Source organism: Bos grunniens, chromosome 14 (assembly GCF_055505025.1).
Source record: "Bos grunniens cultivar Pamir isolate PY7600 chromosome 14, Bosgru_T2T1.0, whole genome shotgun sequence".
In the NCBI taxonomy this organism is placed as follows: domain Eukaryota; kingdom Metazoa; phylum Chordata; class Mammalia; order Artiodactyla; family Bovidae; genus Bos; species Bos grunniens.
In genome coordinates, this window is record NC_141178.1 from 45,595,634 (window position 1) to 46,738,667 (window position 1,143,034).

Here is a 1,143,034-nt window from a genome sequence, read left to right on the forward strand (position 1 = left end):
TTCAACCAATCTCCTGCACCATAAAATAAAAATAGATTAATGAAAAACTTACCTTATTATACATAGGTTTTTAGGACTCCTAGTGACCTTGGAAATGTGATCCAGACCAACTGATTGGTCTTTAAATCCTACTGCTGTTGAATTATCTGTGCAACTGGCCAGACTCTGTTCTGTAACTTTTAATTTCCAAAGGCCACTTGTTATCATCATGGCCAAGAATGGTAGGAAAAGCCAACAGTTTTTCATTAGCTGTCATTAATGGCAAAATCATGTGTCTTTGGGTCTTTCCCAACCTTCCCCATCACAGTATAAGTCCTTGATAAATGGATAAATGATACACTGAATAAATGAACAAATGGACAAATGAATGATCTATCAAAATGATAGATAAACCTGTTGAAGAAATAAAATTTAAATCTCACTACTTAACCTGACACTTATGATAATATACCTCATTAGTGTTAACAAGATGATTGTACCTTCAATCCCAGGGGGCACTGGGGCATTTCTTAAAAAACACAGCAAGTCAAAAGCCCCCCTTTACTTCAGAGCACTTTGGACCCACGAAGACCCACCATCTTGCCCCCAGCATCCCAGTTTTGCATGAACATCTCTTCCTTGGACCAGCAGATTCAATTCCAGTCCTCACCCCCAGACAGCTTCCTTTATTTTCCCAATCACAGAAAAATGTCCCATGGGGAGGGGCTTGTAATATCTGGCTCAAAGCAAAGACTTCCTTAGACCTGATTTCTGGTGGACACCACCCAAGTTCCAGCTCATCTCGCTGAGACTCATTGATCGATTGTCTTGCTGGGGAGGCTTCCCTCTTATAGTCTAACTTCTTAACGTGACTAAAAGCTCCCTTGACTGGATCCCCAGCACACTCTGATGTATGCTGGGAATGCAGAAAGTAAATAAACAAATGAAATTACTTCACCCTCAAGAACCCACATTCTAGCTGGAGGGAAAGTCAGACCAGGAAGTGAGCATGAGAGGTGAGCGTGTTTTCCTCAGAAAGCTGCATTGTAGACTGTTGTTTGTCTCTCTCAGTCCCTAGTCAGTCCCTCACTTATCCCACTCAGCTTTGGGCAGCATTCTGTATTCTGGTGACACTGTCAGAAAACCCCACACCTTTGGTAGTATACCTAATGTCACCTTCACACACTCTCCATGTTCACTGAGTGGTCCCCCCCGCAGCCCCAAATATACATATACCAGGTAAAGCTCTTGAAGCTCACTTACCTCAAGAGGCTGACCAACTGAATCTACCTCTTGTTGTATCTCTCGATCTGGAACGGTGCCCACCTTAATATGGTACGGGTGTGCATACTCACTCAGTGGTGTCCGACTCTTTGTGACCCCGTGGACTGTTGTCCGCCAGGCTCCTCTGTCCATGGGATTCTCCAGGCAAGTATACTGGAGTGGGGTGCCATTTCCTCCTCCAGGGGATCTTCCTGACCCAGGGATGGAACCCAAGTCTCCTACATCTCCTACATTGGCAGGCGGATTCTTTACCACTGAGCTACCTGGGAAGTCCCTTAATATGGTAAGTACTTGATAAATGTTTGTTGAGTAGATGAATAACCCAAAAAACCCTGCCATGATGGATTTGCCACCTAACAGGATCAATGCTGGCCTGAACGCATGGACAGGGAAGTCTGGTCTATTGAACGGAACCTTCTGCCTGTAAATAAACTAGTTCTACTTCTGTTCATGTGCAGTCTTTTTGAAGTCATTTAACATCTTCAATTTTCAACGTCTCATCCAAAAGAGTAGGACTAAGGATATATGGAAGTTGAGAGTCTATTTTTTTTTAAGTGTTTAAGTTGTGAAAGTAAATAAAATATTTCAATCAAAGTTAGTGGGAATGAGGGAAAAAGCCAAGATCTAGGAGTCAAGAGTCTAGAGACATGGTTCAGACACAGATATGACCTTGGAGAGGGATTTAGCCTTCCTAGGCCTCAGTTTTCACGTCTGTAAAATGATGAGCTCTAAGAGCATTGCAGGTCTAAATTTATGTTACCATTAATACCTCTATTACTAGTGGTATGCTTGAATTCAAATCTTGTCTCTAATATGTGAATTTTTAAAATCAAATACCTGCAAGGAAAATACTACTCATATCAATTAGGATTCTTTGGCTGTGAATTATAAAAACTTAAAAATCATCTGTTTTCAACTTTCAGTTCAGTTCAGTTCAGTCACTTGGTCGTGTTCGACTCTTTGTGACCCCATGAATTGCAGCACGCCAGGCCTCCCTGTCCATCACCAACTCCCGGAGTTTGCTTAAACTCATGTCTGTCGAGTCAGTGATGCCATCCAGCCATCTCATCTTCTGTCATCCCCTTCTTCTGCCCCCAATCCCTCCCAGCATCAGAGTCTTTTCCAACGAGTCAACTCTTCGCATGAGGTGGCTTTAATAATTACCATTTTTATTATTCTTATTTTATCTTCTCTGTACCTGAAAACTTGTTTCCTGGGGTATTTTTTTTTAAGTTGGAGGATAATTGCTTTACAATGATGTGTTAGTTTCTGCTATACAACAAAGTGAATCAGCTGTAAGTATACATATATCCCTTCCCTCTTGAGCCTCCCTCCCACTTCCTCCTATCCCATCCCTCTAGGTCATCACAGAGCACCAAGCTGAACTCCCTGTGCTATACAGCAGCTTCCCACTATCTGTTTGACACATGGCAGTGTATACACATATATATATGTGTGTGTGTGTGTGTTAGTTTAATTGTGTCTGACTCTTTGCAACCCCATGGACTGTAGCCCACTAAGCTCTTCTGTCCATGGGATTCTCCAGGCAAGAACACTGGAGTGGGTTGCCATTTCCTTCTCCATATATGTATATATACATATATATGTACATTATAAAGCATGTATATATATATATATATATATATATATATGTCAGTGCTACTCTAAAAAAAACTATTCAAACCAGCAATGGGAAATATGTTCAAAAACTACAAGGAGTTCCAGAGAACCTAAGAGCAAAAATGCAGAAGTAGACTGGAGTCATGAAGTACAAGGCTATGCGGAAACCAGGAAGCTCTCCTTCTCTCTCTCTCTCTCAATTCTCCTCCCCTCTCTGAATGTGTGAATCATTTCTCTCTCCATACCAGCTCCTGCTTCTCAATTGCACAAACCAGAGAACCTGGCTACCAAGTTCACAATCACCCGAGGGAACCCTGAGTCTCTCCGTTGATTTCATTCCCTGAGTTGTGGGAAGGAGCTCCTGCTTGGCTCACCTTGGATGGATGTTCACCCCTGACCCCTGTTGTACAGATATGACTGCCTCAACTCAGCCCCTTTGGAACAGGACAGAGTAGTCTTCAGAGAAGCAAGAATCGCTGTTTAGGGAGAAAACCCAATAGTTACCTGCCTTCTGGGAGGGAGTTGTGGGGGACAAGCTTCATTACAGTCATGTGCTAGTTCTTCCTTTCAGTGTAAACAGTGAAGCTTAAATCAGTGAGGAAATCTCTCCAAAGTCATAGACTGGTCAGAGATTTATGAAGGCTGTACTGTTTTGTTTGGTTTTCTTTAATCCTTTCAGTCTTTAGTTTCAAGGGTCTGATGAAACACAAAGTTATCTTGAGTGAGTCACAAAACTACCTAGGTTAAAAAAAAAGAAAGAAAGCTTCCCAGTGATCCCAAATTGGTGGTGGTGGTTTACTCATTAAGTCGTGTCTGATCCTTTGCACCCCATGGACTGTAGCCCACCAGACTCTTCTGTCCATGGAATTTCCCAGATAAGAATATTGGAGTGGGTTGCCATTTTCTTCTCCCGGGGAGTCTTCTTGACCCAGGAATCGAACCCAAGTCTTCTGCATTATAAGCAGATTCTTTACCACTAAGCCACAAGGGAAGCTGATCCCAAATTAGTCTATTTTTTAAAGCCCCCTTTCCTTCAGCATGAATAATGAGAAAATTAGGCAGTAGAGGGGTCATCCTTTGTTGGTGATAACAGAACCAGAAGCCTGACTGCCACATCCCTACTTTTGTCATCCTGAGTGGATTTTAAATGTCAGGGCATTGCTGATTCTTACAACTGAAGTGGCTACAGATGGAGGCCATCTTGGTTTAGTTTCCCTTCAAACTTTACTTCTAAGTATAAGGGAGCTCCAAGAAGAGAGGAGACTGCGTTATTTAAGTGGGTGGGAGAAAGCGGACAATAGAGATGATCAGAAATTTGGATTCAAAGTATAAAGTAAAGGAAACAGAGGTGACAGCCTTGAGGGAAAAAAAGAACAGAGAAAAGCTGTGAACAAAACTCATTTCAACTAAACATGTTTTTAAAAGTAGATTGACGTCTGACATTAAATTTCATTCTGACCGATCACTGAGCAGCTGAAGATATTGTTTCAACCTGTGTGGTTGTTGTTTAGTCGCTGAGTCCTGTCCAGCTCTTTTGCAACCACATGGACTGTAGCCCACCAGGCTCCTGTATTCATGGGATTTCCCAGGCAAGAATATTAGAGTGGGTTGCCATTTCCTTCTCCAGGGGGTCTTCCTGACCCAGGGATTGAACCTGAGTTTCCTGCATTGGCAGGTGGATTCTTTACCACTGAGCCACATGTGTAGGTCATAATTATTGGATGCAAAGATAATTAGAGTTTCTGGATTAGATTTTTTAGATTGTATGCAAATTATAAACAGAGTTTCAATAAAATATGTTTTCTGTGATGAGGGGGAAGTAAAGTGGGTGAGGAAGTCAAGATATGTTGGAGAAAAATGGAGGAAGTGGAATGTTCTGGAGAAAGTATCCATGATGGGAACAGATTCAGTGATCCCAGCAGGTAAGTTTCTAGATGCTTTCACCTCAACATCAGGAATGAGTGGTTAACATCTGTTTCCTTCTGAGCCTGCCACTAAATCTATATGTGTAGTCATTTTTCAGAAAGGTGTTTGGCCATTCAGCCTTCCTCATCCCCAGAGTGCAGGGGGAAAGAACTAGGTCCTTCTTCACCAACTTTAGAGCAATATCAAGCCCTCAGCTTTGGCAAAGATCAGGCTTGGATGTGAATTCCAAGGAGAATTTAGCTGTTGGGGTTATCTCTGATATCAGAGAAGGTCAGGACTCTTTTTCGCCTGGAACCAGAGTAGCTTCCACAGTCATCACAACATAACACACAGCAGCTGTTCAAGGGTTCATCCCCACTATAGCCACTGCGTCTGTCTTAGGAGAAGAAGACACTACTAGCCTGGAAATGTCTGGCTAAACATATCTTTCTAACCATAATCAAATCTTAACGTATCCATCAATCAGCAAATATAGATTGAATCTCTATCCCTGAGTTACTCATTATGGGGAACCCCTGAAGCTTCAAGTAATGTCCCTATCATAAAAGAGCTTCCGATCCAACTGGGAAGATAAAATGCCAACCAGATACACAGAGGGGGAAATGCAAGAAGACAGAAACAGATACACTTCATTAGAAATCAATTTCAGTTTCTTCTGCTTTCACAGTGAGTATGAGAAGCATCATGGGGAAACAGACCAGTGATCCAGGTTTTGATTTGAAAAGAATGTCTACTCTGAATTCCCGCTTTCCTTAATCTGGTGATCTGGTTCAACCAACCTGCAACCAAAGTGCTGTAGGAACCCAGTTTGCATGGTTCCTTTTCCTGGGGTAAGTCCCTGTGATAGCTGAGGCTTTATGAGCCACCACCCTCTCCATGGTCACAGCTTCTACCATCACCACCAGCCTTCCCAGCTACTGGTATATAATCCTGATCTATCCTTTACCAAGAAAACTGTTGGATATGGTTAAGAGTTGGGATTCCTAGACTGCCTAGGTTCAGCTCAGCTTTTCCACTAACTCCCCCTGTATTTTCAGGTTAAGTTCCTATAACTTTTCCAAGCCTCACTTTCTTCAGCTATAAAGTGAAGATGGCAGTGTTGTTACATGGGTTAAATAAATGAGTTTTATGAATGAAGACATGTAGAGCATTTTGGATTTCCCTGGTGGTCCAGTGGTTAAGAATTCACCTGCCAGTGCAGGGGACACAGGTTCAATTCCTGGTCCTGGAAGATTCCACAGGCCACAGGGCAATGAAATCCATTCGCCACAACTTCTGAGCCTGCGTGCCCTAGAGTCCATGCTCCACATGGAACAGAAGCCACAACAATAAGAAGCTCCCTACACTGCAACTAGAGGAAGCCCAACCACAACAACGAAGACCCAGCACAGCCAAAAATTTTTTAAAAACGTAGTGTTTTGAACTGTATTCAGCACAGAGCAAGTACCTTATAAACATGAGTTATTACAATAATTATGGATCAACCACTGTGTGCCAGATAAAAGTGCAGAGAAGAAAAATAGGCTGCGATGAATAAGGCACAGCCCTGTTTGGCATCGGGGAATTTTTGTTTCTTAAAGGCAGTCGTAAAATATGCACACAAGTAAGTACTACTCCAAACTGAATGTTCTCAGAGATGTGGGCCAGGAAGCCCCTGTGGGCCACTCAGATAACAAGATCATCATTTTTGATATGCCTTCTCCACAAAGCCAAGTGTCTGCGGCTCCTAATGCCTCTTGGGATTCATTTGGTGAGAAGGACCCACAAGTGGGAGAATTACTTCTCATGAAGGGATTACACATTTCCCACACACCTCATGCTACACCTTCCACTCTAGATTCCTCAGACGACCAGGGGATGATGGCGGGCGAGGACTACCAGTGACCCAAAGAGGCACACACAATGTCAGTAGTCAGGAACCAAGGCTGGTGAACTGATACTGAGATACCAGGCTGGCCTTGGCTTTTGTCGTTAAGTTTCTTGGTGGTAAACAGAAAGAACTGGAGGGACTTCTCTGGTGGTTCAGTGGTTAAGACTTTGTGCTCCCAATGCAGGGGGTCCGGGTTCTATCCCTGGTCAGGGAACTAGACCCCACATGTCACAACTAAAAGATCCTGCTTGCTGCAACTAAGATCTGATAATAATATTCAAAAAGAGAGAGAGAGAGAACTGTAAATAGCCCTGTCCTCATGGCCCATATGGAAGAGTCAGTTTATCTCTCTGTTCTTTCTGGTTACAAGTATGCCCTCACCATTGTGTCCTTTTCCCTTGTTTCTTTAGTATACCATCCTGAGAAGGAGAAGTAGAGGCCCAAGAAGTGGGTAAGCTTCCCAGGTGGCTCAGTCGGTAAAGAATCTGCCTGAAATGCAGGAGACGTGGGTTCCATCCCTGGGTTGGGAAGATCTCCTGGAGAAGGGAAAGGCTACCCACTCCAGTATTCTTGCCTGGAGAATCCCCATGGACAGAGCACCCTGGCAGGCTGCAGTCAATGGGGTCCCAAAGAGTTGGACACAACTGAGCAACTAAACACACAGAAATGGGTAATAAAGGATATTTACAATGGAGTAGAGATAAAGAGGGTCCCAGTGAGGGTGGCAATGGGAGGAGGGAGAACAGGGAACATAAAGAAGGTAGACTGGACAGGCCCTGATTGCCAAATGGATATAGGGGTGGAGTGAGGGGGATCATCTAGGCTGGCTCCTGGGCTCTGGCTTGGGAAGCCAGATAAGTGGCAGTATTATTCATTAAGATAGTAAATACAGAGGAAGAGCAAACTGGTAATGAGTTCAGTTCTGGACTTGTCAAGGCTGACATGCCTGCAGGGCATCCAGAGAAAAACCTTTAGTTGGTAACTGAGGATGTATCATGAAAGGTCAGGAAAGACATCACAGTTTAAGAGAAGATAAGCAATAGCATGTAGGTGGTAACTGGTGACATGTGTCTTAAGAAGATCCTCCAGACAGATCCCATAGAGTAAGAGAAGAGCAGAAGGTCAAGGGTCAAGACTTGAGAGGCACCATCATTGAAGACACAGAGAATAGGAGCTTATACAGGTATCTGAGAAGGAATGGCCCTGGTAAGAAAATGATGGCCAGGGGAGATCAGGATGGTTAACAGTGTCAGCTGCCACAGAGGGAAGTGACTAAGCAAGAAAAGACAGAAAAAGAGCCCCTACAATCTGGCATGAGGAGGTCATGGATGACCTTTATCAGACTGTTCAGAAAAGAGGAGGAGAAGGATATAAGGAAGGGTTGCCTGACTCTCTTTTTGAGCGACAAGCCAGCTCCTCAAGCCAAATCTATGCCCGCTGTCTTCTAGCTACTTGATATACTAGTACATTGGATACAAGGACCATACATTGGTAGTCTTGAGTCAGACGTGGCTGAAGCAACTTAGCACATGCTCACATAAGTTGGCACAATTTTCTGAAGGACAATTTGGCAATGTGTATTCACATATTGAGACTTCCCAGGCAGTGCTAATGATAAAGAATCCACCTCCCAGTGCAGGAGACAACAGAGACATGGGTTTGATCTGTGGGTCAGGAAGATTCCCTGGAGGAGGAATTGGCAACCCACTCCAGTATTCTTGTCTGGAGAATCCCATGGACAGAGGTGCCTGGCAGGCCACAGTTCATGGGGTCGCAAAGAGTCAGACACAGCTGAAGCGACTTAGCACACACATCCACATACTGGGCTTCCTTGGTGGCTCAGATGGTAAAGAATTTGCCTGCAATGCAAGAGACTTGGATTCAATCCCTGAGTTGGGAAGATCCCCTGGAGAAGGAAATGGCAACCCACTCTAGTATTCTTGCTTGGAGAATCCCATAGACAGAGCAGCCTAGTGGGCTACGGTCTATGGAGTTGCAAAAGAGTCGGACACAACTGAGTGACTTAAAAACAACAATTACTGTGCTTGCAGGGAGGCATGTAGTCCAGGCAGGATCCAGGCAAGGTCAGCAGTCAGTCAGAAGCTTGCTTTCCTACTTCTGAAGCCTGAACAAGACTACCCCCATTTTAACTTCCCTAACAATGGTTTAAACTCAATTGGGAGTCAGCCTGGTTTGGGGGTCTCCTCAGCAAGAGTGCTGAAGGTGACTGAGGTTGAGAGGATGTGGCCTGTTCGGGCAAAGATCAGGACACATTGATTTCTACAGAAAGGCAATCATTAGGATTGAATGGGGACTACAATGACTGTAAATGGTCACTCCCTCCACTGCATTTCTTTCCCCTCCCCTTGAGACTGGGCTGGCCCTGTTCTTGCTAAATCAATAGAATCTGGTAGAAGTGACATTGTGGCAGTTCCAGACCTAGCTTTCTGGGTCCAGCCTCCTGTTTCTTCTCTATTGGGTCACTTCTTCTTCCAGCTCTCACTAGAACCCAGCCACCATGCTGTGAGAAGCCCAAGCCACGTGGAGAGGCCACAGCCATAGTCACAACACATCAGTCAATAGTCCTAGCTGAGTTCCTAGCTTGTCTCCACAAGACAGCCGGCATCAACCAGCAGCCATGTGAATCAGCCATCTTGAACACTCCAGCCCAATAAAGTCTTGGATGACCACAGCCCCAACTACCATCTTGTGGAGAAGAGATACCACCCAGCTAAGTCTAGTCAACCCACAGAATTGTGAGAAATTATATTCTTCCATCTCTGGGGATGATCTGTTATGCAGTTTTCGGTAACTGAATAGTTTGATCTGTATTTTCTATGGATTTGAACCCAATGCTAGGGTAAACTGGCGAAAGCAACCCTGAAATCACGCCTTGGCGTCCATCTCTCTGCACAGAAGCCTCCCACAGTTCTCTGTAAGGAGCAAAACAGGACTGGTGTTCTCTTTCACTCTGTCTCCTTGTGAGTGAGCGTCTCAGACACAGGGGTGGGGGCACCGAAGGCCTGGGAAGTTCCAACTGGAGTAGAGGGGGAGGGGTCTTCTTTAAATGAGTGAGCAGAGCCATTCGGGGCTGGGGCTGTTTTTACTCAGGCGGTTGAACGCAGCACTTTTTTTTTTTTTTTTTCCCAGTCAGTCTCCGTAGGAGAGGGCCAGATGCCAAGACTAGGTGAGCCCAGATGGCTAAGTTCCCATTCTTTCTTGCATTGAAGGCCAGTTTCAGTTATGTGATATGACACTTGATCACAACCACCGGGTGTTTGTGGCCTTAGTCAGCACCACTGATTGGAATCGCCCAGCCCCGGGTGGGCTGCGAGGCCCACTCAGCCCTGCAATCACTTCCAGCCTTTTGGCCACCATTAAGCTCGAGTGCCAGGCCACCATGATGGGCTGTCTCATGCTCTTAACTGCTGCTCTGTCTGTGTTAACGTTTCCTCAATATCTCATCTGTAAATTCCTCAAGGACAGGGTGGAGAAGGAAGTGGCAACCCGGTCCAGTGTTCTTGCCTGGAGAATCCCAGGAACAGAGGAGCCTGGCCGGCGACAGTCCATGGGGTCGCAGAGAGTTGGACATGATTGAAGCGACTAAGCATGCACACAAGGACAGGGATTCTGAACAGATTCATTTTGGATTCTCAACTCTGGGTTGGGTAGATCAGCAAGGATGACAAAAACTTGAAGCACCTCCTTCTTGTCTCATGGGAAAGGAAAGGGTTAGTCGCTCAATTGTGTCCGACTCTCTGTGACCCCATGGATTGTAGCCCATCAGTCTCCTCTGTCCATGGGATTCTCCAGGCAAGAATACTGGAGTGGGTTGCCATTCTCCAAGGGATCTTCCTGACCCAGGGATTGAACCCAGGTCTCTTGCGTTGCAGACAGATTCTTTACCATCTGAGCCACCAGGGAAGCCCTCATGGGAACCCAGAGTCAATACCAGTTCACTGGGAGAGGACAGTCCTATGGACCCGGGCTTGAGCTTGAAACAAGAGTGCCTCAGAAAGTTCTGGTTCAGTCACACTGACCAAAATTCCATTTTTCCTACTGGGTTGTGATACTGTTAAAAAGCATGCTTTGACTCATCAACTCAAACAAATTGGTTTATAACAGGCACAATTTGCCTAAAGCCCACACTACTGTTGTAACTCTTTGTATTTCAAATTTAATGTAATTTCCAGCCTGTTGGTTGTATTGTTTTCCTATTGTCTGGAACACAAATGATACCAGGAAGATCCTATTAGGAGGAAAAAACAAATTTAAACAAGGTGGTCTGTGGTGAGTTACCATGTATGGAATTAATTTCACATCCAGGTTTGGATGATCTCATGAATTGTTCTTTTGGCTGGCAATTTCACCCTAACCTGCTAGATCGAATTATTTCCTTGTAATTCAGACCCCCTGTGTAGCCCTTAACGAAGAACACATTGTATGTCTTGGCCAGCGTGGCTGGTGGAGGACACATGCCCACAGTTGTCTGAGAGCCGCCAGCACTGAGCTCAGCCTCAAATCCTCAAGGGACAATCAATGATACTGTCGCCAGAGCATTGTTACAATGTCAGGGCTGGGGAGTGGGGGTGGTGGTGGTATGCGGGGCCAAACAGAGACAGGAAGAGACCCCTAGAATGCTGAGACTGACACATTGTGTTTATACCAATGAGAGCTGTCTCAGACAGTGTGACCCAACACCCATAGAACAATGGGGCCCTAGACTTCTATGGCATCTCAGAAAGACAGTGGTTCAAGACATCGATCATGCCAACCCCCACCACAGGGCAACGGGCTTCTGTGATTGCCTTTGGAGGCGTGGTCCTTGAGAATTTGGAGGACAAAAATGGGCTTTTTCAGGCCAAGAATCTCAGATCCTTCTACTCTAGCAGAGAGGAACTCACAGGAGAATGAACCTCTAGAAATAAAACCTGCCTAGCTGAGAGTCCTTTTGACTCTGTGCAGGCTTCTCAGCTGGTGCAGTGGTGAACAAACCACCCGTTAATGCAAGAGGCTCGGGAGATGCCAGTTCAAGCCCTGGGTCAGGAAGATCCCCTGAAGGAGGCCATGGCAACCCACTCCAGTATTCTTGCCTGGAGAATCCCATGGACAGAGGAGCCTGGTGGACTATAGCTCGTAGGGTCTCAAAGAATCAGACACATCTGAGGGGGACAAATTCTAACCCAACCCAGAACCAAACCTCTGAAAGCTGACCATGACCCGATCTCAAGCCCCGAGGTGAGAGAGCCCATCTCAGTGGATATCTTTTTCTTCCTCTGAAATTTGCAAATAAAACAGCCTTTTAAGATCTGTTGCCTCATTAAAGATGGTGGAAACTCATCCAGAAACCACCTCTGCAGCTGAACCCATGGCCCTGACTCCTCCTCTGTGTCCAGGTCCACATGTCCTGTGCTCACCATCAGCCCAGTTGGAAGAGGATCGTTTTCTCCCTTCACTTGGCCACCCTTGTTGGGCAGGCAGGGCCTGATTTGGCCTGGGAGCTGTCAGCACATGCCTCTGAGATGGTAGAGAAACACAAACTCTTCAGAGAAAAGTGCTCCGTAGGAGCGTCGCCATTTATGGAGTGACTAATCTTTTCAGTTTGCCCAGGACAGGAGTCTCCCGGGATGTGGGACTTTTAGTACTAAAACTAGAAACACCAAGCAAACCTGGACAGCTGGTCCCCTGCACTGCCAGTGTCCATCCTCCAGGAGCAGAGAGAGGAAATCACAAAGGTGATATGTCTCCTAATGCCAGAGAAGAAGAATCATACGAGAAGGGTCTAGGTTATTCTCACCGTGGTTCTCTGCCGCCTCTTGGAGGGTGCACCTCCCCAGGATTGCCTGCTTCGTAATCTCACACAGAGGCAGTTTGGAGGCTTGGCAGCCCAAGGGTGTTGTAAGATCCACAAGAGCTGGTCAACAGATTTCTTGCTGCCTGAGGCCATCTGAGCATCTTTATAGGATTCTGAGTCAGAAACCTAGGTTTCGTCAAGGTAGGGCCTTTGCTAATTCTGGAAAAGACACACAGATTCTCTGGAGGGGAGACATTTGTTTTTGTCAGGAGATGGTGTGTCCTACCAGGAAAGAATGCACAATACAGGAAGCACAGGCTGTGTCACGTGGGAGCCCCGAGCCATGTCTGCACATTCGAAGCATCTTATTCATGGCCCAGGCCACTGAGGATGGAACGCCAGCATCCCAGGTGTTCTCTTTTAACTACCTGCCCCAGTCCTGCTTCACCCACCTCCAAAACCATGGACTACACAGAGTGCTCAAAGTCACAAACAGGGGCATTTAAGTAGTAATGACAGTACTTCCCTGGTTAAGAACCTGCCTGCCAATGCAAGGGATAAAGTTTCAATCCTTGGTCTGGGAAGATTCCACATGCTGTAGGGCAATGAAGCCTGTGTGCCACAACTACTGAATCCGGAACACCTAGAGCCTGCGCTCTGCAACAAGAGAAGCCACTGCAATGAGAAGCCTGCACACCACACCTCAGCATAGCCCCCGTTCACCACAACTAGAGAAAGCCCATGTAGCAACGAAGACCCAGCACAGCCAAAAATCAATAAACAAAGAAGCAATGACAGTGAGATTTCCTGCTATGTCCAGTTCTTGGGGGAGAAGGCAATGGCAACCCACTCCAGTACTCTTGCCTGGAGAATCCCATGGATGGAGGAGCCTGGTAGGCTGTGGTCCACGGGGTCAGGAAGAATCTGACACGACTGAGCGACTTCACTTTCACTTTTCACTTTCATGCATTGGAGAAGGAAATGGCAACTCACTCCAGTGTTCTTGCCTGGAGAATCCCAGGGACAGGGGAGCCTGGTGGGCTGCCAACTATGGGGTCGCACAGAGTCAGACACAACTGAAGCGACTTAGCAGCAGCAGCAGCAGCAGTTCTTGGGAAGCTTATCCACCTACCTGGCAAACTCAAAAGTTGGAACATCACTAGGGCAGTGCTGAAATGACATACTCGACTTTCTGCAACCAGAAATTCTAAGGAACATGAAAAATCTGCAGTCCTCTCTGGATTTTGAGAGTTTTGTTTGGGGACTAAAATTACTGGTCACCCAACTCACTGAGCCCCAGGAGAGGAAGGAGGAGAATCTTTCAAAACCTGAAGTTCTGGGACCTGATGGTCAATGATCTGATCCCCAAACATTCTGCAGCCTGATTTTATGCTAGTCTTCTCTCCAGGTGTTCTAGGCCAGGTCAACATATCTTCTCTTTGTCTTCTGAACAGGCCTGGCCCTGTCCTGCCCCCAAATTTTCCTCACCACCTCCTGTCCAACTCGTCCGCCCCTCCCCCTTCCCTCCTCACCCTCCTCTCTGGGGGCAGCTCAAGCCCGCCTCCTGCATGAAGCTCTCCAAGATTCTCCAACCTCTGTCTGCCCAAACTCATGACAGAGGCTGCCTTACCTTTTCTCCTTAGCAGATGGTGAGCCCCAGGTCCCACACTTTGGATTTTGTTCTTGTTTGTTTTGTTTTGTTACATTTCTTTATTTTGGCTGCACTGGATCTTCATTGCGGTGCACAGGCTCAGAAGTGAGCTGGCTCAGTACTTGCAGCTTGCCACGGTCCTTATTTGCAGTATGTGTGTTAGTTGCTCAGTCATGCAACCCCATGGACTGTAACCAGCCAGGATCTTCCATCAATAGGATTTTCCAAGTAAGAATACTGGAGTGGGTTGCCATTTCTTTCTCCAGAAGATCTTCCTAAAGCAGGGATTGAACTCGGGTCTCCTGCATCAGAGGTAGACTCTTTATTGTCTGAGCCACCAGGGAAGCCCCCATAGTTGCAGTATGTGGGATCTTAGTTCCCTGACCAAGGATTGAACTGGACCCCCTGTGTTGAGAGCTTAACCACTGGATCACCAGGAAGTCCCCCACACGTTGTCATTTAAGTGGCCACGTGTGCATGCCTGTCCCCCTCAAGAAACTGTAAGCTCTCTGAAGGCAAGGTGTGTGTGTCACTTTTCTGGACACATCCAGCCATATCCGACCCAGAGGAAGAACTCAGATGTGATTGCTGATATCATTGGATCAAGTGGAAACCCCAGTTAAAACCCAGTAACATAAGCATCTGCTTTTTGACCCAGACATTCCACCCAAGAGAAATGAACATCCAAATGCCTGTCCAAGAATGTTCACAACAAATCTATTCTTAACTGCCCCAAACTGTAAACAACTTATCAATAGCAAATTAGATAAACATACAAAGGATCATAGAAATTCATCATTTGAATGAATCTCCAATGCATTATACTGAGTGAAGCCTTGCACAAAATAGTCCATACTAAATGACTTCATTTTGGCTTCCCTGGTGGTTCAGTGGTTAAAAAAAAATCTACCTGCCAATGCAGGAGACACAGGTTCGATCCCTGGGTTGGGAAGATCCCCTAGAGAAGGAAATGGCAACCCATTCCAGTATTCTTGCCTGGAGAATCCCAAGGACAGAGGAGCCTGGTGGGCTACAGCCAATGGGGTCACAAAAGAGCTGGACACAACTTAGTGACTAAACAACAGCAACCACAAATGACTTTATTTATGTAAAGCTTCGAAACAAGCAAACTTGTCTCATCTATGATGAAAACATTCAGAGCAGTGCTTGCTCCTGGGGGACAGGATGGGAGATCAACAGGGAAAGGGGCACGAGGGAAGTCTCTGAGGTGATAATAATGTTCTGGGTACATGTATTTGTTAGACCTCAAAACTAAATACTTAAGATTTGTTCATTGCATGGAAGGTAAATGCTTATCTCAAAAAACTTTAACAAATATTGAATATTATTAATGTGCATGTTGAAGAGGGGAAATATACTGATGGGCACAATTTACTTGCAAATACATCAGAACAGAAAGTGTATTGATGGATGGAGAGAGGGCTGGATGGATAGATAAATGGTGAAACAAGCATAGTAAAAAAAAGCGTCACATAACAGCCGGTGCTGGTCACCACCCAAACCATCGCTTTTAGTGCTGCCTCTGCCAAAGAAGAGGAGTTGCAAGAAGAAACACCTCCTCTGACTGGGCTTTAGGGAGGAGGTGGGGTTGGGGGCCAGCAGGTTCCTAGGGAGCCAGGAGAGAGGCAGAAGGGAGGAGTGAAGCTGGAGTTTCAAGGGTGCAGGGAAGGCAGAGGGAGGAAGGAATTTGCTGGAGCATCATGGCTCAAGGATCTGATCTTCAGCTGCTGTCCAAGGGCTGCACCCTCCTTGGCACATGCCAAGTACAGAGAAATGTTAAGCAGATGGCATGCTTCTGGGCTCGCCCCATCACTGGGCCTACCGCCCTTGAAATCCAGGGTCGAATTCATGGTTCCGAGGACTTTTCTTAGGAAACATTGATAATCCAAACCACGTGTAACCTCACTCCTCCCTTTGATAGGGTGGCTGGGCTGGTAGATCAGAGTGGAGCCATGGATTCGGTCCATCTAGATTTCAGCAGAGGTTGCACACTGGCAGCCCTCCGGCTGGACCCAGCCCACAGATGTGCTGTGTGTTTTGTTTGGCCTCCCCTAGGTTTTTTTTTTTGTTTTTTTTTTTAGTTTAGTTGCCAAGATTTTTTAAATCACAGAGGATCTGGATTGTCTGCATCTCTTGAAATGTTGGAAGATTCAGCAGCCAGGAGCCTGCATGATGACAATTGGCAGGAAGGAGTGGCAGCAGCTTTCTCAGAGGCCTGGCCCTCTTTCACTCCTGTCCCACCAAGTCCACCCTATGGGCTGGGGCATACCAACCTGTGGGTCTTACGTCACTTGTGTGGACAAGTGAGAAGTCAGTGTTGGCTGATAGTAACACTAAAGTAACCTTAATGTGATAAATATTGACTGAGCAATTAACTACCCAGAGTGTTTGGTCCTGGGAACACAGTGGAGAACAACTTGGTCCCTTTTCTAAAGGAAGTTACATCCTAGAGGAATAGATAGAGGGAGAGAGAGAAGAAAGGAAGGAAGAGAGTAGATAGAGCTAGGGAAAGGAAGGAAGGAAGAAAGAGAAGGAGGAAGGAAACAGTCATTACAAGCTGTGGTAACTATTCTAAAGGGCCTAGAGGAAAGAGAAGATACTATACAGCAGAGTTTGGGGCCAGGAAGCTGGCCCTCGACAAGCCGATGGGGAAGATCTGTCTGGGGTGACATTTCTTTTTTTTTGGGGGGTGACATTTTTAAGTGAAGCTCTGAAGGACAAGGAGATCTGGGAAAGATTGCTGAGGTGCACGAAAGGCCATAAATGAGGAAGTGTTTGGGTTCTTTCAAGAGCTGAGAGAAGTCTACTGGCAAGAGTGTTTGAGAGATAAGGGAGCAGGATAAAGGTGGGGAGATGAGCAGTGGATGGGACTTGTAAACCAAGTGAAGTGTTTAAATTTTATTCTGAGTGCAGTAGTAGCCATCGAAGGTTTCGGGTCAGAGAGAGACACAATCAGATTTAGGTTTCATAAAACCAATCTTGTTATTAGTAGGGAATATAGCCAAAGGTCTCATTGCCAGTGGCAAGTAAGACATGATGGTGTGTTGGTTAATGGAGGAAAAAAAATAAATCCCAGGGCATTCTGGAGGAAGTAATTTCATAGCTGGTTGCAGAAGGAGGTAAACCTGGAAATTCTATCCACTGGCTGCATCAACATGCAAATGGAGGGATTTAGACAAAGATTGACTAAGATGATACTGTTCAATCTTGGCTTCTTCCAAGATACAAGACATTTTCACATAAATTATTACTTCCTTTGGTAGCAGAATGTAATCTAAACCAGTAAGCAGTTCATGGCAAATAGAAACTGTCTGAAAATTCACATACATTGTGCATTCTAGTCTATAATTTTTTAAAGCTATAAATGACATAGTATCAACAACAAAACAAACAAGAAAAACACCCAAATATTCCTCCCACTGACCCTGGTTAATGCCCTTAACATTGGCTGCACATTGGAATCACCTGGGAAGCTTTAAAGAAATGCTGTTTCCTGGGTTCCCCTCCCAGACATTCTGACTTAGTTGTTCTGGGATATATTCTGGACATCTGGATTTTTAAAGCTTCCTGGTGACTCTAATGTGCATGTGTGGTACAGAACTGCTTGTTAATCCAAGGCAGAGGTTCCCAAAGCAGCAAGGGCATGACTCAGAAATGTGTAAGAAATGCAATTTTCTCAGGCTCTACACCAGACTTACTGAACCCAAAATTCTGGGGGGTGGGTCTCAGCAAGCTGCGTTGTAATCAGTCCTCTGGGTGTTTTACGAGCACCCTGAAGTTTTAGAATATCCCTTTTGATTATGCTTTCTAGATCTGATAGACAGGGTGCCTGATGAACTATGGATGGAGGTTCATGACATTGTACAGGAGACAGGAATCAAGACCATCCCCAAGAAGAAGAAATGCAAAAAAGCAAAATGGCTGTCTGAGGAGGCCTTACAAATAGCTGAGAAAAGAAGGGAAGTTAAAGCAAAGGAGAAAAGTAAAGATATACCCATTTGAATGCAGTGTTCCAAAGAGTAGCAAGGAGAGATAAGAAAGCCTTCCTCAGTGATCAATGCAAAGAAATAGAGGAAAACAATAGAATGGGAAAGACTAGAGATCTCTTCAAGAAAATTAGAAATACCAAGGGAACATTTCATGCAAAGATGGGCTCGATAAAGGACGGAAATGGTATGGACCTAACAGAAGCAGAAGGTGTTAAGAAGAGATGGCAAGAATACACAGAAGAACTGTACAAAAAAGATCTTCACAACCCAGATAATCACGATGGTGTGATCACTCATCTAGAGCCAGACATCCTGGAATGTGAAATCAAGTGGGCCTTAGGAAGCATCATTACGAACAAAGCTAGTGGAGGTGATAGAATTCCAGTTGAGCTATTTCAAATCCTGAAAGATAATGCTGTGAAAGTGCTGCACTCAATATGCCAGCAAATTTGGAAAACTCAGCAGTGGCCACAGGACTGGAAAAAGTCAGTTTTCACTCTAACCCCAAAGAAAGACAATGCCAAAGAATGCTCAAACTACCGCACAATTGCACTCATTTCACACGCTAGTAAAGTAATGCTCAAAATTCTCCAAGCCAGGCTTCAGCAATATGTGAACCGTGAACTTCCTGATGTTCAAGCTGGTTTTAGAAAAGGCAGAGGAACCAGAGATCAAATTGCCAACATCCGCTGGATCATGGAAAAAGCAAGAGAGTTCCAGAAAAACATCTATTTCGGCTTTATTGACTATGCCAAAGCCTTTGACTGTGTGGATCACAATAAACTGTGGAAAATTCTGAAAGAGATGGGAATACTAGACCACCTGATCTGCCTCTTGAGAAATCTGTATGCAGGTCAGGAAGCAACAGTTAGAACTGGACATGGAACAACAGACTGGTTCCAAACAGGAAAAGGAGTACATCAAGACTGTATATTGTCACCCCACTTATTTAACTTCTATGCAGAGTACATCATGAGAAATGCTGGGCTGGAAGAAGCACAAGCTGGAATCAAGATTGCCTGGAGAAATATCAATAACCTCAGATATGCAGATGACCCCACCCTTATAAAGAGCCTCTTGATGAAAGTGAAAGAGGAGAGTGAAAAAGTTGGCTTAAAGCTCAACATTCAGAAAACGAAGATCATGGCATCCGGCCCATCACTTCATGGGAAATAGATGGGGAAACAGTGGAAACAGTGTCAGACTTTATTTTTCTGGGCTCCAAAATCACTGCAGATGGTGATTGCAGCCATGAAATTAAAAGACGCTTACTCCTTGGAAGGAAAGTTATGACCAACCTAGACAGCATATTCAAAAGCAGAGACATTACTTTGCCAACAAAGGTCTGTCTAATCAAGGCTAGGGTTGGTTTTTCTAGTGGTCATGTATGGATGTGAGAGTTGGACTATGAAGAAAGCTGAGCTGATGCTTTTGAACTATGGTGTTGGAGAAGACTCTTGAGAGTCCCTTGGACTGCAAGGAGATCCAACCAGTCCATCCTAAAGGAGATCAGTCCTGAATTGGAAGGACTGATGCTGAAGCTGAAGCTCCAATACTTTGGCCACCTGATGCAATGAACTGACTTTTGGAAAAGACCCTGATGCTGGAAATGATCGAGGGCAGGAGGAGAAGGGGACGACAGAGGATGAGATGGTTGGATGGCATCACTGACTCAATGGACATGGGTTTGGGTGGACTCCGGGAGTTGGTGTTGGACAGGGAGGCCTAGCATGCTGGGGTTCATGGAGTCGCAAAGAGTCGGACACAACTGAGCAATTGAACTGAACTGAACTTTAGCCTTATAAGCTCAGACATGCAGTATTTCAACTGATCCTCACTTGGGAAGGTAGATTGGGCAAATATTGTCATTTCCCCCTGATCTACAAGATGGGCAGATAGAGGCAGAAAGAGATTCTGTGATTTGCCATCAATAGCAGACCAGAGACCCAAACCCAGGTCTTTTGAAGGCAGAACAGAGGTGGGTGTTGACAACGACCTCTGCCTATGTGCTATTCTCATCAGCTAACAGGTCTGCAACTGCCCTCCACCCCTGCCCCTGCTCAGGAGGTGGATACAGAAACCTGGGCCTTGGGGAATAGGGTAGAGAGTCAGCAGACTTGTTCTGTAAAGGACCAGGCAGTAAATGGCCCTGTGGGCCACACTGTCTCTGTCAAAACTACTCAACTGGGCCACTGAAGCAATAATGTGGCCATAGACAGTATGTAAATGAATGAGTGGCTGTGTGCCACAGAACTTTATTTAAAATGTAGGCGGGAGCCTAGATTTGGGCATGGAACTAGGTTCTTCTTGCTCTGCAGTTAAGGCCTGGGCCAGGCTTCCACTCAGTAGTCACCCCCTGTCCACTTGTAAGCATTGTTCATGGAGCCCAAGACAGCCTTCTGTGTGTTGCTCCAAGCTGGGGAGTGGTGAGAGCTGAGACCCAGTGAGAGGAGTTGGAGACGTGGATGGAGACAGAGATGTGAATGGAGATGGGGCAGGAGATGGAGATGGTATTGGGGATGAGTTTTCTGGCATCTCTGCTTTAAAATATATATTTATTTTATATATTTATTTTTGGCTGTGTCAGGTCTTAGTTGCAGCATTTGGGCTCTTCGTTGCCGTGTACAGGAACCTGTCTAGTTGCAGTTGCCCCTTCAGATCACATCAGATCAGTCGCTCAGTTGTGTCCAACTCTTTGCAACCCAATGAATCACAGCACGCCAGGCCTCCATGTCCATCACCAACTCCCAGAGTTCACTCGGACTCACGTCCATCGAGTCAGTGATGCCATCCAGCCATTTCATCCTCTGGTGTCCCCTTCTCCTCCTGCCCCCAATCCCTCCCAGCATCAGAGTCTTTTCCAATGAGTCAACTCTTCGCATGAGGTGGCCAAAGTACTGGAGTTTCAGCTTTAGCATCATTCCTTCCAAAGAAATCCCAGGGCTGATCTCCTTCAGAATGGACTGGTTGGATCTCCTTGCAGTCCAAGGGACTCTCAAGAGTCTTCTCCAACACCACAGTTCAAAAGCATCAATTCTTCGGTGCTCAGCCTTCTTCACAGTCCAACTCTCACATCCATACATGATCACAGGAATAACCATAGCCTTGACTAGATGAACCTTTATTGGCAAAGTAATGTCTCTGCTTTTGAATATGCTATCTAGGTTGGTCATAACTTTCCTTCCAAGGAGTAAGCGTCTTTTAATTTCATGGCTGCAGTCACCATCTGCAGTGATTTTGGAGCCCAGAAAAATAAAATCTGACACTGTTTCCACTGTTTCCCCATCTATTTCCCATGAAGTGATGGGACCGGATGCCATGATCTTCGTTTTCTGAATGTTGAGCTTTAAGCCAACTTTTTCACTCTCCACTTTCACTTGCATCAAGAGGCTTTTTCATTCCTCTTCACTTTCTGCCATAAGGGTATGTGTCATCTGCATATCTGAGGTTATTGATATTTCTCCAGGCAATCTTGATTCCAGCTTGTGTTTCTTCCAGTCCAGCGTTTCTCATGATGTATTCTGCATAGAAGTTAAATAAACAGGGTGACAATATACAGCCTTGACGTACTCCTTTTCCTATTGGAACCAGTCTGTTGTTCCATGTCCAGTTCTAACTGTTGCTTCCTGACCTGCATACAGATTTCTCAAGAGGCAGATCAGGTGGTCTGGTATTCCCATCTCTTTCAGAATTTTCCACAGTTTATTGTGATCCACACAGTCAAAGGCTTTGGCATAGTCAATAAAGCCGAAATAGATGTTTTTCTGGAACTCTCTTGCTTTTTCCATGATCCAGTGGATGTTGGCAATTTGATCTCTGGTTCCTCTGCCTTTTCTAAAACCAGATTGAACATCAGGAAGTTCACAGTTCACATATTGCTGAAGCCTGGCTTGGAGAATTTTGAGCATTACTTTACTAGCGTGTGAAATGAGTGCAATTGTGTGGTAGTTTGAGCATTCTTTGGCATTGCCTTTCTTTGGGATTGGAATGAAAACTGACCTTTTCCAGTCCTGTGGCCACTGCTGAGTTTTCCAAATTTGCTGGCATATTGAGTGCAGCACTTTCATAGCATCCTCTTTCAGGATTTGGAAGAGCTCAACTGGAATTCTATCACCTCCACTAGCTTTGTTCGTAGTGATGCTTTCTAAGGCCCACTTGACTTCGCATTCCAGGATGTCTGGCTCTAGGTCAGTGATCACACCATCGTGATTATCTGGGTTGTGAAGATCTTTTTTGTACAGTTCTTCTGTGTATTCTTGCCATCTCTTCTTAATATCTTCTGCTTCTGTTAGGTCCATACCATTTCCGTCCTTTATCGAGCCCATCTTTGCATGAAATGTTCCTTTGGTATCTCTGATTTTCTTGAAGAGATCTCTAGTCTTTCGCATTTTGTTGTTTTCCTCTATTTCTTCACATTGATCGCTGAAGAAGGCTTTCTTATCTCTTCTTGCTATTCTTTGGAACTCTGCATTCAGATGTTTATATCTTTCCTTTCTCCTTTGCTTTTCGCTTCTCTTCTTTTCACAGCTATTTGTAAGGCCTCCTCAGACAGCCATTTTGCTTTTTTGCATTTCTTTTCCATGGGGATGGTCTTGATCCCTGTCTCCTATACAATGTCACGAACCTCATTCCATAGCTCATCAGGCACTCTATCTATCAGATCTAGACCCTTAAATCTACTTCTCACTTCCACTATATAATCATAAGGGATTTGATTTAGGTCATACCTGAATGGTCTAGTGGTTTTCCCTACTTTCTTCAATTTAAGTCTGAATTTGGCAATAAGGAGTTCATGGTCTGAGCCACAGTCAGCTCCTGGTCTTGTTTTTGCTGACTATATAGGGAGAAGCTCTATACAGTCAGCAAAACAGAGATCATTCTGTCGTTTTTGAGACTGCATCCAAGTACTGCATTTCGGACTCTTTTGTTGACCATGATGGCTACTCCTTTTCTTCTGAGGGATTCCTGCCCGCAGTAGTAGACGTAATGGTCATCTGAGTTAAATTCACCCATTCCAGTCCATTTCAGTTCGCTGATTCCTAGAATGTTGACATTCACTCTTGCCATCTCTTGTTTGACCACTTCCAATTTGCCTTGATTCACGGACCTGACATTCCAGGTTCCTATGCAATATTGCTCTTTACAGCATCGGACCTTGCTTCTATCACCAGTCACATCCACAGCGGGGTATTCTTTTTGCTTTGGCTCCATTTCTTCATTCTTTCTGGAGTTATTTCTCCACTGATCTCCAGTAGCATATTGGGCACCTACTGACCTGGGGAGTTTCTCTTTCAGTATCCTATCATTTTGCCTTTTCATACTGTTCATGGGGTTCTCAAGGCAAGAATACTGAAGTGGTTTGCCATTCCCTTCTCCAGTGGACCACATTGTGTCAGGTCTTTCCACCATGACCTGCCCATCTTCGGTTGCCCCATGGGCATGGCTTAGTTTCATTGAGTTAGACAAGGCTGTGGTCCTAGTGTGATTAGATTGACTAGTTTTCTGTGAGTATGGTTTCAGTATGTTTGCCCTCTGATGCCCTCTTGCAACACCTACGGTCTTACTTGGGTTTCTCTTACCTTGGGTGTGGGGTATCTCTTCAGGGCTGCTCCAGCAAACTGCAGCCATTGCTCCTTACCTTGGACGAGGGGTATCTCCTCACCGCCGCCCCTCGTGACCTTCAACGTGGGATAGCTCCTCCAGGCCCTCCTGCGCCCGCGCAGCCACGGCTCCTTGGACGTGGGGTTGCTCCCTCGGCGGCCGCCCCTGGCCTCGGGCATGGGGGCGTGGGGTAGCTCCTCCCGCCCACCGCCCCTGACCTCGGACGCTGGGTATCTCCTCTCGGCGGCCCCCCCTGACCGCGGACGCGGGGTAGCTCCTCTCCGCAGTTCCTGCGCCGTTGCAGTCTGGTACTCTGGGCCGCTGCCCCTGACCTCGGACGTGGGGTAACTGCTCTTGGCCGCCGCCCTTCGGGCATGGGGCCTCCCGGCTTCTGACCCTGACGTCGGACGTGGGGTGGCTCCTCTCGCCTGCGCTTAGCGCGCCAGTCGCAGCCGCCTGCCTGCAAAAATGACGAATTCCGTTTTGTTATCTAATACATAGGCCATATTCAAGTTTCCACAGTGTTTTATAAATAATCTGAATTTTTGCCTTCATACCTACTTAACACAAGGTGTTGTGGGAATGAATTAAGTGACCAATACAGAGTATGTGACTGAAACTGATTCTGTCTTGAGGTCCAGTTTCTAGAGCTAGAGATCACTGTGAGAGGCAGCCCAGCTGAGTGGCTATGATCATGAACTCAAGCCAGGTCAGTGCTTTCGAATCCCATCTTTGTGACCTTGAGTGAGTTATTTCACCCTTTATGGCCCAGTTTCTTTACTCTATTGTAAAGTTGTGGTGAGGAGTAAATGAGTGATATATATTAAGTGATATTAAGACACATTTTGTGTCTGGCATGTAGTAAGTTTTATTATGTTAGTTCATTAATAACGAAGCCTAAGGAATCTCTCCCTTTTTACTATTAAGAGAAGCCAGTGGAATTGGATGGAGAAAATCTACAGGCATAGTCAAAAGTAGTTTCTGTGTTTTAGGACTTCTTAGAGAAGGAAGTGTCAGAGCTGAAACCAACACAACTATTTATTTGAAAGGCATAATTGTCTGTGAAGTGTGAATCCACATGGGAATTCTTTTAATCTCAGATAAAAGAAACAAAAGAATAATACTCCCAACACATATACACACATACATACATAAAACCATCTTGCTTATGTTTTACAGCATAATTAGTATCATTAGAATCTCAAGTATCTGAAATAGTTGCAATTTGCCTTTACAATGTCACTCAAGTCTTTAGGTATTCTTTCTTTCTGACTCTTACCACTAATAATTTGTTAAGGTATCTGTTTCAACACCAAGGTATAAATTCTCTAAGAGCAGAGACTACAACTCTTCATTAGTGCCTAGAAAATAGTAGATGCTCAATAAATATGTGTTGAATTAATATATGTATGTGAATGAATGACTATATTCTTAAACAAACTCTAGAGACACTCACTCCCCTCTAGGCCTGTGTGGGTATTTTCTTTCAGACTCTTTATTAGAGCAGTCAGTGAAGGAGATATTTCCTTGGTTAAAGTGAAAGTGGCCAATGTTGATTTAGGAGGACAAGCAAATATATGTGAGCCTTTGATGTCTATGAAGCATCCTGTGGTATCTGGAATAAAAACCATTTCCCAAAATAGTCCCCCATTAAAAGTAAAGAACACTGCGATGGTTCATTTTATGTGTCAACTTGAAAGAAGGGCTGAGGGAGGCCCAGAGAGCTGGCACAACATTATTTCTGGATGTGTCTGTGAGGGTGTTCCTGGAAGAGATTGTGCATGTGAGGCAGTGGGCTTCGTAGAGAAGAGAACATGTCCTCACCAACGTGAGTGGGCCTCACCTAGTCCACACAAGGTGAAGGAAGGGCGGATCCCTGCCCTGGGACATCGAGCTCCTGGTTTTCAGGCCTTTGGCCAACAGCAGATTGTAGAATTTCTTGGCCTCTTAACTATGTGAGACAATTCCTTTAATAAATCTATCTATCTATCTGTCTGTCTGTCTGTCTATCTAGTTACCTATGGATTCTGTTTCTCGGAGAACCCTGATACAAACACATCATGGTTGATTATCCAAAGTCTGTTTGACCTCAGATAATTAGCCTAAGCCTTTTAGTCTAAACCAACTAGGTAATTCTGTTCTTTCAGTGATGGCTCAGGGACCCTCACACAAGTCAGTTCTGTCTTGTGGGACACAAAAGGAAGTCTCTAGAAGGCTGCTGGATAAGTTTCATCTCTCCCTTGAGAAATACCATGGTACTAGATGCTATTTCTTCTTCTAATGCACGTTGTCTTATCTGGATACACCACCTGGAAGAGCTGTATCAACAGTATGAAAATGAAGCCAGTCCAGCAGGGGCAGAGCAGAGAGATGGAAAGAGCCTGAAATGCTGATCAGTGATGCCATTAAGGAATTAAATCAAATAACCTGAATCCAGGTCTACCCAGCTTTCTTCTTTCATAAGATAATAAAATTTCTAATTATTTAAGTCAGTTTGAGTTAGAGTGGTGTCCACATCAGACAAAAGCACTCTTAAATGCTAGGAAGTATTATATAATCATAGATTGTTATTGCTGGAAGAGAACTTGAGATAATCCAGTTTAAATGTCTCATTTTTAAAATGAGGAAATGAAGGTCCAGAAAGATTTACAGATTTGTGTAAAGTCACAAATAGAATGAAAAACAGAACCGGAGCTGAATCCAGTCTTCAGACTCTTACTTACTACTTGCTGAAACTTGCTGCTACTGCTAAGTCGCGTCAGTCGTGTCCAACTCTCTGTGACCCCATAGATGGCAGCCCACCAGGCTCCCCCATCCCTGGGATTCTCCAGGCAAGAACACTGGAGTGGGTTGCCATTGCTTTCTGAAACTTGCTAAGTAGCTTCAGTCGTGTCCGACTCTGTGCAACCCCAGAGACGGCAGCCCAGCAGGCTCCCCCGTCCCTGGGATTCTCCAGGCAAGAACACTGGAGTGGGTTGCCATTTCCTTCTTGTAATACATAATTTCAAGGTCAAGAAAAGGGGTAACCAGAGGATAGACATGTTTTGATTATATTTACCTGTAACTGCTCTCTGGAAGCTTTTGGGGAAACTTTTGCTTTTCTAAACAGATACAGCTTCATTTTTCTTCTTCCACTTTCTTTTCTTCTGGAAAGAAGACATGATGCCTGGAAGACATGATGTCAGCCATCTTGGATCCATGAGACATAAAGCCAATCCACTTAAAAGCAGAGTGAAATGATAGGAGCCTTGGAATCTCCTCACCAGTTCCAGAATGACTGATGTGAGAAACATGTTCACATTTGCACAAGTTAGGTTTATGAAACAAAGTCAAAAGCATTCTTAACTGATACTATTAACCATTTCTTTCATACCACACACATTCCAATAGATTGTCACTGACTCCACCAACCAGAACTCAGCGAGAAAAAATTTTAAGGATTATATGAATTTCCCCTGCATTTACTATTCTTAAAATGTATTTGATTCGTTATTTTATTTTCTTTTGAAAAAATTTTAAACCTCCACAAAAATTGTGAGAATATAATAAACTCCTAGGTACTTTTTGTCTAGGTTCACCAATTGCTAGTTAATGTTTTGCTACATTTCTCTCTTTCTCTCTCTGTTTCAGTGTCTGTTTATTTATTTCTCTCTCTTTAATATGACATATATAATTTTTCTGAACTCTTTGAAAATAAGTTGCAGACATCTTGAAGTTTAACCTCAAAATATTTCTATATGTATCCCTCAGAATCTGCCTGCAATGCAGGAGACCCAGGTTCTATTCCTGGGTCAGAAAGATCCTCTGGTGAAGGAAATAGCAACCCACTCCAGTATTCTTGCCTAGAAAATCTCATGGACAGAAGAGCCTGGCAGGCTACAGTCCCTGGGGTCACGAGAGCCGGACATGACTTAGCATCTGAACCAAAACCATCCTTCAGAAACTAGGATCATTTCATGTAACTGCTATTTAATTCTGAAATTTGGGAAATTTAATTTTGGTTCAGTACTGTTACTAAAACATGGGTCATGTGCACGTTTCACAAACATCCCAATGCTGTTTATGGTGACTTTTGTCTTGAGGAAAATCCAGTCCAGGATGACACATTGCATTTAATTGTCATGTCTCTTTAGTCTCCTTTATGCTAGAATGGTTACTCAGAATGTCCTTGTATTTTACAAAAAAAATTTTAAAGAGAGAGAACTGGCTGGTTGTTTAGTAGAATTTCCCTCAACCTAGGTTGATCCTATAGTTTCATCGTGATTAAACTCAGGTTACACATGTTTGGCAGGAACACACACTGGTGATGCAGCATCCTTCTCAATGCATTGAGTCAGGAGGGACAGGCCAGTTTTACCTCTTACTAGTGGAGTAAACTTTAATCAATTGATTGCAGTGGAGTCCAACTTATTCTTATAAATCTAGTTCCTAAGCTCTCACTGAGACAGTCATCTTTCTTGAGTAACTAGTAGCCTACATGGAGTCATTCCCATGGTTTCTGGGATAGACTTTGAAAAACAGGGCCCTTAGGCAAGGGAGGGGTTCAGGATGTTCTTCAAAAGTGGGATTTGGAATAAGCAGAGATCACTCCCTCAAAATTCAATAAGCCCATTGCCAGATTGTTTTGCAAGTAGGTGGGAAAGGGTTAATAAGGACACAGGCCATCTGTTTTCCCTTAAGGAGAGTGGAGCTTCCCCAAATATCACTGCTTTACACCTGAAGAAGTTAAATGGTCTTGTTCCCATGGAATCCCCAACCAATGTAGCCCTGACCTGTGATTTATATAAAAAGTAGCTGTTCCTTAATTTTCCCCACAATGGCTTCATTCTTACCTTATGAACCTGCTTTGTCAGTGTTCACTTTGATTTATAGAAGATTTCAAACTCCCCAAATAACTATTCCTTTTCTTTTCATTAAAGTTAATCCCCACAAAGACACTTTCATCCGCTGATTAGTCATGCCCCAGTGAACCTTGCTAACCAGAGGCTAAGTTATTGATGTGTTAAAGATGTAATCTCTAAGTCTTGGGACCACTGAAGAAACCCCAACATGTTATTTGACAGTCAGAATCTCACAATGTATGGCCTCCTTTGAGTAGCCTTGGTTGCACGCGTTCCTTGGGGTCCATAAATCTCTCTGGCCCAACGGCCTGTGAGGGCTGAGTTATTGTGGGGCTGAGTTTAAGCTGCCAGCACACACTGCCCTGCACCCCAGGAAGTCCTGGTGCCTTCTCCAGACTCCAGTTTCCATTTCCAATAACATGTATCCAGCAGCAAATCTATTATTACACGAGAAGCAGCAGCTCATTGTTTTGTGCCCTGCCTGTGGCCTTCCTCATAAATTTGCACAGACCTACAAGTCAACTTCCCAGATGGCAACTTCCCTCATAGCTCAGTTGGTAAAGAACCTGCCTGCAATGCAAGGGACCCAGGTTCAATTCCTGGGTCAGGAAGATCCCCTGGAGAAGGAAATGGCAACCCACCCCAGTATTCTTGCCTGGAGAATCCCATGGGCAAAGGAGCCTGGCAGGCTATAGTCTGTGGGGTCACAAGAGTCGGACATGACTTAGTGACTAAACTACCACAAGTCAACTTCCCAGGTGGCACTAGGGGTAAAGGACCCACCTGCCAATTCAGGAGATATAAGAGACTCCGGTTCAATCCCTGTGTCAGGAAGATCACCTGGAGGAAGGAAATAGCAACCCACCCCAGTATTCTTGCCTCTAGTTGTGGCAAGCGGGGGCTACCCTCCTGTTGCGATACACTAGCTTCTCATTGTGGTGTCTGCCTCTGTTGCTGAGCATGCGCTCTAGGGCATGTGGGCTCCGTATTTGCAGCTCCCAGGCTTTAGAGCGCAGGCTCAATAGTTGCGGCTTAGTTGGATCTTCCTGGATCAGGAATCAAATCCATGTCTCTTGCATTGGCAAGTGGATTCTTGACCACTGAGTCACCAGAGAAGCCCTGACCCTGGCATTTGATCCAAGTTCTTGTTGTTTTTCAAATAACACTCATGCTATTAGGCAGTTCTGTAGTCAGAGGGCAGGTGGGTTCCAGCAGGGTCTGTGCTCAAGGTATCACCAGGGTGAACTCCAAACGTTGGCTGGACTTAGCTCAAGGCTCAGGGGTAAAGTTGCTTCCGGGCTCATTCAGGTTATTGGCAAAATTCAGGTCCTGTGGTTATAGGACTGAAGTTTCCATTTTCTTGTTGGAAGTCAGGACCTGCCCTCAGAGTCTAGAGGCCACTCACATTTATTATCAGGTGGTCCCCTCCATCTCACATCAGGAAATCTTAAATCTTTCTCACGTTGAATCCTTCTGCCTTCATCCTCCGCCAACAGTTGGAGCAAACTTCCACTGAGTTCAACAACTGGCCCACATTCTCTTTATTGAGATGAATCTATTGATCATGAGCTTGGATGCTGGAGTAATGTCAAACGGCTATAAAATTTTCTAGTGGCTTACTGATAATTTCTGTACCTAACTCTTTGAGAACAAAATATATTTGTTCTTCATCTTTGGTTCCGGCACAGAGCTCCTAAAACCCTTGAAGTATACTAAGTGATGAGAGAGATAAAGGTTTCTGTTACCTTAATAAGATGACTTTTGGAAAGCCGTTAGGTAACCCAAGAATGCAGACTGCTTTCCAGGAGAATAAAGCACGTGATTAGAGGAGTAGACTTTAAGTCCCACCCTTGACCTCTGGGGAAGGGAGAAGTCTAAAGATTGATTTCAATCACCAATAGCCAATAATTTAATCAATTGTGCATCTGTGATGAAGCCTCCATAAAAATCCAGAAGGACAAGGTTCAGAGAGCTTCCAGGCGGTGAGCATGTGGAGATTTGGGGGAAATGGGAAGCTCTGTGTCTCTTCCTGCATACCCCTCCCTGTGCATCTCTTCCATCTGGCTGCTCCTGAGTTATATCCTTTAATGATAAACTGGTGATCTAGCAGGTAAATGTTTTCCTGAGTTCTGTGAGCTGCTGTAGCAAATTAATTGAACCCAGGGAGGGGAATTGTTGGAACTGCTGATCCTGAAGCACAGGTGATGGACTTACCTGCTTGTCCAGGGGTTAAGAATCCACCTGCCAATGCAGGGGACATGGGTTCGATCCCTGGTCTGGGAAGATCCCACATGCCAAGTAGCAATTAAGTCCTCAAGCTGCAGCTACTGAAGCCCATGAGTCCCAGAGCCTGTGCTCTGCAACAAGAGAAGCCACCAAAATGAGAAGTCCTCACACCGCAACTCGAGAGTAGACCCTGATCTCTGCAACTAGGGAAAGCCCTCAAGCAGCAACAAAGACCCAGCACAGCCAAAAATAAATAACTAAGTAAAAATTTAAATACATACATATATGCCGCTGCTGCTGCCAAGTTGCTTCAGTCGTGTCTGACTCTGTGCGACCCCATAGACGGCAGCCCATCAGGCTCCCCCGTCCCTGGGATTCTCCAGGCAAGAACACTGGAGTGGGTTGCCATTGCCTTCTCCAATGCATGAAAGTGAAAAGTGAAAGTGAAGTCGCTCAGTCGTGTCTGACTCTTAGCAACCCCATGGACTTTATATATATATATATATATATATATATATAAGCAGCATAGATGACAGCCTGGAAGTTGTCCTCTGAAATTGGGGATGGGTAGTTTTGTAGGGCTATGCCCTTAACCTATGGAATCTGACACTACCTCCATGTATGTAGTGTCAGGATTGAATTAATTGCTTGATGATGGAGAACATTCCCACACATCAGCCTTGGGTGCGGAATGGGAGCTACAGATAACCAAAGTCCTCCTCGACCACCTTCCTCCAAATACCACCTTTTCTTTCCAGGACAAACCTGGTTGTAAATTGGAGGGTATACATCCAGCCCACTTTTAACACCTTTTGTGTGCTGTGTGCTAAGTCACTTCAGTCAGGTCTGACTCTTTGAGACCTCATGGATTGCAGCTTGCCAGGCTCCTCTGTCCAGGGGATTCTCCAGACAAGAATACTGGAGTGGGTTGCTGTGCCCTTCTCCAGGGTTTAACACCTTACATATGTTTATATGCACCCCCAGAAAATTCATAGAATTGTTTCATATAAGTGTCTTTATACAATTTATTTCCATACTGTACATATAACGGGATATACAGTGGAGCTTAGAGGACTACACTCTGTGAGGTTGCAAAGAGTTGGTCATGACTAAGTGACTGAGCATGCATGCACATATAATATGAACATGGCTTTTATCACCTAGCAGTGTGTTTTGGGCTTCCCTCATAGCTCAGTTGGTAAAGAATCCACCTGCAATGCAGGAGACCCCGGTTCGATTCCTGGGTCAGGAAGATCCCCTGGAGAAGGGATAGGCTACCCACTCCAGTATTCTTGGGCTTCCCTTGTGGCTCAGCTGGTAAAGAATCCGCCTGCAAATCGGGTAGACCGAGGTTCAATCCCTGGGTTGGGAAGATCTCCTGAAGAAGGGAAAGGTTACCCACTCCAGTATTCTTGCCTGAAGAATTCCATGGACTGTATAATCTGGGGTCGTATAGTCCATGAAGTCGCAAAGAGTCGGACACAACTGAGTGACTTTCACTTTCACTTTTTGTTGATCCATATAGATGTGATTTGTCTTCCTGAATATACTGTGTGTTGTTCTATTTAGGCATTTCCCCCCGTAATATACATTTATAACTTTCACATTTACAAGCAATGCTGCATTGGTCTTGCACATGCCCCCTTGAATGTCTCCAGAGAAGCTACCTAGACTTCTAACTGATGATCATGGAGTAGCAAATCTAAGTGTAATGTATACATTAAACAGCTGCCCCAAAGGGCCAAGTGACACTAATCTATGGATCTAATTGAAACTCTCTGAAGTTTCCCTGCCCCACATCTTCACCAGCACTGATATGATCCCACTTAAGTATTGCCAGTCCCATAGGTGTGAACTGAGGCTTCATTGTTTAATGTTTCCCTGCATACTAAAGAGACTAACTCCTTATGTTGTTCATTGGCCATTTATCTGTTTATATTCTTTAACCATTTTTTAAAAATAACATAATGGCTATCAACGTATCTACCTTGTTTGCTATGTATCTTTTAAAAACATCTTTTATTTATTTAGCTGCACTAGCCTTCAGTTGTGGCATAAGAACTTTTAGTTGAAGTCTGTGGGATCTAGTTCCCTGATCAGGGATCAAATACAAGCCCCCTGCATTGGGAGCCCAGCATCTTAGCCACTGAAACACCAGGGAAGTCCCTTAACCATTTTTAAACTGATTTATTTGTCTTTTTCCAATTGATTCATAAGCATTCTTTATATTCTTTTTACAAATCCTTTGTTTGCTACATAGGTTGCAAATTCTTTTCTCACTCTGTTGCTAATATTTTAACATTATTAAGGGTGTCTGTTGTTGTAGAGAATCCTTCATTTTGAGGTAGTGAAATTTTTCATGCTTTCCTCTACAGTTTGTATTTGAGGGGACTGGAATACAAACAAAGAGAAATTGTTTTTGTCACCAAGTAAGGTGATAGACAAGGAGAAACGCAGACACTGGTACCCGAGAATCTTTGAGTTCTCTTTCTCATCATTTCTGAGGAGTTGCAAGTTGACATCCTCTTGGTTCTGAACTCCACTTTCTTCATGTCAAGCTCCCGATCTAATTGGCTTCCCAGTCCAGGGCTGGTGAGCTTGAGCTGGCAAACAGTTCTACCCAGAACCCAAGTCCTCAGCCTTGGTTTGGTCTGCAGCTCCATTTTTTAAGGTCTGCTGGTTCAGTCCCCAGATCCATGTTGGCAACTGCTGGTGATGCACTCCATAATTTCCCATTTTATTGGAAACCCCAGCCCTAACTTCTGTCCCCAGATTCCACATTGGGAACAGCTGGTGGCAGCTGCAATTCCCCATTTGTTTGGAAGCAGTCTGCTGTCCCCATTCTTTGGGGTCTGTTGGTTTAATCTTTCCCCCAGTCTCCAGTCCATGTTGAAAATTACTGGTGGTATGCACAAGGCCTTGTACTGGCCACTCCATAGTGACATCTGTTTGGTTAATGCTGGTGTCCACAGCCCTGTTTATTCACTTGCTGTTGGTTTCTTTTAATGTGCATGTGGGGTAAAGCCTAATGTAAATCTCAGAAGCCAAAAAATTGCAAAATTTGTGGGCACAGGTGGGGCATTTGAAAGCTGTTAGAGTTAACCAAGTGCAAATGTAAGACTCCCATGTTGGAATAAGTTGGTCATGAAACAGGTTAGATTGATGCGAGATCACCTGTCAATCTGAAGAAAATGTTCCTGCCACAAGTACACTGTAAAACACCACACAGTGCGGTGATACAGTGATACATCTCGTTCGGAATTAGTTTGGCTCAAAGGATAAGCTGATTAATTGATTGATTGATTAAAAATAGTATTCTTAAATTCCAAAAAGTTGAGCATGCCACCTTCTGCTTATTTTGCATCTAAGAACTATAGTCCTGGAAGCTGTAAATATCTTGAAAATGTTAAAATATTACTAAGACAACCTAGAATTACACTGGTCATTATGGGAATGTTCCAATTACATGGAATCTCTCATTTAAGAAGTGCACGAAAAAGCGAGGGTTCTCAAATTAAAAAAAACTGAGTAGGATACTTATTTTAACTGACATGCAGAAGACTCCAAAAAGGCTTCAAAAATCCAAAATAGCTACTTTAAAGGATTTGTTGCAAAAGGCCAATGAAACACTAAAATTTAAGAGGTGCCTAAAACCAACTGTAAGAAGGGCATAACTCCTGTTGCTCTCCTCAGCGTCTGTGATTTGAGCACGCATGCTAGTAATCCTCTAGCTGAATTGCCCTTTCCACCCTGAGGAGACTATTAAACAGTTATCTTTTTAAAATAAGACCGTCACCAGGGATCCTTCTCAGGTACATTTTACTCTTTGGCAAAAGGCTGAACTAAGGGCCATAGTTGAAGAATTTTTTAAAGTCAGGAAGGATCCTCAAAATGTTTTGTAAATGGATCATTTCCTGAGATAAGTGGATTCATAAAAAGGCAGAAATTAGGATGGGAGGGCGCTGATCTGATGAATGCATGACCGTAGCTGAGCACTTGGAGAGGATTTTGGAACAAGAGTGTAAACAAAGTCCACCAGCTTAGTGGCCTCTCAGGCACTCCTGTAACAATACCCCCAGGGGGCCTCCCATATGGCCCCCTCTCAGGGTTAATGAGTCTCTGAGGGATTTTCTGGTAAACTGCTACAGTGTTCCCTTCAACAGCCAAGGGAAACTACAATGAAAATCAATGGAAAACCCTGCCAAACTCTAGTAGACGCCAAAGCCTGCAGAGGGGTTCCTGGGAAAATTGGCAAAAGACAGCTAAAGGTAAGAATCCTTACCACAGTTTGCTCTCCCAAGTCTCTGCCTATAATACCAGATAAAGAGAGAGGAAAAAAAAAAAAAGCCTTTTGCACCCTCTCTGGGGATGCCTCTTGAGTCCATGGGTTGTCACAAGATAATTGAAGATATTGCCTGACAGGAATTTCTGTACACTTTCTCCCCTAAATTAAATGTACCCAGAGGGAAAGAAAAATATTCCAAAGAGAAAGCTGTAATTCTTTTGGTTTCCTTCTTAGTTGGAAATCTTCTCCCTGATGTAAAAAAGCAAATTAAGAACCATGCAGTTGCATGAGCATTCAGCCCCTTGGTATCACTTAGGCTACAACCCAGTTCTTCCTGTTTCTGTACAGGTGAGCGTGATTGTTTAAGAGGATAGTTGGACTTTGTTTTTAGAGCTGCATTTCTGGTCTTGCAAAGAATTGTAGGATAAAGAGCACGTGTGCGTGCTAAGTCTTCAGTCATGTCCGACTCTTTGCAACCCCATGGACTGTAGCCCACCAGGCTCCTCTGTCCATGGGATTCTCCAGGCAAGAATACTGGAGTGGGTTGCCATGTATGCCTCCAGGGGATCTTCCTGATCCAGGGATGGAACCCGTGTCTCTTTCGTCTCCTACTCTGGTAGTCAGATTCTTTACCACTAGCGCCACCTGGGAAGCCCGTAGGATAAAGAGAATTGCTTCTAATTCTTCGGAGAAACTTACTTAGAAACAGGAAGCAAAGGGTAGGACAAGCTCTGAGCAGAAAGGCACAAAAAACGGAATCCTTTATTACCTATCATTGGGAGTGATCTTTTAAAAACCACTTTTGTAAACCGTATAATATACAAGTTAGATCTTAATTAGATCTTCAGTTTTGTAAAGAGGAACATTAAGAACTCTGGAGTCTGACAGATCTGTCCTTGTGCACATTATTTTACCTGTAAGCCTCATTTTTCTGATCTGTAAAATGGAAATAATCGCACCTTTTCGTTGGGTGATGATGATAAATGAGGCAATGCATTTTAAATTAGTTCTCTGACAAAACTGTGAGCCTTGTTTCTGAGAGGCAAATACCAACCTGATAGGGATGAACTACAGAAAATCTCAACGAAACTGTATGTTAAGCCTGGAAAACATATATTCCAAAACATATGGTTATCATCTTCATGAAAATCCTGGGTTTCTTCCAGCAACATAAATTTCATCTGGGGGTACCACTCTCACCCAGTGATATGAGCTTGAAACCTGGGACTCATGCTTGGAGGCTCAGCTCCTTCCTCCCCCTCTCCACCTCATGTCATCTACTCATCTATGTAGTCTTATCTCCAATATTAGTCCAAATACTAGTCACTTTTTCTCTCCACCTTCCAACCCTTACTTTAGACCAGGGATTGGCAAACTTTTTCTGAAAAGGCTCAGATACACAATATTTTTTGCTTTGCCAGCCTTATAGTCTCTGTCACAGCTACTCAACCCTGCAGTTATAACACAAACTTATAACACAAACAACCATGGACAATTATGTAAAAGGATGGGTATGGTTGTGTTCCAAAAAAACTTTATTTACACAAACAGGTGGAGGGCCAGATTTCCCCTGCAGAATGTGATTAGCTGACTCTTGATGTGATCTCTTAGGGATTAGGACAGTGACCCCCAGGCCTTCCTGTAGGCCTGATCTAATCTTCTGTCTCCCAGTTGGAAACCTTTCAATGGCTTCCCATTTATTTTTGCAAAAGGTGGTCTTGGACCACCACATTAAAACACTGAGCTACTTTTTAAAATACACAGGTCCAGGCTCTTCTCTGGAGCCACTAAAAACAGCATCTCTGGGGATGAGCTGGGGAGCTGGATATCAGTAAGCCTCCCGTGGAATTTGAATGCAGCAGTTCTCAAAGTGGGGTCCGTGGATCCATGAGGGCTCACCATTGGCTTTGGAGAGGAAAGAATAATGGAGTGTGTTGTGGGGTGGGAGGAAAGCCTCTCAGAGAAAGTGATAGCTGAGCAGAGGCCTGAAGCCACCCTGGGCGTACCTCTGGGGTAAGCGTTTCAGGCAGACAAGTTGAAAGCCCCTAGGTTGGTGTGCCTGGTGAGGCAGGCAGAGTGGCTAGTGTGGAGGGAAGGGGCAGTGAGAGAGGAGGAGATGAGGCCAGAGAAGGGACCTGGGCAGACAGAGTAGAAACTTAGCTTTGTTGGTGTTGCTCTTTGGGCTTCCCTGGTAGCTCCACTGGTAAAGAATCAATGCAGGTGACTCCCATTCGATTCCTGGATCGAGATGGGATTGGCTACCCATTTCAGTATTCTTGTTGCTGTTCAGTCGCTAAGTTCTGTCTGACTCTTTGCCCTAACTTAGCTTTAACTCAGAACAAAATGGAAGCCATTGGAGACTTTGAGAGGTCAAATTATGCGAGCTATTCCAGGAATTTAGCCATCTTTCCCTCCGACCTCACACGCTTCTTTCTTTTCTTCCTTGATATCTGAGCACTTCTCTCTCTCCCCTCTGTGGGCTGCAAGTGCCTTGAGAACCCAGGCTCTGTCTTACCTGCCTTCATCCTCAGCACGTGGCAATGCCCGAGGAGACTCAACCAACACCGACGCAGGTAAAAATGCCTTGTCTTCCTCCGTGGCTAGGTTCTGATTTTGGTTTGGTAAGAAGTTCTTGAGAAAAAACTTGCACTCGTTTTCAAAAGAAGTATCAAAAAAAAAAAAAGAATTTCTTTTCCTATGACTTGCTTAACAGATGACATATTATCTTTCTCCAAAAAATCCCGTCATCAGAAATACTTCACCAGAAAACCAGCAATCAACATGCCTTTCCTTTGTGATCACAGATACATGTGAATTAAAAATGAGTATTTTCCGGAAGCAATTCCGTGACATTCAAGAAGTAAACCCCGCGCTTCTGGATCGGGTCATCTGGGAGTTTCACAATTCTTATTTCCGCTCTTCTCAGAACGTAGCTGACCTCCCGTGTCGGCGTGACTCCTCCAGCTCCCTGTGAGGATCTTTCCAGGCAGCGTTTTCCTCAGCACCTATCCGAGGATGGAACGAGACACTGTTTTCCCTCCTCACAGGAGCAGCTTCCAGGCCTGACACCCCAGCCTTGCAGGCTCAGAGCCCACTTTCCATTCTGGCTCCAGCTCCTCTTCCTTCCTGACTTGAAAGCCAGTTGCCACAGGATTGGAAGCCTAGGAGCCCAAACACACCTGCCTGTGCAAGCCACCGGGAGCCCGGTTCTCCACCCCTGTACTTCCAAAAATGAGCCGGGGGAAGAAAAAGTGCCCACATTCCTTTCCAAAGCTTGAAGCATCATGAACTCGAACGGAGGAAATTTTAGAAAGAGGAATGTCACTACTCAAAGAAATCATAGTACTTATTTTATTTCTTTTAAGAATTAAAAAAATTTAATTGGGGAAAGGATAATTGCTTTACAATGTGTTAGTTTCTGCTGTGGGACAAGGTGAATTAGCTCTAAGTATACGTAGGTCCCCCCCTCTTGAACCTTCCTCCCACTGCCCCCATAGTATTTTATTTAGCATATATTTGTGTGTATGCACGCACATGTGAGGTTCACACAGTGCTTTTGTTCCCACCAGGAGCTGTCTGTTCTTTTTATCTGTATTTATAAGAAAAAGTCTAATAGCTCCTCTTGTTCTAAGAAGTCATTTCCCTTTGGGACGGCAGCTTTCAGAAGAGCTGACTAAGAGCTTCCTTAGTGCAGGAGGATCTGTGATGCCTTCGCTCTACACTGGAAGCTGCAGTGTGTTAGGAGCCCCAGGGGCAGGGGCTGTCGCCCTTTTCTGTTTATCTGTTTGGCCCAGGGCCTGTTATGTGGAAGGGATGCTCCATTAATATCTGTAAATGGAGGCGTGTGAGATATTACATAATTTTAAAAGGTTAACCTATTTAATCCCTAATATTTCCCTCTACCCCATAACCTGTGTTCCACCCGCCCCCAGACAGGTAGCCATGGAGAGTCCTTCATTGTCTCCGGGAAGGTACATTGGGAAGGTAGGATTTTTGAGGGAGCTTTGGGCAGAAACCATTGATTTGGACAAGTTCCTTATGAATTAGATTTCCTGAATTACAGGAGAAAAAGTAGGGAAGTAAGGAGGGGCAGGGAAGTAGAAGCTCCCTGCCTTCTCTCTGCCGGCATTTCTGTAAGTCATATCCCAGGTTGATAGCTGATAGCACAAACTCCAGGTATGTTTGAAGAACCTGAGAGACAGGAGACTGGAGATCTGGCCTAAGGCTGAGCCCAGACGGAGTTGGATATCAAGGTCCCAGAGCAGATCTGGCTATGATGGCCTCACCTGGGAACTGAAGGATGTTCTCTGTGAGCAGAAGGCAGTGTTGAATGGGGACACTTGCCTGTGTGGGCCCAGCCACAGAACACTCCTGGGACTGTAGGGGACAGCCAAATAGCTGGCAGCCAGCTGACCTCTCTAATGGCTGAGATCGGAACAGAATCTGGCAGAAAGCAGGCATTTAATAAATATCCATTGAACTCATGTGTAGAAGTGCTCAATGAATATTTCCAGTTTTCTCCACTTTGTATACAGTTTAACCCACTATGGGGGCTTCCCTGGTGGCTCAGATGGCAAAGAATCTGCCTGCAGTGCAGGAGACCTGTGTGCGATCCCTAGGTCTGGATGATCCCCTGGAGGAGGAAATAACAACCCACTCCAGTATTCTTGCCTGGAGAATCCCATGGACAGAGGAGCCTGAAAAGTTACAGTCCGTGGGGTCACAAAGAGTGGGACACAACTGAAGCGACTAGTTCAGTTCGGTTCAGTTGCTCAGTTGTGTCTGACTCTTTTCGACCCCACGGACTGCAGCACACCAGACTTTCCTGGCCATCACCAACTCTCGGAGCTTGCTCAAACTCATGCCATCAAGTCGGTGATGCCATCCAACCATCTCATCTTCTGTCATCCCCTTCTCCTCCTGTCTTCAATCTTTCCAGCATCAGAGTCTTTTCCAATGAGTCAGTTCTTCACATCCGGTGGCCAAAGTATTGGAGCTTCAGCTTCAGCATCAGCCCTTCCAATTCAGGACTGATCTCCTTTAGGATGGACTGGTTGGATCTCCTTGCAGTCCAAGGGACTCTCCAGAGTCTTCTCCAACACCACAGTTCAAAAGCATCATTTCTTTGGCACTCAGCTTTCTTTACAGTCCAACTCCTATATCCAGTCATGACTCCTGGAAAAACCATAGCTTTGACTAACGCTTTTACTTTTCACTAACCCACTTTGTGTGTTACTCATCTATAAAGTGGAGACATTCTAACACCCTTTCTAGAGATGGAAGAAATAACTCATCCATTGGTTATCACCCAAGCACCCTCCAAGGCAAAGTAGGAACTGGTGTAAGACATGCTCCCAGAACTCAGTATTTACTGTTTGGGAGGACAAGGCTCGGGGAGTAAAAGGAGAAAGTAAGAAAAATGAAAGTATAAGAGCCAAATGAGGCTGATCATTATTGTCAGAGGACTAGAGTGGAGGGACAGATTATGGAGGAGGGGAATACTGAAACATAAGTAGTATTGAAGTGAGAGAGGAAATTTCCTGGCGGTCCAGTGGTTAGGATGCTGAGCTTTGGCTGCCGAGGGTCTGGGCTCCATTGCTGGTCAGGGAACTAAGAGCCTGCAAGCCCTGTGGTGTGACCAAAAAAGAATAGAAGTGAGAGAAAGAGGGAGAGATTATGGAGAGGACGAGGGAAGGTGTGATTCAGGAGACTGGGTTTAACACGGAAGCAAGAATGGTTACCTAATTGGCAGGCCCCAGTGCAAAATGAAAATTCAGGTTCCTCTGTTCAAAAATGTAGGTTTCAAGACAGAGCAGTGGAGCACTGAACCAAATGTACTGCCCTCCTGCGTCCTTGGGGCCCTGTGCCACTGCCCAGCTGGCACCCCCATGAAGACCCTTACACCTCCCCCACCCCCGCCTCACCTTGTGTAAGCCTTGAGAACGAATCGAGAGATTGTTCTCTCGATGGAAGACTAGCTGTCTGCTGCCTCCTGGATAAACAGGGACAGGAAGTGGCCAAGAAGGGGCATTCAGTTCAGTTCAGTTGCTCAGTTGTGTTCGACTCTTTACAACCTCATGGACCGCAGCACGCCAGGCCTCCCTGTCCATAACGGACTCCTAGAGTTTACACAAACTCATCTCCATTGAGTTGGTGATGTCATCCAACCATCTCATACTCTGTCGTCCCCTTCTCCTCTCGCCTTCAATCTTTCCCAGCATCACGGTCTTTTCAAATGAGTCAGCTCTTCGTGGCCAAAGTATTGGAGTCTCAGCTTCAGCATCAGTCCTTCCAATGAATATTCAGGATTGATTTCCTTTAGGATGGACTGGTTGGATCTCCTTGCAGTCCAAGGGACTCTCAAGAGTCTTCTCCAACACCACAGTTACCTATTAGGAAATCAATGGACTTGGCAAGCATGGAGCAGGTTGGTGGTTATAGAAATGGGAAGAGAGGGGAGCTGTGTGACGTGATGGGATGTAACAGCCTCCATGGGCTGAGTTGGGGAAGGGCCCAGGCCCTCTTTGGTGACATCACAGCTTGAGCCTGGGTCTCAGAAAAAGTTGGAATCATCGAGAGAAAGAGGAAGTGTGGCAAAGGGAGCTGGCTTTGGGAAACCAGTGAGCAGGGAGCAGTTTTAGTCATGCTGATTATGAGATAAGGGAGGGCCTCCAGGGAGAAATGGCCCTGTGTCCCACTGGCAGCTGAAGATGAGACAATAAAGTCCAGGTTTGGGAACGCAGATTTGAAAGAAATGTGTTGTGTAACTGTTGAGATTGTGAGGCCGGATGCCATTTCTCAGAAATTGAGTGGATAGATAAGCAGGGTGCTAAAAAACAGATGAGTGCTTTAAAATAATATTATCTGCCACCACTTAAAGGAATTGGGCAATTAGCCACAATGGGGGTTCCAGCAGCCTGGTGGAAGGTTTTACCAATTGCTATTTCCACAGGGTGGTTGTGCAGAATAACAAAATCTGTTTTGATCTTTCAGGGCTCTGACGTGGTAAAAAGAAAAAAAAAGAAAGAAAGAAAGAAAAGCAGAAATATTGCTAAGAGCTTATGAGCATTAATTGTCAAAGGGCCCTTGTGCAGGTCCCCTCCACCCCCACCCCCCACCTTTTCCTCATTTTTTAATGATCCATTTATTTTTCAGGCAATTCTTTCAGGAATTTGAAAGTTTAAGCAGGGGTTACAAGAAGAACTAACAGGAAATGTCTCATCTTTCCAAGTTTATTGTTGAGAGTGGCCAGATGTCATTTGTTTGTGAGTGGGAAATGGGAAGTTAGATCACAGAACCTGAAATTTAAAACTTCGTGTTAAAAAAAAAAGAGAGAAAAGAAAAGGGAGTGGAGAGGAGAAACACACACAGGGAAGCCACTTTGCCTCCTGTGTCTTCTGTTAACAGTGTAAGGGAGCAGGGCTCCTAGCAAGACGCTAATATGAGAACATGCTTTACTGTCTGCAGGCATCGCTGTCTTCAAGGTCTATGTGCGAACAGCTGGTGTCCGCCTGGCTGGCCGGGGTGTTTGGGAGCTCTCTGTGGATCTGCTGTAATTATAAACCCCATGAAGGGCCAGGAATGGAGGCCAGCCTTCTTACTGGTCATCATGCCCCAGAATAAAGACTGAGAAAGCAACTTACAAAGAGTCCTTCAGTATTCAGCGCTTACAGAAGCAATTATATTAAATTTTAAAAAGATTTATATTTTCAACCTCTGTGGTTTAAACTCTGGGTCAAACACTTCCAGACTGTTCGGGCTAGCTGGCTCAGATCTGGCCCCCTTGTCTCAACTGCTCACTGACTGTCCCGGAAATACCCTCTTCCTCGTCCCTCCTCGCTGTTGCTCCAGTGGGTTTTGGCAGGCTCCCTCTCGGCCAGGTGTTTTCCCAGCAGTTGCTATGGCAGCAAGCTACAACAGAGGTTCTGAGGGGCTTGGAATTGACAGGCTGGAGGTGGGGCCCGAGTTCCTGTCTCCAGCCCACGATTTGCTGATCCATCTGTCTTCCTCAGAGAGAGAGCACAGAGTCCAGGATTGCACTTCCTTAGAAGATGACAGGCTCCAGACCAGACACACAGACGTGAACTTGGACTTGGTTACTGGATCGCTGGGCCAAACATGGGACACTTAGCTGGATGAGAAGATACAGAGCACAGGGATCCAATAGCAGAGCAGAGCTCAGACCTCCTTGGCCAATTTTGCAAAAGAAAAGGAAAAGCCCCCACCTAACCTGCCAGGCTTTCTAGGGCAACAGAAAAGATTTTCTTCAACCCCACCCCTCTCTTCCACTCAAAGGTATTGAGAGGGCTTTTCTTCCTTGGGCTCTGCCTAAGATCCTCAAATTCCCATTTCAGTCTCTTTTTGAGATTAAACCATTACAGTGTCATTTGTGCAAATACTGAACAGAAGTCAGCCCACTGGCCATGCTCATCTACCCCACCTTGGTTACCTTAGCACTGACTGCCATAGTGCCCAAGGGAAACAAGAGACAAGTTCACATAATACAATCACACACACATGTAATATATATGTGAAAATGAAAGTGTTAGTCACTCAGTCGTGTCCGACTCTTTGTGACCACATGGACTGTAGCCCGCCAGGCTTCTCTATCCATGGAATTCTCCAGGAAACAATACTGGAGTGGATAGCCATTCCCTTCTCCAGAGGATCTTCCCAATCCAGGGATCAAGCCTGGGTCTCTTGAATTGCAGGCAGATTCTTTACCATCTGAGCCACCAGGGAAGCCCATAATATACAAATATGTATTCTATATGTGGTGGTATGTGTGTGTGTGTGTGTGTGATTGTATAATAAAATCTACTAGTTCAACCTTTTTTCAGTGTGCAATTCAGTGGTGTTAAGCCCGTTCACAATGTGCAACCATCACCACTACCCATCTCCAGAGCTTTTCATCATCCCAAACAGAGAAACTCTGTACCCGTTAAATAATAATTAACTATTTCTCACTCCCCCAAATCCCTAGAAACTCTCATCTGCTTTCTGTCTCCATGAACTTGGCTACTCTGTGCTGCTATGCTGTGCTCAGTTGCTCAGTCATGTCTGACTCTTTTCGACCCCGTGGACTGTAGCCTGCCAGGCTCCTCTGTCCATGGGATTCTCTAGACAAGAATAGTGGAGTGGGATGCCATGCCCTCCTCCAGGGGATCTTCCCAACCCAGGGATCAAACCCAGGTCTCCCACATTGCAGCTGGATTCTTTACCACCTGAGCCACAAAGGAAGCCCAAGCACACTGGTGTAGGTAGCCTATCCCTTCTCCAGGGGAACTTCCCATCCCAGGAATCAAACTGGCATCTCCTGCATTGCAGGCAGATTCTTTACCAGCTGAGCTACCAGAGAAGCACTTGCCTATTGTATGTACCAACACACAAGCTTTTAGAAATAACTTTGTTGTTTCTGTGAAAATAAATGCATTTTTTATACAGGGCTCAGGAACCTAGAAGCATGCAAAGGAAAATCATTTCATAACGTACCATTGTCAACATTTGATGAACACCTTCCCCAATGTCTTTGTGTGTGTATAGACTTATAGAACCATAGGAAGAAAAAGGCGGAGTCAGATAGATAAGCTCTTATGATTTTTTAAAAAAAGATTTATTTTGCGGCTCCTCTGGTGGCTCTTTGGTAAAGAATATGCCTGCCAATGCAGGCGGCATAGGTTCAATCCCTGGTCCCAGAAGATCCCAGAAGCCGAGGAGCACCTAAGCCTGTGCACTACAGCTCCTGAGCTTGGGCTCTTGAGTCCAAGCACCACACCTAGAGAGCAGCGCTTACTCGCTGCAACTAAAGAAAAGCCCACGCAGCCATGAAAACCCAGTTTAGTCAATAAATAAATACATTTTAAAAATTAATTTTTTTAAAAGATTTATTTTTTTTATTTATTTTTGGCCATGCCATGTGGCTTGTGGGATCTTATTTCCCGGACCAGGAATCGAACCCAGGCCCCCTGCAGTGGAATCGTGGATTTCTAACTACTGGACTGCCTGGGAATTCTCTCCTCTTTTATAAAGACACTTGTTATTAGTTTTAGGGCCTACCCTAATCCAGGATGAACTCATCTCAAGATCCTTAAATTAATTAGATCTGAAAAGATTTTTCCCAAATAAGGTCACATTCACAGGTTCCATGTCTTTTTCATTTTTGGAAGAGGGGGGGTGGACATTCAGCCCACGGTAAGCAACAACATGGTAAACAACGACAGTATCCATTAATGAGATAGTGGACAGAAAGGCTGTTGAGTTAAACTTCTTGGGCTTTTGAAGGTACCACCCTGTTGGAGATGGGCTCCACCTCCCAGAGTCATGACCACACCAGAAACTGCAAATGTCTCTACCTTTCACTCTTACATGTCATTTCTCTCTATGGGGCTAGAAATGCACATCCTCAGATGCTGACTAGGGGGAAAAATAAAAACAACAAAGCTCAAGCCCCCGGAATCTATGTCACAAGTCTATATATAATGCTCTCCTGATCACACAAATAGGAACAAAGGAGTTTTGTTTACTGTTTTGAACTGTCCCCAAGTTGACTGGATATCTATGGAGTTGGAATATCTGAAAAAATATTTTTGGAAAGTCAACTGAAGTCTGGTCTAGAAGGTACATGGAAACCTGTATCCCTTTGTCTGAGTTTGTGCCTCTTGCTAGGGATGTGGTGGCCTGAGGCCTGAGGCCCGAGGTCTCCAGGAAGGTGATGCCAGTGGGTAGATTCTGGTTTTACTTTGTCCAAGAAACCCTTGCCCACTGACCCTCTGCCATATTAATCCCTAAAATTCTCCTCTTCTTTTCTTTCTAGTCCATCTCCTACCAAATTTAAAGAGGCTTAAAATGGATCCTTTTTTGGTACCAAAGAGTTTCTCTTGGACAAAGTCTTTTTCCTCATCTTGTCTGATTCAGAGACCATCCCCTCCTTGAATCCTTGCCTACTCACCCCAGGCCTCAAAACTCAAGCCTTCCTCCAAAATCCCAGAGGCTTTACTGCTATACTGCCCACCAGAACTTAGCACACAACTCATCACTGATGCTGAAAGAAGGATGGCGCAACATCTTGTCTCCCTGTCTTCCATCTGGGTGTGAAAACAACTGGGTGTGAGGAGTGTTGTTTGAATGACACCTGAAGTTCCCAGGTATTCCTGGAACCCCACCCCCACACCCCGGCAAGATCAGCAGGAAAATACTCAGAATTCAACTGCTTCATAAATTTAATTCATTTTAGAGTAGTTTTTTCCCACTGATTTTTATTTATCCTCAAAACTGGTTGTCAAAGTCCCTAGCTTTGCTTTTTTCAATTTTATTTTTTTTTTAAGGATTATGGTAACCAACTTTGTGTTAACACTCTACAGTTTGCTGAGTATATATAGTATCAGATCAGATCAGATAAGGTCAGTCGCTCAGACGTGTCCAACTCTTTGGGACCCCACGAATCGCAGCACGCCAGGCCTCCCTATCCATCACCAACTCCCGGAGTTCACTCAGACTCATGTCCATCGAGTCAGTGATGCCATCCAGCCATTTCATCCTCTGTCGTCCCCTTCTCCTCTTGCCCCCAATCTCTCCCAGCATCAGAGTCTTTTCCAATGAGTCAACTCTTCGCATGAGGTGGCCAAAGTACTGGAGTTTCAGCTTTAGCATCATTCCTTCCAAAGAAATCCCAGGGCTGATCTCCTTCAGAATGGACTGGTTGGATCTCCTTGCAGTCCAAGGGACTCTCAAGAGTCTTCTCCAACATCACGGTTCAAAAGCATCAATTCTTTGGCGCTCAGCCTTCTTCACAGTCCAACTCTCACATCCGTACATGACCACAGGAAAAACTATAGCCTTGACTAGACGAACCTTTGTTGGCAAAGTAATGTCTCTGCTTTTGAATATGCTATCTAGGTTGGTCATAACTTTCTTTCCAAGGAGTAAGCGTCTTTTAATTTCATGGCTGCAGTCACCATCTGCAGTGATTTTGGAGCCCAGAAATATAAAGTCTGACACTGTTTCCAGTGTTTCCCTATCTATTTCCCATGAAGTGATGGGACCGGATGCCATGATCTTCATTTTCTGAATGTTGAGCTTTAAGCCAACTTTTTCACTCTCCACTTTCACTTGCACCAAGAGGCTTTTTAGTTCCTTTTCACTTTCTGCCATAAGGGTGGTGTCATCTGCATATCTGAGGTGATTGATATTTCTCCTGGCAATCTTGATTCCAGCTTGTGTTTCTTCCAGTCCAGCGTTTCTCATGATGTACTCTGCATAGAAGTTAAATAAGCAGGGTGACAATATACAGCCTTGATGAACTCCTTTTCCTATTTGGAACCAGTCTGTTGTTCCGTGTCCAGTTCTAACTGTTGCTTCCTGACCTGCATACAGATTTCTCGAGAGGCAGATCAGGTGGTCTGGTATTCCCATCTCTTTCAGAATTTTCCACAGTTTATTGTGATCCACACAGTCAAAGGCTTTGGCATAGTCAATAAAGCCAATACATTTGAATCAGTTCTAATGAGGTGGATGAAACTGGAGCCTATTATACAGAGTGAAGTAAGCCAGAAGGAAAAACATAAATACAGTATACTAAGGCATATATATGGAATTTAGAAAGATGGTAACAATAACCCGGTGTACGAGACAGCAAAAGAGACACTGATGTATAGAACAGTCTTATGGACTCTGTGGGAGAGGGAGAGGGTGGGAAGATTTGGGAGAATGGCAATGAAACATGTAAAATATCATGTAGGAAACGAGTTGCCAGTCCAGGTTCGATGCATGATGCTGGATGCTTGGGGCTGGTGCACTGGGACGGCCCAGAGGGATGGTATGGGGAGGGAGGAGGGAGGAGGGTTCGGGATGGGGAACACATGTATAAAAAAAAAAATAATAATAAAGCCGAAATAGATGTTTTTCTGGAACTCTCTTGCTTTTTTGATGATCCAACAGATGTTGGCAATTTGATCTCTGGTTCCTCTGCCTTTTCTAAAACCAGCTTGAACATCAGGAAGTTCACAGTTCACATATTGCTGAAGCCTGGCTTGGAGGATTTTAAGCATGACTTTACTAGCGTGTGAGATGAGTGCAATTGTGCGGTAGTTTGAGCATTCTTTGGCATTGCCTTTCTTTGGGATTGGAATGAAAACTGACCTTTTCCAGTCCTGTGGCCACTGCTGAGTTTTCCAAATTTGCTGGCATATTGAGTGCAGCACTTTCACAGCATCATCTTTCAGGATTTGGAAGAGCTCAACTGGAATTCTATCACCTCCACTAGCTTTGTTCGTAGTGATGCTTTCTAAGGCCCACTTGACTTCACATTCCAGGATGTCTGGCTCTAGGTCAGTGATCACACTATTGTGATTATCTGGGTCGTGAAGATCTTTTTTGTACAGTTCTTCTGTGTATTCTTGCCATCTCTTCTTATATGTATAGTATATAGTATAGTTGTGTATAATTTGATTTTTTTTTTCAAAAATATCTATTTATTTATTCATTTGGCTGCCGTCTTAGCTCTGGCATGCGGGATCTTTAGTTACAGACTGAAAATTCCTAGTGGCAGCATGTGGGATCCAGTTCCCTGAAAAGGGATCAAACCCAGGCCCCTTGTGTTTGGAGCTCGGAGTCTTAGCCACTGGACCACGAGGGGAGTTCCAGCTTTGCTCTTTCTAAATACCCCACAGTGAGTTTTATTAGTATATTTGTATTTGTGTTGTTTCAGAATGTGAAGCTTCACATTCTGGGGTTTGATACCTCTTTATCTGGTCACTGACACTTTAGTCAGAGAATCAGTGTGATAGGGACTACTAGTCATGTATTGCTTCTTCTCAGCTCCTTTCTGCTGGGAAATGAAATAGAATTCTCTAACGTCCCACATGCTTGGTGTACCCACCACCCAGCCTTAGTCATCACATCACCTTCCTCAGTGGTCTCTACTGACAGCGCACACTGAACCCACTCGAGTCAGGCACTGTTCACCTGCTTTTACATGGAATTTTAAGAAATTGAGGTATAATTGACATATAACTGCATTGGTTTCAGTTGTACCACATGATTCAACATATGTATGTGTTGTGAAAATGATAACCACCATAAGTCTAGTTAACATCCATCACTGTACATTTTTTCTCCTTATGATGAGAGCTTTTAAGATTTATTCTCCTCAGTTCAGTTCAGTTCAGTTCAGTCGCTCAGTCGTGTCCGACTCTTTGCGACCCCATGAATCGCAGCACGCCAGGCCTCTCTGTCCATCACCAATTCCCAGAGTTCACTCAGACTCACATCCATCAAGTCAGTGATGCCATCCAGCCATCTCATCCTCTGTCATCCCCTTCTCCTCCTGTCCCCAATCCCTCCCAGCATCAGAGTCTTTTCCAATGAGTCAACTCTTTGCATGAGGTGGCCAAAGTACTGGAGTTTCAGCTTCAGCATCATTCCCTCCAAAGAAATCCCAGGGCTGATCTCCTTCAGAATGGACTGGTTGGATCTCCTTGCAGTCCAAGGGACTCTCAAGAGTCTTCTCCAACACCACAGTTCAAAAGCATCAATTCTCCTAGTAACTTACAAATATAATAATGTTAACTATAGTCATCACGTTGTATATATAGCCTCATGACTTACTTGTCTTATAATTGGAAGTTTGCACTTTATGACTACCCTCATCCATTTCTCCCATGCCCCCTACCCACTGCCTCTGCCAACCACAGATCTGCTCCTATATCTATGATTTCTACATCTGTGAAGTTTTCTGGTGTTTGGTTTGGGGATTTTTTTAGCTTTAACATGTAAGCGACTATATGGATTTTGTCTTTTTCTGTCTGACTTATTTCACTTAGCGTAATGCCCTCAAGATCTATTCATTTTGTCACAAATGGCAAGATTTTCTTCTTTTTGTGGCTGAATTATGTGTGTATATATATATATATATGTATGTATGTATGTATGTATGTATAGTGCTAGTCACTTAGTTGTGTCCAATTCTTTGGGACCCCATGGACTATGGACTACCAGGGTCTTCTGTCCATGGGATTGTCCAGGCAAGAATACTGGAGTGGGTTTCTATTTCTTTCTTCAGGGAATCTTCCCCACCCAGGGATCAAACCCAGGTCTCCTGCACTGTAGGCAGATTGTTTACTGGCTGAGCCCTCAGGGAAGCCCGTGTGTGCGTGTGTGCATCCATGCTCTTGCTTCAGGCGTGTCCAACTCTGTGTGACTTTATGGACTCGTAGCTGCCAGGATTCTCTGTCCATGGGATTTCCCAGGCAAGAGTATGGAGTAGATTGCCATGCCCTCCTCCAGGGGATCTTCCTGACCCAGGGATCCAACCCGAGTCTCTTGTCTCCTACATTGACAGGTAAAGTCTTTACTGCTAGCTCCACCTGGGAAGCCTGTGTGTGTGTGTGTGTGTATGTGTGTGTATATATATATATATATATATAATTTTTTTGTCATTCATTTATCAATGGATACTTAGGTTGTTTCAACATCTTGGCTATTGAAAACAAAGCTGCAATAAAATGGTGATGCAGGTATATTTTTGAGTTAGTGTTTTGGGATTTTTTTTTTTATAAATACCCAGGAATTTATTGGATCATATAAAATGAAGAATTGTTGGATCATGTTTTTATGATCCATAAAATATGGATTTCTAAATTTAAAATATTTTTATTTTTTAAATGGCTTTATTAATTTAATCTATTCTATTTTTAAAAATTAATCTATTAATTTCTTTAAATGGCTCTATTTTTAATTTTTTGAAGAAACTCCATACTGTTTCCATGGTGGGAGCAACAATTTACATTTCCACCAACAGAGCACAGTGTTCCCTTTTCTCCACATTCTCACCAGCATTTCTTTCTTATGGTTTTTATAATGGCCATTCTAACAGGTATGAAGTGATATCATCATTGTTTTGATTTCCATTTCTCTGATGACTAGTGATGTTGAACAACTTTTTATACACTTGTTGGTCATCTGTATATCTTTTTTAGAAAAATACCTATTCAGATCCTCTGCCCATTTTGAAAACTGGATGGTTTGTTCTTTTTGCTACTAAGTGGTATGTGTTCATCATATATTTTAGATATTAACCACTTCTCAGATACGATTTGTAAATAGTTTCTCCCATCAATAGGTTGCCTTTTCATTTTGTTGATGGTTTCCTTTGCTGTGCAGAAGCTTTTCAGTTTGATATAGTCCCAATTGTTTATATTTGCCTTTGCTTTTGGTGTCAAAAAATCATCTAAGATTGATGTCAAGAAGCTTATCATGTATGTCGCTTTTGCATGAATTTAATTCTCTCAACACAGCAAGGTGGTGAGTTTCATTTTGACTCCATTTAAAAATGAGAACACTGGAGTCCTGCAAGGTTTAATCTCCCGCCCAAGGTCACAGAGTTGGACCCAGACACCTCGCCTAGGAGGCTGAGCATCTGGCCACATTTCACACTCTTGGTTGGCCCTGACTACAGTGTCAATCTGCTGTGTCATGAGCCCAACCCACTAAGGCAAGGGAGCACCAGCTATAAGGTCACATTTTGCCTCCAGAAGAGCTAGCAGACACCTCAGCAACATTCAACTGGGGTGTTGTGAAGTGGAATGTAAAATACAAGACACCTCAGTTAGTACAACTAGAATCCCATGGGTTAGGACGCAGGCACTGTTTTTATCCTTACTTCACTCATGAGAAAATTGTAGATTTGAATGACATGATTTGCCTAAGGTCAGCCAGGGAATAGGTGGTAGACACAAGATTTGAACCTAGTTCTTCTAACCCTGGTGGGCTTCCCTGGTGGCTCAGCAGTAAAGAATCTGCCTGCAATGAAGGAGTCGTAGGAGACATGGGTTCAATCCCTGGGTCAGGAAGTTCCCCTGGAAGAGGGCATGGCAACCCACTCCAGTATTCTTGCCTGGAGAATCCCATGGACAGGTGAGCCTGGTGGGCTCTAGCCCATAGAGTCACAAAGAGTCAGGCACCACTGAAGTGATTTAGCACACATGCATGCTCCTATCCCTGGTGGGCTTCCTTGATGGCTTAGCAGTGAAGAATCCAACTGCCAATGCAAGAGACACAGGTTTGATACCTGGTTTGGGAAGATCCCCTGGAGAAGGACATGGCACCTAGCTCCAGTATTCTTGCCTGGGAAATTCCATGGACAGACGAGCCTAGTGGGCTACATACAGTCCATGGGGTCACAGAGAATTGGACATGACTGAGCAAGCTGGTTTTAGAAAAGGCAGAGGAACCAGAGATCAAATTGCCAACATCCGCTGGATCCTGGAAAAAGCAAGAGAGTTCCAGAAAAACATCTATTTCGGCTTTATTGACTATGCCAAAGCCTTTGACTGTGTGGATCACAATAAACTGTGGAAAGTTCTGAAAGAGATGGGAATACCAGACCACCTGATCTGCCTCTTGAGAAATCTGTATGCAGATCAGGAAGCAACAGTTAGAACTGGACATGGAACAACAGACTGGTTCCAAATAGGAAAAGGAGTTCGTCAAGGCTGTATATTGTCACCCTGTTTATTTAACTTCTATGCAGAGTATATCATGAGAAATGCTGGACTGGAAGAAACACAAGCCGGAATCAAGCTTGCCGGGAGAAATATCAATCACCTCAGATATGCAGATGACACCACCCTTATGGCAGAAAGTGAAGAGGAACTAAAAGCCTCTTGATGCAAGTGAAAGTGGAGAGTGAAAAAGTTGGCTTAAAGCTCAACGTTCAGAAAACGAAGATCATGGCATCCGGTCCCATCACTTCATGGGAAATAGATAGGGAAACATTGGAAACAGTGTCAGACTTTATTTTTTGGGGCTCCAAAATCACTGCAGATGGTGACCGCAGCCATGAAATTAAAAGATGCTTACTCCTTGGAAAGAAAGTTATGACCAACCTAGATAGCATATTGAAAAGCAGAGGCATTACTTTGCCAACAAAGGTTCGTCTAGTCAAGGCTATGGTTTTTCCTGTGGTCATGTATGGGTGTGAGAGTTGGACTGTGAAGAAGGCTGAGCGCCAAAGAATTGATGCTTTTGAACTGTGGTGTTGAAGAAGACTCTTGAGAGTCCCTTGCAAGGAGATCCAACCAGTCCATTCTGAAGGAGATCAACCCTAGGATTTCTTTGGAAGGAATGATGCTAAAGCTGAAACTCCAGTACTTTGGCCACCTCATTCGAAGAGTTGACTCATTGGAAAAGACTCTGATGCTGGGAGAGATTGGGGGCAAGAGGAGAAGGGGATGCCAGAGGATGAGATGGCTGGATGGCACACTGACTCGATGGACGTGAGTCTGGATGAACTCTGGGAGTTGGTGATGGACAGGGAGGCCTGGCATGCTGCAATTCATGGGGTCGAAAAGAGTTGGACACGACTGAGCGACTGATCTGATCTAATCTGATCTGAGCGACTAAACAACAGAAACACACTTTCCCACAAATGCTGGGGCAGAGCCTACTTGGTCTGCTTTGATCATGTGGATGAAACTCACTTCTCCCAGAACATCTTTTGCTGCCCTCTTGTCTGAAATCCCAACCTGCACCATACTCCAACCCTGCAGGAGGTCTTCCACCAGACAAGGCTTGCTTTTTATTCCCAGCACCAGGCTGAAAGAATGTGTGGGTTTGCTTTGGGTAAGGAGTTTTTTCCCAGAAAAATCCCAGTTAACATGCAAATGTGTGGCCTGGCAGAGACACCTGAAATATAATGGTTTCCTCCCAGAGAACAAGGATTTGAAGGATGACTTGATAGGACTGAAGTATAGAGGTAAGGGAAGCCCTCAAGTTTAGGGAAATGCCCAGGGAAGAGAGATGTGCCCTGGGGAATTCAGGTGCAGGTTGGGAGTCACGGACATTGTGAAAGAAGGAAGAGGAAGTAGTCCAGTCTCAGGGGTGGAATAGGCTCCACCCTCTTCAATGTCAAACCTAGACAGCATATTAAAAACAAAGATGTCACTTTGCTGACAAAGGTCCGTATAGTCAAAGCTATGGTTTTTCCACTAGTCACATATGGATGTTAACAGTTGTCCCATAAAAAAAGCGGAGCACCAAAGAATTGATACTTTCAAACTGTGGTGCTGGGGAAGACTCTTGAGAGTTGCTTGGACAGCAAGGAGATCAAACCTGTCAATCCTAATGGAGATCAACCCTGAATATTCATTGGAAGAACTGATGCTGAAGCTGAAGCTCCAATACTTTAGCCACCTGATGCAAAGAGCCGACTTATTGGAAAAGACTGATGCTGGGAGAGATTGAAGGCAAAAAGAGAAGGGGGCAACAGAGGATGAGATGGTTGGATGGCATCACTAACTCAATGGACATGAGTTTGAGGAAACTCCAGGAGATAGTGAAGGACAGGGAAGCCTGGCATGCTGCAGTCCATGGGGTCACAAAGAGTCAGACAACTAAACCCTTCAATATCACTTGGGCAATGTCATTCTGGCTGGTCCTCAGGACACAGAGTCTGATCACCTCCTTAGATAAGGGGTGAGGCTCACTGGCAGTTCTTCCCAGTTCCAGAAAAAGATAAAAGGTTCAGGTTCCCCCAAGAGGGTCGTAGGAACAAATTCAGTTACAAGCCCACTATTCAGTCAGAATCTCTTTTGCGTTCATAGAATGGCTGATCATGAAAAGAGGGGCAACATCACACAATCCATTTCTTACCCCCTCCTCAAGCTCATGAAGCAGCTCTGCCCACATCATCTGCAGGCAAATTTTCTCCCGCACACACCTCTACTCATGGTTCTGAGGCTTATTCTTTCTGTTGAAACATACTGGACATCTTTCACTGTCAATTCACATAGATTTACTGTCATCTTTCAAAAATAGTTTCACTGTATTTCATCACACGCCATACCAGACATACCACAGTACCCTAAATCAGTCTCCCACTCATAGACACAGCTGCGTCCAACTTTTTTGCTGTTGCCAGCAGTGCTACGATGAACATTTCTGCGCATGGAGCAGCCTTGTTTGTAAAAGAAATTCCACGAACCACTGTGCTTGTTCTTACCATGGCTTTTACTTACTCTTGGAAACCCGGCTTGGAGCTGTCCTCCAAGCCATGCCAGGCAACAGATGAATCATTTTGATAGGATTCCTGAGCCAACGTCAGTGAAAATCCAGACCCCACAGAGTAGGCCGCCTGGCTGGCCTCTTGCCGGTCCTTCTGGGGAATGGAGGCACCCCTGAATCATTTTCTGTAATGCCAAAGGAAATCCCCAGATAAGACCGACACCCTCATGCCTCACAGAAGGCGCTCCCCGACTCCCACGGAGATAAACAGATGAGTGCTTTCTTAATCAGAATTCACGGTTTTCCACGGCCCTCGAGCGCTGCCAAAAAATCTCTCTGGGCTCATTGCTGCTGCTACTGCAGCCAGATTCTGTGCTTCCTAGAAAATCGTCATCCCATTTACTGTTTATTCTTGGGGTGGATTATTAGTTCCCAAAAACTGGTGTAGTGATAAAGGTAGTTTTTCAGTAAATCTCATGGGACTCCTACGTGATGGGGAAAAGATGTTCTTCATTTTATGTTTTCTATTTTGTTTTTAAGGTGCCAGAGACTAGGAAACCATAGCTCCATTTTTAGATAGTGATAAAAGCCAGTGATAGACAATTCTAGAGAACCCCATGCTGCTTTACAATCATTGGCATTAATTTGCTAAAAAGTCAGGATAGCGGCTGGATAGACAGAGAGGAGGAGAGCCATTTGTTCATTATACATTGGAGTGTCCACATTTCTCATAGTTGTCATTTGCAGTCTTGATTTTTGCCACTTCTGTGAATCTGTGGTACCATTTCTGCTGCTAAGTCGCTTCAGTCGTATCCGACTCTGTGCGACCCCACCAGGCTCCCCGTCCCTGGGATTCTCCAGGCAAGACCCATTAGTTTCCTACTATTTTTAATAACTATTTAAAACATAGTTTCATCCTAATTAGTATCTTAAATAATAGGTTTGGCATGCTGGTTGTATTTTTCCTAAAGAATATTAAAATTAAAAATATTAAATATCAACTAAAACGTTATCAAGTCCTGAAGAGCGGCATACTTCGATCAACACCAGACTGGAGTGGATTCCAGATGTCAGCATCTTCTTTTCTTTGTTTTGACTGCGTTGGGTCTTCATTGCTGTGCTCAGGTTTTCTCTGGTTGCTGTGAGGAGGGGCTACTCTTCCTTGCAATGTGTGGGCTTCTCAGTGAGGTGGCTCCTCTTGTTGTGGAGCACAGGCTCTGTCTCAGGCTTCAGTAGTTGCAGCACGCGGGCTCAGTAGTTGTGGTCCACGGGTTTGGTTGCTCCATGGCACAGTGGGCTTTTCCCAGACCAAGGATTGAACCTTCATCCTCTGCATTGTCAGGTGGACTCCTAACCACTGGACTACCAGGGAAGTCTGCCAGTGTCTTCGAAGGTTAACAAAGGCTTGGGAACTCTTTGGCGGTCCAGTGATTAGGACTCGGTGCATTCTTTGCTGGGCTCTGGGTTTGATCCCTGGTTGGTGAACTAAGATTCCACAAGCCTTGTGGCGTGGCCGAAATACATACATACATAAAAATAAGGTTTTAAATAAGGTTTGTGGATGCTAAGTTGCTTTAGTCGTGTCCAAGTCTTTATGATCCTACGGACTGTAGCTCAACAGGCTCCTCAGTCCATGGGATTCTCCAGGCAAGAATACTGAAGTGGGTTGCCATGCCCTCCTCCAGGGGATTTTCCTGACCCAGGGATCGAACCCAAGTCTCCTTCACTGCAGGCGGACTCTCCATCCACTGAGCCAGCTGGGAAGCCCAAGTAAATTTTAATAAGGTTAAAATAAGGTTAAGTGAAGTAAGGCTGAATACTGTTTAGACCTCAAAGCATTGCAGTGTCTATTTGCATTTAGACAACCTACTTTTGAAAGGCAGGGTAGCTAGTTGGAAAAGGCATGAGCTTTGGAGTCATGCCTACTTATAAATCTTTGTGGCATTAGACAAGGTTATTCATTTGTAAAGTTGGCATATTAAGAACCACTTTACAAAGTGTGTAAAGTTGAAATGAGATAATAAACATAGATGCCCACTGCAGGGAAGGTGGCCATACCCACTGGTGGGCAGCATGACCTGCCAGGCAAGTGCAGATGTGGTAATCACCCAAGTACAGACACATTCAGCTGATGGAAAGGTGGACATACCTGTCCCAGCAGGGCCTTCTCAAGATTAAATTTAAAACCAGCAGCCTCTGAAAGAGATTTGAAGTCATTGGAGGAGTCCTGCTCCCAAGGCTTAAGATAAGAAAACGGGACACAATCATAAACCCATCAGGAGGTGCTTGGGAGGCATCCTGCCTTCCAAAGCTTCCTTTGGATTACTGGAGTCGTTCTCGCTAATGCCCAGGGTTCTGAGCTCATGTGAGAACCCACAGATGAACTAGAAAGTGAGGTGCTATTGTTTGATATTACTGGGCATTTCTCCTGCAAAAGGGAAAGACGGAGTCCAGTGTGAAAATATTTAAATGGGAAAAAGCAGTAGAGCTTCACAGTAAAGAGTGTGGGCTCTAGACCTGATGCCTGGATTTGAATCTTGCTTCCGCCAGCTACTAGCACTAGAACAGCAAGTGCAAATGTCCCAGGGCAGAAATGTGGCTGGGTGTCGGGGGACAGCAAAGAGGCTGACATGGCTGGAGTGGAGTGGACCGAGCAGGAGAGTTGCAGGATCTGGAGTGGAGTGGACTGAGCAGGAGAGTTGCAGGATCTTGAGCCCTATGCATCCCCAAGAAGAGGCACTTACAGAGACCACGATGGGAAATGTGTCCCCCACCTGTGACTGGAGCTGGGTGACACACATGAGGTCGGTTGGACCTTGAAATCCATTATGAGGGCCTTGACTAGTAGCCTGAGATGAGAAGATATTCAAGATCTATGAGCAGAGGAAGGTGTGATCTGACCTACTCTATTCTGCCGAGTTTATATTAGCCATATCGCAGAACTGGTCCCACCTGTTCATGGCAAATAGATGGGGAAAAAGTTGAAGCAGTGACAGATTTTATTTTCTTGGGCTCCAAAGTCACTGTGGACGGTGACCACAGCCATGAAATTAAAAGATGCTTGGTCCTTGGAAGCAAAGCCATAGCAAACCTAGACAGTGTATTAAAAAGCAAAGACATCACTTTGCTGACAAAGTTCTGTATAGTCAAAGCTATGATTTTTCCAGTAGTCAGGTCAGGATGTTAGAGTTAGACCATAAAGAAGGCTGAGTGCTGAAGAATTAATGCTTTCGAACTGTGGTGCTGGAGAAGACTCCTGAGAGTCCCTTGGACAGCAAGGAGATCAAACCTGTCAATCCTAAAGGAAATCAACCCTCAATCTTCATTGGAAGGACTGATGCTGAAGCTCCAGTACTTTGGCCACCTGATAGGAAGAGCCAACTCATTGGAAAAGATCCAGATGCTGGGAAAGATTGTGGGCAGGAGACAAGGGTGACAGAGGATGAGATGGTTGGATGGCATCACCAACTCAATGAACATGAGTTTGAGCAAACTCCAGGAGGTAGTTAAGGATGGGGAATCCTTCATGCTACAGTCCATGGGGTTGCAAAGAGTCAGACAGGACTTAGCAACTGAACAACAGCAACAACAACAGTATCACAGAGCCAGGGTCTATTTCTCTAGGTCTACAACAGAAGTCAAGGCATGGTGGTTCTAATACTATAACAGCAATAATTATGCAACTTTTTGTTCCTAAAAGGAAAAATATCATGGATTTTCTGGTCCCAATTAAGAGGGTTCACTGCAGAGTCTGGAAAGTAGAAACAGAGGGGAGCAGATGGCCTCAGAACACTGAGACCTGACCTGAGTCCACCGTGGGATATTGGGAGGAGAAAACAGAACCCATGGGCAAGCACACTGGACACACAGTAGGTCCTCGGAGCTCTTTGCCAGGACTAGCTGGTTTCTGAGTGTTATTAGATGGGGACTTCTTTCCTTGGTTTCAGGAAGTTGTCATGATAAACATTCCGGCTGGCAACACCAGCAGACTGTGATAACCATATGAAATGTGATTGTAGATTCATGAACACACTGATGGAGTATGGCAGAATTCCAGACTCTCTTCACCCCATGTCAGTTTAAGTGCAGTGATATCTATTGTCTTTTTGAGCAAGGGGGTGGAAGAAACAAACAAAACTCAAGAAATTCGGGGTGGGGGGCGGGTCTCAGGCACCCCCCCTTGTCAGCCTCCGTTAGATTTTGCTGCTCTGTGCTGGTCCTCTGTCGTCCTCCAACAGCCTCCACTTGGTGTGGGGTCTGCCCTCCCTGACCCCTGTGGGTGGGGTGGGACCGGGTGAGGGGCTGCGAAGGTTCCACACCAGCTGAGCAACCACAGCCCTCACGGAAGATGCGCTCAGAGGGGGTGCTGAGAAAACAACTCTGCTTCCTGCAGAGACTTCAGAAGCCCACACCCCGTCTACCGCTGCACATTTTTGCAGCTGAAGGAGAAACTGTTGGAAATGGGAGTTTCCCTGATGTCACTGGGATGAGGCCGGTTGTGTTATTGGAAGACATCAGGGAGCTGGCTCAGGAAGGGCTGGGTGGGAAGTGACGTAATGCTGCACAAAGGCTACAGGCTCTTTGCGGAGGCAGGTCAGGTGGGGCCCCAGGGTTCCGAGTTGACCGAACTTTCACCTGTATTTCCTGCAATGGAAAGTTCTAGTCCTAAGACTAGAGCGTACGGGGAGTGGAGATTCAGAGACACGGATGAGCAGGGCAGGGAGAGTTGTGTGAGGGTCTCTTCCTTTCTCCCCTCATCCCACCCTTCTCCATCCCCAAAGAAGAAAACCTTTGTCTTATTTACTCATCTTGGTGCTTCTAATTCCCAGTTTTATTCGATTCTGCTAGGGTAGGTATCTTACCATCCCAATGGGAGTCCTTTAAAGATGCCTGGAACACTGAAAGGAAACAGAGCTCCTTGGAAAAAGAGTTGCTTTCTGATCGGAGGAAGAAATGTCCAAGATGAGTCTACATGATTGTGCCAGAAAGCAGGGAAGCCATCAAGAGCTGGCCCGGGGACTTCCCCGGTGGTCCAGTGGCTAAGACTCCATGCTACTAATGCAGGGGACCTGGGTTCAATCCCTGGTCAGGGAACTAGATCCCACATGCTACAACTGAAGACCCCACTGTAGCACAACTAAGACTTGGCACAGCCAAATAAATTAAATGCAATTAAAAAAAAAACCTGGCCCAGGAGCCAACTGGAGAGTTCTACTGGCCAAAGATGGGAAACTTTTAGCATCAAAAAGAATAATGACTGCAATGTATTGAAAGGTGGCAAAAATAGAAAACTCAAAATTTATAATGATTTAAAAAACAAGCTCCTCATTGGTCACTATTAGACGTTGTTTGGGTACCAATGAAAATTGATAAAAATGAGAATATCCCACCTTTCCTTCATGAACAGTATGTCATAGTAGCCAAAGATCTGGTAAGATAAAGTTCATCTTTACATCAAAATTCTCCCTAATAACAAGGAATAACAGAACTAAAAAATCATGACTTTTGCAACCCCTGATTAGATAATGGATTTAGAAATGATCATCAATGGATGCTAAAACTATCTAGTGAAAGGTTAACAGGGAATTTTAAAATAGGAAAGCTAAAACAACATGGTTCATAATCTGTATGAACTCTTGTATTTGTCTTCAGAGAACTAGGAATAGATAGTTACAATAAGACATTTTGGAAATGATCTGGGAAATTTGAACTTTGGAACTGAGTATTAGAGTATATTAAGGGTTTCTTGTTTATTTTGTTAAAGGTGGTAGTGGCATTATGGTTATGTCCTTTATTTTTATTTTATTTTATTTTATATCTTTTGGCCACACTGTACTGCATGTGGGCTCTTATATTCCAACCAGAGACTGAACCCATGCCCACTGCATTGGAAGCACAGAGTCTTAACCACCGGACCAGCAGGGAAGTTCAGGTTATGTCTTTTAAAACGTGTTTATCTGTTAAGGGCACATATGTAAGTTTTTGTGGGTAAAGTCATATGTCTTCTGGTTATTTTAAAAGTGCTCAGAGCAAAAAAGTGTAGGGGATGGATGAAACCAGATTGATTAAAATGTTGATTATTATTGAAATTAGATGGTGAGGATGTAGGAGTTCACTATATTCTTCTCTCTGTTTCTTATAAGTTGAAAAGTTCTAGAATTTAATTTTAACTAAATGACCTTTTGCTATATTTATAAATAATATACAATAGCTATTTCAAATCCTGAAAGATGATACTGTGAAAGTGCTGCACTCAATATGCCAGCAAATTTGGAAAACTCAACAGTGGCCACAGGCCTGGAAAAGGTCGGTTTTCATTCCAATCCCAAAGAAAGGCAATGCCAAAGAATGCTCAAACTACCGCACAATTGCACTTATCTCACCTGCTAGTAAAGTAATGCTCAAAATTCTCCAAGCCAGGGTTCAGCAATACGTGAACCGTGAACTTCCTGATGTTCAAGCTGGTTTTAGAAAAGACAGAGGAACCAGAGATCAAATTGCCAACATCGGCTGGATCATCAAAAAAGCAAGAGAGTTCCAGAAAAACATCTATTTTGGCTTTATTGACTATGCCAAAGCCTTTGACTGTGTGTACCACAATAAACTGTGGAAAATTCTGAAAGAGATGGGAATACCAGACCACCTGATCTGCCTCTTGAGAAATCTGTATGCAGGTCAGGAAGCAACAGTTAGAACTGGACATGGAACAACAGACTGGTTCCAAATAGGAAAAGGAGTACGTCGAGGCTATATATTGTCACCCTGCTTATTTAACTTCTATGCAGAGTACATCATGAGAAACACTGGACTGGAAGAAACACTGGACTGGAAGAAACACAAGCTGGAATCAAAATTGCCGGGAGAAATATCAATAACCTCAGATATGCAGATGACACCACCCTTATGGCAGAAAGTGAAGAGGAACGAAAAAGCCTCTTGATGCAAGTGAAAGTGGAGAGTGAAAAAGTTGGCTTAAAGCTCAACATTCAGAAAACGAAGATCATGGCATCCAGTCCCACCACTTCATGGAAAATAGATGGGGAAACAGTGGCGACAGTGTCAGACTTTATTTTTCTGGGCTCCAAAATCACTGCAGATGGTGATTGCAGCCATGAAATTAAAAGACGCTTACTCCTTGGAAGGAAAGTTATGACCAACCTAGATAGCATATTCAAAAGCAGAGACATTACTTTGCCAACAAAGGTCTGTCTAGTCAAGGCTATGGTTTTTCCAGTGGTCATGTATGGATGTGAGAGTTGGACTGTGAAGAAGGCTGAGCACCAAAGAATTGATGCTTTTAAACTGTGGTGCTGGAGAAGACTCTTGAGAGTCCCTTGGACTGCAAGGAGATCCAACCAGTCCATTCTGAAGGAGATCAGCCCTGGGATTTCTTTGGAGGGAATGATGCTGAAGCTGAAACTCCAGTACTTTGGCCACCTCATGTGAAGAGCTGACTCATTGGAAAAGACTCTGATGCTGGGAGGGATTGGGGGCAGGAGGAGAAGGGGACGCCAGAGGATGAGATGGCTGGATGGCATCACTGACTTGATGGACTTGAGTCTGAGTGAACTCCAGGAGTTTGTGATGGACAGGGAGGCCTGATGTGCTGCGATTCATGGGGTCACAAAGAGTCAGACACGACTGAGTGACTGAACTGATACTTAATTATACAGTTGAAATACATATTTTCTATAAGAAAAATTACAATGATTTTTAACACTTCAAAAGCTATTTTTATTTTTAATGCCTGGGAAAGGTAACATGAGAATTGGTTTATCGGGTGAAGGTGCATGAAATCATAGAAGGCAGAATACAAAGAAAATGGGAAAGAAGCTAGCAAGACGCACACCCACCCCTGTGGGTACCAGGTTGTCCCTGAGTCTCCGGTGAGGAGTGCAGCTGGATCAAGGCCAGTGCAAAGGCACCAAATTCCTAAGGAGGGAGGGAGAGTTGGCAGGGCCGTACCACCTAAAGAAAGCCTGAGACTGGCTAGAGGGTCACCTGGGGCCTGCCAGTTTAGCATCCAGACAGACCTCAGTGGTGGGTCTCAGGGCTATTATTGGTATATCTGGATGTACTAGGCCCTAAGAAGAAAGCTGAGCATCATAGAATTGATGCTTTTGAACTCTGGTGTTAGAGAAGACTCTTGAGAGTCCCTTGGAGTGCAAGGAGATCAAACCAGTCAATCCTAAAGGAAATCAATCCTGTATATTTATTGGAAGGACTGATGCTGAAGCTGAAGTTCCAATACTTTGGCCACCTGATGTGAAGAACTGACTCCTTAGAAAAGACCCTGATGATGGGAAAAATTGAAGGCAGGAGGAAAAGGGGACAACAGAGGATGAAATGGTTGAATGGCATCACTGACTTGATGGACATGAGTTTGAACAAGCTCTGGGAGTTGTGATGGCCAGGGAAGCCTGGCGTGCTGCTGTCCATGGGGTCTCAAAGAGTTGGACATGACTGAGTGACTGAGCTGAGCTAAGGCCCTAAGATGATGAAGTGTTAGTCACTCGGTCATATTTGACTCTTTTCGACCCCATGGACTGTAGCCTGCCAGGATTCTCTGTCCATGGGATTTCCCAGGCAATAATATTGGAACAGGTTGCCATTTCCTCCTCCAGGGGATCTTCCCAACCCAGGGATCAAACCCAGTCTCCTGCACTACAGGCAGATTCTTTATCGTCTGAGCCACCAGGGAAGCCCATAAGATGATGAAAGAAGATGAATAATCACAATTTCAGTTTGGTCATTTAAAGGAGCTGAATCATTAAGAATCAGATAACTCTGTCCACTGAATTGCATGTTACAGGGAACCAATACCCAGTGGGAGAAGGTGGTGGTGACTGGTTTCATCAGGCTGGGACACTTCCTGATACATCTGTCTCCACCAGAGCAGATACTGCTCATCAGTGGCACATCACTTCCTTAAGACAACAGGGCCAAAAATATAGACATGTGCACTCCTGATTTCATCTGTCGTAGGAGTCCTCTCCTGGCCACCTAACCCTCTTCCTTTTTCCATATCTTTAATGAGGTCGTGGTTGAGCCAACCCCTCTGCTTAGAGGAACTTTTCTTTGTTATTTTATTTATTTATCTGGCTGCTTCAGGTCTTAATTGCAGCACATGGGATCTTTTGTTGCAGCACACAGACTGTCTAGTTGTGGCTCAAGGGCTCCGAAGCACCTGGGCTCAGTAGTCAAAGCACACGGGCTTAGTTGCTCTGAGGCATGTGGGATCTTAGTTCCCCCACGAGGGATTAAGCTTTCCACATCCCCAGCATTGCAAGGAGGATTCTTAACCACTGGACCACCAGGGAAGTCCCTTGTAACTTTACTTTTATAACAGGTCTCAGGGGGCAAACCCTTTCCCCTCTCCAAGATCTGATCAGATCATTCATGTTGCCCTTCCGGGTCTAGACAAGGATGGTACTAAAAATTAACTGTACCCATGATTTATGTAGCCTAACATTAAAGAAAATGGGCTCTGGAGCCACATAGGGACTGTGTTGCAACCCTGCCTCAGCGGTTGAAGTGTGACCTTAAGCAAATAGCCCTTCTGAGACTTGGTTTCTTGGAACTTCCCTGATGGTGAAATGGTTGAAACTGTGCTTCCACTCCAGGGGGCACAGGTTCCATCCCTGATCAGGGAACTAATATCCCACAAGCCATGCCGTCAGAAACAAAACAAAAATATGTGGTTTCTTCAAAATGCATACCTCGACATTATTCTGAAAAATGGATTAAATAGAGCATCTGCTAAAATGCCTGCTGCCTTGTAGGTTCTTAATAAATGATAGCTTTCATACAATGACAGCTGTCAACAACAATGATAGTTGTTGTGTTATAACTGCCACCACATAAAGAGTTGACCCTGGCCTTAGTTTTGTACACGGAGGCTAAACTAAATGCCCAAACTAGGAATCCTGGATCTGCTTGCACACACTCTCCAAATGCAAATCTGGGGCATTTCCCGATGGAATTAAAAGTGTGACCAAGCTGTGGAATACAGGCTAATCCTATAAACAAAGTATATTTGACAGGTCAACTCTGCTTGCTTCTCTCATCTAGCAACTCCAGGTGGCTGCAGCGGGCAGGAAGGGGTATGAGAAAGAAATGGAAATGGTTAACCTCAACCACAGTGTCCAATCAGCACACTTGGAGTTAGTTTGGAAGACCACACCCCTTCTTGTTCCCCAGCAACTTGCACCCCTGTGTATCCTAAAACCCCACCATACAGCTGTCTCCTGCCCCAGTAGTCTCCTTGGCAAGATGGTATTAATGACTGATAACGCTTAGTGGATCATGCTCAAAGGGACAATTGCTTTTGAGTTCAGCATAAAGCTCTAACTTAGTTCAAAATAATAAATGTGTAATGATTTGTGTCAGAATCCCCGAGTGCCTGGCACCTAGTAGGTGCTCAATAAATATTTGCTAAGTGATTAATGGGGGGAATTTCAGGCAGTGGAGTGCATGGCTGAGGGACATCCTTTAGGCCTGGGGACTTTCCTAGGACCATTCCTATCACTCTACGGAGGGTGGTTTCCTGTTCCAGTTACTCAGAAGGCCAGCCCTTAGGAAGGGCACCAGACGAGCATTTCTTTAAGGGTTGAGGCTGTAGGAGCTGTAGGTTTCCTGCTTCACGGCCCTTTAGAGCCATTAAAGTTTCGCTTCGGTGGATGGCTTCCCAGTGGGAGTGATAGAAAGCTCACCACTTAAGTCACTTAGGCTTTGGCTGCCCATGCCTGAAAAAAGTGCCCTTGGGACTGATCCTGAAGTGCCTGAGGATAAGTTAAATGGCTTAATAGATCCTGGCAGCTTGAGAAGGGACTAATGGTCCCACGTTAATTGGGTACACAGAGTGAAGATGAATCTCTGAAAAGGTATTTCAGATTTGCCTGTTCAGCTCTCACTGGCTTCAGAGCAGCTCATTGCTCGACCCCAAACTGATGCTGATTATTAATGAAGTATAAATGCTTGGAGATTAATATTTGCATCGACTCCACATTCCTTATCCTCTTGTTCGCCCCTTCTGCAAACACGGAGTGAGTGCCTACTGTGTGCCACGCGTTGGGCCAGGGCGTAGAGGTAGATGATGTCTCTGGCCCCCTGAACCTTGATTCTAGAAGGCAGAGGAGGAGACTAAGAAACAAAGAGATGGGTGCCTTGTTAGGTGCAGATCCAAGAGAGGTGCAAAGGAAGGAGGAGGGGTGGTCCTGCCTGGGGTGGTGGATGGCAGCGAGGCTACCTGGTTGTGTGGGGACTGGAGGAACGAGGTGGAGGCAAGAGAGAGCTCCTGGCAGGGGCAGCAGTGCACCCACAGAGCCTGAGCACCTGACTCTAGGGATGAGGAGTCGCAGGGGGCACACATGAGCCGAGGGAGGGAGTGCAACCTGGAAAGATGGGCCGGAGGAGTCTCAGGTGGGACTGTCACCAGAGGACTGGACCCGGACGTGCCATGCACTCAGCTTTGCATTCTGAAAAAGACACGGACCAGAGTGTGCAGATCGTACTTGAGTGGAGGTGAGACTAAAACCAGGGAAACACCTTACAAGGGTCAAGGATGTGAAACAGGTTCTGAAGCAGTGTTGCAATTCTTCCTGGTCTTTCTGAGCTTGCTTAACCTCTTTGAGTGCCTTCTTCAAGGTGAGGAACACATGATAAGTAGAGGCATATCTCAGATGCTTTGGTTTCAATCTTGAACTGGCTCAGGCAAAAGAACTGATGGGAAATCACATGTTTCAGGGAATCCTCTGGGCGGTGGGAATGCTTGCTGCAGGGAGGCTCCTCCGTATCTCACTCATTTCTGCTCCCAGCTGAACATTAATGCTTTCCTGCATGTTCCCTTACTCTGCATGGCGTGCAAGCATGGCCCCTGCCATGACCACACCAGATCTCAGTGCTTCCCCACCAGAAGTGCCTGCAACTCTGCGTTTAGTTCCACTTGAAATCCACTGAGGAGCAAGGGATGAGATACTGGAAAACAGTGATAGCTTCCATTCCAAACTCAGAGTTGTATCCTGAAAAGGAGCATTTTCTAAAAGTATGGGTGCAACGGAGTGCAATTCCCAGAAAAAGAATAGAGATGCTGGGCAGATAACCATTAGGTCAACTTTATAAAAATACTTTATAGATACAAAGCACCCTGCAAATAGAAGATTTCATTCACTCTTTGAGAGTGGGACTTCTTTGGACTCATTTCTAGCTGCAGTGTGTAGAGTAGATACTGACACATTATAATACTGATTATAATAGGGACTTCATAAAAAATTTGTTGTTGTTCAGTCTCTGAGTCGTGTCCTTCTCTTGTGACTCCATGGATTGTAGCCCGCCAGGCTCCTCTGTCCGGGGAATTCTCCAGGAAGAATACTGGAGTGGGTTGCCATTTCCTTCTCCAAGGGATCTTCCTGATTCAGGGATCAAACCTGTGTCTCCTACATTGGCAGTTTGGTTCAGTTTAGTTGCTCAGTCGTGTCCGACTCTTTGCAACCCCATAGACTGCAGCATGCCAGGCTTCCCTGGCCATCACCAACTCCAAGAGCTTGCTCAAACTCATGTCCATCAAATTGGTGATGCCATCCGACCATCTCATCCTCTGTCATCCCCTTCTCCTCCCACCTTCCATCTTTCCCAGTATCAGGGTCTTTTCCAATGAGTCAGTTCTTCTCATCAGGTGGCCAAAATATTGGAGTTTCAGCTTCAGCATCAGTCTTTCCAATGAATATTCAGGACTGATTTCCTTAAGGATGGACTGGCTGGATCTCCTTGCAGTCCAAGGAACTCGCAAGAGTCTTCTCCAGCACCACAGTTCAAAAGCATCAATTCTTCAGCGCTCAGCTTTCTTTAGAGTCCAACTCTCACATCCATACATGATTACTGGGAAAACCATAGCTTTGACTAGACGGACCTTTGTCAGCAAAGTAATGTCTCTGCTTTTGAATATGCTATCTAGGTTGGTCATAGCTTTTCTTCCAAGGAGCAAGCCTCTTAATTTTCTGGCTGCAGTCACCACATGCAGTAATTTTGGAGCCCAAGAAAATAGAGTCTGTCACTATTTCCATTGTTTCCCCATCTATTTGCCATGAAGTGATGAGACTGGATGCCATGATCTTAGTTTTTTGAATGTTAAGTTTTAAGTCAACTTTTTCACTCTCCTCTTTCACTTTCATCAAGAGGTTTTTTAGTTCCTCTTCACTTTCTCCCATAAGGGTAGTGTCATCTGCATATCTGAGGTTATTGATATTTCTCCCGGCAATCTTGATTCCAGCTTGTGCTTCAGCTAGTCTGGCATTTCGTATGATGTATTCTGCGTATAAGTTAAATAAGCAGGGTGACAATATACAGCCTTGACATACTCCTTTCCCAATTTGAAACCAGTCTGTTCCATGTATGGTTCTAACTGTTGCTTCTTGACCTGCATACAGATTTATCAGGAGGCAGGTCAGGTGGTCTGGTATTCCCATCTCTTGAAGAATTTTCCATAGTTTGTTGTGATCTACACAGTCAAAGGCTTTGGCATAGTCAATAAAGCAGAAGTAGATGTTTTTCTGGAATTCTCTTGCACTGGCAAGCAGGTTCATTGCCATCTGAGCCACCATGGAGCCCTCATAAAAGAAATGGTATGGGGTTATCAGATACCATAGATGGAGTTAGGAAAATTATCAGACAGCATACACACAGGGGAGTCAAACTTCATCAGGGATTAAACCTCAAGTTCACATGCACTGTGGAAATGACATGTAATCGAAATAATCCTTAAAACCCTCCTCCCTCCCCACAACCCAGGGAGACACCATATTGAAATACCACTGATCATCTCTCAGTAAGTTTGACAGAACTGTTTGCCCTCCAAGTTGGAACAGATCACTGTTTCCTTTGATTGAGCACCAGATAGCTTTTATTTAAGAGTGATGCTTTCTGAAAAAACATGAGTCCCACTCAGCAAGGTGAGATGCCTAGGACAGGACAGCAGATGCCGTTTGTCCATCTCATGCTTTCTCTGAGTGTGCTCACTGTTGTTGCAGAGCACAGGCTCCAGGGCAATGGTTTTGGACGTTGTGACACGTGAGCTCAGTAGCTGTGGCTCCCAGGCTCTAGAGCACAAGCTCGGTAGTTGTGGTGCATGGGCTTCGTTGCCCTGCAGCACGTGGGATCTTCCTGGGTGAGGGATCCAACCTGTGTCTCTTGCATAGGCAGACAGATCCTTTACCACTAAGCCACCGGGGAAGCCCTTAAATGTGCTCACGGAATGCAATGGCAGATGGAATTGCTTGCCTGATGTCACTGTTATTTTTATTATTCTCAGTGTTACTGAGAGTTGCTGAACATACGTAGCTAAAATCATGTAAGTCTACTAAGTTCTCTCATTTGTTTGCTTGTTCATATACTGTCTGGTGCCCATCTACTAGAATGAATATTTAATGAGTTTGAAAGTGCGTCTGCCCTGTTCACTATAGACTCTCCTAGCATCATTTAGTAAGACTTCAGTAAGTACATGTTGAAGGAGTGATCTTATTGCTCCAGACACCTTGCTTGGTACTGAAGGGGTGGATGTGGAGTGGGTGGAGGGATAAAAAGACCAGTGAAACTGGCCTTTCCCTTGGGGGCATGGTCAATCTAATAAAGTTCATCTGAACTACGAAGTGCCTGAAAAGACATAAAAAAGACAATAGTAGCGAGCAGGAAGTGTTCACTGTCAATGAATAATAGAAGGAAAAGTTCTGGTGGACTCTTAGAGGAAGTAGGACCTATCTCTAAGGACCATCTTCCTGCTTTTCTACTCAACTCCATCCTGTTTGCTTCTCCATTCATCCAGAGAGGTGTCAGCTTTGCATCCTGGAGCAAGTTCAAGCCCAAGGATTTACTTCAAACATATGCTGGTGCTTGGAGCCTGCTCAGGCAGGGAGGAGTTCTCACACTGGCTGGTGATCAGTTAATATCAAATATCAGATTTCTCTTATCTGAGCTTGACAAAACCTGTCATTGCAAGGACTAGTTGTGATAATGAGGTCTTAACTTGGTGACCTCCTGGGGTAAGGGGGTCTTGCCTTCTTCCCCAACCATTGCACATCCCTACTTTGTGAGGAAAAACCCTGGGCTGTCCGACTGCCCGTGTGAGTTTACAATCCCTAATTCCGGAGGAGAGCTTCTGGGGACAGCCCCACCTCTGTCCTCACAAACCTGCCCATCTGCTCACAGATCCTCTTCTGCTTTCAGAGGCAAGACTGCGTGACCCACTCTGGTCTGGGAAGAGTTTTTGTGCTGGTGGCTTTGGACTCGTGTCCTGATGGGGACCAAGTAACTGGGATCCTGGGTGAGTACAAGGGTGGCCAGGTGTTCACCGTCTAGAAGGAGTTACTTGCTTTACCCGAGGGCCAGGTCACTTACAGCCCATGTGGAACACAAAATTTATTTTATTTAATTGCAGAAAAATTAGAAAGTATGCGTATGTAATCACTGTACACGGGTGTACAGTGTACATTTTGAGAGCATTTTTGAATTCTCTTTCTCTGTATATAAATATACAAATACAAAAAATAAGATATTGTCATTTTGTAACCTGCTCTGTTTTTACTTTTCCCATATCACAGAATCTTTCGATGTTGAGAAATACAGATTTGCCATGTTCTTTTTAACGGTTACATAATATTGTGCCATCATTTAATAGCCTCCTATCATTGGGTATTTCACTGTTTGGCATTTGGGGGCTATTATTAATAGGCAGTGCTGTAATAAATCATTTTGTCCAGCTATGTCATTCTTATTTGATAATTTCCTTAAAAGAAGTTCCTAGAAATAAGATTGTAGAAATAAAGGGTAGGCACATTTTAATGTTGGATCAATTTATATCCTGCCGGGATAGATTACAGGGCCACCAGTGAGGCACAAACATTGTTTCTGTCTTTACTGCTCTGAGCTCTTTTGTCCTTTATATATGTGTATATATAAAATATATATGTATATAATATTAGTATATATTATTATATATATTATTAATACATATATTGTATGTATGTATTATATAGTATAAAATATATATAATATATATAATACTATATATTATATAGTATAAATATATATAATATATAATATAATGATTATATATTATATATATTTTTGACTGTGCTAGGTCTTAGTTGCTGCCAAGGGCTTTCTCTAGTTGCTGCAAGCAGGGGCTGATCTCTAGTTGTGCATGGGCTGCTCGCCGTGGTGGCTTCTCTCGTGTGGAGCGCAGGTTGCAGGGCGCTCAGTAGTTGCCGCTCACAGGCTCTCAAGCACAGGCTCCGTAGTCGTGGTACATGGGCTTTGCTGCTCCATGGCATCTGGGATCTTCCCGTATCAGGGATCGGCCCCGTGTTTCCTGCACCGGGAGATGGATTCTTTAACACTGGGCCATCAGGGAAGTGCAGCTCTTGTGTCTTGTATCAGTTTTCACTTTTTACTTCTCGTGAGTTTGGCCATTTTTTCATACGATGAGTGTTTCTTTAACTCTTCTTTTGAGGATTGCCTATTTGCAGAGGAATTTTTAAATTAATTTGATTTATTTATATATTTAGGTCTTTATTGCTGTGCACCAGCTTTCTCCAGTTGCGGTGAGTGGGGGCTACTCTCCAGTTGCAGTGCAGGGGTTTCTCATTGCGACGGCTTCTATTGTTGTGGAGCATGGGTTCAAGGGCATGCGAGCTCAGTAGCTGTGGTGCAAGGGCTTAGTTGCCTCATGATATGTGGAATTTTCCAGGAATAGGGATCTAACCCATGTCCCCCGCATTGGCAAGGTGGATTCTTAACCACTGGACCACCAGGGAAGTCCCTGTGAAAGATTTTTAAAGGAGAAGCAAAGTGACTCCAATTTATATGGTCAGACAATTTGAAGTATGTTGTTTTACTAATGTCCACCTTTTCTTTCCTGTATTTTCCACCTCTTCTGTCTGATCCATGCTGTTCCCATCCCCATCCCCCATCACTGCACATTCAACATTGGGTTCCCATACCCTGGCCTATGCCTGCTGTGGCCCATGGCCAGAATGACACACCACCCCCCATCTCCATCCCCAAATTGCTTCAGGCATCCCCCAGGACAAGATTTGGTCCATATTTCAATCTGATTAATGCTGATAAGCCTGGACTGAGCTGAGCATGAAGGGGCTAAAAATGAATGAAACAAGGACTTCTCTGGCAGTGCAGTGGTTAAGACTCTGTACTTCCAATTCTAGAGCTGTGGATTCGATCCCTGGTCAGAAAGCTAAGATCCCACATGCCTCCAGGCCAAGAAACCAAAATATAAAACAGAAACAATATTGTAACAAATTTGATAAAGACTTTACAAAAAAAAATGAATGAAACACAATTATTATTCTCAGGAGCTGAGCATCTATTAGGAGAGTCAGACAAACCATACATCACTAATGCAAGGCAGACTCTGAGAGGTCCACTGATAGCAATGAAACAGATCTGAAAGAGGAGATTCTAATTTCCACTCTTGGATCTCAGATGATTTCTTACAGAAATTGAGATTTGAGGGTAAAGGTATTTTAGCAGTAGAGTCTAATAACAAGAGCAACCGCTTACTAAATAACTGCCATGTGTCAGGTTGGGACATATGTTATCATTAATTCTTTTAACAGCTACACACAGTAGGCATTATTCTATTTTACAGCTGAGGAAAGAAGGCCTCAGTGAGATTCAACAACCCACCCAAGGCTTCTGGGTTGTGTTAGAGTGGGGATTTGAACCCAGGTCTGTCAACATTGTTTTGTCCTCTTCCAGTTACTCTTTGAACAAAAGTTGTAGGATCGAGACTATGTAGAGCACAGGATTCTTGGGGGATCTTGAGCTGGGCCTTGTCTCTTGTCCCTACTGCCATCAAGGCTCAATTCAGATATCACCTCCTCCAGGAAGCCTTCCCTGACTTCCTCAAGTTACCTAGATGTCACCCATATGCCTCCCTTCAACACACACATTTGTAGGTGTGACCATGTGTCTTCTTTTCTCATGGATTTACTCACCAAATATGAATTGCCTACTCATTGCTTTCTGCACATTGGATGGTAAGCTCCTTGAGGGTGCGGCTGCATCTGGTTGTCTTTGTATTCCGTTTGTGAGAGAATGACAGAGTCACAGGGGCACTGCGTGTGGAGAAGAGGGAATGAGTAGGCTTGAAGTGTCTTGGCAGGATTTGGCAACAGGTCATGGGTGGTAGATGAGAACTTCCCTGGTGGCTCAGCGGTAAAGAATCTGCCTGCAATATAGGAGCCACAGGAAATGCGGGTTCAATGCCTGGATTGGGAAGATCCTTTGGAGGAGGGCATGGCAACCCACTCCAGTATTCTTGCCTGGAGAACCCCATGGACAGGGGAGCCTGGTGGGCTACAGTCCATAGTGTTGCAAAGAGTCAGACATGACTGAAGCGACTTAGCATGCATGCATGCAGACATGTGTGCACACAGAGATGGAAGAAATCTCTGAGTTGCAGGGTAATGGGGAAGAGGGATGTGGAAGGAGGAGCAGGATGACTGGATGGTCCCCACCCCTCCCACAGGGGTAAGGAGTCCAGGATCAGGGAGGTGAAGCCATTGGTTTTATTTGTGTGTGTGTTGCTGCTTGGGCTTTTCTCTAGTTGCAGCGCGTGTGGGCTACTCTCTAGTTGCCATGGCTTCTCTTATTGCAGAGCTCGGGCTCTAGAGTGCGCGGGCTTCAGTAGTTGCAGCTCCTGGACTCTAGAGTGTGGGCTCTAGAGTTGTGGCGCGCCAGCTTAGTTGCTCCAAGGCATGTGGGATCTTCCCAGCCCAGAAATCGAACTGCATTTGGCAAGCGGATTCTTTATCACTGAACCACCAGGGAAGATCCTGTTTTGGTTTTATAATTATTTTTTAAATTAAAAAAAATCTTTTGGTAGTTCCTTGAGGCTTGTGGGATCTTAGTTTCCCCACCAGGAACTGAACCTGTGTTCCATGCAGTGGAAGTGCAGAGTCCTAACCACCAGACTGCCAGGGAATTCCAAGGTGAGGCCATCTGAAGTTCACGAGTCTAATGCCATCAGGGACCCATGATAAAAGTAATGTGGGTCTGTGGGTGAACTCCTTGCCTCTGGTCTGAAACTGTCTGGGTCCGAGTTCCAGTTCCATCACCTGACCCTCTTTGTACCCCTGGCAATGTGGAGACCTGTCTGTGTCTCAGTTTTCCTCATTTCTAAACAAGGCTTTAATCCTACTCTGACGCTGGGGGAGGATGGAGCAGAGACTGTGTGGGACCAGGGCTCACACCATCGTTCTCCCAGCACCTCAAGTTCTGCCTCAGGTGCAGAGTATAAGCAGAGTATGCACTTCTACTGGGGGCTTGAACCGGCTCAGTCTGAGGCTGAGCTTGTGTTGCTAAAAGGCCTGTAGCTGAGGTGTGTGTGTGTTTGTTTAAGGTTTTGGGCTCTGGAATCACAAGTCCTGGGTCAAATCTCTGCTCCAAACTTACTCCTGTGGAATCTTGAATTTGTTAACTAACCACTCTGAGCTTCAGATTTGTTTTTTCCATATGAAACAGGGATGATAATAACAATAGTATGTGCCTCATAAAGCAGCCTATCCCTGGTGACTCAGATGGTAAAGAATCTGCCTGCAATGCGGGAGATTCAGGTTCGATCCCTGGGTTGGGAAGATCCACTGGAGGAGGGCATAGCTACCCACTCCAGTATTCTTGCCTGGAGAATCCCATGGACAGAGGAGCCTGGTGAGCTACAGTCCATGGGATCGCAAAGAGTCGGACACGACTGAGTGACTTGGACATTCACATAGTGTTGCCTGTAAGAGTTCACGGAGATGTTAATAGTATATGACTTCTCATTAAACTTGCACATTTCTCTGTGAGTCCCCTTGTGCTCTGACTTCTGTGCAGGAAACTGATGACTGCTCCCCTCCCTGCTGCCCACCCCTCATCCCTTGCACACAGATCTCCCCCCTGCTCCTCAAGTTGACTTTCATCTTGGGGCCTGTGCATTTACTGGTCCCTTGCCTGAGTTTTTCTCCCCTGAGGCCTTTGCCAATTTTTTAAAAAAAATTATCTATTTAGCTGTACTGGGTCTTAGTCGTGGCTCACACTCTTAGTTGTGGCATGTGGGATCTAGTTTCCAAACCAGGGATCAAACCCAGGCCCCTTGCATTTGGGAGCTAGGAGTCTTAGCCACTGGACCACCAGGGAAGTCCCAGTGTTTGCCAATCTTTCTCCCTCACTTCATCAAGTCTGCTCAGTGTCATCCCCTTCTCGGAGCAGTTTCCCTGGATCTCCCCACCACACTTGTTTCCCTCCAGCCTACCCTGTCACTCCCTCTCCTTTGCTATTCTTTCTTGACTAGCCCTTACTTCATGCAGTATTCACATTTATTATTGTGTTGTCTCTCTCTCTCCTGGAATGTAAGCTTCGTGAGCATAGGGACCTGGTCTGTCTCCTAGAAAAGCAATCGGCACAGAGTAGGTGCTTAATAAATGCTTGTGGAATGGACCTGTTGTTTTTTCACAGCACCCGCTAAGAGCATAACCGATTAAATGGTGGCTGTTGTGCCTCTCAACGTTGTCGCTACTCCTACAGAAAAGCAGAGTTAATTGGGTTAGGGCGAGAACTCTAGCGTATAGTGCGTGGTTTCAGATCCCAGCTCTGCCTTTTTCTACCCGTACAGATGACTGTATGTTCCCCGGCCGTCACCTTCGTGGTGTTGTGAGGAGCAGATAGGTCAATGGTGTGAGGCCCTAGGGCAGCTTGTGGGCAGAGGAGGCATGTTAGTCATTGTTATCATGGTGTCCATGGTTCACACTCGGTCACACTCACCCGAACACTCAGGTTTCAGAAAAGCAGATGCCAAACTACGTTTCTCCTCTTTTCTATACTGTACATTTTGGTGTTACTTCTTTTTTCAATGAAGGTAAATTCAAATAACATTTGGACGTGAATACTTCAGTGGCATTTGGTATATTCATAACATTGTGCAACCATCGACTCTACAGAGTTTCAAAAGGTTTGAGTCATTCTAAAAGGAAACCGTATATCTATTAAGAAAGCACTCCCCAGGCCTCTCTCCCTCCAGATCCTGGCGACCATGGATCTATTTTCTGTTTCTGTGTGCTTACCTCTTCCGCATAAGATATCATATAAATGGAATCATAGACTAGATGACATTTTGTATCTGGCTTCTTTCACTAAGCATAATGTTTCCAAGGTTCATCCACATTGTAGCAGGTACTGATACTTTGTTCCTTTTGATGGCTGAACAATATTCCATTGAAAGGATATAAGACATTTTGTTTTTGCCTTTCTTCCATTGATGGATACTTGGGTTCTTTCTGCTTTTTGGCTATCTATGGACATGTGTGTACAATAATCTGTTTGAATCCCTGTTTTCAGTTCTTTGGGGGACTGTATCTAGGAGTGGAATTGCTGGATCATATAGTAACTCTGTATTTAACTTTTTGAGAGACTGTCAGACCATTTTCCAATGCAGCTGCACCATTTCACATTCCCACCATCAACGGACGAGGGCTCCAATTTCTCTACCAACACACATCTCACCAACACGCCCCTTCTGACTTATTGATGATAGCCATCCTAGGGGGTATGGAGTTGTATCTCACTGTGGCTTTGATTTGCATCTTCCTGTTGATGAATGACACTGAGCATCTTTTCCTTCACTATGTGTTGTTGAACCAGAGGCAGGACTTGACTCAATTGTCTGGTCTGAGGTTGTGCTTCATTGGAAAATGCACCGGAGACTGATTCTTCCCCTTGGTTTTCCTTCATCATCAGACGTGAGACTGGCTTTCTGGGTCCTGTTTCACTTTCATGTGTGGCAGAGGAATTGGAGCCCAACCTCCTCTGTTAAACTGGGCCATCAGCCCCTGACTCAAAGTGTGGGCAAGTGAGAAGGAGGAGCAGCTGGGTGCAGACTCCGAAAACAGATTATGGGTGTTCTAAGCCTGGCTCTACATCACCTCTATGACTTTGGGCTGAATGAGTCATTGCCTGTCTCTGTGCTTTTGTGTTTGCCTGTAACTGGGCTTAATAATAGTAACTGCCTCATGGGGTTGTTGTGAAGATTAGATGAGTTACTATATGAAAGCCAGCACTCGGTCAGGGTGTGCAATTATTGTCCCCAGCATTCTGAATGTCAGCTTCAGCTAGCCACGGCCCATCTAGCTCAGGTTTATCCTGCTCAGCTCCCCAGCCTTCTTCAAGTTCTTTAAGGACCATCTTCCATTGAACTACATAGGGACTCTCTTATCTGTTGTTTGGCTGTCTTCAAAGCAAAAAAAAAGAGTGTGGTCTCAGTTCATAGCTCCTATTGTGTCAAAGCAAAACTTTGATGAAACTCTTTGAACAATGTGCGGCTCTGATCATCAGACATGGGGCCAGGAACATGGAATGGGAGAGGTAGAATGTGAAAGGCCAGTGTAGTCCCCTGGACCACAGCTGCCTGGGCACGATAGGCAGAAAGGAAAATCCACTCCCCCGCCTCTATCTCAGCACCCACCACACCATCTCTGAATCCTGCCCCGCCTCTCACTGGACCTCAGTCCCCTTGGCATGAGGGTTGGCCAACCTCACCTCTACCCTCAAGAAATGCTTCTGGGACTCCGCCTGGAACCTGTCCTAACAATGGCTCCCTATGCCACACCTGCGCTTCCTTCAGCTCCCCTGATTCTCTCACACCCTCCCCTCAAGCCTTAGAAATCCTAGGCAGGAAATCTCTTTCTTTGGGGAAGAGAAGAAAGTCCCTTTGAAGGTCTGCATTTATCATTCGTTTCACAGCCTGCTTTGCAGCCCCAATGAGCAAAAATTGTTTTAGCTGCCAGAGAACATTCTAGCCAGGAGAGGAAGCTGGGCAATGGACGGAGAGTGAAAATGAGGGTGGGATGCAACCCACAGCAGCATAACCAGTTCTGGTCTCAAAGGCACATCTGGGGTGCTTGGCTAGAGCCATCCATGCTCCGGGCGGGACAGGTCAACTGCTTCTGGATAATCCTTTCATCCAGCAGCAGGAGCTCTAAGGCTCTGGTCCAAATGCTTGCACACTTGTAGCCACGTCCTCATCTGAGGAGCAGGTGAATGAATGCATTCTGTGATCAGCACAGTGTCCCTCTGGCTCTGATTAGCTTCGTGAGCTCTTCAAGCTCAGACTTCTCCAATGACCCACCCACGAGAGCACAGCCCAGGCTCTTAATTCAATGGATACCCGTGGAGATCCAGCCTGGAGAACCCCAACCCAAGGCAGGCAGGAAGATCCATGGCCTTCCCAGGGTAGGCCTGAGACTCATACATGGTTCCTTACTCTACTCTCTGGGCTTCCAGAACTTCCCAGATGCTCAGCTGTGTCCACCCATCTCCGCGTTGGTAAATCAGGGATGTGGGTTGCAAAGACTGGAAACCTCATTTTCCCACAGCTTCCAATTCAAGTTCCTCTACTAGACCTCACCTTGAACTATGTGTAGATTTATTTATTTTGAAAATATTTTATTTATTTATTTGGCTGCATCAGGTCTTAGGTATGGGACATGGATGTGCAAACTCTTAGTTGTGACAATGTGGAATCTAGTTCCCTGACCAGGGGTCAAACTCCGGCCCCCTACATTGAGAGCACAAATTCTTAGTCCCTGGACCACCAGGAAGGTCCCCTGGCTGTTTCCTTTGCTTAGAACACTCTCCCCCCAAATTTCTATATGGCTCATCCTCTCCCCTCTTATAAGTCTTTGCTCAAAAATCACCTTCTCAGTGAGACCCACCCCATTCCCCTTTATTTTCCTCCAGATCATGTAACATCTTCTGTGAAAGTGTTAGTCACTCAGTGGTGTCTGACTCTTTGTGACCCCCTGGACTGTGCCTCTGTCCATGGGATTTTCCAGACAAGAATACTGAAGGGGTAGCCATTTTCTTCTCTAGGGGATCTTCCCAACCCAAGGATTGAACCCGGGTCTCCTGTATTACAGGCAGATTCTTAACTGTCTGAGCCACCAGGGAAGCCAACATATTCTGTAATTTTACTTTCGGTTTGTGTTTACTGTCCATCTCACACCATGACAGTGTGAGTTTCCTGTGGACTTGTTTTATCACTGAAGCATCCTATGGACCTGAGACCAGGCCCAAACAGCTCACAGTAAGCTTGCATTAATTATTTGTGAAATGAACTAGTAAATTACTGAATAATTTGTAAGGTACCTTTTAGTTCTGTGGGCTTCCCTGATAGCTCAGTTGGTAAAGAATCCGCCTACAATGCAGGAGACCCTGGTTTGATTCCTGGGTCGGGAAGATACACTGGAGAAGGGATAGGCTACCTCCTCCGGTATTCTTGGGCTTCCCTGGTGGCTCAGCTGGTAAAGAATCCGCCTGCAGTGCAGGAGACCTCGGTTTGATCCCTGGGTTGGGAAGATCCTCTAGAGAAGGGAAAGGCTACCCACTCCGAGTTGGACACAATTGAGCAATTTTCACTTTTAGTTCTGTGAAGATGGGAATTTGGCTAGTGAAGGGAAAGAAGTCTGTATTTGGAACCAGAGGGCCTAGGATTGAGTCCCAGCTTTGCCACTCACAAGGTAAGTTATCTGAAGAACTTTAGCTGAAAATGTAGGAGTCTCAGTTTCCTCATCTGTAAAATGGGGTTGATAATAGACAATGTTTGTTTTGTGTTTGCTGTGTTCCAACACTTAAAAAGCACATTGCCATTCTTTTAAAAAATTATTTATTTATTTATGATTTTTTCAACTACACTGGGTCTTTGTTGTGGCATCCGGGCTTGTCTAGTTTTGGTGAACACGGGCCTCTCTTGTGGCCCACGGGCTTACTTGCCCCACAGCCTGTGGGAGATCAGTTACCCAACCAGGGATCAAACCCAAGTCCCCTGTGTTGGAAGTCAGATTCTTAACCACTGGACCACCAGGGAAGTCCTGCACATTGCCATCTTAAACAAGTTCTACCGGGATGATCCCATATTACGAAATCTCCTGATATGATACAATATTTAGTACATTATCACCTATGATGCATTCTTGCCAAAAATATTTAACCTGAACCTAAATGACCCTTTTGGCCTAACTTCTAGTTTACAGGAAAAACAGAGATAGGGGGACATTAAAATAGTGTCAGGAAAAAAAGACAAATTCATAATTCGGGACATTCTTCAAGACAACTGAACCTGGAAGAACATCAGCTACATGAAATTAATGATAAAGATGAAGAGTTGTTCCAGATTAAATAATATAAAGAGACATGCAATGCATGACTCTTGCTTGGAAAGTAGTTTAAGAAAGCACTGGACTTCTCTGATGGTACAGTGGATGAGAGTCTGCCTGCCAATGCAGGGAACAGGGGTTCCATCACCAGTCCAGGAGAATTCCACGTGCTGCCGAGCAATAAGCCCGTGCACCACAACTACCGAGCCGGCATGCTGTAACTACTGAAGCCTGTGGGCCTAGAGGCTATGGTCTGCAACAAGGCAAGCCACTGCAATGAGAAGCGTGTGCGCCTCAACGAAGAGTAGCTCCCGCTCATCGCTATTAAAGAGAGCCTGAGTGCAGCCACAAAGACCCAGCGCAGCCAAAAATACTAAAAAATTAATTAATTAATTTAAAAAAGAAAACACCATTTACTTAGGCAAAAACTAGAAAAATAATACAACTGGTTGAATGGATATATAAACATATATATTTTATAATAGAATATGATGTAGCAGTACAATACATTATACAGCATGATATTCTGGTGTGCAGCCTCAGTTGCTTCATTTGTGTCTGACTCTTTGTGACCCTATGGACTGTAGCCCACCAGGCTCCTCTGTCCATGAAATTCTCCAGGCAAGAATGTTGAAGTGGGTTGCCATGCCTTCCTCCAGGGGATCTTCCTGACCCAGAGATCAAACTCGCATCCCCTGAGTCTCCTGCATCACAGGCAGATTCTTTACACACTGAGTCACCTGGGAAACCCACAATTTTCTATTTAGGTATATAATCGGTTAGATATCTGGGCCTAATCATATCAGATTTGGGGTATGTATGGCTCAGAAGTTAAAGCGTCTGCCTGGAATGCAGGAGACCCAGGTTCAATCTCTAGGTTGGGAAGATTCCCTGGAGAAGGAAATGGCAACCCACTCCAGTACTCTTGCCTGGAGAATCCCATGGAGGGAGGAGCCTGGTGGGCTACAGTCCATGGGGTCGCAAAGAGTTGAACACGACTGAGCGACTTCACGACACAATGACAACGAAACAATGTACTGATGCATCACACTACGGATATGTATCTCAAAAGCATGTGAATTAAATAAATCAGACCCAAATGAAAAAAAATCGGTGGGACATACATTTGAGAACATTTGAACATAGACTAAGAATTTAAATGATTTTAGGAAATCCTTAGGTTTTCTGTTTGTTTGCTTTTGATTTGGCTCTGCCTCACAGCTTGATCCCCTTCCAGGTATTGAACCTGCCTCTCGGCAGTGAAAGCACAGAGTCCTAACCACTGGGCCATCAGGGAATTCCAGGAAATCCTTGTTCACGTTGTCAGGTGCAACATGGTGGTATGGTTCTATTAGAGAAAAACCTTACTTTTAGGAGATTTCTAGTGAAGCATTTTGAGATGAAGTGTCGTGATATCAGCAAATTGCTTTATGGTGTTTCTGTTAGATGATAGATAAACAGATGATAGATAGATGACAGACGGAAAGTGTTAGTTGCTTAGCCATGTCTGACTCTTTGTGACCCCATGGACTGTCGCCCGCCTGGTTCCTCTGTCCATGGGATTTCCCAGACAAGAATACTGGAGTGGGTTGCCATTTTCTTCTCCAGGGGATCTTCTCAACCCAGGAATCAAACCCAAGTCTCCTGCCTTGCAGGCAGATTCTTTCCTGTCTAGCCACCAGGGAATCCCAGATAAATAGATGTAAATAAAATCAGTATGGCATGACGTTTGCAACTTTTGAATCTAGGGATAGGTGTATGGGTGTTTATTGTACTGTATGTTTTTTGATTTTTTGTGTGTTTGAAAATTTTCAAAATTGAACACTGGAAAAAGATTCCATGGAGCCTCTGTGTTTACACAGCAGCAGGAATCAGGGAGAGGAACACTTGGCCCCAGACGGCAGCCCATAGTGGTGCCCGGCTTGCCCTCCCTTGCCACCTGCAAAGCCCTGGGCAGCCCCTCTGCCACTTCTATAAAGTGCAATGATCAGTGACTTGTGTGATGTCCTAGAGGGGAGATCGGTGTGTAAAAGAGACATTACTTGTGTGTGTATTAGTCACTCAGTCGTGTCCAACTCTTTGTGACCCCATGGACTAGAGCCCACCAGGCTTCTCTGTCCATGGAATTCTCCAGGCAGGAATACTGGAGTGGGTTGCCATTCCCTTCCCCAGAGGATCTTCCTGACCCAGGCATCAAACCTGGGTCTCCTGCATTGTAGGCCGATTCTTTACCATCTGAGCCACCAGGGAAGCCCAACAATACTTGTGGTTACTTTTAAAAAAATTCTGCTCAATTTAAATAATACTTTGAGGAAAACCCCCTAATTTTCCTTAAGCTTTTAAGTTCAACTGACAACTCATTATTTTATTTATAAATCTAGTAAATTTTAACAATCACTCTTAAAGGGGCTTTTTACATTGTATTAATCAAATCCCCTTATATATTTTACATTGGATTTATAAATGTAACATATTTGGCTTTATTTATAAACACTTCAAATAGCTAACAATCAGAACATTCCCCAAGACTAAAACAATCCTAATAAGTATAATAAATTAAACTTAAAAATCCAATGCATCTCAAGTTCTCATAAACATTCCAATATTGTTTACAAACCTAGTAAAATCACAAATCTAAACAATTACTCAATTACACATTTTAAATTGGAATCATGAGGCTAATATACTAGATTCTTTAATGCCAATGCCTCTTAAACATTACAAACACTCAAAATGCCCAATATACACAAATCACTGCAAATCCTAATAGAGGAGTATTAATACTTAGGTTGAATCCCTTCCAAGGACAAAGACACTTACACATGGAGGAAACAGCAAAACTGAAACTAGCAAGTTGTAGTACCCATCTCAGTGGACTGAGGTGATTTTACTGTGGACTTAGGGTCCAGTTTTCCTTGTGACTCACAGATGCGTTGACTAGAATTCTTGCGTTGTGGAGGGGGTTGGAATCTCCAGGATTCTAGGTATATGTCACCCAGGTCTCTATGTGGTCTGAGTCTGTAACTTCCTGCACCAGAGTTGCTTCATCTTTTTTATTTGTTGCTTGATTCTGTTTAGAGGGGTTTCCCGGGTGGCACGAGTGGTAAAGACCCCATCTCCCAATGCAGGAGACATAAGAGACTCGGGTTTGATCCCTGGGTTGGGAAGATCCCCTGGAGAAGGGCATGGCAATCCACTAGAGTATTCTTGCCTAGAGAATCCCATGGACAGAGGAGTCTGGTGGGCTATGGTCCATAGGGTTGCCAAGAGTCAGACACGACTGTTTGACTTAGTACACACATACACTCTGTTCAGAATCCCCCCGCTCCCATATATTCTTCTTGTCTAGGAGGACCACAACTCTCAGAGCTACTTAATGACACACATTTGCATTGTTTGCCATGTAGTTTTGTCTAACTCCAGACTTGAGATCATAAAAGTCATGCTAGGGCTCTGAACCCACTTACTGCCTCTGTCTTATGCTAAGGCAGCAGCTTGCCCAGCAAAGTCTCTGGGGCAGGGCATGGGTCTCTTCCAACTCAGATCCTCCCAGACTATCTTGGCTGTTGCCACCTCCCCATAGTTCTGCATGGGTAGGAGCAGGAGGCTCTTTACCCTCAGACCCCAGAATCAATGTTCTTTCTCGACTTCTTCTCCATCTTCCCCCTGTGAGATCCCCAGCCCTGGGAGTATTTCTGTGCAATAAGGGTGAGTGGGATCATTTTACTCTTCTTAAACCCTCTGATCCCAAATGCTTTGTGTACGTTCTTCTTTCCTCTAAGGAATATTTCAAATTCATACATTTTTAGAAGGCAAATGCAAGAAGGGATTCATGGATTTCTTTGCTTTTATATCTTCTGACTTTTAGAAAACCAGGAAGTACTCAAACATGCAAAACAAGAATAAAAGTCAATATAAAAATGTCAGCATACTCTGTTATTCTACCACCCAGTATATTAGAGTTTAATGATTTTCCATTATTTCCTTCAGGTGTATGTGTAAATAGGATTTCCCTGGTGGCTCAGACAGTAAAGAATCTGCCTGCAATGCGGGAGACCTGGGTTCGATCCCTGAGTTGAGCAGACCCTCTGGAGGAGGAAATGGCAACCCACTCCAGTATTCTTGCCTGGAGAAGCCCATGGACAGGGGATCCTGGTGGACTACAGTTCGTGGGGTTGCAAAGAATAGGAAAACTACTGAAGTGACTTAGCACGAACGCACATATACATATATACTTAGAAAAAGACCAAAAACATTATACAGTTGAAACCCCTGCACATTCAACCCTCATCTGATCCTATTCCTTTCTCTCTCCTGGGGCTAGTACTATCTCGTTTTGGTGCTTAGCATTTTGTGGATGCTTTCATAGTGATTCTTATATTTAATATATGCATCCAAGAATAAGCATAAAATAATTTTGCATATTTTTGAACTGTAAATAAATGACATACTGCATCTCTCTACAATGTCCTTATTGTATTCAATAATACATTTTGAGACTTACACAGGTTGACACATATAGCCATAGTTTGTTCCTTTTTTCACTGCTTTATAATAATCCATTGAACGAGTATATCACAGTGTGTTTGTTCTCCTCTTGAGGGACATTTTGATCATTTCCAGTCTGTTTATACAAGTATATTACATTGGTTGTTCTTGTTCGCATCCTCTTGTGCACGTATGTGAGGATTTCTCTAGGCTTTTTATCTAGGGTGGGGTTGTAGGGTAACGCTGTGTGTGCCGCTTGAATTTTTCTGGAGATGTCAAAGGTGGTACACTCTCTCCAGCAATGATGAGAGTTCCTGTTGCTTCACACTCTGGACAAGGTATTGTTAGAGTTGTTTCACTTTTGCCAGTAGTGATAGGCATGAAATGGTATCTCTTTGAGGTTTTATTCTGGTTTTTAATAAAAACAGTTTTTTTTTGTTTAGTTGCAGCGTGTGAACTCTTGGACTTCCCTGGTGGCTCAGATGGTAAAGAATCTGCCTACAATGCAGGAGACCCATGTCAGGAAGATCCCCTGGAGAAGGGGATGACTATCCACTCCAGTATTCTTGCCTGGAGAATCCCATGGACAGAGGAGCCTGGTGGGCTACAGTCCATGGGTTCGCAAAGAGTTGGACGTGACTGAGCGACTAACTTTCACTTTCACACGTGAACTCTTGGTTGCGGCATGTGGGATCCAGTTTCCCGACCAACGATTGAATCCAGGCCGCCTGCACTGGGAGCTCAGAGTCTCAGCCACTGGACCACCAAGGAAGTCCCTCCTTGTGGTTTAAAATCCCATTTCCCTGATTATCAGTGAGATCTGCTTACAGCTCCTTTGCTGTGAGGTTTTCTTCTCCTGTGGCCAAGAGCAGGGCATAGCCCAGCTGTTTGAAGGTGGGGGGCAGACACAAGAGTTGGAAGGAACTGATAGCTTCAACAACATACAAAGGATGAATTTTGTTTTGTTATCCTGTGAGTATACAGTGGCTGCCTTGGCAGCAGGAGGGTCCACTGCCACTCTGTTGCTTGTCTATCTTTTCCTTATCACCCCTGCACTTCCCTCTCCAGCAAAGCTTCACTTTCCTAGTCGTCTATAACTAACCCGGAGTATTAGATGAGGCTTACTTGCCAAGGGCTGGGAAATCCTCGGCTCCACAGGTATGGTACCTGCATAGAAAGATCTTTATCTCCAATCAGTGAGCTTTGTTTGGGTATCAGTTCCAGGTTGGAGCCAATTTTGTGGGATAAGCCCTGCAAATCTTGACATTCCGCCTCTAGATTTTTTTAACAGCATGTAGGATCTCAGTTTCCCTGAAGAAGGATTGAATCTGCATCCTCTGCATTTGAAGCACAGAGTCTCAACCACTGGATAACCAAAAGAGTCTCTAAAAGCTAGGATTCTAAATACACTAGACTCATTGGAAAAGACCCTGATGCTTGGAAAGATAGAAGGCAGAAGGAAAAGGGGATGACAGAGGATGAGATGGTTGGATGGCATCACTGACTCAATGGACATGAGTCTGAGTAAACTCTGGGAGACGGTGAAGGATAGAGAAGCCTGGCATGCTGTAGTACATGGGGTCGCAAAGAGGCGGACACAACTGAGTGTAAACAACAACAACAGATACTCAATATTTCCTGGGAAGATGTGAAGACTTTCATGGAATTCTAACTCTTGGACAGTGTCACTTTTTTATACCTATAGATTTTTTAAAATTGTTATTTATTTAACCGGAGGATAATTGCTTGACAATATTGTGATCATTTTTGCCATACATCAACATGAATCGACTATAGGCATACATATGTGTCCCCTCCCTCCTGAACCACCCCTCCACTTTCCTCCTCACCCCATCCCTCTAGGTTGTCACAGAGCGCTGGCTTTGGGCTCCCTGCTTCATACATCAAACTCTCACTGGCTATTTTACGTATGGTAATGTATATGTTTCAATGCTGTGCTCTCAAATCGTCCCACTCTCTCCTTCTCCCACTCTGTCCAAAAGTCAGTTCTTTACGTCTGTGTCTCCTTTGCTGCCCTGCACGTGGGCTATACCTGTTGATTATATGACTCCCTTCCCCACTGACTGGGGCCATTTCTTTTTCACAGAGAAACAAAATGGTATTAAAATTTCTATCACTTCTTCTCTATCTTAATGTACAAACGCCATTAATGCCTTGTGAGTATAAAGGAATCTAGCTGGCATCTGGTCTTCTCATTTGGTCCAAGAACTCCCTTAAGTATGCCAGTTTCTTGACTTGTGGAATTCAAATTGGGCCCCAGCAAATTTTAAATAATGGCATGTCTTCTTCAGTACGCTGCATGAATATTCAAAACCACGAATGTGAAAACTTGAATGGTAAAGGTTTATTAAGCATGTTCACGTATTCTTTTTTAAAAAGAACTTCACTGAAATAAAATTTATGTACCATACAAATCACTCATTTAAAGTATGTAATTCAGGAAATTTCCTGGTAGTCTAGTGGTTAGAACTCGGCGTTTTCACTGCCAAGGGCTGGGTTCAATCCCTGGTTTGGGGACCTAAGATCCCACAAGCTGCACGGTGTGACCAAAATTAATAAATAAATAACGAGTACAATTCAGTGATTTTTAGTCTATACACAGAGTTGTGCAACCAACGTCAAAGTCCATTTTAGAGCATTTTTATCACATCAAAGAAAAACTTCATGCACTTTGGCCATCACTGCCCAGCCTCCATCTCTGTTCCCAGTTGTAAGCAACTGTTGATCTAATTTCTGTACCTACAGTTTTGCCTGTTCTGGACATTTCATACAAACAAATGACATGGCAATGTGTCATCTTTTGCACCTGGCTCCTTAGAGTAATGTTTTCAAGGCTCATTCAAGTTGAAGCCTGTAGAGCACATTCATCTGTTGATGGAAACGCATATTGTTTCCGCCTTTTGACTATTGTGAATAGTGAGTGCTACAATGAACATTCCTGTACAAGTTTTCACTTAAATACCTATTTCTAAGTCTTTGGGGTATATGCCTAGATGTGGAATTGCTAGGTCATGTGGCAGTTCTTGGGCTTCCCAGCTGGCACTAGTGGCAAAGAACCCACCTGCCAATGCAGGAGACATAGGAGACTTGAGTTCGATCTCTGGGTTGGGAAGATCCCTGGAGGAGGGAATGGCAATCCACTTCAGTATTCTTGCCTGGAGAATCCAATGGACAGAGAAGCCTGGCAAGCTACAGGACATAGGGTCACAAAGAGTCAGATATGACTGAAGTGACTTAGCACACACACACCCACGGTAATTCTTGGTTTAAATTTTTTAGGAACTACCAAATTGTTTTCCACAGCAGCTGAACCATTTTACATCCCCACCAGCAATGTGCAAGTGTACCATTCTCCCACATCCTTGCCAAAATTTGTTTTCTGTTTTTATTGTTATTTTTATTATGATAGCCACTCTAGTGGATGTGAAGTGGTATCTGATTACGATCTTGATTGGCGTTTCTCTAATGACTCATGACATTGAACATCTCATGTGCTTGTTGGCTGTTTGCAGATCTTTGGAGAAATGTCTATTCAAGTTCTTTGCTCGTGTTTTAATTGGGCTGTTTGGTTTTATACAGTTGAGTTGCATGTGTTCTTTCTGTAAACATTTTCTGAGCATAAATTTTGTGTGAGGCATGGGGGAGTTACATGGGAGGAGAAATACAAAGATGGATAAAGTAAGATCCCTACCTTCTAATTGCTTGCAGCAGAGATGTGAACAGTGAGTACCCCCAGCACAGACCTGGCACTCGGAGAGTTCAGTGGAGAGAAGGAGACTGCACTTCTGGTGGAGCAATTTGGGGGCCCCATGGAAGGTGTGAGCCTGGGACCCCACATTGAAAGTGGGAAAATGGTAGAAATGACCTGGCCAAAGCTCAAAGATCCCCATGTGGCCCGCATGCTCAGTCATGTCCGACTCTGCCACGCTATGGACTGTAGCCTGCCATGCTCCTCTGTCCTTGGGATTCTCCAGGCAAGAATACTGGAGCAAGTTGCCATTTCCTCCTCCAGGGGATCTTCCAGGCCCAGGGATTGAACCTGCATCTCCTGCACTGGAAGGTGGATTCTTTACCACTGAGCCACCTGGGAAGCCCAAAGACCCCCAGGGAGATAGTAAATCCAGGAGAATGTTGGGGACAGAGGTGGGGGGAAGTATGTAGGGGAGGAGGGATACATGAATGAGATGATACACATTTAAAAATCGACAAGATGAGGAGAAGGAAATGACAACTCACTCCAGTATTCTTTCCTGGAAAATTCCATGGACAAAGGAGCCTGGCAGGCCAGTCCATGGGGTCACATGACTGAGCATCCACGCATAAGGGGGGGTGGAGGGAGATGGATTGGTAGCAATAAACAGGTAGAACTAAAACAAGAAAAAAATGGACAAGATGAAGCTACAGAACACAGAGTAACAACAACATGAATGGAAGTTTCGTCTGAGGATTTTAAGTGTTCGGAAACTGAGTACCAACCTATCAGGAAGTGTCCTCTGGATGCGGCAACAGAGCGGTTGTACCAGTTTGTGGTGGGGCTGCTATGACTCAGGTATGTGAGTGTGGCTGAGAAAAGGCTGCCTGAAGACCTTGGAGCCCAGAGAAGTCCTGTTTCCTACTAGGGGACTTCTGTCTTAGCACCTGGACCACTCTGCAGAGCCAGGATAACTGGTGGTCTGCCCCTGCCTCTGGGTCCCCTCTCTGTTTGTCTGAGCCCACTCTGTGAGCTGTCAGTCCTGGCCGGGCCTCAGCTTAGTGGTTTCTGGTCATGCCTCAGGTCACTTCCAACCCAGATGAAGGGCCAGGACTCCTGAGAAAAACCACAGTGGCCTCATTACCTTCCACCCCAGACCAGTGAGAGAGCTAGCTCCCAACTTGGAAAACTCTTTCCTCAGTTTGGGAAGGAAAATAGTGGTGCAAAGCAATAGCTCATGTGCCCTGAAGGCCTTCTCGGTGCCAAGCCTTGGGAGGAAACCAAGACTCAACCCTGATTTGCAGAAAGCCCTGGTCAAGCTGGGATCAACCACATAGAGGTGTAAACAGCAGCTGAATTCCCAAGGTTGCTCAGAACCGGCTGTCCCTCAGGACTGAGGGGTGTTCCTGATGACCTGGGAACAGTCTCTGGCCGTGAGCACTTTCCTAGGAGCATCTCTAGAGACTCGTGGGGAAAAGGTGCTGTATTTCATGTGAACATGTTTGATGTTGTGAGTGGGGTGCAGTCTGGGAGCTGGAGAAGTCACTGGAAACTGGAGCCGGCAGTGTTAGAGGCTTAGAAAGTACACCTGGCAACAGCCTTTGCAGTGTTCATACAGCAGTCATTTCCTCTGAGTGTCTGGCCTTCCGTCCCCTAAGGATGTGTGTCCTGGTCACCTTTGCATCCTCACTGCTCAGCATGGGGCATCAGCTTGTAGTGCTTGCCCTGTGATTTCTTCCTCTCTTGTCACAGGCAAAGATAGCATCCCATAAGGAGAAAATCTGCTATGGTCACTTACGGGTGAAATGTCACCTTCTTCATAGTGGCCCCAAAGGCCGGGCCATCCAAGTGCTTTTTGTTTAAATTGTAGTAAGATACACAAGTGGGGTTCCCCAGTGGTTCAGTGGTAAAGAATCTGCCTGCAATGCAGGAGACTTGGGTTCAATCCCTGGTTCGGGAAGATCGCCTGGAGGAAAGCATGGCAGCCCACTCCAGTAGTCTTGTCTGGAGACTTCCCATGGACAGGGGAGCCTGGAGGGATACAGTCCTCAGGATCATAAAAACTCAGACATGACTGAGGTGACTGAGCACACACACACACAGATACACGGTTCAGATCAGTTAAGTCACTCACTCAGTTGTGTCTGACTCTTTGTGACCCCATGGACTGCAGAACACTAACTCCTGGAGCCACGCAAACTCATGTCCATTGAGTTGGTGACGCCATCCAACCATCTCATCCTCTGTCGTCCCCTTCTCCTCCCACCTTCAATCTTTCTCAGCATCAGGTCCTTTCAAATGAGTCAGCTCTTCAAATCCAGTAGCCAAAGAATTCGAGTCTCAGCTTTAGCATCAATCCTTCCAATGAATATTCAGGACGGATTTCTTTTAAAATGGACTGGTTGGATCTCCTTACAGTCCAAGGGATTCCCAAGAGTCTTCTTTAACACCACAGTTCAAAAGCATCTATTCTTCAGCACTCAGTTTTCTTTACAGTCCAACTCTCGCATCCATAAAGGACCACTGGCAAAAACCATAGCCTTGACTACACGGACCTTCGTTGGCCAAGTAATGTCTCTGCTTTTTAATATGCTGTCTAGGTTGGTCATAGCTTTTCTTCCAAGGAGCAAGCCTCTTTTAATTTCCTGGCTGCACTCACCATCTTCAGTGATTTTGGAGCCCCCAAAAATAAAGTCTGTCACTGTTTCCCCATCTATTTGCCATGAAGTGATGGGACTGGATGCCATGATCTTAGTTTTTTGAATGTTGAGTTCTAAGCCAACTTTTTCACTGCCCTCTTTCACTTTCATCAAGAGATTCTTTCGTTCCTCTTCACTTTCTGCCATAAGGGTGGTGACATCTGCATATCTGAGGTTATTGATATTTCTCCTGACAATCTTGATTCCAGCTTGTGCTTCATCCAGCCCTGCATTTCTCATGATGTACTCTGCATATAAGTTAAATAAGCAGGGTGACAATATACAGCCTTGACATACTCCTTTCCCAATTTGGAACCAGGCTGTTGTTCCATGTCTGGTTCTAACTGTTGCTTCCTGACTTGCATACAGATCTCCCAGGAGGCATGTCAGGTGGTCTGGTATTCCCATCTCTTTCAGAATTTTCCACAGTTTGTTGTGATTCACACAGTTAAAGGCTTTGGCATAGTCAATAAAGCAGAAGTAGATATTTTTCCGGAACTCTCTTGCTTTTTTGATGATCCAGCGGATGTTGGCAATTTGATCTCTGGTTCCTCTGCCTTTTCTAAAACCAGCTTAAACATCTGGAAGTTTGCAGTTCATGTTCTGTTGAAGCCTGGCTTGGAGAATTTTGAGCATTACTTTACTAGCGTGTGAGATGAGTGCAATTGGGCGGTAGTTTGAGGATTCTTTGGCATTGCCTTTCTTTGGGATTGGAATGAAAACTGACCTTTTCCAGTCCTGTGGCCACTGCTGAGTTTTCCAAATTTGCTGGCATATTGAGTGCAGCACTTTTAGGATACACGAGTATGGTACAATTTACCATCTTGACCATTTATAAGTTTCCAGTTCAAAAAAATTTTTTTCTGACCGCCCTACATGGATTTGTGGTATTTTAGTTTCCTTACTTCCATCTCGGATTGAAACTGGGCCCTGGCAATGGGAGCATGGAGTCCTAACCACTGGACCACCAGGGAATTCCCAAGTTTACAGTTTAATAGCATTACACATATTCACATCGTTGTGCAATCAGTCTCTAGACTTTTTTGTCTTGCAGAACTGAAACTTTGTACCCATTAAATAAATTCCCATTTCCTTTCCCCGCATCCTGGCCTCCTAACCATTCTCTAACAACCAACATTCTACTTTCTGTCACCGTGAATATGATTACTCTAGGTACCTCGTATGAGTGGACTCATACAGTATTTGTCCTTTTGTGACTTGTCTATTTCACTGAGCATCATGTTCTCAAGGTTCATCCCTGTCGTAGTATGTCTCAGAATTTCTTGTCTTTGTAGGGTGGAATAATATTCCATTGTATGTCTATACCAAATTTTGTTTATCCACTCATCTGTCAATGGACATGTGGGTTTCTTTCACTTTATCAGTCAATCAGTCAGTCAGCTCAGTCGCTCAGTCTCTTTGCCACTCCATGGACTGCAGCACACCAGGTCTCCCTGTCCATCACCAACTCCTGGAGTTTACTCAAACTCATGTCCACTGAGTTGGTGATACCATCCAACTATCTCATCTTCTGTCATCCCCTTCTCCTCCTGCTTTCAATCTTTCCCAGCATTAGGGTCTTTTCCAATGAGTCAGTTCTTCACATTAGGTGGCCAAAGTACTGGAGTTTCAGCTTTAGCATCAGTCCTTCCAATGAATATTCAGGACTGATTTCCTTTAGGAAGGACTAGTTGGATCTCCTTGCTGTCAAAGGGACACTCAAGAGTCTTCTCCAACACCATAGTTCACCATCAATTCTTCGGCGCTCAGCTTTCTTTGTAGTCCAACTCTCACATCCATACATGACTACTGGGAAAACCATAGCTTTGACTAGACGGACCTTAGTTGGCAAAGTAATGTCTCTGCTTTTCAATATGCTGTCTAGGTTGGTTGTAACTTTTCTTGTGAATAGTGCTATGAACATAGGTTACAAATACCTCTTTGAGGCACTGCTTTATTTTTAAATTTTTATTTATTTTTTTGTATTTGGCTGTGTTGGGTCTTCATTGCGATGCTCGAACTTCTCATTGTGGTGACTTCTCTTGCTGCTGGTGGGCTTTAAAGCATGGGTTCAGTAATTGTGGCACAGGGGCTTAGTTGTCCCAAGGCATGTGGGATCTTCCCAGACCAGGGATTGAACCTGTGTCCCTTGCATTGGCAGGTGGATTCTTTACCACTGGACCACCAGAGAAGTCCTTGAGACCTGCTTTTAATTTTTTTGGATATATATAGAGAAGTAGAATTGCTGGATCATATGAAAATTCTATTTTTAATTTTTTGAGGGACCATACTTTTTCCATAATGGCTGCAGCGTTTTACATTCCAGCATGCAGCTGTTTACAATAGCACGCAGGTGTTCCAGTCTTTGAAATACCTGTTCTTCTAAGACTGAGGTGTGCTCTTTAAATAACTTATTTGAACTTAGAAATACAGAAACATTTTCTTTCTTTTCCTTTTTCATCTTCCCACCTCCCAGATTGTAGCTGGTGTGGTTGCAAATGAATCTGGTTTTTGGAGATCTTATACAATGAGAAAATACTAGAAATCCCAAGGCTGATTAAGGAATCTGCTTCAGGCTACAACACTCCACTGCCTGGGAGGGCCAAGTAGACTGGCCTGGGGAATCCTACAACTGTGTGCATGTTTCTGTAGTCCACCATCTCCTCCTCCCTTCCTCTTAAGCTGACAATGAACTGATCTGTGAAGTTTTTTTCTCCCATCCGTAAAGCACTACTTCTTCCCTTCTAAGAGAAGTAATTTCAAATGGACAGTTCTTCATTGAGAACCCAGATTGTGCACCCTTTTTATCCTGTGGCTCTCGGAGCTAAAACCTAGAATTGCGATTGAAACTTGTTCCTGAAACCTCCATCCCAGAGAGGGGATCCTGCTGGCCCCTCTCTCCAGAATGCGCTGCGTTGCATCTGGAGCAGGTAAGAAGGGATGGTTTCTGGCTTTCAGCTGGCCTCGGGAAGGTCCTCGGGGACAGACTCCAGGCGGTGGTGGAGCAGGAAGTCAGAGCAGCTGGAGGAACTCTGGTTAGGGAATCTCCCCCGGGGCAACAGCTTTTGCTCTGTCTAGTTCCTTCCGTGACAGCCGGATTCATTTCTTCACTCCCTGGCCAGGTTCTCTGTTTCCCCGGCTCACAGTCCAAGGTGGGCGGGGGTAGGGGGGTGGGGAGATGGCTTGAGGGGGCAGGGCAGGGGTGGGGGGAATCTCCCTCCGCTGCTTCAGGAATGCTGAGGGCAGCAAGTTGGACTCCAAAGGCTGTCATGAGAAAAGCATCTTCGGTCCCCTCCTGGGAATGTGGCAAAGATCCTCTAGCATCCATCTTGCTGTAGCGCCCAGAAAAGTCTGACAATGCTGTTGCCAAAGTCAGACCAAAGCCATAGAAAATGAAAAGTCAGATTCTGGACAATAGAAGCATCTATTTCTTCTTTCTCTTTTTCTTCTTCTTCTGAAAAAGATAAGCTTTCCATTGTCACTTCAAGACAGAAGAAAATGATGTGTTAGGGGTCCGATTCAACTTCTCTGTGTCTGCCTTAATGTTCATCTTTTACAAAATGTGGCTAACTTTTGTTTTTCTTTCTTGACTTTCCAAGCCTGGTGAGATACTCAGAGGGGTTGGGAGGCCAGCATCGGTGGAACAGCATCTATAGGTGCTTCACAAACTTTTCTCGTCTTTAGAACCTTATGTACTGGTGAGGTTGATTGGAGTAAAGTCTACCAAGGGCACGTGAATACAAAATTCCTTTGTCCTCATAATTCCTTTAGAAGCAATAGAGCAGGAAAACAACTGCTTTAATGCGCACAAGATTTGGGAAAGTTCCTTTTTATTGCATGGATGAGATGGCCACCAGGTAAGATGTGAAAAACACAAAGGTCATTCAGTCAACATTAACTGAGCGTCTAACTCTGTGCTTGGCTCTATTTGATCTGCTAGGACTAGGACGGTTGAGATGAATAAATAGGACGGTTGACCTCAGATGTACAAATAATTGCAACATAGCAGATTCCATGGGGTTACAAAGAGTCAGACAGGACTTTAGTGACTAAAACAAACAAAACAACAACAGATTTTTGTGTTATAATAAAAAGACATATATATTTGTTCTTTGCCCCCAGTTCCTGGCATAGAACTCTTAAAACCTTTGGAATTTCAGGAGTGAAGTGTCTTTTGTTATTCATAACAAGCCCCTTTCAACTAAGCCAGAGTTTATGCTAATGAGTTGACTCGAAGTTGGCAGTTAGATGGTTTCAAGGAGGGGGTTGGCCTTGCCTAGAGAGTTGGAAGTTTCAACTGCCATTCATCCCCTCCTACCAGCAACCTCTTGGGTAGGAAGAGGTGATGGAAATTGAATTCATCAGTGCCAATGATTTAGTCAATCTTGCCTACATAATAAAACCACCATAAAAGTTCTTTTTCTTTTTGGCCATACCATGTAGCTTGGGGGAATCTGAGTTCCCTGACCAGGGATCGAACCCCTCTGTAGTAGAAATACCGAGTCCTAACCATTGGACTGCCAAGGAATAAAAATTCTTTTTTTTTTTTTTTTTAACTTTTTATTTTGTATGACTTCCCAGGTGGCACTAGTGGTGAAAAACCTGACTGCCAATGCAGGAGACATGGCTTCAGTCCCTGGATTGGGAAGATCCTCTGGAGAAGGAAATGGCAACCCACTCTGGTGTTCTTGCCTGGGAAACCCCATGGACAGAGGAGTCTGGCGGGCTACAATCCATGGGGTCGCAAAGAGCTGGACAGGACTGAGCTTCTGAGCAGGTTAGCCGATTAACAATGTTGTGGTAGTTTCAGGAGAATAGCCAAGGGTGAAAATTCTGGAACTATGAGATTTGGAGAGCCTTCAGGTGAGCGTACACCTTGAATGCTGGAAGGGCGGTGTGTCTGGAGAGGGTACCACCTTTCCCCTCTGCATCCTTCATCTGTGCAACCTTTTCATCTGGCTGTTGATTTGTATCCTTTATAATAAACTGTTATCTTAAGTACAGTGTTTACCTGAGTTATGAGTTCCAGCGAAGTAGCAACCCCAAGGGGGTGTTGCAGGAACCCCTGACTGTGGAGTCAGCTGGACAGATGTGTGGGTAACCCAGGGCTCCCATTTGCAGCTGGCATCTGAAGTGGGGGCAGTCTTGTGGGACTTAGCCTTTAACCTGCGGGTCTGTGGTCACCTTGAGAGGTGTCAGAATTGAAACTGAACTGTAGGATCCCCAGTTGGGGTCAGAGAGCTGAGAATTGCTTTGGAAAAACCAAACGGCATTACAAACAAGGCCTCTGTTCTTACCACCATGACTATCATTACTGCTAGGCTGAACCCTATGAAATTGCCTTTTTTGTAAGTAAAAATAATTGTCACAGCATTTTGATATAATTCAACCTAATGCCTTTTCTTCAGCATTTATAATTGGTAGCAGGCACAATACTGAGTGCTTTACGTGAGTCCGCTTGAATATTCCTCACAATATTCTTGAGATCAGTACTATTGTTATTCCCAGTTTATACTTGAGGAGACTGAGACTTCCAGAAGTTAAGGAAAAGGCCGAGGATAAATGGCCAGTGAGAGGCAGACCTGGTTTTGATCACAGGCTGTATGTCAGCAGACTCTGATATGCTCCTTTCCTTGGGCTGCCTTAGCAGAGTGTCACAGACTGGATGCTTTTTTTTTTTTTTTAATATTAGGAATGAGAGTAAACTTTAATAATAGTTCACTCGTTAAAAAGAGTAAATCTACGATGAGTACATTTCTTTGTGTACCTAATGAAGAAACACACAGGGACTTCCCTGTAGTCCAGTGGTTAAGAATCCGATCTGAAATGCAGGGGATCGAATGTTTGATCCCTGGTCTGGGAACTAAGATCCCACTTGCCACAGGGCAGTTAAGCTTGGGAGCATCCAGGAAAGATCCCACATGATGTAACAAAGATCCTGCATGCTGCAACTAAGATCTGACACAGCCAAATAAATAAATACAAATAAATATTAAAAAGAAAATATATACAATGAAGTGAAATTTAAATACATATACAAGGCGATTTTTTGTGCGCTAAATAAAACACATCATTTATAAATAAATGTACAGCATGTGGGATCTTAGTTCCCCAACCAGGGATCGAACCCATGCCCTCTGGAGGGGAAGCATGGAATCTTAACCATTGCACCATCAGGGAAATTCTTTTTATGCCTCTTTAAAAAATATATTTATTTATTTGGCTGCTCCAGGTCTTAGCTGTGGCATGTGAACTCTTAGTTTTGGCATGTGGGATCAAGTTCCCTGACCAGGAATCGCCCTCAGACCCCTTGCATCGGGAGTGTGGAGTCTTAGCCACCAGGGAAGTCCCCCTTTTATGTATTTTTGACCGAGAGGTTTATATTCTATATTAAATCATAAGATAAAAGAAGTTATAGATGGTTTTGGTTAAATGTATTCTCTCACAATTTCAGAGGCTAGAAATCTGAAATCAGGGTGTTGACAGGCTTGATTCCTTTTTGTTAGGCTCTGGGGGGAAATCTGCTCCTCCTTTCTTTCTCACTGTCCTTGCTGGCAATCCTTGGCATTCCCTGGCTTGTAGCCGTGTCCCTCCCATTTTCGCCTTTGTCATCACACAATCTTCTCCCCATAGGTTTCCATCTTTCTCAGAAGAACTCCAAGTGATTGGACTGAGGGTGTCCCTTCTTATAATACAAACTCATCATGATTACATTTGCAAAGCCCCTATTTCCAAATATGGTCACATTTACAGGAACCAGGGGGTTAGGGGAGAAGGAAATGACAACCCACTCCCATATTCTTGCCTAGAGAGTCCCGTGGACAGAGGAGCCTGGTGGGCTGCTGTCCATGGGGTCGTACAGAGTCGGACATGACTGAATCGACTTAGCATGAGTGCATGCATTGAAGAAGGAAATGGCAACCCACTCCAGTATTCTTGCCTGGAGAATCCCAGGGACAGGGGAGCCTGGTGGGCTGCTGTCTATGGGATTGCACAGAGTTGGAGATGACTGAAGCGACTTAGCAGCAGCAGCAGGGGGTTAGGAGTTCAGCACGTTATTTTTTGGGGGGGTTGGGGGACACATTTTGATCCACACAACGTTGAGCTTCCATGGGGAATCTATGGCTTCAGGATGCTACATGCCTGTGTTGCTGCCAGGATTCCAACCTGCCCATTGGCCTCCTGGATCACACATGCCCTTTACAGAACCAGGCTAGCTGGGGTGCCAGCGTGGGTACAGGCAGAGGGCTGGAAAGGAGGAGCCAGGCTCCTTCTCTGTGGGGGAGGGGAGGTTGCAGAGGAATCCAGGTGGACCACCCAGGACGTGTGGGCAAGGCAAGGGGGCATTTTTCATGGCTGTTGTGAACACACATCTCTCCCTGCAGTATGGTTTAAATCACCTTGACAGGAAAACCTCAAACGTAGAATCTGAGCTGAAGATGCTTTGTTTTTCTTGCTAATCAGTTCTCTTGCTTTCGGTGAGTGGTTAGAAAGATTTCAACATTTGACAGCTGAAAAGCTTGTTGGAAGCTCTTGGAAGACATCTTGGGAATGCTCTACAGAAATGCAGCAAGTTAAATGAGAACTAGAGACCCAGTGAGTAGAATTCATGACTACATATCCTCAATACTTGTCCAAAGAGACAGGGAAATGTGTTAAGCACTGTTGTATGATAGAAACTGCAAGGCCCAGGAAGAGTCACGAGAGAGTACCTAGGACTGTGGTCACAGACAGCTCTGGCCTTGAATCCTGGGAGAACTGGGGAGTCCCCGGATGTTCATCTTGATCTTGGGGACCTGCCTGGAGTAGATCTTGTGTAAGAGTTCAGTACTTGAGGGAACCAGAGAGGAGACTCTCTCGTTGAGCAGACTGATAGAAGTTGGTTCTGTCCCATCTTTTTTGGCAAGTCACAAGGAGTTCACTTGAACTAACAAGTATCCATTTGGTGATACTTGGAAAGCACTTTGGTTTTCCCCCGGGTTCTCATGAAACATGGCCTCACGCATTTAAGCAAGTCATGCTTCTGAGGCCAAGCCAACAAAATGGTCAGACCACAGTCTCCAGCCTTCACATAGAAAGAAATTCTCCTCTGGTCATTTCAACAATGACTCAGTTACTAGGAGCCCAAATACTCCGGTAGATAGCCGCCATGTGCTATCTGTTAACACTGCCCTTCACCTTCTGGGCTTCTGCCCCAGGGCTGGCCACACAGACTCTTTTTCTTGGGCCAGACGGAGGTTTCTTAAGTGTGACTCAGACTGGAGATTAGGTCCAGGCAGAGGAGATAATTGTTTCTAGTCTGGTTTCTCCTTGGGAGGAGGAAGTTCCCGTTGGAACTTTGCTCAGACGTCAGCCTTTACGACTCTCCCCTCAGTTGCTCTCTCACGTTCCCCAGGTTTTGAGCCCTGGACCTTCTCATTCTGTGCTTCCCCACTCCCAGTTTCCGTCCAGAGTCCCAGCACCCACTTCTCTCCTGGGGGCCAGGGCTAATGTCCCACTTTCTGTTGGGAATGGAGTGTCAGCTCAAATGCAGTTTTTCTTAGATTCCCTGCTGGCTCGGCTGTTCCCACTTAGAAACGACCTGGCTCTGTCTGACTTACTTCACTTAGTATGATAATCTCTAGGTCTGATATTCAATGTCTTCTGAGCTTCCCAGGTGGTACAGTGGTAAAGAATCCACCTGCCAATGCAGAGATGCTAAAGATGCGGGTTTGGTCCCTGGGTTGGGGAGATCTCCTGGAGTAGAAAATGGTGACCCACTCCAGTACTCTTGTCTGGAAAATCCCATAAACAGAGGAGCCTGGTGGGCTACAGTCCATGCGTCTCAAGGAGTCGGACATGACTGAGCACAGCAGTGTATAATGGAAAATCATATGAATAACTACATCTAGGCCAGCTAGAAGTCCAATGTGCTCTCCATTGTGCCACACAGCCAGTTAAGGAAAAGCATATGAAAAAGAAGATATATAGGTGTGTATAACTGAATCACTGCTGTACACCTGCAACTTATGCAACATTGTAAATCAACTAGACTTCAATTTAAAAAATTTTGTAAGTTAAAAATAAAAACAGGGACTTCCCTCGAGATCCAGTGGTTAAGACTCTGTACTCCCAATGCACAGGGCACGGATTTGATCTCTGGTCAAGGAATTATTAATAGATCCCACATGCCACACAGTATGGCCCAAAGATAAAAAAAAAATAAAAGTAAATTAAAAAGTAAAAACAAAACTAAAAACAACCTGGCTTTTGACTCCAGAGGCTCCAGTCACTCGAGCCTAAGCCAGATCTTGTGGGCAATCAGCTGTTCGGTCTTACAGAGTTCTCCTACCTCCTAAACTCTCACTGTGTTATTTTCCAGTCTCACTGCCAGGCTGGCTCGCAGGCCCGTCACCGCTCAGCACCACAGCTTCCCTCCTGACCGCTCTCCTGGCTCCCAGCAGCTCAGAATTCTTACAACAACTTGATTGATGCTCTTAACTCCCCAACTCTGCTCCTGTCACTTCCCTGCAAAAAAAACCTCCCTGGGCTTCCCTCTTCTCTCCATCAAATGAAGCACCCCTTCCTCCTCCCAGAATGAAGGCTTCTTTTCAAAATGGGCCTTTTGTCATGGGGTTGCATGGCACTCCCTTCATATGTTGTTTCAGGCATGATGAGTATTATATTTGTTTTTCAACCCCTGGGCCTTTCCTGATCATTTAATTTATCCCTTGCAGCATCACGCTCTCACCCTCATCTCCATCTGTTGCATCACCAACCTGCAGGGCTTATCTCAGGTGCCTCCCCACCTCACTAAGACCTTATCACACCTGAGGTTAATCTGTGGTATATGCCCAGAAAGGTACATGTATTTGAACTTGCGTGCAAACTGTATGCTACTTGAGTCCCTGGGCCTAGTAGATGCCTGGTTTATCTGTTAACTGAGTGTGGACAAATGCTGGCTTTATGCTCCCCGCCCCGTCCCAGCCACTTCTGGCCCATTACAGCCTTGCTTTCTCTACTCTTTTTAATCAGACACAGGCAATAAATTTGGCATGGAAAGGACTACACCCGCAACCCCCCAACCAGCCCCCACTGATTTTATATTTTGTTGGAGGCAAAAGCAAATTTCCAAGATTCAGGTCAATACCAATTTCAAATTCTTTCTGCCAGTTGGAAAAGAAAACTTTGAAAAAGACATTTGACTTTTTTTCTTCAACTTGGGGAAAAATTTGAAAGCTGTTAGCCTTTCAAGGAAACAGGATACTTAAAAACAACAACAACAACAAAAACCCACCCACCAGCCTGGCTTTATGTAATTCAATCCTGTCAAGCTCATTTAATCTTTTGTGACAGAACAACAGACCTGGTAGATCGAGGGGGAAACAGTAGTTGGAATTTATCTTTGCTGCCTTCGAAACTTTTGATTCCTGGGTTCCACTCAATATGATTATTATTAAACTGCTTGAGAGGTTAGAGAGAACCAGTTCTAGCTAGGGGACAGAAGTGGCCTCCCTAGGGGGTCAGCCTTGAGCCCAGTTGCCCTAAACAGTGCCTGAAAGGGCCAGACAATGGAAAAAGGTAACGTATTCCAAGTCAGCATTAATCTCAAAGTGGAATTGGGGGTGTCAATGAATAATCAGCCAGAAAAGCAGCCTTGGCAGTTACTTAAATGATCAACAGAAGTGGGCAGGGTTGACTAGAATAGAGTTCACTTTTGGGGAGAAGAGCATCATTAATGTACCTATAGCTTAAGAACAGGAGACTGAAGTCAAGCAGTGCAATAGGTAGGAATCCTGCAGCCCTGAGCTTGCTCTGACTCAGTCCCCTTCCCAACTTCACAGCTAAAGATGGGAAAGAGAATTTGGATGACATTCAAGGAAGAGTCACAGAGGTAACTGAACTAAGGCCGGGACATGGGAATTGAAGACTTATACCAAAAAGTTAACTAAATTTTGTTTATTGAATTTAGAGACGGACAACCTTGTCAGGGCAACAACAAACAAGAATAGAAAAAGGTTTAAATTACAACATATGAGAATGAAATTAAATGTAGGGCAGACTTGCTTTATTGGAACAGATATCTCATAGGATGGTTGGAGGGTGCTAGGAGTTAACTGACAGGCACACCTGGAGAACCCCTGAAAATACGTCTCCACCTCATGTTGTTATATGAGGTTTACTTCAAAGCACAGTTGACTCTTGAATAACGTATGTTTTGAACTGTGCCAATCTACTTACACACAAATTTTTTTTCAGTAGTAAATTCCATAGTACTACACAATCCATGGTTGGTGGAATCAGTAGATGGGGGTTGGGGGAACAGAGGAACCATGGATACAGGGGGCTGATTATCAATTATACATGGATTTTTCACTACATGGAGGGTTGATCCTCTAACCCCCATGATGTTTGAGGGTCAACTGTACTTAAAATCCAAAATGGAAAATAAGAGATAGTCAGTGCCTCAGTGGCTTCAAGTTTAGTTATCATTTATACAAAGAAATTTAAACACTGAATAAAGCTATTTCTTAAGACGAGTGCTGGGGACACTAGCGGTGAGGCAGTACTTTCCTATGTGTGGATACATGGCAGAACTCATCTGTGGTGCAGCCAGACAACACACAGGTAATGGGGTTCTTTCTATTTCCCCACCTTTAGTACCAACAAGCCCATGATAAAGTATCTAATCTGGGAAGATGGTAACATGGGAAATGTGAGTGCAGGGCTCCCTAACCTACCAGTGTCCCTGAACACAAGCCCGTTCAAACATGTTTCATTACTGAGTGATATGGCAAAGAAAATAAGGACACAGTGTCTGTCCCAATAACACTGCTGATAACTAATGATCACACAGTCATTTGTATGTAAGTTGTCTTTAAATTTAATCACTCCTTTATAAAATCTCCCAATTAATTAGTAAAAGATGGCTTATTTGAATAGCCTAAAACATTGGCCGCTATTTAAACAAGACATTCTAAAAAAGAGAGCAATCACATAATAGTTTATAGTAATTTACAAGTGGATGGTATACATTTAGATACAGAGGTAGAAGTTCACTTTTACAACGTTTCACTAATACACATTTACCAAATTCAAGGCACAAAATAGTTTGCTTTACAAAAAAATACTGTAAAAATGTCATTTGCTGTTCTACAATGTGAATAAAACTTTCAAAAGAATCTTTACACCTTTCCGTATGTATTCCATAGTGTAAGATTTTTTCCCCCTTGCTAATCATAGTTGGCACAAAAACAGGGACGTTTTTAAGTGCACAAGTTCTCACTTTTAGAAACTGTTTCTTTGCAGAGCTGCTATGTATTCTAGATCAAAGTCCAACCAAAGAAATGAAACACAGCAACTTTCTTGGGAAAGGGCACTTTCTGTATGCAGCAAAATTCACAGGTAGAAAATCTATGATTTTTTTTTTTTTTGGATAAATAGGTCTCCGTAAGGAAAGACCTCAGATATACATTTTAAAATTCGACCAACAATTCGGTCGTTGTGACTTTAACAAAGAGACCTGATCACATGACTTTACTGTAACAATCAGACATCCTCTACTTCCAATTGATGGAGATTTCAAAATGCCTTTTTAAAAGGGCTGTATATATACACACACCATGAAAGAGCCACACAGGCTTTGCAAAGCTGAAACTTAGAAAACATGAGAAAATACAGCACTGTCAGTCCTTGAAGTTGCAAGGGTGTCAACTTGCTAGAGATTAATTACAAGAATTAATAAACTCTATGGGAATGAAGGAAAACAAACACATGAAACACAGTCATTATCATCTTGAGACTTCCTGTTCATTCCAAAAATAATAATAATAATGGTGGCCTGGCGACGTCACACAGCCGTTGTCTAAAAGACTGGACTGGTCTTAGGGTTCTGCCTGCAAAGGACCCCGTTGGCAACGACCTAAGCTCACTTCTGCTGATCACGATTTCCAAGTACTCTAGTCAGTTAATTTACACTTTATTTATTCTTGTAAAAAGCTGATTTGAAAAAAAAAACAAAAAAAACATGGATGTAGAATCCAGAGAGTATCAGTCAAGCTGATGTGGGTCGGACTAAGATATCCTGATCGTCTTCTGGTAGAAATGATATTCCATACAAAAAAGACCCTCAGATTCCGTTTTTCGCTTCGTTGTTGTTTGTGGCTTGTTTCCTTTGAGCGATAAAGGGGTACATACACTTGTCTGCTCCTAGGAACCGATACATGCACACAACTGCTTCAAAAGGGAGGATGCTGGAAAAGGAAGAGTCACAGTTAGCAAACGTGAGATATGGTGTGTTTGTTAAATTACAGGGTGGGTGTGGGAAGGCCCGCCGAGGGGGGAGGCCCTCACACTCACCTCTTCATGAAGGTCACGATGTACATGAGGCGGGGCGTGCAGATCATGGGCTGGTCGGTGAGGATGGCCTTCATGGCCTGCTTCACGCAGTAGTCGGGCTTCAGAGGGGGCAGGAAAGGCTCGATTTCTTTCCTGGGAGTTACACATTCAAGATTAAATTAAGAATTCACATAAAATATGGAAGGCTGGAAATACGTATCAAAACACCAAGGGTGATGTTACCTGAGCAATAGGATTTACAATCGGTTTTGTTCACTTCGTTGTGCTTTCACTGTATTTTCCAAATTTTCCTACTGTGAACATATTTTATTTGCATTGTCTGGAAAACAAGTTTTGTTTTGTTTTGTTTTTTTAATAAAAGAAAAGCAGAATTGGTCTGCTTTTCTGTAAAGTGAGAAAGTTGTGTTTTCAAAATGCCTTGGAATGTATTTCAAATTATTATTATTTTTTTCTTTCAATTGAAAAAAGAGAGGGTGTCTGACATAATAAACAGTAAACCCAAACAGGATGCCAAATTAGCATTAAGTGTAGTTCAAATGATGGTGTGTAAACACCGACATAAACCTTCCTGAGAGAAAGAAAATTCAGCTGTGTGCCTCCCTGGATGCCTGGAGAGGAAAAGCCCGGGGCTTTTTTGGGGGGTGGGGGGAGGAGTGAGAGGGGTGGTGTCTCTGAAATGAAGTGCACGGGAGACAGCCTACCTTCAGCTGAATTCATCCAGTTTCCTGTAGAAGTAACTTAACAGAATTTACCCCCCCCACTTTTCATTGTCCAGCCCCCAGAGCTTTGGACACCCGCTGTGATGCTAAATAGGAGACAGAGCTCCTCAGACTCTCTGCAACTGGTTCTTAAGTTTGTAAGAGGCAAAAGCCAAACCAACACACACACACACACACACACACAGAAAAAGAGGTGGGGTCCAGTCCACTCCCAGTCTGGACCTGGACTCAGCCTGAGATTGAAATGATTCAAGCCACCTCCACTTACTTCACAGCAGGGCCAGGTTCAGGATGTGTCAAGATTGGCCCTGACCCACGGGGAACTGGCTCACTTATCTCACTTTGTCTTTCAAATTCATCTAAGCAAAGATCTCGCAGTGAGCATGTCTCCGCAAGTGTCCTCTTCGTGAGTCACGGCTTTGTTTATTCTGTGTAGCTCGAGTCAGATGTGACTTGACATGGCTATTCCCACGTGCCTCCTTTCAAAGTGTGGGGGTGTTTTATTTCATTTGTAGAAAATCTCAATGTTTCTTCTCATTCTGTCAGAGTGACTCTAGCTACAGACACTCTCTGCAAAAAGGAAGTTCCCAAATGTGGGAAGGGTCTTTTTGGAAGAAAGGCCACCCTCCTCAGTGGCAGTGACACTGTTCTGTATCCAAACCAAAGTCACATTTATGTGCAAACATGGATGTTAAGGGGCTTCCCAGGTGGTGCAGTGGTAAAGAACCCTCCTGCCAATGCAGAAGATGCAAGAGACGCGGGTTCAATCCCTGGGTTGGGCAGATCCCCTGGAGGGCATAGTAACCTGCTCCAGGATTCTTACCTGGAGGATCCCACGGACAGAGGAGCCTGGTGGGCTACAGTCCATAGGGTTGCAAAGAGTCGGACATGACTGAGGGACTGTGCACTAACTACATTGATGTTAAAGAAAGAAAATCACTTCCAAAGTAGTAGCTTCTAAGTAAAATCCTAGGTATTTGCTCCCTGAAGGACAGAGAGGTCGTTTCCTACTGATGCTCCTTGCCTTCTGCAAATTAATACCAGCCCTTGCTTGTCAATCACACATGCATCAACTTGACAAACCTTGACCAATGAAAACTACACGTGAGCTAAAATGTCAGCTGTGGAAGTGCTAGGCTGCTTACGGTTGGAGATCTGACTGATTTCACATAGTCTCCCAAGATGAAAAGATGGTTTGTTAGAACTGCTAATCGTCAGCATTGAGGCGGGTCCTTTACTGACCTGATTCGGCAGCCCCTGAACATGCCAGTGTCCACCAGGTAAGGGCAGACCAACGTTGTTTTAATTCCATCCTTCTCTGCGGCCTTTAACTCATGGCTCAGGGATTCATGAAAACCCACGACTCCAAATTTACTGGCGCAGTAGTCCTGGGGGCAAAGCACAGAGGGCAGAGGTACTCAGCATAGTGCACATTCCGGACCAAGCCCCAGGCTGCCCCGTTACTCAGGTTACAAGTCTGATACAAAAGGTTACAGGTGACTAAGCAAAAAAAAGGAGAGCATTCTAAAAGACGGGTATCTGATGTGGTTTGGTGCAGAAATAATATTTTCAAAGCAACAGCAGAAACAGATGAACACTTTTTGCCACATCAACGAAGTATCAGATTACTTTGGGGGAAGTTACCACAAAGGAGTCTATGAAAGCTAACAAGCTGGGGCTAAAAATGGAGAGAGGCTCACTTTGAAGTGTCTGGAAAATTTACAAATGGCCTCTTGTTCAGTAAAGGAGACTGAAAAACCAGTTTGTTTAAATTAATGCTAGGAGAACAAAGGAGACTAGAGCTGGAGTTATGAGCTGTTATGATCCAATTTTCTTTTTAAGGGCCAAGTGAAAATGGAAATGATAACTCCACCTTGTAAAACTTCAACTAGAACTCAACCTAAGGACTCACGGTATAGAAAAGAAGTTCTCCATTATCCAACTTTAAATGTAGGAATGGAAATGTACAATACAGAAGCCGTCCTTGCGCATCCTTTTGCATATTCGCATGGGCTGATGTTTCCTATTTTCTGCTACAGGCACCCGTGGGACAAACACGGAACAACACACACATGCATGCTTTGTAACTTGAAGTTGGTGAAGAACAGGGTCTGATTAAGCCCAGTTCCACAGACTTAACATGCGGACACCTCATACCCACCCTAACCATCTCATCTGATGAGATAACACAAGATAGCTCACTTTTGACAAGCTGACCAAAACAGAGTGTCAACCTTTAGCCTCATTTATCTGTTCTCTGGGGCACTGCCAGTGCCCTCCAGTCTCATCTTGACCCTGTGTCTTCCCACTGTCGTCAAGTAAAACTGCTAATGAGAATGGGGCCACACTGAGGACCGGCCCACCTACTCCTGCTGCTGCCGCTGGTCTGTCAAACTAGTGTAAGTTTATGGCAGAATATGTGCAGGTGGTGGGTGCTGGGGTGCACTCCACAAACAGCACACAGGTAGCTTCCAGGGGCTCGTAGGAAAATGAGGGCAGCAGGCATGCTTCTAGGACTGTAGTGTATTTGTGACGAGATGAACTGATTGAAAGAAGGAGATGCTTTATAATGACAAACCTCAACTCCAGCAGTGCTGAACAATCCCAAGGAACTCGCAACTGTCACAATATGACCATGATTAATCTCCAGCATGGTAGGAAGAAAAGCCTTAGTGGTCTGCAAGAAAAGGAAGACGTAAGCTTCAGAAATGACCTATGGATTTCACCTAAAAAACAAAAAAACAACGAAACCAAACCAAACCCCACCAACTCAAGATCATGAAACAAAGTTTTATCCATATAATGCTACATTCCCTAATTTGTTTTAAAATATTTCCCATTTATCAAAAACAGACGATCCCTGAAGCGTCCTGGTTCACTTAGCACCGTGTCATTGGCATGGCAAGCCTATCACAAGCCGTGACCCACAAGACTGTAACACAAGCGCTTTCGGGGACCATGTCCAGAGATGAAAAGAAAGCCATTAGGAGAGGCTCTTTATCACCTTTCAAGTGAGTTATCTGCTAATCTAAACTACTCCTGGGTCAGAGATCTTTTCATGCTTGTGACAGCTGAGTGCAGCATCTCATGGTCTGGGAGGGACCTCCCGCTGCCCACAAATAGGAGGCTCCTGTAATGTTTGCCTCATGACTACGTCTACTCAGCAACAGACCCATGAAGGCTGAGATATTCCAGCAGCATCTTCAAACATCCAAGCTGTATTATCAGAGTCTACTCACAGGAGGTAAAGTATTTTAGGTGTAAAGAAAGAGGGTAAAAGTACAGAATAGTTTTAATGAAAACTGTGTCCTAACGCTAACTTTACATGACAACAGCTCATGGCATCTGACTGACCCAGCTCTGCTGTGGGGTTTCCTGGGGAGTGTCTTTCCCGTGGAGGCAGGTGACCAGCCCTAGGGGGACAGAGCATGTGGCAGAAGCTCCAGGGCAGTGGACCCAGAGGTGGCATCCATTTCTCATTTCACTAAACTTCTCTTTTCCCTCTAGCTTTCATGCCTTCAAGACACAAAGCTGTAATTTTTCTTTTTTTAAATTACTTCAAATTGCTTAAGATAATCTATTAACTACTCCACTAGGCTCCCAACAGTTTTATAACCTGCTTCCTAAAAGAAAGCAGCAAAGAGCAATCCATCTACTGCTGAGTTATATCCCACTGCCAACACAGCTTCCCATGATTTATGAAGTTAAAAAAAAAGCCCAAACACTACCCAGTGGACTTAAAGAAGAGTTGCATTCCCTCCTCAGAGGATTTTCTGGTTAAGACATCACTGAATTTTTGCACACGTATATGATTTGCTCTGATAACTTTTGTGTGGACAAGATCAAACAGTCATTCCATTAATTTTGAAGTTTTTTCCATGTTCCAACCCGTGATGCATTGTCAGATGAAATTTTGTGAAGCAGCCCAAGGTCTTCCCCAGTCTGACTCCTGATCATCATATAACCCCTCGGTCCCCACTTATATCCATGGTGGGCTCTGCACTGTTGTTCCCTGAAAGTCGCTCAGTCATGTCCGACTCTGCAACCCCATGGAATTCTCCAGGCCACAATACTGGAGTGGGTAGCCCTTTCCTTCTCCAGGGGATCTTCCCAACCCAGGGATCGAACCCAGGTCTCCCTCATTGCAGGCGGATTCTTTACCAGCTGAGCCACAAGGGAAGACCAAGAATACTGGAGTGGGTAGCCTATTCCTTCTCCAGCGGACCTTCCCAACCCAGGAATCGAAGAGGTGTCTCCTGCATTGCAGGCAGATTCTTTATCAACTGAGCTACTAGGGAAGCCTGGGTCATGCTTATTCTCATCTGTACAGTTTTACCCGTGAACTCAACTCTTTTCTGACAATCTGCCCCCAAAGTCTTCTTATAAAACTCAAACTGTAATATCAATCACGTATTTACATAGCCTCTCATGCTTTTCAAAGTGCTTTATGTTAATTATGTCATCGGAGCCCCTTAAAAATTCTCTAACACAGGTAGTTAAGAGTGTTAAGTCTTCAATGTTATTCCACTCACCTTGACTTTGTCCATATAACCAGTATCATTCACTGTGACAAATAATTATATGTTCTGTGGTAATTTGGGTTTTTTTAATTGTTTTCAGTTTACAGCACCTGCAAACTCTAGGCTTTATAACTTGTACATGAGCACTATATCACAGAATTACAATAAAGTAACATCACAGGGAAACTTATCTACATCAATCTAAACTAAAAACACATCCTTCAGTACTCATGCCTATGAGCCTTCTTTTAAATATCTGATTATAATCAATTGTTTCTAGATTAGCTCAAAAGTATAAAATTTAGTCTTGACGTTATTCAGAGATCACTTCTAAGTATTAATAGTTTCCCTCGTCTTGGAAGAGAAGGATAGATTTAGCATGAAGGTCCTATTTTTAAGTTAAGAAATTAGAAGGACTTGAGAGTAAATCCTAAGCGATTACACACAGTACAGAATACTAGCAGGAATCTGCTATGTGGTTATAACAAATCCGAGTCGCTGACCGTGGTCATCCCCAGCCTGTGTCCATGCTAACTCTACCAGGTGGCCAGCCCTCCCCAGAAACCCAGATGCCCAGTGGGCTGGCTCTAATAACTTCTCCATGTTGGTGCTTGCAGGTGTTAAAGGACTAATCCATATCCCAGCACATATGAAGGCAGGTAACTGTTTTAAGTTCCTCACTGTTTTTAACTTCTTGCAAGGTTCTAAAACGGATTCATGTCCCCTCTAGCCCTGCTGGAATTAACTTATTCCTTCAACCGGTATTTCTTGAACACCTATTACATGCAGGACCTGATTACGATCTGGCCAAGCAATGATGGGGAACACGTGAGCAGGTCTCATTCCTGTCTCTAAGCAGACTTTTATACTCAGATGGCACCAGTGGTAAAGAACCTGCCTGCCAATGCAGGAGACAGAGGAGATGTGGGTTCGATCCTTGGGTTGGAAAGATCTCCTAGAGAAGAGCATGGCAACTCACTCCACTATTCTTGCCTGGAGAATCCTGTGGACAGAGGAGCCTGACGGGTTTCAGTCCATGGGGTTGCAAATAGTTGGACATGACTGAAGCAACTTGGCATACTCACCAGCACCAAACTGTGTTACGTCAGTACAACAAATAGAAAACAGTTCTGGTTCATCCTTCACAAAAGTAGCGTGCTGCAGCTGCATATGCTAAAAAGTCTGATTTGAACCTGCTTCCCCTCCCACCCCACAAAGCAGTTTGGAGGGACATTTAAGCTGCTGGGTTTGTGCTTAAAGGAAATAAGAAAAAAGAACAAGAGAAACAAAAGGATCCAAATATAGCTATGTGACTAAAGTCTTTTCCAACTGTGTGTTGTAAACATATTTTTTAGGGAAACTGGCTTCATTTTAAGTAGCTAGTAAAGTGTGACACAGGTTTGTTTGTTTTAGTATGAAACTTTCTTTAGAGGGAGGGGTTGATTTTTTTTTTTAAAGGGGTGTGGCAAGTCAAAGATTCTTGTAAAATATGTGACTTCTTTTCCCCATCCAGGGACAAATTTGGCCTTCTATAGAAACAAAACCCAGTGTGTCATTATGCTTTTTTACCTTCCAAGGCAAAGGCCTATGTTCATCTAGAAAGGCTCACTACTTACAGGTCTAACACTACAGTTACTACAACTCCTAGCAGACCAGGGACAACACACCAGGCGCTGAGGAAACTGGGAGGGGAAGTGAGCCATTCAAGGGCTGGGTGGCCTTGGGACCCCTACTGATTGCCTTCCAAAGCTGGTGGCCACCACTCAGCTCCTCCTGGGTGCTGGGCGGAGGCAAGCCTGGGGGAAAAGCTTTCATACCAGGGCCGTTCAGGTTTCTTTTTAAACCCAAGTTTGCAAGGCTCAGGCTGGAGCCTGATCCACGTGACTGAGCACTGAGGCTGTTAATCATTTCCTTTGCTGCCTGAATGGAGGCGAGCAATTACTGCCCAGGCGTTCTTTCCACAACCAAACCCCTGCCTTGTGTCTGGGGCGCATTACCACATACGCTTTGATCAACACGAAGCCTGGTCCTCATGTTAGGAATAAAAAAAAAAAAAGGCTGTAAATGGGTGGCGAGAAAGCATCGTGTTCTCAGGAACTTTCCAGAGTAACCCGACAAGTTTTCCTTTCTAATTACTCTTGCCCTCGACAGTCTGGTGGGTGACATCTGAGATAGCACATCATATTCTGTCCTTGACACGGTTTGACAGCACAAAGAAACCTGGCACTTTGTAATGAATTACTAATGTGCACAAATATCGTAGCACGCGTGAGGGGGGACCAGCAAGAGGCAAGGCGCTGGTTGCCATGACACCAGTCAGTTCAAGCTCAGGTTCGTGATCTTCAACTTTGTCTCAGACTCGTTAGAAGAACATAAAGAGCAAATCTGCGGCTCACACCCAAAAGGTTTGAGTGTAAATTCACGCACGGGCTGCTCACAGTGAATCTGAGAGGGGCAACTCAGAGAGCCTGCTGAACACCGCTGAAGGATGAATTATCAGGAGTTACCAGCTAGTCAAGGGATCTCTAAAGGAAGTACATTTCATCAGTCACCAGAGTTAGCAGGTCCCAACGGTAGCTGGCAAGGTTAGCCTGATGCTTAGCCTAAGCCTGACTGTGCTGATGGGGACTTCAGGTCCTATTTGGTGGTGATGGTATAATCGCTGAGTCTCTTTGTGATCCTATGGACTGTAGCCGGCCAGGCTCTTCTGTCCAGGCAAGAATACTGGAGTGGGTTGCCGTTTCTCTTCCCCATCCAGGGATCGAACCTGGGTCTCCTGCACTGTAGACAGATTCTTTACTGACTGAGCCACCAGGGAAGCCCGCACTCCAAGATCTGTCCTCTTATTCAAATGTCTGAGACACGGGGGAGGACATCTAGTTTGTTATCAGGAAAACGTGGTTGACTCTTGAGCAGGGCAGGGGTGGGGGGGCTGAGTCAGCAACCAGTATATACCAATTTGTATGTTCAGTGAGACAACTTAGAGTTGGAAGGGACCCAGTGGGATTAGTTTATCTGCAAAAGAGAAAACTTTTAGTAATGGACTCTGGCTAAAAAGTGTGATAAGAGACTTTTGATTACCTGTGTTGAATTTTATCACAAGACTCCAATATCATAACCTGCAACTGGCTGACAGGGTTGCTATGTGACTAAAAAGAAAAGAAAAGAAAGAAGAAGGATATTCAAATGGACACTGACATTACTATGAAAACATGCTTCGCAAGTTTAATATCTCCATAGCTCCTCAGGGTTCCTCTTCAAAGCATTGGGACCTTTGAAAGATAACTGTAAAGGTCATATTTATAATATAAACAAGAACTTCTTAAACAGAAGTGTGACTGGACATAGACATGACATGTCATATCTTGAGAAATCTTTGAGTGTTAGGTTTACGCCAAATTAACTCCCAACAGTTCCAACCCTCCAGACCATTCTTGGTGCTCTTAATGACAGACTGCAATGCAGAGCCTGCAGCTGCACTGTCAGGACAAATTAACCTAAAGTTAAACAAAAGAGAATGTGAAGAAATGCGGTATCCGGCAAAGTCTGACTCGAGAAATTTCGAGATTGATGACATTTTAAAGGTATAGGTAAAACACTCAGAATATGTTTTCCATATTTGCGAGTTTTTCGAGGTTAATGGACACTGAGCGAGGAGCAAAGCTCATTTCTCACAGTAGGAAAAGGCTACATCCTCTATTTTTGTGCATTTACCTGACTGTCCTGCGGTTAATTCAAGAAAAGGCATCTTAAAAAAAAAATCATTTTGAAGTATTTCTCTCTCACCTGAATGTCCAAAAATAACACAGAAAACTTTCATTTCTAAGTGAAGTCGCTCAGTCGTGTTCGACTCTTTTAGACTTTATGGACTGTGGCTCGCCAGGCTCCTCAGTCCATGGGATTTTCCAGGCAAGAGTACTGGAGTGGGTTGCCATTTCCTTCTCCAGGGAGTCTTTCTGATCCAGGGATCAAACCGGTGTCTCTAGTGTCTCCTGCACTGGCAGGCGGGTTCTATACCACTGCGCCATCTAGGAATCCAACACAAATTCAGAAATTCATGTAATGCGATGACAGCCCTTTTTCCCCTTTCCTGTTTGGGTATGTTTGTAGAGACAAGAAAGATCTCCTGACAAACTGTGCAATAGAGTCTCAAAGATACTGAAGGCTGGAATGAGTCTCAGACTTAACAAGATCAAAGTCTCTATGTGCTTGATATAAAATATTCTCTCTTTAGCTATAGAGAATATGTCATAATCATCAAATTCCTATCAATGTTACATCTACTGTCCTTTTTCTGATTATTCTGAGCCCACAGGGATTGGTTTAACATTTAGAGGCATCAGCAGTTAATACCTAACACACATGCATGAGTCTACTCCTGCAGTTGCCCTGCAACCAAGAAGCTAATAAAAGAGCTGGGCTTTTCAAAGGAACACCTAGATGATGACACCATTAGTTATTCAGCAAAAATAAATGCTTCATTAACTTGCCTTCCCACTGTTAAAACATAGGATGGATCTAGCTTGAGGCAGGGATTCAGATATCAACATTCCCTGACACTTCAGAGTTCACTGTGCAGAAATGCCAGAAAGGAAAGGACTTAAAAACTCAATGTGTCTGGAAAGTACACTGGCCTTTACTGTCCAGAGACCACATAGTTCTGTCAATCACTTAACCTTCCTTGTTAATTGACCTCTCTTGGCTTAACTCATTTGGGAGACAAAAAGGAGATAGCCAAGATTTCTTAGCTCAAAAGTGTGATGATGGCTTATATCCAATCATTCATCCTTCGATTCCCACCACATGTTCAATACACAAGTCTTAACACTGAGGTATTACTTGCCTAAGACTCTCATAAATGACTCAGTAAGGTATCAACTCCATTAGCGCAGTTGCCAGCATCTGGTGAGCAGCAAAAATATCTGTTCATTAAACATTTATATGTTGTCACGACTGTGCCTTTTATAGTAAGATAATTTGAATCCATGCCTCTCATCTAGTAAAAAAAAATTACAATCATTTTTCTGTCTTTTACTTGAGTCCACAGATGCCCAGTGTGTTAAAAGAAACGATGAAAAAAAAAAAGAGCGAGACAATGAATGCTGCCCACTGGTTCCGAAATGCTACATTCCCTGACCCTCCCCCAGCTGAGTCCTAGATGATCAAAGGAGTATGCCATGAGCTCCAGTTCGCGCCCCTTCCCCGATTTAATAACTCTTTATAGAACAGTGAAAATCGCCCGAAAAATTGCAAATAGTCTGCTAACAACAGGTTGTCATTAATCCCTTTGCTTTGCTTTCACATCACCGAAAGTGTAATAAAGACAGATCTTCCCAAGGGCAGGGGCTTCAATTCTGCTCCAGAGACTGGTAACCACTTCCGGGAGGCTCATCCACAGGCACAAGGGCTCAGCCACTGCCTAGGTGGCAGGACGCCCCCCACCCCCACCCCACCCCCGCCGCCAAACCACAGCCCAGCAAGGCCCCCATGATCACTTTCTGTCATCTCTTGTACTTCATATGTGCAAAGAGTTCAAATTCTTCTCTACCTTCTAGGGTGCTTATTGTAGGAGTCTTTGTAAAAAATCAAATCTTTACCTAAACTCAAGGTACATCTCATCAAGAGCTTACTCCTAAAAACTTTCCTTATTCTTAGGCATGCACTGTAACAATTCAGAACTCACTCACTGTGTATGAGGGTCTATGAGGCACCTGTATTGTGCTAGGTATTGTTTAAAAACATCTTTGCAATCGCATGGACTGTAGCCTGCCAGACTCCTCTGCCGATGGGATTTACTAGGCAAGAATCCTGGAGTGGGTTGCCATCTCCTCCTCCAGGGGATCTTGCTAACCCAGGGATCAAACCCACACATCTTCTGCACTGGCAGGCAGATTCTTTACCACTGAGCAACCTGGGAAGCCCTTCTGAAACAAACTTAAGGATTGTAAAAGCCATGTTTTCTAGAAATCGGTTCTCAAACTACGCTATACATTGGAATCATCTGGGGAAGTTCCTTCTGATGCTGGGGCACACCCTGGACCAGTTATATCCTGGAGGGAGTCCAGCACCGGAGCCAGCGTTCCCCAGGTGACTCTGTTGTGCAGCTGCATTTGAGAGCCTAAGAAGAGAGTCATCTTGCCCTTAGCGCCACTGACATTTTGTGTTGGATGATGTTATGCTGTGGGAGGGCTGTCTTGTGCATTGTAGGATGTTAGGCAGTATCTCCGGCCTCTACCCACTAGATGCCAGAAATAACCGCACCAGTTCTGACCCAGGAAAATGTCTTTAGATGTGGCCAAATGCCCCTGGTGAGGAAGAGTCCCCATGAGAACCACTCTTTAGAAGGAATTCGCACATTAGTAAACTAGGTTCCATGTGGTCCAGTGATGATTTTTTCTGAGCTCTAATTCTCATACTGTCATCACATTTTCTAGCTTTGAAAGACATTCTAGACTTTAAAAAAAAAATCACAACTTAAATTCACAACTTATATTCAATCACTTGTTGATTGGGTTAGGCTCAAAAGCCCATTCTTTCTGGTTTACATGTCAAAACCTTCACCACTCTAGCACTCACTTCAGAAATACTGTTGAAGGTAAATAATGCTGACAATTTGCAGGGACCAGGAGTGGAGGAGGGGGATGCACAAGAGGCAAGGCCTCTGCCCTCCTGCAACTTGTTTTCAGTTGTTTTGGTCCTAGGCAGGAAGAACATAGCTCTTCAGCACACTGTGAAACTCCACCCTGGGCACAGCAACCAAGGGGAGGAGTGGGCAAGAGAGCATCTTTTAACAATGGCCTGGAACCACAAAAACAAAACAAACAAAATCCTAGACAAGGATGGACCCCAGCATCCATGGTCTGGCATTTTTCTAGTCTACAAAATTCCTAAAGGACTAACTAGCTCTGGGGAAAAAACATGCAGAGACTACTGAGAAGGTGGGAACGGAAATACACGCTCAAGAGCAGCTCCTCCACTAACTGTGGTGTGACAAGAACCACTTGGCATCTAAATCAAGGGCAGACCCTGACCCAGGAGGTCCGGGAGAGGCCTAAGCCTCCTAATGTGCAGCCTGGCAGGTAACACTACTGCTCTGGACCGCAGGCTGAGCAGAAGGTTGCAGTGTGAGCCAGCTAATGTCTACTCCAAATGTCAAGTGGCTTCAAATAGATTTCTCCTAGAAATTCAACAAAAAAGGCAGACTAATTTCTCTGCCCTCTCTCCTATCTGTGTTCTCTGAACCAGGGTATCTGGGGTTGAGAGGTCCTGTTCTTCACTCCACACATCCTTTCCCCAATAATGTTTTGTCAGACAAACACCAGTTCATATTGATGTCAAGAGCCCTGGGAGATTTGTATGGACAACGATGGGAGCTTATAGGTTGACTGTTTGGTTTGAATGTGTGTGTCCCTCCAAAATTCATGCTGAAACCTAATGCCCAATGTGATGTTGCTGGGTCATGAGGGTAGAGCCCTCATGAATGGGATATGTGCCCTTGTAAAAGAGACCCTTCCCCCTTCCACCATGTGATACAGCAAAGACAGCTGTCTAGAAACCAGGGAATGGGTCCTCACCAGACAACCCATCTCCCAGAGCCTTGACTTTGACCTCGTCCAGCCTCCAGAACTGTAAGCAAAAAGTTCCTGTTCTTTATATGCCCCTTAGTCCATGGTACTCTGCTCAAGGTGCCCAAATGGACTAAGACACCCCCATCCGCATTAGAACAAGCTCTCAAAAAGAGATCCAGAAGACTTCAAAATCCTTTCCCCTTATCTACAGAGCTTTGATGGCTTAGTTTTCAAGGCAAGGAATTTAGACCTTTTTAGCCTCAGTATTCACCTTTAAAAATTTTCCACATTTAGTTTTTGAGGTTTTCATGCTTTGATTAGCCTACGAGAAAACCCTAATAGGAAAAGAACTATTCCTTTAAAAATCAGATGCTTAGTCCACAAGTTGGGACACTATCAGCTGGCCAAAGCTGCACAATTTTGAGAATCCATGATTACATTTTCTAAGCAAAGCTCGTGGAGTTATCTGGAATTCTGATCTCATAAGATTATTATATAACAGAATAAAGGTTTTACATTTTCCAGGAGATAAGCCTAGAACAAACCAACAAAAACCAAAACTCAAATCACACTGTTAATTGACATTTCAGTACCAAGTATTTACAGAACTTTCTTCAGCCGGTCCATCTAGAAGAGCCCTTTTTATTCATTACTTTCTGTGTCTGTCAGTGCTGACCTGCAAATTAGGAAGAGAAGGAAGCTGGGTGGCTAAGGATATACCACACTCTCCTTAATGAAGTAACCACCTCAGCTAGAGACGACAGAAAATTATGGAAAAACACATGAACTGGGCTTTAGTAATAAAATTGTAGTGTGGTACTGGTTCTTTATAATTTTACATGCTTATCTAATTTATGGAGCAGACTTTTGGGGATATTAGGGTTAATTAGTCATTGCTAAACTAACCATGCTAATTAAAAAAAAAAAAAAAGAACATTTAAAGGTGTATTCATACATTATACCACAGGGCACAAGCCTAAGTGACTCACAGGAGAATTTACCTTAGAACATGTGGCCTGGAGAAGTATCTGCAGAGCTACTACACTGAGGTCCTGGGCTTCCCTAGTGGCTTAGATGGTAAAGAATCTGCTTGCAATGTGGGAAGACCTTGGTTCGATCCCTGGGTCAGGAAGGATCCCCTGGAGAAGGGAATGGCTATACTCCAGTATTCTTGCCTGGAGAATTCCATGGACAGAGAAGTCTGATGAGCTACAGTCCGGGGTCGCAAAGAGCCTGACATGACTGAGTGCTCACACACAAACTAAGGTCCTGGGCTGAGGGTCTAGGTCCTAGATTCTTCCTTCCCCAGTGGAGCCCTTACGCAAGTCCCATAGCCTCTCTCGGTTTGTCTCCTCATCCATAAAAATGTGGATAATGGCTCTACTTAATTGAGAGTTGCTGTGAGGAGCAAATGAGAGAAGAGCGTTCATGAAAGGGTTTTGTAAAATTTAAGCGCTATATAAAAGTACAGTAAATGCACCCAAGGCTAATCAAGCATATATTTATAGGGTACTTGGGTTAGAAGTGCTATCTATTTTTGGTTATGTTGTTTCTTCAAGTTCCTGCCAGTTCCAGGTTCTTACCATGTATGGTTCCCAGGCCCCCTGCCCTCCGGGCAGTGTCAGACCACACTTCCGGCAAAAACCCCGCACTGGACCACCAGAAGCGGTCTCACACACCCGGGGCTGAAAGCTGCCCGCCCTCTTCCTCCAGGATCCTGGGAGATGCTCAGAAACAACAGACACTTTCCAGTAACACTTCTCTTCCTCCAGAATCCTGGGAGATGCTCGGGAACCACACACACTTTCCGGTAACACCTCTTCCCTTCCTCCAGGATCCTGGGAGATGCTCAGAAACAACAGACACTTTCCAGTAACACCTCTTCTCTAATCCTTTTCTTCAGTTCTGTTCTAAGGGTCAGAGAACCACCGTTTCAAAATACAAATGACACTGCTTGATGAAGGGGAGTCCAGCAAATATAAAAATACTAAAAGTCAGTCTGAACTATTTAACAATAATTTATCAGACCTGAGGTTTCTCTTTCCAGAGAGATTACAGAACTATCCTCATTAAAGAGAACCTTGAGAAATCAGTAGGGGGCAGTATGTTAATTACAATTTGCAGGTGGGAAAAAATTCAGGCTTTGAATTTGAAGTTTTCACTTGTCCTCAAGCTACCCATGTGCTTACATAAGTTACACCACAAATATTTTCCCAGTTACACTGATTTGGGAAGTGTTATTTTGAGCCTCATTGTTTAGAGTAACACTGAGAAGCTGAACCGTGTTAATATTCAGCAATTCCAGTACTAAGCCATTTGAAGGCAAGGCAAGAAATTCACATTTTTATGCAAGCGGCAAATGAGAAACACTTTGGTTTCCACAAGCCCCCCAAAATGCCAGTGCTTCCAATTTTAACACTGCTGCCACCTTTCACACATCTTTGTGGGATCTTTGGAAGTTTCACCCACCAAGTCATGTTGTGTTTCCAAATGTGAATTCACTGTAAGTGGCTTGTCAGTTGGGCTCATTTGACAGCACTCAAGTTTGCGGCAGTAATTGCCCTTCCTTGTTCAATATTCTAGCAGCATTTGCTGCCGTGTTGGAAGTCTTATCATCATTATGAGAGGATATTCATTTTTTTTTTTTTTTTCTCCCCGTGGTTCACTTAATTTTAGCTTCAGAGCATTTAGGAAAATGGTCCCTGACAGGTGTGAACTTGAGTTTTGAGGGACTTGACAAATAAAGTGAAAAAGAAAAAGAAACACCCCGGGAGCAGGCCATGCTGGATAAGAGCAAGTAAAAGACAGTGGCATCCTTTTGTCAGAAGGCATGTCAGAAGGCATGCCCGCCGGTGCTGTGATGGCGTAAGCCTGTGCAAACCCAGAGGTCCAGGTGATGGGAACTGGCTGGCCAGGTATGGCAGGGTGAACGAGATTAGGTCCTAAGGCCATGCTCTGACAACAATTACTCTAAACAGTGGTGTCTGATCAGGGTTAGACCACAATCTGGGAGGTTCTCTGAGACAGCCCTATCATGGGGCCCAGCTGTATGCTTTACCTGTCTACTGTATATTTTCAAAGAAAGAATTAAAAGATTCCATCCTCTGAGTAACTTTCTGGTTATGCTTACAAGGGGTCTCTGCCTAGGTCAGTTGATAGAACTTTAAGAAGGGGTTAGTTCTTTGAATAGCCAACTACACCAGTAACTTCTGAGATAAGAAATCACTAATTAAACCAAGGGAGATTAACACATTTTAATCCGATCCCTGGAGTTACAGGCTCAAAACACTGGATTTAACCCCTGCAGCTGAGGCAGGGAACAGGTCCCTATTTCTTAAGGACTCTCAAGAGTTTGTCACACTCCAGAGATGAACAACAAAAGGCCCTTTATCTTGGAACAACTAGTGGCTCTGTGTGGGGAAGGAAGACATAAATTCACCCTGCCAGGACACCCCCTAGTGGAATTTCAGCATAGTACAATTTGGGGGTCCAAAACCATCCCCGGTGTTTTGGACTTAACACAGCCTCTGGAGCACTTTTCCAAGTCCAGAGGCTGTAGCTGCACCATCCACGGTCAGGAGCCTTCTTCCTCACTGAGCACTCCCACACAAGCGCACGAACCACACACATCATCTCTCCATCCAGTCACATAGGCAGATTGCCGGATTAGGCAGAGACAAGTTGCCTACTTATCATTTCAGTTTCTGAAAGAACTAGAACAAGAATTTTAGATGAATCTGCTATTAATATTCCTTAACTCAAGGGGGAAAAAAAAACATTAAAAAAGAGTTTCCTACTGAAAAAAAATTATTCCCCCTCCCTATTGAGGGTATTAAACTGCTTGGAAGGAGTTTTCCGATTGTCACATCTTACGTATGTTCAAATTACTCAAGTCAATTCACTAGAATTTGCCAAAGATCCTGAAAATCTGAAAAATGGTTAAGGTAAAGATAAATGTTGTTTTCAAACTGTGGTGCTGGAGAGGACTCTTGAAAGTTCCTCGGACTGCAAGGAGATCAAACCAGTCAATCCTAAAGGAAATCAACCCTGAATATTCACTGGAAGGACTGATGCTGAAGCTCCAATACTTTGGCCACCTGATACGAAGAGCTAACTCACTGGAAAAGACCCTGATGCTGGGAAAGACTGAAGGCAGGAGAACGGGGTGATAGAGGATGAGATGGTTGGATGGCATCACCGGCTCAATGGACATGAGTCTGAGCAAGCTCCAGGAAATAGTGAAGGATAGGGAAGCCTGGCCTGCTGCAGTCCATGGGGTCCCAAAGAGTCGAAGACAACTCAGTGACTGAGCAACAACAAAAGACAAATGTAGAAGAGAATACACTGAGAATGTGAGCAGTTAAGCATTTAAGCACAGGGTCTGCAGCCACGCTCTGGGCCACGGTGACCTGATCCTGCAGCCAATCGAATGGCTGAGGACTCTGCCAGGTGCTCCCCACTCAGTCTTTCTGAAAAAGCTAGTCCGGCAGTGTCAGCATTAGCGCAGGTTAACGAATGCTGCCACTCTGACGTGCCCTGTAGGTTAATGTCTACTTGGGCAGATACTGGATAAAGCCCTGGATGTAGAAATAATGAAGGAGAAAAGAACATCAATTTTGCTTCCAAAAACCAAGATTAAACAGCACATAATCAAACAAGAGAGTGCCATTCCCTGAACAAGGAACATGCAACTATTCTATTTCACAAAGACTGCCCCCTTTGGTATATCAAGACCCTATGAAGTTAATGTGAAAAGATTTCAAATGTGTTCATTTTTCTTTCTCAGGAGTAGTGATACATTTTGTCTGAACTATTCAACTTTTGTCCCCGAGGAAGACGGGACCCAAATGGTAGGAGAGGTGAGTGTGCCGGCCCCTTCAGGCCCAGTGAGGCGATGGGCTTGGCAGGCAGGTGGAAATCGGCTTTGGAAGGCTGGAGCTGCCATGCTAACGAACCTGGACTTCACTCTGTGAACAATATGGTCACGCAAGGGCTTGGGGTAAGGTTCTAGTCAGCATAATCTTTAAGTAGGCATACGAGCAATTCAAGTCTGCTTAGGTACCCTCAGGTTGGCGAACAAAGGCTGGAAACAGGAAGAGAAGTTCACAGATTCTTTGCAGAGACCAGGCAAGAGGTGACGGAAGCACAGAGGAGGATGTGGCAATGGAAAGGAGAGGATCAAAGTACACAGTTTGGTGACCCACGAGTGTATGCAGGATGGAGGATTAAAGACATTGCTGATGTTTCCAGGCCTGGCATCTGCCACACACCAGGGGATTCAAGACGGGGCAAAGAGGAATCGCTTTCCATTTTGAGATTTGCTGGTTTTAGGGAATGCGTGGAAGAGGCAAGACAGTTGTATGAACTGGGAACTCTCAGAAATCACAGTCAAAGCCACTGAAATAAAGAGACTACCCAGCTTGAGGAGCACAGTGAGAAGCGGTCTGAGCATGCCATACTAGACAGCCCTCAGATCTTGGAAGCAGGGAGAAGAGAGAACTGGGAAGATGAGAGGAGAAGCAGGAGAAAGTGGGCTTATCATGGCAGCAAGAGCGCCAGCATCTCAAAGAGATGCTTGACGGGCTCACTTTCGGTAGAAAGGTCATGCCACACACTGGATGTGGCCATTAAATAAGTCCCTGCCATTTTCTCATATGACATCGGTTACTTGGCAGTTGTTTTCCAAACAACTGAGATAACCAGATTACAACATATATCAAAGGTGCTAGGAAGATTTTTGTAGGATGGTTCCCTGCTCACACCGGTTACTTATCATGTCATAGATGTTTATTTCTAGTAGCACTAGATTTGGGTCCAGCATGTAATGTATCAAATATAGACACTTGAGCTCAATGAGCACGTGATCTTATTTTATGTTAGGAAAGAAGGCTATGAAATGACCCTGATAGGAATGTACAGAGTTCCAGGTACCCAAGCAGTTGCTATCTAAGAGACATTTTACTCGGTTTTTAACTGTGACCATGAGAATAACATGAAGTATGCTGACCCTATGTCAGTTTACAATTCGGTCCAAGACACAAAAAGTTTATTGCAGAAGCTCAAAACATTTGATGTTTATGCATATGAATTTATTTAATAACAAAAGCCAGCTTTAGTACAGACTTGAAAATGCATTACGACTTTCACATTTTTAGTCGCTGTCCTAAGACAGGAAAACAATACTCTATAAAATATTTACCCTAAGAATTCTTAATATTACATTTTGGAGGAGGAAGTATCAGCTACATAGTTTTATAAGAATACTTTAGAAGTGATTTTTTTTTTAAATTCCAAATCCAAGAAGCCACAAACAAAACTAGATTTCTCTAACCAGAGGACAGAGGAATACAGTATTTGAGATTAAAAACCAATAAATCACGTAAGAACTTCAACATTAATGATTAGGGACCATTCATGAGATATTAGGTACAACCATAGCACTAATGTCTTTAAGTGCTACATTACTCAGATCTAACTGGTAGGCTTTTACTTTTCCTGGATGGATTTTAACTAAATAGACTTTAGACACTTGGATATAGATAAATGCCCAATTCAGTAATTAGTATTTTAAAACTGTGAAACCTTTTAAGTTAAGTGGTCTATTAATTAACTACCAATTATCTTGTCTGACTATCATATCAATAGAAGTAAATTACCGACTAGCAATTTGACAGATTTAGCCCTTTACCATGCAAAATTTCTTTAGAACATAAAAAGGCCTGGAGTTAAATGCTTTTGCTTCCCCCTTTTGGTTAATCGGGGATCAATTTGCTGCTCATGTATAAATGCCAAATGCAGCTCTTTGGTCAAAAAGGACCTACAGATAAATTCTGTCTTTTAGAAATGACAAGTTATGATTTTTTTTTTCCTTTTAAAGATTCCCTTTAAAAATAACAAGTGAAGCAAAATATTAATGTTTTTTGGAGAAACATGGGTTTGTAGCTCCTATGTGGAGGCCAGTTCTCCATATTTCAAAGGATACTAGAGAAGTATTTTCAAGTTTCTGCCTCTTACCCAGATACAGAGTGAGTCTGAATAGATATGGTTTCTCTGATTTATGCCAAAAGTCAAGAGCATTGTATTGCACACATTCCCATGTTCTTGTCCTAACTGAATCTTGCACAACAGATGATGCTGATTAAAACCTACCCACTAAATCTATTACTTCTTGACTGGTAACCAAGACAAGGTTCCGAGGAGAGCTGCTGGGCTAGAAGAACCCTGAGTATCATAGCTTTGTGAGCCCATGGACTGTAGCCTGCCAGGCTCCTTTGTCCATGGGATTCTTCAGGCAAGAATAGTAGAGTGGATTGCTGTTCCCTTCTCCAGGGGATCTTCCTGACCCAGAGATCAAATCTGGGTCTCCTGCATTGAGGGCAGATCTTTCACTGTCTAAGCCACCAAGTAAGCCCAGAGCAGACCGGAGGGCTGTGCAAAATAATGCTAAGTACTGCAAACACTTCTAATGGGTATGGAAATAGGTCCAAGGCTGAGAAGCAAGAAAGGAATTGCATCACAGACTTAGAGAATGAACTTATGGTTTCCAGGGAATGGGGGAAGGATGGGGGGAAAGGATAGTTAAGGAGTATGGGATGGACATGTACACACTGCTGTATTTAAAATGCAAAACCAACAAGGACCTACTGTATAGCACATAGAACTCTGCTCAATGTAATGTGGCAGCCTGGATGGGAGGGGAGTTTGGGGGAGAATGGATACATGTACATGTATGGCTGAGTCTCTTTGCAGTCCATGTGAAACTATTACAACCTTGTTAATTGGCTACACTCCAGTATAAAAGTTTAAAAAAAAATCAAAAAAGAAATGAACCATGGCCAGAATCCTCTCCTTGAGGCTCAGCTAGAAACAGGAATGACTGCCATATATTCGAACTGAGCTGATTTAAACTTATCTATCAACCACCAGCCTTGCACCAACAAGCAGAGTCAATATACTATAGGAAAAAGCAAGCTTACAGGTGGGCCGGAGAATGGAAAAGTTGTGGATGAAAACAAAAGGAGAGACACGCGGTAACAAACATAAGATCCCTCACTTTGAGATCCTGTCAATCTTCCGCAGCTTGAATTAGTCCAACATAATGCTTACCTTTTGAAACTTCAGAAGCCAGACTCATGGGAGCATTCTCTGAGTAGGTGATCTTCTAAATATTTAAGCAGAAGCCTAGCCTCTACTATCAAACATTTACTAAGTGACTAAGAGTAGAGTTCTGTTCCTGGCAGAGGAAAACAAACAGAGGTCCGTAACAAGTTGCCTTCAGACAGCGTGCCATCTACCTGGGGCTCCGGGGGAGCAATGGATCAGGAGGTACCCCAGAGAGCACACAGCAGGCACAAAGGACGAGGACGACAACAAACAGCGCGAGAGATCAACAGAAAGAAGAGCTCAGTTATTCAGCTGCAGCTTCATCAGAAAACAAAGGGCTGGACAAGATGGTCTCTCAGGATCCTTGTGGCTCCAACACATCAAAACACGAGAAAAGGGCCAGAGTGAGGATGCAGGTCATAGGAAGAACCTGAGCTAGCTCTGAAAAGATGTCTAGAGCGGAGCAGACGGCCTTCCAGGCCGGGGGAGTGGTACAAGGGGTGGTTTGAAATCGGAGCACCCACAGTGAACATCCACTCGGTTTCTAGTTCATTGCCTATGACTGTAGAGCTGGGTCAGGATCAACACACTGCTGATTATGTTATGAACACAGACATCAACTGCTACTTAAAAAGTCTGGCTCAAGGTGACCTGTTCCAATCACTGAACGAGTCTTGGCTCAGATGATCCACTCTTTAAAATGTATGGGGCAACTACTTTTCCCCACCCGGATGCAGTAAAAAGACACTGTGCTAGTTACCTTTTTCTGGAAGGAAAGCAGCACATGACAGTACATCTTGGAACAGTTACCACGAACATTTTCACCTAAGGGGACTACTGGAAGGGAAGCTGAATTCAGGTGGTTCTTAGACTACTCGATGCCCTCCCCCAAAGAAATCACTATAAAATTATAGTAAGTTGTCTTCTAAATGTTGGCTTGCTAGATTTCTTCCTAAATGATTTGTAAGTCTTGGCAAGAAGTCAGAAACTCCAACTCTTAAAATGAATTTTCTGACTCAATTTTGAAAATAAATTCTGAGGTTTAGATGCTTAAGGGAAAAACAGCTGGAGAATTCAGGAGCCTCCCATAGTTTAATATGAAGTGACGTCATTCCTGTCAAAGCATCCAAGAACTCCCTAAATTGTGCAGTTAAACAACATTTCCAAGCAAAGGAAGGACTCTGGGAAGGTGGCACATTCCTCATTGGTAGAGAGAGAGATTTGGTGCCACAAAAATTTTTCTGTTCAAAATTTAATTTCCTCCTTAGGTTAGAAAGTCTATCAACTGATGTGCATTTTTAAAGCTGAGGCTATGGATTTTTTATGCCTAAGATACTTGACTTGGCTCTCTTTTTATAGGATGTCTGACAAAAAGAAGCTTTCCTCTTACTAGTACCTAACTTCAGATTGTACAGGGTTTTTCTAAAAATCTGGTTATGTGTGACATTGTACAATTCAGCAAAATAATCAAGCAGGGCAATTGGGCACGGTGGTTAAACTTCAGAGTACTTTGTGGAGGTAAAGGTTCACAGTTTGGAAATGCATCATCTCAGAAGTGACTGGGAAAAAAAGAACAATCCTGGTGCCCATGGTTCATAACTAGTCAACTGATGGCTAGAGCTCTGTTTAAGAATGACAAATGGACTGAAATCAGATGCAGTTGCTAAGGCAGCCTCATCCTCACCAGGTTTTAAATATGAAAACTACAGTCTACCTGCAATTTATGTACATCTTTTATTTCAAGTGGTGGCTATTTGATTTACTCCAAATTATAAACACACAAGATTCCTGATGAACTGTGTTGCCAAGTTTATTCTCTTGCGCTGGCTTTTACCCACCTGATCAGCTGCCCCATTTCTGCGGCCCCCACGGGAACAGAATTTTTATTCAGTGTCCCATTCCCACTGCGCACCACACATACGCATCTACATGTGTGCACGCGCACACACAAAACACACTTGAAGCCCTCCAAACTGTATTTGGCAACCTTACGCGCTTAAAACATAGGTATGAGTTAGCGTCTGTCATTTATACATTCATTTTTAGAGCTTTGGAAATGATTTAAAGCTCACGCTTGAATATACAACACTGAAATGAGCTTCTGCGGGGATCAGAGAAATGGCTTACTGTTCAAGGAGCAATGTTTCAACGAGTACTTCTAAAGCCAGATTAAGTTTTTAAGCAGTTGCTAAAAAATTAATGAGGTTTAATGTGACCTATTTAGGAGAAACAGTTCTTTATTGTGTTCTGTTAGAAGACTAATCCGCCTATGAGACAACAAATAAACAAAAATCCTATTTCCTTATCCCTTCTTTATTGGATCCCACCTGCCTACAAAAGTAAAAGGGGGTTAGAAGACCATAAAGTGGGTCAAGAGCGTACAGTTAAAGGGGAGAGCGTCACGCCTACTGTTAGAAAAGGTCAGCTGGCACACCGGGATAAGTTATGCCCCCGAGCAGAAGGCCCTCTCTCTCATCTATTTAGATGAGGTAATAGTTCTATGATGACTGGAGGCTGAAATGGTTCAAGTCCCTGTTTTGCCAGGTCTCAACCCCTCTGCCCCCTACAGAGGGACTCTGTGGTCCTTTCAGAGTGACTTCTTAGAGATATATCTTCTAAGCTGAGAAAGTTCTGAGATATGCCCCAATATGCCACAGACCCTGGGGATAGTCAGTGGATGGTAAGTGGCTGCCAGGGTGGCCTGACCACTCCCACCGGACCACAGATGCTGATCTCAGAATCTTTGGCGCTTTCTGAAATGTGGCTCAGCAGTAATTTGGAAGCCTAAACTCTGACTTTAGGAATTCATAAGAACAACTGATGTTTTACAAACTCAACAGAAAGTAAAATAAACAAACCCAGGGTTTTATACTCCCTCTTGTTATTTTTATGGCAATCTTTCAAACTAGTTCAAAATGTTCAGTCCTCTACCCTCTCCAGAAGTTCTGAATTGGGAGTGGGGGGCGGGGGGAGGAAAACAACCACTTAATAGTAACCAGCATACACTGTAATTCACCAGGGGGTGAAGAGAGAGTTGGAAGGAAGCTTTGTGGGTGAAAGAGTGCAGGTGGCTTTCAGGCTGGTACTGAAATCTCGCTCTTTCCCAACCTTCTTGCTGAGTATGGCCCAATAATAAAAACAAGGATGTTTATATTTACCCAGAAGTGTGCGTGGCAATTGACCATCATGGTTCTCTCAATGAGCTCATCGGGACATTCCAGGAGGTGATGCCCAGACACCACACCGGCGTTATTGACCAGGACAGAGACCTCACCGACTTCCTTCCGGACCCTTTCCGCTGTCAGGTACACGTTCTCCCTCTTTCCCACATCACAGGTGTAGGTAAAAACCTGCAAGTTACAGTGGGGCAGAATTTCTTCCTCACCATTCCCAGCTGTCCTCAGAAGTCCAGATGAAGGGAAAAAAAATGGAACAGAGAAGGGACAGGAGGGGGGGTGCAAAACATGAGTCACGTGGCCATAGTAGGACAAAGATCACACAAAACAAAAATACTACAGTGAGCTTCAAGTTTCTAACACCATAAGGCTTGCCAATGACTGCACTTACAGCTGCCTTCCTCCCTCTAGTCTTTGGGAATTATAGCAATTTACTGGATAACTTTGCTTAGGGGAAAATCATGTAATTGTGACCAGCCCAATACAAGTCAGACCTCATGGGACTGGCTTTCTGGAGCTAAAGACACCTGGAATGAACAGATCTCAGCCCAGAGAGTAACACCTCCTCCTCCCAAACACACACACACAGACTCCTCTTTGGGGGGAACAGTGGTCAGAAGCAGCTCTTACTCTATTTAGTCTGTCTGCGAGCCCCGAGGCTCACAAATCAAAACTGTAATTAATAATCTGAACTCAGCCAAAGTCCAGAAATGAACCGAATTTGTTACAACAAAGTGAGGATCACACTGATTGGTCCTATCTGGAGTAGCTAAAACCCCCAAGCAGCAGCCTTACATAAACTGAGTTGACAGGTAAATGTGTGATTTTCCTGTATAAGAACTCAATCTAAAAACCTGATCTCTTCTCTGGAAAACAACCACCTTTCTCTTTTAGGTTTGGGCAGGGAGCACAGAAATCTGTTTGCTACCCTCATACCAATGGAGATGTACCAGTTTTAACCTTTGATTTTCTGACATAAAAGACAGGTGCCAAAAATTTTGGTGACAAATGATCGATATCGGGGAGGGGTGGTGTACAAGTTAATTCTCCCAATATAATTCGGTGTTTTCTCTGGAAATGAAAAAACTGTCAAAAAGCAAGAGCCATTATCAAATCCAGACCGATACTTATGGTCGGTTATGTTTTCCACTTTGGCTTTTTTTTTTTAAGTCTCAGACTCAGGTTAGTTAATAAATACCCAGAAATGCAGATTTCCTAAGGTTATCAAAAACATGGAATTAATTTTACAATAAGGCTTAAATCCTTCAAGCGTTTTCCCTTAAGAGGCCGGGTGTCTTTCAATCGGGCTGAGTATGTAACTCAAGCACTGACTTAACATCTCCGGTGCAACAATGTTAATTATTTTCCCGTGGCTAAACCTATAGTGAAATCATCAATGCTGCCCTCGTCTCAGCCCTTCAGACAGCAGTAACTTACGCGTATGTATCAATGAGAGAGTCTGAGAACAACTTCCCAAAGACACTAGTTTCTCCTTCCCAAACGAGACTGAGACATCTCTTTAGGATTCAAACCGGGGGTCCCAAGTTCCCTTGCCCTGCTTAGACTCTGAGGGCTTAGGAAAGCCCACAGTCTTCCCCAAAGGGACTGGACCTCCGTTAAGACCGGGCTTTGGCACACTTTCTCCCTTCTGATACAGAAGGGCTCATGCCCCTGATCAGGGGGCAAATTCCACTCGCGGAAGCCTGGGCTGCAGGGGGTAGGGTGCTCTTCCTCGAGAGCAGGACCGGCTGTGACAGTGGGGTTCCGGCGCCCTCAGGGGGAGGGCGCGGGGGTGGGAAGAGGCTTGACCCAACAATGCCGCGGGCGCCGGTCCGAGTTACCTTGCAGCGCCGCGGCGTCGGCCGCCTCCAGGTCGCGGTAGATGTGGCGCACCATGCCCGCCGTCTCCTCGTTGCTCTGGGTGTTGATGTCCCAGAGCACCAGCAGCGCCCGGCGTCGGGCGAACTCGAGCGCGAAGAGGCGGCCCAGGCCGCTGCCGGCGCCCGTAATGAGGCACACCTGGCCGGCCACGCTCTTCTCCTTGGGCCGCACCAACCAGCGCGCAGCGGCCAGCACGAACGCCCAAAGCACTTTGAAAGTGACCACGAAGAACTCCACCACGATGTTCATCGCGACGTCCCGGGGGAGCCCCAGTACGAGCCCAGCGCCTGCGTCCGCCCCCCTCCCCGAGCTGCCCCGGGGGCGCTGGTCAGAGCTGCTGGGACCCGAAGGCTGCGCCCCGCGCCCGCCCTCGGGGTGCCCGCCGGGCTGGAGTGCGCGGCGCCGCTCCCCGCTCGCGCGGGGCCACTCCCGCCCGGGCTCGGCGCGGTGGCCCCAGGCTGTGCCCGGCTCGGCGCCTCCTGCCGGCTGCCGCCCGCCGCTCCCGGAGCGCCCGCCCCGCCGGCCGGTCCCGCTGCAGCGGCGGTGACAGCCGCGAGTTAGGCGGCGCGCGCGGCTCTCATGGCCAAGGCGCCGCCGCGGGTCCCTCTCACTCCGGGCGAGGGGCGCGCGGCGAAGACGGCACGGGTCGGCCGGCCGCCGCGGGAGTTGTCAACTTGACCCAAGTTGCGAGAGGATGGGAGAGTGGGGTGCGGGGCAGCGGGAGCGCCGGGAAGAGGGGACTCGATCGGCGCCGGCGAGCGCTCCCCCCGGCTTGCGGCTGCCTTCGCGGTCTCGTGGACCCTGGCCCTGCGCCCCCCCGCGGCTGTCACTCGGGCACCGGGTTCCGCAGCGCAGCGCCGCTGGCGAGTCGCTGAGCCGCCAGCCGCCGCTGAGCGGGCTCCACGCTCCGCGATATATAACCCGCGACCGGGAAGAGCCGGCGGCGGCATCGGCCCTCCCCCAGCTCGGCCCTCCCCGCCCCCCGGGCGCACCCCGCCCCCGGCCCAGCCCCCCGCCCGCCCGCCCGCCCGCCGTCCGCCGAGCTGCGGCGGGGCAGCCCCTCTCACATGGCCGTGGCCGCAGCCTCCAGCCCTCCTTGCACCTCCCATCGCGGTTCACGCCCCCACCCCCACCCCGCCGTGGGTTGTCCCGACCTCCGCCCGCCAGGCCGGATAGTCGGCAGTGCCCGGGCTGTCCTCCTCCGGCCGTCCGGTCCTCGCTTTTCCCCCGTCTAAGTCACTTTCGTTAACCCAGGGGTTCTGGACGGCTCCGCCGGCGATCAGGCGCTGCGGAAGACAGCCCTGCTGTCTGGAGGAACGAAGACAAGGACCTCGGCAGCGCGGCAACTAGCGTGCCGGTCGGCTGCTGGTGTTAGCGAAGGGCCGGGAAGGCGGCCAAAAGCCGGGAGCAGCCTAGAATCGTAGCTGGCCCTTTGGATCGAAGGCCTAGAGGCTCCCCATTTACCCGGCTCGGACCACCACCGCCGCGCTTCCCTTCAGACGCTGACCGGCGTTGCCCTTTCGGCGGGCGGGCCTTGAACGTGATGCATGCCGGGATTTGTAGTTCGCGCCCCGCCGGCGTGTCGTTCGCATATATCACTGGGTAGAAGTCGAGCCATATCCTGTCGACGCAGCCTAAAGATTAGGACCCCGAATAGTCAAGGAATCGGCACTCTTTGCTCTCATCGTATCGATTAGTCTAGCCAATGCATTCATTTTTCCCATACACATTTAACCCGAAACTTGATCGTAAAGAGGCTGAGTCAGGCAGTTCTTGGTTCTGCGTCTGCGAGTCGAGCTCTTAGTTCCGAGTTCTTTTCTGGCTTATCTCGAGACACCTATGAGTCGTGGGGCTTCACGCTCGCTGTCTTTAAGTGGACAGCGCGCATGCGCCAACTTCCTCTTTCCCAGCTGGAACCATGGAGGGTGCAGAGTAAGTTTCTCCTCGTCGTCTCGAGTATCCTCCTCCATCCCCGAAACCAGAGCCCTCCAGTGTCTGTCTCCCTCGATCCGTCTGTAGCCTGTATCTTTGACAACATATCTGTGTGTTTGTGACGCGCTGTGACACTACTGGTGGTCTCAAGCTAAAATGGGATTCAGGAGGCCTTGGGGAGGAGGTCTTGGAGGTACCGGGAACAAGGTGTGAGAGCTGAATATATATGGGGTTGGCGGATTATCCAGTTCCTCGTTCTAGGAGGGAGGATCAGAACCTCTGAATTGGGTTCTTCCTTAGCTGGCTTTTGCCCTAACCGTCCCTGGTATCAGGCCTTTGCTTAAACATGTGGAACTTGAGGTTTGAACCGGGGTGGTGGTTGGTGGTTTGCGAGTCGCACTAATAGTCTAGGGATCAGTGTCTTGGGGCAGTCTTTTACTCTGTGTTTCGCTGTCGCTATTTTTGTTGTCTTGGGACCCCGGCACTGATTGTAGGTTAAATGGGAGTTTATTGTCTTTATGACTCGTTTTAAAGACAGTGGCCCTTGTTAGACGTAAAGATTACAGGCTAGCATACTAGAACAGTTGAAGGTACGTTGAGAGCGTGCTCAGTACTGAACGGGGAGTGATGTAGTGGTGTGGGCCTTTTAACTCTTTCTCTGTCTGCTGTTGTCAGAGAGAAGAAAAAGAAGGTTCCTGCTGTGCCAGAAACCCTTAAGAAAAAGCGGAAGAATTTCGCAGAGCTTAAGATCAAGCGACTGAGAAAGAAGTTTGCCCAAAAGATGGTAAGTAAACTTTTTGACGCACCAGTGAGGAAGAGGTCCTGTGATTGAAAATCAGTTGGATATTTTTAACAAGGCTTATTTCAGCTACTGTACCAGTGTGGTTAACTTTTAGAATGATGTTTTCTAATGAAGTTGGTGTCTTTCTCTTGGAATGTTAATATATATGGTGGTGAGAAAGTTTCAAGAGAAGAGTATTCTCTTAACTGGTATTGCTAATTGTGTTTGGGAGCCAAAAAGCAAATGAATAAGAATAATGTTGGTTTTTCAGCTTCGAAAGGCAAGGAGGAAGCTTATCTATGAAAAAGCTAAGCATTACCACAAGGAATACAGGCAGATGTACAGAACTGAAATTCGAATGGCTAGGATGGCACGAAAAGCCGGTAACTTCTATGTACCCGCGGAACCCAAATTGGCGTTTGTCATCAGGATCAGAGGGTAAGTTCAGTTTTTATTGCATTCTATTCTTAAAGGGAAAGCTGTCCACTCAGCAAAATTTCACATTTGTGGGGACCTTGGTTCTCATACACTGGAAAAGAAACTTGAATGGTAAGTGGAATGGGGTAGGGGAGTATTTTAGTGATGATAAGCCCTGTGCCCAAAGCATCTGTCCATTCTCTGAGCATTTGATTTCAGTGTCCTGGAGAATGACTTAAAAGAGATCTATACAAAAGGAAGTAATAAGAGCATTGGGGAAGTTTTTGAATATGAAAAATACATATCAAAAGACTGTTTCCTTGCAGGGGAGGCAAGTTGACAGGTGATAGAATACAGCTATAACTAAAGGAAAAAGTGGTCTTGTAACAGGAGATTATTCCTATTTGGGTGTGACGTGTTGCCCCAAAATGTTAGTTCCCTGTCTTTTTATTGTAAAAGTTTTGATAAAAGCTAAAGGAATTTTCTGTGTTTTTCCTTGCAGTATCAATGGTGTGAGCCCAAAGGTTCGAAAGGTGCTGCAGCTCCTTCGCCTCCGGCAGATCTTCAACGGCACCTTTGTGAAGCTCAACAAGGCGTCAATTAACATGCTGAGAATTGTGGAGCCATACATTGCATGGGGGTAGGTGTCTTTGACTTCTTTTTTGGTAAACGAATTATAGAGGTTTTGACAGTGATAGTCTTATTTAGTCACTATGTCTATTTTTCTTTTCATATTTAGGTACCCAAATCTGAAGTCTGTAAATGAATTGATTTACAAGCGTGGTTACGGCAAAATCAACAAAAAGCGAATTGCCCTGACAGACAACGCATTGATTGCTCGATCTCTTGGTAGGTTCTGCCTTTTTGGGGAAAGGTAATTATTATAAAATTTATTGTATCAGACAAGCTGTTTTTTGGTGTCTTGAGAATAGCCTGGCTATTCTTACTGTTTAAGAACCTTCCCTTATTCCGTATACTGTTTATGGGAAAAGGGAAGGTGTGATTTTACTGGCTTGAGCTGTATCTTTGTATGTAAAGCCTCATATTTCCTTCTTTGTTAATTTCACTCTTGATTTACCTTTAACTCTGTTACAGCCTATATATACTCTTTAATGCTTAAAATGTAATAGTCTCAAAATAAACAATTTTAATAATCTTAAATAATTTTAAACACGTTCAGGGAAATATGGAATCATCTGCATGGAGGATCTGATTCATGAGATCTATACCGTTGGAAAACGTTTCAAAGAAGCAAACAACTTCCTGTGGCCCTTTAAATTGTCTTCTCCACGAGGTGGAATGAAGAAAAAGACCACCCATTTTGTAGAAGGTGGAGATGCTGGCAACAGGGAAGACCAGATCAACAGGCTTATTAGAAGGATGAACTAAGGTGAGCAACTACATCCAGAAAGAAGTTTACTTAATGCTAGAGTAAATTGAGGAGAAGGCAGTGGCACCCCACTCAAGTACTCTTGCCTGGAAAATTCCATGGACGGAGGAGCCTGGTGGGCTGCAGTCCATGGGGTCGCTAAGAGTCGGACACGACTGAGCAACTTCGCTTTCACTTTTCACTTTCATGCATTGGAGAAGGAAATGGCAACCCACTCCAGCATTCTTGCTTGGAGAATCCCAGGGACGGGGGAGCCTGGTGGGCTGCTGTCTATGGGGTCGCACAGAGTCGGACAGACTGAAGCCACTTAGCAGCAGCAGCAGAGTATTGATCTAAATGCTGATAAGGATTTCATTGAGTTGGCATATAGTGGGGGAAAATCAACCATGTAATATGATCACAGTTGATTTGGTTTTCCCTTTTGAGGACATTATGGAGAGAAGAAAAGGCCTGTTTCTTTTTTCTGTTTCCACTTTTAAGTAGGAAACAATTGGTATTGATAACTCCTGGTATATGTTAATTTTTAATTATTATGTTTAATGGGGTTTTTTTCTTTCCTTTCAGGTATCTACCAGGATTATTATTGTAATCTGGTTAATAAACAATCAAAACAAATTGAAATGTACTGTCTTGGTTGACTTTTATCTTTCCTTTGCAAATCTTGGTGCGAGAAGATTAAGTCAAATCAACAGCCTAGCCTCTTGGATGCAAAACTTAGGGTCCAGCCTTTGTCTTGTGAAAAACATTCCTTGGGTTTATTGAAAATTTTCCTGTACAAAAAACAATCCTGATTTTCCATTTTCAGTTGGCCAAACTGGGTCTAATCTAAGAAAGCCTATGTCACAGACTTTTGTGCAAGATAAAAAGTTCAGTTTACAGATTAAAAATGTTGCAGAAATTCCATTTTCTCAGGTTTTGACTTGCTTATAAAATGGTAATCTTAATGTCAGTTTTCTTCTTGCATTTCACTCTTATTTTTGCTTTGCATCTTCTACCCATACTTCAGTGAGTGTTTAATATTTCTACTATGTATTGTGTGTAACAAGAAGAAAGGAAATTTGTGCCTGTGAATGTAATTTATAAATAACACTCCCTACATAACATGGAATACATATAAGTAAAAAGTTTTACTATCCTCACTGATTGAGCCAAGGGTATGATGCAGTATGAATTTTTATAATATTGTACCAGAATCATTACTTTTTAGTATGTGAAAGTTAAGTATATTTAAATACAGTCTTGGGTCTTGAAAGCTGTTTATCTGTGAGTTTAGGGTCGATGAATCCTTGAAGGAAATTAAGAAGGTTGTTTATAACCAATGTTACATAATGAGTATCAGATATTTTGCAAGAAATTTAATGTTTTGGTAAACAGTTGGATCTATGTTTAAAAATCATTAATTTCTTGGTGGAGCATGAAAGTCTTAAGCTCTGAAATTACCTATTTCATTTTACTGCCTTGATAAGTAAATACACCTGATAGTCCCCAGTCTTTGCACATCCCAGTATCCTGAAAGGTTGAAATGGCTCAGAAGAAAACGCCTGGTTACTGTGACAGTGGTTCAGGTGGCGTTTGGCTAACTACCTTAGGCATGGGAGGGTGGGAGGGTGGAGGGAAACAATGTAGGATTTGCAATAGTAATAGGAATGGTGTTCTATGTGGGATGGTATTTTAACAATGCCTCTTATACAAAAAAAAAGCAGTTTGGGGTTCACAGCAAATTTCCCATGTATCTTCCTATGCCCAATACCCAGTCTCCCCCACTATCAACACTGAGGGGCATGTGTTACAGTCCTTGGATGTTGACACATCTCCCAAAGTAGCCAGGTTTTTGAAGCTGGTGAGGATAGGAAGATCCTAGATATATGGAGAGGAAAGAAACTGTTTGGGCTGTACAGGTCTTCTGCAGACAATCAATCCTAGAAATTCAACTCTCCACATAGTTTCCAAATGGGTTCAGAGGATAGGGAAGTGTGTGAGAGTTTGTAAGTGAGGAGGATACCATCTGCCTTCACAGGAGTGTAAGGACTAAAAACACATGAGAATATTTTGTGAACTGTTAGAACCTGCTGAAATGCAGCTTAATGCCTTATTTTACTTAAACTCACCCAAAATCTTTCACTTGCTATGAGATCACCAGAAAGCTAACCAGCCTCTTTGAAGAAACTCTGGGCACCCAGGTTCCACTTACGCAAAGATTGATCTCACGTAAGGACATTGCAGTTGTAGCCTTCAAAGCTCCAGCTTTATTATTATTAGGTCATCTCCTGGCTACCCTAGCCATTAAGTTTAACTGTCTGTTGCACTCACTGGCTTTTAGCAGTGTTACCCTGGTCTTGGCTTATCTTTGAGGGTTTCTTTGTGGTAAATGATTAAGAGTGCTGGCTCTGGAGCCAAACTGCTTGAATTCATATCCAGCTTCCACTTAATTGGGCTTCCCTTGTGGCTCAGCTGGTAAAGAATCTGCTAGCAATTGCCGGAGACCTGGGTTCGATCCCTGGGTTGGGAAGATCCCTGGAGAAGGGAAAGGCTACCTACTCCAGTATTCTGGCCTGGAGAATTCCATGGACTGTAAAGTCCATAGTGTCGCAAAGAGTCAGACACCACTGAATGACTTTCACTTTTCCACTTAATAATTTGAGTCATTAAATTACTTCATCTCTTGTTCCTTTGCAAAATAAGGGAAATAGTGGTAACTAATATAGAATTTTGGTGAAGATTAAAGTATGTCAGGTCATTAGTGCCTGGTCCAAAGTGCTAAGTAAATGCTATTTGCTCTGTAACTTCAGCATTGAGAGGGATGTACAAAGGAAAATAGCTCTGCTTTCATGTGTTAGTCTAATGGGCAAAATAGACTTAAAGATGGTGAGATAAGTGCTACACAAGGATGTCCCAAGATGTGACAGATTCTTATGTCCTTGGAAACCACCTCCTGGGGAAGATTGACAACTTTCTGCCCCTGCTGTTTTCGTTGACAAATTTGTTACCAGCCAGCCAAAATCTTACTCTAAGTCAGTCAACTTTTTAAGGTGGGCAGTTTTTTTTTTTTCCAATCCTACACAGTGCCTGACATAGTTTACACTAAGTACTTGTTTTCTATTACTATAAAAAATTACCACAAACTTAAGTGACTTAAAGCACAAATTGTCAGAAGTTCAAAATCAGTTTCACTGGGCTAAATCAAGTCAACACCCCTTCCTACCACCTTAAAGCTCTAGGGGAGAATCTGTTCCAATTTCCTCTTCCTCCGTCTTCAAAATATAGTCTCTGCTTCTGTCATTTCTGGCCCTTAACCTCCTGCCTCCCTCTTCTGTGGTCTCTTGTGATGAATGCTGGGCCACCTGGATATCCAGGATAATTCCGAAGCTCAAATCCCTTAATAAAAGGTAACATCTATAAAGTCTACATAAAGCAGCTTACTCAAAAGTTCTAGAAATTAGGGCAGGGAGATGTTTGAGAGGGCTTCTCCTTGATCCTTAGGCTTCTGTGATAGCTGAGTCTGCCTGCAATGTAGGAGACCCAGCTTCAATTCCTGGGTTCGGGAGATCCTCCAGAGAAGGGAATGGCAATCCACTCCAGTATTCTTGCCTGGAGAATCCCATGGACAGGAGCCTGGTGGAATCGCAAAGAGTCACAGACTGAGTGACTTACACACTCCTTGATCCTTAATTTATGACTCAGCTATATTTTCTTTTGTTCCTCAAATGATAAGCTTCTAATGTAGAGTCTTGGCACTTGGAATCTTATGTCTAGAACATTCAGCCACGAGATCTGTATACTTTTTTCATTTTGGAAAAAGATATCAGACACATCTCTTCATATATAAACTTTTTTGTATTTCATAGCATCTGTTACTATCAGAAATAAAAATTTCCATTTGTTAACTTGTTGCTTAACCCAGCCACTTCCATGTTTGAGTATAATCAGGTTTGAGTCTTAACCTCTGTTCTAGCAGTTAAAACAGTGCCTGGTGCCTTGCAAGGGCTTTGGTTTTTTAGATTGGCTCAAGCTTTTTAAGTAGCCATTTGATGATAGCCAAGGGGGAGGGGGGGCAATAGCAGACTCAAAACATACCTTTTAATAGTAAGCATTTGACACATTAAGTATTAGTGTATATTTAATACACTGATATTGATATTAACCATCTGAGTGGGTGGTTCTCCACTGTCTGAGTGCAACCCCAGAACTGAATTCTTAATTGATTCAGAGGTAGGCCTAGGGTTTTTCCCTTCAAAGTCGCCATATGATTTTTAATGTGCAGCCTACTAAGTATACCACTTTTTTGTTCAGTAGCTCAGTTGTGTCCAACTCTGCAACTCTGTGGACTGCAGCATGCCAGGCTTCCCTGTCCTTCACCATCTCCCAGAGTTTGCTCAAACTCACATTGAGTCAATGATGCCTTCCAACCATCTCATCCTCTATCGTCCCCTTCTGCCTTCGTTCTTTCCCAGCATCAGGTGGCCAAAGTATTGGAACTTCAGCATCAGTTTTTCCAATGAATATTCAGGGTTGATTTCCTTTAGGATTGCCTGGTTTGATCTTGCTGTCCAAGGGACTCTGAAGAGTCTTCTCCAGCACTACAGTTAGAAGGCATCAATTTTTCAGCGCCCAGCCTTTTTTTATTGTCCAGCTCTCCCTTCGGTACATGACTACTGGAAAAACCATAGCTTTGCCTATACAGACCTTTGTAGGCCAAGTAACGTCTCTGCTTTTTAGTATGCTGTCTAGGCTTGTCATTACCTCATATTTAGTCAACGGACTAATAACCTTCCTGACCCCTGGGATCACACAACGAAGGGTTTAGGTTCCAGGTGTAATGTGAGTTGTAATGTGTAATGTGAGTCCTTAATCAGAGGAGCTAGGAAAGATTAGTATCGAGCTTAATGAAAACGGAAAAGTGGTATGCTGAGAGCAGTTTCAGCACTTCGGATTTTGTGGAATCTGAAGGGCTAAACTTGCAACCCCAGTGGAGAGGTCAAGAAATAGGATTTACAACAACTTGGTAAGAGCATATATAGGCTAAGTCAGGCTGCTAGGCTTCCCCGCCGAACCTTCTACCGAAGAACCTCGACAAAGGAGGCGTAGAACGCAGAATTCTTGAGGGCACGGTGAGGGAAACGAGAACTCGGGACGACTGAGTCACAGAGATTGGCTAGTCAGGTACTGCTGGTCTAGACTCATCAGTACTCTGGAGAGCCTGGTTAGTTTGAATCTTAAAATGCAACCCAGAGAGCCTCACCTCACCAACCTTGTCCAAGTGCCCACTACCCACTCCATCTATAGTACGTGGCACCACTTTAATGCCGCACTGACCTGCTGTCGGGACTGAGTCTCGTTTCCGCAGACTCCTCCCACCCCACCCCCTGCAGCCGTGATCTCGCAGGCGGCGGCACCCTAGAGTAGTTGTCCAGTAAGTCCTGGCTGCCTCCCGCCGCCCAAGCACCATCCTGGCGCGGCACCCTGACCCCGGCGGCACGCCCTCAGGTGACCGCCCTCCGGGAAGCTCCCGGCGCCTAGCAACGGGCGCGCGTAGCGGGCGGGCGGGGCGGCAGCCGTATCACCCGCATCCGGGCCCAGCAGGGCGGGGCTGAGCGGCGGGCGCGCCGCCCTCCAGAGCGTCGCCGGGCTGCCGGCCGCCGAGCATGTTCGCCCCAAGAGCGGCGCCCGAGCGAGCGTGCGGCCGCCCGCCCCGCCCCGCTGCCGCAGCTCGGCCCGTCCCGGCCGGGGGTTCGGCTCGGCGCCGGGCCGCCGCTGGCTCCCGCGCGGTTCGCTGCCCCCGCTGAAGCCGCTGCGGGAACCGCAGACCTGGGCGCCGCCGCCGCGGGCCGGGCCGGCAAAGAAGCTTCTCTCGTCTACGGCCGAGCTGCGGGGACAGTGAGTGCCACCGGTTCCGGTGCCGGGGGGGGGGCCCCTCCAGGGACCTCCCGGGGGTAGGAGTGGCCTAGAGTTAGGCCTGCAAGGGAGGTGGGTCGCTGAGGTCAGCTGGTCCGGCCCCCTCCCATCCAGGGGAACCAGCTTCCTGACGCACGTGGTCTCCTGATTCTCTTGGCGAGGGACTGGCGGGGGACCGGGCTTGAGGACCTGACGGAGGCTGCGGGCGGGGCCGGTGCAGAGACGTGCGAGTAAGATCGGGCGAAGAGACCTGCCTTTAGCATCGAGGCCTTCCCGCACTCCCAGCACACTCAGTGGGCCCTCGAGTGGACACACCCTTACGGGTTCGCCCTCCGACCCTCCTAGGGCTTAAACTGAAGAGGGGATTGAATGTGTTTCTATTTTCTTCGACTACTTTGGCATCTCCCTTCCTTCCCCAGCAGCACTTTGGATGCCGACCGTGTTAGTCACATAGCTCTGGCCCGCTTTTCATTGCCATTTTTCCTTGTCCCACTTATGATTTACCTATATAATTTGTGTAATTATTACTTTTTTTCCTCGAGGGATTAAAAATGCTAGAAAAAATTTGTGCGATGCAGGTAGTCTGTTCTGTCGTACTGGTCATCTCATTCTACAGCCTTCCTAGGGTCATAGACATGAAAACTGGAGCTTTTCCATATATAAATGAAAGTTTACAACCATTTTCAGGGCTTCCCTTGTGGTTCAGCTGGTAAAGAATCCGCCTGCAGTATGGGAGACCTGGGTTCAATCCCTGGGTTGGGAACATCCTCTGGAGGAGGGAGAGGCTACCCACTCCAGTGTTCTGGCCTAGAGAATTCCATGGACTGTATAGTTCATGGGGTTGCAAAGAGCTGGACACGACTGAGCAACTTTCACTCACTCACTCAGGGTATTATACTTTCTGAAGTGTAAGAATCCCTGTTTGTTATCTTTATTGACTTTTTATCTACATTGTTTTTTAAATTAATTTTTGTTGGATCATTTGGGCTTCCGTGGTGGATCAGACAGTAATGCATCTGCCTGCAATGCAGGAGACCTAGGTTTGATCCCTGGGTCAGGAAAATACCCTGGAGAGGGGAATGGCTACCCACTCCAGTATTCTTGCCTGGCGAATCGCATGGACAGAGGAGCCTATAGTTGCTTTACAATGTTTGTTGAGTTAGTTTCAGCTGAACAGCAAAGTGAATCAGCTATAAGTATACATATAAAAAGAGGGAATATAAAAAAAATAAGTATACATATATTCCCTCTTTTTTTGGATTTCCTTCCCATTTAGGTCGCTACAGAGCACTGAGTAGAGTTCCCTGTAGGTTCTTATTAGTTATCTATTCCATATACAGTATTAGTAGTGTATGTATGTCAATCCTAACCCCACAATTCACCCCATCTACATTTTTAATGGTGAGTTTAAATCTTACATTACATGGCATTTCTTCTAAAATACTTCTGACATTTTTTTTTCAAATTCTTATATTTTTGAAATTGCGTTATAATACAGTTGTATTTCTTATTCAAATAGCACTGAAGTATACAGACTTAAAGATGAAACCCCTTAGTTTCTACTCCTTTACTTTCCAACACTTCATAGAGTTAATTTAGTATTTATTCTTTCATTCTTTTTACACTTATGTTTTTGATCATTAATGAAATCATATGGATTCTTTTGAGAAATTACCTTTTTAAGAAGATATGGAGAATACCTTTCATATCAGTTTGCTTGCATTCTAAGTTGCTTGCATCATGTCCAACTCTTTATAACCCCATGGACTGTAGTCCACCAGGCTCCTCTATCCATGGGGAATCTCCAGGCAAGAATACTGGAGTGGGTTGCCATGCCCTCCTCCAGGGGATCTTCCCAACCCAGGCATCAAACCCACATTACATGTCTTACATCTTCTGTATTGGCAGGTGAATTCTTTACCACTGGCACCACCTGGGAAGCCCCTCATATCAGTTTACTTAGAGCTTCATTGAATATTTCATAGATGTGTCATATAGATGTATAATCATATGGTATAGATATATCATAATTTATGTAAACATCCTTAAGTTTGGTTCCAGTTTTTCTTTATCACAAACAATGCAATAGTGAACACTCTTACACATGGGAACAGTTTTATAAAGTGAATTCCTTGAAGCAGAATTGCTGGGTCAAATGTAATTAAAAAGACGTTGGTGGAATCTTGCTTTCCAAAATGTCTTTACTGATTTACATTTCCATAAACAGGCTGTGGTGAAAAAAAAAAAAAACAAACCTGTGTTTATTAGTATTTAAAAACAATAGCTCCCACTTATTGAGTGTTTATTACATGTCCAGCACGGTGCTGAGCACTTGGCATGCATTTAAAAATTTAATCCTCACTAACTCTGTGAGAGTCAGAGGCACTATTAATTTTTCCATGACCCTATGATTATGCAGCTTTTAAAGAGCAGAGCCAAGATTAGAATCCAGGTTCATTTAACTGCAAAGCTTGTGTTCTTTGTTGGGTCTGAATGCCTGGTCAGTAGTTGACAGGGAACTGTTTCATTGGGTGGTTTGAGGATTCAGTGAGATTATGTGTTTGGTGTTACAGTATTATTAATATGTAGTTTCTTGCTCTACTAATTCCTGTAGAATTGGACATGATTCCGTTTTTTGCATGATTCTGGTTTCCTCTGGATTATTTCCCTCTCTAGTCACTTTTCTGCATCCTCTTTATCTTCCTACCCATCATATATTTTAAGGGAGTCTGGCTTTCTTCTCCCTCGAAAATCTCCGTTGCAAATCTAGTCCAATCTTGTTCTCAATTCTCACCAGTAAATAGATAACTCTTAAAAACTTATCTCTAGGACTTCCCTGGTAGTCCAGTGGCTACAGTCCGCCCTCTCAATGCAGAGGGCCTGGGTTTGGTCAGGGAACTAAATCCCTCATGCTGCAAGTAAAAGATCTCAAATAGTGAGATGACAATGGGAGATCCCTCATGCTGCAACCAAGATCGAAGACCCCACATGCTGCAACCAAGACCCAGTGTGACCAGACAAGTAGATATTAAAAAACAAAGCAGAACTTCATCTCCGAACCAAACCTATAGCCCTCAATTTTCTGTAGCTTAGATCCACGTTATATATCTCCACCCACATGTCCTATACTCATTTTGTCTAAAACAGAGCTGCTTGGCGTCTTTGACTCTCCAGGGCTTTATTCACATCTTTTTCTTTTTTTTTAATGTGGACCATTTTTAAAGCATATATTGAATTTGTTACAATATTACTTTTTTTTTTTAATGTTTTGATGTTTATGTCCATGAGGCATATCAGATCTTAACTCCCAATTGAACCCTCACCCCTTGCATTAGAAGGTGAAGTCTTAACTACCAAACTGCCAAGAAGTCCCCCTCCTTTCACATCTTCCCCATCAGGGCCTCTACCTGCATTTCAGCTGATCTAAATTCTATCTAAGTGTCATTTTCCAGTTTATTTCAAGTATTTTGTGAGCCCCCTCATGAAAATTATATCTCCCTGCTTTGAACTCTTCTAATGTGAGATAATGTATATATCTATCTGTCTAGCTCTCCTAAGACCTTAATGTGGCACTTTGCCTTATAGCTGTGTGAGTGGCTACTGTCTTTCCTTCCGGGCTGGAAATTCTGTGAAGGCAGAATCTCTAGTTCACCTTTGTATTTGTCATGCACGTAGCACTTTTATCGTGCATAGACTTGTAGATAGTATATGCTTAATGAACATGTTTAAGGAAGAGAGCTAATATATTCACCCTCGGGAATAAAAGATTGCATGTATTTGTGTGAGTGCTAAGACACTTCAGTCATGTCTGACTCTTTTCGACCACATGGACTATATAGCCCACTAGGTTCCTCTGTCTGTGAGATTCTCCAGGCAAGAATACTGGATTGGGTTGCCATGCCTTCCTCCAGGGGATCTTCCCAACCTAGGGATCTAACCCAAGTCTCTTATGTCTCCTGTATAGCAGGCAGATACTTTACCATCTGAGCCACCAGAGAAGCCCTATGTATTAGGGTATTGCTAGCTATAATGACAAATAGTCCCAAACATTTTTTATATAATGTAGAAATTCATTTCTTACAGGTCACTTCCAAGGCAGATGTTCCTGATCAGCAGGCAGCTTTTTTCCCATTGGTACTAGGATCAAGGCTTTTCCATTCATTAACTTCACTGTCGGTTTAAGTGCAGCCTGTGGGAGGGAAAGGAGGAAGTATGGAGGAAGCAGACCCAGGGGAATTCCCTGGTGGTCTAGTGGTTAGGGCGCTGCACTCTTACTACAGAGGGCTCGGGTTCAGTCCCTGGTCAGGGAACTAAAATCCCACAAGCTGAATGGCTTCAAAAAAAAAAAAAAAGGCAGGCCTGCTTCCTGTAAGCTTCTTGCAGAAAGTGTTACACATTGCATTCACCTGCATTCTAATCAAGGGTAGGTGGCCACTTTCTAGGAACAACTCTATTCTCCAGAGGAAAAAAGAACTTGGGGCATCCAGCCTTCTCTGCCACAGTTCATTTCTATTTATCAAAATCTGTGGGGCTTTGCTTGCAGATACCTTGCTCAAAAACAGAACAAAACTTGGGCTACCCTGGTGGTTCAGTGGTAAAGAATCTGCTTGCCAGATTAGGAGACACGGGTTCAATCCCTGCTCTGAGAAGATCCCACATGCAGCGGAACAACTGAGCCCCTGCGCTGAAACTGCTGAGCCCACGTGCCACAGCTACGGAAGCCCATGCGCCCCAGCGCCCGTGCTCTGCAACAAGAAGCCACTACAGAGAAGCCTGTGAACTGTAACTAGAGAGTAGCCCCCACTCCCCACAACTAGAGAAAGCCCGCACAACAAGGAAGACCCAGCACAGCCAACAATCAATAAATGATTAAAAAAAAAACCAAAGCAAAACTCTCCTACTGCCCTAATTTGGTTAGGTCAGCAAAAGCTCTGTTGTCCCACAAAATCTAAGCATAGATTTATCATCAGTATGTATCATAATGAACTGTAATCGTTCATTTACTGTTCCCCTGAGTAGAGTGTACACTTTGCATCTTATTCATTTTTGTATTTCAACTCCTAACACAGTGACTGGCATTGTGGATACATAAGCAACTAGCTTTCTCAATAAATCCACAGCTTGCCTTTTTTTAAGTTCATTTGATTATTTTGGTTTAATCAAAGCTAAAAATAAAGGTAATATTACCATCTACTCTTTGATGTTGGGCTGTTTTCAGTCTTTTTGCTTTTCTGTTATAAAAAATTGTTGGATTTGACGTCCTTGAAGGTAAATATTTGCATGTATCATTGATCATTCCTTTAGGATAAACTGGAAGTGGGATTTCTGGGTCCAGCGTATATTAAAAAAAAAAAAATCGACCCCATGGACTGTAGCCTGCCAGGCTCCTCTGTCCATGGGATTCTCCAGGCAAGAATACTGGAGTGGGTTGCATTTCCTACTCCAGGGGAATCTTCCAGCCTAGGGATCGAACCTGGTCTCCTGCATTGCAGGCAGATTCTTTACCATCTGAGGCTCTTGGGAAGCCCAAAATATATAAAATTATAAAGACATAAGTATGGCTAGGTTGCTCTCTGGAAATATCACACTAACACTTACAGTGAAATCTTCTGAGAGTACCTGCTTCCTTGAACCCCATCTTACACTGTCTAGTAGTAGAGAAAAAAGTCTGTACTATTTTCAGGACAGAAGTCATAGCTCATTATGTTATTTTGCTTTTATTTGAATATTAGTGAGGTCAAACCTTTATTGGCCATGTATGGGTTTTTCTTTTTTTTTCCTGTAACGAGTTATCTGGTTTTTTAATTAACACACTGTCTTGGGCTTCACTTGCTTATTGACTTTTAAGTATCTTTACATACAAAAGAAATTAAATTCTTCAGTTCTTCATGTCATTGTTTGAAACATTTTTCTGGGAACTTCTGGCCAATGTGGCAGAGGAAGCGGACATGGAAGAGACTCCACTTGGCTTCCCTGTATTTCAAATGAGGGGTAAAGTGTATTAAGATCATTTATGGGCATGTGGCTGAGCTAGGAACCAAAAGGAGGAAATCCCCAGGTGGCAGAAATGAAGGAAAGCTCACACAGGAAGGCAGTGCTGAGCATCTGCTGGGAGCTGAGAGTCACAAAGGAGTCCTGTTCCAGTTACCATGACTGCATCACAAACTTCTCCAAAACGTAATGGTACAAAACAGCCCTTTATTGTGCTCACAGATGCTGTGGGACCGTGCCGGAATTTGGATATGGCGGCAACAGCTTGCCTCTGCTTCGCCATGTCTGGGGCCTCGCATGGAAGATTTGAAGGCTTAGGTCTGGGAACACCTGCAGGCAGGCTCACTCCTCCATCTGGTGGCTGATCCTGGCTGTGGACCGAGACCTTAGCTGTGGATATCACATGGAACCTTTCTATGGTGGCCTCTCCCTGTCACTTAGCTTCCTCACAAAATGGTTTTTGTTGTGAAGTCACATTATCACGTGGTTCAGGGACCACAGTAGAAGAAATTGGTGTATTGACTGACCTGATACCTCTGAAACCCAGGGCCAGGCACAGACCATTTGAGAGCATACGGAGAGATGTATAGCAGTTTCCACAGTTCAGGGAGCACTGTTGTCCTGGAGATAGCAATCTCTCTAAAGATGAGCTTGTAGGGGCTTCCCTGGTGACCCAGTGGTAGAGTCGCCTGCCAATGCAGAAGACGGGTATTGAATCTTTGGTCCGGAAAGATCCCACATGCCCCGGAGCAACTAAGCTGGTGTACCACATTAAACCTGTGCTCTCAAGTCCAGGGGCTACAACTACTGAAGCCTGGCAGCTCTGAAGCCCATGCTCCGCAACAAGAGAAGCCACCACGATGAAAAGCCCGTGCACCACAACTAGAGAGTAACCGCTGCTCGCTGCAGCTAGAGGAAAACCACGCAGCAAGGGAGACCCAGCACAGCCGAAAAAGCAAACAAACCAGAATCCCACCTTCCAATGCAGGGAACTCGGGTTCAATCCCTGGTAGCGGAACAAGGATCCCACATGCAGCTAAGCCTGCAAGCCACAACTAGAGAAGCCTACACACCACATTGGAGGCCCGGTAGAGCCCAAAACTTTTAAAAAATAAAAATGAGCTTGCAGTCAAAGGTTATAAATCATACAAGGAATCCACAAGACCCAGTGGATGCAGCAAATGGGAGATCTGTGCTGAAAAACTGAAAATAATACACATCTTGGAAAAAAATGTTACAGTATTTAAGGAGATGAAGGGATGAAAACCATAAGACAAGAATGGGACAGTGTGACTAAGAACAGGAAAAGATCTAAGACCGCACACTTAGCCAGAAGGGTAAAGCGGAAGAGTCACTGAGTCAAGCAGTGCCTCCTGGACTCCAGGTATTAATTGGTTCTTGACCTATAATAATAAGAATCATGATGATTATGATAATAGCAGTTATCATTTGTTTCTATATGTAAAAATACCTTCTGTCATCTGTACTGAGATTCTTGTTTGAGAATTAAAGCAGTGTACTGCTCATATTCTGCTGGACCATTGCCGAATAGTTCCTGTGTTACATCATCAGACTTGTGTGTATGTTCGTTCCCCCATCGTGTCCAGCTCTTTGCAACCCTGAGGACTATAGCCCATGAGGCTCCTCTGTCCATGGGATTCTCCAGGGAAGAATACTTGAGTGGGTAGCCATTTCCTTCTTCAGGGGATCTTTCCGACCCAGGGATCGAACCCTGGTCTCCCACAGTGCAAGCAGATTCTTTACCATCTGAGCTACCAGGGAAGCCCATTATATTATCAGACTTGGAGGGAAGTAATGACACGTTCTCATTTTTAAATTGTTACTTTGCCTTAGCCAGTGTGGCAGGCCTGCTAAGGTTTACTCACAGCGCCTATTCCTTCATCTTTCTAGTAAAAGGGCCCCTGATTTTTAAGCTGGGTACATCATGCCCAGAGCGGATGACATTTTTCATGACCCTTTACAGCTCAGCGTGTCCACGTGGCTAAGTTCTGACCAATGGGATATAAGTAGAATTGTGTGTATGACTTCCCAGAAGTAGCTTTAAAGAAAGGGAGAACGCCTCTCCCTTTTCCCTTCCTTCTCTCTGTAAGCTGGAGCTCAGTTTGGTATTTTTTCAGTTGTGGAGAATGCCTATCATATCCAAAGGTAGAAGAAGTCAGATAGTCAAGTCCTCATCTGCTTTTTCTTTGTTTTGAACGCTCACTACCATTCACCTGAACAATTGCAGTAATTTCCTCATTGACCTTCTCGTTCCCATCTGCCTTCTAATATTGCTCAAGTTAAAGCAACATTTAAAAATCTTTAGGCCTAATCCTTCAACAGCTCCCACTGTTAAAGCTGTGGCCTCCAAAATAGATGCATGAACCCCAAGATATAATCCATTTGAAAAGAGAATAGAATTCCTGTTGCATATATAATTTACGTTTCAGAAATTTCACCTAGTAAGTACTCAGTAAAGGCTTATTGAATGAATTAGAGGAGGGGCTGACCAACTCTAGTAAAATATATATAGTATATATTTTAGACTTTATGGGCCACTGTTGCAGCTACTCAGCCGGGCTTATTGTAGGCCAAAGGAAGCTGTAGAAAATAGGTAAATGAACGGACACTTGTTTCTTTGTTCCAATGCATATACTAAAACACGTAGCGGGCTATTGTATTTCATTCAACATATCCACAATTGTCATTTTAACATAAAACCAACATGAAAATTCTTAATGAGATATTTTTGCATTCGTGTAGTCTTTGAAATCGGGTGTGTATCTCTCACAGCACATCTCAGTTCCAACTGGCCACATTTCAAGTGCTCAGTAGCCACATGTGGGTGATGTCTGATAGACAGCAGAGGTGCTGAACACACATCTTCTGCCTTTGAACGTGCCAACCTCATTCTGGTCTGTGGGCCCTTTGTACTCACTTTACGTGACGAGTGCTCTCACTCACTCATCATCTTCACACATCTCTGGCTACTTCCTGCCTGTTCAGATCTCAGCTCGAGATCACCTCATCTAGGAAGCCGCCTCTACCACCCCATCTGAAATATTCCTGCCCCTTGGCATACTACCGCAATGAATTCCAGTCAATCCTCATTATTCATGGATCCCATCATTGGCTAGTTCTCCCACTCATTAAAGCTTAATTTGTAATTCCAAAATCGATATTTGTGCATTCCTGCTCATTTGCAAATGTGCAGAGTGGCAAAAATTGGGGTTGGTTGACATGTAATTCCTAGTGGAGGCCAAACAAGGCAATGCTCTGTCTTGTTTCACCTCACACTACAAACAAGTGTCCTTTTCACTGTCTGCTGCTGCTGCTGCTAAGTCGCTTCAGTCGTGTCCAACTCTGGTGTGACCACATAGACAGCAGCCCACCAGGCTCCCCCGTCCCTGGGATTCTCCAGGCAAGAACACTGGAGTGGGTTGCCATTTCCTTCTCCAATGCATGAAAGTGAAAAGTGAAAGTGAAGTCGCCCAGTCATGTCCGACTCTTCGATACCCCACGGACTGAAGCCCACCAGGCTCCTCCGTCCATGGGATTTTCCAGGCAAGAGTACTGGAGTGGGGTGCCATCGCCTTCTCTGTTTCACTGTCTATTCAGGGTCATATTTTTCACACTATTGTGCTTTTTGTTGATTTCACTATATGTGTCGTACTCCAGTGCTGTATATTGTTCCTAAGTGCAGGAAGACCATGCTGCATCTTACAGAGAAAATATGTGTGTGTTAGAGAATCTTCTTCAGGCCTCAGTTTTGGTGCTATTGGTTGTGATTTCAGTGTTGATGCATCAACAATATATATATTAAACAAGGTGTCTTTAACAGAAGCATACTCAAAAGAATGTTGTGTATTGATGGGTTGATTTTTCTGTATGGTATAAGGTAAGGGTTCAACTTCATTCTTTTGCACTTGGAGATCCAGTTTTCCCAATGCCATTTGTTAAAGAGACTATCCTTCCCCTGTTGTGTATTCTTGGCACTCTTGTCAAAAATCAGTTTACTATATATGTATGGGTTTATTTCTGAAGTCTCTTCTGTTCCATTACCCTATATGTCTGTCTGTATGCTGGCGTTATATTGTTTTACTCACTTCAGCTTTGTGACATCTTTTGAAATCAGGAAGTTTGATGTCTTCAACTTTCATCTTCTTTTTCTGGATTATTTTGGATCTTCTTTTTCTAGATTATTTTGGTTATCTGGGGTCCTTTGTGGTTCCATATTAATTTTTATTTATTTAAATTGAACTATAGTTGATTTATAATATTACTTTCAAGTGTTCAGCAAAGTAACTCGGTTATACATATATATATATATATCTTTTTTCAGTTATTTTCCATTTTAATTTATTATAAGATATTGAATATAGTTCCCTGCACTATACAGTAAATCCTTATTGTATATATATGGTAATGTGCATGTGTTAATCCCATATTCCTAATTTTTCCCTCCCTCTTTTCCCCTTTGGTAACCATGAATTTTTTTTTTTTCTATGTCTGTGAGTCTGTTTCTTTTTTGTAACTACGTCCATCTGTACTTTTCTTTTAGATTCCACATAGAGTGATATTGCATAATATTTGTCTTTGACTTACTGTAACACTTGGTGTGATAATCTCTAGGTCTATTCGTGTTGCTGCAAATGGCATTCTTTCATTCTTTTTATGACTTAATAGTATTCCACTCTATGTAAGTTCCACAACTTCTTTATCCATTCCTCTTGTTAATGGGCATTTAGTTTGCTTCTGTGTCTTTGCTATTATACACACTGAGATCTTTTCTTTTCGAATTAGAGTTTTCTTTTCTTTTCGATTTAGTTTTCTCCAGATATATGCCCGGGAGTGAGATTGCTAGATCACATGGTAATTCTGTTTTTAGTTTTTTAAGGAGCCTGCATAACTGTCTTCCATAGTGGCTGTACCAATTTACATTCCCACTGACAGTATAGGAGGGTACCCTTATCTCCACACCCTCTCCAACATTTACTATTTGTAGACTTTTTGATGATGGCCACTCTGACCGGTGTGAGGTGATACCTCATTGTGGTTTTTATTTGCATTTCCCTAATAATTAGAGATGCTGAGCATCTTTTCATATGCATTTTGGCCACTTGTATGTCATCTTTGGAAAAATGCATACTTAGGTCTTCTTCCCATTTTATAATTGGATTGTTTGTCTTGTTGATATTGACTTGTCTGAGCTGTTTGTATATTTTGGAAATTAAGCCTTGTCAGTTGCATCATTTGCAAATATTTTCTCCCCGTCCATGGATTACCTTTTCATTTTGTTTATGGCTTCCTTGCTGTGTAAAAGCTTATAAGTTTGATTAGGTCCCATTTGTTTACTTTTGCTTTTGTTTCTATTGCCGTGGGAGACCGACTTAAACATTGCTACAAGTTATGTCAGAGAATGATTTGTCTACATTCTCTTTTCGGAGTTTTACAGGGTCATGTCTTATATTTAAGTCTTTAAGCCATATTTGGTTTATTTTTGTGAATGATCTGAGTGTTCAAACTTCATTGATTTACAATCCATATGAATTTTTGAATTGTTTTTACTATTTTGAATTGCTTTACATTGGAACTTTGATAAGGATTGCATTGAATCTGCAGATAGTTTGTTTTTAGTGTATAGAAATGCAAATGATTTTTGTTTCTTGATTTTGTATCCTGCAACGTTCCTGAATTCCTTTGTTAGTTCTAAGTTTTTTTTTTTCCTGGTAGAGTCTTCAGAGTTGTATATGATCATGCCATCTGAAAACAGGGACAGTTTTACTTTTTTCTTTCAAATCTGGTTGCCTTTTCTTTCTAATTGCTAAGGCTAGGACTGCCAGTGCCACGTTGAATGGAAGTTGTGAGACTGGGCATCACTACCTTATTCCTGATCTTAGAGGAAAGCATTCAATTTTTACCTTTGATTATGATGTTAACTGTGGGCTTTTCATGTATAGCCTTTTTTAATGTTGAGATAATTTCTCTCAGTTTCTTGTTTGTTCAAAGTTTTTATCATGAAAAGATGTTGAATTTTATCAAAAGTTTCATGCATCTATTGAGATGATCGTGTAATCTTTAAAAAATCTCTCATTTTGTAATGTGATATATCATTAGTCAATTTTGATATATCAAACCATCCTTGCATCTCAGAGACAAACTGCATTTGGTCATGGTGCATAATGGTAATATTTTTGAGAGAATCCTAAGCATTACATTGTCTTGTAGATTATTACTTGCTGTTGATGGAGAAAGAAATGGCAACCCACTTCAGTATTCTTGCTGGGAGATTTCTATGGACAAAGGAGCCTGGTGGCCTACAGTCCATGGGGTCGCAAAGAGTTGGACATGACTGAGTGACAACACACACTTGCTGTTGGATTTTAAACGTTTTATGTTGCCAAATACCTGTAACCTTGAATTTGAAAGGATTCATTAAAATATTTAGAAGAAAAAAGTCTTACAACTTATTTTAGCTACATTCTTGAAGGCCTCTTGCTTTAAATTCCCAAGGGTCTGTATTTACATGTTATAAGTAAACTTTTCATTTAAATCTATATTAATATTTACTTTACATGATGGAAAACAAATTATAAAAATGTAATTTCTGAAATACCTTTTTTTTTCCTTTTGTATTTTGTGTTGTGGATCTGATGCAGTATCTCACTTTCATCAGCACTGTTGAAAGAAGAAGAAAAAATGCCAGTGCTGTCTCCTGAAATCAAATGTGAGCCTTCTAATGTCACCAGAAATACCCTTGGTGGTGGTTTTCTTTTTGAGAGTAGTTGGAGGAAAGCAGTGTTAGAAACACAAAAGATGAGGAAAGGTAACTTCCATATTTACTTATTTTACTTAATAAAATATAGAAGTTGTGCCTCATTTACGTATTTACATATACCTTTTTAAGCAGTCAAGAGATGTTAAATAATTTCTGTAACATTTATGTAAGAAGGATAATACCTTAGGCTTATGGAAAAGAGAAATGGAAGCAGATTAGAAATAACTTACTGAAGGCATTTCTGTAAATCACGATAGAAACAAATTCTGAAGACCTAAGCTTGTTATCAGTGTAGTAGTATCTCTGTTGGATCATACTTCTTTTTGTACCTAGTGTTTATTTTTAAATACCTCGTGTTGTTTTTTATATTTTAAAAAACCCAAAACTTTAGCAGAACCTTTTTGTATTAATAATTCTAACCAAAATTTTACTTTTTGAGTTATGTGGAAAGTATCTTATATCTTATAGTTGCTCACTAAAGACTAACCTGAGAACTGTCAAGCTGTATATGAATGTAAAGCTTCCCCCTTAATTTCAAACACAATTGTATTTCCTATTTACCCTGAATTCTGCCTTCCCCTTTATTGATGGAGATATAATTCTTGAAAACAGCAAAATTCAGACATTTTTTGTGTGTTGCTGTGTTTGTCAGTGTTGCCTCTAGTGTCCCAGGAAAGGTGCTCAGAAGACACCAGTGTGTCTGTTCTCCTACCTCCACATTTAATTGCTGAAAACAGACTCTATGATTTTTGATGAAGAGAAACTAATTTTTTTCCAAAAGAAAAAAATCAAAAATTGCAAAATAGCATTTTGAGCATATAACTCCAGTCCCATTAAATACTCTTTCTATTTCTGTGCTAGATTTACTTAGTAGAGAAAGCTTAAAAAATAATTCTCCAAGTTTAAAAATCATCCAAACCTTTAATCTCTTAATCTGTTTTTTCCACTCACTGTCATCATTTTGAATTTTGTTGTTGTTAACATTTTGACAACCTGTTTTACCAGTGATGTGCAAGGTCAGTCGAAGAAGCCATCTTGATACTTCAGATGTTGCTCTTTATACGTTTGGTGTGGAATTTTGCAGAGAGAAAATTGAAATCAGTGCCTGAAATGGAATTCTTTTCTCTCTCATTGCTAGCTCAGATAATCCTATATTTGTGCCTCTTGATTATCACACAAAAGTAGGAAGAAGGAAAGATTTAAAGTACCAGATACTATAAGACTCTTGAAAGTGTTTTTAAACTCTTTAAAAACTAATTTTTATTAAATAAATTTAATAATTTCATAAATTTAAATAAATTAATTTGCTTTATAATTTTGTGTTATTTTCTACTGTACAGCAGAATGAATCAGCTATACATATCCATACATCTCCTCCCTTTTAGACATCCTTCCCATTCCAGTCGCCGCAGTGCACTAAGTAGAGTTCCCTGTGCTCTACACTATGTTTTCATTAGCTGTTTATTCTATGCTATGCTAAGTCACTTCAGTCGTGTCCGACTCTGTGCGACCCCATAGACGGCAGCCCACCAGGCTCCCCCTAGGGTATATGTGTCAATCCCAATCTCCCAACTGCTCCCACCCGCATGTTCTCCCTTGGTATCCATATATTTGTTCTCTGTGTCTGTGTCTCTGTTTTGCAAATAAGATCATCTATACCACTTTTCTAGATTCCACATATATATGTTAATATATGATGTTTTTCTTTTTCTGACTTCACTCTGTATAGAGTCTCTAGGTCCATCCACATCTCTACAAATGACTGTTTTGTTCCTTTTTATGGCTGAGTTCCTTTTTATGCCATATAAAGGAATGTATAGCTGATTCCTTTTATGGCTGATGGACATTTAGGTTGCTTTAATGTCCTGACTATATACTGCTATGAGTATTGGGGTTCATTGTATCTTTTTGAATTATGGTTTTCTCTGGTTATGTGCCCAGTAGGGCGATTGCTGGTTCTTTTTTTAAGTTTTTTAAGGAAGCTCCATACTGTTTTCCATAGAGGCTGTATCAGTTTATACTCTCACCAACAGTGTAAGAGAGTTCCCTTTTCTCGATGACTTCTCCAGCATTTTTTGTTTGTAGATTTTTTTGATGGCCTTCTGACTACTGTGAGCTGATTCCTCATTGTAGTTTTGATTTGCATTTCTCTAATAATTAATGGTGTTGAGCATCTACTCATGTGTTTGTTGGCCATCTGTAGGTCTTCTTTGGAGAATAAGCTATTTTTCCATGTGAAGGTATCTAATGTTCTGGGAATTCTGGTTGACCAAAGTAATGAAGGCAGAGGACAGTGATGACTCTGGGAGATCTGTGAAGCTCTCCTTCCTTCTTCTAGTATTTAGCCCCATAATGAGCTCTTCTCTACTGTCCTTATTCTAGGAATTGAAAGATATTCTCTTGGGAAAGATGTTAGCTCAATTACAGTAGCTTATTTTATTTTCTTAATGACTGATTTAGTGTAAAAGAAGTTATATACATTTAATCAAGAAATAATACAGATGGTTATAATACTATTTTAAATTAGAATACACCACAGCATTTGGTCTAGAAGAATTCAAAGAATGTGTCAAAATGCCATATTTACCAGGATTGCAAAATTGCCAAAAGAGTGTAAGTTCCACTCCACTAGAGTTTCGTAGAAGACTTCTGCATGCTGATACCGAGATGCCTCCTGTCAGGTAGGTTATTTCTACTTGATTTTCTTTTGTTGAATATTTATTTGAAGTAACACTAGTGAATACAGAGATTTTTCTGGCTAGTGAATCTTAACTCTTTCTTGACAACTTTTTTTTTTTTTTTGCATAAGGGATTTAATTTTTTAAAATCTCAATTAGCAATTTTTATTCAGTTTGACCAGTAGGTACTTTTTTCTGTTTTCAAGTAACATTGCCAGAAAGAATTTAAGAACTAACTTTAAAAAAAAAAACAAAAAAAAACTTTTATTGCTCTAGCATAGATTGCTCATGAGAATATTGAAAGTTTTAGAAATAAAAATAAACAAGGTCTCTACAATAGGAACCGGCTTCTGTACCCTAAATAGAGAACCTTGTTTCATTTCTAGTTTGATTGAAGTGGTGTAAGGGGAAATTCTGAATGAGAATTCAGCCTAATGAAGACCTTGTATTGCTATCAGATGAAATGAGTTTGTCAACCAGAAAAGTCCCACTGACTTTGAATTCTGGCATTTAGAAATATTATTATGAATACCTTTCTTTCTACAAATCAGATAGCATTAAAAAAAAACTTCTTTCTCCAAAGGGACCTAAAAATTAGTAAGATAGTCTCATACCCCATTTGGTTCCTGCTTTTATTTATTTTTTCATGAAGTATGTGTTGAATGTGTAGTACTCATTCACTTTGCCAGCCTAAAAAAGATGAAGCATTTTCTTTTGTTGGATATTTATTTGTAGTAACACTGCTGAATGTAGAGGTTTTTCTGCCTAATGAATATAATTCTTTCTTGCCAGTTACTCTCTTTAGTGGAAAATGCAGATTTTCATATTTTCTCCTGCTGTAGTGAGCTTTAAAGACATCTAGTTATACATGGCACACACATAATTGGAATTTTAGAATATATATCTAGAATATATATGAGTTTTCAACTAGTGTTATTGGTCTTGTTAATTACTCTTGAAGTAAATTTTTATAATATAAAGAACTAGAATATACTAAAAATGAAAAGTTATAGTTTATATCTGAATTATGAAAATAAATAATTTGAATTTTGTAGAAAATCTGGAGAAAAAAATAAAAACAATTATTTGATAGCTTACCCATTTTAACATACCCATTTTTATTCTTAGAGCTTCTCTTCTATCATCCTCTATTTTCATGGATTTTTATTTGAGTTGTGATTTTAGTATAATTCCAATTTTTTATTCTGGCCCTTTTTACTTAATATTACATGTGTACAGTTTTTCCATATTACTACATAATCTTCAAACAGTCCTTACTGGCCACATTATAAAATATTTCTTTGTTAGATTCATAGTTTATTTAATTTTATTTAATTTTCCTGTCATTGCTTTGACTTTTTTCACTTTGTAAATGACACCATAAATGAACAATAACACACGTAAAGCTTTTGCCATTGTTTTTAATATCATCTGAGGACAGACTGTCAAGCTATAAAATATAAAAACCAAAATCATTCTTTCTGAAGTGAGGTTATAATGAAATAAGGCAGATAGTGAAGGACAGGGAAGCCTGGCATGCTGTAGTCCATGGGGTCACCAAGAGTTGAATGCAACTTAGCCTGAACAAATGCAGAATCAGAGAGGGTAGAAGAGAGACAGTGAGTTGCTAGTGGAGCAGATGGTAGCAGTTAAAGAGGATGGATGGCGGGGATGTAGAAAGAAGAGAGACCATTGAAAACATGCATGTGAAAGCTACTGAAGGACAGTGAGTTTCTTTTATTATCAAGATACCTGTTTCCCTGACACTCAGCTCACCCTTTGAGTAAAAGTGTGTAGGGCTGCACACTTGGCCTTGTCTCAGTACAGACCAGTCTTCTTTCAATCACATGACCATCTTAAAGAAACTGCAAACCCAGAAAGCATCCCCTGAATTAACCCATTTGATTTTTAGATTTTAAGTCTTCATTTGGCTTCCTACCTTTTTCATCGGATTTCAGTTCATTATTTTTTTCATTTACAATTTGGCTGTATGTGAAATGATTTCTTAATATTTTACATTAACTTGAGTGTGAATTTACTTACTTTAATGAAGAATAATTTGAATATATACATTCATGTTATGACAAGTGTTCTTCAGACACAGAATGGAAGAGTGGTGGCTAAGAACCATGCTGTTTACGAAGTGCTTCAGATCAGATCAGATCAGATCAGTCACTCAGACGTGTCCGACTCTTTGCGACCCCATGAATCGCAGCACACCAGGCCTCCCTGTCCATCACCAACTCCCGGAGTTCACCCAGACTCACATCCATCGAGTCAGTGATGCCATCCAGCCATATCATCCTCTGTCGTCCCCTTCTCCTCTTGCCCCCAATCCCTCCCAGCATCAGAGTCTTTTCCAATGAGTCAATTCTTCGCATGAGGTGGCCAAAGTACTGGAGTTTCAGCTTTAGCATCATTCCTTCCAAAGAAATCCCAGGGCTGATCTTCAGAATGGACTGGTTGGATCTCCTTGCAGTCCAAGGGACTCTCAAGAGTCTTCTCCAACACCACAGTTAAAAGAGCATCAATTCTTCGGCACTCAGCCTTCTTCACAGTCCAACTCTCACATCCATACATGACCACTGGAAAAACCATAGCCTTGACTAGACGAACCTTTGTTGGCAAAGTAATGTCTCTGGTTTTGAATATGCTATCTAGGTTGGTCATAACTTTGCTTCCAAGGAGTAAGCGTCTTTTAATTTCATGGCTGCAATCACCATCTGCAGTGATTTTGGAGCCCAGAAAAATAAAGTCTGACACTGTTTCCACTGTTTCCCCATCTATTTCCCATGAAGTGATGGGACTGGATGCCATGATCTTCGTTTACTGAATGTTGAACTTTAAGCCAACTTTTTCACTCTCCACTTTCACTTTCATCAAGAGGCTTTTAGTTCCTCTTCACTTTCTGCCATAAGGGTGGTGTCATCTGCATATCTGAGGTTATTGATATTTCTCCCGGCGATCTTGATTCCAGCTTGTGTTTCTTCCAGCCCAGCGTTTGTGCTTGGTGGACGTAAATATTATTTCTTTTTCCTGTGTCTTTATTTTAGCCATTCTACTGAGAACATAGCAAGTTGCCTACAAGTATTTTATTCTCCTCTACATATTGCACAACGCCCTGTGAAAGGACAGTCTTGGCAAAGCAGGAAAGTACTCATTTTTGTCTGTCTTGTATACAATCCCTTACCCTTTAAAAAAAAAAAATCTCTGTATATATGGATATTTGATTTTATACTCTGATAAAAGTTTAATGTGTTTTTAAGTTTCTTTAGTGATAAAATTTTTCAGTGAACTGCAAGATGATGTATTGTGGTAATGTAATTGAAAATAGTCCTAGAGGTGAAGTGCATTTAAAAGTTACAGTTGACTATTCTGCATATGATATGATAAACTGCCATCAGCTGTCATACTAGCAGACCTGAAGCAATGATTTGTAAGTTTAATTCCATTAAATTAATATTATGAAACTGACACAATATGACCTCTCAACTCACCAGTGTTATCTTTAAAAGTTCTATGCAGCCAAGCACAAGATATTTGTTCTGATATTTGATACTGTTTTTTTAAAAATGTATGTTCTGTGTTTTTTGAGGACGTGACGCTAGTGGTAAAGAGCCCATCTGCCAAGGCAGGAGATGTAGGAGACGCAGGTTCGATCCCTAAGTCAGGAAGATCCCCTGGAGAAGGGCATGGCAACCCACTCCAGTGTTCTTGCCTGGAGAATCTCCATGGATAGAAAAGCCTGGTGGGCTGTAGTCCATAGGGTCGCAAAGAATCAGACACAACTGAAGCGACTTAGCACAGGCATGCACAAAGCCCTTCACACTAAGAAGATTAATCATAGAATTTCAATTGTCTCTCAGAAGGTGCAAGAGAATCTGAGGAGTATCCTTTTTTTTTTTTTTTTTTTTTCTGAGGAGTATCCTTAGGGACCACTAAAAGCTTATTACATAGCAATCAGTAAGGCTGGTCTTGAGTTCCAACCTCAGTGTAAATACTAGGTATACTTACCTCAACTGTACCCATATTTGATGTCTAGGAGAGGTGATGTTGCCATGGTAATAAGTTGCTCCGATACCTCCAAGCAGCCATGTAGGCTGACTTTGTTTAGTGTATTACATGGATTAAGAATGAATATATGTTTTGATTGGATAGAGGGGAAAAAAGTTATAGCTGGTTTGTAAGTTTAGTGTACTTACAAGAAATTTGGAATGCTTATGAGTTATCTTACCTACGGCCAATTTGATCATGATGTATTTCCTCTAATAACTTACTCGTTATCTAGGTTTATTTGTAGGAATAGAAGTTGATTATGACAAAATTCCAATTGTGGTAATTAATAGGTAAAAAGAGCACAAATAACTGATAGTTGGTATCTGGCTTAAAAAGAGTGAAAAGGCTGGCTTAAAACTCAACATTCAAAAAACATTGCATCCAGTCCCATCACTTCATGGCAAATAGATGGGGAAACAATGGAAACAGTGAGAGACTATTTTCTCGGGCTCCAAAATCACTGCAAATGGTGACTGCAGCCATGTAATTAAAAGATGCTTGCTCCTTGAAAAAAAAGCTATGACCAACCTAGACAGCATATTAAAAAGCAGAGACATTACTTTGCTGACCAAGTTCTGTCTAGTCAAAGTTATGGTTTTTCCAGTAGTCATGTATGGATGTGAGAGTTGGACCATGAAGTAAGCTGAGTGCTGAAGAATTGATGCTTTTGAACTGTGGTGATGGAGAAGACTTCTGAGAGTCCCTTGGACTGCAAGGAGATCCTAAAGGAAATCAGTCCTGAATATTCATTGGAAGAACTGATGCTGAAGCTGAAGCTCCGATCCTTTGACCACCTGATATGAAGAACTGACTCATGGGAAAAGACCCTGATGCTGGGAAAGATTGAAGGCAGGAGGAGGAGGGAATGACAGAGGATGAGATGGTTGGATGGTATCACCACCCGATGGACATGAGTTTGAGCAAGCTCCAGGAGTTGGTGATGGACAGGGAAGCCTGACGTGCTGCAGTCCATGGGGTCGCAAAGAGTTGACTGAGCGACTGAACTGAACTGAACTGGTATCTGGCATATCTAAATATTATGCTAATTAATCTTAAGTCCCTTCCTCTAGCATTCCCTGAATCATGATTAGTTATAAGTTCAGATAAAGGTGGGAAAAGGATGACATAGCACTCACCCGTTGGTAAAATTTGTTAGCAAAAACCAAGATACTAAGTTGGTTCATGTCTGCCTCTGATGTGGTTATTTGTGATGGGAGGAGTTTCCTTCCTTTAATGTTTATTTAATTTTTATATGATGTCCTTCAACAAGTGAATTTCACTGAAAGCAAGCTTCTTGTCTCAAAGTATTTTAAAAAATTAATGTACCCTGGATTTATATAAAGTGAATTTATGAAAATATATAATTTTAGGTTAAAGAAGACTAAGCCCACATGTACTGTGACACCACTTCAGGAGAAATCAAAAGGTAAGCTGGATCATCTTTTTCTCCTACGACTTGTCTTATGAAGGGTGTGAAAATACTTATCTTTTTTAAAACTTCCTTTCTTTCCACTGACTTAATTGTCTTTGTTTTGTCAATTTTTCTTTTAAGCTGTGCTTGTTTTATCAACTTAAGTGCATGTTGTGTTCACTGTATACATGCCTTTATCATGTCATGTTGGAAGATGGAGCGAATAAACAGTACCTCTCAAAATGAGGAGGCACCTTGAGACCGAAAACCAAGGCAGACAGTGCCATTGAATCAATGGATCAGCTTATTATATGGTGACTTATTCACAGGGTGGGAGTTCCAGGGTGAACGATGACTGGAAACATCTGTAGCTGCACTCTGCATTACCGAGTGGCTGTTGGACAAATTTATAGTTAACCTAGCGTATGGGGGTATATGCTTAGAAACAGGAAGAACATTCCTAAGTCAAGATTTATGAATGGGTAACTATTCTCATGGGTGTCAGGAATATGTCAGGGAAGGTCTTCATCATTGTTTGGAGACCACCTGGTCCTTATGATTTGTTGTTGTTTAGTCACTAAGTCGTGTCTGATTCTTGCAGCCCCATGGACTGTACCCCGCCAGGCAATATGGAAAACAGTATGGAGGTTCCTCAAAAAAATTAAAAATAAAGCTACCATGTAATCCGTCAATCTCAGTACTGGATATATTTCCAAAAGAAATGAAATCCATATCTCAAAGAGATCTGAACTCACATATTCACTGCAGCATTATTCACAACAGCCAGGATATGGAAACAACCTAGGTGTCCATTGACAGATAAATGGATAAAGAAGATGCAGTGTATATATATATATACCCAATGGAATATTACTTTGACATAAAAAAATAAGGAAATCCTACCTTTGTAACAGTGTGGATGAACCCAGAACACTTTATACAAGTGAAATAAGTCAGATAGAGAAAGACAAATACCGCATGGTATCACTTATATGTAGAATTTTTTAAAATGTCAAACAGAGACAGGGTAGAATAGTGGTTATCAGTGAGTGGGGACTGAGGAAAATGGGGAGCTGTTTTGGAGATATAATGTACAGCATGGTGACTGAAGTTAGTAATACTATATGGTGTATTGAAGTTTGCTGAGCAAGTAGAATTTTAAGTGTTCTCATCTCCTCTGCTCCTCAAAAAGGTAAACAAGTAAGATGATTGATGTGTTAACTAACTTAATTATGATAATCATTTTACAATGTATATGTATATCAAGTCATCAGTGAGTGAGTGAGTGAGTGAGTGAGAGAGTTGCTCAGTGTTTGACTCATTGCGACCCTATGGACCATAGTCTGCCAGGCTCCTCAGTTTGTGGAATTCTCCAGGCAAGAGTGCTAGAGTGGGTTGCCATTTCCTTCTTCAGGGGATCTTCCCAACCCAGGGATCGAACCCAGGTCTCCTGCATTGTAGGCGGTTTCTTTACTGTCTTACCAGGGAAGCAAGTCATCAGTGGTATATTTTAAACATACACAATTTGTATCATATATGCCTCAATAAAATTGGTAAAATATGGAAAACTATATTATAGGATTAGTAAAATGAAAGATAGAGCATTATGAAAGTACCCAATTAAAGTGAAGAGAGAAAGATAATACAGAACAGAATATGCAAAGACAATATGTGATAAGATAAAACTACTTTACACATGTATAATTCTAATTCCAGATTAAGAGGAGCAAGAGAAAGTGAGACAAGCAGTATTTACTTACTGGCTGAGAATTTCCCAAATTGACTGAAAAATACCAAACAATGGATACAAAAATTCTATGAACCTCCAGCAGAATAGCAACAAAGAAAATCATAGTTAGTCACATTATAGTAAAAAGGCTAAATATTAAAAAAAAAAAAGAAAAAAGATAAGTTCTCTTCCGCAGAGCAATGGTAAGACATACAACTGACTTTCCAATGGAGACAATGGAAGCAAGAAGACAAAGCAGTGGTATTTTCAAGTGCTGAATGACAGTAACTGCCAAACTCAATTTGAATATACAATGAAAATATCCTTAAAAGTAAAAACAAAATAAAGACATTATTATTCAAATGGAAGTTGAAAGATTTAATTGTCAGTAGAGCTACACTAAAAGAAATATTAAAGAAATAATGATACAAGATGAAAGCATGACAACTTGTAAAGGAAAGAGAAGCAGTAGCAGTAGTATTTTCTTAAGAAGTTTAAAATATATGTAGAAATGAAATACAGTAATACCACAGAAGTGGGATGGGGCATACATGGAGTTAAAATGTTGTAAGCTCCTTGCATTATTTGAAATATAGTAATTAAGTTAAAGTAGATTGTAGGGACTTCCCCTTGGTGGTCCAATGGTTAAGACTCTATGCTTCCTGATGGGGGAGAAGATCCCACACACCACATAGCACAACCAAGAAATAAAATTTCTTTTAAAAAGTCAATTGTAATATGTCAAAGAGGTATGATAAAATCTGTATGATAACCACTAAAAGAAAAGGATACAAGTAACAAGATTATAGGGAAATAGAAAAGTAAAAAATATTTAATCATCTCAAAGCAAGAAAAGAGGAAAAAAAGAAATATGAAATAGGACAAATAGAAAACAACTAGTAATATTAAAATTAAACATACAATAAATACATTGGATATAAGTGGACTAAATATTTCAGCTAAAAACAAAACCCATCAGACTAATAAAAATAATTATATGCTGGTTATAAGAAGTGAAGTGAAGTGAAGTGAAAGTCACTCAGTCACGTCCGACTCTTTGCGATCCCATGGACTATAGAGTCCATAGAATTCTCCAGGCCAGAATACTGGAGTGGGTAGCCTTTCCTTTTTCTCCAGGGGATTTTCTCAACCCAGGTTATAAGAAGCACACCTTAAAAGGGCAGGAAAGATCGAAAATAGAAGGATAGAAAAATATAAACCATGTAAATGGTAATTAAAAGAAAGCTTGTTATAGCTACACTAACATCAAACAAAATAAACTTCAAAGCAGGAAGTATTATGCACAGTAGAGTGATATTTCATAGTAATAGAAGGATTAATACAACAGAAAGATTTAACCATCCTAAATTTGTATGCTCTGTTAACATAAAATACACAAAGATCAAAGGAATATAATGAAAAGGAAAGTAGACATTATAGGAGATTTTTAAACAAATATCAAATAAGACTGCAGTGGAATTAAACTAGAAATCAGTAATTAAAAATAATTGTAAAATCCCACAGAGGTTTGGGTATTAAGAAATGTACTTTTAAGTAACTTGTGAGTCAAAGGAGAAATACAGTGGAATTTACATATTAGTTTGAACTGAAGGATGATGAAAATATGATACGTCAAAACTCCTTGGGTATAGTAAAAACATAGCTTTTAGGGAAACTTAAAGCATGAAGTACCTGTATTAGAAAAGATGAAAGGCTTAATAAGCAATGATTTTAATATTAATCTCAAGAATTTAACAAAAGAACAGCATATTAAATTCAAAGAAAATGAAAAAGTAATCAAGAGCAAAAATCAACAAAGTAGAAAACAAATATTCAATCAGGAAAAATCAACAAGAGCCAAATGTTAGTTTTTTAAAAACATGAATAAAATTGATAAATGTCTAGCAAGACTGACAGGAGAGAGAGAGATTATCAGTATCATATAAAAAAAAGAAACCACAACCTAGCAGAATTGGCACTGGTAAATTCTTCCAGCATTTATATATTTATTTTTAATTGGAGGATAATTGCTTTACAACTGTTGTGTTGATTTCTGCCATACAGCAACACGAATCAGTCATAAGTCTACGCATATCCCCTCCCTCTGGAGCCTCTTTCCCACCCACCCCTCATCCCACCCTTCTGGGTTGAGCTCCCTGTGCTATATCGCAGCTTCCCACTGGTCACCTGCTTTACACAAGGTAATGCATGTATGTTGATGCTGCTTTCTGTCTGTCCCACCCTCTCCTTTCCCCCCTGTGTCCTCTAGTCCTTCCCCTGCACCTGCATCTCTATTCCTGCCTGCAAATAGGTTCATCAGTACCATTCTTCTAGATTCCACATATGTTATGTGTTAATATCCGATATTCGTTTTTCTCTTTCTGACTTACTTCACTCTGTATAACAGGCTCTAGGTTCATCCACCTCAGTTCAGCTGACTCACATTCATTCCTTCTTATGGCTGAGAAATATTCCATTGTATATATGTATCATAACTTCTTTATCCAACATTCAATTTTAAAAAGCTGTGTGATATAAATAATTCCAGAAAATAGGAAAAGAAGGAACACTTGAAGACCCATTTTATCAGGTCACTAACCTTGATTCTAAAACCTAGCTTTGACCTTATAAGAAACTTAAAATTATAGACCAATTTTTCTTAAGAAAATAGAAATAAAAATTCTAAACAAGACTTATCAATTCAAATTCAGTGATATATAAGAAGGATAATGCAACATACCATGTCAGATTTATCTAAGAAATGTGAGATTGATTTAACATTAGAAAAGCAATTGATGTCTATCATCTTGTTAATAGAATAAAGGAGAAACTGCATATGTTCTCTTTAATAATTGTAAAAGATATTTTAATAGGATTCAATATTCATGATTAAAAATAAATTTAGCAAACTATGAGTAGAAGGGAACTTTCTTAATTTGATAAAGATGGTCTTTAAAAAACCTACAGTAAACAGTACACTCAAACAACTAATGGGTCAAAGAAGAAGTCACAAGGGAATTTTGAAATATCTGGGAACAAATAAAAATTTAAAAATGCAACATACCTATAGATTGCAGCAAAAGCAATGTGCTGAGTGAAATTTATAGTGGCAAACACATTAAAAAAAAAAGGATCTTGAGTGAACCACATAAACTTACACCTCAAGGAATTAGAAAAAGAAGAATAAATTAAGCCCAAACTTAGCAGAAGGAAGAAAATAATAAACATTAGAGAAAAGACAAATGAGCTTCCTTGGTGACTCAGTGACAAGAATCTGCCTGCATTGCAGGAGATGCAGGATCGATCCCTGGGTTGGGAAGATCCCCTGGAGAAGGAAGTGGCAACTTATTCCGGTGTTCTTGCCTGGGAAATCCCATGAACAGAGGAGCCTGGTGGGCTACAGTCCATGGGGTTGCAACAGAGTGGGACATGACTCAGTGACTAAACAGCAAAAACAACAAAGTGAAACAGAACAGAAAACAAATCAACAGGACCAAGACTCAATTTTTAGAAAAGATAAAGTTGACAAATCCTCGGTTACACTAGAAAAAAACAGAGAAGACACAAATAGTTAAAATTTGGAATGAAAGAGGAGACATCATAACTGATTACAGAAATAAAAAGGATTATAAGAAGCTACTGTGAACAGTTATGTCAACAAATTGGGGAACCTAGAAAAAAATGGGTAAGTTCATAGAAACGTACAGCCTACCCAGACTGAATCATGAACAAGGGACAGGCTGTGCAGAGCTGTAGTAGAACTATTGAGGAGATTGAAGCAGTTATCAAATACATCCCACAAAAACAGTAAGTCCAGAAGTCTAGGATAAGAGGACTATAGTTTTAAAATTTGCACATTTGCTCATATCGTATTGGTTCACACTCACTAACAAAGCTATACTTAGCTCTAAAGCAAGCTGAGAAAGGTAATTTCTCCCTTTTAGCTGGCCTTGTCCTCAGCTAAAATTCTGTTTTGGAAAGAGTAAAAAGTTTTGAAAAGATCATTAGTAGTCTGCCATAATTCTTTTACGATTAAAATTTACAGCTTTCTCTTGCAGATATTTGGAAATGTAGTTAATTTTTACAATTTAATCTTCCAGTCATCCACCTTGATAAAGTCTCTTGTTATTTCTTGATTTATGTTTTATATTGTGTATATATATTAATATATGAAATATATAATTTTTTAGTTCTTTATGTAGATTACCATATGTGAATGATGTCAGTTTTATTCTTTCTTTCCAAAGGTTTTTCCTACCCCCCACCCAAGCTTTCATTTCTCTAATTTTACTAAGCTGACTAGGACCACCAATACAGTGGTGGATAGAAATGAAAAATAGGCATCTTTGACTTGTTTCTGATTTTAAAGGAAACTCCCTTAATGTTTTCTCATAAAGAATGATGTGTAGTGTATGTTTTGCGTAGATATCCTTTATCAAGATAAAGAAATTCTCTTTAATTTGCTCAGAGTTTTTTATTTTAAAAACAAATGAAAGTTTAATTTTATCAAACATTTTCTTCTGAATTGATTGAAATGATCTTGTGATTTTCTGTTTAATTTTCTAATGTGAAAAATGACATTTGTAGATTTTTTTTTAATGTTCAGCCAGTTTTACATCCCTGGGATACTCACATTTAAGGCATAATTCATTATCATTTTGTGTACTACCATATTTAACATTTTGCTAGGTTTTTAAAATCTATCTTAATGAGTGAGACTACCACTAATTTTCTCTTTGCCTGAATTCAGTGTCAAGATTATAATGCCTTCAAGAAATAAACTGGGGAGTATTCTACTTTTTCTTTTCTCTGAAGGATATGACCTAAAATTGGAATGATTTCTACCTTGAAAGTCTGATGGAGTTCATTTGTAAAATTATTTGGATCACTTGTTTTCTTTAGAGGAATTTTTTAATATTAATTCAATCATTTTAATTTTAGGACTCTTAAGGCATTGTAATTCTCCTTCCATCAATTTTGGTAAGTTATATTTTCTAGAATTTTGCAGTTTTGTCTACATTTTCAAATTTATTGGCATGAAGTTTAGTTTTTGTTCCATCTGTACTTCTCCTAATATTAGTTATTTAGGTCTTCTGTTTTTTTTCTTAATTAATTGAACCAGAGAATTTCCCTTTTTTATTAGTTTTTTCAAGGAAGAATTTTTATCTTTAAAAAAATTTTTCTTTTTGTAAGTTTGTTTTCTACTTCATTGAATTTTCTTTCCTGTATTACATCCTTCTTCCATATTCTTTTGGAGAAGGAAATGGCAACCCACTCCAGTATTCTTGCCTGGAAAACTTCATGGCCAGAAGAGCCTGGTGGGCTATATAATCCACAGGCTCGAAAAGAGTCACCCGCCACCGAGCGACTAAGCACATCCATATTCTTTGGGTTGTTCTTTTCCTAATGTATGTCTTATATTGAGCTTATTAATTTCAATCTTTTCTAAAACAGGAATTTTAAGGTATAAACCTTTCTATGTACAACTTTTGCTACATCACACAAGTTTTGTAATTTTTCTTTATCAGTTAGTTATAAGTATTTTTAATGTTTATTACAGTTTATTTTTGATGAGTGAATAGTTTAGAATGTGTATATATTTCTAAATATTTGAGAATCTTAGAATTTATTGTTAGTTTCCAATTTAATTGCATTGGTCTGTATGATACCAGTTCTTTGAATTGTTTTGAGGTTTGCTTAATGCTTGCTCAGTGCTCAGTCTCTCAGTTGTGTCCGGCTCTTTTTGACCCCATGGACTGTAGCCCTGTTTTCTCCTCTGTCCATGGGATTTTCCAGGAAAGAATACTGCAGTGGATTGTCATTTCCTTCTCCAATAATTCTTAGAATCTACTTTTTGCAGCCAGAGACTCTAAGTGTCCAGTTCATTGTACTGCTAAGAACTGGAATCCTGCTCAGCTCTTCCCCTCTACTCTTTCTCTGAAATTTCCACTCTAATTACACACTGAAATAAAACAAACAAAAATACCAACTGCATTGGAGAACTGAAGACAGTTTTTATTTTTGGCACTTGAAACTGCAGTTAAATAATAGTATTTTAAAGAAATATGGATCAGTCTATTACTATTAAAGCCTTGTATGTTTCTAAATAGAAGAATTTATACGTATTACATAGGAACTTTGAATGATGGATCTTGATTTAAATCCTGCCTCTAACAATTTCTAAACTCTTTTTTAAATCTGTAATCCAAGACAGTACTAGTTACTGACTTCATAGTATTGATGTGTAGATGATATAGATGAAAAATACTTGACATACAAGAGATCATTCAATTAATGTTATCTATTGTTATTGTTATTATTCTCCTTCTATAATAGAAACTTCATTATTGCTGTTTCAGTGAGTGACTTATTTTATAACTTTACTGTTTTACTTCACTTAACATTTATGAGAAATGGTTTTATTTGGAGATGATAACAAACTCTGATTTAGTTTTATATCATTAAATACCGGCATTGAGCATTTTTGAGTTCAATATTTTTTGGATGACTTGTCATCCCTGTGGCTCAGGCGGTGAAGAATCAGCCTGCAGTGCAGGAGACCCAGGTTCGATTCCTGGGTCAGGAAGATCCTGTGGAGAAGGGAATGACAACCCACTCCAGTATTCTTGCCTGGAGAATCCTCATGGACAGAAGATCCTGGCGGGCTACAGTCCATGGGGTCACAAAGAGCTGGACAGGACTGAACGACTGAATGCTTTCACTTTGCCATCCCACTCACTTAGAAACTTAAGTGGCTTTCATCTCTACTTCAAAGAATGTGTTATATGAAGAACTGATGTTGCTGCTGCTAAGTCGCTTCAGTCGTGTCCGACTGTGTGACCCCATAGACGGCAGCCTAGCGGTGTTTAATGGTCATTTGAGGAAAAGATATTTCATTTGTACTCTAAAGAGAGTATCGTTCATGTGTGCTTAATTCAATTGTAATAAGTGTTTTTTGTTTGTTGTTTGTTTACAGGTTCTGGCTTCAGCGATCCTCTCGCTGGAGCATCATCTCAGTACTTACAGAGACTTTCCAACATGGCCGTTTTGGAGTATGACACCATTCGTCAAGAAACAAGCAAAAAATCTAAAAAGAGCAAGAAACGAGAGCTTCGAGACTGCTGATTATCATACACTATGATGCTTTCTTCACTGACTTTTAAAGTTTATATTTTTCCTTTCTTTTCTTTTTTGATATGTGATATGATGTGCAATGATTTACATAAAAATGGAAATGTAAATAGGAAATAAATGTTTTCTGTTATATATGAAATATATTGTATTTTGTTAGTCTCACAGAGACACTAAGATAATTATTTTTATAGTTGATACACATAAGCATAAGAAAAATTTTAGTCTGTCAATTTTATGCACATCAGTTACACCTTTGGATTCTATTTGATAAATGCTTTTTGAGTGTCTGTCTGTACGATGAGCTTTGCTAGAAGCTGCAACAGATACAAGAGTGAGTCTTTGTTTTGGGGGTTAGAAAGCACCCAGTGAGAGCCTCAACTTGTCCCTGCTTGAGTTTGGAAGCAGTTTTGAGATAAGTATTCAAGCAGATGAAAATGAGAATATTCGCTTTGTTTGCTGATAAAACTTGGAAAGGAAATGCTGCCTGAGATGTACGGCGGCAGTGGATTTCCTAACACTGAACATGAGAATTGAGCAAATGCACATCAGGTATCGCTGATGTGCGACAACCTCAGGCTCACCTGCTCAGTCAGGCCTTTACTGCCAGGCAGAACAAGGCATCGCTCCTGCATACATAAGGCATCCCTGAAGGGAAAGGGGATGGAAGAGAGACCCGCTGTACCTCTGTCGGGAGGAGGAAGGTCTAGGTCGAGAGGAGAAAACCTTCCTCGAGATAGCCTGAGGAAGGACTTGCCTGGCAGTCCAGTGGTTAAGACTTGACTTTTCAATGCAGGGGTGCTGGTTCAGTCCCCTGGAAATTTTTTCTTTCATTGCATCTTTGAGTATTCACTCTTTCTGTCCCATATTTTTGAATTCTCTACTTCAGGAACACCAAATATGCTTGAGATCATCTTTATCTGTTTTAAATATCTGGAGTACTAGAAACTTAAGATTTGTCAATATTTTTCTCTTTATTTTCCGATTAATCTGTGGGACTTTTTTCTCACCCAGCTGTGCTGGCCATTGATGATTTTAGCGTTTCTTTCAGGTCAAGAATTCGCCACTGTGTCCGGCAAGATGAGGGTATTATTTTCCCTTTCACAGACAGAGAAATTGTGATTTAATAACTTACCCAAGTTCCCAGAGCTCTCAGGTTCCACAGCCTGTATTTGAACCTGCGCTGTCCTGAATCCCATGTCCCTGCTTTCTCCATCACAGTACAGCTTCTTTGAAAATGTCATCTTGAATGTCCTTCCAGCTCAAAAAATGCTCATGGGCAGGTCCATACCTGCCCTACTCAGACTCAGCCATCAACAGCATCTAACTGATGGGCCATTTGTGTTGGGCACTTGAGAAGAGCTGTGTGAACAAAGTTCCTAATTCCTCCTTCTTCACTGCATTTAGGATGTGAAGCATCAGGGGAGAAAGAGTTTAACTTTCCCACCTCAGGAAATCAGGAGGAATATTATAAACCCTAAGGTATAGTTTAAAATTTAAATAATCACTGGCATCTTTGTAGTAATTTGTGGTTTATAAAGCACTTACAGTCACATGATCTCATTAGCGCCTTGAAAGATGAGGTTACATGGGGCTGTTATGTATGGACACTTTCACTGATGATGATAGTAGGGGGTTCCCATCGTGCCACATGGCTGCTGACAAGCAGCTCCACAACACCTGGTCATCAGGAACACTTTATAAAGCTCCTTTAGGTCCATTGTAGACCCACATAATCAGTCATAATTTCAAGTGCTTAACATGTATTTGTTTTTTCTATCCGGATTTTTCTCCTTTGAAAATAAGCGTGGACTGCCCATTGGAATTATGAACTAGCTCCTATTGGGATAGGTTTGGGGTGTTGAATAGATGACCACTGTCAGCAAATAGCCCTAACTGAACTAAGGTCTGCTTTAGAATAAATATTTGTGATTCCTCAAGCAGTTTTTACCTCTTAATGTACAGCTTTTTCAGAATGCTTATTATGGTCTGTATCCTGATTGATGCCTGTGTTTAAAGAAGTATAGAAATTGCCACCAGAACCTGATGATTCCACCAAACTGTTGAGCTAAACACAGGAAATGTGTGAGTTCACATTTACGGACACAACTTACTTTCCTCGGAATATAAGTGGACACCTATATAAAATGGACAGATGAGGGGAAGAATGCTTTTGATGCATGGAGTGTTTTTCTTGGGTCATTTGTTAATCTCATACTAAAGAGATATCAGCCTGTCATTTTTCTACAACTCCACAAACGAGAATAATCCAAGATAACATGCAAATGAAGAGAAACCAAAAACCTATCTCCCAAAAATGACCTGGTGAAACAATGCCATCAAGGAGCTCATCCTAAAGTTGATAACTCTGGGGGCTGTGACAGATTTGAAGTCTATGCTTATAGAGCATTGTTTTGGCAACAATAAAAAGATGGATGAAAAGAAAGGGCATTCTGACCCATGACAAGTCAATGTAATTTAATACAAATGTATTTTAGAAGATTAAGTGCATTCAAAAATTGATTTACATTTTTGAAGATTTGGCACATAAACTTGAAACAATTTCAGATGACTATCCACCCCCCAACTACCAATCCTATTTGGACTATCCCTCCTGAGATCCAGCCCAGGGTCAGGGAGGTGGCCTCAGGGGGCCAGACTGAAGCCCCACATGGCCAGTTGGTTGCTGGCTGTCACGTGTGTTGCTATCAGAGTGGACTTTAGATCTTCTAGTCACATAGTGAGTATCTTTGCCCAGCCAGATGGAGTTCTGAGAGTCAGGTTAGAATAGAGGCTAACACTTGGGGTCTGATGTCAGGCTGCACGCGTACCAAGTTGCTTCAGGTGTGTCTGACTCTTTGCAGCCCTATTGACTATAGCCCGCCAGGCTCCTCTATCTGTGGGATTCTCCAAGCGAATACTGGAGTGGGTTGCATGCCCTCCTCCAAGGGATACTCCTGACCCAGGAACTGAATTCACATCTCCCGGAAGCCCTGATATCAGGCTGCCTGGGGTCAAATCTCCACCCTGAAACTTGGTAGCTGTTTAACTGTGGTCAGGTTTCTTTGCTTCCCCAAGTGTCATCTGGAAAATTGAGATGTTAAAAAAAAAACACACATACAATAATACTAACACCTCCTTCTCGGGGGGTGTTGGGAGTGTTAAGGAAATAACGTGTATAAAGCTCTGAACCCCATGTCTGCCACTTGGAGTTTAATCTTTATTTTAATCCTTGAGGATGGTTCCCATCTTGGCGTGTGGGGAGGGCGGGTGTGGGAAACAGACGCCCTACAGAATAGCTCTGTAAGCCGAGAAGAGCTGATCAAACACTCTCCCCAATTTGGAAGGGGTTGAGTGAGATACAGTTACAAATTCCTGATTTTCTTTTCAATCTTGGCAGAAAGGGTATAATTTTAATAAGATGAAAGGGGGCTTGCAGGCTCCTGACAACAAAGAAAATCACCACTGTGTTTGAGCCTTCTCCGAATAGTCTTGAGGAACCCGATTAAGGAATCTGGAGTGAAGGGAGACCCTGGTGCTCCCCACTGAGACACGGTTTGCCCTTTGGGGTGCAGGGAGCAGAGAGGAACCCAACTGGAGTCCTCTTTTGATAACTGCTGAGGTTAAGATAGGGATGGTGGTGCAAGTGCGTTAAGACTTTTTCCAGTATTCCTGAGCTCTCCTGCCAGGCTGGCGGCTCTGATGTCTTAAATGAAAGTGAAAGTGAAGTTGCTCAGTCGTGTCCGACTCTTAGCGACCCCATGGACTGCAGCCCACCAGGCTCCTCCGTCCATGGGATTTTCCAGGCAAGAGTATGACCTGTTCACAACTGTGAACTTAGGGAAAAGTGAGTATGTCCCTACTCCGTTTTGGAAAGATAAGTAAATACTCATATCAGAGTTCAAATGTTGATACATATTCTCTTCAGTGAACTTTTACATTGGACGTTTTCTTTCCCCTTCACTTTCCAAGTAAAGAACAGCAATATCCAACTCATGTTATTTTGGTTCAAGAAAACAGCAGAGGGACTTCCCTGATGGTCCAGTGGTTAAGACTTCACCTTCCAATGCTGGGGGTTCGGGTTCTATCCCTGACTGGAGATCTAAGATCCCACATGGATTGAGCCCAAAAAAACAAAATACAAAACAGAGGCAATATTGTAAACAAATTCAATAAAGACTATAAATACGGTCCACATCAAAAAAAAAAAAAAAGAAAACAGCAGAGAATCTGATTCCTTTACACACACTCCTGCCAGGCTGTCTCTTCCTTTCAGTGTTTTTCTTTTTTCTTTATTCACAGCTCTGTTGCCCGGTGTTTAACATGAATGCAAGAAAGACACATATGAACAATGCACTTGAAATTGTCTGTCATGAGTGACTTAACTATAGTATTCTGTTTCTGTCTTGAAAGCAGTTGTCTCCGCTCCCCACCCCCACTCCCTTAGTTGCCAAGGAAGTATTAATATTACTAGAAGTCTGAGAACAGTAAACTGTAAAAGTTGTTACCTGCTAAGAGGGAGTATGACATCTCCATGGAGACCTGTGAACTGAGGATGGATACAAAGCAGGTGACATTTACAGGATGCACAGATTAGTAATTACCATTGTTGTCTGCCCTTTTGATATCAGATACTAAACATTTAACCAACATTGTTTCATTTATTCCTCATAGCAGCCCAGTGAGCCAGGTATGATTGTTATCATTATTATTCTCATTTAATGACCTGGTTAACCACAACATCTAAATCAGACATCCTAGAGTGTGAAGTCAAGTTGCCTTAGGAAGCATTATTGCAAACAAAGTTAGTGGAGGTGATGGAATTCCAGCTGAGCTATTTTAAATCCTAAAAGATACATATTAGGGAAATAAGGAAGGACAGGGAAGCCTGGCATGCTGCAGTTCATGGGGTCACAAAGTGTCAGACACAATTTAGTGACTAAACAACAACAACCTAATATGTAGGATCTTACTTCTCCAACCAGGGATTGAACTTCTGCCCCCTGCATTCGCAGCACAGAGTCTTAACCACTGGACCACCAGAGAAGTCTCTTTTCCTGTTATGGTTTAAACCCAGCTTCATATCAATAAAAGTGGGGAAGAAAGCAAGAAGTATGATTTTCATGATCACTCTTTTTAGAAAAAAGTTTATCTTTCCAAATATTCAAGAGCATAATTACTCTGAGTCATGGCGAATTTCTGGCCATTGAATTCCCCACTAATGAAGGAGAGGAATCCTCTTTGTAATTATAGAGGCAACCCTTATAAGAAGTGTCTCTGGCAAGTGGAGGTGGGACTTTTGAATATTTCCTTTATCTTAAGGAAAGAAATTTTAAAAACACTTCAAGATAAAATAGATAAGAGAAAGAGTAAATTCATCGAGGTTTTTTTTTCTTTACTCTTTATCATTCAAATAACTTCCATGAGTTAGTGTGTGCCATGCAAAGAATTCACTGGAAAACTATTTGTGGCTATTTACAAGGTCATTCTATTTCATAATTGTAAGCTTTCAAATGGATGTTAATAATGAACTCCAGACGCCAAATAAAAAACTTACTGCATGTCATAACTCATAGGGCTTCCAGTGCATTCCAGTCTTTACATCCACTACTCAATTAATGATGCCATTAAGCAAGTTAGAAACTACGGCCAAAAAAAAAAAAACTTACTTTGAGGATGCTCTTTGAGATAATGCTAGGTCTGCTGAAAATTCCCTGGATGGAAAAAATAGTGGAAGTTCTGAAACCCCCAGGATATCTCCTCACAAAGTTTGAGTGATTTGGTGCTTTAATTTTATGTTTGGTTCCCTGAGCCTCTCCCAAAGGATGAGTTCTGTCCAGTCCTGGCTCCTGACCCACTCAGAAAGGTCCTCAGAGAAAGAATAAGTTTCTGGAATGAAAGAAAGACAGTTGCAATTCAACCTTTCTTCTCTGGTGATCAGCATGAGAGGTAGACCACAATGCATGTGTGCTAAATTGCTTCAATCATGTGCAGCTCTTTGCGACCCCATGGACCGTAGCCCACCAGGCTCCTCTGTCCATGGGATTCTCCAGGCAAGAATACTGGAGTGGGTTGCCATGCCCTTCTTCAGGGTATCTTCCAGACCCAGGGATCAAACCTGTGCCCCGTCCATCTCCTGCATTGGCAGTGCGTTCTTTGCCACCACTAGCGCCACCTAGGAAATTCAGTCCACAATACTCCTAACAGAACGATTTCATTTAAGGGACAAGAGGAGATGATGAAACAGAACTACAAAACCATAATTCCAATGCCAAGGAGAGAAAAAAATTAGCATCAATTTCCCACTTCGACCTCTTCTGTTTAAGAGTCTGAACTGCCTGAGGAATCACAGGGCTGGCCATTATCTTGAAAAAAGAATTTGTTAGGCGCATAATGATGTGCGTTCTCAACCATTTTGTGGATTTTGGTTTTCAATGCCCCTCTTTCACGTTCTCTCGAGTTTTTCCAGGCCAACATCTCTCCATCCTGCAGCCCTACACACGGCCAAATTCATTTGACATTGGATGACAAACTGCATTTGAATTTGCAAGGTTGAAAGGTCAAGGCTGTTCTCTGTGAGTCAACCAGGCTCCCTCCCAGTGTATCAGTCATGGGGCTCTGTTGGAATGTTCTCTGAGCTGCTGCCTTCTTCAGTTATCATGAATACCTAATTCAGAACTGACTTAGATTTCTAATTACTGGCTCCATCTGAAGGAAGGGATAAAATAATGCCAGGGGATTGACAAACCTCAGCGCCTGGTGCATGCTAAGTCACTTTAGCCGTGTCCGACTCTTTGCGACCCCATGGACTGTAGCCTGCCAGGCTCCTCTGTCCATGGGATTTCTCTATGCAAGAGTACTGGACAGGGTTGCCATTTCCTTCTTCAGGGGATCTTCCCAACCCAGGGATTGAACCCAGGTCTCCTGCATTGCAGACAGATTCTTTACCATCTGAACCACCAGGGAAGCAAAAAAATGAGGCTTTTTGGGAGGGGCAGGGGAAATGGGAGGGAGGTTCAAGAAGAAGGGGACATATGTGTACATACATCTGATTAACTTTGTTGTACAGCAGAAAGTGTAAAGCAATTATACTCCGATAAAAGTTTTTAAAATAAATTTCAAAAATGAGTTTTCATAGACCCTTAGTAGTATATCACAGATTATAAGTAAAATACTCAGGAAATTTTTTTCCAAATACTTATGAGCTCTAGCAGACAAACAACTGAAATGCTAATTCAAGTGATTTTTACATAGTCATTTATGGAGAACCTTTCAAGACATTTACTAGGTTGTACTAAGATCTCTTTCTTCAACTAAGTAGTTATTCACGCCTTCTTTTCTTTTTAGCCTATGGCACTGATTGCCCTAAATTAAATAGTTTTTCAGAAATGTCTGTTGATAATTTTGTCAAACATTATGATAGTCACCATGTGTAGTTTAGTTATTACATGTATATTAGAGTAATAATTCTATAATAAAAATTCCATAATTCAAACTTTCCCCTTCATTAAGTATTTAATAATTGCTACCATTTATTAAGCCCATATTTTATTAGGATGCTAAATGCTTTATATCCATCATTTAAAAAAATTTTTCACCAGCCCTGTGATGTCAGTATAAATATGATATTGCAGAAGGGATTCAGAGAAGTTAAGTAACTTGCCTCAGCTCACTCAGCAAGTAAGTGGCAGAGGTGAGATTCAAACACAAGTCCTCCTGATCCCAAAGCCAGGACTTTTAACCACTGTGATGTACCACATTCATGACATGGTTAAACTTGTGTCTGAATGGGTAGAATTTTTACTGACCATATCTATGCCCTCCAAGGTCTGGTCTCCATTCAGTCCTTCAGCAAATACTAACCCTGCCCTCATGGACATGTTACAATGAAAGGAGAACCAAGGTTAAAGTCAAAACAAAAGGTAATATAGCTGTGAAAAGAAAGGAAGCGAAAAGCAAAGGAGAAAAGGAAAGGTATACCCATTTGAATGCAGAGTTCCAAAGAATAGCAAGAAGAGATAAGAAAGCCTTCCTCAACGATCAATGCAAAGAAACAGAGGAAAAGAGTAAAATGGAAGACTAGAGATCTCTTCAAGAAAATTAGAGATACCAAGGGAACATTTCATGCAAAGATGGGCTCAATAAAGGACAGAAATGGTATGGACCTAACAGAAGCAGAAGATATTAAGAAGACGTGGCAAGAAGAACTGTAGAAAAACTCAGAAAATCACGATGGTGTGATCACTCACCTAGAGCCAGACATCCTGGAATGTGAAGCCAAGTGGGCCTTAGGAAGCATCACTATGAACAAAGCTAGTGGAGGTGATGATGGAATTCCAGTTGAGCTATTTCAAATCCTAAAAGATGATGCTGTGAAAGTGCTGCACTCAATATGTCAGCAAATTGGGAAAACTCAGCAGTGGCCACAGGACTGGAAAAGGTCAGTTTTCATTCCAATCCCAAAGAAAAGCAATGCCAAAGAATGCTCAAACTACCACACAATTGCAGTCATCTCACACGCTAGTAAAGTAATATCAAAATTCTCCAAGCCAGGCTTCAGCAATATGTGAACCATGAACTTCCTGATGTTCAAGCTGGTTTTAGAAAAGGCAGAGGAACCAGAGATCAAATTGCCAACATCTGCTGGATCATGGAAAAAGCAAGAGAGTTCCAGAAAAACATCTACTTCTGCTTTATTGACTATGCCAAAGTCTTTGACTGTGTGTACCACAATAAACTGTGGAAAATTCTGAAGGAGATGGGAATACCAGACCACCTGACCTGCCTCTTGAGAAATCTGTATGCAGGAAGCAACAATTAGAACTGGACATGGAACAACAGACTGGTTCCAAATAGGAAAAGGAGTACGTCAAGGCTGTATATTGTCACCCTGCTTATTTAACTTGTATGTCGAGTACATCATGAGAAACGCTCGGCTGGAAGAAGCACAAGCTGGAATCAAGATTGCAGGGAGAAATATCAATAACCTCAGATACACAGATGACACCACCCTTATGGCAGAAAGCGAAGAACTAAAGAATCTCTTGATGAAAGTGAAAGAGGAGAGTGAAAAAGTTGGCTTAAAGCTCAACATTCAGAAAACGAAGATCATGGAATCCACTCCCATCACTTCATGGGAAATAGATGGGGAAACAGAGGAAACAGTGTCAGACTTTATTTTTCTGGGCTCCAAAATCACTGCAGATGGTGATTGCAGCCATGAAATTAAAAGACGCTTACTCCTTGGAAGGAAAGTTATGACCAACCTAGATAGCATATTAAATAGCAGAGACATTACTTTGCTAACAATGGTCCGTCTAGTCAAGGCTATGATTTTTCCAGTGGTCATGTATGGATGTGAGAGTTGGACTATGAAGAAAGCTGAGCACCGAAGAATTGATGCTTTTGAACTGAGATGTTGGAGAAGACTCTTGAGAGTCCCTTGGATAGCAAGAAGATCCAACCAGTCCATCCTAAAGGAGCTCAGTCCTGGGTGTTCATTGGAGGGACTGATGTTGAAGATGAAACTCCATACTTGACAGAGGATGAGATGGTTGGATGGCATCACTGACTCAATGGACATGGGTTTGGTAGACTCCAGTAGTTGATGATGGACAGGGAGGCCTGGTGTCCTGGGGTCGCAAAGAGTCGGACACGACTGAGTGACTGAACTGAACTGAACCTTAGGAAAGACTTGTTAGCAAGTTTATGAATCAGATTTTGATAGTCAAGTATACAACAAACCCCCAGATCCTGCTTGCTTTTCTTGGAATGTGAAAGTACTGACTAAAAGACTTCAGTTCAGTTCAGTCTTTCAGTCGTGTCCAACTCTTTGTGACCCCATGAACCGCAGCATGCCAGGCCTCCCTGTCCATCACCAACTCCCGGAGTTTACCCAAACTTATGTCCTTCGAGTTGGTGATGCCATCCAGCCATCTCATCCTGTGTCGTCCCCTTCTCCTCCTGCCCCCGATCCCTCCCAGAATCAGGGTCTTTTCCAATGAGTCAACTCTTCACATGAGGTGGCTAAAGTATTGGAGTTTCAGCTTTAGCATCAGTCTTTCCAATGAACACCCAGGACTGAGCTCCTTTAGAATGGACTGGTTGGATCTCCTTGCAGTCCAAGGGACTCTCAAGAGTCTTCTCCAACACCACAGTTAAAAAGCATCAATTCTTCGGTGCTCAGCTTTCTTCACAGTCCAACTCTCACATCCATACATGACCACTGGAAAAACCATAGCCTTGACTAGACAGACCTTTGTTGGCAAAGTAATGTCTCTGCTTTTTAACATGCTGTCTAGGTTGTTCATAACTGTCCTTCCAAGGAGTGAGCGTCTTTTAATTTCATGGCTGCAATCACCATCTGCAGTGATTTTGGAGCCCCAAAAAATAAAGTCTGACACTGTTTCCACTGTTTCCCCATGTATTTCCCACGAAGTGATGGGACCGGATACCATGATCTTCGTTTTCTGAATGTTGAGCTTTACGCCAACTTTTTCACTCTCCACTTTCACTTTCATTAGCAGTTGTTGTTCATACTTTTGTAGAAGGCAGAAGACTTTCATTAAAGTGATAATTATGGTGAATGTGCAAACATCTTATTTGTTCGTTTTTCCATTACATTTTTTTTTTTTTTTTTGGCCATGGCTCAGGACATGTTGGATCTTCATTCCCTGACCAGGGTTGGAACCCACACCCTCTGCAATGGAAGCTCAGAGTCCCAACCACTAGATGCCCAGGCAAGTCCCTTATTCATTTTTTTGAATGCACACTTTAGTTCACACTTTAGTTAAAGTGAAAGAACCTAAACCTGTCCTTAAAAGGTTCAAATTATAGATCCTAATAAATTCATTTTAATTTATCTGAATCTGTTCCTTGGATTTCCCTGGTGGCTCAGATGGTAAGGAATACATCTACAATGCGGGAACCCTGTGTTGGGAAGATCCCCTGAAGGAGGGCATGGCAACCCACTCCAGTATTTTTTCCAGGAAAATCTCCATGGACAGGGGAGCCTGGTGGGCTGTTTAGATACATTTCATATATGAAGATGTGGGAAATTCAATTCTTCACATAATTCTTGACAGTCTACCTGTACCATTTCGTGAGATGGATGCTGGAGATGTCTTTCTTTAGGGACTCATAGGTAGCAAATCAGGTATATGCAACGAGTCTGGAATGGAATTTTTTAAAGGATGGTTATGAACATTATGAGTCATATAAAAATGTTGGCTTGAGCACCATCATGCCAATATTTGGCACCAACAATGAGAGAATAATAATAAAAACATGAAATACTTTCCTTCCTTCTGCTTGCTTGAGTTTGATTTATTCTTCTTTCTTTAGTTTGTTATGTAGTTGAAAGTTACCTTATTGATTTGAAATCATGGTTTTTTTTCCCATTTTTAATTTTCTCATATAAGCATTTTGTGCTATCAGTTTCCCTCTAACAACCACTTTAACTATGTCCCTCTAGTTTGGGGATGTTGCAGTTTCTTTTTCATCTTAATAAAAATATTTTCTGATATGTCTTACTAATTCCTTTTTTAACCAAGGATTATTTACAGGGAGGTTGTTTAAGAAGTATTTATTGATGTTTCTGGATGTGATTCTGTTGATTTCTAGTTTTAAACTATTGTGGTCAGAGAACAGAATTTTTGAATAATTTTAATTTTTAAAAAATCATGGAAGCTCTTTTCAGGATATGGAAGCAACCTACATGTCTATCAACAGATGAATGGATAAAGAAGATATGGTAATATATACAATAGAATATTACTCAGCCATAAAAAGGAGAGAAGTTGGGTCATCTGTAGTGAGGTGGATGGACCTAGATTCTGTCCTATAGAGAGAAGTAAGTCATAAAGGGAAAAACAAATATCGTACATGAATGCATATATACAGAATCTAGAAAAATGGTACAGATGAACCTATTAGCAGGGCAGGAATGGAGAAGCAGCCATAGAGACAGACGTGTAGACACGGGGGGGACGAGGAAGTTAGGACGATTTGAGAGAGTAGGACGGACATGTATACTTCGTGTGGGAAGTAGATAGCTAGCAGGAAGCTGTCAGAAAGCACAGGATGCTCAACTCAGCGCTCTGTGATGACCTAGAGGAGTGGAATGAGGGGGTGGGAGGAAGGCTCAAGAGGGAGGGGATACATGTATACTTATAACTGATTCACTTTGTTGTACAGCAGAACCTAACACAGCACTGTAAAGGAATTATACTCCAATAATAAAATAAAATGAAAATCATGGAGGCTTTTCTATGACTCAGAATATGGTCTATCTTGGCATATGTTTCATAAGCATGACAGGTGACCATGTATTCATTCAGATGCTGTTGTTTAGCATGTTCTCTAAATGTCAGTTAGATCAACTTGCTTAGTAGTGTTGGTTAATACAGTCTTATTGATTTCCTGTCTATTGTCTATCAATTATTTAGAGAGAAGTTTCAAATTTTTCAATTATAATTGTGTGTGTATATATATATATATTTTCCTTTTTGTTCAGTTTATGCTTCAGGTATTTTGAAGCTCTGTTAGGTGCTTGCACACGGGGGATCATAATGTCTTTTTGATGAATTGACCATGTTGTCATGACGCAAGGTCTCCCTTTAACGTTGGCAATATTCCTTTTTTTTTTTGTCTGAAATCCACATCATCTGATATTAATGCACCCACTTCTGCTTCATTTCGAGTAGCAATTTCATGGCATATCTCTTTTTCCACTCTTTGACTTTGAACTAGTTTGTGTTTTCCTATCTTTCAAGTGGGTTTCTGGGACTTGCCTGGTGGTCCATTGGTTAAGACTTTGCCTTCCAATGTAGGGGTGCAGGTTTGATCCCTGGTTGGGGAGCTGAAATCCCACATGCCTTTTGGCCAAACACACACACACACACACAAAACAGGAGCAATACTGTAACAAATTCAATAAAGACTTAAAAAAATGGCCCACATTAAAAAAGAAAGCTCTAAAAAAGTACCAAAAAATGAGTTCTGATGGAAAGTATTAATATATAGTTGGGTCTTGCTTTGTATCCAATCTGACAATCGTAGCCTTTGACTTTGGCCTTAGTGCTACACCTGTATCACTAAGAGGGCCTCTCTCTGGTCTCTTGCTTTTCTTCAATCTTTCTCATCAGCACCAGCTACAGGTCAGTGGTAAAGAGCTTGCAAGTGCAGAATTCTCCTGTGTCTTGTGGTCCTACCTACTCCAAACTGATCGGCTAGCCCACACTGGCTTTTAAGAATATGTCAAACTATTAAATAACGTCTTTCTACCCACTTGAATGGCAGCCACCTCTTCCTTCCTTACTTGGAACAATATTTGTGTCTCTACTGTGCCTTGTGACCTCAATTCCTTGATGTGTTCAAGAAAAGTTACGATTGTATAGATTATCTGCCATTTTCTCATTGTTGGAGAAGCTATGTTCTCTTGCATCCTAAGTGCAAGCTGAATCTTCCTGGAGAGTTTTAAGCAGCAAAGTGATGCTATCTGATTTATGAAACTGGAACCTATTATACAGAGTGAAGTAAGCCAGAAAGAAAAACACCAATACAGTATACTAATGCATATATATGGAATTTAGAAAGATGGAAACAGTAACCCTGTGTACGAGACAGCAAAAGAGACACCGATGTATAGATCAGTCTTATGGACTCTGTGGGAGAGGGAGATGGTGGGGAGATTTGGGAAAATAGCATTGAAACATGTATAATATCATGTATGAAACGAGTCGCCAGTCCAGGTTCGATGCACAGTACTGGATGCTTGGGGCTGGTACACTGGGACGACCCAGAGGGAGGGGAGGGGAGGGAGGAGGGTGGAGGGTTCAGGATGGGGAATACGGGTATACCTGTGGCGGATTCATTTCGATATTTGGCAAAACTAATACAATATTGTAAAGTTTAAAAAAAAAATGTTTAGCTGAAAAAGCTCTCTCTGGCTGCTTTGTGCAGAACCCACTGAGGGCAGGTATGAGTGGAAGTGGGGAAACCATTGAGGAAGCAAGCAAAACAGTTTAGTTATGAGAGTGGTGGCCCGCACAAGGGTGATGCCAGAGGAGAAAGAGGGATTTGAAACATAGTTTAGAAGTAAGTTGAGAGGATTTGATGATGGGTGAAGGGCAGAACTCAAGGATGGCTCCTAGGCTTTGTTTGACCAAAGGAGTAAATGTTGGGGCCATTTATTAATAGGAAAACAGATCTTGGGGTGGCAAGTCAAATTCTATGTTGGAGATGTGAAGCCCTCAATTAAGGAGAGGGGTCAAGTCAGAAGCTGGATACTCAAGTTCAGAGTTCAGAGGAGAGTTCTAGGTTGACCATGTTCCTGTAAGAGTTAACAGTGTAGAAATAATATTTATAAAGTCCTGGGACTGGCTGAGGTTGCTCAGGGAAAGGAGATGACAGAAGATGTAGCCCATTTGGCATAGGATGGAGGAGGGAGCATAAAGGAGACAGAGAAACAGTGGCCAGGGGCACAGAGGGAAAATTTTAATACAACCCCTGGAAGGAAGATTTTAATCTAGACTTGGTAGGAATCCATAAGTCACAAAAACATTTTTTCATTCAAGAGAAACTTCAGACAATGAAGCTCTATTCATTCATTTGCTTGTTAGGTAAATAAGACTGCTGATTGTTTTCGGAATCTTGGGCCCAGGCTCTTCCGGTGATCCCAGGCAGGAGTCGGCCACAGCTAGGAGGCATACGGGTGCTCTATAATAGGGTTTCTTATAGTTCCATGTGTCCCAGGTGGTTCAGTGGTTAAAAACCCGCTTGCCAAAGCAGGAGACACAGGAAATGCAAGTTTGATCCCTGGGCTGGGAAGATCCCCTGGAGAAGGAAATGGCAACCCACTCCAGTATTCTTGCCTGGAGAATGCTACAGACAGAGGAGCTTGGTGGGCTATAGTCCATGGCGGGTTGCAGAGAGTTGGACACGACTGAGCTACTGAGCACACAGCTGCATGCTGGGGTATCTGACCGAAACTCTATTAAACTTTGCAGGTAAGCTGCACGTGTCAGAGGCTTGATCCTCCTCTTTAAATTTTAGTCTCTCCCTCTGAGGCAGATGCTTCCTGGCTGCATCACAGATTCCTTCCTTGGTCTTTGCATGTGTTATTGTGAAATCTAATGCTTCTTCAGAGGAGACATGCTCTATTAAGTAAGAGAAATGTGGCTAAAGGAACATAATAATGAGGCTGGTTAGATGTTTTTGTTGATGGTGACCTTTCTACTTAACCCTGAGAATGTGTTGTTTTGAGTTTTAAAAATAAATCATAACTCTCACATTTCTTTCCTTTGACCTCTGAATCACATGCAGACTTGCACTATGTAACACAGGTTAGAGAGAAAAAAACGATTGGTATGAATCTGGATTATTTTTTTCCAGGCAGTTGAGAACAATATTATGCCCCTCTCAAACCTTCTGATTGAGACAATGAGACAGACTGGATGGAGCAGGGTGGGGTTTTTGTCTGAGAACACTAGTAGGATCCAGGTGCGCTCAGTCGTGTCCAGCTCTTTTGCAATCCTATGGACTGTAGCCCTCCAGGCTCCTCTGTCCATGGGATTCTCTGGGCGAGAATACTGGAGTGGGTTGCCATGTCTTTCTTCAGGGGATCTTCCCAACCCAGGGATCAAATCCATGTCTTCTATGTCTCCTGCATTGGTAGGCGAGCACGAAACACCATGAATTCTGCTTCTGTTTCCCAACGACTATAAAAGGCCACCGTTTCAACACACACCTAGTATACAACAGTCTATTCCAAGTACCTGTCAATAAACACATTAGAAATGAATTCTGTTTGGACTACCAGGCACTGCTCTACAGTCCAAGTTATCAGCTTTTCCCCCCTGAAGATAGGCATTTGAAACTCAATTTGATCTTTATCCCGTCCCTCGGCACCTAGAAAGTCATTTATTTTCAGACATTATTTTTGGTTAGTTTGAGTATCTCTGTCATCTTGTGCCATCATAAGGAGCTTGGTTCTCTCTGCTAACTCCAGTGAATGGACCACCATACCAGGCTGGTTACAGGTGGCATCCAGCAATTAATTTCCCAAGATGCTCTTCTTCACCCACTCTGTCTCTCCATTTCTGCCCAGGAGAGTGAGCCAGTGATGCGCCCCGTGGGACTGTAACGTAGACAGTAGGACCACAATGAGGGGCATTTTTCTCTTCTACAGAATCAAGATGCTTCACTCATTGTTTTGTGTATTGCTTCTCTTGGTGTTTTGTTTTGGTTTATTTGGCTTTTTTCTTAATCTCTGAGAAAAATATGAATAATTAAAAGCAAACTGTGATCACTAGCAAAAGTTTCATCACTTGGCTCTTTTTCTAGGAACCAAGAAAAGTTCTTTTTCAACTTCTTGGCTGAAGTTGGAATTTGAAAGAAAAAGCATTTCAGATTTTATGGAACTCAGATGTCCAGCTTGGTGGGGGGTGGGGAAAGGTGGGAAGAGCAATTTCCTGTCCCATCTCTTAAAAGCTCCTTGAGTTTGGCTTGAATGTTATGGAACCCTGTTGCTCTCTCCAACAGTGTGCAAATTCCCAGGGAGACAGAAGAAAGGGGGTCTTCTGGCTCCCCATTCTTGTTTCTGAACCGGTTCAAGTTGAAGGTCTTCTTGCCATCTGCGGGTGTTATTTTTGTTTTGTGTTGTGACAACACAGACTTGGAACTTTGCCCCTTTCTTTTGCTCACACATATGAGCATGTACACACACACACACACAACCACTTGAACAAGACAGGTGGGTGAGTTGCAGACTGAACATGTTTGATTGGAGTGGAGATAGACTTCAAGGCAGTACAACTTCACATTTAATATTAAACATCCTGGTTGTATTAGTCAGGATTCTCCTAAGAAACAGAACCAATAGGATGTGTGTGTGTGTGTGTGTGTGTGTGTGAGTATGTGTAGAGAGAGGAAGAGAGATTGATCTATATCTATAATCTATATCTATATCTTAATCTACCTATCTAGAGATTGATTTTAAGGAATTGGCTCATGTTGACCAGGTTGGCTGCAGGTTGACAAGTCCTAAGTCTGCAGTTTAAGTCTGAAGGCCAACAGAATGAAATGGAAGAAAGATCTCGTGGGGCAGTTCAACTGCAAAGGCCACCCACTGGCAGAATTTCCTCTTGTTGGGGTGTGTGTGAAGGTGTGTGTATGTCAGTTTTTTCTTCTAGTCAGATCTTCAACTGATTGAATGAGGCCCACCCACACTATGGTGGGCAATCTGCTTTCCTTGAAGTCCACCGACTTAAATGTTAGTCTATCCAAAACACCATCACAGGAACATCACAGAACAATGTTTAACCACATATCTGGGAACCTCATGGCCCAGACAAATTGACATAAAATTAATAGCCACCCCAGTTTTCAAGTCTTTTCCTAAAGCACTGAGTTGGTTAATATCCCAGTCTCTGCTCATGTCCCACCCCAAATGCCTGCTTTTTAACCCTCTGAAGTCTGGCCACCTCTCTTGCTTACTTGAATCTTCAGGGTCTCATCTTCCATGCCCAAAAGGCTTATCCATGTATTTCCTTGAACAAAAATTGTTTCCTCCCTTAGCTTACCGGGGCCAGATGGCAAGATGACCATTTTCCCCACTTAGTTACATGTATAAAATTGCAGTCCATGTAATGGCTATTTAAAAACCTTTTAGGATGTCCTCTTTTAAAGAAACTGAACAGTCATTTGCATTTAATAAAACTGTAATAATTTTTAAGGAGTCTATTAAAAGGAGAATTCCCTTGTACATTTAAAACATAATAGTGTATAAAGTTTGGTTCCCCTGCATTCTCTCAGAACACACTGATAATTTAAAAACACTGACAACTAAAGTTTGCCTTTTATCAAGCAAGAGTTCAAGGTGTGCAGCCTGAAAGCTCAAGTGCCCTCGTGTGCTTTGCTTCTGCACTGGGTCAGCTCTGCCTCATGCTCCCAGCTAAAAATACCTCACTCCTGGCCAACCCTAGAATGGCTGGGGATGTTAACTACTTAGAGGCAAAGATTTTTTTTTCCTATGATTTTGCATTTTTCATTATTACTCACATATATATGTATATGTGTGTATATATACATATATATATATATATATATATATATATATATATATAAAGATGATAACAGCCAACACTTTTGAGCGCCTGCTCTGGGCCAGGGCCCTGCATTAAGTACAGTATATGCTTTACCTCACTCGATATTTACAAGTCACTCTTTTCAAAAAAATACATTTTATTAAAGTATGGTTGACTGACAGTGTTGTGCTAATTTCTATTTTTCAGCAAAGTGACTCAGTTATACATATATATGTTAGTTGCTCAGTCATGTCAAACTCTATGTGACCACATGGACTGTAGCCTGCCAGGCTCCTCTGTCCATGGGATTCTCCAGGCAAGAATACTGAAGTGGGTAGTCATTCCCTTTTCCAGGGGATCTTCCCGACCCAGGGATTGAACCTGGGTCTCCTGTTCTGCAGGTAGATACTTTACCAGCTAAGCCACCAGGGAAGCCCCATGCATATATACATATATAGATTCTTTTTCATATTATTTTCTATCATGGTTTATTATAGGATATTGAATATATTTCCCTGTGCTAAACAGTAAACCTTTTTTTTAATCCATTCTGTATATAATGGTCTGCATCTACTAATCCCAATCTCCCAGTACTTCCCTTCCCTTTGACAACCGCAGGTCTGTTCTCTATGCCTGTGAATCTGTTTCTCTTTCACACATAAGTTCATTTGTGTCAGGTTTTAGATCCTACATAAAAGTGATATGTAATACTTGTCTTTATCTGACGCACTTCAGTTACTAGGACAATCTCTAGGTCCATCCATGTTGCTGTAAATGGCATTATTTCCTTTTTTTGTATGACCGGTATTCCATTGCATATATGTACATGTGTGTGCATATATAAAGAAAGGCAATGCCAAAGAATGCTCAAACTACTGCACAATTGCACTCATCTCACACGCTAGTAAATTAATGCTCAAAATTCCAAGCCAGGTTTCAATAGTATGTGAACCGTGAAATTCCAGATGTTCAAGCTGGGTTTAGAAAAGGCTGAGGAAGCAGAGATCAAATTGCCAACATCTGCTGGATCATTGAAAAAGCAAGAGCATTCCAGAAAAACATCTATTTCTGCTTTATATGCCAAAGCCTTTGACTGTGTGGACCACAACAAACTCTGGAAAATTCTGAAAGAGATGGGAATACCAGACCACCTGATCTGCCTCCTGAGAAATCTGTATGCAGGTCAGGAAGCAACAGTTAGAACTGGACATGGAACAACAGACTGGTTCCCAATAGGAAAAGGAGTACGTCAAGGCTGTATATTGTCACCCTGCTTATTTAACTTATATGTAGAGTACATCATGAGAAATGCTGGGCTGGAAGAAGCACAGCTGGAATCAAGATTGCTGGGAGAAATATCAATAACCTCAGATATGCTGCTGACACAAACCTTATGGCAGAAAGCGAAGAACTAAAGAATCTCTTGATGAAAGTGAAAGAGGAGAATGAAAAAGTTGGCTTAAAGCTCAACATTCAGAAAACGAAGATCATGGCATCCAGTCCCATCACTTCATGGCAAATAGATGGGGAAACAGTGGAAACAGTGGCTGACTATTTTTCTGGGTTCCAAAATCACTGCAGATGGTGACTGTAGCTGTGAAATTAAAAGACACTTACTCCTCAGAAGAAAAGTTATGACCAACCTAGACAGCGTATTAAAAAGCAGAGACATTACTTTGCCAACAAAGGTCCATCTGTTAAAGCTACGATTTTTCCAGTAGTCACGTATGGATGTGAAAGCTGGACCATAAAGAAAGCTGAGTGCCGAAGAATTGATGCTTTTGAACTGTGGTGTCGGAGAAGACTTTTGAGAGTCCCTTGAACAGCAAGGAGATCCAACCAGTCCATCCTAAAGGAAATCAGTCCTGAAGACTCATTGGAAGGACTGATGTTGAAGCTGAAACTCCAATACTTTGGCCACCTGATGCGAAGAACTGACTCATTGGGAACGACTGATGCTGGGAAAGATTGAAGGCTGGGGGAGAAGGGGATGGCAGAGGATGAGATGGTTGGATGGCATCACCAACTCAGTGGACATGAGTTTGAGTAAACTCTGGGAGTTGGCGATGGACAGGGAGGCGTGGTGTGCTACAGTCCATAGCGTCGCAAAGAGTCAGACATGACTGAGCGACTGAACTGAACTGAAGTGAACTGATTTATATATACATATACACCACATCCTCTTTATCCATTCATCTGTCAATGGGCATTTAGATTACTTCCATTATCTGTCGTGAATAATGCTGCTCTGAACATTGAAGTGCATGTATCTTTTTGAATTAGTTTTGTCTAGATACATATGCCCAGAAGTGGGATAGCTGGATTGTATGGCAACTCTATTTTTAGTTTTTTGAGGCACCTCCATACTGTTCTCCACCGTGGCTACACCAATTTACATTCTCACCAACAGTGTTGTCTCCAACAGGTGAGTTGACTCTCCAACAGGTGAGTCTCCACACTCTTTCCAGTATTTGTTATTTAGATTTTTAAAATCACTCTTGTTAGGTACTTTTATCAGCTTCATTTTAAGGATGAGGAAATGGATATTTGACTACTGTTTACAAGGTCACACTGCTGTTAGATCTTGAAGCTGGGATTTGCATCCAAAAGGATCTGCCTCTAAACTAAGCCAATATACCAGGCTCTCTCTTAGCCAATGTGGCTACACTCCAGGATCTCTCTGATCATGCGCTGAGTATTCTGCTGGATTCTGCCTATAGCAAATCTGTTTTTGCAAAACTTTAGCAATTCAATCAGATCACATACTTAGCCACTTTGTAGCAATTTACAATAAAATTAAGAATTTTTTTTTCCTCCTGAATCCCTTTTTGCAAATCAACTTTAGTGTGTGGGAGGGATCCCCTCTGGAGGACACAGCTCTTAAGACTCCAGCCTGCGGAGTCTTGTGGAACAAAATTCTGCCTCTTTCAGCAGCTTGGGGCCAGTGTTGGCATTAGCATGGTGTTTTTAATGGCAAAGGTTGAGGCATCATTCTCCAAGGCTGCCACCTGCTCGCATGTCTCAGTGGGTGTTATCTGTCTTGTTCTGAGGGACTTTTAGAGAAGAAGATTCTTGGACAGCTTCCTCAGAAGTTATTCCAGAACTTTAGACTCTTAAGAGTCCTTTGGACTGCAAAGATATCAAACTGATCAATCCTAAAGGAAATCGACCTTGAATATTCACTACAAGGACTGATGCTGAAACTGGAGCTCCAGTAGTTTGGCCACCTGATGTGAAGAGTTGACTTATTGGAAAAATTCCTGATGTTGGGAAAGATTGAGGGCAAGAGGAGAAAGGGGAAACAGAAGATGAGATGGTTAGATAGCCTTACCGACTCAATGAACATGAATTTGAGCAAACTCCAGGAGATAGTGGAGAACAGAGGAGCGTAGCGTGTTGCAGTCTATGGGGTGGCAAAAAGTCAGGCTAGACTTAGCTACTAAACAAAGCAAAGTGAACAAGAATTATCAAAGTCAAGACAAATAGAAAAACATAAGATAGAACGACAAGAAGAACATCCAGACTATCACACCAGAGAGGACTTGTGATGATATCCCTGATATCTACAGAGAAGAGAAAAATGAGAATTGTCACTTGGTATTTCTCTTGTTGCCCCCGCAGTAGGGGGCACCCCGTGGTTTAGTTGCAATACTGTTGAGCTCCTTTGAGCTCTTGGGAGATTGAGAGGAGGCGAATGCATTGCACAGAAAGTATCTAGGCCGGAAGTGAATGATCCCAGTGTCGGGGATAAGAGCAGCCCTCTACTGCCCTGGAGAGAGAATACTGCCCACGATGGAGGTGGGGACCTGGGCCCACTGGACTGAGAAATTCAGCAGCCGCTCCAGCAGCATCACAATTCTCCTTCCCACCAAGAAGCATGGGAAGCTAGAGATCTGCAGGACACACTGAAGAGCAAGACGGCCTTCTGCTCAGCACATAGGAGACTAATCAAGAGCAATCAGAGCCCAAGAAAGCTGTAGTGACCACCGCAGCCTAAGGGTGGAGGGAGGCCCAGCTGGACCATGCTCCTCCCTTCTCCATGCAGATGTTGGTGAGGGAGGCTACCAGATGGGCAGGAGCAAATTAAATTTTAAAATTTCTCTAAATAGTTTCTTTTCCTTGTTATCCAAGTAAAACACAATGATTGCAAAGGAAAGAGTGAAGGAGGGAAGAAAAGGCAGGAAGAAAGAAGGAAGGAACGTAAGGAGTGGGGGGAAGGAAGGAAGACAGGAAGGCAGAAAAAAAAAGAAGGAAAGAAAAAAGGGGGTTGCCCCTGGGGGAAGCTGGATTGAAGGACATATGAGCCATATTGGCACCATTTTTTACAACTCCTGAATCTATAATCATTTCCAAATAAAAATGAAGAAGGAAATCCCATAATTCTACCCCACAGAAATCACCACCATTACTACTGCAGCATACCTCTTTGGTTACCTGTGCCTGTAAAATTTGTTATAATGAAACAAAGCATGATAAACTGAATGAGAGCTACTTACAGAGTAGGAGTTAAGTCACTTAGCAAATGTTTTGACTCTTTATAAAGTTTCCACTTTTCCTCCATGTAAAATGACATCTAGCTCTGAATTGAGAGGACCCCACCTGACATTAAAGACTGTTGCTTCAAATGGACAAAACCTCCATAAGCAGCCCGCTTAGGCAATTCTGCCTTAAAATGTGAATTTCTCTCTGGGTATCCTATCCTTCTCAGTTTCCCCCAGAAAATATTGCTTTGAGGCTGGGAAAACTTCCCATTTAGGGAGGAAACAGTACTTATACAAAAGCACCTAGTATAGCCAGTGAAGAATGACATAGCAAGAATAACAGGATTATAGAAAGAGATTTAAAAGAAACCCATCTCCTTAAAACAGAAGATAAAAAAGAAGATGTGGTGAGGGGTGTGTGGAATAGGCCTAAAAGAAGCCGAGATTATGTGCCACCTTAACATCTGAAACCAGAGGGCCTTGACTGGCCTCACCACAAGTTCCTCCCCATTCTGCTCCAGGAATAAAGTGCCTTAGCCAAGCCACCCTCCAGGGAACCAGCCACAGTGCCTGCTTATCCCAGGGTACTGGGCTTCCATTCCCTGGGCGCCCATAGAATTATTCAAACAAGTCAATCACATCCTCCCTTGGGAACCAGGCAGGCACCCCATCCTCTTGATTCTACAAAACCTGCCTCCACAGCCCCTGCTAATTCATTCTATTCCCAAGTGTGACTCACGGAGGGGTTCTGTGTGACGGAGTCCTCTTCCCCTGGGCTGTGAGTATAGGTGACTAATTAGGCCCTGCCCATCTCCTCTGTCCAGTGTTGCTATAGAGTGTTTGGCTCTCCCCCAAACCCTACGGCAGACCGGATCCTTCACCAACGGGTCAAAGAACCAGGGATCAAATCAGGGTGGGGTCTCCATCAGCTGTGGGAGTCTGACCCATCCAAAGAGTTTCATGGCCTTGGGCAACATGCTCCGTTTATCTGTGTGTGTCCCAATCATAAACCAGAAGCTGTTGGAGATTGTTGCATCACTTCTGTTTGCTTGATTTACTAACATTTCCTCCCTTTGTAGAGGAAATATCAACAAATCCAGGGTTTGCCTTTCAGGGGCGGCTCAGCCAGGGTGGGGAGAGCCTCTGCGGCAGCCTGCTGGCTGTGTGGGAGGCGGGGGCGGGAACCTCTAAGGGACAGCAGAGTAGCTAGCTGGGCTGCAGAGCTGGAAGTGACACATGAATACATCAGGGCCACAGGAGGAAGGCCGCTCATTATCCCTGAGTGTTCCTACTTCCTCATTAGTGAGGTTTTTCCACATTAAATGTGTAAAAGGGCATGATCACAGGCGTGCTTTGGAGTTCTAGGCATAGCTGAGTAATTCAGAACAGGCGTTTTCTATCCGAAGGGGCAAATAAAAGGAAAGGCTAGGAAAACAAGCTGCTGGGATTATCTTTCCTTCAAGAACCAAAGGAATGAGAGTAAATAACTTCACTAAAGAAGAAAATGTCCTCAGCTATGTTTGGGGATCATTAGTCTCATCCATCCTTTCAAAGACCTTCGTGTGTTTTTTTTGTGGGGGCGGAGTGTCTCCCTTTGATCGTTTACAATAACCCTACAAAGTATTCGTGCCCAGTCGCTCAGTCATGTCCGACTCTTTGTGACCCCATGGACTGTATCGTCTGCCAGGCTCCTCTGTCCATGGAGTTTTCTAGGCAAGAATACTGGAGTGGGTTGCCATTTCCTTCTCCAGGGGATCTTCCCGACCCAGGGATCAAGCTTGTATCTCCTGCGTCTCCTGTACTGGCAGGCAGATTCTTCACCGCAGTGCCACCTGGGAAGACAAAAACATTTTCCTGACTGGGAACTGAACCCAGGCCATGGCGGTGAGAGCACCGAATTCTAACCATTGGACTACAAGGTGGAGCAGCAACTTAATATTTGTTGAGGACAGTAGGAAGCAGCACAGACATTGTTCCTCTCAGATACCAGATAAGTTAACAGTATAAGCATAAGTAGAACTCCAGTTCCCTGCCACCATCCTACTACAAGGAATGCATGTGGTGCAGATTCCTTTGTAGACAGTGCCAATCACCACTGCGTCAGCGCCAGCAGGAAGAGATGTCATTGGGAAACAAGGAAGGCTGGTCCTCAGGCAGGGTCTCACGGACTGGTAGTGCCTTGGGGTCCCATGGACCAAGAGATTCAGACGTGCAGTTTCAAAAACTGTTCAGGCCAAGGAGCGTACCTCCTGCTCACCAAACTTACAAAGACTGACACATCAACCAGATTTCCAACTGGTTAGTTCACGAGCTGATCCACGGCTGCCAAGTGATGTGGAAGTGTTTGTCATTTGTCCAGTTTTAAGATGCATTTCCCTCCTCGTGGTTTAACATTTCGGACACAGGTTTCATTCTACAAGCGCTGTCAGCCGACAGCAGCTCCAACATAGTTGCTGTTGCCTGCAAGGAGATGAATTTGGTTATTATTTCTTGTAATGTGCCTGGAAAACTGCAGCCATTCATACTTCAGCCAGCAAACCAGTGAGGACCTCTTAGGAGAAGGAATATGAGTCACGATTCTTTTGTTATTATTGTCATTTTGGGTTTTTCCCCTTTCTTTTTAAAATTTATTTTTTATTTTATTTTTTTTGAGTCATTCTACTGACATCTACCTGGTAAGATCTAGAAAGCACTGGAACCAAAACCCTCCAAATTGGTGTTGACAGCTTGAGAAAATTGGAAGAAAATCTGAGTGGATTTCTTAGTAGAACACATTTTTTTTCTTTCTCATAACATTTTATTTTGAAAATTTTTAAACTTATGAAAAAGTTTTAAAAATTATTTGGTGAATACACGGATACTTTTCCCCCAGATTTTCTCATTGATATAATTTAGAGACATTTGCCTTGCCTCTCTATCTGTTTTGAGGGGTGTTTAATTGCTTGCTGGATCATTTTGAAAGCATGTATCTTTTAGGAACAAGGACATTCCTCTAGATAACCATATACTATTATCATATTCAAGAAATTTAACACTGATATCTTAATATTATCCGATATACAGCCCATGTTCACATTTCCAGTGGAACAAATAGGTTTATCAGTTTTATTCTCTTTTAAGAAATGCTATGTCACCTACATTGTTGAAAGGTAGAGGATGACTGTGTAGGAAATACCAGAGACATCAAAGACTTTGAATCTAAAAAGGATTCAGAGAATTAGACAGCAAATACAAAGAAGTCTTAGGAGGACATTTTGGCCATGTTATTTCCCTTCCATTTTTCTTCTCATGGATGCACAAGACTTGATGTATAGTAAAATCTGTGTCTTAGTAAGTCAGAAATCTTCTAAGTGATTACACACTGAAGTAATATGAAAGCGTCACATTCTAGTGTAATTGGCAGAATTGTTTTTTCTTTGTGGTAAAGCCCTGATGCTGAGAAAGATTGAAGGCAGGAGGAGAAGGGGATGACAGAGAATGAGATGGTGGGATGTCATCACTGACTCAATGGACATGAGTTTGAGCAAGCTCGGGGAGATAGTGAAGGACAGGGAAGCCTGGCGTGCTGCAGTCCATGGGGTCGCAGAGTCGGACTTGACTGAGAGACTAAGCAACAACAACAAAAAGAGGATGTAGCAGACAGCCTCTCAACTGTCTCCCCCCAACTCCACCACCCCTGGCCATAAAGACATGAGTACCTAGCCTGGGCTGAGCCAATGGGAGAATTCTAGGTTCTTGGATCCTGACCCAACTGGGGTTATTCAAAATCCTCCTCCAAAAATCAGTCATGTTCTCAAGGTGATGGAAGAGAGAAGCTCTGCAAATAGAAGCTCTTTCAAAGGGGTTTGTTATTTTTGAATTATGTATCTGGAGAGGCCAGTATGATTTGACTTTGCCGAGAGAGAGAGGGTGCTATTTCTTCAAAATAAAGGCAAGGATGGAGAGACAGAAGGAAATGGGTAGAGATGAGAAACAGGAAAAGAGAAGTCTGGTGGTGCTGGATCCTCTGTTCCTGAAGGGCCTCTGTCCCTGGTTTCTATAGAAACTCTTCCTTTGATATTATGAGGTAGATCCCACCCCTCTTTAAAAATCTGGCTTTAGTTGGTTTCTGCCACTTGCATCCAAAAGCCTCTTGACTAATGCAGCCATGGTATCCACTCTCCGAGCTAAACAACGGTCTCCGTGCACTGTCAGGGACACTCAGCAGTGCCTTTTGTTTGCTTACAACTCTGTAGTTTCCCTCTAACAGTTTTTGCCCACAAAGTATATTTATTTTTAAACAACTGAAAAGACAAACAGAAACTTTGCTCCTAGCCGGTATTCTTTTTATTTCACCACTGCTGAAATTTACACTGGTGCCTTCATTTACACACACAGAGGCCACATACACGTACTCACAGAGCACACAGATACAACATGTTACTAGGTCTAGATCACAGGTTTCAAGCTCAAATAATTAACAGGGGTGAAGCGTGTAATGTCAAATGAATGAGGAGAGGCAGATGGACAGTCTGGTAATACAAGGGGCGGTGGAAAGGCAGCAGCAAACTGAAAGGAGGGTGCCCTGTCTAAAGGCAGCTAAATTCAAAAGAGAACAGCAGCAGCAGCAGCACGCAGGTCAGAGTAACCAAGCCTGTGATTCGGGCTGCAGGCCGCCTTCTTGCAACTCCCATCCTACACTGTGATTACTTACCTCCCTCTCTTAGAGGACATTTGGTCATAAAGAACAGAGTTTCACTCAAGATAGCTCGTATAAGTGGCCATTGCTTAGAAGAGTAGAGCAGATAACTGATTGGACACAAGATACAAATTATTACCCAGCCTTGTGGGAAGAGGAGTGGGCACTGTCTCGTGCCAGGGTTTTTCTCTGTTTCTGATTACTGTCTGCATAGGGTCTTCAAAGCCTCGAGGGAGAGTTGACTGGCTGCTGGTCAACGGACCAGACATCCATCCCTTGTCTGATAGGCGTATGTTGGAAAGGAGGTCATGTACAATCTTGGGCACCTAAGCTCTGTCTTCAGCAGAGGCTCTGGATGGGGGTTAAGCTGGGGCTGGGCTGGGGCAGGCGGTTAAACCTCATACAGTGGCTTTGTCGCTTCAAGCATCAACTCCAAAATAAGTTCAGATTCAGGGCATTTGCTAACTTTGCATATTTTCTTAAAACTTTTTTCCAATCTGATAGAACATGTGGGACTCTTTAAAAAATTTTTTTGGGGCCATGCCTTGTAGCATGTGGAATCTTATTTCCCCAACCAAGGATCGAATCTATGCCTCCTGGATTGGAAGTACAGAATCTTAACCCCTGGACCACCAGGGAAGTCCCCATGTGGAACTTTTAATAGGGAGTATGTATGTATACGTACCGTCTGTTAGTCATCAGTGAACATTCTTCTGGACTTACACTGGGTCAGCTCTTACAGCCTCTTTTCTCTGTCCCCTTGGTGATCATACATCTCTCTTCTGCTTATCCCCACAATAGTCCTGCCTCATATTCTGCACAGATTAGTATAAAATGTCTAGTTTCTTCTACCTTAGGACAAACCTGAATATCATCTCTTAATTAATCTTTTCAAAGAGCCACTGCAATTATATCAGTCTTCTCCTGGGCATGTACTATGGTTCCCTACTGGTTTTTGGTCCTAGAAAAGTGAATTAACATCTCTGGATCTTGTACTTTATTATAAAATGGTACAATAATAGCAGTCTAGTAGAGCTATGGTCAGGACTACAGACAACGCCCATATGCCCGGGGCAGTGCCTGGCAGAGTACAGGTGTTCAATCAACGTTCGTTCATACTTCACATTTTGGTTCCCTTTCCTGAGTCCACATCATTTCCACAAAGACCTCAAGCTCCTTTAGAACATTCTCTTGCTTTCTTCCCCTTTATTACCTACAGCCTCGGAGCCTCTAGATGGAACAATCTGGCCCCCGGTACACACTCAATGAGGCTCAGGCAATGAAGCTAAAAAGTGAAAAATGAAAGTGTTAGTCACTCAGTTGTGTCCAACTTTTTGCAACCCCAAGGACTGTGGCCCACCAGGCTCTTCCAAAATGTGGCGAGACCAGTTATTAGAAGTGGAAGGGAGTGGGGCCCTGTGGCCAGGAAGCAGGTCACTGTCGTGTTTCGTCCAACCCAATGCCAGGGGCGGGGTGGGGGGCGAGGGAGAAGCCTATCGTTTCTGAGCCTGCAGGTTGACTCCTAGGCTCTAGTAACGTGCCCCCTGGTTTCCTGACCCTGCTCAAGGTCACACACACGTGTGACACCTTCCGTAGACTCATCACCCCAGGATGAGGACTTTGGACCCTTGTACCTCAACCGGGGTTTGATCCTTGAGTTGAGAAGATCCCCTGGAGAAGGAATGGCCACCCACTCCAGTATTCTTGCCTGGATAATTCCATGGACAGAAAGAGTGGGACATGACTGAGCTACTGACATACGCACTTCTCCTCCCAAGACAGGACGAGGAAACTGCATGGTGGAAGATGAAAGAGCAGTCAGTGTAAACTGCCGACAAGTCTGAGTTTGCATTGACAAATCGCCACTGTGGTTTGGCCCCCTGGATACCTGGTGTATTCAATGTCCTTCCTGGGTTACTCACTTGACTTCAAGGGCACTGTTGTAGGGACACCATGGAAATAAGGACAAAGGAACCTCTGCCACAGGGCCCAGGCTTCTGGACACCACGAAGAGCTGGGGCTCACCCAGGATGGATGTGGTTTGGGAATGGAAAGGTCTGGGTTATTCTGGTGCCCTGCTAGTGGTATGAGTACCCCTTACCATGCCCAGATGGTTCTGTCTTCGTCTTTTCAAATAGTTTTTTCAACTTCTGCTCCTTCCTTCACTGTTCAAGCCTTTTTTATGTCTCCTGTTTCAACTCCTCAGATAAGAGGATTTGAGTAATTTACAAGGTCATTTTCATTCCTGAAGGCAGTTTTGCCCCAAACCACATCACAGGTGGCCCCTAGGTCCTGAAAGGGTTACCCCAGATCTAGTGCCCACCTGATCCAATAAGCTGTGGCCAGGGTGGAGGGGTCCCAGGCAGCACGAAGGCACCCACGGGGACCACAGAGAGGGAGTGGGTTTGTGACTCAGGACTCCTTATTTCTACCCTCAGCCCACAAAAGACGTCAAGAAATAGTCAATACTTACGGAAACTTGACTTCCCTGGTGGCTCAGATGGTAAAAGCGTCTGCCTACAAAGAGGGAGACCCAGGTTCGATCCCTGGGTCGGGAAGATCCCCTGGAGAAGGAAATGGCAACACGCTCCAGTAGTCTTACCTGGAAAATCCCATGGACGGAGGATTTTACTGCTTCCCCCTTTCAATTCAAGCTCCACAGTACTGCTAAAATGCTCTTTGTATATGCAGATTAAACCCCATCAAGAAAAAAAAACCTTGCATTGGTTTTCTATTACCTTCAAGCTGAAATCTTAACTCCTTGACATGGCATTCAAGAGCCTTATGATCTGCTTACAACCTTTCTCACTGGTCTCATCTTGAGACCACTTGCATTCTCCACTCCCCACAGTACACACCTACACACACACACGCCATGCATATAAACATCTTCTACGCTGCTGCTGCTGCTGCTAAGTCGCTTCAGTCATGTCCGACTCTGTGCGACCCCATAAACAGAAGCCCACCAGGCTCCCCCGTCCCTGGGATTCTCCAGGCAAGAACACTGGAGTGGGTTGCCATTTCCTTCTCCAATGCGTGAAAGTGAAAAGTGAAAGTGAAGTTGCTCAGTCGTGTCCGACTCCTAGCGACCCCATGGACTGCAGCCTACCAGGCTCCTCCATCCATGAGATTTGCCAGGCAAGAGTACTGGAGTGGGTTGCCATTGCCTTCTCTATGTCCAAATTTTGCAGGCCCCTGAATGTATGGTATCCTTCCATGTCTGGAGGCCTTTCTAGAATCCTTTGCCTTCTGTCTCTCTGGTTTAACTCCTATTCACACTTTGGGATTCAAGTTTCTCTCTCTTTTATAAAATAATTTTCTTTATTTATCTATTTATTTATTTGGCTGCCTTGGGTCTTAGCTGCAGCACAAGGAATCTTGGTTTTATTATTGGGGGCCTTTTGTTGCAGTGCAGGGACTCCCTAGATGTGGCCTGTGGGCTCTGGAGCATGCAGGCTCAGTAGCTGGAGCACATGGGGTTAGCTGCCTTGTGACATGTGGGAGCTTAATTCCCCGATGAGGAATCAAACCCGCGTCCCCTGCATTGCAAGGTGGATTCTTAACCATTGGAGCATCAGGCAAGTCCCAGGGTTTAAGTCTCTTAACAAAATCTTCCCCTATGGTTCAGAGTTGACTGGGACGCCTTCTGTCGTGGACCCATAACCTATGACCCCACCTGGAAAAACTCACCATACTTCTTTGTAACCATTGATGTACTTGTTATATTCTCTACTGAATTACAGATTCACGGGGGTCAGGAGCTATATTTTATTCACCATGATATCTTCCCATTTTGTGGGAGATCAAAGTTTTTTTGAATGAATGAATTGCCTCCAAAATAGGTTCCTGTCGCAAAAGCAATGACATGAAATTGAGAACAAAATCTTTGGAGTCTTGAGTCCCATCTCTTCCAGTCTCTAGCTGAGGGGCCTTGACCTCTGCGGGTCCTGCATTGCTTGTTGGGTAGAGTGAAGGGTTAGGGGTTGGGGGTGTGGCCTGAAGTCCTAGTCTCTGGGCTCTAGATTTCCAAGGACCTGTGTCCATGTAGGGCCAACCACAGAGCCTAAACAGACCTTCCTGGCTCAGGGCAGCTAGTCACCAGAGATAGGACAAGACGTTACTCCTTCCTCTCAGTATGAACGACATCGCCCAGTACTGCTTCTCTTTGGCATTTTTATGAAATAGTGCCTTGACTCAGTTTGTTTTCTGTAGTTGGCCTTTAAAAAGGACAAGCTTTGAACTTGGCAACTAGCAAAAAGGGAAAGAAATGGGACTCTGTCTACCCATCTATACTTTATCATTGTACCATGACTCTCACTACTGATTCCCTTTTCTTTTAAACTTTTCTTTTGAAATATTTTTAGATTTTTTCCACTTGATTTGGAATTTTTCTGGGCCCAGTAGTGTCCCAAGGGCTTTCTTCTTTTTCATGATCGTATAAAATTTCTGAAGGACCATGAAATAAATGGATCGCCCAAAGCGCATGTGTTCTAGACAAGGAGCAGTTAAAGCCACCCGTTGCCACGTCTGTTACCCAGAAAATGTTGAACTGAAGCCCAAGCAAGTGATTTCAGTTAGTTGTTGACTTCAAACCCATTGTCTTTCAAGTTTAATATTGGTCCGCCCGGTCACGGTGGCCAACAGCACTGAAGAGAAAATGAAGACGAGGTGGATTACTGGCCTCCAAGTGCCCCTTAAAGGCAAACGTTGCCTTTGATTTGTGTTTTTATGTGGCTATTCTCTGCCATTACGGTGTTCAATACCCCTTGCCCTGCTTGCCAGAGCTGAGTTATTGGTGGGGGAGTGTTCACTCCCCTTCTGAGGATAAGCTTTTAATCACCTACAAAGAGCAGTTGGCTGCCTCTAAAAACACTTCAATAAAGTGGGATTCAGCCGTCGGCCGGCTCAGCCCTTGTCGGCCCCAGGCTGCCTTGTGCCAAGATGCATCGAAGCCAGAAACGAAGGTCAAAAAGTTACTAAGGGTTGGCACGTTTTGCTGGCTGGCTTGTTTGGTAGATCCTTATTAAAACATAGGTGAAGGTTGGCCGGCTTCTTTATCGCTTTTATAAATACTGTCCTGTCCATTTTCATTCCTTTCTTCTCTGCCCACTTCTGCCGAGATGGTTGTGACGGGGGATGGACGAGCTGAATGCATCGGTACAGCTGTCAGCTTAGAACAGGGATTCCGGGCGTCCCACACGATTAGTGCTGATGGTGCACATCAAGGGGGTGGTGTTATGAGATCACCTGATGGTGCACATCAAGGGGGTGGTGTTATGAGATCACCTGGAAGCTGGCCAGATGGACCAGAACAGTTCTGCCTAAACCCTTCCCTGGAATCCCGCGCTTCTGGAGGGTTCCGAACAGCGGCTAAACTCTGCGTCCACTAGATGGCGCAGTGATACTGGGCTCGCGCATCCGGGCGAGTCTCTGGGTCTCCTACACGTAGTGTTCCGGGCTTGATCTCAAAGTTGGAGATCAGTTACGGCAGGGAGCTGGGGACAAACTTCCTGAAGTTCTATATCTTGGATCTATTTTTTCATATACCCATTGTGAAAACTGTGTGGATTTCGTAAAACTCTGGACAATAATTGATGATGAAAGTGTAAGTCACTCAGTCCTGTCCAACTCTTTGCACTCCCATGGACTATACAGTCCATGGAATTCTCTAGACCAGAATACTGGAGTGGGTAGCCGTTCCCTTCTCCAGGGGATCTTCCCAACCCAGGGATCAAACCCTGATCTCCCACATTGCAGGCGGATTCTTTACCAGCTGACCCACTGGGGTAGCCTCTTCCTTCTCCAGCAGATCTTCCCTACCAGGAATCCAGCTGGGGTCTCCTGCATTGTAGGCAGATTCTCTACCATCTGAGCTACCAGGGAAGCTCTAATTAATGATGAGGAATCATAATACCTAAAACACTTGATTGTGTAGGAGAAATGCCATATAAACGGGATCTAGCCATCTCTGATACTTAGAAAATGCATTCTAATAGTTTTGGGGGAAATATGTGGCTTAACTAACTCTTGTGTTATCCCAGGTAGTAAGTGCTTTATTGGCATTCATTCTGTTAATCTTTATAATAATTTATGTGTGCGCGCGCGTGTGTGTGTGTGCTCCGTCATTTTGGACTCTTTGTGACCCCATGGACTGTAGCCTGCCAGGTTCTTCTGTCCAAGGAATTTTCCAGACAAGAATACTGGAGCTGGTCGCCATCTCCTACTCCAAGAAATCTTCCTGACCTGGGGATCAAATGCAAATCCCTTTGTGTCTCCTGCCTTGGTAGGTGGATTCTTTACCACTGCACCACCGGGAAGCCTATAATAACTTTATGAGGGAAGTGCTATTAACATACTCATTTTACAGACAGGAACATTGAGGCACAGAGAGGTTATGTTACTTGTGTAAAGTCACAGAGCTAATAAGTGATGAAGCTGAGACCCAAACCTTGAGAGTTTCAGCTCCAAAGTTCATGCTCTTAGAGACTAGACTTCACAAAAGAGAATTCTAGGGAGCTCCGCCAAATAAGCTTTTATGCTCTCTCATGACAAAGGAAAAAGCTTAGGTTCTAAGCACCTTCCTCCCTATATCTTCTCTTTAACATTACTGCCCTTAGACATCAATGCTATGTGTCAGTGTATCTGTATTTTCATGTTCTGATTCTACAGCCAATGTTATTTATTGTCCTTACACAAATTGTGCTGCAATAGCATAATTTTTTGGCTTTCTATTTGGAACGTTGCTTTAAAAAATTTTTACTGATTTTCATTCTTTTTTTTTTTTTTTTTTTCCCCCACCCCCTGATTTTCATTCTGACTTTCAGTTTCAGACAGGAAAATTAACATGCAAAGTCATTTCTCCACAAAAGGATGCTTAGGGAATTTACTCCTTTATTCATGCCTCCATTTATTCTGTGATGTTGACATAACGTGTGCAGTGTGCTTGGCCTGAGTTTAGAGCAATAACTCAGGCAAGTTTGCCGCCTCCACAGCACTCAGAGTTTGACATGGGGAACATTAACAGAGCTTCGAACAGTTAAGGGTGGGGGGCTGCCTAAGTCTTTGGGGCAGTGGGTCAGCCTTCACAGAGGACAGGATACTTGTGTGGAGGCATAAAGGAATAGCAGGAATCCTCTAGGTAAAAACACAGCATCCCTAGGGAGAAAGAACATGTCCCCAGTGCTTAGACACTGGAAGAGATAAGCCTGATAAATTCCCAGAGTCTGGTCACCAAAGATCCCCATGAATCAGTCAAAGATGGAACTTTATTCTCTAGCCTATGGAAAGCCACAGTGAGCTCTCCAGGAAGGAAATGATACCATTAGATTTGTGTTTTGGGCAGAAGACTCTGGTCTGAAGGATGGACTACAGGTTAGAGAGACAGCAGCCACAGGACTTGATAATGAAATGAATGCAGGGGCTGAGGGAGACGAAAGCATTCAACAAGAGGATAAGTGGGTGGGACTCCCATGGTGGTCCAGTGGTTAAGAATCCACCTGCCAATGCGGGGGACACATGTTTGATCCTTGGTCTGGGAAGATTCCATATGCCACGGGGTAACTAAGCCTGTGAGCCACAACTATTGAAGCCCGTGTGCTTCCCTCACCCTGCAATGAAGACCCAGCACAGCCTAAAGAAATAAATGAAAAAAAAAATTAAAAAAAAAAAAGGACAGTGGGTGAATGGGGTGCCATTAATCAATATGGAAACTGAAGGGCAATAAGCACATGCTCAAGAGGATACCTAAGTTTCATTTCAAATGTATTGCAGTTGAAGTGGACAGTGAAGTGTCTCTAAGGATCTGCACCCTGTGGGGAAAGTCAGGGATGGAATGGTAGAATTTGGAATTATCTGCACTTTGGTGGGGGTTTCGCAGGTGGCACTCGTGGTAAAGAACCCGCCTGCCAATGCAGGTTAGACCTAAGAGACACGGGTTTGATCCTTGGGTTGGGAAGATCCCCCGGAGGAGGGTATGGCAACCCACTGCAGTGCTCTTGCCTAGAGAATCCCATGGACAGAGGAGCCTGGTGGGCTGCAGTCCATAGGGTCACAAAGAGTCGGACACGACTGAAGCAACTTAGCACGTAGCACGCACAGTGGTGGAGGCTGAAACCGGGGGTGGGGGGTAGGGACTGTGGGGGGATGGATGTCCATTACAGCATCTGATAAAAAGTATGAACCATTTCATTCAGTTTCCCAGTGTTTAAGTATTTAATATCTCATAGATCTCTCTGTATTTTTTTTTTTCACCTCTCATCACAACGGCTCCAGGAGGTAAAGGGATTGGGGGCAAGAAGAGAAGGGGATGCCAGAGGATGAGATGGCTGGATGGCATCACTGACTCGATGGACGTGAGTCTCAGTGAACTCCGGGAGTTGGTGATGGACAGGGAGGCCTGGCATGCTGCGATTCATGGGGTCGCAAAGAGTCAGACACGACTGAGTGACTGATCTGATCTGATCTGATCTGTGCTAGCTCGTGGGAGAAATTAAACAGGAGATACTTTATTCCCCCAGTCTCAGGGGTTTTGTCATGGTTGTTGTTGTTTAGTAGCTAAGTTGTGCCTGACTCTTTGCAACCCCATGGACTGCAGCCTGCCAAGGCTCCTCTGTCTATGGAATTTCCTAGACAAGAATACTGGAGTGGGTTGCCATTTCCTTCTCCAGGGGATCTTCCCATCCCAGGGACTGAACCCATGTCCCATGCATTGGCAGTCAGACTCTTCTCCACTGAGCCACCAGGGAATCCCAAATCCAGTGACTTACAAACATTGACTTCTCCATCATATACTATGGAATGGACACAGCTCTGTGCTAAGCTGTGGACTCACTATGGGTTGACTTCTAGAATCTTCCTGTTTTGGGACCCGGGTTGCAGGAGCAACTCCCAACTGCAACATGCTGTCTTGTGGCAGAGATAAGAAACACGAGAGCCAAGCCATGCACTCTCCCTTCAGTCCACTCCTCGGAAATGGTGTGCATCGGGCCCCACTTGAATTTTATTGGACAAAGCAAGTCACATGGCCAAACCCAAAGGGTTGGGTCATAAGAAAAGAAGAGGTGAATGCTTGTGCAAAGTAATGATAGCTGCCAGAGGTAATCATTCTTTCACCAAATATTTACTGAGTGCCACCATTGTGCTGGAAATTGATCTGTGGAAATAGATCTGCTCCCTGCCCTCATGGAGATTACAATCTCACTTGGGACATAAATGATGAGACCAGAAATTGCAATAAAGGTAGAGCCCAGTCCCAGATTTCAGACCCCTCACAAGGGAGTGGAGGCTGCAGAGAACACAGGATGACAGCCAGAGGATGAATTACTCCAGAGTGTCATCTCTAATAAGGCCTAAACCATATTTCTCCCTGGATGGGGTAGGGAGAGGTTGAGAGATTCTGTTCTTGAAAATTCAATTCAGGTCTGAGACCTCATAAGGCCTTCTTTGCTGAGATAGTGTCAGGTAACCTGTCAGGTTACCTGCCTTGACATCCTTTGTCCCACCTGCCACCTGTAAACCCAGCCCCACCTCCCTTCCCAATCTGGCCAGGTCCTGAGTCAGAAAGCACTTAAACAGATCCAGCTTTGTATTTGGGTGCTGAGGATCAAGTTGTTGTTCAGTCGCTCAGTTGTGTCTGACTCTTTGCGACCCCATGGACTGCAGCATGCCAGGCGTCCCTGTCCTTCACAATCTCCGGGAGTTTGTTCATACTCATTTCCTTTGAGTCGGTGATGCCATCCAGTCATCTCATCCTCTGTCGCCCCCTTCTCCTGCCCTCAGTCTTTCCCAGTATCAGGCTCTTTGCATCAGGTTGCCAAAGGATTGGAGCTTCAGCTCCAGCATCAGTCCTTCCAATGAATATTCAGGGTTGATTTCCTTTGGGATTGACTGGTTTGATTGCCATGTTCCTAAGCTTTTTCTATAACCTTCCAGATTCATCCATACCATCATGCCCATACTTCTCTGACCCAACAACCCAAGACTCCAGCCCAGTGATTCCCTTCATACCTGTTGGGTCCTGAGTCCCAGGGTTCATAAACACCATCATTCCCTCAACACCTTCACAGAGGCTGTCTCTCTGAAGACTCTTTCCTGTGGGTGCCACTTCTGCAGGACTGGGAGACTGGGAAATGTTCTCCTTACTCCCCAGTGTGGCTTCCTGTACTCTGGTGTGGCACCTTATGCTCCTTTGAAACGAGAGATTCTTGATTGTACACATGTATATGGCCCCACCAGGGTCTAGGGAAGACCCTGGCAGAGACTGACTGCTACTTTTCTTCATATTCACTACTTAGTGTGACCAAAATGTTGTGCAAGGGACTTCATTGGTGGTCCAGTTTAAGAATCCACCTGTCAATGCAGGGGACACGGGTTTGATCCCTGGTCCAGGAAGATTCCACATGCCACGGAACAACTAAGTCTATGCACCACAGCCACTGAGCCCCTGTGCTCCAGAGCCTGGAACCACATCAAGAGACGCCACCAAGATGTGAAGTCCGTGCACTGTGACTAGAGAGTAGCTCCTGCTCACCGTGGCTAGAGAAAGCCCATGCGCAGCAATGAAAACCCAGCACAGCCAAAAATAAAAATAAATTAATACATTTAAAAAATACTATGCAAGTATCAAGAAGTGGGTTCGTGCACACAGGTGAAGACCCAGCGAGGGGATAGTTTTGAAATCTGGTAGTTCATGTGTTTCCATCAATGACTGGTTCAAATTTACCTTTCATATGAGTTCTTGGCATCAAGAACAATAAGCCTGAGTGTTGGGAATCCAAGGTCACAGGTGAATATAAATATATTCTAGAGAAATTACACAGGTCTAGTTAAGCTGAAATTAAGCCCGCCAAGTGGGGAAGTAGCTCAAGCACCCTTCTGCAAAGCTTTACTAAGATTTATTTGGAAAGTTATGGTCTCTCCTGAAATGAATCCACAGATTGCCTTGCTCTGATTACAAGAAGAACATTGAGGTCTTTATGAACAGTCATCGTTGGATTCCTGCCCTCCTTAAGGAGATTAATTAGGTAAATTTCATTACGGTAACACCAACTTTCTTGGAAAGAAACCATCCAACTTTAGAATGACTCTGAGTTTATATCTGGAAACTAAGCAATGTTAATGTTTACAGTTGAGAATGTGAAACATTAGGTTTTAATAGATGTTGATGTCATTCTTGGCATCCTGCGATGATATAAACTACTCTGCGAAGAGGTAACACATTGTTAAATGTAACCAAAATGCAAAGAAAGAAGTTGAAATGTACACACACAAGGTTCAATTCTGCCTCCCACTTTCCCACCCTGCAGCTGCCATCTGAGCTGAACCAGAAAGTGGCAGTTGGCACGCTCCATCTATCACAGATGTGTAGATAGAGAGATGAAGGAATCTCTCCCATTCTGTTTAGTGATTTGCTACTCTGGTATTTTTAAACAGGGCCAAAATGGCCAAAGAAAGAGAAATCAGTTTTAGTCCTGGTTCTGCCACTTACTTGTTGCATGACCTAGGACTGTGGTCCCTGTCCCTTGGCAGTTTCCCCATGCCCAAAGTGAGAAGTCTAGAATCCCTGGCCTCCAATGACCAGCATAGTACTCTGTTTCAAAGATCAACCTTCTGCCACTTGTGTAGGTTGCTGTATACCAATTTTTGACCACCCCCCTTAAACCCTAAGGGAATCTGTGAACTTAGGGGCTGACCTTAAACCCTGAAGTGGGCCCTTGTGTCCTTGAACTTGCCTCATGACAGCCAGGGGTTGGGACATTTCTGAGATGGCCTCAGACACAGACTGTATACAAACTTACTCGACCTCCCACCTCCCTCTGCCCTAAGTACAGTTTCCAAGGGGTACGTGCCAAGTCACTTCAGTCATGTCCAACTCTGTGACCCTATGGGCTGCAGCCTGCCAGGCTCCTCTGTCTGTGGGATTCTCCAGGAAAGAATACTGGAGTGAGTTGCCACTTCCTCCTCTGGGGGATCTTCCTGACCCAGGGATCGAACCTGCATCTCTTACATCTCCTACATTGGCAGGCAGGTTCTTTACCACTAGCACTGGCAAGGCAAGCAGGGTGAGCTTCTTACACGTAATTGCTAAAGGAAGTTCAAATGTGCTCAGAAAATGAAATTTTGGGACACAGCACAGAATTTCTTCCTTAGAACTGGAGAGAGGGTCGTCTCTATGATTTTTGTTAGTGTCCTTAAAATCATTCCACATAACAGCCTCCCATAAGTAGGCTACTTTGGTAGGAGTTTGCAGGAGTGGCGGCTGCACGGCACAGGAGCGGCCAGAGGATATACCCCACGTCCAAGGTCAGGAGCAGCGGCTACACTTTCCTGGAGCAGTCGTGAAGAGATACCCCACGTCCAAGGTAAGAGAAACCCAAGTAAGATGGTAGGCGCTGAGAGAGGGCATCAGAGGGCAGACAGACTGAAATCACAATCACAGAAAACTAGCCAATCTGATCACATGGACCACGGCTTTGTCTAACTTAATGAAACTAAGCCATGCCGTGTGGGGCCACCCAAGACGGAGGGGTCATGGTGGAGAGTTCGGACAGAATGTGGTCCACTGGAGAAGGGAATGGCAAACCACTTCAATACTCTTGCCTTGAGAACCCCATGAATAGTGTGAAAATGCAAAAAGATAGGACACTGAAGGATGAACTCCCCAAGTCCAAGGTGCCCAATATGCTACTGGAGGTCAGTGGAGAAATAACCCCAGAAAGAATGAAGGGATGGAGCCAAAGCAAATAGAATACCCAGTTGTGGATGTGACTGGTGATAGAAGCAAGGTCCAATGCTGTAAAGAGGAATATTGCATAGGATGCTGGAATGTTAGGTCCCTGAATTAAGGCAAATTGGAAGTGGTCAAACAGGAGATGGCAAGAGTGAATGTCAACATTCTAGGAATCAGAGAACTAAAATGGACTGGAATGGGTGAATTTAACTCAGATGACCATTATATCTACTACTATGAGCAGGAATCCCTTAGAAGAAATAGAGTAGCCATCATGGTCAACAAGAGAGTCCAAAATGCAGTACTTGGATGCAGTTTCAAAAATGACAAAATGATCTCTGTTCATTTCCAAGGCAAACCATTCAATATCACAGTAATCCAAGTCTATGCCCCGACCAGTAATGCTGAAGAAGCTGAAGTTGAATGGTTCTATGTAGACCTACAAGACCTTTTAGAACTAACACCCAAAAAAAGATGTCCTTTTCATTATAGGGGACTGGAATGCAAAAGTAGGAAGTCAAGAAACACCTGGAGTAACAGGCAGGTTTGGCCTTAGAGTACAGAATGAAGCAAGGCAAAGGCTAACAGAGTTTTGCCAAGAGAACGCACTTGTCGTGGAAAACACCCTCTTCTAACAACATAAGAGAAGACTCTACACATGGACATCACCAGATGGCCAAGACCAAAATCAGATTGATTATATTCTTTGCAGCCAAAGATGGAGAAGCTCTATGCAGTCAGCAAAATAAGACCGGGAGCTGACTGTGGCTCAGATCATGAACTCCTTATTGCCAAATCTAGACTTAAATTGAAGAAAGTGGGGAAAACCACTAGACCATTCAGGTATGACCTAAATCAAATTCCTTATGAGTATACAGTGGAAGTGAGAAATAGATTTAAGGGACTAGATCTGATAGACAGAGTGCCTGATGAACTATGGAATGAGGTTTGTGACATTGTACAGAAGACAGGAATCAAGACCATCCTCAAGAAAAAGAAATGCAAAAAAGTGAAATGGCTGTCTGAGGAGGCCTTACAAATAGCTGTGAAAAGAAGAGAAGCAAAAAGCAAAGGAGAAAAGGAAAGATATACCCATTTGAATGCAGAGTTCCAAAGAATAGCAAGGAGAGATAAGACAGCCTTCCTCAGTGATCAATGCAAAGAAATAGAGGAAAACAATAGAATGGGAAAGACTAGAGATCTCTTCAAGAAAATTAGAGATCCAAGGGAACATTTCATGCAAAGATGGGCTCAATAAAGGACAGAAATGGTATGGACCTAACAGAAGCAGAAGATATTAAGAGGTGGCAAGAATACACAGAAGAACTGTACAAAAAAGAGCTTCACAACCCAGATAATCACAATGGTGTGATCACTCACCCAGAGCCAGACATCCTGGAATGTGAAGTCAAGTGGGCCTTAGGAAGCATCACTACGAACAAAACTAGTAAAGGGGATAGAACTCCAGTTGAGCTCAAGTTCAAATCCTAAAAGATGATGCTGTGAAAGTGCTGCACTCAATATGTCAGCAAATTGGGAAAACTCAGCAGTGGCCACAGGACTGGAAAAGGTTAGTTTTCATTCCAATCCCAAAGAAAGGCAATGCCAAAGAATGCTCAAACTACTGCACAATTGCACTTATCTCACACGCTAGTAAAGAAAAGCTCAAAATTCTCCAAGCCAGGCTTCAGCAATACATGAACCATGAACTTCCAGATGTTCAAGCTGGTTTTAGAAAAGGCAGAGGAACCAGAGATCAAATTGCCAACATCCGCTGGATCATCAAAAAAGCAAGAAAGTTCTAGAAAAACATCTGCTTTATTGACTATGCCAAAGCCTTTGACTGTGTGGATCACAATAAACTGTGGAAAATTCTAAAAGAGATGGGAATACCAGACCACCTGACCTGCCTCTTGAGAAATCTGTATGTAGGTCAGGAAACACAGTTAGAACTGGACATGGAACAATAGATTGGTTCCCAATAGGAAAAGGAGTACGTCAAGGCTGTATATTGTCACCCTGCTTATTTAACTTGTATGCAGAGTACATCATGAGAAACACTGGGCTGGAAGAAGAACAAGCTGGAATCAAGATTGCCGGGAGAAATATCAATAACCTTAGATATGCAGATGACACCACCCTTATGGCAGAATGTGAAGAAGAACTAAAAAGCCTCTTGATGAAAGTGAAAGTGGAGACTGAAAAAGTTGCCTAAAGCTCAACATTCAGAAAACAGAAGATCATGGCATCTGGTCCCATCACTTCATGGGAAATAGATGGGGAAACAGTGGAAACAGTGTCAGACTTTATTCTTGGGGGCTCCAAAATCACTGCAGATGGTGATTGCAGCCATGAAATTAAAAAACGCTTACTCCTTGGAAGAAAAGTTATGACCAACCTAGACAGCATATTCAAAAGCAGAGACATTACTTTGCCAACAAAGGTGCGTCTCGTCAAGGTTATGGTTTTTCCAGTGGTCATGTATGGATGTGAGAGTTGGACTATAAAAAAAGCTGAGTGCCGAAGAATTGATGCTTTTGAACTGTGGTGTTGGAGAAGACTCTTGAGAGTCCCTTGGACTGCAAGGAGATCCAACCAGTCCATCTTAAAGGAGATCAGTCCTGGGTGTTCATTGGAAGATCTGTTATTGAAGCTGAAACTCCAATACTTAGGGCCACCTGATGTGAAGAGCTAACTCATTTGAAAAGACCCTGATGTTGGGAAAGATTGAGGGCAGGAGGAGAAGGGGACGACAGAGGATGAGATGGTTGGATGGCATCACCGACTCAATGGACATGGGTTTGGGTGGACTCTGGAAGTTGGTGATGGACGGGGAGGCCTGGCGTGCTTGGTTTATGGGCTTGCAAAGAGTCAGACACGACTGAGTGACTGAACTGAACTGAACTGTCAGTTTCTAGCATGACTTGATTTTCCCTCAATTTGATTGTCTAGGGGAGCACTAGGGCCTGGTCAACCTTTTTGTAATGACCTGGTACTAAACTTGACTCCCTCATTCCCCAAGTTATAGGATGTATTTCTGAGGTCCTTCCTACATTATCTCTTATCTGTAATGCTGTGTACAACCAAAGCCCCCAAAACAGATTTGCTGAGGCCTGGAGAGTCCAAAGGGACCCACATACCAGGAGAGGGTCAGTCCTCCCAAGAAAGAAGGAATGTTGAGAATTTTTGCACTGACTGCACACACCCTCAAGATACCGTATTCTGTTCTGGATTCCACGAATTTAGAGCGATAGGAAAAAACAACACAAAAGTTCAGAGGTGAGCCGTGTGGTGATGAATAGATTGGAAAGTGTTACTTTATGTGTGAAGATGGCAAAAGTGGGTGCGTTCACTTTGGGGAGAGATAGCGGAGGAGGAGGATTGGGGGTCACTTTCAAGCACATAAGGATTATTTTATAAAGACCAGAGGACATTTGCTGTTCACAGAGGAAGAAACAGGAGAGGCAGACACGCGTTCAGGCCTGGGTGGATTCAGCTGAGGGGAGGAAGGCTAGTCTTAGTGGTCAAGACTGAGATGAGACCAAGAAGGCTGTCACATGCCCTCGTCTGGGAGCCTCTTGCTCATTAAGCTGAATTCTCTGACAGCAGCAGAGGGACTAGATGAGACATACACTCACCCCAGTAACTCTGCTTTTTCACCAAAGGACAACTAAAACCCGCCTACAGGCTTTCCAGGTGGCGCAGCGGTAAAGAATCCGCCTGCCAATGCAGGAGACACAAGAGATGAGGGTTCGAGCTCCGGGTCTGGAAGATCCCCCGGAGAAGGAAATGGCAACCCACACCAGGATTCTTGCCTGGAAAATCCCACAAACAGAGGAGCCTGGAGGGCTACCGTCCATGGGGTTGCAGAGAGTCGAATACCACTGAGCAAAGAGGCACGAGTGAGCACAGACTTACAGAAAACAGTACTGTGTGAAAGCAAGAGCATGAGAAGAAAAAGAAATGTTTTAACTGTCAGCTCCAGGAATTTTGAGTATGAGAGCTGGGGATAGGGCGGGGGTCTCAGAACCTGTGAACACCCAGTTTTGCTTCCCTCAGGTAGTTCTGAAACCACTGATAAGAATGAGCTGATTGTTATCTCAAGCTTCCAGGATTTTAGGATCCTATCACTGCTTTGGAAAGAGAATGTTTGTCTATAAACTCTAAAGGAACGACTTCTTCTGTTCCATAGGATGCTTGGAAAATGAGAACAGACAAGACTTTTCAAGGTCAAAGGTCTGAGCCAACAGTGAGAGTTGATTTGGCTGTGAGTTGCCTGATTTGTGGGCTTCCCAGGTGACTCAGATGGTAAAGATTTTGCCTGCAATGCAGGAGACCTGAGTTCGAGCCCTGGGTCAGGAAGATCCCCTGGAGAAGGGAATGGCAACCCATTCCAGCATGGAGAGAGAAGCCTGGTAGGCTACAGACAGAGGAGCCTGGTGGGCTACAGTCTGTGGGGTCACAAAGAATTGGGCGCAACTGAGCGACTAACACTTTCACTTGCCTGACTTGCAGTATGGCTAACTAGTTTCTGTGTCTGCATGTAATAATAGCTGATGCCACTCTGAGTTGTGTTTCTTGGCACTCTTGTGTCCTTAGTCACACAGCGATGGGTGGTGGGGTGGGCAATGGCTGGAGGACTCCTTCATCTGTGTTCCTGACCCCCATCATCGTCGCTAAGGACTGTGTCACTGCAGACCAGCCACCCAACTTTGAGACTTCCGTTTTCCCTGCCTGTAAGATGAAGCCATTACAATAGACCTAGAGTAGACCAAAACTAGAAACATGCGTGGGCCCTAAATGTCAGGCAATTTGTGATTAAATGTCCTATCGTTACCCTCCAAATGCTACTTGAACTCGTATTCATATTTATTGACATTACATTAAAATGAATACAAATATTTCTTTATATTAACTCACTTCTACTTATATAAATCTATTTAAAAGGTAACTGTGTATCTTACCATACAAGGACAGCTACCCCACTTGCCATAAATAGAAAGTAAATACAATGAAAACAAAACTAAGGTATTAAATTCTAGCTGGTAATGGCTGCTTGTCAAAGACTGAGCCCGAGGCTTGCCCTTATTAAAAAGGGAGATTAGAAAGTGTTAGAAAAATCTTAAAGATATATGAGTCCCAAACTAATACTTTCTCTTTAACAGAATCATGAGGGTTGAAAGAAACTTGACTTGGGTAAGAAAACTTTCTATTTTGATATAATTTCAAACTTTCCCCCAAAGGTGTAAGAATAGTGTAAAAAACTCCAGTACAGTTTTTATCCGCATTTACCAATTTTGAACATTGACCACATTTGCTTTATCATTTACACTTCTCTATATACATTTATAATGTTTTTTTTTTTTTCTGAATCACTGAATAGGTGCATGTACATGCCCTTTGTACTTCAGTATGTATTTCCTAAGAATAAGGATATTCTCTGTTATAACCATAGGGAAATAATCATATGCAGAAAATCTAATACGGCTGCAACATTTCTCGATAATTCGATTTTGTCGATTGATCCAATAATAACATTTATAGCATTTTTTCCCCCAGTATAATAGGCACTAGTTCAGATCACATTGTGCATTTAGTGGTCATTTCTCTTCAACCTTCTTTAATCTGAAACAGTTCCTCAGCCTTTTCTTTGCATTTCATTCTTGAAGAATGCAAGCTAGTCACTTAATAGATTGATCCTCAGTTGTCTGATGGTTCCTCTCATTAGATATGGAAAAGATGGGCATACTTTTTTTTGTTGGAGTGTAGTTGATTTGCAATGTTGTATTAGTTCCTACATACAGCAAAGTGAATCAGCCACACATATACATATATCCTCTCCTTTTTGGATTTTCTCTCCATTTAGGTCATCACAGAGCACTGAGTAGAGTTCCCTGTGCTCTAGTCAGTTCTCATAGTGATCTGTTTTATACATAGAAGGGAATGGCAATCCACTCCAGTATTCTTGCCTGGAGAATCCCATGGACAGAGGAGCCTGGCGGGCTACAGTCCATGGAATCGCAGAGTCGGACATGACTGAGTGACTTACACACACACAGTGTATATATGCCAATCCCAATCGCCCAATCCATCCCTCCCCCCAAGATGGGTATAATTCTGATTCTGAGCTATTTAATGCCATGTCCATGTTCTTATGATATAGTGTCTTTTATCCCAGCAAGAACCACCCACACCGACAGTGAGACTGAAAGAGATCATGTCCACTGTTCCTTTTCGGACCTTTTCGTTTATATTTCTGAAGAAAGCCAGATGCTGGTTTTAAGCAAGTCACATTATCTATAATGAATCACATCATCTGCAGTATTTCATGTTGTTTCTGGTGCTACCAGATGTTGAATAGACAGCCAAGAATCGAAAGAGAAGTTCTTCATCCCTTTCTCTGTCTCTGACAAGGGTTGGTAATGCCTTTTATTTGAGAGCCAGGCATGACTGGGGGAGAGAGAGTAAAGAGAGGGCAGGATGCATGAATTATATGCAGAGTGGATGATGGCAGCAGTAATTCCTGCTCAGTGTGAGCTCCATTGTGAACCAAAATGGGAAATAAATAATGGGAGAGAAATGGCCCCTGGTGAGGAGCTATTTGGATCAGAATATAAGTCTTCACAAGCACTTATGGAAGCAGGCAACAGGTGGTAGCCAAGGAGTATGATTCAAGTCTGCTGCCTCCTCTGCTATATGAATTATCTAATATGTAGAATCAGAAAACCAACTCAAACTAGCATCAGTTCAGTTCAGTTCAGTTCAGTCGCTCAGTCGTGTCCGACTCTTTGCGACCCCATGAATCGCAGCACGCCAGGCCTCCCTGTCCATCACCAACTCCTGGAGTTCACTCAGACTCACGTCCATTGAGTCAGTGATACCATCCAGCCATCTCATCCTCTGTCATCCCCTTCTCCTCCTGCCCCCAATCCCTCCCAGCATCAGAGTCTTTTCTAATGAGTCAACTCTTCCCATGAGGTGGCCAAAGTACTGGAGTTTATAAAAATAATTTATCAGCTCACTGATTAGGCTTCAGGAATGGCTAGATCCAGGAGCTCAAATGATATCATAGGGAGTGTCTGTCAGTTCTGCTTTTTTCTATATTAGTTTCCTCCTCCATATGGATAGAAAACTGCCCCCAACTAACTTGCATATGAGTCCTCCAAAGTGGACTCTACCCTTTGCTGTCCACCTGAAACTATCACAACATTGTTAATCAGCCATACTTCAATACAAAGTAAAAAGCTAATAAAACAAAACAAAGTGGACTCTTAATGACCTGGATTGAGTCAAAAGCCCATTGTTGAGCCCATTATTGTATTTAAGAAAATGGGATATTCTAACTGGCCCAGGTTGTCCCATATACCTTACATTCACCAAGGAATCAAGGCATGTGATTGAGAATGCTACTAAGCGTCAAAGAGGCAGTTCACCCAAGGAAAGGATGTTATTCAAGGAAAAAAAAAATGAATGGATGTTCACTACAAAGTTGGGATGTACTACAGAGGATGAGTTAGTGAGCTCTCCCATGTTGTATGATGAAGAGTTGGTACAGTGTATTAGCTAAGAACCAGGCTTTGGGTCTGAATCCTTACTAAGTTCTATGGTCATAGGCAAGTTCTCTCTGAAGCCTGGTTTCTTCATCTGTAAAATGGAGAAAATACTTTACCAGATGATCAGAGTTCTTAGTTGCAAACAAGTATTCCTTGACTTAGTTCAAGCAGATAGAGATTTATTAAGAGACAATAGATGAGCACATATATACAATGGAATATTAGCCGAAAAAGGAACAAAATTGTGCCATTAACACATGTCTAGAGTCTGTCATACAGAGTGAAGTAAATCAGAAAGAGAAAAACAAATACCGTATGTTAATGCATGTATGTGGAGTCTAGAAAAATGGTACAGACAAACTTATTCACAAAGCAGAAACAGAGACACAAGCACAGAGAACAAATATATGGACACCACGGTGAGAAAGAAGGGATAGGATGAATTGGGAGATTGGGATTATCAATTTTAAAATAAAGCTTTGTGAGTAATAATATAAAAAGATAGTAGATGGCTCATAGGATGTCAGAGGATCTAGAGAAATGGGCTCTGGGAGTACATTTCTGGGAATGTCTCCCAGAATGATTCTCTCTCGTGGACTTGATCGAGGCATTTCTGCTTCCATCCCACCATTCGAGGTGCAGTGGTGTGGAGGTTCTGTCTACCCCAGAAACATCATGCCTCCACTGGCAACTTTGCTGGCCAAGCAGAAGCCTCTTTGCCACACCGGTTTCTCTGCTCAGTTCACTCCTGAACCCAACTCTCTCAGGGGTGTGTCTGATCCCTGAAACTGTGTTGACATACAGGGTGGCTCTATGGTACGTGACTGGGGTGGGTCCATGCACAGGGCTTCTTTCTCAGCAGGGGCTCAATGCTTGATTTAATGGTCTGCTGCTGCTGCTGTCTTGAGATTCTGAGTGATCTTATATTTGAACTTGGCTTTGTGTGCGAAGTCTGATGGAGCGGTACAACAGTTGGGTGTGCAGAGAAGTGCTGGGCAGCAGTATATCAACATGTGGGCTCAGGTGTGAGGGACATGTGTGCCCTGAGTGGTTGGCTTGGATGCCCAGTGCCCTGGCCCAGTCTAGGGCACCGTGAAGTTCTCAGGTGGCAGGCGGGCAGGGCTTGGGTCCGAATCGGAGGTGGTGAATGCACCAGTGACAGCGAAACAAGGAGCAACTGTGGTGGCGGTGGCCACTGCCCGGGAGAAGGAAAGGGTTCCACGCGGGGCCAGGCAGGGGCTGGGTGCAAAGCAAGGTGGTGTGTGTCTTCTTGCAGCATCTGTACAGATAATAACACAGTGAATTGAATTGAATCTAGATTCTCCAGCCTTAAAACCAGGATGGGAACTGCTAGCACTTGGTAAGTTGTTACGAAATAAAAGCCACTGGACTTCCCTGGTGGGCCAGTGGTTGAGAATGCACCTGCCAACGCAAGAGACATGGGTTCAATCCCTGGTCCGAGAAGATCTCATATGCCACTGGGCAACTAGGTGCATGTGCCCCAACTACCGAGCCCCCGTGCCCCCGAGCCTGTGCTCCCCAATAGGAGAAGCCACTGCAATGAGAAGCCCTGTGCACCACAACTAAAGTCCCTGCGCAGCAACAAGGACCCAGCACAACCAAGAATAACTAATGAAACAAATAAAAATTAAAAAAATATAAAAGCCATGCACGTGTCAACATATACATGTAGACATTGCAATAAAGCATACTAGGAAGCAATCGGAATTCTTCAAAGAATTTAGAATCTCTGATTTTTAAAAATGCTGCAGCATCACAAAGCCAATGGCGACAGGGTTAGAGAGGAAAATAAAAATTTTTAAGATTGTCATGTTTGATGGAAAAGAACATTCATTTCATGTAAAAGAACATTCTTTTCAGGCTCCTCCTCACAGAGGAGCCTGGCGGGCTATAGTCCATAGGGTTGCAAAGAGTTGGACATGACTGAGTGAGCATGCATGCATGCATTGAGGATGAACCAGTTATTAACAAGGAAGATAATTTTTATGATTCACTTTTCTTTGTATATGAAGACACTGTGAGGGAATGTATAAACAGGTGTGTTTTGAATTATGCACAAATCCTGGGACCGCTTTTGGCTTCCTGTATGATCTCAACAAGCGATAGGAATTGTCAAAGGAAACATCAATATGTCATTGTATAAATTTGCATTTAAAATTAAATTCAGACTTACACAAAACTGGTTTGTAAGAGGAGTTAAATCTTTTTTAGAAAATTTATTTTGTAAGAACCAGGTCTAGATGTACTAAAATTGGGATTCCAAATAATTTATCAAAAAATATATCCCAGTGTTGTCAGAAACTATAAACTACTCTTGCTCTGTGCTCAGTCATGTCTGACTCAGTGACATTTTGGACTGTAGCCTACCAGGCTCCTCTCTCCATGGGATTTTTCAGGCAAGAATACTGGAGTGGGTTGCCATTTTCTACTCCAGGGGCTCATCCCAACCCAGGGATTGAACCTGTGTCTTCTGTCTTGGCAGGCAAATTCTTTACCACTGAGTAAACAAAATTATTCTTAGCAACTCTAATAACAGTGGCATCAGAAAAGTCCTCAAAATTAAAAATTATGAAAAGCTACTTGTAATCTTAGCATTTGCTAAGAGCAGCTGACTTCATTTTGATTATATTGATTGAAAGCATGTTAAAAACATAAAATTTGAGAAGCTAATAAGTGAATTTTTAGAAAAACAAGTTAGAAAAGTCTTAAGATCAGTCAAGATACTACATTAATAAAGTATTTTCCTTGTAATATTTAAAATTAAGGCACATTTTTGCAATTTATAAATTTATATTCTTATTAATATATCACTATTTACCCCACGGTATGTTTTATGAGTAATAAAATATTTTTAAAGAAAACAGATTATATTTTGGTGCTTTTAACTTTACCTTTTACTCCTACTTTTTAATAAAGGACCTCACATTTTCAAATCTTACCAGGCCCCACAGGCTATGTAGTTGGCTCTGGTTATATGCCTATAACTTAGCTGTGAGTGAAGTTGGCAAGTAGAGTTTGGGGAGGTGGTTCCTATAAATATGTTGAGAAGGGCTTCCCAGGTGGCACAGTGGTAAGGAATCTGCCTGCCAATGCAGAAGACCTGGGTTCGATCCCTGGGTCAGGAAGATCCCCTGGAGGAGGAAGTGGCAACCTGCTCCAGTGTTCTAGAGAACTACTGAAGTATTTCTGGGAAATCCCATGGACAGAGGAGCCTGGTGGGCTATAGTCCATAGTGTTGCAAAGAGCTGGACATGACTGAGTGAGCATGCATGCGATGCATTGAGGAAGACTTCATAAAACAAGAAACCATCTAGTCAGAAATGACACATTATCAGCAATCCCATCTTATTTATTTTCTCTCTTGGTTTGGGTGGCCCCAGAAAAGCCTAAAAGAGGATTAGATCACAGCATTAATCCTGCCATTCAAAGCAGGCTCAGCAAATCCCAAAGGCCAGGGTGGCGCATTAAACTGAAACTGGCTGTCTTCTAGCTGTGTAAGGAGTGGTTTCCCTAACTACGCATGGCCCCCTGGCTCCAACTCAGTTTTCTCCATGCCTCTGGGCACCTGCATGCCTCCCAGAAGCTATTTTTGTTCATTGATGCTTTCCTAATGCTGCTTAATGCACAGAGTGGATGAACAGAAAATATTTACCTTTCTCAAAGGTAACTTCTTGATCTAAAAGGGTTAGTCATTTAGTCTGGCGCCATTTGTATGTTCATCGAATGACTAAGTAATCCTAGAATTCTCCACAAATACCCTGAGGAAGAGGAACAAGTTCTTCTAGATTGAGGACTGAACTTGAACCTGTAAATCAGAAAGCTCCTCTCTGAGACTTGGCCAAGATACACTCGCTGTCAGTGTGTGGGTCTTGCTTTTCTACGCCCCAAAGGACACCATGAATACATACATGTGTGGAAGGCCAGTTTCCTAAGATTAACCTCCTTGTGTCTCATTCCTGCCCACAGATGGAGCACCAAGCTCCCTGGGAAAGCCTGGTGGCTACAAAAGGAAGACTGACTGGTCTTGCCCCCATGGAAGGAGGCCACTGCGGCCCCATTTGTTAGTGTTTTAGAGGTGGCTGAGACCAGTTGCTCCAGTTTAGAGAGGAGAATCCTCGTTGGTTGGAGGTAAGAGTTGGGGGTCGCCTGAGTCCGGGGCTCATCTACGCCTTCCCCCACACTGCTTTCCCCCTGTCAACACCAAGAAAATAGCAGTCCAAGGGTAAGTATCAGTGGGCTTAGAGCATCCGTTCATCCTGCTCTGTGGTGACTTCTTAGCCTGAAGCTTTCACAGCAGGGAATGTAAAGAAGGAAAGCTCAAGACCTGAATATAGCTACTTAGATTTACAACAGGATTGTTTTGGGGAGGTGGAACTGGGGTAGCTGTCAGAAACTTGCTTCAGGCTAAGATTGGGAAAGGAAGAAAGTGAATATGTATGCTATCTTTACATACGAAGGGGGAAAGCCATCTGACTTTGGCATCCCAAGAAATCTGTGTAGGTGTATGTGTTAATGTGTGAGTGTGTGCATATGTGTAGTGTACATACAGTGTGAGTGGCAGTTGTGGGATCACACTACTGAAAGAAGCCCCAGCGCCACCACTTACTAGTTGAGCCCTCTGAGCAAATCAAGTCCTGCCGTCTTTCTAGGCTTCAGATTCCTTAGTTGTAAAGTGGGAGAATTCTAGAAGCTCTGTCATGGGGACATTGTGAAGATTAAATGAGATTATCTGTGCAAAGCACTTGGAGCCATGCCTGGCTGTTGGTAAGTGCCCCATGGAGGTGTGCTGTTATTTCATCAGACAGAAGCTGTGACCCATCCTTCTCCAGCTGTTGGTTTTCCGGGATGCCTGCCCACCAGCTATGATGCCTCGCTGTGCACAGAGCTAACACCCTCCCCTCTGGATTGCATGCCAGCACTTTTGCACTTGAAAAGGACCAGCCCACCTAATAGGTTTCTTCCTTCATGGGGCGATACCTGGTTCCCCCACCCCCACCTCAAATGTGCCCCTGAAAAGGGTTGACAGGGTCAGATGTCCACCAACCACAGCTTCTCCTCTCACCCCTAAATGAAAAATATAGTCTCCTTCCCTCAATAAAGACTCTTAAAATTTTTTTTTTATTTTATTGCAGTATAGTTGATAAATGCCTTCCCAGGTGGCTCAGGGGTAAAGAATTCGCCAAATGCAGAAGAGACTCATGTTCGATCCTTTAGTCAGGAAGATCTCCTGGAAGAGGAAATGGCAACTCACTCCAGTATTTTTGCCTGGAAAATTCCATGGACAAAGGAGCCTGGCAGGCTGTAGTCCATGGGGGTGCAGAGAGTTGGACGCAACTGAATGCGCATGCACGCACGTAGTTGGTAAATAAGGACTTGTGTCTGAATTTTCCTATGAAATAAATGAGTTCTTAGGGCTTATTCCTTATAGTAGATTTTTTAAAATAAAAAGTGCCTTTTGTACAACTAGAACAAGATCACTTCATTGAATAGAAGGTTTTTAATCTATCCATAGTGTACAGCAAGCAATCTTGTCCCTTGATTCTTCTTTTTAATCACTTTATCAGCCTCCTGAATTTCCTGGCCTTTGTGCTCTGGAATTGTAGCTACTGAAATGTGTTGACGAATCCAGGCTGCAATGAACTGACTGGGCACCCAGAGTCCAACCCTTCTGAGGCTCCAGGTGGAGGGGGAACAGCAGAGGGCCAGAAGACCTGGGGGTCTATGGCTTCAGGGAAGATTCTAGCCTAAGGCAAGAGTTGACCTAATCACTAAAACAGGAAACCCTGAAGGGGCAAAAGCCCACATTGAAAGATAGGAGAGAACTATACATTTATAAGGGCTTCCCTGGTGGTGCTAGTGGTAAAGAACTGGCCTGCCAATGCAGGAGATGTATGAGACACAAGTTCAGGCCCTTCCCTGGGTCAGGAAGAGCCCTTGGAGGAGGGCATAGCAACCCATTCCAGTATTCTTGCCTGGAGCATCCCATAGACAGAGGAGCCTGGCGGGCTATATGGTCCGTAGGGCTGCAGAGTAAAGCGACTTAGCATGTTTATATATATGTATGCTGCTGCTGCTGCTGCTGAGTCGCTGCTTCAGTCGTGTCAGACTGTGTGACCCCATAGACGGCAGCCCACCAGGCTCCCTGTCCCTGGGATTCTCCAGGCAAGAACACTGGAGTGGGTTGCCATTTCCTTCTCCAATGCATGAAAGTGAAAATGAAAAGTGAAGTGAAGTCGCTCAATCGTGTCCGACCCTTAGCGATCCCATGGACTGCAGCCTCTAGGCTCCTCTGTCCATGGGATTTTCTAGGCAAGAGTACTGGAGTGGGGTGCCATTGCCTTCTGTGAAATAATTGTTATTGAGGTTTTTTTTTTTTTAATGATAAAACACATGCCATATTGAAAATACAAATAGTACCAAGGTAGTCATGGTAAACATCTTGCTGAGAGCCCTCCTCTATTCGCTATGTCTGTGTTGGCCTGTTTACCCTACAAAATTTGAATCACGAGTCTATATCCTGTCTTTTTTTTTTTAAAAAAATAGCATTTATTGTAAGCACTTAAAAATGTCATTATAAAATATATGGAAAGCTGTTTAGGGGCTGTCCACTAGTCTGTTTTTGTTGGAAATTTAGGTTGTTTCCTATTTTCTGTCATTATAAATAGCTCTGCAAGGAAAGTTTTTGTACATAAATCTATGTCTGCCTCTCTGATTATTTCCTTAGGGAAGATGCCTGGAAGGGGAATTACTCAGAACTCTGGCCTCATAAATAAGAGAATTATGAAAAAGGGAAGGGGAAAATTCAATAAATTAAATGAATTGGGTTGCTTGACTCATTCTAACTGAGAAAATAAGAAACACCTGACCTCCTCTGGGGCTGAACTCATGGTTGCAGACATTACTCAGGGAAGTCGTGAGGCGTGGCAGAAAGAGGACCAATTAGGAGCCAACTCCGGGCCCACTTTGCTTCTCTTCACAGCCAGGAGCTCTGCAGCAGCCTCTGACGTGTTCTGCTTCCAGTTTTTCGTGTCAAGTGGGGACAGAATAACTGCCCTGCCTACTCTCCAAGAGGTCGTGAAGGGTCGCTGATGGAATCTATGTGAAGGGTTCCGCTAGGTGGGGGCGTGCTGCTTCTTCTGTGAAGTTGGTTTCAACTTTCCAAGGCTAGGCAGTAAAGAATCTCCCTCCAACCCAGGAGATGTGGGTTTGATCCCTGGGTCAGGAAGACCCCTCGGAGAAGGAAATGGCTACCCACTCCAGTATTCTTGCCTGGAGAATTCTGTGGACAGAAGAGCCTGGCGGGCTATAGTCTACGGGGTTGCAGAGTTGGAAACACCTGGGTAACCAACACTTTCTATTTCACTTTTACTTTCCAAGGATAAGTCAGTAACCTTTAACACTTTCTCCAGGCTCTTTACTATTAATAGCATATGTAATGTTGAATTACAGTGATATGTTTGTACTTCTGTTCCTCCAGCTGAGTCTGAGTCTTACTCAGATTTTCCCCCACTGGTGCTCAGCAGTGTGAGGCATGCAGGAGGTGCCCAATTTATGTTGACTAAAAGAAATTGTAAAGTGCTAAATGAATGTTATATCATCCATCAGCATTTATTAAACACCAATAATCTGTCTGAACTCAAGGTTCTCATGTGACAGTGTGGGTGTGCATGCGTGTTCGCTCCATCATGTCCAACTCTTTGCAACCCTATAGACTGTGGCCCACAAGGCTCCTCTGTCCATGGAATTTTCCAGGCAAGAATACTGAAGTGGGTAGCCATTTCCTTCTCCAGGGGATCTTCCTGACCCAGGAATCGAACAAGTGTCTCTTGTGTCTCCTGCATTGACAGGTGGGTTCTTTACCAGCTGAGCCACCAGGGAAGTCCCCACATGATGGTAAAACAAACATTTTAAAATTTCACGTACATTCACTAAGTGCCCAATTGTTGATGCAGCTGTGAAGTGCTGCAGGAGCCATAGCTGAGGTGGTGCTGCTCAGGAAGGCGTTCTTGGACCAGACCTGGGTTTCTGAGACATATTGGTCTTAGGTGAGGGGAGAATAAAAAGATGTTATCCCAGAAAGTGGGACTGTGTGAGCGAAGGTGGTCCAGTGCAGTGTCCTAAAATGGAGTCTGGTGTACAGTAGGGGACCTTCCCAGGTGTTGCTAGTGGTAAAGAACCCGCCTGCCAATGCAGGAGACGTAAGAAATGTGGATTCCATCCCTGTGTTGGGAAGATCCCCTGGAAGAGGGCATGGCAACCCAGTGTTCTTGCCTGAAGGATCCCATGGACAGAGTAGGCTGTGGGCTACAGTTCATGGAGTTGCAGAGTCAGACACAACTGAGCATGCACACACTCATGGAGCAGGGACCCCAGGAACACTTACTGAGTAAGTGAGTAAAGAAGACAGCTCAGCATTTTGAGAACAAGATGGCCAAATGTGCTTTTCAAAGGGACCATCTATATCATCAGTGCAAAATTAAGATGTCACCAGCAAATATTCCTGGAATGTCTAATCATCTCACCTGTTTCCCAATACAGGTACGAGTGCTGTTTAGTTAGTTTTCCTCCATGCTGTGTGTAAAGTCACCTTGGATCTTCAGCAGATCAGTGAGAAGGGATAGCTGCTCTGTCAGATCAGCTTCCGTGAGGAAGTGACCTGCAACCCTGAAGGGTCCTTCTGCTTAGCCCACTGTTCCCTCAGAGAGATTTTAAAAAGTCACTTTGTCCATTCTGTTCTGACTGATATGGTCCAAACCCTCGATGTAGAAGTCATATTGCTGGCCAAAGACTAAGAATCAGGGGTTGTAAGGCATTATCACAAAATCATCAGTAAATAGCCCAGTAATCACATCAGATCATATATTTTGCCTTTCAGCCTCTTACTTTAGGTAAGATATTCAAACTATCTGGAAAAACTGGGTCAAAGAGTGACATTTTTGAGTTAAAATTAGATTCAGCTGGAAAGCAGACAACCCCTCCCCACCCCCAAAAGAAGTTAAACAAGATAGTAGTCTGGCTTTCTCATATATAAGGTCGTCCAGGGTTTGTGGGTTGATCACATTGTCACCAGACAATACAAATTCTTTTCTACCATATCTTCTTCCTTCCCTTGGCTATGGCCTACTTCTTTATGTCCAGGATGCCTGTGCAATTTCAGCCATCTCAGCCACTTTCCAAACAGTGAAATGGAAGAAGGGAAGGGAGCAGGTGCAGTTTCTTCGTATTACAGAACCTCAGAGAAATTCCACAGCACACTCCTGCTTATGTCTCAGTCAGTTCAGTTCAGTTCAGTCACTCAGTTGTGTCTGACTCTTTGCGACCCCAAGGACTGCAGCATGCTAGGCCTCCCTGTCCATCACCAACTCCCAGAGTTCACTCAAACTCATGTCCATTGAATTGATGACGCCATCCAACCATCTCATCCTCTGTTGTCCCCTTCTCCTCTTGCCTTCAATCTTTCCCAGCATTAGGGTCTTTTCCAGTGAGTCAACTCTTCGCATGAGGTGGCCAAAGTATTGGAGTTTCAGCTTCGGCATCAGTCCTTCCAATGAATATTCAGGACTGATTTCCTGTAAGATGGACTGGTTGGATCTCCTTGCTATCCAAGGGACTCTCAAGAGTCTTCTCCAACACCACAGTTCAAAAGCATCAATTCTTTGGCCCTCAGCTTTCTTTATAGTCCAACTCTCACATCCATACATGACTAATGGAAAAACCATAGCTTTGACTAGACGGACCTTTGTTAGTAATGACTCTGCTTTTTAATATGTTGTCTAGGTTGGTCATAACTTTTCTTCCGAGGAGTAAGCATCTTTTAATTTTACGGCTGCAGTCACCATCTGCAGTGATTTTGGAGCCCCCAAAAATAAAGTCTGACACTGTTTCCACTGTTTCCCCATCTATTTGCCATGAAGTGATGGGACCAGATGCCACGATCTTAGTTTTCTGAATGTTAAGTTTTAAGCCAACTTTTTCACTCTCCACTTTCACTTTCATCAAGAAGCTTTTTAGTTTCTCTTCACTTTCTGCCATAAGGGTGGTGTCATCTGCATATCTGAGGTTATTGATATTTCTCCTGGCAATCTTGATTCCAGCTTGTGTTTCTTCCAATCCAGCGTTTCTCATGATGTACTCTGCATATAAGTTAAATAAGCAGGGTGACAATATACAGCCTTGACGTACTCCTTTTCGTATTTGGAACCAGTCTGTTGTTCCATGTCCAGTTCTAACTGTTGCTTCCTGACCTGCATACAGATTTCTCAAGGTCAGGTGGTCTGGTATTCCCATCTCTTTCAGAATTTTCCACAGTTTATTGTGATCCACACAGTCAAAGGCTTTGGCATAGTCAATAAAGCAGAAATAGATGTTTTTTTGGAACTCTCTTGCTTTTTCCATGATCCAACGGATGTTGGCAATTTGATCTCTGGTTCCTCTGCCTTTTCTAAAACCAGCTTGAACATCTGGAAGTTCACGATTCATGTATTGCTGAAGCCTTGCCTGGAGAAATATCAATGACCTCAGATATGCAGATGACACCACCCTTATGGCAGAAAGTGAAGAGGAACTAAAAAGCCGCTTGATGAAAGTAAAAGAGGAGAGTGAAAAATGTTGGCTTAGACCTCAACATTCAGAAAACTAAGATCATGGCATCTGGTCCCATCACTTCATAGGAAATAGATGGGGAAACAGTGGAAACAGTGTCAGACTTTATTTTGGGGGCTCCAAAATCACTGCAGATGGTGACTGCAGCCATGAAATTAAAAGACGCTTACTCCTTGGAAGGAAAGTTATGACCAACCTAGATAGCATATTCAAAAGCAGAGACATTGCTTTACCAGCAAAGGTCTGTCTAGTCAAGGCTATGGTTTTTCCAGTGGTCATGTATGGATGTGAGAGTTGGACTATGAAGAAAGCTGAGCGCCGAAGAATTGACGCTTTTGAACTGTGATGTTGGAGAAGACTCTTGAGAGTCCCTTGGACTGCAAGGAGATCCAAACATTCCATCCTAAAGGAGATCAATCCTGGGTGTTCATTGGAAGGACTGATGCTGCAGCTGGAACTCCAATACTTTGGCCACCTCATGCTAAGAGTTGACTCATTGGAAAAGACCCTGATGCTGGCAGGGATTGTGGGCAGGAGGAGAAGGGGACGACAGGATGAGATGGCTGGATGGCATCACCGACTCAATGGACATGAGTTTGGGTAAACTCCGGGAGTTGGTGATGGACAGGGAGGCCTGGCATGCTGCAGTTCATGGGGTCACAAAGAGTAGGACACGACTGAGCGACTGAACTGAAATGAGAAGTTTATGGCCCTAGTGTCTTGTGCATTAGCCTGCATATGTAAAAAATATATAAAATACATTTATGTTTATTTAGTTAGGGTGCTAATATTTGAATAAGTACCTTTTGTTTAGAAAATTTAACAATTATTTATAATTGTCATAGTTATATTTTTCAGATTCAATGATTTTAGCCTTATTTGTTGTGAAATATAGCACACACATAGGAAAAATGTATAAAGTATAATGTAATTTATTTTTTGAGTTTTTTTTTAATGTGGATCATTTTTAAAGTCTTCATTGAATTTATTTCAATATTGCTTCTGTTTTATGTTTTGGTTTTTTGGCCACGAGGCACGTGGGATCTTAATTCCCCAACGAGGGATGGAACCCACATCTCCTGCATTGGAAAGTAAAGTTTTAACCACTGGACCACCAGGGAAGTCCAACTTATTTTTTAAATAAAGTTTTTGAGTGCTTCTACATCATTATTTTGGAGAAGGCAATGGCAACCCACTCCAGTACTCTTGCCTGGAAAATCCCATGGGCAGAGGAGCCTGGTAGGCTGCAGTCCATGGGGTTGCTAAGAGTCGGACACGGCTGAGCGACTTCACTTTCACTTTTCACTTTCATGCATTGGAGAAGGAAATGGCAACCCACTCCACTTGACTTTCTCAATATTTCTGTGAGGACAGAAGGGGAGCCATCTGTATTGTTACCCACGTTTGTTAAGAGAGAAGCTAGGACAGATCATTTTCCCAAGTTCAAAGCCAGTGGTGGGTGGAGGACTTGAGCCCATGTTCTGTCCCCAGAGCCCATGATGGTCTGATTCACATTTTGCATTTATCTGATTTAGCATTTATCCAATGCTGCCTCTGTCAGAGGCTGTAGAGATCCTGTGAAATTTGGCAGAGACAGAAAGAGGTTGAGTATAAAGTTCTGAAAAATGATTGGTAAGTAAAAATGAACTGAAAGGAGTGGTAGCTGCTGTAGGTGTTTAAACATAAGCGATCCGGAGAGCTTGGAGTAAATGCGGCATGAATTACCCTTCGGGATAAACAGTGTCTAGTGGAAGGGACGTGAGAAACCACTCTCATAGATTTAAGATTTTACTATAAATGAAATAAAGAGGGGGGAAAAAAGGACACATCCTTGGCAACCGTTCCTCCTTGCCACTATTTTTGGTTCCCCGTCCGAAGAAAGTTCTCAAGATTTCCTTGTAAGGACAAAAGAAAAAAAATCACGGTGTGACCCCCCTGACCTGAGCAGAAACAACCATGAGTGAATATTCTCTTCTCCAGCAGTTGGAAAGAATTGGTTGCAGACTGGAAAATCTTCCCACCCACCCACAAAGGGCATAAACTGACAAAATCGCTTCAACAATCTCGAAACGTGGTCTCTTGGAATCATCATGCTCTCCATTTCAGATATGGAAAGCCCCCCAGGGTTTGCAGAAAGGGAGCACCCTAAGACGGAGGCTGCCTTTTCTTCCTTAAGTAGACATCGGATCTGAGCCCTTAGGAGAGATGTTTGATTATATGTATTTCTCATAAATGCTTTCATTTGTGCAACGTCTTCTAGTTGGTGGAAAGAAACGATAAGGAGAATGTCTTGCTCCCATGTACTTGGAGCTGGGTTCTATTGTGTGAACAAGTTGCTGAGCAATAGAAATAAAGAGTAATTCTTCTCCCACAAAGGAATGTTCAGTGAACCCAGCTTATTTATTTATTAAACACACACTTAAATAATGTTTATCAGAGTGCCAGCTGAGCACTGGACAAATACTAACTCATTTCATGCTCCTAACAACCCTTCGAGGGAGCTTTTGTTTTACTGGTGAGGAAACTGAGGCACACAAAGCTTAATCAACTGGCCCAAGGTCATAGAACTTGTCAGTGGGCACAGGGCTATGCCCTGGAACCCACGAATGCTCCCATCTTTCTGTTTATTGAAGTCCAAGAAAAACATCTATTTGAAGATAGAAGAACTTGGGAGCAAAGTTTATTGTAAGATGTTTATCAAATCCAGTGCCCTGTATTGTGGTTGTTTGGTTGCTTGGTCATGTCCGACAGCAGCTCCATGGATTGCAGCAAGCCAGGCTTCCCTGTCCTTCACATCTCCTGGAACTTGTTCAAACTCATGTCCATTGAGTCGGTGATGCCATCCAACCATCTCGTCCTCTATTGTCCCCTTCTCCTCTTGCCTTCAATCTTTTCCAGCATCAGGATCTTTTCCAATGAGTTGGCTCTTCATATCAGGTGGCCAAAGTATTGGAGCTTCAGCTTTAGCATCAGTCCTTCCAGTGAATATTCGGGATTGATTTCATTTAGGATGGACTGGTTTGATCTCCTTGCTGTCCAAGAGACTCTCAAGAGTCTTTTCCAACATCACAGTTCAAAAGCATCAATTCTTTGGCGCTCATCTTTCTTTGTAATCCAACTCTCACATCCATATATGAGTACTGGAAAAACCATAGCTTTAATTATACGGATCTTTGTTGGCAAAGTAATGTCCCTGGTTTTTCATATGCTGTCTAGGTTTGTCTAGGTTTGTCATAGCTTTTCTGCCAAGGAGCAAGCATCTTTTAATTTTATGGCTGCAGTCACCATCTGAAGTGATTTCGGAGCCCAGGAAAATAAAGACTGTCACTGTTTCCATTGTTTCCCTATTTGCATGAGGAAACAATTTTTTTTTTTTTTTTTTACCATTGAGCCATGAAGGGAAGCCCCAGAAGTTCTCTGAACCCCTTCAATTAAAGTTTTTATGGAGGCTTCATCACTAAAAAGGTTTTCACCAATAACAGGAGGTTTTCACTGAAAAGAAAACTCCATTTCTCTCTCTCTTGCTACTGCTTCCATTGCCCAACATGGGTTTTTTCCCCACATTGATCATAAGGCAAGTGTGGGGGAAGCATAGATCTTCTGTGACCTCTCTAGGTGCCCCATTCTCCAAGTCATCATCAACTCAAAAGTTCTCTTTGTTTTGTCCTTTAGTCATTAAATCCTATTCGACTCTTTGTGACCCATGGACTGTAGCCTGCCAGGCTCCTCTGTCCATGGGATTTCCCAGGCAAGAATCATGGAGTGGGTTGCCATTTCCTTCTCCAGGGGTTCTTCCCTACCCAAGGACTGAATCCTCATCTCATGTATTGGCAGGCAGATTTTTTTTTTTTTTACCACTGAGCCATCAGGGAAGCCCCAGAAGTACTCTGAACCCCTTCAGTTAAGGTTTTTATGGAGGCTTCATTACATAGGTGTGATTGATTAAATCATTGGCCATTGGTGATTAACTCAGGTTCCAGCAGCTTCCACCCCCGCCCCCCCACTCTTTCTGGAGATGGGGTCAGGAGAGGAGGGGCATGCTGAAAATTCCAGCCCTCTAAGGAAACCAGCCTTCTACCTATCTCCTCTATCCTTAGGGGCTGTCCAAAAGTCAGGTCATTAACATAAACACTGGTGTGGTGGTAAGGGACTTATGAATATCAAAAGGTGCTCCTTCCACCGTATTGCTCTGGATCTGTTTTGGGAGCCAGGGATGAAGAACAAAATATAGTCTTCTTATTTGATCACAATATTACCATGGCAGAGTATTCAATTCGGAGAAGGCAATGGCACCCCACTCCAGTACTCTTGCCTGGAAAATCCCATGGATGGAGGAGCCTGGTGGGCTGCAGTCCATGGGGTCGCTAAGAGTCGGACACGACTGAACGACTTCACTTCACTTTTCACTTTCATGCATTGGAGAAGGAAATGGCAACCCACTCCAGTGTTCTTGCCTGGAGAATCCCAGGGATGGGGGAGCCTGGTGGGCTGCCATCTATGGGGTCACACAGAGTCAGACACGACTGAAGTGACTTAGCAGTAGAGTATTCAATTAGTGGTTTTGGGAAGGAAGGAAGAGAGGGAAAGAAAGTAGAGAGGAGGGAGGGCAGGCAGGTGGCAGCATCTTTAGACACCAGGAAGAGAGCACTGGTTTGAGCATTATCTCAAAAAAAGAAAAGATGATGCTACTGAAGGGAAGTCGCTCAGTCGTGTCCAACTCTTAGCGACCCCATAGACTACAGCCTACCAGGCTTCTCTATCCATGGGATTTTCCAGGCAAGAGTACTGGAGTGGGGTGCCATTGCCTTCTCCACTGAAGATGAAGCTATATCTAATCCTCTTTCCTCATCTCTTTCATGAGGATTATCACAGCTAACTTGCATTTGTTTGTCTGATATAAAGAAAGAAAGTGAAGTCACTCAGTCATGTCCGACTCTTTGCGACCCCATGGGGTGTAGCCTACCAGGTTTCTGCGTCCATGGGATTTTCCAGGCAAGAGTACTGGAGTGGGTTGCCATTTCCTTCTCCAGGAGATCTTCCTGACCCAGAGATTGAACCTGGGTCTCCTGCATTGTAGGCAGATGCTTAACCATTTGAGCCACCAGGGAAGTCCTTGTTTGATGTAAATATATATCAAATCAGATAATACCTGTGGTGTAAGTACTTTATAAAAAAGCAGACTGATATGTACATGAAGCTTTGTTGAAATTATTATGACCAGACCAGCTCACTTGTTTTTGTTTTCAATTTTTCCTTATGCCACCCTTCATTTGACTTTGGGTTAAAAAAGAAGACTCAAGAAAAAAAAAATCCTCATATTCTCCAGAAGTCATTAAAACTAGCTACTAATCTTTTTCCCTTTGGCTGAACATTCCAAATATGACACCACTTCCCCAAATGCAAAACATTCATTATTTTAATGATACTTTTATACAGGAAACACTTTCTGAATGGCATTCATCCAAAATCTTAAAGTACACTAATCTTCAAGGCTTGAAAGTGTTTTACTGGCTTGCAAACTCTTAAACTTTCTGTTTATCATGAAAATAAGGATGACACATGTATGATTATCTGCTGTCTCCAGCGGAAGAGTGTTATCTACATGAAGCTTTAGTTCTCACTTAATCACAGACACACCCCCTTTGAGGTGTCACCTGTCTCTACCTGGGAGGGTTTCAACTACAGACTTTAGGGGCACATCTGAGGAAGTCTAGGACCAGAGGAGGGACTGTCTGGATCTCTGAAAGAATATAAGCTTTCTATGGAGTCTAGGCTCAAAGTCAAATGTAACTTTTGAGCTTATCTCTTTTCGTGTGTTTCACCCACATTTCTCTCTGTCCTCTCAGTGTGGATAATTGAGATTTAGCCACATTTTAAATTCCTCCTTCCCTGTTCATTCCAACCAGAATTCCACCCCTACAATTTCAGTGAAACGGCTCTTAGTTGTCCAAGTCACTAGACATATTTTAGAACCTGGGCAAACAATCAGGCCTTGACTTTGAAGATGTTGTTGACCCTGGATTAGAGACATGGGTAAACAAGCAGTGGAAGACACAGTAAGGGCCTTGGCAGGTGTTTGGGAACAGAGTGGACATCAACTGACCCGTCTGCGGTGGTTGAGATGGGTGGGCAAGTTCTCTCGACATTTTCCATTCTTTTGGTTTCTAGAATAATGCCCCTTGGTTTCTGTCTCTCTGATTACTGTGTCAGTCTCTTCACAGTTCTGCTTCCTCTATTCCTCCCCTACATGTTGGTATTACTCAGGTGTCCAGACCAAGTCTCCTGTTCTTGTTTCTTGGGCTTTCTGAGGACAATCTTATCCATAGTTCTGACTTCTGCCCCAATAAGTTGCTGACATCCACATTTCTGTTTTCCATTGTGTATCTCTCTTTTTGGCTCCAGATTTACTTGACTGTGTGTTCACCTGGGTCTCCCACAGGCATCTCAAACCCAACACATCCCAATCTGAACCCATCATCACAAACCTTCTTCTCTCCTCTGTTGCCTATTTCAGTGAATGGCACCACCATCCACCGCTCCCAGTTACAAACCCAGGAGTCATCCTTGACTCACACAATCACCAGGTCCCATTGGTCCTGCCTCCTTACTGCCAGGTGAGCTGTGCTACATGCCTATCACACTGTCCACAGAATCAGAGTCCTGCTCCATACAGCCGTCTGGGACTGGCACTCAGGTGTCTCCTTCACCTGTTTCCCCGATAACTGGGCCTCACCTGGTGACACTTCTTGGTGAGAAGCATTTCCATTTTGGATGGTAATGTGATTAGATAGGCAATGGCGGCCTGCTCTTGTGGGAGGGGAGTGGCTCCTACTCTCTGGCGCTGTAATCTTTCTCTGATATCTGTTCTTAAATGCCCCGTTATTAGCAGCCAAGTCATAAAATGGAAAAATAAATCTTAATCTCTTCCTTAAGAGGAACGAGGAAAGTATTATTGAAATGGAAAACATGATAGAGGAATAGCTTCAGATTGTTTCCGATGTTTGGGAAATTCTGACCAGGGCAGAGTAGAGGATATTTGTATCATTTTTTTACATTTAAAAAAGTTTAAAAATAAACAACGACTGTAAGATTTTGAAAGAAATTTCTTTGCAGAGACCAGAAAGACTGGGCCTCCTGTAGTGTTATTTAGAAACTTGAATCCATGAAGCCAGTGTGTGGTTGAAAACAGGGAAACTATGTTTGCAAAGATATGACTTCTCATCGTGTTTGGATCTGAGTTAGTTATAGGACTTTTTCATTGTTATGCATTGCAAAACTGGCATAGAGAAAAACTAGACCCGGGGGTTGAATAATTTTCTGTAGTGAACAAATAATTCCACACAATTTATATAATGATGAATCAGATGAACAGTTAATTTACCATTTACGTGAGCAAATTCTGGGCCCTAAAACAAATGTATTCTATAGATTAAATAAACAATTCCCTGTTTTACATGCTTTGAAATTTAAGTTTACATTCCAGAAATATTGTATTTAATGTTTAGGACCATCCTAGGTGGAAAAACCCTTGAAGAACTTATGAATATTTTAGGAAACTTCTTGTTTCTTCTTAGGAAACATAGTAGTGGTCCTAGCTCATACCATTCAAATGTAAAATAAACATAAATAAGAAACTCCTTGTTTCTTCTGAGGAAACATAGCAATGTGTCATGGTGCATGTCATTTTTCCTCCGTCTGATTTCTTTGTTCTTTAAACTGCTGAGATTACAGGAATGAACAGTTGTTCAGACCACCTGTCTATTAATGACTAGTACTTGACACAATAGGATTTTGCCCCCAAGACATCCAGTTGATGCTAACCTATAATTTCTTCCCATTTTAGACAAGACAGAATCAAAGTGTTTATGTCTCTATTTTATCATCACTGTATTTAATCAGTTGTTGTATTTGAAAGTTATATCTTTTCCCACTACAAAAATGATCCTTCCTCCCTTTGTTTCTTCCTTTTTTCTTCCATTTCTCCCTCCTGCCCTCCCTTCATTCCTTCTTTCTGTCTTCAACAACTATTATCTGAGCCCCTAATCTGTCATACAGTGGATGTTGGAGATGAAAGAATAGTTCAGACATAGATTCTCACAGAGGAGGCTAGTGTAGTGGAGAAAGCAGATGTGCAGAAAAAGTCATAAAAGAAGTAAGTGCAGTGATCAAGACACATACAAGGAACACAGACAAAAGCCAAAATAAAGGGTAGTTGTGACTGCTCTGGTGGTCTGGTGGTAAAGAATCTGCCTTCCAGTGTAGGGGCTGAGGGTTCAGTCTCTGATCAGGGAACTAAGATCCCACATGTCGTGGGGGCAACTAACCCCCCGCACCACAACAAAGAGCCCACATGTCACAACAAAGACCAGACACAGTCAAATAAAGTAATTGATTAATTGATTGATTAATTAAAAAATAAAAGAAAGTTGAGGATCCATCAGGAACTGCCTCCCAGCAATGAGAACCTGAGCAGGTAAAGGAGGTTTGTGTGTAGGAGAGAAAAGTGCTCCAGGCTTTCTGGTTAGCGAGCCTGGGACAAGCAAAGAACAGAAATCTGAAGTCATAGAGTAAGGTCAGAGAAGAAAACCAGGTCATCATATCTAGAGTGTGAATTGTGAGGCAGGAAAGAAACAAACAAAGTTAGAAAATTGTTCAGGTGCCACATTGTGGAGACATATTAAAGAGCTTGGATTTGATTCAATCAGAGTAGGATAGACTTGTGGGATCTAAGACTGAAGACAGAAAACAATGAAGAGATGATCACATTGGTTCAGGAAAGGTAAAAAAATGTGAGGTCCCAAACTAGGGTGGTGAGGAGGGAAAAGAGCCCAGAAATATTTAGAAAGTAAAATTGGCAAATGTAAATGATTGTTGGACGCTTGGGAGAGGAAGTCCACGGGTGGAATCTAACTGCTAGGTTTCTAGTTTGTGTGCTACCAGCTAAGGCAGGGGGCGGGCGGAGGCAGATACGCTGGTTTAGAAGAAAGCATAGTGAGCTGTATTTTGGACATGTTGAGCTCGAAATGTCAGTGGGGTATGAGGTAGATGTGTCCAAAGGTGGTTGGGTATATAAGCCTGGAGCTTGAGAGAAAGATCTGAAGATTTAGACTTTTGAGTGATTGGCGTGTATGTAGTATTTAACATCCAAAAATATAATAAAATCATCAGTGACTGCTCTGGGAAAGTATGGAGTATAAGAGAAGCAGTTGGATAAGGGAGAGACCTTAGAAACAGCAACATCTGAAGAATTGCTAGAGCAAAAGAATGGCCACAAAGAGGACAGGAAGTAATGGTCAGAGGAGCATGAAAACAACTGAAGGAGACATCATCATAGACAGTACCGGAGGGAAATGTCTCAAGGAGAATGAGAACAAGACTCTACAATAGAGGGATTTCCCTGGTGGTCCAGTGGTTAAGAATCCACCTTGCAAGTCAGGGGACTCCGGTTTGATCCCTGGCTAGGGAACTAAAATCCCACATACCTCAGAGCAACAAAGCCAGTGCCTAAACTAGAGAGCCCATGGGACACAAAAAAAGATCCGGCAACTAAGACCTGAGGCAGCCAAAGAAATAAATATTTTTTAAAAATGTAAATGGACTAAATTAAAAAAAAAAACTGTACAATAGAGGAGAGGCCCATAAGGTTTTGACAGTTAGAACTTCATTGGAGAAAGAGGGAGAGAGTTCAAGAATGAGGATGAGGAGGGATGAGGGATGAGGAGGGAGGTGGGAGAGAGGTTTAAGAGGGAAGAGACATATGTACACCTATGGCTGATTCACGTTGATGTATGGCAGAAACCATCACAACATTGTAAAGTAACTATCCTCCAATTAAAAATAAAATAAAAAACTGTAAAGAAATTAAAAAAGAAGAGTAGGGGAAGCAGAAGTCACACTAATATGCCTTGGGGGGGGAAACAGGAGCTGACACTTAGAATCATATTCACTGATTGTAGAAAGTTTGGATGAGAAAGAGAAGAGAGAGAGATGTGATAGTAATCAGAGGGGAGTTGAGAGAGATATTTGAAGAACTGGAGCTGACACTTAGAATCATATTCACTGATTGTAGAAAGTTTGGATGAGAAAGAGAAGAGAGAGAGATGTGATAGTAATCAGAGGGGAGTTGAGAGAGATATTTGAAGAACTGGAGCTGACACTTAGAATCATATTCACTGATTGTAGAAAGTTTGGATGAGAAAGAGAAGAGAGAGAGATGTGATAGTAATCAGAGGGGAGTTGAGAGAGATGTTTGAAGAACTGGTGTGGTGGAAATGAAATTTTGAGAGAGCTGCTTTGTAGAGAGAGTAGAATGTTGCAACTTAAGATTTCTGCTATGAAAACAGTTCTAGGTGATAGTAAGATTCATGGTGTGGCCCTAGGAATATATCGATCATTAAAGTTAAAGACATCATTAAAGTGAAAAAGTATAGGACTGTCTAAGCAAGGACATTGTATCTGTAATGTACATACAAGTGTCCCAGGTTCGTGAGAGAATCTGAATGTAATAGGAATCTGTGAACCAGACTCCGAAGACTTTAATGATGGTAATTGCATATCTTAATCAGGTGATGTGTTTCTAGGGACTGCTGCGAGTTCTTTGTATATATTTAAACCCTGTGGGACTGGTGTTGGGGAGAGGAAAGGCTTCTCTGAGCAATTCGCACTTGAGCTGTGTCCTCAATAAAGACCAGAAATCAGTCACAGGACGATCCCAGGGAATAGTAGAGGGAGCAGCAAGTTTAAGAACTTTAAGGTGAAAATCATCTTGATATGTGTAAGAGACACAAATGAAACCAGTGGATGAATGAGATAAGACTGGAAAGGTAGGAAGGGGCCAAGTCAAGTCGCCCTCCTGGGTTATGACAAGGCAGGGTTGGATATTATTCTGGTGACAGAGGAAATCCATGGAGCATTGTGAGCAAGGGAATGACTGCTGCTGCTGCTACTGCTGCTAAGTTGCTTCAGTCGTGTCCGACTCTGTGCGACCCCATAGACAGAAGCCCACCGGGCTCCCCCGTCCCTGGGATTCTCCAGGCAAGAACACTGGAGTGGGTTGCCATTTCCTTCTCCAATGTATGAAAGTGAAAAGTGAAAGTGAAGTTGCTCAGTCGTGTCCGACTCCTAGCGACCCCATGGACTGCAGCCTACCAGGCTCCTTGGTCCATGGGATTTTCCAGGCAAGAGTACTGGAGTGGGGTGCCATCGCCTTCTCCGGAATGACTGCTAGGAGTCATTTATCAATGGATTCCTCGAGCTCCTGTCTGTTCGAGGTCTTCTGAGCCAAGGCATTTACAGCCATTGTTTGTATAAGGAGATCTTCCAGGATAGCAAAGCTTAGAGATTTTCCTTCTTTTCTCTGGAGACATCCCAGAGTAATAAAGATAATGCTCTTTCCTTTTGCTTCCTGGAGGAGTTTGGCTTACATTCCAAGATAATGAGTAATCTCTCTCTTTAAGAGGAGGATGGGCAGGTTACTAACAGCCCCATATAAAATCAGATTTTCCTGACTTCAGAGTTCCTCTCTTCTGATACACCCCGCTGCATGTGCAGGTATTGTCTGCCTTGTCATGTTGAAGAACCAAAGCAAGATATAGCTCTGGCTACTGCTCCTGCTGTGAGTAAGAAATGATCTTTTTCTCTGAATCAGAGACACAGTGATCTCATGTCTTCTGTTGGTATAAGTTGATAAACCTGTGATGTGGTAGGCTAACTTGTTAGCTCTCAAGTGGGGCAAAATCTCAGACCCTCCACAGTGTCTGATTTATCAAGGACCTAATCCAATTTGCATTGGGAAAGGATTTTATAATATCAAAAGGAGACGGAGAGTTAGAGAGCTGAGATGCTTTGCCTGAGATAAGGTAGACCAAGGTTTTCAATGGGACTTCGAACAAGAGAAAGTTTTGTAGGTGCTTTTTTAGTGCTTTTCAGAAGAAACCATCTTGGCTACTCTGAGTTTCTCTTCTGAACCCCCAGGTATGTCATCATATAGTTCCTGTTCACAGATTATTCATACCAATCTTCTGAAAGAGGGCTATGTTCTCAAAAGGTGATTCAAGTAGACTCAAAGAGATAGAAAGAAAACGTAGGGTTACCAAAGGGAAAAAGGAGGAGAGGATAAATTAGGTATTTGGGACTAATATATGTTCTGTGCTCAGTCGCTCAGTTCTGTCCAGCTCTTTGTGACCCCATGGATTGTAGGCTTCCAGGCTTCTTTCCAAGGGATTTTGCAGGCAAGGATACTAGAGTGGGTTGCCATTTCCTTTCCCAGGGGGTCTTCCCAACCTAGTCTCTTGCGTCTCCTGTATGGGCAGGCAAATTCTTTACCACGTAGCACCACCTGGAAAGCAACATACACACACTACTATGTATAAAATAGATTAAGAGCAACCACTGCATGGGAAATAGATGGGGAAACAGTGGCAACAGTGTCAGACTTTATTTTGGGGGGCTCCAAAATCACTGCAGATGGTGACTGCAGCCATGAAATTAAAAGACGCTTACTCCTTGGAAGGAAAGTTATGACCAACCTAGATAGTGTATTCAAAAGCAGAGACATTACTTTGCCAACAAAGGTCTGTCTAGTCAAGGCTATGGTTTTTCCAGTGGTCATGTATGGATGTGAGAGTTGGACTGTGAAGAAGGCTGAGCGCCAAAGAATTGATGCTTTTAAACTGTGGTGTTGGAGAAGACTCTTGAGAGTCCCTTGGACTGCAAGGAGATCCAACCAGTCCATTCTGAAGGAGATCAGCCCTGGGATTTCTTTGGAAGGAATGATGCTAAAGCTGAAACTCCAGTACTTTGGCCACCTCATGTGAAGAGTTGACTCACTGGAAAAGACTCTGATGCTGGGAGGGATTGGGGGCAGGAGGAGAAAGGGACGACAGAGGATGAGATGGCTGGTTGACATCACTGACTCGATGGACGTGAGTCTGGATGAACTCCGGGAGCTGGTGATGGACAGGAAGGCCTGGCGTGCTGCGATTCATGGGGTCGCAAAGAGTCGAACACGACTGATCGACTGAACTGAACTGACAGGGAACTATATTCAATATCTTTAATAACCCATAATGGGAAAAATCTGACAAAGAACATATATATATATATATATATGCACATATATATGTGTATATTTAACTGCATCACTTTTCTGTACATGTGAAATGAACACAGAATTATAAATTCTATTTTAAAAATTCATATTAAAAAAGAAAAAAAAAACTTTACTGGGTTTCCCTGGTGGCTCAGTGGTAAAGAATCTACCTGTCAATGCAGGAGACATGGGTTTGATCCTTGATCCGGGAAGATCCCACATGTTGGGGAGCAACTGAGCCTCTGTGTCACAACTATTGAGACTGTGCTCTGGAGCCTAGGAGTCGCAACTACTGAAGCTCATGAGCCTAGAGCCTGTGATCTGCAACAGGAGAAACCACAGCAATGAGAAGCCCTCGCACTGCAACTAAAATGAATGTGCTTACTCGTTGAGTCATGTCTGACTCTTTGCGACCCCATGGACTGTAGCCCTCCAGGCTCCTCTGTCCCTGGAGATTCTCCAGGCAAGAATACTGGAGCGGGTTGCCATGCCTTCCTCCAGGGGATCTTCCAACCCAGGGATCAAACCAAGGTCTCCTGTATTGCAGACAGATTCTTTACCAGCTGAGCCACAAGGGAAGCCCAAGAATACTGGAGTGGGTAGCCTATCCCTTCTCCAGTGGATCTTCCCAACCCAGGAATCAAACTGGGGTCTCCTGCATTGTAGGTGGATTTTTTTTTTTACCAGCTGAGCTACCCAGGAAGTCCCGGCACTTCATCGTTGGACTGAACAATGAAGACCCAGCACAGCCAAAAATAAATAAATAAATTTATTTAAAAAAAACAACAACAAACAAAACTTTGCTGATTAAAGGTTTAAAAAAAACAAAAAGGAATTTGAAGAACAGCCCAATGGAAGGCACACACAGAAAGTCAGGAAGTTCCGCCATGGACTTTATGGAAAACAAGGTGAATAGACTAGTTCTAGGATTCTTTTTGAAAACAAGAGGATGCCTGATGGATTTCTGTTTGAACTGAGTTTACTGAGAAAAGGAGTTCCTGTAAAACCGTCCTCACATTGTGTGAAACCAGCATCTGAAGATGCAGCGAAACCTTGCCGCTCTTCTCTCTGTCCGGGACCGGATGCCTCCAGCCCACGCATGGCAGAACTGCCTCCCTCCGGATGCAAGGCTCAGCTGGTGTGGGAGACTGTGTTCGTTTCATGTCACCTGGAAAGAGAGCAGTCAGACAAGAGAGACTCTCTGGAGACCTCTTTTTCTGTCTTTGTTTTGACTATGCATGTTGAACACAAAGCAAGTGACACCTTTGACAAAACTTAATATTTCCAGGTCCTACTGAACATCTGCTCTTGAGTAAAGAGCACTATTTGGATCCAAAACCAAACCAAAACCAAACAACAATCCGAATTAAGGAAGGGAATCTTGTACCTTCTTTTGCAGGGTCCTTTCCCCTCTTATTGATCTCTAAATTCTCCTGTAGTCTCGGGGTTTACAGTTGGTATTTCTGTCATGGATTCACATCTTCAAAGGAATTTATTACTTTCAAATTTGTTCTGCATTATGCTGCCCCTCACTGCATTGGTGTGCCCTGTTTCAGAAATGGGGAAACTCCTAAGAACTGATCTTTTGGATAAATTACAGTATTCTCTGGGTGGCCATCAAGGCAACGGATCTCAACCTTTTTTATTGAACATCTTACCAGTTATTGGGTGAAACAACCTTGTTTTTTTTTTTATTTTAAATTAATTTATTTATTTTAATTGGAGGCTAATTACTTTACAATATTGTAGTGGTTTTTGCCATACATTGACATGAATCAGCCATAGATGTACATGTGTTCCCCATCCTGAACCCCTCCTCCCACCACCCTCCCCATCCCATCCCTCAGGGTCATCCCAAGGCATCAGCCCTGAGCACCCTGTCTCACCTGGACTGGTGATCTGTTTCACATATGGTAAAATACATGTTTCAAGGCTATTCTCTCAAATCATTCCACCCTTGCCTTCTCCCACAGAGTCCACAAGACTGTTCTTTACATCTGTGTCTCTTTTGCTGTCTCACATATAGGGTCATAATTGCCATCTTTCTAAATTCTACATACATGCGTTAGTATACTGTATTGGTGTTTTTTTTTTTTTTCTGACTTACCTCACTTTGTATAATAGGTTCCAGTTTCATCCACCTCATTAGAACTGATTCAAATGCATTCTTTTTAATAGCTGAGTAATATTCCATTGTGTATATATACCACAGCTTTCTTATCTATTCATCTGCCGATGGACATCTAGGTTGCTTCCATGTCCTGGCTGTTGTAATCTGGGCTTTCCTGGTGGCTCAGTGGTAAAGAATCTGCCTGCCATTACAGGAGACACTGGTTCGATCCCTAGGTCATGTAGATCCCCTGGAAAAGGAAATGGCAACCCACTCTAGTGTTCTTACCTGGAGAATCCCATGGGCAGAGGAGGCTGGTGGGCTACAGTCCAGAGGTTGAAAAGAGTCGGACATGACTTAGCAACTAAATAACAAAACAAATATCTATAAGCCACTGCATCTGTGGGAATTTGTTGTAGCAGTGTTAGAAAACAAATATGCTTTATATGCATCAGAACACCTGACAGGCTGATTAAACTCCAGATTGTTGGAGCTCGTTGCCCAAAGCTTCTGACTTAGTAGGTCCTGATTGATTGAGGCCTGAGAATTTCAATTTCTAATAAGTTTCTAATAAGCAGATGCTGATACTGGTGGACACTTTGACAATGTCTGCTTTATCTCACTGAAGCCCTAAACTGCAGCAGGTTATTCAGCTTTGAAAATGTTCCATTTTATTTATTCATACCCTTTAGTTTGAGGAATTCAAGAGTGAAAAGAGGACTTGAATGACTGGGGATCATGAAGCAGTGTTCACACTAAGCATGCACACAAGTTTGTAAAAGTCAGTTTCACTCCCTGTGGCATGAGTCTCGGGATAAGTCTGTATCAGAGAGATCAGTAGTGGCCTGTGCAAGAATGAAACTAGATAACTCAACTAGAAAAAAACCCAACAACCCAACTGAACAATGGGCAGAAGACCTAAATGTCTTCTTTAAAGAAAATATACCAAAAAAAAAAAAGAAAATATACAGATGATCAGTAGGCACAAGAAAAGATGCTGCTGCTGCTGCTAAGTTGCTTCAGTCGTGTCCAACTCTGTGCGACCCCATAGACGGCAGCCCACCAGGCTTCCCCGTCCCTGGGATTCTCCAGGCAAGAACACTGGAGTGGGTTGCCATTTCCTTCTCCAATGCATGAAAGTGAAAAGTGAAAGGGAAGTCGCTCAGTTGTGTCTGACTCCTAGCGACCCCATGGACTGCAGCCTACCAGGCTCCTCCGTCCATGGAATTTTCTAGGCAAAAGTACTGGAGTGGGGTGCAGAAAAGATGCTAAGCATCTCTAATTATCAGAGAAAGGCAAATCAAAACTACAATGAGGTACTGCCTCACACTGATCAGAATGGCCATCATGAAAATGTCTACAAATAACAAATCCTGGAGAAGGTGTGGAGAAAGGGGAACCTTCCTACACTGTTGGTGGGAATGTAAGTTGGTGCAGTAACTATGAAGAACAGTATGGAGGTTCTTCAGGAAACTAAAAATAGAATTACCATATGACCCAGCAATCCCACTCCTGGGCATATATCTAGACAAAACTACAATTTAAAAAGACACATGCACCCTTATGTTCATAGCAGCACAATTCACAATAGCCAAGACACGAAAACAACCTATGTGTCCACTGACAGGTGAATAGATACAGATGTGGCACATATATGCAATAGAATACTACTCAGCGGCAAGAAACAAAATAATGCCATTTGAAGCAACGTGGAAGCAACTAGAGATTATCATACTAACTGAAGTAAGTTAGAAAGAGAAAGACAAATACCGTATGATATCACTTAAATGTGGAATCTAAAATACGGCACAAATGCATCTACCTATGAAACAGAAACAGACTCACAGATACATAGACAACAGACTCGTGGTCTCCAAGTGGGAGGGAGGGTGGGGCAGGGATGGACTGAGAGTCTGAGGTCAGTGGATGCAACTGTTATGTATAGAATGGATAAAAACAAAGTCCTATTGTGTAGCAATATCCTGGGATAAATTATAATAGAAAAGAATTTTTAAAAGAATGTATGTATGTATATAATGGAGTCACTTTGCTATACTGCAGAAATTAGCACCTGTAAAGATGGGCTCGATAAAGAACAGAAATGGTATGGACCTAACAGAAGCAGAAGATATTGAGAAGAGGTGGCAAGAATACACAGAAGAACTATACAAAAAAGAACTTCACAACCCAGATAATCACAATGGTGTGATCACTCACCCAGAGCCAGACATCCTGGAATGTGAAGTCAAGTGGGCCTTAGAAAGCATCACTAGGAACAAAGCTAGTGGAGGTGATGGAATTCCACTTGAGCTATTTCAAATCCTGAAAGATGATGCTGTGAACGTGCTGCACTCAATATGCCAGCAAATTTGGAAAACTCAGCAGTGGCCACAGGACTGGAAAAGGTCAGTTTTCATTCCAATCCCAAAGAAAGGCAATGCCAAAGAATGCTCAACCTACTGCACAATTGCACTCATCTCACACGCTAGTAAAGTAATGCTCAAAATTCTCCAAACCAGGCTTCAGCAATATGTGAACCGTGAACTTCCAGATGTTCAAGCTGGTTTTAGAAAAGGCAGAGGAACCAGAGATCAAATTGCCAACATCCGCTGGATCATAGAAAAAGCAAGAAAGTTCTAGAAAAACATCTATTTCTGCTTTATTGACTATGCCAAAGCCTTTGACTGTGTGGATCACAATAAACTGTGGAAAATTGTGAAAGAGATGGGAATACCAGACCACCTAACCTGCCTCTTGAGAAATCTGTATGCAGGTCAGAAAGCAACAGTTAGAACTGGACATGGAACAACAGACTGGTTCCAAATACGAAAAGGAGTACGTCAAGGCTGCATATTGTCACCCTGCTCATTTAACTTGTATGCAGAGTACACCATGAGAAACACTGGGCTGAAAGAAGCACAAGCTGGAATCAAGCTTGCTGGGAGAAATATCAATAACCTCAGATATGCAGATGACACCACCCTTATGGCAGAAAGTGAAGAGGAACTAAAGAGCCTCTTGATGAAAGTGAAAGTGGAGAGTGAAAAAGTGGGATTAAAGCTCAACATTCAGAAAACGAAGATCATGGCATCTGGCCCCATCACTTCACGGCAAATAGATGGGGAAAGAGTGGAAACAGTGTCAGACTTTATATTTTTGGGCTCCAAAATCACTGCAGATGGTGACTGCAGCCATGAAATTAAAAGACGCTTACTCCTTGGAAGGAAAGTTATGACCAACCTAAATAGCATATTCAAAAGCAGAGACATTACTTTGCCAACAAAGGTCCACCTAATCAAAGCTATGGTCTTTCTAGTGGTCATGTATGGATGTGAGAGTTGGGCTGTGAAGAAGGCTGAGCACCGAAGAATTGATGCTTTTGAACTGTGGTGTTGGAGAAAACTCTTGTGAGTCCTTTGGACTGCAAGGAGGTCCGATCAGTCCATTCTGAAGGAGATCAGTCCTAGATGTTCTTTGGAAGGACTGATGCTAAAGCTGAAACTCCAGTACTTTGGCCACCTCATGTGAAGAGTTGACTCATTGGAAAAGACTCTGATGCTGGGAGGGATTGGGGGCAGGAGGAGAAAGGGACGACAGAGGATGAGATGGCTGGATGGCATCACTGACTCGATGGACATGAGTTTGAGTAGACTCCGGGAGTTGATGATGGACAGGGAGGCCTGGTGTGCTGTGATTCATAGGGTCACAAAGAGTTGGACACGACTGAGCAGCTGAACTGAACTGAACTGAAATCAACTATACTTCAATAAAAATTAAATTTAAAAAAGAACATAATTAAGGGTAACCACATTGGGCTGCGTCATATTGTTTGTGGTACGGAGCTGGATTCCACAACCCAGTCACTCAGCATGGCCTTAATCCCCAGCATGGATGGAGTCCAGAGAGTCCAGAATGACAACATTGATCTTGATTTTCACCTGAGCTCAGGTCTCACTGTTTTCTCAGGTTTCACTACATGTCTGCTATTGCACAAATTCTTCAGCTTTTCTCATTCTCAGTGGACCTTTTAAAGCTCAAAAATATTAATAGTTCTATATGGTGAATGGAGTCTCCAAACCAAAGCCAGGTTGGTTGACAAGGGTGACTGAAGAGGCTTCTTATGGTCACTGGGCATCCTCACCTCACATTGAGAGCAGGAGCTTGGCAAGAATGGACAACTGTACTCTGAGTTATTTTTCAAAAGCATATTCACATCTTTTATCTCATCCTGTCACAAACATTTGGAGAAGGAAATGGCAACCCACTCCAGTGTTCTTGCCTGGAGAATCCCAGGGACGGGCGAGCCTGGTGGGCTGCCGTCTCTGGGGTTGCACAGAGTCGGACACGACTGAAGCGACTTAGCAGCAGCAGCAGCAGTCACAAACATTAATGACAAAAGTCAGGAAGGGAATACAGGCTTCCTGATCTTTAGCCCCATGTTCTGTACTGCTTATGCTGCTGTGACATTTTATCTCTGCCTCTAGATCAATGTCCAAAATACTGTTGTATCTATAGTAAAGACAGAGCTAGAGAGAAAGAGAGAGAGAGGCAAAGAAAGAGAGAGAGAAAAGGATACACACTACACACACAGAAAGAAAGAGGGAGACAGAGACAGAGAGAAGGAAAGAAAGAGAAATAGAGACCGAGAGAGGGAGAGACAAATAGAAAAAGAAGGGGGAAGAGGAAGGGAGAGAACAAAAGGAGTAAAAGAGGAGAAGGAAACAGAAAATAGAAACGAGAAAGAAAGTAGAAAAGAAATAGATAGTGAAACTCCTCAACAATTTAGAAACATAACTCTGTGTCTGTGAATGGGATTACAGGCATCCTTCAGCATCCATGGGGGACTGGATTCAGGACATTGCTCACTTCCACCCACACCTCATACCCCCTAACCTCCCACCCCTGCTGTCTGTCCCTGCAAATACCCAAATCTATGGATGCTCCAGCCTCTGATAAACATACACACAAAAGCCTGGTACAGCTGGCCCTGCACGCTCACCTCCTCCTCTCCCTGGTTGGCAGGATCTGAGACAGCATGTTGGCAGCTTACCTGTGGTGTCTGCAGGCTGTACTGAGTCAGGCTGGAGGAAGGATGAGGCTAGGAAATGACCCGGACACACTGACCATCCCTGGGTTCTCAGAAGTCCCATAAAGTCCCCAAGATCACTCTCAGATAAGGTCAGAGGGAAGCAGGAGAGAACAAAAGTTGGGAAAACAACCCTTCCCAATCTTTTTCAATGTTGTCTTAACTATTATAAGATTAAGGTCAAGAAATCTTTCCACAGGGAGTGTGGATCAATGTAACACTACTTGAATGGTGGAACGACATTTTTCAGAGCATAAAATAAGACCAATTCTGAAGGCTTGCTGTAACAACAGTCAGTTTGGCCAGGCTTGGGGTCTGGGAGGGGCGAAGGTGGGGAGGATGGCGAAGTGGGAATTACTATCTCATGTTACAGGTTGCCCTGATTTGTTTTGACTCAGCATTTAGAACCATCTCACTTTTTGTTTGACCCTTGTCTATACCACTCCTGTTCTCTGTGCCCACAAACTTGCCTCTTGAGGTCCCTAGGCCCCTGGCACAGCAGCTGGTGCATTGCAGGTTCTCAGTAGGTGAGGGGTTGTGTAGAAGGCAAAGAGATTCTGCTCCTAGGAAGGGCTAATGCCAAGGGTGCTTGCCCCTCATTTGGTGGAATGTGGGAGTCATGGGTAAAACGGATAGATAGACAACATGACTTTGGGTGCCTCAAAACTCTGGACTTCTGTATTTCTTGTGTACTTAGAAAACTTCAACAATACCAGTATCTGCACTGGAGAAACGTTTATTAAATATATATAGTGGGGCTTTACTGGTGGCCCAGTGGCTGGAATTCCACCTTCCAATGTGGGGGCCGAAGCTTTGATTCCTGGTCAGGGAACTGGGGTCCCTTATGCCATGGGGCACCTAAGCCTGTGCTCCACAACTATCTAGCCTCTGTGCTCTAGAGTCCCTGCTCTCAGCAAGAGAAGCCTGAGTGCCACACAAAGACTCAGGGCAACCAAAATTTTAAAAATAAATAAAAAAAACAAATAGAAATAATAAAACCTTTTAAAAAAGATTTATAGTAAATTTCTTTGTTAGAAGCTTATAAATAGCATTATTATTTGTCTTGAACATAAGGTTCCAATTTTCTATTTTCCTCTTTACTTAGTTAGATATCATAAATCCTAATGACTCTTACTACTGTCATATCTCACTTTGCAAAATTGAAAGGGCACATTTTTAGAGTTCCAAAAGAAAGTTAGATTCCTCAAATGGAATGTATACAGCAAAACATCAATTGCCTCTACCCAAGGCTTCCCTGGTGGCTCAGATGGTAAAGAAAGTGAAAGTGAAAACCACTCAGTCGTCTGTCCGACTCTGAGGACTGTAGTCCATGGAATTCTCTAGGCCAGAATACTGGAGTGGGTAACCTTTCCCTTCTCCAGGGGATCTTCCCAACCCAGGGATCGAACTCAGATCTCCCACATTGCAGGTGGATTCTTTACCAGCTGAGCCACAAGGGAAAACCAAGAATACTGGAGTGGGTAGCCTATCCCTTCTCCAGCGGATCTTTCCGACCAAGGAATGGAACCAGGGTCTCCTGCATTGCAGGTGGATTCTCTCAGTTGGTAAAGAATTCGCCTGCAATGCAGGAGACCTGGTTCCATCCCTGGGCTGGGAAGATCCCCTGGAGAAGGGAATGGCAACCCACTTTAGTCTTCTTGCTTGGAGAATCCCCATGGACAGAGGAGCCTGGCGAGCTACAGTGTGTAGGGTCACAAAGAGTCAGACATGACTGAGCCACTAACACTTTCACTTTCAAGATGTATATTATAAAGTATCAAAAGTTGTTTTTTCCAAACTTTCCACAATATCATCTATCAATTCATAAGCTCTGGGAGAGCATATAAAGCTTAAATGCTTCCTGCGGTGATAGTGTTTGGTTGTAAGCAAAGGAAGGAAAAATAGCTGGAAGTTCTACAGAGAAAAGAGAGATGAAAAGGGGAAAATAATATCACTGTGAAATAAAAAGAAAATGAAAATATTTGACTTTGATCAACTATCAATGCTTTGTGGAAAACAAAAATCCAAAAATCCAGTGTTACCAACTTTGCAAGATTTGCCAGCTTCTGTGTTCTTCTTTTTTTTTTTTTGACTGTGCTAGGTCTTCATAGTTTCGAGAGCTTTTCATAGCTTGGAGAGCTTTTCTCTGGTTGCGGGGGGTGGGGCTACTCTCTAGTCGCGGTGCACGGGCTTCTCCTTGCCACGGCTTGTCTTGTTGTGGAGCACAGGCTCTAGGGTATGAGGGCGTCAGTAGTTGCGGCTCCTGGGCTCTAGGGCACAGGCTTAATAGTATGCCACATGGGCTTAGTTGCTCCCCAGTGTGTGGGATCTTCCTGGATCAGGGTTTGAACGTGTGTCTCCTGCATTAGCAGGCAGATTCTTTACCACTGAGCCACCAGGGAAGCCCCAGCTTCTCTGTTCTTGAGGAAGAGAGTGAGGGACTTGCTAAGAAGAATGTAGCATACTTGCAGAAACTGATTTCACACTAAAGCAAAAACCACCCAGACTTGTGCAGGAATTTCTATATCTATCACATTTCCTGGAGGCTGGGACCTGTTCAGAAATATTTACATGTGTTTCAGAAAAGAGCTTTAAAGAAATAACATTTCAAGTAAGAAGTTACATAAACTCAAGCTTCAGCTAATTTTTCAAAACCTACTTTCAGCCATACTATTTAGCCATACTAAGGATGATGGCAAAATAACAACACTTACCTTCTTGGGCTTCAAAACCACTGCAGACAGTGATTGCAGCCATGAAATTAAGACACTCCTTGGAAGAAAAGCTGTGACAAACCTAGACAGTGCATTAAAAAGCAGAGACATCACTTTGCTGACAAAGGTCCATATAGTGGACCATAGGTCCAGTAGGTCCAATAGTCAAAGCTATTGCTTTCCCAATAGTCACGTACGGATCTGAGAGTTGGACCATAAAGAGGGATGAATGCCAAAGAACTGATGTTTTAGAACCGTGGTGCTGGAGAAGAGTCTTGAGAGTCCCTTAGATAGCAAAGAGATCAAACCAGTCAATCCTAAAGGAGATCAATCCTGAATATTCATTGGAAGGACTGATGCTGAAGATGAAGCTCCAAAACTTTAGCCACCTGATGAGAAGAGCCAACTTATTGGAAAAGACCCTGATGCTGGGAAAGATTGAAGGCAGGAGAAGGAGGCGACAGAGGATGAGATGGTTGGATAGCATTATTGACTAAATGGACATGAATTTGAGCAAAGTCTGGGAGATAGTGAAGGACAGGAAAGCCTGGTGTGCTGCAGTCCATGGGGTCGCAGAGTCGGACATGACTGAGCAACTGAGCAGGCATTCACGCTAAATAATTTAGGGATAAAATAGCCTTTAAAATACTTCAACTGGTTTTTCTGTGGGCATAATATTGATAACTTCCCTTCACAGTTGCTTCAGTTCAAACTCAGTTTTCCTAACAGTACGTTTGAATGCTGATGGCAGTTTTCTAGTGGAGAGGAGAAAACTGATGATTTGGGGTTGGGGGAGGGATAATTTCTGGAGAAATGTCCCTGAGGGACAAGAAGGTGTATGACTAATCCAGGGCTATCAACTCAGGGGGAACCTTGGACCCAGGTCAGTCTACAAAGTGTTTGTTGACAAGATAAGTGCAGAAGTTGAAAGTATACATTCTGAAATAGCAATTTGACAGAGTAATTTGATGCCCACTGACTCTAGTAATTTTTAAATGAGGCTTATAAAAAAGATGGGTTTTCTGTTGCTTATAACTGATGTAATATTTCTTACTTTGCCATCACCGTTTCTGGGCTTCTTAACCCAAGTCTTAGATGAGTTATATCTAAGACAACCATTGTTGAATGAGGGAATTGCCCACAAATATACACATAAATATATTCATGCATGTATCATACACGTGTCACACACATCTGAAGATAGCTCTCATCAGATGCCTGTAGTGGTCTACGACCCACGAAAGGCTGAAGCAGCCTTGCCCCGGATTGCCTTGGACGAATCCTCTATACTCTCCTTTGACTTGCCTGTGTGGATACTTTCTTTCCCAGATTTCCAACTTAAATGCCAATTCCCAGTCCTACATATTTGTGTGGCCCCATCACTGATAGTCATTTAAGCACAATGTCTTGGTTGTCCCCTCCTCACTCTGCCAAAAGGGAGCTTTGAGGCTGAATATTACAAGGAAGCCAAGTTTCCCCCATGATGGCCAAGCTCCCTCCCGCCCACGGTGGGGGAGGGGGCACTGGGAGAGCCCTTCTAAATCCTCAGGCTCTCACCCATCTTGGTCCTTGGGACACAATTCTTTTTGGCTTGGCTGCTCACCACACGATTCACTGTTTAAACAAATTCCAGAAAGCACATCAATTATTACTAATGAATTCCAAATCAAATCATCCAGAACTACAAAGGGCCGCCAGATGTTTAGGGCAAGGAGTAAAGAGCCGGTGGGAGGCGTGGGGAGAAAGAGAATTCTTTCCCACCGCTCTATTAACTTGGATCTGAAAGCTATAATTTATCAGGCACCTGACATACAGAAGGATCACACACATTTTAAAATATTTCTTGGAGATTGTCCAAACATTAATTTTATTGTGGAATATTGCTTTGTATTGATGCCATGTCTAGCAAAAACTTTTCAGACCTCTTTTTGCATTTAGGTCTGATTTTATTCTTATAGTATCTGAGTGAAGAAACAAGGGTATGACAAGTTCTTGTTTTTCCAGATGAGCAAATTACAGCAAAGGTTTTGGGGGGTTTGTTTTATAGTAGGATTTTGTTTAGAGACCAGATGTTCTGAGAATAGGACACTGCCATTTCCAAACAACCAGTGAGCTAATTGACATGAAAACTTTGCAAAGTATAAAGTTGCTAGGGCTCACATGAAAGGCTCCCAACAGGTTTCAAGGTGTGTATCTGAATGAGATATAACCAGAAATAGGAGTCAGCTCTGCAGTGGTGAGTCTCAGGTTCAAAGTCGGAAAGTGGGATGGCCATGGGCAGTTGAATATCCCTGAGGTTGGGGCCCCTGACAGGGGAAGAGGGACCAGAGGCTCTTTAAAACTAGGATGCCATCAGCAAAGACATGGGAAGGCTTTTCCCTGGTGTACCTAGGGTCAGCTGGCCAGCAGTAAAGCGCTCCTGAGCTGATTCCTCTCTGAGCAGTTTAATTTCCTCCAGAAGCTTCTTCCATCATCAGGCTGATGTCAAGATTTTCAGTGGCATCTTTGGGTCTAAAACAAAACCCTTCAAATGGCCGTAATCAGTCTCCTGCAAAATATGGATGACTTTTGAGGTGGTTAATGGACTTCAGAGTGAGAAAGAGGGAATCATGGTGTGTGAGACCAAGAAGGGAGGTTTTTCCAGGTGAAGGACCTGGTACGCAGAGAGGATCAGAGATTCACCAAGGACCTACACTTTCTTTCTGGATGTTGAGGTGATTGTCGGTTTATGAATTGCTTTCTTCTGCTTTAGTTTCATTTTTATGCTCATTCAAAATACTTTTACCTCCAGTGGGTTTTGTGGGCTTCCCTGGCAGCTCAGATGGTAAAGAAAATACCTGCAGTGCAGCAGACCTGGGTTTGATCCCTGGGTCGGGAAGATCCCCTGGAGAAGGGAATGGCTACCCACTCCAGTATACTTGCCTGGAGGATCCCATGGACAGAGAAGCCTGGCAGGGCTATAGTCCATAGGGTTGCAAAGAGTCGGACAGAACTGAACAACTGACAATTTCACTTTTAGTGGGTATTACGTATTTAAAACTTGTGGTCTCAAATCTTGGAATGAATAAGAATTAAGTTTTGGTTTTTGCCTTTTCTGCTACGTATTAGTTCAAATAACCAAATTTTCTTTAAAGGTAGATTTCTTTCTTCCTCATCTTCCCCTTCCTCCTCTCCTCCTCCTCCTCTTCTCTTTACAATAACACATGTTAACTCTCTCAAGAAGTGTTCATAGTTATAGCCTCGTGGAGAGAAAAGTCATAGTGGCTGCGCTTTGGTTTCTGCTGAAAGAACTGCTGAATAAGGCTGGGTTTTTGTTTGCAAGTGCATTTCATGCCGCATTCCATCTCGACAATACATTTGATTTATCAACTCTAAAAATAAGACACGCTTTAGAGAAAAGATGTGGGCTTGGTCAGGGTGAAAGTAACAAGATAAACAATCTCTTGCAATTACTAACATTCCAAAATCATTTTCCATGGTGACCATCAAGCCAAGAGCTACCAAAACCATTTTCTTTCATTTGCACTGTACATATCAATGCAAAACAAAAAAGAAAAGAAAAACCCTACTTATTGAGTCAAGGATGTATTTGTTTGTTTTTTAATTCCAAGATCAACTTTCTAATCATCCATTTCTTTTAGAAACAATGGAATGATCATATAGTTAGAACAACACCTTGCTTCTTTCTCTTCCTTCTCTCCTCTTCTTGACTAGGTTTTATTTTTATTTGTTAATTTTTAAAAGTTTTTGGCTACACTGTGTGACTTGCAGAATCTTAGTTCCCCAGCCAAGGATCGAACATAGGCCCTCCATACTGAAAGTGCAAAGTCCTAACCACTGGACAACCAGGGAATTCCCTTGACTGGATTTTAAATTGATTTTTACTTTAAAATAATACATAAACATGTTCATTAAAAATTTTAAGTTTTTAAGACAAGGATCATATGATATTTCTTATTTGCGGAATCTAAAAAAACACACAAATGAACTTATTTACAAAACTGAAATAGACCCACAGACATAGAAAATAAACTCATGGTTGCTAAAGGGGAAAAGGCAATTAAAATAAATTAGGAGGTTGATATTAACATATACACACTACTGTCTATAAAATAGATAACCAACAAGGGCCTACCATATAGCACAGGGAATAATACTCAGTACCTTATAATAATCTATAATGGAAGAGAGTATAAAATATATATATATTTATATGTATATGTATAACTGAATCACTTTGCTGTGTACCTGAAACTAATTCTACATTGTAAATTAACTATATTTCAATAAAAATTTTAAAATAAATGTTTACTTAAAGCTGAAAAAATGTAAAAAAATTTTTACAGTGCTTAACATGTAGATTATTATTTTGAATTTTAAAAATAGAAGCATATCAAAGGGCAGAGAAAATTGTCTCTCCATAAAGTTCTTTTCTGACAAATATCACGACTCTCTTCATCTGTTGGTGCAAGTCACCAAGTACCATGCCTGAAGTAACCGAAACCTGATGTTTTGGCAGAGTGATGGCTTTGAAGAACTGTGCCAACCCTTTTGAGAAACAGAAGTGCTGAGTGGAAGCCACCACCAGACCTTCTGAATCATCAAAACCTTGTGTTGAGGCTGACTTTCCAACAGAGTAGTCATTCAACAAACACTTACTGGGTGTCAACCCATGTGCCAGGAGTTGAATTTCAAAGGCGAGGGAGAGGTGGTCCCTGCCTTACAGGATTCTGCAGTCTCGGTGTCTTCCTCTGTGAAAGTGAACTGCGAGTTCCTAACCAGCTAGGCTGCTGCTGGAATTAAATGAGAGATGTGTCAAGGTTGGCAACCAGCACATGATACTCAAAACGGGTAGCTATTTTTTGTTGTCATTATTCAGTCACTCTCTGGCCTCCAGATGACAGCCCAACACCCTGACATCTGGGGCTCAGAGTGGATTCCTGAGTTCAGCGTGTATATACATGTGTGTGAGTGTGTGTGCGTGCATGCATGTGGAGCATTGGGAAGAAAAAGACACGTCAGTCTCTTCCAGAGATTCTCTGTCTTGGCCCTGTTGGCATTTTAGACTGGATGAACCTTTGCTGGGGCGTCCTAAGCATTGGAGGGTGTTTAGCAGCATCCCCATCCTCTACCGACTAGACTCCAATAGCATTGCCCCCGCCCCCATCAATAGTTCCCATCAGAACTATTCCCAGACATTGCCAAGTGTCCTCTGGGAGGGGCAGAACCCACCCTGAAGTTGAGAACCACTGCTCTACCCAGTGGTCTTTAACCCCTCTTGTTGCCAATCAAATACATCACAGAGAAGGGGATGATAATTAACCTGTGTCGATTACTGTTGCATTGAAGCTTTCCAACATGTGCTGACTCAAACAGGCACCTACTTCAAAGGACAGACCTTGTCAAGGTTCTGCAGGCTTTCACTCACACTCTTAGCAGCACAATGCTCTTGACTTTTTGAGTCCAAAATGCTGCTCCGGAATATCTCACTCTCCAGGCTTCCTGACCCGGCACACCTCTCTTTTCCTGCTCACAAGTCCGCTTTTTTCTCTGCATTTGTGCACGTGACATTGTGACTCTCTCGTCAAGCTCCCTTTCTCATTTTTCCTAAGCAGACACAACTCTTGACCTCTCCCTGGTTCCTCAGGATGTCTCTGTTCTCACCCCCACCATGGCTGGAAGAGCCTCCCACATCCTTCCTGCCTGATCACCCCTGTCTCTTCCTTACAGATCCTTTTCCAGACCATACTCCGCAGGGACGGCTTTCCTAACTCTCTGTCTAGCAATATCTCTTCCCTCCAGCAACTTTCCCATGGATCGTATCTATCCACCTGTTGATGAAACAGGCTCTGAAAAGAGCATCATTTGACATGCCTAATGGAATAACAGGTGATTAAAAGACGAGGAAACTTTCACTTCTCTCTGCCCTTTTTCCTGAGTTGTATTTGCTTGGGTAGTTGTGAATTTCACAGTTGTCTCTAACACGTATCTTGGTCAAACATCCACTTGTTCTAGGCCCACTGATACTTCAAAAATGAAAGTCTATTTGCTAGGTGGCTGGCTGTTTACAAAGTCCAGTTAATATCAGGCGTGAACCACAGACTCAAACTCCAGAGCAATTTGCTCTCAATCTGTTCCTTGCCAGTTTTACTCTCTGCTTTGCTCCAAAGTTGAGAGTTGTTTTCCCAACCCCTTTCTATTTCCTGGCATTTAGTTCTCCAGTTTGTGACAGTTTCTTATAGACTTCAATTCTTGCTAAAAAGTTACAAGCAATTTTTAATGAAAAGAAAAAACTTAAAAGAAAGGGATAGGGAGGAAGTAAAGGCATGGAAGTGGGTGGGGGAAAGACAGCTTTGGGATGAATAAGGTGTATCTCATGCTGATGACTCACTCATATTAAAACGTATTAAAGTTTTTAGGTTTATTAATACATTTCATTGAGCCAATAATATCCTCAAAGGCTACTTAGCATACTTTTGGGAAGAAGTTTGTGCACATCCTGTGCTTAATGAATCTAGTTACAAAAAACTTTTCTCTGTGTAATTGGATTGACTTTTTGACATTTTCTTCTGTGTTAAGTATAGAACAGATTGATGAGCTTTCTTTTTTTTTTTTAAATCCCTGGTGAGCAAATTTGGTGCCCTGGTTTTCTTTAGGTTACACCTGATGACTTTTTATTTTTTTCTCAATTTATTTATTGTTACTTGAAGGATAATTATTGTGTTGATTTCTGCCATACGTCAACATGGATCAGTCATAGGTATACATGTCCCCTCTTCCTTGGGCCTCCCTCCCACCCCATCCCACCCCTCTATGTTATCACAGAGTCCCGGTTTGAGCTCCCCAAGTCAAACAGCAAATTCGCACTGACTGTCTGTTTTACAAATGGTGGTGTGTATGTTTCCATGCTGCTTTGTCTGTCCACCCCGCCCTCTCCGTCCTGGCCCATGCCCTGGGCCCACAAGTCTGTTGCTATGTGTTTGTCTCTACTGCTGCCCTGTAAACAGATTCATTAGTACCATCTTTCTACTGATGACCTTTGAAATATTTGTTCATCTATTTGGCTGTGCTGGGTCTTAGTGTGGCATGTGGGATCTATTAATAGTTCACTGACTAGGGATGGTACCTGGGCCACCAGCATTGGGAGCACAGAGACTTAGCTCCTGACCACCAGGGAAGTCCCTACACCCAGTGACTTTTTTACGAGGCATTCAGTAGGTTCACCTATTTTCCCGATGACAGTGGCATGAACAGTCATAGTTCTTTTCATGGAGTAGCTGGTTTTAGTCCTCCTAAAGCTGCACCCCTATTCTTCTTCTCTATCGCTAATCCCATTCATTACTGAAAATTCTCCGTTTTTCACTAAAATTTGTCCATTTTACCTGCAGGGGTGCTTATTTTTGCCCACACCTATTTTTGTAGATAAAATTTAAAGGCTCTCACATGCTGGCTACTGTCTTGAGAAAGTTTAGCTCTGTACAAAGTAGTTCATCTTCCTGTCCTCATAACCTTCAAAAATTCTGGAGTAAAAACCAACCTAGAAACCACCTTTTAGAAACAGGGCAAAAATTTGAGCTGAGGATTGACTCAGTCTAACATTGTCCCTCTCCTGATGCCTGTCATCTGAATTGGGTTTAAATCCCAGCTTCACCACTTTCTAGCTAGAGGATCTGAAGCAAAGTCACTTAATGCCTTTTAAACCTTGGTTTTCTCCTCTATGAAATGTATTGCATTGAATTTTTATGATGATTAGATGAGTTAATAAAGGTTGTTGTTGTTTAGTTGCTATGTTGTGTCTGACTCTGCAACCCCATGGACTATAGCCTGCCAGGCTCCTCTGTCCATGGAATTTCCCAGGCAAGAATACTAGAGTGGGTTGCCATTTCGTCCTGCAGGGGATCTTCCTGATGCAGGGACTGAAAACTCGTGTCTCTTGCATTGGCAGATGGATTCTTTACCACTCAGCCACCAAGGAAGCCTGTTAATAAAGGTAAAAGCACTTAAAACAGTGTCTAGCACATAGGAAACACACAGGGGGCTTCCCTGGTGGCTCAGATGGTTAAGAATATGCCTGAAATGCAGGAGACCTGGGTTCAGTCCCTGGGTTGGGAAGATCCCCTGGAGAAGGAAATGGCAACCCATTCCAGTATTCTTGCCTGGGAAATCCCATGGACAGAGGAGCTTCAGATCAGATCAGATCAGTCGTTCAGGTCGTGTCCAACTCTTTGCGACCCCATGAATCACAGCACTTGGTGGGCTATAATTCATGGGGTCGCAAAGAGTCAGACCATTTGAGCAATTAACACACACACACACATAGCACATAGTCAGTACTCAATAAATGTGAGCTTGGTTCTTCTATGGGATTGGGATCAGAGGATGGCATCTCTTAGGATAGGGTCAAGGTGAGAGATAGAGTCAACATGCTGACCCTCACTGCTCTCCCCAAATTAGAAAATACCAACCGGGAATAGTTTTGTGAAGCAATAAACATCACTATTTTCTCTTTTTTTTGGCCACACCATGTGGCATGTGGGATCTTAGTTCCCTGACCAGGAATTGAACTTGCACCCTCTGCACTGGAAACCCAGAATCTTAACCACTGGATTGCCAGGGAAATCCCCAACACCACTTTTAAAAAGTGAATTACAAACAGTACCATTAAAATATGGGCAAACAACTTGAAGGCATTTTCTCAAAGAAGGTATACAATCAACCCTTGAAAAACATGGGTTTGAAAACATGCATCTACTTATAGATGGATTTTTTCAAAAAAATATATGCCTATTATAGTACTACATGACCTGAGGTTGGTTGAATCTGCATATGCAAAATCTCAGGGTCAATTGTACAAATGGCCAATCTACACACACAAAGACATTCAGAATTATTAGTCATCAGGGAAAGGCAAGTCACAACCACAGTGAGACATCACTTCACATTCACAAGGATGGCTAGGACCAAACCCAAACAAAGAAGCAAACGAAAACCAACACTGACAAAAAGGGAAATAGCAAGTATCAGTGAGGCTGTGAAGGAATTGAGACATGATGGGACTGTAAAATGGTGCAGCTCCTGTGAAAGACGTTTTGGCAATTCCTCAACAAATTAGTGAAGGCAATGGCACCCCACTCCAGTACTCTTGCCTGGAGAATCCCATGGATGGAGGAGCCTGGTAGGCTGCAGTCCATGGGGTCGCTAAGAGTCAGACACGGCTGAAACAACTTAGCAGCAACAAGTTAGTGTAAAATTACCATGTGATTCTATAATTCCACTCCCAAGGTATAAACCCTATTGAAAATAGGCATTCAAACAAATACATATGTACGTGTGTATTCACAGCAGTGTTACTCACAATGGCCCAAACAGCCTAAATGTCCATCAACAGATGAATAGGCAAACAAAATACAGTATCCCCATACAATGGAATATTATTCAATCATTAAAAAAGAATGAACTATGCATACATACTTTTATACAACCTGGATGAACCATGAAAATACTATGATACAGAAAAGAAACTAGACCCCTAAAAGTCTCACATAGTATGATTCCATTTATATGAAATACTCAGAATAGGTAAATCCACTGAGACAGAACGCAGGTTGGTAGTGGCCAGGAGCTAGAGGTAGGAAGATTTAGGAGTAACTGCTTAATAGGTACAGGGTTTCCTTTTGGGATTATGAAAATGTTTTGGAACTAGATAGAAGTGATGGTCTCACAATATCATGACTGTACTAAATACCACTACAGTCTAGCTTTTATTATCCCCATTACAGCCTCAAATATTCTGGTGGTAACTAAGTGTTGTTCTTTTTCTTCATCATCTGTCCAGCTGTATAAAACCGAATTGCACTGAGTCTTGTGTTGAGTTAGCCAACAATTCAGTTGGCTGAATTGTTTGTGTTAAAGTGGTTGATTTTATGTTATGTGATTTTCACCTAAATTTAAAAAAACTGGAGTGAGTTACTCACTTGCCAGTGAGGGTGATTTTTATAGGGGACTTAATACTTCATTGAGATGGAAGACGTATTTTCTAATGTATTTTAGTCAACATTAGAAAAGTTTGCAGAAATATTTTCTTTAAAAAGCGAAAATCCAAAACAAAACCGGTAGTAAACTGTGGACTCTAAGTGGCTTCACTATTCTCTCTGCCATGGCACAGCAGTGTACGTGGCCTCCCTTGCTGTGAGAGCGGTCCTAGCATTGAAATCTTCCAACGTGTTCTTATGGTACGCATTGTAATACACACATTGAGTGCTCTAATCCAGAAGGGAAACTAACTAGTGGGGAGAATTTGGTTGTGCATTTGTGAGGATAGGGCTTTCCACTCATTTCCCACTCATTTCATGATGCCCTATTGGAATAGAACTGATTTCAGAACAACCATTAGCATCAGTAGATGAAAGGATGAAGAAGACATGGCACCTGTATACAATGGACCATTAATTAGCCATGAAAAGAAACCAAGTTGTGTCACCTGAAGAGATGTGGATGGACCGAAAGTCTGTCAAACAGAATGCAGTAAGTCAGAAAGAGAAAAACAAATATTGTATGTTAACGTGTATATATGGAATCTAGAAAAATGGTACAGGTGAACCTATTTGCAGGTCAGGAGTAGAGATGCAGATGCAGAGAACGGATATGTGGGTGTGAGGAGGGAAGGGGGTGGGTTGGGAGACTGGGATTAACATATATACGCACTATCATGTAGAAAATAGCTAGTGAGAACCTGCCATATAGCACAGGGAGCTCAGCTTGGGGCTTCGTGATGACCTAAGTGGGTGGGATGGGGATGGAGTGGGAGGGAGGTCCAAGAGGGAGGGGATATATGTTTATATATAGCTGATTTACTTTGTTATACAGGAGAAACTAACACAACATTGTAAGCCAACTATACCCCAATTTAAAAAAAAAAAACACAAAACAATTGTTAGCTAATCCAAATGCCCCCTTTGACTGCCAACATAGAACCTATGAAAGTTCAGTAAGATCTGTGGTTTTAACCACCTAAAGCCTCCCAGTGTCCACAGGCCACACCGTATTTTCCACTATGTCCCACCTCCAATTCATGTGTTGCTTCAGCTTAGCTGTCCTTGTTCACATTGAGACTTGCACTTTCCTATCTCCTATCCTGATGTTCAAGCTGGTTTTAGAAAAGGCAGAGGAACCAGAGATCAAATTGCCAACATCCGCTGGATCATGGAAAAAGCAAGAGAATTCCAGAAAAACATCTATTTCTGCTTTATTGACTATGCCAAAGCCTTTGACTGTGTGGATCACAATAAACTGTGGAAAATTCTGAAAGAGATGGGAATACCAGACCACCTGATCTGCCTCTTGAGAAATTTGTATGCAGGTCAGGAAGCGACAGTTAGAACTGGACATGGAACAACAGACTGATTCCAAATAGGGAAAGGAGTACTCAAGGCTGTATATTGTCACCCTGTTTATTTAAATTATATGCAGAGTACATCATGAGAAACGCTGGGCTGGAAGAAGCACAAGCTGGAATCAAGCTTGCCGGGAGAAATATCAATAACCTCAGATATGCAGATGACACCACCCTTATGGCAGAAAGTGAAGAGGAACTCAAAAGCCTCTTGATGAAAGTGAAAGTGGAGAGTGAAAAAGTTGGCTTAAAGCTCAACATTCAGAAAACGAAGATCATGGCATCTGGTCCCATCACTTCTTGGGAAATAGATGGGGAAACAGTGGAAACAGTGTCAGACTTTATTTTTCTGGGCTCCAAAATCACTGCAGATGGTGACTGCAGCCATGAAATTAAAAGACGCTTACTCCTTGGAAGGAAAGTTATCACCAACCTAGATAGCATATTCAAAAGCAGAGACGTTACTTTGCCAACAAAGGTTTGTCTAGTCAAGGCTATGGTTTTTCCTGTGGTCATGTATGGATGTGAGAGTTGGACTGTGAAGAAGGCTGAACGCCAAAGAATTGATGCTTTTGAACTGTGGTGTTGGAGAAGACTCTCGAGAGTCCCTTGGACTGCAAGGAGATCCAACCAGTCCATTGTGAAGGAGATCAGCCCTGGGATTTCTTTGGAAGGAATGATGCTAAAGCTGAAACTCCAGTACTTTGGCCACCTCCTGCAAAGAGCTGACTCATTGGAAAAGACTCTGATGCTGGGAGGGATTGGGGGCAGGAGGAGAAGGGGACGACAGAGGATGAGATGGTTGGATGGCATCACTGACTCGATGAACATGAGTCTGAGTGAACCCTGGGAGTTGGTGATGGACAGGGAGGCCTGGCGTGCTGCAATCCATGGGGTCGCAAAGAGTCAGACACAACTGAGCGACTGATCTGATCTGATCTTTGGTTATTGTCCAGATTTTATGACTGCACTAAAGCCCAAATACTCCAGTGGTGACTAAATGTTCTTTTCTTTATTATTTGTCCAGCTCAATGGAACCAAATTACACTGAGTCTGGCTTTGATGCTAGTTGACTGGCTCCTTTCCAGGTGATAATTATTGAAGAATTTGTCTTACTATTCGATATTAATTACTCTGTGTGGGCTTCAGTGGAAAAAATAGTCCAGAGATGGAATGTGACATTGGAAACAGGCCCAAATCCTGAATATTATTCCCACCAGACCAGGGTGTGCTGAGCTTTTTAACCCTGGGAGGAATGATGGAACGCTCACGGGTGCCTTTAGAAGACTTAAGAACCTAAAGTAAAAAATGGGAAGAGCAAACGAAGAAGGACCAAAGTCAGTGGATGGGTGTGGAGGGCACAGGAAGGCAGTGACTCTTGGAACATCACATGAGCAATAAATGGTCACTTTACACGTATTTGCTGTTAGGAGGCATAATGGTTAACTGAACTTGGGGATCAGAACATTATGGGTTATAACTGAAGCCCTACTAGATACTTGCCTAAAGGCAGGTTATCTAACCCCTTAGATCCCTAGTTTTCTCATATGTAGGATGAGGATAAAATTGACAATAGTGTATTTAAAAAACTTTTTTGGCTGCACCCCATAGTATGTGGGCTCTTAGTTCCCCAACCACGGATTGAAGTCATACCCCTCGAATTGAAAGGTGGAGCCTTAACCACTGAACTGCTGGGGAAGTCCCTAACATATCTTTATTATGACGAATCTTTCAGCGAATGTATGGAGGATCTCACCACACGGTAGGTAATCAATAACTGATGCTGTTTGTGCAGCCATTTACCTTTTTTCTCCCGCTGACCTTGCTGAGGTACTTAAGATGACCTCTTTAATTTTGAGCTATTAATACTGAGCTAAGCAAGTATTCTTTTTCGCATATTATTTATTTTTGGTTGCTCTGTGTCTTTGTTGTTACCCACTGGCTTTCTCTAGTTGCGGTGGGTGGGGGCTGCTCTTCATTACAGGCCATGGGCTTATTGCAGTGGCTTCTCTTGTGAAGCGTGGGCTCCAGGCCCCCTAACTTCAGAAGCTGCAGTACCAAGGCTCAGTAGCTGAGGTTCCTGGGCTCTAGAACGCAGGCTCAGTATTTGCGGCACATGGGCTTCGTTGTTCTGCAGCATGTGAAATCTTCCTGGAAGAGGGATCGAACCCGTGTCCCCTGCATTGGCAGCTGGATTCTTATCCACTGGACCACCAGGGGAATCCCATGCAAGTATTCTTAAAACAAATGTTTGTTTTTGTTGTGCTGATTCTTTTTTGGTTTTGGACTAAACTCAGTCTGAGTTCTAAGATGCTTGTCTGGAAAAGAGGGAAGGGATGAAACTGAACCTTGGAGAGTCACTGTGGAGCCAAGAGGCCACACAGGAGACTGGACAGCAGACATGTGTCCCAGAAGGTGCCATGGAGGAGAAGCAAGAGGTAACAGGATGGAGAAGTGGGAGGAATGTTGGAGCCTGAAAGATCCCCTGGCAGTGGTCTTCGGGCTGGAACCTGGTAATAGAAAAAGTCATTTTTTCCTCCGTGTGTTTCTTCCCTGTGTGTCTTCTTTCTTGCTCACACAGGGCATTTCATTTCTGACACTTTGGTCACCAAATGTGTGGAGGGTTTTCTCCACAACAAGAAGGACACCAGGTGAGTGTCTCACAATTTAATCAATTCTGACACTGTCTGCCCAGAGATGGCATCAGATTCCACAGGGTGAGGGTTCAGTCCTACAAGATTATCTGTCCCATCCCCCAACACACACACACACACACACACACACACACACTCCAGATGCCAGTTGAAAGCAAAAGTTGTCATCTGGGCTTCTGACACCCAGCTGTAGATTGGAGGTTCTAACAATCCCCTCCTTGGGTTTGATTACTTTGCTAGAGCAGCTCACAGAATCCAGAAAAAGAGTTTACTTGACTCTTACCAGTTTATTATCAAAGAATATGATAAAGGATATAGGTGAACACACAGATGGAGGAGGTACATGTGGCAAGCTAGGAGGGAAGTGTGTGTGCAGCATCTGTGTTCTGTCTGGGTACCACTCTCCCAGCTCTAAAACCTGTTCACCAACCCAGAAACTTCCTTGAACCTGTGCTTTGGGGATTTTATGGAGGCGTCATCACAGAGGCATGATCAATCGTCAGCTTTATCTGCAGCCCTTCTCCTTTCTCAAGAGAAGGGGGAGCGGAGCGGCACTCCTCCCACCCAGGAAACGACAAGAGTTTCAGGGGCTCTGTGCCAGGAACTGGGGGCAGAGACAAATGTACATTTTTCCATTATTTCATAAACACATTACCCTGGAATATACAAAGTCTTTCCAAGAGGCTCACAGATATCTCTTTAAAAAATATTTATTTTGGCTGTGTGGGGTCTTAGTTGTGGCATGTGAGTTCTTTTAGTTGGCACTCAAACCCTTAGTTGCAGCATGTGTGACCCAGTTCCCTGACCAGGGATAAAACCCGGGACCCTTGCATTGGGAGTACGGAGTCTTAGCCCCTAGACCATTAGGGAAGTCCCGCAAATAGCTAAAGCTATCAAATTCAGTCGTCAACTTCTTCATATGTCTTTGCCTAGCAAGGGACCTGTAGGCCAGAAGATGCTCAGGCTACCTCCACATTTATAACTGTCCTTCATCCATCCAAAGTAAAGATATCATCCATCTCTAACCTAGCAACACTGCGCTGTCCTGAGTCTGACAACCTCTAGAATACCTAACAAAGGACCTTTTGATGTATCGTATTGGCAATCATGGACTTCCCAGGTGGATCAGTGGTCAAGAATTCATTTGACAATGCAGGAGACACAGGTTCGATCCCTGGGTCAGGAATTTCCGCTGGAGAAAGAAATGGCAACCCACTCCAGTGTTCTTGCCTGGGAAATCCCATGGACAGAGGAACCTGGCAGGCTACAGTCCATGGGGTTGCAAAAGAGTCAAACATGACCTAGCGACTAAAGAACAATGATTGGCAATGATGTGCAGAAAGTGAGTGATTCTAACAATCAAGGGACACACATTTTTCCAACTCAGATGGTTTCCAAATACTTACTTTCAATAAAATTGAAAGATGACCTTTTTCAGTTGTAAGCTGATTACAGAAGACTCTAAAGGAGTTCAAAGAGTTGAGGGACTTTGCTATAACAAAGTATCTTTCATTTTCATAGACGTCTTTATATGAACGTTTTCCCAGTTCTCACATAAAAACAAGAATAAAATGTATACCAAGCCCATCTCATTATAGCAATATGGCTACATGAATGAATTTTTAAAACCCCCAGCTAAGTCACTATTAAGTGATATATTTAGGCTGCCTTAATTTATAGGCAACCCACTCTGGTTCTCCTTAGCTCTTTCACACAGCTCAGTTGAGTTAATTAAAGGAAGAGTTCTGCTTTTTCAGTGGAAAGATGTTATGTAAGTGGTCTCTTGAACAGTCAGAACTCAGTTAATTACAAACACAAAATAGTTCAACTTTCTTACCTAATTGTTGCCTTTAAAAATACTCTGTCAAATCCCCTACCCTCACAGATTTTGGGTCATCTTGAGCTTTTAAAAAGTTGGATCAAGTTCAGTCCAAAATGAAGCCTCATATCCAAATTGGCTTTGTTCTGTGCTACTCCACGAAAGTTTCTCTTTCCCATTGAATAATTCACTAAGAAACATACACTTCACAGCTTCTTCCAACCTCAGATGAGGCCATGGGTACACTGATGCACTGGTTTTCAAAATGTTTGTTTATGCACCACCCTCCACCAAAGGATGTTTTAAACTTGAGGTAAACCCTCATGAGGGTTTATCTGTAAACCCTCGTGTGTGTGTGTGTGTTAGTCACTCAGTCTTGTTCGACTCTTTGTGACCCTATGGACTGTAGCCCACCAGGCTCCTCTGTCCATGAAATTCTCCAGGCAGAGATACTGGAGTGGGTTGCATTTCTTTCTCCATTAAGCCCTCATGGTTCAAGACAATTTGACTTCTAAAATTTTTTCTCAGTGATATAATTTGTTGTAACTGATACAATTTCTATTGTAGTATAAATATTGGTACTCAAACATACACTATTGTATTATTCTCTTATATATATTCATTGAACTATGAATACCATAGTTATTTTATAACCACTGTCATTCATTAGTAAAACATGGAAAAACCCTTCTCTCATCGTGGGAAAGTTTGCAATGTTCCTTTGCTTCCGTGAACTTGTATTTCCATTCCACTTCTCCCATAGAATTTTATCTTATTATCTTGTTATGCTTGAAAGTTTAGGAACCACCCTATCACAATGTTTTATAATAAAAATATGTGTATAAACTTAAATGTCTAGGTCTCTTATGTCTCTAAGACTGTGTTTAACTTTTATTCGACAGTGAGTTTTCAAATATTATAAGGATTGATCAAAATGACATACACATGTTAAAATATTTAAATAAATAATGTTGTTAAACATAAAACATACAATTTTATTGGAAATATATTTTGTTTTTTCTCCTACTCCCCTAGCCCTATATTGCCCCACCCCCATCACCGATGACCACTGGTGTTTTCTTCACATCTGGAGTCTGCTTTTTTTTGTTATATTCACTAATTTGCTGTATTTTTTTAGATTTCACATATAAGTGATATCATACAGTATTTGTCTTTGTCTGACTGGTTTTACTCAGCATAATGCCCTCCAAATCCCTCCATGGTGTTGTAAATGGCAAAATTCCATTCTTTTATATATTCCCAGGGGGCACTAGTGGTAAAGAACCCGCCTGCCAATGCAGGAGACATGAGACTCAGGTTTGATCCATGGGTCAGGAGGAGGGCATGGCAACCCACTCCTGCATCCTCCACTCATGGCATCAAACTCAGGTTTGATCCTCCCCTGGAGGAGGGCATGGCAACCCACTCCAGTATTCTTGCCTGGAGAATCCCATGGACAGAGGAGCCTGGCAGGCTACATTCCATGGGGTCACAAAAAGTTGGACATGACTGAAGCAAATCCATTCGTCTGATGAACACTTAGGTTGGTTTCCTATCTTGGCTATTATAAATAATACTGCTATGAACATTAGGGTTCATGTATCTTTTTGAATTAGTGTTTTTTTTTTTTTCTTTTAGATTCCTGGGAGTGGAACAGCTGGGTCTTATAGAGGTTCTAATTTAGTTTTTTGAGAGCCCTCTGTAAGATTTTCCACGGTGGCTGCATCAATTTACATTCCTACCAATAGTGTACAGGGGTTCCCTTTTCTCCACGTCTTCACCAATATTTATTAGCTGTATTCTTTTTGATAAGTCATTCTGACAGGTGTGAGGTGATTTCTCATTGTGGTTTTTGATTTACATTTCCTTGATGTGACGTTGAACATCTTTTCATGTGCCTGTTGGCCATCTGCATTTCCTCTTTCGAAAAAAACATGAAACACACGATTTTATTGGAAATATGTTTTAGAGAGCTTCCAGCTTCTTTCCCAGCACCATCCTGACCATGATGATCTGCAGACAGTGAAGCAAATTTCAGGAAAAGAGCTTCTTTCTCTCTAAGAACAGAGCTGAGTAGTGGTGGGCATGAAAAACTGTGCCCAGTCATGTTCCAGGAGCTACCTTCTTCCGTGGGTCACTGAACTTCTTTTAATTTCTGTTTCCCATCTTTGTAAACTGAAGGTAATACAATACATGCCCTGTTTCCTGCTCAGGATTGTAGAAAGTTTCACCCAAGATAATGTAGAAATGCCTTGTATGCAAACAAAACACAATTGCTAATGACTGTTATTAGTAAAGGAAAGAAATGCCCTTCTCTGAAATGTTGGCCTCTGAGGCCTGGAATTTAAATTGCAGTTTTGATCACTACAATGCTCACTTAAGCTTGACCTGTTTGAAGCTTATCAGTATACAAGATATTAAAATAAATTAATTTTTCTAAAGAAAATGACAAGAGACCTTTAGAGATCTTTGAAATAATCTTTAAAATTAAAAGGATTCCTGTAAGCAGAAGAAAAAAAAAAAAAAGGATCAGGAAGCCTGGTGAGCTGCAGTCCACGGAGTCACAAAGAGCTGGTCACAATGTAGCAACTGAACAACAACAAAAAGCCAAAATGACTCAGGGTTCATGCTAGCGAGAAGCTGGCTCTGGGTTAGCCCCCAGCTAGGCCCTGGGATCCAGAAAAGCCAGCCACCCACTCCTCAATCAGGAATGAACTGTGAGTCACAGACTCAACACCCTGTGTGCACACAGCCCCGCAGCTTCTGGTTTTAAGGACCTTTCATCCGAGGCTCTTGGATGTGAGAGAAAGAGAGGGACCTCTAAAGAGTAAACAGACAAGGAAATAAGCAAGTGAGGGGGAAAAAAGGAAAAGAAAAATACAGACAAGCAGCATGTTTGAAGTCTCCCATCTTGATTCCATCAGTGAAATCCCCCAGAGAACCTACAAAGTGAGCGGGCGGGCTGGGAGAGGAGGTGGAGGTGAGGTGGGGCCGGCACTCTGCTGACAGATCCCCCATCTCAGCTCCGCTTTGAAGTTGACCTGAACGATCCTTTCATCGGGTTCTCAATATCGCCATGGCTATAATTTAAACTTGAAACAGGAACAAAGTGTTTGTACTATTGAGTAAATCCTCTGCTCCAAGAGCAGCTTCTCCAGTGCACATGGCTTCTCTCTGCTCTTCTCGGGGGTGCATTTTGCCTCCACGCTTCCCACACACATCTCGAGGAAGCTTCACTCTGTAGAGCAAGTGGACACATACGTCACGATTGAGCGTGGCTTACAAACAGCGAATGATTAATAATAAATTTCTGAAGTTTTTCTTCCTCCTCCCTCCTTTCTTTCTTCCTTCCTTTTTTTTCTTGCCTCTCTTCCTTTTTTTCTTAGAAGAACATTGTTTTCAGTCTTTTGTTTTCTTTCCATACTAGCACAATTCTATTACAAATGTAATGCTCATTACAAAATATTAGGAAAAATACAAACAAGCAAACATAAAAAGATCAAAACAAAACCATAGACTACCTCATGCTAAAGTAATCTCAATTAACATTCTGGTGAAAATTCTTCCAGGCCATCCATCTCCCTGTGTCTCTGTGTGTGTGTCTGTCTGTATGTGTGTGTGCTAAGTTGCTTCAGTCGTGTCTGACTCTTTTTGACCCCGTGGACTGTAGCCCGCCAGGCTCCTCTGTCTGTGGGATTTTCCAGGCAAGAATATTGGAGTGGGTTGCCATGCCCTCCTCCAGGGGATCTTCCTGACTCAGGGATTGAACCCATGTCTCTTACATCTCCTACATTGACAGGGGGATTCACTACTAACGCCAGCTGGGAAGCCCTTGTATGTGTGTATTCACCTACTGATGATTACTTGACTAGAAATGAAGTTTCTTGGGGCTGATAACTTTTCTTCCCCTCATTTTGAGCCTTTAAAATATTTTTTTTTATTTATTTGGCTGCCCTGGGTGTTAGTTGTTGCAGGATTTTTATTTGTGGTGTTCAGGATTGTAGTTGTGGCCTGTGGGACCTTTAGCTAACTCTTGGACCCCATAATACAACATGATTTTCAGATTAAAGGATCTGAATAGATGTGGAAGTCAGAGCTTCCTGAACAGGTTTTGTCTGATCTCATCTATGTGGTATGATTTAAAAGTGTGAAGTAAGGGAGCCCCCAGTGAGGACATCATGAATAGCCTCCTCCCTAGCCCTCTCTGGTCCCTACACTTTCCAAGAGCCTGTCATTTTTGTGCTACAGGAATCCTGGGAAGATTCTCAAAGAGAAATATGCCTGCTTACAGATAGTACACCAAACTCTTATCAGGCTTTTAGTAACCATCAGTTTCTGGGAGGAGAGGAAGGCTTTGATCAAGGTCTGGGTTGGGGTGGAAGAAGTGAGGAAGAAAAGAGAGTTAAGGGAGGGGAAGATTAGGGAAGAGGCTGAGTCTAGAGACCTCCTCCAGTGTGATGGATGTTCCAACAGGAAGGAAACACACAAACGTGTGCATGCATGCACACACATGCACACACACGGGACATTGGAAGGAAGGATTAGTATAAAGATCCAATATTATTAGAACTATGGGGAAATAGCTCAGTTGGTAAAGAATCCGCGTGCAATGCAGGAGACCCTGGTTCAATTTCTGGGTCAGGAAGATCTTCTGGAGAAGAGATAGGTTACCCACTCCAGTATTCTTGGGCTTCCCTTATTGCTCATCTGGTAAAGAATCTGCCTGCAATGTAGGAGACCTGGGTTCGATCCCTGGGTTGGGGAGATCCCCTGGAGAAGGGAAAGGCTACCCACTTCAATATTCTGGCCTGGAGACTTCCATGGACTGTATAGTCCAGGGGGTGACAAAGAGTCAGACACGACTGAGTGACTTTCACTTTCACTTTCACGGGGAAATGAAATGAAATATAGTAGGTCTTGAGCAGATGGAAATTCAAGAACAGAGGTCCCTGTGTTTCTTCTGCCTCTCTTGTTCCTCTACCCCTCAAGCAATGTCTTCTAATCACTCACTTGGCATTTGGCCCCAGATGGCCTCAGGTCCTAACATCATGACCACCCTAGTCTGGTACCCACTACCACTGACAGCTATTTCTGTGTCTCTCGATTCACATTCCACGGGATGGTGGCTCTGAAATCTGACCGCTGAAATCATTTGAGGCTTTGTAAACATAGATTCCTGGAGGTCTGTGCCAGGCACTCACTCAGCCTCTCTGAGGAAAGAATAGGAGACTCACTGCTCTGACTGTCAGAACTGCTGATGGTTGCCCTGGGGTCAAGTGTCCATCCAAGGACACTGAACTGCGGCCAGGGTGGGTGGGCTTCAGGACGAATGTGGGGCCATTTCAGGGTTGAGATCAAGGAAAACAATAACACTTCTTTGTGACTCTGCGCCTTCCGATCCATCCTCTACTTGCCACTGGGAGTTTTTTTTTTTTTTAAATTTATCCATCAGGTCATGCTCACAATCCTTCAGTGGATTTTCTATCTTTTTAAGATAAGGATCAAAATCTTTAATATGGCTCACATAGACAGAGAGGTGAGGGTGGAACAGAAACAAAAACACACAGGAAACGCTAACTGCAAAACTGCATATCTTGTGACCTGGATTCTGGCTTGGATTCTGCATAATCTTGTCAGTCCTATAACTTCTCTGGCCTTAGTTTTCTCACTGTAAGAGGGTGTGGTTGGATAAGATACTCTAACTTTCAACTTCAACATTTTGATAGTTTTTGAGTCTGCACCACTGTTTGGGGGATAAGAAACCATTCTAGGGTTGGAGATAGGATTTGGTTGAGAGAGTAACATGGGTTGTGAATACTTTCACATCATATTAACTGGGGAAAAGTAACAGTGAGAAGTCAGTGGTAATGGAATACTCTGTTTACTAGATACTGACCAAGTCAAAGACACAAACAAAACAAGCATATTCTTTCTGGCTTTGAGGACACTGTCAAATGACAAAGGTGAGAAATTGGGATTCTGAGACTGTTTTTGCAAAAGACTCACTCTAAAGCCTGCTTACAAGTGTGTCCAGGTTTTAGCTCCGACAGTACATGGTAAATGCTGAAACAATTTAGTTCCAAACAAACTGAAGAATTGCTACAGGAGGAAATGATGTGAAACTAACTACCAAGAGAAAATTAAAAGTCTCTAAGGATGACTGGTCACATTGCCACTCGTAATAGTCATCTGTAGAGTAGATGAAATAGTATGTCAACAATTCATTGGTTGAATGATTATAATGACTCTTGTAAGCTGATGAAGAGTCTTGAGTTGCAATTTTTTAAGCAACTTCAGAAGTACTTCATTCATTTCCACTGGTCAATATCCATATCCCTGAGGTCAAAGATGGCATCCATCACTTTAACGTACTTGGGCCTTCAATAAATTCCAACAAATCCATAGCAGTAGATGGAGGCAAGTGGTTGGATGGAAGATGCTCAAAGACTCTTTCATCTGATATCCCACTTCCCAATCTTACATCTACTTTTGAGATTGCCCCCAGTGGTTCCCCAGTTTTGAGGAATGCCCTTTTCTTCTGGAGGCCAGCCTTTCTCTCTCATCATTCGACCTGCTGTGAAGTTTTACCTTCATCATGAATGCTGTCCTTGAGACTTCCCTGGTAGTCCAGCGGCTAAGACACTGCACTCCCAGTGTAGGGGGCCTGGGTTCAATTTCTGGTCAGAGAACTGGATCTCGCATACTACAGCGACTAAGAGTTCCCATGCTGCAACTAAAATCCCGTGTGCTGCAACCAAGACCTGGAACATCCAAATAAATAAATATTCTTTTAAAAAAAAGAATGAGGTCCTTTACTAGATAGGTTGGAGATGATGCCTTCTGATTCTTAACGTTTAATTGGTGGCGCTAGTGGTGAAGACCTTTCCTGCCAGTGCAGGGGATGTAAGAGATGCAGGTTCAATCCCTAGATTGGGAAGATTCCCCTGGAAGAGAGCATGGCAACCCACTCCAATGTTCTTGCCTGGAGAACCCCATGGACAGAGGAGCCGGGTGGGCTACAGTCCATGGGGTTGCAAAAAGTTGAACAGGACTGAAGGGACTGAGCACGCGTGCACATGCCATCTTCTGTGCTGCCACAGCATCTTATAAACACTATGACTACAAGGCTTAGAGTATGTTATGCCCATCTGCTCCTCTCGATCTCATGTTTCTTTAGAGCAGACATCATGACCACCTGTGTTTGTATTTCCCACACCTGCCACAGTGCACGCTTCGTGCTAAGTCACTTCAGTCGTCTCCGACTCTCGGCAACCCTGTCAGGCTGCTCTGTCCACAGGGTTTTCCAAGCAAACATACTGGAGTGGGTTGCCATTTCCTCCTCCAGGGTATCTTCCCAACCCAGGGATCAAACCCACATCTCTTACATCTCCTGCACTGGCAGACAGGTTCTTTTCCACTCCTGTGGTAGGAAACCCTACCACAGTGGCCAGCGCACAAATACTTAGAGAAGGAGAACTGTATCAACAATGGAGCCAGTAGGGGGCGGTGGAGAGGAGGAGTTACCATCTCAAACGGACTTTTATACCAACTTATTTTATAACAGTTAAAATGCTACACGCTGACGATGAAAATAGAGCAGAATACAATATCGTCCAAACACAAGCGATTCAAACAGAAATACTCTGTGTTGCAAGTATTTATTTTGAATGTTGGTGCTCGGAAAAGAGAACAAACTGGTTTAAATAAATGAGAGTGAGGAAGTTAGGAGGTTCTGGACAGAGATCCTGAGTGTTCTAGGGAGTCGCTCAGACCTCCCCCCAGGTCAGGCTTCTTTTCCCTAGACATGCCCATTCTTTTTAATATAAACATATCTTACATTTTAATGCTTAATGCATTTTATTTTATTTATTTGTTTTTGTTTATTTATTTTAGGCCTCACCCCGAGCCATGTTCTCCAACCTGGGATCTAGCCCGTACCCCCTGCACTAGGAATGCAGGGTCTTAACCTCTGGACTTGCCCAATCTTATGTGTTTCCATTGTATAAGGTAATTTTCAGATTGACAAGGCAGGTAGAAGGAAGAACAGGAGAAAATGAGAGTTTAAAAAAATGCCTGAAAGAATCTGAGCAAGTTGGAAGGAAAGAGGAGCGAAGCTGCTATGGGTTGAATTATGTCCCTACCTCTACCCCCAAGTTCATGCACTGAAGTCCTAGTCCCCAGAACCTCAGCACGTGCCCTTATTTGGAAATAAGGTCATTGCAGATATAATTAGTTAAGTCGAAGTCATGAGGGGGGGCCCCGAGCCAATATGACTGGTGTCCTTATAAAAAGCAGAAATTTGGACACAGAGACCCACCAACAAGAAAAACATCACGTGACTATGGAGACGACCATCCACAAGCCAAGGACAGAGGCCTGGCACAGATCTTTCCCTCACAGACTCAGAAGGAACCAACCCACTGACACCTTGATTTCTGGCTTCTGGCCCCCAGAACTGTGAGAGATGATAGATGATAAATTTCTGTTGTTCAAGCCACCCAGTTTGTGGTATTTTGTTACGGGAAACCCTAGAAAATTAATCTAGAGATGAAAGAGAATGTATGTATACACATAAAAGAATGATTTCTTGGGAGGGAATGAACAGAATGGTGAACTGTGAAATACAGAGGCAGAGAAGGACCACTGCGGAAAGTCAGGTCTGATGAAGAAAAGGAAACATTTCCTGGGGCTAGCCAGTAGATGGCGCTGTTGATCGGAACAGCTCGCAGGGGTGGGAAGAGAAATCCTGTCTTTACTATCTGTTGGACTTTTGCAAGTGGAGTAGCCCAGACCCGTAATTGCTGGACATGCAGACTGCTGCCAAGCTGTGTCCAGCATCTTCTGTGATTCTTGGAAGGCTGTGAGCAAAGAATTGTGGGAAATATTTCTGACGGCTGTAATTTAGACGGGCTGCACAGAGTGGTATGTGTGCATGGAATTTAAACTTTTGCTGCATCTGACAAAAATGCAAACTCCTAGAGGCTTTGAGACAGTGGCTGTGCTATTCTCTTTGCACAGAATCTAACACAAAATTAGAAGATGGTTGTTCGTGGTGGTAATACTTTTATCCTTTTGAGTTTACTAAAAAGATCATTTTTCCTTAAAAAATTACATTTTTAAGTCAATAGTATTTACATCTACTTAAATCTCTGAGGCATGCTCTCCAGTTTACTTCTTAGAATATTAACAGCTAACACTTTAATATAAAATTTATATATATGAGGACTTCCCTGGTGGCTCAGTGGTTAAGATTCTGGGCTTCCAGTGCAAAGGGTATGGGTTCCATCCCTAGTCAGGGAGCTAAGATCCCACATGCTGTGTGGCATAACCAAAAATGATAATAAATAGATAAAAGTTATTTATATGAAGAATCCCACAGTGACCAAGTAATAACAATAAGTGCTTACCAAGCTCTTTCACCCAAGAGCTCTGTTATCAAGGTAGATCTTATGGTTCCTGAGACTCATGGAGTTTAAGTACATGTAGGGAGTAGCAAAACAAAAGACTCAGTTCTTCCAACTCCGAATTCAATATTCTGTTGATCTTTAATTAAATATTTAAGAATTTTAGGAACTGCTGGAAATACAAATCAGAACCACAATGGGATATGACACTTGTCAGAATGGTTGTTATCAAGAGGAAAGAAGTGTGGGTGAGCATGAGGAGGAATGATGCCCTTGTCCACTGTTGGTGGGGATGTAAATTGGTGTAGCCACTATGGAAAGCAGTATGGAGGTTTCTTAAAACTAGAACAGCCATATAGTCCAGCAATTCCACTTCTGGGTATTTATCCAGAGGAAATGGAAAGATTAGGAAACATATCTGTAGCTCCATGTTGAATGCAGCGTTATTTACAATACCCAAGACAGGGAGTCTTCCTAGGTGTCCGTCGATGGATGAATGAATAAAGAATCGTGCAGTCATGCTAAGTCACTTGAGTTGTGTCTGACTTTTTGTGATCCTATGGACCAGGGCCTGCCAGGCTCCTCTGTCAGTGGGTTTCTCCAGGCAAGAATACTGGAGTGGATTGCCATACCCTCCTCCAGGGGATCTTCCCGACCCAGAAATCGAACCTGTGTCTCTTATGTCTCCTGCATTGGCAGGTGGGTTCTTTACCACTAGGGCCACCTGGGAAGCCCGGATAAAGAATATGTAGTATATATTATATACACAGTGGAATACTACTCAGACATGAAAAAGAGGAAATGCCTGCCATTTGCAACAGCTTGGGTGGACCCTGAGGGCATTATGCTAAGTGAAATAAATCAGACAGAGAAAGGCAAATACTATATAATCTCACTTATACGTAGCTTCCATGATGGATCAGACGGTAAAGGATTCGCCTGCCATGCAGGAGACCTGGGCTCAATCCCTGGGTCTTAAAGATCCCCTGGAGAAGGAACTGGCTACCCACTCCAGTATTCTTTCATGGCAAATTCCATGGGCTGAAGAGCCTGGTGGGCAGTTCATGGTGTCACAAAGAGTCGGACAGGACTGAATGACGAAGCACTCACAGACTTCCCTATAGTCCAGCGGTTAAGAATCCGTCTTCCAATGTGGGAGACACAGGTTCTATCCCTGGATGGGAACTAAGATCCCACAAGCCTCAGGGCAACTAAGCCCATGCGCTCTGGATCCTTTATGCTACAACTAAGACCTGATGCAGCCAAATAGATAATTCTTTTTTTTTTTTTAAAGAAACTGAGCTCATCACTACAGATGATGGTTGCCAAAGGGTGGGAGGTGGGCAAAATGAGTAAAGGTAGGCAAAAGGTATAAATTTCCAGATATAAAATAAATAAGCCATGTAAATAAGGCATAGAATGTACTGAATTGTGACTATAATTAGTAATACCATATGTACATTTGAAACTTGCTAAGGGAGTAAATCTTAAAAGATCTCATCACAGGAAAAAAATTATAACTAAAAAAAAAAAGAGAGAGAATTTAAAGAACTGATAATTGAAAATAATGCCATAGGGTTCAATGTCTTCAGTTACCTCATAGTCTAAGTATGCACCCTCCGTCAAGATATTTATCATAAAGAACCTATGAAATTGTAACAGAAACCCTGTGTTGATTATATAATTAGTTCTCTGAGTAGAAAAAAATGTAGACTCTTGAAATTGCACAAAACATGTTTGAACGTCTCAAGTTTGGGCAAGTTCTTTAACACCAACAATCTTCAGTTTCTTTAACTGTCAAAAATAAGTAGTAATACTTCCTTCATAAGAGTCAATAAACTAAAATACAATTAAGTATGAAATATGGTGTGGAGACAGGGATCAAGACCAGCCCCATGGAAAAGAAATGCAAAAAAGCAAAATGGCTGTCTGAGGAGGCCTTACAAATAGCTGTGAAAAGAAGAGAAGGGAAAAGCAAAGGAGAAAAGGAAAGATATAAACATCTGAATGCGGAGTTCCAAAGAATAGCAAGAAGAGATAAGAAAGCCTTCCTCAGCGATCAATGCAAAGAAATAGGGGAAAACAACAGAATGGGAAAGACTAGAGATCTCTTCAAGAAAATTAGAGATACCAAGGGAACATTTCATGCAAAGATGGGCTCGATAAAGGACAGAAATGGTATGGACCTAACAGAAGCAGAAGATATTAAGAAGACGTGGCAAGAATACACAGAAGAACTGTACAAAAAAGATCTTCATGACCCAGATAATCATGATGGTGTGATCACTGACCTAGAGCCAAACATCCTGGAATGGGAAGTTAAGCGGGCCTTAGAAAGCATCACTATGAACAAAGCTAGTGGAGGTGATGGAATTCCAGTTGAGCTATTTCAAATCCTGAAAGATGATGCTGTGAACGTGCTGCACTCAATATGCCAGCAAATTTGGAAAACTCAGCAGTGGCCACAGGACTAGAAAAGGTTGGTTTTCATTCCAATCCCAAAGAAAGGCAATGCCAAAGAATTCTCAAACTACCACACAATTGCACTCATCTCACACGCTAGTAAAGTAATATCAAAATTCTCCAAGCCAGGCTTCAGCAATACGTGAACCGTGAACTTCCTGGTGTTCAAACTGGTTTTAGATAAGGCAGAGGAACCAGAGATCAAACTGCCAACATCCGCTGGATCATGGAAAGAGCAAGAGAGTTCCAGAAAAACATCTATTTCTGCTTTATTGACTATGCCAAAGCCTTTGACTGTGTGGATCACAATAAACTGTGGAAAATTCTTTAAGAGATGGGAATACCAGACCACCTGACCTGCCTCTTGAGAAATCTGTATGCAGGTCAGGAAGCAACAGTTAGAACTGGACATGGAACAACAGACTGGTTCCAAGGGAAAAGGAGTATGTCAAGGCTGTATATTGTCACCCTGTTTATTTAACTTGTATGCAGAGTACATCATGAGAAATGCTGGGCTGGAAGAAGCACAAGCTGGAATCAAGCTTGCCGGGAGAAATATCAATAACCTCAGATATGCAGATGACACCACCCTTATGGCAGAAAGTGAAGAGGAACTAAAAAGCCGCTTGATGAAAGTGAAAGTGGAGAGTGAAAAAGTTGGCTTAAAGCTCAACATTCAGAAAACGAAGATCATGGCATCCGGTCCCATCACTTCATGGCAAATAGATGGGGAAAGAGTGGAAACAGTGTCAGACTTTATTTTTCTGGGCTCCAAAATCACTGCAGATGGTGACTGCAGCCATGAAATTAAAAGACGCTTACTCCTTGGAAGGAAAACTATGACCAACCTAGATAGCATATTCAAAAGCAGAGACATTACTTTGCCAACAAAGGTGCGTCTAGTCAAGGCTATGGTTTTCCCAGTGGTCATGTATGCATGTGAGAGTTGGACTGTGAAGAAGGCTGAGCACCGAAGAATTGATGCTTTTGAACTGTGGTGTTGGAGAAGACTCTCGAGAGTCCCTTGGACTGCAAGGAGATCCAACCAGTCCATTCTGAAAGAGATCAGCCCTGGAATTTCTTTGGAAGGAATGATGCTAAAGCTGAAACTCCAGTACTTGGGCCACCTCATGCAAAGAGTTGACTCATTGGAAAAGACTCTGATGCTGGGAGGGATTGGGGGCAGGAGGAGAAGGGGAGGACAGAGGATGAGATGGCTGGATGGCATCACTTTCTCGATGGACATGAGATTGAGTGAACTCCGGGAGCTGGTGATGGACAGGGAGGCCTGGCGTGCTGTGATTCATGGGGTCGCAAAGAGTCAGACACGACTGAGCGACTGAACTGATGGTGTGGTGGGCTTCCCAGGTGGCGCTAGTGGTAAAGAACCTGCCTGCCAATGCAGGAGCCATATGAGAAGTGGGTTTGATCCCTGGGTCTGGAAGACTCCCTGGAGGAGGAAATGGCAACCCACTTCAGTATTCTGGCCCGAAGAATCCCATGGACAGAGGAGCCTAGCGGGCTACAGTCCATAGGGTCTCAAAGAGTGGGAAATGACTGAAGTGACTTAGCACACATGCACACGTAGTTGGTAGAACCAAGTAGGCCTTAGTAAATGGTAGTTCCTTTATTCTCTGTAAAGAAGTGAGTATCTGGAGGACTAGCGTACAAAGAACATGTTTTCTCTGTAGCAAATTTCTAGGATCAAGGTCAAAGTCATAATACGCAGCATGGACTGCCTCACACCCACACAGGCCTCCAGACATGCCAGTGAGCACACTGGTTTCCCACTTGTCTCAGAACAAGTGAAGTAGGAACATTCCTCTCCCTTGAATGGAGCACATTTCTCTCTGGCTTATCGGACAGGAACTTCTGGGGACTTTGTGCTTTTGCTGACTTAGTGGGAGTTGCACACATAGAAAGAAAAAACAATCCACTATAAAAATCCCCACTGTGGCTCAGAGAAGGTAATTTTACCGTAAAAGGAGTAAATTACTTGACTTCTTTAATGTTATCCAGATGATTTTCTCCTTTTCATTTTTTTAAGCTTTGCTTATAATTCCACACTATTTCCTCGCAGCTCGGGCCCAACTTGGGCACAAGCCAGAGCTTCAACCCTTGCCCTAAACAAGTAGTGCCGAGCAGAAGTGTTCTGGCTGTGCCTTTTAGATTTCAGAATCCCATTTTACATGAACCTGTTTCATGTGGAGGAATGCTATGTAGTTCCCAAAGTGTTTAAGGTATATTAATTCATAAACTGTAGAGCTGGAGGTACTGAGGGAGTCAGACAGACATTTTCTGTAAATACTCAGCTAGTACATATTTCCGGGCTTCCCAGGTGGTGCTAGCGGTAAAGAACCCGCCTGCCAATGCCAGAGACAGGAAGGATCTGGGTTCAATCCCTGGGTGGGGAAGATCCCCTAGAGAAGGAAACAGCCATCCACTCCAATATTCTTGTCTGGAGAATCCCACGTACAGAGAAGCCTGGAGGGCTACGGTCCGTAGGGCCTCAAAGAGTCTGACACAACTGAAGCGACTTAGTGGACACGCCATAAATATTTCAGGCTTTGCAAGTAGTACAGTTTCTATCGTCTGCAACTGCTCTGCCCTTGAAAGTGAAAAAAGCTATAAACAATGGGTGTGGTCATGTTCCAGTAAAATTTTTAGGGACACTGAAGAGTGAGATTCATTTGCTTTTCACATGATACCAAAAAATCTCTACAAACATTTTTCCTTCAGTTCACAAGCTGTACAAAAATTGACATAATTTGTCTAGCCCTGAACTAGACGATTATAGTTCACAGAATCAGTGTTGGATCCATGGAAGATTTTAGAGTTTCTAAAAACCCTTCATTTGATAGCTGAGATTCTGGAACACAGAGAAATAGTCTCCTCAAAGTCATATGTTAGAGATTTATGGGCCAAAATTCCTATTATGGGCCATAATTCCCATCTCCTGATTCCTAAATCAGATTTTTTTTTTTTTTTTGACTGTACCTTGTGGCATGTGGGATCTTAGTTGCCCAGCCAGGGATCAAACCCGTGTTGCTTGCGTTGGAAAGCAGAGTCTTAACCTTTGGACCTCTGGAGAAGACCCTAAATCAGATTTTTTAAAGTATTTTAAAAATCTTATTTCATTTTTTAATATTTGACTGCACTGTGAGGCATGCAGGATCTTAGTTCCTTGACCAAGGATCGAACCCATGCCCCCTGCAGCGGAAGCTTGGAGTCTTAACCACTGGACCACCAGGGAAGTCCCTAGATTAGATTTTTCAAAACCATGTCATTCTACAATAATCTTCATGACTCATACACACTCATGCAAGCATCTGCAATGAATCCGTAATTAGTCTGTGGACATAAATGTCTGTCTCCAAATAAGCCCTTCTGATTTCAACTTGGAGAGTCCTGGACTCTGCAAAAGGACTTCTTTAACTGTGTTACTTGCAGCCTAGTATTAGCGGTAAGGAAAGCATACGAGACCTCTCTGTCATGACTTATATCTCTACTTAAGTTGAATATTAGTATTTTTGAGCTAAAAGGGTCAGTGGAGATTTTCTTGGCTCACACCTTCAAATTATTTAATAGAAATCAAGGACCAGATAGCCTAAATGAACTACCCAAGGTCATTCAGTGACAAGATTTAGAAGCCAGGTCTTTGGATTCCCAGTAAGGAGCTGTTGCAATTGTACCTTATAGTCTGACAGCTTGTGAATATGAAATTGTTTATGAAAAGCAATTTTATTGCTTATAATTAAAGCATGTCTTGTGTTCATGTTCAGAGAACATGTATAATAATCATTGATCACCAAACTATTTTTATATATCAGGAACTAAACTAGACATTATATAATCCTTTCCTTCTTTATCTCTTTATTTCATTTGGCAGATCAGGAAGCTGAGACTTAAAGTGTTTACAACTGTCTATTCCATATTATGTAGCCAGTAAGTGACAGAACGACAGTTCAAATTCACTTTTCTTTTTAAAACCTGAACTCTTCACTTTCCAGGTCACCTCTTGTGTGCTCTTGTTTTAAGCCACAATTTCTTGTTTTAAGAAATTGCAACAAACTGATATAAATTATAAGGGGGATTTATTGGGGCATGGAATTACAAGATGAAAATGTGACTTCAAATGTCATTAAGTCAGAGCCCTATAAGCCCTGGCTTTGTCTTCCCTGGCTTGTTGACTAAGATCTCAGGTGGCTTCACATAGGTCATATCTGTCCTCAGGCATATCCAGTGAGCGTAAAGGTGAAACTAAATCATCTATGGGCCAAACAAGCATCCCGATCCTGAGGCTCTGATTGCACAATCCCACACCTGGATCATAGGTTGAGGATGGAATTAACCTTAGAACTCATCACTAGCACTCCAGGTGAGGTTAAGCCACCCAAAATGAATTGCTGTCACATAAGAGAAGGAAGAGGTACTCCCTCTGGAAGGGGAAATCTGGGGGCTGTTAAAAAAGAAGTGAAGAATGAATATTTTATAGGCAACCAGTGAATTTACCACCTTCATAGCCACTGTACATTTATTTAGTTGATGAATACACAAAAGATCAAAGATACAAAATTGGCAAAAGATAAAAAATTGGTCAAAGATACAAAATTGGCATCATAAACCTTGATAATGGTAACATTCACTGATTTCTATAAGGTGGTAGGGGAGGAACTGCTCAACGTCCATGAAGCACACCAATCTTTAGCAAGCATCTTTGGATTCTTGCCTGCACTTTAGGCATTATTGAACAAATAGGTATCAGCCGATTAAGTCATACCTCCCAGGTATGTGAGGTTTTCCTGGGGACTAAGTCTGCACTTTGCAGAGAGACAGAAAGGAAATAGTAGTGACCCAATTCAATCTCCCCTTTCTTGCCCAGCTCCCCTGTCAGTCATCTCAGACACTCCCATCACCTCTTTTTAGAATAGCCCTCATCACAACATGCTGTGATGAACTGTTATAAGTCTACTCTTTCCATGAGACCTCAGTCTCTTTAGGGAAGGACCAGTTTTACCTATCTTTGTCCATCAGCCCGGAGTAACATCTCACCCACAGGAAGGGAATGACTGCACAGATAGAATGACTGCAGTGCTAGCCACGAAGGAAGGCTCGACTCGAGCCCTGGAGTGCTGGGGAGGTCACTTAGCTCCTCTGAGCCTGCTGCGCTGCATGTGCGCTCAGTGGTGTCTAACTCTTTGGAACCCCATGGACTGTAGGCCTCTGGTCCATGGAATTTCCAGGCAAGAACACTGTAGTGGGCTGCCATTTCCTACTCCCAGGTATCTTCCCAACCCAGGGGTCAATCCCGTGTCTCCTGTGTCTCCTGCCTTGGCAGGCAGATTCTTTTCTACTGCTCCACCTGGGAAGCCTCCCCTCTGAGTCTCCTCTCCAACACAATGAGAAAATTGCCAATACCTGCCCCATGGGGTTTCCTGCAAAGTACATTATAAAACGTAAAGTGTGATGAAAGTGCTGTTTCTTAAGATTTTTCATTAATTCTCAGATGCATGTTTTCACGTTTACCAACTCAGAAACTGAGATCCATTCTTGCTGTGTACTGAATGCATATGTTTCCCCTGTATTCATACGTTGAAATCTATGGATTTCCCTGGTGGTCCAGTGGCTAAGACTCTGTGCTCCCAGGGCATGAGGCCTGGGTTCCATCCTTGGTCAGGGAACATAACCGAAAGTTCACATGCTGCAACTAAAAATCCTGCATGCCACAGAAAAAATTGAAGACCCAAGTGCCACAGCTAAGACTTGGGGGTAGTCAAATAAATAAACAAGTAAAAATTAAAGTATTTTTTAAAAAAGAAAAGAAATCTAATGCCCAAAGCAATGGTATTAGGAAGCAGGGCCTTTGGGAAGTTATAGGTCCTTGGGAGGGAGATAAGTGCCCTCATGAAAGAGACCCCAGAGATCCTAGTCCTTTGCCATGTGAGGTTACAGCTAGAAGGCACTAGCTATGAACTAAAAAGCAGGCTCTCACCATACACTGATCTTGGGCCCACAGACAGGTGAGGGATAAATTTTTGTGGTTTATAAGCCACCTGAAAAGAAAGTGAATGTGAAAATCACTCAGTCGTGTCTGACTCTTTGCAACCCCATGGACTATAGAGTTCATGGAATTCTCCAGGCCAGAATACTGGAGTGTGTAGCCTTTCCCTTCTTCAGGGGATCTTCCCAACCCAGGGATTGAACCCAGGTCTCCCAGATTGCAGGTGGATTTTTTTTACCAGCTGAGCCACAAGGGAAGCCCAAGAATACTGGAGTGGGTAGCCTATCCTTTCTCCAGGGGATCTTGCCGACTCAGGAATCAAACCAGGGTCTCCTGCATTGCAGGTGATTCTTTACGAAGTAAACTATCAAGGGCCACAACAGTTGATGGTAAGCCACCTAGCTGATGGTATTTTGTATGGCAGCTTGAATATACTGAGACAATACTGCAATCCACAAATAAGTATGCACAATATTTTAATCAACAGTGTTTTGTCTTATATATTATATCTTAGTAGTATAACATAAAATAATGGTGAATCTTACAATTAACTATGTCTGACTGTCAATAAATTATGGGTTTTCCTGGTGACCCAGATGGTAAGGAATCTGCCTGCAGTGCAGGAGACCAGGTTTGATCCCTGGGTCAGGAAGTTCCAGTATTCTTACCTGGGAAGTCCCATGCGCAGAGGAGCCTGGTGAGCTATGGTCCATGGGGTCACAAAAGTCAGAGACAACTGAGCAGCTAACACTTTTACTTTCAGATATCCATGCACTATGTTGCCTCTGACAAATGCCCCCAAACCTGCCTAAGAACCAACTATTCTATTTCATGTGGAATCTAAAAAAACAAACAAACAAACAAAGGACTTCCCTGGTGACAGTGAGTAGGAATCCTCCCACCAATACAGGGGATGTGGGTTTGATCCCTGGTCCAGGAAGATTCCACGTGCTGCAGAGCAGCTAAGCCCCTGAGTCATGATTACTGAGCCTGTGCTCTAGAGCCCAAGAGCCGCAATGACTGAAGCCCTTGGGCCTAGAGCCTGTGCTCCCCAGCAAGAGAAGCTTCTGCAATGAGCCCACACATCATAAGGAAGAGTAGCTCCCACTCACTACAACTAGAGAAAGCCCACACACAGCAACGAAGACCATTATGACCAAACATAAATAGTTTTAAAGAGAAAATAAATAAACATAACTAAATAGAAACAGACATAGATTACAGAGAACAAACAGATGATTGCTAGAGGCAAGAGGGCTTTGGGGAGGATAATGAAATGGTGAGGGAAATTAAGAAGTGCAAGCTTTCAGTTATAAAATAAATGAGTCATGGATGTGAAATGTACCATGTGGAGAATACAGTCAATAATTGTGTGATAGCATTGTAGGGTGACAGATGACAACTAGACTTATGATGGTGATGATTTGGAGATGTATAGAAATGCTGAACCATTGTGTTGAATACCAGGAGCTAACATAGTGTTTCAGTCAATTATAAGTCAAAAAAATATATAAAAAACAGATGAAACTATTTGCAAAGCAGAAATAGAGACACAGATTCAGAGAACAAACATATGGACACCAAGAGGGGAAAGTGGGGTTGGGATAAACTGGGAGATTGGGATTGACATCTATACACTGCTTTGTATAAAATGGGCTTCCCTGGTGGCTCAGACGATGAAGAATCACTTGGAGTGCGGGAGACCTGGAATAGGTAACTAACGAGAGCCTACTGTACAGTCCAGGGGAAAACAAATTCATAAAAAAAGAGATCAGACTTGTGGCTACTGGAGGCAGGGGATGAGGTGGGGTGGGAAATTGACAGGCAAAAGCTACAAACTTCCAGTTATAAGACAAATAAGTACTCAGGATGTAATGTAGAGTATGATAAAGGTAATTAACACTGCTCTCCATTACATATTAAAGAGAGTAAACACCTTGAGTCCTCATCACAAGGAAAATTTTTTGTTCTATTTTGTACATGTTGCATCTATATGAGATGATGGATGTTCATGAAACCTGTTATGATACATGTGATGATGTGTGTGGTCAAATCGTTATATTGTACACCTTAAACTTATCCACTGCTCTATCTCAATTGTTGTTTAGTCGTTAAGTTGTATTTGACTCCTTTTTGACCCCACGGACTGTAGCCCACCAGACTCATCTGTCCATGGGATTTCTCAAGCAAGAATACTGGAGTGGGTTGCCATTTCTTCCTCCAGAGGATCTTCCTGACTCAGGGATTAAACCCCTATCTCCTGCATTGGCAGGCAGATTCTTTACCACTGCACTACCAGGAAAGCCCTGTATGTCAACTATATCTCAGTAAAACTGGAAGGAAGAAAAAAAGAATCAATTTTTCTATTTATCAACCTCAAGAGATTGCCTCCACAGCCCTCAGAGCATCCTGGACGCCTTTTATGACTCCCTGCCCATCCATCTGACATATATCCAAACCTTTCTGGAAATTATTCGTATGTTCATTTCCACACATTTAGTGCAGCACTCAGTCTTACTTGTCCCTCTGTTCCGTTACCCTCTCACCATCACCACTACCAAGCTTTAAGTAATGGGAAGAACTCTGCAATATTTTGGAAATATTTAGTTTTGTCACTAATTAGCTAGATGTCTAATCTCTGTCATCTGTGGTACAGGGGTACCAACATTTCCCCCACAGTTGTGCAAGGTTGGATGAGATCGTATATGTGGACGTCCTTTAAAATGACTGCCTTCTGAAATCCAGTGAACAGAAAGGCCTCCCTCCCCCTCTGTAATTTTACCAGTCTTGGGCAACGTCCAAAAACAACACTTTAGAAGAAAGTGTCTTTTAAGGTGAGTTTCGTGAATTCCTATACTCGCCGCACATTCACTGGGGTGATTTCTGTTCTCCTAAGATCTACAGGACATGGAAAACAAAGTGGTTGATTGTTGCAATCGACTGTACCCGTTTCCAGTAAGAATGTGAACTCCACAGCTTTAAATGTCAGTGTCCCCTCGACTCTGCCTTCCGGCAAGAACTGCTTCCCTTGCAGGGGCCGGCTGGAGAATCTTATCTTGATGGTTTCAAGGGAGTACAAGATATAACTTGAAACTGTGAGTTTTCTTTCAAAGTCACCTACCACAGACAAGCTCCTTTTTATGTTTGGTAATAGGAAGTAATCATTTCCATCCAGCTCTATGGACAGAGGAGCCTGGTGGGCTGTTGTCCTTGGGGCCACAAAGAGTTGGCTGAATGCACACACACACAGTACTCAACTGACCAGTGGTTGGTTGCATCTGTAGATGCAGAATCCGTGGATACTGGGGTGGGGCGACTGTACTGTGCCATTGTACTGAAGACACTCGAACACCTGTGGATTTTGATATCTGCAGGAGAGAAGAGGGGGCGGTGTCAGTCATGGAACCAATTCCCTCACCACCGGCAGAAAGAGGGATGGTTATATTTGCAGTATCTTCTTTTTAACTTTGTGCTTCCCCCTACTTTGTGTGTTAGTTTCTCAGTCGTGTCCGACTCTTTGCGATCCCACTAACTGTAGCCCCCCAGGCTTCTCTGTCTATGGAATTCTCCAGACAAGAATACTAGAGTCGATTGCCATTCTCCTTCTCCAGAGGATCTTCCTGACCCAGGTATGGAACCCTGGTCTCCTGCATCACAGGCAGATTCTTTACTGTGTGAAGAAGTCCTTCCCCCTACTTTGCACACAATTAAAACAGGAGTTTGTCTCTTACTTGGTTTTAGGCTTTAAATGACGAAGTGGGAGCGGGGTGGGCATTAGGACACGATCTAATTGATATCTAATGACCACTTTGTTCTCAATTTACTCACATCACCTCATTTCTATAGACAACACACAGCAATCTTAAAAGTTAGTATTCTTTATTTGAGATGAGAACACTGGAGGCGAACTGTCCAAGAACATAGAGTCAGAACTGGACCCAATCTTTCTGAACACAGACTCCCAACTTCCTGTTTTTGATTTTAGATTTTGGGTTTTGTCTGGTTATAAGGAAAAAGGGATGATAAAAAGTATTTGAGGAAGCATTGGGCATTGTATTTTTAATTCTCTTAAACTGGAGGTCATCTTCTTTTACTTTCTGTATCTGAAAATGAACTTGTCAGTGGAGCATTTATGTTTTCCTGGAACAAGTCCAGATTCTTAAGACATTACAGAACAAGTCTCTAGCTAAAGGCATTCCATAAAGCAGACAGCCTTAGGGAAGACGTGGGAGATAAATTACATGAATGAGTTAGTATGAAGATGCTAATAAAACGTACACACACAGGTAAAAGCAAAGGGTATAATTTGCTGACAAAGTTATTTAATATCAACTACCAAGAACTAAAAATATTAAAAAGTAAATCTTTTTAAATTAAATTGCAAAAAGAGAGGCTTACCTAAAGAGGAAAATAAGATTATTTCCAAGCCTGAGATTTATTAGTGTAAATAATCACAAAGAAATGATTTCTTTTTTATTTTAGAGTGTGTTTTCTTTGGACAGTGGGGGAAAATTGCTTTGTACCCTTGTCAAACTTCATCTGTGATTTCAGTTTATAAGATACAATTCTTATAAAAGATTCAATCTTTTTCATGTCACAGCTTTTTTGCTTAATTTTTTATGTGTGATTATTGTATTGTTTATTTTCATAGCCAAGTTTTTTTTTTCCTTTTGCTACTTTTCTAGTCTCTGAAGAGTAACAGGAATTCTTTGAGAAGTCTTCATATGAGAAAGGAAAAAAAAAATTCTGAAGTTAATTAGATTTCTCAGATACAACTTTATGGTCTCAGTTTCTTACAAAAAACCATGAATAGTTTATGTTTAAAAACATAAAAGAAAATGAAACTTCCAGAACTATTTGGTTAACAAAAGGAATACAGAAAATATATTTGGAGAAAAAGGTGGAAGAAAATGTCTATACGAAGTTAGGATGGCGCTTGATTAAAGCGGAAATTAATTCTACAGTACCATCAAGCAGAATTTCTTTGGGGAAATCTGCTTTAACAGAAAGCCAGGCACCGTTGGTAGTCTATGTATCATTAATTGATTCTTCGGTGAAACAAAGTGGCATTTTCCTGGGGCAGGAAAAACCCATTAGAAAATGCTGCAGAAAGAAAGGACGTTAAGTCTTATCTCTCCATTCAGTGGCCTGGGGAGGTTGCGGAGGGGAACTGGGTGTCCTGGGAAAAGTACATCGTGGCTTTCTGGGCTAAGTCTGGGCGAGCCGTGCGACTGAGCCCGGTTCGTGCCCATCGAGTGCGATACGGCTCCTGGCTTCGGAGTCAAGCTGCCGACTGGCTAACCTGTCCCCAGAAGTCAGGAAGCAGAGTTTGGAGCCAGGAGATGTGGCCGCCCTGGCGGGGCGGCTGGCGGGCCCGGTCGCTCCCTGAGATCCCAGAGCACCTGCTTTTCCGCTGCCTCCCGGCCGTCCCCGCGGGCCGGGCCATGGGCGCCGTGGGCAGGGGCCCGGGGTCCCGAGCGTCGATCGCGGGCGCCGGGGGCGGAGGCGCCCTCCCCGCCGGTCCCCGCCCGGCTCCCGACGGGCGCGCCGCCAGGGCCGGGGTGGGGCGAGGGCCGGCGCGGGGCAGGGCCTGGCCGGGCTGCTCCGGGGCCGGCGCTCTCCGAGGAACCCCGGCACTTGCCCCGAAGGTGTGCAGAGCGCGCGCCATGAGGACGCTGTGGATGGCGCTGTGCGTGCTGGCGCGGCTGTGGCCCGGGGCCCTGGCCGGCTGCGCGGACGCCGGGCGCTGCTGCCCCGGCCGGGACCCCGCCTGCTTCGCCAGCGGCTGGAGGCAGGACCGGGTCTACGGGACGTGCTTCTGCGACCAAGCCTGCCGCCTCACCGGGGACTGCTGCTTCGACTATGCCAGGGCGTGCCCAGGTGGGTGGCAGGCTCGAGGGTGGGCAGCTGGCAGTTCGCCCGCAGCAGAGGGACGCAGGTCCCACACTGGGGACCGCAATGCCGGAGCCAGGCTTTCCTGGGCTCATCTATTCCACCCTAGACGCCTCCTCACCCCTACCCGACCCCCCCGCCCCCCCCCGCCCCCCACCCCCCCCCCCCCCCGCCCGCCACCTGCCCCATTCAGGTCCACCCAACTCTATGCTAGGGTCCTCCAGCCCCTTGCATCCAGGTCCACCCAGCTCTTTTTGTCCTAGGGTTCTCAGCCCGCTCTCTCTAGGTGCTCCCCAGACTCTCCATCCTAGGGTCCCCCTGCCCCCTCCATCCAGGGATCTCCAGTCTTCTGGACATACAGTTCCAAAGCACCCCTTCCCACCACGGCCTGGCCATAGGGACTAGAGCCCGTGTTCTGGAAGGGCACAGGCCATCTCTGTCTAGTGAAGCCCTCCACTTGGGAGCTCCAGGCCTGGTCCGGCCACCTTCTGCCTGGAGACATGGCGCTGACAGGTGCCAGGGGAACGCCCCAGGCCAGTTTCCACAGGGGTGCTTTCTTTTAACCCTTAGCTTTCAATCAAGAGGGGGTGAAAGGAGGAACGTGGCGCCAAGGCCTGGCTCTGGGAGAGTGCTTTCTTCTGGAGAAGGAGTTCCTGGAGTACCACAGTTGTCCTCACCTGCACTCTGGCCCGTTGCACAGCCTCTTCCTCCTATGAGGTGTTCCATATATTCTTTAAATTCAGTTGTATCCATATAACATGACTAAGGGTTTTATCTCAGGGTTCCTAGTATGTTTCATTCTTGCTGGTTTTCCTTTAGGTTCAGTCTTTTTAATCTTTAAACCTCACACAGTATAGGCTCCTGGTATAGATGTGATAAATGCCAACTTAATTAAAAGGTAAAGGAAGATGTGGTGAGAGTAGTCCTGAAGAACAAGACATACTTGAGAAGAAGCCAGGTCTGGAAAGAAAAGTAGCCCTGCTCCCTGATAATCACAACACCCCCAAAGCCACACATGCATTAGGGCTTGACCTCAAGGATCCTGGTGTTGTGGGAGCCTCAGCATGTTCCCGGAAAAGGAACCTGCAGGGCTATTATTCCCCAGGTACCTGGATGCCTGGTAGAGAGTAGCACCCTTTCTGCCTCTTTTTAGGCAGGGAGAGGCCACGGGCCCATGGCAGGATGGTCAACCAGGCCCGCTGCTGAAAGAACACAGTTGAAAAAACATGAAGTGTTTTTTTTTTTAAATCTTGATTGAAAGCTAATGATACATCTGAGAATATTGATTTTTTTTTTTTTTTTTTTGATAAGCTGCTTTCCTGCTTCTGCACCAAAGCCAGGGCACTTTACTACCCAAGTAAGGTGAAGAGTCAATTACTTAGGAAATGCAGTAGCCTCTGGCCAGGTGCCCCTGCTCCTCACAGCATCCCTCCCAAACTCCTGTTTGTCTCGGTTCCCTGGATCACTTGAGCGAAGCCTGCCCACTATGGCAGTCTCTCTCCCCAAATCTTTTTTCTCTCTTGAGCATTCTACCTACATTGTAAAGGGAAATACAGAATTCCTGCAGTTCAGTCTGTGGTAAACACAGTGATACAAAAACCATGAAGACACAGTTTCTGCCCTCCTGAGTCCAGCAGGGAAACACACATACAAAACCGTCTGCCACATGCTCAGTGGCAAAACAGTGGATCTGGGAGGCCAGAGAGGAAAAGCTCAGGAGACCGGAGGAATTCAAGGACGGCTCCTCAGAGGAAGTAATGGGCAAGCCTAGTCACAGAGAATGAGCGAGAAGCCTCTAGAAGGAGGATGGGGGTTCTAGGAGGAAAGCATCCATGGCTGTTCAGTGTTACCTGTGGGCAGCAGCCTTTTGTGCCAGTGCTAGGCCAGGCCCTGACAGTCACCTGATGAACAGGACAGACAGTGAACACAGCTAGATAGGTGAGTGTCAGGAGGAGAACTGGCCTTTTCATGAGCCCTAACAATGCTGTGAGGAATTCCAGAATCCTCCAAGTCTCTATTTGGTCAAAAATAAATCCCTCCTTTTTAGTCCAGGAAGCAGAAATACTAAAACAAAGGCCTGTCATTTCAAAGTGAGGATTTTTGGGGAAGGTGATAGCAGAAGAGAGAAGACTTTACCATCTCCCAGAGAACTCAGAAAAAAATCCTGGGCTCTTTGTGCTTAGGGAGGGCTGGGGCGGCGGACGAAGAAACCCAAACCAGAAAAGGGAATGGGGCCTGATAGGATTTTTAAAGGAGTATTTTCAGGAACCTTAAATGCCCTTCCCAAGGGAGTTAGCAGAGGCTCTCCCAGGCCTAGGCAGAAACAGGCTTGGGATGGAAAATGCTCCTCCGTGATAGACTCTCTGCATCTGGAGTTTTGGGGACAAGGCAGCAAGAAAATAGAGACAACCAGGGACTTCCCTGGTGGTCCAGTGGCTAAGACTCCTCCTTCCCAGTGCTGGGGACCTGGGTTCCATTCCTAGTCTGGGAACTAGATCTCGGAGAATCCTGCAAATACAACCTGGCACGGCCAAATAAATAAATTAATTAAACTGTTTTTTAAAAGAAGAAAGAAAATAGAGACAGTTGGAAGGCAGCCACTCTGTGAGCCTGAGCCTTCTCAGGCCTCCACGCTGAGGGAGAGTGAGGGGCAAGACGGAGCTGAGCTGCTTGGCTTCCTTGGCCCTGGACCAGCATCACAACCATGCTGTGTGTTTGGGGAGAAGGTGAGGTGGGCTGGTATTGGTGTTTCCCAGCTGTAGGAGCTGGGGCTTTCAGAGGGCTTTCCCATCACAAAGTTAACACTAGTGGGGAACAGAATGAGTCAGAACCCATGACTACCTGCTTTCAAGCTGCCATCAGCCCCATCTGTCTGTGCCAACTCATAGCTGTGATTTACTCCTGGATAAATCAAGGTGCAGCAGCTCAAAGCTCCCAGTGACTCGGTGTACACAGAACCGCTCTGCCTCTGAGAATCTTGTTTGCTTCTTACCTAAGGATGCATTACCTGCCAATGCTGCTGGAAGCAGTTTGTCTGAAATGACATTACATGTGAATGAAAAAGGTAACTGTGTCAATGGAACTTACCTCTAGCCCTTCTGATTTTTTCATCTTGATAAATGCATTATTGTTATTATTTTTTGATGTGGCTAAGAGATGAAGTACTGGAAATTTTTTATTTTTTTGCTCAGTAAAATTAAGTTGACTGTAAAGACTGACTAAACTTTCAGGATTTCCCTGGCAGCACAGAGGTTAAACCTCTATGCTACCAATCCAGGAGGTGCAGGTTTGATCCCTGGGCAGGGGACTAAGATCCCACATGCCCCACAGCACAGCCAAGAAAACACACACACAGACACACAGACACACACACAAACCCAGAATGACTAAGCTTTCCAACAAAAAATAAGTTCTGAAACTAATCATCTCAGAAAATCTCATTAGGGTGATGGCATGGGTTTCAACACCCATAATGTATGTTCATAACTACTCCACATCCCCAAATGATAGAAAATTCACCATTGGCTGAGCCTGAGCAGATATGGGAAAAGGCCAAGAAGCCAGATCCAAGTTACCCTGCCCTGAAAGAACTTCCTGGAAGATTTGCTTATCAGTCTCCTAACGCCCAGGCTCCAGCTCATCAGCTGTGTTCACAGAATCTGCCTTCTAAGACCATAGAAGCAGTAAGTTGCACTAGATCTTGGATGAGCAACTTAGGAAAGAGTAATCATAAACTCAAGTGAAGCAGGACAAAGAAACGAGTAGCCTATATGGGCCAGTCTCTTCTGCCAGATTGATGGGGAATCTCGGAAACCAACTAGGGCTTCCCGGGTGGTGCTAGTGGTAAAGAACCTGCCTGCCAGTGTAAGGAGATGTAAGAGACCAGGTTCTATCCCTGGGTCTGAAAGATCCCCTGGAGGAGGAAATGGCAACCCACTCCAGTATTCTTGCCTGGAGAATCCCATGGACAGAGGAACCTAGCGGGCTACAGTCTGTGGGGTCACAGAGAGTCAGATACAACTAAAATGGCTTAGCACACAGCACTAGGAAATCAAGTGGCCAAAATCTGCTGACATCTTAACTGGAGGGAGCAGGGGCACCATGCTGGAAAATACAGGCTCCCAAACTCACCCCCCAAAAAGGACGGCACAGTCCACGATGATTTAAAAAATCAAGACTTCACTGGAGCCGTCATGGCCTGAGAGACAGTGTGTGGCTTCCCCTGCCTTTGTCCCTGCGGAAATAACGAGCAGGGACTGGCGCCAGAATTTGACATGATTTGGCTGCAGCCCTGGGTGTGCAGTCCAGGAGGGGAAAGTCATCCATGCTTACCCAGCACTTACTCTGTGCCAGGCCCTCCTCTCTAAGCAGCCTCACAGCTCTCAGTTTCCTTAGGTCTCACAACCCACCAAGGCATTCTCCATTTTGACCTCTTTCTACGAATGAGCTAAACAAGCGCAGAAAGGTCAAGCAGTTTGTCCAAAGTCACACAGCTAAAAAGTGATGAAGTGACATTTGAACTCAGGGGCTCTGGATCCAGAGCCCACAGGTTTAAACATTAGGTTTTCACTGCCTCAGGGAAATGAGGCTTTATGGGAAGCTGTGGACTTTGCAGAGCAGGCACCATATAAATACTGGTAGAGTGAGTCTTTTTTTTCTCCATCAATTGTGTGCCTCTCGAGGGCAAGAAAATGTGCCCTGCACCTCTTTGAAATCCCCTAAGAGTTATTGCGGAGCTTCCCAGGTGGCACTAGAGGTAAAGAACTTGCCTGCCAACGCAGGAGACATAAGAGACAGCGGGTTCAATCCCTGTTTCGGGAAGATCCCCTAGAGTAGAGCATGGCAACCCACTCCAGTATTCTTGCCTGGAGAATCCCATAGACAGAGGGGTTTGACGGGTTATACTCCTAAGGTCACAGAGTCAGACATGACTGATGCAACTGAGCATGCACACACTCAAGAGCTTTTGCAATGTTGCTAACAAACGATTGTCCAAAAAAAATGGGACCGACCACTCAGTGCCTCTGAGGCATATCCACATGTCCTTTTTAAAAATGATAGTTTCCTTCCTTATCACAAAATATATGTTTGTTGCAGAAAGTGTGGGAATGCACAAAAGGAGAACAGAACTCACCTTAGAAACTTATTACCTAGAAAAGTATCATTATCTTTTTTATTTTTATCCCTTTTCCCCCCAACCCCAGGTTTGCAGGGTGTCTACAACCCTGTTTTTCAAAGGTGACAGTTCATTTCACTGTCCTGCTAGCATTTCATAAACTTGTCCAGTTAATATCTCAAAAGAAAAAACAAAACAAAACCAACCTATCAGGGACCAATAACGTGGTTTCTGCAAGAGGAAACAAATACTTGATCATTTTATTTATGCTTTTGAGGGGCTCCATAGACACTTGGGCAATTTTTATGGTCTTGTTTGACTTTCAGAGAAGTTGTGACAAGTTTCCTGGGAAAGGGGCACATATGCAGAAGGAGAGAGAAAAAGGCAGATGACGTAAATTTAAAATTGTGTCACCCAGGGGCTTCCCTGGCAGTCAGTGGTTAAGACTTCATCTTCCAATGCAGGGGGTGTGGGTTCGGTCCCTGGTCAGGGAGCCAAGATTCCCACATGCTTTGCAGCCAAAAAACTGAAACATAAAACGGAAGTACTATTGTAACAAATTCAATAAAGACTTTAAAAGTGGTCCACATAAAAGAAAAAGATCTTTAAAAAAATAAATAAAATTGTGTCACCCTGAGGAATGTGTGTGTGTGTGAGGGACTGTTTTATTTTTCCTTCATAGACTTTTTTTTTTTTCTTTCAGTTTTTGGCTGTGCTGTACAGCTTGTGGGATTTTAGTTCTCCATCCAGGGATCAAACCCAGATCCTCGGCAGTGAGGGTATGGAGTCCTAACCACAACCACCAGGGAATTCCCTTCCATAGACTGTCGAGAAACAGAAGCCAAGTATCAATGCTGCTGCTGTGCATAAAGTGCAAAAAGAATATTTCCTTAGAAATGGTTAGGGCTAAGAACTGATTGGAACTTTAAAAAGTGAGGGAGAAAGTGCTTGATCGTGGGTGGCCTTCACCTTTTAGGTGGCAAAGAGCCAGGCAGGCAGGGCCAGATTACAGAGAGGAAAGTTTGAGTGTCTGATTAACCAAGGAGAGACTATAGGAAGATAACCAGGCCTTACATTAAGAAGAAATAATCCAGACTGTATTCATGAAATGAAGGAGCTTGCCCTTCAGCTCAGTTTGCTGCTGCAGCTGCTGGTGTGTGTGTGTGTGTGTGTGTGCGCGTGCATGTGTGTATTTGGCATCATCAAGGAAAAGCATTAGAAAAAAAAATTTTTAGATTACCCTTTGATACCTACAGGACTTCCCTGGTGGCTCAGATGGTAAAGAATCTGTCTGCAGAGCAGCAGACCTGGGTTCAATCCTTGGGTGGGGAAGATCCCTGCAGAAGGGAATGGCAACCCAATCCAGTATTCTTGCCTGGAGAATCCTATGGACAGAGGAGCCTGGCAGGCTACAGTCCACGGGGTCGCAAAGAGTCGGACACAGCTGAGCGACTAACACTTGATACCTACAGTTGAAAATAGTGTGTGTAATTCTGGTTTCCACCTCTATCTGGACTGGGAATGGGCCTGGGGAAAGTTGAGTGGGAAATCTGAGAGGGAAAGTGTCTATAGAAAGATGGGTCCAAAAGCTGCGGGGCAGGGGTCTACTGGAACAGTAAGTCCACGAGTGGCTCAGACGGGATACACACAGGGGTTTTCCCACCGTATTCTGAAATTCTTGAGTGAGGGAAATCAGGCTCAAATAAAAGGAAATACCACCTCACCCCACAGATATTAATGCTGAAAAAGCTTGTCACTTTCAAGATGTGGTAATGCCAGGAGATATAAATGGATTAAGAAGGACTTGATGGACTGTGGTTGCTGGGAGAAACTGGACTCTACGTAACCTTAAGGAGCAGAGAAGCAGTGCTCCTTCCAGGGGCACTCTTTGGGGCCACCATTGCCAGGAGATCCCAGGCAACTCTGGCCCAGGTTAGGAATTTCTTCTGTGTTTGGCTCTGCGAGTTTCTGACTTTGTTCTTCCTCCGGCTTTCCTTCACACCCTGGAGCCTCTGTCAGTCCTTTGGCTTCTTATTGGGTTGGGCAAAAAGTTCATTACAGAAAAACCCAAATGAACTTTTAACCCAACCCAATACTTATGATGTGAGCAGGCCAGAGTCTGTTTCAATGTAGAATTTAATTTAGAAAGGAGGAGGACCTGGTCTAATGCCATTTCATTCATCCATCTGACAATTTATGGAGCACCTGCCATCTGCCAAGTGCTAGGGATGAAATACAAAATGAACAATAAACAAAATAAATACATATGTATTCTGAATTATGGGCTTCCCTGGTGGCTCAGAAGGTAGAGTCTACCTATAATGCGGGAGACCCAGGTTCAATCCCTGGGTCAGGAAGATCCCCTGGAGAAGAGAATGGCAACCCACTCCAGTATTCTTGCCTGGAAAAGTCCCATGGACTGAGGAGCCTGGCAAGCTACAGTCTATGGGGTTGCAAAGAGTCAGACACAACTGAGCGACTTCATTTGGTTGGTATTCTGAATTATGGAGATGCTAGAAGGCAGGAAACACTGAGGTCTGAGAGGAAATAATTTTGTGGGGTGTGTGTATGTGTGTGTGTGATAAGCCGGTCAGGGAAGGTCTCCCTGGAAAGGAAATAGTTCAGCTGGGACCTCAAAGATGAGCCGAACCCAGCCATGCCCAGTGTGGGAGGAACATTCCAGCAGAGGGAACACACAGCCAAAGGTCCTGAAAAAGCATGAGTGGGTGTGGCAGGGGCAAAGGGGCCACTGTGGGCAGAGCTTGGAAAGAGGTGTTGGGGAGTGGGGGCTGGCTCCCAGTGGGAGTGGCAGGCAGGCACAGGCAGGTCACCCAGGACTTGGTGGGCCACTCAGGGAGTTTGAATTCTATTCCAAATTCAATGGCAAAACCTTGGAAGGAGTTTTAAAAGCCATTAAGAGAGAGAGAGAGAGTAGTGGTACATCTTTTGAAGTAATTTTACTTGGATCCCACTTGTGTTCAGTCACTCAGTGACTGAACTCTTTGTGATCCCATGGACTGTAGCCCGCCTGGTTCTTTTGTCCATGGGATTTTCCAGGCAAGAATACTGGAGTCGGTTCCCATTTCCTTCTCCAGGGAATCTTTCTGATCCAGGGATCAAACCCTCATCTCTTGAGTTTCCTGCATTGACAGGCAGATTCTTTACCGCTGAGCCACCCAGGAAGCCCAATTTTACTTCGATATGACTGGGTATTCCCCTTAGAACATGGGGAAATATCCCCTACTCTTGTTTGAAGATTCATTACTGAACTGTTTAACTTACTTTTTTGCTCTTGGCTGTTCTCCCTGTGGCTATGGTGGGGACGTGTGATAACCAGAAGGCTCCAGAGGGAGGGACATGAGCTGGCACGTATGGCGAAAGGCTTGACGGTTCCTTCCATTCCGGATCTGTCCACTTGCCACTCCCCAGTGACCCCAGAGCCAGAGGCGTTCACTGCACCCAAAGTAGAAGCTTAGACATCCCCTTCCTACCTCTGTTCTCTTCCATGTCTGATTCTGTGTCCGTTTCCCATTCCCTTATACGTCCTGGGATCACCTCCCAAGTAAATTGCTCTCAGTCAGATCCATGTCTGAGGGTCCACTTCTGGGGAAACCCACCTGAATGTCATGTGGAGTTGAAACAAAGGAGAAGAAAAAGGCTTGCAGTGCTTCTAGGCACCCATTAAATCTAGGCTTCTTTCCTCTAAAAAGGGTAGGATGGTTCCATTAAATTCAAACAAAGACCCGGGGAAGCTGCAGTGAGCTTGGAATCAGGAGCTCTTTCTGCTGGCTAGGTGAGAGTCTGCCGGCCCCCAGTGACAGCCAGTGAAATGTGAAGGATAAGAAAGTCGTGTGAAGAAAGACTGCTTTGTTAAGCTGTACACAGATGTGAGTTAGGTGAGCTTTAGTGGGAGGCGGCAAGAATACCAGCCGAAGAGTTCAAAAGGAAGTCTGTGTCAAGCAGCTGAGACATACGACTTGTGGTAACAAACCTGTCAGAAGTTTCCGTTCTCCCAGCCTCCATGACCGAAGATTGCTTGTGATCTGTGACAAATTGCAATCCAAAGAATCAGAAGTTCACAAGTTACTCAAGATGAGAATCTTTTGTGCAGAACAGGAAGAAATACTTCAGACTCATCTTCCAACTCAAAATATTTTGTGGAACACCTGTCTACTGGTGAAACTCTACATGAACTTTTTTCACTTTGTTTGACAATGAAGACCCCAAGATGTTCTTGTTCGGGGCCCAGAACTTTCTGATTCTCCTTATGAGGCTGTTAAAATCATAGATTGGGCTTCTCAGGTAGCGCTAGTGGTAAAGAACGCTGCCTGCAGTGCAAGAGACTTGAGAAACGTGGGTCCAATGCCTGGGTTGGGAACATGCCCTGGAAGAGGGCATGGCAACCCACTCCAGTATTCCTGCCTGGAGAATCCCATGGACAGAGGAGCCTGGCGGTAGGGTCACAAAGAGTTGGACATGACGGAAGCCACTTAGCACATACATACAAAGTCATAGATTAGGAAGAAAGGGCATAGCATTTTGCCAAGGACAAATATTAACCAATAGGAACAACAATTGATTCAATCATTCTGTGATTTGAGGACTTTACCTATGATTCCCAAATAAATAAAGATTTATGAGACAAGACATAAATGTTGAAGAAATACTGGGAGACTAAATTCATCCTCCCATGTCAACTGTTACCCTATGGATAATGTATTGTTGTCGTTGTTCAGTTGCACAATAGTGTCCTACTCTGCAACCCCATGGACTGCACCACCCCAGGCTTCCCTGTCTTTCGTCGTCTCCCAGACCTTTGCTCAAACTCATGTCCATTGAGTCGGTGATGGATAGGGTATAACCAAGGCCATATAACTAAGTTTTGGGTCAAAGCCATGGCAAAATTGTATTTTATACTGCCTCCAAATGTTTAATTTTTGAAACAAGTGTATATTTTTAAAGTGTATTATTAAGTGTAGTTCAAGCATAGGACTAACTAAACTCAGGGATGAAGAGATTTGGGGGAAGAAAAAGAGTTATTAAAGGAATTAAGGACAGGAGGTGTCCTTCTCAACTAGCTCCTAACCTGAAATCCCCTTAAATGCCTTCTGGTTCTATGGGCCAATTGAATCACAGGGCTGTGAAAATAAAAAGGGAAGGTTAACAAAAGATAATGAGCAGGAAGTGACCTGTTATTGATTTTCCAAAGGATGTGTGCATGGCAGATATTGGAAATGAACTCTGGTGTGGCTCATTCTTGCTTCCTTAGATTGTTGACATGTGATACCTATAAGGCTTTTTGTCTGTTTTGTTTTTAGGTTCACAGGATTTTATTTTATTTTATTTATTTGCCACATTGCAAGGCATGTATGATCTTAGTTCCCTGACCAAGGATCAAATCCGGAGCCCCTGCAGTGGAAGCACAGAGTCTTAACCACTGGACCACCAGGGAAGTCCTACCTATAAGTTTTTAGATGATTAATAAAAGCAGTTTTACAGCAGTTTGACGCTCTTTAGTTACTGACTGAACTTTATGATGTATGTTACCCTTTTCATGTCATGGGTAGTGCTACCGAATGATGTAGCTTCCAGACACCACGAACCCTAAACTAGAGTGTGCTGAAAGGCAAAATGCGTTTTCAAGTACAAATTGTCAGAAGTCCCATCAGATTTCAAAGAAGTTTGGGTGTTTTCTTGGTGAAGACTTTGAAAACTTGAATGTATGAGGGTGATTGGAAAAAGTGGGTCATGTTTTTGTGGGAAAGGAATTTTGGCATCCAGTTCAGGGTACATCTTCTGTTTCTTTGTTTTTCTCTTTTCTTATATCCAATTTCAGGTCTTCAAGTAATTCAACTTGAAAACTCAGTACAGTCCTTTTAAAAGACTTATTAGGATTTTAAATGAAAAAGTTAAATATGCAACCACATTGATTTTTACAGTCATGGGCAGAGAACCAAATTCATCCCCTGACTCTGCCCCCATGCCTGACCATGGGTATTCTTACCCTCTGTGGGCCCTGGTTGCTGATCTCTAAATGTCACCTCGTATAGTGTATGAGTCCCTGAGCCATGGAAGGTGAGAACAGAGCACCAGGAGAACCCTACTGGATAGGGGTCATTGGTGTGGCCCTATGCCATGTCTTAAGGAGGCACATTTCCTGATAAGAATTGACCTGGGTAAGTGATGGGATGGTGGGAGAAGTGATTGGTGGGAGAAACACCTGTTTTGTTTATTTTTTTCCTGGCTTCACTGGGTCTTTGTTGCTGCACATTGGCTTTTTCTAGTCTCAGGGAGCAGGGGCTATCTCTGGTGCGGGGTCTTCTCGTTCTGATGGCTTCTGTTGTTACTGAGCAGGGTTCTAGGGCCACTAGGCTTCAGTAGTTGCCAGCTAGGGCTTAGCTGCTCTGCAGTATGTGGGATTTTCCCAGACCAGGGATGGAACCTGTGACCCCTCCATTGACAGATTCTTAACCACCAGCCCACCAGGGAAGTCCCACCTTTTCTTTTTTAGAGTTTATTTCCTTTATGTTTTCTACAATGAATGTGTATTACTGCTATTGTTTAGTCGCTACGTTGTGTCCAACTCTTTGCGACCCCGTGGGCTGCAGCGCACCAGACTTCCCTGTCCTCCAACAATGAGTGTGTATTACTGTTGCCCTAAAAATATTCTGGACAGAGGAGGATAAAGTTACAATCAAAGGAAAACAAGGGCAAAGAGCTGATCTAACACTGGACTGTAAGAGGAAGTACCCTGAAGGCATCAGTCTCTTACTCGGGTGGGTCCTGGCTCAGACCCACCTTCATGATCCGGGAACATCCGCCCGTCTCTAAGGGATACCCATTTATCAGTTCACCATCAGGGTGGGTAGCGTCAGTGTCAACCTTGTGCGTTCCTCCTGATCCACCGCCGGTCCCGGCACGATGTATGCACAGCCTGAACTTGACTGTGTGTCTTGGCGGGAACCGCCTGGCAGGCGCTGGCTGTGCTCAGGTGTGCGTCCCTATCGTGCTGTTTTTCAGCTCGCCCGTGCATCGTTGGGGAGTGGAGCCCCTGGAGCGGTTGTGCCAGCCAGTGTCGGCCCACGGCGCGCGTGCGGAGGCGCGCGGTGCAGCAGGAGCCTCAGAACGGCGGCGAGCCCTGCCCGGCCCTGGAGGAGAGAGCCGGCTGCCTGGAGTACGCGACGCCGCAGGGCGAGGACTGCGGGCATGCCTTCGGTACCGCGCTTTCCTTAATTGCTGTCCCTGGGTGGTGAGCATCCAATGCAGGCACTGCAGGGAGCGGGGTGGGCCAGGCTGCGCAGAGGAGATAGGAAGCTCAGGAAGTGTTAGATAATGCCTTTATCCATCAGTTGCACTAAAGCCCTCCCCAACACCCGAGCCAGCCCTTCCCATTTATAGCTTGTAGGTGGGCCCCTCCCGCGCTGCAGGCGCCAGCTGTAAGGGACCGTACACTGTGGTGTTTAGCAAACTCTATCAAGCTGACCACAAAGGACTTAAGGTAGGATGAGGCTATTTCACACAGGATAAGATGCGTCCAGTAAGGATAACTGGATTTCACCTTTCACCGCCATCCCTGTTTAATCAGGGACACTCGCATACCTGTGAAAATAATAGAAAAATTAGAAATTCCTGTTGTTGGTGTTTAGTTGCTCAGTCGCGTCTGACTCTTTGTGACCACATGGACTGTAGCCCCTCAGACTCCCCTGTCCATGGGATCCTCCAGGCAAGAATACTGGAATAGGTTGTCATGCTCTCCTCCAGGGGATCTTCCCGAGCCAGGGATGGAACCTGTATCTCCTGCATTGCCCTCGAATTCTTTACCACTGAGCCACCTGGGAAGCTCAACAAATTCCTAAAGCATGATAAAATGATTCTCTTAAAAAACCTGTTTCTCCTCCCAGACCAACTGGGTTGGGGCTGATGTGATGAGATTTTTGATTTGGGAAGATTGTTTTGCTTGTGGGCTGGCCCAGGAGACCCAGAGTCAGCTCCTTCATGAGTTGGGAGCCATGGGAAACTCACAAAGAAATTAACAAAAAGGCCAAAACCGGTGTGTTGATAGGGGTTGAATCTGATAGAGCAAAACACTGACTTCTCAGGGTAGCAGAGATCATGTTTTTTTCATAGGAACCTGGAAAATTCCACGTCAGCGTGATCCTCTGAGTTGTTTTGCTCCTTTGTTCTTTCCACACACAAGTGTTTCTTCAGAGTCTCCTGGATGCCAGGCACTGGGCTGGGTGCCAATCACAGTGGGGAGAAAAGTTGCTGTGAAACCTGCTGTCAGGTAGATCACAGTCTAGCGGGAGGGGAAGATGATAAGCAGATCATCCTAGGAAACTAGTCCCAGAGAATTACCACTGCAATGGTAATTCAGTGGTAAATCCAATGGGGTATGGAACAAGGGCTTGCCTCTTGGCTCAGTGGGTAAAGAATCTGCCTGTAATGCAGGAGACACAGGACATGCGGGTTCGATCCCTGGATGGGTAAGATATCCTGGAGGAGGAAAATGGCAACCCACTCCAGTATTCTTGCCTGGAGAATCCCGTGGACAGAGGAGCCTGGCAGGCTATAGTCCATGGCATCACAAAGATTTGGATGCGACTGAGTGACTAAGCACTGCAAGCATAGGATATCATGTATGGAACAAGGGAGAGGTATAGTGACTTGTGAGTGTGTATTGCAAATACAGTCTGAGCCAACAAGGAGGTCCCATGTGTGTTATAAATAGATTCCTTGGTGGAGGAGGGGATCCACAGAGGCTAGGAGGGGAGGGACTTCCCTGAGGATATGATGAGGCTAAAAAATGCAGAACCATCCAGGTAGAGGGAACAGCATGGTGAGCCAGACACTCAGGTTGGGGGGTGGGGGTTGAGGATCTGGGGACCAGTTTAGGAAAAACTCATGACCCCAAGAGGCAGTAGTAACACACAATGACCTTACAGGCTGTGTGAGAGAGGATGTTCAAAGGTTGCACTATGGCGATCACCATCCAGAGGGGGAACAGAAGAGTCTGCCAGGAGCTCGTGCATCCAGTTGATATCAACTAAGTAGCATGGTTTGGAGTCCCTGGGTGAAAGGGCTTCATAGGGCAGGTGTCATGGTGGCTTGGGGTCTTGCAACCATAAAGATTTACCTAATCAATGGCCAGCAGACGTTGGGTATATTTCACAGGATATGTAAAATTAGGATCTAAATGGCTAAAAGTCTGCTTGTTTGGCTATTTTAAAAACAATCGAATGCACAAAAATTTTAGTTTAGTGCCAGTAGGGTTTTGTCTCATTTTGTTTATTTTTGGCTGTTCTCAGGCTTCTCTAGTTGCAGAGAGTGGGGGCTACGCTTGTTGTGGAGCGCGGGCCCTAGGGTGCAGGCTCAGTGCTTGTGGCACATAGGCTTAGTTGCTCTGTGGCATGTGGGATCTTCCCGGACTGGGGATCAAACCCATGTTCCCTGCACTGGCAGCTGGATCCATTAGAAAAAACAATGGCACCACTTAGTTACAGGGATAGGCTGCTAGAATGTATTCCTGCAGCACAGGCTGACCCTTCAGTGTGGCACCAGGGTGCTCAGCCCCCTTCCCAGGCCTGGGTCTCTTCATAGCAGGATGATAATGCATAACCTTCCATCCTTTTGTATTGTCCTCAGTTTCCTTCATCAGGGTCTTACAGTTCTCAGAGTACAAGTCTTTCACTTCCTTGATTCAATTTATTCTTAGGCATTATGTTCTTTTTGAGGCAATTGTAAATTACATTGTTATGTTAATTCCTCTTTCTCATAGTTTGTTACTAGCCACAATGTATTTTTGAGTATTGAATTTTTGGGTTGTACTGGGTCTCCGTTGCTCTGTGGGCTTTTTTCCTAGTTATCTCAAGCAGGGGCTGCTCTAGTTGTGATTTGTGAGCTTCTCATTGTGGTAGCTTCTCTTGTTGCCAAGCATGGGCTCTAGGGCTCGTGGGCTTCAGGAGTTGCATCATGTGGGCTCAGTAGTTCTGGCTCCCAGGCTCTGGAGCACAGGCTCAACAGTTGTGGCACACAGGCTTAGTTGCCCCATACCATGTAGGATGTTCTCAGATCAGGGGAACCTGTGTCTTCTGCATTGGCAGGCAGGTTCTCTACCACTGAGCTACCAGGGAAGTTCCTGTGTATTGATTTTATATCTTAAAACTTTATTGAATTCATTAGTTCAAACAGTTTTGTTTTTTTTTTTTGGTGGAGTCTTCAAGGTTCTCTATGTATTAATAGTATCATGTCATTTGCAAATAGTATCAGTGTTATTACTTCCTTTTCGACTTGAATTTATTTTAAAAATTTTTTTCTTGACTCATTGCTGGGACTATGACTTCTAATACTTTGTTGAATAAAAGTGGCAAGAGTGGGCATCCTTGTCTTACTCTTCTCTTAGAAGAAAAGTTTTCAGCTTTTCACTGTTGAGTGTGTTAGCTGTGGGCTTGTCATAAAGAAAGAAAAGAAAAGTGGCTTAGTCGTGTCTGACTCTTTGCGACCCCGTGGACTGTAACCTACAAGGCTCCTCCGTCCATGGGATTCTCCAGGCAGGAATACTGGAGTGGGTTGCCATTTCCTTCTCCAGGGGATCTTCCCGACCCAAGGATTGAACCCTGGTCTCCCGCATTGCAGGCAGACGCTTTAACCTCTGAACCACCAGGGAAGCCCTTATGGCCTTTATATGTTGAGGTACATTCCTACTGTATCCAATTTGTTGATATCAACATCATAAATGGATTTTGAATTTTGTCAAGTGTTTTTGCACATCTATTGAGATGATCATATGATTTTTATCCTTCATTTTGTGAATGTCTCACATTGGTTGATTTGCAGAATCAATGAAACTATCCTTGCACCCCTGGAATAAATCCCGCTTGATCATGGTATATGATTTTTTACTGTATAATTACATTCAGTTTGTTAGTGTTTTGCTGATGCTTTTTGTGTCTATACTCATCAAGGATATCGGCCTGTAATTTTCTTTTTTTGTAGTGTACTTGTCAGGTTTTGGTATCAGGGTAATGCAGGCTTCATAAAATTTGTTCGTAAAATTTTCCTCCTCTTTGATTTTTAGGAAACGTTTGAAAAGGATATTAAATATTTTTTTTTATGTTTTGTGGAATTTTCCAGTAAAGCCATCTAGGCCTGGGCTTTTGTTTTTTGGGAGTTTTGTGTTTTCATTATTGTTTCAATTTCCCTATTAGTAGTCAGCCTATTCAGATTTTCTGTTTCTTCATAATTCAGTCTTGTATGAATTTATTTGTCTAATTTGTTGATGTATAGTTATCTGTAATAGTGTCTTATGATCCTTTATATTTCTGTGGTATTAGTTGTAACTTCTCCTTTTTCATTTCTAATTTAACCTGTTGGAATCGCCTCTTTCTTTCTTGGTGAGTCTAGCTAAAGTTTGTCTATTTGGTCTGTCTTTTCAGAAAACCAGCCCTTCATCTCATGGGTATATTCTACTAATTTTTAAGTCTGTGTTTATTTTCACTCTGATCTTTATTATTTCAGGAAGCAGTGAAATAATATTTTAATCCTCTTGGAACAAGGACTTGATAAACTGTGAAACAGCCTACCAAAATGCAGAAAACACTAAAATTTAAAAAAAAAACCCACTAAAATTAAGCGAGTCACTCACAGGAAAACACCTTTTAGAGAAAAACACGCTTGGTGTTGTATTATTGTTGTTCAGTCGCTGAGTTGTGTCTGACTCTTTTCGATCCCATGAACTGCAGCACGCTAAGGCTTCCCTGTCCTTCACAGCATCCCAGAGCTTGCTTAAACTCAAGTCCATCGGGTTGGAGATGTCATCCACCATCTCATCCTCTGTCACCTCCTTCTCCTGCCCTCAGTCTTTCCTAGCATCAGGGTCTCTTTCAGTGAGTTGGTTCTTTGCATCAGGTGGTCAAAATACTGAAGCTTCAGATTGGTCCTTCCAATGAACATTCTGGGTTGATTTCCTTTAGGATTGTGTTAGCTTTTGTCAATACCTCAGAAAGCTGGAGGCAGTACATTACCACAAATTTAGTGACTTAAACAACACAAATGTATCATCGTACAGTTCTGTAGTCAGAAGTCAGACACAGGTCTTACTGAACTTAAACCAAGGTTGTCAACAGGGCTGAATTCCTCTCTGATTGCTCTGATGGAGAATCAGTTTCTTTGCATTTTCCATCGTATCAGAGGCTTCCTTTTCTCATGGTCCCCTTCCTCCACCTTCCCAGCCAGATCATAGCATCTTTCTGTGCCTGTCTTCAGTCATAACATCCTCCTTTAACTCTTCGAAGGACCATTGTGCTTACATTCAAGCCATCTGGATAATCCAGAATAATCACCCTATTTTAAGTTCAATCAAGTAACATCTTTAATTTCTCTTTGCCATGTAACATAACATATTCACAGCTCCTGGGGATTTGGACATGGACATCTTGAGGGAGGCATTATTTTGCCTGTGATGGACAGGGAGGCCTGGGGTGCTACGGTTCATGGGGTCGCAAAGAGTCAGACACGACTGAGCGACTGAACTGAACTGAACTGAACTGATGGATATAGAACAATGTCATCTCTCTGGGTTTACACATGAGGACATTGGAGCTCAGTGAGGTAACGGCATGACAGGTGATCTCATTGCCCTAAATCTTGTGAGTTCTGTCCCTTAATAGTGTTTTGCTTTTAAGCATTATCATTAGTTGTTATGATTATAATTATATTGAAAATTAATATTGATAATGTAAATCAATGAATTTACAATATCAATATGAATGTTCAATTGATATTAATATATTATTATAATATGAATGTTAATAATATAGAAATGTTAATACTATATAAATGTTAATAATATTGATATATTATTATTATATTGGGTTGGCCAAAAAGTTCATTCAGGTTTTCCCATGATATCCAACAGAAAAACCTAAACAAACTTTTTGGCCAATCCAATATTTTAAAATCACAATTACAGAGTCTGATAACTAAGTAGAAATATAAAGGCCATGCAAGGCCAGTGAATAAAATACAATTATGAAGACACTCTAATTAATGATCAAGTAGCCATTGGTGGCTCAGCAACAAAGAATCTGCCTGCCAAGGCAGGAGACAGAAGTTCTATCCCTGGGTTGGGAGGATTCCCTGGAGAAGGAAATGGCAACCCACTCCAGTATTCTTGCTTGGGAAATCCCATGGGCAGAAGAGTCTGGTGGGCTGCAGTCCATGGGGTTGCAAAAGCAGTGAAGACAACTTAGTGACTAAACTCACACACAGCCTTTGCCCTCTTCCAGTTTCATTTAATGTGTATCGTGAGTATATTTTTTATCATAAAAGCAAATCCAGAAGCATATATTATGTGTTTGTTGCCCATACTGACTATTGTTCATATGGGTTTTCCTTCTGCAAGATCACTGTGCATTATTATGAACCGTATGATTCTAGGCTGGCGTTATTTGTCAAATTTTCATTCCATTCTCTTCAACACCATATCTACAGACTAGTGGTTCTAAGTCTGCTTTTGTGACACCCCGTTGTGTCAGAGGGCTTTATGAAATTCTCAAAGCAAATGTAATTTACTTTCACATTCAAAGTAAGTACGTGTGGGGCCACTCTTTTAGAAGTGGAAGTTGCCCTAAAAGCGAACAATGGTAGGTTGATGGGATGCCAGAAAAGTTGGCAAATAGTCTGTTAACAAAGAATCTATTACATTGAATATTGTTGCCAGGAAGGGGAGAGGCAGGAGAATGGGCATTTATTGAAAGCTTTTGTCCTGAGGCACCAGCTATGTGCTGCCACACAGAAGCAGAAGGGAGACTGGAGGCAAAAATAATTTCTAAATTACCTACTGCTCTTAGTGAAAAATTAAATTTGTGGGGAATGTTAAAAAATGGAGCTAGCTCAGAGTCCTCTGGTTCTTGGCTTGTTTACTTTAGATTCGTGCCAAAGGGAAGGACACCTCCTTAGTAGAATGTGCCATCCAACCAAGCTTGGGCTGGAGGGGCCAGGACACAGAGGAGACAAGGTCCAGGGTTCCTGCTCAATTCTATGATTGGTCTTAACCACAGAGACTCAACACTGAGTTTGAATTGTTCAATTGTTCAGTTGCTAAGTCATGTCCCACTCTTTGCAACCCCATGGACTGCTATACACCAGACTCCTCTGTCCTCCACTATCTCCTGGAGTTTGCTGAAATTTGTGTCCAGTAAGTCAGTGATGCTATCTGACTGTCTTATGCTCTTCTGCCTCCTTCTCCTCCTGCCCTCAATCTTTCCCAGCATCAGAGTCTTTTCTAATGAGTCAGTTCTTCGCATCAGGTGGCCAAAGTATTAGAGCTTCAGCTTCAGCATCAGTCCTTGCAATGAATATTCAGGACTGATTTCCTTTAGGATGGACTGGTTTGATCTCTCTGCAGTCCAAGGGACTCTCAAGAGCCTTCTCCAGCACCGCAGTTCAAAAACATCAATTCTTTGGCGCTCGGCCTTCTTTATGGTCCAACTCTCACATCCGTACATGACTACTGGAAAAATCATAGCTTTGACTATATGGACCTTTGTCTACAAAGTGATGTCTCTGCTTTTGGATAGTAGGTCTTAAAAAATAGACTTGATTGTCTGTACTGGGGTGCCTGCTTGGTCATTTACTATTTATTTTCCCTTAACTTCCATGAGCCTGTTTTCTGATGAGAAAACCTCTGTCTAGACAGAGCTTTGGTGAAGATCGGTGATGTAGACTAGGAAAGCACTTTGCAAATATACAAGGTGCCCTTGTGCCCCAGGCCGTCCCCCACCCCTGAGCCACACCTCCTGCCCATCCCCCAGCCTGAGGGGGCTCCGAGTGTCAGGGCTAACCTTTCCCCCCTTTCCTTTCTCCGCTCTCACTTCACAAAGGGACAAAAAGGGAAAATGGAACCAAATTTAAGCAATTTATCAGTAATACGCTGCCGTATTGAAACATTAATATTAATAAACTAGTGAAACTTTGTCAGCTGTGTTGTAATAGAGTCAGACTGCCACACTTTTGAGCCTGGAACATGTTTCTTATGCTCTCTGGACCACAGTTTCCTCATCTGTGAAAGGGAAATAATTGGTCCTATCTCAAAGAATGGTTGTGAAAATGAAATGATTAAAGAGATGGCAATACCAGACCACCTGACCTGCCTCTTGAGAAATCTGTATGCAGGTCAGGAAGCAACAGAACTGGACATGGAACAACAAGACTGGTTCCAAATCGGGAAAGGAGTACGTCAAGGCTGTATATTATTACCCTGCTTATTTAACTTATATGCAGAGTACATCATGAGAAACACTGGGCTGGATGAAACACAAGCTGGAATCAAGATTGCCAGGACAAATATCAATAGCCTCAGATATGCGGATGACACCACCCTTATGGTAGAAAGCGAAGAAGAACTAAAGAGCTCCTTGATAAAAGTGAAAGAGGATAGAGAAAAAGTTGGCTTAAAACTTAACATTCAGAAAACGAAGATGATGGCATCTGGTCCCATCACTTCATGGCAAATAGATGGGGAAACAATGGAAACAGTGAGAGACTTTATTTTGGGGGGCTCCAAAATCACTGCAGATGGTGACTGCAGCCATGAAATTAAGACTCTTGCTCCTTGGAAGAAAAGTTATGACCAACCTAGACAGCATGTTAAAAAGCAGAGACATTACTTTGCCAAAAAAAGTCCATCTAGTCAAAGCTATGGTTTTTCCAGTAGTCATGTACGGATGTGAGAGTTTGACTATAAAGAAAGCTGATCACCAAAGAATTGATGCTTTTGAACTGTGGTGTTGGAGAAGAGAGTCTTGAGAGTCCCTTGGACTGCAAGGAGATCCAACGAATCCGTCCTAAAGGAAATCAGTCCTGAATATTCATTGGAAGGACTGATGCTGAAGCTGAAGCTCCAATACTTTGGCCACCTGATGTGAAGAACTGACTTATTGGAAAAGACCCTGATGCTGGGAAAGATTGAAGGTGAGAGGAGAAGGGAACAACAGAGGATGAGATGGTTGGATGGCATCACTGACTCAGTGGACATGAGTTTGAGTTGACTCTAGGAGTTGGTGATGGACGGGTGATGGACAGCCTGGCGAGCTGCAGTCCGTGGGTTTGCAAAGAGTTGGACATGACTGAGCAACTGAACTGAACTGAACTGAATGCATGAAAAACACTTACTCAGAAGTGCATCACTGGTAGCTGTTAGTTTTATTATCTCAGAACTTTTTCTTCGGATTTCATATGAGAAACTGTAGTCCTACACTTACCCTCTACTTCCTAACCAAGCGTTTTTTCCCTTGAGCTATATATTAAGTGCATTGCCTTTGAACTTTTGTAATAACATGCGCAATACAAATTAGGAGCTCAGGTAAATGTTTTGAACTAAAGAAACATATTCTGAAAATGTTATAGTTTGACTGGTAGGATGCTATAAGGATTTAGCAGTAAGTGTATTCTTTACTTAGTGAATAAGTCCATATGTGTGTCAAAAGAACAGAAATGAAAACAGTCCATAAGAAAATGAAAACCCTTTCGATGTTTGCTTCTGATAATTAGGTCTAAGAGAAACAGAAGGATCCTGACGTACATGCATTCACTTCTCCTTTTTGATTCTGTCCGTGAATTTTGGAAGTTCCAAAGCTACGGTCACATTTAGAAAGAATGACATGTTCTCTTCGGAAAACAAACATGCTATCACAGCAAGAAAGAGCCACTCAGCTGGGTGTCTAGAGCTTACACAAGATGTGGGTAGTGTTCAGACAAGAGATTAGATGCCCAGACACATGGGACACGAATGTGCCTACAACTCTTAGGACCAAGTGGCTATGCCTGTCTTATGTTTCCATGTAATAGAAAAATGAAGTCTCATTCAGAAAATCTAAAGAATTCAGGCTGCCACCTCGTGGCTGGAAGGAACTTAGCAAGATGAACATATAGGCTTGAAGCATCTGTTTTGCTGCTGGTTCCCCCATGCCCTTGTGCTCTTGTTGATGACTTGGGCATCTCACAAGCCAATCTCAGTTGGTATCTCTTCTTCCCAGAATGGTCCAATTTCTGAAATAAGAGGTCAGAAGGATAGTAGAGCTTTCTCAGCTGCAAGATTCAGTATAGGAACAGAAGACCTCAGGGAAATAGGACCTGTGAAACTCATGGCAGTTTCATGACTTCATTTATTCATTCATTCATCGACCCATTCATTCCTTGAACACATATTTGTTGAGCATGTGAATATGTGAGGGCTACCATGATGTTCAAGGCAAAACCCTGTCTTCCTTGAATTGACAGCAGGATGGAATCAAGAGATCGCCCCCAGGGGCTACACAGAGCAACAGATGCCCCCACCCCAGACTTAGAGATGAAATAGGAGGAAGGCAAAATAAGAGGGAAGAGGTGGAAGGAAAGGGTTTCTGGCTGTTTTTTTTTTCCCCTCTGACCCAGAGTATCAGAAGTGAGGGTGTTGGGGCGGGCGGTGAGGAGGAGAGACCCTTCGAGACCTTCCTTCCCTGAAGTTGGAGTGGGGACAGCACCGTGCTGGCCAGCACCTGATGGTCACACCCTGGGCTGTGTTGTTGGTGGCGAAGCTTCCAGGCTGTGGTTATCAGAAAACCTGGGAGCATTCACTCTTCCTTCCTTTGCTGTTCCTGTTTTTCCCGTTCTCATTTAGAAAGGTTGCCTTTTTCTTTTTTTCTCCTTCTACTCCACTTTCTCTCTTGTCTTCTTCCTCTCGCCTTTGTTCCTTTTCTCTCTCTTGCCTTATTCTTTCTACTTTTCACTTTTCTTCTCTGTTTCTCTTCTTTTCATAAAAAAACAAATCTCCCTTTCTCTATTACCTTACTTTTTCCCTTGGTTCCCCCTACCCCACCCATCTTTTTATTATTCCCTCTGCTTGCTGCCCCCACGCCTCCCCTCACCCCCTGGCCCCCACCCCCCGCTTTCCTTTGCACATGGTGAGATCACTGAAGACAAGCGTGCCCCTCCCTGCCCAACTGTGCTGCATGAGGCTTTATGGAATTTGGTTCTGGGGTCTCTGGCTTCACCTCCTTCACTCCTTGGTGGTGTCCCTTAGATTTAGGGGTAGAGGGATTTATTTATTTTTTTAACACCCCAAACATTTTGTATTGGGGTATAGCCTGTAAACAATGTTATAGTTTCAGGTGGACAATAAAGGGACTCAGCCATACATATACACGAATCCATTCTCCCCCAAACTCCCCGTCCCATCCAGGTTGGCACACAACATTTAGCAGAGTTTCCTGTGCTCTATGGTAGGTCCGTGTTGGTTATCCATTTTCTATATAGCCGTGTGTCCATGACCTTCCCTAAGTCCTTAACTGTCTAGGACTGAAGGGCTTTGGATGGGTTTGAAACCAAGTTTGGGAACAGTTGCTCTGGAGACTTCAAGCTGCACGTGTTCAAGGTCATTCTCCTTTTCCAGTCCCTGCCTTTATAACTACCTCTGCGTTCAACAAGGAGCGAACAAGACAGGCGGCCTCCCCACACTGGACCACAAGCACAGAGGATGCTGGGTAATTTGGTATTATTTGTTTTTCTCATGTTTTTTCCAGTCGGATGGTCAAGTCAGCTCACGAAGGTAACTCGTTGGGATGGAATTTCTTCTGGTATTGTTCATGTACTTCGAACAAATAAAATGTGACTCTTTATCCCAGAGCTGGGAAATACTTGCCCCTTCCCTGTTTTATTTTGGTGGAAGGGGCTAGAAATATTTTGTCTCTGATCCCTAAGAAGAAACATGCTGTATAGAAATGAGATGGTATATTTTGCCATTCACACTAAGGATGCTCAGCTTATAGTCTTTATGGAACCGTGCACTCCTGCACCACCTCTGTTTGTGAATTTGAACATGGTCCCCATCTGAGGTCTGAGCCTTTCTGTCAAGACCTAATGGCTCAGAAGGAACCTCCGTGCTCATTAGAAGCCCACTCTTCTGCTGTTAGAATAGGGACACCAGACAGCTGCATGTTCAAATCCCCACACCACCTCTTACTGCGCCTCAATTTTTCCTTCTTGTAAAATGAGAATATTGATTCCTACCACGTGGGGTTGCTGTGAGAATTTAATGAGCAAATATCCTTGAAAAAATGTCAGGGTTAAGCTGTCTGAAGCTGACTGAAGCTGCATCATAGATTTCCTACGTTAGTACCTTAAGGTACCAAATAAACTTTACCTACCATCGTTAAAGATCTTCTTTGAAACAGTCTCTCTAAACACTTCCCATCTAACTTATTACAATTCGTAATTATATGGATTAAAACACAAGAGCCCATTTTAATGTAGTTAGAACCTAAAATGCCATGCTGTTTTGTTTCCCTGAAGAACTGTAAAATTGTGTTGCTTTTAAGTACAAAACTCTGAAATATTCATCCATGTCTGAATGCACCCCTGGGGCCTTCAGGGTCTAGTCACACAATATAATGCTAGATTTTCCACAGCTCAGTGTAAGGTGACTCTAGTCTGTTACAGAAAACTGTGTCTCAGCTTCCCGTGTCCTTTCATCTGTGATGTCCAGTATAACTCTGATGCTTGACTCTGAGTCAAAACTCACCTCATTGCCCCAGATTATGTAGGGGAGCCGGGAGAGCGGGTATAGGGAAGGTCCCGGGAATGGTGGTGAGGTGCTGGCCTGGACATCCGGGACCAGCCTTCCTGGGGCTCACATGTTCTCAGACTCAAGCAAGTTCTTGTTCGATTTCTGTAATTCATTAAAATCTCCGCAAAGTTATCAAGGGCAGTTTTCCTACTGAAATGTGTTTTGAGACATAATTTCACGGTCAAACTAGATAGGACACGAGATAAAATTTGTGCAGTATGGTGTTGACCAAATAATTCAACCATGGATTGAGAAACAGCAAAAAGGTTCAGTTGTCAGATGTCAAGAGTTCAGCGAGTGAGAAGCTTGACCAGGCCTTCTGTGACCTGTGACAAGGCAACATCCTACCTTCCCTGGGCTGTCAGGCATCCTCAGGGGGTTCCAGCCTTCCTAAGACTTTCTACAACATCAGGGCACTTCTTGTTGTTGTTCTTGTTGACCAAAAAGTTCATTTGGATATTTTCATAAAGTGGTATGGGAACATGCGAATGAACTTTTTGGCCCATCCAATCATTACAATTACAGCAAGTGAAATTGCTCTTTTTTTTTTTTGTTCTAGATACTGTATGGAGTTCAAGACAGAGTCACTGACTCACCACTGTGCCCTGGAAAATCGCCCCCTGACCCGATGGATGCAATATCTCCGAGAGGGCTACACAGTGTGTGTGGACTGTCAGCCTCCAGCTATGAACTCTGTGAGCCTTCGTTGTTCTGGTGATGGCTTGGACTCTGACGGGTAAGGCAGAGAAACTGGTTGGAGGATTTCTCTTGGCCCTCATTTGGGGAGACATGTCCTTTTCATGTCATGCACAGCAGACCAGTATTCGATTTGGGGAGTCACAACAGTGGGGAGAAACTTCCATTTGGCCGTTCCAGAGTCCAGGACCCAGTTCACATTCTAGGACTTAGAGGTTCTGTACCAGAGAGGTGTGGGTGAATTTGGATATTGGGGCTCAGACCAAGGTCTCAAGGGACCGTCAGAGACCTGCCTCCAAAGCAGCCATAGACGCTATGCAAACAGATGAGCTTACCTTTGTTCTAGTAATACTGTATTAATGGACACTAAAACTTCAATTTTATAGAATTTGTATGTATCATGAAATAATCTATGAATTGCTTTCAGTTCTTTAAAAACATAAAAATCATTATTTTTATTACTATTTTTTAAAAGTCGAGGTAGAGTTGATTTACAATATTATATTAGGTTCAGGTGTGAAAGTGAAGTGAGGTAAAAGTCGGTCAGTCGTGTCCAACTCTTTGCGACCCCATGGATTTATACAGTCCGTGGAATTCTCCAGGCCAGAATAGTAGGGTAGCCTTTTCCTTCTCCAGGGGATCTTCCCAACCCAGGGATTGAACCCAGGTCTCCCTAATTGCAGGCAGATTCTTTACCAGCTGAGCCACAGGTTCAGGTGTACAACATAGCAATTGAAAAATTTTATAGCTTATACTCCATTTATGGTTATTATAAAATATTGGCTGTGTTCTCTGTGCTGTATTCTTGTGGCTTGTTTATTGTATACAGAGTAGTTTGTGCCTCTTAACCCCCAACCCTAGCTGTCCCTTGCCCTTCTGTCTCCCCACTGGTAACCACTAGTTTGTTCTCTGTATCTGTGAGTCTGTTTCTTTGTCATTTTCACTAGTGTGTTTTGATTTGCAGAATCCACATACAAATGATAATACACAGTATTTGCCTTTCACTCTCTGACTTATTTCACCAAGCATAATCCCCTGCCGATCCACCCATGTTGCTGCAACTGGCAGGATTTCATTTCCTTTATGTCTGAGTATACCACATATTCTTTATTCATTCAACCATTGGTAAACACTTCTATGCTTTCATGTCTTGGCTATTGTAAGTAATGCCGCTATGAACACTGGGGTGCCTGTATGTTTTTGAATCACTCTTTTCATTTTCTTTGGATATATGTATATATACAGGAGTAGAATTTCTGGATCACGTGTAGTAATCATTCTTAACCTGTAGACTACACAAGGGGTGGGTGGGCTGGATTCGGCCCATGGGTCGCAGTTTGCTGAACCCTGTCCAGATGATTCATACCCACAGCAAAATTTCAGAACCACTGCTCAGTGAGGCAGTCACAGTCATGACTAAGATAGTATTGGTGGGCCTAGTTTTGCAGGATCATAAACTCTTTTGATGTTCTAAGCACTCCATTTTAATATGGGGTGGGGTGGGATTTCCTCACACAGCATGAAGCAATTCATGGGACACCAGGTTGGCATCCAACAATTTAACTTAATTCTGACACTTAATTCTAACTTAATATCAGTCCTACCAGACTGCTCCCTCCTGCCACCCCCTTCAAATACCAGTTTCCAGCTCAGGCTGTGTTACCTGTTAACCTGTGCTTCTGACTGACTGGCTATACATCAGAGATTCCGTGATCTCTTCCTCAGGTCTGATTAATTTGCTAGAGTGGCTCACAGAACTCAGAGACACATTGACTGACTAGATGACCGTGCATGTGTGTGTGCTACATCACTTCAGTTGTGTCTGACTCTTTGAAACCCTGTGGACTGTAACTGACCGGGCTCTTCTGTCCATGGGATGCTCCAGGCAAGAATATTGCTGAAGTGGGTTGCCATGCCCTCCTCCAGGGGGTCTTCCCGACCCAGGGTTCAAACTCGTGTCTCTTATGTCCCCTGCATTGGCACGCCAGTTCTCTATCACTAGTGCCGCCTGATTAGATGACCCGTTTATTGTAAAAGGATATAATTCGGTAACAGCCCAATGCAAGACAGGGAAGAAGTATGGGGAGGGGTGTCATTCTCCCCACCTCTCCATGTGTTCACTTACTTAGACACCCTCTAAACCCTGTCCTTTTGGCTTTCCTGAATGGCTCACTATGGAGGGTCATTGATTGAGTCATTGGCTACTATGGAGGTGTCATTGATTGAGTCATTGGCTACTGACTGATTCAACTTCCAGCCCTTCTCCCATCCCTGGACCTTGGGGTTGGGGGTGTGGAGCCATGAATTCCAACCTGCTAACCACCTGGTTAATTCTCTTGGCAACCAACTCCCAACTTCAGGTGCTTCCAAAAATCTGCCTACTCACATAAAAAGATGCCTTTATCACTCTCAACATGTAAGAAATTCCAGTGGCTTTGGGGACTGTCAGTTAGAAACTGGACAAAAACCAAATACACATGAGAAATATAGTTTAGTTGCCTGGATGGCCAAATATGTTTCTTGTAAATTATAATATTGCATAAATCTACAGAAATCTAGATTGTCCAAAAGAATTGACCCTTGAAAACATCTTACCTTTCTAAAAACCCATTCCAGTCCTGTACTTATCTACCAGTTAAATCCAGTAACATTGTTCATAACTAAGAGACAGGTAGAATTGGTGATGTATGGTTTATGGCTTTTAAAAATGTCAGATGGAATTGGTAAAAATATAGATTAGAAAGAAAAATGTGGACCTTTCCAGTTAATCATTATTCCCAGGGCATATTTTAATATTTAATAACTTGAACTTATGTTTATTAGTCTCTTGTGTCCAACAGCCTCTATATCGAGTATGCACACTAAGAGTGAAGTGGGTAAAGAATTCACATGAAACAGAAACTTAATATGTAGACTTAATATTTTCCTGACTACCTCATCCATATTTTGACTTTAAAATGAATATTATAATTTAATATGTACCCATAAAGCACCTTCAACCCTGGCTGAAGTTCCAGTGACTTAAAAAATAATAATTTCAATAATAAGGGCTTTTTTCTTTTCTCTGCTCACATTTTTCATTATGGTATCAAAGAGTTGGAAAGGATTACAAGGAATCATTTGGTTCAGTCCCCTCTAATTTAAATGTACACAAAACAGTACCCAGCAATCCCACTACTGGGCATATACCCAGAGAAAACCATAGTTCAGAAAAACACATCACTCCAACATTCATCGCAGCACTATGTAAATAGGCAGGACATGGAGACAACCCAAATGACCATCAACAGAGGAAAGGACAGAGATGCGTTACATGCATACAGTGGAATATTACTCAGCCACAAAAAGGAAGGAAATTTGGTCATTTGTAGAGATGTGGGTGGACCTAGGGACTGACTGTCATACAGAGTGAAGTCAGAAAGAGAAAAACAAATATCATGTATTAATGCATATATGTCAGATTTAGAAAAATGGCATAGATGATCTTATTTGTAAAACAGAAATAGAGACACAGACATAGGGAACAAACATCTGGATGCCAGTGTGGGAAACCGTGGGAGATGGGATGAATTGGGGAGATATACACTATTGATACTATGTATAAAATAGGTAACTAATGAGAACCTATTGCATAGTTCAGGGAAACCTACCCAGTGCTCAATGGTGACCTAAATGGGAAGGAAATCCAAAAAAGAGCCAATATATGCATACGTGGAGAAGGCAATGGCACCCCACTCCAGTACTCTTGCCTGGAAAATCCCATGGACGGAGGAGCCTGGTGGGCTGCAGTCCATGGGGTCGCTAAGAGTCAGACACGACTGAGCGACTTCACTTGCACTTTTCACTTTCATGCATTGGAGAAGGAAATGGCAACCCAGTCCAGTGTTCTTGCCTGGAGAATCCCAGGGACGGGGGAGCCTGGTGGGCTGTCATCTCTGGGGTCGCACAGAGTCCGACATGACTGAAGCGACTTAGCAGCAGCAGCAGCAGCTGATTCACTTTGCTGCACAGTAGAAACTAACACAACTCTGTAAAGCAACTATACTCCAGTAAAAATATACTAAAAAACCGTACACAAAACAGAAAGTCATTTTCCTTTATGCAACACTTCATATACTCAGAGCAACTGAGAGTCACGAATGCAGTGACCTCAAACTACAGTTCTCAATGTGCAGGGTAGGGAGAGGTCCTCAAATAAGGATTAATTGGTAACTTGTTTTGACAGAACCCCAAGAAAAGAAACAGTTGTGTTGTGATGATGTTTGTTTTTTAATTTCAATTTGTAATGCACTTAAAAACTTCAAGTGTTAACCTTTTTTTTAAAAAAAAACTTAATTTATAATTCTGTAAATTAGAATCATCTTTGGTTTGCTTTAGTGTAACTCACATTTTCAAAATATCATTTCAGAAATCAGACCCTCCATTGGCAAGCAATTGGCAATCCTCGATGTCAAGGAACTTGGAAAAAAGTTCGGCGGGTAGAACAGTGTTCTTGTCCAGCTGTTCACAGTTTCATTTTTATATAGATCTTGATATAAATATTTTAAAATGTGTTTGTAAACATGCTAAATACTACCAAGTCATATTCGATGCTGCATAATCCTTTGAAAACTCTTTGGCCTAAAGTTCCTAAATGTATGTCTTTTCCACATTCTGAAGCAGAGAAAGGAAATTCAGGGGGCCAGTTCTTAAGAAACACAGTGCCTTTATTTTTATTTTTTACTATGTTGAGGACCCAGTCTAAAGTCTCCTGTAGTTTTCTGACCTTGGCCTGTCACTTGGAGTCTCCTCATTGAATAGGTAGTCCTCTGGACACAGAGTAAGTCTGTTTGCACTAAAATGACTACATTTTATTGGTCCAGTTACTGGTAAGTTGTCATTTAAGGGTACTCATGCTTTGAATCTTGGGTTCTTTCTTTCTGTTCTGTAATCTCTTAAAAACTTCTTGCCTTAAAAAATGTCTACAGATATATGTACACTCATGCGTGCATTTCCCATATATTATTCCACAAATTCTGCAATAATAATTTCAAGCAAATTTGTCACAAGTAATTTCCCACAGGACAAATTGTTTGAGATTTAGTAAGCAAAACCAACAGCTCTACTAAATATACCTTTTTTTTTTTTAATAGAAGACATTTTCTTCTGTTAACTGAAAAGCGTCAATCAAATGTTCATTCTAGGTCAGTACAATTCCTTTAAATGTTTTAATTTCCATGAAGTGAAATTTTGGCAACGATAAGTGAAACAATTGCTTTAATTATGAACATTCTACCATCATTAGCATTGAAAATTATTTCCAAGGCATAAAGCCTGAAATTGACTACAATAATTTTGGAGTCCAACTTCAAGTTTAATTGAGGTAAACTTATTACTTTTTTTTCCCCCTATAGCACAGGTTTTCTTTTGTCTGGAGTAGAAGGTAGAGGCATAGATTATGGAAGGCATAGATTTATTACAGATGATATGATCCCCATCCCCACCCCAACTCTACAAACACAGAAGTATTAGTTTCCTTATTGTATGATTGGAAAATCAATGAACCAGAGACAAAAGGCCTTGTTGAAGAATCTGGACTGACAGAGCCAAATCTTAGCTTCTCATTCAGAATTTAGCTTCGATGAAGAGTCTAATGTTGCCAAAGACTGTTCCGTAAAAGCAAAGCCCTTTTTATTTCTGAAGCAAATTTTAAACTCAGAATATTTTCTTCAGAGAACTGAATCTGGAGATTTAAACTACAGGTAAACCTCAGAGATAGTTGAGTTTGGTTCTAGACCATCACAATGAAGTGAGCCACAAAATAGTTTTGGTTTCCCGGTGCATAAAAAAGTTACATTTACACCATATGTTTGCAGTCTATTGTGTGCAATAGCATTATGTCTAAAAAAAAGTACATAGCTTAATTAAAAAATACTTTATTGCCCAAAACTACTAACCATCATGTGAGTCTTTAGTGAGTAGTAACAGCAAAGATCACTGATCACAGGTCACCTGGACAAATATAATAATAATGGTGAAAAAGTTTGAAATATGCTAATAATCACCAAAATGTAACACAGACACACAAAGTGAGCAAATGATATTGGAAAAATGGCACCAAGAGATTTACTCAATCTAGGGTTGCCACAAACCTTCAATTTGAAAAAAAAAAAAAAAGGTAATATCTACAAAGCACTATAAAATGAGGTGTGCCTGTATATGAAATTCCTTTGATTTCACATGTATAAAATATGATTTACTAAAATACCTATTTCTTGGCACTTATTATGTAATGATATAACGACAATAGCAAGTTTAATAGGGATGGAAAAGTCCCCAATATTTAATGCTGAGAGTAGCAATATTTCTGAGAATGTATTTGTTTAAATGTCAAGACAGTTTTGGGGTAAACTAAATTCTTCATAAATTAACAATAAAAATTTGAGTCTCATCAGAGTTAGAAACTTCGACTATCAGCTCAGTAGTAACATTTCAAGACCATTTCTAACATTTGTAAAACAAAACTTTTTAAGGCATACCTGGGCAATTTTCAATGTTACTTAAAATTTTATACCAGTAAATAAACTTTCTGTTCACATTTTGAAAAACTCTTTACTTGTTTGGCTAGAAAATACCCAAGTTTTCTGGACAAGTCAGAGAATAAACAAAAAATTTCACAAAAGCCAAAAGAAAACATTTTAGAATTGATAGGCATATGTATGATGACTAACAGCAATAAAGCTATGATGTATTTATGGTTCCAATATGCTATAACATTCAGGATATTTGAGTTGTATAAAATCAATTTTTCAAATTACATATTTAGCTGTCACTACATGACCATTAATTACTTTCTTATTGAAGCATATTTTTGTTATTTCTATTCTTATGAAGAATTTCAAGGGCTGGAAGACATAACTACTAAATAGTGATCTTGAAAAGCTTGTTATTACTTCTAGCGAAGCCCACGGAAACAGTACAAAACTGAAACAAACTGCAACATGTGGTCTAAATGATGAATGAAGAACCCCTAATTTTTTATTTTCAGAGATAAAGATCAAGGAATTTAAGACTTCTTTGGTATTCCTTTTTAATGAGTACGTTAGAGTTGGAGTCCTTTCCAATGACACTGTACAATGATTTACAGGCTCTAGCACTACTTAATTGGAGAAGGCAATGGCACCCCACTCCAGTACTCTTGCCTGGAAAATCCCATGGATGGAGGAGCCTGGTGGGCTGCAGTCCATGGGGTCGTTAGAAGTCGAAAGCGACTTCACTTTCACTTTCACTTTTCACTTTCCTGCATTGGAGAAGGAAATGGCAACCCAGTCCAGTGTTCTTGCCTGGAGAATCCCAGGGACGGGGGAGCCTGGTGGGCTGCCGTCTATGGGGTCGCACAGAGTCAGACACAACTGAAGCAACTTAGCAGCAGTAGTAGCAGCAGCAGCACTACTTAATAGGCTGCTTTTCAAAAGTGCATGAGAAATGTAATTTGAACAAAAGTAGATATACCCACTCAGGAAAGCAGGGGAAAGGAATTAAAGATGGTGATCATTTAGTAGAGAAAAGCTGGGGGAGGGGAAATAAGAAGAGAAAAGAAAAGAGTAGAAAAAGGAGCAAGGTGAACTATAATCTCATTGTTCTTTTTTTAGGGTCTTTCTCAGAATTTAAAAAAGTTCTTTCTTTATTTTTGTGTGGCTGGCTTTGTTTCTGTGCCAGCTTTCTCTGGTTGCAGGGCGCGGGTTTCTCACTGCAGTGGCTTCTCTTGTGGAGCACAGGCTCTGGCGTGGGCGGGCTCAGTAGTTGTGGCGCACGGACTTAGTTGCCCTGCAGCCTGTGGGATCTTAGTTCCCAGACCAGGGATCAAACTCATGTCCCCTGAATTGCCAGGCCTATTCTTAACCACTGGACCACCAGGGAGTTCCCTTTCATGGGATGTTTTTATCTGAGAATGTTGAAATTATGCATACATAGCAATAGCAATAACTTAAATTGTTTAGTTCTACTCTGGCATAAAAATTGTAATTACCATTTCTTCTAGGAATGCACCAAAATGATGTAATACAAAACTAGTTCTGCCCTCTAAGACTATTTTGGTGAAGGTTTGTACAAATAAGTGTAAGATGGTTTAGAAAACCTGAATATTCTGATGAATATGTGGAAAGGGAAGTGAAACTTCTAGGTCAAGGTGACAGATGGATAAACATGTTTATCTTCTTCCTCAACTCCCATTGAGATTATAGGATTCATGGAAAAGTCTGTAACAGAGAGTCTATAACACAGATGAGAAGGCAGGGATGGAATCAGCTCATAGATTTTGAAGAAACTTTTTGAAGATCCAAAGGACATAGGATTCTATGGATGGATAAACCAGAATAGAGGGACCATACCTCAGATGGTAAAGCGTCTGTCTACAATGTGAGACCTGGGTTCGATCCCTGGGTTGGGAAGATTCCCTGGAGAAGGAAATGGCAACCCACTCCAGTACTCTTGCCTTGAAAATCCCATGGATGGAGGAGCTTAGGGCAGGCTACTATCCATGGGGTCGAAAAGAATTGGGCACGACTGAGCAACTTCACTTTCACTTTCACCTTCACCCTTTAAAACATGTAGAAAAGAAGACGGAGGTAGAGCCATTCTTCTTGGGGTGTGGCAGTCCTACCAAGTACAAACAAAATGGATTTTAAAACTCCCCACCCCTAGAGACAAACTTGTGGAATTTAAAATCAAGGATAAAGAAAAGACTATAAAATCTTTCAAAGAAAGAAAAGCAAATTACCTACAAAGGAACAAGTATTCCCATGAGAAACAGCAGTCTTCTCATCAGCATCAGTGGATACTTGAAGTCTAATAGAATAAAGCCCCCAAGTTCTGAAGGACAATAATTTTGAAACTAGAATTTCCGTATCATTCAAGGCACTGATTAAAGTGTGATGGCAAAGATTCAGCCTTTCAAAGGTGTAGAGATTCAGAAGCCTTATGAAATGGTCCTCAACAGGGTGTTTTTTTCTTTCTGACTTTTTATTTTGTATTGGAGTACAGCTGATTAGCAAACAATGCTGTGGTAGTTTCAGGTGAACAGTGAAGGGACTCAGCCATGCATGTAATGTATCCATTCTCCCCCAAACTCCCCTCCCGTTCAGGCTGCCACATATCATTAAGCAGACTTACCTGTGCGCTACAGTAGGTCCTTGTTAGTTATCCATTTTAAATATAGCAGGTGTGTACCTGTCGATCCCAAACACTAGGATACTCTTCTCAATTAAACATGGCAGGTTGACAATATATTTACCTCCTTTACCTCCAGATTCCCAATAAAATTACAGTTAGAGGATTTTTTTTAAAAAAAGACAAAGAGTATACTGATAAGGAGATTGAGAGGGAAGAACCTGAAAAGAGGTGGCTGTAAAGTTTCAGGACCAGTGAAGCAGAAGAAAGGAGAGTCAGATGCCTAGAAGAGGGAATTTCAGAAAGCAAGGTCCTCTCCAGTGTCCCTGGAATGTAGTCTTAGCCTCTAGACCACCAGGGAAGTCCTGGGGGACCCATTTTACAGTGCCATTTCCCTTGCCACCCTTGCCCAGACTGAAATGGAGTATAGTTAAACAGGGACGCCGAAAGACTGTCTTCTTAGAGGAAGACTGATCTGGAAACAAATCTCAAACTCTCCCCTTCTCCCCAAGGAATTGTGGGAACACTGCTTTAGGTCTAAGAGGTTGTCACCAGTCAGCTGTCCTGTGGATCTGCAGCCCAAATTCTCATCACCAGGCTGGGCTTTAGAAATCTCACACTGCTAATTCAGTTTCAAAGTGGTTCTAACCGACCAAAAAAAAAAAAAAAGAGAGAGAATTAAGAGAAGTTCCCAGATTTGGAATTAACTGCCTATCAGAACAAAGTCCAGCATAATTCAGAGGAAGAAAACAAAATCTAGACCTCAAAGTCATCGGTCAGCAAACTACAACCTGCAGGCAAAATCTCCTATAGTTTCTGTAAATGTAATTTACTTGGAACACAGTCAGGCCCATTTATTTGCATGTTTATGTCTATGGACCATTTCAAGCAGAGTTGACAGAAACCCAGTGGCCCACAGGCCTAAAATATTTCATCTGGCCCTTTACAGAAAGCTTGCTTACCCTGGCTTAGATCATTGACATTTAATGTAATTACTCGTGTGGCTGCATTCAGGAGCACCATTTGTTTTTTTGTTAGTCCTTGTGGTTTTGTTGGTTTCTGCTTCTTGTTCCCCCTTCTCCCTGCTTTTGCTTTCTTAGGGATTATTTAAATAATTTTTACTATTTCAATTTATATATTAGTTATATATGTGTATTTTTTAAAATGGTTGCTCTAGGGGTTACAATATCATACCTAATATTTTATAATAAAGGTAGCAGTTAATATTATTCCTCTTTAAACATTTATTCAGCTACATTGGGTCTTAGTTGTGGCATGTGAACTCTTAGCTTTAGCATTTGGGACCTGACAAGGGATTAAACCTGGGCCTTCTGCATTGGAAGGGCAGTCTTAGCCACTGCACAACCAGGAAGTCCCTAGTATTATTCATAATATTACATTTCATGTAAATTGGAAAAGCCTTGCGGGCATAAACTGGAAACTCAGAGAATGAATCTAAAAATTGACAATGGGGAGACCTTACATGACAACACTGAGCCATAACCTCTGTGGCAATCAGTTTAGAAAGGGAAAGGAAAAGGGAAGTCGCTCAGTTGTGTCCAACTCTTAGCGACCCCATGGACTGCAGCCTACCAGGCACCTCCGTCCATGGAATTTTCCAGGCAAGAGTACTGGAGTGGGGTGCCATTGCCTTCTCCAATCAGTTTAGAAAGAGGAACTGAATTCCCAAAACTATCTACCCAGAATGGGCAGGACTCAGTTGATGACTATCAACATCCCATTTTTTTGTCCCTACTTTCAACTTAAGAGCAGAGAAGGCCAAGTATGATCCCCAAAACAATCATATAAGATGCCTGTTGCTAGCTGGCCAGTCTCCAGCTTCCTCATGCCAACAAGCTCCAATCAGAGCATGCCTGAAGCCTTAGTTTTTTACTACAAAGCTTTCCCACTATAAACATCTGCCTGCATCTCTGCCAAACACAAGTCATGGTGGCTGGCTTCCTTAATATAGCAAGCTCTGAATAAACAGCCTATTTGTTTTCATTTTTGAGTGGCTTTATTTATTTCCACAACTCAAATATTTGTGATATAAGGAGGAAGCACAAGCTGGAATCAAGATTGCCGGGAGAAATATCAATAACCTCAGATATGCAGATGACACCACCCTTATGGCAGAAGGTGAAGAGGAACTAAAAAGCCTCTTGATGAAAGTGAAAGAAGAGGGTGAAAAAGTTGGCTTAAAACTCAACATTCAGAAAATGAAGATCATGGCATCTGGTCCCATCACTTCATGGCAAACTGATGAGGAAACAGTGGAAACAGTGGCTGACTTTATTTTTTGGGGCTCCAAAATCACTGCAGATGGTGATTGCAGCCATGAAAAGACGCTTACTTCTTGGAAGGAAAGTTATGACCAACCTAGACAGCATATTAAAAAGCAGAGACATTACTTTGTCAACAAAGGTCTGTCTAGTCAAGGCTATGGTTTTCCCAGTGGTCATGTATGGATGTGAGAGTTGGACTGTGAAGAAAGCTGAGCGCCAAAGAATTGATGCTTTTGAACCGTGGTGTTGGAGAAGACTCTTGAGAGTCCCTTGGACTGCAGGGAGATCCAACCAGTCCATCCTAAAGGAGATCAGTCCTGGTTGTTCATTGGTAGGACTGATGGTGAAGCTGAAACTCCAGTATTTTGGCCACCTGATGCGAAGAGCTGACTCATTTGAAAAGACCCCGATGCTGAGAAAGATTGAGGGCAGGAGGAGAAGGGGACGACAGAGGATGAGGTGGTTGGATGGCATCACCGACTCAATGGACATGGGTTTGGGTGGACTCCGGGAGATGGTGATGGACAGGGAGGCCTGGCATGCTGCAGTTCATGGGGTCACAAAGTCAGACACAACTGAGTGACTGAACTGAACTTAATTATATAACCTTACTTTGTAGGAATGCAAATGAACAAGTATGGCTATATACAACGTGAATATGTTGAGTAGGGGTTAAAAAAGACAAAGAATACAGAGTAGTTCATTTCCTTAAATCAAAAAGAAAATCAGGACTTCCCTGGTGATCCAGCAGTTAAGAATCTACCTGGCTATGCAGGGGACATGGGGTCAATCCCTGGTCTGGGAAGATCCCACATGCATGGGGGAACTAAGCCCATGTATAAGCCCATGTGCCTAAGCCCATGCTCCACAACAAAAGAAGCCACCACAATGAGAAGCTTGTGCTCTGCAACTAGAGGGTAGCCCTGCTCACACTCACAGCAACTAGAGAAAGCCCGCATGCAGCAAGGGAAGACCCAGAGAAATAAAAAATAAACAAAATTAATTAATCAATTAAAGAAAAAAACCAGATACTCTGCCAGCCTTTGCAGCTTGGCTCTGAGTTGGGTAACTCATTCAACACTGAACCAGGCCACCTATAACTAAGTCTGCCTTAGCCTCCATCTCTGGCACTTATGAAGCCTAAAGATCACACAGCATAGAGGCCTAGGGTACTCGCAGGTCTTTCCTGAGACTGTGTCTAGTCCTGGGCACAGGGGCTTGGTCTTCTGGATTCCCTGGTTTTCTCAAGACTTTCAAAGCCTTTACCTACCACATACCTTAAATTTCATGCAGCCATATTAAAAGATGCTTGTTCCTTGGAAGAAAAGCTATGACCAACCTAGACAGCATATTAAAAAGCAGAGACATTACTTTCCCAACAAAGGTCGGTCTAGTCAAAGCTATGGTTTTTCCAGTAGTCATGTATGGATGTGAGAGTTGGACTCTATAAAGAAAGCTGAGCGCCGAAGAATTGATGGCTTTTGAACTGTGGTGTTGGAGAGACTCTTGAGTCCCTTGGACTGCAAGGAGATCCAACCAGTCCATCCTAAAGGAAATCAGTCCTGAATATTCATTGGAAGGACTGATGCTGAAATTGAAGCTCCAATACTTTGGTCACCTGATGGAAAGAGCTGATTCATTGGAAAAGACCCTGATGCTGGGAAAGATTGAAGGCAGAAGAAGGGTATGGCAGAGGATGAGATGATTGGATGACATCACCAACTCGATGGACGAGTTTGAGCAAGCTCCAGGAGTTGGTGATGGACAGGTGCCAGGGTCCAGCCCCGGTGGGGTCAGGGGTTTCAAAGGGGAGATGGCTTCGGCGATCAGGAAACAACAGCTTATTTAAATGTTAATTAAAGATATAAAGAGTGGTTAAATAAGGATAGCTCAGTGAGGAAATTCAGTGGAGACAAGAGGCTGAAATAAGGATAGCTCAGTGAGGAAATTCAGTGGAAAAAAGAGGCTGAATAATTCAGCCAGAAGGTGAGAGAAAGAACGACATGGGGAGACCAAGCTTCGGTGAACAAGGCCTGCACTTTATTTTCCAAAGTAGTTTTTATACCTTAAGTTATGCATAGAGGATAATGGGGGAAGGGGTAGAGTCATGCAGTAAGCCAGGCTTTCTTCCTGCCAACTTATCATATGCAAAAGTTTAGGTGATTTGCATCATCTTCTGGCCCTGAGGCCTGTTAACATTTTAAGACCCTTTCTTCAGAAAACTTATTTTTCTCTAAAGGTGATTAGTCAGGCGCCACCCTCCAAAAGCATTAGATAAAGTTGCATTCCTACAGGGCAAAGGTGGGCTCTAACAAGAAAAAGAATTAACTCAAGGGTCCAAGGTTACAAACATTAAAGCTACCACTTACACCAATTATATTAATCAATACACTGCCAGGGACACAGCAGGTAAGGGATATGGAGACGTAGCAGCAAACCTTGGCCCAACAAGTGAAAAACCCTTCACCAATACAATTTCTAATCAATCTTTTAACTGCTCAAAGGAATCTGTATTTAGACAGTTTAGAACATCTCATGCCTCTCACAGTTGGGAGGCTCTGAGCAATCACATGTGGCCGGAAAAACCTATTCAGGCAGGCTAGAGGAATCCCAAAGGAGTTTGTAGGTTGAAACACTGTCACACCCAGGAATTATTAACTGGAGCTGTAAGTTAACTTTTTTTTTTTTTTCAGAGAGAGGTACTGGGGGACAGCCCCCCGTAAAGTCAGAGGTGTAGGTGAGAGCACAAAGCAGAAAGTAGGCAGACTCTGGTTTTGGGGGTGGATGCTCGAGAATTTCCAGGGGGACTCCTGAGGCTTGATCCCGCCTTTGCGTATGCCGAGCCTCCTTCCTCATGACCTTTGCCACGGGCGGAGCTCCTGCCCCCCGCAGACAGGGAAGCCTGGCACGTTGCAGTTCACAGGGTCGCAGTTGGACACTACTGAGCAACTGAACTGACTTTCCTCTCCAGGCTCTTCAATCTGTCTGCTCTCTCTGACCCCAGGCAGATGTAGGCACCACTTTTAAAGCCCATGAGTTCATAAGGGGCAAAACAAAGGCAAATCTCTGAACCCTCAGGGAACTGCCAGACATGGAAACACCCCACCACAATTCTGAGCACAAGGTCTGTGTTGGCCTCTCCCCCATCATCAAACTACACCCCAACAACACATATCACTGGTCCCCTCAAGCAGGCTAAGGAAAACCACCAGAATGCTCTACAATTTAGCAGCCTCTTTTTTCCATTAAGCACCCCCCATTTATTAGATTCGTTTCAAAAAGTTGATTCTAATATTTTTTTTTGCCAGCTTAATATTTGCTTCAGAAAAAGGAAGGCTCTCTGGAACTCCCCACTTTGTCACTCTCTATGTAACCTTTTTAATGATTGTTTTAGAAATGAAGGGCAGATTAGTGGTTGCCAAGGGTTGGAGGAATGATGTAGGAGAGATGACTGCCAACAGAAGGGATCCTCATGGTGTTGGAGTATCTTGCCTGTTGTAGATACATGCACCCACACAAGTGATAAGTTGTTTGGAATTACATACACCGTACACATGTGGTACAAGACTGGGAAAATCCGGGTAAAACTGAAGATTTATATCAATAATCTGATGGTGACTTACTGTGGTTTAACTGACACTGGGGGAAGCTGGAGCAGGTGTACAAGGACCTATTATTTCTTACAACTGTATGTGAGTCTAGATGTCTGAATAAATTTCAGTTTAAAAATTCAAAATATTCAGATAAAAATGAGGAAGCATTTAGGAATACAATAACCCAATTTATTTCACTTTTCTATGGGTCCACAAGTTATATAATAAAAATCTATGCTTACATAAATCTATAACAGTTCTTTAATTAAAAATAAAATTCTAAGTAAGAAAGCACCACATTATAGCATAATTCATAGTGATTTTTTTTAGTGGCACATGAAATAACCGAGCATCTTACAGCTCCTGGCAGTTTACATTTGATGATTTAGGGTGTCTGGAAAGAGGCTGACAAACTGGTCTATTTTGGCTCATAAATAAAAGCCATCAGCTTTGGCACTGATCATCAAAATGTCTGCAGTAAACACGATGACGGTAACCAGTACTGTAGCAGGACAGATAGAACCAGGAAACATTATCCACGTTTTAATTTATTATACATATAAGACAACAAACTCAGGAACAATGAGAAAGTAATGTATAAAACTTTAATAAGAAAAACAAATGACAAAATAATTACTTAATTTTTGTACAAATACTTAAGCATTTTCACATACTTGTTAATAAAACATACATAACTCAAAATGCTAAATAATTCTAGTTTTTGACAAATTCTCTAAAGACCATGTTGGTAAAAACTCAAAAGTTGTCCAATAAGGTGTGCAGGATCTTGTTTATCTACTATTTATCATAGACATTAAAATTATTATGTTTAAAGCCAATTTAAACATTTACAGAATGCCATTTAGGCCCGATATTTATCTAATTAAATGAAAATATCGGAGAAACTTATATTTATGGCACCAGGTTATAAAGAAGCTTTATTTAAACTATCTCTGTCAAAGTTTTAACACCAGAACCAAAGTCAAATGTACCTAAATGAAACATAAGCTATTCTTGGTAGTAGCATAAACTTTGTCCTATGGGTATTACATTTTCAAGTTTTTTCCTTTATATGAAACTACTTAAAAGGAAAATTTAAGTATATCTCATAGATTACTTTGTACATTTATCATTCTATAAGCTAATGTGTTAGCAATTAACGGATTAAGGTCATAAATCATTACGCCTTATGTCAAAGGCCTCTTATTCACTGATTTAGAAACTTCACTCTTATATGTGTCACAGAGTTGAAGTCAGCCCACACATATACAGCAGGTTAACAGCAATATATTTTTCCTCTAATCAGGCTTTCACTTTTTTATTGGAATAGGGTTTGGAGGTAGGAGGATTGAAAGCACTAGGGTTCAAAAAAATTTACTTTTTTTATCAAAGGAAAAAGATTCTTAAAGAATACAATCATGGTAATGCTCTTACAGCACAAATTCTCATATTGAGTAACTGTGCCACAGAAAAAATGTTGTAATGCTTTAAACAGAATTTTGACCAACTTTCAAACAACATGCAGTGATTAGAGTGTTAAACTGTCATCTCATCAAGCTCTGCAAACACTCTCAGTCTTCACTGTCCGAACAGATCAGTTTTAGCTTCTTCATAGTCCTCCATCTGTCTTTCAACATGACGCTTGTCCGGTTGTTGAATTCATAATGTGATAGTATTTTAGACCAATTTCCCTCTCCATATTTCCTCACACCAGATCTCAGATTCTTGTCTTCTTCCCAAAGCCATGCCTTTTGATGAAAAGTAGGACAGTTAATCACAGAACCAGTTCTTGACAAACAGCATTAGTTTCAGGTGGACAACATAATGATGCAGTATCATACATATTGTGAAATGATCATCACATAAGTCTAGCTAACCTCTGTCAAAAGTGGATAAAAAGTAGAACAGTTATTCACAGAAACAATTCTTTAACATATCTAAATACAAATTTTTAAAAAACCAATATGTTACAATTTCTTAATGGTGGAAGAGATTTCGTGAACATATCTTAAGATTTCTGTAAGAACTTGTGGTGATATTATCAAGGGTCCTGACTACATTATGCATGACACACTATGGCTCTTCACAATAAACTGTGGAAAATTCTGAAAGAGATGGGAATACCAGACCACCTGATCTGCCTCTTGAGAAATTTGTATGCAGGTCAGGAAGCGACAGTTAGAACTGGACATGGAACAACAGACTGATTCCAAATAGGAAAAGGAGTACGTCAAGGCTGTATATTGTCACCCTGCTTATTTAATTTATGTGCAGAGTACATGATGAAAAATGCTGGGCTGGAAGAAGCACAAGCTGGAATTAAGATTGCCAGGAGAAATATCAATAACCTCAGATATGCAGATGACACCACCCTTATGGCAGAAAGTGAAGAGGAACTCAAAAGCCTCTTGATGAAAGTGAAAGTGGAGAGTGAAAAAGTTGGCTTAAAGCTCAACATTCAGAAAACGAAGATCATGGCATCCGGTCCCATCACTTCATGGGAAATAGATGGGGAAACAGTAGAAACAGTGTCAGACTTTATTTTTTGGGGCTCCAAAATCACTGCAGATGGTGACTGCAGCCATGAAATTAAAAGATATTTACTCCTTGGAAGGAAAGTTATGACCAACCTAGACAGCATATTCAAAAGCAGAGACATTACTTTGCCAACAAAGGTTCGTCTAGTCAAGGCTATGGTTTTTCCTGTGGTCATGTATGGATGTGAGAGTTGGAGTGTGAAGAAGGCTGAGCGCCGAAGAATTGATGCTTTTGAACTGTGGTGTTGGAGAAGACTCTTGAGAGTCTCTTGGACTGAAAGGAGATTCAACCAGTCCATTCTAAAGGAGATCAGCCCTGGGATTTCTTTGGAAGGAATGATGCTGAAGCTGAAACTCCAGTACTTTGGCCACCTCATGTGAAGAGTTGACTCATTGGAAAAGACTCTGATGCTGGGAGGGATTGGGGGCAAGAGGAGAAGGGGACGACAGAGGATGAGATGGCTGGATGGCATCACTGACTCGATGGACATGAGTCTGAGTGAACTCCGGGAGTTGGTGATGGACAGGGAGGCCTGGCGTGCTGTGATGCATGGGGTCGCAAAGAGTCGGACATGACTGAGCGACTGATCTGATCTGATCTGATCTGACTATGGCTCTGCTGCCCCAAATCAGACAGATATAAGGTTTGAGAACTAAATACAAACCCAATTTGTCTGACTTAAGCCCATAATGTCTCTTAAAATTCTATAGCTGTTAATAAAATTAAGTAATTTTATTAAATAAAATTAAATAATTTTATTAAAATAAAAATTTATTAAAGTTAATTAAAATAAAATTTAATAAAATAAAATAATTTAATAAAATAAAATAAAATTCTACAGCTGTTAACAGGTTAGAGATGTGTCCCTCACCCTCTTCCTCTCTCTCGTGTGTGCTCAGTCATGTCCAACTTTTTGCGACCCCATGGACTGCAGCCGGCCAGGCTCCTCTGCCCATGGAATTCTCCAGGCAAGAGTACTGGAGTACTTCTTCTTCCAGTATTCTTTCTTCCTCCAGGGGATCTTTCCAACCCAGGGACTGAACCCGAGTCTCCTGTGTCTACAGTACCGGCAGGTGAGTTCTTTACCGCTAGTGCCCACCTGGGAAGCCTTAGAGATGTGTAGAATTCATATAATACCAAATAGAACTTATGAATATTTAATTCTTCCCTAATGAACTCAGTGAAAACCCTGTTCTATGTTGGGCAAGGTAGACACACACATAAAACTAAAATCTTCTCACTTTCTCCAATAGACTTCTGAGAACTCAACTAACACAAACTAATTAAAGATACATTATTTTGTTTTTGGAGAAAATGATTAAAAAATTTTAAAAATCAAATTCTGTATTATACATAGAAAAAATTACTGATACCTGGCATTTGCTAGAGGTGATCAACTAACTATTCCTTCTGCTGACATGCTGAGAAGCAATACGTAGGGTCATCTGAATGATTATTTACTGTTTCTGAACTACGAATGCTTTCCCCAGCTGACTCACATTTGGTTTAAAAATTCATCCATCATCAGTCACGAAAGGGCAAATACTGAATGATTTCACTTACGTGAGATATCTACAGTAGTCAGATTCCCAGAAACAGAAAGTAGAATGACGGTTGCTGGGAACAGGGGGAAGGGAAATAGGGGGCTGTCTAATAAGCACCGTGTTTCAATTTCGCAAGATGAAAAAGCTCTGGAGGCTGCTGTACGACAGTGTGAACGCATTTAATGCCAGTGAATCATACACTTAAAAAACAATTAAGGTGACATATTTTATGCTATGTTTTACTACAAATACATTTTTAAAATCAATAACGGTCTTGAGTAGACAATTCTCCAAAAAATATATATAAATAGCCAATAAGCACTTGAAAACATGCTCAATGTCACTTAATCATTAAGGAAAAGCAAATCCAAAACCCTAGAAGATATAGCCTCAAACCCATTAGGAGGTACACCATGAAACAAACAACCGAACACAGAAAATAACACGTGCTGGTGAGGATGTGGAGAAACTGGGACTCTTATGTGCTGTTGGTGGGAATGAAAACTTGTGTGACTGCAAGGGAAAACAGTGTGGTGGTTCCTCAAAAATTAAAAGCATCATGTGACCCAACAACTCTACCTGTGAGTAGAATTCTATATTCTTTTGTATACAGCCAAAAGAACTGAATGCAGAGACTTGAAATTTGCACACTCCTGTTGACAGCCGTATTACACATAACAGACAAAAAGTGGTATATAAATACAATATCATCAGCCTTAAAAAAGGAAGATTCTGACACATACTACAAGGGAAATGATCTTGTCCTCAAAGTAAATGACATTATGCTAAGTGCAAGAAGTCAAATACAAAAGAAAAAATACTGTAGATTTCCACTTATATGAGGTACCTACAAGAGTCAAATTGAGAGAAAGTAGAAAGTTGGTTGCCAGATGCTTGTGGGGGCGGGGTGAATGAGACATTACTGTTTAATGGTTACAGAGTTTCAGTTTTGTAAGATAAAAAGAGCTCTGTGGATGAATGGTGGTAATGGTAGCACAGGAGGTGTTTAATGACACTGAACTATACACTTTAAAATGGCTAAGATGGCAACTGAATATTCATTGGAATATTGGACTGATGCCAAAGCTTCAAAACTTTGGCCACTTGATGCGAGGAGCTGACTCATTTGGAAAAGACCTTGATGCTGGGAAAGACTGAAGGCAAGAGGAGAAGGGGACGACAGAGGATGAGATGGTTGGATGGCATCACTGACTCAATGGACATGGTTTGCGCAAACTCCGGGAGATAGTGAAGGCCAGGAAGACTGGTGTGCTGCAGTGCACGGGGTCACAAAGAGCTGGACATGACTTAATGACTGAACAATAACAAGATGACAATTAAAAAAAAGAGGAAAAAAAAAAAAAAAGAATCCAGCTCAACTGTCTGACACACCAAAAAGAAACTCAAGGTGCTTGTAGACAAACATGAGGTCAAAATTATCTTGTGTACAACTCAGTGCCATAAAACTGGCAGTGATTATCATGCCAGACTTCCTACAGAAGTCTGAGCTGTCGCCTATCAGCAATGGTGCTGCCTACAAGTGTAAGACTACTAACCCTCTAGACAAAGACCAACATCTGTCCTATGACCTGTCCTGTCAAGCCAGCCCACTTCCCTCACCAGTCACCACTCCTAAAAGCCTCACCACACTGCTCATTACTAACTGACACAAAACCAAAGGAGATATAAATTCTGCATGTGTGCAGTAAGGAGTTTAAAGGGGAGAGGAATGTACTTATTGATTAATCTCTGGGTTCACGTAAATCTTCTGAGAATGTGATGAAGGCTATGGATCCATTTTGCAGACAAGTGAAGATACATAAAATTTTACATGAAATTTCAGGAGCCATTTAGAATCCCCTTAAGAAAACCTATCAATTCTATGGTCCTTCAAGTTAAAAATTTTTGTTGTATAAGAAGCTGCCACACATTTATTCTGTTTTAAAAAGTAGCTTTTGATTTATGCAAATCTCATATAGATAGCTGGAGAAGGCAATGGCAACCCACTCCAGTACTCTTGCCTGGAGAATCCCAGGGACAGAGGAGCCTAGTGGGCTGCCGTCTATGGGGTAGCACAGAATCGGACACGACTGAAACGACTTAGCAGCAGCAGCAGCAGCATATACATAGCACTGTTTCCTTGTTTTAATCTCAGTAATATTTAATACAGAGCACAGATGATATCTGATAAAATACAAAAGCCTGTTTTTCTGAAGAAATAACGTTCTCTGCTTGAATACTAGGTTCCTGAGTGCAACCAAAGTTTAAATGGTATTTCCAGTAGATCATATACAGCAAGGGTTAGGCAGGCTACTGACCCCTGTACAGCACCGGAGCTAAACAGTAGTTTTTACATTTTAAAAAGTTGTTTTCAATAAAAAGAAGAATACGTGACAAAAACTGTATATGGCTCACTGCTTTATACAAAGTTTGTCAACCTCTGATCTAGAAGTTATAATTTTGTCAGTAAAAGTTAATTGAAAACCACAATGTTTAACATTAAACATTTAATTTTTTTTTCTTCTATTGAAAACGAGCAACTATAACTTGATATATTATTGTTACTTCATGATTATGGCTTATATTGTTTGATCTGAATGCTTTTTTATACAGTCCTTGCTTAATTTCATCTATGATTTAAAGAGGAAAAAGTCTTAAAAAACACCATATGGAATATATCAGTAATCATATAGCAAACAGAAACTATACTCTTCCATCCCTGGTTGGGGAACTAGGATCATGCAAGCCACACAGCGTAGCCAAAAACAGAAGTTTAGAAAACTTAAAGAGGTCAACCTCTATTGTTCATAGATGGAACTGAATAAGTGACACAATGGACTTATCAGTGTTAAGATGAGAAAGAAAATATAAGGATAGCACAATTTTATAAGTCTACTTTTTTGCTTAAAACTCTTTCATTTCTTTATTTTGTACAGGTGACCTATTATACTAGATTCTCTTCATAATGACACCTGGTTAACTTAGAGTTTAAGATAATGTATTTCAGGACAAAAGCAACAACTGTGCCCTTGGTACTATTCTCTTTTTGTCTTTTGCTTTTCTTGAGAAAAATAAAATTAAATCCAGCCATGCCCATAACTCAAGATATAGACAACATGGGACAAATTAAAATGCACCAATCTTTTCTTTCCTTAAGGCTAAAAAGTTATACAAAAGTTATATTTTTAAATTGCATATCATTTTTAATGCCTTTTAGAAAAAAAACCCAATGCTTTAAAAATGGTATCATTTATTTACACCAACAGAGTCCTTGGATCTAGTGCTATGTCAGCAAATGGCACCGGCATTTTGCACTTTCTTATCTGTTGCAATGTATACATTCTAGCCTAGTTTGGTCTATTTTTAAAGCCTGATTTGGTGTAAATAATCAAGTCAAAAATGGAAACTTTGAAATATGTAATGAACAACTATCTTCCACTGGTCCACGTAAATAATTTCAAAAGCATCTATTTTATCTGATAAATAACAAGTCTATACTTTGGAGAAGGGATTGTTTCTTACAAGGCCACTAGGCAAGCTATAGGCTTGCTCTACCATATTCTCCAGTGATGACCTGATGACTCAAAGGTCTGCTCCTACCTACCCCCTTTATTTCTCTCAGATGAGAGAAAGCCAGAGCTAAAGTGGTGACCTCTCTCCCCCATGACACAAAACCTTCAGATTGGCTTTGTTCAGGAATATGGAGATCTCAGACCATAATGCTGAGGAAGCTGCCAGAGGCTCAACTTTTCTAGAAACTGAGAACCAGAGTAGTCCCCAAACAGAAAGAAAGCTTGTGTGTGTCTCTGAGAATAGAACCTACCAGTTTTCTGCCCGTTTCCTTTCTGCCTCAGAGGAAAGATATGGGAGGCAAACATAATCATATAAAATACTAATTTTAAAAAAGCAGCTGGATTTAGAGACTTGATTTCTAGTCTTCATTATAAAGCACATATTCTTGTGGGTTCACAACTGAGTATTATGTATTGGCACCATCCAACGCAGGACATTTTTTCCTAAGGGCCAACTGGATTTTTCCCCCTAAACAAAGCTTTTATACTGAGCAGATGCTGTGTCACGATTGTGGTGGTGCAGTTTTGATATCCTCTAAAGTTTATGGGTTCATAAAACAGGAAAGAGTAAACCATCAGTCTGAAAGCACAGTCCATTCCTCCCACCGTCTGCAGTAACGTGTGGATGTTACTTTAAACAGTGTGCCCTTGTGCTGCTCAAGTCCAGCTGGTCTACCACCCCAGGGTCCATATTTAAACATCAACTGATTGAGAGAAGGGGCTTTGGAAGAGCTTTATGAACTGAAATATCCTTCCAGTTCATCATTCAGATTCCTCAACAGGAGTTGGGAATAACATTCTTTTCATCTTTCCTATCTTTTTTCTCTTACTGTGAAAAATAATAGTCGACCTCAAGACACAGACTGAACGCACTGCCTGCTGAGACAGGACTGTGGGTTTGTTTCCTGGTCATACCTGCATGTTGGTGCTCAATGTAGCGTAGACATGTTTTAAAATAAAACAGATGATGTATATTAAACAGTGATATCATTTATAATTTAAAAATACTGTATAATAATTCCCATTACATACCATCCATGGGGAAAAAGTCTTTATTGTTGAAAGCCATTTACTTTTCTTCTGAATAAATTTACAAAGGAAGGCCTCTTTTTAAATTGTGATAAGGCAGGCAAATATGTCTTTGTTTGTTTAACATACAAATACAGGAGAAAGAAACTGTCCAAGACTACTGCAGTCAAAATTTTTAAAGAATCCAAATCTCAATACAAAATAAAATAAAATCGGTCACTCATCTAACAAGTTATCCCACCAAAATGCCAACAGTAGAAAGCTAAAAATAAAACCAGACACAGAATTTTTGGCATAATAGTGATAGACAATATCACCTGTATTTAATTGTGCAGTTGATATCCCACATGTTGTTTCAAATATAAAAAAAAGAGAAACTGTTTTCTTGATGTATATCTCTAAGTAACACCTATAATTCCATTTAGAACTGTCACCAGAAGAACCAAAGGGAAAGATAAATATATAAGGTAGAGACTTTTGGATTTTAGACCAACCTGGAGAGTCCAGGACTTGATCCTACCCCAGCATATCAACAATGAACCATTTGCAAATAGCTTATCAAAAAAGAAAATCATCTTAAATAATTTACTCATCTTACTGTAAACAACTAGAAAACCAGATAAAATACAGTAAACAATGATTTCAGCAACTAGAGATAGCACAGGACTATAATCACTGTGAGAAAAAACAAATGAGTGAACCCTAAAACTGGCTCAGCTTTCTGAATAGAAAAATTCTATATCAAATGGTATCTCCTTTTTTAAAGCACACAAAAATCTTAAACTGAACCTATGTTAGAAAGATATGAAAATAAGTTTATCATGTGGATTTAAGTTTTACCCTACATCTGATGAACGGACTGTAGGATGGATAATTCTAAATAAATGTCATTAATACCCAAGATTATCTTTAAAATGTGAGTGAACTCTGAACAGGCATTTTGATCAACTTATCTAAGGTGGCAAAGAGGAAACATTTTATTCTCAAGATTTTTTTAGAGTTGAACAGAAATAATGTGAAATAATCACAATTACTCCTTATGACTTTAATATACATTAAGCATTATTAAATTAAAATAAACAAGTACCTGTTTTTTCCTAGACCGATGCTTTTCAGGAGTTACAGGCTGACTTTTTAAAATACGTGTTCTCTTACTTTCAGTGGCTCGTCTACTGTTCTTTTTCTTTCTTCCACCTAAAAGCAGAAACACTGTCATCAAAAACTGTTCCACATTAAAAGAATTATATTTTTAAAGGTTATCATGAAATTCCTATTTATTTTATAGCTATTTAAAAAAACCTGTTTAATCTTTTTCCTTTGAATCTGGAAGCAGTATGGTATAAATGCAAAAATCAGCCTTTGAAAATCAGGGGGCATGTGTTTCCTTTCCAACAAGGGCTTGGCAGAATCGCTCCTGCAGAGGGTGGCAAGAAGGGGCACTCTGCCATCAATGAGATGGTGATCAGAGATGACACCATCAACATCCACAAATATATCAATGGAGTAGGTTTCAAGAAGCACCTGTGGGGGCTTCCCTGGTAGTCCAGTGGTTGAGAATTTATGTGCCAATGCAGGAGACACAGTGTTCAATTCTTGCTCCGGGAGGACCCCATATGCTGTGGGCAGCTAAGCCCAGGTGCCCAGAGCCCAGGCTCTGCAATCAGAGAAGCCACAGCAGTGAGAAGCCCACACACCATAACGAGAGTTGCCCTGAAGCCTGCACACAGTAGCAAAGATGCAGTGCAGCCAAAAAGAAAGAAAGAAGTCCCTCTGGCACTCAAAGAGATCTGGAAATACGCCACGAAGGAGATGAGAACTCCGTATGCATGCACTGACCGTGGGCTCAACAAAGCTGCCTGGGCCAAAAAAATAAGGAATGTCTCATACTGCATCTAGCTGTGTGCGGTTGTCTCAGAAAATGTAATGAGGATTCATCAAAGAAGACTTATATATTCTTTATCTATTTAACTACCACCACTTTAAAAAAATCTAGATAATGTGAATGAGGACTAACTGCTGATTGTCAAAGTTACAGAGCTTCAAAAAAAAAAAAAAAAGAATGAAAAAAAAATCAGAGGGGATGTGCTTTGCATCTTGACTCTTTCATGCCTTTGAACAAGCCATTTCACCTCCCAATGCCTGTCTTTTCATCATCTGCAAAAAAAAGGAATATTTACCTTATAGGATCATTGTAGTTTCTTAAAATAATGTTTAAGGAATATCTGACACAGTATAAGAAATAAATCTTTCTCTCTTATTTACAGTTTAGTAAGATAAGTGTATATGCAACTGAAAAGAAATAGAATGGTCATTATTGAAAGAAAATTGTATATATATAGTTGATCCTTGAATGATGCGGTTTTCAACTACATAGGTTCACTTATACAGATTTTAAAAAATAAATATAGTATCTGTTTTCATTTTACAAATCTTTTTAAATGTGCAGAAAAGTTTATGTTCGATTATATATGACAATATGTGGAATCAAAAGAACTAGGGTTTGAGTTCTGATTTTATGCCACCTGTTTCAGCTGCCTACCCTCAGATAAGTCACTTATCAATCCCTTTGTTTCTGAGGCAGAGAGAGCAGTATGTGTTGACTGCAAAGAGTTGGAGCCCCTCATCCCTACTGTACTGTACAGAAACCTAAAAGAATCTACACATAGAATTTAAAAAGGGTTTAGCAAGATGGTTCCATACAAGATCAATAAACAAAACTCAACAGTATTTCTGTACATTAGCCAACAGTTAAAATATTTAAATAATCAAAAGATAATATTTACAATAGTAATGAAATATAAAACATGCTTAGGGATAAATCTAGCAAAAGTAGTCAACATCTACATGCAGTAAATTATAAAGTTTTACTATATTTGTAAGTGTGTATACACACAAATACATGCTGTAAGAAAAATATACATAAGACAATCTAAATAGAGAAATGCTTTTGTGCATAGGAAGACAATATAAATGTGTCAGCTCTCTCCAAAATTATCTATCACAATGTAATTTCAAATAAAATTTCAATAGGGTTCTTTGTAGAACTTAACAAGATTATTCTAAAATTATGTCTTAGGAGAGGTAATTAATCATAAGCTCTGAGCATTCCTGTAGTTCTTGCTAAGACTTTACTAAACAGTTTCTGCAGTTAGTCAGGTACCTAAATAGGTCACCAGAACCACAGGCTGACCACCATGTAACTACTCTCTCCTGGAGAAGGGAACTGGATTATTTGCTACAATGTTTTGCTTGTTGCTTACTCAAAAAGTACCCTTGGGCCCAAGTTCCTCTTTGCAGTACAACCTACAGCCTGTGCAGCATCTACCTGGGTGCATTACGCTGTCTTTGGGACCTGGCGAGGGAAACCAGCACAACTGTGCTGTTGCCACACACAATCTGCTGTACTGTAGCAAACTGTCCTGTTCCGACCCATTAAGTCTCGTTGTACACTTTCTGGCACCTATGGAGTGGTAGCAGCTTCACTGCTTGCAATCTTTTATGAAGTTTCCTCCCGCCCCCGACAATATGGAAGACCAAAACACCAGCAATACTTAAGATGTTCCTAAAGAATAAGAGGATGATGAAGGAAATTACTCTGTCACATACTGAGTTATTTCTAAACTACAGTAATACAGATGATATGGTATCACTGCAGCAGGAGACCATATGTGTTGTAAGGCTAATGGAAACCACACCAGTTATGAACAGAGATTTTCATATTGTGAATTGTTCAAACAGGTGCTAGAGGACTAAAAAGGCAAAAATAAATTAACAGATTAACAATGAAGAGAAATTCATAATCATAGCTGGAGACTTCAATACTTCTTTCTCTCAGTAATTAGTAGAACAAGAAGACAAAAAATAAGCATGCATATAGAACATCTGAAAAGCACTATGAATCAATTTGACCTAATCGACATTTATAACACTGTATACTCAACGACAGCAGAATTCACATTCTTAAGTGTATATATATCAACAGTCACCAAGGTAAGACCATATTCTAGGCCATAAAGCTAGTTTTAAAAAAGAAAAAGAAATCCTACAAAGTATACCCTCAGGCTGGAACAGAATTAACTGTAAATCATTAATAGAAAAATACCTAGAATATCTTTAAATATTTGAAAATTTAACAAACAGCTTCTTAATAGTCCAGATGATCAAAGAGAAAAGTCTCAAGGGAAATAAAAAATACATTTTGATGAAAATAAAAATATAACATATAGGGATGAAACTAAGGCAGTAAGTAATAAAAGGAGAATTTATAGCATTAAATGCACAGTTTAGAAAAACTGGGCACCTATGAAGAAAAAGCCGCTCATATACAAAGGGAGGCGAGTCAGGTTGATATCAAGACTGTCCACAGCAACACTCATCAAGTTAGAAAATAGAGAAACAAAATCTGTAAAGTTGTGAGGAAAAGTATTTCCAAAGAATACTATAGTCAAATCTTTTTTTTTTTTTTTTGCTAATATCACCAATTACAGCTAAAATCAATCAGTAGTCTAAAGTTTATATTTACTGTTATAGAGGCAATCTGACCCAAGCTATCAAAGCATTTTTTATTATTTATTCTTTATTTTGAAGGAATCATAGTTTACTGATATATTTCTTATGAGATAGCATTTATGTGAACTTCATTGAATCCTTCAGTTTCACCTCTTAAAAATTAAATGTAAATATACTTTTAAGTACATATATAACCTCATCACTTTTAACTAAATTTTTATTTGCTTCGATTCTATCTGACCCTTGAGGCAGTTTATCTATCTCAGCATTTAAGGACATGGGCTCTAAAAAGTCAGAAATGTTATTGTGGCTCTGGTTCTGTTCATGATCTATAATATATGACCAAGGGCTTTCTACACTTAACCTCTTTTTGTCTTGGCTTTCTCACCTGTAAAACGGGGGTGATTAAAAAACAAATGCACTGATTCAGATTGTTTTGAGGATTAAGTGAGTTTATGAGTAAAAAGCTTCTAATTCAAATATTAATCATTTCACCGAATACTGGTGAAAATTTTTTGCATAGAACTTAAGTGATGCAAGAGATGCAGCAGATGTGGGTTTGATCCATGGGTCAGGAAGATCCCCCAGAGGAGGAAATGGCAATCCACTCCAGTATTCTTCCCTGAAAACCTTCATGGATAGTGGGGTCATAAAGGGTTGGACATGACTGGGACTAAGCATGTGCATGCACGCACACACACACATGTATATATTATATATTACTAACAGCTAACAAAAAGTTAAGAAATGTACTAAAACTCACAGGAGCGCCTGTTTAATATCCACAGTCACTGCCAAACCACTCTACAAAGAGATTACAGTCTTCATCAGTCTAATTACTGATCAACTACAGTGTAGAAAGGTGTATGCTTCCATTTCTCTGAACTTTGTATTATGAAATTAAAAGTCCAGGAAAAGCCCTCCAATTATTTTAGTTTAGAATTAGGACTCCAGTGCTCACTTTGGCACCACATACACTAAAATTAAAGTTTTGATTCCTAGTCATTTGGCAGCACATACAGTAAAATTAAAATTTTGATTCCTAGTCATTCCTAGGAACTTCACCAACATGAAGCAAGTATTTCTTTGCCCTATCATTGGCCATCTGCTATGAATAAATTTATTCAATTAATATTTACTGCTTATATTATAGCACAGGGAGCTCTACTCAGTACTCTGCAATGGCCTATATAGGAAAACAATCTAATACAGAGTGTATACATGTATCTGTAAAACAGATTCAACTTGCTGTACACCTGAAACTAACACAACATTGTAAATCAATTATGCATCAATAAAAATTTTTTTAAAGTTTTACCACAGGTCTACCATATACCTGGCATCAAGGTGGTACATCTATTATTTTTATATTGATCATTAAGTATTCAGATTTGAGGCAAAAAGATTTTAAAATCTTTGCATTAGAACACAATAGGTTCAATAAACATTTTTTGAATGAATGCATATCAAGGAGGAATTTACAATCAAATTGTAATTGAAAATAATTATGGACTGCTTTTAAGATTTTTTTGGTTACAGTTGTTTTTTTAATCTAGCAATGTTTTTTATAAGGATAATAAACTCTAAATGCAATGAGGAGAGTAGTTAGATTCTATATATAGCCATCCTCATAATAGTCATGGATTCTGGTATTTGAAAATTCACCTACCTGTTGAAAGCTGTAAATCAAAAATCAAAACTTGCAGTGCTTTTGTGGACATGCACAGAGTGGCAAAATACTGAGTCATGTTCCCAGCTGAGGTTAAATGAGGTGAAGCTCTGTCTTCCTATTTCAGTTCCCACACTAGAAATAATTCTTTTTACAGTCTATTTAGTGCTGTATTTTTGGGCTTTCAGGAGGTAATTTTGCTGTTTAAAATGGTTCCCAAGTGTATTGTGGAAATGCTATCTAGGGTTCCTAAGTGCAAGAAGGCTATGTATGATGTTCCTTATAGAAAAAAGTATGTGTGTTAGATAAACATCATTTAGGCATGAGTGACAGGGCTATTGGCCGTGGATTCAATGTTAATGCATCAATGGTGGTGGTGGTTTAGTTGTTAAGTCGTGTCTGACTCTTGCGACCCTGACTCTTGCAGGCTAATGGACTGTAGCCTGCCAGGCTCCTCTGCCCATGGGATTCTCCAGGCAAGAATACTGGAGTGGGTTGTCATTTCCTTCCCCAGTAATGAGTCAGTAATATATAATAAACAAGGTGTCTTTCAACAAAAACACATAGAACAAAGTTATATTTTGAACAGTTGACCAAAACGTTGTCACCAGAGACTCAAAAGAACCTAACGCTGTACTTCTCTGTAAGTGTTTAGTATTCACTAAGTGTTCAGGATGACTTTACAGAATATTACCATAAATAACAAGCACCAACTCTAACTTTCTAAATTAAGCACCACCTCTAATTAACTCTATGAACCCAATGGATTTAATCCCTTTGTGTTTTCCTTTTCTGAAGTATGTCTGCGTGTTGAGGTGTTAGGTCAAGGGTTGGACTGCTCTCAAGGAAGTATCAATTATCCACTCCTAAACCTGTAATAAGTGTACTTACTTTGAGGAGTTTCCACTCTTTCCTCTTTCTTATTAAAATCTTGTTGTTGGTTTCCACGTTTCAACTTAGATAAGAAGAGATTTCTGTGAGACCTAAATCAAACACAAAAGCTCGTGATTTGTTCTGCAAAGACTAGAAAGGCTATGGGAAAAGGTAGAGGATTTGTCTCCATCTCTATCTAGGACCTGCTTCTACTTTGGCCTGTTTCCTTTGGTGTTCCCCTTGCTCAGTACCCCATCTTAACCTTTGGTCTCTTTAAGCTTTTTGTTGTCAAGACTTTCTGCTCTCCCATCATTTATTTTCTCCACTTCATTTACTCAGAAATCAAGATCCTTCTGGCCTTTCAATTGGAGAAATTTCAAAATTCTTTTACACATGATGGTAGATATCATGATTATAGATTCTGAAAAAGGGCTTTTTGGAAAGGTAAGATGGTTTGGAAATATAGGAAGGGGCAGAAATTTTGGACAATTCTGCAAAGTTTGTATTATTATAATTTATAAAGGGGCAAACTAAAATAAGAGGGGGAAAAAGTTCACTTAAGCTTAGGCAGCTCTTTTATTATCACCTAAAATCTACATCTTTACCCCTGTAAATGCTAATGCAACCACAAATGTGTTCCCTCCCTTCTCAAATTTTCTGTGTGCTCTGGAATGCCAGTCTCAACTTCTATGCCTTGTCTAAAGTTTAGCTCTCCCCTGGGTACACCATTTCTCTGTTTGTGGCCTTGAGTAGAGATTAGCTTCATCTTCCACATTCCATGAATCAGAGGGTTTCGCAGGTGGGTCTCTATACTTCCTGTTTCCTAATGTCACTTTCAGGATCCTGTTTCCATAGAAACCTCAGCCTTTGAGGATTCATGCCATTGAGGCATATTGCCATTTACTGTTTTCCATAATCATTTGTTATCCTTCCAAAGCACTTCCCATCATTCACAGATCTTTTTCTAACTGCTGCCATTACCATGAATTATTTCCATGTTTACATGAATAAACCAAATAACATCCTTGTCCCTTAATTCCTCATCTCCAGTGACCTCCTCCACACCAAATCAGCCACCCCCTTCCAAGGTTCCACTTAGCATCCCAACTGCTCTATACTTGGCAATCACTCATGTAGACTTTCTGCTCTGAGTATGCTACACTGTCTGTTAACAAAATTTCTAGCAGATTAAAGAGTTTTTAAAATAATTTCTTAAAATCAGGATTTGGGACATTATCAGAAATGTAACCTCCATCCCTTTCCTGCCCTAGCATCATGCCCTTGTTTCTGACAGATTCAAGTTTACTAGTTATCTGCTTTAAATTCAAGGACTCCCTGCTTGTGTGCTCCTTGCAGAAACAATGTGAAACAACCCAGGATCTGAAGAGGCAGGTCTCCACAGTTTGCCATTTCAAGGGTCTTAATATCTGTTGAGGTCTTAATATCTTTGTGACATTCTTCAAATCATAGCGTTTGCATGCAGCTATTATAATCTACATAAGTTTGCATGAATTGCTTCAAAGATTTGAAAAGCAGAGAAGAAAAACGTCAAATTTACTTCACCTCAATAAGGATACTGTACCCCATGAGGATTCAGTTACCGCAGACTGTCTGTCACTAACACTTTAAAAGAAGAAAACATTTGTAAGAATGCAAACATAAGAAATTGTTCATAAGGATAGTACTTTCCACATAGTCAAGTCAAATTTCAATTTATAAAAAGCATCTCTGGAAAGAAACTCTGGTAAAATTAGGACCTTTACGTAGTCCACTACAACATGGCTTGTTTTTGCCCAGATGTGCTTTTCAGAGACACCAAATCAATGTCTTTCCCAAACGTAAGTTCAGCAGAGGTGATGCTATAACTGAACATTCACAATGTCACTCTTTCAGAAACCCTCTCAAGGGTCTTTATTGCTATGAATTTCTTATCCTACCTAACAGTCTCCAACTGAACTTTTTATAAAATTCTTCTCCTTTGCTATAGTTAAAATTAGCTCCAACAAACACAGCAGGATCATTTACAGCTTCATGCCTTCATCTGGAACTGTTCCTCTCTACTGAAAGGAAATCATTTCCTCTCCCACCCACCAGTAAACCATCCTCTGAGCCCAGCTCCATGCTCACACTTTCTAGAAGCAGATCATCAACTCCTTCAGCATTTAAGTCTATCAGTGAACTTTAACAACAAATTATGTAATGTCTACTACTGTTTTTGTTTCAAGTTTATAATTCTTATTGCCTCAAACAGTTTATAAGCTTTGCCAGAAGAAAATATTTTTTTCATCTAGTACCGACAGCATAAGCATTTCATCTTTCCTAGCATCTGTCTGACTTCAAAATCACACTTTTGATCCTACCCTTGTTTTACTTGCATCTTATTGATTCTTGCTTTGAAACTGGTGAATTTGATTCCCAGGATGGTTTTAATATTTGCTTGATTCCTAATCTTTACTCTGTATCTAGTTTTTGGTTTTTCTCCTGGTGTCCAGTACCCTACAAGATTTAACGTATGTCTGGTAATGAACTAGGCATCAAGGATTCAAAGCTATTTAAGAACTTTCAAAGAATTCTCCATCTAGAGAGAAATCTACAGGTAAACAGGTATGTTACTATCCAAGATAAGCCCTCCTAAAGAGGTATAACTTGGTGCTATGGAATACAGGAAGTAACAACTGCTCAGAGCTCAGCTAGATTTCTTATAGGTGATCTTTCAGCTAGACTTTGAAGGGCAAACAAAAGCAAACAAAAGAGGATAGAAAAGATGGAAATTTAAAACTGAAGCAAGAGTCAAGGCATGAAAGAGCTTGTAATATTTGAAAACCAGGGAGAAGTTGTGTTGTTACAAAGTGTCATGTATGTGGGCAGGGAGGGGTTAATGCTTAGGGATAAGGTGTATATGGAAACAAACAAACAAACAAAACCCAGAAAGGGTCTATGTAAGGCTTTGTAACCCATGCCATAAAATCTAACCCATTTATAAGGAAACAGAAAGCTAAGAGAGGTTATTAAGCTGGGAAGTGAGTTAAATGGATTTATTTTAATGGAAAGCTAACTCTGGAAGTCATGTCAAGGATGGATTTTTGTGGCACAAAGCTAAGTAATAATCTAGGCTATGAACAATAAGAATGGATTAGAGAAGCATTTCTAAGATGGAATTTATAACACTTGGAGAGATAACTGGATGTGTGAGGGGAAGGAGGAGAGTCAGGGTACAGACAGACAAGAACTGTTTTACAGTGACTGAACTGCGTACCAGAAGGGCATCTGAAATAAGTGGTAGCACTATATTAAGACAGTATATAGGAAACATTCATTATCTGCAAGAATCATGGTAAGTTCTAATTTTATTTTACTTTAAAGCAGTACTATAGAGGGCAAGAAGTCCGGGCCACAGAATTTACTGGGTCTTAGTATTACTAAACTTTGATTTCCTAAACAAAATGAAATAACCAAGCCAATAAAAGTGAAATCCCTACTTCTCAAAATGGGTCTTAGAAAAAAGTCAATGAGAAACAAGACTTCAATGGAGCAGTGAGGAGTAGATCACATTTTGACAGGCAGGGACAAGAAGAACTGTAAGACTGACGTCAGTCCTGAGGTGTGACCAATGTCACATCCAGCCAGTTCAGACTCCAACTCCCACCTCTAAATCAGTAGTTAAGATGGGGCTTACAGCACTTAAGCCATGGTCCTGAGAAGAGAGTGATACTACATCCACTGCCAAATACATCCATACAGAAACCACAACGATTTGACTATTTGGCCTTGGTTTAAGGGTGGATGAAGAGAAGGAATGGACCACAGGTTCAATATAAAAGATCTTTATAATGGTAGATTTTATTGTCTTCAATAGAGTTAGTTTCTAAAGCCAAAGCAAAAGATAAAAGTCAATTCTGCAAAAATTACCCTTGAAAATCCCTAAAGAAGAAATAATTTTAGAAACTGAATTCTTTGCTCTCAATATGTAGGAATGACACAGCCTGCTTCCTTCCAACACTGGAGCAAATCAGTGTCTGCACTTGTTCACCAGATGAAGAGTTAGCCTGCCCTTAGACAAAATGAAGGGCTTCCCTGGCAGCTCAGTGGTAAAGAATCTGCTTGCCAATGCAGAAGACACAGGAGAGGCGGGTTCGACCCCTGAGATGGGAAGATCCCCTGGAGGAGGGCATGGCAACCCACTCCAGTATTCTTGCCTGGGAATCCCATGGACAGAGGAGCCTGGTGGGCTACAGTATACAGGGTGGCAAAGAGTTGGACACCACTGAAGCGACTGAGCACGCATCATGCACAGAGAAGATGAACAATATTTTAACGTATCAGAATAACCCTCAGTGCCACAGTCACATGAGGGCATGCAGGATTTGAGAACTAAGGGACACAGATGATTCAGGCTTCCAGCCTCAATATTGTTCTGGAGCTCATGTTCATCATTCCCAGTAAATGATATCACACTATCTACACAGTACTGTTTTCTCTCTACTCTTGCTTAGCATTTGCAACAGAATTTGCATAAGCCATGATGTAACTCTACAGTACTTCCAAATATACAAATGTTAGTCATCAGTAAGGCAATACACCTACTGCTCAAAAATTATTTTTGTTAACAACAGCTCACTACCATCACTTTTACATAGATATTACATTCATAAGACAAAAATGTACTAATGAATTTACAAACCTTTTTCCTGTATCCAAATTAGTTTCAGTTGCCAATTCAACATCTTTACCATTAGGTTTATCTTCAGAATATGTTGTTCTTGCTCTTTTAGTTTCCACTACTTTTGCTGCTGCCTTAAAAAAATGGGGATGTGGGAGAGGAAGGAATGCAATAAGCCATTAAAAACAAGTAGCATTAAATCAAGCCTTCTAGTTATTTGATAGTCATAACAAAAGTTATCTCTTCACAGACCAATAAAGGGCACTGTATTGTTTCCCCAAGTACCTGTGACATGACAGTCAGCCACCTGCTTGGTTTATAAGCATTATGGAGAAGGGCTTTCCTTGTAAATGTACTTGATACACACAACGTGCTGAAGAATATTTTTTTCCCCCTTTGAGTGTGCTGGGTCTTAGTTGAGGCATGTGGGATCTTTAGTTGTGGCCTGTGGGATCTAGTTCCCTGACCAGGGATTGAACCCTGGTCCCCCTACTTTGGGAGCGCAGAGCCTTGGCCACTGGATCACCAGGGAAGTCCCTATAGACAATTTTAAGATAAAACGTTACTTAAACATATATATATATATAAAACATATTAAAACTGTCTGGGGCTAGGACAGGATAAAACGTGATTAAAAAGAAAATTTCTGTAGTAGCCCTTCTTCAGTCCAACTTGACTTTTCCCAAAAATATGCTAAAATTTTCTTTTAAATTTAATTAAATTAAAACTATTTCTTTTTTACTTATTTCTCATTTCATTTTGCTAAGTTTCCCCTCAACTTTTTATTGTGAAAAATTTCCTCAAGCCTTACTTTGAAAAGTTGAAAATACTACATAGATCAGAAATAAACTTTCTTTTAGATGCACTAACTGTAACATTTCACCACACTATTCTATAAAATCACTAAGTAAAATTCTGATTAGTTTTTAAGGATTTCTATTTCAAGTATTCTCCTTTATTTTAACAATGTAAGTCTATGTTTAGAGCTTCTCTGAAATACGCATACCTTCATTAGAAACGTTGATGATTTTTCATTTAGGACACAATTCACATAACTCTTAATTTTCTCCATCATGTGGTTGTAGCTGAAGTGTTGAAAAAAGGAATGAAATGTATCTTTCTGAGAGATTATCGTAAGCAATTTCCTTTTAAAAGGCTAAAGAAAACAGAAGAAACATAAATCACAAATAAGATACTAGAAATTCTGTTATATTGTTTAACTGAAAAAAGTCACTAAGCCAAAACCCAAGATTTTACAAAATCTCCCATTTTAAATGCCCACCTATATATTTTTGACAAAAAAATTCTTATTTTACACATATATAAATATAAACCTAAATATCTATGATCAAGTTTAAGAAATAAAACATTATCTATTTAACTGAAGTCTTATTATCATAATCTGATGGCACTCCTTGTCCTTCCTGGCCTTCTTCTCAAGGTAAGCAGTATCCTGAATTTAGAACTTAGCATATCCATGCATTCCTTTACACTTGTACTACATATCTAAGCACCCATAAACAATGTATAGTATTGTTTAGCACGGTTTTAACTTTATACAAATGGTGTTATACTATGTGTATTCTTCTGAAACTTTCTTTATTCTGCTCAACTCTGTTTATGATATTTATCCACACTGACTTGACACTTACAGAATTACTAGTTACTTTCACTATTAAACCCTGGAGAAGGAAATGGCAACCCACTCCAGTACTCTTGCCTGGAGAATCCCATGGATGGAGGAGCCTGGTAGGCTGCAGTCCATGGGGTTGCACAGAGTTGGACATGACTGGGCGACTTCACTTTCACTTTTTTCACTGTTAAATAGTAGTCCATTGATCAAAAATATCATCTATTCATCTTTCCTTCCAGCCTGTGTAAGTATTTAGGCTATTTTCTATAATCCACAATTCGATTAAACATTTTTATACATGTCTTCTTGTGAACAGTACAAATTTTTCTTAGTTCTTTCAATGCTGATTGCATAATTAAACTATAAAGCTTAAAAAAAAATTACTTCTCAAGCTCTATCTCAGAGCAATTTTCACAGTTGGGCCTGAATTTTTTTTTGGTTTTTATTTTTTAAGTAAAGCTTCATGACTTTAAAAGCATATAGTGAAAGTAAGAACAGTTACTCTAGGGTATTTATCTAGAAGTGGAATTGCTAGAATGCATGCTTATTGATTTTGCTAAAATACTCACTGAAGCTGAAGTACCAATTTATAGTCCTGAGAGGAAGGTATAGCAGTACTATAATTTCTCCACATTTTGAGCCAACTGTTGGTGTTCTAAGACATTTTAATCATTGCCACTCTGAGGTGTAGAAAATATTATTTCAAAATATTACTTGGTGCGTGCGTGGTGCGTGTTTTAAGTTGCTACAGCTGTATCTGACTGTTTGCAACTCTGTGGACTGTGGCCCACCAGGCTCCTCTGTCCATGGGATTCTCCAGGCAAGAACATTGTAGTGGGTTGCCATGCCCTGCTCCAGCGGATTTTCCCGACCCAGGGACAGAACTGTGTCTCCTGCGGCTCCTGCATTTCAGGTGTATTCTTTACTGCTAAGCCACTAGGCAGCCCATATTACTTGGTACTGCTCTGATAACAAGTATTAGTGAGGTCAGCATTTTCTCTTTATGTTTACTGGCCATAAAATTTCCTCTTCTGTGAAGTACAAGCAGAGTGGATAGTCATCTCACAGTGCTAAGTTTTTAGTCACCTAAACCTAGGTTTTTAGTCACCTAAACTGACTTAGGTGAGTTTTTAGTCACCTCACAGTGCTAAGGCAAAAAAACTAGGGCAAGGAACCCAATTAACATCAGGTTTTCAGCTGAAATCTCTGGAGGAGTACATCCTAGGAACAAGGGCAAATTAGAGATAGAATGAGCCTTACTAAAAGCTCTGTTTCTCGATGAATTAAAGTGATTCCCCTCTCCCCCATACCAGTATGTGAAAAGGTACTCAGCTTCATTAATCATCAAAGAAACAGAAATTAAAACCCAATAAGGTAGCACTATCTCACTGCCAGAATGACTAAATACTTGCCAGAGTGACTACAAGGAAAACCACAGACATTGTCTGTGAAGCAACTGGAACTCTTTCACACTGCTGAAAGAACTGATATTGCTACTTTGGAAGACTGTTTCACCGTATCTACTAAAACTGAATATGTGCATATATTTATAACCTAACAAATCTATTCCTAGGTATTATCCAATAGAAACACATATAGTTGTTGTACAAAAGACATGTAAAGGAATCTAACAGCCAAAACCTGGAAATAACTCAAATGTCCATCAACAATACAATGGATAAACTGTAGTATATTTCTACAATGGAGCAATGAGAATAAACAAACAATTGTTATAAGCAATGCTGTGGATCTTTCTGACAAACAGAAACCTGCTATATGATTATATTATATAAAGTTGAGAAATAAGTAAAGCTAATCTTGGATGTTACATGTTAGGAGAGTGGTTACCCTTGAGAAGGTGGGAAGGACAGTGACTAGAGTGTGCTGGTGATGTTCTATTTCTTGATCTAAGAGGTCATCACACAAAGTGTGCTCCTTTTGTGAAAATACATCTACTTATGCTATAAGTATTCTACTAAAGGTATGCCACTGTTCAATTAAAAGTTTACTAAAAACTGTATAAAACTATGCTTACTTCTTTGATAAACTTAATTGACTCCCACACCACTTTGTTTTTAATACTTAAAAATTAACTTCTATTGACCTTGATATTACACATACACAGAAAGACTAGTGATCACCTAAGAAACCATTAGAAAAACAGGCAAGTTATAATGCATTCTTCCATACCTGTGCTGCTCAGTATGGCAGCCACTAGTCATGCAGTCCTTGAAATGTGTGAGCCCTGAATTTAGACTTAAGTGTAAAAGTCTAATTACACCTCTAAAAAGTCTAAAAACACCTCAGATTTCAAAGACTTCGTATAGCTGTTGCTCAGTATTGGTAGGGAATTGGCCCCAGAACTCCCCTCTGATACCAAAATCTAAGGATGCTCAAGTCTTCTATATAAAATGGTGCAGTATTTGCATATATCCTACACACATCCTTCGGTAAACTTTAAAAATATCTAGATAACCTATAACACCTAACCCAATGTAAATGCTAGGTAAATAGTTACCAGAGTGTGGCAAACTCAAGTTTTTCTTTTTGAAACATTTTGGAATTTTCCCCCCAAATATTTTCCATCTGCAGTTGGTTGAATCCCTAGATATGGAAACCAGGATACAGAGGGCTGACTGTCCAAAAAAGGGAGTGCAAAATATCTCACCAATGCGTTTTCACATGGATTGCTAAAAAAAATTAGCTTTACTTGTTTCTTCTTACTTTTTTAATGTGGCCACTAGAAAATTTAAAAATCACATCCATCACTGGCATTACTTTTCTATTGAACTAGACTTTTCTTTTAAACTATACTGTTTAAAAGAGAAAGCATTTCTTTTCCCTCCCAATGTTTTTTCAATTTTTCTTATTCCAAATAAACAGCTCTAAAATCCTAATGTAAATAATTACCGTGTAAGAATTTGGGTCACCAAATACTCTTTCAAAGACTTCTTCTGCTTCCTTAAAATTGCCATTTTCCATGCAAACGGCTATAGCCTAAAAATCGGAATACAGACAAATCAGACAAATACATATCTTGGATTGCTTTTTAAAATATCTAATTGCTGTTTAATATTAAAATAACTCAGGTAAGGTTTAAACTACTTCATCTAAAATATTCTTACACAGATTAACAATTCTGATTTGATAAATGATATATAATAGCTTTTCAAAGATGAAATAACTGTGGTCCAAAAAGACATGAAAAATTTTGACTAGCCTCTTCTATTTAATTAATAAATTCAGAGCTACATTATATATATTGAGGACTCGCCAAAATAATAATTTTAAACAAAAGGGAAATAAGACAGGAGGCAGATGGATGGTATTTGAGATGATTAGGAGAGAGATATATATATAGGTATATAAAATTTGCCATTTAGGAGCCTAGGAAAATCACTAATAGAAATGCAGGAAGCCAGATGCTTTTGAGTAAGCATTTTATAAACAGGCCTTTTTTATTTCCCCCAATTGATTAAAAAAAAGAAAACAAAACTATTTCGTATTCAGGTAAAGTCAGCAAAAACAAGACCAAGAGCTGACTGTGGCTCAGATCATGAACTCATTATTGCAAAATTCAGACTTAAATTGAAGAAGGTAGGGAAAACCACTAGACCATTCAGGTATGACCTAAATCAAATCCCTTATGATTATACAGTGAAAGTGACAAATAGATTTAAGTGGATTATATCTGATAAATGGAGTGCCTGAAGAACTATGAACAGAGGTTCATGCAACTGTAGAGGAGGCAGTGATCAAAACCATCCCCAAGAAAAAGAAATGCAAAAAGGCAAAATGGTTGTCTGAGGAGGCCTTACAAATAGCTGAGAAAAGAGAAGCAAAGGCAAAGAAGAAAAGGAAAGATATACCCATTTGAACACAGGGTTCCAAAGAACAGCAAAGAGAGATAAGAAAGCCTTCCTACGTGATCAATGCAAAGAAATAGAGGAAAACAACAAAATGGGAAAGACTAGAGATCTCTTCAAGAAAATCAGAGATACCAAGGGAACATTTCATGCAAAGATGGGCTCAATAAAGGACAGAAACAGTACGGACCTAACAGAAGCAGAAGATATTAAGAAGATGTAGAAAGGAAACTCAGAAGGACTATACGAAAAAGATCTTCATGGCCCAGATAACCATGATGGTGTGACCACTTACCTAGAGCCAGACATCCTGGAATGTGAAGTCAAGTGGGCCTTAGGAAGCATCACTACAAACAAAGGCAGTGGAGGTGATGGAATTCCAGCTGAGCTATTTCAAATCCTAAAAGATGATGCTGTGAAAGTGCTGCACTCCATATGGCAGTCAATTTGGAAAACTCAGCAGTGGCCAAAAGACTGGAAAAGGTCAGTTTTCATTCCAATCTCAAAGAAAGGCAATGCCAAAGAATGCTCAAACTATCACACAATTTGCATTCATCTCACACACTAGCAAAATAACGCTCAAAATTTTCCAACTTAGGCTTCAACAGTACATGAACCGTGAACTTCCAGATATTCAAGCTGGATTCAGAAAAGGCAGAGGAACCAGAGATCAAATTGCCAATATTGGCTAGATCATAGAAAAAGCAATAGAATTCCAGAAAAATGTCTACTCCTGTTATATTGACTACTTCTGAGAAAGCCTTTGACTGTGTGGATCACAACAAACTGGAAAATTATTCAAGAGATGGGAATACCAGACCACCTGACCTGCCTCCTGAGAAATCTGTATGCAGGTCAAGAAGCAACAGTTAGATCTGGACATGGAACAAGGGACTGGTTCCAAATTGGGAAAGGGGTATGACAAGGGTATATATTGTCACCCTGCTTATTTAACTTATATGCAGAGTACATCATGAGAAATGTTGGGTTGGATGAAGCACAAGCTGGAATCAAGGTTGCTGGGAAAAATATCAATACCTCAGATGCAGACAACACCACCCTTATGGCAGAAAGCAAAGAGGAACTAAAGAGCCTCTTTAGTTGAAAGTGATGAAAGTGAAAGAGGAAAGTGAAAAAGCTGGCTTAAAACTCAACATTCAAAAAACTAAAACCATGGCATCTGGTCCCATCACTTCAAGGCAAACAGATGGGGAAACAACGGAAACAGCAACAGACTTTATTTTCTTGGGCTCCAAAATCACTGTAGATGGTGATTGCAGCCATGAAATTAAAAGATGCTTGCTCCTTGGAAGAAAAGCTATGACCAACCTAGACAGAATATTAAAAAGCAGAGATGTTACTTTGCCAACAAAGATCTGTCTAGTCAAAGCTATTGTTTTTCCAGTCATTATGTATAGATGTGAGAGGTGGACCATCAAGAAAGCTGAGGCCGAAGAATTGATGCTTTTGAACTGTGGTGTTGACTCACACCACAAGGGACTCTTGAGAGTCCCTTGGACACAAGATCAAACCAGTACATCCTAAAGGAAATCAATCCTGAATATTCATTGGAAGGACTGATGCTCAAGCTGAAGCTCCAGTACTTTGGCCATCTGATGTGAAGAACTGACTCATCTGAAAACACCCTGATGCTTGGAACGATTGAAGGAAGGAGGAGAAGGGGACAAAAGAGGATGAGATGGTTGGATGGCATCACCGACTCGATGGACATGAGTTTAAGCAAGCTCCGGGAGTTGGTGATGGACAGGGAAGTCTGGCATGCTGCAGTTCATGGGGTCGCAGTCGGACACGACTGGAGCAACAGAACTGAACTGATAGCCGATTAACAAACAATGTTGTGATAGTTTCAGGTGAACAGAAAAGGGACTCAGCTAGACTTACATGTATTCATTCTTCCCCAACACCCCTCCCATCCAGGCTGCCACATAACATTGAGCAGAGTTCCATCTGTTATACAGCAGCACCTTGGTGGTTATCTATTTTAAATATAGCAGTGTATAAACCGGCCTTTTTGATACCATATGTGGTTATAGGACCACCACTACCATCTGGATAGGCTTGTAAATTTGGGCAAACCTCTTGGGTCTTGGTTTCTTAAAATGGGGAAAATTATAGTATCTATTTCATAGGGTAGTTGTGAAAATTAAAGAGTTACATATGAAAGTACTTATAAAGACAGCTGAGTGCCTAAGAATTGATGCTTTTTAATTGTGGTGTTGGAGACTCTTGAGAGTCTCTTAGACTGCAAGGAGATCAAACCAGTCTATCCAAAAGGAAATCAGCCTTGAATATTCATTGGAAGGACTGACGCTAAAGCTGAAACTCCAATACTTTGGCCACCTGATGCAAAGAACTAACTCATGTGAAAAGACCCTGACACTGGGAAAGACTGATGGCAGGAGGAGAAGGTGACTGCAGGAGGGGAAAGGGACGACATAGGATGAGATGGTTGGATGGCATCACCGACTCGGACATGAGTTTGAGCACGCTCCGGGAGCTGGTGACGGACAGGGAAGCCTGTGGGCTGCAGTCCATGGGGTCAAAAAAAGCGACTGAAGTGACTGACTGATCAAAGTACTTAGAACAATATCTTCAAATAGTAAGCAATATATTATTACATTTTTGCTATGTATTTCATGGTAACCTGCTCAACTTTATACTAGTATATTTAACAAAGGCTGCTTCCCCTAGACCTCCAAAAGTTTGGGATAATGATAGATCCCTTTGGCCTGAGTTGAAATTCTTAAAAGCAGCAGTCATGTTTTTGCCCATTTTCTTCAGGCTTAATTCTACTTGACAGTCACCACACGATCAATGATTAATTCTTGAGAACGTGGGACACCACCTGGATTTTAGTTTAACTGTGAAAATCTTGAGAACGTGCTTTGCCTGTAAGCAAAACATATTTTCCCTTCTGTCTTTGGATGACTTTCTTTAGTTTCTCACTCTTCAAAAGGCCACTTGTAAAATTCTCTGTATCTATATAGTTAACATTTTACATTCTCTCTTTTTAATTTTACATTCTCTTAATCACAAAAATCCATTTCATTTTCTATCATTTGATAACCTTGAGTGGGAGAGCACAAACCACTGGTTTTTTAGGTTTAGTGATCTTTAAATAGATCTGATGGACTGTAGCCCGCCAGCCTCCTCTGACCATGGAATTTCCCAGGTAAGAACACTGGAATGGGATACCATTTCCTACTCCAGAGGATCTTTCCAACACAGGGATCAAACCCATGTCTCTTGCATCTCCTGCACTGGCAGGTGGATTCTTTACCACTCACGCCACCTGGAAAGCCCCTGTTTTCCAAAGTGGGGGCAATATGCACTTAGGTAACAAATATTAACTCCAGTTCTTAGAGCTCATGTCAAATTTCTAAAGAGAATAATTATATTGAATTTTACTAAAGGTTCATTGTCCAACAGTAGCTCTTAGTTTCTTTAAATGTCATGCTTTTATTTTCTAGGAAAATAATAATTATAAACATAAAGAATACTCATACCTGAATTTTAATTAAATTCTCTATTTCTTCATGAAGCTTGTCATGCTCCTTTTCAATTGAAGCCCAAATCATCAGGGCTGATTCCAAGGGTGTAATTCGTTCATCACTTTCAAACTGTGCATCTTTTAAACCAAAATAAAAACAAGTACCTTAGAAAACTGTGAAGAACTTAACTTTGTTATTTTTTTATAAATTACTTTCTTTAAATATTGACTGATTGTATTCTATTTGCCAGGCACTGCTCTTATATATGCTTGTTTAGGAAAGATTTTTCAAATTAATTTCCTCATTACAATCAACTTAAAATAGAAAATGCCAGACAAGTTCATAAAACATTTGAAGCTTTTCTCTGCTAAAATATTTAAGGACTAGTTCTTGGTGGTTCAGTAGTTGGGAATCTGCCTTCCAATGCAGGGGACTCAGGTTTGATCCCTGGTTTAGCACCTGGGATGCCGTGTGTTGTGGGGCAGCTAAGCCCACACACCACAAGTATCGGGCCCGCACTGAAACTAGAGAAAGCCCACACACCGCAACAAGAGAAGCCTGTGCACCACAACAAAGACCCAGAGCAGCCAGTATGTATACATATGCATCGATTTTAAGAGCTGAAAAAAACATAAGGTACCTTTACATAAGGTATCACAGTAACAGAATTCTTAAATGGTTTGTAAGTCTAACTGCAGTGTAACAAACCTCAAATAGAAATGTGATCTTAGCATATACTAATTGAAATCCTTATTATATATTTTGTGGATATTTGAAACAGGCATTCAGGTTATCTCTCTACCAACATTCTTCCAATTATCAAGGCTTAAAAATCTAAGGAGTCATTGTTTTACTCCTGTTTCTCATCACCGTATCTGTTGCAATATATTATACAGTGGTTTTAAAAACTTCAGAGTTTATTCCAGACTCTATCATTTATCATCTTTGGGGTGCTGAAAAGCTATTTCACCTCTCTAAGTCTCAGTTTTCTCACCTATAAAATGCCACAATTGTAAATACTATGTGAATATTTAATGAGATAATATTTGTACTGCTGTTAAACTTTCTTAAAACAGAATTTTGATCAGGTTATCCTCATGCAACACTCACTGTGGCTGATAACTTAACAAATTACACACAAACTTCTCATTTCGAAATTCTGAACCTTCACCACGTGTGCACTAATCTATTCACTCACTATATATTACGGCTCATTTCAATACTCATCTTTCCTAAGAAGTCTTTCTTGATTGACATTATCCAACCCTTCTTGCTAATCTACCTTCCTTCTTATAAATGTGACATACAGAAAAACTGTATGTATGTTAGATCTTAACTTAAAAGACTTTACAGTGTAGAAAAACAAGTATTGTATATTAACACATATATATACAATCTACAACAATGGTACTGAAGGGCAGGAATAGAGACTCAGATATAGAGATATGGACACAGCAGGGGAAGGAGAGGGTGGGACAAACTGAGAGCAGCACTGAAATATACACAGTGCCATGTATAAAACAGATAAGATAATGGGAAGTTGCTATATAGTGCAGAGAGCTCAGTCTCGTGCTATGTGACAACCTAGAGGGGTGGAATAGGGTGGGAGGTGGGAGGGGAGGTCCAAGAGGGAGGAGACTTGTATCCCCATGGCTGATTCACGTTGTTGCATGGCAAAAACCAACACAACATTGTAAAGCAATTAGGCCTCAATTAGAAATCAATAAATCAAAAAGAAAAATGATAAAAAAACTTTACAGTGTAGACTTTCACTTTCAGGTAGGATGCATGAAAGTGAATGCACCAGGGCAACACTCTCACCATCACCAGAAAAAAAAAATGGGGACAAACTGCAAAATCATGTTGTTGAAGACAGGAGACAGCTGTGCAAGCTCTGAGAACTAGGTGGAATACATCCTAGAAAGAGATTCCTTCTCAGGTGAGCAGATGATTCACAGCTCTTTTCCTCCCTGGGCTACTTTGCTGAAAAGGCTGAAGATCCAGTGTGCTCCAGGCAGGGAGGCTTTACTGGGGTAAGAGAAAGAAGAGCTTCTGGTGGTTTCCTTGGGGCTAGCACGGTGGACTGGAAAACTAGAAGAACTGAAAACACATGGCTAGCATTTCCCCACAAAGCTTTAGCTGAGTTCTGGGGCAGTGCAGGAAGCTGGGGTGGAAAAGTACGGAAAACTTTCAGTTGTACAGATCTTAAGATAAAGTCCCATGAGAGGGTGGAGCCTGCCATAAACAAAAGTTTCCCCTTTAAGACATTTGCCATATTTTAAAACCAGGTGGAGCAGGTGACTATAAAGTTAATAAGGCAGCCACTGCTGCTGCTGCTGCAGCTAAGTCACTTCAGTCATGCCCGACTCTGTGAGATCCCATAGACGGCAGCCCACCAGGCTCCCCCGTCCCTGGGATTCTCCAGGCAAGAACACTGGAGTGGGTTGCCATTTCCTTCTCCAATGCTTGAAAGTGAAGAGTGAAAGTGAAGTCACTCAATTGTGTCCGACTCTTAGCGACCCCATGGACTGCAGCCTACCAGACTCCTCCATCCGTGGGATTTTCCAGGCAAGAGTACTGGAGTAGGGTGCCATCGCCTTCTCCGAAGGCAGCCATTAGCTATATGTAATTACTGGACAGTTAAAGCATTGTTAATCCAAATTGAGATGTACTTTGACTATGAAATACAAACCAGATTTCAAAGACGTACTGCAAAAAAATTAAATAAAATAAAGGTGGTAAAATATCTCGTTTTATATCAATCATACGTTGACGTATATTTTAGAAATACTGGGTTAAATAAGACATTGTTAAAATTCTACCTATTTCTACTTTACTTAATATAGTTATTAGAAAAGTTTTGATTATATATGAGGCATACTTTGGGCTTCCCAGGTGGCACTAGTGGTAAAAGAACCAACCTGCCAATGCAGGAGATGTAAGAGACTCCGGTTTGACCCCAAGGTGGGAAAGAACCCTTGGAGAAGGGCATGGCAACCCACTCTAGTATTCTTGCCTGGATAATCCCATGGACAGAGGAACCTGGCGGGCTACAGTTCATAGGGTTGCAAAGAGTCAGACATGACTGAGTCGACTTAACTTGCATGCACATGGCCTACTTTATATTTCTATTAGGCAGTGCTGCTATACAACAACCACTAAAAAAATAAGCAAAAGGGTTATATATAGCTGAAAATCCAATATAAATTAAAATGAAATTTTAAATGCTGCCTGACTTATTTGAAATATACTGATTCTTGTTCACTAACCCCGGCCTATTGTATCTAAGACGTGCTCTGGGGAACTTCAAGATTAAACCATGGAGTCACACACAAAATAGGAAATTTTTTGACCCTTTTTTGATATCTTAAAGACATTAGTCATTTAGACTATGGTAACTGTGTGGTGACTCTTACTACTGCCACACATTACTAGCAACTATCATATTTGTAACCTCTTGTTGAGCTTGAGTTCAGCACTTATTCAATAAGGGAATATGATTTAAACTATAATATCTCTTTCTCTTGTCCTCATAGTTTATTTTAGATTATAATGGCCAAGCCTGGCTCAGTTTATCAGTAATGGCTAATATTTACAGCACAGTCATTCTGACGCTACACAAGCCAGAACTGGATTAGTGAGAGTCCTGAAAGTGGTACTAACAGGCTGGGATCTCCTGTAACACAACATGTTCATAAGTAAACAGCTTCATGTAATACTGTCTACCACTAGAGACTGTTGGGAAAGCCTTTTGTAAATTGCAAACCCCAATATAAATATGCAGTTATCTGCATCAGAAGGTCCTTTAAATGACCATGCTGTAAATATTAGCCATTAGTGATAAATCGAACCAGGCTTGGTCATTACAGTCCAAAATAATCTATGAAGACAAAGGAAAGAGATATTATAGCTTAAATCATATTACCTTATTAAAGTGCTGAAGTCAAAATCAAATGCTCAGTCGTGTCCAACTCTTTGCAACTCCATGGGCTGTAGCCTACCAGGCTCCTCTGTCCATGGGATTTTCCAGGCAATAGTCCTAGACTGGATTGCCGTTTCCTTCTCCAGGGGATCTTCCCAACCCAGGGATCGAACCTAGGTTTCCGGCATTGTAGACAGACGATTTACCATCTGAGCCACCAGGGAAGTCCAAAATCAAATAAGAGGCTTCAAATATGCTTGTTGCCAATAACGACAGTGGTAAGAGACACTAAAAAGTTACCATAGTCTAACTGAGTGATTATGCACTCAACTCCTTATTACAAAATTCAGACTTAAATTGAAGGTAGGGAAAACCACTAGACCATTCAGGTATGACCTAAATCAAATCCCTGACGATTATACAGTGGAAGTGACAAATAGATTCAAGTGAATTCTATCTGATAAATGGAGTGCCTGAAGAACAGAGGTTCATGCAACTGTAGAGGAGGCAGTGATCAAAACCATCCCCAAGAAAAAGAAATGCAAAAAGGCAAAATGGTTGTTTGAGGAGGCCTTACAAATAGTTGAGAAAAGAAGAGAAGCGAAAGGCAAAGAAGAAAAGGAAAGATATACCCATTTGAACGCAGGATTCCAAAGAATAGCAAAGAGAGATAAGAAAGCCTTCCTACATGATCAATGCAAAGAAATGGAGGAAAACAACAGAATGGGAAAGACTAGAGATCTCTTCAAGAAAAATTAGAGATACCAAGGGAACATTTCATGCAAAGATGGGCACAATTAAAGATAGAAACAGTACAGACCTAACAGAAGCAGAAGATATTAAGAAGAGGTGACAAGAATACACAGAAGAACTATACAAAGAAGATCTTCATGACTCAGATAACTACAATGGTGTGATCACTCACCTAGAGCCAGACATCCTGGAATGTGAAGTCAAGTGGGCCTTAGGAAGCATCACTACAAACAAAGGCAGTGGAGGTGATGGAATTCCAGCTGAGCTATTTCAAATCCTAAAAGATGATGCTGTGAAAGTGCTGCACTCCATATGGCAGTGAATTTGGAAAACTCAGCAGTGGCCAAAGGACTGGAAAAGGTCAGTTTTCATTCCAATCCCAAAGAAAGGCAATGCCAAAGAATGCTCAAACTATCGCACAACTGTACTCATCTCACTCGCTAGCAAAGTGATGCTCAAAATTCTCCAAGCTAGGCTTCAACAGTACATGAACCATGAACTTCCAGATGTTCAAGCTGGATTTAGAATAGGCAAAGGAACCAGAGATCAAATTGCCAACACCAGCTGGATCATCAAAAAAGCAAGAGAGCTCAGAAAAACATCTACTTCTGCTTTATGGACTACACCAAAGCCTTTGACTGTGTGATACAACTATGGAAAATTTTGCAAGAGATGGGAATACCAGACAGCCTGACCTGCCTCCTGAAAAACTGTATGCAGGTCAAGAAGCAACAGTTAGAACTGGACATGGAACAACAGATTGGTTCCAAATAGGAAAAGGAGTACGTCAAGGCTGTATATTGTCACTCTGCTTATTTAACTTATATGCAGAGTACATCATGAGAAAGGCTGGGCTGGATGAAGCACGAGCTGGAATCAAGATTTCTGGGAGAAATATCAATAACCTCAGATATGCAGATGACAACACTCTTATGGCAGAGAGCAAAGAACTAAAGAGCCTCTTGTCCGTCTAGTCAAAGCTATGGTTTTTCCAGTAGTCATGTATGGACGTGAGTTGGACTACAAAGAAAGCTGAGCACCAAAGAATTGATGCTTTTGAACTGTGGTGTTGGAGAAGACTCTTGAGAGTCCCTCGGACACAAGGAGATTAAACCAGTCCATCCTAAAGGAAATCAACCCTGAATATTCATTAGAAGGACTGATGCTGAAGCTGAAAAACTCCAATACTTTGGCTACCTGATTGGGAAGAACTGACTCACTGGAAAAGGCCCTGATGTTGAAAGACTGAAGGAAAAGGAGGAGAAGGGGAAGACAAAGGATGAGATGGTTGGATGGCATCACCAACTCAATGGACATGAGTTTGAGCAAGCTCCGGGAGTTGGCAATGGACAGGGAAGCCTGGTCTGCTGCTGTCCATGGGGTTGCAAAGAGTCAGACATGACTGAGTGATTGAACTGAAATGAACTGAATGTTATCTTTAAAACAGAGTATATGGAGCATGGTTTCCTACCAGCAGCATCAGAATCATCTGGGAACTTATTGGAAATGTAATTCATCCTACCAAATCAGAAATTCATAATGGGGAAGGAGCTACATCATTCTGTTTCTTAACAAGTTCGCTAATTATTCTGAAGTAAGCAAAAATTTGAGAATTGTTGCTCCAAAAAGATAGGGATATTTCCTTTACTAGCTTTAAATATGCTTGTGTATAGATGTACAGGCCAAATACAAGTGGGAAAACTCTCAAAAAAAACCCGATAGCTCCCATCTCTTTCTGGAGAAGGCAATGGAAACCCACTGCCAGTACTCTTGCCTGGAAAATCCCATGGATGGAGGAGGCTGGTAGGCCTGCAGTCTATGGGGTCGCTAAGAGTGGACTAGGCGACTTCACTTTCACGCATTGGAGAAGGCAATGGCAACCCACTCCAGTGTTCCTGCCTGGAGAATCCCAGGGACAGAGAAGCCTGGTGGGCTGCCGTCTATGGGGTTGCACAGAGTCGGACACAACGGAAGCAACTTAGCAGCAGCAGCAGCATCTCTTTCTTCTCATCATCACACCTTCAGACATAGACTGAAATATCTTCCATATAAGATAAAAACATACTTACCAAGGGTTTTTCCAGCTTCAATTCTTGTCAAAAATTGACATACGTATATAGTTCTCAGTTGATAAGCTGTTAGACTGGACAGTCCATGAATAATAGCTGAAAGTGAATAAAGTAAATTTTATTAAAACATTAAAACAAAACTCCAAACTTGGCCCTGCAGTACCTCTGTGTGGTTTGCTGAGCAATAAATTAACAAACGTCACCCAAAGATTATCATAAATTTAGAACTGTATGCTTTATTCCCAATTTTTAAGAAATCAGAACAAAAGTGAGTAACAATGAACACTTTACCTTCAAAATAAAACTGATGTTTCATACACAGAATAATAAATCTTTAAAACTACGTACTTTCACAGGTACCACTCTGTACTAATGAAAAGGGAGATTTAGATCCAAACTGTAAAATATGCAAATCATTAGATGGAAACTTATTTTCTACCTTAAGATGCCTAACGTAATAGGAAATATATTACTCTTAAGGTTTCAGTTGAATGAGAGTCTCTTTAGTTTACAAAACTTTATTCTAAAACATGTATTTATATTAACCTCCCCAATATGTGAACACCCACCCAGTGTTATGCTAGGTAATGAGTACCTACAATGATGAGTAAACCATAATCCTGGTTTTCAGTGAGTTTACTATGTACAATGAAAGACAAAGATTAAATTAACTAGTCCTGCAGCTGCTAAGCAGATGAAACATATTTATTTTCATTGATTTCCTCAATTTTAATATGCCATAGCCTTACGCTATACTGGAGATTATCTGTACCAAATATAGTCATAAAACAACAGGATTCAAAAAGAGAACAAAACTTATATAAAATTTAAACACAACTTATTCAATATTTACAGAATATCTACTGTTGGCCAATGGTAGGGACTCATGACTGAACGATAGACAGCCCCCTAGGAAGGTTTTAGTCTGAAAAGACACAAATTAAACAAAAATGTAGGCAGGTGACTAATTAAAATTTTAATGTCATAAAGGGTAAGTATGGTATAGGAGCAAAACAGAAGAAAAGCCCAATCTATTCTAGAGAAGAATTGCTCTTTGTATCTATTAGGCATAAAACAAAACAATGAAAATCTACTCAAGTTGAAGCCAGCTATCTGTTTTTTCCATACCTGTAATCAAATACTACTGACAGAAAGACACCAGAGGATCTAATGGCCAACAACAATAACAACTATATTTAAGCAATTACTAAAATACCAGGCACCTACTTTAAGCCCTGAGCAGTGGTTTTCAACTGGGGGTGTTGTGACTCTGTCCCCTAAGGGACACTTTGCAATGTCCAGAGACATTTCTGATTGTCACACTGAGACATTCTGATTGAGTGGGAGGGGGCTGCTACTGCACCTACCGGTTGAGGTCGGGGATCCTACAACGCACCAGTGACCTCCACCCTGTCCCCTCTTCACCCTCAAGCACACACAGAATAAAGAATTATGTGGTACAAAATGTCAACATGCTGAGCTGGAGAAACCTTGCTTTACAAATACCAGTTCATCTGCTTCTCTGAACAGCTCTATGAGGTAGACGCCATTATCACTACCATTTTACAGATGTGGAAACTGGTGGTATCAAGTCCCTGCTTCAAGGCTTGTGATGATAAATAAGCAGAGCCAGGAATCAAACTCAGACAATTTACAAGGACTCCCTGGTGGTCCAGTGGTTAGGACTCTGTGCTTCCACTGCAAGGGGCACAAATTCCACCCCTGGTCAGGGAATCAGGGAACTAAGATCCCACAAGCTGTGCAGCCAAAAACACAGACATACACACTCACAAAAACAAACAAAAAACCACAGACAACTAACGATGGAGCCCAAGCTCTTAATCACAATCCTACACTGCCTCCCCCGATGGAGACAAGTTAGGAGTATCAGTCTGGAAAAGGCATTATCTGACACAAGTGAGGTGGGAGAACAATTCTGAATTTGAATGAAAAAGCTAAGAATTTCTAGTAAGCATCTAGAGTTGCATATGTTTACATTCTTGAAAAGTGTAGTAAATGTAATTCTATAAGAGATAAAATGGAGCCTGTCAGTCAAAAATGGCATACAGAGACAATGTTAACTTCACAGTTTGTGTATCTGTCATTGATTCAGCGATGCAACTTGGAAAAGAGTTTACTCTTTCTGGATTTTGGTGCCTTTGAGAGTTGGACTGTGAAGAAAGCTGAGCACCGAAGAATTGATGCTTTTGAACTGTGGTGTTGGAGAAGACTCTTGAAGAGTCCCTTGGACTGCAAGGAGATCCAGCCAGTCCATTCTGAAGGAGATCAGCCCTGGGATTTCTTTGGAAGCAATGATGCTAAAGCTGAAACTCCAGTACTTTGGCCACCTCAGGCGAAGAGTTGACTCATTGGAAAAGACTCTGATGCTGGGCGGGATTGGGGGCAGGAGGAGAAGGGGACGACAGAGGATGAGATGGCTGGATGGCATCACTGACTGGATGGACGTGAGTCTGAGTGAACTCCAGGAGTTGGTGATGGACAAGGAGGCCTGGCGTGCTGCGATTCATGGGGTTGCAAAGAGTCGGACACGACTTAACGACTGAACTGAACTGAACCTTAAAATAATGGAGGTGACCTAGATTATTCCTTGGGTCTTGGGCGAGAACCTTAAAAGGTCTTTGTTTTTTGTTTAAATGACTTTTTTTTTTTAGAATGGTTTTAAATTTACAGAATGTTGGGAAGATAATAGAGTGGTGCATGCAAGGTTGCTTCAGTCGTGTGCAACTCTTTGTGCCCCATGGATTGTAGCCCACCAGGCTCCTCTGTCCATGAGCTTCTCCAGACAAGTATACTGGAGTGGGTTGCCATGTCCTCCTCCAGGGGATCTTCCCGCCCAGGGATCAAACCCGTGTCTCTTACATCTCCTGCACTGGCAGATGGGTTCTTTACCACTAGTGCCACCTGGGAAGCCCCAAGATAGTAGAGAGGTCCCATATAATACTCTCCATCCAGTTTACCCTGTTATTAGCATCTTACATTAGCATTGTTACATTAATTAACCAATATCGATACATTATTATCTAAAGTCCACCTTTACTCAGATTTCTTTAGTTTTTACTTAATATCCGTTTTCTGCTGCAGGTTCCCATCCAGGGTTCAGTTCAGTTCAGTCACTGAGTTGTGTCCAGCTCTTTGCGACCACATGGACTACAGCACGCCAGGCCTCCCTGTCTGTTACCAACTCCCGGAGTTTACTCAAACTCATGCCCACTGAGTCGGTGATGCCATCCAACCATCTTATCATCTGTCGTTCCCTTCTCCTCCCACCTTCAATCTTTCCCAGAATCAGGGTTTTTTCAAATGAGTCAATTCTTCACATCAGGTGGTCAAAGTATTGGAGTTTCAGCTTCAGCATCAGTCATTCCAATGAATATTCAGGACTGATTTCCTTTAGGATGGACTGGTTGGATCTCCTTGTGTCCAAGAGACTCTCAAGAGTCTTCTCCAACATCACAGTTCAAAAGCATCAATTCTTCGGTACTCAGCTTTTGTCACAGTCCAACTCTCACATCCATACAAAACTACTCATACCATAGCTTTGACTAGACGGACCTTTGTTGGCAAAGTAATGTCTCTGCTTTTTAATATGTTGTCTAGGCTGGTCATAGCTTTTCTTCCAAGGAGCAAGCATCGTTTAACTTCATGGCTGCAGTCACCATCTGCAACGATTTTGAAGCCCCCCAAAATAAAGTCTCTCACTGTTTTCATTGTTTCCCCATCTATTTGCCATGAAGTGATGGGACCAGATGCCATGATCTTAGTTTTCTGAATGTTGAGTTTTGAGCCAACTTTTTTACTCTCCTCTTTCACTTTCATTAAGAGGCTCTTTAGTTCTTCTTTGCTTTGTGCCATAAGGGTGGTGTCATCTGCATATCTTTATTGATATTTCTCCTGGCAATCTTGACTCCAGCTTGTGCTTCATCCAGTCCAGCATTTCTCATGGTGTACTCTGCATATAAGTTAAATAAGCAGGGTGACAATATACCTCCTTGATGTATTCCTTTCCTGATTTGGAACCAGTCTGTTGTTCCATGTCTGGTTCTAACTGTTGCTTCTTGACCTGCATACAGATTTCTTAGGAGGCAGGTCAGGTGGTCTGGTATTCCCATCTCTTTTAGAATTTTCCACAGTTTGTTGAGATCCACACAAAGAGTACCACGTTACATTTAGTCATCATGTCACTTTGGGTATCTCCTGGTTATAACAGTTTCTCAGTCTTTCCTTGGTTTTGACGACCTTGGGGGTTTTGAGGTATTTTGTAAACTACATCTCTCTATTAGGATTTGTCTGATATTTTTCTCATGACTAGACTAGGGTTATGGGGTTTGGAGAGGAAGATCACAGTGGCAGAGTACCACTTTCATCATATTATATCAAGTGTACATGCTACCAACTATCACTGTTGATGCTGACCTTGAGTACCTGGGTGAGGCAGTATTTGTCAGTTTTCTCTACTTTCTTCCCCTTTCTATACTGTGCTCTATATAGCCCACATTTCAGGAGTGCGGACTTACACTCCACCTCCTTGAGAACAGAGTAGAAACATGAATTACCTGGAATTCTTCTGCATTGGACATCTGTCTCTTCTCCCACTTTATTTATCCCAGCATTTATTTACATCAGTGTGGACTTTATGGATGTTTTAAAATAATTTGGGTTATAATCCAAAACTCCAGTTGACCCTTTAACAATGAGGGGGTTAGAGACACTGACCCTCCAAGCAGTTGAAAATTCCAGTGTCGATCCTCTGAATGCATGGTTTAACCAACCAGATTGTGTAGTAGTGCAGTATTTACTACTGAGAAAAAAAACTGGCTTGTAAGCAGACAGGTGCAGTTCAAATCTGTGTTGTTTAAGGGTCAACCGTATTTTCATTTTCTTGCTTATGTCTGCCAGGGCTATTGGGAACTCTTGCAGTTGGCTCCTATGCCCCTTTGTGCTGCCATAACTGTGGAGCTTTGTTTCTTTGGGGGTTTTGTTTTGCTTTTAGTACTGCCCTACTTTTGTCACAAGATGCTCCAGGTTCAAGTTGTATATTTCCTGTCCCTGTCCTGGAATCAGGCCATTTCTATGGAAAATAGTATTGGAAACCAATACCTGAATGCACTGGAAGGACTGATGTTGAAGCTGAAGCTCCAAAACTTTGGCCAACTGATGAGAAGAACTGACTCACTGGAAAAGACTGATGCTGGGAAAGATTGAAGGCAGGAGAAGGGGATGAAAGAGGATGAGATGGTTGGATAGCATCCTGACTCAATGGACATGAGTGAACAAACTCCAGAAGACAGTGAAGGACAGAGGAGCCTGGTGTGCTGCAAAGAGTCGGACACTGAGCAACTGAACTGAACTGAACCCTGTCTCTAGTGTTATCTGTGACATAGGGGAAAGGTTGTTGGACTGGAAGATAAGGCAGGTGTCTGGACCAACCCTCTTAACCTATCAATGCTTTAGGTTGTTTAGATCACTCCTCCATAAACTGAGATTTTACTCACCTCACTCATGGGTAACTGTGAAGCTAAAATGTGTCAACATGGTTTTCTGAAATATTTAATTTTCTATTAAATTCTATCTTGGGGTTGTGGTCCGCTGCAATAAGCTGAGAGCCAACTCCAATAAATATTAATACCAGAGTATCTTTCAGTTATCATTCAAAAAGCCAGCTAGCCTTCTGTAGGCATCAATATCTTTGCCCATCGATTCACAGGCTTTCTTGCATAGGTGGTAGACTTCATTGTCAGTTACTTTCATTGTGAAGCCTATACTGAGCAGCAGGCTCAATGAGGGCTTCCCTTGTGGCTCAGCTGGTAAAGTATCCGCCGGCAATGCGGGAGACCTAGGTTCGATCCCTGGGTTGGGAAGATCCCCTGGAAAAGGGAAAGGCTACCCAATCCAGTATTCTGGCCTGGAGAATTTCATGAACTGTATAGACAATGGGGTCGCAAAGAGTCAGACACGACTGAGCGACTTTCACACACACAGGGTCAATGAGGTTTAAACAGCTCATAGAGTAATACAAAACAAGGTCTCAGTGACTTGCTAAAAGAAAAAAAAACCTTTTACAGGAGTACCTCAGAAAAAAGCAAGAAATGCAAGCACCCGGGAGAAATATCAATAACCTCAGATATGCAGATGACACCACCCTTATGGCAGAAAGTGAAGAGGAACTCAAAAGCCTCTTGATGAAAGTGAAAGAGGAGAGTGAAAAGTTGGCATAAAGCTCAACATTCAGAAAATGAAGATCATGGCATCTGGTCCCATCACTTCATGGGAAATAGATGGGGAAACAGTGGAAACAGTGTCCGACTTTATTTTTTGGGGCTCCAAAATCACTGCAGATGGTGACTGCAGCCATGAAATTAAAAGACGCTTACTCCTTGAAGGAAAGTTATGACCAACCTAGACAGCATATTGAAAAGCAGAGATATTACTTTGTCAACAAAGATCCCTTTAGTCAAGGTTATGGTTTTTCCAGTGGTCGTGTATGGATGTGAGAGTTGGACTGTGAAGAAAGCTGAGCGCCGAAGAATTGATGCTTTTGAACTGTGGTGTTGGAGAAGACTCTTGAGAGTCCCTTGGACTGCAAGGAGATCCAATCAGTCCATTCTGAAGGAGATCAGCCCTGGGATTTCTTTGGAAGCAATGATGCTAAAGCTGAAACTCCAGTACTTTGGCCACCTCATGCGAAGAGTTGACTCATTGGAAAAGACTCTGATGCTGGGAGGGATTGGGGGCAGGAGAAAGGGAGGACAGAGGATGAGATGGCTGGATGGCATCACTGACTCGATGGACATGAGTTTGAGTGAACTCCGGAGTTGCTGATGGACAGGGAGGCCTGGCATGCTGCCATTCATGGGGTCGCAAAGAGTCGGACACGACTGAGGGACTGAACTGAACTGAATCCTTTTATCAACTCAACGGGTTATTCTCATTTTACCAACTAGTAAAATTATGACTCTGAGAAAAACTGAGGAGCCCATGAGAGGCGGAGGCGGGATTCGAACCAACGATTGACTTCGAGCCTGGGGCCCTCAGCAAGCAGCCAGATCCCCGACCCCTGAGGTACAGTGCTGCAAACCAGGCCTCAGTCGCCCACCGCGGTTCCCGCTCCCGGCCCGGGCGCGCCCAGCACTCACCCTCGGCGCTGTCGCGAGTGCGATGGAAGTCGTCGGAGCGGCCGTCACGGAAAGCCCGGCAAAGCGAAACGCAGAGGAAATCGAGCATCCAGCCGGCAGCTACCGCCTCTGCCTCAGCCATCAGGCCCCCTTCCTCCTCCTCCTCCTCAGGGACCCCCGGCTGTACCTGGCAGTCGAGCAGTTCTTGGCATTCAAACTGCTCCTGATCATCTGTCACCGTGTCCGCCACCCGCTCCCCCGGGGAACCTGCATCCTCCCCGTCCGCACGCCCTCGCGGGCTCTGAGCCGCAGAGGCGGTATCCTCCGCCATGTTAAACAGCTCGCGCAGCTTCTGGCCTTTCCGGCGCAGAGCGACTACTGGCTCGCGCCGCACGGGGCGAGCCCACGGCGGGAGGCCTCTTCCGCCTGAGAGAAAACACCAATCACACACCGCCGGGATGGGCGAGCGGCTCGAGCCTGGCTTCGGATTGGCCGAGACCTGCTCCAGCGTCTGCATGTTGAATTCACCCGCCACCCTGCAGCGCCGCTTTGTTGGTAAAGTAGACGAGTTCAGGCTAGACCCGGAGAGGACTGGAGGTGGTTTTGTTCAGTGGCTCAGTCGTGTCCGACTCTTTGCGACCCCATGGATTGCAGCACCCCAGGCTTCCCTGTCCTTTACCATCTCTCGGAGCTTGCTCAAACTCATGTCTGTTGAGTCAGCGATGCCATCCAACTATCTCGTCCTCTGTTGTCAGTCTGCCTTTAGTCTTTCCCAGCATCGGGGTCTTTTCCATTTTAACTAACCGTATTGTTCTAGAGGATGTTGCATTTTAGCACAAGAATAGAATAGTTCCCCCACCTCCAGGTGGGGGAGGTGTTTTAACTAGAAAAAACATTTTTAACTTTTCCAGTTAAAATGGAAAAGCATTTTATCCGTTTGTGCTTCAAAAGAGATAGATAATTAAAATGTCACTACTTTTCGAGCATAAGACTTTAAATCCTAGTGTACTCTTAACAGTTACTATGCAATCAGGAAGCAAAACTCCTTCAACAGACAGATTCGTGCTTTTCCAATCTTAAGGAGCGCCAGAATCAGTCCCGAGGCTTGTTGGGCATCACACCTATAGTTTTTGTCCTGTAGGTTTGGATTGGGATCCTTGAATCTGCAAGTCCTTTGTTCGCAGGTGAGTGATACTAAGGCTGCCAGTTTGGGGACCAAATTTTGAAATTATTGCTCTAGAAAGAGTAGGTTATTATGGAAAAGAATTTCAGTCAGGACCTGAAATAGATGATAAAAATTCAGCTTGTACAACAGAAAAGTGAAAGTGTTAGTAGCCTCTGACTCTTTGCAACCCTGTGGACTGTAGCCTCCCAGACTCTTCTGACTATGGGATTCTCCAGGAAAGAATACTGGAGTGGGTTGCCATTCCCTTCTCTAGGGTATCTTCCCAACCCCAGGATCCAACCCAGGTCTCCCACATTGCAGGCAGATTCTTTACTGTCTGAGCCACCAGGGAAGCCCCGTGGCTTCCTGTATTCACAACAATAAGTGAATACTTATTTTGAATTTTCAAACTTACCTTGGAGCACAAGAGGGGACTGAGGGGAGAGGAGCCTGGTTATGTTCTATTTTTCTATGTAGATGACAGTTGCATCAGTGGTCACTTTATGAACATTCATGGAACATGATATATGCACTTTTCAGTATGTGAGTTATAATCGAATAAAAAGCTTCCTTTAAAACCCTGTTTATAACATATCCAGTGTTGTCAAACCCTTTATATTTTAATTTTTCACATTTATTATTGCCTTAAGGCTGAAATGTTGAGTCATCAAAGGACTATATTGCAGCCCTTAAGAATGCCTAAGTTGGGGACTTTCCTGGTGATGCAGTGGCTAAGACTCTGTGCTGCTAATGCAGGGGACCTGGTTGGAACCCTGGCACAATGATCATTGAAGATCCTGCACACTGCAGCTAAGACCTGGCACGTTTGTGTGTGTTAAGTCACTTCAATTGTGTCCAGCTTTTTGTGACCCTATGGACCATAGCCTGCTAAGTTCTTCTGTCCATGGGATTCTCCAGGCAAGAATACTGGAGTGGGTTGTCATTTCCTTCTCTGGGGGATCTTCCTGATCCAGGAATTGAACCCATGTCTCTTATGTCTCCTGCATTGGCAGGCTGGTTCTTTATCACTGGCACACCTAGACCTGGCACAGCTAAATAAATAAATATGTTTAAAAACAAAAAAGAATACCTAGGTTGGGATTCCCTTACCATATATACCCATTAGCTGTGTGACCTTGGATTAACTATGCCTCGGTTTTCTCTCTGTTTACTGGTATACTAGTAATACCATCATTACAGCCTTCTTGGAAAGATTAAAGGAATTGATAAATGTAAAGACGTTAAAAGGAAACCAGGTACTAGGTAAGTGCTCAGTAACATTAGCTGGAAAAGCAGGACATTTGTGCTACTCAGAAAAAGAGTAGTGAGTCAGAAGGAATTGTTCCTTCAGACTCCAGTAGTCCCATGAAAAGTAAGTCCTATTTATAAACAATATAGAGGACTAGGCCTAAGGAAATAAAAGATGAGGTATAAAGAAAATGACCCTACATGAGGGTCAGATTTCCACTCCACTTTGAGGCAGTGGACATAATGTAACATTACTGGTAAAGAAGCTTCTTACTCATAAACAGTTCTTCCCTTTGCAGAATTTGTAAATTAGTAAGGACTGAAGGAATGTGCAGCCATGAAATTAAAAGACGCTTACTTCTTGGAAGGAAAGTCATGACCAACCTAGATAGCATATTCAAAAGCAGAGACATTACTTTGCCAACAAAGGTTAGTCTAGTCAAGGCTATGGTTTTTCCTGTGGTCATGTATGGATGTGAGAGTTGGACTGTGAAGAAGGCTGAGTGCCGAAGAATTGATTCTTTTGAACTGTGGTGTTCACGAAGACTCTTTAGAGTCCCTTGGACTGCAAGGAGATCCAACTAGTCCATTCTGAAGGAGATCAGCCCTGGGATTTCTTTGGAAGCAATGATGCTAAAGCTGAAACTCCAGTACTTTGGCCACCTCATGTGAAGAGTTGACTCATTGGAAAAGACTCTGATGCTGGGAGGGATTGGGGGCAGGAGGAGAAGGGGACGACAGAGGATGAGATGGCTGGATGGCATCACTGACTCGATGGACATGAGTTTGGGTGAACTCTGGGAGTTGGTGATGGACAGGGAGGCCTGGCTTGCTGCGATTCATGGGGTCGCAAAGAGTCGGACACGACTGAGTGACTGATCTGATCTAAACTGCAAGTGGCAGATGTTTTTCCCCTACTCTACACAAAATTAAAAGAGCCTTCTTTTGATTCTATGTTGATGACACCTGGTTCTGCCTTGAGCTAACCAATGCATTTTTCTTACGTTAATGAAACTGTGTATTTGCTTTGGAATTTGCCTTTCTTCAAAATGGTTCTGCCTAAGATTAATTTTTTCTTTTCTTAAACCTTGGGCTGATAATGGCTCAACAAACCAGTATTCCTCTCAATTGTTTTATGGCCAGGGGGATGACACACCTCATGCCATCCTGTCTCAAAAGTGTATATTGTGGGAGAGGGGCCCTGTGAGATGGCTAAACTCCCTCTAGCCTTGAGCTGTCTCTCTTACCTGATTAATAGCTTTCTAACAGACATAATGGGTTTCCCTGTGGCCCCAGTGGTAAAGAATCTGCCTGCAATGCAGGAGAACAGGGTTTGATCCCTGGGTTGGGAAGATCCCCTGGAAAAGGAAGTTGCAACCCATTCCAGTATTCTTGCCTAGAGAATTCGATGGGCAGGGGAGCTTGGTGGGCTACAGTCTGTGGGGTTGCAGAGAGTCGGACAGGACTGAGTGACTAACCCAAGCAACAGACATAAAACACCTTGCTAAAAACTAGCAAAGGGGCACTCTTTCTGTTCCCTTCTGATGTCTATGTCAGAAGCTTTCCCTATCTCTATTACACTTTAAAACAACTTTGCTACACAAAAAGCTCCAAGTACCCCGGATCAAAATTCTTTCCGCTGAAGGTCACGAATCCTGGCTTAACACATGACTGGAAGCAGCAACCTTTCAAAAGGCTGCACAGCAGTGAAGACTGCTGCTCTTCCTCGTGGTGCACAGGCCCTAGGATGCCAGGGCTTTGGTAGTCACAACCCTCGGGCTCAACAGTGTGGACTCAGTAGTTGTGCTTTGGGGCACTTAAGTGGCAGGCGGATTCTTAACCACTGGACCACCAGGGAAGTCCCATAAAATCTTTTTAAAAAGAAAAAATTCAGAGTATAACGGACCTTCTGTGTGTGCTAAGTTGCTTCAGCCATGTCTGACTCTTTGCGACCTCATGGGCTATAGCCGCCAGGGTCCTCTGTCCATGGGATTCTCCAGGCAAGAATACTGGAGTGGGCAGCCATGCCTTCCTCCAGGGGACCTTCCTGATCCCTAAGGGATCCCCTAAGGCTCCTGCATTGCAGGCAGATTCTTTACCGCTTAGCCACCGGGTGAGCCCACAACTGGACCTTAGTACTAAATAAAGATTTGACCAGCATTGCCTTTCCAAATTAACCAATTATTTGACTAAGCAGACTGAATTGACTACTTTTTGTCAGCCCTGGTGATACCTATACTCTTTCCATAGAGGTCACTATGTAACAAATTCTTTGATTAAAAAAATATATATATATAGTATAATTCCTCCCTTGCAAAGATTTTCAATTAAAAAAAAAAACAACTGAAATTCTTACTAGCTCCCTTGTAATCCAAGTAGGCAGAGGAGCCAAGCATGAGATGGGATGAGGGCCAGAGATCCAAGAAGCTGGTGTGAAAGCTACTGCACAAATATAAGTAACATTCATGCATGTGGCTTAGTGTGTTTGCTCTTTTGGTTTCAGGAATTTCTTCCGATTTCAAAAATCTAAGATTCCACTCCTTGCTCCCCACAGAGCGCTGATGTGATACCTGCTCGGACTAAACCCATATGAATCAGGAAGCTTACAGCAGGGCACCACTCAGTTGGAGGATGGTGTCTTCTTCTGAGTCTGTCTTTCATGGCCTTTCCTTTGAGTAGGAGAGCCTGGACTTCTTTCTGTGACAGCTTTTTTAATTTTTTTTTTTAATATGGAACACTTCACAAATTTGCATGTCATCCTTGTGCAGGGGCCATGCTAATCTCTGTATTGTTCCAATTTTAGGATATGTGCTGCCAAATGAATTGAGCATGACAGCTATATTTTTTAAAAAAGCAATAGTATGGGAATTTCCTGGTAACCCAGGGCTTAGGGCTCTGTGCTTTCACTGCCAAGGCCCGGGTTCAATCTTTTGTCAGGGAACTGCTGCTAAGTCGCTTCAGTCGTGTCTGACTCTGTGCGACCCCATAGATGGCAGCCCACCAGTCTCCCCCGTCCCTGGGATTCTCCAGGCAAGAACACTGGAGTGGGTTGCCATTTCCTTCTCCAATGCATGAAAGTGAAAAGTGAAAGTGAAGTCGCTCAGTCGTGTCTGACTCCTAGCGACCCCATGGACTGCAGCCCACCAGGCCCCTCTGTCCGTGGGATTTTCCAGGCAAGAGTACTGGAGTGGGTTGCCATTGCCTTCTGCGAGTCAGGGAACTAAAATCCTGCAAACCACACAGCAAAAAAGTAAATAAGTAAAATAAGCAAAAGCAAACACTTTCAGGCCTCTGGAAGCCCAAACCCAGAACAGCACAGCATCCGTTCTTCCATGCTTAGTTGGTCAAATGGAGCCATAAAGCCATTGCAGATTCAGTGATGGACAAGTAGGCTTCACTTCTTGATTGGAGGAGGAATATGCCTGCATCAGGATGAGATGAACTGTTGAAGGCTAGCCTTGTGAACAGGGCTTCCCAGGTGATGCTAGTGGTAAAGAACCTGGCTGCTGATGTAGGAAACGTAAGAGATGAGGGTTCGATCCCTGGGTTGGGAAGATCCCCTGGAGGCAGGCATGTCAATCCACTCTGGTATTCTTGCCTGGAGAATTCCATGGACAGAGGAGCCTGGTGGGCTAAGGTCCTAGGGTAGAAAAGGGTCAGACATGACTGGAGCAACTTAGCACACACCCACACATTCTTGTGAACCACATACCAGAGTGTCTGACTGAATGTGGAAAAATCAGACACTGGAGTCAAAGGGTTAGTCTAGGGTGGTTACCCAAGCAGAGCTGTATCTAACAGCCAAAATGACTCAACATGAGAGAGGGCACCTAATACGTGTTGTTGTTCAGTCATTCAGTCATCACCATGGACTGCAACACACCAGGCTTCCCTGTTCTTCACCATCTTCCTGAGTTTGCTCAAACTCATGTCCATTGAGTTGCTGATGCCATCCAACCATCTCATCCTCTGTCATCCCCTTCTTCTCCCGCCTTCAATCTTTCCCAGCATCAGGATCTTTTCTAATGAGCCAACTCTTCAAATCAGGTGGCCAAAGTATTGGAGCTCAGCTTCAACGTCGGTCCTTCCAATGAATATTCAGGGTTGATTTCCTTAAGGATTGTCCTGTTTGATCTCCTTGCAGTCCAAAGGACTTAAGAGTCTTCTCCAGCACCACAATTCAAAAGCATCAATTCCTCGGCTCTTAGCCTTCTTTATAGTCCAGTTCTCACATCCATACATGACTATTGAAAAACCCATAACTTTGACTATTCATTTGTTCTAGCTACATTTCAAATCCTTAGCAGCCACCTGTGGCTGTGCTGTGCCGTGCTCAATTGCTTCAGTCATGTCTGGCTGTTTGCAACCCCATGGACTGTAGCCCACCAGGCTCCTCTGTCCACAGGATTCTCCAGGCAAGAATACTGGAGTGGGTTGCTGTGCCAGAATACAAATGTTTCTGTCAAGTAGAAAATCAAGTAGAAGGAGACAACATAAGAACAACAGTTGAGAGTAGGTAGACTGTTCTGCATATGGCATTTTCCTGTTAGCTGGCTGTGAGATAGTCAAATAGGAACTTCTACAACCTCTGTAGCTGGGGGGAATGTTTAGCTTTTACACAACAAGCACCGTGGAGGCCCATGTGTCTTCCCCAAAGGTCTTTCATCCTGACCAGACTAATGTAGAATCAATCCTCCCACTAAAAGGATGAGATCATAAAATACCCCTTTCATTACCACAACCTGGGCAGAACCCAGAAGCAGATGGCCAGACAATATGGAAGCTCTAATTAGGGAGAGAAAACTGCAGGACCTCCAAAATAGAAGGAGACATCTTCCCTTGGTAGTAACTAAGCAGTTGTAGGCATTTTGCAGAGCATTTTGGAAGAAAATAAAGGCTTATTTTTGTCTGAGTGTGCTATACAAGGTCCTGGTGAAATTCTACTGCTCCAAGTGCTTTTTTTTTAAAACCATACATTCTACAGGGAAGTATTTTTGGTTTTGATTTTTAAAGGCTTTGAAGAACTCCTGCTATTCCTAACCCTGGAAGGACTGAAAGTGAAAAACATTTCGATTTTATGCACTTAATGTTCTGTGGTCCATGCAGACTCTCTTGACAACCTCTAGTAGTATTATGACAGTAGCAAAGGTAATAATAATAAGCAGCTGGTATTTAAGAGAGACATTTAGCTTTTGTAAATGGATGTTCACATTTATTATTTATTTTTATCTTAGTTTGTCTCCTTGGTGGAGCTGGGTTTCCCATAGCTCATGCAACTCTAGATATGCTATAAGTATCAGAAACTGAAACAGGAAATTCCCTAATGGTCCAGTGGTTAAGTCTTGTGCTTTCACTGACAAGGGCCAGGGTTCAATCCCTGATTGGGGAGCTAAGATCCTGCAAGCCATGGTTAGCCAAAAACAACAACAAAAGAGAAACTGTGCAAAAGGAAACGATGGCATCTTTGTGTGTATTTCCTTTTAATTATTTGGGCATTTTATTATTCTCTTCTCCAGTTTGAAAGTTCACTATTTTTAGTGAAAAGCAAAAAACATCACATTTGGAAGGCAAAATTTAATTAGAACCTAAAAATGCTAGTTTTGTTCTTCTATTGAGAGTCATTATTTCAGTAGTTCCTGTATGTGTTCCCATTAACACACAAAATGAAAAGTTGTGTGTTATGGGTTTAATTAGGCTTACTATTTAAACTGTGTGTTCAGAGATTATTAAGGTTTATTTAAAGCTAATAAGTACAGTGGTCTTTAATAGTTGACTCAGGGAAGGAGAGAAAGGGTTGAGGGAGCGCATTCCTAACTCCCCCACTTTGGAGAGCTGCTGTGGAGCGCAGCTATAAAGACCCCCTACCCCTGAACTGGGACTGCCCTAGTGGTCTGGTGGTTAGGACGCCTTACTCCCAAGGCAGGGGGCATGGGTTCAGTCCCTGGCTGGGGAAGATCCCGTATGCCCAGTGGCCTGGCCAAAAAAAAAAAAAAAAAAAAATCCCCACCGGTTCCCAGATTGCAGATCAGGACTGTGTGGGGCCTAAAGCTGTTACTCCTTCAGGGACTCAGAAGGGGTCTTGTAATGAGATGCTCTGAAGCTAATGCTGTACAGTTTTTTTAAAAAAACTATGTTAAGTAGTTTTTATGTTAAGTTTTTATGTTTTTATGTTAAGTAGTTTTTAAGTATGTTAAGTAGTTTTTAAGTATGGAGAAGACAATGGCAACCCACTCCAGTACTCTTGCCTTGAAAATCCCATGGACGTAGGAGTCTGGTAGGCTGCAGTCCATGGGGTCGCTCGGGCATGACTGAGCGACTTCACTTTCACTTTTCACTTTCATGCATTGGAGAAGGAAATGGCAACCCACTCCAGTATTCTTGCCTGGAGAATCCCAGGGACAGAGGAGCCTAGTGGTGTGCTGTCTATGGGGTCTCGCAGAGTCGGACATGACTGAAGCATCTTAGCAGTAGCAGCAGTAAGTATGTTTAGTCTATTCCCGAACATGGTACAAATATGGATTTCTTTATTTTCTATTGGAAAAACACCAGTTGACCAGTTAATCTGCAGCCTTAACTAATCTCCTAGGTGATAGTACTAAAGATTTTTCTTCAAAAAAATAAGGAAACATTTGAGAAGTATCAACCCACAAAAATGTTACAAAAGAAAATAATACTGTTAAGGTTGTGATAAAAGTGATATCAAGTGACTCAGTTTTGTTTTTGTATCCGACAACAACCGTTGTATCCAACTCTTTTGCGACTCCCTGGACTTTAGATCTCCAGGCTCCTCTGTCCATGGGATTTCCAGGCAAGAATACTGGAGTGGGTGCCATTTCCTTCTCCACTCTGTACAGTTTCATAGGTAGTGGGTCCTGCTGGGGCTGGAAGAGTGCTGAGGGCTGGGCTCCACTGAGCAAGACAGATGAGTGGGAAGAAAGACTGCTGATGATAGATGGGAGCCAGTCTTCCAAAAAGATTGCTTTCCAAAACAAAAATGAATACTCTGCTTTTATTTTTCCAATTTTTAGTCACAGCAATTTGAAAATAGCAACAATTATAGGGCACATTTCATGCCTGGACAGAAAACTTGAACAAAGTGAAAAATGGTCTCTGGGTCTTTCTGATACTTGAATATTTTCTGCCTATTATTTTGCTCTTTTTGAAAAATAAACCTAAATTGTAGTGAAATAGTATCAACTGAAATTTGACTCTGTTTTGGGCATTTTTTTGGTCACAAGTTTAAAAGGAAAGAAATTACAAATTTGAGATTTGTACTCAATCTGGTTGTCTTTTCCCTGCCTGAACCCAGCAGGGAAATTTCAGAAGCCTCAACACAGCTAAAGATGTGGGAGAAGAGAGTAGGTTGCTGTTCACAAAAGCAGTGACTCCTCATGCCGCTGTGTTGAGAGGGTTACAACACAGTAGCTGAAGACAATGGTGTAAATGGCAATAAGAAAACACTTGTTAGCTCTCATTTATTCTCTGAGCCTTAGCCTGAATGTCTAATCCTCTAGAGACCTTCCCAGGAACTGCTGAGTGCTTATCCTCTGATCTCCCTTGCTCAAATTTTTCTTAGGCTACTCAATGACTTGCTCATTTAACCTTTAAGTCCAGAAGGATAAGGAGTATGCTTTAAGGCTTCCCACCAACCCCGCTTTGCTTTTTAACACCCTCCCCCCTACCCTCAGTTGCTAACTGGTTTATGATAGACTTTTAAAAATTATATGGAGGCATTATCATTTACATAAAATAAGATGCACTCATTTTAAGGCACTTCTATGGATTTTTGATAAAGGTGTATGCCTATGCAACCAATAATTGCCTTTTTCTTTCAACACTTTAAATGTTTCACTTCATTTTCTTCTTGCACATGTGGTTTGTGATGTAATTTTTATCTGTGATTTTTATCCTTGTTCCTCTAGAGGTAAGGTGCTTTTTATTCTGAGAGATGTTGCTTGCTTAGTAATGGCCAACACTTTTACTAATATAACAGTATCAGACACTTCATGTATGAATTCTGTAATGCTCACACAGCCCTATGAGGCAGGGTCTTTTATTACATTTACAGAAAAGGCAACAGAGAGGTTAAGCAATTTGCCCAAAGTCACACAGGTGTAATGGTCAGAGGCAGGTCTTGGACTAGACACTCTGAATCCAGTGTCTACCCTCTAAATCAATACACTCCAGTATCTGTGGCTTAGAGATAGGCTCCGAGGAACAAAGCCAGATAAAAGAAAGACTTTTCTAGCGTTTATAGAGCGATAATAACAAGCAAATTTTCTGTGGAGTCATTGCTATTGTTCTCAGAAATCACAGATGTGTAAAAGAGAATTTAGAGATCACCCAGGCCAATGCTTTCATTTTTACAAAGGAACTGAGACCCAGAAAAACCAAACGCTAGAGTCAAATGTGGCAAGAACAAGTTGTTGTTGTTTTTTTTAAATACTCTGAAGTCGCAGATAAAATGAGTTTTAATTTAAAGATACAAAGTTGAATAAAAGAAGAAATTTCTTAATAGAGCAGTTAAGCACTGGAGCAAAGAAAATTATGGATGCTCTTCAACTTCCCTAATGATTGAAGAGGTGTTTGCCTAAAACAGAGGCGATAAACCTGGGACAGGTAGCCATCTGTTGTTTTCTCTGTCCAGTTTCCATTCACTCTTCCCTTAGCAATGACATCCTGGTTTTCCTCAGGGAAACACTGCCCTCCCACCCTCTCTGTCCACGTCCATACTTGGGTGGGGATGATCTTTCCCAACCCGGCCAACCAAGGCTGGGCCAGTCAGCTTTGCATTCCCTTGGGTGCAGTGATTGTTCAGCATTGGACAGAGCATACAGGCAAGGAGATTCATGTCTGGGAATATTAGGAGGCATACGTTCTCATTCAAGTTTCTGAGAGAACACTTTTGTTGGGAAGAAACTGCTTGAGAATGGAGCCAACATAGAGAAAGCAGAGGTGACAAAGGGTATCATTTGAGCCGCTGGATCCAGCCCTGCCTAAGACAGAAATCCCTGCATTTTTGGATTCTTGAGTCCATATGATTGTAGTCATCGGGAACGTTCATCTGGTGCTTCTTAAGTGTCAGGCAATGCTATAGGCGCTGTAGGTGAATTATCTCATTTAGTTCTCACAACAGCCCTATTAAACTGTTATTATTTCCATTCTATAGAGGTGACAGCTGTGGTATGGAAGGGTTAAATCAGTTGCGTAAGGTACAAAGATAATAAATGGTGAACAGGAATTTGAATTCAGGCCATCCAACTCTTAGACTCAAATTTTTATTTTTATTTTTTTTATTATTTTTTTTTTTGAGAGGGGTCAGCAAGCTTCCAAAACGCCTCAGCAAAGCCCAAGGACTGATAGGAAAGAAGCAGCGAACAGCTGACCTGGGCTGCGTGGACTTGGGGACTCTCAAATTTTTAATCATCTACATTTTCATCAGAGTCTAAAAAACAGCTCTGGAGACTCCCATGGTGTCTAGTGGTTACGAGTCTGTGCTTCCACTGCAGGGCCTGTCGGTTTGATCCCTGGTCAGGGAACTAAGATCCTGCATGTAGCTCAATGTGGCCAAAAATAAATAAAATTAAGTAAAATAAAATAAAAACCCAGCTCTGATTCAAAAAAAGACTAAAACCCACTACCATACACTTTTAACGTACAGGAAATAAATTGTTCCAGATCTCTTCTATGATGATAGCTGCAGTTCTGTATTGCATTGCTTTCATAGTTTCCAAAGAAAAACAAAACAAAAAAACAACATGAGAGCTGACTTCATTTTTAAGTCTTTGCATCCTGGTTCATCAGAACAAAGAGAGTGGTTCAAACTTGCTAAAGCAATCTTTTCCTTTACAAATTTAAATCAGCCTGATTTTTCTATTGATGATTAAGCCACTAATAATACTTTGGGTTTTAGAATTGCTTGGCCCATTTAAAAATTCTTGTATCCTCTGAGTCCCCTCACTGTTCACTTGAAACTATCACAACATTGTTAACTGGCTGTGCTGTGCTTAGTCGCTCAGTCGTGTCCCATAGACATGACTCCATGTTTGGCTCACCAGGCTCCTCTGTCAGTGGGGATTCTGCAGGCAAGAATACTGGAGTGGGTTGCCATGACCTCCTCCAGGGAATCTTCCCAACCCAGGGATCAAACCCAGGTCTCCCGCATCGCAGGTGGATTCCTTACCATCTAAGCCACCGAGGAAGCCTACGAATACTAGAGTGGGTAACCTATCCCTTCTCCAGGGGATCTTCCTGACCCAGGAAACCGGGGTCTCCTGCATTGCAGGCAAATTCTTTACCAGCTGAGCTACCAGGAAAACCCTGTTAATGGGGTATACCCCAGTACAAAATAAAAAATTTAAAGTTTGGAAAAAATAAAAAAATATTGCAGCCTCATTGTTAATCAACTATACTCCAAAGTAAAAGAAAAGTTTTTTTTTTTTTTTAAATTGCAGCCTGAAAGGCAGTGTAGACCATTTCTCAGAACTAAAGGAATTCCCTCTAGTGCAAATCCCTTATTTCCTGGGTCGCTGCTTCCATCTTTATTGGTCTTTCTGAGGGTGGCTCATTCATAAAACAGTTACATTTATGAAGTCTCCGAAATGGGCTTCTGTTCTCACAAAGAGGAAATGGTTCTTTGGAGAATAATGGCTGATTACCTGTTCAGCGAGAGCAAAGTTTTCCATTTGCACAAAGAAGAATTTTTAGCCTGTTTTAATGAAATTTCTTTCAGTGCTTCAATGTCTAGGAATTTCCCAGGGTAATTTCAAGTAAACATAAGAGAAAATTCAAGGGCCTGGAAAATGTTTGAGAGGTGGTTTTGGAGGCACATTTGGAAGCAGAATGTTCTCAGTTCAGAGTCAGCACTGCAGGGCATAGAATCCATTGCCTTACCTTCCCCTGCTCCTCAGTCCTTTTTACCTTATAAATATTTCCCGTTAAACTCTGACCCTAACACAGAGATAAGAGCAAGGTGGGCTGTGATCAGGGTTAAAGAAAAGGAAGGAAGATGAGCCCAGATGCAGCACCCCTATCTCCATGTCGTGCATATCTCTGTTTAGATTATCTGTTACTCTCTTGTATCCAGCTGCAGCCTTTGTCATGTTGACTTAAAAAAAAAATTTGCACCGTGTGAGAATTGAGAGTTAAGTTTTATTTGGGGGCAAAATGAGAACCGCAACCTGGGAAACAGCCCTTCGGGTAGCTCTGAGAGCTACCTATTCCAGAAAGGCAGAGGGGAAGGTCAGCATATATGTGATTTTGGTGCAGGGGAAATACATGCAACCAGGCACCTATTTTTCCAGATGATTTTTCTGGTCTCATGAAGTTTTCTGCTAGTCACAAGAAACAGTTGTCACCATGAAGGATTTTCATGCTTTTCTAGATATGCAGAGATACAAGAATTGGACTCATAAAATCAGCCCCTGAAAATATCTATCAGAAAACCTGTCCTGTCAGTTCCCCCGCCCCTGCCCCCTGGGACAGAGTACCTCATTTCTGCTCTCTACCCTGAACTCCTTCAGGGGGTGTTGAAAGTCAGCATCTGTAGCAGCACATGATTTAATCCTTATAGAGATAGATGGCAAGGGCCCATGGCAAGTGCCAATTTGTAGACACCCACTTTACTGAAACTTTTTCAACTTTTTTTTTTAAAGTTTCAAGTGAAAAAAATTCAAATTGCGCAAAAAATTTACAGCAAAAAGTACTACATCTCCTCCCTCATCCAGCTCTCAATGCTCCAGACTCTTTCCCAGAGGCAACTCTGGTTACCATTTCCCTTTTTAGTCAGGAACTTGTTTTTGAAGTGGTGATCTAGGGACTTCCCTGGTGGTCCAGTGGTTAAGAATCCACCTTCCTGTGCAGGGGATGCAGGTTCAATTGCTGGTCAGGGGACTAAGATGCCACATGCCTCAGGGCAGCTAAGCCCACGTGCATCTCTACTAGAGAGCCCACAGGCTGCGAGTAAGATCTGACACAGTAAAAAATAAAATAAATACTTTTTTTTTTTTTTTAAAGAAGTACTGCTGCTACTGCTAAGTCGCTTCAGTCGTGTCCGACTCTGTGCGACCCCATAGACGGCAGCCCACCAGGCTCCTCTGTCCCTGGGATTCTCCAGGCAAGAACACTGGAGTGGGTTGCCATTTCCTTCTCCAATGCATGAAAGTGAAAAGTGAAAGTGAAGTCGTTCAGTCGTGCCTGACTCTTAGCGACCCCATGGACTGGAGCCTACCAGGCTCCTCGGTCCATGGGATTTTCCAGGCAAGAGTACTGGAGTGGGGTGCCATTGCCTTCTCTGAAATAAGTACTAACTACCTTAAATTTACTTGCTTTCTTTTTTTTTTAAACAGCTTTATGCAATTTATTCTCTGTACTGGGATTAGTGTAACCACCTAGATATTCATGGTGCAGGGGAGGAAAGACTTTCTCTCTACCCTTCTAGATTTGATAGCTGGATCTATGAAACAAACTGACAATGGGCAAATTGATGGGAGAAAATGTCTACAAATTTATTTTTATTTTTTTAGGCTGAGCCCTGTGGCATGTGAGGTCTTCGTTCCCCAACCAGAGACTGGATCCATGCCTCCTGCATTGGGAACACGGAGTCTTAACCACCGGACTACCAGGGAAGTCCCTACAAATTTATTAATTTTTAGTATTACATGCACAGGGACATCACATGAAAAATGAAAAAGTGAATATTCAAAAAAAAAAAAATCCAGGAGATTTGAGAGCTTATATAACATTTTAACTGGGGAAGATGAGAGATATTGGCCTTTTAGGGGAGAATAAGTGAGTTTTAGTGATGATGAATGAATGGGTGCCAAGAAAGATAGATGGGAGGTATAACAGTTTATGACAAAGTTTGTCTGGGTGTGGTATCAATTTCTAGTCTCCTCCCCATGAGAAGAGTCCAGTCTCCCCCGGTTGGTGAAAGAGGGGATGGGAGGATGGGGAAAATTGTTGGTAGGGGTCATATGACAATTGAGTTCCTTTTGGAGGATCTGTCTTTAGGCAGATAGGAGAGTTCAGAGAAAGCCTTTCCCTACATTTGCTATTCTTTAACTACTTTCAGCTCAAAATAAGTCAATACATCAGTGTATTTGGGGTGGCAAGTCCTAAATTCCTTCAAAGGACGTTTAGGTCTCTTCAGTGTTGCTCTTCTAAACTAGGCTACAGTGGGATTTCCCTAGTGAGCCAGTGGTTAAGACTCTGTGCTTCCACTGCAGGGGGTGCTGGTTCAATCACTGGTTGGGGAATTAAGATCTCACGTGCTGTGCTGTGTTGCCAAAATTAAAAAAATTAAAAAAAAACCCTAAAATAAACTAGGCTGCAGTGAACTTCATACACATGTAGTTTTGCTCATATGGGAACATTTCTTTAAGATCAATTCCTAAAGTATGCATTCCTAGGGCAAATCAAATTTTCATCTTTTAATAGATATTGCTAAGTTTTCCTCCAAATAATTAAAAAAATTTGTTTATTTTTGGCTGCACTAGGTCTTCCTTGCTGTGCTCGAGCTTTCTCTAGTTGCAGTAAGTGGGGGCTACTCTTCTTTACTGTGCGTGGGCCTCTCATAGCGGTGGCTTCTCTTGTGGTGGAGCATAGGCTCTGGGTTCATCAGCTTTAGTAGCCATGACTCATGGGCTTAGTTGCCTTGCAGCATGTGGGATCTTAATTCCTGGACCAGGGATTGAACCCAGGTCCCCTGCATTGGCAGGCAGATTCCTAACTACTAGACCATCAGGGATGTCCCTCCTCCATATAATTTATATGAATTGATACTCCTACAGTGTATAAGAATGTCATTTTTTTTTATGTTCTAAATATGAGGAGATACAAGAATTAGGCTTATAAGATTTGCTCCTGAAATTATCTATTTGAAGACTTGTTTTGCCAGTTTTTCCCAGAGCACAGAGTGCCTTATTTTTGCTCTCCATCCTGAACACCTTTTTGGAGAGGTGCTGAAGGTCAGCAGCTGCAACAGCACATGATTTAATCCTGGTAGAGGTAGATGGCATGTGTGAAGCTTACTGAAATGAATTAGAAATACCCCAGAATAATAGGATAGTTAATTCTTAATTAACCAGCAACTAACCCTAACCCTAAGTTCAGTTCAGTTGCTCAGTCGTGTCTGATTTTTTTCGATCCCATGGACTGCAGCACACCAGACTTCCCTGTCCATTACTAGCTCCCAGAGCTTGCTCAGACTCCTGACCATTGAGTCGGTGATGCCATCCAACCATCTTATCATCTGTTGTCCCCTTCTCCTTCTGCCTTTAATCTTTCCCAGCATCAGGATTAGTTTCTAAGGAGTCAGTTCTAAGGAGTCATGTAATCTTTTTGAGTAGTTATTTGGTATGTCAATCATAAAGGAGATCAATGCTGAATATTCTTTGGAAAGACTGATGCTGAAGCTGAGACTCCAATACTTTGGCCACCTTATGTGAAGAGCAGACTCATTGGAAAAAACCTTGATGCTGGGAAAGATTGAAGACAGGAGGAGAAGGGGATGGCAGAGGATGAGATGGTTGGATGGCATCACCGACTCGATGGACATAAGTTTGAGCAAGTTCCAGGAGATGGTATAGGACAGAGAAGCCTGGCTTGCTGCAGTCCATGGGGTCCCTAAGAGTCAGACACGACTGAGTGACTGGACGACAACAACAACAACAGTTTGTGTGTGTGTGTGTGTGCTCAGTCATGTCTGACTATGAGATCCCATGAACTGTAGCCCACCAGGCTCCTCTGTCCATGGAATTCTCCAGGCAAGAATACTGGATTGGGTCACCATTCCCTTCTCCAGGGGATCTTCCAAATAAGACAACAGGCCCAAAACAGAGCTGCTTATACTACACCCCACATCACCAAGCTGAAATTTGATTACAGTTTCGACTCCTCCAGAAATGGAATCTTAAACCATGTCCATTAGAAATCACCTGATCAGCACTAGTTAGGTCATCTGCCTTATAGATGTCCCCTGTTGTCCCCAAAATGAAAATAACTTGCAATCACCAACCCATTTTTTGAACTTAATGTAACTGCCTTGTTCCCATTCCCTTCTGCATATGAAAGTTTTTAATTTTGGATAGCTCCTCTGAGCTCCTTGCTATCTGCTAGACTGGATGCTGTCTGATTCAAAGGGATCTTTGCTCAAATAAACTCTTAGAGTTTTCAAGATGCTTTTTAAACTTTTAACAAGAGGAACATTATTTAAACTTTACCAAAGAAAGCAATTCTAACAGACTCATTCTGTGTCATCATTCTGAAAGGGACGAGTAAAGGTCACTCTAAAACATGCCACTTTGTTGTGTGAATTATTTTTAGCTGAAGGCAGCAAACTCAGGAAACACTTTTACTTCTCCCTTAACTACGTAAAAGAATATAGATGGGGACCTGGCCCAGACATTATTAATATTATTATTGTGGCCTCGCAGCTGGTGGGATCTTAGTTCCTGGACCTGGGATCAAACCCAGGCCCCTGGCACTGAGAGCACCAGGTCCTAACCACTGGACCATCGGGGAATTTCTTATTACTGGAAAATGACTCTTTATTAGAAATTCTTATCTGCATGGCAAGGGAGACATCTAATTACCAAACATCTATTTTTCTTATTGGCCTGTGAATTACCTTCCTTACACTTGAAACCCTGGCTCCCACCCCACTCCTTAGTTCAGGATAATATGCAAGCTTCAACTCCCTGACTGTCTTTGAGGTCTCCTATTTTTTATGGGGCTCCCAAGTGTACAAAGTTCCATTTTTTTCTTATATTAATCTATCTTATGTCAGTTAAATTACTAGACCAGCCAAAGAAGGGTGGAAGGAAAATTTTTTTCCACCCTAGTAGTTCTGACTCTTACTTCTTATTGGTTGTTAGTCTAGGTAAGTTGTTCCCCGCCACTTCCCTGGTGGCTCAGTGGTAAAGAATCTGCCTGCAATGCAGAAGATATGAATTTGATCCCTGGGTCAGGAAGATCCAGGGATGAGATGGAACTGGCAACCCACCCCAGTATTCTTGCCTGGGAAATCCCATGGACAGAGGAGCCTGGTGGGCTACGGTCCATGGGGTCGCAAAGAGTTGGACACAACTTAGTGGCTAAACAACAAGAAGTTGTTCTCAACTGTCTGGCAACATTTTTTTTCCATTAAAAAAAAGCAAATTGGCTTTATTCATTGACTCAAGAAGGAGGCAGCATCCCATTTAGCAAGCAGAATGGCATTCAGAGGCATTGCACAAGATGATGGCAGGTATTTATAGGTAGAAAACTGCATGGGTCACAAAGGTTGTTAGCAAAAGAAAAGAAAGGATTGCTTCAGGATAGGTCATCTTCTTTTGTGGGGTGGGGCAGGGGGCAGAGAATGGCAGGAGTTTTATTATTTCCTGACTAGAATCAGGAAATGCCAGTGGTTTAAAATTCCACTCCTGGGAGAGGTGGAAACTGCAGTTAGATTGGGTATTAAGTCTAGGTGGGGCTTACCACAAATGACTCCATTGTGAATTTGTGTATTTCTTTTTAACAATTCACCCCCCCCTTTTTTTTTTTTTCTTTTGCAATTCTTTTTTTATTTGGAAACAAAATATTTATGTTTTCCTTGTGTCCTCAAATCTACTTAGTCAAAAATCTGCCTCCACTATATCCTTCCAAGTGTCTACTCACTGACCACATGTCTACTTTGGGTAGGGACAATGACAATAATAGCTAACATTTACATAGCATTTGCCAGGTGCTATTCTTTTTTTTTTTTTTTTTACATACACATGGAAATTTATTTTAATTATGTAAAACATTATATAGTAGCAGACTCATTCACTTAAATATAAACTTTTTTGATTTCACAGTCATAAGTCAAGTCAACAATTCACCCCTTTTGATCAAACTCTCAACCTGAGAGATGTGATAAAAATGTAGGCCTTGGTGTCACCCTCAGCCACCACTTGGTAGGCTCCGTAGTCCTCTCAGCTTTTTTGGTCTTTGATGTGGTGTCCATTGGTTGTGGCTTTTTGCTTAACCCTTGTGATGGTCACAGGTTATGGTTCCAGTTCACAGTCTCTAAGTCTCTAAGTCATTCTCTTTGTTCCCTTTTTGAGCTTCCTGTAGTAGGGTGATCGTTTGTCTGGTGGTTAGGGGCTTTGAAGAAGCATTTAAAGCTTTTGAGAGAATAACACATCAGGGGGATTTATTATCATAACTATAAGCAGGATAATTCCCAAGGTTTAAAGTATACTTCAGAGTCACACTCTCGAAGTCTCAAACCAATCAAACAAGTCAAAGAAAGACCTTGTTGAGAGAGCCACTTTCTTCTTCTTTTTTGCCTCACAGCTTGCAGGATCTTAATCCCCCCACAAGAGACTGAACCTGTGCCCTCTGCGTTGGAAGCATGAAGTCTTAACCACTGGACCACCAGGGTAGTCCTCCTGGCAACATTGTAAATTATTTCCATTGGGGAGTGCTACTGGTATCTAGTATTTGAGGGTGAGGATGCTATTAAACATCCTGTAATCACAGGATACCCCGCGACAACAAAGAATAGCTCCACTAAGATGAGAGTTGAGAATGCAAACGGATGATAAACACCTGTTTAGATAGAGAAAAATAGGCTTGAATGGCTCCCAAACCAGAACTGAAGTGAAAGATGCTTTTTTTTTCTTTTTTAAATATATTTCTTTTTTATTTATTTTATTTATTTATTTGTCTGCACTGGGTCTTAGCTGTGGCATGTGGGATCTAGTTTCCTGACCAGGGATCAAACCTGGGCCCCCTGCATTGGAGTGCGGAGTCTCAGCCACTGGACCACCAGGGAGTCCTAAAGATGTTTATTTCTGAGTTCAATACATTCTTCGTTGCTTCTTTTCCTCTCTAAATTTTGGGCAGAAATGCTCCCTTCATTTTAAGACTCTAATTTGTTCAAAATTAACCTAGGGTATTAGCCAACTGTGGGATCCAGGTCTGCTGACATGCATACCTTTACTTCTCTCTTTTAAAAACAACCAGAAAATAATTATTATATTTTGGCTGCACAGTGTGGCTTGTGGAATCTTAGTGCCCCGACCAGGAATTGAACCCTGCACCCTGAGCAGTGAAAGTGCAGAGTCCTCTTCCCTGGATGGCCAAGGAATTCCCAAGAACCAGATTATTATTGCTCCTTCATTTAAATCTTACTCTTCTTCCCTGCCTTATGATCCAGAGCAGTTAATAACTTTAAAGGATGTCTGCATCCACTCTATTTAATCTAGTGGGTGGAATAATTTTGAGGGGGAAACAATAGCTAATTTCCATTTTCATATTGCATCACAAAATGACGCACCTCCCGGTGTCTGTTACAATGATCCTGACCAAGTCATATCTACCTTGTCTGTTAAAATGATCCTGACCAAGTCATATCTACCTTCAACACTAACGCCTCAAAAGTAAAATTGCTGTTTTGTACATAACCTCATGCCTCATAAAAAAGATACTGTTATATCTATTTCAAGATTTTCTTCAATTTTCAGTTCTTACATAAGGAAAGAGTTGTTTGGTGACACCTGCCTAAGTTTTATTCTAGCTGTCCATTCTATATAATTTTCAATATTATGTTTTGACTTTTATTAATCATTTTTCCCATGTGTGTATGTGTATGTGTGGCATCATTAGACATGCTTAAACTATGCTAATTGGGCACTTTGGGCTTAGTCGCTCAGTCGTGTCTGACTCTTTGTGACCCTGTGGACCGTAGCCCACCAGGCTCCTCTGTCCATGGGGATTCTCCAGGCAAGAATACTGGAGTGGGTTGCCATGCCCTCCTTCAGGGGATCTTCCCAACCCAGGGATCAAACCCAGGTCTACCGCAGTGTAGGTGGATTCTTCACCGTCTGAAGCACCAGGGAAGCCCGTTTTAGCTTAGTAACACTAAAACGTTTTGCTTATGAGCTTGTTGATGGCAGGGGCTGTGAATCTCAGAGGCTGTTTTATCACGAAGTTCCTGAAGCTAAAACCTTAGGGTGCCTCATAGTTATAGTTATTTCTTCTGAGCCTCATGTTCACCTCCAGGGACTTGGGGAGGAAGAAGCCCTAGCCACACACAGAAGTCATGACCTGCTGCTTTTGACTGGAAACTTTGGAAGCAAGAATACTATTTGAATAATTTAGATAAGAAATGAGGGTCTGAATAGGACCCAACAAGACTCAAAGGAATGAAAACAATACATGGTAATTTAGAATTGCTTTTCATATGCACTGTGTGCTATTGTTTCCACTTGGCTTTGTATTACATGAAAGGAAAAAAGTTCACACTAGCTTAAATTGTAAAAGGAACTTACTGGGTCAAAAGTATTGATGCTTTGGAACTTTGGTGTTAGAGAAGACTCTTGAGAGTCCCTTGGACTGCAAGGAGATCAAACCAGTCGCTCCTAAAGGAAACCAGTCCCCAATATTCATTGGAATAACTGATGCTGAAGCCGAAGCGCCAGTATGTTGGTCACCTGATTCGAAGGGCCAACTCATTAGAAAAGACCCTGATGCTGGGAAAGACTGAAGGCAGGAGGAGAAGGGGATGACAAAGGACAAGATGGTTGGATGGCATCACTAACTCAATGGACATGAGTTTGAACAAGCTCCAGGAGGTGGTGAAGGACAGGGAAACCTGGTGTGCTGCCACCCATAGGATCACAGAGTCGGGCACGACTAAGCGACTGAACACCAAAGTTGGTTCAGAATGTGAAAACTCCAGGGCCAGTAATAACATCAAGTGTGGCCTATTTCATAACTCAGGCCATGTGATGACCACAGCCCACAATCTCTTCATCCCTCTACTCTGCCATCAGTGGGGCCTTCATCCCTCATCACTTCCCTGAACGCTAACCACTCTAGACTCCTCTGCATCACTAAATTAGAGCTGCCTCAGTTTCAGGCTTCTCACATAACTTTGTGTTTCTCTTTAGGAAAAATCATAGGAAAAAAAATTACATACAAAGAAGCCTACGTTTTAGGTTGCAAAAGGAAATCACAACAAACTACAAATGTTAAAAGCTGACAAATATCAGATTATTATGGAATCAGCATCATACTTTATTATTAGTTGACTGGCTGATATATATGTCTAGAATATCTTCTTTCTACATGTTAGGCTACATAATCTTTGAACAGGACTCCCCAGGTGGTGCAGTGGTAAAGAATCTGCCTGCCATTGCAGGAGACCCAAGAGACCTGGGTTCAATCCCTGGGGTGGGAAGATCCTCTGGAGTAGGAAATGGCAACCCACTCTAGTATTCTTGTCTGGAAAATTCCATGGACAGAGGAGCCTGGCGGGCTACAGTCCATGGGGTTGCAAAGAGTCGGACATGACTGAGCACACAATCTTTGAACATCTCTTCAAATGATGATTTTGTAATATTTTCTGTAGAAAATATAGAAGTTAATTCAATCTTTCACCTATTAGAGTTGATTTTTAAATTTTATTATTACTTCCAGCTTATAAAAAATTTTTCCCCTACTGTTTTACAACTTGTTTTTGGAACTATCCCTTTTGCAAATTCCTCCATAGTTTCTTGCTTAGGTGAAGTATGAATATTTGCTGTTTCCAGAACACACCAAACACTTTTGTATCATTAATCACAGTGTTCCTCAAACTGAGTGTATTATTCTCCTTTCTTGGCTTTTTCAGAAGCTTGTTAGCATGTAAGTTGCTTCCTTTTTGAAGCCTTCTGAGATTTCCTTACCTAATTTCTATGTCTCCTGCCGTGTCACTGCACTCTGCCTCCACTTCTCTCTTAGTATTTACTTTACTTTGTCTTTTTTTCTGTTGTTGTTGTTGTTTTAAATTTTTTGGCTGTGTAGTGAGGCATTTGGGATCTTAGTTCCCTGACAAGGGATTGAATCTGCACCCCCGCAGTGAAAGTGCAGAGTCTTAACCATGGTAATGCCAAGGAAGTTGCTCCTTCTTTTACAGATGACAATTTACAGGCTATCTCATAAAAGGGTATAGGCTCTTCTGGGGCAGATGCTGTGTCAGTTTCTTCTATGCTTTCCCCACAAAACCTGGCATAGTCCAAGGATCCCAGCTTGGCATGACTCATTTAGTGAGTCCTTATAGGTATTTTCTAAAAAGAGGTGCCTAGCTACCACCCACTTTGACAGTCTTAGGTTCTGAACCATTAATCTTGACTTCCTTAAGATTACTGGTGCTCTCATCTTTATAGGATATCAACTTTTCCTTCCCCCCTTTTCCATTCTTATCTTGCTCTTTGGATGAAGGCACTTTTCATTCAATAAATGTTTATTGAGCCCCTTCCAGGTATTGGAACTGATGCCGAATACATACCTGGCCTCTGTGTACAGGTATCTAACCAAATCTCAGAGACAGATTTTTGGGTGTAGTAGAAAAAAAATGGCTTTATTGGTTTGCCAGGCAAAGGGGGACAGCGGCCTCCTACCCCTCAAAACTGTATGTCCCAACCTGGGAGGATTTGTTTTATGGCAGTTGTTCCAGGGCAGGGTTGCTGATAAAAATTAGAGTGTGTGCAGGGCCTGCACGCTTTTAATCTGGTCCCAGGTGGTCTCCTCTGGAATGAAGATTGCTGTGATTAAGGCTCAGTCATGTCCAACTCTTTGTGACCCCCATGGACTATAGCCTGTGGGCTCCTCTGTCTGTGGGATTCTCCAGGCAAGACTATTGCAGTGGGCTGCCATGCTCTCCTTCAGTGGATCTTCCCAACCCAGGGATTGGTTGGTTCCCAACCCATCTCTGTGGTGTCTCCTGCAGTGGAGACAGATTCTTTACCACTAGCACCACCTGGGAAGCCCAAAGAATGCTAATATCTTCCATTTGTTGGGGTTTTAGCTCTGTTAAGAGCTCAAAGATATTGTTATGTATATCCCTTGAGGGAGAACCAGGGCTTACCTGGTGGCTCAGATGGTAAAGAATCTGCCTGCAAGGAAAAAGACTCTGGTTTGATCCCTGGGTCAGGAAGATCCCCTGGGGAAGGGCATGGCAACCCACTCCAGTATTCTCACCTGGATAATTCCATGGACAGAAGAGCCTTGTGGGCTACAGTCCACAGAGTCGCAAAGAGTTGGACATGACTGAGTGACTAACCCTTTCCTTTCCTGTATCCCTGATTAGTAACTGTTCAAATCTGCCCTTTGGATGTTAGGGAAGGTTATGGGGACTGGAGTCTATTCTCTACAAGAAATGGGAGGCACTGAGAAGCTTCTGTGCCCAGGAACCGCATAATGTCCTGCTTGGTTTCACAACTAGAGATGAGCAAGCAGTTTAATCTTTGCCTGCATGAAGTGCTTATTCTGGTTGGGGTCGGGTGGTAGGAGTGGGAAAAACAAACAACAAACAAGTGAACAAATAAATACATGAGAACATTTCAGAGTGTGATAAGTTCTAAGGAAAATAAGCCAGGAAGATGTGATACAGAACAATGTGGTTAGTGGTCAAGAGCTAAGTAGTGGGGAAGGCTTGACATCAATAGGTACTTATCTTCTCTACTAAGGTCACTAGAGTTGTCTGGGGTGATGCCCTTCCTGACTCCCCAGATCCCATGTCCCATTCTTGGCACTGCCCCTGATGATGTGAACAACAGACATGGGGCCAAGAAAGGCTTGTACTCTTGAAGTGGAAGCATCCATTTAATGTAGTCAGTGCTCTGCTGGGAGCTGGGCAAGGTCTCTGAGGAGCTGCAGTGCTTAGGACTCATGATATGCTAGACTTTCTCTTCTGGGTGATTTTTTCCAAATGCCATGCAAAAGGAAAAGGAAAGAAACAAAGACTGAAAATTCTGTCAGTGAAAAGATGGGAGACTCCATATCTTTTTTTCCTTCTATAGCTCTTGATTTGATAATGATCTTAATAATTTGTAAATTGCTATTCCAGCTTCTTAGTTCTCCTGTGCCCATTTTTTTTTCTTCTGTTTCAGCTGGCATGTGCTTTCTCTTTCTCTAAGTTAATCAATGGAATATGGAATTCTAATTTATTTGGGAAGAGGTACGTCAGTCTTACTCTGAGTGATGGTGGAGATGGGGACAAAGAGCCTAATAGGTGGGACTTTGCCTTATAGTCAAGGATTTAAGAACAGATAAGTCCAGGTGGTTCTATGTAACAGCACATAAACACTGGGAATGACATTATCTAAAGATGAGAAATAAGAATGGGATTTTCCTACTTAAAGCTCTAGCTTCTTTGGGAAATGGCTTTATAGTAAGCATTACAAGGACATTTCTTGCTGAAATCAGGTGCAACATAAATGGTATTTTCCTGAATTATAATTAGGAATAATTTTGAATTCCTATAATGGAAAAATGTTGTCTAATATTATTCATAGTTTTTCTTTTTTTAAAAAGAACACTGGAATTTCAAAATCAACTGGTTTCTGCAAGTAATAAATGTTCATGAAATTACACTCATCCTAAAATAAGGCATTTTGCCACAAACTAATTGATCCGTACACATTACAGTGAGTCATCTGTGTGAGTTTCCAGGACTTTACCTTTGCAACCATGTCTAGCTCTTGCATTGAGGTATTTTTGACAGTCATTCTCCAAACAAGATTTGTGCTTCAGCACAAGTAGATGTGTGATTAATAGAAGTTTAAAAATATGTTTTTGCAAATTGCTTGCCGCCCCTCCCCCCTTTGCCAATTTGTCACCTGTGCTAAGTGGATACGGAGACAATTTAATGAATACAATTTACCACAGACTTGAGCAAAAAAATAAATTTGATTCTGGAGCACCACAAATTACAGAATCTCGGAAATGAAAAGAACACTGAAAGGTCATCTGGTTTGTCCTTCTTCATTCAGACAGGTTTGCACTTCTCATTATAGCCTCGCAAGAATCTATCCTAATTCCAAAGACATCCTGGGAAGCCGATTTCACCAGCTCTCTCGTTATCGCTAATGCGAAGCATCCATCACTTGTAGAAAATTCGTCTGAAGGACATCTAATTTCCTCACATTGGAGTTTATTCACATTTCCTTTAAATGAGTCTTCAGTGATGACCACATAAAATTTCTGTTAACCAACTGCTCTAGGGAAACGAAATTGCGGAGGTAGTGCTTATAAAGCTCTCAGAACAGGGTGTGGCATGTAATAAGCTCTCTTGACACGTTGCTACCTGCTAGGTCATTTCAGTCGTTGTCAGATTCTTTGCAACCCTGTGGACTGTAGCCCACCAGACTCCTCGGTCCATGGGATTCTCCAGGCAAGAATTCTTGAGTGGGTTGCCATGCCCTCCTCCAGGGTATTTACCCAACCCAGGGATAGAACCCATGTCTCTTACGTCTCCTGCATTGGGAAGCAGGTTCTTTACCACCAGCAGCACCTGGGAAGCCCTCCGGACACATTAGTTGCCAGGATAACAATTATCATGATCATCACTAGAGAAGGAGAGGTCAGAGTCCCTGTCTGGTATAAAGGAACATGAAGTCGTTTTGGGATTATCTGTTTTGCCTGCCTGGTAGTAGTTGACTTAGCTATTGTATCCTGGCTCACTAGAAAGGAGTGTGTAATTAATTGTTGACATAGGAGCGGGCAGGGGGCTGGAAGGAATGGCTACACTTGTGCCAGCTGTTTGCCACTCCCTGATGATGTCTACAAGTTCTTTGGGGGCAGGGAGCCCATCTTATTAGTCTTGAGTTCTTGGTACTTAGCATAATGCCTAGCACAGAAAGACACAGTATGTAATAAACACTTACACATTAACTATGATAAAGATCACTCAACAGAATTTTTATGCTATCATGTGAGTATGATTGGGCTTTCCAGGTAGCCCTAGTGGTAAAGAATCCACCTGCCAATGCAGGAGACATAAGAGACTAGGGTTCAATCCTTGGATCAGGAAGATTCCCTGGAGAAGGAAATGGCACCCCACGCCAGGATTCTTGCCTATAGATTCCCATGGACAGAGGAGTCAGGCAGGCTGTATATAGTCCATTGAGTCGCAAACAGCCGGACACAACTGAAGCAACTGAGCACAAGTGAGTATTATTCCTGTATTCCAGTATGGTGTTATAACTAAAAAAATTGTTTTTCTTGTATGTACTGCTGTTTCTCAGGTCAGACCTATTTCTGTTTTTGTTGTTTTGTTTGTGTTACTTTGGCAGCACTGCCAGGTATCTTAGTTCCCCAGCCAGGGATCAAACCTGTGTCCCTTGCAATGCAAGCCCAGGGTCTTAACAACTGGACTGCCAGGGAAGTCCGGAGGCCTCTTTCTTTCTTTTTATTTTAATTTTTTACTAAAGCATAGTTGATTTACAATGTGCTAGTTTCAGATAGGTGTATAGCAAAGTGCTTCAGTTATACATATATGTAGATCTATTCTTTTTGTGTGTGTCCATTCTTTTCCAGATTCTTTCCTCATATTTTTTAGCCCTCTTTTATCCTCCACCCCCCCACCTTTTTTTTTTTTTTTTACTTTGGCCAGAGTGGGCATGGTGACTGTGCTCTGAAGGTTATCTGTGAGTTACAGAGACCAGAATTAAACCTTGTGTCTTGATACATCCTTGAGCCTTGTGATGAATTCTGTGTCAAGCTCTGTGCCCATGCTTCCTGGTGGCAGGCTGGTTTCATTTGTATGTGAAGCATGATGAAGTTCAAAGTCAGGGAAGGTTTTACAGGGTTTCAGCCAATGGAATCAGAGGCTTTCACACAAAATTTTGCCCTGATTATGGTTGTTGCCCACTTTGCAAATAGAGCTCTAAAGTTCTTGCCATGGAGCTTCATCATCTTATAAAACCATCAGAGGAGCCATACAGGTTGAGAAATGAAAATACTGGCGCTCAGTTTTGGCTCTGGCACCCTCTCTGATATTCGGCATCAGCCTGATTCACATTGTTAACCCATCTGTTTTCATGAGGTTCAATATGGGAAGGATGGAGAAGGAAGGAAAATCTTTTTTCATTTGCTCAGAGGAGATGCCAGACTACTATGTCTCTTCCCATCTCCATCATTTTTGTGGCCCAGATTGTGCACTGTAGGGTTCATTTTTCTAAGGCTGAGGGTGGAGGCTAAATGGGATCCACTGGAGCAGAGAGAAGGGACCAGACCAAAATGGTGAGAGTTTAGGCTTCAACCAGGTCAACAAGGGGGAGGAAATGAAGGTTGCATCTGTACCATTTCTTGTGAGAGAGATGGAATTCTAGGGATGGGTGACTCTACCCTTGCTTCTCTCTTAGTCTGTGTTTCCTGAACTTTCTGAGAAGTGCGTGTGTGCTAAGTCATTTCCATTGTGTGTGACTCTATGCAAACCTAGTCCTCCAGGCTCCTCTGTCCATGGGATTCTCCAGGCAAGGATGCCAGAATGGGTTGTCATGTCCTCCAGTAGAATTTGGAAATGGAGTGTGGTGGACAAGATTGAGAAGCTCACATGGGAGAGGATTTGTATTTCCTTCCTTGGCTATATGGCCCTTACCCAGTGCCCACCCTCTGGGTGACCAGAGAAGCCAAAGGACATTTTAACTGGAAGGGCCACTCCTGCATGATACAGTTAAGCCTGGAAAGAGTGTGGGTACAGTAGACTTTGGTGGTCGTTCCTTCCTGATCCACAGTTTGGACCTTGAACTTCAACCCAGAGGGAAGGGCTCTTGCAGATTGATTGGTGAACACCTTGCTCATGGTTGAATTCTCAGAATCCAGCACTGAGTTTCTCTACATCGCCTGCCCCAACCTCTTATGCCCAGAAAAATGCACCTTTTATGTACTTCCTCTGTTAACCCTGGAGGAGGGCATGGCAACCCACTCCAGTATTCTTGCCTGGAGAATCTCCATGGACAGAGGAGCCTGGTGGGCTACAGTCCATGGGTTGCAAAAAGTTAGACATGACTGAAGCTACTTAGCTCAAACACCTCTTTTAAATGAAATGACGACCAGGAGGGGGCCCTCTTGCTTTAGGAAGATGGTGGTGATATTTGAGCTACGAGGACACAGGGAGGAAAGTTTCATGGAGTCCAAGGCCAGTCGGTTCTCCTTGTCACTCTTCACCCCTCTATCTTCAGGACAGGGGTTGGGTGTAGAGACCAGGCACTCGGCAGCTATAGCTGTATTGGGTCACAAATACGATGGCAACATTTTATTTAATATTAATAGCCATCTCTTACTAATTTAACTCAAGAAAGTGTCCTTGACTTTAAGAGAAGGGAAATGCTGTTGTAGAGAGTTCAATCTCTCACGAAGTATCATCCTCAAAACTTTTAGACTATTAAGGAAAGGTCTTTCAGGTAAAGACTGTAATGCATGTCCCCAGGGGTCTATTAACAAAATGAGGAAATTTTCTTTGATGGAAAGGCAGCATAGCAAAGCAAGAGGTTTTTTTTGTTGTCATGGTTTGTTTAGCCGCTAAGTCCTGTCTGACTCTTTTGTGACCCCATGGACTATGGTCCTCCAGACTCCTCTGTTTATGCGATTTCCCCAGGGAAGAATATTGGAGTGGGTTGCCATTTACTTCTCCAGGAGATCTTCCTGACCCAGGGATCGAACTCTTGTCTCCTGCATTGGCAGGCAGATACTTTTCTGTTGGGCCACCAGATTAATGCATGTCCCCAGTGCTCTATTAGCAAACAAAATGAGGAAATTTTCTTTGATGGAAAGGCAGCATAGCAAAACAAGAGCTGACATTGACCTTGTTAGGTAGTTAGAATAGGAAAAAGGAGTCCAAAATGGTGGTGGCTAAAAGACAAAGGGAAAAGCCCACAAAAATAGAACAAAGGAAGGTCTGAGGACCGGAGTGAGGACCTCAGGCAAAATAAACAGCACTCCTGGCTAGTCCAATTTACATAGGGCAGGCCCAGGGGGAGGAGAAAAAAACATAAAACGAGGAGCCAAAATTGGGCTGGGGACCTCTCTTCTCGTGTCTTTTGGGTTTGCATGCCCTCATGCCTTAAGGATATATTTTCCTTTACTTTCTAAATAAAACTGAGCTGTAACACGGAGCTGTAAACCCTGGTCCATCAGAGGGCTGTAACGCTGGTCTGTCTGTTGCTTCACATTTTTGTTGCAACAAGACAGAACTGAGGAAATTACACACTCCCCTGAAAACCTCAATGGTCAGACATCCAAATTCTGTAGCCGAGCTGCCTGGGTTCATGTCCTGGCTTTACTAGCTGTGTGACCTTCGGCAAGCTACTTAACTTCTCTGTGCCTCAGTTTCCTCTTATGTAAAATGAGGATGTTAATAGAACTAGTATTGTGAGATTTAAATAAATATATATACAGGACTGGACACATGGTAAGTGCTGTAAGTGAGGGACAGGGAGGCCTGCCATGCTTCAGTCCATGGGACCACAGAGTTAGACACGACTTAGCAACTGAAAAACAACAAGTGCTATATGAGAGTTTATCAAATAAATAAACCTCTCTCCTTACTATCTGTTCACCTCTTACGTTGGAGAGTCTGACTCTACTGGTAGTCTAATAATTTCTCTCCCTGGCCAGGAAAGATGGGCTTCCTTGGTAGCTCAGCTGGTAAAGAATCCACCTGCAATGTGGGAGACCTGGGTTCAATCCCTGGGTTGGGAAGATCCCCTGAAGGAGGGCATAGGCAACCCACTCCAGTATTCTTGCCTGGAGAATCCTTATGGACAGAAGAGCCTGGTGGGCTATAGTCCATGGGGTTGCAAAGAGTCAGACATGACTGAAGTGACTAAGCACAGCACAGCAGCCAGAAGGACTGGCTGTACAATCTGTGGGGCCTAAAACAAAATGAATATACTGGGTTCCTTACTGAAAAATTATTCAGAACTTCAAGATGGTGGCAGCAGGGCATTAAATTGAGTGCCAGGCTCTTCTGAATATCCATACTTCCGTGTGACTGCTTGAGTCACACACCCACAGAGCTGATTCTGGGGTCAGAAATCAAGGCTTGACTTACCCAACAAGGACTGACCAGAATGGCTTTAGGAATGGCAGTGGGAGACTGTCTCAAAATTCTGTGATGGTCTTACCCTAGTATTTTGCAAGGTCGTGTGCATTGAATTTTTTTTTTTTAATATAAAGCAAGTGATGCATTTGTAGGCTGTCTAAAAGGATTCATTTGAGAAGAATACTTTAAATGGTAATGGATCCAACTTTTACTTTTTGCCAGGCTTTGCAGTTTTATCCCTCACTTCCTCCAAAGAGCTCCCTGCCTCAACAGTCAGTAATGAGGTGTTGAGAAACCATGGATTGTTGGGTGGCAGGCGTGGATGCCATGCTCAATGTGAAGTGGCTTCATGCAGAGAACTGAAATGACACAGATGATTCATTTACACATTTATTTTCTATCTTGCTTATTCTACCAGACTGGAATGGAGAACAATGCCAGCAATTTTATAGACATTTTGACATAAGGTAAACAAGTATTTTGATGTTGAACAATTGTACAGACTACTACATGCATATAAGGATGCCGATTGGTGCAGAAATATTGAGTTGATTAGCAAAACTACTGATACAAAAATCACATTTTCTTTTTATGGAGTTAAAGTGCAGAAGATATGGGAACATTGATACAAACACCATTAAATGGGAGAGAAAGGCATTGTATTAATGGTGCAGGATGGACAGCTGCACAAACACAAGTATGCGAAACCGTTTCCTCTTTACAAAACTGAAATAAAAACATCTTGTTTGCAAATAGGATGAAATAAAGCATGTTGAGGCAGATGAATGAGACTAGACAAAACTTACCACTTATGCATACATAAGCTCTGGCTTCTATTGAGAGTTTGTATTAAAAACATTTCAACATAGTATGAGATGAAATGCTAACCCTATTATGTGTGTAAACCAGACAGGATAACCCAACTGAGAAATCTTCAAAAATAAAATACTTGATTGTGCTTCTTTTCCCCTGCAGCGTTCAGAGCATTCATAGATAGTATGAAAACCCTCTAAAACATTAAAGTTAATCAAAGATAGTGATGCTTCATGTGACAGTCCCTATAAATCTAATACCATATGTAGCTTGGAAATATGAAATTGTATTACTTAATGTATATGGTAATTTTAAGAACTATTATTTAACTTTGAATTTCTGACACTATATTCCTTAGGTTTTAAAAATTGTTATGAGTGTTTTTTAATCTGGGAGATGTTAGGAACTCAATAGACATTATTAAAATCTCTACAGCTTGAGACAAATAGAATCAGGTTGTTTATCAACCTATTTTACAGGGAAATCACCCACAATCATTCCCAGGAAGGCTTTTTATGTGCATTAATTACTGATACTTTTATAGCTTCACTGTAAGTTTTCATAAAATTACTTTGTGAATATTCACAGAATTGTCCTGAGTTTAACCAGAAGATAATTCTAACATTAAACATTGAATTAATGAGTTTGGGGAGTTAGACACATTGTTTTTAATAGTTTATAACTCTAGTTAACCAAAAATGCATAATATATGACTCTGGTTAACCCAAAACCCAGTAAATTCAGGCTCTACCTCCTGATCCTAAAAGCACTCATGTCCACATGCACACAGACCAACATGACTGCCTTCGCAAAAGCCAATCAACTTTTCAAAAAATGTACACTATAAACTTCAGTTTCCTCCATTTAACTCACTTGGAGATTTGCCTTTCTCTTTTAGTTTTTCTTTTTTTCTTTCCTCCTCTCTCTCCCTCCCTTTCCTTACCTCCCCTTCCTCCTTCCTACCCCCCACATCCCTCCCAAAATGTTAGCCTTTGAAAGTCTATATATGTTTATTTTATATATATCTGACTTTAGCTTTTGAAGACTAAAAAGAAAATAACATATACTTGACACTGGACATCACCAGATGGTGTCATTTCTGAGGGATGTCTACTTTGACTAGTGAGAAGAGCTAATGTCAAACAGGTAAGCCTTCACCACACTATTCTTTCATTTTACACATAATAGTGGTGAAAGAAACCATTTAAGGCAGGTCTACATTGGCAATGGGAAATAAATTAAGCAGTTAACTGGAAATATCAGCAGCTAATGCTCTTTAGTTCATTAACAGACAACACTTTTAAAACTGAATTACTCGACATATTTAGACTATGTAGATATGATGTAGAGATTTGTATTACAAGCCTGAAAAGACACTTAAAAAATACAACTTCAGTGTTTTGTAGTAGAGAATGCACAGATCAAATTGATTCAAACAGTGAGCTGTTCCACTAAAGGTGTTATTGCACTGCCTCAGACCTTTTTTTGGCTAGATATTGAGTAAGCTGTTTATAGTTACTTTTGTACCGTGGTCTATGTATGTGATGCCGTAACGTAGTGTATTGACATGGTAAGATGAGACAGTCATACTGGCAGCTTTAAAAAGCAGTAGACATAAACAGTCAACACTGAGTTTTTACATAAGCTACATAGAGGCAGGTAATAAATACATTTAGTGAGCTGGTTGGGCAGCATAATGCTTTATCTGAATATTATTCAATAAGCTAGGAACTTGATTTTTTTAGAAAACAGGTAGGAATACAGTATTTGTTAAGCTATAACTAAATAGTAATAAAAGCTAAGCTGTCATGCAGTTATGCTTTAGAACATGGGTTTTTTTTTTTAAAGCATCATAATATGTTGATTGAAACCCCGAACTAAGTAATGTGTTACACTAAAGCTTTTGTAAAATTACTAGGCGAAGAAACAAAAACAAAACAAAAAAACCCAAATAAACAAAATTTGCTAAAATCAAAGTATTATTTTCCATTTACCAATGACACATACTGGATACTCGGAAAGCGAAATTTTACATATCTTGGAAATTCTTTTGCAGAGTCAATAGAAGATTGATCCAAAGTAAGTCTGTCTTTAATGCAATGTTCAAGTTAGTTGCACTCCCCTGGTTGCACAGTGACTGCCCTGATTTGGCTAGAGCAGTTACATTTAGTCAGTGTAAGGACTAGGTGTGCAGCATTATTTGTAGTCCTTGGTCATCATCACTTACAGGAAATAGGGGCTCAAGTTAAATTTTTGTAACTTGAAATTATAAATAAATTGAAAGAGAAAACAAGCCTCCTTCTCTGTTACCTTTCTTGGTCAATAAGGTTTCAATATAAAAGAATAAATAAATGATGACAGTCTATACTTCTTTTATTTTAAAACCAAAATTTAATTAAGAATATTTGAATTCTGAAGGCTTTTGCTTTCATTTTGGTTTAATCTGGTAAATAGCCAATTATGGTAAAGCTGGAATAAAATTCAGTTATGAATTACTTTATGAAATACATCCTTAGGTTTGCAAGTGTTTAAAGCATAAAAATGGAGTGATACATTGATATTCATATAATGACTAATCATGTTTAATTCTGTGGTAATAAGGATGATGTAAAAGGCTTCAAATATATAGTATCTCTAAAGTCTTAGTAATTGTAGGAAGCTGATATATCTCTAGAAAAAATTGACATTTGTCTACTGAATATTAAAAATCTAAGGCTGCTAGGTAAAAAAATTTGCATTACGTAAGTTTTCATAGCATGTTATTTGTCCAAAAAATGTCAATCTCTCTTTAAAGCCACATGAAATGGTTTCATATATAATATATGTATACATATATATATATAATATATAGCAAATAAAATGCTGTCTATTTTATGGTAACAGTGAGTAAAAACTTACATTTACACTCATACACACATGTAAAATTTTGACTGTTTAGGAAGACACCGAAGAATTTTAGAAGACTAATTAACACACAAATGTGAGTTGAATGCTTTCTTTTGAAACACTCAAATAAAATTCCTCCTATTTGTCTTCAGGTATTGTGCTTGGTGCTTTACTATATACTACCTCATTTAATTTATAATAGTCTTTAAAAAAACATTTATAGTAAGATGAGAAATACTAATTTCAAATGACCACCTAAAGATATTTTTATATAAAAAACTTAAATTCTAATCCAAATATGACTTATTTTTCATTGGATGTAGAGTAAAGCACTATTTTTCAGTATGGCCTTCTGTCCATATCTAATATCCCCTGTTAAATTTTTTTTTTTAAGTTGCCATTATGATTTTGGCTCAAGAACCATATTGAAACTACCATACCAATATCAATTTTCCCTGATGAAAATGTTTGTTAGCACTGAAAATAATGAAAAGGATAATACTGGTATTTCCTTTTTGTATACTTCCCTGAAAACACACACTAATTGGTTACACACAAAATTTTAGTGGAAGTTTGCATTTAGGATGGTATCTTGTGATAAGTTAGTGAATGGGGCACCATTTCTCTCATCAACCTAGAGGTTCAAGAAATTAATAGAGGCTTTAACAATTATTGTTCTTTGTTAATAGTAGGAGAAAACATTGTGTCATTGCTTTGTTGATCAAATCATATTATGACATGGTGTAGAGAGTTCTTTCGTCCTCAGGCTTCTCTAAGATTAGTGACCTTGACTTTGGGCTCCAAGTTGCTATTGCCCCTGGTTCATTTGGTCCTGCCCTTGACTTGACCCTGAAGACCTGTGTAACCAGGCAGATCCGAGGGAAGGATTGCTAGTGATAACTGCAGAGAAGAGAGGAATGAAGAATCTGGATGATCTGATATGAGATTTGATCAAAAACATGTGTTTCAGAATCAGGAAGATGAAACTTGAAAGGAAGGTGGAAGGGAGTGAGAAGATCAAGTCACTGCCACAGATGGTTTCCACTCTACATCCAGGGCACAGAACTAATATTAGTAAATTGCCCAATAACCTTCCCCTTTCAGCTCTTCCTCCCACTTCCCTCACTCCTTCAAACAAAACAAAGCAAGCAAGCGGAACCATAAGCAACAATATGAAACAGAAAAGCTTTTGGATTGAAAGCAAGGTGTTAAGAGCAGACATAGTCATTATGCAGTTAAATGAAAGGTTTTATTAAAAATGCTTCAGTGTGCTAATGGTACCTTATATTTACTTAATATACCTTTTTATACATTCAGTGTTGAATTTTTAATGTTTAATATGCTGCTTTAAAACTGTATAAGTTTAAATTTGGCTATTGGACAAACCCAGTGTTTTATAAATTGCAGGGTTTTTTTTTCTTTCTTTGGCTTTGAAACAAATAGGAAGATTTTGTAAATTTTTTAGTGAGATTTTCATAATATATACACATTTGTTACTTCTGGTGATAATATTTTTGTTGGATAAGTAATTTGGGTACTATTAGAACATATTACCTTCTGTGTATCTGTTTGCTTTCCAAAACTCCTCCCCATTTCAAGGAAACATTATGTGACTATAATCTGGAGATTAAAACCACAGCCTAATCCATATGCTGCAAATAAGAATATTAGGAGCATCTTGGTTTAAAGAAAATGGCAGAAATCTGGCTGTAATTCAATTTCTGGCCAGTACCCACAGATACGGCTTGGAAGTTTAGAAGCACTTGTGTTTTTGCCAGGGTAATTCAGGGGTACTTCAGGTTCTACCTTTAAGTAGAATGGAGACTGTGGATTTGTCCTTACAGATTTGTGATTCTTAAAAAAGGCTCCACTTTGAGTGCTCTTCTGTCTTTTCACTAATGGCAGAAAGGTCAATGTAGCATTTACTAATGTGTATTCAGAGTGCAGACTAGGACACTTCTAAACATTTAGTTAAACTTGTGACTCATTTTAAATTTGGAGACAGCAGGTAGAACCACTTTGAAAGTGCTGTGCAGAGGGTGGCAACTATTTTCTCAGATATTTTAGAATAAGAAAAAGAAAACAGAGAAATGATCGCTGGAAAAAAAAAATAACTTGGTTGTGATTTTGACTCTATGCACGGGTAATGGAAGGTGGAAAATGGTCCAGAACTTTCTTTCAAGTCCTCCTTACCCCATCCTTTCTTGGCAAATGGAATTCCACTTTCTTTCAAACTGACCACTAGAGGGCACTCAACACAGACTGAAAAAGCAGGACAAGCTGGCTCCTGACATCCTTTGGGAAATCTGTGTATTTACTGTCTGTTACCAGTATTCTGTGTCTATTTCCCTGAGTCTTAATTTTGAAAGTCTATATTGCTTGGTATTCAATCTAAAGTCTTTTTAGGTTGAAATGGAGCAAAAATAACACAAAGAAAACCTATTCAGCTATATCACTTGCCAGCTTGCCCACGATGGAAGGGAGATAAGCTACATTGCTAGATTGGCATTAAGCTTTCCTTACCAGCAGGTGGTGATGGGTTCTCCCACAGCATACAGGCTAGGATTTAAACAAAATCAAACAGAACAGTTAAGGGGTATAAAAACAATGATTTTTCAACGTTGTTTTTTTGCCAGAATCTTATATCTTTTGGCTGAAGTGGGTAATATCTACACTAAAATAAATTATCACTAACTTTCAGACAGCTACTATAGTTTTAAGCATGGATGTTTAGAAAGCTTATGTGGTGGTCATTCAGATTCTAGACTAAGGAATGAAAATAAATAACAAATCTGAGAAAAAATAAAAGTGGATTACAGAAATTCTCAGACAACAAACTCAAACATATTGCCATACTATTTCCAGCTCAAGCTATGGAATTAGATTTCACTTGGGAACATAGTCTCTTTAAATATGAAATCTCTGCTAGAGTGTGAAACTGAGGGAATGAGCTGTGCATAAATTAACTTCTGGTATAAGGTAGACAGTAAATGTTTGTTTAATGAAGTATTTTACCCCAGAAATATGGAAATATCTGTTAGATAATAAGAACTAATTTCTTCAGGAGAGAGATTAAAGCTGGAATTATCTCAATCGCAAATTTCATGTTAATAAGCAGTTTCAATTACATACAAGAATTACATACACACACACACATACATGTACCAAATATAAATTTCTTGGCTTAAAAACACATTTAGTTTACCTACCTATTTCTCAGTCCTTCTTCTTTTTGGAGGGTATTTGTATCTTTTGCTGGCCTTGGATTATCTCACTACTAAAGACAATTCCCCACCTTCCTTTCTTTGTATGTATATTTATAGTTTAAAACTCTTTTAGACTTAATAAGGAAGAGATTATGCATTAATGGCAATGGTAAACAGGTTTATGAAATTAAGTCAGGCTATTTTAAAAAGTCAAGTAGAAGCAATGGTAATTGACATCACTAAAGAATAGCATTATATTACAATAAGTGCTAACTTTGATAATATAGAATGTTCACCAAGATTTTGGAATTGAGACCTTTCCCCTTTCTTATTAGGGATGGGCCTTCGAGTGTTTCCAATTTTTACTTAGATTTTGTAGTCTCTTCTTTCTTTTTTAGTTCTGTTTTGGTGAGGGCAGTTGAAGTGGGAAAACACCCAATAGATTTTCAAATTCACATGGACCTAAGTGAATAAATCCCTTGAGTCAAGCTACACCATTTTTGATGACTGAATTTTAAACACTTTCCATTTAGAAATTCAGAGGACTAAATACAGAATATTGATAGACTGCTAAAATGTTGCCTATAGTCAAGGGGAAGTAAGAAAAAAACATTAAGATGCTTAGTTTTTAACCAAATAACCATCAACAAACTGTTAAAATATAAAATTTGCTACAGACTTTTTCACTGGTATTAAATTTTGCTCTACTTATTAGTGATAGACTATTATTAGCTACTTTGACAAGTAATATATCTAAGAATTATTTTTCAGTTTACAGGTAATAGGGAAAGACAACTCATAGCTTTACTCGATCAGATTAACAATTTGTTACCTCAAATGTAAATTTAAACTGTCATTCAGAAATAATTATGCATCAGACTTCCATTCATACGATCCATTTATTTCTTAGGAAAACAGTTCTTTGGAAAAAAACATTTCACTTGGTCTTGTCACATACTTCCCTGGTTTGATAACTGAATGATTTTTCCATATTTAGAAGAGATACTTTCCAGTAACCCAAAGGATCCTCAGCCTGGTTTTATTATTAATGTTATGTACTTTTTGACCACGCCACATGGTATGAAGGATCTTAGTTCCCTGACATGGCATTGAACCCATGCCTGTTGCAGTGGAAGTGCAAGAAGCTTGGAATCCTAAGCACTGGGTGCCAGGGAAGTCCCCTCAGTCTGGTTTTAAATGAGTAGTAAGTCCATGAGGCTGGGGGCTGTACCCAGCACCAAGCACCAAGCACAATGCCTTCTATAGAATATAGGAGTGCTCACCTCATGTTTACTGAATGAATGGTGAAATGCCAATCAAATTCTATTAGACAATACTTTTGAACTTAGATTCAGTCATTCTAAAGTTCTTTATTTTTTTCTAGAAAATCAGTGACTTCCTTCAGTCTTTGCCTAATGTGTATATCATGAGTAATAAATCCTTCTCTTTAATACAGAGATGTGTCTCTTATGACCAGAATTCCAAAAGGGCAAATGTATGTGCTAAAGACAATCAATGTCATTTATCTCAAGTCATTGGCATTTGGCATGATCCTCTGCTGCTTTAAATAAGCTGTGTGACAATAAATACACCTCTGTTTTTATTTTCATTATTTTGAATATTAATAGAGAAAAAACACTCCTTAACTCAACAGACTTTCCTGTAGTTCACTGGAACACTGGACGTGAAACCACAGGATGTGAATGAGGTCTCGTTCTACTCTTCATCAAGTTCAAGTGTGAATCTGAAGAAGATTCATAACTTCCCTGGTCTTCTATTGATAAATAACACCTGATTCAGAAGGCTGTTCTGAGGATTGCTGCTAAGTCACTTCAGTTGTGTCCGACTCTGTGCGACCCCAGAGATGGCAGCCCACCAGGCTCCCCTGTCCCTGGGACTCTCCAGGCAAGAACACTGGAGTGGGTTGCCATTTCCTTCTCCAATGCATGAAAGTGAAAAGTGAAAGTGAAGTCACTCAGTCGTGTCCGTCTCTTAGCGACCCCAGGGACTGCAGCCTACCAGGCTCCTCTGCCCGTGGGATTTTCCAGGCAAGAGTACTGGAGTGGAGGATTAAACATGACCAAAAACTCTAAAATATTCTACATACTTTTTTCTTTACAAATTTCAAGAGAAAATAGTTGAGTTGTTGACTTTCCTCATGTCTACACGACTAAGACGCTTTTGACAAGAAATTAATGGGAACAGACACTTGGCACATCCTCATCTTGTTACCAAATCCAGCTCATATCAGGATAGTGCTAGATCTAAATGCCTGCTTCAGAGCTGTTGGCTGTGCCCCAGTGAAGAAATTTCTAGTGGAAATGTTTAGAAACTAATTAAATGAACTCTAGGGAGTCTGGGTGTCACTCTTGCATTTGTGATCCAGCCCAAGATGTATATCCATGTACCCATTTCTATCCTCTTATGATCGATCTCAAGCTTTGAGTTAAAACAATCTTGTGGCAATTTACACCCATTAGGATAGTCAGCAGAACTGAATTAACCATACCTGGGACTGTGTTATTTTGAGTTCTTTCAAATAGCCTTTCCTCATTGATGTTTGTCCCTGGTCACTGAGCTAGGTGATAATGAATGGGCTCTCCCAGCAGCGGAAACCTCCAGGGTCCCTCAGGGAGTCAGTCTGTGTCCCTGCCACTTAAACAGTGCTTCTCAAACTGGGGGTGTATTTTCCAGGGAATACAAAAAGAGGTATATAAAGTTAAATGAGTATCCATTTCAGTAGTTGGTGAGTACTGTAAGAAAAAATATCAATTCTTTTATATTGAAACATATGCTATGAAGTAAAATGCAGCATTTCCATGACTTTTTAACATAAAACATAAGACTTTGCAAGATCTCTGTGCTTGGCAAATACGTTCATCCTCTACATTAGAGGCAGTTAGTTCACTGAAAAGGTTTAGGACGCAGTGCACAAGAGCATTCTAGGAACCCCTGGTGCTTTCTTTCGAAACAACAAAGTAAAAAAAAAAATTTTTTTTTTTTTGAGGAATGTTTTATTTTATTTTTGTCCTAGCTGAAGACGTTTGGCTCAGAGGGACTAAGAAGAATCGAAGGTTAAATTTACCACAGGAGGTTCTTCAAAATTCTTTAAAACTTAAAAAAATATATTAACAGAAAAAAGTTTTTAGGGAGAAATCTTTTGGGGGAAATGTCTAGAATTCCTTATCTAGGAAAGATTTTTAATATTAAGCATTCTGGAGCAGGATTCTCAGGTAGAAGGCCTAATGGACACAAGACAGGTTGGCATTAGTAAACTATCAGATAAATTTTAAAAAACGAAATTCATCAATACAGAAACATCAGAAAATAACTGCTTCATGAGACTATGTAAAGAAAATAATTTTCATGACTTATTTGCTATTCATCTAACAGCAGATATATCTGTTTACTTGAAAAACTATATATAGAAAATTCAGACACTCTAGTTTTACAAAAACTGAGCAATATGTAGTTTTAGACACTGAAATAAGTATGACTAATGTAAATATCAATGATTAATGACCATACACTCTTAAAAGTTGTGTTTTGAAACAAACATAAAAACCATTAGGAAATTCTAGTAAGAACAATGAAAAAAATGCTTAAAATTATTTTTAGCAGTACATGGATTTCAACTAAGATCCAACCTGGTTTTCTTATCTAAAGATATAATGACCAGATTTTGTTAATAAAGACATGTTATTCCTTAAAGCCTTAAGTTCGATTCTAAATTTTTGGGTTGTCTTTTTCTGATGTTTTTTTTTTTTTTCTTTAAAATATAGAGTAAAATTTGGAATGTTTTTCCTTAAACAAAAAATTGTGCTTTAAATTTGGCCCAGAATTTTCCTGTTTCCCTGAACTATACACCCACACCCACCCAAACATCCATACACACATACAAAATATATAATTCGGAGGCAAAACTTGGACATTCCTGAGAGCTCAAGGGATCACATTAATTTGAACTCTTAAGGTAACTTAGAAATAATTTGTCTTAGTTTTTATTGGAGTAAAACTGAGGCTAAGAGAGGTTTTCAAGATTCACCCAGGATTACCCCGCAGGTAGTTACATTTCTGGAGCTAGAGCTTTGATTTCCTGTAAGGCAAAGTGGATCCAAATGAGCTGGCTTCTAGCACAGTCTGAACCAACAAGACAGCCACCAGCAAATATCCTGTATTTGTGTTGATACGACACTCAGGCATGTCCAGCTCTTTGCGAGCCCATGGATGGTAGCCGGCTAGGCTACTCTGTCCACGGAATTTTCCAGGCAAAAAAACTGGAGTGCATTGCCATTTCCACATCCAGGGGATCTTCCTGACCCAGGGATCGACCCGCGTCTCTTGCGTCTCCTGCACTGGCAGGCGAATTCTTTACCACTAGCGCCATCTGAACTGAACTGAGCGCCGACTACCGTAACACCTGTGCATTTCGCGGCTCTCAGTAAAAATGGTGGAAATATTGCTTTCAATCCTCCACCACTTGGGGGCGCTGGAAACGTGAGGGTGTGTTTATAGGTGCTGCAATTACAAGATGGTGCCGCTGGAGTTTGCAGCTCTCCTCACCTGGCAGTGTTCCCTCCTCACACTGGGAAATACTGAAAGACCCATTATCAGGGCAGCGTCCTTTCCATGTACCTCATTTCCAGACCCACCTCTATGTGGTCGGGGTGGGTGGGGTGGCAGTCTGACTTAAATAGCTCTGCTTTTAGTGTGCTAAAAGTCACTTTTTAGAATTCCCATTTTGGCATATGTACATTCTATCTTTAGGTTTTTAGATAGAAAAGGTTATGTTGGATACAAGTGGAAAGTAGTCATCTTTAGGTGGCCAATATATAGTTTTTTGTTTTTGTTTTTTTAAAGAACTGATTTACAGAAGTGAAGTGCAATTAAAAAAAAAGTTTAGTTGTGTAATATCACCTTTTAAGTATGTTCAGATTTTTTAAAAAATGCATTTCTGTACAGGCTGTGACATGATACATACTTTTCCCCACAATATTAGGGATATGTAATTGACCGGCAAAATTTCAAGCCTCAATTTCAAGTTTTTGGATATCTGGTCATTATATCTTGCCTATTTTCATGATTTATAAATAAAACCACAAATGCCACAACTAAGCAGAAGCAAAAAAGAAAAATGCACCCTGTGAGTCATATCATCAGTCAATAAAAATACTGTATTCCTTTAAACAAATGTACTTATAAGAGCTTTATAACCCAAAGCAAGATATGTGAGATGGTTTAAGAAGAGGTTGCAGTTTTGCAACAAGAAGTCTGTACAGCTCCTCCAGGCAGTAGCAGTGAAGGAAGTGCCTGTGTCTCAGAAACTTGTTTCCGTCTGTTCTTGACACTTCTGCATCCCAAGCCCCATTATTTACAAAGTTATGCATTTTGCAAGCTCAAAGCACCTTTGCGCCTCGCAATTATGAACGCATGCAATGACATTTCATCCTTTCATGTGCAAATTCTAAAATTCATCATAACAGAAAAGCTCACAGTCGAAACTCTGCGATTTGAAATGAAAGGATCAAAAATGTCAGACATGGCAGAATACGGTTCCTAATAGAGCTCTCTTTATTTGTTCACTGTTCTTCATTTTTGTTTGTTACAAAAATGGAGTCTTGATTCTTTATTTAAACAGTACTGAAACTAAACTGTTCATGCCATGCAAAAATAACATTTTATGCACTTTTTTGGGGAGGGAGGGGCTTCCCACGTTTTAGTTCACAGGCCTTATTAACCGCATTTTTAAGAAACAAGTTTTTTTGTTTTTTTTTTGTTTGTTTGTTTTAGTGTTATTATTGCTTTTGTAACTAGTCACATGCTGGTTTCACGTGTGGGGCAGTAACCTGTGTCTCCCGGGTTGGAATGAATTTCTGGGGCAAACAAATGGTTTTCCATCTTGCACCCTTCTTGACTGTTGTCCTTTTTCACTTCTGCTACACCATGGTAAATGTCTTGTCTACAGTTGTGACTTGTGTCCTGGGCAGAGGAAGAGCCCACACAGGCCTCTTCTCTTAAAGGGTCTCTTCCATCACTAGGCTTATCTGTCAAGCAGTTTGGGCTGGAGTCTGCCTGCTTGTCCGGCCTCCTGGTCCCCTGGAGCTCTAAGAAGTCATCATCTTCCCCCGTGTCGATTTCCGTGAAGCTCCTCCTCTCTCTGGCGGAGAAAGTAAAGAGTTTCTGCTTGGGAAACCGAGGCGTCAGCCCTTTGGAGGGTCCTTGACAATGAACCTCAGCACCCAGCAAGGGTCTATCTCCCTGGGAGGGGGTTTCTTCTAAGAGAATGGTGCTGATGAGCTGGGGTGCGGTGAGTGGAAAGTCCGCCGCGGTGACCGGCAGCGGCCTGGCTGTGCTGGGCGGGGTTGGCGGGGCCCCGCCTCTGCTGTCCTTGAAGTTGACCTTGAGCGATCTGGACTTGAGCGGGTTGCTGCCTTTCAGCGAGCTCTTGGGGCTCTCGGAGGCACAGTCCGTCGGCAGAGGGCCGTGGGGCCCACCTTGGGGCCCGCCAGCAGCGTCGAGGTTCACAGTTCTGTCGATCGGAGCATATTCTGGGGTGGCCTCCCTGACCGTGGGCCCCTTCTCCCTGATTAGGGCTAAGAAGGGGGGAGCCCTGGCTCTTTGGTGCTCTTCTAACCCGGCCAGGTCGGGTGGGAACTTCATCTGCAGGTGGGACGCAGAGGGCGGCGGCAGGGGCGACCTCTCAGTCTCCGTGAAGTCGGTGGCGCAGCTGGTGAAGCTGTCGATACTGGATGTGCTCTTCATGTCCACGACGCCCTCGGTCTGTGCCACCGCCAGCTGCTCCTGCGGGCAGACCACCTCCTCCATCTCTATCTCTTCCTCGTAGGTGGACGGCCTCTCGGCCTGCTCCTGGCCATCGGGGTTCGGGTGAGAGTGAGGCTGCGTCTTGGTGATTTCATTGTACAGCATCTCCAGCTTCTGGGCGCTCAGATGCTGCGGGCTGGAGGAAGAAGTGTTGTTAAGCTGTTCATGGGAGTCTTTCTGGCTGACCTCCTGGTACTTATTCTCGTAAGACTTGTTGGAGCTGGTTTCCGACAGAGCCTTCCTGGCCCACTTCCACCGGCTTGGAGAGAGGTGATTGTCATCCGTGGAGCCCTTGGTGTTGGCCGACTCTCCCGTCTTCTCCACGGCCACGTCTATCAGCTCCATACTTCGAGCAAAGGCGTCCTTTAAGTTCATAGACACGATGCTTCCGTTCCTCTTGGCACGCTCCAGAGCCTCTCTCCTCTTAATGGCTTTCTCCTGGCGTTTCTGCTCTTTGTAAAACTCAGAAAAATTGTTCACAATGATTGGGATGGGAAGGGCGATCACCAGAACCCCTGCGATACAGCAGAGACCTCCCACAATCTTCCCTAATAACGTTTTTGGGTAGATATCTCCATAACCGACAGTCGTCATGGTGATGGTGGCCCACCAAAAGGAAGCCGGGATACTGGTGAACTTGGTGGCATCCTCGTCCTTCTCGGCAAAAAATACCAGGCTGGAGAATATCATTATCCCCATGGCCAGAAACAAGATCAGCAAGCCCAGTTCATTGTAACTCCGCCTGAGGGTGAAGCCCAGGGACTGCAGGCCCGTGGAGTGCCGGGCGAGTTTCAGGATCCGGAGGATCCGCATGATTCGGAAGATCTGGACCACGCGGCGAACATTCTGGAACTGCAGCACACTCTTGTTGGACTCCGTGAGGAAGATGGTGACGTAATAGGGCAAGATGGCCAGCAAGTCGATAACGTTCAGCGGGCCTTTGAAGAACTTCCATTTGTTGGGTGAGGACAGGAACCGTAAAAGGTACTCCATGGTAAACCAGGCGATACACACGGCCTCCACGTGAGCCAACTGGGGGTTGTCATTGGGCTGTCCGAATTCATCCATCTCCTGCAGCTCCGGCAGCGTGTTGAGAGACAGTGCGATGGTGGAGAGGACGATGAACAAGATGGACACGATAGCCAAGATCTGGAAAAGAAAAGAAAGGCAAGTCAGTAGGGCCTCTTAGTTGCTTAGGCACAGCCAGGAGACTTAGGGGTTCACTGTTTTTTAAATGATATGCCTTGTTCAAAGGTATTCCAAGAAGGTAACTTTACAAACACATTCACTTCTTATGAGTTCATTTCACTTAAAAGCCTAATATGGATAAAATAGGCAACTAATGGGAACCTACTGTGTAGCACAGGGAGCTCTATTCAGTGCTCTGTGGTGACCTAAATGGGAAAAAAATCCAAAAAAGAGGTGATATATATATATATATATATATACACACACACACACACATAAATAGCTGATTCACTTTGCTGTACAGCAGAAACCTAACACTGTAAAACAACAATACTCTAATTAAAATGATATATATATATCATTTTATTATATATATATATGATATATATATATATATCATTTTATTATATATATATATATATATATAATAAACCTAATGTAACATACCTTTAAATTCTATGGTCTAATCCATTTGAAAAAAATCCACCCCCCTACCTTGCCCATTGTTCCTAGACCCCTCTGAAAGAGTTTTCGGGGAACAGTCATCTCCCCTCTCTTGTGTGTGTGCATATGTGCTCAGATGTGTCCTACTCTTTGCAACCCCATGGACTGTAGCCTACCAGGCTCCTCTGGAGCAGTTTGCCATACCCTCCCCCAGGGGATCTTCCCAACCCAGGGATGGAACTTATGTCTTTTGCATCTCCTGCACTGGCAGGTGGATTCTTTACCACCTGAGCCACCAGGGAAGTCCTCCCCTCTCTGTATTTGTAATTTTTCTCTCTGAACCACCCAGTGTATGTTTCTTTATGTAAATTGCCATACCTGCTATAGAAGCGAGAAAAAAGTCATGACTGCCAGAAGTTTTATTCTAAAGAGCCAGACACAACTGAGCGAATAACACTTTCACACTTTCCAGTGGTTAAGACTCTACCTCCACCTGCAGTGGGTGCAGGTCAATCCCTGGTTGGGGAGTTAAGATCCTACATGCCTCGAGGTGTGACCAAAAAAAAAAAAAAGGAAAAAAGGATAAGTGACTGGTCACTGATCAGTCAGTGATCACAGACCTATATGTAGAGAGATAACAAGGCCTTGGTACAGCGATGCTTCCATGGAACAAATGTGATCTGTCTGGCAAGCACTGAAGACAGAATCAAGTCAAGGAGCCTCCATCCTGGTCCATATGGCCTTCTGGCCAGACTCATGAGGGAGAAGAAGATTATGAGCTAACTTCATTCAGTTGAGAAAGGTTTCATAAAGAAGAAACTGATGATTGTCCAAGGTGATCTTGGTTCAGGGCAGAGGAATAGCAGAGTGATGTCAGCCATGGAAGGAAAGAGGAAGCACTCAATAAGAAGTAAGAAGAGGGACTTCCCCAGCAATCCAGTGGTGACTCAGACAATAAAGAATCTGCCTGCAATACAGGATACCCAGGTTCAGTCCCTGGGTTGGGAAGATACTCTGGGAAAAGGAATGGCTACCCACTCCAGTATTCTTGCCTGGAGATCCCATGGACAGAGAAGTCTGGCCAGCTACAGTCCACAGGGTCGAAGAGTTAGATGTGACTGAGCATACATGCATACAATATTAATGTATTAAGAAAATATACAAAACTATTATTTAACGTTTGAAGGATTAGTAAATTTTATGCTTAAAAATAAAGATGAGAGAGAGGGCTTCCCTGGTGGTCCAGTCTAAGACTCTGAGCTCTCAATGCAGGGGACCTGGGTTCAATCTCTAGTCAGGGAACTAGACATCACATCCTGCAACTAAGAGTTCACATGCTGCAAGTCAAGATCGCACCACAACTAACAGATAAGGCATGCCTGGAAAATGATGGAAGATCCCGCCTACTAAGACCCAGCACAAGAAAACAAAGCAAAAGGCTACAGTCTATGAGGTCACAAAGAGTCAGATACAGCTGAGTGAATAACACTTTCACATTCTGCAGTGGTTAAGACTCCACCTTCCATTGGGTGCAGGTTCAACCCCTGGTTAGGGAGTTAAGATCCTACATGCCTTTCGGTGTGGGGAGAAAAAAAAAAAAAAGGAAAAAGAGGATCAGTGACTGAATTTTGGTCAGTCATTCTGACCTCTGAGCTTGATTTTATTGTTTACTATGTGACTTTGGGCAAATGACTTAGCCTCTTTGTGTCTCAGTTTACAAATCTGTCTAATGAAGACGGCAGTTACAGTTATTTCATGGCTTTGTGAAGATCGTGGTACACATACGTCGCTAAGTAAATAAATGTAGCTCTGAGAAAAATACCCTGACACTGTTTAATTTAGACATTCAATGTTCAGTAAACAATGATTAAGTATCTTGAGGTGACACAGCTCAGTAAACATGAGTGTAGAAAAAATGAACTATAACTGACATTAGAATTTGTGAACTTCTCTCCTCTTTATCTTTCCAAGTTTCTCTACTTTTGGCTCCTTATTCTGGCTCTTTTCTTTGCTTGTGCCTCATTTATACCTTTCATTGTTTTTTCTTCCTGTTTTTTTCCAACTCCCACCTTTCCTCTTAGATCATTATAAAGGAAAACCATAGTGTTTCCAGAATGCACTATAGATATTAAGTTAAGATTTACGGTTTCTTAACTTAGAGAACAGCACTTAATTACTAGTGTTTTATATGTTTTTTCTTAAACAAAACTACTTTTTACCTGAATATACTTCAGGAGTTCCTTTAAACATGAGAATCAATGAATGGCATTGGTATAAAGGCTTGCTTCATCTACGCCGAGAAACTTTGAAGGCTAAAGTTAGAAACACCCTCAAGAAGGTTTAAATAAACCCATGGATAATGGATTCAGGCTTCCCAGGTGGCTCAGTGACAAAGAATTTGCTTGCCAATGCAGGAGAAGTAAGAGCTGTGGGTTCGATCTCTGGGTTAGGAGGATCCCCTGGAGGAGGAAATGGCAACCTTCTTGCCTGGGAAATCCCATGGACAGAGGACCCTGGTGGACTACAGTCCATGGGGTTGTGAAGAGTTGGAAAAGATGGAGCCACTGACCACACATGGGCACAGTGGATACTGAGGGTTTATTAAGGACAAGTCAGGAATGCTCACCCTGAAGCTCTACCCTCAGAGGCTAGTGGAAAGGGGATATTTACAATATTCCATTACATAAATATTCTTAGGAAGCATTGGTCAGATTGCATCTACTTTTATGTTCTTACCATAAGGAACTAGGTCCTTTTCTATTTCTAGAAGGTCATACTGTTGCTAATATACCTTTGAGCATTTTTAAATACTGAGATTGCTACCATCATTCTTGCACTGTAACCCACAGTCCAGATTTTTGATTTCTTCTTATCTGCTTACCTGCCCATTTCGATGCATTTTATTTAGGTTTATCACCTCCAAGAGCAAGAAAAAATAGAAATACAAATGAAACCATTTTCCTGTCTTTCAACCTTTTAGACAAAGAACAAAGCAGGTCAACATGAACCTTCAATTTTTCTTGACTCCACAATCCAAGCTAGATCATAGGTCAGTGTACTTTGCTATCTAACTTGGGAAATAATGGACATTGTATAATTCTAATACAGTCCAATGGTCTAGTTGATGGCAACTGAATGAATATAGCTACTTTTCTGCTGCTGCTAAGTTGCTTCAGTCGTGTCCGACTCTGTGCGACCCCACAGACAGCAGCCCACCAGGCTCCCCCATCCCTGGGATTCTCCAGACAAGAACACTGGAGTGGGTTGCCATTTCCTTCTCCAATGCATGAAAGTGAAAAGTGAAAGTGAAGTTGCTCACTCATGTCTGGCTTTTCGCAACCCCATGGACTACAGCCTACCAGGCTCCTCCGTCCATGGGATTTTCAAGGCAAGAGTACTGGAGTGGGGTGCCATCGCCTTCTCCGGTAGCTACTTTTAGCACCTGAGAATTTAGCATGTACACAACATAATTTGGAGTACATTCTTTTTTACTATTTATTTATTTGGCTGCACTGGGTTTTGACTGCACTGGGTTTTGACTGCCTGTGGGCTCTTTAGCTGTGGCATATAGGATATAGTTTCCTGACCAGGGACTGAACCCAGGCCCCCTGCTTTGGTAGCATTGAGTCTTAGTTGCTGGACCACCAGGAAAGTGCCATGGAGTACATTCTTGAAGAAAAGGGATTACTAAAGGAAAAAAAATTCTGATACTCAAGCCCTTAACAATTCCACATTCATGTTAAAGAAACCGTAAGGTATTGAAGTGCATGATTTTTCTGTCTCTTGTTCAAATTTAATCTGTCAAAGCCCATTTGCTTTCAATGTAAAAGAATGGCTTATTTTAAATATCTCGTGAAACTTGGAGTTCTCCCAGAAAGACAGCATCTTAGACAAATTATTCAGTATGTACCAAAGATGATGTGTGATGCAACAAGCCAAATGCAAGGTTATTGTCTTAGGATAGAGGTGTTTTATTTAATTTTTTTGAACACAATAAATAGAACAAACATGCAATTTTGCTCTAAGCTACAGGATACATGTCTAAACATGGATATTTACTTTAGTACAGCAAACCCTAATGACATTTAGGTATTGCTTCATTTATCATAACCGTGCACAAGTTAGGTTTTTAACCATGTTACCTCTAATAACCAGTCTCTAGAGCTGGCTATTTTGGCCCCAGCAAGTAGACTTATGTTTGTACATGGTAAAGGAAGCGGAAATTCCAAACAATTACCTATGTGATATCAGTCAACTCCCTTGGAATTTGGAGTACGTAATTTCCAAGTTTCCTTTCACCTCTAACATTTGGCAATTTTTTCTAAACTAAAATATTTTACTAATTCCATTCACATCTGCAAACCAAAGCAAAGGATAGTTACAGTTGATTCCATCATTTTGGTTGAACTGCCAAAATATAATTTTGTTGCTTATAAAATAAAAAAAATTCAAATGAGAAGGCTTTTTAAACCATCCCACTGTGTAGGTTCCAAGCATTTAGTTCCCGGGAATAGACATGCTTTCCAGAAAACACTTTTCTTCCCTTTTGCATTGCCTGAATAATGATTTAATTCTTCCTTAGACACAGATATTCAGAGGATCACATGGAGTTAAGAACAGGGCTCCCAGCACTGGTGTTACTGAGTCCCCAAAGTTGGTTGCATTGATTTCTGTTTGTGTAAGGTAGTGCGAGATTTGCCTCTATTTATCAACTATTTTTTTTTTTTAATAACTTTTATTGGAGTGTACTCAGATGGTAAAAAAATCTGCCTACAATGCAGGAAACCTGGTTGGATCCCTGGGTCAGGAAGATCCCCTGGAGAAGAGAATGACTACCTACTCCAGTATCTATCACAATATTGTTAACTGGCTATGTGCTGTACTGTGCTCAGTCACTCAGTTGTGTCTCTTTTGTGACCCCATGGACTGTAGCCCACCAGGCTCCTCTGCCCATGGAGTTTTCCAAGTAAGAATACTGGAGTGGATTGCCATTTCCTCCTCCAGGGGAACTTCCCAACCCAGGGATTGAGCCCGTGTCTCCTGAGTCTCTTGCATTGCAGGCAGATTCTTTACCACTGAGTCACCTAGGAAGCCTAATTAACTTTGATAGTTAATTTACAATGTTGTGTTAGCTTCAGGCATGCAGTAAAGTGAATCAGTTTTATATATATGTATTCACTCGTTTTTAGATTCTTTTCCAGTATAGGTCATTACAGAGTATTGGGCATAGTTCCTTGTACTATACAGTAGGTTCTTATTAGTTATATATTTTATATATAATAGTGTGTATATATCAATCTCAATTTATCCCCCTCCCCCACTTTTCCCCTTGTTAACTGTAAGGTGTTTTTTTTTTTTTTTTACCAACTTGTTGATTTCATATCCTTTGAAGTTAGCAGATGTTTCCTGGTGGAAAGGATATAGGACAAGGAATTAAATCACACACATGGCTCTACTTCTACTGGCCATGCAGACAAGCCAGTTTCTTCTCCAGACTCAGCACCCTCAATCTGCAAAATGAGGTCCTTCCTATTTGCCCCTCGCCTGCCTCAGAGGGTGGTTAAGGACCAGACTAGATCACGCACAGGAAGCAGCTATAAAATGTAAAGTACTATACTAAAGAAATGCTGGAGATGTGTCTAGAAGAAGCTGTTGGTCAGCATTGGGAGGGAATGATGAACATAGCTGTTTCCCCCCTACTTAAATAGAATTTCAGACGTAGTTCGTATTTGAAACACTTACAAGCACATTCTTTTACCTAACCAGTGGTTTGCATGTCAAATCCAGATGCCTGGGTTTTCCTGAGAACTGAATGATCTAGTCTGCCAATACTTAAGTGCTGGAATGAGGTTGGGTGGGTGGGTGCATGAAACGGGTAAAGTTGGTCAAAGGGTATGAACTTCTAATCATAAATTAATAGATAATCAACAAGGATCTGCTGTAAAGCACAAGGAACTCTACTGAACATTCTGTAATAACCTATATGGGAAAAGAATCTGAAAAAGAATGGATATACACAAGTGTATTACTGAATCTGTTGCACACCTTAAACTAACACAACATTGCAAATCAACTACGACTCCAATATAAAATAAAAATTAACTAAAAAAATAAAATAAATTAAGTCCTGGGGATATACAGCATGGTGACTATAGTTAGTAATACTGTGCCGAATATTTGAAAGTTTTGAAGACAGTAAATCTTAAAAGTCGCATCACAGGAAAAATGAGATGATGATGTTATATGAGATGATGGATGTTAGCTCAGCTCTTTGTAGTCATCATTTCACAATACAGGCATATATCAATTCATTATGTTGTACAACTAAAACTAATATACTATTGTATGTCAATTATATCTCAGTTAAAAAAAAGAGATGGACTGAGGTTGCTTGGGGTGAAAACTTGACTTGTTTTGAGTCTTAAAATACACAGACTATTTTCAAGCTCCAGCAAGTGATAATCTGCTTTGTATTCACCAACTCGCAATACTTCCTTCAAATGCATGGGAACTGGGGTACTTTGCCCTGAGGTCAGTGCAGGTACTTTCTCTCTTTCATCTCTCCCAAACTCTCCTTCCTTCTTTGACAAATGTGTGAGGAGAGGTGAAAGTGAATGAGTTGTAGCTCTTCTGCTTTATCTTCTTAGTGGAAACAGACGAAGAAACACAACAACAACAGAAACCTTATCAGCAGTAGAAAACAGCATGGGAAAATGTGATGATAAGAATTTTCAGGAGAGGACTTCTCTGGTGGTCCCAGTGGTTAGGACTCCATGCTTTTAATGCAGGACAGGGGCAGGTTCGAACCCTGGCTGGGGAAGCAGGATTTCACATGCTACAGAGCATGGCCAAAAAATTAAAAAAAAAAAAAAAGAATTTTCAGGAGAACATCAACTTAAGTTGTCAGGAAGAAGGTCTGTGATGAGCATTATTAGAAACATGAAACATTTTCTATTTTCAGAAAAAGGGCAAAGCACAGTGACATTTCTGAGCCTATAAGCCAAAGACCAAACCATTTGTTGAGGGAAGAAGTGAGAAGTAGGTAAAAATATCATGACTTTCATCTACCTATCTTCTATTTTGAGCTGTTCTCAGAAGCAAACCAGAAAAAAAAAAAAAATCCTGTGATTTGCACCGAAGGAAGAGCCATCCAGGACTGTTGCTGTTCTAACATTTCATATTCTTTGAAACTGTGGTGCTCTCCTCGAAGGCTGGGGGCCCTTGGTTGATGTTCAGCTTTTTCTTCTCCCAAATATCCCCTGTCCTTCCTGGGACAACAGAGATTCTGTGCTTAGGTGCTCTCTGGTAATGAATCCTCTGTGGGCTAGCACCACATGACTCATGCAAAGGATGAACATCCCCGAAAGGCTCAGTTGATTTTGAATTATTTTGGACTCATGGATAACGTGAAGCCAGGAATTCAATCCTTTCCCATTTATGGACTGTTGAATGAGGGGTTTGAAGAGAGTCATCCACATAGAAGTTGATGTCAGCCAGAAGCCTGTGTGATGCTTTTCATCTGGGGTGGGTGGTCAGTGAGAAGCAATTTAGTTCTGCATAGTATCAAAATTTTTTTAAATTCTCTAATATAAAACCAATTTTTTTTTGAGGAAGAGTTTTTGGGCATCTTATGATGAAAGACACTGTTTTAACATTTTCTTGGTATCTCCTGAAATATGCCACATTTCCCTACCCATGATATATTTCCTATTTTAAAAGATTAGGTTTTAGGAAGCAATTCATTAGGTAGAAGGCTGGTGGAGGGAACTTTAATCTTATTCACAGTAACCCTGAAAGAAAGGAGCAACAGTGAGATGGAGACACCTTTAATCTTACACCCACTCCAGTGAGTAGACAACCTCTTTGTAGGTAATTTGTTCTTACAAAGCCTTCAGGGGCCAGGAAGTAAACATGAAGATGAGCCAGGCTGAGCTCCCTGTGTTATACAGCAACTTCCTGTTAGCTATCTATTTTACATGTGGTAATGTGTATATTTCAGGGCTACTCTCTCAGTTCGTTCCACCCTCACCTGCCTTCGCTGTGTCTACAAGTCTGTTCTCTATGTTGGACAGAGTTTTGATCTGTTAACACCCATAAAGCCTTACAACCTTCTTAAACAATCATTTGACAGTTTCACAGAAGATAGTTTTGCTTCTCAAATGGGGTTTTTGGATTACAGAATGGAATAACTACCTATTTTCTTTCTATAGAATTGCTTGCAGTGCCTAACACAGAGCAAATACTTTGAAAATCTATTTTAAATTAATGAATAACCAAAAAAAGAAGAGAGAAGTCCATAGAACTGGAGGAAAGGAGACTAGATCTTGAAGAAGCCAAATGTTTTCTAATCACCAAAGAGGAATAAGATAGGTTCTTAGTCATTTTCTCTTGCTTCCACATGGTCCAAAGTCAGCCTAAAAGCTTTAACCAACAATAGAATTTTTTAACACCAGAAATCCATATTACCAATAGCTCATTTTGTGATAACAGACCAACTGTACAACTTCAGCAACATAATCTTTTCCTAGGTAAGCTCTGTAATTTTATTAATCCTTTCTTTTTCATTATACTGAGCAGATTACTTTTTTTTTACCTTATTCTTTGAGAAGCCTGATTTTGACTATATATTAGCTTTGGGCTTCACCTTCACAGAAGAGTACGTTTTCTTAAAGAAAAGTGTTGTGTTCATTCTATGTCACATTTTTTTTTTCCTGAGAATTTCTTGGAACCTCAGTTAATCCAAACAGTGAATAAAGTGATAGTTCCATGTATAGATATGGGTGGATTCAGGTTTATGGGATAAATGTGATGCCACTGAGAAGAATTAATAATGTAGGTTATATATTAAAAAGTACATACATACAACTATACTTCAATAAAAGAATATCAAAGAATAAGAAAAAAATATACATATATATCACTGTCCCAGGTAACTCAAAATCAGAGAAAAGTCGCAAAAACTTCATAAAAGTATAAACTTAACAAATATTGCAGATTCCATTTAATACTTATTTACAAGTATATTTTGTTAAAATACTGCATCTATATAAATATCTTACGTGTGTGAAGACCTAAAACAAGACAATGAAAAGAAGTTTCCTTCCCTTTTCTCCTTCTTACCAGTTTTCTAGTTCTTTGGAAAGACAATTCATGAAAACTGAGGGAAGGAAAAAACAGATTTTAAACACCTAGGATGTTTTGAACACTAGAGTATTTACAGTTCCATCCAGATATAATAACATTCTTCCCTTTCCTGTTGGAAAAGTGTTTTCCTTGGTTTTCAGAACAAGTCTAATCAAAACTCTTCTTTTTGTGAAAGATGGGTAGAAGTTTCCATACAGAAAGGGGGTTATAGGGCACAACGGGCTGAGAGGACAGGGTAGGTGAAGCCTTAAAGCCCAGAATTAATTAATTTTGTATGAGTGGGGCATCCATAGGGGTCCATGGTGATTTCAGGGCTGCTGCATATAAGAGTGAAGGCTATGCACAGAGGGCACCAGTAGAGAGAGAAGAATGTGAAAGACAGGGGGCTTCCCTGGTGGTCCAGGGGCTCAGACTCCGTGCTCCCCATGCAGGGGGCCAGCTTCCATCCCTGGTCAGGGAACTAGATGCCACATGCCACAAATGAGGCCTGGCACAGCCAAATGAATAAATTAATATTTAAAAAAGTAAAAACGAATGTGAACGATGTCTCTGTCATTTGTTCAGGAAACAACCTTCACAAGCTGGCAGCCCTGGTCCCAGGGCCCCAGGGAGGCTGGTGAGATTGGATGCAGGTGGGACACTTCCGGGAAGTCAGGCAGTGGGCAAATTCTGAAGGGTGCTAGATGTGCCAATGGAGAGTTTGGTGGGTTTCCTTTTGAAGACCAGTTTTCCTCAAAATGTGGTCCCTGAACCAGCACATCAACATTATGTGGTAACTTGTGAGAAACACCGATCCTCAGGCCTCACTCCACACTTGTGCTGTGCTGTGCTTAGTCACTCAGTCGTGTCCAAATTTGTGCGACCCCGTGGACTGTAGCCCACCAGCCTCTTCTTGTCCATGGGGATTATCCAGACAAGAATACTGGAGTGGGTTGCCACGCCCTCCTCCAGGGGATCTTCCCAACTCATGGATCCGAACCTAGGTCTCCCAAATTGCAGGCGGATTCTTTACTGTCTGAGGCACTAGGGAAGCCCCTGCTGAATCAGAAGCTCTGGAGAGAGGCCCGGCATCTGTTTTCACAAGCCCTCTGGGTGACTTTGATGCTCCTAAAGCACGAGGCCACTGCTGTAAGGAGGAAAAGCCATAGACACTAAGCAAGGGAAGGAATGCTCAGCCTGCGTTTAGGAAGAGCATAAACTAGGATGTGTGGGACAGATTGGTGTAGTGTTGCAAATGAAGATAACTGAAGTTTCTGTTGCAAGGGTGGCAGTATTTACAGTTGACCCTCCACATCCATGGGTCCTGCATCCCCGCATAGGGAAGGCCGGTAGTACTACATCATTTTATGTAAGGGACTGGAGTATCCATGGTTTCTGGAATCCAGGGGTGTCCTGGAACCAATGCCCTGCAGATGGTGAGGGACCACTGTATAAATAAAATCACAGCCTCACTTGCTGTGGAGTTGGAGACTCTAGGACTCTGCCATGTTTATGACTAAGTTTATCAAGAAGACTGAGTAGCCTTGACAGATCTCCATTATTTTGTCTTATAAGGTAAAAACTCTGAGTGATCCATGACTTCATCATCCTAAGTCTTTGAAAATGATATATCCTCATCTCAAAAAATTATAGGGACTTTCCTCGTGGTCCAGTGGCTAAGACTTTGAGTTCCCAATGCAGGGGTTCTAGGTTTGATCCCTGGTCAGGGAACTAGATCCTGAGTGCTGCAACAAAGACCTGGCACAGACAAATAAATAAATAAATAAAAATAAATATTAAACAAATTCTAGTAGTTGCAGTGGTAAAGAATCCATCTGCTAACGCAGGTGACACAAGAGACGTGGGTTGGGAAGATGATCTGGAGCAGGAAATGGCTACGCACTCCAATATTCTTGCCTGGAAAATTCCATGGTCAGAGGACCCTGGTGGGCTACCATCCATGATCCTGCAAAGAGTCAGACATGACTGAGCATGCACATAACGAATAAGAACTTCAAGTTTCAAAATAGAAACAGGTAAATTTCTCCCTGAGAGTGAGACCACAGTTTCTTGCTACCTGAAAATATTATGAAACACACACTCTGTTGTTTGCCAGAACTATTTTCTTTTGTAAAATTTTACCCTAAGTATACATTCTGAAATCACACAGGGCAAAGACTAGTTTAAGAATCCATTTATGCTAGCTGGTCCATGAAAGCATGCTCATTTGTTGAATTACTTCTCACCCACTCCAACTTCCAATTTCTGCAAGGAAGTCTCCTACACTTCCAGAATTAAAGTGCCATTAAAAACTGGCTGTGTTCCTCTGACACCTAGTCGGCCTCATCAGCTCATCAATCACCATTAACAGGGAATGACAAGGATTTATTTCCACCATTATCCGTATATATAAAGACTGTGTCCCAGCAGCTTCAAAGAAAGAAAACAACGAAAGAAGTAATGCAATCATTATTTTTCCTTTTAATGAAGCTCCGCAGTACACCTCTTCTAAAAAGTACTTTTGGGGTCAACATCATTAAGACCACATTATAGATTGCCAGAAAATAGACTAGGGAAATGCTGAAATGAAGCTGCCTGCCAAGGTAAAGTTGAGATGGGAGATAAACCCAGCTGTGCCTGCAGAAACATGCATGGTTCACCTTCTACCTGCTGCTGCGGGCAGGCTTTGCTGTCCCAGGGCCACTGGGCTTCAGCAGTTCATGGAGGCTTCTGTTACATGGATGACAGGTGTTCATGTCAAGAAGCCAAGCATCACAAACAAGGGCCTTTAATGGACCTTGTTTGACTTCTTTTGACAGCAACCATGATTTGATTGGGCTCGAGCTCTTCTGGACTTCTTAGGGAATAAGGAGATGTTTATTGGGCAAAGAGGTCCTGCTGTTTATAGCTGTCTGAGGTGAACACTTTCTACAATCACAAAGACTTACTCTGATCTGTACTGAGTTGTTCCTGGGTTCTATCAGGAAGGCTACTTAAGACTTTGTCAATCAAAATGTGGTCCTGGAACTAGCGGCATCACCTGGAGATTATTGGAAATGCAGAATCTCAGGCTCCATCCCGATGGCTCACTGAATCCGAATCTATTTTCACAAGATTTCCAAGTGATTCAATGCACATTGAAATTTGAGAAGCTCTGGTCTCAGACACAAATACATACAATACTTATTTTAATTAAAATACATATATATGTTTAGTTTATTAAAAAAATCGGCTTAGGAGGCTCTTCTGTAGATTTTTAACCAGTGGATCTCAGTTTTGGAAACAGGGGTGAGTTGTTTGACCTTGCAAAGATTTTCAACCCTGTTCAGAGGTTCTAGGGTGGGTGGATGTAGTTAGCTAGAAAAAGCCTTAAGGATGATGCAGAAGTGGCCTCTAATCCTGCCTAGACATCCTCTTTCAGTCTTCAGTTGGCAGTCATTACTTTATCTCTTTATTTTAAAATCATTTCTTTATTATGCTCTTGACTGCTCTGGATCTTCAGTGCTAAGTGCGGGCTTTTTCTACTTCCAGCAAGTTGGGGCTACTCTTTGTTGCAGAGGATAGGCTTCTCATTGCTGTGGCTTCTCTTGTTGCAGAGCATGGGCTCTTAAGTGTGCAGGCTTTGTAGTTGTGGCTCACTGGCTTAGTTGCTTTGAGGCATATGGGACCATGGATTGAACGAGTGTTCCCTGAATTGACAGGCGGATTCTTAACTATGGGACCACCAGAGAAGTTCCAGTCGTTATTTTAAATACTTTCATGTGCTTGGCAGTAGAAAGAACACTGGATGAGAAGTCAGATGACCTGACCTTTCTCCTAGGCCTGCATTATTAAATTAACTGCATGACCTGAGTCAAGACATGGAAGCTCAGTTTCATTAGGTATCAATTCAGTTCAGTCGCTCAGTCCTGTCCAACTCTTTGCGACCCCATGGACTGCAGCACGCCAGGCCTCCCAGTTCCTCACCAACTCCCGGAGTTTACTCAAACTCATGTCCATCACTCATGTCAGTGATGCCATCTAACCATCTCATCCTCTGTCGTCCCACCTTCAATCTTTCCCAGCGTCAGGGTCTTTTTAAATGAGTCAGCTCTTTGCATCAGGTGGCCAAAGTATTGGAGTTTCAGCTTCCAATGAACACTCAGGACTGATCTCCTTTAGGATGGACTGGTTGGATCTCCTTGCAGTTCTTTATGTATAGACTGGGATTAATCATGACAAGTTCATTAACATGACTAGGGTATAGTGATGATGAAATGACATAATTCATGGCAGTATTTTGGCAGTTCTATAGAAATGCCAATATTTGTATGATCCAAGTACCTTTAAAAACATGGATTCTAGGGTTTGGGGCAGAATTATAAATGAGTACATAGTGTTAGTGGAGAAGGCAATGGCACCCTACTCCAGTACTCTTGCCTGGAAAATCCCATGGATGGAGGAGCCTGGAAGGCTGCAGTCCAGGGGGTCGTGAAGAGTCAGACATGACTGAGAAACTTCACTTTCATGCATTGGAGAAGGAAATGGCAACTCACTCCAGTGTTCTTGCCTGGAGAATCCCAGGGATGGGGAGCCTGGTGGGCTGCCGTCTGTGGGGTCGCACAGAGTCGGATACGACTGAAGCGACTTAGCAGCAGTACATAGTGTTAGAGGCGGAAGAACTGTATTCTTACCATTTCTTGTTTGAAGTTAGCACTTTATTCTTTCCTATGAAATTGCCATTTAGTTTGAGTATGTGGATGTTGCTGACTGGTAGGTATGGTTTAGTCCTTTGAGAAAGTCAGCCTACCGAATTGAATAGTATGCCCCCAAATTCATGTGGGCTTCCCTGGTGGCTCAGTGGTAAAGAATCCACCTGCCAACACAGGAGATAAACGTTCAATCCCTGGGTTGGGAAGATCCCCTGGAGAAGGAAGTGGCAACCCACTTTAGTATTCTTGCTTGGGAAATCCCATGGACAGAGGAGCCTGGCAGGATGCAGTCCACGGGGTCGCAAAAGAGTCGGACACGACTGAGCGACTAAACAGCAACAACAAATTCATGTACACCCAGAACCTCAGAAAATATTTGGGAATAGTCTTTGCAAATGTGATTAGTTAAGATGAGGTCGTATTTGACTAGTGCTAAGTGCTAAGTCACTTCAATCGTGTCCAACTCTGTGCAACCCCATAGACGGCAGCCCACCAGGCTCCCCTGTCCCTGGGATTCTCCAGGCAAGAACACTGGAGTGGGCTGCCATTTCCTTCTCCAATGCAGGAAAGTGAGAAGTGAAAGTGAAGTTGCTCAGTCGTGTCTGACTCAGCGACCCCATGGACTGCAGCCTACCAGGCTCCTCCATCCATGGGATTTTCCAGGCAAGAGTACTGGAGTGGGTTGCCATTGCCTTCTCCGCATATTTGACTAGGGTGGATCCTAAATCCAACAACTGTCCTTATAAGAAATTCAGAGAGACACATGCATGGAGGGAAGATGGCCAGGTAACAGTGGAGGCAGAGATTGGAGTTTTGCAGCTGTGAGGCAACGCATTTCAAGGACTGAGTGCAAACATCAAAAGCTAGGGAGAAGCGAGGGAGGATTTCTCTTTAAGAGTTTTTAGACACTTTGATTTCAGCCTTCTAGCCTCCAGAACTGTGAGAGAATAAATGTCTATGTTTTAGGTCACCCAGTTTGTGGGGTTTTGTTACAGAAGCCTTGGGAAATTAATACAATTCAGTTGTATTGTTCAATTAAAGGGTCCAGTATTTAATGAGAGGCAGTGCTCAGAACACTCAAGGAGCCATTACATGTATTCCCTTAAATAGTGAATTTCATGTTATTTGCAAAGGAGAGGGAAGTCATAGGGGTTTGGAACCCTAGTCAACAGGAAGAACAGTTCCTAATTGAGAAAAACTAAGTTGTATTTACTGTTGGAAATAAATAGCTATGATTTGTTAAGTAGGTAATTAACACCTGCATTCTAAATAGCAGCCCAGTACAAGTTAGAACATGTGGGTCTGGAAGCTGCAAAATTCACTCAAACCGGCGAGATGTAGGAAAAAGATAAATAAGGATATTCTACAGAATACCATATTAGAATGGTCAAGTTAGCAACAAATTAAAAAACCCAGTTGATGTTAGGAAATTGAAAAACCCAGTTTTAGGTGGATGGTAACTAGCACTGTGCTGGTGATCACTTTTTGGCATATAAAAACACCAAATTATAATGCCGTACAGCTGAAACATTAAAATAAAGAATGATGAGGATTATTTAATCACTAGTCACATTGCCCTTAGCACTAATTTATACTTTTCTTTTATGTGATATAGTATGTACATTATATGTATGTACATTATATATTATATACATATTACATCTGTACATACATTAGGAGAAGGGGTGACAGAGGATGAGATGGTTGGATGGCATCACCGACTCAGTGGACATGAATTTGAGCAAATCACTTCACTACCTGGGGAGACAGTGAAGGACAGGGAAGCCTGGCGTGCTGTAGTCGGTGAGGTCACAGAGAGTCAAATACGACTTAGGGACTGAACACCAAAATGTATTACATATGCCCCTGATCCAATGCTTTATGTCTCAAATTCTAGTAAAATATAAAAGTTTTTTTGGGGTGTTTTTGTACAAGTTATGTATACTAATACACTTTCCTTCTGTGATCATTAGCACCAACACTCCCCAAATTATGATAATATAGAGAAAAAGTAGCCTTAAAAAAAAAAAAAACAAACTCTTCAGTTCTGTAGTTAAAATTCAGTGCATAAAAAAGACAGTATTGGTTGTTAGTTTTTGGAGAAATTTGCTATAAAGGAAATAAGAGAAATGGATCTGTAGCTATAAATGAAGGTGGAGCAACAACAAAAAGCCTGATAAATACTTTTAAAAAATGTATTGGAGTATAGTTGATTTATAGTGTTGTGTTAGTTTCTGATATACAGCGCAGTGTATCAGTTAGACATATATATACCCACTCTTTTGTAGATTCTTTTCCCATATAGGGCATTACAGAGTACCAAGTAAGTTCCCTAGGTAAAAAGTCCAATTTTAAATACTTCCTCTAGTGGTGGTTTGGAGAAGGCAATGGCACCCCACTCCAGTACTCTTGCCTGGAGAATCCCTTGGGCAGAGGAGCCTGGTAGGCTGCAGTCCATGGGGTCACTAAGAGTCGGACACAACTGAGTGACTTCACTTTCACTTTTCACTTTCTTGCATTGGAGAAGGAAATGGCAACCCACTCCAGTGTTCTTGCCTGGAGAATCCCAGGGACGGGGGAGCCTGGTGGGCTGCCGTCTCTGGGGTCGCACAGAGTCGGACACGACTGAAGCGACTTAGCAGCAGCAGAAGCAGCTAGTGGTGGTTTATAAGTTAAGTGTGGTGGGAAGTTTTCATGCTATACCATGTATAGCATGTACCCCTGTCTCTGTTATTCAAGCCTCTAGTAAGCATGTCCTACCAGACCAGGGTGGCAGCTAACTCTGAACAGCTCCCTAGAATGGCGTTTTTCAAACTGTGAGTCCCAGCCCTTTTATGGGTCAGAAGTTCTGAGAGTCAGAATCTGCATTAAGAAAAGTATAATAGTTGGGAATTCTCAGGTTGTCTAATGGTTAAGACTCCACACTTCCACTGCTGGGGGAATGGGTTCAATCCCTGGTCAGAGAACTAAGAACCCAAAGGGCCACCAAAAATAAAGAAAATATCAGGAAGGGTAAATAATGTTTTGTAAAGTGTTGATTTGTATGTGTGCATGTGTATGTGTGTGCACTGGGTCAGAATTCCTACCCTCGAGCGACCATAACAATTGCATGCACCTGCATGCATGCTCAGTCGTGTCTGACTCTTTGCGACCCCATGGACTGTAACTCACAGGCTCCTCTGTCCATGAGGTTTTTCAGGCAAGAATACTGGAGTGGGTTGCCATTTCCTCCTCCAGGGGACCTTCCCAACCCAGCGACCGAATCGTTGTCTCTTGTGTCTCCTGGGTTGGCAGGTGGATTCTTTACCACTGGCGCCACCTGGGAAGTTAATAACAATAGTAATAGTTATTATTAAATCATATTTGTTATTTTATTCTGATGATCCATATAAAGGTAACATTATCCTCATGTTTCCTAAGCTGAGCTTTGGATAATTTCTGTCAATGAGAGAGAAGGCAGGTCACCTTCCATGTTCCCCCCACCCCAAATACAGATCTTTTAGTTCTTCTACATGACTTTGACAACTTAGATATTTGTGTATAGCTTCTGTGTTATTTTTGTATTGATCCTTTCTTAGTCCTGACATTTAGATTTCTGACCTTTTATTTACTACTGTTACTCTTTGGGGTTTGAATGGATTCAAGTGATTTATTTCATAATATTTCCTAGAATGTAAGTTGGGGTGATCAATTTTTATTGATCACTAGCAAATCTATTTAGCAAATCTTTGTTATAAGGTTTATATGGTTATAAATCTTTGTTATAAGGAATTGCCATAGATTGAATTATGCCTGGGCATTACTGCCAGTTTAGGACATTTTTATTAATCTCTTAATTAAACAATTCAAGATTTAACAGAAGTTAATATTATTGATAGACCATTGATTCATATTGGTTTCTACATACCATGTGGGTTTTTCAATTATGTGATCTGACTCAAAACAAAAGACCCAATTTTTGATTAGGTAAGTGTTTATTTGACACATTTACACATTTAAATAAACTAAATGTTTATTTAGTTATATATGACTTAAATAGTTAATTTTAAACAATTGATTCCATCAATTTAAACTACAACCTTAGCTTATAGGTCACATTTTGGACTCAAATCAGCTATGAGGCATCTACTCTCCAGGTAATAGACCTGAAAAGGTCATGATTAGAGCTTAAATATATATAGCACCTAGTAGGTAATTATTTAATGGTGGCTAAATTGCATGTGTTCCAAAGATAGTTTTTAACAGATGAAGATTTAAGTTTATAGTGATTCCTGGTTAGCAAGGCAAAATTCAATCAATAAAGTATTTATGTATAAAAATATACTGATTTTATCATGAAAAATGCCCAGATAAGTTTCATATATAGCCTAAACATTCTCATGATTGAATTTCTTCCTTTTTAGGTAGAAGTTTATCAGTTTTTTACCTACACATGGACACTGTCACAGCCTCTGGCCATGCCTTTTTTCTTGTAGCCTGTAAAATATGCACCAGATGCAAAGTGGGGTGGAAAGACAAGTGTGAAAACTAACACATCCCATTCTTTCTTTTTTAAAAAACTTTTTGGTTTGTATTGGGGTAAAGCTGATTAGGTGGCTCAGTGATAGAGAACCCACCTGCCAATGAAAGAGATATAGGAGATGTAGGTTCAATCCCTGGGTCAGGAAGATCTCCTGGAGGACGAAATGGCAACCTACTCCAGTATGATTGCCTGGGAAATTCCATGGACAGAGGAGCCTGGTGGGCTACAGTCCATGGGGTCGCAAAAAGACACAACTGAGTGACTGAGCACAGCACAGCACATAGCCAGTTCACAATATTGTGATAGCTTCAGGTGAACAGTGAAGGGACTCAGTCATACATATACAGGTATCCATTCTCCCCCAAAACTCCTCCCCCAATCCAGGCTGCCACATAGCACTGAGCAGAGTTTCATGTGCTCTCTAGTAGGTCCTTGTTGGTTATCTGTTTTAAATGTAGCCGTGTGTACGTGACAACCCCAAACTCCCTAAATTATCCCTCCCCTCATTCTTCCCCGTGACAACCATAAGCTTCTTCTCTAAGTCTGTGAGTCTGTTTCTGTGCTGTAAGTTCATTTGTATCATTTCTTTGTAGATTGCACATATAAGGGATGTCATACAATATTTTTCCTCTGTTCTTACTAATGATAGGAAGGAATATCTCTTCAGAAATCTATGTGTGTTGAATTAGGTCCCAATTTAAAGGCTACATCTTTTTAATAAAAGTCTTTCTTGATCTCCATTGTGATAATCACTTCCTGCTTTGGTTTTCAAAATGGGATTCCTGAAAGAAGATGACTTAGTGGACAGGGCTATGGGAACCCCATCCCCAGGACAACTGGGTGGAGCTGTCCTCCCCTGTAGTGCTGAAGATGCATAAGTATGTGAAGACGTGAGCATTTTTGATAGAAGTACTTGAATTCTATGGTGGAACATATACACACATACAGATGCATGCATTTATATACACAAGCAGGTGTATTTCTCCTTTGGAGATGATGATAAATATTGTTAGCTGTGTTTGAGGATATGTGTGACCAAAAGCCCTTCCCACACTATTTCAGTTCAGTTCAGTCACTCCGTCGTGTCCGACTCTTCGAGACCCCATGAATCGCAGCAAGCCAGGCCTCCCTGTCCATCACCAACTCCCAGAGTTCACCCAAACTCATGTCCATCGAGTCAGTGATGCCATCCAGCCATCTCATCCTCTGTCGTCCCCTTCTCCTCCTGCCCCCAATCCCTCCCAGCATCAGAGTCTTTTCCAATGAGTCAACTCTTCGCATGAGGTGGCCAAAGTACTGGAGTTTCAGCCTCAGCATCAGTCCTTCCAATGAACACTTAGGACTGGTCTCCTTTAGGATGGACTGGTTGGATCTCTTTGCAGTCCAAGGGACTTGCAAGAGTCTTCTCCAGCACCACAGTTCAAAAGCATCAGTTCTTCGGTGCTCAGCTTTCTTCACAGTCCAACTCTCACATGCATACATAACCACTGGAAAAACCATAGCCTTGGCTAGATGGACCTTTGTTGGCAAAGTAATATCTCTGCTTTTCAATATGCTATCTAGGTTGGTCATAACTTTCCTTCCAAGGAGTAAGCGTCTTTTAATTTCATGGCTGCAATCACCATTTGCAATGACTTTGGAGCCCCCCAAAATAAAGTTTGACACTGTTTCCACTGTTTCCCCATCCATTTCCCATGAAGTGATGGGACCAGATGCCATGATCCACACTATTAACTTACAAATAAAAGGCTATGTCATTTGTGGCCACAGTTGTCGTTTGTAGAGTTGGTTATGGAGGACAGCTTTGTCTTTTAGGCTTCTAGGCCTCCTAATTGTTAGGCCAATTTTGTATATGCCAAGAAAGCAATACTGGACCTCTCAAAACAGGCAGAGAGCATGACTAAACATATTATACTAAAGTAGCACATCAAGCTGCAAACTAATGTTAGTTGCTCAGTTGTGTCTGACTCTTTGCAACCCCATGGACTGTAGCCCACCAGGTTCCTCTGTCCATGGGCTTTTTCAGGCAAGAATACTGGAATGGGTAGCCATTCCCTTCTCCAGGGGATCTTCCCAATCCAGGGTTCGAACATGGGTCTACCTGAATTGTAGGTAGATTCTTTACCATCTGAGCCACCATAGGTTCTAATGAGCCCAGGTTATCATCAACCATCTATTACATTAAATGGCCTCTAGGAGGCTGAATGGAGAAGGAAATGGCAACCCACTCCAGTATTCTTGCCTAGAGAATCCCCTGGACAGGGGAGCCTGGTGGGCTGTTGTCCATGGGGTTGCACAGAGTCGGACACGTCTGAAGCGACTTAGCATGCATGCATGCATTGGAGAAGGAAATGGCAATCCACTCCGGTGTTCTTGCCTGGAGAATCTCAGGGACAGAGGAGCCTGGTGGGCTGCCGTCTATGGGGTCACACAGAGTCGGACCCGACTGAATCGACTTAGCAGCAGCAGCAGCAGCAGCAGGAGGCTGAAAGGTTTGGGCAGCAGGAGACATGGAATCATCAGTTTTCTCACCATATCAGAGTACTTTTTATGGCTTTGGATCATTTAGATAAACATGATAAAATATACAAAATTCATTTTGCCATATTATTTACACATTGGTTTAGAATTCCCTAAAAAGCATTTTCTAGGATTTTGTCCAGGTCTGAGTAGTCAACCCAAACAAGGCCCACTGAATATGTGTGTAATTCTCATCAAATTTTTATTTGTGTGTATGCTTAGTTGCTCAGTCATGCCCAACTCTTTGTGGCCCCATGAATTATAGCCTGCCAGTCTCCTCTGCCCATGGAATTTTCCAGGCAAGAATACTAGAATGGGTTGCCATTTCCTCCTCCAGGGTATCTTCCCAAGCCAGGAGTCAAGCCCATATCTCTTGCGTCTCCTGTATTGGCAGGCTGATTCTTTACCACTAGCACCATCTGAATATTTCTGCAAATTTAAATCCTACAAATGCCACCTGTGGCCCTTAGAGTTTCTAAGTCTTATTCCCTAAGACATTAAACTGAAGGAAACAAATTCTAAGCTTTCTATATAAATGAGTCAACATAGTGATAATAATAAGAAAAACCCTATGGTGTCATTCCCACAGCCCCATCCTCTCATGGCATAAATAGTAGGTGTTTGCTTCTGCAAGTCTCAGCAGACAAGAGAACAAAGCACAGGCAGATGATGACCTAGCACTGCTGCAACCGACACAACTTTTAATGCTGCTTGGTCTATTTGCTTTAAAGTTTTCATCCTAATGATATGGTTGGGAGATTGTCAGGTACCACACATTTGGCAGACACACAAAGAGCACCAAAATTCACAATCAGAATAGGCTGAAAAGAACTAATTTGCTCTCTACAAAATCACAACTGCTGCCAAGTCGCTTCAGTCGTGTCTGACTCTGTGCAACCCCATAGACGGCAGCCCACCAGGCTCCCCCATCCCTGGGATTCTCCAGGCAAGAACACTGGAGTGGGTTGCCATTTCCTTCTCCAATGCAGGAAAGTGAAAAGTGAAAGTGAAGTTGCTCAGTCGTGTCTGACTCTTCGAGACCCCATGGACTGCAGCCTACCAGGCTCCTCCATCCATGGGATTTTCCAGGCAAGAGTGCTGGAGTGGGTTGCCATTGCCTTCTCCGCTAACACTATGTACTCATTTACAATTCTGCCCCAAACTCTAGAATCCATGTTTTTAAAGATATTTGGATCATACAAATATTGGCATTTCTATAGAACTTTATAACTGCCAAAATACTGTGATGCATTATGTCATTCATCATCACTATACCCTAGTCATGTTAATGAACTTGTCATGATTAATCCCAGTCTATACATAATGAACTGCAAGGAGATCCAACCAGTCCATTCTGAAGGAGATCAGCCCTGGGATTTCTTTGGAAGGAATGATGCTAAAGCTGAAACTCTAGTACTTTGGCCACCTCATGTGAAGAGTTGACTCATTGGAAAAGACTCTGATGCTGGGAGGGATTGAGGGCAGGAGGAGAAGGGGACGACAGAGGATGAGATGGCTGGATGGCATCACCGACTCGATGCACGTTGAGTTTGAGTGAACTCGGGGAGTTGGTGATGGACAGGGAGGCCTGGTGTGCTGCAATTCACAGGGTCGCAAAGAGTTGGATACGACTGAGTGACTGAACTGAACTGATAAGCCTGATATAACTGGAGGAAAACGTTTCGGTACAATGAACCATCATTCTTTTAAAAATTTGCTGCTTATGCAATACAGTATGTTCATGCTGGCTATTTATGCTATTTATTGTAGTGTGTATGTTAATCCCATGCCTCTGCCCCATTTCCTCTTTGGTAACCATAGGTTTGTTTTTGATATCTGTAAGTCTGTTTCATTTTTAAAAAATTAGATTCCAGATATGAATGATATCATATGATATTTGTCTTTCTCTGACTTACTTCACTTAGTATGATAATCTCTAGGTTCACCCATGTTTTTGTAAATGACATTATTTGTTCATTTTTATGACTAAGTAATATTCCATTGTATATATGTACCACATCTTCTTTATCCATTCTTCTGATGGACATTTAAGTTGCTTCCATGTCTTGGCTATTGTAAATAGTGCTGCAATGAACATTAGGGTGCAATATGTGTTTTCTGATTATGGTTTTCTACAGATATATGCCCAGGAGTGGGATTGCCGGCTCATATGGCAGTTCTATTTTTAGTTTTTAAGGAACCTCCATACTGTTCTCCACAGTGGTTGTACCAATTTACATTCCCACCAACAGTGTCGGAGGGTTCCCTTTTCTCCACACCCTCTCTAGCATTTACTGTTTGTAGATATTTTTGATGATGGCCATTCTGACCAGTATGAGGTGATACCTACTTCAGTATTCTGTGATAACCTATGTGAGAAGAGAATCTGAAAAAGAACGAATATATGTATATGTATAACTGAATCACTTGCTGTACACCTGAAACTAATACAAGATTGTAAAGCAACTATAATCCAATAAAATTTTAAAACATAAAAATTAAAAAATGACTGCTTAAATAAATGGTATATAATATCATTTTTCTTTCCTCATCTCAACCCCATTGGCAGAATAAAAATTCTGCTTGAACTAAAATGAAAACATTTGGCTTTATTCATTTGGCACAACATTGCCAATTCAGGACATTTTAAATAGAGTTGATTTATGGACTAGGGCTCAGGCTTTTAACTTTGGAATTTAGTCTTTATTTTCAATAAAATGACCATATGCTCATTTAAGGACAGTATGAATAAATTCCCTCTCATTTATATTATCTGTTTTTTGGCTTTCTTTTTTATGTGAACATTATAATAAAAGTGATATCTCATATATTAATGACTGCTGTTAGCCAACTGATTATAGTATTCTCTTTCATTTCACTGAAAGTATATTTGGTGCTAAATTCAACTTCTTTTTTTTTTTAATGGAAGAGGAAGAATGGCTTTATTTCTTTGCCAGGCAATGAGGGAAAAGTTGGCTAGCACTTCAAGAGTTGTGCCCCCTAAATTCAATCTTTTGATTCTTGGTTTCTCTTAGCCATAGATGGGTGTATCTTATTTTGATTTATTCACTGTCTAAACAGTTATATCATTTTTCAAGTTTAGTACTCACTGAAAAGTCTCACAAGGAAATGTTTTTTCTCTTAATAATTTACTGCTCTTCATGTCTAGAAACTTCCTTTATAACTAACAATTTTTATATTAAACTAACTTACAAAAGCACTTGAGAGTAAAGATGATTACAAATCAACCCTTAATATTAAACAAATTAATATAATTTCTTATACTATTATTAAACAAATTAGTATTAACTTAATATTAAACAAATTAGTATAGGGTTTCAGGGGCTTCACATAAATCTTGTGGATTTTCTCCATGGATTTCCTGATTCTAAAATAGTCGAATGAGACATGAGACCAGTTTCCAACCTCCTAGGTGATATTTCTACCTACATACCCATTGGTCCCTCTAGCCTTGGAGACAGTTGGAAAAGGAAATTCAAGATGTCACCCTCTGCCCCAAATTAAAGTTTTCCCCCAGGATGTCTATGTCTAGATCTATGTTTACGTATAACCCTTCTCCCTAAAGCGCCACATCCAAGTGCCTAAATTCTCTTTTTTTCAGATTTATTGAATTTAATGAAAACTATTTCTCAGAACAAACATCATTTCTTAAATCTAATTTTATGTTTGTTTCTATATCCCTTGTCTCTTGAATTGGGAATGTATGCATACTTACTGTGCATGAACTATTCACATTTGAAAACAATAGTTACATGATCTGCTATTACTGATAACTGCACAAATCAAATATTAATCAGGTAAATCATGTTAGGAAGGCATCTTTTTATTTTTAAATTATTATTATTATTTACAACAATTTCAGAATTGGAGCATAACTGCTTTACAATGTTGTGTTAGTTTCTGCCACACAGCAACATGAATCAGTCATAACTATATGTATATATAGCCCCTCCTCTGGAGCCTCCCTCTCACTGCCTCCCCATTCCTCTAGGTCATCACAGAGTACCAGGTTGGGCTCCCTGTGTTATACAGAAACTTCCCATAAGCTGTCTATTGTACAGATGGTAGTATATATATATCAATGCTACATTCTCAATTCATCCCACCCTGTCTTTCTCCTGCTGTGTGCACAAGTCCATTCTCTACACCTATGTCTCCATTCCTTCCCTGCAAATAGGCTCATCAGTACCATTTTTCTAGATTCTCTATATATGCATTAATATATTTGTTTTCCAAGTCCCTAAAATCTCTTTGTGTGTCGGTGCTAAGCCACTTCAGACGTGTCCGATTCTTTGTAACCCTATGGACTATAGCCCACCAGGCTCCTCTGTCCATGGGATTCTCCAGGCAAGAATACTACAGTGGGTTGCCATTTCCTTCTCCAGGGTATCTTTCTGACCTAGGAAATGAACCCATGTCTCTTATGTTTCCTGCACTGGCAGGCAGGTTCTTTACCACTGGCACCACCTGGGAAGCTAAAATCTGCTCATTAATCATTTAAGATATTTTTTCCCCAATCCGTCTCCTCCCCCACATCCTCTGTTAATTCAACTCCCCAACTTTTCATTTCTAAACAACTGCATGAACCTTCTAATTGTTCCAGTTACCTCCTGTCTTGCCCATTTACTTTCCAGGGATGAGACGGATGTGGGAGAAGAGGGAATTCAAGGGGTGGAGGATGTCTTTGTTGCCCTTGTCTGTCTCACTCTTCCAGTGGCTTCCAGCTACTACCGCAGAGATTCACAATTTGTCTCGTCTCTTCCTCGGGATTAAAACTCTTCAAGGGTCAGGACAGATCTGATAAGAGACTTGTTTTCTTCAGAACTCCAAACACAATGCTCACACTTGGTACTTAAATAAAACTTAACTGGTAGTATTCATGAATTTATTTTAATATTCAGTGAATTGGGAGATGGGAAGGACGTACATGCACTATTGACACTCTGCATAGAATAGATAACTAGTGAGAACCTACTGTGCTACTGTATAGCACAGAGATTCTACTTAGTGCTCTGTGGTAACCTAAAGGGGAAGGGAATCCAAAAAAGAGGTGATATATATGTATATATATACATCAGCTATATATAGCTGATTCACTTTGCTGTACAGTAGAAACTAACACGACATTGTAAAGCAACTATACTCCAATAAAAATTTTAAAAATTCAGTGGTATATCTCAGTATTCAGTTATAGTCTCAATGCCAATCTACAGATCTCTCATGAAACTGTTTTAAATTCTTTCATCCCACCCCATAGATGAAGCTATCTTGTTTGGATCACTGGATGCCTTAATGACTTTTGTATTATTCGACTGCACTCTTTGGAAGACACATTCTCTTACTTTGACTGCACATCGAAACTAAAACCAAAGAAACTATTGCATCCCAACAACCCAATTGAGGACAATTTCTTCTAGAGTCATCAAGACTTTTCAATTATACATGGTATGGCTAGGAAGTTTAGAAAGTCTAATCGGAATCCAAAGTGTTTTAACGAAGGAAACCAAAGCCAAGAGGTGAATTTGCCATCTCCCTACAAAGTTTTCTCCTCTCCTAAGTGTCATTTTCCATCATCGATTTCCTCATCTCTCCTTTCCTAACTCTTTCTCCCAGAAGAAACTTAGAAGAGTACAATTTTCAATGTATAATTCCAGCCTCAGCCAGCCGACATGGTATAGGAGAGAATTTAAACTATTACATATTCATGACGTTTTTGATGGGAAGAGTGTCATCTCTGGGGACTCAAAGTAACGTCTGAGTATCCCAGAAGAGACAAGAATGTCTGAACTGATTACACCAGGTCTGACTCCTGGGAGCTGCAAGCTGGAAGGGAAGCACCTGTCTAGCGCCAGGCTGAGGCATCTAGAGTGCTGAGCGTCTTTTTTTTTTTTTTTAATTTATCTTTTTATTGAAGAATAATTGCTTTACAGAATTTTGTTGTTTTCTGTCAAACCTCAACATGAATCAGCCATAGGTATACATATAACGCCTCCCTTTTGAACCTCCGACCCCATCCCACCCTTCTATTGTACATGATACAAACTGTTGGAGTTTCCTGAGCTATACAGCAAATTCCCATTGGCTATCTATTTTACATATGGTAATGTAAGTTTCCATGTTACTCTTTCCATACATCTCACCCTCTCCTCCCCTCTCCCCATGTCCATGAGTTTATTCTCTATGTCTGTTTCTCCATTGCTACCCTGTAAATAAATTCTTCAGTACCATTTTTCTAGATCCCATATATATGCATTAGAATATGATGTTAATCTTTCTCTTTATGACTCACTTCACTCTATATAATAGAGCATCTTGGTTCCTGAATGCTTTGTGGGAGAATCCTCTCTCTTACCTCTCTTTGGGATGCCAGTGTTCATTCAAGGTCTTAAAAAAATTATTTATTAAATGTATGTGTTCAGTTGTTCTGTTGTGTCTGACTCTTTGTGAGCCTGTAGACTGTACCTTGCCAGTCTTCTCTGCCCATGTGATTTTTTCAGGCAAGAATTCTGGAGTGGGTTGCCATTTTCTTCTCCAGGGGATCTTCCTGACTCAGGAATCGAACCTGGGTCTCCTGCATTGCAGGTAGATTATCAACTGAGCTACTCTGCATATGTATCTAGGCTTCCCCGATGGCTCAAGTGGTAAAGAATTTGCCTACAATACAATGGCGACCCACTCCAGTACTCTTGCCTGGAGAATCCCATGGACGGAGGAGCCTGGTAGGCTGAAGTCCGTGGGGTCACTGAGTCGGACATGACTGAGCGACTTCACTTTCACTTTTCACTTTCATGCACTGGAGAAGGAAATGGCAACCCACTCCAGTGTTCTTGCCTGGAGAATCCCAGGGATGGGGGAGCCTGGTGGGCTGCCGTCTATGGGATTGTGCAGAGTCGGACACGACTGAAGCGACTTAGCAGCAGCAGCAGGAGACGCTGGAAACTCAGGTTTGATCCCTGGGTGGGGATGATCCTTAGGAAAAGGAAATGGCAACTGACTCCAGTATTCTTGCCTGGACAATCCCATGGACAGAGGAGCCTGGTGGGCTACAGTCCATGGGGTTCCAAAGAGTCAGACACAACTGAGCACACATGCACAGACATACATGTATATCTATTCTGTTTCAAATTCTTTTCCTATTTAAGTTATCACAGAATGCTGAGCAGAGTTCCCCTTCCTAGTAGGCTAATTGGTGATCTATTTTAATATAGCAGTGTGTGCATGTCAATCCCAAATTCCTCAGTTGAGATCTTCTGACTTGAAATGTTAGTGTGAAAGCCCATAGGGACCACGCACCCAGGCTGGCGTTTGTACCCAAACAGAACTAATTGATGCAAGATCTTAAGATGTAGCTTGGTATTCCTGGAAGACAGAATGGATATCCTGTGTTTGAGTTGTTATATAAATAGATGGAGACTTCTGGTTTTTTTTTTTACCTTAAAAATGTAGTATCTGAAGGGGAGATTCTGTATCTTACTATTACACTGTCCATATCCAATGTATTTCAAATAATGGTGAGAATCTCTGTCATTCTTTAAATAACGGATAAAAATCTATGCAGTGAGGCTCATTCTCACCAGTAGGTGTCTCTATTCCATCATGTTCTCCCCCACACTTGCCCAGGTTTCTCCTGGAAATGCAGACGTTACATAAAAGGCACCTATCTATGCTTTAGATATCGTACACTTTAAAGAGAAGATAAAAAGTGACTTCTCTTTTTACTTATACTCACTTTAACTCTGAATTTGGCCTTGTTTGGCAGCTCTGGTTGCCGATAAAGTTGGAGGGAGTTTTAGAGATGAACCTTTCTTCACTCCTTGGTACTTAAATTAGCTTTGTAGCTAGGCTTTATCTCACTTGAATCAGTGATGCATTTCTGAGAAAAATAGCAATAACTAAGTTTTTAGGTATGTGAGACTGCTCAAAAGGTCAGATTCTTTCTCTTAAACATTTATTCCCTTGCTTATAAAATAAAACCCTGGTTTAGTGTCCTTATCTCAGAAGTTAATTATTTTTTTCTGGGGAGATTGAGGGCAGGAGAAGGGGGAGACAGATGATGAGATGGTTGGATGGCATCACTGACTCAATGGACATGAGTCTGAGCAAATTCCAGGAGACAGTGAAGGAGAGGGAAGCCTGGAGTGCTGCAGTCCATAGGGTTGCTAAGAGTTGGAAACAACTTAGTGACTGAATAACAACAATTTAAAAAAAATATTTATTTATTGGCTGTGATAGGTCTTTGTTGCTGTACATGGGCTTTTTCTAGTTGCAGTGAGCAGGGGTTACTCTCTTGCAGTGTGTAGGCTTCTCATTTCGGTGGCTTCTTTGTTGCAGAGCACAGGCTCTAGGGCATGTAGGCTTTAGTAGTTGGGGCATGTGGGCTTAATTGCTTCGTGGCATGTGGGATCTTCCCAGACCAGGGATCAAACTGGCGTCCCCTGCATTGCAAGGTGGATTCTTAACCACTGAGCCACCAGGGAAATCCTCAGGTGTTTATTACTGAGAGATGGGCAACAAGACACTTAAATATGTAACCTCTGGCTCCAGGCTATCTGGGTCCAATTCCTACCTGTGCTTATTACTGGGCTGATCTTCCTTGAGCTATTCATTCATTTTGTACCTCAGTTTCCTCACACATAAAAAGGGGACAATGATAACACTAGCACTACATGATTAAGTTGCTATAGAGGATAAGCATCATGTCTAAAGTTGTTAGAACACTACGTGGCACGTGATAGGTTGTATCGGATATATACATGTTTTTAAAACACAGGATATGAAAAGTAAAAAATAAAAATACATTTATATGAAAAATAAAAGCTAGTTCTCACTTTCAAGTGAGTCAATAAGTAAGGTTACTGTAGGGCATATGCCTGCGTTCTTTGTGACTTCTCAAAGCCTATGGATGTTGGAGTAATTAAACTGTAAATATTGTGGAGGTTTTCCCTGAACTTAGTTGTTTTGACTACCTCACGTATTTTCATACAAGTGAAGAGCCACAAGCCATCGTCCATGCACTACAACCCACGATGATCTTGTCCCCGAGAAGCTGGGTTTAATGCCTTGAGTTGTTATAAACACAGCTTGAAAAGTAGGGAAAGGGAACTAAACTAAGGGACTAAATCAATGGGAAAATGACCCACCCTGAAGATGCACGACAATTTTCATGAACTAGCACAGCAGCCATCCTGATGCTTCAGGCAAACATTGATGGGGACATAAATTAGATGGAGTTGTTGTTTTTCAATGGCTCAGTCAAGTCTGAATCTTTGCAGCCCCATGGACTACAGCACGCCAGGCTTCCCTGTCCTTCACCGTCTCCCGGAGTTTGCTCAAACTCATGTCCATTGAGTTGGTGATGCCATCCAACCATCTCATCCTCTGTTGCCCTCTTCTCCTCCTGCTCTCAATCTTTCCCAGCATCAGGGTCTTTCCCAGTGAGTGGACTCTTCACATCAGGTGGCCAAATTATTGTAGCTTAGCTTCAATGTCAGTCCTCCCAATGGATATTCAGGGTTAATTTCCTTTAGGATTGACTGGTTTGGTCTCCTTGCTGTCCAAGGGACTCTCAAGAGTCTTCTTCAGCACCATGTTTAAAAGTGAAAACTCAGCATTTATATGCATCAGCTCATACCAGTGTCTCAAACGTATTTGAAAGGGGGCACAATGATCATCCTTAGTTTACAGAAGGGAAGAAGGAAAGGCCAAATGCTGAAGAGCCAAGCACAGAGCTAAAAACCTGACATATGTTAATTCACATCATCCTCCTTCCTACACTGCCAGCTGATTCCGTGGTCCTCGTTATACAGAGTGGGAAATGGAGGCACAGGGCGATTAAGTGAATTGCCCATAGCTAGTATGTGGCAGAGGCAGGACTTGAATCTAGGCAGCCTGGCTCTACAGACTGTCCTGGTAGAGAAGGCATTAGTGCACTGGTGTTCAAACTTGACATTGTACAGTGGGCATCACTTGTTGCAAGTCAGCCCTATTGGGATGATGCTGAAAACTAGGGATGGTGGGGACTAACTGGAAAACCCTGGCGAAGAAGCAGTGCTGGCTAATGAGAAGGGATCTGACTCTGGTTTGATCACTGATGCTTGTCTAAAAACAAATCATTTGGTGCCTCCATCCCCTTGATTGTTAAGTGCTATTTCTTGGTGAAAGACTTTGAATGGTGTTTGCCTGTGTGAGTGTGTGTGTGCGTGTGTGTGTGCTTGTGTGTGCCTCTCTGTGTGTGTGCATGTGTTTGGAGGGATTAAAGCTTGTTTGGTTTGAGGCTAAAGGCCCCATACAGTGTTCACACAAGGATAAGTACATTCTGAGTGCCACTCAGAAATCTGTACGTTCTCTCTGTCAGCGTTGTTAGGAAAACAAGGCTGGTCTCGAATCCACAAAGGTCATGGAGAAGACCCTGAAATGAAGTGTAGAGACGTAGGCTCTTGTCAGAGCTCCTGCTCAACAAAGACCTTATCTTGGGAAAGGTCTCAATGGGAAGATGAATTCTCCACGTGACTATGCGGGCAATGCAGAGAATTGCTACAGAGGCTATAGAGAGTTTAATTCCTTTTCAAAAAAGCCTTGAGAACAGAATAAACACATTATGCTTGGCTGGTGTATTCAAGAAGCCTGCTCTATAGGAAAAGACTTTTAGAATGATTCTTTCCCCTTTCCCTTGCCAGTGCCTGTCAATGCACAATAAAAAACTAGAATGAGGGGGTCCACATACCAGCCCTGAAGGTCTTTTTTGTTACACTGAAGCAGATCATTGACGCAAAATCAAGTTTCTATAGTCAGAAAACATTTTTAACTTTCTCCTGTGCCCTTCCCTTGGACTGTTTTTTTTTTTTTTTTGCCGGGGGGAGGGAGTCCAAAAAAGTGTTTTCATATGGTAATCCCTATCTACCAACTCCTCTCAGTCTGCTATAATCTTGCTTTGTCCCTGCCCCGATCCCTGGGTCAGGAGGAGGACATAGAAACCCTCTCCAGTATTCTTGCCTGGAGAATCCCATGGACAGAGGAACCTGGGGGGCCACAGTCCACCAGGTCACAAAGAGTTGGACATGACTGAAGCCACTGAGCGTGCACACACACATTCTTTCTGGAGCTCTTGTCTCAGGGGTCACGGATCCTACTTGTCCCAGAATTCAACATCACTTTACAGCCCTTACATTTATCGACCCATTGGTAGGACTTTACTGACACTCTTCTGGAAACTTCTTTCCTTGGCTTCCATGATGTTTTGGCACTCCCTTCATTTTCTTTTTATGCCTCCCTTCCTACCCCTGGCTACTTCCCAGTCTCCACTGTGTATGCCCTTTATGTATTCCTTCCATATTGATGTTCTGTTAGACATTCCTCTTTTTCTTCATCATTTTTTCCCAGTGGTTCCCGATCCCACCTACACACTGGTGGTGCTCAAGTCTACATTTCCAGGTGGATGTCCTACTCCACTACCACTGCCAGGAGGGATTCATTGTGGCTAAGTGCTACCACCCACCACTAAAGATTGATCGAGGCTAAGCATTATCTCATTTATTTCTCCCAACATCCTCTGAGGTAGGTAATCATTATCCTAGTTAATGATGAAGAAATAGGTTTAGTAGTGTCATGTCCAGGCTCACACAGCTCATAAGGGACTTGAACTGAGGTCTCCTCTGACTCAAAAGCCCAGGTTGCTATGAACTGTGCCAACACAGGAACGATGATCAACCACAGCAATCAAAAAGACCACGGAAAATTTCTGCTGAGTCCCAGATCTGTTGACCCAACTGACAACTGAGCACTGCCCCTGGCTTTTTACCCAACACACCTCAAACCAAATTCACCATTTCTCCTCTGTCAACTAAATATTCTTCTTGTGCTTGCTCTGTACAGTGAAAGGCCCCACTGTCCCACAGTGATGCCAGCATCCAGGACACCGCCTCTATTCTCCCCTTGTCACCCGAAGCTTGACAAATTGACCTCTTAAATATCTCTCATACCTGTTCATCACTCCCCATCCATCCCTTCTGCTGCTCCCAGAGCACGGGCCCCCATCATCTGGCCCAGATGAATGCCTCCGCTTTGGGACTGTCTTTTCTCCCTATGCCCTGTTCCTACTGAGTGTGTGGGCCTCCCTGGAATCAATCAACTTTCCAAAATGCGAAGCCCATCTCCCATCACCCTCCCCATAGAGCTCAATTCCTGATGTGGATTACGAGGCCCTGTGTGATCTTGCCCTCTCTCAGTTCTACAGACCGTCCATCACCTCCCACTCCTTTGTCTCCTCAATCACGTGCTTCCCCCTCCCATGCTCTAGAGTCCCTCTTGCTTCCTCTCCCATGTTCGTTCTTGCTTCTGAGTCTGGGCACCTGCCAGTCCCTTCACCTGGTATGTTCTCCTCCTCCACCGATGAACTCTTGACTTCAGCTGGCTCCCAGATTAGACCACACACCCTCTGGGACCCCATGTTCCTTAAGACCAGGATGGCTGCTGCTCCATGTGCCCACAACCCTCTGTGCCTTTCCTATCAGGATACTCACTGCCCTGAGCTGCACACACTCATTGGCTGTTTTGTGCATCAGTCCCGAAGCTGTGCACTTTCAGTGGCCACATCCACACCCATCTTCCTAATCCTTCTACCCCCATTTCTGATACATGGCCTGTGCTTTATAAGTCTCAGTTGACTGACTGCATGACACAACCCAGAGTTTCAACCTTCTTGAGACTGCCTGGGAAATGGCCAGGAAGAAGCATAGCAAACTGGCATCCTGCTGATACAGTCATGTGTGTTAGCCCAAGTTTGGATCAGTCCGTGGCTCAAGGCTATTTCTGCTGCACGGGTCCCCTGAGTCAGATGATTTTTACCAGCCAGGCCCTCCTCTCCCTATAGAAGGGGCCCATCCTCTGGTGGGTATTCCTACAAAGGTTATTAATCTCCTAAGAAAGCAGAGGGCTGTCTGGATTCTGTGACTCAGTCCCTCCACTCTGTTGTTCTGCAGCTGTTGCCTTTGTATAAACTTCATCCTGGAATGTGAAGTCAAGTGGGCCTTAGAAAGCATCACTATGAACAAAGCTAGTGGAGGTGATGGAATTACAGTGGAGCTATTTCAAATCCTGAAAGATGATGCTGTGAAAGTGTTGTACTCAATATGCCAGCAAATTTGGAATACTCAGCAGTGGCCACAGGACTGGAAAAGGTCAGTTTTCATTCCAATCCCAAAGAAAGGCAATGCCAAAGAATGCTCAAACTACCACACAATTGCACTCACCTCACACGCTAGTAAAGTAATGCTCAAAATTCTCCAAGCCAGGCTTCAGCAATACTTGAACCGTGAACTTCCAGATGTTCAAGCTAGTTTTAGAAAAGGCAGAGGAACCAGAGATCAAATTGCCAACATCTGCTGGATCATCGAAAAAGCAAGAGAGTTCCAGAAAAACATCTATTTCTGCTTTATTGACTATGCCAAAGCCTTTGACTGTGTGGATCACAATAAGCTATGGAAAATTCTGAAAGAGATGGGAGTACCAGACCACCTGACCTGCCTCTTGAGAAACCTGTATGCAGGTCAGGAGACAACAGTTAGAACTGGACATGGAACAACAGACTGGTTCCAAATAGGAAAAGGAGTACGTCAAGGCTGTATATTGTCACCCTGTTTATTTAAATTCTATGCAGAGTACATCATGAGAAACGCTGGGCTGGAAGAAGCACAAGCTGGAATCAAGATTGCCGGGAGAAATATCAATAACCTCAGATATGCAGATGACACCACCCTTATGGCAGAAAGTGAAGAGGAACTCAAAAGCCTCTTGATGCAAGTGAAAGTGGAGAGTGAAAAAGTTGGCTTAAAGCTCAACATTCAGAAAACTAAGATCATGGCATCTGGTCCCATCACTTCTTGGGAAATAGATGGGGAAACAGTGGAAACAGTGTCAGACTTCATTTTGGGGGGCTCCAAAATCACTGCAGATGGTGACTGCAGCCATGAAATTAAAAGATGCTTGCTCCTTGGAAGAAAAGTTATGACCAACCTAGATAGCATATTGAAAAGCAGAGACATTACTTTGCCAAAAAAGGTCCGTCTAGTCAAGGCTATGGTCTTTCCTGTGGTTATGTATGGATGTGAGACTTGGACTGTGAAGAAAGCTGAGCACCGAAGAATTGATGCTTTTGAACTTGGACTACAAAGAGATCCAACCAGTCCATTCTGAAGGAGATCAGCCCTGGGTGTTCTTTGGAGGGAATGATGCTAAAGCTGAAACTCCAGTACTTTGGCCACCTCATGCGAAGAGTTGACTCGTTGGAAAAGACTGATGCTGGGAGGGATGGGGGCAGGAGGAAAAGGGGACGACAGAGGATGAGATGGCTGGATGGCATCACTGACTTGATGGACGTGAGATTGAGTGAACTCCGGGAGTTGGTGATGGACAGGGAGGCCTGACGTGCTGCGATTCATGGGGTTGTAAATAGTCGGACACAACTGAGCGACTGAACTGAACTGAACTGAAACCTCATCATCCATGACCTGGACACCTCCCTGCTCTTCCTGCTCTGAACCACCCCCCTTTCCCAGGCTGCCTTCTGTCCTGCCACCTTGGGGAGACTCCTGAAACACTAACCTGGTCGTTGTTGTTTTGATATTTTGTTGGCTTCTCACTGCCTACAAGATAATGTTGAAACACCTTAGCAAAGCTGTTTATAATTAAAAACATTTTTTTTGACTGTGCTGCACAGCGTGTGGGATCTTAGTTCCCCAGCCAGGCTTAAACCCTCCCCCCGCCCCTCTCCCCGCCGACCCACATTGGAAGCATGGAGTCTTAACCACTGGACCGCCAGGGTAGTACCAAAAGCTGTTTATAATTTTGCCCCAAACCCTACTTTTCCACATTGAGCAATGCTTAATTCTCCATAGTACGCTATGAGCTCTTGGAGGAAAGAAAGTATGCTTCATTCATTAATCCATCTATGCATCATCTACCAAGCAGTTCACTAATTGATGGAATGTTGCCATGTGCTAGGCTCTGGATAAACTAATGAGCAAAATCAGACATGGTTCCTGTTCTCCATTTGGGGAGACAAACATTATTAAAATAACCAATGGATCAGCTTCGGTTCAGTTCAGTCGCTCAGTAGTGTCTAACTCTTTGTGACCCCATGAATCGCAGCATGCTGGGCCTCCCTGTCTATCACCAACCCCAAGAGTCCACCCAAACCCATGTCCATTGAGTTGGTGATGCCATCCAACCATCTCACCCTCTGTCGTCCCCTTCTCCTGTTGCCCTCAATCTTTCCCAGCATCAGGGTCTTTTCAACTGAGTCAGCTCTTCCCATCAGGTGGCCAAAGTATTGGAGTTTCAGCTTCAACATCAGTCCTTCCAATGAACACCCAGGACTGATCTCCTTTAGGATGGACTGGTTGGATCTGCTTGCAGTCCAAGGGACTCTCAAGAGTCTTCTCCAACACCACAGTTCAAAAGCATCAATTCTTCGGCACTCAGCTTTCTTTATAGTCCAACTCTCACATCCATACATGACCACTGGAAAAACCATAGCCTTGACTAGACGGACCTTTGTTGGCAAAGTAATGTCTCTGCTTTTTAATATGCTGTCTAGGTTGGTCATAACTTTCCTTCCAAGGAGTAAGCATCTTTTAATTTCAGGGCTGCAGTCACCATCTGCAGTGATTTTGGAGCCCCAAAAGATAAAGTCTGACACTGTTTCCCCATCTATTTCCCATGAAGTGATGGGACCAGATGCCATGAACTTCATTTTCTGAATGTTGAGCTTTAAGCCAAGTTTTTCACTCTTCTCTTTCACTTTCATCAAGAGGCTCTTTAGTTCCTCTGCACTTTCTGCCATAAGGGTGGTGTCATCTGCATATCTGAAGTTATTAATATTTCTTCTGGCAATCTTGATTCCAGCTTGTGTTTCCTCCAGCCCAGCGTTTGTCATGATGTACTCGAGGCTGAGGTTCTCTACAACAAAGACTGACCTAGACTGTGAGTGAAGGCTACTACGCTGAAGAAGTGGTGGAACACATAAAGGATAAGAAGGAGTTAGGTAGGGGTAGAATGAAAAGTTTATATTCTTTCACTGTTCAAAGCTCTCCTTCAGTGCATGGCAGAGGAGAGATGCTCAAGAAATATTTGTTACATAAATTAGGAATGGTGGGAAAAAACATTCACAGAAAAGTCAGTTTAGACCAGGAAGTGTCAGCAGAAGAGATGAAAACAGTCTCATTTCAAGGGGAGAATGACAGTTTCTGTAGACAGCTGTACAAGTACTAGCGTCTCAGGAGGCTGGGGAAAAAATGATTCTCTACCTCTATTCAAATAGCAAGGAAAAAATGAATTGGAAGTTAAATGTTAGAAGTGATTAATTTCAGAGGTAAACCTTTATCACATCACATTCAGTGGATACTTAGGCTAAATTTTTAAAAAAGTCTTTATTGAATTTGCTATAACATTGCCTTTGTTGTTTATATTCCTTTTTTTTTTTTTATTGCTGTGAGGCATGTGAGATCTTAGCTCCCCAATCAGGGATCAAACTCGCATCCTCTGCGTTGGAAGGTGAGGTCTTAACCACTGGACCACCAGGGAAGTCCCCCAAAGCTAATTTTTAAATTTGTCCATTGGGTTCACGGTCAGTAGGGAGTTCTACGCTGGGCTACTCCTGAATCTAAATGACTAAATATACTGACATCTAGACAGAGGGGGCTCCTTGGTGGCTCAGATGGTAAAAATCAAACCTGGGTTTGATCCCTGGGTCGGGAAGATCCCTGGAGAAGGGAATGGCTACCCACTCCAGTATTCTTTTATTTTCCCCAAACTTATTTATTTTTATTTTAAGGAAAATTGCTTAAAATATTGTGTTGGCCTCTGCCAAACATCAACATGAGTCAGCCATAGCTATACTTGCCTGGAGAATTCTGTTTACAGAGGCTACAGTCCTTGGGGTTGCAAAAGTTGGACACGACTGAGTGACTAACACACAGGCAGAGGGGCACAGATGCTTTCAGGACCTACCTCTGGCATAGTCTGACTCTGAAACTTTTAAATACAGCTTTGATTTCTTATTTGCAAATATTTTTTTTTTTGCCTGTGTTCAGAGATATCAAAATGAGTCCCTGTATTCCTCTAGGTCAAATTCTGCTTTTAAGTTTGCATGAAGCCTCTAGGCAGAGACTTCAAGCAGGGTCTGCTCTGTTGAGCGTACTTGGATTGACTTTATCTGCTGAATCCATCTTCCACTTTGCATAAAGCACAATTTTCTCTTAAAAAACAGAATTTTCACTGGTTTATGAGTACTCTAGCTTGGATGTATTTATTGAAGATACTTCATGGTTGGTTAATTCTTTGTAAATAAAAGTAGCAAGGAACACATACTTATCAGTGTGTGCCTATTTTTACTTGCAAGCAAACAAACATTGATTTGCCTCTCTGCTATTAATGGAAGCGTTCTTATGCTGGTACTGATTGTACCACATCTCAGGTTATAATATCAGGAGACACATCTTTGTAATCACAGACACCCACAGTCATAATTGCCCGATGTTTCCTTCAAGGACAGGTGATCTGAGGTCACAACTGGTAGTTCTGATGGCAAAAGTGTGATATTTATAATGGAAAACTTAACATTAATTAGAAAGCAATCAAATGACAAGGCAGTCTTTGCTGTCGGGAAAGATATATTTTAAAAAGTCAAAACGTTGTGAGTCACTCTCTTACAATGCAATTCTCTATTTTGGCTCCACCTCGTTAATTTGCAAACCAACTTCTACTCTAAGAGAGGAAATGATTTTCTGTAAAAATCCCCAAAGCGGCTTTCTTTCACTATGTCGTTTGAATTCTACCGGGTATCTTTTAAAACTCTTTCGAAACTCCTGAATATTTTAGTTGTAAAGAAACTGAGACAAATACTTCTTCTAAATTATCAATTATCATGTTTAATTTTATCTAATCTTAGGATTAGTGGAGATGATCCAAATCTTTTCCTGGAAATGTTTTAGATACTAGCTAGAGCCGTAAGAGCTATAGGGGAATAAAAAGCAAAGAATTCATTGGCTTTTTAAAATAGGAATCTTAGGTTAAAAACTATAAAAGCCTTAAGAAATGAAGGCATCAGAAAATGAATATTCTCTAGTGGAGAAGAAAGAGCAAAAGGCATAATGCCAGGTTCTCACTTTGCTTTGTATTTTTTCCTCCCCTAAAGCTTCTTTAAATAGAGTGAACAGTTTTACTTATATGCAGAAACGAAGCTGAAGATATTCATATGAAGGTACAAACGGCAGCACCAGGGCTGCTTGACAACTTCACAAAAGCATCAAGGGAAAGAAGAGAGAAAATTGAATAGTGGCTTGCTTCTGCTGATGGAGAAAAAGGTCTCGTTAAGGATGAATTCTGGGGATTTGATCCTGAACTGTCCCTACTCTGGGCAGTGGTCCTGAGGGATTCTACACCCTGGATTTGCATCTCAAATAACTTCTGTGAATTCCTGGTGGCCTGGTGGGTGAGCACAGCTTTCTTCATGAGTTCTGGACTGAGTTGAATAATCAATCTTTCCAAAGTTCTTGGTGGCTTCTGGGTTCAAGTGAGATTGCTGCAACAGACTTCAGGCATCTGACTAAAGACCCCTCTGTGAGAAGCAAGCCTGCCTCATACACAAAGCAGTTGAAATGCTCTATTTTCTGATGACCAATCAGTGGCATTACAACACCTGTGCTTTCAGGAAATCAGAAGCAAAGACTCACAGCAGAGGTCTGTGGTCACCTGCCGTGAGCGGTCCCACTGCTCTGCAGAGGTGTCATCTGTCTTCTTTTGCTAAGAGGATTCTTTCTTATAAAAATTTCCCACATCATTAAAATTCACTTAACTTTCTAATCTGCTTATAGTTTTGTGTTGTGTTTTCAGTTCTGTCTGACTCTTTGCGACCCCATGGACTGTAGCCCACCAGACTCCTCTGTCCATGGAATTCTCCAGACAAGAATACTGGAGTGGGTTGCCATTCCCTTCTCCAGATCTTCCTGACCCAGGGATTGAATTCAGGGCTTCAGCATTGCAAGCTGATTCTTTACTGTCTGAGTCAGCAAGGAAGCTTATTATTTTAGCATATAAATGTTTCCTTAATGTCCTGAGTTTTGTCTCTATATTTTGAAATTTTACATCCAATATATATTTTTCAGTCACATCTGAATGGCTAAAGTGAAGTGGAGTACTGCAAGATTCTGTTCATTGGGAACCTTCTAGGTGGTCAGCCTGGACGGAGAGAAAGGAGAAGAGAGATCCCTCCATAAGGCTTGAAGAGTGCATTTCATCAGTCTGCAATGAGTTTAAAAAATATTCCACTATCTCCCTTTCAGAAGCCAAGCTTAACTTGGAAAAGTTTTTGAGAAACTTCTAAAGACATGGGTTCTTAGACCATTTAAATAAAGCATTTGATGGAGCAGGAGTCAGGAACTCATTGAAAGTGAGGTTGATACTTGGCAGGTGGTTTTATGGTTAAAAAACAATCCTGTGTGATTCTCCAGATCTTGTGGAAGAGTTCAGTTATAGTTGCCGCCTACCCATCTATCCACCCATCCATCCGTCCAAGGTTTATCTCTATACACGGTACAGGGAATACAAAAGTGAATAGTACAGGTTCCTGTCCTCTAGATGTTCTATTCTGGTGAGAGGAGAAGGAAGAAAAGGAGGAGAGAAGAAAGTATAGGGTAAGAGATGAAGGAGGCATTTGCACAAAGGATTATCATACAGTGCAATACATTTTCAAGTATAAGTTCATATAAAGTACTATGGGAGCACCAATAAAGGCTTTTTTTCCTAAACACCAAAGCTACTTACAGGCACCCAGCTAAGCTAATTTAATTTGTATTACATATACACTATTGATAGAATGTATAAAATAGATAACTAATGAGAACATAGCACAGGGAACCCTACTTAATGCACTGTGGCAACCTAAATGGGAAAGAAGACCAAAAGGGAGGGGAAATATGCACACATACAGCTGATTCACTTTGTTGTACAGGAGAAACTAATGTAACATTGTAAAGCAACTATACTCCAATAAAAATTAACTTAAAAGAAGACCATCAAAAAAATTGTATCTTAGTTCCTTTCTCTTGTCTAATTGTTAAAGAACTTTGAAATGTCCAAGATCAAAAAATGCGGAGAGATTAATATTATACAGAATGTGGACAAGTCACTTTAGTTAACTGAATTGCAGAGACTAAAATTCTCTGTGTATTCTTAAAAATAAGCATTGTAGTTGTTCATCTTAGTAATGCTATACTTACCTGTAAGCACATCAATATTGAATAAAAATAATTGGCAATAAAGCTAACTTCTGTATACAAAAGCAAATAATTTAGATAAAAACACAAAGAGCTGAAAATGGAAAAAATATTGTATAAAGATAAGAAATGAAAAATGGGGATATTTCAATTATTCTCTACTTCTCAACACCTTTAAAAAATAACCCAGGGATCTATTTTTTATTTATACTACTCATATAGGATTTAGCCTGCTTTGGACTATGGTTATTTGCTTATATTTACCCATGGTTTTATCTCCATTATTAGGTAATTATCTCAAGGGCAAAGATCTGTGTCTTCTTCATCCAAGTGCTGCATAAAGTAAGTTTTTGTTGTATTTTATGTGTATATATAAATATAAAGAAATATATATTTCATTCTTCAACCCAAAATAGGTAGAAATGGAAACATATGTTATTTAATATGTTAGGATCTTGATCCTGATCGAGATTGCAGGATCTGGCTTCTTAGATGTCAAGCTTCCATGGGGAAAATCATCTTTTCAGAGATAACCTTTGATTTAGGGTCATGGAATACTTGAGCGGTGTTTCTAGCATTTTGAAGCTCATTCTGTGGCAAGAAACTGGCATCATTTCCCTTAAATAGTTTCAAAATGTCAATTCAAGCATTTCAATATTTGCCTTCAAAACAATTTGAAACCAAAATAATTTCAGACTAGATATATGAATAAAACTAGAATTTTTACTTCCTGGCTTCCTTCAACTTCCAAAATCACAGATATCTGAATTTTAGAGTGAGAAATGAATGAAGAGATTACCCAATGAAGAAAACAGAGCCTTGCCAAAGGTCACGGATCACTAGCAATGACACTGGACCTTGCAAAACTCTGATTTCCCGATGTCTCCTTTGTACATCTTTCTACTATATATTTCTTCACATATGGAGAAAAATAGAACGCAGGAAAGAAATATCCCATTTCCCTTACTAGTCAGTTATCAGTGAAAAAAAACACAAAACAAATCAGTAATAGTATTCCAAATACTGATGGTATCAATAGATATCACGAATAGCCCTAAATTGTATTATTTCCTAAAAGCAGATATGTCTTTTCTACAACAGCTGGGTTTTTCATTCATTTAACAATTAGCTTATGACCTCTTAGGAAATAGGCTCTATCAGAGTGAAATAATAGTAGACATCTCTTTCAGTAAGCAAATAATTTGGTCAGCTCCAAATCTATCCCAGGGGACTCCAATGTCCCTTCTGATAACTTTGCCTCTAAGCTTCTCAATCTTTTTAACTTCATTTCCCTTCCAATTCAGTTGTCAACTCCCATGGCCCAAAAAGGACCTTGCTCTCGTCTAGCACTGCTCTGTATCTGAAATCTCACACTCTAAAATTATACATTCTGATAGCTTCGTGTCCAGCTAGAGTTTTCTTTTTTCTTCTTTGTATGTTTTCATTTTTTAAGCATTGCTTTTATGTATGTGTGTGTTTTTATTTAGCTTATTTATTTGGCCACACCACACAGCATGCGGGATCTTAGTTCCCCAGCCAGGGACAGAAACTGTGTCACCTACAGAGGAGTCCTAACCCCTGCATCACCAGGGAAGTCCCTAGCTTCTTCTCTTCCCACAACACCTGTCTTTGACTCTTCATCCATGGACTTATGTCCCTTAACTCCTTCATTAGACCCTTCTTAGCTTCATTTCCTTCTTCATCCAGCTTAGAATCCATTCTTTTGACAATACCTTCAATGCCCTGTCTGTTCCACTCCAACCCCGACACAGAGTAAGTCAACCACTTGCACTTCTAAAGTCCTGTACTTGGTCCATGAAACATTGCTGAGGAAATCTGCTCTACTATTTGCTGACTGATGCTAGGAGAAACTCAAAGACCAGAGTTTAGGCTGAGCCTTCAAAACTGTTGATTAGTTCTGCCCTACCTTGTTGCTCAGCTTCAGTATTCAGACACTTCCCTTCTCTTCTCCAGACACCAATTCCACACTGAACCTCTGTCTCGATTTGCTGATGACTCTGTTTTCAGTTACAATTTCAATAGAAAACAGAAATACTAGACTGGAAGTATCTCAAATTACTACCCTGCTTCTCCAACATAACATCATCTGCACTCGATTTTCACTGCTGATGGGAATGCAAAATGGGAGAACCTCTATAAAATGGAATACAGCAGCATCCAGCTTTGAATCAGCAAATCTACTTCAAGGAATCTATTTGAAAGATAAAATGGCAAAAACACAAAGTGACTTATGCACAAAGCTATTAATTTTAACACTGTTTGTAATAACAAAAGACTGGAAAGAGCCCAAATGTTCTTTAGTAGTTTAAACCAAGGAATATATACAATGGAGCACTGTGCAGCTGTAAAAAAGAAATGGGAACTATGATGGAGTGATCTACAGTGTCCATTCAGTAAAAAAAAAGTGTAGATGAAAGTTACAATATGCTATTTTTTGTTTAAAAAGGTGGTGAGGAATTGATACATGAATGGATAAAGAAGATATGGTATTATACATACACACAAATGGAATATTAGCCATAAAAGAATGAAATAATGCCGTTTACAACAGCGTGGATGCAACTAGAGAGGATCATACTGAAGTAAGTCAGAAAAAGAAATACAAACACCACATGATTCTGTATGTGGAATCTAAAATATGACGCAAATGAACCGATCTGTGAAACAAAAACACAATCATGGACATAGAGAACAGATTGGTAGTTGCCAAAGGGAAGGGGGGTTGAAGAAGAGATGAAGTGGGAGTTTGGGGTTAGCAGATGTAAGCTTTTACATATAGAATGAATAAACAACAAGGTGCTACTGACAGAGAACTATATTTGATATCTTACGATAAATCATAATGAAAAAGAATGTATAAAAGTGGTGAGGATGGGACTCTATGAACATATTTGCTTATATTTTCAGAAAGGACAATGTGTGGCTGTCTGACTCTTATGTATTGACTACTGCCCAGATGTCCCCAGGGCAGAGATCAGTCTCTGTTTTTGAAACGCTGCTACTGTTTCTTGCCAACCACTGCTACAATGCACTGAGATGGTCATTCGCCTTGGATAGTCTGCTGCATCCTCCTCTCTGCATCACCAGAGTCATCCTCCGTAGCAGGCATCTGTGCCTCTCCCACCAGATTCCAGGTCTCTATTCTCACTTGGCAGGCTCTCTGGATTCCCACAACCCTCTCTGACCTACTGCTTCCAGACTTGTTTTTTAGTCGCTAAATCGTGTCTGAATCTTTGAGACTCCCATGGACTGCAGCCTGCCAGTCTCCTCTGTCCATGGGATTTTCCAGGCAAGAATTCTGGAGTGGGTTGCCATTTCCTTCTCCAGGGGACCTTTCCAGCCCAGGGCTTGAACCTGCATCTCCTGCAATGACAGGTAGATTCTTAATTGCTGAGCCACCAGGGAAGCCCGCTTCCAGACTAGAGTGATGCAAAGGGGCAAAACAATGAAATAAATAAATGATGGTTTCAAAACCAATGTAGAGGCATTCAGGACTATGTTAAAGTTACCACTTAAAAATGAAATCTGGGACTTCTTTGGTGGTCCAGTGGTTAGGACTATGCTTCCACTGCAGTGGGCATAGGTTTGATGTCTGGTCAGGGAACTAAGATTTTGCCCACCTGCTGTATGGCCATAAAATTAAAAACCAAAAAAAAAAAAACAACAACAACAAAAGAATCTATGCTTTGTTGTTTCTGTATTTAAGCACAAAAGTCCTTAGCTAAAGCAATTGCCCTTTAGTTAGGCAAATCACTTTCCTCGAGCAAAAAAGATAAAGTAAGCTGACAGGCTCTTGCTTGGAGAAGTCTGTAAATTAAAGAGAGTCTAGAATAAACGTATCAGAAGTCAAGCTCATTGCTATATAAGAGGAAAAAAACCCTTAGAATTCTATTGCCTTTGCATAGTTTTGGGTCTATAGTTAATATTCAGGAGATAATCATTAAATATTGGTAGAATTTAAATAGTTCTTGTAAAGTTGCTTGAAATGTAATGTTTATGAGCCCATAAAGCAAAAACCTTTGATAATAAATGTCTAGGAAGCTTGGCAAAATTGGAAAGGAATGTGAAAGAGCGAGGGAAACTTCTGGCTTGGTTTGATAAGAGTCCTGGCTTCATTTCAACACATTTGGTGAGTAGAGTTTAAGCTAATGTTGCTTTGGCCTCTGTAATGCAGTCCAGAAAATAACTATTTATTCTAGACAAAACAAGTGGTCAGCTTTTCAATGTCAATGGTATTTTTTGCCTATAGTTGTAATCAGTCAGACACCTCAGTAATTACAAAGAATCTTCCTCAATTCCTTCCAGAGATGTTCGTCAGTCCTTGTTAGACATGCAAATCCTCTTGAATTCCTTAGAGAAATAAATCCCCATTTAAGAAGACAGAATTTGAAGTATGAAACGGGAGACAGATAAGACAGTTCCCAGAGTCCAAAGGCTGCTTTTAAAAAAGCCAAGTGATCCTTAAAAATCTAGAGCTATCAGAGGTGACTGCTTTTGAAGTGCACTGGCTTTCTAATTGCCCAAGGCACCTCAATCTTTCATTTGGAGTCTGGTACAGTCTCCTCCAAGACACATGGAGTCCTTCCATATATGAGAATAGGGTGCACCCAAGAAGTCAAAATGATAAATAAAGAACGCAGTCTCAGGCTGAGAATTTCTTTTACTAATGGGATTTTATATAGAGTTCCCATATTTTGGCTTCATTTGAAACAGCCATTTTTCCTCCCCAAATGATAATGCTTTCAGCGGGTGGAGATCAGGACAACCCAAATGAGAGGGAGTACTAGAGACAGGAGCTTCTGAATTAATGAATTTGGGACAAGTAGACAATCAATGTGAGTAATTAGGATCAAGCCCCCAGCTTTGGTTGTGCATGCATGGCTTGCAGTGCCAGTCAAGGAGCTAATTTTAAATGATTAGCCACCACTGTCTTTTAAATAGGTTCTTGAATAAAGCACTTAATCTTGATCTATGATTACACATGCAAAACAAGGCAAGGGGATTCGAATATTCTGTGAATGATTCAAGCAGAAGATGATTTGTACTTCAAAGATCTTGATGGGGTGAATGATGTTTTTTTTTAATATTGGATGTTCAGATAATTTCTGAGATTGTCTACTAACTTGTTAAACTAGATAAATTAGCATATGGAGTTCTTAATTATCCAGTTTTATTATTATTACATCAAACAGTCACATGAACTAGGTAATTTTCTCTCTTCACTTGATTTTGCATTGTTTTATTAGCTTTCAATTATCTATGGAATGAAGTTTAACAAAAGTTTTGAAGGCGAATTGTATTCTAGGTATAAGAAATGGTATAAAATTAATAAGGTATGGTCTCTGTCACAGCAGAGAGCCACAGATAGGAAAAATCAAGGCAATTTCCTATATTGTAACGACTTAATGAAAACGTTCAGCCTGGAATTGTCTGGAATTTAGATAATGCACTGCTGCTGCTGCTGCTAAGTCGCTTCAGTCGTGTCCGACTCTGTGCGACCCCAGAGACGGCAGCCCACCAGGCTCCCCCGTCCCTGGGATTCTCCAGGCAAGAACACTGGAGGGGGTTGCCATTTCCTTCTCCAATGCAAGAAAGTGAAAAGTGAAAGTGAAGTCGCTCAGTCGTGTCGACTCTTATCAACCTCACGGACTGCAGCCTACCAGGCTCCTCGGTCCATGGGATTCTCCAGGCAAGAGTACTGGAGTGGGGTGCCATCGCCTTCTCCAAGATAATGCACTAACCCTACTTAAATTTGTGCATTCACAGGCACAACCATAGTCTGTATTTCCCATAAGATGGTCCAGAATAGCAATAAAAAATGATTTAAAATGCCAATTAGGGATAAATAGATATTAACAATTAAAGGGAAAAGAAATTTTTGGTCTTGAGTTCTTTATCAGGCTGACAATCTGAGTTTCTCTAAGTGACTCATGTATTGACTTTTTCTTTTTAGAGAGAGATTAGGTCTAGAAGAACCCTCAATTAAGATACTGTGTCAAAAATCAGTCATTTTGAAAATGTATTGCAAGAAAGAGAATTTCTGACTCTTTAATACAGTGCTTGCTTTTGAAATATTCTCTAGATCATTGACATTAGCATATTTGATCTCATAATTTAGTGCTCAGCAGTCTGATACTTTGTGGCTGACAACATCAGATATATCAGGATGATTTTTGTATATTTACAGACACACATATCTGCACAAATGTAGAAATGCAGAAGTTTCATACACAAGGATGGAGAGTCATACATAATTATGAATCTGAAAAGGCTACTTAGCTCACTGTCTGGGCTATAATTACAGTGCTTCATTGACTTAATTTATGGAATATCATTTAGTGTCAGCTTTGTGAAAGATAATGTACTTGAAGGTGGGGTGGACACAGAAGTGAAAGATATTCATTGTATCTGTCCTGAGGGAGGAGAAAATTTAGTGACAACTGCTGAACCTGCAGCAATTCCCATAGGAAGAACTTGGGTGATGGCATTGTTCACAAACAGGCTTATGTAATAGACAATCAGAGATGGTGTCGACTTTCTGGAAGATGGACTGGCTGAAACTTGTCATCAGAGTCAAGCTTATTAAATATCAATATCCACTTAAGAGGGTTTCCTGAGCTAACAGTCTCTTAGTCTGGAACATTCAGCAAAACAAGCTCTGCCAGAGTCTAGATGATGCTTCATCATAACTCCTCTCAGAGACCCAAGGAAGTTTACAGAAACTTAACTTGGAAACTTGAAAAAAAAAGTTGAAGGATATTATGACCTGCTCATTTGATGAGCTGTAAATGACAACTTAAATGGTTATGAAATAGAAACTTAAGATTAGGAACAAAATCTATCCCCTAATCAGCAACTGTATGAATTAGCCCAAATATTTTAAAATGTATCCAGAAATCATTCAAAAACACTCTGTACCCTGTTCTAATACGGGCAGGCTGCTGGTCATGGGTGTTGGCCCAAACAACATTAAAAGCTTTGTTTTGTCTTACCTTCTGTGAAAGGTTTTCTGTCATAGGTTTTCAAGACAAAGATTCACTTCCTCTATGCAACACTGAGTCTGTGACTCTTATTTGTCTCTTTCATCTTCACCCCTTGTGCTTCTTAACTTACTCTACAACATGAAGCTTTATTCCACTGTGTTCATTCTCTACTGCAGCTTTAACAATTCATTATGTGCTATGCTCAGTCACTCAGTTGCAAGGACTGTAGCCTGCCAGGCTCCTCTGTCCATGGAATCTCCTAGGCAAGCATACTGGAGCAGTTGCCATTTCCTACTCCATGGGATCTTCCTGACCCAGGGAATGAACACATGTCTTTGTGTCTCCTGCACTGGCAGGTGAGTTCTTTAAGACTGTATCACCTGGGAAGCCCCACAATTTACTACCAACTTAAAAGACACACATTGATATCTGACAGTTCTGTCATTCAAAAGTTAGACACAGGTGTGACTGGACTGAAATCAAAGTGATGGGTATTGACAGGGGGTGGTCCTTTTTAGGAGGGACACTAAGGGGAAATCTATTTCCTTGTTCTATGCAGCTTCTCAAGGCCACTGGTCCTCCTTGGGGACCAATGGCTCCCTTTTCCATCCTCAAAACCAGCAACATTGCGTTTCCCTACATCTTTCTTCTATTATCACATCTTTCTATGACTTTCTTTTGACTTCTTCTACTTTTAAGGGCCCTGTGATTACATGGGCCTACTTGGATAATCCAGGATAATCTCCCTATTTTAAGATCAGCTGATTAGCAACCTTAATTCCATTTGCAACACAACAACACAAGAGAAGACTCTACACATGGACATCACCAGATGGCAAACACTGAAATCAGATTGATCATATTTGCAGCCAAAGATGAAGAAGCTCTATACAGTCAGCAAAAACAAGATCGGGAACTGACTGTGGCTCAGATCATGAACTCCTTATTGCCAAATTCAGACTTAAATTGAAGAAAGTAGGGAAAACCACTAGACATTCAAGTATGACCTATATCAAATCTCTTATGATTATACAGTGGAAGTGAGAAATAGATTTAAGGGACTAGATCTGATAGACAGAGTGCCTGACAAACTATGGATGGAGGTTCGTGACATTGTACAGGAGACAGGGATCAAGACCATCCCCAAGAAAAAGAAATGCAAAAAAGCAAAATGGCTGTCTGGGAAGGACTTACAAATAGCTGTGAGAAGAAGAGAATTGAAAAGCAAAGGAGAAAAGGAAAGATATACCCATTTGAATGCAGGGTTCCAAAGAATAGCAAGGAGAGATAAGAAAGCCTTCCTCAGTGATCAGTGCAAAGAAATAGGGGAAAACAATAGAATGGGAAAGACTAGAGATCTCTTCAAGAAAATTAGAGATACAAAGGGAACACTTCATGCAAAGATGGGCTCACTAAAGGAAACAGAAATGGTATGGAACTAACAGAAACAGACGATATTAAGAAGTGGCAAGAATACACAGAACTGTACAAAAAAGATCTTCATGACACAGATAATCACAATGGTATGATCACTCATCTAGAGCCAGACATCCTGGAAAGTGAAGTCAAGTGAGCCTTAGGAAGCATCACTATGAACAAAGCTAGTGGAAGTGATGAAATTCCAGCTGAGCTATTTCAAATCCTAAAAGATGATGCTATGAATGTGCTGCACTCAATATGCCAGCAAATTTGGAAAACTCAGCAGTGGCCACAGGACTGGAAAAACATCAGTTTTCATTCCAATCCCAAAGAAAGGCAATGTGAAAGAATGCTCAAACTACTGCACAATTGTGCTCATCTCACATGCTAGTAAAGTAATGTTCAAAATTCTCCAAGCCAGGCTTCAGCAATATGTGAACCGTGAACTTCCAGATGTTTGAGCTGGATTTAGAAAAGGTAGAGGAACCAGAGATCAAACTTCCAACATCCGCTGGATCATTGAAAAAGCAGGAGAGTTCCAGAAAAACATCTACTTCTGCTTTATTGACTATGCCAAAGCCTTTGACTGTGTGGATCACAACAATCTGTGGAAAATTCTTCAAGAGATGGGAATACCAGACCACCTGACCTGCCTCTTGAGAAATCTGTATGCAGGTCAGGAAGCAACAGTTAGAACTGGACATGGAACACCAGACTGGTTCCAAATTGGGAAAGGAGTACGTCAAGGCTGTATATTGTCACCCTGCTTATTTAACTTATATGCAGAGTACATCATGAGAAATGCTAGATTGGATGAAGCACAAGCTGGAATCAATATTACCAGGACAAATATCAATAACCTCAAATATGCAGATGACACCACCCTTATGGGAGAAAGTGAAGAACTAAAGAGCCTCTTGATGAAAATGAAAGAGAAGAGTGAAAAAGTTGGCTTAAAGCTCACCATTCAGAAAACTAAGATCATGGTATCCGGTCCCATCATTTCATGGCAAATAGATGGGGAAACAGTGGAAACAGTGTCAGACTTTATTTTTTGGGGCTCCAAAATCACTGCAGATGGTGACTGCAGCCATGAAATTAAAAGATGCTTGCTCCTTGGAAGAAAAGCTATGACCAACCTAGACAGCATGTTAAAAAGCAGAGACATTCCTTTGCTAACAAAGGTCCGTCTAGTCAAGGCTATGGTTTTTCCTGTGGTCATGTATGGATGTGAGAGTTGGACTGTAAAAAAAGCTGAACGCCGAAGAACAGATGCTTTTGAACTGTGGTGTTGGAAAAGACTCTTGAGAGTCCTTCAGACTGCAAGGAGATCCAGCCAGTCCATCCTAAAGGAGATCAGTCCTGAGTATTCATTGGAAGGACTGATGTTGAAGCTGAAACTCCAATACTTCGGCCACCTGATGGGAAGAGCTGACTCATTTGAAAAGACCCTGATGCTGGGAAAGATTGAAGGTGGGAGGAGAAGAGGACGACAGAGGATGAGATAGTTGTATGGTATCACTGACTCAACGGACATGAGTTTGAGTAAACTCCAGGAGTTGATGATGGAAAGGGAGGCCTGGTGTGCTGTGGCGTATGGGGTCACAAAGAGTTGGACACGACTGAGTGACTGAACTGAACTGAACTGATAACATGTTGACATATTTGGGGGATTAGGATACAGATGTCTTTGGCGGGCCTTTAGTATGCCTATCACATTATAGAAGGCTAGCCTAGAGGGCCACAGCCATAGGGTTGCAATGAGTTGGACATAACTTAGTCACTAAACAGCAACAACAATGGCTGTAATTCCTTGTGCTATAAAATATACCATTGTTACTTATCTATTTTGTACATAGGAGTTTGTATCTCTTAACCCCATAAACGTCTCTTGCCCCTCCCCATTCCCTCTTCCCTCTGGTAACCACTACAAACTATTTGTAAGTTTCTATAACAATAGACACCTGGATCCAAAAAAAAAAAAAAAAAAGAAAGCGGCTAGACTTTTTGGTATTGGGTAGCGACTGAGCGACTTCGCTTTCACTTTTCACTTTCATGCATTGGAGAAGGAAATGACAACCCACTCCAGTGTTCTTGCCTGGAGAATCCCAGGGATGGGGGAGCCTGGTGGGCTGCCGTCTATGGGTTCGCACAGAGTCAGACACGACTGAAGCGACTTAGCAGCAGCAGCAGTCATAACCTAGGGCTTCCCAGGTGGCTCAGTGAGTAAAGAATCCTCCTGCAATGCAGGAAACACAGGAGACATGGATTCGATTCCTGGGTCAGGAAGATCCCCTGGAGGAGGGCATGGCAACCCACTCCAGTATTCTTGCCTGGAGAATCCTATAGACAGAGGGACCTGGTGGGCTATAGTCCATAGTGTCGTAAAGAGTCGGATGTGACTGACGTGATTGAGCACACATGCATGCACGCAGACATAACCTAAACCTTTTTTCCTATGTTATCTGCTAGGTGACCAGAAAAAAAGGTGAGATGATAATATGACACTTGCTTTAATATTACTTGTTTCAATTAATTTTGGTAAGCAGTATACATAAGGATTGAATAAGGTGGTACATATATAAAAAACACTTCGCACAGCTCAATTAGTCTTATTATTATTTTGTGAAAGGTATTATGATTAAATTTTAGTTCTGAATTGTGTTTACTAATATTGTGGGCTTTATATGTTAAAATAGGTAGAAGTCCTAGAAGTGCAGGTTGTTTTTCAGTCCTTAAATCATGTTCTCATGGACCATAGCACATCAGGCTCTTCTGTCCTCAACTATCTCCCAGGTCAGTTCAGTTCAGTTCAGTTGCTCAGTCGTGTCCGACTCTTTGTGACCCCATGCACTGCAGCACACCAGGCCTCCCATTCCATCACCAACTCCTGGAGTTTACTCAAACTCACGTTCATAGAGTCGGTGATGCCATCCAACCATCTCATCCTCTGTCTTCCCCTTCTTCTTCCTCCCTCAATCTTTCCCAGCATCAGGGTCTTTTCAAATGAGTCAGTTCTTTGCATCAGGTGGCCAAAGTATTAGAGTTTCAGCTTCAGCATCAGTCCTTCCAACAAATATTCAGAAGTGATCTCCTTTAGGATGGACTGGTTGGATCTCCTTGCAGTCCAAGGGACTCTCAAGAGTCTTCTCTAACACCACAGTTCAAAAGCATCAGTTCTTTGGCGCTCAGCTTTCTTTATAGTCCAACTCTCATATCCACACATTACTACTGGAAAAACCAAAGCTTTGACTAGATGTATCTTTGTTGGCAAAGTAATGTCTCTGCTTTTTAATATGTTCTAGGTTGGTCATAGCTTTTCTTCCAAGGAGCAAGCATCTTTTAATTTCATGGCGGAAGTCTCCATTTGCAGTGATTTTGGAGCCCCCAAAAATAAAGTCTGACACTGTTTCTATCGTTTCCCCATCTATTTGCCACAAAGTGATGGGATCAGATACCACGGTCTTAGTTAGCTGAATGGTGAGCTTTAAGCCAACTTTTTCACTCTCCTCTTTCATTTTCATCAAGAGGCTCTTTAGTTCTTCACTTTCTGCCATAAGGGTGGTGTCCTCTGCATATCTGAGGTTACTGATATTTCTCCCAGCAATCTTGATTCCAGCTTGTGCTTCTTCCAGCCCAGCATTTCTCATGATGTACTCTGCATATAAGTTAAATAAGCAGGGTCACAATATGCAGCTTTGATGTACTCCTTTTCCTATTTGGAACCAGTCTGATGTTCCATGTCCAGTTCTAACTGTTGCTTCTTGACCTGCATACAGATTTCTCAAGAGGCAGGTCAGGTGGTCTGGTATTCCCATCTCTTGAAGAATTTTCCACAGTTTATCATGATCCACACAGTCAAAGGCTTTGGCATAGTCAATAAAGCAGAAATAGATGATTTTCTGGAACAATCTTGCTTTTTTGATGATCCAATGGATATTGGCAATTTGATCTCTGGTTCTTCTCCCTTTTCTAAATCCAGCTTGAACATCTGGAAGTTCACGGTTCACGTATTGCTGAAGCCTGTCTTGGAGAATTATGAGCATTACTTTGCTAGTGTGTGAGATGAGTGCAATTGTGCAGTAGTTTGAGCATTCTGTCTCCCAGAGTTCACTCAAAACCATGTCCATTGAACTGGTGACCCTATCTAACTATCTCATCCTCTGCTAACTCCTCCTTTTGCCTTCAATCTTTTCCAGAATCAGGATCTTTTCCAGTGAATTGGCTTTTCACATCAAGTGGCCAAGAATTGGATTTTAGTTTCAGTGCCAGTCCTTGCAATGAATATTCAGGGTTGATTTCCTTTAGAATTGACTAGTTGGATCTCCATACTGTCCAAGGGACTCTCAAGAGTCTTCTCCAGCACCACAGTTATTAATTCACAGGATTAATTCTTTGATGCTTAGCCTTCTTTATGGTCCAACTCTCATATCCATACATGACTAATGGAAAAACCATAGCTTTGATTATACAGACCTTTGTTGGCAAAGTGATATCTCTGCTTTTTGACTTGCTGTCTAGGTTGGTTATAGCTTTCCTTCCAAGGAGCCAGTGTCATTTAATTTCATGGCTTCAGTCACTGTCTGCAGTGATTTTGGAGCCCAGGAAAATAAAATTTGTCACTACTTCCACTTTTTTCCCCTTGTATTTGCCGTGAAGTGATGGGACCAGTTGCTATGATCTTAGTTTTTTTAACGTTGAGTTTCAAGTCAGCTTTCTTTCTCTCTCTCTCTTTTTTTTTTCAGAAAAAGTGAAAAAGAAGTGCAGGTAAAGTGTCTAAAATTAGGAAATGCACAAAAATCACACAATAATGCACTCAAAAGGGTTGAAAAGAACAAATCAAAGATACATTTTCTGCCCCATGCTGGAATGGAAAATAAATTTAGCATAATAGGATTTGGGACATGAAATGTGTTTATCATGCCCAGATACAGAACTGATGAGTGTGAATTTTTTTTAATAAGCAGAATAAATGTCAGGACAGATAAATCTGTCACAAAAGCAAACAGAATCTCTTCATAAATAGAAAATCACACAGAGACACGGCCATCCTGTTTTTTGTCAACTTGCATAAACCTCCTTTCTTTCGTCTGTCCTCGGATCGAAATCGCCAACATCCATCATCCTGAGGTCAAACCAGATTTTCTGGTTGTGCAGGAGTCCAAGACAAAACTTATTAACGATTCCCGGGGGTTGATCAGCTGGCAGTGCAAAGCTCATAGTTCCAGAAGTGAAACGTTATCATGGCCGTTTCCTTAAGCATATTGCTGCCTTTAAAGATTATTTTGCATACTTGTTTGAACAGAAGTTTAATTTAATTTACAACCTAATGGCTTTGTGTCCAGAACTATCAGACGGTAGACAAATCTTCACAGGCAACAACTTTCACAGAGGATTTGGAAAAAAATTAAATAAGATGAGAATGAGATATAGAATTAGAATACAAGGGGGCACAGGAGAGGGAAAAGGGGAGAGGCTGTGGAGTCTTGTGGTGGTGGTTTAGTCGCTCAGTCATATCCAACAAAATGCAATCCCATGGGCTGCAGCCCACCAGGCTCCTCCATCCATGGGATTGCCCAGGCAAGAATACTGGAGTTGGTTGCCCTTTCCTTCTCCAGGGGCTTTTCCCGACACAGGGATTGAACCCGAGTCTCCTGCATTGACAGACGAGTCTTTACTTACTGAGCCACCAGGGAAGCCTGAGGAGTCTTGTACTCTTGTTCAAATTCTGTCTCAGTCACTTTTCAGTGACATAAACCTTAGACAAGCTATGCGACCTTTTGGAACCTCAGTTTCCTCATGTAATAAACCAGGAACGATCTGCCAACTTTTCAGGCTATTGGGTGTTCAGTGAGGTTATTTACGTGAATCACATGATGTGTTCTGGGTACCTAGTATGTGGTCCCAGATTACCTGAGAAGATTCAATTTCCTGTGGGGAATGGGGGAAGAAAGAAAGGAAAGGATCAAGTAGGCTTAGATATTTGTGGCAAGGCCTTTTAATTTGCTGAAGAGGTGATTTTAACTTTTTATGTTATATTATGGCATAGCCAATTAACAGTGTTGTGATAGTTTCAGGTGGACAGCAAAGGGACTCGGCTATACACATACATGTATCCATTCTTCCCTAAACTCTGCTTCCATCCAGGCTACCATGTAACATTGAACCCAGTTCCATGTGCTATAAGTAAGTCCTTGTTGGTTATCCATTTTAAACATAGCAGTGTGTACATGTCCATCCCAAACTCCGTAACTATCCTGTCCCAAGCAGCTGTAAGTTTTTTCTCTGTCTGTGAGTGTGTTTCTACTTTATAAGTAAATTCATTTGTATCATTTAAGATTCCATATATAAGGGATGTCATACAATATTTCTCCTTCTCTGTGATGAGGTTCTTTTTGACTTTCCATGGGTGGTGGTGACCCTGCTGGAAGCTTCTTGCTCCTGCTGTCACTCTTGTTGATATGGGCCCCTGTCCCATGGTCATCGCTCCAAGAAGCCCCTTCCATACACACGTGGACATTGTTCTCTCTTCTTTCCAACTAGGGAAGAGCAGAGACTGTCCAGCATCCCAGGAATCAGGTGGTGAGAGCCCCATAGTGGGAAAATATTGACTCTGAATACTCTCCAGTGGGAGAGTTTAGGATGCACAGTCTAAACAGAACTTAGGGGACAACTGCAGATTTCCTCTCTTACAGGTATTTTCAAGGGGAACTCACAGTGGAGTGGAACAAAGCTGAGGGTGGGGAAATGATGGCTTTGGCTTTATCCCCATTTCCAGCCCACCTCTTCTTTCAAGCTTTCTGGCCTCTTAGACCAGACACCACACCTTCACATCCAGGTCCCAGGCTCCCTAGTTCTTCCCTTTCCACTTGGAGCCAATTAAAACTCCCACAGGATCAGCCACCCATTATAAGGATGGCATTTGACTAAATTATTCACACTAAGGAATAATGGTTGATAGTGAATGTGATGTTAATTCCTGAGTGGATCTGATTTTTTAAAAGGAAAACATCCCTAGGTACTTTTGGCTTGCACATCCCTTCAGATGAGGCTGAAATGTCACCTCCTCTGTCTGGACCATGACCAGCTTTAGTTAAATCTCAGAAAATGTTCCACAATGCAAAGATTTATGAACCATGAATGAATGGTTAGTGAAATCATGCATTCAACTAGTCATTTATTCATCAAAGTGCTTGTCTGCACTTTAGGCATTGTATGGAAGTGCTAAAGTGGATCTGTAAAACCCCAGTTTACCTGAAATTTTAGCCTTGTTTTCTTTTTATAAACTATTTTTATTATTTATTTAGCTGCACTGGGTCTTAGTTGCTGCACACAGGATCTTTCATTGTGGCATGAGGGCTTAGCTGCCCTTCAATGTGTGGGATCTTAGTTCCCTGACCAGGGATTGAACCTGTGTCCCCTGCATTGGAAGACAGACTCTTAACCACTGGACTACCAGGGAGGTCCCAGCTTTGTTTTTCTTGATGCACATCTTAAAAATTTTTTTTTTCTTTTTTTGGTTGTGCCACATGGTAAAAAAATTTTTGGTTGTGCCACATGGCATGTGGGATCTTAGTTCTCTGACCAGGAGTTGAACCTGCAACCCCTGCATTGGAAGCACAGAGTCTTAACTACTAGACTGCCAGGGAAGTCCCTCTTGATCCACATCTTGCAAAGGAGATGGGTCATCTACAATCTAAGCTGGGTACCTGACATTTCTGAGAATTTTCCCCTATGAACTCTGTCCATGAATAATTCTATTAGCATATCCTTTTGCTATTAATTTTCCTCATTTTCAACTCTTACTACATGAGCATGTATGACAATTTTAAAGACAGCAATGGAACTTTATTTAGGATCTTGACAGTGCCCCTGTTCCCGTCCTGCACATGTACAACTACCCTGCAGTTGCAAACAGTAAACAGTATCACCTCCGGCTCTGTTCCTTAAATCTGCTTCTGACATTGCTGCATCATGACGAATCTGCCCACAATCTTCACGGCCCAAGAAAACAAAACTTATTTTACATTAAAAATACACAAGCAGCATGATTTTATAACCAGTAAGATATTTGCCTCAGTGCTGGAAACTGGAGTTCCATTTCATCTATGTAAGATACTCTAGCCTGACATGATCAGAATTAAGGTAGGTGATAATACTGGCCATTCCTCCTGTGCAGCCATGTATCATATGGCTTCAGTCTTCCTTACACAACTGTTTTGGCCCTGAGGACAATGGGGTTTCAGCCAAGAGTCTCATGGTGGGAAAGCTATGCTTGGGATTCCTGAGAATTCTTCAGTGTAATCCAATCTTAAAATGCATGTAATGAGTCGCTGCTGTTGAAAGTTAATTTTCTGCCAACAGACTGCAATCTACACTAAAGAGACTAAACTTAAATACACAGAAACAGGGCTACCTCCAGCATTGGTGTCGATAATTATTTATGAGCAAAGCAGTGGAAGCAGTGAAATGTAATGGAAAGAACATGGACTTTGAAGCCAGAGACTGTTCCTTCCATTCTTACTATCTGATATTGGCCCCGTGTAACTTCTCTAGGCCTCAGTGATATCATCTGGAAAATGGGGGTAGTGGTGAGGATTAAATAAAATAATGTGTATCAAATTATTCAAATTTCATACACATCCATATTTCCTGCCCATGTCTGGGGCTGTGATTCCTGTGATGTCTAGTGGGAACAGGTGTGGTAGGTGCTTATCAGGGTGTGATAGAACAGGGGAGGATTCCCAAGGTTCATAGGTATGAGGAGCATTAGATTGGTGGCCTGAGACTTACTGGTTCTGAGTTCTGTCTCTTTGCTGCCACACTCTATACATTCCTCTATTAAAGCACAATCATGTTTGTTATGATTGCCAGTGTTTTTGCTTCCTCAATAGACTTGAAGCTCCTTCATTGTCTTGCTTTTTCATCTCTGTAGTCCCAGTGTCTGGCACTGTTGGGGAGAATGAATGAAATAACTTAGGTTTTTGTATTTGGGTAGATTAGCCATCTGTGGTTATTTGCTGAGGATGTTCTAGAACAGTAGAAGCTGAATCTGACCCTTTGAGAGATGCTTAGAGAACTTGTTCTCCAACCCTGTCCTTTCCTCCCCTTTCCAAGCCTAATGAACAATGAAGATGAAAAATAATAGGATTTGTTTGGGTGTTGAGTTTTGCATTTATCACTTCATTTTATTTATTGTTCATATGTTTTTATTTATTTCTTTTTGATTATGGAGATGTCTGTTTTCCTCTCTTTTCCTTGAGAGAGGCTATGGTGAGAATGCACATTTAAATTGCTTTTTTATTTTTCGGTGTCCTGTGATACTATATAGCCTGGCGGGCTACAGTCCATGGGGTCACAAGAGTCGGGCACGACTTAGTGACTAAACTACCACATGATACTATGTTTTTAGACATGGCGAGTGTGTCTTTTTACTTGGATAATGAGAATCTCTCCATTTAGGATGCTGGGAGTCGTCACATAGAAGAGCTGTGAAGGATTTTCAAACGTGAAATATGATACAGTACTGGTGCTATGGCACTAATCTTCTCCCTCCCCCCTGATGAGCACGTGGTGCTTCCTGTCAGATGCTGGGGAAGCCCTACAGAGCGAATACTCCTTATTGTGCTGTGCAGCTCTCAGAAGTAATCCAGAGCATTTCCCTCAGGTTACAGATCCTGAGTAGATTTTCCAAGTCCCAGAGTTAGTGTTATACAAACTGCAATTTGTGAATCCCAAATTTCATAAGAGCAGTAGCAGCAGCAGATGGAGAAAATACATTTCTAATTCATTTAAAACCTGCTCCAAGAAATGAGTTCTCCCTGTACTCTTCACACTGTTATTTTTCTATATGTCTCTTCTATGCCTTCTAAATAAAATAATTATGAAGGAGACTAGCTTATGCTTCCCTCTGCTGAGAGGCAGCAGCAGTTTATGTTCTGTGGTCTTACTGGGGAAACATAATAGGAGTCTCTATTACTGAGGAACAAGGAGTTTAATTTTGTTGTTTTGCAAATCTGAGGCACAAGGGATAGCAAGTAGCTAGGTATAATTTACCACCACATTTCTTACTTTAAAATGTATAGCTGTGTCAAAAGTAATAGTCAGTTTGGGTCAAAGGCTTAAGGAATGACTTCAGCCTTGGTCCTCCATTAATTTTACATATAAAGCAAAGTTTTAGAAGCTTCTTAAAAAACCCCACCTTGTATAATCATGACTGTGATTATAGGTAAGTTAAAAAATTGACTGACTGGAAATCATTCAAGAAATCTTTATTAGGACAAGAAGTAAAAGTGTTAGTTACTCAATCACGTCAAAATCTTTGTGACCCATGGACTGTAGCCCACAAGGCTCCTCTGTGGCTGGAATTCTCCAGGTAAAAATACTGGAGTGGGTTGCTGTGGCCTCCTCCAGGGGATCTTCCTGACCCAGGGATGGAACCCAGGTCTCCTGCACTGCAGGCAGATTCTTTACCATCTGAGCCACCATTGTTAGGAGATGGTCATGTACAAAACACCTGATTAAAGTGTAAAGGCTCTTTTCCAAAATAGCTTAAAACCTGGGAAATGAGATAGACTTTATTTGTTGGGTGAATCTTCCAAAGAGAGCCCTTCAGGGTGAGGAAGACTTGTGATGAGCTGGTTCTCTCCCTCCAGTCTATATCTGCTTCCTTCTGTGGAGAGAAGAAGTCCAAGGCCCTGGCCGAGGTCTGGGTTTCAGAGTTGGACTTCATTGAGTGAGAGGAGTTGGGGCCAGGATTGGGTTGGGTACTGTCTGTGGGCAGAAGTAAAATAAGATCCAAGAGGCACGACTGGTTAAGTTAGAGAATAAAGCATTTAGGAAAGTAAAGCTTGAGATATCTCTGGAGTGACACTTTACTCTGGAAAGACACCTTGAGCTCTGCCTATGTGCAGGGGGCGTGGTACATCCACTCATCCAGTTCAGACAGAGTTTCTTGATCGGAAGCCCTCCTCCTGTTCTTGGCTAGACATTGGGTCCATCTTTTGATATGCTCAACAAGGGTAACTGTTTGAAACTGGACTATCCAAGAAAGTCAGGAATTAGGTCAGACCTGCGCAAAAAGACTAAATTTATTGTCATTTGGTAACATTTTCTCTACTAAACTTATAATGTCATTTGATAAGTTTTTCTCTACTAAACTTAGATGTCATTTGGTAAAATTCTATGTGTTTTTAACAATATTTTCCACCTCTTAGTTCTTAGAGGACTGTTCACTAAGTAGTCAAGATCTATCATGAGCCTGACCAACTTTCAGATATACAAAACTGTGTAAGATGTAATAGTAGGTTGTATTGTTTCAGGCAAGCAGGTCATTCTGGGGTGGAACGGGGTATTTGCTAATGCTGTGGCGTCCTTCTAAGGTCCACAGTCAGGTTCTCAGCTCCCTCACTTGGTGGCTCAGAAAACAGTTATAGATAGGAGATTCTCATGAGGCTGGCTTAGGGCATCCTTCATAATCCCCTTTCACTAATACAGATCAACCAGAAGGTGTCCTTTGTCCTGGAGAGCTTGCCTATGGAAGCAAAACGCTTTTGGCATGGGATAGATTCTCCTGCCTAAGCAGATCTAGCTGGTGGAACATGTGCCATTCCTGGAAAATGAGTGCCCAGCGTCTGTTTCGTGTGACCTTGGTTAAGCCATGAGATTATTCTTTTGTCTCTCTTCAGTGCCACTGGATAGCTATTGATTAATATTTACTGAATGTTCACAATGTGCCGGCTGCCACTGTGATGAAAGCTGATTATCTGTTGAAATTGCTGCTATTTTGTTTGGCTGACAGAGTTTGGGCTATTCGAAACTTTCTGAGGCAGTTGGGAAGGTCATTGCCAGGGGAAGTGCTAAGGGCAATTACCTCACAGCAGTGGGGCAGCTCTGGGCTTTGTGGGGATAAGCCAAATGAGCTCAGAGTGCAGGAAGCCCTGCTCCGTTCCAGAAGGAACCTGCTTTGGGAAAAGGATCGCTTTCTGAGCAAAGAAAAATAGCTAATGAGGATTTATGCTTCCCAGAGAGATGCATGCTTTATGTCCAACTCCTCGGGGGAGACACACGGTCTAGGAAAGAAAGAGGAGATTTTTTGAGGTAGAACTTTTGGCTGAGAGCCAGAAGGTTGTCACAGGAATGCTGTGCCTGGTTCCCACCCACTTTCTGTTTTATTTACTCTTCTTTGTGGTATCTGAGAAAGAGACAGATAGACTAAAAACAGCCTTTAGGATAATAGAAAAGTGATGAGATTTCTGAGGTGCAACAAGTCCCCAGATTCTACAAAGTGATAATGCACACTGGGGAGAGGGGTGGGGTTTAGGAGGGCAGGGCACAAAGATTAGGAGCAAGGGAAGACGCTCGCAGGGCTTCCTAGGTGGTGCAATGGTAGAGAATCTAACTGCCAATGCAGGAAATACGGGTTTGATCCCTTGATTGGGAAGAGCCCCTTCCTGATCAAGAAAATAGCATGGCAACCCACTCCAGTATTCTTGCCTGGAAAATCCCATGAACAGAGGAGCCTGATGGGATACAGTCCAAAAAGTCACAAAGAGTCAGACACAACTGAAGAGACTGAGGATGTGCACACGAAAAAGCTCACAGGCTGCCTTTGTAGATAAGCACAAAAACATACAAATAAATACCTTAAAAGGAATATGTTTTTCTTTTAAAAAGCTTAAACAATATTTTAAGATACATGAAATTTAGCAATTAAAATTATATCTGATATAGGGAAAGAGAATTTATGAGATATGAAGGTAGGGAAGCATAAAAAGTTTTTTTTTTAATTCTTCTAAAACAGCCCTAGGTTTGGGAGATGGGTTTTGATGGTACTCCAAGTTGCAACATTGATGTCTTTAGTCAGAATTAGAAAAATACCACGGAAAATAGATTAAAATGCCAGGAGACAATCTTTCTGGCAGCACAGTCTACCTAAAATCATGCATATTTAGAAATAACCCTACTTACCATCTCAGAATTCAATTAAAATTTCAAAATTATAGCAGAAGAAATTACTATTCAGAATTGAGCTTTGTGATAATATGTGTAAATGAAAAAGTAAAGAAAAAAAAACAGGAGAAAGAGAATATGGAAGAGATGGGAATGGAGGAACAGAAATTGTAATAGAAAAGTATTTAAATTATAATGAGGATGTAACTACTGACACAGTATAAATAAAAAAATAAAGTAGTATGATGTACATTTTAATGCCAATAATATTGAATACTAAGATAAAATGGATAATTTCCTATAAAACAATGAAATGCCAAAATGACTCAAGGAGAAGTTGAGAGTCTGAATACACCAACCACCATTTAAAAACTTAAATCAGTAAACAGAAGCCTAACTTTGCCCAAAACACACAAAGCCAGAATGGTTTTACATGTGATGCTTAACAAATCTTTAAGGAACAAATAATCTGTTTATTACAGAAACCATTTTAAAGAATCAGAAAAGACAAAGCTACCCAACTCATTTGGCTAACAAATAAAAGTGAAAAGAAAATACAGGGAAATTATAGACTAATCCCACTAATGAATATGAATGTAAAATTCTTAAAATATTAGCAAATTAGTTCAGTGGTATGACTAAGGAGAATTTAGTCAAGGAATGCAAGCATATAAAGACTTAAACATAAGACACAACATCATAAAACTCCTAGGAGAGACTATAGGCAAAACATTCTCTGACATAAATCATAAAAATGTTTCCCCAGTCAGTCTCCCAAGGCAATAGAAATAAAAACAAAAATAAACTAATGAGACATAAACAGACTTACAAGCTTTTGCACGGTAAAGAAAACCATAAACAAAAGGAAAAGACAACTTATGGACTGGGGGAAAGTATTTGCAAATGATGCAACCAACAAGAACTTAACTTCCAAAACAACAAAAAAGCAGATTTCCCAGTTGGAAAATAGGCAGAAGACATAAATAGACATTTCTCCAAAGAAGACATTATGTGTGTCAGTTGCTCAGTTGTGTCACTGGTGTGGGTTGCCATTCCCTTCTCCGGGGGATCTTCATGACCCAAGGATCATGCCTGGGTTTCCTGCATTGCAGGTAGACTCTTTACTGTCTGAGCCACCAGGGAAGTGAGGTCAAAGAAGAGATATAGATGGCCAATAAAGACATACAGATGGCACAGGAGAAGATGATCAACATCATTAATTTTATTAGAAAAGTGAAAATCAAAACTACAATGAGGTACCACTTCACACTGGTCAGAATGGCCATCATTAAAAAGTCTACAAATAACAATGCTAGAAAAGGTGTGGAGAAAAGGGAACCTTCCTACCCTATTAGTGCAAACATAAGTTGGCACAGCCGCTACGGAGAACAGTATGGAGGTGCCTCAGAAAACTAAAACTAAAGTTGCCATATGATCCAAGAATCCCACTCCTCGGTATATATCTGGACAAAACTATAATTCAGAAAGATACATGCACCCCAGTGTTCATAGCTACACTATTCACTATAGCCAAGACATGAAAGAATCTAAAAGTCCTTTGACAGATGAATGGATAAAGAAGAGGTGTCATATACATATAGATACACACACACACACACACACACTGGAATACTACTCAGCCATAAAAAGAACAAAATAATGCTATTTGCAAGAACGTGTATGCAACTAGAGATGATCACACCAAGTGAAGTAAGTCAGAAGGAGAAAGACAAATACCATATGATATCACTTATATGTGGAATCTAAAATAAGACACAAAGGACCTCCCTGGCAGTTCAATAGTTAAGACTTCATGATCCCTGGTTGGGGAGCTAAGATCCCACATGCCTCATGGCCAAAAAACTAAAACATAAAACAGAAGCAATACTGTAACTAATTCAATATAGAACAAAATATGACACAAATCAACCTGTCTGTTAAACAGAAATAAACTCACAGACAGAGCAGACTTGTGGTTGCTAAGGAGGAGGGTGAGAAGGATGGGTAGACTGGGAGTTTGGAGTTAGTAGATTCAAACTATTACACATAGAATGGATAAAGAATAAAGTCCTACTGTATAGCACAGGGAACTATTCAGTCTCTTGGGATAAATCATAATGGAAAATAATATAAAAAGAATGTACAAATATGTGTGGCTGAGTCATTTTGTTGTGCAGTGGAAATTATCATAGCATTGTAAACCAACTATATCTCAATAAAATTAAAAAAGGGACCATGGAACTGAGGGCCTCAAAGCTTTAAAAAAGGAATGCAAACATAGTTAATATCTAATTAGTTAATATTTAATATCTATTCATGAAATATTAATGAAATATAATAAACATTATATGTCATGAAACATGATCATATGAGTAGACACTGCAAAAAATTTGATAGCATTTGATATTCATTTAGGATTAAGGATTATTACTAAACTACAAATAAAGAGAAACTTAAAAAAAATCTCTTTAAAACAACATTCTAAGTTAATCTATAGCAATGCAATGCCAGTCAAAATCCTAGTAGAGATTCTCATGATATACTGCAAGTTGACCTTAAAATTCTCACAGAAGAGCAAAAGATTAAGAAGAGTTATGGGATGAAATATACAGCATAAGGGATATGGCCAATGATATTGTAACAACTTTTATGAGAACAGATGGCTATTAGACTTATTATGGTGATCATTTTACAATGTATTTAAATGCTGAATCACTCCACTGTACACCTGAAACTAACATAATGTTGTATGTCCACGATTATTGCCATAAAAGAAAAAGAAGAACTAAGGTAAGTTTGAAGTACAAAAAATAGTTGGAGTTGCCATTGTTATGAAGCCTTCCTTGGTAACTAAGGCATGTGATGGTAATATGGGATAGATTGAAAAGTACCAGTGAAACAGCATAGAGAGCTCAGAAACAGCTCCAAATATACATAAAAATACTAATGAGAACATACCGTATAGCACAAGAAACTCTACTTAATACACTGTGGCGACCTGAGTGGGGAGAAGTCCAAAAGGGAGGGGATGGCTGATTCATTTTGTTGTACAGTAGAAACTAATACAACATTGTAAAGCAACTATGCTCCAATAAAAATTAATTAAAATACATATATGATAGAGATGATATTGCAATCTGTGGAAAAAATAAAATCTTTACTAAAAGTGGAAAATTAATAGATTCCTGTTTCCTAATAAACACAAATTCCAGAGGGATCAAGGATTTAAATGTAAGGAGAAAAAACTTTAAAACTTTTAGAAAGGAACACAAGAAAATGCTACTCTCAGTGTAGGGAAATATTTCCTAAATAAGACAACAGAAGCATAAGCCACAAAGAAAAATATTAATAAACTGAACTACCTTAAAATCCAAAACCTCTGACAACTTTAAGATTCTTAATCATGGGAGACAACTCTAGACTCTTATCAACCCAGAGAAGAAGTTGAGAGGAATCTACATAACAAATTTTACTAAAATAATACTTCTCTTCCAGTATTTTCCTTCACACTCTTACTTTTCCACAGTTTCTTCTCCCTAAAAACCTAAACCACTTTTCCTTTGTCTGGTCACTTCTCTACAAATTCACTGTTCTTTATTAAGACATTACAAAGACTCAAATTTCTAACCACCCCTCTCTCAATTTTTGCTTCATGCATGTGGGCTGCATGTGTTAATAGTTTTTTTTCTTATTAATTCCAAACAAAGGACTTCCTATTATGAAAAAAAAAAAAAAACACCACCACCAAGAGAATAGAGGCATAGAACCTTCAAAAATTTGTTACTGGAATTAGAAAGCAGGTCTACTAGCCAATACAAAGAAGGCAACCTGATAGGGAAAAAGTATAGAATCAGTGAAAAGGCAATTCACAGTATGGAAAATTCCCATGGTTCCTAAATACATTAGAAGATGCTCGACTGCTGTAGTAATCTGAAAAAAAAAAAATGTACACACTCACAAGATGTCATTTCATCCTCAGATTGGCCCAAAGTAAGTCTTGATGATGCCACGTAGGGGAAAGAAAGAGGAAAGGAAGTCCTCTTACATGACTGCTTAAGAGCTAGACAACACAGGCATTTAGGAGAAGGATTTGGCGAGACTATAAAGGTGAGGAAGTGCTGCCTTGTGACTCACAATTGTATGTGCGGGAAGACAGCTACAGGAACACTCACTGCAGCACTGTTGGTAATGACAGTGAGTTGGGAACAATTCATAAGTCCATCAAGAAGAGATTAAAATTAATCCTGCCATATCTTCCAGTGGAACCCTACACAGCACTTAAAAAGGAACCTGTATGCAATGGTTAAATCTAAACAGGGTTACTTTAAATAACAGAGAGAAAGATAATCTAGGCATCTGGTAACCTCTGGGAGGTAGGAGAGGAGAGTGACCACAGTGGGATGCCTGTACTACTTTATTCCTTAGGAAAAAACAATCTGGAGGTGGCTAGCTTTGTGTAGGTTTCAAATGTTTTAAGTCAGAAAGAGAAAAACAATAATAGTATACTAAAGCGTATATATGCAACCTGAAAAATGTCACTGATGAGCCTATTTGCAGGGAAGGAATGGAGACACAGACTTGTGTCTTAGAGAATGGACAGAGAAGGGGGATGAATTGAGAAGCACTGACATGCATACACTGTGCTGTCCTCAGTCACTAGACTCTGTCTGACGCTTTGCGACCCCATGGGCCGCTAGGTCCCTCTGTCCACTGGGATTTTCCTGGCAAGAATACAGGAGTGGGTTGCCAGTTGCTCCTCCAGGGGATCTTCCCAGTCTAGCCATCAAACCCGAGTCTCTGGTGTCTCCTGCATTGGCAAGCAGATTCTTGACCACTGAGCCACCTGGGAAGCCCTGACATATATACACTACCATGTGTAAAACAGATAGCTACTGGGAAGCTGGATATATGACACAGGGAACTCAGCTTGGTGGTCTCCGATGATGACCTAGAGGGGTGGGATTGGAGGGGGAAGAAGGATCAAGAAGGAGCGGATATACATATAGTTATAAGTGATTCTTGATATTGTACAGCAGAGATCAACACAACATTGTAAAGCAATTACCCTCCAATTAAAAAAAAAATCTGGGAAGTGGGTAGGTTATGCTGTTCTTTGTTCTTTTTTATAGATCTGAAATAATAATAAAAACAAAAGCAAAGGAACAATAACCAACAAGTTGCTTTTATACAATTAAAGGGCAAGGGCAGAATTTCTTGGGAGGTCCAGTGATTAAGACTCTGCGCTTCCACTGTCAGGGTCTTGGCTGGATCCCCGGTCAGGGAACTAAGATTCCACATGCCATATGACCTAAATAAATGAATGAATAACTAAATAAGTGGAAGGGAGAGCAAGGGGCAGTGAGTAAACTGAGAGGCTTATAGCATCCTTTTCGTACTGTTCATAGGGTTCTCATTTGAATGCAGAGTTCCAAAGAATAGCAAGGAGAGATAAGAAAGCCTTACTCAGTGATCAATGCAAAGAAATAGAGGAAAACAATGGAATGGCAAAGACGAGAGATCTCTTCAAGAAAATTAGTGATACCAAGGGAACATTTCATGCAAAGATGAGCACAATAAAGGACAGAAGTGGTATGGAACTAACAGAAGCAGAAGATATTAAGAAGAGATGCAAGAATACACAGAATTATACAAAAAAGATCTTCATGACCCAGATACCCATGATGGTGTGATCACTCACCTAGAGCCAGACATCCTGGAATATGAAGTCAAGTGGCCTTAGGAAGCATCACTATGAACAAAGCTAGTGGAGGTGATGGAATTCTAGTTGAACTATTTAAAATCCTAAAAGATGGTGCTGTTAGCGTGTTGCACTCTATATGCCAGCAAATTTGGAAAACTCAGCAATGGCCACAGGACTGGAAAAGGTCAGTTTTCATTCCAATCCCAAAGAAAGGCAATGCCAAAGAATGTTCATACTACCACACAATTGCACTCATTTCACACGCTAGCAAAGTAATGCTCAAAATTCTCCAAGCCAGGCTTCAACAGTACGTGAATCGTGAACTTCCAGATGTTCAAGCTGGATTTAGAAGCTAGAGATCAAATTGCCAACATCTGTTGGATCTTTGAAAAAGCAAGAGAGTTCCAGAAAAACAACTACTTCTGCTTTATTGACTATGCCAAAGCCTTTGAATTACAACAAACTGTGGAAAATTCTTCAAGAGATGGGAATACCAGACCACCTGACCTGCCTCCTGAGAAATCTTTCTGCAGGTCAAGAAGCAACAGTTAGAACTGGACACGGGACAACAGACTGGTTCCAAATAGGAAAAGGAGTACATCAAGTTTGTATATTGTCGCTCTGCTTATTTAACTTATATTTCACATCATGTGAAATGGTGGGCTGGATGACCACAAGCTGGAATCAAGATTGCTGGGAGAAATATCAATAACCTCAGACATGCAGATGACACCACCCTTATGGCAGAAAGTGAAGAACTAAAGAGCCTCTTGATTAAAGTGAAAGAGGAGAGTGAAAAAGTTGGCTTATAACTCAACATTCAGAAAACTAAGATCATGGTATCTGGTCCCATCACTTCATGGCAAATAGATGGGGAAATAATGGAAACAGTGACAGACTTTTTATTTTTGGGACTCCAGAATCACTGCAGATGGTGACTACAGCCTTGAAACTAAAAAGCTCTTGCTCCTTGGAAGAAAAGCTATAACCAAACTAGACAGCATATTAAAAAGCAGAGACATTACTTTGCCAACAAAGGTCCGTCTAGTCAAAGCTATGGTTTTCCCAATAGTCATGTATGGATGTGAGAGTTGGACTATAAAGAAAGCTGAGCGCCAAAGAATTGATGCTTTTGAACTGTGGTGTTGGAGAAGACTCTTGAGAGTCCCTTGGACTGCAAAGAGATCAAACCAGTCAATCCCAAAGGAAATCAGTCCTGAGTATTCACTGGAAGGACTGATGCTGAAGCTGAAACTCCAGAACTTTGGCCACCTGATGCGAAAAACTGACTCATTTGAAAACACCCTGATGCTGGGAAAGATTGAAGGCAGGAGGAGAAGGGGATGACAGAGGATGAGATGCTTGGATGGCATCACCGACTTGAGGGACATTAGTTTGAGCAACCTTCAGGAGTTGATGATGGACAGGGAATCCTGGCATGCTGCAGTCCACGGGGGTCGCAAAGTCAGACACAACAGAGTGACTAAACTGAAGAGCATCCTTGCAGCCAGATCAGTGAGGATATAAAGTGTCTGCATCCAGATGGTACTCAGCAGGATATTCCCAAGGGAGGCTGGAGCCCGGGAGATGCCCAAAGGAAGACTGACAGCAAGAGGAATCTGCCTGTTAAACTGCCATTAGATCCTTGCTGGTGGCTGGCACCCCATTTAATTGCTATGTATTGTCACCATGCGGTGGTTTAATTTTCTTCTCAGTGCATTCCTTTTTTTTTTTTTCAAAACCTGATGTTCTGAGATAAGGAAACACTGGTGATTTGATCATGTATTGATGTGAGAGTTGGACTATAAAGAAAGCCGAGAGCTGAAGAATTGATGCTTTTGAACTGTGGTGCTGGAGAAGACTCTTGAGAGTCTCTTGGAGTGCAGGGAGATCAAACCAGTCAATCCTAAAGGAAATCAGTCTTGAATATTCATTGGAAGGACTGATACAGAAGCTGAAACTCCAATACTTTGGTTCCAAATCAAACATGTTCTCAGCCATGTTCTCAGGCTCTCACATACCAGCCCTGATAGGGAACCCAGTTTCACATCAGGCTGTAAAAAGCAGTTGGAGATGGGAATGCCTTCCAGGCCCAGGTGAGTCATAACCAGGAGTGAATCAGGAGAGAGGCCCGGGGAAGAGGAAGACTGTGGGGAGTAGGGGGGATGGTGGGGAGCAGAGACAGTGTCTAAAGGCTGTGGTTACAAATTTAGCTGACTGCTGCCACAGGAAATGAGGGTGTCTTCAGATTCGCCAATTCAAAGGAAGCCAGAAATACGGATTTTAAAAAAGTGACATTTCCTGATTTTTAAATATTCCAAGATCAAACCAGTCAATCCTAAAGGAAATCTAGGACAGGGAAGCCTGGCGTGCTGCAGTCGATGGGGTTGCAAAGAGTCAGACATAACTGAACAACAATGAAATGTTCCAAGTAATTCACACATTTCTTAAAATACTGTGTAGGACAAGACAACAACAACAAAACATAAACAAGCTGCTCCCTGGGGCTCTCTGCCAGCAGACCATCTTGTTTGGAATCCAGAGAATGCACTGGGTCCTGCTCATTACTGCCCCCTGTGGCAGAGGACCCCTGAGTGCAGGGCAGTGATGAACACATGCACACAAGCATCCAGGCACACTTGGTCCTTGAGAACTGATACAGTTAAGATGGGCCGAGTCAGCTTTGGGTAATCCAAACAGGACCATGAAATGAGTTGGGATGGTTACCTAGAGATGACCCAAGTTCTCCCTTGGCAATAAGTCCCTCCTCATCCCCTCACTCACTTTCATTCCATGGGGGACCCCTGAAGGCATGTGAACTTTAATAACAGCTTATTGAAAACGGAGAACCCGAAGGCCAGAGAGATAAAGGTGACAGGTACATGGGCGAAATCATCGCCTGCTGTGGAGGAAACTGACGAGGGCGCTGTTGGGCACATGTGTGGCTCAGGTTCTAAAGGACACCGGAGTGCCTTACTACATTTTTTTTGTTTTCTTTTAAGAAGAGAATACTGCTGCAGCATTAGAAGAAGAAATTCAGAATTGTTATGGAACTGCTCTCATTTGCAGCTATAAAAAGGAATGTACATTTCCCCAGCCTACTGAAATGATAACTCTGGGTTTTATTTTTGGAAAAAGTACTTTTCATCTTGTAAAAAATTAATGGCCTTTGAGTGACAGGGAAGCTCCAAGTGGTTTTCATTGGCTCTTCTTCGGATGCAGCAGAAGGTGGAGGTAAAGACCAGTGCCTCCCCTCGCTCGGAGGGTGGACTGGGGTCAGAGAAAATGTTCCACTCCATCTTCTGGGTGCTTGTGCTTAACAAACACGGGTTTTTTTTCTCAGAACCTCTCTGAGCTGGGGGCAGAGCAGAAGTAACCGGAGTTCTGCATAATACTGCTAATGTTAACAATTAATTTCAATTTTTTGTTTTTGGCTGAGGCACATGGCATGTGGGATCTTAGTTCCCATAGCAGGGATCAAACCCAGCCCCCTGCATTGGAAACTCGGAATCTTAACCACTGGACCACCAGGGAAATCCCGACAATCAACTTCAGTGCAGTTGTGATTGTCAGTCTACAGATGTTTGAGTGTCTTCATTATTTTTCCTTCTGAGATTTGAAAGAAGCAGAGATTTCTTTCCATTTGAAGCTAATATAAAATAATCACACATCTGATCATGAACAGAAGACTCAGAATGGGGCTTCTTGGATTTGACTGTGCATGGAAATCATTTGGGGATCTTGTTAAAAGTACAGATTCTGATTCTGTGTGCATGGGTGGGTGGGTCTGAGATGCTGCAGAACTATGAAGCCTCCAGGTGATGCTGATGTTCCTGGTGCATTGGGTGAACTTTGAGGAGCAAGAGTCAGAGCTAAGAGGGGGTGGATGGGAGGCGGAAGACGCAGCATCCTTTTTGTTTTTTGTTTTCTTTCCCCCTCGGAGGATGGGCCTCTCTTATCCTTGCCTGGGAAGATAATCTGTCATCTGAGCCTTGTGGCAGGAGGTCCCTAGCTGGGTTGTGGTTGATGATGCAGCAAGGGCCCAGGAGGAGCCGCGTGTTCCTCTGCGGAAAACTGCAGTGCCATCTACATTGTTTTCTGAAGGGGCAGCTAGGGAGGAGGTGAGCCTAAGATCAGAGGTTCTCCCTAGAAAGAAGCTCCATGGGCTCACGAAAGCACCAGCTGTGTGTTTGCTGGGAGGTTGTGATGGGTTGGGTAAGTGAGAGACAGGAGGAAAATTCTGCTCATCTGTTCCAAAATTTTGCCTCATTGCAGACTGAGTGGAGTGGAATGAGGCCCACGGTGCCAGGCCTTTTGGCCCAAGGCCCTGGCACACAGATGGTGTCCCTGTCAGGCCTGCCCCCTCCTATATCTGATTCGGAGGTGATGAGGGTCTTTGGGCCCCAAACAACCGCGACAGATGCTGTTTGGTTCTAGAAGCTGAATAAGAGCCTCATCCACGATGTAAACATTTCACCTGCTCGGCTGGTCTTGTTGTGGCTCTGTTGTTTAGTTGGTTAGTTGTGACCAACTCTTTTCAACCCTATGTGCTATAGTCCACCAGGCTCTTCTGTCCGTGGGATTTCCCAGGTAAGAGTACTGGAGTGGGCTGTTGTTGCTGTTCAGTCGCTCAGTCATGTCCGATTCTTTGCAACCCCATGGACTGCAGCATGCCAGGCTTCCCCATCCTTCACCATCTCCTAGAGTGGGTAGCCATTCCCTTCTCCAGGGGATCTCCCTGACCCAGGGATCAAACCTGGGTCTCCTGCATTGCAGGTGGATTCTTTACCATCTGAGCCACGAGGGAAGCCCTGTCATGGCTCTACCTCTGAACAACTTTCTTCCTCCAGGTCTAGGCATCCACCTTGCCATGTTTGAGCTGACAGTCTATGTACTTATTTACTTTTGGCTCTGCTGGATCGTCACTGCCGCACTCGGCCTTACCCTAGTTGCAGTGTGCGGGCTTCTCACTGGTGGCCTCTCCTGTGAAACACAGACTCTAGGATGCTCGGGCTTCAGTAGTTGTGGCACATGGGCTTAGTTGCTCTGAGGCTAGAGGCATCTTCCTGGACCAGGAATTGAACCCATGTCCCCTGCATTGGCAGGTGGGTTCTTATCCACTGCAGCACCAGGGAAATCCTGAGATGATAAACTTTTGATGGGTCGGGGCTGGGGTGCACTCCCAAGGCTGGCCTTGCCTGCAATTCAGGCATGGTGGGAGGGGAGAAGCTTTAGATACAGACTTGGGTGGAACCTGTACTTGCCAATAGTCTATCAGGATGTCCCAGTGGGGGAGTTTCACTCAGGGCCACCTCAGACAGGCTGAACTTCTGTTCATCAGTGGTTGGAAAGGAATGGAGCCTTGTGCTTCATTTGAAGATATCTTCAACAACTGTGCAATGTCTCCAACTAGTCTTGCTCACTCTGGGCCAAGTCACATTACCTAAATAATTTGGGGCCGTGCTGAAGATTTTTTTTTAAAAAATGAGAATTATGCAAATTACACAAACTAAGGGGGAAAAAATTAAAGACAATGTTTAACAGACAAAGAGCAAATAACCTGAATTCATTTGTAAATTGAAGATATGACTGAACACGTGCAGGCCAGTCCACACTTGCCCACTGATGCTTCTTCTGGAAATAAGGAAAAGGCTATATGCACTAGTTCTAGCTCATGGAATACCAAATTGGTCAAAACTGCAGGCAACGTATTATCTATCAGAAAACAGGAGTTTCAGGAGACTTTCTTGGTGGTACAGGCTTCCCTGGTGGCTCAGATGGTAAAGAATCTGCCTGCAATGAAGGAGACCCAGGTTCAATTCCTGGGTTGGGAAGATCCCCTGGAGAAGGAAATGGCAACCTGCTCCAGGGTGGTAGTCCCTTGTATTTGTGTCTCTTGGTCACAAATAAATGAAGCAGCCCCAATCTGCATGGCGTATGGCTCGCCCACCTATGGAGGGAGAGGAAATGTCTACACTGGAGTGCTGGCCATTCTGGATCATTTTCAAGTGAGGATTTTAATGAATGAGGGTTTCGAAGATAAAGGTTGTTACTGAGACCCCTCGAGTGGCATGGTAGGATGTGGAAGTAACTGGAGGGCTCTAGGAAGAGGATAAAACTTGATCTGTGTTAAGCCAAGTATGGGTATTAGCCTGTTCAGGACACAGAGCTGAGCTTATGTGATCCACTCAGCCAAAGAGCTCTTACTGAGCTCCTACCATGTATCTGGGGAGGTGCTGGGAATTCGAAAAGGACATGCAGACACAGTCTATATGTGGAGACATGACCCTTTAAAAAGATGCAGAAGAGAGCTGGCCCACGTGTAGAAAAGTAAAAGCTGTGGTCAGTGCTAAGCTAACCCTTTTGCATATTTTTGAAGATTCTATGCCAAGACATCCTTTGCTCCTTGATAGTTGAATTGCTTTATGTGAATAAGATAAGGTTAGATCCAAGTTGAAGACCACATTTTGACTCTACATTATATTTTTCATGGCAAGATAAAAGTTTCTGCTTTGAAAAGCTGTTCTGTTCCATGTAGAATGTCTTGCTATGATTAACTATTATATACCACTCAGGACAATTTACAAGTGACAGTCATTTTCAGGGCAGAAATAAGAGTCAGAAACCTCCACAAATTATAAGTGAAATCGAAAGACTTGCATTCAGTTTTTTTTTCCCCCCAAATGAAAGCTGATTAACATCCAAATACCAATCAAGGGACTCTCCCGCCACACACTCGATAACCACACCACATTAGCACTGATGGAGGAAAGGATAAAACTGTAAATGATGTACATCAAAGAAAGCCAGTGAAAGAGATCTACCTTTGAAAGGCTGATGGGGGGGGGCAGTGTTTGAAATGGGGGCTTTCTGACAGAGCTATTTGCTGGAGAAAGATGGTCAGTGTCCTTTCTGCTGAGAACGTCAGTCAATTATCATCACAGCTGCACGGCAGAGATGCCAATTTATTCTCAGATGCTGTCAAAGGAGCAATTTTCACAAAATGCACCAACTACTAATTCTCCAAAGACTCTCTCCTGTAACAGGCAAGTGGTCACAGTTTCAAAGATTCAACAGGCTGTGTGATACTGACAAGCCGACGTGAGCATTCTTTACACTTGAGCACGTTGTTTTTGAACACTGAAGGGCCATTCTCCAAAGCTGGGAGAAGAGCATGCAGGACTGGTTCCATCACTGAGAAACTCCAATATTTGGTCCTGATTCTTCTCCAAGGTCCAGTGGACCTGTATGATGATTCAGTCAATCCAAGAATCATGAGAGGAATTCTCAAGTCTGATTTGATTAAGATACCATATAAATTTCAACTATTCTATTGTATCTCCCTGGTTGGGCTTCTTGGTGGCTAAGTGGTAGAGAATCTGCCTGCCAATGTAGGAGACAGGGTTTGATCCCTGGGTTGCGAAGATCCTCTAAGGAAGAAAATGGCAACCCACTCCAGTATGCTTGCCTGGGAAGTCCCATGGACAGAGGAGACTGGTGGGCTACAGTCCAGGGGGTGGTAAAGAGTCAGACAAGGTTTAGTGATTGAACAACAACATTGTATCTCTCATGATACAAAAGTATCATTTTCTCAACATCTGCTAGCTGTATGGTTAACAATAGATATTTAAAATAAAATAATTGGGAAACATTCATTAATTTACTCATTCAAGTAATATTTATTGAAAGCCCTTAATTTGAGAGTCTTACACAAAGAGGAAAGGAAGAACTTTGTGGGGGAAGAATGGAATTAAGAGTATTTCAGCATGAATAGAGATTAAGATTGGCTATAAGAGCAAGTGATTGGCTAAGTTCAATTCAATTTTTAAGCATTTGCTGACTGTCTATCGTATACAAACACTGGGATAGAAAATGTGGAAGATATAAAAATACAAGGAATGTGTACATACCAGAAGCCTTCAATCTAAGATACTTACATATTGGTGAAGGTTATATTTCAGGACTATTAGTTACAATCTCCTCATATAAAGTATTTGTTATTTTGTCTTGAGCTGCCTTTGCAATGCTTTTCACCATTAAGTACACCGGTGGAGAAGTCAGTGGAATGTTGAAAGCGTTGTGAGGCATTCATTCAAGAAACAGCTACCAAATAGTTTTTGCGTGCCAGGCACTGGCCACTTCCCTCTACATAATTTTCAGCTTCTTTGGTAATAACAATAATTACTGTATGTAATGCTGTTAACTATGATAAACATGCTTCTACATCCATTATCTTATTTGTTCTTTCAGCAATCTGGTGAGGTTGGCTGGGAGGATATGATCACAGATGATGAAACTAAGACTCAGAAAGGTTAAGTGTTTGGCTCAAGGTCGCACAGCCAATGCATTAAAAAACAAAACAAAACCAGAACTAGAAGCTACCTCTTTAGACTCCATGGACGTGTTTTCCTATATCACACTTGCTGTCACTATTAATAGCTACATTTACTTAGCGGTTTAAAACAGGTGGTAGGCAAAGTATGTTGTATATGTCTCCTTTAAATCCTCATAATTGCAGTTTATGAGGAAGCTGAGACTCAGGAAAATTAATTTTCAGGAAATCATGCAGCTTAGGGGTGGAAGAAATGACACAAGCTATCACCTTACACTTTCCCATTCTGTCTTACCTTGTTTTCTTTAGAGAAAAGATAGTATGAATAAAGGCCAAATTCAAGATCCTGATGCTGGGAAAGATGGAGGGCAGGAGGAGAAGGGGACGACAGAGGATGAGATGGTTGGATGGTATCATCAATGCAATGGATATGAGTTTGAGCAAACTCTGGGAGATACTGATGGACAGGGAAGCCTGGCGTGCTGCAGTCCATGGGGTAGCAAAGAGTTGGACATGACTTCCTGACTGAACAACACGTTCTCCTGGACTCGGTTGCCTTGTCCTCCAGGCACAGTGCCCACTGTGCCCAGGACTATGACATTTCTCAGTTCAGTTCAGCCACTCAGTCGTGTCCAACTCTTTGCGACCCCATGGACTGCAGCTAGAGACCCACTAAATGTTTTTTTTTGGCCATACCACGTGGCTGCAGGATCTTAGTTCCCTGACTAGGGACTGAACCCAGTTACACAGCAGTGACAGCTCCAAGTCCTAACCACTGGACCACCAGGGAACGTCCAATGTTTTCATTTTAAATTCACTGAAAGTCATGGACTTCCCTGGTGGTCCAGTGGTAAAGAATATTCCAACCAATGCAGGGGACACAGGTTTGATCCCTTGTCCGGGAAGATTTCACATGCCTTGGAGCAACTAAGCCTGTGTGCCACAACTACTGAGCCCATGTGCCTAGAGCCCTGTGCTCTGCAACAAGAGAAGCCACTGCAGTGAGAAGCCTGCGCACCTTAAGACAGTAGCCACCAATCGATGAAACTGGAGAAAGCCTGTGCACAGCAATAAAGACCCAGTCAAAAATAAATAAATTTATTAAAAAATACATAAATCCAGTTAAAATCAGAAGAATAAATGAATATCACAACTAATTTATAATCCTTACCTGAATTATATTCTAATGCAGCCATAAAATATAATTTAAAACATGTTTTTAACAGAGGAAGTGGTCCAGAAAAGCAAATGTGCCCAGGGCCCATGAAAGTCAAAATATAGCCCTGGCACATCCCTGGTGGTCCAGTGGTTAAGGCTCCATACTCCCAGTGCTGGGGGCCTGGGTTTGATCCGTGGTCAGGGAACTAGATAGATCCCACATGCTGTAACTAAAGATCCTGAGTGCCATAACTAAGACTTGGTGAGGCGTGAAAGTGTTAGTTGTTCAGTCGTGTCTGACTCTTTGCAACCGCATGGACTAGCCCACCAGGCTCCTCTGTCGGTGGAATTCTCCAGGCAAGAATACTGGAGTGGGTTACTATTCTCTCTTTCAGAGGACCTTCCTGACCCAGGGATGGAATCTGGGTCTCCTGTATTGCATGCAGATTCTTTACCAACTGAGCCACCAGGGAAGACCAATAAGTCTCTTAATAACAGGGTCCTTATTAGAACTGGGAAACCTGAATATGTAATAATTAAACTGAAAAAATGAGAATAAAACCAAAACCAACCTCCATTGGCTTGTAGATTACTATTTCATTGATTAATGATGTGGACATCTGCCATGTTCATTTAAAAGGACTGGACAGAATCTTGCCTGTGAATACTGATGTCACCCTTATGATGTAAAAGATGGAAAGAAGGTACCAGCCAAGTAATGTTGGACTATACCTAGAGCTAGGGCCCACTGCTCCTCTGCTCCAATCTAGAAATTAACAGTGGTGATATCACCTTCACCTGACAAAACACAAAAAGAGGCTCTGAAAAGGGAATGCTGTCACCCGATGGATGGTGTGTTCAAGGCACACTGTACCTATTGAGGGCTGATATCTTACTTTTAATGTCAGTGGATTTATTGAATTCACCTTACTGAAACCCCAACAAGAAAAACAAAAAAAAGTGTCCCACCTCAGTAGTTAGATTCATGAGAAATGTGGCCTTTTTGGCAGCATGTGGGATCTTAGTTTGCCAGTCACATAGCAAACCCATGTTCCTGGCACTGGAAGCATGGAGTCCTAACCACTGGACCACCAGGGAAGTCCCTAAATATCTCTTTTTAGATAACAGACTCACTTGACTAATTTAAGTTTAAATAAGAGCCATTATTTATTATCAGGAAGAAATTCTGTGGCCTTATGGCAGAAAGTGAAGAACTAAAGAGCCTCTTGATGAAAATGAAAGAGGAGAGTGAAAAAGTTGGCTTAAAGCTCAATATTCAGAAAACGAAGATCATGGCATCTGGTCCCATCACTTCATGGCAAATAGATGGGGAAACTGTCAGACTTTATTTTTCTGGGCTCCAAAATCACTGCAGATGGTGATTGCAGCCATGAAATTAAAAGACGCTTGCTCCTTGGAAGGAAAGTTATGATCAACCTAGACAGCACATTAAAAAGCAGAGATATTACTTTGCCAACAAAGGTCCGTCTAGTCAAGGCTACGGTTTTTCCAGTACTCATGTATGGATGTGAGAGTTGGACTATAAAGAAAGCTGAGCACAGAAGAATTGATGCTTTAGAACTGGGTGTTGGTGAAGACTCTTGAGAGTCCCTTGGACTGCAAGGAGATCCAACCAGTCCATCCTAAAGGAGATCAGTCCTGGGTGTTCACTGGAAGGACTGATGTTTAAGCTGAAACTCCAATATTTTGGCCATCTGATGCGAAGACCTAACTCATTTGAAAAGACCCTGATGTTGGGAAAGGAGGATAAGGGCACGACAGAGGATGAGATGGTTAGATGGCATCACCGACTCAATGGACATGAGTTTGGGTAAACTCTGGGAGTTGGTGATGGACAGGGAGGCCTGGCATGCTGCGGTTCATGGGGTCGCAAAGAGTCAGACACGATTGAGTGACTGAACTGAACTGAACAGCTTTAAGACCTGCTCACCAAGTACTTACCACCCAGAACAAAGCTAAGAACAGTTTTCTATAAACTGAGTAAACATTCATATCTGGAGCTACCTGGCATCTCATATGAAGCCATATGCTGCACAACATGGTATTCAGTGGTAGATTCATCAGGTGTTATTGTGTAGATAGAATGACATCTAAAAAATAGAGGATAATGAAGAAGCTTATAAACTGGTGAACAATTGATTGAAAGATCTCCAAGTCATGGACTAACGCATTCATTCTTCTACTCATTCATTCATTCATCACTATTTAGTAAGCTCTTACTCTATGCTAGTCAGGGTGCCAGACATAGTCTGGGATGTATAAATTCCTTGGAATTCAGAGCTGAAAAACAGGGTATTCATCCACAAGGAATACATCTTTTGTGAGAGTGTGCAATGCAGGTATAGGGAGGAGGTGATGAGAGCACAGAAAAATGCACCAAGCATACAGTGTGGGGTTAAGAAGAGGACACCTGACCTGGATCAATTTCAAAGCCTGCAATTGATTTAATTGGGAACCCCACCCTTAAAAAATAATACTTTCCCACCTGCTTTAAACCATTAAAAAATAATAGAGATGAGAATTTTGCTTCTCTTTTAAATAATAATTCATAGAGTGGAAGGTGTCAGTAGAGGCAGTCATGGTTGCTGGTAGGAAACATACTTTCCTCTCTGAATGTCCCTGCAAATGGATCCTGAGAGGTTCAAGAATGTTATCTGGATAAAAGTATATTCCAAATAACTTATTCTGTGTGAAATGTGCTCAAACAGAGCAACTGTAATGATCAGAATATTCTGAGTCTTCCTTTCAAGCTTTTAACTCTCCAAGGCAAGTAACTCTGATCTGGAAAATGTGATAACTTCAGGATCCTGTGTATGGCTATACAGCACTTGATATGCCATAGTGTTCAGTAGAAACTGAAACTGGGTAATTGAAATTGAAGTAGAAATAAGTCTGTGCAAATACACTTAAAGGTGAACTTCCCATCTTTGAAGCTTGGCTCTTTTGAGTTTTTTTTACAGGAGAGTCTACTGAACGTGGAGCTCTTCAGTGCTTGGATTGGATGATAATTTTGTTTGCCAGTAGAATGCTCTTGGTCATTAATGGATGTGGTAATGATGGCTTGTCAAGTCACGCATGAGAAGAGAGATGTGAATGTATTCTAGGAGCCACGTGGTACAAGTTTCACAATGAGAATTTTTTTTTTTTTTTTAAGTCATAATGCTCAACACACTCAGATTTAATTTGTTGGCCTTTTCCATTACTGACCACTCTTGGCAGTCCTCATTTTCACCATCTGAATGTAAATGTCAATTCTGTAAATCTGGTTCTGGTCGAAACTGATCATTAATTGAACCAATGTTTATTGAGTGACACAATGGGACAGGTCTTGTGCCAGGAGCTAAAGATCTGATGATAAACAAAACATCATGACCCCTGCCTTCATGGATATGACAGTATAGGGTGAGGGAAGATGATAACATACAAACTTACAAACAAACAAGTTGAGCACTATTAGGAAATGGGGACAAAGTAAAGTTAGAGAAGACGGGAGGGGGAAGAAGGCTACAAAGGGTGATTAGGGGGACTTCCCTGGTGGTCGAGTGGTTAAGGATCTGCCTTCCAATGCAGGGGACACTGGTTCCTTCCCTGGTGGGAGAACTAAGATTGCACGTGCCCTGGGGCAACTAGGCCCACAGGCGGCAACTACTAAGCCATTGTGCTGCAGCAAGAGAAGCCCCTGTGCCACAACTAGAGAAAAGCTGCACGCCCCGTGAAGAGCCCTCACACCACAGTGAAGGCCCTGTGCAGCCATCAGGTACTGCTCGATAAGGAGGTCACTTCAGAGGAGACCCGAGGATAAGTCAGAGCTGAAGAGCAAGAAGACAAGTATTCCACACAGAAGCGTAAAAGGAGTCTAGTGTGTTGTTAACTATGATGTCAACAGCTTTTAAGAAGGAAAGCCTTTTATAACTTGGGGAATTTTTTATAAATAATTTAAATAACATAAGCAACTTAAAGAGGGGAGAAGACTAACATTTTCTAAGCAATTTTTACACATCAAGGACTATTCTAAGGGATTTAATAATGATAATTATCACAATCATCAAGATCATTATGATTACTTATTATTATATGAAATAATAGTTATTAATTTAGTGAGTGAAAAGCAGGAGACAGGGGTTCAATCCCTGTGTTGGGAAGATTCCCTGGTGAAGGGCATGGCAACCCATTCCAGTATTCTTGCCTGGAAAATCCCATGGACAGAGGAGCCTGGTGGGCTACAGTCCATGGGGTTGCAAAGAGCCACGCGTGACTAAGCGACTACACACAGCACAGTACACAGCACATGCCCTGCGCTATCGGTACTTGATGCTTTCCAATTGTGCTACTGAAGAAGACTCTTGAGAGTTCCTTGGACTGCAAGGAAATTAAATCAGTCAATCCTAAAAGAAATCAACCCTGACTATTCATTGGAAGGACTGATGCTGAAGCTGAAACTCCAATACTTTGGCCACCTGATGTGAAGAGCTGACTAATTGGAAAAGACCCTGATGCTGGGAAAGATTGAAGGTAAAAGGAGAAGGGGGCAGCCGAGGATGAGATGGTTAGATAGTATCATCAACTTAATGGACATGAATTTGAGCAAACTCTGGGAGATAGTGAAGGACAGGGAAACCTGGCATACTGCAGTCTATGGGGCTGCAAAGAGTCGGACATGACTTAGTGACTGAACAACAACAGGTACTCGGTATATATTTTCTCACAAAATCTATGCAATAAAACATGCCCTTGACATTCAAAGGAGAATTCCAGTCTTTCTGAAAGAGGCTTGAGAAGAATCACACACACACTCACACACACACACAAAACGTTAGTTTCTCAGTTGTGTCTGACTCTTTGTGACACCCCATGGACTGTAGCTCACCAGGTTCCTCTGTCCATGGAATTCTCCAGGTAAGACTACTGGAATGAGTTGCCATTTCCTACTCCAGGGGATGTTCCTGACCCAGGAATCGAACCCAGGTCTCTTGTGTCTCCTGCTTTGGCAGGCAGAATCTTTACCACTGTGCCACCTGGGAAGCTATATGTATACATATATGCCCTCCCTCTTGAGCCTCCCCCCTGCCACATCCCACCTCTCTAGGTCATCACATGGCACTGGGCTGCGCTCCCTGTGCTATTCAGTAGCTTCCCACTAACTATCTATTTTACACATAGCAGTGTGTATATGTCAATCGTACTCTCCCAGTTCATCCTACTCCCTCCCCCGCCATGCCTACATGTACCTTCTCCATGACTGCACCCCTATTCCTGCCCTGCAAATAGGTTCATGTGAACCGTATTTCTAAATTCCACATATACGTATTAATATATACTATTTTTCTCTTTCTGACTTCACTCTGTATAAAAGACTCTAGGTCCATCTGCATCACTACAAATGACCCAATTTCATTTGTTATTATGATTGAGTAATATTGCATTGTATATATGTACCATCTCTTCTTTATACATTCTTCTGGTAATGGACAAATATTTAGGTTGCTTCCATGTCATGGCTATTGTAAATAGTGCTGCAATGAACATTGGGATGCATGTAACTTTTCAAATTAGAGTTTTCATCCCTTCCAGATATATGCCCAGGAATGGGATTACTGGGTCATATGGTAGTTCTATTTTTAGTTTTTTAGGGAAACTCCATACTGTTCTCTATAGCGGCTGTATCAATTTACATTCCCACCAACAGTGTGAGAAGGTTCCCTTTTCTTCCCACCCTTTCCAGAATTTATTGTTTGTAGATTTTTTGATGATGACCATTCTGCCCAGTGCCTCCCACATTTCTGAGTGGAGGTGACATAAGCTGAGATGGTTTTATGGCTCTAACTCTGCCAAAAGCAAGATGAAATGAGTGGTCCTCAGAGGTGAGCCAAGGGCGGGCTCTAATAATTCTGGGAAGAGACTCTGAAGGCCTTTGCCAGGAAAGTGGCCAGGGTAGAGCAGTGAAGGCAAGAGTGGCCACGTAGGAGAGCTCAGCCAGGCTGGAGGTTTGGGGAGAGGATGAGTTCAGTATTAGAGATTTTGATTTGAAGTGTCAGCAGGACACACACGTTTCTTAAGTATTCAATGCTGGTTCTGATTCCTTCTCACACCTATTTCATTAAACCGAACAGAATCCCTTCAGAGAGACTTAATTAAAGAAGGCTGCTCTAAGAGAACCTGGCCAGCGGCAATTCCTATTCCTTCACAAATGCTCTTAAAGAAACATCAGATGGTTAATCAAGCTGGGCAATGAGAGAAGTGCTGGGAAAGGCTCCACATCACATGCTATATCAAGAATCCTATCACAGTTATATTCTGCGGTTGGGTTAATTTCCATATCTGTATTGGTAAATTACATGTCAGGACACATCTGCATTCACTGAAAGCAACAGAAACCTTCTCTACCTCTACCCTGGGATCATTAGCTCAGAGCTCACGCTCCTCTGACAAGTGCACACTGTAGGTAATAAACACTCTGGTTGACCATAATGGAAGTGGCATAAATTATTTATACCTCTTCAACTCGAGAAGGTGTCCACTGAAAGAACTCACATAGAGCTTTTGCTTTTTTTTTTTTCCCTGTATTTTTTTTAATGAACCAGGAGAGAGAAAGAGAAATTTTTTCAGAATACATAGCCCACTTTAAAGACATAAAAGATGGACTTTATAACAAAATACCAGCTTCATATTTTCAAAGGTCTACTTAGCACATGTTTCTCTTGATAAGCAGCATGAGAGGGCTGACACTGGTCCTCTGGGAGGACAGCAGTAGACACTGGCCTCCTCAACTTGATGAAGAGAACCAATCCATTTAGTGACTTCTGTATTATTTAGACTCTGATTCTACAATCTTAACCAACACCCCACATTTCTGCACAGGAGCTACACTTGATTGGAATCGGGATCAGGGATCAGTTGGGGCAACTGGGAGGCATGCTGTAATTGGGTTTTAGAAAACGGTGATTTTTCCTCACTCGGCCATCTGGTTGAGTGTGCAAAAAGTGGATATGTGCTTTTGAAGTATAGTTCATAAAATGCCAACACTTAGAGTATATATTTTTAAATTTTATTGAAGTATATTTGATTTACAATATTGTGTTTAATTTCTGCCGTACTGCAAAGGGACTCAGTTATACACATATATACTCTTTTACATTATAGTTTATTATAAGACATTGAATATAGTTCCCTGTGTTATACAGTAGGATCTTGTTTATCCACCCTGTCTGCTAATCCCAGAGGCTTAGCATCCCAACTCTCAGAACATGGACTGCTGTTGATGATATGATGGTGAGTACCCAGGTGGGATGACAGCTTAAAGGATGCTATGCTAATAGGGAAGCTGATACAAAAGCCTAATTTTTTTTGGCAGTATTAACTGATTTGAGTTTTTGCATAATACTCTGATATGAATTATGAAATCCATTAAAATATACAAAAACCTAATAAAAATTCTACTACTTCAGAATTTATTATCATTTTGACAGGACCAAGCTGGGTTGGCTTATTTTTGCTTGGTAAAACACTTTCTTAATAGTGTAAAATGAATAGTGCAAACCAGATTGCAGAGGGAATGTTTAAAATACTTAAAGGACAAATTGTTTTCAGCACTGACAAGCCCTGTAGGAGTGCTGTTTACACAGAAACAAATGACATGCTGCTCATAAACCATTAGAATTTGTTAATTAAATCAGATCTTCCCTACCAGGCAACACTGAATTGGCCTAATTTGAGTTATTATATGTTTTTTTTTCCCCAAGTTAATTTTTATTCGCACTTCCTAACATTCTACTGTAATTAAAAAGAAAACTATTTGGAAGAATTCAAAAAAACACTATCTTTGTGACTCTGGGTGGGTGTCTTAATTGCTCTGAAACTTTGTTCTCTCTTAGGTCAAGTGAGGCTTACATACTAACCTTCATAGGTTATTGGGAAGGGAAGATACTACAGTTATAAGTAAAGCTACTAAAACTACCAGGCCTCTCTGGTGGCTCAGTGGTAAAGAATTCACCTGCCAGTGCAGGAAATACAGGTTCGATCCTTGGGTTGGGAAGATTCCCTGGAGAAGAAAACAACAACCCACTCCAGTATTCTTGCCTGGGAAATCCCATTGACAGAGGAGCCTGGTGGGCTACAGTCCATGGAGTCACAAAAGAATTGTACAGGACTTAGCGATTCAACAGCAACAACAATTAGAACCGCCATGGCCACTACAAGCACATAATCAGAGACCATTTGTGTTTCCATCTAGATAGTCTTTGTGTTTCAGAGGTGAAATTCCACTCAACTGAATATAACACAGTCTCATTAACTGGAGAGAAAGTAAGCAGGGATCGTGATCTGCCACAAAAAAGAGTGAAATTCTGCCATTTGCATGAGCATGGATGGACTTGGACGGTATTATGCATAGTGGAATAAGTCAGACCAAGTAAGACAAACACTGTCTGATATCACCTAAGTGTGGAGTCTAAAAAATGAAACAAACTAGTGAATATAAAAAGAAAGAAACTCACAGAACAAACTAGTGGTTACCAGTGGGGAGTGAGGGGAGAAGATTTAGAGGTACAAATTATTATGCATAAAACAAATAAACTACATGGATATGTCTGAGGAGTGTAATCTTCTCGGTTCTGTCTCCTCTCAACAAAAATTTGAAGTGACGGACATTAAAGCCCTCGGCATGTCACAGCTCTCAGACAGACCGTGTTACACCTCTAGGCTCTCGGACAGACCATGTTATAGCTCTCGGGTCTCGGACAGATCAGTGTTACAGCTCAGTTTTATTTTCTCAGTTTTATTTAGAAAATAAAAGGAAAATACATCCTTGAGGCATGCCAGGAGTGCTGTTTGTTCTACCTGAGGTCCTCACTCCAGTCCTCGGACCTTCCTTTGTTCCATTTTCGTGGGCTTTTCCCTTCCTTGTCTTTTGCTAAGTCACTTCAGTCGTGTCTGACTCTTCGTGACCCCATGGACTGCAGCCCACCAGGCTCCTCTGTCCATGGGATTTTCCAGGCAAGAGTACTGGAGTTGGGTGCCATTGCCTTCTCCGTCCTTGTCTTTTAGCCACTGCCATTCTGGACTCCTTTTTCCTATTCTAACTACCTAACAGATATATTATACATGGGGAATATAGCCAACATTTTATAATAACCTTGGAGTTGTTATAAGTGGAGTATAACCCTTAGAATTGTGAATCAATATTCTGTACACCTGAAACTTATATAATGTTGTAAATCAACTAAACCGCAATAAACAGAATGGTGATTTAATTATAACAATATTAAAAATAACAACTTTCATTTACCGAGTACTAGCTTTTTGGGAATCCTCATTTTATTGATGAGAAAACTGTGGAAACTCCTGTCTTTACAACTAACTGCTAAATCTAGTGGCCTAGACTTAGAAAAGGAAAAGATTCTCAGTAAAAACAGCATCTTAAAAATCACCAACTCTCTTGATGAAAGTATTCTGGAATATTTCATGCTTTAAACATTTAACAGAAATTAAAATCTTTAGAGGTATTAAGTTTTGTGTAAATATATTAATAAAGAAATGGACTATACACTTAAAGGCCACTTTTAACTAATGGCCACAGCTGGCAAAAATACAGGCAAGTTTATGACTTTCATATTAACATCTCTGTTTACACTTGAAAACTAATGATTTGTTTAATTAAATAAATTCAATTTGGCTTGTCTCTGAACTTGAAGAAGCTGAAAATGGTGGCCATTTCACAAAGTTTTTCAAATTTCTAGTGTTTCTCAATGAAATAAAAACCAAACCAAACATTTTAACTTGGTAACAACTCTGAGAAGGACAGTCTCTGGCCACAGAAGATATAAACAATATTCTTTACAGAGCATTCATGGCACATTGGGACTTTCTCAATGGTTCAGTGGGTAAAGAATCTACCTGCTTATGCAGGAGACACAGGAGACATGGGTTTGATTCCTGGATCAGGAAGATCACCTGGAGGAGGAAAAATGGCAACCTGCTCCAATGTCCTTGCCTGAGAAACCCCATGGACAGTGGGGTCGCAAAGAGTTGGACATGACTGAGCGACTAACACACACCACACACATACACATACACGTGTATATGTGTAGCAGATTCATTTTGCTGTACAGCAGAAACTAACACAAGACTGTAAATCAACTATACTCCAGTAAAAATTAATTAAAAAATGAACTAACATGCATTTAATTGGAAAAAACTTAAAACCCAAGTTTTAAAGTATATAACAGACACTAATTACTGGATTAAAGCAGGGAAGGCATTTCTGGAAAGAAGGATAGCATAAGCAAAAGGCTTAGAGAAAACAGCCATCATTAAATCAGGAAAACAAAACCAGTCTGGAGCCCTCTTGAGCTTTTTGGCACATCTATTTCATAAAGCTGATAGTACAGACAGTAAGCCATTTTCCTGATTTGGTAGAGAAGGGAACTGCTAAGCAACCTTATCCTTCCTGTCCTTCCAGAAGGAGAGTATAGGCATGGACACCAGATGACCCCAGAATCTACAAAGAATTCTATTTGCAGATTTTTGTCTGGACTCTGCTTACACAATTCTAGCCTGGGTGCCATGGATCACATGGCTCCAGGGACCATGCTATCTGGCAGTAGAATTATGCTTGATGTTTGTGCAAGAAAGCAGAGCTTGCATCTGCTCAGGGGACACAACCCAGGCTCAGATATTTGCACAAACAGGCAATTTAGTCCCTACATTTTGGCATTGGAGTAGGGTTTTTTTTTTCCTTCCAAAGTTGAACATGGATCCCAGACTCTGTATTTCTCTTTCTATGTAATTAATTATTTCTCTAACCAGAGAATAACTAATTACTTAGTCTAACCAGACTAATCTAGAACAGGCTATAACCGGCTGGCTTTGCATGCCCAGTGGGCTTTGTCTCTAGGTTTGTTTCTTTGTTTCTGTGGGGGGATCTTAGTTCCCCAACCATGGATTGGCCCCTGGCCCTCAGCAGTAGAACCTTGGAGTCCTAACTATTGGCCCAGCAGGGAAGTCCCTAGGTTTGGTTTTGAAGGAGGTGACATTTGTTTCTGGTCCTCATTCTTCCTTTTGTGTCTCTCTTATACTTACTGGTTGACCTGGGCTGCCAGGCACTTTTCCTGCTGTGTCCTCCATTTCCTAACCCTCCTCCTCCTCATCTTGCTCTGCAAGGACACCCTGTTTTCTAGACCCTGGGCACCAACAATAGTGCGACCCTCATTTCCATCAGCCTACCTGCAAAGTCTCCCTAAATGAACATAAAACTAGATTCAAAACAGTGTTCTTTCTGTATAAGCTTCAAGAAGCATTACTGAGGGTCCCATCCCCCAACCAAACTTCCACTCTTTTTTTTTTTTTTTCCCCAAATTTCCACTCTTAAAACCATTATAGGGAGAAGTTCTGCAGCTTCCAATGACCAATAAAGTATCATCAAAAAGGAGATGCCTCAGTAGATTTCTGGGCTTCCCTGGTGGCTCAGATGGTAAAGAATCTGCCTGTAATGTGGGACATCTGGTTTGGATCCCTTGGTTGGGAAGATCCCCTGAAGAAGGGAGTGGCAACCTGCTCCAGCATTCTTGCCTGGAGAATCCCATGGATAGAGGAGCCTGGTGGGTGACAGTCCATGGTATCACAGAGTCGGACACGACTGAGTGATTAACACTTTTACTTTCACTAGATCCTTAGAATAAGGAACTGAATCAGTTAATTCATGTCAATAATCACATAGTAAACACTCCCTGAGCAGCTCTGGAGGAAGTGTGGTCCAGGAATTAAGAAGGCAGGCTTTGAAACCAGTCTGTTTGGGTTTAAACGTCATCTCTGAGACTAACCAGTGGTGTGATCTTGAGCAAGCTAATAGCCACCTGTGTACCCACAGGCTGAATGTAGGATAAAGGAGTTAATAGGTGTAACATACTCACACATAGTAAATGCTCAATAAGTGCTTGTTAAAATAATATCTTAATTCAAATTACAGATGGAGCAAATAAGGTAAATTTCCCATATTTTGACAGGAGATCTCTGTGATATGTGGCCTTTTGGTACCCTGAAGATTACTGCATTCAGTGGCTGCATCCTTCCCAGCGTCTGCTTAAGAGAACTTAAATTTTTTTTTAAATTTTACTTTTCACTGAATTATAATTGACTTAAAATGTTATGTTAGTTTCTGGTGCAGCAAACTGAATCAGTTGTATGTGTGTATATATATATGTGTGTATATATATATATACACACATACACACACACATATATATTCTTTATACATGTTCTTCTTCAAATTCTTTCCCATTATTGTTTATTACAGGATACTGAATGTAGTTCCCTGTGCTATACAGTAAGACCTTGCTTATCCATTCTGTATATAATAGTTTGCATCTACTAATCCCAAACTTCCAATCCTCTGTCCCGCACCTCCCCTCCCCTTGGCAACCACAGGTCTGTTTTCTATGTCTGTGAGTCTGTTTCTGTTTCATAGATAAGTTCATCTGTGTCATATTCTAGATTCTACCTATAAATGATATCACGTAATACTTGTCTTTGCCTGGCTTACTTCACTTAGTAGGATAATCTCTAGGTCCATCCATGTTGCCACAAATGGCATTACTTCCTTCTTTTTTAATGGTTGAGTACTATTCCATTGTATATATGTACCACATCCTCTTTAGCATTCTTCTGTTGATGGACATTGCTTCCATGTCTTGGCTATTGTGAATAGTGCTTCAGTGAACACTAGGGTGCACGTATCTTTTCAAAGTAGAGTTTTTCCAAATATATGCCCAGAACTGGGATTGCTGGATCATATGGTAGCTCTATTTTTAGTTTTTTCAGGAAACTCCATACTGTTTTCCATAGCGGCTGCACCAATTTACATTCCCACCAACAGTGTAGGAGGAAGTGAACTTATTTTTTTTAACCGTTTAACCCAGTACACACACACCCACACGTTGATTTCATGACCCCTTTTTCAGTTGTGTGCCTGAGTGCTAAGTCGCCTCTGTCGTGTCTGACTCTTTGCAACCCTGCAGACTGTAGCCTGCCAGGCTCCTCTGTCCATGGGGATTTTCCAGGCAAGAATAATGGAATGGGTCACCATGCCCTCCTCCAGGGGATCTTCCCGACCCAGGGACTGAACCTGCATCTCTTGTCTTGTGCATTGGCAGGTGGATTCTTTACCACTAGTGCCACCTGGGAAGCCCAGCTGGGACCTGCAATTTGAAAACAGCAGCTGAGAGGGCAGCTCTGTACAGGTGAATGCATTCAGTCCAGTCAATTTCCTCAAGCCTGAGTCATACAGATAATGGCTTCTCCCAGGACAATTGATAAGCCAGTTCCGTAACAATCTTTTCCTAATATACATTTAAAGTCATTCACAGAAAGAGAAGGGACCTTAGAGAGTCTGGTGTTACAGAAAATGTATGTTATGGGGTAGGGGGAAGACCTGACATGTGTGCTCTGTTCTACTTTCTTCAGTATCATGCTGCTGTGGCTAAGTCGCGTCAGTCATGTCCGACTCTGTGCAACCCCATAGACGGCAGCCCACCAGGCTTCCCCGTCTCTGGGATTCTCCAGGCAAGAACACTGGAGTGGGGTGCCATTTCCTTCTCCAATGCATGAAAGTGAAAAGTGAAAGCGAAGTCGCTCAGTCGTGTCGGACTCTTCGAGACCCCATGGACTGTAGCCTACCAGGCTCCTCTGTCCATGGGATTTTCCAGGCAAGAGTACTGGAGTGGGGTGCCATTGCCTTCTCCCCAGTATCATGAATGGATATGAATTAGTCCCTTAATGTCAAAGTCTGCATTTTCCCATTTGTGAAATGAGGTGCTTAGGTTCTTTCCAGTTTCTAACACTTAACTTCACAAACTTTAGGGATCAAAATTCAAATTTAATGAAACTATATAAGTAAAGTGTTTTGGTTTTCTTTTTTTAAAATTTCCAAGCTCTGACTTGGAACACTTTCTCATCAATTATTTAAGCTTTTTGGATTTGGGCACAAGTGAATTAATTATTTTGCTGGTGTGAACTTGGTCATTTGCCAGGTAAATGGGAAACCTTTCCTTCCAGGGTCATATTATTTCATCCTTCAAGAAGACACATCATGCTTTTGAAAAAGATACTTATCTCTTCTTGTGAATTAAGAAGAGGGCAAGGGACTTTGCCTTTTAATTTCCTTAATACCTTAGGGGTAGGTATTTTAAGCAACATCTTTTAAAATATATTTCTTCAGACACCAGCAAAGGTGCTTGCTCCAGGTAAATGGAATGACAATGTTATGGAGGCAAGTATGAGCATTACAGTCCAAAGAGTCAATTCTTTATTTAAAGGACTCTGGCCATTATTTGTCATTTAGGTGGTATTACTTTTAAAACCCAGCAGAGATATATGTAGAATCTTAAAAAAAAAAAAGGGGTACAGATGAACTTATTTACAAAACAGAAAAATGTTCAGAGATGTAGAAAACAAACTTATGGTTACTGGGACTAAAAAGGGTATGGATAAATTGGGAGATTGGGATTGATATATACACATTACTATATGTAAAACAGATAACTAATAAAGACCTACTATATAGCACAGGGAACTCTACTCGATACTCTATAATGGCTTATATGGAAAAAAATCTAAAATAGAGTGGATATATGTATATGTAGAACTGGACATGGAACAACAGACTGGTTCCAAATAGGAAAAGGAGTACGTCAAAGCTGTATATTGTCACCCTGCTTATTTAACTTATATGCAGAGTACATCATGAGAAACGCTGGGCTGGAAGAAGCACAAGCTGGAATCAAGATTGCCGGGAGAAATATCAATAACCTCAGATATGCAGATGACACCACCCTTATGGCAGAAAGTGAAGAGGAACTAAAAAGCCTCTTGATGAGAGTGAAATAGGAGAGTAAAAAAGTTGGCTTAAAGCTCAACATTCAGAAAATGAAGATCATGGCATCTGGTCCCATCACTTCATGGCAAATAGATGGGGAAACAGTGGAAACAGTGTCAGACTTTATTTTTTGGGAGGCTCCAAAATCACTGCAGATGGTGATTGCAGCCATGAAATTAAAAGATGCTTACTCCTTGGAAGGAAAGTTATGACCAACCTAGACAACATATTGAAAGGCTGAGACATTACTTTGCCAACAAAGGTCTGTCTAGTCAAGGCTATGGTTTTTCCAGTGGTCATGTATGGATGTGAGAGCTGGACTGTGAAGAAAGCTGAGCAATGAAGAATTGATGCTTTTGAACTGTGGTGTTGGAGAAGACTCTTGAGAGTCCCTTGGACTGCAAGGAGATCCAACCAGTCCATTCTAAAGGAGATCAGCCCTGGGTGTTCTTTGGAAGGAATGATGCTAAAGCTGAAACTCCAGTACTTTGGCCACCTAATGCGAAGAGTTGACTCATTGGAAAAGACTCTGATGCTGGGAGGGACTGGGGGCAGGAGGAGAAGGGGACGACAGAGGATGAGATGGCTGGATGGCATCATCGACTCGATGGACATGGGTTTGAGTGAATTCCAGGAGGTGGTGATGAACAGGGAGGCCTGGCATGCTGCGATTCATGGGGTCCAAAGAGTGGGACACGACTGAGTGACTGAACTGAACTGAACTGAACTAGTAACTGATTTGCTTTGTTGCACACCTGAAACTAACACAACAGTGTAAATCAAATATACTCCAATAAAAATGAAAACACCCTAAAAACAAATCAACCCCCTAAAAAAGCTCAGAAGAGAAATAGATTAAAAAAGAGAATCAATATAAATGGCTGATAAGCCCATGATAAGATGTTCAACCTCATTAGCCATCAGGGAAATGCAAATCAAAACCATGAGAAACCACTTCACCTAACCAAGATGGCTAGTATCAAGAAGACAGACAATAAGAAGTATTGGTGAGGACATGGAGACATTGGATTCTTCAAACACTGAGAATGGAAATGTAAAATGGTGCAGCCTTACTGGAAGAGAGCCTGACAGTTCCTGGAAAGGGTAAACATGGAGTTATCATATGACCCAGCAATTCCTCTTCTAGGTATTTACTTAATAAAAATTAAAATATATGTACACAAAAGGTCGTTACAGCATTATTCTCAATAAACAAAAGGTAAAGAAAATGAAAGTCACTCATTCGTGTCCAACTCTTTGCAACCCATGGAATTCTCCAGGCCAGAATACTAGAGTGGGTAGCCTATCCCTTCTCCAGCGGATCTTCCAGACCAAGGAATTGAAATGGGGTGTCCTGCATAGCAGGCAGATTCTTTACCAACTGAGCTATCAGGGAAACTCAAAGCCAAAATGTAGAAATAACCCAAATGTCCATTAGTTGATGAATACATAAATAAAATGTGATAGATCTATACAATGGAATATTATTTGTTAATAATAAGAACTAAAGTACTGATACATGCTACATTATGACTGAATTCTGAAACCATTATGCTATGTGAAAGAAGCCAGGTACAAAAGGCTGTATACTGTATGATTCCATTTGTATGAAATGTCCAGAATTGGCAAATCTATAGAGACAGAAAGTAGATTAGCGGTTGTGTAGGGCTGTCAAGGGAGATGGAGAAATTGGAGGGTGATGGCTAAGCGATACAGAGTTTCTCTTACAGGTAATGAAAATGCTCTAAAATTGATTGTGATGATGAATGCACAACTCTTTGACTATACTGACAAACACCGAATTGTACCTTTTAAATGGGTGAACCGTATGGAATGTGAATTATATCTCAATAAAGGTATTATTTGAAAAAGTCATCAAGGACTTCGTTGATGGCCAAATGGTAAGGTCTCTGTGTTCTCAATTCAGGGGGCAACGGTTTGATCTTCGGAAGGGGAACTAGAATCCCACATCTCATGTGGCGCGGTGAAAAAAAAAAGTCACCAAAACATTGAACACTTACAAGAAAAGAGTGCTTCCTGGTGTCCCCCACTAGCACTTTCCATTTTGCTTGCTATCCCTTGATGAGTCTTGAATCTTAACTTCTTTTGATGCTTCTTCCTCTACAAGATGGCAATAACCATAACAAACCACTCTACCCCCTTTCTTCCTTATAGGGAACTAGGGAGACCAAACTCTTTTGTGTCCTGGATTCACACTGAGATTCTTTTTTTTTTCTTAGGAGACTCATGCTTTAAAAATTGGAGGTATTATCATGAAAACCAAAGATTTTCGGGTCCATCTAAGAGGACATTTTGCAGGAATAATCATTCAGCATTTGTGTTATCCTATATCTGTGATGGGGAAAAACAAGATTAAAGGCTCCATTCTTGAAGCCAAGAGTAATTTACACGAGATAAAGGGTGCAGAAAACAGAGAACATTATTGCCCTTGGAGAACTTGCCTTTATTCAGGGAAAGTTACCAGGGAGAGGAGGAGCTTACAGAAGTGTAAGACAATATGCGCTCACAGGAGGAGCAGAAACCACAATAAAAGCCAGATTCCCAGGAGGTGCCCTAGAAGTCACTTTGCAAGGCCACTGGTAATCTTAGTAGGTCCCAGTGAGGACGCCTTAGAGAAATACTGTGACAACTATCTTGAAACCTCATATACTGCCCACCTTGTTTCCAGATCTTTTCCAGATAAGCTTCATTGTACAAAAGGGCTGTGAGGACAGTGTTAAGCTCTGGAGAAAAGCAAGTTTCTGCGGCCAGTTTAGCTCTGCAAAGTGAGAATATTCCCACTCATGTCTGTACCCTCACACTTTAAAAATGCAGGTATGGAAAATTATTTAATGACCTCAGTAAAAAAAAAAAAAAAAAAAAACGCTCATTGCATATCATAAAGTTACTCTCTGATCCAAGCATTCTTTTTTTTTTTTTCCTGGAAAAAGAACTCTTCTTGTTATAAAATTAGTGTAGTGCTTTTCTTAATGGACTTGATTATGGTCTTCTTTTAAGATGTATCTTAAAATTATAATATACATCTCATAAAATATTGGGATGGTGCAATTTAATTTGCTGACTCTTTTAAACATATTTTAAGACATATTCTTATTTTTAAAAATGGGAAATAGGTGATTTAGAAATGTAACAATCAACATGTGGATTTGTGTCACCATTCCTTCTGCCAGTTCAAAGCATTATTTGTATGTTATCTTATGATTTGTTATGCACGTAGAAAGGTAATGGAACTAGTAAAACCTTCAATTTTAACACTGAGGCCAAGCAAAAGGTTTAACAACTTTTCCAATACAACTTTAAATGTCAGAGACTGAACTCCATTTTAACTCTAAAGGTTACTCTTTAAAGATAGGCTAAGATTACCTTTTCTGATGGGCCTGGTGGAAAGACAGATCTGAGTTTGTAGCTTGACAGATCTGAGTTTACATCCTTTGTATACCGCTTATTAACATATAACCTTGGGCAAGTTACAAAACTACTCTGAGTTTCAGTTTCTTTATTGCAAAATACCCTGTTGGGAGAATTAAATAAGATAATATACTCACAGGGCCTGAAAAATCCTGTTTTTCAGTGAATGTATCTGCCTTCCAAAGTTACTGCACTTTAATAATTGGGTTAAACCCAGTCTTGTTTTTTCACTGTGATTAATGAAATCCCATAATTTAAAAAAAAATTCTTCATTCTTCTTTTCTCTTTCATCTATTTACTGCCTGTCCTCTTGCTCTGTGTTTTCTGTTTCACCCACCCACCTCCATCTCCAGGCAGACATCTGACCACGCCTTCCCCAGTTTCAATCATGTTAACTGATTGCCACCAACCATCTCTGCTGCTGCTGCTGCTGCTGCTCCTAAGTCGCTTCAGTCATGTCCGACTCTGTGCGACCCCATGGATGGCAGCCCACCAGGCTCCCCCGTCCCAGGGACTCTCCAGGCAAGAACACTGGAGTGGGCTGCCATTTCCTTCTCCAATGCATGAAAGTGAAAAGTGAAAGTGAAGTCGCTCAGTCGTGTCCGACTCTTAGCGACCCCATTGACTGCAGCCTACCAGACTCCTCCATCCATGGGATTTTCCAGGCAAGAGTACTGGAGTGGGGTGCCATTGCCTTCTCCGAAACCATCTCTAGCATCTGTCATTTTAACATTTTTGTCTCTTTGTGAGCTGAGCTCTGACCTCCTCTTCCAGTTGCACTAACCACCAACCTACCCTTTATATTCTACCCTCCACTTGTAACAAACTTCTTCCAGTTCCTAGAAAGACTGGAAGCTTCCAGAAGCCAAGACCACCACGTGTGAGTCACTCGGTCGTGTCTGACTCTTTGGGATCCCATGGACGGTAGCCTGCCAGGCTACTCTGTCCATGGTATTCTTCAGGCAAGAATACTGGAGTGGGTAGCCATTCCCTTTTCCAGGGAATCTTCCCAACCTATGGAGCACCATATGATCTCTTAAATTTGAGTCTTCTGCAAACTCTTGCCTTTCCCTGGACTATTCTGCCCCTTTCTACTCAACTGCCCAGCTCCCACTCATCCTACAGTTCTCATCTTAATAACCTCTCTTCTGTATGCGTTCTCTGATTCCCTGGATCAGGTTCCATCCTGTAACTAAAAGCTTTCTAACATTTCACTGTGTATATCACAGACTGGTTAAGTGTCTGACTTCCCCCAAAGGCTGTATGCTCCTCCAGGGCAGGTATTGTAGAGTCCCAGGGCCCAGCACAAGATCTGCACATAATAAGTGCTCAATAAATATTTACTGAACAAATGAGTAAAAGAATGAATGAAAAAAGGTTCTATTTCTCAATAAACACATGTCAGTCCTTGAACTAGAAGCAAAGGATAAGTAGGCATGTTAAAGAAAATCAATGTCTTTCTATTCATGTTGTTTACTTCTGTGTTTCCGTGTATATCTCTGGTTGGGGAAGGGAAGCAGGCTCCTCGGTTGAATCTCAGTCACTCTGTGATAGTAACAAATTGATCAAGCGAGATAAGCTGTAAAGCTGATTCTGGGAACAAGGGAAGAAATGGTATTACTAGCAAAATGTTCCAGTTGTTGGCTTCTCCCCGAAATAGGAATATTCCCTTTCAGAATTTAAAAAAATCATTGCATTGTACATTGCTCTGTAACCGCATCCAGCTGTCTCATGTCACCTGCAGTTTCAGAACCAAGAAAAGTGATTTATGAAGCATAGAGGAAATCCTGATTTTTTTCCCAGAGATAATAATCCTTAAGCTATCACCAGATATTATGTAGAAACTGATGGAAAATTTTGTCCCATCAGCACAGAAAGTCAAATCAGATAATTCAAACCTCTGAATTCTCAGACAGTTAACTCCTTCAAGCTTTTTTCAGTGAGATCTATGTCAGCTCTGTTAACTTGTTCTCAGGGGTTTTTGGTTGTTGTTACTGGCCTTACCTGGATGTTTTCTAGACCTACACTGCCCAATGTAATGGCCACTAGCATCGTGTGGCTACTGAGGACTTCAAATGTGATGAGTCCAAATTGAGATATGCTGTGAATTTTAAGTACACACTAGATTTCAGACACTTAGCAAAAAGAATAGAAAATATTAATAATTTTTATATTGTTTACACATTGAAAGTGAGAATATATTGAATATATTGGGCTAAAGAAAATATACTGTTAATGTTAATTTCATTGGTTTATTTTTTTACTTTTTTCATGACGTGGCTTCTAGAAACTTGAAAATGTGGCTTGTTATTATGTTTCCATTTGACAGTGTGAGTCTAGATTCCTGGACAGTTGATGCAATGGTCTGGAGAGCGAACTGACTCACTGTCTGCTTAGTGTTAGTTGCTCAGTCACTTAGTTGTGTCCAGTGACTAGTTATGCTTGTCCCTAGAGATACAAAGACAGAATGGATCATGGATTTGCTTTCGTGGAACTTCACATCTAACCTAGGAGGGAGTTATGGATATCTAACTGTATAATTTTAAACATCATGGAAAATTCAACAAAGAATATGGAAGGATGATATTGGGACACAGAATAGTGGCAGATAACTGGTGTGGGATGGGCAATGAAAGGCTAAGAAAGGCTTCCTTGGGGAGGGGTTGTCTGACCTGAGTGTTGATGAAGAGGAAGGGCCAGAAGATGGAAACATCATGGCCTGTGCCAACTCCGAAGACAACTTTGGTGAAACCAAAAGCAGTCTGGAGTTGTAGCAACGTAATGATGCAGGCAGAAATGAATCATGGAGGTGGAGAGACAGTCCAGTCCTGAAGAGCTCTGTATGCAAAACCAAACTACAATGTCGGGCATTATTATCTAGGTCTTTCTACTCTGCCATCTTCTCTCTTGTCTGCCATATTATGAAGGAGAATATATTTTAGTCTTGACAAATGTAGCTGTATGATGAAGTTCTAACTGCTTTTAGTTGCCTTGGTGTTGCGTTAGAGCAATTCAAGATGGACTAAGGGTGACCTCTGAAAGGCACTAGAGGCACCTGTGAAAGGCATTGCTCTAGAGGGATGAGTTCAATGGAGCTGAGAGGTATTGGTGAGTCCCTACTGGGAAGGCCTCCTGCACCTAAAGGGCACAGCCCCTTGCATGCAGAGGACACAAAATACATTTTCATTGGTTTAAGATGACTCCTAGTTGAATGACTTTCTTCCCTTTGTAAATTCTGCTCTGGGTTTTGAAGGGTTATTGCTCTTAGACTTAATGCTTGCCATCATCTCAGGCCCTCGAGCCTTACCTGAGGACCTTGTTCCCTCCTGCCACAGTGGCTTTGCACATGCTCATCTTGTGAAGCACTTCTTTTCTCTACTTTCCTATGTTTCCTCCAGTATCAGCTTAATGATTCCCTCTTTGGGAAGCTTCCTCCGGTCTTTTCACAGTGCCAGTCACAATTACATAGACTCATTCTCTGGTTCAGTTGGTCTCACTGTCTACACTGCAGACGTGAAGAAGGTGGGTTTTTTTTTCTTTTTTGGCTGCACCACACGGCTTGTGGATGTTAGTTCCCTGACCAGGGATTGAACCCATCCTTCTTGCAGTAGAAGCTCAGTCTTAACCACTGGACCACCAGGTAAGTCCCAGGTGGGCATTCCTTATGTTTCTGAACACCAGGTTTTTAAAACACTGCTTGGCATCTGGACAAACATGAAGCTAAGGAATGAATTCTAAATCTTTAAGGCACTGCAAAAATCTGAAAAAGTGCTGGTCTGAGGTGAGCCTTCATAAAGCAGCACAGTCCTTAGGCTACACATGAACATCAAAAGTTAAATTTTAAATAGCTTTTTTGTAACATTTAAAAAATATAATGGATGTCTGAATATTATCTGAGTTGCATTTGCTTACTGTGCATGGAGGAATTTTATTTTTCCTTTTTAGGAAAAATGCATAATATTCCAAAGGTGGTTTGATTCAGCTGTAGTAATGACATATTATCTTTCCTGATTAAGGCTGACAGTTCAGGAAGCAATTAGATGCTGTGACTAGCTAAATAAATAATAAATATCCCATAAGTAAGTAAAAATCTTTTAAGAATTGAAGCAAAATAGCCCTAAATGTTTCTAAGTTAACTGGGAGGAAATATTTTAGACTTATGGATGAGTTGTCAATTTGTTTTTTGCTTACACTAATCAGAGAATGATATCCCATAGTAGGGAGGGTGAGATAACAAAGCAGAATATAGCAGAAGTACCCATCTAGTTGCATGGAAAAACACCACTTAAAATTTTAAAATAAATAGAACTTGAAAGCAACTGGGAAATTTTCCATTCAAGGCAGGCTTATGAAAAGGTGCAGAAAAGGGTTTTTCACCTTTGATGCACTCAAAAGGGGTGTATATAGCACAACTTGGGAGAGTGCGAAGTGTCAATCCCAGAGAATTAAAAAAATCAGCTTATTATCAGTAGTTTTAATAATAACATTGCATAGAGCAATAGCTAACATTTTTTTATTTGTTTAACAAATTAATTATTTGTTTAATTCTTTCAAAGATACAAAGCACTTTCATAAAATGTGATCTTATCATTGAATTTGAAGAGCTGCTTCACTGGAAAAGACCATGATGCTGGGAAAGATTGAAGGCAAAAGGAGGAGGGGCAGCAGAGGATAAAATGGTTAAGTATCACTGACTCAAAGAACATGAATCTGAGCAAACACTGGGAAAGAGTATAGGACAGGAAAGCCTGGCATGCTGCAGTCCATGGAGTTACAGAGTCAGGCACAGCTTAGCCACTGAAAAACAACATGACTAAATTCTCACATTCCTATTAGTCAGCTATTACTTCCATTTTACAGATAAGGAAAATGAGGCTCAGAGGTTAGGTGGAATCTTAGGGCAGGTTCCCTAGAGGTGAGCCTGAGAGAGGGGTTCTTGTTCAGTAATGTTCTGGAAGTGCACTTGCAGGAGAAGGGTTTTGAGGAAAGCAGGACAGAGCAAGGGAAAAAAGTTATGTGAGCACATGGTCCTAGCAGGTGACAGCTTCAGCCTGACCCACAGGGAGCTCTGGAGTCTGTTGCATCCTAGAATTGGTCCCACCTTTAGGAAGGGAGGTGACCTTTTCTACCCCCATGCAAGCTGCCCTGAGTGAAGAAAGGGCAGGATTGTAACTCCCTGGGCAAGTCAGCTCCTCTTGGACTTTTGTGAACAGGGAGCAGCTCTGCTCTGCTAGCAGCCAGCACTCAGAGCAGTTGAGCATGGATGTACCGACTCAGTAAAGGGGATCTGGTTGAGGAATAAACAGTGTCTATTATAAGCAGGTTGCCGAAGATAACTCAGATAATAAGTATCAACTCTGCTTTGTTGGATCCAAACCTGCTGATTCCAAATTTAGTGTTCGTTTCAGTAGAATTGAATAGAAAACAATGATTTCACATTACTGGAAAAAAAAATAGAGGCTTATTGCTATATGCAGAAGTGGATTTATTAACCATATATTAGTGAAAACACTCTCCAAACAGTCAAATAGCCAGTGTTTTTGATGTTATTGGCTACATGTGTTAATGAGAAAGCATTAAAATCATAGATTCATTTTCTGAATTTTATGTATGTGAAATCCTGAAGTAAATAATCCATATTCATCTAAAAACTGACCTGATACAAGTCTTGACTGTATAAATCACAAATGGCCAAACTTCTAAAACCACAAGTGACTAAATAGTTTGTTAATACTTTCTCCCTGTTGTTGGGCATTCATTTATAGAATACTTTTGCATAGAGAAATAAGATTGAAAAATTAACCATCAAATTCTGTTGGCGCTTCTCCACTATCCGTGCAGGGAATGATTATACTGAACCTATTCAGTTGTAGACTTTCCACTGTAGAATATGGCTATTGATTGCTTTTGCATCCCACATAAATATTTAATAATATGCTCTGCTATAAATCTAAGATTAATGTAATAGAGCTATAGGGTCTGCAATATTTCAACTGTGGTTTGTATCATAGCAGCATGAGAGTAAGCAAAGCAATAAATACAATGGAACATGTAATACTGCTGACAAATAATATAAATCTCTTTTTTGATCAGTAGGAAAGTCGTAGAAATGGTCACGAAAAGCATGATGTGACAATGAAAAGAAGATATATCATCTTTCTTTGTTCTAAAAGTCATGTCTGGGAAGAAAATCTCCTTCAAAGGTATTTTAAAAACTGTTTAAGTTATATCTGTAAGAACTGGCAGCCTTTTTAATGAGTGCACATTAGTTAATAGTATTTTTAAGCATCATTAAGGGAATCTCAACCAAAACTTAAGATATGGCTCTTTCATTTAATTTTTAAGGAGCAGAAAGTTTTTTTGAGAGTAAGATTTTAAGATCCATGGTAAGCATTAAGCTTTGGTGACAGAATTAATACCTTTTCTCATGATTTTCCTGACAAGATTTCAACAATGAAGAAATTCTCTGAGAGTAAAAATCATTGGAATAAATTTCATATTAACTTACATTATCTAAAGCAACACTGTCCAAATGAAATATACTGTGAGCCACTGGCATAATCTTAAATTTTCTAGTAGGCACATTAAAAAGATGAAAAAGAAACAGGTGAAGTCAATTTCAATAATATATTTTATTTAACCCAATACTTCTAAAATGGGCTTCCCAGGTGGCGCTAGTGGTAAAGAACTCGCCTGACAATGCAGGAGACACAAGAGACACAGGTTCAATCCCTGGGTTGGGAAGATCTCCTGGAGGAGGAAATGCCAACCCATTCCAGGATTGTTGCCTGGAGAATCCCCATGGACAGAGGAGCCTGGTGGGCTACAGTCCATAGGGTCACAAAGAGTGAGGCATGACTGAAGTGACTTAGCATACTTCTAAAACAGGAGTCTCTATAGTTGACTTTTGGAGACATTCTACCTTCTTCCATAGAAAGGATCAGTATGTTTGTGTGTTTTATAAGCTTTTCTGCATTACCTTTAGGGTCTAGTAAGAAAATCAAGTTTGGTGATCATCAGCTCTTTTTATGGGATGTACTTTAAAGTCTGTGTCTGAGAGCCATGAGTTTGGTATTGCCATGACCGTGGGAGTTATTCATTGTAGACATATATTGCAGGATAATGAGAGGAGTTGTATGGCATACAGAATAGAATTAGACATTGCCACAAAAACTGGATTGCCAATCAAAGGACAATCACAAAGATGGTACAAGATCAAATGACTGTAAAAGAAGGAATCTTTAAGATTGATACTCATACAGAAGTCCTATGTTATAATTACACAAATACATACACACATACACACACATGTATACACAAAATGGGAAGTGATTTGAATAATTAGCCTTTCTCAATTTATGCCATGTATTAATTTTCTGCATCTCATTCATACAGGGTTATCAAACTATTCCATTAAAATGTCTTCTCTGGCACTCATACTTTAACTGGAGTTTGAAATTTACAGGAATTGTGTGAAGAGTACTGTACATCATAAAAGTCCCCATCAAATAATTTCTTTTTATAAAGCAGAATCTGAGTTTTGTATCAGAAATTACTCAACTGGCTCCTCTGGGTACAGAGGATTTTGTGATTTATTAAATCAAAATGTCCAAAACAGTCTTAATATGTACAGTCTTTAGATTATGCAAAATTAGATCGATATACAACCATATCTGATAATTTGCTAGCATCATATTTAACATTCGCTTAATGAACATTTGTCTGGTGTCACAAGGGCTTCCCTGGTGGCTCAGGTGGTAAAGAATCTGTCTGCAATACAGGAGACCTGGGTTCGATCCCTGGGTTGGGAAGATCCCCTGGAGAAGGGAATGGCTACCCACTGCAGTATTCTTGCTTGGAGAACTCCATGGACAGAGAAGCCTGACGGGCTACAGTCCATGGGGTCACAAAGAGTTGGACGTAACTGAGCGACTGACACTTCACTAGGTGTCACAACAGTACCGCTGGGGTATGGAGTCAGACTAGGATGGTCCTTGTCCTCAGATCATAGGATTCTGTTTGATGAAGTGCTAGATGCTGTAGACTACTAGACGTCACTGAACCTCGGACAGCAGGGCTTTACTTCTGCACACAGCATCGTTGGACACCAACCTGCAGATTCCAAGCCTCAGTCTTTTCCTTTAAAAGCACATATATTTTAAAAATTGAAGTACAGTTGGTTTACACTGTTTCAGGTATAAATCAAAGTGATTCAGCTATATATACATATATATAAAATCTATTGTTTTTCAGATACTTTTCCATTATAGGTTATTACAAGATATTGACTATAGTTCCTCATGCTATACAGTAAGTGCTTCTGTTTATGTATTATATACATAGCAGTGTGTATCTTTTAATTCCAAACTTCTAATTTATCTCTGCCCATCTTTTCTCCTTTGGTAACCATAAGTGTGTTTTCTATGTCTGTGTTTTGTAAATAAGTACATTTGTATCTTTTATTTTTAAGATTTCACATATAAATGATATATTTTTGTTTTTCTCTGTTTGAATTACTTCATTTAGTATAATCCCTAGGTCCATCCATGTTGGTGCAAATGGCATTATTTCATTCTTTTTTAGGGCTGAGTAATATTTCATTGTAGATATGTACCACATCTTCTTTATCTATTCATCTATTGATGGAAATTTAGGTTGCTTCCATGTCTTGGCTATTGTAAATAGTGCTGTTCTGAACATTGGGTGCATGTAACTTTTCAAATTAGAGTTTTTGTTTCTTGCAGATATATTCCCGGGAGTGGGATTGCTGGATTGTATGATAACTCAATTTTTAGTGTTTGAGGAAACTCCACACTGTTTTCCATAGCAGCTGCACCAATTTACATTCCCACCAATAGTGTAGGAGGGTTCCCTTTCCTCCACATTCTCTCCAGCATTTATTTTTTGTAGTGAAGTCTCAATTTTTTTTTTTTTAAGATTGCCTCCCAGGCCTCATGTTGCATGATGGTGGTAATAGAAAAACAAAGATGTCTTGTGCTATTGAAGAACTATTGACAAATGGATACCAGGAGAGCTTCTGTTTTTAAAAAGCGATTTTGGCTAGCTCTTCTCCAAAGCAATAAAGAGATTTAAGTTTCTCACTCTAAATGTCTATACATTTTCAATAACAAGAGGATTTTAAAAAGTAAGCACAGCGCTGGTTTATATGATCTATTTTAAATGATGATTGACAGGCGGAGAGCTCATATTCGAGAAAAATGGATTTTATAGTCATATAATATTTGTGCTTAGAATTATAAAGAAGGTTAAGAGAAATATCCCAATGAAACTGAAAAGAATTGTGATTTACATAGTATAAAATAAAGAATTACAAGGCTGGTGAGGGAAAACCCTCTTTTTTTGAGGCTAAGAAAAAGAATAGTTAACAATTAGCTGGGTCTTAAGATAAATAATGTGTGTGCATATGTGTGTTTTATGGGTGTATATTAAATAAAGTCAAAGATGATGAAAACACTGAAAGATAAAAAAGAATATTAGACATAAAAGTAAAAAAAAGTACAATGCCTTTAAAGTATTAGGCTTTTAATTTCAAATTTTTTAGATATTTTTAATGAAAACATTTTCAACTCCTTGAGGTTAGAAATGGGGTTCTTTTTCAATACTTTAGCTCCAGGATTTATTTTTAACTTAAAAAATTTTTTAATTGTTTTTTGCCTCACCACGCAGCTTGTGGGATCTTAGTTCCCAGATCAGGGACTGAACCTGGGCCCATGGCATTAAGCGTGTGGAGTACTAGCCACTGAAGCCCAGGGGAATTCCCCAGTGTCCCCAGTGTTTAATACAGTGGCCAACTCAGTAAGTTTTCAATAAATAATTGTTAAATGAATAAGTAGATGGATCAAATAACAAATTATTTGAATAATAAACTTTAAGAGAAAGTAAATGAAAATGGCATTATTTAGAGTGATTTTGTGTCTTGCTTTGTTTTAGGTACTTTACATAGTAAGTCACAGATCGGTCCTTTAAGGCAGTGCTACTTACAGTGTGGTTCATGGACCATGCCCAGATGCAAATTGCTTTAATCTGTGACAAGATAATTTCAATATTGAAGTTGAAGGTAGGCACTGAGAATTTTTAAACAGCAATTTCCCACTGTCCAAACAGCTAAGAGCATGATATTTATCCTAATTTATCATTTATTTATTTTTAACAAAAGTATTGGTCCATAACAAACTAGAAACTACAAAGAAAGGAAAGAAGAAAATAAATCAGAAACTGGTCCTTCAGCAGGGAGTTTGAAAAGCCCTGCTTTAAAGTATGTGCTATAGTCTCCGCTTGACCGATAAGGAAACTGAGGTTGGTAAGTCAGGTAGCCAGTAAGAGCTGAGATTGTTGGGATCAAGGGCTCCAATCTCCTTCCTATCTGGAAAACAGACAAATCTCCTATGTAGGGCTTGATTTTATGACCTATTTTTATTGATAAAATGAAGATAGAAAGCGTCTGGTTATTTTTCTATATTTCAAATGTAAATTGAGCCTTGCTTGTGTAAATAACAGTCTCCCCAGCAGCAGCAATGTTTAGGATTCATGCCAGAAACAATGTAACACAGCGAGAAACACACACATGAAATCAATGGAAAGGGAGACAGGGTAAGCAACATGGCAGGGCTGGCTTGTGATATATAATGAGTATTGGGTCTTTCCTGGCAGTTAAGACTCCACCTTCCAAAGTGCACGATGCGGGTTTGATCCCTGCTTGGGGAACTAAGTTCCCACATACCATGGGGTGTGGCCAAAAATTAAAAAAAAAAAAGTGAATCAGTGTTAAGGGAGAGGGAATCTAATTTACTTCCCACAGGGACCTCTGTTCTGCCCTAGCTCTTCTGCTTCAGCAAATATCAAGGAGGGTCAGTCTATTTATAGTGAGTTGGGGAACTGAGCCCACTAGCTAGGCTTCTTGGGGAAAACATTCATCTACTGAGTCCCTCAATCAGCCATTTGCCTAGACTATCCAAGGTTCTTGTGGCAAACATGTTGTTTGCTGTTTGTCCCTTATTTGGATGATCACTTTTATTTTGCGTTTCCTTCAGTTTGAGCATAGTGAAATTCTAGGGACTTCTGAGGAAACCAGAGACTCCTAGGTTGGTAGCATCAGGTAAGTCTTTCAATTGAAATTAAAATTTCATAGTTTACATATTTAAAATATCTCCTACCCTTGACTGGTTGTATAAATGCAAAAGGAAATACAAAATCTTGGTGGGAGAATACTGAATTTATGAACATGTTAATATATATCTAGGAAACAAAACCGCTAAAAAGGCAATTAAAGACTGGAAACTGTAAAGCAACTTGTTTGCAGAAGCACCGCACAGGCTTAGCGATGAGACTGAAAGATGCCTGCAAGGTTGGCATCCTGGGAGGTCCCATGTTCAAGCACAGGCCGAAAGGCCGCTTGGGGGCGATGTTGTAAAGGGTGAGTTGCTGCTCTGAGAAAGACACAAACAGGTCAGGAGTCTCTTGATGGTGAGAATAGGGCAGGTATAGGGTGGTCTTGCGATTGATCACCGAGAGGCCATTTAGCAGTAAAGATGTCTCTGGTTTCAAAAGTACCACGTATGAACAATTCTAAATACATCAATTGGATAAATCTGGGTTAACACTCCTTTCCATAGAATTAGAAGCCACCATGTTCCTACTTTGAACTGTAGTGCCCAGGCTGGATATTTTACTGAGGTCCACCATGAATATGAAGCATGGGAGAGAATGGTTGATAATGTTTTGGGCAGTGAAAGTAGAATAAAGTGATTAACAGTAACAGAGTAGCTTTCAGATTCCTCGGCATAAGGGTAGCCATTTGTGAAATGGACACCCTAATTTGTAAAATTTCTAAAAAACAATGAAAATTCCCAGAAGAAAGAGTTAACTTAGGTTGACATTACTACTTGCAACAAGCATTTATCTGCTGCTGGGCCACAATAACAGGTGTGCCATCCCTTTTGCAAAATATCGCCATTTTTGAATTTTTTCCCCAAAGAAAGCAGCTTTTCCACAATCTTTGTTATTTCATTTATGATAAGGGAAAATGGGCTTGTTTTTTAAAAAGTTAATTTTTGTCTGAGTATAGTTGTTTCACAGTGTTGTGTTATGGGCTTGTTTTATTTTTTTTTAAGATTTTTTTTTGATAGAAAACAACAAAATTCTATAAAGCAATTATCCTTCCATAAAAAATAAATTAAAACAAACAGTTATTTTAAATTGGAAGATAATTGCTTTACAATATTGTGCTGCTTTCTGTCATACATCAACATGAATCAGTCATAGGTATACATATAGCCCCTCGCTCTGAAACCTCCCTCCCACCTCCTACCCCATTCCAACCCTCTGGGTTGTCACAGAGCACTGGGTTTGAGCTCCCTGTGTTATACAGCAAATTCCCACAGCTGTTTTACATGTGGCAATGTATATGTTTCCGGCTACTCTCTCCATTCATCCACCCTCTTCTTCTTCCACTGTGTTACGTATATACAATGGAATATTACTCAGCCGTAAAAACAATGCATGTGAATCAGTTCTAATGAGGTGGGTGAACCTAGAACCTATTATACAGAGTGAAGTAAGTCAGAAAGAGAAAAACAAATATTGTATATAATGCATGTATATGGAATCTAGAAAGATGGTACTTTTGAACTTATTTGCAGGGCAGCAAGGGAGATGCAGACATATTAAAAAATTTTTTTTGATGTGGACTATTTTTAATATCTTTATTGAATTTATTATGATATTGTTCCTGTGTTTTGGTTTTTTAGCTCTGAGGCATGTTCTTAGCTCCCTGACCAGGTATTGAACTCACACCCCCTGCATTGGAAGGTGAAGTCTTAATCACCGGACCACTAGGAAAGTCCCTGGGTTTGTTTTAAAATAGATTTATTTGCAAACTGTAGCCAGTTTATTTTTATTTATTTATTTATTTTTTTATAGGAGAAACGTGTTGGCAAGACCTCAGCTTCCCTCCTGAAGGAATCAAGCATCAGGATTACATACTGTAGCCAGTTTAATAAAAGCAAAAATTATAGCTGCGATGTGACAATTCTCAGTAGTTTCTCCATGTGAATTTTTTTGAATACGAGTTTCTGTTACTTCTTTTACAGGTACTTGGCAAATTCAAGAGAAGACAAACAATGGCATGAGAATGGAAGTGAAATCGATCTGGTGTTGACATTTTAACTCAAAATCTAGAGAATTCTTTGAGCAAAATATCATCATTGAAAATTTTGCTGCCATACTCCAAAATGAATGAAGGATAGGATGTTACATATGAATTGTTATGAAGACCCAAAGAAGAAGCCAGCCAGCTTGAGACTGACATATACTAGAAAAGCCTAGCAGGGATCCTTGTATACTTGCAGCTGTTTATATTTGCGGTTTATACAGTGCCTTTGGGGGTATAGTGACTATTGGTAGGGTTGTTGAAGGGATAACTGAGTGTGGGAATGAAGAAGTACTTTCTAAAAATGAATTTGCAAAGGTCAGGCAGGGGGTAGTGCTTGATCTGATTTATCAAGTTTGACTGTCTACACTAACTTCATTATCAGCTACTTTTGAAATTTCAGCTTGAGTTGATGCATGACATGTATTAATACTTCCTAGTTGTGATCTGTACTTTCTAGGTTGCATATACCTCCAAGGTCTTCGGAAGTCACACATCTGGGAACTCTTCGCATGGAAAACATTAGAATAAGTACAGGTGCTTATTTTGAAGAGCTCTGAGTACATGCGAAGAACTGACTCATTGGTAAAGATCCTGATGCTGGGAAAGATTGAGGGCAGGAGGAAAAGGGGGAAACAGAGGATGAGATGGTTAGACAGCAACACTGACTCAACGGACATGAGTTTGAGCAAACTCCGGGAGATAGTGGAGGACAGAGGAGCTGGTGTGCTGCAGTCCATGGGGTCGCAAAGAGCTGGACATGACTTAGCAACTGAACAAACATAAGAAAAAAGCACAGTCAAGTCTAGTTCCCATAAACTCTCAGTGCCAACTGTCAGAGAAAGAGGCTATTAGTTTATAGGTTATCCTGCCAGAGTTGTAATAAAGAAAACATGATTCTCAGAACTCTTTGTCATGGGCACCATCCATCTTTCTTTCAGCATCTTAGTTTATGCCTAGAATTTTACCATTTTTTTCCTATTGTTTTCTCCTTCCCGACAAGGCAAAGTGACCATAACCTATGAAACCATACCTGGTTTTAGTTTAACCAGATGGTGAGGTATACTACTTCTTCCTATAATAAAATACCTTTTTTCTAAATTAAAACATCTGAAAACCCCATTGTACTTGGCATTAATGTCATGTCTCAGCAGTGCCCTTGTTATCTGAAATATTTTGAACAAAGTGTGTTTGATTAGTGTTTGCCTGATTAGCTTCTGCCCCGCATGCGTGCTTCACTCACTTAATCTTTCCCCCTAGTAAGGCAGGACCTCGGAGCTACTCTTGAAAGGTACAATTGTTCTTGGAACATGAGGAATGAGCCTCACTAGAGGAACAGTCACTTGAGAACTCAAGGACTAGCACGGTCCCCTTTGTCCTGCCAATTTTCCATTCAGCACTAGCACAATTTGGAAAGATCAATCGCCCTATTTTCAGGGCTCGATGCAGAGTGACAGAAACAAGAAGGTGATGCTATATATATTTCTAGCATGACTCCCTAAATTATATGCAAAGATGATGATTAATTTTTTCCACAATAGTCATAGTAATTATTTCCCTGGAAGGTCCCTGGGGGTACCTCACCTCATTTCCTTTATAGAAAGGCCCGACTAGTTGGCTGCATCCTTCATATCCACCAGTATTCTGGGTACACAGCTCACTCCACACTTCCTGGCCAAACAGTGGACTGAAGAAGCCTCAGGAAAGTCACAGCTCATTGGAAGGCTGCACCAGGACTGGCTTGGAGTGTGTGTTTGAGGACTCCCAGCAAGGAATTTTGGTTTGGTTCTGTTCAACATCAAAGATCTATTAAGTTGTGAGTGCCTCTTATGCGTGCATACGTGATAAGTCGCTTCAGTCATGATCTGACTCTTTGTGACCCTATGGACAGTAGCTCTTCAGGCTCCTCTGTCCTTGGGATTTTTCAGGCAAGAATACTCGAGTGGGTTGTTGTGCCCTTCTCCAGGGATCTTCCCAACCTAGGGATCGAACCCATGTCTCTTCTGTCTCCTGCATTGCAGATGGGTTCTTTACCACTAGCGCCACCTGGGAAGTTCCCCTCAGTTAGGCCCAATAATGAGCCCTTTAGAACAGGGTCTCCCAGGAGGTCAAATCAAGGTAGGCCTGATCCAAATACATGTCCTACCTACTTCATCACAAGTTGTTTTCCCTTACGAATTGCTTTTCTCTTCCACTAGTAATGTTTCTCCAAACATTTCTCTAATCAAAATTCGACAGTCATCTCACAGTACGTAATCTATAGGGTCAGATGTCTCTTCTTCCCATATTTCTTTTTTTATAATTCAATTTATTTTCCATATTTCCTTATCATTCTCATGAGTTATTTTTACCACTTAGAGACCTGATAGAAGGTGGAACTCAAGGATGTTAAGAGATCAATGCAAACTTTAACATTTAACACATGTGGTTCCTGTACAGGTTAAAAGATTCTAACATAGCCTGATAAATAAATAGATAATTAGAGACAATTAGTTTATATGGAAAATTGAATGACTCACAAAGCCACAAATGTGTCTTTCTCAGTTAAACATCACTTAAAAAACTCGTATGCACCCCAATGTTCATAGCAGCATTGTTTACAATTGCCAAAATATGGAAATAATCAAAGTGTCCATCAGGAGATGAATGGATAAAGAAAGAAAATGTGACATATATATGTATACTTTTGTATCTTCTCTGTTTCACGTCCCCTTTTTCCAAATCCAAACTACCCTGGTTAGATCTTCATATTTGACTTCATCTCTTCCCCCAAAAGAAAAGTGCATTCTGATCTAATTTTCTTCAGCTTTCCACTTCTATTCTTCAATCTTTTATATCATATCATACTTACTCTTTTTTTGATCTCTCCTATTCTAGTTAGAAACAGTCTCTTCTCCTTTCCTAAACCAACAATTCCTTCCATGCTCTTGATTCTTGTTTTCCCAGATCCTTCTAAAACTTTACCATTATTTATTTATCTTTGGGCTTCCCTGATGGCTCAGCTGGTAAGAATCCACCTGCAACGTGGGAGACCTGGGTTTGATCCCTGGGTGGGACGATACTCTGGAGAAGGGAATGGTTACCTACTCCAGTATTCTGGCCTGGAGAATTCCATGAACTGCATAGTCCATGGGTTCGGAAAGAGTCGGACACTACTGAGTGATGTTCACTTTCATTTATCTTTAGGATAATCGATATTTCTCCTTCCACTAACTTCTCCTTTACCTACTTCTGGGAAACAATTCTCCAAGGGTCTCTGGAGTTTCTCCACGTCTGTGAGCAGACACATGACTCCCTTTGCTCTGGACCATTTCCCCCAAAGATTTCTGGATAGCAAATAGCCTTGGGAGATAGAGACAATATGTCCCTTCAAAGCAAAGGGTAAGTTTGCTTACCATTCATTATGAAAGATTTTGGATCCTTAGAACTAGGGTTCATCTCCTGTAATACAATCCAGGTGTTACCTAGACTTCTCATGCCACCCGGAAAGAAATGGGCCTAGGGGAACAAGTACAAGAAAATGTTGATGCTCTGGCCACTGCTATTGCTGTGAGTGATAAAGTTCTTTGACTCCTGGCGAGTATGCTGCTCATGTTGTAAGAGTGTAAGGGCAACATCATACAACAGTGACTCAGAACCTGAGGATCTGGTTTGTCATGTGCCTCAGTCAGCACGGCTACTAAGAGGCTATGGAACATCCCCCATATGATGTATTATTAAAGCAGAAGAAGACTAACATCTATTTAAAATTGATGCTTATTTTATGGCATTGATATATAAGGAGAGCAAAACAGAAACTGCTTGAATTCAAACCCAAATGGTTCAAGATTTGAGCTAAAACTTGAGCAAGCTTGGGGATTTTAACTGAAGTTGCAGAATATCTCGATCTCCACTCCTTTCCAAATGAATATTAAATTCTCAGGCCCTGAGTTTCATTATTCAAATTTTTGTTGCTTTCTTTCATCCAGTGTCACAAAGATGTTACAGATGTTGCCTGGGTGAGGTTAGTATGGCATCTGAAGCGTGAGCTCGGAGACCAGGTGCTGATTCTTAGCTGTGGTGTGACCCATGGGAGGACACAGGCATGTATGCCTACCTGCCAATGGGGTGATGTCTGCTCGAGTCATAGGACTCACAAGTATTCTCAAGGCAGGAATACTGGAGTGAGTTGCTATTTCCTTCTCCAGGGGATCTTCCTGACCCAGGGATTGAACCCATACCTCTTGCATCTCCTGCATGGGCAGGTGGATTCTTTACTACTAGCTCCCAAGCAGATATTAAACTGTAAGTCACTATGTACCCAGATTTAGGAGAATAAATGAAACATGGAAGAAATTACTTCTGGAATGAGAGGAATGGATAGTAATGACAATTTAAATAGTTCTTACACGGGCATGAGGTTGGTTGGCCCGTTCTATTTAGTAGATAATGTCCCGTGCTCAGTTGTTCAGTCGTGTCTGACTCTTTGCAACCCTTATGGATTACAGCCCACCAGAGTCCTCTGTCCATGGGATTTCCCAGGAAAGAATACTGGAGTGGGGTGCCATTGCCTTCTCCAGGGGTCTTCCCAACTCAGGGCTCGAACCTTCATCTCCTGCATTGGCAGGCAGATTCTTTACCACTAAGCCACCTGGGAAGCCCTAGATAATGTCCCCAGGACCCTTTTTTTCCATTGTGAATTTTCAGTAGGATGGGTTTTGAATAGCCCTGTGTAATTCCCTTTGGATACATGCATCTTGATGAGCAGCTGTGGGAGAGCATCTTTCCACACATGGGGACAAATTATGTTTTTGGTTACCTTCTGAGAAGGAAAACAAGGATTTCTGTCTTTTTATCCCTCCCTTTCTTTTTGGAAAATATCTATGAAGACAATTTTCAGCTGTAAGAATTTCTACTGTTATAGCAGCATGAGGAGGAGTACGTCACAGGAAGCCAAGAAGACTCTGCTGAAGTGGGTTGTGTTCCACTAAAAGCATAAGACATAGTGAAGTGAAGAGGTATGATCCTGAAAAACACTGGATAGTTTCAGTTGAAAAATAGTAACAATTTTTGATGACCAATTATGGAATAACTAGTTTTTGTTGCTGCTGCTTTTGGCAACACTTTTCCCACTCCCCATCTCTCCTCATCTTCCTACTACCATTTACCCCTATAAAGAATAAGAATTCCTGACACAATTTCTCACTTTCTGTCACTCAGAATTCACATAAGAATGTACACCTACATCAAAGATTACAAAAGGCCAGGCACATATAAAGAATCATGTGGATGTTTTAATTTCAAACAGATACATTATTATTATTATTATCATTTAAATCATTTAGCTGCACTGTGGGGCATGTGGGATCTTAGTTTCCTGATCATGGATAGAACCTGCATCTTCTGTACTGGAAGTGTGGAATCTTAACCACTGGACCACCAGAAAAATCACCAAAGCCTGGAAAAAAGTTACAGAGCTAAAGAGAACAATATATGTACAGCTAATATTGGACCTGTGCACGGTGGAGAAAATGTGCAATTAACAAGCACTGAACCTGTGTTGTAGTTCTGACCCATCCTTGAGTACTCATGTGACCTGAGGCAAGTTGCCTTACTTCTGTAATGCTTACATTCCCCATCTGTGAAGTGGTAAAAATGGTATCTTCCTTATAGAGTTGTGGTGAGAATTTAGGAGAAGACATTTTTTAAAAAAATAAATTTCTTCAAAGAATTGTTCCAGTGTTAATCCCCTCATTATTATTCACTTTGTTTCTCCTTTCCACAGGGGCTGTCTTAGCACTGCAGCAAAGAACACAACCCTGGCAATATGAGTAGGTTTTTATTCATTATGAAGATTTCAATGGGATCCAGTCTATGCACCAATTAATAATAAAGTCATTTCTGTAGTCTAGGCTGATTTTCCAAAATAATGTGGAGAACTGAGTAGTTTATTGAATTTGGTTAAATATTAACATATCTGGTGAGCATCTCTCTGTGCATAAATAATGTAAGACTGTCTTCAGTAACAATAATTCAGGCCTCCAACATCTTTAAAAGTTGGTGGAATACTTCTGGGAAGTATTATCCAACATAAATGTCTGACTCAACTGTTCACTTTTCAACAGATATAAGTTAGTCTTTGGGGGTAGATATTCAGAATTTTCCTGGGTAGAGCCATGATCAAGCAAATGAAATTACAATGAATCATGAGAGACCTGGAGGGGCCTTGGAGTTAGTGTCAAAAAGAGAAGAGTAACTCTTGAGAGTCCCTTGGACTGCAAGGAGATCCAACCAGTCCATTCTAAAGGAAATCAGCCCTGGGATTTCTTTGGAAGGACTGATGCTAAAGCTGAAACTCCAATACTTTAGCCGCCTCATGAGAAGAGTTGACTCATTGGAAAAGACTCTGATGCTGGGAGGGATTGGGGGCAGGAGGAGAAGGGTATGACAGAGAACGAGATGGCTGGATGGCATCACCAACTTGATGGACGTGAGTTTGAGTGAACTCTGGGAGTTGGTGATGGACAGGGAGGCCTAGCATGCTGCAATTCATGGGGTCGCAAAGAGTCGGACACGACTGAGCGACTGAACTGAACTGAACATTAACCTGGAGATAATGACCGTGTGCAGGTATAGCCCTCATGCATTTATGTTTAATAATATTATGGTGATCTGAATAAGGCAAAAATAACAGCAGCCATGAAATCAAAAGATGCTTGCTCCTTGGAAGGAAAGCTATGACAGAGCTAGACAGCATATCAAAAAGCAGAGACATCACTTTGCCAACAAAGGTCCGTATAGTGAAACTATGGTTTTTTCAATAGTCATGTACGGATGTGAGAGTTGGATCATAAAGAAGGCTGAGAGCCAAAGAATTCATGCTTTCTAATTATGGTGCTGGAAAAGACTCTTGAAAGTCCCTTGGACAGCAAGAAGATCAAACCAGTCAATCCCAAAGGAAATCAACCCTGAATATTCACTGGAAGGACTGTTGCTGAAGTGAAAGCTCTAATACTTTGACCACCTGATGCAAAGAGTCTACTCCTTGGAAAAGACCCTGATACTGAGAAAGACTGAGGGCAAGAGGAGAAAGGGGTGATAGAAGATGTGATGGTTGGATGGCATCATCAACTCAACGGACATGTTTTTGAGCAAGCTCCAGGAGATGTTGAAGGACAGGGAAGCCTGGCGTGCTGCAATTCATGGGGGTCAAAAATTGGTGGACATGACTTAGCAGCTGAACAACAACAACAAATACAAGGAGTTATTTTCAAACTATCTAAAATGTTAAGCTTTCTCTCAGTGCTACAAAAGCAGAGCCACCGACACTATTGCTAGTTCATGTTTTACTTTGGGACTTTTGCTTAACTACTACTAGGGCTTTCTAGGTTTAAAGTATTAAAGAACGGGTGAATATAGCATCCTCATCCTTAGAGGATTTGGAAAATGAATTATCTCAGCTTGGCTTGGAAACTATAGAATAGAATATATTTTTAGCATAATAAACCTTTTCAATCCTTCCAAAAAAAAAAAAATAGATCCATAGAAAGAGCAAACAGATGGAAGCCCATGTGCTGTTCTGTAACATGTCCAGGGTTTTAAGATTGGATAAACACTGAAACCCTGCAGGCGCAAATCTGTCCTTTCTCAAATGAAATCCTATGAGATGAGGAGAGCTGCTCTAATCAACTACACACATTAGAAAAAAATCCAGGAACTCCTTCCAACTTCTCTGCTCGGGCCGTAAGATAAATAGCCTTGGAGCGTGGACCTTAATCCATTTCTCACTGTTGAAAAATATGCATATGTACTTCTAGGATACTTATTATTGCAACAATCCAAGCACTCAGGTTATTAGATCAAATAGAAAACTGCACTGAAATATTGTAAAAACTAGGTTATTTCCCATATGTTCACATCGTGTAATTTAACAAGACACTATAATAGTTTAAGGCCAGGAATACAATTTGATTACATTTTTTCAACCATCAGTATTTGAGTTGAGTCCACATGAGAAAATTGCTTAGAAATGAACTTGTGTATTTTGACCTTGTTCTCCCCTCACATATTTCATATTACTCCTTGTGTCAACCTTTTTCTTTTTCTATGTGGCTGTAATTAAGAAGATACTGTGTTGAAGAAAGAATAATATTTGAATGCCACAGACATAATGGGAACTTTCCTAGGGAAGAAATGAGGCTTTTCTGAGACTTGTACCTACAACTTTTGGTACCAAAACCTATTTATAAATATCAAGGAGGCATTCACAAAGGTTTGCTGAATGACTAAGTGAATGAATAAAAAGTTGGCAGTTAGGATCTCTTTACAACTCTCGGGAGCTGGTGTAGCAATTAAGAGAGGCATTTTTCTCATTTGGTAGCATTGAAACATACACATAACCATATGTAAAATAGATAACCAGCGGGAATTTGCTGTATGACTCAGGGATCTCAAACTGGGGCTCATGACAACCTAGAGGCGGGGATGGGATGAGAGGCGGGAGAGAGGTTCAAAAGGGAGGGGACCTATGTCTACCTATGGCTGATTTCGTGCTAATGTAGGGCAGAAACCAACACAACATTGTGAAGCAATTATCCTCCAATTAAAAATAAATTAAAAAGAGAGGGGTTTTTCTCATTTGTCCTTAATTTACTCACTTCTTTTAAAGTCATGCTTAAGGAAATGTCTGACTGGAATTTTTCATCAAGGCAGGTTTAAACAAGCTTTATGATGTATTTTTTAAAAATATATTTATTTATTTGGCTGCACCAGGTCTTAGCTGTGGCACATGAAATCTTTTAGTTGTGGCATGTAGTGTCATTTTTTTTTCAGTTGTGGAATGTGGGTCTAGTTCCCTGATGAGGGATCTAACTTGAGCCCCTTACATTGGGAGCATAGAGTCTTAGCCACTGGAGCACCACGGAAGTCCCCCATCATGTATTTTAAAGGATAAATTTGGTTTCCTGGATTAAAAAAATCCAACAATGATCAATACTTGTTTAAATGCTTTAGAATTGTTAGTTACTATTGGGATAATAATTTATTCACTTAATCACCACATACATTCATTTGCCAGATGCAGGGGTTTCAAGGATGAACGTGTCACATCCTTTCCATTGAGCAGCTCAGAGACAGTGGGAGAATGGAGGGAGGGACACATATGTGGACAACTGCACAGGGTAGAGTTCCGAGGTGGGAGAAACCCAGGGTGCTGTGAAACAATGCCACTCAGCCTGGGTTAGGTATGAGAAGCAGGCAGGCTTCCACAGACTTGAAGGGTACAATTACTACACATGCAGGCCAGGAATGGGCAGTTGAGAGGGCACAGAGGAGTTACGTAGTACATCATGACTGGCCTGGAGGACTTAGGTCTGGAAAACAGGACCAGGGCTGAGACAGAGGGTGGGAAGAGGGAGGAGATGAGGCCAGACAGGTAAGCAGAGGTTAGAGCCAGAGATGATCTTCAGGGTGAGCTTCAAATCAACTGTAACTCTGCCACATCTGAGAGGTTCACTTTCATTAGTAAGGAAGAAATAATAACTGAGTGATGATTGCACATAGCCTGAGAAGGTAGACATTCCAAGTATAACCTAGTTGAAAGTGCCTTGAATTCACTAGGAAAAAGAAGAAAGACCTGGGATTATGAATGTTATTAGGTCAGCTCACACACTGATTATTTAATGGATTCCTGCTGCTGCTGCAGCTGCTAAGTCACTTCAGTCGTGTCTGACTCTGTGTGACCCCATAGACGGCAGCCCACCAGGCTCCCCCATCCCTGGGATTCTCCAGGCAAGAATACTGGAGTGAGTTGCCACTTCCTTCTCCAATGCATGAAAATGAAAAGTGAGAATGAAATCACTCAGTCATGTCCAACTCTTAGCGACCCCATGGACTGCAGCCCACCAGGCTCCTCCGTCCATGGGATTTTCCAGGCAAGAGTACTGGAGTGAGGTGCCTAAGTCACTTCAATTGTGTCTGACTCTGTGTGACCCGATGGACTGTAGCCTGCCAGGCTCCTTTGTCCATAACATTCTCCAGGCAAGAAAACTGGAGTGGGTTGCCATTTCCTCCTTCAGGGGATATTCCTGACCCAGGGATCGAACCTGTGTCTCTTAAGTCTACTGCATTGGCAAGTGGATTGTTTACCCCTAGCGCCACCTGGGAAGCCATTTAGTGGATTAACTGTGGAAGGAAGTCTCAGTGTGAAGCTGACTTCCCAAGATACATCCAAGTTACTTCTCCCCTCCTCCTTTTCCTCCTGAGCAAAAGATGCAAGCTAAATTTACTAATTTCGCCTTCACCTGCCATAATAAGGTCAATCTTCCCCTGCTAAGTCAGATGCTATACTTAAAAATCAAACTTATTCTTGAATTTTCTAATGTTACAGATATGCCAGCCAGTTTTTTTTTCATAACAGTGGCAACTCGTCAGTGATGATAATAGCAAAGACATGTTCAATGCTGTTTGATTCTTTCTCTGCAACATTCAGATATAAAACAAACACAGCAGAGAAGGAAAAAGCAAAAGTAACAGAAAGATTCTATGTAGCTATTACTGTTGCGTAGATTTAGCTACCGTAAATGGCATAGAAATGGTGTAAAGGGAATAGGCAGCGACATATGTGGAAATTTTAGCTGAGAGCACTTTGGGTTTTAATTTAGTGTTCAAAACTATTGAGTAGTTAGATTAAAAAATTGATTCCTTTCAAAACATGGGCTTTTTATCCTGCAATGTCATTTCTCAGTAGGGAAAAGACTTGAGTCATTTACTTCACTCCCCCAGCCCCCTTCAGTCTTCTATTTCCTTTAAAAAGAAAAATCTCTAAAGATAGAGAGATTTACCATACTTGGTAACCTAGATACACATTCTCAGGATATATATAAATTCATCTCTCATGCTACAATTTAAACTTATTTTCTTTTATTCTTTCCTCAGTGAAGTAAGGGAACATCTGTCTGCAACCCTTGTCATATGTTTGAAAACTATTCTTATCACCCCTCAGTCTTCTCTTCTCCAAGTGAAATACTCCTCAAGCCTTATCTTATTGTTCATAGATGTCAAAATTTTTTACTCTGTTTTTGCTTTTGTTAGAGTGGGAAACTCCAACATGTAGACCTTCTGCTGTAGTTGGATTTAAGCTCCATGGAATCCAACTGGGAAAGAGTCAATAATTTGCAGTTGAAACTTCTGCTATTCCTAGTGTGCATTTGTTAGAATTAGACTCTTACTGACTCAGTGTTGATTGGAGTACCAGTGTGATAAATACTCGATACAAAGTAAATATAAGAAAAATCTGCATATGATATTTGGATTAGAATATTAGAATCTGGATTCTAAAGAAAATACACAAAGCTAGAACTCACAGCAAATCAGAACCTTGAAAAGAGAGTTAGATACCTCACAGCCACATATACAAAAATTAACTTGAAGTGGATCAAGACATAAAAGTAAGAGCTAAAACTATAAAACCAATAGAAGAAAACAGAGGAGGAGCTTTGTGACACTGAATTCAGCAACGGATTCTTGGCTTGGATATGACACCAAAAACTTTGGCAGCAGAAAAAAAAATGAGCTGGACTACTTCAAAATTAAAAACTTCTGTGAAACAAAGGGCATTGTTAACAGAATGAAAAGACAGTATATGGGGGAGAAAATATTTTCAAAAATAATACATCTGATAAGGCATTGATATCCTGAATGTATAAAGAACTCCTATAATTCAACAACAAGAAAAATCCAATTAAAATGGGCAGAGGATTTGAATGAACACTTCTACAAACAATATGTAAAAATGGTCAATGCACATGAAAACATCACTAGTCATTAAGGAAATGCGAATCAAAACCACATATGAGATACCACTTTACACTCATGATGGTGGCTACCACAAAAAAAAAAAAAAAAAGCAGAAAATAGGTATTGGGAAGGATCTGAAGAAATTGAAATGCTATCCATTACTGACAGGAATGTGAAATGATATAACCACTGTGGAAAATGGCATGGTGATTTATGAAAAAATTAAAAACAGAATTACCATATAATCCAGCAATTATCCTTCTGAGTATAGACCCCAAGAAAGTGAAGGCAGGGACTTATACAGATATTTGTATGCTCATGTTCATAGAAGCACTATTCGCAATAACCAAGAAGTAGGAGCAACCCAAATGTCCACTGATGGATGAATGGATAAAGAAAAAGTGGCACACAGATACAATGGAATATTATTCAGCCATAAAAGAGGAAGTTTTGACACTTGCTACAATATGCAGAGTACATTATGAGAAACGCTGGGTTGGAAGAAACACAAGCTGGAATCAAGATTGCCGGGAGAAATATCAATAACCTCAGATATGCAGATGACACCACCCTTACGGCAGAAAGTGAAGAGGAACTAAAAAGCCTCTTGATGAGAGTGAAAGAGGAGAGTGAAAAAGTTGGCTTAAAGCTCAACATTCAGAAAACTAAGATCATGGCATCTGGTCCCATCACTTCATGGGAAATAGATGGGGAAACAGTGGAAACAGTGTCAGACTTTATTTTTCTGGGCTCCAAAATCACTGCAGATGGTGATTGCAGCCATGAAATTAAAAGACGCTTACTCCTTGGAAGGAAAGTTATCACCAACCTAGACAGCATATTGAAAAGCAGAGACATTACTTTGCCAACAAAAGTCCATCTAGTCAAGGCTATGGTTTTTCCTGTGGTCATGTATGGATGTGAGAGTTGGACTGTGAAGAAGGCTGAGCGCTGAAGAATTGATGCTTTTGAACTGTGGTGTTGGAGAAGACTCTTAAGAGTCCCTTGGACTGCAAGGAGATCCAACCAGTCCATTCTAAAGGAGATCAGTCCTGGCTGTTCTTTGGAAGGAATCATGCTAAAGCTGAAACTCCAGTACTTTGGCCACCTCATGAGAAGAGCTGACTCATTGGAAAAGTCTCTGATGCTGGGAGGGATTGGAGGCAGGAGGAGAAGGGGACGACGGAGGATGAGATGGCTGGATGGCATCACTGACTCGATGGACATGAGTCTGAGTGAACTCCGGGAGTTGGTGATGGACAGGGAGGCCTGGCGTGCTGCGATTCATGGGGTCGCAAAGAGTCAGACACAACTGAGCAACTGAACTGAATTGAACTGAACAATATGGATAAAAGTTGAAGGCATTTTGCCAAGTGAAATAAGTCAGTCACAAAAGGCCAACAATTGTATGGTTCCACTTATATGAGGTTCCTAGAGTAACCAAATTCAGAGATACAGGAAGCAGATGGTGGCTGCCAGGAGTTGTGGGGAGGCAGGAATGAGGAGTTAGGGTCTAGTGCCTAAAGAGTTTGAGTTGGAGAAGATGAAAAGTTCTGGAGACACATGGTGGCGATGTGTCTGCACAGCATTGTGAATATACACAGCACCACAGACCTGCACATCTAACGACAGTTAAAATGGTAAATTGCATGTTATGTATATCTCACTGAGGGAGCTTCCCGGGTGGTTCAGTGGTAAAGAATCCGCCTGCAATGCAGGAGATGCAGGAGACACATGTTCAACCCCTGGATTAGGAAGATCCCCTGGAGGAGGGCATGGCAACCCACTCCAGTATTCTTGCCTGGGAAATTCCACGGACAGAGGAGCCTGGCAGGTTACAGAACATGGGTCATAAATAGTCTGATACAACTGAAGCAACCAAGCATGCATCACACATATCTTATCAGGACAACAACAACAAAAAATCAGAGTGTAGAAGGGAGAGAGAGAGAGAACTTTGAGGAGGCTCTCTAGATCCCAGTCTTTCCTGGTACCCACCCACCTTCCCCCAGCCAGGGGGCTGCCAGCTTTTGCACTGAAGGTCTAGTGGGGGGCAGACACTGTGGGACATAGCTACAACTAAGACACCATGAACCAGCACATCTGGAGACAGACTCACTGCTTTGGTCTCAGGACTGTAGAACTGCTGCTTTGAGATGACTGCGTGCGTGCCAAGTTGCTTCAGTCGTTTGAGATAAGTACTTGCAGAGTTTGGGGGACAAGGGACATAAGTGTCTATGGTCCAAGCAGGAGAGAGGGTTGCTGGATTTTCTTAGATTCCACCCACCAGGACTGTCTTGGGGGTAACAGGACCCCAGCAGTGATGGTCTGCATGTACAACACAGGGTGACGGTCGGGGGTCTAGGAAGTGACTATTGGGCCACTTTGGGAGGTCAGGGAGTAGGGCAGGAGAATCCAGTGGGGTGCTCCAGAGCGTCATGGACACACAATGTGAGAGAGTCACAGAATTCAAAGGGACAGCAGGAGATTAGAAAGAGCATTGCCTTTTCCCCTGACAATTCAGTTTTATTTTATTTACATTTGAGAGTATAACAGCTTTACAGTATTGTCTTAGTTTCTGCTGTACAACACAGTGAATCAGCTATATGTGTACATATATCCCCTCCCCCCCGCCAGTGGTGCTAGTGGTAAAGAATCCACCTGCCAATGCAAGAGACGGAAGAGATGTGAGCTCGATCCCTGGGTCAGCAAGATCCCCTAGAATAGGAAATGGCAACCTGCTCCAGCATTCTTGCTGGAAAATTCCATGGACAGAGGAGTCTGGTGGGCTACCGTCCATGGGGTCACAGAGAGTTGGACACGACTGAGGGACTGAGCACAGACATCTCCTCCCTCTTGGATGTCCCACTTTCCCCCTCCACCCCTCTGGGTCGTCACAGAGAATTGAGCTGAGCTCCCTATGCTATACAGCCGCTTCCCACCAACTATCTGTTTTACACATGGTAGTGTATGTATGTATGTGAACCGTGAACTTTCAGGTGTTCAAGCTGGATTTGGAAAAGGCAGAGGAACCAGAGATCAAACTGCCAACATCCGTTGGATCATTGAAAAAAGTAAGAGAATTTCAGAACCACATCTACTTCTGCTTTATTGACTATGCCAAAGCCTTTGACTGTGTGGATCACAACAAACTGTGGAAAATTCTGAAAGAGATGGGAACACCAGACCACCTGACCTGCCTCCTGAGAAATCTGTATGCAGGTCAAGAAGCAACAGTTGGAACTGGACATGGAACAACAGACTGGTTCCAAATCGGGAAAGGAGTACATCAAGGCTGTAAATTGTCACCCTGCTTATTTAACTTATATGCAGAGTACATCATGAGAAATGCTGGACTGGATGAAGTATAAGCTGGAATCAAGATTACCAGGACAAACATCAATAACCTCAGATATGCAGATGACGCCATCTGCAGGGAGCAAAGAACTAAAGAGCCTCTTGATGAAAATGAAAGAGGAGAGTGAAAAAGTTGGCTTAAAGCTCAACATTCAGAAAACTAAGATCATGGCATCTGGTCCCATCGCTTCATGGCAAATAGATGGGGAAACAATGGAAACAGTGACAGACTATTTTTTTGGGCTCCAAAATCACTGCAGATGGTGATTGCAGCCATGAAATTAAAAGACACTTACTCCTTGGAAGAAAAATTATGACCAAACTAGACAGCGTATTAAAAAGCAGAGACATTACTTTGCCAACAAAGGTCTGTCTAGTCAAGGCTTTGTTTTTTCCAGTAATCATGTATGGATGTGAGAGTTGGACTATAAAGAAAGCTGAACGCTGAAGAACAGATGCTTTTGAACTGTGGTGTTGGAGAAGACCCTGAGAGTCCCTTGGACAGCAAGGAGATCTAACCAGCATATCCTAAAGGAAATCAGTCCTGAATATTCATTGGAAGGACTGATGCTGAAGCTGAAACTCTAATACTTTGGGCACCTGATGTGAAGAACTGATTCATTTGAAAAGACCCTGATGCTGGGAAAGATTGAAGGCAGAAGGAGATGGGGAAGACAGAGGATGAGATGCTTGGATGGCATCACCAACTTGATGGACATGAATTTGAGTAAGCTCCTGGAGTTGGTGATGGACAGGAAAGCCCGGTGTACTGTAGTCCATGGGGTCACAAAGAGTCGGACATGACTGAGCGACTGAACTGAACTGAGCATATATATGTTAATCCTAATCTGCCAATTCATCCCATCCTCCCCTTCCCCCACTGAGTCTACAAGTCCATTATTCATGTCTATGTCTCTGTTTATAGCTGTCTTTTGATCGTCTACCACCACCAGCTACAAGAGGGGGCTCCATCGAGTCTTTGAAGGACTGGTGCAGGCTTCTTGGAAAACCCCTAGAAGTGAAGAGTGAGGCCACTGGTCCCCAGGGCGACGTCTGGTCTTATGTGTGTGTTCCCTGTGTCACCTGTGATCATGGACTTAGTTTCTTTGAACCTCAATTTCTTCATTTCTAAAATGGAACTAATTATATTATTTACCACCTTGACGGTTTTTAGAATTAAGTGAGACAATGAAAGTAAGTGCTGAATTTGCTGTTTAGTCGCTAAATCGTATCCGACTCCCCAACCCCATGGACTGTAGCATGCCAGGTTTCCCTGTCCTTCATCGTCTCCTGGAAGTTGCTCAAACTCACGTCCATTGAATTAGGGTGCCATCTAAATAGCTTATCCCTCTGTTACCCTCTTCTCCTCCTGCCTTCAATCTTTCTCAGCATCAGGATATTTTCCAATGAGTTGACTCTTCATACCAGGTAGCAAAGTACTGGAGCTTCAGCTTTAGCATCAGTCCTTCCAATGAATATTCAGGGTTGATATCCTTTGGGATTGACTGGTTTTATCTCCTTGCTGTCCAAGAGACTCTCAAGAGTTGTCTGAATAAATGTGAGCTATAAGGACTATCATGAGCATAAAAAATTACAGGTGTGGGCCTCTAGAGACTTTAGTTTCCAACAAAGAGTATTAAGACTCTTTTATCTGAAATCCTGGAAAGTGGCATTCGACAAGGAGCTTGGAAGCAAAGTATGATAAGCATCTAAGCCCCAAGTCCACTGAACTCAGATCAGCCTTGACTAGGGCAGGGGAAGTCCTTTGTTGGGCCCGTGTGGGGGATGGGGGCTGCGCAGAGATTTCAGGAGCCATGGAGAACCTGCTTCTCTTTGGCTGGATTTGCTTCATAAAGCCTTTTCCATGGCAACAGGGAAACACTTGCAAAGAACTGCAGCTGACACTGTGAAAAATATCTCCTCTCTCAAGGTACTCGAAATTGCACAGCATGACTCACGATGGCTTTCTCTTTTGGGCTATCTGCTGGATCATAAATGTTGAGCAAACAGAGGGTATAAAAGCGGTTCCTAAGTTACAGAGATGCCTTATGAGGGAGACAACATGTTCACAAAAGTGGAGAAGGATTTGCAAAATGACTGGTTTAGGATATGAGGGAGTGCTTAAGTGAACAAACATCCCCCACCTGCTTTTTAAAACTTTTATCTTACATTTGGGGTAGAGTTGACTTAGTTTAGGTGTGCACTCCAGAATTCTTACCTGGAGAATCCTATGGAGGAGGAGCCTGGCAGGCTACGGTGCCCAGAGCGGCAAAGAGTTGGGCACAACTGAAACAACTTAGCACCACACTGAAGTATACAGCCTGTAGCACAGAATTCGAAAACACTGCCTCGAACTTGTTCTCTGTTCTTTCACATCTGTGTCTTGTCTTTGCAACTAGACTGTCACATCGTTCAATACATAGACACCAAGCAGCACTTGGCACATATGTGGTACTGGCCTTCTCCACCAAAGAACTTACCAGAAGAGAAGAAACATAAGACAAGTTAAGGACAATGCACAATGAACCAGCAAACAATACAGACTATGACAAGCGTCATAAAGGAAAAGGTATCCGTTTGTTAATGAGAAAGGGCAGCAGCTACAGGAGCACACGGCTATTCCCTGAAGAAAGGCCCTTTACAATGACCTGGAAGTCACCAGAGAGTTTCAAGAAGGATGGTGACAAGATCAGATTGGCAAGTGGATTGGCATGGAGCAAAAATGATATCAAGATACTGGTGGGCAGGCAGGTGCAGTAGCTGAGGATGAGATGTCAGTAGGGGAACAGGGGATGAAGACGCGGGAAAGATGGTGTGTGTGAGATACATTCAGGTGCTGAAAACTACCTTAGGCACTGAACTCGGTAATTGATTTAGGTTGGGGGAGGGGCTAAGGAAGAAGCAAGAGGAAAGGATGGCCTGTGCTTTCCTTTCTCTTTATTGATTTTTCTTCCTTTCTCTTTTGTTGTAAAGAAACATCAGTGACTGCTTACAGAGGCAAGTTTAATGGGACTACATTTTATTAATCATAGTCTAGTTTTTCCAATTCCATACATGCTCAGGATGCGTGTCTGTGTGTGTTTTAACCAACTAATCAGTTAGTGGAGTGTAGAAACTTCCTTGGGATGAGATTGCCAACTTCAAATTCTTCAATAAATTTTGATATTTCACTTTTGTGTAAAATGTTAACAGTTGTATTGCATAGTTATTGATATCTCTATAGTACAAACAGGTTCAGAGCAGTTAAGTGTCATCCAAGGTCATCTAGCTACAAGGCGTCAGAGCCAGGACTTGAACTTAGGTCTTTATACCTGAATTTGTTGTCTCTTCATCCCCCTTCCAGTGGGTACAGGTCTTTTTCAGTCATGTGCTAGAATACAGAGTAGTAACCAGACTAATCATTAGTCATATTGATAATAACTGAAGAAGTGAAGTGAAGTCGCTCAATCGTGTCCGACTCTTTGCGACCCCGTGGATTGTAGCCTACCAGGCTCCTCCCTCCATGGGATTCTCCAGGCAAGAGTACTGGAGTGGATTGCCATTCCCTTCTCCAGGGGATCTTCCCGACCCAGGGATCGAACCCGTGTCTCCTGCATTCCAGGCAGACGCTTTAACCTCTGAGCCACCAGGGAAGCCCCTTGATAATAACTACTGCACCTTTATTTAAGACTTTTAAAGAATAGATCAGGGGATTTTACAAGTAAACTCAACAATCCTTACAACATCCCTCATGAGTACATGGGGCCACGATGATAGTTCTTGGTACTGGATGAGAATGTGAGTGGGAGGGTTCAATGTATATTCATAGTTAAAGGCAAGTCATAACAGGACAAAGTCACTAACTTCTTTGTTTTGTCTATTTGAGAATATTGTTTTTTGAGAAATGAAATTTGAGGAAGAAAATATAATCCAAATTCAATAGAATTTCAATTTAAATCTCTAAGAAAAGGATGCTTGAACATCCTAAAAAATACTATAATAAAATCTTAGTAGATGACAGTTCTTTTCAAGGAGATTAGAAAAAAAAATATATTTGACTTGTATGAAAAGGATGAATAAGAATGGAAACATGCCCTGGACTTTGTAGCAGGAGCGTCTCAAAGGAAGCAGATAATGTTGAGAAGAAACTAGCAAAACCAATGAACTTTAGGAAAATGGGATGGTTCTGTCTGAATAAGTCAGAATGAGTAAAATGGAAAGTTATTATAAACCGATCTGATAGAGGGACTCAAAAACGGGGGTAATAAATTTAGAGAGGACAAGCTGAACAGTTTAGAAAACTTCAAGAGGTAAAGAAAATAATTAATTTGAGGGGAAAGAATTAGAAGTAGAAATAATCAGAAATTCACTATGATGCTATCTTACAAAGGAAGAGAACTGAAAAGTTCAGACTACCACAGAGCAAAATAAGTCACAGCTTAGATAACAGGCAAGCATTTCTAGATGCAGTTCTGCAAAAGAGAGACAGACAAAGGCAACGTAACTACTTGCAAATCATGCCTTATTTTGAGTCTGAAATTGAAAATCCTGCCTTGAATATGTTTGAGGAGCCCACCTTGGAAATCCCACATATTTAGAGAAGTTCACTGTGCGAATTAATTGGAATGGAGTTCATGGAATAAATATACTATTTAGGGAAATGGAAAAGTTGACTTGTGAAGCTGTTTATTCAAAAGATATTTATTTATCACAAAATTACTTGTAATAAAACAGAAAGGAGAGGAGCTGTGAATAAAAGGATTATAAAGATTTAATTAATGAAATGTGAGGAATGAGAGAACATTACAGAACAAATACAGTGTCTCTTGGTACATGATAGGTGTACCAAGGAGTGTACAAGGAGGGAAAGAAGAGGAAGAATTTATGTTAGGCTACTAAAGGGAAATGTATAGCCTGAAGCCCAGCACCAGATTAAGAAAGCAAAGCGTTTCTAAAATATCATCATAAGGTATATTCACTCAGTATCAATTAACTGAAAAACTTACATCGTAATTACCTAAACGATTTCCCCGCCCACCTGGCCCAGCACTATGTTAGCTCATATTACTGTGTCCTAAAAATAGCGATGTGTGAAGGAGGTATGAGTCTGCACTTCCCAGGTGAGCCCAGGAAGTTAAAGTGAGGTTTTCAAAGTCAAAGAGCAAGTCAGGAGTGGAACTAGTATTGCATTCGTTTTATTTGCTGCCCAACCGTATAATTATTCCAAATCAAATTCACTCCTAAGGAACAAAGAATATTGGACTTGATATGAGTCCTAATGCATTTTAGTAGGAGCAAGAGTTTGACTGTCAGAAAAAAAATCTTGACATTACTGAAGAAGTTATATAATATTTTTGTTCCATTCTGTGGTGGTAGGCCATGATATTAAATTTCTTTTTATTTTTGTTAGAGAATAATACATTCACATTGCTTACAAAGAGAATGGCTGAAAGAATTTTTCCCATTTTGAGTTAGAATGATGGCACATTTTAAAAAAACTTTCTATTTTATATGGGAGTATAGCCAATTAACAATGTTGTGATGGTTTCAGGTGGACAGCAAAGAGACTTGGCCATACATGTACATGTATCCATTCTCCCCCAACACCCTTCCCATCCAGGCTGCCACATAACATTGAGCAGAGTTCCCTGTGCTATACAGTAGGACCTTGCCAGTTATACATTTTAAATATAGCAATGTGTAAATGTTGGTGTCAAACTCCCTAACTACTCCTTCCCTCCATTCTTCACCCCGGCAACCATATTCATTCTCTAAATCTGCAAGTGTGTTTCTATTTTATAGATAATTCATTTGTATTATTTTTTTTCTAGATTCCAAAGATGTCATATTATATTTCTCCTTCTCTGTCTGACCTATTTCACTTAGTATGATAATCTCTAGATCCACCCATGTTTCTCCAAATGGCATTATTTCATTCCTTTTAACGGCTAAGTAATATTCCATTGTATATATGTACCTTATCTTGTTTATCAGAGTGGCAGCACATTTTAAGAATGAAACTCAAAGGCTATGAATCTGGCGTTAAATTATGGGCCATTAACTCTATTGGGTAAAGCTGTATATCATATCCATCCTTCTATACATTTCTTCATTTGTAAAATGACAATACTGTTAATCAATCCCTCCTCTTCAACTCGAATTTAGCCTGTTTGATGACAGAGGAGGCATTATGAAGATGTTTATGAAACATTTCACTGGCATAAAATTTAATATATGAATTATTTTTTACTTAATTAGATTTAAAAACAGAGAATGTGCATAAAAACATGTGCAGAAGTACTGCAATGAGAAAATGGACAGATTTCTATAAGGAGAGAACTGCAAGTCATTATAATCATCTTCATGTTTTTAATTTGTCACTGAGGAATCCCCAATTAAACTGATTGGTGCTGTTTCTAACAATAAATACAGCAGGAAGGTCGACAAGTTGGGGAGAAGGTTTGGTAAGTCACCCATTAGGCCTAAGAGAAATAGTTCTTTGGACTTTTGTTGGGAAAGTCACTGAAAGAAATGTTCATACCATATATGTTGACTGACTATTGGAGTCCAATCAGAAAAGGTGAAAAGCAAAGGACATAGAAATATGACCATCAGAGAAGTTAAGAAATGATGACATTTCACTTTTTGTAAGAGCAGAAACTCTTCACACCAAAATCTAAGATATTATTGAGTCAACAGTTGGGTTATTCTGTTTCCTCCAAAAGCATTATAGAAAAATCAATGACTATTTGGGATGTTCTGGAAGGCAATGGCACCCCACTCTATACTCTTGCCTGGAAAATCCCATGGACAGAGGAGCCTGGTGGGCTGCAGTCCATGGGGTCACTAAGAGTCAGACATGACTGAAAGACTTCACTTTCATTTTTCACTTTCATGCATTGGAGAAGGAAATGGCAACCCACTCCAGTGTTCTTGCTTGGAGAATCCCAGGGACGGGGGAGCCTGGTGGGCTGCCATCTATGGGGTCACACAGAGTCGGACACGACTGAAGTGACTTAGCAGCAGCAGCAGCAGCCATGTCATTTAAAGATGTCAGTTACTGTAGACATTGCTTGTTCTTCAGTTTCTCCAGACTAAGCCTTGAATGAATGCACCTGCTGAGTGAGGTGGAGCACTGGGGAAAAAGAGGACAAGGCTATTTTAAGTACCACTTGTCAGAGCCCTAACCAAAGTTTTGCCCAATGAATCACAAGTTGCTCCTTCAGAAATATAAAACCACTGAGAACTTGTCATAAGCAGAAATTCTTTTGTTCATTCAAAACCCTTTTCAAGGCTTCTCCATGGACAGTGCTTCTCCTTCCCTTTGGACGATTATTTTTCTATAGGTTGCATCCTCTTTTAGGATCCAACACACTAGAACGTATGACAGTTGGGTTTAAGAATTCTCCAACTCTGTACACCAGTCAGAATGGCCATCATAGAAAACTCTACAAACAAATGCTGGAGAGGGTGTGCAGAAAAGGGAACCTTCTTACCCATTTGGTGGGAATGTAAATTGGGACAGCCACTATGGAGAACAACATGGAGGTTCCTTAAAAAACCAAAAATAGAGATACCATATGACTCAGCAATCCCACTCCTGGGCATATACTCAGAGAAAACCATAATTCAAAAAGACATGCTCCCCAGTGTTCATAGCAGCACTATTTACAATAGCCAGGACATGGAAGCAACCTAAATGTCCATTGACATAGAAATGGATGAAGAAGATATGGTACATATATACCAGTGGTCCCTGACCATTTTGGCAGCAGGGGATGATTTCATGGAAGACAATTTTTCCATAGATTAAGGGTAAAGGGGGTGGCTTGGGGATGATTCATGAACATTGTATCTATTGTGCACTTTATTTCTAATCTAATGCCATGATTGATCTGACAGGAGGTACCAGTCCATGACCCAGAGGCTGGGGACTCCTGATATATAAAAGAAGTTTATTTATTTTTTTTACTCAGCCATAAAAAGAATGGAATAATGCCACATGAAGCAACAAGGATGGAACTACAGACTGCTAAACTGAGTGAAGTAAGTCAGACAGAAAGACAAATATCATATGATATCACTTATGTGTGGAATCTAAAAAAATGGTATAAATGAGTTTATTTACAAAACAGAGTCACAGATGTAGAAAGCAAACTTACAGTTGCCAGGGGGGAAGAGAGGGATAGATTGGGACTGAGATATAAACACTACTATATATAAAATAGATAACTAATAAGGACCCACTGTATAGAACACGGAGCTCTACTCAATACTCCGTAATGATCTATATGGGAAAAGAATCTAAAAGAGAATGGATATATGTATATGTGTAATTGATTCATTCTGCTGTATGGTAGAAACTAACACAACATTGGAAATCAACTGTACTCCAACAAAATATTTTTAAAAAGAATTCTCCAACTCTAGATATTTGCAGAATTCATTGACCTCTTTGCTGCAGCCATGAAAGGAGGTAGGGGGGTGGGGGGTGGGCAGGTGGTAGAAAAGCCCTTCTCAGACATACAAAGACCTGGACTTTCTCTATGTGAAATCAATAGTCACAGAGGGCCACTATTGATCTGGTTTGTTTTCCATAGGGAAAGGAGCCAGCAATGTATTTAATTTCACTTCTCCTTTAGCAGAGGTTTCAAAATTAAAGATGCTTCTAGAATCTGTAATGGAAGAATTCCATTAATAAGGAGCAAGAGTTGTGGGTTTAGGGTGAACTTGGTAGGGTATTCCTTAAGGAAAAGACATTATTCACAAGTTCGGATCATGAAACTATCAAAATGTTCAACACATCTATACAATCTGATTAAACCATTTCAGAGGCATATTTCCATTTAATTCGTCTGCTGCCAGGCTACTTGAGAAAAATGCTGTATTTTGTGCATATTTTGGACGAACTGCTTCAAAACCTTGACAATATGTTTAGTTTGCATAAATCAGGCAAAACATATTTTGTTTTGTTCAGCATGCTCTGAACTTTCACAGTTATTTCATTATCTGTTCAGATGGTCCCCCAGCCTTGCTTCAACTGAAAGGGAAATTGTAAATGTTGTTAAAATAAAACCCGGCTGATGCATTGGCAGCTGTGCAATTTGCAAAGACCCGGGTTCAGGGATCTAGCTTAAATCCAAGAAGCTTATCTTCACTAACTTCTCACGGTGATGAGCATTACTATTCATCACATTTTGCAGAAGTCTGTCCAATCTTTCCTCTTTAAGGAATCTATTTTCATTTTAGAAGAATCCATCTTATCCCATCTTCCCTTCTGGGTCTCAAGCATTGCTGATCCTAAGTTTTTTCCTCTGTATAAAATATCCTACAATTTGTCTTTATGGTGATATACCTTTGAGTCACTTAATTGTGACAACTTTTTCTTTTCTGTTTTCTCTTATTATTATCTTTTACCATTAATTAAAGAAAACTGTATTCAAGGGTTTTTTTTTCTTTTATGTCAATTTCTCTGTATCTTTGTTTAGTTCTTTTTTTAAAAATTTTATTTTATTTTTAAACTTTACATAATTGTATTAGTTTTGCCAAATATCAAAATGAATCCGCCACAGGTATACACGTGCTCCCCATTCTGAACCCTCCTCCCTCCTCCCTCCCCACACCATCCCTCTGGGTCGTCCCAGTGCACCAGCCCCAAGCATCCAGTATCGTGCATCGAACCTGGACTGGCATCTCGTTTCATACATGATATTTTACATGTTTCAATGCTATTCTCCCAAATCTTCCCACCCTCTCCCTCTCCGACAGAGTCCATAAGACAGTTCTATACATCAGCGTCTCTTTTGCTGTCTCGTACACAGGGTTATTGTTACCATCTTTCTAAATTCCATATATATGTGTTAGTATACTGTATTGGTGTTTTTCCTTCTGGCTTACTTCACTCTGTATGATAGGCTCCAGTTTCATCTACCTCATTAGAACTGATTCAAATGTATTCTTTTTAATGGCTGAGTAATACTCCATTGTGTATATGTACCACAGCTTTCTTATCCATTCATCTGCTGATGGACATCTGGGTTGCTTCCATGTCCTGGCTATTATAAACAGTGCTGCGATGAACATGGGGGTACACGTGTCTCTTTCAATTCTGGTTTCCTCGGTGTGTATGCCCAGCAGTGGGATTGCTGGATCATAAGGCAGTTCTATTTCCAGTTTTTTAAGGAATCTCCACACTGTTCTCCATAGTGGCTGTACTAGTTTGCATTCCCACCAACAGTGTAAGAGGGTTCCCTTTTCTCCACACCCTCTCCAGCATGTATTGCTTGTAGACTTTTGGATTGCAGCCATTCTGACTGGTGTGAAATGGTACCTCATAGTGGTTTTGATTTGCATTTCTCTGATAATGAGTGATGTTGAGCATCTTTTCATGTGTTTGTTAGCCATCTGTATGTCTTCTTTGGAGAAATGTCTATTTAGTTCTTTGGCCCACTTTTTGATTGGGTCATTTATTTTTCTGGAATTGAGCTGAAGGAGTTGCTTGTATATTTTTGAGATTAGTTGTTTGTCGGTTGCTTCATTTGCTATTATTTTCTCCCATTCTGAAGGCTGTCTTTTCACCTTGCTAATAGTTTCCTTTGATGTGCAGAAGCATTTAAGGTTAATTAGGTCCCATTTGTTTATTTTTGCTTTTATTTCCAATATTCTGGGAGGTGGGTCATAGAGGATCCTGCTGTGATGTATGTCAGAGAGTGTTTTGCCTATGTTCTCCTCTAGGAGTTTTATAGTTTCTGGTCTTACATTGAGATCTTTAATCCATTTGGAGTTTATTTTTGTGTATGGTGTTAGAAAGTGTTCTAGTTTCATTCTTTTACAAGTGGTTGACCAGATTTCCCAGCACCACTTGTTAAAGAGATTGTCTTTAATCCATTGTATATTCTTGCCTCCTTTGTCAAAGATAAGGTGTCCATATGTGCGTGGATTTATCTCTGGGCTTTCTATTTTGTTCCATTGATCTATATTTCTGTCTTTGTGCCAGTACCATACCGTCTTGATAACTGTGGCTTTGTAGTAGAGCCTGAAGTCAGGTAGGTTGATTCCTCCAGTTCCATTCTTCTTTCTCAAGATCACTTTGGCTATTCAAGGTTTTTTGTATTTCCATACAAATTGTGAAATTATTTGTTCTAGCTCTGTGAAGAATACTGTTGGTAGCTTGATAGGGATTGCATTGAATCTATAAATTGCTTTGGGTAGTAGTTCTGACAAACTTTTAATATTAAGCTTTCAAATCCAGGGTCTGCTCTTGGGGTTTGCTCTCAGAGTTTTAGGAAATCCTTCATGCCTTTTCCTGACCTTGCCCAAGGACAGAGTTGGCTTCATTCTCTCTCCTGTTCTGTGGAATCCTTCAGGCAAAATTTTCCATTTGGACAAGAAATCTGGAATACTGGAACTAGACCTTAACATGTTCCCTTTTATTTTAAAACATAAGATATGAAAGATAAGATTTGGGGATTAGTCAGTAAAAACCAAAGTGTTAACTTAGAGTGGGTCCCTGTTCGTTTGCTTGTTCATTCATGTGTTCAACCAATATTTATTGAGTAGCTCAGGTGCTGTGATAAGTGATGGGGAACAGCGGTCAAAGGTCCCTGCTTTCTCCGAGTAAATGGTCTATGAGGCATAAAGACAAACAAAAGACTGGTAAGTGCTACTAAAGGAGAAAGTGCCTGTTATATTATGGTTAACACTTTATCTTTAAGAATGAATAGGATGGAATAAAACCTAATTTTCCTATCCTTTTAGCTCTTATGTCTGAATACATTCTGGGACTAGTTTGCACTAAAAAATTAAAATATTCATTAGAAACCTTTTCAGATCATTCCAACTCCTCTGCTTCTCTCTCTCATTTCCATTTTCTTCCCTCCCCATATAAAAAGGAGGATGTGCACAGTATTTGCTTTAATGGCTAGCGTTGCTTGTCACTCTTACCTGGGAAATTTTGTGAAAGGGCAGGGATCATGCTGGAACAGACTTGCTACAGTTTAAACTGTACATTTTTTGCAAATCCCCCTGTCATGATCTTTAACTTACCAGGAATTCTCCAGTCTCTATAAATACAGTGTTTCCTTTTTCTGCTCTGCTTAAGTCCTCTTTATCTATTATTGACTTTTTGATTGACTTCTTTAATTTTTCAGTAATTACTCCAGTTCAACCCACTGTTTTCTCTGTAATTCACAAACTATTCTTTGGCTCATTACCTTGCATTATGTATGTGGAACAATTATTATTCCACACCCTTAGAGATGTCATTTATTAGAACTATGATTATATTATGTCGATTTCTCTGTATCTTTCTTTAGTTCTGAAAAACTTTTAATATTAAGCTTTCAAGTCTGGGGTCTGCTCTCAGGGTTTTCGGAAATCCTTCATGCCCTTTTTGTTGAATAAAGCTGCAACATTACAACTGGAAAACATTTTTAAGTTTAAAAAGTGCATTATGACTTTGTTAGAACTTTGCCCAGTATTGATTGGAATCAAAATTGACCTCACTAGGTTGATTTTATCCTCTGAATGAATGAAATCTTTGACCACTTAAAAACTTTCTCTTCCTTTTATTTATTTTTTAAAAAGAGAGTCTTATCATCCAAATTAGCCAAAGCTTTACTAAGCACTGTAACTTTCCTGTGTGGTTTGCACAGAATGTCTACAATGATAATATTAGGAATTAGCAAGTATTGATGAAGATATTGGGCCTCCCTGGTGGCTCAGACTAGAGCAAATGGAACTCTGTCTGCTGCTGGGGGGGAGTGTAAATGAGCATATCCACTTTGGAAAACCTGTTGGCAGTACCTGTAAAGGTGAACATCTGCCTATTCTATGGCTTAGTAATCCCACTCCTAGGTATATATCCAATAGGAGGATAATGAAAAATCATGGACAAGAATGCTTACAGCAGAATGAGAATTTATAATAGCTCCAAACTGAAAACTACCCATGTAAGAACAGATAAATAAATTGTATTGTATTCATACAATGTAATACTATACTACCATGAGAACTGAATGAACATATGTCAACATGACTGAAATTCACAAACATAATATTGAACAAAATAAACCAAATACAAAAAAGAGCATATACTATACGATTTTATTTACATGACCGTAAAAACTGGTCAGTCAGGAGAGTATTCATTGGAGGATGGTTGAAGGGCCGATGGTTACATGAGTGTGTTTAATTCATGAAAATTAACCAAGTGTTCATTCTCTCTGTGTGTGTTTTTCTGTATAATTCTATTACATTTACAAGGAGAGTGAAAGAATGGGAAATAGGGAGCATAAGGTGAGAGAAAATGAAAGAATGGAAGAGAGAAAGGCAGACAAACACTGGTGAAGAAACAAGATAATTTTTTTTTTAAAAAGAGACCTTCCCTGGTTGTCCAGTGGTTAAGAAGCTGCCTGCCAAAGCAGGGTACATGGGTTCGATCACTGGTCTGGGAAGGTTCCACATGCCATGAGGCAGCTAAGCCTGTGTGCCACAGCTTCTGAAGCCCCATCGCCTAGAGCCTGTGCTCTGCAACAAGAGAAGCCACTGTATTGAGAAGCCCAAGCACTCCAATGAAGAGTAGCCCTGGCTTGCCGCAACTAGACAAAGTCCATGTAGAGCAAGAAGATCCAGTGTAGTAAAAACCAAACAAATAAAAAAAATAAATAAATGAAAAATAAAAACAAAAAGCCAAATACCTTATAAAAAAAAATAAACAAGATGCTTCAAATGTGTTTGGGACACTGGGATGAGCTGATGCATATAAATGCTCAATGTGCTAGAGAAGACTCTTGACAGTCCCTTAGATTGCAAGGAGATCAAAACAGTCAATCCCAAAGGAAATCAACCCTGAATATTCATTAGAAGGACTGACACTGAAGCTGAAGCTCCAGTACTTTGGCCACCTAAGGCGAAGAGCTGACTCAGTGGGAAAGACCCTGATGCTAGGAAAGAGTGAAGGCAGGAGGAGAAGGGGGCAAGAGAGATGTGATGGTTGGATGGCATCACCAACTCAATGGACATAAGTTTGAGCAAACTCCAGGAGATGGTGAAGGACAGGGAAGCCTGGTGTGCTGCCAGCCCATGGGGTTGCAAAGAGTCAGACATGACTGAGTGAATGAACGACAACAATCTATTCACTGCCTTATGGGTAGAAACCCAGGCAAATAAGTAAATTTGACAGTGTTTACTGTTGACAGCCCTTTCTTTCCCTTTTGGGATCACCTCATTATTCTCACTCTCATGGAGATAGGGATCTTATAATCTTCACTGTTTCTTTCTCTGTAATAAATTACCATCTGGAACAGATGTGCATCAATTGTTTCTTTCCAAGTGTAAACAAAAAAGATGTTTCATCTCTCCCAAGAGCAGGCACGTTTTAAGACTTCATGTGAATCATTTATACGTACACATGTATCCACTCATTTTTATATTCTTTTTCCAAATAGGCCATTACAGAGTACTGAGTAGAGTTCCCTGTGCGATACAGGAGGTTCTTATTACTTATCTATTATATATATAGTAGTGTGTACATGTCAGTCTCAATCTTCCAAATTATCCCTCCCCCCTTACACCCTGGTAACCATGTTTATTTCTACATTTGTAACTCTATAACTGACTCACTTTGCTGTATATCTGAATACAACACTGTAAATCAACTGTATTCCAATAAAAATAAAATCATAAGCATTGGCTGAGCATAGTTCATTGTTTCCTTTAAGAAAACGTTCTTTTACGATTCCATATATATGTATTAATATATGATATTTGTTTTTCTCTGACTTACTTCACTCTATAATAGGCTCTAGGTTCTAGAAAGATAATACTGATGAAGCTATTTGCAGGGCAGCAAAAGAGACACAGACATAAAGAGCAGACTTGTGGACACAGTGGGGGAAGGAGAGGATGGGATGAATTGAGAGAGGAGCATTGAAACATATATATTATCATATGTAAAACAGATAGTCAGTGAGAATTTGCTGTATTATGCACTGAGATCAAATCTGATCTCTGTGACAACCTAGAGGGGTGGGATGGGGTAGGAGATGGGAGGGAGGTTCAAGAGGGAAAAGACATGTATACCTATGACTGATTCATGTTGATGTATGGCAGAAACCAACAAAATATTGTAAAGCAATTATCCTTCAATTAAAAATAAGTAAAAAAGAAACCATTCTTTATGCTTTTACGATAGAAACCTATAACTCCATTTTGTACTGATTATTTTCATGCTTATCATGTCCATTAAACCATGAATTCCTTGAAGGCCAGGATGATCACTCATTCACCTCTTTATCATTCACTACCAGTAGCGAAGCAATCCATCAAGCCCGCTGGGAATTTTACCATATCATTAAAGATCGTCTAGTTCCCATGCAATATATACTTCTCCAAAACATAGAAAAATAAAGAATGCTTCCAAATTCTTTACATGATGTCTGTAAAACCAGCAGACTCAAATATGGCAAGCACTGCACAAAAAAGAAAAGTAGAGCTTAATAGAACTTATGCCTAGAAATATAAAAATCCTCTACCAAATTGGAGCAATTAGAATATGGTAGTGGTTACAGGGTCGGACACGACTGAAGTGACTTAGCAGCAGCAGCAGTGGTTTAGTCGCTAAGTTGTGTCTGACTATTGTGGCTCCATGGACTGTAGCCTGCCAGGCTCCTCTATCCCTGGGATTCTCTAGGCAAGAATACTGGAGTGGGTTGCCATTTCTTTCTACATGGGATCTTCCCAACCCAGGAATTGAACCCGGGTCTCCTGCTTTGCAGGCAGATTCTGGCAATACATTAATATAGTAAAATGTCATGACTCAGTAGAGGTTAGTCAGGAAATACAGAAAGATTGGTATTAGGAAATGTATTAATACCATTTATCATATTTACAGACTTAAGGAAAACATGATTATTTCCATAAGTCCAGAAAAGGTAATTCTCTAAATTCAGAAACTATTTTTTCATTAAAAAATTAAAGTAAGAATTGATAGCTACTTTTTTGACATAAAAATGTATCTCTATATCTTTATCCAGCCATCCATTTATCCATCATCCATATCAGCCAAAAACTGGTATCAAAATTAATGGAAAAACATAAACAGCATCCCTGCTAACATTACAGATTAGACAAATACCCACTATTACTACTGTTATTTAACAAAATTAGACAAGGAAAAGAAATTAGAAATAAAAACTTGAAAGAAGGAGATAAATCTAATACTACATTTATGTAAGAGTCTTTATCTAGAAAACCCAAGAGACTCAACAGAAAAAACATTACACACAATGAGAGAATTCAGTAAGCAGTAACATCAATGAATAGAAATCAACAGTCTTTGTATTTAAATACAAGTTAGAAGATACAATGAAAGAAAAGATCCCATTTAGAATAATACTCCCAAAGACAATACTTAATGAGAAATGTGGGAAGTTATATGAAATTTAAGACATTTCTGAAGGACACAAAATAAAAGTTAATAGATGTAAAAACATCTCATACACTTGGGATCAGCATACATGGCAACAGAAAGCTGTCATTCCTCCTAATTGAATTTATGAAATTAACATAATCCTAATAAAAAATGTCAATCAGTTTAAAGAAATGAAACTAGCTGATTCTAAAACGTATATGGAAAAGAAAATAACCAAGGAGATCCATGAACATTTTAAGAAAGAAGAGAGAGAAAATGGGACTAACCCTACCAGATGTTAAAACAACCTATGATGCCTTCATAATTGAATCAGTGTGATATAAGCACCTGAATAGATAGACCAAGGGAAGATTAAAAAAATCAATCCCATCACTTACAGGTCTTTATATATGACAAATGTCTCATTATTAGGATAAAGGGTCATCCATATGGAAACAAAGATCTGGATCCACTTGTCACAGGATGAATTCTAGATGGACCAAGAATTTAAAAGACAAAATATCTTTATAAACTTGGAGGGGAAAGTCAATTTAAATTCGGACTCAAAATCGGGAAGGTTAAAAAAAAACACAAAAAAGAAAACAGATGGATGTTTCTTCCTTACCTGGCATTGTATGTACTTGTTTCAGATAAGTGAAGGTTATTTCCTTAAGTAAGATGTTAGTTGAAAAAGAAATGGTTGAAAAGATAGGATAATAGAGGACATAAATATAATTTGGACAGATCTCTTTTCATGAGATGATGATTGTTCATCATTTCTCTTTGCTTTTGACAATTACAACAGCTATACAACAAACTGGACCATAATTTACATACCACAGGTTATGTAGCTGATTCTCTGCCTTTATGACTGATTCCATCACATTTTAAATACTTAAGAATATCTACCCAGAGACATGTCAGCTTTAGATTGGGATGTTTAAAGAGGGCACCCATGCTTTCTCTCTTCCAAGCAGGAAAACTGCTTGATATGAGGTTCCAAAACTCTGAAAGATAATACCTCTTTTTTTATAGATGTCTTTCTAATAAATGCAAAAACATGTGAATTACTGCATTAGAGGATACTCTTCAAAAACTTGGGAATAGATGATGTATTAATCAGTTTGTTCCCCTCTAATAGCTACATTATAAAATGAACACACAACTGATCCTATTCAGGGATATTCAGGCATGTCACCTTAAAGACTGCGTGTGCTTAGTCGCTCAGTCATGTCTGACTCTTGCGACCCCATAGACTGTAGCCTGCCAAGCTCCTCTGTCCATGGGATTCTCCAGGCAAGAATACTGGAGTAGGTTGCCATTTCCTTCTCCAGGGGATCTTCCTGACTCGGGAATCAAATCTGGGTCTCCTGCATTGCAGACAGACTCTACCAACTGAGCTTTGAGGGAAGGCCTTTGCACCACTATCTTAAAGACAAGTGGTGCAAAGTGCAAAGATGAGACTAGACCACAGCTGGTGGAAGGTACTTATTTAACTAAACACAGAAGGAACTGACATGTCCATCAGAGAGAAGTTGGTCAACAGTGGACATATAGACAAAGAAGGGCAGAAAGATAAGGTCTTCACCATAGAGGAGTCTGCAGGATTCCTTTCCCTCTGATGGTGACCATGCATCCTGGCCAGAGACAGTTCAGGTTTATGGCTCTTGCTGTTCTTGCTCAGTCATTTCCAACTTTTGACAACCCCATTGACTGTAACATGCCAGGTTTCCCTATTCTTCACTATCTCCTGGGGTTTGTTCAAACCTGTGGCTCTTGTTTTGGTGAATTATTCACAGCACCTCCTTTCATTCTCAGAATAAAATGGATGATAAGTTACAAGGGCATCCTATCCCTAAGCCTTCATCCTTCTCAGTCTCACCTGTTTCCTCACCTCTGTTTCCTTGGTACTGAACCTTCTCTGATAAGTCTCTTCAGACTGTGACGATCTGCTCTCATCTCTGATTGGCATCTTCACAAGATATTCCTTCTCCCCACAAAGCATCTCAGGTGTAAATAAGGTGCCCATATTCACCTCAATTTCAGTTCAGTCGCTCAGTCATGTCCGACTCTTTGCAACCCCATGGACTATAGCACGCCAGGCTTCCCTGTCCATCTCCAACTACTGGAGCTCACTCAAACTCATGTCCATCGAGTCAATGATGCCATCCAACCATCTCATCTTCTGTTGTTCCCTTCTCCTCCTGCCTTCAATCTTTCCCAGTATCAGGGTCTTTCCCAATGAATCAGTTCTTCACATCAGGTGGCAAAGTATTGGAATTTCAGCTTCAGCATCAGCCCTTCCAATGAATATTCAGGACTGATTTCCTTTACGATGGACTGGTTGGATCTCCTTGCAGTCCAAGGGACTCTCAAGAGTCTTCTCCAACACCACAGTTCAAAAGCATCAATCAGTTCTTCGGTACTCAGCATTCTTTATAGTCTGAATCTCACATCCATACATGACCACAGGAAAAACCAAAGCTTTGACTAGATGGACCTTTGTTGGCAAAGTAATGTCTCTGCTTTTTAATATGCTGTCTAGGTTGGTCATAGCTTTTCTTCCAAGGAGCAAGTGTCTTTTAATTTCATGGCTGCAGTCACCATCTGCAGTAATTTTGGAGCCCAAGAAAATAAAGTCTCTCATTGTTTCCATTGTTTCCTCATCTATTTGCCATGAAGTGATGGGACCAGATGTCATGATCTTAGTTTTCTGAATGTTGAGTTATAAGCCAACTTTTCCCACTCTCCTCTTTCATTTTCATCAAGAGGCTCTTTAGTTCTTCTTCACTTTCTGCCATAAGAGTGGTGACATCTGCATATCTGAGGTTACTGATATTTCTTCCTGTAATCTTGATTCCAGCTTGTGCTTCATCCAGCCCAGCATTTCACATGATATACTCTGCATATAAGTTAAATAAGCAGGGTGACAATATACAGCCTTGATGTACTCCTTTCCAGGTTTGGAACCAGTTCGTTGTTGCATGTCCAGTTCTAACTGTTGCTTCTTGACCTGCATACAGATTCTCAGGAGGCAGGTCAGGTGGTCTGGTATTCCCATCTCGTGAAGAATTGTCCACAGTGTGTGGTGATCCACACAGTCAAAGGCTTTTGCATAGTCAAAAATCAGAAGTAGGTTTTTTTCTGGAACTCTCTTCCTTTTTCCATGATTCGACAGATGTTGGCAATTTGATCTCTAGTTCATCTGCCTTTTCTAAATCCAGCTTGAACATCTGGAAGTTCATGGTTCACATATTGTTGAAGCCTGGCTTGGAGAATTTTGAGCATTACTTTGCTATCATGTGAGATGAGTGCACATGTGTGGTAGTTTGAACATTCTTTGGCATTGCCTTACCTAGAAGCTAGGCTCTCCGGGAGCTTGACTCTATAGGTAAAAACCATCCAAGTAGGAGTCAGGGTGAGAACGATATTAAGCCAAGGGAATTTTAGTGTTTTTGTCCCATTGACAACAATTAAAATAGTGATATAACTGTAGTCATAGTAATGGATGCCAAGATATGCTTGACAGCAAAAGATATAATGGGCTTCCCTGATGGCTCAGATGGTAAAGAATCCGTCTACAATGCAGGAGACCAGGGTTCAATCCCTGAGTTGGGAAGATCCCGTGAAGAAGGGCATGGCTACCAACTCCAGTATTCTTGCCTGGAGGATTCCGTGGACAGAAGAGCCTGGCAGGCTGACCCCAGCCTGGTAGCATGGGGTCACAAAGAGTTGGACACGACTGAGAGACTAACAAAAAGTAAAAAGAAAAATAATAAAAAACAGAGGCCAATATCTTTGGAAAAGTAATTAGCCAATTATTTCTTTCCTGTTTGCTCCTTTTTGTGAGCAAAAAAACAGACCAGAGCTACCATATGATCCTGCAACCCCACTCCTAGGCATATATGTGGAGAAAATCACAACTCCAAAATACACATGCACCTGAATGTTCATTGCAGTATTATTTACAATAGCCAAGACATGGAAGCAGCCTAAATACCCACCAACAGATGAATGTACAAAGATGATGTGGAGCATATATGGAGTATAACCCAGCCATAAAAAATGGAGTGTAACACACAGTGGAGTATAGCTCAGTCATAGAGAAGGAAAAACAGTGCCATTTGAAGCAACAAGGATAGACGTAGAGAATATCATCCTAAGTGGACTAAGCCAGACAGATACATGACATCGTTTATATGTTGAATCTAAACAAATAAAAATGATATAAATGAACTCACATCCAGAACAGAAATAGACCCACAGATGTATGGTTACCAAAGGGACATAGCAGGGAGGGATAAATTAAAACTTTGGGATTAACATATACCCACTGCTCTTATAGGGCTTCCCGGGTGGCTCAGATGGTAAAGAATCTGCCTGCAGTGCAGAAGACCCGGTTTTCATCCTTGGGTCAGGAAGATCTCCTGGAGAAGGGAATGGCTACCCACTTCAGTATTCTTGCTTGGAGAATCCCACGGACAGAACAGCCTGGCGGGGTATAGTCCATGGAGTCACAAAGAGTTGAACATGATGGAATGACTAACACTTTCACACTTTCACTACTATAGATAACCAATAAGGACCTACTATATAGCACAAAGAACTGTATTCAATATTTTGTTATAATCTATAAGGAAAAATAATCTGAAAAAGGATATACATGTGTGTGTGTATGTGTGTGTGTGTGTGTGTATATATATATATAAAGAATCTAAAAAAGAATATATGTATGTGTGTGTATATATATATATATAAAGAATCTAAAAAAGAATATATGTATGTGTGTGTATATATATATATTTAAAGAATCTGAAAAAGAATATACATGTGTATATATATACATAAAAAATCTGAAAAAGAATATATGTATATATATATTCTTTTTCAGATTTTTTATGTATATATATACACATGTATATATATATATAACAATCATTTGCTGTCCACCTGAAACTAACACAACATTGTAAATCACTTCAAATTTAAAAATGTTTATTATTGTAGGCCACAAATGCATTATGATTATTTATTATGAAGCATTACTGTGGCAATAGATAACTGAAAAAAAGTCATTCCTATATAGTGGTATTTCTTTTAAAAGAAAGATTACACTGTAAGAATGGCATCTGTTTCTAAATTTTTTTTTGTTGCTCTTATTTTTTTAAATTTTTATTTATTTATTTACTTTACAATATTGTATTGGTTTGCTATACATTGACATGAATCCGCCATGGGTGTACATGTGTTCCCCACCCTGAACCCCGCCCCTACCTCCCTCCCCTAAGGTGGAAGGTGTGATGTCAGCCATCAGTTGGCCCCAAATATACTGGAGAATCTGGAGTATTTGCAGTCTTTTGGAAGAGGTGTCCTTGTATACTGATTATCCTTGTCAGAGAAGTGACAGAGGACATAGTTGGGGGCAATATTCATACTATGAAATCATTTTGAAAAAAGTATTTCTCTAATAAAATTGAAAGGAGAAGTCTTTCTCTGTCTCAGAGACCAATGTCCCAGAGCTCATCAACCTTCCTTGCTTTGAATTCTCCAGAGTCATGGTAGCTTGCTGCATGGAGCTGCCAGGGAGAGGAGCTCCAAGTTCAATGCTCTCTTTTTGTTCATTTCAATTTTAACTTCATTATAATCTGTAAAGGTCACATATACCTTTGGGTGAAAATAAGATTTATAGGGGGAAGGACAATTAAATTTTATATATTAGAGGAGAAACTGGTTTAGGGATATTGCTTAACATGTTTGCCCTAGACTTATGGTTGCCGGAGGGTGGGGGGAGGGATGAATTAGGAGCTTGGGGTTAGCAGATGCAAACTACTATATACAGAGATGGGTATAGTGTATAGCATGGGCTTCCCAGGTGGCGCAGGGGTAAAGAATTCGCCTACCAGTGCAGGAGATGCAAGAGACCTGGATTCAATCCCTGGGTTAGGAAGATCCCCTGGAGGAAGAAATGGCAACCCAGTCCAGTATTCTTGCCTGGAAAATCCCATGGGCAGAGAAGCCTGGTGGGCTACAGTCCACTGGGGTCACAAAGAGTCAGACACAACTGAGTGTGTGCACACACACACTCACTGTATGGCCCAGGGAACTATATTCAGCATCCTTTAATAAGCCTTAATGAAACAGAAAAAAAAAGTTTGTCTTGGGAAACAGAAAGAGTATTTGATGTTTGGACTTTATCTCCACATGGACCAGAGTGGACCATCCCCAACCATCATGCAGAGAGGAGCATTTCAATGAAAATACTAGCTCATAATTTACGAGATGTAAAGGCTGCTTTTTTGATTGCTTGAAATGACTAATGTGTCACAGAAGTCTTGAACACAAAAACTACTTCATGCAGTATTTGTTCAAGAAATATCCACTGAGCGCTCTGCTTTAGCCAGATGCTGTGCTAGAATAGCAATCTTTCATGATCCTGTCCTCAAGCATTGTATAGTCTAATGTGGAAGATAGGCATTAATAGAGTAATGAACCAAATAGATATAAAATTATAATTGTGTGAACAGTGAAAGAGTCCCCAACTTTGAGACGTTCTGAGTAGCACCCTCTGCAAGGTTAGTATTTCAAGGCCACCGGACTTGGTGCTATGAGTGTATAAAATGAGATGTGATGCAAATTTAGGTTGCAGAAAATTCCCTCAGGTCAAAACTCTGGGCCTGGAGGATAAGTAGGCATAATGGAGGTGAAGTGCTGTCTTGAGGGTGGGGTGGGGCAATACATCAAGTACATGGTATCTCTGTTTATTCTCCCATTAAATGATCTAATCCTCAATGGTATTAAACCATTTCTCCCAAACACACTAAAAGTGTGTTGTGATTAACATTTTCTAACTGCAAGCATCCTCCAGAACATTTTTCCAGTTCACAAACAAAGCATATGAATTCTGGATCATGTTCAATGCTAGTGTGCGGACTAGATTACAATGACTCTTCTTAGAAATGAAGACTCTACTTAACAGTTTTCATTCAAACACTGAACTGCTTATTACACACCAGGTATGATACCAGGTGTCTCCCTCCAGACATTCTCCCATATATTTTATTTATTTTTAATTGAAATACAGTTGATTTACAAAGTTTCAGGTGTACAGAAAAATGATTCAGTTACATGTATATATATATAAAATTGGGTTGGCCAAAAAGTTAGTTCAAGTTTTCTATAAGACCTTATAGAATTCTTTTTTCAGATTCTTTTCCATTACAGGTTATTACACGACATTGAATACAGTTTCTTGTGCTATACAGTAAATTCTTGTTGTCTATTTATTTCATACATAATAAATAGTGTGTATCTGTTAAACCCAAATTCCCAGTTTATTCCTCCACCACCCCTTTCCCTTTTGGGAACCATAAGTCTGTTTTCTATGTCTATGAGTCTATTTCTATTTTCTAAAATAGTTCATTGGTATCATTTTTTTAGATTCCACATATAAATGATATTATATGATATTTGTCTTAGTCCATTTACTTTGTGTGATAATCTCTAGCTCTATCCATGTTGCTGCTGCTGCTGCTGCTGCTAAGTCACTTCAGTCGTGTCCTCCTCCACTGCATGAAAGTGAAAAGTGAAAGTGAAGTTTCACAGTCGTGTCTGACTCTTAGCGACCCCACGGACTGCAGCCCACCAGGCTCCTCCGTCCATGGGATTTTCCAGGCAAGAGTACTGGAGTGGGGTGCCATTGCCTTCTCCGCCATGTTGCTGCAGATGGCATTATTTCATTCTTTTTATGGCTAAGTAATATTCCATTATATATATAGGTGGTGCTAGTGGTAAAGAACCCACCTGCCAATTCAGGAGACATAAGACATGTGGGTTCAACCCTTGGATTGGGAAGATCCCCTGGAGTAGGAAATGACAACCCACTCCAGTATTCTTGCCTGGAGAATCCCATGGACAGAAGAGCCTGGAAGGCTACAGTCCATGGAGTTCCAAAGAGTCAGACAAGGCTGAAGTGATTTAGCATACATATCTATCTATCTATATATCCCCTAAATGGATCACAGCCTTGTTGTGGTGAAGGAGCTTGCATAACTCAATGAAACTATGAGCCATATTGTGCAGGGCCACCCAAGATATACCACATCCTCTTTACACATTCATCTGTTGATGGACATTTAGGTTGCTTCCCTGTCTTGCCTAATGTGAATAGTGCTGCTATGAACACTGGGGTGCATGTATGGTTTTGAATTAGAATTTTCATCTTTTCTGGAACAATGCTCAGGAGTGGGATTGCTGGATCAGGTGATAGTTCTATTTTTGGTTTTTTGAGTTCTATACTGTATGGAAAACACTTTCATACTGTTTTCCATAGTGGCTGCATCAATTTACATTCCCACCAACAGTGTAGGAGCATACCAGTTGTTGTTTAAATTTATGATACTGCTGCTGCTGCTAAGTCGCTTCAGTCGTGTCCGACTCTGTGCGACCCCATAGACGGCAGCCCACCAGACTCCTCCGTCCCTGGGATTCTCCAGGCAAGAACACTGGAGTGGGGTGCCATTTCCTTCTCCATATGATACTACTGTATATGAAGTAGATAACTAATAAGGACCTACTGTATAGTACAGGGAACTTTATTCAATATTCTGTAATGATCTGTATGGGAAAAGAATCTAAAAAAGAGTGCATAACTGATTCACTTGCCTATACAGCAAAGCCTAACACAACATTGTAAGTCAATCATACTCCAATAAAAATTAATTAAAAAGAACACCTAAAAGAAAGATTCAAATATAAACAGAGAAAATAAATTAATAAAACTATGACATGAAACATCATTTGGCAGTTCAAACATCTGTTGTCATCTGAAGATTTTTATTTAGGAGCATTCATTCAGTTCAGTTCATTTCAGTTGCTCAGTCATGTCCGACTCTTTGCGACCCCATGAACCATAGCACGCCAGGCCTCCCTGTCCATCACCAACTCCTGGAGTTCACTCAAACTCATGTCCATCAAGTCGGTGATGCCATCCAGCCATCTCATCCTCTGTCGTCCTCTTAGGAACATTATGAAATGTCAAAAATATTATGAAATAATTACTACATAGATTTAGATGCTTCTGATCAATGTACGTATTCTGACATATGTCAGTGACATGCAGGGAACTGCAGACAGAATTCATTCAATTTCATGGTTTTGGAGCTCATATTAGAAGACTATGTTTGAGAGCAGAAGTGATCCCCGGTGTGTAAGAGGTAGTGAGGTCAAATTGAAGGCTGTATGTAACCAGATTCAGAAACACTGCCACCCGAAGTCTCTTGGCTTGTGTGTAACTGGCACTGAAACTCTTGAAAAGGTTACTGCTGTTTAGTCACTAAGTTTTGTCTGACTCTTTGGGACCCCATGGACTGTAGCCTGCCAAGCTGCTCTGTCCATTGGGTTTCCCAGGCACGTGGGTGGCCATTTCCTTCTCCAGGGGGTATTCCTGCCCCAGGGATCGAACCCGTGTCTATTGCTTGGCAGGTTGATTCTTTACCACTGAGCCACCCGGGAGGCCCACTGACAAGGTGAGCACCAGGAAAATTGCCCAGGTTGGATGTTTTAGTGATTTTTCAGTTCTTTTAATAGCATTTCTGCTTTACTAACTGGGTTTGCCTTTCTGTTTCCTTCGCTCTGGTTTCATATTTCTCCCGAAGTCCCTTACTAACTCAATAGAGGATTTAGAAAAAAACTCACTTTCTTTGGGTTTATTTTTTCCTTGGTTTTTTCTTTCATTTACTTTTTTCCTGAAGAATTATGTGACCCAAACTGAGACATACATTCATTCTCATCTCACATTAATATGGTACAGAAGTGGCTGCCTTTCCCCTGCCTGGATGCAGTCGAGATGTGGTGTTTTCTGATTTGTGCTGCTAAGCAGTTTCCTGGGACCCAGTGGGCAAGTCAAACACCAATATCTGTGTGAGCCACAAAAGGCAGACCTCACCTTCGTGATGCTGTGAGTAGAATCCCAAGGAAGGTTAGTCTGATGTGTGCAAAGGAAGATGGAAGGAGGAAGAACAGAGCTGCTCTCAGAACCAAGCAGAACGTCTAGAAGTGGAAAGGTGCCTGGAGACGCTGTGCATAATGTCTCGATTAGTAAGAGGCATAATAGTAACTCACATCTGCCAGGTATGTCAAGTTTACAAGGGCCTACTCACTGAGGAGTATATTCTGTGATTCTCAAAACAACCTTGGATTCCAGAAAACAGCTCACTTGCATTGGCTGGCACATTGTATATGGATCATATACTTCATCTCAAAAGCTCTTTGGGGACCAGGCATGTTTTGAGATATAGGACAGAACAACACTGTCTTTGTGCTGTAAAACCATAGCTTCCCAAAACAGCTATAAATCTTCTACTGATTGTTGCTACTGCTGCTAAGTCACTTCAGTTGTGTTCGACTCTGTGCAACCCCATAGACGGCAGCCCACCAGGCTCTCCCATCCCTGGGATTCTCCAGGAAAGAACACTGGAGTGGGTTGCCATTTCCTTCTACTGATTGTTAGTGGGTGCATATTTAGGCCTGGTGGTTGTGTTAAAAATCTCAATTATTCTTCTTCTTAGGGAGATCTTTGATGGTGGACTGCACTCTCAGAAACGTCTCTTCCTTTTTCCTTTGTGTCAGACTCTTCATTCTGGTTGTGATGAAAATGTATGGGGTGGTGGGGGAGGGGAGAAGACAGGAAACCACGTGATCACTCTCTCTAGACCTTTGAGTCTACTTCTGCTCTTTGTTCTGTGCTTCCTCAGTTATTTCCTTCAGGGTACTTCTAACAATCCGGGATTACTTTGCTAATTTCTTTGTTGTCTGTCTCCCTCATTACAATATGCACTTCATAAGTGTAGAGACCTATGCACACCACGTCTGAGGCGTGTGCCTGATACAGGTCTGTACTCGGCTTTCAAGAAATGCCAGCTGAATGAATGATTGAAATCATCCTACATTCCTCTATTAAGGGTTTCCTTCTGCTATATCTTCGATTAAAACACTGGTCACTTTTCATTAGTTGGGGGCCTGAAATGGAGTAAAACCACAGAGTTCACATAGTCGAACTCCACCATTTAACAAATGAAGAAATTGAACCGCACAAGTTGTGGTTCTTTCCCAAGGTCAGAGCCAGGACTAGAGCCAGGTCATGTTTCCTCATCCATCTCAGTGCCCTTCCCACCTCACCCTGGCTGCTCATAGAGAAACAGGGCTTCCACAGAGAAGGACCATGTTTATAAAAGGTTCCAACGATCAGTCCTCTTTGCACAAAGTTTACCCCTGCAGGGCTCCTCACAAGCACTGAAGAGAAAAGTGAAAGTGAAAGTCGCTCAGTCGTGTCCAACTTTTTGCAACCCCATGGACTATATAGTTCATGGAATTCTCTAGGCCAGAATACTGGAGTGGGAAGCCTTTCCCTTCTCCAGGGGATCTTCCCAACACAGGGATGGAACCCAGGTCTCCCGCATTGCAGGTGGATTCTTTACCAGCTGAAAGCCACAAGGGAAGCCCAAGAATGCTGGAGTGGGTAGTCTATCCTTTCTCCAGCAGATCTTCCTGTGAACAGGGGTCTCCTGTATTGCAGACAGATTCTTCACCAACTGAGCTGACTGAAAAAGAAGCATGCTATAAGCTGGTTTGTAAATTCCAAGACATGATGATGTGGGTAGGGTCCCATGCCTTGAAAGCAAGTACCAACATTTTGATTGGTTACATTATCTAAAGAACCAGACTGAAAATGGATTTGAGGTTGAGAGAAGCATGAATCATCCTGGTAAAACTATGGATTAAAAGGCTAATTTAGAACATCACTGAGTCAACAGATTGGGCTAACCATACACACACACACACACACACACACACACACATGTGCTCAGTTGTATCTGACTCTTTGGAACCCTTTGGACTGTAGCCTGCTAGGCTCCTCTGTCCATGAGCTTCTCTAGGCAAGAATACTAGAGTAGGCTGCTATTTCCTTCTCCAGGGGAATCTTCCCAACCTAGAGATCAAATTGGCATCTCCTATGTCTCCTGCATTGCAGGCCAATTCTTTACCTGCTGAGCCACTGGGGAAGCTATATATGTGTGTATATATATATATATATATATATGTATGGAGAAGGCAATGGCACATATATATGCATGCGTGTATATATATATATATATATGTATGGAGAAGGCAATGGCATCCCACTCCAGTACTCTTGCCTGGAAAATCCCATGGATGGAGGAGCCTGGTGGGCTGCAGTCCATGGGGTCGCTAAGTCGGACATGACTGAGCAACTTCACTTTCACCTTTTGCTTTCATGCATTGGAGAAGGAAATGGCAACCCACTCCAGTGTTCTTGCCTGGAGAATCCCAGGGACAGGGGAGCCTGGTGGGCTGCCGTCTATGGGGTCGCACAGAGTCGGACACGACTGAAGTCACTTAGCATATAGCATATATATATATGTATATGTCTGACTCTTTCCCAAGATCTTTATTTGCAGCAGGAATAGCTCAACAACACAGCTGTATGCAGGAACACAGATTCGCACTTTAAGATAATGTTCTTAAATTCCATCTTGTCATTTCCTTAGGGGCCCCACACCCCAACATGTCACCTTTGGAAAGCAAGGACAACAATAATCTCTTTCTCATGGTTGTCTGATTTCACAGATGCTAGCTCTGTGACTAGAAACATGGCCAAAGGGGGAACGTTTACCTCTGCAGAGGGAGGACAGAGATCTGGAGAAGACATCTCCTTCTTAATATATGTGATCTGCTGAACTTTATTTTTTCACTTTGCTATTGTAAATTGTCTGGCTTGTGATCCTAACAATTACAATAAGTAACAATGACTGAGCAGCTACAGTGTGGGAAGCACTGATATGAGTACTGATATCAGGAGTACACTGATAAGAGTGATATGATATCACTACCCCACGTGAACCCCACAATTATCTTTGTGGTGTGAGGGTCCACCTTTGCCTGTGAAGAAGCTGAACTTGCAAGTGGTAGAACTGGGATATGAACTTGGGCAGTTTGGCACCAGTGCCCACCAACCAAGTCACTGTCATGTCTCCTCTTTAATGATTTGAAGTGATATTCTCATTGTAACATTTACGCTAAGGACTAAAGACCACTACTCTGTGAAACCTTGGGATCCAGTACTTTCTTTTTTCTTTCTGTTTTTTTGGGGAGGAGGAAGCCAGTACTTTCTTTTCAATACTTCCACTTGATCAGATCCTTAGTTGTCCCTCCCAAGCCGCAGCTCCAGCTCTGAGAAGCAAGGACACTGTTTTGCATCTTGGTATCGCCAGTTGTCAGCACAGAAGCTGACAAGTACAGATAACAGATGTTCACATAGTCTTTGTTCACTGGGTGAATGAATTTTCCTAATCGATTGCCTTTCATTTTGTTAATAATACAGAAAAACCTTACAAGTCATCTTCAAATGTTATGGCTTAATTAGTAGTTAATATAGCTAAACCTCTGGAGAGGGGGGTGGTGTGGACAGCAAGGAAGTAGAAAGGAGCCATAATATTGATTAAAACCTTTGATGTGAGTACAATAAGATACTAATACCAATCTTCATCTGCAGAAGAATCAATTTTATTTTATTTTTGCTGTCCCCAGGCACTTACATCTTCCCCACTGTGATCCTATTTTTCAAGTGACCATTGACAATTTCTATATTGTGGTGATACTTTTTAACTCAAAACTTTCTCAATTTCCTCTTTGTTTACTATGGAGAACAGTATGGAGGTTCCTTAAAAAACTAAAAATAAAACCCCATTTGACACAGAAATCCCACTATCGGGCATATACCCTGAGAAAACCATAATTCAAAAAACACATGTACCCCAATGTTCAGAGCAGCACTATTTACAATAGCCAGGACATGAAGCAACCCAGCTGTCCATCAACAGATGAATGGATAAAGAAGATGTGGTATACAATACATATACAATGGAATATTACTCAGCCATAAAAGGGAATGAAACTGTCATTTGTAGTGATGAGGATGAACCTAGAGTCTGTAATACAGAGTGAAGTAAGTCAGAACGAGACAAACAGCCATCATATATTAATACATATATATGGAATCTACAAAAATGGTATGGATGAGCCTATTTTGTAGGGCAGGAATAGAGATGCAGACATAGTGAATGGACTTGTGGACACGGGGAAGGGGAGGGTGGAACAGATTGAAAGAGCAGCTTTGACATATATATATACTTGTATGTGTAAAACAGACAGCTAATGGGACATTACTCTACCGCACAGGGAGCTCTGCTTGGTGCTCTATGATGACCTACAGGGATGCAATGGGGAGGTGGGAGGGAGGTTCTAGAGGGAGGGGATATATGTACACAAAGGGCTGATTTACCTTGTTGTACAGCAGAAATTAACACAACATGGTAAAGCAACTACACTCCAATTAGAAAAAAAAAGCTTAGACTTTTTAAAAAGTATCAATTTTCCAGGTTCTGTATTCCATCACAGTAGTGAGTAAAGAGGATAATATGCAGTTGCATGCAGGCTTTACAAAGAAAAACAATAAAGGAAAGGAAGAAAGCAGGTATATTGGTTCTTGTTGGCTGTTGTGCTGAACCACTGAGCAAGGCCCCTAAAACATTTCTCTTGCCTCCCTACAATCTCTCTCCACTTCAATATACAGCATGCCTGCATGCTAAGTCATTTCAGTTGTGTCCAACTCTTTGTGGCCCTATGGACTGTAGTCCGCCAGGCTCCTCTGTCCATGGGATCTCCACTCCCATACTGGAGTGGGTTGCCATGCCCTCCTCTAGGGGATCTTCCAGACTCAGGCTGTGTCTCTTACATCTCCTGCATTGGAAGGTGGGTTCTTTACCACCTGAAAATGAAAGTGAAAGTCACTCAGTCGTGTCTGACTCTGTGACCACGTGAACTATACAGTCCATAGAAATTCTCCAGGCCAGAATACTGGAGTGGGTAGCCTTTCCCTTCTTCAGGGGATCTTCCCAACCCAGGGATCAAAGCCAGGTCTCTGCATTGCAGGCAGATTCTTTACCAACCGAGCTGTTTACCACGTGGGAAGCCCCAAGTATTTGCGCTGCTGTTCTGCTATCAGAAACATGATCACAACAGTCTTTCTCTATCTTAAGTCCTTTGATAGCTCCTCAAGGCTTGGGAATGAGTGTAACTTCATATATGGCCCCACTCCCTAGTCATCACAACTAGACTCAACTTCCTTTCCAGACCCTACCCACCCTACTATGTCCTCTCATATCCCCTCACCCTTGTCATACTGAATCACTGTTTTGTTGTTGTTGTTGTTGTTTTGAGAGGGGGAACAAGCCACTCTCACATGCCTTTGCACAGAGTTGTCTCTTGAAAATGTCTTTCTGTTGACACACACATCCTTCTCCTCCCTGAATGGAAAGATAAAGCTACTGCTCAAGGTCAGGCCCACTCATCACCTCCTCCATGCTTTTTCTGCTCCGCCAACCCCATCATCACAGCAGCCTGGTTGGAGAGCAGCTTGTAACTCCTCATTTATGCTTCCTGCTTCTCTCTGCCTTTGCCAGACATGCTCACTATGTCCCAGTACTGGGCTGTCATTCACATTTCTCTCAGTGTTGTGTCCACCTGACCTTACATCAAAACTATCTCGGAAACACTCAATACCGGTGTCACTGTCCACAGGCACCAACATTTTCTCCTTGTCCTCCAGACCTGTGAAGTCACAGGATTACAGAGAGGAGGCAGTATTATTATGTCCCATCTGTAGAGCATGATGGGCTTCCTAGGTGGTGCTAGTGGTAAAGAATCTGCCTGCCAATGCAGGAGATGCAAGAATGTAGGTTCGATCCTTGGGTTGTGAAGATCCCCTGGAGGAGGGCATGGCAACTCATTCCAGTATTCTTGCCTGGAGAACCCCATGGACAGAGGAGCCTGGTAGGCTACACTCCGTGGGGTCCTAAAGAGTCAGACACGACTGAGCAACAATAACAACAACAGCTGTCAGCAGGCCATGACCACATTTTCCCAGTGGAAATCAATTTTCAGTGGAAGATATTTCAGATGTTCTACTGCATTCATCAAAATAGCAAAGGAAACCATTTTTCTGATGTGAAAAAGAGAAGGAAGCTGCTTACATGTCTACTAATTAGGTCATTGTTACTTACCCTGAGCCTGAACGCTAACCAGAAGTGAAAACCATAATGGATGGCAGAGATTGTTAGTCTCCATTAGGGGTGTCAAACATGGCATTTGACAACAGCACTGGCAATAATGTGCGTCCCTAAGAGGATGACCGAATTCATTAACACATTGATGTCAGACTTCAGAGTAGCTTTTAGCTGCAGAGTTTCAATCTTTGTCATCCCCAGTCAGATATAAACAAACAAGTGATCGAAGGGAGAAGGGCTACAGAGACCGTTGTTATACACATAAATGACCCAACCAACTTTCTCTAAGTTGATTACAAAAGAAAATGAACATCTGTTCTTAGTACATTGCAGTATGTATTTAATTAAAACCAACATGATCTCAGCAGAGCAGAAGGAAGATCACTGATACTTTGGAGTGTATGTCAACCCAGACACAACACTTACAGAGACAAGGATTTTTCTCTGCACATGTGACTTTGCAGACCAGAGGCGATGCTCTGTGTTATTCTAAGAGCAGGGACTCTATGAATGTAACCATTGCTATCAATAATTAATGCCACACATCTATGCATTTAGGGATTATTTGTCATCTCAAAGTCTTTGCAAATTGCCTTATTTGCCCCTCTAGGATGGAAAACACTGCATCAATTACTGAAAAATATTCAGCTCTGTGGTAGAGCATCACAGCTGTCTGATACCAAATAACAGCACAACACAACGATTGAAGAGAAATGTAGTCAAATTCTGGAACCAATTAAAACTATGGGGATAAATGAGGTAGGAGGAATGTAATTAGCCAAATTGAGATCCAGGCAGGCTAACAGGACTAATAATAGCCTCATCTTTTACAGAGATTTAATAAGGAAATAAGTTGCTTAATTTTTCCTTCAAATGTTAAGTTTTTCCCTCCGTAGAGTCTGGAGGAAGTGGCTTAAATGACTCTGCATTTGTTTTAGCAAATGTGTTAGATGGGAAATGAGGCCATTTTGCTGCTTTTTTGTTCAGTCTCATAGCCGTCAATGGCTCCATCTGGAAAACTTCCACTCCTGCTCCAAGGCTGATTACAAGCCACTTTTTCTTAGATACATTCTCTGATGTGCCTAGATACATAATCTCCTTCTTGGAGGCTTTACTGCCTTTATCCTACACCTACAGGTGCCCTCATTATATTATGTAATGAGCCCTGGTGGCTCAGGCAGTAAAGAATCCGCCTGCAATGTGGAAGACCCAGGTTCGATCCCTGGGTCAGGAAGATCCCTTGAATAAGGGAGTGGCAACCAATTCCAGTATTCTTGCCTGGAAAATTCCATGGACAGAGGAGCCTGGCAGGCTATAGTCCAGGTGTTTGCAAAGAATCGGACACAACTGAGCAACTTTCACTACTGAGGTGGTGGGAAATCTGTCTTCCTCACTTAGACCTAAGAGCAGGTGCCATGTTATTTATTTTTAGATATCCAGTGCCTCAATCCATGCTTAATAAATATATTTTGAAATCATGAAATGCTCCAGAAAAAAATTAGGGGTGCTGAAAAATATTTAGAAACAAAATGATCTACACAAATAATGTTATCCCTTTGCTTCCATGCAAACATGAAGAACAGACTTAGGTTCACTGTGAGGAAGGGAGAGGGTGGGATGACTTGAGAGAGTAGTATTGAAACATATACATTACCATATATAAAATACATAGCTGGTGGGAATTTGCTGTATGATGCTGAGAACCCAAAGCAGGTGTTCTGTAACAACCTAGAGGTGTGGGATAGGGAGGAAGTTTAAGAAGGACGGGGGCATATGTACACCTATGGCTGATTCATGTTGATGTATGGCAGAAACCATCACAATATTGTAAAGTAATTATCTGCCAATTAAAAATAAAATAAAAATTTTAAAAAGATTGTAGACATTACATTATATGTATTTTACCACAATACATATAAAATTTATATTAAAAAAAACATATCCGAGGGGGAAATGGGGAGAGGGATAAATTGGGAGATTGGGATTGACATATACACACAGTGTTGTTGTATTAGTAGCTCAGTCGTGTCCGACTCTTCGTGACCCCATGGACTGTAGCCCACCAGGCTCCCCTGTCCATGGAATTCTCCAGGCAAGAATACTGGAGTGGGTTGCCACGCCTTCCTCCAGGGGAATCTTCCCAACTCACAGATGGAACCTAGGTCTCCTGCATTGCAGGCAGATTCCTTACCATCTGAGCCACCAGGGAAACCCCATATACACACTGCTATATATAAAATAGATGACTAACAAGGACCTCCTATATAGCACAGGGACTCTACTCAATGCCCTGTAATGACCTGTCTGGGAAAAGAAACTAAAAAAGAGTGGATATATGTATATCCATTCACTTTGTTATACAGCAGAAAGTAACACAGCATTGTAAAGCAATTACATACTCCAAAAATTTTTTTTAAAAGTAAGGTGTTGTATTATTCAACCTTTAAAATTTAGGTCTAAAACCTAAACTATAGTTGGTACAACATCCATCTTCCCAAGGGAGCTCACCAAAATCGGGTTCAGGGGAGATCAGTGAATATATTCTATTCTTTTTACAGACAGATAAAAGGGACACTGCTGTCAATAAAGATACCTTAGGTTTTTAGGATAACCATCTAAAAAGGGGGGTCTGTGATGACCCAGTGTGCTACATAACACATCTATTTCAGTCCAGTAACGGCATCGTTGAAACACAGGGCTCTAGAAGGACTTGGTAATGGTCCCATCCTCTCTAGGTCTAAGAGGGATTTATCAATAGTTTGCATTGTTTCCCCTAAGAGGAAATGTAAGATTTAAGTCAGGATTTTCCCCTTTCATCTTTTGAGCCACTGGTGAATCGTCTCACACAGGAAACAGAATGAATGTAATGTGAGGAAAACAATATGAAGAACTTCTTGTACCAACCTCAGATGGAATAAAAGTTTCCTTCTTTCAGGAAGACTCTGAACCTGCAGGGAAGTTTGAACTCTTGGATGGCATCCTTATTATTGGAAGCCAAACACCAGAATATTAGGGGCCATTTTTATCATCAGCAAAAGCAACATCACTCTGTGAAGTGTCACTTCAGAAGGAGAGTCTAAAATTCTGTTATGATAATAAACACAACGGCAGCCAATGGCATCCTTGCCCTTGGAGGGCGGGTCAGGGGACAAAAATATCTATGAAAAGGGAGTAGAGATTGTGTCACTGGCAAAACTTACTCACTGACTCCCAACACACAAATTTGGCTTCCTGGGTGGCGCCAGTGGTAAAGAATGCGCCTGCCAATGCAGGAGACGTAGAGACATGGGATTGATCCTGGGGTTGGGACCATCCCCTGGAGAAGGAAATGGCAACTCAGTTCAGCATCCTTGCCTGGGAAATCCCATAGACAGAGGAGCCTGGTGAGCTACAGTCCATGGGGTTGCAGGAGTCGGACATGACATAGAGACTAAACCACCAACAGAAGGTAATGGACCGTCTATGGAGTTCTAAGATAAAATCATATTTTCTTAAATATGGAGACTTAGGGAGCTAGAGACACTGACTCAAGTGGGCTACTGGCCTCACCGGGGATTCTTTACAAACATTCATAGGAATAAACAAGCTATCTCAGGAATATTTAATTCAAATTTATTTAATAATCAAAAATTATGGACATGTAGTGTCCCATAATTAAAGACAACGCCATAAACACTCATGAATTATAGCTGAGTAAAATGAAGAAGTGTAGCAAGTTGTATTTTCCACTGAATACATTTTTTTTGAAGGAGGAATACTGTTATATTCTAATGACATGATGCTTCTTCCAACCTGGGTTTCTAAGGGCTTTTTTCCCTACTGTCTTCTTCAACCTATGAAGATATTATGAAAAGCAAAACAATGAACATTTATGCACATACACACATACACCTCAAAGTATTTCATGGACACTTGGGTAAAAGCCCGATTCTCCATCTAAACATAGATAGTTCTGATCATTTCAGTCCCATGCTCAAAAACTCTCCAAATCTAAGGCTTACAGATGAAACTCAAACTTACTAACTTGATTTTCACACTGGGCCAGCCCCAACCAGCCAGCCAGATGGCTCTTATTCTCCCTTTGTACCAATGCACGAGGCAAACCCTTAGCCCTTTTTGTATGCCACAGTGAGGTCTTCTGGTTTCTGGAAGTGCTAAAGAAATTTATTTTATCAATATTTTGAAAGTAAACATATGAAAGGCTAAGGAAATTTATTTCATCAGTGTTTTGAAAGTAAATAATTTTTATTTAAATATTACTATGTTTTGTGAAGTTCTGAAGACCAAACATGTATTGGAGAATACTAATAATGTGGTTAGGGGCAGTGTGTTTTGGTTGAAAAGAGTCAAGTCCTTTCCAAATATTTATCTATTGTTTAGTTTTTTAGACTGGAGGTCAGAAGGAAAGTATTATTATTTTGCTGTATAGTTAAGACATTTAGCTATATCAAATACCTTGATTTGCTCAAGGTATCAGCACTAGACTTATATTGAGGAAAAAGTTATTCTCCAGTACATTTCATCTGACTTTCTGAATTATGCAAAACAAGTGTGGTGATATGACCAAAGGTCATCCACAAGAGTTGAGAAGATGGTAATGGGCCATTCTCTCACTGTCTTCACACAAGGTATGTGTAGCTGGAGTGTCTGCAGTTTTGAACTAAGGCCTTTAATTAAGAAAGCTGTGCCATGAGATTCCCATTTTGACACAATAATTGAACCCAGCTGAGGTGGTGCATGTTGAAGAGATGGTCTTAGAGAAGAACCACTCAGGAGACTTCAAGAAGAGAGATAGTAAGAGATTCTCTTTACTTATATGTCACTTCCTTGACTCACCAGATAGTCATGTGGGAATATGCTCATCCTGAGCCTCATCCCCTAAAAGTCCATTCCTTATAGGAATCTGGCCAACCATCTGTATCAATCCACTAGAAATCTACCACGCTGAACTGCATGGCGTAGCATCCTTGCTACTCAGCTCAGTTCAGTTCAGTTGCTCAGTCATGTCCAACTCTTTGTGACCCCATGAATCGCAGCAAGCCAGGCCTCCCTGTCCATCACCATCTCCCGGAGTTCACTCAAACTCACATCCATCAACTCAGTGATGCCATCCAGCCATCTCATCCTCTGTAGGGCAGGTCATATTGTACCAGTGGGGCTGGATGAAGTTGGGAACTAGAAATGGAAAAGAAACCAGTAGGTTTGTGTGTGTGTGTGTGTGTGTGTGTGTGGTGGGGTGGAAGGTGGAGATGGGCCTGGCATGAGGGGGAGTGGGCTTCCATTATCCCACCAAAAAGAAATTCACCATTTATTAACATCTTTGACTATCACAATTCCCAATTGGCAGAGTTAGGTTTTATCCTCAGCTACTTTTAGGTTGGAAAAGACCCTGATGCTAGGAAAAACTAAAGGTAAAAGGAGAAGAGGCAGCAGAGGATGAGATGGTTATTTAGCACTACTGACTCAACAGACACAAGTCTGAGCAAACTCTGGGAGATAGTGAAGGACAGAAGAGCCTGGTGTGCTGCAGTCCATGGGGTCACAAAGACACAACTTAGCGACTGAACATCAACAAAGTTTTAGGTTTCCAGGAGTAGAATGACAGAATAATTAAAGGAAAAGACCACATTTACAAGCACTTATTGAACAAGTCTATAAGGAAGGCATTGCTCTCAGTGCTACGGTATATGTGATAAAAAAAAAAAATACGTGAAGAATCTGTCTTGAGGAAAAGCTTCAGTTCCAGTGGGTGTGTCAGAGCATTCATACTTGGGTCCCTGAAGAACTGCATGTTGGTTTCAGGTTACTATTGAAAGACAGAGTTTTGGGGTGACATACTATCTTTGTAAGCTGGTCTTAAGCCCCAGTGAAGGAACTTCCCATGGGTATCACACATTGGGGTTAAGCCTGCAGAATTCCAGACCTAGGGCTATTTTCTTCAAACCTATAAAATTGCAAAAGATATAGGTTGTCTCTCAGGATCAGGGACAGACAGAATTGTTGTAGGTTTTCCAAACTTGATTCATCATATAGCATTCTGATAAAAAATAATTTGAAAGAAAGGACTCATTGTATGCATGTTAAGAAGGGAAAAGATGGGCAAAGAAGGGCAAAGAATATTGCAGATGACAATTGGTGCCGGGAAGGCGTTCAGAAAATGGTTTGAGATAGATACAAAACTTTAAAAGTCTTGACCATAAGAAACAATTAAGAAAACAAGCAAAAGACAACAAAAGCCCTCTTTTAGCTCTTTGTCCACCTCTTTCTCCCCGACTTTCCAAAAGACTATCATGGGGTACATCGCAGTAGCATTACAGACAAGCCCTTGGGAGTTGTCATGGACTAGCCACGGCTGCCAAAATCATCATCTAGTTCAGGCCACATTATTGTGGGCGATGTGGGTAATTGGTTTCGCAGAGCCATGCTTTGTCAGCAAAGGATTACCCCAGATGAATGAGAACACGTTCTAAACCTGGCAGGTGTTGGAGGTAAAATCCCACAAGCCTCATCTCACAGTATTAAGCTACTCCTCTTTGTAGCACATTTTCTTGGTGATAGAAATTAAAAATATAAGTAGAATAAATTGATCAAATTAGAGAAGTTAAAAGCTGAACTTCTTAGTCTAGGCAAGCACCACTGCACAGGCTTCCTCTGAGCACGCAGAGCCTGGAGGGATCTGACTCCACCACAAATGGGATCACTTTTTGTTTTTGAATTGCACTCATAGCTTTGCTGTGGCTGCTAAGTTGCTTCAGTTGTGTCCAACTCTTTGTAACCCCATGGACTGTAGGCCTCTAGGCTCCTCTGTGCATGGAGTTCTCCAGGCAAGAATACTGGAGTGGGTTGCCATCCCTTCCTCTAGGGGATCTTCCCGACCCAGGGATTGAACCTGCATCTCTTATGTCTCCTGCATTGGCAGACAGCTTCTTTACCATTAGCGCCACCTGAGAAGCCAACACTCACGGCTTTAGGGGTAATTTATTGTCAGTGTTTTGTTAGTAAAGCATGGAACTAGAAGTTCCAGTTTCTGAGATGATAAAATAGAAATATTCATATCACTGTATAGGTACTTTTTCAGAAGTCTTAGTGGAGACTGCATTGATAGATCCTTCAAACATCTTTTTTTTTTTTTAAAATTAATTAATTTAGTTGGCTGCTCGAGGCTTCCCTGAGTAGTGCAGTGGCAGAAGAATTCGCCTGCCAATGCAGAAGACACAATGGTTGGGAAGACACTCTGGGTTGGGAAGATCCCCTTGGAGAAGGAAATGGCAACCCACTCCAGTATTCTTGCCTGGGAAATCCCATGGACAGAAGAGCCTGGTGGGCTAGAGTCCATGGGGTCGCAAAGAGTCAGACACGACTGAGCAACAGAGCACAGATCTTAGTTGCAGCATGTGGGATCTTATAACTGAAGCATGTGGGATCTAGCTCCCTGACTTGGGATCGAACCCTGGGGCCCCCTGTATTGGGAGGAGGAGTCTTAGCTACTGGACCACTGGGGAAGTTCCCAAACATCTTTTAAGACACTCTGAATAATACTTTCAAATTCAGGTAAATAAGGATTTTCCTTTAGAGATGACAAATGTCATTGCTGGCATCACCTGAATTATGAAAGGAGGAGCATAAAGGATCTGAAGTTATTGTCTCATCTCATACCTCATATATCATATCATGTCATCTTTACTAACCTACAGAGGTCATGGTGTGCACAATTTGTAGCTTATAGAGACTTTCACATATCTGATCCCAATTGACCACTGCTGCTGCTAAGTTGCTTCAGTCGTGTCCGACTCTGTGCGACCCCATAGACGGCAGCCCACCAGGCTCCCCCGTCCCTGGGATTCTCCAGGCAAGAGTACTGGAGTGGGGTGCCATTTCTGGATTCATGTAAAAACAGCTGCAAGAATATCCAGCAAACTTTCTGTTCAGTTGCTGCTGCTGCTGCTAAGTCGCTTCAGTCTTGTTCGACTCTGTGCGACCCCATAGATGGCAGCCCACCAGGCTCGTCCGTCCCTGGGATTCTCCAGGCAAGAATACTGGAGTGGGTTGACATTTCCTTCTCCAATGCATGCATGCATGCTAAGTCGCTTCAGTCATGTCCAACTCTATGTGACCGTATGGACAGCAGCCCACCAGGCTCCTCTGTCCACAGGATTCTCCAGGCAAGAATACTGGAGTGGGTTGCCATTTCCTTCTCCATTCTGCTCATTAATTTTCAGATAAATAATAACTTTTCTGGAAACTTGCAAAGTGCAACTGGAATTCCCTATGTGAGTCATATGCACACAGAAGCATACTTTCCAGTTGGTGGTAAGTGATAAGTAGCGATAAAAATTTGGTGACAGACTAAAGTTCTCATTTAATTACTTTAGCCACAGTAAGATCTAAAATATCCTTGTTTGGCTTATTTATTCTGTGCAACAGATTAAAAACTATTTTCCTGATATTCATTTCCAGAAGAGTTTGATAGAATATCTTGATTTTGTAATTTTTAGTAAGTTGAGGGCAGGAGGAGAAGGGGACGACAGAGGATGAGATGGTTAGATGGCATCACCGACTCAATGGACATGAGTTTGGGTGAACTCCAGGAGTTGGTGATGGACAGAGAAGCCTGGTGTGCTGCGGTTCATGGGGTTGCAAAAAGTCGGACACAACTGAATGAGGGAACTGAACTGAATTGAGAGTAAATCTGATTAGACTGAATAGGTACATAAATCCCAACCTAATTATGCCCTGCAAGTTTACAAATTCTCACACTGAACCAGTGAGAAGCTGAAAATCATCATTACTTCAAAATTTGACACGAATCAGTATTTTGAAACTGTCCTAAAGTCCCAGGAATAGTGATGAAATAACACATTTGTTTTCTATTCTTTTGGAAAGTTACCAAATTTCTAGCTGTACAATTAACATCAGCCAGCTGTTTGCTTCAGTAAACAGGAGAAAATGTACTTAGCTCTCTATCCATTTAAATCAAAGATCATCTTTTTCATTTTGCTCTTCTGTATTTGTGATGAAAACCCAGGAACATGTAAGACATGTTAGATATTGGTTGTAAAGAGCAAACCTGAATCTGTAATAGTTCAAACACAGATGATCCCAATGGCTACAAACAGGTGGTCACCCCATGACAAACAAACCTGAACAAATATTTCCCTCGGTAAATATTTCCTGGTGATATAAAAGATCATGGGTCATAAATGTGATGCTCAATGTAAGGCATGCCAGATGGAGCCTTCAAAGGGCGACTCTTATGATCTATTTATGACTGCAAGAAGGGAGCTTTACTTCTGTGGTCTACTTTTTCCTGGGTGTTCAATGCTATAGTGCAAGTTGAACAACAGCTTCTGAGGACTACGTATTCATCTTTCCGTCACTGTGAACAAAAGACTCACCTTTTTACATACACTTTAAAATTACAGGAGCTAATTTTGTTACTGATGCATCATTCTAAGCATCTGTGAGCGAGACTCTTGCTCACTTGATGTAAGAAGAGGGACAGAAATATGCTGCTCCTAGCAATGCAGACACATAGAGAACAGACTTATGGACACGGTGGTGGAGGGGAGGAAGGAGAGGGTGGGATGGATGGAGAGAGTAACATGGAAACATACATTATCATATGTAAGATAGAGAGCCAATGGGTATTTATGGTATGACTCAGGGAACAGGGGCTCTGGGCTCTGTAACAACCTAGAGGGGTGGGACGGGGAGGGAGGTGGGAGGACGGATCAAGAGGGAGGGGACATATGTGTACGTACGATTGATTTATGCTGATGTTTGGCAGAAGCCAACACAATTCTGTAAAGGAACTATCCTTCAATTAAAAAAAATAAGTAAATTAAAAAAAGGAAAATGCTGTTTCTTTATCATGAACATGAATAATGGTAGCCTGAACGTTTTTTGACTCTGTTTAGCATGTGCTTAGAGTCATCTTCAGGGATTCTGCACTATGTTAATTTTTTACAGTTGACCTTAATATGGAACACTCTAGGACATTTGAGGGATGAAATTCTAGTTCTAATTTTTTGGTTTATTTTTGGAAATGAAGATCTCTGATGACTAAAGTCAAGGTAACCATAATCTGTGTCTGATTTTTTGTAGTCATTAAAACAGCTGGCCCTTTTTAATTTTGAACAAATTAAAGTTGCTTTTAAATATCTTACAGGACTTCCCTGGTGGTCCAGTGGTTAAGAATTGCCTTCCAGTGAAGCAGATGTGGGTTCGATCCCTGGGCAGGGAAGTAAGATCCCACATGCCCTGGGCCAATGAAGACCCAGGGCAGACAACACACACACACACACACACACACAAGAAAACAAACAATATAAAACTTAATGTTCCACTCACATTATACAATCTTCAGTAGATATCTCAAACTAGCAATAGAAAACAATCAGATAATTTATTTGATAGTTCTTTTTATGAATTTGTATGTCTATTTCCAAAGTAGGTCGTTTGATTAAATTTCTAGCTTCCCCTATAACTACTGTTTCTTACATATCAACTCTCTTAGGTACCACTGAATTTTTAAAGAAAAAGGGAAGTCGAAAGTTTGCAAAATTTACTAAGTCACTGTCTACTTTGGAATGTATTCACTTAGTACTTTAGAAAGAAATGTGGATCCATATGCTTTTTTCTGTGTTGTTATCAGAATTCTAAATCTTATATTGTAACGATGCTGCATTTTGCACACCACACATACACATCCCTTTAAAATCTTCACCTATATATTTTCAGTCTAGATCTATTTTTCAAAAAGATCCAGTCCACTTACTCACTTACTCAGATCCAGTGAGGCTGATTCCATACCCTTTGCCTATACCACATCAAGCCTGACCATTTATCCCTAGCTGGTCCAGAATAGGACAAACCACCACCATTTCTAGTCTGAAATGCTGCAATTGCCTCTTAAATGATTTCCCTCCTTTTGATCTTGTTGCATCTACCCCAATCCGTTTTCCTGAGTGATGCCACCTCCTTGCTTAAGCCTATTCAGGTAGTTACTTCTCATTACATGTAAAATAAAATTCCATACCTGGCTTTTAAAGGCTTGCTTGAAAGTGAAAGTGTTGGTCACTCAGTCATGTCTGACTCTTTGTGACACCATGGACTGTAGCCCGCCAGGCTCCTCTGTCCATGGGATTCTGCAGGCAAGAATACTGGAGTGGGTTCCATTCCCTTCTCCAGTGGATCTTCCCGACCCAGGAAAGGAACCCGGGTCTTGCGCATTGCAGGCAAATTCTTTACAGTCTGAGCAGCCACCAGGGAAGCCAAAAGCCTTGCTTAGTAGGTCTCATTCTTTTCTGCACATGAGAAACATGTGGAAAAAACTCATGCTGAAACCCCTGAGATTTTTAATCCATGGATCTGGGGTGGGCCTAGGCTTGTGTTTTTGTTGTTGTTGTCTGTTTTGTTTGTCTGCCCCAGAATGAGGAGTCAGGGTTGAAAATATTTCCTATATGACTGGTCATCTGCCCATCTCTATGCCCATGTGTCCTCTGGTTCTTGCTTTCTTTCTTGATATTTTAGCTCCAGTGGCCTCAGCCATACTAAGACCATTTCTGCCTGGAGACTCACTCTTTCCCCAGATTTTCATAAGCCTGGCTCCTCTTGTCATTCAGTTCTTAGCTCCACTGTCACCTCCTCAGAGATGGCTCCTCTAACCACTAACTCCCAGGTAACCACTTGCTGGATTCTATCACACTCTGTTTTTCTGTCATAGTCCTTGTTGCTTCTAGTCTGATTGTTCCTTCACTTCTGCTGATCCCTTAAGATTGTAAGTTTGACAAAAAATACTTAAAATATGATAGATTGCCAACAAATAGTTGATAAGTGAACAAATCAATGTGGTGTCAGTAAGTATGAGAACATATGAAAGAATATTTGAAACTTTTCTGGAAAATCTGGGGCATTTTTGTTGATTTGCTGAATTTTTAACTTTAAAACTGCATCGGCAGTTTCTGGTTGGAAGCATCATTCTTTGGTTTGAGGAGCGGAGAAAAAAGAGGTTCTTTTGTTTCCTCAGTGTTCTAACTGCTTAAATTTTATGGTATTTAATCAGCCAGGATCAAAAACACCCTGGGACCTATAGTTTTATTGATAAGGGTTATTGACCCATCACCAGGCTGTTTTCCATCATCTGGCTGATGATATACAGAAGATCAAGGCAGGTCATTTAACTGAGGATTCTTGTCTGTCTTGTAAACAAATGATTTAGTTCTGAGTCTATCATGGGGTGATCACATGGTGGAACTCAGGGATTTTTAACCTTGGCTGCACATTAGAACCTTCTGGGGAATTAAAAATGTGTACATATTCTTGGATTCTACAAGAGGATAATTAAAATAGAAGTTCTGATTATAAGGCACTGGCATTTTTAAGTTTGGTTTTTTTTGTTTCCTGAGGCTTCCTCAAGTGATTCACTATGCAGGCAGGTTTAATAGACAATGACAGTCAACAAAATTTGGCCTGGGGCAACAATGAAAGCTTATTAAATATGCTAATACAGGTAGAACATATCTCCAACAAGAGAAATTCTTTGCCGACAACCGGGATGTTAACTTTTTACCTTGAGACACATTGATTTTTCACTTCATTGTCTTACTTTACAAAGTCACGAATGCTATTAGTGGGCATTTTTTTTTTTTTTTTTGAGGAAAAATATTTTTAAAGGGCTGATTAAGCTGGAGAAATGCAGAACAAGCAATGTCTTGAGAGGGACAGAGGGGTTTTGTTAGCTCAACTATCTGGCAGCAAGAAGGCGGCCTGGGACAACGCAGAGACTAGGCTTCAGGCAAAAGTTGAGTTTGACACTGCAGTTTACCAGCTCTGTGACCCTGGATTAGTTACTGGGCTTTTCTTAGCCTCATTAATTTTTGCTGCAAAAAACAAACAATAACACTTCCTCATTGGATTGTTACAGTAAACATGGGTAAATATGGATAGTGTATTAAAGGGCCAGGCATGCCTGGTGATTTTTTTCTTTCTCTCTCTGAATTGCAGGTATGCCCACTGATTGTTGTTTAGTTGCTAAGTCCTGTGTGACCCTTTTGCAACCCCAAGGACTACAGCCTGCCAGGCTCCTCTGTCAATGGGATTTCCCAGGCAAGAATATTGAAGTGTGTTGCCATGTCCTTCTCCAAGGAATCTTCCCAACCCAGGGATCCAACCCACATTTCCTGCACTGCAGGTGGATTCTTTACCACTGAGCTGTACCCACAGACAAAAGAAGCATTTAAATGTGGACTGTTACTGATTGATTTTTGCCAGGACAAATTTCACTTTTAGGCCTAAAAGGTGTTATCTCATCTTACCCTAGGTCTTTTCTCATCCTCACTTTGCAGGTGAGTGTGGATCACCCTGGTGCCTCCTACACAGGTAAACAAGCCAGGAAACTTAGAAGTGAAAGACCCATGAATGTGTGCTCTCAAATGATTATCAGTCAGCATTTCATGAAGAAGAGAGGTGTCTGTTCAGTGTGACTGGCTAAACAGGGCCCTGTCAACCCACTGAGGCTGGCTTTCTCATCCTGCCCATGGTCTTCCTCGAAGGAGTGAGTAAAGCCTGGATGGAGGCACTTTTCACAGCTCATCAGCATCCCACAGGGGGTCAATGTGAAGATGAATGCGCTGTGTGCAAATGTTCACCCCTGTTTCTTTGAACTCTCCTGTCTGAAGCTTAGAAAAAGGGGTCTCTGTTACCGAACCAAACTTGGGTCCGCTTACCCATGAACAACAAAGCCAATCTACTGACACCAGGTTGTGGTGAAGGAAAGGGTAGCATCTACTCCTCGTCAAGCAAGGAGTTCAAGGCAGCTCGTGCTCAAAACTCCCGAACTCCTTGCTGAGTTTCACAAAGCATTTTTATTTATTTATTATTTTAAATTGAGATACAGTGGATTTACAATGTTCTCATAATTACTGAAGCAAACCATTTTTTTAATGATTAAAAAAAGATTTTTTTTTTGAGGGGGGAGCTGCATGGCATGCAGGATCTTAGCTCCCCAACCAGGGATTGAGCCCATACTCCCTACATTGGAAGTGCAAAGTCTGAACCATTAGGCCACCAGGGAGGTCCCTGCAGCAAAGCATTGTTAAAGACAAGGTGAGGGAGGGGAGTCTCAGGGTGTGTGATAAGATCATGCACAATTCTGACTGATTGATGATGAAGTAAGAAGGTGGTGTCCTAGAGGTTAACATTATCAATCTTTACGCTCCAGTGGGTCTGCTGCTGCTGCTGCTGCTAAGTCTTGGGGTCATCAAATAGTTGATGTCTTCCATTTGGTGGGGGTTTTAGCATCGCTAAAACAACTCAGGAAATGTGTATCAGATGCTGTTATTTAGGTACTTCAGAGAGGGATTACTCTTGCCTGGAAAATCCCATGGACGGAGGGGCCTGGTGGGCTGCAGTCCATGGGGTCTCTAAGAGTCGGACACGACTGAGCTTTTGACTTCACTTTCACTTTTCACTTTCATGCATTGGAGAAGGAAATGGCAACCCACTCCAGTGTTCTTGCCTGGAGAATCCCAGGGACGGGGGAGCCTAGTGGGTTGCCGTCTATGGGGTCGCACAGAGTCAGACACAACTGAAGCGATTTAGCAGCAGCAGCAGCAGCAGAGAGGGATTAAAGCCCAGGATATAAGGGAGGGGGTCTGTCCTAGGAAGCTCTGTAGGATCCTGCTCAGTTACATAATCGTCTCTAACATCTTGCCTCATATTAGCTATCCTGAACATTTCAGTCAAATCTTGGTGATTTCTCCCTCTCAATGTCCCAAGCATGCAAACCTTCGGGAGGAATCATTTGGTTACTCTTCTTCTACCTGGTCATTGTGTATTCATGGAAATGCTCAAGTAGGATGTGTTCTTGTTCAGATCATGAACAGACTAATAAGACATTTGCATTGACATTGATAGAAAAAGCACAATAAAAGCAGACTGAACCTGATACTCTTTAGGAGAGATATTTTTATAAATGCTTTTATATTAGCTGGACATAAAGTAAGCATAGGAAAATCTTATATATGAATTTTAAGTGCAAACAGATTTTGTGTATCACTAGCAAATGAAGCAAAACTTAAAAAGGAATGTCTGTATGGTGTTTTTCAAAGGCCTTTAAAGTTAAGATTCTGTTTGATCCTTAACAGTTAGGATATTATTAAAAACATTAAATGTAATGGGGAAGACCCAGCAGAGCTCCCTTGATTCTGCCTCCCTGATGGTTACTGTCACAGAACCATCCTTCCCCCAGCACCCAGGTTCTTGAAAACATACTTGTTGCCTGAGGTTTTCATTCCTTCACTTTCATGACCCACTTCAATTTGGCATTTGTCCTCACATTCTATTGAAGCCACTGCAGCAGTATCACCAGTGACCTCCTAATCATCAATTTCAATGGATATTTAAGAGATCCTCCTTACTTAACCTCTGTGGCACTGAATCCCATTACCCCCTCGAATTCTCTTGGCTTCCAGAATGCGCCTCTCTCCTGGTTCTCCAGCCTTCTTGACCTCCCCAGGGTCTTCATCTACTCTGTGTTCCTCTGAGAGCTGATCTGGGTGGATTATCTTTCCTTGAGTTGGTCCCCTGGGGCCTTCATTTTCTGCCTTGAATTGAACTGTCACCTACGGATGTGATGGTAGCTCTACATGCCCTCTTTCCAGCCCTGATGTCTTCCTTGGAGCTCCTGAATCCATTTCTGTTTGTCTACAGGTGACACTCACTTAGCTATCCCATCAGCAACTCAAAGAAAATCATTCTAAAGGGAACCCCACCATTCCCCCCTGAACCCAAGCCTCCTCCTGTTTTCCCTCCCTTGCTTCAGAGCACAGAACTGCACTTCATTCTCTGAGCTAGAAACCTGCGAGTCAGTGTTTTCACTTGACTTCTATCTGATTAGCTACAAACTACTGTCAAGACTGGGCTTCCCAAGTGGTTCAGAGGTAAAGAATCTGCTTGTCAATACAAGAGATGCCAGAGACATGGGTTCTATCCCTGGGAAGGGAAGATCCCCTGGAGGAGTAAATGGCAACCTACTCAACTACTCTTCCTAGGAGAATCCCAGGGACAGAGGAGCCTGGCAGGCTATAGTCCATGGGGTCATAAAGAGTCAGGTATGACTGAGCGACTGAGCACGCACACACACTGACAAGACTGTTTCTTGAATCTACTTGCAGTAGTAGGCTGGTCTTCATTTCTCTAAATGCTGCAACTCTCTGATACACTATCCTCCATAGCCTAGCTATCTTGATCTATCAAAATACAAAGCATATCTCATTTTGTATTACCTTCTGCTCAAGAATCTTCAGGGTCCTTTGGGATAAAGCATGACTTCTGTAGGTCTTTGAGCATTGGTTCTCACACTGATCCCACAAAGGGCCATGCCCTGATACATGTCTGACTCTCCATGCCTAAAGAAGCTGTATTTCTTTATGTCTCTCAGCCTTGCTACATTCTTGCTTCCTCCTCCTCCAATTGGACAATTTCGTTTATTCTAAAAGATCCAGCTCAGGAATAATCTCTTCTATTAAGTATTTCCCTGGCTCAGAGGGACTTAGATCCTCTTTTGCGCTCCAGAGCAAAGAGGTAGCATGGACTGTGCTTATGAAAATGCCCCTTAGGACTTCCCTGGTGACCCAGTGGTTAAGAATCCACCTGCCAATGCAAGGAACATGGGTTTGATCCCTGGGCTTGGTCTGGGAAGATTCTGCATGTTGCAGGGCAACTAAGCTCATCTACCACAACTACTGAGCCTGAGCCTGCTCTGCAACAAGAGAAGCCACCACAGTGAGAAGCCCGCACACTGCAACTGGAGAGCAGCCTCTGCTCACTGCAGCTAGAGAAAGCCCAGAGCAGCCAAATAAATAAATAGTTTTTAAAAAAGAAAATTAAATGCCCTCTGAAATTAGACACAAGTGAGTTCTTCTGTGAGCTCAAATACTTCACAACTCTGAGCCATTGGACCAGACACCTAATCTCTCTAAACCTATAAAATGTTGCCAGTAAGTCCTTAACTCAATATTTTTATAAATATCAGATGAGATGATGAATATAAAACAGTTGGCATGGAAACTGGAATATCATAGTAAGCACCCAATAAATGATATTTATTATTACATTTTCTTTTCTTTTTTTTTTTTTTAGGGATCTCTTGGGGGAAGTTTATTAAAAAGCAAAAATCATTCAACAAATAATACTGGGACAGCTAAAGATATATTTATTATTACATTTTCACAGCAGTTAATCTTACAAAAAACAACTGTGTACTGTTTCTGATTTATTATATTACTTACTTACCTGTTTGCCTTTTCCAAAGGTCTCCGAGCTACTATAACGTTATGCTCTAAGAACTATATGCTCTGATCTCTTAGTGTTTGTCCATAGAAGGTAATCAATGATTTTTTTCCCTTCCAGTTTTATTGAGGTATAATTGATAAACAGCACTGTATAAATTTAAGGTATACAGCCTAATAATTTGACTTACAGATATCATGAAATGATGACCACAGTAAGTTTAGTGAACATCCACCATCTCATATGGATAAAAAATTAAAGAAACAGAGAAACTTTTTCCCTGTGATGAGGACACTTAGGATTTCCTCTCTTAACTTTCATATATGGTATGACATTCTGCAATGTTAATTGTATTTATCAGGTTATACATTACCTTCCTAGTTCTTACTTATCTTACAAGATAATTTTGTACTTTCTGACTGCCTTTTTAATGAATGAATAGAAGAACAAATGAATGTAAAATTAAGGAGAACAAGTCTGATTTTGCTTGATATTTATTATATCAAGAAAGCTCAGACTAGCTATTGAGCAACATTATATTAGCCTTTGATAGATCCTCTGAAGCAAGTAGATGAGGAGGTCATTTGTAATTTGACCTTATATGTGGATCTAGAGAAAAAAGAAATTAACACTTGGAAGTTTCATACAGTGGATCAGTTGACTTAGGTATGGAACTAAGATTTTCTCCCGAATCTACATCACTATGAACTGAATCATTTTCTCTTTTTGGGTTCAACCTACATGTCGCATCCCAAAGCTACTTCTAAGTTCCAATCATTATAACTAGAGTACAAATACACCTGATATTATCAACTGAATTGTGTGCCCTCAATTTATATGTTAAATCGCTAAGCCCCCAATGTGATATTATTTGGAGAGAGCATAATTAAGGTTAAATCAGGTCATAAGGCTGGGGCCCTAATCCTGTAAGATTGATGTCCTCATAAGAAGGGGAAGAACACCAGAGCTCTCTCTGTCTCTTTGCACATACAGAGAAAATGCCGGGTGAGGACACAGTTAGGCACCACCTGTAAGCTGAGGAGAGGTCTCAACAGAAGCCAGCCCTGCTGACACCTTGTTATTGGGCTTCCAGCCTCCAGAACCATGAGGAAATAAATGTCCATTGTTTAGGTCACCCAGTGTGTGGTATTTTGTCATGGCAGCCTGAGATGCCATGACAAAGTTACAAGTTTGCTATAATAATAAAGACATAAACTGATATTGTTTTTTAAGGGTTAAATGTACTACCATACATGAACCCTATGCCAAGTTCTTAATATGCATTATTTATTAAATTCTTTTGACAAATTTAAGAAGTGGATACTAGTTCATTATCATCATTTTACAAATGAGGGAATGGAAGATCAGAATAGTTAAGCAACTTGCCCAAAGATGCAGACAAGAGGCCTCAGTTCTGGAATTCAGGATGCCTGTCTTCAGAGCCTAGGTGTTCAACTACCACATTATACAGGGAAAACAAATTATCTGACATGAGCAAGAATAGTAGTTAGTGGTTAATAAAAAAATTAAAGTAAGAAAATTAGTAAGAAAAAGAATATTGATATGAAACTTAAAATGCTGCTTTAATGTAAAATGCATAAATGCATATGCATAATGTCTGTGTGTGCTCTAGAGAGGTTGGATGGGGAGGAAGGTGGGAGGGGGCTTCAAGAGGGAAGGGCCATATGTATACCTACTGCCAATTCATGTTGATGTATGGCAAAAACCATCACAATATTGTAAAGTAATTATTCTCTAATTCAAAAAAATATTAAAAAATGCACATTCATTTGCCAATATTTTACTGGGCGGGGAGGAAGAGACGACAAGGTGATGATCATTTCTTTGATATGGACTCTTAGTATTCTGCGTTATCTTTCTTCCATAGACCATACTCTGAAGTGCATCGTTAACAATCTCATTTTCATCCTTTCCAAGTGGAGTGAAAGACCCATGCTAAGCAATTTATATGCCGATCTCTCTCAATTTTTATATTCCTCCTCTTTCCAATCTTTTAAAGCTGCCATTGTGCTCTGCTCAGTCACTCAGTCATGTCCGACTCTTTGCGATCCCACAGAGTGTAGCTGGCCAGGCTCCTCTGTCCATGGGATTTTGCAGGCGAGAATACTTGCACGGGTTGCCATCTCCTCCTCCAGGGGATCTTCACAGGGACTGAACCTGTGTCTTCTGCAGCTTCTGCACTAGCAGGCGGATTCCTTACCAATGAGCCCCCGGAGAATACCATCCACACCTCATTCAAAAATACTCACTTTAGTGTTCATAAAAGTAACAACCCATTTTCACTGTACTTGTATTTTACAGGTTTATATACTGTTGAACTGAGTCCCATAAACACAGTAATTTCAAATGGCATAAACAGGTTGGGAAGCAAATACAACAGACTCTTAGTAATGGAACCAGGGGTTTTGAGGGTGGAGGAGGTGAGTAGGTATCTTCTTAGCCCTGAGTGGTCAGTATCTCTGGGACCAGTCAGTCTATGTTAGAAGAGAACTGAAAGCTTGATTAATCTGGCTATATGGTTAAAGGGAGTAGATTAAGAGGGCTTCTGCTGGAGTGATATACATTCCCCCACACCTCTGACATGTTTGAAAAATGGTATCATATTTATTTAAGCTTCATAAGATAGATTTTGGGCTTCCCTGTTGGTTCAGACAGTAAAGAATCTGCCTGCAATGCAGGAGACCTGGGTTCGATCCCTGTGTTGGGAAGATCCCCTGGAGAAGGGAATGGCAAGCCACTCCGGTATTCTTGCCTGGAGAATTCCATGGATAGAGCTACAGCCCATGGCATTGCAAAGAGTTGGACACGACCAAGTGTCTAACTCCCCTCCCCATGCTAGATTTTAATCTCAGTGTTTTTTTGGAGTGCCTTTCTGTTCTTGGGCAAAGCACCTATCATTTCATGGTTTACTTCTCGGATCAGCGAAAGTAAGAGTCATTTTTTATTTTATTTTTGGCTGCGCTGCATCTTCGTTGCTGCACGTGGGCTTTCTCTAGTTGTGGCCAGAGGGCTTCTCTTGCTGTGGAGAATGAGCTCCAGAGCATGGGCTCAGTAGTTGTAGGGCACAGACTTAGTTGTTCTGAGGCACATGGGATCTTTCTGGACCAGGGATTGAACCCATGTCCCCTGCACTGGCAGGAGATTTTACACTGGGCCAACAGGGAAATCCAAGACTCATTTTCTAACTAAAATTAGAGGCAAAAATGATGAGTCCTTCATCAGTTTGTTTATAGTCAGCAAATAATTAGTGTGGAACGTGCTAGCATTCAGCTAGAAAGTATAAGCTTTAATCAATGATGTCCTATCACCTTCACTTGTGAATTTATATAAAACATGATATTCCGGAGCCCTTGGAGATGTGCTCACGGTGAAGAAAAATGGGAAAAGTCATGCCTGTTCTTCTTTAAGAGCCTTTTTTCAAATGATTGAATGTTATTCTCTCCTATTTTTATTCCATTTCCTTAAAGATGGTTTTTATTTTAGGATAGACATCATTAGTTTTAGATGCTCAGAATGAAGCAAATCTAGGCCTTCAGAAGATATCCTTAAGTTATTCTGGCCCTGAGGAAGCCCATCTGAATTGTCTGATTACATTAAACAGTCGGCCCAATGAATCCAGCAGAGGAAGAGTGGAGAACGATGCACTCGGTGATAATTCACAGCTTCTGAACTGAGCTATGGCTGAGTTTACCCACGGAAAATCTGCCGTTCCAGAAAACCTCATGTGGCAGGCAGTCTAGTCTCACACACAGAGCTTTAGGACTGTTGTTTGAAGACTGATTACACAGGCAAGTGGGGAGAGGGTATTTTCTTCAGGAGTAAGGTGTTAGGGACGTTCTTAAATGAGGGTATTCTTTTTCAGAGGGTATTCTTTTTCAGAGGGTCCCAGTCACTGAACAACCTTCCAGAAGCTATGTATTGTATATTAGCCATTCTAAAATTGTATCTAATCATAGATTTGTTATGCAATGCCTTAGGGATTACAAGCACTCATGAGCAAAATGATTTTTTAAACTCTAAATAATTATTAGTAATGAAATGTATAAGTAATTATTAGTAATGAAATAGATATCTATGTGCATATATATGAATGGCTTCCATCTGTATAGCAAACGATTTGTACTGGTAAGTGTCACACTCTGTGTATCATCAGAGATGACTGTATATATTTTAAAAGATATGGCTATGTCAAATCAGACTGTAATAATTATTTTTGTGTTTATAATCGTTTAACATGAAAATCACTCATATAACTTTTGATTTTGTAAGTAGATAAACATGAGCATACTAATTGCAAAGATCTGAATAACGCCTCCTGGCTTTTTTTGTTTGTTTTCAGGGTTTTTTTCCTCCTTCACATTTAATTATGAACAACTCTAATTCTGCAGAAAACTAGTGACCTTTTTGTGTCTGCAAGCCCCATTTTCATATAGAAATACTTATGAATTTAAAAATGGCATTGCCCTTTTCAATATGCTGGTTGTGGGGAAAGGTTTCATTAAATTTAAACCTCATTTTGTGTCTCCTCTGGCACTTAATGACATGGCTGACACACAGTAGGTGCTCAATAGTTATATCTTCCACATTAAGTTCCATGAGCTGTTGAAATCATTATCAGAGGAAAACAGGTTATGGAGACAAAGTTTCTTTACCTGAGGAGACAATCTACCAGAAATTTTGGAAATGGACCAGCAAACAAATGATTCATTATTCATGGCAGGTGTCTATAATCACACAAAACAGAATGTTAGAAAAATACCTGATTAAATGCTACTGTCCTTCCTTAGGGCATAAAACTTCTTTCAATAAAACATGGTGAAACCTGAGCCAATGTTTTTTTCTGGTTTTATCTGAATTGTTAACTGGATTAATGGTATTTTCTTCCCTGAAGATGGAGAAAAAGGGGCACCAGATATTTTATTATTTCCTTAGTGCCTTTCATCACCCCCAGGATGGACTTGACAGTCCTAGGCAACAGCAAAAAATGACTAACACAAATTTAGGCAGTTCTCAATTATTCAGAAGCTCATTATCCAGTATGTGGGCTGTTTATAATTCTTTTTTTTCCGCCTCCCTTTCTCCTACGTATTTTTGTTAGGAAGCGAAATGTAAGGAAATTAAATGCTTATCAATATAGTTCCTCACTGGTTAGCCGCTTTGATAAAATATTCAGGGTAATTAATTTCTACAATAAGGTTTGGAGATTATGGATTTAAATTATCCCTACAAATCCTCAGGTTATTTTTAAAATTGTTGCAGCAAGTCACATTTCCCTTATGTTGAAAGCAGTTTAAATGGAGTGACATTGGGTTGTAGAGGTTTTTTGTTTTTTGTTTTTTTTTTTAAACTCTGAAGGCCTAACTAAATAATTGTAAGTAATAAAATATGGACTAAAATACTGATGGTTTCCATCCATAGAACTCACAATGTATTTTGATGACACAGTCAAACATAGTCAGATGTTTAAGATTCTTATCTCCTTCAGCAGACCTGAACTGAGCATGTGCTTAGTGGCATGCTCTGGGCTAGAAACTTAAGATGAATTAAACAGTCCCTTCCCTGCAGTAGATCTTGGTCTTCTGAAACTCCCTGGCAACCAAATTAATAATTATAAACTAATGTGGTGAGTACAATGGTTGAGACTACAGGGACCATATGGAATGCTTAGCATTGGTTGCATAACCCAGCCTAAGGAGGTAGGGTTGGCTTTCAAAATGGCAGGCAGCTGGACTTATTTTAAAGGATGTTAGAACTCATGGGAGGGCTTCCCAGGTGGCACTAGTGGTAAAGAACTCACCTGCCAAGGCAAGAGACATAAGAGACTTGGGTTTGATCCCTGGGTCAGGAAGATCCTCTGGAGGAAGACATGGCAACTCACTCCAGTATTCTTGCCTGGAGAATTCCATGGACAGAAAAGTCTAGTGGGCTATAGTCCACGGGGTTGCAAAGAGTTGGACACAATTGACACAACTTAGCACCCAGTATGCATAGAACTCACTGGAAGGACTGATGCTGAAGATGAAGCTCCAATACTTTGGCCACCTGATGGGACGAGCTGACTCACTGGGAAAGATCCTGATGCTGGGAAAGACTGAGGGAAGGAGGAGAATGTAGCAACAGAGGATGAGATGGATGACATCACCGACTCAACAGACATGAGTCTGAGGAAACTCTGGGAGATAGTGGAGGACAGAGGAGACTGGTGTGCTGCAGACCATGCGGTTGCAAAGAGTTGAACACAACTTTGCAACTGAACAACAATAAGAGGGAAAGGACAGCATTTAGCAAGGCCATGGAATCAGAAATACTGTGGTATATTCATAGAAACATGAATTTGTTTCTACTCATGGTGTGACTGGAAGCAAGTTTTATAACAATCTTGGACCATAACTTCTCATTTGGCCAAACTGCTATGTGTATGACATACAGCAGTGAACAAGAGGTAGGTCTTTGCTCTTAGGAGCTCACATCTATAACTTCTGATACTGTGAAGAAAACAAACAAGATGAATGGGACAGAGGGCTAGGGGATGTGGCATGGGCAGGCATCTTTAGATAGTGGAACAGCAAGGGCCTCTTTGAGGAGGTGATATTGAACCATGATGATCAAGGATTTCCTTGGACAACTTTGGAAAGAGAATTCCCAGCAGAGACCATCCGTCACAGAGGTTTTGAGGTAGGAGTAAACCTGAACAAGCCAGGACCTGAGAGATGAGCGATTTGTCTGAAGAACAGTAAGAAGAGGAGAGATGAGTTTGGAGAGTGAGCCCAAGGTCAGTCTTGCAGGACCTTGCAGCCTAGGGTAAGAGGATGGATTTCATAGGAAATCACTGTTAGGAGGGCAGGAATTTACGGCCTAAAATGGTCACAGTGGTTGCTGTGTGGGACATAAATGATGGGGGAGGGGTGGAAAGCAGAAGTTAAGATTTCTTGTAAGAGACTAGAAATGAGGTAACTTGATTATTTTGTAATATGGGAGCAAATGGATCCCTTTAAAATGTTTGTAAAGTGCTTAGAACTGTCACAGGAAAGAGTTCGGTAAAACATGACATCAGACGTGTCTATACTGTAGATACACACATCAGATCGTGTTGCAGAAGGTAAATGTTAAGGCTTCTTACGACTCTAATTAGCTCTGAATCCATGACCACTCTTATGCACAGTAAAAACATTCTCTTTCTTGTGCTGTAATGAAAACAACTGCTTAAAAGATTCTTAAACTTAAAGTAAGGTCAAATGTAAAGCAGAAAAATTAATGAAAGACCCAGAGGGAAAAAAACTTAAATGAACACCCCAATACTCTCTTCAAAATCTTTTGCCATGGTCAACAGAAAATTGTCAATATAAAATTGAACTTCAACTTGAATTTCACTCCCAGCCAGCAAGATGAATATTGAGAAAATTACTTGAGTGAAGTGGGTCTTACTCAGGAGTTATCCAGAAAAAGTGGATGAGAAGAGCCGCTTAGGATGGGTGACTAAAAAGGATGGCCATAATAGCATGGGGTCATATTAATAACAAAGCACTTATGGCCTGGGGTCTTTGCAGAGTTTGCGTGTGTACTCAGTCGCTCAGTTGTGTCCGACTCTTTGCAACCCCATGGACTGTAGAGGTTTAGATAACCAAAATGAAACAACAAGGCAATTCCTTGTACACTGTCTCATCTTTAATCAATTCTGAGTAATTAAATTGATAGCCCTGGAATTCTTAGTAACATGAGGAGTTGACACATGGAACTGACATACGTAATCAAGAACTTCTTCACATCTTATACCAATGTGCTGTTTAGAAAGGGTAGACTTTTCTAATGTGATTTAAACACAATGATAATCAATAAGAAACTTTAGTCTGAAAAGAGAATTAAAAAAAAGTTGAAGTCTAGTTAATTTACAATGTCATGATAGTTTGAAGTGTATAGCAAAGTGATTCAGCTCTACATATATATGTATATATTCTTTTTAGATTCTTTCCATTATAGGTTATTATAAAATACTGACTATAATTTCTTGTGCTATACAGTAGGTCCTTGCTTTTTAATCTGTTTTATATATAGTAGTGTGTATATGTTATTCCCCAACTCCTAATTTATCTCCTCCCCATCCCGCCTGCTATCCCTGTTGGCCACCATAAGTTTGTTTTCTATGTCTGTGAGTCTATTTCTGTTTCACAATTAAGTTCACTTGTATCAATTTTTTAGATTCCACATATGTGCTATCATATGATATTTGTCTTTCTCTGTCTGACTTACTTCACTTAGTATGATAGTCTCTAGGTCCATCCATGTTGTGTAAATAGCATTATTTTATTCCTTTTTATGGCTGAGTAATATTCCATCACACACACACACACACACACACACACACACACACTCCCTCTCGTCTGTTTTATCCATTCACCTGTTGATGGACATTTAGGTTGCTTCAATGTCTTCAATGTCCTATTGTAAACAGTGCTTCTATGAACATTGGGGTGCATATATCTTTTCAAATTAGAGTGTTCTTCAGATATATGCCTAGGAATGAGATTATAGGATCACATGGTAACTCCATTTTTACTTTTTAAGGAATGCCCACACTGTTCTCCACAGTGATGGTACCACTTTACATTCTCACCAACAGTGTAGGAGGGCTTCCTTTTCTTCACACCCTCTCCAGTATTTATTATCTGTAGATTTTTAAATAATGGCCATTCTGACTGGTGTCAGGTGGGACCTCGTTGTAGTTTTGACTGGAAAGAATTTCTTAATGTCTTGAAACAATTAAATCAGACACTGAAACAGGTTTAAAACCTGGTCCCAAGTTTGGGAAGCTCTTTGGTCTTGAATGCTTCATATCTACACATCTCTTTCTACTTGAGAATGCTAACATTTTTCAGTAGCTAAGTGATGTCTGTTGTCATTTTATAAAAGAAATAGGTGAAAATAATGCAAAGTGAGATGGGAAACATACTTTAACCCTATAATGAAATGATGTCAGCATCAGGATCTTACAGATATATTGATCTTTATTTGTCAGTTACCTCCTATTCTCAATTCTCTCTGAGCACAGAGACGGTTGGATGTTGTAGAATAAAGTCACAGTGTCTGGGCTGAGAGGTGAACACAGGGTATTTGGCTTCTGGCTCTGAATTTCAACCACTAGATTCCACTTACTTTGACACTATTAAATAGCTTTGGACACTATTAAATAACATTCCAGATGGAGGGACTCTGATTTATAGTGACACAGCAGCTTTATCTATAGTAACTGCTCAGAATAAATGGGTGGGTCCCTTCTCGCTCTCAAGTATCATGCATAGTAATTGGAGGAAGGGCACTAGATAAATCTCAATAATATTCTCAGACTAAACTCATAATCCTGAAAAGTAGTGGAGGATATTGAAATACTGGGTCCCTGGGAAGCGGCAGTCCATTTTTATACAGCTCTCATATATTCAATTTTGTGCTGAGCCGAGAAGGAACTATTTGGTTTGACTCACCCTCTATATCATTCAGTCAGTGCTGTTTTACATGTTCTGATCTGGCACCTTTTCTTCATTTATCTGTCATTTTATATTCTGAAATCGTCATGCTGCTTTTAAAAAGAAGAGCTCTACAGCCAGATGGTAAAATTTTTCTAAGATCCATAAAATTCATTGAGGACTGTCAAATCAAATCTATGGACTGAATTCTGGGAAAGAGTAAATGAAAATGAATGGGATCACAATTGGAGCACCACGTCAAGTGTATTTTGAAACCTTCTTTTTCTTGTCCCTGTTGGGGACAAGAGCTCAGGCACCAGGCACTTTGCAGCTGGAGAGACTCTGAAATAAAGATGTCAGCTTTCACCACCTATTCACCCCAAGAAATGGTAACATTCTATGTTCAAGCTGTCCTGTGTGCAGATCTGTGCATGGCTGGAATTTTAGCCTTTGTTCCTGTAGTCAGCATTGAAAAGCAAAAGTGTTAGTCACTCAGTTGCGTCTAATTCTTTGCAACCCCATGGTCTGCAGCCTGCCGGGCTCCTCTGTCCATGGGATTCTGCAAGCAAGAATTCTGGGCTGGGTAGACATTTCCTTCTCCATGGGGTCTTCCCAACCCAGGGATCGAACACAGGTCTCCTGAATTGCAGGCAGCAGACATTACTTTGCCAACAAAGGTTCGTCTAGTCAAGGCTATGGTTTTTCCTGTGGTCATGTATGGATTTGAGAGTTGGACTGTGAAGAAGGCTGAGCCCCAAAGAATTGATGCTTTTGAACTGTGGTGTTGGAGAAGACTCTTGAGAGTCCCTTGGACTGCAAGGAGATCCAACCAGTCCATTCTGAAGGAGATCAGCCCTGGGATTTCTTTGGAAGGAATGATGCTAAAGCTGAAACTCCAGTACTTTGGCCACCTGATGTGAAGAGTTGACTCATTGGAAAAGACTCTGATGCTGGGAGGGATTGGGGGCAGGAGGAGAAGGGGACGACAGAGGATGAGATGGCTGGATGGCATCACCGACTCAATGGACATGAGTTTGGGTGAACTCTGGGAGTTGGTGATGGACAGGGAGGCCTGGCGTGCTGCGATTCATGGGGTCGCAAAGAGTAGGACACGACTGAGTGACTGATCTGATCTGATCTGATCTTTACTGTCTGAGCCACCAGACAGTAGGAACAACAGTAGGAAGCCTGTTGTCAGCACTAGGGGGCGTTGAAAACATTATCTTTCAAATAGAGATCACTGCTTTCCTTTAGGGGCTTCCCAGGTGGCGCTAGTGGTAAAGAACCCCACTTGCCAATGCAGAAGACGTAAGAGACATGGGTTCGCTCTCCGGGCTGGGCAGATCCCCTGGAGGAGGGCATGGCAATCCACTCCAGTATTCTTGCCTGGAAAATCCCATGGACAGAGTAGCCTGGTGGGCTACAGTCCATAGTGTTGCACAGAGCTGGACATGGCTGAAGCAACTCAGCACACATGCCTTCCTTTAACAGAGGACTGTGGAATAGAGGAGTGATGCTACTGCACTATCCTTTGCTTTGCAGGCTGAGAATAAAGCCCACCTTTCTCTTCTCGAGCCTCCTGTGTGCCAAAGCCTTTACTGGCTTCCACTTGGAAAGCAATAAGCCAGGCTGTGACAGAGCCACAAGCCAAGTGAGTGTTGGAGATTTTCCAGCAGTTTGTGTACTTGCTGACTGGGGCAGAGGGAAACACCATGAAGCTCAGTGATCCAACTACTTATAATTGGCTGTTGGGTACTACCTGGCTCCTTACCATCACCTGCTCTGCAGGTAGCACTGGCAGCTATGCTTAAAAGGGAAGATGTCAGCCAAACTCTACGCTTGGCTTTCTGAGTGACCCAGTAGGAAATAAGGCTACAAAGTTGGGTTGGGATTCTAATAGCTTACTTTGTTATTTTGAACTATACTGAATCCAAATGATTTCTAGAGAAAGGAGAGGCTGAATCTAGCCACCACTGAATTTCCCCCAAACCAAAGGGATGTGCATGCTCACCCTCCTTCAAGAGTGGTGAAGTAACATAGTTGAACCTAAAAGACTGGTAGGAAGCCAGAGGCCAAATAGAAATTAGTTTCTTTTCATAAATCTTCATTTTCCAGGACTGTAAAAACAATAATACCTCTGTGTGAAAACTCATTTTTGCTTTCATAGTTAGAGAACTAAGCCATATAACTGTTGGCTAGAAAGGAGACAGTAATAATTATAAATATCACACAGTGAGCGATGGTACAGTTATCATACGGCCCACCCACAACAGCTATTAACTCTCCCAGATGCTATTTTAGACAATACATTTTTAGTCTAATGTTAGTTTATAAGTACAAAGCATGGAAACAGTAGTACTTCTGATATTCTGTGCTAAAGAAAAGAAAATGGGTGGGGGGAAAGCCCCACTTCATTTAAGATGTCTGAAATAAAGGGATTTTTAACGTAGGAGAAGACTTAAAATGAACATTATTGGCGTTATCTTCGGAAGAAGTAGCAAATTACAGGCTCAATAACAAATCAATGGATATATAAACTCCAAAAAGACTGTACCAGCCAACTGTTTGGAAGGGCTGCATGTATATTTTTTTTGTCTTAAAATCAAGCAAAAGGTCATATATCAATATCTCAGGATATTGAATATAGTTGCTTGTGCTACATAGTAGGACCTTGTTGTTTATCCATTCAATATGTAATAGCTTATAGACTAGCTCCTCTTTTTTCTACTGTGACTACTGAACCTGAATATGAAGAAAAAAGCAGGTATTTTAAGCACGCATGCTTGCATACATGCTTGTGTGTGTGCACACACACACGTACAACATTTTAAAAAGTATTTCTAATACAACCATATGGTGTATTCATTTACCACTTTTTAAAAATCTGGGATTCTAGAAAGTCTTCAACAAAAACATGGTGGCAAGAATTAACTGGGATTATATATATATATATATTTTTTTTTTTTAATAGAAGCAGTGTTTATTAGAAGCAGAATACATGTGGAAGAAGCACATGGGCAAACTTGGAGTGAGTTGGGCGCTACAATGGGGCGGCTTAGGTTGCTTAGATGGGAACAGTTTTCTGCGTTATCTCTGGCCAATCATCTTGAAGTGTCTATGGCAATGTTTTTTATAAGACCAATTTTATATACTGAGGATCAGGGCACACTAAACGTGAATGACTTTTCTAAGAAGAAACATTGACTGCATGGGCCACCGACTTCCTGCCCCAGGGGGCTGCCTTACATGACTTAGCCTGCTGAGTCACCACAGCTCAAACCTCTCATAATCTCCATCATTTCCAATTCCAAAGAGGGTCAAGAGATAATCATCCCCCGCCACACGCCCCCTCAATCTAAGAGCTTCAGCCTCTCATTTGCCAAGGGCCACATTAAACGGGTTCAGAAAATGACTTAGTAGCACTTTGCAAATATGCAAGGCTCAAATGACAACAAATAGGATATTATGCAGCAGTCTGTTGAGCTTAATGTTTATGTAGCACTAACTATTTTGCCCCTAGGCACTTGATTCATTGGTACAACAGTGTACTACAAACAGAGGGAGAGAGGAGATGCTACTTGAATTAACTAATAATGCTCTGATGTGATAAAGATTTCATTAAATGTAGGAATTTGTCTTCTTTTTAAGATGATTTCTACATTTCCTATGAATTTTCTGGGGTCATTTAAAGCATACACAGATTTAGATCAAATGTAACCAAGCAGGTATCCTTTCTCAGGATAGAAAGAAAGTGAAAGTGAAGTTGCTCAGTTGTGTCCGACTGTTTGTGACCCCATGGACTGTAGCCTACCAGGTTCCTTTGTCCATGGGATTTCCCAGGCAAGAATACTGGAGTGGCTTGTCATTTCCTTCTCCAGGAGATCTTCCCAACCCAGGGATTGAACCCAGGTCCCCCACATTGTAGGCAGACGCTTTACCGTCTGAGCCACCAGGGAAGTCCTCTCAGGACAGAGACCTCCCCAATATCCTCTGCTTTCACTCCTCTCTAAAGTCACAGATGCTAAAACCACCACCAAATGGAAGAAATTAGCTACTTGATGACCACGAGCATGGAACCCCCAGACCTACTGGCATCTAAGCTATTCAGTTGCTAAGTCGTGTCCGATTTTTTGTGACCCCATGGACTGTAGCACAACAGTCTCTTCTGTTCCTGGGGTTTCCCCATTGGAGTGGGTTGCCATTTCCTCTTCCAGGGGATCTTCCTGGGCCAGGGATCAAACTTGCATCTTTTGCATTGGCAGGTGGATTCTTTACCACTAAGCTACCAGGGAAGTCCTAACCCCTGTTACCTCACCATCAACCAATCAGAAAACTGTGCACGAGCTGACCATATGCCCTGTGACCTCCTCCCTCATCTGGACTTTAAAAATACTTTGCTGAGGGACTTCTCTGGTGTTCTAGTGGCTAAGACTCCACGCTCTCAATTGGGTTTGATCCCTGGTCAGGAAACTAGATCGTACATACGGCAACTCAGAATTTGCATGATGCAACTGAAGACTGAAAATCCTGAGTGCTGCAACAAAGACCTGGCAAAGTCAAATAAATAAATATATACTTTTCAAAAATGAAAAAAAAAAATGCTTTGTTGAAATCCATCACGGAGTTAGAGTCTTTTGAGCACTAGCGTCCCTAGACTCCTTGCTGGGCACCCTGCAATAAATGTGGCAGTTTTCCTTCACTACCACCCTGTGTCAATAGCTTGGTTAGTTACTGCTCGAGGGTGAGCACACCCAAGTTTTGCTTGGTAACACAAACAACAAATCATAGAGTCATAGAATGTTAAAGCTGGAAGAAACCCCAGAAGCCATTCAACTCCCTCTCATTATCCAGCTGAAGATGTAAAGCTCAGGTCCAAGGTCGCTCAGGGGGCTGGGAAGACGGCAGAGGGCACCCTAATGAGCTTGCCTCTGCAGTCTTTAACCACGGCCACGATCTGGATGTGATTTACAGAGCTGGATTACTGCATGTTGATTTCTGAACTGTAGGTCACCATCGTCACCCCAGGACCCATCCTCGGCCACAATAGAGTCATCTCTCTCAGGCTCAGCCCCCAAGTCCTCACCCTGCAGATGTTTGGACAGGATCCCATTAGCAGCAATCAGAGAAACACAAATAAGGTGCTGTGAACTAGGAACCTTACATTGAAAGAGCCAAAAACATTCACCAGTGGAGTTGATAACATCCTCTTGAGATTCCAATGCCCACACAAGCCAAACATATGTAAATAAGGACTGGAGGATGAAAAAAGGGCCAAAACATAGGAAATAATTAAATGGTTTTTAAAAGAAGGGCACAGCCTGGGATTCTGTAGTGTAAAACGAGGGTACCTAGCTGTTCTCACCTACGGGTCATTTTTGAAAAGCTCATTCATACACTTGCCCTCCCTGCTAGCCCCCCACACCGATTTGTTAATAAAAGGCTGAGGGGAGGAAGGAGGGAAGGGGGCAAGTGGTTTTTAGCTTTTGCTCCAAGGCTGAGGGGCGTTGCCATTGGATTGTTTACTGTGAGTCACATAGTAGAGTCACGCATCTGTGTTTTTTAAATATCTATTTACTTAAAGGGAGAATAAAGAACATGCGTTTAAAAATACATGCATATGTCTCGTGACTGAAGTGAGAGCCACAGTTCCTGTTAGGTCAAACTGTTCCTATTCTGAAGGAATCCCTCGAGCCTTCTCAGTATGGGAGGCTCTAACAGAGGTCAAAAACTGGCAGCCTGGGGCCACAATCTGGCTTTATTCTTTAGGCACAGTACTTTTAAACATTGGAATTTGACTGCCTTTTGACACTGCCTACATTCCCCATTCTCTTCGGGGGCCCACCACCACCTCCGTTTGCTGGCTGGGGCCAGTCTCTGGAGGACAGTTTCAGGGAGGAAAGGGAGGCTGTGAGAGGCCCAGTCCAGGCAGGGAAGAGCTGACCATCTTCCGGGTCCCTGCTCTGCCCCACGGGGACAGAAGTCAAGGAAGGCAAGTGAAGAGCCCTCTACGACCTGGAGCTTGTAATCTTGGGCTCAAGACAGGAAGTGAGGTGTGATCCCTTCCTTGGTGTCAGCGTTAGTGGTGAGCTGGCATCTCTGGTTTCTTGACATCTCACCCATGTGGTGCTCTCAGCTGCTTAAATGTTTCTGCGTGGCCAACTGTTAATGGGCTGCTGCTCTCTTTTCAGTGCAAACCAGGTTTGGATTGCTGTCTGCCTCTAGAGCCCCTCAGAGAGGGGATTTCCTGAGTCACAGTCATGAAGAATTTCAACGGGTCTCTATATAGGAGGCACTGGAGTGAATTAATAGTAGACTTGTTATTAATATCTCACATTATTATATTTGTAGTTTGGTTTTGCCCTCACTGCCAAGTATAACTCCAGGGAAATATAAATTTAGACTAGGGCATGAGAATGTTCTTATGTATATGTTTAATGCTATGCTATGCTATGCTAAGTCACTTCAGTCGTGTCCGACTCTGTGTGACCCCATAGACGGCAGCCACCAGGCTCCCCCATCCCTGGGATTCTCCAGGCAAGAACACTGGAGTGTGTTGCCATTTCCTTCTCCAATGCATAACCTTTTTATTGTGATATAATTGATGTATATCATATTAGTTTCAGATGCACAATAGAATGAGTCTATATTTGTATATATTGTGAAATGATGGCCATAATAAGTCTAGTTAACACCTATCAACATACATAGTTACAATATTTTTTTCTTGTGATGAGAACTTTTTAAGATTTACCCTCTTAGCAACTCTCAAATATGCAATACAGTATTATTAGTTTTAGTCACAATGCTGTCTGTATACATTAATGATTTATATATATAACTATAATGATAGAAGATGAAATGATTGTGAAAAAAAGAGCTAAAAGTAAGACTGCAGAAATAGTTCATAAATAACTCCTTTGGTTTACCTACAAGAAAAATGGTCAGAATGGTACAATCATGATGAGTGCAGTCTTTGTAGTCAGACTGCCTGGGCTAAAATGCTGACCCACTGTACCTGTGACTGATCTCAGGCAAGTTATTTTTCATGCCTCAGTTTCCTTACCTATCAAATGCGGATAGTAACAGTAACAATCTCATATGGTTATAAAGGATTTCATGAGAAATGCTGTAAAAGCCCTTTGCATGATAGTGTACAATAAGCCCTTGGTAATTTTAAAATTATTGCTATTATTGCTAATGCTAATATTTAGTATAAGTAAAGACTTGCATACTTAGCAATGGCTGGATATATTTTTGATAGTCATGTGTATATGCATGCTAAGTCACTTTAGTCTTTTTTGACTCTTTGTGACCCCACGGACCATAGTCTGCCAGGCTCCTCTGTTCATGGGATTCTCCAGGCAAGAATAACAGAGTGGGTCGCCATTCCCTTCTCCATGGGATTTTCTTCCAACCCAGGAAGATCTCTTGCGTTTTCTGCATTTCACTTTGACTTGATAGTCATGATAGGATGTTAATGGCTAGAGGCCAAGGACGTCGCTATACATCCAACAGTGCACAGAACAGCTCCCACGACAAAGGATCAACAGTGGTCCAAAAGGTCATAGTGCCAAGGCTGAGAACCCCTGACTTAACTCACCTATAGGTGCAACCTGCCCTAGATTTGGGCAGGTTGCTAAGTATGCAAGTCATTACTTACACTAATGCTGGTTCAGTCAGGGTGCTCTAGCCAGTACCTTAGTGACATAAACCTTGCAACTTAATGTGCTCAGTCCTTGAACTCCAGGGCCTGGCCCTTGCCTCTCTTTCTTATCCCATGTCCTTGAGTTCCTCCTCTGATTTTCTGACTGATGTTCTGCCTGGAGTCTTCACTTTTGTCCGAGTCCTTCAGGGACTGAAATCCTGATTCTGTATTCTAGTCCTCTGGGTTCAATTTTGTAGCTTGTCATAGGGTCTTCCTGATGCCAACTACTTATCTGTTTCATTTTCTGCTCCTGGGCCTTCCTGAAGACTGTAACGATTGGATAAACATGCTCACCTCTCAGATTTCAGGGCCTGGACTTTCTCTTTATTATATTCTATCAAATGGTTCGCTCTGTAGGCTCTTAAAACCATAGTTCTGACTTTTGCCAGCAAAGTGATGTCTCTGCTTTTTAATAAACTACCTAGGTTTTCATAGCTTTCCTTCCAAGGGGCAAGCATCTTTTCATTTCATGGCTACAGTCACTGTCCACTCTTGAAACACCCAGACTTTTGAACATAGCTAGACTTCGCTCACACCAAATCTTCCAACCACACTCTCCTTGCCTTTGCACTAATCCTGCCCCTAACTCTAACCCCTAGGTCTTTCTGGTCTCTGTCCTTGCCTGGCCTGTCCTAGCAGCCCCTCACTGAGACCTGACCATCAGAGAACATAAATTCCCCATCTCACACTCATCCTTCAACAATACAAAAACATTAGGCTGACCTCCCCATAATTCATACTTATCAGATAGTAGTTTACATTTAGATAATCCAGGGAAAAATCAGCTCCTTTAAAAGTCACTTAATAAAATACAATCTTGAAGGTTGATGGGGTGAAAAGCAGGACTCTAGAGCTCAACAACAACAATAAAAAAATATAAAGAGAGGAAATCACTTTCATGTGTAGGCAGGTAAATTAAATATTTAAGAACATACCACAGCAAAACTGGATGTTTTTCAAATGAACAGTTCTGTGAAAAGAGGCTTAGGTAACTACTGGTGTTAACTGCTGGAAAGGTTAATTACATATCCTCTTCCCCCTTTTTATCATCATAACTCTTTAGTGATGCATGCTTTCCTTAATTATACAGCCTTGTCCATTTCCTGTGTAGTAATTGCAGTCTCAGATGACTTTTCTGGAGAAACCACCAGACTTCAGCTGAAGCCGGTTCTGGTTATGTCCCAGCCAGTAACTGGGAGCCTTTTCCTTCAACAAGGCACAAATGGGCTTAAACACATGTAGCTGAGTTCCCGTCACAAAGGAATGTTTTTAAAATATCATTTGGATGGGTTTAAAAAGAGTACAATTTCTTCAGAAGTTAATGCATATTGTTTAAAGAGAACACGCGTCACTGTGTGGTTTGGCCAAGGACTGAGTTCAGAAGCTTTTACGCACGCTGAATACACATGATCCTTTTCAGTGGACTGCCTCTGTATTGATTCCTGAAGTGAAACAAGAAATCTCTCTGGCCCTTGTAATGATAACAGAGATCACTGATTGAGCTCTTAATTTGTATGGGCCAGCATAGCCTTTTCCACGGATTATCCCATGTAATCCCCACAATGGCTTTATGAGGTAGGTGCTATTATTATCCAGATTTTACAGATCAAAGATCTAAGGCTTCAGAAAGTAACCTGCCCAATATCATACAACTGGTGAGTGACAGCAGACACGGGGTTTACATTCAGTCAAATGACTCGGCTCCAGTATGCAACTGCTTTGCTATTTCCCTTCCCATTGATGTGAAGATTTTATTTATTTCTCATGACATTTAGTAACATTTTCTTGCTCTGTTTAATAAGTAACAGCACTTAGACTTCCCTCCTTTAACAGCAAAGTTAACACAATCACAAACATATATATATATATATGTATACACATACAAAGGTCCGGCTAGTCAAGGCTATGGTTTTTCCTGTGGTCGTGTATGGATGTGAGAGTTGGACTGTGAAGAAGGCTGAGCACCGAAGAATTGATGCTTTAGAACTGTGGTGTTGGAGAAGACTCTTGAGAGTCCCTTGGACTGCAAGGAGATCCAACCAGTCCATTCTGAAGGAGATCAGCCCTGGGATTTCTTTGGAAGGAATGATGCTAAAGCTGAAACTCCAGTACTTTGGCCACCTCATGCGAAGAGTTGACTCACTGGAAAAGACTGTGATGCTGGGAGGGATTGGGGGCAGAAGGAGAAGGGGAGGACAGAGGATGAGATGGCTGGATGGCATCACTGACTCAATGGATGTGAGTCTGAGTGAACTCTGGGAGTTGGTGATGGACAGGGAGGCCTGGCGTGCTGCAATTCATGGGGCTGCAAAGAGTCGGACACGACTGAGCGACTGAACTGAACTGAACTGACACACATACATCTATATCAGTTCAGTTCAGTTCAGTCGCTCAGTGAGATGGGAATACCAGACCACCTGACCTGCCTCTTGAGAAACCTGTATGCAGGTCAGGAAGCAACAGTTAGAACAACATGGAACAACAGACTGGTTCCAAATAGGAAAAGGAGTACATCCAATATTTTTTTGACTCTGTGTATAAGTGATATAATATGATATTTGTCTTTCTCTGTCTGGCTTACTTCACTTAGTATAATCTCTAGGTCCATCCATGTTGCTGAAATGACGATTTTCTTTTGTTGTGGCTGAGTAATATTCTGATATATATATATATATACACACACACCATATCTTCTTTATCCATTCATCTGTCAATAGATATTTATGTTGCTTTCACATCTTGGCTATTATAAATAGTTGCTGCTATGAACATTGGGTTGCACTTATCTTTTCAAATTAAGAGTTTTCATCTTTTCTAGATACATGCCCAAAAGTGGAACTGCTGGATCATATGGTAATTCTACTTTTACTTTTAGGGAACCTCCACACTGTTCTCCATAGTGACTGCACCAATATATATTCTCATTCTCAATAGTACATGAGGGTTCCCTTTTCTTCACGTTCTCATTAACACTTAAATCAACTGGATCACAATCTTGGTAATCAGAAACCAGAAATCTGTGCTCTTAATGCTATTTGAGTGATTCTAATTGGGATCCGAGGCTGAGAGTCACTGCTATGGGGCAGTTTCTTGGTATGTCCCAGGAAGCTTGTCCATCATGCTGGGCCTCTTATTCAAAAGTCTGGGACAGGTCCCACTCATTATTCACAAGCATGCCAAGATATTCCAATGTATGTGGTCCTTAGACCATATTTCAAGAAGCAGCTTTAAGAATGAAGGAGGAAAACATCTGCCTCAACTTATACCATAAATTGGAACTTTAAAATGCTTCTTACAAGGTGAGGTTCCATATCAGCAATGATCAGCTTCACCTTGGAATGTGTTAGATTTTTAAATTTGGGGGTCCCACCCCAGGTCTAAAGGAAATCAACCCTGGATATTCACTGGAAGAACTGATGCTGAAGCTCCAATATTTTGGCCACTTGATGCAAAGAACTGACTCATTGGAAAAGACCCTGCTGCTGGGAAAGAATGAATGCTAAAGGAGAAAGGGATGACAGAGGATGAAATGGTTGGATGGCATCACTGACTCAATGGACATGAGTCTAAGCAAACTCTTGGAGATTGTGAAGGACAGGGAAGCCTGGTGTGCTGCAGTCCACGGGGTCACAAAGACTCAGACACGACTGAGCGACTGAACAGCAACAACAACTGCTGATCTAGAGAATTACCAACCCAGGAAATGGGGCCCAGCAATCTATGTCAACAAACCCTCCAAGATGATATACTCTCAAGATTGAGAGCCACTAAGATAAAGTGCAGCCTTAATCACACATGCATTTAAAATATACTAATTAGTATGATTGATTATATAATAATCAGCTTGTCTGTGCTCATCTCAACTCTACAGATAGAGACTCAAGTTTATCTTGAAATGAACTATTTTCCATTAAGCTATTCTGACCCTCAGAAAGGCTAATGACATACATGCACAGCTGGAACTACGATATCTTTGAGGCAGAAGGAGGTTGAAGTTGAACAAGATTTGGATATGACTATTCTCACCTTGGGCTTCCCAGGTGGTACTAGTGGTAAAGAACCCGCCTGTCAATGCAGGAGAAGTAAGAGACTCGAGTTCGATCCCTGGGCTGGGCAGATCCCCTGGAGGAGGGCATGGCAAGCCATTCCAGTATTCTTGCCTAGAGAATTCCATAGTCAGAGGAGCCTGGTGGGTTACAGTCCATAGGGTCTGAAAGAGTTGGACACGACTGAAGTAACTTAGCATGCACTCATCCTCACACTGGTTAGAAAGGAAATACCTTCTTTAACTATATATGAGCATAAAACAGATTGACTGAAATCAACAGAGAACTTGCCATTATAGCTGATTAATAAAGTGTGTCAGAGAGTACAAAGGTGATGAAACTCATGGCAAATTTATCAGCACAGCACACAAATAGAAATCAGATAATTCCATCTGAAGGCTTCACAAGCTCAGGTACTTTTCCCCGCAGTTATCACACAATGGAACACAACTGTCAACCAACGATCCCTGGTAACAGTCCCTCTGACGGCAGAGGCTGCGCAGCCTGTCAGGGACAATAACCAGTGGAGGTTTGAGCCACCATTTCCCACAGTGTAAACAACACTGGCTGGTGACTAGACACATACTTCCCCTCAATTTACAGAGTTATGTGAGTCTCTTTCTGCTTTATAGATTCTTGTGTATTCCCTAATTGGGAACTGTTGGGTTAATAAACTTTGCCAGCTAAATTGTGCTAAAGGAAAAATGTCTTCCCTTTTGGGGTATTTGCCATAGTTAGTTCAGATTCTGTGTTAGGGGAGGGGCCGCCACCCTCGCATTCCCCGATAAGGAATTTTTCATAGCATAGCTTCAGTTCAGTTCCGTTCAGTCGCTCAGTCGTGTCCGACTCTTTGTGACCCCATGAATCGCATCACGCCAGGCCTCCCTGTCCATCACCAACTCCCACCACAAACTCACGTCCATCGAGTCAGTGATGCCATCCAACCATCTCATCCTCTGTCGTCCCCTTTTCCTCCTGCCCCCAATCCCTCCCAGCATCAGAGTCTTTTCCAATGAGTCAACTCTTCACATGAGGTGGCCAAAGTACTGGAGTTTCAGCTTTAGCATCATTCTTAGAGAGGGACTTTCCCAGAATAGATACTAACTCTATTTTATTATTCTGTCCAGCAGGAAAGCACCAAAAGCAAACTAAGTGGTTAGTGTTCACTTTCCCCTTGATAAGTTTCCAAAAGTACTTTCCTAATATATGCTACGGGCTTCCCAGGTGACTCCATGGGAATGAATCTGTCTGTCAATGTAGGAGACTCAGGATACTCAAGTTTGAGCCCTGGGTGGGGAAGATCCCTTGGGTTGGGAGGAGGGAATGGCAGCCCAATCCAGTATTCTTGCCTGGAAAAATCCTATGGACAGAGGAGCCTGGAAGGCTACAGCCCATGAGGTTGTAAAGAGTCGGACACAACTGAGCAACTGAGCATGTGAGCATAATATATGCTACATAAAGAGCAAACAGAACTGAGTAGAAGTACTCTGTGATTCCTACTGTGTATTTTCTCAACCTGGAAGAAACATAGGCAATTTACAACTATACACAATGGTCCAAACCAGTAGGTGTCCTGCCTCCATCATCAACAGTCCAACAGATAATTCAGAACTCAGGGACAGCACTACTGAGAACTGGAGGCAAAGTGGACAGGATCGCCTCTTTCCAAGCACTGTCTTCCCACACCCCACACTGCTTTGTTGAAATAGATCATTCCTGAGGTTGGTACAGGCTGTTAGCAGTAGAGATATTAGAATATGATTTCCTTCTTTTGAAACAACATTTTATTCTAAAATCAATGCCATGACTTTCATAGCTAATGGATTTTGTTGGTATGCATTCATCTGCTGCAGAGAAAAATCATTGCTTAAATCAGCTGGCCGCAAGTAGGATTGACTAAAGCAAGGAAGATGGTATTCTTGTCAAAGCTACCTCATACTCCAATTGACATATTGTATTCTAGTGCTGACAGCTAAAGGCTAGAGTTTTGATTAATCAATTTTCCTCTCATTATAAACACAATCTCTTCCCTGAAGGTTCCGGTGATCACTCTACCAAGTGTGGAACCTTGGCAGAGCAATGCTTATCCTTTGGTGGCCACTGTGTATACAAGAGAGAAAGAGCTAATTTTGTTTTCCAAATCTCCTTGGGTATTGTTGAAAGAAGCTCATTTGTAAATGCATATGTTTTAACAAGCTCAAGGCTGTATTTTGTCTCTCTTGTCTGTGGAAAAAGGCAATGGTGGAGGGGAAACAGGTATGCAGTTCATCCAAAGCATGACAGATACTTGCTGGGGAATCGTTTCCAAGTCTTACACTGGGGCAGCACCCAACACACGGCCTGCAGGACTGGGCACAGAGGAGGGGTGGGGCTGGGCCGTGGGAGTCAGAAATTATAGATTGACCCTGCTCCTGATAATCTCAGGCTGAACTATCAAGATCACTGGGAAGCTTGTTCTCCAGGCTGCTATGGTTTAAAGTCATGACTATTTTTAAGATGCTAAGGAAGTGGCAACCCATTCCAGTATGGTTGCCTGGGAAATCCCATGGATAGAGGAGCCTGGTGGGCTACAGTCCATAGAGTTGCAGAGTCAGACAAGACTTAGCAACTAAACAACAACAACAAGGTTTCACAACGGTTGAAAGCATCCCAAGTTACCCAGTGGCCAGTTTGATATTCAGCCACTAAATACAGTTGGGAAGAAGGGAAGGGGTGGTGATAGTGCCCACTAAGAATTGGCTTCAAGTTGTGTAACACAATGACTAGAGTTAACAATACTGTAATGTATATTTGAAAATTGCCAAGAGAATAGATGTTAAAGATTCTCATTACAAGAAAAAAATAGTTTAACAAGATACGGTGATGATGTTGACTAGTCTTATTGTGGTAATCACTTCACTATTTAGATATAGAGCAAATCATTATGTTGTATATCTTAAGCTTATACAATGCTTGTTAGTCACTCAGTTGTATCTGACTTTACCTGACCCCATGGACTGTAGCCCTTCCAGGGTCCTCTGTCCATGGAATTCCCCAGGTAAGAATACTGGAATGGGTTGCCATTCCCTTCTCCAGGGGATCTTCCTGACATGTGAATTATACTTCAATAAAACTGGGAAAAAATCTCTTCCTGTTTATGGGGAAAAAAAACAAAAACAAAACAACTGGCTGAGTACAACAGGGAGGTGATGAGTTCTACATTTATTTCTCAAACCTGATAAAGATATATAATCGAATTCATAATCTGAGAGTAGAAAGAATTTGGGAAATCACTAATCTCCCCAATTCAGGACTTAGGTACCACTGTGATATGGACTCTAGTTGAGGCCAACTCTGCACAGCTCAAAGTAAAGCATTGCCAACACCAAGTGAATCTGGGGAGGAAAATATGAGACTGTATTCTATACGATCTGTTTTCCTGAGGTCTGTGAGCTCGAGACCTGCTGTACATTGTGAGTTACTGACCTGACTTATCCTAATATCATAGTTTTCAAACTTCAGCATGCAGCAGAATCAGCTGGAAAGCTTGGTAAAACACAGGTTTCTGGGTTTCTGATTCTGATCATGAGTTTTTGATACAATAGGTCTGGGATGGGGCCTGAGATCTTGGGCAAAGGAATGTCTCACTTGTTCTAACTGAAGAATGTGGGTTTCAGTACAAGTCTCCATCTTCTAAGTTGTTTGAATGTTTACTCATGAAAAGGAAAGAGAGAAATATCTTTTCACAAACTCTTTTGAGTCAGATGCTTTCATACCTCATTCAGTGCTCACAACAACCTGACAGACATCACTGTCCCCTTCTTAGTTAGGAGGATAGAGGCAGAGAGGGGTCAGTGCATTTGCTTAAGTCCTGGAAAGTCTTGAGTGCTTAGGCTCAAATTCTTGGTTGGTTGGTTTGGCTCCAAACCTGGAGACCTTCCATGGCTTCCAGACCTCTCCTTACACCAGCTTGTTTTTATCTTTGTAAAAGGGATCTTATAAACCCCCAGGGAAGAAAAAAAAGCAAGACTAGGCAAGGCATGCATCTTAGTTGACTATGTGGACTACTGATTCATTAGCTCTAGGCAGAGGCTACCTAAATTGCTGACGCTCCACCCCAGCCATGCTGAATTTCTTTGTTTCTGCCTGCCACATGGGTAACCTTATCTGATTTCTGATGACTCTGACCCGGACCTTGACTCTGATCTGGTCTTGTTCAGATATCTATCCAGTCATCACCCCTGGTCTTTGAACAACCAACTTATCTTGAAAAGACTGCTTATGAATCTTCTCTGAAATACCATTGCCTGATGTGCTACCTGCCTATGATGTTGCCACTTAGAAGTGGGGCAAAGTCCCTTCACATTTTCCCTATCTTAAGGAACACTGAATTGCTCGCTTCTTTTTTCTTTTTAAACTGCACTGGGTCTTAGTTCATCATGTGGGATCTTTCATCACCACGTGTGAATTCTTAGTTGTGTTACGTGAGATCTAATTTCCTGACCAGGGATTGAAACTGGGTTCTCTGCATTGGGAGCATGGAGTCAGGAGCATGGAGTCTTAGCCACTGGACCACCAGAGAAGTCCCTTGCTCGCTTTATTTTAAAAAGTATTTATTTATTTATACATCATATTTGACTGTGCTGGGTTTTCATTGCTGCTTGGTCTTTTTCTCTAGTTGCAGTGAGCAGGGGCTACTCTCTAGTCGCAGAGCACAGGTTTTTCATTGTGGTGGCTTCTCTCATTGCTGATCACAGGCTCTAGGGCGTGAGGGCTTCAGTAGTCGTGGCTCCGGGGCTCGAGAGTACAGGCTCAACAGTTGTGGTGAATGGACTTTGTTGCTCTGCAGCCTGTGGGATCTTCCTGGACCAGAGATCGAACCTGTGTTTACTGCATTGGCAGGAGGGTTCTTTACCATGGAGCCACCAGGGAAGCCCCCTTGCTCACTTTTAATAAGCCATGTGAATCCTAGCTTTCCAGATCAGCTGTATTGTAGTTTGGCTAATTTCATTCCACACAAAGACAGAAATACATGTTCTGTCCAAAGCCCTGAACACCGTGGTTGCATAATTTTAGGCGGCTGTGGTAGGAGAGAGAGGGCAGCAGAGTTAGATCAGAGAACCCAATTTAAATTCTCAAGACCCTCTATTAATATTTATTGAGTGTCTGCAGGAGGCATGCTCCTTTGCAGGATGCTTCCCAGATTATCCAGGTTTTTTTCCCCATAAATTCTCATTAATACATGTAGGTCTTAATTTCCAATAAAAATATAGGGAGGTGGTATTCTTTACTCCTCAGGGTGAGTTTCATTTCCATATTTTATAATGCAATATAACATCGTAAAATAGAATAAACGAGCCAAGAATGAAAAGTTTTCTATTAAAATTAAGAAGATTCATATCCTTCCTTCTATCCTGCCAACTCTTTTACTCACCAAAATAAACAAAACTCTTTTTTTAAGACAAGAGGGAAAGCAACTTTCTACTTTGCTCCTCACTCTCTCCCTCTCCTGGACACGACATAACACTTTTCATTAGTTCAGACTAAGTTCATTAAACAAAGGGGCGAGAGCCCTAAAAGTTCTTCTCGGAAGATATTGCTGCGACTTTATCCTCATTTTCCAGCTGCCCTTTAATTATCTGGCAGAGCTAGGGCCTGTAATAAGATAAACCAGATAAATAGCACTTGGCATATTTTAAATAAATGTCAACCCAGGTTAGTTTGGGAAATTCTGCTTTCTCCTCCATGCATGGAATGCCCATGGGAAATAACCAATGTTCTTCCTTCAAAAAATATGGAACTGTGGGCCCTGAGTTTCCAATGACTGCCAACTCAATCACTATTTAATCACTGTGAAAAGATTATACCTCTGGAACTCCAGCTGCGACTCTGTCTACCTGATAACCTGCTGCAACCATGAGAAGAGAAAGTAAAACATCCTCCTTTTGAGAGAAAGATGGAAACTGAGAGGCCTGGGTAGTGAAAACAGAGCAAGATGATCTTCTTGAGTGGAAAGAACCAGGAACCTTTACTCTTAGAAAGTAGAAAAGTGCCATCTAAAAGCAGGCTGGCATTAATTTTCATAATGATGAGTCATTCATTAGCTCTGTGATTATATAGCTGTATTTAGATCTCTGTTTAGAAACACTGCTTTCGAACTTGGTTGGCTCATTCTTTTTCCAGACTCCTTGACTGCCTGGGCTTTGAACTGCTGCCACACCTGCTCAGCACAACTGACTTCACAGTGTTGTCTGTTTGCTCCTATACCTGGGCTGCCAAGCACAAATGGAGACAATAGCCCAAGCACGAGAGCTGACACTGCTACAAATGTCTAGCCTCTGTGTCAACTGGACCACTATTATTATTTTTCTTTTTTAGATTTTTTTGACCATTTTTAAAGTCTTTATTGAATTTGTTACAATATTGCTTCTGTTTCATGTTTTGGCCTCAAGGCATGTGGGATCTTAGCTCCTCAACCAGGAATCAAACCCTCACCTCCTGCATTGGAAGTCTTAACCACTGGACCACCAGAGAGGTCACTGGTCTCCTCTTTTATTCCTCCTTCATCGCTTCCTATTCTATTCTCCTCTGTGGACATTCCAAAAGTTTACTATTCTCCTCTAGCCTCCTTACCAAACTCCTGCTCCCTTTTGCTCAGTAGATACCGCAAGTCCTGCTTTGTTCGGAGCATGGGGAAGGAGTGCTTCTGCTGTGGGGTCTCCCAACTTTGTGACTGATCCAGATGATGGCTGAGAAAGCCTTGGCTCCCAGGACTTTCCTTGCTGTATCTTTGATTTTTCCCTCCGTACCATGTACATCCCACAGGACAGCTGACCTTGGCTTGACTTCACTGGTAACCCTTGAACATGAAGACTGCTTTCAGTTTTCTTGACTTTGAAGCTTTACCCTCCTTGGGGTGCAACTCACACTCACTCTGTGGCTCCTTCTGTTCCCTGCAGGCTCATTTGTCCTCTGAAGCATTAACTCCCACTGTACCAACCCTGCCTCATACAAGGAAAAGGTCAAAGGAAAATGTTTTTATTCCATACCCTTCCTTCCTTAGAGAAATTGTCCTTGTTTCTCTAGGCTCACAAAAAAATTAAACAAAACAAAGGTGTCCCTCTGGCTTGAAGTTCTACCATCTCTAGGTACCATTCTGTCTCTACCCGCCAGGATCCTTGATTATGCATTTCCTTCCTGGAGTTTCAATCTCTTCCTTGGTACTGATTCCTTCCTTGTAGCTTATAAACATGGGCTTCCCAGCTGGCACTAGTGGTAAAGAACCCACCTCCCATGCAGGAGATGTAAAAGATGCGGGATCGATCCCTGGGTTAGGAAGATCCTCTGGAGAAGGGGATGGCAACCCCCAGTATTCTTGCCTGGAGAATCCCATGGAAAGAGGAGCCTGATAGGATACAATCTGTGGAGTCGCAAAGAGTCGGATATGACTGAGCAGTTTAGCATGCATACACGCAGCTCACACACACACACACACACACACACACACGGTTCTTTCCAGGCATTCTTCTCCAGCCAGCACTGAGCATCTTTCTCCCCATTCACAGGCAGTTTTTCAGAAGAGCATCTATACTTGTGGCCTTACTTACATCTTCAACCTCACTGTGGTTAGGCTCCCACTACCAACTGCTCTGCTAAAACAGTCTGACCTAAGTCATCCTTGATCTCCATGTGGCCAAAGTCAATAAACACGAGACTTGATCTGGCATTACCATCTGACCTGCTCATTAATTCTCTTCCTGGAAGTGTCTGCTCCTTTGTGTTCTGTGACACTTTCTCCTTCCACCCTTGCGATTCCTCAGTCTGCTTTGCTGGCCCCTTCTCCTCTGCCCCACCTGTGCTTGCCAGAGCCCTGCTCTCCCCATGCCACCTGCTCTCTCAAGACAATCTCCTTGACCCTCAAGACTTAAGGTATCATTTCATGCCAATGATTCCCAAACGTTATCTCTAGTCCACCTCTCTCCTGAGCATCTGACACTGCCACCTGGATAGTTCTAAAAGCACCTGACATTTAACACATCCAAAACCAAAATCAGATTTTTGCCTCTTCTTTCCTTCTTCATACTGATTTTTTAAAACTTTATTTTTATTTACTTTTAAAATTTATTTTTAACTGGAGGATATCTGCTTGACAATACAGTGTAGGTTTCTGCTGTACATCAATGTGAATCAGCTAAAAGTATACATATATCCCCTCTCTCTTGAGGCTCCTTCCACTTCCTCCATCCCTCTAGGTTGTCACAGAGTGCTGAGTTGAGGTTCCTGTGTTATATGGCAGCTTCTCACTAGCTAGCTATTTTACCTAGAACCTGGACCTTATCTAGGTTCCTTCCTATTTTAACTCCCTATCAATTTCCCCAGGCTCCATTGATTTCACCTTTCACGACTGCTTGAGACTGCCTCACCTCTCGGTCCCTGACTGCTCGGATCCTCTCTTACCTGACCTACTGCAGTATCCTTTAACTTAGCCACAGAAGGGTCAGAGGTCATTGCTAGAATGTCACAGCTTCCTGTACTCTGCTTCCCACTAAATCAGTGGGTTTCAACTTTGGCCAAATATTGGAATCAAACATTTCAAATCAAAGGAAACTTTGAAAAATACTGATGCTGGGATCTTATCCCCAAGCTTCTACTGTAATTAGTTTGGGGAAAGTATAGGTATTGAAATTTTAAAAACTCCCCAAGTGATTCAAATCTTGTTGAACTTTGAAGTCTAGGTTGTGAGCTATGGCTGTTGACCACTGTTCACGTAACTGTGGACCGTCTGCACATATCGGCTCTGTGATATAAACCCCCAGCTTATATGCATGTAGAATACTGGTGTAGGATGTCACACAGGTAATACTCAGGGTGGAGGGTAACTGGGGGTGGGACAGAATGGTCCAGAAAGGGAGAAGGCCACAACAGCAGGAAGTGAGGGGGAGCCATTGACCTTGCCAACTGACTGGCCTGTGCAGGGTCAAAGATACTTACTTCCTACAAGGCTGCTACCTGCTTCAGCGCCTGACCCTGACTGCACAGCCCAGGGAACACCTCTGGCCCACAATGGGCTGGGCCTTTTCTTAGCACAAAAGCTTTACTCTGCCCACTTCTGGGCAGGGTCCACTGTGAGAAGATCCAGAATTTTCTGGCAATCCGGACTTCTGGACAGGTTTCCTCAGCTGGTCTCTGCAGGATGGAGATGCCGCCCATTCCATACTCCTCCCCAACTCTCATACTGCAGACATGGAGATGTTGTGGTAAGTAAAGCACTAGGCTTGGTAGATGAACCATTTGCCTTTTAACTGAGAAGGCAGCAACAGTGGGAAGTGAGGGGGAGAATGGAAACTTTCTCATGGCTCAAGAAAGCCAGAACATTTGCTTTATAAAACAAGCATCCATCTCCCATACAAAATGACAACAAAGACCTCTAACTCACATAACCATGTATTTTAGATTGAATCATGCTCCCTAAAAAAGTATCTGTTGAGATCCTAACACCCGCTGTCTTAGAATGTTACCTTGTTTGGAAATAGGGTCTTTAAGGTGGTCACCAAGTTGAAACAAAGTCATTAGAGGGGGTAGTAATCCAGTGTGACTGGTGTCCTTACAAAAAGAGGAACCTTGGACACTGAGTCAGACCCACACAGAGGGAAAGGTCTCTGAAGACACACACAGAGAAGGCCATGTGAGGATGGAGAATTGCAGTGACGCCTCTATAGGCCAAGGAATGCCAAAGATTGCCAGCAAACCATCAGAAGCGAGAAGCAGCAAGGGAGGATTCTTCTACAGCTTTCAGAGGGAGCATGGTCCTGCTGACACCTTAGTTTTGATCTGCTAGCTTCCAAAACTGTGAAAAAAATACACTTCCGTTGTTTTAGGTCACAAGAGTACATGAATGCTAAGTTGCTTCAGTCATGTCCAACTCTTTGCAACCCTCTCTGGACTGTAGTCAACCAGGCTCCTCTGTCCATGGGATTCTCCAGACAAGAATACTGAGTGGGTTGCCATGTCCTTCTGCAGGGGATCTTCCGCATCCAGGGATCCAACCTGCATCTCCTGTGACTCCTTCATTGCGGGCAGATTCTTTACTAAAGAGCCAGCGGGGAAGCCCCTTTAGGTCACATAGTTTATGGTATTTTGTTTCGGCTGCCCTAGGAAACTAATAGAGCAGGTAATCACTCCAGCATCAGAGAAGCAGGTTCTCTGAGATAAATTCTAGCCCAGGAACCTTCTGGATCAGGGTGTACTGCTTGGTGATCTGAACCTCTCCTGCTTCTTTCCTCCACTGGCTATTCTCTGCAGACTCAGTTCCCTTCCTACCGCTACATGTGGTCTCTTCAGAACTTTTGGGGTCAAAATCTGTAGAAGCAGGTCCAAAGGCTTACTCACTCTCCTTGCAGACAAGGCTGTTGTTGTTCAGTAGCTAAGTCCTGTCTGACTCTGTGACTCCATGGACTGCAGCATGCCATGTCTCCCTGTCGTTCACTATCTCCCAGAGATTGCTCAAACTCACATCCATTGAGTCAGTGATGCCATTCAATCCTCTCGTCCTCTGTCGCCCCTTTCTCGTCCTGCCTTCCATCTTTTCCAGCATCAGAGTCTTTCCTAATAAGAGACAGGGCTACTGCTTTATAAATGATTCTTGCTACCATCTAATGCTTGGCAAAATGGCACTAGCTCTCACATATATGATCACTTTTAATTGTCACATTAACTCCATACCATAGGTAAGTTTTCTCCACTTTAGGATCCAGAAGCTGAGGTTCAGAAGCATTAACTTTGCCAAGGTATACAGCTACTCAGGGCAGGCCTTGGAGTCAAGCCCAATCCCAGCTGGCCTCCAAGAGCTGGCCAGCTTCTCCCCAGCCAGCTCCCTCCCCAGCATGGTGACTTTTCAGGCTCTTGATGGCACAGACCTCACTTCAGAAAATAGCAGCAAGGACTCTGTGGGCATCTCCCTGCTAAGTAATCAGTGACAATGGCCTTTTAAATACAGGCTTTGTGTTCAATCTGGGGACTTCTTACAGCTGTTCTACTTGATGAATGAGACATGATCCCTCTCTGGGTTATAAAGCACTTAACAGAGGGTTTAATCAATGACCAACCAACCTCTCTTAACTGTAGTTATGATGGTAGGCCTGAGGACCCAAGCTCTCTCCAGTCTGTGTGTGTGTGCTCAGTCACTCAGTTGTGTTCAACTCTTTGAGACGCAATGGACTGTAGCCCACTAGGCTCCTATGTCCGTGGGATTTCCCATGCAATACTGGAGAGGCTTGTCATTTCCTACTCCATGGGATCTTCCTGACCTAGGGATCAAACCCATGTCTCTTGCCTCTCCTGCATTGGCTGGCAGGTTCCTTACCTCTGTGCCACCTGGAAAACCTTCTCTCCAGTCCACCTCTTTTTAAATTGAGTATTTTCATTTGCTGTTGCATTTTAAGATTTCTCTGTGTATTCTGAATACGAGTCCTTTGCCAGGTTTGATGATCTGCAGATATTTTCTCCCAGGAGAAAGTGTCTCCTGTCCTCCATGGGACTATAATCTCACAGGAGGAGACAGAAATGCCACCCTGACACCAGCACTGGCACTGGGGACCCTAGCCTGGTCAACCTGGGGTTACTGTTCCTTGTTTTGCTTCATTGAGACCCTGTGACTATGTGCCTTCTAAGCCATAATAACAAAAACTCCCAAGAGATAACCACAGTTCACCAAGAAAATACCCAAATACACATTTTATTTCTTTATTATTTTTAATATAAAATAGATAACCAAAACAGACATTTAAGATGTTAATTCTTTGTCCAGACCAGTCTGTAATTAGTCTAGATATTAATATTTGCTTGGATAGTTCAAACAATATGGATAAGCTTATATGCAAAGTTGTTTTCTCAAAGAACAGTGACAATAGTCATCTGTTCATTCCTCTATTTATTTATTTTTAAAAATTGATTTTTTTGACCACCCTGTATGACATGTGGGATCCCAGTCACACAAGCACTGATTGAACCCCTGCCCCCTGCAGTGGAAGCTCGGGGTCCCAACCGCTGGACCAGCAGGGCAGTTGCTCTTTGCTTATTTTACACAACACCTGCCTTTGAATCCACAGGCAGTCATACATTTTCCACACCAACACTGAACTGAGGAAACCATTATACAACCATGTGCAGGTGAGACTGGATTCAAAATTCAGGGCAGACACCTGTAAAAAAACCTCAGGGAGTCTTTTTCATAGAGGCTCAGCTCAATGGATTAAAAAACTTTCAAAAAAGTAGTAAACCACCAATAAATGGCTATATTTTTAGAGACTCATTATCTGAGTAATTACCTCATGTAAACCATGCTAGTATAAAGTCAGATACTTTTTAGCTTATATTTGAATGCTGAGAAATATTCTTTAAGGCTCTGACCACAAAAGAAGACTCCTCCATGACGTAACTGACATCCATTGAGAGGTCTTAGCCTCTTCTGCAAGAAAGATGTCCTTGCTTGACCACAAATAAGACTTTGCCCTTTGCTCCTTCTAGAGCAAAATGGGAGCTCAGGCTTTCCTGCAGCACCACTCTCTATAAAAGCCCATTCTTTCATAGTGATGGGTTGGTTCTCTAGAGTGTTTCTCTTTGTTTTAAATTCAGAACAGGAAAATGAGATTTGTTTTGTGGCCCAGTTTGATGAGTTTTCACACGTGTATGTAGTCGGTCCTCTGTATCCTCAAGTTCTGCCTCTGTGGATTCAACCTGCTCTGGGTCAAAAATATTTGGGGAAAAAAATTCCAGAAAGCTCCAAAAGGTGAAACTTAAATTTGCTTCATGTTGGCAATGATTTACATAATGTTTTCATTGTATTTACAAATATTTACATGGAATTTACATTGTATTAGGTATTATAAGTAATCTAGAGATGATTTAAAGTAAATGGGAGGGTGAGTGAAGGTTATGTACAATTACCACACTTATTTAAGGGACTTGAGCATCTTCAGATTTGGGTATCTGAGAGGGTCCTAGAACCAGTCCCCCATGGATACCAAGGCATGACTGTATTCATGTAACTACCACTATAATCCAGATACAGAACACCTCCACCATCCCTCAATACTACATTTTGTAGACACACCATCCCCTAATCTGGTAAAACTGATCTGATCTCCATCACTGTGGTTCTGTATTTTACTGAATGTCATATAAATAGAGTTATGCAGTAACATAACTTCCAAATAGCTTTCCAGGCAGGCAAAACCATTTCTAACTTCTACCAGCAGTTTATGAGCGTTCTAGTTGTTCTGCCTCTTCGTCAGCACTTGGTATTGTCAGGATTGTTCATTTCAGCCATTCTAGCAGGTGTCCAGTAGTATCTAATTATGGTTTTAATGTGTATTTTCCCTAATGAACAAACTCATGAGGCATCTATTCACGTGCTTATCTGCTATTCATATTCCCTCTTTGGTGAAATGTCTACTCAATTTTTTTTGGCCTTTTCTGTTGCTTTTTAATGTAACTAAAAAAAAAAAAAAAACTTTACTTTTTAGAACATTTAGATGAACAGAAAAATTACAGTGACAGTAGAGTTCCCAAACATCTTAAACTCAATTTCTCTTATTATTCACATCTTCTACTAGTGTGGGACATTTGCTACAATAAATGAAGCAATGTTGATACATTATTATCAACTAGAGTCCATTTTATTCAGGTTTCCTTAATTTCTATCTAATGTCCTTTTCCTGTTCCAGGATCACATTTGTCATCATACCTTTAGCTTCCTCTTGGCTGTGACAATTTCTCAGACTTTCCTTGCTTTTGATGACCTTGATAATTCTAAAGAGCGCTGCTCAGGCGTTTTGGAGAACACCTCTCCATCGGGGATTGTTGCATGCTTTTCTTATAATTAGGCTGAGGCTATGGTTTTGTGGGAGGAAGAGCACAGAAGAAAAATGCTCTTCTCACTGCATGGTATCAAGGGTGCCTATTAGCGACCTGACTTATCACGTTGATGTTGACCTAGATCACCTGGTGGGGTATGTTTGTCAGGTTTCTCTACTGCACAACAGCTCCTTTCCCCTCTTTTCTATACTGCAAGCTTTGAGAGGAAGTCACCGTGTGTAGCCCATACCTAGGCAGTAGGTTTGAAATTCTTGACAAGATTCCTAATCTTTTAGTTGATTCATTGATAACACGGTAAGGAAATGTTAGCATTTATGTATAGGGATGTTGGGGAGATTATTAATAAATAAGATAATGTATATTATAGAGTGCTTAGCACAGGGTGGTTCATTTCCTCCCCCGGAAGATAAATGAGCTGTATGACTGGGGTGAGCCTAGCTTCCAGGGGAAGTGGGTGATGGGTTCAGGGGTCTTTATTATTTACTTATATTATGCTTTTATAAGTACATATAAAAGTATGTATGCCAAGTACATATGCCTTTTTGAGTGTGTCAAACATACATATTAGAAAAATCTTTTAAGCTATATTATAGTTTTGCCAACAAAGGTCTGTCTAGTCAAGGCTATGGTTTTTCCAGCAGTCATGTATGAATGTGAGAGTTGGACTACAAAGAAAGCTGAGCACCGAAGAATTGATGTTTTTGAACTATGGTGTTTTAGAAGACTCCTGAGAGTCCCTTGGACTGCAAGGAGACCCAACCAGTCCATCCTAAAGGAAATCAGTCCTGAATATTCATTGGAAGGACTGAAGTTGCAGCTGAAACTCCAATATTTTGGCCACCTGATGTGAAGAACCAACTCATTGAAAAAGCCCCTGATGCTGGGAAAGATTGAAGGCGGGAGGAGAAGGGGATAAGATGGTTGGATGGTATTACCGACTCAATGGACATGAGTTTGAGTAAACTCCAGGAACTGGCAATGAACAGGGAGGCCTGGCGTGCTGCAGTCCATCGGGTAGCAAAGAGTTGGACACACCTGAGCGACTGAACTGAACTGACTGATATTATGGTTTGGGGGTCTAAAATGTTACCTTCCTGTCTGAATAGTTCTAGGCAACAAAAAACGGGTTGGATTCTAAGTATTTATACTTAAAAACAGTTGCTGACTCATTTCCTGGGCTGGGGGATGATACTATATATAGAGAGAGAGCCCATAAAAATACAGTGACCTATTTCTTACTATAAAACACACTTATTCACCAACTAAAAATAACTCATACCACAACATTCCAGAGAAAATCACAGATTAGACTAGAATCTATGAGTGGATCTGGAAAGCGTCCTGGATTATTGTAGGTGCAAGAGTACTAAGTATTAATATAACATATGTATCAGAATGGGCTTCCCTGGTAGCTCAGCTGGTAAAGAATCTGCCTGGAATGCAGGAGACCACGGTTCAATTCCTGGGTCAGTAAGATCGCCCGGAGATGGGATAGGCTACCCACTCCAGTATTCTTGGGCCTCCCTGGTGACTCAGACAGTAAAGAATCCTCCTGCAATGCGGGAGACCTGGCTTCGATCCCTGGGTTGGGAAGATCCCCTGGAGGAGGGCATGGCAACCCACTCCAGTATTCTTGCTTGGAGAGTCCCCATGAACAGAGAAGCCTGGCAGGCTACAGTCCATGGGGTCACAAAGAGTCGGACATGACTGAATGACTAAGCACAGCACACGCTGCACAGCATGTATCAGAATAAGTCATTATAATAAAACATTGTGTTTTATGTTTTTTTCTCCCAATTTGTAAAATAAACCAAAGTTAAATTTGGTATGCTGTATTATCTGGTAGGATTGGAAAAAATATATATTTATTTGTTTCTTGTTTACTTATTTATTTCAGTCTATTCACTCTCCCCCCAAGATGAGTCTCCTCAAAGGTCTGCAGGTCTTTGAAACAAAAACAGCTTGAAGTTCACCACGCCATAATAAAATATTATAATCCTAATCAATAATAGTCTGGTCTTCTAGTGGATATGGTACACAATAATCCAGCACAAAGAATGGTTGTAAGCATCTGTTGAAGCTTCTTTGATAGAATAATGCTGAGGTACATAGAATCAACTTAGTGGCCACACTTACTTCAGAATCTTTCTTAATTCAAAAAACCCCACCATTTAACATTTTATAAGACTTGATGAGACTTAAACACACGAGGAAATAAATGTCTAGAATGTTAAAAAAAATACGGCCATACACATTCATTTTAAATTGAGAAAATTGATGTGCACTTCTAATCAGTATTGTAGTTCTCATGTTCTTGTTTACTCCTTCCTTGCCTTTTTTTGATCTTACTATCTGTGAGTCCCACCCTGTCCTCAACTTTTCATTGTAATTTCACACTTGACCGAAGAACAGGGGATCTGAACAAAGCTGCTGATATGTAAATAACAGCTTTGAAGATGGAAGTACCAAATTGTTCCTAAACAGAAGAAAAACTGCAGTTGCTTTGGTTGAATGTCTCAGTATATAATTTCAACTGTTTTCTAAAATAAAGAGTATATCATCTAGGTTTGTGCTTAGTACTGAGCATGAGAACATTCTAGTTTATTATGATTATTATGATTATTTCCTTTGCTTTTAGGAATAATCTTTATATTCTTCCAAAATTGTGTGGATTTTTTTGTTTTAATTGTGGTTCTTAAGTCTTTGGATTTGCAAATTCTAAGGACTTATGAATCAGAACCTAAGTAATCTCTAATCCAGGAAATAAATTTGATTCTTTTACAAAACAGGAAGGCAGATATGTAAATAATCAACTAATGCTCTTTAGAGAATCAATCCATTTACACTGCAGAATTTAAGATGACTAATTCCATGTCTTTGGTCAATAATATTGGTTGCCACTTTCTATTATGGGACACTGAGTGTACTCAAAAGGTCTCAGAGTTTTGCTATCAAAAAGTAGTTCAAGGCAGAGCAATATTAGCAAACGTTGTGGGCTGGTTAGACATGCAGAGCTTCAGGCCCCTCCCTACTTAATCAGAATCTGCATTTTAACAAGATTTTCCAGGTGACCAGAATTGCCAAATTTAGCAAATAAAAAGACCAAATGCTCAGGTAAACTAGAATTTCAGGTAAACAATGATTTTTTTTTTTTTTTAGGACAAGTATGTCTCAAATATTATAAGGGGTCATACTTATGTAAAAAAATTATTTATTGTTTATCTGAAATTAAAATTTAAGTTGATATCCTGTATTTTATCCAGCAATCCAATAGGTGACTTGTATAAATGTTAACTGACCTGAACTGATAAATGTTAAAGCTTGAGAAATAGAGTAAGATCAGTTTTTTCCTCCCTAAAGATATTTAAATATTTGGGTTAGTTCTAGGACTTTATATAATTACATGACTTATATCAAAGCTAAACAAAAGAATTTAAAACATGATCTTGATGGTAAAGGGCCTATGACTAAGAGACCTCTTCCTAACCCTATGTAATAACCACATTTTCTACTTTCTGTATTTGATGTGTTGACATTAAGGCTTTGCTGACCCTGGAAGAGTGCCCCTCCCAGGGATAGCACATTCTTAGAGATAGCAAACAAATCTCAGAGGAGTGTACCTTTCATATGCAAACTAACCAATCCAGAGAGTATTCCCCGACACCTCCATTTCTCAGATTTACACTCTGGGTCACTATTCTGCTCTAATCCTCCCAGGGCCAGATGCTGAACAACCACGGACAGCCCCCACACCCAAGTACCTGCTGAAAAGAATCAAACTATCCAGTATAAGCCTGTTAACCCGGCCTCATTCAGTCCTTCCAGTGGAATTGACAATAAAGATTCTTGCCTTTATTTCCTCCACTCCCTTTGACACCTAACTGACTGGTGCTTCCCCATGTGGCCCTGCGTGGTATGCATGCCTCCTGTTTCTTGGGATCTGTAAGTATAAAAAGCTTCTTCCTTCATGACAATCACGTTCATGTCTATGTGTCCTATCACACCTGATTTAAACAAACCCCAGGTCCCCATCCAGAACACCCCACTAGGGACTTCCCTGGTGGTTCAGTGGTTAAGACTCTGCCTTGCAATGCAGAGGATGCAGGTTTGAACCCTAGTTGGGGAACTAGGATCCCACATGTCATGGAGCAACTGCCCAAGCACCGCAGCTACTGAACCTGTACCCTCTGAAGCCTGTGTGCCACACACAGAGTTTACGTGACACAGCGAAAGATCCTGCGTGACACAACTAAGACCCACTGACGCAGCAAAACAACAACAGCAACCAAAACCACCACCAACAAAACACCCCACTAACCCTTTAAGATGATGTCACATTTCCCCGGAATTGTGATCAAATAAACCTTTACTTGGAATGGCCTGGAATGATGTGGAGGGGTATTACACTGAAGTACCAAGATAATAACATTTAGGTAGGAGAAAATTCAGTTTTCTGGACAGTTAGTCTACACAATGCTTGGAAACATTTGGGTGATTCAATTCTGTGACTTTCTATCTAGAACTCAGCTGTCATGTGGCCATCATTTTCCACAGAGTTCTTCAGGTCAGGGCAGGCCAAGCAATCAGAGAAAGATATATTGCAGTGACTTTAGAGACTGGTGTAGTCATTTAGAAGCTACACCTCACAGCTGTCACCCAAGTTGGGAAATGGGCGAGGGAGTTTCTTTGCACTGCTCAAGGTCATCTGGAACACTGGTACATAAGGGCACACATCTCCCAATCCATTATGCAATAAGACATGAACTTCTTTACATCATCTTTCCATTGAGTCACCCAGGTTTTGTTGTCATTGTTGTTGTGTTTTTTTTTTTTTTTTGGTGCTTTTTGCTAGTACACAAAGCAAATTTCAAAAAGTTGACTTTAGACTCCAATTCTAAATGTTAAGGACACAGAGGTTCTATTTATGACCACTTTCAACTGGACAAAAGGATAATCTAGGGTTGCCTTTATCTCATTGTTTTTCATAATATTTATGTCATTTGCACAATGTAACATTTGCTAGGCATAAGCAAATATCCAACTTGCACTCAGAAGAGGACAGAATAGAATCATGGTCCTTGTCAGCTAGGAAGGAAGCACATAGAAATTCTGTGTGGGAAAAAAAAGTGTGAAGCCGAGAGATGGGCAACGTGAATCTATAATATCTTTATAATGACGCCTTAAATTCCATGGCTCTAGTCCGCTAAAATTTCAAGCAATGGGTACTGTTTCTTCCTTACTCAAGCAACTGTACTGAATTGTACTCAGGACTGGTATAGAGAATGGGAAACTGATTGCAAATCTAACTTGAGGAGTTCTACTGTATAATAAAAAATTTGAGTGGACCTTGTGTCTAGTTCTTGGGAGGGAGCCTCTAAGCCCCTAGAATTTCCAGTGTGATTGGAATGTCTTCCCGGTTGTCATGGTGGGCCCCTCAGGCCATACCTGAGAGTTTGTGCTAATGAGGTGACTCAGGACAGGTCACAGCAGAAGGACCATCTCTAAGGACCATCCTGCGAGGGTAGAAGCTTTGAGCCACATGATATTGATTCATCCCTGGAGAGGACTCGGGGCTGGAAATTAACTGCAACCTCCCAGCCAGTAATTCAATCAATCATAGCTACTTCCAAAACTCCAAATAACTTTGAACACTGAAGCTTGGGTGAGCTTCCTGGATTGGTAATTCTCTACATATTGTCACACATCAATATGCTAACTGGCTAATGCATCCCTGAGGATAACAGAAGTTTCATGGTTAGAATCCTGCCAGACTTCGGCCCTATGTGTCTCTTCTAATTTGTATCCTTCTGTTATCGTAAAACTATTATCATAAGAACAGTGCTTCCAGTGAGTTCTGTGGGTCTTTTTGGTGAATTTTTGAAGGGGTAGTGTGAAAGCTTGAATTTGTAGCCAGTTGATCAGAATCAAGGATGACCCTGGGGACCCCCAAACTTGTGGCTGGTGTCAGTCTGTGGAGGACTGTACCCTTAACCTCTGGGCATCTAGGAATATAGATGCCTTCAAATATTCATATTCATCTTCTCCTTCATGTCTTCTCTTCTAATTAACACTACACATATGTTTAGGACAGAAAACTCCTTACTGTTGTTCAGTTGCTAAGTCATGTCTGACTCTTTTCAACCACATGGACTGCAGCATGCCAGGCTCCTAAGTCCTCCACTATCCCCATGAGCTTGCTCAAATTCATGTCCACTGAGTTGGTGATGCTACCTAACCAACTCATCCTCTGCTGCCCCCTTCTCCTTTTGTCTTCAATCTTTCCCAGCATCAGAGTCTTTTCCAATGAGGTGGCTCTTTGCATGAAGTGGCTAAAGGATTGGAGCTTCAGCTTTAGCATCAGTCCTTCCAATGAATATTCAGGGTTGACTGTCTTTAGGATTGACTGGCTTGATCTCCGTGCAGACCAAGGGATCCTCAAGAGTCTTCTCCAGTCTTACCCTTATTGTATATTTATTTTATTAATGCAATTTCATGCATGCTCACTTCACTCTGATTTTGCCAAAGATTAGCTTAGTTTCTTTGCCTGGGTAGGCTGGGTTCTTGGCACAAGATCTCTCTAGATGGGGGAGGAGAATGGATCACAGTATGTATATTTAATCTAGAAGGTGAAAGACAAGCTGTGATAGTAAAGTGCTGCCTTCTTTTCACCTGTGTTCCATCTCCTCACACACAGTCAAACAGGACCATGCAGCTGGGTCATGTTGGCAGGAGCTGCAGCAGAGCAGGGACAAATAAATAGGATCAAGTGGATCAGCCTACGGGGCTACTGCAAATAGAATAAAATCCAACCACCTCTCAAGGGCAAGGGGAACTTAGGCTCTGGCTCACCTCCACGACTTCCTATCATTGTGCATTAGGCTCCTTTCCTTCCCCTCAACCACTCTGAGTTTGCTCTTGCTTCAGGCCCCTGGCACTCATTTTCTCTCTACCATGCTCTTTTCCTGCAACTCATATGGTGGCTCCTCCTCAGCATGTACATTTCAGCTCCAAGGTCACTTCCTCCCTGGTCATACTTGATAAAGCACTACCCACCCCCTCCCTAGCCCCACACTGGAGCTCCTCCCCAGCCCATTATTTGGTTAACTGTTTCTGTAGCATTTATTGCTACAGATACTGAGGAGGTATTGATGTGGTTACAATCTTGTTTCCTGTTTCTATGCCTCCCACATACACCACCATAACATATATGACAGGGACTTTGCTTTGCGTTGTTTACACCAGATCCTTGGCTCACAGAAGAGTAAGCAGCAGCTATCAGTGAACAGAGCATTCACCAGGTGCTTTCACTGTGGGGGGTGGAGTGAGACCTACAGGACACGTCCAAGATTCATTTCCTCCCTTGAGGAACTGTGGAAACTGAGTCACATGTATAAATGAAATGGAGAGCTCCAATCATTTCTGTGGTTGCTTCTGTTCTCTAAATGTTGTTCAGGGTTGTACCCTTGGCCTTATCTGTCTTCCTGCTTCACAAATCTAGCCTTTCGCAGACTTCAAATAGTATCCCTATGCAGCTGATTCCTAAACTGTTCCCAACAATCTTAGCAAAATATCATAGGCCTTTCCCCGCCTCCCTCCCTCCCTCTTTCTCTTCCTTTTGTTTATTTATTTTTAAAAAATTAACATTGTCTCCCAGGAAGTATAAATTAGAGGCCAAAAAAAGAATATAAAAACTGATAAGGAAATTGAACAAAAACATGTACTGGAGAATAAGAAGGAAAATAAGATTCAGAGCTTCAAAATTTACTAAACTTATAAAATGAAATATAAGGCCATATTAACTCATGGAAAAAAACATAGTAAAATTATTTTTTTATATTATTCTTAGCACACAGCTTTATCAAGACTTAACAGAAGTGATTGATATGTTTTAAAGTATAGCTGGATTTGTATAATAATAAGTAAAACTTTGAGGAATTTGATAGCATGTATACAAAATATCATAATTGAGCTGTAGTATTAAAGGCAGAATAAATATCAACGGTTAGTTGCCTGTCTCAGAGGAAAAAAGTAGAGAAAGCAAAGAACTTAAAAATGAATTAAAATTTATCCAATTTAGAATCAAATAAAAATGCCATAGGCCCGGCACCAAGGAATATTCTTGGATTGGAATTTGTTCAATACCCTAAATTTAACCAGCTGCAATTCCTCTTTAAGTGCCATCCAATACAACTTTTTGAAATAGAGGGTGAGCATTTAAAGAGAAATTGGTATGAAACAAAATCTCCCTGGAATATCTATTCTTTAAGACAAACAGATGCAGTCTTTTTCATTATGCTCAATGTATGTTACAAAAAGCACAGGTCCTAGTTAGGAATGACATAAAAATGCACAATCATTGTTTCATCCTAGACCATAACTGCCTAGCTGCTTTCTTGATAGCTCAGCTGGTAAAGAATCCATCTGCAATGTGGGAGACCTGGGTTCGATCCCTGGGTTGGGAAGATCCCCTGGAGAAGGGAAAGGCTGCCTACTCCATTATTCTGACTTAGAGAATTCCATGGACTGTATAGTCCATGGGATTGCAAAGAGTTGGACACGACTGAGCTACTTTCGGAGAAGGCAATGGCACCCCACTCCAGTACTCTTGCCTGGAAAATCCCATGGATGGAGGAGCCTGGTGGGCTGCAGTCCATGGGGTCGCTAAGAGTCAGACATTACTGAGCGATTTCACTTTCACTTTTCACTTTCATGCATTGGAGAAGGAAGTGGAAACCCACTCTAGTGTTCTTGCCTGGAGAATTCCAGGGATGGGGGAGCCTGGTGGGCTGCCGTCTCTGGGGTCGCATAGAGTTGGACACGACTGAAGTGACTTAGCAGAGCGACTTTCACTTCATAACTGCCTAGAATATTGCCACATTTATAACTCGTGGTGGACAGGCAACTTCATTTTAAAAAAATTTTATTTATTTTTAATTGGAGGATAATTGCTTTACAATATTGTGTTGCTTTCTGCCATACATTCATGTGAATCAGCCATAGGTACACATATGTCCCCTCCTTCTTGGACCTCCCTCCCACCTCCCACCCGGTCTCAACACTCTACCTTGGACAGGCAACTTTAGTATCATCCAGATGCCCCTTGCTGGGAAGGGGGGTGGTGAGCCAGTCAGAGAGGCGAAAGGCCAGCTTACCTTTGCCCCTGGCTCTGGAATGTGGTAGGGAAGGGTAGAATGTGCCAGAGGGCCTGGCGTGCTGCAGTCCATGACTGAACAACAACGACAACAAGGGTAGGAAGTGTCATCCATGACAAATAAAAACCCCCAGGCTGCACCAACCATGCGTACAAAGTCTTTATTCCTTATGGTGTTAGGAATACTAAACAGAGATAATCTCTAACCTAGCCAAAACATTTCTCAAGTGTGAGAGTAAAACACATTTTCATAAAAAGACTGTGAGAAAGATCATTACAGACTTGTACTTGAAAGAATTACTAAAGAATGTATATCAAAAAAAGAGAACTGGAAGAAGAAATGGAATTCAAGGATCACCAGTGACAAACCATGATGTATGAAGTAAAGAAGCAGCAAAAATACATTATACAGCACAGAGAAATTTAGCCATCATTCTGTAATAACTATTTTATTTTTTTATTAAAAAGTTATTTTATTTTATATACGAATATAGTTGATAAACAGTGTTGTGTTAGTTTCAGGTACACAGCAAAGTGTAACTTTAAATAGAATACAATCTGTATAAATATCGAATCACTATGTTGTACACCTGAAACTAAAAGAATATTGCAAATCAATTATAATTATACTTCGATAAAAAAGATCAATTGTGAACAAATGTTTTTTTTAAACTGTGGCACAATCTGTAGAAGCCTTAATTGAAGCCACAATCACAATGCAAAAAGGTAAAAACAGGGTAGCAAAAATAAGCACAGTTTTAAATAATAGCATAGACAAGAAAGTCACTGATTCTGTCAATGGAGTTAAGAAAGAGGTGACTTTTGAAATGAGGATCAAAGGATGAGCAGGGATCATCCTTTGATGATGAACAGGCAAGAGGAAGAAGGAACTTTTCAAAGGCAAAGTTCCTAAGTCATGATGGCACGTGGCCATTGTTCTAAAATATGCAGAGTAGCCCATGAACCAGGTGCTCCCTAGGAAGCTGCAGAAAAAAGGCTGGAAAATCTGGTCTTGTTCCTCTCAAACCGATGTCATCAGAGGCAGCTTGTGCAAAATGCAAGATTACAACTCTTAGGAAGACAGAGAAGACATATGAAGTTTAAACATCATATTAGAAATAATAACACCAAATTTCATCATTAGGGAGCTTTATTTCCAAGATTATTTTAAATATTCATTTTATTATTTTCAAAAGACCTCTGTTCTTTTTCTTTCCTCTAGATCCCATGGGGGTTTATTATCCCTGGGACTCTATTTAAGAGGATGGAAAATTTCTCATTTATTGAGGTGATTTTTTTTTTCCATTTTCATAATCAAAAGGAAATTGCGAGTTTTTCGGCTCACAGTTGGAAAATGGACCTGAAAAGTGAACATGCCTTGGGAAGAGAAAAATACATCAATTCAAACCAGTAAGAGATGGAAGACATCAATCAAAATATCTAGAATAAAGTTATAATATGGAGGATGTGATAGCCCATTGAGTAATTAAGAATTCATTTTCTTCTTATTGCAAATGCTACCTGTTGAGATTCAAAACCATTTAGTCACATAAATTCCAAAATGCTTTACTTTTTGATTGGTTCTAGCTTGTGAACTGTGGTGTTGGAGAAGATTCTTGAGAGTCCCTTGGACTGCAAGGAGATCCAACCAGTCCATTCTGAAGGAGATCAGCCCTGGGATTTCTTTGGAAGGAATGATGCTAAAGCTGAAACTCCAGTACTTTGGCCACCTCATGTGAAGAGTTGACTCATTGGAAAAGACCCTGATGCTGGGAGGGATTGGGGGCAGGAGGAGAAGGGGAGGACAGAGGATGAGATGGCTGGATGGCATCACTGACTCGATGGACGTGAGTCTCAGTGAACTCCGGGATTTGGTGATGGACAGGGAGGCCTGGCGTGCTGTGATTCATGGGGTCGCAAAGAGTCGGACACGACTGAGGGACTGAACTGAACTGAACTGATTGATCTATACAGGATCATCTGAGGATTAAATTAGGTGTTTAGGATTTAAAGATACCCTGAAAGATTTTCTTTAGCCGTAATTCTGATTGAAGCACTCAGAGGAGAATGCATGCAAGGCTGTCCAAGTATATGGTAAAGAAAGTCAAGTTTGTGCTTCTCCATCTGAGCCTTGGACCATCCTTCATGGTCCTCTCATATCTTCCTCCTGAGAACTCGCTCTTTGAGAAAGATTTTATGAACATTATTCATATTAGGTCAGAATAATTACTAAGGCTTAACGGGGTGTCTTTCCCTGCCACATTTACTTTGTATTAGGGGACACTGGTCTCAATTTCTTAATGAAGAATCTGAGGCATTAGCTAGTGTGTTGAAAGGTGAATCTTGATCCGGGACATTCCAACAGCCCTAGCATTCAACACATAGGTCCTTGCGTGTAGCTCCTAGCTATAAATCTGGTTCTGAGCCTGTTTCAGAAAATGACATCCTATCAAATTGTGCCATGTACAATACTCTGTGCCAAATGGACATCCAACAAGAAAATAATGAGTGATTGATTGATTGATCTTCCTTTTATCTTTAGAACAAAATCCAAATTCCATACCAGTTTAAGGGAACCCATTTAATTTGGTCCATGATTATTTCTCCAGCCTAATTTTCTGGTACTTTATTATCTGAACCCAAAGCTGCAGTCCTAGTCAATCATAGGCAATTTTCCAGGTTTATCATCTTTATTTTTTTTTTGCACCTTCAGGCCACTTTCTCTGCTTGAAATGCATTTCCTACTGTCTTTTGCTTAATTCCTACGGGAAGGGAGGAGGGAGGAGGGTTCAGGATGGGGAACACGTGTATACCTGTGGTGGATTCATGTTGATATATGGCAAAACCAATACAATATTGTAAAGTTAAAAAATAAAATAAAATAAATTAAAAAAAAAAAGTCTCCTCCTCTGGGAAGTCTTCCCTCATCCTAAAAGATTTTTGCACCCCTCCGTTTTGTTTCCCTTGTATCTCTGTCTTTAACCATATGATAGCAATTTCTCATTGTACTGAAATCTCTTATATATTGGCTTAGTTGCTTCTCTGGTGGCTCAGATGGTAAAGCATCTGTCTGCAATACAGGAGACCCGGGTTCGATCCCTGGGTTGTGAAGATCCCCTGGAGAAGGAAATGGCAGCCCACTCCAGTATTCTTGCCTGGAAAATCCCACGGACGGCGGAGCCTGGTAGGGGTCACAAAGAGTTGGACACGACTGAGCGACTTCACTTCACTTCTTATTATTTTACTTTTTAAAGTAAGGATGAGGATCTGAATTTTATTAACATTTGTGTCTCTACTGCTTAATGTGAAACCTAGGCATACAATAGGAGTTCACTAAATATTTGTTGAATTCCATTGTGAGGGTGGAGGCAGATGGCAGGTGGATTTTCTTCAAAAGGATAGAAAGATGTGACTCCAAGAAAAGAAATGATAGATCCCAATAGAGTGGAGTAATTATGGGACAATGCCTGTGACGCCATTCAAGAGACAGGTGAAATAAACCTATCAACTAAATCTTCCATTATGTCCTAAAGCTAGGACCTATTGCTTCATATTTGAAGTAAACAGAAAAGTGGATCTTTTAACCCTAATAAGTGGCATAGTTGGAATATGTAAACAATTTCTAAACTATTAAAATGGGAGATGATTATCCATAAAGAATACTTCAAAGTTGAAGTGAAGTCGCTCAGTCATGTCCAGCTGTTTGTGACCCCATTCTCCAGGCCAGAATACTAGAGTGGGTAGACTTTCCCTTCTCAAGGGGATCTTCCCAACCCAAGGATTGAACCCAGGACTCCCACTCTGCAGGTGGATTCTTTACCAGCTGAGCCACAAGGGAAGCCCAAGAATACTGAAGTGGGTAGCCTATCCCTTCTCCAGGGGATCTTCCCCACCCAGGAGTCGAACCAGGGGCTCCTGCATTGCAGGCGGATTCTTTACCAACTGAGCTATCAGGGAAGCCCAAGTTATACTCCTTCTAAATGTGATGTCTGGATGAAAAGCACTGCCTACATCATCACGTTCTTTGGCGCCTCTGTTGAAAAAACACTCTCAGGCTAGAAAAGTGATGTAAATTTACATGATAAAACTATTTTTAATTTAATTCTTAGTTCTGCTTGCTGTTCTTTTGCCAGGAAGTCTCAGACTTGACTCCCTTTGCCCTGTTACTGAGTTGCAAAATGATGCCAAAGCAACCAATTAATTTATATCTCCATATGTTGGTTGTGTTCTGATCACAGTAGGGCACTGAAGGGTGAGCTGGTAATGGTTCCGTTTTTTCCCAGAGACTGGGGGAGGGCAGGCAGGGTTTCTCGTGAGTCAATGGCCCGGGGCTGGCTCTGAAATGGAGAAGTGAACCCTGGGGAGAGCTGAGGAGGAGGAAACACACTTGGGGCTGGCAGGTGCTATCTTAGAAGACAGCTTAGACAGCTGACCTTATTTAAGCATCAGGAAGCAATCTACAAGTCATTTCCAGTAGAATGAGCAATCAACTGAGGATCTGACTGTCAACTCCCAGAAGGACTTCCTGCCTAGAGTCATAGTTCAGGGCGAGCTGCACGGGTCGGTACACACTTTTCATAAATAACAGAAAGAGAGACATTTGTAGTTTGGACACCATAGGTAATTATTTCCTCTACAATGAGGACTCTTAACCTTGTTTTGAGGGGTCATAAAGCTTCTGAGAAGTTGATGTATATCAAAGATTACATTCTGGGGAAAGCACATGATTCCCCACACATACAGAGCATTGGATACCCGGTGACCCCTTGTCAGAGAGCCCCTCAACCTGAGAACTCTTTTAAGGAAACTATAAGACTGTATTTGTTAAAAGTTTGTCAATTTGAGTAAAGGGAAATATTCTTGGCATAAAGTCTGAAAATTCTTGATTCTAAACATGTGGTACAAGTCTAAAGTGAGTAAAGGGCTGCCGTGCTGAAAATCAGCAAAGTCCCTCCCCTCACTCAGAGTTTTTAGTTGCATCTGCAGAGGTGCTTCTATAATAAATTACAGCAGAAACGTCATCAAAAGTGAGGATTCTGAAAAACAAATGCTCTGAGACTTAATGCCTTCTAAAAGTCTGAGATTTATATATTCTTCTGAGGAAGGGAATCCAGACTATTGTCTATTCTCGAACACACAGCAGGACAGTTCTCCACACCTGTCATTCCATACTCACTTCCATTTCTGTTTGTAACTGCCAGGTTCAGTTCAGTTCAGTTCAGTCACTCAGTCGTGTCCGACTCTTTTCGACCCCATGAATTGCAGCACGCCAGGCCTCCCTGTCCATCACCAACTCCCGGAGTGCACTCCAACTCACGTCCATCCAGTTGGTGATGCCATCCAGCCATCTCATCCTCTGTCGTCCCCTTTTCCTCCTGCCCCCAATCCCTCCCAGCATCAGAGTCTTTTCCAGTGAGTCAACTCTTCCCAACTGCCAGGTAGTACTAATTAATTTAGTAATCCTCTCAGCAATCCTATTGCTGAGAACCTGATTTACTCATAACTAAGGTCATGATGCCTTTCATGCTGTCAGGAAGTTGGTAATTATAGTAGTGGAAATGAAATATTGACTCAGGCTATCTCCTGGAAGACATCACAGAAAGGATCTACATTCTCTTTAAATATGCTATTGAGAACATTTGTCATTAGCTAATTTGCATTAATGAACACTGGCTAAGTAGGCATGTTTACAAGCTGTGAAGGTGTAACCTCATCTCACAATAACTCTGAATTGAAGCCAAGATTTTAAGCAGAATAGGCAATTGATTTTGCCCATAAGGAGCACTCATTACTTAATATAGTTGGCAGATTCCATATGTTATCAATTACAATTAATAGTCCTTATTTGGAATGCAAGCACATTGTTGTTTAGCTCAGAAGTTATTTGCAAACTCAACTACAACCCAAACTTATGTAAGGAATCAGCTGCAGGTATCACTTTGGGTAGCTGCCAAGTTGTGTCTGACTCTTTGTGACCCCATAGACTGTAGCCTGCCAGGTTCCTCTGTCCTCGGAATTTCCCAGGCAGGAATACTGGAGTGGGTTGCCATTTCCTACTCCAGGGGATTTTCCTGACCCAGGGATTGAACCCACATCTCCTGCACTGGCAGGTACATTCTTTTACTGCTGAGCCACCAGGGAAGCCACAGGTATTATTAGATTTTTGCATAAAAGTCTTGTTTTTGTTCAGTTACTAAGTCGTGTCTGGCTCTTTGCAACCCCATGGACTGCAGCACTCCAGGCTTCCCTGTCCCTAACTATCTCCCAGAGTTTGCCCAAGTTCATGTCCATTGAATTGGTGATGCTATCAAACCATCTCATCCTCTGCCACCCTCTTCAAAGCTGCCTTTCCCAGCTTCAGAGTCTTTTCCAATGAGTTGGAAATTCACATCAGGTGGCTAAATTCTATGATGCTTAAATATCTGAAGAAAAATATTTGTTACTTATTATAAAGTATATTTTAAATAACCATTTTTTATGTTTAGTCACACAAACACAAACAACCACAATGAAAAAAACAAAGAATAATAATGACTGCATTTCAAACATTACACAGTTCTGAAATTGGGTTAGTATGTATTACACACATGTAAATATAAGAATAGAGATGGGTTTTTATAATATATCATATGGAGTTAGGGTCTATTGCAGTAGAGTTCTCCCAAAGAAATCTCTGACAATCAGAGTATGTTAATTCGACTCATTTGTGTGTGTGTTTTATTTTAAAATCATTCCTCTATTTTTTGAGATATGATTGACATGCATCACTATTTAAGTTTCAAATGTGCTTCATAATGGTTTAACTAAAATATATTGTGAAATGATTACCACAATAACTTTTGTTAACATCCATCAACTCATATAGATACAATAAAAAGAAAAGGACAAAAAAATTTTTTTCTCCTTGAAATGAGAACTCTTAGGATCTATTCTCTTAACAACTTTCCTACATATCATATGTAGTATTAACTATGGTTATCATATTGTATGTTACATCCCTAGTACTTTTTAATCTTGTAACTGCCAGTTCATACCTTTTGACCACCTTCCTCCAGTTCCCCTTCCCTGTATCATCACCTCCGGCAAATACAAATCTTATCTCTTTTTCCTTGGATTTTGCTTTTTTTTTTTCAGATTCCAAATATAAGGGAGATCATACAGTATCTGTCTTTTTCTGTACGACTTATTTTATTCAGAATAATGTCTTCAAGGTCCATTCACGTTGCCACAAATGGCAGGATTTTCTCATTATTTTTATGCTGAAATATATATCTTTATCTATATATATGTATATGGAACAACATTTTATCCATCCATTTGTTGATGGACATTTAGGATGTTTCCATGTCTTGGTGATTGTAAAAATGCTGCTATTAACATGGGAATGCAAATCTCTTTTCAAGTTAGTGTTTTTGTTTCCTTTCGATATATTCCCAGAATTGGAATTTCTGGACCATACATTAGTTCTACTTTTAATGTTTTGAAAATCCTCCACACTGTTTTCCATAGTGGCTGTACCAATACATCAGCATTTGCTATCTTTTATCTTCTTGATGATGGCTTGAGGTGACATCTCATTGTGGTTTTGATTTGCATTTTCCTATAATGAGTTACATGAGCATTTTTTTATGTATCTGTTGGTCATGCATATATCTTCTTTGAAAAATGTCTACTCAGGTCCTTTGCCCATTTATTATTTGGATTAATTGTATGTTTGTTTTGCTACTGAGTTGTATGCATTCTTTACATATTTTGAGTATTAAACCCTTATCAGATGTATGGTTTACAAAATTTTTTTCCCATTCTGTAAGCTACCTTTTCACTTTGCTGATTATTTTGCTGTGTATAAGCTTCTTTGAGGAATCTCAGTTGTTTATTTTTAATTTTCTTGTTTATGCTTTAAGTGTTAACCCCCCAAAATCATTGCCAAGACACATGTCAAGGAGCTTTCATCCTATGTTTTCTTCCAGGATCTTCATGGTTTCTGGTCTTACATTTAAGTCTTTAATCCATTTCAAGTTAATTTTTGTGAAAAAAGAAGTACCATTTCATTTTTTTTTACATGTGGATATCTAATTTTCCCCACCATTTATTGAAGAGACTGCCTTTTCTCTATTTAGTATTACTGGCTCACTTGTCAAATATTGATTGCCCATATCTGCTAAGGTTTATTTCTGGGATCTTGATTCTGTTCCATTGATCTATTTGTCTATTGTTATAATTTGACTATCATATTTACCTCCATTTCAAATTTCAGTCATAAACTCTAAGTTAACTTAGAATATATTTTCCCTATAGTTTTTTGATTAGACACTTTAGAAGAGGGGATCAAAAGAGTGGACTTAAAGGTAGAGGATGGTAGGAAATGCTTCTGAAAACCAAACTCCCTTTTGTTTTTTCCAAGTAGTCATTTTGTCAGAAAAAATTGTAAGGAGATCCATGGTTCAGTAAAGAATGAACACTCACATTTGTCACGACTCCTTAATAAAAAATTAGTCATTTTATGTTTCAACATAATGAAATTTATCTTGTTGAATTTTGTCAATGAGAACTCTTGGGACTGAGCCAAGGTAGCAGACAAATCTTCAGGGGTCCATCATAAATATGGAATAATATAATACTCGTTTACAACCTTATTGCAGGACATTTTGAAGCCAGATGTATGTCAGGATTCAGAAATTTTTTTCTTAACAATGGAAAGGCAAAAGGGTGCATATACTGAATACCGCATAACACTGCCAGCAGGAAATCCAAATCAGTAGAATTTCTGCAGAGAAATGTTTCAGTATTCACACTAAATTGTGTAATTATGCAGTAAGGAAAGGCTATCAATTCAGGCCAAATATAATTGTCAAGGGAGTTTATGTGTAAACCTTGGGAAATCGTTCAGTCTTTAGTGTTTTGGAGATTTTGGAATTGCAGATTAAGGACTGTGGTCCTGTGTGGACATCCGGAAATTATGTCTCTAGCATCTATATTCTGTAAGCAGGAGCAATAATCAAACAACTTGTCTATATACTTGCAGTCTGATTACCTGGGAAGCTCTAATTTCTGTGAAATTTGAACGTTAGTCATTCCTATTCAGTTTTTGTAATCTATTTTGATGGCATCCATTAAGAACAATCTCACTGGCATCTGGGCAAACAAGGAGATTAGGGATTGGCAATCTAGTTTGTTAAATGACTAGCATTCACATCATGCATATCCTATGCATATTCCTGGGCAAACAGTGAGATTACTGGTCCCAGAAGACAGTCCAGGGTTGCTCTTTTCCTTAGTAAACTAAAGAAATGAAATATATTAGTCCAGTGTTCATCAGCCCCTGGAGCCATCATTAAGAATATAAAGATTAGCCTCCTTGAAGGAGAAATGGGCCTCAATCTCTGAGTTTTTTCCCAAGTACCTGGATGACTCTGATACACAATAAAGTCTGAGAATCACTGATGTTGACATTGGATCATAGAAAAAGCAAGAGAATTTCAGAAAAACATCTACTTCTTCTTTTTTGACTACACCAAAGCCTTTGACTGTATGGATCACAACATTGTGGAAAATTCTACAAGAGATGAGAATACCAGACCATCTGACCTACCTCCTGAGAAATCTGTATGCAGGTCAAGAAGTAACAGTTAGAACTGGACATGGAACAATGGACTGGTTCTAAATTGGGAAAAGAATAGGTCGAGACTGTACATTGTCACCCTGCTTATTTAACTTATATGCAGAGTACATCAGGTGAAATGCCAGGCTCGATGAAGCACAAGCTGGAATCAAGATTGCTGGAAGAAATATCAATAACCTCAGATATGCAGATGACACCATCCTTATAGCAGAAAGTGAAAAGGAAATAAAGAGCCTTTTGATGAAAGTGAAAGAGGAGAGTGAAAAGCTGGCTTAAAACTCAACATTCAAAGAAAGAAGATCATGGCATCCCATCCCTCCACTTCAGGGAAAATAGATGGAGAAACAGTGGAAACAGTGACTTCTTGGGCTCCCAAATCACTGCAGGTGATGACTGCAGCCATGAAATTAAAAAATGCTTGCTCCTTAGAAGAAAAGCCATGACCAACCTAGATGCATCTTAAAAAGCAGAGACTTTACTTTGCCAACAAAGGTCCATGTAGTCAAAGTTATGGTTTTTCCAGTAGTCATGTATGGATGTGAGAGTTGGACCATAAAGAAAGCTGAGGACCGAAGAATTGATGCTTTTGAACTATGGTGTTAGAAAAGACTCTTGAGAGTCCCTTGGACTGCAAGGAGATCAGGCCAGTTAATCCTAAAGGAAATCAGTCTTGAATATTCTTTGGAAGGACTGATGTTGAAGCTGAAACTCCAATACTTTGGCCACGTGACATGAAAAACAGACTCATTAGAAAACACCCTGATGGTGGGAGAGATTGAAGACAGAAGGAGCAGGGGACAACAAAGGATGAGATGGTTGGATGGCATCACCGACTTGATGGACATGAGTTTGAGCAAGCTCTGGGAGTTGATGATGGACAGGGAAGCCTGGTATACTGCAGTCTATGTTGTCACAAAGAGTCGGACATGACTGAGTGACTGAACTGAACTGATGTCAACAGTATCTTGTTACCTTACAGTCTCACCTTTCTAATGTATTGGAGACCTTCACCCAGGCTGAGAATCAAGGCTTATGTTGAGATTCTTAAGGGAAATGAGAAACTATTGTCCCTTTCTGTAAGATACACAATGACCTTCATGAGTAAAATAATCAGTCTTACTGGGAAATGATATGATTCCAACGGCTTATAATCAAATTACATGTGAGAGCCCCAATATTATCTATAACAAAGCAAAAGAAATAATCAAAAAGTCACTTCCTGGTGACCAATTCTTATTTGTACAAATTCAAATTATTGTGATAGAAAATGGAATCACACCCCTGGATGCTGTTTAAAATTGTAAAGATTGCCTGGATTGGGGAGTCTGCGATTTAAATAGCCAGGGCGGTAGAAAGTGACTATAATTTGACTATGAATCATGGTGATGTTCACAGGAAGACTGTGACAAAAAGACAAAAGGGCCTTGCTGTCCATAATAAACCACTGAATTGCCTTCAGATAAACGCATCTTGTCTTTTGAGTGGAAGCCACCTATCAAATTTCCCCCGCAGCCTGCTTTGATCATAGTAATGAAAATGCACTTTGTACAGCACGAGTTGCCTAATTCATTAGCACAAGCCTGCAGTGGACCACCTGCCTGGCTCCAGGGGAGAGAATAAGGGCGAAAACAAAAAGTTCGTATTTTTCTAAAATGGCTGACCTTTATCTGAAACCATTGAAAATCTTCCTCTACTGTGAGATGCTGTATGCACCAGTCAGCCAGATAGCCCCCTAGAGCACACCCCAGCACAATGGCACTGATTTTCTCTTTAAAGAGGTCATCATCTCAGTCTGGATGCTTGGTCCTGAAGCCTCAGAGGAGAGGGCAATGAGTCTCATTCAGCTCTCTTCTTCCAGGGACACATGGGGACATATGCATTGCCATTGTGCTATGGATTCCATGGTTCAACAGTCATCATCACATCCAGGCTCTTAAAAATAACTTTCCAGTATGGCCAACAGGTAGGGAATGTTCAAACAATTCTTCAAAAAGGTATTTTCAAAGCACCAAATGATGCAGATGTCCTACTTTTGCATCAGACAGTCTAACTTCATATAAAAGCTCTTTGAAAGCAGGGACTCTAGTTGAACCAGTGGGATAACAATGGGAAAATGTTTTGAAATGGTCAAAATCAAGGTTTCATCATAAGAACAGAGAGCATAGGCCGCGTTGATGTACTGATGTGAGCTCATTTTCTCACTGAAGCTGCCCTGCACAGAGGGTGTCTGTGCTGCCAATCTAAAGCCCTTTTGAAACGGTAATGCTGTGTTTGCTGTCTTGATGGATAAAATACCTTTATGCTGAATCTCTGCTTGGGTTGATGGTGAGATTATTTCTACATCTTAAAGGGGTAGCTAATTCCTAACCTAAATGTTGTCTATTCCAGATTGCACATAATAAATATTCCCGTAAGCAATCTTCCAGATCAGTTCAGCAGCCTGGGAAAAGATGGAGGAAGGGTTGCCTTTAAGAAAAACCAGAAACTATAAAAAGAGCTGGATCAAAAAAAAAAAAAGTAGACTCCCAATAGCACACCCACTGAGGTTGGGCTGACAAAAATAGCCACTTGCACAGATATAGTTCCCTTCAATGTCAGGCTTCCCTCTCCAACCACCCTGACTCCCTCCCTCCTCCAGCTCCTTAAAGGATTTCTATGGTGCATTCAGGGCTCCTAGCAAGCACCTTAGAGTCATCAGCACCAAATGCAGGGCTGTATCGGAAGTTATAGCTGAGGTTGCTGGCTCAGAACATTCCTCCTTCTTCTCTTCCTCCTCTCCTCTGGTTCCTCATCCTTCCCTCTCCCTTCTCCTCCTCTTTCTCCTTCTCTTCCTCACTGTTCCAACAGCTGCCTTCCTGGGAAGGCACGACTTTTTCAAATATAATTTTTATTTGTTTATTTGGCTGTGCTGGGTCTTCATCGCTGCGCAGGCTTTTCTCTAGTTGTGGTGAGCAGAGGCTACTCTCGAGTTACCCTGTGCAGGCTTCTCACTGAAGTGGCTTCTCTTGTTGCGGAGTTCAGGCTCTCAGGTGTGTGTGCTCAGTAGTGGTAGTGTCTGGGCTTAGTTGCTCTGTGGCATGTGGGATCTTCCCGGACCACGGATCGAACCTGTATCTCCTGCACCTGCAGGTAGGTTCTTCACCACTGAGCCGCCAGGGAAGTCAAGAGATGACTTTTTAGTGCTAACATTTAGAATATGTGTGCAAGGTGCCAAGCACTGAACCAAATACTTTGATACACAACTTCTTGAGTCCTTCCACAGCCCATGAGGAAATCGCAGCTCAGGTAAATAACTGGTTCAAGGACACACACTTAATTAGAGGTCGAGCAGATTCTGATAGTGAGACATAGAGCCCTGTTTTCGGCCATTATGCTGTGCTGCCTGTTTGGTCAAGAATGGAAAACTCATGACACATCCAGGTTAGTGCCCTCTTGGGGGGAGGCGGGGGCGGGATTGCCAATTAGTCCTACAGCTGGCTATCCACCTCAAACCAAAACCAAAATTCTTGAGTCTAGCTGACTTGTGTTTAAAAAAGATAATGTAGGTGAAGATTAAAGAAATAAACAAATGCAGTTTTGCTAAAACTTGGAATACACCATTAGGTACATGTCTTACAGGTGATGAATGGAGTTTTAGCTCTTGGTATAACATCTGTCCATGCTAAATGACCATGACCCTAATATTTGCCAAGCCTCCCTTCTTTCTTGTCTTCCTTTTCTCTCATCACTTTCTCTCTGTTTTCCCCTCCCTATTTTCTCTCTTACAGATTCATTTATTTATTCATGCATTTATCTGTTCTATTATCAATTCAGTGCTTTCAACATACCAGGTTCAGAACTGGGGGCTGGAGATACAAAGATACAATGATGGTCCTCAAAGTACTTAGCTGGGGAGACAGAGAAGTCACCATAACAGTGCAGGCTGGTACCTCTTGTGATGCGACATCACATCAAGAACTGTCCAAGTTCCTAGGATGGGTAGTCAGCCCAGCCATAGGCAGTACAAAATGCTCTTTCATGGCTTATTTTTAAAAGCATGCCTATGTTTAATATTAATCTCAGGTATAGCTGAGAAAACAGGCAACAGAAGAAAGTCATTCTTATATAAACTATTCCTTTCCTCAAGTCCACAGAATCCCCACCAGTAGCTTCAATATCACACTCATTGTAAATATGGGCCTGGTGAGAGGTTCTAAGTACTATGTTAGCCAATCAGTCCTTGTGGTCAAAAATTTTTTGAAAAAAAATCTGTCTCTCTAGTAGGCATCTCAGTTCTACTAGTCATACTTCCTTGTAATGTCTAAACATCCAAAGGATAGAAAGTGAACAGCACAATGTTGCCAAGTACTTCTTAGAAGCCTGTAGGCTGTCTCCCAGCAGTGCAATCAGGACAGAGTAAAGACTGGCTGTATGACCACAGCTTGGGACACAAAGCAAGCTCTGCCTCACTTTCCCTTGGGAACTCTGGAGTCTGAGCTGATAGACCAAGAAACTACAGTGTTCATGCTAGCCAAAAACCTGACCCTGACACATAGTAAACTGACCTAGAAGAGACAACTATGGGATCATTTAAAGAAGCAGCTCCCAACAGAATAAAAGAAAACATCTTCCATGGGAAATGAACAAAACACCCTGTACCATATAGAACCAGCTTCATGAGCGTGGCTCCAGTGACTCCCAATCAATGTATCCTCTTGGCATCTGAAAGAGAAGAATCAGCAGGGAACTGAAATCCAACTGTGTGAAAATGTCTTCCTTTCTGCAAAGATAATTAGCAAAATTCACAGGCACTATCAGATGCCATGTGACTTCAGCAGAGGCTGTCTTTGGATAACTGGCTCCTAGTAACCAAATTGGCCCCAGACTGACAGGATTGTCATGGCAGGGATCCAGCTTACTGGGCATGATATCAACTCTGATTTTAGAATCAGAGTTTCTAAAATCAATGATCTGTTCAAACACAGAACACTTTCTATGAGAAGTTCTGTTGATCTTCTATTAAATATCTATCGAATTGTGATGTGTTTTTCTCCTTCACTCCTTTCTCACAGCTGTCCTGAGAGAAGGAGACCTTATCTCCCCACATTGCCAGAGAGACAAGAGAGGCTGAGGAAGGTTAAATGATGTGTTCACACCAAAAATTGAGCACTGCCCTGCATTTGTGAGGAAACACCAACTGCCTCACATTCTTGAGCAAGTGGCCTTGCTCTAATCAGTTCCTAAACTGGTACCTTTTATAGGAAGTGTCTCCCTTATTGTTTGTGAAATATTTTTACAAACACAGTAATACTTGGTTGATGGGCAAACTCTCTTGGCAGATCCCTCCATGTTTAACTTACAATGATGACTGATGTTCAAAATGAGGATTGTAAGATTCTGTAATGCCTTTTGAATCATTAAAAAAGAAAATTAAATTCTGCCAAATAAGGATTTTTGTCTGCAGTGTATTTTATTGTATGCTACTCTTAAGTGAACAATTTATCATTGACATATATATAGGCTTTCTAGGTGGCACAGTTGATAAAGGATCTGCCTATCAATGCAAGAGATGCAAGATGTGGGTTTGATCCCTAGGTTGGAAAGATCCCCTGGAGTAGCAAATGGCAACCCACTCCAGTATCCTTGCTTGGAAAATTCCATGGACAGAGGAGCCTAGCGGGCTACAGTCCATGGGGTCACAAAGAGTTGAACACAACTGAGCATGCGCATGCACACACACACACACACACACACACATGTGCGTATAGGATGACTTTTTTTTTTTTTGCAAAGGAGACATCTCATTTTCTTAAATAAAGGACAACACATATATAATGTAAGATGCTTTCCTCTGACATTCTCTTTCTTTCCTGCTTATCCATCCTTCCAGCCAATTTATTCTTACAGGTCTAGTCTTTTGGGTTCCTCACCACTGTACCAGAATTATCAAAAAAAATCTACATCTCACTTCAGTGAGAAAAAAATCCACGTCTCACATCTGCTTTCTAGTGGTGATTAGAATGGCACAGGACAGAAGGGGTTGGGGATGGGGGAGGTTTCCAGTCAGTGAAGGTGGCTGAGGAAATTTGGCTTCCTGGTCAGGAAAGTTACCTCTGGCATCACTGTTTTTATAAAAGAGAACATCCTCTCTTGGTAGGAAATTTCCAAATCATTTATAGTCCAAAGCAATTTGTTTTGGTGAGAGTTAGCTGCAAAATTTCTTGATAGTAAACTTTCAAGAAATTGGCTAAGTTGTCTGGTCTTCAGAAGTTTCAACCTTGAGTTTGATTATATCTTTAATTCTAATGTTTTTTTAAAAAGATATGCTACATTTTTTCTCTTATACATATTGTGTTTTACATATATGATTTAACTTTGTCATTTTCTCTTTTGAGATTCAGTGTTGAAAGTAAAAATATCAGATATAGAGCTCATTGCTTTTTCCCTTCAAGTTTCACTGTTTCATGGGAAGGGAAAATCTGAAAAAGGGACATTGATTGTGAAGAAATCAGACAAATGAATTAGTCTGTGAGTTATTGCCTTATTATACACTCAGTAAGACTTTGCTGGATTAAAAAAAGGGCAACCACAAGAGGTAAAATTTAATCAATCATTAAGATAAGCATTATACACTGTGTTCTTTCTTAATATACTTTTAGTATTCAATTGACATTTCCCTTGAAATTAATACAAATTAATCTAGATTTCATCAAAGGCTATTTTAGACATCCAATTTTGGTGTTTTGAAATAAGTTTGGAACTGTAATCACTGCTTAAAAATAAGGACAGTTGGAAGGAGAAATGTGTCAAAAGCAAACCCATGAGCGTGCTTTGGGGTCTAGCCAGCTCTGAAGAAGCTCAACTCCTCCCTTACTGTCCAGGAGAATCTGAAAATTCTGCTACTAATGTATAGCCCTGGGCCTCTGGCTGGAGCAGACAGAATTGGGGGCCTCTCTTATGTGGGGATGATGTCTAGGGGCATCAAAAAGGAATCCTAGATTAAATAATGTCAGTAAAAACAACAGTAACTCCAGAACTAGCAACATTTCTCTCCACTTGGTTACTAAAGATTGCAATGACCATATTAAAAGTTTATTCTTGGCCCCTCATGAAAATCCAAATATTCGTAGGAGCAGCTGAATATTAACAGCTATTTTTGAAGGTCATGAACATTTTTCTTCCTGAGAAACTTTCCAAAAAGGGAGGAGGTGTTTGAGAATATCCTGATATCAAGTAAAACTTCATAGGACTATCCTTCACTGCAAATGCATCTTTCTCAGTGGAAAGAAACACAAAGAGTACCCATGGCTGAACAGGAAAAGGCCTCCTTGTTAGTTTTCATTTGAGTCAGTTTGTTAACCTTCAGGTTCTTTGTCTAGAATCCTGGAGCTGACGCCCCAAGTAACATTTTCAAATTGCAAACAGAAAATAGACTACTGGAATGATATTCACCTAAAATTCTTTGAGGAATAACATCAAGTATAAACAGACAGTTTGCTCTTCTTTCTGCCATGCTGCCCTCTCTTTCTTGCAAACTACTCATGATACTTCGAGGTTCTGCTTGCTGCTGCTGCTGCTAAGTTGCTTCAGTCATATCTGACTCTGTGTGACCCCATAGACAGCAGTCCCCCAGGCTCCTCTGTCCCTGGGAGTCTCCAGGCAAGAATACTGGAGTGGGTTGCCATTTTCTTCTCCAAGGCTCTACTTAATGAATGTTACTTTTTTTCCTATAAATTCTCATGTAATATTTCCCCTCCCCTTTGAAGTGAAGTGAAAGTTGCTCAGTTGTGTCCAACTCTTTGCGACCCCATGAACTATACAGTCCATGGAATTCTCCAGGCCAGAATACCAAAGTGTGTAGCCTTTCCCTTCTCCAGGGGATCTTCCCAACACAGGGATTGAACCTGGGTCTCCTGCATTGCAGGCAGATTCTTTACCAACCGAGCTATCTATCAGGAAGTCCTCCCCTTTACCTCACAGCAAAACAAACAAACATTAATTAAGGTGTTAACTAAAGAAACGGCAATCCATTCCAGTACTCTTGCCTGGAAAATCCCGTGAATGGAGGAGCCTGGTAGGCTATAGTCCATAAGCGACTTCTCTAAGGTATAATTAATTTTTTAATAGTGCTCTTTTATATCTCCAGGACAGCATGTATCACATTATACATCATATCATAGGTATTTTTCTACCTCTGGTGGTCCCATTGGACTCTGGAGACCTCCAGGGCTATCGCCCACTTTGTATTCTCAAGTACAGTGCTTGAAATACAATGCGTATAGGTGTTCATTGAGGGTTTGTTCAATAAAGTGTTTGTCGTTCTCTAAGCTACTCCTGAATGATTGTTCACTCATCTAGCTCTTAAAACACAGCACATTATTAATATAGCAGGGAATTAGATAAAGAAAACAAGACCAGAAAATATTGGCAGTACTAATAGGAATAGGGGGCAATGCAATTTATAACATTTCTTTCTTTCACTTTATATTTTACCACACTGTGAGGTATACGGGATCTTAGTTCCCTGACCAGAGATGGAACCCATGCCTCCTGCATTGGGAGTGAAGAGTCTTAACTACTGAACCACTAGAAGTCCCTATGATATTTCTTGATCAGGCTTTCCATGAAGAATAACTGAGTATCACACTGCCAGGCTAAATGAAAGCATTCTAGATTGTATAGATTTTTGACCCGGATATTTAGTCAACCATCCATCCATCCCAATTTAAAAAGTGAGCAGAAATGTCAGGAGAACAGAGTCAGACTGAGTTAGACTGAGAATAAGGTACAACAAAGACACTTTCAGAAGCTCTGGAATTGAAGAGAAGGGTTAACCTCCATTCTCTTGCATGATTTCTCAGCTACAATGTGGTCAGGTAAAGGGACATTTATAGCTGTCCCAAGAAAGAGACTGTGTTCTGTCTCCTGCAGTTCTCAACTGGTTTTCATGCTTACCAAAATAGTTTAGTTTTCCTTGAATTCGGGGGTAAATAATCTTGGTATTCAAATAAAGTTTAGAAATGGAAAGATGGTATTGCTAAGATTATTATTATGTACACTTGATAAGATTGTTATAAAATAGCTACATAAAGAATTATATTGATTCCTTCTTATATAATAGTTCCAGCCCCTCTTCAAAGTTCTGTTGTATGTTTTTCAATAGTGGCCTATGACCTCTTGCTTCTTTTTCCTTGTGACGTAGTCTGTTATGGATTTGTGAGCCACCAGGCTTTTCACACTAAGTCTTTGTAATCCAGTCATTTCTCCAAGCTTACGGTCACCCTGAATAGCTTCTGACAATGTATGAGGGCAAGGATAAGTGTTCCATAGAAGGCTGCAACCTCAACCTAGGTAACGAGATATAGCTGTGCCAATACTTACAGTAAGATGCCAGGATATAAGGACCTCAACCATGCGAAGGGCTGGAGGTCACCCAACAAATCAAGAGACTGGTAGCTTTTAAATGTAAGCTATAAAAATGCTTCCCTTTTATGAGTGCAGCACAGTTATACGGATGTACTATTGTAATGAGCTATATGGCAAAAAGAAGACACAGAAGGGGAGCAAAAGTCTTGGTTAATGAGCTGACTGTCCCAGCCAAAGGGAGATAAGGCACATACTCCTGTTTCTGAGTTTGCAGTGTAACTGCCAAAATATTTAATAGCCAGACAAAATTTCAAATTGTGCACAGATGGAGGAAATGGGTGAGTGCACTAGGGATTTAAAATTGGTCTAAAAGGAGGTGTAGAGAAGTCAAGCCATACCTTTGAAATAACTCATTTTCTGTTTCAAACATTCCTCTTCATTTTGTTTCATTTTCTAAAGGTCTCTTTGGCTCATTAAAACATCTTTCTCTTTCTACTTGTTAAAGATTTCCTGGTTCTTTTTAGCTTACTAGTTTTTTTTCATCCAATGAGCAAAAATATCAGAAAAATTGGCAAGTGAAATAGTGATGAGATAAAAAGTAGGAAGAGAGGAAACAGAGCATTTCCTCTGGGCGGGGTTCCTGATGCTACTGGAGCTTTGGACTTTGTCTCTTGGTACAGTAAGAGGCTGTTGGATACAGTTGGGTGCTCTCAGCCTTCATGGGGAAAGACTCCCAGGTCTGAGAAACTGTCTCTTGGACTGCCTCTTCATTTTCAGTGTCCTTCCCCAGGTGGGTGTGAGTTCACTAACGAACAACCTCAAAAGCAAAACAGCAACAAAAAAAATCTGCTAAACTTGTGTTTCTAACTTCAAAAGTAAAATATATTCAAAACCCAGAACTTATAAAATATGGAAAAGCTCAAAGAAAAACTGATGAAAAGTAATCTTGTAATTCAATCATTCAGAGATAACTATTTATTCATATTTTGGTGCCTGACTTGTATTTTTCAAAAATTGATACATATTGTTTATGTAGGTGACTGTATTGGTTTTAAAAATACAGTGCTATATGTAATACTGTTTTTAGCCTGCTTTTTTCACTTAAATGCAATGGAAATATTCCCATACATGTCTTTTACAGACTGACTATGATGCCACAATAATCGACATATGGATTTAGCATCTTTTATTTAACCAATGTTCTACTCTTGGATATTGTTTTAGTCTGTGGGGGGCAGTCATAACAAAATACAGCAGAGACTGTGTGGCCTCAACAACAGAAATTGATTTATTTATTTTCTCACAGTTCTTGGAGCTGAAAGTTTGAGATCAGGGTGCCAGTATGGCAGATTTCTGATGAGAACTCTCATTCTGAATTGTTGATGGGCATCTTCTCATTGCATCCTCTTGGCAGGAAGGGACAGACAGAAAACATGGTCTCTGGTGTCTTCTTAAAAGGTCACTAATCCTTTCATGAGGGCCCTACCCTCTTGACTTCATCGAAATCTAACTATCTCCCAGAGGTCCCACCTCCAAATACCATTGCCTTTGGAATTAGGACTTCAACATACGAACCTGGGGGAGGCACAATTCAATCTATTGCTGGTGTTTAACCTGTTTTCAGTTTGTCTACTATAATCATGTTGGATAAACATCCTTAGATACATCTCTCTATGAAGAGAAAAATCTCTTTCTTTGGCATAAATTCATAGAATAACTGGATGAAAGGGTATGGGCTGTGAGGTTTTTTTCTCTGATTAATTTATGATAACCAAATTATATCCTCAGTTCATTCAAATTGAATGAACTCAGTTTACAAACAATTATTGGGTTGGCCAGAAAGTGATGTTATGGAAAAACCTGAATTAACTTTTTGGCCAATCCAATACTGACTGTGAGTTACTGTAAGTACCAAAAACATTGGATAACTCTTTCTCCCAATGAGTTGATAATCTGGACCCAAGGACGATGAATGGAGGCGGGTCAGGTAAACTAATAAGAAGAGTTGAAACACTCTTATTTTCCTTCTCCTCTACAGAGCCAGTTCATCTCAGCAGGATGCAGAGCTTATTAATTTGTTATACATACTGTCAATCTGCCTCTACAAAGTCTATGATATCCTATCGGCAGAAAAGAGAGTCCACTTCCCTAAGTGTCTGTTCAGTTTTGAAGATTTATTGGACTGATTTAACTTTCAATTGCTCCCTTTGTGCTTCTTCTCTAAAACTGTTAGTAATCAATTTTCTGGCTCAGTGCCTATAACTCTTCCAAATGACAACAGACATAACTTTCTTTAGATAGAGAAAGATGACAAAATATATGCATTCACCACAAATACCCTGTTCTGAGGCACCAGAAAGAAGTAAAATTTTAAAATATTTAATATCTCTTGCCTATAGTTTAATTTTGGAATAATCCCATGAGAGGAAAAACCACTAATGCTACCAAAAGTTTAATTTTCTTATCTAAAATATATGATATGGTTTGTTTTAATGGAGAAGGGGAAGGGTTGATCTTCTAAAGATGTTAGGTGAAACTGAATCTTAAACAATTTTGTGGAAGTGATTTTGACATCTCCAGTGTTATGAAAAGAATAAAAGTAACATTTGTTTGGTGTTAATGCTCTCAACTCTAAACCATTTCTCTAAATAATACATATTTTTATTTATTTATAAATACATTTATAAATAAATTTATTTATTTATAAATAAACAATAAATATTTTCTTTCAGAATGATAACCTGTGACTTCTTAATAAAGAGAAGAGAAAGTAATATATTTATTCTGTATTAGGTATCATGCCAGATTCTTTCAATTATGTTATCTCAGGAAATTGCTTTTATTTCTTACAACTGCCTTATATGGTAGGGTTATCAACTTTAGCAAAAAAAAAAAAAATTAGAAGCCTAATTAATTGGAATTTTAGATACACAACAAATAAAAATTTTAGTATATCTCATGTGATATTTGGGATTAACTTCTGCTAAAAATTGTTACTCTTCTGAAATTCAAATTTAACTTGGCATCTTCTGTTTTATTTGGCAGTCATAGATAGGTACAGTGATTCACATTTTACTTTCCATACTGTGAAAATGAAATGACAGGGAAAGAAACCAAATAAAGTCACCACTGTTTGTCTCAAAAGATCTGGACTCTCACAAATTAAGGCATTAGTTCTCCAACCTTTAGTTTCAAAATCTTATGGTATATTTGGCTTGCTTTTTTTATCTCCACTTTAAGTTTGTCCAAAATGATACATTCACTGTTTTTCATTTCTAAGCCAAGGCACACATTAAATGGAGAAATAGCTATACAAATGGCATTGAAATATTAATTCGCTTAAAGATTGATTTTTCTGGCCATAACCACTCACTCATATTTAATTTACAGAACTGCGGGTACACAATAAAAATACAAAGCGGACAGTGACACATGATATCCTCAAGTAAGATTATGAAACACTGTCATCATACTATGACAAGAAGGCAGAGCAAATAGAAGGGCAAGAGGCTAACTGGGAAGAGAAAAGGTGAAGCTCTAACTCTTAAGGGAAGAGTTAAATAAAGGAATGAAGAAAGAAATATTAATTCCCAGGCACAAGATGCAAACATCACCAGCAGGTAGACGATGAGGATTTACTTTAATCTGCCCAAGTGAATGGATCCAATGAGTGATCATGGGATTAAACTTGCACATGGGGGACTGTCTGACAAGACACAGCCAAGCCTTTTAGCCCCTTTATATAACTGCCAGGGAGAGAAAACTGGTTTGGAATATTCCATGACCAAATGTCCTTGGATAGGCTTGGGCCATCCTACCATTCCTTGGTTCTCAAGAATCCTTGTTCAACTGACTCTGGATTGGAAGACATGACCATGACCCTGAGCTTTTTGCATTTTGAGCCACTGGATTATGAGAAAGAGGAAGAAATTGCATCTAGTATCTGAGGCTTAGTTCATGCTGGGGGCCTAACAGTTTAGGCAGAGGAGGGCCTGACACTTGAAAGCAGAGTCAGCGGCCAAAGGGAAGGTAGAGCCCATGGGTTTGCCAGGCATTGGATTCTAGGGCTTTGTGGAAGCTGTGCTGTGGGCCATGGCTTCCTGATGATCCGAGCATGAACATGGCTTGAACAGGAGACAACTACCAATTCAATGATCCCCACATGCTGCAACTTTGACAAGTACTACAGAAAAGAGACATGCTGAAAAATGAGTAGTTAGCCAAGCAAAAAGGGTAGGAAGAGGGACTTCCTTGTTGGTCCAGTGGTGAAGACTTTGGCCTCCTACTTCAGGGTGCACAGGTTGGATCCTTGGTCAGGGAGCTACATCCCACATTCTGCAACTAAAAGTCCCGCATGCTGGCTGAGTGCTGCTACTAAGACCTGGCACAGCCAAATAAATAAATAAATAAAAGGTAGGAAAAGAATTCTGAGCAGAAGGCACAGTCCCAGAAAGGCTTGACCTAGGAGGGCACCACACATTCCAGGGCTGGAAGGGGGGCCCCTAGCTGATGCAGAGGGCACAGCAGGAGAGGAAGGCAGACAGCTGGTCTTGCAGGCCCTGTGGGGATTTGCCTTAGCTGTAGGGGCAATGAGAAGCTCGTCAGGTATTTAGAAAAGAGGGCACGCAAGATCAGATTGACAATTTGGAAGCTCACTCTGCCTGCAAGGTGGCAAGCAGACTGGAAGAAGGGGCCCATGAATGCAGGAGGTAAGGCTGCTAGGGTGGCAGGCTGTGAGGGTAGCTTGAATTTCAGGTGATGGTGGGGAAGTGCTTTCAGATTTGGGGAGCAGTGAGGAGGCAAATCAACAGACCTGATGATAGATTCCTCAGTGATCAATGCAAAGAAATAGAGGAAAACAACAGAATGGGAAAGACTAGAGATCTCTTCAAGAAAATTAGAGATACCAAGGGAACATTTCATGCAAAGATGGGCTTGATAAAGGACAGAAAAGATATGGACCTAACAGAAGCAGAAGATATCAAGAAGAGGTGGCAAGAATACACAGAAGAACTGTACAAAAAAGATCTTCATGTCCCAGATAATCATGATGGTGTGATCACTGACCTAGAGCCAGACATCCTGGAATGTGAAGTCAAGTGGGCCTTAGAAAACATCACTGCGAACAAAGCTAGTGGAGATGATGGAATTCCAGTTGAGCTATTTCAAATCCTGAAAGATGATGCTGTGAAAGTGCTGCACTCAATATGCCAGCAAATGTGGAAAACTCAGCAGTGGCCACAGGACTGGAAAAGGTCAGTTTTCACTCCGATCCCAAAGAAAGGCAATGCCAAAGAATGCTCAAACTACTGCATAATTGCACTCATCTCACACGCTAGTAAAGTAATGCTCAAAATTCTCCAAGCCAGGCTTCAGCAATATGTGAACCGTGAACTTCCTGATGTTCAAGCTGGTTTTAGAAAAGGCAGAGGAACCAGAGATCAAATTGCCAACATCCGCTGGATCATGGAAAAAGCAAGAGAGTTCCAGAAAAACATCTATTTCTGCTTTATTGACTATGCCAAAGCCTTTGACTGTGTGGATCACAATAAACTGTGGAAAATTCTGAAAGAGATGGGAATATCAGACCACCTGACCTACCTCTTGAGAAATCTGTATGCAGGTCAGGAAGCAACAGTTAGAACTGGACATGGAACAACAGACTGGTTCCAAATAGGAAAAGGAGTACATCAAGGCTGTATATTGTCACCCTGCTTATTTAACTTACATGCAGAGTACATCATGAGAAATGCTGGACTGGAAGAAACACAAGCTGGAATCAAGATTGCCGGGAGAAATATCAATAACCTCAGATATGCAGATGATACCATCCTTATGGCAGAAAGTGAAGAGGAACTAAAAAGCCTCTTGATGAAAGTGAAAGAGGAGAGTGGAAAAGTTGGCTTAAAGCTCAGCATTCAGAAAACTAAGATCATGGCATCTGGTCCCATCACTTCATGGGAAATAGATGGGGAAACAGTGGAAATAGTGTCAGGCTTTATTTTTCTGGGCTCCAAAATCACTGCAGATGGTGACTGTAACCATGAAATTAAAAGACGCTTACTCCTTGGAAGGAAAGTTATGACCAACCTAGATAGCATATTCAAAAGCAGAGACATTACTTTGCCAACAAAGGTTCGTCTAGTCAAGGCTATGGTTTTTCCTGTGGTCATGTATGGATGTGAGAGTTGGACTGTGAAGAAGGCGGAGTGCCGAAGAATTGATGCTTTTGAACTGTGGTGTTGGAGAAGACTCTTGAGAGTCCCTTGGACTGCAAGGAGATCCAACCAGTCCCTTCTGAAGGAGATCAGCCCTGGGATTTCTTTGGAAGGAATGATGCTAAAGCTGAAACTCCAGTACTTTGGCCACCTCATGCAAAGAGTTGACTCATTGGAAAAGACCCTGATGCTGGGAGGGATTGGGAGCAGGAGGAGAAGGGGAGGACAGAGGATGAGATGGCTGGATGGCATCACTGACTCGATGGATGTGAGTCTGAGTGAACTCCGGGAGTTGGTGATGGATAGGGAGGCCTGGTGTGCTGCGATTCATGGGGTTGCAAAGAGTCGGACATGACTGAGTGACTAAACTGAACTGCACTGATGATAGATTCCAGAGATTCAGTAAGGAAGCCAAGGAGGGTCCTGGAATATCCTGCTTGCTTCACTGTGAAGACCAGGATGTTGGTCACTAAGAGGCAAAGTCCAGAAATAGAGCAGGAAAAGGGATGAGAGTGCATTGGTTTCAGAAAGACTGCATTTGGGCAGTCCAGAAGGTTCTCTCCAGTAGGAGGATGTCTATTTGGATTTGGAGCTCAGAGAAGGACCACAGAAATCATTGGTTCAAGTATCTATGGCCTGAGGTGCCTCAGAGGGTGCATGCATACTTGTTGCACAGGGTGGGAGCCAGCAGGGCAGAAGGCTTTAGGCCGAGGACCCATTCAGCCTCGATTCTACACATGTGGGCTCAGTGTCTCCACCTGTTAGATAAGAATGATGACGCAGGGTGGAGCTTGGGTTCCCATTCCATGACTTCATGCATACAAAGTCTACTTCATAAACTGTAGAGTCCTACACCAATACTGAATGGCTTTTGCTAACCATTGAGCCAGTGTTGCCCTCCTGTTCCTTTGCTTCTGATAGTCTTCCTATCTGCTATCTTATTCTTACCTTCTTTCCGGTAGTAGGGACATAATAATATTGAGGGCCTATTAACTGACAGATCTCATGTTAGATAGTGGGAATATGGCTGGAAGAAAAGATGCTTACCCTCCTGACACTTCTATTTTCAAGGAGAAAAAACCACATCAAACTCATTCTCACAATATAACTCATTGCAAGAGTTCATCAGCAAAGACAGCAACCCCCAGATAATGTAGTGTAACCTAGGCTTGAGAGAGATCTATGAAGAAATGCTAAAACAAGGCACAGAAATAGCAGCATACACACAAGAGGCAGCCTGAACCAGGAATGGGATAAAAAATGTAAAGCTGACAGTCCTCCTCTTTTGGGAATTTCAGTCTGTCTCTAATGCAGGCATAGCCTCACTTGGAGATAATGACCAAGTCCAAATCTAAGCTGCATTGTTTATTTGAGACTAACTTCACCTCTGTCTTTTCCTTTTGCAAAAGGCCCCACTCACCTAGTTGTACCATCTCTAGATGTCAGGAATTAATATAAATAGAAGAAAAATTCTTCAGCAAATTTATAATATAAATACTTGGAAAGTTATGAGACATTTATAACATAAAGTATTTAGATTACCTGATGATATATACATAGTATCTAGGGTAGACCATATACTACTGAGATTGAGTATCTAGAATCCAAGGCGATGCTCCTGTTGAATGTCTGAATCCAACCTCAGATCAAGCATATGCCATTATTGTACTGGGCCCTGGGGATATCAAGACAAATAGTCCCATGATTGAGTAGGGGAGGGAGGCAGTGCAAATAAGTATAGTGCAGTGTGATGAAGTCTACAGGAGAGATAAGAGGGTAATGAGAACACAGTGGGGGAAACCATTAAATATGACCATGAGAGATTCTATGTAAAGGTAGAAGAGTTTTGGAAGGAGATTAACTTGGCCATGATGTGTTTTTGGAAGGAATATTTGAAGATGTGTTTAAAGAAGTCAGGAAAAACTTTAGTGGAAATGTTCTGATACAAATTAAGAGAAACAATTATTAGATGAAGAATTATAGCAAGATGGCAAGGGTTAAGAATCCAGAGAAGTTTTCTCCACAACAGATGAGAGGAAAGGAAGAAGGATAAAAATCAACCACACATGACAACCACCTCCAGCCCTCTGACCCCTCCAAGCTCAGTCTTGGCAGCAAAGGTGTCTCCTTCCTAACACCAAGGGCTTCCCCGGTGGCTCAGATGGTAAAGAAGCTGCCTGAAATGCAGGAGACCCATGTTCAATCCGTGGGTCTGGAAGATCTCCTGGAGAAGGGAATGGCAACCCACTCCAGTATTCTTGAATGGAGCATTCCATGGACAGAGGAGCCCGGTGGGCTATAGTCCATGGGGTCACAAAGAGTCAGACACGACTGAGTGACTAACACTTTCACTTTACCAGCACCAAGATATTGGTGTACCTTGAAAGAGCAGAAATGACTTGTATCTGGAGGTTCAAGAACTAAAACATCATCTCAGAAGAAAAAGGTAACATAAAACGTACTTAAAAACAGAATATGTGGTTTAGGGTCCAGTTTCTCAAGGTCAGAACATTCAAGAAGATGAAATGGATGAGGAGCCCAACCTTAGTCACTCATGAGTTTGGACTCCCATCTTTCTTTAATTCCATTCTTTATCTTGAATGCTTCAGAGCCTCTGAATGTTGTCTTCAGAATGCAGAATGGAAGAATGGCCATCTTTTCCACTATTTCCTTTAACTAATTTTTCCCTGTTATATTTTCTCATAAATTCAATTTTCCTAGGGTTTTCCTTTTGTCTTTTTTGGCTCATTACTTTTCAGTTAGAATTTGTTTTCTTTAGCCTCCTTTGTCTTCCTTCCTTCCTTCGTTCCTTCCTTCCTTCCTTACTAAAATACTACAATTGCCAGCTGTCACCACCCACTCATGACATCCTCCTGGTATAATGTGACTGAGCAGAAGCAAGTGAGAAATGTGTTTAACTCTCAGGCCCCAAAGCTTCTTTCTACATTTCAACTACAATGAAATCTGTGGGAGGGCGTTTGTAATGACTTAGGTAGATAGAAAATTAAGGGATAATGCAGAATTTTTTTCCAAAGAAAATATATTTTGATAGGAAAACCCCAGCCACTCTATGAGCCAAACCTGTAAATGTTTAATTGCTAAATAATTGTATTTAGTAAAAAAAAAAATACAACAGCATATTTTCAGCAGAAGAGATCTGAGATGAGAGGAATGTTACCATCCTCTATATTTTAAAAGATTCATAAATTAGATGGTATTATGGTTGGCGTCACCAAGACAGTTTTGTTCCAGGGGACAGGAGAGCAAGGGCCATGCCTTCCTAGTGCTTCTACTGTTTCCACAAGGATGTCAGGAATTATTGGGAGTTGTGTTCTTCTTTATGGAAATGGGGTCACAAAGAGTCGGACATGACTGAGTGACTAACACTTTCACTTTACCAGCACCAAGATATTGGTGTACCTTGAAAGAGCAGAAATGACTTGTATCTGGAGGTTCAAGAACTAAAACATCATCTCAGAAGAAAAAGGTAACATAAAACATACTTAAAAACAGAATATGTGGTTTAGGGTCCAGTTTCTCAAGGTCAGAACATTCAAGAAGATGAAATGGATGAGGAGCCCAACCTTAGTCACTCATGAGTTTGGACTCCCATCTTTCTTTAATTCCATTCTATATCTTGAATGCTTCAGAGCCTCTGAATGTTGTCTGACTGACACCACCAGGTTTGCAGCAGGTAAAATCAAAAGAAGTCCAAAAATATTTCATTCCTTTCTTAATAATAGACATTATTCCAGGTGAAAGATACATCAGTCAAGAAACTAGACACAAATGTCTATCATACACTTTGGGTCTCATATTAGTATTATTGTCATAATCCTCCTAACATTTGAAGGCTTCAAGTCAACTGAAAGGCAGAAAAAAAAAAAAAAATGACTTCAACTTAAGACCTCACCAATTTACTCCCATCTCTGAATTTTTCTTTTTTTTTATTTGTAAAAAAGAAAAAAAAACCTGCAATAATAATAATCACCTTATAGATTTGTTATCATAACAAATAATTTTCTGACCAAGTGGTTATGGAACTTTCAAACATTAAAGCACATAAACCATAGTGCAAGTAAAGCTTTGACCACCATCTGTGGCATATGAGAAGCATTCAATAAGTGAGAGCTATTGTTACATTATTGTTACAGAAGAAAACCACATTGTCCAACCCAAGGTCAGTGCAGGTCAAAGGACCAAATCCACAGAGGTGTTTGGCCTTCTGAGTTAAGCTACCGCAATAAACGTTTTCCAAACAAAATGTATATTGCAGGAAAAAAGAGGGTAAGAACCCTGCCATTGCACTAGTAGGATTCAGGGAGTAAAAGACTACTACTCATTTTACTAGCAGGACTGTGAACATCACAGCTGATGTGGCACTTGGCATGTCTTTAAAAATCTGCTCTTCTCTTTTTCTCCTTCTTCCCCTTCCCCACCTTCCCCTTCTCCTTCTAGGTTGAACTTGCTTACGTGAGTCTACAGAATGAAACACAGATTATGAATTATTTACTTTCCCTTTTATGAATAGTAACCATCACTAAAGCAAATTAAAAGCATCACTGGGCACATATTTAGAATAATATGCGTAATACATAAATCAACACTCTTATTAGGACAGAAGTCAAGTTAATTAAATGAGCCCCTTATGCATCCAATGTTTGACCCTCGCATATGCTCTTTCTTCCTCAGGACCACAGCAGGTCACCCTTTGTTGCCTGGCTAGCATCTAGTTGTCATTCAGGTTACATCATAAACACAATCTTCTCTAAAGGCCTCTTATGACTGCGAATAATTGAAGACGCTTCCCTCATATATGCACCTGTGCACCCTTTACCAGAGATCTCATGAAATGTTCCTGAAGTTGCTGGTTTATGTATCCGACTCTTCAGTACGAACGTATAGACCTTAAGTGGAGGCTGTGTGCCTGGACCTCACTAAGAGCCTGACACATGTAGGCCGTTTGGCAGTCATTAATGCTGTTCAAAAATATTCTCGGCTCTCTGCCTCCAGGGCTCGCGGTAGGATGGCACCTCCTGGCTCACTGTGTGGTTGTGCTGGGCTGTGCAATATGCTCTGGCCAGTGAGTCGTGAATGGAAGTGACAGGTATCACTTCTGGGTCAGACCAGTCCACTGCCAGGGCGAGAGCCTATCCAGCACTCTTTCCCTCTGCCGTGGGGACCAGCAATGTCCAGACAGTGGCTGCTCCCTCCGTCTGGGTCTTGGAGGGAGGAAGATGGCTGACTGTGATGACCGTGTAGTGAGAGCAAAAAGCACATCCTTGTCCTTGTGGACTCCTGAGATTTTGGCATTTAGCCCATCCTGATACATGAATTCCATGATACTGATGAATAAGAAGGGAAAGGGAACCCTCTAACACTGTTGTGGGAATGTAAATTGATTCAGCCACTATGGAGAACAGCATGAAGGTTCCTTAGAAAACTAAAAATAGAACTATCATATGACCCAGCAATCTTATTACTGGGCATACACCCAGAGAAAACAACCATAATACAAAAAGAGGCACGCACCCCCGATGCCCACTGCAACACTGTTTCCGATAGCCAGGATATTGAAGCAATCTAAATGTCCATCAGCAGAGGAATGCATAGAGGAGATGTGTGTGTGTATACATATATAATGGAATATTAGCTGTAAGAAGGAACAAAATTGAGTCATTTGTAGAGATGTGGATGGACTTAGAGACTGTCATACAAAGTAAAGTAAATCAGAAAGAGAAAAACAAATATTGTATATATGCGGAATCTAGAAAAATGGTATAGATGATCTTGCAAAGCAGAAGGAGAGACACAGACCTAAACAACAAATGTATGGACACCAAGGGGGAAGGAGGATGTGCAGAAGGCATTGGGAGATTAGGATTGACATATGTGACATACGTACATTATTGATACTATGTATAAACAGATAACTAATGAGCACCTACTGTACAGCTTGGGGTGACATAAATGGGAAGGAAATCCAAAAAAGAGTGGATATATATATATATATCTGGTTCACTTTGCTGTACAGTAGAAATTAATACAACATTGTAAAACAATTCTATATATAGTTGTCTAGTCAAGGCTATGGTTTTTCCCGTGGTCATTATGGATGTGAGAGTTGGACTGTGAAGAAGGCTGAGAGCCGAAGAATTGATGTTTTTGAACTGTGGTGTTGGAGAAGACTCTTGAGAATCCCTTGGACTGCAAGGAGATCCAACCAGTCCATCCTGAAGGAGATCAGCCCTGGCATTTCTTTGGAAGGAATGATGCTAAAGCTGAAACTCCAGTACTTTGGCCACCTCATGCGAAGAGTTGACTCATTGGAAAAGACCCTGATGCTGGGAGGGATTGGGGGCAGGAGGAGAAGGGGAGGACAGAGGATGAGATGGCTGGATGGCATCACTGACTCGATGGACGTGAGTCTGAGTGAACTCCGGGATTTGGTGATGGACAGGGAGACCTGGCGTGCTGCGATTCATGGGGTCGCAAGGAGTTGGACACGACTGAGCGACTGATCTGATATATATATATATATATATATATATAGAATAACACAGTGCCCATTTGCTTAAATAGACTTCAAAGGTCTTTGAATACATGACCTCTCTTTCAGGGAAGCCCATATATTTTTTTTTTCTTGTTTTTTTTGGCTGTGCTGTGTGCGACTTGCAGGATCTCAGTTCCCCAAGCAGGGATGGAACCTGTGCGCCCTGCAGTGGAAGTGCAGAGTCCTAACCAATGAGAAGCCCATACTTTAAATTTAGTGTCTTCCTAAAATCTCTAGAGATGACCAGGAATACATCTGGATGTTTAACAATGCCTTGATTAGGAAATTCTTCCCTGCATCTAACCAGGGAGGTAAATATGGTGTGTTTTTGACAATACGGAAGGGTCCTCTGTGACTTCATGATGCTCTTGGCTCTCATTATCTGTGTCTTTAGAGAAATCATTTATCATTTCCAAATACTGGCTTCTTACTTGGGAGTCATTATGAAACCCAAAAGAGATAAATATATGAAACAAAGTAGACTTGCAAAGTATTAGCCATGTCTCATGGCATGTGATTTGAAGAGAATGAGAAGGCATAGGTGCCCCTAAATTGCCAACATTATCTTTGCGCTGGTATCTAAGAGCCCTTTATGAAATTTAAGTAATTTTGGGATGGATTAAAATTAATTAATCACTGCCCTAAGATATCTGCCAGCTAAAGTGGTCCTGAGAACACTGGGACACAGGATGAAGGTGTCTGGAGGGTATGGATGTGTTTCAACAGACTCTCCGGACAGGTAAAGGCAGACTGAAGGCCAGCAACACTTAGGGGAGTAAGGACTTTCCAGGTATCATTGGTGGTAAAGAATCCTGCCAAAGGAGGAGAAGCAAGAGCCAGGTGTTCAACCCACTCCAGGACTCTTGCCTGGAAACTCCATGGCTGGAGAAGCCTGGTGGGCTACTGTTCATGGGGTCGCAAAGAGTCAGACATGACTGAGCACACACACACACACGCACATACACACACACAACACTTAGGAGTTGGGTAACTGACAGGGCAAGACATGGCGAAGTCAAAAATTCCATTTCATGGCTTCATCCAGGGTCAGGATAGCTGTTTCCTGTGGCTGAGAAATCACTGGGCTGTAAGAGGATCTCTGAGACCATTCTGGGTAAAAAGTAACTTACTGAGCAGTTCCGCTGTCATCAAAAAAAGCCATACTTGACAAGACGGCTGAGAGACTGAAAGGCTCTGATTCTTTATGCAAGTCGGTTAACCATTTCCGAACAATTGAAAAACTAGGGGATCTTCTTTTGACCTTTTTTTTTTTTTTAACAGTTGAAGGGATAGAGACAGGCTAGGAAAAATTTTCTTTTTCACTTCATTCTTTCTCTCTCTCTGTTTTGTTTTGTTTTGCTTTCAGTAGAGAAAAAAAAATAGTATTCCTATTTCTGCTCTTGTAGACATTTAACCAGAGAGGTTAAACTCAAACCACTGGCTGCTTGCTGAAAATATGAGCAGTAAAGAGGCAGTAGATAAAGTCAGTACATGGAGATGGCAATGTTATCAAAAGGTAAACGATACGTCACTTTTTTCAGCACCTGCGATTTTTTATTAGCTGTTCCCTAACAACCTGGCAGGGTATATATATCCAAGTTACACGTCAGGCTACTGATGTCCGTGAGGTAGAAAGGCGATCCTGAAAGAGAGTTTGAGTTCTAAAATCTCTTATGTCACTGAGACTGCTGATAAAAATAGGGTAGGGATAAGAATAACCATATGCCAGATTCTCATTCTTTAAGTCAGACTTTCGGAAACACTTTGCTTCCATTTTTATGAAACACAGAGGCAGGAAGACATTACTGTGAAGTCCAAAGGTTGGAACCAGGAAAACCATTTGAGCCTATGTTTCTGATATAAATCTGCACTTGCTTCCCTGCAAATGAGAGGGAGGAAAGGGCAGACTCAGGAAGATCCTGAAATCAAAGCCTGAAGAAGTAATCACTCTTCCCACCCTTAAAGGGTAAAATGTCTGAATAATTAATACTGGTGGCAGAAAGCTTGCAGAGAGATTTGAGGTTTGTTCCAACCCTTGAAGTGAGAAGCATTAACTCTGTTAATGCACCAGGAGATGGCATTCCCCAAAATCAATGGCAACTTCCAGTTGATACTCGACTATTGATTCTTTATTGTACCAGGATAAGTCATTTTGGATGACCTCAGCAAATCAGAACTGTAGACTTGCCTCTACTAACAATTAGCTGTTTCTTCTACAGCCACACTGTTGAAATAATGCACTTTCCAAAGAAAGATGAACTAAGCAGAATAGATAACCCAAATTCTACTTTTCATAAGAAGCCAAATTTCTTCCTACCATCAATGCTGGGAATCATTCATTTGCCCACCAGCCAAGGCCTACTCTCCAACTTTTCCCTGTTTACTCTGGGCCTTGGAAGGCTGACTTAAATGGACCACAGCAGTAGGCTCCCAAGCCCTCCTGCTTTCTTTGTAGACTGGCCACCTTTGGGGAGACGCCACACTGCCAGAAGAATAGCTGCAGTGAGCCGTGGAGTCACAGTGATCTTGCTGCACCCCTCACTCAGGGACCCAGCTCCCATTGGACTCTCTCTCTATAGTCCTCTCTGTACCTGGGTTCTGGTTTCCTCAACTCTTCAGACTTTGGGGTGAGAACAGAGCCCAGTTATTCCCACTTCCTGGAGCTCCCCTCACCCTGTTTCACCTGAGTCTCTTTCCTACACTCTCCTCCAATCACCCTAATTTGAGTGTGCTGTTTGGTCTGTCTTTCTTGCTGGCTGAGAGCCTGACTGATAGTTTTATTTGAAAGTGAAAAAGTGTATTTTACAGGACATATCTTGATGATCTGGAAAACAGGAAAAAATTAACCCTGAACAGGAAAAACATTCAACTTTATTTGTGTCCTATCTTTCTTAGTAGAAGATGTGCCACTTTTAGTTTCTGAGCTCTGAATAACCTCTCTTTGGGGCGTGGGATTTTTGTGTGTGACGACTAATGTGCCTGGTGCAACTGGGCTCACAAGCGTGGGGTCAGGTTTTCTGATACTCTCTAGCTTGTACGGCCAACCCATCATGCCTTCTCTTGTTTTGTGAAGTGGAGCTAAAAAAAGCCCCCAAACCATGCAACCAAAACAAATGATAAGCAGTGCTTGAAGATCAATGACCAGATAGCTAAAGGAAAAAAGAAATATAGGGACAATTAGGAGGCTCTTTCAGAATATAAGGGCATCTACCAACCATTCTTCATCCCTCCTGGGCTCCCAAGAAGAATTTTAATTGCAGCATGAGGAAGCTAAATTAGAGATTTTTAAAGAAGAGTCATTTTCTGTCTATAAAGGTTATTGTCTTTTAAAACATATAAGTGGGACAGTAAGGAAAGCTGTGAAATTACTTTCTTGGAATGTCTTTGAGAATTAGGTTCTTACCTCTCTGGGAGGGTTCTGTTCTAATTCTCTTGGAAGGCAAGGTTTGAGATTAAATGATCTATCAAGGTCCTATCTTAGCCCACAGAGTACTAGTCAGAAAGCACCAAAGTTTACAAGACAATGACAGAAAGGGGTGCCAAGTTGGTATTAAACAAAGAAGCCCTAGAGTTGATCATGAAAAGCAGGTGGCACCTGTGGGAATTTGACTGAAAAGAGAACCAGACTGATGATGAGCAGCACACAGCCTAGACAAACACAGAGTCATGAATAGAGATGGGAGCTGCAGGCAACACAATGGCAAAGCAAGACCACTTCTTGAAAAAATTTTGAGAATTATATGATTATGAATAACGAGACCCATTGTTATTTTAACAAACTTGGAGTCTAGTCATTATTCCCCTTCGAAAGGGGAGGGTTATGTAATGTAAAACCTAGACGCATATTTTTCATCATGCATGAGATGATGAAAATCCAGGTCATGTTTATTTTTCTAACTTGTTGAGTGATTATCACAGCATTCTGTATGGATAGAAACAACATGATCCAGGGGATGGTAGAAAAGTGAAAACAGAAACAAAAACAAAAACACCTATGAATCCCTGTGCCTACTTGAAGATAAACCTGTCTCCATGAAACTAACTGGTAACTGACATCTCTGAGGAATTAAGTGGTAATCCTGATGCCTGATGAATTCACAGTCACCTTAAAGGAAGGGCATTATAGTCAATTTGAGTAACTTGTGGACTATACTTTTTTTGTTGTTTTTTACTTCTAAAAAAAATTGCGGTGAGTGGTTTAAACCAATACTTTGAGCCAAAAGCCTTGCACTTCCATCTACAGATCCATAACCATGTATCAATATTGCGCTAGCAGATCAGTGCCCACGTTATTTTTGATTGTGGAAACTCAGGACTTTAGCTGGCCAGAGAGAAGGACCAGAGTCCTCAGAAGATGCTTAGGCTCATTCTGATCAGACACAAGCTCATGGCGCAGCTCAGGCTGGCTGCCGATGAAAGGTCTCATCTATTCTCTTTCAGATGCTCCAGAAACATGAACAACACTGTATGTGACCTTTTCTCTAAACAGACTTTCTCAGACTGACCCCTTCTCTTCTTGTCTTTCCATTCCCAAGAGGCTCAGCATCCAAGAGCCAGTACCATGCCCTCTCAGTTTCCCGGCCAGCCCAGCTCTCTCAGTTTCCTACAGTTGATCTGCCCATATGTCTTTCAGTTTTGCTTTGGCCACAGAAGGTCCTCCTCTGGGAGTTTCTGTCTAACATCTGTCCCTACCCTAGCCACACCTACCTACAGCTCTTCCCAACTGGGCTCTGGAGCTCTCGGGGTTGACTTTCTGGCTCAATTGTCTAGCCAAATCCCCAAAGCATATTTCAGTCAGAAACTGGATCCCAGTCTTCTCCCTCTGAGTTTTCATCTGAGCCTCTTGGCACTCTCATTTCTCTCACTGAGGATGCCTAGATACCATTATCTGCTCGCAAAAGTTCTGGAAGCAAACATCTCACTTCCATGCTCCATATACCATACAAAGCAACTCCACTGTCTCTTAAGACCCCTCCTCTACATCTGTCTAGACCTTGTATTATTTACTGACATCCCTCCGTGCTCTGGCTTACCTGGCTTGATTGCTTCCCTCCACCCTCAAACTCAGTTTTAGTGGGTTCTTACTGACTACTGAGCCACCTACCACCACCATACTCACTGTTATGGCAGAGAAGAGAAATTACCCATCATGTTCATCTTTAAAGAAACCAAAATGACTTACGAGTAAGATTTGCTTCTTCACAGATACAGTGTCTCAGAGGTTCTTAGTCTTGTCTTCCCCTCTATCCATCAGTAAGACCTAGCTTAAATTCCTTCTAACACTGCATTTTACTCTATGTTTATATTCTATCAGAAAAACTAGATTGGACCAATTGTGGGAATTCTTTAATGGAGCTGGTCAGTGGGGGAAGGGTCTACCTATAGAATCTAGTGAGGAAGATCACGTTGTCTTCAGTTCAGTCCAGTTCAGTCGCTCAGTCATGTCCAACTCTTTGCGACCCCATGAATCGCAGCATGCCAGGCCTCCCTGTCCATCACCAACTCCCGGAGTTCATCCAGACCCATGTCCATTGAGTCAGTGATGCCATCCAGCCATCTCATCCTCTGTCGTCCCCTTCTCCTCCTGCCCCCAATCCCTCCCAGCATCAGAGTCTTTTCCAATGAGTCAACTCTTCGCATGAGGTGGCCAAAGTACTGGAGTTTCAGCTTCAGCATCATTCCCTCCAAAGAAATCCCAGGGCTGATCTCCTTCAGAATGGACAGGTTGGATCTCCTTGCAGTCCAAGGGACTCTCAAGAGTCTTCTCCAACACCACAGTTCAAAAGCATCAATTCTTTGGTGCTCAGCCTTCTTCACAGTCCAACTCTCACATCCATACATGACCACAGGAAAAACCATAGCCTTGACTAGACGGACCTTTGTTGGCAAAGTAATGTCTCTGCTTTTCAATATGCTATCTAGGTTGGTCATAACTTTCCTTCCAAGGAGTAAGCGTCTTTTAATTCCATGGCCGCAGTCACCATCTGCAGTGATTTTGGATCCCCCAAAAATAAAGTCTGACACTGTTTCCACTGTTTCCCCATCTATTTCCCATGAATTGATGGGACCAGATGCCATGATCTTCGTTTTCTGAATGTTGAGCTTTAAGCCAACTTTTCCACTCTCCTCTTTCACTTTCATCAAGAGGCTTTTTAGTTCCTCTTCACTTTCTGCCATCTTAGACAACATTATAAGGCTGTGTGCAACAGGGAGGACCATCTAAAGAAACCGGTTCCAAGGATAATAAATCTAGTAGAACTATTTTACTGGCAAATAGCTCCAGCTTCAGTCCCATAGATGATTAAGTAAAGGAGAGATTGAGGAATTGAAAAAATATCTTAAAGGGATTCACTGGTATAGAAAGAAAGAGTCCTGCATTGATTTAAATTGCACTTGGACTTGTTACATCTCACAGCTTCACAGCTGGAGTCACCATTAGATTCCTCATCTTTAGAGAGATCACTCAAAGGAGCAACTGTTGATTGATTTTTCTTCAAGCCTACTCCATATTTTTGAGTGCTGGGTTAGAGAATCCTTCTAAAGACTGAAGTCATCTCAGAGATGCACTGCTTATCCTATCCATACTAAGTTCACGACTGTTTCGCTGTTTTACACACACACACACACCCCCACACACACAGACACACACCAGCTTTCTCTGATACTCCCACTCTGAGAGAGAGCTGTAATTTCTTTTGGATTAAAGATTCCTAGCAAATACTTTAGGGAAAATAATAGCACCTATTATTAGTTGCTTGAACTTGGGTAATTTACTTGCCTTTCTGACCTTCACTTTCCTCATCTATAAAATGAGGACATTCACAGAGCTCATTAAATGAGATAGTATTTTGCTAAAGTAGTCTACAGACAATGAAGAATGAGTCAAATGTGAGTAGTCATTTCCACTCCACTTTGGTGGTGCCCTACAACCTTTATATAAAAGGTTATTTGCTCAATAAATGTCATCGACTAAATGACTGATAAAGTAATTTGGACCTGAACTCTCTCAATTAACTCCAGTAACAGAGGTCTGTTTTCCATGGTCATTGACATTATCTAAGAATAGATTTTTCGAGCTGGCTAGTTTACATGTGGGATATGTCCTCTCTGGCAGCTGTGCATTGAGAATTCAAACCCAGATGTGTCTTTGGCCTCGTTCTGGAAATTTACCTACTATGTTTAAATTTTTAAGCACAGAATCAAAGGCAGTTGCTTCTTAGAGTGACATGAATAGGATGATGTTTGGAAGCGGTATCTACTCTCCATGAATAACAAGCTGTTCAATCCAGTGTTTCCTCCCTGAGCACAAACCATTTGCATGGGTGGGAGTTTGATGATGTCATACTTCTTGTTCCACAACTACCCACATAAACCATTTAACTACCTATTACAGTCTTTTTTTTTTTTTTTTTTTACTATTCTTTGTAGTGACTGGTGGAGTGTGGCCCAGCTTTCCCCCTACCCTTACCTCAGGACTGAAGCCCTCCTCATCTCAGAGGCTGGAAGTATTGGCAGCCAGTACAGGTTTCCCAGTTGGCTCAGTGGTAAAGAATCTGCCTGCAATGCAGGAGACCTGGGTTCGATCCCTGAAATGGAAAGATCCCCTGAAGTAGGAAATGGCACCTCACTCCAGTATTTTTACCTGGAAAATCCCATGGACAGGGAAGCCTGGTGGGCTACAGCCCATGAGGCTGCAAGAGTCAGACATGACCTAGCGACTAAACACCAACCAAACTCTCAGCTGAGATCCTTTCTAGGGATTGTTTAAGGTGGAAGAGAGTCATTTTGCCCAAGGTCACATCTCTTTCCAGAGGACAGCCTATCCCCAAGGAAGGATCACAGTATAAAGGCCCACTCCTCTCATTCCAACTGTTGACAACCGTCAGAGTGATCTGCAGGATCAGCAGAGGCCATGGTGGTGACATCATAGTTCTACTTCTTCCTCTGCCCAGTCGTGCTCTCCATGATCCCCAAGGATCACTTTGTAATAAATCAGTGCTTGCAAATCAGCATCTCAGAGATGCTTCTCCGGAGCTGGACCTTCATACCCTCCCGTCTTCCAGGAGGGAGTGCTTCTAGTATTCTTACCCAAGACGATGGCCAAGCTCACTCCTTCCAATAGCACAGTAACCAAGGTTAGAACCTGTGGCATAAAATGTGCCTCTAGGACAAGAAAAGGCCTTTAATTCCCACACCCTTCTCTCACTGGTCTTACAATGAAGCATTTATTGATATTTGAGAAGAAAATGGCAACCCACTCCAGTATTCTTGCCTGGAGACTTTCATGGAGAGAGGAGCCTAGCGGGCTACAGTCCATGGGGTCACAAAGAGTCTGAGTGACCAATACTTTTATTGATATTTACATATGAGCTCTCAGTTGCTGCCTCAACAAGATGAGAAGCAAACCCAGAAGCTTTCTGGGTAGAACTGGGCCAGGAAAGTGGTTCCCTAATGCTCCTCAATGGCCCAGAGGTGAGGCCAGGCACCTGGGAGGAAAGACAGTCCAAAGGCGGGCAGCATGGCTCTGAGGAAGCATCACTGGAAACCTACGGCCCTGCTGGGCCCCTCACGCCACCCCCTAAACCTGGTGACCCGAATCCCTCCCAGGCCCTTTCCAAACCTCGTCTAAGGCATAAAACCAGCTCTGCCTCATCACCCTCATCCAGGGCTGTGTCCACCAGGCTGAAGGGGGTCCCATAAGAGAGCTCAACATTTAACAGCCCAGCTCACTATTTTTCTAGCGGATTCTTGGCAGAAGCAGGCTTTTAAATTAAACAAACGTCATGGTTCAGTTTCTTCACATCATTTGTTTCCCTCTAAGAGTGGTAGCCTGAGATAGCAAGGGCCTGAGAAGGTCAGCCCTCCCCTCCTCTCTGATGTTCAGGGAGCCTGTTTCTGAACGGCCACCAGAAAATAGGCATGCCCTATTTTCCAGACTCTGGGGGGAGAAAACACAGAATGAAAGAAAATCAGACTTCTGCCTGAGACAAATCTGCAACCAGGGCACATATAGACCGTGTTCCTAATTTTAGGACAGCAAGAATAAGAACAGGTATAGACTCTGCACGGCTGGCACAATGTGCTTGGTGTTATTTGAGGATGCACATTTCTGTCTGTGTTCAGGAATTCCTATCTGTCTTGGTCCCAGAGGGGAGTTCTCTGGAAGGGACAAGCTGAGAGTGGGGAAGAAGTCAAGTTCCTTGGAAATGACAGCAGTCCTGAGTGAGTTCTTCCACCCTCAAACAGGCGTGTTCAGGAAATTTGAATCCAGGAAAATCAACTGATGTTTGGGTTATGTGTGCCCACTAATGAGATCATGTTTTGATACAGCACAGGGGCGGGTTTCTGACCCCATTGCCAATAACAAAGGATGAAAGTTTGTCTAATGTTTTGCATTTTGCTAAGTATTTTGTACTCAGGATGATCGTTGTAGGAGGAAGTTAGAAAAAGGAGGAGGAAGTTGTGAAAAACCTACATAAAGGGATGTGCTGCGTGCTAAGTCGCTTCAGTCATGTCCAACTCTTTGTGACTCCATGGACTGTGGCCCACCAGGTTCCTCTGTCCATGGGATCCTCCAGGCAAGAATACTGGAGTGGGTTGCCGTTTCCTTCACCAGGGCATCTTCCTGACCCAGGGATCCAGCCTATGTCTCCTGTGTCTCCTGCATTGCAGGTGGATTTTTACCACTAAGACACCAGGGATGGGTGTAATAGAAAGTGTCACAGCTCATGTTACATCTATACACAATCAACATGCTGTAGGATGCAGGGCAGTGAAGATGCTGGAGGCTGCTGTAACGAATACATAATTTGGTTACTAAATGATATCCATTGCTGTGAGCTTGTGTTTACTTTTATATTGCCAAGTTAATCTCTTATATAATGAATGTAAGGAAAATGGTTATAATATTTTTAATGTGCAATTAACAATGCTTATTCTACAATGAAGTTTATTTTTAATCTGAAATGTGTTAGAGTGGTGGTTCTCAGATCTTAACATGCATCAGAATCACCTGGAGAGCTTATACGAAAAAATATCACTGAGCTCCAATTCCCTAATTTCAAATTCAGTAGTTCAGGTCTGGGCCTGAGCATCTGCAACTTGAACAATTGCCAAGTGATGCTACTGCTGCTGGTCCAAGGATCACACTTTGAAAACTATATAGTTTTAGAGAAGCTTATTTAAAGAACCTGTGGCACATACTTTCTTGTTTTTATTCAAATGCTGCTGCTGCTGCTAAGTCACTTCAGTCGTGTCCGACTCTGTGCAACCCCATAGACGGCAGCCCACCAGACTCTCCCGTCCCTGGGATTCTCCAGGCAAGAACAGTGGAGTGGGTTGCCATTTCCTTCTCCAACACATGAAAGTGAAAAGTGAAAGTGAAGTCTCTCTCTCGTGTCCGACCCTCCGTGACCCCATGGACTGCAGCCTTCCAGGCTCCTCTGTCCATGGGATTTTCCAGGCAAGAGTACTGGAGTGGGGTGCCATTGCCTTCTCTGATTCAAATGCTACTTCATGTTAAAAAAGAATCACTTTTTATGTTTTTATAGACTGAAGGTTTGAGTGCCCTCCGAATTCATATATTGAAAGATAATGCCCAAAGTGACATTATTTGGAGCTGAGGCCTTCTGGAATTGATTAAGTCATGAGGGTGAAGTCTTCATGAACGGGATTAGTGCCCTTATAATAGAAACCCCAGAGAGCTCCTTCACCCCTCCTGCCATGTGAGATACAGTGAGAAGATGGGTATCTATGGGCCAGGTTTCAGGCACCCACAGATACTAACTCTTGATCTTGGGCTTTCCAGCCCCCAGAGTTGTAAGAAATAAATTTCTGTTGTTTATAAACTACTGACTTTATGATATTCTGTTAAGCAATCCAAGTGGATAAAGAGATATGTCACCAATTGCTCCTCAAATTATCTGTTTTGAGAGCTTGAATTTTCTGACTTTGGATTGGCATTAAGAGGGCCCTATTTCTAAGGGTTGATGACTTCCTGGGTAAAATTTTTGCTGAATAGTATGTAGAAGGTATTTAGCTGAAGAATCAGGTACTGAAAAGATGTAGAAAAATATCTAAGGTAAACAAAAATAAATGATGATGATAGCTGACATCAGCTGAACACTATGATGTGAGCCTTTCCCAAGCCCTGTACAAGTATTACATCACTTAATATGCCCTGAAATTATAGGAAGTGGGTCCATCCCATTTTTTAAAACTAGAAAGCAGAGGACACATTTCACATACCATGAAAAGTGAAGTGTTTGGTTATTTATTTGATGTATGTATTTTGAGTATAGACTTTGAAACACCCCCCAAAATGCCAAAGGAGAACATAATAAACTTCAATAAGGTTGCCACCTTATGATGTTTACCTTGATTAAACAGTAATTTGCTCAGATCAAGAATTTTCAGTATTTTGTATGAATGACTGGGATTATTTAAAGTAGCATTCAAAGTTTACTGGGAAGATAACCCCATTATAGATGGACACAGAAAAGACTTAAAAAAACTTTCATTACACAAGGCCGCTGGTTTCACATGCTTTTCTCAGAGGGACTAATATACAGGAAAAATAAAACCTTTTCATCAGGAAAAATAAAACCTTTTCATCTAGAAAAGGTACTTGATGAAAAGAAAGGATTTTATCAAAATAACAAACTTTTAGCATGTCTGTGGCTCACGAAGGTCCCTAAAGTTTAGCAGGGTGACTCAAACAGAAAATTGCTTCTCAAACAGGAAAACAGAATCTAAGACCAGATGGTTGTGCTTTTTTAGTTCCCAGTTTCCTCCTGGTGCTCTCTCGGTCCACAGCTCCTTCTGATATGTTCTTCCCATCCAAGTCCTCCTATCTCTACTTGAGGGTTCACGTCAGATACTTATTGTCCAAGTCAAGGAGCCTTAACCTGCAGCCTAGCACGTCCCCATCCCCAAACACACATACACACATATATACTTCACACACATACACACCTCACACACATACACACCTCACACATATCACATACACACCTCACACCTCACACCCCCACACACATATCACATACATACCTCACACACATATCACATACACACCTCACACACACACACCACACACATACCTACCTCACACACATAGTCGCACACCACACACACATCACACACAAATACACATCCCCACACATACACACCCCACTCACAAATGCACGCCACACACACATCACATACATATACACACACACCACAGATACACACCTCACACACATACACACCACACACACACACACACCACACACATATATACACCTCACACACATACACATACCACATATACATACACACCTCATGTACATCCACATGGCATACACACATATCACACACATAACATACATATATACACACCACATATACATACCACATATATACACATATACCACATACACACATACCACACATCACACAAATACACACATACATCCAGTGCTTCCATAAACTCTTTGAAATGATATGCTTAATGAGAGGTTTACTTTTCTTGAAAAAGATCCAAAACTCTTCTCAGGCTTCAAGAGATTCATGTTTTCTTTAATTCCCCAAACTGAAATCAAGTCTCCCCTCTGAATTATCCCATCACTTTAGACAACTCTCACATCACTTAGCATATGAGTTCAGGTGATTCCTGCTTTCTTTCTCTGCTAGATTATAAACCTCTTCAGGACAGGATACATATCTGATTCACCCCTGGGTTCTTGCCAAAGCACTTAGCACAGAGAAAGCCCTTAATAAATATTTACTGAAGGCAGGAAAGAATAAAGGAAGGAAAGCAGGGAGGGAACCTTCAAACACTATCAGATTTATTCCCGGTCCCCTGACAAAGTTACACCAAACCACCTCTGACAGATGACTCTGCAAGTGGCAGCTACTGAATCACTTTAGAAAAATCACTTTTTCAGTGTGGCTCACTGGCTACAGCCTAGGATCACGATTCAGTGACTCTCTTTTGCTCACTAATTTGATGTTTCATCTTATATAGCTAATACTTAATTTGCAAGAAGTCTTGGAGAAGACAAAACAGACAGAAAGTATTAACCAATTAGGACAAAGAAATTTGTTGGAATGGTGTGACTGTCTGTGTTACACAATGACCAAAGCTCTGGCAGGAATTCATTCAGGGATTATGGATATACTCATGTGTCAAAAATCAGTTCTAGGAAATATATCAGATGAGCTAAATTATTCAAGAAAAGAAAAATTATACCAGAAAAAAAAGTGTTTGGTAATGCTCTTGTTGATTACTTTGCCTTTGTTGCCTAGGGGAGCTTTTTCCTCTGAACACAAACTCTTTGCATGGTTGACTTAAAGGAGACATTCAGTACTGGTTAAGAGGCTTCTTTTTTTTTATTTTAAATGCTTATTGGTTCGATGACTTGATTAACTTTTAAAATCTGTCATCTCTGGAAACACTTACCATGGCCTCATAATCACGTGCAGATGGGAAAATTCATCACTCTTTAAGGAAATACCATGCTTACTTGAATACCTGGTTCCTACTTTTTGAAGCACATATTTTATTGTATTGAAGTAAACTATTTCAGAGCTTCCCTGGTGGCTCAGGCAGTAAAGAATCTGCCTGCAATACAGGAGACTGGTTCGATCCCTGGGTCAAGAAGATGCCCTGGAAAAGGGAATGGCAACCCACCCCAGGATTCTTGCCTGGAGAATCCCAATGGACAGAAGAGCCAGGTGGGATACAGTCCATGGGGTCACAAAGAGTCAGACACGACTGAGTGACTAAGCAGAACACAACACAAACTATTTTAGGGCTCACTGGTGGCTCAGACAGTACAGAATCTGCCTGCAATGCAAGAGACCTGGGTTTGATCCCTGGGTTGGGAAGATCCCCTGGAGAAGGGAACTGCAATCCACTCCAGTATTCTTGCCTGGAGAATCCCGTGGACAGTAGAGCCAGGTGCACTACAGTCTGGGGGGTTGCAAACAGTCGGACACTACTGAGTGTCTAACACTTTCACTTTTCAAACTAGTTCTAGAGGGTGAACTTTCCAGGTCAAAGAAACGTCATTAAATATTCTACTTTCATTGAAATCTGAATTTTTATTTCATTTCCTTCTCAGAAATGGAGGAAAGAAACAGTGGAGGCAGTAGAAGAGAAGTTGAAAGTTCTTTACAGCTAACAAACAACTTGCTTATGTTAAGTGCTTACTTTATGCCTAGAGATATGTTATTTCCTTAATAGTGATTGCATCATTTATTCCTCAAAAATTCTCTTTAAACAGGGGATATTACTAACCCATTTTATGGATGAGGAAATATGGGTTCATAAGGTTAACTGTTCAACTTTATATAGTTAAGTTGATGATTTAACTGGGTCAAAAATTCAGGTGTCACTGTTTTCAGGGGCAAAATATCACTTAAGAGCTTGAAACATAGTCAATAAGGTGAAAAAATGAAATGTTTATTTTGTTAAAAATGCTCATATTTTAACTTTTTAATGAGAAAAGTTGGAAACACAGATGCTATAAAGCTGTTCATTAAAAGTAGAGGCCATTACTACTTCTTGCTTGATCCAGATAATGTAGGTAACATATTAAACTCCGTATTTTGTTTTATATTCAGTATTTATAAAGAAATACAAAAAATAATAATTAAAAAACAAACCAAACAAAAAAGAAATACATTTACCAATGGTTCATACCCATGAATTAGTATATAATTTTTCATATTTTGTTATAACTGACAAGATTTGAAATCACTTTATTTTTTAATGTCTGTGTAGAAGTCACCACCTTCTAGAACATTTTGATCTAATTTTTCCATACACATTAAAAAATGCTGTTATTTAAAAACTGCTGTTACATGATAGATTTATTTTTGGTCTTTAAAATGATTGCTTAAGGCAGCTTTCTCTTTAAAATGCAGGAATACATAAATGGAACAAATCCGTACAATATATAATAAATCCTGATGATTTCTGAATGCTGCAGACGGCTTACAATAGAGAAACAAAGGGAAACACACATCTTTATGAGTACACAGATGAGTGAACATGTTGCACATGCAAACTCGCTGATTTGACTCTAAAACCCAGGCTTCTTCCCAGCCACCTTATGCAAAGTAAAGGGCTTTGCATGCCTGCAAGAGGCTATTTTAAGACCTGACCTTTGTAGAACAAACAAAAATTAAATTAGCCCTCAAGTAGTTCCATATCCTTTAATAGTTCATAATGTAGTTATGCTACAATTATCCCTCTGCCTCTCCTAAGGATAATAGATGACACAAAAATGCACACATTTAATACTACATTTCTATTTTCTTTCCCTATGTATCTATTATTTCATCCTCAGAATAAACATTTCATATTATGTATGGAATAATGGTCAATTTGAATGCAAGTTTGCCTGCTGTTCAACACAAGGGAAGCAGAATATTGAATTGTAAACCACAAGAGCACATCTGGGGGAAAATCCAGACCTAGGAGTTTGCTGATTTCTAGGTGAGCAGACTTGATGTTTTCTGTACGTAGGGGTGACAGAGACCAGGGGCGCTCTTGCTCTCTCCCCGCCACCCCCATCCTTTGTTTCTCTCTGCTTCTCCTTTCTCTCCTTTCTCTCCTTTCTGAGGACATCCAATCCAGATGGAAACCCTGCGACCATCGGTAGAAGTAAGCTTCCTCCATAAAGGTGACACTGGCTCAATTTTCTGTCATTCAGAGAATATTTCTGGAATATTATGAAACGCCTCTATACTTCTGAGCCTGGGCCCATTCCGAGGCAGGATAAGCGACATTTTTTGGTACAGGGAGTTGTTGCCTTTTTTAGAACGCAGAGCTGGCCCTCTCTCTGGCTGTGGGGTGGATGTCAAAGTTGACAGAGTAGGATTTGTGCTCCTCGTGTGACCTGGCCTCTCAGCAAGTCCCAGAGAACCTCGTCCAAGGGCACGGGAAGGACAAGGCTTGCCATAAGCAGGTGTGCTCTGAGACATGGCTATAGATGTGACTGATGGTAGTGCTTCTATGAAAGAACATCCGAGCACCCAAGGCGTGCGCTCCACTCTGAGCAGAGGACAGATAAGAAGAGTGCTGTGGGAGGCGCATCTTCCTGAGCCCCTGTCCACCGTCCCCCTGTAAATACAGATACACACACACACACACACACAGACACCCCATCCACAGGCCTGGCTGATGATGAGCCAGTCACCAATGGAAGGAGGCAGAGCAAGAGGGACTCCACTGCTCTGCATTTGTTCAAATTAGAAAAGGCAGCTAATTATGGTGACCAAAAGATGGCTGTCAGGGAAAATGATATCATAATATTATGATAATCACAGTATTCTATTTTTTCATTATCAGCAGCAAGTTGCATAATTTCACTATTAGCAAAGAGCCTTCAAACAAAATTCATGAGACACACATTACCAGCAAGCACTACCATTTGACTTAAGATTGATCAAAGAACTAGGCTTATCCTTATAATAACTTTAAAAAATTATTTATCTTTGATTGCGGCACACAGACTTCTCTCTAGTTGTGGCATGTGGGCTCTGTAGTCACAACAAGGGCTTAGTTGCCCTGGGGCATGTGGGATCTTAGTTCCCCAACCAGGGACTGAACCCGTGTCCCTCGAATTGGAAGATGAGTTCTTAACTATTGAACCACCAGGGAAGTCCCAAAGACTTAGGCTTGTTCTTAGTCCACTAGTCTTGAATAAAAACAATATAAAATGAGGAAAGACATCAGTATATTTTAAAATCCAAAGAATAATACCATATTTAGTACCAATAACTCCCAAATTAGGAAAAAAACAAGTATTATGAAACATAGTTTCAGAAATAAAACAGAAAGCTATTTTACATAATATGTGAGATTATGTAGATGGGATGGGATGAACAGGGAGCATTTTGATGGGTAAAGCCTAGAATTCAAGTCCCACATGTATCTTTATCCCAAAACACAATCCTTGGATGTTGGCACGATGTCATATGAAGACATTAGAACCCACTGGAGATGAAGACCTTTACCACTAAATCTTCCCAATAATGGCAAACCATATTGTTAGGTGGGAAAAATGCGGGGACCTGTCCATCTATCCCACAAGCCAGGTGCTGCTAGATTGGGATAATGTTTCTTAAACTACTCATGGTAAAGAATCTGCTTCCCCCAACCCAGTCCTTCACAGATTGATACTTCTGTCAAATACAATAGAAATCAATGAACAGAAAAGTGAATTTTAAAAACCAAAGATGTACAAAATACACACCCTCAATTTTATCATTAGATTCAGCAGGCATGTATAAACTGTTATAAAATGTTTACTTGCCATTTCTGCATTATCTCATCACAGACCACTGACAAAAAACTCACTTTACATAGCACCAAAATAGGAAGTTAGAGATCTTTGACCTCTGTATGTGGAAATATTAAAGGACAAGAAGGAAAAAGACAGTGATAGGAATAAAGTAGAACCAAGCATGGAAATACTAATGAGAAGATGATAACATCATGACATAATGTGTTGCCATGAAAGTTCCCTGAAGATTGGCTTTGAAGAATCAAGAAACTTCTAGGCTGTCTGTGAGAATCACTGGGCTTGAGAACTTTGAGGTTATCAAATGAAACCTCAGTGGGAAATAATATGAAAAAGAATATATAGAACTGGATCATTTTGCTGTACAGCAGAAATTAACACAACATTGTAAATCAACTGTGCGTGTGCCAAGTTGCTTCAGTCATGTCTGACTCTTTGTGACCCAGTGGACTGCCAGGCTCCTCTGACCATGGAATTCTCCAGGCAAGAATACTAGAATGGGCTGCCACGCCCTCCTCCAGGGATCTTCCCAACCCAGGGATCGAACCTGCATTGGCAGGTGGGTTCTTTACCACTAGCACCACGTGGGAAGCCCATAGTTTAATCAAAATAAAATAAAAAATGATTCCTGAGCTGCTGTATTTGCATTACAATGTAATTGCATTGCAATTAACCTGTGACATCTGTAGAAGTTGAATATTAATACAGCAAACAGATTAGCTCCTTAGGCAGGAGGAAAAACTACCAGTTACGTTCACTGGAGTAGTTATAAGGCTTACTAACTGCTGAGATTCCAGCGGGTTGTCACCTGGAAGTTTCCCATTGTGCAGTAAAATGGCATTAGTTCAAGTAGGTAAGACTCTTCTTTTTAACTGCAACTTCAGCATTGGCTGTTACGAGAGGATTTAAGTCAACTGGTTACTTGTCCAAAGTGATAAAAGGTATTCTCAGAGCTAGGAGACTTCATTTTTATTCTGCGAGAAAGTTTGGTGCTCGGAGAAACACAGAGAAGTCTGCTGCCAGAGCTTGCTTTAGAGTCTTATAGGGAGCGACAGGCGCTGGGGAAGACAAAGCCTATTTTTTAAAAAATGTCAAGTTATATAAACACTTGATTCAAAAGGGAAACAGATTAAATGTCCCATAGCCTAGGGCAGTTGAACCAGCCCATCGTATGAAAATGGGCACCGAGCCGACCTGATACTCGGTTCCATCGCCATAGCAGGTTCAGGGTCTGCCCTGGATGCTTCTAACAGGATACACACTCAGCTACCCTCAAGACTCCTTCTATGCATCCAGCTGTCCTTATTTTCAGGAGGATGGAACTGGAAGCCTTGGCAAATGTGAGAATTACCATTCCTCTCTGATTTTAAAATAGGAGGGAATCTGTGGGATCCTTCTTGGACCTTCTGCATTGAAAGACTCACCAGATACTTCTGGCTGCTTCATGGATTCTGAAGCAAATAATCAAAGTATTGTTTTATAGTTTGAATATAAGGTAGTATAGCTATGCTTCTGATGACACAATGAAATAAAGTGGTCACATACAATTTTTGTGGCAAAGTCCTACTTAAAGCTGATATTGGGTGCTTCTAAAGATGAAGGTCCTGGCCAACTAGGACTTGGTTGTTGTTTTTAAGAAGGTTCAAGTCTAGTGGGGATGATAGACAAACCAAGAATTAGAGAAAGTGCAAAGGGCTAGAATAGATGCAGGCATGTGTGGGGACCCTATAAAAGGCAGAAAGACTTTTGTGGGAAATGAGAGTGCTTAGTTTTGGCTTTATTTCATTAAAGGAGGGATCTTCAGCTGGTCTATAGCCACTGAGATGATAGTTGATTTAACTGATGACAGTTGGTAACGACAGCAATTTGCTTCTTGGGAGAGGAGAAAACAATAATTATCAAATCATGTGGTTCCTAGCATTTGACAAATCCACTTCCAATGGATTCAAGATGAAAATCATGTCCATTTCCACATAGCAACCATTCATAGGAACAAGACACTTGCAATAAAACTCTTCTCATGTTTCAAAGCTCAATGAATGTAGAAAATATGACAGGTTGACTTCAGAGAAGTCTCTCTTACAGTATCAAACTCTGACTGTATAGCTTTAAACTGTTAAGAATTTGAACATTTTTTCATGTCTAGAGCAAGTTTTAATGTAGATTTTTTAGGGGAATGAATAATTTCAGGAAAAAAGGTTTCAGTGTCACAAATAAAAGAAACTGGGAACCAGTCTGCTTCCCAAATATTAAATATATATATAACATAGGTAGGGATGCAAAGCATAGACCAGACTCACAATCAGAAGAATTTTTCTTGAATTCCAAAGCTCATGGGGTTTCCCTGGTAGATCAAATGGTAAACAATCTGCCTGCAATGTGGGAGACCCAGGTTCGATCGCTAGCTTGGGAAGATCCCCTGGAGAAGGAAATGGCAACCCACTCCAGTATTCTTGGCAGGAGAATTCCAAGGAAAGAGGAGCCTGGTGAGCCCCAGTCCATGGGGTCACAAATAGTCGGACATGACTGTGAGACTAACACACACACCCACAAAGTTCATGTTATTTCCACAAAGAAACACAACCCAAATGTCCACCAATCAGTGAAATGATAAATCAAATGTCATATATTCATATTATGGAATGTTGTTTGGTAATAAGAAGGATTTAAGTACTTTGTCTACACAACAGGTTGTTGTTCAGTCATTCAGTTACATCCAACTCTTTGTGACACCGTGAACTGCAGCATGCCAGGCTTCCCTGTCTTCACCATCTCCCGGAGCTTGCTTAAACTCATGTCCATTGAGCTGGTGATGCCATCCAATCATTTCATCTTCTGTCGTCCCCTTCTCCTACCTTCAATCTTTCCTAGCATCAGGGTCTTTTCCAATAAGTCAGTTCTTTGCATCAGGTGGCCAAAGTATTGGAGTTTCAGCTTCAGCATCAGTTCTTCCAATGAATATTCAGGACTGATTTCCTTCAGGATCGACTGGTTTGATCTCCTTGTATTCCAAGGAACTCTCAAGAGTCTTCTCCAGCACCACAGTTCAGAAGCATCAATTCTTTGGCGCTCAGCTTTCTTTATTGTCCAACTCTCACATCCATACATGACTACTGGAAAAACTATAACTTTGACTAGACAGACTTTTGTTGGCAAAGTAATGTCTCTGCTTTTTAATATGCTGTTTAATTTGGTCATAGCTTTTCTTCCAAGGAACAAGTGTCTTTTAATTTCATGGCTGCAGTCACCATCTGCAGTGATCTTGGAGCCCAAGAAAATAAAGTCTGTCACTGTTTCCACTGTTTCCCCGTCTATTTGCCACAAAGTGATGGGACCAGATGCCATGATCTTCGTTTTTTGAATGTTGAGTTTTAAGCCAGCAATTGTGTGGTAGTTTGAGCATTCTTTGGCACTGCCTTTCTTTGGGATTAGAATGAAAACTGACCTTTTCCAGTCCTGTGGCCACTGCTGAGTTTTCCAAATTTGCTGCCATACTGAGTGCAGCATTTTCATAGCATTGTCTTTTAGGATTTGAAATAGCTCACCTGGAATTCCATTACCTCCACTAGCTTTGTTCACAGTGATGCTTCCTAAGGCCCACTTGACTTCGCATTCCAGAATATCTGGCTCTAGGTGAGTGATCACACCATCGTGGTTATCTGGGTCATTAAGGTCTTTTTTGTGTAGTTCTTCCATGTATTCTTGCCACCTCTTCTTAGTATCTTCTGCTTCTGTTAGGTTTATACGGTTTCTGTCCTTTATTGTGCCCATCTTTGCATGAAATTAGTATCTCTAATTTTCTTGAAGAGATCTCTAGTCTTTCCCATTCTACTGCTTTCCTCTATTTCTTTGAATTGTTCATGTAGGAAGGATTTCTTATCTCTCCTTGCTATTCTTTGGAACTCTGCATTCAGATGGGTATATCTATCCTTTTCTCCTTTGGCTTTCACTTCCTCTTCTTCCCACAGCTATTTGTAAGGCCTCCTCAGACAATCATTTTGCCTTTTTGCATTTCTTTTTCCTGGGGATGGCTTTGATCACTGCCTCCAGTACAATGTCACAAACCTCCGTCCATAGTTCTTCAGACACTCTATCAGATCTAATCCCTTGAATCTATTTGTTGTTTTCACTGTATAATTGTAAGGGATTTGATTTAGGTCATATCTGAATAAAATCCCTTATGATACACAACAGGGTGGGGGCTCAAAAACCTTATGCTAAGCAAAAGAACTGCAACACAAAAAATCATATAAGTATTGACTATATTTATGAAAATGTCCCCAAAAGGCAAATCTATAGAGACAGAAAGAAGATCCATGTTTGCCTATAACTGGGTGTGGGAATGCCAATGGACACAAGCTTTCTTTTGGGGGAAATGGAAATGTTCCTAAATTAGGGCACAGTAAATAGCATTCAACTCTGCAAACACACTAGAAATTGTTGTCAGGTACACTTACAATAGGTGAATTTACGGTAGCAACTTTTACCTCAGTAACACAGCTGTCACTCAATACATATTTATTGATGAGCAGTTACATGAATGAAACAACTTTTAAACTATCTCTGTATATTTATCTGTCTATTGATCTATCTACCTAACTATATTAATTGAATATATCTATATCCACCTATACACTTATCTTGACTCAGTTTTCAGATTATTTATAAACATCAGATCAGATCAGATCAGATCAGTCGCTCAGTCGTGTCCGACTCTTTGCGACCCCATGAATCGCAGCACGCCAGGCCTCCCTGTCCATCACCAACTCCCGGAGTTCACTCAGACTCACGTCCATTGAGTCAGTGATGCCATCCAGCCATCTCATCCTCTGTCGGCCCCTTCTCCTCCTGCCCCCAATCCCGCCCAGCATCAGAGTCTTTTCCAATGAGTCAACTCTTCGCATGAGGTGGCCAAAGAACTGGAGTTTCAGCTTTAGCATCATTCCTTCCAAAGAAATCCCAGGGCTGATCTCCTTCAGAATGGACTGGCTGGATCTCCTTGCAGTCCAAGGGACTCTCAAGAGTCTTCCTCAACACCACAGTTCAAAAGCATCAATTCTTGGGTGCTCAGCCTTCTTCACAGTCCAACTCTCACATCCATACATGACCACTGGGAAAACCATAGCCTTGACTAGACGCACCTTTGTTGGCAACGTAATGTCTCTGCTTTTCAATATGCTATCTAGGTTGGTCATAACTTTCCTTCCAAGGAGTAAGCGTCTTTTAACTTCATGGCTGCAGTCACCATCTACAGTGATTTTGGAGCGCAGAAAAATAAAGTCTGACACTGTTTCCACTGTTTCCCCATCTATTTCCCATGAATTGATGGGACCAGATGCCATGATCTTCGTTTTCTGAATGTTGAGCTTTAAGCCAACTTTTTCACTCTCCACTTTCACTTTCATCAAGAGGCTTTTTAGTTCCTCTTCACTTTCTGCCATAAGGGTGGCATCATCTGCATATCTGAGGTTATTGATATTTCTCCCGGCAATCTTGATTCCAGCTTGTGCTTCTTCCAGTCCAGCGTATCTCATGATGTACTCTGCATATAAGTTAAATAAATAGGGTGACAATACACAGCCTTGATATACTCCTTTTCCTATTTGGAACCAGTCTGTTATTCCATGTCCAGTTCTAACTGTTGCTTCCTGACCTGCATACAAATTTCTTAAGAGGTAGATCAGGTGGTCTGGTATTCCCATCTCTTTCAGAATTTTCCACAGTTTATTGTGATCCGTCAAAGGCTTTGGCATAGTCAGTAAAGCAAAAATAGATGTTTTTCTGGAACTCTCTTGCTTTTTCGATGATCCAGCAGATGTTGGCAATTTGATTTCTGGTTCCTCCGCCTTTTCTAAAACCAGCTTGAACATCAGGAAGTTCACGGTTCACATATTGCTGAAGCCTGGCTTGGAGAATTTTGAGCATTACTTTACTAGCGTGTGAGATGAGTACAATTATGTGGTAGTTTGAGCATTCTTTGGCACTGCCTTTCTTTGGGATCGGAGTGAAAACTGACCTTTTCCAGTCCTGTGGCCACTGCTGAGTTTTCCAAATTTGCTGGCATATTGAGTGCAGCACTTTCACAGCATCATCTTTCATGATTTGGAATAGCTCAACTGGAATTCCATCACCTCCACTAGCTTTGTTCCTAGTGATGCTTTCTAAGGCCCACTTGACTTCACATTCCAGGATGTCTGGCTCTAGGTCAGTGACCACACCATCGTGATTATCTGGGACATGAAGATCTTTTTTGTACAGTTCTTCTGTGTATTCTTGCCATCTCTTTTTAATATCTTCTGCTTCTGTTAGGTCCATACCATTTCTGTCCTTTATCGAGCCCATCTTTGCACGAAATGTTTCTTTGGTATCTCTGATTTTCTTGAAGAGATCTCTAGTCTTTTCCGTTCTGTTGTTTTCCTCTATTGCTTTGCATTGATAGCTAAAGAAGGCTTTCTTATCCCTTCTTGCTATTCTTTGGAACTCTGCATTCAGATGCTTATATCTTTCCTTTTCTCCTTTGCTTTTTGCTTCTCTTCTTTTCACAGCTATTTGTAAGGCCTCCCCAGACGGCCATTTTGCTTTTTTGCATTTCTTTTCCATGGGGATGGTCTTGATCCCTGTCTCCTGTACAATGTCACGAACCTCATTCCATAGTTCATCAGGCACTCTATCTATCAGATCTAGGCCCTTAAATCTATTTCTCACTTCCACTGTATAATCATAAGGGTCATTTAGGTCATACCTGAATGGTCTAGTGGTTTTCCCTACTTTCTTCAATTTAAGTCTGAATTTGGCAACATAATATAGCTCAAATTAAAGAATAAGTACATTACATTCCCACACTTCTTTTTTCATATGGCAATTATAATCTAAAGTAGTTAATTTATTTATTCAATATTTATTTAGATAGCCTAGCACTTTGCCAGGCACTGAAATGCTGAGTACAATGAGCCCTGGTCTCTGCCCTCAAGAAGCATATGGTATGGTGGGAGATAAGTAATGAATAACTAGAGTAAAATATGATGAATACTATGACAAAAGCAGTTGGGCACTGAGGGAATGATGATGAATTCTCAACCAAGTCAATCCAAGAAGGAATTAATTACATAGTAATTAGCTGCTTGATAGCTCAAGAAGGACAGCCATTCCAGCAGAAGGAACCTCATGCAGGTAAGAAATAGCATCATGAACTTGGGGAAGTGTGTAGGTTCTGTGGGCTAAGGTGATGAGGGCACCCCTGGTACCAACAGGAAATAAGGCCAGAATGATGGACCAACATCAGTTCAAAAATGACCTACTGTGACCAGCTAAAGATCTTGGAAAGGGTCTTTGATTCTTTTAATCTGAAAGTTATAGAGCCCATGAGGAATTTCAAGCTGGTGGATGAAAATCAGATGAACATTTTAGAAAGATCATTACCATCTCATTGTGGAAGACAGATAGCATAAACCTTATGGAGGTGTTGTACATGCAGTGGTGTTCTCAGCTATCTTCTGGGGCTTTGTCTCCCAGGGTTCCAGACTTTGATTACAGTAACCAGGACTTCAGTGGCCGTATTTCCTCTCATGGACTCTAGTCTGCCCTGCCCTCTGTGGTCAAGACTTCTCCAGCTGCCCTGCACAAGAACCTCCTCTTTCCCCTTGACATCAACAAATCCAGCTCCCAACAACAGCTGCCCATCAGGCACCTGGGGCAGATCAACTCTGAGTCCCTGGGCCTTGGTATGGGGTGGTATCATGCATCTTATCTTAAAACCTGGAAGGGTGGGATGGGATGGGAGGGAGGTTCAAGAGGGAGGGGACTTTTGTATACCCAAGGCTGATTCATGTGGATGTGTGGCAGAAACCAACACAATATTGTAAAGCAATTGTCCTCCAATTAAAAATAAATATATAATAATAAAAGACATTCTACTAAAAGAACAAGGGCCATGTCTCCCTTTCCAAGACCATTACATCTTTCCAGAATGTGATACTGTAGAACCATCACTGCTTAAGGTCAAAGTGTAATTATTGAAACAAAATTTTAGTTGAAAAAAACCAACTAACTCTTTAACTCTCTGGAATGATATAGCTTGTGACCTTAGCTTTAATGGCATAATACTTCAAGATGATGGTTTATTTTTGTATTTTTACTGCTGCAATCTAATGGTCAATGAGTTCCATTGCTGGTGCCCCTACCCCACAGAGACACACACATGCCCTCCCACAAAGCAGCACACTGGCTGCAAATGACAAAGAATAAATTTCCTTGGACAGTGTTCTCATCATTCATTGCAGGAGAGAGATGACAAGTCAAGCTTGAAAACAGGGTAAGTATAATATACACACAAAATTAACTTATGTGAGGAAAATTTTCTGTTACTGTCACACAGGCTAAGATTTCCACTGGTTGATGGCAATAAAGCTGCAAGAAAAAAACACTAATACTGCTCTCCCTACATGCTCAAAAGATATGAGAATACCATAAAAACACTTACAATGATTGATCAGTTTTTAAAAATTATTTTGTGTTCAAGAACAGATTTTTTAAATTTATTTTTTTATTGAAGGATAATTGCTTTACAGAATCTTGTTTTCTGTCAAACCTCAACATGAATTAGCCATAAGGAAACAGTGTCAGACTTTATTTTTTGGGGCTCCAAAATCACTGAAGATGGTGACTGCAGCCAAGAAATTAAAAGACACTTACTTCTTGGAAGAAAAGTTATGACCAACCTAGATAGCATGCTGAAAAGCAGAGACATTACTTTGCCAACAAAGGTCTGTCTAGTCAAGGCTATGGTTTTTCCAGTGGTCACGTATGGATGTGAGAGTTGGACTGTGAAGAAGGCTGAGCTCCAAAGAATTGATGCTTTTGAACTGTGGTGTTGGAGAAGACTCTTGAGAGTCCCTTGGACTGCAAGGAGATCCAACCAGTCCATCCTGAAGGAGATCAGCCCTGGGATTTCTTTGGAAGGAATGATGCTAAAACTGAAACTCCAGTACTTTGGCCACCTCATGTGAAGAGTCGACTCATTGGAAAAGACTCTGATGCTGGGCGGGATTGGGGGCAGGAGGAGAAGGGGACGACAGAGGATGACATGGCTGGATGGCATCACTGACTCGATGGACGTGAGTCTCAGTGAACTCTGGGAGTTGGTGATGGACAGGGAGACCTGGCGTGCTACGATTCAGGGTCGCAAAGAGTCGGAACGACTGAGCGACTGAACTGAACTGAACTGAACTGATATATACACTTCCTCCCTTTTGAACCCCCCTCCCATATCCTGCCCCATCCCACCCCTCTAGGTTGATACAGAGCCCCTGTTTGAGTTTCCTGAGCCATACAGCAAATTCCTGTTGGCTACCTATTTTCTATATGGTAATGTAAGTTTCCATGTTACTCTTTCCATACATCTCACCCTCTCCCCTCCCCTTCCCATGTCTATAAGTCTATTCTCTATGTCTGCTTCTCCATTGCTGCCCTGTAAATAAATTCTTCAGTACCATTTTTCTAGATTCTGTATATATGTGATTTATCTTTCTCTTTCTGACTCACTTCACTGTGTATAATAGGTTCTAGGTTCTCATCAGAACTGACTCAAATATGTTCCTTTTTATGGATGAGTAATATTCCATTGTGTATATGTACCACAACTTCTTCAACCATTTATCTGTCGATGGACATCCAGGTTGCTTCCATGTTCTAGCTATTGTAAATAGTGCTGCAACGAACAACGGGATACATGTGTCTTTTTCAGTTTTGGTTTCCTCAGGGTATATGCCTAGGAGTGGGATTGCTGGGTTATATGGTGGTTTTATTCCTAGTTTTCTAAGGAATCTCATACCATCTTCCATAGTGGCTGTATCAATTTACATTCCCACCAACAGTGCAAGAGTGTTCTCTTTTTTCCACATCCTCTCCAGCATTTATCGTTTGTAGACTTTTTGATGACGGCCATTCTGACTGGTGTGAGGCGATATCACATTGTAGTTTTTGATTTGCATTTCTCTAATAATGAGCAATGTTGAGCATATTTTCATGTGTTTGTTAGCCATCTGTATGTCTTCTTTGAAGAAATGTCTGTTTAGGTCTTTTTCCGACTTTTTGATCGGGTCGTTTGTTTTTGTGGCATTGAGTTGTATGAACTGCTTGTATATTTTGGAAATTAACCCTTTGTCAGTTGTTTCATTTGCTATTATTTTCTCCCATCCTGAGGGTTGTCTTTTCACCTTGCTTATAGTTTCCTTTATAGTGCAAAAGCTTTTAAGTTTAATCAGGTCCCACTTGTTTACTTTCTTATTTCCATTACTCTAGGAGGTGGGCCATAGAGGATCTTGCTTTGATTTATGTCAGAGAGTGTTATGCCTATGTTTTCCTCTAAGGGTTTTATAGTTTCTGGTCTTACATTTAGGTCTTTAATCCATTTTGAGTTTATCTTTGTGTGTGGTGTTAGGAAGTGTTCTAATTTCGTTCTTTTATATGTAGCTATCCAGTTTTCCCAGCACCATTTACTGAAGAGGCTGTCTTTGCCCCATTGTATATTCTTGCCTCCTTTGTCAAAAATAAGGTAACAAAAGGTGTATGGATTTACTTCTGGGATTTCTATCTTGTTCCATTGGTCTATATTTCTCTTTTTGTGCCAGTACCATACTGTCTTGATGACTGTAGCTTTGTAGTATAATCTGAAGTCAGGAAGGTTGATTCCTCCAACTCCATTCTTCTTTCTCAAGACTGCTCTGGCTATTTGGGGTCTTTTGTGTTTCCATATAAATTGTGAAATTTTCTGTTCTAGTTCTGTGAAAAATGCCACTGGTAATTTGATAGGGATTGCATTAATCTGTAGATTGCATTTGGTAGTAGAGTCATTTTCACAATATTGATTCTTCCTACCCAGGAACATGGAATATCTCTCCATCTGTTTATGTCATCTTTGACTTCTTTCATCAATGTCTTATAATTTTCTGTGTACACTTCTTTTGTCTCCTTAGGTAAGTTTACCCCTAGATATTTAATTCTTTTTGTTGCAATGGTGAATGGTATTGATTCCTTAATTTCTCTTTCTGATTTTTCATTGTTAGTATATAGAAAAGCAAGTGATTTCTGTGTATTGATTTTGTATCCTGCAACTTTGCTAAATTCACTGATTAGCTCTAGTAATTTTCTGATACTATCTTTGGGGTTTTCTATGTACAGTATCATATCATCTGCAAACAGTGACAGCTTTACTTCTTCTTTTCTGATCTGGATTCCTTTTATTTGTTTTTCTTCTCTGATTGCTGTAGCTAGGACTTCCAGAACTATGTTGAATAATAGTGGTGAAAGTGAAGACGCCCTTGTTTTGTTCCTGCTCTTAGGGGAAATGCTTTCAGTTTTTCACCATTGAGAATAATGTTTGCTGTAGGCTTATCATATATGGCCTTTACTACATTGAGATAGGTTCATTCTATGCACATTTTTTGAAGAGTTTTAATCATAAATGGGTGCTGAATTTTGTCAAAGGCTTTTTCTGCATCTATTGAGATTATCATATGGTTTTTATCTTTCAATTTGTTAAAATGGTGTATCACATTGATTTGTATATATTGAAGAATCCTTGCAATCCTGGAATAAACCCAACTTGATCATGGTGTATGAGCTTTTTGATGTGTTGCTGAATTCTTTTTGCTAAAATTTTGTTGATGATCTTTGCATCTATGAACAGATATTTCAATACATCACCATCAAAAACTATTAACATCAAAGAGAGACTTAGATTCTTTCATTTCAAAGTTAGGGAGACATCATCAGCTTCTTGTCAATGAGAGGGGATGCTCTTTATTATTCTCAGTAGCATCCCTAAGTGACTTCACACCAAGCATCCCAGGTAATTGAAGCTAGGAAGTGAGCATTCATGTGGATCAGACTCCCCAGGGAATTCTACAGGAATCTCCTAAACATCTCATCCTCATTATTCTATGTCACTGAACTTGGAAAAAGACCACAATTGTTCTGGAGAGCAAAGCAATTTTATGCTGGCTATTTAGGACACACACTTAATTTTAAGTATTGATCTAGGTAAACACGGTATAGGTTTAATCTCTGAGTTCTGTGCTTCAGGGTTCTGTCTTTAAAGAAAATCACTCTGGATATGTAATTCTACTACCATGGGGTGAACAATCATTTCAAGCCTTAGAAAATTACTTACTACACAGTGACGAGAAACAATTTCTTAGAGGTCATGACAGAACACTCAGTGATGTACTGTGTTTGGAGGTGAAGTTTGTTTTCAGATCGCTGACCATGCTAGAAAGATAACTTACTGACTGCTTTTTTAAATACCAGCTTACTGCCCTGTAGCTTTGCTTCTCCTTCTCTTTCAAGTTTCTGAGGCAGAAATCTCCAAAAGAGAAAGATCATACTCTGTCCACTTTGAGAAGCCCAGAGAGAGCTTGTCAAGACTAGTGTAAAGATGTTTGTGGAAGGGGCTACACTATGACAGACCCACACTACAAACTCCATCTAAGTCTTAGATCTTAAAAAGATAGATCATTTTTCTGACAAAGTAGTAAGTTGAGATCTTGACAAGGCAATAAATTGAAAAAATATGTGTTTTGAATTGTTCAGTCACTCAGTCGTGTCTGACTCTCTGTGATCCCATGGACTTCAGCACACCAGGTTTCCCTGTCCTTCATTGTCTCCGGAGTTTGCTCAAACTCATGTCCATTGAGTTAGTGATGCCATCCAATCATCTCATCCTCTGTCATCCCATTCTTCTCCTGCCCTCAATCTTTCCCAGCATCAGGGTCTTTTCCCATGAGTCGGCTCTTCACATCAGGTGGCCAAAGGATAGGAGCTTCTGCCTCAGCAGCAGTCTTTCCAAGGAATATTCAGGGTTGATTTCCTTTAGGATGGACTGGTTTGATCTCTTTGCTGTCCCTGGGACTCTCAAGAGTCTTCTCCAGCACCATAATTGTGTTTTGAATAGGAAAAATATAATCTCATAGCGTTTCAAACCAAAAGGATTGACGTGAGGAGAACTCTCCCTCTTGTGTGCTGCTCTTCTGGCATCTTCAACTTTCTGTTTCCACAAATGAATCCAGGTGGCATACTCTCCAGCATTTGAACCTTCTCATATTGATATTCCCTCTGCTATCTCTTGTTGACCCTGTCTCAAGCCCTCTGCCTCTCACCTGCAGGACTCAGCTTGAACATCCTTTCTTCTGGGTTACCTTCCTCCACTCCTATATGTAGCTATATGCCCTCATGGCTCCTGGTACTTTGAATGTCAGAACTCTCACCATTCCTCATTTTTTAACACCAGGTGTCTGTCTTTCCCTATCAACCACAAGCTGGTCAATACAACATGTTGGTCAATACAACATGGTACCTCCATTTTCCATGGACAAGACATAGCAGATAGCAGGAACTCAAATATTTATTAATAAATTCATTTAAAACTTCCCCAGCTTTTATGGACAGGCACTTTGCATATACTGCTTTTAGAACTTAGAGTTTAAAAGAGAGAGACTGTCAGAAACACGGTGAGGAAAAACACAAAACAAACCACTGTAAAAACATGGGATGCTGGTTATGAGTGAGGTTTCCCCAACCTCAAGCCATTCTTCCCTGAGGTCTATACGTACCAACATGCTCTGTCACAGTCAGTGCTAAATCAGAAGTTTTTTTTTCTTATATCTAAGAATGGCATATTATGCATTGACTACAGCATGTTTCAGAACAGCAATAGAGACCTGTCATACAATGTTTCTTGCTTTTCTTGACCTTAGAGAATTTATCATTTTTTCATAGCCTGGAAATCTCCTAAATGTGTGTCGACATAAGTTATTTAAAGATGAAGGATTAAGAGTGTAAAAGAGTAAAGACTATGTTTATTCACAGTGCGGAAGCACAATAAAGGTGACATTTATATTATATTGGGTGCACCTCATAAAGTTGGGCTTCCCTAGTGGTTCAGATGGTATAGAATCGGCCTGCAGTATGGGAGTCCTAGGTTCGATCCCTGGGTTGGAAAGATCCCCTGGAGGAGGAAATGGCAACCCATTCCAGTATTCTTGCCTGGAAAATGGCATGGACAGAAAAGCATGGTGGGCTACAGTCCATGGGGTTGCAGAGTCAGACATGACTGAACGACTAACACCACCACATAAAGTAAACTTGCATACATTTATGTGAATATCTCTGTATAGAAGTGCATGCCTCATACATATACTCAGTGACTTTCCAGATCAAAAACTGAATAAACCTGTGTTGGTCCAGTTCTTAACAAATTCCAAGCTTTCTAGTGTGGGTTGATATTGGCTGTTGGTCACTGATCAAATATTCTTTTCAAATCTCACATGCTCAAGAGCTCCCCATGGTACCAGGATGTACTGTACTAGGAATGTGCTTTTTTTAGAGAAAAGGGATTATTTGAATCTCTACAGATTTATCAAACCTACTTGCAGTTTGAGGGTAGGGAGGTGTCAGGCAGGGACAGATGACATTCCTTCTTTTCTCTCACTCTCTCTTCTTCCTTCTGCCTCTTAAATACGAATTCCAAGGATTCTAACCTGCCTCTCTTTTCCTTTTCCACTCTGCCTGGGCCATCTTGTCTTCACCAAGGGCTTCATTACCACCTATACATACACTGAGTGAGTGAAAATCACTCAGTCATGTTTGACTCTTTTTGACCCCATGGACTGTAGCCCACCAGGCTCCTCTGTCCATAGGATTATCCAGGAAAGAATACTGGAGTGGGTTCCCATTTCCTCCTCCTCCAGAGGATCTTCCTGACCCAGGGATTGAACCCATGTCTCCTGTGACTCCTGCCTTGGCTTGGAGATTCTTTACCATTTAGCCACCTGGGCTAAATCTCCAGCCAAGACCTCAGCTAGGTCTCTGAATCCTTTTACCCCACTGCCTCTGGGCTGGCACCATTGGGAAGTCCCAGGGAAATATCAAGTTAACACATCAAAAATGCAGCACCTTATTTTTTATTTCCTTTCTTAGTTGGTTCAAGCCGGAAACCCGAAAGCCTCTCAGAATTCTAATCCTCCTTTATGTCTCATGGTCAGCTAGTCAGCACATCCTTTATATTTTGAATCTAGAATTCTGTCTCCTTCTAACTCCACCAATGCTGCTCATAGGCAATGTTGCCATTCCTCTTCACTGATGACGTCACTCTTCTCTCATCCAATCTGTCCACGGTCTCCACAGCCAAGGAATTATTCTAAAATAATTTTTTATGCTAATATCTTTCAATCTCTATCCATTGTTGACAAGATAAAGTACAGCCTCAAAAATACATAATAGAAAGCCCTTTATGATCCAACCTGTCCAACCCCATCTTCTGCTGCTTTCTAATATGTGAGTTCCTTCCTTCTTTCAAATCTTCCCTGCTCTGTACTCCCCCAGCCCCCTGTCCATACCTCCAATAATGTGGCCTTAAATTAAATGAGAAATGGCTCTCACGTGGCCCCTTCCACAGCAGGCATCTGCTCTCTTTGGCTGTGCAGAGTCTGTTCTCTCTTCTTCAGGCAGCAAAACTCTGGAGTTACTTGGGATCCACTGGAGGGCCTGTCTATCAAGGTGCTCCACCTTCCCTTCCCAAGGAGTGGACTCCTGACCTAAACCAGACCAATCAGAAGTTCTTCCCAGAATTTCCACTTGTCCATTTCCAAATGGATAAGAAGTAGAGGCAATTCTCTTTGGTAGCAGTATCTTGGTGGGACAGTCCATTCTCTGCTCTAGATCCTGGGAGTTATCCTTGTCCCAGGCATTCCTAACATTTAGTTCTTATTTTGATCCTTTTTTTTTTTTTTTTTTAGGCTGGGGTGTTTGCCCCACTCTCTCCCCAAACACACACACACACAAACCCAAACTGAAAAAGCTCTTGAAAATGGAGCTTTTTTTTCTTTCTATACTGGCATGGCACAGTGCCTAGAAATGAACAAACATATATGTAATTAATTAATGAATGTGTGCATACACGAATAATGAAAACCCTTGAGAGGGAGCTGGAAGAAAAACATGTCAAAGGTACTGACATTGTTTCATGGTGATAGCAGGGTACTTGAGCTATTGTGTCTCTTTACCTCCCTAATATTCACTTCATATTTCCTGACTACGGAGAAAAGAATAAGCGCTTTTGCATTGTTGTTAAGTTCAAATTCAAGTCCATTGAGTCGGTGATGCTATCTAACCATCTCATCCTCTGTCGCTCCCTTCTCCTTTTGCCTTCAATCTTTCCCAGCACCAGGGTCTCTTCTAATGAGTAGGCTCTTCCCATCAGGTGGCCGAAGTATTGGAACTTCAGCTTCAGTGCCAGTTCTTCCAATGAAAATTCAAGGCTGATTTCCTTAAGGATTGACTGGTTTGATCCCCCTGCAGTCTAAGGAACTCTTAAGAGTCTTCTCTCTGGCATTATGTCAGGATAAATGCTGCTCTTGTGAGCATCCAACATATTATTTCACCAGCACTAGACCACATGATTCTTTTGATTCTCTTTCTACGTAACATGATACAAATACACAAACAAATATGGAAAAAGAATAACGTCTAATATTTAGATGTAACCTTATCTCAATGATGGTATTTTATCAAATTTGCCCAAGTGACAATTGGAATTAAGCTCAAGTGCCAATGACTACTTGGATCACTGTGTTGAGAAAGATCCTGAGACTGAGTCAGATGACACAGTTTCTAGTTTCTGGGATTTACTAGAATCGACTTTAGAATTTACTGTGTGGACAGGATGAAATTAATACTGTAATTGGCATATTCTTTATAATTCTAGTCAGCAGTATTCCTAAATTCTAGAGGGCATGGTACAATAATTATATATATTACTATATAATATATTATACATGCTATTATATAAAATTTAGAACAATATAATATATTCTGTTGCCTTGATCTACAACCACCTAGTAACCAGTAAATCAGGTTGAATTTTTCAGGAGAATGCTAGCTGAGGCAGCCATACTCCAGAGGACATTTATCATGTCTGAACCCAATATTATATATTTAAGAAGCTAAGCCTTAGTTATTCACTAGAAGGGATTATGCTTCATATAAAAAATCATATCAGACAGGTTAATATTAACATGTTATCTGAGGAAAACGAAACATACAGGTCTAAAAAATAGGAAAATTGAAACCTTCTCATTACTGCTTATAAAGTCAAATGTCTTGGTTATCTGAGCAGAACTAAAGGTTGTAAATTCTTAACCCCCAGATGCAGATAGTTTTCAAAAGAGCGCTAATTGAAAGATCAGGTACCTGAAGTCATTACACTCTCATCTTGGTTTTCTCTTCAGTTAATAGGTTATCCTTTCACGTGGAGCAAGTAGACTACTTTCTACTCGGCTGAGCCCATCTGACGCTTTGGGAAAACATGCAACTGCAAACACACTCAATTGAGGCAGGCAGTAAATGCCATCTGGAAAAACCTCCCTTCTCAGCGAGCTGCTTATCTGACTTGCCAACGTGTGGGCTGGTATGTCCCTTTTAACAGGCTCAGAATGAATGAATGGCAGCAGGATAAGTGAGGATGAAAAATGAGCTGAAGGTGGACTTCACCTACAGTGACTGAATTCAGGTAGCCAGGACCTGCAGAATTGCAGAATCACTGGATACTCTCAGAAAGCAGAGATTGTAAACAGGAGACCATCTTGACCTCTAACAACCATAGCAGAAGCAGATCTAAGACCTGCCATCTGGACTGAAGAGTCAGGGGTGCAAGCATTCAACAAAGAGGCAGAGCAACAGGAGACCCAAGAACAGCAATTCTCCCCACTGTGCAAAGGAGACCATTGCACTGGACTTTTGCATCATAAACTTCCTATGCTATAACCAGAAAGTCAAAGCTCCCAGAAACCTTAGCCTAACTGATCCGTATCTACATATATTCAGTCTGAACCCAAGAATTCAGGGGCTATTTCCTTACAAGTAAAATGCAAAATAACAACAATAAAAGCCACTGGAAAGGGGATCCTCCTGTACTGTCAGTGGGAATGTAAATTGGTGTAGCTATTATGGAAAAATGATATGGTGATTACTTTAAAGAGTAAAAATAGAGTTATGATTAAGCAACCCCTCTTCTGGGCATATATCCAGAAAAGACAAAATCTCTAATCTGAAGTGACACATGTATCCCAATGCTCACAGCTACACCTTAGAATTGTATGCATGTGGTATACACACGCACACATACAATGGAATATTGCTGCTGCTGCTGCTGCTGCTAAGTCGCTTCAGTCGTGTCCGACTCTGTACGACCCTAGAGACGGCAGCCCACCAGGCTCCCCCATCCCTGGGATTCTCCAGGCAAGAACACAGGAATGGGTTGCCATTTCCTTCTCCAATACACGAAAGTGAAAAGTGAAAGTGAAGTCGCTCGGTCGTGTCCAACTCCTAGAGACCCCATGGACTGCAGCCTACCAGGCTCCTCTGTTCATGGGATTTGCCAGGCAAGAGTATTGGAGTGGGGCGCCATTGCCTTCTCCGAATAGAATATTACTCAGCCATAAAAAGAATGAAATCTATGCCATGTGTGGCAACATGGATGGACCTAGAAGTTATCATACTGAATTTAGTAAGTCAGATAAAGAAAGACAAATAACATATGATATCACTTATGTGGAATCTAAAAACACGATACAAATGAACTTGTTTACAAACAGAAATAGACTCACAGACATAGAAAGCAAACTTATGGAGACTCCCCTGGTGGTTTAATGGTTAAGACTCCAGGCTCCCAATCAGGGGGCAGAGGTTTGATCCCTGGTTCAGAAAACTGAGGTCCCACAAGGTAAGTGGTGTGGCGGAAAAAAGCCTCTTCTAATAATTCTCGTGGAAAGTGACTTTCAGGCTCAACATCTCCCCTATATCATCTCACTCTCCCCAGACAAAACTTATTTCATTTCCTGATTTCCCATTTCCTTCATTTCTATCCTCTAACCATTTCCAGGGTGGACTTATTTTTTACATTATGCTTAATATAAAACCAGTTATCAATTCTTCTTCACCTTTGCCAAGTCAGATCCTCTATTTCTTTTAGCTTCCAGTCTGGAGGCTGTTCCAGGAGGACAGAGGTGGGGTACAAGAGCAGAAATTGGTGCTTAGTATATTTAATCTTCACAATCTGCCTTTAAAAAATTATTTTATTGACATATAGTTGATTTACAATGCTGTGTTCATTTCTGCTGTACAAAAGTGATTCAGTTAAACATATGTGTGTGTGTGTTAGTCGCTCTGTGGTGTCTGACTCTTCACAGTTCCATGGAGTATAGCCCACCTGGCTCCTCTGTTCATGGGATTCTCCAGGCAAGAATACTGGAATGGGTTGAACTTTTCTTCTCTAGGCGATCTTCCTGACCCAGGGATCAAACTCAGATCTTCTGTACTGCAGGCAGATTCTTTACCATGTGAGCCACCAGGGAAGCTTTATATATGTATATTCTTTTTCATAGTATTTTCCATTATAGTTTATCACAGGATATTTAACACAGTTCCCTGTGCTATACAGTAGAACCTTATTGTCCACAAACCGCCTTTTGAGGCAGGCTCTATAATATGGAGGGAGTGAGGCTCTGAGAAGTTTTAGATTGTGTAGCAAGCCTCATCCAGGACACAGAACGTAAGCCACAGTTCAAACCCAGGTAGTGGGCTCCAGTCCCAGACTACACCATTCTGCCTCTAGCACTCCTGAGAGCCCAGGATGCCACCGCTAAACACTGCATTTATCTCATTAGCCATCAGTAAGGACCTTGTGAGCTCAGTCACATCCTCGCTTTACATAGGAGGTTTCACAGCCAGGAAGCAAGCTCAAAATCCACAGTCTTTTCTACCCTGTAATGCCTCCTGCCTTACACCTGGAAGGTGCGAGAACCTCAGCCCTGCTTCACCGGATGTTCTACTCCACAGTGTCTCAGGAAGGACCACCAAATTCAGGTTCATGTCACTTCCTGGATCAAAAGCTTCCAACTCCCCCTCCCTCTGCCCTGCTGCTTGATGGCTTTTATGTAACAAATTCCAATTTCATGGTTCTGGCATTCAAGGCTAGGTGAGAAAATAAGAGCAGCCCTGCTTCATTGTCTGACCCCTCTTTTTCTGATGTCATCTCCCCTGGCTCCCTCACCCTGAGGTTTTCCACCTCTTAACTTGACTGTCTTTACTCATGCTGTGGCCCTTTGTCTTAAGCTCTTCTAAGGCTTCATTCCTTAGACTATAGATGAGGGTAAGCCCCTAAATGTCTCAGAGCTGAAACTGTGTTACAGTGCTCTGAAAATTCCGGTAATGCAAATCTTACTAAGCATTTGATACTATTAAACTAAGTTTCATGCTAAGAAAGGGGTGACACCTTAGTGAAACTTGGGTATCATTTGAGCTTTCAGGATGTGAGTTGCATTATCGATCCTGGCATACTAGAACAGGATGAATAAAACAGGATCCATTACACAGTGATGCATCATTCCATTAGAGATGAGGATTGGATCAGACAGGAAGTTATCACCTGCCAACAACTGCCATATGATCAGAGAGCAGGCTTCCTAGGCAGTGGGGTTGGCTCAACAGCTGCCAATGTCATGTCTCACATGGATGGTCAATTCTGCTGTTCACCAGAAATGGTGTAGTAAGTCCCAGATCAGGGATTTAAACTGATGCCAGGTCCCAGGGGCTACTCAAAGCCATAGGATTAAACTTGGTTCATCTTTGATTTAGTTTTGAAGATTCAGAGAAAAGTATAATTGAACTGGAAGTATCTCCTAATATTTTATGTCAAAATATAAAAACTCCATCGACTTATTATAGAATAGTTCAGAAAATTACATAAATTTTAAAAATTACTTCTTTGGTTTATACAGCCAGACTCTTGGGAGTGTATGTTGCCATCCTTGGATATTAGAAGTATTTCACTGGAAAAGCTTGAGAAATATTGCTGCCATGTGCTAAGTATTATGGACCAAGACCAGTGAAATCTAGTTATCATGTGATGAAAGGCTCTTGCCAGACCAAAGAGCATGTCCTATTAATACATATGAAAAGAAAAATGTTTAGAATTGCTTTTATGTGAGTCCATGCACAAATAAGAACACTGTCCATGCTATTCTATAAAGCTGGATGTTGCTTTTACTGCCTTAACTTATTTAACTGAGGTTTCACAATGTACCTTGAATCTTCTATTAATAAAACATGATTTAGTTATCATATTTTGGAAGATGTGCCATCTAAATACCTTTAAAACAAATCTGCCATGGAACAAGATTATAGCAGAATCAATTTGGGTCAGGATTATAGTTTAAGATTAAAAATCTAAAGCCAAAAAATCAGCTGTACACTTAGCCTTTCAAAACCATTTACCATGTGATGAGCACTCATCTAGATATCAAGAAAACATAAAGAGAGAGAGCTTTTTCAGAGAGAATCACCATCAAAATCCACACAGGGACACATGGCAGGATCCTACGTGGATACGTCAGAGCACTGAGTGAAATACAGAAATACCAGGCTGTACTTGGCGATGTAACCTTACCAGGTAAATCCTTGACCATTCAATAATTCATTCAACATACACTTGCATGTCAGGATCTCTTAAATGGTCCATGATACAAAATAAAGTCCCTGACTCCAAGAAGCTTTGAGTGTTCTTTTATAGAACAGTCTTATGAACTCTGTGGGAGAGGGAGAGGGTGGGAAGATTTGGGAGAATGGCATTGAAACATGTAAAATATCATGTATGAAACGAGATGCCAGTCCAGGTTCGATGCACGATACTGGATGCTTGGGGCTGGTGCACTGGGACGACCCAGAGGGATGGTATGGGGAGGGAGGAAGGAGGAGGGTTCAGGATGGGGAACACATGTATACCTGTGGTGGATTCATTTTGATATTTGGCAAAACTAATACAATTATGTAAACTTTAAAAATAAAATAAAATAAATAAAAATAAAGTAAGATGGATAGACGGTGAAGGGTCAGGGTTTGGTCAGGGAAGTCTCTCCAGTTTGATGACACTTTTGCACTTGAAGGGAATGAGGAAGAATGTCATGTGACCAACAAGCGGAGGCATCAAAGGCAGAGGAAACTGTAAAGCCTTCAAGCAGGATCATGCACGGCAAGCTTGGGGGAAAAAATCAAAACACGACCCAAAGCAAGGCTGTGGTGGCTGGAATAGAATAAGTAAAGAGCAAATCACATGGAACCCAAGGGTCACGATAGGCACTTTGCATGGGACTGAGATGGAGCCCACTGGAGATGGTGACTTGATCTAGGCTTTGTGTTGAAAGGATTATCTAGGCAGCTGTGTGGAGGGTAGATTGTTGTTGTTGTTTAGTCACTCAGTTGTATCTGATTCTTTTGTGACCCCAAAGACTGTAGCCTTCCAGGCTCCTCTGTCTATGGAATTTCCCAGGCAAGAACACAGGAGTGGTTGTCATTTCCTACTCCAGAGGATCTTTCCAATCTAGGGATTGAACCCATGTCTCCTACATTGGCAGGTGGGTTCTTTACCACTGAGCCAGTAGGGAAGCTGGAGGGTAGATTACAGGGCAATTATTAACACTGTATATCTTTAACTAGAATACTCCTGCAGTATTTATTTATATTTATTATCTCATGGTTCCAAAGACTGGAAGTCCAGGATTAAGATGGTGGCAGGACCACACACCTTCTGCTTGCTAGGGGAGGATCTGTTCCAGGCCTCTTTTCTAGCTTTTGCTAGTCCCTTGGCTAGTGGCAGCTCAAGTCCAGTCTTCACAGTACATTCTGCTTGTGTGTCTGGGTCCAAATTTTCCCTTTTTTTTTACCAGGACACCAGCCACATTAGATGAGGGGCCCATCCTTATCCAGCATGACCTCACTTTAACCAATTACATCTGCAATGACTGATACTATTTCCAAATGTGGGTACTAGGGTTAGGATCTCACTGTGTGAATTTTGGAAGGCTACAGGGCAACTCATAACAGGAGCCAATGCAAAGTGGAAAGACTGGTGTTTATAAGAGGAAGGAACGTGTGCGGATTCAGAAACAGAGACTGGGTGTGGATTCAGATACAGATGGAGGGTTAGAGGTGGCACCAGTCTGTGAAAATTCTCTTCTGATTGCTTCTATTGATATTTTCACAGTGAAATACATGGCAATGTCAACATTTGAAGATTCATCCCAGTTTTCCCAACAAACCTAAACCTCTGCTGAATACTCCCCAATCCAACTATAAGTGAGTTCTACTACCTTTAAATGTGAATTCCATTATCAAAAAAAAAAAAAAAGAGAGAGAGAGAATGGTGGTCCAAAGGTTAAGAATCCATCTTGCAATGTAGGAGACATGAGTTCAGTCCTTGGTCAGGGAACTAAAATTCCACATGCCATGGAGCAGCTAAGCCCATGGGCTGTAACTACTGAGCCTGAGTGCCAGAACTAGAGAGTCTGTGCCCAGCGACAAATGATCCCACGTGACACAACCAAGATTTCTCATGCCTCAACTAAGACCCGACACAGCCAAATAAATAAATATTAAAAGCAAAACAAAAGGTACACAATGTATACAATTCAACAAAGCTTTAACTGGAATTATAATTTAAGGAATTATGATTTAGTGTGACATGAAAAGGTTTTGAATGTTACCTCTAATAGTGGGTTAATGGATGTCTAAACATCAGATAATGGCAGGAGGTAATAACAAGAATATAGGAAGCAGACAAAATATATCAGAAACAGATATCCTCCTCAAGTCATGAAAAATAAACTGAAGTCTTCACAGGATGCTATGGGAGAGAAAAAATATTAACATGGATTTCAGTAATCCCAGAACAGAGGCATGACAATTTTACTATCCATAGCAGTTGAGGTGGATGCTCATTGCTCAGTGGCCTCAATACTTTTATGACTTACATGAACTATTTTCAAGTTCTTTATGCTTAGCAATTACTGCACTTGAATTTGCACTGAAGACTCTGGCCAAAGAAATACTGTCATTTTTTCACAAGTTTCACCTTTAAATATTCTTGTCCCATGAATATGTGATAACTGGGCTGGGGAGGTGGAGGTAATAGATGATGTGAACAAAAACAGTGTAAGCTGTCTGCATGTTTGCTGTGTTATTGAAAACATCTCTGCTCTAAATGAATGTTTCCAATGTTACACTTTTCCAAGGTTTAATTCTTATCCAGTGCACTCACATAATTGCTACTAGCATTTGTGTGTGTGTCTTGAGTGTGTAACGAGGAACAATGGATTTCTTATACCAGTTAGAATGATCTCATTCCATAAATAAAAATAAGACTGCAGATGGCCTTATTTCTGCAATGAGTTCCCATTAATGTCAGTGAAAACGGTGGGAGTGGACCAACGGTAATATACGGCCAGCAATCACCTAGACTCCAGACACAGGAAAATGGAAACATCCATTATGTTGTCAGCCTGTTCATACCCAGGGGAATGGCACTGAATTTTTTTCTTATTGCATATTTTGTTCAATTTCCCTCAATATTGCTTTGAAACAAATTGAGCAAAGATTGTGCTCATTGCTTCCATCAGAAAACTCATAAACATAAAAGCTTTGATTAAAAAAAAAATTCTTGGCAAAGACACTTAAATACTTTTTATTAAGTTTTCCCCCAACGTACCTACATATACTACCTTGCTTAGTGTTAAAAGCAATCTTTTTTTTTTTTCTGTTAAATTTCATATTGTTCTCTTCCAAAATGCGCTGATTGGTATTTCAGTTCCCATTAGTCATTTCTGCATTTAGTTGTATGTAAGCAAAGGGAAAGACTAAAAGAACAAATAGAAATCAATTCCTCCAGCAAAGAGAAACCATAGCAGTTACTTTTGGGTTGTTTTAAGGAGCATATTTGATTTCCCAGACCCATATAATATTATCTTTTTTCCTTCCATAGAAGAGAAAAATCCTTATTTTTATTTGATGTGACCATATCCAATGTTCTATAATAGCAACAAAGGTACTTTTCTAAGTAGCCTTTGCACTACCAGCACAGTTTCATAGCTACATCCTTATAATTTCAACCTACAAAAATCCTTCTTTATGAGTCAGAAGTTAAGTTGTTTTAATTACCATTCAACACATGAATTAAATACTTAATATATACCAAATGCTAGGGCTACAAAGACAAATGGCATGTCTCCTATCACCAATAATTAAGTTAAAAACTTCACACTGATTTAATCAATAAAAAGAATTACAGGGGACTTCACTGGTGGTCCAGCGGTTAAGAATTCTCCTTTCAATGCAGGAGCGGCAGGTTCCATCCCTGCTCAGGAAACTAAGATCCCACATGTCTCGTGGCCAAAAAACCAAAACAGAAAATAGAAGCAAAATTGGAACAAATTCAATAAAAAGACTTCAAAAACAGTCCACATCCAAAAAAAAAAATCTTAAAAAAATAAAAAGAATTACAATCTTTACCATGATGGTATTTGGAAAGCTTCTTTTCATTTATACTGAACTTTTCTTTGATAAGTTAATGGGACTGATGAATGAAAAGTACTATATTTGTAAAGTATTATTGTACACTACCTTCTCAAGAGTGTAAAGTTACAAATGGGAACTAACTAGATTCAGAATACCATTATACTCTGTCAAAACCCAAGTAGACTTCGACATGTCCTTGACCTTTGATAGAACCTGTAACTTGAAATGTTGTTGACACAAGTGGTGTTTAGAAAACCAAATGAAAGAAAATCAGAAGGCTGAGTAGAAAAGAATGACACTTTTGATCTCTCTAATTCTTTTAAACAACCTATTGAGGTAGATTTTATCATCACCATTTATGGAAAAGAAAATTAAGGCTAAGAAAAGGTTAATTAACTTGCCCCACAGCCATAAGAGATGTGCTTGGAATCCGGACTCAAGCATCTGACTTTATAGCCTATGACCTTATCATTATGCTATCACATCTCTTTCTAGAGATGGGTAATCAAGTGGCTAAGGGAAAATGTCTGCAGGATGACCAGGGAATGAATTGCTGCACTAAGGCTACTAATAATGTTTTTTTTTTCTCTTTCATGTTTTCACTGTGGTAGAACATATCCAACATATAATTTCCTATTTTCACCATTTTAGGTGTTCAGTTCAGTGGGATTTAGTCCATTCACTTCGTTTTGTAATCACTGTCACCATCCATTACCAGAGCTTTTTCATCATCCTAAACTGAAACTCTGGACCCATTAAATAACTCCACATTCTCCCCTCTCTCAAGCCCCTGGTAACCACAGATCTATTTTTTGTTTATTTGAACTTGACTATTCTAAGTACCTCATTTAAGTGGAACTACCAGACCATTCTGAAGGAGATCAGCCCTGGGATTTCTTTGGAAGGAATGATGCTAAAGCTGAAACTCTAGTACTTTGGCCACCTCTTGCGAAGAGTTGACTCATTGGAAAAGACTCTGATGCTGGGAGGGATTGGGGGCAGGAGGAGAAGGGGATGACAGAGGATGAGATGGCTGGATGGCATCACTGACTCGATGGACGTGAGTCTGGGTGAACTCCGGGAGTTGGTGATGGACAGGGAGGCCTGGCGTGCTGCGATTCATGGGGTCACAAAGAGTTGGACACAACTGAGCGACTGAACTGAACTGAACTGATCCAATATTTGTCCTTTTGTGTCTGTTTTTCTTTACTCTGCATAATGTTTCCAAAGTTTACCCATGTTGTAGCACACATCAGAATTAACTTTTTAGAGTTGGATAATACTCTATTATATGTATATACTACCTGTTACCTATTCATTTGTCAATGGATATGAATAATGCTACTATGAATTATGCTGCTATGAACAGTGGCATACAGATACATGTTTGAGTCCCTGTTTTCAGTTCTTTTGCGTACATACTCAGAGGTTGAATGGCTGGGTCGAATGGTAGGGTTCTATGTTCAACTTTCTGAGGAAGGGCTATACTGTTTTCCACAAAGTTTGCACCTTTGTGCTTTCTATGTTCCCACCAATAACATTCATGTCTCCACATCCTTGTCAACACTTGTTACTTTCTATATTGCTTTCATTTTTAAATGAATTACTTTATTACAGACAGGACCTGAAAATAACAGAAAGTCAAAGGAAAAGTTGCTCACAATCCCATCCTGAAATCAAATCAATGAAAAATATGCATGATATCCACCACATATAAAATTCTATCCATGATGTTACTAGGAAAATCAAACATGTACATGGACAGAGCCTGGAAGATGACACTATTCAAAGAGGGTCTCAGGCTCAGGCCCAACCAACCTAATCTCCACCAAGTTTCAGTGACTTTTAAAGGTGATTCAGCTTAGATATTATAGAAGAAAGAGACCCAAAGCGCAAACCCCACCTAGTCTCCTTCTCCCTGGTGCCAGTCTACCCTGTGAAACATTTGCAGGTCTCTGTGGCAGGCAGATGTTCTGTTAAAACTGTGACATGGCCCCTTGAGGCTGACAGAAGGGAATGAATCCAGCCTATGCATTTGCCTCTGAACAAATGGTGATTCATCTGTGGTTGTTTGTACACATGTATGCTTCCACATTTCAATGATTTCTTCCTTCCCTAGCCAACCTGCTAAATGCAACAATTAAATCAGCTTTGCATGCATTATTGCCAGGCTGGAGTCTAATCATGTCAAATGTAGGCTGCCAGCCTCTCCTGCTAAAAGCAAGAGGCACTGGGAAAAATGGAAATTGAACAATAGTCTGGTATACTCTCCACTCAGTCTTGGATGACCTTCAGCAGGAAAACAGACAATGGAATCAAAAGAACATGTTTTCCTGTTAACACAGAGCAACACCAAACCCACAAGACATTACTGATTCATGCCCTGGGCCAGTCCCTGTCAACCATGGTATTTTTTTTTCTTTTTTGATAATGCTACTAACTTCTAAATTGCAATGTATTGACCACAATGTAATTACCAATATATTGATAATATACTAATTTTTAAACAGTAATGTATATATGATACAAGTTATAATAATGTGAAGAAGTTTTTTATGGAAAAGATTTTAATGTATTGGTTGCTGCTGCTGCTGCTAAGTCGCTTCAGTTGTGTCTGACTCTGTGCGACCCCATAGACAGCAGCCCACCAGGCTCCCCCGTCCCTGGGATTCTCCAGGCAAGAACACTGGAGTGGGTTGCCATTGCCTTCTCCAATGCATGAAAGTGAAAAGTAAAGTGAAGTCTCTCAGTTGTGTCCGACTCTTCGTGACCCCATGGACTGCAGCCCATCAGGCTCCTCCGTCCATGGGACTTTCCAGGCAAGAGTACTGGAGCGGGGTGCCATTGCTTTCTCCATAGATGTATTGGTAATGTATTGGTAGATAATGCTAAAACATAGGTAGAAACCTTAAATCACAAACCAAAGACATGTTGGGCTTAAAACAGCAAAGCATGATCTTATTTGCAAAACAGAAATAGACTCAGATGTAGAGAAGAAATATATGGATACCAAAGGAGAAAGGGGGCGTAGGAGGAATTGGGAGATTGGGATTGACATTATATACACTATTGATACTATGTATAAAATAGATAACAACTGAGAATATTCTGTATAGCAGAGGGAACTCTACTGAATGCACTATGGTGACCTGAATGGGAAGGAAGTTCAAACGGAAGGGAACCTACATGGATGGCTGACTCATTTTGCTGTACAGTAGAAACTAACACAACACTGTAAAGCAACTAAATGGCAGAGCCCAGCACAATATTGTAAAGCAATTATCCTCCAATAAAATTCTTTTTTAATTAATTAAAAAACAAACAAAAAAACCCCCAACAAAGCTGTCAATGAAAAATTGACTGCGGTATCCTGAATATGCTGGGGATGCATGCTCAAGTTCAAGTGCCGGACTGTACACTAAGTGCATATTTAGCCCATTAGCTACATAAGAAACTGCCAAATGGCTTTCCAAAGTGGCAGAAACGTACAAGGGACCTGGTTTTCCACTCCCTCACTAGGATCTGGTGTTTTTACCTTTAGCCATTCCAGATAGGCATATAGTGATATCTCTTTGTGGGTTTAATTTGCATTTGCCTAATGGCCGTTGATGTTGAATCTCATTTCATGTGCTTTTTCCTTTCATGTGCTTATACCTTTAGGGGAAATATCTGTCCATGTCTTTGGCCATTTTCTAATTTTTGTGTTTGTCATTTTACTGTTGAGTTTTGAAAATTCATTTTATACTAGAGATACTATTTCTTTGTAGATATATGGTTTGCAAATACATTCTCCTTGTCTGTAGCTTATCTTCTCATCTTTTAAACAAGGTCTTGGGGACTTTCCTGGTGGTCCAGTGGCTAAGACTTGCCTTCCAACGCAGGGGGTGTGGGTTTGATCCCTGACTGGGGAGCTATCCAACATGCCTCACAGCCAAGAAACAAAAACAACAATAACAAAAAGAAGCAATATTGTAACAAACTCAACAAAGACTTTAAAAATGGCTCACATCAAAAAAAAAAATCTTTTTCAAAAATATTAAGTTCTTTTGCAAAGCAAAATATTTACTTTTGTGTGGCTCAATTTATCAGCGTTTCCCTTTGGGTATCTTGCTTTGGTGCCAGGTTTAACTCTTTACCTAGTACTAAACCCTGAAAAATTTCTCCTATTTTTCTATAACAGTTTAAGAATTTTACATTAAGTTTGTGATCCATCTTGAACTAATTTTAAGATATGAGGCTTAAGACAAAAAGGTGCATTTTTGTCTTTTTTGAATATGGATGTCCAATTGCTAAAACATCATTTGTTGAAAAGGCTGTCCTTCCTTCAGTGAATTGCTTTTGCACCTGTTTAAAAAAATCAGTTGAACATACTTGGGTCATTCTATTTGTGGTTTCTCTTATTCTGTTCCTCTGACCTATATCTCTCTCCTTCCACCAATGCCACACTGTATTGATTACTGTGATTATATAATAAGAATGTGAAGAATTTTTAAAGGTCATGGGATCCCCACTTTAAGCAGGAAACTTGCACTTGACACTGAGATTTACACTCCTAAAGTGCAGTGCAATGAACCAGGAACTTGACGACTTTGGAGACCTCAGAAATAACCGTCATTAAATAAAAAAGAGCAAAAGACAACATAAACTGATCTTTCACTAGGACATAAAATGAAACTATCTTGGGACTTTCCTGGTGGTCCGATGGTTAAGAATCTGTGTTTCCAATGCAGGGGGTGTGGGTTCAAGACCTAGTTGAGGAAATAAGATTCCACATCCCACATGCCATGTGGTATGACCAAAAAAAAAAAAAAAAGTCCACTTGCTCTGTATCTTAAATGACAACTAAAAGAAAAAATAAATAAATAAAACTATATTATTTGATCACAAATGCCCAAAGCCTTATGGTACCCCTGGAATTGTCTCCCAAAGAACAATGTGTTATTGTCAAATTTTATTAAACCAACCAACACATTCAGGATGTGTTTGTGTGTTGATAATTGCTGGTGTGGAGAAAAGTGTATGTTAATTTTCTGCAACTGTACTGGAAATGGCTATGTTAATGAGTTTGAGGAAAATGAGTTAGTTGGGTATTGTCTCTTTTATGGTTCTAAATAGAGAGATTCCATTATTTTTCTAAATCATTTAACTCAATTAAAAACAATAATACTGTAGCAAAATACTTTCCAGAATACCTTTGAATTTTCAATGATCCAGCTGCCCTTAGATATGTAAGCAAATAGGAAATCACCAGTGAGCCACTTGTCACTTTCTTGCCAGGGTACGTATAAGAGTGAGGACCACCCTTGCTTTCACTGTAACAATAACTTATTGCAATTTGTAACAGTTATTTATTTAACTTCCTGAGCTTGCTAAAACTCATGTCCATTGAGTCAGTGATGCCATCCAACCATCTCACCCTCTGTCATCCCCTTCTCCTCCTACCTTCTATCTTTCCCAGCATCAGGGTCTTTTCCAATGAGTCAGCTCTTTGCATCAGGAGGCCAAAGTATTGGAGCTTCAGATTCAGCGTCAGTCCTTCCAGTGAATATACAGGACTGATTTCCTTTAGGATTGACAGTCCAAGGTCCTTGCAGTCCAAGGGACTCTCAAGAGTTCTCCAACACCACAGTTCAAAATCATCCTTCGGCTCTCAGCTTTCTTTATGGTCCAACTCTAACATCCATACATGTCTACTGGGAAAAACACAGCTTTGACCATAGGGACCTTTGTGGGGAAAGTAATGTTTCTCTTTTTCAAATGCTGTCTAGGTGCTAGTCTCTACTGTACAGCACAGTTAATCAGCTATACATATACATGTATCACTTCTCTTTTGGTTTCCTTGCCATTCAGATCATCAGAGTACATTAAGTAGAGTTCCCTGTTCTATATTGCACAGGTGTATTCTTGTGATCATGGCAACAAGGAGAGGAAACAGAGACAGGAAGGAGTGTTTTCAAGCTTCTGCCTGTGACACAGCTGTTAACATGACATTGGTCAAGGCAAGTCCACATGGCTAAATTCAGAATCAAGAGGTAGTGAAATGTACTCTACAAGTTCAAAGGTAGGAACTGCAAGATCATATTGACAAAGAATCTGTATACAGAAAGGAGTGAAAGATGGAGACATGAATGTTAATAGTCCAGTACACTCACCTCCAATATTTAGGCTGTGATGGGATTTTTCTTATTACAGTTTCTGGGCAAGGACCCCTTTTTAGTATGACCCCATTACAAGTCTCATAACAAGTATCTTGCCAGCCTATAACAACTCCAGAATAATAATAACTCAGTCCAGTGCCTAACACAGAGTAACTGTTCAATAAATTCTGGATGACTGAGTTAATCAAGAATGAAAGACTCTGCACGTTGCCATGTTAAATATATTGTAACAGGATTAATTAGCATAGGAAGAGTGTTCTGTGATTTTCTACATTTTTCTCTGTTGAGGTGACTGCATATAATGTATATAACAAATATTAAATCTGCATCTTTTTTGGGCAAAACTCAATGGTAAGAACTTGTGGAAGGTGAGTAATACCATTCTAGTGAAAAATCAATAGGCAAGATGAAAAATCAATCTCTCCACCCTGCCTAGAATTCTGCAGGGTGCATAAAATATCTTTCAAATAAGAATGATCCGTAAGATCGGCTTCCCTTATGGCTCAAACAGTAAAGAATCTGACTGCAATACGGGAGACCCGGGTTTGACCCCCAGGTCAGGAAGATCCCCTGGAGAAGGGAATGGCAACCCACTGCAGTATTCTTGCCTGGGAAATCCCACGGACAGAGGAGCCTGGGGTCACAAAGAGTCAGACACGACTGAAGGACTCACACTTTCACTTTCATAAGATTTCATTCAGCTCTGAAATTCCACAATTTCATTATTTTAGGTACAAAATAATGGAAGGCTGAATATAAGTACCAACACTAACAGATGAATTTAAAAGAAAGAGAGGTCACACACACTTGTGGTTAGAGAACAACGTTTTCAAGGGAAGGTATCATTTAAGTACTGCAAGACTTTAAAAACCAATGGCGGCCATGAAGGAGCAGAGTTAGGTGAGGGTGGGCATACTTAGGGCCAGGGAGTGATTCAATTTGTTTGGGACAAGGGTGAACATGGACAGATTGATAGGAGACAAACCCAGAAAGACAGGTTAGATCTATACTGCTTATGACCTTGAAGAGCAAGTTGAAGATTTTGTATTTATTTCTGTAGGTCTAATCTTTCTAGAGCATTTCTCCATGCTTTAAAAAGACCAGTCTGGATACAACTGCCTTATGTAGGGAGACAGGGTGGGTAGATAAGTCCGTGAGTTATTGAAATTGTCTAGGTGAGAAACAGTGATGATCTAAATTAGGAAAATGAGAGTGAAGAGGCTCTGAAAGCGAGAGAACTGTAAGAGAAGAAAAACCCAGTGTCCTGCCCATTAAATCTCTCTTATTTTTTTTAAATTAGGAAACCAGTCAAATTATATGCCAAATTTATATATTCTACAGTAAATGTTAGTCCTCAAAATTTCCCCCAAATTTTCTATTGAAATCAGTTTATTCCACATTCTAGCTTTACCAACAACAGAGATCCTTGTCATAGTAATTAACCTTGACTGCATCACTACAGTAATGAGAAGCTCAAATTGACTTATCACTAAGAGCAGTGCCCAATCATTAGAAGTACTTCACCGGTCATTCATCTTTCAGCAGGCTGAACTGACCACCTGGCTGTCTGAGGGTAATCTAATCTTTTGATGACTAATGAAGTCTTCTAGACCATCAGCAAAGGGAGATGGAATCTAGGCTTTCAGTGCTGTTAGCAATTCACAGATTGTCATGCTCAGTCTTCTTATCTTATGAATGAGGAAGCCAGGGCTCAGTGAGCTGTGCTCAAGTGATCCGGCTAACCAGCAGTGACACTGAGCCCAGCTCTCTTCACCATGCTTTGAGCATCATGATGTTCTTTGTATGGTACTGTTAGCATGCAGGCTTCCCTCATAGCTCAGTCAGTGAAGAATCTTCCTGTAATGTGGGAGACCCAGGTTCGATCCCTGGGTCAGGAAGATCCCCTGGAGAAGGAAACGGCAACCCACTCCAGTATTCTTGCCTGAAGAATCCCATGGACAGAGAAGCCTGCCAGGCTACCTTCCATGGGGTTCGAAGAGTCGGACACGACTTAGTGACTAAACCACCACCACACCACCATTAGCATGCAGGCACATTTACGTCTGTTCACCTGACCAAGTCAATATTCTCAACCCTATGACCTTCAACTAGACTATAAAACATTAGAGACAGAGAGCTGCAGGTAGTATAGTAAAGCTGGTATGGGGTAGATTTAGGTCAGGTTGCAAATATTGGCTGGTTCCTAATTCTCCAAGACTCTGAATGACAAGCCATGGGATCTGCCATCCTTTGAAACAGAAAATATGAAATCATGAAATAGTGGAAGGTTTATTTTTTTTTTACAGCTCTGTGTTTCATTTTAAAGTACTACATTATCTTAAATTCTTGTTCAAAATTTGAATGAAGTACATGTCACATGATTTTTTTTTTTTACTATGAAAGAAAACATTTTCTGAAAACTGCCATAGACTTTTTTCAAGACTTCAAAACTGAGAGAAGTTTCTGTTTTTTCTAGTGACATTTCTAAAATTATACACATCACTGTGAATCAGAGTCTTTGGGATATATTTATCTCTTTCCTCTCTGTCAGATCTCCTTGAACTGAGAAAGTTATCTTTTTATTCAGTTATTTCTGTAACCATTATTAAATATTTTAGTTAAATTCAAAACAAAATGTTATATGTACTCTAAAATCTTACTAAGCTATGACATATTAATTCTACTGAACTCTCTGAAGAGCACTGATTCAAATAAAATGTAAATGTCATACATATGCAATTCACAAAGCAAAGGGAGGTATGATCTAAGAGCTCTAATGGACCTTGAGCTACGTTGTGGTTCCAGGAAGAAGTTACAAGAAATAAACTGCTTTCCTTCAAGGCTTGCCCTTCTACCTCACTCACAAAGTGAGTGCTTCACAAACACACACATGAAGAGCCTGCAAAAAAGTGGGAACTGCCTCACCAGCCAGGTCAGCCTGGTCAACCTGACAGGTTACTCATATGGCAGCCAGAATATCCTTCTATCTGACTCACAGATTAGATAATGAAAAGTGAAAGTGAAGTCGCCCAGTCGTGTCCGACTCTGCGACCCCATGGACTGTAACCTACCAGGCTCCTCAGTCCATGGAATTTTCCAGGCAAGAGTACTGGAGTGGGTTGCCATTTCCTTCTCCAGACAATGAAAACATTCGTCAGAATTACAAATAAAAACCAAGGATTCAAATGCATACATAAAAATAATAGCTCCCATCATTAAAAAAAATGTCTTCGGGGTAATAATCAGATCTCAGACAATGTACTGGGCAACACACACAGTCAGCATCCTTAGGGATCTTCTAATCTAGCTGAGGAGACAGACTATAAGCAAGTAAATAATCACACACAAACATAATCATCATTTGAGAGAAGTACTACAAAAGATTTAATGATGGTTCTATGATACAAAGTAATGAACGACTGGACCTGCTCAAGTATGGTGGTCAGGAAAGACCTCTTGGAGAGGTGACATTTAAAATAAGACCTAAAAGATGAGGAGGAAGTACCAAATGCAAAAGCCTAAGGAGCAAAAGGGCTTGTCCTATTCTAGAAATACAATATGATTAATGTCTAATAAGGGATTGACTCAGGAAGCCTGGATTGTTCAAACTCTTCAAAATCCAAAGAAAAGTCTGGTCTTAGATCCGTTCTTGGCATATAACCTCTACGCCCTTGGGATGACCTGCCTGATAAGAGTGTCATTGTTTAGCTGGGGCTATGGCCCCCAGATAGTTTGTGTAATTGATGGTGGGGTCCTTAGGCCGTGTGGTATCAGTTTTGCCTCCAGAGAGACTAGAGGCTGAGTAACTAAGGTCTGTCACACAGGTGTTCCATGCTTATGCAACTGACCCTAGCTGCCCCAGTAAAAACCCTGGACACCAAAGCTAACTTGAGTTTCCTGGTTGGCAATATTTCATGTTGTCACATAAATATATCACTGCTAGGAGAATTAAGTGCTGTTTGATGCCACAAAGAGAGAACAACTGGAAATTCATGACTAGGTTTCCTAGAACCTGGTAGGCTGTACAGTCCATGGAGTCACATAGAGCTGGACGTGACTGAGCCTAGCTAAAGGTTTGCCAATTTTGTTTATCTTTTCAAAGAGCTAGTTATTACTGTCATTGATATTTTTCTAATTTAGTCTCAATTTCATTTTTTTCTGCTCTAATCTTTGTTATTCCTTCTTTTTATAGATATTATGGGTTCGATTACAGACCACTATAATAAAGTGAATCACATGAATATTTGGTTTCCCAGTACATATAAAAGTTACGTTTACACTATTCTGTAGTGTCTTAAGTATAGATTATGTCTTAAAAAATGCATATACCTTAGTTAAAAAAATTTATTGCTAAAAAAGCTAACCAGCATCTGACAATGCAGGACGGCCACAAGCCATCAACTTGTAAAAAATGCAGTATCTGCAAAGCGCAACAAAGTCAAGTGCAAGAAATGAGGTGTGCCTATACTAACGGAGAAGCTTTTTTTATTTTTCTGGCTCCTTGAGGTGAAGTTAGGTTATTCACTTGAGACTTTTCTTGTTTCTTGAGATAGACTTTTATTACTACAAACATTCCTCTTGGAACTGCTTTTGCTACATCCCATAAATTTTGGTATGTTACATTCCCAATTTCATTTGTTTCAAGGTATTTTTTTGTTTGTTTGTTTTCCTTCTGATTTCTGCTTTTATCCACTGGTTGCTCAGATACTCCCATATTTTAGAGGAGCAAATCAAGACTATTTGAACATTCAGATAACTTGCCATACATACCTCAGTTTCTCCCTCTCTCTATTTCTGTTTCTCTCAGACACACACACACACACACACACCGTTAAGTAGAAGAACAAGAATTCAAATATCTGGTTCCAAAATATAGTTCTCTGTTCTACTTCAATGTCATAGAAAGAAAGGAAACTAAAACTATAAAATAACAAAATAAACAACAAAGCAGGCAACGATTGAAGAAACGAAGATCAGAAAAAAATACACACAGAGCAGTTGTCAATGACATAAAAGTCTTTCCACTTCTTACTTGAAAGTCACACACACAAAAAACATAATATTGTACACTGAATAAAATATGACACCATAAGATATTGCTCCCCTGACATTTCATTCAGAATTCAATCCTAGCTATTTTTTTTGAATCTATAAAATCAAGGTACTAGTATGAAAACTGCACTTGATAAAGAACTCAAATGGAGAAGGAAATGGCAGCCCACTCCAGAGAATTCCACGGACAGAGGATCCTGGCTGACTGTGGTCCATGGGGTCACAAAGAGCCAGACACAGCGGAATGACTAACATGCACTATGAACTCAAAAGTGCTGTACAGAGTGTTATCCATATTAGCCACGACTATTTTATTAAAGTTTGTATCTGTATAATAGCTTTTCTTTGTATTAAGTGTATTATTATTGTTACTTTTGTCATAGAGAAAAGAAAGTTGAAGATGTCCATGGGCAATTTAGAAAAAATAATCTTGAAAAAGAACATATCTTTCTGATTTTACTTAAAAAAAATAGAGATAGCAGTCATGGTAGTGAAGTAGTGGCAAAATATGACTGGAAAAGGATGAGGATGTTAAATTCTCTTCACGTGGACACAGTGAGCCATTTCCCTTCTCTCCAAGTGCACACAACCACTCTCCTTATTCACCGTGGTAACCAGTTTATTTTCACAGTATGGCATCTGGTTAGGAGGGGAAATTTTGACTGTGTTTAATGATTAGCTTGACAGTCTGTTTTGACTGGGGCTATAGGTTCTTTTTTAGTTGAATAAAACATAATCATCTGGATGGAACTAAATCTTTGCCTAGGACAAACTCAGTCCATAAAACCAAGAATGATTTAAGAATGAATTTACCTATGTTAGTTTCCATAATGGTAAATCTGATTGACTTCAATGAATACCTGTTGTGTATTTACTCTGTGCCAGGGCATCTAAAGTTCTGAGGATATAATAGTGAATAAGAGATTTCCCTTCAAATAAACTGATGATCTGCTACTACAATATTATCTGTGACACTGATTTTAAACAATTCCTATTCTGGAATTCCATAGATATATTTTCATAAATATGGTTCATATATTTACTTTAACTTTTTAAATGGTGACATGAAGGACAAGCAATAGGTATTTTACAGGCTTTCTCTGTTCTTCCAACCTTTTCTCCCTGAAAGTACCCATCTCAGTTCATGACAATTTCATCCTCCCTGTTGCTCCAGCTAAAAGCCTGGCAACATCCTTGTCTTCTGTCAGCCAAGCCCCACACCAGCATCTATCCGCATCTCTCCATCTCCCAGCAACTACTCTAGTTCCTCTTGTTTGGTTGTTCACAGCTGCCATATCAGGAATCTCCCTGATCCTTCCTATCTCCCTTGATCCAATCCTCAGCACAGCAACTCAAGGGATCACTCAAGTACATCTCAACTCAAGTACAAAGGTAGATCTGATCATGGCAAAGTATCTCTTTATCAATACCCTCTGGTGGCATCCCAGCTCATGTGCAGTGAATGTCAACCCTACAAGGTTCTTTCAAACTTGTTCTCCTGTATTCTCTCCACCCACCCACCCCCTGGCTTCCTCTTTGACCCTTTCCCTCTGTTCTTAGCACTTCTGCCTCCCTGACCCCTTTGATGCCTGCTGAACACTAAAGTCACTTCCTCGGGCTTTTGTCTTTGCCATTTCCCCTGCCCATGTTCATCAGCTTGCATTGACAGTCTTGCTTGATCACCCCACTTAAACTTTGCAATACCCCCAACAAATCCACAACTGCCTCCCTGCATTATTTTTTCCATAGCAGTTATTGTTTTCTAACATACTATACTTTTCATATTCATTTTGCCTATTTCTCACCACCAAAAAGCAGTACCAGGTGGACAGGAATTTTTGTTTTGCTTAGTGTTGTATTTTCAGGACCTAAAAGTGACTGCCATGTAGTAGGCACGCAATAAAGACTTGTTACGTGAATGAGTATTATAACGAGAGATGTTTCTATGTTCCGAGTCAGAAAGCATAGTCTAGGCTTTCAAATAACAGATCCTCCAGAGTGCTGTCTGTGCCATAAAAGATGATGGGATGCAAGCGGCATTTTATGTTGCCCCTTGGCAACAAGGTCATTAATCAAAGCAGAAATGACGGAGAGGGATAGAGCTATGAGTGGAAGAAGTGACAGGTGTTTGTAGATGCTGTCTCTGATATCCTTATGGCACTGCATCCTCAAACACAGAAACAATGAAGCCTGACTGACCTCCAATCCACCTCTAGCACAAGATGTGGGCAAGCTCCGCCTCAGACGAGACCACTTTACCTCTACCTGATCCCTGGCCTGGCCCTGCAGAGTCCCTAGAGGAAGCTCGCAGAGTAAGAGTCAGGAGGCAAAGCTGAAACAGGGTGGAATAAGAAGCTGAGAGAGCCAGCAAGCCTCATCCTTATCTTCTGGGAACTTACAGCTCTGAAAGCCCAGGTGAGTCACACGATGCCTGCAGTGAAAATGAATTCCCCTTTTAACAGTAACCTAATCACAAAACCAGATCTTATCCCAAAGCTTAAATAACCCAACTTTCGCATTCAAAGAGAATTTCATTGAAAACAGGGCCCCATCGGAAGCACCATGGACAAGGTGTGTTTATTTATGCAAAGAAAATCATAAGGAAGCAATGACGTTGCATGCACAAATCGACAAACCGCAGCTGCTTTCCAGAAATAATCCTTTAAGATCTTTGTTTATAAAATAAACAATAAAAGTATAGAAATATGAAAGCTATTATTTTATTGGTATGAAAGTCATTCTTTCTAACTGATCTACCTTCCATCTTTCTCTACTACAATCCATTGTAAATGAATAACCGTCTTAACTGCATTCACCTCTTATCATGTTTTGTTGTTGTTCAGTTGCTAAGTCATGCCTGACTCTACAACCCCATGGACTGTAGCACACCAGGACCCCCTGTCCTTCACTATCTCCCAGAGTTTGCTCAAATTCACGTCCATAGCATTGGTAATGCTATCTAACCATCTTATCCTCTGCCACCCCTTCTACTTTTGCCTTCAATCTTTCCCAGCATCAGTGTCTTTTTCAATAAGTTGGCTCTTTGCATCAGGTGGCCAAAGTATAGGAGCTTCAGCTTCAGCATCAGTCCTTCCAATGAATATTTACCCTCTCAATACCTCCAGTGATTTTTTGTTATTTAAAACACTGGTTAAAATTTTATGTTTAAGCAATAGAATTCTTTCTTAAAAGTAAGTGCTGAGACTTCCCTGGTGGTCCAGAGGTTAAGACTTTGCCTTCCAGTGCAGGTGGAGAAGGCAGTGGCAAGCCACTCCAGTACTCTTGCCTGGAAAATCCCATGGACAGAGGAGCCTGGTAGGCTGCAGTTCATGGGGTCGCTACCAGTTGGACACAACTGAGAGACTTCACTTTCACGCACTGGAGAAGGAAATGGCAACCCACTCCAGTGTTCCTGGAGAATCCCAGGAACAGGGGAGCCTGGTGGGCTGCCGTCTATGGAGTCGCACAGAGTCGGACTCAACTGAAGTGACTTAGCAGCACGGGGTGTAGATTAGATCTCTGGTCAGGGAGCTAAGATTTCACATGCCTCATGGCAAAACAAAAAACAAAAAACCCACAAATAAACAAACATAAAACAGAAGCAGTGCTTAATAAATTCAGTAAATACTTTAAAAATGGTCCACATAAAAAATTCTTAATAAAAAGATTTTTTAAGTTTTTAAAAAAAGAAACAACTAAGGACAAAACCTAAAATCGCACTCCTGTTTCTCAGTTTCCCACAGGAGAAGGCTGCGAGCTGTTTCTTAAACTGACTCAATTTCCCCTTTCAGCAGAAAATTTGCAACCCTCAGACTCCAATTTTTGATGACATAAAAGCTAATAAACACCTAGAAGTGGTTCAAGATTGATAAACTAATTTTATAAGACCAAATAGAAGCTTTAAAATAATTTTTATGATCTGAAAACACACTTTAAGAGAACAAAACTTCTCAAAATTTTCATGCCTAATTCTTAACATTCTAATGAGTAACTTCCATTGTCTGAAATTAGTTGCCCCCAAAAAGATACAACTAGATGTTTTAAAGTGAGTACGACTTGCTCTTGATTGTTAAATAGAATGCCTATCTAAAAGTTTTAGTGTCATGCTAAAATACAATGTAGATAAAAGCAAAAGTGCTCTTCTTTAATAAGGTGTGGTGGAAAAAGCTGAGAAACCAGCTGACTCATTCTTATAGCCACCCTTCATCCCCCAAGCCAACATCACACACACACATTTGCAAGCATTATGGCTCAGTGGAGCTGTTTGCAGAACCTTGGCCTGAAAAATTAAGTATTGTAGCTTTTTTTTTTTTTTTTTCCATTCAGCTACCCAAGACCTTCCACAAAGGATGACCCCAAATTACCTTCCCATTATTCTCTATATCCAATATCTATCCCATGTTAAGCCAAAGCGGCCTACTTGGTGTTACTTGGAATGTTTTCTTGCTTTCATCATGCCATGCACGTCTCATATCATTAAAACTTAGATCAGAATCAAATACCTTCTAGCTTTGCACCTCAGGCAGGTTATAAAGGCCTCTAAGGCCTTTGTGAATCTAACTGCATCTAAAGGAACTGAAAACAGAAGTGCCCGTCTTGTAATGTTATGAGCTAACCCATCAGAAGCAGTCAGCAGCCCGCCTGGATGGCAGAAGACGGCGGTAAACGTTGACTATGATCCCGTGCTGGGGGTCAGCCCTTCACAGGGGAAGGCGCTCAGGTGACGCGGAACTCCTGCCACTGCAGGGAGAGCTCTAGGATCATCAAAGACAATCTCTCTGAGTATCAGTGCCCTGAAGAATAATACCACACCAGACATTTCACCTGAGGCAGAAAAACACTGAAAATCGTAATTTCCTTACTCACAGTTGGGTTCATATTCTTAAACCGTGTGGACTTAAGAAAATCCCACTTATTTTTCCCTTGGTTTCTTAAAAGTATTTATTTATTTGGCTGCACTGGGTCTTAGTTGCGGCACACGGGGTCTTCCTTGCATCAGCAGGATCCTTCACTGTGGTGCACAACACATGTGGCTGCCCCTTGACATGTGGGATCTTTGTTCCCTGATCCAGGACAGAACTCACACCCTCTGCATTGCAAAGTGGATTCTTAAGCACTGGACAACCAAGGAAGTCCCTTTCCTTAGTTTTTAAGGGTGCAGTCCAAGAGAAAAGAAGAAACCCTCCAGGAGCCCCCCTGCACCCTCCCTGTGCTGTGCAAAGCAGGCCTGACACAGACGAAGGAGGGCCTGCAAGCACCTTTCTGTTACTCCCATGGGCAGGCTGAAGACTTCAGAGACACAGAATAAAATGTCTATTCAGGAAAATCAGAAGCACTGGCCAGGTTGCTGGCCTGCAAATCCTCCCCAGCAAAGCTGCTCAAAATGACACAGAAAGGGTCCTAGTGTGTTATTGACCCCCTTGCATGCATGCGTGCATGCTAAGTCACTTCGGTCATGTCCAACTCTTTGTGACCCTATGAACTGTGGCCCATCAGGCTCCTCTGTCCATGGGATCCTCCAGGCAAGAATACTGGAGTGGGTTGCCATGCCCTCCTCCAGAGGATCTTCCTGATCCAGGGATCAAACCTGGGTCTCATGTCTCCAGCAGTGGCTGGCAGGTTCTTTACCACTAGCACCACCTGGAAGCCCTTGATACCCTTAGTTCTTGGGTAATCAGGTAGGTCTGGGGGATCTGGAGCCCTGGGCCATCCACCTCATCCGGCAGCCTCCGTTCATGTTCCCCAGTATTCTGCGAAATGATCATCTCCATATTCTGTGAAGTGAGGATGCTGAGAGCTGTCTATCTTCTTTGCCTCCTTTGCTGAGGTGTGTGCTGGTTACTCTCCCCGGGGTTGGTTCTTGCAGGAATGTTTTTCAGTGTTAACTGCAGTCTGCTGTAGCCATGAGGGTCCTGGAGAATGAGGCAAGTCAGCAGTAGCCTTGGGGTCCTTGGAGGATCCACAGATGGTCTCGATGCTCTGAGCTGGCCCTGGAGATGCAGATCTGGGCAGAAGCAGTGCTGCCTGGGCCCTCAGACCAGGCCCTAAGTTCCACCCATTGCCATGGAATGACTGTATTAGACGGTCATGGTAGGTCTACTCTATGCAAAACAAAGAACTGGTTACTGGAGTCTCTGCCCTTCAGGAAGAAGGACATCAAATGCTTCTTAAATAATATTTATTTATTGGGTTTCCCTGGTGGCTCAGGAGTAAAGAATCCACCTGCCAATGCAGGAGACAGGAGTTTACTCCCTGGTCTGGGAAGATCCCACATGCCTCAGAGCAGCTAAGCCTGTGTGCCACAACTATTGAGCCTGTGCTCTAGAGCCTGGAAGCCTCAACTACTGAACCTGGGTACTGCAACTACTGAAGCCCGTGTTCCTAGAGCACGTGCTCCACAGCGAGAAAAGCCACCATGACGAGACGTCCATGAGCTACAACTACAGAGTAGCTCCTGCTTTCTAAAACTAGAGAACAAACCCGTGCAGCAATGAAGACCTGGCATAGCCAAAAACAAATAAAGTTAAAAAAATTATTTGGCTGCACTGGATCTCAGTTGCAGCACTCAGGATCTTTTAGTTTTGGCATGAAGTATCTAGATCCTTGATTAGGGATTGAATCTGGGTCCCTTGCATTGGGAGCACAGAGTCTTAGCCACTGGACCACCAGGAAAGTCTCAGACATCAAATTCTTGAGCAAGTGAGCCTCAGTGGAAAAAAAAAAAGTGAAAGTATTAGTTGCTCAGTCATGTCCAACTCTTTTTGACCCCATGGACTGTAAAGAGAAGAGCTAAAAAAGTCCAGCTCTTTACTTGGGTTTACAATAGAGCCTTTTAGAAAAGGTCTTCAAGAAGAGGAATTTAAATATTTAGAAAAGCCAAACTGATGCCTGAGATGACTAGAATGATCCAATCTTTAGAAGGTGTATCAACACACATCCAATTTCAAGTAGCTGCCACTAAAACAGCCTTCAAAAGACATCAGAAAAATGAAGAACTTCATAGATCGCTAACAGATGCTTTGGATGAAAATTCTACTGCTTAAGGAAGCATAAGCTGCTTTCATAAGAGACTGAGAGGTGAAAAAGAAGCACGAACAAACTTGTTCAACAGAACAAAATAGTAGAAAACTCTAAACTGCCCACAGGACAAATTAAAACGGCCAGAAACATCAAATGAAACCTCCAGATGACCTTTGGCTAAAGAGGAGAGACTGGAGTGCTCTTGATGAAGCAACACAAATAGTGGAAACTTGGAATTGGATATAATGAAAACATCCAGAAATGGAGACCTTGTAGAACAGGGATCAAAAGTGGTTTTGAAGGGTGTTCTCTGGTGGTCTAGTAGTTAAGAATCTGCCTGCCAATGCAGGGTTCGATCCCTGGTCCAGGAAGATCCTGCATGCCATTGAGCTACTAAGCCCATGCAGCACAACTACTGAGCCCAAGTGCTGCAACTCCTGAAGCCCGCATGACCTACCTAGAGCCTGTGCACCACAAGAGAAGTGACCACAATGAGAAGCCCGTGTGCCACAATGAAGGGTAGCCCTCACTCTCCACATCTAGAGAAAGCCCACTTGAAGCAATGAAGACCCAGTGTAGTCAAAATATATAAATAGATAAGTTTAAAAAATGGAAAAAAACAATTATTTGATTTTAAGAAAAGTAGTTTTGAGGAAACCAGTTGTATGGCTGGGTCAAATACATATTGATAAAAGAAAAAAGAAAGTAAATGTGCCTCTAATTAACTGAAGAAAATAAAATAATCAATGAACTTAAAGATCATATCAGAAGTCTCCAAATAGAGAAAGATTTCCTGCAGTTAGAAAAAACAAAAGGAAATGCAGAAAGTCCAGTAGAAACATTAGATCTTTTCTGAGCTGCATTTTTAAAAAATGGAATGAGTTTTCAGCAAATATTGAATTTAAAATTAACTTAACTCTTAAAAATAGAGGTGAATCTTTCCAAAGTTGATACAAGATGATCTGTGCATGTAAAGAGCTGGACATCTATAAAATACAAGCCAAAATTCTTTTAGCAAAGTTCGCATGAATCAGTAACTCTTATCAAATCCAGTTTATTTCTCATGAAAGAAAGTTATGGTGATAGTTTGAGAGTCCTGTTGGTTGAGAGAAAGTTCAATTAGCTTAAGAAGAGGAAAGGCATACATTAGACAATTTAATGTCTAAGAATAAAGATTGCCAGGAGAAATATCAATAACCTCAGATACACAGATGATGCCACCCTTATGGCAGAAAGCAAAGAAGAATTAAAGAGTCTTTTGATGCAAGTGAAAGAGGAGAGTGAAAAAGTTGGCTTAAAATTCAACATTCAGAAAACTAAGATCACGGCATCCAGTCCCACCGCTTCATGGCAAATAGATGGGGAAACGGTGGAAACAGTGACAGACTTTATTTTCTTGGGCTCCAAAATCACTGCAGATGGTGACTGCAGCCATGAAATTAAAAGACGCTTGCTCCTTGGAAGAAAAGTTATGACCAACCTAGACAGTATATTAAAAAGCAGAGACATTACTTTGCCGACAAAGGTCCGTCTAGTCAAAGCTATGGTTTTTCCAGTAGTCATGTACGGATGTGAGAGTTGGATGATAAAGAAAGCTGAGCACCAAAGAATTGATACTTTTGAACTGTGGTATTGGAGAAGACTCTTGAAAATCCCCTGGACTGCAAGGAGTTCAAATCAGTCAATCCTAAAGGAAATCAGTCCTGAATATTCATTGGAAGGATTGATGCTAAAGCTGAAACTCCAATACTTTGGTCACCTGATGCAAAGAACTGACTTATTGGAAAAGACCCTGATGCTGGGAGAGATTGAAGGCAGAAGGAGAAGAGGACAACAGAGGATGAGATGGTTGGATGGCATCACTGCTCGACGGACATGAGTTTGAGCAAACTCCAGGAGTTGGTGATAGACAGGGAAGCCTGGCATGCTGCAGTCCATGGGTTGCAAAGAGTCAGACATGACTGAGCGACTGAACTGAACTGAACTGAGACAATTTAAACATTTTGAAAGTATACTTCTGTCCTTGATGTTGGAAATGGGGCATTTGGCAGAAGCTTGCAAAGATCAACAAGGAATCCTCTGAATGACCAGATCACCAAGAAACAAAGGGCATCTAACAATGATACCAGGCACAGGAATTTAGGTCCAGCATTCTGGGTGGACCGGATGCCCCAACAGAACCAGCACTCCAAGGGGAGAAGCCCTCCATGAGGTCATTTCTATCCTGATGCAGCAAGTCCTCAGTGAGACCGGAACTTCTCCTTCGGCTCCTTGTGCTGGCACTTGGTACCTTCTTTTGAGTCAACCTTCCAACCTAAATGGGAGCCATGGACTGGAGCACTGTTTCTCCATTTTGTGGCCCCATCAGTGGTCAGATGTTCCCCAGCATTCCCAGGAGGCAGTTGCTCAGAAAGGAATCCCCTTTTCTTCCTCTGTTCTTAGAAGTGAGGGCAAATTTCCCTAGGGATCGTCTGGGAATTTTCTCTCCAGAAAGGGACTTCCCTGGCCTGAAACATCCTCTATGGACATTAAGAAAAGTCACTGCACCAAGCTCTGGATTTGGTCTTCCCTTCACATATCCTGAAAGCAGAAGTGAGCCACCTTCTGAGTGGATCCCATCATAATAACATTCTTTCTGAAGGTCCAGAACCTCGGCAAGATACTTTTTCCCCTGGAAACTAAAATAATTTAATGTTTTTGCTATTGTTTGTAGTGCCATTAAATGATTATGGCTCAAATGGAAGATTGATAAGATTTTAATTCTTAGAATAAAGTTGCATCACTGTAGATTATTGAAATGTGACTCTTGTAGGTTAACTACAGCTATGTAATTCCATCAATAAGTAGTATAATTACAGCATTTTTATTGCTGTTAATAAGTCCATTAAAACCATCCAAAAAACAAGACTTTATTTATTTCTCTTAATATAATTTTGAATTTTTTTCTCTTTTGGTTTTATTGCTATTATGTAATGATTATACAATAGTTCAAAAGGAAACTTGACAGGATGCCCATTCTTAGGAGAATGTCTTACAGATATACATTAGATAAATAATGTGAATAATAAAATAATAATAAATGTGAATCTTATTAATACACTTTTTTATCTTATTTGATTTTTAGAGAGTTTAATATTTTCATTAAAACTACTTAATAAATCTCTCCTGCTGACACAGAGACTGTTTTTCTTCTAAAGTAATTTTGAACTTCCCCTCATTTAGTTATACCACTGTAGTAATTATACAATTGCTCAGTACAAGTGAGACAGAATTCATAGAATATTTTATAAATGTAGTTTAAAAGTGAAGTTCATGAGTAAATGCTTCATTTCTTTTTCTTTTAAATAATTTAAAGATAAAATTTCCAGTTGTTGCTGGTTAACAAGTTCTCTATAATATGAACTGTAGTAAGAGCTTTATATAAACAATCTTGCAAATAGAGGCATTTGAAACTCTATTCTGTATAACTGGGGCTGAATTTACTCAAATGACTACATTTAACTAAAAAGTTTTTGTTTAAAAAATCCCACTGCTGGGCATACACACTGAGGAAACCAGAATTGAAAGAGACACATGTACCCCAATGTTCATTGCAGCACTGTTTATAATAGCCAGGACATGGAAGCAACCTAGATGTCCATCAGCAGATGAATGAATAAGAAAGCTATGGTACATATACACAATGGAGTATTACTCAGCCATTAAAAAGAATATATTTGAATCAGTTCTAATGAGGTGGATGAAACTGGAGCCTATTATACAGAGTGAAGTAAGCCAGAAACAAAAACACCAATACAGTATACTAACGCATATATATGGAATTTAGAAAGATGGTAACCATAATCCTATATATAAGACAGCAAAAGAGACACTGATGTATAGAACAATCTTTTGGACTCTGTGGGAGAGGCAGAGGGGGGGATGATTTGGGAGAATGGCATTGAAACATGTATAATATCACATATGAAACGAGTCGCCAGTCCAGGTTCGATGCACGATACTGGATGCTTGGGGCTGGTGCACTGGGACGACCCAGAGGGATGGTATGGGGAGGGAGGAGGGAGGAGGGTTCAGGATGGGGAACACATGTATACCTGTGGAGGATTCATTTTGATATATGGCAAAACCAATATAATATTGTAAAGTTTAAAAATAAAATAAAATGGTAATGCATTGTTGAAAAAAAAAAGTCTTATTCATCTTTATATATTCATAGGAAGGACTGATGCCGAAGCTGAAGCTCCAACACTTTGGCCATCTGATGCAAAGAGCAGACTCATTGGAAAAGACTGTGATGCTGGGAAAGATTGATGGCAGGAGGAGAAGGGGGTGACAGAGGATGAAATGGTTGGATGGCATCACTGACTCAATGGATATGAGTTTGAGCAAATGCCAGGAGATAGTGAAGGAAAGGGAATCCAGGCAAGCTGCAGCCCATGGTGCTGCAGAGTCACCACTTAGTGACTGAACAACAACAACAAAATTCATCTTTAACATCTTATCTTTAGTGGTTTCCTTTCTGGGAATTTATTTTGGATCCTTTTCTGTAATTTCTTCCTGTAAACCCTCATAGTACTTTGCACTTCTTTAATTGTATACTATCTTGCTAAATGTTTGTCTAATTGATCACTAGCCCTATAGATTATAATTTAATTGGGTGTAGGGAGGGAATATGTTTCAATTTATGTATTAGAGAAGGAAATGGCAACCCACTCCAGTATTCTTGCCTGGAGAATCCCGTGGACAGAGGAGGTTGGCAGGCTATAGTCCATGGGGTCACAGAATCAGACACGACTAAGTGACTAACACACACACACACACATGTATTTTATACTGGTCCTTTGAACACAGGAGTATCAGAAGTGGTAAATAAGTGATTTATTAATTGGAATTAAAGTCACTTTAAGAAAATATGATAACATACAGAATAGTTTTCTAACACAATAAAATAGAGCTGATGCCAGTTATCACAGAGAGGATGGGGGTTCTATCCCACATGTGTGCTTACAGAAATGGACCATCAACTTTTCTGTCTCAGGAAGTATGACTCCTCCCCTAGAACATCCTCTGAATTTGAAGGTGAGCTGCTGGTCCTAAGTCGAACGCAGAGAGAAAGTAACCAGGTAATCAAGAAAACCTATGGGCTCTACTGGAAAAAGCTTCCACAGTACCTATGCTCCTTCTTGCCCAGGGGAGAATTATTTACAAACACAAAGGACTGTCTGCTTCTACTCCTTAATATGAAACTTCCTGCTAATACAATGTGAAGGCTTTAAGCCATAATGTTTAGAAAAAGTCCAAATTGTGAAGCTCTAAGGTTCTCATTAGAATGGTAACTTGACAATATTGCACATTTTTCATATAATAAAACAACGTCAGAAAGTTTATCCAGATATCGAAAGACAATATATGTGTACAATTTGGATGAGTTAACATCATAACGAAAGCCTTCACTTTTGCACTTCTTGGCTTTTGTGTGTCATTATTATTATTTATGATTTGAATGCTGACAGCCAATTCAGCATTGCATAAGCCATAGAGTAAGCACGACTTCTACCTTGGGGCTTATTGAATGAATAGCACAGGCAAAATATCTCATATTTAAACTCTCCAGAGGTAGCTGACTCTCAAAGGCACAAGGAGCTTTGTCATTAAGACACTAGTCCCTTTTCTTTATCCTTCTTGACCATTTAGCTTAATTTGTGCCCCTCTTTGTTTGGAGAAGATCATTGAAACAATGAAAGAAGATGTTAATTTTCCTAAAAAAAAGAGTTGGTTGGTTTGGTGTTTCAGTGTTGCACATTTGAAAGCAAATGGGTGAATAAATGAAAAAAAAAAATCATGACTATGAGAATTAAATTAAAGCTCATTTCCCTCTGTACTTTGGCACATGCAGGAACTTATGTTTAAATGTCCCTTCCTCCTTGACCTTCAGCTCAAATCTCTACCACTGAGAAGTCTTCCTTGATCTCTTATAAGTCACACCTATTGAAATTGTTTATCTCCCACCTGACTGTGTATTCCCTGAGTGTGGGGAGAGTGTCTTATTGGCCAGGTGTCACCAGCATCTAGCACTGAGTGCTTGGCAACTATGTATAAACAAAAACAAGAAAGGGCTGAGTCCTTTCTACACAGCCAATAAAGATGTGGTACATATATACAGTAGAATATTACTCAACCACTAAAAGGAACAAAATAGGATCATTTGTAGACATGAGGATACAACTAGAATCTGTCATACAGAATGAAGTAAGTCAGAAGGAGAAAAACAAATATTGCATATTGATGTATATACGTGGAATCTAGAAAAATGGTACAGATGAACTTATTTCCAAGTTGGAATAGCAATGCAGACATAGAGAGCAGATCTGTGGACACAGGGGGGCGGGGGAAGGGGGGACAAATTGGGAGATTGGGAGTAATACATATAAATGACCGTGTGTAAAATAGATAGCTAGGGAGAAGCTTGCATAGCACAGAAAGCCCAGTCCAAGGCACTATGATGACCTAGGGGATGGGATGGTGAGGGTGGTGGGAGGAAGGTCCAAGAAGGAGGGTATATATAAAAAAATATATATATATATATACATATATATGCATATAGCTTATTCACTTCATTATACAGCAGAAACTAACACAGCATTGTAAGACAATTACATTCCAATTAAAAAACAAAGTGATATGACTAGTGAAATTTCTACCCTTCTATTCAAACTCTTAATCATGATTATGAATACTTTCTATCCCCTTAAGTAATCTTGCAAATCATTTACACACTAGCCTAATGACCAAGAGCTTCCCTGATGGCTCAGTGGTAAAGAATCCACCTGCCAGTGCAGGAAATGTGAGTTCTATCCCTGGTCATGAAGATTCCCTGGAGGAGAAAATAGCAACCCATTCCAGTATATTTGATTGAGAAATCCCAAGGACAGCAGAGCCTGTCAGGCTACAGTCCACGGGGTCGCAAAAGAGTCGGACAAGACTTAGCAGCTAAGTAACAATAACTATTGACTAAATGTATCAGGGTCAAACCATGCATTGTTTGATTGACCTTCCTTCCAATAAACCAAACCTATTATTGGTTTATTATTTGGAGACCTGGGTTTGATCCCTGGGTTGGGAAGATCCCTTGGAGAAGGGAATGGCAACCCACTCAAGCATTCTTGCCTGGAGAATCCCATGGACATAGGAGCCTGGTGGGCTACATACAGTTCACAGGGTTGCAAAGAGTTGGACATGACTGAGCAACTAACACATACATATTATTAGTTTAGAGGTACTCTGCTTACTTCAGGAATTTGTAATTTCGGAGAAGGCAATGGCAACCACTCCAGTATTCTTGCCTGGAGAATCCCAGGGACCGGGGAGCCTGGTGGGCTGCTGTCTATGGGGTCACACAGAGTTGGACACGACTGAAGCGACTTAGCAGCAGCAGCAGCAGGACATAGCTGTGTCTCTTCTTCACTCACTAATCCTGTCACACACCTTGAGTCTTTTCTAATTCAGTTCTCAAGACTTTGCTTGATAGTAGTTTCTTCACTGTGTCCTTTGTTTTTTTCCTGAAACTCCTATTATATAGACTTTGAATTTCTCACCTTCTCCTCCCTATCTTTTCTGTCATAGTTTTCCCTGATTTATCTTTCTGTTCCATGTTCAGGGATAATTTTTCAAGTTAGTATTATTACTCACTAATTGTTCTTTTTCATATCCATTCTGATGTTTACTGCCTTTTTATTGACTTTTTAAAATTTATTTTTAATTGGAGGAAAATTGCTTTACAATGCTGTGTTAATTTCTGCCATACAACAACATAAATCAGCCATAATTATACATATATCACCTCCCTCTTGAGCATCCCTCCTCTCCCCCATTGAGCATCCCTTCCCTCCCCCATCCCTCCCCTCCCTCCATTTCACCACTCATCACAGAGTGCCAGGCTGGGCTCTCTGTGTTTTATAGCAACTTCTCACCAGCTATCTATTTTGCCCATGGTAGTGTATATATGTCTATGAACATTTCTTTATTAAAGCAAATGGCTGAAGAACCTGAAAATGCAGTTAATGATACAAAGACTCCAATTATTAACCATTTAATGTACACATGTACCTAATACCTTATCTTCCACCCCGTGGATGATCATTTGAGAGTCCATGAAAATATTTTAAGTCACTTCAGTGTTTAAATGGCACTTATTTTTATTTTGTATTGGGTTGTTGTTGTTCTTTAGTCGCTAAGTCATGTCTGACTCTTTGTGACCCCATGGACTGCAGCATGCCAGGCTTTCCTGCTCTTCACTGATTCCTGGAGTTTGCTCAAATTCATGTCCACTGAGTTGGTGATGCCATCTAACTGTCTCATCCTCTGCTGCCCTCTTCTCCTTTCAATTCAGTTCAGTTCAGTCACTTAGTCATGTCCAACTCTTTGTGACCCCATGAATCATAGCATGCCAGGCTTCCCTGTCCATCACCAACTCCCGGAGTTCACTTAAACTCATGTCCATCGAGTCAGTGATGCCATCCAACCATCTCATCCTCTGTCGTCCCCTTCTCCTCCTGCCCCCAATCTCTCCCAGCATCAGGGTCTTTTCCAATGAGTCAGCTCTTCGCATGAGGTGGCCAAAGTACTGGAGTTTCAGCTTTAGCATCAGTCCTTCCAAAGAACACCCAGGACTGATCTCCTTTAGAATGGACTGGTTGGATGTCCTTGCAGTCCAAGGGACTCTCAAGAGTCTTCTTCAATACCACAGTTCAAAGGCATCAATTCTTTGGTGCTCAGCTTTCTTCACAGTCCAACTGTCACATCCATACATGACCACTGGAAAAACCATAGCCTTGACTAGACGGACCTTTGTTGGCAAAGTAATGTCTCTGCTTTTTCATATGCTAAGTATTGATTACTTATCTCAATTTGTGTCTTGTACTCTTCCAGAAGTTGTGGTTGGGTATCAGAAATATATAGTATTATTTATGCTATGAGGTAGTTGATAACCTTCAAATATACACTAAAATGTAAGATAACACTTATGATTTGGGCAGCCTAAGATATGCTTCATGATGGGTGAACATCCACAGAGACTGTTGGAAGTATTAAACAGCCCCAGGGAAGTATACGACTCTGTTGTCTTTTGGGAATGATGACATTTACCCTGGAACAGAACCAGAGAGAAATAATCTGGACTGAACGTTAGAGCCCAGTTAGAATTCTTGGTTTGCCTCATTGTCTGGGTGACTTCATTTCATCTATGAAATAGAGAGCATAATGCTGACCTAGTTGGGTAATTATGAAAATTAAACAAGATGGCACACCCTTCAAAGTAACCTGTGGTCTAAGAAGTACATTCTGTAATCTTGATAGTATTCCCCTTCCTCTTTTAACCACCCAAATTAGCTTTTATGAATGATTCTAAGTTAGAAACAGAAACAAAAGAACCCAGATATCTTCTTCTTTGGACTGTCAACATTAAGTCCAAATTAAACTTCTCTGCTTGGAAATAACTCTTTAAAAGATAAATCAACAAATATATAGTATAAGCTGGACATATATGCAAGGTACATGTGGCTTTTTTTAGAGGGCCAGATAGTACAGATTTTAGGTTTTGTGGACCATACAGTCTCTGTAATGACTATTCATCTTTGCTGTTAGGTCATGAAAATGGTCATAGACAACACGGAAACATATAACTTTGATTGTGCTTCAATAAGACTTTATTAAAAAAAAAAAAAAAAACACAGATGACAGGCCAGATGTGGCTGGTAGAACAGTTTGTTGACTCCTGTCTTAAGTAATACTGAGATGGAGAAGACAAAGTCTGTGACTTATTGGAACTTATATTCTGGTAGGGACAATAATGAATCAACAGATAAAAACACCATAAAATGGCAGATGGTATTAAAGGGTCACAAAGCATACGAAAAGCAGAACAAGAGAATCAATAGTAATGGTGGAGGAGGGAAAGGCTATTTACATAGGGTAGTCAGAGAAACTCTCTGAAAAATGATTAAGAAGAAATGGGTAAAGTGAAGGAGCAATGCCATGTCTACATGTTGAAAAGAGAGTCAAGGAAAAAATTGCAGATACAAAAGCTGTGACATAGTATAACAGTTTGAATAGTGGCTCTCCAAAAGGTGGCTCAGTTGATAAAGAATCCATCTGCCACTGCAGGAGACCTGGGTTCAATCTCTGGGTCAGGAAGAACTCTTGGAGAAGGAAATGGCAACCTACTCCAGTATTCTTGCCTGGGAAATTCCACGGACAGAGGAACCTGGCAGGTACAGTCCGTGGGGTCGCAAAGAATTGGACAACTGAGTAACGAAACCACCAAAATATATGTCCACCAATAACCTTGCAACATGACCTTACTTGGAATAAGGGTCTTTGCAGGTGAAAGTAACTAAGGAATCTTGAGATTATCCTGGGTTAAGGTGGACCATAAATCCAATGACAAATCCTTAAAGAGAAGAAAAGGGGAAATAGTCACAGAGAGAAAAGGGGAAAAGGCTATGAGAAACAATCTACTCCAGTAGAGACTGGAGTTATGCAACTACATTCCAAGGGATGCCAGCATTCACCAGCAGTGAGGAGAGATGTAGGGAACAGATTTCCCCTTCACTGGGGAAGGAAGAAATCGAGAAAGCACAACTCTGCTACATCTTGATTTCTCTGCATAACTGTGAGAGGACACATTTCTCTTATTTTAAGCCCCTTCACAGTAATTTGTTAATGCAGCCCCAGGAAACTAATACAGATGGAAACACTCTTGATATGTTCCAGGAATAGCAAAACCAGTGTGGCTAGAGCCAAGAAGGCAGAGACAAAAGAGGTAATCAGGGTAGATATTCCCAGCTGGTCCTAGTGGTAAAGAACCTGCTTGCCAATGTAGGAGACATGAGATTCAGGTTCCATCTCTGGGCCAGGGAGATCCCCCAGAGGAGGGCATGGCAACTCACTCCAGTATTCTTGCCTGAAGAATCACACGGACAGAGGAGCCTGGTGGGCTACAGTTCAGTTCAGTTCAGTTGCTCAGTCGTGTCCAACTCTTTGCGACCCCATGGACTGCAGCATGCCAGGCTTCCCTGTCCATCACCAACTCCAGGAGCTTACTCAAATCCATGTCCATCGAGTCGGTGATGCCATCCAACCATCTCACCCTCTGTCGTCCCCTTCTCCTTCTGCCTTCAATCTTTCCCAGTATCAAGGTCTTTTCAAATGAGTCAGGTCTTTGTTTCAGGTGGCCAAAGTATTGGAGTTTCAGCTTCAGCATCAGTCCTTCCAATGAATACTCAAGACTGATTTCCTTTAGGATGGACTGGTTGGATCTCCTTGCAGTCCAAGGGACTCTCAAGAGTCTTCTCCAACACCACAGTTCAAAAGCATCAATTCTTCGGTGCTCAGCTTTCTTTATAGTCCAACTCTCACATCCATGCACGACTACTGGAAAAACCACAGCTTTGACTAGACAGACCTTTGTTGGCAAAGTAGACTCTGCTTTTTAATATGCTGTCTAGGTTGGTCATAACTTTTCTTCAAAGGAGCAAGCAGCTTTTAATTTCATGGCTGCGATCACCATCTGCAGTGATTTTGGAGTCCCCCAAAATAGTCTGTCACTGTTTCCATTGTTTTCCCATCTATTTGCCATGAAGTGATGGGACCAGATGCCATGATCTTAGTTTTCTGAACGTTGAGTTTTAAGCCAACTTTTTCACTCTCCTCTTTCACTTGCATCAAGAGGCTCTTTAGTTCTTCACTTTCTACCATAAGGGTGGTGTCATCAGCATATCTGAAGTTATTGATATTTCTCCTGACATTCTTTATTCCAGCTTGTAATTCATCCAGTCCGGCATTTTGCATGATGTACTCTGCATATAAGTTAAATAAGCACGGTGACAACATACAGCATTGACCTACTCCTTTTCTGGTTTGGAACCAGTCTGTTGTTTCATGTCCAGATCTGTTTCTTCCTGACCTGCATACAGATTTCTCAGGAGGCAGATCAGATGATCTGGTATTCCTATCTCTTGAAGAATTTTCCACAGTTTGTTGTGATGCACACAGTCAAAGGCTTTGGCATAGTCAATAAAGCAGAAATAGATGTTTTCCTGGAAGTCTCTTGCTTTTTTGATGATCCAACAGATGTTGGCAATTTGATCTTTGGTTCCTCTGCCTTTTATAAATCTAGCTTGAACATCTGGAAGTTCACAGTTCACATACTGTTGAAGTCTGGCTTGGAGAATTTTGAGCATGATATTGCTAGCATGTGAGACGAGTGCAATTGTGCAGTATTTTGAACATTCTGTGGCATTGCCTTTCTTTGGGATTGGAATGAAAACTGACCTTTTCCAGTCCTGTGGCCACTGCTGAGTTTTCCAAATTTGCTGGCATATTGAGTGCAGCACTTTAATAGCATCACCTCCAGTTCATAGGGTTGCAAAGACTCGGACATGACTGAAGCAACTTAGCATGCAAGCACATTGAAAATATTTAATGACTGACCTGACAAGGGCATCCATCAATCAGAACAGACTCCAGTTAATAAGTTCTGCCAGTACCAAGTGACATTTTCAGGCTGAGAAGACTGGAGAAAAGATTTGCAGTCGTGGAAGGAAGTCTAAAGTTTATTTTGAAAGTGTGTGTGTGTATGTGCTCAGCCATATTTCTTTGTGACCCCATGGACTGTAGCCTGCCAGGCTCCTCTGTTCATGGGATTCTCCAGGCAAGAATACTGGAGTGGGTTGCCATTCTTACTTCAAGGGGTCTTCCTGGTCCAGAGATCGAACCCATGTCTCTTGCATCTCTTGCCTTAAATTGGAAGATTCTGAGCAGGGGAGGGACATGATTTGAAGTCTGACTTTAAAAGGATCATTCTAGACACTCTGTGAGGGACTTGACTGGTGGCTTAGTGGTAAAGAATCCACCTTACAATGCAGGGATTCAATCCTCATTCAGGAAACTAAGATCCCACATGCCACAGGGAGGCTAAGCCTGTGTGCCACAACTAGAGAAGCCTGTGCATGGCATTGAAGAGCCCATGCACCACGAGGAAGGCCCAGAAAAGCCCCTAGAACAGCCCCCAAAACATGCTCTGAAAAAATGACTGAAGCAGAAGGGCCAGAGATGAAGGGGGACAGACAGCTCTTGCAGGAGCCTGGTCATCAGGGGGTAACTGCCTGACTCAGGGCTACCACACGATTCTGCAGGCTTTGCACAGCACAGCCCATGGGTGCCATTCACAGTGTGAGCATCATAAACTTCTATGTGTACTATAGTAGCTTTTCAGCAGATAGGGGAAGATGTTTCTCGTTTGGAGAAAAAAAGGTACAGAATAGCAATTTTCCAAAAGATGGTTGTGTCTTGAGAAAGGGATGCCTTTCAAAAATTTGCACGAAGGCTACTGATACTTGGTCCCTGGGGTAGTGGTAAGAAGGTACCGAGGGCATGCATAGTCACTCGGTCGTGTCTAACTCTTTGTGACTCTTTTAGTCCACCAGACTCCTCTGTCCATGGGATTCTTCAGGCAAGAATACTGGAATGTCGTGCCATTTTCCTTCTCCAGGGGATATTTTCAAGCCAGGGATTGAACCCCCGTGTCTTCTGTGTCTCCTGCTCTGCAGGTGGATTCTTTACTCCATGAGCCATTGGAGAAGCCCAAGAAGGTACTGAAAAAAGGTTAAAAGGTTGATTATGGAGGCAGAACTGGTGCAATTACTACCATTCAGAGTGAGAGACAGGAGAGTCAAGAATGTCTTATTACTTTTTTGATTTGAGTCACTGTGTGACATCATTTACTAAGATGGGGCAAATGGAATAATACCCATCTGGTGTGTCTGTGTGGAGTAGTGATGGATTCAAAGGTTACTTCTTTCCTATTGCCTTTGAGATACCTGCTAAACATCCAAATAGAGAGTCTGAGTAGAAAGTTGCCTATACTTAATAGGGGTTACTTTCTAATCAACTCTTTTCTAGCATTAATGTATCTTAAAATAATGTAATGAGCTGTCATTACATTTCCCTCTGTGTAAAGTTGATTGGATGGATCAGATGTGAATCCAACACCTAAATTAAAAATAAAAGTAATGTTCAAAAGGTGCTTGGAATTGAGTGTGATTATCTAGTAAAATTTATAGTGGATGAACCACATCTGGGCCTAGAGCCAAGTCACTGCTGTGCCTTTTATCACTGGTTTGTGTGGCTCAGGGCTGCCTTCATTGACTTCGGGCCTTAGAAAGTCTCTGTGGACATTAAAGTCAAGTAATCTCTAACAGTAGGCATTTAATGAGTTGTTTTAGCATTGGATGGTAAGTTCTTCAAATTCATAATTCCACTTCACACTGCCTTTTTAATCCCACACCATCTTCACTGAAATGCAACATTTGAAAGAATCTCCTAGAGAAAATTGCTTATTATTCCTTTGACCAAAGAGTCTCTCTGAAAAATTATTTACTTTGGAAATAATGACTTTAATCAACTGTAGGTCAAGTTGGATGTTAATAGAAAGAGGAACTTTTAAAAACAATTATTTTTGTAAAGCTTGTAGAAAATGCAACATGCTGCGTAATTGTATCATGGGTAAAATCCGAACCTGTTTCTACTGGAAGAAAAGCATTAGGTTCCTGCTTCGGCTTTTCCTCATCCCCTAGACTCTCCTCAGCGAAGTTTTCTCAATGAATGCAGAGCCCAGGAAAAGGCATTTTTCCAACACTTCCCACAGGCTTGTGACACGGTAATTCTAGGGTTTGGAAAATTAATGTCAGTTTTGACACCGATGCTATCTTGAAGTTCCCAAATGTATCAGTCTATTAAATAGGCTTTGGCTGCCATAGAGTAAATATAAAAGTGTCTCTGGGGAGATTGAGTCATTTTTACTGGTGGAGGGGGGTGGATCTCTACATCTATATCTTTATTTTTATGTTTTCATCAAAGCTTAGAGACACTGACAGATGAATTCTTTAGAAAGTATGATAAATGCTGGCTTTCCCCTTAAAAATAAGCAAGAAAATATACCTTATAAATCCTGAAACCTCTCTTTTTCAAGCAGACTGTCACAGATACGCCCACTCATCAGTGCGTTGACTAAGTTGGTGACAAGATCTTGGGATGCAGGATGTCGAGGCGGCATGAAGGGACTGGGTCTCTGTGCAGATTGTCAACATGAGTTTGAGCAAATTCTGTAATCTCTCTGAACCTCAGTTTCCTCATCAGCAAAATGGAGACTGTTGTAAAGATTAAATGAGAAAATGCACTTGAAATGCATTAACTCAAAGATAGAACTCTTTCCTGTCTCTTTTTGTTCTAAGTCAGAGAAAGTGAGCTGGAGTAGAACTCTTAATATTAGAAAAAGGCAGCCACTAAGTGGGAGCTGGAGGATAGAGCTGAGGCATCCAGCAGATTGAAGTCTCAGGTTTGGATTTGTAAAAAGTGTCGAAGGTGGCCCTGAAACCTGGAATTATCAGTTGAATGGACTTCTGAAAATAAAAGCAAGTATACAAAAGTGATTTATAGGCAGAGGAAATAAAATAGCTACAAGATATCAACTATCTCCTGCCCCATGAAAAATACATTTTATTTAAGGAATTAAATGCTATGTGACTATTTTGGGCTTCCCAGGTGGCACTAGTGGTAAAGAATCCACCTGCCAATGCAGGAGATGTAAGAGATGTGGGTTCGATCCCTGGGTTGGGAAGACCCCCTGGAGGAGGAAATGGCAACCCAGTCCAGCATTTTCGTTTAAAGATTTCTAGGTGTAGTTTTTCCTTTCCATGGATCTTTACTTTTTTATGATCCACCGCAACATGAAGTGGGTTAGAACACTCACCACTCTTATCTAGTCCTGCTTCCAGGCTCACTGCCTTCTCATTGCCAACTGACCAAGAACAGACTCACCACCATGGGAAGAACCACCTGTTTAGTGAGATGCAGGTGTCATTCCTTTGGTTGCAATGGAATGATCTGGCCCTGCTGGAGTCATTCCAGGTGGCTCTCTGAATCACTTGATTTGATATCATATTTGGAACAGTTCAGAATCCCCACAAGGAGGAAAAGATCACTGTGCTGAGTGGTCTGCTGAGATTCTAATGGGATCCAGTCCATGGCAGAGGCCTTGGAAGATTTTCCCAGCAGGCTGCTGCATGTCTTGTTTGACTCCACATCTCCATCACTAAACCTATTCCCACATATTTTGAGTATACTGAAGTCTACTCTTATTAATGATTAATGAGAAACACTACTTTTAAATGGCCCATACCTCATCTTCCAATTTCCCTCCTGCAAAGTGAAGTATATCAAATTCTGTAAGTGAACAGAGGTGGTATTCCCACATCCTTTGCAGAAATGTTTAGAATGAGACAAACAACAGACTGTCAGTGATAAATCACTTAAAAATAGAAATCCATACCCATAAATCCAGCACAGTATAGTACTGGAAACTGTTAATGAGAAGATGACAAAATAAGCACAATTTATCCCATTCTGTAAAATACAGAGGAATAATATAAAGCATATTCTTAGGCTATCAGATATGATGAAAACTCTGTTCTTTTAAAAGTAGACCCCCCCAAAAAAAAGCTTTCACAGAACAACACAGCAGATATAGTTTTGTATTACACACATTTCTGTAAAGACAAGAAAAGTATACAGTACAAAATAATCCAAATTTAAAACACCTTGTACAATGTAAAGTCTCAAATCAAATCAAATTAGTAGCAAAAGTATTTCTTATGAAGTGAATGCCTATTATATAATATTTTCTGTTGGTTCTTAGATATTACTACTTGCTCTGATAAATAATGCAGTCTTCTATCTGCTTATAAAAGCTCTTTAGACAGGTGTCACTTCTGAATCAGCGATTTCTCATTCCTTTTCTGATATGCATTATTCCACATAGATTTCTCAAGATAGACTAAAAAAATCTTATGTCCTACTTAACGAGGAGAATTCTGGCTTGTGAACTAAAAGTAGATGGAAACTGAATATATTAAGGAACACCCATTCATTAACATTTTACTCCAACTATAATCATCTATTATCTGAAAAAAAAAATATATATAAAACACGCACAGTGCAGCAGGAATCTATTGAAATTTCTAATGCATCTGATACAAAAGTATTATTGTGCAGTTTAAAAACTAAATCTTTTTACTTTAATCTTAAAGTAAACCACTGATATCTTCTGAAAACAAGCAACTGTCAGCAAGGTGTTTATCAAAGGACAGTTCAAATCTCACTATTGATTCTCATAGGTTATGTGACACTGAAGAACTAAAGCAAGGCTTAAAATCAATCTTTCTGTTGCTTTCTCTGAATCAGATACCGTATTCTTTTCTATGGAGACATAATATCTTTGGTACAGAAACCTAGCATTGTGAGAACTGAGAACTACAAAACCCCCTGGGCAGAAAGTACTGTGAGCTACAGAAACCCTTGGGCACGGACACTCCATTCAAACTCCTGCACTAAGACACTTGACCAAGCTTGAGTAGGGCTTCTCCCAGTCCAAGGTGGCATCCCTGGATGACTCAGACCCCTTGTGACTCCCTGCCTTGAAAAGCTCAAGGCTATCAAAACGATTTACTGTTTCTTCTAGCAACAACCTGAGACTAAGCCCCTGACCTCCTTTTCTCAGAGTGCTTATTAAAAAGGACTTATAATTGTGAATCTTTCCTCTGTTTCTTTGAGATGCAGATGTACCTTCTACAACTCAAGAGCATCTTTCTTTCCATAACCTGGAGTCCTTTGAAATGTAATCCTTAGTATCGTGCATCGAACAATTATGTAAAGTTTAAAAATAAAATAAAATAAAAAAATAAATAAATAAATAAAAATTAAAAAAAAAAAAGAAATGTAATCCTTAGGAAGTTTGGGAGAAGTAGGAGAATAGAATCTTTTCTTTTTTTAAAAAATATTTATTTGGCTGCACTGGATCTTAATTGCAGCATGTGGGATCTTTAGCTGTAGCATGTGGAATCAAGTTCCCTGACCAGGGATTGAATGTGGGTCCCCTGCATTGGGAGTGCAGAGTCTTAGCCACTGGACCATCAGAGAAGTCCCTGGGAGGACAGAATCCTAACTCTGACTCTCCTGGAGCTTTTCCCTTCATTCTCCCTTTAAAATGCCCACTTATCTCTGTGCATTTCCCAATTCTGAATGGAGTCGGCAGTTAGTGAATAAAATCTGTTTTCATCATTGTAACTCATGTCCAGCTTTGTCTGACAGCACCAAGTCCTTGCTTTTTCACTGAAATATATAATTTCATCGAAATGTCATTGAAGATATTTTTGGGTAAGGATCTAAAGAACTGTAAAGAATGTGTGTGCTTTTTTAAAGCAAAGTGAAGACTAGTGTGTTTGTTGATATTGAGTTGATTTTTAAATGTCTCTTAATTTCCTTGGTACTGAAAAAGTCATAACAAACTCGATGAGGGCGATTTTTTAAAAAGAGGGAAAGTAGAGTTACCAATGACCCAAACAGTTAAGAATCCAAATAGGAGGAATTCATCCAGAAATGGCAACACGGCCAGTAAAAGGAAGGCAGTTTCCTCATGTTCTTCTCCATCAGTAGACAGTGCTGGGCTGGGAGGCAGAGTTGGCGTTTGTAACAGAGTTTGCTTTGCCACTATAGGATTTTATTTTAAGACATGGGAGATTCTCTTCATGCTGCCAGTCCCTCATGTCTCCTGCCAACCCCCTTGCTGCAAAAAAGCACGAGGCGAGTGTGTTTACAGTGATGCAGGGCAGGTCGGGGAATTCTGGGATCCATTTTTAGTTCTTCCTTGTATTTACTGAGTGATCTTAAGGTTACTCAACCTCCTTTTGTTTTGGAACTTCAGCCAAGAAAACAGAATCATTATATCTTTTCTTAGAAGATTTCAAATGCTTTCTTATAAAAATGTATTATTATTTTGTGTCTCTGTGATCTTTCTCAGAATCGAAGAGTCTCTATCAGGAATTGTTGAGAGCTGGGATAAATGGAAGAAGATGCCATTTTCCCAAGTCTTGGACTAATTTTAAAAAGTTAGGAAAGGTATATTCCCCAAACCGTACATTATTAAATGGGTGTTTGGGCTTCCCTATTGGCTCTGGTTAGTAAAGAATCTGCTTGCAACGCAGGAGATCCAGGTTCAATCCCCAGGTTAGGAAGATCCCCTGGAGAAGGGAATGGCTACCCACTCCAGTATTCTTGCCTGGAGAATCCCATGGACAGAGGAGCCTGGCAGTCCATGAGGTCTCAAAGAGTTGGACACAAATAATACTTTCACTTCCACTCCTTCCACCTTAACTGCCTAAAAGAATTTAGATGAACAGCCTGTTTCCAGAACAGGGCTACCACGGAGATATCTACAAAGAATATGTGCTAGGTGTAGTGGGAAACACTTTACCCCCACCATAGGATCTAGAGATCAGAGTCCTCTTTGTGTCCCATTGTCTCTGCTTGGTCCAGCAAACGTTTGTTTACCAAAAATTTGCTTTTCTATCTCAACTCTCTCCCTCCCCTGTGAACTCCCAAACCCCTATCCCCAACATGCTCCTTTGTCTTTAGTTGAAGACGGTATTTAAGGTTAGAGCTTCATTTATTCTGGGGAGTTACTCAATTTCCTGGGTTTCTCCCAGGTATACATGATATTAAACTTCTATTTGATTTTCTTCTGTTAATCTGTCTCATAGCAATTCAATTCTTGGACTGTCTTGAGTAGAAGACAATTTTTTCCTCCCCAACAGTAACCATCATTCTACTTTTTGTTTTTATGTATTTGCCTACTCAAGGTACCCCATCTGAGTGGAATGAGTCATATGATACTCACCCTTGTGTTGTGTGGCTTATTTCTCACTTAGCACAATGTCCTCAAGGTCCATCTATGTTGTAGCATGTGTCAAAATTTCTTCCTTTTAAGACTGAATACAAAATTTTTTTTTAAGGCAGAAGTTTAAGTTTATTAATCACAGGTTTTATTATAACTACTCTCAAGTGTGAAAAATAAAGGGTGACTAACGAAAATTTAGACATCACCTCTTGTTGGCACTTTCACTGGATGTGCCAAAGGGTGGGAGTCTTGCCTGAATCTGAATCACCTGATTAGATGGAGTTCACTGGAGAAGGAATAACAGATATAGGAAGATAAGAGCACCACCTGGAGAAGTCAAAAATTGCTTTTTGACCTAATTTTGGGGAAGTATAACCTCTATTTATACTTTGGAACAGACTGGTTCCAAATAGGGAAAGCAGTACGTCAAGGTTGTATATTGTCACCCTGCTTATTTAACTTATATGCAGAATATATCATGCAAAATGCCAGGTTGGATGAAGCCCAAGCTGGAATCAAGATTGCCGGGAGAAATATCAATAACCTCAGATATGCAGATTACACCACCCTTATGGCAGAAAGCAAAGAAGAACTAAAGAGCCTCTTGATGAAAGTGAAAGAGGAAAGTGAAAAGCTGGCTTAAAACTCAACATTCAGAAAACTAAGATCATGGCATCCAGTTTTCAGTTTCTTGAAAGAATTCAGTTCTGAGGGATTATCACTGTATTTCCCCATAAGAAGTAAGGATTTGAGGAAAAATATTTATCTCTTAACTAGATTTCTTGCAATATATGAATTATAAAATGTGAACTTCCAGATGTTCAAGCTGGTTTTAGAAAAGGCAGAGGAACCAGAGATCAAATTGTCAACATCTGCTGGATCATCGAAAAAGCAAGAGAGTTCCAGAAAAAAACATCTATTTCTGCTTTATTGACTATGCCAAAGCCTTTGACTGTGTGGATCACAATAAACTGTGGAAAATTCTGAAAGAGATGGGAATACCAGACCACCTGAACTGCCTCTTGAGAAACCTATATGCAGGTCAGGAAGCAACAGTTAGAACTGGACATGGAACAACAGACTGCTTCCAAATATGAAAAGGAGTACATCAAGGTTGTATATTGTCACCCTACTTGTTTAACTTATATGCAGAGTACATCATGAGAAACACTGGGCTGGAAGAAGCACAAGCTTGAATCAAGATTGCCAGGAGAAATAACAATAACCTCAGATATGCAGATGACACCACCCTTATGGCAGAAAGTGCAGAGGAACTAAAAAGCCTCTTGATGAAAGTGAAGGAGGAGAGTGAAAAAGTTGGCTTCAAGCTCAACATTCAGAAAACGAAGATCATGGCATCTGGTCCCATCACTTCATGGCAAATAGATGGGGAAACAGTGGAAACAGTGTCAGACTTTATTTTTTGGGGGTCCAAAATCACTGCAGATGGTGATCACAGCCATGAAATTAAAAGACGCTTACTCCTTGGAAGGAAAGTTATGACCAACCTAGATAGCATATTGAAAAGCAAAGACATTACGTTGCCAACAAAGGTCCGTCTAGTCAAGGCTATCGGAGAAGGCAATGGCATTCCACTCCAGTACTCTTGCCTGGAAAATCCCATGGACGGAGGAGCCTGGTAGGCTGCAGTCCATGGGGTCGCGAAGAGTTGGATACAACTTCACTTTCACTTTCATGCACTGGAGAAGGAAATGGCAACCCACTCCAGTGTTCTTGCCTGGAGAATCCCAGGGATGGTGGAGCCTGATGGGCTGCCATCTATGGGGTCGCACAGAGTTGGACACGACTGAAGTGACTTAGCAGCAGCAGCAGTCAAGGCTATGGTTTTTCCAGTAGTCATGTATGGATGTGAGAGTCGGACAGTGAAGAAAGCTGAGTGCCAAAGAATTGATGCTTTTGAACTGTGGTGTTGGAGAAGACTCTTGAGAGTCCTTTGGACTGCAAGAAGATCCAACCAGTCCATTCTGAAGGAGATCAGTCCTGGGTGTTCATTGGAAGGAATGATGCTAAAGCTGAAACTCTAGTACTTTGGCCACCTCATGCAAAGAGTTGACTTATTGGAAAAGACGCTGATGCTGGGAGGGATTGGGGGCAGGAGGAGAAGGGGACAATAGAAGATGAGATGGCTGGATGGCATCACTGACTCGATGGACATGGGTTTGAGTGGACTCCGGGTGTTGGTGATGGACAGGGAGGCCTGGGGTGCTGCGATTCATGGGGTCACAAAGAGTCGGGAGCGACTGAACTGAACTGAAGCACTAAATATCAACCAAAAATTAAAACACATTCAAATAGCAATATTAATGCATATATATTATAATTATGTATATGTGTATTATTATGTATATATATTATTATATCTTCCTGACCCAGGGATTGATGTTGGGTCTCCTGCATTGCAGGTAGATTCTTTAAATAGCAATATTAATGTATATATATTATAATTATGTATATGTGTATTATTATGTATATATATTATTATATCTTCCTGACCCAGGGATTGATGTTGGGTCTCCTGCATTGCAGGTAGATTCTTTAAATAGCAATATTAATGTATATATATTATAATTATGTATATGTGTATTATTATGTATATATATTATTATATCTTCCTGACCCAGGGATTGATGTTGGGTTTCCTGCATTGCAGGTAGATTCTTTACCAGCTGAACTACCAGGGAAGCCTTTGTAATAAATTAAACATATATATTTGAATATACAGTCCTTTTGAATATTCTGATATATCTGTATCAGATTATGATAAATTTATAGATACCTAGAAAAATATATATCTAGAAAATTGATTCAGACCTCAGAAACACTCCCTAACTCAACCTGGTAGATCTTTTATCTCTTTTAAAGTGAAGGTGAAAAATTCTGCTGTTAACTTTAATGAAAAATCTAAAAAAGAGAAAAAGATAACAATAATTGACATTCCATTGGCTGGTGGCCTAATGTACCAATTTGTAGTCTGTGAGACAGGATATGTATTGAATACAAATGACAAGTTGGAAAGACCCATCGATGCTCTCTGTCATCTACTAATCAAGATGATTGTTGATGGATCAGTATCTAAAATTGATAAAGGCAAGAAACTGATATATCCATTTGGAGATTTATCTTCAAGTAGGTGTGGTTCAATTCATGAGTGCTTAAAGCTGGCAAGTGGAAGCATCAGAACACAATCTGCTTCCTTTTAGAGATCACCAGGCAGTTTAGCTGCCAGAATGTAGAGCAGTCCTGAGTCCCATCTGAAGCTCCAGCTGAGCAGGCCACCCATAAGTTACCCTAAAATAGGAGCCCAGAAGTTTTGATATCACTAAGAGCCAAGCCAAGTGAATCAAAGTGAACTATATATAATACTTTCTCTGGGGATGCCTTCAGCAGTAGAGGAAGACGGCAGCTTTGTTACTAGGCTTTGCTAAGATAGAACCAATGTTGTGAGATATATATATATATAAAACCATGCATGTGATAGCAGAAAATGCACTACTGCTGTCTTGCAGTTGCTTCTATGAAGAGTCCAGGAGCTCCTTCAAATGGGACATATTTCAACCACAGGACATATAATCTATGAGAAGGCTTCTGTAAAGTGGCACGGGGCAGAGATCTGGAATATACACTCAGTATGTGCGTGCATGCTCAGTTGCTCAGTCATGTCAGACTCTTTGTGACCCTGTGGACTGTACCCTGCCAGGCTCCTCGGTCCATGGGATTCTCCAGGGAAGAATACTGGAGTGGGATGCCATGTGCTCCTCCAGGGGATCTTCCCCACCCAGGGATCAAACCCAGGTCTCCTGTATTACAGGTGGATTCTTTACTGCTGAGTCACTGGGGAAGTCCCATGTATTCAGCATATGAAATGTCAAGTGTTAGGGGATGAATTTCTGCCTCTGTGAGATGTGGTTCTTGTGTAGGAGACAAGCTCTAGGATTCTACATTATTGCACACTAGACTCAATCAGTACAGGTGTGGTACTGATTAGGCTCCGGGAATCTCAACATGATGCTGTAACTCAATTATATTGCATAGAGACCACAAATATAATTTTTCCAATTTCTAATAAGATGAGTCTGTAGGAAATCCTGGCACCATCAGCTTTTCTTTTTCAATGTACTTTTATTTATTTATTATTATTTTAAAAATTATTTATTTTGGCTGCACTGGTATTCGCTGCAGTACAGACTCAGTTGTTGCAGCACATGGGTTTGGTTGTGGCTTCTGGGATCTTAGTTCCCTGACCAGGGATTGAACCCTGACCCCCTGCATTGGGAGCACAGAGTCTTGGCCACTTGACCACCAGGGAAGTCCCACCATCTGCTTTTCTCCACTGCAATCTGGGGCATTCCTGTCTCAGTCCCTTTGGCTTGCCTAATAGGGGCACCAACAGGACTACTCCTGAGGTTGGGGTCAGCAGACCTGGATTTGAGTCTTGACTTTCACTTCTTTTGGTCAAGCCATTTAACTCCTCAAGTTATCAGTTTCTTTATTTGTAAAGCAAGACCTGATGAGATAATGTAAATAGACAGTTTAGGGAAAGGGTACCTGGCATGTAGAAAATTCTCAACAAATCTTGATTGAATTGTGAGCCAATACAGCTAGAGACCCAAACAAATGCTTGACACAAATTTAAATAGCATTTAATAGATGGCAATTACTATCTACTTTATATCCCAAGTACTGTGAGTAAGATTCTACTCAAAGGCCACATTTATGTTCTATAGACAAATGTATGCAGTTTCTAATATGACAGCTCCAATTTGGCAAAGCTTGTTCTAGTGCTGTAGGAGCAATGATATCATTACGTTTGGGGTTTGGTGTGTGGCATCACCATATAACATTGCAAGATGAATAAATGTTTCATCCTTTGTTTCTTTCCCTTTTGTTGAAAAGACTTCAACCTGTACCATCAAGACTGGCCAAACTGTGACTAAATGGTGTAGGACAGAAATCAGCTAAGTAACCAGCTAATATTATCAAGCAGTATAATTCACAGCAAAGCAAAATAAAACCAAACAAAAAAAAAAAACAGAACAAAGCAAAGAGATATTTGTTATGCTTAGAGCAAAGAGAAAATTTTCCATCAGGTATAGTTTCCTTTGCTCATCCAGAAGTCCACTCGTCTTCAAAAAATCAGTACCCTATAGGAAGTGTCTAGCATCTTTACACTTTCACATTAGGGGTTCATGGCATTAAAGAGTATTTTCCAGAAGAGAAAAACCTAGCAGTGATCAAACGTGACACAAATTCAGAAGGAAAAGATGAGTAAGCCTCAAAAACATGCACTGTATTCTTATCAAAAGGTAGACCAACACATCTTAGAGTGAATGGTCATGTTCAATTCCAGACAGTATTCATTTGAAGAGAAGGGGATGTGGGATTTTAAAAAACCAGGCTCTAATATGGTTGGTATGGTTACAGTACACATGGATATTTAAAGTTCTGGTATGAATTATTATTTTCAGGGCATGGAAACATTTGGTTCATGTACAGTGCAAAATCCACTTTCAAAGAACATGACATTTTACACACAAATTTAGATGGCTGATCAATATGTTATCATTATTTATTCACTGCCCACACATTGCAATGAATGAAGGGCCATTCTTTCCCCAGATGTTCAACCAGTATAAACTACTGAACCTATAATGGTTAATTCCTTTGAGTAGTCCCAATTCAGCCAATTTCAAAATGCTGGGAACAAGAGGGAAAAGTTTGTATTTAAACTTCTTTTCTGCATGTTTTTGCAGGGTTATTGTTTTCTCTGACTATGGTTGGTCTACTTACACGTTTTCTCGATAGGCCTCTGCTCAGAGCAAAAAGTTTTTCCATCAGATGTAGTTTCCTTTGCTCACACAGAAGTCCAGTCGTCTTCAAAACTTAGTTCCATATAGGAAGTGTCTAGTGTCTTTATACTTTCCCATTAGGGATTCATGGCATTACAGGGTGTTTTCCAGAAGAGTAAAACCTAGCAGTGATCAAAAGTGATACAAATTCAGAAGGAAAAGATGACTAAGCCTCAAAAACGTGCACTGTATTCTCATCAAAAGGCAGACCAACACATCTTAGCAGAGTGAATGGCCATGCTCCACACTGCAGAGGGAGGGATCTTCCTCCCCATGGAAGATGTGAGTCACACAAGCAGGTGGAGAGAAAAAAACCTCAGGATAAATACTAAATGGTATCAGTCTAGATTAGGGAGATTTAGGGATTGATATCACTCCAGTACTCTTGCCTGGAAAATCCCATGGATGGAGGAGCCTGGTGGGCTGCAGTCCATGAGGTCGCTGAATCGGACACGACTGAGCGACTTCACTTTCGCTTTTCACTTTCATGCATTGGAGAAGGAAATGGCAACCCACTCCAGTGTTCTTGCCTGGAGAATCCCAGGGACAGGGGAGCCTGGTGGGCTGCCGTCTATGGGGTTGCACAGAATTGGACACAACTGCAGTGACTTAGCAGCAGCAGCAGCAGCAGCAGCAGCAGCAGCAGCAGCAGCAGGGGTTGATATCCAGTAGTCACATATGAATGTGAGAGCTGGACCATAAAGAAGACTGAGTGCCAAAAAATTGATGCTTTCAAACTGTGGTGTTGGAGAAGACTTTAGAGTCCCTTGGACAGCAAGAAGATCAACCAGTCAATCCTAAAGGAAATCAACCCTAAATACTCATTGGAAGGACTGATGCTGAAGCTGAAGCTCCAATACTTTGGCCGCCTCATGGGAACAGCTGACTCACTGGGAAAAAAACCCTGATGCTGGGAAAGACTGAGGGCAGGAGGAGAAGGGGATGACGGAGGATGAAATGGTTAGATGGCATCACTGATTCAATGGATATGAACCGGGAAATAGTGAGGGACAGAGAGGCCTGGTGGGCTGTAGTCCAAGGGGTCTACTTACAGGACTTGGTGACTGAACAAACAAACAAACACAGGGTCTAAAGTGTGCCATATTGTTACTTTTATCCTTGGATGACAAGGAAGTTGCTTGTTTCACACCTTAAATTATGTTCCAGGGGTTTCTAGCCCATCACATTCCTCCCCAATCAAACAGAAGATGCTCCATAAAGATTCTGTCCTTCCTATCCTTACTTCCGTTCTTCCCTTCTTTACCTCCAAAACTGAAGGTTCAAGATGTTCTGTTTACTGGCTCTGAGTGGAAAGGGTACCAGTACGGTACAGGAAACACAATGAAAACATGATCTTGAACCAGAAGACAGAACAGCCTCTTCAAAGCTGGCATATAGGGAAAGGAAAATAAAGTTCTGATAGGTTAGCTGAAATTTCGTTTCCTTTTCTTGGCAGGCTCAAAAGCCGTCTATCGGAAAGACAAAATAGCTATTTCTTGACAAGGCTGAAAGCTTTAAAATGTGCCTTTTTTTTCTTCTGGTTTTAAGTTCTCTACATTCAGGCTTATTTCACATCTTATATTTTTTCAACAAAGTACTCCAAAATATGTCTCAACTCTATTGGCAAAAGTACTACACAAACTCATGCAAAAAAAAAAAAAAATGTTCTCTGTGCAGAAAGGCTGTGAAGATTGCAGGATCAGCAGCAGGCTCTTATACTTTTACTTCGCTATTTTGATATATGATTTCACAAGACAAGTGCTGTCAAGTTCTCAAAACTGGTTAAGAAAATCCCTCTGCTACTGAGATAGGCTTTCAGGTGATGACGGATATTGTTGCGAGTCCCTCCCCGATACCCACTGAGCAGGTAAAAGATGCAGTGGACCTCAAAGCCCAGGTGTTAGGAACCAGGTCATACAAGCTATTGTAGGTTTCTTTCTCATGTGTATCAATGCCATTTCCCTTTACTAGACCAGAAGTTCTCTGAGTCACTGCTCACCCCACTGTTTCCTTTTCAGTGATGGGCTGTACCATCCAGAATAGTGTTGTCTACTAGAGATAGAAAGAGTCTTATATGTAATTTTAAGTGTTCTAATAGTCACACGTTTTAAAAACTTTTTACTTTGTGCTGAGGTATAACCTATTAACAATGCTGTGAAAGTTTCAGGTGAACCGTGAAGGGACTCAGTCATGTACATACATGGATCCATCCTCTCACAGACTTCCTTCCCATCCAGGCTTCCACATGACACTGAGCAGAGTTCCGTGTGCTGCACTGTGGGTCCTTTTTGGTTTTCCACTTTAAATACACCAGTGTGTACATGTCTGTCCCAAACTCCCTAATTCTCTCTTCCCCCCACCCCACCCCCACCAATCATAATTTGTTCTCTAAATCTGTGAATCTCTCTCTGTTTTGTCAGTTTACTTATATCATTTTTTTTAGATTCCACATACTTTTAAAGGTATAAAGAAATAAGTGGCATTAGTTATAATAATACATTTCATTCAACAATATATCCAAAATATCATCAGTTCAATATATAATTTAATATAAATTAATGAAATTACATTTTCCTTGTTTTACATACATTTTCTAAAATCTGGCTTTTACAATTATAGTGCATCTTCCTTCAGACTAGTCACGTTTCAGGCGTTCCATAGCCACATATATCCAGAGGTTATGATACTGCACAGTACAGAGCACTTTTCCTCTTTACTTACATAACTAAATCCTACTCAATTAAACTTCAATGATCATTCAAATCCTAGGTCTTAATGCAGTCCTGTGTTCACAGTATATGATGAATAAGTAGTTGACAATTCAGTGAGTAAGTATTTCTGTCTCATGGATGCATATGTCGTAGCTTCATATGAAATATTTGGCGTTATATTTAGTACTTAGCACCAGTTCAGCTCTTCACTTGTTCCAGGCACTGCATTAAGTGTTTTTACAAGACATTATTTTATTAACCTTCATGACTAGCTTGTGAGGCCTGATTGTGCTCATTTTACAGATGAGGAAACTGAGTCATAGTTACATAGCTTGCCCAGAGTCCTCCTGTTAGTGAGAAGCACTGTCAAGACTCAAGACCAGGCAGCCTGGTCACCAAATTCCAGTGCACACTCGCCATCACACTCTCTTGGTATACAGATGGCTCATCAGATCAGATCAGATCAGTCGCTCAGTCGTTCCGACTCTTTGCGACCCCATGAATTGCAGCACGCCAGGCCTCCCTGTCCATCACCAACTCCCGGAATTCACTCAGACTCATGTCCATCGAGTCAGTGATGCCATCCAGCCATCTCATCCTCTGTCGTCCCCTTCTCCTCCTGCCCCCAATCCCTCCCAGCATCAGAGTCTTTTCCAATGAGTCAACTCTTTGCATGAGGTGGCCAAAGTACTGGAGTTTCAGCTTTAGCATCATTCCTTCCAAAGAAATCCCAGGGCTGATCTCCTTCAGAATGGACTGGTTGGATCTCCTTGCAGTCCAAGGGACTCTCAAGAGTCTTCTCCAACACCACAGTTCAAAAGCATCAATTCTTCGGCGCTCAGCCTTCTTCACAGTCCAACTCTCACATCCATACATGACCATAGGAAAAACCACAGCCTTGACTAGACGAACCTTTGTTGGCAAAGTAATGTCTCTGTTTAATACTCAATTTCACTGGTTTCTAATTTTACATGGTATACAAACAGAGGTTAAAATGACTTGATGCGGGTTTCCCTGGTGGCTCAATGATATAGAATCTGCTTGCCAATGCAGGAGACACAGGTTCAATCCCTGACCTAGGAAGATCCCTAGTTGCTGCAGAACAACTAAGCCAGTGCACCACAACTATTAAGCCTGTGCTCTAGAGCCCAGGAGCCACAATTACTGAGCCCACACACTGCAGCTATGAAGCCTGGACGCCCAAGAGCTCATGCTCTGCAACGAGAGAATCCACCATCAATGAGAGGCCCATGCACTGCAACTAAAGAGTAGCCCCCACTCTCTTTAACTAGAGAAAAGCCTGTGCAGCAGTGAAGGCCCAGCCCAGTCAAAAATATATAAATAAATAAAATAAAATAAGTACTGGGAGCATTTGGGCTTCCCAGGTGGCACTAGTAGTAAAGAACTCACCTGCCAACGCAGAAGACTTAAGAGACATGGGTTTGATCCCTGTGTCAGGAAGATCTCCTGAAGAAGGAACTGGCAACCCACTCCAGTATTCTTGCCTGGAGAATCCCAATGGATACAGAAGCCTCATGGGCTATAGTCCATGGGGTCACAAAGGACTTCAGTTGTGTCAGACACAACTGAAGCAACTTAGCACCAGCATTGGAAACATTAGCAATGAGAATAACTAAGCAAGGAGTCAAGACATAGCCTAGGACATCTAGAAAGTCCATTTCTTTTCCTGACATAAACGGATATAATCCATATCTCTTGAGTAGACAGTTAAGAATTAAATATGTGGGCTTGTTTGGACCTACCTAGGTAGTAAACAGAAAAATAAGTAAATTGGAAGATGTTTTAGAAATGGGGCTTTAAGGGATGTGAAGACGGAAGAATCAATATAGTGAAAATGAGTATACTACCCAAAGCAATTTATAGATTCAATGCAATCCCTATCAAGCTACCAATGGTATTCTTCACAGAGCTAGAACAAATAATTTCACAATTTGTATGGAAATACAAAAAACCTCGAATAGCCAAAGCTATCTTGAGAAAGAAGAATGGAACTGGAGGAATCAACCTACCTGACTTCAGGCTCTACTACAAAGCCACAGTCATCAAGACAGTATGGTACTGGCAAAAAGACAGAAATACAGATCAATGGAACAAAACAGAAAGCCCAGAGATAAATCCACGCATATATGGACACCTTACCTTTGACAAAGGAGGCAAGAATATACAATGGATTAAAGACAATCTCTTTAACAAGTGGTGCTGGGAAAACTGGTCAACCACTTGTAAAAGAATGAAACTAGAACACTTTCTAACACCTTACACCAAAATAAACTCAAAATGGATTAAAGGTCTCAATGTAAGACCAGAAACTATAAAACTCCTAGAGGAGAACATAGGCAAAACACTCTCTGACATACATCACAGCAGGATCCTCTATGACCCACCTCCCAGAATATTGGAAATAAAAGCAAAAATAAACAAATGGGACCTAATTAAACTTAAAAGCTTCTGCACATCAAAGAAAACTATTAGCAAGGTGAAAAGACAGCCTACAGAATGGGAGAAAATAATAGCAAATGAAGCAACTCACAAACAACTAATCTCAAAAATATACAAGCAACTCCTACAGCTCAACTCCAGAAAAATAAATAACCCAATCAAAAAATGGGCCAAAGAACTAAACAGACATTTCTCCAAAGAAGACATACAGATGGCTAACAAACACATGAAAAGATGCTCAACATCACTCATTATCAGAGAAATGCAAATCAAAACCACTATGAGGTACCATTTCACGCCAGTCAGAATGGCTGTGATCCAAAAGTCTACAAGCAATAAATGCTGGAGAGGGTGTGGAGAAAAGGGAACCCTCTTACACTGTTGGTGGGAATGCAAACTAGTACAGCCACTATGGAGAACAGTGTGGAGATTCCTTAAAAAACTGGAAATAGAACTGCCTTATGATCCAGCAATCCCACTGCTGGGCATACACACTGAGGAAACCAGAAGGGAAAGAGACACGTGTACCCCAATGTTCATCGCAGCACTGTTTTAATAGCCAGGACATGGAAGCAACCCAGATGTCCATCAGCAGATGAATGGATAAGAAAGCTGTGGTACATATACACAATGGAGTATTACTCAGCCATTAAAAAGAATACATTTGAATCAGTTCTAATGAGGTGGATGAAACTGGAGCCTATTATACAGAGTGAAGTAAGCCAGAAAGAAAAACACCAATACAGTATACTAACACATATATGTGGAATTTAGAAAGATGGTAACAATAACCCTGTATACAAGACAGCAAAAGAGACACTGATGTATAGAACAGTCTTATGGACTCTGTGGGAGAGGGAGAGGGTGGGAAGATATGGGAGAATGACATTGAAACATGTATAATATCATGTATGAAACGAGTCGCCAGTCCAGGTTCGATGCACGATACTGGATGCTTGGGGCTGGTGCACTGGGATGACCCAAAGGGATGGTATGGGGAGGGAGGAGGGGGGAGGGTTCAGGATGGGGAACATATGTATACATGTGGCGGATTCATTTCAATATTTGACAAAACCAATACAATATTGTAAAGTTTAAAAATAAAATAAAATTAAAAAAAAAGAGAAAGAAATGCATCTTCCAGTAGGGAGCAATTAAGTCTATTATTACCAGCAGAACCATTACAATCAAAATAATCATCCCCAAATTAAACCATATGATGGGATGTTGATGTCTCAAATTTTAGTTAAATAAGAAAATTTTGTTAGATTGTAAAGGGAGAATTCAGGCAGTCTCATGAATGGCATGATTACTTACACAAGGTAGCTATTGTCTGATATCCTACACTTTTGCTTTCGTTTTAAAAATTCTTGTAATTCCCATTGTCTCTTTAATCTCTTCCCACACCCTTTACCCCATCCTGCCTCCCATCCACACTGCCTCTTCCGATAGGGGAACATCTATAAACAATCACTATGTAAGTTTCCAAGATTATAGCTGGGGAGGGCACCTAAAACCATCTTCTTTTGCTTTTATACCTTTTCTTTTTTTTTTTAATTTAAATATTTTAATTGGAGGCTAATTACAATAATGTATTGGTTCTGCCACACATCTTTTCTGAAGACTGGTCTTGCCCTATTTGTAATATAAAACTGAATTAATTGATTCATTTGTAACAACATCATTTAAAAGACCTTGGATTTAGAAGATAAAGTTTTTCACTAAAATCATAAAGACCATTGGTCTGTATTGAAGTCAATGATGACATAACATCAATGGTATACACACTGTAATTAGATTCCTTGTCCCTAACACATTTTTATCATGAGTTATTTTATGGGCTTTCTTCTATTTTTCAACTAGCATCTTATTTTATAGAGCTTAAAAATAGAACTTTTAATGAAGTTTTAATTAATGGCCCTCAGGATTAATGTTTTCAGCCCACTGAGTTGAGTACTATTACAGATATCCACTGAAAGTAACACTTTCTGAAAGGCCAGGATATGATTTTTTAAAGGACTTCACTGTGATAAGACAGGATTCGGGCTCTTCATTTCCATAATACATTCTGACACCAGGTCACTGACAATCAAAGTACAACTCAGCAAAATGGAGGACTGGCCCATGGGTAAGACTTTGCTGTTCATTTTCTCATTCTTCCCTGACTCGTTTGTTCCACAGCACATCTTTAGCTCTTCCTATGTGTCTGGCGCTGGAGACAGACTTGTTCCCACTATTGGAGAAGTCACTTTGTTGCAGGAGACAGGTATACAAAGAATAGTCAGTATCATGTGCGTGCGTGCTTAGTCGCTTCAATCCTGTCCGACTCTTAACTCCACGGGCTGTATCTCACCATTCTCCTCTATCCTCTATCTATGGGATTTTCCCAGCAAAAACATTGGAGTGGGTTGCCAAGCCCTCCTCCAGGGGATCTTCCCGACCCAGGGATAGAACCCGTATCTCCTACATCTCCTGCATTTGCAGGCAGATTTTTTACCTCTGAGCCACCAGGGAAGCCCAGCCAGTATCATACTGGCAAGCAAATCCTAGAATTGAGGTTAATGATTGCCATTCATTGGACAAAGCACACATTTGTCTATTCCTCCACTCTAGCCTAACAGGTGCCCCTTTATCATGGATCAGGATTATCGCCATGCCGTTCTGCTGCTATAGTTCTAGACACACACAATGATACATTTGATCACCTGCTCTTGAAAAACTAATATAAAACAAAAACCATGACATACCCATGCACATTCAGGTCTGTCTTCTCTGTCATCAGCTCTCCTTCACTTGATACTGTGGCATCTGTCTACCCTTTTAGGGTTCCATTCTGCATTTCTATGTTTAGTCTAATTCTCTGCTACAGGAAAACTCTGAGTGGTTCTGAACCCTGAGTGGTTCTGAACCCTGGCTGTACGCTAGATTAACTTGGGGAACTTAAAAGTAGATTCATGCCAGGACCTCCCCCCGTGAAATTATGCTTCAAGTGGCCCATGCTGTGGTCCCAGCACTGACTTGCATTTTCTTTTCTTTCAGCTTTATTGAGATATAATTGACATACAGTTCTGTGTAAGTTTAAGATGTACAGTATAATGACTCGACTCACTTACATTGTGAAATGATTATCATAGTAAATTTAGTTTCTGTTGTTCCCTTAGTGATTCTAGAAAACAGCCAGGACTCTCAAACTCTACTCAGTATGAAGCCTGATGAGCCAAACTTGGATGAAATCACAGACTTTCCTTCCTATCTCTGCATAACCTTGTATAGGCAAGAATTAGTGAGCAGAGTATCTGGGGGAGAGGCAGAGGGGAAGCCAAAGGAAAGAGGCTCTGTTTGTTCAATAATAACATAAGGCAACCCTCACAGCGGGAGGGGGAGAGATCTCAAACCAAAGAAAGAAAACATTAACTACTAAGAAGTTTTAAAATACATGACTATATGAGAGCCGGAAATGTTTTTCTGCCTGAAAGTTGAGGTGCCGGTCATCAGTAACCAATGGTGGACGTCTCATCAATAGATGTGGGGCCTGTTTCTTACATTTCTGGGCTTCCACTGTGAGTAGTAGAACCAACTGATGAACAATCACTTCTGGGTCAGAATCTGGAGTTGTGCAGCTCAAATTTCTTCTAAACAAAGACCAAGCTGGGGGAGGTCATGTTCCTCATCCCCAAAGACAGAGGACCCCAAAATTCTGGCTTCCTTTGTATCATGATGAATTTATTAATCATTAAATTATCTAGATTTTAAAGACCAGTTCCTATTTTCAGCTTGTGCTGTCACTGGAGGTAGAAAGAAGTTGCAGGAACTTCCCTGGCGGTCCAATGGTTAGGACTTGGCGTTTCCACTGCAGGGCGCCCAGGTTCAGTCCCTGGTTGGGAAACTAAGATCCCAAAAGCCATGAGATGTGGCCCCCCCCCCCCAAAAAAAAAGACGGAAAGAAAGAAAGGAGCTGTCTAGGTGATCATTTTGCACACGGGGCATGCCTAGAGCCAATAATGAGAATTCAAACATGATACAATGACCTACATAAGTTGGGTGATGAATTTAATACCATCTAGGACTGATGTTGAAGCTGAAACTCCAATACTTTGGCCACCTGATGCGGAGAGCTGACTCATTTGAAAAGACCCTGATGCTGGGAAAGATTGAGGGCAGGAGAAGAAGAGGACGACAGAGGATGAGATGGTTGGATGGCATCACCGACTCAATGGACATGGGTTTGGGTAAGCTCCAGGAGTTGGTGATGGACAGGGAGGCCTGGCGTGCTGCGGTTCATGGGGTCGCAAGGAGTCAGACAGGACTGAGCGACTGAACTGAACTGAACTGAAGGTTGACCTTCAAAGTACTTCCGTGGGGCATTTATCCTCTAAAGCCATGAATGGTGTTTTGATTTAGAGTTTTTCCATCTGAGGGTGGAAAATGATGTCATGTAGTAGGAAAAGTTCCAGGGTTTTTCAGAATAACCATGTGTCCAGCCTGGTCATCCAACCTCTCCAATAAAATTCCTTCAGCCATAAGATAGAAAAAATCGCATCAAAAGGCTTCTAAATTTCTTCCAGCTCTAAAAGGCTAGGAATTGATTGAAATTGGATTTTGAAGGAGTTTGGGGGAACTTCTGGCCTGTGTGTGTGTGTGTGTGTGTGTGTGTGTTCATTTAAGAGATAGAAATTAGACAATACTTCGGAGAAGGCAATGGCACCCCACTCCAGTACTCTTGCCTGGAAAATCCCATAGACAGAGGAGCCTGGTAGGCTGCAGTCCATGGGGTTGCGAAGAGTCGGACCCGACTGGGCGACTTCACTTTCACTTTCATGCATTGGAGAAGGAAATGGCAACCCACTCTAGTGTTCTTGCCTGGAGAAGCCCAGGGACAGCGGAGCCTGGTGGGCTGCCGTCTACGGGGTTACACAGAGTTGGACATGACTGAAGCGACTTAGCATAGCATAGCATAAGATTTTAAGGCTGACTTGAAAATACTTGTGTTTGCCTTACACAAGCAAACTGCAGCATTAGAAATAGTCATTAAAAGAACTGAGCTTCTACAAGAGGATTTTCTGGGACTGGGAAGGAGATTGTGACATGGTTATTTTGGAGAGAGGCCAACTTGTGAAGCTTGTGGCCAGGGCCCTTGGTGGAAATAGCTTCTAGGGATTAAACAGCAAAAGGCATAATTTCACAGAAGTTTATTAATATTTTGTAAGTTTCCATATACCTGCAGGAGAAAAGTTTTGGGTATTTAATTTTACTATAATGTGAAAGATAAAAACAGAAGGGAAAAAAAGACAAGATGATGAAAGAATAGGCTCTGACACATTTCAAATCTATAGGATATTAAATGATCCCTCATAGAATCTTGAATTGCTGCCACAGAAAAAGAGTGATAATTCCAACAATAACAAATGAGTTTAGGATTAATCTGTGCTAATTGCTTTCCACTCTTTTCTCCCTCAGTCTTCAGAACTACACAAGGTTGGCATTATTATTATTATCATCCCATTTTACAGATGAGAACACAAGCGCCCAAGTCTCAAGTTTGATTAGAAACAAGGAAACAAGCTACTCATGACCCTTTAATCCTTTACCTTATTCCTCATTCTGTAGCTTGTTCACTTCTTTTTTAAATATCACCCCTCAATTATCTTCAAATCTGGTCTCTAGTTGGCTCTGCAACACTGAATCTATTTTGGCTCCTCACTGTTCTCATATGAGGTTGATGACAAGTATTTGGTGACTTGGAGGCTTAACAATCTTTTAGTTAAATGTTTATCAGTGTAATTCAACAATTAAATGGAATTTATAGGTAAAGGAGATGAGAGAAGAGGGACTTGGCAAGGTCTTCCAAAGTCTAGACATTTAAAAAGTGTGTGTGTGGTTAGTCATGTCTGATTCTTTGTGACCCCATGGACTATAGCCTGCCAGGCTCCTCTGTCCATGGAATTTTCCAAGCAAGAACACTGGAGTGGGTTACCATTCCCTGCTCCAGGGGATCTTCCTGACCCAGGGATTGAACCCATGTCTTTTGTATCTCCTGCATTGGCAGGTGGAGTCTTTATCACTGCACCACCTTGGAAGCCATATATGTATATAACTGAATCATTTTGTTGCACACCAGAAACTAACACAACACTGTAAATCAACTAAATTTCAATAAAGAAAAGGAAGAGAAAGGGAGGGAGAGACACAGAGAAAGGAGAGAATGACTGGAAGCTCAGCCATGGGCACTGGGGCACGTGTTTGCACATAAGTATCACTAACCACACCACACATACCTCCTGCTTCTAGAGCCTTCTCTACTTCTTCCAGTCTCCCAGCCTTCATACATGCTCATGATCAGCTAACAGGGATCATCTGGTAGAAAAGAGTGACGTGACTGCATCCCTCTGGATGGATTGACAGCTCTAATTTCCCTACAAAATAGATATCTTCAGAAGGAGGAGGAAAAGCTTGCTGTTTACAAAAGCAATGAGCTAAGCTGTGAAATCCCTTAGTACAACTTGCCAAGAAAAACCAGATTAACTCTCTCCATGCATGTGTGCTAAGTGGCTTTAGTGGTGTCTGACTGTTGCGACCCGGTGGACTGTAGCTTGCTAGGCTCCTCTGTCCATGGGATTTTCCAGGCAAGAATATTGGAGTGGGTTGCCATGCCCTCCTCCAGGGGATCTTCCCAACCCAGGGATAGAACCTGTGTCTCCTGCATTGACAGGTGGATTCTTTACCACTAATGCCACCTGGGAAGTCCAACTCTCTCCATACAAGCCACTATAAAATATAGAGTTTATTTACAGGAAGGCTATTCTTTGCAGTCTGGTTTAACCCAGTAATGTTATCAAACACTGGGTAACCCCAGGCCATACTGTATAGTAGACCATTGCATCCTCGCCTACCTTTGGTTACTGTTAGCAGAGACTGAGTCAAAGGCTTAGCATATCCATCACCTAGTAATGACAGTAGGAACACTGTAGCTCCAGAATTACTATCAACCATGTGAATCACCCCAAGAAGCATAACTTCTTCATATAAACCATGTGCTTGCTCAGCAAATGCACCTTCCAGGCAAGAGCATCAACCTTATTTCCCCTTCCAACTCAACGTTGCCCATGAGACCTCCCTGTAAGGGAAGTGATTTGTGAATTAGATGAGCTTGAGCAAGCTCTGGGAGTTGGTGATGGACAGGGAAGCCTGGCGTACTGCAGTCCATGGGGTTGCAAAGAGTCGGACGTGACTAAGTGACTGAACCGAACTGAATTATGTCAAGCCTGAAAGACAGCAATTCAGCCTTAAGGCACGTCAGAGCTTATCAGTGGCAGAAATGGGTCAGTACCTGATTTTTCTGGATCCTTGGTCATTCTTCTTCTCTGACTGCTTTCCCTACTTTGAACAAAAATGAAGATCTGATCTTTCCTAAGATCATTTCAACTGTCATGACAAAGACTGCTCTGAGAGATCAAATCAGGACTTGACTTATAGAAGGGAGAACACTGCTGTAGTAAAGGGCACGGTTTTTGTGTCAAAGAAAACTTGGTTATAGCCTTTGCCTCTGCCTCTTGGTAACTATGGGACCTCAGGCAAGAGGAGTCCAGGCAACCTCTCTGGGGTGCAGATTTCCAACACACAGGGATCGGAACTTTCCCTACCATACTGTTGCTTGGCTGCAGTGAAGACGGATGAAGTAAAGTATACAAAGCATTCAGTAAATGCTGCTGTCATGATTACAACCTGATTGAATCAAGTGAAAAAGGATTAGACCACACTAGAGGAAAACTGCATCCCTGGACTTCTCTGGTGGCCCAGTGGATAAGAATCCACCTGCCAATGCACAGAACACAGGTTTGATCCCTGGCCCAAGAAGATCTATGTGCCACAACTACTGAGTCTGGGCTCTGGAGCTTGAGTGCTGCAACTACTGAAGTCATATGCCTAGAGCCTGTGCTCTGCAATAAGAGAAGCCACAGCAATGAGAAGCCCAAGCACAGCAACTAGAGAGTAGCTCCTGCTTGCCGCCACTAAAGCCCAAATGCAGCAAACAAAGAACTAGCCTAGCCAAAAATAAGTAACTAAATTAAATCTATTAAAGAAAAACCATATCCACTTATTATAGATACTTGTCTGCAAATAGGTTACTAATTTAGATTTTAAAAAGTTTGCTTACTCTCAGTTCACGTAATACCTTTTAGTAATCCTTATTTGCCATAATGAGTGAGACTTCAACCACCTCTTTTTGAGAGACAATCCCAGGATCTTCATAAATTATCCTTTTACCTTAACCCATCAGAGATAGGTACTATGTTCCCTGTTTTACAGAGAATACTGTGTGATAGGCCTGAATTTGTGCCAAGAGTCAGGATTCGAACCCATGTCTTCTGATCTCACTGCTGTTGTCTCAGGTTCTCTGAGTATCAGAAAACTTACAACAGGAGCTAAGCTTTGCTGAGCACATGTCTGTGCAGAGCACTGTCTTAATTAGATCTCCTCACAAAACACAATTATCTCTGATGGATTTCTACTGTTTCCATTTTATAGATGACAAAACTGAGGCAATAAGGAAATTAAGGATGTGTCTTCCAATAAACAGGGCTTTCTCAAACCCGTGTTTACCAGTCAATGATAAAGAATCTGCCTGCAATGTAGGAGATGCAGGTTCAATCCCTAGGCAGGGAAGATCCCCTGAAGAAGGGCACAGCAACCCACTCCAGTGTTCTTGTCTAGAGAATCCCTTGGACAGAGGAACCTGGCAGGCTTCTACAGTCCATAGGGTCACAAAGAATCTCACACAACTGAAGCAACTCAGTATACACACACACATTCCCCATCAGCACAAATCATTAAAACACATTGCCTCATTCCTTAATTGTACCTAAATACTTTGAACAAATTATCTTCCTTATGCTAATCCCAAAGTGACACAACTAGTAGGCAGAAAGGGATTAGAAACCAGACTGTGTCTCTCTCAGATAACAGAGGCTATAGAGAACACACCGATTATACGATACTTTTGGTCAGAAGGGAGGCGGCTAGGAGTTGTTCTACTCTGAATGCTTTGTCCACACAAATTCATCTTTTCCCTTTGATAATTCATACCCCAAATTAAGTTTTAGCCCCTTTCTGTTGAGTTAAATATGGTAGTGTGTGTATGTGTGCAGATGCCTTTGCAGTGGACCTCCATCCTATAAAAGTAGCAAGAGGCAGACCTGATGATACTAGAGGTGAAGATATAAATCCAAAGACCAGGAGCATTTCCCACTGTCACCCAGTGAGAGAAAGGTGCTCTTCATTCAATTCTGGGCTCCATATTCCCAAGGATCACATGGACTCCCTCTGGGGCTTTTTCTGTCCATCAGGCAAACTCAGCTGAGTGACAGGCTGAAAAGTCACTGGGAACATAATTCTGTCCTTTTGATGATAACCACACCTAATCCTGATGACTCAGAAAATTACCTAAGTTGAATTATATTGCTTTAGAAGCACTCTCCGGAGAAGGCAATGGCACCCCACTCCAGTACTCTTGCCTGGAAAATCCTATGGATGGAGGAGCCTTGTAGGCTGCAGTCCATGAGGTCCCTAAGAGTTGGACACGACTGAGTGACTTCACTTTCACTTTTCATGCATTGGAGGAGGAAATGGCAACCCACTCCAGTGTTTCTGCCTGGAGAATCCCAGGGACGGGGGAGCCTGGTGGGCTGCCCTCTATGGGGTTGCACAGAGTCAGACACGACTGAAGCAACTTAGCAGCAGCAGCAGCAGAAGACTCTCAAATCTTTCGATCATGAGAAGTGACAGATACATGCCTCTCGGCTGTTGCCTCTGCCTACCTTTAATCAGGATTTGCAGCTTACTGCCAAAGAGGAGAGGAAGCCTATTTGAGTGCACCTGTGGCAACAGACATGGACATGTGGTCACCACCCCAGGAATGCCCAGCCTCACACCAAGCCTCAGGCATCACAAATCATTCTGAAAGGATTAGGCTTCATCTGTAGGCTCGAATGTGAAGCTTGTGTCATCCATCCAGACCCGACCAGTGGGCATGGACACAAAAGCCATGATTTCAGATTCACACTGCCCACACCAGTTCCCAAATACAACAAAAGCTAGCATGTTTCTGGGCTTCCCTTTGAACTCCAGGTGGCTTTAAAGAGATGTAGAGAAGGGAGAGAAGGAAGAGAATATTATAGTCCAGCCCCAAACGTCTCCCTATTAACACAAATCATCAAAATGCGTCATCTCATTCTCCAATTGTACCTAAATGTTTTGAAAAAATGATCTTCTTTATGCTAATCCTGTCATCAGGACCCTATTTGGATCCAAATTTGAACTTGATGTGTTTTCTCATGAACTTATTATTCTCTTTAATTAGATTTGAGTTGATGAGAACTAATGGCTTTCTTCAAAGTTGTTCTTCCCCTGCTGAGGGAAGACAGCACAATTAAAATTATACTGAATCCCAATGCCAAGAAAGAAAAGTATAATATAATTGAGTTATTTGACTTTCCCTATAATGAAAACATGTGTTGTTGTTGTTCAGTCACTAAGACGTGTCCAGCTCTTTGTGACGCCATAAACTACAGCATGTCAGGCTCCTCTTTCTCCACTATCTCCTGGAGTTTGCTCAAATTTAGGTCCACTGAATCAGTGATGCTATCAACCATCTCATCCTCTGTCATTCCCTTCTCCTTTTGCCTTCAATCTTCCCCAGCATCAGAGTCTTTGCCAATGAGTCAGATCTTCATATCAGGTGGTCAAAGTCTTGGAGCTTTAGCAACAGTCCTTCCAATGAATCTTCAGGGTTGATTTCTTTTAGGATTGACTGGTTTGATCTCCTTGCAGTCCAATACAAATATATTTAATCTAAAAATCACAATTAGTTAGCATAAGAGCTTTCTGTTTGGAAATAAATCCATCCCTTTTCTTCATAGTCTGAACTCCTACCACAAAGTGTGGCCTATGGACTTGCAGGGGTTAGGTAGCACTTGGGAGGTTGTTAGACATGTGGAGTCTCAGGTCGCAGTGGAGGTGATGTTTAACAAAGTACTGCCATAGTGGGAGAGAGCCTGGGGTAGGGAATAATGAACACACCTTTGATCTCTAGCGGCTAATTTTGTCAACGGAATATTAAGCGTGCCCATTAGCTGCGTTGATTCAGTTTTCTAATTAAATGCTTACTAATTAACTGCATGATTCTTCTCATAGTAACAGATTAGGCCAAATCACGATGTTATCATTGATGAATGAAAACATTCTCTCACAGCACAAGGTTGGCACCATCATACTTACTATCTGCCTCAGTGGTAGGGCTGTGTCATTCAGCGGTGGCCACCAGGGACTGTAAGTATATAGTTCATAGAATTAGCATCCTGAAGCAAGGGTCAGCAAAGTTCTCTGTAAATGGCACATGGCAATTATTGTAGGCTTTGTGGACTAAATGGTCTCTTTTCCAACTCCTTAGCTCTGCCGATGGAGTGCAAAGGCAGCCATAGACAATTTGCAAATGAATGTGTGCAGCTATGCTCCAATAAAACTTTACTGGCACTGAAAACTTGACTTTTATTTTCACATGTCATGAGATATTCTTTTTCTTTTGATTTTTTCAACACTTAAAAAATGTGAAGACCATTCTAGGCTTGGAGGCTATACAGAAATAGGCTGTGGGTTGGCTGACCTTATCCTGAAATTAAGGCTGTTCTCGCACAAAGGAGTTTAACTGATACAAGGCTGAGCACTGAGATGGATCAACAACTCCTTCAGGCCATTATGAATAATATGGAAGGCAACTCAGTAGGAATATCTTTTTTTTTCAAAAGGAATGAAATCTTTATTTGTCAGAACTCTAGTTTGACAAAAAACGTTTGTTCATGTATTGATATGAATGTCTGACAATTTAACAATTTTAATTACAGTGCTGCAGTGGGCTGAATTATGTCCCTGCCACCCCCACCACAGATTGTTAGAGTCTTAACCCCCAGCATCTCAGACTGTGACCTTATTTGGAAACAGGGTCTTTACAGATGTAATCAAGTTAAGATGAGGTCACTGGGGTGGGTCCAAATTCACTATGAGCAGCATCCTTATCCAAAAGGGAAGTTGAACACAGACATGCGCACAGGAAGAATGCCATGTGAAGACGAAGGCAGAAAGGGAGGTGACATGGCAGAAGCCAAGGAACACCAAAAAAGGCCAGAAAACCATCAGCAACCAGGAGAGAGACATGGGACAGATTCTTCCCCACAACCCCAGAAGGAATCAGCCCCGCTGACATCTTGAGCTAGAACTTCTAGCCTCCAGGACTGTGACCCAATAACTGTTCTACTCTTTAAGGTCGTGGTCCCTAACCTTTATGGCATCAGGGGCCAGTTTCATGGAAGACAGTTTTTCCATGGACTGGGGAATGGAGGATGATTTCTGGATGATTCAACTGCATTGCATTTTTTGTGTATTTTATTTCAATTATTATTATATCAGCTCCACTGCAGATCATTAGTCATTAGATCCCAGAGGGTGGGGACCCCTGGATTAAGGCACTCAGTTTGTAACACTTTGTTAAGGCATCCCAAGGAAACTGACACTAATGTCCTTATTCCTCTTAGACTTGGGACATAAAGGAGAGTCTCTAAGTATCCTCTGTCCCCTCATTTGCCAAAATAACTGCAGGTTGGTAGAAAGAATGATGCTAACAAATCTGATTACCAGTTTGCTCTGTGAGGAAGAACATTAATCTAAAGTCTGGCTTTTTTATTCATTATGTTAAAAAAATAAACATCAGTGAGGTCAAGTCAGTAGCTGGAAATGCGCATGCTACCTACACAGGTCTGCCAATAGAGTGGTAGCTTGATCAACTGCACTAAATGTAAAAATGAAATGTAAATTGTGCCAAAGGTATAAAAATGAAGAGTTCTAGATTTGGAGTGGACTGGAAGTAAAAAAGAACAAAAATTCTGTGGCTGATTAACTTCCTGACCTGTCACATCTCTCCATCTGTCTGTATTAATAATTATGTGAATCTTATTAAGTACTGTGGACAAGAAAAGAAGTCATTTGAAGATTAAACTCCTGTAACCATTACAACTAGCAGTGGTGATAAACACTGAACAAACGTTTGTGGAAAACATTTGAAAAATCGTGAAATCATCCCCAGAGGTATGGGGTGTGGGCATGTCTGTGGGGTCCTACCCAGCTCCTTTCAGCTGGGTAAGGTTTTCCTTACTCATCTAGCATTTATCATGGCTGAAACCATGCAGAAAAAAAAAAAATACTCACACTGTTCCCTAATGTATCAACTGTGTTTTCAAAACAAGTGTACAGCAGAATTGACTAGACCTCGCTTTTTGACTCTATACAGAGTCTATACATTTGACTCTTTCTACTGTTTCCATTATACAACATTCTATGTGGGTGGAAAAATATGATGAGATGTACAGAAAAATCCAAATTCAGACACTCTATAAAGTGTTTTTCATGTTAGTTGTTATGCCCCACCCCCACTTGTCTTTGTTCCTTAGTGACCTCCTGCTCTACATCCCTATTGGGATCCTTTTAATTTTGTATTCTCTTCTGCATAAAACTCTGCTTTCATGAAAGAGTGAGCTAAACTGATTCTTACTAAAGTATACATGACTGATAAGGTTAAAGGACTAGGAACAATTTCACGGAGATCAAAGCTTCACAGTAAAGGAATTTAGAACGTACTTCTGGATATTCAGTTCAGTTCAGTCGCTCAGTCGTGTCCAAGTCTTTGTGACCCCATGAATCGCAGCACACCAGGCCTCCCTGTCCATCACCAACTCCCAGAGTTCACTCAGACTCACATCCATCGAGTCAGTGATGCCATCCAGCCATCTCATCCTCTGTCGTCCCCTTCTCTTCCTGCTCCCAATCCCTCCCAGCATCAGAGTCTTTTCCAATGAGTCAACTCTTTGCATGAGGTGGCCAAAGTACTGGAGTTTCAGCTTTAGCATCATTCCTTCCAAAGAAATCCTAGGGCTGATTTCCTTCAGAATGTACTGGTTGGATCTCCTTGCAGTCCAAGGGACTCTCAAGAGTCTCAAGGGTGAGCTGTTGGAGGTAAAGTGATCTTTCATACTTCACTGGTAGCACACAATGGTCATCTACTCAAAACAACAGGCCTCAGTGTCCACATTCATCCTGGCTGTGTGAGGAGTGCTGGGTCATCAGATGCACGTCTGTATCTCGGCTCCTCCTCAACTGGGTTGTTTGAAAGAGGAGTCCAATGTCCACCCCATCAACCCCAGACATCCTTCATAAGGTTGTACAAGGAACAATTGGAAGAATATGGTTTCTGGCCTCATGCTTATCATGTCAACCATAGGCAGCATATATGATGGCTGAGGGCTCCAGCTCTGAGATCAGACTGCCTGGATGAAAATCTGGACCCCACCACATCCTCTTTATTGTTATTTGGGTATGTCCCTGGGGCTCTCTGAGGTTCGGTTTCTTCATTCATACAATGGAGATAAGGAATACTAGACAATACAATGAAATAAATATCAAAATGCTAAGCACAGGGTCTCGACAGAGCCAGGGCTCAACTGTTGCTGTTCAGTTGCTAAGCTGTGTCCGACTCTTTGAGACTCCATGGACCACAGAGTGTCAGGCTTCCCTGTCCTTCACTATCTCCTGGAGCTAGTTCAGATTCATGTCCATTGATTCAGTGATGCTGTCTCATCTTCTTTTGTCCTCTTCTTCTGCCCTCAATCTTTCCCAGCATCAAGGTCTTCTCCAGTGAATTGGCTCTCTGCATCAAGTGGCCAAAGTATTGGAATTTCAGCTTCAGCATCAGTCCTTCCAATGAATATTCAGGGTTGATTTCCTTTAGGATTGACTGGCTTGATCTCCTTGGTGTCCAGTGAACTCTCAAGAGTCTTATCCAGCACCACAATTTAAAAGCATCAATTCTTTGGCCCTCAGCCTTCTTTGTGGTCCAACTCCCACATCCTTACATGACTACTGGAAAAATTATAACTTTGACTATATGGACCTTTATCAGCAAAGTGATGCCTCTGCTTTTTAATAGGCTGACTAGGTTTGTCTTAGCTTTTATTCCAAGGAGCAAACTCCATATGTGTTAATAATAACCAGGAATTCAGTGTGATCTAGCTCTGTGCGCACCCTCTGGACACACAATACAAATATTAGCCATTTAGCTGCATGCAACACAATATACATGTAAGCTGCCCAAGTATATTCTGAATGTGATGGGTATATCTTATTTTAAAAGACACTTATATTTATTCCATATAATGTGGCCTTAGTTTTGTGGTTTGCCGAATAAAGCACCGGCTCCTATTTCCCAAGAGACTAGCAGTACAAAACTGCTGGATGGATGACCCATGGTGGGATATGACCCGTGAGCTGGGCAGAATCAGGCTGCCCATAAAATCAGGTTACTTGTGTAGAGGTTCAAGCTGAGACCTTGTCCCCCCTTAGCTCTCCAGCCCAGACAGCAGAACTAATGTGCCTGCCAGATGAATAAATGTGACTTCAATGTTCCGAAGGTGCAGAATGATTCTAGGTGTTCCTTTAGACAGTAGTCTTTCTATAGAAATAGAATCTCCAGGCTAATTTTCAAATTGCTTTTTTATTCTGGTGACTTTAGGCAGTTCGGTCTTTAAGCTTTGAAGTACCTTGCTTTTGAAATGGCTCTGTATACTGTGTGACCAAATTACCAGGCACTGCAGAGCTCTGATCCTGAAGCTGGAGTCTGCAGACAACTCCTTCTCTCTCCACAGCTGACCAAGCTGTCCTCATGGTCTTTCCTTAAATAGGATCACCTGGTAATTCAATGCTAGCATTTGTTCAGAATAAAATTTTTTTTTTCTCTCCTTTGGACCAAAAACAAAATCTTCAGATGTAAACTATCTGCCACATTAAAAATAAAGATTTTAAGCAAATTTGGGTTTTCTTTCTTATTTAGCTGAAGCTATTGAACTTTTGACTTTGAAATTATAATTCACATGAACTAAAGCTTCTAACATTCTAGAATTATTCAAATGCAAGCTCCCTGGGGCAAAGATTGTTTTGTCCATTCCTCCATTCCCAACACCTCAAATAGAATCCAGGATCCTGTAGGTGCTTGTGTTAGCTTTCTATGTGTGTGCATGTGTTCTCAGTTGTGTCCAACTCTTTGCAATCCATGGACTGGAGCCCGCCAGGCTCCTCTGTTCATGGGATTATCCAGCAAGAATATTGGAGTAGGTTGCCATAACTTTCTCCAGGGAATCTTCCCGACCCAGGGATCGAAACTGTGCCTCTTGCGTGTCCTGCACTGGCAGATGATTCTTTACCACGGCACCACCTGGGAAGCCCCTAGCTTTCTGGTAACAAATTACCATGAACTTACTTAGTGACTCCAAACAGCAAACACTTATTATCTCCCAGGTTCTGTGGCTCAGCAGTCCAGATATAGCTTGACCAGACCCTTGGTTAGGGTCTCAAAAGGCTACAATAAAGATGTCAATCAGTGCCGAGGTCTCAACTAAGACTCAACTGGAAAAGGCTCTGGTTTTGTTGGCAGAATGAAAATTCTGCGATACTGGAAGCTGCAGTTTCTTACCAGCCATTGGCAGAAGCTTCCTTGGGTCTAGGAGCTGCCATGAGCCCCTTGCCATGTGGGCTCCCAACATAGGCAGTCCAGGTCTTCAAAGGCAGCGGGGAGAGAGAGAGAGAGAGACTCCAGCAAGATGGATGCTGCGATGTTAACAAAACCATCTTGTACATCTTTCATCCCATTGTATTGGTTAGAAGCAAGTTGCAGCCCCATCTACACTCCAGGGGACAGCATGACAGAGGATGTGAATGAACACCAGGAGGTGGGAGTCATGGGGAAACCCTAAGAGTCTGTGCATCCCAACTCTTAATATGCTGATCCAATGAATGAATGCCGAGCCAGCATCTCTAGTGAGCATCTAGCTAGTGTGATCAAATAAGCTTACACTTTGAATCTTTTATTTTGTAACCAGTAGATACACAATTCATTCTTTAGTTAAAACACATCTTGAGCAACAATAATCTGTTAAAAGCCATCTCAGGCTTATAAAAAGAAAGTTGGGGCAAGGTTGTAAATGTATCACAGAATCATAAGTTATGTTCTTTAGTTAAGAAAGTGTCTCCACAAGCACAAAGGGATAAAGTGCTGTAGCCATCAAGGAAAGGCCCCAAATGAGTGCTTCCTCTTTCAGGCTGTTCTCCCACATCTTCTGAGCACATGGATAACTGGAGAAGTTTTGCCTGAGAACCATCCAGCTCCATATGCTTTGAAGGAGAGGCTAGTACAGAAAGCAAAGCAGGCAATGGGCAGAATAAAGATACTGGGGAAATCAGTGTGTGCCTGCTAAGTCACTCAGTAGTGTCTAACTCTCTGCTACCCCATGGACTGTGCCCGCCAGGCTCCTCTGTCCATAGGGATTCTCCAGGCAAGAATACTAGAGTGGGTTGGCACACCCTCCTCCAGGGGATCTTCCCAACCCAGGGATCGAACCCGCATCTCTTGTCTCTGTATCGGCAGGTGGGTTCTTTCCCACTAGTGCCACCTGGTAAGGAGTATGCCTTTGTAATACAGTTCATGTTGAAATATTTTACTAACATGAATAGCATAGAAACTGGATAGATTTATATACGCTAAAGTGGAGAAAAGAGAAAAAAGGAGGAGGCATGGTTTTCAGTTCTATATCTATTAAGTGATTTATAGGATAAGCTGCTGACCAGCTTAACCACTCTACCTAATGAACACAGGCTTGTGAACTGATGATAAAAGCCCTGAAGCATCTGGCCATCTGTGAAAGGAAGGGGTGACCGTGAGGGCACCAAGGGAACAGTGGCCAGATTGGACACGTTATGCAAATGGCAGCGTGCCTCTGAGGCCAGCTCTCGTGGGTGTGACCCTTCACACCTGAGACTCTGAGTTCCTGACTTCTCGTCTATCAAACAGGGAGAGAGAAAGACCTACCTCCAGGGGTTGTTGTGAGAATTAGTTACAGCAATGCACTTAGAATATAGCCAGGAAAATAAGTGCCAGCTCTAAGACTTACTATTATCTGTCACAAAGACAGATTTAAACTTATTCAACTGATAATACCTTCTTTCAGAGAAACATGAAAAGTAGGGGGGGAATGTGTAAATTTACTCTGATATCCTTAGAAGAAACCATATTAATCTCCTTAGAAGAAACACATATTATATATTAATACATATATATGGAATCTAAAAAAATGATACAAATGAACCTATTTCCAGGGCAGGAACAGAAATGAATACATAGAGAACAGATATGTGGATGAGAAGCAGGGCAGAGAGAAGGGTGGGATGAATCGGGAAATTGGAATTGACACATATACACTGCTACTACTGCTACTGCTAAGTCACTTCAGTCGAGTCTGACTCTGTACGATCCCATAGACGGCAGCCCCCCAGGCTCCGTCCCTGGGATTCTCCAGGCAAGAATACTGAAGTGGGTTGCCATTGCCTTCTCCGACATATACATTACCACGTGCAAAATAGATAGCTAGTGGGAATCTGTAGTATAGCACAGGGAGCTCAGCTCAGTGCTCTGTGAATACCCAGATGGGTGGGATGGTGGGGTTGGGTGGGAGAGAGGTACAAGAGGGAGGGGATATACATAAACTTATAGCTGATTTACTTCGTCGTACATCGGAAACTGGCACAACATTGTAAAGCAACTATACTCCGATTGAAATTAAACAAATATCCTTAGAAGAAACCACCATTACTAAGAGCTATTTCCTACCCGCTCTCCAAATCAAAAATGAACTGCAGCCTACATGTTGTGAAATGTTACAAATGAGTAATCTCTGTCATCTGGTCCAAGGTTCCTACATGCTGGTTGCCTCACTCCTCCTAACTTGTTCACAAGGTCATGACATGTCTCTTTCCCCTAACACTGTATCAACCTACCTTCCATTTGTAAAAGCATTTTTGGTGTTTCATTGTCCCCTGAGCTGAATCCAAATGATGTGGGTTCTTAAGCTCTCTATTAGGACAAACTGGTAACTCACTTCACAGCCTGCACTTTCCTGTCCTTCATCTCCACTTTCCCTGTTTCTGTAAATGATGCCTCAGTTCTCTTCCCCACGCTTCCTCACTGTCTGCTTCCTCAAGTCCATGGATGCCTACCATCCCCCACGTCTGCTGCTGCTGCTGCTGCTGCTGCTAAGTCGCTTCAGTCGTGTCCGACTCTGTGTGACCCCATAGACGGCACCCACCAGGCTCCCCCGTCCCTGGGATTCTCCAGGCAAGAACACTGGAGTGGGTTGCCATTGCCTTCTCCAATGCATGAAAGTGAAAAGTAAAAGTGAAGTCGCTCAGTCGTGTCCGACTCTTAGCGACTCCATGGACTGCAGCCTACCAGGCTCCTCCATCCATGGGATTTTCCAGGCAAGAGTACTGGAATGGGTTGCCATTGCCTTCTCCGATCCCTCAAGTCTAGTCCTCCTCAAAGATGGAGGTGAATCTGTACTCCTGGAGCCATGTCAACTCTACAAGGCAAAAGACGAGAAAAGCCCCTCAACTGTGATGGGCATGTCTGTGATCTCAGTCAGTAGAAGCAATGTATTTACTTCTTCCAGCTTTGGGGATAACTGTTTCATCGGATCAATACAGCCAGAGAAAGTTAACCTCAACATTGATTGCCTCTGGTTGGCTGACTGGCAGAGAACTCTTGACAATAGAAATGAAGCAATGAGACAATGTCATGATTAACAAGCCAGTCAATGAAGATACACCCCAACCACCACCACCAAACCTCCAGTTCCCTTCTTCTCACACTCTTCTGATTTTTGTAAAATCAGAACAGGGAAATAACCTCAGAGAGATTCAGGGTCTCACACAAGCCCATATGATGAGTTCAGGAAGGGCTGAAATAGATTCCAGGTCCCAGAAGTGCTGGGACCAGGGCTCTGAGAGTCATGCCACAGGACTCTCCAGGGTTCCTCCAACTCCAAGTATGATGCACTGAGCACCTCAATAGATAGAGGTCTGAGATGCACCCACCCCCTTCAGATCAAATTCTGCTACATGCAAATTACATGTGAGTTAACCTTCCAATACAGAACAGAACAATTAAACATTAGGGTTCTCTTATCAGATTCTTTAGACGTTCTTATGGCATTAACTGCAAAAGTGAAAGTGTTAGTTGCTCAGTCGTGTCTGACTCTTCGCAATCCAATGGACTGTGGCTCTTCAGGCTCCTCTGTCCATGGGATTATCCAGGCAAGAATACTGGAGTGAGTTGCATTCCCTTCTCCAGGGGATCTTCCCACCAGGGATCAAACCTGGGTCTCCCACATTGCAGGTGGATTCTTTACCACCAGGGAAGCCCAATACAGAACAGAACAATTAAACATTAGGGTTCTCTTATCAGAGTCTTATGGATTCTCATGGTGCTAAATGTAGATCAACTTTTCAAGAAAAGTTGGGTTTACTCATCACAGTAGGACTTATTCATCTAGATTATTCATATTCCTCTTCATTAGTATCTTAAGAATTTTTAAAATCTGTCTGAAGTGTTCTGATAAATTAGTCACTTTTGGAGGCTTGACACAAGAGGAAATGACTTTCATCCCCATTTCACTTTGCGTGTGTAGAAAGATGTTTATTCAATCACATGTCATCAAGGTAATATTTACTCTTAGATTTTCTAGCAGGTCAAGATTACTCACATTATTTCAACTGTGGTGTATAATGGTAGATTACATTAGTAACATGTCTGAATGTCTCCTAATATTTTAGACTCAAAAAGTGTTCCAACTGGCCTATATATTCTTGGATAATAATAAAAGACTGTCTAAATTCATATTCATAAGATGAGTTACAGAGGTGGTGGGTTTTTCTTTTGAAATCATTTATAAAGCATTTTAAAAATGTTTATAATCCGTTGAAGCCAAGCAACGATTTTTATCCCTGTTTTGTAGACCAGAACAAAACCCTAAGAACTGTATAAGGCATGTTTCTATTCCTTTGTGCATCATTCCATGAAGACTGGAATAACAAGATGAATTTCATTTATTTATCAATTTATTCTTATCACTTCACACAGGGATTGGCCCATTGTGGATATTCATTAAATATGAGCTAAGGAGAAATAATTTATTCAAATAGTTTAGAGATAATTTATTCAAACAGATTAGGGATAATGCAAATTAATGTTTTAAAAGGCAAACTTAACTATAAGTAATCAAATACAGCACATTAAATAACAACAAAGCAGGAAACATTGCCTGTGTATATATCTGGATTTACATGAGCACTCTCATCAGATGTGTGAATACAGCCTCCAACATTTAGACAACTTTTCAGTAAACTTGCAGAGTGAATTTCCAAAGATGATTAGTTTAAGTTATGGATGTCAGCAGATCTTTATTTGATTTTGTAATTCATTGAAGACTGTAGTCTAAATTTTATTAAAACTGTGGTATTGATACTGGATTATTTCTGGTTTATTATTTTAAAAACTCTGAGTGAAGGGTCAAGTAATATTGTTATTATGGTAAAACAAGACCAAAAACAAACAAACAAACAAACAACAACCTTTGTGGGAAGCAACAGAAAGAGTCATTAGCTGATTCCACCTTTCTAGGTTTTAGAATAGAAAGGTCTAGAAGCTGGGATGCAGGCTGTGTGAGGGGGACCAAGATGGGGATATGGAGTGGCCATACCCTCCAGGTATACCAGCAGGTGGCAGAAGTGCCTTGGTCGTTACTGAAAGGCTGGGTTTAAATGATTCTCAACAAATAAAAAATTCAGATCAGAAAGAGTTAAGAGATGTAGTTCTACTGAGATTCTTTGGAAAACTACATTTGCATAAATTTGCAGTCTTCTATCAATATAAAAAGGAGACTCATATGTCATATATACAGAATCACTCATGTTCATCATAATGTATTTCTTATTCTAGAATATTCACATATAAAATGGTTAGATTTCTCAGAAAAACAAAAGTCTCAGACAGACACAATCCAGATACCATGGGAATAGGGAGGAATGAGGAGTCATTGTGTAATGGGTATAGAGTTTCAGTTTTGCAAGACAAAAAGAATTCTGGAGATTGGTTGTATATTATGAATGTATTATACTAAATATTACTGCAATATATATACAAAGATAGTTAAAATAAAAAGACAAGGTCCTACTGTACAGCAAGGAAATCCCATGGACAGAGGAAACTGGCGGGCTACAGAATATTCAGTCGCAAAGAGTCAGACATGACTGAGTGACTGAGCACTATATACCAAAATAACTACATTCAGTAGTAATAAACTGTAATGGAAAAGAATCTGAAAAAGAATATATGTATGTATGTATAACTGAATCACTTTACCATACCCCTGAAACTAACATAACATTGTAAACCAACTATACTTCAATAAAAAATGGTTAAGATAGTAAGTTTTATGTTATGTGTTGCTGTTCAGTCACTCAGTGGGTCCAGCTCTTTGTGATCTCATGGACTGCAGCATGCCAGGCTTCCCCGTCCTTCACTATCTCCTGGAGTTTGCTCAAATTCATGACTGTTGAGTCAATTATGCCATTCAATCATCTCATCCGCTGTCACCCCCTTCTCTTCCTGCCCTAATTCTTTATGTTATGTGCATTTCAGCATAATTAAAATGAAAAAATCCAGATATTCACTTCTGCATTCAAGGGCCTAACACATGATGCACTGAGTTAGTATATCTGAAACAAAATACTATAGGGCTGGACAACCTTGGACAGCAATTGCTTCCAAAAGAGATGCTTTGGTTAGAAAGGGACATTGGGATTTATCACAGACAAATCCAAGAGGGCACAGCAATGCCTCTCTCTACTGCACTTGTTCATTCATTTGAATCCCTTTATTTCCAGAGAGTTTAAGATCCATTTATTCCTTGTACTCAGCACTAATGATACTGTTGATATTGCAGAAGAAGGACTCAAGATCCAATCAGCACAGACAGTAAACCTCCATGTTTCTTTCCAGTTTCTGCTGGAGGGGAACTTACTGGTCAGGTCTCTGAGTGGAACATCTAAGCTACTTGTTAAATCTCCTCTTTAGTGAACTGTTTCCCCAGTAGAGTAGTTAGAAAACTTTATCTAAATCAGAACAGGCCAATAGAAAGACACGTAATTTAAAATTTCTATGTCACATTTCAATAATTTCAAGACTATAAGCAAGTGACATTAATTTGAATAGTACCTTCCATTTAAGACAATACACTGAAGATTTTATTTCAATATGCAATCAATATAAAAATTTTTGAACAAGGTTTTTCACGTTTCTCTTTTTATTTTTTGACCAAGGTTTCAAAATTCAATGTATACCTTCCACTTGTAGCACATCTTCAATTCAGACCATCTACATTTGAAGGGTTCAGTAGTGACCATATTGGACACCACAGCTATAAGTATCAACACATGCCATGAATGAATGTGTAAATCCTTTAAAACGTCACATCAACAGAATGACTCACTTTTATTGTTGCAGATTTGAAGGTTATTTTAATTGTTTTCTAAAACTAATAGTGTCTGTGTACCATGAAAATGTGGAACACAGGTTTTTGAAGGATAAGATTCAGATGAAATAAAACTTGAAGATAATAAAGGAATGTTTTAAAAGACTCAATCCTTTCTCCAGTACTTTGTCTTAGTATCAATAGAAAAACCAAAAACATTGATTTTGGTTGAAATAATCTTTTATTAAAATCTAGTTTTTATCAGTGAGATAGATGTATGACAACACAGCAGTATTCCTATATTTAAGCTAATATTTAGGGTGAATTCCTTGATAAGAAAAGAGAAGAGCTTCTCCAATTCAAAGGGGTGTTTGTCATTGTTTAGTCTCTCAGTTGTGTGCAACTCTTTGTGACCCCCATGGACTGCAGCCTGCCAGACTCCTGTCCATGGGATTTTCCAGGCAAGAACACTGGAGTGGATTGCCATTTCCTCCTCCCGGGAATCTTCCCCATCCAGGGATCAAGCCCATGTCTCCTGCACTGGCAGGTGGGAAAGCTCTGATTTGAAGGGTATGAGAACCTCAAAAATTGTTGAGGGGCTGCTATTTGGTGTGATCTTGAATTGACTCCTCCCTTTCAAGGTCCTCCACTTGTGATGCTTTAGGCTCATTTTCTTATGCATGGTGTGCAGCTCTCCAGGCTGGGGAGATAACGTCAGTCTGTATCGCCATCTTGGCAGGTATTTTTAGCTTCTCTGTCACACAGATGCAGCCACACAAGGGGCTGTAGAGAAGCAGCCGTGTGTGGAGTGGCTGCAGGATGCAAGTCTCCCCGCATCACTGCTGCTCTTCCAGACTGTGAGCCCCAAAGCTGTGCTTCCACATATTTAGGTGTCTCGCCAAGGAGCCTGAGAAGCTTAGATCACACTGTGTGTTTTCTAAAAAAAGGCTGTATTCCACACTTGCCAAAAATCACTCTATTTTTAATTGGTTGTTTATTTTTTTTGAGGGGTGTGGGGGAATTCAGTGTCTGGGAAAACCACTAGATGGATCATTTAGAAGTGAGAGGAAGGCATGAAACCCAGATGACTGAGACCAGTGGGATCAGCTTGGGCAACATCTGGGAGCTCTAGAAACTGGTCTGTGTCCTTTCTGTTTCCCACCTTGCCTCCAAGTTTCTCAGCTAGAAAACATCCTCATGTCACCTTCTGCCTGCAGCCTGGGAACCCTGCTTTGGACCAATTCTGTAGATATCATTTGGCTTTCCAAGCTTTCAGCAGGTAAAGAATCCACCTTCAATGCAGGAGATGCAAGTTCAGTCCCTGGGTCAGGAAGATCCCCTGGAGAAGGAAACGGCAACCCACTCCAGTATTCTTGCCTAGGAAATCCCATGGACAGAGAAGCCTGGCAGGCTACAATCCACGGGTCGCAAAGAGTCAGATATGAGTGAGCACACAAGCACAACAGTTTTTTTAAACCTTTTTTTCTCCCTTCCTAATCAAACCTTATCACAGAGCTCCACCCACTGCCAGACAAACTGATAGGTAATCTCATAAATCTTGTTCTAAGGCTCCAGCCTTTCCTAGATGGTAGTTTCTCCCCTGGTGTCAAAAGGAAACACCTGTAGCTCCAGTTCCCCAAACAGAGCTGGGTGATCACTGATGTATGTTTCAGATGGAAGAGGAAGGCAGCCAAGGGAACATCATTTTAGGAAGGCAGGGCTTTGGGGCCCAAATCAGGTTGTACCCATTCCTCCAACCATCCCTAGAGAGGCTCACAGGACTCTCATCTTAGAAGGGCAGGTTCAGTTCCCATGCCTGGTCATTACCATTTGGTCCTTCCTTAGCTTCCAAGGTGAGCATAAACCAGTGCATCTGAGAGTTATAGTCCAGTAGAATGGAAACACAGAAATGGACAATAAACCAGGACTTCCCTGGTGCTCCAGTGGTTAAGACTCCCCGCTTCTAATGCAGGGGGCACTGGCTTGATCCCTGGTTGGGGAACTAAGATCCCACAAGCCACATGGTGCAGCCCCATAATAAAATAAAAAAATAAATAAAATGGACAGTAAACCATGGCTCTTCTCCATTAGTTGGCACTTTTACAATAGACCATTACTTTTTATTCAGTCACTATTTCACGAATTCGTCTGCAGAAATCACATTTAGAGCTGTAATCTGGCCCAGGGTGTGAAGACGTAGAACTTTGGGAGAGGAAGGAATTCTGGAAGCTCACAAAGGATGCCTGAGACCTGAGAAATTTATTTAAGCCCCTCCAAGCCTCCCCTACCTGGGCTTCCCAGATGGCTCAGTGGTAAAGAACCAGTCTGCCAATGCAGGAGATAAAGGAGACATGGGTTTGATCCCTGGCTGGGGAAGATGCCCTGGAGGAGGAAATGGCAACCTACTCCAGTATTCTTGCCTGGAAAATCCCATGGACAGAGGAGCCTGGCAGGCTACAATCCATGGGTCTCAAACAGTTGGACATGACTGAGCACGAACACATACAGACCTTAAAAGGAGTGATCTGGCTATATGTGCTAACCTAGAAAGATGCTTATCACCTAGAAGCCTCCTCCAGCGTTTCAGTGTAAGGCAAAGCATAGGAGGTACAGCTCTGAGGAAGTGGTGTCCTTCATACCAACCATGCCCAATACATTAAACAAATGTTCATTAGGCTTCCTTCTTGTGCCAGGTGGAGCTTTAAGAGCTGCATAGAGTTATAACCTAGACAGAGGGAATTCCTGTTCTCATAGCTTTACATTCTAGTGGGAAGTGGGAGAGAGTACATGAATAAAGAAATAGGAAAATTTCAGACAGTGCTACATGCCACAAAAATAAAACCAAATAATGTGATGGAAGAGAGATGGGATCTTTTACATGGTGGGATTAATTCTTAGTACAACACTGAGTATTTCAATAAAGACTTGAAAGGAAAAAAAAAAGGCCTAAAAACTGGAATTTTACACGGAGGCATTCTGGAACATACCTGACTTTGGTGGTTAAATTCGATAAATTTTAGAGACAAAAAAGCCCAGTGCAAACCATTCTTCACCCTCAGGAGGTGTCAGATGACTCTTGCGTTGTTAGCTTCCACCCCTCATAAATATTCCACTTCTACCACCAGAATCCATCTTACCTTTAAAATGCCAGCTCTGTTTCCACTACATGTCTACTTTTATGGCTATTTCACATTTTCACTTGAAAGATCTGAATGGCCAGGAAATAGAAGATGACAACTCAGAGAGGTCCTACACTTAATTATGACAAAATCTGTAAATTGAAAAGGAATCCTTTAACACAACATTTAAAAAAAGAGAAAGGGTGACAGATTGGTCCACTGAGCACTTTAAAATATCTTAATCTTTTCAAATAGCTCAGAGAAGCTTTTAACCCTTGTCACTATGTAAATTTAGGTTTCAAGAACTAAGGATAATCATTGGGACAATCCGCACAGGGCAGCTGACATTCAAACAGCAATACATTATTTTCTATGTGACTGAGACTTAAATTATCTTCCGTCCACGGACTTTGTAAACTTATTAAAGCAGATTATGATACTTGAAGCTGTGAACTGAAGGACTCTAGTGAGGATGAATCTGCTTATCTTTCCTCTTTAATCTGTTCTTTTTTTTCCCATTCACTTTTTAAGTTGCTCTGGATCTTCGTTGCTATGCTTGCTTTTCTCCAGCTGCAGGCAGCTGGGGCTACTCTTCACTGTGGTACATGGGCTTCTCATTGCAGTGGCTTTTCTGGTTGCAGAGCACAGGCTCTCGGCACATGGGCTTTAGTAGTGGCGGCTCCCAGGCTTTAGAGCAGAGGCTCAGTGATTGTGGCACACGGACTTAGTTGCTCCTCAGCGTGTGGAGTTGTCTCAGACCAGGGATTGAACCCATGTCCGCTACATTGACAGGTGGATTCTTATCCACTGTGTCACCAGTGAAGTCCCATTTATTCACTTTTTTGAAAAGAGTATGCTTCATGTGGACCAAGAAAATTCAATTTATAAGTTAGAGTATCTTTTCTTTTTAAACCTTAGTAAATTTCTTGTAAACTTTCCAAGTTTTAGTGTATAATACAAGTAACCAGAGTTCACAGCCTACAATAAATACCTCTTTTCTACTTTATTATTTCTCAGTAACCCCCCCAAACATACCCAACCCTCAGTGGTTTGGTCTCTTATGGGGCAGAACTGCCTTTTTCAAAAAGTGACCAAAGAACCAGCTTATGCTAACCATCCCCTGCATGTTTGTGACCATGCAGATTCCAGGCTCTACCATGGGTCAAAAAAATTAGACTTGGGTCCTGAAATCTGTGTTAAACCAGCACCGTGCATGCGTGCTAAGTTGCTTCAGTCATGTCCAACTTTTTGCGACCCTATGGACTATAGCCTGCCAGGTTCCTCTATCCATGGGATTTTCCAGGCAAAAATACTGGAATGCATTGCCATGCCTTTCTCCAGGGGATCTTCCTGACCCAGGGATTGAACCTATGTCTCTTATGTCTCCTGCATTGGCAGGTGCGTTCTTCACCATTAGAACCACCTGGAAAACCCTGGAAAACCCAGCACCTTAGGTACTTTGCATGCAATTGAAAATCCAAACTGGAGCATAAGATGAGTTTTGTTTTCTATCTTGAGCCTGGCATGTCCCTCAGTTTATGATTTCAGAGCCAGGAAAAGCAGGGTTTTTTAAAACACACACCCACAAAGACAGGACCACAGATTACCAAGTGCTTTCACATGCAGCACTCTATTTGATCCTCACAACCACCCTCAAAGGAGGCACAAGAGATCTTATGATTTTTGTTAAAAGATAAGAGAACTAAGGTTCAGAGGAAAAAATAAATGATATGCCCACAGCATATAATTTGTAAGAGGCAGACTGAGGGCTAGACTCCAGGTCTTCCACAGAGTCCTGTGCCTTCCCCACCCACTCCAAACATGAAGTTCAAGGGACAGCTCACAGCTAGTGCTGTGTGGGAAGGGGTTATGTTCACGGTTGTGAACTGCTGCTGCTGCCCCAGCCATGCTATCACCTGGCCATGAGAGCTTTTCAGGGATAACACAGAGTCCCTACTGCAGACTGAACTGTGTTCTTCCAAAATTCATCCAGTAAGGTACTAACCTCCAGTATTTGGAGATGGAGTCTGTGAGAAGTAATCAGGTTTAGATGGGATCATGAAGATGGGGTCCTCAGGATGAGATTAGTGCCCTTGTAAGAGGAGTGTTGGAGAAGACTCTTGAGAGTCCCTTGGACTGCAAGGAGATCCAACCAGCCCATTCTAAAGGAGATCAGTCCTGGGTGTTCTTTGGAAGGACTGATGCTAAAGCTGAAACTCCAGTACTTTGACCACCTCATGCGAAGAGTTGACTCATTGGAAAAGACTCTGATGCTGGGAGGGATTGGGGGCAGGAGGAGAAGGGGACGACAGAGGATGAGATGGCTGGATGGCATCACCGACTTGATGAACGTGAGTCTGAGTGAACTCCGGGAGCTGGTGATGGACAGGGAGGCCTGGCGTGCTGTGATTCATGGGGTCGCAAAGAGTCGGACATGACTGAGCGACTGAACTGAACTGAACTGAAGAGGAGACATGACAGAGTTTGCTCTCTCATTCTCTCTACCAATTGAGGGCTCAGTGAGAAAGTGACATTTTTTTTGTTAGCCAGGAAGAGAGCTCTCACTAGATAGAATACAACCATGCTGGCACTCTGACCTCAGACTTCCAGCTTTCAGAACCCTAAGGAAATACATTTCTGTTGTTTAAGTTACACTGTCTACAAAATTTTGTTATGGCATCCCTAGCTGATTAAGACAGTCCTTGTTTCTTAGATATTTTTGGTACTTTAAAAGTATTTTGGCATTCAATCACCTAAAGGTCGTATGTTCCACTGTGTGGTCCTAAGTAATTATGATGTCTCTCCAGGTTTCCATGGAAACAGTATCTCCTCTGAACATTTCTGTCAGGATGGAGTAGGGACAAGAAAGTATTCAAGAAGTGAAATAACTTGTTTCAGAAAGGACAGAACCTGTAGAAAATGGGCTTTGAGTATCTAGTCACAGGTGGCAGATTTAAAGTACCCCGAAGCAATTCTCTTTGTTTAAGTTATACAAGAGCATGCACCCCTATAAACACCCTTTCTCCAGAAAACAGGGCAAGAACTAATATCAAATAATTGCAACTATCATGTACCAGTATCTCTCCCATGCCTGATCCTGTATTTTACTGTGAGATGTTGTTTAGTTGTAAGAACAACATGGCCAGGTGGGGAATATTCATTTAATAACAAGAGAAATCAAGTTTCAAAAGTTACAAACCTTGCCTGCATTTACAGAGCTATTCTTGCAGAACTAGACTCTGAATCTAAATTCTCTCTGAGCCTATCTTTAACATCATGCATTGGCCCTTCAGAACACCAACAAAAATTCTTCAATGGCAGGAGCTATAATGAAGAAATACATCAGAAATAAGTTTGAAGGTGGGTGGAGGAAACTGGTAGGCTACAGTCCATGGGGTTGCTCAGAGTCGGACACGACTAAGAGACTTCACTTTCACTTTTCACTTTCATGCATTGGAGAAGGAAATGGCAATCCACTCCAGTGTTCTTGCCTGGAGAATCCCAGGGATGGGGGAGCCTGGTGGGCTTCCCTCTATGGGGTCGCACAGAGTCGGACATGACTGAAGCGACTTAGCAGCAGCAGCAGCAGCCTTCCTATTTGGCATTTAATCAATCTCTAATAAAACTATTTTTATGCCATCAACAGTGCTGGGAAAAGAGGCTGTGATGGAATCAGAAACAAGAACTACTTAATGCACACTGTACATTACACACTCTTACAAGAACAAAACTAGTTTGGATCAATGGTGCGACTTGGTACATTTCCCTGCCTGTCCTACCAGGAAGACAGGCAGCATTTCTACAAGAGAATTTGTGCCAACTGACTAAAATTAGATCGTCCACATTTATGCTTTGAGTTGGTGTCATTATCTCAGTGGCAGTGTGGGAGTTTAAACCCATAATCTCTGTGTATTTAGAACGGATAAGACCTGATTTGCATAACTGCAAGAGCTCAAGAAACCACTTTGCCACATTACTTCATTCTGGTGATGAATTTTCAACGTGGACCGTTCAGAATTCCTTGGGAGAGGAAAGGAACTCTACTAATTAAATGACTGATGTACCAACTGACAGCAACTAGCAAGTCCGGCATTGAATGACATTGGGTTACAATGTGATTCTATCAAATGTGTGGATATGGGTTTCAGGAATCCCAGAATGGCTAGGACAGCCCAAAGTGGGATGACGTTTCCCTCTGACAGCATGCTGACACTGAGGCAGTGCGTCTCATCAGTTGGGCACACTCCATAGATGGCCAGATCTTAATACAGAGCAAAGGGATTTTATTTTCACATTTTTTTCTCCTAAGACAAATGCTGCAGAAACATAGGGCGAATGAGAAACATTTTTTATAACCACATTACACAAAGCATCATAATCTGTCAGTGACTCAACCACATATTGGATAACAGTGTGAAAGGTATTTAAAACTTTTTCTTGAGGAATATAAATTCATACTCATCATAGGCACAGTAGCAGAGTTCTTAGGAATTTGCAGAGGCCAAATGTGATAGCCCATTTTTTTTTTTTTAGCCTGTTATGACTGAATTCAGCTGCAAGATAATTGCCTATTCATAATCCACTATTTTTACTTTAGGTTTCAGTTTATCTTTCTAAAGTCAGATTCACTCTGTCTGGTCATAGTGTAGAACACATTTTAATGTTACAGTGGGACAGAAACAAATTAGTCCATATGTAGCTATGGAGAAGTTCTTGACCCACTGTCATTTAGTTGCCTGTTATTCTATAATGCTGTGTGTGTGTGTGTGTGCACGTGTGCACACGTGTATGAATAAAATGACATTCACTGTATAGAGATACTATTTCCACAGGGAACCATATCTTCTAACAACACCATTATGTCTAATTTTCCAAAACAGTGTTAAAACACAGAGAATCTAACTCTGCAATCTACCTAAAAGAATATTCCAGCTTTTCTCACACTGCACTTTATTAAAAAAATATAATTCCTAGGTAAGTTAAAACTTAAAAACACCAAGGAGTTCTAAGGACCAAAATAATTTTTGACTCGGGAAAAATCAGTGATTTCATCCAGCAGTATTCAGACATCCATTCTACTTCCACAAAACCCAAGGCAACCGCTTCTATTTATCTTGTTCTAGACTTTGACCCTGACATCTGGCTGCCAGGCGCTGCCTGGTTCAATGTGTCGAGCTTCACTAAGAAGATTTGAATTAGAACTAGATTTTCAGAGGAGCATGTTTCAAACCCCTATAGTACATTCCATGAAATAATTTGCTTAAAAGAGATGGAAAACTTCAGGGAGGAAGAAATGGGAGCAAAATTTAATCAGTTGGAAATGACAAAGAACTGGATGTGATAATTTCTTCTAAAAATTCAGCAGCAAGTCTTCAACAAAGTTTTACTTCCCTGTATTTTCAAGATAATGTTGTCCACGTTTACATTTACCAAAAGGTCAGTAGAGTGAATCATGAGTTATTCTTCACCCAGAACCCAGAATGGCTGAGTCCTTCAGTCTCAGAACAATAAGGAACTTTATATATGCTAGTAAATTAAGTTTGGACAGGCCAACAGTCAGGTTTTCTGTGTGAATACTTAGGGTTGCTGGAACAGCTATGTACTGAGAAAAGTCACAGAACATATTGATGATGAGTTTTAAGTAAACCATGGGACTGATAATAACATTGCTTTGGGTATATGAGAGTTCCTGACATTCAGATAGTATCTTTTAAGTTTATATGCTCCATTTCATTTGAACTCAATAATAGGTGAGCTGGTGTTATTTTTTTCTACTTTAAATTATAGTTAAGTAAGTTTTTAAACATGTTACAGGCACATTTATTAATTAGTTTGCTAATTAATTAGTATCATTTAATCCTTATCACAATCCAATCGCCTCCATTTGCAAATGAAAAAAGAGCGGATCGGAAAAGATCAATGGATTTCTCAAAGTCTGGCAGTAATGGATTTCTCAAAGTCTGGCCACCTAGGATATTAAGTCCAACTGGAGTGAGCTGAGGCCTAATATTTTCTACTCTTGTACATAACAAGTACAAAGCAAAAAGTTAAAATTGAAAGAACCATACTATGATCTTCAGGTGTTGCAAAATGAAAGGTTCATTGCAATGAAAGCTGTCCCTTCCACTGTCACTTGTAAAGAGCCAGTTGCAAAGCAGAAGTCTACATAACCCGATTTCATCCATTCATGTTGCCAAATGAGTCATGTGTGATTCACAAGGCAAGGGAGCCCTTCTCATAACAGGATGTATAGATTATTAAAAGAGTATATATTGCACAAAATAAGTATTACCTATGACTAAATGTTGATAGACTCAGGTATGGGACTTTAATACGCCAGGGTCTCCAAAAGCCAAGAGTTGCAAGCTTGAAAGTGGTGAGCCCAACTCTAATCCCAGGGTAGTGTTTGGAAACAGTGTATGTGTGTGTGTGTGTGTGTGTGTGTGCATGCATCCTCAGTAGCTCAGTCCTGTCCTACTCTTTACGACCCATGGACTGTAGCTCACAAGGCTCCTATGTCCATGGAATTTTCCAGGCAAGAATACTGGAGCAGGTTGCCATTTCTGACACCAGGGCTCTTCCCAACTCAGGGATCAAACCCACATCTTTTGTATTGGCAGGTGGCTTCTTTACCATTGTGCCACTTGGGAAGCCTTTGGAAACAAGAGTAACCCCATCCATATTAAAAGATTTCCTTATGTTGGTTACCTCTGTAAGTGTATTGGCAAAATTAACACTGCCATCTATTTTGGAATAGCAGTCAAATCTGAAAATGATGTCTTAATAGCAAGCATATGCCTAATTGTCAGGAGCTTATAAGAAAATACTAATAACATTCTGAGAGTTGAAATACGGTCTCAGTTTTAGGATTTATAGCACATGCTTTCCCTTTATTCAGTGCTCCACTCTCCTTACAAATGACAGATACATGAATTTACAGTAATCTCAACATACACACCTTGATTCTTTGAGCAAATCTACTGTTAATCAGTACCAGTGACGAAAGCAATGTTCTAAAGGTGGTTGCTTAAATCCAAGGCAGTCTGTCATTACCAATTTGAGACAAAACCATTTTCCTTACAAATCTGATCTCACTGGATTTGGCCTAAGTCACCCAGTTATCCTGTCATGACCCAAGCTGTCAGTCTTATTCTTGTATGTTTTAAATTACCAAAATCCTGTGTTATGTAAACCATTTGTCTTATGAATATACCCAATCTAATTGTTGACTTGTCTTCATTTTCCTTTTGGAATGATTTTATTTTTAATTTAATGATGTCTTAATCCTTTACTTTCATTTTAAAAGGAGCTAATGATAGACTTACATCATATGATTTGTTCTGAGGACTGATGAGTTAATATACTTGCAAAGTGCTTAGAACCATGCCTTGTATATAGGAAGTGTTGTATAGTTTTTTTTTTTGTTATTATTAATGTTATTATTAACTTTCCAACATCCGCTGGATCACAGAAAAAACAAGAGAATTACAGAAAAATATCTACTTCTGCTTCATTGACTACGCGAAAGCTTTTGACTGCATGGATCATGACAAACTGTGGAAAATTCTTAAAGATATGGGAATACCAGACCACCTTACCTGCCTCCTTCAAAACCTGTATGCAGGTCAAGAAGCGACAGTTAGAACAGATATGGAACAATGGATTGGTTCCAAATCGGCAAAGGAGTACTTCAAGATTATATTATCACCCTGTTTATTTAATTTATATGCAGAGTACATCATGTGAAATGCTAGGCTGGATGAAGCACAAGCTGGAATCAAGATTACAGGGAGAAATATCAATAACCGCAGATATGCAGATGACACCACTCTTAAGGCAGAAAGCAAAGAGGAAGTAAAGAGCCTTTTGATGAAAGTGAAATAGGAGAGTGAAAAAGTTGGCTTAAAACTCAGCATTCAGAAAACGAACATCATGGCATCTGGTCCCATCACTTTATGGCAAATAGATGGGGAAACCATGGAAACAGTGACAGACTTTATTTTCTTGGGCTCTAAGATAACTGCAGATGGTGACAGAAGCCATGAAATTAAAAGACACTTCCTCTTTGGAAGAAAAGCTATGACCAACCTAGACAGCATATTAAAAAGCAGAGACATTACTTTGCCAACAAAGATCTGTATAGTAAAAGCTACGATTTTTCCAGTAGTCATGTATGAATGTGAGAGTTGGACTATAAATAAAGCTGAGTGTGAAGAATTGATGCTTTTGAACTGTGGTGCTGGAGAAGACTCCTGAGAGTCCCTTGGGCTGCAAGGAGATCAAACCAGTCAAACCTAAAAGAAATCAGTCCTAAATAGTCTTTGGAAGGACTGATGCTGAAGCTCCAATACTTTGGCCACCTGATATAAAGAACTGACTCATTAGAAAGGACCCTGACGCTGGGAAAGATTGAAGGCAGGAGGAGAAGGGGATCGCAGAGGATAAGGTGGTTGGATGGCATCACCAACTCAATGGACATGAGCTTGAGCAAGCTCCGAGAGCCAGTGATGGACTGGTAAGCCTGGCATGCTGCAGTTCATGAGGTCTCAAGGAGTTGGACATGACTGAGCAACTGAACTGAACTGAATGTTACTATTAGGCTTCTCCAGTATCTCAGATGGTAAAGAATCTGCCTACAATGCAGGAGACCCTGGTTTGGTCCCTGGGTAGGGAAGATCTCCTGGAGGAGAGCATGGCTACCCACTCCAGTATCCTTGCCTGGAGAATTCCATGGACAGAGGAGTCTGGGGGGCTCCCGTCCATGGGGTAGCAAAGAGTTGGAGATGGAAGTGTTATTATTACCACAATTGCAATAAGAGATCACACCTCTGTTCTTTTGCTAGGTATGACTTGTTTTGAAAATTTCAGGAAGAGACAAATCAATTCATGTCTAGGCTTTTAAAAACAATGCTTGGTTAACACAAACAAGAAAAAATATGAAATGAATATTCATAGCATCATCAATTAAATAGCTAAAAGTCAAGATTTTATATCAAACTTTGTTCATAGCTTAGAGTCCAGTTTGCCAGCACACCAGTTAGAAGATGAGATCTCACCAATTTAAGCAGGAAGACTGGACTGTTAAACCCTTGAAGCTGAGGTGATCATATTTCAGTACAGCATATACTGTTCAAGAGGTGATCTGAAGTGCTTTAAGAGGCATCTTCTCTTCTCTTCCCTCCAACAATTCCCTGCTCTGATTGCTTCCTCTTCATTGAGGTGTAGATTTTCCCCTATTGTCTTATCGTAACTCTATGGATAGAAAGGTCACCAAATTCTTTTTTTTTTTTTTAGGTATAATTAATTTATTGTATTTTAACAGAGCAAGAAAAATCTATTGTAGGTTTTTAGGCTCCTTTATATAAGAAAAAAGAAGCTGTCCAGGACTGCAACCTGTGGACCTATTCCATGTAAATTGCAGCCCCTGGATCACAGAGTTCTGGGTGAATGGTGCCCTGAATGTAATGAGGCAACACTGAATATGTCTAGATGACAATGTTTTATTCCATTGCAGACTTTAATGAAAAGTGATGGAGATAAATGCTCACTTGTGCATGATACTTGATGGTCTACAATATTTTACAGATTTTCCAAGAATTGCAAGTAAAATTATACTAAACTGAGCCTAACTGGCATTGTAGCATAAATATTAAATATTTCTTTCTTGCTCTTTTTTGCCTGATACCAGATTTTATAGTACAACTCTGATTTTATCTGTGTCTGGTGGCTCAGATGGCAAAGAATTTGCCTGCAATGCAGAAGACCTGGGTTCAGTCCCTGGGTTGGGAAGATCCCCTGGAGGAGGGCACGGCTGCCTAATCTAGTATTCTTGCCTGGAGAATTTCATGGACAGAGGAGCCTGGCAGGCTACAGTCCATGAGGTCGCAAAGGGTCGGACACAACTGAGCAACTAACACTTTCACTTTTCACTGTAGCTTTTGTTCAAGCACAAGTAAAAAGGCTGAGGAAAACACATTAATAACATTTATTGTAGGTAAACTGTTGTACTTAGTGGGAAAAACAAAGAAGATTACAAACCCTGATGTTGACATCTATTATGCTACATGTTTTACTTGTTTTCGTTTATTGAAGTATAGTTGATTTGCAATATTGTGTTAGTTTTGTGTGTGCACCAAAGTGACAGTTATACATTGGGTTGGCCAACAAGGTCATTCAGATTTTTCCATAAGATGCAATGGAAAAACCCAACGAACTTTTTGGCCAACTCAATATATATGTATAAATATCTATTTGTTTTCGGATTCTTTCCCCTTATAGGTTATTATAAAATATTGGGTATAGTTCCCTGTGCTATAAGGCACATTATATATATAGTAGTGTGTTTACGTTAATCCCAAACTCTTATGCTACATTTTTGAATTAGAAGGAATAAAGTTTTTTTTTTTTTTTGTAGAGGGCAAATGTAACATAGTTTATAAAGAAACTTCTTGGAAAAATGTTAACTGAAATTTTATAAATCAAATTAACAAAAAATACTCTCAGAGAGTTTATTATTTTTCAGCATTACTTTTAAAAATGACTTTTAAAAGCAAATAATTATCACCTAATACCATGTTATCATATGTGTGTATGCACTTGTGAGTATGTGTGAGAGGGAGAGAGAGTGTGTGTATGGGTGTGTGTAGGACTTATTTGGCCTAAAAACCATGGACCCAGCTTACAGCTTTGGTTCTTTCACCAACTAGCCATGTGATCCTGAATAACTTTTCTTAAATATTTTTGGATTCAGTTTCCTCATCTGTAAAATTAAAGAGGTTTTGAACCATAAACTCCAAGATTTCTCTTCATTCTAATACTCCATGAAACAATTCACCTAACTTCCCACCACATCTCTCAAGCTTAAAGTTATACACCCACTGTAGAAAATTACTTATTTTATATAATTGCACCAAATATGAATGGCTACAGAAAATCAATTGTTTGTACATTTTGCTCCTCCTTATAACTATCCTCTGACAATCTCTGAATGACTGGCATCTTATGATAACTGTAAGTTCGATGGGCCAGGTCATGAAGCTCAGAGCAGGTTCCTGGCTTTGAAATAATTTACCTGCATAGTGGTGTCTAGTATCCAGCCCCTTGACTTGTGTCTCACCCTTTCATTTTCCAAACACGATCTCCTCTAATCTTCTGAGGGAACACACTCCAATTGTCATTTTCTGTTGGTCTCCTTTGCTGTCTTCTTTGATCCACTCAGCTTCTCAATGCTAGCAGTGCCCTCGGGGTATTTCGTGGGCTCCCTTCTTTCTGTCTACGCAGACATATTCCAGCTGCTAGGCTGATACCAGCAAGCATCTCTAACTCACATCCTCTGTTTCTCCATCTCCAGCTCCACTACTCTCATCCAAGGCCTGAGCACGGCTCACTTACCTATGTCACAGCCTCCCAACATTCTCTCTGCTTCTCCTCTTGCCTTCCTAAAGTCTACTTTCCACCAGCAGCCAGAGTGATTTATTAAAAGTTTGAATCAGATCTCATCACATCCCTGCTTTAACACCATCTAATGTCGACCTGCTGCAGTCAAAACCAAGTACAGTCAAGTCGTTGGCTGACTGCTCTGTGTTATCTGGTCTCCTCCCACTTCTCTGATCATTCTCATTTCCCCATCCAGGTCACCCTTGTCTCTACCAGGAATGGCTACCCCACTGAGCCTTCTTTTCACTTAAGCCTTTGCAATCATACAATCTGCAAAACAGATTATTTCAGTTTATACTTCTTTGGAACTACTTGATCAATTTGTAAATTTACTTCAAGCCCTCTGCCTTTTTTCAATTGTTAGGTTAGCATTCCTCTTGTTATTCTGAAATACTAGGGATATGACATCTTTATAGTTTTTGTTGGAAAGCTAGTCTTAAAAATTATTTTTATATTCCTATAAAAATAAATTTGACTTAATTACTGCTTTATCTATAATTTTATGCTCACCTGCCATCATTTACAACTTTATTGAGACACATATCTTGACAGAGACAAGTTGAAAGTGGAGAAAAGATTAATTTGGAACATTTCTTTCCAATGAAATTGGTCTGCAAGTAAATTAATTTGTGTGACATAAGAGGCTTCCCCACAATCTTTTTGAAGCAGTTTTCAAAGTATTAAAAACACTCCATTTAATACACCTCTCATAGTGTACTCATATAACATCTAACTGGTGACAGACATTTCTTTCCTTAGTAACAACTTAGAAAGCTGTTCTAATAGGCCCACATGGCTCGCTTGAAGTAATTATTCCCTTTTTCTCCCATGAAAATTCTTTAAGGCCACGTGATAGTTAAAAGTCTTCATGTTTCAGATTTGTACTAGTGACACAAATGGGCCCAAAGAACAAAACCAAAAGCTGTCACCACCACAAAAGCCCGAATGATGTCTTGTGTGGAGCCCCAGTGCAGCTGAGACACCAGCCAGCTGCCTAGGAATGAGATGACCCTGTGGGCACTGCCATTACCATTACATCCCAGCTGTGCTGTGTCAGGCTTGCTAACAAGCACAGCAGCAATGCGATGGGGTGTTGCATTTCTTCCTGACATTCCCCCTAAGCGACTTTTTACAGCCTCCTATTAACCTCATCTCCCAGCCTTGCGCTGCAAGTCCTTTCTTATTGCGAATTTGAGAGGCACACAGCACGGCGAACCCCACTTAGGCTGACTGGCTGTCTCCACAGTGACAGCACAACAGGAGCCAAATAAAATATTCTAAGCAAGGCTTGCTGCTAAAGTCATGAGAACAAGAGGAAACCAACTTGGCATCAATATGCAGTCACAGAAAGCTTGTCAAGAATGTTGAAAACCATTTTCTCCTCCTTCACAGAACACAGGAAAAGGTGTGATTGATGGCTAGTTCATAAAATCATGAAAGATACACTCTTTTAAAAAATCATGTTCTTTCCTCAGCATTCTAATTCCTGATGGAAATGACTTTTGGAATTTAAGTGAAAGGACACAAAATTCAAAACTATAAAAATGATCTGGGGAAAAAAACAGAATTGCCAAAAATGTTCACTTAAACAGGTACCGAGGGATTAATTAATACATCTAATTGAAAGGCATTTCTCAGCAATTAAAGTATTCATGGTTCTTTGCTAGGTGATTTTGGGGAAAAGTATATAGCTTTCATTATTTGAGGACCTATTATATGCAAGACATATAGTAATTCTTATTCTTACAACAACCCAGCAAAATTGGTATCATTTGTCTCATTTTACAGATGTCTCATTTTACTGAGGCTCAAAAATAACACAGAGGCTCTTAAATGTGTCTGCTAAGTCAATTCAGTTGTGTCTGACTCTTTGTGACCCTATGGACTGTAGCCCATCAGGCTCCTCTGTCCATGGGATTCTCCAGGCAAGAATACTGGAGTGGGTTGCCATGCCCTCCTGCAGGGGTCTTCCAAACCCAGGGATCAAACCTGCATCTCTTCTTTTGCATTTGCAGGTGGGTTCTTTACCACTGGGATACCACATCCTGAAGTTGAACTCAGGGCTTTTGTTTTTCTTGCCATTGACTCCTTCTGCCATATCACACTGTTTCTCAAAATAAGGTATAAAAATCAAACAACTTGCTCTCTATCCTAGTGGAAGACATACACAGACACATTAAAAATAGATTGGAGACTACCTCTTGACTTAATTCACACAAAAACCCTATTAAAAATCATTATTAAGATCATCTTAAAGGTGAAGAAACTGAGGTAGAGAGAGAGAATTCATAACTTGCTCAAGGGCCTATAGGTATTCATATCCTAGGGCAGCTCTAACAAAGTATTGCAAACCAGGTGGCTTAAAACAACAAATATCTATTCTCTCCCAGTTCTGGAGGTTGTTAAGTCTAAAATCAAGGTGCCAGTGGGGCCAAATTCTAGAGGAGAATCTATTTCATGTCTTTCTCCTATCTTTTCCTATGCTGCTACAATCTTTGTGTAGATTGTGCTACAATTCTTGTGCAGACACATGACTCCAGTCTCTGCCCTTCGTGGTCACGTGGGGCTCTCCCTACATCTTTTCACATCATCTTGCTTTCCTGTCTGTCTCTGTGTCTCCTCTTCTTATAAGGACACCAGTCATATTGAATGAAGGGCCACCTTACTCCAGAATGAACTTAGCTAATTACATCTGCAGTGATCCTATGTCTAAATAAGGTCACATTCTGAGGTTGCAAAAGGAGGTGAATTTCCAGAGGTCACTATTCAACCTAGTACAGCTAGTAAGTTGTGAAACCAGGAGTCCCTCTGGCTCAGAGTCCATGCTTGTGAACACTGTGCTGTGACACCTCTCCAAAACATCAGAAATGACCATCAGCAAAGCATGACCCACTCCTGCATTGGTGGCATAAGCACATGTTATGAGACTGTGTGGCAGGTGACATGTGAATGGAACCTTGAAAGATGAATAAGACATCCACTTTCAGTAAATAGGTATGGAGGTAACAGATAATATCTAAGAGGAGGGACTTGCCTTATAGTCCAGTGGCTAAGACTCTGTGCTCCCGGTGCAGGGGACATGGGTTCCATCTCTGGTTGGGAGTCCGTCCCTCGATCCAACATGTCACAACTAAAGACCCTGCATGCCACAATGAAGATCAAAGATCCTGCATATCACAACTAAGACCCGGCACAGCCAAATAAATAAAGGAAAATATCTTAAAAACATTTGAGGAGAGAACTGCTAAGTAAGGTACATGATTCGGCAGGGTATGTTGTGTTTGAGACAGCATGGCCAGAGCACACTGGGGCACAGTGAGTGGTACAGGGGTGGGGCAGTGTTGGGAAAGAAAGGGTGGATACTATGGTGGAAAAGAAGATTGAGAAAAAATGATGGAGGACCTCATGTATCAGGCTAAGGCATTTGGATTCTGCCTTATAGACCTCTTGGAGCCATTAATGAGAAGTGACACATCACATATATGCCTTAATACAGTATATCCCCTATATACGAAACTTCAAGTTGCTAACTTTTAAAGATGTGAACGTGTCCCTGTATGCCAACTGTTGTACTTTCCTGTTGTACTTTTCATGGTACTGTACTGTAAGATTAAAATGTTTAATCCTTTGTGTTTGTTCTTTATGTATTATTTGTGTAAAATGTTTTTTAAACCTATCACGGTACAGTACTATATAGCCAACTGTACTTGTTGGGTACCTGGGCTAATTTTGTTGGACTTAAAAACAAATTGGACTTATGAACACACTCTCAGAACAGAACTCATTTGTATGTAGGGGATTTACTATATAATTATTTGGGAATACTATTTAGGAGGCTATATAGCGATGTTCAGAAGCTAAATTCCAGAGGTAAAACTCCAGAAGATAATGTATTTGGCTGAAGGGAATAAGAGAAGGCTGGAATATACATTCGGTTTACAGGGGATATGGCCTGATGGCCAACGACTAGTATGGCTTTCTTTGGCATGCTTAATCACAGAGGAAATGAAATCGATTAAACTATCTGTGGCAGATTAAAGATACCCATGAATTCTTTGATACACCTTCCATCTAGAGAAAGGTTTATGTTCCATCTAGAGAAAGACGTCTAGCTTCCATCTAGAGAAAGCCATGTTCATTCGTGCCTCCTTTCCTTGATGTTGGGTGAGCTCCACAATGTGCTGGGATTTCTGTGGCTAAGTCATTAGAAGCTTTGAAGTTCCCATCTGGGCTTCTTGGAAGGCTTACTCTGGTACACTGGAACTGCCATATAAAAAGTATGACAATACTACTGGAGACATGATGTAGAAAAACTCAAAGATTACATGGAAAAGGAAGGGAGCCTGTATGATTCCAGCCTTCCAGCTGTTCCCATGTAGGCGCCAGGTTTGTGAGCAAAGACCAGTCACAGTTGCCAGCTGAATTTTACCAGCTGACCTCAGTTGATGCCGCCTGATATGATGAAGACCTGCCAAACCATGCCCTGCCAGCATTCCCAAACCATGAAGCTGTGAGTCAGAGTAAAATGGTTGTTGCTGAATACTACTGCTGTTTAGGATAGTTTGGAAAAGATAACTGGAACCCACCCATAAAATGGGATGGCATGATTCATTTAATCTCTCACACAGATGTTATGTACAGCTAAGTGAACAAATATGAAGACAGGTGACAGAAATCAAAATAATTTGAAATGTGCATTCATCCTTTGATTAAAATTCAGCAGGGCAGCAAATACTCTAATAGTGATTCAGTAGTGGATACCAGCGGAAAAAATTCTATTTATTGTGTTATGCAACTCAAAGGAGGGAAAAGAATGAAAACAAAATTCAGATCGCTTCCCCAAATTTAGTTGAGTACAATCACGACAGACCACTCAGTTACCAAGACTTAAATGCCAAGGTTCATTTTCTCTTAAATTGTTTTAAAAATGGCTGGAGCTGCCTAATATCAGTTATTAGTACAAAGAATAGAGCTTCTAAGCTAAATAGAACATTCTGCATTTCAGGAATGATAACAAAGCTTTTCCAGGGCTTCCACCCACACACACAGAATGAACAAAAATAGAGCCTGTCTGGAAAAGTACAAGCCTTCATCTACTGGCTTGTTGACCAAACTTCAGCTGCAATTCTGTGGACCTAAGCAAGTTAAAATAAACCCACAAATTTGGTGGTTCTTGTGGTAAAGAACCTGCCTGCTAATGCGGGAGATGTAAGAGACACAGGTTTGAATTTCTGGGTCAGGAAGATCCTCTGGATGAAGAAATGGCAGCCCACTCCAGTATTCTTGACTGGAGAATCCCATGGACAGAGGAGCCTGGTGGGATACAGCCCATGGGGTTGCAAAGAGTCAGACATGACTGAAGTGATTTAGCATGCATGTGGAGCTTCAGTTCATGACTCCTTTTCCTCATTAGGTGCCTACCAACATCATGTAGGATTGTTACCACTCTCAACAAATTGTTTCTGTGTTAGCATGTCCTATACCAAAGTAGATTTCAAGCTATCCAGGTCAAGAAACCAACATATTTCAGGAGTTAAGATTTGCCTTGTGAGGATAATAGTCATGTTTCCAGTATTTGGTAGCATGCCTGAGTATCTGCCTTTAAACATTTATCAGTGGAAGTTAAGTCATCAGTTAAGTTATAAGAAGTCAAATTGCTATCTAGCAGTCAGTGTAGGGTTGAGTCTGCAACTCCATATGTAAGTGGTTACATGTTCAACCTAGAGAAGTTTAATTCATCACCTCAATATCACCACCAAAAAGAAGCTAAGAACATTTATAACCACCGCTTCCTACATTTGTTGAAAAGTCCATGCCTCTAATTATGCCTCCTTTTCCAAACCCACATGGCTCACAATCCTCCCCTTGCTCTAAATCATGAGAGGCAAATGCTAATTGATAGAGGTCTTATAATCATATTTTTTATACTCTCCACTGGAATATATATTAACAACTTAATTATCAAAGTTTTATCTTTAGGATCACTTCATGAAAAAGAATGCTGATTAAAGAGAATCCTTTGCTGGCAAATATAATCCTTTGCTGCCAATGTAATTGACACACATGGCGAAATTCAAGTACATCGATTCCTACTGAGAGATAAAATTATGATTAAGAGAATGTTAATGAAATGCTCTTAATTTGTCAACTAAAGCATATAAAGGATAATTAGTGATACGCTGATTCTCTTTCTTTTTATAGGTAGTAATACAATATTAAGACCAAAACACAGGATTTGTTGTAACTAGAATATATGATCTTTATTTCTTTTTTAGTGTTTATGACTTGGAGCCTACTGGCTGGCTCCAGTAGTTTTAAATTAATGATGAATTTTAGAACCTTGGTTTCATGACCTTAATATTCTCATGAGGTCAGAACAATCTTAACCATATCATTAGAGCTGATCCACCCAATACAGTTTTTCTAACAATGATTTGATGAAGAAAATAGTCTCTCTGTAAGGTTTAACTTTAAATAAGCTGGGACAGATTTAAAGAAAGACTACAAAGCCAATTTCTATATTGCAAGGATATTTTCATTGAGTAGTAGATTTTTGTTTTAAAAAAAAATTTATGAAAATTTTTTTATTGTGCCTTGATGACATATAGATGCCTTAGCTAAAACAAAACAAGAAGAAAAACCCAAACTGTAAGTCGATTCTACACTTGCACGTTTTTCATGCAGTAGCTCGATATTGTTATTTATGAAAAGAAAGCATGCCAGCTTCAGACAACATAAAAATGGGAATAAGTTGGATGCATGGCAGCACTCCTGCAACACTGGGGCAGTAGTACAGGCAATATATCAGCAGAAAATCCTTAGGAGGTAAACCACATGCTGATTCAGGCATCACATTTTGATACCATGTATATGATATTTGGAAAATTCCAAAAATTAGGCATAGTAAATACCAATGGCAACAGCAGATGAGTTATTTAGCTCAACACAGAAAATATAATACAGTGGGTTGACCAAAAATGTCATTCAGACTTTTCCCTATGATGGTATGTAAAAACCCGAATGACCTTTTTGGCCAACCCAATAAAAAGCTATATCATGAACCACTTTCTTATCTTTGCAGAATATATGCAGAACACAAAGCAAAATACCACTGAAAATTCTCTCTGAAATTAGGTAAATGTAAGTTATAAATAGAACATAAGTTCTTGAAAATTCTGGGCTGTTAGCAATGACTGCACCTTCTTAATAACAAAGATTAATATCTCTTGAATGCTTACAATGTGCCAAGCACCTAAAAGCAACTCATGCATAATATCTCATTTAAATTTCACAACACTTAAATGAGATGTTGAAATCATCTCATTTATTAGCTGCAGAGACAAAGGCTAGAGAGTAAAAGAACATGCTACATCTGTGGAAATTTGTCCCCAGAGCAATTCAATGACTTCTGGTCACAGAAGCTGTAAATGGCAGAGCCAGGATTGGAATTGGGCACCATAGTGTCAGATCCTTCTCTTAACAACCATGGTATACTCAACCTCTCTGTATTAGACAGAGTGCCTTACTACAAGGAAAGTCTGAGTAAGTCTCTAGGTAATCCATTTTTACTTGCTTTGTATCATTTACAAAAATCATTTATCCACCCTTAACTTCAGTATCTCAGTTGCAGATTGGGTATAACAGCCTCTACTTCACAGGGTCACTGTGAAGATGACACGAGCATATGTGTAAAGTAACTAAGACAGCACTTAGCACATAAAAGATGTCAAATAATTATTTTCAATTTTCCTTGTATTTATATTTAGTTTATTCCTTCAAGATGAATGGAACATCTACTTTGGGCAAATACTGTGCCAAATATTAGAGATTCAGTGATGAACAAGGTAAATGTGTTGCTTATTCTTGAGACTGAGTCAGCAAACATTTTCTATAAAAGCCCAGACAGTAATTTTTGCTTGTTTTGTAGGACATAAAAGTATCTATCTCAACTACTCAGTTGTGCCATTATAGTGTGAAAGGAGCACAGAAATAAGCATGGCTGAGTTCCAATACCATTTTGTTTACAGAAATAGGTGGAAGCTGGATTTGGTCCATGGGCCATCACTGGCCAAGCCCTGGTCAAGACCATTAAGTAAGCTGTTACCTTAGAATGTAAAGTGGGATACAGGATATGATGGGAACCCAACATGGCAGGCCACTTAACTCACTCTACGAGTATAAGAGACTTGGGTAAGAATTAAAACATGAGTAGAAATAGCAAGAAGGACTTCAGGAAGAAGAAATCAGAAGGTCCAGAGATAATGACCCATTTGAAGGTGATTATGTGAAGAAGTTCAAGGGCTAGGGCAGAGTGGGTAGAAATGATGGTGGGCAGGGCAGGCTAGGCCAGCACACAGAAGGCTCTATGAAGGAGTGCAGAGCTGATGCTAATGGGAAGAGGTTGATGTTTCACCTGGACAGTGAGAGAATCAGATTGCAATTACCTGTAAAATGGCAGCACCCTCAGGGACTGCTGAACTATGAATAATTCCTTCCACTAAACGGTCCCAAGTGGCTGAATCTGTTGTCTTTGGATTCGTTTTTCAGTTTTTCTCTCTTCTGTTGCCAAGTGTTTGTCAACCATCACTTTCAACTAATATCAGTACACTGAGGAAATTTCTTCTAACCTAATTTGCTACTTCTAGTCTGCTATCATATTCAAAACTATTCAAATGTTTAATTTAAAAAAAATTTTAAAATTAAATAAATTGACTGAACTTTCATATGTAATCAGGGCAGGGATGGAGGGCTTCTGGATTCTGTTACTGCAACCTGGGTTTCCTTAGTTGGAACTGCTGAGTCAAGCAAAAGTCCCACCATATTGAGAGCATCTAGCTTGCTGAAATCTGAATAGCTTTTCTACTGACACATTTATCTAGCAAGTTTGATCATTATCAAAAGAAAATTCTAGGCTATTCCACCAAAATAAAATATCTACTTTGTTTCCATAACCATCAGAATCTACCCAAGGTGTCACTTCGGGTATCTCACCAGCTGTATCTCCAAGACTATTCATGACAGACAAAAGCAGTTTAAAATATTTTCTGCCTGATTACATTTGTCAATTAGGAACAGAGAATATGGTGAACGCACATTTGAAAGATGGTGGGTAGTAGGGATAAGGGACCAAATTGTTTTGATTCTGGTGGTAGAGCTGGATTTTTAACTTTTCAAATTGAAAACATCATAAATTTTTAATAATAAAGAACCTGTTTTATCTTCTTATTTCCACTTCCAAATTCTTTGAAGGTTCTCATAAATATCAATGGAGCTGAGTCATAGGCAATATCAAGATGAGGCATAAAACTAGATTATAATTTCCTGCTAGATTCTAAATTCCTTGAAATTGAGGGTAATTTTATTCATCTTTCTATCCCCTACAGTATCTAGTATAATACCTTGTTCAATTAATTACTGTTGAGTAGAGATAAGTAAAACAACCTTCACTGAGACCTAGTGATTAACATAGAGCTTTTCTTTTCCTTTCAATCTGAAAAAATAAAAAGAAGAAGTTTCCATTTGCTTCCTGTGAGTCCAATAAACTGAGCAAAGCCATTTGGCAGACTGTGGCTCATTCAATATTTATGAACTTAACTATAACCTAGCAGATTCAATCATTTTAGATGCCCTAACAACGGTCTTCACAATTGATCACCGCATAATCAATTCAACCATGGAAACCAATTATGGCTCCAGATCAAGAAGGGGTTATTGGAAATTCACTGATACCCTGAAGTGGTCCCTAAGCCCCCTGGTTCTATATCTCACATCATCAAGACAAGAAAGTTGTCACAGTATAATCCTGACCTCACATCATTCTCAATTATTTTCCTGAAGTTGCCCAGGAATTAAAACAAAAATAGTAGAGGAAAGGAGAAGTGATCCATTCTTCACCTATCTTTTTTCCTGCTGAATTGAATTTTTAACATCTTTATCTTTAGTTACTAAGACCCCAGAGCCACTTTCTGTGGCCTGTTCCTTAGCCAAGAAGAAGATCTAATACATTGGTTCTTTCCTAGACTGAAACTAGTTTACACTGAGAACACAAAGAATTTAATGAAACTCTTCTCAGAAGTCAAAATACTTCTCTCTACATAGATATTTAGGGCTCGGTGTATCTTTTTAAATGTAAATATTATACAAACTTTAAAAGATGTCTACAAACAACCATGAATTCTAAATATAGTAGTTGTTATTTTCTAGTTTAAATTATAACCACCAACTATCAAGCATGCCAGATACTCAATGTAATCAAAGAAAACGTCTTTGTATGTTATTTTCTCTTTTGACAACTTTACAAAAAAAAAAAAAAAAGCCTAAAATAAAAGTCTATACATTTCAAAGTAGCTCAGATTTTAAAATCCTTTATTTTTATTCCCTCAGATTCTCTTTACAGATGCTTATACCTGATACTTGCCCTTTTCTTCAGGGGTGCTACTGCTGCTAAGTCACTTCAGTCGTGTCCGACTCTGTGCGACCCCATGGACTGCAGCTTACCAGGCTTCTCCGTCCATGGGATTCTCCAGGCAAGAACACTGGAGTGGGCTGCCATTTCCTTCTCCAATGCATGAAAGTGGAAAGTGAAAGTGAAGTCGCTCAGTCGTGTCTGACTCTTAGCGACCCCATGGAATGCAGCCTACCAGGCTCCTCCATCCATGGGATTTTCCAGGCAATAGTACTGGAGTGGGGTGCCACTGCCTTCTCCCTCTTCCGGGGTACAAAACAAAAATAACCTGGATGGGTATTTTAGCCTTAGTATATCGGGTTATGTTAGGCTATGCTGCTATAACAAAAACAAGTGAAAAAAAAAAACACCAAAATCTCAGATGCTGAATACATAAAAGTCACTCATTTTCATCACATGGGATTAACATGGACCTTGAGGGGGTGTTCTACTTAACAGGGTCACAGAGAGACCCTGATTGATGTAAGACCCATTGCAATACACACGTCCATATTCATCAAGACAGGATAAAAAAGGAAATGTGCCAAGTGCATATTGTATCTCTGCCTGTCCAGAAGTGATACTCACTTCAGTATTCAAATTTCAATGGCCAATGCAAGTCATATAGCCATGCATCATTTGAAAGAAATATTTGTAAATATGCATAATGATTACCACAATTTTAGGTACACCAAGAATCTAGAAATGAACCATTTACACTATATATGTATATATATATATACATATAAGTTAAATATATATACACATTTTGCAATATTAGTGTTAGAGAAAAAAGCCTCAAAGCAAGTTTTCACTCTATTATTAGCTCCATTTTCTCTCTTTTAGAGGGAAGTAGAAAATCACAAAGTCATTCTTAACCCAAGTGTGCATTTTATAATTTCTTTATCATGAAACAAAAAGAGAAGATGAGTTTGGGGTAAAATTTACAAATCAGAAGGTTCCTATGTATCAGAGCATGAGCAGATGAATAATCCATTGAATCTTTCATTTTGGCTCACTACAACCTAAATATATCCAGTACTTGAGCAGATGGACACAGCATAATTCAATAATAATGTGAATCTCTAAAGCCAAAATGTAAATTTCTTATGCTTTAAGTTTTGAATGTATACTTTGATGTAGCTAAATATTCGTTTTAGAGATTATCTAGTTCTTAGTTACATAAGCTTATGTAAGATCATTCTCAGTGAAACTATTCTTATAATTCAAAAGGCTAACATTATAATAGGAAAAGCTTCACATAAAATAATAACCCAAAGAATTTTATTTCACCAAGTATCTACTGAATGTCTACTAAGCCCTATGCTACTTGCAAGGGCTCCAAAGTTGAATGAAATATGACTCTGATCTTCATATTCTCAATACACTGAGAATCTGGTCTGATTGTCCTTCAGTGACTTTTTTCCATTGTGTGTAAAAATCTTATCTTCCTTGCATCCTCTCCTTAAAATCTTGTGAATTCAAGTCTATCCAAACAGAAAAATTTGAGGAGGAGGAGGAGGAATTGGATTGAGAAACAGAAATATAACTCCTAACTTTCCACTGATGACTAAACATATGACAGGATTCTGTGGTTTTGCCATTAGGATTTCTAGAATAATTTCTATTTCCATAGTCGGTGACATACTTAATTTCTATTACATTTCCAAGTAAGCTTTAAAAGAAGCTTCTTTTACAGCTCAGTCCCAGACTATCAATGTATTGTAAGTTGATGTTTGTAACTGTAAAGAAAACATTGGCTTCAAACCCACTAATATGCTATTGGATGCCCTAAAGGACACAGATCAGTATCTGGCTATAGAAATCACTGCTTATGTGATTCACTGTATTTGAAGTTACCCAGAGCCTTCAATCGGAGAAGGCAACGGCACCCCACTCCAGTACTCTTGCCTGGAAAATCCCATGGATGGAGGAGCCTGGTAGGCTGCAGTCCATGGGGTCGCAAAGAGTCGGACACAACTGAGCGACTTCACCTTCACTTTTCACTTTCATGAATTGGAGAAGGAAATGGCAACCCACTCCAGTATTCTTGCCTGGAGAATCCCAGGGACAGGGGAGCCTGGTGGGCTGCCATCTATGGAGTCGCACAGAGTCGGACACGACTGAAGTGACTTAGCAGCAGCAGCATTGGGAAAGTAGACTTAGGAAGTACTATGGTTAGAAGGGATAGTCAAAGATGTTAATTGCAAAGAGCTTACTGAACAAAAGGTGCTTCCAAGCAAAAAGGGCAAAAAGATATTTAAAAGTTGAAAGAAAGTTTCATTTTTACCCTTCCCAAGATGTGATGCATATTTAAAAAGGCTTTCCTCTTCCTTTGCTGTATTTGTCCTTTGTCAAATATCATACTTTAAGTCAAAACCAAAGGTTTTAGCTACCATAATAAATAATAATAAAATAAAGAGCAGGGTTATGGACATGGTATGCTCAGCTGTGACTTTTAACTTTTGTTTTTGTTTTCACTTCAGTATACAGGTAGTTACAAATACATATCCTGTACACAGCCTGAGAAATAAAAGGAAGACAAAACCTCAGGGTTTTTTTCTCAGTCCTTACACTCAAAGGAAATGGAAATGTGCCATTTCTAGGACTTGGGAGAATGCATTTACCTTGTGTTCGTAGCATACAGTTCACTTTCATTAAGCATTTTTAAAAAATAAAATGTTAGTGTTACCTCTTGCAAACTGAAAGAAAAATCTTACAAGGTATCAAAGGGCTCATTTGACCCAAATAAACCTCAGGTGTCACCTTATTCCAGTCCTTGCTACACTAAAGTCAAAGCTCATTATGCAGTGGTAGAAACATATTCTGAAAGGGTTCATATTTCACGGACCATGTGGTGTATCTGTCATAGGACAGGCTGGTTACCATGGTGAAAAGTGAGCTTTTCTTTTAAAAGAAGTAACTTTGCCCTTTTGCTCACTGGTATTAGCTTCATTCTGGTTCCAATGTTCTTTTAGAGATGAGAAAAAAAAGATGAAAGCAGCAGGAAATGAGGAATAAGGGGAATCATCTCAGGAAGACATCTCCATTCTTGTATTGCTTTTGGACTTAGCGAAACTCAAACAAATTACAAAGCAGATAAAGGGGGTATACATATTTTACTTGTACCACATGGTACTTAAAAAGGAGATAATTCTGAAGTGATTAAATTACCTATGGTTAAAATGGCTATAAAATTTTGAAGAATATAATGAATGACTCTGGGTGCTTATGGCTCCAAATGGAATTTAATTCAGGGATCCTGAATTCTCTCACTCGCAACACCTCTTCTGCAAAACATCATTTTCTGTGGCCTCATTTACTATATTGCAATGGAATTCATACATAATGTAACTAACCTACCTGCACACTCATTCTCTAAACAATTTATAAGAACAAAACTGTAATATAAAAGAGATAAAAGGAAACTAATTTATATTAAATAATTTGTGTTTCCATAATTATGACCAACCTAGATAGCATATTGAAAAGCAGAGACATTACTTTGCCAACAAAGGTCCATCTAGTCAAAGCTATGGGTTTTCCAGTGGTCATGTATGGATGTGAGAGTTGGATTGTGAAGAAAACTGAGCACCGAAGAATTGATGCTTTTGAACTGTGGTGTTGGAGAAGATTCTTGAGAATCCCTTGGACTGCAAGGAGATCCAACCAGTCCATTCTAAAGGAGATCAGCCCTGGGATTTCTTTGGAAGGAATGATGCTAAAGCTGAAACTCCAGTACTTTGGCCACCTCATTCGAAGAGTTGACTCATTGGAAAAGACTCTGATGCTGGGAGGGATTGTGGGCAGGAGAAGAAGGGGATGACAGAGGATGAGATGGCTGGATGGCATCACTGACTCGATGGATGTGAGTCTGAGTGAACTCTGGGAGTTGGTGATGGACAGGAAGGCCTGGCATGCTACAATTCATGGGGTCACAAAGAGTTGGACACGACTGAGCGACTGAACTGAACTGAACTGAATATAAATGTTCAAGCAAGACAACTGGAATGAAACAGTAGCACACCTGCACTGAGTTGTATGGTCACCATGAATGTAGTGTCTGTAAGTAGGCCTAGTTAGCAACTCAAATACTATGAGCAGTGTTATTACCAATGATGAGATCTGCAGAGATGGTGAACATCTCCTGTAAAATTCAGAGCAAGAGAAAGAGCACAATCATCTTTAGATTTACACTTCAGTTGTGTTCCCCCAAAATTCACTGTTTATTGAAACTGGGATTAAAAATATGTCAACAGTTAGGTTCTATGTTCAGGTAATTAGATATGCTTTCCAACTCAATCATTTCTTCCTTATGAGGGACAGTTGGGTGCCTGGCAGAGGGCTGAGGATTCAGTCCTTACATACTAAGTGTCAACAGTGTCACGTCCTGAACACACGTTATCTCTGTAGGTAAAGGTGTCACCACCACCCCCACCAATGAGAACCACTGTTCTAACTTACATGTTAAACTGAAAGGAAAGTACTACATTGAAAAGTTAAATATACATATTTTAGAAATTTCTCCACACCACAAACTTTTTTAAAGTTTAGATATAATTGACATATTAACATTATCTTCAGGGTGTACAGCATAATAATTGGATTTCACTGGTGCCTCAACCGGAATTTGTCTGCAATTCAGGAGACCGGGACAGGAGACCTGGGTTTGATCCCTGGGTTGGAAAGATCCACTGGAGAAGGGAATGGCAACCCACTTCAGTATTCTCACCTGGAGAATTCCATGGACAGAGGAGCCTGGCGGGCTACAGTCCATGGAGTCACAAACAGTCAGACACAACTGAGCAACTGAGCACTTACTAACCTCACTTACAAACCAACAGTGACCATCAAGTGTGAGGATTATACAGAGTGCCACGAGAAATTTAAGATGAAAAACCCTTACTTTCAGTGGTGATATAATCCAACTTTGTTAAAAGACAGAATAAAGACATTATAACATTGACATCATAAACAAAATAAATATTTTGTTTTGTAATTTATAAAAATTACCTTTACTAGGGCTTCCCTGGTAGCTCAGATGGTAAAAAAATCTGCCTGCAATGCAGGAGACCCTGGTTCAACCCCTGGGTTGGGAAGATCCCCTAGAGAAGGGAATGGCAACCCATTCCAGCATTCTTGCCTAGACAATTCCATGGACAGAGCAGCCTGGTGGGCTACAGTCCATGGGGTTGCTAAGAGTTGGGCACAACTGAGCGACATCACTTTCACTTTTCACTTTCATGCATTGGAGAAGGAAATGGCAACCCACTCCAGTATTCTTGCCTGGAGAATCCCAGGGACAGAGAAGCCTGGTGGGCTGCCATCTCTGGGGTCACACAGAGTCGGACACGACTGAAGTGACTTAGCAGCAGCAGCAGCAGTAGCCTTTAAGCAGAGTCAAGGAACCTTGAGTTCCTCCTCAAGTGCTATAGATATTCTGATCCATATCTTTTGAGCTACCTTGTAGATACCAAAACCCCAACTATGACATCAGCTGTTCTATCTTACACAATTCTGAGAGCTGAACTCAAGGAAATGGGAACAACTGACCTTGGAACTGAAGAGTAGCTGTACTAAAAACAGTCAAGATGATGCCGATCAGACCAGTGCATGACCAATTTCAAGATGACTGTCAGACCTGAGTGTGCTGGGGTCTACACATAGCCCTGCAAATTTCACTGTGCACCCCTGATATTCCCCTTTAAAAGTTCTCACCCCCTGATCAGTAAGGGGGGAATTGGTTCTTTGGGACATGAGTCCACCTTCTCCCTAGGACTGCTGGCTTCCTGGTAAAGCTATCTTTCCTTTTACCCAATACTTGTCTCTCAGTATTGGATTCTTGAGCAATAAGCAGTCAAAACGTTGACTCAAAGCAAACAGATACTTGCTGAGACAAAAATGACAAATAAACCTTCCAAGTGGATCAAAGTGGTTTATTTGCCATCATCCATGCCATACAGTCTGGGGATATAGCATGCCATACTCATACATTCAAGGGGTCACCTAACGCTGTTGCATTTCATAATAAACTGTGGGTGCTGGCTCTGGTTGCCTGCTCAGTTTAGCTGGACCACCTTTCCAGCATTTAGTACAATCTCCTTGTTGCTATGCTTTCTTCGTTTCCCCACACTGCTCCTTACTAGAGCAGTGTGCACACTGAGTCAGTTCACACAATTAGACTATAGGTTCAGGGTCCAGCTTGGTCACTTATTAGCTATGTGACTTGGGGCATGCTTCTTAATTTGTCTGTGCCTCTGTTCCCTTACTTATTAAAATGGTAAGAAAAATACACCAATCTCTTAGGCTTGTTGTGAAGACAAAGTGACTCAATCCATTCAGAGGTTAGAATAGTGCCTAGGGGAGAATAAGAGCTCATTATAGTGTTGGCTATTGTCATTGGTCTCAGGGTTCAAGTTAAAATGTGAATGATATTCAAGCGGCTCTTTTAAAGTGAAGAATCTCAAAGAGTCTCAGAAACCTCAGGCTGGAAGAAAACTTACAAATTTAAAATCATAAACTCTAAAGTGTGTTGTTAAGAAAATTTATGAGAAAGATAGAACGTTCAGGTTTGAAAGGACCATGTTTCATGGCACCAGTTCTGTTCTAATTCAACAACCAGGAAAATGGTTTTTCAGTAAATGTGTTCCACCAAAACAGTGCACATGGAGCAGAACATTAACTGTTTTCTTCAAATGGATGGCTGTTTGAACCCATTCTCTTTCTGGTTTTAAATGAATCATAATCTGAGATATTTTACAGCAAAACATTAAAATTCCCTAAAATTCAGTGAAGCATTAAAAGTCCCTAAAATTATTAAAAAGAGTAAATTATTATGCTTTGCAGAAAACCTAGTAGTGATAGTGACAAAATTGAGCTATATTTATTTTCAGGTATCTGTCATGTAAGGCAACAGCTCCCAACCTTTTGGCACCAGGGACCGATTTCATGGAAGACAAATTTTCCATGGACTGGGAATGGGGGGTGGTTTCGGGATTATTCAAATGCATTACATGTATTGTGCACTTTATTTCCATTATTATTACATCAGCTCCACCTCAGATCATTAGGCATTAGATTCTAGAGGTTGGGGACCCCTGTTGTAAGGGATACCATGAACACAACTAAAAGAAATACTTGCAAAAAAAATAATAATAAATGAATCATGTGAATAAAGTCAAGTCTGGCTCATATATAGATGTTCGATACAAAGTAATCTTTAGCCTTATTCTCCTCACATAGTCAAGGTGTTGTAACAATTCTAACAAATACAAAGTAACTTTAAAACAAAGTTTCACTCTATTTTGGAGTTTACATTTTCCATATTTCTACTAAATGCTACAAAAGTATATATAGAGGTAGTACATTTCTTTTTTCCTTCCTTCTTTCCCAAAGCCACCATTCAAGAATACCTATCATGTTCTTATCACTAAAGTAGGAGCTGGAAACAATAAACTAAAAGGTTTACTCCTTGTCTTCAAAAAGTTCTCACTCTTGAGGCAAACAGGCTGGGACACACGGATTGGCATTTGGTGTGAAAAATGAGGTGAATCTAGCAAGCATGGTGCTAGAACCGGGCTGATGAGCTGGCTTCCAGGTTACAAAGTCAAGATTTGCTATTTCTTTGTTGTCCAGTGTGTACACACTGTGCAAATTCAGGGGGGTGGGGGTGGGGTGGGGGGAGAGAACTATTTCTTCATGACTATCATGCACTATTGAACTTTGTCAAATGGAGAATTTAAGATTTCGTCTTTGCTTTCAACAGGTCATATCTGAATAAAGAACTCAAGGATGCTAACCTTAGGACTGAGGGCACCTGGAAATTTGAGAGGACAATATATGTAAACTATCCTTAGAGTCTCTGGCATTGGGTCAATCCTAAAGGAAATCAACCCTAATATTCACTGAAAGGACTGATGCTGAAGATGAAGCTCCAATAGTTTGGCCACCTGATGCGAACAGCCAACTCACTGGAAAAGACCCTAATGCTGGGAAAGACTGAGGGCAGGAGGAGAAGGGGATGACAGAGGATGAGATGGTTGTATATGGCATCACCAACTCGATGGACGTGAGTTTGAGCAAGCTCTTGGAGTTGGTGATGGACAGGGAAGCCTGGTGTGCTGCATTCCATGGGGTTGCAGAGTCAGACACAATTTAGCGACTAAATAACAGTAATCCTTAGAGTATAAAGATGGTACTTCGTCATGAATAGAAAATTAAATACATGTTCTCTGGATGGTATCTTAGTCCTAGGAATCCAGGATGCTTTTCATAAACATATTATGATCAGATTGTTGACTGTAGTTTTCTTTCTTTATTCAAGGATTATTTACACTGTCTTGATAGCACAGGTGATGGAGTCACTCAAAGCAGAACTGGAAGCTTGGAAATGCCCTGGTTTTGTTTCTTAACATCTCTCAGCTTTAGTTTTTTATCCTCAAAAGTAGGTATAAGAGCACCAAACTCACAGGATTGTGTGGCTGAAATCAGATAACACGGAAAGTATCATAGTGGACAATTAATGCTTGTCTCTTTCCTTGCTACCCATCTTTCTGCATGACCATGTCATCAGGTTCCTCACTTTGCTTAGTTCTTCCTACAAAGATTTTTTTTTTTTTAACTACGTGCAGAAATTACGGGACACTCAACAGATTTGTTTTTAAAATATCAATCAATGTATTTTATTGTCTTTTTGAAGATCTAGTTAAATTACCTCAGCGGAAAAGGCAATGGCACCCCACTCCAGTACTCTTGCCTGGAAAATCCCATGGACGGAGGAGCCTGGTGGGCTGCAGTCCATGGGGTTGCTAAGAGTTGGACATGACTGAGCGACTTCACTTTCAGTTTTCACTTTCATGCATTGGAGAAGGAAATGGCAACCCACTCCAGTGTTCTTGCCTGGAGAATCCCAGGGACGGGGGAGCCTGGTGGGCTGCCATCTATGGAGTCGCACAGAGTCGGACACGACTGAAGTGACTTAGCAGCAGTAGCAGCAAATTACCTCAGAGCTTCTGTATAAAAAGAGAACCCTAATATAGGTGCCACCTGGAACTCCCATCTTTAATCACTATAAAACAAAAACAAAAACAGCTACAAATGGAAACTACAATTGTCATTTCTCAGAGATAGTCTTTCAAAGTCTAACAGGACCACAGAAACGGGTTCTGCTTTTGTAAAACAGTCTGATGTACTTCCAAGCAGTTAATTTTGTAAAAACTTTTTCTTCTGCAGTAAGGAGGCAGGGATGCGAATGTTAGAGTTCATTCTGCTAAGCCTGAGGCATCAGGCAGTGTGGACATTTCTCATGCTCCACATGGAGAAACATCAGTATGTCACTTTTCAGGAATGCTGGAGGGTTAATAAAAGTCTACTCAGAGTGAGAGAGAACATAAGAATTAGCAATTAATTTTTGAAGAGATCTGACTAGATAGAAATGCCATACCCTTTAAAATGTTTCAGACTACTGCCTTTTCAAACTGTTGGTTTGAAAATATAGATTTGAAAAATATCAAATGACAAATTCAAACAAATGTCCCTGCCGTTATTTGGCAGAAATAAGGTATTTTCCAAACCTGCTCAGAAAAACCCAGTAGACATCTGTTATAAGAAATCATATTCTTTCATAATTGTTAATATAGAAAATTTACTTTCTTCCAGTTCTTCACCATTGATGTCATTTGCATTTAAATAAATCATTCAAAAACTAGGGATTTACTGGGCTTCCCTGGTGGCTCAGAAGGTAAAGCGTCTGCCTGCAATGCGGGAGACCTGGGTTTGATACCTGGGTTGGGAAGATCCCCTGGAGAAGTAAATGGCAATCCACTCCAGCACTCTTGCCTGGAAAATCCAATGGATGGAGGAGGCTGATAGGCTACAGTCCATGGGGTCACAAAGAGTCGGACACAACCGAGCGACTTCACTTTCACTTTCACGGATCATACACTTAATGCTTTGAAACTGGAACACTAATTTGAGTATTAGAGAGAGAAAGAAATATGGACGAGAACTTTCAACTCTCACACAGCTTAAGATCTCCCTCAGAATATGAACACACATCCACAGATAACTCATTTAAGAAAAAAATAGAGAACTCCCCTGTGGTCCAGTGGTTAAGAATGTAGGAGACAGGGGCTCGATCCCTGGTCAAGGAATTAAGATCCCACAAGACTTGGAGCAGCTTCCCTCATTGTGCAGATGGTAAAGAACACACCTGCAATGCAGGAGACCTTGAGTTCGATCCCTGGATGGGGAAGATCCCCTGGAGAAGAGAATGGTTACCCACTCCAGTATTCTCACCTGGAAAATTCCATGAAAAATGTAGCCTGGCAGGCTAAGCCCATGGGGTCACAGAGAGTCTGATACACACACACACACACACACACACACACATGCCATGGAGTAACCAAGTCAGTGTGCCTCAGCTACCGCACCTTTACACCACAACTAGAGAGTACGTGCTTGGCAATGAAAGATTCTGTGTAACTCAACGAAGATCCTGAGTGCAGCAATTAAGACGCAACACAGCCAAATAAATAAATAAGTATACAAAAACCCAGATAACTCAATGCATGGAGATCTCTTAAAAGAAAACTTTATTGATTGAAATATGATGAGCAATTCCTAGGGAATTAGTTGCAACTTTTCTCCCTATTGCGAGAGAATTGTCTAAAGAGCTTGAAGGCATCTTTTGCCTACACTCTGTTACTGATGATAACAATCACAACAGATCCCCTTATTGAGTGCTCACTGTTCACCAGGTAGTCTGCAAAGCCATGTGACATGTCTTACATCAGTTAATCCCCAGTAAGACCTGTGAGCCAGGACTGTGACCCCCTCATGTTCCAGATGAGGAACATTCAAGGCATGAGGCGCCCCCATGCACGAAGCCAACCAGTCCTCCAGCCCAGAGCCACAACTTGCAAGGTGACATTCCAGAGGCCCCTCATTACCACACGCTCCTTCTAATAACCTAGATCAGGGGTGCTCACCAAATTGGGCACCAGGAAAGGGGCAAAGGCTTTTGTATGTTCAACAGCTCCAAACTGAAGGTCTTGATGGTCATTTTTGTCAACAGCAAGTAACCACAAAGCAAACACCATTGTGTGCTCTGGGACTTGAGATGCTCTAAAGGTACGTAGGTGCATGCACGCTCAGTTGGGTCTGACTCTTTGCAACCCCATGGACTCCTCTGTCATGGTACCTGCCAGGCTCCTCTTTCCCAGGCAAGAATACAGCATTGGCTTTCCCAGGCAAGAATACTGGAGCAGGTTGCCATTTCCTCCTCCAGGGGACCTTCCCAACCCAGGGATCAAACTCGTGTATCTTATGTCTCTTGCATTGTCAGGAGGGTTCGTTACCACTAGGGCCACCTGGGAAGCCCTACAAGTAACAAAATGCCCATGAACTGCTTATTGCTTGCCTATATTTATTCTGTGTTTTAAGATTAGTAAGAGTATAACTATGTTCGTTCAGAGTTTGAGAGATTCTTTACAACGGCACCAGCTAACCATGCCTTTTTCATTAACCTGCCCAGTTAACAAAGATCACACAGATATTTGCTACGGCTTTCCCTAGAGACAGCCCATGCTCTTCAGGAGGTGGAGAGTGGCTTATAAGATTGTCAGTAGGTGGATCCTCATATGATAGTCTCAATCTGATCTAAATTAGATACATAAATAGATAGATATTGATATTTATACAGACATTTTTACTTCTTATAAGTCATTACTATTTATAATTGTTGAAATATTTAAATATATATTTATGTACAGAAATATCAATATACATTATACTTGTTTATGGTAAAGCTAAGATAGGGGGAAAAAGCGTCTTCCATTTTGTTTGTTGTTCAGTCTCTCAGTTGTGTCTGACTGCGACCCCATGGACTGCAGCACGCCAGGCTTCCCTGACCTTCACCATCTCCTGGGGTTTGCTCAGACTCACGTGCATTGAGTCAATGATTCTATCCAACCATCTCATTTGAATCAAATTATCTCTGGGGGGCTGAAATGGGAGAAGGCCCTCAGGGATGTCAGCTCTGCGCCTCATTCCAGGCACTGAAGACAAATAAGGCCCAGGGTATTTCCTTGACTTTGGACTTCTCTGCTTTTGTGGAGGTTCTCCCCTGGTGGTTCAGACAGTAAGGAATTTGTCAGCAGTGCAGGAGATCCAGGTTTGATCCCTGGGTGGGGAAGATATTCTGGAGAAGGGAGTGGCAATCTACTCCTGTTTTCTTGACTGGAGAATTCCATGGACAGAGAAGCCTGGTGGGCTACAGTCTATGGGGTCGCAAAGAGTTGGACACAGCTGAGTGAATAACACTTTCACTTTCAAGTTTATTTGTGTCTGGATTTTTTTTCTTTTAATCTGTATTTGTCTATCTTCTCTGATCACTTAAAAAAAAAAAAAAACCTTCCTTAGATGTCCCTTAAAAAGGTATATGGATTCCTCTGTGCCTGCTTTTATTTTTTTCCCAAATGTTTCTTTTTTTAAAAGATTTCTTTTGGTGTGGATCATTTTTAAAGTCTTTATTTAATTTGTTACAATATTATTTCTGCTGTTTATGTTCTGGTTTTTTGACTGTGAGGTAGGCAGGATCTTAGCTCCCTGACCAAGGATTGAAACCACATCCCCTGCATCTGAAGGCAAAGTATTAACCACTGGATTGCCAGGGAAGTCCCAAAAGTTTTCCTTTTTTCAGGTATCACCAAACAAGTTAATTACTTAGAAGGAAGACTGAGGACACACCTACCTTTACTAGCATCCTTAGATTGGTTTATGCATGAAAGAAATTGCTTTTTTCCCTGAAATATTCTATTAACTGTTGAACCCTAAATTTTGACAATTTTTCTCCATAAAATAGAAGGTGGCTAGGACAAGCTTCCCTGGTGGTTCAGTGGTAAAGAATCCACCTGCCAATGTAAGAGATGCAGGTTCAATCCCTGGGTTGGGAAGATCCCTTGGAGAAGGAAATGGCAACCTACTCCAGTATTCTTGCTTAGGAAATCCCTTGGACAGAGGAGCCAAAAGAGTCAGACCTAACTTAATGAATAACAACAACAAAAAAGGACAAGGTACCCATAAACCCCAATATTAAGATAAAAGACACAGAATGTAAGTATTGTAGATGCTATTTTGTTGAATTAATAATATACTCCTTCACCCTATAACAGTTTGTCATCGAATATGACTCACTGTCTCTCCAGAATTATTACAAGAGTCTCCAGCTTCATCTTTCCCCCTTGCTAAAGTCCATTTTAGTACAGGAGCTAGAGTGGGCCTGTGATGCTGTGAGTCATATCACCATGGCTTGGAACTTGTCCCTGGTTCCCCTTCTCCCTCAGGGACAAGCCAAAAGTTGTAGGATGAGCTGACAAAGCCCTCCAACATCTGGATGCCTTTTCTGTCTCTAACTCCAACTCCTCCAAGGCTCCACCAGGCTCCCCACACTGCAGCCTTCTTGCAGCCGACTAGGTTTCTCAATCTTGGCACTACTGACAATTGGGTAGATGGTTCTTTGTCAAGGGAGCTCTTTTGTGCATGGTAGGATACTCAGTAACATCAGGCTTCCTGGTGGCTCAGACTAAAGAATCTGCCTGCAATGCAAAAGACCAGGGTCTGATCCCTAGGTCAGGAAGATCCCCTGGAGAAGAAAATGGCTATCCATTCCAGTATTCTTGCCTGGAGAATTCCATGGACAGAGGAGCCTGGTGGACTATAGTCCATGGGATTGCAAAGAGTCAGACATAACTGAGCGACTAACACTTTCAGCAGCATCCCCATCCCCCTGTCCCCACCAGATGAGAGGAGCTGCTGCTGCTAAGTCGCTTCAGTCATGTCCAACTCTGTGCGACCCCATAGACTGCAGCCCACCAGGCTCTGCCATCCCTGGGATTCTCCAGGCAAGAACACTGGAGTGGGTTGACATTTCCTTCTCCAATGCATGAAAGGAGAACCCCTTCCCTAATGTGGAAAACCAGGAAAACCTCCTGACAGTACCAAACATTCCCTGAAGGACAAAATCACCCCAGACTGAGGATTGCTGCTGCTAGTATTGCTTCCACCGCTGACTGGAACCCCCTCCCCCAACATCCACAGGCACACTTCATTCCTTCAGAACTTTGCTCAAAAATAACCATTTCAGTGAAGCCTTCCCTAGAAACCTGACTTTAAATGAAACCACCAGGCCTGAGTCATTGCTTAACCTGGCTCAGTCGTGTCTGACTTTCTTGTGACTACATGGACTGTAGCCCACCAGGCTTTTCTGTCCACGGGATTCTCCAGGCAAGAATACTGGAATGGGTTGCCATTTCTTCTTCTAGGGGATCTTTCCGACCCATGGATCAAACCCACATTTCCTACACTGCAGGAAGATTCTTTACCACTGAGCCAGCATGGAAACCCATTTCTTGCTTTCTTGCATTATTTCTCCCCATGTCATTGATCACTTTTTATGGTTATACTGTTATTTGTTTATTTTGTTTATGATCCATCCCCTCACTCAAGAGTGTAAATTTCATGGTGGAGTCAGCGTGTGTCTGTTCTGTTAGAGGTTGGCTCCCAGCACTTAGAACAGAGCTTGGTGTTGCTCTGGAAATACTTGTTTAATAAAATTACAGTCATCAGAAGAAATGACCATACACACCTCCTCTCTTTCCTACCTGCAAAATCCAGATTTTACATAATTTTGTTTTTTTATGTGTTTTCCTATTTGTTTTTAACATTAAGAATGCTCAAAGCCTGTGACTCTCCTCCACCAACTATAATAAGCATTTGTGTCATGGTTATTTTATATGCTAATCACTCCAGTTTCTTCTATTTTTCTACTCATAGTTCCCTTTTTTTTTTTTTTCTTTTATCTGTCTACCATCTATCTAGTCTATCTATTTTATCTTTGGGACTTCCTTGGTGGCTCAGTCAGTAAAGAATCCACTTGCCATGCAGGAGACCACATGCAGTACAGGAGACTAGGGTTTGATCCTTGGGTTGGGAAGATTCCCTGGAGAAGGAAATGGCAACTCACTCCAGTATTGTTTCCTAGAGAATCCCATGGACAGAGGAGCCTGGTGGGCTATAGTCCATCAGGTCACAAAAGAGTCAGACATGACTTAGTGACTAAACCACAACCAGGATAATATCTGTTCTATCTTCCTATTTAGTCTATCTTCCCATCTAGCTAAGGGATCAATTGATCTATCTACCTACAATCCATTCAGTCATTTGCTATCCTGTTACATTATTATAGCTCTGTAAGATATACTGAATAACTTAGGGGAAATGAGATGTGGTAATAAATGTCCTTAATCAAGAAGGTGATTTTTAAAGCGGTAATCTCAATTTTTAAATCAGATATTTTGATTTTGAAAGAATTTTTATTATTTTATTTTAAATGTGCACATTAATAAACTAATGCTCTGCCAAAGGCCTGTCTCAATCTTAAACTCAGAAAATGGCACTCCTCTGAAAAAGAGCAATTAAAAACCATTTATTTTCCCAAAAACAAAAAAAACATTTATTTTCCATAAGTACATGTGTTTTTCTAACCTCCCCCAAGTCATTATGGCATTTCTAAAAAAACTGGGGAGTTTTTGAGTTTCAGAATATCAATAACCTCAAATATGCAGATGACATCACCCTTATGGCAGAAAGTGAAGAGGAACTCAAAAGCCTCTTGATGAAAGTGAAAGTGGAGAGTGAAAAAGTTGGCTTAAAGCTCAACATTCAGAAAATGAAGATCATGGCATCCGGTCCCATCACTTCATGGGAAATAGATGGGGAAACAGTTGAAACAGTGTCAGACTTTATTTATTTGGGCTCCAAAGTCACTACAGATGGTGACTGCAGCCATGAAATTAAAAGACGCTTACTCCTTGGAAGGAAAGTTATGACTAACCTAGATAGCATATTCAAAAGCAGAGACATTACTTTGCCAACAAAGGTCTGTCTAGTCAAGGCTATGGTTTTTCCTGTGGTCATGTATGGATGTGAGAGTTGGACTGTGAAGAAGGCTGAACGCCGAAGAATTGGTGCTTTTGAACTGTGGTGTTGGAGAAGACTCTTGAGAGTCCCTTGGACTGCAAGGAGATCCAACCAGTCCATTCTGAAGGAGATCAGCCCTGGGATTTCTTTGGAAGGAATGATGCTAAAGCTGAAACTCCAGTACTTTGGCCACCTGATGCGAAGAGTTGACTCATTGGAAAAGACTCTGATGCTGGGAGGGATCAGGGGCAAGAGGAGAAGGGGCCGACAGAGGATGAGATGGCTGGATGGCATCACTGACTCAATGGACGTGAGTCTGAGTGAATTCCGGGAGTTGGTGATGGACAGGGAGGTCTGGTGTGCTGCGATTCATGGGGTCGCAAAGAGTCGGACACGACTGAATGACTGATTGATCTGATGGAAAATTTGATGGCTGAGTCTACATTTATTTTGAGTCCAATTCTTCCTGAGCCAAATAATTATTTGCAATCAAATACATTACTGTTAATGCATCATAATGACAGGCCTTTAGGAGGTCAATGATCTGTGTGCAATGTCATACCCTACCAACAGATACTCAGATAAGAAATAGCAGCCAGTGAGCCCAACCGGAAAACACAGAGTGGTAGTCTGATCATTTCCCTCTCTCATAGCAGAGTCGCTGTCTGGGAACAAGAATAGAGCTATTTTTAGCCACTCAACTTTCAGGCAATTATATTAATATTGGTGATTAACACGAAGGCAACCATCAGGGGAAGAGCAGTGAACACAAAGGCTACGCTGTAATCAAACTTCAGAATGGTCAGTGTATTCTTTTTATTTTCATCATTTCCATAATAGGACCCATTTCCTCAACATAGACCTTTTAAGATTTAAATTTTAATTTGTATTCCAGGTTCCATTTATCTCACATATCACTATTTGGATAAATCAATAAACATTAATTTAATTAGCTGCTTTTCAAGGGTTTGGTTTTAAAATTGAGATGAAAACAATTCCATCTACACGGATGTTGTATTCATAGTCTAATGAATTATTTGAAGTGCAACAGAAGAATACCCAATGTTTATGTAAAAACAATTCCTCCTGGTGATAGCTCAAGATGAATTCTTGTAATAATGGTAATAATAATGATAACTCTCAGATGTAATATGTTCTATTTTCATGGACCAGGGATTCAGCTAACTAGTTCATTTAATCTTCACAGTAACTGTATTAGGTACAGATTGGTATCATTTTCACTGTCCTTCTGGGAAGCTGAGCTGTGGCAAAGTCACCAAGTTGGCTAAGTGGCTGGGTCAGCGCTCCATCCCAAGGTCATCTTACTTCTCAGCCTGTGCTTCTCACCCCTGGGTCATCTCACCTACCCAGCAGCTTCCCACCAGCCACTGATAGGTACAGGCCCAAATGCTACCCACCTGTGACCTTCTGTGGGGCTGTGGCCCCTCAGGTGGGTACTCAAGCCAGAGCAGTACACGGCCCTCCCTCACCCCTCCAACCCAGTTCCTCCTCCTGACAGCTTCCCTAATGTCCCATGCATGCATCAGGCACCTTAATCCCTTTCTTTCTGCCTTTATTTATACTTTCTCCCTCTTCTCCAAGTATCTTTCTGTCCTTCCTACTTAATCCTCTCTCATTTACAAAGCTTTCCCCACCTGTTAAAAAAGGACACGATTCGATCCTTTCTCTGAAATGCTAAATGCCATACAAAATGAAAGTTGACTCAAATTTATGGGAATTAAGAACATGCTCTGATCATTTTCTATCGTTTCTCTCCCTGAAAATTGCATGATCTCTTCAAATATGCCTTTTCCTCTGGGCAGTGCACAAATAAATAATGGCAGAACTGGAAACATACTTTAACTTGACAGTTTCCTTTTACAGGGGAATTGCAAGAATTAAATTATAATATGATGGGAGGGGAGTTTGGAGGAGAATGGATACATGTATATTATGGCTGAAGCCTTTTTCGGTTCACCAGAAACTATCACAACATTGTTTGTTAATTGGCTATGCCTCAATACAAGATAAAAAGTTTTTAAAAAACTCAAAAACTGAAATGTGATAAAGTCAAAGGATATAACAAATGAAAATAAATTTACTCTTAGCAGTTATCTCATTAAAATTCCTAGAAGACATATATAAGGCTTAAAGTTTTCTGATATACAAAGTAACTCTTCAAACAATTATTTTATGAATTATTAAACTGAAACACATCAAAATTAATTCATAAAAGCAATAGGAATTTTAAAAAATCTTAAAAAATCAAATTATGAAATTCCATCAGTACAGTGACATATCAGAATAATATTTGAACATATCTGATGACCAAGGGGCATGTTGATAGCAAACAGTTTTGAGACAAAAAAAGAACACAATTTCTATTAAAAAAAAAAAAAAAACCCAAGCTAGAAGTTTCCAGGAAATAACTTTTTGGGTTACAAATAAAAGGAAGTTCTTCCTTAAGGTGATATCACTATGATTCTTTTAGCTTTTGTAGTAAAAACAAAGATTCTCGATCTCCCTGTTCACATTATGCCATTAAGAATTTATTCTTTCAGACTCTCTTAATATTCCTTCCAAAGGACATCATATTGGAGATGTGTGCTGTGGCGTGCTAAGTCGCTTCAGTTGTGTCCAACTCTTCGTGATTCCATACACTATAGCCCTCCAGGCTCCATTATCCAAGGGATTCTCCATGCAAGAATACTGGAGTGGGTTTCCGTGCCCTTCTCCAGGGGATCTGCCTTAACTCAAATCTTGAAATTATCCACATTTGTGACTTTCTTGAGTAGTGGGATAACACGGCTTGGGCCCAAGGTCCTCCAAAGGGTGGATGATTGAACGTAAGGAAAGAACCTATCCATCTTCTAGAGGGCACGAAAGGACCACCCATCCCCTGGGGTACAGATCAAGCCCTCCTCCCCTGGTTCACACACAGGCTGCCTTTTACCTATGATATGAGTTCCCAGAACCTGCAGTTCAGATGAAATGAGCGATCTCAGCAAAAGCAAGCCTTTGAAAGCTTGCCTTTCAGCAACACCTGATGCCTTTCTTTGCATAAACTCGGTGGCATACAGAACAGCCTGCATGCTACTCTAGATGGAGAATTTACACAAAGTAAAAATGGGAAACCCACATCTGTGGCTCTCAAAAACATAAAGCCATCTAAAATGGGTGAGATACTCAGCCTCCTTGAACTGCCTAAAACAAACTGAGCATTATTCAGGTCTCATCACTGGGCTGAGATAATCCACCTCTATCTATATTGGTTAATCTTCATAGAGAAACAGAAATACAATGAAACACTGGTCTTGTCACCATGTCTGCCCTCCACTGTCATTTGCAGGCAGGTACTGAGTGGCCACTGTGTTAGGTGTCAGGAGCTGAAGACAAAGCTTGGAGTTTGATCCCTCAAGTGTGACAACCTAGCTGAAGATGTGACAAGGCTCAGATAGAATCTCTAGATTACCAGTATAAAGAAAGAGTGAGGAGAAAACAGGAGGGAGAATCAGGTGGACATCATAGGAGAAGGTCATCTGAGCAGAGAAACAAGGAAGGAAAGAGATAGGGCAGAGGGCATTCCAGGTCAGGCAAGCAGTGGCGGCCACAGGAGTATGCCAGGTGTGTGCAGGTGTGGCTCTCGCCGGTGTACTCAGTGCAAATAAGTAACAAAGGTTTTCCTTTTGGATCGATGGACTGCTTGTTGAGTGCAGTAGACACCTGTCTAGACCAGTGCCCTGGCTTCAGGGAGGGTTGATGGTCTGGAATAATCAGAGTCCAGTGTATGAGGAGTGGTAAGGCATATGGCTGGATAGAAGGTTGGATAGGATGAAGCTTAAACGCAAAGCTAGGGAGTTTGAACTAGGCTGCAGGAAATGGGAAATCACTGAGGTTCAGAGTTCAGAAGTGACCCAATCAGTGGCACATATTTTAAAGGTAATTCTATTGGTTACATGGAGAATAGGCAAGAAGTAGTGAGGGAAATGACGTGAGAAAGTCAAGTCAGTGACACGGCCACCATCCAAGTACGAGACAATCAAGGCCTTGACCAGGCCAGTGGATCCAGCTATCTCAATGGAGTTAAAAAAAAAAAAAGATAAATAAAAATGAAAAATTAAATGAAATTAAAAAAAGAAAAAGAATAGGATAAGTAAAGGCAAAAGAGCTTGCAATAGGGGCAAAGTAGACATTTAGTGGAAAAAGGAAGGCTCCATGGTTGCGATCAGAGTTCAAGAGGTGGGAAAATGGTTGTCATTAGAGAAGAAGATTTGAAAGATAATTTCCTTCCTGTGCTAAGTTGCTCAAGATGAGGAATATTAAAGCTGGAACTGAATGACAGGTAGTCGTCCCCAGTGACACCCAAGGGGTACAGTAAGAAGATGATTTTTAGCCACAAACCAAAGTCTTCGATGACTCTTCAGCTGGGACAGGAACACTGGACGATGATGAGAAAGCACTGATAAACACAGCTGGACAGGAAGCGCCATGGGAAAGTCAGGCTTCCAACAGAACAGATACAAATCCCAACGCGCAACTTAGCGAGGGGCAATACTCACGGATTTGATATTTCTGAGTTGCAGCCCTCTTAACTGTATAACGGGATTGTTTCTTTCATGACATTGATATAAGGTAGCGGTAGGCAAATTATGGCCCACGAGCCAGATCCAGGCTGCTGTCAAGGTTTATTGGATCCCAGATAGGCCCATTTCTTTATGTGGGTCTGGCTCCTTTCACACTAGGAAGATCTAAGTAGCACTGACAGAGACCATCAGAGGCCTCCTAAGCTGAAAACATTTACTACCTGGCCCTCGACAGAAAACATTTGCCGACCTCTGTTGTAAGGTCAACGTGAAACATCTCCCAATTCTATGTACGGCACACAGCAGACACCCAATATAAATTCTTTCCCTCCTGCCCTTTCAGGAAGGTCATCCTAATTACTGAAGGGACAAGAAAACGTGGCCTTCACATCATGACTCTGGACTTCAGGGAACAAGGTTTGTTTTTTACCAGGTTGTGAAGGAGGAGCTATTGTTAGAATAAAAAACAACTGGCTCAGGATAAGAGACAGAGTGAAAGTGTAGCAAGAACTCTGGTGATATTAGGAAGTGATAGCTAGATCTCACAGAAGACTTTGAAAACAAAAGTTGGTACAGCCTTGAAAAAGCATCTGTGACTGTGCGTGTGCTCAGTTGCTTCAGTCTGTCTGACTTTTTGTGACCTTGTGGACCATCTGTCCATGGGATTCTCCCATCCAGCAAGAATACTGGAGTGGGTTGCCGTGCCCTCCTTCAGAGGATCTTCCAAACCCAGGGATCGAACCTGCATCTCTTATGTCCCCTGCATTGGCAGGTGAGTTCTTTTATCACCGGTGCCACCTGGAAAACCCATCTGTGACTGTATCAGGTATCAATTAACCACAGTCTCTTTCCCCAGAGTTAAATTTCTGTTTAAAACAGAGGCTTCATTTCATGGGCAGAGCTCATGGATTAAGAGAGGGAACCAGGTGGGTGAAGAATCAGTTTCTCTCAAACAAAGAGGAAAAGTACTATTAATATTTTGACATTGCTTTTAAAGAGTTTAAAAGAAAAAAATATCTACCTACTCTCAGGCTCTGATGCTTAGGATGAAGAAACATAGATGCCTGTTTATAAATTAAAGACAGAGACTCCCCTAGTGGACCAGTGGCTAAGTCTCTGAATTCCCAATGCAGGGGGCCCAGGTTCAATTCCCAGTCAGAGAACTAGATACCACATGCTGCAACTAAGAGTTCCCATGCTGCAACTAAGATCTGGCACAACCAAACAAATAAAATTAAATATTAAAAAAACTGTAAATTCCAGACAAAAATGAAGTCTGGATTTTTTCAGGATGCTCTCCCGTCTCTCATCTGGACTCTTCACTGTATTCAATTTCGCTGACATCTGGTAGCTGTCATCTCATGAAAAGATTGAGAGCCAGGCTAAAGACAAATGTGAAATCCATATGGAGTCAAATTAAATGGAAATCAATAGCTGTTCAAGAAAGTGTCACCCATCCAGATGGCTAATAAACACATGAAAAAAGGCTCAATATTGCTTATTATTAGAGAAATGCAAATCAAAACTACAATGAGGTATCACCTCACACTGGTCAGAACGGCCATCATTAAAAAAATCTACAAACAACAATGCTGGAGAGTGTGGAGTAAAGGGAATCCTCTTGCACTGTTGGTGGGAATGTACATTGATACAGCCACTATGGAAAACAGTATGGAGATTTATTTAAAAACAAGGAACAAAACTACCATATGACCTAGCAATCCCAATACTGGGTGCATACCCAGAGAAAACCATTATTGAGAAATACACATGTATTCCAATGTCCATTGCAGTGCTATTTAAAGTAGTCAGGACATGGAAGCAACCTAGATGTCCATTGACGGATGAGTGGATAAGGAAACTGTGGTACATATATACTATGGAATACTACTTAACCATAAAAATGAACAAATTTGAGTCCGTTCTATGAGGTGGATGAACCTAGAGCCTGTTATACAAAGTGAAGTAAGTCAGAAAGAGAAAAACAAATATCGTATATTAATACATATAAATGGAATCTAGAAAAATGATACTGATGAACGTATTTGCAGGGCAGGAATAGAGACTCAGACAGAAAACAGATGTGTGGGCACAGCAGAGGAAGGAGTGTGAACGAACTGAGAGAGTAGCATTGAAATATATACATCACCATGTGTGAAACAGATAGTTAACAGGAGTTGCTATGCAGCACAGGGAACTCAGTTTGGTGCTCTGTGAAGACCTAGAGGGGTAGGATGAGGTGCGAGGGACGTTCAAGAGAGGGGGGATATGTGTGTACCTATGGCTAATTCATGTTGATGTATGAAGGGAAACAATACAACATTATAAAGCAATTATCCTCCAATTAAAAAAAGAAAGTGCCGCCCAAACAGGCCTTGATGAGGAAGACTCTGGAGGGAACCTGCAGGGCTGTGTGTGGAGCAAGCAGGGGAACAGGGTTTCTTTTGTATTCCCGTGGAAGCGCTGACCCAGGTGAATGAGCTAAGAAGCAGGTATGTAAGCAAAGAGGACAAGCAGAAGGTGAGCCTCCTCAGACAGACAGGAAATAAGAGCTGAAAGGAAGCAATAAAGACATTGCTTCCTTTGAGTTGAGCTGCAGTGAGAAAGGCATTTGGATATTTTTCAAAGTGCCCATTGGTGGCAACCTGGCACCTTGGAGAACCTTTTCTTAACTAAAATTACACTGTGAGGCCACAGCATCACAGCTAGGTCAGAATGTCTGATAAAACAGCACAGACTATCAGCTGATCTTCAGACTCAGTTTCAGATGTATGCCTCAAAGGGCAATGGGGTAGAAAAGTTCATCAGCACTTTGGCATTCGCCGGATAACTTAACAAACACAGGCACCTACAGAACACAAAGCAATTTTTTCCGTTGTAACATTTTTTTTCCAATAGATAAGCATACCCAATATAATGTTATTAATCAAATAAGCCTATCAAATGGTTTGCTCTCCTTTAAGCTACTTCATGTATAATCTACATACAAAACTTTGGGGGAAAAAAAGTGTAGGTGATTAGCACTTTGTAAACACGCCATGCAATTTAAAATATTTATAATGGCTCATGAGCAAGACTTTGAAAAATAAATACCAGTGCTTAAAACAGATCTTTGCTTTGAATTTTAATATTACTCATAATTCAATTACTTTACTTATATAATATAGTAATTTTCACACCTGCAGAACTCATTTACGAAATGTAATAAAATGTACTAGCTTTTGTACATAGCAAATATATAAGCATAAATTCATGTTCTCCTAGATTCTAGCCTACCATTTTATATTCCTTTCATTGCATATGTAGTTCATTGCATCTGTAGTATAGCAAATTATCACCTTTTTAAAAACAAGATTTCTTACCAGTATTTTTCTGCCTCTAAACTAAAAACTGCACTGAAATAGAACCCGATGCTTACCTTAAGGATATTATACAGGGTCTCTGCTAGTTTTCCACTGTATTAATGAAATACATCTAATTTATCACAGTACAAATCTGCTGCTATACTTCATAGACAGTGGTGTGATTTACTTTCCAATTCAACCAAATTCTGGCTGAAACAGCGTGTTTGGACACCAATGTATAAGTTAGATTGTTGTTTAGTTGCTAAGTCATGACTGACTCTTTGCAACCGCACGAACTATAGCCCGCCAGGCTCCTCTGTCCATGGGATTTCCCAGGCAAGAACACTGGAGGGGGTAGCCATTTCCTTCTCCAGGAGACCTTCCTGACCCAGGGATAGAACTTATCTCCTGTATGGCAGATGGGTTCTTTACCACTGAGCCATCAGAGAAACCCACAAGTTAGATAGTCCTATACAAAATGTTGCCAAAAACTTAGAGGTAACTCCAAGATGCAAACTAAAATACGAATTAAAAAAAAAAAAAAAAAACGAATATGAGGAACACATTTGGCTGTGGATTTAATTTAGATGACACCAGATAAGATAACTGCACACCAACATCTAAAATCACACTCTATGTTTTATATTAACATTAAATAAAACAATGATCAGAAGGTTGGAGATTCTTTCATTCATATGCAGATATCCTGAGGTTGACTGCAGTGAAGGATGCTCCAATCAAGCAACCCCATTCAGAGCTGCGCTGGGATTACTTGGCCGTCCTTGTCCTGCTGTGGCTTAGGCTTGAGGAGCTATTTAAAGTAGCATTCAACACTTGTGGTTATGTCGAGAGTGACTCAACAAGACATAAGTAAAAGCATGAAATCCAGGGTGGCAATGACCTCTAGCATCCTGAAACAAAATCCTGGGATACTAATGAAAATACTTCTTCCTGCTATTCTTGGACCATTAGAACACTTCCATGGACTTCATGCCCAATCAGATTAGCTTTATATTTAACTACAAACTTTATATTCTGAACAAGCTGTCTTAATTGGATGACAAAGCTGTACCTATCTTAAGTTACCAAACACAGGTTGAAGTTCATTGCATTTTTGTGCAGGTGGATTTTTATAATACATTCTAATGGAGAGGTAGCATTGTATTATATTGAGTTGACCAAAAAGTTCCTTTCAGTTTTTCCATAACATCGTTTGAAAAACCCAAATGAACTTTTCAGTCAACTCAGTATATGAGAAACACTCTCATACACACACACTCCAGAACTGACCTAGTTCAGGTGACACTATGTGAAGGCTGCTGCTGCATGGTTCGCCCACCCAAGACACAGAAACTTGACCACAAACATCAGTTGGAGTCATCTACTTGATAGCTGGTAATATCCAGAACTGTTTCATTTAAAGCTTTATAAAGACATTAAAGGGGATGACTTTAGAGGGGAAAAAATCCATTCATTTTCTGCATTAGCTAACGAGCTAACTTAAACACGGATGTATACACAGCTGCAAATGAATAATACATAGGTGCAGAGTCCGATAGCGCTCTGATGTTCACTTTCAGTGTCTCCTGGAAAAGTTTTAGAAGGATGAGAACAAACACCTTCCTCCTCCCCCACTTTCCCATTGCCCATCACTGTAGTTCTCTGTTCCCAGCTGATCGATGTCAAACAGCTTTTTTCTAGATTGGTTATGTTTGTGTGTCGACTGACAGAACAATTGCTGAGAAGTCTCTGTCTCTTGAAATTCTTCAGAGTTCTCACTGTAAACTATAAAGCTATCATCAACTACAGCGTTACAGATATAGGAAATACAGCTTGCCTCCAATGTCACATACTCCATGGAAAATGCTGGCAGCCGTGACCTGGGAACTCTTTTATCCTTCTCTGCTCCGCTGCAGAGGTAGGAAAGGTTTTAACGATCACCCTGGCTACTGGTGGACAAGAAAAATTTTCACTCTGACTGATGCCTTAAAAGCTCTTATCACTTTTATTATTTTTAAATAGGATATTTTAAATGAAGGATGTGTCCTGTACGAATCTCTATGATACCATAGGATCCCCACCCCCCCATAAAATATAGGAGCAGTTAATGACAGTTAGTATATATGACAACCAGAGGAAAAAAACAGATTGGGAGAAGGTAACAGTGCCTGGTGGCCAGCTAAACTCATTAAGTCACTAGTTGCTACAGACAAACCTTACATTATACAGAATTCAGATTTATACCTCACACATTATAGATTATTGAATGTCATGGTACTCTGGGGGTTACTCTCAAATAGCATAAAACCATCAATGCTAAATCAACGTCAAAATTAAAAAAATTTTATCATAATCTTTGGTTATTTCACAAATTGTACATTAGCAGCAAGGATTATTTTTCCCTATGTAATCATATTTTGATCAAAAGGAATTTTTATTTCAGTAATTTATCTAGAATCAACTTTGATAATTATTTAAAAAAAATTTTTCTTATCAATGTTCAATTCACATCTGTATACAGAGTCTCTGTGTTAAGAATGGTTCTTACATTGAGTCAGTAAACAAGTTTCTCTAAAGACAGATGGGTAAATTTTTCTAATCATGAACACAAAATTTTGTTTATAAATTTCAACTCTATTATTAAATTGTTAGACTGTCATTTTAAAATTAAAATTATGCAAAGCATTTTGCAAAATATGAAGCATTCTCTATTGTTACTGGGACAATTTAAAATATGTTTTTTCTAGTGTTATTTTTTGCTTTAAATTCTTTTTTGTTATTTTATTTGAACTCCAAGTGTATGTATTTCTCATGAACTGTCTCTTTTGTGGAACAAGGTGGAAGGTTTGACCAGTTAAAATAAAGAAAGTGCCCAAAACTTTTTATTTTTGATGATTCAATTTATACAATATTTAATATAAATAAAAGCTCAATATTTCATATGCAATATTAATATTCAAATTGGCTACTTTGACATTCCATAACAAACAAGTATTAATAAGTTCTTTGGAAAGAGAGTATTTCATTTCATTCTATATGACAAATGTTTTTGTCAAATATGTCAGTGGCTAGAAAAAAGGGAAAGATCAGCGAAATTCAGAGCTCCAATGCAACTAACTGCTATATCTGTACCATATTCTTGATTAGTTGTTCAGTCATGTCCGACTCCTTATGACCCTGTGGACTGTAGCCTGCCAGGCTCCTCTGTCCATGGAATTTTCCATGCAGGAATACTGAAGTGGATTGCCATTTCCTTCTCCAGGGAATCTTCCAGACCCAGGGACTGAACCCATGTCTCATGCACTGGCAGGCATTGGCAGGCAGATTCTTTGCTGCTGAGGCACCAGGGGAGCCCATGTCCGTACCATATCACAGCACTAAGGGATCGTTACCAGGGTGACCTGAATATCCTAACACACCAGGGGAAAAGTTAAATAGTAACAATATAAATACACATGGATGAGGCAGAGACTAACCATCTCCTGTGGAATAAAAGCAGTTACAAGACGGCAGTATCATACAATTAATTCGATGAAATTTTCAGGGCAAAGTTCCACTAGACAAAAGAGTGCTTAAAAAGCTAATAGGACGGGCAAGCTGTCCAACGCCAAGGCATATACATCATGGGAACTTTCTTATAAACTCTTAGTATTTGTAAAGTGTTGGTTTAGCTTATTTTTTTTAAACGGGAGATAAAGCTCAGATAAGAATACTTAATCTAAAACATTATTGAAACCATTCTAGAGCCTTCCAAAGTGGAGAGTGTTAAATATTGTGACTATTCCTTCATAATACTTATGCTTACCTAAAGTAGTACATTTGTCACTTTATAAAGTCTCTCACTTGAAATAAAGAAAACAAATCTGTTAATAACCAAAGCAGTGTACGTGGATTTTTAAAACCAGAATATTTAAATACTACTGATGTTCTGAGATAACATTAGATAATGTAGAAAGAACTCTTTAGTTGTTTTTTGTTTTACTTTGAAAATGATAATTACTTATTGAGGTTTAAAAATCAAGCTTGAAAGGAATCTGAATGTCTTCTTTTAGTATTTAATGGAAACTAGTGATTTTTCAAGAGATGAAAATTAAGACTGCTCTCTTAAGACATAACCAAGAAGTAAAGAGGAAATGAAACATACACGATTTGTGGATAATTTCTTTTTAAAAAAATACTCTCGTGTAAGGTGATCACATGGCTTATTGTTCAAATTGGGACACTTTTTAAGAATGAAAGGAGATGTTATTAATAATTAGAGTAGGGCAAAAGTCTAACAACTTTAACTGGGGTATTCTCAGCAAAACCAGGACTTATGGCCCCCTCTGCTAAAAGCACCAGAGAAGGCAATGGCAACCCACTCCAGTGTTCTTGCCTGGAAAATCCCATGGGCAGAGGAGCCTGGTAGGCTGCAGTCCATGGGGTCGCAAAGAGTTGGAGAGACTTCATTTTCACTTTTCACTTTCATGCACTGGAGAAGGAAATGTCAACCTACTCCAGTGTTCTTGCTTGGAGAATCCCAGGGACGGGGGAGCCTGGTGGGCTGCCGTCCATGGGGTCGCACAGAGTCAGACACGACTGAAGCGACTTAGCAGCAGCAGCAGCAGCAGCAGCTGCTAAAAGCACATGGGATGTGAATTTTCTAGCAATTTCTTCTTTTTTCACCTTTCTCTTTCTGATCAAATGAGGCCAAGTGGACAAAGAGTGGTGTATTTTCAGGGCAGCTTTTTGGGAAAAGCAGAGATGCATGGATCTGGAACCAAACAATGGAGTAACTGAGCCATCTTCATCAAAGAGAGGAAGGTGGGAGGGATTTTCAGGAGGGAGGGGACATACGTACACCTATGGCTGATTCATGTTGATATCTGGCAGAAACCAACACAATATTGTAAAGCAATTATCCTCCAATTAAAAATAAATAATATTTTTTAAAAGCCCAATGTTGTTTTCTACCTTATCTGTTTTATTCTCTTATACCTAATTTCCTCCAGACTTTCAGCCTGTTAGTCTTCATGGATTATATATTTAAAAAAGAAAAACTTATCTCCAATTGAATCATCCACAGACTGGCCAAGTTCTGTTAACTCCTTTGAGCACCTCCAAACCCTTGTGCCCTGTTATCAGAAAAACGCAAAAACCTAATCTGTGCAGCTGGAATGCAGAAAGGAAAGGCCAAGAAGCAAAATCAGCAAGCATTCAACACGGAAACAGCATGACCAGTGCACTAATTAGGCCACTGATGATTCAAGGCAAGAGCTACAGTACGCTCAATCCACAGAGGGGCCCAATGCAGGGAGATTTCTGTGTGTATTCACATGGCAGTGTTTATTTTGGGTCACCCATTTATGGTTTTGATGGTTACTATTACTGTTAATCATTAAGAAAGTTATCAGAAAGCTAAACTGAGGGTTTTGTATGAGCAGTGTTGTTCACCTGACTATATATAGAGAGAGACATATATATGTGTATGTATATATGTGTGTGTGTGTGTGTATAGCAGAGAATTATGCATGTGTATGTGTGTATATATATATATGTATATATACACATGCATAACATGTGAAAGTTCTCTTCTTGGACTAAAAGGAAATAGTTTATGGGTCTGTTTTCATACCTTTCTTTTTTCATTCAAAGCATGAGACTAACTGATTCACATACTATAAATAGAATCAGAATGTTAAATATTCTTTTCCTCCTGATGAATGCACAGGAGTTTTGTTTTATTTGGATTTATTTTCTTTTTACTATTTCTGTGACTTGAAAGGTCTACACTCTAATTCCATCAGAATAGAGAGGGCGGTTATCATCGAAGGGCGACGAACAGGCACCGTTTCCTGGGAAACTCATAACTTTGGTCTCTGGCTCCTCAGAGAGCTGGAGGCCTAGTGACAGACTGCAGACATCTATCCTGGCCAACTTCCCTCTTGATCCAATGATAACCAAGGTTTTCAGACCCTTCCCATGCTTGCTCTAAGGACTCTGCTGCATCCCACCAGTGATGGTGGCCACGTGAATACCTTGGAGCTCATAAGCCAGAAGCAGGAAACACAGTCATTGCCTTCTTCCATTCGATGCATTCTCAGTGTCATTGCCAAGAGGAGAAAATTGGTTCTTGTGCGGAGGGGTGAAAAAATTCTTAGCTATTTCAATAGTTTGTAGCCCTTCAGTGTCGAACCTGACAAAATCATATTCCTTCATATGCAGTAACTTTCTTTAGAGAGAATTTAAATTTAGCTTAATTTTTTCCTTAGGGGGTCATTACTGAAAAAGTTAATAATTCTTTACTCAATCATCATTTCCATTTTCCTGAGGATGAAAGAGAGACAGAGAGAGAGAAGGGGGGTTGGGGAAAGGGAGGAGGAGAAGAGAATAGGGAAAAGGCACCCCTTAAAAAAAGTGGCAGCTGAGGGGAAATGGGGAAACTGAAGAGAGAGAAGCAGATGATAAACAGTAGCCCCCAGTGACCCAGGATCCTGTCCAACAGGACCCTTGGGTGGCTCTCTCTGTGCTGGCTCAGATGAACAGAAGTGGCAGAAGTGACAATGTCCTTATATTGTTCTTATTAAGACTGCTTATAGTCTGGTTTCCTGACCCGACCCCTGGGATCGACCTGTTGGCTGCCCTAACCACAGCTGGTCGGCTTAGAGTAGGTACTTGGCCTAAGCTGAGCACTCCCCCTGAGATTTCAGACTTGGGACAAACTGAGGATTGAACTTGTCCCTGCTCTGGGAGTTGAAACTGGGATATTTCACATTCAGGAGCTACGGACACCATGCTGTTCTATTACTGCTATTGGCAGCACATTTCTTTTACTTACAACCAAAGACACCTAGTGTTTCTCTGGGGTCTCAGAGGGCAAAGAGTCCACCTGCAATGCAGGAGACCGGGGTTCAATCCCTGGGTCTGGAAGATAAGGGAATGGGAACCCATTCCAGCGTTCTTGCCTGGAGAATCCCATGGACAGAGGAGCCTGGCAGGCTACCATCCATGGGGTCGCAAAGAGTGAGACATGACTGAGCCACAAACCCTTTCACTTTCACAGACACTTAACTCAGATAAGCAAGACTTAAGAAAGAAAAAGTAAGAAAAGAAAAAGTGTCTTTTACTACCATAACCAACCCAGGGGTAAGGGTAAGGTTCCTCATAACACAGGAAACAAGCAGGAAATGTACCACGGTAACCCTTGCCCATAACTCAGGGAGGTTCGTTCTGGGAAGCTGCCTCACATCTTCTCCATGCCTGTGGCTTCTTAAGACTTCTCACCTTCCCTGGAATAACAGACCTGTACCAGACCTCTTGGCCCCCAAAGTTATCCTAGATCTCCCCACCATGCCCAGTAACAATCCGCCAGATGGAAAGCAGAATTTCACATGAGAAGGCTATACAGCACTGTCTGCACACCACGTCCACTTCCTTGATGGGTTGAGGTTTGCCTCTTGGGCTCAGCCATTCCTAATTGGGTTTGTCTGAAGACCCACCAACTTCCTTTGCCCTTGACCTTCCTCAGATACCCTAGTGAGGGCGCTGTACTGTACTGAGTCTGCTGCTGCTGCTGCTGCTGCTAAGTCGCTTCAGTCGTGTCTGACTCTGTGCGACCCCATAGAAGGCAGCCCACCAGGCTCCCCCGTCCCTGGGATTCTCTAGGCAAGAATACTGGAGTGGGTTGCCATTTCCTTCTCCAATGCATGAAAGTGAAAAGTCTAGTCCCCTCCAACTCTCAGATGGGCTGTGCATCTTCCTGGCCGTTTTTCATCCCAAAGGCTGATAAGCCTGCCAGCCATAGAACCATTTCCCCTAAATAAATGCTTTCAAACACCTCTCAGACCTGAGTCTCTGTAAGCAGTATTTAAAAGGGAATCACTACTGCAGTTCCTTTGGGAAGAGGCCAAAGAGAAAAATAAAATGTTTCCAATTCAGAAGCTGACTAAATTGCTCTGGGCTGGAAGAGGTACGGGATCACATCTAATTCCAAATCACTGCCCAGGAAACTGGCATCCAGTTAAGCCCATCTCTTCCCCTTGCATGTTCCTATGACAAGCATCCCAGAGCCTGCAATTCCATGTGGTGGTAACCCAGAGACTGGTCCCAACCACCCCCCCAGGCCCATTTGACTGGACCCCACATTCACAAATAGTCTCAAATGTAAACTTTATACATTATCTCTATGGGAGGGAAAATTTACAGCCACCAGAGACACAGGATAGACAAAGCCCATCACACAGACATAAACTCAGGTCCCGTTACTAGATGATACCATGCCCCCCAAAACACTTTGTTTTTCACAAAGTGTCTATTTTGGGAAGTACAATTGTATTTCATGGTATTCTATAACTGTGTAAAAATGTTAATTTGTTAAATATAGACATTTTAAATATATCATGCTTTTAAACTCTATTTGCCTTTTTTTTCACTTACTAATATACTAGAAAGTTCAATGAATAGAAATGACACCAAGAAGCATGTTCTATAAGAGCTGAATCATTACTGTCAGGGTCATACCCAGAGATGGTGTGACAGATCAGTGGGCCTTGCAATAATTTTATATATCACAGCGGATACCCCTAGGACAGACTGAACAATTACTACATAATAGATTACTGAGTATTTATTCCATGTCAATGAATAGATATTTTAACTTACTATGGAATATTTGATAGAAAATGTCGAATTTTTCCTGCTATACTAGGGATTATATAATTTCATAACATTTATATTTTACTACAGAAATATTATAAAATACAGAAAAACCAAAGAGACAAAAACAAATATTTTCTAGGATATGAAATCCCTGTTTAACCTAAGAGAATATTTATTAAATTTTGGAGAGAAGGGAATGATTCTACATGTCCACTCTAATGTGTGTAGTGCACAGAGAACCATCTATAAACATTCAATTGAATAAGCAATAACCGATGGCAGCCCACTCCAGTATTCTTGCCTGGAGAATCCTATGGACAGAGGAGCTTGGTGGGCTATAGTCCATAGCGTCACAAAGAGTTGGACACGACTGAAGCGACTTTACACACACACACACACACACACACACCCAATAACTGAAAAAGCAAGGTAAACAGATACTCTCCTCCAAAGTTATCTTACCTCTCAAACAAGTTAGAAAAAAACCACAGATTCCAAGCATTCCTGCATAAGAATTTCATAGCACAAGCAGGATCCTGATGTACCTATAACATAGTGAAAGCTAGAATACAATCCTACTGAAGCACTGACAAAATGAATTTTCCCCAAGTTATAAAAATACTATTCACCCATATTCACACACACATCACATTAACTCCCCTCACCAATAATTATTCTAGAAAAATAACAAGTTAGATGACTAGAAAAGAGTACAGGAAAGGTAGTTAGTGGTTTGTATAAGGCATCATTCAGAGCTGTTTCTAAAAGGCTCCAAACCTCAGACAAATGAACAATACTTTCACTTAACTACCATGCAATCAAATGTAAAGAATTTATATAATATTTCCCCATTCAAACAGAGAGGGAAATGTACACATTTAAACAAACAAACACAAATCCTTCATGAAAATTCAGTAGAGAATCTACTTAGGCTAGCAGAGATTTGCTTAACTTGATTAATAATTTGGAACCATATTTATTATTTACAACTTCACAAAATCTTCCAAAACCAAAGTCCTTGGCTGCTGGGTATAGTTTTCAGGTAGATATCTGTGCAAACATAATCTGAAGCAGGTTTAAATACTCTGATGTAGAGGGGTGTGTATATGTGTTATATTATATACAACTATATACAATAGGCCATTATCAACAACACCTTCTTAGAGATCAAGACATGGCTTTGTGTCTAAAATTTAGAGATTAAACAAACTCTGTCATCTCAGGAATGAAATTACTGACATTATTGCATCCTTATCAGGAATTCTTCAGAAAAAATATGTACATACTTGAAATTTTTTCTATAACAATACTTAATTTTAGATGTGTGTTAATAATGTTATCAGCAAATAAATCAAATTGGCCTTTCAAATTTTCTTTGATTTAGCTGCTTATATTTGGCTAACTCCCTCTGGACCATCTGGTGGTACAATGATTTATTCCTCAATTGCCTAAAATCTTGAACGAGTTCATTTGACACCCAAAATACTCCCCTAAACCCAGAATTTATCTTATTCAGGTTCAAAATTCACTCCATGTTTTTAGTAGTAACTCAAATGTGTAACTTAAAGGTTTGACATTGGAAGAGAAGTAACCTTTCTCAACCAAAGTCCACATCTCTCTCTTACAGATAAAACAAAAGGAAACAAATTATTCATAACTACAAAAGACCTAGTTGAAACCTTTCATTTGCCACAAAATGTGCATTTCCTCATCATGAACAGCAGAAATAACATTTCATTCCATTTAGTTCCACATCCTGGCCGGAAAGTAAAATGCCTTTATAAGTCAAAAGATGCAAAACTAGAAATATCAATCAGTGCAAGAAGCAGTTTTATGATAGTCTGCATCCAGTTGATAATTTATGTTATTTACATGCTGTAAACTATTATGGAGAATTGTAATTTTCAGTCAAAGGCACACAGAATCAATTACATTTCCATAATTTTTACTGTTTATAAGAAAAGACAACTGGAAAAAAAGACAGTAAGTAATCCAAAGAATTTATAGGATTATTCACTGTTTTCTCTACTCCATATTCCATTTTCATCTAATTGGCACAAAATGTCAATCCTATGCTTCTGCAGCTAAAGATGACTCTTTGGGCTTTTTACTTACAATTCATACTGAAATAAAGAACTAAATATATGCAATGAAAATCAGTTTCTGCTAACTCTCAAAGCTCCAAATAGAGTTAGGTGAACACTGTCATGCAATTGAATTAAATGCTGAAATTAGTGGCCAAAATTTTTACTCTTAGATTGAGATGTATCCAAGATCAATGGAAAAATATGAATTGACCTTCCTTTTCAGCCAACACTTTATGATCTGAGATATGGGAACATCTCAATTGTGAACACAATTATACACCAACAAAAACAACACTGTTAGAGCAGACCTCACAGGAGGGGGACAGTCGATGCACGCTGACACTGATTCACCCCTTACACTGCCTCATAAGGCGGATCCTTCCTCAATGGGGGCCCCCAGCCCTGCTGGTCTACACTGGACCATGCTCTCCAGTCTCTCCTGCTCCTCCAGAGGACCAGGCCGGGAGGCACCTCCTCCACTTTCAATGACAGCACCGAACTTCATTCAGGATGGTGCCCAGGCCTATCTGCAAGACTCCACACCGGATGGATCTGAGTTCATGTTCTCCCCTCAGCCTTCAAGTCACCAACCCCAGACGGCATCTGGGTGGTCAGCAGTCTTCAACATCAAAGCACCTAGGCTGTTCCCAAGTAACAAAAAACACTTAAGAAAGAGTAATGCCACTGTATGCCTTATCAATAAGAATAACTCAATTTCACTCCATAAGATCTTGGAAAGGACGTCTCCCTGCATAGACACCCTATGCTACGTCTTACCCAAACATCTTAAACCACGAAAAGCATACTTTCTAGAATATAGGGACCGCCTTTTTGAACCATGCGTAAGAAAGTCACACTCTTGCTTTTCATACCTTGGCAGCCACGGACGAGTTGGGCTTCTCTAGCAGGTCCCAGAGTTTCTTTCTCTTTTCAGGGCAGCAGGTGTTATCAAACTCTTCACCCTCGCGTTCCCGCATGGTCTCCGCCTCCCGCCGCAGTTCTTCGTTCATCTGCTCCTTCTTTTGATGATACCTGGCTTGGCAGCACGACTCTAAGTAGATCTCATCGATCCCCCAGTAATCAAGCTCTTGGCCGAAAGAGAGAGCGCACATTTCTTCCATCATGTGGAGTTTCCCTGTCCGGTAGAAATTTAAAATGGAAGTGAAGGCTCCTGGGTGCCGATCGAAGAAATATTCGTTCTCGTTCAGGTTGTAGTCATCGCACACCTCCAGGAGGCTCTCGTGCGTGTTGCAGTCCCGGAGCTTCCCCAGGCGGGTCCTGGGCAACCGGTCCAACGTTCTCCACAGGACCTCGTGGTTGAGGCCCCCCACGTTGATCTTCACCCTCCGGGAGCACGTTTTGCTCCTAATGATGTCCACTGGTTCCGGTGGAAGAGAAAGTGTCGACCTTGACGTCTTCCTGTTTAAGCCAGGGGGAACCTTCTCTGCCATTTTGGACTGCACAAAGGGTCCTCAAAAGGATGCGCCGCTGGAAGGTCAACTCAAGCTAGATCCCTCTGCGGCAGGCATTTCCACGGATGCACCTGGAAGAAAGCAACCATAAAGCCTCTGGTTACTTGCATTTTTCCTAAAGCATTTCCTGTTCTATGAGATCACTCCGCTGTTCGTGCACAACCCGGAGGTATAACAATAATTACTGTGTATTGATGGAGATGTCTATCTTTGCTAAAACTTAAAAGGCATAAGGAAGAAAAGACCACACAATGTACTATGCAGAAGAAGCTGTATTCAATTTTTTATACACCTATAGGCAGACAGCTCCCAAATTTGTCACTGGAGACCTCTTTCTCAAGCTTTGAACTATCCTCGTGCTGATCAACTCTTCCCAAATGAAACGCAGACACATCAAGCTAAACCCAGCACACCTCCAACCTTCCCCATCAGTTCATGTTCCTTCTCAGATGTGTGGTCCTCTGCACCCCCACACTGAGCTAGCTACCCAAGCTAAAACTCTAAGAAATTCCCATCCATCTGTCCACATGCAAATAAGCACCAGGTCTTAACCAACTGAACATTGCTTAAGCCCTCTGCCTGTATTACCCAGTCCCCATTACTCCTGAACCATGCTGTTCAAACTCTCAGCATCTCTTGCCTACATTTCTTTGTTTAAAAAAATATTTTTATCATTATTTATTTATTTTGGCTGTGCTGGGACTTCATTTCTGTGTGGGCTTTGTTCTAGTTGCGGTGCAGGAGCTTCTCAGCGCAGTGGCTTCTCCTGTTGCAGTGCACAGGCTCTATGGTAGGTGGGCCTCAGTAGTTGCCGCTCCTGGGCTTTAGAGCACAGGCTTAATAGTTGAGGCACATGGGCTTAGTTGTCCCACGGCATGTGTAATCTTTCTGGAGCAAGGATGGAACTCCTGTCTCCTGCATTGGCAGGTGGATTCTTTACCGCTGAGCCACCAGGGAAGACCCCTTGCCTACATTTCTACAGTAGCATCTGAAACTATATCCTGAGCTCTGGTTTTGTCCACATTAAAAAAAAAAATTCTCTGTATAGCTTCTAGAATGATCCACTAAGAAACAAATCTGATTTAACCATGCTTTAATCCCTACAAACATCCAATGTAACTGGCAGTATAAAGTCCCCTGAGCCCTGGCAGATGTGACCTACCTCTCCACTCTCACCTCTCATTCCTCCTTCATCACTGTACTCCAGCAACCCCAGACTACACACACTATTCTGTTTCAAGCTCCTGGCCTTTGTTCATGCTGTGTCCTGGAAGGTTTGACTAACTTCAGCTTGCTCTTCAAGACTCAGTTCAGACATCACCTCCTCCAAAAAGTCTTCCATGATACATCTCCACTAGGATCCTGAAACTCTGTGAGTGTCTATTCTGCTTCACCACACCACTGCAATCACACCTTTCCCAAGGATACTGGGAGCCCTGAAAGACAAAGACTATTTTCTCTGTTACATCTTTATCACTGAGCACAGTTCTTACATATTGTGAGGGTTTGATAAATGCTGAATAGTCAATTTTTTAATTGTTCTCCACAGGGTAGCTGACAAAAGACCTAGTAAGGCTAATGTATATGGCTGGAAAAATGCATAAGTGGAATTAATTGGATACTTGCCTAAAATGCATCTATATTTACATGTTATGTGTATATAAGTTTGTGTGTACATAGGATATGTCAGAATGTGTGTGTGTTTACATTCTTTGACCCACAGCTCTTTTCTCCTGTGGACTAATTCTTTAAAACATGACTGTTTTAGTAGTCCCTCTTATTGATCTATTCTTCTGATCTGCAGCAGTAAGCATCTTCTTATTTGATCTTTCTCTATAATGTTTTTGCAGAAAACCATGGTGCTTCAAGCAATTCACCTCAAACACCACTTTTAATGTAAAACACCATGTTTCACACAGGCAATAGCTTATACCAAAGGGAAAAGCTTTTAGATTTAAGAGGCCCTTATAATTAGAATTCTCTTTTAAGATACACACCAATTTTACCATGTCTTTGGTCTCTCCACTCCTATAAGTTAAATTTATTTCTCCACCTGGAAGCCAAGTATTCTCGCAAATGAAAATAAGTCAAATTTATGAAAAAATAGTGCTGGACACTGTAAGAAGTATTTCAAATATGGCCAATAAATATACTTGACATGGGAGTTTTTTCAGCTACATAGATACAGAAATATTTAAAGCATATACATATACATTCTCATTGCAGATGACAAAAATGCCTATTTTTACAATAAAGGAGAATTACAATAATTTGGGTAAGTATCAAATCCTCTAAGCCTCAATTTCTTAATCTAAAAAATGAGGATAATAGTATGTACTTTATAGGCAGTGTTTAGACAATTAAATGAGATACTTTATGTGAAGTGCCCATTACAGGGAAATATATCTGAATAGAATAAAAAAACTCACAATTCTCCTGTTTTTAAACTTATTTTATTATTATTATACAAATTGTAATACAAATTACAAATAATTTAATACAAATCCCATGGAATTTTCCAGGCAAGAAGACTGGAGTGGGTTCCCAATTCCTCCTCCAGGGGATCTTTTCAACCCAGGGATCAAACCTGCATCTCCTGTGTCTCCTGCAATGGCAGGTGGGTTCTTTACCACTAGCACTACTTGGGAAGCCCTCACATTTCTCCCTTCTTACCTTCCAATCAACTACATGAAAACTATGATCAAAAGCTATACCAGTGTCTATTAAATAAATGCTAGTATTTAATTTTTTATGCATATGTTCAGTCTCCTCTAGTGGATTTTAAGCCTATTAGTCCAGGAATTCTTGGTCTTATATTTTCTCCACCGAGCCCTGTACCTACACACATAATGGGTACCTTATAGCACATATCTTTGATGCCACTGATGCTCATGTCCAACTTTTGTATTCAGATGATAATGGACTACACACTACACATCAAATAGCATGTGAGAGAGGGCAGAGTAATATTGTGTGTGTGTGTTCACTCAGTCATATCCGACTCTTTGCAACCCTATGGACTGTAGCCTGCCAGGCTCCTCTGTCCATGGGGATTTTCCAGGCAAGAATACTGGAGTGGGTTTCCATGCCCTCCTCCAGAAAGCAATATTAGGACTGGGCAAAATAAATGAAAATATTACAGATGGATAATTCAGTGGTGAATCTGAAGTGTCTGTTCTCCATCAAATAACTCAGTTTCAGGTACAATGACATCTCAGGTACTCATACAGATTATGTGACCAGTCCACGTGAATAATAAGCAGGAAAGCTAATCCATTTTTAATTTGGCAACAAATGAGCATTACAATGAATTCACTCTTTGTGAAGTAGGACTTTAACGTGAAGAACAGAGATGGTCTTTGAACCAATTATGGTATCATACAAGAGGTTTTTCAGAAAGAGTGAGAGAAAACTCCAATGGTGTACAAACATCTCATGTTTACAGTCAAGGGTTTAGTGTGACTTCCTTTCTTCTAAAAGTCATTACTAAAACCATAAATACTCTGTCACAGTCACTGGTAAGTCACCATTTTTCTTAAAAAAACTTCACACTCATGACTTACAGTGAATTTTCCTTTTTGTAGAGTATGTGTCAAGTGAAGAGAGGTCATAAGACTTAAATTTCAAAGTATCTTCTTTACTAATCAAGAACTTTCTGTTATAAGAAATCCAGCACTGATTACAAAACCCACAATAAAAGACAGCCTGAAATTCAATGCCCTTTCTTCAAAGCAGGGCTAGAGAAACTTAGCATGAGTGAATACAGTCTGTTGATCTTATTTCTTAAGACTTAAAGATGCTTTGTTCTGATTATTGTTAATGTGGTTAAATTTTTTTATTCTCCCTGGACAGAATGTTCTGCTTATGACTTGATAAAGAGTAGAGTGAAGTATGTCAGAAAGAGAAAAATAATTATCACATTTTAACACATATATGTGGAATCTAGAAAAATGGTACAGATGAACCTATTTGCAAAGGGAACAGCAACACAGACATAGTGAACAAAAGTATGGATGCCAAAGGGGAAATGGAAGTGGATGAATTGGGAGATTGGGACTGATACAGACACACTACTAACACCATGTGTAAAACAGATAACTAATCAGAAAACCTATGATGGAGCTCAGGGAGCTCTACTCAGTGCTCTGTGGTGACCTAAATGGGAAGGAAATCCAAAACCAAGGGGATATATGTATATGTATAGCTGATTGACTTTGCTGTACAGCAGAAACGAACACGTTGTAAAGCAACTATGCTAAAGCTGAAGCTCCAATACTTTGACCACCTGATGCAAAGACTCACTGGAAAAGACCCTGATGCTGGCAAGACTGAAGGCCAAAGGAGACGGGGGTGGCTAAGGGTGAGGTGGTTAGATAGCATCCACTGACTCAATGGACATGAATTTGAGCAAACTCTGGGAGATAAGTGAAGGACACGAGAGCCTGTCCATGGGGTCACAAAGAGGTCTACATGACTTAGTGACTGAACAACAACAATTGTTGGTGGTCGTTTAGTCACTCAGTTGTGTCTGACTCTTTATGACCCCCATGGACTGTAGCCCACCAAGCTCCTCTGTCAATGGGATTTTCCAGGCAAGAATACTGGAGTGGGTTGCCATTTCCTTCTCCAGGGGATCTTCCCCATCCAGGGATCAAACCCCTGTCTACTGCACTGCAGGTGGATTCTTTACCACTGAGTCATAAGGGAAGCTGAAAGCAATTATACTCCAATAAAAAGAAATATTTTTTTAATTTACAGCAAAAAAAAGTAGAGGCTCAAATATAAGTTGAGGCTCAATATACAAGTTCTTGACCATTGCAGAATTGTGACTAGTGTTCAGAGAGTTAATCAGGCTTTCAGAAGAGTTGTAGGACACAAGTGGTCACATTTGTAAGCCTCTCATTCAGGTCAAGTGCAGAACCTAAGCCCTGCTCAACAGTCCCTTAGAAACTCTCTGAGCCTTTCTGTCTACCACCCCACCCCCCGCCCCCCGTCCTTCTCCCTGCTCTTTCTTCCTCTGTATTTTTCTTTCTCATTTTTCCAGCCCTATTTCCCCACCCACGGCTTATCTCCCTTTGGTTCCTCTCCCTCTCTTCTACCTAGTTCCCTAGATCTTTCTATCCTCACCATCTCTAACCAACCACAAAAGCAAAACTCCCATCTGTTCAGACTTGTATATACTTCATGAAGTTTTCTACACCCTTAATAAGAAAACCCTGTGAGCTGAAAATACCATGTCTCTCTCCAGAAGAAGAGAAACACATCTAAATTGAATTGTTTTGTATGGAATGTTGTATGAGATCACAAAAGAGGCTCTGCTCTGAGGCTCATGACCCCTGGGTACAGTGGGGCTGTTCCCAGCATCCCCTTCACCTTTCTGGTTGGGCTTCAGGTTCTTCACACATCCAACCATGGCATTTCCATGCCTACTATTCTCTGATGTCCTATGACATTTGGTTGATTTTTTCCTCTTGTTATGATTCTGTGATTGTTATCACCCTTCCCCTCCAATCACCATCCTTACTTTAGATAGAAATAAAAGATAGAAATAAACATAATATAGTGCTTCAGAGTCCATGAAAACTTTTTCATGTCCAGTTTCTTAAGAAAAGTTGGCTTTCATATTTCATTTCAAGAACCCTTTAATATTTATCAAGGCTTGAAACAGACTACATTCAGAACATCATGAAAGTTTCATTCATTTTATTTAGTGTTTTTAACTTTCCATTTTAAATCTATGTTCTTTTCTGCCATATTAATTTTATTCCTAACAATGAATCTGTCCATTCCCCTTGGGTTAGACACTGTGTCTTGCCACTCTTGAGAGCTCACAAAATTTACGTTTTTAATTTTAGTAATGAAAGTGAACATGGTGCTATGTTTTCCCACATTTAGTTTTATAAATGAAATGATGTCTGCCATAATAATTTTATCCCATGAGAATCAATCATGAAGTTCAATTTAATATATAAATTTAATATAAAATGTAATAATTCCTTGTTTAAACTGTGGAGATGTTATACAACAGTGTAGAATTTATATACACAAACAGCTGTAAACTGAACATGCATTTTTATGTCAAGGGCAGAATCTCAGTGAATCTTTTCTTGGGGTAGCTTGCTAGTTTATTTCACCTCGTTGGATCAATTGAAAGTCAAGCTTGCAACAGTCGACCAGTGCAAATGTACTAAACATCTCTTCATTAGTCTGTTAGAGGAAAAAAGCGACTCTCAGAACAATAAACAACAACAAACATTCTCGTTTCTGAACAGCTGCACCAGGCTCCTACCAACAGCATGGAATTAAGCTGCCACCCATTCAGCGCTAAAGCTGACAAAACACAACATGCTGATCATGGCATCGTAATTACAGCTTAAGACTCCAGGTCCGAGGCAGGGAATGGGGTGATTTTTTTTTTCACTGTAGTCTCAAAAACACTACCATTATGTCATATACTTGACACTTCCTTCGTGGAGCAACGCAGGATAAGTCCCATGTGCGATTTTGCACAGATGAAAAGCAAATCTTTCTAAAAACCTAAGTGATGTTTAACATTTCATTTCTGTGTTGCTGGTACATGCTGAGTACACATTTGCAAACAAGCAGCGCTGAGACCTTTAAATCTAAATCACTCTGTGTATATATAGCTCTAAAGCGTTTTCTTAAATTTTTGTGTACGGTATTAAGCAGTAAATGCCTCTTTTTTGTAACAGCTATTTCTGTTTCAAAGAGACACACAAAGATTATTTGCAGTAGCTATCTGGATAGACAGGCACTATAGCTGAAAGGTAGTTGAAATTTAACCAGTACTTTAAAAAAAGTTAGTACACACTGAAATTTTCAAAAGCACCTCCAGAATTCACTAAAGAAAAACAATACATTTATAAAAAGTTAAACTAGATTTATTTGAGAAAGACAGATCCATAGTATTTCAAAGCAATGTCTGGGAAACTTTCAGCTATCCTAAGAAATTGAACATACATGCTGAAGTACTTGAGAACTTGGGCAGAAATACTATTGAATTTATATTGTCTATTGTCTTTTAATATGTCAAGTTCTAGTAACATTGTCCTTGTCCTCAGAAAGGTGGAAATAGTATTTCACTTCTGCAGTCAAAGGCTGCTAATATCAATAGGTTCCTTGATTTTAGCACAAGTATTTACTTCTCAGTTTAAAAAAAATCCAAGACTTTTATCCTTGATATAACCCAGGCTTTTTTTAGATACACTCAAACCAAATCCTAAAAGCTTTGCTTTCAGTGGTCAAAGGAAGCATTGTGTTGCAGTAAGAAGGGGAAAAGACAAGACAATAAGTAGAATATGCAATATGAGCACCGTTCCATATCATCGATGTTTCCGACTAGCCAAATTTATAAATAAGCTATTTTATTTAGACAGGTAATATGAATTTTCTTCATCAGAAGAGAGAACTATTTAAAGAATTAGCTCCTATATATACAGTTGCTATAATTAGAGAGTAAAACACTAGTTTTGCCTTTAGAAAAATGGCCTTTTATAAGACATAGCTCATAAAAAATCCTTCTCTACACTGAAAAATACAACACTAATGTTATAATGCATCTTAGACCTTCTATAAGCTACAAGGTATAGTAGTGGCTTGGAATGCTCAGTCTATTTCATGACCCACCAGAAAAGGCTCAAGCTTTTATCTGAGCATTAAGCCATTCAGCTGGTAGAAGACTGTCTATTATGACAGTAAAAGTGCCCTTTATGTGGGAGTCTAAGACATGTTCTTTTAAAAGTCTCCTTTTGCAGAAGTCTTCCCAAAGTTACAGTAGAGTGCAGAGGATAAATAAAGATGAAAGTTGATAAGAAAAGTAAAAAAGGCAACAAACAGAGAAACTATTGGTACCACTGAAAGGAATGGGAAATGAGGCTGGGCCACTCTGTAATATTCTGGTGTAAGTAATCACAACCTTCATTCACTACCTGGAGTTCTCTGTGGATGATACAACCTTCTATTTGGGTGATGGACTTCAATTTCATATTCCATCTTGGTGTGTGGCATCAGTTAGATTCAGTCTCTATGAAACCAAGTTTTAAAATGTTCATGAAGCCTTGATAGGATTTGAACACCTTTCTTTAGGTTTCTTCCAATAAAATTAGATTTCAGATCATGCAATGTTTGGTCTGGAATGTTCAGCAGTAAGATTCTACACAAGGGATATTTCTCAATTGGGCTCTGTCTCATAGTAAAAATACACTTTTCAATTATATTCTGGTCCCTTACTTCTCCCCAACAAATACATGGTAAGCAATGGAGCTTTTATTAAAAGCTCCAATACTGAGTCTGATTTTAGGCTAGTCTCTATGACTTAAACATATACCCTATGCTTTAGATACCCCCATGTTTGGAAATTGGAATCACAGTACATTGGCAGAAGGGATCTTGGGGATGACCTGGTCCAATTTCCCTATTTACAGCTTTTAAAACTGAGATCCAATGAGTCACATGACTTGGCTGACCTCTCTCTGGTAGTGACTAAACTTGGACCAGAACCCAGATTTACAGACTTACGAAGATTTACTACATAAGTCTCTTTCCATTACACCCCAGCTCATCATTCTTTGCTTTTCACCTTCTAGTGGAAGTTTTAAACAGTTTCTGTTTCTTTGTCTACTCCCCATATCAAAATACTGGATTCAAACAATACTAAAGTGAAGTGTGTTATCTCCTATACATTGCTTATTTCTTTAAAGAGTAATGACTATAGTCCGGCAACTTGACTGTGGTCTTCAGAAGATGGATGCATTTCACAGAATTGTTCTTTCCTTGGTTCTGCTTCCCTAGTGCCAATGTTTAGGATAACTACTTCCTTCCACTCACTTTGGACCCCTCCAGTTGGTTCTGAACACTGCGACCCAAACACTGGCAGGTCTGGACCATCCCTACTAGAAGATGTGTCCATGCTTGCCAGTCTCAGGATAGAAACAACAATACAAAACTGTAAGGTCTGACTTCTACTTATCTCTGCAGTTCAGTACCCTCTTCCCTCTCCCTCTATGTTCTAGCTTTCTGTTTTGGCCACACCTCAGGGCATGCAGGATCTTAGCTCCCTAGCCAGGGATCAAACCTGTACCCCCTGCAATGGAAGCATGGAGTTTTAACCACTAGACCACAAGGGAAGTCACTCTCTATTCTTTGATTTGATTTTTCTTTGATTTCTTTCTTTTTTTTTTTTTTTACAATTTTTAAAATAGATTTATTTATTTTAATTGGAATAATTGTTTTACAATATTGTGTTTGTTTCTTCCATACATCAACATGAATCAGCCATAGGTATACATATGTCCCTTCCTCTTGAACTTCCTTCCCACCTCCTGTCCCATCCCACCCATCTAGGTTGTCACAGAGCTCTGATTTGAGCTCCTTGCATCATACAGCAAATTCCCACTGGCTATCTAATTTTATATAAGGAAATATATACATTTAAATTCATTCCACCCTCTCCTTCCCTCATTGTGTCCACAAATCTGTTCTCTATATCTGTGTCTCCATTGCTGCCTTGCAAATACGTTCATCAGTACCATATTTTACACATGCCATTCGCCTTCTGCCCCAGGGAATTTGCACATCTATTTTCCCCCCTCTTCCTTTTCAGATTTTAACCCAAAAATCATATCTTAGTTGCTGTGCTGTGCTTAGTCACTTAGTCGTGTCTGACTCTTTTCAACCCCATGGATTGTAGCCCACCAGGCTCCTCTGTCCATGAGTATTCTCTAAGCAAGAATACTGGAGTGGGTTGCCATGCCCTCCTCCAGAGGATCTTCCCAACCCAGGGACTGAACCCAGGTTTCCCACATTGCACACTGCAGGCAGATTCTTTACCATCTGAGCCACCAGGGAAGCCCATATCCACCCAACTTCCTTGACCATACAGTCATCCTTCAATTTTAAGAACTTATATATAAGCATATACCTTTACCTGGAGCACTCAACAGAAGTTTTAAATCTGTCAGGAAGAGTATTTCAATCATTTGATTTATACCCATCCTCTCATCTCCACTGGACTAAGTTTCTTGAGGGCAGGGATCAAGTCTGATCTTATTCATCACTGTATCCCAGGTGCCTGGCATTCAGTAGACACACAATGAATACTATGTTATGTGAATGAAAAAGTCAGTGACTGCTTTATTTAACATTTATTTAACAATCCTTTTCTTCTTCCAGCTACTTCATATTATGTGCCACTTCCCAAATCCAATATGACTTTCTCATATGAAATGTTCTTTTCCACATTCTCCATCTGATAAACTCTCACTCTTTATTAAGTCAAGAATAAATATCTTTGGATTGCCCTGGAAGTCCAGTGGCTAAGATTCCAAGCTCCCAATGCAAGGGGCCGAAGTTTGATGCCTGGTCGGGGAACTATTAATAGATCCCACATGCTGCAAACAAGACCCGGCGCAGCCGAGTTAATTAATTAAATATTTTAAAAAAGAAATACTTGTTCAGGGAGAATCCATTGCTTCTGCCATAATGGGTTAGAAGTTCGTTCTATCTATTACAATGCTTTTCTCATTTTCTCTTTTCTCATTCCACTTAGAATTCTTTCTTGTTCATTCATTCAGCAAATATTCATGAGACTTTGCTTGAGGCACAATCTCTGACATCACAGAGTTTACATCCTAGTGGAGGTAGATAAACATGCTATAAACATACAGGAGCAATTAACTACAGAGCCAAGAAAAGCTGCAAAAGAGAAGGTTTCACGTGAGCTTTAAGTGAAAATACCTTTTTGGGGCTGTGAGTTCTTAAAAGTGATGAACATCTCATCCATATCTGTATCTTTGAGATGTGAGTGCTTACCAAATGTTTGTGGACTATCCTAAAGAGTGAATGAGTGAGTGAATAATGAATTTCAAAGCACTGCTATCCTTTTTCTGGCCACATGTTTTGGCTAACATCATCCAATATCAGTTAATTATGGTGATTTACAATTTGTTTAGATGTTCCCCTGGCCCTTATTTGCTTATTTTAATAAGGTCTAGGCTCAAAATAAAGGATGGATTTTCTGGAACTATGTAGGGAACAAGCAAAAAACAAGTAAGACTCTAATAATTACTGCTGCCCCAAAGTGGAATTTGCTGCCTCAAGGCACTCCTGGGCCTGTTAATGTCCAGGCAGACCCCAGGTGACCATCAGTTCTGCTGAGAAATGGACAAGATTGCCTCTTATTGCCAAGGTGCCTCCTATCCCTTAAATTTCATGGTACTGTGAGATTTCTGAGTAACCTCAAGAATTCCAACTGGACATTCCAACAAGAAAAAGTTCACTTGTCAGTTTTTTAAGTTTAAAATTTGGCAAAGATGAATTTTCAATTTCTCAGCTTATACTTACTCCTAGGAAAAATATTCAAGCCAGAAAAGACATTATAACAGAATTGTTAACCAATAAAAGGATGAAGAAAATAAAGTGTGTAAGTTAGTGAGTCTAAATTTTTTCTTCAAAAGATGAGCTTATACACTTCAATGATGAACTTTTCTCTTTCATATTGTCAATGAAGCCTGTAACAGTGGGTAAAGCTTAATCAGGGCTTCAGTGGTAAAGAATCAGCCTTCAATGCAGGAGACATGGGTTCAATCCCTGGATCGGGAAGATCTCTTAGAAATGGCAACCCACTCCTATACTCTTGCCTGGGAAGTCTCATGGACAGAGGGACCTGGTGGGCTACAGTCCATGGGGTCACATAAGACTCAGACACGACTTAGTGACTAATCAATGACAACAAAGAATAATCAAAGGACTTACTTCACTGTGTATAATAGGCTCTAGGATTGAAGTAAGTCATAGAGAGAAAAATAAATAGTATATTTTAATGCTTATATATGGAATCTAGAAAGATGGTACTGACGAATCTATTTGCAGGGCATCCATGGAGATGCAGACAGAAAACAGATTTATGGACACGGGGGGGTAGGGGAAGGAGACAGTGGGACAAATGGAGAGATATATTCACTTCATCTGTAAAATAGATAGCCAGTGGGAATTTGCTGTATGACTCAGGGAACTCAAACCAGGGCTCTGTGAGGGGTGGGGTGGGATGGGATGTGGAGGGAGGTTCAAGAGGGAGGCAACATATGCATACCTATGACTGATTCATGTTGATGTATGGCAGAAACTAACACAGTATTGTAAAGCAATTGTCCTTCAATTAAAAATAAATATTTTTTTCTTTTTAAAAAATTTTTACTTTTATTTCTTAACTAATTTATTTTAATTGGAGGACAATTCAGTTCAGTTCAGTCACTCAGTCGTGTCCAACTCTTTGTGACCCCGTGGACTGCAGCACACAAGGCCTCCCTGTCTATCACCAACTCCCGGAGATTACTGAAACTCATGTCCACTGAGTCAGTGACGCCATCCAACCATCTCATCCTCTGTTGTCCCCTTCATTATTGAGATACTGTGATGGTTTTTGCCATACCGAAATTTAAAAAATAACAATAATCAAAGGAATGACTCTATAGGAATGGAAATACAAGCAGGCCAGTATTTGTGCTGGGAAAATAACTTAAGGTGAAAGGCAGAAACCTTTCCCAAGGTATTCAAATCACAATGTATAGGTGGCCACATCTTCAGACTCAAAGCAGACGACTGCACAAATTAACCTTTGGATTCTCAGTGTGGCCACATCCATTGATACCCTTACTTCTTTTCCTCATGGTGCATATTCAAAATATTGTGTTCTCAATTCTAGCATTAAAAAAAAAAAAAAAAAAAACCAGCTTCTAACAAATCAATGGTACCCTTCATTAATGAATCCAATTTAAAACATCAGAATGTGTCACAAATAATTGTATGCTTGATTTACCCCCTCCCTTGTGCATTAAATAAAAAAGGGAAGAGGTTCATTGGACTATAAACATCCACGTCCGCATCCCTTATGAATAATGTTTTCCATCCGCCTTTGTCATCAGTGAGGACCATTAAACAGTATTTATTAAGCATCCATCTGTGTATGGCACTTTATAAATATTCCTCCCTGTGCCTCTGCCCCCTTTCTCAATCTACCATGTGTCTCTGTTGTAGAAAATGCTAGGGAGCTACAAGGATAATAAATAATTAATGGTAAGAATGTAAGCCAGATGGATGGGCTGACCTACTAGCATCTATGAATCTTAGGATGTTAAATTTACTGCTAATAATATAATTTAGCACAAATTGATAAGAAAATATCAAAGCATCTGATGCAGAAAAAATGAGCTCATTGTATTCCATCAACATTTTCTAAAACACACATGTGACAATTAGGGACCGCAGATGGACTGACTGAAGCCCTGAGACTATGTGACTTGTACCAGATGAAACAGTCTTGAAATAAATAATATGGAAAACAGTGTGGAAAAGTCAGAAAAATTACGGCTGCAACAGTATAACTGGGAGTGTAACCTGAGCGAATAGTGAAAATATTCAGAAATAAAGCAAAGTCATTGTTTTCACTAAAAGGAGTAGAGTGGTTAAGGATGGTGAAATTATGAATTTCCTCACCTTTTTCAGGTTTTCTTTAATGTTATTCTATTATTTTTTTCTTTAAGAAAAAAACTAGTTATACAGGTTTTAGAGATGGAGATATTTAAAACACTCTCTTTCACCTTTGCAAGCCTCAGGTAGTCAGGATAATAATAAAAGGGCAGGAGTGCATGATAAGTCACTTCAGTCATGTCGAACTCTTTGCGACCCTATGAACTGTAGCCGACCAGTCTCCTCTGACCATTGAATTAAAGGGAATGTCAGTGTAAAATCAGCTATTGCTACGGGTTTGAGATTTGCCATTTGAATTTTGTTTCAGCTTAAGTTCAAAATGTCCCTAAGAAAAAACTATTTCCTAGAAGGTAGGGATGTTCTTGGAGTTGTAGCTGAAGGACAGCCAAAGTTATGATCTCATTTGCTTTGTGACTTTGGTTAATAATTAGCATTTTTATCACCTACCGCATATTGAGGGATTATTACACACAGCCACTGTGCTATTCCACTTAATTCTCACGAGAATTCTCATTAATTCTCAATCCTCCTTGTGGGGAAGATTAGTATCTTTGATTTATAGATAAAGAAACTGAGGTTCCAAAATGTATGTACCTTGTTCAAGATGACCTAAACACTAATGTTTGTTCCAGGATACCAGCCCAGCAATGTCTCAACTCAAAGCCCATGCTCTTAATCTTCTAAGATTCTGGGGGTTTTCCTTGAATGGCATGATTCTGAGTGCCTCAATTCAATGAATATATAGAAATATGAGACCAATACTGTGCAATATTTTTAGCACAATACAGAAGGAAAGAATGAACCTCAGATAATTTCTGTAACACTATGTCTATCTATTAGCTTAGATGTATAAAATATATTAAATGGAATAATTTCCTTGCGGATATGATTGGGACGGCAATTATTTCCACAGTTATAAATTTTCACAAAACAACATAAATTTTAGTGGGTGGCTTTAAAAGTGATGCTATTCATCTCAGTATTGAGATCCACAGTCAAGATGGATGCTTTAAAATATTTTTTAAATGTTAAAAATATAAAATTCACAATATTTGAAAGGCCAATATTGGTAAGTTTAAATGATCTTTCCAGGGTCCACTCAGCATCAAGACTAGAGGCCAAGTCTCTTATTCCATGTTCTTTCCACTGGACCCTGACACCTTAGAGCTTCAGAAATAAATATACAATTAGAACGATGAAGAGAAAAAATGTGAAGCAGGAGACATCTAGCTATTTCACACCCAGTTAAATGTATAAATACTGATGAGTTGAACCTAATTATTAATGATTCCTGACTACAACATAAATCTGTAATTTCTACTATTCCAATAACAGTCAGAATAGGAGATCATTGCTTCAAGTAATACATACTGATTTAGATCCATGATTCCTTTCTCATACCCCTCCTTTCAAAACAATGTGTCCTTGGCTATTAAGATATATACTGTATGCAGGGGGTACAAGATTGTGTAAAGGTACCCTTGTTCTCAAAAAACTCATTGGATTACTACAATGAAATTACAGAAATTTTGGATTTGTGCTTTTAGCATGTGGTTGTTATTGGTGGTTTAGTCACTAAGTTGTATCCAACCCTTAGACACCAAGGACTGTAGCCCATTAGGTTCCTAAGTCCATGGGATCTCCCAGGCAAGAATACTGGAGTGAGTTGCCATTTCCTACTAGGATCTTCCTAACCCAGGGATTGAACCCATGTCTCTTGTATCTCCTGTTTACAGACTCAGAAAATATTATGAACTTAACTATCTTAAACCTAATTAAGCCTTCCTACCTGATTTGAACATACTGATGTAAGGAAGAGAAAGGTGTGCAACACCAGCTAGTGATGAAGAAGTCTTAATTCATGAGGCTTTGTAGAATACAGTCTTCATTTATAAGACTGGTAGCCTTAGCCACCATTTGAAATTTAGAAAACTCTTTAAGATCTTAAATGAATTAATGAATATGATGAATGATTTAATTCATTCATTCAACAATATTTACTGCACACCTAATACATACCAAGCACTATGTTCCAAATGCCATAAAATGCCTGCAAGAAAATGGCTCCCTGGATTAAAAATAAAGGCAAAAACTCTCAGTACAATGTTATACTTCAGCTGAATATATACATGAGTACAAACTAGGTTTATTATGCTGGAAACCAAGTATTTTGCTGGGCCTGAATAAAACCAGAAGTTAAGTTTAAGAAGTAGCTTTTTAATAGCTTCTAAGCTTTCTATGTGCACTCATTTCTACAAAACCTAATGAAAATGCTCTCCTTAGATTTAGAAAAGACCAGGATTCCAAATTTAAAATGACATTTATCTCCAAAGTAAATTAATATTTAATGAGAGTCTGATTAATAATTGTGATTTTATGAACTGGAGACATTTAGCACAAAAGCCCCTAGACACATTTGTTCTATACAGACTAGGGAAAAGGGCTAACAGTGGATCATCTCTTTCCAAACGTTACTTTACTGTTATGTTTCAGACTTTTTCCTTCTAAACACCACTTGGTCCTTCTGGTATTAGCTTATTGGAAAGCTTTTCATTTGTGAAAAACAGGATAAGAATTCAAGAGATCCAGTCCCATGAGAACTCTCAAAGGATTAAGAAAGACTATAATGTTATCTAGGTGAGAGCGGTGAAGAAGAAAAAAAAAAAAAGAAAGAAAGAAACAGTTCAGTGTTCACCTTACATTTTTTTACATATTAAATACTGAAATTATTATATCTGTTAACACTCCAAAAATGTATCAACTGGCCTGTAAAGAGCTATCACCATTTCAGATACTTTTTTTTTTTTTTTGCTAATGAACTGAACTGCTCTTTGTTAATGATCTGAACTGATAAAACAGATTTTGTAAATAAGCACAAAATAAAGAAATCAATATGTGAGAGTAAAGGAACTTGCTAAAAGACACAGTGTCACATCTGTCATTTTAGAGGTTAGAAAGGAAATAAGGACAGAGGAAAGAGAGAGAGGGAAAAGGCAAGGGAACAAAAAAAGAAAAAAAAATCCAAGTTGGAAAATGTTGGTGTGAGAAAGCATTTAAGGTCACATTACACTGGTACTTACAAAGATAACGTTCTACTTTTCTATAATATTTTCCATTTTGTCCAGTTCACATAGAGAAAGAAATGCCTTCAATAAGAACAATTCCTATGGATAGAAACAAGACACAAGAGATCCTTTGCTAGAATGTACTGGAAGAACTTCATCAGTGTCATAACAGGCACTGGACTCCAGACATGTTAATACATGGCTAACTGGAGGCCAACACTGGTTATATATGGATTATTTGTAGAATTTAAACCACATTGCTTTTGAAGCTTGGGGTTTCCTAAGCCGGGATCCAGCCCCGGCTCTAAAGTAATTCATGCTAATAATAATCTAGCTCAGCACTAGCACTGACTCATACGGTAACCAGCAGCTATAGATGACTATTTAAATTTAAAACTTAATTTCTCAGTCTTACAAGTCAATTTCAAGAGTCTGACAGCTTATGTGGCTAGTGGCTACTACTGGTGAGCACAAATATAGGATTTTTCCTATATATCACATCAAACTCTATTGGAGAACACTGGTCTAGCCAGACTTCTGTAAAGTTATGAGGCTAAGTATGTTCTGAAGTAGGGGTGAGAGACAAATTCTATTGGAAGTTCCATGTTCTGCCTTGTCTGGATCTCATTCCACCAACTGTCTCCATCCTTAGCAGTGGCAAACCATGGACCTCCGTTTACAAACTCTCCTCTATCCCAGCTTCTAGGACCACCTGACCCTTGTCAAGAAGAATGTGAACATTATGTGGGTGTAAAATAGCAAGAACAAACCAGTCAATCCTAAAGGAAATCAATCCTGAGGACTCACTGGAAGAACTAACGCTGAAGCTGAAGCTCCAATATTTTGGCCACCTGATGCAAACTGTCGACTATTGGAAAAGACCCTGATGCTGGGAATGATTGAAGGCAAAAAGTGAAGAGGGCAGCAGGGGATGAGATGGCTGGATAGCATCACCGATTCAATGGACATTAACTTCTGCAAACTCTGGGAAACAGTGAGAGACAGAGAGGCCTGCCATGCAGCAGTTCATGGGCTTGCAAAAAGTTGGACGAAACTTAGCAACTGAACAACAATGGGTGGCAGTTCATCACCAGGCAGACTTGCTCCCGTCCTGCTCTGCCCAACCCCGGCCCGCAGTTCTTAGTAACTGTGCTCTCGGTGCTGTTTGGTGACCTAGAACCTAACTCAGGGCCCAGTTCCATCCACCATTTGTGGCTCCACCATTGGATCAACAAATAAACAATGAGCATCAGCTATGCACCTGGAGGTGCGGAGGTATGACCAATAAAGTAGTGAAGAAGAAAGAAGGTCCCTGTCTTTATGGGAGTGATATTCTCACACAGGAAAATGACATTTGACAAGTAATTACCCACAGTTTAACAGCAGAATTGGGGTAAACGCTACAACAGAGAAAACAGCTAGAGACTGTCACACAGAGTAAAGTAAATCAGAAAGAGAAAAATATTGTATATTAATGCATATATGTGCAATCTAGAAAGATGGTACAGATGATCCTATTTACAAAGCAGAAATAGAGACACAGACATAGAGAACAAATGTATGGATACCAAGGGGGAGGAAAGGTGGAAGCAACTGTGAGATTGGGATTAACACATCTTCAGTTATATCTGACTCTTTTGCGACCCTATGGACTGTATAGCCTGCCAGGCTCCTCTGTCCATGGGATTCTCCAGGCAAGAATACTGGAGTGGGTTACCATGCCCTCCTCGAGGGGCTCTTCCCAATCCAGGGATCAAACACTAGTCTCTTATGTCTCCTGCATTGACAGGCGGGTTCTTTACCACTAGCGCCACCTGGGAAGCCCCAATACTATGTAAAAATGGATAACTAATAAGAACCTACTGTATAGCACAGGAAACTCTACTTAGTGCACTGTGGTGATCTGAACGGGAAGGAAGTCCAAAAGGGAGATGATACATGTGTACATGGGGATTTTCCTGGTGGCTCAGATGGTAAAGAAAATGCCTGCAATGCGGGAGACCTGGCTTCAATCCCTGGGTCGTGAAGATCCCCTGGAGAATGGAATGGCTACCCACTCTAGTATTCTTGCCATGAACAGAAGCCTGACTGGTTATAGTCCATAGGGTCACAAAGAATCAGGCATGACTGACACTTTCACACATGTGTATACACATGGGTGATTTATTTTTCTGTACAGTAGAAACTAACACAACACTATAAAGCAAATATAGTCTGATAAAAAAGTTTTTTAACTAAAAGTATGATTTTTTAAGGGAAAATAGAAAACAGCTAGAAAAGACAAGATTGAAGAAACATGCTATATTCTGGGACTCCAAGAAGACTTCTTTGAACAAGTGACTTCTGACCAGATATGAGAGACAAGAGGAAGAGTTAAGAAACTGGAAGAAAGCATCTGAATAACTACCTGTGCAGGCCTCAGGGCAGGGAATCCCAGACACTTGAGGGGAACGAAAAGAAAACCAGAAATTATAGCAGCAAAGGAGGGGCGTGTGGGCCTGAGATGACAGTGGCAGGCAGGGGCAGACTGACCTGAGCCTGTTATGAACAACTTTATACTAGTGATGTTTTCAAAATGAAGGAGGAATATAGTAGCCCCCAAGTTAAAGATTTAGGGCTTTACCCTAAGAAAAGCGGGAAATCATTTAAGGGTTTTAGATGGATGAGTGATATGATCAGATTTGCCTTTTATCAAAAAACCAAAGAACAAATGGATTGAAAGGATAAGAAGAGGCACTAAGAGTCCTGGTAGTAAGCTTTAGTAGAAGTTCAGAAAGAGATGTTGGTAATTTGATGATGGTACAGGAAATGGTCCTCCCCACTGTGTCTGAATCCCTGAGTTGATTACGTGACCATCACGTGGTTTTCCTAACACAGACCTACGTCTCAATTGGTCTGAACTCTTGCTAGCTACTTCAGACAGACTTCTTCCTAAACTTTAAAGCATTTGATCCTATGGCTGGGTCACTCTAATCCTGCCTGCCCTGCCTGCCCCTGTCTGTCTAAATCTCCAAATCTTCCCTGTTCCCAGAAGACCTCTCCTCTATGTGGTCAGGACTTCCCCCATTCCCCCAGTACTCCATCAGTCTAACTTCCTGCCTACCCGGTACAATCTGCCATCTGTCTCCATTCTCTCTAGATGCCATGTTTACTGACCTGGTTGATCTCCTTTTAGGATCCTCTTATTCTGACATACTGAGTGCTCACTGCTGGAAAAAAAAAAAGGAGAGAGTGGGAAAAGAACCAAATATCAAGTACTGGAATCGGCAAAAAATAAACCCAGTGATTAGAATCAGAGAATCAAAGTATCTCTGGGTAATAATGGAGGCAGAATGGCCCAGCTCCCCTAGTTCAGCAAAACCACAGCCTACATGCCATTCCTCACTTCAGAAATGCCATCCTCACCCTTTCACCTTCAGGAATCTTGCCTCTGCCCATCACCTTTCCCTTCCAAATAGTTCATAAGGAAACATGGCACTTTGGAATGGAAGAGGGAAAATTTTATACAAAGAGATGTGAAGAAGAGTCTAGAGAAAGAGAAAGGCCTGGCAAATGGCTGGTATGTGGACCCCAAACAAATCTGGGCCAGTGAGCAAACCCCCATGATGAGAAATGGTAAATATGTTTCTAAGAGCAGTGGCATTTAACATTTGATTAGAATTAGTTTTTTGTCTATGGTATAATTACCATCCTTTATCCCAAAGCACAAAGAAAGGCAATGCCAAAGAATGCTCAAACTACCACACAATTGCACTCATCTCACATGCTAGTAAAGTAATGCTCAAAATTCTCCAAGCCAGGCTTCAGCAATATGTGAACCGTGAACTTCCTGATGTTCAAGCTGGTTTTAGAAAAGGCAGAGGAACCAGAGATCAAATTGCCAACATCCACTGGATCATGGAAAAAGCAAGAGAGTTCCAGAAAAACATCTATTTCGGCTTTATTGACTATGCCAAAGCCTTTGACTGTGTGGATCACAATAAACTGTGGAAAATTCTTCAAGAGATGGGAATACCAGACCACTTGATCTGCCTCTTGAGAAATTTGTATGCAGGTCAGGAAGCAACAGTTAGAAGTGGACATGGAACAACAGACTGGTTCCAAATAGGAAAAGGAGTTCGTCAAGGCTGTATATTGTCACCCTGTTTATTTAACTTCTATGCAGAGTACATCATGAGAAACGCTGGACTGGAAGAAACAGAAGCTGGAATCAAGATTGCCGGGAGAAATATCAATAACCTCAGATATGCAGATGACACCACCCTTATGGCAGAAAGTGAAAAGGAACTCAAAAGCCTCTTGATGAAAGTGAAAGTGGAGAGTGAAAAAGTTGGCTTAAAGCTCAACATTCAGAAAACGAAGACCATGGCATCCCATGGGAGTCCCACCACTTCATGGGAAATAGATGGGGAAACAGTGGAAACAGTGTCAGACTTTATTTTTCTGGGCTCCAAAATCACTGCAGATGGTGACTGCAGCCATGAAATTAAAAGACGCTTACTCCTTGGAAGGAAACTGACCAACCTAGATAGCATATTGAAAAGCAGAGACATTACTTTGCCAACAAAGTTTCGTCTAGTCAAGGCTATGGTTTTTCCTGTGGTCATGTATGGATGTGAGAAGTTGGACTGTGAAGAAGGCTGAGCGCCGAAGAATTGATGCTTTTGAACTGTGGTGTTGGAGAAGACTCTTGAGAGTCCCTTGGACTGCAAGGAGATCCCACCAGTCCATTCTGAAGGAGATCAGCCCTGGGATTTCTTTGGAGGGAATGATGCTAAGGCTGAAACTCCAGTACTTTGGCCACCTCATGCGAAGAGCTGTCTCATTGGAAAAGACTCTGATGCTGGGAGGGATTGGGGGCAGGAGGAGAAGGGGACGACAGAGGATGAGATGGCTGGATGGCATCATTGACTCGATGGACGTGAGTCTCAGTGAACTCTGGGAGTTGGTGATGGACAGGGAGGTCTGGCTGCTGCGATTCATGGGGTCGCAAAGAGTCGGACACGACTGAGCAACTGATCTGATCTGATCCCAAAGCACTCAGCCAGAGTCTGTTATCTACAAGACCCTTATATTAACAATGTTTTAGAGCAGTGGTCCTCAACCTTTCAGCACCAGGAACCGGTTTCATGGAAGACGATTTTTACATGGAGCAGAGAGGGACGATTTTGGAAAGATTCAAGTATATTACATTTATTTTACACTTTATTTCTATTATTATTATATCAGTTCCACCTCAGATCACCAGGCATTAGATTCCAGAGGTTGGGGACCCCTGCTTTAGAGAATGAAGGAAAACTTGTGGTAGTTCTGGAAGTCAGGGTCAAGAGCCAAAGACAGGACAGGAGTAGATGGGGGAGATGCCATCCATAGCATGGATTAACTAGTGACTGAATGTAATTTAAACGCTTTATTCCCCTAATTTATTCTGGAGGAAGAAGACAACAGTAGGGAACAGCTGTCTACCTAAGCTTGGGTTTCAATTTTGTAAGAATGAGTTGTTACTACGACATTCCTATTAAGTCAGGGATAATAGTTCCCAGTCCCCTGCATCTAGGTGGGCCATGCATGTGACTGGTTGTCATCAGTGGAATACAAGAAGTGTTATGGTTGTCACAGTTGAGCCAGGCTATCTAAGAAGTTGATGTCTTTTCAATGCATGCTCATTTTCACTCTCTCTCCATTTGACTGTTATGCAGGTGAGAAATAAACACACATTATGTTTAGCCACTAACAGTTTGGTTCATAACAGGAGCTAGCATCATCACAAATTATTGTGAAATGGACACCTTGAAGTGGGTGCTGCATAACAAAAATCTGATTATGTAGTATTGGCCATTGACAAGGAAACAGAGACCAGGACCTGGAACCCTGTTATGCCGTGGCAAAACTATACTAACTTAGAGGCCAGAACTGTAGCTGTAGAGGATATGGTTGGAAAGAGCCAGAATGCTAGTTAGTATGTGATGGTTGCTCTTCACTGTCTATACCAAGGTATTACAAGATAATGGATGAGCTAATGAAAGAATTGGCTAGTTTGAGAACAGAAATAAGGGCAAATAACCAAATTTCAGAAGTATAAGACTACAAAGCTGAAACAATTCACTGCTTCAGGGACTCTAATGGTGAAGAATGACACTGAAAAAGGCTTTGAATAACACATGTCCGTTAACACTTCCCAGTTAGACAAAGAGAATCAGCCTTGCAGCAAAGATCTGATTAATGAAGTTACCTAAGCACCCACAGGTTTCCTTGGTGACTCAGAGAGTAAAGAATCTGCCTGCAATGCAGGAGACCAGGGTTCGATCCCTGGATGGGAAGATCCCCTGGAGGAGGAAATTGCAACCCACTCCAGTATTCTTGCCTGGAGAATTCCATGGACAGTGAAGCCTGGCAAGCTACAGTCCATGGGGTTGCAGAGCAAACACGACTGAGTGACTAACACACACATAAGGACCCAAGCCTGTTGCTTTAGATGACCCTAAAATAACCACGTGAGACAAAGTGGGGTTGAGACATGAGCAAAGAAATGAGGCAAGTTCAAGAATTATAAATAGGAAAGAACTTACGTGGTAGTTAGTGGTGTAACTGACAGCAAATAGATATGAAAGCTATGAAGACTTTGAGGGAATTGTATTGTCAAAGAAATTAGGAGGCTAGTTCCTAGTGACAATAAAACAACCTCAAAACATCCAAACTTATACCAGTAAGAAATGGGCTAAGAAAGTATTGGCTTGGCCATAAAGTTCATTCTAGGCTATTACCTCTCCCTAAAGTGTTGTCCATCTGCCTCTTTTGAGCCCGGAGAGTGCTTACTCATCTCTTAAAAATTAGCTTAGATGTCATGTCAACTCTTAAGTCTTGTCTGACACTCCCATGTAAAAAATGAAACTCTCATAGTTATGATCAGATTAGTCAGCCTCACGTATTGTGGCTACTATTAGCTTGTTTCTAGAGCCTAGAAATACACAGGGTTGAATTTTTTCTGTTTATTTTGTTTATTATGTAGTCCTCCAAACTTAACTTCTTACTAAAAACTTAGTGAAGTCTGATTTTTCAAAATAGCTTAACTGTGCATTAGAATTGGAGTGGCTCCTGTCAATGGGAGAATATAGTTATCATCAGTGTTGCTAAATGGGATTAATACAATCTTTTGGGACAACTCTTCCAAACTGTTAAGTAGTTGGATGACAAGGCCCAGGAATGCAAGAAATTCAGTGTGGGTAGAAATTCGGTGTTCTCCATTATTTTACATTTTCATCAGACATTTACATAAATGAAAAACTTGCTTATTATTATTTGACTAGATCTTAACCTTGCTGAATACAAAATATTTTTCCATAGGAATGTTTTAATGATGTAACTACCACATTTAGAACTTTACCAGGATCTGCTCACCATTTTGAAAAGTCACATCATCCACTATAATGCTGCTCATATCAACTGATTCACTGATACAGGACACCCACATCTGTTTGCAATGATAGCTGTCACACTCAATGAAGATATTTACTTCATTTTTATCTCAAAATGCCGAATTTCCAAAAGTGTCACTAATATTCAGTTGGATATTTTCTCTGAAATCCAAATTCATGCACTTGTAAGTAGCAAGCATCTGACTGCTTTATGACACCTTTTAGTGCAGTATACCTAAGCATATACATATTGATAGACTTGAAATTTGCATAAGCTGCTTTCCTTTTATTTTTTCTATTACAGATAGAAATTTATATTGATTTTTAAGACGTTAAACATGTGTAGGTAGGTTATACGATCTGTAAATATCATTCCAGGAAAGTAAAAGGGGCATTACCAAATATCACTTGATATAAAGGGGACATTGGGTCTGATGGAGTAGAGAATCATGATCACATACATCTATGAATTCAAAGAAATCATGTGTATGTATATATATATATATATATATATATATTTTTTTTTTTTTTTTTTTTTACTCTGGGGATGCTCCTGTCAGGCAGCTACTCAACTGAACTGCCATTCTGCTCCACCAATAGCTTTTATGACATTTTGTTATGACTTATACGTCTACATGTGTAGGCTGTGAATGTTTGATGTCTTTTACTCATATTTATGTCCCCAACACCTAACTTAGGGCTTGACACAGAGAAGGGGCTCACTAGACACCTTAAAGATGAAATAACAAATGAAAATATTGAGAAGTATGCAGTCCTTGGCTCTCTGCATAGAACTCTGAATCAATTATTCAACATTTTGCCTATACCAATAGTATCAAGCGTTCCTCATTCTGCCTAATGTTGAAGTCAGTTACATACAATTTTCTCTCCTCTTTGTGGGTCCAGTCAGTACTGTTTTACTCTGTATCCTAAAAGAACCCTGCACAGAAGCAGCAGTCAATAAATAATATTTAAATTTAATTATTCCCTGGGAATATCCCTATATATAATGGCTGTGTTTTTAGTACTAACAGTACTATACTTCAGGTATATTATTGATTAAATGGTATTTGTAGATTGGTCTGGAAACCAAAGCATCATCTAAAGTAGTGTTTCTATCAATGTATTACAAGTTCCAAAAAAACCCAAACTTTTAAGACCAACTTTTAAGCTCCAAGCCAATTGTAGGTTAGAGTTATCTATTCAGTGGGGCTGGGTGGGTCTATGAGACCTAACATCTATGAGAAAAATAAAAATGCCATTCAGTCATGACGATGTATCTAAATATTTGATTGTATGGCATCCTGCAGGCAATATTTAGCCATTTTATCTTCCAAATTTAATCCAGATGGTATTTTTCACATAAAAAGACACAGTGGATATTTAGAAAGAGATTTAAATGTTATAAAAACTTTTCTTGATGAAAATCTCATTAATTTATGATTTGATTTGTGCTTTCCTGGTTTTATTACAGTTATTTATCACTTAATAAAATAAATGCACTCTAGACAATATAGTAGAAAGCAAATCTATCAAGTGACTATATTCCAGTTTCTATCAATATATTGAGGGAACATTTTATGGAAGAAAAAGTGGGGACATAGAAAATTGTATTCAAAACTAACAATTTCTTTTCAATATATGAATATATAATTATAAAAAATAAACTAAAAATATTTACAATACTATACTCAAAATAATTCACTTAAAAAAACCTAAAACTAAAAATAAACTATCAGTAGAAATTGAACAGTCAGATTAACTGTCTCAGCCAGCGTTAGTCTCTATGGTCACTATAAGGGCAGTACTTCCTAATGTTTAAGCATTAATTCTGAGAAAATTCTACTCATCTTTTTAAAATCAGCCTCTAAATTACCTTCTTATTTCAAATTCATAATGAGAGTTTTGGATTTTTTTCCTATTTAAAATGAAGTCCCTACCTTTAGTCTTTTCCAAGCATCCTGTGTCATAATAACTACAGTATCCTTTAATGGGAGCATATAGCTCCATAATACGGAGAAGGCAATGGCACCCCACTGCAGTACTCTTGCCTGGAAAATCCCATGGATGGAGGAGCCTGGCAGGCTGCAGTCCATGGGGTCGCTAAGAGTTCTGAACGACTGAACGACTTCACTTTCACTTTTCACTTTCATGCATTGGAGGAGGAAATGGCAACCCACTCCAGTATTCTTGCCTGGAGAATCCCAGGGACGGGGGAGCCTGGTGGGCTGCCATTTATGGGGTCGCACAGAGTCGGACACAACTGAAGCAACTCAGCAGCAGCAGCAGCAGCAGCAGCAGCTCCAAATAAATCTAGGGCCTGCAAACATCTTTCCTCATTCTGCCAGTGATCACACTTCTTAATAAGTAATATCATAGTGGTTAAGTGAAGCCAGAATGCTTGGGTTCAAGCTTGACTGTATCATTGACTTCCTATGTGACTTTAAATCAGAAAAGTCTCTGTAATTTAACTTTTTGTCTATATAATAAAGCATATTAGTGATAGCTGGCTCATAGGGTGGTTGTGAGAATTAAAATATTTAGTATTTATAAAACACTTAAAAGTGTTTGGCTCAACTGTGTGTTATAAAGATAATAATGAAAATAAAATACTTTTATTGATGTAAATAAAATAATATAAATGTTATTTATATTTTATTTAAATATTTATATATATTAAATATATTAAAATTTTAATATATTTATATAAAATAATGCTTTAATTTCTATTTTAAATTTTTAATAAAAGTTATTATTATAATATTACTATTTTCAGTAATTCCCCAATGCATAGACTGAAACAAATTTTCATGATCCTCTTCCTAAATCTGCCTTAATTAACTTATTAAGTGTGAAATCGTGAAATGTATCTCTGTATGAAACAGATCCCTGATTTTGAATTCTACCTACAATTCTTCAATTTTTTATTCAAGTTTTACTGTCTGTACTACAAAAAATCCTTGAGGAGAAGGGACTCTGTCTTCTATCTCTTTTGCGTTTATTATATTGTAATCTCCTTATACATACCTGAAAGTGTTAGTCACTCAGTCAAGTCCAACTCTTTGTGACCGCATGAACTGTAGCCCACCAGGCTCCTCTGTCCATGGAATTCTCCAGGCAAGAATACTGGAGTGGGTTGCCATTTCCTTCTCCAGGGGATCTTCCTGACCCAGGGATTGAACCCAAATCTCCCACATTGCAGGCAGACTCTTTACTGATTGAGCCACCAGGGAAGACCTAATACATGCATACCTAACGAATATTAAATAAATTAATGAATGAGTTAGTGACTGGATACATGGCATTAAGTCAGACAGCATAAATTGGTACATTTATACCGACAGGAACAGGAAATTTCCCCTTAAAGATAACACAGTAGGATTCGGCTTACACAAGCCAAGGAGCCCTGAGTTTTACACTCTTGACCTTTTGCCAGACAACCTGGATTTTTGATGAAGAGTTAGTGGAAATATATATATTAGAATCTTAAGGAGGAAACAAGCAAAGAACCAGACAGAATGGGCTACAGATTCCAAGTACAAAGATACTTGTAGTATATGACTAAACATTTTAAGGCTGTGCTGCTTTATAAAATATATCACTTCAGGAGTAATGAGGCCACGAACTCTTACCTCAAAAAATTCTTTGAACTTAAAAAATATCACATATAATGCATGTACACTCCCCACACCTCTGAAGCCCTTATGAAAATAATAAGCATCAGAATTTTATGTAAAATCCACTTGACAAATATAGGCAAATCTCAAATAATATTACATTCTGAAGTAAATGTAAAGTCTTATCTTTATATATTTATCTTAAAATGTTCATGAGGAGATGCCCTATCAACTTTTATGATACATACACACACAAATATATATACACACATATATATACACACATACATATACATATTACAAAAGTAAACAAAGTACTGATAAAAACTGGAAATCTACAAGATAATTCCATTCTGATCCAATGCATTTTTGCTTGATAAATTATAAGGAAGTAATCAGTTCCTTGAAATTGTCTATCTCTTAGAGAGACTAATTCCTAAGAAGTGTATGTGTATATATATATATATATATACACATATATGCATATATATATACACATATATGCATATATATACACACACATACACTGGTCTCTTTGAACACCATTCCAAAATGCCGGATATAAATTCAAGAAAAAAATTTTCAACGCTTAAAGACTATTTTCCACAGATACACAGGCAGATATGTAAGAAACCTGGACGGATATGATATGCTCTTAAAGTTGCCAACACTGTAACTGAAAGCCTGCCTATCTTTTCATTTTATTTCTCTAGCAGACAGACTTACTTTCGTTACCATACTGGAAATGACAAGGACAAGTTCATGTTCACAGCTGCTCCAAGGCATCAGCAAGGAAAACTTAAAAGCCAAACAGAGAAGACCAGCCAAAGTAGTAATTTTCACTAATCTCATCCGAATATTCAGCAAACATGTATGCCTGGAAAACTCAACTGTGGGATTTGAAGACAAGTGAGACTGAAAATAGTTTCAACAGATGCATGGATTGATTCTATTTAGAAAAACACAGGAGAAAAAGAAAAGAAACACTAGAATTGTCAAAGGGGCAGGCAATGGAGTTGTTCTCTGAAGTGGTGTGTGTATCTGTGTATGAGGGAGGTTGGGGAACACTAACATGGAGAGGGCAAGGTGAAGGTTAAAAGGAGGAAGAACACAAAGAGAGCTGCCAAGAGATTCACTCCTTTCTCCAAGAGTCTGAGTTGTGCCAGAAAAGAAAAAGGAGTGCATTAGACACAACTGTATTTGTGATAAACAATTGGTCTGAACCTGACAGCATGAGGGAGGGGAGTAGAATGTTTACGTGGTGGAGGCTTGATCAATCTTTTAGGTGATGAGGTTACTTTTCATTCATTGGGGGAAAAGGTGTTGATACACCGTGTCTTCAGAAACCCTATGCAGCCACACAAGTAATCACGTATTTATGCCTTACATTAAGAACACCACCTCTGGTAGCAATTAAATGAATAGACACACCAAATGCATAGACATACCAAATTACTGAACTAAGTTCTGATTAATTTAAGAACCAAGAACTCTCTAGTCTAGATGTCTGTAGAGCTTGTTCACATATGACAAGTAAGCTTTGTACAACTTTATATTTACTGACACACACACCCCTCTAAAGAGTGAAATAAAGTAAAACTTCATTCTATACCTACATAAATTTTTAACTATTACACTTTTTCAAAACCTTTCCTGTAAATTATTCAATACTGACAGACTTTAGATTTTTGACTAGAATTTCTCTTTCTCTTGTTCTATGAAATGTGATTATCTCAATTGATGCTTTTTGATAAATAAACCAAGAGACCTCTGTCCCACACAATACTACACATTTAAAAACAACAATAAATCCTGGTTTTCCCTCTGAGCTGAGCTTTAAAATATCAGATCCCCCTCAAAATTCCAAACCCCATCAATGCAAACACAGAAATGTGAAATGCTATTTAAAATATTGACATTATTGCATAACTTGACTCGAAGGGATGCGGAACCTGCATGAAATGAACCCAAGGTCTCTCTGTGTATGCTAAATTTTTCAGTGTAATCTATTATTATAACACTTGTGCAGTTATAAATGATCCCTACATGGCATGTCTTTGCATACTGCACACTGCCAATTTTTATGAATGAATACACAAAAATGCTCATAATTCGAGAAAATGGATGGCAGCATACTATTTTGAAAATGGTCATTAAGCACTGGAAGCAAAGGATGAGACAAATGGTCAAGTGTCTTTTGGTGCCATGCAGGGCAGCTGTATTCCCGAGTTCCCTAGCAGAGTGTGTTGGAAACAGCCATGAAGCTCTTTCCTTAGAGACTCATTCTGTCTCTCAGAAACCGTGAGCTACAGAACGGAGACCTTGCGTCGCTCGGAGAACAGAATGTATGCACGTCCCTGTGTTCTGAGGACTGTTCATACATCAGAGACATCACACTCCCCGAATCCGGTCCCACAAGTGTGTGCATGTGAGTGTGGCATTTATCAACAAACGAACAGAAGGCAAGGAGAGCTCATCGCCTAGAAATAACATCTCCCATCCCTTCCCAGGCAGCCAGCTGGGAAGCTTTTCGGGGGCTAACACTTGAGCGCCTTCCCCACGGGGATGGAGCCTTGCATTTAATAACCCTCTAGGGCTAAGACAGCTTTGTGTGTAAGTCCACTCGGTGCCATATGGCAGTTTCCAATTCCTTTAGCAACTCAATTCTAGCTAGACTGCCCGCAATGATTCATTCTTAAAGGAAGACCCCTTGGGGCTCAGTAATGCCCCCTCCACTTACCTAGCTCCCACCGACCCCGCTCGGCAGGCGGCTCGGGCTCCACAAAGAGCTGTGGGATTCCCCGCTCCCTCCGGGGCTCCTCTCCCCGCGACGGTCCCCTTCGCCAATGATCTGTCGCTGGAAATCCCCCTCCCCTCCAAGGAGAGGAGGGTCTCCCCGGCTGGCTGGAGCTCTTGCCTTTTTTTTTTTTTTTCCACCCTCTCTTTACATGCCTGACTCTGGTTCACGATCTCTAGTAGGAAGGCTCAACGGAGAGGCGGCGGGAGGAAGGAAGCTAAGGCATCCTTAAAAAGAACAATAATCTTCAGAGATCTTCACCCCCTTCCCCATCGCGGGTCCCCATTCCCCTGCCGCCGCCGGCGGCGCCCAGACCAGAGAGGGCTGGGATAGAAAAGGAAAAAAAAATCGAGCCGGGCTCAGCTCGCCGCGCGGAAGGAGCCGGGAAGGCGAGCGGCTCCAGCCGGGGGAGTTGTCGCTCGCTCGGGCTGCCCGCGGCGCGGCGGCCGGCGGGGGCGCAGGGCGGTGGGTGCTTGGTGGGTGTGTGTCTGTGGCGGAGCCGGGGAGAGGCTGGGCGCGGGAGGCGAGGCGGGGCGCTCGGGGGCGCCGGCTCGGGCGCGCACACCCGCCCGCGGCCACCCCGCCTCGCGCTCCGCCTCCTCCCGCGCTCCGCGCGCCCGCGGACTGGAGCGGCGGCCGCCGCCGCCGCCGCCTTCTCCTCCTCTTCCTGGGCGCCCGCAGCTCTCGAGGTTGGCGGCGCGCCCGGGTGGTTCGGTGCGGTTGGCGGGGTACCGCCGGGGACGCCCGGGCTTGGCCAGGCGGCGCGGGAGCGGTGCGCTCGAGCAGGGACAGCGCAGGGGTGTTCAGGGCGCGGCCCCGGGGCGCCGGCGGGAGGGCACCGCCCACACCTCGGCGGGCGCCTCCCACACCCCTCGCGCGCCCGCCGCTCCCGGCTGCCCCGGGCGGGCTCCACACCCACCTGCTTCCCTCGGCGGCTCCGGCTCCACTGAGCCGGAGGGTCCGCGGCCCCGCGGGCGCCGCGCACGGGGCGGCGGGGAAAGCCCGGGGCGCCCCGGCCAGGATGCGCTTAGAGGCTTCGCGGGATTCCCTGGACCCCTCTGTTTTCGGCCGCGGAGTTATCCCCCGGCCCTCCCCACACACCCCTGACCCTGGCCCGCTGCTCGACCCCGGGGGACTGGGGAGAGGAGAGCCAGGTCCTGAGTGATGACCCGGAGTATCCCCAGGGAAGGAGCGCGCGGGTAACGAGGAGCGCAGAGAGGATCCGACTTTCCTCAGAGCTCCTCCAGCTCTATTTGGGGGCCGTCGCCAGCTCCATAATCCCCGCTTTCCCAGGTTTGAGGGAAAAGCCTGGTGGGTGGGAGCCGTAACTCTGACTACCCACAGGGGCGCTATTCATACCCTGACTTGCTTTCTCTTGCCCGCTCTCCCTGCCGTCAAGAGAACTGTGCCAAGTTCCTCCTTGGAGAGGCAGCCAGATGGACACCCAGAACTTTCCCTGTCTTCGTGTCGAGGTAAAGACGGGATAACTTGAGTAACAACTTCACTGGGCTCTCTGGGTTCCCGACCCATGGGACCCTCAACAAGCACGGGGTAGAGACAGCCTCCTTAGTTACAGAGGCTTTCACAAAACAAAGTAGCTTGAAACACCCCTTTACCAAGAATGCAGGCCGTGACAGTGTATTTAGAGTTGGGACTCCTGAGTTTCTTTAGGCCAAGAAAGACGACTATTGAAGATGGTCCGTGTTGATGTTTGGTAGAAACCAATTCAATACTGTAAAACAATTATCCTTTAATTAAAAAAAAATTTTTTAAAGGTCCAAATGTACCCAGGTTTAAAGGCAGCTCACTTAATCCTTGCTTCTCTCTTAGCCTTCATATACACTGTAATGCTCCATCATCTATCATTCTCTACTCTTTGACTTCCCACATGTCCACGGGCCTTACCTTAGGTGCTTTTTTCGACATGCCAGATGTTGGGCAGGATGTTTATTATATAAATTGGCCTTCTGCATGCCATCACCCTAAGCCCAGGACCTATCCTGGCCCACTACTGTTCTCAGGGTTTCTCAAGTAGGAACCCTAGGAAGAGGAGATCCCCAGACCTTTATTCTCAGCCCTGACCTATTCCCAAGCTTCAGCCCCACATTTCCAGGGACCTGAAGGATGTCCATTCCCATACCTCCAATCTTTCCAGTCTCCTATACACACTTCCTACAGATTACTCTGCCCCAACCACAACCCTGACCATATCATTTCTCTGGTCACAAATGTTCCCTGGCTTCTGCATTTCCTACCAATCAGTGTCTGCACACTTATGTGCCATTTCACACCAGAGTTCCTCCTGGGATGTTCTCTCCCAGTCTCAAGTCCAAATCATTGCAGCATTTCAAAGCCCAAGTCAAACTCTGCCTCCTCTGTGATCCCTTCCTTATGAGGGACATAGCCCTAGGGCTTCCCAGGTGGTGCTAGTGGTAAGAACCTACCTGCCAATGTAGGAGACCTAAGAGAGGTGGGTTCTGTTCGTGGGTTGGGAAGATCCCCTGGAGGAGGAAATGGCAACCCACCCCAGTATCTTTGCTTGGAGAATCCCATGGACAGAGGAGCCTAGCGGGCTACAGTACATGGGGTTGCAAAGAGTCCGACATGACTGAAACGACATAGCATGCATACATGAGATAGCCTTATCTCTTTAAAGAAATAGCACCTTCTGCTTCTTACAGAGTATATGTGTTTCCTGTATACAAGTCTTACCATTTTAAATGTTTATTCAGGGTAGAGTCCATATCACTTTGTTTGCATTCTTTATGTATAACCCAAAGCCACACATATAAGAGATACCTATTCATCCAACAAATATTTATTTTTCAATTTTTCTCAGGAACTCAGTAATTGTTAAATGAGTGAAATATGCAAAATCTTTTGCCCAGCAACACTGCTTGATTCAGTTTGAGGATGTGCCTAAATATAAGTGGTGTGATCTTTCATAAATTTTATAGATGATGAAAATCCCCTTACCTTACTAGCCCCACATTAATACCACTGATCACCTTCAATGAGAATTTAATTATTTGGCAAGTGTTTGTAAAAAAAAAAAAAAAAATTTTTTTTTCCCTTAAGTTTCCATTAGGGTTCAGAAATCTGAATCCATTTTCCTACTAAGCTGTCACTGATCAAGAGAACAAATTATCTACTGGGTGAAACACACTGCTGCTATCCCCATTAATGAGAAGTAGTACGCTTCCCATGTGGTGCTAGTGATAAAGAATCTGCTTACAATGCAGATTAGAGGAAAGAGACTGGGGTCCATCCCTGGGTCGGAAAGATCCCCTGGAGTAGGGCATGGTAACCCACTTCAGAATTCTTGCCTGGAGAATCCCTAATGAGAGAAGAGCCTAGTGGACTACAGTCCATTGGGTCACAAAGAGCTGGACAGGACTGAAGTAACTTAGCAGGATGCTAGAAGTAATTATTACCCATCATGCTCAAGTCTTATCTGTAACTATGCAATGACATGGGAAAACAAACTTTGGAAATAAAATCTAATTCCACATACAAAATTACTTGTAGTTCAAATGAATTACAGAGAACAACTCAGTATACAAATTTTTTAAAAATAGCTGACTCCTCAATATGCATAGCTTGAATTCTAGATGGCTGCAAAACCTCTTGTGTTGATCATCACCATGTGATTTCACTGCCTTAGTGTGTATCATTTTGTATTTTTGTAGTTACTCTCCAAAAAAAAAAAAAAAGATGAAAAGGATCTAGCTGAAAAGTCAGACATGTTTTCACATTACTCCTTAAGTCAGGGGTCCCCAGCCTCCAGGGATCTAATGCCTGATGATCTGAGGCAGAGCTGATGTAATAATAATAGAAATAAAGTACACAATAAGTATAATTTGCTTGAATCATCCCCACACCATCCCTCCTAGACCCCCTCATCCCATCCTTCACTCTTCGTGTGTGGAAAAATTGTCTTCCACAAAACTGATTCTTGGTGCTAAAAAAGGTTGGGGACTACTTCCGTAAACTATCTTATTTTAACCTTTATTGATATTTATGAAAATGTTCCTATTGCTTGTATTTCAATTTCTCACATTTATCATAAGATTTGATGAAATTGTATTAAAAGTAAAAAGGAGAAATATCTGTTTAAAATGTCAGACTGCTTTTCTCATAACACTTGGTGAAAAAAACCACTTCAATTTAAGTTTAACCTGAAATACTCTTATGTGCTATCATTAGATCAATTTAGATGAAGAATGCATTGCCTCATAAATCTGTGCTGGTGATATTGGAATATTTATGTATATAACACAATATCAAGAAAAGTAGGTTTTTGGTATTTTTTGTTGAATACGGTATTTGAAAAATATTTAATCTGAATAACATCATTACTGACTACATTTTAACCTATCAAACTGAAATTTTCATTGGCAAGTTGACTTACAGAAAGAGTCTGTATAGATAAGAATAAAGGCTGAAGAATGAACATATTTTAAAATGTTAAAAGCAGAAAGGTAAGAATTTACAAGTTTTTGGAGACTAAATAATTAGAATTTGATTTAAATTTATTAGAGAATTTAAATGGAAATATGTTTATGACATGGGAGTAAAATCAAGGCAAAACAAAATCAAGTTTAAAAGAGACTTTAGGAATGATATAAACCCTACTGAAGGAAAAAATACACAAATACAAATGTAAATGTGTGTGTGTGTGTGCATGCATAAATTCTGGAAGGATGTGCATTAATAACTAAAAGAGCTGTCTTCAGAAGTTGAGAAGCATGTTTTGTTTTATTTGGTATAACACCTTTATACCAAAAGATAGGTGCAAATTTATTTTCTTTAAACATCAGCACCATTATACACCAATATGTACATAGATCAGCACTGTACTTTTTAATGGGGAAAATACTGCTGTGGTGCTCCTTATCATACAAGAAAACCAACACTCAGGGGTGATTAGAATTTATCACATTCTTACATCTAAAGTGCCTTCTTTTTCATGGCAAACTAACAATGTTGGAAAACTGGTCAATTTAGAGTAACAGAATCCTAGCAGCCACTGAAATCCTACACTCACACATGACATAGAAGGCTTGAAAAATAAATGAACTGCTTATGTGTTCTTCATTGAGGAGCTACATACTTACTAGCTTACTGATTCTTTTGAATTTAGTTAACACAGATTTGACTGTCCTTTGAAGATTTAAAGTAAGTGATAAGCTCCGATATGACTGTACTTGTTTTTTTTTTTTTGTTTTTTTTTTTTTTTTTACAGTTCCTATAGTGAGCATGAACTTTTGGGAAAATGTTAAGTGCTTAAACACCACTTTTTTTTGCTATATAGTAGCTGGAACATAAGTACAGTGTTTGAATCCATCCTTGGAGCTACTTCTTAACGTCATTAGTATCTAAGCAACCTAGTTAGTTCTTAGCAATCCATGAAATTGAGGGTAAAGAATTTCTGGGGCCAGTTAACTGGAAATTGTAAAAATATGCCAGATAAAAAATATTTAATCATGTTTTTCCAGGACATGGTAGAACAGGGTCAGATTCCTGGCCGAATCTGAACCCATCTCTATTACATATTTGGGCTTCATTAACAACAGGTCAGTTTTACCAAGACATTGCAACATGTCAGGCATTACATTCTTTACAGGTATTGGCTAATTTAATCCTGATTATGCCTTTTGAGGTAGATACAATTATTATTATTATTTCAGTTACTGAAGAGAGTAAGTGAATCAGAGAAAATTTGCATTATTTGTCCAAGATCACATTGTCAAAATTAGAATTTGACCTAAAATAGTGTGATCTTAGGAGAAGGCAATGGCACCCCATTCCAGTACTCTTGCCTGGAAAATCCCATGGATGGCGGAGCCTGATAGGTTGCAGTCCATGGAGTCGCTAAGAGTCAGACAGGACTGAGCGACTTCACTTTTACTTTTCACTTTCACTTTTCACTTTCATGCATTGGAGAAGGAAATGGCAACCCACTCCAGTGTTCTTGCCTGGAGAATCCCAGGGACGGGGGATCCTGGTGGGCTGCCGTCTATGGGGTCGCACAGAGTTGGACATGACTGAAGCGACTTAGTAGCAGCAGTGTGATCTTAAAATTCTAGGCTATTTCCCTTTATCTTACTCCACAATGATAACATCTTCCTTCCTGTTTCACAGGTTGTCTCAAGTTCATGTGGGAAATAGTATATCAGATATTATTGTTAATTTTTAGGATGAAAATCTGGTTAATATAAATGTAGACGTTGACAAGCACAATCTACAAAAAGGAGAGAAAAGGAAAAGAAATAACCTATTGGTGGTCCTCAAAGGGATGGAGGTAGGACATGCGTCTTTTGTTTTTCTAATAGACTGATGCCGATTCAGCCCCACCACTCACTAGTTGTCTTCATGACATTTGTCTGAGATTTGATGTGCCAAGGTGGGGCACGTTTGGGATGAGTCATGTTGCCATGAACTAGGATGAAGGCTTTCAGGCTCACATAGAGGTTATCTGTGTGGATCATGATCCACACAGACGGACAGAACAGCTCCAGATTGTGAACTGGCACAGTGGATCAGAAAGCTTCTGGGGCTCTTAGAATAATCTGGGCTTTGGGTAAGTAGCCAATGGATAATCTCTTGTAGAAAAAATACAACCGATCACAAGTGAAAGAACCCTCTTAGCAAATACAAGGACACTATTCTTGGTCCCAGACTTTACATTATTATAAGCAAAAAGATAGAATGATAGAACATGTCCCTTCTGGCTAAGTAAGGACTTTGTCTCTCAGAAGCCAAGATCACAGCCATGGCAAGCAGGGTTAAATCAGTTACTCACAGTCTTCTCGGAGAAATTTCTGAGTAGACCTAGGACTCTAACAAAGCAATTGGGTTTAAATTGTGGCCAATACTGTAACAGTGCCTTTGTTCCCTTCTGACAGTGAAGCCTGAGCTGACAGTAAATTCAACAGAGACATACTCCGCAAAGGGCCACTCTCAGAGTGAGAGTCTGAGAAAAAGTAATGCTGCCATATTTCTTGGTCGTCCTTGTCATTAGCACTCTTGCACCTGTAAGACCTTTGCTGTACCATGTAGAAAATTCTGATCATGAGTGAGATCCACAGTCTGACAGTTATCATTTCTCACTGCTAATTCAGGTAGTGCTTCAGGGTTTTGTTCTGAGTAAAATAGATTATGGTAGTAAATGTAAAATCAAAAAAATTTTAAAGCACCCCAGCATTGTTAATTCAGTCAAATTACATCAAGAACTTAACATAAGTAATTATTGAAAAGCTTTTAGTGTTAAAGATGATAGATGTGAATAACTAGTCAAAACTGATCAACACGTATCGGAAGGCATACAAATTTAAAAATAAGCATATTTTACTTAAAATACACTACAGAAATAAAAGGATGATTTTCTTCAAGAATGCCAACCTTTGCTTAATCACTACTAACAAATTGTCAGTTTATGGAATTAAATATATATGCTCATTATGGCACTTAGTATTTTACTTTGTATAATATCATGTTATATATTATATATATTATTCGAAGTTAAATACTGTCGATGTGCATCTTAGGTGTTTGGTTCTCTTTATTAGTCTAATCCTTTTTGACAGAAAACAACAGAATTATGTAAAGCACTTATCCTTCAATTAAAACCTAAATAAATTTTTTTAAAAATGAAGACTTCTTTCAACAAACACAGGCATGTATTTCTGAACACAAGAGCAAGTGATTTTGACTGGAATTTAAAATACATAAGTGAAAATGTTGAAAAGACTATTTTTTCCTCACCTCCCCACCCCTATTTATACTCTGTACTTATGTGTGTGCTGAGTCATTTCAGTCATGTCCAACTCTTTGTGACCCCATGGACTGTAGCCCACCAGGTTCCTCTGTCCATGGGATTCTCCAGGCAAGAATACTGAAGTGGGTTGCCACGCCCTCCTCCAGGGGATCTTCCCAACCCAGGGATTGAACCCATGTCCCTTAGGTCTCCTGCACTGGCAGGCAGATTCTTTACCACTAACACCACCTGGAAAGCCCTATTTGTCGTCTATGCAGAGCTAAAGCAGGTCCAACCAGATTTTAGAGTCTGTCATAGTTAATGTTTGATTTAGCTAATTGCATTACCTGTAGAGATAATCAGATATGGGAATGGAGAATTAAACATGGAAATTCAGCCTGTGAAATGAGTCTAATTATCATGAAAGCCGCCTACTTGGACTCTCTGCTCCTGCCATCACAGAAGTCCCCATACGGCCCCAGCAAGGATCAGTTCACATGGCAGTGTGTTGGGAGATGTTAGTGTCACTGAAGAAGCAAGTCTTCATGAGCTCTAACTCGACCGTGATTTTGACTGGAATTTAAAATACAGAAGTGAAAATGTTGAAAAGACTATTTTTTCCTCACCTCCCCACCCGTATTTGTACTCTGTACCTGTGTGTGTGCTGAGTCATTTCAGTCGTTTTGGCCCTTCTACCACGTAAGAAAGTGAGTTCAATAGAAAATTAACTTCTCCTGAGAACAGCAACAAAAATTAAAACCACATCCCTCCCATGGCTCCTGCTAATTCGAGTAGGGGGGTGAACTTTTACCTGCAGAAATCAGTTTCTCTTCTTCCCTCTGTCACTACGTATGTTTACCTCCAAAACTAGCCCCTGATGTTAGCTGGGGTTGTCCATCACAGTACCAGGTGGGCTTAGCTAGTGGTAGTACACACAAAGTGTGTCATTCTCCTATACTGCTTTGAATTCCTAAATGTAATAGTTACAACAACTGCGTTTGATAACAATTGACACAAAAGAAATCTAGTATAAGCATCATCACCTTTTCTACTATGAATTGCATTAATTTAAAACACTTCTGGGAATTCCCTGGTGATCCACTAGTTAGGACTTCATGCTGCCACTGCAGGAGGCACAGGTTTGACCCCTGGTTGGAGAGCTAAGATCCTGCAAATTGGGGCCAAACAAAACAAAACAAAACAAAACACACACACACACACACAGAAAAGCAAAATAGTAAAACATTTCTAATATCTATATTCCAATGAGAAATCTTTAAAGTTCAATATTTTGCACAAAGTTCATTTGGAAACTTGAAGGGCACTGTACAAAGGATGTCATAAAATTGGAGGAGACTGTTTTCATATGGGATTTCCCTGGTGGCTCAGACTATAAAGAATCCTCCTGTCATGCAGGAGACCTGGGTTCAGTCCCTGGGTTGGGAAGATTCCCCTGGAAAAGGGAATGGCTACCCACTCCAGTATTCTTGCCTCCATATGTATGTAAAATGAAATTTACCTGTTAAGAACTGCAAGCTCAAGAGAGTTTCTAGGAACAAGAATTTCAACACAGAGTCAGGTTTTCATCTTATACAATTTTCTGTATCGCCTATGGCAATTACCAATAGTTGTAGAACTGGAAAGTAGTGCAAAAATAAAAAAAAGAAACATTAACAAAAAAGCAGAGTGGGTAAATTGAATTTGTTAAATAGTGAATGCTGAGAAAGGAACACTTTCCTATCTCTTTACAAACTCTCCAGTTTTTCCTCAAAGCATGAGATTTGAGTGTCCTTAGATAGTATTATTGTTTGGTTTGCAGAGTTGGAAAATACTCCTGGGATCCCCATTTGAAAAATGTGGCTGTTGACATTTAAATGACTCTGTTATGATTTGACCTGGAAAATTATGGTCAGATTTGTACACTTTATTACCAGAAGAATGTGAGCAGATTAAAGGGAATTTATAAAAGACTAAATAAGTGATTAAAAACGAAAATAAGAGGGGAAACATTACAATTGTACTACCTGAGTGGAAAACAGAGATTTAGAAATCCTAGGTCTGAGGAGGTAGGATTGAGATTATGTTCTGTGTCACGAAATAAATACAACAAAATAATGAGATTAAAGATAACCAACATTCCTGTTTTTAAAACATCCATTTTACAAGATATTTAAAGTTATTGTAAAATATTATTCTTCTCAAAGTATTAAATACTTACAGTAAGCCCTTTAAAAAATAAGAAACTTATTTTTATTTATTTATTTGGCTGCTCCTGGTCTTAGTTGCAGCACATGGGATTTTTAGTTACTGCATGTGGGATGTAGTTCCCTGGCCATGGATCGAACCCAGTCCCTCCGAATTGGGAGCTTTGAATCTCAACCACTGGACCACCAGGGAAGCCCCAGTAAGCCCTGTTTTAAAACAAAACAAAGCAAACTACAATGACACTTAGACTTAAAGAATGTAACCTGCTCCTGCTATTTTTGAAACAGATGACCAGCACAGACCTGTGTATAGCACAGGGAACTCTGCTTGATGTTATGTGGCAGATTGGATGAGATAGGAGTTTGGGGGAGAATGGATACATGCATATGTATGGCTGAGTTCCTTTGCTGTGTACCTGAAGCTATCACAATGTTGTTAATCGGCTATACTCCATATAAAATAAAACGTTTTAAAAAAGAATTTCACTTGCTCATAATAAAGAGCTACTTTTCTTACTCTCTCAAGAAAAAAGTATTTATCCTGAAAATACTTGCTTCTGTGAAAACCACCTAATAAATATGATACTTTATTTGATCATTTAAATAATAAGGCACATTATGTAATGTATCTTGGGGCCTCATCGTATATTGAAAATATATAGCTATATCATGTAATAAATATTAACATTATTAAATACTTAGACTACTTATTGTTTCATCCATAATTATGATTTAGAGAATTAAAATTCTAATAAGAATTATGTCTGAATGAAAACTTACTTGACAATGTCAGAGTAAGTAATTTCTATACAAAGCACTACATTTTCTCCTTAAGAAATTTATAGGTTTAGCCAAGTTTTTGGCATTCCTATTGATATTCCTTCCGTCTTTCCTTCCTATTACACTTTATGAACAATTTTATAACTATCACAGCTAGAGTGACAGATTTAGTAGGTAAAAAATATGTAGTAATTTTTTCTGCAACTTAGGTTAGCCCTTAGAAAATGGCATGAAAATGATAAAATTAGGAAAGATAGAATCACTGCTAACCACATCTTCTCTCTGACATCCCTGCTTTTTTCTCTCTTGGTGGTCATCACTGCCTCTAGAACCTTCATCTAGATCCAGATGACTCCCAAAGTCATCTTTTCTAATCCTTGATAATTGCAATTAGTGTTACATTTCTGACTGCCTCTTGGAGGCTTCCAGTTGGATATTATGCCATTGGCTCAAGTAAATTTATCTGAAACAGTTCCTCCTCTTGATCCCCAGTCCTGCAGATTCCCTATGTTCTTCCACTGTCCTGCATCAAAGCTTTTGCGTGTATCTTTTTTTATTAATTGGGGTATAGTTGCTTTATGGGCTTCCCTGGTGGCACATTAGTAAAGAATCTGCCTGCCAATGCAGGAGATGAGGGTTCAGTCCTGGATTAGGAAGAACCCCTAGAGAAGGAAATGGCATCCCACTCCAGTATTCTTGCCTGGAAAATCCCATGTATGGAGGAGCCTGGTGGGCTACAGTCAAAGGAGTCACTAAAGAGTCAGACATCACTTATCAACTAAACAACAAAAACATAGTTTTTGTTTCATGTTTTGCTTCATAGTGTTGTGTTCATTTCTGTTGTACAAAGAAGTGAATCAACTACGTATATATGTGTATTCAGTGTGTATGACAGTCTGTAGGTCCATCCACGTCACTACAAATGACCCAATTTCATTCCTTTTTATGGCAGATTAATACTCCACCCTATATATATATGCCAGAGAAGGCAATGGCACCCCACTCCAGTACTCTTGCCTGGAAAATCCCATGGACGGAGGAGCCTGGTAGGCTGCAGTCCATGGGGTCCCTACGAGTCGGACATGACTGAGTGACTTCACTTTCACTTTTCACTTTCGTGCATTGGAGAAGGAAGTGGCAATACACTCCAGTGTTCTTGCCTGGAGAATCCCAGGGACGGGAGAGCCTGGTGGGCCACCGTCTATGGGGTCGCACAGAGTCGGACATGACTGAAGTGACTTAGCAGCAGCAGCAGCATATATATATGCCACATCTTCTCCATCCATTCATTTTTCAATGGACCCTTATGTTGGATCCATGTCTTGGCTATTGCAAATCATGCTACAATGAAACACCTCACACAAGTCAGAATGGCCATCATCAAAAAAGTCTACAAATAAGGGAACCCTCTTACACTGTTGGTGGGAATGCAAACTAGTACAGCCACTATGGAGAACAGTGTGGAGATTCCTTAAAAAACTGGAAATAGAACTGCCTTATGATCCAGCAATCCCACTGCTGGGCATACACACTGAGGAAACCAGAAGGGAAAGAGACACATGTACCCCAATGTTCATCGCAGCACTGTTTATAATAGCCAAGACATGGAAGCAACCTAGATGTCCATCAGCAGATGAATGGATAAGAAAGCTGTGGTACATATACACAATGGAGTATTACTCAGCCATTAAAAAGAATACACTTGAATCAGTTCTAATGAGGTAGATGAAACTGGAGCCTATTATACAGAGTGAAGTAAGCCAGAAAGAAAAACACCAATACAGTATACTAACGCATATATATGGAATTTAGAAAGATTGTAACCATAACCCTGTGTACGAGACAGCAAAAGAGACACTGATGTATAGAACAGTCTTATGGACTCTGTGGGAGAGGGAGAGGGTGGGAAGATTTGGGGGAATGGCATTGAAACATGTAAAATATCATGTATGAAACGAGTTGCCAGTCCAGGTTCGATGCATGATACTGGATGCTTGGGGCTAGTGCACTGGGATGACCCAGAGGGATGGTATGGGGAGGGAGAAGGGAGGAGGGTTCAGGATGGGGAACACATGTATACCTGTGGCGGATTCATTTTGATATTTGGCAAAACTAATACAATTATGTAAAGTTTAAAAATAAAATAAAATTTAAAAAAAAGTCTACAAATACTAAATGCTAGAGAGTGTGTGGAGAAAAGGGAACCCTCTTGCACTGTTTGTAGGAATGTAAATTGATACCGCCACTATGGAGAGCAGTATGGAGGTTCCTTAAAAAAAAAAAAACCCTAAAAATAGAACTGCCAAATGACCCAGAAATCCCACTCCTGGGCATATAGCCTGAGAAAGTCATAATTCAAAAAGACCCCAGCAGGCTGGTGTTCATGGCAGGCATCTTAACTCATTGCTTTCTCCTTCCCAATTCAAGTCCTCCGACTTTTCTTTCATAAAGTCTCTTAACCCAGTGTCACAGGTGCACACACACACATGCACACACACACATGCACACACGCACACACACCCACGCATGCACACACACAATGACTTCATAGTTTACCTCATTCCCACAATTCCCTCCAGTGTGGATGGTTCGATTCTCACTGTCACCTTCCCAAAACACGCCCATCATTCCATCACACCTGGCTTTAAAAACAGTTCCCTTCTCTCAAATAAACCCTCAATCCCTTACCCTGAGGTTCAAACTTTTCTATGACTTGACTCCAGCCCATATTTCCACCCTCACTGCTCACTCATAGTCCTGTCCTCACAATCCCTCAAAGCGAGCTTGCAATCCCGAGCCTACACTTTGAACCGCACCACATTTTTATTTTGCAATACTCTCTCCTTCCTACTCCCTCAATCAGAATTCCAAAAATAATAATCATCACCTAACTAATAATCATAATCTCACTCCCTGAAGTTTTCCTTGACTCTTTTAGGCAGGAGAGGTTTTGTTCTCTCTTAACCTATATCACATATCTGGTACTCATTTATCTTAGAAAATGGTAGTGTTTAGCACTTAGAACAACATACTCTTTTCTGAAAAAACAATGACTGAGTGATAGTCACTCAGTCATGTCTGACTCTCTGCGACTCCATGGACTGTAGCCCATCAGACTCCTCTGTCCATGGAATTCTCCAGGCAAGAATAGTGGAGTAGGTAACCATTCTCTTCTCCAGGGGGGTCTTCCTGACCCAGCAATCGAACCTAGATCTCCTGCATTACAGGAAGATTCTTTATCATCTGGGCCACACTCTTTTCTACCATATATTATATTGAATGCCTAATATGTGTTAAATGCTATCTCACCATTGCTTTTTATAGAGCGCTGCAAAGGTCATCTGTTTTTCTGATTAGATGATCAGCGACTTGAGAGAAATTCGGTAAAGAAAAAATGAAAAAACCACATACTTTGAAATTACAATCATCTAGGAAGTTCAAAACAAACTCAAGATATCTCTGTGAGAGTGGGCGGGTTACTTAGCTTCTCTAAGCCTCAGGTCCCTTTTTTGTGAAAAAAAGAAAAGGATATACCTGTCTTGAAAGCTTGTTTTAGAGGCTAATTAAACTTATATATGTAGAGATATCACCCACAGAAGGCACTGAGGATACGCGTGTTCTCCTTTCCCCATGAAAAGTGAAAGTGAAGTCGCTCAGTCGTGTCCGACTCTTTGCGACCCCATGGACGGTAGCCTACCAGGCTCCGTGGTCCATGGGATTTTCCAAGTAAGAATACTGGAGTGGGCTGCCATTTCCTTCTCCAGGGGATCTTCTCAACCCAGGGATCGAACCCCGGTCTCCTGCATTGCAGACAGACGCTTTACTGTCTGAGCCACTAGGGAAGCCTTTCCCCATATGTCCTCTAAAAATCCTACTCACAGTGGGGACTTGGTCAAAATTAATTGGTCACAAAAAATTTGTAGCAATTTAAATGTTTAATATTTCTTAGGAAAAAAAAATTTTTTTTTTCTCCCTAGAGCAAAAGCATACATGAGAGATTAGAGAATAATAGGGGTGACAGTGTAGGTTGGTACAAGACAGAGGAAAACCTGGACTGTCAGGCCATGGGCTATTTTCCACGCTTAAACTGAAACAAGACATGCTGAAATATATTCACCCAAGAGTCATGTGAACTGTTATTCTCTTTTTAATTGGCCCTCATTGCAATATGTGGGAAATAGCTGGAAGGGAACACAGATAGGTGCTAGATATTTGTAAAAGCATGAATTCCCTTTCAGAAGACTGGGCTAATGTTCTGATATTGATAATGAATAGCTGTGTGACCCTAGGGAAATCCTTTACCTCTCTGAGCGTCTGTTTTCTCATATGTAAAATAGAATTAATAATTCCTTTCTCATGGAATGTCTTTGAGGCTTAAATGAGATTAAATATATAGTATATAATACATAAGATGTAATGTACTGCATGTATATAAAATGTTAAAAATGACATATATGTTCTGTTTGATAGGTGATAGTATCATTACCATTAGATTTGATGAGATATACAACATGGTTTGTAACTCTCCACACACAAAAAATTAAGATTTCAGTGTATGTTTATGGGGGTTTCCCTGATGGCTCAGCAAGTAAAGAATCCGCCTGCAATGCAGATGTGGGTTTGATCCCTGGGTTGGGAAGATCTCTTGGAGGAGAAAATAGCAATCCACTCCACTATTCTTGCCTGAGAAATCCCATAGACAAAGGAGCCTGGTGGGCTACAGTCCATGGGGTGGCAAAGAGTTGGACACAACTGAGCAACTGAGCATTATGTTTGTGGTGAAATGGATGTTTAATAGTAACGATGGAGTTGAATCCCATGTTAGAGAAGGGCTACAGCTACAAAGAAAACAACAAACCAAAGGCAGTGACCCCTAAGAGATGGGCTCATTCAACTGTTCTTTGTCCTTTTCTTCTTTTTCTGGTCTCAGTGCTGCCAGATTTCAAAAGAAGGCTGAAATTCTATAAAACAAAATAATGTAATTTGACTGTTTACTAAATATATAAGACAACATCGACTGCTGGAAAAAAGTAATAGCATTACATCAAGTTAAATTAAATCCAGTAGGCAGAAAATTCAATAGAATGTTGCAAAACAAAAGCATGCATTTTGCTTTGAGCTCTAAGGAGCAGCAAGGGAATGGTAGTACAGAAGTCCCTGTGTAGAAATGTTGCCTTGTGTTTCTGTATTCGGATGTGGGAAGAGTTGACAGTGGTACCTAGCCTGAGCAGCTAGGATGTCGGATGCAAAGGCAGTCAGGCCCCAAATCTTCTATGGCTTTAAGGGGCATAGATAATTCAATACAAATGTGTAAACCAGCCAACTGAAATTACCTACAGATTATAAACAGAATTAAGACACAAGCAATAATGTTTCTTGATATCATTTAGGGGACATTCATCACTGACTTTTTGGTTACAGAAAAGATTATGTTTCTTTGGTAACAATAAGTAACAGAAGAAGACTTGTAGACAGAAATAAGTTTATGAATGTCTGGATTGTACAGTTGATTATGTACATAGAATATTTAGCAGACAACTCAACTAAGGTAATATCACTAGCTTTCTTTTCACCTAAAATGAGCTCAGAGTATAAGGACATGAAGAAAGTTTACTTAAAAGTCTCACTTTTATTATATATTTTAATTATTTCTGGTTTGTATTTAAGCCTTCAGGCTTGGTAATCTTCCCATGTAAAGTAAGGAAATGAAAAATTGAAACACATACCACTTTTAATTAAAATTCTAGTATCAAAAGATATTGAGCAGTCTCCCTTGATAAAATCAGCCCCAACTGTGCTTTTGTCTTTACAGTTAGTGATTAGTTTCATGCTGTTTTTTATATTAGGATCTATAGTGTTCGGTTAGGGAGTAAGACTTCACTATTTCCAAGTTATAACATAGCATAAAAATAAACAAGTATCCACCTAGGATTCAAATTCCTTATTAGAATAAGTATAGAAGACCCTGTCTTGATAATTTGATTGGCATGGCCAATTAGTTGCAAAACTCTAAAGGTTGTAAGAATGAGTTATTTTTGCACACCATTACTAATCCTTAGATTTCTAAATAGATCAAGTGTCTATAATTTAAGTTTGAAGCTTTGTCTGTATTTGAAAATATAAGGGAAAAGGCCCCATGGAATTTCTTAGGTCCTCAATTGTTGTTGTTTAATCACTAAGTTGTGTCCAACTCTTTTGTGACCCCATGGACTGTAGCCTGCCAAGCTCCTCTGCCATGGAATTTTCCAGGCAAGATTACTACAGTGGTTTACCATTTCCTTCTCACAGAGATCTTTCCTATCCAGGGATCAAACCTGCATCTCCTGCATTGGCAGGTGGATTCTTTACCACTGAGCCATTAGGGAAGCCCATATCCTCAGTCAGTGTGTCTTATTTTAAAAGCACATGCTAAATTGCTAAGAGCTTTCAAGAATCAGCTGTCAGTAGACTTTTCACTGGCAAAGAGACTTCAGCGTTCTAAGTAAAAATGATTTTCAACCTAGAATTCTATACTTGGCTAAACTATGAATAAAATCTAAGGGAAATTAAAGAGATTTTTAGACTTTCAAGGACTCAAAATGCTTTCTTTTCATTTATTATTTAACATACAGTCTAAGTAACTTTATTTCTTCAATATTATTATAAGTTTTTTCAACTTCAAACTTTTTTGATTGAATTTCATTATTCAATATATGTACATATACATACATTGATGTACACATATGATGTAATACTGTACATCATACATCCATTAGATGTACAGTATTATTCAAGTATGGATGTGAGAGTTGGACTATAAAGAAAGCTAAGTGCCAAAAATGATGCTTTTGAACTGTCGTGTTGGAGAAGACTCTTGAGAGTCCCTTGGACTGCAAGGAGATCAAACCAGTCAATATTGAAGGGAATTAGTCCTGAATATTAATTGGAAAGACTGATGCTGAAGTTGAAACTCCAATACTTTGGCCACCTGATGCAAAGAGCTGAGTCATTTGGAAAGACCCTGGTGCTGGGAAAGATTGAAGGCAGGAGGAGAAGGAGTCGACAGAGGATGAGATGGTTGGATGGCATCACCAACTTGATGGACATGAGTTTGAGCAAGCTCTAGGAGTTGGTGAAGGACAGGGAAGCCTGGTGTGCTGCAGTCCATGGGGTCGCAAAGAATTAGACACGACTGAGAGACTGAACTGAACTGATTATACAAGTTACAGGTATAGAATATAATGATTCACAATTTTCAAAGGTAATACTCCATCTATAGTTCTTATAGTTATTATAAAATATTGGCCATATTCCCTGCATTGCACAATATAACTTTGTAGTTTATTTTATACCTATTAGTTTGTACCTCTTAATCCCCTCCTCCTATATTGCCCCTACCCTCTTCCCTCTTGTTCTCAAAATCTATCTGTGTTGTAACATATATTGAAATGTCTCTCCTTTTAATGGATGAATAATATGCCATTGTATGTATATTACTCATTTTGTTTATCTATTCATCTGTTAATCTATATTTAGTTTGTTTCTACCTCTTGGTTGCTGTGAATAATGCTGTTGTGAACACTGGTATACAAACATCTGTTCAAAGCCCTGCTTTCAGTTCTTTTTGATAATACCCAGGAGTGAAATTCCTGGATCTATGGTCCATGGTATCTCTATGTTTAATTTTTTTAAGGAGCTGTCATACTGTTTTTCATAGCAGCTGCATTATTTTACATTACCACCCGTCTATGGGGTTGCACAGAGTCGGACACGACTGAAGTGACTTAGCAGCAGCAGCAGCAGCAATGCACAAAGAATTTCTCCAATCCTTGCCAATATGTGTTATTTTCTGGTTTGTTGTTGTGTGTTTGTTTACAGTGGTCATCCAAGTGGATGTGAAGTGGTATCACACTGAGGTTTTTGATTTTCATTTCCCAATAATTAGTGATGTTGAGCATCTTCTCATGTGCTTACTAGCCATTTGTATATTTGCTTTAGAGAAATGTTGGTTCTTTGCCCATTTTTAATTGGGCTTTTTGTTGTTGAGTTGTAAGGGTTATTTATATATTCTGGATATTAATACCTTCTCAGATGATTTGTACGTGTTTTCCCATTCTAGTCATTGCTTTTTCAATTCCTTGATAGTGTCCTTTGATGGCATAAAGCCTTTTATTTTGGTGAATTCTAATTTATTTTTTCTTTCATTGCCTATGTTTTTGGTGTCCTACCCAAGAAATCATTTCCAAGCTCAATGTGATGAAGCTTTCCCTGTATTTTTTCTTCTAAGAATTTTATAGTTCAGGCATTTGAAATATTTTGAGTTATTTTTTGCATGTGTGTAAGGTTCAGCTGAGTGCCGAAGAATTGATGCTTTTGAACTGTGATGTTGGAGAAGACTCTTGAGAGTCCCTTAGACTGCAAGGAGATCCAGCCAGTCCATCCTAAGGGAGATCAGACCTGGGTGTTCATTGGAAGGACTGATGCTGAAGCTGAAACTCCAATACTTTGTCCGTCTCATGCGAAGAGTTGGCTCATTGGAAAAGACCTTAATGCTGGGAGGGATTGGGGGCAGGAGGAGAAGGGGGGCAGAGGATGAGATGGCTGGATGGCATCACCAACTCAATGGACATGAGTTTGGGTAAAGTCCAGGAGTTGGTGATGGACAAGGAGGCCTGGCGTGCTGCGATTCATGGGGTCGCAAATAGTCAGATATGACTGTGACTGAACTGAACTGAACTGAAGGTTAAGGTTAAATTTCATTCTTTAAAATGTGGATATCCAGTGTTTCTAGAACCATTGATTGAAAAGACTGTCCTTTCTTCACTGAATGCTCTTGGCACCCTTGTTAAAAACCATTTGACCATATATGTAAAGGGGGAAGCTTTCTCTTCTTATTCCATTCGTCTTGATGTCTGTTCTTATTATGCTCATCAGTTCTTAAACAGTTACTTAAAGACATGTTCCAACTAAACTAAAAAAAAAAATAAAGGACAAGATAAGCATTTAGGAGCCAGAAGTCCCTAATCAGAATAAAAATTGTGTACAATCCCCAAGTGGTAGTTATACTAAGACCTAAAGAGTAACCAGTACACATTTGAGCAAGAGGTCAGAGATTTTCCAATGCAGATCTTGGGGATAGAAAAAGAGTCAGTTGATTATATAGAATTAGAGTGTTACCAGCTTGAGAATATAGTAAAGACAAGTGATATGGTAGGGCAGAGAAAGGAGGATCTATTTGAACTTAACTGCAGGAATGTTTTCTTTGAATGGCACAGCAGCAGTGATGTGACATGGGATCTAAGAGGAAGGAATGTAACCCAGTCCCACAACTGGATTCTACAGGAAACAGAATTTACATATTCATAACACTGTAAACTTTGAGTTGTAAAGCAGTACCCCCATACCCATTTACCTTGGCTAAAAGGAGGCAAAAGATGACTAAAGACCTTTGAGCTTAGTTGGAGAACAGTGGGAAAACCACAGACAAGGAAACTGCTTACCGACCACCTCGTTGCACTGAACATCACACAGGTGCTTTGAGGGACTAGATGACCAATCAGTGAACTTTAGACATTAGTGACCAAAAAATCCACCACATGTAACAACACCCAGAACTTCCCAAATCTGCACAGTGACCTATCAAGACAGTCATGCCTGTGCAGAAGACCCTTGAAACTTCCCTTTACCCTTCCCCGATCTTTACTCAACTCCAACACCTTCCAGTCCCCTCTTTGGTGAGAAATACCCTACTCAAAAGCCAGTCAAGAAGACAGAGCTGAACTTTGCCTCCTGTCTCCTTGCTTGGCTGCCCCGCGATAAAGCCCTTTCCCCCTGTTCTTTCCCTTGAGCAGAGGGCCTACTTGCTCAGATACAGTTGTTCACTAAAATTTCAATTTAAAAATTAACCCATAAATTATATATATATATATATATATATATATATATATATATATACACACACACACTACATGTAAAATAGATAACTAATAAGGACCTACTGTAAAGCACAGGGAACTCTACCCAATACTCTATGACCTAAATGGGAAAAAAATCTAAAAAAGAGTGGATATATATATATGTTCAACTCAGTCACCTTGCTGTACAGAAAAAACTAATACAACATTGTAAATCAGCTATACTCCAAAAAAATTTTAAAAAACAAGCCATAAACAGAGACTTAATTGTACTCCAAGAAAGAATGTAAAGTTTATCCACCTTGACAATATAAAAAGTAAAAAATTAGGAGATGGGGTTGGAGTTGAAGAGGTAGAAAGCCTGTGTAAGTGTCTTGATGTTTATAGGGAGGGGTCAAGAGGTGTTGGCTGTGGCTTTTGGACCAGCAGGTGGAGGTTTAACAAGCTGTTTAAAATTGCAGAGGTGGGTTTTCCCTGGTGCACCAGTGGTTAAGAATTTACCTTCCAAGGCAGGGGGTGCGAATTTGATCCCTGGTCTGGAAGCTAAGATCCCACGTGCCTCAAGGGAAAAAAAACCAAAACAAAGAACAGAAACAAATTGTAACAAATTCAACAAAGACTTTAAAAATGGTCCACGTCAAAAAAATTATAAAAAATAGAAATAAAATTGCAGAGATGTCTAATAGAAGAGTTATAAATAATGATAAAACATGGGGAGGTAAGGAAAAAAGGAAGGTGAAGTAGGGAGATGCAGAGGAGGCAAACCCTCATCTTTCAGTAGCAAGTCAGACGATACCATCGAAAAAGCTGTAAACACACACACTAATGAGCAAGTTAAAAGACTGTTGAGACATCCCAAAGGGGCTAGAAACAAGTATTTTTAAAGTTTTGCCTCTAAAGAGTGAACTAGTGGGTTGTAAAGATGGAGCAGCAAGCTCTTATTTTCATTCTAAGCCCTTCTGTTTGATGATTTAACCACATGCATATCTTGCTTTGATAGTATAAAGTAAAATACAAAATACAATTCAATGTCCCAGGCAGTCCGGTGATTAAGACATCCCCTTCTGGTACAGGGAATGCAGGTTCAATCCCTGGTCAGGGAGCTAAGATCCCACATGCCTCTTGGCAAAGAGTCAAAACATAAAACAAATAATATTGAAACAAATTCAATAAAGACTTTAAAAATGGTCCACATCAAAAAATCTTTAAAAAATGCAAAGCCAAATGAAAAGAAAATAGATCAGATTAAAATTCATAAATCAGAATAATTTGAAGTACTGATTTGATTACAAAATATTATTTAATTTACTAAAGATTCAGTGATGGGCATATTTAAGCAATGTGGGTGCCATCTGCATTTCATTGTTAGTCCTGACCTGCTTGATGAAGATGGTCTTCAAGCTGAAGCAATAGTAGTAGGCTATTAAAGATTCATCTTAAAGTGATGAAATTAAAATGTAAATCATTTGGTTAAATGAGTTTCTTAAAACATTCAGTTCATAAATAGCTTATTTGTAAAGGGAAGGCAATTAAAAATGCTGAGATTATGTCTGAGTCTATTATTATAGCAAAGTTTCACTGATCCAGAGCCCAAGTATCTGACCCCTTAATCTATCATGGAAGACACACCAGAATCAGAGTATAAGTGATGAAATTATTTATTTATTTGACTGCATTAGGTCTTAGTTGCTGCTCTGCTTATTTGCCCTTCCACATGTGGGATCTTAGTTCCCCAACCAGGACCGAACCTGCGTCCCCTGCATTGGAAGGAGGATTCTCAACCACTGGACCACTAGAGAAAATTCTTTTTCACCCTTCGACAAAATTCTTAAGAGACCAAACCTCCATGTCTTAGTATTTTACCAAGACAGCTTCTCATCTCCCTTTAGTTAGATATATTCATAAATATTGATATTTATATAGACAAATAACCCTAAATTTGGAGAGAGGTTAGCTTTCCTGGTGGCTCAGACAGTAAAGAATCTGCCCGCAATGCAGGAGACCCAAGTTCAATCCCTGGGTCAGGAAAGATCCCCTAGTGAAGGGAATGGCTACCCACTCCGGTATTCCTGCCTGGAGAATTCCAAGGACAGAGGAGCCTTGCAGGCTACAATCCATGGGGTTTCAAAGAGTCAGACACAACTGAGGGACTAATACTTTAACTTTAGCCAATGTCTACCTACAGAATATTTTTAAAAGTAGGCAGAAAAGGGAGTATAATAGGAGATATTTGACAGTATGAAGAATGACTACTAAAAACAAAGGAAGAGACATTAAAAAAAAATAAGGCAGACACAAGAGCTTTAAAAAATAGCAATTAGAGGTGTTCAGTTTGCTGACAAATCATCCTTCACACCAAAAACCCCAAGGAGATGGTGCAGCTTCAACATTGCTGTGATCGCTACCTGTACGTTGACTCTCAAATCTAGATTTCTAACTTGGACCGGTCTTCTGTTCTCCAGACATGATTATTCAACTACCCACTGAATGTCTTCAGCTGGGTATGTCACAGGCCACTTGGATTTCCTCATCCTCATTCTATTCCCAAAGCTGCAACTCCTGATTTCCTATCTCAGTGGCAAAACTCCAGGGCACTGATCTGTATGGTTTAAACATGATTTCTTCTCTTTTGAACAGATTCTCAGCTGAGAGAAATGCCTTAAAAATACTCATTTGCAAGACCCAGTAGCTGAAGCATCACGTCCTGAGTTAAGACTTCCAGTCCTTCCTGGATCTCCAAAAGGTCTCCCTTATACTCTGTTATACAGACATTTCTTGCTGTGCTTGTAACACAGCTTGTGCTTGCTGTGCACTTGAATCCCTCTACTAGACTGTAAGTTCCTTGAAGGTACAATCCGTATCTTAATTGCCATTGCCCATAGTCCCAGACCCCCACTATCTGCTCCCTGAATGTTTACTGAGCAAATCAGCGAGTTATATAGAAGATATCAAATTATTTTAACAAGAGCAAAAAATATTAACAAGAAATTCTCGAGTGGAGAAAATGCAAATATATAGTAAACATAGGAAATATGCTCAAACTTACAAGTTGTTAAGAAAATGCAAAAAACAAACAAAACCAACTGATAATCTGGAATGCCAAAGATGGAAAAGGTTGATAACTTCTAGTGTTGGCCAGGACACATAGAACTGGCATTATTGTATACAGTTGGTAGAACTGAAAAATTTACAACTGTTATTGCAAGCAATTTAGTGTTAGTTATTAAAATGTAAAACATATACTTTTTATTTATTTATTTTTTGCTTCCCTGATAGCTCAGTTGGTAAAGAAAAGTGAAAGTGAAAGTCACTCAGTTGTGTCCAACTCTTTGTGACCCTATGGACTGTAGCCCTCCAGGCTCCTCTGTCCATGGGATTCATCAGGCAAGAATATTGGAGTGGGTTGCCATTCCCTTCTTCAGGGGATCTTCCCGACCCAGGAATCAAACCTGGGTGGTAAAGAATCCGCCTGCAATTCAGGAGACCCTGGTTCAATTCCTGGGTTGGGAGGATCCCCTGGAGAAGGGATAGGGTACCCACTCCAGTATTCTTGGGCTTCCCTTGTGTCTCAGCTGTTAAGGAATCTGCCTGCAATGTGGGAGACCTGGGTTCATTCCTTGGGTTGGGAAGATCCCCTGGAGAAGGGAAAGGCTACCCACTCCAGTATTCTGCCCTGGAGAATTCCGTGAACTATATAGACCATTGGGTCACAAAGAGTCGGATACGACTGAGCGACTTTCACTTTAACATACATTTTTTGATCCAGAAATCTCACTTCTGGGAATTTATCTGACAGAAATAAAAGTGCAGCAATTCATTATAGAATTGTAGTTACAATTTCTTCCAAACAAACAGCAAACAAACAAATAAAACCAAAGTTTAAAAATAAAATTAAAAAAAAAAAGAATGGAGAGGATAAAGATAAGAGATTTATCCTATTATAATCTTAATACAATCATGCCATATCTTTTATAGCACAAATTTAAATCTTTTGAGGACAAGAGCTACTTTATGTGACCTCTATAAATGCTTTTCACAGAAGAAATTCAAGTAATGTCTACTAACGAAGATCCAGTGTTTTATGAAGCCACTCCCATTCGGAGAAGTGGCTTTAATTTACTCTTGTAAACAGATAAATGTGTTGTTTTAGCATAATCTGTACTCTGAAAAGATTTTATTGATAAACTTTGTGTGCATGCTCAGTTGCTAAAAAAAATAAAAAATAAAAATAAAACCACTCCTAGAAATCTAATCAATATGAACATCAGTAGAGAAAATTATGATTCAGCCATGAAAATAAAGTGAAAGTCACTCAGGCATGTCTGACTCTTTGCGACCCCATGGACTATATAGTCCATGGAATTCTCCAGGCCAGAATACTGGAGTGGGTAGCCTTTCTCTTCTCCAGGGGATCTTCCCAATCCAGGGATTGAACCCAGGTCTCCCTCATTGCAGGCAGATTCTTTACCAGCTGAGCTACTGGGTAAGCCCATGATACATCCATACTGTGAAGAAAAACAAATCCATGTGTGGTTACTTAGAAAAAATTGTCCACAATATACTGAGTCAAATATTCAGTTTCAGAAAATATTTATATTATGATACAGTTTTTAAAAATACGTGTATATATTCTTGCATAAGCAAAATAAATATATAGAAAGATAATATTGCCAGAAAAGAAGGATAGAAGAATAATTTTGCTTTATGTACTTCTGAGTTATTTGAATTGTTTTTATTTTAAAATGAGTAATTTTAATATATGGAAAAGTACAGAAACTAACAGACACCTGTCTACCCATCACTTAGGTATATCAAATGTCAATATTTTGACATATTTGTTCCCGCTCTCTTTTTACAAAAGGAATGAAGTGTCATAGATAGAGCTGAAGCCATTTCACCCACATCCCAGATCCCACTCTTCCTCCCACTCTCCCCAGAGGTAACCATTATCTTAATGTGGGATGGAATCTTTCCTATGCGTGACTTTTTTTCCTTTGCCCATCCCCTGCCAGCTGTCTGTTTTTAATCAGTATATATGTTTCTATTAATCATGCTTTTGCCTTAGAGAGCTTCAATTCATCAGTGTTAGGATATCTGTGAATGATTTTATAATTTACTTGTGCAAAGATGCGTTCATAAACAATCAAGGTCTCTTTTTGTGTGTATAAGTTAAAATAAATGGCAGCATTTTTTTCTGTCTTTGCCTGCTACTTGCTTTTTATATTCAGCATTCCTTTCCAGCATTATCCATATTGATGTAGTTAATTTATTTTAATTGCCTATAATGTTCTAGTATACAACCTTACCAACATTTATTTGTTCTGCCATTGATGGAGATGAGTGATGTCATGCGTATTATTTATATCTTTCTTTTTAAGCATTTTTAATTAAAGTATAGCTAATTTACATAGTGGTGTTAGTTTCAGATATACAGCAAATGATTCAGTTATTTATATATATATTTACTTGGGGTTTCCCAGGTGACTCAGTGGTAAAGAATTTGCTTGCCAATGCAGTACATGTGGGTTCGATTCCCGGGTCTGGGAGATCCCCTGGAGAAGGAAATGGCAACCCATTCCAGTCTTCTTGCCTGGGAAATCTCATAGACAGAGGAGCCTGGCAGGCTACAGTATGGGGTCCCAAAAGAGTCAGACAGGGTCGAGGAAACTGAGGTGTATATATATATTTTTTCAGATTCTTTTCCATTATAGATTATTACAAGATATTGAATGTAGTTCCCTGTGCTATACAGTAGGTCCTTGTTTATATATTTTATTTATAGTAGTGTGTATAGGTTAAGCCTAAACTCCCAGTTTATCCTACCCTTTTCTGCTTTGGTCACCACAAGTTTTGTGTCTATGAGTCTATACCTGTTTTATAAATAGCTTCATTTCTATCTCTTTTTAGATTCCACATAAAAGGGATATTGTGTGATATTTGTCTTCCTCTGTCTCCCTAATTTCACTTAATATGATAATCTCTGTATGTTCCAGGGTCCTCTCTAGGTTTGTAGCTAAAAGTGGAATTGAAGGACCATACAGCCTTTCTATTGGGTTGATCAACTTTTTTTTTTTTTAATTCCTCACCTTTTTATCCATCGACTGGCTTAGTGTTATAGATTCTTTTCTTATTGATTTAGTAATTATCCTTACATTTTTAACATGCAGGTTTGACTCTAAAAAACTAATAATAATCAAAAGATCTGACTTCATCTTGAACAATAGAAGCATCTTAGAATTCATGGACTTGACTTGCTGTGCTTCCTATCTTCCTGTCATGGCTGTGAAATATTTTAGCTTCATATTCTTTTAAAATATTTTAACTTCAAATTAGTCTTTGCTCTTGTTCTTACAGTTAATGTTTATTTAGATTTATCCAGATGTTTCCTAATGTCTTTGTTTTGCTGTGCTCCATATATATCCTAGTCCTTTCATGATCAATATACCTATTCCTACAATAGTGTGCTCATTTCATATGCTAGCAAGGTAATGCTCAAAATCCTTCAAGCTAGGCTTCAACAATACGTGAACCAAGAACTTTCAGATATACAGCTGGATTTAGAAAAGGCAAAAGAACCAGAAATCAAATTGCCAACATAGAAAAAGCAAGGGAATTCCAGAAAAACATCTACTTCTGCTTCATTGACTATGCTAAAGCCTTTGACTGTGTGGATCACAACAAACTGTGAAAAATTCTTAAAGAGACAGGAATACCAGAACACCTTACCTGCCTCCTGAGAAACCTGTATGTAGATCAAGAAATAACAGTTAGAACTGGACATGAAACAACAGACTGGTTCAAAATTGGGAAAGGAATTCGTCAAGGTTATATATTGTCACCCTCCTTATTTAACTTATGTGCAGAGTACATCATGTGAAATGCCAGGCTGGATGAATCACAAGCTGGAATCAAGACTGCTGGGAGAAATATCATCAACCTCAGATATGTAGATGATACCAAAGAGGAACTTAAAAGCCTCTTGATGAAGGTGAAAGAGGAGAGTCAAAAAGCTGACTTAAAACTCAACATTCAAAAAACTAAGATCATGACATCTGGTCTCATCACTTCATGGCAAATAGATGGGGGAAAAGTGGAAACAGTGACAGATTTCATTTTCTTGGGCTCCATAATCACGCCGTGATAGCTCAGTTGGTAAAACCTAATGACATCCGCAAACAATGCAGGAGACCTCGGTTCGATTCCTGGGTCAGGAAGATTCCCTGGAGAAGGGATAGGCTACCCACTCCAGTATTCTTGGGTTTCCCTTGTGGCTTAGCTGGTAAAGAATCTGCTTGGAATGCGGGCGACTTGGGTCCAATCCCTGGATTGGGAAGATCCCTAGGAGAAGGGAAAGGCTACCCTCTCCAGTATTCTTGCCCGGAGAATTCCATGGACAGAGGAGCCTGGCAGGCTACAGTCCATGGGGTCACAAAAGAGTCACACACAACTGAGTGACTAACACTTTCACTTTCTTTTTTTTCCCACTATATCTTTATCTCTCAGTTTTACAGAAATGCAGAAGTCAATAGCCCTACAATTCTGTCATGTTTTGCCTAATGACATTTTTATATTCTGTTGAAATAAGAGAGAGAGAATGAAAACAAAGAGCTCCAGTTCTGAAAAGATCAAACCAATAAGCCAGAAATGTATGTAATCGCCTAGCTACTCCTATGTATTGGTATTTACATGTATGTGTGTATATATATATAATATAAATGCTGCTGCTGCTAAGTCACTTCAGTCGTGTCCGACTCTGTGCGACCCCACAGACGGCAGCCCACCAGGCTCCCCCGTCCCTGGGATTCTCCAGGCAAGAACACTGGAGTGGGTTGCCATTTCCTTCTCCAGTGCATGAAAGTGAAAAGTGAAAGTGAAGTCGCTCAGTCGTGTCCAACTCTTAGGGACCCCATGGACTGCAGCCCACCAGGCTCCTCCGTCCATGGGATTTTCCAGGCAAGAGTACTGGAGTGGGATGCCATTGCCTTCTCCGATTATTTTTATATATTAAAATTTATTTTATTTTTATATATTAAATTATATATATTTATATCAATATTTATGTTTATATGATTGTGGTTCCTATGTGTATTTGTGTGAGGAGCATGAATATAAGGAAAGACCATTCATTCCCACACTCATTTTTCTAATACCATCCCAGGTGGCCCTAGTAGTAAAGAACCTGTCTGCCAATGCAAGATAAGAGGTTCAATCCCCGGCATGACAACGCACTCCACTCTTCTTGCTTGGAGACTCCCATGGACAGAGGAGCTTGGCAGGCTATAGTCCATAGGGTCTCAAAGAGTTGGACATGACTGAGCAACTAACACTTGCACTTTTTTATGTGCTAGTTCATATCCTGCATTCTCTTGGGTCCTTTACATTATATACTGATGGGCTGTTTCTTTAAATAAGCTGAGGCCCACAATTTATTCAGATTTCCTTAGTTTTTACCTGATGTCCCTTTTCTGTTCCAGGAGTCCATCCTGGATGCTACATTACATTCAGATGTCAGGTTCCTCTGGGCTGGACATTTTCTCAGACTTCCTTTATTTTTGTTGATTTTGAAAATTTTGAAGAATACTGGTCATGCATTTAGTACAATGTACCACTGTTGGGATTTTTTCTGGTGTTTTTCTCATCATTAATGTGAGGTTATGAGTTTTGGAGAAGAATACAGAAAAAGAAATGAAAGAAGATCCACTTACAAAAGGCACCATTCTCATCACATACCATCAACATGATTTATCACAGTCAGTGTTAGCCTCGGGCACTTGACTGAGGGGGTGTTTGTAAATTCCTCCACTGCAAAGCTACTCTTATTTTACAGTTAATTTTTATTTGATTATAGTTGCTTTACAATATTGTGTTAGTTTCTACCATACAACAAAGTGAATCAGCTGTGTGTGTACATATGTCCCCTCTTTTTTGAATTTCCTTCCCATTTAGGTTACCACAGAGTACTGAGTAGAATTCCCTGTGCTATACAGTCGGTTCTCATTAGTTATCTATTTTATACCAGTGTCAGTAGTGTATGTATTTGTCAATCCCAATCTCCCAATTCATCCCACCTCCCTCCCCTGTTTGTTCTCTGTGTCTGTGTTTCTATTTCTGTTTTGCAAATAAGATAATCGATACCATTTTTGCAAAGCTACTCTTTTCTCCTCTTTCCCCACTGCACTCTTTGGAAGGCAGTCGCTGTGCACTGCCCACACTTAAGGGATGAGGACTTATGCCTCACCTTCTTGAGGGTGTTGTAGTTGTAAAAATCACTGAAGTTCTTCTGCAGAGAGGATCTGTCTTTTCTCACTGTTTGTCTGTTTATCTATCATTCATGTCAGTATGGACTCATAGATACTTATTTTACATGTTAGGTTATAATCCAGTACTACCTTATTTTCTTGCTTAAATTATTACAGCTTTGGCCACTGGGAGCTGTTGCAATTGACTCCTGTGCCCTTGACATCCCCATTATTGGTGCCTTTTTGGCACTTTCTTTTTTTTTTTTTTAACTTTTTGTTGGAGTATAGTTTTTTACAATGTTGTATTGGTTTCTGAAAGTGAAAGTGTTAGTCTCAGTTGTGTCCAACTCTTTGTGACCCCATGGACTGTAGCCCACCAGGCTGCTCTGTCCATGGAATTCTCCAGGCAAGAGTGGGTTACCGTTTCCTTCTCCAGGGGATCCTCTCGACCCAGGGATTGAACCCAGGTCTCCTGCATTGCAGGCAGACTCTTTACTGACTGAGCCACCAGGGAAGACCTGTATTGGTTTTTGCTGTACAGCAAAGTAAATCAGCCACACATATACATATATCCCCTCTTCCTTGAGTTCCTTCCCATTTACGTCACCACAGAGCACTGAGTTCCCTGTGCTATACAGGAGGTTCTCATTAGTTATCTATTTTATACATAGTAGTGTATATATATCAATCCCAATCTCTGATCCATCCCACCATCCCCCTCCCCAGAACTTTCTTACTTTCTGGCACTATAAGATGATCCAGGCTCACCATGTACATTTATTGTTCCAGTTCTATAATCAGGATTTCTCCAAGGCTCCTCAGTTCCTTTTATTGAAGAATGGTAGAGAAATGAAGATCTGAACGTTAGGTGTGCTCATTGCTGCTGGAGTGTTTATTTCTAGGGCTTCTCAGTTAACAGAGCCAGAAATTCCATAGGTGCGGAGAAGGCGATGGCACCCCACTCCAGCACTCTTGCCTGGAAAATCCCATGGATGGAGGAGCCCAGTAGGCTGTAGTCCATGGGGTCGCAAAGAGTCGGACATGACTGAGCAACTTCACTATCACTTTTCACTTTCCACTTTCATGCATTGGAGAAGGAAATGGCAACCCACTCCAGTGTTCTTGCCTGGAGAATCCCAGGGACGGGGGAGCCTGGTGGGCTGCCATCTATGGGGTCGCACAGAGTTGGACACGACTGAAGTGACTTAGCAGCAGCAGCAGCAGCATAATAACTTACCCTGTATATTTATTTGTATCTACAGGTCTATCTGTGTATACATCTGTATTTGTATTAAGCTAAGTAGGAGTTCACACTGATGCCTCCAATTCTAATCTATTATCACATAGATCATTCTAGTTTTCTCCCTTTGTTTGTCTGTAACGTTCCACTTCCAATGGAGAGAAACCTGGCTCCCACCTTCTGCCATCCATTTACTTAATTGTCTAATTCCAGGATCCATGTATAGTGGTTTCAGTTTATAGGCTTTTATTGAAGAAAGTTGAAGCCAATTATTTCATTCCTAAGTGCCATTATGGACTGCCCATAAGAATGGCAATAGGCATCTATCTGCTATTATTAGTGCCATTTGGCGAGTGTTAGGAAAATTAAAATAATCCTCAAATATTCGTCTTACATGTAAATGGATTCTATTCGATTCTACAAACATTTGCAAAGAGCATCCCATATTATTGACAGGTACAGATGAAGGTGTCGGGCGTGGGGGGGGGGGCGGTAATGAAGGGGAGCCTGATAGGTATTAAAATACTTGCCCAGCAAAAAGGAAGGACAGAAAACTTTACCTTGGGGAAGACAGAGAAGCTTTACAGAGCTGATATTTGACCTGAGCTTTGAATGCTCATGCTCAGTCGCTAAGTCGTGTCCGACTCTTTGCGACCCCATGGACTGTAGCCCGCCAGGCTCCTTTCTCCATGGCATTTCCCAGGCAAGAATATTGGAGTGAATTGCTATTTCCTCCTCCAGGGGATCTTCCTGACCCAGGGATTGAACCCACAATCTCCTGCATTAGCATGTGGATTCTTTACCACTAAGCCACCTTGGTGGCCTGGGCCTTAAATAAAAGCAGACACTGAAGAAATTCAAGAAAGACAGAGAGATGGAGAAAGGGGGAGATAAAGAGGATCCTGGGTCAAGGGAACAATATGCACGAAGGCACAAAGGCATGACAGTGCACATTGTTCTTAAAAAATTCTCAGTATCCCATTTACGTTCTCCTAATAATATCCTATGGCTGCTTAGTGACATTATTTCCTGGTAAACCATAAATATGAATGATTAACGGAGGTTTATGCTTTGGAAACACAGTGACATTTATAACATCTGCACTATTTCCAGTGTGGGGCAAGCAGTGCAAAAGTGACTTACTAATAGCATCCTCTGAGAATTAGCTTTTTAAACAACAGACACGGAGATTATGCCTGAGGAAGCGATGGAATAATTAGGTTTGTGATCTCTTGGGTCTAATGGAACAAATCACTTCATTTTTTTTACTTGAAATTAGCCCAATGATTAAACCATACTTTTAAAAATGTCAGAATATTATCCTACCCTTTCTGAGTGAAAGTTAAAGTGTTAGTCTTTCAGTCGTATCTGACTCTTTCGTGACCCCACGGACTGTAGCCCACCAGGTTTCTCTGTCCATGAGATTCTCCAGGCAAGAATACTGTAGTGGGTTGCCATTCCCTTCTCTGGGTAATCTTTTCAACCCAGGGATCGTACCCAGGTCTCCTGCATTGCAGGCAGATTCTTAACCATCTGAGTCACAAGAGGAGTCCATATGACCTAAACACTGTATAATCTTCTCCAAGGTTATATGAAAATGGAAAATTAATTTTTTTAGGAGTTAAAAGGGCAATCATCAAAAATTTATTTATTGTATCTGTTTGGGTCTATCATACTTAGTAACTTGTTTTTGTCTTATTTTTATAAAAGTAACCTGAATCCCTATATAATGACATTATGCCCACATGTTCTTTCTCTTTGTAGTTATCATCACCATTGCCTATTATCACTGTAATACCCATCAGCGTTCTCAAATCAGAGCCATCTATTTTCAATACCTAGAATTCTTTACAACATCAACTTTAATCTAAAGTGATCCTCTTGAAAATACCATCAATAATTTTAACTTCATTCCAAAATGTTGGGTTTAAACCTAGAAAATACAAAAACATGGAGCCTAAAGTTTTTAAATAGTATGAAAAGGCAAAATGATAGGATACTGAAAGAGGAACTCCCTAGGTCAGTAGGTGCCCAATATACTACTGGAGATCAGTGGAGAAATAACTCCAGAAAGAATGAAGGGATGGAGCCAAAGCAAAAACAATACCCAGTTGTGGATGTGACTGGTGATAGAAGCAAGGTCCGATGCTGTAAAGAGCAATATTGCATAGGAACCTGGAATGTCAGGTCCATGAATCAAGGCAAATTGGAAGTGGTCAAACAAGAGATGGCAAGAGTGAATGTCAACATTCTAGGAATCAGCGAACTGAAATGGACTGGAATGGGTGAATTTAACTTAGATGACCATTACGTCTACTACTGCAGGCAGGAATCCCTCAGAAGAAAAGGAGTAGCCATCATGGTCAACAAAAGAGTCCAAAATGCAGTACTTGGATGCAATCTCAAAAACGACAGAATGATCTCTGTTCGTTTCCAAGGCAAACCATTCAATATCACAGTAATCCAAGTCTATGCCCCAACCAGTAACGCTGAAGAAGCTGAAGTTGAACGGTTCTATGAAGACCTACAAGACCTTTTAGAACTAACACCCAAAAAAGATGTCCTTTTCATTATAGGGGACTGGAATGAAAAAGTAGGAAGTCAAGAAACACCTGGAGTAACAGGCAAATTTGGCCTTGGAATACAGAATGCAGCAGGGCAAAGACTAATAGAGTTTTGCCAAGAAAATGCACTGGTCATAGCAAACACCCTCTTCCAACAACACAAGAGAAGACTTCATACATGGACATCACTGGACAGTCAACAGAGAAATCAGATTGATTATATTCTTTGCAGCCAAAATGGAGAAGCTCTATACAAGTCAGCAAAAACAAGACCAGGAGCTGACTGTGGCTCAGATAATGAACTCCTTATTACCAAATTCAGACTTAAATTGAAGAAAGTAGGGAAAACCACTAGACCATTCAGGTATGACCTAAATCAAATCCCTTATGATTATACAGTGGAAGTGAGAAATAGATTTAAGGGCCTAGATCTGATAGAGTGCCTGATGAACTATGGAATGAGGTTCGTGACATTGTACAGGAGACAGGGATCAAGACCATCCCCATGGAAAAGAAATGCAAAAAAACAAAATGGCTGTCTGGGGAGGCCTTACAAATAGCTGTGAAAAGAAGAGAAGCGAAAACCAAAGGAGCAAAGGAAAGATATAAGCATCTGAATGCAGAGTTCCAAAGAATAGCAAGAAGAGATAAGAAAGCCTTCTTCAGCGATCAATGCAAAGAAATAGAGGAAAACAACAGAATGGGAAAGACTAGAGATCTCTTCAAGAAAATTAGAGATACCGAGGGAACATTTCATGCAAAGATGGGCTCGATAAAGGACAGAAATGAGATGGACCTAACAGAAGCAGAAGATATGAAGAAAAGGTGGCAAGAATACACAGAAGAACTGTACAAAAAAGAGCTTCATGTCCTAGATAATCATGATGGTGTATCACTGACCTAGAGCCAGACATCCTGGAATGTGAAGTCAAGTGGGCCTTAGAAAGCATCACTATGAACAAAGCTAGTGGAGGTGATGGAATTCCAGCTGAGCTATTTCAAATCCTGAAAGATGATGCTGTGAAAGTGCTGCACTCAATATGCCAGCAAATTTGGAAAACTCAGCAGTGCCCACAGGACTGGAAAAGGTCAGTTTTCATTCCAGTCCCAAAGAAAGGCGGTGCCAAAGAATGCTCAAACTACCACACAATTGCACTCATCTCACACGCTAGTAAAGCAATGCTCAAAATTCTCCAAGCCAGGCTTCAGCAATATGCGAACCGTGGACTTCCAGATGTTCAAGCTGGTTTTAGAAAAGGCAGAGGAACCAGAGATCAAATTGCCAACATCCACTGGATCATGGAAAAAGCAAGAGAGTTCCAGAAAAACATCTATTTCTGCTTTATTGACTATGCCAAAGCCTTTGACTGTGTGGATCGCAATAAACTGTGGAAAATTCTGAAAGAGATTGGAATACCAGACCACCTGACCTGGCTCTTGAGAAATCTGTATGCATGTCAGGAAGCAACAGTTAGAACTGGACATGGAACAACAGACTGGTTCCAAATAGGAAAAGGAGTACGTCAAGGCTGTATATTGTCACCCTGCTTATTTAACTTCTCTGCAGAGTACATCATGAGAAACGCTGGACTGGAAGAAACAGAAGCTGGAATCAAGATTGCCAGGAGAAATATCAATAACCTCAAATATGCAGATGACACCACCCTTATGGCAGAAAGTAAAGAGGAACTCAAAAGCCTCTTGATGAAAGTGAAAGTGGAGAGTGAAAAAGTTGGCTTAAAGCTCAACATTCAGAAAACGAAGATCATGGCATCTGGTCCCATCACTTCATGGGAAATAGATGGGGAAACAGTGGAAACAGTGTCAGACTTTATTTATTTGGGCTCCAAAATCACTGCAGATGGTGACTGCAGCCATGAAATTAAAAAACACTTGCTTACTCCTTGGAAGGAAAGTTATGTCCAACCTAGATAGCATATTCAAAAGCAGAGACATTACTTTGCCAACAAAGGTCCATCTACTCAAGGCTATGGTTTTTCCAGTGGTCATGTATGGATGTGAGAGTTGGACTGTGAAGAAGGCTGAGTGCCGAAGAATTGATGCTTTTGAACTGTGGTGTTGGAAAAGATTCTTGAGAGTCCCTTGGACTGCAAGGAGATCCAACCAGTCCATTCTGAAGGAGAGCAGCCCTGGGATTTCTTTGGAAGGAATGATGCTAAAGCTGAAACTCCAGTACTTTGGCCACCTCATGCGAAGAGTTGACTCATTGGAAAAGACTCTGTGCTGGGAGGGATTGAGGGCAGGAGGAGAAGGGGATGACAGAGGATGAGATGGCTGGATGGCATCACTGACTCAATGGACGTGAGTCTGAGTGAACTCCAGGAGCTGGTGAACAGGGAGGCCTGGCGTGCTGTGGTTCATGGGGTCGCAAAGAGTCGGACACGACTGAGCAACTGAACTGAACTGAAGCTAGAGTTAAAATTTTATCTGTTACATTAGAATAAAGAGAACTAACTCTAAAGCATAAAGGGATGAATTTAGAGCATGAAAGTTCCTTTTACGAATTAGAGCTTCAAGGTGAAAGGTACCTGCATGAATATATCAATTCATTGATGTTTGGGGATAATTTGTTAAAGCAGCAAATACTACCCTAACTAATCTACCAATTCTACTAATTCTACTAATGAAAGGATTAGTGAATGATTCAAAGTTAACTTCTTAGTCATATATGAGGTTTTTCAAGGAATTCATATAGGAGAGATGGGAGTGGGAAGGGATGGAGCAATTGTATATAGAAAATAGCATGAACAAAAGTGTAAGAATCTGAAAACGTGATCATATAAAATATTTTCAGTCATTCAGTATGATATCATATAATATCACATGTTAATTATATATTACTTATATATGTATTTTTAGATGTATACTATAATGATTCAATTTTAGTATATGTTTCTTAATGATCATCACAATAAGCCTAGGTAATGTCTGTCTCCATATGTGTTACATACATAGCAGTGTTTTTTAAATATAACAGAAAAAATGGGAAAGAACTAAATATTATTCATAGGGAATAAATTGTGGTCTAGCCACATAATGAAATATTATCTAGCAGTTAAAAACCCCTGAGAAGTGCTTTCACTTGTGACAATAAGGATAGATTTAAAAAATAGGTTGAATGAAGAAAACTAAGTTGAAGAGAATTTTATTACAGTATGGTAGAATTTATTTAAAAATTTGAAAATAAAAAATAATATAAATGTGTATATAACAAAATATAAAAGATTACATTGAAGAATATGTGACATTTTGATAGTGGCTGGCTCTGGAGAGAGAAGAAAATGGAACTGGGGAGGGAGAATTTAAAGTACTTCCATTTTATTTATAATATTTTTCTTTATAAGATGCAAAACCCCACAAAAATGAATTGGACAGAGGTATATTACAATGCTAATAGGTAGTGACTGTGGAAGGTAACACTTTGGGCAGTATTTTTCCTAGTCTTCATATATTTTCTCCATTTTTCAAATATTCTAAAATGACGAAGTATTACTTTCATAATTATCCCTCTATTTTTTAAAGCCATTCATGTCATAGGAACAATCATGGCAACCTTCACTTTAGAAGAAAAGCTGGGTAGCAGTCAGAGGGGACATGAGGGAAGCCTTATCAGCTACATCTACTGTTCTTTCCTAGTCAGGTGAAAGCCAGTGGGCTTACAGAGAGATTGATAATTTATAACAGTAGGATGTTCTGACTTCAGCAATGCTTATGGTTCTCTCCTATTTTGTACTGAGTGCATGAATCCCTAGTGATTGTGTACATATTTAATATATGTGGTCTACTTTTAGCCGTGTTCAGAAAGAAAACTTTCTGGTACTCTTTCTTTTTTTTTTAAATTTTAACTTCTGAAGTACATTTACAGTTTTGGTACTCTTTCTAAATGTATTATGCCCTAATTTTTTCCTCCTCCTGAAAATCTTCTCACGCTCCCACACTTAGATCTCTTAAATCAACCTCTCTTTCTATTGCCTTCTTTCTCATTCATCATTTTTTGTCAAACCAATCAAGCCAAAAGGCAGCCTGTCACAATGAGAGGAATATGGAATTTGAAATGAAAAACAGTGGATCTACTTCTGATTACTTGCATGATATGGAGCACATGACCATCTTTCTGTGCCTCAGTTTATCTCTCAATTGGAGAAAGTATCACCTGGACCTCAGGTGAATGACTTTGCCAGAACAACCAGATCACAGCTGTCAATGTGATTTGTAAACTAAAAAAAGCCCAAGTCAAGGTTTACCAGCTTTCTCAAAATAAATGAGCAGCTCTAGGATATCCAGGATGGAGGAAGGGTATAGTCATGTCCTTGATAATCAATGAGCTGAACAGTTTGAGGTGTTCATTTCAGTTCAGTCAAAGTCGTGTCCGAGTCTTTGTGACCCCATGGGCTGCAGCACGCCAGGCCTCCCTGTCCATCACCAACTCCCGGAGTTTACTCAAACTCATGTCCATTGAGTTGGGGATGCCATCCACCCATCTAATCCTCTTTTGTCCCCTTCTCCTCTTGCCTTCAATCTTTCCCAGCACCAGGGTCTTTCCAAATGAGTCAGCTCTTCGCATCAGGTGGCCAAAGTATTGGAGTTTCAGCTTCAACATCAGTCCTTCCAATGAACATTCAGGACTGATTTCCTTTAGGATGGACTGGATGGATCTCCTTGCAGTCCAAGGGACTCTCAAGAGTCTTCTCAAACACTACAGTTCAAAAGCATCAGTTCTTCAATAAGGTGTCTCTGAATGCAAATTACTAATTAATCTATGAGCTTGTACATGGGACACCCTGCTGTTCAGGGTGTCCTGACCACTCAAATCCATCAAGCAAGTCAGTGACCCTGGTACTTTTTTTTTTAGCTTTACATTTTTCTGTTCTTGGACTGACTTCTTGGCCGACATCCCATGAATTCAATTGCATACTGCCACAGTCCAAACCAAATAGAAATGTGCTAATATTAATAGTCATTCATTCATTCCATTTTAAATTAATTTTGTTTCTCTTTTTTATTTTTACTTTTCACCAGTATGTACTACCTATTTACTCCTTTTTAATTTAATTTTTATAATTTATTTATTTATTTTAACTGGAGGGTAATTACTTTACAATATTGTGATGGTTTGTGATTTAGGCACTTGTCCTTGTAGAAGAAGTGTGTTAGTCACTCAGTCGTGTCTGACTCTTTGCAACCCTATGGACTATAGCCCACCAGGCTCCTCTGTCCATGGAATTCTCCAGGCTAGACTACAGGAGTGGGTAGCCATCCCCTTCCCCAGGGGCTCTTCCTGACCCAGAGATGGAACCAGAATCTCCTCAATCGCAGGCAGATTCTTTACTGTCTGAGCCACCTTGTAGAAGGAAACAGGCAATAAACTCAACCAGTCAGGAAATTATATAAATTGTTAGAAAGTGATCTATACTATGTGATATGGATGTCATAAGGCAGGGGGAAGGCTAGGGAATAAAAGGTAGGACTGCCTTTTGATAGGATGGTGTTGAGACCTGGAGAGGCTGCCTCAGGTCTTCAGCTCCAGGAAGTGCATATTTGTTTTCTTTTGCTCCTGTAAAAAGTTACCCCAAACCTCCTGTAACAAGTTACCTCAAAACAGCACATGCTGTCTCAAGGTTTTTGTAGGTCAGAAGCCTTGGGTTGGCTTGGCTGGTTCCTTTGCTTTAGGTCTCAAAGGGCCAAAATCTAGATATAGACAGGCTTGGACTCTTATCTGTGGGCTCTGGTGAAGAAGTCGCTTTTTGGCCACTCAAGTCTTTGGCAGAATTGGTTCCCTGCAGTTGTAGGACTGAAGTCCTCATTTCCTTGCTGGCTCTCAGCTGGAGTTCTCTCAGCTTCTAAAGGCAGCCTACATTCCTTTAACAGCACAGCAAGGCCTTCTCATGCTTTGAATTTCTCGGACAACTTCCTGTTACAGTTCTGCCCTTAGTGGGAGAAACGTTGTTGCTTTTAAGGGTCCATATGGTTATACTGGTCTGTTATCCAGGATAATCTTCCTACCTTATGGTCTCTGACTTTAATTACATTGGTAAAAACCCCTTTTTTGCTATGCAGTGGAACAATTACAGGTCCTAGGGATAAGGTTGTGAGCATCTTTGCGAGGACATTATACCTCCCACAAAGTTTAAGGGCTCCAGCTGCTGCACCAAGGAAGGTCCGTGCCTGGGACACATGAGATTCTCTGACAGCTGACTTTTGGCTTTGGGGCTTCCCAGGTGGTGCAATGGTTAAAAAAAAAAAAATCTGCCTGCTAATGCAGGAGATACAAGAGACACGGGTTCTATTCCGGGGTTGAGACGATCCCCTGGAGAAGAAAAAGGCAATGCACTCCAGTATTCTTGCCTGGGAAATCCCATGGACAGAGGAGCCTGGACAGAACTACAGCCTGGGCTGTAGTTCATGGGGTCACAAAGAGTTGGACTGAAGCAACTTAGCAAGCACATTTAAGAGATATCGTGTGATTTTTGATCCTGTTTCCTCTGTAAAATGAAACAAATGATATGGACATAACGAGCATTCACACACATGCACGACTTTGGCTTGAGGACTCCCTGAGGGTTTTTTGGAACCTTTCTTAAATAGTGCATGGCTTTCTAGGACTCTGTCACCCAACCTTCTTTTCCTCTCCCCTTCACTTGGGTCAGGCTTACATCAAAGGAATTTTCCCTAGTAAAGTCCATGCACACTGAATCCCATCTTGATGTCTGCCTCTTAGAAGACCTGAACTCACAGAAGTGATACACCAGTGGAGACAGGCAGGTAGGAATGAACATCTGGGCTGGGCTCACCCACCACCCAGCAGCAGATGGAGAAGATGCTGTGCTGGTTGGTAGGAGGGACACCAAATTCCCTGACATGTGATATCATTTCCAATCCTAAATATTTCACTGGGGATGATCTAGAGATGAAAATGCTGTGGCAGGTGTAATATATGGGCATTGTAAAAAATCGGGGGAGCATTGCCTATAAAGACATCAGAATTAGTCAGTTACTGCTAAGCTGTGTTCACACTTTACAGAAGGAAAATGAAAAAATGGGGCTGTCAACAAGTATGACAGTCTTATGGCTTATAAAGAAGCTTTTATGTCCTATAGTGGCAGGGCAGACACAGGCTTAAGGTCTAATTGTTAGAGTTGCAAGGATGTTTGAAATCAGTCAGTGCAAGTCTACTTTGCAAAGTCAAGGGATCCTGAAACATGGAATGGGGATGTCTTAATGAATGCCCCTGAGGATGTGGGCTATCTCTGCAAGCCCACACCCTTCCTCCCAGACTCTGTGGGCTTGCCTAGGTAGCCCACTCTTTCATCATAAAAACTAACCCCTCAGTTAGAAGGTGCTGCAAAAGCCTCTACCCCACAGACTGCACATCTCAGGCACCCCAACTTCCTTCCACCTCCCCTGGGGATCAGACTTACATCACAATCTGATGATTCTCTTAGCCTTTTCAAGATGTCTACCAAAATGTTTCTAAGAGGAGTTTCCCCTAATAAAATCCTTCCACATCTGACTTATTTTTCGTGTCTATTTCTTGGAAGATCCAGATAAACAATGGTGGTCAAGGAGGGTCTCAGTGAAAAGGTGACGTTTGAGCCCAAGTCAGCAGGAGGTGGAGGCAGCTAGCCATGAGGGAATTGGGAAAAAAACATTCCAGGTGAGGAAACGGCAGCAGCAAAAGCCTTGATGTGAGCCCTCCCTGCTGTGCTCATAGAGACCGAGAAGGCCAGTGTAGCTGGAGAGGAGGCGATGGGGACCCATAGGAGCAGGCAGCCTGGCACCTGGGCTTCCCAGATGGTGCTAGTGGTAAAGAATCTGCCTGCCAGTGCAAGAGATGCAAAGGATGCAGGTTCAGTTTCCGGGTTGGGAAGATCTCCTGCGGTAGGAAAGGGCAACCCATTCCAGTATTCTTGTCTAGAGAATTTCATGGACAAAGGAGCCTTGTGGGCTACAGTCCATGGGGTCCCACAGAGTCAGATACGACTGCATACAGCACACAGCATAGTAGTAGGCAAGCTCAGGGAAGTAGGCAATTGGGAGCCTTTTACTCTGAATGACAAGGAAAGAAATTGCAGGGTTTTCAGCAAAGAAATTACATGGCATAGCTTAAGTTTTTAAAAATCTTTTTAAAAATTGAAGTATAGTTAATTTACAATGTTATGTTAGTTTCAGGTGTATAGCAAAGTGATTCAGTTATCCATATATATATTACAGATAGTGAATATAATTCTGTGTGCTATACAGTAAGACCTTGTTAGTAGTGTGAATATGTTAATCCTAAACTCCTAATTTATCTCTTCCCCTCCACTCTCCCCTTTGGTAACCATAAGTTTGTTTTCTATGTCTGTGAGTCTATATCTGTTTCATAAATAAGTTCACTTATATCAGTTATTTTTTAGATTTGACGTGTTAGTGATACCATATGATATTTGCCTTTTATGATAATCTTTAGGTCAGTCTGTGTTGCTGCAAATGGCATTATTTAATTTTTTATAACTGAGTGGTAGTCCATTGTGTGTGTGTATATATATATATATGTACCACATCTTCTTTGTCCATTCACCTATTGATGGACATTTAGGTTGCTTCCATGTCTTGGCTGTTGTAAATAGTGCTGCTCTGAATATTGGCGTGCATGTATCTTTTCAAATCAGAGTTTTCTCTGGATATATGCCCAGGAGTGGGATTACAGGGCCATATGGTAACTATTTTTAGGTTTTTAAGGAACCTCCATACCGTACTCCATAGTGACTGCACCAGTTTATAGTCCCAACTACAGTGTAGGAGGGTTCCTTAAATTCATTTTTAAAGGCTCTTTCCTACAGCTGTTTGAGAATTCAGTTGCAGGAGACCAAAGGCAGAAGCAGAAATATCAGTTAGAGTACTACTGGGAGATCCAGGTCAGGATGGTGGAATCAGCTGAGGGTGGAAGCTACAGAAGTGATCAGAATCTGGAAGTATTCTGAAGAGAGTGACAACTGAATTTCTTGAAGGACTGGGTGTGTTCTGCAAGAGGAAAGATGGTGACAAGAATGCAGATGCCACTTGATGAAACTGGAGAAAGGGGAAATTGCTTGGGGAGATCAGGAGTTGGGACAGGTTAAGTTTGAGACATTTATTTAGCACGTACATGGACATGTCAAATGGCTGTTGGATGTATGAGTCTGGTGTCCAGGAGACAAGTCTGGGCTGGAAGCATAAATTTGGGAGTAGTTGGCAGTAAGATGGTATTTAAAGCCATGAAACTAATTGAGCTCACCAAAGAGTGATTGTGGATAGCAAAATCACGTAGTGAATAAAATCATGTACGAGCAAGAATTTGTGAAAGCGAAAAGTGTTAGTCACTTGGTCGTGCCTGACTCTTTTCGACCCTATGGACTGTAGCCTGCCAGGCTCCTCTGTCTTTTGGATTCTCCAGGCAAGAATACTGGAGTGGGTTGATATCACCTCCTCCACAGGATCTTTTCAACCCAGGGATTGAACTCGAGTCTCCCACATTGCAGGCAGATTATTTATCATCTGAGCCACCAGTGAATTTGTATTACTCACAAATATCTATGTTCAAAAAGCACCAGAGCATCTGTATGATTTTTCTCTACAGCTGAAGTTCTATGATGCAAATTCTCAACCTGTTCACTGTATATCTCTGTTTAAGAAGCAATGTATTTTTTTACCTCCAACTTTCCTAAGTGATTAACAAAATTGAGAACTATAGTGAGCAAAAATGATTTTTATTTTCACAAATTATTCCACGTGTAGAACTGAAACCTAATGTTAGAGCTCAAGGCTAATTTGCTTATTAGGTTCATTTCTGTCTATATTTTATTCCTGAATTACATTCATCGTATTTTCCGTTTTCTTCTTTTTGGCTGCATTAAGACTAATAAAATCTATCTCCCTTATTATACATATTTAAAATTTGTGTTAACTGTTTAGAATCAGTCTTCACTGAATTCTCACAGGGAAATTTTCCCACATGTACTTCACAGAACAGTACAAAGGAAACTGTCTTATTTCCTCCATCAGTGGAGGAAAGATTTATTCAGTGAATATCCCCAGCCTGTTCTTCAGGGGAGCATTGGTATGGTATTGCAAGGGAGCTCTTCAGAATTCCGTCTCACTCATGTTCATTCAAATTCATTCATTTGAATGAACTAGTTCATTCAAAATACAGTAGATGACATCTCATTTTTACTTTATTTATTTGCCATGTCTCTTGGCTTTTGGGATCTTAGTTCCCTGACAAGGGATCAAACCCAGGCCCCTGGCAGTGCAAGCACGGACTACTGGGCCATCAGGGAACTCCCAGTAGATGATACCTTAGTGGAAGAGCCTTATAGACTCATGAATGTTTGGAGCTAAAAGGGATCACAGTGATCACTGACTCCCCCTCATCTTATAAATCAGTGGATCAAAGAAGAATCCATTTCCAAATATTGGCAATTCTTGCTTGTCTGTCTGCTTTCCCCATATATTAGGTTCCTAGGTCTGCTGGATAGGCTTCAACAACAAGAATTCATCTTCTCACCGTTCCAGAGGTCAGCACTCTATAAAATCAAAGTGTCCACAGGGCCACACTCCCACCAAACACTTGAGTGAGTGAGTGCTAGGTGACTTCAGTCATGTCTGATTCTTTTCGACCCTATGGATTGTAGCCTGCCAGGGTCCTCTGTCCATGGGATTCTCCAGGCAAGAATACTAGAGTGAGTTGCCATGCCCTCCTCCAGGGATCTTCCCGAACCAGGGATTGAACCTGCGTCTCTTATGTGTCCTGCATTGGCAGGTGGGTTCTTTACCACTAGTGCCACCTGAGAAGCCCAAAAGGCTTGAGAAAAGTATCCTTCTCTGCACCTTCCAGCTTCGGGTGTCTCCCTGATTTGTCACAGCATCACTCCAGATTCTTCCTCTGTCTCCAGTCTCTTCCTCAGTGTTTCTGTGTCTCAGAACTCTCTCTCCTTTTTCTAATAAAGACACCAGTCATTGGATTTAGGGTGGACCTAAGTCTGGATCCCAAGATTTTTAACTTAGTTACTTAATTACATCTGCAAAGAATCTATTTCAAAATAGAGTCATATTCATAGGTACCAGGAGTTGGAATTTGGATATATCTTTTGATGAGGGGTATTGTTTAATCCATTACACCATCCTTCCTTCTTTCCTTTCCTTCTTTCTTCTGTTCAATTAACTTCTCCCACCAGTTAGATCATTTTATCCTTTTCTGCATCCCTTTAATTCCCATCTATTCCTGACTATTTGTTGTTGTCCAGTCACTCAGTCATGTCTGACTCTTTGTTGCCCCATGGACTGCAGCACACTAGGCTTCCCTGTCGATCACCAACTCCCAGAGCTTACTCAAACTAATGTCCATTGAGTCAGTGATGCCATCCAACCATCTCATCCTCTGTTGTCCCCTTCTCCTGCCTTCAATCTTTCCCAGCATCGGGGTCTTTTCTAATGAGTTGGCTCTTTTCATCAGGTGGTCAAACTATTGGAGCTTCAGCTTCAGCATCAGTCCTTCCAGTGAATATTCAGGGTTGATTTCCTTTAGTGTTGACTGGTTTGATCTCCTTGCTGTCCAAGGGACTCTCAAGAGTCTTCTCTAGCACCACAGTTTGAAAACATCAGTTCTTTGGTGTTCAGCCTTCTTTGTGATCCAGCTCTCACATTCATACATAACTACTGGAAAAATCATAGTCTTGACTATATGGACCTTTGTCAGCTCTTTAAGAAGGTCAGAATCCTTCTTTTTAAAAAAGGGCTTAGAACAGAAGGGTTAGTTGGCTACCTCTACATTTGGCCCGGAGTAGCTATAGTTATAGTCCATTATCTCCCTCCATCTACTCTGTAATTTCTTTGTTTTTCACTCCGTAGGCCACTCTGGTTTAGTGGCCTACGTGGAAGAACAGGAACACTAATCCCTAAGGACTCTGAGCCTTTGGTTATCTTAACTTTACAGGCTGTGGTCCTGGCAGTTGTTATGATGCAAATGGAAGTACCAGGAGATATTTTGGTGAATCTGCCATGCTTCTGGCATATTCCTCCCTGGTTCCACTACATAGCAGGGCCCTTAGCTTGTCAATTATCAGGGCTGATTATAACTGGTCAGCATAATGGCCTGCTGGTCTCCCAGCATGAGGATCTCAAAGAGAATGGTTATAATCCAGCTTTGGGTTCAGGGGACCCAAATGTGCCCCACCTCCATTGGAACAAGGGCTTCAATGTCAGCCAGCTATTACCATAGAAGACACTGCTTCAGAGCTCAGTAGTCTCCAACCATAAACATGTATTACACACAGAGATTTCTTGGAAAAACTCTGCTTCGGCTGCCTGTCTGCTGGCTGGCTGGAGTGGTTCTGCTCTGTGTGTCTCTTTGTGGGTGTGACCTGGAGAGAGACAACTTCCATGTGCTCCAGTGGGACCCTTGGAGCTTTCAATTTTAGCAATGCCGTAGTGTTTTGTAACTGCTTGTCTGAAACCGTCAGATTTGGAGGACAAGAATTTTGTTCTAGTTGGCTTTTTTTTTTGGTTGTTGTTTGTTTTCAGGGCTTGGAATATGTGTGAATGCATATTGCATTACATTACATTGCACTTTAAGATTTACTTTATCTTTGTAGATTTTTAATTCACATGTCCTCTCTCTATTTCTTCCCCCAATGAGACATTTGTATTTTTCTTGCTGATTTTACAAGAACTCTTTATGTATGGGGATATTAAATCCCTTGCAGTAAACATCTCCCTTTAGAGATGATTAAAACGAAGGGTTGGGACTTCCCTAGTGGTCCAGTGGTTAAGAACCTGCCTTCCAATGCAGGAGACATGGGTTTGATCTCTGGTAAGGGGACTAAGATCCTGCATGCCATGGAGCAACTAAGCTGTCCTAGAAAAGATGCTTAACCTCTACCCTTCATTTTTATTCTAAATATTTTATTTACTTATTTGCCTGTCTTGGGTCTCAGCTGTGGCACACAGGGTCTTTGTTGCAGTGCTCGGGCTTCTCTGTAGTTGTGGAGTGAGGGCTCCATGACTACTGAGCTTGAGTGTTCTAGAGCCCTCACCCCACAACTAGAGAGAAGCCCGAGCGCTGCAACAAAGACCCTGTGTGCCACAGCTGAGACCCGAGACAGGCAAATAAATAAATAAAATACTTAGAATAAAAATGAAGGGTAGAGGTTAAGCATCTTCCCTAGGACAGCCAGTGAGAGTGAGCAAAAGGGTTTCCTGTGTTGATATAAACAACTCTCACTGTCACCAAAGAGACTTAACTGACTCCCCATCTCACTGTACACTTATGTCATAGTTGAACTCCAGATGATATTTTGATATCATTAAAGATGGGTGTGGGGAAGTGGTATGAATAAAATTAACAAGTGATTTGGATTTGTATAACTCTAGTATCAAGTTTCTTCCTAACTAGATTATGAAATCTTTGCAAGAAGAGAATATTTAGAAAATATTTCTTTTATCTCAGTATCTCCAGTGCAATCACACTGTCCGGTATGTAGCAAGAACTAGTTCAACATTATTTAAACATCAGTTAGTCAGTAGTCAGAATTTTGAAACTGTGGAGGACTTCAGATACTAGGCCCTGAAGAGTTTCCTAAACTGTCTTCTGTCTTTTGCAACAGTAACATCAAGAAGGGCTTCCCAGATGGCTCAGTGGTAAAGAATCTACTTGCTAATGCACGAAATGCAGGTTTGATACCTGGGTCAGGAAGATCCCCAGAGAAGAAAATGGCAACCCAGTCCAGTATTCTTGCCTTGGAAATCTCGTGGACAGAGGAACCTGCCGAGCTACAGTCCCGAGGGTCGCAAAAGAATGGCACACGACTTAGTGACTAAACAACAACAGCAACAATATCAGGAAAAGGTAATTCCACATTCAAAAATTTGAGAGGTCCAGCATACGCATTTTTCTAGAGTTATCATATTCATTAGCACCCTAAAGGCCCTGAAAAATTCTGCCATTAAGAAACATTTTACTCTGATTAATCTGGTGTGGAACACTCTTTCTCTTTTTCTTAATTAACAAAATGTTAATGTTATACTCAAGACTATTTGGGAAGAGTGATTCTGTTCTAATCACTAAATGCAATAGAATATTTAGTGAGCTAGTTCAACTTCTCCCAGCTGGTTGATAGCAGAGCTGGGGCTAAAATCAAGTCTCTTAACTTTTATTCCAATGTTTTTCTTTCCACTGTAACAGGCAGCAATTGTCGCTTAATGATAATTATGGGTGACAACAGTTGGAATGCCTCTGCTGCTAAGGGAAGGCGATTAAAGAGAAAAAAAGCATCATCAACACTTTATGGAAAACTTTTTAAAGTGATTATTCATATTGTATGTAAAAAATCTAGGAAAAAAAGTGTTTTCATTAGTAATTCACTATTAATTAAAATGCATGTCATTCGAAGTAGTGTCAATTGATGGTGTATTAGAAAACTCTTTGCTATCTGGTGCATTGTGCCTGTTTATATCTCCTTAGTGGAATTTTAATAAATCATCATAAGGGTGACTTTAATGGCTTATTTGAAGAAAACAAAGAATATCTCTTTCAGAAAGTCAGAAGGAAAATTGGATGGTGGGTGTCTAAATCAAACATTAAAGCTAGTATTAGAGGTCTGTTAGAAAGAAATTTTCTATTCCCCAGGAGCTATTGAGGCATAAGCAAAGTGGAACAGAAGACCCAAATGAAGTCTTTCTATTGCTTAAAAAATTGAATCTTTACTGATTTGAAGAAAGCTAGCGGAGAAAGTTATTATTTATTGAGCATTTATTTTTATCAGATATAATGTGTTATTTCACTTTATCCTTATAATATTTGTGAATGATGAACCGCATTATCACCCTCTTTCTACAGACAGAAAATTGAGGCATGGAGAGGTTAAGTAACTTTCTCTAGGAAGCATAATTAGGAAGTAATATGAGTGCCATTGGATCTCAAGCTTCAAGTTCTTTCATCGTTCCTTATTACATAAACTATTATTAACTTTCAAAGAAAAGTGTTGAAACAATGACCTCAGTTCCAAGTAGGTGTTAGAGAATGTACTGGACATGTGGTTCATCAGTCTCATTCTGGGTCTTCGATGGAGGTGTCTGATGATGCCTCAGTTCAGTTCAGTTCAGTTCAGTCACTCAGTTGTGTCCGACTCTTTGCGACCCCATGAATCGCAGCACGCCAGGCCTCCCTGTCCATCCTGCAAAGTCTACATCTAGAGGATGAAGCTGAACCTCCTCTGGGATCCAAGCGCTTAGCCTTCAAGGAAGCAAACAAAGATAAACACAAATGAACACCACCAACCACAAAAAGGATTACTCAGAACAAGAAAGAAAACAATGAAAACTAGAAACAAAGTTGGTTAATTTTTTCATCTCAGCCTTTCTTGGTAAGTAGAGCATAAAGTTGTCATAAAATATCAGATCAGTCGTTGAAAAGGAAATTTTTAAAAATTAGTATTGCTGTTTATGTACAGAATAATCAAATGCCCTTCTCAGCAAGTCCAGAAGTTTTTCTTCAGGAATGGCTCGGCAAGCCAGTGTGACTAATGATTGCATTTTGAAACAGACTAAGGCAGACACCTTACATGAATACTGGAAAAACCATAGCTTTGACTACACAGACCTTTGCTGGCAAAGTAATGTTTCTGCTTTTTAATATGCTATCTAGGTTGGTCATAGTTTTTCTTCCAAGGAGCAAGTGTCTTTTAATTTCATGGCTGCAGTCACCATCTGCAGTGATTTTGGAGCCCAGGAAAATAGTCTGTCACTGTTTCCATTGTTTCCCCATCTATTTGTCATTAAGTGATGGGACCAGATGCCATGATCTTTGTTTTTTGAATGTTGAGTTTTAAGCCAGCCCTTTCACTCTCCTCTTTCACTTTCATCAAGAGGCTCTTTAGTTCCTCTTTGCTTTCTGCCATAAGGGTGGTGTCATCTTCATATTTGAGGCTATTGATATTTCTCCCGGCAATCTTGATTCCAGCTGTGCTTCATCCAGCCTGGCATTTTGCATGATGTACTCTGCATTTAAGTTAAATAAGCAGGGTGACAATATACAGCCTTGACGTACTCCTTTCCCAATTTGGAACCAGTCTGTTTTTCCATGTCTGGTTGCAACTGTTGCCTCTTGACCTGTATACAGTTTTCTTAGGAAGCAAGTCAGGCTGTCCGGTATTCCCATCTCTTAATGAGATGGGAATACCGGACAGTTTGTTGTGATCCGCACAATCAGAGGCTTTGGCATAGTTAATAAAGCAGAAGTAGATGTTTTTCTGGAACTCTCTCTCTTTTTCAATAATCCAGTGACCTATGGTTTTTCTAGTAGTCATGTATGGATGTAAGAGTTGGACCATAAAGAAAGCTGAGTGCCAAAGAATTGATGCTTTTGATCTGTGGTGTTGGAGAACTCTCTTGAGAGTCCCTTGGACTGCAGGGAAATCAAACAAGTCAGTCGTAAAGGAAATCAGTCCTGAATATTCATTGGAAGGACTGATGCTAAAGCTGAAGCTGCAATACTTTGGCCACCTGACACGATGAACTGACTCATTGGAAAATACCCTGCTGCTGGGAAAGATTGAATGCAGGAGAAGGAGATGACAGAGGATGAGATGGTTGGATGGCATCACCAGCTCAATGGACATGAGTTTGAGCAAGCTCTGGAGTTGGTGATGGACAGGGAAGCCTGGCATGCTGCAGTCCATGGGGTCACAAAGAGTTGGACACAACTGGGTGACTGAACTGATGGCAGATACCTTAATGTCTGTATCTCTTTGGACTGCATCTTTGTGTATTCATAAGAAAAGGAGATGATTAGTGTTATGCCGAATATCTTCATTAAATACAGTTTTAATCTCTGATGTGGAATATCTGGACAATAATGAATGAAGATGCAATTTTCTGAAATTGTCTTCTTCTTTCCATCCACATAGATGATGGGCTAGCATGTGATCCTCAGTAATTCTTCCCCATCCTTCACTGACCTCTGTTCTTTATGCTCACTCAGTCATCTTAGTTCCATCTTAGCCTTTGACCTCTTGATCCATCTCTTACATATCAGAGTCTGAACCATCACTTCTCGTCCATTCTCTCTCCCATTTCTTTGTCCCTATTACATCAAAGCTAGTGGAGGTGATAGAATTCCAGTTGAGCTATTCCAAATCCTGAAAGATGATGCTGTGCAAGTGCTGCACTCAATATGCCAGCAAATTTGGAAAACTCAGCAGTGGCCACAGGACTGGAAAAGGTCAGTTTTCATTCCAGTCCCAAAGAAAGTCAGTGCCAAAGAATGCTCAAACTACCACACAATTGCACTCATCTCACACTCCAGTAGAGTAATGCTTAAAATTCTCCAAGCCAGGCTTCAGCAATATGTGAACCGTGAACTTCCTGATGTTCAAGCTGGTTTTAGAAAAGGCAGAGGAACCAGAGATCAAATTGCCAACATCCGCTGGATCATGGAAAAAGCAAGAGAGTTCCAGAAAAACATCTATTTCTCTTTATTGACTATGCCAAAGCCTTTAACTGTGTGGATCACAATAAACTGTGGAAAATTCTTCAAGAGATGGGAATACCAGACCACCTGATCTGCCTCTTGAGACATCTGTATGCAAGTCAGGTCAGGAAGCAACAGTTAGAACTGGACATGGAACAACAGACTGGTTCCAAATAGGAAAAGGAATACGTCAAGGCTGTATATTGTCACCCTGTTTATTTAACTTATATGCAGAGTACATCATGAGAAATGCTGGACTGGAAGAAACAGAAGCTGGAATCAAGATTGCCAGGAGAAATATCAATAACCTCAGATATGCAGATGACACCACCCTTATGGCAGAAAGTGAAGAGGAACTCAAAAGCCTCTTGATGAAAGTGAAAGTGGAGAGTGAAAAAGTTGGCTTAAAGCTCAACATTCAGAAAACGAAGATCATGGCATCCAGTCCCATCACTTCATGGGAAATAGATGGGGAAACAGTGGAAACAGTGTCAGACTTTATTTATTTGGGCTCCAAAATCACTGCAGATGGTGACTGCAGCCATGAAATTAAAAGACGCTTACTCCTTGGAAGGAAAGTTATGACCAACCTAGATAGCATATTCAAAAGCAGAGACATTACTTTGCCAGCAAAGGTTCGTCTAGTCAAGGCTATGGTTTTTCCAGTGGTCATGTATGGATGTGAGAGTTGGACTGTGAAGAAAGCTGAGCGCCGAAGAATTGATGTTTTTGAACTGTGGTGTTGGAGAAGACTCTTGAGAGTCCCTTTGACTGCAAGGAGATCCAACCAGTCCATTCTAAAGGAGATCAGCCCTGGGATTTCTTTGGAAGGAATGATGCTAAAGCTGAAACTCCAGTACTTTGGCCACCTCATGCGAAGAGTTGACTCATTGGAAAAGACTCTGATGCTGGGAGGGATTGGGGGCAAGAGGAGAAGGGGACGACAGAGGATGAGATGGCTGGATGGCATCACTGACTCGATGACATGAGTCTGAGTGAACTCCGGGAGTTGGTGATGGACAGGGAGGCCTGGCGTGCTGCGATTCATGGGGTCACAAAGAGTCAGACACGACTGAGCGACTGATCTGATCTGATCTGATTACATCTACTCAAACTGTCCTAATTATTTCAGACTGCCACTCTGTTCTCCCTTCACCTTCTTCCCTCCTCAACCAATTTCATGTTTAGATGGATCTGAACCTCCATCAGCACCACCCTAGATTCCTCAAAACTTAACTTTCCTGCCTCTTCTTCCACCTTTCCTCCTTCTCTGTCTTAGATTCTTCCCTCTCACACACACACCAACCTGTGTAACTCCCTGTCTACCTTCTCTTCTGTTTTTAGGCTTCTAGTTTCTGCAAAACAGAGACCACAAAACCATACTGATTAGGTACCCATTTGATGCTACCTGTGGAACACTGATTAATTTTATAGCTATATAAGACTGTTAATGTATAATCTTTCTCCCTTAGATATTTTCTTATGGAAACATTCATGTGTATCTTCCACGTGCTGACCACTCTCCTGTGCTTTCAGATGATGAAAACTAGCCTTGCAGACTGAGCTCTCCACCCTCAACCAATGAGTCTCAGTTCTTCACCTGTAAAATCTCTCAGTGGGAGTGTACTGTCTGCACAACCTTCAGCTGAATATATTTGTATAAAGTTCCTTAAAAAAAAAAAACAACCATATGAACTACCATATGACCCAGCAATCCCACTCCTGGGCAGATACCCAGAGAAAAGCATAATTTAAAAAGACACATGCACCCCAGTGTTCATTGCAGCACTATTTACTATAGCCAGAACATGGAAGCAACCTAAATGTCCATCAACAGAGAATGGATAAAGAAGATGTGGTACATATGTACAATGAAATATTACTCAGTCATAAAAAGGAACAAAATTGGGTCATTTGTAGAGATGTCAATGGACCTAGAGACTGTCAGATAGGGTAAAGTAAGTCAGAAAGAGAAAAACAAATATCATATGTTAATGCATATATGTGGAATCTAGAAAAATGCTATAGATGAAAGTGAAGTCACTCAGTCGTGTCTGACTCTTTGTGACTGTAGCCTACCAGGCTCCTCCATCCATGGAGTTTTCCAAGCAAGAGTACTGGAGTGGGTTGCCATTTCCTTCTCCAGGGGATCTTCCCGACCTAGGGATCGAACCCAGGTCTCCCACATTACAGGCAGACACTTTACCATCTGAGCCACCAGAAAAATGGTATAGATGATCTTATTTGCAAAGCAGAATTAAAGACACAGAATAGAGAACAAATGTATGGCTACCAAGGGGGAAAAGGCCAAATGTATGGATACCAAGGATGAACTGGGAGATTGTGATCGATATATATATACTATTGATACTATGTATAAAATAGATAACTAATGAGAACCTACTCTATAGCTCAGGGAACTCTATTCAGTGCTCTGTGGTGACCTAAATGGGAAGAAAATCCAAGAAAGAAGAGATATATGTATACATATAGCTGATTCACTTAGCTGTACAGAAATTAACATTATAAAGCAACTATACCCCAATAAAATTAATTTTAAAAAATATCTATGTAAAATGTGCTATGAACTCCATCTTGGCCTCCCTTTCAGCCATTATTTGATGCTTCATTGAACCATTTCTACATGTAATGCCTGACAAAGGGTGTACCACTGATAGTGAAACTCCTGCAATTGAGCAAAAAGAAAGAATCATGCTTTTTTTTTTTTTTTAAGAAAGGTTTAAGTTTTTTGAGGTATAAGAAAATTGTATAAGTAGAATGTCTTTGATTTCAAATAACAGAAAATTCTGACTTACAGTGATTTAAATAATAAATAAAAATATATTACCTCACCTAATGAGAGGATAGGTTTCAGAGTTGATACAGTGGCTGAATATCATCAAGGCCCTACGTTTTGCATTTTTTTCTCTGCCTCCTCCCTGTGTTAGCTTTCTCTCAGGCTGTCTTGCCTTAGTGCTATAAGATGGCAGCAGTGATTGCAGAGATAATCAAGAGACAGCAGTGTTCAGAGACAGAAAGAGACTGTCTGTCCCTGGGCCTCCTTCTGTGTGTGTGCACACTCAGGACTTCCCCGGTAGCTCAGCAGTTAAAAAAAGTAAAGTGCTTAGCTCTGTCCGACTCTTTGCAACCCCACAGACTATAGCTCGCCAGGCTCCTCTGAACATGGGATTCTCTAGGCAAGAATACTGGAGTGGTTTGCCATGCCCTCCTCCAGGGGATCGTCCCTACCCAGGGATTGAACCCGCGTCTCCTATGTCTCCTGCTTTGTAGGCAGATTCCGGCCTTGCCTAGTGGTTCAGATGGTAAAGAATCAGCTTGCAGTGCAGGAGACCTGGGTTCAATCCCTGGGTTGGGACAATCCCCTGGAGAAGGGCATGGCATCCCACTCTAGTATTCTTGCCTGGAGAATCCCATGGACAGAGAATCCAGGCAGGCTACAGTCCATGAGGTAGCAAAAGGGCCTCCTTCTGTCGGTGAGCAAAACTATCCCTAGAACCCTCAGTGGCGTCACCATCACCCACCATGACTAGCATGACTGGCTGTCAGTTACAATTTACCTTTGGAGTCAGAAGTGAGGAAAAGTTTGGACACCCAAGCAACTCCAAGGGTAAATCTTAATTAGCTCTAACTAAACTGTCCATGAGAGTCATGATCCATTATTACTGGTTCCAGTGTATGAGGGTCCTAGTTCTAGTGACTCTTCTTGCTACTTCTGTGCCCTTCGTTGGTGCACAGGAATCAAATTTGCTACCACAAGACCTGAAAATACATTATGCCGTGTTCTGAGATCCTATCTGCTGGCAGCTAGGATCTGTTTTTGTCCTTGTGGGTCTGACCCACCATGCCATCATCCTGTTTGTGCTCTGTCCTAGTGGCCTTGTCTGTTGATATACACCATAGAGTCATTTCTCTCCCATTGCTCTCCTCCTTTCCTGGGGGAGATGCTCCGGCCTCCACTACTATCAGGTCCTACAAACCTCTGTGGACCTCGTGTGATCACTTCCCATCCTATACCCTTTCCTCTTCTCTCCCAGAGCCCAGGCCAAATGGCACAGAGGTTGACCAGTGTCTAAACTCCTTTTCCTCTCATTTTATTCCTGCTCTCATCCCTCCTACTTCAGGAATCTTTGTACAGTCTAATTGGTAAGAAGACACTCTGATTTATCGTGATTTTATTTGCACCAAATTCTTTCTGCACTTAGTCTTATTAAACTCAAATAGCACATGTGTTAAAAGAGAAGGAGCACTTAAGACTGTCAGAATCTTAGAAAGCTTCATGGAAAAAGTTTTTGAGAGGAGAGTTAAGAATGAGTAGGAATTTTCAGGAATATTGGGGTAGGAATTCAGAATATGGAGACAGTATGTCCAGGAAGAGGGTCTTCTATGAGCAGGCATAGAGTTGCATGAGAACATGAGGTAAAGTAACTAACACTGGTGGGAGATGAGGCCAAGCAGATAAGTAGAGGACTTGGGGGCAAGACTTTCATAAGGCATTTTCATCTTATCTTTTGATGAGACAAGGAGCCATTGAAACACTTAGCACTGAGGCTATAACATGGTTCATACTACACTATAAAAAGCTCTCTGGCACTGAACTGAAGGGATGACTAGGGGTGGGTAAAATTTGAGACAGGGAGACCACGAGGAAGTTCTTGTTCTTCTATAAGGGAAAACTGATGCAGGCCCACAATATGTTAGTAGGAAAATGACAAACCTAGATAGAATATTAAAAAAAAAACAGAGACATTACTTTGCCAACAAAGGTCCATATAGTCAAAGCTATGGTGTTCTCATAAAGCTATTGGAAAAGACCCTGATTCTGGGAAAGATCGAAAGGGGGAGGAGAAGGGGATGACAGAGGATGAGATGGTTGGATGGCATCATCAACGCGATGGACATGAGTTTGAGTAGGCTCCAGGAGTTGGTGATGGATAAGGAAGCCTGGCATGCTGCAGTCCATGGAGTTGCAAAGAGTTGGATACGACTAAGTGACTGAACTGAATTGATGGTTTTTCCAGTAGTCATGTATGGATGTGAGAGTTGAACCATAAAGAAGCCTGAATGCCAAAGAATTGATGCTTTTGAACTGTGATGTTGGAGAAGATTCTTAAGAGTCCCTTGGATAGCAAGGAGATCAAACTTGTCAATCCTAAAGGAAATCAATCCTGAATATGCATGGAGGGACTGATGCTGAGGCTCCAATACTTTGGCCACCTGATGTGAAGAGCCAACTCACTGGAAAAGACCCTGAGGCTGGGAAAGATTGAAGGCAGGAGAAGGGGATGACAGAGAATGAAATGGTTGGATGGCATCATTAACTCAATGGACATGAGTTTGAGCAAGCTCCGGCAGATGGTGAAGGACAGGGAAGCCTGGCATGCTGCAGTCCATGGGGTTGCGAAGAGTTGAACATGACTGAGCAACAAAGGAAAATGGTGGTGGGATGGGTGGATATGAAAGGAAGAACTGATAGAAATTCATGATTGATTCAATGCAGAGTGAACGGAAAAGACAAATTTAGGGCAACTCCCAAGTCTCTGGCTTCAATAAGGGGATGATGGTGGTATCATTATATAAGGTAATGAATGTAAGTTATAGGTATGCTTCTGGGGAAGATAAATCCCTTCTTGAACATGTTGCTTCAGAGAGTGTTCGAGTAGAGAAAATATCAACATTGGCCATATGGATCTGAGACAGGCAAGTCATTTGAGTTGCTATTAATTTGGAAGTCATAAACAGCAAGGTTATAATTAAAATCATGAACAGGCATAAGATTGTCCAGGGATAATATATAGGGTGAGGAAGGGAGGGGAGTAATGAGGAAGTTGGAGAGGAGAGGGGATCTTGAGAATACTTCCACGAAGAATGAGAAGGCTTCAGAGGATACTAATGGCAATCAAGGAGATGACCTGGAGATAGAGTAGACATGAAAAGTGAGGGTAGAACCAGATTTGAATGGTTCAGAAGTGAATTATTGCTGTGTCTGCAAGTTAAGCAATCTTTCCTTTGAAATATCTAATTTTCTTTCTATCCCATCCAATGTACTTTTTGAAAAGTCTCATATTGTATTGCTTTATCCCCAGGAGTCTAATTTGTGTACTTCGTGTTAGAAAAAGAGGGTTCACCTTGAGTAAAAAAAGAAAATCTCCAGGAACCCTAAATTCATATGTCCATATTTGCCATCTCATTTTTTTCCTCTTTCTGGTGAAACTGAAGTGCTGATTTGGTAGGGAAAATGATTTTCCCAACTTTCTTGTCTTAACAACTTTATGAATCTAAACTTTATAATTTTCAATGTGTTGTAGAAATGGAAGAAGTTCCATGAATTTTGAAAAATATTTTCACATATAGGAGAAAATTTAGAATTATTTTCATTGCTCCTTTACATATTAGATAATCCTTAATGGTTCAATTGATGATTATAATTACATTTTAACAATAAAGTAAGTTAAAATAATACAGTGTACTTTCACTTTGATTTCATTTTCTTAAAAATAAAATACTCACAATAACATAGCCTATCTTTCCTGATTTGCCAGGCAAAGCAGAAATAAAATCATGCTGTCTGTGTATAAGGTAAAAATTAACTGTTGTGACACTTCATATTTGTATTCCTCTCTTATCTTCTACATTTTATAAAACTAAAGAGTACTAATTAAAGTTACTATACACTTGAGGAACTAAAAAGAGGAAGAGATCCTTCAATATAAATATTTGATCTAAAAGAATGAGAACAAGCTAGGACAGTATAGCATGTGGTTTAACTAAGTTTTATATAATGAATGAAAGAAACCAAACTAGTTAGCCATAATTTAGGGTAGCTATGACACTTTGAAATGTACAAGAGATGCATAATAAGCAGAGAACCATAAAATATTTGAATCTTTTCAAAATAACTTCTTTACTAATAACTGTATGATTTATAATGTTGTCTATGATGCAGACACAATCACTATTAATGTACCACAATGTTTTAAAATCTCAGAGTCATTACCCTCAAAAACCTTAGTTCTATAAATATTCCTGCCTCATTCATTTTGTCATACTGTGCAGCACTGAAATAATATAAAGTGACATTTACTATAAAAAGCATACCTCTATGTGTGTTACAACATATATGGCTATCATAAAATTCCAAGCACAAATAGAGACATCTCTGTGACATGTACCTATTTATTTCAGAAAAGGCCATTTGGGAGTTTTTAATTAGCCTAGTAACTTATCTAAACTTGTCAAGATTATTACAGGCTGCATGGAAGATAATTATACTGCAGATAATTTGTGCAACAAATATTTGCATTCAATCTACGAACAACTTTCCCAACCCTTGAAATAGTCATAAAAGGACATGCTAAGTCACTTCAGTCATGTCCAACTCTTTGTCTGTAGCCCACCAGACTCCTCTGTCCATGAAATTCTCTAGGCAAGAGAATTGGAGTAGGTTGCCATGCTCTCCTCCAGGGGATCTTCCTGATCCAGGGACTGAACCCATGTCTTGTGTCTCCTGCATTGGCAGGAGGATTCTTTACCACTAGTGCCACCTGGGAAGTCCCTAACGCCACCTGGAAAGCTCATAAAAGGACACTAACCTGTAATTGGGCATCATCTTTTATATACAGAGAGAACAGAGATGAAATTATTTCTTCTCATCATTTGTAGGGTGTCTTTCAAGTGTTTTTAGAAAATGAAGTTAAAAATTCACTGTGATAAGAAAAATAACATCAAAAAATCAACATAATAACAAGTTGTTTATTTGAAAATTAATAAAGTAGATAAACCTATGGTGATCTGGGAAGCCCTGGTGGTTCAGTGGTAAGGAATCTGCCTTCCAGTGCAGGAGATGCAGATTCGATCCAAACTCAGGAAGATCCATTGAGCGAGGGCATGGCAACCCCCTCCAGCATTCTTGCCTGGAAAATCCTATGGACAGGAAAACTTGGTGGGCTACAGTCCATGGGGTTGCAAAGAGTCAAACACAGCTGAGTGCACACACACATACATCATGATCTGGAGAAGTAAGAAAAGACAAATGACATTGGAAATGACAAAGCATATGTAGTAACTATGGATCCAGCAGAGTTTAAAAAACAGCTGAATGACATTAAAGAAGTTATTCCAATAATTTTGCAAAGATAAATGAAATTTATATGTTTCTAAGAAAAAAGTGACTTACCTAAAGAACTTCAAGAAGAGATAGAATCTGAAAATATATACAATCACTAAAGAAATTGAATTAATAGTTCAAATTCCTCTAATAAAGAAAACACTAGGTGTAGATGTTTTTATGGATAGGCACCAACATACACTCAAGAAAAAGATCATTTCATTGTTTATAAAGTTTTCTAAAACACAGAAAAGAAGGGAACACCCCCTATGGTAGATTATGGTGGTGGTCTTCACTTTTCCTTCTCTCTCTCGAATAATACATCCCTGCTCTACCCGCTCTACTCATATTGCCCTTCTTCTGTATAGAGAGGAAGAGGGTTCTGATATCTTTCTCTTCTTTTAAGGACATCAGTCTTATTGAATTAGGATCCCACCCACATGACCTCATTTAACATTAATTAGTTTCTTAAAGGAGCTATCTCCAAACACACTTAACATTGGTTGTTAGAACTTCAACTCATGGATTTTGGGAGACACAATGCATTCCATAACAGTGAGAATAGAAATCCATGGGAACTCATCTTCTCTTGGTGGTGGTATGTGTGGCAAATTGTCTCAGCTATTTTAGAAAACATTTGACAGCACCCCAAAGATTGAAGTTGTACATTCCCTGTGGTCTAGCGATTCCACTCCTAAGAGTAAGAAATCCTTAAGATTGCTCTATTAAGCAAATAAAAGCACAAGACACCTAGTTAAATTAAATTCCAGAGATTTGACAAATAAATCTTGGTATATCCCAATTTTGCATGGGGCATACTTACATTCAAAAACTATTCAATTTTTTCTCCACAATTCAAACTGAATTGGATGCTCTGTTTTATATTTGGCAACCCTAGAAACTCATGCATGTATGCTCCAGGAAGCATGTACAAGATTGCTCTTAGGAACGTTGTTTGTAACACAAAAACAAACAACCTGGAAATAACTCACACATTTATAAATTGTGAGGTATCAGACTCTAAATGTGGATAAGCTCTTTTTATATGTATCCTCTGGGGGGAATATCAGAAGCTCAATACTGAGAGGAAAAAAGCAAGTCACAGCAAAAATGTACAGGAAGTAATCCCACCTGTGTGCTTAGCTGCTCATTGTGTCCGACTCTCTGCAGCCCCGTGGACTGTAGCCCACCAGGCAAGAATACTGGAGTGAGTTGCCATTTCCTTCTCAGGGGGATCTTCCCAACCCAGGGACTGAACCCACATCTCTCGCATCTCCTGCAATGGCAGGTGGATTCCGTACCACTAGCGCCACCTAATTTCACATTATGTAGCTTCAAAATGATGCAATAAAAAAACAGTATGTTTTAAAATATAAATGTGGGAAAACAATGCAGCAAAGTAAGAGAAAGAAGACCACAAAAGTCAGGGTGGGGATTACTTCTGAGGAGAAAGAATGGAGATGAGGTGGATGATGCATCGTTTCTTAAGCTGATTGCTGAGAATGTGAGTTTAGGGTTTGTTAGTGTAATCCCTTCCCCACCACTGCCAGCAAGCTCCCCAAGGGGGCATAGTCTTGTTCAGTGTATCCTCCTGACACCAAGCCCAATGCCTGATACAGAGTGAATTTGGTGGTTGATTGTTAACTTTCACATATAAATTCAAAATAAATTATAATAAATTAATTTTGAAAGGTTTCAGATTAGGTCATCTGTAACACTGCCGTGTTACAGTGTAACTGCAGCCATGAAATTAAAAAACGGTCCTTTGAAGGAAAGCTATGACAAACCTAGACAACATATTAAAAAGCAGAGACATCACTTTGCCAACAACGTTCTGTCCCGTCAAAGCAATGGTTTTTCCAGTAGTCATGTATGGATGTGAGAGTTGGACCATAAAGAAGGCTGAGCATCGAAGAATTGATGCTTTTGAAATGTGGTGTTGGAGAAAGACTCCTGAGAGTCCCTTGGACTGCAAGGAGATCCAACCAGTCAATCCTATTGGGAATCAACCCTAAATGTTCATTGGAAGGACTGTTGCTGAAGCTGAAGCTCCAATGCTTGGGCCACCTGGTATTAAGAGCCAACTCATTCAAAAAGACCCTGATGCTAGGAAAGATTGAAGGCAAAAGGAGAAGTGGGTACCAGAGGATGAGATGGTTAGATAGCATCACCGACTCAATGGACATGAATTTGAACAAACTCCGGGAGATGGTGGAGGACAGGGGAGCCTGATGTGCTGCACTCCACGGGGCCACAAAGAATTGGACACAACTTATCAACTAAACCACATCTGTAACAAGTCATTCACTAATTAGGCACTTTTTCTTACTATGAACCCTTGAGTGATAATGGCAGTTTTGAAAACATTCTCAGAGGCATATAAGTAAACAGTGGAATTATATGGTGCTGGCTTGTTTAATCTTTTCTAGGATCATACCAGTCCCATCAGTGCATGAAGGATTTTCTCCATGGTAACATTTCCTTGAATGCAAAAGCTTTGTGGACTTTGAAAGCACTCAATCAGGGATGCTATTCCTGCCAAATCCAAATCTTGATGAATTAGAACCTTGAACCAAAAGGAAACTGGTTATACCTCATGTTCTGTGTGTTGGAAAGAAGACACAGACTATGGCCTGTGGATCTCTGCACTTTAATTATTGCTGTAAAAGACTGGTACACAATATCTTCTCTAAGCAAGGAACAAAATATGACAAACATATGCTTTATTTTTGTATATCAGAACAAGAGGAGAGCCAGTTGACTCTTGTCCCTTCACTCTGCTAAAGGATACCATGCCTCCAACTTGCAGGAGAGCTTATAATTTATAAGGGTAAATGTTGGATATATTTCTAAGACTAATTGAAACCTTTGGGATTACTGAGACATGCAAACACTGATATGAGTACAGATAAACAGAGATGGAGTGCCCATAGTAAGCTATTGCTACAGCTTTAATGCCATGGATTAAAAATAGAACATCATTTGAGGTATTATAGACTATCCAGTAATAAAGGTAATTACTGATAGATATAAATATATGATTTTAGACACATTCAATTTAGAAAATATTTATTGAGTGCCTACTCTGTGTTGGGCAATGTTCTAGGCTCTATACAGTGATCAAAACAAAGTTCTCAATCCTTGTGGAATTTAAATCTGAGGCGGGAGGCAAGACAGATAGTTCAGTTCAGTCGCTCAATCGTATCTGACTCTTTGTGACCCCCATGGACTGCAGCACGCCAGGCGTCCCCGTCCTTCACCAGCTCTCAGTGCTTGCTCAGACTCATGTTTATTGAGTTGGTGATGCCATCCTTCTCATCCTCTGTCATCCCCTTCTCCTCCAGCCTTCAATCTTTCCCACATCAGCGTCTTTTCAAATGAGTCAGTTCTTCGCATGAGGTGGCCAAAGTTTTGGAGTTTCAGCTTCAGCATCAGTCCTTCCAATGAATATTCAGGATTGATTTTCTTTAGGATGGACTGGTTGGATCTCCTTGCTGTCCAAGGGACTCTCAAGAGTCTTCTCCAACACCACAGTTCAAAAGCATCAATCCTTCAGCACTCAGCTTCTTTATCGGAGAAGGCAATGGCACCCCACGCCAGTACTCTTGCCTGGAAAATCCCATGGACGCAGGAGCCTGGTAGGCTGCGGTCCATGGGGTCCCTAAGAGTCGGACACGACTGAGCGACTTCAATTTCACTCTTCACTTTCATGCATTGGAGAAGGCAATGGCAACCCACTCCAGTGTTCTTGCCTGGAGAATCCCAGGGATGGGGGAGCCTGGTGGGCTGCCGTCTGTGGGGTCGCACAGAGTTGGACACGACTGAAGCGACTTAGCAGCAGCAGCAGCAGCAGCTTTCTTTATAGTCCAGCTCTCACATCCATACATAACTCCTGGAAAAACCATACCTTTGACTAGACGGACCTTTGTTGGGAAAGTAACGTCTCTGTTTTAAATATGCTGTCTAGGTTGAGTGAGTGAGTGAGTGAAGTCTCTCAGTCGAGTCCGACTCTTTGCGACCCCGTGGACTGTAGCCACAGCTACCATGCTCCTCCGTCTGTGGGGTTCTCCAGACAAGAATACCGGGAAAAAAAAAAAAAAAAGAATACCGGAGTGGGTTGCCATGAGGATAGCCAATATAGTATAAATTATAAGGTGATGATATTATAGGAAAAAAAAAAAAAAGAAGAGGAGGAGAGTGGGATAATGGTCTAATATTTTGGATAAATTAGTCAGGTTAAGTAAGTGTCATAGAAAACAAGAGTTAAGCAAAGAATGGTTAGAGGTGAGGGAGTTAGTTATGCAGATGTCTGAAAAAGCATTCTGAGCAGACTGGTGGCCCATGCATGTTTATTTTTCAGGGAACGGGAAGGAGGCCAGAATGACCAACATGGTAATTAGTTTATTGGTTAAGTTAATGCAATAAAATCTTAATGGCTTATCAGAACAGAAATCTAATATTTTACTCACATAAGTCTGCTTCATTCAGGAGCCCAGGTTCTCTGTTATCTTCAACAGGTGACTTTCAAGGTAACCTTGGATGTTGATATCCAGCAGGTGGTAGAAGAGAATATGAAGAATTACACAAAGAGTTTTATGGGCCGGGGTTAGGATGACTAACTCCCCATTTGCCTGGGAATGCTGGGTTCCCCAGGATGTGGGAACAGGAGTACCTGGTAACTGTTGGCCAGACCTAGAAATGCCTTGTGGTAGGTACATGTCTTGGCCAGAAGTCAGTTGCACATTATGCAGGGAGACATGAGGTCCCATCACTCTCATCCCACCAATACCTCTCCCCCGAGAAGAATGATTCCCAAAAGCAATAACTATAATGTATGCCTTTAAAGATTTTTTTAATTGAAGTATAATTGACTTACAATACTACATCATCTTCAGATGTATGACATAGTGATTTGATATTTTTAAACATTACAAAATGATCACCATGATAAGCCTAGTTACCATCACCATACACAATTACAGTGTTCCTGACTATATTTCCTATGCTGTACATTGCATCCCCAGTGACTCGTTTATTTTATATAATATGTGTGTTTGCAGTGAGTGGAAAAGCAGTGATTGAAAAGGAAAGGATACTCTAATAACCACTTTAAAGGCCTCTGCCTGCTATAGACTCCCCAATGTCTTCTCCCTTTTCCCTTTTATATCATAATTTCCTATTATGGAACATTTGAAAGAGTACTTAAGCCAGTGTAAATATTGCTTTCTTATCATGGACTAAACTATAATTTCTTAATTTAAGTTCATGCCTTTGTGAATTTTTTCAATAGCGAGATCTAAATGTTGGAAAACCCTGCCATCTGTTAACATCGACTACTGGTTTGAAAACAAAGTGAAGTAAGCCCTGTGAATATGTGTAAGTCAAGTTCCATAATAGAAGATTGAGTAGACATTAATTATCTCTCATATTCATGAGATACTAAAGATATCAACCAATAAGTATGAGACATTGTTCATTTCCTTAATAACCTTTTAAAAATGAGATGCTATAGAAAAAAACCATACTGATGGCAGTGTTAAATTCCAGCAGATAGAAAAAAAATATTTTTAAGCAAAGGAGACTAGGACAAACCAGGCAGAAAAACCCAATAGAAGCAATAAAATAAAGAAAGCACTATGTAATTTTGAGATTAGAGACAGACCTAATTCCTACCAGGTTTCCCTAAAAGCTGGGTAACAATAATTAGTGAGGTCCAATTATACTTCCCATCAGGTAAGTTTATGTTTTAGATCTGCTCTCTCTAAAAAAAAAAAAAAAAAGAGCTAAATTAGCAAATTTTTACCGCTGTGTGTTTATATACAGAGAACAATTCATATTCATTGCTCACATATTTATTCTTCATAAGAACATGGAGGTTCACCTCTTGAAAACTCCAACATTAGTGACTATTTCTTGTATGTGTCTGGAATTGCTAAAACTTCCTTCTGAGGCCTGAACCAAATATTTAATTAATTTCATATATTGGCAGCTTTGCAAGGACCTAATTAGTGTATTCTGATTTTATTCATAAATTATGAGGAGAATGACTTTCCTAATCTGATTAGTGGGCTCTGGCCTTGGTTTCAGGGTACATCTAATGAATATAAGAGTATATTTCCTTTTACTAGCATATCATCACTAGTGAATAAAGGAGTTAGGCTATATTCATGATGCTTATAACATTAATGAACTTCATATAAAGCAAAATTTATTGGTGCCCATTAGTAAGCAGACACTGGAGAAGGCAATGGCACCCTACTCCAGCACTCTTGCCTGGAAAATCCCATGGATGGAGGAGCCTGATGGGCTGCAGTCCATGGGGTCGCTAAGAGTCAGACATGACTGAGTGACTTCACTTTCACTTTTCACCTTCATGCATTGGAGAAGGAAATGGCAACCCACTCCAGTATTCTTGCCTTGAGAATCCCAGGGATGGGGGAGCCTGGTGGGCTGACCTCTATGGGGTCGCACAGAGTCTGACATGACTGAAGCGACTTAGCAGCAGCAGCAGCAGCAGTAAGCAGACACAAATTTTAAACAGGAGTTAAAAAGACCAGGGAGATGGGAGGTGGGTTCAGGATGAGGAACACATGTACATCCATGGCGGATTCATGTCAATGTATGGCAAAACCAATACAATATTGTAAAGTAAATAAATAAATAAAACTGAGATTTAAAAAAAAAAGGAAAAAAAAAGAGCAACCTCAATTTCCTTATTTCTGACTTGAATGATATGAAAATGAGCATCCCTAGTGATGGATATCACTTATTTATTTTTAAAAGATTTATTTGTTTATTTATTTTATTTTTTGTTATGCTGACTCTGTTGCTGCCAGTGGGCTTTCTCTAGTTGCAGTGAGTGAGGGCTATTCTTCATTGAGGTGCACAGGTTTCTCACTGCAGTGGCTTCTCTTGTTGCAGAGCATGGGCTCTGGGTGTGTGGACTTCAGTGGTGCACAAGCTTAATTGCCCCATGGCACGTGGGATCCTCTTGGAGCAGGGATCGAACCCGTGTCCCCTGCATTGGCAAGCACATTCTTAACCACTCAACCACCAGGGAAGCCTAGATATCATTTAACTGATAAAAACTAAAGAAAGGATTTGCATTGCATTTCCTGTCAATTCTCAACTTGATACAAGACCCTCACAGCTGGGGCCATGGACTCTACCTTTGGAATCACTGGTCTTCAGACAGACTAACATCTTTAGACTCCTGACTGTAGGGCCTTTGAAGTCTCATTCACAGAAGAGATGATAATATTTGAGGCTTTCTGCTCCTATCCACTCTTGTTCTTTGTCTTCTGTGACTATATTTTAATTTTTCACTTTTTAAAATTTTCTAATTTTTTTAAATTGAAGTATAATTACTCTATAGTGTTGCATCAGTTTCTGCTATATAACCAAATGAATCAGCTGTATGTATACATACATTCCCTCCCTCTTGGACCTCCCACCCACCCTACCCCAGTCCCACCCCTCTAGGTCTTCACAGAGCACCGAGCTGAGCTGCCTGTGCTATATAGCAGCTTCCCACTAGCTCTCTATTTTGCACCTGGAAGCCTGGTGGGCTGCCGTCTATGGGGTCGCACAGAGTCGGACACAACTGAAGCGACTTAGCAGCGGCAGCAGCAGCAGTGTATGTATGTCATTCCATTCTCCTAATTCACCCCACCTCCTCTTCCCTCTCGTGTTGGCATGTCCATTCTCTATATCTCCATCTCTATTCTTGCCTTGAAAATAGGTACCATTTTTTTTTTAGATTCTGCATATATGTGTTATCTTTGGCTCTTTGCATTTGCACACTGCTGAGAGGAAGACAGGACCCTCCATCTATAATATTTTGGAAAAGGAAGTTTCTTTTTTCTATCTTTAGTAAGCTGTGCTTGGGCTGAAATCCCAAGTGCTCCTCTAACTCCCAAGTTGCATTCGCTGAACTTCTTTTAATGATACTGTTCTGGTTTCAAGAAGTCTCAGGTTCAGCATCAGTCTTGGGAGATTGATCAAGACTAGCACAGCTGTGGAATCATGATGTCACTGACAGTATTTTCTTCCTGTCCTTGTTGGCTAGTGTAGTCATCCCTACCATTCTGGTCTCAAAGTCCATTTCCAATTTGTTCTAAGTGAGGCTCTCAGGTTTTTATGCAGAGTAAAGAATTATGATTTTAGAATATAAATGTATAAAGGATTATATTTTAACAGCTTTGGCTATCATGTGGAGTAATAACAATAGTATGTGCCAAACTTACCATTTACTAAAGTCTTTGTGGTTTCATTTAAGTTCTCACAAGTAATATCATGGAGTAGAAATGATTATCCTTTGTATTTTACAAATACAGAGTTTTAGCAATTTTTAAAAACAGTACTGAAGTTGAATCTATTTGCATTATATGGGGGAGAGAGGATTCTCATTTAAAAGTCTTATTTTTATGAATTACATAGATTACCACTTCAATTTTCTTCTCTATTTTGATATTCTGAGCTACATCTCCATTTCAAAGGCAAAGTATACTAGGATTAAACAAATAGCCCTCCATATCCATACGTTTGACATCCTTAGATTCAATCAATTATAAATCAAAAATATTTAAAAAATTAATTTTAATTTGCCACGTACCAGCAAGTATTTACATAACATTTACATTATATTTACAACTATTTATATAACATTTACACTGTATTAAGTATTATAAGCAATCTAGAGATGTCTTAAAGCAGGGGTCCCCTGCCTCCCAAGATCTAATGCCTGATGAACTGAGGTGGAACTGATGTAAAATAATAGGGATAAAGTACACAATAAATGTAATTAGCTTGCGTGCACGTTGCATCGCTTCAGTCATGTCTGATTCTGTGCTACACTAAGGACTGCCAGACTCCTCTGTCCATGGGATTTTCAGGTAAGAATACTGGAGTGGGTTGCCATGCCCTTCTCTAGGGGATCTTCCCAACCCAGGGATCAAACTCGTGTCTCTTACATTTCCTGCTTTGGCAGGCTGGTTCTTTACCTCTAGTGCCACCTGGGAAGCTTAATGGGCTTAAAATATCCCAAATCATCCCCCCACCCCCAGCTATGGAAGCATCATTTTCCATGAAACTAATCCCTGGTGCCAAAAAGGTTGAGGACCACTGTGTTAAAGTATACAGGAGGATGTGTGTAGGTTCTATGCAAATATTACCATTTTATATAAGGTAGTTGAGCATCTATGGATTTGGGTATCCATGGTGGGGGCGTGGTTCCTGGAGCCAGTCCGCAATAGATACTGAGGGACAAAGGTATATGAACTGTGCCCAGATTGGATCCTGCAACAGAAAAAGAATATTAGTGGAAAAGCTGGTGAAATCAAGATAAAGTTTGGAGTTTAGTTAAAAACATGTACTGATATTGGTTTCTCAGTTTTGACAGTTCCACCATGGTCATGTAAAATCTACCATTAGGGGAAACTAAGTGAAGAGTAGAAGGAAACAGTCTCTATGACCTTTGCAACTTTTCTATAAAAGTATTCCAAAATAAATTTATTATAAAATAGCAGAGTGGAGAGTTGAGACATTCTTCTCTGTCCAGTACACTTTGCCCTTTAGCAACAGTGATAAGGTCTTGAATTGCTGATACCCAGAGGGGGGCCCACTTCAAATCAATGTTTTTAGAAGTCCTACCATATTCAGAAAATGCTACACCTTATCCTTCTATTTTAATGCATAGGTTTTATTTGTTTGTTTGTTTTGTTTTTATTTGCTTTAACAAGGCTTTCAAGTAGGGGGACAAAGAGTAATGGAAAAGGAACTCCTCCCCATTCTTTAACATTCTGAATTGTAAATGATGGTACATTGGTAAATCCTGGTATTTAGTGAGCTATCAGTGGAGAGAAATATTTGCAAGCCTCTTCTTCTCCATAGGGTTCTCACAGAAAGTGTACTAGAGTGGTTTACCATTCCCTCCTCCAGTGTTTTGTCAAAACAAAACAGCAAACAGCTGACTCACTGGGAAAGACCCTGATGCTGGGAAAGATTGAGGGCAGAAGGAGAAGGGGGCGGCAGAGGATGAGATGGTTGGATAGCATCACTGACTTAATGGACATGAGCTTGGGCAAACTCTGGAAGGTAGTGGAGGGCAGGGAAGCCTTGTGTGCTGCAGTCAATGGGGTCACAAGAGTCGGACACAACTTAGTGACTGAACAACAACAGCATCCTTCTCCATGAAGCTCCCAAGGGACACACTTGAAATTGTTATGGTAGCAGGCAGGTCCCTTCCTTCCTAGGGGCTCCCGCTCAACACTGCCATTCAGAGCTCTCTGAGAAGCTGTGACTGAGTCTTATGGTCCAGGGGAAGTCTCTCCCCCTTTCCAAGGCCAAGCTCACATCAAGCCCAAGTGCAGGAAACTGAAGTAATGAGACCACTCAAGTGTGTGATGTTAGTGTATTTATATTTGTGACTGAAGATTCCCAAGTTTATCAATGAGTTCAGGTCAAACAAATCCTCATTTCGGATGGTGGGTGGGCACCTTGTAGGATTTGGTGAGATTTCCCCAGCATCTTGCTCATGCAGAACCTTCTGATCTAAGTCTCTTGGGGACCGTCGGGCGCTGAGCATCCTGGGAAAGTTGACTCTCCAAACACTTTGTGTGTGTGTGAGTAGCTCAGTCATTTCTGTCTCTTTGCGACCCCATGGACTGTGACCCACCAGGCTCCTCTGTCCATGGGATTCTCTGGACAAGAATACTAGAGTGATTTGCCATTCCCTTCTCCAGGGGATCTTCCTGACCTTGGGATCAAACCCAGATCTCTCGCACTGCAGGCAAATTCTTTACTGTCTGAGCCACTAGGGAAGCCCCCAGCCACTTTAGAGCAGGTTTAAAGAAAGAATGTTGAAACCTGATGAATGTTTTCCCTTTGCCTATCCCTAATCTAAATGCCATGTTTCTACCTAATTCCTCCATGTCAAGGTGTTGGCTCATATACTGACATACTGACATGTTCCTGCCTTTATCAATTAGCAATTAAGCAGCATTTGCAAAGCAGTCAATTAAAGATTACATATTGTCAAAATGCCTAAAAGCCAGAAACCCAGCAGGCAGGAGAGTCATGCAAGCAATGCCCCTCTGAGTGATTATTCTTGTTCAAATCCTCCAAGTATTAAGACTTGTCAAGCTGCCTTGAAAATACTTATTCCTGGGTTGATACCGGTGGGGTTAATGCAATTGAGTTCATGAGGAACATTTTTTAAGAAGCAAAAGCATTTAACATATACATCAACATGTCAGTTTCAAACAATACTGATAAATTTTCTTTCCCATAATTAAAAAAAGACCTAAATAGACCCTTAGAATAATCCAGATGAATTAGATACTTAAAAGTAGATATATTCTACCATTCTAAGATACAGCCTATTTACAAAAAAGCCATGAGTTTGACTGAACATATTGAGGTCAATTAAAGTTACATTGTCCCTCTTTTTTAATTTATAAATGCCTATGTTAAAAAAAAAAAGAAAAATCAATGTGTTGTAGGTCTATACGTAACCTATTCCTTAGTCTCATGTTAGAGGTATGTTATAAGAATGAATATTTTACTTGGCTTCAAAATGTTTTATAAGAAAAATAATACTTAACTGATCAAGTCCTTACTCAAATGCTTGTGTTATGCATCATGACATCATATGCTTCTAAATTAATAATAATTCTCATTGTAGAAAAATAGAGCGAATTTATATTAGTCTTAGAAACTATTAATAGCATTGTAAATTTATGAGATGATTTTAACAGAAAAAAATTATAGAAGAATATAGTTATTTTAATTGTAATATTACTAACTGTAGGGTGAGAAAGGGAGGGCCCGTTGGGGTAGACTATGTTATTATAACTTGTTACTCACAATTTCTTTTTGATCATTTCTTTAGTCTCTGAGATGAAATGAGTTACTAATTAAATTGGTAAACTCACATATTGTATATGTTTAGAAATGTAATCACATGTTGTCTTAGAATTACATTAAACATTTTGGAATCACTGTTGGAAAAACAAACAAACAAACAAAGTTACATTCCCGTCTGTTATTTAATAGGTTTTAATAGTATGGTGGCTCAGTGGTACAGAATCCGTCTGCCAATGTAGGAGATGCAGGAGATGATGGTTCGATCCCTGGATTGGGAAGATCCCCTGGAAGAAATGGCAACCCACTCCAGTGTTCTTGCCTGGAAAAGTCCCATGCAGAGAAGAGCCTGGCAGGCTAGTCCATAGGGTTGGAAAGAGTCGTACATGACTGAGTGACTGACCACCCAGGCAATAGTATTAAACAGTAATGTGACCTGGGTAATCACCTGAATTTCAGTTTTCCTATTTATAAAATTTGAATGGTGACAGACATGTGGCTCACTGGATAGTTTTGCCAATTTGCTACAAGGCTGGATGTTAGGAAATACTGACTTTTCCTCCTTGCCTGCTTCCTTATTTTTCTTCCCCATTCTTTCTGCCAGTTCCCACAAGTGTTGACTGCCCTGACTACAGGTGTGAGGAAAGGAATAAATTAGAAGTAAATAAATGTCTATTGGATTTAGTTTTTTCCAAAAGCATAAGCTCATAGAGAGTTTGAGGTTTTTACAAAGAGAAGAAGAAAGGAGTGTGCGGATAAGGAAAGCATCTGGAAAAACTTAGAGGAAGAAGGATTTCTCTAGGATCACACAGATACCCTGTGATTGTGAGAGGAACAGAGAGAGGTCTGTGGATTTTGAAAGCAGCCAGTGTTCATGCTTCTTCCTGGCAGCGCCCCCTGAGGCAGCAAAACCCTAGAGAAGAATGACTACTTGATAGTTTCAGGCCGATGAGACCCCAGGACACCTCAAAACTGTTCCTTGTGACCCAAAAGTAGCTGCAAAGCAGCTGAGTGTGTCCCGAGCTGTGAAGTCACGTGAATGGGAAGGATGTACATTTCAACGGGAATCTGTGAAAATATATGATCAATGAGCAAAGTTTCCCCCATTCTGTGTCCTTGTTCTTTCTTTAACCTCAGAACAGTTTCACAGTTCTAGGCTTGGTAGGAGAGAAAGTCTTAGAATGACTGACATTAAGTTTCCTGCCAGCCGGAGGGATGGGCATTAAAATAAAATTTAAGTTAGATGATATTTATACCCACTCACATGTAAAACATTCAGTGTGACCTCAGGTATATAGATGATGCTCAGTTAACACTACCTGTCATTATTTATCAACTTACAGTGACAACTATAAAAAGGATAATGTAAAAAAAACCTCATTTTCTTGTATCTTTTTACCCTCCAGTATGAGACTATAGAGGAGAAGGAAATGGCAACCCACTCCAGTATTCTTGCCTGGAGTATCCCGTGGACAGAGGAGCCTGGTGGGCTGCTGTCCATAGGATCGCAGAGTCAACACAACTGAAGTGACTTAGCATGCATGCATGCACTGGAGAAGGAAATGGCAACCCACTCCAGTATCTTGCCTGGAGAATCTCAGGGACAGGGGAGCCAGGGGGCTACCGTCTATGGGGTTGCACAGTCAGACACGACTGAAGTGACATACGAGCAGCAGCAGCAGCATGAGACCATAGACTATAAGAGATGAATTTTCATATACTGGTAGTATTTTCTCTGAACCTGAACTTGGAATTCATTTCCCATTACAATACTTAACTAATGACCAAAATGATTGAGATAGCTTTTAAAGCACCGGAGGAGGGGAGGAAAGGGGTCAGTGGCCAAATAAGACTGTGTGGTCTGGGGACTTCCCTGATTGTGCGGTGGCTAAGACTCTGTACTTCCAATGCAGGGGGCTGGGGTTCCATCTCTGCTCAGGGATCTAGATCCCAAGTGCCTCAGCTGAGAGTTCACAGGCTGCAACTACAGATCTCCCATGTCACAACAAAGATGGAAGATCCCTTGTGCCTCAATATGACCCAGTGCAGCCAAATAGATAATTTTAATTTTTTTAAAAAAGACTGTGCAGGCTGGAATCAGAATTTTACCCTTTTGGAGAAGGATGGAACCTTATTCCCTGATACTACATAGACATCCAAGGGCATTGGAACTGTTTTTGTTTTGCTTTTGGTGTTTAATTTAGCTTTGAGTGCTGGAAATCTCAGAGTAAATAATAAATTTGGAAGTAAACAATAACTTTGATGGGTTTGGTGGAAAAGCAATGAATTGAGATTTAATGGGATTTGGTTCTTGGCAATATGTTTTCTGCTCTATGACCTAGAGAGTGTGTGCAGGTGGTGGTGAGGGCAACAGATATGCCTTAAGTATCGAGCAAGTGACACCAGTTGCCTACCTGCAGGAGCAGCAGGTGCTGTCAACCCACTGCATCATTTGCATGGTTTGTAGATGTTGGGGTCACCAAGAAAGACACAACTCACACAGGCACTGGATGGAACAATGCTTGACTCATAGAGAAGAGACAGAGCAGGATCAGCTTCAGTGGTGAGTGTCAGTCCCCCATGGCCAGTGGGTCTCACCCTGCAGCTGACATAGGGAGATGGCTTATGCTGCAGCCAAAGGACCTTGCTCTTTTTCTGCAGGAAATAGAAACAGCAGGGGGTTGACCAGATGCCATCTGATGCACATGCTTAGGTAGAACAAAGAAATATATGTCAAGCCTGGAACAGGGGGAAACATTTCCAAGCAAAGAGATATGCCCAGAACAAGACATTAAGAGTTCTTTATCTCTTTGTAAAGACAAATTCTAGGCCAAGACACATTCTTCTGTGACCATGCTGAGGTCAAAAGTCCATGTGCACATAACTACCTGTTCCAACATCTTGTTTCCAACAATGGCTGGTTTGTTTTTAACCCATTTTCAAGTAGTGTCTTGCCTGGTGCTATTTTTTTGCCTTCTCAATGTTTAGATTGAGAAGATTCTCAATCTTCTTAGGCTTGGAGATGTGTTTGGGGGGTATATATCAAGTTACAAAAATAACTTGGAGTTTGTATCCAGGCAGAGGAGAAATTATGGTTTTTCTATTTGAATTCTTCCAACATGTATCTGGTTCTATTAGTCTGGGCTAGGAACTCTCCCATGGGTACTGAGCAAAGAAAATTTGAGCAAAAGGTAGAGGAGATAGAGGTTGTCTTTGGGTTTCTCCAGAGTTTATTTCAGTGCCCAGTCCTAACCTTTAGGGACTCAGCGTCCTGAGGGTACCTTCAGTTGTTTTGGGTCCCATTAACACAGAGCTTCAGGCTTCGCAGGTGGCTCAGTGGTAAAGAATCCACCTGCCTCTGCAGGAGATGGAGGTTTGACACCTGAGCTGGGAAGATACCCTGAAGTAGGAAATGGCGACCCACTCCAATATTCTTGCCTGGAAAATTCCATGGACAGAGGAGGCTGGCAGACTACTGTCCATGGGGTTGTAAAGAGTCAGACACTCACAAAGAGGCAGACACGACTGGATGACTGAGCACACACAACACAGAGCTTCATTGTAGACTCAAGGTGACCGACCATACATCTTGCTTACTTGGGACAGCCTTCATCTGCCTGTCTTACCTCCCAAATGTCAATGTCTCTTTTGTTCTTCAAAATGGCAATAAGCTAATTTGCTTAGCTGCTCATAATAAACACTTGTATTGCAGATTGTAGACATATGGCCTTTATAACAACAGATGAATGTGTCCCACAATTTAGGCTGTCTCAGTGAGGGGAGGTGCATTACTGTTCTTTAATGCCCCAGAACCCAGGGTTCCATATGTCCTGCTAAGAGTGCTACGTTGAGAATACTGGAACCTCCAATCTAAAACTGTAACTCTGATAAGAAAACCTCAGTAATACAGAATGGGAATGAAACTGATGGACAAGTCAGAAGGTCAGATAAGGTGGAGCCTCCTGGAAAAGCCAAGGAACTACTCTCACCATCCTTGGTTGACCGAGAAGTTAAACCTAGGAAAGTAAAAGTCAAACTTTTTACCTTTAAGTCATAGAAATAAGGGGAGGAATGGCTTTCTCTTGATCTCTCTCAGTCTATCAAGATCTTAACTTTTTGTCACTCTGTTAGGCAGAGTTGAGTGAAACCAACAAGGACATTGACACCTATTAAAGGTTTTCTTAGCCACATGGTGTGATCTTGGCCAATTGACTTAAGTCTCTGGATTTACTTTCTCACCTGTAGAACTGTAAGTGAACAAGACAAATGATGTCTTTGGATTATTTTAAAAATAGTTTTGAACTTGCAGACAGGCTGAGGGAGTCTGAGATCCACAGAAGTCCCTGACTATACTGAGAACTGCTAACTTAAACCATGAGATTGTGGAAAGGATTAAATGAGATAATATACTATAAGGATTTGGCACCATGCCTAGTCAATGATAAAATCCTCAAAATGTTAACTGTTGTTCAATTTAGTTACTGGGAGTCACAAAACCACTCATAACACTGAGGAGGAATTCTACCCTAATGATACTGGACATGATTATATTATAGCTCAGAAGGTGTCAGATCAGTGCATTTTCTACCATACTTTCTGCCTAAAGTGGCTTTCAAAATATGCAGATGTTGGATTTCTAAGACTATCATTTCATTTTTTTTAATAGTACTTATACCTTTATATTGTATCTTATAGAATAAAATTTATTTTTAATCTTAAACATAATTTTTATCTCATGGTGGGAAATTTAAAAATTATAAATGCAAAGAATAATAACACATTCAATCTCAACTATTGAAAGAAGCCACAGTGAACATTTTGATGGATTTTCCACTGGTCTTTTATTTTTGTCCAAGCATATTTAGTTTAGGGCTGTTTATGACATACAAATTAATTGTTTCCATGGTTAATTTCTATCTGAATTAGTAAGCTTTTAAAGCTAAAAATTTGTTTGGTTTTTACCATAGTCTTAACAATTATTCCAACTTCTGATTTCACAACTTATCAGGATGTCTTGCATTTATGTCTTAATTCAGCAGAAAGATGGAGAACCTTTCTCTCAGCCCCTCAGTTTCATGGATTCATTGCATAAGTAGCAACTAGCAAGTGAAAGGTAGTATATTAATAGTTGCCTCCAATGAAACATGACATATAGGACAGGTTATCAATAATAATAATAATAAATTATAGACTTTTTTTTGGCCATACCAGGAACCACATGGAATCTTAGTTTCCCAACCAGGGAGCAAATCTATGACCCCTGCAGTGGAATCACAGAGTCCTAACCACTGAACTGCCAGGGAATTCCTAATTATAAACATTCTTGATTAAAATTTTTTGTTTAAACTTCTATATATTTAACAATATTCTCCTAAATATTTTAACAGTATATCTTATTTTAAAAACTTTTTTATTTATATGCTTTTCTAGAAAGCTACTTATTGCTGTTACTATTTTACTAAAGATTTCTTAAACAACGATTTATTGTGCCCCCTGCGTGCTAAGTAAGGTGCTAGATCCTCGTAATACAGTGGTAAAGAAGGGAGCCATGGTGCCTTCAGGGAGTTTACAGCCCAGTGGGGGAGACAAAAACCAATCAAGTAAACATAGAAGCAAACAAAATGCAAATTGTATTGTTTCCAAAGATAAAAGAATAAAGATAAATACAAGGGTCACACAGAGAAAACTACTTTAGGTAGATGGGTTAGGGGTAGCCTGTCTATAGAGATAGCATTAAATTAAGAACAAAGTAATCAGTGGTATTGTGTCCAGTAAAAACTGGGAAAAGACCCTCCCAAGGGGAGGACAGCAATCTGCCTAAAGAAGCTGAGGTGAAAAGAGGCCAGGTACCCTGGGCCAAACCAGAGAGGGCCGTGCACTGGAAAGATGAGTGAGCCGGGCCTGATGGAACTTGGGTCTGGGCTGGACCAGTTAGGAATCAGATCATTGTAGGGCTTTTCAGGCTGATGGTTTTAAGGAAGAGAGGGATAGAATTTGGTATTTTGGCAAACATTCTTGAGTAGAGTTGTGCACAGGAGCTTTGACCTAGCCCAGACAGGGTGAAGCCAGCAGATATGGAAAGTGACTGAAGCCAAGCTGTGCTTCGAAGACAGGTGGACGAGCCTTAGCAATGGATCGGCTGCGGCTGTATGCAGTTGTGAGAGAAAAGAACAGGACTTAAGTTTCCATTTTAAGTAACTGATGGAGGTGCCATTTATAGAATGAGAAAGACGAAAGGAGGAAGATGATTGCAGGAAAGGTTGAGAGGTCCATTTTTGGATATACTGTTCTCACACTCCTGATTCAAGGCCATTCCAGCTCCACACAGAGGCGGCCCTGCACAGGGTCCATGCTCCCATTGTGGTGATTGGAAAACGTGTTGCCAGGTAGTTGAACGCGGAATAAATCTGTAGTACAGTATTAATGGCTGGTGGCCAGTAAAATGTTAGGAGACATTTACTGTGTTAGGATTCTTTCTCTTTTGAGTGGCAGAAAACCAATTTAAACTCACGTAATCGATAAAGGGAATTTATTGCCTCATGTATCTGAAAAGTTCAGAGTGCCCCGGGCACAGCTAGTGTGGTTCTCACCAGATTCTCTTTGTCTCCCTGTTTCTCCCTCTGTCTCTCTGTTTCTCCCTCTGTCTCTATCTATCTTGGTCTCTTCCTCTCTTCCTTTTGTGTTGCTTTATTCTCAGGCTCTCTCTTTCTGAAGGAAAAGATGACCTCTAACTTCAGGTTCACACAGTCCTCATAGTTCACAATCTCAAAGGAAGTGGAAGAACCTCTGCCCTGGGAGGGCTCCCATGTCATGTGCTCCTGATTTCTAACTACCTCAGGAATGGAGTTACCTGGACCACGTGATCACTCCTGGGCAGGGCAGAGTTGCCTCCATTACAATCACAGCAAAAAGGTTCTGCAAAGAAGAAAGTAATTGTGTTCCCAGAAGAAGAAATTCTGGGCAGGCTAAAAACTGGTCAAAAAACAATGATTGTTTCAGAATTGTTATTTGCTGGTCTTCTCTTCAGTCGTGTCCAACTCTGTGCGACCCCATAGATGGCAGCCCACCAGGCTCCCCCGTCCCTGGGATTCTCCAGGCAAGAACACTGGAGTGGGTTGCCATTTCCTTCTCCAATGCATGAAAGTGAAAAGTGAAAGTGAAGTCACTCAGTCGTGTCCAGAATTTGCACTGCCAGACCAGTTGCCTATCAAAACTGTATATCTGTGAGTGCTCAATTGTGTCCAACACTTTGCGACTCCATGAACTATAGCCCCCCAGACTCCTCTGTCCATGAGTTCTCCAGGCAAGAACACTGGAGTGAGAGGGTTGCCATTTCCTACTCCAGGGGATCTTCCTGACCCAGGGATGAAACCCACATCTCTTGTGTTTCCTGAATTGGCAGGCAGATTCTTTACCACTAGTGCCACCGGGAAAGAGATCATGACAAATCCTCAATGTCTGTACATACAAAAATGCTTACATTCCTGTTTATAAGAGTAGAAGACATACATCCAGTCTATCCAGAGATGATACCAAGTAGTCAAGCTATAAATTAAAAAAGGTGGTAGAAAAGGAACTCTAAACAAAATAATAGTCTCAGGATGTAGGGAGTGGGTTGAAAGTATAGATGAAATAAAAAGGTAGAAGGTTGATCATTGTTGAAGCTGGTTGGGTAATAAGTACATGAGGGTTTATTATACTCTCCCACTATGTCTGCATATGCTTGAATTTTTCCTTCATAAGAGGTAAATATTTTTAAATGGTGGAGACTGGCAGTGAGTGATGGCACAATGCATCATTTTTAAAATGACAACTGAAAATTATTGTTTTATGTTTCAAGATGTCATTCTTCTCAGACTCCTGAAATAGCATTATACTGTGTGCTTGGTATGGAAATCAGATGAGAATCTGTATTAAATCCATCCATCATACTTCATAATTAACCAATTACCTGAGATAAAGGATAAGGTTAAAAAATGCAAATAATATTATAATATTCTCAGCAAATTTCTCTAAAAGACAATAATATATGTTAGTTGTCATAATGGAAATGCCACACATTAGGCCTGTCTGCTTCTTGGCTATAATTTTGACCTACGGATTCCAGGATTACAGTATATTAGAAAGGAGACAAAAGTTCAAGTGGAATGCATTACACTATTGTGTTTAATACATAGAGAACACCAGATATTTCCTTTAAAAAAAAAAAAAAGGATAGATTATACTTTGGAGTTCCACCCATAAGGTAAAAGAGAGAAAAACAAAACCCAGTCTAGTAATTACTCATCCCTAGAAATTCCTGTGTGGTTCTAGAGATGAACTTCCCAATGCTCCTTATTTCACTTAAGCTTTTTATCCCACTCCAACATATGAATAAACAATAGCTAGGTACAACAAAAAAATTTTTATAAATTTAATGGCTCTTGACCCTGGTTTATAGATTTGGGTAAATAAAATGTTTTTCTAAGGTGTCAACCAAGAATAATCTAAGCTTCTATCTGGCTTTACCTATCAACTTTATACCTGACATGTCTACATTTCTCTCTCTCTTTTTAAACTATATCCAGTGGTCAAACATGGGTACCTGAGATGAGTTTATCATTTTTGTTATTTGAAAAAGATTTAGGACATAAGAGGTTTAATATTATACTTCAGTTTTATTAAGCTTAGAAGTAGCCTCTTTCAATTTTTTGCTTTGAATGCCATCTCACTAACTAGGCTATGGTACACAAATATGGGAGAAGGCAATGGCACCCCACTGCAGTACTCCTGCCTGGAAAATCCCATGGGTATGTGTGTGTTGTGTATGGTACCTTTTGACACACAGTGGTGTCAAAAAAGAGAATTAGGCCACACCCATACAGTAAAATGGTGCTCAGCGTGTTATAGACATTTTGCCTCTTTTATCTGAACCATGTTTCCCCTCAGGGAATCCTTCTGTTGATATCTGTGACTTGCCTTACCTGTCCCACTGCTTGCATGAAAGCAAGGAGAGAAGCAAATCAGGAAATGTCCTCTGAGAGCAGCGCCTTGGCCAGATGGCATGCTCATCTTTAGTTCTGCCATATTTATTGCAAGCAGCACCTGAGGTGAAGAGGATCTGGGTCTTTTGTCATTTGCTGTCTGTTTCCATGGTCCTTTGTTTTTGCTTGGTAATTGATATGATTGGTATACCCAGAGGAACTTTTGAGCACTGGGCACAGATTTTCACATCCAAAAATAAACAAATAAAGAGGTTCCAGCCAATTTCACTGAGTGGGGATGCTCAGTACAGTCAAGTGGGATGTAGCCACACAAAAAGCATGTGTTAAGTTGATAAATGTGCTCCTGCGTTGATGTATTTGCTTCTCTGCTACATTTGGCAGCAAATACAAACCCTTCCCAACTTAGCAATTTCAGTTCCTTCCATTAAACTATCCACGTTCATCTCTTTTGTTTTTCTGACCATCTGTGCACAGAGACTTCTATCATAAAATTCATAAACATTTTTGCTAAACTAATCAATTTGCCATAAATCAAAGAAGGAAATCCTTTCCAAAATCCCCCAAATATTGTAGAAAAAGGGTAAAATGCTTATTTTCTCTCTCTTTGGAGTTAGATTAACAGATGAAACAAGATCACACATTTTTGGTTCATTATTGTTTCTGACCAATATTATAGACATATATAGCTTCTCCTTGAGTTCTTTAAAACATATTGAAGAAATTATGGCTCATTTTATTGCTTAAAGGGTTTGAAGTTTGTAATTGCACCAACTAACCTGTAGTCTAAGTCCCTAAAGCAAAATATTACACTCTATAGACATTCAAAGATAATTTGAATGAACAGATTAATAAATGAACATTGCATATTTCATTGAATTATAGCTATTTTAAAAAAAATGCCCAACACAGGCCCAATATATATTAGGCATCCAATGGATTTGAGGTAAAATTAATATGCATATAAAAATAGCTAGATAAAGTAGATATAAATCAATGACTTTATTCATGAGTATATTGATTCAACAACTATTTGTTGAGAATTCACTCTTTCCCAAGAACAGTAGTCAAACTGAATAAAATAGAGATGTAGTCCCCGATCTTGCAGAATATTTACGCTCTGGGGACATTAACCCAAGATTTGCATTTAGGATAGTGTGATTGGGGAAAGCACTTTGAGAAAGCCATGTTGTATGAGACAGTATGTTGTTGTTTGTTGTTGAGTTGCTCAGTTGTGTCCAACTCTGCAACACCATGGACTGTAGCCTACCAGACTCCTCTGTCCATGGAATTTCCCAGGCAAATTACTTGAGTGGGTTCCTATTTCCTTCTCCATGTAAGAGTATAACAAAGAGAAATTCTGACACTAGAGAAGCCATATTTAATCTGAATCCTAATGGATAAGCAAAATAGATATTTGGGAATAAGGTGTCACTGATGCACTATTCTTGACAAAATGTTTAACCCAAATCTAATCTTGAGGAAGAAATCAGTTAGAGCTGGATTGTGTGAAGTTCTTCAAGCTAGAATGTTGATGGGGAAATTGTGAGCAATTGATGACTAGATAAAATTTCGCATTATAAGCACTTGTATTAGCTATCTGTTGCTGTGTAAAAAAGTACCCAAACCTAGAAGCTTAAAACAATAGTAAATATTTATTATCCTGTACAATTGGGCTTCGCAGGTGGCTCAGTGGTAAAGAACCTGCCTGCCAATGTAGGAGACATAAGAGACCAGAGTTTGACCTCTGGGTTGGGAAGGTCCCTGGAGGAGGGCATGGCACCACTCCAGTGTTCTTGCCTGGAAAATCCAATGGACCAAGGAGCCTGGCAGACTACAGTCCATTGCATCACAGAGTCAGACACGACTGAAGCGACTTAGTGCACATCCCATACAGTTACAAGAGTTAGGAATTCACGACCAGCCTAGATGTATGGTTCAGACTTTAGTTTCTTTTTCTATGAGTTCATTTGTTTGTTTTTGAAGTATAATTGACCTTTAAGACTATGTTAGTTCTTATGACACAGCATAGTGATTTGTTATTTCTATATATTTCCAAATAATCACCATGATAAATCTATTTACAATCTATCACCATGTATTTACATAATTATTGACTATATTCCCTACACTGTACATTATGTCCTCATGACCCATTTATTTTATAACTTGAAGCTTGTACCTCTTAATCTCCCTCACCTAATTCTGTCTGACCCCCAACAACTTTTCCCTTCTTCTGGCAACCACCTGTTTGTTCTCTATCACTTTGTTTGTCTTTATTCATTTGTTTTGTTTTGTTAAGAATCCACATGTAAGTGAAGTCATACAGGATTTTTATTTCTTTGTATGACATTTCACTCACCATAATACCCTCTAAGTCCATTATAATTACATCAAAAAGAACAAAATATCTAGGAATAAATCTAACTAAAGAGGTAAAAGGCCTGTACTCAGAAAACTATAAGACTCTGATGAAAGAAGCTGAAGATAACATGAACAGAAAGATATACCATGCTCATGGACTGGAAGAATTAATATTGTTGAAATGTCATACCTTCCAAAGGAATCTACACATTCAACACAGTCTCTTTCAAAATATTGATGGTATATTTTACAGAACTAGAACTAACAATTGCAAAATATGTATGAAAACACAAAAGACTCCAAATAGCCAGACAATCTTGAAAAAGAAGAACGAAGCTGGAAGTATCATGCTCCCTGATTTCAAACTATAACACATATCCATGGTAATCAAAACAGTGTGCCCTGGTACAAAAACAGATACATAAATCAATGCAACAGGATAAAGAGCCCAGAAATGAAGCTGCACTTACATGGGCAATTAATCTACAACAAAGAAAGCAACAACATACAGTGGAGAAGAGACAGCCCCTTCAATAGTGCTGGGAAAACAAGACTACTTTCTCACACATATACAAAAATAAATTCAAAATGGCTTACGGACTTAAATGTAAGACCTGAAACCATAAAAATTCTAGAAGAAAATTCTAGAAATTTAGAAAATTCTAGAAAATTAGAAGAAAATTAACTCTTTGGCATTAGGCTTGGAAATACTTTTTTCAATATCAGGCAAGGGAAACAAAAGCAATAATAAACAGACGGGACTATATCAAACTAAAAAGCTTTTGCATAAGGAGGGAAACTATTAACAAAATGAAAAGGGGCCTACCAGATGGGAGAAGATGTTTGCAAATGATACATTCAATAGGGGTTAATATATGAAACATGCAAAGTGCTCATGGGGAACACATATATACCTGTGGTGGATTCATTTCGATATTTGGCAAAACTAATACAATATTGTAAAGTTTAAAAATAAAATAAAAAAAAAAAACAAAAAACAAAAAAAACCCCCAAGCAACTTGATTAAAAAATAGAAGATCTGAATAGACATTTTCCTAAAGAAGACACACAGATGGTCAATAGATGCATAAAAAGATCTCAAAATCACAAATCATGAGGTAAAAGCAAATCAAAACCACAATGAGATATCATCTCACGACATGTCAAAATGATTATTATCAAAAAGAAAATAACAAGTATTGGTGAGGGTGAGGAGAAAAGGGAACACTTGTGCACTGTTGGTAGGAATAAATAGGTGTAGACACTATGGAAAACAGCATGGAGAGTCCTCAAAAAATTAAAAATAGAACTGCCATCTGATCCAGAAATTCCACTCTTGAAATGTCTTTAGAAACCTGAAAACACTAATTTGAAAAGATATACACACCCCTATGTCCACTGAAGCATTATTTATAATAGCCAAGAGATGGAAGCCTCACAAGTATCCATTGATAGATGAAGAGATAAGAAAATGTGATACACACACACACACACACACAAATATTGCTCAGCTGTAAAAAATTAAATCTTGTCATTCTGCGACTTGGTCTATTTAAAGATTGTTGGACTTCAAGAACTCCAGGGAAAGTAAGCCAATACCAACTCCACTGACAGGTTTTTCACATCAGTAATACACTGTCGGGCTTCCTTGGTGGCTCAGATGGTAAAAAATCTGCCTGCAGTGCAGGAGACTCGGGTTCAATCCCTGGGTTGGGAAGATCCTCTGAAGAAGGAAATGGCAACCCACTCCAGTATTCTTGCCTGGAGAATTCCAGAGGAGCCTGGCTGGCTACAATCCATGGGTTCACAAAGAGTCAGACATGACTGAGTGACTAAGACACACACAGAAGACTGCAAACTTAAAACAGTCAAGATTCAACTATCTTTAGAGAACATGTGTTTTTTTTAGCACTAGGCACAAACACAAAATTATATTTCTCCTATGTCACAGACTTTAATATTGAAATAATCATGTTAATGTGTAAAAAATACTTTTGAAATTATCAATTCTTATGTAGTTCTATGACCATCATCATAGAAAGGACACCTTAACATTTAGGCCTCTGTTAATTAGTTAGCTTCACCATGTTTAAAATGACTCATTGTAAAGGGTAGTGAAGCCAGTCATTTGTCACATGTATATTATAGGGGAATAAAATTTGTCCCCCCAAAATGTATCTCTTTGGCATACAAATTATTTCAAGCTGAAAACAATTAAGGGCCAAAAGGCTTGGGAATAACTTTTGACCTTTTCATAGCTGCTCTTGAATTGTGGTGCTGGAGAAGACTCTTGATAATCCCTTGGACAACAAGGAGATCCATCCTAAAGGAAAATCAATTCTGAACAGTCACTGGAAGGACTGATGCTGAAGTCGAAGCTCTAATATTTTGGCTACCTGATGCGAAGAGCTGACTCATTAGAAAAGACCCTGATGCTGAGAAAGAGTGAAAGCAGGAGGAGAAGGGGGAAAGAGAGGATGAAATGGTTAGATAGCATCATCAACTCCATGGACATGAATTTGAGCAAGCTCTGGGAGATAGTAGAGGATAGAAGAGCCTGACATGCTACAGTCCGTGGAGTCACAAAGAGTCGGACATGACTTAGTGACTGGAAAACAAAACAATATTTGCCTAAAGGAATTTAGATAGAAGGCCTATTCCTTAAATATTACTAGAAGTATTGCTGGAGATGTCTGCAAAGAAGATGGGCTAAGTGTGGTAGGGGAAACTGACAGGCCCTGAAGATCAGAGTCCTCTCTGTGTCCCCTTGTCTCTAAAGGGCCAGCAGATATGTGTTTATCAGACCTTTGCTTTTCCATCTCCATGTGAATGGCCTTCCTCCCCTTTGTAGTCCCAATCCCCTACCCCCAACATTCCCTTTGTTTTTAGTCAAACACCGTATTCAAGACGAAGGCTTTGGCCATTTTTGTGACCATTTTGCTCAGCTTTCCTGAGTCTTTCCCACATCTTGTTGTTGTTCAGTTCCTAAGTTGTGTCCAACTCTGCCACCCCATGAACTGCAGCACACCAGACTCCTCTGTCCTTTACTATCTCCCAGAGTTTGCTCAAACTCATGTCCCATGTCTACATGTTATGAAATTTTTGTTTGAGTTCCTCTTGTTCATGTCAATTCAACTCTCAGACCAGTCAGAAGAACCTAGAAGATTAAAGGAAAATTCCTTCCTCCCTGACCAAATCATGTACCTTAGTAAGTTTGAGGGGGAGAAATGCCACATAGAATTAGATGTTCAAGATTTCCCTAATTATTACAGGGAGATACATTTCTCCTTGAGAAAGTCATCAGTTACTTTCCAAAATTCTTTTTAAAATAATCCAAAGATCTCTTCTTCTTAGAGTCCCACATTGCTAAAAGCACTAGTTTCAACATCTCTCAGATTTTTCTAAGGTTCTTTGGAGGAAACCAGCAAGCATCCTTTGACATGAGTTGTTAAGATTTTCACCAGTCACAATATGCTATTATGACACTCAAAATTCAAAATATTTCCCAAAGGCAAAGAAAACTGGAGTGACAGGAGAAAATTAAGTCCAGTTAAAATACATATCATACATTATTAGAACAAGGGTACATTTTCCTCCTAAAACAATGAGCAATATTGCCCTTTCAGTAACTTTGGTCTCTTGAAAACCACTAATCAAACAGTAGCATTGCCCCAGTTCACTGCTTAAACACTGTGGTGCTCGAAGAAATTAATAATTGAATTCTCTTGGGATAGAAGAGCATTTCAAATAAAAGAATTGAGCTATAAGAATGGGAAATAAAAAATGATACTGATGAACCTATTTGCAGGGCAAGGATAGAGATGCAGACATAGAGAACAGATTTGTGGACACAGCAAGGGGGAAGGAGCAAGTGGGAAGAATTGAGAGAGTAGCTTTGAAACATACATTACCATATGTAAAATAGATAGCTAGTGGGAAGTTGCTGTATAACACAAGGAGCTCCCTCGGTGCTCTGTGATGACCTAGAGGGGTGGGATGGGGTGAGGGGAGGGTTGGAGTGAGGTTCAAGAGGGAGGGGGCATATGTATACTTATGGCTGATTCACATCCTTGTTTGGCAGAAACCAATACAACATTGTAAAACAATTATCCTCCAATTAATTTTCTTAATGTAAAATAAAAACAGAGATAGTTTTGGCGCCAACAATTTCCCCTGCACCTTGATGATTTTGTCTGTCTGCAAAACTGTTAAAATAACTAGAACCCAGTTTTCTAGACATCTGTCAGATAATGAATCTGAGACTGATTGAAATCTTGTAAGATGGCTGAACAATGAGTGTTTTTCAGAGGAATTTGTGCCATCCTACATTTGCCTGCTGTGGGGTTTTTCCTGCAACCCAAAGACCAGAGGGTGATTAGTAGAAAGCTTAAAGGAGTGTGTCTGCTTTCCTGGTATTTCCAGCAGTGGAAGCGCTGGGGATTTTAGGGTTTTGGAAAATTTCTTCTCCTTTTGAAATGCTTCTGTTTAACATCACATAGTTATGAAGACAATCCCCCACTTCTAAGAATAGTTTCAATATCAAAGCTTTGATAACATCCAAAGCGGAAAAGCCCATCCCTGGGCTATGCTAAAGCTAAATGAAAGACCAGATCTAAACTTTGCTCACAGCATCACAAATGCCTTCATGATAAAGCGCTGTGATGTCACAATGGTGTGTGATACCACCGTACATATGAGACCAGAAAAGTGATTGGACTAAAAGGGAGAGACTTTGATTTATATAAAAACACTCTGGTGGTTATCACCAAGGATGGCAAATGAAATACAGAAAAAAGCAAGCGTGTGTTTTCTGTGAAACGTAAAGCTCTTTTGAATTTATGGTAGTGCTCTTTGAAAACTGCAAGAAATGGTAAGGGGGGATCTTTTTAAAATTTGTTATTGAAATATAGTGGGTTTACAATATTGTGTTAGTTTCAGATGTACAGCAAAATGATTCAGGTGTATGTGTATATGTATTTTCATATTGTTTTCTGTTCTGGGTTATTACTAGATATTGAGTATAGTTCCCTGTGCTATAAGCAAACCTTTGTTTTTAATCTATTTTATGTGCAGTAGTTTGTATCCGTTAACCCCATACTCCTAATTTGTCCCTTATTTACCTTCTTTTCCCCTTTGTTAACCATAGAATGGGGCTTCCCCGGTGGCTCAATGGTAAAGATGCAGGTTCAATCCCTGGGTTGGGAAGATCTCCTGGAGAAGGAAATGGCAACACACTCCAGTATTCTTGCCTGGGAAATCCCATGGACAGAGAAGCCTGGTGGGCTACAGTCCACGGAGTCATGAATTGGACACAACTTAGCAACTAAACCACTACCAACAATCATAGAATGTAATTCAACCCTGAAAAAAAAATGCTACTTGTAGTAATATGGATGGACCTAGAGAATATCATACTAAGTGAAGTAAGTCAGACAGAAAAAGACAAATATTGTATGATATCACCTGTATGTGGTATTCAAAAAATAATACAAAAGAGAAACGGACTCACAGACATAGAAATCAAACCTACAGTTAAATGGGGATCTTAAAAAAGTTAAATTGTAGCCAGTTTGAAATGGCAATGCTATATATTTTATAAAATTATTTCCTTTCTTTTTTGTAGACTGCAACTCTACAGAAAAGAAAAAGGCAAATGCACCTCACAGAGAACTGGGACACTGTGAATCATCTACTTTTGAATTCTTAAAATTGGAAATTAGAAACTTATGAAGGATTTGTAGCTATGCTTGGGAAATAGTGAATTTAAATCTATCTGTCCGTCTATGTGCTGTGCTTGGTCATTCAGTCATGTCTGACTCTTTGAGGCCCCGTGAACTGTAGCCCACTAGGTTCCTCTGCCCATGGAATTTCCCAGGCAAGAATACTGGAGACGGAGGATCTTCCCGACTCGGGAATCTAACCTGCATCTTTTGCATCTCCTGCATTGGCAGGCAGATTCTTTACCACCAGTGCCACCTGGGAGGCATATTTTCTATGGCACTCCCATTAATTTATTTATTTGTACAGTCAGTCAGTCATTCTGGAATATTTTGAGCCTCTACTGTATGCCAGGTTCTATTGCTGTTCATGGATAATGCAAAAGTGGGCATGTTGGACATGATTTACGTATGCACGAAGTTGACATTCTGGTGAAGGAGCAAACAGCCCACTCTTAAAAAAACACAGAGAAAAATGTGTATTAATAAGCGGTCTGAAGAAATTAATAGTTTGAGAAAGAAACTAAGAGAGGGTGACCTATTTTTGACAGAGGGGTCAGGGATAGCATAAGAGTCATATCAGATGAAACTGGAAGTGGAGGAACCATTCCAGAGATGGTGGGGAACCATTCCAGAGATGGTGGGGAACCATTCCAGAGAGTAGAGAGGGCCAGTGGTGATAAGGAGCAACAAGGTATGGACACCTCTGTGGTGCTTGCTGATTGGGTGATGTGAGGTCAACAGAGATTTATTGGTTTGCTTTAAGGGAGATATTAGAGTCTACAAGTGTGCTGATGAAAAATGACCTGATGGAAATTGACTGGTGAGGCAAGAGTGTGTGCTTTACCGAGGGAGCAGAGCCCTTCGGATAGTGAGGATGTGTGGCTGAGTGGCTGTCAGGGAATAGGACTTGATGGGAGGAGAACATCCACCGAGGAGGATGCAGAATGTGAGTTGTGAAGCTCTGGTGGAAGGAAGGGGAGGGGCTCTGTGTCTGATGGTTTCTCTTTGCTCAGTGAAATATGAGAGAAGATGCAGCTGTGAGAGAGAGTTGTGGGGTTGTGTGAAAGAAACGAGAGAGATGTGAAGTCACATGGAGCCTCCCAGACAAACACTGACACTTTTGATGTGGTTACATCCCATCATTATAGGACGTTTAGCAAATTCCCTGGTGGCTCAGGTGGTAAAGAATCTACTTGCAGTGCTGGAGACCCAGGTTTGATATCTGTGTCAAAAAGATTCCCTACATGGCAACCCATTCCAGTATTCTTGTCTGGAGAATCCCATGGACAGAGGAGCCTAGCAGGCTACAGTCCATGCGATCACACAGAGGTGGACACAACTGAGCAACTAACACTTTAACACTAGCGAAATCCTTGACCTGTACCAGGTAGATACCAGCAAAACTTCCATTGAGTCATGGAAACAGAAGGTATCTCTAGACATTGACATATATACCAAGGAGGAAAAAACTGCCTGTTTGAGAATCACTGCCCTAAAGCTACCACCAAAAATGAAAGTATAACTAATAAGCCATGGAGAAGATGAAATGGCGTAAGAAATACTGGATTAGTTCAAAAGAAGGTTGGAAACAAAGGGAAAAAGGAACAAAGAATAGATGAAACAAATAGAAAATGACTGTGAAGAGGATGGATTTAAATCCAATTATAGTCATCATTATGCTAAATTTAGGTGGTCTAAACATCCTGATTAAAAGACAAAGATTATCAAATTGAATCTAAATGTAAGACTCAATTATATGTGCCTACAGGAAAATCCAATTTAAGTAGACAGATGTAGATGTTAAAAGAGAAAAGACAGAAACTGTACATAGCATGGAAAACTAATTATCAGAAAGCTGGAATAAATATGTTAATATGAGACAAACTGGACTTCAGAACACAGGATATAGCCAATATGCAGAGATACATTACAGTATATCAATTCATCAAGAAGACATAACAATCTTAATGTGTTTGTCCTTAGAGCTTCAAAAGGTATGAGCAGAAACTGATAGTTAAAAAGAAACAGTCAAATCAACAATTAACCTGGTGACTTCACAACTGATCTTTCAGCAAATGATGGAAAGAGAGGTTTAAAAAAATCAGCAAATATATGGAAAATCAAAACATCACTATCAATCAACTATACTTAATTGTCATTTGGAATAGTTGACTATTCTGCTACTCTCAACAGAAGACATGACATGATTACACTACCGAGTATAAAATAGAAAGCTAGTGGGAAGCTCTGTATAGCACAGGGAGCTCAGCTCAGTGCTCTCTGTTGCACTAAAAGGGTGGGAATGAAGGTGGGGTGGGAGAGAGGTTCAAGAGTGAGGGGATATATGTGCACATATAGCAGATTCACTTGTTGTACAGCAAAAACTAGCACAACGCTGTAAAGCAATTATATTCCAATTTTTAAAAATTGGCCTCTGAATTGAGATGTATGTAAGTGCAAAATATGTACAGAATTTTGAAGATAGAGTAAAAAAGAAGGGATGTAAAATATTGCACTAATTTTTAATATTGATTAATGTCAAGATGATAATGTTTGGATACATTTTGTTTAAATAAAATTTCCTATAACAATTTAAAAAATAAAATTAAAAAATAAAATGTGTATGGAACATTTACCAAATTTCTGGATCATGAAACAAATTTCAATAAATTAAAATGATTGAAATCACAAAAAATATGTTTTATGACCATAATAAGATTAAATTAGAACAGAAAGATACCTGGAAAAATTCCAAAATGTTTAAAAGTAAACACATTTCTAATAACCCAAGCATCAAAGAAGAAACCAGAAGGTACTTAGAAGTTAGTTTGAATTGAAGGAAAATGAAATAGATCATATAAAATTTGTGAGATGCTACTAAAGCAGTGCCTAGAGGGAAATTTATGGCATCAAATGTTTATATCCTTTCTTTCCAGAGTGGGCTTCCCAGGTCCCCTAGTGGTAAAGAACCCACCTGCCAATCAGAGACCTAAGAGACACAAGTCAGTCCCTGGGCCGGGAAGACCCCCTGGAGGAGGAAATGGCAACCCACTCCAGTATTCTTGCCTGGAAAATCTCATGGACAGAGGCGCCTAGTGGGGTACAGTCCATAGCGTCACAAAGACTGAAGCAACTTGGCATATCTCACAGCACAGATGTTTATATTAGAAAATAAAAATAAAAAATAACTTTTTATTTTATTGGAAAATAAAAAAGTTCTTAAATGAAGGAAAAAATATTCACCTCAAAAACTAGAAAAAGAAGACGAAATTAAGCACAAAGCAAGAAGGAAGAAAATTAGCAGTGTTAGAGCAAAAATCAACAAAATGAAAAAGCAATAAACTAGTAAGTACAGAGGATGGAATGGTTGGATGGCATCACCAACTTGATGGACTTGAGTTTGAGCAAGCTCCAGGAGTCAGTGATGGACACGGAAGCTTGGCCTGCTATAGTCCATGGGATCTCAAAGAGTAAGGCATGGGCACCTGAAATGAACTGAATAAAGAAAAAGCAATGAATTCAAAAGTTGATTATTTTTAAAAGCACAACTCATTTGATAAAGATCTAGTCTGACTGATTAAGAAAAAGAGGGAGAAAAACAAATCACTGAATTAGGAACAAAAGGGGACCATCACTACAGATTTTATATACATCAAAGTCTAGCAAACAAATATTACAAGCAACTTTATGCCTATAAATTTGATAACTTGTTATGCAATGTGCAAAATCCTGGAAGGACACAAATTTCCAAAGCTCACCCAAGAAGTAACAGATAACCTGAATAGCATTATATCTACTGAAATAATTGAATTTGTAGTTAAAAATCTTCCCATAAAGAAAACTGCAGGCCCAGATGGCTTCACTGGTGAATTCTACCAAATGCTTAAGGAAGAAATAATACATATGCTACACAAACTCTTCCAGAAAATAGAACACAGATTAAAAAAAAAAAAAAAAGCCTTAACAAAATGCTAACAGACTGAATCCTGCTAGCTATAAAAAGGATAGTGCTTCATGAACAATTGGGGTTTATCCAAGGATTGTGAAGTTGTTTCAACATCCCCAGATCCATATAATTCACCATTTTAACTGACTATAAAAGCAAAACCATGTGCTCAGCTCAATAGATACAGAAAAATAATTTGACAAGATGCAACATGCATTCATCATCAAAGTTCTCACTAAACCAGAAACAGTAGGAAACTTCTGGAAGCTAATAAAATTTATCCATGAAAAGTGACAACTAACATCAGACTTAATGGTGGAAGTCTGAATGCTTCTCCTCTCAGATAAGGAACATGGCAAGGGTACCCATTCTCATCACTTCTATTCATATTTTTTGGAAGTCTTAGTCAGTGAAGTAAAACAAAAGAAAATAAATACAAGGATGTGCTCAGTTGCATCCAACTGTTTGCCAGGCTTTTCTGTCCATGGAATTTTCCAGGCAAGAATGCTTTTTATTCCAGGGAATCTTCCTGACCCAGGGATTGAACTTATGTCTCTTGCATCTCCTGAATTGGCAGGCAGATACTTTACCACTAGCACCACCTGGGAAGAGGTAAAAATAAAAGGATACACACTGGAAATAAAGAAACATATGTCTTCATTTGCACATGATATGATCATCTATATAAATAATCCAAAGCATCTACAAAAGTGCCTCTGGAATTAATAAATGAGTTTAACAAATTCACAGGACAGAAGATAAATATGAAAATCAATTATTTGCCTATATAGTAGCAACAAGCAATTAAAAATTAAAGTTTAAAAATCTACACCATTTATAGTAGCATTAAGCCAGGAAGTATGTATAGAGAAACTTACCAATATATGTGTAAGACATAAAATATTAATAAAACAAATCTACCTAAGTAAAATCAAAGAAGTTCTAAATAATGGAGAAATATGCCATTTCACATGCCAGAAAACTTAAATTTGCTTAAATGTTAATTCTCCCCTAATTGATCTATAGGTTTACATATGCCATCACAATCCCAATCAAAATACCAGCATATTCATTTCTAAAAATGGATAAACTTTCTATAAGATTTATTTACATGGAAAATCAAAAGACCTAAAGTAGCCAAATTTGGGTAAAAGATAAAGTTAAGGACCCTCCCATGACCTGATTTTGAAATTTACATTAAGCTACAGTAATTAAGACAGACTGGAAAGATATATAAATCCATGAACCTGAATAGAGTTCAGAAATTAACTTACACATATACAGATGATGAACTTTCAACAAAGATATGGAGGTAATTCAACACGGGAAAGATAGTCTAACTAAAGAAGTGATTAATGATTTAAATGATTTGACTTGTGTCTTGAATCTCCTGCATTGGACAACTTGATATTCATATGCAGAATAATAAATTTTAACCCATGTTTCATGCCTTTAAAAAATACAACTCAAAATTTATCACTGTCATGGATGTATTCCACAAAGCCATGAGCCTTCTGTAAAAGAACATAGAAGAAAATCTCATGACCTAGAGTTACAAAGAAGTAAACTACAAAAAGTACAAACTATCCATGGCTTAGTGGTGAAGAGTATGCCTACAATGCCAGCCAATGGAGGAGACACATGTTCAGACCCTGGGTTGGGAGGGTCCCCTGGAAAAAGAAATGGCAACCCAATCCAATATTCTTGCCTGGGAAATCCCATGGACAGTGGAGTCTGATGGTAATGACAACCCTATATGGAAGACAGCAAGAGACACAGATGTAAAGAACAGACTTTGGGACTCTGCGGGAGAAGGTGAGGGTGGGATGATTTGTGAGAATAACATTGAAACATATATATAACCATATGTAAGACAGATGACCAGTGCAAGTTCAATGCAGGGCATTGAAGTTGAAGCAGGGAACTCAAAGCCGGTGCTCTGGGACAACCCAGAGGAATGGGGTGGGGAGGGAGGTGGGAGGGAGGTTCAGGATCGGGGAACGCATGTGCACCCATGGCTGATTCCTGTCGATATATGGCAAAAACCACCATAATGTTGTAAAGTAATTAGCCTCCAATTAAAATAAATAAATTAATTTTAAAAATTACTGCTCTTTGAAAGACATTCTGAGGAGAGAGTAGGATTAGTTACAGACTAGGATAAGATAGATGTGTTTAATAAAGGACTTGTACATTTATATATTAGAATAATACTAGCCATAAAAAGAATGAACTGCACATAACACAACAACACCTCAAAAGCATTCTGCCAAGTGAAAAAAGTCAGAACAAAATAATCCACTCTGTATGGTTCCATTTATATAACATTTTGTAAAAGAAAAAACTAAAAGGGGGAAAAATCAGATCAGTGCTTGCTGGGGCTGAGATTGGGGAAAGTACTGATTTGCAGAAAAACAAGAGGGAACTTTTGGGGGTGGTAGAAATAAGTGACAAAGTATTCCAAAGTGGTGATGGACACATGACAATACACTTTTGTCTAAACTCATCAATCATTTAAAGGGTGAAATTTACTGTACATAATTTATCCAGCAATAAACCTGACCATCTCATCTCAGAGACAGACAAAGAAATAAAAGAAATAGGAGGTTTCTGTACTATTTACCACTCGAAGTGTAAGAAAAAAAGAAAAGAAAAGAAATTTCGCTGTAACAATTTCAACAGGAAAAATAAAAAAAGGAAGCAGTAGCAGAAGTTAATTTCCTACCAAGGGTTTTCAACATGTCAGACACTGTGTTAAGCATTTTCCAAGCATGGTTTTCAATTAATTCCCACAAGAATATATAATAATAAATGAGGCAATATTATAGAACAGGAATGGTAATAGTATTTATGGGTTAAACATGAAGATTAAATTTAGCGGTATTTGTAAAGCACTTAGGAACTTCCTGGCATATAATCAGTGGTATGTAACTCTTGACAAACCTATATACAGGTCAGGAAGCAACAGTTAGAACTGAATATGGAACAACAGACTGGTTCCAAATAGGAAAAAGAGTACGTCAAGGCTGTATATTGTCACCCTGCTTATTTAACTTCTATGCAGAGTACATCATGAGAAACGCTGGACTGGAAGAAGCACAAGCTGGAATCAAGATTGCCGGGAGAAATATCAATAACCTCAGATATGCAGATGACACCACCCTTGTGGCAGGAAGTGAAGAGGAACTCAAAAGCCTCTTGATGAGAGTGAAAGAAGAGAGTGAAAAAGTTGACTTAAAGTTCAACATTCAGAAAACAAAGATCATGGCATCCGGTCCCATCACTTCACGGGAAATAGATGGGGAAACAGTGTCAAACTTTATTTTTTGGGGCTCCAAAATCACTGCAGATGGTGATTGCAGCCATGAAATTAAAAGATGCTTACTCCTTGGAAGGAAAGTTATGACCAACCTAGACAGCATATTCAAAAGCAGAGACATTACTTTGTCAACAAAGGTCCGTCTAGTCAAGGCTATAGTTTTTTCAGTGGTCATGTATGGATGTGAGAGTTGGACTGTGAAGAAAGCTGAACGCTGAAGAATTAATGCTTTTGAACTGTGGTGTTGGAGAAGACTTGAGAGTCCCTTGGACTGCAAGGAGATCCAATCAGTCCATTCTAAAGGAGATCAGTCTTGGATGTTCTTTGGAAGGAATGATGCTAAAGCTGAAACTCCAGTACTTTGGCCACTTCATGTGAAGAGTTGACTCATTGAAAAAGACTCTGATGCTGGGAGGGATTGGGGGCAGGAGGAGAAGGGGACGACAGAGGATGAGATGGCTGGATGGCATCACCGACTCGATAGACATGAGTTTGAGTGAACTCCGGGAGTTGGTGATGGACAGGGAGGCCTGGCGTGCTGCGATTCATGGGGTCACAAGGAGTCGGACACGACTGAGCGACTGAACTGAACTGTGTGTTAAATAACTTAACATAATTGTATTATTGAGAACTCTGTGTGGGTGAGAATATTGTGACTTTGCCAGGTTGAGGGTCCTGCAGAAGCTTGATGGTGATGGTTTAATCAGTGAGTTGTGTTTGACTCTTTTTGACCCCTTGAACTGTAGTTTGCCAGGTTCCTCTGTCCATGGGATTTCCCAGGCAAGAAGACTGGAGTGGGTTGCCATTTCTTTCTCCAGGGGATCTTCCCAACCCAGGGATCAAACCCAGGTTTCCTGCTTGGCAGCCACCTGGGAAACACTGTTGAGCATGTCACTTAACTGCGTACATTTCCCTGTTGGCTTGTAATTATCAATAAGATACAACTTCAAATTCAAATACAAAATATCCAGGGGCTTTCACTTTTAGCCTCATTTCCTGCTGTGTTACAATCTCTTCTCTCTTCTATGATCCATGCTCTCTCCTGCCTTTCTAAGCTCATGTTCTACCTATTGGAAAAACAGACCCTCTGCATAGACATTGTTGTTCAGTTGCTCAGTCATGTCCAACTCTTTCCAACCCCATGGACTGCAGCTCGCCAGGCTTCCCTGTCCTTCACTATCTCTCAGAGTTTCTCAAACTCATGTGCATTGAGTCGGTGATGCCATACAACTGTTTCATCCTCTGTCATCCCCTTCTCCTCCTGCCTTCAATCTTTCCCAGAATCGGGGTCTTTTCTAATGAACTGGCTGTTTGCATCAGGTGGCCAAAATATTGGAGCACAGACATTGCTCTGCTTGAAATACATCTCTAATTTTGCTTCTTTGTGTTAGGAATGCTTTCAGCTGTAAAGTAACAGAGAACTTGACCCTTGACTACAGTGGTTTAAACAAATCAGGGTACATTTTTCTGCAAGACTTTAGTCATTCCATGGCAGGGCATTCCAGGCTCCTCTGGTGGTGATTTAACTAGAGGATTGGGGACAAGGCTCCTTCCATCTCCCTGCTCCCTCCTCTGAGGCCGTTGGCTTTTGCCTCTGCTGTGTCTCCTTCCAAGCATTGTATCTGTGTACCATGCAGACAGAGGAAGGGAAAAGCAAACAGTTGCCTTCTAATTATAAGGTGCTGTCTGCTTAACTCAGGAAGGGTTGCTTTTCTGAACGTCTAGAAGACTCTTGAGAGTCCCTTGGACTGCAAGGAGATCCAGCCAGTCCATTCTGAAGGAGATCAGCCCTGGAATTTCTTTAGAAGGACTGATGCTAAAGCTGAAATTCCAGTACTTTGGCCACCTCATGCGAAGAGTTGACTTACTGGAAAAGACTCTGATGCTGGGAAGGATTGGGGGCAGGAGGAAAAGGGGATGACAGAGGATGAGATGACTGGATGGCATCACTGACTTGATGGACGTGAGTCTGAGTGAACTCCAGGAGTTGGTGATGGACAGAGAGGCCTGGTATGCTGTGATTCATGGGGTCGCAAAGAGTCAGACATGACTGAGCGACTGAACTGAACTGAATGTGACAGATTGAACCCTCTGATGGCTAAAAGGACAGATAGTACTAGGACTGGTTTAAATCAATCCTGATATATCCCACGGGGACTAGGGGAGAGGTGATCTGTTCACCTCATTGATCAGGGATCCTTGTGAGGTTTTTGAAAACGTAAGTTTCTGTTTTTAGGGAAGAAGGGTTGTCTTAAATATGAATCTGCTGTACCCACGGAACTCATTCATCCTTCATGGCCCACTTGAGATGACAACTTTTCCATGAAGTTGTCCTCATCTCGCCTCCAACGAAATGGGTCATTTTGCTATCTATACTCCTAGAGCACTTGATGTTTAGTTTAGCAGCAATATTTATCATAATGTCATGATGATATCTGTCTTCTGACTTATTTTTCTTTCCTGGGCTTCATTCCCTTCAATTCTGTCTAAATCAGGTTTGCATCCTCAAGATTTAGACCCCTGGCTAGCTCAGAAAGTGACCTTTTACCTGTGTTGAATAACAAGTTGGACTCATGATCCTAGGAATCAGGAAGAGACGATCATTCTCAATTATGTATAATAATAACTCACATACATGTAGCACTTCCTGTGTGCCAGACGCTCTCCAAAGGACTTTACATCCTGGAACAATCCCATAAGGTAGGAGGGACTTCAATTATCCTCAAGCTATGAATGAGAAACCTGGCACACAGAGACTTCAGGTGACTTGTTCATGGTCATACACTTAATAAGCCATGGAGCTAGTCCAGCTCCAGAGTTGATGAACCATGATGGCGTGATCTATAGAAATCTGTTTAACTTCCCAGAGCTTTTGCTTTATTCACAGTATATTTTTCACTGTGGGGAAGCAGGATAAAATCCATCAGGATCATCTAGACTGCATAGAAATCTTTATCTGCAGAAATATGGACTATCATAAAACCACAGACTTTTATAGTCATATAATCTAACTTTCTAACCCATGCAATCAATCACCCAACCAACTAACCAATACAGATTTATTGAGTGCTTACCAGATACCAGGCACTGAGAGTACAGTAATGAGCAAAACAAGCCTAGTGGAATAAATGAGTAAAAGAAAATTATTTGATAAATATATAACTGAAAATGATAAAAATAGTATGAAGGAAACATTCATAATGCATTGAGTATAATGGTAGTTACTTATTTATTTATAATCTTTTTGGCAATGTGGCATGTTCCCCAACCAGGGATCAAACCCACACCCCCTGCATTGGCAGCATGGCTTCTTAACCACTGGATGACCAGGGAAGTCCTCAGTTCAATTCAGTTCAGTCGCTCAGTCGTGTCCGACTCTTTGCGACCCCATGAATTGCAGCACACCAGGCCTCCCTGTTCATCACCAATCCCCGGAGTGCACTCAAACTCACGTCCATCGAGTCAGTGATGGCATCCAGCATTCTCATCCTCTGTCGTCCCCTTCTCCTCCTGCCCCCCAATCCCTCCCAGCATCAGAGTCTTTTCCAATGAGTCAACTCTTCGCATGAGGTGGCCAAAGTACTGGAGTTTCAGCTTTAGCATCAGTCCTTCCAGTGAACACCCAGGACTGATCTCCTCCAGAATGGACTGGTTGGATCTCCTTGCAGTCCAAGGGACTCTCAAGAGTCTTCTCCAACACCACAGTTCAAAAGCATCAATTCTTCAGCGCTCAGCTTTCTTCACCATCCAACTCTCACATCCATACATGACCACTGGAAAAACCATAGCCTTGACTAGACGGACCTTTGTTGGCAAAGTAATGTCTCTGCTTTTGAATATGCTATCTAGGTTGGTCATAACTTTCCTTCCAATGAGTAAGCGTCTTTTAATTTCATGGCTGCAGTCACGATCTGCAGTGATTTTGGAGCCCCCAAAAATAAAGTCTGACACTCTTTCTACTGTTTCCCCATCTATTTCCCATGAAGTGATGGGACCGGATGCCATGGTCTTTGTTTTCTGAATGTTGAGCTTTAAGCCAACTTTTTCACTCTCCTCTTTCACTTTCATCAAGAGGCTTTTTAGTTCCTCTTCACTTTCTGCCATAAGGGTGGTGTCATCTGCATATCTGAGGTTATTGATATTTCTCCTGGCAATCTTGATTCCAGCTTGTGCTTCTTCCAGCCCAGCCTTAGGAGTTACTAATTTAGATGGATTTGTATTTTGAGCCACTCAGCCAATCATGTGGAAATACATATAACAGTAAGTGATTGAAAGCAAGTCTTGAACAATTATTTACGGATTATCTCAAATGACATTGCTACTTGAAAAATAAAAAAAAAAGTAAAATGATTGAAGGATGATAAAATTTACTTATGAAGCTGTTTGCCTTGAGGCCTTGAAATGGCATTGTTGTTTTTCAGTTGCTAAGTTGTGTCCAACTCTTTGTGACACCATGGACTGAAGCACACCAGGCAGCCTTCCCTGTCCTTTACCATCTCACAGAGTTTGCTCAGACTCATGTCCATTGAGTCAGTAACACCATCCAGCCATCTCATCCTCTGTCATCCCCTTCTCCTCCTGTCTTCAGTCTTTCCCTACATCAGGGTCTGATGTTCAGCATCAGGTTCTGATGTTGCGATAGCATAAATCTTCCTTTTTAAGATAGCCTGTGCACCTGCCCTAGTGATCTTTTCCCCTCTCTACACCCAGCTTGTGGTTGACATTTCTCAGCAGTATTGATGGTTATGGGACCATGACTGGAAGCATTCAAGATCTGGAGGAACTTCAATTCATCATTAGTCTACTTTAATGAAGTTTCTCCTAACATTTAGCTGCTTTATCCCCTGGTACTACTCTTGCTCTCTGAACTATATGAGACCAGCACTAATTAATGGCTCAAGGCCTCAATGAGAAGTTTAAGGATGGTACCCAGTGATGTAGGTGTGGATGGCAGAGCCCCTGCCTAGAGGACTCACATGATGGCCAGACTTAGGTGAATTTCCAGTCTAAGAAATAAACTCTTGGTCTTGCAGAACCAGACTATTTTTTGGAGTTCTAGAGTTCATCGGACTTGGGAATCCTGATTTAAATTTACTAAATAAGCACCCAAGAATCTGAAGTGTCTAACTAGAAATATAACTTATTAGCAGGTAATAAGAAATCTACTTGTCTAAATATAGCAGTCAGCTGGGTGAGGGTCATTTCTCCCAGTGAGAATATCTGGGAAGCCAAATTTTAACATGATAATGGGGAGTATAATGACAAAGCGAGAGGAGTGAGCTGATACTTTCCAATAAATACAATTGATACTGTCCTTTAAATATATCTTGAATCCATCTACTTTTCATCTTTCCTGCCTTCACTCCACTTCTGGATACATCATTTCTTTTCTGGACTCTACTGTGATGGCCCACTTACTGCCATATGAATTAAAGTGAACTCACTGAGACATAAATCTGATCATTAATGTTTTTGCTTGAAATTTTTGATTGGCATTCCATTCTTTTTATGACAATTTCCCAACTCCTTTACATGAGTGAAGCCCCTGAATGGTCCAGACTCTGCCAACAATCCAGCCTGCTCTCTTGATCATCCCTCACTAACACTGAACTAGTCAAGGACTTTTAGTTCCTTCTCGAGGGCTATAGATAGTATTCTGAGTCATATCCTGTGAGCTGTTTTGTAGATACTGAAACCGCTACAAGGTGGAAGAAGGGGTACATGACGACCAGGTTGTAGCCATGACATAAGCTGCCACAATTCTGAGAACTGGCCTTAAAGAAATGGAGACAAATCAACCTGGAACTGAAGATTAACTGTACCTAAAACAATCAAGATGATGTTGGTCAGATCACCACATGACCAGTTTCAAGGTAACTGTCAGAGCTCCCTATGCTGTTTTTGCACGTAGCACCCTCCCTCTGTCTATAAAAACTCTTGCCCACTTGTCAGTACCGGGGAGTTGGTCTTTAGACAGGAATCCACCCTCTCTCCCCTTCGTTGCCAGCATCAGAAACAAAGCAAACTCTTCTTTCCACCAACCTTGCCTCTTTATTGCCTTTAGAGCAGCTAGCAGCCAGACCCTACTTTTGGTTATAGGACCCTTCTCTATCATAGTGTCCTCATCCTCCTATTGTCCTGGGCCACTCCTACAGATCCTTTGAGAAGAAACTTAATCTTTATTTCCTCTGAAAAGCCATCCTGGACTCACTCTTACTCTCACTGAGTTTCTTCTGCTGTGTTTTCCCACAGCAACTCTTTTTTCCCTAGTTACATGCTGTTTTGACTTTTCCCCCCACTTGATTATATGGCTGATGAAGGCTAGGGTCTTTAGTCTCTGAAGATTCTGGAAAAGTGGAATACATGTCTAACTTCTTCACCTAGTACTTTGAGATTCAACTGATGCAAAATGACATTTTATTAAATAAATACATACATTCCAATATTCATTAGTATCAACTGATGATGAAGTGATTATATATTCTCATGTTTGCCAAGGAACTCGTGGTTCACTTCTCAATGTCTTTTCTGAACCCAATGCCAAAGTGTGACTCTTGGGTTATCCTTCATTAAAAGAAATCTCTTTATTTCCCCAAGATAAAATCTCTCATACATTATTTTAGATACTTAATTGGCAATAGTGAGTTTATTGACAGATTCTTACTCTCATTTCTGGAACAAGAAAAAATACTGTCTCCAGTGGACATTTTGAGTATCATTTGTTGCTATTTATTTAGGACCCATTCTGTACTTTCAACATTAGGGGTCCTTTGCTGTTACCCTTGCCAATGTGAAAAGCCAAGGCACTCATTGCTAGCATAATAGTAGCAGAGCTGATTCCTGTCATTCTGAGATAATGAGAACATTAATCGGAAAGAATAAGATCAAGCTAGGGAGGGAAAGATTGCCCTTTAGAAGGATATTGTTTCCGAATCTGGATCTTCACAGTTCATTCTCCTCTCTCTGTCCCAAATGGCTTTCCTTTTTGTTTTAAAAAAGAAAAGCAAAAAGTAAAGTAAAGTAAAGTTGAAGAGTGAAAGAAAGTTATTGAATCTAACTGAAATTTTTTTTTATTCCTCAGGACTGGTCATGATAATTTCCCATGATACCTAGACATGATCCTCCATTTTGTTTGAAAATAGCAATTTTCATTTCCCTCTAGGGCTGTTCTTAAGTTTCAGGCAGAGGTACTTATTTATATTTGAAACTTTGAAAATCATTAAATGCTTACTAATAAATTTCTGAAAATACAGTATTCTAAAAAATAAATACACAGTTTCTGTATTAATCAGCCTTTGCTGAAGAGTCAAAGAATTTAAAACTTCAGCGACTCATAATTATACATTGATTTCTGGATCACATTATAGGGGATGAAGGCTGAAGGAGCAGTCCCTGTTTGGGACTTGCTGTTCTCATGGCAGAGGTCAGAAATGCAAAAGGCTGATCCAATGATGCAATTTCATCAGAGCATCTCCTGGGATAGAGAGCGTGCATGTCTATTCACATTTCACTGTGCCAAGTTGCTTCAGTTGTGTCCAGCTCTTTGTGACCCCAAGGGCTGTAGTGTGTCAGGTTCCTCTGTCCATGGGATTCTCTTGGCAAGAATACTGGAGTAGGTTGTCATGCCCACCTCCAGGGGATCTTCCTGACCCAGGGATCGAACCCATGTCTCTTATATCTCTTGCATTGGCAGGTGGATTCTTTACCACTAATGCCATCTGGGAAGCCACATTTTCACTGGCCAAAGCCAAGTCACATGGCTAAACCTAGAGTCAGGAGGCCAGGGAGGTATAACCATCTTACAGTTATGAACCAAGTGAATTATTATAAACAATAACATTACCACAATGGTGATATAAAAACACCACTTCTGCTAAAATTTTCATATTTAGGTAGGGCTAATTTATTACAACTTTTAATTTTCAGTTCATTTCAGTCGCTCAGTCATGTCCGACTCCTTGCGACCCCATAAATCGCAGCACACCAGGCCTCCCTGTCCATCACCAACTCCTGGAGTCTACCCAAACCCATGTCCATTGAGTTGGTGATGCCATCCAGCCATCTCATCCTCTGTCATCCCCTTCTCCTCCTGCCCCCAATCCCTCCCAGCATTAGGGTCTTTTCCTATGAGTCAACTCTTTGCATGAGGTGGCCAAAGTATTGGAGTTTCAGCTTCAACATCAGTCCTTCCAATGAACACCCAGGACTGATATCCTTTAGGATGGACTGGTTGGATCTCCTTGCAGTCCAAGGGACTCTCAAGAGTCTTCTCCAACACCACAGTTCAAATGCATCAATTCTTCAGCGCTCAGCTTTCTTCACCATCCAACTCTCACATCCATGCATGACTACTGGAAAAACCATAGCCTTGACTAGACGGACTTTTAATTTTAGTATCTACATAATTTTAGATTTCAAATATTTGCTCAAGAGAATACTTTTCATGAAAAGTATCTTTCATGGATGTATAATATTTTATGAAGGTAAGGAACCATAATTTCTCTATAATTTGGCCATTTAAGTTTCTTCCAATCTTTTGCTCCCATTATAATCACTAATGGTGTTATGAAAATCTTTGTCTGTAATTTTTTCCTGGACATAAAATCTTTTCTTTTGATTTGGTGCCCAGAAAAATAACAGACTTGAAGAATATGAATTTAGAGTTCATACATTAGAATTCTTAAGATAATTTGAAAAATTTCTGTCCAAAAAGGTGGTAACAATCCAGACAACCCCAGCGCCTAAAAGGGAGGGTGTGCTAAGTCAGAATAATATTTGGACCTCCTGACAGTTCTATTTCTCATGGTCAATTAATAAATGAGCATTCTGGTTTAAAAAAATGTAACAATTTGACTCCTATTTGCAGTGTATAAGAAGGCTTATTTACCAAATTCTTATCAGCAGTGATATTATTAATGATATCAAATGCTTCCAAAACTATTTTCTATGCCATTCAGGCTAGAATACTGGAGTGGGTTGCCATTATCCTCCTCCAGGGGATCTTCCCAACTCAGGAATTGAACCCAGGTCTCCTATGCTTCCTGCATTCCAGATGGATTCTTTATATGCTGAGTCATCAGAAAAGCCCCATGTATATTTTAGCATTCCTTTTATTTTCTGCATCTCTTTTCTCTATCTGAGCCTTTCTTTCTCCATGGGGCTGAAATGTCACTAAGGGCAGAACTCTGTTCTAAGAGTCCCAAGAGTATTGTCATCTTTTTGCTCTCTTTCCTATCAGATCTTGCTGCCTTTTTTCCTAAAATATGTTAGCCCTTTATATATAAAAATTAATCATCCTTTCTGGTATAACAATGCTTTCTTCCAATGTGCTGTTTGACTCTTCGTTTCTATTATGTTTTTAAGTTAGAGGTGTTTAGGTGTTTTATGTGGATAAAGACTTTCAATCTTTTGTAATTTCTCTTGTTACATCCACATGTAGACATTTCTTTTAAATGTTTGATGAATATTTGGTTCCATTTTTCTATATTCTTTAATTTTATGTCTAGTTCTTCAGTTTATTTAGAATTTTCTCTGTTGTAAGGAGTGAGATAAGAAACCAGTATTTCTCCACAATGGTTGATGAAGTTCTTCCTTTTAAGACGCGTAAGCTCTCATGCATCTCTTATCAGAATTGATGGGGTTCTGAACGGAGTTACCTTCTAATGAGTAAAATTAAATGAACATTATGTATTTAATATTTTAAGCTACTTAAATTCTTATCTTATATGATTAAAGGTTAAATCACTAAAGATTGATTCACCTTTATTACTTTGGATTATCACAGACTATACTCCAAATCCATGTTCATGGTCTCATTTTTCTAGAAAAGCACAAAAAAACCTGGACAGATAAGCACAGATCTATTACTCCAAGTAGAAAAACAACCCTTAGCAAGCTCCCTGATGTCAGTGTGTCAGGACAGCCAACTTCATGTCTGAAGAAACTATGTAGCTCAGAATGATGTAATCCAAGTCACTGGAATTTGAATTGCAAGGGTCATGACCAGATTGCACATAGTATTGTGGCTGGAATTTAATATGAGGTAATGACTGTTGTTGATTAAACATTGTCCCCAAGAGGCACTCTGGAGTCAGGGTGACCTCGATCCTTCAAGGATGACTTCACCCAGAGAAAAGAGACAGAAGGGCCTATGGAAGATGCTGCTCCAAAACCCTGCAATGAGCACCTCGTGGCTCAAATTATAGACTCTGGAAGAAGAAAAGCATTTCTGTCTGAGATCCCACTATAAAATCTGCTGTGTAATATCATGTCTATAGTTAACAATATTATCTTGTACATTTAAAAATGCATTAAGGGGGGTAGATCTCATATCAAGTGTTCTCATCACAATAAAAGCTAACAACAACAACAACAAAAAACAAAAAATGAAAAAAATCCAAAGGGGCAGAAAAAGACTTTTGGAGGTGATGGATATGTTTATCACCCAATCCGGGGTGGACATGTTTGTCAGAACTCATCATATGGTATACTTTAAACAACTGAAATACAGTGTTTTGTATTTCAATTATAACCTCAGTAAAGCTGTTAAACATAATCTCTGTCTTGGGGACAAGCTGTTGGGTACTTTCAGAGAAAAAGAGTCTATTCCAGGACTTTGAAATCAGGGGTTTGGACTCTGATAAGAAAATTGAGCCACCGGATATGAAGATAAACACCATCTTAGCAAGTCTTTAGTTGCCCAGGACTAATCTGGAACAGTATGTTGACCAAGGAGGGGCAGACCGCAAGCATGGCGGGCTTAGGAGAGGCTTCGAACCATATGGCTTGGAAACTCTGCTCTAAGCTGATCATGGAAGCTCTTGAGTCTTACAAGTAAAACCATTTTAATTTTACAAGCCTGGAAATGTCATACTGTCCAGTAGGATTTATTTAGATTTGTCAATAAATACTCACTTAGAGCCTATTAATGGATGCTAGATGCAGGGGATACAACTGTGAACAAAATAGACATAATCCCCTCCCACCCCCACTATGTTGTTTACAGTGTAAGGGAGAAACAGGTGTTAGATGAGAAAGTATAAATAAGGACCTAATCCATCACAGGTAAGCAAAGTGGTCTTTATACCAGGGTATAGAGTTAATGCTAGCATGTCAGCTAGACAGTGAATGCCTGCCAAAGCTGCTGCAGGTGGTGTGTGCGTTTTTTTTAGATTCTTGAAAATGAAGATAACCTCAGCCTTATCCCTTTTTTTCTCAACTTGAGAAAATAATTAAGCCTTTAGTTTCATTAATTAAAAACAAGTTACTCTACCCAAGTTTCCTCAGTTTCCTGTCTGTGGTTAGCAGAATAATGATCTTCCAAAGATGGCCATGGCTTAGTCTCCAAAGTCTGTGACTATGTTACATTACACGGCAAGAGGGGATTAGCTTGCAGATGGAGTTAAGGCTGTGAAGAATGACTTTAGGAAAATGATCCTGGATTTTTCAGGTGAGGTCAAGGTAATAACAAGTCTCCTTAAATGCGAAAGAAGGAGGCAGAGGAGGGTCAGAGTGACGTAATGTGAGAAAAACTCAACTGGTTGCTGAGGCTTTGAAAATGTAGGGAGGGGGCCATGAGCCAGGAATGTGAACACTTTTAGGAGTTGGAAAAAGCAAAGAAACATAGTTTCTCCTAAAGTTTCCAGGTAAATGCAGCCCTGCCATGCTATTAGCTCAAAGGGACCCAGACAAGACTTCTCAGCTCCATAACTATAAGGGAATAAATTTGTGTTATTTTCAGTTATTAAGCTTGTGACCATTTGTCATAGCATGCATAGAAAACTAAAACACCACTCTAATATTTTCATATACTCAAAGCTCCTTTTTCCAAAAAAGCTTCTTTTTCCTTTTCTAAAGCTCCCTTTTCTGTTCTTAGTTCAGAAGAACATGATTTCTTTTTCATCTTCAAGGTAATCTCTGCAACTGTAGACCATATTTTATTCACAATCTTCTCTTTTCTTCGACAGTAATTTCTGTAATATCCCACCTACTCAGCCTATATGGAAACTTTCTTTCTCCTTCAAAAGCTGGTATGAAATCTTTATGAATTTCACTATTCCACTTTCTAATAACTTTTCTGGAAGCTTTTCCCATTGTCATCTAAATCATGGAAGAGAGAGCTAAGGAGCCTTATGCAGCACAAAATGAGCAGAAAGACTTGTCCATCTTTTGAGTGGAGGAATTATTAGTCATTTTTGTTCAGTTACTAATTTCAAAACTGAAACAACGGAAAGGTCAAAAGATCATATGCTTATTAAAGGAACTAGAATTAGAATGATGACTGGAGAAAACCAGGGAGACCCAACACCTGAATCTTGGCAAGACCTTTTGGCAAAGTCTTCACCATATCCCAGTGGCTCAGAAGGAGAAACACTGTCTTTAGATGATAGTTCAAGACTTGTTCTTGGCTGAACTCAGCCCTAAGGATGCTAATTAATGACTCAAGTCAAAGTGGTGAGCACTCTCCAGTTGGGATAGATTTGTGCAGAAGCTCCCCAGTGCCCCCTTGCCCCATCCCACTTCAACATCCTGTCATTTTAATTATCAGAAGGCTGCCACGTATTGGTAATGGAATCAAGGGAAGCCAACTGCCCAGTGGGGGCACTAAACCCATAGCAACATGGTGCAGTTAGGGTGACGGTTTTGTAGTCTCACCATTATCCTCTACACTGTAAGGCCATTCAGTTCCAGGCTCTGTCCTAGACGAGAGAGTTGTTAGAACACTGTGGCAGTCTCATTACAGGGTAGTCACCTCTGAAAAGGCCCCGTACTTTGGACTTGTCAACAGAATTAGTGGAAGCTACCAAGATTTTTTTTTGCTTTCCTATCTGGATGTGTACTACAACCTAGGTTATCTACTAAATATTTTGGTCTTTCTTTTAAAAATATATCTCAGTAAGACTAAACACTTTTTCATCCCTCATCTAAAGCTGGTTAACTTTTCCTTTGCTCCTATAAAGGAAATAAAAAAAAAAGTCTTTTGTGCTTTAACATTATATGAAACTAATGAAGATTCACTTTGAAAAACAATTGTGCCCCATCCCACTTATTCTTCAGCATGTTCTCAGGTCAACTCCTTCCAGCTAGTGTTGTCAGACTTATACCACCAAACTAGCAAACACCCCTTGGCAGCTCCTGAAGGTGGAGAGAGCCATGGGCTGGACACACAGCCCTGTGTGTAGCTCCAGGGGCAGAGTAGGGGTGGACAGATGGATGCTACATCAGGGCAAGTTGCAGCTGAATTTATAAGGGAAATTTTCTCAGCAAAATCACAGTCATGGAGAATGCTCCCTCATAAGTCTCTAAGCTCCCCCTTCCAGGAATTTTTCCAAATAGGCCAGTGCAAGAGAGACCAACAAGGCAAGGAGGGTCGGATTATAATTATATTATTTGCAACTCCACATCATTATGAATCTACATTACTCTCCTCTTCAAGTTTCCTGGGGCATCATCAATACATTTGTGTTATGTTACTTGAAACTAAAGACCCTCAGTACTATTCATCCTTTGAAGTTCAGAGGATATAATCCTCTAAAGTATCTAGAACAAATAAGTACAGAAACCTGATGAGTCACCTCAGAGATAACCCACTTGATGGATAAAGCTTTTGCTGATGAATTAAAAGTAGCTCCTAAATATCATCGAAGAAGTGATCATTTAATTCAGATAAAATGAATGTAAACAAATTACACCTAATTATTAAACAATATGAATTGTTTTTCTTGTTTACTGAAATAGCATATGCTCACTGTCAAAGGAAATCATGCTTTACAAAATATATCAAATTAGCAAGTAAGTGTCTCATGTTCTCTTGGAGATAACCTGTTAACAACTTTGTGTATGTTTATTCAAATTTTTTCTATGCACATGCCAATATATCAAATTAATTAATTTCAAAATATTTCCATGACAGAGGAGTATTATATAACATCTTTTAAAAGAAGAAATCTGAGGAGTAATACTGCTTTTCTGAGGCTCTTTTCTTTGTGAATCAAAGAAAGATGTTATATAATATAATGTTATATATTAATCAAAGAAAGATGTTATATAATATAATATATACACAGTGTGTATGCTCAGCTGTGTCTGATTCTTTGCAACCCCATGTGCTATAGCCCACCAGGTTCCACTGTCCATGGAATTTTCCAGGCAAGAATACTGGAGTGGGTTATCATTTCCTACTCCAGGGGATCTTTCCAACCCAGGGATGGATTGGCAGGATGTAGGGAGAAGACAATGTTTGGGAATTCTACTTTAATAACAATAAATTCTAAGCACCTATGAAATTGTTCTGATACAGTGACATATAATTCATTAAAGGGAATACTCTGGATAATTAGATATATTATCAAATATGTGGGTGTGTATGTCAATCACTTAGTTGCTACAAAATGAGAACTTGCAGACATTGCTGCAAGAAATGTAATTTAATACAATCTTTTTGGAAAACCATTTGGCAATGTGCATTGAGTCTTGGGCTTCCCTGGTGATTCAGATGGTAAAGAATCTGCCTGCAATGCAGGGGACCTGGGTTCGATCACTGGGTTGGGAAGATTCTTCTGGAGAAGGAAATGGCTACCCACTCCAGAATTCTTGCCTGAGAAATCCCATGGACAGAGAAGCCAGGAGGGCTACAGTCCCTGGGGTTGCAAAGAGTTGGATGTGACTGAGCGACTAACACTTTCGCTTCATTTTCATCAAGTCTCAAAACTAAGTTTTACACCCTCATATTTACCACTATTCAGTTCAGTTCAGTTCAGTCGCTCAGTCGTGTCTGACTTTTTGCGAACCCATGAATCGCAGCACGCCAGGATTCCATTTTATGGGAGTAAGCCAATGTGAAGGCAAGAACCACTTTGCAAAAATATTTATTCAAGTATTACTTATGATACCAGAAAATTGGGAATGATGTAAACGTTCATTATCCAACAAAGGTATGGTACAATTAAGTTGTGGTTTATTAATTTGAAGGGATATTAAACAGCCACTGAAGATGATGTTTGGGGAGCACTTAGAATCACGTAAGAGAGAGGTTCCTGGCATGCTGCATGCGTCCATAGCGTCGCAAAGAGTCCAACTCGACTTGGCGACTGAACAAGAGAGAGGTTCATGTTAGAGTACTTGGGAGTTTTTTGAAAGATAAGTTATACAACTTAATATTCAGGATGATCTCAATGACATATATATATATTCACTTATTGGAATATAATTGCATTACAATGTTGTGTTAGTTTCTGCTGTGAAAAGTGAATTAGTTATATGTATACATATATCCCCTCCCTGTTGGACCTCCCTCCCACCCTACCCACCATCCCACCCCCTTAGGTCATCACAGAACACTGAGCTGAGCTCCCTGTGCTATACAGCAGGTTCCCACTCGCTGTCTGTTTTACACATGGCAATGTATATAGGTCAACGGTAAGTTTTATGTCTCAGTAGCTGCAACAATAGTAGCAGTAGGGGTAGGGTAGTAGTATAGTAAACTTCAGGGGCATTGTCCAGGGAACAGTAGTTCTCTTTCACTAACAGATGCTCCTCTACCCACACACAAGGACCCTCAGCACCCATGTTATCTTATCTGAGTGCTCCCTTCCCACAGCTGATTGGACAAAGGAGGGACTCTTGGCATGAGCTTGGGGAAAGTGATTGACCATTTCAGGAACCAAGGCTTGATTTTAATAAGTGGTAGAAAGAATAAGGTGTAGAGTTGGGACCTATGGGTGACCATATTTGACTGTCAGTATGCCAAAGCGATATCTGGTTGGGAAAGATCCCCTGGAGGAAGACATGGCAACCCATTCCAGTATTCTTGCCTGGAGAATCCCATGAACAGAGGAGCCTGGTGGGCTATGGTCCATAGGGTTTCAAAGAGTTGGACATGACTGGAGTGGCTTAGCATGTACACATGCCAAAGCCAAGAAAACCAGGCTACAAAGAGAGAGGACAGAGCCTCTATTTGCTACGTTCCCACTTGCTTCTCAATTTCCAATGTCAGTTGCTATATGTTCTGCTAACCTTATTGTTCCCTGGATCATCCCCAGTACTCTACATAAATTCTTATTTTTGTTTAAATCAACTCTAAATGGGTTTCTGTCATTAATACCCAATAAATATGGGATAAACAAATACATATAGAAAACAGTAGCAAGAGATTTTCAGAATGCTCATGGTGGTGAGAAATGGCATATAATTTTATTTTCTTCTTTATGCTTTTCTGTATTTACAGTTCTCTAAAGGGAGCAATATAATTTCCATAATAAAAAATGATAAAGAGCATTATAAGAGAAGGAAATATTTATTTATAAATAAATCTTTGGGTTTTCCCCTTATAATAGAAAGAGCTTCATTGCAAAATATGTTACTCAAATATTCTCAAATGTAACTATTTCCAGCAGTGAAAAAACAGCCCAGTATTATATGGTTGGTAGGGTTCTCATCACAGGTCCAGTGAGTCCTTAGGTTAAATGAACCCCAGATTCAGAGATAGTGTTTTGGTCTAGAGAGAGGTAAGATCATCTTTTCTGCCTAAGATTGGTTCATAAATGGGCTTGTGATCTGATGTGGGCCAATGAGGTTGAAGAAGAAGCTTCTAGGATTTTTTTTTTTTTTTGGTACTCTTTTTAAAGAACTGTAATAAAAACCCTCTGGGAAAAAAAGAGAAGGAAAGAAACAACCCTCTGACTCTTTGTGGGGGAAGTTGTGTAGAAAGAAGACCCAGAGTAGCGCTACAATCTTATTCCAAGTCTGAATCTGAGTTCTAGAGAGAGGAAAAGTAAGAGAACTGCAGCCAAATGCAAATGAAGTTGCTTAGTTAATCTATCTTGAAGCCCAATTTACCTTTAGACCTCCAGTTAAGTGAGTCAATAAGCTCCACTGTGGCTTAACCAGTTTGGATCAAACTTTCTGGGTTTCAGAGCCAAAGCTTTCTAATGATATACCTATGAATTTAGATTTGTGAAAGTGGAAGTGTTAGTCACTCAAACATGTCCAACTCTGCGACCCCATGGACTGTAGCCTGCCAGGCTTCTCTCTCCATGGAATTCTCCAGGCAACAATACTGGAGTGGGTTGCCATTCCCTTCTCCAGGGGATCTTCCCAACCCAGGGATCAAATCCAGGTCTCCTGCATTGCAAGCAGATTCTTTACTATTCAAAAAGTACTGTTATCAACTCACACAGTTATTAAGATCTAGTCCAGCACTTTTATTCGCCTCCATTTATCTCTAGCCCATTCTTTCTGTCCCTAAGTCAGTTTCTCTTATTTTCAGCGTATTTCAATATGGCTCAGTTTGTAAATAGCGCATGTGTGGAACCCAATCGAAGACATTTATTAAGTCCAAATCTGCTATTTCTTCTAGTTCTCTTTGACCACATATCTATATTTTGCTGATCTAGTTCTCATTGACCACATAGCTATGTTTTGCTGACCCTTTACCGCCTTTCCCTCCCATCCACTTTCCCCCATCCTATCCCCAGCTGGCACCAAGAGGCAGTTATGCTTTTCTTTCATTAAGAACACTGCCACAACTCCGAGAAATCATATTGCCTACACTTTTTCTGGGCTTCCTAGGTGATTCAGTGGTAAAGAATCCATCAACGCAGGAGCTGCAGAAGATGAAGGCTCGATCCCTGAGCTGTGAAGATCCCCTGAAGGGGAAATGGCAACCCACTCCAATATTCTTGCCTGGAAAATCCCACGATTAGAGGAGCCTGGCAGGCTACAGTCCATGGGGTCGCAAAGAGTTGGACACCACAAAAGTGACTGAGCACATACCCTCTAGCTAGTGCCTCCAGCTTTCTCCTCTTTTGAAACTGAGCCCTAGGGTGCATCATTTTCTACCTTGAGTTGACCTCTTGAAGTCAGTTGAGAAGAAAAGTGGATATATATTGTAGTTATGTATTCTATCTTAGTTTGTGTTGGTTTACTCTAAACAGCTTGTAAGGAAACAGGTAGAATTAAAATTAAACCAAAATTTTCATGGGTCATAGATTCCAGGGTGAAGTGGTATAATCAACATTAATGATGATGCTCCTGCAGAAAATTTAGCTATGAGAGCCCTTAGGAGATCTGATTTTACTAAGTCCTAGTAAATCAGTCCCACTTATGTAAGACATATTTATTCAAGGGCTTTATATCTGTTCACCTGCTAATCAATTGAAAGGAGAAATATAAATCATAGAGAATGATTAACGTGACAGGCCATGGAAACTCAACACAGAAGCAAATTAGGAAAACTGTATCTTAGACCTCAACTCTCCAACTCCCTGCTGCTGCTGCTAAGTTGCTTCAGTCATGTCCGACTCTGTGCAACCCCATAGACAGCCTCCTACCAGGCTCCCCCGTCCCTGGGATTCTCCAGGCAAGAACACTGGAGTGGGTTGCCATTTCCTTCTCCAGTACATGAAAGTGAAAAGTGAAAGTGAAGTCGCTCAGTCGTGTCCGACTCTTAGTGACCCCATGGACTGCAGCCTACCAGGCTCCTCTGTCCATGGGATTTTCCAGGCAAGAGTACTGGAGTGGGGTGCCATTGCCTTCTCCATTCCCACTCCCTAATACCATGCAAATAAGCGAGTTTGCACAATAGCAATTCATGTGATTTATAGATTTCCTGTAACCTTAATATATGTTTTAATGACATATGTACATAGTTTGAGTTCTCTCTGAGAAGATTCTACTTTATTTGTCCAAGTATTTCTGGCTTTTAAGTAATGGAGAGATAGGTGTCTAGTATAATACCTGGTATATCATAGGCATCGAGGAATATTGAGTCAGTGAGTACCAGGGGATTGTGGTAATCACTGAATTAAAGCAGCAGATTAAAACAATTCCTAGCACTTGAGAAATTCCACAAAAATAAAGCTAATTTTGCAGAGCTGATTTGATGGGAATACAATCAGAGTCAGTCACACATGATAGAACCATTGACTTGATTAAGGAATACAAAAACCAGAATCTTACAGCTGAATGTCACATAGAAAACGCTCAGCATTCACTGGTTACTACTCAGGGAGCAGAGGAATCAATGTCTTCAGTAGACCTAGAAAGAAGAAGCTGTAGTTAACTCTCAGACTCAAAAAGTTTTCTCCAGAGGGTGGAAATTTTCATTTTCTATTGCTTTGTAGGTGTGCTTTGAAAGGTGGGCTGAGATATTATTTAGCATCATTGGAATGTATTATGCAATTTGACCTTTGTCTCAAGTGAGGAAAGGTTTTAGAATACAGCTCTACACTATCATGTATATTCAAAGGTTTATATAATAAAGCACACATTGTATGGTAAATTTACCTTTCCCTCATACTTATTCTATTTGCCACTAACCAGGGTCTTTATTTGAGAGTTCTCAGGTGGCTCAGTGATAAAAGAATCCACCTGCCAATGCAGGAGATGCGGGTTTGATCCCTGGGTTGGGAGTTCCCCTGGAGTAGGGAATGGAAACCCACTCCAGTATTCTTGCTTGGAAATTTCCATGGACAGATGAGCCTGGCAGGCTATAATCTGTGGGGTCACAAAGAGTTGGACACAACTGAGCACACATGCAGGGACTTTAATAAAACTTCTGTTTCACTAAGACTAAAAAGGATAGATATTTTCGCCGTTAAACATTTGTTGAGAATTTCTTACATGCCAGTTATGGACCTTTTATAAACAGTTTTGATGGATGGGAAGACATCAGTGTTGGAGAATATGAGTAATATGCATAACAACCAGAATGGAATAGATCTATGGAATATAATCCTTGACATTGTGCAACTTTTAGTTGAAGACACCATGACAGCCAATCATACACAATTATAATCAAACAGAAATTTGTTTTATGTAAATATCATAAGAACGGGAATAATTATGTAGGGCTGACTTCATGGTATGCAAGCTGCACTCAGAAGAGCCTGAGATTGTTTCAAAGCTCTTTTGCTATTGCCTTAAAATTCATAACAATGATGGGAACAGAAGGCTTCTCATTTTGGTTTTTACACTGGACACCCACAAATTATAGAGCTAGTCCTGTTCTCAGATTGAATTCTGAGATTATATATTGGGTTGGCCAAAAGGTTCATTTAGATTTTTCCATAAGATGTTACAGAAAACTGGAACAAACTATTTGGCCAACCCACTATGTACTATATTATCCCCTAAATAGACGTTCTTTTTATCACAACTGTGAACTAGTTTATTCACTAAATTTTAGGATGAAGGCTGAGCATCAAAGAACTGATGCTTTTGAACTGCAGTGCTGGAGAAGATTCTTGAGAGCCCCTTGGACAGCAAGGAAAGAAAACCAGTCAATCCTAAAGGAACTCAATCCTGAATATTCATTGGAAGGACTGATGCTGAAACTGAACTCCAGCACTTTGGCCACCTGATGCACAGAGCCGACTCATTGGAAAAGTCCCTGATGTTGGGAAAGATTAAGGGCAGGAGGAGAAGGGGACGACAGAGGATGAGATGGTTGGATGGCATCACCGATTCAATGGACATGAATTTGAACAAACTCCAGGATATAGTGAAGGACAAGGAGGCCTGGTGTGCTGCAGTCCATGGGGTTGCGGAGTTGGAGAAGACTCAACAGCTGAACAGCAGCAAGCTTTAGGATTTACTTTCTTACTTGTGAGGTCTTCTTGTGACAAATTCATTCTCAATCTCTTATTCTCTTCTAGGACAATATTGTAAATCAACCCTACTTCAGTACAGGAAAAAAGTATGGAGAGGTAACCCTACTAAACCCGACAACACGAGTGACTGTGAACTGTGTTTGGGGTGGGGAGGCAGGGAGATGGTTCAGGTGGAGAAGCAGCATTGCAAATGCCTAGAGACTAGCCTATTCACTGCCCTGCAGACATACCCAGAAGTGGCCCCGCCTTGGTCACAGAATTTTTTCTGCATGAGGGGAAATGCCTGGAGTGAGATATGAATTCATCAGTTTGGTTTAATTACCAGGGAGTGAAACCATATGAGCTACCCAATTTATAAAATAAGCACACAGGACTTCCCTGGTGATCCAGTGACTAAGACTCTGTATTCCCAATGCCAGGGGCCTGGGTTCGATTTCTGGTCAGGGAACCAGATCTCACATGCTGCAACTAAGACCTGGCCAAACAAATACTTAAAAGAAATATGAACAAACAAACAGTAAATAGCTCACAATTCTGTAGGTAGAACCACCATTTGATCTGAAACATATTTGCTTTGTAATCCAAGTATTATCTGCCTTGGAAACCTCAAGTTCTTTAGAATTTGGGTTAACTTAATTTTACAGCTTTTAAATTTATTAATAAATGTTTCAAGTTCCATTACATATGTGATGAGAAAACCAGTGTCTTCTACCACCTTGTAAAACATACCTGAATGCACACACGTGCACATATTTACAGATGCACCAACGGGTATCTTCCCCAGGAGGGCTTGGGATCACCTTTCTCCTGTCAATTCTTGCTTTAATTTTCTTTTTTCTGTTGAAGTCTTGAGTTTCTGCTCCTGTAGGTGGTCTCTTCTCTGGCCCAAGTTGACCATAGTGTGCATTATAGATCCTTTTACCTTGTGTTCCCTAAACAACCCCAAATATGAGGTTGCTTTATGTATTAAATAGCACTTTTATTGAAGGCTTGTGGGTTTCTGCAGCAGCCACATTGTAGGATGGCCCAAAACTACAAAGTGCATATTAATGGCATCTTTGTTCTTTAAAATCCTTTATCGAACTCACCACTGTTCATTTCCCGAGGCTGTCTTCCTCCCCAGGCCTTCTGCCTAATACTGGCTTGTCCCCCACTGTGACCCCAATCCTCCTTATACATCAGTCGCACACCCTTCCCTTCAAGTGGCACTGGAAATTTCAAGTCTCTACTTGATTATGTGAAGAAATGCAAACCCATAGGCTGACTATATATTATACATCTAAGGATGATATAAGTATATCAAGAAGATTCACCCAAACAAATTTACATGGAACTCATCAAGAACTTGCCAAGATGTGAAATTTCACCCTTTCTATCTTTCCATCTCCTGTAGTTGTCTCTGTAAGTAAAATTGGGAAGTATAGCAGTTTATTCTCCCAGTGATAAAAGTCATACTCCCCTCACCAGAGAGCAGAAGGGATGTTAGTCTGGGTTTAAATAGGAGCTTGGCCCTCCTCCGGTTGGCTAACGCCACTGCTAACAGTGAACAGAACTGGGATTAGCTTGTTACACTGTAATTTTAGGGCTTGACATTTTTGTCAGTCAGTAACAGTGTAAGGCATTCCTAAAAATAATATTTAAGCACTTAAAAAAGGAGGCATATAGAGACAAACTTAAAGTAAAAAGTATAAATACAAGTTTTAAAATATATAGTCAGTCAGGAAGAGGACTTCCCTGGTGGCTCAGCTAGCTGGTAAACAAGTTGCCTACCAAGGCAGAAGATGCAAGAGAGGTGGTTTCAATCCCTGGGTTGGGAAGATGCCCTGGAGAATGAAATGGCAACATGCTCCAGTATTATTGCCTGGAAAATTCCATGGACAGAGGAGCCCATGGGGTCACAAAGGGTCAGACACTACTGAGCACTTACATGTGTGCAAGGAGACAGAAAAATCTATTGTGATTCAGAAGAAACAGAGATGCAACGTTGATTAAAACTTGGATGTTAAGAATGAAAAGTTTACAAATAATAAATGCTGGATAGGGTGTGCAGAAAAGGAAATTCTCCTACACTGTTGGTGGGACTGTAAATTGGTACAGCCACTATGGAAAACAGTATGGAGTTTCCTAAAAAAACAAAACTAAACTAAAAATAGAGTTACTATACAATTCAGCAATCCCACTCCTGAGGCTATAACTAGGAAAAATTAAAATTCTTATTTAGGAAAGATACATGCACCCCAGTGTTCATAGCAGCACTATTTATAATAGCCAAGACATGGAAGCAACCTAAATGTTCACCAATAGACTATTGGATAAAGAAGATGTGGTTTAGTTCTTAGCTCAGTCGTGTCCGACTCTTGCGACCCCATGAATCACAGCACGCCAGGCCTCCCTGTCCATCACCAACTCCCGGAGTCCACCCAAACCCATATCCATTGTGTCAGTGATGCCATCTAACCATCTCATCCTCTGTTTTCCCCTTCTTCTCCTGCCTTCAATCTTTCCCAGCATCAGGATCTTTTCAAATAAGTCAGCTCTCCGCATCAGGTGGCCAAAGTATTAGAGTTTCAGCTTCAACATCAGTCCCTCCAATGAACACCCAGGACTGATCTCCTTTAGGATGGACTGATTGGATCTCCTTGCAGTCCAAGGGACTCTCAAGAGTCTTCTCCAACACGACAGTACAAAAGCATCAATTCTTCGGCGCTCAGCTTTCTTCACAGTCCAACTCTCACATCCATACATGACCACTGGGAAAACCATAGCCTTGACTATACAGACCTTTGTTGGCAAAATAATGTCTCTGCTTTTTAATATGCTGTCTAGGTTGGTCATAACTCTCCTTCCAAGGAGCAAGCGTCTTTTAATTTCGTGGCTGCAATCACCATCTGCAGTGATTTTGGAGCCCAGAAAAATAAAGTCTGACACTGTTTCCACTGTTTCCCCGTCTATTTCCCATGAAGTGATGGGACCGAATACCATAATCTTATTTTTCTGAATGCTGAGTTTTAAGCCAACTTTTTCACTCTCCTCTTTCACTTTCATCAAGAGGCTTTTTAGTTCCTCTTCACTTGCTGCCATAAGGGTGGTGTCATCTGCATATCTGAGGTTATTGATATTTCTCCTGGCAATCTTGATTCCAGCTTGTGCTTCTTCCAGCCCAGCATTTCTCATGATGTACTCTGCATAGAAGTTAAATAAGCAGGGTGACAATATACAGCCTTGGTGTACTCCTTTTCCTATTTGGAACCAGTCTGTTGTTCCATGTCCAGTTCTAACTGGACATGTTGCTTCCTGACCTGCATACAAGTTTCTCAGGAGGCAGGTCAGGTGGTCTGGTATTCCCATCTCTTTCAGAATTTTCTACATTTTATTGTGATTCACACAGTCAAAAACTCGGCATAGTCAATAAAGCAGAAATAGATGTTTTTTTGGAACTCTCTTGCTTTTTTGATGATCCAGATGTGGTAGATATATACAATGGACTATTACTCAACCATAAAAAAGAATGAAATCATGTCATTTTCAGCAATGTGGATGGGCCTAGAGATTATCATAGTAAGTAAAGTAAGTCAGTCAGAGAAAGACAAATATTATATGATATCACTTATATGTAGACCCTAAAAAAATAGTACAAATGAGCTTATTTACAAAACAGAAACATAATCATAGACATAGAAAACAAACTTATGGTTACCAAAGGATAAAGGAGGAGGGATAAATTGCAAGTATGGGATTAACAGGTACACACAACTGTATATAATATAGATAAACAACAAGGTTCTACTGTATAGCACAAGGAATGATATTCAAGATCTTGTAATAAACTATAATGGAAAAAGAATATATATATGTACATATATGTATAACTGAATCACTTTGCTGTACATCTGAAACTAATATTATAAATCATCATATTATAAATCAACTCTATTTGAATTAAAAAAATTAAAAAATAACAAAACACATTTGTAAAGTATAACTAGGCTAATGAAGTGGCTCCACACCTTGTATGTAATGACTGGATGCTTTTTTAGAGTTGAAACTATTCCATTTCAAAATTTATCTGTAATTAAGTTAATCGTGGCATGGCTATATGCATTGTAGATTTGGTAAACAATTTTGCACACAATATCATAGCATTTCTATTTCTGATTTACTTTTGTATGCAGAGGAAATGATCTGGTTTAAAAGGTTCAGGATGGGGAACACATGAGAAATAAAGGAATAAAAAATTAAAAAAATAAAAATAAAAAATAAAAAATAAATAAATGAAAAATAAAAATAAATAAATAAATAAAATAATCTGTCAAGACACAGGGTCGTGTATGACTATCCCTGTCATGTGGTTATCACAAGATTATAAGGACCTATTTGGGTAATTCTTTTGCCATGAGACCATGCGTGCCTGCAGCATGGGAACTGGACCAAACTGGTCTTTCTCCCTGACAGCTAGTACAGTTTCTAATACATGGATGTTCAGTAAAGTGTTTGTGTTAGTTAAACAAATAAATGACCAGTGTTTAAATGAAATCAAAATGAATCTAGTGGGAGTTTAGTGGAAGTCAGCCCAGTAAAAATCAGACATTTAGAAAGAAACTATTCAGTGAATGGGTTTGTACTGGTTTTGGGATAATTGTTATGTTAGTTTTATCTATCCTAATTTCATTCCGTTAAATGAGAGAAACCTGCCTGGCCCTTCTTATTATCGATACATTTTGATAAATGCAGAATGTCTATATCACAAATTGGTAGAAAAGCCCCCAGAAATGTGATTATATGTATTTTTGATCCTTTAAAAATAATAGTAGTGTTTTTCTCCATTCTCTAAAGAGACACAGTGAATATTATCACCTAGCTCTTTGAGGGCCACAGAAGCTTAGAGCCTAAACTATGAAATTCTGCTCTGGTTCAGAGCATGGAGCGCTTTCTGGAGCATAGTTAAAGCAGGTTGGTTTCCTAGATGCCTGTCCCTTCACATGGACATATCTACATTCCAAACCTGCAATTATAGCATGGTATCATCACATCCTTCTATTCCAGAAAATGTTTCAACCAATGAAGACATGTTAACTTTATTTTGAAACAAGATGATTCCTACGAAAACATCTGTCTTTTAACCTATAATGCTGGTATGTCACCTCAGGCTCCAGGAATTGGGTTGACGATGGCCAGTCTTGGGAGATAATGAGGGTTGTGTATGAAGACGGGGCACTTACAGCAGACACGGGGCTGGGTCAGGGTGGCCTCAGTAACTGCACTGCTGTGGAAATTTTGCATCAGCCCTACACGGAACAGCAGGCTTGGTCATTACCAGTCAGAGGCACTTTATGAAACGGGTTATCTTTCTTTAGGGATGAAGCATGGTAGTTCAGAAAGTATTTATTTTCCTCTAAATATAGTCTGATTAAGAACATCAAACTTATTCTCATTAACGAAGGCAGGAAAATGCATGTTCTGATGGTTAGGACATTGACTGGACATAGACTGGACATAGACTTTCCAGATTCACAGTGTGGCTCAGTCTGCTGTCAACCTGGGACACGTTAGTGAACCTGTCTTTGCCTCAATTTTTCCATCTGTGAAATGGGATATCTTGATTGCAGTGTTTGGGATAGGATAAAATGAGACAATATTTGTATAGGTCTTAGCATGATGCCTGGCACTGTAGATAATAAACAAAATTATATATATAGGTATATATATATAATTGTTGGAGAAGGAAATGGCAACCCACTCCAGTATTCTTGCCTGCAGAATCTCATGAACAGAGGAGCCTGGTAGGCCACAGTCCACAGGGTCACAAAGAGTCAGAAACGACTGAGCAGACTTCACTTCATATATAATTGTATATTATGTATATACAGTTTTGTGTATTTTATATATATATATATATATATATATATATATATATATATATATATCGGAGAAGGCGATGGCACCCCACTCCAGTACTCTTGCCTGGAAAATCCCATGGATGGAGGAGCCTGATGGGCTGCAGTCCATGGGGTCACAAAGAGTTGGACATGACTGGGCGACTTCACTTTCACTTTTCACTTTCATGCATTGGAGAAGGAAATGGTAACCCACTCCAGTGTTCTTGCCTAGAGAATCCCAGGGACGGGGGAGTCTGGTGGGCTACTGTCTTATGGGGTCGCACAGAGTCGGACATGACTGAAGCGACTTAGCAGCAGTGTATATATGTTCAATTAGACATGACTGAACGACTGAGCACAGTTGTGTCTAATTCTTTGCAACCCCATGGACTGTAGCCCACCAGGCTCCTCTGTCCCTGGAATTTTCCTGGAAAGTGTACTTGAGTGGGTTGCCATTTCCTACTCCAGGGGATCTCCCCAAGCCAGGGATCAAACCCACATCTCCTGTGTCTCCACACTGGCAGGTGGATTCTTTTACCACTGTGCCACATGGGAAGCCCATATATATAGCTAGAAAGATATATAAATAGATGAATGGATACAGATAAAGATATTTAGTTAAAATTTGATATGAAGCCTCTTAAATACCAATATGAAATTTATAAATCCCTTCAACATTAAAATAACCATATTTGATGCAACGTGATATTTCTCCATATAATATAACCAAATCAGGAAGCATCTCCAATGAAAGGTAAAGGAAGTCTGTAATTAAGATCTGTCCCTCCCCATTTACTAATTTTGTAAGGATTTGAGCAAGCCACTTAAGTCTTCTGATTTTCATTTCTTTTACCAGTTAAATGAGGATGATAGTGCCCATCTCACATTGTTGGTGTGGTTTAACTGAATGAAATGGTAAACCTGTAACTGCTGAGCACCTGTAATGGTTATTACAAGTATGTAATTGATGAATGTGCTTTTAACTGAATGCAAAAGAGGTAGATAAAAATATCATACACTCCTTTTAGCCTTCAAATTAATTTGTGGCAGCTTAGCAGACACGCCCCTGATGAGATTTACAGAGAGGAATATATTTACCTGGCGCAGAGAGGCAGTTTTTGATTTCTCATTCATAAATCTTCAGTGATCTCACTAGGGGCTTTCTGTTAGATAAATTTGTTAACTCATCCTACAAGTATCTCCTGACTACTATGTTTCAGACACAGTTCTAGGAGCTGGAGATACACTAATGAAATATGACCTTCATGGAAGCCACACTCTATCCGGAGGAGAGGCAACAAGTTGCAAATAGAAGGAAAGTGAATTACATCGTCTTTAGAAGGTAGATATTTGTGGGAAAAAGAAAATAGAGAAACGAGGGGAAAAAAAAGAAAAAGGAGAGCACAATAAGAGGATAAGAAGGTGGGACAAAGTTTGTAATTTTAAGTGGTCAGTGAGAAGTTGAGATGTGGACAAAAACTTGAAGGAAGAGAGGGAGTCAAATAGTGGGATGTCTGGGACGGAAGTGTCCCTGGCAGAGGCAACAGCTACAGTGAAGGTCCTTAACTGCGGGACGGTGGGGGCATATCCTGAGATTTCCAGGCAAAGTCAAGGGGTTCAGAGAAGAGAGAGAGGTTGGTTGATTAATTATAGACATAATGAAGAACCAGATTCCCCAGGTACCTTACAAAGACTTTGACTTCTTTTCTGGTGAGGCGAGGTCCATTACAGGGTTTGGAGCACAGTCCTGGCCTGGTCTTACCTACATTTTAAAAGGATCACTCTGAATGCTGTGCTAAGAAGACTTTATAGGTGGATAAGATGCTGAAGCATCTCAATAGCTCAATGACAAAGAATCTACCCGCAATGCAGGAGATGCAGGTTCAATCCCTGGCTCAGGAAGATCCCCTGGAAGAGGGCATGGCAACCTACTCCAATATTCTTGCCTGGGAAATCCTATGGACAGAGGAACCTGGTGGGCTACAGTTTGTGGGGCCACAAAGAGTCAGACACGACTAAGCAACTGAGCACTGACTTGGCAAGCAGAAGAAACAGGGAGACTACTTAGGAGCTGTTGCTGTCACCCCGGTGGGAGGCCATGATGGCTTGGACAGGCTGGTGGCCATAGAGGCGGCCATGGAGGTGGCGAGCAGGTCCAAGATCCTTCACCCTTCTCCAGAAGCCATGCCTCTAGAGTCCTGGATCTGCTCTTTTCTTTTTCATTTTAAAATTCTTTTTATAGTTATCATATTTATTTTTTATTTTTTGACCTTGCATGAGGCATGCAGGATCTTGGTTCCCTAACCAGGGATTTACCCCTGCATTGGAAGCATGGAGTCTTAACTGCTGGACTGCCAGAGAAGACTTTCTCTTCTTTTCTATCCAAACCCATTGCTCCAGCAATTCGCCCCTTACTTTGCAACATCAAATGCACACTCTCTGCTAGAGCATTCTCATTAGCGTACAAATACATTGTTCTTCTTCCAACTTAAACAAATGTCCCCTAGCCCCACTTCTTACCCAGCTCTTACTACATGTCCTTGCCTCTCTCTACAGTAAAACTTCTCAAAATATTTCCAACTGATCTTTTATAAACCAAGGCCAAAGAAATCTGTTGCTCCCATTCTGCCACCCGTTTGCTCTTGCCATGGTCACCATTGTTTATCTGATGATTCATTGTCAGTCTTTCTCGAGCTTGACTGTCAGCTCTTGCTGAGTATTTTATTGTTAACTCGGTTACGCTGGGAGCTCCCTTTCCTAAATTCTCACCTCTGTTTAGTTCCAGATGAAGAAGACAGTGGCTTGTCTCCTCAGGGAGTCATTGCTCTGAGATATGATAGACCAATGCACCTTGCTTTTCCTCTCCTCTACACTGCCTCAAGCTTGTCTTCTTTGCTGCTGGCCCTGCTGGCCAACAGAGACCCCAGACTTACCACCAGCTAGTGGCTGTGGACCCTACACAGGGGGTAACTACACAGGGGCCAGAGCTTCTCATAGACCGCTCCAGAACCTTCTCCTTCTTGGTCTTATTTTCCCTGCTGGGCCCACTTGAGGTCCATGGTCATGATTAATCCGACAGAATTTGTCCCTATAATAGCAACACTAAACTGGAAACAGCATCTTTTCTGTTGCAACATATTGCAACAGCAATATGTTGACTGAAAAAATGCACACAGCATGAGAGCTGTGAGTTAAGTTTTATGAGGGCTATTGCCCTAGAGACAGCATCTCAGATAGCTTTGAGGTACTAGCCCCAAAGAGATACAGGGGAAGATCAGTGTTATATAGGAGTTTAGTAAAGAGGGGTGTGTGCCGTCAAGCAGGCATTTTGCCCGAGCCTTGCTCTGGGTCACCAGCAGTAGATGTCACTGCTAATAATTTTAGTGCTTTTCTAGGTATGAGGAAATGCAAGAATTGGGCTCATAAAAGTCTTCTCCTAAAAAATTTAACTATCTGAAGGCCTGTTCTGCCAGTTTTTCCCAGAGCACAGTGCACCTCATTCCTGACCTCTACCCTGAACTCCTTTCAGGAGATGTAGTGACACATGTGGAGAAGGAAATGGCAACCCACTCCAGTGTTCTTGCCTGGAGAATCTTAGGGACGGAGGAGCCTGGTGGGCTGCTGTCTGTGGGGTCGCACAGAGTTGGATATGACTGAAGCGACTTAGCAGCAGCAGCAGCAGTGGCACATGATTTAATCCTTGGAGAGGCAGATGGCATGTGCCAAGTTTTTGTTGGCAGAGTCTAGGAAACCCAGAGGTGAGTATGGGCTTAAGGGGAAGCTTTGCACCAATTCTTATAATTATCTATTTTAGGAAAATTATCCAGTATCCTCATTTCCAATTTTGAAATGTGTATGCCATCCCAGCCCTGGAGGAGGGCAATGGCAACCCACTCCAGTACTCTTGCCTGGAGAATCCCATGGACAAAGGAGCCTGACAGGCAACGGTCCATGGGCTCACAAAGAGTCAGACATGACTGAGCGACTAAGCTCAGCACACACAAGCCATTCCAGATCTAGTGATCACTCAAATGCTGTGATATGAATTGGAGAGCTGTTTGGAGGTGGGGAACTCGTAGGAAATGATGACTCCTGTACTGGGTTAGTTCCCAGTCTGGAAGATTTTCCTGTGTGACTGCGGAGGTAGGGGATGGGGGGACATTTTTCAGACACTTCCCTAGGGATGCAAGCTGCTTGGGGAGGAATCATTGGATCCTTCGGTGGAGTTTTAGAACCTCCTTCAGACCATGGGGCTGATGTAGTGAGGAGTTTGTCAGCGCTGGAACGGGCCTCCCAGAGTGAGCAGAGTGGCTGCAAATGCTATACCAGCCCCTTAGTCACATCAATTTTCTACATACTAGAAAACCTAGAGTGAGAAATCTGGTCTCAAGTCCTGCCTGTCTCCTGAAACACCATACCTGCTAACTACCTCCCCCAGTGTGAAGTAATAATTGTCCAAAGAAGCACTTTGCAAGTATCCAAGGACACCTCATCCATAAGCTGAGGGAACGTGAAAAGGAAAGGTCTAAAATTCCATTAAGAATCCCCTGAGTCACCCATCTTCCTCCCTTCTTTTAGTTCATGCTGTGCAACTTTAGCTCAGTGGGTTTTCTAAATTGTTCCGTTAATTTTGGCTGTTTTTAGATAGCCATATTCTAGGTGAATCATCAGGAAAATTGAGGATAACAGCAAATAGCACACTGCTCTACTGTGAACCACTTAATCAGCTCTTTAAAGAAAAGACAAGCAGGGTACTTCTTCACTACATGGATGTTTCTGGATAATACTGAATATGCATATGTGTGTATACATTCATACATGGAGTGTATGTGTGCTGTGATTATTGATGGAAAAACATAGTAACTTTGCTTTGTTTCATACTTAACTTTTCTGCATCCCTATATTTTCCTAGATGAGTACAAAGAACACATATATTTGACTGTTCAGTTATTACACACTTCTTATGTTATTTTCTCTTCTTGATTTGACTCATCGCCGTTTTGATGCCAATAAGGAAGATCTGTGTATTGTCAAAGGGTAAACGTGATAAACAGCAGACAAGGAAGGGTTACTGTTTCAATCTATCCCAGGGTAAACAATGAGAATAAATATTGCCTTGTTTGTTCATGATCTGAGGTATCAGCTTGCCACTATTCAGGAAATTTTATCGTTTTAGATTAAGAAATCTATTTTGTAACCTGTTATTAAGCCCCACATTATGATTACAAAGGATCGTATTTTTCTGTCCTCACTCCCACGTGGTTCTGCCTTTCATGCAATTTGAACAATAGAACCGCATTTTTATTTTCTAGAGAATTTAGAACCAGACTTCTACCAGGCAAAATGGCATTCACCCCAGGCTAGAGAGCATCGGAGTGATGAGCAGAGTGCACAAAAGATGTCCTGTTATCATCACCCAAAGGAATGTTTTAATTGGTCGCTCATCCTTTTCAGAAAGCCGAGTCATTCTCCAGTTAGCTGTAAGGTAGGTTCTTGCAATCAGATAGAAATCAAATACCAGACATCCTATTTTCTGTGCCTTTGTATCCCCTGCAACGTCTTAGCAGTGGTTTTGGGAGAGATATAAATAAATGAATGGTTGGATAAGCCAATGGAATTAAACTTTTCAAACTGAGGTATGTAGACAGAGGGAAAATAACGTGAGAACGGAATGATCTGTAATAAAGGAGAGAGCAGGATTTCTCAGCCTCAGCAGTAATGATAATTTGGGGAGGAAAGTTTTGGTTTCTTTTTCAGAGGGAGGAAAGCGTGAGCTACACTGTGCATTGGAGGATGTTTGGTAGCATCCTTGACCTGTATGCACCAGATGCTGGTAGTGACCACCAGATATGTCTCCAGTCATTGCCAAATGTCCTTTGGTGCCTAAGAAGAGAAGCAAGAGTGGTGTGTGGAGTAGGGCAAAATCACCTCTGGTTGAGAATCACTGAGCCAATTTCTTTTTAACCAGAAGAGCTGGGAATAATCAGAGTTCTTTTAATATACACGAGGCAGAATGTACATGAAGAGTCATGCTGAAAAGAATAACATTACTATTGAATTTTCATTTCAAATTTTTTAATGAATTACAGAATCCAGATTGTATGAAAGTATACCAACTTCAATATGCTTTTTACAACTATTCTAATTCCAGTCAGGTAAATAAGATTTTTTTTGAGTCGCTCTGTCATGACCTACTCTTTGTGACCCCAGGCACTATACAGCCCATGGAATTCTCCAGGCCAGGACACTGGAGTGGGTAGTCGTTCCCTTCTCCAGGGGATCATCCCAACACAAATTTGAAAAAGACCTGCAACAGGGCATTATGCAGGCATTTGTATGTGTATTTAGAATATTCTCGCTCTTCCTAGTGGCCATATAGTTAGAGAGAATGTGAATTCAGTTAGAGAAGGGAACAGTCCTGTCTTATATATGAGTGTAAACCCAACTGATAGAATAGTGCCAGGCATGAGAAAGGCAGTCACTTCAGTCGTGTTCCACTCTTTTGTGACCCCCATGGACTGTAGCCTGCCAGGATCCTCTGTCCATGGGACTCTCCAGGCAAGAATACTGGAGTGGGTTGCCGTGCCCTCCTCCAGGGAATCCTTCTGACCCAGGGATCAAACCCATGTCTCCCATGTCTCTTTCATTGGCGAGAGAGTTCTTTACCACTAGCACCACCTGGGAAGCCCAAGAAAGGCAAATAACAAATGTCAACTGAATGAATAAATGAAGGAAGGAAGGAAAGGAAAGTGGCTTCTCTTTTCCAGATTTATTACCAAGGATTCTGTTGTGTGTTGACTGAGTCCAGATATTAAGATTGAATCGATCTTTTGTTTTGAAGATTATTATAAGCTAAAATATGAGTTTTTGTTGGATTATAGCTTTCCGTCTATGTATGAAATGTATAAGGTTTCCAGTTCCTTCTGCAGGTGATTATGTCATGATTACTCTAGGTAATTTTTCTTATAACTGAAGAAGCAAAAACGCTTGAGTAACCCACCCCCCTCCCAGTGGTATTCTATGTCTGCCTGGTCAGTTAACTGGATCCTAAATAACATGAATAAACTTGCTTATTTATTAAAATTTGTAATGCAATTTACAAACAACTCTTCTACAAGAATTTAAATTGAAAGAAATGAAGCAAGTTTAGAAATACACATATACAATGTTACATATGTAACATGGTTCCTGATAAATTGCTAGGTTGTGATATATGAAATTATTGGTGTTTGTAGATCAAAATGGTTAAACCTAACAGATAAAGAGATCACATACACAGGGAGAGAAGGAAGGAAAAAAACTTCCTTCGAAGAATAGATAACATAGCAAATGTCAGCAGAGAAGGGAGTTAAGGCCAAGTGTTCCTAGAAGACTTTCTGAGCATAATTTAATGAATTTTTCTCCAGAGAAGATCATTACTGCCTCTAAGGATGCCTAGATTTAAAATATATATTGAGGTAAATCTACTCTCCTTTCTTATCCAGTCTTCCCCCCTCCACCCCCTGCCGATTTATACACTATTCAGTGTCTATTCACATTGTTCAGGGACTAACAACTAGAAATATTGGAAAGAAAGTTCACTCTATAATTCAGTCATAAGCTACTCTTTATTCCTTTTACTACACCCAAAATGATGTTTTGGTGACACATTTTGGCTTGGTTTGTTTTTCATTTTTGAGCTTTGGTAAAAACATGGGCATTCATCTGTCTTCAAAGAGAATGCCTTACAAACCATGTTTCTGTCTTTTAAAAGGCCTCCTGTCTTCTAAAAGAATGCTTTCAGAAGTGCCGGGTACTAGTAAAATTAATTCTTTGGGTACATATTTAATACAGAAAATCTGTACATTGAAATTGATTATCTGCTTTTCTATATGGCTTTTTAAAAAATTTTCTGAGTATCAGGGATTTCCTCTCTACTTACAGTTATATGTGCAGACCTAAAAAAGTCGACTACTAGGTGTTTCTCTAGCAAAGATGAGTTTATTTGGAATCAGTGTGGGTACGTGTGTGCTAAGTCGCTTCAGTCGTGTCCAACTCCTTGTGACCCCATGGACTGTAGCCTAGGAGGCTCCCCTGTCCATTCTCCAGGCAAGAATACTGGAGTGGGTTGCCATTTCCCTCTCCATTGGAATCAGCAGAGAATTGCAATTTCAGGCCTGCAACCACAGCTTACCATGTGCAAATTTCCACCTCAAGACCCAGGTCTCCTGCATTGCAGGCGGATTCTTTACCAGCTGAGCCACAAGGGAAGTCCAAGAATACTGGAGTGGGTGGCCTATCCCGTCTCCAGAGGATCTTCCCAACCCAGGAATCCAACTGGGGTCTCCTGCATTGCAGGCGAATTCTTTACCAACTGAGCTATCAGGGAAGCCAAGAACTATCATATGATCCAGCAAGTCCACTTCTGGGTATTTTTCTGAAGAAAACAAAAGCACAAATTCCAAGGGTTAGTGTGCACCCCTATGTTTATTGCAGCATTATTTACAGTTGCTAAGATATGGAAACAATCTAAGTGCCCATCAGTGGATGAGTGGATGAAGAAGGTGTGCCATCTATCTGGGTTACATTGCAGCAGCTCATCCTGGGACAATTTTAATTCTGAAAAAGACCCCATTTGCATCTGTGAGTAAATTGCTTCTCTAGATTGATCCCGAAGAACATCTTCTGGAACCATGGAGCTAAACTACAGCACCTACCACATGGGTAAAGCTATACTTGTTCTTGGAACACTAGCAAAAGTCAGAGGGAGGGTAGGAAGAAATTCTGATATCAGCCCTCTAGAAACTGGTGGCATACATTGTTTGAGGCTGGATATTGCCAAAAGATAGCAATATATATGCATTGTAGTGAGAGCTTATTACAGTTAGGATTCCAGAGAAATTTCCATGAGAAACCTCAGGCAAGGGAGACTTTGAGTTAGCATGCCATTGTCTCTGGACATAATATATCTTTTACAATTGGTGTCTTTCTTGGTAGGGGAAGGAAACCTATGGCAGAAGTGTCTGCACATGCTGTTATCTGCTTTATTTGCCAGAATATAATCCAGTATGGATCTTATATCAAATAGACAATCAAGCCAACTATGGAAGCCAGAAGCTACCAAAATTCCGTATCTCCTATAAGGACAAAGCCAAGAACTAGAGCATGATAAGACACTGGATGGTAGCTAGAACACACCACAGAGATAATAAAATGCTAGAAATGCTCTAGATAGTGGAGTACTGACTGAAGTTTTTGTGTCCTTTTTTGTTATCCACAGTCTGGGAACATTTGGTGCTCCATTGTCTTTGACTGATAATCAAAATGATACTTCTCTAAGTTTGTACATTGAGACCTGCATGAAAATCTACCTATGGCTGCATAGTCCCAAAGTCTGGTGCTTAAAAAACATTATTAATTTATTATTGTGTTCCATGGTTCTGGAGTTAATAGAGTTCAGCTGTGGTGGTGGTGGGGTGGGGAGGATGTTCCTCATCTGTGGTCTCCTATGCAGTTAGTTTGATGGTGACTGGTGACAGAGTTATTTGAAGACTGCCCTCACATATGTGGCCTCTGTGCTCAGATGGCTGAGACACCTGGAACTGGACAGGCGTGTGTCCCATACAGCCTCCAGAGTGGCTGGTTTGGGCTTCCTTACAGTATGGTGGTCTCAGGGTGATTGGATGTCTCAATGGCAGCTAACTTCTTCTGGAGTGAGAATTTCAAGAAAACTAGGTGGAATCTCCAGCTCAAAACTCCCACATTGTAATTTCTGCAGTACTCTTCTGATCAAAGCCACAGGCCAGCCTAATTCAAAGGGGTAGAATAAAAGACTCCATCTCTTGCTGGAAGAAAGGTATCCTCAGACAAGGAGGGAAGGAGCTGATGCAGCCATCTTGGAAGCAAGCTACCACATACCTGCATAAACTTCATACCTGCATTAATATTACCTGGGCAGGAGCTCTACATTTTAAACAAGTACCCCTAGAAATTCTTAAGTGCACTACATTTTGAGAATCAGTTTAGTTAATATTTGGTAGTGGTTGGAGCTCTTATTTAAAATTTTTACCATAAATTTAAAGAAAAGATGAGGAGATTCTATTTATAGGTTTGGAGCCAAAAGGCTGGTTCATCAAGTTGTATAGATGAACATTACCAAGGAGAAAGTGTAACCACTATTAAAATGATTGACTTCTGGGGCTCTTTACTATAAATTCACACTGATTAGAGTTCTAAAATAGGGCTCAAGTCCTCTTTATCAAGGTTTAGAAAGTGTAAGAAAGAAAAGAGTGTATTTTCAGGGGATAGCAGCACCTTACAGGAAGTTTATTCTCAGCTTTAGTGAGAGGTTTTCCAGTAGTTATGTATGGATGTGACAGTTGGACTATAAAGAAAGCTGAGCGCTGAAGAATTGATGTTTTTGAACTGTGGTGTTGGAGAAGACTCTTGAGAGTCCCTTGGACTGCAAGGAGATCCAACCAGTCTATCTTAAAGGAGATCAGTCCTGGGTGTTCATTGGAAGGACTGATGTTGAAGCTGAAACTCCAATACTTTGGCCACCTGATGTGAAGAGCTGACTCATTTGGAAAGACCCTGATGCTGGGAAAGATTGAAGGCGAGAGGAGAAGGGGACAAAAGAGGATGAGATGGTTGGATGGCATCACTGACTCGATGGACATGAGTTTGGGTAAACTCCAAGAGTTGGTGATAGACAGGGAGGCCTGGCATGCTGCGGTTCATGGGGTTGCAAGGTCAGACACGACTGAAAGACTGAACTGAACTTAGGGAGAGGATGTGATGTGAGTTGGGGAGTCCATTTACAGCTACAAGTTTGGGACAGGTTGACCTTGCACCTCCAGTCAGATTGTTTTCAAAAGAGGTGACCATTCTTTCTTGTCAACTACAGATCGGGGTCAGGTCACACATCTCGTCCAGAACTTAACAAGCAACAGTCTCTATGGGGCAATCGTAAAAGGGCACAAGAATCTAGAGACAGCCTTTAAGCCAATAGGAAGCACAGAAGCTCAAAGGAGTGACCAGGCATCTAGGTTCCACAAGTTCATCCCATGCCCATCATTGAATGAGGCTCCACACTATTCTTCCTTAACCCTACAAAGAGTGAGTATTACAGCCATCTCTGCATGATGATAGGGAGAATGGAACACCAGCTTATTCACCATTGCTCAGTGTCCTGAGCCCCAGGTCCTTGAAGGAGAAATCTGACAATATTACAATTATATAAATTAGCCAATAAAATAAGTTAGCACATAAAAATTAATCTTTGTGTTTCAATACAATAAAGTGACTGTGTTCAACCAGGGCACAGAATGGAGCATCAGAGAACAAACCACTCATGAAATGAAATAACAAAAGAACCTGGCTTAGCGCTTCCATTATCTGGCAGGATCTTGATGGCCTGATCTGCACACTCTTGAAGATAAACAATTTAAAGCCATTTAAATTAGAATGTGAAATGAATTATAATGACCCATCCTCTTCTCCAAATGTTTTAATGTCCACAAAATTCTAACAAAGGAGATATCTCAGCTACTATAAACACAGAGTCTGTCTATGACGTTAGGAGCTATAATATATTATGACTTAAGATTATGATAAATTATAGAAGTTCCTTCTCTAAGAAATACTGCAGAAATAAGTAATGTGAGTATGAAATACATGAAAGCAGAAATATTTTTTTATCCTCCTATTACTGTTAATATGGGCTTCCCAAGGGATGCTAGTGGTAAAGAATTCACCTACCAATGCAGGAGACATGACACACAGGTTCGATCCCTGGGTTGGGAAGATCCCCTGGAAGAGGGCATGCAACTCACTCCAGTATTCTTGCCTGGGAAATCCCATGGCCAGAGGAGCCTGGTGGGCTACAGTCCATAGAGTCCTAAAGAGTTGGATAACACTTGGACACAACTGAGGTGACTTAGCACCCACGCACTGTTAATACATGACTGAAATGTGAATAACTTGAAATCAGGAAAAGATATATCAATCCTGCCTTGCAAGGTGACTTTCTATTGCTCCTAATACAATAAACAGTCTGTTTTTTCTTTTTTTTTCAAGAAAATTCCCTTGAGTATGGACTATGGCTGGGGAGTCAGTTCAGTTCAGTTGCTCAGTCATGTCCAACTCTTTGGAACCCAAGGACTGCAGCACACCAGGCTTCCCTGTCCATCACCAACCCCAGAGCTTACTCAAACAAATGTCCATCGAGTCAGTGATGCCATCAAACCACCTCATCCTGTTGTCCCCTTCTCCTCTCTCCTTCAATCTTTCCCAGCATCAGGGTCTTTTAAAAGGAGTCAGCTCTTCACATAAGGCGGCCAAAGTATTGGAGTTTCAGCTTCAGCATCAGTCCTTCCAATGGATATTCAGGATTGATTTCCTTCAGGATAGACTGGTTGGATTTCCTTGTAGTCCAAGGGACTCTCAAGAGTCTTCTCCAACACCACAGTTCAAAAGCATCAATTCTTTGGTGCTCAGCTTTCCTTATAGTCCAAATTTCACATCCATACATGACTACTGTAAAAACTGTATCTTTGACAAGATGGACTTTGTTGGCAAAGTAATGTCTCTGCTTTTTAACATGCTGTCTAGGTTGATCATAGCTTTCCTTCCAAGGAGCAAGCATCTTCCAATTTCATGGCTACAGTCACCATCTTCAGTAACTTTGGAGCCCCCCAAAATAAAGTCTGCCACTGTTTCCATTGTTTCCCCCTCTATTTGCCATGAACTGATGGGACCGGATGCCATGATCTTAGTTTTCTGAACGTTGAGGGTTTTTTTAATATAAATTTATTTATTTTAATTGGAGGCTAGTTACTTTACAATATTGTAATGGTTTTGCCATACACCAACATGAATCTGCCACAGGTGTACACGTGTTTCCCATCCTGAACCCCCCTCCCACCTCCCTCCCTATACCATCCCTCTGGGTCATCCCAGTGCACCAGCCCTAAGCGTCCTGTATCATGCATCGAACCTGGACTGGTGATTCATTTCACATATGATATTATACATGTTTCAATGCCATTCTCCCAAATCATCCCACCCTTGCCCTCTCCCACAGAGTCCAAAAGACTGTTCTATACATCTGTGTCTACTTTGCTGTCTCACATACAGGGTTATCATTACCATCTTTCTAAATTCCATATATTAGTATACGTATAGTATTAGTATGGTATAGTATGCGTTAGTATACTGTATTGGTGTTTTTCTTTCTGGCTTACTTCACTCTGTATAATAGGCTCCAGTTTTATCCACCTCTTTAAAACTGATTCAAATGTATTCTTTTTAATGGCTGAGTAATACTCCATTGTGTATATGTACCACAGTTTTCTTATCCATTCATCTGCTGATGGACATCTAGGTTGCTTCCATGTCCTGGCTATTATAAACAGTGCTGAGATGAACATTGGGGTACACGTGTCTCTTTCAATTCTGAATGTTGAGTTTTAAACCAACTTTTTTATTCTCCTCTTTCACTTTCATCAAGAGGCTCTTTAGTTCTTCTTCGCTTTCTGCCATAAGGGTGGTGTCATCAGCATATCTGATGATACTGCTATTTCTCCAGGCAATCTTGATTCCAGCTTGTGCTTCATGCAGTCTGGCATTTCACATGACGTACTCTGCATATAAAGTTAAATAAGCATGGTAACAATATACAGCCTTGACATACTCCTTTCCCAATTTGGAACCAGTCTGTTGTTCCATGTCCAGTTCTAACTGTTGCTTCCTGACCTACGTACAAGTTTCTCAAGAGGCAGGTCAGGTGGTGGTATTCCCATCTCTTTTAAAATTTTCCAGTTTGTTTTAATCCACATAGTCAAAGGCTTTGGCATAGTCAATAAAGGGGAAGTAGATGTTTTTCTGGAACTCTCTTGCTTTTTTGATGACCCAACAGATGTTGGCAATTTGATCTCTGATTCCTCTGCCTTTTTGAAATCCAGCTTGAACATCTGTAAGTTCACAGTTCACATACCGTTGAAGCCTGGCTTGGAGAAGTTTTAGCATTAGTTTGCTAGCGTGTGAGTTGAGTGCAATTGTGTGGTAGTTTGAGCATTCTTTGGCATTGCCTTTCTTTGGGATTGGAATGAAAACTGACCTTTTCCAGTCCTGTGGCCACTGCTGAGTTTTCCAAATTTGCTGGCATATTGGCACTTTCACAGCATCATTTTTTAGGATTTGAAATAGCTCAACTGGAATTCCATCACCTCCAGTAGCTTTGTTCATAGTGATGCTTCCTAAGGTCCACTTGACTCCACATCCAAGATATCTGGCTCTAGGTGAGTGATCACACCATCGTGATTATCTGGGACATGAAGATCTTTTTTGTACAGTTCTTCTGTGTATTCTTGCCACCTCTTCTTCATATCTTCTGCTTCTGTTAGGTCCATCCCATTTCTATCCTTTTTTGAGCCCATCTTTGCATGAAATGTTCCCTTGGTATCTCTAATTTTCTTGAAGAGATCTCTAGTCTTTCCCATTCCGTTGTTTTCGTCTATTTCTTTGCATTGATCGCTGAAGAAGGCTTTCTTATCTCTCCTTGCTATTCTTTGGAACTCTGCATTCAGATGCTTATATCTTTCCTTTTCTCCTTTGCTTTTCACTTCTCTTCTTTCACAGCTATTTGTAAGGCCTCCTCAGACAGCCATTTTGCTTTTTTGCATTTCTTTTCCATGGGGATGGTCTTGCTCCCTGTTTCCTGTACAATGTCACGAACTTCTGTCCATAGTTCATCAGGCACTCTATCTATCAGATCTAGGCCTTTAAATTTATTTCTAACTTCCACTGTATAATCATAAGGGATTTGATTTAGGTCATACCTGAATGGTCTAGTGGTTTTCCCTACTTTCTTCAATTTCAGTCTGAATTTGGCAATAAGGAGTTCATGATCTGAGCCACAGTCAGTTCCCAGTCTTGTTTTTGCTGACTGTATAGAGCTTCTTTATCTTTGGCTGCAAAGAATATAATCAATCTGATTTCGGTGTTGACCATCTGGTGATGTCCATGTGTAGAGTCTGAGGAACCCAGGGTTCCTCAGGTGTAATTAGGATGGGAGCTTTTTAGGGACCCCAGGCACCTTCGGTCACAATTGTCTTGAGAATCTGACCCTGGGGCCTACACCTTGGAGGGCAGTCTCTTCTCGAGTATGGTCCTTTGCAGACCATAGGGCGGCTGGCTTAGATGCCTGAGGCAATCCCGCTTGAGATGCCCCTCCTTTCACAGTAATAACAAATCCATCCATTTTCACCTGTGTCCCTCCGGGCATTTTTCCTCAGGCTGTTTCAGAGCAGATATAATAGCCATTGTTGGGACTTCAGTCTTTCCCTGGTCTTTTTTCTCTCTTTTTTTCTCCTTGTATTCTCTACCGTAATATACAGTCTGAGCCAGCTGCAACAGTTTTCTAAAGACTGATTTGGTCCAAATGCCTATTTTTGTAACTTAATGGCAGATACCTGGAGCCAACTGAGTGAGAAATCTATCCTTTAAGGTCATTCCTCCTTCTGGACTTTCAGGATCAACATGAGTAAACTCGCGGAGAGTCTCCCACAATCTATCTAGGAATTTATCAGGAGTTTCCTCCTCTCTCTTCTAAGTCAGCCAACTTAGCATAGTCTAAAGTCTTAGTATGCATTTGCTTGAGTCCTTCAAGAATACATCTGGCAAAGTGGTTCTGATCCCACCTTCTTTTAGCCATGTTATAGTCCCAGTCTGGCTCTGTTGTGTGAACTGCTTGGCTCCCAGTAGGGAGGAGGGCTATTTTGTGTTTCCTCTTTCCCCTTGTCTCACGCTCAAGCCATTCGTCTCCAGAAGTACAAGCTTCCCCCAAAACTCATGTTTTTGAGTCAGGAGTCAGTGTCTGATACCAAGACATACATTACATCTCTTCAAGTAAGGTCATAAAGTAAAGTTGGTCTCGTAAAGTCTTCTGTGTACTTTTTCGATTCTCTAGTCTCAACCACAACTGAGACTGTGAGAATTTCTACTGAGACTGAGGCAACCCCTTCTGGAAGGGTGCCCTGATTCTCAGCCTGTTCAGTTGGGAGCCCTGAATACAGGAGCAAAGTAAGGGAGCAGGAGGGAGCTGAAGATTTCACACCCAAATCTGCACCCTTAAGACACAAGTCTGGCATGTCTCACAGAGAGATAAAGAGCAACATATATGGTACTTCTACCCATTTCTCTTGTTTTCTACAGAACCGATCTAATTGTAAAACAGTATTACAATTGAGACCCTTCAACCAGCCAGTGTTCCCCATCTTCCAAAGGATACTGTGGCCATTCAGTATCACAGAAAAAGATTGGGCTTTTTTTTTTTTTTTTTAACTCAGGGGATCAAACTTGTCCCAGTTTTTAAAATACATTTTAAAGGAGTGGTTCTGGAACTGCTAGCTCCCATCTGTAAGACAGAAAAATGCAGCATCCACAGCCATGGCTTCTTTCCATTGGAAGTGTCCTTCCCTGCTCTAGATGGGGGGGAGGGGGGGAGCGCAGGGGGAGGGGGGTATAGACAGACTTTCCACCAAAGCTTTCCTTCCCTGGTCGGACTTAGTCTGTCCCTTACAGACACAGGTGCAGTACTTGTCCCTTCTGGGTCTACCCCTGAGGTGGGGTGGAGATGCACCAGGGGTAGACCTGATGGCATCCCAGATTTATTTCGAGTTCCATACCACCAAGACCTTTTTTTCATTTCCCCTTTTCCTCTGACGCCTCTCGGGGTGGAACAGAGTAGCTTTCCAGGAATGTTTCCCAAGCTAGGACTCCTAGGGGAAGCATCCATCTTACGTGTGCTTGTGCACATTCCTGACTACAGTCCTGACCACAGTAGAAATAGTGAGTCATAAAGGGATGCACAGCAACCAAGACGTCCTTCCTGAGTGTCCCCACACCAGTATATGTGATAGCAAAAGAGGTGGTGGAGGGTCGGTCAGTGAGGATAAAGTGATTTTTGCCCTCAAGCTACTAGGACCAATCCTTCCAGTTCATTTCCACAGATTCCACAAAAGGAGTATCTAAGGAGTGGAGACAAAAGCCATCAGAGAGCCTTCTCTGGTCTGCTAAGAGCTAGTACTACCAAAAGAAGAAGCCCATTGCACTTCCAATCTGACCAGATCCTGCAATTCCCAATCTGTGTCCTCAAAAACGTCATGATCACCAGCAGTGCTTCTATCCACATAGATCAGAGGCACAGTCATGACAAAGACTCACTTTCAGGTCACTGGCCCCTGAGGCAGGCAACCAAGAAAGTGACCTCTAGCCTGAGAGACCTTCCTGGAGTTAGAGCTCCACCTCACTCCCAAACATGCTCTTGTAACTTTCAGGTCCTAGCAAGGCTAGGTGCTTCCACACATGGAGTCTAAGTAAAAGTACACAGTAATGGCATGAATCACAAGTCCCTTGAAAGCCTATGATCCAGCAGATTGGTTAGTAGTTCAAATTCTTCATGCAGTTATAAAATGGTCAAAGAGACCAGGAAAAGGTGACCGAGAAAGGAAAGTTCGGTCCACATGCTTTCCCCATCTCTGGCTGCTCCCCTCGCAGGGATGTTGGGTGTCTCTTGGCATTAGCAGGTCGATATAAACCCCCAACAAGGCTCCATTTTGGAGACTACCTTCAGTCATTATGAGGCGCCCCAAAACTGCAGAGTAGGGCTCATCACTTGCTTCGCACAGGGCGTGTCATTAATTTAAACAAGCACACTGTAGAGTTAGTAAATTAAAGCAGAAAATGTGTATACTGAGAAGGCAGAGAGGCCAGAGCTCTTGAATGTTCTCACCTTGTCCTGAAGATCCCAGATGAGCTCCCAAAGTGATAGCTTATGGTGAACAGTGTCGGATTCGTGATCTCCAAAGAAGATTTGACTTAGGGACCAGGGACCAGGCTTGATCACTCAAGAGCTTTTGTGTAGCAGTTTTACTGAAGTATTAAAAAGGGACAGAGAAAGCTTCTAACATAGACATCAGAAGGGGGATGGAGAGTGCCCTTAAAGGGTCCTTTTTTTTTTTAACCTTTACATTTATCCTTATTATTCTAAACTGTTTACTAATTCAACCTTGCTTAATCTTCAGGAAATCCCTGTAAGGTAAGTCAACATTATTAAACTGAGATACAGAAACATTAAATGATTTTCCCCAAGTTCTTGCATAGAAAACCAATGCTAAGAGGCAGACTTAAAAGAAAAAAGGTTCATCTAATGGACCATTTTCTCTCTGGACTTTGAGTTTTATAATAGACTTTATGTTTTATAATAGACTACCAAGAGTTTTGAAAGTTGATAATGACATTTTGAAGGTATCCTTGCCTTCTAAAAGAATAAAGTAATGAAAGATTGATGTGACTTCACATGGAAGCAATTATTTCTTCACAGAAGGGAAGTGACCAGAGAGTACCATTTTATGGCCTAGGACAAATGCAATGTAGTCAGAGACAAGGGCACACAAAGGCATCTTTCTCCTTCAGTGATAATCTGCCATTTTCCAGAGGAAATTAAACAGCAAAAAATGGACTGCAACATGGTCAGAAAGGTGTGCTGCTGTTATCTGAGACTCCAGAGACTTGAAGAAGAGGGGAAATGGAGTGCAGGGGAAGTGGTTTCTTAAGGCTCTGTTAGTTTTCTGTGTGTGCATGCTCAGTCGCTGGGTCATGTCTGACTCTTTGTGACCCCATGGACTATAGCCTCCCAGGCTCCTCTGGGATTTCCCAGGCAAGAATACTGGAGTGGGTTGCCATTCCCTTTTCCGGGGGATCTTCCTGACCCAGGGATTGAACCTATGTCTCCTGCATTGTAGGCAGATTCTTTACCACTGAGCCACCAGGGAAGCACAAAAAACATTAGTCTAGATCAGTAAATAGTTAATTTACTTCTAGGAAGTCTACCTTTTAAATGAACATGATTTTTGAGTCTTATGAAAATGATTGTTAGTTGGAAAAAAATCCTTATCATTGGGTCTATTTTTGGTATAAAGGGAAGAAAGATGGTTGGGATTATTGGATACAGAAAGGATTTAGGAAGAAGAACTGAATAGATTTGCAATGGTGTTTTTTTCCTTTAATCTTGATGTAGTGGTATAACATGACTTATAATGGAATGGAAAATTGTATTTTTCTTGAAGTAAGTAAGAGAATTGCTTACTTTGTACATATACTCTGCTCCTTGCTTGGAAGTGTCAGGGTTATTCTGAAAAGGACTCACATCATTAAAAGTTCTTTTAGGGCTGGAGTGGGGTCTGGTGATAGGAGTGAGGATGAAGAAATAATAACATTAATGTCAAAGAAAATCATTACTCGGAATTTCTTTGGCTGAGCTCTTGCTGGGAACTTACTCGATCGCTGAAAATAGATTAGACATGCTTAATTTGCTTTAGGTCGAAGTCTTCATTAAAATGAGAATTTGCTATTTATTTTCCTTGAGAATTGTGAAATTTTTGATTCAATAAGAAATAGTGATGGTGATGATCTTAAGATACATTGTGATCCATCCTAGAAAGTATAAATACTATTTTCAAAAGAGTAAACAAGCAATTTGGGAAAAGAACAAGATGTCACAGAACCAGGAATGGTACTAATGGTGCTGTTCTCACATTCTTACAGAATCTCTCATTCAAGCATCTAACAAATTAGATACAGGAGACAACTTGTTCTGAGGAATCAGCTCTATGTAGTAGAGAAATTACAAAGCTGCACTCAGTGTCTAGCAGCTTTGGGCTTAACCTTCAGCCACCTCATTTGTCTTCCTCTGTATTATCGTCATGTCATTACCATCTGCATCATCATCATTGTCGTCACCTCTGTGTAGAGAAATCTCTAAACTAACTCTCCTCCTTTGTCACTAGAGTTTATGATTTTTAACCCTTTTACCTTGTTTTCTCAGTATGTATTTAAACATCAGAAATTACATTTTTTGTTCATTTGTTCATTCTAGCTACACAGGGAGAGGATGGGTGAAGCTGGATGTCTAAAAACAATGTGTTGTAATTCAAATATAGTGAAGACTAGAATCCCATAGGTAGTAGGACACAAGGATCAACTAGGTATTCTGGGGCCATTTATGCCAATGGATGGAATCAGCCATCTTTTTTATCTCCTCCTGGAAGTGGTCTGCTGGTTAGGTTAGGAGCATAGGAATTGGCTTTTCTCTGTGAGACTATATACTTTCTACTATTTGGAACCTTAGGACAGAATATTGCTATCTCCTGTTTCATTCATGGTCTGACTGATCTGTGAGTTTTTTGAGGACATCAACTATACTACTTCTTGTTTAATATTACATCTATAAAACTTAGGTCAATACCTAACACGAAGTTGTGGAGCTCAATTTTGTTTGCTTGTTGAATTAATGAATCCCTCGTGGCTCAGGCAGTAAAGAATCTGCAATGCAGGAGACCCAGGTGTGATCCCTGGGTTGGGAAGATCCTCTGGAGAAGGGGATGGTAATCCACTCCAGTATTCTTGCTTGGAGAATTCCATGGACAGAGGAGCCTTGTGGGCTACAATTCATGGGTTTACAAAGAGTTGGACACAACTGAGTGACTAACCCTCGATACTTGATTATATAGTCACTGCTGCTGCTGCTGCTGCTGCTGCTAAGTCGCTTCAGTCGTGTCCGACTCTGTGCGACCCCATAGACGGCAGCCCACCAGGCTCCCCCGTCCCTGGGATTCTCCAGACAAGAACACTGGAGTGGGTTGCCATTTCCTTCTCCAATGCATGAAAGTGAAAAGTGAAAGTGAAGTCGTTCAGTTGTGTCTGACTCTTCGAGATCCCATGGACTGCAGCCTACCAGGCTCCTCCGTCCATGGGGTTTTCCAGGCAAGAGTACTGGAGTGGGGTGCCATCGCCTTCTCCATGTACAAATCATAGTTAAGTTGTGTGCATGTGTGTGTGTGATCTTGAGTTTGGTGTTGGCCTTTGTAGTTCCATGTTACATCTAATATAAACATGGAACATGGTTCTAATTCATCCAAGTAAATTAATTGTGAGAATTATATTACAGCAAATGTTGCTTCTTGAGCAGAGTACAATCAAGTGATCGGAAGTTTTAAATGATCCCTCCAGCTTTTAATTTTACATGCTACGCTATGCTAAGTCACTTCAGCCTTGTCCGACTCTGTGTGACCCCATAGACGGCAGCCCACCAGCCTGTTCCTGGGATTCTCCAGGCAACAACACTGAAGTGGGTTGCCATTTCCTTCTCCGATGCATGAAAGTGAAAAGTGAAAGTGAAGTCGCTCAGTCGTGTCCGACTCTTAGTGACCCCATGGACTGCAGCCTACCAGGCTCCTGCGTCCATGGGATTTTCCAGGCAAGAGTACTGGAGTGGGGTGCTATTGCCTTCTCCGTAATTTTACATATATACCATTAAAGTAGTATGAATGAGGCAATAAATGTGGCTTGGAATATTCTTGATTATCAGTGATGGTTTAATTTAAAAAGAGCAAATAGTAAATTGAAATACACTTCACTCCCCCCCAAATTTCAGTTAAATTGAATTGCAAAGTTCAAGTTTTATGTGAACAAAAAAGGCCACTGGAAAGGCCAATATAATTAAAATTCAATTAATATCTTACATACATTTTTGAGCCTACAACAAATCATCCATTGTATTTTGGCAATGAGTAAATTCCCATTTGTCATAGAATTAGCCATTTACTTTCTTCTCCAATTTCAAAATTGAGTAGCAGTCTGATTATATTCATTTCTTTCTTGGTTGAATTCATATGTGCATTTTTCATTCATAGTTCTTGTGAGATTCTCTGATTAATATTTATTTACTAAGCTTTTTGAAATATGAACTTTTATAGGTCAACTCCATTAGAGAAATAATTGGGTTCTTTGCCAACATCAGAATGTAATAAGTGATTGTAAATCAGCCTTTTGAACAAGGAGAAAATTAAGATAAAGTGTCATTATGGAAAAGGGGTTGAGTTTGTTTTTAGACTCCCCTCCCAGCAAGAAAAAAATTCCAAGACTTTGCTTTCAGTTCCTTTCAGGTCTTGAAAAGACCTTGGGGACTGATTCGGTTTTACATCAACATGTAAAACCATGGTTAGGTTAGCGTGACAACATTTGGATTAATAATTCTTTTTTGAGTAAATTGAGCAATAAAATGCATTTATAATAAAAATGTATATATTGTTCACTCTATAATAATTATGTATGCTGTCTCATTTAATACTTACATTTAATCTGTGAGAGGTATATTACTTTTCCAATTTTTCAGATCAAGAAACTAAAGCTCAGAGATGTTAAGTAATTTGTCTAGGGTCAGAACATAATTTTGCTGGCAAGCAATAAACATAAGAGCCATGAAGTTACATAGTTTGAGCAAACTCTGGGAGGTACTGAAGGACAGGGAAGCCGAGCACGCTGCAGTCCATGGGGTTGCAAAGAGTTGAACAAGACCTGGTGACTGAACAACAACAAATGAAGTTACATATTTTCATCTGCTTATTGAATGCTATTTTCATGCAACAGCCTTGTTCTATGCACAGTTGTTCAAACTATGCAAGACTGGTTCCTAATGAAAACCTTGAAATACAATAATACAGTTGCCAACTCAATGTTGTTAGCTCAATTGTTTTAACACTAAACATTTATCCAATTATACCTTGCATTTCTTGATAGTAATTTCAAATTTTAATTATACTATCATATGGACTAAATTTGGGGTTATTTCCCCCTAAAATAAACATGTATGTGACTGTAAATCTGTGGACTTTGGGTGGAATATCTCCTTGGGGCCATCGCTCCGTATCAGATGGCCTTGCAAAAAAGGCCTGGTTGCTATAACTGAATTAGTCTCTCATTCAGACTAATGAGAGACTAATTTAAATGAATTAAATATGCTATCTGGTATCTATGTGATATAAATTAGAGCTGAGATTTATGAACATTAGAAGCATAAGAGAAATTCCTAACCATCAACCATTAAGGCATCTCCTGATACTGCCCAGCAATCCTTGCGAGTTTTCCTAGTCTGTGTGTTTCACTATTCTCCACTGTGACTATTAGAAAATTTCCCCTCTCATCCTAAACCTCTGTTCATAGCAACTCCTGCTAACTCTCAGCATCCTACTTTGCAGAGAAGATAGGAATATTAGATGGTGTGGCAGGCAGACCATGGTATGATGGGCCCCAATGATCACCACCTCCTGCTGTTCACACACCACTGGGACTTGCATCTTCCAGGCAGGCTGTATTGCTTACTTGGCTATGCTATGCTATGCTATGCTAAGTCACTTCAGTCGTGTCCAACTCTGTGTGACCCCATAGACGGCAGCCACCAGGCTCCCCTGTCCCTGAGATTCTCCAGGCAAGAACACTGGAGTGGGTTGCCATTTCCTTCTCCAATGCATGAAAGTGAAAAGTGAAAGTGAAGTCGCTCAGTCGTGTCCGACTCCTAGCGACCCCATGGACTGCAGCCCACCAGGCTCCTCCATGCATGGGACTCTCCAGGCAAGAGTAGTGGAGTGGGGTGCCATTGCCTTCTCTGGCTTACTTGGCTACCACACTTTAATGAATCAAATTGCCTCTGGTGGCAGAATTTCTAAACTGGCCCCTAAAAGATGTTGAGTTCAAATCCCCAGAACCTATGAATATAATCAGATATCACTCTCATTATTATGTCATGTTACATGGCACACTTGACTGTAAGATATCTGGGTGGGTCTAATCTAATTGGTTCAGTTTAGTCTCTCAGTCGTGTCCAACTCTTTGTGACCCCATGGACTACAGCATGCCAGGCTTCCCTGTGCATCACCAACTCCTGGAGCTTGCTCAAACTCATGTCTATTGAGTCAGTGATGCAATCCAACCATCTCATCCTCTGTCTCATCCTCTCATCCTAATCTAATCACATCAGTCTTTAAAAACAATGATCTTCTTCTAGCTGATGGCAAAAGGGGAAGTAAGAGAAACCTGAAGCATGAAAAGGATTCACCAGTTCATTGCTGACTTTGTAGATGGAGGGGACTATGTGACGAGTAATCCAGGTGGCTTCTAGGAGCAAAGACCAGTCTTCAAGTGATGGCCCACAAGGGAACACAGACCTCAGTCCTACAGCCACAAAGAAGTGGATTCTTCAAACAACCTGAATAATCTTGGAAGTGAGTTTTCCTCTGTCGAGTGGAAGTCAGTGTTAGCCTCTGGTCAACAGCTACAAACTGAGCCCTTCCACCCAATAGTCACTGGGGAACTAAACTCTACCAATGACCACATGTACCTGGAAACAGTTTCTTCCAAATCAGAGGTGTTTAAGGCAAATATAATAGTAAATTTAAGATGAAGAACAAGGCCTGCTTTTAGATGGGGTCTTAGGGAAGGACTGATCTGGTACCAAAATTAAGATGTCAGACCAGCCAGGATGAAAACAAAGAGATCACAAATGGAGTCAGAACTTGAAGGTAAGAGTTACTTTCTTGCATCTCAAGGAGTGACCTCAAGCCACAACAAAATCCTTACCAAGTGAGACAGAGATACTAAAGCCTTAAGGCCAATGCAGAGAAGTTGTTGAACAAGGAAAGGCCTGGAATCTTCTGCCCTCCTATATGAAAAATGAAGGCCACTACTGATCTTCTTGATTGGCAGGTCACTTAAGGGAAGGTAATAATCAAATCTGTCTGTACAGTCTTGGGAAGAGACTGCAATCACCTGACCTAGAATATAGTTGGAACACCAGGAAGACCCAAACACACACCAACAACCAGAAGATATTCCATTACTTCACCATTAAGTCATTTATACTGCAGTGGTTTTATCTCAATATATTCAATGAGAGTAAAGAAGATATGGTGGCTCAAGGGTAAAGAATCTGCCTGCAATGCAGGAGCCACAGGAGACGTGGGGTGGCTCCCTGGGTTGGAAAGATTCCCTGGAGGAGGACATGGCAACCCACTCCAGTATTCTTGCCTAGAGAATCCCAAGGACAGAGGAGCCAGGCGGGCTACAGTCCATGGGGTTGCAGAGTCAGACATGACTGAAGTGACTTAGCATGCACACATGCAAAGAAGATATGATATATAGGCCAGGTTTTGTCATCTAAATACTGATTCATTCTCATTGTTGCTCTTGAATTGTGAGTCTCACCTGTACCAAAACATAACTTTATGTACAAATAAACCACATTTAATTATTTGATGTGATGCTGGATGTACATGATCTTGTACATATGTTGTTGTTCAGTCGCTAAGTCATGTCTGACTCTTTGTGACCCCATGAACTGCAGCACACCAGGCTTCTCTGTCCTTCACTATCTCCCTGAGTTTGCTCAGACTTGTGTCCATTGGGTCAGCGATGCCATCCAACCATCTCATCCTCCTTCGCCTCCTTCTCCTCTTGCCCTCAATTTTTCACAGCATCAGGATCTCTTCCAATCAGTCAGCTCTTCACATCAGGTGGCCAAAGTATTGCAGCTTCAGCTTTAGCATCAGTTCAGTTCAGTTTCTCAGTCACGTCTGACTCTTTGCAAGCCCATGAACTGCAGCATGCCAGGCCTCCTTGTCCATCACCAACTCCTGGAGTTTACTGAAACTCTTGTCCATCGAGTCGGTGATGCCATCCAGCCATCTCATCCTCTGTCATCCCCTTCTCCTCCAGCCCCCAATCCCTCCCAGAATCAGGGTCTTTTCCAGTGAGTCAACTCTTCGCATGAGGTGGCCAAAGTACTGGAGTTTCAGCTTCAACATCAGTCCTTCCAATGAACACCCAGGACTGATTTCCTTTAGAATGGACTGGTTGGATCTCCTTGCAGTCCAAGGGACTCTCAAGAGTCTTCTCCAACACCACAGTTCAAAATTATCAATTCTTCAGCGCTCAGCTTTCTTTATAGTCCAACTCTCACATCCATACATGACCACTGGAAAAACCATAGCCTTGATTAAATGAACCTTTGTTGGCAAAGTAATGTCTCTGCTTTTTAATATGCTGCTTAGGTTGGTCATAACTTTCCTTCCAAAGAGTAAGTGTCTTTTAATTTCATTGCTGCAGTCACCATTTGCAGTGATTTTGGAGCCCAGAAAAATAAAGTCAGCCACTGTTTCCCCATCTATTTGCCATGAAGTGATGGGACCGATGCCATGATCTTAGTTTTCTGAATGTTGAGCTTTAAGCCAACTTTTTCACTCTCCTCTTTCACTTTCATCACTTCCAATGAATATTCAGGGTTGATTTCCTTTAGGTTTTACTGGTTTGATCTCCTTGCTCTCAGAGGGACTCTCAACAGTCTTCTTCAGCACCACAGTTCAAAAGAGTCAATTATTACACATTACAGAAAATTATCTCTTACTCTAATTTTGTCTCTCAAAACCAGAGGAAAAGAGGAAAACTAGAAGAAAAAGAGGAAGATTCCCTGGAGGAGGACACGGCAACCCACTCCAGTATTCTTGGCTAGAGAATCCAAGGATTCTCTAGTTTTTCCTCTCAAAACTAGAGGAAAAGAGTCTACTATTCCATACATGTGTCAAGAATAAACTAAATTTTACAAATCTGGAAGTATCCATTTAAAATCATATCAACCATGGCTCATATCCAAGCATCAACACTTTTCTAGCTAAGTGATCTTTGAAGTGTTATTTAATCCCTCAAATCTATTTTCTCCACAGGGAAATGAGATAATAATGTCTCCATAAGAGGATGGTTTATACAACCTGGAGGAGGGAATGTGTACAAATTGCTTCTCAGACAATCATAACCTAACAGAGACTAAACTAGGTCAGTTTTCCTTCCTACTTGTTCTAATAAGGACTTATATGGAGAGGGGAAGATCACTGAGGGGTTGAAAGAATGTTATTGGCAATGAAAATATGTTTTTCATTAAGGGGGATTCATATTTAAGGGGCTTCCCTGGTGGCTCAGATGGTAAAGAATCTGCCTACAATGGAGGAAACTCAGGTTTGATCCCTGGATCGGTAGGATCCCCTGGAGAAGGAATGGTACCCCTTCCAGTATCTTGCCTGGAGAATCCCATGGACAGAGGAGCCTGGTGGGTTACAGTCCATAGGGCGGAAAAGAGTTGGACACAACTAAGCAACTAACACTTAACACACATTTAAAGTCAAGTCTTGATATATCTATGGACCAATCTCCCTAAGGGATATATATCATAATGGTGCCCTAAGAAGTTCTAAAGGAAATCAGTCCTGAATATTCATTGGAAGGACTGATGCTGAAGCTGAAACTCCAATACTTTGGCCACCTGATGTGAAGAACCACCTCATTGGAAAAGACCCTGATGTTGGGAAAGATTGAAGGTGGGAGGAGAAGGGGATGACAGAGGATGAGATGGTTGGATGGCATCACCGACACGATGGACATGAGTTTGAGTAAACTCCAGGAGGTGATGATGGACAGGGAAGCCTGGCATGCTGCAGTCCATGGGTTGCAAAGAGTCAGACACGACTGAGGGACTGAACTGAACTGAAGTAGTCAGAACATTTTTGCTTGGGTGAGAATTCTAACTTATAGCTATTAAAACATAGCATTATTTTTACTGAAGTGTGTTAAGTATGTGAAAAATAATTGCCTGGATGTTATTTTTTAATTCTTGAAACAAAGGAAGAGGGATTCTGTTTAAATGTTAGTATTTGTGGAAATGCCTGTGACTCCCCTTTATTTTTAGCTCCTATTAGCTGACAGTTCTAGCTCCGGGGGATGACTGTGCAAGTGTTTTCAGTGTTTACCAAATAGGACTAAGTAAACAAAATAAGTGTCTGACAGGAAATCGTATTCACAGAAGTCAAGCCACTGAAATCTGCTGTGTGAGGAAATGGAAATGAATTAGAAAAGAAGACCATTGAACTCTACCGACTGTTCAGTTCCGCGTAAACCATGTCCATAAACCGTGAGAGTCCCTTGGACTGCAAGGAGATCAAACCAATCAATCCTAAAGGACATCAACTCTGAATACTCATTGGAAGGACTGTTGCTGAAGCTAAAGCTCCAATACTTTGGCCACTTGATGCAAAGAGCTGACTCATTGGAAAAGACCTGATGCTGGGAAAGATTGAGGGCAAAAGGAGAAGGTGGTGACAGAGGATGAGATGGTTAGATAGCATTACCAACTCAATGGACATGTATTTGAGCAAACTCTGGGAGACAGTGAAGGACAGGGAAGCCTGGCGTGCTGCAGTCCATGGGGTTACATAGGGTCAGAGATGACTTAGTGACTAAAAAACAACAACAAATTGCATCAGAGGGAGTTGAGGGGCGACATCTCCTGTCTGCTGGCAGAAGTCCTGTGGGGATGATGCCTATCTGTGAGGGCTCTTCTGCAGAAAACTCCAGTGTCTCTTAGGCCCTATGCTTGTAAGTGACACTCTGCCATTTTCACCGTATCCTAGAGTTATACATGTTAGCTTGAGTCTGTGTGGGAGGGGACTGCACAAGGGTAGAGTACTGGGAGGCGAGGACCACTGGAAGCCGTCTCAGAGGCTGTCTCTGAGAACATCATTGCACAGTTTATAGATGAAGGTAGGACTATTGACAAATAGGTGCAGGGCAAATGAATGTAAGAAGAGGCAACAGGAGGGATCAACTTCCTCAATTTCATGAAAAGCATCTACAGAATTGATAAAGATGTAGTACACGGTGGAATACTAGTCAGCCATAAAAAATCAAATAATGACATTTGTAGCAATGTGGATGCAACTAAAGATTATCATACTAGGTGAAAGAAGCCTTGATGCCAGAGGAGAACCAAGAAAGGGTTAAAAACAGAGGGTCCCCAAGAAGGAGCACCTTCCACAAGCACTCTTCTTAATGACCCTTTTGGGATGAAGGGCACCCTACTCCTGCAGCTTTAGACCAAGATTTAGAGGGACATAGGGAGGCAAAAACACATTCTGCATCTGGCCCAAACCTTCCTGTTATCTAAATAAGTTGCAGATAATGTCTTTCATATACTTGAAAATCTCTGCTTTGCTCTTCTGTTTTTTTTTGTAACTGAAGTATAGTTGATTTACAATGCTGTGTTAATTTCTGTTGTACAGCAGGCGACTCACTTATATGTATACATATATATTCTTTTATAGTATTATTTTCCATTATGGTTTATCAAAAGATATTGAATATAGTTCCCTGTGCTATACAGTAGGACCTTGGTGTTCACCCATTCTATTTATACTAATTTGCATCTGCTAACCCTGAAGTTCCAATCCATCTCTCCCCCAGCCCTTCCCCCTTGGAAACCACATCTGTTCTCTGTCTGTGAGTGTGTTTTTGTTTCATAGAGGGTTCATTTCTGTCATGTTTTAGGTTTTACATGTAAGTAGTATCATATGGTATTTGTCTTTCTAGTTCTGACTTTTAGTACAATAATCTCTAGTTGCATCCATGTTGCTTCAAATGACATTATTTCATTCTTTTTTATGGCTAAATAGTATTTCATTGTGTGTGTGTAGAGGGGTGTGTATCTTCTTTATTGACAGAATCTCTGCTTTGAATCTCAATTTTCTTAGCCTCAATTTTAATAGAAGCTAAAAGCATTCTAATCCAGTATTTTCTCTGGGATAGTGGTGGGGGGCAGGGGTGCCATGGTTCTGATATTTTATGCTGCTGACCCATGAGTTTTAGGTGAGGTGAACAGCTTGCAAAACATCTCAGTGGTTCTGCTTTTTAAAGACTTAAGAGACCTGTCTGTTATTAGAATATATTGTTCCGTTCTTTCTTCTCCCACAGCAGTTTGTATATGTGTGTATCTGTAAGTATTTCTAGAGGCTTCTAAAATTATTTGTTTACAAGTCTCCTCTCCATTAGAGTGTTAATTCCCTGAGGGCAAGAACCTGGTATTATCCATGCTTAAACTCTCAGCACCTAACAAATGACTGATACATGGCAAGTCTTCAATACTTACTTGTAGTGAATAAATAAATTCTGGCATTCCTTTACAACACTTGCAAGGATGGAAAGCCAGGAATGATTGGAAGGGAATTTTACATAATTTGCATATCCATATATAATTGAATATACATTGAGTTTGTTTTTGTTCAATAAATTTTTACTGAATATCCACAGGTACCAGCCAATGTTTTAGGTAAGGGGGACACACAGATGATTATGATATTACTCCTTCTTGAGAATAGTTCAAAATAAATGATTAATTTAACATTTTTTTCTGGATAAAAGAAGTGGCTTGACATGTCTTTGGAGCTGATTTTGTGTCTGTTGGCAGTTATTCCATTTGTGCATATGATGCCATTTGAAAGGGTTTTCTTGTTCTAATATAGAAACAACTATCAATATTACCAATAAAATATTAGACAAAAGGCAATGCAATTTTTAAAAAGCCATTCATTTCTCTGCACTATATAGTTTGGTGAAATTATATACTTTGTGTCATGACTAACTTAAGTAGAGTATTGCAGTTTAATAGTTATCTATTCATATATTTGATTTTTGCTTATCCCTTGATTAAATGGAACTTTCAAGAGTGCGTGTTGCTTGTCTCAAAAGTCCTCTGGTTATTGAACCATTGCTGCCATCTAGTGGGAGAATTTGGTGTTTTGAAAGGAAGACCATGCCTCCAAAAAATTAGTATTATGATCATAATCAAATTTTTATTACCATGAACCACCAAAATTTAAATCCTTTATAATACTGAATTACAATAAAATTAAGTCCTTTAAAACATTAACATTCTAACAAATCTTTATTGATATATACATATATTATCATTGTTTGGCATGTTTTATCTTTGCATTGTTGTGCTCATGATTATACAAAATATTTCTTTTCTATTCTTTGGCATTTACTACAGTTAGATGATTAAATTGTAATTCTATATGATTAATTTCACTCTTCCTTAACATTAATCAGATATTTTACGATGATAAAAGTTATCTTTCACATTTCATTATTCAATCTAACAAATCTTTCAAATTCCTTTTATGATGTTTCCTCTCTGAACTATAAAAGCAGAAGACACCCATCTGCTTGAGCTGATGGTTCCAATGAATCAACTCTTGGGAGGAGCACCGGTCACCATTGATCCCCACATTCAGGTGATGAAGCTTAGAGGGAGACCAGGACATGTGACAGGGCTGCATGCAGATCTTGGAAGTTATATGTTATATAGAAAACCAGTTCAAGGGTAATGGGAGTAGTTAAGAAACTTTTTAAAGAGGAGATAAAGATAAGTTATTGAGGGCTCAGTGGTAAAGAATCTGCCTATAATGCAGGAGCCGTAGGAGACATGGGTTCAATCCCTGACTCAGAAAGATTCCCTGGCAAAATGCTCCAGTATTCTTTTTTTTTTTTTTTTAACTTTACAATATTGTATTGGTTTCCAATGGACGGAGAAGCCTCGTGGGCTACAGTCCATAGGGTCACAAAGAGTCAGACATGACTGAAGTGACTTAGCATGCATGCAAAGATTAGTTTCTCTCAAATATTGTTAGAAAATAGTCAATCTACTATATCTTTTTCTGCAGGAGAGTCATGTGGATGAATTCACACACTGGCAAGTAAACTGTCAATCCCTCTGAATGAGATAAAAAATACTAATGTAAAAATACAGGTGTCTAACCAGGAGAGCGAGGACACTACCTTTTCAGCAAACACACAAACAAAAGTCACCAAAATCTCTAGGCACAAAACAAGGAGAATTACTCAGAATAGTATCAATTTTGGCAGGCAAGTAAAATCCATATTGATGATTGATTGATTACCTTTTTATAAGACATTGACACGTGCAGTTCTTATGTAACTTAAGTAAAACGTAATTGTGATCATCAAAAATCATTATTGAGCACTTACTTTGTGCCAGCAAACACTGAGATGTGAAAAAGGCTGAGATTAGTCTCTATTATCAGAAGAAAATAGATATAAAGAGTGATGCCAAAGGAGAGTGGCAAAGGCAGAACAGAAAGAACTTTTAATTGACATTAACTTTGTCGGGCTTTTCTCTCTCTTTGAAATTCAGACTTACAATCAATAAAACTGTATAAATAAAATACAAGGCAGCTGGAAGAAACCGAGTTATAATTTATTCTCTCATCTTCCAATAAACATCTAGTTAGTACAGAGAAAAGAATATGTATTAATATTTTAGAATCCTCTTAGGTATAAGAAAACAAAAAAAAAATCCCACAAAATTGTTTCTTGTGTCAATTTCTCAATATTCTACAACTGAAACTCCTTTAAACATCATCAAAACTGTTTTGAAATGTTAAACATGCATACTATCTAGAAATTTTTAGTGGGGAAAAATGACTTAAGTAATTCAAACATGAGAGAGAAATTTATTCTTTATTGAAACTAACTCATCAAAGCAAAACCAACTCATTTTTAGAAAATACAGTTCAAAGATGGAATGATAAACACTGTAATTGCAATGGCAACATGTGTAAAGAAAGGTATCCTCGGGGCTGACAGCGTTTACACTGAGAGTCTATCAAATGGGGATGCGTGACAGAAGGTACTTGGTTTGCAAAGTACTATTGAAATGCTATTCAGTTTAACTTGAGTGGATTGACCTTTGTTTCCACATGTGAATGGATGTAGTGAGCCAAGATTCATAGGATCTTTGAGGTACATGTCTTAACAGCAGGAGTAACTAGAATAAAAACATCTGTAATCATCCTCTGCGGATATTGACCAACCACTCCCTTATGAGATAGTCTGTTGACCTGCATAGTGTTTATCTCCATGTCATTTACAGAAAAGAATTGTGAGCCTCTGGGTATGAGTCTTCTTTTCTCAGCTATTTGGAAGGCCTTCTCAGGCAACCATTTGCCTTCTTGCGTTTCTTTTTCCTTGGCATGGTTTTGGTTACCACCTCCTGTATAATGTTATGAACCTCCATCCACAGATCTTCAGGGACTCTGTCTATCAGATCTAACCCCTTGAATCTGTTTGTCACCCCCACTGTATAATCATAAGGGATTTGATGTAGGTCATACCTGATGGTCTAGTGGTTTTAAGATGTGTTTAAGATACGTTTAAGATCAATAAGATGTGTTTGTTTTCATATATATACATTATACTTTTTTTCGTTATATATATATATATGTTATAAAAATAGCCTCACATGATGATCACGGAACTGCAGTCAGCATGTCGGTGTCTCAGGTGAGTCAAAAGTGAAGTTCCAGTCAAAGGCCAGCAGGCTCGAGATCAACAAAGAGCTGATGTTTAAGTTCAAGTTCGAATGCAGGGAAAAAAAAAAAAAAAAGTGTCTCAGCTGAAAGACAATCAGCAATCAGGCAGGAAGAACTCCTGTTGTCTAGGAGAGAGTCAGCCTTTTTGTTCTACATTAAACCTAAAAATTGCAGAGATAAAAATACGGAAGACATGATAAGGAAAAGATATGAACCAACACATTGATTTAATAAATGTTTCCTGAGACTCACTAAGTGCCGGTTCAGTTCAGTTGCTCAGTCGTGTCCGACTCTTTGCGACCCCATGAATCGCAGCACGCCAGGCCTCCTTGCCCATCACCAACTCCCGGAGTTCACTTAAACTCATATCCATCGAGTCGGTGATGCCATCCAGCCATCTCATCCTCTGTCGTCCCCTTCTCCTCCTGCCCCCAATCCCTTCCAGAATCAGGGTCTTTTCCAATGAGTCAACTCTTCGCATGAGGTGGCCAAAGTACTGGAGTTTCAGCTTTAGCATCAGTCCTTCCAGTGAACACCCAGGACTGATCTCCTCCAGAATGGACTGGTTGGATCTCCTTGCAGTCCAAGGGACTTTCAAGAGTCTTCTCCAACACCACAGTTCAAAAGCATCAATTCTTCGGTGCTCAGCTTTCTTCACAGTCCAACTCTCACATCCATACATGACCACAGGAAAAACCATAGCCTTGACTAGATGGACCTTTGTTGGCAAAGTAATGTCTCTGCTTTTGAATATGCTATCTAGATTGGTCATAACTTTGCTTAAAAGGAGTAAGCATCTTTTAATTTCGTGGCTGCAATCACCATCTGCAGTGATTTTGGAGCCCAAATAAATAGTCTGACACTGTTTCCACTGTTCCTCCATCTATTTCCCATGAAGTGATGGGACCAGATGCCATGATCTTAGTTTTCTGAATGTTGAGCTTTAAGCCAACTTTTTCACTCTCCTCTTTCACTTTCATCAAGAGGCTTTTTAGTTCCTCTTGACTTTCTGCCATAAGGGTGGTGTCCTCTGCATATCTCAGGTTATCACTAAGTGCCAAGCACTCACTATTCTTGGTATAAGACAGAGGGCAGTGAACAAAGACAGATCTCTTGGCCTCATGGAGTTTATACCCAGTGACAGAAAGACGGTAAAAAATAAGAGTATATAGACAATATTATTTCAGAGAGAGCTAAGGGCTGGGAGGAAAAGTAAAGCTTACCAGTGACTGAAGGATAACATGTTAATCTCTCAGTCGTGTCCAACTCTGTGGCCTCATGGACTGTAGCTCACCACTCCTCTGTCCATGGAATTCTCCAGGCAAGAATACTGGAGTGGGTAGCTATTCCCTTCTCCAGGGGATCCTCCTTTACCATCTGAACCACCGGGGAAGCCTCTGGGTAGGTACCCTAAGACAGGGTGGATGAGCAAATTCTAAAAAATCACGTCTATAACTTCAGCTTTATGTTTATAACTTCCTTTTCCTTACTACTCACTGGGTTATATTTGCATCCAGTTAACACTTCAGCTGGTTAGGATTACCTAAATACCCCAAACTTTCATTCTTAAAGGATCTAAGTGAAAGTGAAAGTGTTAGTCACTCAGTTGTGTCCGACTTTTTGCAACCCCGTGAACTGTAGCCCGCCAGGCTTCTCTGTTCATGGGATTCTCCAGGCAAAAATGCTGGAGTGGGTTGCCATTTCCTTCTCCAGGGGATCTTCCCGACCCAGGGATGGAACCCAGGTCTCCTGCACTGGAGGCAAATTCTTTACCATCTGAGCCACTAGGAAAGGATCTAAGTTCTCAATAATTTTACCTTAATTGAATTGCCACTGTCTTCTTTACTTGTCATGGATATATCAGAGGGTATCCCATAGAATCCTCTAGACTTCAGACACACCCCTCCCTTTCTGTCCTTATACAGCAACAAACAAATTTCATCGTGCTATTTGGGATCTATAACATTAGCTACCACAGCGATCTCATTTCTAAGTCTATGTGTGGTGTTTTTTGTTTGTTTTTATTGAATTTTTTTTTCTTTTACTTATCTGGCAGTGTGGGATCTCAGTTAAAGCAAGCAGGGTCTTTGATCTTCCTTGTGGCATGCAAACTCTCAGTTGTGGCATGTGGATTAGTTTCCTGACCAGGGTCGAACCTTGGCCCCCTGCATTGGAAACACAGAGTCTTAGACACTGGACCACCAGGGAAGCTCCTCTTTTCTTTGTTTGTTTGTTCTACAGAATGATAACACACAAATGACTAAGTGGCCGTCCCAGTTTCCAACTGGAAAATAATTGTTACATCCTCAGGGGATGTATCAGAGTTCAAAGCTATGAAGGTGGGAAGTAAAAATTTTGTGACTAAGTTATTAGGTATATTAGATAAACCCTTCCTGTTTTCATGCTTGGTCTTACTGTGGGAGGAAACAATCAAATGGTTGTTGCCAATTTTATGTACACACCACATCCTATTGGGCACTGTGGAGAAACTGCAGAAAATTAGCTCTATAGCTGAGGTTTCAGTAGGCCAATTCTATCTCTGAGAGCTCAGTTGGTAAAGAATCTGCCTACAATGCAGGAGATCCTGGTTCGATTCCTGGGTCAGGAAGATCTGCTGGAGAAGGGATAGGCTACCCACGTAAGTATTCTTGGGTTTCCCTTGTGGCTCAGCTGGTAAAGAATCCACCTGCAATGTGGAAGACCTATGTTCGATTCCTGGGTTGGGAAGATCCCCTAAAGAAGGGAAAGGCTACTTACTCCAGTATTCTGGCCTGGCGAATTTCATGGACTATATAATCCATGGGGTCACAAGGAGTCAGACACCACTGAGAAACTTTCACTTTCATCTAGAATGGTAAGAGCAATAAAGAATTTGACTGTGGCATCATTGTGTCTCTTCTCTTTTCATAAAATGAGTTTCTTTGTTCTGAAGCCATGCTGTATGGAAAAACAGGACGGTAAGCATGGCACCATACATGAAGATGTTAGGACAAGTGTAGTGGGCAAAAATGCAAACCTCTATCCAGAATGAGCATCTAGTGAGGGCATGCAACTGTTCCCTGGAAGGTAGGAGGGATCCACAGTAATCAGCCTCCGGTGACGGTGGTATTTGTTTCTGCTACCAGCAAGCTGGGCAGCCAGTGATGCGGCATTCAGATCAGCTCTAGAGCGGAGGACCCCTGTTGTCCACCTTCTGTGTTTTCTCTGTCTTTGACTTGTACTACTCAGTCAGTCAGTCGTGTCCGACTCTGTGACCCTTTGGGCTGTAGTCCACCAGGCGCCTCTGTCCATGGGATTTTTCAGGCAAGAATACTGGAGTGGGTTGCCATTTCCTCCTCCAGGGGAAATTCCTGACTCAGGGATCGAACCAGTCTCTCCTGCATCTCCTGCATTGTAGACAGATTCTTTACCACTGCACCACTTGGGAAGCCCAGTAACTAATACTAACTGTTTAAGTCAAAACTTGTATTTTTTTAGGCCCCATCTTTCAGGCCCTCATCTGAGTGGTATTACAAGGCTGTGGTATCCACTTCTGGTGGCTACTGGATGCTTCACACATTCATCTGTAAACCAGGCATGAGTTGTTTTTTTTTTTTTTTTTCTTCCTTAGTAGGCAAGATGGGGACTGTGATAAGTCAAGTGAGACATCTAGCTCACAAAACTCCAGGAGGTATCTACTCCTAGGATCATGTAAATACTGTCCTTTGTGAAAGGAAACAAGAAATACTTGCGTGTATTTACATTAGCAAAAGGAAACAGGAAGAATAAAAAGTAATGAGACTTGTTACCTACAGGGGAGGTGTTAATGGGATGGACTTGATGTAGAAGTAATGACCTTTTTGTGTAGTTTGACTTTTGAAGCCATATTAATGTTTTTCAGACTAAAAATAACAAAAGAAAAGCATCAAAGATGAAGGAGAGAATGAAAGTGTAATATAAACAAAAACTAATGTATCTAATTTTATTTCAGATGAATAACATAGCTGCCCAGAAGGAGGAAAATGCAATTTTGAACAGAAAACAGTTTTGTCTATAGATCCTTAAAGACAAGAGCTATTATGGTTATTAAAACAATATTAACCTGGTAGGTTTGTTTTCCCTATGGTGTGCATTAGTGGTATTGAAACTGCTTTTACTTTTTTCTGTGATTGAGCAAATAAGCAAATGCGCTGATAAAAATGGACACCAGAATTCTCATTGTTGGAAAAGGGGGTTAAAATACAGAAAGGGAATTCAGCAACATATCAAAAAGCAGCTCATACACTATGATCAAGTTGGGTTTATTCCAGGGATGCAAGGATTCTTCAATATATGCCAATCAATCAATGTGATACACCATATTAACAAATTGAAAGATAAAAACCATATGATAATCTCAATAGATGCAGAAAAAGCCTTTGACAAAATTCAGCACCCATCTATGATTAAAACTCTTGAAAAAATGTGCATAGAAGGAACCTATCTCAATGTAGTAAAGGCCATACATGATAAGCCTACAGCAAACATTATTCTCAGTGCTGAAAAACTGAAAGCATTCCCCCTAAGAGCAGGAACACGACAAGGGCGTCTTCACTTTTACCACTATTATTCAACACAGTTCTGGAAGTCCTAGCTACAGAAATCAGAGAAGAAAAAGAAATAAAAGGAATCCAGATCAGAAAACAAGAAGTAAAGCTGTCACTGTTTGCAGATGATATGATACTTTACATAGAAAACCCTAAAGATAGTATCAAAAAATTACTAGAGCTAATCAGTGAATTTAGCAAAGTTGCAGGATACAAAATCAATACACAGAAATCACTTGCTTTTCTATATACTAACAATGAAAAGTCAGAAAGAGAAATTAAGGAATCAATCCCATTCACCATTGCAACAAAAGGAGTTAAATATCTAGGAATAAACTTACCTAAGGAGACAAAAGATCTATACACAGAAAATTATAAGACACTGATGAAAGAAATCAAAGATGACATAAACAGATGGAGAGATATTCCATGTTCCTAGGTAGAAAGAATCAATATTGTGGAAATGACTATACTACCAAATGCAATCTACAGATTTAATGCAATCCCCATCAAATTACCAATGGCATTTTTCACAGGACAAGAACAAAAAATTTCACAATTCCTGAATAGCCAAAGCAGTCTTGAGAAAGAAGAATGGAGTTAGAGGAATCAGCCTTCCTGACTTCAGATTATACAAAGCTACAGTCATCAAGACAGTATGGTACTGGCACAAAAACAGAAATACAGGCCAATGGAACAAGATAGAAAGCCCAGAAATAAACCCATGCACCTATGGGTAACTTATTTTTGACAAAGGAGGCAAGAATATACAATGGGGCAAAGACAGCCTCTTCAATAAATGGTGCTGGGAAAACTGGACAGCTACATGCAAAAGAATGAAATTAGAACACTTCCTAATACCATACACAAAGATAAACTCAAAATGGATAGACCTAAATGTAAGACCAGAAACTATAAAACTCTTAGAGGAAAACATAGGCAGAACACTTGATAACATAAATCAAAGAAAGATCATCTATGACCCATCTCCTAGAGTAACGGAAATAAAAACAAAAGTAAACAAGTGGGACCTGATTAAACTTAAAAGCTTTTGCATTGTAAAGGAAACTATAAGCAAGGTGAAAAGACAACTCTCAAACTGGGAGAAAATAATAGCAAGTGAAACAACTGACAAAGGATTGATTTCCAAAATATACAAGCAGCTCATACAACTCAATGCCAAACAAACAACTCAATCAAAAATGGGAAAAAGACATAAACAGACATTTCTCCGAAGAAGACATACAGATGGCTAACAAACACATGAAAACATGCTCAACATCACTCATTATTAGAGAAATGCAAATCAAAATTACAATGAGTTATCACCTCACACTGGTCAGAATGGCCCTCATCAAAATGTCTACAAACAATAAATGCTGGAGAGGGTGTGGAGAAAAGGGAACGCTCTTGCACTGTTGGTGGGAATGTAAATTGACACAGCCACTATGGAAGATGGTATGGAGATTCCTTGAAAAACTAGGAATAAAACCACCATATGACCCTGCAATCCCACTCCTACGTGTATATATACCCTGAGGAAACCAAAATTGAAAGAGAAACACGTATCCCATTATTCAGTGTAGCACTATTAACAATAGCTAGAACATGGAAGCAACCTGGATGTCCATCGACAGATGAATGGATAAAGAAGTTGTGGTATATATACACAATGGAATATTGCTCAGCCATAAAAAGGAATGCATTGGAGTCAGTTCTAATGAGGGGGATGACCTAGAACCTATTGTACAGAGTGAAGTGAGTCAGAAAGAGAAAAATAAATACCATATTCTAATGTATATATTTGGAATCTAGAAAAATGATAGTGAAGAATTTATTTACAGAGCAACAATGGAGAAACAGACTTATGGACACAGAGAGAGGGGAGGAGAGGGTTAGATGTATGGAAAGAGTAACATGGAAACTTACATTATCATATGTAAGAGATAGCCAATGGGAATTTGCTGTATGGCTCAGGAAGCTCAAACAGGGGCTCTGTATCAACCTAGAGGGATGGGATGGGGACGGAGATGGGAGGGAGGTTCAAAGGGAGGGGATATATGTATACCTATGGCTGATTCACATTGAGGTTTGACAGAAAGCAGCAAGATTCTGTAAAGCAATTATTCTTCAATAAAAAATAAATAAAAAATTTAAAAATACAGAAAGGGGGGCGGCTAGAAGGAACTTTGTGGAATTGGTTTGGAATTTAGAGGTAACAGTATAAACTGGTGGTTATGGACAGAGACATAGAAATGTATGTGTATATGTATAATTTATTTCTAGCTCTTTCTTCTGAGTTCTTGAAGCAAGATTCAAGAGAGATTGAGAGGTTGAGTGGTTCCAGTAGCAATGAGTGCACATAAAGCTCAGATCTTGGCAACTTAAAACAATTTGTCACTATAAAACACTATTAGAAAAGTCGTTGATTAAGGGACTGAAGCAGAGAAGGGACAAGAGGAGCTTGGAATTTCTCACTGGACTTGAAATTAAGGAAGATCTTCAAGAATGATGTGCGTGCATACTAAGCCACTTCAGTCACGTCTGACTCTTTGCAACCCCATGAACTGTAGCCCACAAGGCTCCTTTGTCCATGGGGATTCTCCAGGCGAGAATACTGGAGTGGTGCAGGGAGCCGGTGGGAGGCACTCCGCCCATGGCAAAGGTCATGAGGAAGGAGGCTCGACATATGCAAAGGCAGGATCAAGCCTCAGGAGTCCCCCTGGAAATCCTCGAGCGTCTGCCCCCATAACCAGAGCCTGCCTACTTTACTACTTTGTGCTCTCACCTATACCTCTGACTTTATGGGGGGCTGTCCCCCACCACCTCTTTCAGAGAAGGAGTTAACTTAGAGCTCCAGTTAATAATAATTCCTGGGTGTGACAGGAGTGTTTCAAACTTACAAACTCCTCTGAAGGTTCTCTAGCCTGCCTGACAGGCTTGTCTGGCCACATGTGATTGCTCACAGCCTCCCAACCGTGAGAGGCACGAGATGCTTTAAACCTTCTAAAAACAGGTTCTTTAGAGAAGTTAGAAAACTATTAGTATAAGTATAGTGGGCTGATTAGAAGTTGTATTGGTGAAGGGTTTTTCATTTGTTGAGCCAATGTTTACTGCTAAGTCTCCACATCCCCTGCCCTTATACACATTAATGAATATATAGAAGAAATAAGTATTAACCTTTGATATAAATCACGTTAGACCTTAGGCTAAGTAAATTCTTTCCTTAACTAAAACCCACTACACCCTCACCCTATAGGAATGTAACTTTATTTGGGTGGCGTCTGTTTTAAGAATAATCACCCCTGGAGAAATAAGTGTTGACTGACCGCTGTCACAAGGAGAGGGTCATAAATTGTCAGCAGGCCCCCCTGGCCAGAAGATGATGTAACACCCCTAAGACCTCTGTATACATTTGTATGAAGCACCTGACATTAATAAAAGTCAGGACTGCTGTCCCCACGTGACTTTTGTATAACACCTCAGTGTATAAAAACAGACTCTGGAAAATAAAGAATTGGGATCAATTCCTCGAAATACTGGTCTCCCCATGTTGTTCTCTCTCTCAAACTCTGGCTGAGTCTCCATCTGGAGCGCAGAGCCCACCATGCTTACTAATTATGCCTGGGCTTCTAAGATCTGACCGGGGAGGCCTCAGTGTCTCCTCTCCTTCGGGAGAACGGAAGGATGCCTGTGGCCTACGTAAGTGGTGCAAGCTTCTTGTCTTGAAGTTTTATTGGTTTCCTGTGTAAACCAAGCTACTCAGTCTCTTTTCTCCACTGAATGTTCCTACTGAGCTATCCTCATTCTAGTACTCTTTATATCTCTAATTAATATTTAATTAAAGCCAGTGTATTCACTGACACCGTCCCCGCTTTGAACTCCCTGAATCAGCCGGGGCTGGACCCCGGCAGAGTGGGTTGCTATGCCCTCCTCCAGGGGATTTTCCCAACCCAGGGATCGAATGATGGGCACATGTCAAAAGTGCAGATGCCACCCTAACTGAGAAATCAAAGTTAACCTTCCCTGTAATGTCACACATCATGAGTCTCTTGTAAAATGCCCTGAAAACAGTACAACTCTCTTCTGAACTTTCCTGGCAAATATGTATATTAGCATCAAATGATGAGGAAACATCAGCTAAAGCTCATATGGAGGAGGGATTCTACAAAATTATCAAGTCAAAGAAAGACTGGAACCATTGCAGATCAAAGAATATCATCTAAAGAGGCATGGTGACTGCATACAATGTGTGAGCTTTATATGTGTAGCTTTGTTTGCAGGTTTTGAGGCGCTAAAGAATTCAGCAACTTCTGTATTATTTTCAAATGAGCAGAAAACATAATAGGGGGTTGGTATCCCAGGGACCTATCTGGGTGCAAGGCTTGTTATATTTTGTCTTATATACAAAGCAGATCTGCCTTATGTACAAAGCTTTATGTACACCAAATTATATTTATTTTAATCAGATTAATCTCCAGACTATTTGCCTGTCTTATTTTTCATTCATCTCTAGGTTCTGTTACCTAAAAGGATATAATTTTCTTCCAGTTTTATCTTATCTTCATCTCCAAGTATGTATCCTTCCCACTGTGATGTACAAAAACACAATTTTAGGTTTGAAGATTTTTTGATTAATAGTATATATGTGAAATCTTAGTTTCTATCTATGTGTGTGTGTGAGACTGCATATTCAGTCATGTCCGACTCTGCTACTCCCTGAACTGTATAGGCTCATCTGTCTGTGGAATTCTCCAGCAAGGATACTGGAGTGGGTTGCCATTTCCTTCTCCAGAGGATCTTCCTGACCTCAGGATTGAACCCACGTCTCTTGCATCTCCTGCATTGGCAGATGGGTTCTTTACCAGCTGAGCCACCTGGGAAGCCCGTGTAGGGTTAAAAATGTAAACTGACCTTTTTGAAACAGATTTCAACTATGTGGATTTTAACAGTGTTTCTCACTAAACAGTATGAAGAAATCCTCTGTGTATGTCAATGTATGTCAGTGACACACAAAAATATGTTTAATAATTGAATCATTCCCCAAAAGGGTGGGTATTCTAACTAGAATGCTAAAAGCTTTGGCGGGTGATGGAAGTTTGAAGTAGAGCTTGGGACAGATGAATTGCTCTGCATTATAGCTGCCTCAGAATTGTGAGGAGGGAAACAAAATGCAAGGTCTGCTGGCATCCACCGGATGGGAAGGTGAGCTGCGATGCAGGATGCATCACAGCGTAAGAAGTGGGGGATTGGAAAGGGAGTGGTCCAAGAGGAAATTTAGGGCAACAGGTCTTGAGTGTGATTCATAAATCTCATAAATGCTTAGGGTACTGGGAGCGGTGGTAGAAACTAAAGAAGAGGCGTAATTCCGTGACTGACGCGGTGTGGAAATCATAAGGCTTTGTGGATGAGGGCACTGTAGACAACTGAGGTCCATAAGGGCACTTGGGCATCTTGTAATATGCAAAAGAACCCATCTGTGGATATGTTCCTTTATGGGTCTTGGTTTGTGGGGTGGGGGGTGGGGGCTTATGTTTTTCTGTAATATAATGACTGGTCAACAGTCATTTCCTGCCCTTTTTCTTTACTAAGCCATTTTTACAATGGGACAGTTTGATAAATTTGGTAAATATCTGAGGCTAGTTCACAGGCAAACAAAGTCATAAGTAGATGGGTAACAGTCTGTTCACTGGTTTTCTCTAAATAGATACAATGAGTCACATCTTCCCCTTGGTTTACCATCTGCTGTGATTTAGAAAGCAGCCCTCATTTAAACAAGACTTAATTTTTTTTTCTCTTTCTTTGATTATTCTTGCATGAGAGAAGGATTGGCCTGGGACTCACACTTTAATTTATTTCTTGTTGTACATGATAAACCCTTATTGTGCTATGTCAACCCTTGTCTTGCCACCCTGTACAAATCACTTAAAGGGGGCATCTATAGCAAGAGTACCACTGAACTGTCTCTACAGATGCAGCCATGAGGGTGAGCTCATTTGCTCAGCCGTATCCGAGTCTTTGTGACCCCATGGGCAGTAGCCCGAGAGGCTCCTCTGTCCATGGGATTCTTCAGGCAAGAACACTGGACTGGGTTGCCATGCCCTCCTCCAGGGGATTTCCTGACCCAGGGATTGAGCCCAGGTCTCTTAGGTCTCGTGCACTGGCAATTCCTCTCTCCTAGGGAGTGTCTGTGATGCTCCCTTGCCATCACTATCTGGCAGAACTGATTTTACTGTTGATTGTCACAGCAGACACTTGAGATGAGCTACAGGTCACTTGGGATGATTTTGTAAAGAAATCTGTCATGACTGGGCAGTTGGGCAGAGAGGTTGGGACAATCTGAATATAGGAAAGTCCTATCCAGAGCTGCCATATAATTTTCTTCCATATAAGCTTACCCTCTATTTTCTATATGCTATGATGAGAGAACCAGTTCTTATAATTTGATCATGAGTTTCATTCAAAAGTTTTGTAAATGGACTTCCCTTGTGGTCCAGTGGGACTTCACACTTGCAATACAGGGGGCCTAGGTTCAATCTGAGCACCGAGGAATTGAAGTTTTTGAACTGTGGTGTTGGAGAAGACTCCTGAGAGTCCCTTGGACTGCAAGGAGATCCAACCAGTCCATTCTAAAGGAGATCAGTCCTGAATATTCATTGGAAGGACTGATGCTGAAACTGAAACTCCAATATTTGGCCACCTGATGCGAAGAACTGACTCATTGGAAAAGACTCTGATGGTGGGAAAGATTAAAGGCAGGAGGAGAAGGGGCTGACAGAGGATGAGATGGTTGGATGGCATCACTGACTCAATGGACATGAGTTTGAGCAAGCTCCAGGAGTTGGTGATGGACAGGGAAACCTGGCGTGCTGCAGTCCATGGTGTTGCAAAAAGTAGGACACGACTGAACAACTGAACTAAATGACTAGGTTCAATCCCTGATCTGGGAACTGGATCCCACATGCCGCAACTAAGGGATCATGTGCTACAACTAAAGATTCCCCATGACGCAGCAAAAATCAAGGATCCTATGTGCCTTGACTAGGACCCGTTGCAGCCAAATAAATAAATATATATTTTTTAATTTCATAAAACTTTTGAGCATCTACTGGGTACAGTCATTGAATAAGATAAATTCCTTGCTTTTAAGCAGCTGAGTGAGCAAACCAACAATTGCAATTGCGAAGACAAAGATATACAAAGAGCCTGAGTAGGGTGATGTGTTATAACCTGGGAATTAAAAACAGAAGTGTCTTAGAGGAAAGGGTGCCTGAGTTGTGCCTGAATAAGGAGGAAATAGTCAGGAAGTGGGATGTGTGTTTGGGGGTAGGAGTGGCAGACCAAGGTCCCAAGAGTGGGAACAATATGAATAAATCCTGAGAGGTTTGAAAGGAAATGCAGTAAGGTGTTCAGGGAGGAACAAGCATTGCAATCATGGCAGGACAAAGTGTGAGGCCAGAAGGAGAGGAGTCAGGGCTGGATAGTTAGTGGAGTGGGTCACGGAGCAATGCAAGAGGCTTAGCGTTGATCCTTAGGCAACTCGGGAGACACTGGAGAGTATAAAATGGAGAGCTGTCTTTTAAAAGACATGGTTATGTGGAGGAAGCGCTGCAAGTGAACAAAATAAGGAAACCATTGAGAAGGTTGCTGCTGTGCGAGAGAGATGATGAAAGATTGAACAGGGCAGTAATTACAAAGATGGAGAGAAGGGAGTTGGGCTTGCAAATTATCAGGAGCTAAAATTAATAGAACGTGGGGATTGATTACATTATGGAACAGAGTGAAGGAGCCCAGTACCTGCCGTGGTAACTGGTTGGCTGTAATACAGTCTATTTGAAGAGCCCACTTAGTGGAATATAAATTTAGCCTTGAGTACTTTATCAGAGCTCATCAAGTAGAGATATCCACTAGCCAGGGGTCCCTAATCACCAGGCTATGGACCGATCCTGGTTCATGATCTGTTAGGAACCAAGCCCTAGAGCAGGAGGTGAGCAGTAGGCCAGAGAGGGAAACTTCATCTATATTTACAGCCACACCCTAATGTGCCTGAATCATTCTGAAACCATACCCCCTCCCACCACTGGTCTGTGGAAAAATTGTCTTCCATGAAACCAGTCCCTGGTGCCAAAAAGGCTGGAGACTATAGCACTAGGCAATCAGATTTGTGCTGAGTGGCATAGCCAGGTCAGGGATGCTGCTACAGATTAAGAAATCAACAGCAGAGAAATGGGAATTAAAGCCCAGGGAGAATGTGTAGAACACAGTGGTCAATGGTCAGAAGCAGCAAATGGATGGAATGACCAAACAGCAATAACAACAACAGAGAAAATCCATCAGTATAGACAAGGAGGAAGGCAGGGATTGGGGGATGATGGTGGTGAGCTTTAGAAAGAACCAGAGGGAATCCCGGGAATATATCTAGAGAAAACTCTAATTTGAAAAGACACATGCACCCTAGTGTTCACTGCAACACTATTTACAACAGCCAGGATATGGAAGTAACCTAAACACCCACATGCAGGCATGCCCAGTCACTTCAGTTGTATACGACTCTGCAACCCAATGGACTACAACACTGGAGTGAGTCACCATGCCCTCCTCCAGGGGATCTTCCTGACCCAGGGATTGAACTTATGTCTCCTGAATTGGCAGGGAGGGTTCCTTACCACTAGTGCCAGCTGGGAAGCCCAAATAAAGAATGCAGTATATTACAGTGAAATATTACTCAGCCATAAAAGAGAATGAAATGATGCCATATGCTGCAATAGGGATGGACCTAGAGAATGTCATACTAAGTAAGTCAGGAGAAAGACGAATACCAAATAATATCACTTATACGTGGAATCTAAAAGAAATGACACAAATGAATTATTTACAAAACAGAAATAGATTCACAGACATTGAAAAAAACTAAGGTTACCAAAGAAGAGTGGGGAGAATAAATTAGGAATTTGGGCTTAATATATACACACTACTATATACTGACTAGATAACCAACAAGGGCCTACTGTAATCACAGGGAACTATACTCAAAATTCTGTAATAACCTATAAAGGAAAAGAATTTGAAAAAGAATATATATCTATATATAACTGAATCAATGTGCTACATACCTGAAACTAACACAATATTGTAAATCAACTATACTTCAATTAAAAAAAAGAATATTGTAAAAAAGTTTAACTCTGAGGCAGTCTTTTCTGACTAATTGAACTGAAGATAGTTGCTGCTGCTGCTAAGTCGCTTCAGTCATGTCCAGCTTTTTGCAACCCCATGGACTATAGCCCACCAGGCTCTTAGTTTATGGGATTCTCTGGGCAAGAATACTGGACAGACTGCCATGAGCAAGCTTTAAACCTCAAAGTAACATTGGTCAGTTTGATGTCAGGAGAAAAGTTTTGATCATTTGATCAACTCACTTGTGCCATCTAGAACTGTATTCTCCAGGAGGGTAGCTACTACCATAAAAATTAATTCGTAGTAAATCAAATTAAAAATTGAGTCCCTCAGCAGCATCACACACTTACCCGGAGTGCTACCTACTAGTGGTATGAACAGCATCAACGCATTTAAAGTGCTCAAAGGCCACATGTTTTGGACAGAGTAGGTTCCCAGGTGGCTCAGTGGTAAAGAGCCAACCTGCCCATGCAGGAGACACAGGAGATGTGGGTTCGAGACCTGGGTCAGAAAGATCCCCTGTAGGAGGAAATGGCAACCCACTCCAGTATTCTTGCCAGGGGTAAGAATAATCCATGGGGTTACAAAGAATCAGACACGACTTAGGGAATGAGCCCGCAAGGTATAATAGTACCACAATGGTTGAAAGTTCCATTGGATGGTACTTACCTAGAAATGACTCCTTGGCCTGTTACTGCCCAAGGAAGGAGCCAGGTGCTAATCAAAATGCCATTCACTAGTAGAAAAACTGTAGATGTGGTTACAGTGATTGTGTAGTCCTTTGTTCAAAATACAAAGCAATACAGTATTAGGATTAGAAACCTTTAAGATCGGAATTACATGGAACTAAATACAGTATTTAGCCATACTGAATAAGTGGATGTGAGTTCTTTTCCCTTCCGTGTTCCGATACAATAAACTCTGGATGCACTGCCATCACCTGGGGGTTAGGAAAAATGAACTAAGTCTAAGCGTTTGAAATTTTGCATTTACTTTCTCAAAAATTGCCAAATAAAACAGTAGATGCCTATTGTGTGTCAAGGCTACTTTGCTTTTAGAAAAAAAAAATCACAATCTCTAATTCAAACAATGATCTAAACTGTTTAAATTTTCAAAATATAAAATAAGAGGTCAAGAGAACCCTCAAATACTGTTCCACTGGTGGGGGGGAAGTAGTTCAAACATTTTAAATATGTTCTTAAATTTGTGCTTTTTTATAAATCATCCCTCGTATTGGAGAGCAGTAATGCTAACTTCTACTGAGAAGCAAACAGTAACAACCAAAGTATTATAAGGAAATTAATATTTATTATGGTAATGGATTAGAGGAAAAGGTAAGAGTTCACTAAATAGCTTATTTGCTATTATATTGATACTATTTTTAATAATCAAACCATTACCCAGGAGATGCTGGCCAAGTAGAAGATGCTGGCCAGTCTGGATGACCGAATCATGAGGCTGTGTGGTAAATAGTTACTGCCTGGTTAACAAACAGGGGACTCTAAAAGTCTAATTGTGTTTTTGTGAGTGTGTGCGTCTGACATTAAATTTTGAATCTTATTGCTCAGAAGGACAGAAGGAAAACAAAAGCAAAAGGAAAAGCTTTGTTCTGAAGGTGTCCAGCAGGGGGCATCAGTGCTGCAGCTACAAGCGTGCTTTCCATGACCCCAATTGAAAGAGGCTGGTTTATGATCAACCTTCATTAACCATTTCTCTTTCTGACACGAAGCAAGAAGCACAATCTAAATATCGATATCTTCAGGATAAATCTACTTTCATCCTGGGAATGACTGATTTTAAACATAACTTACAGAAAGCTTACATACAGCACCGGCTTCAAAGTCTTGAATGAATGTGGGGGGCGGGGCTAGAATAAGCACAGTCCAAACAGGAGATAAGAGGATGGACCACTTTCCACTCTAGGAGAAGCCATCTGGGAAGAACAACTCTTTTCTTTTCAAACTCCCCTTTACTGTCAGTTCCATCTCCTCAGCATGTCGGAAGAGAAATACATTTCCATTCTAAAATACAAAATCCGCCCAACCTTTGTTCCCACCAGCCACCATCCAATTTACTCCTCTCTTTACAATCCCCAAACTTCTTGAAACCATGATCAACACTTTCTCATCTCTCATTCACTCTTCAGCTCCCCTTAATCTGTTTCCCACCCTTGTGTCTTTCAAATAATCCTCCATGGAGCCCAAAGGGAAATTTGCCCAACTTCAAATCTCCTTGTGGTTAAACCTCTAGTCACTTAGGATAGAGTCCAACTCCTAAGCAGAGAATTAGGGTTGCCTCCCTCGCTGACCTTCTCTCTCACTAGCAGTCCCCAACTGCATCAGTTCACAGCACACACCATGCCTTTTCTCATTTCTGTGCTTTTGTTCATACTCTCTTCTCTCCCTGGAATGCCTTAACATTCTCCTTTCCCAGATTTGTCTGAATTTTCCTACACATTATTAACATCAAGCTCAAATTCTTGGAGGAAATTTCCCTAACTGGAGGAATTTCCCTAATTCCCCCAGTCCTACATGAATAACTGAACTCAGATCCAAATTTCTTATAATCCCCTCTGTATCTATCTGGGAATATATTTATTAGTGAATATGTTAATTATCTGTGTCTGTATTATAGTGTTTTGCTTATATGTCTGTCTTCCCTTTCAGACTGAGAATTGCTTTAAAGAGGAGGTTTGGGAGTTTAATGATTCACTGAAGACTCCAAACAAAAACAATATTACAGTAAAATACTTTGCCTTGTACACATTATTGAAAACTTTTTAAAAACATCTGCTGCTGCTGCTGCTAAGTTGCTTCAGTCGTGTCCAACTCTGTGCGACCCCCTAGACAGCAGCCCACCAGGCTCCCCCATCCCTGGGATTCTCCAGGCAAGAACACTGGAGTGGGTTGCCATTTCCTTCTCCAATGCATGAAGGTGAAAAGTGAAAGTGAAGTCGCTCAGTCGTGCCCGACTCTTAGCGGCCCCATGGACTGCAGGCCACCAGGCTCCTTCGTCCATGGGATTTTCCAGGCAAGAGTACTGGAGTCGGGTGCCATTGCTACCTATGTAAATACAGACATTTATGGTTATTTCCAAAAAATTACTGTAGTGGAAGAATCATGGAATTACTTAATCTAGGAGCCCATTATTTAGAAAGTAATGGAATATGGTTTGGGGGGAGAAAAAGCAGGCAAACTTTGGAAAATCTAATGGTGAAAAGATGGAAAAAAACAAAGAGAGCATGACAAATATGTAAATAAGGTCACTACTATGGTTACTACTATTACAAAATATCGTGCCCATTGGTATGCTAAAAAATTTGGAAATACAGTAAGATAAATATTTTCTGGAAAACTACCAAATTGCTTCAGTATGAAGTATTTAATATGAATGGACTAATAAGGATCAAATTTAAACATTTATCAAATTGCCTACATAAAATACTTTCAATTTTTACAAGTGAATTATTTAAATATTTCCTAGAAAATTTATGTGCCATTAAATTGTTTCGGAACATATGAAGTGGTAAAATTCACAATTCAGCCTAACAAAGCAAACATAACACTTATATCAAAACCCAATCCTTAGCCCTCAAACAAAACGGAAGATTCATTAAGTGGAAAGTCATTAGTATTCAGTATCTCAAACTTGAAGAAAAAATTATACAAAATGTTCAACTTTATCATAAGGATATTTAATTAACTTAGATGACTATTTATAAGAAATTTTCTTTTAATAGAATAATGGTCCTTAAATATAATAAAGAGCTTCGAGTGTGGATTTTGATAAATTTATCATTTTTTCATTTTTAATGAAAGATCCAATGGTTTCAACTTTGTATCTTGAAAAGAGAATGTGGTAAAATGTTTTGAAATCCAAGTTGTCCACAATTATTTGGTGAACAACCCCGTGTTACAGCTCACAGGATATTTATGCAGACAATTTTTATGCCAGGTTGCGGTTCTTCCACAATAGGTCTAGATGATTTCAAACTTTGTGATTCTTTCCCTGGAAGTTATGTCTATATAATTTTGGAACTAAGCAATATGTCTATAAAGTATCCTTAAAATTTTGGTGAATATTTTCCATACCATAAAAAGAAATTATATGAAATACTGATGGAACAGTTTGTTTAAAAACGATTTAAAGAATTAGAAATATGAATTTTCTCTTTGTCAGGAGTAATCCAGTAGTAGTTATGTAGTTATGTTATCTTTGCAGCATGATGCTGTTAATAAACATGAACTGCTAAAATATCTTAACAAAACGTGATGGGCCACCCCTCAGCCTCTTATTGACCTTTGTTCTTAGAGTTTGAGAGTGGTAAGTAAGCATTCCTAGACGTGAGTCAGCCCCGTTGCCCCAAATTAAAGCTGATTAAGAAATAAAACAAACTCCTCCCTCCATGGGATTCTCTAGGCAAGAGTACTGGAGTGGGTTGCCATTTCCTTCTCCAGGGGATCTTCCTGACCCAGGGATCAAACCCGGGTCTCCCGAAATCCAGGCAGATGCTTTAACCGCTGAGCCACAGGAAGCCCTAAAACAAACTACTGGAGGTGAAAAACATCAGTTTACATATTGATGAAGCTAGATGGGAGATACAAGACCAGGGGAGGCTGCCAAATAATTTCCTTGCTGAGACTGACTTTCCCTTGGTGACTGTATTGCTCTCCTGCTGTGGGCAGAGTTAACCATGGTAAACAGACCTCAGGAAGAGCTGGAACTGCCTTGCCTAAAAGAGACCTGTGCCTGCTGTCCTTTTTCCCTAAGCTCACCAATGAGATCAGCTATTCTCTTTCCAAGTGAAAGAGTGAGTGAGGTACACCGCTAAACACTAGAGAAAAGGTGTAAGTTCCCAATTTGTAGAGAATGGTTGCTTCTACCAAGTATATTTTCAGTAAGGTTATTTATCTGTGCCCAGTTAATACTGGGGCCTTATTACAAAGCACCAAGGGGTGAATGTGTTTGGGAAGCAACAAGCAGAATTTGTCATGTTGATCAAGCAACACGGAAAAGAATCAGTTCAGTTCAGTTCAGTCACTCAGTCGCGTCCAACTCTTTGCAACCCCATGGACTGCAACACGCCAGGCTTCCTTGTCCATCACCAACTCCCAGAGTTTACTCAAACTCATGTCCATTGAATCGGTGATGCCATCCAACCATCTCATCCTCTGCCTCCCCTTCTCCTCCCACCTCAATCTTTCCCAGCATCAGGGTCTTTTCAAATGAGTTAGTTCTTTGCATCAGGTGGCCAGAGTGTTGGAGTTTCAGCTTCAGCATCAGTCCTTCCAATGAACACCCAGGACTGATCTCCTTTAGGATGGACTGGTTGGACCTCCTTGCACTCCAAGGGACTCTCAAGAGTCTTCTCCAACACCACTTTTCAAAAGCATCAATTCTTCAGTGCTCAGCTTGCTTTATGTGAAAAAATAATGGCAGCTAATTTCCTCCGCTGAAAAGTTTTTAATCAAATTCTCTAATGTATTTATTTATCTGCTTATTTTTGGCTGTTCTAGATCTTGATGGCCCTGTGCAGGCTTTCTCTAGTTGTGGCAAGTGGGAGCTACTCATTGTTGCAGTGTGTGGACTTCTCATTGGAGTGACTCCTCTTGTTGCAGAGCAAGGCTCCAGGGCACATAGGCTTGGTAGTTGTGGCACAGGAGCTTAGTGGCTCCCTAGGCATGTGGGATCTTTCCAGACCAGGGGTCAAACTCATGTCCCCTGCATTGACAGGTGGATTCTTAACCACTGGACCAGAGGGGAAGTCCCTCAAATCTTTTTAAATTAAGTTTTTACTTTGTTTTAAGTGCCAACAAAGGTCCATCTAGTCAAGGCTATGGTTTTTCCAGTGGTCATGTATGGATGTGAGAGTTGGACTGTGAAGAAAGCTGAGCACCAAAGAATTGATGCTTTTGAACTGTGGTGCTGGAGAATACTCTTGAGAGTCCCTTGGACTGCAAGGAAATCCAACCAGGAGATCAGCTCTGGGTGTTCTTTGGAAGGAATGATGCTAAAGCTGAAACTCCAATACTTTGGCCACCTCATGCAAAGAGTTGACTCATTGGAAAAGACTTTGATGCTGGGAGGGATTGGGGGCAGGTGGAGAAGGGGATGACAGAGGATGGATGGCATCACTGACTTGATGGACGTGAGTCTGAGTGAACTCCAGGAGTTGGTGATGGACAGGGAGCCCTGGCGTGCTGTGATTCATAGGGTTGCAAAGAGTCGGACACGACTGAGCAACTGAACTGAACTGAATAGCATATAGTTACATGATAGTTTCAAGTTGTCAGTCAAGCTCTTTGTAAAACCAAAATTCCATGAACAGGGGAGCCTGGCACGCTGCAGTCCATGGGGTTGCAAAGCATCGGACCTGACTGAATGAGTGAGCACACACACACAAACATTTTATTCACATGATATTTGTGGCAGTTTCTCAAGTCCAAGAGGAAGAGAAAGTGAAACAACAGTTTATATTTCAGTAATGGAAAAGCAATCAGACCCACATAAGTATGGCAGCTTCTTTCTTTATACTTAGCAACAAGTGTCCCTTTTTAGGATCACTATGCATTTCAACTGTATATGCCAGATCAAGATCAAACCCTTGAACCTGAGCCAGTCCAGGCTCCTATAGGGTTAAATTCAGGTTCTACCCAATCCTAGGAAACCAGTTCTAACTAACCACCCTATGGATGGAAAGAGAAGAATCCTAGAGGTTAATATGCTGAAATCCCCAAGTTCTTCCTATCTCCATAGTGACTTAGAGCTTCATATTCTTATTTAGATTGGATACATTCACGCTCAGCAGACAGCCTGGGACTAAGCTGGTGTGCACTCAAAATCCAGTGAACTCCAGGAATCTCTGAGCCTCTACAGAGGCAAGCAAGGAACACTTTTTCCAGATGTTGCCCCCTTCCGTTCAGTCAAAGTACACATTGCAATTCTCTGCTTGGGTGGCTGAACAATGCCATTCCTGACAAGGGGGTGCCATTTGTTTTATTCCTCTGCAAACACAACATTCTTGCTCCCACAGGAATCCCACCTGGAACAGTAAATTTCAATATCCTTGACTACAGTCTAGTTGCTTCTGCCACCTACCATTACGAGACACCTTTGTTTACTTGCCATTCCAGGTAACTAATTAAATAACAGCTTCAATTGGCAGCAGATGAACTCAGACTTTCCAGTAAATATCAACTCCCATGAATTCTGGAAAAGGAAAGAGAACACAGGAAGCTTTCATTTCTCTATGTGGTATCTGCCTGGTGTGCAAGTCAGTGGTCGTAATGATCCCTAAGCACTCTAAGTGCTGATCATTCTTGTTTTTCCATGACTCGGTCTTTTGCTCATTAAACCCAGCAGTAAATATGACTTGGACTTAAGAAATCTGGATAACAATCCCTGTGCTTCTACCAACTAGTGATGTACTTTGTGCAAGTTTCTAAATTTACTTGTCTGTTTCATTTTCTAAAAAAATCCAAAAGTTGGAATAGATAGCTTCTCATCTCATTTTCAATTCAAAAATTCTGACTTGAACTTTTTGAAATTCGTTCCTTGGATGATGTCTAAGAGAAATGTATTTCAACATTTTCACATTTAAAAGAGGCGATCTGCTTGAAAGGAAACAGATGTAGGTACAACATGGATTTCATTAATCCTATTTGTAAATCTCCATTAAGTAAGAGCTGTAACTTGTTGATTTCCAAAGTAGGAAAGAATTTTTCATAATTCAGGTTGAAATATTGTATCCTCAAAGGAAATTTTGGCAAAAGATCTGTTAAGCACACAGCTGATGAAATGTGATCATGTAGCCAATGGCTTTCTTAATTTTGTAAATCTTAATGCTCTCACTGCTACAGCACTAAACACAGTTGTTAGAGGCAAAAAGGAAAATACATCTGTTGAGAAAGAACAAGCATTTTTTCCAAGGGTAAATAAAATCTGATAAACTTGGAATAAGGTTAGAAAGAAATTGAATTGTGCAACAACATCACCCCATGAACTCTTTCTTGGATGAGTATGTCTGCTGCTGCTAAGTCGCGTCAGTCGTGTCCGACTCTGTGCGACCCCCTAGACAGCAGCTCACCAGGCTCCCCCATCCCTGGGATTCTCCAGGCAAGAACACTGGAGTGGGTTGCCATTTCCTTCTCCAATGCATGAAAGTGAAAAGTGAAAGGGAAGTCGCTCAGTTGTGTCCAACTCTTATCAACCCCATGGACTGTAGCCCACCAGGCTCCTTCGTCCATGGGATTCTCCAGGCAAGAGTACTGGAGTCAGGTGCCATTGCCTTCTCCATGAGTGTGTCTACAGAACCACAAACCAGAGGCCCAGTAGAGCAGTATACAGTAGTTTCTTTCACAGGGAGTAGGAATAAAAATGTGAAAGTGAACTTTATGAGAGATATTATAGGTCTAAATGGATTGAATATTGCAAAGTTGATATGGATGGGTCAGATAGTTCTGCTTTCTGCTTGTGGGTATCAAGTGCTGAAAGTGAAAGCAAAGTCACTCAGTTGTGTCCGACACTTTGCGACCCCATGGACTGTAGCCTACGATGTTCCTCCATCCATGGGATTTTCCAGGCAAGAGTACTGGAGTGGGTTGCCATTTCCTTCTCAGGAGCATCGTCCCAACCCAGGGATTGAACCCAGGTCTCCCACTTTGTAGGCAGATGCTTTACCATTTGAGCCACCAGGGAAGATGAAGGAAAGAAAGTGAAGTCACTCAGTTGTGTCCGACTCTTTGCAACCCCATGGACTGTAGCCTACCAGGCTTCTCCGTCTTGGAATTGTCCATGCAAGAATACTGGAGTGGGTTGCCATTTCCTTCTCCAGGAGATCTTCCTGACCCAGGGATTGAACCTGGGTCTCTCACATTGTAGGCAGACGTTTTACCGTCTGAACCGCTAGGGAAATCCAAGTGCTAGTTCTACCCAAATGTGGTACACGGGCACCAAGGATGCAGAAATATCACCATTCTTAGTGATGAAGTATCCTTAGTAACAAACTGAGAAGTGTTAGGCTGGACGTGTAGGTTAGGGGAGCAGAACCCTGACCACAGGGGAACCTCCAGGGAAACTAAACGCCATGATAGTGGGAATGGAGGGATGAGAAGAGAGATGAAGCCGAGAGGGAGTACACAGGGCGGCTTAGGGCACTGCCTGATTTGCATCCACTTGCACTAGAAGACAATGGCAACCCACTCCAGTACTCTTGCCTGGAAAATCCCATGGATGGAGGAGCCTGGTGGGCTGCAGTCCATGGGGTCGCTAAGAGTCAGACACGACTGAGCGACTTCACTTTCACTTTTCACTTTCATGCATTGGAGAAGGACATGGCAACCCACTCCAGTGTTCTTGCCTGGAGAATCCCAGTGACAGGGGAGCCTGGTGGGCTGCCGTCTATGGGGTCGCACAGAGTTGGACATGACTGAAGCGACTTAGCAGCAGCAGCAGCAGCACTAGAATTAACTGTAGCCCCTGCTAAGCATGATGGGGAGGAGATGAAAGTGCAACTGAAACTCTGCTATGTTTGGGAAAAAACACTACTAGGAGAATGAATATAAACAGAGAGATTCTTTTTTTTTTTTTTTAATTGAACTCTAGTTGATTTATACAAGGTGTTAACTTCAGGTATATGGCAAATTGATTCAGTTATATATTTATATCTATATATCTTTTTTTCCAATTCTTTTCCATTATAGGTTATTACAAGATAGTGAATATAGTTCTCTGTGCTACCCAGTAGGCCCTTGTTGTTTATCAATTATATAATGGTATACATATCTGTTACAAAATACACATTTTTAAAACATTTTTTTAATGTGGGCCATTTTAAAACTCTTCACTGCATTTGTTATAATATTGCTTCTGATGTTTGTGTTCTGGTTTTTTGGCCATGAGCCACTTGGGATCTTAGCTCCCTGACCAGGGATCGAACCTGCACACCCTGCATTGGAAAGCGAAGTCTTAACCACTGGACTGTCAGGGAAGTTTCCATAGACTCTTTATTGAGAAGCAATTAATGATACAGTATTATACTTCAGGCGCTGTGGTTCCTCCCCTAATATTCTCCCCAACCCTTACCAAGGTGCATTTCTTAGGACTCAGTCTTAGGCTCTCTGCTTTCATTCCTCCTGGCCCACTACCAAGAGCTCTTTTCATTTACATAATTTCATCTGATTCCCTGCTCCCCAGAGAGGGCTCTCATCTTGCTTTCTCTTCAGTTCCCTGGGGACAGGTACTTCTTTCCTGGTTAATTTCACCCATGTGCCACCCTATTTAATACCCTGTAAACATTTTTTGGGCTCCAAAATCACTGAAGATGGTGATTGCAGCCATGAAATTAAAAGACGCTTATTCATTGGAAGGAAAGTTATGACCAAACTAGATAGCATGTTAAAAAGCAGAGACATTACTTTGCCAACAAAAGTCCATCTAGTCAAGGCTATGGTTTTTCCGGTGGTCATGTATGGATGTGAGAGTTGGACTGTGAAGAAAGCTGAGAGCCGAAGAATTGATGCTTTTGAGCTGTGGTGTTGGAGAAGACTCTTGAGTGTCCCTTGGATTGCAAGGAGATCCAACCAGTCCATTCTAAAGGAGATCAATCCTGGGTGTTCATTGGAAGGACTGATGCTAAAGCTGAAACTCCAATACTTTGGCCACCTCACGCGAAGAGTTGACTCATTGGGAAAAAACTCTGATGCTGGGAGGGATTGGGGGCAGGAGGAGAAGGGGATGACAGAGGATGAGATGGCTGGATGGCATCACCAACTCCATGGATATGAGTTTGAGTGAACTACGTGAGTTGGTGATGGACAGGGAGGCCTGGCGTGCTGTGATTTGCTGCGATTCTTGGGGTCGCAAAGAGTCGGACGTTACTGAGCAACTGAACCCAACTGAAACATTCTATTATGGTCTTGAAATGTCTACTTCTTTGTAAATGTTCTCAGTATTTTTCATTAGGGTGCCTTATGTAGTTCAACAAGACTGAACTGTTTGGAATTAGAGACAGTATTCTTAGGAAAGCCTGACATAAGAGCTGGATTCAGAGAAAAAGTGATCATGTAAGTTAAAGTGCACTTGTTATTGTTGATTCATAGGATGGTGCCTTGCCTACGGACAACTGAGATGTTTGGAAACCTCAAATTTCTGGGGACACAACTAACAGACACAAAATAAGCTGAGAAAAAGTACTGAGAGAATCTAAGAAACCCAAATAAGTGTCACAGCATCCAAACACCAGTACTCATGAATATTTCACCTGTGGTGTTTAGTCCCATTTCTGCTTATTTGCAGAGGAATCAAAGAAGTGTGAGTGCCTGGTTTCTACAGGAGATTAAAAGAAGCAAAATAGTTAAAGTATGTACAAAGCAAGAATAGGTTAGTAAGGATATATGCAAAGATACAACGTCTAGGAAAAAGGCAGAAAAAAATGAGATTCTTCCATGTCCTGGCCATTGTAAATAGTGCTGCAATGAATGCTAGGCTATATGCATCTTTTGGAACTATGAGTTTCTCTGGGTTTATGCCCAGGAGTGGGATTGCTGGGTCATATGGTAGTTCTGTTTTTAGTTTTTTAAGGAACCTCCATACTGTCCTCCATAGTGGCTGTACCAATTTACATTCACACCAACAGTATAGGAGGGTTCCCTTTTCTCCACACTCTCTCCAGCATTTACTGTTTGTAGATTATTTTTTGATGATGGCCATTCTGACTGGTGTGAGGTGATACCTCATTATAGTTTTGATTTTACTTTCTCTAAAGAATTATGATATTGAGCATCTTTTCATGTGCTTTTTAGCCACCTGTATGTCTTTGGATAAATATCTGTTAGATCTTCTGCCCGTTTTTTAATTGGATGATTTGCGTTTTGATCTTGAGCAGCATGAGCTGTTTGTGTATTTTGGAGATTAATCCCATGTTGGTCGATTCATTTGTAAATATTTTCTCCCATTCTGAGGGTTGTCTTTTTGTTTGGCTTATAGTTTCGTTTGCTGTGCAAAAGTTTTTAAGTTTAATTAGATCCCATTGTTGTTGTTGTTGTTTTCTTTGGTTTTATTTTCACTACTCTAGGAGGTGGCTCGGAGAAGGCAATGGCACCCCACTCCAGTACTCTAGCCTGGAAAGTCCCATGGATGGAGAAGCCTGGAAGGCTGCAGTCCATGGGGTTGCTGAGGGTCGGATACGACTGAGCATCTTAACTTTCACTTTTCACTTGCATGCATTGGAGAAGGAAATGGCAACCCACTCCAGTGTTCTTGCCTGGAGAATCCCAGGGACGGGGGAGCCTGGTGGGCTGCTGTCTATGGGGTCACACAGAGTCGGCCACGACTGAAGTGACTTAGCAGCAGCAGCAGCAGGAGGTGGCTCAAAAAGGGTCCTTCTGTGATTTATGTCAAACAGTGTTCTGCCTATGTTTTCCTCTAAGCATTTTATAGTGTCTGGCCTTACATTTAGGTTATGGAAGAAAACTACATGTTCATCAACAGAGGAGTGGATAAAGAAGATGTGGTACATATATACAATGGAATATTACTCAGCCATTAAAAAGAATAAAATAATGCTATTTGCAGCAACATGGATGCAACTAGAAATTGTCATACTGAATGAAGTAAATCAGAGAAAGATGAATATCATATAGTATTACTTATATGTGGAAGCTTAAAAAAGGGTACAAGTGAATTTATTTATAAAACAGAAGTAGTCACAGATGTGGAAAACAAAGTTGCGGTTACCAGGGAATAAGCAGGGGGAGGGATAAATTGGGAGATTGGGATTGACATTACACACTACTAGATATAAAATAGATAAATAATAAGAACCTGCTGTACAGCCCAGGGAACTCTGTTCAGTACTCTGTAGTGGCCTATATGAAAAAAGGGGGGGGAGGGAGAAAAAGCGTGGCTCTACATATATGTTGGCTTCCCAGGTAGTTTAGTGGTAAACAATCCAATCCACCTGCCAATGTAGGAGACACTGGTTGGATCCCTGGGTCAAGAAGATCCCTAGAGAGGGAAAAGGCAACCCATTCCAGTATTCTTGCCTAGAGAATTTCATGGACAGAGGAGCCAGGTGGGCTACAGTCCATGGGGCTACAAAGAGTCGGATATGACTAAGTGACTAAAAACAATAACAAGAAATACGTATATGTGTAACTGATTCACTTAGCTGTATACCTGAAACTAACATGACGTTGTAAATCAGCTATATTCCAATAAAGATTGTTTAAAAAACCAGACTCTCATGTGAGATTCCAAAAGAAAAATTTGGGGCAATTTTAGTGACTTTTTAGTGTAGGGACAAATCGTCATATTTTTTGACAGAGTCTATGGTAATGGCAATAACAAAATCAGAACAAGACTTTTTTTTATACAGATGAACATATTTTCAACAGAAGTTAAAGACAAATAGCTTTTAAAGTAAGTTGCTAAATACAGACTTTAGTCAGGAAAAAATTTATATCCAAAGGTTATTTATTGATAAATAACCTTTTTAAACTTTTTTTTTGTTTTTTGGAGTATAGCTGATCAACAATGTTGTGACGGTTTCAAGTGCACAGCAGAGCAACTCAGCCATACATATACATGTATCCATTCTCCCCCAAACTCCCCTTCCATCTAGGCTGCCACATACGTTGAGCAGAGTTCATAAGCTATAGAGCAGGTCCTTGCTGGTTTTCCATTTTAAATATAGCAGTGTGTATATGTTCATTCCAAACTCCCTAACTATCCCTTTTCCCCCACCCTTCCCTTCTGGTAACCCTAAGTTAATTCTCTAAGTCTGTTTGTCTGTTTCTGTTTTGTAAATAAGTTCATTTATATCATTTCTTTTTCAATTCTGCTTATAAGAGATGGCTCAGACGGTAAAGCGTCTGCCTGCAATGCGGGAGACCCAGGTTCGATTCCTGGGTCAGGAAGATCCCCTGGAGAAGGAAATGACAATCCACTCCAGCACTCTTGCCTGGAAAATCCCATGGACAGAGGAGCCTGATAGGCTACAGTCCATGGGGTCGCAAAGAGTCGGACACGACTGAGCGACTTCACTTTCTTTTCACTTTGTAAGAGATATCATAACATCTTACAGAAAAACCCAAACGAACGTTTTGGCCAACCCAATAATTACGTAGTTACGATGAGTAGGATGGGTCCCTAATTCAATGACTGGTGTCCTTATCAAAAGGGGAAGTTGGGACCCGGAGACAGATGCATGCAGGGAGAACACCATGTGACAAGGGAAGCAGAGATGGGGACAAGGCTTCTATCAGCCAAGGAACACCAAAGATTGCAGGCAAACCACCAGGAACCATGACAGAGACCTGAGGCAGATTCTCCATCACAACCTTCAGAGGGAACCAACCCTGCTGAACACTTCATCTTGGACTACTAACCTCCAGAACTGTGAGGCAATACATTTCTGCTGTTTAGGTCACACGGTTTGTGGTACTTTGCTATGGTAGCCCTAGCAAACTACTAGAACCATTGAGCCAGTTCCTTAAGAAGAATTAAAACTCATTACCAGGCTTCTCTGGTGGTTCAGACAGTAAAGAATCTGCCTACAATGTGGGAGATCTGGATCCAATCCCTGGGTCGGGAAGAGCCCCTGGAAAAGGGAATAACAACCTATTCCAGTGTTTTTGTCTGGAGAATCCCATGGACAGAGGAGCTGGTGGGCTCAAGTCCATTGGGTCACGAAGAGTCGGACACAACTGAGTGACTGACTAACACTGGAACACTGCTGTATTGAACTTACAATGATTGTATTCCTAGAACAGGATAGGTGGAGAGAAGGAAAAAGAGTAGGTAATTAGGCTTTCATTAATTTTTATTGTTTTATTTCTACACACGCATGCCTACCTGTCTACCTAATCTCCTTCTATAATGTAGATAACTGCATAGAAAACTGTCCATCAATCTTATTCCATGAATGGGATCAGTCACTCTCAATGCTTCTTGCTGTTGCTGTAGTATGTTCTAAGCACTATTAAAGATATTCATTTTCAAGATTCTGTGGGCCAGGGGGTTGGTCAATTAAATGGTGTGTCTCATGGAGAGACATTTTAACTACATTCCCACTGGGGGTGCCACGAATCAGATCCAGGAAATTAAACAACTGTCTCTTGAGCAACTATTATGTACAGGGCTCACTGGGAGGCATTTGGGGACAATACATATATTAATAATTAACTACTGAGCTGGACATTAAGGGGACACATACATCATATTTGAAGCTTTTCTTTAATAATATGCTGAATGGAAAAAAAGACCCTGAATCACAGAGCCAAGTCATGGGCTGCCTCCTTTGAATTTATGATGGGTTTTATACCTCCAGGTTTTGGCAGACCCAACCACAGCAGTTCTGTCCTCCTCCTCCCCATATAGAGGTCCATTCCCTGGGGTCCCTACTTCCTGCCCAGTGAAGCGCTATCCCCTGGAAACATAATGATAATAAAGTTAATTTATTATTGTACAATTAAAATAACTCATTTACGTATACCTCTTCCATTGATGAAGGGCCAGGGTATCTTCCCAACCCAGGTATCAAACCTGCATCTCCTGTGTCTCCTGCATTGGCAGGTGGATTCTTCAACCACTGAGCCACCTGGGAACTTGCCTCCATATATATGTGGAAGAATATTTATTCATTTATTTAGGGATAGTTTTATTATGAAATAGTCATTTTCCTACTTGTTTTCTTCTATTTTTTCAGTGACTTTCTGGAAGATGTTTTATGAAACACTTTAGAAGTCATAGCTACTCTTCTGGGTTCAAGAGGCACCCGGGTGATAAAAACTTCCCATTTGTGATATTTGATCTTGCCAGATAAAAGGGCTTCTTTTTATGCTCCAAAACAGCCCTCTATTTCAACAGCATCATTTAACTCCAGTTAGAAGGGGCTTCTGGACTTAAATGCTAATGAAACTATGGCAGGAAATAATTTGCTTTATTAATGCAAAGAGATGTCAAATGCAATTATAGAAGTAGAGAGCAAAAATTATTAAGATTTTGATGGAAAGATTATTCAATCTGAATCTGTTCATTAGAATCCACTGTTTTGTTATTAAATGGGTTTGCATAGAATGTTTTCAAAGTAATGAGAGCCCCTTATATGAATGTGTCTGGATCAAGCCATGGGGGAAGCTCTTGATATATGTTATTCCTCAGTTATTCAGCATGATGAAATGACTTCTCTATTCAATAAATGGCATGATATATGAAGATGAATGATAACTGGAAGTCAAAACAAAACATTTAATTCAGATTTTATAAAAATCCTTAGTTACACTGTTTAAAATATAAATTTGTGTGTTAGTCACTCAGTCATGTCCATCTCTATGTGACCCCATGGATTGTAGCCCACTAGGCTACCCTCTGTCCATGGGCTTCTCCAGGCAAGAATACTGGAGTGGGTTGCCATTTCCTTCTCAGAGGATCTTCCCAACCCAGGGATCAAACCTAGGTCTCCGGCATTGCAGGCAGATCTTTTATTCTTTACCATCTGAGCCCCAAAGAAACCTCAAATATAAACTTATCTCCTCCAATAAGACAGTCATAAATTCTGGATCCTAAAAATATATTATTAACTTCTACCCCCCAAACCCTTTTATTCTCATTGCTCTCCAATATAACCTAATTTGTGTGACTGAACGTCTCGATGACGTGCCTTTCTAACTAAAAATTGATAGAAATTTTATCTGAGAAAAGCTTAAATGGAAATTTCTGTAAAGAGTTGGACCTGAGATCAAAGTGGACTGAGAGAACATTTTTTCTAATGGGCTTCATTTCAGGAACTCAGCTGATAGCTGATTCCCTGGTAACGGGTGCCACTCCCAGAGGAAAAGTGTGCAAATGATCTGAACCCAAGAAAGCAGGGTATGCTGTTGGAAAGCTAATGAGTTTTAAAAACCTCATCTCCATCTAGTGAGAACCCTGATGGGCAGCATTAAGCCTCTGGAAAATGAATAGTGCTCTCTGAGAGCACAGTTTTAATATTATTAACCTTCTTATAGTGAATTGAAGTTTCTTGTTCAGAGAAGTGCTGAGGAAAACCTCAACCCCGTTGACCTGTTGAACTGTAATAATGTAGATACTTGAGAGTGGTGGGGAGCAGTAGGCGAAGAGCTTCAGTAATTGGAAACTGATGCAGCAGTGAAGGGAATGGCAACCCACTCCAGTATTCTTACCTGGAGAATCCCGTAGACAGATGAGCCTGGGGGTACAGTCCACGGGATCACAAAAGAGTTGAATACAACTTAGCAAGTAAACAACAACAGCAGCAAAATGTAAAGGGTTCTCCTAACAGAGTTCAACATCATTGATAAAGGAGAGGAGATTGCCCAAGGTCCTCAGAAGTTAATCGACAAATCCCGGCTAATGGAGCTCACTGTGAGCCACTATTGGTACATCGTGTCATTTGAGGCAAACCCAAACTTCTAAGACGCTAGAAGCAGAAGTCCCTTCTTGATATATTCAATCCTGTTCCAATGCTTTAGGAGAAAAAATATTAACTTTCATAAGAAGCATTCCCAGAAGGATTCTGTAATCATGTAAGATGAAGACATCCTTATCCAAATGACCTTTGTAGTTTGAACAAGCCAGAACACTGAGAGTCTCTGGATACGACGATAGGGTCACAGGTGCAGACCTGGCCTCCAGCTTCCTGCTTTTTTAAACCCATCCCAAGAGAACATCTCTTGACTCCTAGAGTGCCTTCTAATCCTGTTGTTGTTGTTGTTTAGTAGCTAAATTGTGTCCAACTTCTTTGGGACCCCATGGACTGTAGCCTGCCAGACTCCTCTGCCCATGGGACTTTCCCAGCAAGAATTCTGGAGTGGGCTGCCATGCTTTTCTCCAGGAGATCTTCCCAACCCAGGGGTTGAACCTATGTCTCTAGCGTCTCCTGCATTAGCAGGTGGATTCTTTACCACGGAGCCACCTGGGAATCCCAAACAACACCTCCAAAAGAGTGTAAAAACAACCCATAGAGTGGGGGAAGATATATACCTGGAAAAAAAAAAACTTTATACCAGAACATACAAAGAGCTCTTATCAATCAATAAGAAAAACATAGACATACAAAAATATTTATAAAATATTTTAACATATACATCACAAAAAGAGGATATCCAAATAAGCAATAAACATATAATAAGACCCTCAACTGCATTGTTTTTAAGGAATTGCAAATTCAACCACAATATATCACAATATTCCCATCAGAAATAAAAAGTGAAGAAAGACAGAAAATATCAAGTGTTGGCAAAAATGTGGATAAAGTGGAATACTTAGACAATGCAGGTGTGAATATCAGTTGGTATAATCCCTTTGGTAGGCCATCTAGTGCTATCTGTTATAAATGAACGATACACATCCTATAGCCCAATCCTTCTCAACAACAACAAATACAATCAACAACAAAAATATGAATATATGTTCCTCAGAGGACTTGGCATAGAACTATCACAGTGGCACTAGTTTGTAACAGTAAAAAACCTGAAAATTTCAAATGTCACTCAATAGTAGAATGGATTAGTAAATGTTGGTATGCTCACACATTGGAATGTATTTGTACAGCCATGAGAATGAGTGATTTACAACTACTTAAAAAATTCCAAATTAATTCCCAAATATTGAAAAATCCTCCTAATATTGAATTAAAAACCAAGGTACATAGAAGTGTTCCATTTATATAAATTACATAAATTAGCAAAGATACGATGTGAGAAGCCAGGATGGTGATCACCCTTGGGAGAGTGGGCATGGGGAGAGGTGTTCCAATAGTAAAAAGAGACCCAAGTGGGGTCTCCTGAGGTTCTGGTAATATTGTGTTTTTCCTTTTGGATGCCAGTTTCTCAAGCGTGTTCAAGTCAAGGAAAATGAGATTTCCCTTACCAAGTTTTTTAAGAGTAGACCAAACAGTATAATGAACCATCATGTATCCATGTAATCATACTCAGCTACAATGATCAGTTTATGATTAATTTTGTTTCAAAGATACTCCTACTTCCCACTTCCCATATTGCTTTGAAGCTAATTCCAGACATTATATCATTTATTTCATCTGTAAATATTTTAGTTAATATCTCTAAATCACATGACTCTTTTAAAAACAGAGCTGAAATGCTGGAGAGGATGTGGAGAAAAGAGAACCCTCTTACACTGTTGGTGGGAATGCAAACTAGTACAGCCACTATGGAGAACAGTGTGGAGATTCCTTAAAAAACTGGAAATAGAACTGCCATATGACCCAGCAATCCCACTGCTGGGCATACACACCGAGGAAACCAGAATTGAAAGAGACAAGTGTACCCCAATGTTCATCGAAGCACTGTTTATAATAGCCAGGACATGGAAGCAACCTAGATGTCCATCAGCAGATGAATGGATAAGAAAGCTGTGGTACATATACACAATGGAGTATTACTCAGCTATTAAAAAGAATACATTCGAATCAGTTCTAATGAGGTGGATGAAACTGGAGCTGATTATACAGAGTGAAGTAATCCAGAAAGAAAAACACCAATACAGTATACTAACACATATATATGGAATTTAGAAAGATGGTAACAATAACCCTGTATGCGAGACAGCAAAAGAGACACAGATGTATAGAACAGTCTTTTGGACTCTGTGGGAGCAGGGGGGGGATGATTTGGGATGAATGGCATTGAAACATGTATAATATCATATAAGAAATGAATCACCAGTCCAGGTTCAATGCAGGATACAGGAAGCTTGGGGCTGGTGCACAGGGATGACCCAGAGGGATGGTATGGGGAGGAAGGTGGGAGAGGGGTTCAGGATTGGGAACACGTGTACACCTGTGGCAGATTCATGTTGATGTATGGAAAAGCCAATACAATATTGTAAAGTAATTAGCCTCTAATAAAATAAATAAATTTAAATTAAAAAAAAAATAAAAACAGAGTTATGGTAACATTATCATACTGAAAAATTGGCAATAATTCCTTGATATTATAAAAAAAATCAGCATTCAAGTTTTCAAACAGGGCATATACACAATTCGTTTTAGAGCTAGAGAAGTTCATCGTACTTGAAATTCACTCTTCTTGAATGAAGTCCATTTCAAATGGGATCTGATTCTCACATTGTTTTCCTGATTTTTTTTTTTTCCATCTATTAGTTCAACCCTACCATCATCTATGGGGCTTTCCAGGTGATGCTAGTGGTAAAGAACTCGCCTGCCAATGTAGCAGGCATAAAGGACACGGGTTTGATCCCTGGTCCAGGAAGATCCCCTGGAGAAGAGAATGCAATCCACTCCAATATTCTTGCCTGGAGAATGCCATGGACAGAGCCTGGTGGGCTACAGCAGGTCACAAAGAGTCAGACATGACTGAAGTGACTTAGCATGCATGCACCATCATCTATATACCTAAAAGCAAGCTTAGTTGTTACTAATGGTTTGTTTGATGAATAAATGACAATGTTTCCTGAATATTAGATACACAAACCCACACACACATAAATACACATATTCAAACTCTATGTTAAAAATATCCCCCTTTCCTATGGGTCTCTATGATAGACTTTTATAGTTTTGTTAACTATCTTTTACAATATTCTGTTTTTCAGAATGATGCATGTGAGCAAATAAATTAGAAGAAATTGCTTTTTAAAAATCAATATTTGAACTTACAATTAGAAGAGGGTTCAGAGGATAATCAAGGCAGAAAATGAAATTTTTGCTTTCTGTAGAAAATTATAGGGCTTCCCTGGTGGCTCAGATGGTAAAGACTCTGCCTGCAAGTTAGCTTTGTGGATTCAAGTGACATATAATAATACATGGGACATGTTTATTGCTGTGCTTTGGACATTTGTATAAAGGAATTATGGTGGTTCTTGAGTACAGGATGTTTACACCAAATATACTCTCCTTAATGATGGCAAAAGGTATTTATATTACCATGACCTGTATTTACTCCACAGGTCTTGATATTGGGAGCTCTGAGTCATCAATAAGGAAGCTGGTCTAAGCCCTGGAAATACAGTGATGCTTTGCTAGATAATGTTTCCATGAGTAAACTTTTGTGGTGACAAAAGCAGAAGAGTGCTTTGGCAGAGTTGTCAATACTGACTCTTCCCTCATCGTAATTGGCCCCGGCAAAAAATAAGTAGGGCATGGAAGAAACTCCAGCCGGTTGATTTTATTCTTGACAATATGGGTGAGTTCTCCTGTCCCAAATAAAAAATGAAGTCAAAATTTGGGAGCTAATCTCTTTTAAAATTTTAATTCTTCTTCTTCCAGCACCCAAGAGGCATCTTCTAAATTTGTGTCATTTTTAATACGGGGGGATGATAATGATAAGGGCTTTTTGATGCTGTTCTTTTGTTTTTAGAATGAGTTACTAGTATTCTTCCTGTGTCTTTTGTGAGAAATTGGGAGATGCTATGTATTGGGAGATGTGATACTATGATTTATTATATATATATGTATATTATATATGTATATTTGGTCTTTGTCCTCTTTTCTGGCAGAGAGCTCCTAAAACCATTGGAATTCCCTCCATGTTGAGACCCACAGAGGTATCTTTTGTATTGTTAATGTGGTTTTGGGGAAGTGGGTAGGTAACTTAAGGATGGGGGATGGTGTTCATTGGAGACAACCACATTATTAGAGCGTTAAAACTTTCAGTTCCACCCACTGACCCTTAGGAAGAGGAGGGGAGGTCAAGTTCAATGGCCAGTAGCCAGTGATTTCATCAATCATACTTATGTGATGGAGTTTCCATTAAAACCCCAAAGGAGAGGGTTTGGAGTACTTCCATACTGGTGTACACATAAAGATCTGTGGAGAATCTAGAGAGCGCATAGAAGCTTCATGCCCTTTCCCCATAACCTTGGCTTTGCCTGTCTTCATCCAGATGTTCCTGACTTATATCCTTTGATAATAAACTGGTCATCCAGTAAGTAAATTTTTTCTCTGAGTTCTGTGAGCCACTCTAACAAATTAATTGAACCCAAGGAGGAGGTAGTAAGAACCTCTGATTTATAGCCAGATGGAAGGACAGGTAACAAGCTGGACTTGTAACTGTCATCTGAAGTCCAACAAGAGGGTCATTGGGACCTCCAATCTGTAGCCAGTGGGTCAGAAGCACCAGTGACAGCCCAGGCTTGCTACTGGCATCTGAAATGGGGGTGGAGGGGTATTGTGGGACTGAGTGCCCAGCCCGTGGAGTCTCGTGCTACTCCCAGTAGATTGACTTGTAGGGCACCCCAATGGTGTCTGGAGAGCTGTTTGTTAGTGTTCAGAAACCTCTTCTGCCAACATTGATACTGGATCCAAGAATCTAAAGAGAAGTACTGTTTTTAACTGCAAGGGAAAAGGTCTTTATTGTTATACTAACAAAAAGTACAGAGTAGACCAATTTCAAAGTTGCTTCAGTAGCTCAATGATCATGTCACAGACACAGATTCTGTTCATCCTTTGGACTATTCATGTCCCAAGCTAACAAAAGGAGGTAGGCAGAAAGAAAAGGGCCTTTCATATGGTCCTTCTTCAAACAAAGAGTAAAGTTATTCTCAGAAGCCCACCACCCCCAGCCAACCTTCTCATGTCTCAAGTTCTAGTTGTTCATACCCAAACCAATCACTGGCAAAGTAGAACAGGATTATCTGTTCAGTTCAGTTCAGTCACTCAGTCGTGTCCGACTCTTTGTGACCCCATGGATTGCAGCATGTCAAGTTTCCCTGTCCGTCACCAACTCCCGGAGCTTGCTTAAACTCATGTCCATCGAGTTGGTGATGCCATCCAACCATCTCATCCTCTGTTGTCCCCTTGTCCTCCTGCCTTCAATCTTTCCCAGCATCAGGGGATTTTCTAATGAGTCAGTTCTTCGTATCAAGGTGGCCAGAGTATTAGAGTTTCAGCTTCAGCATCAGTCTTTCCAAAGAATAGTCATAATTAGACCAATTATGGTTTAGTCTCTGGGGCTTATCAAACAAAACTCAGTATTATCAAAGAAGAAGATGGAATGGAATGTCCTGGGTTGCATCATGGTTTTCTTCAATGCACCATTTTGAACAAAGTCCTCACACGAGGTTTCCAACCTTGCATGTGTCAACATATGTTATACACCAGATGTAGAACAACAAAAACCAACATGAAAAGAAAGAAAACCAAAAACAACTTTTTTATTAAAACTTTTCATGCACAGACACAACAGTATACTTTATTTGTCTATCTGTTTTATGGAAGGTTTATGAGTCATGTCACTTTAGTAAACTTGTTCTAGGTCAAGCATGAGTTGAGAGGTAGATAATATTTGAGCAGACATTTTCAATCCTACAGCACTACAAAGAATGGATAGGAAGGAGTACTAATAGATGAACGCAATTTCATTACTATCATAAAAAATAATTAAAATATTTACCTCTGATGATATTTCATCTTCAGACACCAAGTCACCAAGAAGTTTTCTAGACATCAAAACAACACTGTAAAAATGTATCAAAGAACTCAAAAAATAGCCCAAAAATCCACTGAAAGAAGGAAAAATCAACAAGTGGAGTTGGAGATTTTATCTTGGTTACTATTCCGGAACAAACACATCTGAGCTTATCTTCTCCCCAGATATGTATTTCATTTGCTAAGATAGCTTTTCTGATGTTTAAATTTTTTTCATGTGTCTAGACACCCTTGTGGCTTAGGCAGCAACCCTGTGAAATAGTGATGAGGCAACTTTACAGATAAGCAGGCAACATTTGGTAATATAAACACCTGCTCTATTAATCCTAATGGAAGATTAACATCTGCACAGAAAGAAAATTAGTAGTTCAAACAGGGAGCATCAACATCGGAGGTATGCAGTGCATCCTTGGTGCCAGATTGGCCAGCATTTTGTGGGACTGCAGTCCATAGGGGAGCAGAGTTTTGCTTGTTGGAACAGATGGATGGAACTGGATCAGATTATTCCCATGAAGGTGAATGAAATTCTCATTAAACAATGCTCTCTCAAGAGGGAAAAAAAAAAAAAAAAACATATAAATCTAGAAACGCAGGGTGCAGGAGAGAAAGTGAAAGGAAGATAGTACTGGGAAGCAATTGGGGGATAAGAAGAGATGAACAGGGCCGCCATTTGCGGTTCTACTGCCCCCAATCAGACTCATGATCCCCTGACTGTTGCGTGCATGCATAGTCAGTTGCTCCAGTTGTGTCTGACTTTTTGCAAATCTATGGCCTGCAGCCCACCAGGTTCCTTTGTCCATGGGATTCTCCAGGCAAGAATACTCGATTGGATTGCCATTTCCTTCTTCAGGGATCTTCTGACCCAGGGATCGAACCCAGGTCTCCTGCACTGCAGGTGGTCTACTGCATTGCAGGCAGATTCTTTACTGCCTGAGCCACCAAGGAAGTCCTCTGCTGTATACAGTAGGACCTCGTTGTTCATCTATTAAGTGATTTATAAGGAAAGAGGGTAATGATGTTCACCTTGACTCTTATTTTGATATTTTTTAGAGATTAACTGGTTATCTCCCTTGGGTCTGTGCTTGAACCCTCCCAACGAGGATGGTACACAATTTGTCCAATATTAACCCTAACTTGGATTGATTCTGTGCCTTCCCAAGCAAGAACGTAATTTTACTTTGTTTCATTTTCTTAAACCACAACACAGGAAATTTATATCTGGAAGGATTGGCTCTTGGGCAAGCAATTTGTCTGGGAAGTTTTTATTGAGCTGAGTCAAGATGAATCAGACTATGAAATTTCAGTGTTTACAGCTGAAAATAACAATTGCATGATTAGTGGGATGAAAGGAGGTGGTGAGGCAACTTGTTGATGCGTGGAGATTATTAAATGTTGGAGTTGGCAGTAAGGATGCCAAGGAATATCTATCCCTGCGTGCATGCATGCTAAGTTGCTTCAGCTGTATCTCATTCTTTGAGACCATATGGACTCCTCTCCCGCCAGTCTCCTCCGTCCATGGGATTCTCTGGACAAGAATACTGGAGTGGGTTGCCATGCCCTCCTCCTGGGGATCTTCCCTACCCAGGGATAGAACCTGTGTCCCTTACATCTCCTCCTTTGAGAGGCAGGTTCTTTACCACTAGCGCCACCTGGGAAGCCCATCTCTGTCCCTAATAGTCCTTAAAAGTCATATATTGGATTGGCCAGAAAGTTTGTTTGTTTTTTTCCATAACATCTTATGGACTTTGGGAAAGGCAGTCTCCCGTTCTATGCCTAAGCTTTCTCATTTGTAAAATGGGAAAAAATTAAGGACCTATTTTCATAAGCAGTCATGAGAATTCAATGACATAATAAATCTAAAGTACTGAAATGAGATAATAAGTATGAAATCTGGCTCATTGTGATCATCAATAAATGTTAGCCATCCATCTAGTGTAGACCATCTGGTAATTGTGATAAATAACTTGTGACTCTGGAATAAAAAGCATAAGGTATTGCTTCCCTTTTGTTAGAGTGATTCAATTAAAAATATTATAGTCATTTCCCTCAATGGTTTATCTTATTCCCAAGAACCTCAATAAAGCACCTTTGACTTTAGAAGAGTCCAGAGGAGTTCAAGATTAAATGTTTCTCCATCTGAAAGGTTCATAATGGTCTGCCTTGTATTGAACTCCTAATGCTTTCTCCTATTACTAAAAAGATGATCAGCATAATAAATAAGCATTTTTGTAATGCTGCTCATAAAACGCAGATTAGGCTGCACAGAATTGTGTAGTTTGAGAACATTTTCTCATACACTGTCTAATTTGCTTTCAACAGAATGCTAGTGGGGCTCGCTTTACTTCTATTCATAAGAAGTCAGAAAATCAGACAAATTACCAACCGAGGATTACGGAATTGCCAGATGGCATGCTGGGACTCAGACTTTGGTTTTCTTACTTCAACTTCCATGTCATTGCATGACCTTTGATCTTCTGGCCTGGAAAAGCCTGGATTAATAGAGCATGTGGGGGATCTTCTATGGGTGGATGGCATTTTGGCCATGAGTTTGCTTATTTCCTACTGGGGCCATAGACCAACCTTTGTAATGTTCTGTATATGGTCTCAAAGAGTCAGACATGACTTAGTGACTGAACAACAACAACTATATTGGTCTATAGTTGTTTTAATTTCTAAAATGAAATTACTATATTCATTTCATCCCTGGAAAGTCCACAGAAAAACAACACCAAAACAATTAAATGTGAAAAACAGTTACTTCTTTTCTTCCCCTCTGTAATTGTTGTTCAATCTCTAAGTCATGTCTGACTTTGCGACCCCATGGACTGCAGCATGCCAAGCTTCTTTGTCCTTAACTATCTCCCACAGTTTGCTCAAATTCATGTCCATTGCGTCAGTGATGCCATCTAACCATCTCATTCTCTGTCATCCTCTTCTTCTTTTGCCATCAATCTTTCCCACCATCAGGGTCTTTTCTAATGAGTGGATGTCTCGCATCAGGTGGCCAAAGTATTGGAGTTTAAACTTCAGCATCAGTCTTTTCAGTGAACATTCAGGATTGATTTCCTTTAGGATTGACTGGCTTGATCTTCTTGCAGTCCAAGGGACTCTCAAGAGTCTTCTCCAACACCACAATTCGAAAGCATCAATTTTTCATTGCTCAAACTTCCTTATGGTCCAACTCTCACATCCATACATGCTGCTGCTGCTGCTGCTGCTAAGTCACTTCAGTCGTGTCCGACTCTGTGAGACCCCATAGATGGCAGCCCACCAGGCTCTGCCGTCCCTGGGATTCTCCAGTCAAGAACACTGGAGTGGGTTGCCATTTCCTTCTCCAATGAATGAAAGTGAAAAGTGAAAGTGAAGTCGCTAAGTCATGTCCAACTCTTCGTGACCCCATGGAGTGGGTTGCTATTTCCTTCTCCAATGGATAAAAGTGAAAAGTGAAAGTGAAGTCACTCAGTTGTGTCCAACTCTTAGCGACTCCATGGACTGCAGCCTACCAGGCTCCTCTGTCCATGGGATTTTCCAGGCAAGAGTACTGGAGTGGGGTGCCATTGCCTTCTCCACATCCATACATGACTACTGGAAAAACCATAGCATTAACTACACAGATATGCTCTCAGGGTTTATGATACCTTTTATTCCAAGGAGCAAGCATCTTAATTTCATAGCTGCAGTTATCACCTGCAGTGATTTTGGAGCTCAAGAAAATAAAATTTGTCACTGCCACTTTTCATCCTTCTATTTGCCATGAAATGATGGGACCGGAAGCAACAATCTTAGTTTTCTGGATGTCGAGTTTTAAACCAACTTTTTCCACTCTCTTCTTTCACCCTCATCAAAAGGCTCTTTAGTTTCTCTTTGCTTTCTGCTATCAAAGTGGTATCATCTGCATATCTGAGGTTGTTGATATTTCTCCAGGCAATTTTGCTTCCAGCTTGTGATTTATCCAGGCCAGGATTTCATATGATGTACTCTGCATATAAGTTAAATAAACAGGGTGACAATATACACACAGCCTTGTCTTACTCTTTTCTCAAATTGGAACCATTGTTGTTCCATGTCTGGTTCTACCTGTTGCTTCTTGACCTGTATACAGGTTTCTCAGGAGACAGGTAAGGCGGTCTGGTATTCCCATCTCTTTAAGAATGTTCTATAGTTTGTTATGATCCACACAGTCAAAGGCTTTAGCGTAGTCAGTGAAACAGAAGTAGATATACTTCTGGAATTTCCTTGCTTCTCTAGATCCAACAGATGTGGCAATTTGATCTCTGGTTCCTCTGCCTTTTCTAAATCCAGCTTGAACATCTGGAAGTTCTTGGTTCATGTAGTGCTGAAGCAAAGTTTGAAGGATTTTGAGCATAACCTTGCTAACCTGTGAAAGAAGTGCAATTGTGTGGTAGTTTGAACATTCTTTGGCATTGCCCTTGTTTGGGATTGGAATGAAAACTGACATTTTCCAGTCCTGTGGCCACTGCTGAGTTTTCCAGATTTGCTGACATATTAATGCAGCACTTTAAAAGCATCATCTTACAATTTTTAGCTCAGTTGGAATTCCATCACTTCTACTAGCTTTGTTCATAGTAATGCTTCCAAAGGCCCACCTGACTTCAGATTCCAGGAGTCTGGCTCTAGGTGAGTGACCACACCATCATGATTATCCTGGTCATTAAGACCTTTTTAAAAAATATTTCTTCTGTGTATTCTTGTCATCTCTTCTTAATCTCTGTTAAGTCCTTACTGTTTCTGTCCTTTATTGTGCCCATCCTTGCATGAAATGTTCCCTTGATATCTCCAATTTTCTTGAGGAGATCTCAGCTCCTTAGGATATCTTAATATACTACCTAGTATATAATTTCTGCTCAAAAAAATGTTTCTAAGTTAATAATTGACTGACAATGAAAATGCATTAGAAACAGAAAACAAAGGACATATCAGATGGACCATCTCCAATCAAGTTGTCATATTTGATGTACAAAGCTAGTGTAACTTAAAAGATATTACAGCTTTCACAAAGTATCTTGTTAATTACTTTCTTAAGAAATTTATTTTTCTTAAAATAATGGCAGACTCAAATATATGCTTATGGCATGAGGCATTTGTCATATTCTATTTTGGATAATTTTCTCTTGAACAACTCAGTTTTGTCCCCATTTTACTGGTATATAGCACATTTTATATGTGAATGACAATGCTGCAAACTTTTATATACTTTTCTTGGTGATCCATCTTTTATTCACTAGAAGGATGGTGATTAGTTTCCCACAGAAGCTAAACAACTCTCCTGAGGGTACCACTTTTAACTAGTTTGATTTGTGATATTACATTATAAGAGTGAGATAAACTTTAAGCAATAATAAATCAGGTGACTCCTTTTCAGTAGCCAGTAATCAAATTTCAAAGCTCAAAGTATGAAAACTTTGTGTTCACTCATCATTTATATAAGGTAGTCCAATAAAAAGACACAATATTGACTCCTAGAATGAACCACCCCTTGTGTAATTATATATGACTATAAAAGCGGGTGCAACCTACGGACTCTGTGAGAAAAGGAACAGCTCTTTACCTGGGTAACATCAGGTACAAGACATCAATTTCCATGAATAAAGGTAAGCATGATTTTTATTCACTATCTTATAACTTTAAGATTTTTAAATGTCCTAACATTTCAGATGTTAGGTGACTCAAGTTTTCTGATATAAGAAATTAACATAATGATAATACTAAGTAATACTTCAAAGGCTAGTTTGTGTTTCAACTCTAAGGAATGTAAGTTCTCATTTTATATTTGATGTTGCTGCTGCTAAGTCACTTCGGTCGTGTCCGACTCTGTGCAACCCCATAGACAGCATCTGACCTAGTTCCCATCATGAATTGGATGATATAAAAACTTCATTTTTACATATAATTTTATTCAAATTGTTTGAGCTATGGTTGTCCAGAATTACTGAGAAGCTTAATTAAGACTTGGAAATCTAAAAAGTTTTTCTCTTTACAGACTGGGAAATTGAATGTATTCTTAAAACAATAAAACAATAATATTTCTATATACTGAAAATACATTGAACTACAGATATTATTTGTGTTAACAGCTTAAGATAAATTCAATAAGACATTTTCATATATTAGTTTAAAAAATCCTTGTGCTTAAAAGGTTCCATATACAATCAAGTTATTAAGGTAAATAGCAGAGGTGCCTTCTATTGTACTTTTACTGCCCCAGTCAACAATGACCTTGGTATAAATGAATTAAGTGTATAGCAGGTAAAGTTGTACCACAGAGGCTTTTCATAATCATCAGGGAGCTTCAACTGTACTTTCAAATCCTATAGAGTAACACTGCTAACATGAGAAATGTACCATTATCTCCTTCATGGGAAGACATCATGGAAACGTATTTAAAATTTTGACTGTTGCTTCAGGTTAAATAGTTAGAAATAAAAATTCAGAACATGAAGATTAACCCACCATCTGATTAAGCTTTATAGAATACAATTTATAGGAATAGAATACAAGTAAAATAAATTTATATATCTTACTTTATTCTAAAATTTGAATTACTATTTGCCATGACACAATTGACTCTTAGCAAGGTTTTCTTGGTCTGGGGGCCAACTTAATTAGCTTTTTAAAAATATCTCACGTTTGAAATAACCTTATCAGATTTGCATTTTTATTAATTGCACTAATAATCTCTCAGACCACAGTTGCCAAGGGCCCTGGTATGGGGCTGGTTTGGATAATCTGTGTCTATCAGTTGGTCTTCTGGGAGGTAGAGAGGGAAAAATCTGCTTCAGGCGGCTTCTCTGTATCAAAGCTCATGGACAGTCTCTGATTCCTGATAGAAAAGAGTACTTCCCAGGTGTCCACAGTAATATGTGTACGGTGTGTGCGTGTCCGTGTGTCTCTGTGCTTGGGCATGTACGTGTGGCTCAGACAGTAAACAATCTGCCCACGATGCGGGAGGCCTGGGTGTGATCCCTGGGTAGGGAAGATCCCCTGGAGAAAGGAATAGCAACTACTCCAGTATTCTTGCCTGGAGAATTCTACGGACAGATGAGCCCGGAGAGCTATAGTCCATGGGGTCGCAAAGACTGAGACACGACTGAGCGACTAACACACACACATATGTGTATAACATCTATATATCTGTGTTAAGCAGAATTTTCCATTTGGGACTTTGCTGTCACCAAACTAATGACATGGCCTAGTGAGAAGTAGAATTTATTAAATATTACTTTCTCCCTTTCCTCCCAAACTCAACCCTTTTCTAATGTAACTTAATCATTTTAAGATGCACTATACAAAAAAAAAAGTACATTTCCACACAAGTTGGCAGACAAAGGATAAAATTTTTTAAATTACAGAGAAAATAAGAGAAAGTGATTGAATTAAGATAGTTGTCTGAGACACATCTACTTTCTTTCCCATCTGAAAATGTGAAATAATAATTCTTTTTTAATAAAGAGAAAATCCAAATGAAAGCAGAAAAAAAAACGTATGCAACCAACAGTTTAGAGATGTTAAAGGATTCTGGAAAGGTGGGAGGTCAAAACTACGTCATGAAATTTTATAGAGCTAATAGAAAACTCAGTGATCATTCCGACGGTCATAAACTTGGAAGAGTGGTAGCTTTCAAACGGTAGAGAAATTTCTCTTTCTTGATGAAAAAAGAGATAGAAGAGGAGAGAGAAACAGCTTTGATGACATTCAGTCCCAGATCAATCTGTCTTACACTAGTACATTACATTAACACAGACTTTTTATTCTATGAGCCAGTCAATTCTACTAATGGTTAAGCCAGTTTTGGTTGTGTTTTTCTATTATCTGCCATGAAAAGATACCTAATGTTGTAGATACAAAAGAAGAGAATGAATAAAATGGAAGACAGTTTCTCAGAGCAAAGAAAATCATTAGATTAGAAGTACCACAGAGTTCAGAACAAGGCAAAATAGAAATGCCTCACTGAGTTACATATTGGTGAAATTTCATAACACTTAGAATAAGAGGAAAATCCTAAAACATTCCAGAGAGAAAAATAAAACAAATTACCAAGAAATGAATGATAAACAGTTGATATAAGATACTTTACTTGTAAAAATGAATGATGAAAGAGAAAAATAAACTCTTCAAATTTCTTAGAGAAAATGACTTTGAAATAGTTTTATGTCTATTAAAACTATCATCCAATCAGTTCAGTTCAGTCACTCAGTTGTGTCTGAATCTTTGTGACCCCATGAACCACAGCACGCCAGGCCTCCCTGTCCATCACCAACTCCCGGAGTTCACTCAAACTCATGTCCATCAAGTCAGTGATGCCATCCAGCCATCTCATCCTCTGTCATCCCCTTCTCCTCCTGCCTCCTCCTGCCCTCAATCTTTCCCAGCATCAGGGTCTTTTCAAATGAGTCAGCTCTCTGCATCAGGTGGCCAAAGTATTGGAGTTATCATCCAATAGGAAGCCAAAATAAGGAAAGTTTTAGACATGTAGGGCCTAGAATTTCTTACCACCAATTTCTCTTCAACAAATGTTTCTTCTTTAGAAAAATCACTTATATACGGAATCCAGGAAAAATTCATATGACTCTAAGAAAAGGAATGATAAGGATTGTGAGAAACAGTAATATAAAAATAATGATACAATTTACAATTATCTAAATACTTTTATAAAGCTTAATTTTTACATCTGAAACTAAAACCCTGGATATATTAATATGGGTTATGGGGATAGTCAGCAAGAGAGAAATGTAAGCTGTTGTATTGTAAATGGGAAGATATAGACAAGCATTAACTTTTGAGATTGACAAAAATCTTAAGTGAGGAATAACAACAAAATATTTTGATTATTTCCCATCAGAGATAATGGAGGTCAATGTAATAACATTTAAAGTGCTTAAAAAATCTTGAGTAAAAGTTATACATCTAGCAAAATTATCCATTAATGATTTTTTTCAAGCAGAACAGCCTTACAAGAAATTCTAAAGGAAGTTCTTCAGATTGAAAGGAAATGATACCAGATTATTGTGCAAATCTACTGGAAGAAATGAAGAGCAGTGAATATGGTAAATATTATAACACTTTTATTTTGAATTATATAACATACATAGATATAGTATATATCCATAAATGCATTACAAATAACAATAATAGTATAAAGATGGGAGAGGAAATGAAGGTGTATTGGAACAAAGTTGATATAGTTTACTGGAATTAAATAAGTACTACCCTGAAGTAGACAGTGATAAGCTGAACATTGTAATCACTACACAAAGAAAATAACTTATTAAAAAATCTACCAAAGAATAAGAATAGTTTGCTGAAAGAATTGTTGAACACAAAAGAAGTCAGTAAAAGAGGAATAGGGTAGAAGAGAAAGATATGAGACACAGAAAACAAATATCAAAACAGCAGTACCACAGAAACAATTACAGTTAATTTCAAGGGTTAAATATAGTAATTAAAAGACAGAGACTGGAATTGGATAAAAGAGCAAGATTTAACTTGACACAATGTATTAGAAACACTTTAAAGATACATAAAGGATACAAAAAGGTCTACCATGTAAACAATAAATATAGGTGATCCGGAATAGCTATCTCAGACAAAATAGACTTTAACACAAAAAATATTACTAAAGACAAAGAAAGAAATTTCATAATAATAAAAGGGGAAATGTAACAGAATACCAATAATTAAAAATATGCATACATTTAAGAACACACAGCTACCCAAAAAGAAGTAAATCCTGAACAAAACTGAAAGAATAAATCAACAATTAACAGTTAGAACTGTGGGCTTCCCAGGTGGTGCAGTGGTAAAGGATCTGCTTGCCAATGCAGGAGACGTGGGTTCAATCCCTGGGTTGGGAAGATCCCCTGGAGGAGAAAATGGGAACCCACTCCAGTATTCTTGCCTGGAAAATTCCATGCACAGAGGAGACTGGTGGGCTACAGCCCATAGGGTTGCAAAGACTCGGACGTCACTGAGCACGCAGGCACACACACAGTTATAACTGGAGATTTTATTATTCTTCTCTCAGTAACTGATAGAAGAATAGACAAAAAGTCACTAAGAATATGGAAGACATGAACACTGCTATAAACCAAATGGACTTTAAAACATGCAAAAACATTACCAAGAGAAAGAGAAAATGCATTCTTTTGAAGTATACATGAAACAGTTTCTAGGAGAGACCACATGACATCCACAAAACAAGTCTCAGTGACTTCACATTTGAATTTAAATGCACTGAAATCATACAAAGTATTTCTCTGACCACAACCAGATTGCCAAAAACAACAGAAAGAAATCTGGGAAAACCCCAAATACTTGGAAATTAAACACACATTTTCAAAAAATAACTTGTGAATTAAAGAAGAAGCCACAAATGTAAACACAACAAATCATGAGATTTATTGGATGCAACTAAAACACTGTTTAGAAACTATCTCGTAGCTTTATTATTTTTTTTTTTTACATTTCACATCCATATAATTTATTAACTGGATGACTCCTTACTATTTTTTTTAAAGCTGTTCTCTATGATAATACCATTGTTTTAGATACATAGTACAATTTGTCTACTGCTTAGAATAGTTTTCCATTTATTTCATAACAAAATGGAAATCAATTGATGTTATCTTTAGATTCCACTACATTATGAAGCTATTACCATCAATATATTTTATCTACTGACCATGAGATACAAGAAGTTAGTCTCCTAAAGTAATATCTCCTTCAGAAAAATAATGAAAATAGTAGGAAAGCCCTATCATGAATTGCTTGCTTACAAATACAAGATGTCACTGACTAGAGGATATTCCATGATTGAGTCATGATTTTAAATATTTTACGGTAGTAGCTCCTTAAGAATTTAATAATGATTGTGAGTTCTCCTTTCCAAATTCCAAGTTTTGCGATTTTTCCAACTTCCCTGAGGCTATCATTCATAAGTATTAAACAGTATTAAAAAGGTTAACAATATCTGTTTTAAGAACTTTAAATGCTTATATTCAGTTCAGTTCAGTTCAGTTCATTTGCTCAGTCGTGTCCAACTCTTTGCGACCCCATGAATCACAGCACGCCAGGCCTCCCTATTCATCACCAACTCCCGGGGTTTACTCAAACTCATGTCCATTGAATCGGTGATGCCATCCAACCATCTCATCCTCTGCCGTTCCCTTCTCCTCCCACCTTCAATCTTTCCCAGCATCAGGGTCTTTTCTAAGGAGTCAGTTCTTCGCATCAGGTGACCAAAGTATTGGAGTTTCAGCTTCAGCATCAGTCCTTCCAATGAATATTCAGGACTGATTTCCTTTAAGATTGACTGGTTTGATCTCCTTGCATTCCAAGGGACTCTCAAGAGTGTTCTCCAACATCACAGTTCAAAAGCATCAATTCCTCAGTGCTCAGCTTTCTTTATAGTCCAACTCTTACATCCATACATGACTACTGGAAAAACCATAGCTTTGGCTAGACAAACCTTCGTCTAGTAATGTCTCTGCTTTTTAATATGCTGTCTAGCTTGGTAATAGCTTTTCTTCCAAGGAGAAAGCATCTTTTAATTTCATGGTGACAGTTACCATCCACAGTGATTTTGGAACCCCCCAAAATAAAGTCTGTCACTGTTTCCATTGTTTCCCCATCTATTTGCCATGAAGTGATGGGGCCAGTTAGGACTGGACATGGAACAACAGACTGGTTCCAAATTGGGAAAGGAGTACATCAAGGCTATACATTGTCACCCTGCTTATTGAACTTATATGTAGAGTACGTCATGTGAAATGCTGGGCCAGATGAAGCACAAGCTGGAATCAAGATTGCTGGGAGAAATATCAATAACCTCAGATGTGCAGATGACACCACCTTTATGGCAGAAAGTGAAGAAGAAGTAAAGAGCCTCTTGATGAAAGTGAAAGAGGAGAGTGAAAATGTTGGCTTAAAGCTCAACATTCAGGAAACTAATATCATGGCATCTGGTCCCATCACTTCATGGCAAATAGATGCTGAAACAATAGAAACAGGGACAGATTTTATTTGGGGGGGCTCCAAAATCACTGTGGATGGTGACTGCAGCCATGAAATTAAAAGACGCTTGCTCCTTGGAAGAAAAGCTATGACCAACCTAGACAGCATATTAAAAAGCAGAGACATTACTTTGCCAACAAAGGTCCGTCTAATTAAAGCTATGGTTTTTCCAGTAGACATGTATGGATGTGAAAGTTGGACTATAAAGAAAGCTGAGTGCTGAAGAATTGATGCTTTTGAACTGTGGTATTGGAGAAGACTCTTTTTTAAAATTTTATTTATTTTTTATTGAAGGATAATTGCTTTATAGAATTTTGCTGTTTTCTGTCAAACCTCAATATGAATCAGCCATAGGTATACATGGAGAAGACTCTTGAGAGTCCCTTGGACTGCAAGGAGATCCAACCAGTCTATCCTAAAGGAAATCAGTGCTGAATATACATTGGAAGGACTGATAGTGAAGCTGCAACTCCAATACTTTGGCCACCTTATGATGCGCAGGACTGATTCATTTGAATAGACCCTGATGCTGGGAATGATTGAAGGCAGGAGGAGAAGAAGCTGACAGAGGATGAGATGGTTGGATGGCATCACCGATTCAATGGATATGAGTTTGAGTAAACTCTGGGAGGTGGTGATGTACAGGGAGGCCTGGTGTGCTGCAGCCCATAAGGTCCTAAAGAGTTGGACATGACTGAGTGACTGAACTGAATTGAACTGATGGGACCATATGCCATGATCTTAGTTTTCTGAATGTTGTGCTTTAAGCCAACTTTTTCACTATCCTCTTTCACTTTCATCAAGAGGCTCTTTAGTTCTTCACTTTCTGCCATAAAGGTGGCATCATCTGCATATCTGAGGTTATTGATATTTCTCCTGGAAATCTTGATTCCAGCTTGTGCTTCATCCAGTCTAGCATTTCTCATGATGTACTCTGCATATAAGTTAAATAAGCAGGGTGACAGTATACAGCCTTGATGTACTCCTTTCCCAATTTGGAACCAGTCTGTTGTTCCATGTCCAGTTCTAATTGTTGCTTCTTGATCTACATACAGATTTCTCAGGAGGCCAGTAAGGTGGTCTGGTATTCCCATCTCTTTTAGAATTTTCCACAGTTTGTTGTGATCCACATAGTCAAAGGCTTTGGCCTAGTCAATAAAGCAGATGTTTTTCTGGAACTCTCGCTTTTTTGATGTTCCAACAGATGTTGGCAATTTGATCTCTTGTTCCTCTGCTGTTTCTAAATTCAGCTTGAACATCTGGAAGTTCACGGTTCACATACTGTTGAAGCCTGGCTTGGAGAATTTTGAGCGTTACTTTGCTGGTATGTGAGATGAGTGCAATTGTGCGGTAGTTGGAGCATTCTTTGGCATTGCCTAGAAGGCGATGGTACCCCACTCCAGTACTCTTGCCTAGAAAACCCCATGGATGGAGGAACCTGGTAGGCTGCAGTCCTTAGGGTCGCTAAGAGTCGGACACGACTGAGTGACTACACTTTCACTTTTCACTTTCCTGCATTGGAGAAGGAAATGGCAACCCACTCCAGTGTTCTTGCCTGGAGAATCCCAGGGACAGGGGAGCCTGGTGGGCTGCCGTCTATGGGGTCGCACAGAGTCGGACACGACTGAAGTGACTTAGCAGCAACTACCTACCCTTAAATTCTCTCCAATGTAGCCTGCAGAGTAAGCAGTCAACAAACCTTTATTCAGTGCCTGCTCTCTGTCAGGTCTTGGATCCACAGGGCTCTTATGTTAGGCTCTGGAGATTACAGGTGACTATGACAATCCAGAGTGTTTAAAAGAGCACGAGTGCTCAGTCATGTCTGACTTTTTGGGACCCTATGCCTGCCAGGCTCCTCTGTCCATGGAATTTTCCAGGCAAGAATACTGGAGCAGGTTGCCATCCCCTATTCTGGGGGATCTTCTGAACCCAGGGATCGAACTCCTGTCTCTTGTGTCTCCTGTACTGGCAGGCAGATTCTTTACCACTGTGCCACCTAAGAAGCTCCCCAACTGCCAAAAGAGTGTCAGTTAAATTCAAGACTGTGCAGAGTAATTAGCTTTGGAAGGAAGTTTTTTCTTTCTAAACTTGTGCCAGAAACATAGTGGCAACATGTGGCAAACATACTTTCAGTGGCTATATTATTTGTAGGTAGATGTAAAACTAGCCTCTCTCACAGAGAGTAGACACCTTCCACTCCACAATTACACCAGCTCTGTTGATTAATAAACTCAGCACTGGCCCATGAAGATAAGCCTGTTCAAACAGTGCAGAGGGTAAACAAGTGGATACTAGGCATCATGATTTCTTGTATAATCTAACAGTCATTTTATTAGCCGGGCTGAAACACCAGTCCCTGAGGGGATTAGTATTGTTATGCACAGGAAATGGGGCCAGAGGTTCAAAGTGACTTCTAATCCCTCAACCCACTGCTAGGATTTAATCACTCCTCTTTTCTTCCCTAGTAGCTCAGCTGGTAAAAAAATCTGCCTGCAATGCAGGAGACCGGGTTCGATCCCTGGGTTGGAAAGATCCCCTAGAGAAGGAAATGGCCACCCACTCCAGTACTCTAGCCTGGAGAATTCCATGGACAGAGGAGCCTGGCAGGCTACAGTCCATTGGATCACAAAGAATCAGACACGACTGTGAGACCAACTTTCACTTTCTTTTCTTTTGGAAAGATAAGTTTTTCTAAAAACCTCTCCAGCTCAAAGAGCCTTCTACAATGATGCAGTACAGGAAGCTGAAGCCTGGTGACTTTTAGCTGGGAAAACAAATAAACCTATTCATTTATTTTTGAAATTTGGGTTTGCCAAATGGTATATGAGATCTTAGTACCCCCACCAGTGATCAAACACAGGGTCCTTGCATTGGAAGCCCGGAGTCTTAACCACCGGACTGACAGGGAAGTCTCACAACAAACTTTTTTTTCACTGTGTTGAAATAGGATTTATTTGAAACAGTTTTTTGTTAAAACAAAACAAAACAAAATGTTAAGTTTGGCTTTCAGCACATATCCAGGTCACTGTAATGGCCTTTAGAAATATTAAAATCTTAAACATCAATGAACACTCCAAGTCCTCCTTAAACATAATATGACAAGTTTCACAGTCTAGTACTCTTGAAGGCAAAGTTGTGTCAGATCTCACAATCTTGACATTTTGTGGTGTTTATCATTTAAGAGATAAATGAAACCTTCCCCCCAAACCTGCTGTAAACATCATCATTACCTCAAAACTGTATGTAGTACTATGTGCCAGGAAGAGAGAGAATACAGAGGTCTGTCAATTCTGCATTGCATAGAAATAAAACTCCACTAAAAGCCTTTCATTAAAAAATGTAACAACTTTCTGCTTTGGTTTGGAAGAAGCCAGGACTGATCTCAAAATTGAAAGCCTTAGAACACAATGCCTCTAATTCCAGGGTATTCTTTTGATTTACACCCATTTTACAAGAGTTGATTGTCCCACTTTAAGAATGGTCTGAGTATTGTGATTTTCTTTTTTAAATAAATATATAAATTAAAAAATATTTAAATAATAGAAAAATAAACATCTTCCCAGTGTACCCAGCCACTCTCTTGTCATTCTCTCCCCCGTCCGTCCCGCTGCTCGCCCCTTCCCTTCTCTCTGATTGCAGGACAGGACTGGGGCTCTCAGGGTTTTTATTATGAGTCTAGATTCGGTGGAGACACTCTGATCTGACACCTAGACTCAAGGGTGCGCTGCTGCAGCCGGTTGCGCTTACCGCCCGGGGACACACGTGGCGCGGCCTCCCCCTGGCCGCGCGTGGACACGATGGCGCGTCCCCACCCCTCCACGCGCCCCTCCTGCTTCCTGCCCTACAAGTAGCCCGAGCCGGGCAACTCTGGCCAGAAGTCCTCCCGGCCTCACGCAGAGCAAACCTCCTTTCTCCCGGGGACCGCCGTGTGCGGAAGAGCTCTGAGCTCCGGCGCGGACTCCAGCGGCGCCCGCGCCGCTAGCGCCCAGGCCGCGCCCGGCGCCGGCTCACGGCGACTGTCTCGCCCTAGGTGCCCGCGCCCGCGGGGAGCAGCTGCCGCAGGTGGCGTCCGGGGCGTGGTCAATGAGGCGAAGCCTGAGGAAGATGCTGCGCCCCGGGGAGAAGAAGGAGCCCCGGGACTTCGTCTGCCTGGGAGTGGAGGACCACAAGGACAACAGCAATGACTTCAAGGTACCCGGGCGGGCGCGCTCGCAAGTCCGGGCGCGGGTCGGCTCTTCCTAACTTTACCCTCCTCGACTCGAAGTTTCCTAGCGGGCAGCCCCGGGATGGGAGGACCCGGCCAGGTGAGGGCTGTCTGCTTGGGGTGTGCGTGCAGTCCAGGATGGACCTCGGGAAGTGGGGAACTCGGGGAGCCGCGTTCTTAAAAGGCGCCCGCCAGCAGGTGCCGGCTTTGTCCTTCCTGTTTGCTTGTTTGTTCACCCTGCTCTTGCTTGTGGTGGGCAGCTGCAGCGTGAGGAGATCTACCCCCAAAGTACCGCTAGCATTTGGCCGCAACTGCCTGGTGCCAAAATCGGAACCAGTTTTGGAGTGCGTGCTGTTCTCCTTTTTATAGATTTTATTTAGAACCAAACAACTAGATGGCTGAATCTGGCGGTCGGAGAGCTAGCTGCTCAATAGGAGTTTGGGGTTCTAGAAGCATGCTTGTCTTGCGGAGGGAAATGGAAGCAGAACCTAACAGTGAGGTGTTGGCAGGGATTGGAGGACGGGTGGGCAGACTCCTCCAGGGGCTGGGGCAGTCAGTCGGAAGGGACTTTGAGGGAGGAGACCCTTCGAAGCTAGGTAGGTGGTCTTCCGGAGGTCCCAAGGACTAGGATGGGGCTTCTGTTTCTTTTGCGGATTCCAAAGTCACTTTAACCAAAAGGCTGCACCAGCTCAGGTTGCTGCTGGCTGATGGTGCTGAGGGCGGAGGCTATCGGATGCTCAGAAAACTCATCGCTGGATGCCTCACGTTGTCAGTAGGAGGAAACATCTCTTTTTAAACATTAAAAGAATTAAAAGCTCTCTCCAACGCCACCACAAATGTCTTTGCATGGTGAAACCATTTACACTTGGATTTGCTCATGGAATATATTTCGGAATACTTTCAAAATTAGCCGCTGGAGATGTATCTCATTCTTCTTAGCAGCTTTATAATATTCCCTTGTATGAATGTGTTATGCTTTACCAGACCAGCACGTGTGTGTTTGTTCTGTTGTGCTATTACACACGTGATTGAGTGTCTGTGAGTGTAGATATGGCTTCCTCTGTCTACAGTACCTTAATGAGTATGTTAAAGGCCTAGTAGGATCTAAAGTCACCTATGGGCTTAATTTTGGTAGAAATTGCCAAGTTGCCCTCTAAATAGGTTAGATGAATAGACAGTGTTTTTAATTCTGCATGTGAGTCAGGCATGCATAGAAAATTACATAAAACCACACACCAGGCCTCCCAAGGTGCATCCAGATTAAATCCAGATTAAATACTTTTCCTCCTCCTTAATATTAGTATAATAACTATGGTCTTTTAGCTTAATACAAAGAACTGAAGTTATAAGTGAATGTCAAACACTAGGATAGCATCTTTGGAATTAACATTAAGGGACTGGAAAAAAATTTTTAATTTTGAAAATCACACCAAATGTACTTTCTTTACTTATCAATGTGGTCTCTGTTTTCTGGAGATAATCAGTGAAGGAATTTTGCAATACAGTGTCTCAAACTTACTTTCTTTGTGTTTTTATTTGTCTTTGTTTAGTTTTCTTGCCTAAATCCAGCAGAAGCATTTATGTTATCTAAGGCTTTTGAAAACCACAGTCAAGCTTGTAGATTGAGGGATTTATACATTTTATTTTGTTACCTGACTTTAAATCATCCTGTAGAAATCTCAGCAGTGAGAATAATTACAAACGAATACATGTAGCACTCTGGAGAGTTCTGAACTCTAAGGATTTCCTCATTAAGAAGACATGGTGTACAATATTTTCTCCAGCATGCACACACATCTCAGGAATCCTGACAAAATCGAAGTATGGCAGAAAACTTACAAGATTAGAAATGTGGAATATGAATCATCTGACTGATGCTTTTAATCTTTTCCAATGACTTTCTTTCAAGGGAGTTAATACTTTAGCATTGGGCCTTAATTTCTCATTGTTATGGGCTTCCCTGATGGCTTAGACAGTAATGAATCCACCTGCAATACAGGAGACCTGGGTTCAATCCTTGAGTCGGGAAGATCCCATGGAGGAGGAAATGGCTAACTACTCAGTATTCTCGCCTGGAGAATTCCATGGACAGAGGAGCCTGGCAGGCTACAGTTCATGGGGGGATTGCATAGAGTTGGGCACGACTGAGTGACTAACACTTACCTTACTTAATTCTCATGGTTATAATCTCCCATTTGTTAAAATCTCTCATTGTAATAATTTCCTTCCTTTTTGCCCCATACTGCTTATATGTATTTCATTAAAACCACCTAAAATAGATGTATTTGATACCTCCAGTTTAAAGAACTCAGAATTAGCTTCTTTAAACATAATAGGAGAACTAACCAATCAATCCTAAAGGAAATCAACCCTGAATATTCATTGAAATATTGAATAATCATTGGTGCTAACGCTGAAGCTCCAATACTCTGGCCACCTGATGTGAAGAGACAACTCACTGGAAAAGATCCTGATGCTGGGAAAGATTGAGGGCAGGAGAAGAAGGGGGAGGCAGATGATAAGATGGTTAAGAGAGTGTCACCTACTCAATGGACATGAATTTGAGCAAACTCTGAGAGATGGTGAAGGACAGGGAAGCCTGGTGTGCTGCAGGCCGTGGGGTCGCAAAGAGTCAGACACAACTCAGCGACTGAACAACAACAAACGTGGTCTAGTCTGTTACATCCTGTATCTAGTCATAGAGTTCAGAACCGGAAAGAATGTGAAGTGACCTGTGACAGCAGAAAACTCTATTGACTGAATGTGTAATAACTTGTCTAGATGACATCCTTGACTCTCAGTACTTTCTTTAAAGAAATCTCTTGGAAGCCTAGGTAACATGCCGTGAACTAAATTCAGACAGCACATCTGATGAGCTTGTATAAAATATTTAGATGCTTTGTTATCATTGTGAACTCAGCAGTACCTCATGAGCCTCTGAACCCAGGCCTGGCTGTCAAAGAGTGTGTAATTGGGTTTGTGTTGACTGCACATCACTGAGTAGACCTGTAAATTGCTCTTTTTGACACTGTGGGGTAGACGATAGAATTCCTTTATTATTACTGGAAGAACGTATCAATTTCAAGTGCTATAATACTTCCTAATGGAGTCAGGTAAACACTTCCTTTGATGGGGTGAGACATTGAAAAAGAGCCTACTTCTGTGAAGAGCTAATTTTAAATCTATTACTGAATATATATAAATTTGGAAATTTCATACCTTGTGAGAATGAATCAAAAGCAGAATATCAACACCTTGAAATTTCACAAGGAAGAAATATACTGTCATCCATGATAAGTCATCTTTAGTGCAGTTATAATAAAGAATATAAAGAGCATGAAGAAAACAAATCTTAGAGAAAATTTAGATATTCTAGAAAGTTCTTTCTCCTCCCTGACGTCAGTGGACATTAATGTGTGTTTGGAATCATACTTTTCCAGGCCAGTGACAACTGCCAACTATGCCCAAAACTTATGGAACTTGTCCTGCAAAGTTTGTTTTTATGATCTGGAAACTTTATCACACAGTTTCTCTATCACAACTTCAGTCTCCACTGTATATTGGATTTTTGGCATTCATCAGTCAGACAAAATCTGTATTCCATGTACCTTCCATTCAAATTCTAACTTCGTTCCTTACTGTGTGCCTTTGGGTAAACAATGTAACCTCTCAGTGTCTTGATCTCTGGTGGTAAGTAAGTACACAGACAGTAGAAACAGTGAGAGACTTTAATTTTGGGGGGCTTCAAAATCCCTGCAGATGGTGACTGCAGCCATGAAATTAAAAGACTCTTGCTCCTTGGAAGAAAAGCCACATCAAACCTAGACAGCATATTAAAAAGCAGAGATACTACTTTGCCAACAAAGGTCCGTCTAGTCAAAGCTATGGTTTCTCCAGTAGTCATGTATAGATGTGAGAGTTGGACTATAAAGAAAGCTGAGTGCCAAAGAATTGATGCTTTTGAGCTGTGGTGTTGGAGAAGATTCTTGAGAGTCCCTTGGACTGCAAGATCAGACCAGTCCATCCTAAAGGAAATCAGTCCTGAATATTGATTGGAAGGGCTGATGCTGAGGCTGAAGCTCAAGTTCTTTGGTCACCTGATGTGAAAAACTGACTCTGACTGGAAAAGAGTATTGGAAAAGACCCTGATGCTGGGAAAGATTGAAGGCAGGAGGAGAAGGGGATGACAGAGGATGAGATGGTTGGATGGCATCACCAACTTGATGGACATGAGTTTGAGCAAGTTCTGGGTGTTGGTGATGGACAGGGAAGCCTGGAATGCTGCAGTCCATGGGGTCGCAAAGAGTTGGACATGGTTGAGCAACTGAACTGAACTGAACTAAATGCTAGCCCTTCCTGCCTGCAGAGAACCATGAGGCACTGCACCTGACCTGACTTGGCCTGGCTCAGAATCCAAGTCATCAAAAGAGGGGGGATAGTTCATTCCCAGAGGAGAGTGGGCAGCTGTTCAAGATAACTGACCAAGAGACTTACATCACCATCCTTCAATATGATTCTATCTCCATTACCTAGGAACACATTGGATGGGAATTGACTATCAGCAGGAAGGCCAAAGAAAGGACAGTAATTTAGCTTCTACTCTTACTCCTTGCATTCACGAAAATCTTTTTTCATCAACCAGAATCCCTTGTGCTGTGGTTTCAGTACATTTTTCACCTAGAAGAGACAATGCCTCTATGTTTTCACTCTACTTATTTTCTTCTCAGCTCGCATCTATTACATTTACTTCCAAACTCTTCTCAAGGCCTTTATTTATACAGCATATACAGGTTTGGGATCAGAAAATCAAATTATTTATTTAATGTGCTTATCAATGTAAAAGCATTTGCAGACCTGGGTTCGATCCTTGGGTCAGGAAGATCTCCTGGAGAAGGGAATGGCTACCCACTCCGTGCCTGGAGAATTCCATGGATAGAGGGGGTCGGCGGACTACAGTCCAGGGGGCCTCAAAGAGTCACACATGACTGACTAACACTTTCACTTTCTTTCTATATGTCTAAGAATCAGCCAGGCAATTAAGGAGACACAGGTTCGATTCCTAGGTTCAGAAGATCTCCTGGAGTAGGAAATGGCTACCCACTCCAGTATTCTTGCCTGGAAAAACCCATGGACAGAGGAGCCTGGCGGGCTACAGTCCGTAGGGTCACAACGAGTCAAACACAACTGAGCATGTATGCTCTGGGGCATGCTCTATATGTCTAAACATTTTGTGTTCTTCAGAAAAAAAAATTATTTACTTTATCATAAGCACAAGAACTAGCTTGGATGATAATCCTTTGACAATGAATTTATTATACTAAGTTTTATATATGCTTATTTAAGGTAACAATTTTGTATATACTTCTAGGTGGTGTTCGAGGGAAACAAATGCGGTTTACAAAACTTTGTGAAGAAACAAAAGAGATTTAAAAAATATGATGATGTGAATGCCTCACCTTTGCACCATGCTGCAGAAGAAGGTCAAGTGGAGCTGATGGAGATGATTGTCAATGAATCCTCCTGTGAAGGTAACAGAACTTTACAGCTAGTGCTATGTATTTCATCATCTCAATAGACTCATTTGGAAAGAGTGGAATGAAATGATTCTGGAGGGTTGATTAGTTCCAGATCAAAAAGGGCCTGAATGTCTCACTCAGGAATGTGGTCTTTCCTCCAGCCAGTGCCCTTCAATCTTTTCCACAGAAATACTGCAGAGGACGGTGCAAGGATCTGGGGCAGCCCACTGCCAGTGCAGATTTTCTTTGCAATTGCATGATAGATCATAAAAATTAATGTGTATTTCATGTATTCTTATATACTGTTTCCACTGAGGTCATCACATACTTAAATTGCTTGCTTGCAGTGTGCACATGCTAAGTCACTTCAGTTGTGTCTGTCTCTTTGAGACCCTGTGGACTATAGCCCACCAGGCTCCTCTGTCCATGGGATTCTCCAGGCGAGAATAGTAGAATGGCTAGCCATTTCCTTCTCCAGGGGATTTTCCCGACCCAGGGATCGAACGCCCATCTCTTATGTCTCCTGCATTGGCAGGTGGGTTCTTTACCTCTAGTGCCACCCTTATCGTGTCAATAAAATTGACACCCCAAGAAGATGTCACATCCTCCCCAGCCTTGTGCCCCCAGCCTTCTCTGAGAAACTCAGCTGTAGTTGATAAGGAAGCAGGATGACACAGAGATTTAAGCAGTGAGGTGGTATAATAAGACCATTATTATTTAATGTAAGATGAAGGTCAGTTAAAAAGCTATTTTAGTAGTAAAGAGAAGTTGAGCATCCACTAGGGTTTTGAGATTGGAATAAGGAGAAAGGGAGAGATTCAGGGGCTATTTCACATGTAGAGTGGAAAGTGCTTGATAAAGATTGAATGCAAGGAGTAAGTGATGAAAAGGTGTACTGATGTTGACATTCTTAATTTAGGAATTAGATTAATAGTCTAGCCATCTGGAAAAGAAGGTGTATAAGAAAACAGAAGAAAAGTGAATGTGAGGAAATAATTTAAATATGGTCATACTGAGTTTAAAAGGCCCAGGGGACATCCACTTGAAAATTTCTAGTAGACTTGTAGCCTAATACCTTGTATCTAGTAGACCAAAAATATAGAAGGAAAGGGTCACACTACAGGGCCAGTATTGCATAGGAAGTAGCTCAAATTGTGTAAATGAATGAAAATCCTTTAGAAGACCATAGAATTGCCATTGAAGGTGGCTAAGGGTAAAACACCAATGCTCAGGGTCAGAGGGCAGAGGAAAAGCCAGAAAAACAATGGTGAAGACAGTGATGCATGAGATTGATGGCACATGAGCCAAGGGAGAGATTAGTTAGAAGGATCAGGTACCACAGAGAGATCACATAGAAAGGAGACACAATAACCTTGACATTAGAAGGCCTCCTGACCTCTGTAAAAGTGATTTATGAAAAGCAATGGTGGTAAAAGCCAAATTCAAGTTATTTAATTGATGAGTTGGAGTTTGTAAGTTTTGGCCATGGTTTCATGAGGTTTGGTGCTAAATGAAATGCTGAGTGTGGTGCTTTGTCTTGATTAGACAGAATGGTCAAGGGATGTGTGTGAGTATGTGAGAGAGAGAGAGAGTATGTGTGTGTGTGAGTGTGTGTGTGTGTGTGGTTGAGAATGAGGCACTGGAGTGACTGAGAGAAGATAGTGGGGAGATAAATGTTAAAAAGGAGAGAAATGAGAAATATGGCTGCAGCAGGATTCCAGGCATTGTAGGTGGTCCTTAAGTCATATTTATGAATGAGCTCTTTTCCCTTCTCTTCAGACATAAAAATATACTACCACCAATTAAAATGGTTGATAAAGCAGACGGTAGTGTCTATTTTAGAGCAGATATAAAGTAAATCCTGTAGTGTCAAAGGGCATGCTAATCACAGGGTAAATAATACAATGATATATTGTAGAAGTATGTCAAAACCATGTATGGCATCAAGGTGCACAAGCTCTAATTCTAGTCTTGTGTTTGTTAGTGGTGCATCTTTTTTCTCACTAACATTTTTTTGAACCATTGCTAAAGGCCAAACACCCCATTAAGATCTTTAAGGACATGATTTGATATTCTTCTCCTAAGAATATTGCAAGGTGTACCTATCTGTTACACTCCTTTCTCTTCCTCCCTCCCCTCTTTCCTTCCTTCCACCAAATTTGAATATGAGAAAACTGAGATTCAAAGAGCTAAGTCAGCTTACAGAGCTCTTACTGGCTGCATAATGTTGGCAAGATTTTGAACCTCTCTAGTCCTCATCTTTCTGAAAAATGGTCATGGCCTCTGTGAGCTATTAGAGGGTTGGATGATATAATGGCTGCGTGGAACTTAGAGTTGCCTGGTGTAGAGTTGTTACTTTTATATAAGCTCAATGCTTTGCAACAAATCCCCAAATTCATAGCACAGATAAAAGCATGTAGCGATAGGAAGACCTATTTCCTATGGATCCTACAGATTGACAGCTAACTCATTTGACAAAGTCAGTGCCATCACTGACATGCAGCCCCAAAGGTGTCTGTTAGATGTTTTTGAGAACTGAAGCTATCTTTTTATTTCTCCTAAAGAAGGTGAAGCCTCTACCATGGGACTGGGCACCGAGCTTTGCAGTAAATAGGCATGCAGTAGGTGCCGAGTACAATCCAAGCAACGTCTCACCTGTATTTTGCTGTCTTTTTCTAGTACTGAATGTGATGGATGATTATGGAAATACCCCACTGCACTGGGCCGCAGGAAAAAACCAGGTGGAAAGTGTTAAGTTTCTTCTTCGCAAAGGAGCCAACCCAAACCTCCGAAACTGCAGCATGATGGCCCCGCTGCATGTGGCTGTGCAGGGCGGGTACAACGACGTGATGAAGGTGAGCTTGCTGGTGGTCCCCAGGCCGAGCAATGTAGCGTGGGTCGGGCCTCAGGTCCAGCTATGTCTACTTTGTCCAAAAGGCCAACCTCGGCTGCCAGGGCCAACAACATGTGATGATTTTAAAGTTGGCTTTTCTTCTGACCAAAACCATCTCCATAGTGATCGTGATGATGATGACGTGAAGAATAATAAGCACCATCTTATTTTCTTGATTAGTTCTTATGTATCAGCTACCAGCCTTTTTCTGTGTTTAGGAGCCTTCTGTGTTTTTGGTTTTTAAATCCCCATTTTAAAAAATCTATAAAATAAGACTATTATTATCCCCATTTCATAGCTGAGGAAACTGAGGAAGAGAATGAATTAAATAACGTGCTTAGTTACTATGTAAGAGTTAGGAGGAGAAAGCAAGAGTTAGGAAATTTGTCTTCATTTTTATGTTTCTCAAGTCAGGGTTTTACTGCTTTTACCTGGCTGATCTAATGCTTCAAAAAAAGGAGGTGACCACTGCCTCCGTGAAGAGAGGAAATATAATTAGGATTTATTGTTTTTGTGAGAGTCAGTGACAGGCCCTAGTGGATGGCATATCTTAGCAGAAGACATAATCATAATATGGGGAAATTTCTTAGTATTTTTTTAAGAGAGTGAATTGGGTCAAATAGAGGAAGCCTTGAGAAACGCAGTTTACAAATGAATTATATTCTAGAAATTCATTTCTGAGGTAGGTAATTTGGACCTTGCAGTAAATTTTCCTTTAGGAAAAACGTTGCGAAGGATGACATGGCTGTTGTGTCACAGTTCCGGCTGCTATCACAGAAAACCGTAGACCCAGTGGCGTGAACAACAGCTGTCTCTCACAGCTGTGGAGGCTGGGTTGTCCGAGATTGAGGCAGTGGCAGATTTGGTATCTGGTAAGGGCCTGATTCCTGGTTCATAGGCGGCCTTTGTCTCTCTGTGTCTTCATGTTGAGGAAGGAATGAGAACTTTCTGGGCTTTCGTTTATAAGAGTGCTAATCCCACTCGTGAGGGTTCTGCCTTCATGACCTAGTTCAATTCAGTTGCTTAGTCGTGTCTGACTCTTTGCAGCACAATGGACTGCAGCACGCCAGGCTTCCCTGTCCTTCACCAACTCCTGGAGCTTGCTCAAACTCATGTCCAGTGAGTCGGTGATGACATCCAACCATCGCATCCTCTGTCGGCCCCTTCTCTTCCTGCCGTCAGTCTTTCCCAGCATCAGGGGCTTTTCAAAGGAGTCAGTTCTTCCATCAGATGGCCAAAGTTTTGAAGTTTCAGCTTCAGCATCAGTCCTTTCAATGAATTTTCAGGACTGATTTTCTTTAGGATGGACTGGCTGGATCTCCTTGCAGTCCAAGGGACTCTAAAGAGTGTTCTCCAAGACCGCAGTTCAAAAGCATCAATTCTTCAGCACTCAGCTTTCTTTATAGTACAACTCTCACATCCATACATGACTACTGGAAAAACCATAGCTTTGACTAAACAGACTTGTTGGCAAAGTAATGTCTCTGCTTTTTAATATGCTGTCTAGGTTGGTCATAGCTTTTCTTCCAAGGAGCATGCATCTTTTAATTTCATGGCTGTAGTCACCATCTGCAGTAATTTTTGGAGCCCCAAAAAATAAAGTCTCTCACTCCTTCCCCATCTATTTGCCATGAAGTGATGGGACCAGATGCCATGATCTTAGTTTTCTGAATGTTGGGTTTTAAGCCAGCTTTTTCACTCTCCTCTTTCACTTTCATCAAGAGGCTCTTTAGTTCTTCTTTGCTTTCTGCCATAAGGGTGGGGTCATCTGCATATTTTAGGTTATTGATATTTCTCCCAGCAATCTTAATTCCAGCTTGTGTTTCATCCAGCCCAGCATTTTGCATGACGTACTTTGCATATAAGTTACATAAGCAGGGTTACAATATACAGCCTTGACTTACTCCTTTCCTGATTAGGAGCCAATCTGTTGTTCCATGTCCAGTTATAACTGTTGCTTCCTGATCTGCATGCAGATTTCTCAGGAGGCAGGTCAGCTGGTCTGGTATTCCCATCTCTTTAAGAATTTTCCATGGTTTGTTGTGATCTACACAATCAAAGGCTTTGGCATAGTCAATAAAGCAGAAGTAGGTGTTTTTCTGGAACTCTCTTGCTTTTTCAGTGATCCAACGGATGTTGGCAATTTGATCTCTGGTTCCTCTGCCTTTTTTAAATCCAGCTTGAACATCTGGAAGTTCACGGTTCAGGTACTGTTGAAGCCTGGCTTGGAGAATTTTGAGCATTACTTTACTAGCGTGTGAGATGAGTGCAATTGTGTGGTAGTTTGAGCATTCTTTGGCATTGCCTTTCTTTGGGATTGGAATGAAAACTGACTTTTTCTGGCCCTGTGGCCACTGCTGAGTTTTCCAAATTTGCTGGCATATTGAGTGCAGCATTTTCACAGCAACATCTTTAAGGATTTGAAAGAGCTCAGCTGGAATTCCATCATCTCCACTAGCTTTGTTCTTAGTGATGCTTCCTAAGGCCCACATGACTTCACTTTCCAGGATGTCCGGCTCTAGGTGGGTGATCACACCATCGTGGTTATCTGGGTCAGGAAGATCTTTTTTGTATTGTCCTTCTGTGTATTCTTGCCACCTCTTCTTAATATCTTCTGCTTCTTTTAGGTCCATACCATTTTGGTCTTCTATTGTGCCCATCTTTGCATGAAATGTTCCCTTAGTATCTCTAATTTTCTTAAAGAGATCTCTAGTCTTTCCCATTCTATTGTTTTCTTCTATATCTTTGCATTGATCACTGAGGAAGGCTTTCTTATCTCTCCTTGCTATTCTTCGGAACTCTGCATTCAGATGGGTATATCTTTCCTTTTCTCCTTTGCTTTTTGCTTCTCTTCTTTTCTCAGCTATTTGTAAGGCCTCCTCAGACAGCTATTTTGCCTTTTGCATTTCTTTTTCTTTGGGATGGTCTTGATCACTGGATACTGTACAATGTCACTAAACTCCATGCATAGTTCTTCAGGCACTCTGTCTATCAGATCTAATCCCTTGAATCTATGTGTCACTTCTACTATATAATTGTAAGGGATTTGATTTAGGTCATACCTGAATGGTCTAGTGGTTTCCTCTACTTTCTTCAATTTAAGTCTGAATTTTGCAATAAAGAGTTCATGATCTGAGTCACAGTCAGCTCCCAGTCTTGTTTTTGCTGATTGTATAGAGCTTCTCCATCTTTGGCTACAAAGAATATAATCAATCTGATTTTGGTGTTGACCATCTGGTGATGTCCATGTGTAGAGTCTTGTCTCATGTTGTTGGAAGAGGGTGTTTGCTATGACCAGTACATTTTCTTGGCAAAACCCTGTTAGCCTTTGCCCTGCTTCATTTTGTACTCCAAGGCCTAATTTGCCTGTTACTCCAGGTATCCCTTGACTTCCTACTTTTGCATTCCAGCCCCCTATAATGAAAAGGACATCTCTTTTGGTGTTAGTTCTAGGAGGTCTTATAGGTTTTCATAGAACCATTCAACCTCAGCTTCTTCAGCATTACTGGTTGGGGCATAGACTTGGATTACTGTGATATATTGAATGGTTTGCCTTGGAAAGGAACAGAGATCAATCTGTCATTTTTAAGACTGCACCCAAAAACTACATTTCTTCTCTTGACTTATGAGGCTACTCCATTTCTTCTAAGGGATTCTTGCCAACAGTACTAGATATAATGGTCATCTGAGTTAAATTCATCCATTTCAGTCCATTTTAGTTCACTGATTACTAAAATGTCGATGTTCATTCTTACCATCTCCTCTTTGACCATTTCCAATTTGCCTTGATTCATGGACCTAACATTCCAGGTTCCTATGCAATGTTTTTTTTTATAGCATCGGACTTTACTTCCATCACTGGTCACATCCACAACTGTGTGTTGTTTTTGTTTTGGCTCCATCTCTTCATTCTTTCTGCAGTTATTTCTCCACTCTTCTCCAGTAGCATATTGGGCACCTACTGACCTGGGGAGTTCATCTTTCAGTATCATATCTTTTTGCCTTTTCATACTGTTCACGGGGTTCTCAAGGCAAGAATACTGAAGTGGTTTGCCATTCCCTTCTCCAGTGGACCACATTTTGTCAGAACTCTCCACCACGACCTGTCTGTCTTGGGTTGCCCTACGGCGTGGTTCATAGTTTCATTGAATTAGACAAGGCTGTGGTCCATGTGATCAGTTGGATTCATTTTCTGTGGTTGTGGTTTTCATTCTATCTGCCCTCTGAGGGATAAGGACAAGAGGCTTATGGAAGTTTCCTGATGGGAGAGACTGACTGTGGGGGGAAACTGGGTCTTGTTCTGATGGGCGGGGCCATGCTCAGTAAATCTTTAATCCAATTTTCTGTTGATGGGCGGGGCTGTGTTCCCTCCCTGTTGTTTGACCTGAGAGCAAACTATGGTGGAGGTAATGAAGACAATGGTGACCTCCTTCAAAAGGTCCCGTGCATGCTCTGCCACACTCAGTGCACCATCCCTGCAGCAAGCCACCACTGACGCACACCTCTGCCAGAGACTCCTGGCCACTCAGAGGCAAGTCTGGGTCAGTCTCTTGTGAGGTCATTGCTCCTTTCTCCTGGGTCCTGGTGTGCAGAAGGTTTTGTCTGTGCCCTCCAAGAGTCTGTTTCCCCAGTCCTGTGTAAGCTGTGGCGGCTCTATGGTAGGGTTAATGGCAACCTCTTCCAAGAGGACTTATGCAATACCCAGATCTGTTGCACCCAGAGCCCCTACTCTGGTGGCAAGGCACTGCTGACCCATACCTCTGCAGAAGACACTCAGACACTCAGAGGCAAGTATGGCTCAGTCTCTGTGGAGTCTCCTGGTGTACATAAGGTTTTGTTTGAGCCCTCCGAGTGTCTCTGGTAGGTATGGGGTTTGATTCTAAACAGAATTTCACCCCTCCTACCATCTTGCTGAGGCTTCTCCTTTGCCCTTGGACGTGTGGAATCTTTTTTTGGTGGGATCCAACTTTCTCCTGTCAATGGTTGTTCAGCAGTCAGTTGTAATTTTGGAGTTCTCACAGGAGAAGATGAGCGCATGTCCTTCTACTCCATTTTGTAGACCTACTGCTAAGTCGCTTCAGTCGTGTCCGACTCTGTGTGACCCCATAGACGGAAGCCCACCAGGCTCCCCCGTCCCTGGGATTCTCCAGGCAAGAACACTGGAGTGGGCTGCCATTTCCTTCTCTGATGCATGAAAGTGAAAAGTGAAAGGGAAGTCGCTCAGTCATGTCTGACTCTTAGCGACCCCATGGATTGCAGCCTACCAGGCTCCTCCATCCATGGGATTTTCCAGGCAAGAGTACTGGAGTGGGGTGCCATTGCCTTCTCCGTTGTAGACCTAAGCACTTCCCAAATGCCCCTCCTCTTAATACCACACTGGGGATTAGGATTTTGATATATGAATTTTGAGGGACAAAAACATTCAGTTTATCACACCACATCCAAACCTACTTAGCCTATAATATACCAACAATACCTCAGGGGTGTCCATGAATTCCATGCTTCCTTAGTTCAGACCCCTTCCTCTCAGCCCCCTGAGTCCTTGGCTCCTGTAAGCCAGGCAGAGAGGATGTGAGAGGAGCCCCCTCTCCACTCTCCCCTTGTGCCCTGTATGTAGCCTTGCCATAATCCTTAGCACAGGGTACAGCAATCAAATGTTCACATGCTCATCTCCCGCTCTGACTGCTTATACTGGAAGAAGACACTGTGTGTGACTAATGGAACATCTCCAGTCCTCAGCATTGCTGCTAAATGATGGCTCTTGAATGAATAAATTAGTAACTAGGCATTCTGGCTGAAGGGCAAGGGGAGAGTTTAAGTATCTGTGCCTAAGAAGACAAGTCAGAACAGCCCCTTGCAGAGGTTATTGGAGAGGCCTTTGGCAATAGGCTGTCGGTTTCTGTCGATGTCTGTTATTCATGAGCCTGATGCTCCTTCTGTATCATCCTTGCTGGGCCACCAGTGAGTGCGGACCCCTCCCCCCGAGAGATGCCACGTTTCCCCAATGAACTCTTGTGCTTCCTCTGAAGGCTCTTTTCAAGAACAAATGCCCATTGACTTAATTAATGTCACCTCTGAAAGTGTGATTTGGGAACTCAAAGGCAGGTTACAGTTGAAAGCTACTGTTAACTAGAAATCAAATCTTCAGGCTAACAAATACAGAAGGATAGGTATCACAATGAAATAGAAGAAAGTCTAGAAATAAACCCATAACTGATTTACAAACTAGATGGTGGGTATAACAGATTTTCCTTTGACACCAGAACAAGAAAAAAAAAAAAAATAGGGTTGTAAGGGAACTGAAATTAGTTGTCTCTCCTTTGCTTAGTCTTACCAAACATCACTTCATCAAAAGATGTTTTCAAGCCCTTTTGCTTCACCAGAGAAGAAGGAGAAGGAATTTAGGAGGGTCTCTCTGTGTGCTTGCATCCTCAGGGCCTGCCTGTCCCATTTATACCACCTACAATCCACCAGGTTCCCTCTGTCCATGGAATTCTTCAGGCAAGAACACTGGAGTAGGTTGTCATTCCCCTCTCCAGGGGATCTTCCTGACCCAGGGGATTGTACCCGGGTCTCCTGCATTGCAGGCAGATTATTTACCTTGTGAGCCACAGGGAAGCCCTATTTATAACACCAGCTTTTGCCAATTTCAGTCTCCATTATCCAGCCTTCCCCCAAACCTTCCACAGCTGCCTTGTGGTTGTAAAGTAAACAACTGTTACCCATGTGTGACCTTGTGTGACCTCAAGTTCTTACACACATACCACTGGTGTGCATAGTGTTTCCTGGGGCACACTGGACCGGGGTTGGGGGCTGGCCTTGCTTCTCGGTAGCCTGCAGGTCTTAGTTCTTGGCTTAACCCCAAAGGGTACAGTTGGACCTCCCATGAGGCTTCCTGGATTCTCATCACAGGGATCTCTGGAGGTCTCACCTGCCAGCCTCCAGACTTGTCTGGTCATGACTGAGCTTGAACTAGACACACAGTTTATTGTTTGTTTTTTTTTAATGTTTTTTTATCATTTTATTAGGAATAATTCCAAATGGGTTATGAAGAAAACTTATTCATTGAGTTTGATGAGTTTTCCAAAAACTCTTAATGAAGATATGTTCACCAATAAACAATAAAACATCAGCAGAACTATCATATACTGGGCAAAGAGTCAGGCTGATACCAAAAGCAACATGCAACATAAAAAAGATACAATATAAAGGAAGACAGTCTGCTGAGGATTAAAAATCATCTCCATATGCAGTCTTTGCATCTAGCACAGAACTAATTATCAAATCCAAACCACACCAAAGTAAGCTTGGCTGATGGAAGCCAGGAGTCAATAAAAATGGAGGGAGAAATTGAAGTTCCTTAGTGCAAGATCTGAATAGTGTTTTAGAGCCTTTCCCTGGCTGGTACAAGCAGTATTAAAAAATCTTTTTGGCAAGGGGGAAAAATAAATTCAAATGGAATGCTACAATTTTTAAAATCAGCAGACTGTCCCAGGAATGATAAAGGTATCATTAAAGTAGCAGGGGGTAACTTTAAAACATTATTCCTTGTGGGCTCAAAAAAAAAAAAAAAAAAAAGCATTCAAAATGGATTTATTTAAAAGGTGTCACATTAGCTACCTCCAGGCATTTAGGCTTAAGGGAAGTAAGAGGACACTTTTTTTCCCCCAAGTTAAGGAGAATCTCTTTAAAACCAAGCATATTGCTAAATGGCAACATTATACTTGGTAAACAATAATTGGCAACAAAATAAGTTTAAACGCAATAATATTCTGCCCAAACCAGTCCCAGATACTGTTTAATAACCAAGATGCAAACTAATTTTGTTGTAACAAGCCTAGACCAATTCTATCAAACATGTCCTTGGTTAGATATCCAGCTTCATTTAACGTTTTGAAAGCTCATTTGACAGCCAGTCAAGTCCCTCATACAGACTGGTTCCTTGTGTAGCCCAAGTGGCTTGAACATACCATGTTCTGTTAAGAAGGGACTGAAGACTAATTTATCTGTCCAATTTCACTAATGGCCATAGCATTCGGCAAGTCCTGTTTGTTCGCAAAAAGCAGCAACACTGCATCTCGCAACTCATCTTCCTGAAGCATTTTCTGCAGCTCTTCTGCTCCTTCTGAATTCTTTCACGATCATTGCTATCTACCACAAAAATAAGACCCTGGGTATTTTCAAAGTAATGTCTCCAGAGAGGCCTAATTTTATCTTGACCACCAATATCCCATACTTTGAAACAAATGTTCTTATATTCTACTGTTTCCACGTTAAAACCAATGGTAGAAATGGTGGTGACTATCTCCCCTAACTTCAGTTTATACAGAATGGTCGTCTTGCCAGCAGCATCCAACCCAACCATCAAAATGCGCATCTGCTGCTTGCCGAAGAGGCGGGAGAAGAGGGAGGAGATGGTGAGGGGCCATGGGGGTAGTGACACTTGCAATGGGCAGGAGCGAAAGGGGTTTGGGGGCGTCCCCGGACCTTCTCCTTTTACGCTCCCAGAAAACTCAGCGAGAAAAGAGCTGCTGAGGAAGAAAGACGGCTGCGGGGACGGTTCGCTAGCCGGCGTGTCCGAAGAAGCTCCCGGCCAGCGGGGTGAGGGCCTGCTCCGCGACTGGCGGGGCAGCTCCGGCTCCGGCGTTAAGTCTTCGGCTGTGCCACGTCACGAGGCAGCCGCGGCGACTACTGCAGCGGCCCGGCCCCTCCAACGCGGACAGATTCGCGTCACCGCCGCCCCATCCCCCTGCGCTTCCGGCGCTTCCCCACAGTTTAGTTGCTCTCTCTGGGCCCCCTGCCACCTACACTTTAACACAGCTTTAGGAAAGACTGTGCTAGTGGCAGTGAGAAGAAACACCCTAATAGAGGCTCCAAATCTAGGAGCTGTGATTCTAAGAGGGCAGAGATAAAAAAAAAAAAAAAAAAAAAAAAAAAAAAAAAAAAAACCTCTTCTTGTGGACTTGGGTAGATTACTTCACACGCGAATCAATCCAGACTTTGTTAAGAACAGAAGGCGATGCCTCAGGTCCATTGACTGAACTGTGTGTTCTTATTTTCCTTCATCCATAATCGTCCTGTGTGTTCTTATGGCCTAAAATTCCAGTGTGATTTTCCTTTATGAGAAGAGCTGATTAGTAAGCCTGATTCATCTGCTGACGTATCAGGACACATTCTATTAACTAGCAGCTCTGTGTGTCTTCTTTTGTAAGTCAGAGTTTTTAGGAAACAGCTTGTTTAATAAATTCTTTCTTAGTTGTGAGCACATGATATAATTTTATCAGAGTCTTGCTGCAAAAGAAAAGGTCTTTAGCAGGCTAATTCAGAGATTTCTCTTTTGAGGGAGACATTTATGTAAGAAAAATTTTGTTAGAAGAAAACTAGTTCAAGATCAATAGATTCTTAGCCAATAATCAGCTGTGAGTCAGCCAGATGAAGGGGTAACAGGTCTTCAATTAAATCCCATTAGAAAAATTGCTTAACCATTTTAGCAGGAATTCTCATTTCTTACGTCGGAGAAAGAGTTTCTGGTTCCAGACTAAGTTTGAACCGATTGAGTTAAGCTATATCTCTGTTACATGAGACTCTTCTTTCCTGGAAGGAACGGGGTTTTAATGGACATTTCCCAGAATACTTGCAATCTGGGTCAAAGAAAAATGTCCAGATGGGAAAAGGAAACAGTTCCCTCCCATGTTTGCTTCCCCCTCCCTCCCTCTCTTCTCTCTCTCCTTCTCCTTTCTTACATTCCTCCCTTATCACCACCCACACATTCTCAATTTATTTTTTGGCTCCATCAATTTATTTTTGGTAGATATTAGTTAATCTCATATATTAAAATCACATATCTGGAATCTAGAAAAATAGTACAGATGATACTATTTGCAAAGCAGAAATAGAGATGCAGATGGAGAAAACAAAGGTATGGATACCAAAGGGGGGAGTGAAAAGTGAAAGTGAAGTCGCTCAGTTGTGTCCGACTCTGTGACGCCATGGACTGTAGGCTACCAGGCTCCTTGGTCCATGGCATTTTCCAGGCAAGAATACTGGAGTGGGTTGCCATTTCCTTCTCCAGGAGATCTTCCCGACCCAGGGATTGAACCCAGGTCTCCTGCATTGCAGGCGAATACTTTACCGTCTGAGCCACCAGGGAAGTCCAAGGGGGGGAAGAGGGTAAGATAAATTGGGAAACTGGGATTGACATATATACACTATTATGTATAAAATAGATAACTAATGAGAGCCTGCTGTATAGCACAGGGAACTCTACTTACTGCTCTGTGGACACCTAAATGGGAAGGAAAGCCAAGGGAGAGGGGATATATGTGTATAGCTGATTCACTTTGCTGTACAGCAGAAACTAACAGAATGTTATAAATAAAGCAACTATACTCCAGTAAAAATTATATACATATATATATAGCTTACTTAATACAAGTGAAAAATATTTAGTGAGCAATGTTAACTAGTATTTACGATTTTTAGTCTATTTTCAATTCTACAACTCCATGTTGGCTTAATTTATGAGCTATAGAAATTGCCATTATTTCATCTATATGAGAAATTTTTGTAGTACCCACTAGGTACAAGGTTTTATGTCAGATTCCACGGGAGAGTGATGGAAAAGATGAATAAGGACATGGTTCCTGGTACTGAAAGCTTAACACCCAGTGGAAGACAAATACCCTATTTGAAAACCTGCAGGTTAACTTTTGACTGACTATTCCCTCTTTTAAATGTAGGTCTTGATTGAGCACAGCAGTACTGATGTTAATCTGGAAGGAGAAAATGGAAACACAGCTCTGATAATCACATGTTTCACAGACAACAGTGAAGCCATGCAGCTTTTGGTTTGTATTTTATTTATATTTTTTCCTGTTTTCTTTATCCTTTAGTACAACATGAATTTTTGTTCTTTAAAACAGCTTTCAGGGACTTCCCCGGTGGTTCAGTGGTTAAGACCCCATGTTTCCAATGCAGGGGACACAGGTTCGATCCCTGGCCAGGGAACTAAGGTCCCACGTGCCATGTGGTGCGGCCAAAAAATAAAAAATAAACAAAACTATTTTCAGTTTCTCTTTTAGCAAAATATAAAATGTAGAAAGTGTGTCAGAAAAAAAATAGTTCTATGAGTTTGAGTACATGTTCACACCCCTTAGAGCTTCCTTGATGGCTCAGCACGTAAAGAGTCTGGCTGCAATGCAGGTCACTAGGGTTCAATCCCTGGGTCAAGAAGATCCCCTGGAAGAGAGCAACGCAAGCCACTCCGATATTCTTGCCTGGAGAATCCCATGGACAGAGGAGCCTGGTGGACTGTAGTCCTTGGGGTCACAAAGAGTCGGACACAACTGAAGCAACTGAGCACACCTCTTAAATCTTAAGAGTCTGAAATTTCTTCTGGAAGACAAATAGGAAAGCATTACAGAAAACGTGAGATGACTGAAGTGAAAAGAAAATATCGACAAGAAAAATTAATGTGAAACTGGTGGTCAGACCTAGAATGAAAGTGAATGTGAAAGTCATTCAATCATATCGGACTCTTTGTGATCCCATTGACTACTGGGGAGGGTAGCCTTTCCCTTCTCCAGGGGATCTTCCCAACCCAGGGATCAAACCCAGGTCTCCTGCATTGTGGGCAGATTGTTTACCAGCTGAGCCACCAGGGGAGCCCAAGAATACTGGAGTGAGTCGCCTATCCCTTGTCCAAGAGTACTTCCTGACCCAGGAATCAAACCGGGGTCTCCTGCATTGCAGGCAGATTCTCTACCAGCTGAGCTATTAGGAAAGCCCAGAATACAAAAGACAAAGCAATGGCCTGTATGTGCATAACGGTGAATCATACTTGGGACTCTGAGCTTCTGAATCATCAAAGGAAAGATGAAGATTGTTATTTGCAAAATTATTGTTGGGGCCTGAAATAAAAGCCAGGAGAAACAGCCCCATATCTGTTTCCAAGATGAGAAGAAACAGCTGCCATAGGTTTCAGAAAGGGACCCTTGCATGATATAATGACTGAGCTCCTCAGCCCTAGCCCAACAAGAAGAGCCAGCCTTCTCTCCAGTGAGATTTCTCGGGATGATCCAGTCCGACTCTTCAGGTGTCTATCACCATGGCTGAGTCCTGCTCCACGGAGTGCCCCTTCTGAGTGTGGTATTAGAATTTCATCAAAGAGCTTTCTTTTAAATATTCCTCAATCACTTGTACATTATTCAGGCCAGATTTTCTATTTTTAGCACTTGATTTTCCCTCTCCACCACCTCCAGGGAGTAAATAAAATGAAATAAAATAATTTCAGACTATCTATGGGCTATTTCAAATTACAAATACCTTCTAACATATTTACTAAATATACTTGGATGAAAATATATATTCTTATAAGCTGTCATGATTGGACCAAAAAAAGAATTTAAAAAGATTTAACTTTTTTTGGTCCAATCATGACAGTTTATACTGGGAAATTCCATGGACAGAGAAGCCTGGTGGGCTAGTCCATGGGGTCACAAGAGTCGGACACAACTTAGCAACTAAACCAACAACCAGCCAACCACAATGGAAGAACCTCAAGCAAAAATCAATAAAATTAGAAATAGCAAAAGGATTTAATTGAATATTAAAGAATTTTTAAATGGCAAAAGATCAGTATGCAATCCTATCCTAAAAATTTAGAAATGATTTTTAATGGATAAATGTGCTGTGCTTAGTTGCTCAGTCGTGTCCGACTCTTTGTGACCCCATGGACTATACATAGCCAGCCAGGCTTCCCAGTCCATGGGATTCTCCAGGCAAGAGTACCATTTTCTACTCCAGGGGATCTTCCCAACCCACAGATTGAACCAGGTCTCCTGCATTGCAGGCAGTTATGCTCTTTACCATCTGAGCCACCAGGGAAGCCCAATGGATAAAAAACTAAAAGTAATTAAAGTGTTAAAATTGACTACAAAATTAAATATCTGTGAGGAAAGTATTTAGGAAAAAAAAGCATTGCTAATACTTTGTTAAAGCTCTGGAACCAGCTAATATATGCTTTTATAGATTTTATAGTTTCTTTCAAACTTGCAAAGAAGTTTCTGTTTCAGGTAATCTTCCTGTAGCACAAGAAAAGAGTGACATTGTGCAGATTAGTTTTATAAAGTAGACATAATAACTCCAAAACCTGAGAGCTCCCCCCAAAGAAAAACATAGATCAATTTCACATAGATGCAGTCTTAAAAATACTACCAATTAATTCATCAAAATAATGAAAAGTACCATGTAATACCACATTGGCCTTATCCAGGGACTGAATGGAGAGTTCAGTATTAGATTATAATCCCTTGATTGACCTGAGCTAACAAAGCATATGATTATATCGATCTGTTTATCTTTAAATGGATATAAAATTATCTGTATTTTCACAGATTTATAAGAAAAAGACAGTGCTCCATAGAAAACTGGCAAGGGGCACATAAAGTTTATTTAATTTCTCTAGTAATCAAAGAGGAAGATATTAAAACAATGAGTTTTTTTTTAAATCTCTTAAATTGAAAGGACAAAAATTCCTTATTGATTGAAAATGTAATGAGTGTTAGAAAATGTAATGAGTTGGGGAATTTCATTCACTGTTGGCACAAATGTATTTTGACTCATCAATACCAATTCTTGGAATACATCTCAGGGAGATAATTAAAGATATCATTGATATTAACATCAGTGTTATGTATAGCAGAGAAAACTGAGAAAAAGTTGAAATTCAGTAATAGGGATTCATTGTATGAAGTTTTATGTACCCCCAAATGGAATATGTATTTAATAAAATCATGTAATTTAAGAATATTAAATAAAATACTTTTTAAAATGATGTGATCACATAGTATACATGTAAATATTACTTATGCAAAGAAGACAAAATATTGTCTTCTAAAATGTAAAACAACAGTGTCCCTAGAAAGCAAGATGATACATGTATTTGCTTCTTCACACTTTTTTACTTTTTCAAAATCTCTCATTTTGTGGTAAGAGGTACTTAAAACTGAAATCCAATGTTCTATAGAAAATGGTGATTGAGAATGGTTGACTTAGAGGTGAAGGTAATATACCATTCTGTTCATTTTAACAACTTTTTAGTAGAGAACATTCATTAGTGAAAATGTCTGATTTTCATGATTTTATACAAGTGCTGGTCTAATCATTTATTAATTGCACAAATGACAGGAAAATGATCTGGGAAATATTATCACTTTATTTGTATAAGGAAATGAGAATGGGTATAGGAGCAATCATGATAATGTTTTTAAAAATCTCTTTAATTTCACTAAAAAATGTGTTGACTTTGGTGGAAGATCAAGTTGAAATTTTTGTGTCTATGTTGTTACTTTGTCATTAGAAAATTTAAAGTGTCTCTAGTTCAGAATGTTAGCCTAGTTCCAAAATTACCTTTTTGTCCAGATTTCATACCATAAAAAGCTTTTCTATGTAACTAATTTTACATAGGCACAGAGTAGCGAAAAGTTATGGGAGAGGCATATAAATACTTGTCCGTCCTTGTGACGGGTTTATCTTTGTCATTTACTTCTTTTGTTCTTTCTTTTGTTCCAGTTAAATAAAGGGGCTAAGCCATGTAAATCAAACAAATGGGGATGCTTCCCTATTCACCAGGCAGCATTTTCGGGTGCCAAAAAATGCATGGAAATAATATTAAAGTTTGGTGAGTAGAAGCTTTCCTCCATTATATACTATAAAGAAGCCTATTTTGGTGGATGCTATTGAGAAATATTTAATATGATTTATACCTGGGCTTTTATGTAAGTCTAAAAGTCGTTTCTTCTTTTTTTTAAAAAATACCTTTTATTTATTTATAGTATTTATTCTCTTGAATTTTATTTCCTCCTAAAGGTGAGGAACATGGGTATAGCAGACTGTCTCACATTAACTTTGTGAACAGTGGGAAAGCCAGCCCTCTCCACATGGCAGTTCAAAGTGGGGACTTGGACATGATTAAAATGTGCCTGGACAATGGTGCGCAGCTGGACCTGCTGGAGGTAACTGTTCAGATTCCTCCTGTAGAATTGTTCATGTTCTATTTGCCAAAGTGCCCTACAGCTCTTTCACAGTTAATTTGGATAGATGTTACTTCCTGTTATTCATGCAAAAGCAGAACAAGAGATTCTCTCAAATTTTAGTCTATCTAAACAATTTTGAAAGCTACCAAAGACAATTGCAAACACAGATACAGATATAGTAGAGATAAAGACACTGATGATAGAAGCTAAGTACAGTCAGAGCTGTCAAGAACTGTCACCTTGCAAGGAAATAAAGTTGCTAGCTATGACTTTTATATTGAGGCTTCTCAGTAGGTGAAACTGGTTACTCTTTGCCATCTTAAATTCCATACTCCTTGATTTTGTTGGACTAGGAAGAAAAAAACAACTGAATTTAGGTTTGATCCTTAAATTGGGACAGAATATTGATTGATGCTGATATCAAAACTCTTTACAGAAAGGGAAGTGCACAGCCCTTCATTTTGCTGCCACCCAGGGAGCCACTGAGATTGTTAAGCTGATGGTATCTTCCTATTCTGGCAACAGCGATATTGTTAATGAGGTGGATGGAAATCATGAGACACTGCTTCACAGGCAAGTTTCCCTCCTATCATTCTGAGTACAGATTTTTCGTCTTCATGCGTTTAATTAAGAAGACAAGACAAAGTTACTGCTTATGGTAGCAGAGACTCCATAGTTCAAAAGAAAAGAGCAGAGATAACAAAGATCCTGTGGTTCAACTGCAATCTCTATGTTCCTCTGGAATCAAAAATACAAAGTTGAACAGATTTTCATAGGATAAACTCTCCAGTGGAATATTCTGGATCAGTTCTTTGTCCAGTGACTATAGGCTCGATTCACTTCCTATATGCTCAGGAGGTCAACATACATGGCTTTTCAAAACCTTTCTAACCTGTTTCAGGTCCTTACATGTGTGTTATCTTCATTCTCAGGGGGGATAATGGAACAGATACATATGAGTGGTCCACTTTTCCCACCCGATTTCCCTTTCCACGTGGTCCCACAATTACATGTAAAAGTTCTCAAAACATATATGTACTTAGTCTTAAGGAATGATAGCCAAGCTCCAAAGAAGATAAATACTTCTGTTGAGTTTAACAGAAATACACATCAGATAAAAGCATCTGAAATTATAGGCTTACTAGCTGCTAAGACAGGAAACAGGCAGTGTAGACTGAGTGTTCAGTTCCTTGAGAAGACAAAAACTGGCTGTTCCCTATGTGAGTTAAAGAAATGGCTGGGAAGGGGCTTTGCTGTCTCTCTGTCTCTATCTCTTACCATCTCTGTCTCTGTCTATCTGTCTGTCTGTCTCTCTCTATCACACACACACACAACACTCATGGAGGCAGAGCTAGAAGCTTGGAATGGCAGAAGAAGAACTGAGATAGTCTCAATAAGTAACTGAACCAAGAAATCTACACTATCCCACAGTGAAAAAGAAACTCTAGCTACCAATATAAGATCTGGTTCTAAACTGGGGAGATGGAGGCGTGAGTGTACACATTAGCAAAACCACTAGCCATAATAGGCTACACATGAACAGAAGGAACTCCAAGGAACTTCCATGCAGGATGAGTTTGCAAACTAAAATTTCATAGCATAAAGGAAATTCATGAGATTATGACAATCAAATCGACAAAAGGCTAATTTACTTCCAAAGGAAAAGAAATAACAGGGCAACTTATAAATAATTTCATAATAAAGGTATTAAAACTTTCAGAAATTTAAAAGAAGGAATGGTCAGTTATGTAAAGTAAATGTATTAAGAGAAGGCATTATGGAAAACAAATTGGCATTTATGAATCAAAGATTGATGATGTGAAAAAGATGCAGTTGGAAACCCTAGACAGGAAAAAAAAACCAAATATTGAAATAAAACAAAAACTCAGTAGACGGATTAACCTCTAGACCAGATATTTTTCAAACTACTACACGTTAGAATCCTGTGAGGAATTTATAAAATCCCAACATTAATTCATACTCAGATTACATCAGAATTGCTAATGACTCTCAGGAATTTTTAAAAACCCTTTGTGATGCCAATGTTTAGCCAATTCAGAAACCTAGTGATCTGAGTTTAGTTAAAATGTGTACATTTACCCTAGAGCTTTAATATACAAATATGCACAAGAAGGAGTTATTTTAGGATAACAGACCCATCTACCTGACCAAAAAATATACTTAGCCTGGTGACTAGCTGGACGCTTTCAACTTGAGTTGGCTGAAGATTTCTTGGACTGGTTCAGTCCAATTCTGATGAACCTAATGCTGATCTATGATCCTGGAATGTCCTTTTAATAGCCAGTGACATTGGAGTTCATCTTGAGCTTCAAAGGAAAGTTTGTTCCTTGGTCTACAGCTTCTTTTGCTACTGTAGTGCAAAGACCTCAGTGGTGTGCAGGCCACACTTGGAGCACCAGAGCTCTAGACTGAGAAGATACAGAACAAATCGAATGGGGTCTTAAATTAACATTATTTGACTCTTAAAATTACTCAATATATCTAATAACATTTAGAATGTAACCTCTTGTGAATTTTGAATGAAAATTGGCAAGCTGATACTAAGACTTATACACAGAACGTTAAGAATAGAGGAGATGATCTTGAGTAGGAACAAAGAAATAAGATTTGCATTAGGAAACAGACTTTTAAATCATTGGTATTAACATTTGTTATGGTGATGCTTTAATATAGATTAAAAATCTGTATTTGATGTATTAATTAACATTATCCTTATGGCTGCTTGTGAGATGACACCAAGTGACTTCAATTACATCCATTGGGTTTTTTTTGGCTTCCTAAAACTTTAGGAACGCTAACACTGCCTTGTTAACTTTTGCCAACAAAGGGGCATTGTGAACCCTGCAGGTATATCTTAGCTGTACCTTGTATGCAATTGTTGCTATTTCTCATGGTCACAGTGGTAATAGCCAGTTTTTTGGCCTTTATTTTAAACTCTTAGGACAGATTTTACTCTTCACTTCAGAACATGTTCATGATGGTTTTTTACAAGGAGAAAATAGGTTTGCAGAAAGATGAGGAAGAAAATCTTGTGATGTATTTTATCTTTCTCTATTACTCCTACTTGAAAAGTTACCCTAATCAGAATCCAATTGTAGATTTTGAAAGGTTATTAACTCTCTAGCCTTTTATCATGTTATTCAATGATCCTTTAAACTCACTTTCTGAATATATTGAATAGTAGCTTTATTGTGTATATTTATATCAATAGTTCCTTAATATGCTTATAATTCTCTTTTTGCAGAGCCTCATTATTTGATCACCATGAACTAGCTGACTACTTAATTTCAGTGGTAACTATTTCTTTGACAGATTTATTTTTTATTACTATTTACAGTTGAAAAATCATATAATTACATACCATGGATCTTCAAAATTCAATCAAACTTTTCAAATTGGGGTATACTTGCTTCACAATATTGTGTTAGTTTCTGCTGTACGATTAAGTGAATCAGCTACGAGTATACACACATCCTCCTCCTCTAGGATCCCATTCCCCCATCCCATCCATCTAGGTCACCACAGAGCACCAAGCTGAGGTTCCTGTGCTGTTTTACACATGGTAGTATATATGTCTATCCCATTCTCCCAGTTCATCCACCCTTTCCTACCCCTGTGTCCAGACATCTGTTCTCTACATCTTCATTCCTGCCTGCAAATAGGTTCATCTGTACCATTGCTCTATAATCCACACACATGCATTAATATACAATAGTTGTTTTTCTCTTTGATTTCTTGCCTACAAGCAAAAGAGTTTACAAAAAGATGATTGATACATTTGCAAAACATTTTGAAAATTTTTTCTATGTCTTTAATTTTGTATCTCTGAGATGAGGGATGTACACTAAGCTTACTGTGATAATCACTACATGATATCTGTAAGTCCAATTATTATGCCACACACCTTAAACTTATTCAGTGCTATATGTCAGTTATGAAAATGAAGGTTTTAGTCACTCAGTCGTGTCCAACTCTCTGTGACCCCGTAAGCCCACCAGTCTCCTCTGTCCATGGAATTTTCCAGGCAAGAATACTAGAGTGGGTTGCCATTCTCTTTTCCAGGAGATATTCCCGACCCAGGGGTCAAACCTGGGCCTCCTGCATTGCAGGAAAATTCTTTACTGTCTGAACCACCTTGGAAGAACTGATGCTAAAGCTGAAGCTCCAATACTTGGCCACCTTATGTGAAGAGCCAACTCATTGGAAAAGACCCTGATGCTGGGAAAGATTGAAGGCAAAAGGAGAAGAGGGTGGTGGAGGATGAAATGGTTAGATAGCATCATTGATTCAATGGACATGAATTTGAGCAAGCTCTGGGAAATAGTGGAGAACAGAGTAGCCTGGAGTGCTGCAGTCCATGGGGTCACCAAGAGTTGGCCATGACTTAGCGACTGAACAACAACATGTCAATTATATTTCAATAAAACTAGAAGAAAAAAAAGATACTTGATACATTCACAAATAGGGTATATTGTATATGAATGCATAATGGCCAAACCTCATTGCCAGGAAGCTAGAAGTACCAGAGTGTACTTTTGATGCCCATATCAATGCATTTTTTGTGGGGAGTTGATAGGTTCATGGCAAGGAATGCTCTCCTGTGACCCAGTCCTGGGCAAGGGTCAGGCTTGTTGACTCTGTCAACCCCTCTTCAGTACAAGTGGCTTGCAGGTGGAGGCGGGACAGAAAGCAAGTGTGCCCTTCACCTTCCATTATAATCTTCTACCCCTGCTGCCTCCGTGCCAGCTTTCAAACAATGAAAACATGAAGAACTAAAAATACTGTCCAAGGTTTGTTACAAGTGAAAGCACAAGACCTTTTTCACTCAGTCAGCTTTTGGGTTCAATTTTAGTAAGCCCTTTCTACAGATGAGTCTATGATGTATTTATTTAAGCCCCATCATATCAGTAATGAATGGAGTCTGGCTTGGAGTATTTAACCTGTGCTTGTTGTCAATAGCAACTATTGAAATTGTGGTATTTACATAGGAGAATCCCTGGAAGACTCATTATAGCCCAGAGTTTTGTTATTCACAGTTTCCTGCAAATATAGCCCTCTCTTCTGTAAGAGGATGTCAGGACCTCTCTGATCACTATCAGGCTGCCCTTGTCATCTGTATTCAGTGGGTCCCAAAAGAACAGGATCCTAGCCCCAGTCGGAGTTTAAGCTATTTTTATTACCCTGTGCAAAAGATAGAATTCTTTCCATGAACTTTTAAAAAGTTTTTGTTTCTTGTCATATCAAATATTATAACCATAATATGTAATGGTAAATACCAACTTATTCCCTTGAAATATATATATATATGAGATGTGATTTCTTAAATGCAAACATTTTTTAACATTTGACTAAAATTTTACTTTAGGATTTGAATGATTACAATTCAGTTATTTCAGTTCATCTGTTTCAGATGAAGTAGAGTTTTTAAAAAGAGAACAGTTGTTTTTTCATGAGTTATAATTAACATGTACTATTATGTGAATTTCAGGTGTAGAGCATGATTCAGTATTTGTATACAATGAAAAGTGACCACCACAGCAAGTCCAGCTACCATCTGTCACCATGAAAGTTACAAAAATTTTTTTTCCTTATGATGAGAGCTCCCAGGATCCACTATCTTGGCGATAGAAGTGAATGATTTCTTGTGAATGCTTTTAAAATGACAAATGAAATAAACTTAGATTTTTTTTAACCACAGATATTTAACAATCTTCTCTTACAGTGGGAACTAAACTAGTGATATAGGTCAACATTTTATGATTTTGGCAGGAAGATAGATCTACTGCCAGATGTCAGTCAAAAGATTAACATGTGAGAAAGACTTCAGTTGTTGAAGTTAGAGAATAATGCCTTGATTTTCTCTATGATTCATGCAACACGAATTACGGGGAAATGTCAAGCAGTCATGTGCGTGAGTGCTAGCTGTATTTTGGACATTCTGTCCCAATGAATGAACACTAAGTTACAGACTGTAGTGTGAGCTGTTTTGTCTGTTCATAGGCTCTTTGTTGAATGACTTGTTTTATTTTAGGGAGCAGATATTGATATCACCGATTCTGAAGGACGGTCTCCACTTCTATTAGCAACTGCTTCTGCATCCTGGAATACTGTAAATTTGCTCCTCTCTAAAGGTACTAAGAGGGGCTGAACCAGGCCTTTAGAACTGCTACTTGGTTGGTTAAACACTCAGTGTCCATTTACTGTGTGCCAGGCTGTGGGCCAGGTGCTGTGAACACAAATGGGATACTTCCCATATCTAGAATAATTCTCAGCCCAGTAGGGCATAATACTTGGAAAGATAACTTCAGAACAAGAATTGATAACCTTTGTAAGGGGATGACTACATCCCAGGCATGTCACTAAACACTTTATCTGCATCCTCTCAGTGAACCAATCCACCTGATGTAGGTGCTATAACTGTTCCTATTTTAGATACTAACCCAGTCTGATAATGAAGAAAAGAGATACCTTCACCTCTTCTCCCTTGATCTCTAATCTCTCTATAATTCTATTTTATGTGTTAAAAGATGAGACCTCATATATTAAATAATGTAATAAATCACACATTCTCTACCCCTTGTACACACACATGCACACTGCAAGATAAACACATTTTAAACCATGTTTAGTTTTCTTACCTAAATAAAGTTCTCTAACTTAAACACTGGCAAAGTTTTAAGTCAGTCTTTTATTTTCTTACATTGAAAATCCACCATAGGCTATGCTTTAAATAAATGAGTAGGAGTTATATTTATATTGTGCTTTTTAGGTGCCCGTGTGGACATAAAAGATAATCTTGGACGTAATTTTTTGCATTTGACTGTTCAACAGCCTTATGGATTAAAAAATTTGCATCCTGAGTTTTTGCAGGTAATACATATGTGTGGATTTCCATAAAATGAGTTGGGTTCAATAGAGGGTAAAGTGATTTCATTTATTATGATTTTTATTCCTTTGAAGGCTGAGTCTGGAATTTAAATTTTATTTTTAAAGAAAGATGTCATATTTGAATATTTACAACATAGTAGAAGGCAATGGCAGCCCACTCCAGTACTCTTGCCTGGAAAATCCCATGGACGGAGGAGCCTGGTGGGCTGCAGTCCATGGGGTCGCTAAGAGTTGGGCACGACTGAGCGACTTCACTTTCACTTTTCACTTTCATGCATTGGAGAAGGAAATGGCAACCCACTCCAGTGTTCTTGCCTGGAGAATCCCAGGGACAGCGGAGGCTGGTGGGCCGCCGTCTATGGGGTTGCACAAAGTTGGACACGACTGAAGCGACTTAGCAGCAGCAGCAGCAGCAGTGATGATTATGATAATGATAATAATAAACTACATTGGGACTGTTTTCTAAGTTATGGAGAGTTTCCATATATCCTCATCTATAACAGAATGCCTTTCCTTCACTCTTGGACCATTATGAATTGTGTATCAACTGAGAAGTCAAGTACATGAGTGAATTAGCAGCACTTCCTAATCAATGAAGAAAAACTACTCAGCATGCTTGTTGACAAATTGAAAACATTATCTCTATATTTATATTCACCAACTAATACTTACGGAGTAACTATTAGGTACATTTGAAGTGCATCATACTTTTTTAATAAATAGATTTTAATATAGTCTGTGTCTTAAAGAGTCAAATATATTTGAATATCTAAAATATAAAATGTTTATGGATTGATTTAAGCTGCTCATTTGCCATTTGATTTTTATTTAAAAGATGAAGTGATGTTAATTTCATTTAATTTTATTCATTTTTTTAAAGTGACACTAATTTAACAGTTTTGCTAATTTTGACTAACAGAGCACATTAATATTAAGCTGTTAAGTATTATTGGGCCGGGCATGGGGGGTGAAATGAAGGGAGAGATGAGAAGGTTGGTTTATGGTCAAATACAATTTGGAAAATGCTGGGTTTAAAATATTAAATACATTTCCTATTCTTAGGATTTCTCAGTGCCTTTAATACAGTAATACACATTATAGGGAGACAGAGCACACATCTTCATCTGCATTTATTTTACTCTAGTATCCTTGTGTGTGTTTTTAGTTGTTCAGTTGTGTCCGACTCTTTGCAACCCCATGGACTGTAGCCTGCCAGACTCCTCTGTCCATGGGATTTCCCAGGCAAGAATACTGGAGTGGGTTGCCATTTCCTTCTCCAGGGGATCTTCCCGACCCAGGGATCGAACTCACATATCTTGCATCTCCTGCATTGGCAGGCAGGTTCTTTACCCCTAGCATCACCTGGGAAGTCCCTAGTATATAACCCTTAAGAGGTTATTTATACTTTCCACTCAGGTGTATATATTGGTCCTTGTTAGAAAATACTATCCTATAAAATAGGTTGAAAAACTCTGTTAGCATCATCACGGAGTTATATTCAGAATATCCATCTTTCCCATAGATGCAACATATAAAAGAGCTGGTGATGGACGAGGACAATGATGGGTGCACCCCTCTGCACTATGCATGTCGACAGGGGGTCCCTGTCTCTGTAAACAACCTCCTCAACTTTAATGTGTCCATTCATTCCAAAAGCAAAGATAAGAAATCACCCCTGCATTTTGCAGCCAGGTAAGGGTCACTTTAAGCGACATACAAGCATGTCCTCTTTCTGTTAAATATTTGCTTTGAAAATATCAAACTTTTTTTCTTTCAAGTTATGGGCGTATTAATACCTGTCAGAGGCTCCTGCAAGACATAAGTGACACAAGGCTTTTGAATGAAGGTGACCTGCACGGAATGACTCCTCTCCACCTGGCTGCAAAGAATGGGCATGATAAAGTTGTTCAGCTACTTCTGAAAAAGGGCGCATTATTTCTCAGGTGAGGATATAAGATTGCAATATTTACATCTTCTTTGTAACTGGCTAGACATTGTCAGGCTTTTTTTATATTTTATTTTTGATTATAATATCTCCCTTTCAATCACACTAAGTACTTTTACCCATTTCACTTAATCCTCAAAACATAACATGCTTTATTAAATATTGAAAGGGAAGTCAGTATTATTTCCAACTGAAAACACTGAGGTTCATAGAGCTGAAGGCCTTGTTCAGAGTCACAGAATAAGTGGCTTTGTGTAATTTCCAGAATCTTTGAGATATCCCTTCTCCTATATACCTTCATCATGCTATCAGCTGTTTTAGCAGATACAAGGCAGTGTGTTTTTACAGACACACACACACATGCTATACAAATCAAAGACTCTACATCTCATTCAGTATGATGACTGATGGACATGAAGAACTTCCTTTAAGCTGCAACATGAGACATAAAAATTTCCTGAATTTCACTACAAAAGAAATCTAACACATGAAACAAAACCAAGTTAAAATGTGCTGTGCTTAGTTGCTCAGTTATGTCTGACTCCTTGTGACCCCATGGGCTGTAGACCGCCAGGCTCCTCTGTCCATGGGGATTCTCCAGGCAAGAGTACTGGAGTGGGTTGCCATGCCCTCCTCCAGGGGATCATCCCAACTCAGGGATTGAACCCAGGTCTCTTGCATTGCAGGTGGACTCTTTACTGTCTGAGCCACTGGAAGCCCAAGTTAAAATAATTAAGTACAATAAAAAGTGGCATCATTAAATGACATCTTTGTAAAAATAAAAGGAAAACCCAGAAGCGTTTCATAGATGTATGATGGGCTAATTTCTAATTGCACCAACATGGTAGCAGAGAGTTTATTAGGCTAATGTTAAAAAACACATCTCTTTATCAGAGTACCAACCCCAGCACAGCAATGATGCAGCCGTGAAATGAATGTTCTGCTTAGCTCCTTCCTGCTTCCAAATGAACACCAGGCAACAGACTTGCAAAGGGGACCCTAGGTGAACCCAGAAGACAAGAGCTCTTGCATAACTATGTCATAACTGTAATAGCGAGGTGTCTCTTGCACCTAATACGGTTACTCACTGGCCCTGAAATTAAATTGTATCAGTATCTCACACATTTTTTTCTATGTCTAATTTGGAAAAAAGGCAAGTGTTCACTGTATTCATATCTTGAATTTCTAAGAGAAAAGACAGACATTTTCCTAAAGGATCAAGTAAGAATTTTTGAGAGTATGAGAGGAACAATCTCTTTAGACCTGAACTTTTAGAAAAAAATAAGTGGCAATAAGCTAAGCATCTTCTATCCATGTTTTGTATAATGATATTATTATTATAATGATCATCATTATTATTATTAGCCATGAATGGTAACCACAAGGACTAATAACACCATCATGGAAAATTTTTGATACAATATTCAGTGAAAGAATAAAGCAATATTGAAAATAGTGTGTATAAGTACATTACAGCCTTAAAGAAAATATGTATGACACAGACATGCTAACTCCAGTTTCACTCACCCGAAGTGTTTGATAATGTGTTTATAGACTTTATTTATTTTCTTTTATAATTTTATTGAGATTATAATTGACAGTGTGTAAGCTTAAGGGGTAAAACACATGTATCATGAAAGGGTTACCACAGTAAGTTCAGCGAACACCCTTAATCTCATACAGATACCAAAAAATGGAAAAAGAAAAAAAAAAGAAAAAAATTTTTCTTTGTGATCAGAACTCTTAGGGTTTACTCTGTTAATGTTCATTTATAACATACAGCAGTTTTAATTATATTTATTCATGTCATACACCACATCCCTAGTATTTATCTTATAACTGAGAGTTTGCAACTTTTACCCATGGATTGCAGCCCACCAGGCTCTACTGTCCATGGAAATCTCCAGGCAAGAATACTGGAGTGTGTAGCCATTACCTTCTCCAAAGGATCTTTCTGACCCAGGGATCGAACCTGGGTCTCCTGAATTGCAGGCAGATTCTTAATCATCTGAGCCACCAGGGAGGCCCTCATCCACTTAAGCTTGAAATTAACTCATGTTTAATTAACCAGGCAATACATATTTGGGCTTCCCAGGTGGCTCAGATGCTAAAGAATCCACCTGCCAATGCAGGAGATGTGGGTTTGATCCTTGAGTTGGGAAGATCCCCTGGAAAAGGAAATGGCAATTCACTCCAGTATTCTTGCCTGAAAAATCCCGTGGACAGAAGAGCCTGGTGGGCTCCAGTCCATGGGGTTGCAGAGTCTGACACAACTTAGCAACACAATAACAACAATACATAATTACTTGCTAGAACTCAAATATCTCAGGTATGGTTTGTTTTCTCTGATCATCAGACCCACTTTCAATTGGGAGGTGTCCTTCCCCTTTTCATCTGTAAGGTAAATGCACACGTTTTCTCTTCTTTAACAGTGACCACAATGGCTGGACTGCTTTGCATCATGCTTCCTTGGGCGGGTATACTCAGACCATGAAGGTTATTCTTGACACTAACTTGAAATGCACAGATCGGCTAGATGAAGAAGGGGTATGTACTGTGTTCCTCATACCTACCCCAAATCTTGGCATAGAGGAACCTTCCAACATTGCCAGAAACCTTCTTTTCCCTTCTTGGGTTCCTATATTGGGAACCTATATTGGGTTCCTCACTAACAGTCTGCATAATAAGGGATAGTTAGGGAGTCTGGAATGGACATGTATACTTGGAGTACAGCTGATGAACAGCTGTACTTTTATTTTGGAGTACAGCTGATGAACAATGTTGTGATGGCTTCAAGTGGAGAGCAAAGGGACTCAGCCATACATATCCATGTATTCATTCTCTCCCAAACTCCCCTGCCATCCAGGCTGTCACATAACACTGAGCAGAGTTTCCTGGTAGGTCCTTGTTAGGTCCTTGTTAGTTATCCATTTTAAAGATAGCAGTGTGTACATGTCCATCCCAGACTCCCTAACTATCCCTTATTATGCAGACTGTTAGTGAGGAAAGAGTCAAAGGGGAACAGAATAAGGAGACAGCCCCAAGGGGTGGATGTATGTTGAGGACAGCTGGTGAGTCTCTCAGAGGCCTGTTACAGGCCCACGTGAATTGATGATAAAATTTTCACCCAAGGGAAATGAAGAGAACAGGGGTAAGTTTTCCCTAAAACTAAGCATATTTGATTTGAAAGACTGTCCTTCAGTCCACTATAATGTCCTTCATTTTTTTTTGGAGAATGAGTATTGAAATGTACGTTCTTTCACGAAATGACAGAGCCTAGAGGGCTATCATTGCTTTTTAAAATGCCTTTTTGTGGCAAAACTAGAGACTGGCAACCTTTTATCAACCTGTGATTTTTTAAAAATTTACTTTATTTTTGGCTGTGCTAGACCTTTGAAAGAGCATGGATTTTTCCCTCTAGCTGCGGCAAGCGGGGGCTACTCTGCAGTTGTGGTGCACAGGTTTCTTCTCCTTGTGGTGGCTTCTCTTGTGGAGCACAGGCTCTAGGTGCGTGGTTTCCGTAGTGGTGGCACAGGCTCAGCAGTTGCGATGCAGGACCTTTGTTGCTCCATGGCACGTAGGATTTTCCCCTATCAGGCATCAAACCCAGGTCTCCTGCATTGGCAGGTAGATTCCTTACCGCTGAGCCACTGCGGGAGCCCCAAATTTTAACTCTTTGTCATTAAATAGTTTTGTTAATAATATCTTAAGCAATTCAACAGTGAAACAAAGCTGTAAAATAGCCAAAGGATGAGTAGCCTTTGTCACTGGATTGTCCGGGTTCTGTTTTCTCTGAAAGAACACCGCGCTTCACTTTGCGGCGAGGGAGGGCCATGCCAAAGCCGTCTCCCTGCTCCTGAGCTACGATGCTGATGTGGTCCTGAACAAGCAGCAGGCCTCCTTCCTGCACGTTGCAATCCACAATAAGAGAAAGGAGGTGGTCCTCACGACCATCAGGAGCAAAAGGTACGCTGCCGTCCTGCCCTCAAGTGTCTAGTGTCCTCCGGCACTGGGGATAATCCGAGAGGAAGCAGGAGGAGAAAAAGAATCAAAGTTTCAGCTGTCGATCACCATTTTTATTTATTTTTCCTTTTTTTTAATTGAGGTTTAGTTGATGTGCAATATATTATGTAAGTTCCAGGTGTATAACACAGTGATTCACAATTTTTAAAGGTTATATTCCATTTATAGTTTTCTAAAATATTGCCTATAATCCATGTTGTACATTATATCCTTGTGGCTTATTTGTTGGATACATAGTAGTTTGTACCTCCAATCCCCTGCTCTTATTTTGTTTTTCCCCTCTTCCTTCTCCCTCCTGGTAACCACTGGTTTATTCTCTATATCCACGAGTCTCTCTTTTTTTAAATATTCACTAATTTGTTTTATTTTTAGTTCACATATAAGTGATACCATAAAGCATTTGTGTTTCTGACTTATTTCTCTTACCATAATAGCCTCCCAAGTCCATATGTGTTGTTATAAATGGCAACATTTCATTCTTTCTTACAGCTGAGTAATATTCCATTACATCTATCTATCTATATGTATATATATACACACACGCACATATATATACCACATCTTTATCCATTCATCTGTTGATGGACACAGGTTGCTTCCATACCTTGGCAACTGTAAATAATGCTGCTTTGAACACGGTGGTACATGTATATTTTTGAGTTAGTGTTTTTATTTTTCCTTAGGATTATATATCCTGTATACCTATATACCCAGGAGTGGACTTACTTCATCATATGGTAGTTCTAGTTTTAGCTTTCTGAAGCACCCCCATAGTGACTGTACCAATTAACATTCCTACCAACAATGTATGAGGGTTCCCTCTTCTCCACATCCTCGCCACCATTTGTTATATGTGTTCTTGTTGACAATAGCCATTCTGACAGGTATGAGGTGATATTTCACTGTAGTTTGAATTTGCATTTCTCTGATGATTAGCAGCATCTTTCCATGTGCCCGGTGGCTATCTATTTGTCTTCTTTGGGAAAATGTCTATAGAGGTCTTCTGTCCATTTTTAAAAATCAGGTTGTTTGTTTTTTGATGTTGAATTATATGAGCTGCATCATATCATTTGAAAATCTTTTCTTCCATTCAGTAGGTTGTCTTTTTGTCAATGATGTCCTTTGCTGTGAAAACACTTTTAAGTTTCATTAGGTCCTATTTATTTTTGCTTTTATTTCCCTTGCCTTAGAGACAGATGCAAAAGTCAACATTTTAAAATGTCAGTTGTTTCCCTAAAGTTTTTAATGAACTCTTTGAGTGACCACAGACACCCAAAGAGTTGCTTAAACTCTCTGGTCTTCAGTTTCCATTTCTAAGTGATGGGAGCACAGACCCACTTCACAGCACTCTTGTGAGGCTCCCAGGGGTCAGGTGTCTGTAGTCTGTGGCACCATGGTCTTCTCAGGCTAACTCTGCCCTGACTCACCTGAACTTGCCTGAAGCTCTCCTGCCCAATGGAAACCCCCAAACTGGATGTTGGTGAAAATATTCTCCAAGGTAAATCCCTATTGTTACCAGTGCCAGGAAATGAAATTTCCTTTAGCCCATGATTTTGTGTGGCTGTGGGTTTTTTTAAACTGTACTCTAAGGAGTTTTAATGATGAAGTTGGAGGGTAGTTTGTCCCATGTCTCAAACATAATCTGTTCTATGTATTAGTCATCACAGATCGATTCTCACCAAGGCCCAGTGTCCCCCGGTAGTGGACTCAGAGATAAGCAATCTCATATTCATAGCAGACCAAGCCTGTGTTTTGGAGCATGGGAAGTCTCCAGGTCCCCTGGCCCATTTCCTTAGAAGCACTCATCAGTGCAACCTGGAGTTTTCTATTGATGGTACAGATATCCTAGATGGACTTTACTGATAGGGTTAACAGAAAATATGTCTGGGTAGCTTTTAGAACTAGCCTCCTATTACAAAGATAGGATCTTGGAGATAAATGGGCTCTTTTTTACTTCCTGTTATAGATTTCTTTCATTCTTGGTATCTTAAACATCTCCTTATCCTGTCCAACCAGATGGCAGTAAAGAAAGATGCAAATCTGCGATGTTCTCACAGAGCCCGTGCTTATTAATGTACTTAATACATGTTGTTCTTATTTAGTTGTGCAGTCATGTCCTGCTCTTTTGCAACCCAATGAACTGTAGCCCACCAGGCTCCTCTGTCCACGTGATTTCCCAGGCAACAATACTGGAATGGATTGCCATTCCCTTCTCCAGGGGATCTTCCCAACACAGGGACCGAACCCACTGTCTCCCGCTTGGCAGGCAGATTCTTTACTACTGAGCCACCTGGGAAGCCCTGACATATGTTACTTTGTAGTTTAATTCAATACATGATGTGTGCCTGGGTTAAAGGTAAAGTGTCATGCTCCCAGTACTATGTTGCTGTTGTATGTTTGTGAATGTGGGTATCTCCATACAGCATGACCAGCTTTGAAAGTAATGCCCCTTCATGACTTCAGGGGGAAATCAAGGTCAAAACCTACCTTCTTGAAAAGGCATTTAGATAAAGAGTCAGAACAGTGATTATAACAGCCATCCTTGAATTTGCACACATTTCTAATTTCCATGAATGAACAAGGACTCTATTGGATTGATTTCAGTTCACATATTGATTCCATTGGAACCAATCAGTTTCTCCTAAACATAATAATCTTGAATTTCAACTGGTAGTTCTGTTGTTGCACACAACAGAAAGTTTAAGAATTGTGTTTATTATTTTTTTACAGATGGGGAGAATGTTTCAAGGTTTTTAATCATTGTTCTCCTACCAATAGATGTCCAGTTATAGAACTGGTAGAATACCTCCCTGAATGCATGAAAGTAAGTTCTAAAAACAAAAATCCTTTGGGTATATGCTTGGCATGTAATAAAATGTGAAGATTTATTGTTGTAATTACAACCTAAACATAGTAATTTCCATCTTTAAAGTTAAGCGTCTAGTTTTATATAGGCTACAAGGGAATCTAGCCAACAAATTTGAGAAGGACCTACTTGGATTAAAAAATCCTGTTAGTGGTTACGTGCAATGTAGGAAAATATGTTAAACATATTTTTTTTATTCAAACAATCCAAGTCTAGAGCAGAGAGCACTAGTGGAGGTTGCCAGCTGAATAAAGCCTCTAGATGTGGGGGTTTGGGGGCATGCATGTGATTGTTTCAAATTTGCATCTATTAGTTGCAAACATGATTTCAGATTTTGTCACTCAGTAATTCCAGTTGTTTGGATCTGTCCTAATGAATAATCAGATGTATAGAAAGATTTATATGCAATGATGCTTCCTGGAGCATTATGAATAATAAAAAGTTATAAATATTCACATATGGAAAACATAGAAATTATTCCAAAATGCTAATAGGAATTACAGTTGTGATTATGATTTGGTTTTTCTTTTCTTCTTCATGTTACTATATATTTTCTAGTTCATTTTCTATAATGACTTGGTATTATTTTCGTATTATGAATTTTTTTTTTAACTAGGGGGAATTAAAAGTCTTTTAGTTTAGCCTCACATCACATATTTGTATAATAAACACAATCCTTCCCCCATGACCCTCCCCTTCCTCTGGTAGCCCAGCCTTCAGTTTGCCTACGCTGGTTATTACAAAGCTTTCAAACTGTAATAGCCAGGCCTGTGTCTGGTTCTTCCTTGCACAGCACAATTGACTGGACTTGTCTTTCTTTTTCATGATGTCTGTTATGACTCCTAGTACTGCTGCAGGGTCAAGATCAACAGAGACTGCCTCAAAATTTTTAAGTTGCCTTGGTGCTTGAGACCAGCCAGGACAGGCATGCCCTCCCAGTGGGGCCTGAGTTCCTGTGTCTCCCCTTCAGGGTGCTGTCTAACCCTCTACTGTTGTGTCCTGCAGGTGGGGTTGACCAGATGTCCCAGGAACTCTAAGGGACCCATTAATGGGGTTACCTGGGGCCTTGTGTCCACATCTGGTTTCAGGAGGGCAGACTGACTGGGCAGAGTTTCTTTCTCAGGATCATGATTTGGGGCCACCAGAAAGGTCCAAGCACACAGATTTGGGGTTACTCAAATTGTTTATGTAGTAGACAGGAACCACCACAAAATATTTGTCCCTACACTTCCCAGGGGAGGATCTAACGCTTAACTCTTAAGTGATTTCTCCCTTAACTGAGCATCTCGAGGGCCTCCAACTGTTTGTCATTATAATATCTGTGGCCTAACATCCTGTCCACACCACTTTGGATGTGAATTTTGTCAGTGTTGCTCAGTAAGCCAGGTACAGAAGCAAACATAATATTCCAGGATCAGGTACAGGATCAGATACAGAAGAAGCAACCTAGACTGTGGGAAGAACTCAGGACTCAGCTGGAAGGTCTCGGTTAGAGACAATTAAGTTATCACTAGAAGATGCTAAGCAAAGGAATCCTCAATCATCCACATATTTTCTAGGAACCCAGAAAGACATCAAGTTTTAGGCAAAGCAAATGGAATATTTCTTACCTAAAATTTAGTAAATGCAATTTCATTCTCAGGTGCGTATTTTTCTATATCACTTGGTGTTGCTGAGGCATGCAGTGGTACGTGTTAATTCTTCATGTTTTAGACTTTTTTCCTGAATGACTTAGATCATAGTGTACAAGACGTTGAGGTACAAGAAGCAAAGGAAGGGGAAGGTAATATCGTGGGTATTATTTTAGAAATGGGACCAAATTCCGTCTTGGATCTAGTCTCCTGCCCAATAGCTTTGCCAGTCTTTTTCTCTCAAAGGTACTTTTAGATTTTTGCGTGATGCCCTCCACAGAAGACAAGTCCTCCCAAGACTACCATGTAAGTTTATTTTATCATAATAACTTGAAATGCATTTTAACTCTTTAAGGAATAGTAAAAATAATGTTACTAGAACTCCAGAATCTCAAAAGATGGTAATTGTCTTCATTTCTCATATTATTATATTATCTACTTATGAGATAATTTTTCCCTTGGATCTTCAGTTTTCTCTCATGATTTAATTGTTTCTAACAGTTTTATTTAGCCTTATTATTTATATCTTTATATTTTCTTGTGTAATATTGCCTGAAGAATGAAATTCTAAAAGAGCTAAGTGGTCTTTCTAGAAGGCATTTTTCCCCACAACTAGAGAGTTATTAGAAAGGAATCAAATACCCTGTTGGCACATTTATTTTTTGAAATTAATACAGAATAGCTTATTTATTTTTCTTCAGGTTAAATGGCTCAACTTTATTTGAATCACTTAATTTTCAGCAGAATGATAGGGTTGCATATTTAATGTGTTAAGAAGGACTTTGGGGGCCTATGCTAGACTGCAATTTTTAAAAATTGTTATCTTCTACAGATCGAGTATAATTTCACATATCTTCAGTGTCCATTAGAATTCACCAAAAAAGGAACACCTGTACCGGACATCGTATATGAGCCTCTTTTAACTCTCAATGTAAGTCCACTATTTTCCTTATTCAGGTAGTTTCTACATGAATTCTGTGATGTTTTGGTATGATAGTTCCAGGAAGGAGTCTGGAGAGAATTCCAGATTTATGGTTTGATCTCTGTGTATGCCATGCAGCCTAACTCTTTATTTGTTAGTAAAGAAATCAATCATACAAAATGATTTGTAATTTGGTGCCCTTAAAGTTCCACACTGTTGATCACCTTAGTCCTAATGGTCATGCTAGACCTGCCCAACCCAGAATCCAATAAACCATAAACAACACAGGCTGACCATCAGCATCTGCTCCTACCTCCATCCACTTCAATGCAGACATACGTATATGAGTTTCCAACAGTATAAAAACCCCAGGAAAATGCAGGGGGTGACAGTTTACAGTCATCGATTCCAAATTCAGCTAACCACTGGCCTCCAGGGTAAACGCAAACCTCTCAGCAGCTCTTATATCCTTCTGGAAGAGTGAACCCAATCTGAAAGCAGGCACTAATCACACAGTTTGGACCCAAATTTCCCAAGAGACTGGATCCAAACCAGTTCTTATTCCAAAGAGTGCTTTTACATTTCTTGTAAGTGAGGTCATGAAAGCCATGCAGACAATCTGCTTCAGGATAAACCAGGAGTTTCAAACTCAAATAACTGCAGAGGAAAACAGGTATCAGATGAGTGGGTTTCTGGTCTAAAAGAACAGCAGCTACTAGTTTCAACAGATTTTAGCCACGTGGAGCAGCAGACTTGTGGTGTAAATATTGGCAACACAAAAGCTTGTGTGCATGTGAAAGAAAACATTTGAAGGCTGGATGGCAAATGGTGGTGTAGGATCCAGATTTGTTCTCTCTAATATAGTAACTGAGCCACATGTGACTGCTTAAATGAAAATTAATGAAAATTAAAATCAAGTTAAAAATTCATTACTTCATTTGCAGTAGCCATGTTTCAAGCCCTCAGAAGCCTATGTGGTTTGTAGTTCTTTTGCTCAACAGCATAGATATAGAAATTTTCATCACTGCAGAAAGTTCCATTGGACAGCACTGTTCTAGATCAATTAAGAACTTTCATTTACCTTAAATGAGTTAATTTCCCTACGTGGAAGGCTTTGATACAGACCATGGTACCAGCCATCACCTAATGTGAAATCTAAAAGGCTGGCTGATGGGAATTCCTGGCTGTCCAGTGGTTAAGACTCCCCCTTCCAAGGCAGGGAGGTGCCGGTTCACCGGTCCAATCCCTGGTCGGGGAGCTAAGATCCCACATGCCTCATGGCCAAAAAAAGCAAAACATAAAAAATAAACAATATTGTAACAAATTCAATTAAGATTTCAAAAATTGTCCACATCAGAAAAAACAATCTTTAAAAGGCTTACTGAGGACTTGGAGTGTGAAGGAAGAAGAGACATGTGGATTTTATGCCTGTAAGACTGGTGATGACAACTGACTTTCACATCTGTTCTATGCAAATAATTTTAGCATCTGTATAAAATGATTCTCTCTAGCTTGTGTTTTTTTTTAAAGAAATATATTCTTGATATAATTTTTGATTTTTCAAAGTTTCTAAAATAAGCAAGTGTTGTTTTGATAAAATCAAAATAAAGTTATAAAGCCAGCAAACAAAAAGCTGAGTTTATACTCAAGAGTTTAATGTGATTGTATTTTTATTGATCTTTCCTTATTTCTCAGGCAATGGTGCAACATAACCGCATAGAGCTTCTCAACCACCCTGTGTGTAAAGAATACTTACTTATGAAATGGTGGGTATTAAGTAGTGTTTCTTTTGAATGTTGCTCTCATTAAATTTATTTAAAATCTTGCAAAACAAAAAATAAACTGACCCAGTAATATTTGATTATAAAAAAATCTTCTAAATAATTTTAATGGTATCTGAATACTTTATTACTTTTAATGTTTTATACTTTAAAAAGAAATATGTCAAAGGCAAATTTTGGTATTAAAATGTTGATATTAATTTATCTTTGGCATTAAATGAAATATTTGGGGGGATCATTATATAAAACACAAAGGAGCATTCCTGGGCTCTGCAGTTTGGCAGACAATGAAGTAACAAGAGTATTCCTGGGAAGAGCATTCAACTTGGAGTCAGAGCTAAAGTTCCTTCCATTAATTGGTGAGAGGTTTAAAGTAAGTCATAATTTCCTAGGAAGTCATGATTCCTTTTCTGGAAATGAAAAAGGCGAATTCCAAAATCTTTCAAGTTCAATGAACTTATCAAATACATTTCCAGAAGAGACTATAACTCCTGTTTCTGCAGGTATCTTAACTGAATATTTGTGGTTGAAACTACTCAGTTGTGGTTTGCTTATGTTTTGTAGGTTGGCTTATGGGTTTAGAGCCCATGTTTTGAACCTAGGATCTTACTGTCTTGGTCTGTTTCCCATGACCTTTCTTGTTGTCAGTATCAGACCAGGTATGGCTTTCAACTCAACTGGAATCATCAATGAAACTAGTGACCATTCAGAAATTTTAGACACCAAGGTATCTTCAATTGGTTTTTATATTCCAACTTTTTAAAACAAGAGATTTTCAGAACTGTGGGCATTTTTTCTTTAGAAAACACTTTAACCTCATAATAAATCTGAACTATCAAGACTTTGTTTAATACAAAGAGCTTATAGAATTCATATATGTAGCAACTTCTAAAACCCTTTGTAGAATGAGAGGGAATATAAATAAATAGATCAATAAAAGAGCTTATCAACTAACAAAAGGAATTGACATGTATGAGAGCCAGTGTACCTCACATGTATAAGGTGACATGTACCTGGCTTAGATGGGTGCTGAAGTATAAAAATTTAAAATAGGATATACAAGGAAGAGGGCTTCCCTGGTAGCTCAGCTGATAAAGAATCTGCCTGCAATGCAGGAGACCCTGGTTAGATTTCTGGGTCAGGACAATCCCCTGGAGAAGGGATAGGCTACCCACCTCAGTATTCAAGGACTTCCCTGGAGGATCAGATGGTAAAGAATCTGCCTTCAATGCGGGAGACCTGGGTTTGATCCCTGGGTTGGGAAGATCCCCTGGAGGAAGGCATGGCAACCCACTCCAGTATTCTGGCTTGGAGAATCCCCATGGACAGAGGAGCCTGGCAGGGTACAGTCCATGGGGTCGCAAAGAGTCGGACATGACTGAACAACTAAGCATATACAAGGAAGCAGATTTCTAGCTGCCAAGGATACTGGGGAGGGGGAAATGATGTTTAGCAGGGACAGTATTTCCATTTGGAGATAATGAAACAGGCATGGAACTAGGTAATAGCTGTATAACATTGCGAATGTACTTCATGCCACAGAATTGTATGTTTTAAAAGGTAACTCTATATGTAAAATGTAACATTTTTGAAATGTAAATTTTATGTTATATGTATTTTACCACAGTTAAAGAATATTATATAGATCCTTTAGAATTCAATTGGCAACCTCTATTAATAAAGACATTATGAAATGACTGTGTTGTCTTTATATTGGCATCACAGGAGTTTTCTGTTTAAAGCAAAAATGGACAGTACCTAGAAATAAAAGCAGATAAAAACAAATGTTTAATAGTGAAAATGATGAAGAAAAGTGTTGTTTTCTTTGATATCCTTTATAACTGTTTATCTTTTTTGTTTCAGAATTCCTTTGCTATAAATTTCTGTATGATTTTAGTTTTGCTATCAAGTATATTAGGTTACTGCAAAGAAGTGGCCCAAATTTTCCAACAGGTACATGATATGTTTTATATCTTTACAGTAGCAAATATTTTAATATGCAAAATATAGATTAATTGCTAAACAATTTATGTCAGAATAAAATCACATAGCTGGATGAATGTATAAATCAGAAATACCAAGTATAAACTCTTAAAAATGTAGAAATTACATGATTTCAGATAAGGCTCCTGCATTGGATGGTGCCTATTTGATTTATCTGAAGCAAGTGGTTCCAGTTTTATTAGTACGTATGTGTCTACCCAGCTTCGATGAACTTTTGGAAGACTTTTCTGTTTTCTCTGAGATATATTTCATATTTTGCTAACACACAGATTTTTTCAATTTGATAATTTTAAGTGTCACTGTTTACAGAGATAATTTAGGTGTAACTGTTTATTTGGCTTAAGACTCCATTTCAAATGGATCTTTGAATTCCTTTCCTAATAGGAATGCTTTACTTTATTAGATAAAATTTCAAGTTACAATGAAATTGGGGAACGTTTCTATTGCATAATTTTTACAGGTGTCTCAGTGGTAAAGAATCCGCCTGCCAATCCAGGAGACTCAGGTTTGATCCCTGGGTAGGGAAGATCCCCTGGAGAAGGAAATGGCAACCCACTCCAGTATCCTTACCTGAGAAATCCCATGGACAGAGGAGCCTGACCTGCTACAGTCTGTGGAGTCACAAAGAGTCAGACATGACTTAGCAACTAGACAACAATGACAACAATGTCTTTTTAAATAGGTGAACACACATTCAGATCAGACCCAAGGTTTATATAAATTATGTGTAGGTCTTTGATGCAGTTGATAAATGGCATCAATCATTTATCTCTCAGGGTAGAGGCTTTAAGTCTCTCATTATTCATTTTTTGGTATAATTTTGTGTTTTTTATAAGTCATATAGCTTTTATACAATGCCTCATTTTCTGAAAGAATTTACTATATTACATGATATAAGCACAAGGATATTTGCATTAAAGAATGTTAGTAGTAATAACAGTGCTTTGCATTTGTCTGATATTATACATCACAAGTACACACACACACACACATTTCCACTAAATTGTCACAACTCTGAGAGTTAAGACTGTGTTGTTCCACGGTTCCTTAAATGATTTAGGGCATATTATTTAATATCTCTTGTCATTATTTTTATTTTTTAAAGATGAGAATTACAAATGATAGTTTATATTGAACTGTAAAGTTGTATGATTTTTTTATTAGTTTTGGTCTCCACAGTTCCTTATTGATATGTAAATTATCTACCCTATAGGAAATCTGATGCTCAAAACATGAAATATTTAAGAATAGATGACACCAAATCATTATGGTAATTAAGTCTTAGCACCCCAAACCTCCTTAGAAGCAGCTTTAGTTCATTTTCCTGAGAAATCCATGTGCATGTCCTTATATAGACAGAAAGGAATTACTAAAACAACTTGCACCCCACAGGAGTTTCCTTAAGATGCAGTGAACTTTATGAGTAAAGCCTCAAAACTTATAGAATTGCTTAGGCTCCCAAAATGCCAGGTCAGCAGGAGAGGCTGGGGCACCTCTAATACTGATCTGTACCCAAGACTCTGAATTAAGTCCAGGATGGCAAGAGCTGGTGGCCCCTTGGTCATAAACTTCTCACCAGCTGTAATGCTGGAAAAATGTTGTTACTGGTTACATATATATAACCATCCATAAGTTGCCAGGTTTCAGGCTCTACGTGTGGTAATTCTTTATTCTTTGCAACCCCAGAAAAGGAATTACTTTTTGGATAAGGACAACGCAGCCGAATGGATCATCTACACAACCAGCATCATATTTGTGTCACCCTTGTTCATCAGGATACCAGCATACGTGCAGTGGCAGTGTGGAGCAGTTGCTATTTTCCTCTATTGGATGAACTTCTTACTGTATCTTCAGAGGTAAAACTAGCTTGAATGACTTCTACATCCTTTGTTGTTGTAGTTGTGTAGTCACTAAATCACGTCCGACTCTTTGCAACCCCATGACCTGTAGCCCGCCAGGCTCCTCTGTCCACAGGAATTCCCAGGCAAGAATACTGAGTGGGTTGTCATTTCCTTCCCCAGGGCATCTTCCCGACTCAGGGATAAAACCCATGTCTCTTGCGTCTCCTGCATTAGCAGGCGAATTCTTTACCACTTCACCACCTGGGAAGCCCGTAAGCAATTGGTAGCATTGATACTGGGAAGCTGTGAATAATTTTCAGTGGCCAAGTGGTAAAACAATTCAAGATAAACGTTAGGAAGAAGTGAAAACAAAAGAAACAGAGCAGTTTGACAGTTTGAAAATAAAAGGCTTGACTCTTCACAAGTTCTCGTGTCCCTGTGTGAAAGTAGATGGCCTCAATGATCTCATCTATGAACCTTAGTACCTGGTGCCTCATTAACTATTGACACTGAATGAAATTCAGTTTCAGCACAAAAGTGAATAAATGTAATTTTCAAAACGTCCCTAGATTTGAAAAGTGTGGAATTTTTATCGTGATGTTGGAGGTGATCATGAAAACTCTGTTGAAATCGACAATTGTGTTTGTCTTCCTTCTCGTGGCTTTTGGACTCTGCTTTTATGTGCTCCTGAATATCCAGGTGAGGTATTTGCATGAGTCGTTGATTTTGTTGCTGTGAATACTGGGAATACATATTTATACTTAAATCTTAATGGTGTACAAAATTCATAATAACCTCACAATATTTGAATATTTTTTATCTGATATAATAGCATTCACATGGTTTTTATCACAGGGAAAAGTAAATGACTTTTTCCATTGTCAGGAAGTTTATGTGTAGTGCATGATGATTTGTTACATGTGCAGAAAAGATCTTTCTGATGACTTTTGTTGTTGCTGTTGTTGTTTAGTCACATCCGACTCTTTCGTGACAATATCAACTGTAGCCCACCAGGCTCTTCTGTCTATGGGATTTCCCAGGCAAGATTACTGGGGTGGGCTGCCATTTCCTCCTCCAGGGGATCTTCCCAACCCAGGGAATGAAGCTGTGTCTCCTGCTTGGCAGGCAGATTCTTTACCACTGAGCCACCAAGGAAGCCCTTTTGATGACTTTACCACCAGTTTGTTAGTATTAATAGTTCTTATTACTGTATTTCAGTAGCATATTCTTATGACTATTTTTTAAAAAAGTATTTTAAATGTGATTTCTATCATTTTACTCTCTAGGGAACATTTTTTTTCATTATATACAATTTGAATTTCATTTTCCCCTTACTATCTTTTCCCAGGATGCTTTCAGCTCTCCATTCCTTTCTATAATCCAGACCTTCAGCATGATGCTAGGAGACATCAATTATCACGATGCCTTCCTAGAGCCATATTTGAAGAATGAACTGGAGTATCCACTTCTCTCCTTTGTACACCTTATCATATTCACCATGTTCGTCCCAATTGTCCTCATGAATTTACTTGTAAGTAATTTATACTATTGTTTGCTGTCAGTAGATCACTTGGGACATTTAAGAATGATAATGCTTCGTAGCCTCTTTTGTCTCCTTTCACGAAGGGAGAAGAGGAACTGCTATAAAATTCATTCATTCAACATTCATTAGTACCTGGGGCGAGCCAGGCAGTGTGAGGTTAGGAGATGCTAAGATGCATCTATTTGGCAAATATTTACCAAGAATCTACAAAAATGCCAGACACTGATCCAGGCCCAACAGCGGTGAACAAAACAGACCAATACCCAGCCCTGACGTGACTATAAACTTGTCATGAGGATGAGTAGTAAACAAATAAATGTGTAGCCTGACATCACCCCTAAATGCCATGAAGAAGTACAAAGTATCGACAGAGTAATAAGGTAATGATGAATGGTGAGTGCCGCTTTGCAGTTGGGCTGAGGGTCAGAGGTTAGGCAGAGACCTTCATGGAGTGGAAGATTAAGACCTCATCTCTGCCCTAGAATTTCTCATTGACCCTCTAGAGATTCAAGCAGGGAAGAGTCGCTCATGCAGAGGGCGTCGGCAGCATTCAGCTGCCACGTCTGAGCCAGTCAGAGCCTGGATGACCTCAGCAGACACAGGTGTTTTCTTCCACAGAGAGTGTGCTCCAGCCACAGGCATCTTGGTTGATGCAGACAGAAATACATCCCAATTCAGGGTCCATGGGGAGCCTTCACTGGCAAAATTGTTACTGAATGTGTGGCTGTCCATAGAAATAAATATTTATAGATAAATAAATTAAATGGACAAGCACACATTCAGTACATTTTGTCTGAATCTGACTATATAGCAGAGACTGTGCTAGGCTGTGTTGGTGGAAAAAATAATAACAATACAGACTACTTAATGTTTTGATTCATTCTGTTGTTGAGTCACTAAGTCGTGTCTGACTCTTGCAGTCCCATGGACTGTTCTAAGCACTGGGCATACGGTGGTGTCCTGGGCAGACAGAGTCCTTCTCTCATGGAGTTCACTTGACTCTGAGCTCCTTGAGAGCACGGACTGGTTTTTTCTCTCTGGCTATTGCCTGTAGAAGGCTAATTTGGCATAGACAGGTATGAAGTTCCTAACAAGTGATAAGAGAGTGAGTGAATGTAGCTGATTTAATTCAGGTTCAGTAGAAGGCAATGGCACCCCACTCCAGTACTCTTGCCTGGAAAATCCCATGGATGGAGGAGCCTGGTAGGCTGCAGTTCATGGGGTCACTAGGAGTTGGATACGACTGAAGGACTTCACTTTCACTTTTCACTTTTCACTTTCATGCATTGGAGAAGGAAATGGCAACCCACTCCAGTGTTCTTGCCTGGAGAATCCCAGGGACAGGGGAGCCTGGTGGGCTGCCGTCTATGGGGTCGCACAGAGTTGGACACAACTGAAGTGACTTAGCAGTAGCAGCAGAACTGAGCTGACAGCTTACCTCACTTAATTCTACCTAGCTGTGGATTTCTAGAGGGAGATTTTATCAGAGCCTCACCTACCTTTAAAGTGTACCTTTTCCTCCCAAAATATATGGAAGATATAAATTCCTTCCATTCCCTCAGTTTAATGTTTTAGCTTTTCCATGTTGTCAGGTCACTCTTGTTTCCCTCAAGTGCTCAACTCCTGGAGTTTGCAACCATTTTGCATGGCTACACCAATCCCAGGCTTCCCTTGTGGCTCAGCTGGTAAAGAACCCGCCTGCAATATGGGAGACCTGGGTTTCTATCCCTGGGTTGGGAAGATCCCCCGGAGAAGGGAAAGGCTACCCACTCCAGTATTCTAGCCTGGAGAATTCCATGGACTATATGTAGTCCATGGGGTCTCAAAGAGTCAGACACGGCTGAGTGACTTTCACTTCACCCCTGTCTTGTCCAAAAGTAACATATTTTCATTTTAAGTTACGATGAAGTGCAGGTTAATCTGTGTGCCCTCACTTTTCATGAGAACACGTATGACTACTGGACCCACTGATGTGACCACCACTGTTGCAAAGGTCTACAGGCTTTTGCAGGCTTCTGTACGGCATGTAAGCACAGTGTCTTGAGGCCCTGCTAGTAAATTTCAAGCCCACTCTGCCTGTAGTCAAAGGGACAACACACAGACTTTTAGATGAGTCATTAAACCAATAGTGATTCGCTGCCCTGTTGTCCTTCAGATTGGTTTGGCAGTTGGTGACATTGCTGAGGTCCAGAAACATGCACTGTTGAAGAGAATTGCCATGCAGGTAAGTGTTCTATTCCATCATGACTTACTGAACTCACTAATGACTTCCCAATTATTCATGGATAAACACTGCTGATTTCTGAGAACACAGTTATTTAATACAGGCATTGTCTGAGCCCTGAGAGGCACCCCACCCTGCCGGTTCTTTGTGTCAGTGGAGCATTCCTGCTCTGGTCTGAGAGTCAGTAATCATGAAAAAGATTTCCCCCAACAACCTCAGCAGAGAAACTGGGTAATTGCCTGAGCCTCTTTCTATGTTGGCATTTGGCCAGCCAGGTAGTTAGAGGCTGGACCAAGAACGTCACTGATTCTTGTCAATAAATCCCAAACGTACTTTAGGTGGAACTTCACACCAGCTTGGAGAAGAAGCTGCCGCTCTGGTTCCTACACAAAGTTGATCAGAAATCCATCATCGTGTATCCCAACAGACCCAGATACAGCAGAGGGATATTAGTAAGTACATGTGACAAATACTGTCATCAATCACATGATATTGACATTCATTCTTTGTGTTATCCCTAAGGGTGCCTGTTTATGGGCAAAGTTCCCATCTTCCAAGTGGCTCATCCATAGCCTCCATGTTAAATACGTACCACATCCCCCCAGTGAGAGCAGAGGGTGGGTGGACCAGTGTAGGTATACTTCATTTCTTCTTCCTAGTCACATGTGACTTACATATGTGTGCAGATATGTGTGTACATATATAGAATACATGTGTATATATACACAGCTACTTACACACACAGGGAGAGTGTGCTATTGCTATTGCTAAGTCACTTCAGTCGTGTCCGACTCTGTGTGACCCCATAGACGGCAGCCCACCAGGCTCCCCTGTCCCTGGGATTCTCCAGGCAAGAACACTGGAGTGGGTTGCCATTTCCTTCTCCAATGCATGAAAGTGAAAAGTGAAAGGGAAGTCACTCAGTCGTGTCCGACCCTCAGTGACCCCATGGACTGCAGCCTTCCAGGCTCCTCCATCCATGGGATTTTCCAGGCAAGAGTACTGGAGTGGGGTGCCATTGCCTTCTCCACAGGGAGAGTGTACATTACAGAAAATATACAAAGTATCAAAGACTGGACAAGGCTATTGCATTATGATGGAAAAGAAACTTATACTAACAGTCAGAAGTACTGGATTCTAATTCTTTCTGAGTTCTTCATAGGTTGAGTATCCATTATGTAGTTATAAATGATAAGGTCAATCTCAGTATGGGCTTAGGCTTTATTCTGCACTACATTATTTTTGTTTGATTTCTCTCATAAAAATGTGGTTGCCATCACCACTGAAACACAGAAAGCTCAGCAGCTAATTCTCTGGCCTGGAGCTCATTGAGTTCCAGGCTCCTGTAGCCAACGGTCTATATGACATCTTCTCTGGTGTATCTCCAAGGTACCTCAAATACTGCTGTTCAGAACAAACTCATGCAAAGCACACTTATGATCTCTACTCCTCTTGTTTCACCTCCTCCCAACATCCCCTACAGGGAGAGGTTGAAACCATCCCATCTTTTCCCAGACCTTCATGTTTCACTGGATGTCAGCACCATTCATTTGCCTGTGAGAGATGTCGTCCATCTCCTTTCCCTTTCTCACCTTCACACCCAATCGATCGCACATTTGGTCCACATGACTTCCCATGTGGCCTGTGCAAGTGGCCATCCTCTCCTGCCTGGATGGCTACAATTACCTCATTCCTGGTCCTTTCACACCTGCCCTTGACCCTTTGTGGTGCACTTATGGTTTAAAAGACATTAAAAAGCTAACAATATTGTAAAGCAATTATCCTCCAATTAAAAATACATAAATTTAAAAAATATGTATAAAAAGCAAAAAATCCTATGATAAACCATTATGGAAAAGAATAGTTAAAAAATGTGTATGTAAGTATAATCAAATCACTTTGCTGTACAGCAGGAATTAACAACATTGTAAATCAACTACATTTCAAGAAAAATAAATAAGAAAAAAGACACTAAATTAAAAAAAAAACCTGTATTTCAGAAATTTCCCCATGTGACATTAAGTTGTGTTGGATAATGGTGCAGAGCAGTTTGAGAGAAATAACAACCAATCATGTGTGGAATTCTGCTATTTGTGTTGGATGTTTTTAATGAGAAAATATAATATGGTTCAGTCACACCTTTTCCTAAACAATCCCCTATTCCAGTTTATTCCACCTTCTATATTAACTATACATCTTATACATCCCTCAGTTACATGTGTGACTTCATTTTATGGCTGTGTGTATTTGTCTACTTCTATCAAGAGGCTGTGAGCTCCTTGAGGGCCATGATTGTGTCTCTGAATATTTGTGCTGGCATGCCCAGCTTGTAGCTGACTGATGGCACCTGTTCAGGAACTAGTTCTTGAATGGAGTTCTACCTGAATAACTGTTAATCTCTTATCCCATAGCGTGGTGTATTTCATTATATCTTTTGCCCCCATGAAACAAGACAAGAAATACCAAATGTTGATACATCTTTAGAAACAGAAATAATGAAACAAAAGTACCGGTATGTATTTTTCCTTTTATCTATATTAAAAAAATTTAACACTCTTAATGATGAATAGTAAAAGTCTATATTGTCTAATTGTGTTTATCTATATTGTCATGCTTTAATTGATGATGTGGCTAGTATACTGAGAATTTTGAGACTGTTTCTTTTTAGACCCAACAACTGACTTGCTGCTACTGACAGGTCATTTTGCCCAACAGTATCCTAAACTGCATTCTTCATCAGCTGTCTGAATTCTTACATCAAAACTCTATAAGCTTTGAGGATCCCTGGAGAAACTATGCAGTGTTCAGTGGTGAAGCCTGAGGGCTTCAGGGCTAATTTACCTGCTTTCAAAGACCTATTCAACTGTTTTCTAACTACATGATCCTAGGCAAGGTGTTTAACCTTCCTGTGCAACTAACTGTGTTTTAATCTTTAAAATGGGGATGAAAATTAAACTTCAGAGAACCACTTAAACTTTTAAAATATGTATTCATTAAGAGGATCATGACTACTGAAAGTGAAGTGATAGTCACTCAGTCGAGTCCAACTCTTTTCTACCTTATGGACTGTAGCCTGCCAGGCTCCTCTTCCCATGGGATTTCTGTCCATATTCTTTCCAGGCAAGAATACTGGAGTGGAGTGCATTTTCCTTCTCCAGGGGATCTTCCCAACCCAGGGACTGAAGCCAGGTCTCCTGCAGTGCAGGCAGATTCTTAACCATCTGAGCCACCAGGGAAGCCCTTGGTACAGTTAATCTGATCTAGAACCCAGTATGAAGGTTTTCTGTACTCAAGGACTGGAAGGATAATTGAAAATTAACCCATGAAATGTATTTCCTTTCAGGCTGAAGGATCTCAGTTCTCTTCTGGAAAAACAGCATGAGCTTATTAAACTCATCATTCAGAAGATGGAAATCATCTCTGAGACAGAGGATGAAGATTACCACAGTTCTTTTCAAGACAGGTTTAAGAAACAGCAGTTAGAACAAAGGAATAGCAAATGGAATTGTGTATTGAGGGCGGTAAAGGCAAAAACACACAGCCCTTAAGTATTAGTTGTCCAACTGTGCAATGGATTCCTGATGGTCAGATGGGGGGTTATGTGACTTACTGGGTCTACATTCCAATTTGACAAGAGTGAAGAAAAAGCAGAAATATGATTCTGATTTCACTATATGTGAAATCATGGTTCCTGTATTCTATATAAAAGGTAGACTCTCTGTTTCTCTTCATATTTTCTGCCAGTCACTATGTACAGGGATTATCCTTGCTAATAAGTTCAGGTTGGACTTTACCTCGAATTATCTGAGTGGGTAGAAAGCTCATTTACTAGAACACACATTGTAATGATAAGGAGTAATATGTGTAATAACTATTAAGCTAGAATACAAATGTCAATACTGGATCCCTGCTTAATAATTTACAGTAGGGAAATGCATTAGACAATGAAGTATTGAATTAGATCCTACCACTTGGTATTAAAACGCTGTGTTGAAAAACTCTGTGCATGGAATCCTGTGTGCTGTGTTCCCACCAGAATAAATTCCCCACCTTCAGGCTGTTCCTAACACACCTGATGTCACGTTGAGATGAGGCCCCAATTAATAGACCTTCTGTTATACATGAATTTTACTATATGTAGCGTCTGTTATTTCTGTATATTTTGTTTGCTGCTGATGACAATAAATGTAAAATCTATATAGTTACCCCAGGGATTATTGTGTAAGCCTTCTATTATTAATACATTTATTTTTGAGATTTGCAAAAACACCTCCATCATCTATGTCCTTTTTCTTTTGATGTCCAGTACAAAGTGTGATCAACGCCTCATCATTGATCTTTCAAAGTCCTTCTCTTGTTTCATTTTCCTCTTCGCCTCAAGTCTCATGGTACTCCCTGCCCAGGAAACACCCTCTTTAATGAACGTCTTTGACCGGGTATGCATTTTTGTGTTGTGTTGAACAGTGTTAAGTTTGGGGTGTGTTTTTACTTACATAGGTGATTTGCTATGCCCTCTTTCTTACTTCTTATTCTTACTTACTTCTTGTTCTCTTGCTTACTTCTTTCCATTGGATATTATGTCTGCAGGACATAACTGAGTTGCCCCCTGTCCAGTGAGTAAGAACTCTGACAGCTGCTCACTGTCATGGTGTACACCCCGCAGAGGACTCATCTCTGCTCCAGAGATGGACACAGTGGTGTCCTCCCTCTTCCTCCATCACACACATTCCCAGACACTGTCATACAAACAGGTCGAGTGCTGAGAGACAATATATATTATGAAAAAAACAGACATAGAGAATAGACTTGTGAACACAGCAGG

General features: G+C 41.1%; 7 protein-coding genes, 2 long non-coding RNA genes, 1 other non-coding gene and 1 pseudogene across 31 annotated transcripts; 6 read left to right on the plus strand and 5 right to left on the minus strand.

The window, feature by feature from the left end:
• Positions 1–102,103: 102,103 nt before the first annotated feature.
• Positions 102,104–132,021, minus strand: RDH10 (retinol dehydrogenase 10). Of its 4 annotated transcripts, none has more exons than XM_086336543.1 (6): positions 131,640–132,021; positions 128,587–128,778; positions 107,816–107,914; positions 106,480–106,625; positions 104,519–104,650; positions 102,104–104,412 (listed from the first exon to the last, which is right to left on the minus strand). In XM_086336543.1, the coding sequence occupies exons 2-6, from the start codon at positions 128,614–128,616 to the stop codon at positions 104,289–104,291; spliced, it is 531 nt and encodes a 176-aa protein (XP_086192669.1). In that variant the 5' UTR covers positions 128,617–128,778; positions 131,640–132,021; the 3' UTR covers positions 102,104–104,288. The 4 variants fall into 4 exon arrangements, with proteins under 4 accessions (XP_086192669.1, XP_086192668.1, XP_086192667.1 ...); XM_086336542.1 differs by lacking the exon at positions 131,640–132,021 and adding an exon at positions 131,553–131,636; XM_086336541.1 differs by lacking the exon at positions 131,640–132,021 and adding an exon at positions 130,446–130,903 and having other exon boundaries at positions 128,587–128,822.
• A 362-nt stretch (positions 132,022–132,383) lies between these two features.
• Positions 132,384–135,626, plus strand: RPL7 (ribosomal protein L7). 2 transcript variants are annotated; one of them, XM_086336547.1, is made up of 7 exons: positions 132,384–132,624; positions 133,093–133,201; positions 133,470–133,636; positions 134,118–134,255; positions 134,355–134,464; positions 134,796–135,005; positions 135,570–135,626. In XM_086336547.1, the coding sequence occupies exons 2-6, from the start codon at positions 133,199–133,201 to the stop codon at positions 135,002–135,004; spliced, it is 627 nt and encodes a 208-aa protein (XP_086192673.1). In that variant the 5' UTR covers positions 132,384–132,624; positions 133,093–133,198; the 3' UTR covers position 135,005; positions 135,570–135,626. The 2 variants fall into 2 exon arrangements, with proteins under 2 accessions (XP_086192673.1, XP_086192672.1); XM_086336546.1 differs by having other exon boundaries at positions 132,384–132,417.
• Positions 135,627–140,617: 4,991 nt separating this feature from the next.
• C14H8orf89 (chromosome 14 C8orf89 homolog) lies at positions 140,618–170,813 on the plus strand. Of its 10 annotated transcripts, none has more exons than XM_086336550.1 (8): positions 140,618–140,879; positions 147,111–148,272; positions 153,548–153,714; positions 156,194–156,347; positions 159,398–159,491; positions 161,769–161,826; positions 168,482–168,520; positions 170,517–170,813. In XM_086336550.1, the coding sequence occupies exons 3-8, from the start codon at positions 153,588–153,590 to the stop codon at positions 170,663–170,665; spliced, it is 621 nt and encodes a 206-aa protein (XP_086192676.1). In that variant the 5' UTR covers positions 140,618–140,879; positions 147,111–148,272; positions 153,548–153,587; the 3' UTR covers positions 170,666–170,813. The 10 variants fall into 10 exon arrangements, 8 of the variants coding, with proteins under 8 accessions (XP_086192676.1, XP_086192681.1, XP_086192674.1 ...); XM_086336549.1 differs by having other exon boundaries at positions 140,737–140,879; positions 145,441–148,272; XR_015140731.1 differs by lacking the exon at positions 147,111–148,272 and having other exon boundaries at positions 159,398–159,780; positions 161,771–161,826.
• Positions 170,814–290,819: 120,006 nt separating this feature from the next.
• SBSPON (somatomedin B and thrombospondin type 1 domain containing) lies at positions 290,820–323,443 on the plus strand. 3 transcript variants are annotated; one of them, XM_086336561.1, is made up of 5 exons: positions 290,820–291,432; positions 303,581–303,775; positions 314,988–315,078; positions 316,720–316,896; positions 321,265–323,443. In XM_086336561.1, exons 1-5 carry the CDS (start codon positions 290,895–290,897, stop codon positions 321,380–321,382), a joined length of 1,119 nt encoding a protein of 372 aa, XP_086192687.1. In that variant the 5' UTR covers positions 290,820–290,894; the 3' UTR covers positions 321,383–323,443. The 3 variants fall into 3 exon arrangements, with proteins under 3 accessions (XP_086192687.1, XP_086192685.1, XP_086192686.1); XM_086336559.1 differs by having other exon boundaries at positions 291,188–291,432; positions 303,581–303,809; XM_086336560.1 differs by lacking the exon at positions 303,581–303,775 and having other exon boundaries at positions 291,188–291,432.
• An 8,966-nt stretch (positions 323,444–332,409) lies between these two features.
• On the minus strand, positions 332,410–375,517 carry TERF1 (telomeric repeat binding factor 1). 4 transcript variants are annotated; one of them, XR_015140732.1, is made up of 10 exons: positions 375,185–375,517; positions 368,031–368,126; positions 361,302–361,423; positions 356,819–356,905; positions 353,282–353,431; positions 352,297–352,405; positions 349,179–349,238; positions 347,634–347,725; positions 341,652–341,758; positions 332,410–333,629 (listed from the first exon to the last, which is right to left on the minus strand). XR_015140732.1 is itself a non-coding variant. In XM_086336557.1 (10 exons), exons 1-10 carry the CDS (start codon positions 375,492–375,494, stop codon positions 333,453–333,455), a joined length of 1,314 nt encoding a protein of 437 aa, XP_086192683.1. In that variant the 5' UTR covers positions 375,495–375,517; the 3' UTR covers positions 332,410–333,452. The 4 variants fall into 4 exon arrangements, 2 of the variants coding, with proteins under 2 accessions (XP_086192683.1, XP_086192684.1); XM_086336557.1 differs by having other exon boundaries at positions 352,297–352,409; XR_015140733.1 differs by lacking the exon at positions 349,179–349,238.
• A 4,782-nt stretch (positions 375,518–380,299) lies between these two features.
• LOC147359359 (U6 spliceosomal RNA) lies at positions 380,300–380,407 on the minus strand. The gene has a single exon (XR_015141390.1). It is a non-coding gene; the product is annotated as a U6 spliceosomal RNA (small nuclear RNA).
• A 38,459-nt stretch (positions 380,408–418,866) lies between these two features.
• On the minus strand, positions 418,867–879,093 carry KCNB2 (potassium voltage-gated channel subfamily B member 2). The gene is made up of 3 exons (XM_086336563.1): positions 878,549–879,093; positions 847,606–848,276; positions 418,867–421,289 (listed from the first exon to the last, which is right to left on the minus strand). The coding sequence occupies exons 2-3, from the start codon at positions 848,182–848,184 to the stop codon at positions 419,133–419,135; spliced, it is 2,736 nt and encodes a 911-aa protein (XP_086192689.1). The 5' UTR covers positions 848,185–848,276; positions 878,549–879,093; the 3' UTR covers positions 418,867–419,132.
• On the plus strand, positions 458,399–461,507 carry LOC147359361 (uncharacterized). Its single transcript, XR_015140738.1, has 2 exons — positions 458,399–458,688; positions 460,840–461,507. It is a non-coding gene; the product is annotated as an uncharacterized LOC147359361 (long non-coding RNA).
• Positions 879,094–879,192: 99 nt separating the features above from the next.
• Positions 879,193–926,814, plus strand: LOC147359362 (uncharacterized). 4 transcript variants are annotated; one of them, XR_015140735.1, is made up of 5 exons: positions 879,195–879,294; positions 880,005–880,077; positions 884,805–884,909; positions 925,928–926,169; positions 926,506–926,814. It is a non-coding gene; the product is annotated as an uncharacterized LOC147359362 (long non-coding RNA). The 4 variants fall into 4 exon arrangements; XR_015140737.1 differs by lacking the exon at positions 879,195–879,294 and adding an exon at positions 879,519–879,898; XR_015140734.1 differs by lacking the exon at positions 884,805–884,909 and having other exon boundaries at positions 879,193–879,294.
• Positions 926,815–1,086,610: 159,796 nt separating this feature from the next.
• Positions 1,086,611–1,142,426, plus strand: TRPA1 (transient receptor potential cation channel subfamily A member 1). The gene is made up of 27 exons (XM_086336564.1): positions 1,086,611–1,087,066; positions 1,092,448–1,092,607; positions 1,095,275–1,095,450; positions 1,106,228–1,106,335; positions 1,110,060–1,110,168; positions 1,110,357–1,110,502; positions 1,110,960–1,111,096; positions 1,113,789–1,113,837; positions 1,116,576–1,116,675; positions 1,117,314–1,117,414; positions 1,118,955–1,119,124; positions 1,119,211–1,119,375; positions 1,121,810–1,121,924; positions 1,123,177–1,123,343; positions 1,126,131–1,126,224; positions 1,128,144–1,128,203; positions 1,128,730–1,128,828; positions 1,130,515–1,130,585; positions 1,131,165–1,131,327; positions 1,132,464–1,132,553; positions 1,134,291–1,134,460; positions 1,135,015–1,135,144; positions 1,135,794–1,135,976; positions 1,138,144–1,138,212; positions 1,138,551–1,138,664; positions 1,140,624–1,140,724; positions 1,141,556–1,142,426. The coding sequence occupies exons 1-27, from the start codon at positions 1,086,959–1,086,961 to the stop codon at positions 1,141,758–1,141,760; spliced, it is 3,360 nt and encodes a 1,119-aa protein (XP_086192690.1). The 5' UTR covers positions 1,086,611–1,086,958; the 3' UTR covers positions 1,141,761–1,142,426.
• LOC147359364 (ADP-ribosylation factor 4 pseudogene) lies at positions 1,103,255–1,104,150 on the minus strand (annotated as a pseudogene).
• Positions 1,142,427–1,143,034: the final 608 nt, after the last annotated feature.

Coding starts and splice junctions, on each gene's coding strand:
- RDH10 (XM_086336541.1), bottom strand. CDS start 130,734: ATGAACATCGTGGTGGAGTTCTTCGTGGTCACTTTCAAAGTGCTTTGG. Junction 128,823..130,445: donor CGACGCCGCGGCGCTGCAAG/GTAACTCGGACC, acceptor TTCTGAGGACAG/CTGGGAATGGTGAGGAAGAA. Junction 106,626..107,815: donor TCAGCACTGCTGGAGTTGAG/GTTTGTCATTAT, acceptor CTTTGCCCCCAG/GACTACTGCGCCAGTAAATT.
- RPL7 (XM_086336546.1), top strand. Junction 133,202..133,469: donor AGAAGTTTGCCCAAAAGATG/GTAAGTAAACTT, acceptor TTGGTTTTTCAG/CTTCGAAAGGCAAGGAGGAA. Junction 134,256..134,354: donor GAGCCATACATTGCATGGGG/GTAGGTGTCTTT, acceptor TTTCATATTTAG/GTACCCAAATCTGAAGTCTG.
- C14H8orf89 (XM_086336550.1), top strand. CDS start 153,588: ATGCCAGTGCTGTCTCCTGAAATCAAATGTGAGCCTTCTAATGTCACC. Junction 153,715..156,193: donor AACACAAAAGATGAGGAAAG/GTAACTTCCATA, acceptor ATTTTAAATTAG/AATACACCACAGCATTTGGT. Junction 156,348..159,397: donor ACCGAGATGCCTCCTGTCAG/GTAGGTTATTTC, acceptor TCTTTATTTTAG/CCATTCTACTGAGAACATAG.
- SBSPON (XM_086336561.1), top strand. CDS start 290,895: ATGTGGCCGCCCTGGCGGGGCGGCTGGCGGGCCCGGTCGCTCCCTGAG. Junction 303,776..314,987: donor GGACTGCGGGCATGCCTTCG/GTACCGCGCTTT, acceptor CTCCTTTTCCAG/TCCCTGCCTTTATAACTACC. Junction 315,079..316,719: donor ACAAGCACAGAGGATGCTGG/GTAATTTGGTAT, acceptor TTTTTGTTCTAG/ATACTGTATGGAGTTCAAGA.
- TERF1 (XM_086336557.1), bottom strand. CDS start 375,494: ATGGCGGAGGATACCGCCTCTGCGGCTCAGAGCCCGCGAGGGCGTGCG. Junction 356,906..361,301: donor AGAATTTAATTAAAATTCAG/GTATGAGTATTC, acceptor TCCGATTTTTAG/GCTATAGCCGTTTGCATGGA. Junction 341,759..347,633: donor AAGAGTGGAAACTCCTCAAA/GTAAGTACACTT, acceptor TTCTGCTTTTAG/GTGGAAGAAAGAAAAAGAAC.
- KCNB2 (XM_086336563.1), bottom strand. CDS start 848,184: ATGGCAGAGAAGGTTCCCCCTGGCTTAAACAGGAAGACGTCAAGGTCG. Junction 421,290..847,605: donor ACTCGTCCGTGGCTGCCAAG/GTATGAAAAGCA, acceptor TTTCTTTTCCAG/ATCTTGGCTATCGTGTCCAT.
- TRPA1 (XM_086336564.1), top strand. CDS start 1,086,959: ATGAGGCGAAGCCTGAGGAAGATGCTGCGCCCCGGGGAGAAGAAGGAG. Junction 1,087,067..1,092,447: donor ACAACAGCAATGACTTCAAG/GTACCCGGGCGG, acceptor ATATACTTCTAG/GTGGTGTTCGAGGGAAACAA. Junction 1,110,169..1,110,356: donor GGAAATAATATTAAAGTTTG/GTGAGTAGAAGC, acceptor TTCCTCCTAAAG/GTGAGGAACATGGGTATAGC.